The following is a 1,038,338-nucleotide window of genomic DNA, read 5'->3' as shown; positions in this document are numbered from 1 at the left end:
TATTGCCCAGATTTTTTTTCCTTTTAAAAATTTTAGTAAGTAAACATAAAGGTTTTTGTTTGTTTGTTTATCATTTTAACCATTTTGAACTGTGCAGTTCAGTGGCATTAAGCACATTCACATTCTTATGCAGCCATCTCCAGAAATCTCTTGTCTTCTCAAACTGAAACTGCCCCGTGAAGCAGTAATTCCTCCTTCCCTCCTTAGCTGCCCATTTTTAATTCCTTTTGTCATTGACTGCAAGAGAGCATCTGGTTACTTATAGCTGTGAAAGAAAGGCCCCAAAAGCAATGATTACCTGACAATTGTTTATGATTTTGCTCCTGCATCTGGGGGTTGACTGGACTAGCTAGGTAGCTCTTCCATCCTCTCATAAAGCTGCCATCACACGGGGCTGGGACAAGGATAATCTCGAAGCCTTCTTCACTCATGGCTGGTTTCTGGTTGCTGGGCTGGGAGACTCAGCAGCTGGGGTCCTCAGGCACCTCTCTCTATGTGGTCTTTCCACATGAGCTCTCAACGAGGTGACTTGGGGTCACCAGACTTCTTACATAGCAGTTGACAAGTGTCCCAAGAGAACCTGCAGAACCTGCACTGGCTTTCTAAACCTGGCCTGGAAAGTTTAGCTCAGCTTAGCTTCGCTTCCATCACAAAGACCGGACCAGGTTCAAGGGAAAGGAACATAACCCATCTCTTGACAGGAGGGGTGTCAAGGAATTTGTGGTGCGTCCACCATTCTGTGGATCAGAAGGTGAAGCCTTCACGCACATACCATTCCATATATCAATCAATAGTACAGATCCCGACAGGAAGAGGCTACTTTGCATTTCCAGCAGGAAGTGACACCAGTACTTTACTACCGCCAGCAGCGGGAAGAAGGATTTTCTCCCTGGCTGACAACAGCTCAGCCAACTTGGAGCACATGCCCCTTTAGCAGGTGTCTGTTTATGAGCAAAAAGAGAAGAGTACTAAGGCCTACAAGCTGGGAAACTCCGCATATGGTCACCCTCAGCTGACCCAGGAAGGAGCAGCACCCTGGCAATTCAATGGCCCAGTCTGCACAGTGACCGGAGACCTCACAGAAGTGGACCGGATTTGGGCAAGAGAGGAGCAGGCTTCTTCATAGTGACCCCATGCGGTAGAGACTGGGAACTGCAGGAGTGGGATGACCTAACTTGAGGGCTTTCCCAGTTTAGAGGTTTGCGTGAGGGTTCCTGGTTGCACACCACAGAAGCCAATAGTATTGCTTAAATGGAAAAAAAAAAAATTTATTCAAATATATTGTGCAGTTCACAGAATCTCCAAAAAAGCCAGAAAGTTGGAGGCAACAAAGACCACTGTAGGACTGCTCGTCAGAGATTCCCGCTGCCACTAGCTTGGGTCCCAGGCTCTACGCCTAGCTCCTACTGCAGAGGCTGGGCATTGGACGCTACTGATTGACCCTTTGCCATCACCGCTTCTATGAGTTAGCATGATCTCCCCCGAACGTGGTCAACAAACAGAGGTCACTAGATGTGGAACTCTGCTATCACCGCATTTAACCTGGGCTCAGAACTCACCAGCTTATAAGGCAGATGGGAAAATAAATTACAAAGCTGCACTTGCCAGGTACAATGGTGAGAAACCTATTCGGAGAATCATAAATCAGCCTTGAGTCCAAGAAGCCTTCCCCAGAGATGAGCTTAATCTAAATTATGGAAGAACTTTCCAGGCAGATACGAACACAAAAGCCCTGTGGCTTAAGGAACCAAAGTCAGCACCGAAAGGATGGAGAGCAGGTCAGCATGACTGGAGCCCAGGCTGCCGCTGAGGAGCTGGAGACGGAGAAAAGGTCACGCAGGGAGGGCCTTGCGTCAAAGAGTTGGAACCAATGAAAGACTCCGGAAAGTTCGTGCTGGGGGCATTGCGGAAGAATGAAAAATGAGAAATGATGACTGATGAATGGAGAAACCAAAGCAGGGCCCTCAGAAAGAGAATGGAGCTAATTCTAGATATGTTAAGGAGCAAAACAGATGATATCTGGGGACAGAAGACATATAGCACTAGGGAGAGGGATAGTAGCCTAGGGTGATTTCCAGGTTTTCTCTTGGATAATGAGGTGATCGCTGTTGCCACTGATTGCAGAAATAAAGGGAAGAGAGGAATAGAAAAAGGGTTAATTAGGAATATTTTGAAGCTGTGCTGTCTATGGGAGTTTGGCGAAGATAAATAGTAGAAAAATATAAAGTAGGAAATAAAAAGTTCAAAATCAATCAGAGGTTTGAAAGTAGTCAGAAACCCTACTGAGAGAAATCACACACCTGAATTTATCCGGATGGTCTAAAACCTGCAATTTCACTTAAGTGGATTCCTTTCCATCTTCTCCAGTGCTTCCTCCTTGTGTGCCAAGTAATCATACATTCTAGCCACAAAGGTCACTTGAAAATCTCTCTCCCTGATTGCTACAGTCTGAAAATTCGTGCCCACTGTGAAAATTAATAAAGGGAAACCTCACTAAAATGCAGTTGGGCGATCAGACAGGGAAGCTCTCATGCATATGCCCTCTATATATCAATCAATGGTACAGATCCCAACAGGAAGAAACTACTCTGCATTTCCAGCAGGAAGTGACACCACTACTTTACTACCACCAACAAAAGGAGAAAACATTTTCTTCTTGTCTGGTAACAGCTCAGCCAGTGAGAGAGTGTCACAAATTGGCCAGCGGAAAGCCAGTATACATCAAGCTCAGCGTTTTCTCCAGTGGCCTTTTCATTTATAACAGGTCCCTCCCAACTTCCCAATATCCTCTATAAAAGAGTTTCCTTTCCTTTGTTTGCATGTGGACTTGAATGTGGTTCACCATAATTGCATGTCTTGAATTGTAATTCTTTGCTGCTCTAGAATAAACCTGTTTTATTGGGAAAATAACTGGCTATTTTATTGTTTTAGGTTGACCCTCCATATTTATATATTGAAATTCTAATACCCAGTGTGATGGTATCAGGAAATGGGATCTTTCAGAGGTGTCTAGGTCATGAGGTTGGAACCCTCTCGAATGAGCTTAGTATCCTTATAAAAGAGACCCCAGAGGTCCCACACCTTGGGACACGGTGGAAAGTCAGTAGTCCTCAACCCTGAAAAGGACTTTCTCCAGAACCCCACCATTCTGGCACCCTGATCTTGAACTTCCAGCCTCCGCAACTATGAGAAATAAACCTTTGTTGTTTGTAAGGCACCCAGTCTATGGTATTCTGTTATAGAAGCCCGAAGGTCTGATGGTAGACCTCCCCAAGCAAAGAGCCATCACCCTCAACATATCAAGGTTATGGAAGCAGACGCTCACAGACCTGATGCGGCCATTTCTTGTCCTTCACTTCATTTCCAGCTTGAAAGCTATCAAACCATTAATTTTTTTTAAGGCAGAGGCTAGAACCTAGCAATTGAAAGAGAAAGTGTTAGTCACTCAGTTCAGTTCAGTTCAGTCACTCAGTCGTGTCCGACTCTTTGTGACCCCATGGACTGCAGCACGCCAGGCCTCCCTGTCCATCACCAACTCCTGGAGTCCACCTAAACCCATGTCCATTGAGTCGGTGATGCCATCCAACCATCTCACCTTCTGTCGTCCCCTTCTCTTCCTGCCCTCAATCTTTCCCAGCATCAGGGTCTTTTCCAATGAGTCAGCTCTTCACATCAGGTGGCCAAAATATTGGAGTTTCACCTTCAACATCAGTCCTTCTAATGAACATTCAGGACTGATCTCCTTTAGGATGGACTGGTTGGATCTCCTTGCTCAGTTGTGTCCAATTCTTTGCAACCCCATTGACTGTAGCCTTCCAGGCTCCTCTGTCCATGGAATTCTCCAGGCAAGAATACTGGAGTGGATTGCCATTCCCTTCTCCAGGGGATCTTCCTGACGCAGGGATCAAACCCAGGCCTTCTGCATTGCAGGCAGATTTTTTACCGTCTGAGCCATCAGGGAAGCCCCATCCAGCACTTATTCCCCCTTAATTTGAGCCTCTTTTAGAAACTAAACTTCCAGCTTTCACATTAGGTAAAAACTGATCATTGTGGCTGTAATTGTTTCACTACGTGGCATTTATTTTATCATGATAACACTGCTGAGGCCATTTAATGAGACACTGGAAAAGACTAAAAACAGAAACTTCCCATGATCATTAGCATTTCATTCATTTTGTTTTATTTCACACAAGACAAAGGATTGCATAATATTCTAGTTTCCAAGCATTCTGAGTTAATATGTTACATTAAACCCAATACATTTTGCATTCTTATTTCATTAATACCATCTTGTACCATGATGTCTATGTCCAGTGAAGAGACCATAAGGGATTTTTAGAAGGGTATCTGACTGATCTTACTTATAACTGTACTGGGAAGCTCTCTATAAAAAATGGCATAGTTGCAGCTGCCCAGAAGTTCCCATCCCAAGGCATTTAATCATTCAGACAAGAATCAGCACAAAAATAGAATGTTTTATATTTTCAGAATTAGCTTTGATAGTTTTCACCATAATTGGTTTCCCTAATTCCTCTTCCAATCTTTTCTTCCTTGGACTATAACTGTGTTTTGAACTCCTAAAATTCACCAATAACTTCCATGTTATTAAATCCCATGATCAATATTCTGTCTTCATCTTCCTCCACACCAGTTGAATCGATGGTTCTATCTTTTTTAGATACACTGGATTGGAGCACTCTCCTGCTGCACTTGGCCATTTCTTCCTAGTCTCTTCTACCGGTTCTTAGTTACTTCATCTCCAACATCTTAGACCTTGTTCTGCTTCTCTTTGTGCATTCACTTTTTAGAGGATCTCATCTAGTTCCATGGCTTTAAAAGCCATTTCTATGCTGACAATTTTCAAATTTAGTTCCAGCTCTTATCCCATTTTGAACTGTGAACTCAGAATACTCTTCTTAAACATGATATCTCTGAAAACAGTTTTCTAATTTTTCCCTGAAATCTTTTACTTCTGGAATCCTCCCCATTTTAGTTAGTAAGAACTCTCTATCCTTCCAATTGTTTAAGCCAAAACTTAAATGTCATCCTTGAGTTTTCTCTTTCCCTTTATACCATAGTCAATCCATCAATAAATCCTGTTGGCTCTACCATCGAGTTATATCTAGAATGTGACCACTTTTCATACTTCCACTTCCTCCTTCTTAGGCCAAGCCATAATAATATCTTACCTAGTTTATTATGTCATAACTGACTTCCTGACTTCAGCTCCTACCCAATCCATAGACAAAGTGTATATAGATAAAACTAGTCATTTGCTAGCAGGAAAGATCTGGAAGCCATGGGTTTGCAACCAATAGTTTCTGTCACAATAAATACAGGCTTTCCTGATTAGGTGAAAGTATTCTGTAAAGGACAGAAATGGTATGGACCTAACAGAAGCAGAAGATATTAAGAAGAGGTGGCAAGAATACACAGAAGAACTGTACAAAAAAGATCTTCACGACCCAGATAATCACAATGGTGTGATCACTCACCTAGAGCCAGACATCCTGGTATGTGAAGTCAAGTGGGCCTTAGGAAGCATCACTACAAACAAAGCTAGTGGAGATGATGGAATTCCAGTTGAGCTATTTCAAATCCTGAAAGATGATGCTATGAAAGTGCTGCACTCAATATGCCAGCAAATTTGAAAAACTCAGCAGGGGCCACAGGACTGGAAAAGGGCAGTTTTCATTCCAATCCCTAAGAAAGGCAATGCCAAAGAATGCTCACACTACTGCACAATTGCTCTCATCTCACACACTATTAAAGTAATGCTCAAAATTCTCCAAGCCAGGCTTCAGCAATACATGAACCGTGAACTTCCAGATGTTCAAGCTGGCTTTAGAAAAGGCAGAGGAACCAGACATCAAATTGCCAACATCTGCTGGATCATCGAAAAAGCAAGAGAGTTCCAGAAAAACATCTATTTCTGCTTTATTGACTATGCCAAAGCCTTTGACTGTGTGGATCACAATAAACTGTGGAAAATTCTGAAAGAGATGGGAATACCAGACCACCTGACCTGCCTCTTGAGAAACCTGTATGCAGCTCAGGGAGCAACAGTTAGAACTGGACATGGAACAACAGACTTGTTCCAAATAAGGAAAGGAGTACGTCAAGGCTGTATATTGTCACCCTGCTTATTTAACTTATATGCAGAGTACATCATGAGAAACGCTGGGCTGGAGGAAGCACAAGCTGGAATCAAGATTTCCGGGAGAATATCAATAACCTCAGATATGCAGATGACACCACCCTTATAGCAGAAAGTGAAGAACTAAAGAGCCTTGGCTTAAAGCTCAACATTCAGAAAACTAAGATCATGGCACCCAGTCCCATCACTTCATGGCACCCAGATGGGGAAACAGTGGAAATAGTGGCTGACTATTTTGGGGGGCTCCAAAATCACTGCAGATGGTGATTGCAGCCATGAAATTAAAAGACGCTTACTCCTTGGAAGGAAAGTTATGACCAACCTAGACAACATATTAAAAAGCAGAGACATTATTTTTCCAACAAAGGTCCGTCTATTCAAGGCTATGGTTTTTCCAGTGGTCATGTATGGATGTGAGAGTTGGACTATAAAGTAAGCTGAGTGCCGAAGAATTGATGCTTTTGAACTGTGGTGTTGGAGAAGACTCTTGAGAGTCCCTTGGACTGCAAGAAGATCCAACCAGTCCATCCTAAAGGAAATCAGTCCTGGGTGTTCATTGGAAGGACTGATGTTGAAGCTGAAACTCCAATATTTTGGCCACCTGATGCAAAGAGCTGACTCATTTGAAAAGACCCTGATGCTGGGAAAGATTGAGGGCAGGAGGAGAAGGGGACAACAGAGGATGAGATGGTTGGATGGCATCACCAACTCAATGGACACGAGTTTGAGTAAACTCCGGGAGTTGGTGATGGATGGGGAGGCTTGGCATGCTGCGGTTCATGGGGTCAAAAAGAGTTGGACATGACTGAGCAACTGAACTGAACTGAACTGATCCTGTAAAGGAGGCTCTTTTCAAACATTCTATGCTAACTAGTTAGAAGAAAAGATGGAAGTGGGTTACCTAGGAGTTATATGCTATTATCAATCAGGCCTGGCTTCATGAGCAAGCATCCTGTGCATTTGCACAAGGCCCTGAACTCAGAAGGGTTCCAGACTACATCTCCCATTAACACCCTGAAATTCTTAATTTTTGAACAAGGAGACCTGGATTTTTACTTTGTGCTGAGCCCTGCATGATCAGCCCTGATTATGTAGCTGATCAGGTGATCAATGCCATACCCTGGTATCTGATAGCAGGAATTGAGAGGAAAAAGTAAATCTTGGAATCACTACAGCAAAACAAGTATCTAATGATTGACTATGAAGAGATATGAAAATAAAACTTAAAAGTCTTGTTTTCTGGGAAGATGGCAGTGATTTACATGAAGTACATAGTAGAAAAGAAGATTTGTTTGAGAAAAAAAGAGAAGATCTCTGTCAACCAGAGAAAATGGAACTGAGGATTTAACCCCTAAGGAAAGCTCAAAGAGGACAAAATCTGAATTCACAGAGCTGGAGCTGTATTTGCCGTTGTTTAGTTGCCAAGTTGTGTCTTTTGCAACCTCATGGACTGTAGCCCACCAGGTTTCTCTGTCCATGGGATTTCCTAGGCAAGAATACCTTGCCATTTCCTTCTCCAAGGGATCTTCCCAACCCAGAGATTGAACCCACGTCTCCTGCATTGGTGGGTGGATTCTTTACCACTGAGCCACCTGGGAAACCTGAGGTTGCATTTAGAGTATAAGAAATTAGGTGAGATTACCAGGAATACAGATGACAGAGGATGAGATGGCTGGATGGCATCACCAACTCGACGGACATGGGTTTGGGTAGACTCTGGGAGTTGGTGATGGAAGGGGAGGCCTGGCGTGCTGTGATTCATGGGGTCGCAGCGAGTCGGACAGGACTGAGTGACTGAACTGATCTGAACCATGAATACATATACAGAAAAGGTATAAAGGAGAGACTTGGCTCATTTATAACAGGGCTGGAACCAGGTAACATTGCTATATTTTGTCTTTTTTTTGTGAGGACTTATTCCCATACCACAGCTGCTGCTGCTAAGTCACTTCAGTCGTGTCTGACTCTGTGCGACCCCATAGACAGCAGTCCACTAGGCTCCTCTGTCCCTGGGATTCTCCAGGCAAGAACACTGGAGTGGGTTGCCATTTCCTTCTCCAATGCATGAAAGTGAAAAGTGAAAATGAAGTCGCTCGGTAGTGTCCGACTCTTAGTGACACCATGGACTGCAGCCTACCAGGTTCCTCTGTCCATGGGATTTTCCAGGCAACAGTACTGGAGTGGGGTGCCATTGCCTTCTCTGCCCATACCACAGAGTCTCTCTGAAAGAACCAGGCCTGGTCAAGGGAGCTAGGTGGGACCTCAGAAGTACTGTAGGACAACATCCACACTTTAGAGATGAGAAACCCAAAGCTCCAGAAAGCAGACCAAAAAAAAACAAGGACTCTATGTTTCCTTTTCCCAGCTGTTGAAATGTGGGGTCCAAAAATTAAGGAAAAAAAAAATCTTTGGCATCTTGTGATGGCAGAAAGAGGTCTTGGGAATTTGCTGCAGGTCCAGTGGTTAGGACTCTGTGCTCTCATTCTGCAACTGGTGTGAAACAGGCCTTGATTTGACTGGATCCTATCACATGACTTCTCTGTGGGCACTTCAACTCCTTTACTGTAAAAAGGATAATATCCCTCAAGTACATTTCTCCTCTTCCTCCACTGTGTTTCGAGTTGATCACAACCGTGAGGCTCCTGGCTGAGCATCTGAAGGCAGACTTAAGCCTGGCTGCTACCCAGTAACTTAGCCTGGGGTTAGGCTCATAGGTCAGCCGGGAGAGACGCCCCTATCTGTTTCTAATTTGTCCAAAGGCTGTATTCCTGAAAAGCGTTGTTTTGAGTGTAAGAGAGCCTCTGTGAAGTGCCTGGCACACAGGAAGCTCTAAATAAAGACACGCATACAATTTGTATGAGCTGTGCATTGCACATTTATTAAACTCATGAAGCTTAACAAACACAATAACGCCAAACTAGAATTACTGGTGTAATTCTTATAGAAAGGACCCATCCATTCTCAATACTTGCAGTATTACCCTGGATCTTATTGTAAAATTCTTGTAAACTGCCAGGATACTAAAATAACTAGCTATTTATAGCTCTGGTAAAAACTACTCCAATTGTTATTTCAGGAGTCTGCACTGTGCTGGGATTAAAAATACAGGGAAACGTCACTGGAGCCATGAAGCTATAACATATCATCTTCAGTAGGAAAATTGTGTTTTTGTTTTTTTTTTTTTAATGCTTTCAAGTTTACAGTATGGCTTCTTCCCTATTACGGAAGAAAACTCATGGTTTTTATTGTCAAACCATTTTCTTATAAAATTTCTCAACCAGCATCTACATTTGTCAGCCCGGCACCACCAGGGCCTGGGTTAACATGCTCCAGTCCCTATCCCCCAACCGCGGCCACCGCAGTCCAAGAAGACCGGTGAGAACCCGAGACCGGGAGGTGCGAATCTGAACTCTCATTCCATGTATCACGCAGAATCACGGTTTCAAGCCCCCAGCTGGTCCTCTCGCAACGCTCTCTGCAAGGGACTCCGGGGGCTTGTTTCTCCGACGTTGGCTACACCCTGAATAGCTTGTCACTCGGCTCGGGATGGCCGGGCTGCACGCCCCCAAGTCAGAGGAAGTCACGAAGGTTCACCACCTCGCTACACCCTTCAATTACCTGAAGAGCTTTCAAAATATAACAATGCCCACTGACGCCGGGATGAACTTAATCAGCCTGTCTGGGATATGGGGCCCGGCGTGGTATTTAGTTAGTACAACTAATCGCTAAGGTAGTACTAACGAACACCAAGTGGTACTGCCTCCGGGGCACCACGTGGGCCGCGAGGTAGCCGGGGCCACGCTGCGTTCCCACCTGCCCCGCGCCTCTGACGCACCACGCTCCGCGCAGGCGCACAGCGCAGCGGCCGGCCCGGGCCCGCGCGTGCGCGTCGCCCGGCGTCTCTGCCGCGGCACGGTTTCCCGGCGGGAGAGCTCATTGCGCGCGGCGAGCCCCGCCTCCCAGGCCGGCTGGGGGCGTGGGCATGGAGCCGGCCGCCGCTGCCTAGCCCCCGACCCGCGCCGCTGCTTAGGGCGCCCTGAGGTCTCCGTGGGGTGGGCCGGGCGCGGCCTGGCGCTGCGCGGATGGCCCTGCTCGCCGTCCTCCTCGTCCTATTTCTGACCACAGCTGGGAGGTGCCAGGAGCAAGCCCAGGCCACCGACTGGCGGGCCACCCTGAAGACCATCCGGAACGGCGTTCACAAGATTGACATGTACCTGAACGCCGCCTTGGACCTCCTGGGAGGCGAGGACGGGCTCTGCCAGTACAAGTGCAATGACGGTGAGGGGGCCCCCGGCCCTGCGGGGCCCATGCTTTCGGGGCTGTTGGGGGGACTGGGGTCGTGGAGGTGTAAGATGCCCGGCGAACCTTGTCGGTGTCCTTCTGGTCCTGGAAAATCGTAAGCACCGCTAGGATCTTGCCGTTCTTGTGATTGAGCAACCTGCTGACAAGTCAACACCACTGCTTTTAGACTGTGAGAGGTCGCCTGAGAGTACTCTGCATTCTGTTTCATTGCTGCTGAATTACATTTTTTTTTTTTTTTTTACAATTGCATGGTGACGATTGCCTAAGAACTTAGTGACATACGTTTCATAGGGATGGAGTGAAACACACTGATTTTAGAGCCTTTAAATTAGCTGACTATGCAAAACATACGGAGAATTTTCAAGTCATGCTGTTTTATGATAACTTTTTCAAGAATTGGTTTAAGTTTTAAAACTACAGAAAATAAATTGCGACCTTTGTACAGACTTTGGTGTACTTTATTTGTTGAGAAAGAGTTCTGATTGACTCTTCCAGAACGATTCTATCAATACTTGACGGGAATTTTCTTTCCTTAGATGTCAGTGACCTGCCTTCTCATTGTTGGTTGCTATTAATATTATTCTTTTGATTTACTTTTTCATATTTTTAAACTTGAATTCTCTTTGAATCTGAGGACTTGTTTGGTGTCATTGTTGGTGATAACTTGGTATTTCAGGCGGAGATCTTTCTTTTGAAGCCCTTGAATTTTTTGAATGCCTAAATGCTATAATAGTTCAGATGAGGTACTTGGGCTTCTTTTTTCAAATTCAGAATGCTAAGAGTAATTGGGAGACCATGTTTCCCATATATGTGGACAAGTGTGGGGCCTAGTTGATTTCATGTTTGGCAGCTCAAAGTAAAAGGCAACTTGGTGACTTTAGTGGTAAAACTGAACTATACATAGGTGAATTTAAAGGGACACTGTCACGTGAAAGCATGATTAACATGTAGTCATAATTTCTGGTTTTCTGTTAATGGAGGTAAAGAATGAATTATATGTTGTATGCTATGAACTGCTAAATATCATTCCTTCTTAAATGTATGCCTGAATGCTACTACCAGTGTTCGATCAGGAAAGGTGTTTTTGTTCTCTTAGAGCTTGTTAGGAGGAATAAGAGAGTAGCTTGAAGATTAAAGGGTTGCTTTTCTGGAGACAAACATCACCATTTTACTTAGTCATCCCCATTCATTAAACAAATATTTGAGTGCCTGGTTTGTGTCAGGTGTTTCACCAACTGGAGATTTGGCAGTGAACAAAACCGACGGGAAAATGTGAAATAAAACTGACAGAATCCCTGTCCTTGGAGCTTACATTCTGGTGCAGAGAGACAGTAAACTAAAGACTAAGTGAACTAAGCCAGGTCTGCAGTGTGTGGAGGTCTGAAGTGGACCAGCACTTCCAGAATAGTACAGCAAGGAGCCAACAGTGGTGGTGCTGGGAGGCGGTTAGTTTACTCTTTTAAACAGGTTCAGGGCCGGCCTCCCTGATGAGATCCTACGTTAGAAGTCTGAAATGGTGAAGGTGACGCTGTGAAGAGCTAGGGAAAGAACAATCCAGGCAGAGGGAACAACACGCATAAAGCACCAGAATTGAAGGGCCAGGCAAGGGTGACTCTGTAGGTTTTGGCCTGAGCCAAAGGAAGGATGTAGCTGCCATTTACTGAGATAGGAAAAGTTGGAAGGATCAGTCTTCATAAATTGATTATGAGTCAAGGGTTCTAGAGTTTATTTTATTAGGTTTAAAATATCTCTGAAGTTAAATGGATGCTATTCTTTTTGTTTTAACTTGTATATTGGAGTATAGCCGATTAACAGTGTTGCCATAGATTCCGGTGGACAGTAAAGGGACTCAGCCGTGCATGTACCTGTATCCATTCTCCCCCAAACCCCTCCCATCCTGGCTGCCACATAACATTGAGCAGAGTTCCCTAGGCTGTACAGTAGGACTTTGTTGGTTAGACATTTTAAACATAGCAATGTGTATATGACCATCCCAAACTCCCTAACTATTCCTTCACCCTACCCTTTCCCCCAGCAACCATATATGGTTCTCTAAGTCTGTGAATCTGTTTGTTTTGTAAATAAGTTCATTTGTATAATCTCTTTTTAGATTTCACCTATAAGGGGTGTCTAATTCTCCTTATCTGACTTAACTTCACTCAGTGTGACTATCTCTAGGATCCATGGATACTATTCTTATTAAAAATATTGTTTCAGTCTTTCCAATTACTTAAACCTCTTCCACATCCTCACTAAATTTACTATCTAGAGCAAAGTTTCCAGTCTAAAAACCACAAATGAACCTGAGAATTTAGGAAATAGTATGTTTCAGTGAAAATCTTTTTGTCTTAGTAAGTACTGTTGTATTTACTAAGTACTTAGAAGTACTGCTCATAGGACTCATAGGTTCCAAATCACCAAATTAATGATTCTTACATAATGGAAATTGTTCTTTAATTCCTATTACTTGAGAAGTCTCTCTGGAACAGTGTTTCAACCTTTCCTATATATTGAAGTGTGAGTGACCTTATCAGAACCAAATAGAAACAGACAAATCTCAGAACTAGAGGAGCATGGTAATTAAGGGATGTAGCAACAAAGGACATGGTAACCCACTCCAGTGTTCTTGCCTGGAGAATCCCAGGGACGGGGGAGCCTGGGGGGCTGCTGTCCATGGGGTCGCACAGAGTCGGACACGACTGAAGTGACTTAGCATGCATGCATGTGTAGGAGAAGGAAATGGCAACCCACTCCAGTGTTCTTGCCTGGAGAATCCCAGGGACGGGGGAGCCTGGTGGGCTGCTATCCATGGGGTCGAACAGAGTTGGACACAACTGAAGCGACTTAGCATGCATGCATGTGTAGGAGAATGAAATGACAACCCACTCCAGTATCCTTGCCTGGAGAATCCCAGGGACAGAGGAGCCTGGTGGGCTGCTGTCCATGGGGTTGCACAGAGTCGGACATGACTGAAGCAACTTAGTAGCAGCAATAAAGAAGTCAAGGGAGCCTTAAAAAAAAAAGACTTAATGGCGGAAGAGGTGTTGAATTAAAGGGCACAGATTTGTTGCATTTATTTATCTTTGCTCTGTGGAAAGAACTCTGAGGAGTGAGTTCTAGTGAGTGAGTTCTACATAAATAGATTGGCCAGGAGCAGTGATGGCATATCTCTATTAATTGCAACAAAGGTGTAGATACGTGCACAGATACCGGTTGGGGTAATGTGCAAGTTCTCTTCTCATTCCTTGGTTTTCTCGGTAAAGTAGGAATAGAGGTAGTCCGCTGAGTGAGAAGGTGGGAATGAAAATGTTGGTTGTTGTTTAGTCGGTCAGTGATGTCTGATTTCTTTTTCAGCCCCATGGACTGTAGGCCACCAGGCTCCTCTGTCCATAGGATTTTCCTAGGAAGAATACTGCGGTGGGTTGCCGTTTACCCAGGAAGTATTGGAGATTGAAGAAAATAGGAGAGTGAGTGTACTAGGGGGGATAAGTGGCATTAGGGCGTTTTGGATATGAATAATCAGAAATTTAAACTCCCAAGTGTTTGAGAAAACAGGTCAGAGTTCTGTACTGTGCTTACAAAACGCATTAGTAAGAGCTTTCTGAGACCCAATAGCCTTCCCTTATGCCTCTCATCTGCTTCAGTGTCTTTCAGGTGAAAGACATTGGTCTGTTGAAAATATTTAAACCAAATTAAGAAAAATACGTAGAAAAGAACTATCATTCTCTTAGTCCAGGTGGATCTTTAGATTTCAACTGCCCATACAGATGATAAAATGTAAAGCATCAAGATTAAGAGCAGTTGTTGAGTTAAAAAATGAGATCAGTGAATAGTGTTTGTGTGTAGCTGTGCGAAATGGGTTGGGTTTGTTTTTAAAACTCTTATTCATAGCCCATTTCCCCCTTAGCTTTCTGTACAAAAATGCTGAGAAATTATATTTTGTAATTTCTGCTCATGTATTTAGGAGACAGTGACCACAACACATTATGGATTTTTGGTTTGACTCTCATGTTTCTTCTGCTGTTGAGTTTTTGCTTGCACTGTGTATTAGTCTGCTCAGGTTGATATAATGAAATACCACAGACTGGGTGATGTGGACAACAGGAGATTATTTCTTACAGTTCTGAAGGCTAAAAAGTCCGAGAACAAGGTTGAGCCAACCCTTCTGTATGGTGAGGGCCCTTTTCCTGGCTTGCAGACAATGCGTGGTGGGGGTGGGGAGTGCAAGGAAAGCAAGTTCTTTGGGGCCTCTTCTTAAAAGGGTACCAGTCCCATCATGAGGGCCCTACCCTTGTGACCTCATCTAAACATAATTACCTCTCAACGAACCTGTCACCAAATGCATTGGTAGTTAGGGCTTCAGCATATAAATTTGGGTGCAGGGAGACATAGTTTAATTCATAGCAGTTAGTAAAAACTGGCACCCAGTAGAAATGCTAAGTACTTTTAACATTCAGCAGCTTATAATACCATTTATAACAACATTTAAAATAGTATTAATACAGTTGTAATCTTGGTGTCCATATCAAATTAACCTTTTTTTCATATTTTTATTTATTACATTTTAAAAAAATTTTATATTTGACTACAGTTCCTTTACAGTGTTGTGTTAGTTTCAGGTGTATAGCAAAGTGATTTAGTTACTGTTGTTGTTCAGTCGCTAAGTCGTGTCTGGCTCTTTGCGACCCCATGAGCTGCCTTATGCGGGCTTCTCTGTCCATCACTGTCTCCGTGAGTTTCCTTGAACTCAGGTGCATTGAGTCAGTGATGCCATCCAACCATCTCATCCTCTGTCGTCCCCTTCTCCTCCCGCCTTCAGTCTTTTCCAGCATCAGGGTCTTTTCCAATGAGTCAGCTCTTCGCATCAGGTGGCCAAAGTATTGGAGCTTCAACTTCAGCATCAGTCCTTCCAATGAATATTCAGGACTGATTTCCTTTAGGATGAACTGGTTGGATCTCCTTGCAGTCCAAGGGACTCTCAAGTCTTCTCTAGCACCACCGTTCTAAAGTGTCAATTCTTCGGTGCTCAGCCTTCTTTATGGTCCAGCTCTCACATCCATGTTTAGTTATACAGGTACATATATCTACTCTTTTTCAGATTCTTTTCCCATATAGATTAGTACACAATATTGAGTGGAGTTCCCGGTGTTGTACAATAGGTGTGGGTTGATTATTTTATATATTGTAGTATGTATATGTTAATCCCAACCACCTAGTGTATCCCTCCCCCACACCTTTTCCATTTGGTAACCATAAGTTTGTTTTCTAAGTCTGTAAGTATTTCTGTTTTGTGAATAGATTGATTTGTACCATTCTTTTATATTTCAGATATAAGTGATATGTCTTTCTCTGTGTTACTTCACTTAGTATAATAATCTCTAGGTCCATCCATGTTGCTGAAAATGGCATTATTTCATCCTTTTTTGTGGCTGAGGAATATGCCATTGTATTTACGTACCACATCTTTATCCATTCATCTGTTGACAGACAATTCAGGTTGTCTCAATGGTAAAGAATTGGCCTGCAATTTAGGAGATGCGAGTTCTGTCCCTGGGTTGGGAAGATCCCCTGGAGGAGGAACTGGCAACCCACTCCAGTATTCTTGCCTGGGAAATCCCATGGACAGAGAGAGGGGCCTGGCGGGCTACAGTCTGTGGGGTCGCAAAGAGTCCCAGACGACTGAGCACCTAACACACACAGTAGTTATGGAGGTTTGTGTGCAGTGGAACAGTGACTGAGATTGGTAAGACACAGTTCTTGCCCTGTAGATTTTAACCTAAAAACAGAAGCATTAGAGCGTGCAGGAAAATAGGTTGGATTTATGTTTCATACATATGGACCCAGTCTGGCCTGTAAGCTCTGAAATAGATGTCCAGAATAAGGATTTATATGTGCGTATGGTGTAGGATTACAAATAAACTGTCAGAACACTTTATGAACCGCCATCTATGTGTACATGTGTACACTTGTACATATTTTGCTTGAGAAGTAAAAATAATTTGGTAGACAAATCAGCATTTTTAATGCTCATCCAAATAAACACATATTCACTTATGTCAGCATCAAACAGTAAATATTTCCAAGGCTAGCCCAGCATATTGTAAACTGTGTATTTTCTAACATATTTGAAAATTAATTTTTATAACATTTGTATTTTATAGGATCTAAGCCTTTCCCACGTTATGGATATAAACCCTCCCCACCGAATGGATGTGGCTCCCCACTGTTTGGTGTTCATGTAAATATTATTTTTTATTTGTAAGTTTTTATGATTGGTAGTCTTTGTAACACTCTTGATAAACCATCAATATGTTCTCAGGTTCAGAAATAATTTTGTTTGTTATAATAGTGATCTTTTATAGCTAAAACACAATAAGTTCTAATGAAACTAAATAATGTAAAAGTCATGTTTTGTTTTTTCTAATCCTGTAGATGTTCATACCATTTCAATGATATTTCCTTTATGTCACAAATATGATTGAAAAGTTTGGAGTATAGAAGTAATACTACTTAGGATAAAAAAGTATAGGAAAGCGTAGTATTGTCTGTGTTGAAACTAGACCGAGTGGGATAGCTGTGTGTTTGTTATAAGGGAGGCTGAATCTGAGCCAGTATTATGGGAAGAAAATGTTTTATGAAAGTGATTCCTGGACACAAAGGTTTTGCATATGAAATTATTTAAAATAGTTGAAGATAACTATGAATTCAAAGGAATAATAATATCTTTAGGGGTTTGGTGAACACTTAAAGATTAAACATAAAAACCGAAAAAAAAAAAAAAAAGATTCAGTTGTAGGAGCTTAGACGTTGTCAGTGACATTTCGTAAAAAGGACATTGTATTGAGGATCTGCCTGCAATGCAGGAGACCCAGGTTTGATCTCTGGGTCAGAAGATCCCCTGGAGGAGGGCATGGCTACCCACTCCAGTATTCTTGCCTGGAGAATCCCATGGACAGTGGAGCCTGACGAGCTACAGTCTATGGGGTCGCAGAGAGTTGGATACAACTGAGTGACTAACACTAACATTGTATTGAGGGAGGAGGCACAGAATACTTTGGAATAGCCAAAGATCATACTTGTATAGCCCCTGCAAAAATCTTCTGAAGTTCTTAGCTTTATCTTTTTGTTTTTAAAACTATGTTTTATGTCTTGCAAATTGTGTTTGCTACCAGCAGATGACTGCAAATACTCTAACACGGCAGAACAGGGAGCTTTGGGGCATGGTTTCGAGGGGGAGGACGCAGTAACATGGGGGTGCAAGTGAGAGTAGTGGAGGGAGATTTAACCTGAAAAACATTTGGAGGCAGAAACAAATTTTGAAAATTATCTATACAACAGTATTGTTTTTGATTTCTAAGTCTCTTTGAATGCACTACTTCAGAGAAAGGTTGAATTTCATCAACAATACTCCATCCAAATGTCGCTTTCAGCTTAACATCGGCATCCCTTCCCTGACAAAGTGCTGCAACCAGCATGACCGGTGCTATGAGACCTGCGGCAAAAGCAAAAACGACTGTGATGAGGCGTTTCAGTCTTGCCTGTCCAAGATTTGCCGAGATGTGCAGAAAACACTGGGGCTGGCTCAGCACGTGCAGGGTAAGGCTGATTTCATGCGATGGGGGTGAGTGTGTGTGAGCATAAGAATTACCAACAGAAATCTCTCACTCTGTATTACCTTATCTGTTGTGACATAGGCCTATCAATTTCCTGAGATGATTTTGTCATCTAAAATGATTTACAGTCACGGAAGCAAGAAGTGGTAGGAAACCTTGGGAGGAGGGTATGAGGCAAAGAAGAATTCATCCAAGATCTTGTGCCCTATGTATAGTCCTAATTATCCAGAGCCTGAAGTTTGAAACTCTGGATCCAGTGAAGTTCCCAGTATAGCACAGTGGATTTGGAGTAGGAAGTTCCAAAGATTTGCATCTTAACTCTGTCTCTTTATATGTGTCTGTGTTGGGAAGGTCCTCAAAACCACCCGCAGGCTCAGTGATTTGCTAAGTGGACTCACGGGGCTCAGCATGTAGTCATATTCATGGTAATGGTTATTGCAGAGTCAGCAAAGATGACTAGGTGTTTCAGTATCCTCATTTATAGAATGAGAATGATAATACCCATCTTATAGAGTTGTCATAAGGGTAAAATGAACTATTTGTAGAAATACACATTGCTCTACAAATACCAGTAGTTAACAAGATTTTTTTTTTCACTGACAAGCCAAAGAATATACCATACACTGAAATAACAAGAGGAAGGGCAATAAGAAGAGGCAGGAAAGGAAATTGCCATTTTTAAGCACTTTCCATAAGATACCTTGCTAGATACTTGAGACATGTTTTCATTGAAGTTCATAGAAACCCAAAGTACTAGTTGGCATTCCTTCCTTTCTAAAGGAAGGAAACTAAGGTTCAGAAAGAATTAACTTGTCCCAAGTTACATACATCTGTCTACTCCAGTATTCCCCAAGACTCATAGGTGTCTTGGATTTTGAAATCCTAATATTAATAATAACTAGGAAGTAATAAGAAGGAGAAAATCTCTTCCAAGTGAAGCTTGAACTCACTCTCTCTGAATCCCTTTAAATGCTTTTGGCTAAGGTAAACTAGTTGTCCAGCTGAAGCACAGATACATGTCATTTCTGCTTTCTGACCTAAGGCTATACTAATGTTAAATGATGAAACCAATTTCCTTGCAATCTCCTATTTAATAATCATAACCTTTACACTTCTGCAGTTAGTCATATTCCTTAATGGCGCAGTCTTTTGGAAACTTTGAAAATGCCAAGAATTTGTAATGAAAAGTTTCTTTCTTAACCTGAATGTTGGAAACTAGAAGTATTTGAATAACTAAAAATCACTCTGTGCCACGTCTCTGTACATATAATATATTAAGATAACCTTGGACTGTCCTGGTGGTGCGGTGGATAAGAATCCGGCTGCCATTGCAGGTGACAGAGGTTCAGTCCCTGGTCAGGAAAGATCCCACATGCCATGGAGCAACGAAGCCCATGTGCCACAGCTAGAGCCCACGAGCCACAACTGCGGAAGCCCACTTGCCCTAGAGCCCATTCTGGGCCACAAGAGAAATCAGTGCAGTGAGAAAAGCCCATGCACCACACCAAAGCATAGCCCCCACCCCCTGAAACTAGAGAAGGCCGGTGCACAAAAACAAAGACCTAGTGCAGCCAGAAAATTAAAAAAAAAAAAAAGTTTAAAAAAATAGATCATCTTACCTGGGTGTTCTAGGTTTCTTAGAATAAGAAAAGTTAAATCTATTGTCTCCTCTTACAATCTTTCAAAAAATTAAGAATCCCCACCAGAGGAGAAACACCTTCAATTCCTGTGTCTCCCCTCCCAAGCCAAATTTGGATATTGGTCAGAGAGAGAGACTGAGGTCCATTTACTTTTAAGCATCTGAAATGTGTGACCATTAAAAGCTATTGGCTTATCATTAAATGTTTTGAGATTTCTCCATTTTTAACCTTCATTTTTTTCTGCACCTAGAAGTCACCCCTTAAAGTGCAAACTGAAGATAACAATCAGGCATCTCTGTGAATGGTATTTTACAAGGGAAATTAACAGTGATGAACTTATCAGTGCTACTGAGAGAGACTCATTGTCTGGTACAAAAAGTTGGGTTGGATAGTTGCATGCAAAAACATACAGGTGAAGAGACTGAAATGGAAAATCTGTGTATATATGTTTATGTGACTAGTTTGCGAGAGCTTGGGAAGACGTTCACCTAAAATAGTTTTAAGTGCCCACCAAGGCTGTGCCTGACACTGGGCCGAAACATGTATTATATGTGAAGAGTGAGTGATGCTTTGCAGTTGCCCAACAGTGATGGCACTTTCTTACTTTGCAGCCTGTGAAACCACCGTGGAACTCTTGTTTGACAGCGTTATACACTTAGGCTGTAAGCCGTACTTGGACAGCCAGCGAGCTGCATGTAGGTGTCGCTATGAAGAAAAAACCGATCTTTGAAGAAGATGCTGGCAACTGGTGACAACAGATGAGGACAGAAGAACGTAACCTTTGACAAAGAGCTAATGTTTTTACAGCCTAGAGTTGCCTTATTTTTGTGACAGGATTATTTTAAGAACTTACTTTGACATTAAAACTGAAGAAACAAATGCAGGTTATCTTCCCAGACGTTGCTGCCTTAGTGTGCCTCATTGTCTTGACCAGTCACAGAAAGCGGTGCATGTTAAGGGGAGAATTTTTTAAAGAAAGAGTAAGACTCAATTTTCACAACTGTATTTACCAAAAAATAAGGTCAAATGTGAAATTCATGATAAGGTATGTTCAACATTATCTTATTTGGAAATATGGTGAAGTCTTCACTTAGAAGTATGTTTGTTTTCTGTAAAATTTAAAATATACATATATGCCCAGAAGGATCTGACTTTTATTTTTGCTCTTTTAATTAGCACATAATATACAGTTTTTCCATAACCCACTGAAACATAATGAATAAGCCACATTTCTATGAATGGTGGGACTAGATATAAGGACAAGGGCATGTCTGTTTCTCTTGTAAAATTGGAACCATCTGCTGGACCTCTTAGGAAGCAAAACTAGGATATCTAGGTATTAATATAATGTGCCTACAAGATGACATGAACAAAATTCAGAAGCGTAGCGTAGCCATTCCCATTTTATGAACCACTCATGACAAATGCCATATTTTGCTATAATCTTTGCCTATTGGAGAAAAGATGGATTCAGTAAGACAAAATGATGAGTCATTTAACATACATCAGAGCAATATAATCTATTATGCTTTGGTATTTACTCCTTAGTACTTGCTCTTCATAATAGATTTGGGGATATTTTTAAAAGACCGTAAACCTTTTACTAATAGTGGCCTTAACAAAATTGTTCTTGATATTGTTGGGTTGTTTTTTTTTTTTAAAGTCTTTAACTGTGGAATCAAAAAAGATGGAAAAACAAGATACAAAAAACTGTCTTTTATAGAGCTCAATTTATGCTGAAAATTATTAACTCATATTTAAGAGCAAATCCCAGAACTTTAGCTGCCTCTGAAAAATCTCTTCAGCCCCTTGGAAAGCTCAGCTGTGTCCCTCTACCATTCTTTGCTTACCACTGGCTGTTGACTTTCCCTAGCCCAAGCTATGTATGTCTTCTGGGTAACCTCTGGCCAAAGTTATTAAGATAAACCACTTAGAAAGTTGGAGAAAGACAATACCAGGAGAAATGGTTCTTTTTAAATCATTACAGGCAGAACTGAGAAGAACTAAAATAGGTTTTGGAAAAAGGATCACATTTCCGAACTTTGAATATATGTCATTGCTGAGAACTTGATGGCTTCCCCAACTGAGATGATGGCACTCTTCTGCTAACAAATGTCCTCTATTAAATAAAGCAAGTGTGTCCCTCAGGGCTAAGTAAGCAAACTCCAGTCAGCAATATTTGACCAGGTAGCTTTAAACTTACAATAGATTCATGGATTTTCTTGGCAACCTTGGCTTTCTCAAGAGGACAGAGTCAGAATGTCTTTGTAAAATATTTAATTCATGATCATAAATGTACAGATATCAGTAGAAGTAATTTTTATGTTCAGATTTTTAAAAACTTGTCTAGGAATAATTTTAGATTTACCAAAAAGTGGCAAAGATAGTATAGAGGCTTCTCATACACTACTTTATCCCGAATGTTAACTAAGGAGCCAACATTGGTTGGTTCTATTAATGCAACTGTAGACTTTATTTGACTAGTTTTCCCACTAGTGGCATTTTTCTTTTCCAGGACCCACTCTAGGACACCATACTGCAGTTAGTCATCAGGTCTAATTAGCCTCTAGTCTGTGATGGCTCCTCAGTCTTTCCTTGTTTTTCATAACCTTGACAGTTTTGAGAAGTACTGGTCAGGTGTCCTGTAGAATGCCCCTCAAGTTGGGTTAGTCTTTCCTTGTGTTTGGACTAGGGTTATAGATTTTTAGGAAGAAAACCAAGAGTTGACCAGTTCTTCTCATCAGATCATATTGGTAGTTGACTGTTACCAGCTCATTAGGTTAACTCTAGGCATTTGGTTAAGGTAGTATCTGTTAGTTTTCTCCACTCTAAAATTACTATTTTTCCCTTCCTGTGCTTCTGTTCTTTGGAAACCAGTCACCAAGTCCTGTCTGTGGTAGGTGGGGGATGGGCAAGATTACATTCCACATTTTGATAGGGGATTATATCTAGATATACTACTTGAAATTCTCCCCCTCACCCACTTATTATTTAATTATTTTTATCAGTATGGATTCATGCTTATTTCTTTTGTACTTTGGGTAATATATACAAATCCTTCCAGCTTGGCTGTTGGGAATTATGTCAGGTTGACTCTGTATGTCTTTGACCTGCACCCTCCTTTTAACTTTTGAGCATCTCCATACTTTCTGGCCAGAAAGTAGGAAAGTTGCTTCAGGCTCATCCTCTATATTCCCCGCCCCAGCCCTAGAATCAGCATCTTTTCAAAGGTTACTTTGAAGAATGGTTTCCAGTGGCACTTAGAAACCAAGATCTGGACAGTGGATAGCTTGTTTCTACTGGGGTGTCACTGCTTTGAGACCCTCCCACCAAACAGAGCTAGGAAATATATGTATATGTATACTAACCCATGTACATGTACATATCTGTAATTACTTACGTGTATATATATTAAGCTGTCTTCGCTTGAATTCTGTACAACAGGGCATATATTTAAGTTTTAAGGATGGTATTTTCCTTATCTACAGAATACATTAATGAAAAAACAAAGTCACATGCCAAAAAAATAGCTTTTAGCAGCTCTTTGCAAGACATATATTGATATTTTAAAATAATAAAACTATATTGCCTTCAAACAATGCCTGTCTTAAAGTCTTTTGACTCACCTCTTCCAGGGATAGATAAGGCTGTACTCATTTCATAGGTGGAGAAACCGACGTACAAAGAAGTTGCAATGAAGACAATTAAGATACAAGGGCAAAAGCAAATTAAACCCATCTTCTTAAGCAGGGTTTCTTCAGTGACCCCCCAGAATAGTCTAGACTAGTAGTACTAATTAAAAGGTTGCTTTGTTAGCTTATAACTACTTCTCCCTAAAGTGAAAAAGTGCTATTTCTGTCAGTATGGATAGAAGCTCAAGATTTTCAAGTCAAAATGGTCATTATTTTATGTACAAAACAGGAATAACATCTAACAAAGTGAAGATAATGGAGTGTTTCTGTAAAAACAACTCTTTTTAGTAGACTGGCTTTATTAACTTTGGGGAGTAGAATGAAACCAATTAGCTAAGGATCCTTCCACATAGATAATGTTGCATTGGTCACAGCTCACAGACACTACCCCCAGTGTAGTCAAGTCTTGTAGAACGCCTGGCTCTAACGTTTGAAATAGCCTTCTTAGTTTGCCGTTTTTCCTCAGAGAATTGGTTCAACCAGTATATGAAAAAGAACTAAATGAATAGTTACCAATCAAAATAACTAAAACTAGACCGACAGTGTCATGTTTGCATTCAGGCTGCAGTGATGTTATGCTTTGGTTTGGTCTCAGGCTTAATTTGGTTTCCAAAACATCCTTCAGTCTCCTTGCTGACTACTTAACAGTGTTTGTCTTTGCTGGCTCTCAATTATAGGTATCAGAATTATAAAAATTCTTTGTTTCTATGATTTGCATAGGAAAAAAACAAGGTTTAGCGGGGGTAAACACTGAAAAAAGGCCACATTTTAAGTTTTAGAATTATCTCTGAATTTAACTTTAGCTGATACATTTCATTCCCTGGATAGGTTACAGTTGACTAAGAGCTTCAGTTTCAGTAAATTCCATATAAGTGACAATAATGGCAAGAATCAAGCCATGCAGTCAGGTAACTTTGGGTCTTTAGTATATCTTAATTATTTTAATAATATGGATTTGCTATGAGTTCTTTTTTTTCTTCTTTGAGAAGGAAGAGATTGCCCAGTAGAATTCTAATCCGTCTATGTCTCAAATGAGAGCATGCTGCAGAGTCACTGGAGGGCTTGTTAAAATATACTCCTGGACCCCACCTGCAGTTTCTCATCCATTATGTCTAACTGTGTCGGTCCCAAGAGTTTGCATTTCTAGTATGTTCCCAGATGATGTGGATACTGCTGGTTCAGAGGCCACAGTTTGAGAACTGTCTAGATAATCTTCAGTAGCTAAAAATAACACTGAAAGCTTACTATGGGCTGGGTACTATTCTAGGAGTTTGGCAGTTTCTGTCTCAATTATTGAATTAATTTGGTCCCCATCTTAAAGAGAAGAATCTGAAGCTGGGAGTGGTTAAACTGCCTTAATTGTCCAAAGCCTTGCAGCCAATAAATGATAGAGCAAGGATTAGAACCTTGGCAGCCTATTTCCCAATCACAGACACCCTTTTTCATGGGGTCAGGGTGAGGGGATAGCTATTGCTTTTAAAAGGCTAAAATTTAGCACTTGTAATTTTGAAATGGCTATCCTAATACTTTATACTTACATTTCCTAAGGTAAATAAATCTTTAAAATATATCACCCCATATGCTATAAAGGCAGTACAGCATTCTGAGATAACAAACATCTGGGGGGGGGGGGCGGGGAATTTAATTCCTTTCATCGGTTCCTTTCAGGTACATGGAAGGTTAGCCAACTGGAGTTCCACTTCAGTATAAGGAGTATTTTTAGGGCTCAAGTACAGGGGACCATGAACAGTAGGCAGAAGAACAGGAAGTTCTGGTGGTCAGATAACTCATTCAAACTGGGTAAGGTCCAGAGCACAAATGCTGAAAGTATGAATCTCATTCAGTGGGTAAATATTTATTGAGTATCTCCTACACCCTATGCAACTTCCTGGTAATGGTCAAACCAAAAGAAGGCCAAGTCTGCTTTCAATATGCTTAAGATGGTGGCAATAAAAATTTACTGAGCTTTTCACAAGCCAGGCACTGTTCTGAATACAATAATTTCACTCAATTGTCTCAACCAGCTTATGAGGGAGATACTGATATTCCATGTCTTCACTGCAGTAGGAACAAAGTGATTTCAGAAATATTTTATGCCTACAATAAAAAGAACAGTAAATGGCATGGGGTGAGTAAAATCCTTTGATTTCATATTCTGTGTGCTTTTTTGAACCACAGCACATGTAGGAAGTTAGATTTTATTTTTCTCTCTCATATAAAAAAGTGATATTTATAGAAGCATGAATGCTAAGTTGCTTCAGTCATGTCTGACTTTTGGGGACCCTATGGACCGTAGCCCGCCAGGCTCCTCTGGCCGTGGGATTCTCCAGGCAGGAATACTGGAGTGCGTGCCTGACCTCCTCCAGGGGATCTTCCTGACCCAGAGATTGAACCTTGTCTCTGGGATCTCCAGCATTGGCAGCCAGTTATTTACCACTAGCGCCTCCTGTGGTGTTGGTTTAGTCACTAAGTCGTGTCGGACTCTTGCGAGTGCATGGACTGTAGCCTGCCAAGCTCCTCTGTTCATGGGATTTTCCAGACAAGAATACTAAAGTGGGTTGCTATTCCCTTCTCCAGGGGATCTTCCCGACCCAGGGATCGAACCCAGGTCTCCTGCATTGCAGGCAGGTTCTTTACCGACTGAGCGCCACCTGGGAAATCCCATTTATATAAATCGGATCTCTTAGGCTAATATATTGAAAGTCGTGTCTTAACACATTTCCCCCCGTCTGCTATTGGTTACTTTTTAAATGACGAGACCACGAGAAGTTGGAAAAGATGAGGCCACGTTTTCTTCCAATGTCAGGAGTTACTCGTTGAAGCAAATTTACACAATAACCAGCCACCCGAAGAGGAGCTCAATTAAATGCAGCAAACATGCTCAGTAAAAGTCATAATCTACAGAGCCCAAAATCGGGTCTCCGAATTTCTGCATGATTCCTTTCCAGAATTAACACTACATATGAAAGTCAGACTTGGAAATTCTGGAGTTGCCTCCAGCTTACTTAGTCCCGGATCCGCTATACAAAGAGCGTTTTAAAGTCCTCCTAACAAGTCACCGGCACTGGGAAAAGGGGAAAACGCGGCAGCGCACACCTTGGAGACGCGCGAGGAGCAGAGACTGGGGGCGGAGCTCGAGCGATCCGGGGCTCGCAGCCGGCGGTCTGTAGTTGCCTGCAGCCTCCCACCCCGGGACTGCGGCTTGTCTTCGGAGTCGCTGCTGACATCTCCCGAAGGCCGGCTTCGGCTCCCCAGGCGCCAGGCGGGCGAGACCGCGTCCTTCGCCGTGCCCGGGCGCTCCGGCCGCGGCGAGCTCCGAGCGAAGCCAAGGGCACCCCCCGACCCCCCGAGCCCGCCTCCACCGCGGGAAGGCTGGGAGCCGGGGGCGGCGGGGGCGGAGGAAGGGGCGGGGGCAGCGGCCCGGCTTCAGGAAGCGGAGGCCGCCCGGGCGTCGGTGCCACGCTCTCCGCTGCGATGAGCTCCGAGCCTGCGCTCCGCCCGGCTCGCGGTGCGGGTAGGTGGCGGGTGCCGAGCGGGGCGCGCGGGCGCGAGTGGGGACGCGGGTTGCCCCGGCTTTGCTCGGAGGCCGGGAGAAGTTGAGGGTCTTGGAGGGAAGCGCTCAGGTCGGGTGGGCGCCGCGGAGCTTCTGGGCTCAGAAAAACAACTCCGGGACCTCGCCGCCGCCTCCTTGCGGTCTCTGGTGGCGGCGCTGGGCGCTGGGGAGTGCCCCGGCCGCTTTTGTCCTCCGGGCACTGATCTCTTCCTAGCTGTCGTGGCAATTTGAACTTTAACCGCGCCTGGTCGTAAGAAAAGTTAACTTTTGGGTCTTGTTGGGCCTTATTTTTTTCCCTTCTACGTAAAAATAAGTGTTTGCCTGTAGTAACAGTGGAGCGTGAGCAGCCCGCGGGGGCGGCCGGGCAGAGAGAAGCCCCGGGCTTGCCAGCACGGAAACTGGAGATGAAAGTCAGGCCTTGGTAGCTGCACAGCCCCCCATGGTTCTCCTGCATCTGGGAAACCTGCAATTATTTGTGAGTTTAACGTTAGGCCACGGTAACTTTTCTCTGGGGGGTTCCCTGGTGGCTCAGACGGTAAAGAATCCGCCTGCTAAAGCAGGAGACCTGAGTCGGCTCCCTGGGTCGGGCAGATCCCCTGGAGGAGGGCATGGCGACCCACCCCAGTATTCTCACCTGGAGAATCCCACGGACAGAGGAGCCTGGCCGGCTAAGGTCCATGGGGTCTCAAAAAGTCGGACACAGCGACTAAAACAACAGACAACTTTTCTCTACAAAATAATCAGCTTCTAAACACATGCTTTAGGATGTTCTTCCCTGTCACTTATAATTACATTACTGATAAGGTTTAGAAACTCTGAGCCTGGCCATAGTTTTAAAAAGGGCGGGGCGGGGGGGAGGAAGGTGGAGAGTGGTTTGACTCGCCGGTGGTCAATCCACAGAGTGCCTTTATTCCAGAGCTTTTTGTTCTTTGCTACATAAAACAAGCCTCGTCACAGAGGCACGTTGTAAAAGTCACCACGGTTGTTCAGGAAGTGGGGTTACCCTGATGAGGTCCTGCAACCATTTCCCTCTTGGAACCCCGGGGGAGGGGTTCGGGAACAAGGGCTGGATGCTTGAGGCAGTGCTAGTCACTGCACATCCCCTGCGGTTCCTGTAATGGTTTCCTTGCTCTCCCGACTTGGCTCCCCTTTCTTTGTCCACATTGCTCCTTTTCCTATGTATTCCAGGCCTGACATGAGTCACTGAAGGTAGGATTATTAAACCAGTCCTTGATAAGGAATATAGGTAGATTGTCACAGATACTGCAGTGAATGAAGATGATGACATTAGATACTGAAGAAGTTTGGAGAAGTGAGCACTTGGTTTAGAAAGGTTTCTGGTCTCTCCCTGGTGGGAGTGGTTTTACCGTGTTAATAGGGAGTGCATGGACTTTGCAATCTGCAGGCAGAACCGGGCCTTTTGGTACCAACTCCAAGGCACCGACCTTAGATAAGCCCCTTGTACTTTCTCTGTCTCAAAGGGCCTGTGGAGCAGAGTGAGATAAAATTATCTCATGTGCCAAGTCATCAAGAAATGGTGACTGGAGGCCTTCTCAGGTTAAGGTGTGGAGGAAAAAGAATGATTGATTGGTTTTGTAAAATCTGGTTTGAGCAAAGAAATGGTTACATTATGATGGAGAGGAAAATTGCATAAATCAGAGACAAGGAGAAGGGAGGAGAGGTCAAGAGTCTCGTTGCCTCATTTCTGAGAATAATTGCAGATGAAAAGGAATTTATAAATCGTATATAGAGTATCTCCCTCACTAAGATTTATTTTCTCCATGTCAACAAAACCAGTTTATTTGTATTCATGCAGTATGCCATTCAGTCGCTAAGTTGTGTCCGACTCTTTGCTACCCCACGGACTGCAGCATCCCAGGCTTCCCTGTCCTTCACCGTCTCCTGGAGCCTGCTCAAACTCATGTCCATTGAGTCAGTGATGCCATCCAACCGTCTCACCCTCTGTCTTCTCCTTCTCCTCCTGCCCTCAGTCTTTCCCAGCATCAGGGTCTTTTCCAGTGAGCTGGCTCTTCACGTTATGCAGTATAATGATACTGTGCACCCTTCCTGAAAGCTGGTCTATTGGGCACATACAGTTTAAAATGACTGTGACAGAATCATAATGATCTCGGAGAGGCAGCAGTGAGCAGTGGCATGAAGTGAGATTGTAATTCCCTGCCCAGGAATTGAATCTGGGTAGCCTTGATGAAAACCAGGAATCCTAGCTTCCAGACCAGTAAGGGCTAGAGGCTCAAACCTGTTTTTCCCTGACTCTTGCCCCTAGTGAAAAATGCACTTTTCATGGAGGCAAAAACTAAATGCAGGTACAAAGTTTATTATTAGAGACACAGCACAACGACAAATGGGAGCGAACACAGAGAGACTGTTAAGATAGAAGCAAGCCTGAGATGCATACTGCAGACAAAGGGTGTGGGTGTGTCCTCTCTGATGAGGACACAGTAAAAAGACAGTAAAAAGTTCGTTCAGTCTCTCAGTTGTGTCCGACTTTGCGAGATGGTTAAGTCATTTATTAGGACAGTGCTGGTGGCTAAGACGGTAAAGAAGCTGCCTGCAATGAGGGCTTGATCCCTGGGTCGGGAAGATCCCTGGGTCGGGAAGATCCCCTGGACAAGGGCGTGGCAACCCACTCCAGTATTGTTGCCTGGAGAATCCCATGGACAGAGGAGCCTGGTGGGCTACAGTCCATGGGGTCGCAGAGTCGGTCACGACTGAGTGACTTACACTCCTGCTCTTTGTTCACCTTTGGCCCGTTGTCTTGTTTTGACACCCCTACCTGCCCCTACTCTCCACCCCTCAGTCAGTTTGTCTCAGGACCCTCCCCTGGGTATGCCTGCACCCCTCAGTCAAGATGGATTTCATCACAGAGGCATATGGTGGGGGGAGTAGCAAGACTTACTGTGGTCTGACATCCCTGCCTTTTTTGGCCCCTTGAAGCCTTTTGCACATATGTAGTGTCTCCTTTCGGAGAAGGCAATGGCACCCCACTCCAGTACTCTTGCCTGGAAAATCCCATGGACGGAGGAGCCTGGTAGGTTGGGGTCCATGGAGTTGCTAAGAGTCGGACACGACTGAGGGACTTCACTTTCACTTTCACGCATTGGAGAAGGAAATGGCAACCCACTCCAGTGTTCTTGCCTGGAGAATCCCAGGGACGGGGGAGCCTGGTGGGCTGCACAGAGTTGGCCACGACTGAAGCGACTTAGCAGCAGCAGTGTCTCCTTTGCCCTAAGAATGGGAAATGTATGACCTCTTGATCTTCTAACAGAGTTTGGCCACTCTGTTCCTGCCATAAGGTACCCAGTGGGTAACCCATAAGGTCTGGTTATCCACTGTATTCCTGCTGTTTTTATATCCAAGAGCAGATCTTGAAATGTAGACCAGACAGCAGTCTGGTCATAAATACCTAGCCCAAAGCCCATCTGTCTCTTGCCTCAGGATGTGTAAGCAGAGGGCTGGGAGTGTCTGGCCTGGAGCCTATCTTTTCCTCCCCCGCCCCTTGTCAAGGGGCCAGTTGTAAATGTCTGTTCTAGAGTCCAACTGTCTCCTGCCTCAATAATGTATGTTCTCTGAAGCTGGGTAAAATTGATCAGCTCCGAGGAAGTTTTGGAACTTCCGTTCTAATCTCTGTCTCCATAACTTTCTGTTCCGATTCAGCAAACTGCTAGAACAGACTGGCAGCTGGACCAGATCAGTGTTGATATTGTAGGATACAGGGCGCCTGTTTATAGCAGCGTGAAGGTTAGAGCCTGTGAGGTTCAGAATTAAGTTTTCAGAGCCCAGTTTCTTTCTATGTCTATTTGTTAACAGTGACAACAAAAAAAAACTTAAAAAAAAAAAAAAAAGCCTCATTAAGATGGTCCTGTTAACTTTGAAACTGAATGTTATTTTAAACTAGTTAATCTTGAACTACTTAATACTAGCTGTCTTCCCTAAATCTATAAGCTGACAGCAATATTTGAGATGACTCAAACACACAGTGTAAATTACATCAGCCCAGGAGAACTATGAGGCTCCTTCCTCAGACTATGAAAAGGAAACCTTAGGGATCCAATAGAGTGTACATCTCCTGTGCTTTCACTCTCAGGGACTTGAGTTAGTTCGGTGACCAGCCGGTTGGCAGGGACACTCCAGGCTGCCTTAGGCTCGCTACCAACAAGGTGCAAAAGCTGGGGGAGATGATCTGCTGGGTCTCAGCTCCTCTGGGGGTCTCAGAAGAGACTCAGTGCCCTCCAGCCTGTGCAGGTTCTTGGAGGGTGAAGGAAGTGATTGGCTTTCAGAGAAAGATTTTTTTTTTTTTAATTGAAGTGTAATTCCTTTACAATGTGTGTTAGTTTCTGCTGTTCAAAGATGTGAATCAGCTATATGTATACATGTAGACCCTCCCTCATGGGCCTCCTTCCCACCGCCCACCTGCTCTATGCCATCCATCTAGGTCATTCATTACACAGCAATGAGCTGAGTTCTCCTTGCTATAATGGCAGGTTCCCACCACACTATCTATTTTACATATCATAGTGTATATATGTCAATCATAATTTTCCAGTTCATCCTATCCTTGCCTTCTCCCACTGTGTCCACCTGTCCATTCTCTACAGCTGCCTCTCTTTTCCTCTCCTGGAACTAGGTTCATTTGCCATTTTTCTCGATTTCCACATACCTGCCTTAATATACGATATTTGTTTTACTCTTTCTGATTTACTTGACTCTGTAGGAAAGACTATGGGTCCATCCAGATCTCTACAGATGACCTAATTTTGTTCCTTTTTATGTCTGAGTAATACTCCATTTGTGTATTTGTGCCACATCATCTTTGTCCATTCATCTGTTGGTGGACACTTCGGTTGCTTCCATGCCCTGTCTTTTGTAAATAGCCCTGCTGTGAACATTGGGGTACATGTGTCTTTTTCAGTTCTGGTTTCCTCAGGGTATATGCCCAGTAGTGCTGGGAGAGTCCTGGGTCATGTGGTAGTTTTATTCCTACTATTTTAAAGGAATCTCCATACCGTTCTCCATGATGGCCACAGCAATTTACATTCCCAACAGTGCAAGAGGGTTCCCTTTTCTTTTTCTTTTTTTTGAGGGTTCCCTTTTCTCCACATCCTCTCCAGCATTTATTGTTTGTAGATTTTTTGATGATGTCCATTCTGACTGGTATGTGGTGATACCTCATTGTAGTTTTAATTTGCCTTTCTATAATAATTAGCAATGTTGAGCATCTTGTCATGGGTTTGTTGGCCATCTGTATGTCTTCTTTGGAGAAATGTCTATTTAGGTCTTCCTCCCATTTTTTGATTGGGTTGTTTATATTTTTTAACATTTTCTTATTTGTTTGGTTGGGCTGGGTCTTAGTTGCAGCACACAGGATCTCGATCTTTGTTGCAGCATGTAGGATCTTTAGTTGTGCAATCGAACTCTTAGTTGTGGCTTGTGGGATCTAGTTCCCTGACCAGGGATTGTACCCTGGCCTCCTGCATTGGGAGCTTGGAGTCTTAGCCACTGGACTACCGGCAAAGTCCCTGTTTTTTGTTTTTTATATTGAGCTGCATGAATTGTTTGTATATTTTGGAGATGAAGCCTTTATCTGTTGCTTCGTTTGCAATTATTTTCTCCCATTCTGAGAGTTGTCTCTTCATCTTGTTTATGGTTTCCTTTGCTGTGCAAAAGCTTTCGAGTTTAATTAGGTCCCATTTGTTTATTTTTTTTTCCCTTCTCCAGGGGAATCTTCCCAACCCAGGGATTGAATTTGGGTCTCCTGCATTGCAGGCAGATTCTTTACTGTCTAAGCCACCAACTTCCAAGGCCATGCTAAATAATAATAGTGAGAGTGAACATCCTTGTCTCATTACTGATCTTAGAGGAAATGCTTTCAGTTTTTCACCATTAAGAATGATGTTTGCTGTGGGACTGTTGTATATGGCCATTATTATATTGAGGTAGATCCCCTCTATGCCCACTTTCTGGAGAGTTTTTATCATACATGGCTGTTAAATTTTGTCAAAAACTTTTTATGCATCTATTGAGATGATCATATGGTTTTTATTTAATTTAATACAGTGTATCACATTGATTTGACTATATTGAAGAATCCTTACACCCCTGGGATAAATCCCACTTGATCACGGTGTATGAGTCTTTTAATGTGTTGCTGCATTCTGTTTGCGAGGATTTTGTTGAGGATTTTGTGTCTTTGTTCATCAGTGGTATTGTTCTGTAATTTTTTTTGGTAATTTATTTGTCTGGTTTTGGTGTCAGGGTCATGGTGGCCTTGTAGAATGAGTTTGGGAGTGCTCCTTCCTCTACAATTTTTGGGAAAAGTTTGAGAAAGACAGGTGTTATCTCTTCTCTAAATGTTTGACAGAATTTGCCTGTGAAGCCATCTGGTCCTGGCCTTTTGTTTGTTGAAAGATTTTTTAATTACAATTTCAATGTCCTTATTTGTGATTGGTCTGTTTATATTTTCTAATTCTTCTCAGTCCAGTCTTGAAAAGTTGTACCTTTCCAAGAATTTGTCCATTTCTTCCAGGTCGTCTATTTTATTATCATATAGTTGCTTATAATAGTCTCTTATGATGCTTTGTATTTCTGCAGTATTAGTTGTTCATTTCTCCTTTTTCATTTCTGAATTTGTTGATTTGAATCCTCTCCCTTTTTTTCTTAATGATTCTGGCTAAAGACGTAGCAATTTTATCTTCTCAAAGAACCAACTTTTAGTTTTATTGATTTTTGCTATTGTTTTCTTCATTTCTATTTCATTTATTTCTGCTCTCATCTTTATGATTCATTCCTTCTACTAAACTTTGGTGTTTTTGTTGTTGTTATTGATGTTCTTTCTCTAGTTGCTTTAAGTGTGAGGTCAGTTTGAGATTTTTCTTGTTTCTTGAGGTGAGATTGAATTTTAGATATAGATTTAATGTGTTTAGTTTGAGTGATTCTATTTCTTTATTATGTAATTGTTTTAATGATAAGGAGGTAAGGGTATTAAAAGGAGGTAAGAAAAAAAAAAGGTAGATCATGGAATGCTTTTGAAAATGGAAGGAGAGGAAATGCTGCACATTGCTTAGTAGAACAGTGTGGGGAGCAGGAAGGAACCCCACTAGACAATGTGTGGAATAAGAGGTCTTCTGGGAGGGCAATCTGTTGGCTAGGAGGAATCCCAGTTAGAACAGTGTGTGGCTAGGAAGTAGCCCCAGCAGAGCACTGTGTGGCGTGGGCAGTGTCCCAGGGGAGCAGTGTGTGGATGAGAAAGTATCCTACTGTATCGCTGGGTTGTAGGAAGTATGCTGGGTGGAGGAGTTCATGGGCTCGGAGGGATTTGGGGTAGCTCAGTATGCAGAGTGGGAAGTCAGCCTTGAAGAGTTGTGTGTTCAGAAGGGCGGCATCCCTGAGCAGAGGGGAGTCTTGGTAGGAAATGTCCCCGTGGAGCAGTGTGGAGCAGGAAATTCTCCCTGGTACAGCAGTGTGTGGGGCAGGATGTATTCTGGGTGTGGCGGTGTGTGGTGTGGGAAGAGGAGGACGTATGTTCAGTGGAAGTGTCTGGGGAAGGGAGTGTCCTCGGTGAGTGCAGTAGGGGAGGGTCCCTTGTATAGCACTGTTTAGGAGGACATCTCCAGGTAAAGAGGCCTGAGGAACAGTGAAGGAACGACCCTGGCTGGAGCACCGTGGTGGTAAGAAGCACGTCACATAGAGCTGTGGTGTGGAGTAGGTGACCATGGAGAACACTGGGGCAGGAAGGTCCCAGGCGCGGAGCAGAGCGTGGAGCAGGAGACACCGCTTGCAGAGCGGTGTGTGGAGCAGGACGTGTCTGGCAGCGTGTGGCATAAGGAGGGAGGTGTCTCCTCGGGGGAGCACTGCGTGGAGGAGGAAGTCACTGGTGCAGAGTGTGCAGAGAGGGAAATATCCGTCCACAGAGCAGGGTGTGGAGCGGGGAGAACTCCGGGCAGAGTCTCTGTAGAGGAACAAGAGGTTGTATCCAGACCGCAGCAGCGTGACGGGAAGTAACCTGGCGAAGTAGTGTGTGGAGTAGGGTGTGTCCCGGATGCAGCAGGGCAGAGGTGGAACGGGAGACCTTGGTGGGGCAGTGTGTGGAGGACGAGGTCCCCAGGGAAGACCGTGTGTGGATGCAGAGTTCCCGAAGGAGAGCAGGGTGTGGCGCTGGCTGCATTCCCTCCCGCAGTGTGTGAGCTGGGAAGCGGCCCAGCACATCATCGCCTGGACTAGGAGGTATTCCGGGTACAGCAGATTGTAAGTGTCCCGGGGGGAACAGCGTGTGGTGTCGGAAGTAATCCTGGTAGAACAGGCTGTGTCGGAGGAGGTGTCCTGGGCCCAGCAGAGGGTGGAACCGGAAGTGCCCCCCAGAGCTGTGTGTTCACTGGGGCAGCCTCCCAAGTGGAGTGTGTCTGATCAGGAAGCGTCGGCTGTTCAGCCGTGTGTGGGGTAGGGAGCATCCTGGCAGGAGAGCAGTGTGTGGAGGAGGAGGTTTCACAGTAGACCAGCGTGTGACGTAGGAAGTATTCTGGATAGGAGTTCTGGAGGAGGAGGTGTCCCTGCAGAGAGCTGTGTGCGGTCGGAAGTCTCCCCAGCATCAAGCGCAGGGGTGGGAAGAGTTCTAGTAGAAACGCGTGTGGAATGACTCTGATAGTGTGTCCAGCAGGAAGTATTAATAGTCCCCAGGGTCGGTGTGTGGAGTAGAAGTCTCCTGGTGGGACAGGGTACGAGGTGCCACGTACCCTTTGTAGAGCAGTGTGTGGGGTGGGCAGGGCCCCTTCTAAAACATGGTGTGGAGTAGGTCGTGTCTCAGTAGGGCATTGTGTGAAATAGGAGATCCCCCAGTAAGCAGCTTCGTGGTAGGGGTGTCCCCGGATAGAGGAGAGCTTGGTAGGAAGGGTCCCCAGTACAACACGGTGTGGAATACGCAGGATCCGCCTCAGGGCAGGATGAGGGTAGCGTGGAAGCCTCGGGAGTGGGGAGGATGCATTAGAGAGGCTGCTTCTGACTCCTAATCTTTGGTGTGAGTAAAAATCACCTTGTCACATCTCCCACGATTCTGATTCTATAAATCTGGGTTACGTACCAGGAATCTGCATTTTATCACCCAGGCCAGGGATTGATGCAGAAGGTTAAGGAAAACTGATTGGGGCCTATTGGAACAAGGGTGGTGCCTCTCTGGGGTCTTGGCTGGTTTGAATGCTGGATGCAGTCCAGGAGGAGCAGGCTGAGAGTGACTGGTAAAGGGCCCTGGAGTTGAATTCTCCCTCTCCTCATCCTCTCTCCCTAGGTGGACTTTTGTCAGTGAGGAGACATGAGGTTAGAACCATCAGGCGTGAGGGAGAGACTCCAAGGAGTGAGGGGAACTCCACCCTCTTGGCAGGGAGATGATGGGTAGGAGTTTACCCCTAGGGTCTGTCCTCCTTCCTTCTAAGACCTCAACTGAAAGGGGCATCTTGCTCCATTATTAGTATTTGTGTAGTCTTCACTTTCTGTCCCCTCTCAAGCTGTTTATCAGGTAAAAGCAGACTCATGAGCATATGGACTCTTCTGATAGAAGATGTCAGACTCACTGGTGCTGTCCAGTAGAGAAGCCACTGGCCACACATGTTATATAAATTTAATTTAGTTGAAGTTAATTAAAATTTGAGTTCCTCAGTTGCACTAGCCAAAGTTCAAGGGCTCAAAAGCACATGTGGCCAGTGGCTGCCCCCAGAGACAGCTGGGGTAGGGAATTCTGTCGCTGCAGAGGTTCTGATGCACAGCACTATTCTTGGGAGAAGGATTCAGTGAGAGGTTGTCTTGTGGGAGGGGAAGTCTGATCTTGGGTTGGGAGAGGAGGGTCCCCATTATAGGATCATAACAAGCATGCATGTGTCATGCAGGAGGTCAGAATCTGAGTCTTTGCCCTTCCCTTCCTCCACCAAAACGTCTGCCGCTTCCAGGCAGTAGGGTAATCCAGTGTCAACCACGCTGTGTTCAGTTCTCTTGCTTGACTTCACTCCTTCTCTGTTTCAGAGAATATTTGCAAAAAACATTTTCTGCAAAATAAAGCAATTTCATATTTCATTTGAGCTTCACGATCACAGAGCTACGTTTGTTACTTTTGGCATAGTGTGCAACAAATAAATTTGAGTAGTGTTTTTCCATTTCTGTTTATGATCTTTTTTTATTTTGCATGTAAGAGTTGGAGGTGAGAAAACTGAGCTCTGCATTTACGGTTCGTTTATTTATTTTGGCTGCGCTGGGTCTTCCTTGAAGTGCGTGGGCTTTCTGTGGTTGCGGTGTGCGGGCTTCTCTAGTTGTGGCACGTACAGTTCATTTATTATTAACAGCACTTTCCCTTCCTTCTCCCTTACCCCTTCTCACATCCTTTGACTTTTAAACCGACCAAGACAGAAGGAGCTTAGCAGATAGGAATCAAGGCAGCTGGGAGTTCCTAATGTGTTTTATGACCATAAATCAAAAAGTATGTTAACAAGACCCTACTTTCTTTTAATAGGTGAAGAACAAAACATGACTGAAATAGATGCCTTCCCTAGGAGGTAATAATGTTCTGTTTACTCACAGAGGTCTTTTCCTTTAGTGGTCATCATCAGCCTACAGAAATCAAAGAAAGAAAGGGACATGGGCTCTGAAAAGCAGAGCGGAGAATGCCAGGTTTCAGCATCTGGAGGGTTGGCTTGTAGGTGTGCGGGTTGGTTGCTGCCCCTGTTTCTGAAGGGACTTGAGGCTCAAGATATGGAACAGTTGGGACGGCCTTGGCCTGGGCCAGACCACCGTCTTTGGTCCCTGGTCCCTGGAGCCCTGGGGAAAAGACACCCAAGCAGAGGAACTGGGGGGGTGGGAGTGGTGTGCTCAGGATGGCTGCCGTTTACCGGTTGGTACAGAGATGTTTCAGGGCTTCCCTGACCAGCGTGGCTGGGAGGCCTGCCCAGGGCACGGCGGTGGCCTGTCGGCCTGGTGCGGGAGGAAGCAGCAGACCTCTGTCTATTCTGCGCGTTGACCTTGGGCTTGGAGGAGCTTATTATTTAATATGATTTTTTAAACTTTTTCTAAACAGAGAAATGTTTGATCCGGCTGAAAAGTACAAAATGGACCACAAGAGGAGAGGAATTGCATTAATCTTCAATCATGAGAGGTTCTTCTGGCACTTAACCCTGCCAGAGAGGCGGGGCACCAGTGCCGACAGAGACAATCTTAGGCGCAGGTAGTATTGTTTTATTTAACATCCAGATGGTCAGATATTTAAGTGATAACTACTTGTCCGCACTGTAGAAATAACAGAGCAAGAGTATTTGAGGATGAACCTCACTTGGGCCCAGCCTTCCTTAAGAACTTGCCTGAATTTTCCCCTTAATCCTGTTCTATTAAATGTCAACAGTCTTTGCATTCTTACAAATATATCTGCATAGTAGACAGCAGTATATTCTAACTTAAATTAGTTATCATGAATAAATCCCTTCCTGCCATGGGTAATCGAGGAAAACCATCATTGTCGTATTTGATTTTTCTTTCTCCCTAAAGAAAAGTCAATTTATATGTCATAAAAATGTGTATAGATTCCTCAAATAATTAGGAGTATATGACAGTTTTGAATAGCTCATAAGCTAGTATCCAATTTAATCTCCAGGTTTTCAGATCTAGGATTTGAAGTAAAATGTTTTGATGATCTTAGAGCAGAAGAACTATTGCTCAAAATTCATGAGGGTAAGTAGTTTTCCTATTCATCTTCCTTTGATGGGACTGAGTAGTTTTTAATTATCCTTGTATGAAGACAGGTCCAAATAATTAACTGTTGTAAAAAAGGCTTGTCAATTAATTTAGCATGGGTTATAGGTTTTGCTGGTGCCTCTCTGATTATACATTACTCAGCAGATTTAGAGACCTTTGCAAAGTATTATGCCTACCAAGTTATAGTTTATATACCACTACAGTCTGTTACTCTGGAAATGAATGTAATGATCTTTTCATTTGGCAATTAAAAGCCTAAGATGCAAATACTACAGATGCTGGGCAGTCATTTTTTAACTGACTCCTTCCATACCCAAGTTTTTTACTGACTTCAAAATACTTCTGATTTACATACATTATATCTTAATTTATACATCACTATGCAGTAGGTTGGAGAAGGAAATGGCAACCCACTCCAGTATTCTTGCCTAGAGAATCCCGTGGACAGAGGAGCCTGGTGGGCTGCTATCCGTAGGGTCGCAGAGTTGGACATGGCTGAAGCGACTTAGCATGCATGCATGCATTGGAGAAGGAAATGACAACCCACTCCAGTGTTCTTGCCTGGAGCATCCCAAGGACAGAGGAGCCTGGTGGGCTGCCATCTGTGGGGTCGCACAGAGTCAGACATGACTGAAGCGACTTAGCAGCAGCAGCAGCATGCAGTAGGTAAATTAACAACCTAATGTGTATAATAATCACCACGTGTCATGGATTCTTAAGTAATTTGTCAATGGACTATTAAAACAATTACATCATTAAACTTTCTTCAGAACTTTTTTTTTTAATTGAGGTGTAACTGACATACAGAGGAGCCTGATGTGCTGCAGGCCATGGCGTTGCATTTGTGTACACTGGGGAACAATTGCCACCAGAAGTCTAGTTACCGTCACCATTCATAGTTATCAAATCTTTTCTAGTGACTTTTAAGTTTATTCTCTTAGCAACTTTCAAATATGCAGTACAGTACTGCTAACTGTCGTCATCATACTGTACATTAACATCCTCAGGACTCATTTATTTTGTAACTGCGAGTTTACACCATTTGACCCCTTCACCATTTTGCCTCACGATTCTCCTTCCCCTGCCCCGGCTGCCAGCAGTCTGTTCTCTGCACCTCTGAACTTGGTTCTGCTTGCTGGCTTGCTGGGTTTTTAGTTCCCACATACAGTGACGTGATCACGTCCTGCTCTGACTTGTGTCACTTAGCATAATGCCCTCGGGGTTCATCCGTGTTGTTGCAAATTGCAAATTTTCCTTTTTTTAATGACTGAATGCTAATCCACTGTATATGTGCAGACCACACTTTCTTTATCCATTCATCCATTAATGGACATTTGGGTTGTTTCTGTATCTTGGCTGTTGTAATAATGCTGCAGAGAATACGAGGGTTCATATATCTTTACAAGCTAGTGTTTTTGTTGTCTTTGGATAAATACCCAGAAGTGGAAATGTCGGCTATGGTAGTAGCTCTGTTTTTAATTTTTTGAGGACCCTTATACCAGGGCTCTTCTTTAATCTGTAAATAATTTCTGCTGCTGTAAATAATAACTGGCTGCTCACCAACTTTCCTACTTTGCTTGCTGCTCAGCCTCGTGTCTTAACACTCTGGGAAGCTCCAAGCGCTGCAGACGTAATAGTGATGGTGCAGCAACACTTAGGGAAGTGTTACGGGGCAGTTCCTGCGTCTTTCCAGTCTGCCCTAAGAAGGTCTCTGCTGATTCAAAGAAACTTTTTAGGGGTTCCCCATAATCATCCCTTTAGGTTTTCCATGTCATTATTCTGTTTTAAAAAAGCTAACAAAAACCTGTTCAAACTTTGAACTGTAATAATTTGGATGTTTAAAAGTCAGATACAGTACTGCTTAATTAAATAAGTGGTTTCATTAGACATTTTATAATAAATTTCCCCTCAATTATGTGAAACTTTATTCTAGTATTAGTAAATTAAAATTTTACATGTAGATAATAAGTACCTTATTTTCATTTCTAAATAACTTTTGGGGTCCTTTTTAGCATCAACTGCCAGCCACGTAGATGCAGATTGCTTTTTGTGTGTTTTCCTGAGTCACGGTGAAGGCAACCACATCTATGCATATGATGCCAAAATTGAAATTCAGACGTTAACAGGCTTGTTCAAAGGAGACAAGTGTCAGAGCCTGGTTGGAAAACCCAAGATATTTATCATTCAGGTAAGACTGATTGTGTTATAGTCTTAATTATAAAGGCCATGGTTCTGTACATGTGATTAGAATGAACTAAAGCTGATTTTGGAAGTTAACTTTCTCCAGTAATCAGAAAAGGCCCTTTTTGAATCCTAGCCAATCAGAGTTGCAGCTTGAGCTGTTTGTGGTAGTTCTTTCTTAACATAAAGATGCTCAGTATCTTTATTACTTGCAAATGACTCAAAATTACTTGGAAATGACTCCCTGGCCCAGCCCAATGTTAAGGTAGGGCGGGCCTCTGGAGAAAGGGTCTGCTGATGGACCGGGGTGGTGAGGGCACCACCTGCTCAGACCAGGTTTAGCTCTGGGGCTGGAGAACGTGCCAGCCGGTGAGGACAGTGTGGGCATGAAGACTTCTCGTCCCAGCTAGACTTCTGGTCCTTTCCCATTTCCCTTAAGCCAAGATGTGGCTAAGAATAAAAATATGTGGAGGGGCCTGAATAACATCCCCTTTGGTACCTCAGGAAGGATTTCTGGAAAAAAATGGGAATTCCTGATGTTGCCGGGCTGCACGAAGTACACGGCCACATCTCACACCCTGCCATTCCTTGAGAGAGGGAGTAGGGGGCTACTTAAAAAAAAAAAAGTCAAGGATGACTCCCTGGTTTCTTGTTGGACTGCGGCACTGGGGCGTCTGTGAGACATGTTGGAAATACAGGTCGAAACTTGAGACAGGAGGCCTAGGCTAGAGAAGTTAGTTGGGAGTAACGAGGGGATGGATGGTAACTGAGAGAGGCGGCCTGGGTTAGAGAATGGGCAGTAAAGAGCGGATAGATGGTACTGGGAGGCATGGGAGTAGGTGAGCTTCTCCGTGTCAAGGACACCCTGAAAAAGGCATGTAGAGAGGGAATTCCCTTGTGGTCCATTGACAGCACACCGTGACTGCCAGGGCTCCGGCTTCAGTCCCTGGTTGGGAATCTAAGACCCCACAAGCTGCATGGTACCACCAAAAACAAGCATAGAGCAGAAATGAGGGGTACCGGTGAGGAATGGGCAGAGGGAAGATGATGAGGAGGATGGCTCAGAAGAGTAGGAGAAAATCATAAGAATGATGGGTGATTGTTCATGGAAAAGGGGGAGTGGCCAGCACTGTCAGGAACTAAATCAAGGAAAATGTTTTGCCAAGTTATTTTATTTCTCTGTGCATCAGATTCTTCATCACAGGAGCACTGCCTCATAGGGTGATTGGGAGGATAAGATGACCTGGCCTAAGGTGAAAAACGCTTTGAACAGTGCCTGGGAAATGGCACAGCCTCAGCCAGTAAAGGCTTACCGCAGGTGATTTGACAAGCACTGGCATTGAGTTCCACATGCTCTACATTCCATTTAGGGAGACAGTAGAAAAGGTCTGACGATAAGCCTGATAATACAAAATAAGATTAAAATCTCCCTGTAAAAATAGGGTATCAGGAATCTTCTGTTTATCTGGTAACTCTGAAATCCATCAGAATGTTTCTTTTAAAGCTGATAATTCTTCAGCCATTTCAGAATTGATGGACACATTTATAATACTGTAGCAGTCTTGTTAGAGCACTGAACTTAAGTTTACGAGGGCTGCCAGAAGAGCGTACAGACGTACCTCGATTTATTGTGCTTTGCGTATTTTTACACTCTCGCTTTTTTAAAACAAACTGAAGGTTTGCGGCAACCCTGTGTTGATACCATTTTTCCAATAGCATTTGCTCACTTTGTGTCTCTGTCCCATTTGGGTAATTTTATATTTCACACTTTTTAAATATTGTCATGATCTGTGATTTTGACATTACAAGGACACCAGTCATAGTGGGTTAGGGCCCACCAATAGGCCTCATTTTACCCTAATTACCTCTTTAAAGACCATGTCACCATATACAGTTACATCTGAAATATTGGAGGTTATTTGTTTTATATTGAAGCCCTCAATATATAAATGGGGGTGGGACCTATTGACTGAAAGAAGACCAAATTCCCAGGGGGAAGGACCCTGCCAAAAAATAAATAAATGGAGCAGGGACAAAAGCCCGTAACAGTCATTGAATGTTATTTAGCCTTTGTATGAGTCAGAATTAGTGAGAATCTGAGCCCTCGCTTTAAAGAGGGAGCAGAAGGCAGGAGGCACACTGGTAATGGCTCTCAGGTCAGGTGGTGTCATTTTGACCCTTGCAGCTTGGCAGGGAAAACCCAATCTGGGAATATATTACCTGATTAAATAGATGCACTTAGGGACGTACTGTAGTTTTCTAAAAGAAGGGGTGTCTCTCGGTGCTGTGGTGTGCGTAATGCATAAGAAACTTTAAAACCACAGATATTTTCCCCTCTACAGTATACCTTGCAATCAACATAATTTGCTGTCTAGTTGAGGATGCCAGTTTTTTAAAACATCAACTATGAGAAAGCCTAAGTGGGAAAAAAAGCACTGTCAGCTTTGGCCTGCTGTAAACCCGAATGCATTGTTTCTGAAACGCCTGTAACGTGGATCCTGTTGATGTTGCTGCAAAGGCGTATGGAACATTCACTGTGAACGTGAAGCGCGGGGAAGAACAGGTGACTAAAGGAGGGGATTTTCCTCCTTGTCCCGTAGGCGTGTCGGGGCAGCCAGCACGACGTGCCGGTCATCCCTCTGGATGCCGTTGATCACGGGACACACAGGCTGGATGCCAACCTAACCCAGGTGGACGCGGCCTCGGTTTACACACTTCCAGCTGGAGCCGACTTCCTCATGTGCTACTCTGTGGCAGAAGGTGTGTGGGTGTTTAATACAAATGTATAATTGGCTTTCTTGGCTAAGTTTCTGTACGTTTCATCTTGCCTTGATTTTAGGTGAGGTCTTTTTAATGGGACTTGTGATCTGGTTGTGAAGCTCACAAGCTTAATGGACATCTTGGTCAGAGTGATATTTAAAACTATAAAGTACCTTATAGAAAAATCCTTCCTGAAAACTATTACATGTTAAATAAAGCTCTAAGGCTAATTATATTGAATAGCTTAGCAGCAGAATGTGTCAGTTAGTGATGTGATACTGCTTTTATGGTTAACACTCGTGGAAAATGTTGTTGAAAAAAAAATTTTTAAGTGTGGCACCTAAACCACTGGATGACCAGGGAAGTCCCTGAAAAATATTTTGATGACAGTTGTTCTCTAATGTAGTAAATAATCTTATGTTTTTCTTTTTCTAATCACCGGTCTCAAAAATCATTGCCTAGTTTACTACTAGCTTGGGAATTTTTAGGAGGTGGAGAAAATTACATAGCATCAACACCATTTTTATAGAACTGTGTGGAATTAATCTTTTTCTCCACATGAGAATAGTCAGCAGAGAAAAAATTTTAAACTGTATCATGGACACATCTTAGTCTTGCCCAATGATTTTTGAGAACTCGGACTTGAAAAGTGATTTTCTGTCACAGTAGGTAACCTGGAAACGTCAGTGGCTTCTCCTGTCTTTTTTAGGTTACTATTCTCATCGGGAAACTGTGAATGGTTCATGGTATATTCAAGATTTGTGTGAGATGCTGGGAAAATTCGGCTCCTCTTTGGAGTTCACAGAACTCCTCACCCTGGTGAACAGGAAGGTTTCTCAGCGCCGAGTAGACTTCTGCAGAGACCCAAGTGCGATCGGAAAGAAGCAGGTTCCCTGCTTTGCCTCAATGCTAACTAAAAAGCTGCACTTCTCTCCAAAATCTAAATGATAGGTGCTATTTTGTTTTATGTATTCAAAATAGATTTTCTCTTTTCATATAAAGGAGTATCACTTGGTTGAAGCAATTTAAATGGTTCAGTAATTTTAAATGTTTTAAGCTTTAATAACAAAATAGTTCATATTGGACATGGTGAAGGGGTTTTGATATATGGAGAAATGAAATTCTCAGGGAATTCCTATAGATAAAAATCCACAAGCATTTGTAATACTAGACTTTTGTACTAAATTGTAAGTTTACTCAATATCTGACTGATTTAACTTGTATTTTGTGACTTTTTTTTTTAAATAAAACTTTATAATGTTTTTAGGGGCTTTTGAAATCTAAGAACTTGTTTTCCTTTAATATTTGAAATTTTTAAATTAAGTTTTTCTAATTTACATTCTTGTATCATTTACTTGGTCATAAAAAAATTAATCTACTTATGAATTACCACTTTTTTGTATAAGACTAACTCTTTAAAAAAAGCCTTCAAGAACTATTATATGGCATTTTGAAGAAGAAATATAAGCAGTTAATTCTTAGTCAGTAGAGGTCACAAACTTGCAAAGTTTGATTCTGTCAGTATCTTGCATGGTAAGTTATTATACACTGTCTGGTAGTCCCACTCACAGACCATCATCATATTTATGGAATAATAGACGTTGCTTTTTTTTTTTTTTTGGCAGTGCTGTGTAGCATGTGGGATCTTAGTTCCCAGATGAGGGATTGAACCCATGCCCCCTGCAGTGGAAGTGAAGTCTTAACTACTGGACTGCCTGGGAAGTCCCAGATGTTATTTTTAAGATTCAGCTCTTACTAATATGATATGTAAAATTTGAGTAATATGCTTTGTTAATAATCTGCCAGAGGCTGCAGATGGTTAAAAGTCTGGGTTTTGATAACAAACTTGGGACCTGCTGGTTCAGCAGTAGTTTGTGCTGTTTCAGGTATAGTTCAAAACATGTGCCAACTATATGCCAAGGTCAGTGGGGCATTTAAACCTTTTCCTGTAGTCATGACAGGGGTTTCACTGTCAGTTGAACAGTTTACCTTTCCTTTAGCCCCTGACCCTCAGGTGCTGCTGTCTCCATGACTCCCCTTGCAAGGTGAATGACTACAGAAACTCTCCTCAGCTCATCCAGCGAGCACAGGTCCAGCCCTCTAGGCAAAGATTATATAGCTCTGGTTACCTAAGAGAAGTTAGCTGATGTTATTAAAAAGCTCAACCCCTGCCACCCACCATATGCATATACACACATTTTTTTTTCCTTCAGTGATCAGTCTGAGGGTTTATTTGAATAAAATCCTCTTGTTCAGATGCAGTGACACTGGTACCAATGTATCTGGACACCAAAATGTCATCAAATTTGAGCTGTGGAAACAATAGGGACACAGCTGAATTTTGTTTATAATAGTTGTCTCAGGATAACACAACCCTTTCGTAATAAAATTAACATGCAATTTCTTTGGAATCCTTTAGTTTTGGTTTCAGTCTGTTTAACTTGGAACTTGAGTAGAAAGATCATACTTGGTGTTAATAAATGATCTCTCTGATTAATAACGTTTTAATATAAATGACATCTCCCATTTGAGAAACTACAGTTTAAGTACTAAAAAAGGTCAGAATGTCCCGCCTCTGATCACTGAGCTCTCATCCCCGGTGCTGAAAAATCAGTTTCACCTGTCACAAAAAAGTACAGTGTGACCTACACGCAGCTCCTTCTCTCAAGAATTAAACTCTACTTTAAAAGTAAAGTCTACTTTACTTTGTAAGGTGGGATGACACTAGTCAAAGGGAGCTATCTTTACTAAGAATTCATTCATTTTTCACATGACAAATTTTCTGAAGCTCTAAAGACACAGAAGTATTCTTTGATAACTGTCTTTCACATCCTCTTTCAGAGAGGAGTAAAAGTTTTCTGTACAGAGCCAGAGAGGAACTGTGTTGGGCTTTGCAGCCCAGGCTGTCCGCTGCAGTCAAACCGGGATGCTATATTGTGAGAACAGCCACAGACAGTGCATCAGTGTTCATACTTGTGTTCCAGTAAAATTTTATTTACAAAAATGAGCATAGGTATTAGTTTGCCAACCTCTAGTCTACCCCTCTTCCCAGGTTTTCCTTTAGACTGTTTGAGAATTCAGAAGCCATCCTTTCTCTTTCCTGTTCCCAGCTTTCTCCTAGCTCTATACCTGAAAACTCCACCGACACCTGTCTCTCTCGGGTATGTCATAGGGGCCAGGCATTCTTCCTGGTGCCGGGGATGGAAGCATCTGTGAACTCAGTACAGCAAACGGCACTCCTGATAGGTAAGACCCACCTTGCCCAACTGGTTTCCCTTAACTTTCATTGTATTGATGGTGGTCTTGTCCCTTCCTGGGAACCGGGTTCCTGAAAGGCAGCACATGTCCTGCCTAAGTGCTTGTCATAAGTGCATGTTCTTAGCGTGTTAGTAAAACACTTAGCATACTGCCAATCCAGACTCCCCGGGTGTCAGAGATACCGATACAGACTAGCACCTGGATCACTGGATGTTGCTCTAATTAAGGTGTTTGAAGTTTGAATCTGATTTGACTGGAAGGTATACCCTTAAAACAGTATTCTTTTTTTTAAAGCAAATCTCAGTATCAGGGTATCATCAGTACCCTTTCTGTCCCATAGTCAATCACTGAAAAAGTGACATCCTAGGTAATGGATTAAGCACCGTTAGTTGTACATTTATAAAGATTTATGGTCTACTCTGAGTAGGTACACTAGCTATGTACACTTGGGCAAACTAACCACACTAAACCTTTAGCTTCCTTATTGGGATTAAAAACAGCAACCTCGTAGGATTACAGGATTACAAATAATTATATGTAAAGTGCCTAGAACAATACTTGACAACAAATGATAAATAGTAACTAGGTAAATATTAAGATGAAACATTTCAAAAGACATTTTATAATAATTTTAACTCTATCGAATGATAAAAACCTTCCAGCTACTGTGAATTAAAAAGAAATTAATGACCAGATGATTTTAAATGAAGCCTAAGAAAGGGAACCCCCGCACACTGGCCGTTCCGCGTCCGCACGGGAAGGAACACGGGACAGGCTGACAAAGCTGCTTCAGTGCTGAACTCTAACAGCAGCAGCTTCGATTTTGATGGATGCAGCCCAGATCCTTCCAGCAGTAAACCTCAACAAGCCGTGAAAATCCACAAATTGAAAATCTCAAATGAGAACATCAAAGAATAGCTGTGTTTTGCAAGCATTTTTTTAATTAACATGGGATTGAAACAGTCAAATGCAAATGAACTATGGGAATCAAAAAGTTCCAGTTGCAAAATAAACACATCATGGAAAAATTCACTGACATTAAAAATGTAAGATTACTTCTTCTCATCGAGTTCCTCTACTTGCATCCGCAAATAGAGAGAGCGGCGCACATGTCTCAGGGCTTCGGTAGCCTGTCCAAGGGAAGAGGAGGCACTGATCAGAGAGAACCACGAGCATATCAGATCACTGTTCCAAGGAATTTTATAACTTTAACATCTCCTGAGGGCAACACATAGATCTAAACTACAAGTGGCAACTGCCTACAATATTTCAATTTATGTGGATTCTTTGGTAAAAGATGAGTTTATAGTATATGGTTTATGCTATAGTTTATAGTATATATAGTATATAATTTATAGTATATATAAAATATGAGTTTATAGCACTTCCTTATAGTTCTTCTTATGTTTGTGTTCCCCTTTGCAGTGGTTTTTCTAGCTCATGAAAAACAATAGCAACAAAAAAAAAAACATTAATCTGACCTATTAGCTTCCCCTTTTTCTCAACTTTATTACCTTAAAAAAAAAATCTAAATCTTCAATGCCCAGTGCTGGAAACTAGTTAGGAGAACATTCTTTAGCCTTCTTGGATTAGATCATTTAAATGTAAGTACCCCAAAAAGTATCATTAGGTTTTTCCTAAGTAATGATTATATGGAATGTTAATGTATTTTTAAAGCCTCTTTATCTCCAATTTTTGGACTGTGAATTCCTGTTAAATCTTTCCTTTTTTTTAAATTTGAGGGATGGGTAGTTTAAAAGGTACAGGTAACAGAAGATGTGATGATCGCTGGCTATTAAATGATCATGTATTGAACAGCAGAAGACATTTTTACCAAAACTTTTCTTATAAAATTACTAAGAAAAATTTAAAAAGCTAATGGGTCTGCTGAGAGGCCAGAGATGACAGCTGCCTAGGAATCAGATTATATGGAAGTGCTCCAGAGTACAGCTCCAGAGCCAAACTTTCGGCTTCAAACCCTGGTTTCCCCACTTTCCAACAGGGTATACACCTCTGTTTTTTCATCTGAAAGAAGGAAAAGATGAAAGGAGGAATGCCATACTGATTCTGTTTTTACGGAGAAGAAACCTGGGAAGCATTTAGAGAGTTTAAAATTGTTTTATCAGAGTGCTTATGTTCTTAGAAGTCTTTTATGTTCTTAATGGGTTCAGAAGTTGCAGTTGAGCTTGATATGGGACTTCTTTCTTTAAAAACACATCTTCACTTAGAAATAGATTTCTATTGAAAACTATTATTTCATTACCTCAGAGTCATTTAAGACTTTTCCTATTTACATTTCAAGCTATCCCCATGTAGAATACAGACGACAAGAAGAAAAACTGTAGGAAATTAGTATAGGACATGTCAACACGTCAGCTGTCTCACTAAACAAACCAAAAATACAGAGAAGCCCATGTAGGACCAAGATTTAACCCGTGTGGGGGAGCCACCGACTGTGCTTCCCTGACCCTAAATTCTGGCTCCCAGACAAGACCAGCTGTAAGATGTCACATTTGCAATGAGGTACCTTGGCAAGGTCATCTTTTAGCTTGTTGTACTGTACCACATCAAAATGCTGCTGCTTTGATCTCTTATGGAAGAAGTGAAGAAACTGCCTACTCTTTACAGCTGAGTAAGTGTAATCCTAAAAAAAAGCAAAGCAAAACAGAACATGCTTTAAATGAACATAATACCTCAGCAAGAAAGACACTTGTCTTAGCAACAACAAAGTAAAGGAAGGCACATCAGTAAAATATTTGCCACATTTGTAGCCATCACAGCCAGCATAAGGCAACCAAGTGAAACATTTAGTCTCACTTGAGATCAGCTGTTCCTTTCAAAAGCAAGCAAGCAGGGAAGAGAAATCACACATGCAGGGATAGAAAAGAGGAAATGGAAAATGGACATTTTTGGCAAAACAAGACAAAGCTCAAGTTACTGGGTGGTTTGAATTATAAACAGGGCACAGAGTACACAAATTTGCTGTGTGTATCTCAAAGGAGGAGTTTTAAGTTGCACTGTATTTCTCTATAGAGGTTATACACACTTTCTCTGTGCTAATATAAATCTCCATCCTCTGGAAAAACAATAAAATTTAACAGCTGATAAGAACCCAGGTAGCAGTAATTCAGTAAGAAAGAAGGTTTTTTTTTGCTCATTACTTGATTTGAGTGAGGAATTATTTACAAAAGACATTATAACTTAACCATTTTCTAAACAAACTACTTACCTGTCGAGTGACTATAAAGTATGCAAAAAAGACCGTGGAATTTGCAAACGTGATGAAGTACGTGACTGGCTCCATGATATCCCAGGAGTACACCCACCAGGTGAGCCAGGCCAGTGCTCCGCCCTGAATGGACAGCATCGCCAGTCCAGCCCACAGGAGGCCACTGATCTTGGCTTCCGAGCGAGCTTCGATTCTAGCTTTCATCTGAGCAAAAATCAAATGACTGTGAGTTGTTTACAGTGCACCAACTTACAAAAAAACCCAAAGGAGTGAAAGTAATACATATCTGCATTAAAGAGGTAAGATTTGTGAAAAATCAATTTATGAAACATGTACGTTCATGAGTGATCACTGATTTCCAAATCAATTCATTAGTCAACCATTTTTTAAATAATAATGTTAATACCTGGTCATGGAAAAAATTTAGTACAGAAGGGTATACAATGAAAAACTCAAAGTCATCTTCTAAAACCTAACTAAAATTATGTCTACTTTCTTTGACACGGCAATTTCACTTCTGTGTATCCTACTTGCACACACATGATTCATTATAGGTTCATTCTGAAGGGTAAAACACCAAAAACTATCAATTTTTCATCAAGCTATCATGCAGCTTTAGTGAGAAGGCTCTCTAGGTACAATAGGGAGATCTTTCCTGGATATACTGTCAGTGAAGAAAGCTGAGACTAGTGTACAACAGCATATACTCTACTGGAGAAGGGAACAAAATCATATATTTGCATTTGTTTGTACACAGATAAAAGTCTGGAATGATTCACAGTTCAGGGATATGGTACTGGGAGGACAGTAGGAAGAAAACTTTCCATTAGCCATTTTTTTAGATTTTTGAATCTTAACACAAGTGAAATGCATTACCAACTCTTTAAAAAGGAAAGGAAAAATGAAAATGTGGGTGTGCTTAGTTATCAGTCGTGTCCGACTCTGCGACCCCGTGGACTGTAGCCTTCCAGGCTCCTCTGTCCATGGGGATTCTCCAGGCAAGAATACTGCAGTAGGTTGCCATACCCTCCCCTCCAGGGTATCTTCCCAACCCACGGATCAAACCCAGGTCCTCCACATTGCAGGCAGATTCTCTCCTGTCTGAGCTACCAGGGAAGCCCAAAAATGCGGGTACACAATCCAAAAACAAAGTCCCTCTCTCTGGCATCCCCTAAGTAACTTTACAGCTAACTACCATCAAAAGTTTCTTTCAACAACAAGGTATAGAACAGGGAACTATATTCAGTATCCTGTGAAAGTCTCTCAATCATGTCTGACTCTGCAACCCCACGGGCTATACAGTCCATGGAATTCTTCAGCCCAGCACACTGGAATGGGCAGCCTTTCCCTTCTCCAGGGGATCTTCCCAACCCAGGGATTGAACCCAGGTCTCCCGCATTGCAGGCGGGTTTTTTAACCAGCTGAGCCACAATGGAAGCCCAAGAATACCGGAGTGGGTAGCCTATCCCTTCATAGCTCTATGTCCTGTGACAAACTATAATAGAAAAGAATGTAAAAAAGAATGTGTGTATACAAACACACACACACACACTACTGAATCACTTTGCTGTACAACAGAAATTAACATGATACTGTAAATCAACTATACTTCAATAAAACATTTTTTCTATCTCCAGAAACTCTTTATTCATACACAAAGATACACATATACCTACCCATTTTTAAAAATCACAAATAGGAACAGAGGTTTTAAAAAATGCATTTTTCCCTTGAAACAGACTCCTGCCCCTCCTCCCTAGAAAAGTTTCTGGTTTTTTTTTCCTTCCGCCACTGATTAACTTCAGATGTTAGGAAGCCATTGCTAATTTTCCAGTTGCAATTCAGTTGAGCAGAGTGGGAGCGGAGGGCCTATTGACTTAAAAAAATAAACAATGGTAGTGCTCCAGCTAGTGCATCGCAGTTAATCTTATTCTCAGTTTCTGAGGCACTGGCCCATCCACAGCGAGAACGCACAGCAGAGTTTAAGACGGCAGCCCGGAGTCAGACTGCCAGAGCTCAAGCGCTCCTCCACACGTTAGCTGTGTGCCTTTGCTGCCTTAGTCTCCTCATGCAAAGGATGAGGCTGATAATACCGAATGCACAGGTTCACTGCGAGGATTAAAGGAGAAAATAAACCTATGTGAAGCATTCAGAAAAACGCTCACATGGAGCAGTTATACTAACATGGGGTGTTAAAATCTCATGCGCAGAGGAGCCTGGCGGGCTACAGTCCATTGGGTCGCTAAAGAGTCAGACACGACTTTGTGACTAAATGATGATTATTTACAAACAGACTCGAACGAGATGCTTCCAAACCTGCTCGAGGGGCTGCAGCTGTCCCTTCAGGTGGTCAATTTTCTCCAGCAGATGGTGCTCTCTCTTCTTCTGAAACTCTTCTAAATGCAAGGCGGTGAACAGTCTGTAAACCAACGATTTCATGTTTTCCATCTCAGACGCCTGCTCGCCGCTCAGTTTTTCTGAGAAAAGGCGACACAAAGGAAACGTGAGGCCGTCACCACGTCTTTCCCACAGGGAACCAAATCTGAGTCCCATGGCTGGCTGCCTGGGCGCTCCCCACTCCTTGGGGGGCATCTGATATCAGCACTTATTCCTGTCTCAGGTGATTCCATTCATCTCTTTCTGGAATGATAATGACCACACTGTAGGTGTAAAATTCATTATGTTTCTCTTTTTCTTTTGTAATATGACCAGAACTGTTTCTTTTTTTAAAAAAAAGGAAGAATAATACAGGAAAAAAGAGTGTCCATCTACCAGAACCCAGGTAAATACCTCACCTGAGTTTGTAACACATCAGTTTACAGGTTCACTTTTATACCTGTGTTAACCTAAGATCCTTCTTAACCCTCAACTCTCTATCCAAAATCATCTTAGGGTCCACTGGGGAGGGAAGCTGGTGTACAAACATGTAAACAACAGTACAATTATACATTTGAAAAGCAATTCAAGTATAAGTTATTTTCAACAAGATATAGATCTAAAGGGAATCACAGTTTCTGATTTTTTTAATTATTTAAATTTTTTCTTTTAAAAATTTTTAGAAATATTTTTCTTGGAGGTATCTTTAGAGAAAAGGCTGGTATCAGTGCTAGAGTATAAGATCAGCCTGAGAAAGAAAGAAAATGTTTAAAATAAAAAGGGGCAAGCATGTCACAAGGACATGGGAGCCAATGATGTTCACATTGTACCAGATATGGTTAGCGGGAGGCCCTTCAGCTGGCTCCTGTGTCTTTATGACTTACTCCCATTTTTGTTAGCATTTCCTTATTTTTTTTTTACTGACATATATATAGTTGACATGATATTCTATCAGTTTCAGGTGGACAGCATAGTGATTCTGTATCTTTACATATTATACTCCATTAACAGTTATTAGAAAATAATGGCTATGATTTTCTGTGCTGTATTCTTGCTTACTTTATACACAGAAGTTTGTATGTCCTAATCACCTCCCCTATCTTGCCTCTCGCCCTTTCTTTCTCCTCACTGGTCACCACTCGTTTCTTTTCCATATCTGTGAGTCTGCTTCCGTTTCGCTATATGCATTAATCTGCTTTAGTTTTTAGATTTCACATATAAGTGACATCATATAGTATGTGTCTTTGTCTGATTCAGCATAATACTCTCTAGGTCCATTCATGTTGCAGCAGATGGGGGAATTTCATTCTTTTTTTTTTTTATGGCTGAGCAATATTCATTCTTTTTTATGGCTGAGTATACATTCCAAAATGTCTCCTGAGGTCTGAGTATATACAGCAATATTCCTATACATACACACACATCTGTTGGTGAACACTTGGGTTGCTTCCACATCTTGGCTATCGTAATCAGTACTACTGTGAACACTGGGGCGCATGTATCTTTTCCAGTTAGTGCTTTCATTTTTTTCCATATACATACCCGGAGTAGAATGCTGGGGCATATGGGTGAATTTAACTCAGATGACCATTATATCTACTACTGTGGGCAGGAATCCCTTAGAAGAAATGGAGCAGCCATCATGGTCAACAAGAGACTCCGAAATGCAGTACTTGTATGCAATCTCAAAAAAGACAGAATGATCTCTGTTCGTTTCAAAGGCAAACCATTCAGTATCACAGTAATCCAAGCCTATGCCCAACCAGTAATGCTGAAGGAGCTGAAGTTGAACGGTTCTATGAAGATGTACAGGACCTTTTAGAACTAAAACCCCCAAAAGATGTCCTTTTCATTATAGGGGACTGGAATGCAAAAGTAGAAAGTCAAGAAACACCTGGAGTAACAGGAAAATTTGGCCTTGGAGTACGGAATGAAGCAGGGCAAAGGCTAATAGAGTTTTGCCAAGAGAATGCACTGGTCATAGCAAACACCCTCTTCCAACAACCCAAGAGAAGACTCTACACATGGACATCACCAGATGGTCAACACCAAAATCAGATTGATTATATTCTTTGCAGCCAAAGATGGAGAAGCTCTATACAGTCAGCAAAAACAAGACCAGGAGCTGACTGTGGCTCAGATCATGAACTCCTTATTGCCAAATTCAGACTTAAACTGAAGAAAGTAGGGAAAACCACTAGACCATTTAGGTATGACCTAAATCAAATCCCTTAGGACTATACAGTGGAAGTGAGAAATAGATTTAAGGGACTAGATCTGATAGACAGAGAGCCTGATGAACTATGGACAGAGGTTCGTGACATTGTACAGGAGACAGGGATCAAGACCATCCCCAAGATAAAGAAATGCAAAAAGGCAAAATGGTTGTCTGAGGAGGCCTTACAAACAGCTGTGAAAAGAAGAGAAGTGAAAAGCAAAGGAGAAGAGGAAAGATAATCCCATTTGAATGCAGAGTTCCAAAGAATAGCCAGGAGAGATAAGAAAGCCTTCCTCAGCGATCAATGCAAAGAAATAGAGGAAAACAACAGAATGGGAAAGACAAGAGATCTCGTCAAGAAAATTAGAGATACCAAGGGAACATTTCAGGCAAAGATGGGTTCGATAAAGGACAGAAATAGTATGGACCTAACAGAAGCAGAAGATACTAAGAAGAGGTGGCAAGAATACACAGAAGAACTGTACAAAAACGATATTCATGACCCAAATAATCACAATGGTATGATCACTCACCTAGAGCCAGGCATCCTGGAATGTGAAGTCAAGTGGGCTATAGAAAGCATCACTACGAACAAAGCTAGTGGATGTGATGGAATTCCAGTTGAGCTATTTCAAATCTTGAAAGATGATGCTGTTAAAGTGCTGCACTCAATATGCCAGCAAATTTGGAAAACTCAGCAGTGGCCACAGGACTGGAAAAGGGCAGTTTTCATTCCAATCCCTAAGAAAGGCAATGCCAAAGAATGCTCAAACTACCGCACAATTGCGCTCATCTCACATGTCAGAAAATAATGCTCAAAATTCTCCAAGCCAGGCTTCAGCAATACATGAACCGTGAACTTCCAGATGTTCAAGCTGGTTTTAGAAAAGGCTGAGGAACCAGAGATCAAATTGCCAATATCCGCTGGATCATCAAAAAAGCAAGAGAGTTCCAGAAAAACATCTATTTCTGCTTTATTGACTACGCGAAAGCCTTTGACTGTGTAGAGCACAATAAACTGTGGAAAATTCTGAAGGAGATGGGAATACCAGACCACCTGACCTGCCTCTTGAGAAACCTGTATGCAGGTCAGGAAGCAACAGTTAGAACTGGACAAGGAACAACAGACTGGTTCCAAATAGGAAAAGGAGTACATCAAGGCTGTATATTGTCACCCTGCTTATTTAATTTATATGCAGAGTACATCATGAGAAATGCTGGGCTGGAGGAAGCACAAGCTGGAATCAAGATTGCTGGGAGAAATATCAATAACCTCAGATATGCAGATGACACCACACTTATGGCAGAAAATGAAGAGGAACTAAAAAGCCTCTTGATGAAAGTGAAAGAGGAGAGTGAAAAAGTTGGCTTAAAGCTCAACATTCAGAAAACTAAGATCACGGCATCTGGTCCCATCACCTCATGGGAAATAGATGGGGAGACAGTAGAAACAATGTCAGACTTTATTTTTGGGGCTCCAAAATCACTGCGGATGGTGACTGCAGCCATGAAATTTTTAAAAGACGCTTACTCCTTGGAAGGAAAGTTATGACCAACCTAGATAGCATATTAAAAAGCAGAGACATTACTTTGCTGACAAAGGTCTGTCTGGTCAAGGCTATGGTTTTTCCAGTGGTCATGTGTAGATGTGAGAGTTGGACTGTGAAGAAAGCTGAGCACCGAAAAATTGATGCTTTTGAACTGTGGTGTTGGAGAAAACTCTTGAGAGTCCCTTGGACTGCAAGGAGACCAAACCAGTCCATCCTAAAGGAGATCAGTCCTGGGTGTTCACTGGAAGGACTGATGCTGAAGCTGAAACTCTAGTACTTTGGCCACCTCATGCGAAGAGTTGACTCATTGGAAAAGACCCTGATGCTGGGAGGGATTGGGGGCAGGAGGAGAAGGGGGCGACAGAGGATGAGATGGCTGGATGGCATCACCGACTCGATGGGCACGAGTTTGAGTAAACTCTGGGAGTTGGTGATGGATAGGGAGGCCTGGCGTGCTGCGATTCATGGGGTCGCAGAGAGTCAGACATGACTGAGCAACTGAACTGAACTGAATGCTAGGTGCTAGTCCTATTTTTAGCTTTTTGAGGAACCTCCACACTGTTTTCCAAATGCCTGCCCTGATTTACATTCCTACCAACAGTGCACAAGGGTTCCCTTTTCTCCACATCCTTGCCAACATTTGTTATCTGTAGACTTTTTGATGACAGTCAGTCTTAATAGGTGTAAAGTGATATTGCATTGTTTGGATCTGCATTTCTCTAATAATTAGTGACGTTGAGCATCTTTTCATGTGCCTACTGGCCATCTCTATGTCTTCTTTGGAAAAATGTCTACTGATGTCTTTCCCTCATTTTCCATTTGCATGAAATATCTTTTTCCATCCCTTACTTTCAATCTGTATGTGTCTTTAGCTCTGAAGTAAGTCTCTTATAGGCCACATACAAAAGATTCTTGTCTTTTTTAATCCAATCAGCTTCCCTATGTCTTTCGATTGGAGCAGTCAGTCCATTGACATTTAAAGTAATTATTGATAAGTATGTACTTATTGCCATTTTATTACTTGTTTTTCAATTGTTTTTGTGGTTCTTCACTGTTTTTTATTTTATCTAAGTCACCTCCTCCACTCCTCTCCATCCCCTTGGCATCTGTTGATGATTCTTGCCTGAATTTGGCTGCAATATAATGATTTTTCAACTACAGCAGCCCTCCCATATTTACCAGTCAGAACCTGGCATTATAATTATAAACATGGGCCCTCCCTTACATGTTGATTTACTTGTCTCATCATCTGTTTATTAAGGCATAGACTCACTATTCATCCTACCCTCAGCAGTCCACAATCATAGTTTAACTGAGAGCAGAATCCTCTGGAGCCAATACAGGCAGGAACACTAACCTACAACTGTTGAAATGCTGGAGGCTCAGTGCTGACTAGTTTGAGAAATAAACACACTTACATTCATGAGTCCCATCAGGTTCTCACAGTGGAGGTCAGAGATCTGCTTCTAGCAGACACAGCAGAAAATTAACCATTCTCAAGTAGCCCTGAGCATTACTTTCTCTATACCTAGGAAATAACCAGCTGACCCTCAAATAACGTGGGGGTTAGGAGTACTGACTCCCCACGCAGTCAAAACTGCACATATAACTTCATAGCTGGCCCTCTATATCCACGATTCTATGGACTCAGCCAACTGTGGACCACGCAGTACTGCAGTGCTCACTGAAACACATCTGCGTGTAAGTGGACCCACACAGTTCTAACCTGTATTGTTCAAGGAGTCACTGTGCTCTACCAGAGCCTAATCTGGCCTGGAGGAAGGGCAGTTAGCCAACTCCAGGCCCCTCTAACCTTCCTGTCTCATATTGGAAAGAGAAAAAAAAAGATAAACTCTTCTGAAGGTCACAGCACAGTAATCCTGGCCCAGTAAAAACCCTGAGATTTAATCAGAAGATTACAGACTGCTTCTCCTCCCCAATACCTTAACATTACATCAACAGGGCTCCAGTTCTGTACATGACACAGACTCTATTTAAATAAGAATTTCTGGAGAAACTTGAACACAACAGGGGAGAGAAAAGCAGGGACACGAGAAGAAACTGAAGCCTCTGACACCCACAGCTATAGGAAACAGCCGAACTCCTGGTCATACTCACACAGCACCTCACAAGAGAGACCTACTTGCTTCAGCTTCTATTTTCAGTAATATCATGTCCAGCTTTCAGCAAAAAACCACAAAGCAGGTGAAAGTCAAGGAAAAAACCATCTAAAGAAACAAGGCAAGCATCAGAATCTGATATGGTAGGGATTTTGGGATTATCAGACCAGGAAATTAAGACAGATGTGACTAATACGGTAAGGCAACATGCAAGAACAGGTTTGGCAATGACTTTTTAGATTCAACACCCAAAGCACAGTCCACCTAAGAGATAACTGATACACTCAGCTTCATTAAACAAAACAAAAGACAATGACAAGCACATGAGAAACAGTGGGAGAAACACCTGCATAACAGAGATCTGATAGCAGACTGTTACCCAAGATACACAAAGAAACCTTAAAACAACAGCATGCTTAAAAAGTGGGTCAAAGGCTTGAACAGACACCACACCAAACAAGGTATATAGATAGCAAGTAAACATGTGAAATATGTTATCAGGCAAGTGCAGACAAACAATGGACTGCTGCTACTTCACACCTTTAAGAAAGGCCAAAATCCAAGACACTGGCAACACTAAACGCTGGCAAAGATGTGGAGCAACAGTAACTCTGATTCTCTGCTGATGGGAATACACAACGGTGCAGCTCGTGTGGAAGAAAGTCTACCAGTTCCTTACACAATGAAATGCATGCCTTATGTGGGCAGTCATGCTCCTTGGCATTTAATCAAACAAACTGAAAAAGTATGTCCACATACAAACCTGCATACACATTTATAGCCATTTTATTTGTAATGATCAAGACTTGGAAACCTCCAAGATGTCCCTCAGTAGGTGAACAGATACATAACCTATGATACATCTAGGCAATGGAATAATAGCGCACACAAGAAATGAACTGTAAAACCATGAAAAGACAAGAAAACTTAAATGCATACTACTCAGTGAAAGAAGCCAGTCTGAAAAAAAGCTACGTGTTGTACTATTTCAACTATACAACATTCTGGAAAGGCAAAACTATGGAGACAGTAAAAAGATTAGTGGCTGCCAGAGGTTAGGGGTTAGGTAGAGAGGAAGGAGGACAGCACAGAGGATTTTGGGGGCAGTGGAACTATTCTGTGTGAAATGACACTGGAATGGTGAATCCATGTCATTATACATTTATCAAAACCCATAAAACAAGCGGGAGACAAATTGGAAATCTGGAATTGATATATACATACTATTACATACAAAATAAACACTATCTGTCAGAGTTTGCTCAAACTTATGTCCATTGGGTCAGTGATGCCATCCAGCCATCTCATCCTATCTGTGAGATGGTGAAGGTCAGGGAAGCCTGGCATGCTGCAGTTCATGGGGTCTCAAAGAGTGGGGCACGACTTAGGGACTGGAAAACAACAATGAAACAAATAGCAAGTACTGCATAGCACAGGGAACTGCATTCAATATCTTGTAATAATCTATAATGGAAAAGAAGCTCATTCATACACACACACACACGTAACTGAATCATTTTGTGGAGCTCTGAAACACTGTAAATCAACTACAGTTCAGTAATAAAATAAAGCCTTAAAAACCCAAGAAAATACACAACACCAAGAGCAAACCATAATGAAAAGTGTGGACTTGGAGTGATAATAATGTTTCAATGGTAGGTTCATGACTAAAAACAAATGTTCCATTCTGGCTTTTACAGTAGGGGAGTCTGGGGGGGAATGGGTACATTAGTATACAGGGCCTCTGTACCATCTCCTCAATCTTGCTATGAACTTGAAACTGCCCTTTAAAAAAATAAAGTAAAGCCTACTTTAAAAAAAAGTCTTAAAAACTGTGCAAGAGTATACACTTGAGTTCATGATTTTCAGGTCCACTTCTTAACCCAATAATGTCAAATTAAGCATTCAAGATCCTAGAAAGAAGTCTTAAAAGTCTAAAAAGAGTATGTGAGACTACATTAAGCCCTGACACCCAACTTCTACCGATCATTTCTACCCTTGCTAGAAAAGCTTAAATACTGGTTCTCCAAAGCCTTCTTGGTCATTAAATTAATTAAAAAGATTCTCAGGATAAGCCTGCTCCCTGAAAAAGGCCCACAGCAACAGGGAAATGTTAAGATAGTTCATAGCTGTGCTTCTTACCTTTCTTAGGGCACTGTACATCATATGTTATTTTATCAATAACAAGTTTAAAATCATTCATTAGCAAAATTTCCATCAAGGTTGAAGCTGCAATTTCAGTGCCATCTGAAAATGCAAAAATATGTCCTTGTTTTAGAATAATAAGAACCATTTTTCAACATATGGAAAAATACTAATCCAGGTCTTTATAATACAGTAGTGTACATTTGCCTTTTTGGGTGGGCAGAAGCTCCCCAATACCCAATACTGTTCCCACTGGGAGTAATCCTCCCAATACTGCCCGTTACACTGGACTAAGATGAACAAGCAGACACCCCATCACCCACCCTCTGTCAGCAGGGCTGGGGTTCAGACTGATGTTCCTGGTGAGACTGTTCCTACAGACAGTCATGTACAGATTCCGGGCTGGGAGGCAGGAACTCATCACAGCAAGGCCAGTGGAGGTGCAGGCTGGGGGATGGGGTGTCAGCAGCAAAGCCCGTCAACCATTCCCAGGCTAACTTCTTCACCCACGGCCTTCTGCGGCTCCTGCCCTCTTCTGAGCTTGGTTTTCTGTCAGTTCCAGTCAGAAAGCCTGCTGACACACTCCTCAGCTCAGCCAGTGTCCATCTCTGTGGCTTAGAGCCAAACCCCTGACTTTGTGGTGGAGGAACGCAGGTAGTAACATTTTTTAAAAGCCCACCTTTCTCTTATTTTTTTTCAAACTTCCTTTGTGGCTCAGCTGGTAAAGAATCCACCTGCAAATGTGGGAGACCTGGGTTTGATCCCTGGGTTGGGGAGACCCCCGGGAGAAGGGAAAGGCTACCCACTCCAGTATTTTGGCCTGGAGAATTCCACAGACTATAGAGTCCATGGGGTCGCAAAGAGTTGGACACCACTGAGCAACTTTCACTTTCCCTGGTGGCTTAGACAGTAAAGAATCTGCCTGCAGTGAGGGAGACCCAGGTTCAATTCCTGGGTCGGGAAGATCCCCTGGAGAAGGAAATGCAACCCACTCCAGTATTCTTGCCTGGAGAATCCTATGGACAGAGGAGCCTAGTGGGCTACAGTCCACAGGGTCACAAACAGTCAGACGCGACTGAGTGACTAACACTTTTCCTTTATTTCTAATTACTAAAGGTGAGTGATTTGTACTGTTTAAACCACCTCAAACCACCACCACACAAGGCTCCCTCCCTTTCTGGCTTAGGAAAGAGGAAAAGAGGCAAAATTAATTCAGGAGTAAACATGCACTTGTGTGGTATGTTTTAAAGAGGTGGAGAGAGGCAGGAGAGATTCTCATAGTGATTTCAAATATCCTAGGAACATTTCAGAAAAAAAGAAATCTAGGAAAATTTAAAAGTCAGTGTGCTTGGCACAGCTTCCTATATAGCCTAGCTGTTGTTATATTTTTGAAGTTTAATGTAACCCAGGGGTTAAGATTCAAACTCACTGAATAAAAGCAAAAAAACATCTTGGGAGGGGTTTCTCTATCATTATTCTTTCAGAATAGTCTACACATAATTACCTGATATAAAGTCCAAGACGTATATTTTCGCCTGGCCTGGCATTTGCTTGGCTGCATTCAACCAGAGAGGTTTCAGCTACACTAATATGCACGGTAACAGTAACACTGCTAGTAAAATCAGGAGGAACCCAGATGCCTGCCTCCCGTCTGGTTCTCAGCAGTTCTTTTGTTCCAGAAGGCAGCAAGTCAAGTCTGCACCTGGGTCTGTTCCTAGAATTTGGCTGTTTGGGTTCCTGTTCATCAGCTGTGGTGAGATCATCTTCCCAGGAACTGCCAAATAACTCAGCCCACGTTATGGGCAAAACTGTGACAAGCTTAGAACACTCTTTTCAAGCCCAAATTAAATGCTGGCAAATTCCACCCACAGAGACTCTTTTAAAAAAAAAAAAAAAGATCAGCAACACACCAAATCCGTTTTATCTGATTTGCAAGTGTCATTTAAAAATTTACATTTAAATGACTTCAAACCTGCTCCTTAAAATATTATAATAAAAAGAAATCAGCTGAGTATGATTTCTCAGTTGAAGTACTACATTCTCCTTTATACTAATACAGGATCAGCTAGAGATGGATATGAAACACTTTTAAGGAGCTCATGATACAGTGATGAATTTTTCACCTGTTCTTGGGCAAGTACTGATATGAATCCCAAGAACTCAGTCCAAAGAGCTCCTTTACGCTAAGAATTCTGGTTTTCTCTGGCACACACTCCAGGCGAGCACTGTGTGTGGTGCCCTTCTGAATTCTGCCTGTTCTAAGGAAGGCAGGCCCAGGGGATTCGCTGTTCTGTGGCTGGCAGGAATATGTCAAGGATGAAGTATTAGGCCATTGTGCCCACAGGGCTAAGTCCTCATTTCCTGATCTTAGGTTTTACCAGGAAGAAACTCCCCTTCCAGTTGAATCCAAAGTGCTTCCAGCAACCTACATGGAGGCTTTCCCTAGTCTGCCCCACCCCTCCTACCTGGATCCACTCCCTCCCTTTATGGCTGCCAGTGGGGTTAGCTCCCACCTGAGGGGCTCTGTCTGGAAAGCTCTTCTCCCATCCCTGTCATATCTCTTCCAGGTCTTCACTCAAATGTGACCTTAGTGAGCACCTCCCCCAAACACACACACTCCCACCTCCCCACCACTCTGCTTTTTCACTGTAACTTATTATCTAATACATAAATTTAAAATTTATATAATTTATAAATTAAGTATTTATTTTTTCTTTCTCCTTGTAAAATGTTAGTTCCATAAGAACAGGAGTTTAATCTCTATTGTTCTTTGCTGTCTCTAGCATCTAGAACAAGGCCTGGCATATGTTAGTGTAAAAAAGGGTTAACACACTGGAACCTCAATTAAATAGAGTCTGGAGACCAGAAGGGGGAGCTCTCACACCTGTGAGGGCAGCACAGCCCAGCAGGAAGAAGCGCTCCTCTTCTTTCCCAGCAAGGACCCAGCCAATGAAAAGCCAGGGACCCTTTGTTTGCTACCGTCCTCCCCACTTCCTTTCCTTCTACAGAAGCATCCTCCTTTCCTCCTCCTGCAAGTCCTCACACGTGGCTAGTGTGAGCGGCTGCAGACTACAGTTCTCCACTATCTGCAATAAACCCACCTTTGCTGGAGAAATATCTGGTAGTCTGTTTGTTTCAGGTCAACATCTGTTAGGTGCTCAAAGTTTGTCAAGTAAATAAGTTCTTTAATCTACTCTTCCAACTTTTATATCTATCCCTTAATTGGTTCTGAACTTGGACAGGGAAGAAGAATGTTAATTTCCTTTCCAAAACTGTACTAGTAATCATTAACTTTTAAATAATATTACATTCTAAGAATGTAATACTACAATAAAATAACTGCAAATTTATTCATCTGTTTATATTTATAGTAGCCTGGTATACTGGGCTGGGGTAAAGAATTCTTTATTCTCTTTTTAGGGGCAGTAGGGCCTGCTTTTATGTCCTCAGATCATACAAATCTAAAAGCTATATCCTAGATTTATTTAAAAGTCTATCTGATACCTCTGCTGGTATCAAACTAGTTTCCTGAGAATTAATTAATCAAAAAACACTTGACCATAATTGCTTTATAACAAAGATAAGTGAACTATTTGTGTCTTATCCACTGTCTATTTCAATCATGGAGCCTGCATTTCATTTTCTAATTATTCACATTTCTTATAGAAAACTAGATGCTAATTACTACATCATTAAAATTTTCTCAGGGAAAAATCTAGGGGCTAAGTCTATGAAATAAATAACCAAAACATGAATTAAACGTATTCCATTTCTTTCTTCTCCATTAGAGTTCATTCTTTTAATATTACTCATGTTAAAAAATGAAGGACTCAGTAAAGACCAACCATTTATTACATAATAGTTTTCTAGAAAGTAAAGAAACAAAACAAAGTTTCAAAAGAAGAGAAAAGAAAAGTTGGAAATATATATATATACCTGCTCTGAAGATGGCAGCTGTTCTGATACCTTTATCTTCATTTTGTAGGTCCTGAAGGAATGAACCAACTGTTGATAACATTGGCTTGACTACAAATTGACAGCGCTCTTTTCTGGATGGCAAAGTAAGTGTTATCAAGGGAAGGCCATGTTTATAATTAATTGTGATTTCTGTTAAGAAAAAAAAAAGTTGATAATAGAGGATGGATAAAATTTACTTTAAAAAATAACTTTTAAATTATTATTAAACATTATGAACAACAAAAATTCTAGAAGGAATACCTAAATGTGGAATTCATAACCCTCTGAATTCCTGTAATAATTTGTATCACTCTTATAGTGCCTTCATTATACTAGTTAACATATTCCCCCCACCATTAACATCTTATTAAGTGTGTACCACACTTTGTTATAATTATCTGCTTAGGGTCTTCTCAGGTCAAAATTTACTGAGGGCAGAAACTACTTCCAAATTATCTCTAACTCCTTTGATAACTGGGATGGGAGTTTGCCAAAAGACATCAGAGATCTAATGGGAGCAGAGAAGGAAGAAACTGAACTCTGATGGGGGAAGAGTGGAAGGGGCGATACAAGAAAAGTCTGTTTTGTTCAAAACTCACATTTCTCACTTAATTTAGAAGGATGAAAATAAATCAGCTGGGGAAATCAAAGAAGTGATAAGAAAGCTTACCATCAGATGGCACCAGTGTACTATAAAGATTTGATTGATAGAATTTCAGGCTTCCGCACAGTTTCACACACAAAACCTGTAATGATATAAATGATTATCTATGTATAAGAGTAATATAAAGGGTAGGGGAAGGTAGCAACTACCCTCCTATAAAATGTTGTTTAAATGTAGGTGGTGAAAGTTAAAGCCCCTCCCCTTACTTCGTCACAGTGCCCCGACTTTCCCCAAAGATAATCACAGCAGAGGTGACAAAGACTCGCTCCTGGACCAAACTTTAGTTGGGATCCTCTAAGCCTGACTAAATCCCAACCTGTGCATGTCCTCTAGGAGTCCAGTTAAGCAAGAATGTTGTCAAGTTAGCTTAGCCACCCCTCCCCCAACACACACACAACCTTCAGTATCTGATCAAATTCCTCGTCCTCCACCATTCCCCAGGTATTATCTGATCACCCCAGTCTGTCTTCAACAAGAATCCTGCCAGGCCAGGTTAGCAAAAAATTACCCTATCCTCTTGGTAATTTCCCATCCACCACCTCCTGCCCCTCCGCAACCCCCATGTGCCCAACTGTGCTCCTCGGATACAAATCCCCACTCTTCCCTGTTGTATTCAGAAGTGAGCCCAATCTCTCTCCCCTACATCAAAACCCCACCATGGCAGTCCCCCTGAATAAAGTCTACCTCACATTCCTTAACAAGCGTCATGAATAACTTTCTTTCACAGTGGTTTGGTGTATAGCCTCCCAAATGTTTTTCCATATACCGCCACCTTCACATGCAAGTTAAATTTTATGCTAGAGTTAAATTTAATGCTAAAGACAGTTTATGAGTCAGGTTCCTAGATGCCAACGATGATACATTGCTCATAAAGTACCTACTGTTTAATGTGCTTATGAAGTTTCTGTACTACTACTGAAGAAATCATTTTAGAGGCAGTCATTAGACAACCAGGAATTGCTGAAAGCAGGTAAAGTGCCCAGGGAAAACGATTAAAGCTTTCTCAAGCTTCTGCATACCTGATAATCAGCTGGACACCATAATATTGTCCATTGCTAAATAAACAGGGCTTGTTAAAAGCACAGCTTCCTGGACTCCACTCCCAGAGATTTTTGATCTAGTAAGTCTGAGGCAGGGGTATGAGAATTTGCATTTTTAATAAGCCCCAGGGTTATACTCAAGTTATAGATGTGAAGACCATACTTCAGAGTAGCTGGGTTCTAACAGACCCTCTGTGGCTTTCGGGTCACTACTTCTAAATTTCAGCATAGAATCATTTTGAAATCCGAATTTTAGTGCTGGAAAAGGGCTACTGCCTTCAAATGATATTCAGTATCAGATCAAAAGAAGACTCAGGCTTCTCTTTCATCGCATCTTTTTCCTAAATACAATTCTAATCACTTTACTTAAAACCCCGCAGACTTCAACAACTTATATAAAGTACTGATAGAAAGCACAGTGACCCCATAGTTGAAAAGACTGGTATTCTAAACTCAGTTTAGCCACTTGCTGGCAGGAGATCACAGATAAGTCATAGGACTGTGCTTCTGTTCTCTGAAGCCTTAGGTGGAGATACTGATATCTTGTGGGTCTTGTGGAGTCAATATGAGGGTTAAACAACACAAAGTATCAAGCAAGGGTCAGGCAGAGTCCATGAGCCTCCCCTGAGCAGTGCAGCTGCCCCTCCCCCCCACAGCTCCATCACTTTTTCTCTTCCAGCAGGAACCTGGGCCCCAGCCGGATGAGCTATGCGCCACTGACTTATTGAAACACCTTCTTTATCCACTTCTGCCTAACAGACCCTGTCAGACCCTCCATGCCCAGCTCTACGTCCTTCTGCAGGGTCATGATGGTTGAGTGTGATGGCTTTGCCATCAGAACCAAGTTGGAATCCCAGCTTCAAGATACACTAACTGCCATGATCTCTGACAGGCAGAGGAAGTTTCAGGAAGAAATGAGTTGTAAGAGAAAGAGAAGGGCAAGTTTGCTAGTAGAAAAAAAGAAAAGAAAAAGAGCCAGGGCTTTAGTTAGAAAAGGAAAACAGCACTAACATGAGAAAGCTCTTTTTGAGCTTCAAAGTAAAGGTAGGCAGGTGTTAGTGGAAAGGAAATGTATAATGATCATATGTTGGGCCAATTAACAAGATCAGATTGCTTTGAGAGCTTTAACATATTTTAGATTATGTATCTTTATTATTAAGTAAAACAAGATGTAATTCCCACTCAAGACAGTATAAATTAATACTTAAGCAACACCTCTGCTCCATGTTCAAAAAGAATCCACGTTCCCCTTGTAGCAACACCAAGAGCAAAACAATGTGATAAGCAAGACTCAAGCAAGTAGGGAGTCCACTGAGGTTCTCCATTCTGCAGGAAAAGGGTTTCAATGGAAAATGATGTACTGTTTATACCACACTTTCCGTGGGGAGGGAGTATTAATGATTTTATTTTTATTTCTTTTTTCAATCAATATATTTTTACTGAAGGACAGCTGATTTACAATGTGTTAATTTCTGCTGGGCAGCAAAGTGATTCAGTTATATATATAACATATGGACATAGGATATACATTATATATTCTTTCTCATACGCTTTCTCATGGTGGTTTGTCACAGGATATTGAATACTGTTCTCCATGCTGTACAGTAGGACCTTGTTGTCTATCCGTTCTGTACACAGACGCTTACATCTGCTCTCCCCAGCCTCCCACTCCATCCCCGCCCCCCCACTCCGACTCTGTGTCTGAGAGTCTGTTTCACGTGCTAAGTTGCTTCAGGTGTGCATGACTCTTTGGGACCCAATGGGCTATAGTCTGCCAGGATCCTCTGCCCCTAGAATTTCCCAGGCAAGAATACTGGAATGGTTGCCATTTCCTCCTCCAGGGGGTCCTCCTGACCCAGGGATTGAACCCACGTCTCTTATATCTCCTGCAATTAGCAGGCGGCTTCTTTACCACTAGCGCGACCTGGGAACTTTGTTTTGTAGATGGGTTCATTTGTGTCATATCTTAGATTCCACATATGATATCACATGGTATTTGTCTTTCTCCTTCTGGCTTGCTTAGTATGGTAATCTCTAGGTGCACCCATGTCGCTGCAAATGGCATTATTTCGTTCTTTTTGTGGCTGAGAATTTTCCATTATATATTTGTATCGTGTCTTCTTTATCCATTTATCCATTAATGGACATTTAGGTTGTTTCTATGTCTTGGCTATTGCGAATACTGCTGTTGTGAACACAGGGCATGTATCTTTTTGAATTACAGTTTTGTCTGGATATATTCCCAGAAGTGGGATTGCTGGATCATATGGTAATTCTGTTTTTAGTCTTCTGAGTAACCTCCATACTGTTCTCCATAATGGATGCACCAACTTACATTCCCACCAACACTGTAGGAGGGACTTTTCTGCACACCCTCTCCAGCATTTACTGTTTGCAGCTTTTTTGATGATGGCCATTTTGACTAGTAATAGGTGATATCTCATTGTAGTTTTGATTTGCATTTCTCTAATAATTAGCAATGTTGAGCACCTTTTCATACGCCTCTTGGCCATCTGTATGTCTTTGGAGAAATGTCTGAGTAGCATTCCATTGCACACATGTACCACATCTTTATCCACTTGTCTGTAAATGGACATTTATGTTGTTTCCATGCCTTGGCTACTGTGAAGAGTGTACAGCCCACTTTTTCCAAGTTATTACATTCCAACCCTGTTCGCTGGTTGGAAGCCATCTTGGAACTATCTGTAAACTGTAGGTAATTGGTAGGTATACAAATTTTGTCCAATCTGGTAGTAATCTAATTGAGTTCCCCACCCCATCCCAAACACCAGTTTTATCTCTACCTGCAGTTCATCTTAACATTCTTTCCTCCATATAAATTTGTGATGTTTTGACTTTTCCTATTAACTGGATAAAACATGTGCCTGGTTCCTTCATATCATGAGAGTAAATTTTTTAATGCATATTCATTCTTATAACTGTATGAGAGTTATATTTTTATCTTTTCCCCAAAATTATCTTTTAATAGTCCAGAACAGAAGTAACTGAGAGTTTGACTCTTTGGGGGTAGGAAAGACTAAAGTAGCCCATGACAAGATTGAGTCAAGATTCCCAGTGATCTGATGACCTAATCTGTGATACATCCAATATCACTGCAACCTGGTCAAGGACCTTAAAGTGGCAATTTAAGAACCATTTCTGAGCTCTGGCTACAAAAGCCTAGCTGGAGGCAATATAGAATCACTAGTCAGAAAGGGGTGAGAACAGAATGAACAATAAACTTCTACTTAGAGTCTGTATCCCGGAATTTTACTATATGAGAAATTAAATGCTAAGAAGGAACCAAATATATTAAGAAGATTAATTCCATTTAGGGAAAGTAAAGAGAGTCATCCAAAACGGACTTTAACACAAATTATAGAGTCTTCAAAGAGATAAACAGGAGAATTAGCTTCCAGAAAACCAATAAGAAATTAAACTTGTAGAACTAAAACAAAAATTAGTAAGTTGGATCAACTAAGATTTCTAGAAATGGAAAAAAAATCTATATACATGTAAAAAACACAGTTTAATGAACTAGATAAATTCTAGACTAGATAAAGTCAACAGAAAAGAGAATTAGTGAATTAGACAATACTTCACCCAGGTACAAAACAGAACGAAATAGAAACTTTAAAACTTTAAAAAGCAATCAGTCTCATACATTGAATGTAAAATAGTACAGTTCAGTTCAGTTCAGTTGCTCAGTCACGTCCGACTCTGTGACCCCATGGACTGCAGCATGCCAGGCCTCCCTGTCCATCACCAACTCCCGGAGTTTACTCAAACTCATGTCCATTGAGTCGGTGATGCCATCCAGCCATCTCATCCTCTGTCGTCCCCTTTGGTACAACCATTCCGGAAAACTTTCAGCAGTTTCTTATAAGATTAAACACACACTTCCATGTGACCCAGGCATTCCCAGTCCTAGCAGTATACCCAAGAGAAATGAAAACTTATGTTCACACAACTGCACAAACGCTTCTTCCTCCCTCTAGAGTTGAATACTCCCTGTTCACTAGTGTATTCCCAGCACCAGGAATAGTAGTGTACCTGACTCAGTATAGGGACTCAATAAATACACGATAAATGGATGTATAAGGATTCTCAGGTGCTAAGGGAAAATAACTATAAACTTAAAACGTTATATTTAGGAACATGACTTAAGGTTGAAGGAAGTGAAGAGATTTTTCAGATGTACAGAGATGTACATAGTTTCTTTCCCACACATCTTTGCTAAAGAACTTCCTAGAGAGAAGGGAACTAAACCCAGGCAGGAGAATATGGTTATGGACTACAGTGTGTCCTCCCTTCCCCACCAGACACATATGTTGAAGTCTTAACCCCCAGGACCTCAGAATATGACTGTATTTTAAAGAGGTCATTAAGTTAAAATGAGGTCATGAGTGTGGACCCTGATCCAGCATCATTGGTATCCTTATAAGAAGAGATTTGGACACAGACATGCACACGTGGAGGAAGACCTGTGGGGACGCAGAGAAGGTGGCTGTTTGCAAGCCAAGGAGAAAAGCCTCCGAAGAAACCAGCCCTGCTGACACTTTACCTTGGAACTCTGGCTTTCAGAACTGTGAGAAAATGAATCTGTTGTTTAAGATCTGAGGAACTCTATTATGGAATCCCCAAGAAACTAATATAGAACCAAAGCTATAAAATATGTTAATAAATAAACTACTTACTGTAAGAAATTTTAAACCATTTTTTTGGTGTGTGTTAAAATGAGTGGAAAGCTAAACAAGATTTGGCCTGCTATCTTTGGTGGATTCTTAGAACATGTGAAGATCCTCACCACATCAGAAGAAGGGCAAAAATAGTGAGAAACCATAACTGTGTTAGGGAAGTTATAACTGAGTATGTTAAACACTTAAAGGAAACCATTCATACACAATCTGTAGTTTATGCAATGGTAGAAAAGGAAAAAAGAACAAACTTTTTCAATAAAAGTAGAAGAAAGAAGCAAAAAGCCTACAGAAACCAGAAAATTAAAAAAAAAAAAAAAGATGAGAAGAAATACAATAAAAATCATTGTGGAAACTTGCAAATAGAGAAAATGAGTATCCACAATCCCACCACCCCTAGCTTATGCCAGCCTTTCCAGAGGTATATATCTTTATATAATCATAGTGCTAATCATTAGTGTTTTATAAGCATATTATTCATTAAAAACTTTTCATAAACAAAATAAATAGCTCCATAACCACATATATAACAGGTATAACAGAATTTACTATTTACCTATTGTTGGACATTTTATACATTATACAAACTTTTTTCCATGTCAGAGAGTTTAATGCATGCTCATTTTAGAAAATCTATAAATCACAGACTCTCAAAAAGAAGGGAAAAAAGTCACCAATAAGGTCATTATCTAGAGTCTCACTTCTCGGGTGGCGCTAGTGATAAAGAACCTGCCTACCAATGCAGGAGACATAAGAGACATAGGTTTGATTCCTGGGTCAGGAAGACCCCCTGGAGGAGGACATGGCAACCCACTCCAGTATTCTTGCCTGGAAAATCCCATGGACAGAGGAGCCTAGTGAGCTATGGTCCATAGGATCACAAAGTGTCAGACAATACTGAAGCAACTTAGCGCACACACACATCTTCTAGTTTATTTTCTATATATATTGTATTTTGTTTTCACCATTATAACTAAACTGATTCAAAACATCTTTGCAGGTAAATCTATGTTAGGATATTTTCCTTTAGGGTAGGCTGTAGAATGACTGAATCATAAAGTGGTAATAGTTTTAGGATCCTGATATCCTATTATCAAACTTTGGGAGTAATATTTTATTTTTTTGTTGTTTTACTCACTATAACCATGAAATTATTAATCTGAATCCAAACAAGCAAACCGGCATGAAGTTCAGAATCAAACAATAACAGACCCAGTTGGGCATCCCTGGAATGAGAAGTTTCCCTCTGGAGGCTCATCCCCAGACAGGCTCACCAGACATATTCACCAAGACAGCCCACAGGTACCACAACCTCAGTAGCTCCTCAACTGAGCTCTTTCTTCTTCCTCCATGGACCTGATCTTCTCCTTGATGGACTCACACCACTAATTACCAGTCATCAGAACTAGAGGCCTGAGTGTTGCTTCAAACAGTTAATAGTCCATAAAGTCACCTGGCAGACCAGTAGTTACAACTGAATGGTCACTAAGGCATACTGGTTCTACTTCTTCATAGCACCCCCAGATCCATCCTCCCCTCTCCATCTCCACTTCCACTGCCCTAGTTCAGATCCTCACCATCTCCCACAGATCACTGTTATAACTTTCTCTTCCACCAATCCATTCCAGGTTAAGATCTCTAATTTTCTAAAATTACATAAAGTCAAACTAACTCAAGATTTAAAAACCTCTATTTGTTCTCTGTAGCAAAGGGAAATCATTCCAAAGTATACTTTCCACGAGCTGATTCTCATCAGCTTCTCCCACCTCCCCTTACCAATACCAGCACCACCCACCTCCCAACCCTCTGTTTCAGATATGCCAAGGGTATTTCTCAAGGAAGGAACACTGTTCATGCTTCCTTGTCTTCACACTTCCATCCTGCCTAGGAAGCCCCTGCCTGGTGTACCCACCCTGCATGTCAACTCTTACTCTGAACACGCTCATGCTCCCTCTGCAAAGCCTACAGAACTTCATCTGAGCCCACCATTGCATCCTCCCCTCCTGCTGCAGTCCAGTGATCATCCCTTACAAAGGCCAGTTCCTCCTCAGACATTCTCCATCTTACACATCGCAAAGCTTTTTTTTAACTCCCCCTTAACCACTGCCTCTCACACTCACTCCTCTCTAACCCCTGGCCACCAAAGATCCTTTTACTGTCTCCATAGTTTTGCCTTTTTCAGAATGTCATATAGTTGGAATTATATGGTATGTAGCCTTTTCAGATTGGCTTCTTTCACTTAGTAATACACATTTAAGATGGTTCAATGTCCTTTCATAGCTTGATAACTCATTTCTCTGTTCTTTTTAATTTTTTATTGAAATATGTTTCACATATAACATTCTGTAAATTTAAGGTGTTCAGATGTTGATTTGATGCATTTATATGTTGTAATATAACTGCCACTGTAGTGAGAGTTAGCAGCTCTATCATATCTCATAATTATTTCTTTCTTGTGGTAGGACTAATTAAGATCTAGTTTCCTATAATCATTGAACTTGCTAACACAATATTATTGTCTATATTAATCATTTCTTTTTAATGCTTTAATATCCCTTTTTCTGGATGTATCACAATTTATCTATTGATTAACTTAGTTGAATGCTTCAAGTTTTGGCAATTATGAATAAAGCTGCTATAAACATCCATGTGCAGGTTATTTCTCAGATTTTAATTATCAGAGTATTGGAACACGCGGAGATTAAGTAATCTGTCTAAAGTCACACAGCTAATGAGTGAGCACAGTCAAGCTGTTAGGAACCCCTCCGCCCCTTTTAAATTGCTTCACTGCACTCTCATCCTGTGGGAAAAGGGGTCCTGGCTCAGTCAGGTTAGCACCTGCTGTGCCCACATCTGTGCGGAGCAGTGGGTTCTGCTTTCAGGTGAAGAGTAAAGAAGGGATCCTGGGAAGACAGAAACAACTGTTAATACCAGCTCCACACTATTGAAACCCATGTACAGAAGGCTCCCAGGTGTAAGTGAACTGAACCAGAGAATAAAATACTTGCTATTTCTATTACAATCAAACCTTAACTGCATTCACACAATAATGTTGAAACCAATTTATTAATTGTAATTTATTTTTCCGCCAATATATTCTAATGTTTTGATATGTTTTGCAACAGACTAGAGTGGGACAAGAAATTAGTCTAGTATGTTCTCTCTGGGTTGTAATCCTTCTTTAGAATTTTGCTCTCAAAAGCCATTTCCTTGTTAAAGGAAGAAAGAAGGAAAGAAAGAGGAAGGAAGGAAAGAAAGAGAGGAAGGAAAGGAGAAGGGAAGCAGAGAGAAAAGAAGAAATACACAGAAAGACACACACAAGAATATAATTTCCTGCTGAGGTCAATCCAGGAAACAAAGGATGACTGGCTTAAATGCCAAGTGTTTACAGGGATAGAAATGGGGCCTGGCTGAGACTCTACAGTCAGTAGGTGAAAGTTATTATTGGTTATGAACCAAGTACTGTATGCATTACTCCTGTATCTTTTCTGTTTCAATCTCGCTATGTATTAACTACTCTTCTTACTCTGCCCAGATCAAAAAGAAAAATTTATTTTAACAGTGATTATTCATGTAGCATGTGAAAGAGAGTGGGACATTAATTAAGATAAATGCCTAGTGTGTGCTACAAAATGCAATTTTTGTTGGCCAGATTTAAAATATAAATCTAGAGACAAGTTAGAATAGTTCCTCAAAAGAGAGTTGCTATATAGCAGTTTGATTTTTGCTTTTATCCAGGGAAGCAAAAAAGAAATCATGAAAGCCTGAAACTCAGTGTGAGGTTCTGCAGAAAATCATGATGCACCACAGGTAGAAAACTAATGAACCCAAGGATGAGCTTCAAAGCAAAACAGTTATATAACCAAGGAGTTCATCTGCTTGCTTCACACATTCCACAAAACTGCCCCGTAGGTGGTACATAAAGTACGGTTTAAAATTATTGAGTTCCATTCTTTTCTATGTTTGTCTTTTACTCATTTCCTTGTTCAACATTTCTTCTGCATCCTTATTCCTTTCATGTTAAATTTTGCTCACTAGAGCTTTGATCAGTGCTTCACTGAGAGCCTATGTTGAGTAGTAAACCCTTCGTCTATGTTATAAATTTGATTTCTGTCGTTTTCCTGTTGAATTTAATCTGTTTATATTTGTTGCTATATCAGATACATTTGGATATCTGCCATCTTATTTTGTGCTCTCTGCTTATAGTGATTGTCTTTTGCTTCCTTCTTTTTTCTTATCTTCTAATAATCTTCTAATCTTTCTTATCTTCTAATAATGTTCCTTAGACTCCGTTATCGTTCTCTGTTAGTTTGGAAGTATTTGGGTTTTTTCCCCTCTGTGTCCTTAGTGTTTGTCCTTTATATTCTGACATTCTTACTTGCCTTAGAATGTAAATTTCTCTATCCTATGGCTGAACAACAGGATCTTAGTACCAATCACAATTAAAAACAAATTATTTTGACCTTATTTTTTAGGACCCCCCCCCCCCCAAATAGACCTGGGTTCAATCCCTGGGTTGGGAAGATCCCCTGGAGAAGGGAAAGGCTACCCACTCCAGCATTCTGGCCTGGAGAATTCCATGGACTGTACAGTCCATGGGGTCACAAAGAGTCGGACACGACTGAGCGACTTTCACTGACTAAGATGGCATCTTATGTTGTTTTCTACAGTGGTTGTTTCCTGGATTCACCTGTAAGTTTCCAACTATTTTGCTCTCCATTTCTTCTTACATCCTGTTCACTTCTGTGTTCAATTTCATGCTTCCTGAGAACTTTCAATAAGAATCTTTTAATCTCTCAAACTTAATGCTGGACAGTTTACTGGATATAAAATTCCAGATGGTTACTTCCTCTCAGAACTTTGAAGATATTCGTTTGCCTTCTGACCTCTATAAACACATCTTCTATAAATTTAAGATTTTCTGAAAGATTTTCTTTCATCTTTCTGCTTCTGGGATTCCACAGTTTCCCCAAAGTATGTCAGCAGAGGTCTAATTTCAGTTTTATGCTTGGGACTCATTTAAAGATTCTTTCTGAGAAGGGTTCTCATGGGGAGAGGAGGGGCCCGAGGTTGGGAGTCTGAATCCAGGTGTGACTGGAGGGCATCCACACAGAGGGGCAGCTGGCATGGGGGTGCTGGAGCCTGAGCATGGTGACGAGGGTGTCCACACAGTGAAGGGGCGTTGGTGTGGGGCAGCAGAGCCTGAATGGGTGAAGAGGGCATCTGCATGGGAAGCAGGCTCTGAACAAGATGCTGGAGCCCAAATCGGGAGGGGAAGGCATGCACGCAGGGAAAGGCTGTCACATACCAGAAAACTGACCAAATGAGGAAATATATTACTATCAAGGATAACAGAAGTCAGATGTACTCTGTCAAAGAAGGGAGCTATGCCATGGAAAGGGAGAAAATCGGAATAAATCCTATAGTACTGGAATGAATTTGGAAGTATTGGTATGAATTCATGGTTTTTAACATCTAAAAATATAAATAAAACCAACAAAATACATATAGAACTTCAAAAAAGATTGAATGTATATGTATATATAAATGTAAAAGATTTAAGTTTTATATATTTTCTATAAATAAAAATATATACAATATTTTTTTGAAAGGGACAGTACCACTCTCAATAATGAAAACATATAGCATCAAGATCTTGGCTTCTAAGTACCATTCTTATCCAAAAGGAATCAGAGCTCCTTGGAGAAATGGCTAATTCCAGGGCTGGGCATGAAAAGGACAAGATGAGCTTGGAAAGCAAGGAAGTGCTCAATGAATGATGGGAGACATGTTAAAAGGATGCATCAGTCAGCTTGAAAGGAGTCTCAATGATCAAATCTGGAATGATCTGGGCATTAAATGATAGTAACAGATTACAATCCATTGAAAATGAAACTATGAGCCCACTTTGATATAATGAAGTAATAAACAAATGATAAGGAACAAGATATTTACATAGTTTTAATATGCCTCCAAACAAACACATTAATACCAAAGGAAAAATAGTAACTGCAAAAAAGAGAAGTCTGACCTCAATTAAGCGACCAAAATGCACATTATCAGTCACGGGGCAAACATGTCATGCTGTGAGACAGAACACATGTAATACTTCTGTGATATTCCTGACAAAGATGTATAATCTGAGTCAAACTGGAAGGAAGCAACAGACAAACCCAGAGACACACTCAACTGTGATTCTGAACTTTTCGCAACAGAAAAGTTCCCAATTACTGGAAAAATTGGCAAAATTTGCATGGGGTCTAAGAATTAGATAGTGGTAAGGTTAGTTTTCCAGTGGTCATGTATGGATGTGAGAATTGGACTGTGAAGAAAGCTGAGTGCAGAAGAATTGATGCTTTTGAACTGTGGTGTTGGAGAAGACTCTTGAGAGTCCTTTGGACTGCAAGGAGATCCAACCAGTCCATCCTAAAGGAGATCAGTCTTGGGTGTTCATTGGAAGGACTGATGCTGAAGCTGAAACTCCAATACTTTGGCCACCTGATGCAAAGAGCTGACTCACTGGAAAAGACCCTGATGCTGGGAGGGACTGGAGTCAGGAGGAGAAGGGGACGACAGAGGATGAGATGGCTGGATGGCATCACTGACTCGATGGACATGGGTTTGAGTAAACTCCGGGAGTTGGTGATGGACAGGGAGACCTGGCGTGCTGCGATTCATGGGGTCGCAAAGAGTGGGACACGACTGAGCGACTGAACTGAACTGAAGGTTAGTTTTCTGATTTTCATGGTCATTTATCGTTAAGTTGGAGAATGTTCTTGCATTCGAGAGGGAATGGCATTATGTCAACAACTTATTCTTAAATTAGTTCAGATACAAAGTGTCTGTATAACTTTTCTACAGTTGGTGATTGTTTCAAAGTAAAACAATGCTAAAAGTAATAGGCTTAGTCAAACACCAATATTGCCATTTATGTAGAGAAGTGACCTATTAACAAGAAGTCAAACATTAAAAAAAACTTTTTTGCACACCACTGGGAAGCTATAGTTACTTAAGGAATTAAAAAAATTTTAATCACAAAATTTTTTTTAAAAAGCACAAAAACTCATGTACCCTTTACAAGTTCTTATTTAGGAACTCTAAGACTATCGTTATTCTTCTGACGTATGTCAATAAAGCTTAAAAGAGAAACTGTCATATCTATCCTACGACAACCGTTTCTTAGCAGGATATTATTTAAGATCATTCTGAAAATCTTACACAAGCCCACCACACACGCAGAGTTTAATTATTTGAAAACTGAGTCACACAAAATCAGCTGCTTCTTTCAATTTACATCCCATCTATGACCCACCTTGAGGAGTCTGTCAGTTACTAACCCAGTCAGGGCCTCACGTTTCCAGGACAGCATCAGCTATTCGTAAAATAAACTGACCTACACAGTCAAATTTGAATATGATTGCTTCTCTTGGATGTTAACCGTGGCCAGGTATTTTCAGTGTTAAAGTCTAGTAGAGAGTATATCACCATAACTCCGCTACACGCCATTTCACTAAAAATAAGTCAGGGAGTGCAACTGAAGGAAAAAAACTTAAGTTTAAAAAAAATTCAGTTTTCATCCCCTTAAAGTAGCAATAGCAGCTTTTTGTGCTCCAACCTTATATTCTAAATATATTAAGAAAATGACAAGTATCAAGAAGTAGAAAATATGGCCTAAAAAGAAGTCAACCTCATTTGAAAAGGAAACAACTTTTCCACGTGAAGTGAAGAAGAGACACTGATGTATAATGGTCAGTAGCAGGAACTAGCCTGATTTGTATAATGAATATAAATCAGAGAGCAGCAGTTTATTTAAATTTCTTAGCTGAAAGGCAACAGTGATACATTGATAGAGAAAAATAAAATCAGAGTACTTCCAAATAGAAGCCTCTCTAGGGGGACCTTAATTACTTCGCTACAAAAGCACTCCCTGTGACACTAGTCTCAGCAGCAGGCTTTTGACAACAGTGTGTTCTTTACCTTTGCCCTTCCCACATCCACAAGTGCAAGCTCCATTATTACTGCTTCTTTCAGGGACTGCTTGATTGTATCCCACAGATATCATTAGATAGTGTGATTTACTTTAAAAAGATTTAAGACAGAAGCTGGATAAGAAAAAGCAACAGACTTGGTTCCTAACATTTGGCTGTTCGAAACTATCAAATGGTGAGTTCTTACCACCTTTAAAAGATATTCAAAATAACATGGCTCAGGGTCAAAAAACAGCTTCAAAAATGCAGTCATAATATTTTACCAAGTCAATGTAATTATTATGTATTTTCCCAAACTAAAGATATTTCTTTAGATAGTGTTTGGTCTGGTCTAGTATGTGTTATACATATATGTATATATTTATGTACCTTTATGTGTATTTATTGGAGAAGGAAATAGCAACCCAATCCAGTACTCTTGCCTGGAGAATCCCAGGGACAGAGGAGCCTGGTGGGCTGCTATCTATGGGGTTGCAGAGAGTCGGACACGACTGAGCGACTTAGCAGCAGCAGCAACATGTATATTTATATATGAATACACATAATATCTATATATATTAGAATGAATATATACATATGTATTTATTTAAATCAGCGCATATGTTTCTAGTCACAATTTTATATGTTGGAGAAGTACTTGAAGATCATTGCATGACAAAGCAGGTAGTTCCATAATGGGAAACACATGGGCGCTAAATAAAGGAAACATCTGGATTTCTTTAGCAAGCACAGAATTCCAAGCTCTGACACACTCTGCTGTGGGAATGTGGAAGTGACTGTTCCCCTGAGTGACGGAAACTAAGAAGCAGATCTCTGTCGCCGGAGATCTGGGTGTGTGGGGAACTGACAAATGAAACTGCAGCATATAATGCCTGAAAATACGAAGTCTTCCACTCAACAAAAGTCAACAAATATTTACTGAGCATCTGTTATGTGCTGAGTGACCAGACTCTTTCAAACTTCTGTACCAATCCAGCCATCCTTCCCCACTTTCTTACTGTCACAGAGATGAAGTCCTTTTCTGTTCCCCCTAAGGCTAACACATTTCCCCTGAGCCCAGGATCCCATCCCTTCCTGCTACAACAGAGACCTCACTTTTCTGAATATTTTCCCAATCAGATCTTTCCCATCAGCAAGTAAGCCCACTCCAACATCTCCTACCTTCTGGCTATCTTCCTTCCATCTCTACCCTGTTCTTAGTTAACTGACTTCAAAGGGTGGGTCACATATGCTGTCTTAACTTCCTTCAGTTCAGTTCAGTTGCTCAGTCGTGTCTGACTCTTTGCGACCCTGTGGACTGCAGGACACCAGGCCTCCCTGTCCATCACCAACTCCCGGAGCTTGCTCAAACTCATGTCCATTGAGGTGGTGATGCCATCCAACCATCTTGTCCTCTGTCACCCCCTTCTCCTCCTGCCTTACATCTAGCATCAGATCTTTTCCAATGAGTCAGTTCTTTGCATCAGGTGGCCAAAGTATTGGAGCTTCAGCATCAGTCCTTCCGATGAATATTCAGGACTGATTTCCTTTAGGATGGACTGGTTGCACCTCCTTGCAGTCCAAGGGACTCTCAAGAGTCTTCTCCAACACCACAGTTCAAAAGCATCAATTCTTCTGCACTCAGCTTTCTTTATAGTCCAATTCTCACATCCACACCTGACTACTGGAAAGAACATAGCTTTTACTAGATGGACCTTTGTCAGCAAAGTAATGTCTCTGCTTTTTAATATGCTGTTGAGGTTTGTCCTTATTTCCTTAGCTTTCACTCATTCTTTACCTATTGCAATCTGGCTCCTGTTCTATCGTTTCGCTGAAACTACTTTCCGAAAGCCACTGCTCTCCTTATCTCTAAAACAAATGAAAACTTCTTAGTCACTGACTTCAAAGGAGCAATCATCATACTTGATCACTTGATACTCGATCACTCTTGATTACACTTGTCCTCGAAACATTGTCTCTTCTGGCTTCCATGAGATCATGTTCCCTTGGATCTCTGATCACCTCTTCTCAGTCAGCCTTCTTTAGAGACTCCTCGTCTTGTCACCCTTTAAATGTCAGTGTTTCCCAGAGTTCCATTATGTGCTAGTGAAACTAGTCACTAGTTTCATGTAGCCACATGGCTTCAATCACACTATTTTCCTGATGACTCAAAGCGGTATGTATGTCCAGTTCAGAGCCTCTCTATGTGCATCTAATTTATATACATGATAAAACGTTTCAGGATATCGACCTAGATCATACAATTTTCCATGTTCTAAAAACTGCCTCTAGTTCCACTTCAAAGGTAGTAATGATGGACGCCCCCAAATCAGGTCTGTATTATGTGAGCCCCAGCCCCTTCATCACAATGGAACAGACATCTGTTCCAAGCTGGGTTGATCAGATTCCCAAGCCAGGAATCTGAGACTAAATCTGTGTTCAAACTGGAATTCTCAAACACTGCTGGTTGATTGTGTAATCTACAACTTTGAAAACTGGCAATATCTCCAAATACATACATACTTGATGACCCAGCAATCTACTCCTAGATATAAAACAAGAGAAATAATTGCATATGTGCTCAAAAGACAAATATAAGAACATTCATAGAAGCACTCTCTATAATAAGCAAACACTGGAAACTACAGAAATCTTCACTGGTATTATGAAAAAAGGAGGTATTCATCAGATGGAATATTGTAGCAATCAACATGAATGAATCTCACACATATGCTAAGCAAAATGGTACAAAAGAGTACATGCTCCAAGATTCCATTTTTATAAATTTCAAAAACAGGCAAATACTTCAGGATTTAGGCAGTGACTAAAAGGGAGTATAAGGGATTTCTAGGTTGTTGATAATATTCTCTTTATTTATCTGGGTTTTAATAACATAGGTATGTTCACTCTGAAAATGCATTAAACTTAGGTACAATGCATTTCCTAAATGCATGTTACTCTTCAAGATTATCAGCTAAATCTGAACTAGACTCTTGAAATGACATTTGTAATTCTTTACAATAATAGATTTAATACAGGGATAATGAGAGGAAGTATAATGGAGAGAACAAATCAAGTATAATAGAGCTCAGAGAAAGAAATCACATAGGAAAAAAAAATTTCTACAGGAGGTGCCTTTCAGATAAGAATATTTACCAATTGTTTGCTCCTTATCTAAGCTAATTATTATCCAGAATTATCTCAAACAAAGAGAATCAAGATATGAAAGGCTTAACTAGATGGAGCTAATCAAGTTGTCTTCCTGGCTTTGACGCCTGGATGTCTGAGGTGATAGAAGGCTGAGGGCTCCCCGGAGTAGCACAGTTGGCAACTCCACTCAAATTCTGCAAACTAACACACAAAACGCTTTCAATCTATCCCACTGCAGGCTTACTTATAGGTTTTTAAAAAAATTTCTTGTAAAATATCATGTTCTATTCTAATAAAGCAAAACAAAAGACATCAGCTTAAAACCAGGATGACTTAAACTTTAAAAGGTATGTCTTTGCGTCTGTCATTTCTAATGTTATGAATTTGCAATTATATATCTCATTTTGGATTCCTTCCTAAAACACAGTGGATGTATTTCTATCTTCTGTCTGCCTCTTAAAGCTCTACTACTTTCTAACCACATCTTACTGCCTCCATCACAGTCTCATAGTCATCAGTTTGTAGTCTCAGCCTCAGGGCCTGACATTCACTTTGCCACCACACCCTGACACCTATCAAGATGGTGCTGAAACAGAAACTGGCAATGACAGAAGACTCAAAGGGAATAAAAAATAAAAACCAACTAAAAATACCATCACCACTCAGTAAGTCACCCCTGGAAATAACTATATGGCAGAACAAATCTTATGGCAACATGCTCTTTTAGGTCTACTGGCAAACAGTAATTTATTTTCAGAAAGAAAGAAAACTGAAAGGACACTGACACAAAGATCAAATTAAATATAGCTCAGTTCAGTTTGGTCCCTCAGTCATGCCCGACTCTTTGTGACGCCATGGACCACAGCACGCCAGGCCTTCCTGTCCATCACCAACTCCCGGAGTCCACCCAAACTCATCTCCATTGAGTCGGTGATGCCATCCAACCATCTCTTCCTCTGTCGCCCCCTTCTCATCCTGCCTTCAGTATTTCCCAGCATCAGGGTCTTTTCAAATGAGTCAGTTCTTCACATGAGGTGGCCAAAGTATTGGAGTTTCAGCTTCAACATCAGTTCTTCCAATGAACACCCAGGACTGATCTTCTTTAGGATGGACTGGTTGGATCTCCTTGCAGTCCAAGGGACTCTCAAGAGTCTTGTCCAACACCACATTCAAAAGCATCAATTCTTTGGCGCTCAGCTTTCTCTCACAGCCATACATGACCACTGGAAAAACCATAGTCTTGACTAGATGGACCTTTGTTGGCAAAGTAATGTCTCTGCTTTTTAATGTTGTCTAGGTTGGTCATAACTTTTCTTCCAAGGAGTAAGTTTCTTAATTTCATGGCTGTAGTCACCACCTGAAGTGATTTTTGGAGACCAAAAATTAAGTCAGCCACTGTTTCCACCGTTTCCCCATCTATCCGCCATGAAGTGATGGGACCGGATGCCATGATCTTAGTTTTCTGAATGTTGAGCTTTAAGCCAACTTTTTCACTCTCCTCTTTCACTTTTATCAAGAGGCTCTTTAGTTCTTCTTCACTTTCTTCCATAAGGGTGGTGTCATCTGCATATCTAAGGTTATTGATATTTCTCCCAGCAATCTTGATTCCAGCTTGTGCTTCCTCCAGCCCAGCGTTTCTCATGATGTACTCTGCATATAAGTTAAATAAGCAGGGTGACAATATACAGCCTTGACGTACTCCTTTTCCTATTTGGAACCAGTCTGTTGTTCCTTGTCCAGTTCTAACTGTTGCTTCCTGACTTGCATACAGATTTCTCAGGAGGCAGGTAAGGTGGTCTGGTATTCCCATCTTTTTCAGAATTTTCCACAGTTTACTGCGATCTACACAGTCAAAGGCTTTGGCATAGTCAATAAAGCAGAAGTAGATTGTTTTTCTGAAACTCTCTTGCTTTTTCAATGATCCAGCGGATGTTGGCAATTTGATCTCTGGTTGCTTTGCCTTTTCTAAAACGAGCTTGAACATCTGGAAGTTCTTGGTTCACGTATTGCTGAAGCCTGGCTTGGAGAATTTTGAGCATTACTTTACTAGCGTGTGAGATGAGTGCAATTGTGCAGTAGTTTAAGCATTCTTTGGCATTGCCTTTCTTAGGGATTGGAATGAAAACTGCCCTTTTCCAGTCCTGTCGCCACTGCTGAGTTTTCCAAATTTGCTGGCATATTGAGTACAGCACTTTCACAGCATCATCTTTTAGGATTTGAAATAGCTCAACTGGAATTCCATCACCTCACTTTCAGTATTCTTGCCTTGAGAACCCCATGAATAGTATAAAAAGGCAAAAAGATAGGACACTGAAAGATCAACTCCCCAGGTTGGTAGGCACCCAATATGCTACCAGAGATAAGTGGAGAAATAACTCCAGAAAGAATGAAGAGACAGAGCCAAAACAAAAACAACACCCAGTTATGGATGTGACTGGTGATAGAAGAAAGGTCTGATGCTGTAAAGAGCAATATTGCATAGGAACCTGGAATGTTAGGTCCATGAATCAAGGCAAATTGGAAGTGTCAAATAGGAAATGGCAAGAGTGAATGTCGACATTTTAGGAATCAGCAAACTAAAATGGACTGGAATGAATGAATTTAACTCAGATGACCATTATACCTACTACTGTGGGCAGGAAACCCTTAGAAGAAATGGAGGAGCCATCACAGTCAACAAAAGAGTCTGAAATGCAGTACTTGGATGCAATCTTAAAAACAACAGAATGATCTCTGTTCATTTCCAAGGCAATCCATTCAGTATCACAGTAATCCAAGTCTATACCCCGACCTGTAACACTGAAGAAGCTGAAGTTGAACGGTTCTATGAAGACCTACAAGACCTTTTAGACTTAACACCCCAAAAAGAGGTCCTTTTCATTTTAGGGGACTGGAATGCAAAAGTAGGAAGTCAAGAAACACCTGGAGTAACAGGAAAATTTGGCTTTGGAGTACAGAATGAAGAAGGGCAAAGGCTAATAGAGTTCTGCCAAGAGAATGCACTAGTCATAGCAAACACCCTCTTCCAACAACACAAGAGAAGACTCTACACATGGACATCACCAGATGGTCAACACCAAAATCAGATTGATTATATTCTTTGCAGCCAAAGATGGAAAAGCTCTATACAGTCAGCAAAAACAAGACCAGGAGCTGACTGTGGCTCAGATCATGAACTCCTTATTGCCAAATTCAGACTTAAACTGAAGAAAGTAGGGAAAACCACTAGACCATTTAGGTATGACCTAAATCAAATCCCTTAGGACTATACAGTGGAAGTGAGAAATAGATTTAAGGGACTAGATCTGATAGACAGAGAGCCTGATGAACTATGGACAGAGGTTCGTGACATTGTATAGGAGACAGGGATCAAGACCATCCCCAAGATAAAGAAATGCAAAAAGGCAAAATGGTTGTCTGAGGAGGCCTTACAAATAGCTATGAAAAGAAGAGAAGTGAAAGGCAAAAGAGAAAAGGAAAGATATACCGAATTGAATGCAGAGTTCCAAAGAATAGCAAGAAGAGATAAGAAAGCCTTCCACAGCAATCACTGCAAAGAAATAGAGGAAAACAATAGAATGGGAAAGACTAGAGATCTGTTCAAGAAAATTAGAGATACCAAGGGAAATTTTCATGCCAAGATGGGCTCAATAAAGGACAGAAATAGTATGGACCTAACAGAAGCAGAAGATATTAAGAAGAGGTAGCAAGAATACACAGAACTATACAAAGAAAGATCTTCACAACCCAGATAATCACGATGGTGTGATCCCTCACCTAGAGCCAGACATCCTGGAATGTGAAGTCAAGTGGGCCTTAGGAAGCATCACTACAAACAAAGCTACTAGAGGTGAATGGAATTCCAGTTGAGCTCTTTTGAATTAAATATAGAAAAAAATGCTTATTTTTAAGGTGATTCAGTGAAACCATAATATGCAAACCAACAGACAATTAGCCCAACAGGTAAGGACAGAATGTATATGAGTTTAGGACCACAGTAGGGACTGAACACTTCGTCCTCAGGCAACCAGCCCTCTGGCTATGAAGACAAAGGAACCTCAGAAGGAAAAAAAATGTGTGTAATCGGTTGCTAAGGAGCATGGGGCAGATTACAAGTGCAAGACAGGCAGACGTGTAAGGGAAGAAAGGCCTAGGGGAAGGTACTTAGCGGAGGGTCAGCAGAGCCAAGAGATGAGAAGCAGGCACTGGCATAGTGAGGCATGCAGAGCAGAGAACTGATGGGTTTGATGCCGAAAAGAGGAAATAAAGTATTTAATACAATAGACTCAAGTTTAGTTTTGCTCTATGATAGGTCAAAACAGCATCATTTTTAACAACAGCAAGTTGTTATTTCAGTATAATAGTAAAAGCTCATTAGACTTCTATTTCCTGCATTTTGAATGTAGCAAGAGGCAGTTAAGAGTTTATGTACATACAATATAAGGTTAAAAGACTTGTAAAGGAAAGAATGGAAAAGAAAAAGAATTCTCTCAGAAATTAACCTATCAAGGAGTCAGAGCATGGTGAAACAGGAAATTCATGTAGAGGCATCAGCTCCCTAGGACTTTTTTCCTGTTGGTTGTTTCACTGACTCACTCTAGCTATGTTCCCTTGGGCAAATCCCAAACCTTCTTCCAGGACCTGTTCAAGGGTATAATTAATAAATAGATAAGTCATTTCAAATATTTTTTTTTAATTGTGCAACCCTTGTACGTCCAAATCTATTACTACACAGGAAGAATGTAGAAAATAGACACACGAGAAAGGAAGACCACAGCCCAGGGACTGGACCACCCTGGAACTCTCCTGTAGGAGACAGCATTTTTACTGTGCTTAATTCCATCTAAATTAAGTATTTTAGAAGCTGCTGTTTATATGTAATTGTGTGTTAATTATACATTATTTCATTAATTGAATTTCTAAATAAAGAGCTGGGTTTGCAAGACTGTCTTCTTGTCAACACTTAACTTAGTAAGCATCACTGAGTACACTTAAAAACAATTACGTGTAGAGAATTCCCTGGCTGCCCAGTGGTCATGACTTCGCCCTTCCACTGGCAGGGAACTGGCATCAGGCTGGCTCATCAGTTACCAGGGAAACAGCAGTGGGGCATCCACCACCCCTTTGATAAGACGGGTCACTCGCTGGGGCCTGCGGCAAGGATGTAAGGGGGTCAGTCATGTAAGGAGGGTGTAGGTGAGCAGGCACTGGTGGAGCATGAGATGTACAGAGAGCGGGAGAACAGCCACGCTGGGCGGCATGATCATACAGCTCGCAGGGTCGCTCTAGTCCCTCTGCCGACAATGCGCCGGCCGGCAAGACGGAAAGGTTTACAGGTCCAATTCCAAGATCACAAAGCGAAGAAGTGGAGACTGGAAGTTGATGGACAACAAACTATTAACTGCCACCAAGTGTCAGCAGGTTCTCAAATGGCTCAGTGGGCAAGAACCGCCTGCCAACGCGGGAGACACAGGAGGCGTGGGTTCCGTCCCTGGGTCAGAAGATCCCCTGGAGGAGGGCACGGCAGCCACTCCAGTGCTCTCGCCTGGAGAACCCTATGGACAGAGCCTGGTGGGCTACAGTCCGTGGGGTCAGAGGCCGAGCAAGCACCTGCAGCTGCCACCGTACTTTCTCTCTTTTCTCATCCACTTTGCCCCCACCCACTTTTTTAAAGGAAAAGCATAAGCATATGTTGTGAGATTCAATATTTATCACTATATTTAGTAAGCAAGCCAAAGCCTCTCAAGTTCATTCTATTATGAAACTTATTTTCAGAGTTAAAAAGACTTCAAGTGAATAGAAGGAGTATCGCATTCCTATCTAGCTATCCAATGTTGGGGGAGGGGAGAGAGGAAGCGTGATAGCTGAAAAGCAAATTCCTAAGTCCTAAAGCATAAGAGACTGAGTAATACTCATAAATTAGAAACATGTTCTTTATCATCAGAAAGTCACAGGTCACTGTCTGTGTATGGTGTGGTGGTAAGTCCTACACTAAACAGAATTATAGAGGCTGGATGTGTACTCAGTTGTTTCCTGAGCAGAAATTATTTATTGCTTGCTTCCTCTGAAAGAATTTCCTGTATGGCAAAATATGCTAGCTTGGTCACATCTGCGATGCCACTGAGCTCACCAAGAGATTGAATATTTAGGCAGAGAACATGAAGAGAGAGAGCAAACTACTGCATAAAGAATTAAAAGGAATTCTAAATGCTCTGAAATCTGTGAAAGTAACTATTCAAATAACAAGTCAGTTCATATAACAGAAGAGTCCAAGGAAGACAGTTCATATAATTCAGGGGGAAGAGAGGACAACTTTTGTAGCTAAAAATAACCCTTCAGAAGAAAACCTTTAGAGGGTTCTTTTTTAATCCAATAAAAGAAAAAAGAAAGAAAAAGAAAAAAAAGAAGCCATGTTTCCCAAATCAAATTTTGAGTAAACCATCCAGCTTGGACAAATACTCTAGCTTCAGGTCTTAAAAGTTCTCAAGAGGATGGACTAGATTTTAACTGAGGGAGATTAAGAAGGAAATTAGACCTAGGTTTCTCTGAGACCCTAACCAAGCAGGACCCACGAAGAACACTTCTCCAGTGACAAGTCCCAAATTGCTGCTCCAAGGCTTCACACTTTGTGGCCCACGGTTCCCTCTGTCCTAAATGCCCTCCCCTCCTTGACTCTAGCCTTAAATTTCTAACCGTGAAGCCAAACAAGGGTATAAAGATAGGAGCAGGGCTGTTTGAATTCGACTCCTGGTCCTGTCCACAGGACCCAGGCTCAGGGTCTTAACCTTCTAGTCCTCATCGTCTCCCTCAAGAAAACCCCAATTTAGGAGAAGGGGATAATTGATTCTTTCTCCCACATCAGCCCCTGCTGACTCTTCCCATCTCAATAAATGCTACTACCATCCACTCAGCTATTCAAAATTCAAGAAGTCCTTCTTCACTGCCCTTTCTTTTCATACATACAATCCCTCAGCAACTGGTATCTGCTCTAGTTCCAAAACAAACTCCAAAATTGATCAAATTCGTCCCTTTTTCCACTGTTGTTAACCTTTTCCAAGCAACCAGCACATCTCTGTGGCTACTCTTGCCCTCTTCAATCTGTTCTCTATACAAGAGCCAAAATGATCTTCTAAAAGCTATGGATGTGAGAGCTGGACTGTGAAGAAAACTGAGTGCAGAAGAATTGATGCTTTTGGACTGTGGTGTTGGAGAAGACTCTTGAGAGTCCCTTGGATTGCAAGGAGATCCAACCAGTCCATCCTAAAGGAGATCAGTCCTGGGTGTTCTTTGGAAGGACTGATGTTGAAGCTGAAACTCCAATACTTTGGCCACCTGATGCAAAGAGCTGACTCATTTGAAAAGACCCTGATGCTGTGAGGGACTGGAGGCAGGAGGAGAAGGGGACGACAGAGGATGAGATGGTTGGATGGCATCACTGACTCGATGGACATGAGTTTGAGTAGACTCCGGGAGTTGGTGATGGACAGGGAGGCCCGCAGTGCTGCAATTCATGGGGTCGTAAAGAGTCGGACACGACTGAGCAACTGAACTGAACTGAACTGAAAAGCATAAATTAAATCTTGTCACACCCTTGCTAAAAGTTCAGTAGCCCACCAAGTGCACTTAGAATAAAATTTGAAGTGTTCCCCTGTCTGGCCTCTGTCTACCTCTGACCTCTTCTCTTCCCTCTAGGTTCTGGAGGCATACAGGCTTCCTCTCTGTTCCTGAAATTCGTCGATTTCATTCTTGCCCCGTGACTTTGCACATACCACTTCCTCTGCCTGGAATACCCCTCCATCTAGTCTGTGTATCACTGACCCCCATCATTCAGCTCTCACTCAAATGCTGCCTCCTCAAGTGGACTTCCTATCACCCTGTTCAAGGCTATCCCTCCTGCAGGACTCCTTGTCTCTTTAATTTCTTCCTAGTTCTTCTCTTGACCTGCAATTAAATCAGTTACAGATTCACTTTTCACTGGCCTATCACCACTAAAAGTTCAAGAGAACAGGGACCTTGACTCTTGTGTTCTCTTGTCAAGGAGCCATATTTTGGGGTCATGTGTCCTGAACCTCATCAAAAGCTATTCACTTCCTAAATTACTTAATGGGTTCCATTTGAGAAGGCAAAGCCCGAGCCCTTTGATTCTCCTAAACCATGCAGCATGTCACCTTATACTTAAATAATTACTGAGATTAATTTAATTCTTCCTCAATACCTATAGACTTTTACTCTAAATATTTCAATGACAAATTAAACTTCTTTTGTCATTCCTTCCAAAATGCTTCCAGATACATGCCAGTAAACACAGATCATCTTCCAATGGTCACAGAAAAACTGGAAGGATTAAGACCTACTTGGGGATAAAATTAGTATCTTTTGAGGAAATTTTTTTAAATTTCAAAAGCCTAACTTTAGAAATAATGATAATAATGATCAGAAGAATTGAAAGCTGTGGTGCATCTTGAGCTATGTTAATTTTTATTAGAAATTTAAAAAAAAACTGATATCCCTAGCAAAAGTGCATAATGGGATCATTTATCCATTACTCTAACACGTAATGTGTTATTTTCCACACATTAATCCCCATGAGTTTTCCTTTTCTCATCTCTATGCTTCACTGGTTAACAAATATCCACAAACAATGTGTTGTGTGATGGTTGAAAAAAGGAGCCTGTTTTAATCATAATATAATAAAACACAGCAAATATACCTCAACTTATTCAGTTCAGTCCTGCAAGTATGACTGCTGTCCAGGTGTCCTCAAAATAGAATTCTTCTTAGAAACACAAATAATTAACAGTTAATTCCTAACATTTCTGCCAGCTCCCATTTAACTTCATCTTAAAACCTAGCTGTAACTTCCAAAAGCTGTAGAAAACAGCATCCACCCTTTGAAAATTTTAGCTGCTTCTTTGAAACCCAAACCCTAGTCCACAAAATGAAAAAAAAAATTAGTTGAAGCACTCAAACACTGCCTTGTGAGCATAATTAAGTCCAAAGAGCTGAACTGGTAACTATGCATTTGACTGGTAAGTAACATACGTCATTTATACATTACAGTCATGATTTCTTAAAGAAAATATCAGATATTAAGATCAAAGTTTTTACACGTTAAAAAAAGGTGACCGTTTAATGATAATAGGTAGGTATAGTATAAGCATTTTCCCAGAGAAATTCAGCATCTGCTATACCTTCCTGTTTTAAAAGTCTCTCATTTCTGTCCCACACATCTTTATCCCAAACTATTTGAAAATTTTCATACATGGAGGAAATCCTGCATTTCTGAAATGGACTGGACTGAAATGAGTAACAGCTGGAGCACCAGTCCTGCTGCTGTTGCGAAGTCGCTCAGTCGTGTCCGGCTCTGTGCGACCCCACAGACGGCAGCCACCAGGCTCCCCGTCCCTGGACTCTCCAGGCAAGGACACTGGAGTGGGCTGCCATTGCCTTCTCCGGCACCAATCCTGACTGTAGGACAAAATGAATGACTTTGACAAGCCACCTAACCACTTCGGGCCACAATTTATTCATCTGAAAAAGATGGAATGGGACAAGATGATTTCTATATTACCATCATCTTTGAAATTCTGTCCTTGTGAAAAATCATAAATAATTACAACAATTAATACTACAAATAAATTCAGAAAACACGAATGTCAATAAATAAAACCATCATTTCCTTAAAAAAAGAGATGCAGTGTTTTCACAAGGAAACTGCAATGGCCAGATGGTGGGGGGAAGCGAAGAACAGATTATACTGGGTGCCTACTGGTGATCAAATTTCAAAGTTCTCTGATTGTGTATCTAAAGTAAACTGCAAAACAATCACACTGCCGCTAACCATATGTCTTAGGCTGGTCAGAGATAAATCCTTAGTCATTTGTTAAGTCAGGCACAGGCACTGGCACATAGTAAGCACACACACGTCTGTTAAATGAATAAACGAGTAGACAAATACATACACAGTTTGGCTTCTTACCTCAGGAGCTTAAGTTTTATAAATTAAAATGGAAAAAGTTCAAAAATACTTCAGATGTTACATAGAGAAGACATAGCAAGGCAGCTGGCCCGTCTGGAGTGACTCCCAGCGCAGACTCTCTGGCCTTCTTAGCTGAGCAGGGCTGTGAGACCTGAGTCGGCCCTCCACCTTCTTCTGGGAATGTGAAAATCTGAACAGGCAGGAAGTGACCGAGGTGGCTGAAACATCTTATGGGGGAGCCCTGGAGAGACAGATGACTCCCTGCTGCGAAGTTCACGGACTTGCTCTGGTTCCCCTCCCTCCAGAAGACACGTATCTATCCAGCTATTCCTTCCAGAAGCTACTAAAATGTTCTTTCAACAGATTTCTTTAAGAACAATACAAATATGCGGTACTGCTCTAACATTACTGTTGAGAAAGGAGCTACCATGTGCTGAAAATCTATATATTAATAACAGCACCCGTCTGTGTTAACATGATTCAACATTTAACTAAATCTCATAAGGCAGGTGTTCTTCCTGGTTCCCTAATAGGACTCCAAGGATTAAGTAGCTTGCAGGGCCCAAGTCATAAGGTCCAAGTTCATTCACATGCAGGCTTGTCTGACTTCAAGGTCACCAGGCCACAGTGTCTTTAATATTATTACTTTCAAAACTTCCTGGATTTAAAAGGGCTTATCATAAATCTGAGTATTCAGAATTATAATTATTCATGTGGTAACTGATATGATATCACTTATGTACTAGAGCCATGATTCTGAATATTGAATTTCTGAATGTTAACTAAATCTCTTCTTTAAAAAGCCTTTGTACTCTTCTTCAACATAGCTTCTTTTTAAAAGGATAAGGAAACTGTAATAAAAAATTTTTTTCTTGTAAATTTTCTCTGCTATAAAAATCTTCAGGTTTTATATATTTTCTGTAAGAAATTTCTAGAAGGCATTTGGGTAGGGGAGAATTGTAAAATTAGTGAAGTAGAAAGGATCCAGTGCTGAGAGTAACCAGGGCTGTAAGGCAGTATTGGCAGTCTCAGACATCTAACTATATTACACTTGGGATGGAACCTCAGAAGGTAGGACACTGGCCAACATGAACCCTAATCTAGGACACGCATTGTAATTGAAATGACAACAGAAGAGATAAAGACTCAATCCCTTCTGAGCTGTAACACTGAGGACCAATGCATTCTGAAAAGACCATGAGGGAAATAACTAGGGCAGATAATCTACGTGAAGCTGTTTCTGACTACTCCCACTGGAAAAACTGTATTCTATTCAGAATGACGAGGTGCTTTTATCCTGCATCCTCCTTCCCCTTCATCCCAAACCATTTAATGAGTGATTATATTTGCTATATAAGGTTTACCAGACCCTGGAAATACTCTGGTAAGCAAAATATAATCCGTACATTGTGAGACAGATAGTAAATACACAGTTGTAATGCTGTGTGATAAAGTCTGTGATGGGTTAGAGTGCTCTGAGTTCATCCACAGAGACACATACATGGCAAAATCTTGAAGTAATTAGAGCATGCTTTAACAAAATGAAATAACTGGTTTTTTAAATGCCTCAGATGGTCCTCACTCTTAAATCATACTGACATTTCTGTTAAAAATAAAACAGCCCTGAAGTCACACAATTACTTTCTAGAATCCTAAAGTTCCTTTAAGATCTTTCCTAGTAGGTTTTAACTTTTTTAGTTCCCATCCATTCAAATCTTTTTGCCAATAAATAACTTCGTTATTTTACATATTTCATCCCAAGTTTCAGAAACACTAGCTTTTATATTCCTTATCCCATCTTTTTATTTAAAATAAACAAACATTTATTATTACATGTTACCACTGGGTGTGGGAAGAAAGAGGGAACATGGAGAATGATTCTTTGTTTACAATAAGCACATATTCCTTCTGTAATTCAGAAACATATATGTCTATTAATAGTGCCACAAAATCCACACACTAAGTTCATGTTTTCTATGGATCAACTACAGAGATGCAAGTACACCAAAGCCACTTCACTGTGTTTGATTATTGTTAGGTAATAATTCTGGTGGTGACATTGTAATTCTGTGACTTGGCATTAAGCAGAAACAAGTATAAAATGATACTGCTCTATTTTATGTACTCTGTCCCTTATTTTATTAGAGTATTTTCTATAAAATCTTCATGGATAAAATTTGCTTCATTTCTTCTGTGTGCAGCTACTGTAGAATACTGTGTTCCTTTCTCTCGGGGTATTATAATTCAATACTCAGAATCACATACTTTGTCTTCTAAGCATTTCACAGTGTTAAGACAGCCTTCACTCCACCTCTGGTGCAACATTTCTGCAGGGCATGTTACAAACAACTGGAGTAATCACTGACTTCTCTCAAACATGTAGGATAAACATGAAGCAGTGTACAAACTCTTTGTACCACCCAGACTCTGAGCCTTTGATTGTATAATTTAGAGTCAACACTCTTTCTAGTCTCAATCTTTCCTCTTCAACCCATTCTTTCTTTCCAACCAATCCAGTCTATTAATAGTTATGGAAAATCAAAGAAAAAATTCACCAAACTGGTCAGGTTTACTCTAGCTTACAGCTAGAAGATGTCAACACTGGGCTTCCTGGGCAAGTTATCTAGTCTCTCTTAGCCTCAGTCTCACCACCTGTAAGTGGGGATCAAGTTGCCTCTTTACCACCTGAAAGTGCTTAAAAGCATAGAGGAAGAGGGTCTGTGAATTTATCAAGCACCACAAATACATGTTATTAATATACTTGATGGTGTGATCACTCACACTAGAGCCAGACATCCTGGAATGCGAAGTGAAGTGGGCCTTAGGAAGCATCACTATGAACAAAGCTAGTGGAGATGATGGAATTCCAGTTGAGCTATTTCAAATCCTAAAACATAATGCTGTGAAAGTGCTGCACTCAATATGCCAGCAAATTTGGAAAACTCAGCAGTGGCCACAGGACTGGAAAAGGGCAGTTTTCATTTCAATCCCAAAGAAAGGCAATGCCAAAGAATGTTCAAACTACCGCACAATTGCACTCATCTCACACACTAGCAAAGTAATGCTCAAAATTCTTCAAGCAAGGCTCGAACAGTACGTTAACTGAGAACTTCCAGATGTTCAAGCTGGATTTAGAAAAGGCAGAGGAATCAGAGATCAAATTGCCAACATCCACTGGATCATCGAAAAAGCAAGAGAGTTCCAGAAAAACATCTACTTCTGCTTTACTGACTATGCCAAAACCTTTGCAGAAAATTCTTAGAGATGGGAATATCAGACCACCTTACCTGCCTCCTGAGAAATCTGTATGCAGGTCAAGAAGCAACAGTTAGAACCAGACATGGAACAACGAACTGGTTCCAAATTGGGAAAGGAGTATGTCAAGGTTGTATATTGTCATCCTGCTTATTTAACTTATATGCAGAATACATCATGTGAAATGCTGGACTGGATGAAGTACAAGCTGGAATCAAGACTGCTGGGAGAAATATCAATAACCTCAGATATGCAGAGGACACCACTCTTATGGAAGAAAGTGAAGAAGAACTAAAGAGCCTCTTGATGAAAGTGAAAGAGGAGAGTGAAAAAGCTGGCTTAAAACTTAACATTCAAAAAATGAAGATCATGGCATCTGGTCCCATTACTTCATGGCAAATAGATGGGGAAACAGTGGAAACAGCAATAGACTTTATTTTGGGGGGCTCCAAAATCACTGCAGATAGTGACTGCAGCCATGAAATTAAAAGACACTTGCTTCTTGGAAGAAAAGTTATGAACAACCTAGACAGCATATTAAAAAGCAGAGACATTACCTTGCTGACAAAGGTCTGTCTAATTAAAGCTATGGTTTTTCCAGTATTAATGTATGGATGTTTGAGTTGGACTGTAAAGAAAGCTGAGCACAGAAGAATTGATGCTTTTGAACTGTGGTGTTGGAGAAAACTCTTGAGAGTCCCTTGGACTGCAAGGAGACCAAACCAGTCCATCCTAAAGGAGATCAGTCCTGGGTGTTCATTGGAAGGACTGATGCTGAAGCTGAAACTCCAGTACTTTGGTCACCTGATGCAAAGAGCTGACTCATTTGGAAAAGACTCTGATGCTGGGAAAGATTGAGGGCAGGAGAAGAAGGGGACGACAGAAGATGAGACGGTTGGATGGCATCACCGACTTGATGGACATGGGTTTGAGTAAAACTCCGGGAGTTGGTGATAGACAGGGAGGCCTGCCATGCTGCAGTCCATGGGGTCGAAAAGAGTCGGACATGACTGAGTGACTGAACTGATTAATATAAGAAATGTTCTTTACTTTTTTGCTTGTTTAAAAATATTTATTATATCACCATACAATGGGAAGTATGGTGTTCTGTTTATATGAAAAGTATCCCAGTTCAGTTCAGTTCAGTTCAGTCACTCAGTTGTGTCCAACTCTTTGCAACCCCATGAATCGCAGCACGCCAGGCCTCCCTGTCCATCACCAACTCCCGGAGTTTACTCAAACTCATGTCCATCGAGTTGGTGATGCCATCCAGCCATCTCATCCTCTGTCGTCCCCTTCTCCTCCTGCCCCCAATCCCTCCCAGCATCAGGGTCTTTTCCAATGAGTCAACTCTTCGCATGAGGTGGCCAAAGTATTGGAGTTTCAGCTTCAGTCTCAGTCCTTCCAATGAACACCCGGGACTGATCTCCTTTAGGATGGACTGATTGGATCTCTTTGCAGTCCAAGGGACTCTCAAGAGTCTACTCCAACACCGCATTCAAAAGCATCAATTTTTCGGTGCTTGGATTTCTTTAAGTACAACTCTCACATCCATACATGACCACTGGAAAAACCACAGCCTTGACTAGATGGACCTTTGTTGGCAAAGTAATATCTCTGCTTTTTAATATGCTGCCTAGGTTGGTCATAACTTTCCTTCCAAGGAGTAAGCATCTTTTAATTTCATGGCTGCAATCACCATCTGCAGTGATTTTGGAGCCCAGAAAAATAAAGTCAGCCACTGTTTCCATACTAAGTATCCCATACTAAAGTTTTGAAACCAACTTTAAAAGCATATGTAGTTCAAACGTGACCAGAAATATTCTAAAGAACATTGTTATTACAATCAAATAGAATAAGCTAAACTTACTATACTATGCATCTGTACAAAGGCCTGATTTTTGGTTACTTGCGCTTTATTCTTACTCAACTCCCTATCTTTTTATCAATAATAAAGAGAAAAAATATACAAGTATTGCCATCAAATCGCTGGTGCATAGAATCAGTTACGATAAAAACAGAACATTAACGTGTGCATGTGTGAGATTACAATACCTGGCATTTGAGGAAGCTCTCAACAAACATTCCTTTTTCTTAACCTCATTCTCTTTTACATCAAATAAATGATTTGGAGTGTCTTCATAAGTAGCTCTTTAGGGCATGGGTACAACAAATTATATCAGTGAATAGGACCAACTAAAATCCCCCTATGATATAACTTTGAATAATAAGGTTAGAAGGAAGGTAATTGTGATGCAATAGCTTATAATTAGTACTTCCAGTGATGAACTGTTTCCTGCCCACAATGTGTGATAAGAAAGAAATCTGTAAGAGATAAGGGCAGGCCTCACTCCTATCCTGTCACTGAGGCTGGTGAGCTAGGAGTCACTGTAAACCTCTGTTATGGCATTCCAGAATTCAAGCTGACCTTAGGGTTAGAGGCTGTCAAGGCATCTGCCTGGCATTTACAGGGCCTGTGCACGAAAAGTGGAGAAGGCAGTGCCTGTAACACTGTCTCAGGGACATCATGTCAATCTGATGAGAAAGGATGAAGTATTTAATGGCAGAGCTAAGACAGGCAGACAGGGATGGGCATCTAACCTGTCACTCAATAGCTCTGTGATCTGGGTGCATTAACTTCTCTGAATCTCAAGTGTGCTCACCTACACAATGGGGACCACAGTGCTACCTCTCGGGGTTTGCATGAGCATTAAAGCTGAGCAGGTGTGTAAAGTACCTGAGCACTCAGTCAGTCCAACATCATCACCATTACCCTGTTGTTATGATTGTTGTAAGCTCTCAGGCAGAAGCAACATGACCCCAAAACACATGGGTTTTTGGGTAACACATGGAATTTATGGTTAAACTCCACTGATAACCTAAAAGCCCTTGTTAATTTCAGGAAGATCAGCACAACACAGAAAGAGATTCAATAATGGACTCAAAACCAACTGGGATGGCTGGTATACCAGACACCGGTTTGGGGAGGGTAGTAAGCACATCCTTAAAGAAACTTATTCAATTGATAATTTTCTTTGCTGCATGTAAGTCAGAAGCAATAAAGAGCCCATGGGAAAAAAATAAGTACATTTTAGACAATGTAACTATTTAAAGACTAATGACATTTACTAGAAAAATCATACCCTCAGTCAGGCCATATATTTTACTTCTGTAGTTCCTACTTGACTTTGGCCTAGTGTTTCTGTATCTTTGCTAATTTTAATTTGTTGCTAGGCTGTTTCCTCACTTGCCATTTGGTTAGGTAAAAATGCAATAATTTAATAAGAAACATAGTAACCAAAAAAGTTAATTACTATATGAGAATTTGGGTTCTCTGAACCAGAGCCTATGACAAGGATGTGGATGCATTAATTTATTTTGGAAGGGATCCTATGAAGCATGAGTGAGAGAGGGCAGGCATGAGACAGGGAAGGAAGAAATGCTAAATCTATGAGCATTACTGAAGTCACTGCTAGAGACAATAGGGGATGGATTCTGCCAGTACCCACGAGAAGCATTTTAAATGTCTCCCAGGATTCTCCATCTGGAACACAGGAGGCTGCAGCATTGACTTAAGTCTGGTTGAGGGTTGCCTTCCCCACCACAGCCTAATAATAAGCTTTCTGGAATGACTATCAGTTGGGGTTCAACTAAAGAAGCAAACCACTGTAAGTGTGTGTGTGCGTGTGTGTGTGTGTGTGTGTGACCGCACGAGGCTTGTTACAGAGATGTGGCCTTCTGCAACTGTGGGAGCTGGTTAAGTGGTTTCTATAAGGTTGTCAGGGCTTCCCTGGTGGCTCAGCTGCTAAAGAATCCGCCTGCATGCGGGAGACCTGGGTTTGATCCCTGGGTTGGGAAGATACCCTGGAGAAGGGAAAGACTACCCACTCCAGTCTTCTGGCCTGGAGAATACCAAAGATCCACAGAGCAGGCAGGCAGTCAAGGAAGATGGAGACAAAGTTGGGGAGAGAAAAACTAAAAACCACAGCACAACCTGGAGACTGTGAAATCTGTATCATTCTCAAATCTGATCCCTGATGCCTCTAACCTTGGTGACAAGGGTTCTCTGCAGAAGCCGGGGCCCTGCCGCAGAGGGGGAAACACACACGACTGGCCTGGAGGCCAGAGACACTAAGGAGGACCCAGGGGGAGATGGAGCAGGTCCAGGTCCAGCTGCTGCTTCATGCCAGCGAGGTGTCATCGGCTCAGCAACAAAAGTTGAGGCCAATGACCTGTCTCTTTAGCTTCACGGGTCTGCGGAGGGGGAGGCACTATGCTCATGGAGCTGTTCTTAAAGTCCTGGGCCTGATCCAGACCACACGATTCTGGACTCTGAACTGATGCTGGGATGGGATGACACTTCTGGGGCCTTGGTTGGAGGTGAAGTTATGTTTGCACGTTGGAGGGATGTGAAATCAGGTGGACAGTGGTACACAGTTTTCAATATGGTTCTCCAACACGAGGAATCCCACCCAGTGGGGGAGAACGTACAAACCTCCATGTGAAACAAAACTGCATAAACCTGTACAGAACGAAACACACAAATGAGGACAAGGAAAATGGGGAAATGTGAGTAAGACTGGTAGATTATATCATTGTTAAGATATAACAAGACTTGAGAGTCCCTTGGACTGCAAGGAGATCAAACCAGTCAATCCTAAAGGAAGTGAGTCCTGAATATTCATTGGAAGGACTGATGCTGAAGCTCCAATACTTTGGCCACCTGATGCAAAGAGCTGACTCATGGGAAAAGACTCTGATGCTGGGAAAGATTGAAGGGAGAAGGGGATGACAGAGGATGAGATGGTTGGATGGCATCACCGACTTGGACATGAGTTCGAGTAAGCTCCAGGAGTTGGTGAAGGACAGGGAAGCCTGGCGTGCTGCTGTCCATGGAGTCACAAAGAGTCAGACGTGGACACGCCAGAGTGACTAAACAATAACGACATTCTGGCTGTGCTATTATACTACTTTTACAAGATGATACCTTCGGAGAGAAGGGGTGAGTGCACACCAGATCTCTCTGTATGATTTCTTAACAACTACCTGTGAATCTGCAAATATATCAATAAATATTTCAAATAAAAGGCAAAGACAACCGTCTGAGATCCCATTCCTGGGCATCCCCCGCCCTGCATAATCCCTTCCTCTTGAGTGTAAGAAGGACCCAGTGATGTGCTTCTAATGAATGCAACACAGCAAAAGTGGTGGTGGTTTAGTCACTAAGTCATGTCCAACTCTTGCAACCCCATGGACTGGGAACCTACCAGGCTCCTCTGTCCATGGGATTTTTCCAGGCAAGAAGACTGGAGTGGGTTGCCATTTCCTTCTCCAGGGGATCTTCCCGACCCAGGAATCAAACCCGGGTCTCCTGCATTGCAGGCAGATTCTTTACCGACTGAGCTAGTTACTTCTATGATTAGGTTTCAAAAGACAGTGACTCTGTCTGCTGCACTCTTAGCTTGCACACTTTGATGAAGGTCCCTGCGAGAGGCCACAGAGCAAGGAGCTGAGGCTGACCTCTGGTCGAGAGACAGTGAGACATGAAGCCTGCAGCCCATTCCCCCATGAGGAACTGAACTCTGCCAACAGCCAGGGGGTGAGCTTGGAAGCCTCAAGGTGACTCAGCTCCAGCAGACACCCGACTTCGGCCTGAGAGACCCTGACAAGTGCCTGGACTCCTGACCCACAGATAAAAGTATGTTCCTTTAAGCCACTAACTTTTGACATATTTTGCTACATAATGACAGACAACTAATACAGGCTTCTTATTTTTTTAATCCCTCTTTCTGGCTCCAGTATTTTGTTGCTTCATTTCTTTATCCTTGTGGATTTGTATCTCTTTTTTTATTCCCGTATTCTTCCTTTCTTAGGGTTACAGGAAGGAAACCATTATGTATTTGTTGATCCTGCCATTTTTTACTGCAAGTCACTCTCAAATCTTGTTATAAACTAGTTGTGTTCCCCCACCCCACCCCCAGATTCGTATGTTGAGGCCCTAACCCTAAAGGCAGTGGTACTTTGAGAAGTAATTAGGCTTAGATGATCTTCCCTGGTGGCTCAGATGGTAAAAGCATCTGCCTACAATGTGGGAGACCCAGGTTCAATCCCTGGGTCGGGAAGATCCCCTGGAGAAGGCAATGGCAACCCACTCCAGTACTCTTGTCTGGAAAATCCTACAGAGAGAGAAGCCTGGTAGGCTACAATCCATGGGGTCGCAAAGAGTCGAACATGACTGAGTGACTTCACTTTCTTTTCTTTAGGTTTAGATGAAATTTTGAGGGTGGAGCCCCACGATGGGACCAGTGCCCTTGGAAGAGGAAGAGACACGAGAACTTTCTCTCTCTGCGCTGTGAGAAGGCAGCCGTCCGCTAGCCAAGAAGAGGGTTCTCACTGGGAACCAACTCTTTCAGCACCTTGATCTTGGACTTCCAGCCTCGAGGACTGTGAGAAATAAATGACTGTTGTTTAGACCGCCCAGTCAGTGGTCTTTTGTTATGGCAGCCTGAAATGCTAAGATACCATGAGACCAACAAAGTTAATGAGACAAATTAACAAGCAGTCTCTTTTAAATGACAGTCATTTTATTCTAAAATTTTCACATTGTAGGTCTAGTATGGAAGATGAGACTTCTGTTACAAATGAGTCTTTTCATTTTAATCACTTGATCAATGTAGCATAATCAGAGGGCTTTATTTCCTTATAGTTTTAGCTAGCTGTGGAATTTAAAATGCCCCAGTTTGCCATCTGCTTCATTTTCACCAGCATGAGCAAAACCAATAAAAAGAAATAGCCTTCAAACATCCGCCCTTTTTTCCAGAGAAAAAGAAATGCATGCCTAGACTATGGATTCTATTTGAATCACAGGGAGATTTGGCCCTTATTTCCAGAAATCTCCACTCATATGATACAGAAGCAACTGAATTACTCCTTTTACTTCTCTTTTAAGTTACTATTTAAAAAGCAAAAAAGGAATGCCAGAATCATGTAAGCATCATTGGTGGACATTGGGAAATAAAATATCCCTGGATTTCTCAGTGCTCCTGGAAAAGGCCCCAGCTCCCTAAGACACAGAAATATACACAATATAAAGATAATGAATGCTTGCTTTCATCCTTAGAAGCACTTTACTTTTCACATACCCTGAAGATTCGACCTGTAGCGATCAGTCTAGTTAATTGCTCTCTTCTGAAAGGGATGATAAAACTTCTCTTATCTTTACAAGAAGCCAAACGGTGACATTCCAGACTAGGCCCACTGGCTGAGCTCCCAAACTGCCAGGAAGACTGGAGAGCTATCTCCAGACAGCTACTGCTCTCTCTCTAGGTTCTTACAGAAGCCGAGGACTTGGAGACATCTCCTGGTCATAAGAATGTGCAGACAGGAATGCTTACCCTGCCCTCAGAAAGATATATTCACATTCTATTAATAAAAGTTTAGAGTCAGAACCCAGGACCCTTTCATCTGTCTCAAAGGAGCAAAGATTTTCCTCTCTCTTTTAGGGCGAGGAGGGGAGGGGAGGAACTGCCTCTAAATGAAGAAAATACAGTGTTCCTCGTCTCAAATCAATGGGGTGAAACCTGCCACCTACTTAGAGAAATTCCACAACCTCTCATGTGCTGCCTGTGGGTCTAGTTATGGGGGACCAACAATGCAATGGTGCTCTGATTGTGGATCTGGTTGTGTCAGCAAAGAACTCTTTTCTGACCCAGATGCCCCATCTTCCCACAGTGTGTGTGTACACACACACACCCCAATCTCATAACTACACCAGTAAGCTAGTGTCTCAAACTTTTTACAGTTCTTAACAGTCCAGATTAACAAACCTAAGAGCAAGCAAGCAAGTTAGAAAAGGAATATCCACTAGGAAGCAAAAGACATTCCCTCAATATATTTTAGATTAAATCTCACAGAAAAAGGCTCCTCAGAGGTAAGAGCATCATATAGGATCATGGAATTAAAAGATATAATAAAAATATGTCTCAAACCCCCAAGATTCCCCCTGGAAGGGCCATGGGTCTCAGTTCTATCCCAGTGTAAGTAGACCCTGTTCTCCAAGCTAAGTTCAGGAATCAGGATTTTTCCAGTCCCCTCTCAGACCTACTCTAACCACTAGCTGGGAGGGCCCAAGGGAAGTCTAAGCATCTAGTGCAATGTTTCAGACCCAAAGAGCTGATCGCTCTTTAGTCAGTGTGGGCTTCCCCAGCATCAGATGGATGACTGTGCTGGACTGATCTTTAAAACAGCTTTTAATCTATGAGTCAACCATTTTATTACAATAAGCACCAAGAGAGTAGAAGGAGGGAAATGTAGGCTACTCTTGGCATCTGGATGAGAGCTGGAATTTATTACAAGCATCAAGCTCCAATAAGGCAAGGCAAATGCTGCATCTGACCTGTGAAGGCTCAGATTCCAGGCCTCTGAATTCCACCCCTTCTTTTTAAGACAAGGGCACCAGGGCCCCCAAAGGTAACAGGACTGCTGAAATCATACAGGTGGGCTTCCCTGGGGGTTCAGTGGTAAAGAACCCACCTGCCAAGGAAGAAGATGCAGGATTGATCCCTGGGTCAGGAAGATTCCCTGAAATACGAAATGGCAGCTTATGCTGATATTCTTCCCTGGAGAGCCCATGGACAGAGGAGTCTGGCAGGCTACAGTTCGTGGGGTCACAATGAGTCGGACACGACTAAGCATGCACACGCCCAAGGTCAGCCATAACTGAGAACTAGTCCAGAATGTCAGAGGTCCAGGGCCAAGGACCAAATGGGACCACTCTGAAAGAGCAAGGTGGGTCTCTCAAAGGCGGCTGAGGCGATCACAATGGCCACAGGTGTCCTAGGTCCACTGAGACAAGTTCTAAACAGCAGGAATACAGCCCAACAAGTTGTACCAGTGTCCCTGGCCTCTGGCTCCCCTTGTTTCTGCTCCTGTGGCTTCCGTGGGTGCACAGGTTTACTTGGGCCTCATCTTTCTTCTTTTGCTCTTCAGATTGCACATTCACTTCTTTCTCCACTTCACTCTCAAGGTGCAGAAGTTCCTCAGAAGATGGCACTAAGGCTGAGAGGAACCCAGGTCTCCTGAATCACAATAAAGTACACTTGCTATTTAATCATTAAAAATGTGCATTTCCTACCGTGGAAATGAATTGTTCATCACAACCTGGACAATACATCCCTTAAGCCTCTGTCCAAAGAGCAACCTCTTGATTAGCTGGTACCTCCAAGGTACCTCAATACTACACTGTCCCACATCTGACATACAATATTTCTAACTACTAAGTCATGTTCCATGGCTTTAATAGGAGCACAGTACAGCTCACTTCTTACTGGCTCTGGACCAGTCCAGCGAACGGATAAAACCAAGGTTTTTGAAAACTTGAGACCACTCATAGGATCCTGCAAAGAAGAACATTCTAAGGCAGAGTCACCTCCAAGGACCTTCTAGACAGTCTTTCCTCAACTTGTTGTTCAGTCACTAAGTCATGTCTGACTCTTTGTGACGCCACGGACTGCAGCATGCCAGGCTTCCCTGTCCTTCTGTATTTCCCAGAGTTTGCACAAACTCATATCCATCGAATTGGTGATGCCATCCAACCATCTCATCCTCTTTCGCCCCCCTCTCCTCTTGCCCTCACTCTTTCCCAGCACTGGGGTCTTTTCCAAGGAGTTGGCTCTTCCCATCAGGTGGCCAAAATAGTGGAGCTTCAGCTTCAGCAACAGTCCTTCCAATGAATATTCAGAGTTGATTTCCTTTAGGATTCATTGGTTTGATTTCCTTTAGTATTGATTGGTTTGATTTCCTTGAAGTCCAAGGGACTCTTGAGAATCTTCTCCAATACCACAGTTCAAAAGCATCAATTCTTTGGCACTCAGTCTTCCTTATGGTTCAACTCATACATCCATATATGACTACTGGCAAAACTATAGCTTTGACTATATGGACCTTTGTTGGCAAAGTAAGTAATGTCTCTGCTTTTTAATACACTGTCTAGGTTTGCTATAGCTATTCTTCCAACGACCAAGTGTCTTTTAATTTTGTGGTTGCAGTCACCATCTACATTGATTTTGAAGCCCAAGAAAATGAAATCTTACAGTTTCCACTTTTTCCTCATCCATTTGCCATGAAGTGATGGGACTGGATGCCATGATCTTCGTTTTTTTAATGCTGAGTTGTAAGCCAGCTTTTTCACTCTCCTCTTTCACCTTCATCAAGAGGCTCTTTAGTTCCTCTTCACTTTCTGCCATTAAAATGTATCTATCATCTGCCTATCTGGGGTTGTGGATATTTCTCCAGCAATCTTGATTCCAGCTTGTGCTTCTTCCAGCCCAGCATTTTGTATGATGTACTCTGCATATAAGTTAAACAAGCAGGGTGACAATATACAGCCTTGATGTACTCCTTTCCCAGTTTTGAATCATTCCATTGTTCCATGCCCAGCTCTAACTGTTGTTTCTTGTCCTGCATACAGATTTCTCAGGAGGCAGGTAAAGTGGTCTGGTATTCCCACTTCTTGAAGAATATTCCACAGTTTGTTGTGATCCACACAGTCAAAGGCTTTAGCATAGTCAATGAAGCAGAAGTAGATGTTTTTCTGGAATTCTCTTGTTTTTTTCAATGATCCAGCAGATGTTGGCAATTTGATCTCTGGTTCTTCTGCCTTTTCGAAATCCAGCTTGTACATCTGGAAGCTCTCAGTTTACATAATGCTGAAGCCTATCTTGAAGGATTTTGAGCATAATCTTGCTAGCGTGTGAAATCAGTGCAATTGTGCAATAGTTTGAACATTCTTTGGCATTGCCTTTTTTTGGAATTAGAATGAAAACTGACCTTTTCCAGTCCTGTGGCCACTGCTGAGTTTTCCAAATTTGCTGGCATATTGAGTACAGCACTTTCACAGCATTATCTTTCAGGATTTGAAATAGCTCAACTGGAATTCCATCACCTCCACTAGCTTTGTTGGTAGTAATGTGTCCTAAGGCCCACTTGACTTCACACTCCAGGATGTCTGGTTCTAGGTGAGTGACCCCCCAATGTGGTTATCTGGGTCATTAAGAGCTTTTTTGTACAGTTCTGTGTATTCCTGCCACCTTTTCTTAACCTCTTCTGCTTCTGTCAGGTCCTTGCCATTTTTTCCTTTATTGTGTCTATCTTTGCATGAAATGTTTCCTTATTATCTCAAATTTTCTTAAAAGAGATCTCTAGTCTTTTCCATTCTATTGTTTTCCTTCATTTCTTTGCATTATTCACTTAAGGCTTTCTTATCTCTCCTTGCTATATTCTCTGTAACTCTGCATTCAGTTGGGCATCTTTCCCCTTCTCCTTTGCCTCAATAGTGCTGTATAATAAAGACTTCAGATACTGTAAACACAGATTTTGGGGCTAAAACTACTTAAGATCAATAAAAGGAGTAAAGACTGAAAAGCTGTTTTCAGTAGTTCTGGTGTTGGCCATAGTTTCTGAGACTTTTTCTGTCGTACAAGATATACAATGAGGTCCACGAGAATCACACAACTCTTAGAGGGGATCCTCAATGAAAATGACGCATTACAGGTTTCACTTGACATGACATTCAATCCCAGCAAAGCTCAGCACTTAATTAAGTAAGGCTTCAAATTCCACTGTAAGCCATGATACCCAATTCTAATCTTGAACCACAGAGCTTAATTAAATATCCAGCATTAGGAATATCTTCTACCTTTTCCACTTTCACCTTTTTTTCTGCAAATGAAATACCCAAGTATCTCCTGCATTGCAGGCAGATTCTTTACCGTCTGAGCCACCAGAGAAGCCCTATTAAGAATACCTTCTACCTTCTCCACTTTCACCTTTTTTCCTCCAAATGAAGTGATGGCTGATTGGATTTTTTTTAAATATATTAAATTTCAAGGATATTCAATCCTTTTTATCCAAAAGTTAAAATTTAAGCACTCTTCAGAGATGATAAATGTCCACCCTATTTATTCTGACACAACATTTGGCTAATATAGAACAGCTGGCTGACTATATTCTGAACAGCTGAACATAAATTGGTATATTGAAATACATCCACAATTTATTTCTTTTGATACCAATTTAGAGAACAAAACAAAATTAACCATTTGACTATGGAAAGACAACTGCATATATGTACTTTAAAAGGAGTTCAATGAAAGAAGTCTTAGCTTTAAGTTCTCAGACAAATTCTTTTCTTTTAAATCAAGTCTCACAGCCAATATGAAAAATCAAGACCCCAGACTGTAAGTAAAAGAGAAGCTGACCCAGTATTCCCGAGGTTTAAGCTCACTCCGGAAGACCCTGGTCCACAGTTTCTGCACTAGCAGGTCCTCCCCAGTGTTTCTCTGTCCCAGCTTGGGACCCTTCTGGTCGCCCCCTTCCATCCGCACTGCAGGCTGAAATGCCGTCTTTGTAAGACATTCTCTCCAGGGACTAGCGAGAGGGCTGCCTTTCCCTCCCTCTTTTTAATGCCAGAGTCTAGTAACCTGACGATACACCCCATGGGGCCCCTCACGGTGCTCCTGGAAAGCTGAGAAATCTCAGGCAAGTAGGCCGGCAGGTCAACTGCTGTGACATTCCTGAAGAACACACACAGACTGGTCCCCACTGTCACCCTCACAACAGAACCATACTTACACAACCGGCAAAGAATCCATGAAGTGATTTTTAGGCAGATATTTACTGAGTGCCCAAAATTCACACAGGCTGCATGCCATGTTAAGTGCCCTGTTGCAGAAACTCTCAGCAATCTGCTGAATTTAGAAGTGGCAGCAGGTGTCATCAAATGAAAATGGAAGAAGGCTACATCTCTTCCCTCAGGCTTTTCTCCTCCAGTGAGACAAGCAACACTTGGCCGGTAACTACGTCAGTCTGGGAATAAGTTGACAAGTACTTCCAGAGGGCTGACATCACCCCTTCACTGACTACACCATTCAAAAGGCAGACAGGCAACACCAGGGAAGATTAGGCAGACTTAAGTTCTGCCTCCCTAACTGCATCTCTCTGGTAAAATGCCAGGGAGTAACTGGACTAAATGATCCAGAAAATATATTTACTGAAGATGACAAATTACAGAAAAATTCAAAATGGCTAAAACTGCTACTGTGGTCTCATTAGCTCACTTTATGACTAGATGCAAAGTAGGAGATTTAAGTGTATAATATACTGACAATCTGAACCAAGTTCTCTCAATTACAGGGTCTGCTCACAATAAGTCTTTTCCAAGATTCTGAATAAGAAGATTCATCTTGGTGTTCTAAATAAAGTCTACTAAAAGCCATCATTTCATACTTTGGATGCTCTGATTATTATTACATGAGAACACAGGAAGGAATGGGACACACTTACGTCTCAGAAAGCCCAGCGAAAGTGAAAGTGAAGTTGCTCAGTCGTGTCTGACTCTTGGCAACCCCATGGACTGTACCTGCCAGGCTCCTCCATCCATGGGATTTTCCAGGCAAGATTACTGGAGTGGGTTGCTTTCAGAAGTGACCCTAAATAATTATTCAGTCTCTGCCTTACATGTACTTGAAAGACAAGAGGGCTGCAGCAGATGACTGTTTAAGTTTCAATAGTTGCTTGGCGCAACTTCATGAGAAAACTGGAAATTAAGAGAGTTTGGTACTTTTCTCCTCAAGTTTTTTTCAACAAAAGGCTGGATTTGAGTGTGTCTTTTCACTCTAGTGACTCCCTGCACACTGCCCCAATCTTTAGGGAAAGTACCTATTTTTCTTAATTATGTAGGAAAATACTGATCAACATGAAATAAGATGCATGTATTTACACTTGCACACGCATACAGAGCCACATGCTCTGGCACTGAAGCGAGACTGACACTTTTCAGCATTGAAGGAAACATTAGTCTGTTGTTTGGAAATAATAAAGAAAACATTAAAAAATGAGTGGAGACTCCCAAGTTAAGTGTTTAAAATGGACTGAATTTATAACACAGAACATACCTTATTTTTTTCTGGCTCTCTTACTTCCAGTATCTCCATATGGACATTACTTCTTTTATATTCTTCTCATTACTAATGGAGGAAAAAGGCTAAGGGAACTTTTGACTGTGACGAAAACATTCTCAGCTTTATAGAGGGACAGGTTACACAGATCTGTGCCCTGTCAAAACTCATAAGTTGTGCACAGAAGATGTGTGTATTTTACTGGATGTAAATTTTACCTAAAAAAGACTATATACAGATACTGAACTCTAGGGATTAGATTTTCTAAGCAGTGGCACAGAATGCCTATTTTAAAACTTCTATTTTTATGTGTATTCAAGGCTTGAACAAATGATTAAATAAATTGAAATGAGGCAGAAAGTTTCCCCATTGTTAAATATGCAACCTCTGGTGTTTGCAATTGTTGGTATCAAATATGAACTCATGGTGTATATATATATATATGTGTGTGTGTGTGTGTGTTGTGTGTGTTATATAAAATACACTTATAAAATATACAGGAATAATATACATACACTCACTTATTATTTTTCTTACTAGCTTGGTCTTCAATTGGCAGCAAGGAAGACACACAGCCACCAGATCTTGGTGCTTATGCCACCAAGACACAGACCAGCAGACTGGATCCAAACAGGAAAAGGAGTACGTCAAGGCTGTGTACTGTCACCCTGCTTATTTAACTTATATGCAGAGTACATCATGAGAAATGCTGGCCTGGAAGAAGAGCAAGCTGAGATCAAGACTGCCGGGAGAAATATCAATAACCTCAGATATGCAGATGACACCACCCTTCTGGCAGAAAGTGAAGAAGAACTAAAGAGCCTCTTGATGAAAGTGAAAGCAGAGAGTGAAAAAGTTGGCTTAAAGCTCAACATTCAGAAAACTAAGATCATGGCATCCGGTTCCATCACTTCATGGCAAATAGATGGGGAAACAGTGGAAACAGTGTCAGACTTTATTTTTTGGGATCCAAAAATCACTGCAGATAGTGATGGCAGCCATGAAATTAAAAGATGCTTACTCCTTGGAAGAAAAGTTATGACCAACCTAGACAGCATATTAAAAAGCAGAGACATTGCTTTGCCAACAAAGGTCCGCCTAGTCAAGGCTATGGCTTTTCCAGTGGTCATGTATGGATGTGAGAGTTGGACTATAAAGAAAGCTGAGCGCCGAAGAATTGATGCTTTTGATCTGTGGTGTTGGAGAAGACTCTTGAGAGTCCCTTGGACTGCAAGGAGATCCAACCAGTCCATCCTAAAGGAAATCAGTCCTGGGTGTTCACTGGAAGGTCTGATGTTGAAGCTGAAACTCCAATACTTTGGCCACCTCATGCAGAGAGCTGACTCATTTGAAAAGACCCTGATGCTGAGAAAGACTGAAGGTGGGAGAAGGGGACGACAGAGGATGAGATGGTTGGATGGCATCACCGACTCAATGGACATGGGTTTGGGTGGACTCCAGGAGTTGGTGTTGGACAGGGAGGCCTGGCGTGCTGCAGTCCGTGGGGTTGCAAAGAGTCAGACATGACTGAGCGACTGAACTGAACTGAACCAAAAGAAACCTGGATTCTTTGGAGAAAAAGCTAAGTCCAAGGTTATGGCAACAAAAATACAACCTACAATAACCTAGAACATCTCGCTGTACTACAAACAGAAGCTGCACTCAGAATCTGAGAACCTACCAATTAAAAAATTTCCTGAGCTCAAGGACACAATTTCCAGATTCAAAGGGCCTAACAATTGATGCTTTTGAGCTATGGTGTTGGAAAAGACTCTTTTTTTTCTTCTAATTTTTTTTTTAATTTTTATTTTTTGGCCTCCCAGCATGTGGGATCCTAGTTTCCTGACCAGGGATCAAACCCACAATCCCTGCATTGGAAGCACCAAGTCTTAACCATTGGACCACCAGGGAAGTCCCCTGGAGAAGACTCTTTAGAGTCCCTTGGGCTGCAAGGAAATCAAATTAGTCACCCCTAAAGGAAATCAGTCCTGAATATTCATTGGAAGGACTGATGCCAAAGCTCCAATACTTTGGCCACCTGATGCAAAGAACAGACTCACTAGAAAAGACCCTAAAGCTGGGAAAGATTGAAGGCACGAGACGAAGGGGACGACAGAGAATGACATGGTTGGATGGCATCACCAACTTGATGGACATGAGTCTGAGCAACCTCCAGGAGTTGGTGATGGACAGGGAAGTCTTGGGTTCTGCCGTCCATGGGGTCACAAATAGTCAGACATGACTGAGCAGCTGAACTAAACTGAAATGAACAGTTAACAGCACAATGATGAAGCTATCCACCACAGGCCCATCTTTATGAAATTTTTGAACATCAAATTTCTTTTCGGGCAAAGAAAAGGCCCCATAAGTTTCCAAAGATAAAAAAAAAAAAAAAAGATTGCATACTAAGAACCAAGAAGCAGAATGACACTGGATTTAACACTGGAAGCTAAAATATAACGGAGAAATGCTTCCAAAATTCCAAGGAAAGTGCTCTGGATCCAGAGTTTAGCACACAGCCAATGCAAGCAAACTACTCAACGTAAAGTCTTTAAAACATTTATCATTCACATATGTACAAATCCACTGGAAGAGATGCTCCACCAAACTGACTGAACAAACCAAGAAAGCTCTCCAGGGGTCAGGATCCAACATGCAAGAGGAAGAAAGCAAGGGAAGATCAGGAGGGCAGCTGCAGGAAGAAGCCTCAGAAAGAGCTCCTCAGGAAGGTACAACTGGAAGCATCTCTAATGAGTGTCCACGTACTGAGAGGAGATTCATCCAACCAAAGGGAAGTCTGAGACTGAATTACTGAGGAGTAGGAAGAAAATTCAGTGCAAGTGTGTGTGCACACATGCATTTAGACCAGCAACTGTTAACTTCAGATAAGACAAATCTTGGACAGAAAAGGAAAAGTAAGCCCTGAACACTGAGCTGCGAGTATAACTGTACAGAAAGAATGCGAGACAGAAGTACAGGGTAGGAGTGAGGACAGCTGAATTCTCATCTTCCATGGAAGTCACCAGAAAATGCCTCAAACTGAAATATCCAAGGAGAGCAATACAAGCATTTGTGAATGATTTCACAGCTATGATGGTAAATGAAACTTATCAGTTAAAAACACTAAGTGTCTGCTTTTAGGAAGTAATGTTTTTCACAACAACTTGTATAACTCTCTGACTCCTAATGACTGCACATACAAACACAATAAAAATGAAAACTAAATTTTAAAAATTGGTTTTTTTGTTTACCCTTTTTTTTTAACAGCCTTTCCAAGGAATTCAATTTTAAAATCTCATAGAACAGGTAGATAAGATGAAACCACATTAGATGTACTTTTCACTATCCTAATCAAACAATATTTAAAAACTAGATTAGAAAGGATGCAAACTATAAGCAAACAAAAGCAAAAGGAAGTCAGGTACAGACCAATGACAACACTGAAAGCAGCTGACTGTTTGCAAGATACTTCCAAACACACCTGTATTCACACACACATCCAAAGATGGAGAGACTGGGGATCAGAAGGTTACTAACTTACTCTAAGAGCAAAGAGAAAACAGGCTTATGATATTACTCTTAGCAAAATTCTAGCAGCCTTCTAGTAGAAAAAAAATTAAGAATATTCCTTCCTCGAACCTTCCTACACTGTTGGTGGGAAGGTAAGTTGGTGCAGGCACTATAGGAAACAGTATGGTGGTTCAGTTGGTAAAGAATCTGCCTGCAACGCAGGAGACCCATTTTGACCCCTGGATCGAGAAGATACCCTGGAGAAGGGCATGACAACCCACTCCAGTATTCTTGCCTGGAGAATTCCATGGACAGAGAGATCTCAATAATGATGGAACACTTAAAACACGGTTTTATGATTTAGTCATTTAGTCACTGTTTCTTATTGAAACCTAGAACTCTTTTAAGAGAATACTCTGAGTTCCATAAACTTTTGTTTCAAGGCTGTTGTAAAAGTAATTTTCAAAAGTTTTTTGTTCTGCTACAGGGATTTGGTTATTTCTCCTTCCATCTAATTGTCATTTTCAGTCAGACTTCAAATATTTTTGTTTTGACTCAACCTCTGGATAAATTTAAAGTTGAACATAATACACAGAAAAGACCCTGATGCTGGGAAAGACTGAAGGCAGGAGAAAAACAGGACGACAGAGAATGAGATGGTTGGATATCATTACCGACTCTATGGACATGAGTTCGAGCAAGCTCCGGGAGATGGTGAAGGCCAGGGAAGCCTGGCGTGCTGCAATCCATGGGGTTGCAAAGAGTCGGACACAACTGAGTGACTGAATAACAATAATAGATAAGTCTTTTCTATGTGGCAGTGGCAAGAAGTTCTGCACTGACCCATAATTACCTATGAATTAATTTAAAAGTCACTTCCTGTTCCTCAGATACATTTATGACCACTTATCAGAAGAGCATCATAACTGACACCACAATGTCTATGATAAAATGTCATCACGCAGCTGTGTGCCCTTGGATAATACAGAGCCTACACAACTCTACATGGTAGCCCTGCTTTTATTTAAATGTGAGGTCTATTTAAATGTGAAGTTTAATCAAATGTGAGATTTAATCAACCTAACAAAGTATGCTATTGAAGCAAAAGAGAAATCAACCCCCATGCTGTGAATTTCTACTCCTGGGCGGGGCCAGGCCAGGTTTGCACCTTTGTTGCTTTCTTAGGCGATGAATGGCAGGTAATCTGGGCACCATCCCATAGGACTTGGATGATCGTCTGTGAGATGAGGCAGGGAGAGAGCCGACACCAGTGCCCTGCCCCTGCCCTGAGTCAGCATCATGGACAGGCTGCATCAAACAAAAGCAGTGCTGACTTCAGCGGCCACTAGTGTCAAAGAGGGAAACAATACCTAAAGGTTTGACTTAGAATGAAAGTGTTAGTCACTCAGTCCTGTCTGACTCTTTGCAACCCCATGAACTATAGATTGCAGGCTTCTCTGTCCATGGAATTCTCCAGGCAAGAATACTGGAGTGGGTTGTCATGCCCTTCTCCAGGGTATCTTCTCGATCCAGGGGTCAAAATGGGTCTCCTGCATTGCAGGCAGATTCTTTACCAACTGAACCACCAGGGAAGCCAGCTTCATCATTAACAATGAATTAATAAAACACAGGAAGTCTTAAGCTGGACCAGTAAGACTGAGAATTTTGCAATTTCAGTTTTAATGACTGTTAAAGGTCCAACAAAAAAATAATTTCTGAGTGACTATCTGGCTGGGCCCTTCAATTCAGGGCCACTACTCCCCTTATTGTCACCCTGCTTACTTAACTTACATGCAGAGTCCATCATGAGAAACGCTGGGCTGGAAGAAGCACAAGCTGGAATCAAGATTGCCAGGAGAAATATCAATAACCTCAGATATGCAGATGACACCACCCTTATGGCAGAGAGTGAAGAGGAACTAAAAAGCCTCTTGATGAAAGTGAAAGAAGAGAGTGAAAAAGTTGGCTTAAAGCTCAACATTCAGAAAACTAAGATCATGGCATCTGATCCCATCACTTCATTGGCAAATAGATGGGGAAACACTGGAAACAGTGTCAGACTTCATTTTTTGGGCTCCAAAATCACTGCAGATGGTGATTGCAGCCATGAAATTAAAAGACGCTTACTCCTTGGAAGGAAAGTTATGACCAACCTAGATAGCATATTAAAAAGCAGAGACATTACTTTGCCAACAAAGGTCCGTCTAGTCAAGGCTACGGCATTTCCAATAGTCATGTATGGATGTGAGAGTTGGACTGTGAAGAAAGCTGAGCGCCGAAGAATTGATGCTTTCCAACTGTGGTGTTGAAGAAGACTCTTGAGAGTCCCTTGGATTGCAAGGAGACCCAGCCCATCCATCCTAAAGGAGATCAGTCCTATATGTTCATTGGAAGGACTGATGCTGAAGCTGAAACTCTAATACTTTGGCCACCTCATGCGAAGAGTTGACTCATTGGAAAAGACCCTGATGCTGGGAGGGATTGGGGGCAGAAGAAGGGGATGGCAGAGGATGAGATGGCTGGATGGCATCACCGACTCGATGGGCATGAGTTTGAGATGGCTGGATGGCATCACCGACTCGATGGGCATGAGTTTGAGTAAACTCTGGGAGTTGGTGATGGACAGGGAGGCCTGGCGTGTGCAGTCCATGGGGTCACAAAGAGTCGGACACGACTGAGCGACTTAACTGAACTCCCCTTGAGGAGGCCTTGGGTCCACCTCACCCCAACCTTCACCACCACCATCCCAGGATTACTGCACCAGCCCTCGCAGTTCCCCTGTACCCCAAATGCTGTGAATAGCCCTCTATGTATAAGCCCTCCTTTAATTACCCTTATCTAACTGAGCCATCTGTTTCCTGTTGGGACTAAATTATACAATCACTTCACACACTAACATTACAGAAGAGTTCCTGCATCATGACATGTTTTATGCTTTGAGTATCTGTTTTTCTCTGCTATTTGTTGCCTTTGTACTTTTTGACTATCATTTTCTGGTCTTCTCTGGAAGCTTAGATGGTAAAGAATATGCTTGCAACACAAGAGACCTGGGTTCGATCCCTGGGTCTGGAAAATGCCCTGGAGAAGGGAATGGCAATCCACTCCAGTACTCTTGCCTGGAGATTTCCATGTACAGAGGAGCCTGGTGGGCTACAGTCTATGGGGTTCCAAAGAGCTGGACATGAGTGAGTGACTAACACTTCTACACTTACTATTTTTCATACATTTATTCAGTTCACTCACCCAGTCGCGTCCAACTCTTTGCAACCCCATGGACTGCAGCACGCCAGGCCTCCCTGTCTATCAACAACTCCCCAAAGCTTGCTCAAACTCATGTCCACTGAGTCAGTAATGCCATCCAACCATTTCATCCTCTGTCGTCCCCTTCTCCTCCTGCCTTCAGTCTTTCCCAGCATCAGAGGGTCTTTTCCAGTGAGTCAGTTCTTTGAGTCAGGTGGCCAAAGTACTGGAGTTTCAGCTTCAGCATCAATCCTTCCAATGAATATTCAGGACTGAGTTCCTTTAGGATGGACTAGTTTGGTCTACTTGCAGTCTAAGGGACTCTCAAGAGTTTTCTCCAACACCACATTTTAAAATCAACAATTCTTTGATGCTCAGCCTTCTTTATAGTCCAACTCTCACATCTATGCAGGACTACTGGAAATGCCATAGCCTTGATTAGATGGACCTCGGTTGGCAAAGTAATGTCTCTGCTTTTTAATATGCTGTCTAGGTTTGTCATAGCTTTTCTTCCAGGAGCAAACGTCTTTTAATTTCATGGCTGCAGTCTCTCATGTAGCCTAAATTAAGGGTTCAGCTGAGCCTTGGGAATGGACTAGAACTAGGGACTGGAGTGTCATACTGAGATTAGGAAGTCCTCTTGATCCACGTTTCATTTCTCCTTTTCTCTGCATGTCAGTGTCATTCTGCTTTATCACTACAAAATGATCTGCACTGCTTCTAAGTACACGTGATAGAAAATGATCATTCCGAGCAGCTCCAAGTGTGTAACTCCACTATTCAAAGGAGCAGCCAGCAGAGATGGCAATCCTATATTCAATCCAGTTTCCTCAGTCAGATGACCAACTGAATGAAAGCCATGTTCTACTGAGATGACCAATTCTGTTATAACCATGTATTTAAGAGCAAGGAAATTTCCAGAGAAGGCAAGATGACTAGCTGAGACCACAAAAGTGGTTCCTAAAATTTCAAAACTAAGACCATTACTATGCTAAAATATAACAGTGGTAGTTTTAACAATCACTGATGTGCCTATGAAACCTTTTCTAAGATCTAATAGCTTACAGTAATCAGGATAATTACCAATAATAACATATTTCATCCTAATTCTGTTCCAAAGATACATTCAGGTAATATAATTATTCTGCAAGAGAGGTTACACTTGGATGTTTCCACATAACTGCAGGCATCAAAACAACTGTTGATTACAAAGCTTAGTCACTGCCACAAATTCAGGCTTCGCTAATTAAATGGAGGCACAATCCCACTAAGTGAATAACTAATTAAATGAAACTGCCTGGATTCGTTATAAAGTGAATTCCTTTTTTTTTTTTAAAGTGAATTTCATATGTGAAAAAGTGTTATAGCCTGTTAAAAGAGCATCCGTGCTTAAAGCTTCAATGGACACCAGTAATGAACAGCACACCTGGGTCACTTCCAGCAAAACCTCACAGCAAACATTCTAAACCCAAGCCTTCACAGAAAGCTTAATATCATTTACATAAAAAGTCAAAACACAAACCACCTCAACTAAGTAGTTAATACACTATAAGCAATCCAAAGCTGCTTCTTGGTGGGGAAGGCAGGTGGCAGGAGTGGTCAGCAAGGGATGTACAGCAGTGGACCAATATTTAGCTAAATGTTTGGGTGTATCAATCCTCAGGCTACAGCAGTCTCTGACTCTGCGATGAATATCAGAGGCTGTGGACCTGAGAGACTTCACAGAACAACAGATATGAAAGGAACCCCAGAGCTCACCTCAGCTGGCCTCCCATTTTGACTCAGACCCCACTCAGGTTTTAACCACCCCCGCTTCAGCCCACTTCTAGGCTTCTCCATCGTTCACCTCTTGCCATCCTATCTACTCAGTCTAACTTCCTCCTGCACTTACATGTCTCATACTTTTTGTGTTAAATCTCTCTGCCTTACCTGCTCCCATTTGGATTGTACTCTGTGTTCCTAAAACAGTCACGTTCCCTGATTCCTGGTCTAGGCTATCGCACTGTAATCAAAGCGACCACTCCTTTACCCGCGCCAACCAGTCTGGCCCGTCTCCCAGAGCACCGTGGCCTGACCGACGAGCGCGGCTGCGCCTCCAAGTACTGCACGGGTGCTGCCTCAGCCCCCGTGACGGTGAGACGCTCACGGCCTGTAAGCACCAGACTCACCCTCTTCCACTGCTCTGCGAACACGAATCTGCGTTCTTCAAAAGCAGAGCTATCACATACTCGAGCAACTCCACTTCCTGGTATAAATCAGAAGAAAACTTGAAAACTAGTTTGAAAACATATGCACGCCAATGTTCACAGCAGCATTATTTACAATTGCTACGATACGGAAGCAACCTAAGTGTGTATCAACAGATGAATGGGTGAAGAAGATGTAGCACATAAATATATAATAGAATATTACTCAGCCATAAAAAAGAACGAAAACTTTCCATTTGTAACAAAATGGATGGACCTGGCAAGTATTATGCTTAGTGAAGTGAGTCAGAGAAAAACAAATACTGTACCTTTTCACTTATATGTAACTTTTCCACTTATATTTCACTGTACCTTTCACTTATATTTCAAAGAATATAACAAAAACAGGCTCACAGATATGGAGAACAAACTAGTGGTTACCAGAGGTGAGGGGTGAGGGGAGGGGCAGGATAAGTGAAGGGGATTGAGAGGTATAAGCTAATAGGTCTAAAATAAGATACAAAGATGTAAAGTACAGTACAGGGAATATATTTTATATTCCCAACACTTGATAATAACTTTGAATGGAGTATATAAAAATACCAAATCATCTCACACTAACATAAGATTGTAAATCAAGTATACTTCAATTAAAAGCAGTGTATGCATTGGTGAACAGGCAGAATATATATGATTTCTTAAACTAAGCTGAACTCTGCCCACCCTTTCTGCCCAATCTTAGGAGTGATTTCCTTGCTCTGAAGCAACACAGAATGACAAATCTTTCATATACCTTCTCAGATGTTTGAAAACAAAGATTTTGCTTCTGCTCTGCCTTCTTTTCACCAGATTAAACACATCCAGTCCCTTTAATCTCTGATATAAATCCTTATCATCTTAACCGCCTTCTGGATGCACCTTCCTTCCACCAACTTGGCAGCATCCCTTCCAAAGCCCTGCCCCAGTAACAAAACATAATTTCTCACATGATCTGATAGCCTGGTGCAGTGTAACAGGACTATTGCTTGTGATTAAGACTTTGCATCTCCCTTCAATGAGTTAGGAGCCACACTAGCATTCTGGAAATTCAGTGTTCAAAGGTGGCTTGTGGGTCAACTGAAACGCCCAGATCTCTACCCACAACTACTATCAAGCAGGATTTACTGATCTTATGCTTCCTACCCCCCATCGAGAGGGACTGCTTCCTTCTAGCACTGCTAAACTGCTTTTCCCTTACTATTCTTAAGCAATGTGCCGTGTGCTGTGCTTGGTCGCTCAGTCATGTCCGACTCTGCAACCCTGTGCATCGCAGCCCGCTAGGCTCTGCTGTCAATGGGATTCTCCAGACAAGAATACTGGAGTGGGTTGCCATGCCCTCCTTCAGGGGCTCTTCCCAACCCAGGGATCGAAACCAAGTCTCCTGCATTGCAGGCAGGTTCTTTACCATCTGAGATACCAGGGAAGCCCTCTTAAAGCAACAGCCCAGATTAAAAATACTGCTGCAGTATGGAATAAGAATAAGCCTCCAGTAAAAGATAATTCCACACAACCTAGGATGATCTATTATGTTCAGATATGGCCAGACCAGGCCCAGCCACAGCCACAGTTCATAATACAGTAAGTGTTCATTTTGGAGATATATTTCCAATTATATATATATGTTACATATATTACCAAATGTTTTTGTTGTTCAGTCACTCAGTCGTGTCTGACACTTTGCAACCCCATGGACGGCAGCACATCAGGCTTCCCTGTTCTTCACCATCTCCAGTGAGTTGGTGATGTCATCCAACCATCTCATCCTCTGTCATCCCCTTCTCCTCCTGCCTTCAATCTTTCCTAGCATCAGGGTCTTTTCCAATGGTGGCCAAAGTATTGGAGCTTCAGCTTCATCATCAGTCCTTCTGACGAAAATTCAGGGTTGACTTCCTTTAGGATTGGCTGGTTTGATCTCCTTGCAGTCCAAGGGACTCTCTAGGGTCGTCTCTAACACCACAGTTCAAAGGCATCAATTATTTGGCTCCCAAACTAGCCCTTTGAACAACTCTTTCATTGACGTCTCATTTACTGTTTCATGGACAATATAGTGTCCAAGTTCAAGGAATGTATAGGAAACTATGAAAATCTAGCCTTTATAACTATGTTGAAATGCATGAAAAGCAATGAGAAAGGAAAACATTTCTAATATTCCAAAGTCAAAGTTATGCATTTAAGGCTGATCAATAGTGCTATCCGGCTTCACTGGTGCTCAGATGATAAAGAAACCGCCTGCCGCTGCAGAAGACCTGGGTTCGATCCCTGGGTCAGGAAGATTCCCTGGAGAAGGAAATGGCAACCCATTCCAGTATTACTGCCTGGAGAATCCCATGAACAGAGGAGCCACGAGGGCTACAGTCCATGGGGTCGCAAAGAGGCAGACATGACTTAGCGACCAACACTTTACTTTCCATAGTGGTATCACTAAGCCCGACAAATTAAAATTTAAAAGTCTGTGACTACAAAGATGTGATTAAGTAAATAATGTGGTGAGAAGACATTATACGAGGTCCCATGAATAACTCTTTTTGAATATGCCCTGAACTATGGTAGATGAGTCTCAGTGTTATGTTGTTGTTGTTGTTTAGTCGCTAAGTTGTGTCAGACTCTGTGACCCCACGGACTGTCCCTGGGATTCTCCAGGCGAGAATACTGGAGCAGGTTGCCATGCCCTCCTCCAGGGGATCTTCCTGATCCAGGGATCAAACCTCCATCTCCGACTTGGCAGGCCAATTCTTTACCACTGAGCCACCTGGGAAGCCATTATGTTGTATACTAAGATACATTTTACTCTAAGACTCAGCTGCCATCTTTCAACCATCCTAAGCATCTATTTCCCTGGTGGCCCGGTCAGTAAAGAGTCTGCCCACAATGTGGGAGACCCAGGTTCAATCCCTGGATCGGGAATATCCCCTGGAGAAGGAAATGGCAACCCACTCCAGTATTCTTGCCTGAAGAATCCCATGGACAGAGGAGCCTGGTGGGTTATTGTCCATGAGGTCGCAAAGAGGTGGACACAACTGAGTGACTAACACACACACACGCATCTACTTAAGATTTCCCTGTTTTAGACCATATTTGTAATAGGCTAGCCTACAAAATGCCACTAAACTCAAATATTAGATATGCACGATACTTTTATAACTTTCACTGCAGCTCCTTTATCTATGACCATAATTCCTCTACAGTAAGTCTTTCTCTGAGACTTACATGGTCAGCATCTTCTCTACCTCTTTTCCTTATCAGGTGTCATTGCACAAACTTGGCCTCAAATCCTAATTGAACCATTAGAATTTACTTCTCTCTCTTGCTTAGTTTAACAAGTATAAGTGAGGCCATACCCTTTCCTATTAAGTTGCAGCCCCGAGGGCAGGTATAATGAAGCAGGTATAATCAGGTGTCAAATGTTCCTGCTCTAACCCAAATTAAAAATGCTCTATTTCCACCATTTCCTTTTTAAGTTTTCCAGGGGGAAATAAAGTTCCCCTGAAAATATCTACTGCTGAAGAATACCATACAAACAAGGCACAACAGAGCCTTGACAATTCAGTGCCCACAAAAAGCAAAACTGTCCTGTTTCTGGCCAAGGGGGACTGCAGCCGAAAAGCTAAACGTGCACTAAAATCCTATCTCCCCTTTTCCACGGTTTTCATGTGTTCGCTGGAATGTGGCTCCCAGCCAACACATCTCTCACCCCCCCCTGGCAGCTCAGGGTGGCATCTGACCTTTTCAATGAAATATTCAATGGAACATGAGCACAAGCATTACGTGACATTGCCAGGCCCAGCCTGTAACACCTTGAAAAGTCCTTCCACGCTCTTTCGAGTTTGGAAGCCACATTCTGAAGGCAGCAGAGGGACTGGTCGGCTTAGGGTCCCTGAACAACTACGTGGAGCAGAGTTACTGCTGACCTGAAAAGCTTACCTCAGGTGCATTTCCTGAGAGAGGGAAGAGTGACTTAAAGCATACAGAAGTTCATGCACTGTTGGGGTCTTTTGTTTCAGCAGCACAGCTTAGGTAATAGAAAATTCTTAAAAAATTTTTTTAAAGTTTGGGAAAGGAAAAGCGAGGGAAAACATACATAACGACTGCAAACTCTTAACGCTGGTTTCAGGTGAAAGACAAATGGCGCCCATGGTTTAACAATCCCAAAGGGAAATAACCTACTGGAATAAAGCCTGGGCCAGCGCACTGCCTCTTGAACATCACTCAGCCACATCTTCACTTCTCACCCATCATGCCACATCTCCCGCAAGAATGAGAACTCACCCCAGGACTCTGATTCTTCCCCTGACTTCAGATGGCAGCTCATCATCTTAGTCCCAGCCATGGATTCTTTTCCTGCTCTCAAGTGCCAGACACCATGACTTCATGGTTAGGTATAAGCCTAATCATGGAAAACTGCTGTAATTCCTACACATTTCCATATTCTTCCTCTTGTTTCTCCATTCTACCAGTTCCTGTTATTTTAGCTCCATGTACAGTGACCAGGACTTTGTTATTGTTCCTTATTAATGAAGTCACTGGTCTCATCCCATTATACATATACTGGGTTGCTAAACCCAGATTCATCTCCTAGAACAGCATCCCTATGACTACTGCCAAAAATGGAGTCTACAGATTAGGGACTGGCAAATGATGGTCTATGGGCCAAATCTGGCCTATTGCCATTTTTGTAAACAAAGTTGATAGGAACATAGCCACGCCCTCACACGGCAGCTTTTGTACGGCGATGGCAGCACTGAGCAGCTGTGACATCACAGGCTGCAAAGACTACAGTGCTTACCATCCGGACCTTTAAAGGCTTACCAATGCCTGGTACAGACCAACATCATTTCTCATAAAGACAACGCGGCTATCTTCTTATACCTCATTCATTTAGCACCACTGCAAGCACCTGAACTAGCAGAATAAGAAAACCAAAGATAAATAAACATATATATGTGTATATATGGTACCAAGAATATAAAAGATATGTTACTTACTCTTCAGGAGTTGCTAGTGTACAGAGAAAATGAATACTCATGGGTGGAGGCAGAGATGCTGGTAAGATAAATACACAAAAAGCCCTAATGTAAGAGAGTGTTCAAGCACCAAATGAGCAGTACAATGAGCCAACTAGCAGACACAGGAGGAAAAGACAGGGAAAAAATGGCAGAGGATCTGCATATACGTCTTCCTAAAGAAGATATACAGATGGCCAATATGTACATGAAAAGGTGCTCAACATCACTAACCATTAGAGAAAAGGAAATCAAAACTACAGTGAAGAATCACCTCAACCTGTTAGAATGATACCTGCATGCATGCATGCTCAATCATGTTCAACTCTTTGTGATCCCATGGACTGTAGCCTGCCAGGTTCCTGGAATTTTTCAGGCAAGAATGCTGGAATAGGTTGCCATTTCTTACACCAGAGGATCTTCCCGACCCAGGGATTCAACCTGCATCTCTTGAGTCTCCTGCATTGGCAGGGGGATTCTTTATCACTTTGTCACCAGGGAAGCCCCATCTATTAGATTGGCTCCATTCAAAAAGACAAGAAATAAGTACTGGTGAGGATGTAAGGAAAAGGGAACCCTTGTGCACTGTCAGTGGGAACATAAATTGGTGCAGCCACTATGGAAAACAGTATGGTGGGCCCTCAAAAAATTAGAAATAGAACTACCATATGACCCAGCAATTTGAAAACACTAATTAGAAAAGATAACTACACCTTTATGTTCACTGCAGCATTATTTACAATAGCCAAGACCCAGAAATAAGCTTACTGGTCATCAATGGATGAATGGACAATGATGGTGCATTGGAATATTATTTGGCCATAAAAAAGAAGGAAATACTGCTATTTGAGGGATGGGTGAAATGAATGAAGGAGACCAAAAGGTACAAATTTCTAGCTATATAATAAATAAGTCCTAGGCATGTAAGGGAAGCCCCCATAGCATGGTGACTACAGTTAACAACGTTGCATTGTATATTTGAAAGTTGTTAACAGTAAGTCCTAAAAATTCTCATCACGTGAAGAAAAATTTGTAACTATGCATGATGACGGATGGGTTTTCCTCATAGCTCAATCGGTAAACAATCTCCCTGCAATGCAGGAGACCTGGGTTCAATTCCTGGGTCAGGAAGATCCCCTGGAGAAGGAAATGGCAACTCACTCCAGTACTCTTGCCTGGAAAATCCCATGGACAGAGGTGCCTGGTGGGCTACAGTCCAAGGGGTCGCAAGAGTCGGACATGACTTAGCGACTAAACCACCACCACCATGGTGATGGATGTTAACTGGACTTATTCTGATGATCTTTTCGTAATATATACAAATATCATATTATGTTATACACCTAAGACTAATGTAATGTAGTAGATCAAATATATCTCAATTTCAAAAAAAGAAGGAAAGGTGATTTCCATCTAGTAATCAAGACAGGTTTTATGCAAATGATGAAGCCAAAGTAAGACTTTTAACCAGGAATAGAGCGGGTGCATAGTGGGTAAAGGCAGCACAGGTAAACTGTTACAGTCTATAAAACATATTCCATCCATATACTGTTTTTCTTTTTTTTTTTTTTCACTTATTTTTATTAGTTGGAGGCTAATTACTTCACAACATTGCAGTGGGTTTTGTCATACATTGACATGAATCAGCCATGGAGTTACACGTATTCCCCATCCTGATCCCCCCTCCCACCTCCTCTCCACCCGATTCCTCTGGAACTTCCCAGTGCACCAGGCCTGAGCACTTGTCTCATGCATCCCACCTGGGCTAATGATCTGTTTCACTATAGATAATATACATGCTGTTCTCTCGAAACATCCCACCCTCGCCTTCTCCCACAGAGTCCAAAAGTCTGTTCTGTACTTCTGTGTCTCTTTTTCTGTTTTGCATATAGGGCTATCATTACCATCTTTCTAAATTCCATATATATGTGTTAGTATGCTGTAATGTTCTTTATCTTTCTGGCTTACTTCACTCTGTATAATGGGCTCCAGTTTCATCCATCTCATTAGAACTGATTCAAATGAATTCTTTTTAATGGCTGAGTAATATTCCATGGTGTATATGTACCACAGCTTCCTTATCCATTCATCTGCTGATGGGCATCTAGGTTGCTTCCATGTCCTGGCTATTATAAACAGTGCTGCGATGAACATTGGGGTGCACGTGTCTCTTTCAGATCTGGTTTCCTCAGTGTGTATGCCCAGAAGTGGGATTGCTGGGTCATATGGCAGTTCTATTTCCAGTTTTTTAAGAAATCTCCACACTGTTTTCCATAGCGGCTGTACTAGTTTGCATTCCCACCAACAGTGTAAAAGGGTTCCCTTTTCTCCACACCCTCTCCAGCATTTATTGCTTGTAGACTATTGGATAGCAGCCATCCTGACTGGCGTGTAATGGTACCTCATTGTGGTTTTGATTTGCATTTCTCTGATAATGAGTGATGTTGAGCATCTTTTCATGTGTTTGTTAGCCATCTGTATGTCTTCTTTGGAGAAATGTCTGTTTAGTTCTTTGGCCCATTTTTTGATTGGGTCATTTATTTTTCTGGAATTGAGCTGCAAGAGTTGCTGTATATTTTTGAGATTAATCCTTTGTCTGTTTCTTCATTTGCTATTATTTTCTCCCAATCTGAGGCTGTCTTTCACCTTGCTTATAGTTTCCTTTGTTGTGCAAAAGCTTTTAAGTTTCATTAGGTCCCATTTGTTTAGTTTTGCTTTTATTTCCAATATTCTGGGAGGTGGGTCATAGAGGATCTTGCTGTGATTTATGTCGGAGAGTGTTTTGCCTATGTTCTCCTCTAGGAGTTTTATAGTTTCTGGTCTTATATTTAGATCTTTAATCCATTTTGAGTTTATTTTTGTGTATGGTGTTAGAAAGTTATTCCAGTTTCATTCTTTTACAAGTGGTTGACCAGTTTTCCCAGCACCACTTGTTAAAGAGGTTGTCTTTTTTCCATTGTATATCCTTGCCTCCTTTGTCAAAGATAAGGTGTCCATAGGGTTTGGATTTATCTCTGGGCTTTCTATTCTGTTCCATTGATCTATATTTTCTGTCTTGTGCCAGTCCATACTGTTTTTGATGACTGGCTTGTAGTAGAGCCGAATCAGGTCAGGTTGATTCTCCAGTTCCATTCTTCTTTCTCAAGATTATTTGGCATTTGAAGTTTCTTAGTTTTCCATACAAATTGTGAAATTATTTTTGTCTAGTTCTGTGAAAAAATACCGTTGGTAGCTTGATAGGGATTGCATTGAATCTATAGATTGCTTTGGGTAGAATAGCCATTTTGACAATATTGATTCTTCCAATCCATGAACACGGTATGTTTCTCCATCTGTTTGTGTCCTCTTTGATTTCTTTCATCAGTGTTTTATAGTTTTCTATGTATAGGTCTTTTGTTTCTTTAGGTAGATATACTCCTAAGTATTTTATTCTTTTTGTTGCAATGGTGAATGGTATTGTTTCCTTAATTTCTCTTTCTGTTTTTTTCATTGTTAGTGTATAGGAATGCAAGGGATTTCTGTGTGTTAATTTTATATCCTGCAACTTTACTATATTCATTGATTAGCTCTAGTAATTTTCTGGTAGAGTCTTTAGGGTTTTCTATGTAGAGGATCATGTCATCTGCAAACAGCGAGAGTTTCACTTCTTCTTTTCCTATCTGGATTCCTTTTACTTCTTTTTTTGCTCTGATTGCTGTGGCCAAAACTTCCAACACTATGTTGAATAGTAGTGGTAAGAGTGGGCACCCTTGTCTTGTTCCTGATTTCAGGAGAAATGCTTTCAATTTTTCACCATTGAGGGTGATGCTTGTGTGGGTTTGTCATATATAGCTTTTATTATGTTGAGGTATGTTCCTTCTATTCCTGCTTTTTGGAGAGTTTTAATCATAAATGAGTGTTGAATTTTGTCAAAGGCTTTCTCTGCATCTATTGAGATAATCATATGGATTTTATCTTTCAATTTGTTAATTAGTGTATTACATTGATTGATTTGCGGATATTAAAGAATCCTTGCATTCCTGGGATAAAGCCCACTTGGTCATGGTGTATGATTTTTTAATATGTTGTTGGATTCTGTTTGCTAGAATTTTGTTAAGGATTTTTGCATCTATGTTCATCAGTGATATTGGCCTGTAGTTTTCTTTTTTTGTGGCATCTTTGTCTGGTTTTGGAATTAGGGTGATGGTGGCCTCATAGAATGAGTTTGCAAGTTTACCTTCTTCTGCAATTTTCTGGAAGAGTTTGAGTAAGATAGGTGTTAGCTCTTCTCTAAATTTTTGGTAGAATTCAGCTGTGAAGCCATCAGGTCCTGGGCTTTTGTTTGCTGGCAGATTTCTGATTACAGTTTCGATTTCCGTGATTTGTGATGGTCTGTGAGATCTCTATTTCTTCCTGGTTCAGTTTTGGAAAGTTATACTTTTCTAAGAATTTGTCCATTTCATCCAAGTTGTCCATTTTATTGGCATAGAGCTGCTGGTAGTAGTCTCTTATGATCCTTTGTATTTCAGTGTTGTCTGTTGTGTGTGATCTCTCATTTTCATTTCTAATTTTGTTAATTTGGTTCTTCTCTCTTTGTTTCTTAATGAGTCTTGCTAATGGTTTGTCAATTTTGTTTATTTTTTCAAAAAACCAGCTTTTAGCTTTGTTGATTTTTGCTATGGTCTCTTTAGTTTCTTTTGCATTTATTTCTGCCCTAATTTTTAAGATTTCTTTCCTTCTGCTAACCCTGGGGTTCTTCATTTCTTCCTTCTCTAATTGCTTTAGGTGTAGAGTTAGGTTATTTATTTGGCTTTTTTCTTGTTTCTTGATGTAAGCCTGTAATGCTATGAACCTTCCCCTTAGCACTGCTTTTACAGTGTCCCATAGGTTTTGGGTTGTTGTGTTTTCATTTTTCATTTCTATGCATATTTTGATTTCTTTTTTGATTTCTTCTATGATTTGTTGGTTATTCAGAAGCGTGTTATTTAGCCTCCATATGTTTGAAGTTTTAACAATTTTTTTCCTGTAATTGAGATCTAATCTTACTGCACTGTGGTCAGAAAAGATGACTGGAATGACTTAAATTTCTTTGAATTTTCCAAGACCAGATTTATGGCCCAGGATGTGATCTATTCTGGAGAAGGTTCCGTGTGCACTTGAGAAAAAGGTGAAGTTGATTGTTTTGGGGTGAAATGTCCTATAGTTATCAATTAGGTCTAGCTGGTCGATTGTGTCATTTAAGGTTTGTGTTTCCTTGTTAATTTTCTGTTTAGTTGATCTATCCATAGTTGTGAGTGGGGTATTAAAGTCTCCCACTATTATTGTGTTACTATTAATTTCCTCTTTCATACTCGTTAGCATTTGCCATACATATTGCGGTGCTCCTATGTTGGGTGCATATATATTTATAATTGTTATATCTTCTTCTTGGATTAATCCTTTGATCATTATGTAGTGTCCTTCTTTGTCTCTTTTCACAGCCTTTATTTGAAAGTCTATTTTATCTGATATGAGTATTGCGACTCCTGCTTTCTTTTGGTCTCCATTTGCATGAAATATTTTTTTCCAGCCCTTCACTTTTAGTCTGTGTGTGTCTCTTGTTTTGAGGTGGGTCTCTTGTAGACAGCATATATAGGGGTCTTGTTTTTGTATCCATTCAGCCAATCTTTGTCTTTTGGTTGAGGCATTCAACCCATTTACATTTAAGGTAATTATTGATAGGTGTGGTCCCGTTGCCATTTACTTTGTTGTTTTGGGTTCACGTTTATACAACCTTTCTGCATTTCCTGTCTAGAGAATATCCTTTAGCATTTGTTGAAGAGCTGGTTTGGTGGTGCTGAATTCTCTCAGCTTTTGCTTGTCTGTAAAGCTTTTGAATTCTCCTTCATATCTGAATGAGATCCTTGCTGGGTACAGTAATCTAGGTTGTAGGTTATTCTCTTTCATTACCTTAAGTATGTCCTGCCATTCCCTTCTGGCCTGGAGGGTTTCTATTGATAGATCAGCTGTTATCCTTATGGGAATCCCCTTGTGTGTTATTTGTTGTTTCTCCCTTGCAGCTTTTAGCATTTGTTCTTTGTGTTTGATCTTTGTTAAGTTGATTAATATGTGTCTTGGAGTGTTTCACCTTGGGTTTATCCTGTTTGGGACTCTCTGGGTTTCTTGGACTTGGGTGGCTATTTCCTTCCCCATTTTAGGGAAGTTTTCAGCTATTATCTCCTCGAGTATTTTCTCATGGCCTTTCTTTTTGTCTTCTTCTTCTGGGACTCCTATGATTCGAATGTTGGGGCATTTCACATTGTCCCAGAGGTCCCTGAGGTTGTCCTCATTTCTTTTGATTCTTTTTTCTTTTTTCCTCTCTGCTTCATTTATTTCCACCATTTTATCTTCTACCTCACTTATCCAATCTATCTCCGTTATTCTCCTCTTGGTTCCCTCCAGAGTGTTTTTGATCTCATTTATTGCATTATTCATTTTTAATTGACTTTTTTATTTCTTCTAGGTCTTTATTAAACATTTCTTGCATCTTTTCGATCTTTGTCTCCAGGCTATTTATCTGTAACTCCATTTTGTTTTCAAGATTTTGGGTCATTTTTATTATCATTATTCTAAATTCTTTTTCAGTTAGATTCCCTATCTCCTCCTCTTTTGTTTGACTTGGTGGGCATTTTTCATGTTCCTTTACCTGTTGGGTATTTCTGTGCCTTTTCATCTTGTTTAGATTGCTGTGTCTGGAGTGGGCTTTCTGTATTCTGGAGGTCTGTGATTCCTTTTTATTGTGGAGGTTTTACCCAGTGGGTGGGGTTGGACGATTGGCTCGTCAAGGTTTCCTGGTTAGGGAAGCTTGCATCGGTGTTCTGGTGCGTGGAACTTGATTCCTTCTCTCTGGAGTGCAATGGAGTGCCCAGTAATGAGTTTTGAGATGTGTCTATGTGTTAGGTGTGACCTTGGGCAGCCTGTATGTTGGCATTCAGGGCTATGTTCCTGCGTTGCTAGAGAATTTGCGTGGTATGTCTTGACCTTAACACTTATTGGCTCTTGGGTGGTGGTTGGTTTCAGTGTAGGTATGGAGGCTTTTGGACGGTCTCTTATTACTTAAAGTTCCATGTAGTCTGGAGTTTTCTGGTGTTCTCAGGTTTGGGGCTTAAGTCTCCTGCCTCTGGATTTTAGTTTTATTCTTCCAGTAGTCTCAAGACTTCTCCTACTGTACAGCACTGATAATAAAACTTCTAGGTTCATGGCGAAAGATTCTCCCCCGTGAGGGACACCCAGAGAGGTTCACAGAGTTACATGAAGAAGAGGAGAGGGAGGAGGGAGATAGAGATGAGCAGGAGGAGAAAAACGGGGACTCAAGAGGAGAGAGGCAGATCTACGCGGTTGTCTGTTCCCAGAGTGTTCTCCGTAGCCCAGACACCCACAATTCACAGAATTGGATTAGGAAGAGAAGGGTAAAGGAGGAAATAGAGGTGTTCTGAGGTAGAAAACGGAGAGTCAAGATTGGGAGAGAATAATCAACACACTCCTGAATAAAAATGGGAACTGAATATTGGATTCTTAAATGTCCACAATTTATATCATATACTGAAAAACAAAGATTAAAAATCTAGAGTAGAGGTTAGACTCTTAAAAATACTATATTAAAAACAAAAACCAAAACACAAAAAAAAATTTTTAGAAATATATATGAAGTTCGGTTTAAAAATAGGGCTTCTCTTTTTTTTTTTGTAAGGTTATAGTGTAATGAAAATGAAAATTAAGGAGTAGTAGAGGGGTAACAGAGGACTTTAAAAGGAAATAAGAGAAAAAGAAAAATAAAAAATAGGAGAGAAAAAGGAAAAAAAAAAACACAAGAAAAAAAAATTTTTTCCTAATTAAAAAAATCGTAAAAATCTATGAACATGAAAGTTAAGGAGTAATGGGGGAGTAATAGGGAATTTTAAAAGAAAATAAAAGATAAAAAAGAAAAAAGAAAAAAATTTTTTTCTCTTTTACTTAAAAAAAAAAAAGTAAAAATATATCTAGGAATTTCTCTGGAGCTGTTGCGGTCAGTGTGGGTTTGGTTCAGTTTCAGATAGCTCCTCGTTCCAGCTTACACTTCTCGATCTCTACAGGCCCCTTCCGGTGTAGTCGGTGTTACCTACAGGGATTTTAATCTGTTGCACCAGTCCCTTCTGAAGCGGTTCCCTTTGTTTATTTGGCTTCTGTTTGCCGGTCTCTTCAATGCCTAATTTCCACCCTGACACAGGCGGGCGGAGGTGGTCTCTTATTCAGGTAGCTAGGTCCGTCGCGCTGCGGGGAGGGGCTGGCGCTGCTTTCCCCGTCTATGCTTCTCAGGCTTCTGGCTGCTCTATATGGAGCGTGCCCTGCGCTGCGCACAGTTCCAGCCCTCGGGTGTTCCACAAAAGCGCGGAACAAAAAGCCGTGCCTGCTTTTTGTGCCTTCCCCTTCCGAGCGGCTTAGGCAGCCAGGAGCTTGACGGGCACACTCTCCCCGCATGCGGCGCACCTTCTCCCCTCCGCGATCCCAGTCTCAGTTTCCGCCCGCGCCAGTCGGGTGTGTGCGCCTTCTCCCCTCTGCGTCCTTCGCCCCAGTCCCCGCCCGCAACGGTAGGGTGCCTGCGCCGTGTCTCACCTCGACCCTCCCGGCGGATGTCGGCCATCCAGAATCTCAGGAGGTCTTTGATTAGAAACTGGAGGCCTGTTTGCAGTGTGGTAGGGGATGCGGTCCTTGGGGCCAGAGCCTGCCCCTTTCCCCTCCCCCCTGCCTCCAGCCTCCGGCAGGGCTGGACCAGTCCACAGCCTGCAAGCTCTTCTCTAGACTTGCTCGGTCCCTTTGTTCTGCAAACTGGCCGGCAGTGTGTTCGGGCCGGTTAATTTTCTCTCTCTCTTTTGCTGTCCCACAGTTTAAGTTGGTAACTCACACAAGCTCCCTCTGATTGTCCTCAGGGCACTCAGGCCCAGTCCTTACCCTAAGCAATGCCGCCCGCTCCTCTCCGTTCTGCCCCCACTTGCTGGTGGCGGATGCGGGCGTCTGGGGTACTTTTCTGCTGGGAGTTGCTTTTAGGCACGTAATCTGTGGGTTTTATTTGTTGTTCCCCTCCCAGTCAGGTTGCCCTCCGAGATTCAAAAACTTCCCCCAGACCCGCCAGTGCGAGGGTTTCCTGGTGTTTGGAAACTTCCTCTATTCTCCCTTCCCGGGACGGATCTCCATCCTTAGCTCTTTTGTCTCTCTTTTTATCTTTTATATTTTGTCCTACCTCCTTTTGAAGACAATGGGTTGCTTTTCTGGGCGCCTGATGACCTCAGCTAGCGATCAGAAGTTGTTTTGTGAAGTTTGCTCTGTGTTCAGTTATTCTTTTGATGAATTTGTAGGAGAGAAATTGGTCTCCCTGTCCTATTCCTCCGCAATCTTGGCTCCTCCCCTCCATATACTGTTTTTCAACTTCAGGTTTCAACCACTGGTAATGATGCTTTGGGCATTTGTAGTACTGCTTTCTGAGAGCCTCCAAGAGCATCAGCCTCACAATGTCTTGGGCTCATCTCCCCGTTTTTCTTGCTCTTCTGCTTTAATCTCATCATTCACAGACTTCCAGCTGGGCTGCTCTTCCACCGGACAAGATAAGGCACAAACTAAGCTGTTGTAAGGAAGAGACCGAAAAGCACATGGAGCTCCAGAAATGATTCCTTTTCTGGTAGGTAGGCAGTTGAGGGTAAGAGGACATTAATGCCATCCAGGGGTCCAGCTTCCTTCTATCTAGTTGCTCCACCATCATCTAGAGGGTTATATGCCCCCACAGGGTCCAGCTGGCCCATCCCTTTCACATCTACATTCCAGCCCATGGGAGGGAGAAAACAAAGAAGACAGAACAGAAATCAGTTTCCTACTTAAGGATGTGAACCAGAAATTACACATTTATGCCATGTGAGCTATCCAGAATTTAGTCATGTGCTAGCTGCAAAGAAGGCTGAAGAACAGAGCACCTCGGAATGGTCCAATACACTACAGTCAAAGTGCCAAGACTAGTGATGCCAGAGAAACAGGCTAGGAAATAGGAGGATTTCACCTGTTTTTCCCAACATCATCCATCCCCAATCTAATTTTTTAGTGCAGTGTTCCCCAAATTGTGTCCTATAGACCACTCTTCTGGGAGAAGCTATTAGGAATTCTGTGGAGTGACAGAAGTCTGTGATCAACCTCCTTCCCACTCTCAGATCATCCTGCTGCCCGACAGCAAAGGTGTGCAGCCAAGGAACACATCTAACTTGGCAGGGCTGAGCCCAGAATTCTTCAGACTTAAAAGAACAGGCAATCTGTTTTTTCTGTATCATCTATTAACACCCTAGGAATCAATGTCCAACCACAGGGTGTCAGTTTGTGATACAGAGTTTAATTTAATAAACATAATTTCTACAAGGCTTTAACATGGCATCTAAAACTCTAATCCAAGTCAAATCAAGAACCATACTTCACAGAGAAAGCTTCCTGCCACCTGATCAGAGGGCCTACTAGACCCCCAGTTCTGCTCAGAGTCCAACTCACTGTGCTTATACCCTTTCTTCCTACTCTAGATGTGTCTGCTAGCCTCTTCCTCACCCCCTGCTCTCAGAGCTTAGTTGAAATCTTACCTCTTTTCATCTCCAATTTCTATTGCTGTTTCTTCTCTGAATTCTTCCAGTATTTACTGTCTCTGATATTTGACTCTCATGAGCCAAATGGTGAATAAACATGTATCTCTTTTATGTACAGGTACATTGTCTTGCATGTAATCTTTAAAGATCTTTTCTGCAAGCTTTCAGACCTAGCATGAACCATCACAACTCCCATTTTATAATGGATTTTAAGAGGATTATCACTCTAAATTATTGACCTTTTAATGATTAAGTTTTTAGTGCCGATGTGCTCAGCTGTGGCTGACTCTTTGCAACCCCATGGACTGTAGCCCTCCAGCTTCCTCTGTCCATGGAATTTTCCAGGCAAGAATACTTGAGTGGGCTGCTATTTTCTTCTCCAAAATTTTTAGTACCAACACTAATAATTTTGGGCAATCACAAAACAGCATGTCACAAAACAAAAACCAATATGATCTAATGTGCTAGGAATTCCATTTATGAACATCCTCATGAGAGAAAAGTGCTGCCTTCCCCACATGTAAAGAATCACCCAAAATCACCAGCATGTTTACAGAACAGCTAAGAAAACACACGCCAGGCTGTCCTGACAAAATTTATGTTTCATTAAATCATGTTGACTTAAGTCCTTTAAAAAGCCTGACGTGAAAGCATATCTGAAACAAAACAATGAACCAAAATCTACTTGAATACCACAGCTTTAATATAAATATGATATATGAAGATTATTTTGATTAATCTTAAAACAATCTTCAACATTCAAGGCTCAAATCACAAGAGGTAGGTAAGAACACTTTAGGTGTCTCCCTAGCTGGAGTCAGTGGGGAAGAGGAAATTGAGAAGGTCAGGTGTGAAGAGAATGCACCATGAAGGTAACCTATATAATATTTAGTTCTTTATCATTCAGCCCTTCATTCCTCTACCCAATAAGCATTTATTATGTACCTACTGTGACAGGGCAGAAGCCAGAGATAAGGAGAAACAGTTCTGATCACAAAGGGCTGAGAGAATCCAAATGGGAAAATCATATGAACCCAACTAATGCTAATACAGGTTAGAGTGAAGCCTTTTCATACTGTTCATGGCATTCTCAAGGCAAGAACACTGAAGTGGTTTGCCATTCCCTTCTCCAGTACTGCAGGTACCGTGGGAGTGAAAAGGAAGTGTAATTAATTCTGCTGGCAGAGACCTACAGAGACTGCATAAAGACTGGGGCAGGGTGGGTGGGTACTGGAACTCAGCCATGGAGGATGAGACTTCAAAAGGTGAAAGGGAGAGTGATCGGGGGCAACATTGCCAGTGGAACGTCATAAAGGCCACCAGGGACAAGCCCCAAGAAGAGGTATGAGTCGCTGTGGCTGATGTGGGCCTCGCAGAGCATGCAGTAGAAAGTGGGCCTGGAGGGATGAAAACACATGATTTCTGGGTCAACTGTAGCTTATGTACAAAGCTTGCTTACCTTGGTTTCACTAACAACAAACCCACAAAACCACATTTGCAAGGTCAAAATAAACCATACATTCTCCTGAAAAAATGAAAACTGCTACATGGTAAATTCTCTGAAACATTCCCAAAGCAGAGTTACAGAAATGAACTTATAGACTATAAAACGTCACAACAAATATCCTCTAGCAAGGGCTTAGGCAGCCAGCACTATGCTGTTCTGTTTGCACACATTTTCTAAAACAAAATTTCAGGTTTATGGTCACATTACTGTCAGTCTCTCTAATAAAAATGCACACTTGTATTTCAGCTACATTACTGGCTGAAAAAGCAGTTTTTCATCAACAGCTTTTAAAAATCCCCTCTTCAAATATCCCATTCATCCACTAGTGTTCAAGCTGGATTTCAAAAAGGCAGAGGAATCCGAGATCAAATTGCCAACATCCGTTGGATCATCGAAAAAGCAAGAGAGTTCCAGAAAAACATCTACTTCTGCTTTGTTTACTATGCCAAAGCCCTTGACTGTGTGGATCACAACAAACTGTGGAAAATTCTTAAATGGATGAGAATACCAGACCACCTTACTTGCCTCCTGAGAAATCTGTATGCAGGTCAGGAAGCAACAGTTAGAACTGGACATGGAACAACATACTGGTTCCAAATCGGGAAAGGAGTATGTCAAGGCTATATATTGTCACCCTGCTTGTTTAACTTATTTGCAGACTACATCATGAGAAATGCTGGGCTGGATGAAGCACAAGCTGGAATCAAGACTGCTGGGAAAAATATCAATAACCTTAGATATGCAGATGACTGCAGATTTTCTGCAGATTCCCTTATGGCAGAAAGTGAAGAAGAACTAAAGAACCTCTTGAGGAGAGTGAAAAACTTGGCTTAAAGCTCAACATTCAGAAAACTAAGATCATGGCATCTGGTCCCATCACTTCATGGCAAACAGATGGGGAAACAATGGAAACAGTGGCTGTCTTTATTTTTGGGGGCTCCAAAATCACTGCAGATGGTGACTGCAGCCATGAAATTAAAAGATGCTTGCTCCTTGGAAGAAAAGTTATGACCAACCTAGACAGCATATTAAAAAGCAGAGACATTACTTTGCCAACAAAGGTCCATCTAGTCAAAGCTATGGTTTTTCCAGTAGTCATGTATGGATGCGAGAGTTGGACTATAAAGAAAGCTGCGCACTGAAGAATTGATGCTTTTGAACTGTGGTGTTGGAGAAGACTCTTGAGAGTCCCTTGGACTGCAAGGAGGTGCAACCAGTCCATCCTAAAGAAAATCAGTCCTGAATATTCACTGGACGGATTGATACTGAAGCTGAAACAGCAATAGTTTGGCCACCATTGGAAACGACTCTGATGCTAGGAAAGATTGAAGGCAGGAGGAAAAGGGAACAACAGAGGATGAGATGGTTGGCTGGCATCACCGACTCAATGGACATGAAACTGAGTAAACCCCAGGAGCTGGTGATGGACAGGGAAGCCTAGAATGCTGCGGTCCATGGGGTCGCAAAGAGTCGGACATGACTAAGCAACTGAACTGAGCTACTAGTGAAACTCATACCAAAACAAGATACTTGACACAAAGAGACAGCCACACATGAACACACACACACACACACACACAAGTAAACACACAGTTAGAAAAGTAACAAGGGTTTGTCAAGAAAATTTATAACTTCTTCTTTCCTCCAATCAGGCTCGGGGCATTTATTTTTACTGTCATACGTAAGAGCTTTAAGATAAGTGAATTCATCCTTCAGTCTCAGAAATGTAATTTAAGCAGCACATTCAGTATAAAAACACTCCTACAGCAACAAAATAATTGAGAGTTCCCAGTGGAGTTAAATATACTAGGATTACCACCTGTGTCCAAAGCAGTTTTATAAACCAAAACATCTTACTCAAGCAGGTAATAAGAACCTCGGGTAGAAGCCAGACTCACGGTGTGACCCTTGTCAATCTTGAAGACTTTTTCCGCCCCTAAGTTTGCCCCAATAAAACTGTGCATCTGTCAGTTTCTCGATAAGAGGTTCAGTGTTTCACAGCACTTCCTGATTCCGTGCACAGGCTGCAGCAATTTCAACTCTTGCTCCATTCCTTGCCTCTCTTTTCAATGTTCCTTATTTCTGCCCTCAAATCTATTCAGAGAAGTCTTTTCAATGGACTCTGTTGACAGTGCAAGTTTCACACATCACTTCTCATCAGCACCGAGCTGATGAATCCTAGATCAAGCTCTGATTGTCCCCCAAAAAGCTGCTGAACAAATGCCTGGACTGCATGCTTTCTGTTCCTGTAAACTAAGGTAGAAACGATGTAAAACCAAATAGCATCATTTATGAGTTAAATAGGAAATTCAGCATAAAGAGTTGACCCAAACTTTATTTTTTACCCAGGTGAGGCTAGTGGAGGTAAGAAGGAGCTAGGAAGATTTAGGACAGGTATGGGTAGTAAGGAGCAAAAAGGTGAGACGAGAGTCAACAACCTCAGTACCATTGCCTTTAAGAGACAATCACACTTGTCAATTACAGTTCAAAACAAAAAAGAGCACCATGGCATCAAAAGTCGATTCTTAAGGCATCTCAGTACAATACAAACAGTATGTGTGCACTTGCTATGGGTGAAGCACCCAGGAGACTGCACAGCAGACTGATTCGCCACGCTTCTGTCATAAACTGTGCTGTGCCTAGTCGCTCAGTCGTGTCTGACTCTTTGCGACCCTTTGGACTGTAGCCCACCAGGCTTCTCTGTCCATGGGATTTCCCAGGCAAGAATACTGGAGTGCATTGCCATTTTCTCCCCCAGGGGAATCTTCCCATCCTAGGGGTTGAACCTGTGGGATCAAATCCAGGGATTGTCTATGTCTCCTGCAATGCAGGTGGATTCTTCACCCGCTGAGCCGTGGGGGAAGCCTTTGAACATATTTGTTCAAACACCAAAGAGCTGATTTTTTAAATTTAATAAAGCCTTCTTTATGTACCACTTTTCCCCATTAAAAGATAATTACAGAAAAATGGGTGAAGATATGAATGGAGGGGAAAATTAAGGCAGAGATAATGAAACCTCTCTGAGTATAGTAAATGAGTATGGTAAATAGATAAAAGGCATGTCATAAGATCTTTCACATTTGTTAGAAGGTGGGTTGAAAATCTGACTCAAGGCTTTCTGGCAGCCAGAGCATAGAGTGAACACCCCTGGCTGTATACTCCACTGTCTGTATAATAAACCCCAAATCAACTCGGGGGAAACCCAATTCTAAGACTAAAACTAGACAGTAGTATCTTCCACAGGTCCTTGTAAAAGGCACCTCTTAACTGACCACCACATTTTATAGTACTGTTTCTTAAAAGGTATGCCAGTGAAGAAAGTTCAGTAAAACATTTCGGTGGTGGATCCCACACCATGCAGTCTAAACACATAGCTCAGAAAAAAAGAGCTGGCATTTGTTTTAAAAACCAGGAAAATTAATACTGTGGTAAGTTAAATGGGATCAAAAATCAGATACTTCTCAGATACAGCTAGGATAATGCTATTTTATTATTAACATTATTGGCTTATAGCCTGTAGGTTAGGCCAAGACGTCTATTATATAATGGTTTTAGGGTTCTAAAGCTAGATTCTCTTGAAAATCAACATTTCACAGATTAAATCACTAGGAATGACAGAATTAAGTATTAGAACACAACAAACCATAATTTCTAATACTACTATGTCATGCTCACCCCATGTCAAATAAATTCCAGTTTCTTTTTAAAGGGGAAAACAGTTATTAAAATCATTAGTTAAAACTGCCACTTTACTGACTGCCTAAGATCATAAAAGAGGATTTTCAACCACTAAGACATTCTGACACTGACAATATTTTATTCAACAGTGTATTTACAACCCGTGGTAAAAATAATAAAATGGCAATTTTAGAGATGAAAAAGGCTTTTGAGACCACTTAGACAAATCTTGTTTTGAAAAGGGAGTAAAACAGGCTCAAGTAGGATGAATGACTTGGCTAAGTTCAGGAGCTAAGTGGTGGCAGGGCCGGGTTGACCGTCAAATGTTCCATTTGCCTAACACCAATGAAATTAGCTGCTCATTTTTATTCTATGAAGTAAATACATTTCATTTACAGCTACTGATCAACCAACATCTAGCCTCTGGTTTTTTACTGCAGTTTCATAGGTTCCACATTCAACAAATATTGAATATTTATCTGTCAAGCTACAAAATGATTTTCCAACTTAGATCGTGCTATAAAACAGAATCCTGTTAACTTGAAATAAACAGTAAAACAAAAATAAAATAATAAAACCCAGCACTAATACCTAAGCACTGGGAAAGTAGTAATGTTTAACATTTAATAGACAAAATGGTCTAGAATTACTTTGAGACCAAAGCATCCATGTCGTCTCTACAGTGTAAGTACAATCATAGGGAGACAGCTCTGAAATCAGGATGACATCATGACAGAGAATCATAGGAAAGTATCAAACAAGAATGACACGTCTATTAAAGATGAAAACAACTTCTAAATTGACATTTGGTGGTGGCATTAAAGGCTTCCCTGGTGCCTCAGATGGTAAAGAATCTGCCTGCAATACAGCAGACCAGGGTTTGATCCCTGGATGGGAAGATTCCCTGGAGAAGGGAATGGCTACCCACTCCAGTATTCTTGCCTTGAGAATTCCATGGACAGAGGAGCCTAGTGGGCTACAATCCATGGGGTCTACAAAGAGTTGGACACAACTGACTTGAAACATGTTTATGCTTTGTTTCTAGGGGTTAGGGGGGAAAAGAAAAGCACAGGCAATACTTAACTTCTCTGCAAAGTACACTTGAATTTTTAAAAATTTTTAACTTATGTAGCTTATGTAGAGACCCACATACAGTGCCAGTGGCTTGAAATCACCTCAGGGAGTCTCTTCAGCTAAGTAACAGAAGACCCAAATTAAGGAAGGCACAATAAGGCTGGAGCTTTCTGTTTAGTGATTAATTCATTAGGCATCATGATCACTCGAAGCTGTGTCCTCGAAAACAGAAAGGCCAGCAGGAGCTGTGGACTGCCCCACCAACCACTCAGCAACAGCGCAGGAGACAAGCAGAGATGTGGGACCCCCCCTCCCACTGCCCCCCACCCCCGAAAATGACTGTGGACGCTAAGCCATGCCGTAGCCAAAGGCAACACCACGTGCTCTGGTTCTCTTATGCCTCAGCCTAAATGTGTCCTTTAAAAAGCAATTCAGTTATACTAAACATACCCATGTTGATAAACTTTCTTTCTACCCTCAAAATACTGGCAATTACTCACCTACCATGTGAAACATATAAACTGTCTATTTTTCAAAATCACCAAATGTTCCTGTAAGGCACATTCATACTTTCAGAAAAGGCCAAATATAATTGGGAATGCTTACTTGAGATGCTATTAACGACAAGTCCTTGCAAGCTAGGATTTTATGAGCTGTCAGGTCACATACATCACTTTTTTCCCCTGCTGCTTTCAGAGGCTCTAGGGATCTGAATGTTTACAACAAAATATAAAGAGAAATAATACTTGTCTTTAGTCACAGCACTTTTCATATCAAATGGGGCAATCACAAAACAGTGAGATCTTAGAATGAAAGATGTCCTTCACAATCAGTTAATTTGATTTACAGAAAATGATTTAGCAGCCTTAACTAAAACTCTGAGGCAGTCAGGATATTTGTCAATTTCTTTATGGAACAATTTCAAACAGCATATAAAGAAGCACATTCAAAACGTCTCTTTATTCTTTGGGGGTCTTCAATTAGACAAGTAAAACGATGCAAGCATTTCCATTTCTAAAGTTCAGCAAATTGACTTAACAGCACAGTGAAGACTTAAAAATCTGCAAATTAGTAACAGTCAAACATAAGGCTTCTTCAGATGATTACATAGAGGCAACGTGATAACCAGAGTTCTCCTATAATTAAGCCAAGTAAGCCCCAGGGTAACATTTTCGACCTCTTTAAAAGAGCACCCAATTCCTGCTGGGGCATGCAATGGCACTCCTTGGATAGCATCAGGTGGGAAACATGGAGAAAAGAGCTTAGAGTTGACAATCTGAGAAAGAGCAGAGAGTCTGAGGACCCATAAACATTCTACTCAAAATGTTAAATAGATTTAACAGAAAACTGACTCAGTCATTTAAATTTAAATGGTATATAGAGAAGGGGGGGCAGTCCTTGTATTGGGTTGTTTACTGTTTGGTATATTTTGACTGTAAAGCACAACATTTATACTAAGACACAAATTTCACAAAATGAAAAAAAAAGCCTCTCTCCAATTAAGTCTACCATTTCACGTCTTAAGAAGCTTGCCAACCCCCCGCCCCCAAAAAAAAAGTTTGCCCCTTTCCTAGTTATAAGGAACAAAATGTCCTTCCTCATTCTCTTTCAAACTTTCAGGGAAGGCATTTAAAAACGCATTTAAAGATTTTTTTTCCATCATCCCAAGCTCTGAGAGACTTGGAGAGGAAAAGAAAAAAGAAAAAAATGAACAGGAAGTGAAAGTGACAAGAAAATGGTAACGACCTCACCTGCCGCTTTTCTTTTACTGAGCACAACGCAAGGGGAAAAAAACCCATCTTTTTCTCGTTAACAATCTGAAACTGATTTATGAGGTGGGGAAGGAACTCAAACTCAAACCACGCGCTCCCCAACCGCACACACCTGGAAGGCTCGATTTAAAAAGTCTGTCTTTCCTAATCAGGCTCTGACTTAGGGCACCTGAGCTCCTGTCCGGCTCCGCCGCAATCCCAGTTACTACCTGCTCTGTCCCCCCGTCTTCCTTGCCTCTTTGAGGGCACATCCTCTCCCCCTCCTCCTCCGAGCGACGGTTGCACACAGACCACATACAAGCGTGTCAGGCCATTTGTTACTCACCAGCACACACTCATGATTCACCCGTCTCTCGAGTCTCGGAACAAAACGCGAGTTTTTCTTCCCTCTTCGAAAGGGAGGTGCTGGCGGTTTCCAGGACGGGCATTTGGCTTCCCCACCACAGCGCTCACTCGGGGCAGCACTCCAGCCGCCCTACCGTTTCCTTAGCGCCCTTCGGCACCGCTGATCGGGCCGCCAGCAGAACGGCTCTGAAAACTTATTCCAGACAGCGGTCTGGACGCGGACACACTGCCTCCCGGGGTATTTGTGCCGCCCCCACGCCGCAGCCTCACGGCCCCTGCACCCCAACTTCACCGAGGTCATGCGCCGGCGCACGTCCCCGCCGCCCGGGCTTTCCCTTCCCCGGCTCCGGGGGTGACTCCGATTGTGGACACCCGGCCCGCGGCCGCAGCCCGGGCGACCACTTGCCGGCTCGAAGCCGGGCGGACGGGCCAGCAAAACGCAGGGCATGTCCCTCCGCTGGGCTTTCGCGCCCGCCGAAGTTGCCCCACGCAAAGTTTTCCGGTCGCCTCCCTCGCCCCGGGCTCCGGCTTACCTGGGGCATCGGCGGCCGCGGAGGCGCCCAGCCTTGGGTTCCGGGGGTCGGCAGCAGCCGCGCGCGCCAGGGCCAGGGGCCCCTCCGGAGCATCATCCCGCCGGGCGCGGCGCTCCCGCTCCAGTCAACCGGCCATCGTCGGCGCCTTGCCGCGGGGAGCCGGCGTTCTCCGTGGGCGCAGCCTCGCCGGGCCCCCGCCTCCTGGCGCCGCGCGGCGCGGGGAGGGCTGACGGGAGGGTGTGTCCGTCTCCCCTCGGCTCGTCTTCGCGCGCACCCCGGCGCGAGGCTGTTTTCTCTCCTCCGACCAAAATTTGAACAGCGGGTGAGCGCGGGAAGGCGGGGTGGAAATAAAGCGCCAGGGAGCCGCCCTCCGCATCTCGGGTTTCGAGGGGCAGCGCGGATGCCGCGCCGGCCTCCTTGCCGCGGAAGCCCTTTCTGGAATGAAGGCGGCCGGCCCCCGTGTACCTTGCCGGCTGATTTCAAAACTCGCGAGTAAATCTGGGTCCTCGGTGCCCTAGGGGCCGTCTGCTCCATTCCAGCCCGCCGGGCGGGGAGGCATGGGGCGAGCGGAGAAGAGCCACGGCCATCTGGGAGAGACGGGGGCTCTCTGGAAGTTTCCCTCCTGGACTGAGCAGAGAGGAGGGAGAGAGCAGGTCCACCGAGCCGCCACCTCTCAGCTGGCTTTAAGGCGTTGGGCTGTGGTCGTCCCAGGCCCCAGAGGTGTTTGTGGTTCACTAAAATGGTGACCCACCCAGAGCTCTTTGGGACAGTCTTTCCCACAGCCGAAGTGGCTTCTTCTTTGAAGCACGGGATTAACTGAAGGAGGTGAAAGTTCTTAGTCTTCCCAGTGATTGGGAGATCTCAGTGTTTGACTTGGAGATATTTTGTTTGTAAAAACCACAAACCATCTAAAAGAAGCCTAGCCCAACTTTCACATGGCCTCCTTACCACGGAGTTGCTAGACAAAACACAGGATACCCAGTTAAATATGATTCTCAGATAAACAACATAGTTTTTTTTTTAGTATAGTGAAATTCGCTCAGTGGTGTCCAACTCTTTGCGACCCTCATGGACTATACAGTCCATGGAATCCTCCAGGCCAGTATACTGGAGTGGATAGCCTTTCCCTTCTCCAGGGGCTCTTCCCAACGCAAGGATCGAACGCAGGTTTCCGCCTTTGCAGGCGGATTCTTTACCTACTGAGCCACAGGGAAGCCCAGGAATACTGGAGTGGGTAGTCTATCCCTTCCCCAGCGGATCTTCCCGACCCAGGAATCAAATCCGGGTTTCCTGCATTGCAGGAGGATTCTTTACAAATTGAGCTATCAGGGAAGCCCTTTTTTAGTATAAGTATGGCCCAAATATTGCATGGGTCACACATTCTTTTTTTCTAGAGTATTTGGGACATACTTATACTAAATTGTTTATTACTTATCTGTAATTCAGATTTAACTGGGCATGCCCCATTTTTATTTGCCAAATCTGCAAGAGGCTTGAGTTAATGAATTAGTTCACAAACAATGCAACAAGTGGCAAATCTCAACTGATGACTATCTCCTTTCTTTACTGAAAAAAAAAAATGTAAGTTTCTATGATAGCAAAAACTGTGTCACCGCTTAAGGCTTATTTATATGTGTTAATGAGCATCTGCGTTTCAAAATACCATTGGTCTTCACTGAGAGTGACACATTAAACAATAAGTCCGCATGGGAAGTAATTTACTTTACCTGAGTCCTAGAAGGAAATTTGCTAGTATTTGCTAGTACTCCCAATGAGAGATTTAGTTTGTCTACTGTGAATGATGTTGCAATAAACGAGCAAGTGCAGATATGTTTTTGAGACACTTATTTCATTTCTTTTGGATATTTATCTAGTAATGGGATTGCTGGATCTGTGGTAATTCTATTTTCATTTTTTGAGGAAACTCATACTGATTTCCATAATGGCTGTGCCAATTTACATTCCCACCAGCAGTATACAAGGGTTCCCTTTTCTCCAGTAGCCTAGATATAGAAACAATTCAAGGGGTCCAAGGGATGACCGGACAAAGAAAATTATATATAGATGACATACATATATTCATAATGGGATATTAGTCACCCATAAAATAGAAGGAAATCCTGCCATATGGACAGTATAGATAAATGGAGAGAACATTATGCTAAATGAGATGTCAAAGAAAGACAAATACTATATGATCTCACTAATATATGGAACCTAAAAAAGTTAAATCCACAGAACCAGAGTAGAACAGTAGTTTCCAGGGACTGTAAGATGGGGAAAATGGGGAGATGTTGGTCAAAAATTACTTTCAGTTATAATATGAATAAGTTCTGATGATCTAATGTACAGTGCGGTGACTATAGTTAGTAGTACTTGAAATTTGCTAAGAATAGTTCTTAACTGGACTAACCACACCAAAAAAAAAGTAACTTTATGAGGTGATGAATGTGCTAATCAATTTGATTGTGGTTATCATTCACAATGTATACAGATATCAAACCATCACTTTGTTCAAGTTAAATATATACACTTTTTATTTGTCAGTTAATTATACCTCAGTAGAGCTGGGGATGGGGAGGAACAAAAAAAGAAGAATTTTATTTGGAGGGAAATGGAGAAGAGGAGAAAATGTTCATTTTGAGCACAGACTCTGCTGCTATATCACTGTAATACTCTTTTTTTCTACAGGTTTTTTGGGGCTACATCCCTTCAGTTGCCTTTTTATGGGACAACAATTTTGTAATATTTTCTCTGGAGAAAATAGAAAAGATAATTGTCTTCTCTCTAGCACATTAATTTGTTTTTACGTATCATTAATAGTTTAGAAAAGTCTTTAAGCGTTACAATTCACTATTGGTAATGTCATGAAAATTCTTATTATTGTTCATCAATTTGGAAAAGTTTCAGTCAAGTGTTTTTCATACCTGAGCTGTAACAGTTGGAGGTATAGTTCACAGACTAGCTTCTGAGTCCATTGATTCCAAGCATCATTTCTTTTTTACTAGCCACATACAATGGTCATTTGGCACTGCAGGGAACATTCACAATTCAATGCAATCTCTGGCCCTGCACTTTTGTCACAACAGTAGGGGAAAGTATTCTTGGAAGCCATTCCTACAAGGGTATGGTTAATGATATTTAATAGTATTTGGAAAGGATGATGAGCCACATACAATTATCCCCCTAAACCCAAACTAAATGTATTTCCAACTCAGGTTTTGTTGGATGGCCATGGCCACTCAGCCCCCTGACTCAAGGGAACATACGACAGAAGGGTGATTGGATAGGAGAGCGACAGTGGTCTTAACTGTTTCCAGTTAAAATATCTTACAAATATTAAGAAACATATCACCAAGCGAATGCATCACTAGGGCTTGCCCCCCACGGGGGGACTTGGGAAGGGCTTATACAAGTAAGGACCCCTGAAGTTTAAGCTAAATCAAGTTTGCTGACACCCTAGTCCTCAAAAGGGGGTCCCCTGGTGGCTCAGTGGTAAAGAAATCCACCTGCAATTCAGGAGACACAAGAGAGGTGGGTTTAATCCCTGGGTTGAGAAGATCCCCTGGAGAGAGCAATGGCTACCCACTCCAGTGTTCTTGCCTGGAGAATCCCATGGACAGAGGAGCTTGGCGGGCTGCAGTCCATGAGGTCACAAAGAGTTGGACACGACTGAGCGACTAACTTTTAAGTCCTCAAAACATGCTATTACTCCAAACCATTCCATAGCACTTAGCACCTGCGTAGTTTGTAGAACTTGTCACACTATTTAGTTATGCTCATATCTGGCTCTCCAGCTAGATTACAAATGCAGGGGCAGGTGCTGCGTCAGAGTGCCTAGCACAAGACCTGCTTTAAATTAGACACTCAATCAGCCAGGAACAGATGAAACTGCTAAAGTGCAGGAAGATAAATTGCAATAACTTAAGACAGATGCCATGGAGGGAAGGTTTGGGTCCTATGGATAACAATATTCAGAGAAGGAAGTGCCCTGCAAGTGCTGGAGGGTGAGGACTAGAGACCTCAGAACTAACGATGGGTAAGACAGGTACAGGAAGGACCTTTAAAGCCACCAAGGTGATTCTATTTATCTAAGATGTCCGGAAAGGGAAAATTCATGGAGATGGAAAGTAGATTAGTAGTTGCCTGGAGCTGAAGGTATAATTGGGAGTGAGGCAAATAAATGAGCATGAGGAATATTTTTGGGGTGCTGGAAATGACCTAAGTTGGATTGTGGTTATCGTTGTGTAAGCCTTTAAATTTGCTAATAATCATCTGTACACTTTTGAGTGAAATTTATGATATGTAAATGATAGCAATAAAGCTGTTTAAGGTTTGTTTTTTTTTTTTTTCTGAAAAAGGCAAACTAAGATTCAATGCGAAGAGGTTGTAAAGTGTCAGTAATGTTAATGAACTAGCTGTGAGTAATTATTCGGTCTCACCAAGATTCCCGCACATGGTGGTGAATTGTGTTGTGCCCACGACCCACTGTGAGGATAGAGCAGCCCTGGAGCCTGTCTATCTGCATTGTCCAGAGCTCTCACTTTGCTGGCTCCCCAAGTTACTAGTTACTGTGTGGCCAGTAAAAAGAAGCAACATGCAAAATGAATGCCCAGACACCAGCCTGTGGAATATTCTTTGAATATTACAGCTCACATATGAAAAACACTTTAAGAATTGACATGACATTATCAGTGCTGAGTTATAAAGTTCAGAGACACTTTTCTAAACGAAAATGATGTAAGACAAAACAGCATGCTAGAGAAGTTGCTCTTTTCTAATTCTCTCTATAGAAAATATTACAAAATTGTTGCCCTAGGAAAAGGCAATTATAGGAAACATAGACAAAAAACTGTCATGGGAAAAAAGGGTATTACAGTGATGTAAGTAGCAACTAATTTTTAAAAATTTATTGTGGCAGGAGTTGTGCTTTTAAAAAGTTTGTTATATATCACTGATTTTCTCACTCTTAAGTATTCATTTAGGTCATACCTGAATAGTCTAGTGGTTACCCCTATTTTCTTCAATTTAAGTCTGAATTTGGCAATAAGGAGTTCATGATCTGAGCCACAGTCAGCTCCCAGTCTTGTTTTTGCTGACTGTATAGAGCTTCTCTATCTTTGGCTGCAAAGAATATAATCAATCTGATTTCAGTGTCGACCATCTGGTGATGTCCATGTGTAGAGTCTTCTCTTGTGTTGTTGGAAGAGGGTGTTTGCTATGACCATTGTGTTCTCTTGGCAAAACTCTATTAGCCTTTGCCCTGCTTCATTCCATACTCCAAGGCCAAATTTGCCAGTTACTGCAGGTGTTTCTTGACTTCCTATTTTTGTATTCCAGTCCCCTATAGTGAAAAGGACATTTTTTTGGGTGCTAAGTCTGAAAGGTCTTATAGGTCTTCATAGAACTATTCAACTTCAGCTTCTTCAGCATTACTGGTTGGGGCATAGGCTTTGATTACTGTGATACTGAATGGTTTGCCTTGGAAACGAATAGAGATCATTCTGTCACTTTGGAGACTGCATCCAAGTACTGCATTTTGGACTCTTTCGTTGACCATGATGGCTACTCCATTTCTTCTAAGGGATTCCTGCCCACAGTAGTAGATATAGTGGTCATCTGAGTTAAATTCACCCATTCCAGTCCATTTTAGTTCACTGATTCCTAGAATGTTAATGTTCACTCTTGCCATTTCCTATTTGACCACTTCCGATTTGCCTTGATTCATGGACCTAACATTCCAGGTTCCTATGCAATATTGCTCTTTAGCATCGGACCTTGCTTCTATCACCAGTCCCATTCACAACTGGGTGCTGTTTTTGCTTTGGCTCCAGCCCGTCATTCTTTCTGGAGTTATTTCTCCACTGATCTCCAGTAGCATATTGGGCACCTACCGACCTGGGGAGTTCATCTTTTAGTGTCCTGTCTTTTTGCCTTTTCATACTGTTCATGGGGTTCTCGAGGCAAGAATACTGAAGTGGTTTGCCATTCCCTTCTCCAGTGGACCACATTCTGTCAGACCTCTCCACCATGACCCGTCTGTCTTGGGTGGCCCTCCATGGCATGGCTTAGTTTCATTGAGTTAGACAAGACTGTGGTCCTGTGATCAGATTGGCTAGTTTTCTGTGAATATGGTTTTAGGGTGCCTGCCCCCTGATGTCCTCTTGCAACACCTACCGTCTTACTTGGGTTTCCCTTACCTTGGACGAGGGGTATCTCCTCACGGCCGCCCCTCCTGACCCTGAATGTGGAGTAGCACCTCTCAGCCCTCCTGCGCCCGCACAGCCGCCGCTCCTTGGACGTGGGGTAGCTCCCCTGGGCCGCCGCCCCGACCCTTTATGATTACACAGTGGAAGTGAGGAATAGATTTAAGGGACTAGATCTGATAGACAGAGTGCCTGATGAACTATGGACGGAGGTTCGTGACATAGTACAGGAGACAGGGATTAAGACCATCCCCATGGAAAAGAAATGCAAAAAAGCAAAATGGCTGTCTGAGGAGGCCTTACAAATAGCTTTGAAAAGAAGAGAAGCCAAAAGCAAAGAAGAAAAGGAAAGATATTCCCATCTGAATGCAGAGTTCCAAAGAATAGCAAGGAGAGATAAGAAAGCCTTCCTCAGTGATCAATGCAAAGAAATACAGTAAAACAACACAATGGGAAAGACTAGAAATCTCTTCAAGAAAATCAGAGATACCAAGGGAACATTTCATGCAAAGACGGGCACAATGAAGGACAGAAATGGTATGGACCTAACAGAAGCAGAAGACATTAAGAAGAGGCGGCAAGAATACACAGAAGAACTGTACAAAAAAGATCTTCATGACCCAGATAATCATGATGGTGTGGTCACTCACCTAGAGCCAGACATCCTGGAATATGAAGTCAAGTGGGCCTTAGAAAGCATCACTATGGACAAAGCTAGTGGAGGTGATGGAATTCCAGTTGAGCTATTTCAAATCCTGAAAGATAATGCTGTGAAAGTGCTGCACTCAATATGCCAGTAAATTTGGAAAACTCCGTAGTGGCCACAGGACTGCAAAAGGCAAGTTTTCATTCCATTCCCAAAGAAAGGCAATGCCAAAGAATGCTTGAACTACCACACAATTGCACTCATCTCACACGCTAGTAAAGTCATGCTCAAAATTCTCCAAGCCAGGCTCCAGCAATACGTGAACCGTGAACTTCCAGATGTTCAAGTTGGTTTTAGAAAAGGCAGAGGAATGAGAGATCAAATTGCCAGCATCTGCTGGATCATAGAAAAAGCAAGAGAGCTCCAGAAAAACATCTATTTCTGCTTTATCGACTATGCCAAAGCCTTTGACTGTGTTGATCACAATAAACTGTAGAAAATTCTTAAAGAGATGGGCATACCAGACCATCTGACCTGTCTCTTGAGAAACGTGTATGCAGGTCAGGAAGCAATGGTTAGAACTGGACATGGAACAACAGACTGGTTCCAAATAGGAAAAGGAGTACGTCAAGGCTGTATATTGTCACCCTGCTTATTTAACTTATATGCAGAGTACATCATGAGAAATGCTGGGCTGGAGGAAGCACAAGCTGGAATCAAGATTGCCGGGAGAAATATCAATAATCTCAGATATGCAGAGGATGCCACCCTGATGGCAGAAAGTGAAGAGGAACTAAAAAACCTCTTGATGAAAGTGAAAGAGGAGAGTGAAAAAGTTGGCTTAAAGCTCAACATTCAGAAAACTAAGATCATGGCATCTGGTCCCATCACTTCATGGCAAATAGATGGGGAGACAGTGGAAACAGTGTCAGACTTTAATTTTTTGGGCTCCAAAATCACTGCAGATGGTGATTGCAGCCATGAAATTAAAAGACGCTTACTCCTTGGAAGGAAAGTTATGACCAACCTGGATAGCATATTAAAAAGCAGAGACATTACTTTGCCAACAAAGGTCCGTCTAGTCAAGGCTATGGTTTATCCAGTGGTCATGTATGGATGTGAGAGTTGTACTTAAAGAAAGCCAAGCACCAAAGAATTGATGCTTTTGAATGTGGTGTTGGAGAAGACTCTTGAGAGTCCCTTGGACTGCAAAGAGATCCAATCAGTCCATCCTAAAGGAGGTCAGTCCCGGGTGGTCATTGGAAGGACTGATGCTGAAGCTGAAACTCCAATACTTTGGCCACCTCATGAGAAGAGTTGACTCATTGGAAAAGACCCTGATGCTGGGAGGGATTGGGGGCAGGAGGAGAAGGGGACGACAGAGGATGAGATGGCTGGATGGCATCACCAACTCGATGGACATGAGTTTGAGTAAACTCCGGGAGTTGGTGATGGACAGGGAGGCCTGGTGTGCTGCGATTCACGGGGTTGCAAAGAGTTGGACATGACTGAGCGACTGAACTGAACGGAACTAAGTATTCATTACCATGCCAACTTTGCATTCCTAGTTTTTTAGTATTTTTCTTAAAGAAGTTCTCCCAAATTATATAACCTCAGGCTCCACAAAACTTGGATCTGCCTCTGTGGGTCAGGCATAAGCATTCTGTTACCTTGTTTAGTCATTATAAAAACCTTATGGGATTCCTGTTATTAGATACCCATTACAGGCAAAGAAACTAGCTAATAGGTTAAACAACTTAAAGTCATATAGTCAGAATTCAGGCTTCCCTTATGGCTCAGCTGGTAAAGAATCCACCTGCAATGCAGAAGACCTGGATTCGATCCCTGGTTTGGGAAGATCCCCTGGAGAAGGGCATGGCAACCCACTCCAGTATGCTTGCCTGGAGAATCCCCATGGGCAGAGAAGCCTGGCGGGCTACAGTCCATGGGGTCGCCAAGAGTCGGACACGACTGAGTGACTAAGCACACACACAGTCAGAATTCAAGCCTAGAACTGTGTAACTAGACACCATGGTTTCCACTCCAAGACCCCAAGATAACCTTGACCTTACATTGCCTGTCTTCTGACATCACTTAACCACCGACCTTCTCATAGCTATAGCTGGGATCAGTGTGTGAGGTCAATCAATTGCAGAGTCAAATCCTTTCTTTATTTAACATTTTGATATTCTGTTTGTGGACTTTTTCCATTAATTTTGATTTTAAAAATATTACATTAAAATGTTATCTCAATGGCTGAATTTTGTGATGTATTTGGTGCCCCAGACAAGTGCTTCAGTTGCCTCAACCTACTTTTAGCCTGGTGTCACACGCTGAATGAAGATGTGAACATCCGCTTTATGCTTTAACTTCTAATGAAGGCAGTACCCAAATTTCATCCATTGACTTTCATACAATCTGTCTTCGCAGATTCACTTACGTCCTCAAACTGCCATTTGAAAACTCAGTTCTTCACAAATAAGTTGACCAATAATATTGGATTATCTATTGATGGGACCGCTTGCCAGCCACTGGCAAAGGAGTTAGCTTTGGTCAAGGTGGAAGGAAAGTTTATTTCCACCGAAAGTTTTGTATTTATGTCACCTGGTCTTGTAAAATCCTCTGAACAGAGCAACTTCACCACATCCTCTGCAGATGCTAGCAGCACCGGCTTGCAGCGCGGACTGGCAGACTGTCAGATCCTTGAGACTAGATCTCCTCCCCTTGGAGGCCTCCACACTGCGTGAATTCTAGTAGTGACCTGAGAAGAATATTCCTCTTCCCTATTCTGCCTCCAGGCCCAAGGCTTTGGCTTTCATTTTTAACAGTTAGAGTCACAAAGAACTTTGTGCCCAATAAGAATACATATTATTTTCAAACTCATATGGGAGATTCACAACGTAATGATCATAATTGAGGCCTCAGAGGAAATCTCAAAAAAAAATGTTTTTAACTTGCAAACATATAAGCTGTTTATGAAATTAGAAATTAACAAAAAGATAAAGCATCATTACCACTGGAATTTGAATAACAAACTTATAAATAAATATTCATAGATTAAGTGAAAATAAGTAGAAGTTGAGAGCTATTTTTAAACTATATAGCAATTAAAACCTTCATTTTTCAGGAAAATGTATAGTCTTAAATGCATTTATTAGAAAACAAGAAAGTCTGAAAGTAAGCTCACAACCTAAGAAGCTATAAAAACAGCAGCAAAAATAAACCTATAGGATGTAGTGGGAAGAAAATGATAAAGGTAAAATCAGAAAAGGAATCAAACTTCCTGTTTGTTCTAAAGCAACCTCTCTCAGAAATAGTCAGTCAATAAAATCAAAAGTTGTTTCTTTTTTTAAAGGCACCAAGAATCGGGTGGAGAGGGAGGTGGGAGGGGGGATCGGGATTGGGAATACATGTAAATCCATGGCTGATTCATATCAATGTATGACAAAACCCACTGGAAAAAAAAAAATAATAATAAAAAAAAAATAAAAAAAAAATAAAAAGAAAGGGGAAAAAAAAATAAATAAATAAAGGCACCAAGTCTGACAAACCTGAAACAAGAATGATTAAGACAAAGAAGGTATACCTTTATTCCATAAACATAACAGAAAGGATATAAAAAGTAGCCCCAAATAATTGCTTGTATCAATCAAGTTAAAACTATAAAAACTAAACTTGGCTCAACAAAGAGAACCTGAAGAGATCAACGGTCATAGATGGTAACAGTGGTTAATAATATACCTGGAAAAATGCCCCAAGCCCAGAGATTACTGAGCAAGTTCAACCAAAAGTTCCAGAATAAATAATACCTATCTTACATACCTAGACTTTAGGTAACTTCTTTACAAATGGTTCCAAAACCTCAAAACAGATGGGAAGCTAATCCAATTCATTTAACAAAACTAGCATAATGCTGATATCAAAATTAAACACGTACACACTGTAAAAAGCAAGTCACAGACCAGTCTTCTCAAGTGAAAAAAAGATCCTAAATGAAGTGTTAGCAAGTGGAACCCAGTAGTATAATAAAAGAACGATCAAGTAAAAATTCATCCAAGCTGCCAAGGTCAGGTCCCAAATTTCACATGGTCTTAATCCAAATACGGCCCATCTAAACCAGGCTTGGGGGCTATTTGTTCAAAAATCGTTCACTGTGTCCACCTTTCCTTTCTTCAGCCTCCTATGGTAGGCTGGCTAGACATCATCTTTTGGGGTCAGATCACATCAACCCTCTGTTCAATGCCCTTTGAAAGCTTTAAGCTTTGATCTTTCTTGCTTAAACATTGAATTCTTTCATCTTTCTGTCTCCCTGTTATTCTTAACTCTAAAAATTACTTATCAGTTTCTGATAATAGGAGACAGTCTAGAGGTACCTTTTATTCTAGTAAAATTACTCAGGTTTCAATAGGAAGCACATACTAACAGGCCTTTCCTGTTGTTACTATGCAAATCATAAAACATTAAGTCCCAAAGGAGAATTTGAAATTGAAATACAGAAAAAATTTCTGTAAAATTTTCATTAAAATTTCCAAACTGGAACTTTCTAAACTGGTACCAGCTTTCCAAGCTGGTACAATGTTTCATAGCTTTTCCAAGGGTCATTCTGAAATTCCTCCATTGTAAGAAAGGCTTATATGTGAGTTGGGAGTACTAAAAAGACTGATTTAAAGTAAATTTCTACGTAATAAAGAACTGAAACATGAAAATTGTTTATTATTTATTTCTAAAGAGAACATGAATTAATATTATAAAGTCATTGCCTACTAATTTTGAGAGAATCTAATAATTATTTTGCACTTACCTTAATTCTATTTACAAATTACTTAAATTCGTACATATGTACCAGCTACATCATCAGCAAAGTTTACAAGCAAGGCAGAAGTGCAGGTTACACATATTTCTGTTTTAACAATGACAGTATAATCATTTTATATGTACCCAAAATGCATTTTAAAATCTAGTTTTAGAAACTTATAGTGTAAATCTAAGCATATGCATCTCTACACACTAATCTAATAATCAACAAATTAGTTGGCTAATAAATTAGTTGGCTCACCTAGAGCCAGACATCCTAGAATGTGAAGTCAAGTGGGCCTTAGGAAGCATCACTACGAACAAAGCTAGTGGAGGTGATGGAATTCCAGTTGAGCTATTTCAAATCCTGAAAGATGCTGTGAAAGTGCTGCACTCAATATGTCAGCAAATTTGGAAAACTCAGCAGTGGCCACAGGACTGGAAAAGGCAAGTTTTCATTCCATTCCCAAAGAAAGGCAATGCCAAAGAATGCTTGAACTACCACACAATTGCACTCATCTCACACGCTAGTAAAGTCATGCTCAAAATTCTCCAAGTCAGGCTCTAGCAATACGTGAACCGTGAACTTCCAGCTGTTCAAGTTGGTTTTAGAAAAGGCAGAGGAACGAGAGATCAAATTGCCAACATCCACTGGATCATAGAAAAAGCAAGAGAGTTCCAGAAAAACATCTATTTCTACTTTATTGACTACGCCAAAGCCTTTGACTGTGTTGATCACAATAAACTGTAGAAAATTCTTAAAGAGATGGGAATACCAGACCATATGACCTGCCTCTTAAGAAACCTGTATGCAGGTCAGGAAGCAACATTTAGAACTGGACATGGAACAACAGACTGGTTCCAAATAGGAAAAGGAGTACATCAAGTCTGTATATTGTCACCCTGCTTATTTAACTTATATGCAGAGTACATCATGAGAAACGCTGGGCTGGAAGAAGCACAAGCTGGAATCAAGATTGCCGGGAGAAATATCAATAACCCCAGATATGCAGAGGACACCACCTCTGATGGCAGACAGTGAAGACGAACTAAAAAACCTCTTGATGAAAGTGAAGGAGAGTGAAAACATTCGCTTAAAGCTCAACATTCAGAAAACTAAGATCATGGCATCTGGTCCCATCACTTCATGGCAAATAGATGGGGAGACAGTGGAAACAGTGTCAGACTTTATCTTTTGGGGCTCCAAAATCACTGCAGATGGTGATTGCAGCCATGAAATTAAAAGACGCTTACTCCTTGGAAGGAAAGTTATGACCAACCTGGATAGCATATTAAAAAGCAGAGACATTACTTTGCCAACAAAGGTCCATCTGGTCAAGGCTATGTTATCCAGTGGTCTTGTATGGATGTGAGAGTTGGACTGTGAAGAAAGGTGAGCACCGAAAAATTGATGCTTTTGAACTGTGGTGTTGGAGAAGACTCTTGAGAGTCCCTTGGACTGCAAGGAGATCCAACCCGTCCATCCTAAAGGAGATCAGTTCTGGGTGTTCTTTGGAAGGACTGATGTTGAAGCTCAAACTCCAATACTTTGGCCACCTCATGCGAAGAGCTGACTCATTTGAAAAGACCCTAATGCTGGGAAGGATTAGGGGCAGGAGGAGAAGGGGACGACAGAGGATGAGATGGCTGGATGGCATGACCGAATCGATGGACATGAGTTTGGGTAACCTCCGGGAGTTGGTGATGAACAGGGAAGCCTGGCATGCTGCGATTCATGGGGTCGCAAAGAGTCGGACACGACTGAGCAACTGAACTGAACTGAACTGAGTTGGCTAGTAAGCTACAATAATACATACCTGAAAAGCAGAAACAGCGATAGCAGCCATGAGCACCTCTGAGCAGTGATGACACTGTCATAAAAGCTGGCCCGTCACTGACTGCAGGGCAGTTTCTGCCAATTGTCTGCCAGGCCATTGACCCACAAGCTGGAAAGTCTCACACCCACTCACTCCCCTATCCTTGGATTCTGCTTTCTGCTTGCCTTCCCTACTGCCAGAAGCTGCTCCAAGGATCTAGCCTTGAAATAGAAATGTGGTCTTGAGGATACATGACGATGGCCACCCAAGACAAGCCATGTAATTCCTTTGTTTATGAAACCGGCCACCCACCCGTCTGGAGCGGCCACCTCTTTCTTTGGCCTCTCCTTGTCCTCTGCATGTGTGGGGGCATGTTGCAGATTTTACCCAAGAAGCTTCTGAGGAGGTTGCAACCCAGAATCTGTATATGTGCACTTTGGGGAGTTTTTGCAAAATTACAAACTTGCCCAGGAACCAGGTTTCTTAGGAGAACAGAAGTAAAGTGTCGATTAATCTCTAATAAAAACTGATTTTCACTTGACTACAAATTTAGCAATCTTCAGCAAACTCATTTGGTGGGTTGTTGGTAAGCAATGCTTTTTTGGCCCCAAAATTGAAATGAAAATCTACAAAACTGTGCCTTGTTAACTAATGGGAACTAAAGTAAGGGCTTTCATTTTTGGCTCCGCCCAACATGCATGAGAAGGCAATGGGTTGAGAGCCTCTGTGTCCCCTAATCACAGCTCACTTCTCTGCCTCTCGGAGGTATCCTAAGAAGGCAGAGGAGGAGGATGCCCAGTTTTCTGGTTGACACAGATCCCATCTCTGAATTTAGAGATAAGAGATGAGTGATTCATGAAGTATCTATCATTTTTATTTTTCAGGAGGTCTTTGTTTCATGTGCCAAAGATTTAAGTGTTTTTTTTTGTTTGTTTGTTTTAAACTGTCTTCAGTAATTAGATTCCACCTAAATAATATCTGCAGTGTTGCTTTCAATCTCATTAATTTTCATGTTTTTTGGCCTTTAAAAGTATTTTCAGTGTCTTCAAAAGTTACTTTGAACAAAGGAATCATGGTTTTCTTAACACTTTGCTATTAATGATATATGCATTTCATAGCCTCACAGGTTGACTACAACAGATTCATATCTATAAACAGCTTTCAAGTAGTTTTTAGCACACAAATATACATTAATGTATAAACGAAAAATAGAATTCTTTTTCCATCAATGCACTCGATTTGTGCTAGGATATATTCCTTAAGAGTAGTGTGTCAACTATAAATCAAATTGTATGTTCCTATTAAACAATGACTCTAATAGAAGATTAGCAGATTTTCACATTACCTGGGATACCCCTAAACTGTTCACTTTAATGACAGTTTCAGTTAGTTGAAAAGGGGCTCAGAGAACTCCTGGTGAGCATGCCCCTTTCTCTCATCACTCCCCACCTCAGAAAACAAAGGGCCAGAGACTTGTCCCATAGGAGGGAGTGAGGATGATAGATAATCTATCTACAGCCCATTAAGATCAACCTCCTCACACTGTTCCCACTGATGTCAATCTCCATTCTCTAACTGAAGTCTGGCTGCCTTTAGAGAACAAGGCTTTTCAGTGTGGCTCTTGTTGACCTCAAACCCCAGGTAAGCATCTCTCCGCGCATTTGTAGACATCTAGATTAAACTTCCCCAAATCTCAATTTCAAGCATCCCATATCCTGACTGCCACTTCCTGTCTTTCCAGTTCATTCCCTCTGGTCTCCACACCCTGACAGCTCTCTGACCTCAACAGGAGCTTCAGACTACTAAGCCCTTCTCTATCTACTACCACTACTAAGCTCTTCTCAATCTATCGCTCGGTGTGCATCCCTTCCACTGGAATGACAGAGTAGCTTCCTTGTATACACCCACAGTTCCCCTGCTCTTCTGCTCTAACTTAAATCCAATTTTCCACCAAGCAGGAAATCCGGCTAGAAGGAAGAGGCATGCTAACTGGTTTACGTTCATGCTGCCTGACAACCCTACTTCAAGCCACTGGTCAATCCATCTCTTACTCTTCCTAGGCGACTATTTCTTGGGATTCCAACACTCTTTACCCTTTCTCAACTGGTAACTCTAAGTGCTTCTATTATTTAATAGGGAAAACCAGAGTGACCAAAGGCTAACTTCCACATTTACCTACTGTAAAGATTCACCCCCTGGATGCCTCTCCTTCCAGCCAGCCACATGGCTCTCTTCAATGGTCACCTTTTCAGAAGGGCCTTCCCTAGTTACTGTTAAAACCAGCATTCTTGATACTTTTTCTGCCTTATTTTTCTCCCTTGCATTTCCCACACCTGACATACAAACATGCTGTCTTTTCCCCAGCCTCCACACACTCACTCAGGAGTGTAAGCACTGTGAAATCGGGATTTTCTGTGTTTTGAGCTAGACCAATATCTAGCAAGTATTAAGTGCTAATAAATACCTATTAAATGAGGAACAAACTATCCAAAGACAAAAATATTTAGAAACATGATACTTCATATTATATAATTACAGTATATAGCTGCCCTGGGAACACTGCAGCTCCTCCTAATTCAGTAAGATTCTCTCCTGCTGCAGGCCACAGGGCACAGGGACACATACAGTGCTGGGGTGGGCTGGGCTGGGAGTAGGTGGTGGGTGGGTAGAACATTTGCCTTCTACTATCAGCTCTGTCACTAATTAGTAATGTCATTTAGGGTGAGTCATTTAACCTCTCATTTCCAGCAGGGAATCTAAGAGACTACTTTTATTTTTATCCAAAGAAAAGAGATCCAACAAGTGCAAAACCACTCATCACACACATCAAGAGCCTTTTCCCTTCCAAAGTTCATCAGTAGGACTTTTATAGTGTTTATAATAAAAGTTTATTCTACAACCTAATGGATCATTAACAGTTTTTATAGTAAATAAATGTTAATAAATGAAAGATATTTAAAAATCAGAATTAAGATTGCTCTCAAAGTTCCAGATGGTAATCTTAAAAGTCAATTAAATAGGATAGTCACATGTTATAAAAATTTTGCTATGAATGTGTAAGAAAAAAAAATGCCTAATTTAACCAAGAAAGACAAATTAAGCTTATGATTAGTCAACAGTCATATATATTTTGAAAGTAGGGTTTGTTTTCTGAATACAAACAGAATAAGTACTTTGTAATGTCCACAAATTAATGAAAACATATTCACATATATTACTGGTTGAAATACAGTATCACTGCATTTCCTTGAGCAGTAAATCCAACACATCCTAGATGTAAGAATACCACCAATTCTCCCCAACCATAAACACACAAAACACCAAGCCATATTGTCAAGCAAAATATTTTTAATTAGTAGGCTGATCATAAATAAATCCACATAAAAGATTTAACAGAATTACAAAGAGTTTTGTGTTTCTTTTGTGGACTCAATTCATAATATGCATTAGTCAACCTCATTCTCTAACTGCGACAAAAAGAGTTGTCATCCAACAATGCAACACAATTTAAGCAATTCATATTCTGTAGTTACATTTTTACATTTTCTTTACAAATGTAACATTTATGTACATTATATATATATTTTTTTCTATAGTTCATGTACTGAAACTCTATTGTTTTTACAGGGAAAATATTGAATTCATTTAATGAATATGAATCATTCCTTGTTAAAAAGTAATTCATATAAACAAATAACACGGTACGACTGCCTTTTGGCATCTCCTGTCAGAGTTCAAGTCCAGAAGTGTTATATTAATTATAAGAAAAAGGAATTTATCTAACTTTTCACTGACATATCATCCCACATAGCTACGGAAGTTTGCCAGCTTGCAATGAACAGAGAACTGTACTGCTGCACTCTGGAAATGTGTGGAAACCAATTCAAAATACACTTGGTGAAACAGCGTTATCAGCATCAAACTCAGAGTGAAGAGAATCTGTGAAGTTCCTTCTTCCTCTTTACCTTCTGCCAAAGCCTCAGACAAGGTGCTAGCTACGCACTGCCTCTTGTAACAAGTGCCTTCATTTCAAATTTCTTATGTGCTTCTCTGACAGATTAATGCTTTACCTAGGTTATAGATCTCTTTCTTCTTATTCAATTTTATTTCACTTCACTTACAAATCTGCTGCTGAACATGAAGCAAAAATTCATAGTAAGAGAAGGCGGCTTCTGTCCGGTCTTCAATCAAATGTTGAAAAAATTCTGTTTTGGCAGGACTCTCATCTCTGAAAAAGAAAAAGGGATATTTATCTAAAAATTCATATTATTAAAAAGAATACTTATACATTAGAAAAAATACATGGGGACTTTTACGAAAAAGGATAGGGGATGTTAATCAAGTAACAGCCTTCTACTACTACAATGTATTTTGATATTATTATTTAAAATTTGATTTGAAGACAAACAATTTCACATGGACTGGACAGGATAAGACAATTTCATAATTAAGTTACAGAAGTACTTACTTTACCACGTGAAGAATTGGGCTTAATGGTCTGCTGTCTCTAAGCCAAGTTATAAAGGATCTGGCTCTCTCTGATGAAAGTGTGTCTAGCTCTGGAAGATGTGTCTGGTAAAAAAATGCAATTAGGAAGTCATTTTCTTTCTCATAGACTTAGGCAGTATTAGAACTCAATCATAATCACGACTACCACCAAACACCAGCACTCGATCCCAGCCCCAACAGCAGCAACCAAACGCAAGAAATTTATTACACTGTTGATAAATCTGTTTTTCCGACTAATAAGACATATTTAGTGATAAGTATGCCACTGATATTTTACCTGAATATTATAGTTTTTCCAGAAAAGTCAATAAAACATACACAATTAGTATGTTACTCATATTGTGTTATACTTTTTGTTTCTTCCAAAGGAAATATTCAAATTGGGGGGCTATCATTAAGCTTCAGTTTCACTTGTAAACAATTATACATTATTCTAATAACAGACATTCTTACAGAATTTTATGTTTCCTTTGTCCTTAATATTTAAGGGCAAGAAATTTTAAAAGAATAGTGTGAATGTTTTAAAAACCATATGCAAGACTATTTTTTAAAAGACCTAAAGAGTCTATTCTTTTATATATATGTGTGTGTATGTATATCTGAGGGCTTCCCTGGTGGCTCAGACTGTAAAGAATCCACCTGCAATGCAGAAAAAGTATATTCTTCTATGTGTACAATGAGTTTTTTCCAAAGTACATAGTATACAAAAATTTAAACAGAAAAGTTTGGGTTAATTATATTTAAATTTATATCAATATTTTAAAAGTACAAGAAAAACATATTTTTATGTACATTTCTTTCATAGATTTTCTAAATATATATAATATAGTCACTATTATATATAGAAACACATTTTTGAAAATACAAATGGATATTATGCACATTGTTTTCTTTTTCAGATTGTATTCTTTTTAATAGATTCATAGATTTTACTTGGGCTTCCCTGGTGGCTCAGTGATAAAGAATCCACCAGCAATGTAAGAGCCTCAGGAGATGTGGGTTCAGTCCCTGGGTCGGGAAGATCCCCCCGGAGAAGGGCATGGCAATGCACTCCTGTATTCTTGCCTGGATAATCCCATGGACAGAGAAGCTTGGGCTACAGTCCAAAGGTCGCCAAGAGCTGGACACGACTGAAGTGACTTAGCATACAAGCACGATATCCTCTTAAGTATATGTGTACATATGAATACTTCTATGAGTGTATCTATAGGATACATTCTTAGGAGTAAATAATTTACTATGTCATACGCTGTGCATTTTTAATTTCAACAGGTATTGTCAAATGGTCCTCCTAAAGACTATGTAAATGTATACAGTCCAATTAATAGGCCTGCTGACCTATTCCCTCTGCATTATTGCCTATTATCAAATTAAAAAAATTTTTTACCAGGGGGCAAAATCTGATAAATGAAAGAAATACTATACTGTTATTAATAGTTTATTTTGTTTTCTTAATTATAAATGAAGCTGAACATTGATTCATATGGCCACTACTATATTTTCCACCTATGAATTACCTGTTCAAATCATTTTCTCATTTTTCTTCTTTGTTGAGTCTTAGAAATAAACTCTGGATTAATGTGGCAAATTTTAAAAAATAAATCAAATAGCAAACATGGTTAAGAATTACGTTGACTTATATTAATTTTAGGAGAAAGGGCATATTTACAATATGTAAGAATAAGGTAGGCCTTTTCTATTAAGTAGCATAGAGAACTGCTTTCAGAATCATATTTCTTTGGTATCAACATACATACAGTACAGGCTTACTGAAAAAATTATGCTTAATATCAGCAAAATAATTTAGAGAAGTTAAAGTTGTTGGAAAATAGTCTGGAGTTGCTCAAAAAGTTAACCATATGACCCAGCAATTCTATTTCCAGTTACAGATTCAAGAGAACCTGAAAACGTGTTCACACAAACATTTGTACACAAACTGTTCACGGAAGCACTTTTCACAATAGCACCAGAGTAGAGATAACCTAAATGTCCAAGAAGAAATGACTGGATACACAAAATGTGATCTATTCATACAATGGACTCTTATTTAGTCATAAAAAAGGATGAAATACTGATACACATTACAATATGGATGTTGAAATCATGGTGAGAAGTTGTCAAACTCAAAAGGCCTTGCATTGTGTGATTCCATATATATGAACTGTCTAAAACAGGCAAATTCACACAGATAGAAAGTAGGTTAGTGGTTGCCCAGGGAAAACAGAAACGAAGAATTGGGAGATACAGGTTTCTTTTTGAGGTGATGTAAATGCTCTGAAATTATATACTGGAAATGGTTGTAAACACTGAATATACTAAAAACAAATGCATTGTACATTTTAAAATTATTAAAATGGTGACTCTTATGTGCATTATATCTCAAAAAATAAAATTAAACAAGTAAGTACACAAAAAGTTAAAGCTATATAAATCCACTGACCATTTTCTGTGGTATTGATGCAAAATCAGGATACCCAAGCACATCCTCTATAAAGTTATTGTCACAGCTCTTTCCGATCCAAATGTAAAAAATCTAAAAACAAAACAAATCACAGTAAAACTCCCTAATTGGAAACCCATTAAGGCTCATTTTCTCAAAATCATCAAGCATAAAAGAGACAAGGTACACTAGCTCAAATCAAGCAGGAATAAACACGAAAGTGAAAAAGGAAGCCTGTAACCTGCGTATTTGGAATTTGCATTCAGGAATCCAGAGTGGCTCATATCTTCTCTGCTGAGATTTCAAGCTTCTCATAAAATACATTTTACCATTTTCCTTACTTTTACCCCAAAGCTTCAACCAAGATATATGACTTACTACATTTCCTACCCGCTATTTCCATTATTTCAATCACTGCCTCTGTACTTTAACCAATGTCCCCTGCGCCCTACCACTCCCCACCCTGCATTGTGGCTATTGGAATTCTCTTCCTGCTCACAAGGTATCATTAACGAAGCCACCCTGCCTATTCTGACACCCTTCACCACCACCCTGTCCAATGACATCTCCTGAAATCCTAATTATTAATGGCATTTCAGACAATAGATTAATTTGAACTACAAAAATTCTTCAGGTCCCTTAGAATTTTATGATTCTAGACAAAAAATTCCTTGAAGTAAGGAATTTATCTCTTTACTCCTCTTAAATAAACTGATCTCCTGTGCCAGTTCCAATTTATTGCCCCTGAGTTCCCAAACCACCTTTCATTGCCTGATCTGTGGTAACAGAGCTGGATCCTGTAAGTGTTTCTCCTTTTGCCAGCTGCAGTTGTTAAGCTTTGTCACGAAAGAGTACTTACAGAGCCACAGTCCATAAGGAAAGCACCTTCTCGTGTCAGTTTCTCTGCAGACAATTTTTGAAGAGGTGGCTGAGGTACAACCCTGTCATTAACGTGTATTGCACCCTGAAAAGAATAAAAGATAGAATGTGAATGACCTTACATAACTACTATCCCAGGCTGGAAGTTAACGGCCACTAGCTCTGATACTGAAAAATGATACTTGATAATTTTGTAATATGTAAAAACTACCGGTGACCTTTGAACAACATGAGTGTGAACTACGTAGGTCCACCGATATGCAGTTTTTCTCAATACATACTACAGAACTACATGATCTGCAGTTGGTTGAATCCGTGGGCACCGAATCGAGGATACAGAGGACTGACCATGAAGTTACACATGGCCTTTCAGTTGCACAGGGGTGGTGCTCATGACCCTCATGCTGCTCAAGGATGGACTGTATTGATAACATATACCACTTTGGCTGTAGAATCAAGACTCTCAAATGTATCTGAATTAAAAGATGCTCAAAGGTATTCAAATTTAAAACATAAAAACTTGACTAGGTAAAAAGATCTGCCCATTTCCTTCCCTTCTGGGTTCAGGATATACTAAAAGTACGACTACAATATCTGCTACAAAGGACTTTTTGATTCCAAAGAGTAGAAAAAAAGACATTACATATTGGCATATTAAAAATACTGTTGGATACCAGATTAGTTTTACAATAATATAGTCAAAGTTGCACTCTGATCACATCAGAAACTGTCAATATCTTCAAAATACAAAGGGAAATGTCCTTCTATAATGCCGCTTTGCAGTAAATGTAATCAAATCCACAAAGTGAATCACTTCCCATATGAAACTATTTTTGAAAATGCCATAACCACGATACTATCTAATAGTCCTGTTGTCTAAACAAATCCATAGTTAACGTCTGTATTTAATGTATTAGTGTCACAGGGGAAAAACAGATGGAAGAAATTGTTAACAATACAATACTATCTTAGATGCAGAATCAAGACACCCAAATAAATTTAAATTAAAAAATTTCAAACACAATGAAAAAAAAATCATACCTCATCTGTCAATCTGTCTATCCTGTACAGGTTGGGATGAATCATTTTCATTAGATGAACAAGTGGCTGACACTTTATCTGACACATGGCATATACACGATCATCCAGGCGTGTGCTTGTGCCAGTTCTAAATGCTTTCTACATGAAGAAACAATACACATTTTTCAGTAAAACATAAATATGGTGGACAAATATTAAAACAGATATATACCATCAGCCATGGGAAAAGCACAGCCTTCACACCAGATAGGCCTGGATTCAGTTTTCAACACTAACAATTTAATTGGTAGATATGTGAGCAAGTTACTTAGCTTCTCAAAGGTATACTGACTGACATCATAAGAAAAAAGGAGAAAAGAATACCTCTAGGGAGCAGTAAGGATTAAATGCGATGATGTATATACAACATGTATTATGGTGCCGGAGACTTGGGAAGATGTCCAATGAACAGCAGGCCCTGTCCTTAGAGTCTCTTTCCAGGAGCACATACTAAGAGTGTGCTACACACACACCATTATTCATGCTGCTCCCACATGTCAGAGTGAGAGCATAGTTTCATGACAGTCATCATGTATTTGTATACCTTCATTTTCCATTCACCTCTTCCTGTTTAAAACTCCTCCAATGCTAAGCTGCAACTGTCTAATCAAGTATTTAATTCCCTACCACCCACCAGAAAAACTAGGTTTGGAAACCTATACATTGAAAATTTCATAAGACTTTATAAAATCTAACAGTGTACAGAGAGCTACCTGTTTGAGAAGGGCCAAAACATAGAGAGGAAACAACTTGAGGGAGCTGGGTGCTATCAACCCCGAGTGCTGTAAATTTGAAACAGTTGAGCCGTATGCAGATAATGAATCCACCACAGCGTTCACTAAGGCATCTCTTGCATCCGATAGACTTGAGGAAATTGATCGATCCACAGCTATAAAGCAACGAAAATGAAAAAGTTTTTAACCATTAGATGCCAGTGAATATTGTTAAGAGATAAAATTTACATGCAATACTTAAGAAACAAACAGAAATTTCATTTTTAGGTTAGAAAAATACATTTCAGTTGTTCCCTTGAGTGTGGCTGCCCCTTTGTAGTAAAAATCCTCCTCCTTCCATCAACCCTGATAATCAGTGAACTATTCTTCATTCTTATAATTTTCACTTTTCCAGAATGTTGAATGAATGAATCATTTGTATGTACCCTTTTGAGTTTCGCTTCTTTCACCTAGCATAATGCCTTTGAGTCATCCACGTCTGTTCACATATCAACAGTTCATTCCTTTTCATTGCCGAGTTGTATTCCATCATATGGATGTACCAGTTTGTTCATGCAGTCACCATTTGAAAAACACTTGAGATGCTACCAGTTATTAATGATTATGAATCCCACACATGATTTTTAAACTAAAGAATTCATAAGAATGAGAACAGCTCAATTCACACTGTTGTAAATGAAAATGTAAAATATAAATACTTTTTAAATGAGGAATTTCTAGGGTAAAACAATGCCCAGGCTTCAGTTTTTAGTATAGAAAAATATATTTCACCTGTTGCTTCACTTTTTTACTTACCCATGTTTGCCAGGAGGCAGATGGCAGCTTGTACATCCACTCCTGCATACACATCTGCTAGTGAACTGACCACTGGCAAGCAAAGAGTGTGCACTCTAATTCTCCGCTCACCTAATGAAAGGATGAATCCATGTCATTGCAAAATACATCAGGCCAAGAAATAAAGAAAGCAAATAGGTCAAAATATTATTCAAGTTATTATTTGATGGTATTAAATTACCAACAGGATTTTGAAATGGCAAAAACAAAGTTTTACAATGAACATGTTTTAAAGAAAATTAAACATTCTCTAAACCTGAACATAAACTATGAACATACACTATATTCTGAACACTAGGTTCTGGTTTTTAATCTTAGCAGTACTCATTCTAAATTATATGTTACATGATATAATGTCAGAAAACAGACCAGATAGACCTTAAGTGCCATGGAGAATTTCTGTTATGGATAAAGAAATAACGCTCAGGATAACCCAGACAGATTTAGTTTGAGTTATTATGCTAATATGATTCTGGGGGTACAAGTCTTCCATAAGTCAAAAAAGGCACTCTTTGAAGATTCAAAATGAGTGAACGGAACGTATATTTGATGAACACAAATTCCATTACTTCCCATTGGTGTTCACTCTTCCCAATCTCCCGGTAGATGAAAAGAGGTGAGAATTACAGGGCAGGTTACATTTCACTTCTGTTAACATTACCTTTGCTAGATGTATATAACAGGGCTGTTTGAAAGCACACTAAGGAAGTATCTGTCAAACTTTCTTCAATTGAGAGTTGTACTGCAAACCCAGCATCGGGATTGATGTTGGCGAGGGATAACAAATCAGTGGAACGGACGAAGAAATTTCCATGAAAAGTGTGCATGGAAAGACCTAGGGAAGAGAAAACTTGTTATAAAAGATGCAGTAGCACTAGACTCTTTACCTCAGATTAAAGCTACTTTTTAAATAAAAAATATCTCTGATTTTGTATCAAAAGGATAACTGGGGAGCAGTACTTTTCACATAAAACAGAGATAACTGAAACTGAAGACTGTTTGAATGATGAGGAAGGCAAAGATCATTAATAGGACAATTTTCACTTAAGATCTTCCCTATTCCTCAAATTCATCTGAAATCACCTCCAATATGGGCTTTCTCTTGACTTCCTCCTAATAAGGCAAAGCATTACCTCTGTCCACTTATTCAAATTACTTAAAAAACTGAACAATGATTATTTAATAATAATATTTAAAACAGTACAGCTAGTTGGATCAAGTAGAAAATCTTTTTTATGATAATGAAAGGTGGTCACAGGTTGTCAATACATGAATGCTTATTAATTTTGAAAAAAGTATATAATATAAAGCATAACTTTTATAATTTCATACCTTTAGTACACCTTATTCTCATAACAGCTTCAAATCCAATTTTTCTTGTGAGATACCGTTTTAGATCTTTTTGTAACTTTTCTGCTTGTGAAGGATTGTGAGTATAGTGGAAAGATGGATAATAATAGATGCACCCTGCAGAATACTTGGACATGCAAGCTTTAGAGAGAAAAAGGAAAAGTATTAGCTACTGAAATGATAACATTTTACTTGTCCAACAGCAGTGCAGATTCTGTATTATGAAGAAATCTAAGTTATAATGAAAAAAAACCTACAGTGGTCAAAAACGGGGATTATATATATGTCTGAGAAAGAAATATTTATAAAACATAACATATATTAAGTTTACTGTTGAGCAGAATGGTAAAAGAATTGTATTTAAACAAAAACAACAACCCAGATTAGCATTTTATATTTGTATAGGATAGGGTTTTTTTTTTTTTTTAAAGTTTAGTGGTAATTTCATAGACATTATCTAATTCACATGTCTTTCTCCCCAAACAACTGAGAACTCTTAGTAAAGAATTTACATTTAATCATATGCTAAAAATGTTTATGTAAAAACAGATAAATACAATGGTATCTCCTTACCTAGAGAAGCGAGATCAGAATACTGTGAACTTAAAAGGAACAGATCCACTGCAGTCTGCTGCCCTGAGCAATCTAAAGCGAGTTTCTTATAAAAATCAGTTGCAGGGCCAAGATGGTGTACAACCTAAGTCAATAGGTCACAAAGTAAGAGCTAGAAAACCTTGAATTATGCATTTTTTTCTATCTGTTACAATAAGGAAGAGAATATCCTCTGTCCCCCTATCAAACTAAGGATTTTTTTTTATGTCTAGGTAGTTGGCATAGATTTCCTATGAGAATAATCACTAACATTTATAAAAGCACATATAGGGCAACATAGATGTCTTATATAATTAAATTATTTAATCCTCATAATAATATATATTTCACAGAGTTACCAACATTTTACAGATGAGGGAACTGAGGCAAACAAATGACTATGTAACTCAACTAATTACATAGTTATTGAGTGGTAGCTGCTGGAGTATCCAAGCAGTCTGGCTCCAGAATGAGTGCTGTTACCAATTATTACACGTATACTGTTACACAATAACACGAGAGACTAACAGCAAAGTCTTTCCTGTTGTTACCAGGACACTTGAGCTGAGGAGGTGGCAATAGAGAAGAGTTAAGAATGCAAGAGCCAGGCTCCAAGTTCTTAATTATTTCACTACATTGCACAACAAAATGTTTCAATTATAGTGTATGATTATTATGTAAGCTTAGAACAGACACTTAAATTCTTGAGTCTCAGGCTATAGATAGATAATACTTCTAAAAGTTAAATGAGAACAAAAAACTCAAAACTGTATCAAAGAAATCAGTAAACACTTTGCTTTTGTTCAGTAATCCATAATGGATTACGATGGATCAATGCACTGGATAATGTTAGCTGTACTTGTTGATGAGTTAAAAATATAGATATAAATAATATAATAAAAAATATAAATATAAAAATATACTTGTCCCCAGTTTATTTTGAAATTAGCTTCTTTCTCAAAAGCAATTTAAAAGCACAATTTCATAAAAAGTAAAACACAGTGCAATTCTTTAGCAAATTGGTAAAGAATAAAAAAGTAATCAGAGTCCTTAAGAGTACAGGTTGATTAGAAATCCCAATAAGTAAAATAAAATAATAATTTTAAATACAGTTTATACTCATTGATCCAATAATTTCACTTCTAGAAATTTATCTTAGGGAAAAACTGAAAATGTGGCTAAAGATTTACAACACTATTAAAACTGTTTAATTCATACTCATAACTAGATGCAATGGCATTTTCATATATATAATTGAGGTCAGACAAAACTTATTTACAGAACAAAAATGAGTATTTGAAATTGGGGTTAAAATACCCTGACCAAGTCTTCACTGTAAAACCCTAGGAACATTCAGCCTCATTTCACTCTTAAACAGCAAGAAGGCAATTAACAAAATCATGTTTTTCATATTTACTAAAAAACCTTTTTTAAGTAGAATTTTTAGGGACTTCCGAAAATGCTCACTATGAGTGAATGCTCACTTCAGTGAAAAAAGTCAATGAAAAAATATAGTATACATGTATGATGCCCAATTAAGCTTATTTGTATTTATTTAACTACTATTATCTTGACAATGAGATAACTGATCATCTATATGTTTCTATGTTCCAAGTTTTATACAATGATTTGTATTACCTTCATTAAAAGTTTATTAATATGTGCAGATTAAATTATATCTCAGATTTAGTAAGTTTTATCAATTGTGAAATAGAAAAGAGCACTAAAGTCAGAAAATCTAAGTCACATCTTTACCATTAAATCTTAATTTAACTTTTGGCAAGACTGTTTAATCTGTTTCCTCATCTGTAAAAAAAGGGTTAGAGTAGATAATTTCTAAATTTATATGACTCATAAAACAAAGTATTAAAAAGAACACACTGCAACAAACACAACAACAAAATGGTAATTTAAATTAAACACTCTTACCAGTTTGTATTTTTTTTTTTTTTTACTGTCAAAGAATTAGAAAAATAGACTATCAAATAATTAAACAAGTCAATAGAGGTAGAAACCATGATCTTGAATATGAGAGAGGAACTAATATACCTTTGTGCTTGATCTCTGATTAGGATCTTCTCTGGACTGCAGAAGTCCTGCCCCCAAGGAAGGTAACTGTGTCTGAAATACAGACACACGGCCACCTGTTGGAGACATTAATTTAAAGGCAGCCTGGAGAGCAGGACCCAGGGCACTGTGTGTTTCTCTTGTATTGGTGAACATATTTGGTAATGCATTCAATAAGTCTTTTATAAGCTGGGAAAACAAAGATTAAAAGTGGAATTACTAAGAAGGAAGGGCAATATTCTTCTTTAAAATATTCCAGAGTACAGTATATGCCACTACATTTTGGAGGAATGCAAAGTGAGCAGTCAACAGATATGCTACCTACAATGTTTACTGAAATGTTAATATATACCAAGTAAACACATGTTCAATATTACAATCAGTTGAAGTAACAGAAATACTTTAGTACTTAAAAAAAAAAGTCAATCTCACCTCTTTACTTTCATATAGATTCACAAGTAAGCTATCCGGAGTAGGTAGAAAAACATCTATAGGGAAAACATATATTTTAACCAAAATATAAATAAACTCAAAAGAATTTCGAATTTAAAAAATCTTAGTTTTTTAAGTCCATACATGTAAAGGGTATGCACAATATTGCTTTATTTAATATATATCCTCTGTACATATCATACGTGTGTGTGTGTGAGCATGTGTAAGTACACATACACAGGTGTGAAAAACTTTGACTCAAGTACTTTCCAGGAAAGCAATTATTTTAAAACAAATATCTAATGAGCTAAATTATCTGTGCAGCATTATGACAAGCATTATGACAAGTTGTATTGTAAAATAAAGTAACCTTAATTCCAAAATTCTGTTTTATTATTAGAAGTTTGTTTTATTCACTGCTTACCATCTATATCAGATACAATCAACATTTGAGGCTGTGATAATCCTTCTTGTAAATTGTAGAAATGAATAGTGCTATCAAAGGTCACGAATCCTATTCTTGTTCGTGAATCTCCAGGGAGCCTAAAGATAAAAATTATAATTTTAAATTCAAACTGCTAAGTGACATATCCTATTTTCAAAAAATACTAATTGTTTATTTTTTTTTTATAGAGGATAGCTACCGCTATCTGAACCAATGCATATCAGAAAAGAGTAAGTATAAAACATTTCATTTTCAGATGAAACCAGACATGTTTATAGAGTTCATGCCTCTGATAACAGAACTATCTTCAAATAATAAATCAAAACTTAAAATGATATGCTTAAAAAACAAAGACTTTTTTGCTAACTTTCCTCTGAAACAAACTCCTTTAAGTAAAAATCACTCATATTTTCAGTTTTAGTATTATAAAAATCATGTACATTGTTTAAGTATTTTAAGGACAAAATGAGTACTTTTCAAGAAAAGATTTTAACATGTAAAATTTTAAATAAAAACCACATTCAGAAACATCAAGACATTTAATCTATTATCATTGTTTTAAAATTTTTCTGTGAGTATTCAAGTATTCAAATTTTCTGTCAGTATTCAAGTCAATAATACAGCAAAGAATAAATAACCATTTAAAAGCCTGTCAAAAAAAAGCCTGTCAAGCTATCCTTATTAATAATAAGATAGATGCCCTGCCTTACAAAAGTATCAGTATATTTCTAAGTACCATCATGTTAACTCTATAATTTTTAAATGTAATTTATTATAATTTTTTACATAATTTATTGTTTTAGCAATGTCTTTAAAGATATTTTTTAATATTACAGGATGCCAAAACAGTGTGCACCAAAGCAAGAAGCACTATTATTACTATGAAGGATCAATCAGGCTACTTAGAGGCTGATTCATGACGTTGTAAAGCAGAAACCAGCACAACACTGTAAAGCAATTATATTCCAATTTTTAAAAAAGGCATTTCAGAGAACAGAAAACAAGTTATGCAGGTGTTTAGCTTAGCAATACTGGTCAAGATTTACCTTGTTTCTACAGACTAATTTCTTCACTTCTTTGAGATTTCTAAGGTCACTGCTTATTAGAGTCATTTGTTATCAATCGCAACGGACACTACGTAACTCTAGGCCAAAATACAAAGCTGAACTAGAGAACTGCTCCAGCATCGAATTTCCTTTCTCAAAGTTATATACACAGCCCTTTCCAAAAGCATGGTAATATCTTATTGCTATCCTATCACCTTTACATTTTTACTTTCCTGATACTTTTAATTTCCACTTTAATCAAACATATATGTTTTTAGAAACTATTTTTCATTCCCAATATTATCTTTTTGGCTTTCCATAGACCATTTAATTTGCAAATAGTCACTCATCTCTGTTGAAAGTGAAAAGTGAATGTGTTTGTCTCAGTCGTGTCTGACTCTTTGCAACCCCATGGACTATAGTTCACCAGGCTCCTCTGTCCATAGAATTCTCCAGGCAAGAATACTGGAGTGGGCTGCCACTGCCTTCTCCAGGGGATCTTCCCGACCTGGGGATTGAACCCTGGTCTCTTGCATTGCACTGGCTCCTATTTCTAGTGCTATATCATCAAATACCTTTCCAGCAAGCTAACTCTTCAGTCTTAAAAGCTATTTCTTTGCAGAGTGTCTTCCTTTGCTACTCACTGCTAAAGTCATGTCTAAATTAAGCACTTGTGACTTAGAAAGGGCAAATGCTTCAATCAAGAACAAACATATGAAATCACTAAGTTACTAACAGAAACTTCAAGCAAATCATTTAATATCTCTGTATGTTTTTAATCCTGAATGTCTCAATGTTATCAGTTTATTCACAGGCCAAAATCAGTGATACACAATTATAGTGTCTAGAGCTAGCACTCAACAGAATAAGGATTCTCAAACTCAAATGGAAGATGGAAGAGAAGAACCTTTTGGAATCACTGAGTATTTCTGACAAAATATTCATGTATTTTCAATATTGAAATACATTCAATATATATTGAATATATATATATATTGAATTCAATTCAATTGAATATATTCAATATATATATTCACCCCTACACCTCTACACAAATCAAGAACCCACTGCAGTAGGAAGCTACTCTTACTAACAACCTTAAGCCATATTTCTTATGGGTGTTGGAGTAGAAGAAGAAATGTACAAACAACTTTGTTTCCTAGAGATCTGGAACATCCACTTTTTAAGTTTAGTTAAGGGTCTCCCTTCATGACTAATACTGGTAGATAGACAGGCAGGAATTAGAGCCAAGTATAATCACCTTATCCTATACTTTGTTTCCACTTTCACCATAAAGCTTCTTACTAATGTGCCAGTTCAGTTTCTGGCTTCTTGAAATATTCAGCACAGTATCAATTCCCTCTCCCTTTATCTGGCTCATTTTCTCATTAGCACATCTGAAACTATCTTATGAAAAACTTCTTGCTCAGGCATAAATTACAGCTCGATTTCTCTCATCCAGATCCTTGATACCCTGGCTAGGTTGAGTTTTCTGGATCTAAGTGCTCAGACTTGCTAAGTCAAGGGGGATAGTTAGATAAAATCTAAATTCCTAGGTATTAAAACTATTATGGTTTTAACATTCAGATATAAAGTTATAAATCCAAATAATATACGCAGTAGATCTTTATTCTAAAGTAGATACGATGTACTCTTTTAGTGATAAATGAAATTAAACTTAATAAAACCCAACCCCATAAATTGCTAATATACATGCTTCACATTTTATACACTTATACACACACACACACACTGAGTAAAAAAAATTCTTACTTGTCTAGATTTTCTAGCAGTGCCTGGCATAAAATTGTCAAATATCCAGCTTCTACTGCATTATGAGACACATCTAAAACAAACAAGTAAACTGCGGGTTGAGGTGGACGGAGCTGAAAGGAATAGAAATAATGTAACATATTCAGTAGGTATAAGTCATTCTTTTTATATCACAACTAGTACTGGATATTTACTGATTGTAAAATATATATACATATATCTACACAAATAGAATCAATGTTTTATAAGATCTTAGGTAATGAAAATGATATTCCTTTGATTTTTTTTCCTTTAAATTTGGTCATGGATTAAGCATGATTAGGCAGTAATTACACAGTAATGGTTAAACAGATAGGCTAAATGTCTTCCTGATGGAGTGATGGCTGAGATATCTTTCCAAGGAAAATTAAGCATATTTATTATTTTATATTAATCTTTAACCCCTTCCCTACTCCTAAAAATATTTTACTTTAAACATTTATATTTTTAAACCTGACAATCATTAGTACCATTGGGTCACCTGATGGCAGTTGAATCCCAAGGGTTAAGTGCTAGGTGTAAAGCAAGTTCTTAAAAGCAATTTTTGACAAAAATATGAGATTTTCTATTGAAGGATCTTAAATACTAAATGGTAAAAAGAATACTTATATTCATTCCATGCAAGTAATGAAATCAAAATGGCAACAAATTGTAGATGATAGTATTTATTAGGAAACATTACCAATGTTTCTTAGGGATGTAACTGCACTCTTCTAGGAGATCAAATAATCTTAACAAAGATACAAAGAGTTATCTATTTGTTAAGTACAAGCTTTCAGCACTATTTCAAAGAAATCATACTATGGACAATTTAAAAAATTAGATAAGAATTCACTTAAGAGTAAATTACCAAATGACCAATACAATTGCACTCTAGGACTAATTTTAACACTGAATAGTTACCATATAATCTGAAGAAGCAATGAACTCCACTGTTGAATTCTGAACTTCTGGCCGTTTATGAGGCTCTCCATAGGATCGGGTAAGGGGATTATACATAAATTCTTCAGGAACTAGATAAGATTAGGAATCCAGTACAAATTTAGTAGCACAATTTCTAAATACATATATATGCCTAGAAATAAACACCTCTATCATTAATATTTATGAAGTTTATAACAGCTTTGTGAAGATCTAATGGTAAAAACTAATCCCCTAAACCTTCTTTAAAAAATAAATCAGGAGGACAAGAAAACTTATTTTCTGAAATGAGATGAGAAAACCAGGACACAAGGAGCCTTGCTTCGTAGGCTTGTGTCCTATTTATTATGTCACATGACATGGGAAAGAAATCAGAAACACAGATTTGAAAGCAATCATAGTAAGAGGATCTAAGAAACGTCCTTAAAGGGGACAGTAGATACATATGCACGCATGCATCCACACATACTGGCAGAGATCTACACTGAGTTGAATGAACCAAATGTACAAAAATAAGACAATCTAAACTTGTCAGGGTCAAGCATGATTAGTGTGCATGCTCTCATCTGTCTCACCTGCAGTCCTTCACTTCACTTCTTCAAAAATAATTTATGAATTCTTTTTACCTTCTCTCCTCCCTGTCAATCTCCACATTATCAATTATCCCCTTGGCCAGCCAAAAATGAAGTGTCCCTAGCCTGTATTCTCTTCATTAAAAGTGTCATGAAAGTTTATAAACAGTGAGGAGAGACCAGATGATAGCAACAATGTCAAAATGTCTAAAATAATACAAGACACATTATTTTAACAATCTGAGGGACTTTGCTGGTGGTCCAGTGGCTAAGACTCTGCTCCCAATGCCGGTGGCCCAGGTTTGATCCCTAGTCTGAGATCTAGAGCTCACCTGCTGTTAACTAAAGATCCCGCATGCCACAGCTATACATCCTCAGCTAAGACCTGGCACAGATAAATATTTTAAAAGAATATGAAACTCACCATCATTAACTCTATAGCACAAATTGCATTTCCATCTACGTTGATCAATGAAGGATACAAAAGGGTTGATATATGTTCGACAAGATCGGCACCTCACAATGGTATTGGATGTTATCACTGGTAATTGCTAGGAAAGAGAATAAAGATGTTGTAGCAGAAAAAAACACCCCAGAGGAAAAATGGACCACATACTGCTCTGCTCCCTATACAGAACAGAAAACACATTTGTGTTTTGAAACTGAAGCATTTTAATAAATTCCAGTGATGCAATGATCAACATAATAAGCTACCAAGTTTCTCCCCTTTCTGTCACAAACTGTAAAATAACACTAAAATAAAGCCAAGTCAAATGTAATGAAAGTTACTGGCAGACAAGAAAAGTCTGGTTGGCCAAGATAATATAATAACCTCAGCTTATCAGCTAAACTGATAAGAAGCAAGGGTGAGAGACTGTATACTGTATAAGATGCCTCTGTCTCTGCCGCCTGACTGCGCCTGGTGCCAGACTCCAAGGCCCTGCTTGTCAGGCAACCATATAGCCCGGGCGGGGACCTCGGCCACCAGAAACCAAGGACAGCGTGCCTTAAAGACAGAGCATCTCTCAAAGCTTAGTGTGGGACAGGAACTTTACACATAAGTAACTACATGTTTTTTGTGAAAAAGTTAGGAAATATATTTAATTGAAAATGAGGAAATTAAAAATTACCCAGAATTCTACATTCCCAAGAAGTCACTGCTGCCAATTTAGTGTATACACTTCCGGAAGCTATCATATATGGAATACATATTCAGACAAAAATTTTCACCTATGTATATGGGAAGCTACCCATCGTGGTTTAGAGATAAAGGTTGCAATTTTATTACAGGTGGTCAAATAGTACTTACTGAATGAATATAATAAAGGTACTTATCACCTATTATAATTATTTTATTTTCTATTCACTTGAGGAAAGAAAACTCCACAAGGAAGCTTAATGACCTTTGTATCCTCAGCACTCAGCATGACAGGTAATCAAAAAATGTTTTTTGGTTGAATGAGAGCAAAAGAAACTCATTAGCAATGAAAGGATAAAAAAACCACAGTAATAAAGAAGTATGAGGGTGAAATACAACTTATAAATAAAATGTATCTGATTAAATGTTTTTTCTGAAGTTTAGAAATTTTAGTTTAAATATAATATACTTGCACGAAATACCAGTAATATGTATAAAAATCCAGCATGGTAGGTATTAAATCAAATAGACTATGGAAACGTTAAAAAATAATGCTTTAATTCAATAGGCTTGAAGAATTTAGACTTTATTATTACAAAGGTTATCTGATTAATACAGTTGGGAACAATCATATGGTTCTCCTCCGTAACTGTGAATCATTAGTGGTGTTTCCTTTATGTTTAAAAAAGAACTCGTAATGTTTATCTGTCATCTGTGGCTGTTTGACAGTACCGCTAAATCTACCAGTCTTTCCAAATCCAGCTCAGATCTCATTGCTTGTAGAAAACATCTGCTACTGTACCCAGAGGAAACCCCTTCCAGTACTGCATTCATTACCTAACTACTTCATAGATTCTGATTAGTTATAGGTATTAGTTATCCTGCACTGCAATTATCTGCCTTTACGTTTTTGCTCCTGTCAGCAGGTAACAGAAAACGTTTGTTGTATCAAAACTGACAGAAATAATTAATTCTACCTTCAATAAAACAAAATGAAAAAAGTTCTAAGAAAATATACAATCTAAACATCTTGCACGTGAGTACAGAGGTCAATACCCACAAATATCTTAAAATATGTTACCTTACCGTTAGGTCTCTGAAGGGATGTAACAACAATCCTAAAGGAAGCTTAGCTTTATTCAGTAACACCTGTGTCTGTGGAATATTTGTTAAAGTACACCGAAATGAGCTGTAAAGACAGAAACAACATGGACAATGTCAGCTATCAGGAAAAATATTAATACTGACGTGGACAGTTGTAGACAGCCAGACATTTAAGAGGATACATGAAAATCACTGGACATACTACATAACTATAACTACAAGGGTCCTGATGACTTAACAGGTACATATGCAATTTATATGTCAAAAGATCCAAATTAAGGACTCAACATTTTCATGGTGAAAAAGTACAACACACTTAGGAAAACACAGTAACTCTAGTATGACTATCAGGGCATGAATAGGAGGGAGCATAAAACATGAGTGAAACGGTAACTTTCCATCTTAAGAATGCTGTTCTTGGTCAACTGTGCATTCTTCAGCTACTGAATTCCTGAACTCCTCCTTTTTCTATGAGACTCATCAAAGTTCTAGCTTCCTGTGAAACCACCCTCACCCCTGATCACAAGTCAGAAGGAAAGGCTTCTTCCTCAGTGCTCTGAGATCTACGTATGCTTCCAGGGCATCAGTTAGTCTGATCTGCTTTGGTTGTGTACTTCATCTTCTCCATCAGCAACCTTTCGTTCATTGTGTTGCCCTAGCACTATTCCTCTCACAGACCAAGTGCCCACAACCCAAGAGCGGCAGACACAGAACCGACACAGGAGCAGCCAGACACACAGGCAGAGGTGCCAGAGGCAGTGCCGGGACGTCTAAGGAGTGTGGCTGACACCATGCAGAGATAATCCAGACATGGGCTGGCTCTACACTGGTGAGCTCCCCGAACACACCAGGTTGGCTTCTGCTTCAGGACCACTGCATCTGCTGTTCATGCAGCTTGGCACCCTCTTTCTAGAGTCACATTTTGCTCTCTCATTTCATTCAGATCTCTATTCAAATGTTAACTCCTTGGGAAAACTTATCCTGACTCCTCAATTGAAAATAATCAACCTCAATCCTTACTACTCCCTACTTCATAGTTATTCATTGCTTTGATTACTCACAGTGCATCTTCCCTAATAGGATACAGGTTATATGAGACTGTGAGAACTTTGTTTGGTTTACTGCTTCATTCCCAGAAACTAGAAACAGTGTCTGACACCTAATTCAGAAAGCATTCAAGTCCAGTAGTCATGTATGGATGTGAGAGTTGGACTACAAAGAAAGCTGAGCGCTGAAGAATTGATGCTTTTGAACTGTGGCGTTGGAGAAGGCTCTTGAGAGTCCCTTGGACTGCAAGGAGATCCAACCAGTCCATCCTAAAGGAGATCAGTCCTGACACTGGAAGGACTGATGCTAAAGCTAAAACTCCAATACTTTGGCCACCTGGTGCAAAGAACTGACTCATTTGAAAAGACCCTGATGCTGTGAAAGACTGAAGTCGGGAGAAGGGAACGACAGAGGGTGAGATGGTTGGATGGCATCACTGACGCAGTGGACATGAGTTTGAGCAAGCTCTGGGAGTTGGTGATGGGCAGGGAAGCCTGGTGTGCTGCAGTCCATGGGGTCTCAAAGAGTCGGACACGACTGAGCAACTCAACTGAACTGACTGAAACACTGAATGACTAATCTTAATATGCAGACACAATTATTATTCCTGTTTTACAGTTGACAACACAGATTTGAGACATTGAGTAATTGGCACAGCTTCATGGCTACTTATCAGTGGAACCACGATAAGTACCTAAGTCTGTCAAACTCTAAATCTATGCTCTAAAGCCTACTACTCTGCTTTGCTATTTAGGTAAGAGGTATTTTATGTATTTTACACATAATTGAGTAGAAACAGAGAACTATTCCCTATCTATGTGATCTCTTACACATAAACATATACTATATTTACCTACTTGGGGGGATGCCTAACCATTCATAGTACAAGGCCATAATTCACATACTTATTGACCCGATAGCAACTTACATGTAGTTTGGGCATCTACTTTCAATCTGGAATCAATGATTATACATTTTTATAGAAATGATTTTGGCACTGCCTTAGACAGTGATTGGGGGCTAGTGTAGGGTGTGGTAGAAGAGGTGGAACCCTCCAAGCACCCCCATTTTCTGTTTCCTGACTTTGGTTAAAAAGAGAGGAACTTGTTAGCTTTATTTTTTAAGCTAGAAAACTATTGCCTTAAAAATACATATATATATGTTGCCTCTAAAGAACACTAATTCTAATGCAAGAAAGACAGTATTGTCTGTGAATCAGAATTTATGAGGAGATTCCAGAAGCAGGAAGATGTCTGGGTACAGAGAAACATTCTACACTTAGGAAACAGAAAAACAGACAGCAGGCAGTAACAGAGAACTTTCGGTTTGGGGGCACTGTGAGGTGAGTAACAGCTCAGCAGACACCAGTGGCTTGTGGCCATCAGATGGAGGCTGCCAGCTAAACTTCTCCGTGAAGTGAGGAAATGCTCAATAAAGAAAATCCAAATCAATATTCAGGCTAAATAAATGGATAAATACACGTTGGGGCAAGGGTCTTCTCATTCAACACTAAGTGGGAAAAGAAAATTTAGAAAAAAACTAGTCATCTAATCTGTATCCTTTTCAAACAGAGATTGAACTGCATTAAATTAAGATTTCACCTAATTTAAAAGGCATCAGAAGTTACTACTGGTGAAAAGTGAGGAGAAAGAAATTTAAGAAAAATATAGGTAGATTTGGGTTTCTAAAACCCTTCACTAAAATAGAAAAAACTTTTCCTAGCATTAGATAATAGGGAATGAGACAAGGAATGAGACTCAATAGCAACAAAGAGGACAGGAACCAATGACTTAAACTAAATTTTACGTCCAGAATTTCTACACAAACTAAATTACAAGCGTTCACATTAACAAAACTTCCAATCAAGGAATTAATACCATAGTATTTTTACTATGTTTCAAAGTCATGCAATGTTTTTGACAAAGTTTTACTTACTAAAGATTATAAATACTTACTCTGGGCTACAGTTTAATTTTTTGAGGTCTAAATTCAAGTTGGGTACAGGAGCCCAAACAGGAGTCGTGGGTAAAATATTCCTCTCCTGAGTAAGGTTGACAGGTCTCAGGCTTTCTGGCTGTGAAGAACTCTGAAGACTCAATCCTCCCAGACTGGAGGACAGCTGGTTCATACCAGGATACTGCTGAAAGGGCAATTTGAAACAAAAGAACAATGTATCAAACACAAATACAATTTATTAGACTATTACAGGAAATTAACATACAGGAAAGCAAGAAGATAAAGTTTGAATCTAGCTCTGTAACAGTAGAAAAACCTAATAGGGCAGCTCAGTTTAAAGCACTCTTAAAAAAACTCAAAGTGAAAACACTGAAAAAATTTAAACCTTATGTGAATGGTTAGACTTAACAAAATTTTGACAATGCTTTTCAAACATCAAGAATTTGGTTTCTCTGAATATCTTTCATACTGAAAAGGCAGGATAAATGCTTATTTTTAAAGTTTTTCAATTTTCAGCATATGTTCCTGCCATAGGAATGACAATGATGTTCTATGAGTTCTGCTTGCTTAGTTTTTGTTTCCTTTTATATTCTTAAATTATTATGAAGTCATGGCTCTTATTAACTCAAAGTGACTTAATGAATTGTAGTTACTATTTGCTTTGATGCCCACACTACCCAATCTTTTGCCAGTGACAGCCCCTTACAGCTGATTCCAGTGTCCTTTTGATATGAACCCTTGTCTCTGTTAGTTTCCTTGTTTTCTGACACGACATTCCATATCACTCCTCCTTCAGAACTGAAGTTAGCCATTTATTAAAAAAAGATTCTTGGTTCCTTTTAAATTGGGATGGTATCTAGAGACCATAATTTAGATAACATTGCTATTGTGCTGTTATTACTTCCAGACTTCTACAACAGAGATAGAAATCAAAGAAGAAGAAAAAAAAATAATAATGAGTTCACGCTGACATTTCCAATTCAAATTTAGGTAATGGCATTTTAACTTTTTTGATTTTATGCCTATATCGCTCTTCTCTTTTGCTGAAAATCTTGGATTCTAATGGTAACAGCCTTATGCATATGTGCTCAGTCAAGTCCAACTCTTTGCATCCCCATGGACAGCAGCCTGCCAGGCTCCTCTGTCCTGGAATATTCCAGACAAGAATACTGGAATGAGTTGCCATTTCCTCCTCCACAGGAAATTCCCAACCCAGGGATCGAACTCCATCTTCTGTGTCGACAGGTGGATTCTTTATCATTGAGCCCCCTGGGAAGCTCCGGTAACAGCCTTACTTATTTGTTTCATCCTACAATATCCTAAGATAGTTCCAATATAACAACACTAATATTATTGTAAGTGGAAGGTTATTTAAAGATTTCTTTCTAGTTCTTTTGTCCTTAGATTATTTTCTATTCAGAACATACAAAATACTGATTTTTAAGATTTGTTAAGACAATACTTTTTTCTATATCAGCATGTATTCAACTTGATAAACTGGTTCACTTCTTTTTGTTTGATTTTAATTTTCAAGGATTGCTTTCTATCTTTTATCCATTTTCTGTTTTTTTGAATAAAATTTATGTAGTTTTAATGTCAAAACTTTATAATAATTCAGAAATATCTTGTTTCACTCTTGATCCCTCTCCCTAAGCTAACTATTAGCTTTTGGTCTTATCTTCCATTGTCTCTACTTAGTAATACAATATAAACTAATATATATATACACTGCTCTAAATGTGACCTTTTCACTTAAAAAAGAGTGCTAGCAATAACTACATCTGTATATAGAGATTCTCCACATTCTTTTGTATAGTTATCAAACATTCCATTATGTGAACATACTGAGGAATTCCAGCTAATCAGTTCAGAATGATAAAGTCAGGAAAATCACTATTGTACAACCCATATGGGAATAAATGATACATGTAATGGTCATCTGGAATAGATGATAAACAGATACCAAGAGATGAGTGAAAGCTTAATGAGGAACTTCATAATGAAAAGATCAGGCTGTCACCAAATGAACCCACTAATCTATCTTAGCACCACTAAAGTGAGACAACCAGGTATTATTATGTGGTACACAGAATCAAAATATATATTTTGGCTTACGAAATACATAAATGAAGTAATATACTGAATTTAATCAAGCCATTGGATCTAATTTCTAGTCCACAGAAAATGTAACAGAGGAACAAGTCAAATGATACCACAAGAAGCAATCAGTCAAATTCAGAATGTGGGACAGTCTATAGATCAAGATACCTAGTTTTTTTCAAAAGATCAAAGGCACAAAAAATAGGGGCAGAGTTTTGTGTTAGAGTTAGTAAGAGAATTAAGAGACATACGCTAATACAATTAGTGAGTCTTGTTTAATTAGTGAGTCTTGATTTGAACAAACCAACTACAGAATAGCAACCTGGAAACTACCAGGCAACTCTGAATACCAACTGAATTTTAAACGACATTCAGAAATTATTGTTAATTTTGTTGGCTCTAACAGTGGTATTACGGTTTGCAAGAAATTATCTTTTTCATCTCCCTGCTTTGCCCTGCCCAGGGTTAGCTTTAAGACCCTCAGCAAGAAAAGGGTGTGTGTGTGTGTGTGTGTGTGTGTGTGTGTGTGTACGTGTGCCTGCCCAGCAAGAAAAGGGTGTGTGTGTGTGTGTGTGTGTGTACGTGCATATTGGGTAAAACAAGTACAGCAAATTGTTGATAGTAATTGAAGCTGCTGAAACTAAGCAAAAGGAAAAAAACACTGCATAATAAAAGGGATTCTCTGAGTTTTCAGCAGAGCTGTAAAGGAGGGGAGAAAAATGGTTATATGAATTAATAATAGTGTATAACAGAAAACCCCAAACAGACCCAAGTTTAGGATAACAATTTAGAATTTAAATTTAAGAATTTAGGATATAAAGTAAGGGTGGAATATTTAATCAATGAGAAAGAATAGATTATTTAATTTCAGTGAAATTAGAACTATTTTGGAGAGGGAATGAGATTTATATTTATATTCTAAAATAAAACCTTAAAAGATGCAAAAGACAAGTCAGCAAAGAACTAAAAAAATACACAGAGGGAATTTTTCCTAATCTTAAGATTGAAAAGACTTTTAAAGGATACAAAGGCAAAAACAAAAGAAATTATAATATGACTATATAAACATTTCTCTAATGTATTAAAAAAACATAAAAATTGGAAACAAATGTCAAGTTGGGGGGGGAACTATAATATAAATTAGATTAAAAAAGGTTAATGTACTTATTACAGACAGCTTTTACAAACCAGAAGGACCTGAACAGAATGGTAAAAGAATATGTACAAGGATTTCAGTAAAGAAACACAAATAACTAATAATTATGAAAATAGTAAAACATTTTTGCTTATAAAAAAATAATTCTTGGCATACTGAGAAGTGGGCAGTCATAGAAACTTTTGCTAGGAATATAAACTGGTACATTATTTCTTCATATCTGAGCACCAAAAACTACTGTCTGCTAGACATCTCCACTTGGATGTCTATTGGGCATTTTAAATTAATATGGCCAACTTGATTCCCATTCCCAGAACTATTCCTCTGTCTTCCATCTAAATAAATACACTACCCTCTATCCAGCTGTCCTGCCAAAAACCTAAGAGTTATCCTTAATGCTTCCTTTCTCTCACCCACCACATCCAATTCATCAGTAAGTCAAAAGATATCCCTTATCCATCCACTTTTCACTACCTCTGCCAATACCACCTTAGAACAAAGCATAATCATCTATTCCTGGGATGATGCAAAGCTTCCATCTGTCTCCCTGTTTCCATTTTTATCTTTTCAAATACTCTCATCCCTAATCCGTTCTTCACTTAGTAGCCAAGTGATTCTCTAAATACATAAACCAGATTTCATTCCATTCCATAAAATCTCCTATGTCTTTCCTTTGCACTTGGTGTAAAACTCAAGTTTCTGACTATGGTCTTTCCCAAACTCTCTGATTCCATTACTATTACTCTTCCCTTTGCCAGCTGGGCTATAGCCACACAGGGACTTCAGTTCTGAAACACGTTAAAGTTGCCTCTGCCTTACGTTTCTGTATATATGTTTCCTCGGCCCAAACTTCTCTACCCCCATATTTATCCTCATCTGACTTCTCCTGTCATTCAAATATTAACTAAACAAAACTTCTACAATGAGGGCTTTCCTGTTTACTCCACATACCCAAGCCCTGCAATTTCTTCAACTCATCTTGTTTCACAGCATTTATAATTGTTTGAAATCAGCTTGTTAATTTATGGATTTACTTATTGTCCTATTGATCCAGCCTTCCCACCAAGCTTCTTGAGAGAGGGAACTCTGTTTTGGGCACTTGGCTTCCTCGTGTGGCCTCAGTGCCTAGAGTAGGGCTGTCACATAGTAGAAACTCAGTTTTCACTGAATGAATAAGCAGAGAGAAATTCTAAAGTCTGGTATTAGCACCTGTGATTGACTAATTTTACCTGAAGAAATTTCATCTAAGTTAATAATGAGACAACTACACAAAGCTTTGTGCACACTTGTACATGTTGATTTTGATGCTCAGTTATGACCAATAGCAGTAGGCTGGGCGATTATAAAACATTACGTAGCTATTAGATGAAAGGTATGAAATAATATGGAAAGGTTCCCTCTCACGCTATTCAAGGATTTTTTTAAAAATGTAAAACAATGCTCATATTTATCAACTTGTTTGTGTAAATAAGTCATTTAGATGCCCAGCTCTTTTATTGGCTTTCTCTCGTAGATGCATATAGCAAGAAACCTGGAAGGACAAGCTCCAAGTGTTACTGTTTATATCTTGATGGTGGAAATACTGGCTGATATTTATTTTCTTCTTTTCTGCTCATCTACATTTTCCTACAACTGATCATGCACTGCTTTTTAATTAAAAAAAAAAAAAAAAAAAAGCCATACAGCTTCTGTATCTGGTTTTTTTTTACATATTCACTAAAATATTTTTTTTAAAGATTTAAAAATTTTTTTGGCTGTGGTGGGTCTTTGCTGTTGCACACGGGCTTTCTCTAGCTGTGCTGAGCGGGCTACTCTGCAGTTGTGGTCCAAGGGCCTCTCGCCGCGGAGGCGTCTGCTGTTTGGAGCACAGGCTCCCAGTGCCCAGGTTCAGTAGCTGCAGCGTACGGGCTTAGCTGCTGCTTGGCATGCGGGATCTTCCTGGACAAGGGACTGAACTGGTGTCCCTTGCATTGTAAGGCAGATTCTTAACCACTGAACCACCAGGGAAGGCCTAAAATATTTTTCTAATTTTTCCTTTAAAATTAATTTATTTTTTAATTTTTAGGTTTTTTTTTTCTGGCCATACTATATGGCTTGTGGGATCACACTTTCCCAACCAGTGAAAGTGAACATGAGCCCAAGGCAGTGAAAGCACCAAGTCTTAAACACTGGACTGAGGAAACTCCCTTCTTTTTAAAACATCAACTTTTTCTGTTTTTCAACTCTGAAAAACTAATTTTAAGCTTTTTTTTCTTCCTCAAAGGGCAACCACTGGGGTTTCCCACTACTTAGTAAAGGTCATCTCAAATAAAGGAATACCAAGAAAACCCTTAAGATTTCAGGGCCCTCCCACTGGGTTATACTAGATGCAATATTTAGAGTCATTTCAATTTTACTCCTTGTGGCTTAGCTGGTAAAGAATCCGCCTGCAATGCAGGAGACCTGGGTTCGATCCCTGGGTTTGGAAGATCCCCTGGAGAAGGGAAAGGCTACCCACTCCAGTATTCTGGCCTGGAGAATTCCATGGAATGTATAGACCATGGGGTTGCAGAGAGTCGGACATGACTGAGCAACTTTCACTTTTACTTTTCAATTTTACTACAGAAAGCTATTTAAAGTAAAATATTCCTATTCTAACTAGGACTTGAAAAATAAATGGCTTCTGTTAAAATTAGCTTGTTAATGTTAATATTAGATTAAAATCTATAATCTTTTTTTAAGTAGACAGATAAGAATTTAAAGCACAACCTAGCTATCTGCTTAAGTCATTATTGCTCACTTATCCTGAAATAGTGGAGTTCCATTTGGACCAACACAGCCCAAAAGAAAATCTAACAAAACGGAAGGCAGGGAAGCCTGAACTAACCAACCATATTTCTCCAGTGCCTTCCCCAGTTTCCTTCTTCCTTCTGTGCTTTAATTCTAAAATTAAATTCCAGGAAGAAATGTTTTTTTTCTTCTCTAATTTTCATCAGTTCACCATAAGATGAAATCTCTGTAAAGTTAGTCTACTAAGAGCAGTTTTTTATTATAAGTAGAATGCTTTTGTCATTTAAACTGTTTCCTTATATTTTACTTTTTCTCAACAAGTATAAATGCAAAATACTTATTGTCCTTTTAACAAATTGCTATGGTATTTAAGAGGTAACTCCATGAAAGGTCAAGTCAAAAATAATGAACAAATGTATTAATGAGCATTTGTTGAGGCTTTTACCAATTTTAGCTATATGTCAGAGACTTCTTCAAGTTAAGCACTGAAACCAAAATCCCAAACTACATTTATACCATGTCAGTTTTTGAGCAAGCCAGCTTAGTAACACAAAATTCAAAATAACATTTAATTTCCTGATCATAAAATGAATATCTGCACATTACAGAGACTCTGAAAAATAAAAGTACAAGTACACACACACATAAACATACACACACAAACTGGAATCAAAGTCTGTGCATGTTTAATCTAGGCTTATCTACATTAGCACCTATGATACATTTGAATCACCAGGGAATGGTCAGAATTGCTAAGTTTCACAATTTTTGTATAACTTTATACGACTAAATACATACTTGAGCATACTGCTGGAATCCAGAATACACTGGGCTACTGGGTGGTCCTCCAGAATTAAGTGGTGCTGTGGCGTTCTGATAGCCAGGCTGAAGAGTCGGATAGCCATACCCAAACGGCTTAGGCAGTTTTGAAGGCTGAGGAGCCGCTGGGGCTGGCGCTGGAGCGGGGCCGGGAGCGGGGTCAGGAGCAGGACTACTTGCGGATGAGGAAAGCACATCTAACAAAGGGAAAGTCACGGTGGTCACTGAAAAGCAGCGCTCCACAGGGACACCTGGGTGAGCCGCAGCTTCTGGCACTTTCTTTCCTCTTATTAAAACTTTTCCTTATGAGAAATTGTGAATGCATACAAAAACGGAACAAAATAATAAACCCATATATCCATTACTTAGCTTTAAATATTTTGCTAATCTTGTTTCACATGTTCCTACTCCATCTTTATTTTTTTTTAACAAATATATTACAGGAAAACTCCACCTTGTATCATTTCACTGACACATACTGCAGTTGATATTCCTAACAGATAACATACTAAATGTATATAATAAATACAATATAGCATATAAGTTTATATTTATGTATATGCAAACAGTTATTTTTTCCCTTTATTCTCTCAGCAGAAATGGGGCCAAGAAGCAGAAAACAAAGCAAAGCAATAAAAAACAGTGTCAATTACTCTCTTCTCCAACTTGCCTTTTTATCTGACCTTGACATTTATTTAAAAAAAAAAAAAAAGGCCCATGGAAGAAGTGGCCTATTTCCACAATCCCCCAGAAATCTGCTTTATTTTCAGAGGCAAAACTGTGAAACTCTGAAAGACAGTGTCTAGAAAAGTGTCCAGCTCCTAAAACAATGTCTGGTATATAGTAGAGTCCAAATAAAATTTAATGAATGAATGCTTTTCCTTCATTTAAAACAGAAACTAAAAAGTGATGAATACTGTAGGGGGAAAATAACTGTAGAAAATTTAATTATCACATACAAGAATAATATCAACAAAAGAAAGCCTATTTCTCTACTACACAAAACCACTATTAACATTTTGTTATACTGTTAATCTTACTTTTAAAATTAAATCTAAAATAAATGTGTATTTTACACTGTTGTATTTAAAAGGACCTCCTGAACAGCACATGGAACTCTGTTTGACGTTCTGTGACAGCCTGGGCAAGACGGGAGTTAGGGGGAGAATGGGTACATGTATACGTATGGCTGAGTCCCTTCCCTGTCCACCTGAAACTACCACAACACTGCTAAGCAGCTATACTCCAAAACTACATAAAAAGGTTTTTTAAAAATAAAACATATGCATTTTAGTCTATTTTTCATATAAAAATTACATTCTTCACTAGCAATCATATTCTGCAAAAAATTCTTAAAAGCATCTGATTTTAATAAATTTATTTTTTCAAAGTTTATTGAGGAATCCCATCCTTCTACTGACTCTATTAGCTCACATTTTTGAAGAGACCTTCCTGGACATTCTTAAAAGGACAAAAGCATCAACGTCATGTCATTTCCTCAGACTTCCTGCTTGTCTCTCCTGACGGTGATGGGAACAGAAGTATTAATAGAAAGGTGTCTTAACATAGCAAGAGTCACCAGCTTAAGAAATGAAGAACTGGAGTCCTAAATATGAGGGTCCAAAGCTTTTCCTCTTATTTAGGAAAGGGACAATATTTCATACTTCTCTACAGTCCCTAAGATCTATCTAGTATCTGACATACAGACTTACTTCATTTAATCTTACTCTGACAGATTCTCATCTTTCCTTAATTTTGGTGTAGTACAAATAGATAGAAAACTTGCCCAGGGTCATTCACTTACTGTCAAGGCATAGTCCATAACAAGAGTAAGATCTGGTGATTAAATGAATACAGACAAACACAACAAGGTCTAACTCCAAGGCCACCACGTTTTAACTCCACTACGTTGGATGTTTTACTTCGGGTTAACCTGATGCTCATGAAATACTATAGTTTCATCTTTTAGTGAATGAAGTGACTCTTCTAGAATATTCTGATAATGGGGATTGCTTTTGGAATGGTCCATAACTTCTCACCCATACACACACACACAGATCCACAGATCCCTAGGGCAAAAAAATCCTTAACCACAAAAGACTGAGTAGCTCATTTAAGTATCCTTGAAATATTAAAAGGGAACTCTATATTAAGCTGAGAAGATTGAAGTTTTCTACTGATTCATACGACAGTGATAGCAAGACAGTGTGTGAAGCCCAGCACATTCCAACAATTAAGCTTCATCCTGGATAATTACCAATGTGATAAGAAAGAGAAGAGCACAAAAAGTTGTTTTGTTAGTCCTAAAGTTTGGAATAATTAAAAAGAAAAGGCAGAAGATCAGGTGTGGTTGTCAGGCTGTTGGGGTTAGGAGACAGGCAAAAAAGGAAAATAACAGTACAAGATGCTAGAATGAAACACCTATCCATTATAGAAGTCAAATTTGTAGATTTTTTAACACTATCCACCACTCCTGCTCCTACATGATGACCAAAGTTATTTCCAGATATGGTTAAAAGTAATGCCTCCAAAACCTCCCCCCAAATTGGCTAATCTGTTTACTGGTGGAGGCAGGCAGGAGCCATAGGCGGAGTAAAGTATCAAAGACTATTTATACTCAGAGGCTATTTGGAAGAAATTCAAGGACCTAAGCATGAGAACAGAAATATAAATTTAAAAAAGAAGGGAAAGAAGAGAAAAATTATTCAGTATTAAGTCTTCTAGAAAGAGGAAAAGGATAAAGAGCATGGTAACAAAATTCAAATACTAAATTTCCTTAGGCCTCCCAGAGACAGCAACCATAGTTGTTACATGACAATTACACCATGAAATTAAGGCTGAAAATAACAGGAAAATGTTTCCTTTCTCTGTTAAAAATATAGTACAGTAAATGTTCATGTTTGAAAGTAATTGATGGTCAGTAACTTTTCAAATAAACTTCAACTATGCACAGAACAAATCACCTGGGTAGCTGCCTCCTTCCAGAGCATCGTAACTGTTGGGCATTGGAGAAGCACTGCTTGTCGTAGAAGAGCTGTCAACACCTAAAAGAAGAACCAAAATGTCTGCTAAGTTTAAAATGACCACGTATCTTAAAGCAGCCTTTGGCAATTTTGAAAAAAGATGTTTTGCTGATCTAGGAAAATTCCTGATCCTAAAAACATGAGATAGCTGATGTTTAATGACATTTAAAAAGCCATATATAAATTTCTGATAAGAACAGGGGATGAAAGTGGGAAGAATACGGAAGAATATGAGTAGAATAAAATTTAATCAGACACACATGAAGTCATCTTAACGATATAATTTAGAAGTAGTAAAACACAAATATCAATTTAGAATGATAGAAATGTTAATATAATCACACCTCAAAGACAGGCTCTACCAAATCGCAAGCTATTAAATACCTTTTATCAGTATCAGGCTATTTTAAGATAATTAAATTTTAATGACTTTTATAACTCAGCATAGCTGTATGAAACCTACATAAGAGGAATCTCTGGCTTAGGTTGCCACCTAGCATGTTACTAAGCTTTTCTATGTCTTGGCTTATTCATTTGTTCAATAAAGATTAAATGATATCTGCTATTTTAATAAGAACAAAAATAAGTGGTACTCTATTAAATATGTGTTAGACTATAAAAACTTTTATTACTGTGTTCATTTCAAAACTTGTAAGATTAATTGGAATGTTCAGTGGCAATTTATGATAAAATTTAGTAATATCACACAGATAGTAGAATACAATATAAATCCTCTCATTTATTCACTCAACAAATACTTTATTGAAAGCCTACAGTTAACCTAGGTAGATGCACTAAAGTATATACTACTGAATAAAACTGAAAATGCACATGGCCCCTCTCCTGCGTTGGCTTTTTTCACCAGAAGACAAAATTCTGAGTTACAGAGATGATTCCTAGCTCTTAATACCAATATTATAACTGGGGTTAAAACTATATTTTAGGTTAATTTTCAATTGTGATATAAAAAGAATAAGTATGCACAGTATCTTTCATTGAATAATTTAGGTTAACTACAAGAATTCAGTGTACTGACTCAGGGCATAATAGCTAAAATTCTTTGTGTAAGAACATTCTGTTATTAGTAAAGAACATGGTTTAGAGGCAAAAGATTATAGTTACATTAGACTCTGCAACTTAAGTGCTACACAACTTTGGGTAAGTGACAATCATCAATAATACTCTCTCTTGGAAAACAAGAACAATTTTTTAAATGCCCTATATGTGCTTTTTAATGTTCTTGTGATGCTTAAATGAGGCAGTGGATATTAAGCAACTTACAAAACATGAAGGCTATAAAATAAATAACAGGCGAAAGACACTAATACAAAGTACTTTCTTGGTGATAAATAGAAAACTGTTGCATATTTTTGTCATTACTCTTTTTTTTTTTTTCTTTTTTGTCATTACTGTTAATTAAGAGTGAGAAGTATGGGCGCTTCCTTTTTGTTCCTTGTATTTGTGAATTTATATCTAAAGAAGCATGCTGATATATATGGTCAAAAGTCTTGAAGTAACAGGATTAAAAAACAATATACCAAAACCCAAATATTCACCAGGAGATGGATGGATAAACAAAATGGACTAAATGTAGTATATCTATACAATGGGATATTATTCAGCAATAGGAAGGAATTAAGTACTGATACAGGCTACAATATGAATGACCCTTGAAAACATGTTAAGTGAAAGAAGCCAGACACAAAAGGTCACATGTATGATTTATATGAAATACCCAGAATAGGTAAATCTACAGAAGTAGAAAGTAGATTGGTGGTTGCCAAGGGCTGAGAGGAGGATATGAAAAAATGAAGACTGAAGTTAGATCCCCTTCTTACACCTTATGCTAAAATTAATTATCATAGACCTAACTGCTAAAACTCTTAAAATATGGGAGTAAATCTTCACGACCTTGGATTAAGCAATAGATTTTTAGATATGACATCAAAGGCACAAGCAACAAAAGAAAGAAAATAGATAAAATGGACTTCATCAAGTTAAAAACTTGTGTTCCACAGATATTATCAAGAAAGTTAAGAGATAACCCCAGAATGAGAGAATATCAAATCATATATCTAATTAATAAAGGTCTAATATCCAAACTTGGGCTTCCCTGGTGGCTCAGTTGGTAAAGAATCCTCCTGCAAAGCAGGAGACCCCAGTTCAATTCCTGGGTCAGGAAGATCCCCTGGAAAAGGAATAGGCTACCCACTCCAGTATTCTTGAGTTTCCCCGGTGGCTCAGATGGTAAAGAATCCACCATGCAACACAGGAGACCTGGGTTGGGAAGATCCCCTGGAGAAGCAAACTGCTATCCACTCTAGTATCCTGGCCTGGAGGATTTCACGGACAGAGAAACAAGGCAGGCTACAGTCCATGGTGTCACAGAGTGAGACAACTGAGCGACTTTCGCTAATATCCAAAATATTTACAGAACTCGTATGACTCAACAATAAAAAGACAAATAATCAAATTAAAATGAACAAAGGATCTAAACAGACATTTATTACAAAAAAAAGATAAACAAATGGCCAATAAGCACATGAAAAGACGCTCAACATTACTAATTAGAAAAATGCCAATCAAAACTACAACAAGGTGTCACCTCACACTGATCAGACTGGCCATCATCAAAAACTCTACAAATAAGAAATGCTGCGAAGGGTGTGGAGAAGAGAACCTTCATTCGCTATTGATGGGAATGTAAACTGGTACAACCACTATGGAAACCAGTACGGGGGTTCCTTAAAAAAGTACTAACAAAGCTATCACATGTTCCAGCGATCCTACTGCTGGGGATATACACCCAGAGAAAAACAAAAACTCTAAGTTGAAAAGATACCTGCACCCCAATATTCACAGCAGTACTATTTACAACAGCCAAGACATGCAAACAGCCCAAGTGCCCATGAACAGACAACTGGCTTAAGGAGGTGTGATATATAAATATATGTAACAGAGTACTGTGCAGCCATTAAAAACAGAATAAAATATCACCATTCCCAATAACATGGAAGGACCTAGAGAAAATTGTAGTTGGTGAAGTCAGACAGACAAAGACAAACACTATATGATATCACTTATAGAGAGAATCTAAAAAATAATACACATGAATTTACATACGAAATACAAACAGACTCACAGACACAGAAAGCAAGCTCATGGCCGCTAAGGAGAAGTGGGGCTGGGACCAATCCCTGCGCTTTCCAAGCTCCACTGCGATCCTCCCTGTGCTGGCTGAGCGGTCGCAGCACGCTGCCCCGTCACACCACGTCACACCACATCACACCACGGCGCACCACGGCGCACAGAGGCAGCTGTGCTACTGCGTTGGTATTTGCAACCATGATACCAAGGAAAAGACTGCTTTCTGCATCCGAACTACTTTTAGCTGAATGAGAAGCTCTGGCACTTGTTGCCAGTCTTAAACGTTAGGTCCAGTTTGCCTCAGTCACTTTACACTACAGCTACTGATAAGAAATATTCTGAGATCAAATGGATGTAACACTCAGGGCACATTTTTCCTCGTTCCTTTACTGGCTCTATGTCACGCGCTGAGAGAAGACAAGAAGCTGGAAAAGAGCGGGAGCTGAGTCAGAAGTAAGGTCAAGTAAACAGCTCAGAATCTGTGACGCTGGGGGAAAACAAACCACGGTACACTACAGCCTTCTAAAAGAGACTTAAGCCATTTTCTCTCCTTGGGTCAAAAAAGTCAACTGCACTTATTAATATTTTTCAACTTGAAATTAATGAGGCAATTTGAAATTGCATTTCCTCATAACATGTATAAAACACGGAAAAAGTGTAAGCCAAATTCCATCTCTGCCACTTAGCAGTTGAGAGAAAATGGGTAGTGGTGGCTGAGTTGCTAAGTTGTGTCCAGCTCTTGAGACCCCATGGACTGCAGCCTGCCAGGCTCTTCTGTCCATGGGATTCTCTAGGCAGGAATACTGGAGTGGGCTGCCATCTCCTTCTCCAGGGGATCTTCCCAACCCGGGAGTCAAACCCAGGTCTCCTGCACTGTGGGCAGATTCTTTACCAACTGAGCTATAAGTGAAGCCCGAGAGAAAATGGACAACACTCCTAACATTTCTGAGTGATTTATTATTTGTAACAACAGATTTTATAACTCCACAGGGGTAATGTTAAGATTAAAGAGCTATAACAGATATAAACTAAATAGTTACTAGCCAAAGACTGAGAAAACATTCTTCATCTTTTCTCTTACCTCTTCCTATCCTAAAACCGCTACAAAAGAGAGGAAAAGAAAGGACAAGACAGAACCTCCTGATTGATAAAGCCAAGCATTTATTCTCAAGCTTTGACCAAACTTAACATTTATCACTGCTAACCAAGTTTCTTTTGATTTGTAAAAATTGTTCTTTCAGGAACACTCTGCTTCCCTCCTCCAATTTTCTGCTACCTTAGTCTTATTTCTCACTAGCTTATTCCTTATTTCAAAAGCCGCTAGTGCTAATCAATTTCTTCTGTTAATGCAAAATCAATTTGCATTTCTAAAATACAAGTTTGGTTATGTTATTTTCCGAGGTAAACTCCTTCAGTGACCTCTCACTACCTTAAAGATAAACCCAAACTCCTTACTAGGAAATGTGAGGTTCTTAAAGATCTTATCTAGCCTACTCACCTTCATTCAAATCTTACCACTTGCCCTCTGCAAACAATAGGTCCAAACTCGCTAAAGTTCCCCAAATATGCCACTCTCTCTCATGCTTCTTCTTGCTTTGTTTCAAAAAAGTGTCTCTGCCTCTCCAGAGGTCCCTCACCTGCTCAATTCCAAGTTCTTTCAGATTGAGTTCAGGTTCCCCTTTCTGCCCTTCAGAACCCTCCAGGTCATCTCCACCCTACGTCTGGTTCTAGATTCTCCTATGTATTCCTATAAAGCACCACAATTAACAAAGGACTGACTATAATTTCATTCTATATTCCAAATCAGACTGTGAGTTTCTTGGGTTTTCAATCAAGCTCACATGTGGAGCGTTGTTAATCTGTTTACAAATTGGTTGTTCAGAACTCAAAACATTTTTCAGAGAAATAATAAAATAACTGGTTTTTATTATCCTAGTTCAGTCAAGACCAAAATCAGACTTGACTATATTCTTTGCAGCCGAAGATGGAGAAGCTCTATACAGTCAGCAAAAACAAGAACGGGAGCTGACTAGGGCTCAAATCATGAACTCCTTATTGCCAAATTCAGACTTAAATTGAAGAAAGTAGGGAAAACCACTAGACCAAATTCAGGTATGACCTAAATCAAATCCCTTATGCAGTGGAAGTGACAAATAGATTCTAAAGATTAGATCTGATAGAGTCCCTGAAGAACTTTGGGCAGAGGCTTGTGACATTGTACAGGAGTCAGTGATCAAGACCATCCCAAAGAAAACGAAATTCAAAAAGGCAAAATGGTTGTCTGGTGAGGCCTTGCAAATTAGCTGAGAAAAGAAGAGAAGCTAAAGGCAAAGGAGAAAAGGAAAGATACACCCATTTGTATGCAGAGTTCCAAAGAATAGCAAGGAGAGATAAGAAAGCCTTCTCAGTGATCAGTGCAAAGAAATAGAGGAAAGCAACAGAATGGGAAAGACTAGAGATCTCCTCAAGAAAATTAGAGACACCAAGGGAACATTTCATGCAAAAATGGGCACAATGAAGGACAGAAATGGTATCAACCTAACAGAAGAAGATATTAAGAAGAGGTGGCAAAAATACAGAGTAACTATACAAAAAGATCTTCATGACCCAGATAACCATGACGGTGTGATCACCCACCTAGAGTCAGACATCCCAGAATGAGAAGTCAAGTGGTCCTTGGGAAGCATCACTATAAATAAAGCTAGTGGAAGTGACTGAACTTCAGTTGAGCTATTTCAAATCCTAAAAGATGATGCTGTGAAAGTGCTGCACTCAATATGCCAGCAAATTTGGAAAACTCAGCAGTGGCCACAGGACTGGAAAAGGTCAGTTTTCATTCCAGTCCCAAAGAAAGGCAATGCCAAAGAATGTTCAAACTACTGCACAATTGCACTAATCTCACATGCTAGCAAAGTAATACTCAAAATTCTCCAAGCCAGGCTTCCATAGTACATGAACTGAAAACTTCCAGATGTTCAAGCTGGATTTAGAAAAGGCAGAGGAACCAGAGATCAAATTGCCAACATCCATTGGATCATCAAAAAAGCAACGAGTTCCAGAAAAACATCTACTTCTGCTTTATTGACTACACCAAAGCCTTTGACTGTGTGCATGACAACAAACTGTGGAATATTCTTAAAGAGACAAGAATACCAGACCACCTTACCTGCCTCCTGAGAAATCTGTATGCAGGTCAGGAAGCAACAATTAGAACTGGACATGGAACAACAGATTGGTTCCAAATCAGGAAAGAAGTCCGTTAAGGCTATGTATTGTCACCCTGCTTATTTAACTTATATGCAGGGTACATTATGCGAAATGCCAGGCTGGATGAAGCACAAGCTGGAATCAAGATTGCCGGGAGAAATATCAATAATCTCAGATATGCGGATGACACCACCCTTATGGCAGAAAGCAAAGAAATAAAGAGCCTCTTAATGAAAGTGAAAGAGGAGAGTCAGAAAGTTGGCTTAAAACTCAACATTCAGAAAACTAAGATCATGGCATCTGGTCCCATCAATGCATGGCAAATAGATGGGGAAACAATGGAAACAGTGACAGACTTTATTTTTTTGGGCTCTGAAATCACTGCAGATGGCGACTGCAGACATGAAATTAAAAGACGCTTGCTCCTTGGAAGAAAAGCTACGACCAACCTAGACAACCTAAGAAAGCAGACATTACTTTGCTAACAAAGGTCCATCTAGTCAAAGCTATGGTTTCTCCAGTAGTCATGCATGGATGTGAGTTGGACTATAAAGAAAACTGAACACTGAAGAATTGATGCTTTTGACCTGTGGTTTTAGAGAAGACTCTTGAGAGTCCCTTGGACTGCAAGAAGATCAAACCAGTCAATCCTAAAGGAAATCAGTCCAGAATATTCACTGGAAGGACTGATGCTGAAGCTGAAACTCCAATACCCTGGCCACCTGATGTGAAGAACTGACTCCTTAGAAAAGACCCTGATGCTGGGAAAGGATGAAGGCAAGAGTAGATAGGGATGACAGAAGATGACATGGTTGGATGACATCACCAACTTGATGGACCTGAGTTTGAGCAAGCTCCGGGAGTAGGTGATGGACAGGGAAGCCTTGCATGCTGCAGTCCATGGGGTCGCAAAGAGTCAGACATGACTGCCAACTGAACTGACAGATTATCCCAGTTATTTCATAGGCATTTACAAAACTCATAATCCATATTATTGATTAAATATCATATATTTATGACAAGCTGGAAAAAATAAGCATTTGCAAATCTTTAGTATTTCAGTTAATTAGTTTTGGGGCTAGCCTAGATATCCAATTACCATCCTATCACTATTTCTACTTGAATGTGCCCTTTGAATTTTAACTCTGGACACTGGTACCAAATCTCCTTTTGTTATGGCTTTAATATTCTGCCCTCTCTCACTGTACAGAAAGTTGGAGTTTCCAGTGACAGCAATCATATATACAGATACTTCCAAACTCAATGCTCAGGTAACAGGTGCCACCTGCAAACACATGACAATATTTTGTTTTCAATGAATACTGAAGACCCTCAAACTAATATTGTTCTTAATGGCACTGATATCTTTTTACATCCTTCACAGACCCAGTACATGTGCTCAATTTCTAAAATTTAAAAAACATACTAAATATGTACTGAATTTAGTTGGAAGATACTTACTTTTTAAAATAACCAAACAGTAGCACATCAGTTAGAGAGAAAGATAGATTGGGGCTTCCCTCAGTGGTGAAAGAATCTGCCTGCCAATGCAAGAGAGATGGGTTCAATCCCTGGTCTGGGAAGATCCCACGTGCTGAAGAACAACTAAGCCCACGTGCCACAACTGCTGCGCCCGTGCTCCAGAGCTCACGAGTGGCAACTACCGAGCCCTGTGCTGCAGCTACCGAACCTGTGATCCACAGAAAGGGCCACCGCAATAAGCCTGTGCACTGCGACTGGAGAGTAGCCCCCCTCTGCAACTAGAGAAAAAGCCTGTGCAGCAATGAAGACCCAGCACAGCCAAAAATACATAAAATTATTAAAAAGACAGAAAGTCAGATCGAACCCTTTTAGGGATTTTCTTTGGCAATGGGTGTTAGGGTGGTAGAGGAAAAGGGAAGATGTTGATTAAAGAAGAAAATCTTCCAGGTATAAAAGTTCTAGGGACCTGGGAATCTAATGTATAGCACATAATGATTATAGTTAGTAATAATGCATGATACACTTGAACTACTGAAAAAAAAAAAAAAGGAATTTTCTTTGGAAGTTAGAAATAAGGCCAATACTGTCCTGTTCTTTATAAGAGTTGACTTAACTTGTTCTATGTCAAAATACGCACTACCTTTTAAAATAACCAAGTCAACCAAAAACATATTTTCTCTGAGGGAGTGCCTGGCACTGAATAATTACTATTAGTCTGTGTGAAAGTCAAGTAAAAACTGACTAGCACCTTAAAGCTCATTTAAAAAAAAAAAGTTTTTTCTTCTAACATTATTTACAAAATATAGCATCATGCTGTCACATTATGGGAGAGAACTTCCTCTTGTCCTCCGGCCTCTTCCCAACCTGAAAATTCCCTAGAGGAAAGGCAACTGGGCGTGTGGGGAGCAGGTGACAGAATGTTAGACAATAGTGTCTTCCAGGCACTAGGGCTGGCACTGGTCTTTGGCTTTTTACTCCCCCCTTTCACTTTATCTCACTTCTCAATTTTATTTTGCTGATTACCTTTCACTCCCATTTTCAAGTTAGTATTCCTTACCAGTACAGATGTGATGGTATTTGTCCACGAAAGGCCCACTCTAGCACTAACAACTGAAGGACAGAATATCTGTAACTGAATAAACTTAGTGAAGAATTTAAGATATAACCATTATGAGTAGCTTGCTCTCTGCTTTCTTTAAATTTAAGTTTATTCTCTAACAATTCTGAACTTTCACAAGCTTCCAACAAAACATAAGATTGTCTCCAGTACAAAATTCTATTTCAGTTTCCAAGTATGCATTTAATAAGGAAACTTGAAAAAGGAAACCTACTTGTAGCACGTAATTTAAAAGATATAATTAGATGGTTTAATGTAAAATCAGAACTGAAATCAAAATGTTCTTTTAAATCTGAAAGCTTAAAACAAAAAATGAAAGCTTTAAAGAAATATCCCTGTACGTGACTCCTAGATAGACACACTGTCGAGCAAACTGCAAGCATTAATAAATGAAAAGCTAAAGTAAGTGGAGAGTCACTTTAACTGTAACTATGAAGAATATATATGGGCTTCCCTGATGGCTCAGACAGTAAAGAATCTGCCTCCAATGCGGGAGACCTGGGCTGGATCCCTGGGCTGGGAAGATCCCGTGGAGGAGGACATGGCAACCTCTCCTGTGTTCTTGCCTGGAGAATCTCCATGGACAGAGGGGCCTGGTGGGCTACTGTCCATGGGGTCACAAAGAGTCAGACATGACTGACTGACCAAGCACACACAGCACAGCATAAATAATATTAATATTATGATTTCCTCCTAATTGATATTTTACTACTGCTTAACAAGTTTTTCCGAAATTGGAGCATAACTTCACAAGAACTAAACACACAAGAATCTAATGATTACAGGGAAAAAAAAAACCATTGAAATGCTTAACAAATAGAGCACTCCAAATTCTCTACTTCATAGAGCTACTTATATGTAACCTCCACACCAATTCGAGGCACTCTCTTTCACCATTTTACATATGAAAAAAACACTGTAACTGACCAGGACTTTTAAAAAATCATTTTAAAGCTAAATTTCCTTTCTGTTTTTTCTTCTCCCTCACTCAGAATGTCCCTTTAATTTGCAACCAACAAAAACAGGATATTTATTTACAAACCATAAGGAGATAACACCAGGATCCTAGGAAAAATTTTCATAGTACAGTCTTATTTTATTTTAGTGTGAATAGTGAAAGTCGCTCAACCATGTCTGACTCTGCGACCCCCACAGATTATAGAGTCCATGGAATTCTCCAGGCCCGAATACTGGAGTGGGTAGCCTTTCCCTTCTCCAGGGGATCTTCCCTATCAGGGATCGAACCCAGGTCTCCTGCATTGCAGGCGGATTCTTTACCAGCTGAGCCACAAGGGAATCCTTTATTATTTTGCTGCATGATAAAAAGGCAGAGGAGAAAAAAAAAAAAAAAAAGGCAGAGGAGGAAGACAATACTTGAGTAACACCATGGTGACCACTGCCACGTGCTCTTTAGTCCCCTCTACTTCAGGGCTTCATGTTCTCGCGAGGAGATGAAGACTACACTGTTCACACCTCTCTGCAGACACAGAGACCTCGTTTGAGGCTAATGCTTTGTTCAGATCTCAATCAACTCATCCGCAAAATGGAGCCAATTATCTCTACATTGCAGGATGTAGAGAATGTAGGATGCAGGATGTAGGGAAGAATAAACTGAGATAAGAACATGTGCTCAATGTTGTTAATGACAACTACTTTTCAGAGAGATTTCAGCATTTGCCAGACACTGTTCTAAGCTCTTGACAGATAACACCTTCAATCCTCAAAACAACTATGTGTAATTGTTACTATTATTCTCCACTGACAAGATGAGTAAATTGAGACTCAATGAGTTTAAGAAACTTGTCTAAGGTCACAAAGTTAGTAAGTGACAAAATCAGGGTTTGAATCTAGAAGAAATGACACAAAAAACCCCACAGCTTTAGTTAAATAATGTAAGGTGACAGAAGAAAGGCCATAAATGCTAAACCTTTTTGATTTTCTGATTTTTTTCTTTTTCATCTAAGGAAATGGGATTTTCAACCAATGCACCTAATTGTTCAGCAGAACTAGAGGGGAAATTTAGGCTGACAACATTATACAAAGTAACACATTTTTGAACTGTGTAAAATTAGGATCATAAGATTAAAAACTGAGACATATGCAGGATCTGAATAACACAGGCATTAAATAATTAGAATACCAGGGCCTGGGAGCAGTGGCCCATCAGCAGCAAGGGCCATCCATACAGTAAGATCTTGGTTCCTAAAATGCCCTTCTCCACTACAGGTACCAGGACTGAAGCAAATGGTCCATCCCGGGCTGCAGCAGCCCAAACACAAGATGAGCTAGGAACATCTTAGTGAGGACTTAACAGACTTAAAATAAGTGCTTAAAGATTCATGGGAACATTTTTAAAAGACAGCTTGAAGGAGCTGCCGCTGGCCAGGTTGAGGACAAATTGCTATCAGAATAACTAATGACAGTAATGGATTATTACCCACTGAATAAAACAAGAATCCATGAGTCATTATAAACCCAAAGAAATCAATAAGGGAGAAGAGAAAGCTCTTCTTCACAGTGAAACCTGAACACAAAGAAGGAATGTTAGAACTAGAAAATCTTCAAAGAATGTTCAAACTAATGTATGCTAGTTTAACAAAGAACAGGATATTTATAATAGTATCAAAGAACTTCCCCATAAACTACTTATTAATTTCAAGGGAAAAGAGAAGTAACTTTACAGTTGAGAAATCTGGCAGACACCCTCTTAATCAAGTCATCAAAGTTAACATCATCAGTATGGGAACAAATCAACATCATGTGCCTCTTGACAGAACACATTACTTCAGTGGTAATCTTGCCAAAAATGTGTGATTTCAATTTAATCAAAAGTGTCAAAGTCAAGAAAAGTAAAGAAAGGTTAAGGGACTGTTGTAGGTTGAAGAAGTCTAAATAAATGGCAACTAAATTCAACACATGACCCTGGATTGGATCCTAGGACATGGAAACCGCTATAAAAGATCTTATTGAGACAACTGTTAAGATTTGACTATGGACTGTGTAACAGATATTAAGGTAACAGTGACTGATTTCCTGATAACTATATTATGTTTGTGCTATATAAGTCAGGAAATACACATTGAAATATTTAGAGGTAAAGGTTCATGGTATCTCCACCTTACATTCAAACGACACAGGAAAAAATGTACATAGAGAGGATGAGGCAAAAATGGTTTATCTTGGTAAAGTATATATGGTCGTTTCTTCCACTCTTCTGTAAGATTGAAATTATATAAAATAAAAAGTTACCAAAAATTCACAAAGATAAATGGGTATCTGGATTTTTAAGGGAAGAAAAAAATACCATCCTTCTGGAACCCTTTACTTTCACCCTGCCCCCACAAATCATGCATAAGGATTTGAATGCTTAAAAAATGCAAAGGAAACAGAAAGCTCTATTTAAACAGACTGTTTACAGAGCAAATCCTTCCACTCAGTTATAAAGATAACAGAATCGTGGTCATGTATAACTTGAAAGATCAGCACTTACTGATTCAGTCTTAAAATATTAGAATTAACAGAGGAACTGAACTACTTAAAATTCAGCAGTTATACTGATCAAAGGTAGAAAAAGATACTAAACAGGCTGCAACACATCATCACATGCACAATTTCTTCAACTAGTAAGATGTAAACTTCTACTTCAGGAAGTAGGAAAACAACTACAATTTTGGGGTCTTCAAAATATATGACAAGATGGGCCACAAAGAAAGACCTCAGAGAAACGCTCTCCAATTTTTACATCAGTTTTATAAAACCCACATGATTCATTTTGATTATCCCAAAGTGGCATGCAAAGCAGAAAATAAAACATTCCTAAAAGGGTGCTACAGCAATCATCAGCCAAAAGCATCAGTCAGGACTCATTCTTTAGCATGTGGCATGAGAGGAAATAAATTTCTGAAAGAAGAAAGCACTCTATCATCATGAAAAATGCATTGTTACTTACAAAATGGTAACGATGTCCAAAAGAGGAAACACAAAACAGACAAGCAAAACACCTCCAGTGACCCCCACCTTCTGTAACCCAAATCAATCTACTGAGCTAAATCTGCAAAGACACATTGGTTTAAGGACGAGTAGGACTATGGACATAAAAAGAAAACTTGAGTAGGAAAAGTTCAAGAACTGGGGTAAAGCTAAAGCAGACCTGCTTCCTCATCCTCCTCCTCCTCTTCCTCATCATCGGAAGTTGATGACAAGGGAGTTGGTGCGAAGCTAGCTTGATTATTAACATATTCACCATACTGCATGCCTGTAAAGTGGAAAGCACAAACACAAGAGTCAAACCAACAGGAAAGATGAGAAATAAAATTTTGACATTGCATCAAAAGTGAGAAAGAACTCTGACATTCCAAAGAACACCCCAGCATGCATATTAACATTAGCTAATTTATAACCAAAACTGAAACTGTTAGAAATCTCTGCGAAGCAGTTTAGTAAAAGCAGCTTTAAAATGAACTGGTTTAAGTGTAAAAAAAAAAAGAAAAAAAAGAACCAGGTCTGACATCGATAATATTTAGGAAACTCTACTGATATTCTCTGAACATTTTACTGGGCTCTACACACGTTTACCTTCTTTGACCTTGGGGCCCTTGTGGTATACTTCCTTTGAGACCATGTATTCTTGGTGAACAGCGATCGTTTCCACTGAAATGAATTTGTACAGCATACAACACACATACAAATACTTGGTACCTTCCTTCTGCTAATGCCACCCTGACAGTAACTCAGTTCTCATAACGGAAAGAGAATGACAGTTAAAGAAAAGAACTGTATCTAGCACAGTTCTCTGCTCAGAGTAGATGCTCAAAAGAAAAAAAAAAGAGGGGGGTACTTATTCACTGTGGCCCTACAAGACAATTAAAGCGAATTTTCAGAGAAGGCAAATCATCTCAGCATCAGCCTACTGCCTACATGTGAGTCTGAATTAAGGGAAGGAGACTGGTCTGCAGTGTGAGATACAGCAAGAGAAGGCAGCCTGTGCAAAAGGCACAGCTGGTAACTGTAGAATACCTCCCTTTAGAGCAAAAAAGTTGGCTGCATATTTTTATTATTTAATTACTCTAGCAAAATCAGGACAAAAAACTAAGATTCACAAAATTTTTAAGAGGGAAAATTAAAAAATATATATATATATACACTTAAAAATACATACTCTTCATAAATAAGAATAAACATCCTTACTAAGAAAAATCTTAGAGCTCAATTTGAAAAAGAAAAAAAGAATCCAGAAACATAACATGGATTTTCAAGAACATTTCACAGTATCAGAAGTGCAGTGATGCCCTGCCTCACTAAAAAATCATGTGGTAGTCCTCTCATGCTCTTGTTTTTTTTTTTTTTTCAGGTGACCTTCTTAATTAGCATGGAGAAACATAACTCATGTGTATAGTAAGAAAAAAATTTTAATGAAGTAAAGTCTGAACTTAGAAGAGAGCAAAAGTTAAACTGTATATGAGTAAAGCTTTGATACTTATGACTAAAGACGTCATTGACAAATCTGCTAGCTTTGCTGAAATATGTTTTAAATACAGATAAAATGGCAGTTATCACAAATTCACCTGAAAAAGTAAAAATCAGTGTGAAGTAAGTTCAGGCAACACAAAGAATTAACTTGATACCTTGAAAGACCAAATTCAGAGTGGCAAGTTCCTCTAATAAAAGCCTAGTTAAAATGAAAATTTGACTAATATTAGACTTTAGGTTAAATACACTAAGAAGTTTATATTTAGACATGTTAACAGTGAAAATATTTTATAGAAAAACTGTTCAATTTAAGGACTTCTTTAAAAATGAAATACTTTCTCAAAACACCAATTAGCACTGCACTATAAAAAGTACACGTATGTGTATGTATATAATAAGAAACAAGAGAAAGAAGAAAACAAGAAATTTCCATCTACTGTGCTAAGCTAAGAGAGGCCAAAAAACTGGAAGAAAATCCTTTCTTTTCATGACTGTGTAGACTGTTGATTTTATATCTAATCAGAGGAGTCAAAGCATAGGGCAAACCTATACGTGTTATAAGAGAAATATTTTCCTCTTTTTCCAGATTTATTGAATAAAAACAGATTTCACGTATTACTGGAAAAATATCCAATGCTGAATTGGAAGCAAAAAAGAAAATATTTTTCATAGAGCAATGCACTGGATTAATGCACTGGAACAAACCTAAAAATAAGAGGTAATAGAGTAATATTATTTATTATAATATCATTTTAGATCATTCAATGGTTGTCAACATACTATATTACCTGAATGTCACACAACATACTTAATTTTACTGTTCTAAAAAGATGCAATCTTTTTGAGAAGTGCTAGAGATGAATGTTATCAATACTTAAGCTCTTTCCCAATTATGACTCAATCTGCTCTGAATTTAACCTTTCTTTGCTCCTTTAAGTAAACTTTGTTAAAAGTTTAGGAATACTAATGGCACAAGAATATAACCTTCTGCTTAATTCACAGAAGAATGGTAAGAGTTCCAGAAAAACCATCCATATGTAAATGCCCTGCTCTAGACTACAAGGTACACTGTAGAAACGTACATGGGGTACCTCCCACCTCAACCACCACCATCACCATCACCACCAAACAAGGAAGCAAAGCCACTCTCCTATTTCATTCTGCCAGAGCTTTCAAGGCATAAATCTAGAAAACCAAGAGGCAGAACATTATTTTACAGACTGAAGGACATGATAAAGAACCTGTTACTGAAAAAAAAAAAAAGAGCCTGTTACTAACAGGTCACCAATATTTTAAAAAAGACATCCTCTTTAAACTACCTATCATTAAAGGACTCTCTTCAGAGAGTTGGAGTTGCTTAATAAAAGGCATCTTTACTGTTCCCTAGATACAGTTACACTGGGAATAAATAAAACCAGTCTGAAGAGAAAACAAATCCTTTGGGGAGGCTAGCTTTTTTAAATTCAAGAGCTCAGACATTTGAGTGACTGTTACCTTTCTTAATCTAGTCTTCTAAGTACATACAACACTAGAAGACTTTGCAAGGGTTCCCACAAAAGAATGGTTTTATGGGAATCACTTTCCACAGTATTTTCTTTCCTATACTTAATCCATCTAAGAAAATACCTGTGTTAAGAACAGACGTTTTCTCAACTTACAAAGGAAACACATTCCCTTAACTTATCCTAAATCTTAATATAGGAAAGTTTCCTCCTTCTTTAAATGATTAATCAAGGCACCTTAAATCTACGGACTTTCATTTACCTTGCCATACATGCTTCACTTAAAAATTAAACATATTAGAAACAGGGTTGGCTTTATTAATTCAGAAATATTGAAAAGTAGGGTAGTGGGAGTAATGATTTATTTAATGATTCTGCATGTATGCAGGCCCCAACCACTACTATCAAAGAAGCCACTGCTTTTTAGAATTCAGCAAAAACAAAGCAAAAACAGTAAGAAATATTAAACAGACAAGCAGCAGGACATTATGGATAAAATGGAGTCTCTGAGTTCAATTCCAGGAAATACCACTTACTAGCTGTGTATCTTTGGGCAAATTACTAACCTCTCTGTTCTTCATTTATGTCATCTGTAAGATGGGGCAATGACTACCTCAAATGGTTGCTGGGAGGATTAAATGAATTAATATATTTAAAATCTTAGAATGGAACCTGAAATACAGTAAATCCTACACAAGTATTTACTATAATTAACTATTGAACTTCAAAACATGTTTTTGTGTATATTTAAATGAAAACAATTATTTTCAACTATTCTTAATACTTATTCCCAGGGCAAGTCATTAGAAAAAGAACCTTCCACCAACCTGAGCAATATTTTCAGTAATGCCAGTTTCTTTAAAAACAAGTAGAATATTTTCTAGGACTACCAGTCTTTTTCAAGATACACTGGATTTCTCTCAAAGTCTATGAGATACTCAATAAAGTACTTTACAACACTTTATCATAAAATATTTATAATACTTATAACCACTTCATATATCCTTCTATTTTATACAGTATTTACTTCTTTCTACCTTCTTTTAAAACCAACAACAAAAAATTTAGTAGCAGGTAAACCTATTAGCTGGGCTTTCCAGGTGGCTCAGTGGTAAAAAATCTGCCCACCAATGTAGGAGACATGGGTTCTATCCCTGGGTCTTCGGGAAAAACCCCTGGAGGAGGAAATGGCAACTCACTCCGGTATTCTTCCCTCGGAAATCCCAGGGACAGAGGAAACTGGCGAGCTACAAGTCCATGGAGTCACAAAAGAGTCGTGCACACCTTGGCAACTAAACAACAAAAATAAACCTATTAGTACTCAGTAGTGTGTGTGTATATATGTGTATATATATATATATATATAATAAAATATATATATACTGTATATATATTTGTATGTGAAATATATATACATGCTGTATATATATTTGTATATGTACAAATTTTTACTATGCCTGATGAAATTAATGGAATTATTTCTAATTCTTATGCATGATTCCTATTTAAATACTAAAAAAAAAGTCAAGTAACAGAGTTTGATAAACACTATGCATGTATTTGGGGCTTCCCTGGTGGCTCAGAAAATAAAGAATCTGCCTGCAGATCCCCTGGAGAAGGGAATGGCAACCTACTGCAGTATTCTTGGCTGGAGAATCCCATGGACAGAGGAGCCTGGCAGACTACAGTACATGGGGTCGCAAGTTGGACGTGACTGGAAAGACTACACTATGCATGTATTTTACCACAAGAATACAATGCTTTTTAAGACAGTCCTTGCTTCACAAATAGCCTAATATCAGGTACATATTACAATGCTTTGTTTCAAATTTGGCAATGAGAAACAGCATATTGATTCACTGTCTAGTTTTTATAACTCACTATAAAAAAGAATAACTTTGACATTTAAACTTGACAGCTTTTAGTAATTTTGGCTTATGAGATATAAGATGAAATTTATTTCTCAGTGGAGTTTATGATACCTCCTGAAACTTTAGGAACACATTTCACTGGATTAAAAATTAAATCAGACTATTTGACAAAGAATAAAATGTGTCTCACTGGTTTGAAAATGAGGACTGCCTTTGCCAATTAGGTTATGTGGAGATACTACCTGTGAGATAAAAGTATGTGATATTATATTGGCAATAGTATAATGAAATTTACAGTATTTTGAATAACTGCTCACTCAGTAAAACACACACCTCTCTAAACCTCAACTTCTCTCTTCTATAAAAGAAATATATGGTTTGTCTGCTTCATGTGATGATCAAGTGAGATAATAAAACCTAAAGGTATTTTTAAATTGTAAACTGCTGCTGCTGCTGCTGCTACTGCTAAGTCACTTCGGTCGTGTCTGACTCTGTGTGATCCCATAAACTGCTACATGAAATAATAATGTTACCAGCTATCTACAACCTGGAAAATAAACTCAGAAGGTTAAAAAACCTAAAAGAACAATATTGCTTTAATAAAATCCTTCCAATACCATTCCTATCTACCCTACATGAACAAAATTTTCTCAGTAATTATCTGTATATAAATAGTTATAAATGAAATTTTTCTAAAATTTATCTTATTTTAATAATGAACCATATGCAACCCAGGTACAGAAAGCTATGGTGGGGAGGAGGGAAAGCCATTAACCTCAATGAAAGATGTATTTCCAATGAAAAGGTACTTTCTATTTAAAAAACACCAAAATTCATAATGTTTATTGTTTTCACCAACTAGAAACTCAAAATAACTGTATTGATAGAATAACCAAGAAGAAAAAGTGTTAAAGCTTAGACACCTGTGGGTATAGACAATAACACAAATTTTAAAACTTCAATATATATATATATATATATATACAGCAGCAGAGAAACATGATGGAGTGTTAAAAAGTTTCTAGCTTAAGTATATATTTTTACTACATTCAAGAGAGGAGATATGATATTAAGAAGAAAAACGAAAAATGTAAACTTTCTAAATGTTAAAGAAGGGCTCATTTCACTATTTTTTTTAAAGGATGACGGACTTCATCCCAGTGGATACAACGAAAAACACAACATCTTTGTTTTAAAAGTCAATATATGCAGTACACTGAAAATTATGTAACTGCAAGTATTTAAACTTCTGGTGAAAAATTTTAGATGTCGATCTAAAAATGTTCAAGTAGTTCTAGTTTGCTTCAAAAAAAATTTTAGGAGGTATGCAAGCAAAAATTTGAAGTCTCTCCTCTAAAAACCAGCACAAAATGCTGTGAGAATAACTAAGAAAGGGTATCTCTGAAATACTGGAAAAACACAACCTAAAGGTTGAGAACTATGTTTTATTTGGCGGACTTTCTGAGGACTTCAAGCCTGGAGGCCAGTATCTCAGACAGCTCTGAGGGGCTGTTCCGAAGGGGTAAGGGAGGAGCCAGGATATACAGAGGTTTGGGGGACAAAGATCAGGCAGCTGGAACGTCAAAAGATCACCGTTAATTAAAGAAAACCAGTGAATGGATGCAGCACTTTTCTACCTATGGGAAGACGCCCTGAAATCACTCATGTGATGTGCAGCACCGCTATGGAGGCCAAGGTCCGGTTCTTGCCCACTCCAGCTCCCTCAGGCGCACCGCTGCGGGCTGGTTGTAGGGCTTCAGGGCCTCCGTCCTGAGTTCCCTCAGGGCTGACTGCTGGCGGGCAGCTACAGTGCCTCGGTGGCTGCCCCACTCTTTGCTATATAGCTGGCAACATTTTTCATTCACAGGAGAAAAAGACTAATCTCTTTCAAGTATCAATATTTCAGAAGTCGTATCAGACCCACAGCATACTGTACACAGCTGTAGCCTGCACAACTGCAAGAAGTATCAGGCCCACAAACGACTAGTGCACAACACGCTAGGTGAGAGAACTCACACAGACCGGTGTGTAAATTCCAAATCAATCCAAAGGCAAAGAGACCACTCAGTACCCAATCTTCTACTTCAGAAAACAGAACAATAAGAGCTGCAATTGAAATGTCTCCAGTATTATCTTTTCTGTTACTTATTCAAGGAGCGTTATCTTGGGTAAGATAAGCACTTAACAGCTGACAAAAACAATACTTCAGCCTCACAGACACAGCACAAGACAGAAAGGTGAGAGGTAACGATCTTTCATTCTACTACTCCGTAATTTATAATCTTGAGCAAGTTACCTAACTTCTGTGAATGTCACTTTTCTCATCTGTAAAACCAGGATGTCTACCTAGTAGAATTGATAGGGGATTAAAATAAATTGGGGGGGGGGGGGGCGCGCAATGTAAAGGGCCAAAACAAGCAAGATATGTAATATCTGGAAGGTGGCCATCAATGGTTAGTAAACACACCACTCATTTAGTTAGGGCTCCTACCTACCCTTAAATCTCTTCTACTCATGATAAGTAAAACTCTCCTAATAGTCCCTCACTTTGAAGGTAAATGCTGTAATAACTAGATTCTATTCCTAAGACACCTACTGGCTTGTTGGGAATCAATGGACGCCCTTTGGTGCTGCAGTTGGTTTCTCTTAAAAAAAAAAAAAAAAAAAAGAGTAAGCAAATCTATAATGTACAATCCAATCAAATGATAGAAAAGCCTCTGCTGACCACAGGAACACTTAGCAGATAAGAGCACTGAGACAAGTCGAAGGATTTATGTTGCTTTTTCCAAGTTTCAAACAAAAAAGGGTTCTTCAGACTCAAGGAGAGGGGTTGGCATTACATAGTGATACAGTGCCTAAAACATTACTAATGATTATGATGGGAACACAAAGCACATATCCCTAAAAACAGTTATCTCTCATCAAATGAGAAATACAGTATAGTAACCTGAAACCTCAACAGATTTGGAATTTTAGCCAGATAGAAAACAAATCAAGAATACCGCCAAAAGAAAAGGCATTGTGGGGAAACAGGGTTAAAAGAACACCTGTCACTTAACACATGCAAACCATTAAAAGAGCAGACAAATAAACCATATTGTTTGTCAACAAGGTAAGAGTGTGGCTTACAATTTCATTTTCATCCTCTCATACTCAAAATTGGGTCAAAAGTTACTTTCTACTAATTATAATGACAAGCAAAGAAGTCATCAAAGAGGATATGTAAATTCACTAAATAAGGAAATCTTGGGTGTTTCATCCTAGAAGAAATAATAATAATCTTAAAAAAAAGAAATGAAATGGTCCATAATAGAGGGATGATTAGTAAATTATAATATACTGAGACAATGAATTAGTCATCATGACTACAAAACTGTACAGACATATACGGAGAACTGCATAATTTAATAAATGTAAAAGCAGAATACAAAACATTATGTAAACTGATCACAATCATACATAACAGATTTAACAAAATTCTACAACATATATAAAATCATAAAAAGAGGCTGGAAAATATTAAAACATAATCGTCTGAATAGAAACTATAAATTAGTTTTTTCATATTTTCTATAAATTATGGTTATTCAGTTTGACTTTTTAAAATCAGCTATTTGAATTAGCATGTACGTATGTGTATGTAGGTACTATACCTAGTATAACAGATTTCTCAAATACCTTTCTGCTGTAATAGCTCTGACGGCTGTGTAACCGAGGCCACAGGCTCCACTGGACGATTTGCAGCAGGAGGCATTCTAGCTGTCGAGGCTCCTGACACAACAGTGGATACTACTGGGCTGGATTTAGGAGGCTGAACATTTTGCATTACAGAACAGGACAAGGAATCTGCAACTGAAGACAAGAAACTGTTTCATACACAGCAATAAGCTTGAAGTACATTAAAATACCAACAAAACACAGTTTATCTGAAGTTCTTGTAGAAACTTCAGCAGCATCACATTTATCTAGTATGTTTGTATCTAGGAAATAATGGGTCCAAAGAAATGATTTTCCAAAAAACGAAAAACTTACTAAATGTTTTAATAACCTTTAACAGCAATTTTCCTAAAACATTTCACAAGCTTCCAAACCTTCTTAAACAAAATGAACCCCAATGATTTTTACTAAAGATCACTATTATTAATCTGAATTATTGCACTATGCAGTGGTACCTCAGATGATAGAGGTAGTTTGCTTCAACAGTAATGTGATTTTTGAATGATATCAATGTTTCCAGTACTAGCTCAGATCCCGTTTTGTTTTGTAAACTACCACATCTCATTTGCTGTCTCTAGTCAGATGCCCTGTCTCACAGGTAGCTAAGTAAGGTTCTGAGATTAACATTAGGTTGGACTTCTAGAACAAAGTGCATGTGATTCATATTCAGTCTCTGTGACAGCTCAAAATGCCTTACCTGCAAGATCATTTTCAGCCAACCAAGAGATAATGGAAAAACCTACGATGACAACCTAGGTGTTCACTGGTGGATGAATGGACTTTAAGAATGTGGTGGGGAGGGGGGATCGGGATGGGGAATACGTGTAAATCTATGGCTGATTCATATCAATGTATGACAAAAAATAAATAAATAAATAAATAAATAAAAAGAAAAAAAAAAGAATGTGGTGGATCTAGATATATATACATGGAGGTATGATGTGTATGCATTTATACGTGTGTGTGTGTGTATATACACACATACAGTGCATGAATGGATACAGAAAATGTGGAAACAAAGAAAACACACACACATACACTGGAATATCATTCAACCATAAAAATGTAGGAAATGCTGCCATGTGACAACATGAATGGACCCTGAGGTTATTATGCTAATTGAGGGTAAGTCAGAAAAATAGTGTATAGTCTAATTTACATATGGAATCTAAAAAAGCCAAACACAGAAAGTTTTGGTTCCCAGAAGCAGGGAGGTGAGGAAAATAGGGAGATACTGGTCAAAGGATACAAACTCTCAGTTAGGAGTAGGTTACAGTACAGGACTCCTAAATGTACAGTACGGCGACTATACTTAAAAACACTGTTATAATATACTTGAAAGTTATTACGACAGTATATCTTAAATGTTCTCACCAAATACACAAAAAAGGCAATTATGAGAGGTGACTAACCCTACTATGGTAGTCATTTTGCAATAAATTTGTATATCATTATGCGGCACATCTTAAACTTACACAACAGTACATGCACACATACAGACAGGTACGTATGTGTATTATATGCATGATGTGTATATGTGTATATATACATGAACAAACTCAGGTCTAAGACTGAAACAAATGTAACAATATATATAGTAACAGAACAAAATGTGATACATTTCCTAATAGTGTACAAATGATACAAATATGAGGAATGGGGAAAGAAGGTGGACTGTGGTCTAAATGCACTGACTGCCACATAATTTTCAGTAAGGACAAACGTCACTGTGAGAGACCAAAAACACAGTCAACAATATTTTTCAGTTCCTCTCATTAAGAAGTGGGAGTCTATTTTCCCACTCCCTGAACTGAGGTTAAACTTTTGACTGGCTTTCACCAGCAGAATGTGGCAAAAGTAATGGTGTACAAGCTCAAGACCTCAAGTTTTGAGAGGCAATGAAGCTTATACCTTTCTGCTCTTGAAAACGCTGCCCTGACCCCGTCATGTAAGGAAGCAGATCTGGTCAATGTGGAGAAAAACCTAAGTACTCGAGTGAACAGTGGGCACCAACAGCTAGCTACACAGGTGAGTGAAGCTCTAGGATCTTTCAGCCCAGCCAACTGTCAAGCTAAATGAAGTCACAGAAGTCCAGGAAAACAAGCAGAGGAACTGCCCAACCAACCCACAGGACTGTGAAAAATAAAACATAATGCTGGTTTTCAACCAGCATTAGATAACCGATAAAATCATTCAAAATGTCAAAGTAACAAGAGTGATGAGTATATTTAACAGTACAAGGTAAAAATTAAGAAAGATATGATCACCTAAAATTCAGTGATAGAGAAAAGAAAAGGGGTATGGAAAACAGTAAATATACTAATTTTACCTTTGCTCATATGAGAAACTAAAAGACACTGTATAAAAATATAGAAAATATTTCTGCCTCTGGTAATGACGATCTAGGTAATTAGGACTAAACCTTCTAAGGAAGATAACTTTAAACACTATATTTAAAAAGATTTTCTTAAAATCATCAAAAATCTAACATGACATAAACTAATCTCTGGGGGAAAATCTATAAGAAACTAAAAACTCAAGAGAAATAAGCCCAACACTCAGAGCTGCTTTCACCCTGTGGATATCTGTTGCAAACCAGATCTGCTGTTCTTGGTGGCCCTGCAGAGTGTGGAAAATAAGACATCTCCCACAGCACACCCAAGATAGGGCGCCTGATACGGCACCCCACACCTTCGCTTTTAAGATAGTATCTGGAGGGTTATAACCTCAGGACCAGGATAAATCAGGAAACCAAGCCTTACAAAAGCCAGCAGCTTTGATTCAGAGCATCTACACAGTCCACTACATCTAGGGCCTTAGACTGGGATAAATGTGACCACAAGCTGGTAGTTCTTAGAGGAAACTGGCAGAAGGAAATGTAAATCCTCCCTGGAGAATGTTTCCATCACCCTAGGCCTTTAGAAGGTCCCACAAGTAATTTTTCAGAAACAAAATTCCAAGCACCATGTCGAAGATAAGCAGTTCAGGTGTGTACAGGGCCCTCTGTGTTCTCCGGTCTCCAGCTTGATACATGGCATCATCCTGGTTATAGTCCTTCAATATTCTGCCAGTCCTTAAGGGTGAAGATAAAACATGTTATCCTGAAAACTTAAGGGGGTCAACCAGGCCCTGAATGATCCCAGCCTCCTCCTGGTCCATGGTTCTCCTCTAGCTTCAGTCTTTCAGTCCCTCGAACTTGCTGTGCTCTCTTCCATTAAAGGGAATTTCACGTAATCCCCTTTAGATGTAACAGACTTTTTTCTTTAATAAAATAATTGATACAAATAAGTCTGCCTTACATATGTGTATGTAGTTATAAAATCATAATAAAAGAAATACCCAGGAACTCAGCATCCAACTGTGAAAAGAAAGCGTTTCCAATATTGCTGATGCTCTTGGTGCACTCCTCACAGAAGGCATTCCCTTGCCTCTCTCCTGATTGTGTTCACTATCCCCTTACTTTTGTTATTAAATAGTTTACCACACAAATAAGTATCTCTAAACATTATTTCTGCTTATTTTTTAACTTTATCACAATAGCATACCACATATATTCTTCCATGAATCCTATGGTATATTTCCAGGACTCATTTGTGTTAACGAGTGTAGTTCTATTCAGCAGTCCACTGGAAGGATATACATTATGTATCCCTTCAATTACAAACGGACACCGGGGTTCTGCTTTTTCATTTTCACATGCAGTACTACAGGAATGCTCACGGACCTTCCCTGGCGCACACGTGCAGCTTCTCCGGGGCAGAGCTCCTCAGCGCGTGTGCCGCGGCTCAGAATGTGTAGCTGCAGCAAGGCGTGAGAACGCCCTTGGCCCCGGGGGTAGCCTGTGCGAAGTGAGCTCTTTGGCCAAGGGAACAGACTAGTCTCTTTAGTTCAGAATCCCCAAAATGTCATTTCCTACTAGCACTACACATCTAAAACAGGAAGTGGTGTTCTAGGGCCTCCTTATTCAAAGTGTACTACATAGGGTACCAACACCTTAGTCAGAAACTTGATAAAATCCTTAAGCCGGGCCACACTAGCCATGGTGAATCAAGACCTGCATTTTAACAGGACCCTGGGTAATTCATATGCACAAAGTATGAGAAGAACACTTCTCTAGAGTACACAGAAGTGGGGCAGCCGTGTTCTAGGGCATGGTTACATTCAATTCCCCTAATGCCCAATTTCCCTAAAATACTGGACCAACAGATCGTCCGACAAACAGTGTCTAAGATTTTTTTTTTAATTCCACATCCTTGCCATGCCCTAGTATGGTCAGTCCTTCAAAGTTTCATCATGCTGACACTAGGTATAAGGAGTTTTCCCATGCTAAGCTGCTTTTCCCTGATTATTAATGAGACCGAGTATGTTTTCATTTGTGAAATGCCTGTTTGTGTTTTTTTCTTGATTGTGTATTTTTCTTTTCCTTATTGATCTTATTGTGTTATCTGTGTAATTTTGGATAAAATACTATAAATTTTTTTCTCCCAGTTAATGGCAAATAAAGTTCTTAATTAGAAATTAGTAAAGCTCATCATGCTTATTCTTTATGGCTAGCTAACATTGTGTGTAGTGTCCTTAAGAAATTATTCCCTACCTGAAGGTTCTTCCGTATTTTCTCTGAAAAGTTTTGAAGTTTTGCCTTTTTGCATTTAGATACTTGTTTTATCTGTGATTTATCTTATACATGGAAAATTCATTCTTCAGATTGCAGCTCACACATCAAATATCAAGGAAAACTTTCCTAAGTTCCACGACTAACAGGCCAGATATACCTAGAATACTCTTCACCAAGCACCATAAATCTCTGCCTCATGATACTTAAATGACAATAGCAATTTTACATTTATTTGCCTTTATTTGGATAATGTTTGCCTTCCTAAGAAGATTACAACTTCATGAGGTAAGGCATCAAGTCTTTTTATTTGCTATTTTATCTCCCAGCACTAAAATAAATGCCTGTCACATAATTGGCTTTCAAATATCTGTCAAATATATGAAGACAAGTTCCACAAATATTAAAGACCACCAAAAAAAAATGCCAGGAAAAAAACCAACAAAACTACCCCTTTCATAACGAGAAAGTGACAGATGAAATATGGTATATTTAGAGACAGAACACAATTCAGAAATAAACTGTTTATCTATTTATTTGTTGGCATTAAGGTAGTTCCCTTGTCAGTTCTTAGCAGCTCCTCAGTGAGTGTACATACAACTCTGTTGGAACTAGGGAGATTAAATTCTCAACTAATAACACTATTACCCATTCAAGCTGTTCAAACTAGAAAATTTAAGTCAACTTCTATTATTCCTTTTCCTTCATAAACCCTATCAACCAATTCTTGAAATCATCTCTTGCCACCTGTCTTCTGTCTAAACGAATCCCAACCTATGTTATCATCCTTCATTCTAGATAGTTGTAGTTAATTCCTTCCTAGTTAGTCTTCTTGTCTCCAAGTTCTTCCTCTTCCAGTTTACCTACCACACTGCTCACAGAGAAACATCTAAAACACAAATTTGACAGTGTCACCACTGTGCTTAAAAATTTCTGATGGTCGCTGATTACAGATAGAACTAAGCTTATGTTTTTCCTTCACTTCGTCCTTTCCTCTCACCTTCCCAATGCCACGGCCCAGCAGAAACTGGGAAACTGAGACACCAGAAAAGACACCAAAAAAAATAACCAATAAAACCAAGTTTTGAAGGAAGTGGTCATAAAGATGGGACATTTCATCTTCTGGGCTTAAAGGAGTAAATATAGAAAATCTTCAAGTGGAAGGTACTAAGGTAAGAAAAGATAAGGTTCAAGAGTGCCTATGAAAAACTGAAGGAGTATGAGGGAGCAAAATTATTATTATCTCACAACTCTGCAATCTCAACACAAGTTCCTGAAGCTGAAAATAATCTCTTAACTGTACTATTTGTGCCTCCAATGTAGTTTTCTAACTTATTTCTAACTTGATTTCTTTATCCAGGTAGTCACCTCCTAGTATCTATTTTGCTTTTCCTCAGGCACATCATCACCTCAAGATGACAGACATATATTAACACATCAGTGATTATACCTTAGTATCGTGTTGTAAGTTGTAGATTTTTACACAAGGATTTTATCAATGTTTATTATTATTATTTTTATGAGTAGATTTTTAAATGCGTCTTTTTAAAAAAAAAAAATTGTACTTGGTAAAATAGCATTAATCAGATAGTACTATTTTACAATATGACAGCAAGATGTGATCCTTCTTGAACTTGTAGTACTCAACCAATTTCACCTCAAACTAGGAAAGAGCTTCTGAACCTTGAGAAATTTACCTGTAATGACAGTTAAAAAAAAATTTAATGGCCTAATGATACCTTTTAAACACTAGCCAAAACTGCACCCTAAATTAACTAAACATAGCACTCAAAACTTACATCACTATGTTTTTAACAAAAATAATCTGAAATTCTAGTGCTAAATTATATTAATGTGCTTTTCTAAAATTAAAGAGACAAATGAGATAATGTTTAAATGTCTCTTTTATTCCACATTTCTGAATATGAACTCAACTGCCTAAAAGTAACAGCATGTATCAATCACTGTATTTTTCATAATCACTTAACTCGGGCTATGCTTTTGAATCTCAACCCTTCATGAATTGCTGAAGTTTAACTATATTAAATCCTGAAAATGAAACTAATATAATCAAGTAATAAAATGCAATCATTCTTATCAATTACTCAAAGATTGGTTTTCATACAAAACCATGCTTAAAATTTAAGATTCTTACTTTGACAATATAATTTAAAAGTGTCCTAGCAATTAAACTGCTTGTCTTTCTAGAAAATTACAAGCGACATACCTATGGCTCCCAAACTTTGCACTTAGGCACCCCAGTTGCCCTTGCAACAAACTCACAGTTCCAAGGGATGTTTTAAATTTTCCAAGAGAAAAACAGTAACATCTGTCAGAAAACATTATGAACTATTACTACAATGCAGTGTGGAGCACTGGAAAAAAGTATTGAGAAACATCAACTGAGGAAGTTTAGGAACTTCTGTAATACTGAATTTTAAAGTAAGTTTTAAAAGTAATCTCTTTCTCTCTTTTGAAATGATGACAAGCAATAGGCCATATTAACCTGAGATATATTTAATTTGTCAACTTCTGAACTACAATTAAAAAGTCATTTACCAATCTAAGGAGGGAAAAACCCACTTCTTTAACATTAATTTCCCAAATTGTATTTATTATGGCTTTCATAATATAGTATTACAATTAAAACAATGGAAATACACTCCCTTCTCTTTGCCTAATGGACTAATTACTAGTCATCCAAACAGAAGGTAATTTTGTAATTATCCTTACTCTTTATTCAATATTTTTTTCAATAGTAGGCCCTTGCCAATAGGTATTCTACTCATAAGCCAAATGGCCCCAACATTTTCCAATCCTACATCTTAATATAAATTCATTCTGTCCGGTCCTATTCCCATCTGAGAAATAAGATAGGAATTGGCTGACTTTCTTTTTTGTCACAAAAGTCATAAAATCCTTAGGTCAGGGGGACCTTAGATAAGCTGATCTGTAAAAGACTTACTGAAAGGAGGAAGCAAGCAGGATTTCTACGGGACAGAGAGCCCTGGTTCTGAGACGGGCAGACTGAGAGTCAGAAGAAACAGCTTCAGGACTGTTCCTAGTATTCAGGACTACAGGCTTTCCTAGTTTGTAAACCACAGGGATAGCACTAGAGCCTGGATCTGTTACCAGACGTCATTTGAGAGCCAGTCAGAAATTCAGATTCCCAAGACTACCCTGGAGATTATTCTATTCTAGCTCAGTCAGCTGGGTTTGAGGGATTTTCTGCAAGGGATTCTGATGCAGAGCCAGATTTGGGAATTGTGACGGATGCTTCAAGCTGACTCACCTAAGACCCAGTCAATGCTGGCCCCGTTTCAGGCCTGTCTCTACCATGGAGGCTCCATGGCCTTCCCTTAAATTAGACGTGGTCTTTTAAAACAGCAATGGCAAATGACATGGAAAATGAAGTCTGTCAGTGCCACAAACCCATCGTCTTTCCTCTCCCTTCTTTCTGCTTTTAATTTTGACAGGTATGTAAGTTATCTTGTTTCTATAAATCAACATATTAAGGATGGCACAGTGGAAAGAGACAAAAGACAATGACGACATCTGGATCTGCATCTGCCTAGACTTCTTGACTCCTTGCTATGTGAGGAAAATAAACACCTTTTCTGTTTAAACCACTATTAGTTGCTTGTAACCCAAGGTGTTTCTAAATAACAGCACTGAAAGAATAGGCAATCTGAAATGTACAGTTCAGATCTAATATTCTAAAGGTCTAACTTTAAATAATCTAACTGTCCAGGGAAGGATACTTTTCTACAACATCCTTGACATATGGCTATCTAAACTCTGATATACAATCTAGAGACATCATTCAGAAAACTATCACAGATTTCCAATACTCATTCTTGACATACTGTTTCATTCGGTTCAAGAGCAGATTTTGTTAAGGTCAAAGTGACAAGATGAATTAAAGTGAGTAAATTTTATGCAAACCCCACACTAAATAAACTACATATACAGCTTGTGTATATAACTTTTAAACAAATAAATTTAATCATATCTTGGTTTAGGAAGGTGAGAAAAACTAATTACAAGGGTATTCTTCATGTATCTTTCCCCATCTTCACTGTCCTTCATTCAGCTTATCTATCTGGGGCTGAGAAAACATCAGCTTTAATGTATAGGAAATACATCTTCTGTGAAAGTTGCAAATAAGGGTTCACCTAACCAGTTTGGTATTTCAGACCATAATTTTTTCTACAGAGAATGGGGCTATGGCTGGAAGAATAACTGTCCCAAAGTTGAACTAATGCAAAAAAGAAAGTAGCAGCTAACAAAGTGAAGTCGCTCTCTGCGACCCCGTGGACTGTAGCCTACCAGGCTCCTCCGTCCATGGGATCCTCCAGGCAAGAAACTGGAGTGGGTTGCCATTTCCTTCTCCAGGGAATCTTCCCGACCCAGGGATCAAACCCAGGTCTCTCGCATTGCAGGCAGACGCTTTAACCTCTGAGCCGCAGCTAACAAAACATATCCTCAAATGGACTTTTCCACTGTGCCCTATTCCAAACTCACATTAAAGACAACTACTGCAGAGGCAAGAAAACCTATCAGCAAACACCAACTGAGATCCTAATCGTGGCAAGGAACCACTCTATACAAGGCAGACGGTCAGGGGGCTAACTATGAACAAATGAAGGGGACGGGTTCAAGGAGATACTGCAAAACTTTACAGCAAATAAAAGCAAATAAATAGCAAAACTAAGCAAATTGCTGGTTTTTCTAATGGGCAATATCATCTTTAACCTTCATGCAATAAAAACGGACTGGAAATGCACTGACTTTCAACCATGCTTTGGTGGACTTTTCATTCAACCTACCGGTATTTGTTGGGTTGCTGGCTGTAGCCAGGGAGGTGTGGTTTCGAATCAGATTGTCTTGGGTTGATGGAAGGCCCGGAGCTGACCACGAGAAAGTACTGTATCCTGAAGGACTCTGCTGGTGGTGGTACTGTTGTGATGGTGGAGGTGGAAGCGGTGACGGATGGCTGACAGCTGTATTTTGACCAGAAAATGAATTATCTCTAATTGGCCTGACAGTTGGAGCATTCTGTGAGGTAAACATTTGTTGCCCGTATGGATCACCAGCAGGTAGAGAGGGATATGAAATATTAGGATACGCAGCATTAGAAACAGTTGACAAAGCATAGTGACCACAAGTAGAGGGAAATCCCTGAGAAGCAACAGAAGAACTGGCAGAGTACATGGGTGGACTGTTGTAATGATTCACAAAAGAGGAGAACGGCTGGGAGGCACTCGTATGCAAATACGGTGTGGAGGCCGAGGCACCTTGGAAAGATCCCGGAGTGGACCCCACCGCATGAGGGGCGGGAGGAACCCTGCCGTACATCTGCTGAGCTCCTGGCTGCTGGCTGGCTGTGTTAGGAGTCGCCACACTCTGGGTTGGTACCGTATAGAGACCAGAGTAGTAATCACCACTCTGGCTATCCAATGGCAACGAGGTCATTTTCCCAGGTCCTTGAGAGTAATGTCCTGAGGGAACAATATAGTTTTGAGGAGGCAATCCATACTCAGATGGAACTTGCATTTGATTCTGTGCTGGACCTGAAAAAGAAAAGCAAGTATTGACAGGCATTAGTAAGAAGGCAACTAATTTTTAAGCACAGTTCCCATCTAACTGTTGCCCTAATTTACTTCTTCATAATCCCAAACTGTTACCAGAGGTTATACTCTAACAGGCCTGCCATGGTAGTCAGCCTCCAAGATGGCGCCCAGCCTCCTCAACGCTCCGGTACTCATACCCTCGCGCGATACACCAGGACCGGACTGTGTGACCAGCAGCAAACAGCGGAGGTAATGATATCACTGCTAAGACTTGTCCTGTCTCAGGCACTGGCACTCTTAGATCTCTCAGTGTGGAAGATCAAAGCTGCCAAGCTGTGAAGAGCTCTCTGGAGAAACCCATGCGGTGAGGAATCGCATTCTCATGACCAACAACCAGAGAGAAACTGAGGTCTGCCCACAACCTCAACAGAGAGTCTGGAAGCAGACTCTTCACACCAAGTAATAGAGTCTTAAAGATAACCAGAGCCCCTGCTGACAGCCTGAATACAATCTCACGTTTGAGACCCTAATCCAGAATCTCCCAGCTAGACTGCTTCATGTCCCTCAGAAAGTATGAGACTAGTACTCCTTGTTTTTAGCTGGTAAGTTTTAGGCTATTTTGTCATGAAGTAACAGATAACAATATACCTACCACAGACGAAGTTCAAACCTTTCTTACTGCCCCCCCTTTTTTAATTATAAAACTAACAGTATACCTACTATCAAAAAAATTCAAACAATGAAGAACATAAAGTGAAAAGTACAAGTCCCCTTCTTTCCCTGGTAGCTGAAATCCTACTTCCCAGATGTAGTTTAGTTAATGGTTTCTTGTGTATTCTTTGGATACCTATATGTACAATATTGGATACCTATATGTACAATATATGTAATATACATATAAACATATATATATATTTAACCACAAAGACCATATTACAGTTCAGCAAGGATATCCTTCTGTGTTAGCATATATAAATCTTTATTATTCTTCTAAAAGAATCTAATAATATTTCATTGTAGAAACATAACATTATTTACCAAATCCCCATGATGAATATTTACTCCAGGGAGTGAACTAATTTATGAGGTCAACCTCTGTGATGAATATGCAGGTAAGTTCCTAGAATTGAAACTGGAGGTTCAAAGGGTTTAGGAGTAATTAAAATTGACCATTATTGCCAAATATCTTCAAAAATGTCTATCAATTTATACCTCTCATCAATGATGCTTCAGAATGCCTCATCTTCCCAACACTGAGTACCATTTTAATCTCTGCCTATCTAGTAAGAAAGAAACATTTTAGCTTGCAGTACTAAACTTTGAGTGATGCTGAGAATCCTTACAAATGTTTCTTAGCCACTTGGGTATCTTTGTTACCTACCCTTTCCCCACAGGATTGTGTGTCCCTTAATAATTTATAAATGTTCATATACATTAAGCAATTTAACAATATTATTATGTGCTGCCTGTATTTGCCTCAGGTTACTTAACTTTGTTCACGTTGTCTCTTGCTATAGTTTCTCAACTATCATGTAGTAAAATCTTTCATGCTTGACAAAATTTTAATTCATATTTCATACAGCCTCCCCTACTCCAATATTATAAAACTACCCATGTTTTCCTCTAGTGCTTTTAATACTTTCATTTTTACATTTATCTTTGATCACTATAGAATGTATTTATTTTATCAGTATCATTAAAGTTACCATAACTTAGTATTAATTTTATTAATAGTCTAAACAGTACACTTTGTGCCACTCACTGTTCTAATGTTTTATATATATTCAGTCCTTTATTCCTCCTAACCACCTGAAATAAAGAGTATCATTATAACTACTTTATAATAAGGTAAATGAAACAAAATTTAAGTTAATAAAGTCACATATTTAGAAAATAATAGGGCTGGGGTTTGATTTAGATAATATGGCTCAAGTCCATGCTTTTAAGCAATTATCTGCTGGCCCTCGCTACACTAAAATCCTGCTAGCTTTCTTCAGCCCAGAAGGTCAATTATCTCAAACAATGGAATTCTAGTTTTGGTTCCAAGGGCAAACTTGAATTATCCTAGAATCTAATTTGCTTGTCTTTTGGAATGAAATAGGTATCTGTACCTTACCTCAAATGAAAAGTGAAGTTAAAAGTCACTTGGTCAAATCTGACTCTTTGAGACCCCATGGACTGCAGCCTGCCAGGCTCCTCTTTCCATGGGATTCTCCAGGCAAGAATACTGGAGTTGGCAGCTGTTCCCTTCTTCAGGGGATCTTCCCAACACAGGGTTCAAAACCAGGTCTCCCACATTGCAGGTGGATTTTTTACTGTCTGAGCCACCAGGGAAGCCCAAATGAAAGGATAATCATGTATATATATGTACATATATATGTATACACACACACAGATAAGATATATGTATATAAATTTCAAGCTGCTCCAAGTTCACTGACACAAAAGGTGTCACTGTATTCCTTGCCATAATAATGTATAAAATAGAAAATATGTATTTATAAAAGATACATGAATAATTTCCTTATTCTATTTTCAATTTCTACTAAATCATCTTTAGTATTTAGTCATTTAAATACATTCTCCAAAGATAACTCAGACAATCAAGCTGTAAAAAAAAATAATGTCCACACTTCTGTAATTCCAAGTATACAAGGAACCAAAACTCAGGTAACACTATTTTACTAGGTATATAATTTACTTTTCTTATAGGATATTTCACATGATCATAGTTCACTTAAAAGAATTTATTTACTTAAAAGGAAACAAGTCTTAATACAAATCTTTCATTAACATGCCTTAAAAAAAAGTGTAAAATGTTCTCCTCTTACTAAATTAGATCTAAAAAAATGGTTTTACCACTCTTCATTATAGCCCCAGAAAACCCAACAATGTACACATTTATTAATCAAGAGATCAGATAAATCTGTTTAAATATCTACTCACTCTATGATTTGATTTGGCTTATCTATGCTAAATGATCTCTGCAAACAGGACAAGAACCATCATTTTGTCCAAGCTACTCAAATGCCATTCTTCTAAAAATAATAGGGATGTTGGAACTGGTAAAATTTATCAGAAGTAAATTACCCACCCAAAAAAGTCTATTTACTTTTCAATCCATCAAGGAAAAGGAAGGTACTTACTTTGTAGAGAGGGTGCAAAGGTAAGAATAGCTAATTATATGTCGATGCATACCATTTCTTATCAAAATCTAAATGATCCGAGTACCCTCCCCCAAAATTCTAGTATAATTTAACCAAAATAATATGTGAATTAGCTCTTTTGAAAGTAAAATAATTTTTTGAATGTTTAAAATCAATTTTTAAAAACCTGCACAAAAAAAATTAAAGATCAGTTTAAACTGAAAGAAAATGCTAGGACAAGAAAATAATTTTAAAAATTTTGTCTTACTGTGACCTAACAAGGTGTGATTTTCTTCAACTTTAAAATGTATTAGATAATTCTTAACTTTTTCTTGGGGTATATTAATAGTGAATGCGTAGTCATGTCTGACTCTTTGACTGGACTCTGACTGTAGCCCGCCAGGCTCCTCTGTCCATGGGATTCTCCAAGCAAGAATCCTAGAGGGGACTGTCATTTCCTACTCCAGGGGATCATCCCAACCCAGGGATCGAACTTGGGTTTCCTACATTGCAGGCAGATTCTTTACCATCTGAGCCAACAGGGAAGCCCAGGGTATATACGAATATTAAAGTTATATTTCTGGGAAATGAGCCTGGGAAAGATCACAAATGCACCCATTCTTTTCTTTTTTTTTTAAAAGAGACTCTGTAAATTATGGGAATTTTACTAGTATTAGCATTTTCATTTACTTATATTCCCAATAATTGCCTCAGCAACTGTGGCAGTTTTAAAACACGGTCGCCAAACTCTTTGACACTGCTGATTAAAGGGTAGGATCTGTCTACTCCTGAATTTGAGCAGGCTTATAACAGCTTCCACCAATAAAGAATGGCAGAAGCAAAGCTGTGTGAATTCCCAGACTCAGTCATAGACAATTGAGCATCTGTATTGTTTGATAGGATTATTTGCATGTGGATCCCTAAGCAACTCCATAAGAAGCCCATTTACTCCACAGCTGCCATGGTCTGAGGATGCCAAAACACACACAGTGGTCACTGCTAGGCACTCTGGTTTGAAGTACAAGTCTGATATATTCTAGTCTAAGTGCCAGATGTGTGAATAAATGAGCCTTCAAGATCATCCTAATCTCCAGCCATCAAAATCACCTTTGCATCTTCCCAGCTCTGGCCCTAGGCATTCTAGAGCAGAGAAAAGCCATCTTTGCGGTGCCCTGCTCAAAGTCTTAGCTCAACACAATCTGTGAGCATAATGGTTGTTTAACCCCTAAGTTCTGTTGTAATTTATTATGGAGTAATAGCAACTAGAATAGCAATTACTATTTTTAAAAATTCAGGATTCAGATTCTAAAGCCAAAATACTATTTTCAACAGCACACACAAAAAGTAGTACTAAAAATACAAATCTAATGAAATATGTGAAGAATCTATATGTAGGAAACTAGAAAACACTGATGAAAGAAATCAAGGACTTAAGTAAATGGAATGATATACCATCTTTGTGGACAGGAAGGCTTGACATTAAGATGTAAATTATCTTAATTTTGATCTTTAGATTCAATACAATCCCAACAAAAACACATGGAAGGCTTTTTTAAAAAATAGATACCAACAAGATGATTCTAAAATTTCTAAGGAAAGGCAAGGTACTAAAATAGCAACAACAACAAAAAAGCTTTGAAGAAGAATAGCAGATTGTTAGTTCCTTGTTTAAAGCTTTCTAATAGTTTCTCTTGCCATTAAGAATAATTCAAATTCTCCAATATGGTCTGTAAGATGGTGGGAGACAGGATAATCCCTCCCTCACCCCACGTCCATGTCCTAATCCCTAGAACCAGTGAAAATGCTAGGTTACATGGCAGAGGGGTGGTAACATTAGAGATAGCATTAGGGCTGTTAGCCAGTGGACCTTCAAAGAGGGAATATATAATCCAGGTAAGCGCCACATAATCATGAGAGTCCTTAAAAGGGGAAGAGGGAGGCAGAAGAGACTCAGAAGGAGCCGTGACTACAGAAGACTCCTCTGAGAGAGGCAATGTTGCTGGCTCTGAAGATGGAAAGAGTGGCCAAGAGCCAAGGAATGGGCACAGCCTCTGGAAGCTGGAAAAGGCAAAGAAATGGGTTCTCTCCTAGAGCCTCTGGAAGGGAACGCAGCCCTAATGACACCTCGATTTTAGTCCAGTTAGACTTCCAACCTGCAGAAGATGGATTGATGTTGTTTTAAGCCACAGTCTGTGGTCATCTGTTACAGCAGCAGAGATTAAAACCAGCGCAAAGACTTTTTATGCTCTGACCCCTGCCCGGCTTGTGTGTGTGCTTGTGTTCACTGCTACGCTGTGTCCGACTGTGACCCCATGGTCTGCAGCGCACCAGGCTCCTCTCTGCCCATGGGCTCCCCCAAGTAAGAACACTGGAGGGGGTTGCCATTTCCTTCTCCAGGGGCTCTTCCCCACCCAGGGATCGAACCCATGTCTCCTGCATTGGCAGGCAGATCCTTTACCACTGGTGCCACTGGGGAAACCTCGACCACTCACCGCTCACCACTCCTCCTTTTCACAGTGATTTCCTAAAGGTACACCTTAATATACTGCAAGTCCTCACATGAGTTTGCCACACTTTGATCAATAAAATGTATTAACAGCTCTGCCACAACTACGAACGCCGAGTGTTGTGATGAAGTGACACAGAATGCCGAGCTGGTAAAGAAGTATAACTTGCCACAAGAAAAGCAAAGGAGCCACAGCACAACATCAGGTACGGCTGCAGGCTAGAGCTTTGTGTCAAAAGGCCATCAAAGGGGTTGCTAGGGCAGAATATTAAGTTGCCTTATAAAGACTTCTGAAGAGGATCATGTTAATATAGTTTTCCTGGAACTTGCTGTTTTAAAATACATGTGTTGCTGGGAAAACTGGTCAACCACTTGTAAAAGAATGAAACTAGAACACTTTCTAACACCATACACAAAAATAAACTCAAAATGGATCAAAGATCTAAATGTAAGACCAGAAACTATAAAACTCCTAGAGGAGAACATAGGCAAAACACTCTCCGACATAAATCACAGCAAGATCCTCTATGACCCACCTCCCAGAATATTGGAAATAAAAGCAAAACTAAACAAATGGGACCTAATGAAACTTAAAAGCTTTTGCACTACAAAGGAAACTATAAGTAAGGTGAAAAGACAGCCCTCAGATTGGGAGAAAATAATAGCAAATGAAGAAACAGACAAAGGATTAATCTCAAAAATATACAAGCAACTCCTGCAGCTCAATTCCAGAAAAATAAATGACCCAATCAAAAAATGGGCCAAAGAACTAAACAGACATTTCTCCAAAGAAGACATACAGATGGCTAACAAACACATGAAAAGATGCTCAACATCACTCATTATTAGAGAAATGCAAATCAAAACCACAATGAGGTACCATTACACGCCAGTCAGGATGGCTGCTATCCAAAAGTCTACAAGCAATAAATGCTGGAGAGGGTGTGGAGAAAAGGGAACCCTCTTACACTGTTGGTGGGAATGCAAACTAGTACAGCCACTATGGAGAACAGTGTGGAGATTCCTTAAAAAACTGGAAATAGAACTGCCATATGACCCAGCAATCCCACTTCTGGGCATACACACTGAGGAAACCAGATCTGAAAGAGACACGTGCACCCCAATGTTCATCGCAGCACTGTTTATAATAGCCAGGACATGGAAGCAACCTAGATGCCCATCAGCAGATGAATGGATAAGGAAGCTGTGGTACATATACACCATGGAATATTACTCAGCCATTAAAAAGAATTCATTTGAACCAGTCCTAATGAGATGGATGAAGCTGGAGCCCATTATACAGAGTGAAGTAAGCCAGAAAGATAAAGAACATTACAGCATACTAACACATATATATGGAATTTAGAAAGGTGATAACGATAACCCTATATGCAAAACAGAAAAAGAGACACAGAAATACAGAACAGACTTTTGAACTTTGTGGGAGAATGTGAGGGTGGGATGTTTCAAAAGAACAGCATGTATACTATCTATGGTGAAACAGATCACCAGCCCAGGTGGGATGCATGAGACAAGTGCTCCGGCCTGGTGCACTGGGAAGACCCAGAGGAATCGGGTGGAGAGGGAGGTGGGAGGGGGGATCGGGATTGGGAATACATGTAAATCCATGGCTGATTCATATCAATGTATGACAAAACCCACTGGAAAAAAAAATAATAATAAAAAAAAAATAAATAAAAAATAAATAAAATACATGTGTTCTAAGTTTAACTCCTTCAAGAATGTCACCAAAAACTTCAGCACTAAAGTAGCCATGAGTGAAAAGGCTGAAAATCTCTATTCCACATATACTCACTCTTAGCACAGAGAGTTATCAAGTCATGCTTGTTCACTTCCAACTGTTCACACAGGCTCTTCCTTCTACCCGGAACCTTCGAGGTCCCCTTCTACCCGCTTCACCTGACCAACTCTTACTCATCCTCAGCTCTCAGCTCTTCCTCTAGAAAACATTCTGCAATTCTACAAGTCCATGCCCGCTTAATGTTGTACTACAGTATATCGGACCTCTGTGACAGTGCTTTCCACGTGGAACTGTAACTAAGTGTACACTCTATAAGTCAAAAACCTGGGCCTACTTTGCTCTCGGCTCTATCATATCCTTAAGGCTTAGGACAGTGACTGGCTCATGGATTCCACTGCTGTATTTTTTAAGAAAAAAAAAAAAGTGCAGTAAATAATCATCAAGTATTTCTGTATCAGGCATTTATCTCATCACAATTATCAACAACTACATGATATTTAAGGGCTTCCCTGGTGGCTCAGTGGTAAAGAATCCGCCTGCCAATGCAGGAGACTTAAGAGATGCAGGTTCAATATCTGGGTTGGGAAGGTCCCCTGGAGAAGGAAATGGCAACCCACTCTAGTATTCTTGCCTGGGAAACCTCATGGACAGGAGGCTGGTGGGCTGTGGTCCATGAGGTCCCAAAGAGTCAGACACGACTGAACGATTGTATGCATGCATGCACATGATATTTAAAGAGAAAGAATTCAAAACTTAATACTTATACTCTACTACCAGAACAAATTACAAGTCTGAATATTTTTTTCTCTGCCATTCTACACTTTTTATTCTTTAGTAGTTCAAGTATAAGAACACTCAAAACAAAAGGAAAGTAAAAATCTACTGCATTTCATTGCATCTAAAGTGTTTTGACATTGCCGCTTTTTTTCCTTCTTACTAGATGTATGAGTTTCCCAGTACAAATGTAATAAATTACTACAAATATAGTGGCTTAAAATAGTACAAATTTATTACTTTACAGTTTGGAAGTCAGAAGTCCAAAATCAGTTTCATTGGGCTAATGTTAAGGTGTCATGGGCAAAGCTGGTTCTTTCTGAAGCCTGAGAGAATCCATTTCCTTACCTTGTTCAGTTTCTAACAGTCACCTGCATTCCTTGGCTTGTGGCCCCTTCCCTCCATCTTCAAAGTACATCATTATAACCTCTGCTCTTGTGGTCTTGTTCCTTTCTCTGTAGGCTGACTCCTCCAGTTTCCAGTAAGGATGGTTGCAAGTATATCAGGCCCTCCCAGATCCAGGATAATCTCCCCAGCTCTAATCACAGCTGCAAAGGTTTTAGATGGTCAGCCTGACTGATATTATCATACACAAGTGAGACACAGCCTCTGATTTTCTATAAGCACCCTTGCTATCCTTATTGAGAGAAAATTATCACAAAATCTACCCAAAGGATAGATTTGCCTCAGTGACATAATTTCCTTCCTGAGATCAGATTCTCACCAAAGGAAAACTGATTCTATCCCTGCTTCATGCAAACTCGATATGAAAATCAAAATTTACACAGCAAGTATTTTATGGAACATCTAGGCACTATACGAAAAAAATCATAGGCTCTTAAATGTTTCCTCATTCCCCTCATTCCATAGAGAAGTAAAATTTTGAATATAAAAATGTTTCCTTCATTAGTCCTTTCCTGAATTGAAAAGACTGAATTAATTCAGGAGAAATTGAATTCCTGAAATTTAAAAAATTTCAACATTTAAAAAAAAATTTATTTCATTTTTTATTTTTTGGTCAGGCCACACAACATGCAGGATCTTAGTTTCCCAACTAGGGATCGAACCTGCATCCCCTGCAGAGGAAGTGCGGGGTACTAACCACAGGACTGCCAGGAATTCCAGAATTTCAACTTTTTAAAAAAGGCAGATTAAAAAGTTTTTATTATCTTCAAAAGGACATCAAGGTCAGCAAACTACAAGCACCTCTGTCCTACTGAAATACAATTCATACTAATTTGGAAAAGTAATTACATTACTAAACATTTATTTCATTCATTGCTGAACTATCAAGAAATAATTCAATATTGAGCCTGTATGTAGTTTAACAATCATCTTTATTAAAACATTGCTGAGCCAGTTGGTGAACAGTCACAGTCCTGACCCTGCTTCCCTGTTACATCCCACCATGCTGGTCCCTTGCCCCAGACCCACTCACGATCCAGCAACTAAAGGAGTAATCCAGGCGCATTACAGTCTGACACAGTTCTGCGCCAGTGTCAAGACTGGGATCTACTCAGTGGTCAGTACGTTAAGTACTAATTACTAAATATTTTGAATATAAAGTATCAATAATATTGCTAAAATACATTTTTAATGAGCATAAAATGTATACAGACACATACAGCTCTAAAAAGTCTGCAATTATAACCCTAGTGATTTAAAAAATGGGGAGTCTGAATGACATCTCATTACCCTGGATTATTCTTCCTGATGGAAGGCTAACAGCTACAAAGGTAACTGTTCCAGTCACGCCTGGCAGACAGAGCCTATGGAACCATTTAGACGAACTCTCACTGCACTAAGTATAGATTATTCCTGCCACTCCATCGGTTGTCCTCTTGGATGCCATCATAATGACTGCTAAGAGTAAAGGGGCCAAAAGAAAACCAATATTGGTTGAAAACATACTACATGCCACGTACTATGCTTTTCTATCCATAATCTTATATAATTCTCATAAAATCCTGTGAAGTTATCACTATCATCACTTTATAAACAAACAAGGATGTGAAAGGTTACTAATTCATACAATTTCACACAGTTCGGAAGTAGTGAAGATGCCAGTCAGTGAAGGTTCCAAATCCATTTCACAATACCTATTTCTCGGAAATACTAGGAAAAACAAGCGAGTTAGGACTTGGCTACAGTCTAGGCAAGGCAATTTTACTACTCCCTCTTGCTTCCCTATTTTATCGCCCTTTTCCTCAACTCCTTTTCCTGGCAGCATTCGGCACGCAATCGTAGAAAACTTAAAACCCCTCTTCCCGCAAACCAGCTAGCTGAGGTAGTGGCCTATTGGAGGAAACCTTCCAAGAGCAGATTCTTTGTCTGGAGGGCTGGACAGTGTGAGAAAATTAGTAGCCAAGTTCACGTACTCCATTGAGTGCCTATAGCATGCTGCCACTGGGAACATGAGGAGGAAAACTCACATGGTCTCTGCTGCCTGAAGAATTTATATCCTGGTGTTTTGAAGGAAATGAAATGAAGGAGCCCCTCATTTGCAAAGCATCTCATTTTACTAAACACCAGGTACTTTAAAAAACAGCACCTCATTTAATGTAATCTTCTCAACAACCCTAAGAGGAAGGTATTATTATCCTCTGAAGCCCAGAGATGTTAAGTAATTTTCTCCACAAAACCCTGGGCTGTAACAGAACCTACACCTTTTTTCACTAGCCTACACTTTCTGGCAATTCTGAGTATGCTTAACCTACTGGAAATAATAGCAGCTTCCTCAGGGCTGAATACAAGATCTGCTATAACACGCAGTGCTAACTCTGAAGATGCTCTCATTTCTAGGAAAGTCCATTGAAGATTGGCTCAAAATCCCTTCTATTTCAACGTCTTTAGCATCTAATACTTCAGGGTTTACAGATCAATCAGAAAGATGGAAGTTAGCTGAAATACTGGGATCAGTGGCAATGAATGTGATCTACAAAAAGAAATTGAGGGGGAGGTGTGGGGTGGGAATGAAAATATAAAATAACTAAAACAACACAACAACAAAAAGTAAAAACAATCCAGATAACAGACACTTGTGTATATATTTTATAAGATCCTTGAGACATCTATTAACCAGTTTAGGAGGAAATTATGTATGCAGAAAGTTATATTATACCATGGCACTGTCTTCAAGAGAGGACCAGATGCTTCTGGTTGGCTATAAAGGAAGACTAGGAACTTGAGACAAAGACACTGCTCTGATCAAAAAGGACTTACTTCAGATACACTAGTATCTGTATGTACACTTGTATGATTTTAAATTTTGCATGTGCTCTCAAAGTTGAACTGTTTCCTATAGCCCACCAGATAGTATTCCTGAGTGAAAGGTATGTTTATGTAATGCTGCTGCTGCTGCTGCTGCTAAGTCACTTCAGTCGTGTCTGACTCTGTGTGACCCCATAGACAGCAGCCCACCAGGCTCCCCTGTCTCTGGGATTCTCCAGGCAAGAACACTGGAGTGGGGTGCCATTTCCTTTTCCAGTTTATGTAATGAAGTCTAATAATAAAGTAATGAAGCCTGATAATTCCCATTACTATCTCATCTTTCTTGCATTATGGACAATAAAATGATAAAACTGCCGATAGTATCATTCTTGGGAAAGGCACATGGTAGAAAGAAAACACATTTTCATTTGAAAATGAGCACCATTTGCTTCCTAAAAGAAGAATCAGAAAGCAGAGTTTTACTGATAAATCTGAGTGCCCCCCACCAAAACAAACAAACAAACAAAAAACCACTTCTAAAATACCTCTTTCAATTTAAGTCAACTGGGAGAAATTATGGAGTTATGCCAGGTTGCCTGGTGGCTCAAAGTAAAGAATCTGCCTGCCAATGCAGGAGATGTGGGTGCAATCCCTTGGTTGGGAAGAGTCCCTCGACAAGGAAATGGCAACCCATTCCAGTATTCTTGCCTTCAAAATCCCATGGATGGAGGAGCTTGGCAGGCTACAGTCCACAGATCCAAAAAGAATTAGACATGACTTAGCAACTAAACAACAACAATGGGGTTATGCCGTAATTACCAGGATATTATTCACTCAGTCTTTCCTTGTTTGAGGACTCTGTTTTGGAAGGACTCTTAAAAGGCAAAGTGTAAGCTGAAAAATATTCAACTTTCTATGAAAATACAATGATTCTAAACTGCCCATATGCTGCTCAGTGAAAAACTGAAGTACAGAAATGTAACTCCAAGGAAGAAAGTTCAAAAAGAAATAATTCACAAACTCAAAGAAGTCAAATTGTATCTTCAAATAAGTTGGGGGGCGGGGTGGAGGAATAAGTGGGGAAAGTATGTTAACAGTTAAACACAGAAAACAAGGAAAAATATTAATGAAGTCTGGGCTTCTGCCTCCCAGAAACCCTTTCCAAAGTCAAAGTTTCCAGTAAGAGACTTCTTAGAGTCTGTTAATAGAAAGAGATCTGGACTTGAAACTAGAAAAACTGTATCAGACTTCATTTAACAAATGAAACTATAACTTGTTCTAGGCCTCGAAAATGCTGAGTATACAGCGGTGAACAGGATACAGCCAGTCACCCTCAAGAAGCTTATACAGGCATTGGTGAAAAACACCCATCCAAAACTTTCTGGATCTTGATTTTATCTGTTTAATTAGGGAATCGAACTAGGTGTCTTACAGGCTGTACTCCAAAAACACCTGGACCTCCACCTCTATTTTAACCACAACAGCTCTGCTTTTTTCAGATGTCTGTAGCAGGGCTCTACAAATTCCTCTGGGAAAAGAAATCTGTTTTTAAAAATGTTTGATAAACACTAAAGTAAGTGATTGGTAGGTACCACTACAGTTTTACAACTGTCTTCTGTGATGTTTCAAACTCATACTTCTGATCTATTTCTTTTTCATCACGCCTGGAATTCCACAGAGATATAAAAAGGCAAACTAGTTTATGCAGGACTGAAGAATCAATCACAAACCCAAATGATTGCTTAACCGTTATCTATGGATTCCAAAAGCAAAAGTTACTTTTCTCTGAGATTAACAAGCAAAACAAAAACAGATTTGATCTTGTTATTTATCTACTTAAGTCACTTATTTTCACAAAAACAAACAAAAATTAACTCTAGTTCTTTATCTTAATTTCCAAATTCCTTAACACTCAAGACCCTTCTGTAATCTGGCCCCTTTCAAGTATTGTTTTCAGCTTTAATCCCTTGGGTTTTCCCTCTCACCTGGCACTCTTTTTGCTTCTTGGTTCCTAAATTTTTCAACTTTGGTTCATGCCCCTGCAACAGCCCTCCCCTCCTACCTCTACCTGTCAAATTCCTCAAGGTCATAACCAACTTGAATGTCACCAAAATACATGTCAATTTAGGAGAAAGGCAGGGATTTTGTTTTACCTACTAGGCTAATCTCGAGTCCCCAACTGCAAGCATGCAACAAATGCTGAAATGAATTATATCAAAGGAAAGTAATGATTATAAACAGTAGAAAGCAAGCATCATTTATATCTGGCTTCTAAATGTATTAACTGATTTTTTACATATTTAACATCTTGATTACAACTGATATCCTGTCACTCCTTGAGTATTCACAAAATTTGTAAGACTAAGGCAAATATTTGTCACCTTAAAAATTGTACACTATGACAATAATGCATAATCAGAAAATCAGGAAAAGACACAATCCTTGGATCACTATTAAGCATGGATTTACAATATTATAAAAGACTGGGGATCTCTTCTTTCAGTTCTTCCACACACAAAGCTATTTCAAAAACTAAACAAAAACAAGAATTTATGCTAAGTTTACAGGAACAAAAACTGCTCAAAAATAATATCTTCATGTTTGTTCAGGGCAGAAGAACAAAACCTACTACACTGACCAGAAAAAGTACTGCATGTAACACTGACAACTATGGCTGATCCAAAGAATTATGAAGACTAAGCCATCACGTTTGACTTACAAAAAAAACAAAAAACCTCAACTTCTGGCTCTCAGGATAAACGATAAACTGCAAGCGTGAACAGCATCAGCTATAAAAATTAAATGTTCGCTGAACTGATTTATAAAGTCCAGTAAGTTTTCACTAGCAGACTGGGTAAAATAGGTCAGTCCAACAATCATTTGAAGAGCACCACCAGACTTTGTTCTCTTATACAAACAGAGAACCAGACATATTCTTGTAAAGTATTCAGTCAATTAGTTTCGAGCGTTCTCATCGGAAATATTACCGTTTATACAGAGCGGGCCCCTCTCCCCGGGCCCCATCCACTAACTGAAGGAACGGATATTCTACAAGCATCATTTTTCAGCGGAGACTGTTACTTCCCCAAAGCCCACGACCTTAGTCTGAAAGCGGCCTTCACGTTGCAATGCCTGCTGCCGGTATGAAGGCCTTGCCTCAAACAGGGCCAACTCTGGCACGTTTTTGTTTCTGAAAGTGAAGCTGGGGGACGGGGGAGAGGCGGGGGACACCCAGATCTAAAAGTATTCGTTTAAATCCGTTTGACACCTGCTCCTTTTCAAACACAACCAGCCAGTTCCAGGCGCTCGAGTAGCGGCCGCAGCAGCAACGACAGATCTCGAAGGCCGAACTGGGTCAGGGTTACAGTTACACTCGTGTTGCCTATTTACACCCTTTGTCTACAAACTTGAGCACTAACTGAAGTTTCCTTCCAGGTAGCGTGCTCGCCGGGCCTCAGAAATCAGAGCAATTTTCCCCGAGACAGGAAGGGCACAACCCTCCTCAGCTCCCTGGCTACAAGCAGCCTTCGCCGGACCACGCACTCTGCGGCCCCGGGTCTCTCCGCGACAGGGGTCGCTCGGGGCGCCTCGCCCGCGCCCGGGGCTGGATAACCGCGATTCACGTGGTCTCTGGGCTGCCCCCTTTCAACGCCCCAACTCGCCCCGGCGGTTTAGGGCCTGGGGCCACACTCCAGAAGCAGCCCGAGCCCGCGATGCCCCGGGTCGGCCCCGCGCCGGGGCGTCCGTCCCCCCTCTCCCCGCCCCCCGTCAGGCTCCCGCCTTGCGCCCCCCGCCCCCAGCCCGGCAGCCCCCAACTCCCGCCGCCCGCCGGCCCTCCCCGCCGGATCGCGCCGCGCAGGCTGCCCCGCCGGCAACTAGGCCCCGCGCTCCGCCCCGGCCGCCCTCCTCACCGTTCTGCTGGTGCGGCCCCGGGCCCGGGCCTGCCGGCGCGGCGGCTCCTGAGGCGGCGGCTCCGCCAAGCTTGGGCGGGATTCGGGCGCTGGCGGCCGGATGAGGGGACCCGGCGGGGGCCGACATGACGGCGCTGTTGGCGGCGGCGGTTCGGCTTCGGCAGGGTGGGCGGAGGAAAAGGGAAGGCGGGGCCGGAGAGGCGAGAGGAAGAGGAAAGAACGCGGCCGGCGTCACCGAGGGAGTCACCCGGGACCGCGGCTGGAATGCTCACGCCCCACTGCGCAGCCCAGCTGGGCCGCCGCGGGCACCGGGACCCTGCCTCGCCTCCGCCCCGAGCGCGGAGCCGCGGGACTCCCACCCCCGGGTAGTTCCCCTCAGGCACGGGCTGCGCTCGTCGCAGCGCCCCCTGCAGGCGGATCCGGGCGCACCCAGGCCGGAGGCGGGGCGCGGGGCGGCGGCCTCCCGGGGCAAGAGTGGTGGACCTGGGTCGAAGGGGCGCGGGGCGGCGGTGGGGAGGGAGTTCGAGAGCTGCGTGCGGAGCCCAGCTCCGGAACCCAGGGATACGTCTGGCCGGACTGACCCCAGTCACCCTTCCTCCGAAGAGGAACCCGGGGTTTGTCTTTGTTTTTCTAATCTTGAGGTGTTTTCCCCCTTAATATTAAATTCTGAAGGAAATAGGCATCCAAGCGCCCTGCCCTTCGGCAGTTATAATACACGGCAAAGGAAAAAGAAATATTTCTCTATGATAAACACAGAATCTCAGTCAGAACGGAGAACTTTTCGCACTGACTTACATACTGGGAAGAGCAGAGGGGAAGATGGAGTAGGGGAAACTGAAAGACAAACTTCACCTCCTCGAGATTTTTGCCAAGGGTTGGCTCATCCTGCTGGTATTCAGAAGAGAAGCTGTAGCACCCAAAGCAAGAACTCAGCTTCGTGTGTCCTCCTGAGGGAAATCTTTGAATCTCTGGCATGTCCCAACATGCTAACTGGCAAGCAAGCCCTGGACTACATTACCCAAGTCGTTTTGCCATCTTATTCTGGCCACACTTACTCTGTGTTAGAAATGAAATTGTTCAAAAACATCGAATTCCGAATGGAATCCAGCAAGATGATATTTCTAATTACTGAATGATTATACCGACCATAAAGTGAGTTGTAGAATAATGCAAAGTTCCCCTTTTAATTGTTGCCATGAATTAATGATACTTGGTGCTTTAATGCACCAGATGAATCACAAATAGGGTTTCAGTAGTTGGATTTGTAGGTTTTCTTTTTGGAATTTATGTTTATTCTTATTTCCACAATTCTGGTTAATTTTTCCTTTCCATTTTATACATTTACACTAATAAAGCACCCAAACAGTACCAAATGCTAAAATATACTAGTTCCTGCATGTGGAAGATACATTGTCAGATTCTTAGGTTTAAAGCCTATGAGTTTGTTAAATGTAAATTTTCAGAATCTTTAGAGAAACTTACACATATAAGACGATCGTGTCCTAGAAAACATTTTAGGTAGATAATAAAAGAAATACAATGTAAGAGAAAATAGTATAATGGGCTATCATATACTCATCAACTAGTCAACATTTGTCAATTCGGGATAATCTTGTTTCATCTATACTGGCACCAACCTCTACTCTCCTGAGATTATTTTCAAACAAATCTCAGACATACTATTTTATAGGTAAGCATTAAACATGTATCTTTAAATGCATAACATAAGCACAATACTGTTATACCTAAAATCATTAAAAATAATGTATTTGTATATCATCAAATATACAATTAACAGTTGTGTTTTGTAGTAGTTTGTACTTTGGAGTTTTAGGATTTTCAACAATACATTATATTTCATCTACACAAAATGAGCAAGTGCTTTTCCACAGCATTAGCAGCTTTTCCACAAAAACCTAAGCCTCTGTGTGAGCAAAAGGTCACACCTTGCTTCATCAAGAAGATTATACAATAACAGTTTTCAACACTTCCTGGGAGTCCTTTGAAAAGTGGCTCAGGAAAAAAAAGCCCCTTAAGGGAATAATTAGGCAGTTGGCTTTCTGCCCCTGGAATGTATCCTCTTGGGTGTAAGAAGCCCATTTTAATCACAGGTGTAGGGGATGAAGTTGAACCTTGTCTCTTTAGGGGAGACTCTTCTAAGAGGAGGAGGAGAACGCTATATTTTAACACTTCTTCCCCACAATCTTTTTTTTTCTTCTTTTGGCCAGTCGTGGGGACTCTCAGTTCTCCAACTAGGAATCGAACCCATGCCCCTTGCTTTGGGAGCAGAGTCTTAACCACTGGACCTCCCTGCAATCTTTATCACCTAAGCGGCTTACACTTGTCCACTAATTCATCATAATATTTTCTCGCGTTTTTATGAGTCTTTTTGCATGACAGATTCTACAGTCTTTATGAAAAATATGTTATTTCAACTCTACTGCTTCAAGACTCACGACTGCTGTCAGCCAAGAAGAGGAAAAGGATGAAGGACTGAATGAATGCTTACTATGTACCAGGCACTGTGCTAGTCTCTTTAGATATATTCCCCCCTCCCCATTTAATCCTCACAGTAACTCTATGGGATATTTTTCTTATCCCCATTTTACCAGAGGAAACTAAGGCTTATATAAAGTTTAAGTAATCTCGGTAAAAATCATGAATCTGTAAATAGCAGATCCAGAGCTTAAACCAGAGTCTATTTAGCATCAAAATCTTTGCTGTATTCACTACAAGCTATAGTTGGTTAATTTACATTTTTTCTCATAAAGCTATGCTAATTACAACGTACTATTTTGCTTGTTAAAAGATTTTCAGTTTTACATATTTAGAATTTGTTCCAGTATTCTTTTGAATGGTGAATCTTAAAGTGTTTGAAATGCAAATTCTCAGGTCCCACCCCAGACCTACTGAACTCTGGAGATGGGACCCAAAAGCAAGCTCTCCCGGTAATACTGATGTACTGGAAAATTTGAGAACCACTGCTTTGAATAGCAAAATGAAGCTGAATCTGTTCCATTCTTTTTTTACATTGGGGGATAATAGTTCTTTTCTTCAGCACATTTCTCCAATTTTTTGCCAATTATTGAAAGTGATGTTTTGAAGGTGTGTGATTACAGTGCCAGAGTGCCCAATATGGTAGTGTCAATCCTGCTTGTTTTGATGGGCAATGCTGAGACCAGGTCTGTGTCCAAAAGGAAAAAATGCTGTTATTGAAAGTGAGCTCTGCCACAGGTGCAGGAGGGACATTTTTGCTGAATGTCAAATTCTGACATGTGCCACTATTTGTCACCCCCAATTCAGGACTCATATTCTCTGTAACAGAAGTTGTGGGAGGCTTGAACAACTGAACACCTATTTTTATATCAAAAAAATGCTAATCCAGTTCCTTCTTTGTTGTGTCTGGCTTCCATCTTCCACAGCTTTTTTCCCCCCTCTAGCTTTTAAATCACATTTGGCCTTTGTAGAACACCTTCCCTCTTTTAGTGGCATTCCCTATTAGGAGTCCCTCTACCAATATGAAGACACAGTTTTCTTTTTTCTTCTCCTTATTCTGATCTGTTTACACGTTTATTGCATTTTTAATAAGCCAGGTTTTGGGGATACAAAGATTAATAGGATGTAACCTGTCCCCATATATATATGTGTACATACATATCTTTTACATATATCACTACTGACTTTCTTATATATGGATTTCTTTGATTTTTCTTTTTCTTTAAACTTACTTTTATTTTTTTCTCATGTTCCCTGTGTATCTTCATTTCTTCTTTTTCTTAGAGCATCCTAAGTTGAGTTCCAAGATTCATCTTATGGCAGGAAGAAATCATTTCACTGTTTTTCATATCAGTTGATCACCTATGTTGATGTCATTTAACTAGCATTGAAGTCTGAAGTATCTAAGACAACTAAGATCCTAAAAGATAAAAAAATGAATAAAAGGGTGGGACTATGAGGCAAATAATAACCACATAGCCTGTGTGCAAAAAGTGCACTTACAGAAAATCCTCTCAAGTTCTCACTTAGAATATTTGGCTGTTATTTTAGTTATATGGTAATTTCTGTGGCTCTCCACTCACCCAGCCCACAGCAGGTTAGAAAGAATAAATCATGAGGCAGAGGAAGGAAACACTGTGGATATAGGCACAATGGCAGCAGCAACACCATTGGTTGGTGGAATAAATACAGGAGAGACAAGAAAATTGGGGAAAAGGTGTAAGTGAAAATGCATAGCAGCCTGAGGCAATTAGTTCAGTTGAACAATCTTATATATTCCACTGAGAATATGATAAACATAGCCCACAGGTCTCTACCATCTGAGAATTTCTAAGCTGGTATTCTGAAGAGAATTGAATAGAGCAGACTCTCATTTACTGAGCATCTACTATATAACTTGAAAACTCTTTAGAATATCACTCTTTTATATACAGATATTCATAACTTTGCCTCTCAACTACTGCTGCTGCTGCTGCTAAGTTGGTTCAGTCATGTCCGACTCTGTGCGACCCCATAGATGGCAACCCACCAGGTTGCCCCGTCCCTGGGATTCTCCAGGCAAGAACACTGGAGTGGATTGCCATTTCCTTCTCCAATGCATGAAAGTGAAAAGTGAAAGTGAAGTCGATCAGTTGTGTCTGACTCTTAGCGACCCCATGGACCGCAGCCTACCAGGCTCCTCCGTCCATGGGATTTTCCAGGCAAGAGTACTAAAGTGGGGTGCCATTGCCTTCTCCATCTCAACTACTAAGAAATCTAAATTATGCTCTATTCTCTGTTTCAGAAAACAGGGATATACAGCCCAAAGCTCCTTTCTTCAAAAGTCCCAATACAAATCCCGGATGAACTCTCTTAGGTCACAAACATATTTCCACCACACAGAAAAGTGAGTTTCTTTGAAGTTTTAGAACCAAGCTTCCTCATCTCTTTTCTGTTGATGCAAGATGTAAAGTGGTGCATCTCAAACTACAATGTGCCTAGGAATCACTTGAAGATTGTGTTAAAATGCACATTCTGATTTGGTAGATTTGGGAAGAGCTGAGGTTCTGAATTTCTGGCCAGCTCCCAGGAGATGCTGATGCTTGTGGTCCACAACCACTCTTTGAGCAGCAAGGTTCCAAAGGCATCTTTTCATTTACATTTCAAAGTCCACTGAGGAAAGGAGTGCCCTCCAAAGAGAGTCTTTTAGCAGCTACTGTGTATTCCCACCTACTCATGTGGATGAGAGAAGAGAGTGAAAAAGTTGGTTTCAAAATCAGCATTCAAAAACGAAGATCATAGCAGCTGGCCACATCACTTCATGGCAAATAGATGGGGAAACAGTGGAAACAGTGTCAGACTTTATTTTCTTGGGCTCCAAAATCACTGCAGATGGTGACTGCAGCCATGAAATTAAAAGATGCTTGCTCTTTGGAAGGAAAGCTATGACAAACCTAGACAGCATATTAAAAAACAGAGGCGTTACTTTGCTGACAAAGGTCCATCTAGTCAAAGCTATGGTTTTTCCAGTAGCCATATTTGGGTGCAAGAGTTGGACTATAAAGAAGACTGAGCACCAAAGAATTGATGAATTGTGGTGCTGAACTGTCGTGTTGAGCTGCTTCTGAACTGTGGTGTTGGAGAAGACTCTTGAGAGTCCCTTGGACTGCAAGAAGATCAAACCAGTCAATCCTAAAGGAAATCAATCCTGAATATTCATTGGAAAGACTGATGCTGAAGCTGAAGCTCCAATACTTCGGCCACCTGATGCAAAGAGCTGACTCATTAGAAAAGACCCTTATGCTGGGAAAGACTGAAGGCAGGAGGAGAAGGGGACGACAGAGGATAAGATGGTTGGATGGCATAACAAACTCAATGGACATGAGTTTGACCAAGCTCTAGGAGATGGTGAAGAACAGGGAAGCCTGGCATGCTGTAGTCCATGGGGTCACAAAGAGTCAGAGACAACTGAGCAACTGAACAACAATAACATGTTGAAGTATAGATTAAAATGGGTCTGGCACATCCATGGCTTTCTACACCAGTAGTACTTTTTTAAGATACTGACCCACCAGTGACCCAGAAGAAATGATTCCTCCAACTTCCATGGTGGCAGGCAGTTGGGGGTAGGTGGGGAGCTGTGGTGTAGGTCTGGGGACCAGGTGTGGTGACTGTGGACTGTGGGAATGACAAGCAACTACTAACGTTCTTCTGGATGCAAAGTAGAATTTCTTAAGAATCTAACGGATGGCAAAGAGAAAACCTATGGTGGTCGTGAGGGCCCTGATGCCATGTATGTCAAATCAGTATCTTCCAATGGTCATGCTGCTGCTGCTGCTAAATCGCTTCAGTCATGTCCGACTCTGTGCGACCCCACAGATGGCAGCCCACCAGGCTCCACCATCCCTGAGATTCTCCAGGTAAGAACACTGGAGTGGGTTGCCATTTCCTTCTCCAATTCTGATTGTCATGAATTTATTGTAAAAAAAAGAACATGAGCTAACATCAGGAACAATTAAAGCCATGTTGAGTGGTCCAGGTCAGTTTGCTGAGAACAAAATTAATAAAGTCAATTTTAGAGAGATCTCTTCACATGTGCTACCAAAAGTATGCATGTATTTCACCTACAAGGTTCATTCTGTGGAGATTCCTGAGTTCCCAATTACACCTGAAATTGCCTTGTAACTGCTGATAGCTGGGAACTTCCTAGACTGTTAACTAAAATAAATTATAATAAACTGTTAACTTTTTTCAGTATTTAATTCCTATAGTTCAGTTAGCATTTTTTTTTCATCTGTAGAATTTTGCCTGTGTGCAATTGAACTTTAAACTCATTGCAAAGCAGATTATCTTCTGTTCCTTTGCTTAGCAGAGTTGAAATTTGTTTGATCAACATCAACAAATTAAGGGCATTTTCACAAATTGAGACATGAACAAATATGCCATTCTTAGGTGGTTTTGCCTTACTGTTAGATGTGATTTTTTTAAATTAGATCTGTGGTGATACAGTAAATGCTGAAATTTAGGCATAAATTGAACATGTTCTATAGGTAATTAATGGGGTTATACATTTTTATGTTTTTAGTATTTTTCAAAAAACCTATTCTGATCTTATAGTAGTTGTTAGCATTATTGGGGTTATGCAGTTGCATATCATTGCAAATAATTGCATTATAAACAAATTTATAATTTAACCAAAATATTGATTTTTATAATTCAGACTTGAAGTTGAAATTTCTTAAGCATCTTTTGATAAATCTCAGTATTGTTTAAGTGTATCTTATCTTTTTGTTTATTGCTACAATTTAAGAACTTTATTTAAAATTTGGAAGATTACTAAGTACAGCTTTAGAAGCAGGGACTTTTTGAACAGTAACCACATGGTCAACAAGTAAACTATATGACTTTCGTTTCACGTGCATTGTGCAATTTGGTCAATCCAAAGTACTATATTTTCATTGACTCTAAAGTTTCCTTTGCAATGTTAAAAAAAAACCAACAAAACCGAACCACCTCCTAATGGGTTAATATGCTTGATGTTGACATTAATCATCTTGCCACCCATTCAACGATGTTTCCATTTTGCCAATTACTTGTCCTCTGGCTGGGTATTGTTTGTCCTAGAAAAATACTGTATTAGCGCAGGCCGCCATAACAAAATACCATAGCCTGACTGGCTTAAACAACAGAAATTTATTGTCTCACACTTCTGGCAGCTGGAAGTCTGAGATCAGGGTTCTAGTGAGAGCTCTCTTCCTAGCTTGCAGGGCTCCACCTTCTCACTGTGTTTTCTCATGGTGTGGGGAGAACTATCTCTCTTGTGTCTCTTCTTATAAGGGCACCAGTTCTATCAGATCAGGGTTTCAAACTTCTGACCTCATTTAACCTTAGTCACCTCCTCAAAGGCCCTATTTCCAAAACAGTCACATGAGGGGTGGTGGTGGTTACGGCTTCAACATGTGAATGTAGAAGCAAGAAATCAGAAGCAGAGGGACCTTTAGGTGATCCAGCTGCTAGTCTCCTTTGGCTGCAAACCCCTTGTTTACTTATCAAGTGAAATACTCTTATTTTCTAGCTCTGCTCTGACATGAAGGAGCTGGAAAACTCTACCCCAGAAGAAAATTACTTTGTACAATCTTCAGTGCCATCTGCTGGAAGCAGGCAAAATTGATATACTGTTGCTCCAGAAAGCTGATTTTTTAAAAAATGAAGCTATCTAAGTTAAACTATAAGGAGTTTCTTTATTAAAGAAAATTAGTTAAAAATTTTTAAACCACTTTAAAGGATAAACTTCAGTTAGCTGAAAAAGAATCAGTTGTGTGAGACAATTCACTATTCAGAAAATGCCAGATGAAAAAAAATTCAAATTGGTATGAAATTTCAAAAATTTCATCTCTATTCATTTAGAGAGGACATACTTAAAAAAAAAAACAACTATGATGGCAAGATGTCTAAAAAGCTTGCCTTATTAAAAATGTTCAAGAATTGACAGGGTTGAAGGTATCTCCACATTGGGACAAAGTTCAGCAACTTGCACCCAATTACAGATTCCATAGTCTGTCATTCTATTTGTCATTTGGATTTCATTTAGTTTGATATTTTCAGTAATTAAAAAACTTTTATTAATATCCTTAAAGTCTTCAAAGTCATATCCAAGTATAATTCTAGAAAAATTTAAACCTGTTATGGGCTGAATTGTGTTCCCTCATAATTCAAAAAGGGCTTCCCTGATACCTCAGTTGGTAAAGAATATGCCTGCAATGTGGGAGACCTGGCTTCAATCCTTGGGTTGGGAAGATCCCCTGGAGAAGGGAAAGGCTACCCACTCCAGTATTCTGGCCTGGAGGAGTCCATGGATGGTATAGTCCGTGGGGTTGCAAAGAGTTGGACATGACTGAGCGCCTTTCAGTTTTCATAATTCAAATATTGAAGTTCTAACCCCTAATAACTCAGAACGTGACTGTAGTTGGGGGTAGGGCCTTTAAAGAGGTAATTAAGGCAAAATGAGGTCATACAGATGGGTCCTAGTCCATTATGGCTGGTGTCCTTATGAGAAGAGGAAGGGCAATGTAAGGACACAGAGAGAAGGCACCATCTGCAAGCCAGTCAACCCTGCCGAACACTGACCGTGGACAGCTAGCCTCCAGGACTATGAGAAAATAAATTTTTATTGTTTTAAGTCAACCAGTCTGTGGTATTTTGTTATGGCAACTCTAGCAGACTAAACAATGTCCTTCCTGTGGGGTCCTTCCTTTTCTCTAAATTATGTTGAAGGAGAGTTTCTTTACTTCCTTGGTTCCCCATCTCTTCATCTCTTTCAAAAAGGTTCTTTTTTTTTTTTCCTTATAACAGCCTTCTTCTTCACTAATGAAAAGTAGAAATCAAGGAGATTCCTAAAGACAGTTGGTAAGTAATAGGCTAAAATAGTCCTTATCACACTCTAGCAAACATATGATGTTATAGGGCTCAAGTTACAAGAAACTTGGTATAAGAAGGGTTTATTTATTTATTTATTTATTTTTAAGAAGGGTTTATTTTGAATTTCTCCCAGGAGATTTTCTCCTTTTAACTATAACAAAGTAGGGAATGTAGACAAACATTCAGGAAAAGAGACTGTATATTCTAAGGGATGCCACATACTTTTTACCAAGAAGAGAATAGTGAAAGGCCTCCAGTCATCTCCTTGGTGTGGATGGAGCCCAGGTACACCTCACCCCATGGCTTCTCACTTTTACACCATGTAGGGAAAAGGTAGGAAAAGGTAATGAACAAAGTAGAAGCAAAACTCTGAGGGACTCAGGGATTGAAAGAGCAGGAGGAGGGACTTCCTCGGTGGTCCGGTGGCTAAGACTCTGCAGTCCCAATGCAGAGGGCCTGAGTTCCATCCCTAGTCAGGGAATTAGATCCCACATGCCACATCTAAGACCTGCACAGTCAGATAAAAGAATAAAAAATAAACATTAAAAAAAAAAAAAAAAGAGCAGGAGAAAGTTTTAGCTGTCACAAGTAAGGAGTTTGTAAGAAGCTTCAGAGAGAGAAGAGATAATGTTGTAGGAGGCTTTCCTTTTTGCTTTTTCAGTGAAAGGCCTCGGTATTAATACATCTCTATGGTGATGGTTCAGTCGCTAAGTCGTGTTGGACTCTGGTGACCGCCCCGCCTCAACCCCCAAGGACTGTAGCCTGCCAGGCTCCTCTGACCATGGTGTTTCCCAGGCAGGAATACTGGAGTGGGTTGCCATTTCCTTCTCCTAGGGATCTTCCTGACCCATGAATCGAATCCAGGTTTCCCGCACTGCAGGTGGTTTCTTTACTGACTGAGCTACGAGGGAAGCCACCATACTTCTTTAAGGAAATGTCTAAATCCTTTTTGGATTAAGTTTCTTCAGTCTGCAACTGGGTACCATGTGATCCGGTGTCTGTGAGGCATCTCATTCAAAGATAATAGGACTAATTTTGTAAATAAGTTTCCTTTAAGGACACTTACAATACTAATGATCTTTATTATTTACAAAATTAGTCCCATTACCTTTGAATGAGACGCCTCACAAACACCGGATCACATGGTACCCAGTTGTAGACTGAACAAGCTTAATCCAAAAAGAATTTCCAGTCCTCATTGTTCTTATTTCCTGGATCTGGGGGTGGGGGGTGGGGGTTTGATATATGAGTAAAGTGGGCCTTTCCTGTCTACTTTCCAAGACAAGAAAGAAAAAAAAAGTTCTTTGTTTTCCATGAAACTGTAGTGGAGCTATAAATTGCATGGCTGAAGCATATAATCTAATCCATATACTTTCTCCATAACTACTAGTGGGAAAATTTGCAGTCCTGATGTCTATTAGTTTCTCCCCCCTCAACTAAAGTTTAGAAAACATGTGCTTTGAGACACACTCTGGGCTGAAGTAACATTTCTTCTCTCTGTATGTTTTATTTTTATTTTTTGTAAATTAATTTATTTATTTTAATTGGAAATTAATTACTTTACAATATTGTAGTGGTTTTTGCCATACATTGACATGAATCAGCCATGGGTGTACATATGTCCACCATCATGAACCCCCCTCACACCTCCCTCTCCATCTCATCCCTCAGGGTCATCCCAGTGCACCAGCCCTGAGTACCCTGTCTCATGCATTGAAGCTGGACTGGCAATCCATTTCACACAGGGCAATATACATGTTTCAATGCTATTCTGTCAAATCATCCCACCCTCACCCTCTCCCACAGAGACCAAAAGTCTGCTCTTTACATCTGTGTCTCTTTTGCTCTCATATAGGGTCATCATTACCATCTTTCTAAATTCCATATATGTGTTAATATACTGTATTGGTGTTTTTCTTTCTGATTTACTTCACTTTGTATAATAGGCTCCAGTTTCATCCACCTCATTAGAACTGATTCTTTTTAATAGCTGAGTAATACTCCATTGTGTATATGTACCACAGCTTTCTTATCCATTCATCTGCTGTTGGGCATCTAGGTTGCTGCCATGTCCTGGCTATTGTAAACAGTGCTGGGATGAACATTGGGGTACACATGTCTCTTTCAATTCTGGTTTCCTCAGTGTGTATGCCAAGCAGTGGGATTGCTGGGTCATATGGCAGTTCTATTTCCAGTTTTTAAAGGAATCTCCACACTGTTCTCCATAGTTGCTCTACTAGCGTGCATTCCCACCAAGAGTGTAAGAGGGTTCCCTTTCTCCACACTCTCTCCAGCATTTATTGTTTGTAACTTTTGGATAGCAGCCATTCTGACTGGCATGTAATGGTACCTCATTGAGGTTTTGATTTGCATTTCTCTGATAATGAGTGATGTTGAGCATCTTTTCATGTGTTTGATAGCCATCTGTATGTCTTCTTTGGAGAAATGTCTGTTTAGTTCTTTGGCCCATTTTTTGATTGGGTCATTTATTTTTCTGGAATTGAGCTGCATGAGCTGCCTGTATATTTTTTAGATTAATTCTTTGTCAGTTGCTTCATTTGCTATTATTTTATCCCATTCTGAAGGCTGTCTTTTCACCTTGCTTATAGTTTCCTTCATTGTGCAAAAGCTTTAAATTTAATTAGGTCCCATTTGTTTATTTTTGCTTTTATTTCCATTACTCTGGGAGGTGGGTCATAGAGGATCCTGCTGTGATTTATGTCAAAGAGTGTTTTGCCTATGTTTTTCTCTAGGAGTTTTATAGTTTCTGGTCTTACATTCAGATCTTTAATCCATTTTGAATTTATTTTTGTGTATGTTGTTAGAAAGTGTTCTAGTTTCATTCTTTTACAAGTGGTTGACCAGTTTTCTCAGCGCCACTTGTTAAAGAGATTGTCTTTTCCCCATTGTATATTCTTGCCTCCTTTGTCAAAGATAAGGTGTCCGTAAGTGCATGGATTTATCTCTGGGCTTTCTATTTTGTTCCATTGATATATATTTCTGTCTTCGTGCCAGTACCATACTGTCTTGATGACTGTAGCTTTGTACTATAGTCTGAAGTCAAGCAGGTTGCTTCTTCCAGTTCCGTTCTTCTTTCTCAAGATTGTTTTGGCTATTCGAGGTTTTTTGTATTTCCACACAAATTGTGGAATTATTTGTTCTAGTTCTCTGAAAAATACCATTGGTAGCTTGACAGGGATTGCATTGAATCTATAGATTGCTTTGGATAGTATACACATTTTCACCACATTGATTCTTCTGATCCATGAACATGGTATATTTCTCCATCTATTTGTGTCATCCTTGATTTTCTCATCAGTGTTTTATAGTTTTCTACGTATAGGTCTTTTGTTTAGGTAGATATATTCCTAAGTATTTTATTCTTTTCTTTGCAATGGTGAATGGAATTGGTTCCTTAATTTCTCTTTCTGTTTTCTCATTTTTAGTGTATAGGAATGCAAGGGATTTCTCTGTGTTAATTTTATGTCCTGCAACTTTACTATATTCATTGATTAGCTCTAGTAATTTTCTGGTGGTGTCTTTAGGGTTTTCTATGTAGAGGATCATGTCATCTGCAAACAATGAGAATTTTCCTTCTTCTTTTCCACTCTGGATTCCTTTTATTCCTTTTTTTCTTCTCTGATTGCTGTGGCTAAAACTTTCAAAACTATGTTGAATAGCAGTGGTGAGAGTGGGCACCCTTGTATTGTTCCTGACTTTTAGGGGAAATGCTTTCAATTTTTCACCATTGAGGATAATGTTTGCTATGGGTTTATCATATATGGCTTTTATTATGTTGAGGTATTTTCCTTCTATGCCTGCTTTCTTGAGGGTTTTTCTCATAAATGGATGTTGAATTTTGTCAAAGGCTTTCCCTGCATCTATTGAGATAATCATATGGTTTTTATCTTTCAATTTGTTAATATGGTGTATCACATTGATTGATTTGTGAATATTGAAGAATCCTTCCATCCCTGGGATAAAGCCTACTTGGTCATGATGTATGATCTTTTTAATATGTTGTTGGATTCTGTTTGCTAGAATTTTGTTGAGGATTTCTGCATCAATATTCATCAGTGATATTGGCCTGCAGTTTTCTTTTTTTGTGGCATCTTTGTCTGGTTTTGGTATTAGGGTGATGGTGGACTCATAGAATGAGTTTGGCAGTTTACCTTCCTCTGCAATTTTCTGGAAGAGTTTGAGTAGGATAGGTGTTAGCTCTTCTCTAAATTTTTTGTTAGAATTCACCTGTGAAGCCATCTGGTCCTGGGGTTTTGTTTGTTGGAAGACTTTTTTATTACAGTTTCTATTTCTGTGCTTGTGATGGGTCTGTTAAGATTTTCTATTTCTTTCTGGCTCACTTTTGGAAGGTTATACTTTTCTAAGAATTTGTCCATTTCTTCCAAGTTGTCCATTTTATTGGCATATAGTTTCTGATAGTAGTCTCTTATGAGCCTTTGTATTTCTGTGTTGTCTGTTGTGATTTCTCCATTTTCATTTCCAATTTTGCTGATTTGATTCTTCTCCCTTTTTTTTCTTGATGAGTCTGGCTAATGGTTTGTCTATTTCATTTATCTTCTCAAAGAACCAGCTTTTGGTTTTGTTGATTTTTGCTATAGTCTTCTTTGTTTCTTTTTCCTTTATTTCTGCCCTAATTTTTATGATTTCTTTCCTTCTACTAACCCTGGGATTCTTCATTTCTTCTTTTTCTAGTTGCTTTAGGTGTAAAGTTAAGTTATTTATTTGATTTTTTTCTTGTTTCTTGAGGTAAGCTTGTATTGCTATGAACCTTCCCCTTAGCACTGCTTTTACTAAATCCCATAGGTTTTGGGTTGCTGTTTTCCTTTTCATTCATTTCTATGCATATGTTGATTTCTTCTGTGATTTGTTGGTTATTCAGAAGCGTGTTGTTTAGCCTCCATATGTTTGTCTTTTTAATAGTTTTTTTCCTGTAGTTGACAACTAATCTTACCACATTATGATCAGAAAAGATGCTTGAAATGATTTCCATTTTTTTTCAATTTACCAAGGCTAGATTTATGGCCCAGGATGTGATCTATCCTGGAGAATGTTCCGTGTGCACTTGAGAAAAAGGCGAAATTCATTGTTTTGGGGTGAAATGTCTTATAGATATCAATTAGTTCTGACTGGTCCATTGCATCATTTAAAGTTTGTGTTTCCTTGCTAATTTTCTGTTTAGTTGACCTATCCATAGGTGTGGGAGTTAAAGTCTCCCACTATTATTGTGTTACTGTTAATTTCCCCTTTCATACTTGCTAGCATTTGCCTTACATATTGCAGAGCTCCTATGCTGGGTGCATATATATTTATAATTGTTATATCTCCTTCTTGGATTGATCCTTTGATCATTATGTAGTGTCCTTCTTTGTCTCTTTTCATGGCCTTTATTTCAAAGTCTATTTTATCCGATGTGAGTGTTGCTACTCCTGCTTTTTTTTGGTCTCCATTTGCATGAAATTTCTTTTTCCAGCCCTTCACCTTCAGTCTGTATGTGTCCCTTGTTTTGAAGTCATTCTCTTGTAGACAGCATATATAGGGGTCTTGTTTTTCTATCCATCCAGCGAGTCTTTGTCTTTGGTTGGGTCATTCAACCCATTTACATTTAAGGTAATGATTGATAAGAGTGATCCCATTGCCATTTACTTTGTTTTTTGGGGTTTGAGTTTTAAACCTTTTCTGTGTTTCCTGTCTAGAGAAGATCCTTTAGCATTTGTTGAAGAGCTGGTTTGGTGGTGCTGAATTCTGTCAGCTTTTGCTTGTCTGTAAAGTGTTTGATTTCTCCTTCATATCTGAATGAGATCCTTGCTGGGTATAGTTATCTGGGTTGTAGGTTTTTCTCTTTCATCACTTTAAGTATATCCTGCCATTCCCTTCTGGTCTGAAGTTTCTATTGAAAGATCAGCTGTTATCCTTATGGGAATCCCCTTGTGTGTTATTTGTTGCTTTTCTCTTGATGCTTTTAATATTTGCTCTTTGTGTTTGATCTTTGTTAATTTGATTAATATGTGTCTTGGGGTGTTTTGCCTTGGGGTGTTTTACCTCAGAGGTTTATCCTGTTTGGGACTCTCTGGTTTCTTGGACTTGGGTGGCTATTTCCTTCCCCATTTTAGGGAAGTTTTAACTATTATCTCCTCAAGTATTTTCTCATGGCCTTTCTTTCTGTCTTCTTCTGGGATGATTTTTCTTCTTCTCCTATGACTTGAAAGTTGGGGCATTTAACATTGTCCCAGAGGTCTCTGAGGTTGTCCTAATTTCTTTTAATTCTTTTTTCTTTTTTCCTCTCTGCTTCATTTATTTCCACCATTCTATCTTCCACCTTACTTATCCTATCTTCTGCCTCAGTTATTCTACTGTTGGTTCCCTCCAGAGTGCTTTTGATCTCATTTATTGCATTATTCATTATTGATTGACTCTTTTTTATTTCTTCTAGGTCCTTGTTAAGATTTTCTTTCATCTTCTCAATCCTTGTCTCTAGGTTATTTATCTGTAACTCCATTTTGTTTTCAAGATGTTGGATCATCTTTACTATCATTATTCTGAATTCTTTTTCAGGTAAACTCCCTATCTCCTCCTCTTTTGTTTGGTTTGGTGGGCATTTATCATGTTCTTTTAGGAACAGAATATTTAGGAGCAGAATATTTCTCTGCCTTTTCATTTTGTTTAGATTGCTGTGTTTGGGGTGGCCTTTCTGTATGCTGGAAGTTTGTGGTTTCTCTTTATTGTGGAGCTTGCTCCCTGTGGGTGGGGTTGGACGAGTGGCTTGTCAAGGTTTCCTGGTTAAGGAAGCTTGTGTCAGTGTTCTCGTGGGTGGAGCTGTATCTCTTCTCTCTGGAGTGCAGTGAAATGTCCAATAGTGAGTTTTGAGATGTCTATGGGTTTGGTGTGACTTTTGGCAGCCTGTATTTTAATGTTCAGGGCTATGTTCCTGCGTTGCTGGAGAATTAGCATGGTATGTCTTGCTCTGGAACTTGTTGGCTCTTGGGTGGAGCATGGTTTCAGTATAGGTATGGAGGATTTTAGATGAGCTCTTGTTGATTAATGTTCTCTGGAGTCAGAAGTTTTCTGGTGTTCTCAAGTTTTGGATTTAAGCCTCCTGCCTCTGGCTTTCAGTCTTACAGTAGCCTCAAGACTTCTCCATCCACACAGCACAGATGATAAAACATCTAGGTTATGGTGAAAAGATTCTCCACAGTCTGGAACACCCAGAGAGGTTCACAGAGTTACATAGAGAAGAGAAGAGGGAGGAGGGAAATAGAGGTGATCAGGAGAAAAGGGGGAGTCAAAAGGGGAGAGACCAATCTAGCCAGTGATCAGTTCCCTAAGTGTTTTCCACAGCCTAGAACACCCAGATAGATTCACAGAATTTAGAGAAGAGAGGGGGGGGAGGAGATAGAAGTGACCTGGGCGAGAAAAAGGAGAGTCAAAAGGGGAGAGAGCAATCAAGCCAGTAATCATACTCCTAAGCAAAAATGGCTACTGAAGATTAGATTCTTTTTTTTTTTTTTAAGATTAGATTCTTAAAGGCACAAAATTGATAACAAATACCAAAAAGCAAAGATTAAAAATCCAGAGTAGAGTTTAACTCTGAAAAGTACACTATTTAAAATGCAAAACAAAATCACAAAAATTATAAAATACATATATATGAAATTTGCTTTAAAAATAGGGTCTTTTTTTTTTGCAAGGTAATAGTAGATTATAAAAATGAAAATTAAGGAGTAATAAAGAACTTAAACATACAAAAATTTAAAAATGATAATAGTAAAAGTATATCTAGGAATTTCTCTGGAGCTGTTGAGGGCAGTGTGGGGTCAGTTCAGTTTCAGATAGTTCCTTGTTCCAGCTTATACTTCTTCTCAAGGCCTATAGGCCCCTTCCAATGCTTAGTCAATGCTAACTACTGTTTATTTTATTTTTTTAATTTAAAACTGCCCCAGGCTGACCTCACGCCCCTCCCACTGCTGTAGCCTGACCTCTCGCAGCTCCACCCCTCATAACTACTGTTTAATCTGTTGCACCTGTCATTTCCAGAGCGGTTCCCTCTTCTTTGTTTATTTTGGCTTCCCTTGTTTGCAAGTCTCTTCAGTGTCTAATTTCCGCCCTGACACAAGGAGGGGGCGGTGGGGGAAGTGGTCACTTATTTAGGCTCACTTGTTCAGTTGTGCTGTGGGGCGGGATGGACACTGCAAACAAATGTCACTGGCCTGTGTGGGGAGCACTTGCAGCGTATGGACCACACTGGGTTTGCCCCAGCTCACAGCATTCATGCTTTCCCAGTCTACACTGCTCAGGCTCCGGGTTGCTCTGCAGGGGAGCTGTCCAAAGCGGGCCCCGGGTTTCGTGCACTTCCCAGGTCTAAGCCGCTCAGGTTCAGTTTCTCAGGTACTCCACAAAGGTGCAGACTTGGTGGGGCATGCGTTTTGTGCCCTTCCCAGGTCCGAGCAGCTCAGATGACCAGGTGCTTGGTGGGCACACTGTCCCAGGTGGGCTGTGCGTCTTAATCACCTCCCCCATCCCCGCCGCTTGGTTCCCCAGGTGCTCCGTGAGAGCACCATCTCAGGTGTGCTGTGTGTCTCCTTTGGGGAGCTGATCTCTGGCTGCGACCCTCCTGGCAGATGTCAACCATCCAGGATCCCAGGAGGACTTGGTTAGCAACTGGGAGCCTGCTTGCAGTTTGGTAGAGGATGCCATCTCTGGGGCTGAGATTGTCCCTTGCCTTCCAGCTCTGGCTGTAGCCCACCTGCCTCTCTGCCTCCGGTGGGGGATGGGCAGGTCCACAACTGGCTAGCTCTCCTTTGATATTCGCTCAATCCTTTGTTCTGTGAGCGGGCCAGGCTGTGCCTTAGGTTAGAGCTTTTCGTGGGAAAGTTCTCTCTGTCTCCTTTTTTCTCTCTCTCTGGCTATCCCACAGTTTGGGTTGCTGTCTCAATGTTAGCTCCCTCAGATTGTCCTCAGGGCATTCAGGCCCAGTCCTTACCGTAAGCAATGCAGCCCGCGCCTCCCTGTTCAGCCCCTGCTTGCTGGTTGCAGACGCGAGCGTCTGGGCTACTTCTCCCCTGGGAGTTGCAGTTAGGCGCATATTCTGTGGGTTTTTTTTTTTTTTCCCCTCCCAGTTATGTTGCCCTCTGAGCTTCCAAAACTCCCACAGACCCACAGGTGAGAGGGTTTCCTGGTGTTTGGAAACTTTTCCTCCTTCACAACTTCCTCCCTGGGACAGGTCTCCATCCCTAACTCTTTTGTCTCTCTTTTTGTCTTTTATATTTTGTCCTACCTTCTTTTGAAGAGAATGGGCTGCCTTTCTGGGTGCCTAGTGTCTTCTGTAAGTGTTCAGAAGTTGTTTTGTGAAAGTTGCTCAGCATTCAAATGACCTTTTGATGAATTTGTGGGGGAGAAAGTGGTCTCCCCATCCTATTCCTTCACCATCTTAGGACCACCCCTCTGTGTGTGTTTTACGTTGTAATTGGCCTACCAGGCTAAAGAAACCAAAAATTGTAATGGCTGCAAATACACGAATTTTTGAGTTATTTGCCAACATGAAATGTGTAAATTCTGATGGTTTATCTGCACACAAAAACTATCGACAAAGTCATAATTCTGTTGCAAGATCATGAGGCACAAGTGATGAGAACTAGATGCAAATCATTTGACTTTCATAAGTCACATGTTCATTTTCAAAATAGAGTAGAAGTTGAGGGCAAAAATAATAATTGTTGCTATTTCTTGAGCACCTACGAAGCACCAGGCATTGTTCTAGGTTTATTAAATGTTATTTCCACAAAATAGTAGACTTTTAAAACATAATTCTAAGGAGGAGAACTCTGAAAGTCAAAATGCTTAAGAAACTCCCCTCAAGCTCACAATTATCCCAGTAATTCAGTGAGTGGGATGAGAAATGAGGACAGTCATAGAGGAAGAAGGGATGGTTGCCTGGAAGACTCCAGGATTCCAGTGCAAAGTTAGCTGACCCAGTTTCCAGTAGCTGGTGATGTCCATCAAGAGGATTTTCTCTTCTGTGCCTTAGTTGAGTGAGAAAAAGTATAAGAGATTACAAGCATATAGAGAAAAAAGCCATTTTCTACTCCTCCCCAAGCCTAGACACTGCAATGAGCAGGTTACTGAGAACTTAAAATAATATATTTTAGCAAATTTTACCCAGGCAGTGATGATGTTCAGTACCATCTTGTTTCATTTTTTTAAATTACCAGAAAACATAATCTAGTTGTTGTTGCTGTTCAGTAGCTAAGTCGTGTCCAACTCTTTGTGACCCCATGAACTGCAGCATGCCAGGCTTCCCTAAACTTCACCATCTCCAGGAGTTTGCTCAAACTCACGATTCATTGAGTCAGTGATCCCATCCAGCCATCTCATCCTCTAGTTAGATTACTAAAAATACTTTGTCACTAACGAATCTTTCAAAAAGTTCTCTTTTATAGTTGAACTTTAAAAAAAAAAACCCATTATTTGAGGCTCTAAAATGCAACAGCCTTCCTCTATTTAAGTTTTTAAAAAGATTTAAAAAGCAGCTTCTCCATGACCGCTTGTCTTGATTTTCTTCTGCTACAGCATAAACTGATAGTGGGCTTCCATCGCCATCTGGTGGACTATGTGTACATGTGTCACAAGACCCTACAGTTGAGTGGACCGCTTGAGTAGGCAACTTGACCAACCCGTTAAATCACAGTTCCTTCACTCTGGGTGGGGCTGGGTAAGATAATCCAGTCTCAGTTTGGAACCTCTCTTGAAAGGAGGAGCTGTACATGTTGGAGCTCTAGGAGGCCGTTGACAGCCTTAGCGAATGCTTTTCAACAGCTTTTCCTCCCTTGCCTGTGTTTCCATCATGGTTCTCAGGGAAGAAAAGGAGGGAGGAAGAGGATGAAGGGACGAACGAAAGGCAACTGTGAGCAGGCGGACAGAAGCAGAAGACACGCCGAGAGGAGCAGAGAACGCTGCTGCCTGCTGCTGACAGCTGACGAAGGACCTGATTACAGCTCATTTCAGAGTTTCCACTGCAGTGCTGCTCCTTATAGGAATGATCTCCCCTCCTTTCCATTTAAGATACTCTGTTTCTCGTAGTCAAATGAGTTTAAACCGACACTCCCCTCCCAGGTTCTTGCATGACTCCTGATAAAATTATTAAAGGAAATGTCTTCAGAACCAGTTCAAAAGTCAATCCCCAGTCTCACTATTACAGTTCAGTCACCTTGTATGGGCTTGGTGTTGTTTCATACAGTAAATATTTCAAAAGTGCTTGTTCTGTGCAATGCACAGTGCTGGTCAGTCCTAGGAATGCAAAGACTAGTAGGAGATAATAGTTTCTTAGTGGGTTTCCCTGGTGGCTCTGTCGGTAAAGAATTCGCCTGCAATGAGGGAGACCTGGGTTCGATCCCTGGATTGGGAAGATCCCCTGGAGGAGGGCATGGCAACCCACTTACAGTACTCTTGCCTGGAGAATCCCCATGGACAGAGGAGCCTGGCAGGCTGCAGTCCATGGGGTCGAAAAAGTCAGACATGACTGGACGACTAAGCACAATAGTTTCTTGGGGAGAGGAAATAACATGGAAAAATAATAATAGGTAACCAGTTCCATGACAGAAGTATAAGGAAAGTGATTTGGGACAAAGAAGAGCACAATTTATTCAGATTTTTAAAATTTACCAATGCTGAAATGCTAACAATGTGCTGAGAAGTGTGTTACCATCTGAAGATATGATGCAGAATAAAATATAATCTCATAGTTTAAGGAGCTTAAGTTTTATCATAAAGATAAATGTAAATGCATTTGGCAGCCAAAGGAACACCAAACCATGTGTTTAAGGGGCAGATCTGAGAAGGGACCCAGAGAGGAGATATCTAAATTGATACTGAAAGGTTTAAAGTTTAAGCAGGATTAGATGAAGATGGGTTAGAAGATTTCATAGAGGAAACTTGCAAATACAGAATGCTGGTATTGAAACAGTCCTCTCAGCAGCATTAGATAGTAACTTTCAGATTCTGTTACTTTCCACTTTTCTGTTTTTCTTCTTATCTGTCTGGCCCCTTCCGTTTTTTAAGTGTGATTTTTTTTGAGCTATGATTGATGCACAGTATCATAGAAGTTCTATGCATACAACATAGTGATTTGCAATTATTAAAGGCTTCACTCTGTTTACAGTTTTTTAAATAAAATATTGGCTATATTCTCTGTGTCATACAATATATCCTTGTAGTTTATTTATTTTGTAAACAATAATTTGTACTTTTAATCCTTACCCCTATCATGCCCCTCCCTCTCCCCCATCTCCCCTGGTAACCACTAGTTTGTTCTCTATATCCATGAAGTGAATCTATTTCCTGAAGTGAATCTATTTCCTAGGTGCTATATTCATGAGTTTGTATTTTTTTAGATTCCATGTATAAGTGGTATCATAGAGTAGTTGTCTCTCTCTGTCTGACTTATTTCACTTAGCATAATACCCTCTGTCATATCTTTTCCTTTTACCTGTCAGGCTCCTTCTCAGTCTTCTTAGTCCTGAGTTTCTTTCCCTTCTCTTTCCTCACTCCCCTGCTAGGAGTGTTTTAACTAACAAGTCCATATGCTGAGCCCTGAGCTGTGACCAGTGAGTGCTGCGGATCAGCTCATGTCTGTGCCCTCCATCACGTTCTCGTCACCTGGTGGTGGGGCCGCTGCGGCTCATGCCCTCTAGCAGTTCCATTGCCACCAGGATTCCTGCAGCAGCCACATGTCTCCTTGAGGAATGCCTCTCAGCCTAGGGCGGAGGCCTCTAAATTTTGAAATTTCCTTTCTTGCTCACTTTCCATTGACTTTAAACATGGTAGCTGCTATCTGCAGTTGCTATTTCTGTGCCCTTAGAATCCTCTTATATCTCCATTTGTGTGTGTGTGTGTGTGTGTGTGTGTTAGTTGCTTGCTCTCTTTGCAACCCCATGCATTATAGCTGACCAGGCTCCTTTGTCCATGGAATTCTCCAGGCAAGAATTCTGGAATGAGTTGCCATGCCCTTCTCCAGTGGATCTTCCCAGCCCAGGGATTGAACCTGGGTCTCCTGCATTGCAGGCAGATGCATTGCTGTCTGAGCCACCAGAGAAGCCCATCTCTCTTAGTAGATCCCTACATTTTACTACGTAACTAACATTTATATTAAACTTTTCTGTTTAAATAACTGACACAGTTTTTGTCTCCTGATCGGAACTTGGGTGATGGAATGAGGCTGAGAGAGGAGTTGGGAATGATTGCAAATAGCACAAACCACAACAAAGAAGAATTAAATGGTTTGACTTCATTGAAGTTGAGGACTTCTCTGATAGACATTGTTAAGAAAATGAAAAAACTAAACAAGTCCTACTGTACTGCCCAGAGAACTATATTCAATATTCTATAATAAACCATAATGGAAAAAAATATTTAAAGAGTATATATCCTGAAATATGTTGGTACCACTGACTCGTTGGACATGAGTTTGAGCAAGCTCCAGAAGTTGGTGATGGACAAGGAAGCCTGGCGTGCTGCAGTCCATGGGGTTGCAGAGTTGGACTCTATTGAGTGACTGAACTGAACTGAATTTTCCTCACTCCACCCACAACTTGAAGCTTTCCTCAAACATACTGAAGAATCTTAACAACTAATCATTGAATGATTGATTGCAAAGTTGACCAGGCTTTAGCTTTAAATTCCACAGAATTGCTGATTTCAAGGAGTGCCTAAGAAGCTCTGCAAATAAACACATTGCCCAGGTGTCTGAAATGCTCCCTCCCTTTCCCTTTGTCTCGCAAGTTTACATTAGTATGTTTCAATATCTCATTAGCAGAATGAATAGGATCCTCTAGTCCTTTGAGGGGAGGCAGTTGAAGGATTCATATGATCTTGCTTTCACCTGTTTATCAGCTTCTCTCTCTTCACATCTACTCACCTAAGGGCCCTTCCTTTTCTGTCTTCCACTGATAGAGTACTTGCTGATATCCCCTCCACCTTGTAAATATTCTTTTTTTAAAAAATTATTTATCTATTTATTTTTGTTGCACTGGGTGTTAGTTGCTTTGCACGGGCTTTCCTCTAGTTATGGCTAGCTGGGGCTACTCTTCATTGAGGTACAAGGGCTTCTCTTTGTGGTGGTTTCTCTTGTTGCAGAGAATGGACTCTGGGCACCCAGGCTTCAGGAATTACAGCTCGTAGGCTGAGCACAGGCTCAGTAGTTGTGCATGGGCCTAGTTGCCCTGTGACATGTGGAATCTTCCCAGACCAGAGATCCAACCTGTGTCCCCTGCATTGGCAGGCAGCCTCTTATCCACTGTGCCACCATGCCTCCTTTTCTCTTTCTTTCTTTCTTTTTTTTTTTTTAAGGCCATGAAGCATGTGGGATCTTAGTTCCTTGACCAGGCATCGAACCTGTGCCCCTGCATAGGGAGTGTACCACCATCATAGGAAGTGAACCACCAGGGAAGTCCCTCCTTTTCTTTTTTGACCAGTCTCACAATGTTTCCAACATCTGTTATACTTTAGAGGGGACCCTTCTCTGAAAATAGAAGTTCTTTCCAGGCCATGATATAAATTTCTAGTAAAAGCAAATGAATGAAAATATAGCAAGAAATGACATTTCACAAGGAAGTTGCCTGAAAGTGGGCTGTTGTAGTAAAAAGAGGCCAACGCCCAGTCCTTAGTCCCCATGGCCTGATCACTTCCACCCCTCAGGACTCCATCACATCATGTGGTTGGCTGTCTGATCCTCAGCAGACCGTGTGGATTACACTATGTACATTGGCACTTGTTACACAGCAAGTGCAAACAGCTGGGTTTCTTGCTCTTCATCCACTGCCAAGATATTATTCCTCATAAGGCCTTTTAACTGCTTTTGCAGTTAGTAACATCAGCGACTGGGAAATCAAACATTTTATCTAGTGGTTTGTTAACGCAATGCTATTTTCCAGATGTTTTCTAGGGCTGTTCCTCAGATGTTGATTTGTGATGGCGTTGATATTTTCTTTCTATAGCCTTTTATTATTTTTAAGCAGTGATATTTAATTTCGTTAGGTGAAATGTCCTTTCCAAACTCTTTGTTTCTGATGACACACAGTTATTTTGTGCCTCGTGTTAATCCCACAAACTATGGGACTTGGCCCAGTTGTAGACAGGACTAGACAACAGATGCGTTAGAGGAAGTGCTGCACCAGACTTTGGCTCCTGTTGAGGCTACCAGACACGTAATGGATCGTAGGCCCGGGAAATGTTAGGCCGAGGGAGATTATTTACTCAGATCTTCCCTCTATTCACAAAACATAGCTAGAAGTTGTAGATGCTAAATGATTTTATTCTGGGCCACACAACTAGTTGTCAGTAAAATGAGAACTAGAACCCAGATCTCCCAGGTACATGTGTGTGTGCGTGCTAAGTCACTTCAGTTGTGTTCAACTCTTTGTGACCCTAAGGACTGTAGCCCACCAGGCTCCTCTGTCCATGGGCATTCTCCAGGAAAGAATACTGGAGTGGGTTGCCATGCCCTTCTCCAGGGATCTTCCCCACCCAGGAATCCAACCTGAGTCTCCTGCATTGCAGGCAGATTCTTTACCACTGAGACGTGGGGGAAGATCTCTCCTAGGTACAGGGGAGAGGAAATCTTTTTTTAATTCTTTTCACCTGAAGGCATATGGGTAAATTTGTTTGTCCCTTTCAGTGGTCCAAGGGAACATTCATTGACAAAAAAGTCTCTTGGTAGCATTTCAAAAAGGCGGGACAAACTCTTGCTGCCCCGGTCTATAGGAACCATCACTCTTCCCCAGTGAGCCCCCCTGAGTGTCTCTACCACCTGCCCACTCTTCTTATAGGCTGGCACCAAGATTTCACACAGATGGACTGATTCCCGTGCAAAGCTGTTTTGCCAAGAATGGTTTCAGTTTCTCTACTCTCCAATTCCTCCTTTCTCCCCACAAGCTCTCCTAGATCATATAGACCTACCAAGGTCCCCTGAAAGTGTTGTGATCATCTATTTCCCCATCCCTCGTGAGAGAGAGAGGAGAAGGAATCAAGTTCAGGGTGCTATGAGGCAGAAACGCTTTGAAAGTTTGACAGCAGTTTATAAATAACACAGGGTGGATGCAGCTGACAATAGGAAGGATATATATGGGAAATACCATCATCAAAAAATGTCTTCCTTTAAAAGGAAGGATGACAACATACAGCCCAAATCCCCAAAAAGCTTAACAGAAATTCTCATAAAACTGTAGGTAGGCTTACACTCTATGACGTAAGTTTTAAACTCTGGATCTGGACTGAAAACATCACCTGCTTTAGGTCTTCCCATAGACACTTAAGTGAAAGTGAAAGTGAAGTTGCTCAGTCGTATCCGACTCTGCAACTCCACGCTCCTCTGTCCATGGGATCTTCCAGGCAAGAGTACTGAAGTGGGTTGCCAAGACACTAAAGAGCTACAGAAAAATGCAGTTGACCAGCAAAACACTTTAAGATTCAGCCGTAATCTATAGACTGTCAACTTGAGGGTAACTGGTAAAGTAATCTGTGGTCTTTTTTTTGGTCTGATTTAATTCATGATATTTCTCTGCAGCTAGCTTTACAGGTGAAACTGAAGCACAGCTGCCGCATTGTAAACCCACAAAGTGAAATAAGCAGTGTCCGGTGATTAGCTACAGGGCCCCAGTGTCGCTCCTCTAACAGCCCTTCTTGCTTCCTTCACTGGAATCCTTCCATGTGGGCTCAGTGATGCTCATGCATCCAGGGCACAGAGACCTGGGATTCAAAGCCACGATCGGGCAAAGGAGAGGAGGCCATTACTTGCTCTTGGAATTTGGATCAGATGAGTCAACAATAGCAAAGAAGGCCTGGAACAGGAGCTTCAAAATCTAAGTCAAAACTCGCCCTGAATAGAACAGACCTGATGCACCCTATTGGATTCTATTTGCTCTTTCACTATTTGCCATCCTTTCGGTTTGTATGTATTCAGCTTTGTTAGTACTATTGTCCTGTAATGGCCACCAATGCACTTGGGGTCAGCAGACTGTGGTGGTCCAGTCTGGCCCCACCTTTAAGGGGTTCCCCTCACCCGGGCACCGAGGCCAGACTCCACTGTGCAAATGTACGAGGATCTGCTGGTCACAGGCCTGGCTCACCAGCTCCACCCCGCCCACACAGCTTTCTCTCACCTCTTGGATTTCCATGTTGCTGCCTCCCTGGGGCTTGAGTCCTCACCCATCCGCTTTCAGCTTAATGTTTAAGTTTGTTTTTTCTCTCAGCCGCCTTTTCTTCTTTCTCCTTTGTCCTTAAGAATCCACAGACCATCTTGGGGTAGCAATGTCCTTCTATGCTTAGCTTCATCCTCCAGATTTACCAAACCATATCCTGACCTTGGAGACAGCTTTGCTCCAGTCAGGTCCAGATATACCTTAGAAGTGGTGGTAGTGAGGAGTATATTTACAAAGAAGTTTTCTATTCAAGGTGGTTGTAGTAAAGCAAGTTAGATATGGAAAGGGAGAGTGAGAGTGAGTAACTCAGTTGTTCATATTATTCAGCGCTTCAAAAACATTTGTTCTTCCACTGTGTCAAAGAAATAGAATTTGATGATGATGTGTGTGTTAGTTGTCCAGTCATGTCCGACTCTTTGCGATCCCATGGACTAGAGCCTGCCAGGCTCCTCTGTCCGTGGAATTCTCCAGGCAAGAATACCAGAGTGGGTTGCCATTCCCTTCTCCAGGGGATCTTCTTGACCCAGGGATTGAACCCAGGTCTTCTGCACTTCAGGCAGATTCTTTACCATCTGAGCCACCAGGGAAGCCCAACTGATGATATTAACATGCATTTATATTAAAACGTTCTGTATGCAAATTGAGGGCTTCCCACGTTGCTCAGTGGTAAAGAATTTGCCTGCCAATGCAGGAGAAGAAGGTTTGATTCCTCAGTCGGGAAGATCCTATGAAGTAGGGAACGGGAACCACTCCAGTATTCTTGCCTGGAAAGTTTCATGGACAGAGGAGCCTATCAGGCTGCAATCCATGGGGTCACAAAAAGTTGGACACAACTGAGCATGCACACATATTTATTGGGTATGTATAGTTCATTTATCTAGCAAGCTCTTAGCTTCTTTGGGGCAGAGATCGAATTTTCTATTACCTCTTTTTATTTTTTGTATTACAGAATTTTTAAAAATTAATTTATTTTTTATTGAATGATAATTGCTTTATAGAATTTTACTGTTTTCTGTCAAACCTAAACATGAATCAGCCATAGGTATACATATATCCCTTCCCTTTTGAAACTGCCTCCCATCTCTCTCTCCTCATCCCACCCCTCTAGGTTGATACAGAGCTCCTGTTTGAGTTTCCTGAGCCATACTGCAAATTCCCATTGGCTATCTATTTTACATATGGTAATATAAGTTTCCGTGTTACTCTTTCCATACAGCTCACCCTCTTTTCCCCTCTCCCCATGTCCATAAATCTATTCTCTATGTCTGTTTCTCCATTGTTGCCCTGTAAACAAATTCTTCAGTACCATTTTTTCTAGATTCCGTATATATGTGTTAGAATATGGTATTTATCTTTCTAACTCACTTCATTCTGTATAATAGGTTCTAGGTTCATCCACCTCATTAAAACTGACTCAAACGTGTTCCTTTTTATGGCTAGCAATATTCCATTGTGTATATATACCACAACTTCTTTATCCATTCATCTATCGATGGGCATCTAGGTTGCTTCCATGTTCTAGCTATTGTAAATAGTGTTGCAATGAACAATGGGATACATGTGATCTCTTTCAATTTTGGTTTCCTTAGGGCATGTGCCTAGGAGTGGGATTGCTGGGTCATATGGAGAAGGAAATGGCAGCCCACTCCAGTATTCTTGTCTGGAAAATCCCAGGGATGGGAGCCTGGTGGGCTGCCGTCTATGGGGTCACACAGAGTTGGACACGACTGACGTGACTTAGCAGCAGCAGCAGCGTGGTGGTTTTATTCCTAGTTTTTTAAGAAATCTCCATACTGTCTTCCATAGTGGCTGTATCAATTTACATTCCCACCAACAGTGCAAGAGTGTTTCCTTTTCTCCACACCCTCTCCAGCATTTATTGTTTGTAGACTTTTTGATGAAGGCCATTCTGGCCTGTGGGAGGTGATATCTCATCATAGTTTTGATTTGCATTTCTCTAATAATGAGCAATATTGAGCATCTTTTCATGTGTTTGTTAACCATGTGTATGTCTTCTTTGGAGAAATGTCTGTTTAGGTCTTTTTCCCACTTTTTGATTGGGCTGTTTGTTTTTCTGGTATTGAGTTGTATGAACTGCTTGTATATTTTGGAAACTAATCCTTTGTCAGTTGTTTTATTTGCTATTATTTTCTCCCATTCTGAGAGTTGTCTTTTTACCTTGCTTATAGTTTCCTTTGTTGTGCAAAAGCTTTTAAGTTTAATTAGGCCCCACTTGTTTACTTTTGTTTTTATTTCCATTACTCTAGGAGGTGGGTCATAAAGGATCTTACTTTGATTTATGTCATCGAATGTTCTGCCTATGTTTTCCTCTAGGAGTTTTACAATTTCTGGTCTTACATTTAGGTCTTTAATCCATTTTGAGTTTATCTTTGTGTGATGTTTGGAAGTGTTCTGATTTCGTTCTTTTACATGTAGCTGTCCAGTTTTCCCAGCACCATTTATTGAAGAGGCTGTAGGGCAGAGACTGAATTTTTTTCTCTCTTATTTTCCTTTCTGAATGGCCACTCAAGTTTTTAAGTGACTGAATTGACAGATCTACCAAACCAAGGCCAGCATTTCACAAACTGTGAGCTGTAGATCCGTGTACAAATGTCACCACCCATTTGGAGGACAGTTCCTGTGGACTGTGGACCTGGCAAATCACACTGCGTGAACACTGTTCCTTCCACCTCCCCATTCAGCTCCAAAACACTGAAGTTTAATTCAGATGAAATTCCATTAAAATGAATATCAAGTAATGACTGTATCAAGAGGACCAAAACCAGGACCTTTATTATTATTATTTTGTTTTTTTACCAATGTATTTTATGAAAGTATAGTTAGTTTGTTAATTTGTGTTAATTTCTGCTGTACAGCAAAATGACTCAGTTATGCATATATATACATTCTTTTTCATACCGTTTTCCATTAGGGTTTATCACAGGATACTAAATATAGTTCCTTGTGCAATACAGAAGGACCTTGTTGTTTATCCATTCTATATATGAGTGAGTGAGTGCAAGTCACTCAGTCGTGTCCCAATCTTTGCAACCCCATGGATTATACAGTCCATGGAATTCTCCAGGCCAGAATATTGGGTAGCCTTTCACTGCTCCAGGGGATCTTCCCAACCCAGGGATAGAACCCAGGTCTTCCACATGGCAGGCAGATTCTTTACCAGCTGAGTCACATGAGAAGCCCAAGAATACTGGAGTGGGTAGCCTATCCCTTCTCCAGCAGATCTTCCCGACCCAGGAATCGAACCAGGGTCTCCTGCATTGCAGGCAGATTCTTTCCCAACTGAGCTATGAGGGAAGCCCTTTCTATATATAATAGTTTGGATCTGCTAATCCCAAACTCCCAGTCAAACCTTCCCCTACTCCCTCTCCCCCTTGAAAACCACAAGTCTGTTCTCTAAGTCTAAAACTGAGATCTTTCGTCAGTAAAACAGTAAAACTGGTGTGTGTGTGTGTGTGTGTGTGTGTGTGTGTGTGTGTTGGCATGAGGCTGGGCAGAAATTAGACTGAGGATGTCATGAAAAGGCAAATTTGGCCTGAGAGGCCTGTGGAAGTCAGAGGGGCTTGTGGTTGCCAGGCCATTGGCCTTCCCTCTGACATTGCTTTGTGACTTGGGAAGGAGTTCAGGTGAAGGCCTTGTCTTGGTAAGAGCAAGACCTAACTGCCTTGCCTCCGTAATCTTCCCTGAACACCCCCTCTGTAAGCATTAGCTGCCACCTCTGTTTTCCCACTGTGTGCTGTATTTTTCTGTTTATTTAGGTACCTATTTACCTTTTGTCATTCTTTTTTTTAAGTTTAAATATTTTTTTTATTTTTGGCTACTCTGAACCTTTGCTGCCGCGTGTGGGCTTTCTCTAGTTGCAGCAGGTTTCCTTCTCATTGTGGTGGCCCCTCTTGTTGGGGTACACCAGCTCTAGGCATGCAGGCTTCAGTAGCTGTGGCACTCAGGGTTTAGTTACTGCATGTGGCATCTTCCTAGACCAGGGATCAATCCCGTGTCCCCTGCAGTTGAAGCAAGGAGCCTTAACCACTGGACTGCGAGGAAAATCTCCCCCTTTCATCATTCTTATTTGTGTATCTGAACTGAGTGACTACTTGCTGTGGGTCAGACAGCCTAGATTTTAATCCCCAGGTCTGGTCATCTCTATGATCTTTGTAATTAAACAGTTTTAGTCCTGACTTCTTCATTGGTAAACTGACAATAATCATAACTATCTCAAAGGTTTGCTGATGAAGGTTAAATGAGATAATGAATTTAATACACTTAATTCAGTACTTGAGAGATAGTAAAAGATCAAAAAATTATGTTATTGTGTTTATTATTGTTGTTATTTTTTCCTTTCTAGACTCTGACTTTATGAGAGTTAAATCTATGTAGAAGGCATCAAGAGATTTTTTTCTGTAAAAGCTCAGAAAGTCAGTATTTTAGGCTTTGCAACCAACTTATATCTCTGTCACACATTGTTAAACAATAGTGAATCTATATATTTATATAATATAGTGAATATATATAAGTAATAAATAATAGTGAATATATATATATATATATAGGTTTCTGCTACTACTTCTCATCATAAAGCAACTAAAACTCTTGCAATTTCCCAAGAACAACACTAGAAACATCTTTTATCTTTTTTTATTTTTTATTTTTTCGTGAAACTTGAAAGGTTTTATTTCTTAACTACAGACAGCTTTCAGAGGTGGGATACCTGGCGCCATCACTGCCTGGGCGAGTCCTCACCCGGGCTGCGAGGCGGCAGGAGAGCAGAAGAGAGGCCTTCGGGGTCAACTTTCCGCGGAGAAAGGCTCCTGCCTGCTGCGCCCTCACTGGCCCTTCTTGTGGGCGTTCTTGATGATGGCGTTTTTGAACAGCGTGACAAGGGCGTTAGGCTCTTCTCGGAGGTCATGAACCCGCAGTAGCGCTTGTCCTTGGGCGGGCTGCCCCAGCGGAAGTGTTCCATCTTATAGGGCCCCTCGTCCTTCTTCTCGGCCGCCTCAGCCTCCGCCACCAGGCCGTACTCCAGCTCAGCCCGGGCGGCTGCGCTCTCAGCCTGGGCCTCGGGGCCGGGCGCCTGCTGGAGCCTCTCCCCGGTCAACTCCCTCTTGAATTCGAGGGGAAAGGCCTGGGCAGACTCGTCCTCGGCCCCGTTGGGGTACACCTTCACCGGGCGCCGCTTCTTGCCCACCGGCTTGCCCCAGCGGAAGTGTTCCATGGAGTAAGAACGCTTGTCCTCGCGCGGACCGTCTCGGCGCCATCGCCGCGGGGCCCGGGGCCTTCGCCCACCGCCACTTCCTCCTCGCGCTTCTGGGCCGCGCCGCCAAATCTAGAAACATATTTTAATATTTAGTCTTTGACCTCAGTTGCTCACATAGGGCTCCTGAAAACCTTATAATCTTCTGGTGTTGGAAGTGTCTTTTGTTCTAATGAGGTGATTTTCTCTCTTTTTTAAAAATTAATTGCTCAATTATTTTTTAACTGTGCCCTACTGCATGTGAAATCTTAGTTCCTCGACCAGAGATCAAACTAGTGCCCTCTGCACTGGGAGTCTTAACCACTGGACTGCCAGGGAAGTCCTTCTAAAGAGAGGATTCTAGGTGGATTCCTGGATGATTCTTGGATGGGGACTGGTCACCAGAAAGACCAAGCCATGATAAGAATGTTAGAATTTTCAGCTCACAACCTCTCCTTCTTCTCCAGAGAGACAGAAGAGGGGCTAGACACAGAATTAATATTTGATCATGCCTAGATGAGGAAACCGCCACAAAATCCCAATCATATGGGGTTACAATTGCTTTCAGATTGGTGAACACATCCACACACTTCAGTGACGCACTTCAACTGCAAGGAAACAGAAGCTTCTGAGCTCGGGACTCTCCCAGATCCCGCCCAGGACTTGATATTTCTCTGTATCCTTTATCATATCCTTCAATACTGGTGAACCAAAGTGTTTCCTAAGTTCTGTGATCCCACTCTAGGAAAAGTAAAAAATTCCAGGAGAGGGTTATGAGAACCCCTGATTTATCAACAACTTGGACAGAAGTTCTGGGTAACTTGAGGTCCATCTGGTGGGAGGGGCAGTCACATGGGACTGAGTCCTTAGTCTGTGGAATGAGATGCTGTTTCCAAGCAGGCAGTGTCAGAATTGAGTTAAATTGTAGGACAATCGGCTGGTGTCAATGAATTGCCTGGTGGGGGGAAAACACCCATATCTGGTGTCAGAAGTGCTATGAGTCTGGTAGAAGTATGAGAGTGAAGGAGACGAACAGCAGGGGAAAAAAATGAGTTTTTCCCAATACACATTTTTCTTTTTCTATTTCAAATAACCTTTGAAAATGCAGAATTCATCTCTAGCTCACAGGTTGTGCAAAAACAGTCTTCACACTGGCTTTAGCTTGCAGACCCCTCTATCCAGCCCATAGTACCCCAAATCAGTGCTTTGTGGATATAGAATTTAACCGAGAAATGTCTGATTAATTAAATGAGTGATCACATGATGAATGCTCTAGGAATGCCACTGTTCTTTGTCTGCCTCTTGCAAAGGACTCCATTTTGTGCCCTCACACTCTGCACCAGAATCTAAGTCCAGAATCTTTCCAGCGTGTCTGATGCTAGGAACAAGCTGGATGAAGTCCCCAAAGTGTGGAGCCAGAAATGCGCTGCTGCTTTCACACAGCTAGGCTTTCTGAGTGATCCAAGATAGCAGGGGAGCTGTGTGCACTTAGTGAGGTTCAATTATTCTGGGGAGAAAAGTGGTGAGGGTATTAGAACAATATTATTATATTGCATTTGGATGGCAGGTATTCATGTTTCTCCATGAATGTGTAAAATCCTCCCTTCCATGCTGATCTTAATTGAATTCTGACAAATCCAACTTTACTGAGGCAAGAGAAAATGAGAATGTTGGTATTAACAGAGCTTTTCCCCTTGTTAACTGTATTTACATATCAACTCCTGGGACAGCATACATTATTTTCTCCTTTGTGCCTAGGTTTTATCACAGCAGCATCAATTAGCTCTGTTAAGCATCTTTCTACAGATATACAGAAATGTGAGTGAGATTTTTACTACCAACAATTCAGGCATTGGCTCTGCTTCTCCTGTAAAGTCAGTCTTAGGAAATAATTAATATGGCATATTAAATTTGAAGCACAGACTATATGTGTACCTTCACACATTTTACATACTTCTCTCTTATCTTTAAATACTCAAAAATTGTGAGATTATCATTGTTTATGTCAGGTGAACTCTATACATTCACACATTTGCTCACTAGAGCAATGTTGAGATATAAAATCATCAGTAGTATCCATATAAATTGCATCTCTTAGCAATTTCTTACTTTGAAAGGTAGAGATGTTTCTTAGCTAAGAAGTACAAAAATGTCCAGTAGGTGTTGCTGTTGTACACTGAATTAGCCAGGAGAGCTTAAAGAAATACAAATCATAATTCCACCCACAAGTTGGTTATCATGATTGTTTAAGCAAGTACTGTTGGGAAGACAAGAGAATAAATGGTACCTAACTTATTTTTATGTAATTCTGAAGACGTTGTCATTTGAAACATTTGTTTCATATACAGAAAGTAAAATGTCTTAGGAGAATAGCTAAAAAAGAAAAATTTCATTTTCTTAATTTAAATAACCTTAATTTTTATTTTTTACTAAAATAACTAAAAGGAATCTATAAAATAGAAATTCTAGGGAATGCAAAGAATCATAAATAAGGAACATGCATAGACTATAGACAACACTATACTTTTAACAGTGTTGAAAAACATTTTGTTAATATAATGATTATTAATCTGAAAATCTAGTAAAATTCTGCGGCAGTCAAACTAAGCCTGGAAAGAAAGAAAACCTTGATTCTGGTTCTGGTTCAAAACTCAAGACGTAGTCATTTTATTTCTAGGCTTATAGAGCAGTGAGTGAAAGTCACTCAATCATGTCTGACTCTTTGCGACCCCATGGACTAGTCTACCAGGCTCCTCTGTCCATGGGGATTCTCTAGGCAAGAATCCTGGAGTGGGTTGCCATGCCCTTCTCCAGGGGATCTTCCCGACCCAGGGATCGAACCCAGGTCTCCTGTGTTGCAGGCGCATTCTTTCCCACCTGAGCCACCAGGGAAGCCCTGAAAAGTGAAGTCGCTCAGTTGTGTCCGAGTCTTTGTGACCCCATGGACTATAGCCCATGGGGTTCCTCTGTCCATGGGATTTTCCAGGCAACAGTACTGGAGTGGGTTGGCATTTCCTTCTCCAGGAGATCTTCCCCACCCAGGGATTAAACCCAGGTCTCCCGCATTGCAGGCAGACTCTTTACCGTCTGAGCCATCAGGGAAGATCCCATTTCTTATAGAGTAGTAACAGTTGCCAAAACATCAAGTGTAAACTGTACGTTTAATGACCTGCACTTTCATTTACCTTTTATGATTAGCTGTTGGAAGTTGCATGATGTGGCTCGTTTTATATATATGTAATTTGTGTACTTGTTTTTGGCTGTGCTGCATCTTCGTTGCTGAGTGAGCTTTGCTCTAGTTGTGGTGAGTGAGGGCTCCTTGCTACTTGTGGTGCCCTGGCTTCTCATTGTGGGGGCTTCTCTTGTTATGGAGCACAGGCTCTAGAGGGCTCTGGCTTGCAGCACACAGGCTTAGTAGTTGTGGCTTGTGGGCTTTCTCTAGTTGCTCCGCTGCATGAGGAATCTTCACTGACCAGGGATCAAGCCTGTGTCCCCCTGCATTGGCATGTGGATTCTTATCCACTGTACCACCAGGGAAGTCCTGTGGTGTGGCTCGTTATGACAGTGCTCCAGACGAGCTGAAGAAGGCTAAGAGGCAATAAGATCTTCCTTCTATTAAATATTAGTATGTGTGCATGCTTAGTTGCCTCAGTCATGTCCGACTCTGTGCAACACTATTGACCGCGGCTCGCCAGGCTCCTCTGTCCGTGGGATTCTCCAGGCAAGAATACTGGAGTGGGCTGCCATGCTCTTATTAGTATAGTCACTACAGTTGTTATAGAAAGGTAAGTTTGAAACCACTTGGACTATTTTTCTTTTTACAGTAGTTTCCACGTTATGGGGAAGGAGAGTTATCCAAGCAGTGGACTGTGCACCTTTTTGCTCCTGGGCAGGGACGCCCACAATGAGAGTATTGCTGCTGCTCTGGTACTTCTCTCGCATGGAACAAATTTGCAAGGTCTGGGCAGTGATTCATAGCTCAGGAAAGACACACCTTCCAAAGGCAATGATGAAGAAAGAAGGATATTATATGTTTAGTCTCCACTATTTTTATCCTTCTGGTTTTCAGTTAAATTGTGACTTACAATTGTTTGGTTATGGTGACCCATTAATTCATCAAACAGAAGCTCCATTTGAATCAAAGACTCCTTTTTTCAAACTTAAAAGAAAATGGGTCTATATGTTCTTATACTTTCCCTGCAGTATATTCTTTCATTTTAATAGTATTCAAAGTCTATCCAATAGGCCTGGACTCAGCCTGAATAAAACTATATATAGTTTCACATGAATAGGTAAATAGTAGTTAGTATTTTCATTAAAAATGAGCACATATAAAGACCCAATTTTTTTTCATCCTTATCCCAGCCCTTGATAATATGCACTAAAAATTACTATCGTACTTAAGAATATTTTTAAGACTGAAGCTGACCTGATTGGTATTGAAATATTTGAACATTCTGGTTGTGTCATATGGCAGGAGCCATGTGCCATGTAAAAATATCATTTGTATATTTAATTGTGCATAATTTCTTTAGCATCTGCCTCTCCCTCCAGGCTGCAAACACCCCAAGAACTCTTTTATATAAAGTGTCTGTACAAGTGGATACTTAAACATTTTTGTAGATTGGACTAGCAAAAGAATCAGTAAAGATAAACACTGCTATATTAAACATATGCAATATTAGCCAAGGTTAAATACAATCTTAGTTCAAAAATAATTTTTGACACGTGAATCAATCAGAATATTCTGAAAAGTGAGTGCTGCCATCCATCCATAGGAGAATTTAAGATGCTAAAGAACTTACAATCTTGGTTGTTTCTTATTTTCCAGCTCCTTCACACCTCATTCAGAATACAGATTTCAGCACCTTGTTTCTTGACTACGCTGTTTCATAATGATAAACCCAACACTTGGATAACAGACAGTTGCAGAATACTTTCTGGTTTTATCTTTAGCCTCCAGTCACACTAGATATGCCAAGTCCATGAAAATAGCAAGTGATTTAATGCCACAAAGTATTTACTGCATACTTTCTTGTGCTTGATGTGCTATATTCTATACACACTATGATGTTTTATTCCTTTGTGCCTTTGTTAATGACAATCTTTCTAGTTTGAATGCTTTTCCCTTCCTTCTTCTCTGGGTAACCACTATTCAGTCCTTAAGACTCATCTCAGATATCACCTACCCCATAAAGCTTTACCTGAGCCAAAAGGCTGGGGTCCCATAAGACTACATAGCTGTGCAACAGAACGTAGCTATTTTATTTTAGTACATATAAACACTATCTGTTTATGTATCCAAATGTCCCACTAGACTATGAACTCCTCAAAGGAAAGCAATCAGAAGAGAACTGGCCCTTATTTCCAGTATCAAATATACCAACCTACCTGAGTGTATACCTAAATATTCGGTCTTACTTCCTAGTAGAATGAGTGGACTGCCATTGATTCATTAAGGCCAATCCATCTATTCGGGCACCTCTTGTGCACTTGATTTATAGTTTGTTTAGTTATGGAATTCTAGTTTGGAAATAATTTTCAATTATTAGAAATTTTGAAGGCATTGCTTCATTTCTTTTTGTTTCCAGTACTGCTGAGAAATCCAAATCTTCCTTACCATTCCTTTAAAAAAAAAACTCCACATTACAGAAAATGTTAATATCTACAATGAGCACAAATAAATCCTTACCTGCTATCTTTCTGCTCCCACAGTTATCAATTCACAGCTGACCATGTTGGATCTAGTTTTTCTCTCCTCCATAGTTGCCTTTTTTTCCTCTTTACTTTTTTTCTGACCGTGCCCTGTGACATGTGGGATATTTTCCCGACCTGGGATCGAACTCGGGCTTCCTGCATTGGGAGGGTGAAGTCTTCGCCACTGGACAACCAGGGAAGTCACTCTTTACTTATGTTGATTTCCATTTTCTGTGGCAGAGACGTTCTTCTGTTAGGGGAAGCACACTGATTGAAACCGCCCACCCTGGCCAGGCACCATAGTAACCATTTGCATGAGTTGTTTTATGACAGGAGATCCTGATAAGGAATACGGAACTAGTAAGCCACCACCAGCCGGAAGAGTTCGGGAAATGTCGGGAGGAGACACTGCGTGTCCGTCCACTTCCCAGAATCCCTCTCGCTAGCATCCATCTTGGCTGAGCGATGCGTGCGCCACCAGGAAAGACTGAATTAATAATGATTGGCCAAAGACTACCCGGAAACTAATCCCATCACCATAAAACCCAAGACTGTGAGCCACGTGGCAGAGCAGTTCTCCTGGGTTCCCTTACCCTCCTGCTCTCCACCCGGGTGCCCTTTCCCAATAAAGTCTCTTGCTTTGTCAGCATGTGTCTCCTGGGACAATGCATTTCCGAGTGTCAGACAAGAGCCCAGTTTCGGGCCCTGGAAGGGGTCCCCCTTCCTGCAACACTTCTTTGGGCTTGTCATCTCTTGGCTCTCTGCTCATAATCAAGAAGTAGTTAGTCGCTCAGTCGCGTCCAACTCTTTGCGACCCCACGGACCGTAGCCCACCAGGCTCCTCTGTCCATGGAGTTCTCCAGGCAAGAATACTGGAGTGGGTTGCCACTTCCTTCTCCAGGGCATAATCAAGAAAGTGTGAGACTAAAAACTGATTCACACTGAGCCTGTGGGAAGGACTTTTCAACTGTGAATTTCATTGAATAGGAATCTGGGTGGGTCATGTATAGGGGAAACTCTGAGGTCAGTGCCTTTAGGTCTTGATCTTAGGTCAGAGTCTGTGGAAAGGAGTTTCAGTTTCTTTTCTGGAGGGTAAATGTCTGGCTGCCAGCATGCTGGGAGTTGTGTTGGGGAAGAAAGCTAGAGGTGTCTGCATTCAGCAATTCACTAGCCATCTGCTCTCATGGCATCCCTGCTCATTTTCCTAGGCTGGAGTAAGTGACCTGAGATTTTTACTGTTTCTGAAACAGCTTTTACCTCCACCTCCTTATTTAGGAATGCTTCTTCACACTCCATTTCAGATTTTTCTTAACATTGCTAATTTCTGATCTTTTTGAGGCTGTGGTGCAAATTATGTTGATTTTGAACTTTCCTTGCAGCCAACTTGGGATTTGAGTCTCTTGGGGGTGCTAACTCAGTTATCACACATCCATCTGCTTTCTAACTCTCAAAATCTTGTTGCTGTTTTTTCCTCTGGTGCTTTCCCCACAAGTGTATGTTTAGAACAAAACTCATTTATCATACTTTCAAGGCCTTTTGGGAGGGAGAAAGTTAGATGTGTGTATTTACATCACCTTCACCTGGAAAAGCACCCCCCCCGCCCCGACCCTGTTTTCTTTAAACCTTAAAAATCCCACAACCTTTGTTTAATATAAAGGTGAACTCTCTTCCTCGTGGTTGATTTCTCCCTGAGACTTCTGGTAGCTGGGAATTTCCTGGTCCAGTGGTTTGGACTCCATGCTTCCACTGCAGGGAACATGGGTATGATCCCTGGTGGGGGAGATAAGATCTTGCATGCGGAGTGGCACAGCCAAAAAATAGAAAAGATAAAAAGACCTCTGGTAGCCACTGTGTGTACCGAGGCCTCTGACCTTTTGGGGTTTGCAGAGAAGGGGTCAGCTACTAGCAGAGAGTATGTGGTCCTGCCAGATGAGTATGTCTTTGATTTCCTTCTTGAAGCCCCATCCATGTATTTCTGGTAATACACCACCAGGGTTTTGGAGATGGGCTAGCCCCTGGCATTAATGTGGGCCACCCTTCACGCGGGGATAGACGTCCATGCAGGGAAACTGCTCTTTGCCCAGGAACAGATCGGGCTCCAGAAGCATGTATATATAGTGCAGAGCAAGAGGCCCACTCAGCTACAGGGGCCATTGTTCATGTTGTACAAACAGCTGGCTCTTCATGCTGTACTGAGGCTGTGGTCACCTACTTGCTTCCCAAGACCTGCGCAGACTGCAGTGGACCCTCGGGAAGCAGGGCAGCCGGCAGAGACAAGGATGCCTCCACAAGGAGCTCCACAGCTGGAAATACCTCTTCCTGAAAACCCATCTTTCTCACTGGAATTCTGGGGTACTGTATTGGCATGTTTTTGTTTTTTCCTTACCTTGCTGGCCACCCAATCGAAAGCAATACTTTGGAGTGTTTGGAGTTTTTTTGAAGTGCTTTCCAAATGGCAGGCACTGTTTAAGATAATGGCAAATAATCAAGGAACAAAATAGACAGCTTTCTGTCCTCACAGAGCATGTATTTCCCTGTTTCTTTGTTGAGCTCTTACCCTTTTTCTGATGTTTAAATTATGTAGGGCCCCAAACTTTGGTCCTTAGATATTTTTTGTTCTTCCCAAGTTATGCCATTCAGCTCCATGGCTTTAAAAACATCTATAAAATGATGACTCCAAATCTCATATTACTCACTGCTTACTCAACACTATCACTTGATACTTGTAGGGGGCTGAAAGGTGGCCCCCACAAAAGATATGTTTACTTTTTATCCTCAGAATCTATGACTGATACTTTATTTGGAAAAAGATTTTGTAGACTTAAAGATGTTGTGATGAGGAAATCATTCTGAATTAGCCATATAGAACCTAAATCAAATGATGCATCCTTATAAAAGGCCCACAGAGGAGAAGACAGACACAGAGGAAAAAGAAATGTGAAGATGGAGGTAGAGACTAGAAGAATGTGGCTACATGTTGAGGAATGCCAAGAGTTGCCAGAAATTGCAAGAGGCAAGGAACATTTTTAAGTGTAAGTATGTAATTATAATTAAATTACTATACTTAAATAAATAATTTCAGGATATAAGACCAACCCACAGAAATCAATTATATTTCTATATCCTAGAAATAAATATTTTGAAAAATGATACTAAGGAAATAGTTCCAATTATGATAGCATGAAAAAGAATAAAATCCTTAAATATACTTTTAATGGAAGAAGTGCGTCATGTATACTGAAAATTGCTAAATGTTGTTGAAAGAAAGAAGATTTAAGTAAATAGAAACACATCCTATGTTCATGGGTTGGAAGACAACATTTTTAAGATGGCATTATTTCCCAAATTGTTCTTAAATTCATACAGATTTATGACAATTCCAGTGAGACTCCTAGCTTTTTTTTTTTTTTTGTAAAAGTTGACAAGCTGATCTTCAAATCATGTGGAAAGGAAACCTGAATATCCAAGGCAATCTGGAAAAGAGAAACATTGTTGGAGGACTCATATTTCCTGATTTTAAAACTTACCCATGAAGTGACAGTAATCAAGATGGTATGGTACTGACATAAGGGTAGATATATATATTAGTGAAATAGAATTGAGGGTCCAGAAATAAACCCTTACTTTTATGGTCATGTGATTTTTGCCACGGTTACCAAGACCATTCAGTGGGAAAAGAACAGTATTTTCAACAAATGTTGTTAGTGCAACTAGGTATATCTGCATGGAAAAAGAATAAAAATTGGACTTTTGTCTCTCACCATTAATAAAAATAAAAGGCAACTAAAAGTGGAATACTGAAATGTAAGAGCTAAAATGATGAAACTTTTAGAAGAAAACATAGGAATTAATTTTCATGGCCTTAGGTTAAACAGCACACAAACAACAAAAGAAACTGTAGATAAATTGAAGTTTATTAAAATTTAAAACTTTTGTGCTTCAAAAGATACCACCAAGAAAGTGGAAAGAGAACAATGGAATGGTAGAAAATATATGCAAACATGTATCTGATAAGAGATTTATATTCAGAATGTATTATAACATTTAATTCTATAATATATAATATAAAGAACAAAGCTCAATAGTAAAAAGACAAATAACAATTTTAAAATGAGCAGTGAATAGATACTGTGCTGTGTTAAATGATGACCCTCCCAAATATGCCCTTGTTCTGATCCTTGGAGCCTGTGAAAGTGCAAAGACCTAACCACTGGACCTCCAGGGAATTATCTAAAAAATGTTGAATTGTATACTTTAAAAGGGTAAGTTATACAGTGTGTGAATTGGATCTCAATAAAGCTTTTTTTCCTTTTTAAAAAATGATTCAATGAACTCCCATCTAGTCTTTGCCCAGTTTCATCAATTGTTTACATTTTGCTCTATTTACTTTTTCATATTCTTTCTATGCATCTTTTCTGAAACCATTTGTAAATCACCTGGGATGATTTGGGGATGATTGTGGAATACTATTCAGCAATAAAAAAGTTAACTATTGACACATATAACACAGATGAATCTCATGCAGAGTGAAAGAAGCTAGGCAAGAAAATGGAGAAGACAATGGCAACCCACTCCAGTTCTCTTGCCGGGAGAATCCCATGGATGGAGGAGCCTGGTAGGCTGCTGTCTATGGGGTCGCTAAGAGTCGGACACGACTGAGCATCTTCACTTTCACTTTTCACTTTCATGCATTGGAGGAGGAAATGGCAACCCACTCCAGTGTTCTTGCCTGGAGAATCCCAGGGACGGGGGAGCCTGGTGGGCTGCCGTCTATGGCGTCACACAGAGTCAGACACGACTGAAGCGACTTAGCAGCAGTAGCAGCAGGCAAGAAAAAGACTATATACTGGACGTTACTGTTAACATAAAACTATGGAAAATGCAAACCAATCCACATGAGCAGAGAGCAGATCTGTTGTTGTCTGAGGGATAGAATGGGACGCTGAGGGGAGCAAGAGGGAGGGATTATAGACCATTGTCTTGATTGTGGTGATAATTTCCTAGGTGCATGGTGGTGGTTTGTGCATGCCCAGTCGTGTCCCGTTCTTTGTGACCCCATGGACCATAACCCATCAGTCTCCTCTGTCCATGGGATTCTCCAGGCAAGAATACTGCAGTGGATTGCCGTTTCCTTCCCCAGGAGATCTTCCAGACCCAGAGACAGAACCTTCATCTCCTGCATTCAAAGGCAGATTCTTTTTTTTTTTTTTTTCATTTATTTTTATTAGTTGGAGGCTAATTAGTTTACAATATTGTAGTGGGTTTTGTTATACATTGACATGAATCAGCCATGGATTTACATGTATTTCCCATCCCGATCCCCCCTCCCACCTCCCTCTCTACCCAATCCCTCTGGGTCTTCCCAGTGCACCAGCCCGAGCACTTGTCTCATGCATCCCACCTGGGCTGGTGATCTGTTTCACCCTAGATAGTATACTTGTTTCAATGCTATTCTCTCAGATCATCCCACCCTCGCCTTCTCCCACAGAGTCCAAAAGTCTGTTCTCTACATCTGTGTCTCTTTTTCTGTTTTGCATATAGGGTTATCGTTACCATCTTTCTAAATTCCACATATATGCGTTAGTATACTGTATTGGTCTTTATCTTTCTGGCTTACTTCACTCTGTATAATGGGCTCCAGTTTCATCCATCTCATTAGAACTGATTCAAATGAATTCTTTTTAATGGCCGAGTAATAGTCCATTGTGTATATGTACCACAGCTTCCTTATCCATTCGTCTGCTGATGGGCATCTAGGTTTGCTTCCATGTCCTGGCTATTATAAACAGTGCTGCGATGAACATTGGGGTGCACGTGTCTCTTTCAGATCTGGTTTCCTCAGTGTGTATGCCCAGAAGTGGGATTGCTGGGTCATATGGCAGTTCTATTTCCAGTTTTTTAAGGAATCTCCACACTGTCTCCATAGCGGCTGTACTAGTTTGCATTCCCACCAACAGTGTAAGAGGGTTCCCTTTTCTCCACACCCTCTCCAGCATTTATTGCTTGTAGACTTTTGGATAGCAGCCATCCTGACTGGCGTGTAATGGTACCTCATTGAGGTTTTGATTTGCATTTCTCTGATAATGAGTGATGTTGAGCATCTTTTCATGTGTTTGTTAGCCATCTGTATGTCTTCTTTGGAGAAATGTCTGTTTAGTTCTTTGGCCCATTTTTTGATTGGGTCATTTATTTTTCTGGAATTGAGCTGCAGGAGTTGCTTGTATATTTTTGAGATTAATCCTTTGTCTGTTGCTTCGTTTGCTATTATTTTCTCCCAATCTGAAGGCTATCTTTTCACCTTGCTTATAGTTTCCTTTGTTGTGCAAAAGCTTTTAAGTTTCATTAGGTCCCATTTGTTTATTTTTCAAAGGCAGATTCTTTACTGCTGAAAATAGGTAAAATTTTATTATTAAACTGTACAGTTTAATGTGTACACTTTATTACATGTCAACTGTAGCTCAGTAAATGTTTTCAGAACTTTTCAAGTTGTACACTTTGCTTTTCTAAGTTTGCATTTTTTGGGCCACACAGCATATGCAATCTTAGTTCTCTGGCCAGGGATCAAACCCATGCCCCTTGCATTGGAAGTGCAGAGTCTTAACCACTGGACCACCAGGGAAGTTCCAAGTAGTACACTTTAAATATAAGCAGTTTATTGTAAGTCAATTCTATCTCAAGAAAGTTGTTGAAAGAATCAGAAGACAAATGAAAATTAAAAATTTAAAATACTTTAAAATCATAAAAAAGGGTTAATTTCCTTAATATAAAATCTGCACCAAATCAATGAGAAAACAAGAAAAACAGCTGAAAGTGAGTAAATGATATGAGCAGTTCATGAAAAAGAAAATATATTGGATCTTAAACAGAGACAATACTCAACCTCACTGAGAAAAATTCAAATTAAAGCACTGACACTTTAAAGCACTTCAAATTAAAGCACAGTCACCTACCACTGACACTGTTTTTGCATTCCTAACTAGGCGGATAACCACCAATTTCATACAACACTATGTTGACATGAGTTTGGGGAAGCAAGCTTTCCACATAGACAGTAAGTGTATGGACTGCTCTAACATGTAAGACGGATACTTTGATAATATGTATTTAACTGCTGTATCCTTCCCTGTAGTCATTCCACTTGGAATTTTTCCTACAGTTATACTTGTGTAAGTCCAAAATGACCTACCTTCAATGTTATTAATTAAATTTTTATTTGTTGTTAAAGACTGGTAAAAGTCTAAATGCCTGTGCATAGGAGATTGGTTACATAATTATAGTTCAACTGTTGAATGGAGTACTGTGTATTGATAAACAAAGAATGAGAAAGCTCTTTATATGTTGAAATGAGAAAATCTTATTTATCTGAAGTGAAAAGAAAAAGGTACAGAACAGTGTGTTATAGTGTGCTGCCATATGGATTAAAAATCAGTCTACAAATACCTTTTGCCACAATACACATAAGTCTGTACAAGTGCAGATTTGCTTCTGGGGAGTGGTTTGAAGAAAGGTTTGGGAATAAGTCTTTTCCCTATGTCTCTTTTATAAGACTTGAACTTTGGATTATTTGAATCTATTTCCTACACTACAAGACCCCCTCTTTTGTTGATATTAATAAACCCCTCTGGGGCTGCCAAAATTTTAGCTCATAAACATATTTATTTTATTTCCCCCTCCAACATTTAAAAAAGTAAGTTCATTTTTAATCCAACATTTCTTGGTGTTTTGCAGTAAAAACTTATTTCATATTTTCAGTTTACATAGTTCATGATATTTCTAGATATTGACGTCCTCATTATTTCTTATTGTATTCTGGAGGTAAAAGCTGGGTGGAAAAGGTCTGAACATCTTTTTTCAACACTTTGGAAGAATATTGCCAAATTGCCCTTTGAAAGATTATACCAATTTACATTCTCACCTGCAGTGAATGGATAGGCCCCTTTTCTTGAACTCTCATTGGCACTTGTGCAATCATTTTCTAAATTCCAATTTTATGGGTTACACTCGTATCTCATTATTTTAATTTTTCATGTTCTAAATTGCAATGAGTTTGAAGACTATTTCACAGTTATATTAATCATTTAAGTTTTTTAAAAAATCTTTTTCTGCTTTTTTAACTATGTAATACATTGATTTCATTTTCACAATATATGATTCAAACTGTATGGAAAAATGCAAATATAGGTTAGTATATGGTGTTAGGTAAAGAATCTAATTATATTTTCCCATAGTTAACACAATTTTTAAGTGGCCATTCATTAAAAATCTACTTGTTCTGTACTGAGCACCAAAGTGCTTCACTAATTCTAAATTCTTGGATGTATCACAGAATTTAGGGTCTGCTTCATTTAAACTGTCTGTCTAGTATCAGGCTGGAAACATATCGTCTAGTTATTTTTGCTTAAGAGTTGTATATCCATTCTTTATTCTTTTGCTGCATAGTTCTGGACTTGCACATTTAAATCTAATTACATTAAATTTATAAATGAAATGTAGGAGATTTGAGATTTTGCAACATTAATTTTTCTCATCTGAGAACACATTTTACTCCATTCATTTACCACTACTTTCATATTCCCCAGTAAAATTTTGTGTGTGTCTTTATGCCGGCAAGCATATTTCTTGTTAAGCTTACTCCAAGGTATTGGAAATTTATAGCCCCTTCCCTGGTGATTAGATTACTTTATGGTGCTCTTTCGACTTTGTGTCCTTTTATATCACTCAGCATCCCTCAGGTCCCCTGCTGTCAGAGCAGTTGACGGGAGGTTCAAATGCCATCGGTCGGATGGATATTATTTATTCTCCTTGGGCTTGAGCTGACCACCTCTTAGTCTCCTTTTATGGCCTGTAGAGAGCTTGCAGTGACCCTCTGCTGGAGCGAGGACCAGGAGCTGAAGTAGCTCTCCTTCATTTACATAAACAGCTAACTGGTTGGCCGCCAGCCTTTAGTGCTCTTCCACAGAGGGCTCACCACTTGTGCTTCTGATCCCTGCTTGGATATCTGATTCCAGGCACTTCCTTCCTCACAGAGCTTGTCCCCACCCTGGGCTCCCCCACCCCCAACAACCCTAGAAGAAAGTCAATTGTTTGTTTCCATTTGACCCCAGAGAATTGTTCCTTTATTGATTAAATAACAATTCGGGATTGCAGAACATACAAATGAGCCTGGTCCTCAATCAGAAAATTTTAAAAAGAGGAAAATAAAGAGATAATAGTAGTCCTTTTCTCTTGAAACTCTCCATACCACGCACTTTCCAAGTGTTTTTTTCTTTTTAAGATAAAATAAAATCTTACATTAAAACTTTTTTCTTTTCTACTTTTTTTCCAGCAAAGAATTGTGGTGAAATACATATAACAAAATTTACCATCATAAACTTTTTAAGTGTACGGTTCAAAAGTGCTAAGCACACGCACATTGTTGTGCAACTGATCCCTACAACTTTTTCATCTTACAAAACTGAAACTCTATACCCATTAAATAATAGCCACCCACTAATCCCTCCCCCCAACCCTGGCAAGGATCATTCTACTTTGTTTCTCTGAGTCTGAGCAGAATGTCCTCAAGCTTCTTTCCTTCACTGTAGCATGAGGGAGAATCTCCTTCCTTTTTTTTCTTGCCATATGCTGCAGTCAGTTTGAGATCTTACTTCCCCAACCAGAGATGGAACCCGTGTTCTCGGCAGTGGTGGAAGCTCGGAGTCTTAACCACCAGGGAAGTCCTTCTCCTCTCCTTCCTTTTTAAGACTGAATAATACACCACTCCATGTATATATCATATTTTATTTATCCATTCTTCCGTCCATAGACATTTGGATTGCGTCTACATTTTTTGGCTATTGTGAACAGTGCTGCTATGAACATGGGTGTACAAATTTCTCTGTGAGACATGTGATTTCAATTACTGTCTTTTTAAAAAAAATTTTATTGATGTATAGTTGATTTACAATGTTTTGTTAATTTCTACTATATAGCAAAGTGACTCATTCATATATATATATATATATAATCTTTTTCATATCTTTTCCATTATGGTTTATTGCAGGATATTGAATATAGTTCTCTGTGCTTTACAGTAAGACTTTGTTGTTTATCCATTCTATATTCAATTACTTTCTAAGTGTTTTACTAAGTTTATTGCATTTAATCCTTATTACAACTTTATCAATCAGGTATTATTAATATTCAAGCTTTAGTAATGTGAAAACGGAGGTGCAGAGAGGCTAATTAAATAGTTGTGTATGTGTGTGTGTTCAGTCATGTCCAACTCTTTGCAGCCTCATAGACTGTAGTCTGCCAGGTTCCTCTGTCCATGGAACTTTCCAGGCAAGAATACTGGAGTGGATCGCCATTTCCTTCTCTAGAGGAACTTCTTGACCCAAGGATTGAACCTGTGTCTTCCGTGTCTCCTGCATTACCACTGAGTCACCGGAGAAGCTCCTTTTAAGGTATATCTTATACTAAAATATCCTGTATAAATGACTTGAAATATTACTCCAGGAAGGAAAAATGAGCCTGAGCACGAGAGTTTTCATAGTTAAATAGGCAATGTGGGGTTTGAAAAAACTGGTGATGGAGTCACCCCATGACCTGCATTCCTATATCATTGATTTGATGATGTCCTAACTCACATATATTCCCTTTATGCTTTTGCAGTATAAATTCCAAAACCTCATGAGAAATGTAAAAAATGGGTTCTGGGGAATTTTTTTTAAGTCAGTTGTCTATAAAATGTATTATATATTGATCATAATATATATCTCAATATTATATATATTGATTTTTTCTTTTTCATTTTTTTCAACTTAGCTACACATTAAATTATCCATCTTATTTAAGGATCAAAACACTGCTGAGTTTTCAGGATTGAGAAATGAATGTCTTTATTTCCTGCTCTCCAAAATAAATTATTTGGGTTGTTTTTCCAAGCTAAATTGTATTTAACTTCCTTTTCATTTTTTTTTTTAACCACCAGACTTTTTAAGTTAGTGTAACATCTATACCTAGCAAACACATTTCTTTTTAAAAAAAATGTAAAGTCCTTTCTAGAGATAGAAATCTTTGAATACTTTTTTCATAAAATTATCCTCAAAATAGATGGAGAATGCTTTACTAAGTCCAATTAGTTTTAGTTTTTCAATGCTGCAGTGGATAAACAAAGAAAATACTTGAGGAAATTTAAAAAGTGGCCTCAATTTAAAAATAAGTAAAGCAATATCCTACTGTGGAGGGAAATACAGACATTATTTGTTACTCTACATTAAAAAATTTTATTTGTTTATTTATTTCTGGCTGTGTTGGGTCTTAATTGCTGCGTGGGCTTTTATCTAGCTGCAGTGAGCCTCGGATATTCTGTTGGTGCGTGGGTTCTCACTGTGGCGCCTTCTCTGGTTGCAGAGCACAGGCTCTAGAGCATTCTGGCTTCAGCAGTTGCAGCACACAGGCTCAGCATCTGTGGCACATGGGCTGAGTTGCTTTGTGGCATGCGGGATTCTCCCTGCCCAGGGATTGAACCAGTCTCTCCTGCGTTGGCAGGCGGGTTCTTTACCACTGAGCCACCAGGGAAGCCCTACTCTACCTTTTTTTTTTTTAATTACAGGACATTAATTCGCTGCTTTGACAGCTTATTATTTTATTTCTTTATTTGTCCTCTCGGCATGCAGAATCCTAGTTCCCCAAACAGGAATCAAAACTACACCCCCTCCATTAGAAGCATGGAGTCTCAACCACTGGACGGCCAGGGAAGCCCAACTGTTCTGTTACTCTACTTTGATCACATTTACATGATAGGATTTTAGGGCAAAAGTATTGGTATCTTATCATAGGGATGAAGGTGATAATATCATAATAAGGTTAATAGTCAGGCTTCTCTGGCTGTGTAACAGAACCCCAACTCAGATTTGTTTTGTGATTTTAATTGCTCATGGAATCCTTGACAGGGTTGACAGATATCACTCACTGAAGACAGGATATGTGTTGGATGATGCCTTGGTTTGGTATATGAAATAATAGATCTTTACTCATAAAGTGGTTAAGAGCATATTTTATAAAACGTTTGTTCTGAGCATTTTTTTGGGGTGGGTAACTTTGTTTTAAAATAATTTCAAACTTACAGAAAAGTTACAAGAATAGTATGAAGAACTATCAAATGCCTATTGCTCAGATTTACCAGTGGTTTATATTTTGTCCCATTTCCTTAAAATTTTCTCTCTTCTTTTTTTTTAATTGAAGTATAATTGATATACAGTATTGTATTAGTTTTCAGAATGATTTGCTATTTGTATATGTCCCATTTAAAAATTAATCTTATTTTAAAGACTATTTATTTATTTATTTTTGGCTGTGCTGGATCTTAAGGGCAACAACTAGAGAAAGCAATAAAATTTTAAGTGAGGCTAATTATTTTATTTTTTTGAATGGTTCAGACAGTAAAGAATCTACCTACAATACAGAAGACCAGGGTTCGATCCCTGGGTTGGGAATGTTCCCTGGAGAAGAGAATGGCAACCCATTCCTGTATTCTTGCCTGGAAATCTCGTGGACAGAGGATCCTGGCAGGTTACAGTCCATGGGGTTGCAAAGAGTTGGACCCAACTGAAGGACTAACACCTTACTCTCTAGTTGTGGCGTGTGGGCTTCTCATCGCGGTGGCTTATCTTGTTGCGGAGCATGACTCTAGAGTATGAGGCCTTCAATAGTTGCATGTGTAGGCTTAGTAATTGTGGCACAGGGGATCAGTTGCCCCGTGGCATTTGAGATCTTCCCAGAGTAGGGATCAAACCCTTGTTCCCTGCATTGACACGTGGACTCTTAACCTCTGGACCAGCAGGGAAGTCTCCCATTTGTTTTCATACTAATCTCTATACCTACATACATACGTACATATAACACATATATGTCTTTATAGATACATATGTCTGTATAGATATATGCACTCTATATATTATATATGTATAAAAATATATTCATATTTTTTTCTCTGAACCATCTGAGAGTGTGTTAGAGGTATTATGCCTCTTTATCCTTAAATACTTGAGTGTGTTTTGCTAAGCACAAAGAATTCTCTTACATAATTGAAACTGCAGTCACAAACTCAGAAAATTTATTATTGATTTTATATTATTATCTAATCTATAGTCCCTGTTCAAATTTTAGCAGTTAAGTCAATTGTATCCTTTTTCCCTAGTCTAGGATCCAATCAGGGTGCATATACTGTTATTTAATTGTCAAATCTCTTTACTCTCCTTTAATCTGCAACAGTTTCATCAACCTGTCTTTTTCATCAGTCTCGTTACTTTTGGAGAATAGAAGCCAGGTGTTGTATAGAATGTTCTTCAATTAAACTGGTGAGTATGTGGGGAATGGAGAGAGAGAGAGCAGTGACAGGGTCTCCACAGATCGCCTTGACAGTCTGCTCATTATCTCTGAAGTGGTTTCCATTCTGCCTTATAGGTAGCTCTAGAGAGACTACACGTGAGAGCGAATGCCCATCAATTTAAGCCAGACAATGCAGCATTATTGGAAAATGCTGGAACATGTGGATGTAATCAAAGTATCAGTGATGAACCCTTCAAATCATTTTTTAAAAAATAGTACTGTTCAGAGGTGGTCTCTAACCAAAACTTCTAAATAGCAAGTGGCTATGTTGAATATATCATAGAAATTTATAGCTCATTGGAGCTAGATATTATTTAGTGTGTTTTATAGAACAAGAACTTCAGATTCGCTGAGCTTAAGAAATTTGACTATGGTAGTCAGTGGAAAGCCAAGATCAGATCCCACATCATCCTGATTCCTTGCCCAGTGCGCTTTTTCATTCTGCCCCAAGTGATCGAAATTATGCTTCACTGTAATTGTCGTCTTGAATCCCATTTGTGATTTGGTGGTAATCCAATTTTCAGTGTATGCATCTCTTTATTAAACAAATGAAGCTTTACCAGGAAATTTCTCATTTTAAGGGCTACCACTTAAAAAGCATTACTAAAATTGGCAGCTATTTTGTATCTCAAGACATTCATTCTGCCACTAGAAATGTTTCCATAGCCAAATGAACAACTGTTTTGATACGTTAATTTCTGATGTGTAAACTTTTATATTTTAGTTATTGGTCTTAAGAAAACAGAGTTTCTCCATTAATTGGTCTAACTTAAGAACAAAGTACTCCAGAGGAATGCAGATCCATTCTACTTGTTAGTGACAAAAATTGTATGCAGAGCTTTCCCCTCACCAGGGAGAAATGGTTGAAAGTCAGACTAGTGCAGTGGGAAGAGTGCGCGTGTGTGTTCAGTTGGGTCTGTCTCTTTGTGATCCCATGGACTGTAACCTGCTGGGCTCCTCTGTCCATGGGGTTTCCCAGGCAAGAATACTGGAGTAGGTTGCCATTTTCTCCTCCAGGGGATCTTCCCACCCCAGGGTTGAACCTGAGTCTCCTGCGGCTCCTGCATTGCAGGTGGATTCTTTACCCCCGAGCCACCGGGGGGAAGCCCTTGGTGGGAAGAGCATGAACTCTGATTAGCCAAATGGAGTTTCAAAGCCTGTACAGTATGAGCTTCATTCCTCATCTGCGTAATGGAAGAGATAATACTGATTATCTGACTCTCTGGTGCTGTAAGTACTTACTCTTAAGGATGACAGAAATGTGTCTCATGGTGGAAGGTCTCAATTGTGATTATTTTCAGCTGGGTAATTGCCCAAGTGCTGTGCCCTGAGTAGGTATTAAGGAGCATCACTAGAGGGTGTGGAAGCTGATCCTACCAGCTGGTGCTAAAAATAATTTAAGACTGTCATAAACAGTCTGTACAATTATTCTTTAAACTTGCTTTGCCCCAGGTTTGGGGTTAGCAGTTAGCAACAGTATTACACTCCTCCATTTTAAAAACCCCCACAACTTCTTTCATTCTTCAAAGCTACTCCAGATTTTAATTTTCACCAGGTTTCTCCAGCACAAAAATGTTTTGAGGGGGGTCCCTTATGCTAGGGCTTTTTCTGTTTCCTTTGGGTGACCATTGCTGTATTTATGAATTCCTTATTTAATTGAAAAGGTGACCCAGGAATTCAGACTGTAGAGTGATTCAGACTTGACACTTTCACTACCTTGACCCAGAGTTCAATCCCTGGTGGGGAGCTAATATCATGAGGGTTGGTGAAAAAAAAAAAAAGACCCAAGAATCCATAGTAAGTTAAAGAAACTAGACACAGAAAAGAGATTTCTTGAAATTTTAAAGTATTTCTGTGCTTTTTGTTTTTCTGTTAGTTTTCTCATCTCTAAAGCAAATTGGTCAAATAAATGTCACAGTCTTTCATATGAATATTTCCTTCCTGTTTAAGTTGGTAATGTTGTTAGGTGTGAATTACAAAGGTCTGAAAATGGGACCTATAATGGAAATGGCAACTCAACAGTATAATGACGGTATTGCAAATTTGAAGCTGACACAGACTCGCTGGCCTCCTGAATGGATTTCTATCCTTTCTAGTCCACAGAGGTGCTCCTCCCCACTCTTATCTTTCCGTTTGAACAGAACAGACACCAAGTATTACCAATTATCTGTATGAATCAGTACTTTTGAATCTGACAATTTTCTTGGAAAAACATTTTAAAAGCCATTTCCCTAGCATGTGAAGATTATAAAACAGCTAATTTGGAAGGAACAGGGGAGACGGCAGGTCCAGCATTCCGTCTACAGTCTGACAGTCGGCCAACCAGGCCCTTTTTTTATTCAAAATGATAAAATAAGTCATTCTAACGAAAGAGGTGAATTTTTGTAGTCTTAGTTTCACAATCCTTTCCACTTCATTTTTATCATTGTCTTCCAGGCACAGAATATAAAAATAAAAGGAAACCAGAATACTCTGTTAGAAAATCTATATCTATAGAAAGAAAGGCAGTCTTTTATTTCATAAATGTACAATGGTTCATTAATTTTTGGCTGCTGTGGGTCTTCCCTGCTGCGCGTGGGCTGTCTCTAGCTGTAGTGAGTTGTGGAGCCGCTGTGTTGTGTGGGGTCTTCTCATTGCAGAGGCGTCTCTTGTGGAGCACAGACTCCAGACTTCGGTGGTTGTAGCACAGAGGCTCAGGAGTTGCATTACTTGGGCTTCAGTAGTTGTGGCATGGCGTATGGAATCTTCCCAGACCAGAGGTCAAACCCCTGTGTCCCCTGCATTGGCATTAATTTTTATTCTTTACTCTAATGGTGCATAAACGTATATACACAGGCTACTAAAGAATATACAACATACGAACACACGTGTGTTTGTGTACTTTATTTCAGGCCACCTCAATTTATTTTTGTAAACAATGTTAAAAATATTCAATAAAAATGCGGTGATGAGAAGGCTGAACCTGATACGGGGGACTGGACATTTTCCAGGTGGCAGGCACGCGCCAGACACAACAGCGTCTCAGTCCCCAGGTGTGACTCTTGTGCTGGTGCAGGCAGCTCTGAGCTGCACGAGCTTCCCTCTCCTGGCATCTCTATTTCAAAAAGAGCCCCGCAGGTGAAGGGACAGCTGTAACAGCTGAAACTAGACTATCAAATATGATAAAAAAGCACTAGTAGAGTTTTGGCGGCATAGAGTAAGCTTTTTGGAGAAGGGAAGAGAAAGCCACTCCAGTATTCTCTCCTGGAGAATTCCATGGACAGGGGAGCCTGGCGGGGTCGCAAAGAGTTGGGCATGACTGAGCAGCTAACACTTTCATAGTAAGCTTTCTTTCTTGTAGTCTTACAGAGTAGCCAATTTTGTTTTCTGCCTGCTTTTTTTTAATCTGTCCCTTGGGAGACCCTCTGATGATCAGCCCTGGTCAGATACTGATTTCCTTTCAAAGACCCCTGCTCACACTGGGCAGCCGTTTCTGGAAGTGCCTGCTGTCACATGGGGCTGGGGCTCCGGGTGGAAGAAGGAGGGGAGAGCTGGGAGGGAACAGCTGCCTGTCACATAGTAAACAGTGACGCCTGCCCATCAGGGCCCAGCTGGAATGCATGACAGGCTGCAGGGACCAAACAGAGCCGCTGAAAATTGCATCCTTCCACCTAGCTCCTGACCCTATGGGACCACAGAGCAGGAGTTATTCTTATATAGTTGAAGTTCCTAATTTTTATTCTGCTCCACACGTCACTTTTGCTTTTACTCCGAGGAACCAAAAGAAGGCCTGAGAAGCAAAGAGAGTGGTATTCCAGGAACTTGAGTGCAGAAGTCTCCACTGAAACCTCACTTAGAAGCCAACAAAAATCAGTTATATTTTCCAGCTGGATGCCTACCTTGAGAATGAATCCTCTTATGTCATCTGTTGGTTAGTGTTGATTATATACCAGTGGGTCATAGAAATGAAAGATTAAAGTCACAATATGTTTAGTACTGGCTTTCAGAGATGACTTTAAAAAACAAACAAACAAACTCAGTGGTTGCAGGAATGAAATGTTTAGTCATTTCTGAGCACTGATGTGGTCAGAGCAGCCTATTTTAGACACTGACTACTTTCAGGTCTGAAGAAACTCTAGCTATTAATGCTTGCTTAGGGTTGTTCCACCTACTTACAGGGCAATTCAATCCATCAGTCAAGGTTTGTTCATGTTTCTTTATGTGCACTCTACAAAGGAAGCAGAAGACACACTTTAAGTCATAAATTCTTGGGGAGTTTACAATTGAATGAGAACCAGAAAGAACACAAATAGAGAACTGTAAACATAAAAGACAAAACAAAAGAAGCTCTCTTGCTTATAGAGTGCTGGGTGCCTTTAGTAACAGAGGGGCTACCCCAGTGCCAAGGGCACTCGCAGTGTTACTAGTGGGTGTTCAGGAAATAGAAGTCTTTTTAGTAATTTTCCTCTCCTCAAAAAGTGGTAAGTGTAGCACCACAGTTTCATAGTTCCTAATTCATAAAGTATACAGCACAGCTTTGATAGAGAAGTAGCAATGTTCTCAAGTATCAGAAATGATGACTGAATTGGGCAAAGTAATCAGTTCCAATCATGCAGTGAACATGCTGTATTGGAACTAAAGGGCAAGAATAGTATGTGGAGGATTCTGAGGCTAAACTTTGTGATTCCATGGATCTAAACTAAGCTTGTCAATTTAGTTAATTCATTGAAGGAACATTTGAGTGCCAACTACCTGCCCAATACACTTTTAGGGGATTTAAGAATGAGTAACAAAGAGGCCTTTCTCTCAATGAGCTTATGGTGTATGAGGGTCGGGGGAGATTGGGTGGAGAGCAAGTCAGCAGAAAATTGCATTAGTGTATGGCAATTACTGTAATGACTTCTATTTTCTATTTTTGGAATTTGTAGTGGAGTATGGATAGTTGGTAGCTATACTTCTACTATAATTTCTGGCGGAAGGGGATTGTGAATTATGGAACTGTTGCTGGATATAGCTGTTAAGGGTTAGTGAATTAAAGAACAAAAGAAAATTATGCTTACTGATGGAATTGTGGTATTCTGAGGGCAGTGAAATTCTCAGTCATGACTGTAAGGTGGGAGAGAGTCTGTAACGACACTGTCAGTGGCTGGCTCATTTTTTCTCTGCCTTATCACTATAGTAACTCTGATGGCTGAACTTTAATAGCCTGAAGGATTTCTGTAGTAGTGTTGGTGGGCTGGATATGCCAGAGAACTGATGCCTCCTTCCCCCTCACCCCCAAATCCCATCATAACTGATGGGAATATGTGCATAAATACCCCATTTTTTGCTCTCCCAGTGGGATAACTCTGAGATTTGGCCCACAGAGTTCTACAGAGTGATTAATTGGTAGAAGCATTTAGGTGATCCTAGAAAATTGGGAACAGTAATTATATTAACTGCTGGTAATCCCCCAATACCCCTTAACCAATCCAATTTTTCTTTCCTTTGCTAGAGCCAGACAGGGTAAGGAACTTCCGTAGGTCAATGTCCAGAGATGAAGAGTCATGTTCTGAGGGCCAGTCCACAGACTCCTGCTGAGAAAAGATTTTCAACTTTTTTACACATAATTGGTCATGTTTTATACCATGCAACCTCCTTGGCTACAAATATAGATAGATTAGCACTGGGCCAGTATGTGAATTGGCCTAAATTAGGTAGCCATTCATTCATTTACTCATTCTTTAAAAAAATATTTATTGAGACTCTAAAATGTGCCAACTACTACTCTAGGCATTGTGTAAAGCTGGGAACAAAGCAGATCTAAATTCAATCCTTTACTAGTTTCTGAAAGCAATGCTTATAGAGATGGCAAGGAAGAAATGGTGGCCAAAGCTAGGAGGTACATAATGGGTATGTCACACAGAAATGCAAAAGCCACAGAAGGGAGAGAGTCATGCCCGTGTGACAGTGGAAGACGAAGTTAAGATGGAGTTAAGCAGAGACAGAGATTGGCAAAGTCATGGTAATGCTGGGACTCTAGAATGGACATACCACAAACCTGCTGATGAGATGGTGGCAAGGTAACTGACTTATAAAAACTACATTGGATTCTAAAGGACCACCTAGTTTCCAGACTCCACTTGTCTCTGAAGCTGGCTTTGCTGTTCAGTTGAGTCGCTCAGTCGTGTCCGACTCTTTGTGATCCCATAGACTATAACATGCCAGTCTTCCCTGTCCATCACTAACTCCCGGAGCTTACTCAAACTCATGTCCATTGAGTCGGTGGTGCCATCCAACCATGTCGTCCTCTGTCGTCCCCTTCTCCTCCTGCCTTCAATCTTTTCCAGCATCAGGGTCTTTTCCAATGAGTCAATTCTTCCCATCAGATTGCCTAAGTATTGGAGTTTCAGCTTCAGCATCAGTCCTTGCAATGAATATTCAGGAGAATTTTAAGCATTACTCTGCTAGCATGTGAGATGACTGCAATTGTGTGGTAGTTTGAACATTCTTTGGCATTGCCTTTCTTTGGGATTGGAATGAAAAATAAGCTGACATTTTCCAGTCCTGTGTCCACTACTGCGTTTTCCAAATTTGCTGGCATATTGAGTGCAGCACTTTCACAGCATCATCTCTTAGGATTTGAAATAACTCAGCTGGAATTCCATCACCTCCACTAGCTTTGTTCATAGTGATGCTTCCTAAGGCCCACTTGACTTCACATTCCAGGATATCTGGCTCTAGGTGAGTGATCACACTGTCGTGGTTATCTGGGTCATGAAGATCTCTTGTATAGTTCTGTGTATTCTTGCCACCTCTTAATATCTTCTGTTTCTGTTGGGTCCATACTCTTTCTGTCCTTTATTGTGCCCATCTTTGCATAAAATTTTCCCTTGGTATCTCTAATTTTCTTGAAGAGATTTCTAATCTTTCCCATTCTGTTGCTTTCCTCTATTTCTTTGCATTGATCACTGAGGAAGGCTTTCTTGTCTCTCCTTGCTATTCTTTGGAACTCTGCATACAAATGGGTGTATCTTTCCTTTCCTCCTTTGCCTTTAGCTTCTCTTCTTTTCTAAGCTATTTGTAAGGTCTTCTCAGACAACCATTTTCCCTTTTTGCATTTCTTTTTCTTAGGGATGGTCTTGATCACTGCCTCCTGTACAATGCCATGAACCTCTGTCCATAGTTCTTCAGGCACTCTATCAGATCTAATCCCTTGAATCTATTTGTCACTTCCACTTATGTATAATCATAAGGGATTTGATTTAGATCATACCTGAATGGTCTAATGGTTTTCCCTACTTTCTTCAGTTTAAGTCTGAATTTGTCAATAAGGAGTTCATGATCTGAGCCACAGTCATCTCCCAGTGTTGCTTTTACTGCATGTATAGAGCTTTTCCATCTTTGACTGCAAGAAATATAATTGATTTGCTTTGCTCTAGGCCCTGTTTGTCTATATCTTTGGGGAACAAGATCCTGTTTTCTTATTTCCTGTTGTATTGTTGTGATTATGATTTTACAACAGTCCTTCACTCATTAAGGAAATTGTGATGAATTCTTTTTCATTTTAAAGCTGATTAACACAGAAATTTGAACATGGAATTAAATTCTCAGTTTTAACTGGTAAGGAAACCAAGGCCCAATGAAACAAAGTGATCTTCTGGTACCTGGTACGGAGAGAACCCCGACTCCAAATTCACGACATTTTAGGTCTGTCGCGAGCAAATGCTAATAACCTCAATTACTGTGAACAGGCCTAGAAAAAAGGACATTTCTTGGGTATTCAGCATCCTGAACTGGCTTTTTTCATAGTCTCCAAACACATTACCCTCATTATGTATGTTTTACTAAATTTGCACTGATCCAACCCATAGTTACCAGTGCCATTCTCTAATCTTCCTATTTATTCTTGTGTTTTATACTACTGCATATATTTTTAACTCACTATCATCGACATCATTTGGGAACTTGTTAAAAATGTAAATTATAGGGTCCATCCCAGAGCTACTGAATCAGAATCTTAAGTTGACACAGCAATTTCTCATAAGCCCTCTGGTTGATCTTGATGGCGTGTTAGTGTTTGGAAGTTATTGCTGTAGGTTAAGAAACCATCTGGATCCACTTGCAGCCAGTATTCAGAGTGTTCCTACAGATACCTCTGAAAAAGTTTTTAAAAGAAGAAACACTATAGCCTTTGAAAAACTGATCTCCCTGTTTGATGCTTATCAGGCCTATCTTGGTGGTGGTGTTGATGACAGTGATGTGTATTTCGTTGTGTATCTGTGTGTGTGTTTCGTTCTACGTACATCAATTCCAGTGGTGTGCTAGGAAATGTTTAACAACTGGCTCTCTGGAAAAGGAAAAGGAAAGACATCAATTACAGGATTTACTGATTTCTGTCATGTAAATACTCCCACTATGGCCAATTTCAAGGTGTCAACATGACATCTCTGAAAATGGAGCCGAGAAGAGATGTGGAGTCAGGAAGAGATCAGCATAGTCAACTCTCAAAAGTACTGCCTCTACCCACCGATTTTTTTAAAAATTGAAGCATAGTTGATATACAATGTTGTGTTAGTTTCAGATGTACAGCAAAGTGATTCAATTATACATCTATTGATCTCTTCTTTTTGGGATTTTTTTTTCCCTTTTAGGTTATTTCACAATTTTGAGTATAGCTGCTTGTGCTACACAGCAGGCCCCTGTTGCCCATCCATTTTATATATAATAGTGTGTATATGTTAATCCCCAAATCCTAATTTATCCCTTCTCTGCTTTCCTGTTTGGTAACCACAGGTTTGTTTTCTCTGTCTGTCTACCATTAATTTTAATTCTACACACTTAAGTATATAACTTAAGACATAGCTGTACCTACATGTTTGGTGAATAAAATCTGAGGGAAGAAAATAAAGCTATAGGGCTGGAATTTTATCTTTTGGCTAGGAAAAAAAATTAGTGTGATTAAAGCTTTTAATTAGCATCTCAAACCATTCTTCCTTGATTTTAATGACTTTCAGAAAAGTAACCAACAGAAAGAAAACTGAGATTAAGCATGTATTTATTTAAAATGTATTTTAAAAATAGCTCTCCTTATCACCCACTGCAACAAATCAGGCTATTTAAATACAGGACATTTTCAACATAGCACTTTACGGCAGTAAAACACTTTGCAAATCAATTTTATTGTTCTTCTCTGCAACCTTGAGAGATAATAGATATGAGCTCCCTATTTCTACAGATGAAGAAAGTAAGGCACAAAGAGATCTTCAAACTTTCACATAGTGCGTTAGTAGAAAGACTGGGATTAGGACTCAAGCCCTGGAATTTCCCAGCCATAGTTTATTAGGTTGTATTTTCTGAAATTTGAATAATTAAAAATGAGACTTTAATTGTATTTGGCCTGCAGAAGTGACTGAGATTTCTGAATGAGATCAAAGGTTCATCCTATTGCTTGCCATCCCAGACTTCCCATAGTCCTTGCCGAGAAGCATCTTTGAGGGCCAGTATCCTACATATTCCTAAACTGATCCACCCTCCAAACCATAGCTGGCTGGGTTGGAGTTGGACACCAGACCCACAGGTGGCCAATCAGTAGCTTGGCCTGTGGCCTAAACAAAACAAGACAATTGTACTCTTTCTTTCCAGAACTTGGAATCATGAAGTATAAGAATATTAGCATGGGAACTGAAAGCTGAAATTTATGCTATAAAGATGTGCTGGAAAGGTCATGGTGGATTGTAGGTAAACTGAAGTTATGAGAGTAGAAATGACTAGTGAGTAGCAGGTTTGGCTTAGAGAATAGATATAGTTTTTAGATTAGGAAGCAGGTAGTTAGAGCAAATAATATAAATAAATAAATGTTCACCAGAAGAAAAAAAAAAAAACATGAGAAACAGACCATGTAGCAATTGGAAAGGGGGAGAGACTGAGAAAGTACCGGTCCTAGGGCTGCTGCGGTGGCTGGCAGCTTGCCAGGTTCTATCCACCTATTTGTGTATAACTTCTGCTGCACAGAACAGGAAGTCTGCATTAGTGACTTAGCCCAAAAAAGGGTTTGTGGTCTTCAGGTAGCAAGAAGTCTGGAGGCAGGCATTCAGGGCTGGAGTCGCAGCTCCACACTATGACATACCAGGCTCCTCCAGCTTTGCTCTTTACCCTCCTTGACATGTGGCTTTCCTCCTGATATTAGCCATCTCATGGCCTCCGGTGTCACATCCATTTGCATGCCTGAAGAAGTGATGAAGAGAAACGTGTTTTCCATACATAAATATCAGGGATTCAAAACTTCTGCTTTTATCTTATTGGCCTGAACAGTAGCATGGACTCCTGGTCACAAAAAAGGTAGAAAATAGTCTCTCCCCCTCCCCCTTCTCTCTTTTCCCCTCCCTTCCTTCCTTCTTTCCTCCCTTTTTCCCAGGGAATGTGTCGTTCCATTGTGCTCTGGAATAATGGTAAGAGTTAAAATTTGGAGCACTTACTATATGCTTTATATACATGATTATACCTCCTATTCACAGCAGCGTGATAAAGTATGAGCCTGTTTTGTCAATGAAAAATAAAAATGGACATAGAAAGGTTAAGCCAATTGCCCCATTCACACAGTTAAGAGCTGGTAGAACCAGGATTCAGACTCAAGCAATTGACTTCAGAATCCATATTTTTAACCACTCATTAGAGCCAGAGTGTATCTACAGCAGAGTGACTGGATTCCAGAAACCATGCCGTTGGACAGAAGGCTGAAGGAGCTAGTATTTTCCTCAGAAAAGAGAACATTTCTGAGGACCTGACTTTTTCCAGTGTGTGAAGGGATGAGGTGGAAAGGTGAAATCTTTATATTGCTGTAGAAGGACAGAACTAAAGCTTGCAATGGAAACAATACAGAAAAGCAGATTTTAGCCTAATGTTAAGAAAGACCTTTGTAACCATTGGAGCTGTACTGAATTAATACAGTTCATTAATTAACACAGAACATTAATTAATTAATACAGAACATTAATTAATGTTCTACTGTTCAAAGTGAGTCTTTCTTTATCATGAAAGTTTATGCAGACTTGGATGACCAACTCTCTGGAATAAGATTCTTCAGGTAAAAGGTTGCCTTTCTAACTTGTGAATATTGTGATTCCCCTGCCCTTTACCTGGTGGTTTCCTTAGGCACCCAAGGCAGTGTCAGGGTGAGACAGCATCAGACAGCTTCACCAGCCCAGGAAAGAGAAGCAACTTCTATGCCGAAGGCGCCTTGGAGATGGATAGGAGGAAGCATTGTTATTTCCTAAATGTAAAATTGTGTTCCCAATGTGAATGCAGTGGGATTAAGCTCACATCCCATGGTTCTTTGCCCTTATTTGTAATCAGGCACATGTTAATCAGACTTACAGGAAAACTCATCATTGCTCAGGCAGGAAGGAGCTTGATGAAACAAATCATCTAGCTTAATTTGAGAGGAACTCAAGGAGACATTTCTGACTACACGTGTCAAAAGAGGACATCTCTGGAGGGTGAATGGGTAAGAGAGGGGTGGAAGGATGCTGCTGAAGCAAGAATGGGAAACTTAGAGAACCAACCCCCAAATTTTCCTACTTCACAAATTTCCAGAGTCTTGGACTTGCTCTCTTCCTTTTTCTTAGTCCCGCCTGGCATGGGTCCTGGTCAGATCTGAGTTCTAACCCTGACTGTTCCCCTTAGTAGTTGTTAGATGGACCTTAGACATTTCAATAGCTCCTGAGTCTCTGCTTTAGCTTGTTGATCACCACCCACCTCAAAGGGTTGTTGTCGGGATCAAAAAGCACTGGACAAAGCTAAATATGGCTTTGTTGCTCAAAAATATCTACCCTTCTCTCTTCTGCATCCAGAGAAGGAAATCTTCTAGAATTGTGCTACTCAAAGGGTAATTTCCAGACTTTCACTCATCCATGAACTGTTTGTTAGTGGTTAGAGGTGAGATTAACAGCTTGATGGAGTCCATAAATTAGGTGCACTGCTTTTTTTCATCCAGGAAACCGACTGAAACAAAAAAAGTCAGCTGAACTGGATGGTGTTTAGTGACCTAGTCCTTACACTCTATACAAGTGCCTCACCTCATCGTGGATCAGTGGCAAATATTCCATGGACCGACACTTGCAGTAGCTCTGTTTCCTGGAAGCTTAGAATAAAGATTAAGGATATAGTAAAATGGACCTAGAAGCATAACTGCCTGGGTTCAAATCCTGATTCCACTGTTCAGCAATTCTACGTGAGTTACTTACCTTGTTGTATTTTAGTAATCTCATTTGTCAAATGGACATATTAACTGTATCTGTGAGTTCATTTATGTGTAAACTTTAGAACAGAACCTGGCGTCAAGTAAGTACGATGTAAGATTTTGCTATTACTATTGGGGAAACTTTAAAAGTAAATTTTGGTCTTATAGGAGCTAAAGTGATTTGCTTTCACTCTCTTATAGATTACTTCTCCAGTGGACCACATTTTGTAAGAACTCTCCACCATGGCCTGTCCGTCTAGGGCGGCCCTCCAGGCAGGGCTCATCGTTTCATTGACTTAGACAAGGCTGTGGTCCAAGTGATTAGATTGGTTAGATTGTGATCAGTATTCCTGCCTTGAGAACCCCATGAACAGTATGAAAATGCAAAAAGATAGGACACTGAAAGAGAAACTCTCCAGGTTGGGAGGTGCCCAATATGCTACTGGAGATCAGTGGAGAAATAACTCCAGAAAGAATGAAGAGACGGAGCCAGAGCAAAAACAACACCCAGTTGTGGATGTGACTGGTGATGAAAGCAAGGTACGATGCTGTAAAGAGCAATATTGCGTAGGAACCTGGAATGTTAGGTCCATGAATCAAGGCAAATTGGAAGTGATCAAACAGGAGATGATAAGAGTGAATGTCGACATTTCAGGAATCAGCAAACTAAAATGGATTGGAATAGGTGAATTTAACTCAGATGACCATTATATCTACAACTGTGGGCAAGAATCCCTTAGAAGAAATGGAGTAGTCATCATAGTCAACAGAAGAGTCCGAAATGCAGTACTTGGATGCAGTCTCAAAAATGACAGAATGATCTCTGTTCATTTCCAAGGCAAACCATTCAATATCACAGTAATCCAAGTCTATGCCCCGACCAGTAATGCTGAAGAAGCTGAAGTTGAATGGTTCTATGAAGACCTACAAGACCCTTTAGAATTAACACCCAAAAAGATGTCCTTTTCATTATAGGGAACTGGAATGCAAAAGTAGGAAGTCAAGAAACACCTGGAGTAATAGGCAAATTTGGCCTTGGAGTACAGAATGAAGCAGGGCAAAGGCTAATAGAGTTCTGCCAAGAGAATGCACTGGTCATAGCAAACACCCTCTTCCAACAACACAAGAGAAGACTCTACACATGGACATCACCAGATGGTCAACACCAAAATCAGATTGATTATATTCTTTGCAGCTAAAGATGGAGAAGCTCTACACAGTCAGCAAAAACAAGACCAGGAGCTGACTGTGGCTCAGATCATGAGCTCCTTATTGCCAAATTCAGACTTAAATTGAAGAAATTGGGGAAAACCACTAGGCCATTCAGGTATGACTTAAATCAAATCTCTAATGATTATACAGTGAAAGTGAGAAATACATTTAAGGGACTAGATCTGATAGACAGAGTGCCTGATGAACTATGGACAGAGGTTAGTGACATTGTACAGGAGACAGGGAGTAAGACCATCCCCAACATAAAGAAATGCAAAAAAGCAAAATGGCTGTCTAAGGAGACCTTACAAATAGCTGTGAAAAGAAGAGAAGCCAAAAGCCAAGGAGGAAAGGGAAGATATAACCATTTGAATGCAGAGTTCCAAAGAATAGTAAGGAGAGATAAGAAAGCCTTCCTCAGTGATCAGTGCAAAGAAATAGAGGAAAACAATAGAATGGGAAAGACTAGAGATCTCTTCAAGAAAATTAGAGATACCAAGGGAATGTTTCATGCAAAGATGGGCTCAATAAATGACAGAAATGGTATGGACCTAACAGAAGCAGAAGATATTAAGAAGAGGTGGCAAGAATACATAGAAGAATTGTACAAAAAAGATCTTCATGATACAGATAATCACGATGGTGTGATCACTCACCTAGAGCCAGACATCCTGGAATGTGAAGTCAAGTGTGCCTCAGGAAGCATCACTATGAACAAAGCTAGTGGATGTGATGGAATTCCAGTTGAGCTATTCAAATCCTAAAAGTTGACGCTATGAAAGTGCTGCACTCAATATGCTAGCAAATTTGGAAAACTCAGCAGTGGCCACAGGACTGGAAAAGGCCCATTTTCATTCCAATCCTAAAGAAAGGCAATCCCAAAGAATGCTCAAACTACTGCACAATTGCACTAATCTCACATGCTAGCAAAGTAATGCTCAAAATTCTCCAAGCCAGGCTTCAATAATACGTGAACCGTGAACTTCCAGATGTTCAAGCTGGTTTTAGAAAAGGCAGAGGAACCAGAGATCAAATTGGCAACATCCACTGGATCATTGAAAAAGCAAGAGAGTTCCAGAAAAACATCTATTTCAGCTTTATTGACTATGCCAAAGGCTTTGACTATGTGGATCACAATAAACTGTGGAAAATTATGAAAGAGATGGGAATACCAAACCACCTGACCTGCCTCTTAAGAAATCTGTATGTAGGTCAGGAAGCAACTGGACATGGAACAACAGACTGGCTCCAAATAGGAAAAGGAGTATGTTAAGGCTGTATATTGTCACCCTGCTTATTTAACTTATACGCAGAGTACATCATGAGAAATGCTGGGCTGGAAGAAGCACAAGCTGGAATCAAGATTGCTGGGAGAAATATCAATAACCTCAGATATGCAGATGACACCACCCTTATGGCAGAAAGTGAAGAAGAGCCAAAGAGCCTCTTGATGAAAGTGAAAGAGGAGAGTGAAAAAGTTGGCTTAAAGCTCAACATTCAGAAAACTAAGATCATGGCAACAGGTCCCATCACTTCATGGAAAATAGATGGAGAAACAGCAGAAACAGTGTCAGACTTTATTTTTTGGGCTCCAAAATCACTGCAGATGGTGATTACAGCAATGAAATAAAAAGACACTTACTCCTTGGAAGAAAAGTTATGACCAACCTAGACAACATATTAAAAAGCAGAGATATTACTTTGCCAACAAAAATCCATCTAGTCAAGGCTATGGTTTTTCCAGTAGTCATGTATGGATGTGAGAGTTGTACTGTGAAGAAAGCTGAGCACCGAAGAATTGATGCTTTTGAACTGTGGTATTAGAGAAGACTCTTGAGAGTCCCTTGGACTGCAAGAGATCCAACCAGTCCATCCTAAAGGGAATCAGTCCAGAATGTTCATTGGAAAGCCTGACGTTGAAGTTGAAACTCCAATATTTTGGCCACCTGATGCAAAGAGCTGACTCATTTGAAAAGACCGTGCTGCTGGGCAAGATTGAAGGCAGGAGGAGAAGGGGACGACAGAGGATGAGATGGTTGGATGGCATCACTGACTCAATGGACATGAGTCTGAGTAAACTCCGTGAGTTGGTGATTGACAGGGAGGCCTGGTGTGCTGCAGTCCAAGGGGTCGCAAAGAGTCGGACACGACTGAGTGATTGAACTGAACTGAACTGATAGATTACTTACCCTTTTGTGGAGTTTTTTTTGTTGTTGTTCTTTTTCTTCTTTCCTCACTCTGTCCTCCCTCCCTTCTTTCTATTCTCTTCCTTCCTTCTTTCCATCTCTTTTCTCCCTCCTCCTTCCTCTCTTTTCCTCTCCCCACTCCTCTCATTCTCCTGTTGATATAGATGATAATGTGACCTTTTCTGCTAGCACTAGTTATAATGAGCCCTTGGTGAATTCACTTATCAATGGAAGCTTGGCTTATAGTAGGTTGTGACTTAAAGTACTCATCCTGGGAAAGAAGATCTCTACATCTTTTTTTTTTTTCCGGGAACAGATAGAGGTTTTGTGGTTTCCCTGAGGAAAGCAGATTTACTGACCTCTTTCATCCCTGTTGATTAGGATGGTGATTTCTGTTCTTTTGACGCTGCTTCTCTGACACCAGCTCTTCTCTATGTCCATAAAAGCCATCAGAGACAGTCTTCTGTGAGTTGGTTCAAACTAATACATTTTCACGTTTGTAAAATAATAACATGAGAACAAAGAGTTAAATGCTTTTGTTAAAAAGTAAAGCACTTCTGTAGTGTTCTAGGGCAAGCAGAGAGTATAGCCTTGTGTATCTGTGTGCATTTCTGCTAGATAGTTCAACTTGTGAATTCCATATTCTTCATGGTCAGCTGTGAATGATATCCATCTTTGCCCAACTTTTCAGTTTCTCAGAGAATCTATTTTTATATATTGCCATTTCGGAGCAAGACTTCAATCACTTGACTTGGCTTGTTTTTCCTGCATGTGTGTCATTTGGGTGACATTGTCCTAAATTTTAATTCTTTCCTGTTTTCATTCTGTAAGTGATGGAAGAATCAGCATTGCATTATTTGGAGGAAATTATTTGTAGAATAAGAAAAAGCATTCACCAGATGTCCCAATCCACCTGCATCTTTCCCTATCATGTAAGCAGAGATTTGAACTCTATTCTAGGGAATTCTCACACATAAGTTGATTCTTATAATGACACCACTGGAATAGGCAACAGACATCGTTAAGCCGTCTTAACAATGACTTTGTGTATATTTTTGGAAAAGATGGAGTTATCAGTGTCCCAGCGGTCACTCTTTCACTTTATTTTCTCCACTCCCACATCTGACCTATAGGAACCTCTACCTACACTCAGAAGGAACGGCACTTTATCCTATTGATAAGTGTGCTCTGTGGGGTTACTTCCAATCTTTCCCTTAACAATCCCTTACTGTTCTTGTAGGGCTAATTTTCAAGTTTTAGAAACTTACAGGAAGTTGTTGGGATAGATTTTTGCTGGTTTTTGAAATGAGTTCTGTTGGTTTCTCACCAGCTTTAGCTTTTATGATACTGTAAGCATGATCACTAAGCAATTAAATACTTTTTAAGAGTCTGCTTATTGGATTCTCAAAACCACTTATTTCTGTGATACCTGACAATAATTAAAACTAACGTTAGAATATAGAGTACCTGAGAAGATAACAAAACAATTTTAATGATGAGATATAATGTTATAAAAATATATGCCTTTGGAAGTTTTGTCTTAATTTCTATTTATACCCTTATGAAAAGCTTCTGATGAGTCTAAAGAGAGAAGTAGAAATAATCATTTTTTTTTTTATAAAATATGTTTTTTCTTCATGAGTGGAATGAAGATAGCACTTGCTAATCAATTAAAAAATGCTTTGAGTCTTCCTCATTGAAGGGACCTAGGAGTATCTGTCTTCCAAATGGAAAACTAAGATAGTTGAGGCACAACATTAAAGAACACATTGGCTGTGTTCTGTGTGGAGTATCTGGTTTGACTCTTTAGCACAGTTACACCCATTAGACAATTGTTGAGACCTTGATTCCTCTCTCCCCTACCTTCCCACAGTTCAATTTATTCCCAGGTCTTGATGAAGCTAACACATCAATTTTTTGAATACATTCCCCTTGCTCCTCTCCACTTTTGCACCTTAGTCCAGATCATCTTTATCTCCAACCTATGTACTTGTGTTGCTGCTGCTGCTGCTGCTAAGTCACTTCAGTCGTGTCTGACTCTGTGCAACCCCATAGAAGGCAGCCCACTAGGCTCCTCTGTCCCTGGGATTCTCCAGGCAAGAATGCTGGAGTGGGTACTTGCAGTGGCTTCTAAATAATCCCTCAGTCTCTAACCTTTGCTCCATACGGAGGCAAGAGTATCTCTAGGAAACACAAATTTGATCATGTCACCACCAGTCTGTTTAAAGTCTCTAGACTTCTTCCCACTGCCTTCAGAGGAAAGTCTAGGTGTCTCAGTTTGCTTTAAAAAACCCTTCCTCCAACATCATCAGTCACCTCTCTCCTTCCTTTTGAGTTCTTTTTTCTTCCTCACATACTCTTTCCTCTGACAGGACCATTCTGCCCCGACTTTTCATCTGTTGAACTGTCCTTCAGGTCTCAGCAGAAAGGCTACTTTATCATGGAGGCAGATCCTCTCTTAGATGCCTTGCTATGATGTTTTCCTTAGATGCCTGTCTTCTCTGCTGGACTATAAGCTTCATGAGGACTAGGACTTTGTCTGTTAAGTTCCCACCTAGTTAGTACCTAACCCAAGTGCCAGACACATCAGAAGTGGTCAACAAATACTTGTTAAATAAATGAAGTAAGTGATTCACACATTGCTGACATGTAGTAAGCATTTGCGGAGAAGACAATGGCACCCCACTCCAGTACTCTTGCCTGGAAAATCCCATGGACAGAGGAGCCTGGTAGGCTGCAATCCATGAGGTCGCTGAGTCGGACACGACTGAGCGACTTCACTTTCACTTTTCACTTTCATGCATTGCAAAAGGAAATGGCAACCCACTCCAGTGTCCTTGCCTGGAGAATCCCAGGGACGGGGGAGCCTGGTGGGCTGCCGTCTATGGGGTCGCACAGAGTCGGACACGACTGAAGTGACTTAGCAGTAGCAGCAGTAAGCATTTGATGAATGGCAGCTCTTTGCATCTACATCTAGGTCACTATCAATGTACACATGCATACACATGTGACATGGTCAGTATTAATAAAATAGTCTTGTTGTATATAATAGACTCACACTGAAGACTATGATAGGAAGGATACAGTCTATTTATTTATTGAAATGATTGCAAGTGTGTAAATTGGCTCTCCACCCAAACTGGAAAATACTCTTATAAATAAACATGTTCTAGGGCTGCTGAGACTTAAATTTGAATGAGCTTTCTGTGTAGGAGAGGCGGTAGAAGAGTACATGTGTGGTGAAATTTTAGTATCCAGTAGTATTTGAACATACACAGAGGTTATGGTGAGCAAATGTTGAAGTTATTACTATTTAACATGCTTAGTGCTGAGGGCTCACACTGAAGCTGGGTACAGTTGATCATTTAAAAGGCTATGTCCTTGCCAGATGGAGTAACATGTTCTGATTTAGGAAGGGATTGAACAGGTCTGAGGTTTTGTTAAACCTTAGCTTTACTACAAAGCTCTTCCTGGCTCCCTGGTGTATGTTGGAACTTCATAGTATTAAAGGTGAAGATGACGGTAAAGTGAGAGGCAACGAGGAGTGTGAAGTAAGTGAACGGGCTGAACAGACCAACCCTCAGCAGCTGGCTTCCAGTTGCTACTTGCTTTCCAAAGGCAACAGTGGTATGCACAAGGAAAAACAAATCAGGGAGTTAGAAAAATGTGATTGTGACATTTGCGTCACTTTCCCTGATTGAAATATTGAGAACTGAGAAGTGACTTTCCCAGCCCATTTCTTACTGATAAGCTCTGTTCCAGGAATAGCTGAGCCACATGGAGTCAATGATTGCAATCCCTTTCCTTTATTACTTTATGACCTCAGTGTCAGCAGAACAAAAAGTATATGTTCAGAGGTTCTGTAAATACCCAGTATGTTTTCTCAGAGATATACCCACTTTCAACCTCTCAAATAGAGAAATACATGTTTTCTTTTTGAAAAATTATTAAGAAAGATTTTCAAAGATCAACGTATATCCAAATGGATCAATATCATGTTTCATTCATTCTCTTGAGCTCACCCCAAATCTCTCATCGGATGCCATCTTTAAATATTTGACTCTGAAGGAGAGAATGAGTGGCTGTGCTCTAAGTATCTGCTCCCCATGATTCTACCATAGTGATTCTGTGTTGGTAGGTGTGATATATCTTGCTCTAGTCTGCCTACTGGGGGCTTCCCAGGTGGCTCAGTGGTATAGAATCCATCTGCCAATGCAGGAGACAAGGGTTCAATCCCTGGGTCAGGAAGAACCCCTGGAGAAAGAAATGGCAACCCACTCCAGTATTCTTGCTGGGAAACTCCATGGAGAGAGGAGCCTGGAAGGCTACAGCCCATAGGGTCACAAAAGAGTTGGACATGACTGAGTGACTAAACAACAATAACAGTCTACCGGCTCTTGTTCTCCTCTATTTTTTTGGCCATGCCATGCAGCTTGTGGGATCTTTGTTCCCCGATCAGGAATTGAACCCATGCCTTCCAGGGCCCTACACAATAAAAACATGGAGTATTAACCACTGGGTCGCCAGGGAATTCCCATGTTCTCTTGCATTTTAATGATTCCAGTGGTTTTAGTGTTTGTGGCTTGAGCACTGTTAAGAGATGTGAAAAAGATGTCCTTTTGGAAATCCATATCTGTACAATCAAAATGAATAGACTTACCATACACAACACCTAACTCATGACCCTCTTCTGGTTCCAAAATAACAGCCATGTAGTGCTGAGAGGTGTAGAAGTCAGCTTTCTCTCTCTCCTCTTCTTGAATTCTTCATTGAAAGGGTTGAGCAGATTACAGTTTTTGCAAACTGTACACACACACCAATTTTTTTTGCAACAGGGACAGTCATGAAACAAGGGAATTATTTCAGGATGTATGAATGACTTGCTCACTGTACCCCTATAGTAACCTGATTGGAGCTCATATCACCCTGTTCCCGTCTGCTGCACTGGGTCCTTGCATGTGGATCTACAGCTGGGGCCAGGGTGATTCTCCACTCACCAGTGACACTTTTTACACCCTGAAAGAAACTTTGCCTCTGATTTTAGACAAGAGTTTTGAGATTATGTAAAATATCTTTATATACTACTTTCCTTCCTTATAGTTTATTTTTAAATGTCATGTCATAACCATTTCCATTTATGAATGACCTGATGAAAAGATAAACATGTTTTAAAATATAATTTAAACATTGAAGCAAAATCCCCTAAGGCGTCATATATTTTCAAAATATATGCGCTATTAAAACAATAGTATGTTAAATTAAGAAATTAAAAAGAACCACAAAAATAGTATGTTAATATGCCTATTATATAAAAGTGGGCTTCCCTGGTGGCTCAGATGGTAAAGAATCTGCCTGCAATGCAGGAGACCTGGGTTCAATCCCTGGGTTGAAAGAGCCCCTGGAGAAGGGAATGGCTATCCAATCCAGTATTCTTGCCTGGAAAATTTCATGGACAGAGGAAACCGGTGGGCTACAGTCCATGTAGTCACCAAGAGTTGGACACAACTGATGTATATCACTATACAAAAACACTTTCATGCTACAGGGGAAAAACTTATGCTCATGACATTTATAATTATATATTTACTTTTTATGAGAAGTGGACTTAATTTACTGATAGGATGTTTATATAAATTATAACTGTGAATATCTCTCTTTTTTCATCATTCTTTTGGGGGGGTTTTACTTAAAACAATAATACCCCAAACTAACAAAAAATACAAAACAACAACAAGAAATGAATTTTAAGATGAATAAAGAAATACTTTAAAAACTAGAAGAAAACAACATCCACAACCAAAGATTTAAATAAGAAAACAATTCCTATGAAATACGTGTAATAGCTGTTCATAGTCATGCACAGCTGTTATTTTATTTAAATATCACAATTTTAAAGAGACACCGTCATCCTCGGATATATAATGCATGCGTGTATGGTGTGTGGCTGTTCTAGAAAGTCAAGGCAAATCCCATTTTTATGGCTCCAGTTTTTAAATCCCGGGAAGACTTTGCAGAATGAGACTGACAAGAGGGACAGGTGGATATTGGCTCCAACTTGGTGACAAGTTTTCAACCTCAGCTGCATTCTTACGACAGGGGAGTGAAGAGCAGCTGGCAGGCCGGGAGCCACTGTTCTGCAGATGGAATTCTTGTGGCAGAGAGAAGAATGTTCTATCTGGCTCCCCAAGCTTTATGAACAAAGAGCACAACTTAAGAGATTGAACCTACTGTTTGATCTAAATGGTGGAGCTTTATTCCCCGGACCCTCTCTCCCGTCTTTTGTATTACAGTCTTAGTGATTTGGGTTTAGAAAAGGATATAAAGTTTCCCAATTTATCATTAGCCAGTGATTTCTCTGAATTCAATATGCCCTTCTAAAAACCTGCCTCTCACATTTGTGAGGTTTAGGGTAAGAAAATAAATAAGGCCCACCTATCCTATATCCACAAATTTATCAGCTATAAATCAAGCTAGCAAACTGTTAAATAGGAGATGTTCTTTCTCCTAACCTGGACTTGCCTACTGGAGTAGGGACACGTGGAAGAAGTCGGTCCTATTCCTCTGCTGTTACTGACTCTGTTCCATACAACTGTGTGTTTAGTCGATCAGTCATGACCGACTCTTTGTGATCCCGTGGACTGTAGCCTGCCAGGCTCCTTTCCTCATGGAACTTTCCAGGCAAGAATACTGGCATAGGTTGCCATGCCCTCCTCCAAGGGATCTTCCTGACCCAGGGATCAAACCCGCATCTCCTGAATTGGCAGGCAGATCCTTTCCCACTAGCACTATCTGGGAAACCCACGTGCACATGTATTAATGCCCCAACTCGCATGTCTAGGCTCTGTCTGCTTGCCTATAGCTACCCCTTGGTCACCTTAGAACTAGGAATTTTGGAAGCAGGTTGGGGACTATTTAAGCTGGGAGTTCTATGGTCCTAGAATTCAGAAAGTGGTCCAGAGGGAAAACTCAGGCTCTGAGGGGCACGTCCCACTCCCTGCAGTAGGGGGAAGGGTAGGGCTGGAGGGGAGCCAGAGAGGAGTGCTCATCAGCTCGAAGCTCGAGACAAGGGCCCCTTTACCTGGGTCTGGGACAACACTTTTCTTTCAAACCTCGAGGTCTATAATATTGTTCCCTCCATGGCCAGGCAGGGAGGAAGACATTGTGGTTAACTTCTAAATTCTCCATTTAATTAAGTATGGTTAAAGCCAGTAATTATTTACCTGGTGTTTATGGCCCATCTGCTCTCAAACTGGGAATGATTTCAGTAAAGACAAGGTAGACTCTTTACTGCTGCACATAAAATATGAAACCCCGTGATTCAACATGGAGAACATGCCTCCCTTGCATTTTCTATAGCCTTTGGAAGGGTGACTGCAAATGCAAACTCATCTCCTCCCAGTTAGTTATATTTGACAGAACTTTGGTCTGAAAGGTAAATGGTATCCATTATTCTAATCCTATAAATAAGAGAAGCTGGAAAAACCTTTCACTTTATGGTTTCTTCAAATACACAATAAAGTAGGAAAGGAGCCAGTAGCAGAAGCAAGAATCTCCTGGTTCTTAGAAATCAGTGAAACACAGGTGGTGATAGAACACAGAACCAAAAAGACCTGGCCCATATTGCATCACAATGTACTGAATAGAAATGTAAGAGGAAGAGCAGAGGGAGGAATCCCCATTTGCGTTACTCATAGAATCACCCATTAGTGACGTGATGTAGGCGAGAAACCCCGCACAGTGTTAGCAGGAAAGCTAATGTTACATAGATTTTTTACTGTAAGGTCCAGGGGAGCCCGGCCAAGTGGAAAAAGTAGCTGAGTTATGGTGGAAACCAGTCACCTTGTTAAAACTGAACAACCAGGTGCTTAGGAAAAGAATAGCACGAGAGACTGGTTTCTTTCCTGCTGGACACAAGCATTCACTGTGAACAGAGAAAAGGAATCTTTGTGACAAGCCTAGAGGAAGACAGAAAATGTCGAATTTTTTTTTTTTTAATAATAATGTATTTATATTAGCTGTCCTTGGTCTTTGTTGCTGCGCGGGCTTCTCTCTAGCTGCAGCAAGCGGTGGCTATTCTCTGGGTGTGGTGCACGGGCTTCTCTCGCGGAGCATGGGCCCTGGGGTACGCTGGCTTCAGCAGCTGCAGCACGTGGGCTCGGAAGTTGTGGCTCCTGGCTGTATAGCACAGGTTCAGTAGCTGTGGCGGAAGGGCTTAGCTTCTTTGTGGCATGTGGGATCTCCCGGATCAGGGATGGAACCCGTGTCTCCTGCATTGGCAGGTGGATTCTTTACCACCGAGTCAAGAGAAGCCCCCACAATGAGAAGCCCACAATTAGTGGATCTGAATGCTTACCAACTAACCTATGACACGAGCCCATTCTGGATTTCACAATATAGTCAAGGAGAGCTACATGTAGAGCTACAGATATGCTGTATTTCTTGGAACAACCTTAGTTGAAGTGTTTGTTTTAGCACAGAGTCTATAGCAATACAAACTGTGATAAGTTCGGATAGATGGAGGATACATTTATTTTTCCCATGTGATCTTTTCTCCTCCTAAAGAATAGTGAGTTAGACAAACAGAATGGATGTAGATCACGCTCATTCCAAAATAAAAACCTCTGGTGAATGTTATGCAGTGAATAAGAACGGTTCAGAGTAAAAGATCATAAAAGATCTTGGCTTTAAAAGAATGCGTGTGTGTTAATCAGTTATGTCTGACTCTTTGCAGCCCCCTGGACTGTAGCCTGCCAGGCTCCTCTGTCCATGGAATTCTCCAGGCAAGAATACTGGAGTGGGTAGTCATTCCCTTCTCCAGGGGATCTCGCTGTCCCAGGAATCCAACCTGGGTCTCCTGCACTGCAGGCAAATTCTTTACTATCTTCTTTACCAGAAGCCCTGGTAAAAGAATAGTATTTACCAAAAATAATAATAAAATTTGATTTAAAAATATAAAGAATATTTATATTCATAAAAATGACATAGGACTTCCCTGGTGGCTCAGTGGTAAAGAATTTGTCTGCCACTAGAGGAGACCCAGGTTCGATCCTTGGTCTGGGAAGATCCCACACGCTGAGGAGCAACGAAGCCTGTGTGTCACAGCTATTGAGCCCATGCTCTAGAGCCCGGGAATCACAGCTACTGAGCCCACACGCCTCAACTGCTGAAGCCCGTGTGCGCCAGAGCCTGTGCTCCACAACAAGAGCGGCCACCACAATGAGAAGCCCAAGCCCTGCAACTGGGAGTGGCCTCTGCATGCAGCAGCTAGAGAAAAGCCCGCTCGGCAGCAAAGGTCCAGCACAGCCCTAAATAAATAAACTTAAACAATGAAATAAATACTCATGCGTGACTTCCTGTTGCTTTGGGGATAAAAACCCTGTATGACCAGGCCCCTCCCTGCCTGACTAGCCTTATCTCCCCAATCTCTCTGCTCTGCAGGGACTTGCATTGTTACCTAAATGTCTCCTTCCCCCTCCAACACCACGTACTTTTCTCTCTCACTCACAGAGTCTGATTTTCTTCCTTCTCTCGCCTAATCCATTCCCTTTCTAGTCTCAACTTCAATGTTACCTTCCCAGAGAACTGTCTCCATTTTAAAACCAGGCCAGCTAGGGCTCCTGTTGAACCCTTCCATGAAACAACTGTAGCTTTCTTTCTGTGTTGAAATAAAAATTTCTATCACAGGGTGATCCTGGCTGTTTCCCTCTCAGCTGCTAAAGAGTGTGTTAGTTTGTTTCTTCCACTTTCACAACTTCCAGGGAAATTTTTGTATGAGGTGGGGGGAAAGGGGAAGTGGAGAAGACACCAGGGAGGTGAGAAATGGGGAACAGAGTAGAAATAAAGGACCGATGTGGCCTTAGGCTGGGGGCTGCAATGTTTTGTGACTTCAAGGAATGAGTCGAGAGACAAGAAGAGGGAATCTGTGGAAGTGTTGCTGAGGATAAGTATCTCTTCCCTGTTGGAATTACCTGTTAGTTCCTGGACTACATTCTTTGCAACAGCGCTGAGACTGAATCACATGTGTCCCGGTGTGAGCAACACTTCTTGCAGTGTACAGTTGTTTCTGTAATTGTTATGCTTTTCCTTCCCCCCTACCCCGAAGACTGCAGGGCAGGACTCGTTCCTGTGTTCTTCAGAGCTCAATTCCCAGCGTCTAAGACAGGGTTTGGACCATAGTAAGTACTCAGTAAATAATAACTGAATGGACAAGTGAATACACATATGTGTCAAGCCATTCTATTTTAGATTTCTAATCACTAAATATCACCCTAGGCCTAAGTGACAAAATTATGCTCCTTGGCCAGAGTTCTGTAGAAGATGTTCTGAGCTGGTTTTTAGATACCTGCTATTAGAAACTTTTAAAATAAACTGTTTGGTTTTTTTTCTCATCACATTCTGATGACACTGAAAGGTACAAGGATTGAATATTAATATTCTTATAATTGAAATGAAACTCACCTAATACTTATACACTTTTCAAAGTAGTAAAATACTTCCTGAAAGAATTCTATCTTGGTATACTTGTTAGCTAAGAGTTTCTGTCTATTGAAGAGCAAAGAGAGTATATATAATGCTGCTACTTACTGAGAATTTACTGTAGGCTTGGCAGTACAGTATTTACTACACACAGGCTACATCATTTGAACACATAAATAATATTTTGATGTAGGTATTAGTTCCTGATTTTTACCAGTAAGGAAATTAAGGTTGAGTGGTCTTGCTCAGGTCTCCTAAGTTAGAAAATGGGGGAGCTGGAGTTCAAACCTAGGCCTGCTGATTCTGAAGTTTAATGCTGGTGAGTGGCAACATTCATTTTTTAATTTTGAAGAATAAACTACATAATTGATTAAGAGTTTGGTTAACTTGTAATTAATAAGAGTTTAATTAGCTTGTAATTATAACAGCAAGATGGGGTTCACAGTCTTGCTCCACCTTCTTTTTTCCAGAGATCATGTCCACTCATTGTGCCTCTAATTCACACTGTCCATTATGGGACTTTTCTAATATTTAATACTACACGGCTAGATAAAGACAACGCATAGTTAATGTACTTCACAAGAAGTCTTATGTCAGTTGAGTAACTTGACAGAAGTCCACTTTCAGCCACTTTAGTCTACCAGCTACTTCTCTGGATTAATTACCCGTTGACCTTTATTTTCATAAAAATCCACGTTGGCTTTTGTAATTTCATCTTCTGTGTTATTAACCCTCTGTGTTCATCTAGATCATCTAGAAATTTTTCTCCCCATCAAAAGGATTACCCCGTCTTCTTTTTAAAGACTTAATGGAACAAAATACATATATTGAAGGCAGCCAAAAATTGAACCTGGGAAAAAGCACTCAATGAGTTGACTAGAAAATAGATTATATCTTTTTTTTAAAGTTTATTTGAAAACAAAACAGAACTGAGGCCCAGATGGGGTTAAGTAACTTACTAAGACAAAATGGTTCCATAGGCCAGGCCCAGAACAGGAAACCCTAGATCTTCCTCATAATTATTGTGTGGCTAAGGGTAGACCCTGCTGCTATCTGTGGTTCATTTCCTTTTCCTCCTTGTGGTGTAAAAGAGTCTGAGAAACATACATTGAAAAGTTCTAGAGATCCCTTAAAAAAAAACTTTGCATAAAATATTAGTAACATAGCTTTGTAGTCCTTTGGCTTAAGTCAAGACTCAGTTGAGGCTTAGTTTTCTTTCTGGGGTGTGTGTGTGTGTTCAGTCATATCTGACTCTTTGCAACTGTATGGACTGTAGCCCGCCAGGCTCCTCTCTCCATGGAATTTTCCAGGCAATAATAGTGGAGTGGGCTGCAATTTCATGCTCCAGAGGATCTTCCCAACCCAGGGACTGAACCCGGGTCTCCTGCATTGGCAGGCAGATTCTTTACCAAGGTGTCACCTACCCGAGGCAAAAACAGAGAGGGTGATGTGGAGGAGGAGAGTTGGCTGGAACTAGGTCTTCCATGTGCTCAGACACAGCCTCACACTCTCTTCTGATAAGCATCCCTAAACCTTCTAATGCCCAAACTCTTCTGGTAGAGTGATCAACCATTCCTGTTTGTCTGAGACTGGGGGGGTGGGGGTGGGGGGCGGGGGGGCTGGGTCCCAGAATGTGGGACTTTTAGTGCTAAAACCAGGAAAGGCCTGAGCAAATCAGGATGAGCTAGTCAACCTTCTTGTGTTCTCTCTCTCTTTTCTGAAAATTAATTTTTATTGGAGTATAGTTGCTTTATCATGTTGTATTCATTTCTACTGTACAGAATGAATCAGCCACATATAATATATATGTCTCCTCCCCTTCGGACTTCCTTTCTATTCAGGTGCATTAAGTAGAGTTCTCTGTGTTATGCAGTATGTTCTCATTCATTATCTATTTTATATATAGTATCAATAGTGTACACATATCAATACCAGTCAGAAAAACAAATATCTCATGTTAATGCATATATGTGGAATCTAGAAAAATGGTATATATAGATGATCTTATTTGCAAAGCAGAAATAGAGACACAGACATAGAAAATATATATATGGATTTTTTTTTTTTTTTAGATAGCATCACAGTCAATGGACATGAATTTGAGCAAACTCCAGGAGATAGTGGAGGACAGAGGAGCCTGGTGTGCTGTAGCCCTTGGGATCTTGAAGAGTCAGACAGGACTCAGTGTCTGAACAACAGCAACAACTCTTTTTTAAAACACAAGCTAGTTTTAAGTTTTCTCTCCATTTTTAGAAAAGATCAGTGTTTCTTTATTAAGAACCATACTCAATAGTTGACTTATATTTAGGGGCCATTGTATGAAAAAGATGTAACTTAGATCATAGACTCATGCTCAGTGAGGTGAGGTGCTCATAGTATAAGAGAGTGTCAGGAACAGAATATGTCCTAAGGAATAGCAGATCTTATTGTAGCTCAGGCTTTCACAGGGCTTGAGAGGAACAGCCATAGAACTGCAAGCATTGTTTAAATTATTTATATTCTCAGGATCCCCACCCTTCACTCCACAAGGATGTATAATTAAATTCACATAATTTAAATCCCTCTACTGAAAGAGACATCTGGATGTAGAAGAAGACTGATATAGCAGTCAAAGACCTCAGAGAATGTGGAGAGTGGCTTGGAGGTGAGCAGTTGTTAAAAACAAGTGTGACGCATATAAGATAGGGAACTTCCAATCATGCAGTCAGGCACAGAGGTAGGTCCTGAATTCTGCCTTCAGGACATGCTACATGATGGAGGTCAAAGAAGTTCTAAGAAAAGGATTTGGGGGGAGAGAATTGTGGCATGAGTAGCCAGTTCTCGCATGGGCGAAGGGAGTGGGTATGTTTGGGTGGTACACATTCGCACTGTAAGCTACGTGAGAGAGGCCACAAGGGATCTTCTGGAAACCTGACACGTCCCCTGGAGTTGACAATGCATATGTGCTGGTACCAACACACCACTGAGAAGACTATAAGAGAGCCATGTACTTTCACTAACTGCAAGAAAAGGCTACATGAATCTTCCTTTGGAGCAAGGAAAACCATCAGGATTGGGGACAGAGGAATAGACTCAGCCTAGAGCCAACTTAAAATCATCTTGCCAAGAGGACTGCCTGGAGGGTTATGGAATCCCAACAGAGAGAATTTGGAGTGTACTGCCAAATGCTGTGGAGATTAGAGTTGGAGTTATTCGTGACCAGCAGAGAAACAGGCCCCTTCCTTTAAAAAAATGTAGACTTCTGAGGAAACTTCAAAAACCACTCTGCCAGAGAAAGTTCCAGCTCTAATCAACAGCCAGGCTCAGAGTGTTCCAGTGTTAGGTCACAATGGCACCAGCTACCATAATAACCATCACTGTGCACTTTCCCATAATACCCTCTTCCCTGGTGCAGACCACGGGAAGGTCAAGGATGCTGACAGGATGCAGGAGGCGGAATTAGGAGGGAGAATAAAAGCTGACACTCATCATTCTCTCCCACTCCGTCCGCCACACAAAGCCTTCCAGGTCTAAAGAGTTTTGAACTGATAGAGGAACAACTGATAGATAGAAAAACTGATAGATAAAAGTTGGAGATGTTGATGATTTCACATAACTGGATATCTTAACTATTCAATTATAACCTCTTGGGGCAGAGAGAGATTGGAGTCATGAAGAAAAGGATGGAAAAGTTATAGGACCAATTCATGATTTCATTCAAAGTATAGGAAGAAGCTAGTTCTTAGATTGGATTTAAAGGGACTGTGTGTATGTGTGTGTTTGTATATGTATATGAGAGTGACAGAGGAAGAGAGAGAGAGACCCAGCTGAGTTCAGCCTGTTTAACAACAGCCGGCATTTACACTCTACTTATTATGTGCCTGGCACGGTTCTTTTTCATGTGATAAATCACTTAATACTCATAGCAACTCTATGAGACAGGTACTATTGTTTCTCTCATTTTGCAGATGAGGAACTTGAGAGCCAAAGAAGTAAAAGTAATTTGACAAGGTCACACACCCAGTAAGTGGGGAAGTTGGGGTTAAAACTCAGATATAACTGAGGAGTTCATACTCCTAATCGCAATTCGCATGTGGTGATAGTGGTAAAGAACATGTCTGCCAATGCAGCAGACAAAAGGGACACAGGTTTGATCCCTGGGTTGGAAAGAGCCTCTGGAGAAGGAAATGCAACCCACTCCAGTATTCTTGCCTGGAGAATTCCATGGACAGAGGAGCCTGATGGGCTACAGTCCACGGGATCACGAAGAGTCGGACACGACTGAAGAGACTTACCATACTTAGCAGAATCACAACATGCTTTGCTTGTTCTCTTAAGAAAATGATTATAAAAAGATGCTGTGGGACTCACAGAAAAATGGTTTTTGATTGAGCAAGTTAGAGCAATGGTCTGGAAGCACCTCTTATGTAGGAGGAGGCTGCCAATGGCCAGCACCTTGGAACTCTAGCTGGAATTTAAGTGCATTGTAATCGTGGGGTTGCTGTAGGTTTTCACCCCCAGGGGACTCTCAGCAGACTGGGGTGGGGGTTGCCACTTTTCACCAACAGAGAGACTTTCTTAGACATGGGTCTGTTGAAGGCTTTTCTTTTTGAAAATTACCTATTTTATTTCTCCCCTTTTGAATTATTTTGCTTCTGCTCTGGTCCCCACTTCTGGGCTCCTTTCTGACTTGAGTCATCAGAGTGCTAATGTTAAATGCCATTATTTCATTATGTCCCTCCTCCAACTTCAAGACTAGCTTAAAATCTTTCCTGATTAAGTAAGTACTAAGTACCATTTTTCGTGCATAATGCTCACTTTCGTATGCAAGGATTCCAGACATCACAGCTTCAGAATGTGCCCCAAACTATTTGATCTGATTAATTATTGGAGAAAAGATATATTTCCATAATAAATTAGACATAATGGAGAATATATTAATGAAAAATTCTGTAGATACATTTTTGCAGAGTTAAAATTTTCCAACCTTGAAAGTCAGTGAATACAAAGTCATAGTTTTCATGAACTCTATTACTCTCTTACACTTTTTATATCATTGTAATATAGTGAAAATTATTTTATTGCATTCATGGAAAATTTAATGTCAAAATAATGAGGTTGCATTGAGGCTTACAGCAGGAAAACTTAGGCACTTGAACGTTAATTTTCTTATTCCATTCTGGCCATACTACCTAAAGTGCCAGTCGACTGAGAAGAAAGTGGTTGGAAATTAGTGAGGAATCAGATAAAGGAAGGAATATTGGGAAGTCAAACTAAGATCACTTGGAAGGGGTCTGGGTTCTCCTTTTCTACTCTAACTTCTCATCTTCCAACTTGGACTTCTTCAAAGAGTAAATCTGGGATAGGTTCAATATGAAATTAAAGTTTTTTTAAATTATTTTTTTACTATATGCGTGCATGTACGCATGCTCAGTTGCTCAGTCATGTCTGACTCTGTAACTCTCAGAACTGTAGGCTGCCAGGTTCCCCTACCGGTGTGATTTCCCAGGCAAGAACACTGGAGAGGGTTGCCATTTCCTTCTCAAACGTTTTTACCACCTTAGAGTAATTACTCTGTATTTTTAGTTTTTGAAAGTAGAGTAAAGATTAAGTTTTAGACTTGAAAGAAACGTCATTCATTCATTCACTCTTTTTTAAACAGATGTTTTCATTAGATATTTTCCAACACTTACTCAACTATGTTTGATCTACCAAAATGGCAATTTCACGTGAGTCAAATAAATGCTGTATGTCTGGGACTCTGTTAAGTGCTTAGTTAGAATGGTCTTATCCAGTCCCTCACTTTACAAATGAGAAAGGAAAACAAAGCTAGCTTGTAAAGTCTGTTGATAAAACTATTATAAGAACAATAAAGAATAATACATTTCTAAGAGCTAAGCAAAAATATGCTTGTTAGTATATGCATTGGAGGTGTAGTTTTGCTTCCTGTGGATTTATAGCTCCTGTGGCACCATTTATTTTCCTGATACTCTACTGTTCTACATTTTGAACACGTTGATGAAGTCCTATGTCATAGGTACTTAAAAAAGAATGAAATAAAAAAACTTCCGAAAGTGTAAACAAATAAAAACATTATAAAGTGGAAAAGTCTGAAAACATGCTTATTTTTCATGTTAAGGTGGAAAAATCTTTAGCCTCCTGGGTAAATATTCATTATCTTAATTGACTTCTGGCTAGTTAAGTCTTTGGGAGGATAAAAAATAGTCTGTGGGTAAAATACTTTTGCTGGAAACTACAGGAGTGGAATGAAAGCAACATCTGAATTTCACTCTGAAACCAGAAAATCTAATACAGTAGTAATGATTTCGTCATGCTGCTTTTTCCAGGCATGATCAATAAAAGAGGGGAAGTCAAGTCCTACTTTGAACACTGGAGTTCAATAAAGAACCAAGTAGAAGAGCTGAAAAAGAAATCAGAACTAGATTAATTTGGAAGCACACACTGGTAAGAGAAAGTCCAAACAGAGGAGTGTGAAGAGAAACGGAAAGAAACAAAACCGTTCCATTAAAAAGGTGTTTAAAGGGCTTATTCTCCCTCAGCGTGCATACATATAAATTCCATTAGTGTTAATAGACCCAACTGCATGACTCACGGGGAGAACAGAGGGACTTGTGTATATGTAGTTAAATGAAGTCTAGGAAAAGTCAGTTAAAAACCACAGATGATAGTTCAGGAGTCTAATAGACTTACAGATATCTGCAAGAAAGGTGTTTAATTTTAATTAATGGAATAATGCATTTTTCTTTCACTTAAGACAGAAGTCATAAAAATCACAAATGGAAATAAGCCTAAATTTAGCTCTCAAAATCATTGCTTAAAGTTAAGGGATATATTTTGTGCTCTAAATGGTAAAACTGATCCCTTGTGAAATATTTATAATTTGTATTCAAATTAGAAGTCATATAAGGAGTTCAAACTATTGTCCATTTTTCCTAGCTTTCATAGTCAGAAAGAAGAGAGAAAGAAAGAGAGGAAGAGAGAGGGAGAAAGAGAGAGAGAGACAGAGAATGATAGATTCATTTACACAGAGACAAAACTCTGCTCTTTGGTTACTTGTAAAATGGAGCATAATCAAGCCAAATTTTTAAGAAAATGCATAATGGTACATAAACTAGTAGATGGAAATCTTATAATCAAGGGAGAAATTGTTTCTGGAAGAAACCTTGTGATTACTTTGCTGTAGTTCAAATGAACAATAAAGTCCTTTATCCAGAAGAGATAGAAAACTAAGGATGTTTTTCTTCATAGAAAAAAGTTAATGGTTACAAACAAAAGTTTTCTTTATGAGTATTTACTACTTATGTCTTACAAGCCATGCATTATTTGAAATCAGGCATGTTGTAATCTTTTACTTTAGTGCTCATGATTCTATGTGTATTAAATAGGTTCTCAAATATTTAAGTAATGATGAATAAATGAAGAGGAAAGTGGATTTGGAAATAAAAAATGTCTTGCTTGAAGTGTTTTCTTTGAAGTGTCTTATCTCTCCTCTGCTTTTGGAAAAAGTTGGGTTTAGCACAGAAATGCTTTAGACAGAAGTTGAATGCGTAAGTACTGACGCGACCTTTTTTTCTAGTAAAAGGAACTACATTTAGGAAGAAGAATGTGAGTGAATTTTCTTTTGGTTTAGTTTAATAAGAAGCAGATCTTAGAGGGACTTGATATCATGAATTTGCATTAAGCTTTAATCCTTTACTTTGTATCTCTAGTATTATGGTACTGAAGTCATACTTATTGTAAAGCAGTAAGTCTCTAATATTGCTATCTCCTTCCCATCCACTTTAATTTTTAATCATTTTAGAGGGTTCTATAGATTTGAAGACCTATACAGCAATATTTTTGAAACAAAAGGTTTATAAAATTTGCATATTCAACTGCACTAGCATCAGATGTACATACTGTGTACTGTTTAATCAACCAGCTCTAAGGAAAATTATTAATAACTATGGGAAGCCTAAGAGACTATATGATGTGCCATGTCGTTTCTTCACTGATAGTGCATATACAATAGTACCAAAACTAGAAGGGTGAATTTAGTTTTAATGTAAATACTAATTACTATAGTGATGCTGCTAAGATGAGGCTACTGGGAGGGCTGGCATAGAGGGTGGGATGGGAAACTGAAAACTGCACATATTAAAAAGAATTAAAAAGGGCTCTGCAGGACTTCCCTAGTGGACCAGTGGCTAAGACTCCATTCTCCCAATGCAGTGAGCCTGGGTTCCACCCCTAGTCAGGGAACTAGATCCCACATGCAGCAGCTAAGAGTTTGCATACTGCTAAACATTACAACTAAGACCCAGTACAGCCAAATAGACAAATAAAATAAATGTTTTTAAAAAGGGACTTTGTAATACCAAGCTTTGGGGAGTGTGTAGAGCAACTGGAACTTTCATACATAGCTAGTGGGAGTGGCAATTGTTGTGCCCACTTTGAAAATTGGTGTGGCAGTGTTTCTTAGTGCCAAGCATTTGCAAAACATATAAACCAATCATCTTCTAGGTACACACACAGCGGAAATGTATAGATATTTACCTAAAGATTCAAGCAAGTTATAGAAACACTATTTGTAATAGCCCAAAATTGGATCCAACCTAAATAGTCATCAGTTGTAATATGGATAAATAAATTGTGTTATAGTCAAGCAACGAAATACTGGGTTGGCCAAAAAGTTAGAGTTTTTCTCTAAGATGTTACTTGAACTAACTTTTTGGCCAACCCAATGCATACAGTAACAGGAATAAATATGGATACTGTGTGGAATCTCAGAAACATAGCATTGAGCAAAGAAGTCAGGGGAAGACAAGTCTGTACTGTTTGAATCCATTTATAGAAAGTTGAAAAGAAGCAGGCTGCAGTTCTTTGTGGAATGGCAGAGGGAATTGTGCCTGTTTCTGAATCTGGGCACAGGTTACCCAGCAGGATTCACTCAGTGAGCATTTATGCAGCCGGACGCTTCTGATTTGTGCAGTTTTCTATTTTTGGATGCATGTTAACCTTCAGTAAAAAATTTACTTTCATCCTCAAATAAGTATAGGCCCCATGGAAGCTTGGGAACTCAAGCCCTAAGGGAAGAACTTTAGGGAAGAAGGGTGATGGAGCTTCAAAAGGGAAGAGAAATTGGGAGAGTGTTGTGGTCAGTGCATTCAGTCTATGATCACTTAAGGGAATATAATTTTGATAAAACCTGAGGTCATGATAAATAATAATATAGACTCACCATTAATATTCAGAAAGTCTGAGGAGATTCAAGCTTAAGTCAGAATAGTCACAGATATGGTTTTCAAAAGAACAGGGACAAAGAAGACTAGAAGACAGGATGAAATACCAGAGTTGAAAAAGCAAACTGTTGATGTATAAACAGAGTATCACATGGTAGTTTGGAGTGAATGGCCTGCAAAACCATGAGTGGGTTTAAAGTTCTCTTGCCCATGCATGAGGCCTGGGCAACTTTGTAAGGTTTATATAGAAGGCTGGAAAACAAAATGACATGACTTCATGACTTACCATTTTATTTATAAATCAGTTATCATGGAGTCATGCCCTATACTTGTAAATGTCCTTCTGTTTTTCAAACTATGCTCTGACTTCTACATGTAAAACGTGTAACAAGCAAATCAGGTATTTAAAAATTAATTAATTAGGCTGCATCAGGTCTTAGTTGTGGCATGTGGGATCTTCTGTTGTGGCAGACAGGGTTCAGAGCATGTGGGATCTTAGTTCCCTGACCAAGGATCAAACCCATGCTCTCTGCATTGCAAGGGGGGTCTGTCTCAACCACTGGACCACCAGGGAAGTCCCAGTTAGCCAGATTTTATTTACTCATTTCATTCCCAGTCTTTTTTGATGCAAAGTTATAACTAAGACTGGCAAAGACCCCGAATAAAACTCCCACTGATTTATGGCTGAGAGATGGTTGGATGGCATCATCCATTCAGTGGACATGAGTTGAGCAAACTCCAGAAGATAGAGAAGAACAAGGAAGGCTGGCGTGCTGCAGTCCATAGGGTTGCAAAGAGTCGGACCCTACTTAGAAACTGAACAACAGCAACTGATTTATGGATCCCAGGCAAAGTGAAGCAATAATAAAAACTAACAATTATTGAGTACTTGTTGTATGTGAGACCCTGTCCTTACCATTTTACATCCATACTGTCTTGTTTAATTCTCACAATTATCCTGAAACTTGGAGGAAAAGGGGTACAGTGATAAAGGGCAGAGCCAGGGTTCAAGGCCAGGTTAGTCTGACTTCAAACTGTATTCGGTTTTATCCTGTAAACTATATTTAGCCATCAGACATAAAAATGCTTTGAAATCTCAGTGAAGGTACCTCTAAGTCTTCCTTAACTCAGCCCTTACCAAAAAGAGAAGGCCATCCCCACCACCCCGCTAGGTCCCTGGTTTTCAACCATGAGAGCTGGATCACATCCACAGGAAGCCACCAGAAGGTGAGGGAGGTGGTGGGAGATCTCTCTCAGGAAAGGTTGACTCATCCTTGGCAAAGACGCAGCACAGTATGGCTCCTATGCACTTGAATGCAGCCCCTTAGGGTGACCCCCTCTCTCCCCCTGTGGCTGGCCTTCAACTCTCCCCACCCCCACAGGCAGCCTCTGCTTCCCTTTGATCATCCTTCAGTGTGAGCTGCAGTCTCTTCTTTCCCCAGTCGTCTATGACAGAGAGAGCCTGGTGTCTTTCTCTTAAGGGGAGAACAAGGAGTGGTGGATCTTGAAATACGCCCTTTCTTCATCTCTGTGGCTACAGGATCAACACCCAGAGATCATAAGCTCATATATCTACAGAAGGGACATTTATTTAAATGACTGACGGCAGAGGTGGTGAGGCCTTATTGTCTAGACTTTTCATAGAGAAAATGTGCTCATAGAGAAAAGGGTTAAAATGTGTGTGCGTGTATCTGTGTAGCGGGTGTGGATTTGAGGGTCTAACAATTAACTCATGGCAAGGAGAAGGGCTGAAAGCTGCCTTTATAGGGCGTTTTTCATTAGATTGAGAAAGTGAACATGCAGGGTGTGAAGGGTGATGGTGGGGGAGTGATGGGAAATGTGGCCAGCAGGAAAAATTAATCTTTCTCCGGGGACGCGGCGTCTACTTAGCCCCAGCTGATGGCTGCCAGTTGGCAATGAAACAGTTGCCAGATCTTCTGAGTTTTCAGAAGATGGAAATTCAGATTTTTTTTTTTTTTAATGGGAAATCTCCTATTTTTAAAATGCCGTGTGGGCCAAACCAAACATGATTGTGGGCTGTATTCAGTCTGTGGCCTACCATTCTGAGACTTTTGATTGATAGTCCTCGCAGAACATGACGTTTCGGTTCCAGTTTGTAATCCTGAGGCTTGTTCCTTCCAGACTCAGTTCATTCTCTGTACTTCACCTTCCTTCTTCACTCTTATTATTTACACTCATGTCTGATGTCCCCTCAAGATGATACATTCTTTGGATGGCACAACTTGCATCTTTTCCAGTTTCCTGTCTTCTCTGTGGTTTTCTATAGAGCTTTAAATAGAGCAACACTCAGTGTTGGCTTGACAAGTGTTTGTTAACGCAAGCACAAAATTAGTTTGGGGAAATCAAAAACTCTATGTGGGGTCCATTTGCTGAAACATAATTTGCCAAAAACAAGTATCTGAAAGCCACTTTGGGATTTCCACTTTCAGTGATAGTTGACGATAATTCAGTCCAAATTTTTTTGTGAAATAAACTAAAATACCTTAAAAAATATAGAAAACATCTTATTAAGAACATCAAGGGGCTTCCCCTAGAGCTCAGCGGTAGAGAATCTGCCTGCCAATGCAGGAGACACGGATATGATCCCTGTGTCAGGAAGATCCCATGGAGGAGGAAATGGCAACTCATTCCAGTATTCTTGTCTGGAGAATCTCAAGGACAAAGCAGCCTAGCTGGCTATACTCCATAGGGTTGCAAAGAGTCAGGTGCGACTGAGCAGCTACACATGTAAGAACATCAAAAGTTGAACAAAATAATGGGGAATTGCTCTGAGAGCACAGAGGGAGTATAAGAGCACACACTGGTGAACAGATTTATCTTTTATTCTTCATGGGGGCCTTCAGACTGAATAGAAGGGGACAGATGGAAGGAGGAAGAGACCCATAGCTGGGGTAGAATTGGAAAAAAGATGGAGACCTTGGAGACTCACATATCAGTAATTATCAAAATATGGGGCTTGAGTTCTTTAGCCACTTGCATCAGATTTACTTTTGTAAATGATGCTTTTCTAATTGTTCTCTAGATAAGTTTAGTATTCATTGTATTTTAACTTGCAATTTGTATAAATTCACCATCTATTGTCATTAAAAAAGTGTTTGAAAAAAAAGGTTACTTAGTTGAAAAAAAGGTTACTGAAAAGAAACGTCAATCATTCTAGGAACTTTGTGAAGCTGAGATTGTATAAGGTTTCCTGAATTGGACTTGTTGCTATGATAACATGAAGAGCCGCCAACTCGTTGATAAAATTGTACCTTACATCAGTCTTGGTGTAAGACCTGGAGACCCCAGTCAGAGAAATTTCCTATTCAGGTGCGAGATGTGTAATAGATGACTATATAATGGGTGGTCTGAAAAACTAAATGAAGCGATTAAAATGCAAAACTTACCTGGATTTTTGCCTAAAGTCTACTGCCAGACCCCTCCTGATGCCACACTCTACCCATTTGCAATGATTTTCATCTAATACTAACTTTTAGGAATTTATGTAAACACATGTCTATCAGGCAAGACAAGAACTTGTCTATCATATTAGCAGTGAGCTACATATCCCTTGTTCATTATAGTAAACGACATCTCAAAAAGTGAGACCTCAAATATTCTTTGCGATGTCAACATGCTTGAGGAAAATTATTGCTTTTCACAAACAAGCACTTTTACTTTTAATGATTATTTAGGGGTGTTGGAACAACATGTCAAACATGTCCTGTTGGGAGAGTTGAAAAAATTTGTTAATTTTTTTTTCTTTTTAGCTATAAATTCTAACTGTAATATTGTCTTTCAATTTTTATACATGTCTGTGGTAGATAGGTTTACGAATGAGATGCTAAATCTTGATGATTTTACTTTCTATTTTTTTTTCACATATTGTATGATTTCATTTATATAAAATGTTCAGAAGAGGCAAATCCATAGAGACATAATATAGATCGCTGCTTGCCCTAGGGTTAGTGGGGGGTGTTGAGGGGATATGAAGAGCGGCTGCTCATGGGTACTGTACTGGGTCAGATAGCACCCCCCAACCCCAGCTTGATGATTTTAATGTTTGCATTTTGTTAAATACTTGATTTAATGGAAAGTGGCTTAATAACCAAGTTTTTCTTCTGTTTTTAAAAATTGAGGTAAAATTCACGACACACAATTAGCCATTTAAAAGTATACAATTCAGTGTCATTTAGTTTATTCACACTGCTGTGTAGCCACCACCACTTTCTAGTTCTAAAACTATTTCATCACCCTGGAGGAACACCTCTATGTCTATTACTGATCACTGCCCATTCTCCCCTCCCCTCTCATCTCCTGGTTACTATTAATCTGCTTTTGGTCTTTATGGATTTGCCTAATCTGGACATATCATATAAAAGGAGTCATACAATATGTGACCTTTGGTGTTTGGTTTCTTTCACTTAACCTAATGTTTTTGAGGTTCATCCAAGTTATAGCATCTATCTACTTTATTTCTTTTCATGGCTGAATAATATTTTATGGTACATTATGCATACATCATGACTTATCCTTTCATCAGTTAATGAACATTTGGGTTGCTTCTCCTTTTTGGCTATTATAAATAAGTAGTAAACAGTCATGTACAAGTTTCTGTGTGGCTAGATGTTTTCATTTTTCTTCAGTATATACTTGAGTAGAATTACTGTGTTATATGATAATTCTATAACTTTTTAAGAAACTGCCAAAACATAACCAAGTTTTAAATACTCAGATTGCCTTTGAATTTGAAACAAAAGATGGCATCTTCTCTTTTGATGGCTTAATTTATTAAAAAAGTTTTTTTAACTTAAAAATTTTTTTTTAGTTGTGGCATGTGAGCTCTTAGTTGTGTCATGTGGGATATAGTTCTAGTTCCATACAAGTTTTTCTGTAGACATATGTTTTCATTTCTTCTGCAGATATACCCAAGAGTGGAATTGCTGGGTTATATGTTGACTCTATGTCTTCCAAAGTCTGTACTATTTTGCATTTCCACTAGCAGTGAATGAAGGTTCCAATTTCTTCATATCTTTGATAACATTTGTTATTATTAGTCTTTTTATTATAGCTATCCTAGTGAGTGTGAAGTGATAATCTTGGTGCAGTTTTAATTCATGTTTCCCTGATGGTTAATGATGTTGTATGTTTTCATGTAACGTATTTATTGCCTATTCGTGTACCCTCTTGGAAAAATGTCTATTGAGGCTTTTTTTTTGCCTGTTTAAAAATCAGGTTTTCTTTTCATTATTGAGGTGTAAGAGTTTTTGTATTTTCTAAATTCAAGTTCCTCATCAGATATATGATTTGCAAATATTTTCTACCATTTTGTGGATTGACTTTCACATTTTTGTCATTGAAACACAAAAGTTTTAAATTTTGATGAAGCCCAGTTTACCTGTTGTTTCTTTTGTTGTTTGTGCAATTGCTTAGTGTATCTAAGAAATCACTATCCAAGCCAAAATCATGAAGGTTTATTCCTCTGGTTCTTCCAAGGACTTTATATATTTAAGTCTTTCATTATTTTGGGCTAATTTTTATAATACAGTATGAAGGAGGATCCCATTTTATTCTTTTGTATGTGAATTTTCAATTGTTTAAGTGATACTATATATTATTTTTCTAAAACTGTAAACTTTTTATGTATTAATAAATTTGAGGGGACATATTTCACTCTTTTATGTCAGTGTCAACATCCATCTTCCACAAAATGGGAATGAGGAGTTTCTCATTTTCTTTCCTTGAATATTTTAACCCTCAGCTCACCATTCTCTATCACTATTCTTTTCAAATTAAAAAAAAAAAATGATTTCAAGTCCCATGCAGATGATTGTCCAAATATCTTGGTGTCTCTGTATTTTATTTAACCTAATAATCTTGTTGTACAGCTTACCTCAGCCATTTGCCTCCAAGGTCATATTCTAGATCAGTAGTCCTCAATTAGAATCAGAATTAGTTCTTAATTAGAATTGGCTGGGGAATTTTTAAATGATATCAATGACAGTCCTTCTCCAGCATAATTACATCAAAACCTCCTGGGATATGACCTGAGCATCATTATTTCCAATGTGACACCAAGATTGAGAAACATTGCCCAGACATTGCCATCACCAATCACTTTATAACATGCCTTATATCAAATACTCCACTCCTCAGGTGCCACCTGCTAATTTTCCATCTCACTGGTTTGAATAGACTAATTCTAGTAAATCTTCCATTGGAATTTATAATCCACTCATCTCAGCATCTTCTCATTGTCCCTCATATCTCTAGTGTCTATACTTTTCTTGTGATTATATTGATGGCCCTTGGTGAATCCTTCCTCCAGTATTCACGCCCTTGACTAGTATGCCCCTAACCCCCAACTCCCACTAGAAATAATGCTAGCTATGTGACTTGCTTTAACCACTAAAATGTGGTAGAAAGAACACTGCTGTTTGAGAAGAAGCCTAGCTACCCTGCTGGAGAGACCATGTCAAAGAACCACTTTTGTTGTTGTTTAGTCCCTAAGACATGGCCAGCTCTTTTGTAACCCCATGGACTGTAGCCCACCCAGCTCCTCTGTCCATGGGATTTCCCAGGCAAGAATTCTGGGGTGGGTGGCCATTTCCTTCTCCCGGGGGGTCTTCACAATTCAAGGATTGAGCCTGTGTCTCTTGCATCCGCAGGTGGATTCTTTACTACTGAGCCAGCAGGGAAGCACAGAAAGATGATACAAAGAAGCTAAGTGGAGAGGAAGAAGCCAGGAAGGAGCATGTACTAGAGCCAAGAAGTGCAAACGACAGGAAGGCTCAGGCTCCAGGCGGTTCAGGTGATTTCAGCGTGCAATGCTGAGACCCACTCAACTTCGAAAATTGAGAACCAACTGATGAGAAAACGGAGGCACAGGAAAGTTAAGCAATTTACCCCAAATTACACAGCTATCAGAAGCTACAGCTGGATGATGGGCTTAGGCGGTCTGGCCTTGGAGTCTGGGCTTGTAACCCTGATCTGAGTCGATGCTACAAACATGTTGTGTCTACTTAGCATTATAACAAAAAGTTGGTCGATTTGGTAAGTTCAGTGAAATGTTGCTTCTTATTAGAATTAGCAATATAACTGGCAAATTTTGGGGGAAATCCATTAAGTGAGATTATGCATGCACGCATGCATGCTAAGTCGCTTCAGTCGTGTCCGACTCTGTGCGACCCCATAGACGGCAGCCCACCAGGCTCCTCTGTCCACAGGATTCTCTAGGCAGGAATACTGGAGTGGGTTGCCATGTCCTTCTCCAAAGTGAGATTATAATCCCACATAACTTAAAGTTTAAGAAAAAGTTCACCTCCTCTCTAAAGACAAACAAAACAAAACAAAAACAAAACAGCAAACCACATAAAACTGACTCTGCAGAGAGAAATGGGATTTTGGATGACAAATTAACCTCAAAAATGGATAGTGCTAAAAAAAAGATATTTTCTAAAGAAATGGAAATATTTTTCTCTCATGTAATAATATCTGAAAATAGCATAATATAATTATTCAATGCCTTATTTTGGTCAGAGAATCTTTCTAAATACATGTAAGACATCAAAATTTGGAGTGTGTGTTAATTCACCTCTCTGCTATATATCCTCTATTGATAAGCCTCTTAGAAGCCTATGGGAATGGATTATGTCCTCCCCCCACCTGTTTTTTAAATGAACATATTTAACGACGTTAAATCTTTTCCTTCTATCTTCAATTTTTCTCTTTATCTTGTTTTTCTTCCATTCACCTTATTTTCTTACTTTAACTTCCTACCGTGTCTCTCTATCAGAAGTCTTTGTTTATTTCTTTTTTCTGGGGCCTGAATATTGGTAACAGAAACTGTAGCAGAAATGCTGTCTCCTGGGTCAGGATGCTGGCTAGGCTAGCATTAGAAGGAGGAGAGATGAGAGTGATTGAATAGCTTGACTAGTTGATTCTTTTTGAGTTGTACCAATGGCAGGCATCAAAGAAACAGAACATGTTCTGCTGCTTAATATGCCTTAAGAGACGGCATCCTAATTTTGAATGAGATAGGAGAAGATATAGCTTTCCAATTTTTTCCCAGTGGGTGTGTCAGTAAAACAAGAATGCATCAAAAGAGATTGTTATTGTGGGCCTGCTTGGCATTCTGCTGTTTACAATACCACTTATGAAGCTGTCACAGATAAAGACTGATTTCTTGTGACTCTGAATCTGTTCGTTTATAACAGATTATCTATTGTAACGGATTACCACAAACAGTAAATTAAACAACACAAACATTAATTATATTTCTGATAATAAGAAGTCCTAAAATCAAAGAACCGGCAAAGCCATATTCCTTCCGGACACTCTAGGGGAGAATTTCTTCCTTGACTTCTTCAGTGTCTAGAAACTTCCCATAGACTTTGGCTTTGACTTCCAACTTCAAAGCTATCACCCTGACCTCTGCATCTCCTCCTACTCTGAAATCTTGTTTCCCTCTTATAAGGACCCTTGCAGTTATATTGGGCCCACCCACATAATCGAACAAAATCTCCCCATCTCAAGATCCTTAACTTCTCACACCTGCAGTCCATTTTGTCAAGGAAGGTACCATTTCTCATTACAGGTTTGGAAGGTTAGAAATATAGACATCTTTGGAAATCCATTATTCTTCCAATCACCAACCAGCTGCCATTGATAATATCTAATCGATAAACTGGGGTCCGCTAGACTCTACCATTTTTAGGCTATTTTTACTTTTTTGAATCCTTCTTCATACAGGAACCAAAACAAACAGAACAACAGGGGTTCAAACGCCCAGAGTTTTCTTGATCCACACATTCTCTGTGCTTGATGCAGAGAAATCAAGGTTTTGAAATCCTAGCGCTAATGATTGGTACATTTCTGGCGTACCATGCCCATCCAAGAAATAAAGTAAAACTGATCCTCTGGATAAAGATTCCAAATCCACAGAATTCCAGCTCTCCTTTTCCACTGAGAACTGGCAGTTCTGAGAGCCTGTGAGAATTCTTTGTTCAACTTTTTATTTTATATTAGAGTATAGCTGATTAACAAAGTTGTAAGTATTTCAAGTGGACAGCAAATGGACTCAGCAATACATGCACATGTATCCATTCTCCTCTAAGCTTCCCTCAGATCTAGGCTGCCACATAACATGGAGCAGAGTTCCTTGTGCTATACAATAGGTCCTTGTTGGTTCATTTAAGAATTGTTAATATACCTTCTCATGGCCAATTTCCACAAAGGATAGTATAAGAACATTACATCGCCCTAATTAAATGTGTGACCTAATGTCAGCCTCCATCAGCACAGAAAATGGCTTTTTATTTAAATGTTAACAGCATGGTGCCTTGCCCCAAAGAAAAGTTCCTCATATTCTTTGTTTCTATACCTACATTAGAGAAACTGGCATGGAGAGTGTGAGGGGAAAGATGAACAAAGAGGAAGGTGAGATGACGGACATCAGGTGTTGACGTATAAGACAGGGTTTCCACCCTTGGGACAATAGACAGTATTGAAGGAATTTAGGTGGATAGGGAGAGGAGGACCTGGGAGAAGTCACTGGTTATTTACTGTGTATTTTGGCATGGCGATGCTTGATGAATGGTGGCTCCATTCACTGAATAAAGGAGGAAGAGCAGGGTTCGGAGGGAAGATGCAGGTCAAGTTGTAATTGCTTAGGACATCCAAGTGGAAATGGCTATATGGCTGAGGAGAGAGGTTTGAGCTTGTAATATGGATTTATCACTCATCAGTGTAAAGGCAGTAACTGACGGCAAGACTGGAGACAGCGCACAGAGTTAGAAGAGAAGATGGCACAAGATAGAGTCCTGAGGAGCACTGACACTTAGAGAATAGGGAGAGGAAAAGTCTGCAAAGAAGCTTAAAGAATGGTAAGAGAGGTAACTGGGAAATCTGCAAGAGCTGACATGTTAAAAAATTTGTACACATGCCTTGGGAACTATTATTGGAAATATGTTTCAGTTCAGTTCAATTCAGTTGCTCAGTCGTGTCCGACTCTTTGTGACCCCATGGACTGCAGCACACCAGGCTTCCCTGTCCATCACCAACTCCCGGAGTTTACTCAAACTCATGTCCATTGAGTCAGTGATGCTATTCAACCATCTCATCCTCTGTCATCCCCTTCTCCTCCTGCCTTCAATTTTTCCCAGCATCAGGGTCTTTTCAAGTGAGTCAGTTCTTCACATCAGGTGGCCAAAGTATTGGACTTTCAGCTTCAGCATCAATTCTTCCAATGAATATTCAGGACGGATTTCCTTTAGGATGGACTGGTTGGATCTCCTTGCAGTCCAAGGGACTCTCAAGAGTCTTCTCCAACACCACAGCTCAAAAGCATCCATTCTTTGGGGCTCAGTTTTCTTTATAGTCCAACTCTCACATCCATACATGAACACTGGAAAAACTATAGCCTTGACTAGACAGACCTTTGTTGCCAAAGTAATGTCTCTGCTTTTTAATATGTTGTCTAGGTTGGTCATAACTTTTCTTCCAAGGAGCAAGCGTCTTTTAATTTCATGGCTGCAGTCACTATCTTGGAGACCAAGAAAATGAAGTCTTTCACTATTTCCACTGTCTCCCCATCTATTTGCCATGAAGTGATGGGACCAGATGCCATGATCTTAGTTTTCTGAATGTTGAGTTTTAAGCCAACTTTTTCCACTCTCCTCTTTCACTTTCATCAAGAGGCTCTTTAGTTCTTTGCTTTCTGCCATAAGGGTGGTGTCATCATATATCTGAGGTTATTGATATTTCTTCTGGCAATCTTGATTCCAGCTTGTTCTTCATCCAGTTCAGGATTTCTCAAGATGTACTCTGCATATAAGTTAAATAAACAGGTGACAATATACAGCCTTGACGTATACTCCTATCCCAATTTGGAACCAGTCTGTTGTTCCATGTCCAGTTCTAACTGTAGCTTCCTGACCTGCATACAGATTTCTCAGGAGGCAGATCAGGTGGTCTGATATTCCCATCTCTTGAAGGATTTTCCATAGTTTATTGTGATCCACACACTCAAAGGCTTTGGCATAGTCAATAAAGCAGAAGTAGATGTTTTCTGGAACTCTCTCGCTTTTTTGTTGATCCAGTGAACATTGGCAATTTGATCTCTGGTTTCTCTGCCTTTTCTAAATTCAGCTTGAACATGTGGAAATTTTCAGTTCCTGTAATGTTGAAGCCTAGCTTGGAGAATTTTGAGCATTACTCTGCTAGCGTGTGAGATGAGTGCAATTGTGCAGTAGTTTGAGGATTCTTTGGCATTGCCTTTCTTTGGGATTAGAATGAAAACTGCCCTTTTCCAGTCCTGTGGGCACTGCCGAGTTTTCCACATTTGCAGCACTTTCACAGCGTCAACTTTCAGGATGTAAAATAGCTCAACTGGAATTCCATCACTTCCACTAGCTTTGTTTATAGTGATGCTTCCTACAGCCCACTTGACTTCAGATTGCAGGGTGTCTGGCTCTAGGTGAATGATCTCACCATTGTGGTTATCTGGGTCATGAAGGTCTTTTTTGTATAGTTCTTCTGTGTATTATTGCCACCTCTTCTTAATATCTTCTGCTTATGTTAGGTCCATACCATTTCTGTCCTTTATTGAGCCTATCTTTGCATGAAATGTTCCCTTGGTATCTCTGTTTTTCTTAAAGATATCTCTAGTCTTTCCCATTGTATTGTTTTCCTCTATTTCTTTGCACTGATCACTGAGGAAGGCTTTCTTATCTCTTCTTACTATTCTTCGGAACTCTGCATTCAAATGGGTATATTTTCTCTTTTCTCCTTTGCCTTTCACTTCTCTTCTTTTCAGAGCTATTTGTAAGGCCTCCTCAGACAACCATTTTGCCTTTTTGCATTTCTTTATCTTGGGGATGATCTTGCTCCCTGCCTCCTGTACAATGTCAGGAACCTCCACCCATAGTTCTTCAGGGACTCTATCCATCAGATCTAATCCCTTGAATCTCTTTGTCACTTCCACTGTATAATCGTAAGAGATTTTATTTAGGTCATAACCTGAATGGTCTGGTGGTTTTCCCTACTTTCTTCGATTTAAGTCTGAATTTGGCAATAAGGAGTTCATGATCTGAGCCACAGTAAGCTGCTGGTCTGTTTTTGCTGACTGTGTAGAGATTCTCCATCTTTGGCTGCAAAGTATATAATCAATCTGATTTCAGTATTGACCATCTGGTGATGTTCATGTGTAGAGTCATCTCTTGTATTGTTGGAAGAGGGTGTTTGCTATGACCAGTGCATTCTCTTGGCAAAACTCTATTAGCCTTTGCCCTGCTTCATTCTGTACTCCAAGGCCAAATTTGCCTGTTACTCCAGGTATTTCTTGACTTCCTACTTTTGCATTCCAGTCCCCTATAATGAAAAGGACATATTTTTGGGTGTTAGTTCTAGAAGGTCTTGTAGGTCTTCATAGAACCGTTCAACTTCATCTTCTTCAGCATTACTAGTTGGGGCATAGACTTGGATTACTGTGATATTGAATGGTTTGCCTTGGAAATAAACAGAGATCATTCTGTAGTTTTTGAGACTGCACCCAAGTACTGCACTGTGGACTCTTTTGTTGACTATGATGGCTACTCCATTTCTTCTAAGGGATTCTTGCCCACAGTAGTAGAGATAATGGTTGTCTGAGTTAAATTCACCCATTTCAGCCCATTTTACTTCTCTGATTCCTAAAATGTCGATGTTCACTCTTGCCATCTCCTGTTTGATCACTTCCAATTTGCCTTGATTCATGGACCTAACATTACAGGTTCCTATGCAATACTGCTCTTTACAGCATCCGACTTTACTTCCATCACCAGCCACATCCACAACTGGGTGCTGGTTTTGCTTGGATCTGTCTCTTCATTCTTTCTGGAGTTATTTCTCCTCTGATCTCCGCTAGCATATTGGGCACCTACTGACCTGGGGAGTTCATCTTTCAGTGTCCTATCTTTTTGCCTTTTCATACTGTTCATGGGGTTCTCAAAGCAAGAATACAGAAGCATGTTTAGTCAAAGCTAAATGTGACTTGAAAATTGTTTCCTTATATCTAAAATGGAGCCAATAATTTCTTCCTTGCATCACATGATTATGAGATTTAAATGAAAAAGTGTATTTGAAAATATTTTGCAAATTGTTACTCCAGTGGTCTCAAACTTTAGTGTGCCTCAAAATCATTAGGAAGACGTGTTAAAATACAGATTGCAGTGTTTCTGATTATTAGTAATAATAGTAGTTTCTGAATCAGTAGATGTTGGGTGCACGAAAAGCCCCTTCAGGTGTGTTCGACTCCTTGAGACCCCGTGGACTGTAGCCCGGCAAGCTCCTCCTGTCCATGGGATTCTCCAAGCAAAAATACTGGAGTGGGTTGCCATTTTCTCCTTCAGAGGATCTTCCCCATCCAGGGATCGAACCCATATCTCTTAGATCTCCTGCATTGCAGGCAGGTTCTTTACCATTAGCACCACCTGAGAAGCTCTAGATGGTGGGTGAAGGCCTAGAATTTGAATTTTGCATAAGATCTCAGAAGATAATGATGTTTCAAGTCTGGAGCCCCTCTGTGAGAACTACTGTGTAATCTATTGTGTAATACAAATGTAAGGAATTAGGCTTTTGATTTTATAGCAGAATTCATTGTTTTCTTGATTTATGTTTTAAACCCTAATTTTTTTAAAGTTGTGTCCTATATTAGCAATGTTGTTGAAATATCTCTACCCTGTTTTATGCCTAGTAATGTTGTAGTTCAGTCATTCAGTCCTGTCCAACTCTTTGCAACCCCATGGACTGTAACCCACCAGGCTCCTCTGTCCATGGGATTTCCCAGGCAAAAATACTGGAGTGGATTGCCATTTTCTCCTCCAGAGGACCTTCCCCATCCAGGGACCGAACCCATATCTCTTAGATCTCCTGCATTGGCAGGCAGATTCTCTACCACCGAGCCACCTGGGAAGCCGTTGTACCTAGCAATACCTGTTTACATTTATGACATATCAGTTTACTATTTTGTCGATTGTTTACATGAGTGAGCGACAACTTGCTGATTAAGCTTGATTAAGAAGGATATGAAAAACATGGTATTGTATTTCTCCTGGGGAGAAGGAGATAAGAAGCAACTGTTTGGAGTAAGAGGTAGAATTGTTTTTTGCTTTGAAGTCGATTAGATATAGAATGCTACTTGTTACCTACTTTCAAAAAGCCCCCTGCAGAACTTGTAATTTGATCCAGAGGGATCAGCAGGAGGAGACAGGTAAAAGGAAAAGTTGACCTCATTCTTCAGTCCTTTCCGAAATTCTGAGAAATGTGTGTACCTCAACACTCGCTTCTTTAGTCCCACAAAACAGGGAATCAGGAAAATGCGTTAGCACCCTAGTACAGATTGGGAACTCGGGGCGGAGAGACTCAACCCCATCAAGACAGAAGGAAACTGGGGGAGGGGAGAGAAAACCTCCCTAGTCGGAGACGGCAGTGCGGCCGTGGGAAGAGAAGGGAAGTGGGGAAATGTACTTCAGGCGTCAGCCAGACACTTGGCCTCCAGGCATGTGGGAAGGTGAGGGAGGAGGGAAAAAGGCTCTGCACCAAGACGGCTTCGCCGGAGCTCCCGCCACTGCTTCCGAGTGAAGACATCGAGCGCTAGAGCTTTCTGCTTCCCCCTCTTCCCTCCTGGAGGCCATTTCTCCACATTTAACCGGGATAAAGAGGGGGCACCGCGCCGAGTCAGAACAAGCCAGGATCGCCATCCCCCAACTGCCGACCCTGCTTCGGCCCCCGGCCCAGGCGGGGCGAACTGGCCTTGGGGGACGCTGAAGTTACTCGGAGAAAGAGGGAGGGTTCGCCAAGCTGCTCTCCAATCGCCTTGGCAGTTCCAGTTATTTGCATCTATTATGCTAATGAAAGACCTCCGGCTCAGCTCCCACCCGAGCGGCTCGCCCCTCTGGGGCTCTCCCCGGCCCCGCCCACGGGCTGGGCGAAGGTGAATATATTATGCTAATAAGGCGGGCTTCTGCCTGCCTCGGGAAGGGGGGCGCACTGCCGCGGGAGCCGCGGGCTGCAGGCCGCTCGCCGGGAGTGGGTCGGGGGAGGGACGCCGCTCGTCGGAGCGCGCGCGCACTCATACACGAGCATCCCGAAGGGTATTTAAGGCTCGCACACGCCGGGCTGCGGAGATACTTCGGGCGGCCGCCACTGGGGCCTCACCACCCGCGTTTTCTCCTTGGGTATTTCTTTCTCCTCTCTGCTCTTCCCCACTTGGCCACCCTTTTTGCACTGCGCTCTCGCGGTCTGTCTCAGCCTTTTTGCCTGGAACTGAATCTAGGTGGGAAACGGAGATAAAACACCGAATAGGTAGTAACGAGGCAAACTAACAGAGGCGCAACAGGTCCGGTGCTCTGTGGCCAGGGTCAGCGGCGGCCCCTCGCAGCGCCTCTGCCGCTGTCCCCGGGACCCCGCGCGGCCGCTCTCTTCAGAGGAGGTCCCGGTCCTCGGAGGGGCCAGGAGGGACACCGGGGGCTGGGTTTCACTCTGGATTTTACCTTATCGCCACCGGTCCGCGGACCGAGGGTGCTTTTGCCTCGCAGCTGGGAGGGGAGAAGAAAGCGGAGGATGGTCCAGGTCTGCGGTTCTCGGCGCTGATCCATCCTTGCGCTCCGGCTCCGACTCCGCCAACTAGTTGTGCAGCCATCGGGACGGAACTTTGCAGGAATCATCCTTTTTCTTTTAAGATTATTGGAAGTGCTAGAGGGTGGGAGGCGAAGCCAAGACAGCCGACCTCGCCACGATGCTGGTGAAGAAGCAAGCGGTGAAAGGAGGGGGCCGGGATCCGGGCTCAGAGGACCGGAGCCCAGCCGGGCAGCCGTGTGCCCGCCCCGTGTCCCTGTGCGCGGCCCTGGCCACCCTCCTGTCGGTGGTGGCCGTGATGTCTTGTCTGTACCTGGGGATGAAAACCAACGACCTCCAGGCGAGGATCGCTGCCCTCGAGTCTGCCAAAGGAGACCCTTCCATCCGTCTGCTGCCTGATTGTGTGGATCAGCTCAAAGCAATGGTGCAAGAGAAAGTGGAGCGACTTCTGGCTCAGGTGTGAAAGGCTGGGGTGTTTTGTACGTGGATAACATCTTACAGTCGCGATTCTGTGTACATGACCAACCTCTACCTTACTATGTGCAGATGTGGCATGGCCTGTGTACACATATATGTTAGGCCACCATCTCTGCTTACTGTAGCATATATTTGTATATGCACATCTTCTCATACCACCCTCTCTGTATCATCTCCCCTTACTCTTCTTAATGTTTGCATGCTAAACATATATGGAAGTCTAAAAGGGGGAAAGATGGCTAGAATGGCTCCTAGGCTGGCATTTTAGCTCTTTTTAGTTTCTGAAGCTGTGTGTGGACCTTTCCTGATGTTGTGGAGAATACTCCTTGCAGAGATAACATCTGTTAGATCCTTCATACAGTGTAAGAAGGTTAGGGTCATTTATGCTATTAGCATAGCGATAGGAATGGAAGCCACTCTTAGAAATGAAATAGCTACATGTGATTTTATTACTTCACACATTGAATGTTTTTGTGTTAAATGTTTAAAAAGGAAAAAATAGTCGCCTTGTTTGTTTATTTTTTGTAAAGGGTGTAGTGCCACCGGTGTTTGTGAATGCAGAGCCATTGGAGTTGAGAGTTGAAAGGAATCTGCGTTATGTTCATCAAAACCAGGGGTGCTTTAGACTACAGTTAGGGGATTTTCTGGGACTTGCTCTTCCAACAGAGAGGTTGTTTGGCAGTAGTGGCAGCACAGCATGATAAGTAGTTGACATTTATGTATAAAATATTGGTTGTTTAAAAACTCTTAGCTTACCTAAAACTGCAGCATGTTAATACTGATTCTGTACAATGACTGCATATGCCTGAGCTGAGAGGGAGGGTGATGGTAGTTGAAGAATGAAGAATGATGTTATACAAGTCCCACAGTCTTGATACCATCTCAACGGTCGTTTTCTTTTCTTTAGGGCTTGGGTGCTGTTACCTTTTGACTAGAGTCCAAGTACATATGTAAATGTTAGTTATGCAGGCTGGTAGATCAGGTATATAGTCAGAGAGTCCGTAAAGAATCCATTTCTCTACAAGGCTACTGATGATTGTTAATACCTCTTCTTTTCCTCCAGAAGTCCTATGAACACATGGCTAAAATAAGAATCGCGAGAGAAGCGCCTTCAGAATGCAATTGCCCGGCAGGTAAAATGGAACTTATTTCACAAGGTTTCCTCCATAGCAGAGCATTTTAAAACAAAGGTCCTATGTCTGTCAAGTCTACCTGTAATAATAGTAAAGAAAGAATGCAGACCCAACTTACTTTAATAAAATCAACATGTCTGGGTAAAAGAATGGCAGATAAAGCCACAAATATTATTTTAAGCAGCATACCAAGGTCTGCTAAGGGAAAGCGAAGAAGATAGAGATCTTTATCAAAGAAAATACCTGCAAGATGATGTCCAAAGACAAAGTTCTTAGTTTCACAGATTGAAAATTATTCTTTGGTTTTACCTGCTTTTGTTATCTATGGTGAGAAGGATTGCAGAACACATTAAACTTGAATTCCTTAGTGACTGATACTGCATTAGTACAGATTTCTGTTTGTTCCCTTTGACGGACAATTGTGTTAGCAAACCACCTTCACTTCTTTGCCTGCTTTTATTTTCTATAAGAAAGGTTTTCTCTCCTATCCTATAGCAATGAGGACTGAAAAGAAATTAGTTTTTTATCTTGAGCTTCTCCTCACAAACTACTGTGTTCTCAATGACTTTCCAGAAGAGGCTGTTACATTTTTACCATTTTTCTGTGTGGCTTTAGGGAACTGTATTAATGACCTCCTTCTATATTAGTAGAAGGATGGAGGAGAAAGACATCAATGAATCAAAATCTCTGGGTAATCATTAAATCTTCCTTCACAGACCTCTGAGGCTTGGTGGTCAGTCTTCTGTAGACCTACAATTTAGAAGCCTTTGGAATATGTCCATTGGAAAGTATCTAGTGGCTTCAGCTGAAAGAAGTCATGAAAAACTCCCATCAGTCTTGAGATTTTTGTTTCAGATAAATGTTGTTAATGTATTTCTGAACATATTAGTTTCTTTTATCATCATGTATAGGAAAGTAAGTAGCTTACATTTTCTTTCATGTTCAGGAATGTGATACTTAGTTACTTACACTGTATGAAAAGACTAGTTCCTATATTTTTTTTTCACATTCTGAGGTTTTTGCCTCATGATAATTTGTTTTGACACAGCTAAACCAGGTACCATGTTTAGAAATTTCAAATGTCAACTCCTGATTGTATGTCATAAAATTTTCACTGTTTATGTTTTGCTATATCGTCGACCATAATGGAGCTGTATTTTTTGAAAACGAAGCCCTTTAAATTGAGAAGGCATATAAATTAGGTAATAGGAAAACAAAGAATTAATGTTTACATTGTATGTTTCATTCTTAGTTGTTTAAAGCTGGGAAGGATCTCAGAAGTCAGAAATTCAAGGCAGGCACTTTTCTAGTGCAGGAATTAGCGCACAACGACCTCATCAGCCTGTAGGGATTATTTAAATTCCCAAGACAGTTGGTACAGGACTTCACTGATCATACCACTCAGATGCATCATTTTCTGTAGAGAATATTCTCTCTAGCTGTGTGAAAAATGCTTAGTATTTAATTAATGAGATTCTCAGTGAACTTGGTAAAAAGTAGAAAAGTGACAGCCAAAGCCCCAAGTTCTCTTTTTTTAGGGGTTTTAATTGCTTCATGATGTTTGATGTGAGTTGGTTGTTGAGGTCTAATTTGCAATCTGGAAGAAAGTCATTACATTTAGAGTTTACCTGAGATTATCTTGGATGATCATTTGGAACCATTTTTCTTCTAAAGCTAATTTAACAATAAATGGCCATTTCACCATAATAACAAGTAAGTAAGTGATTTCCTTGGCATTTCTGTTGGCTCTCAGGAGGGCTGCTTTACTTTCTTGCCACCACTAGAGCTCCACATTACACCAGTTTTCACCAGGTTCCTTCAGAGGTAAACTTTTAAAGGTGCATATTCCAACACACAGAATTAGACAGGTTTCTTGCTGACAAATCACTGTTATAGAAAACACTGTCTTCTGCTTGTGGAAGAATTAGACATCATCAAAATAAAGGCAATATGTTGAAAATAGTATCCTGGGGAAAACCAGCTATTTTGAGTGATGGTCAACAAGGTATTGTTTTAGGGAATGGGCTGGCCAAGAGGATTAGAAAGGAGATACAGCACTTCCCACCTGGTTTGGCTTTCGCCTTTGTTTGCAGTGACTAAGAGTTGTCACCCAGACATCTGTTTGCAGGGCAGTGAGACAAGTCTGTGACCTCAGCTCAGTTCCTGTGGAGAGATGCCCACCCCTTGAAGTTGACACTCTTGTTGACAGTTTCCATCACAGAGCCAAAGACTGATAGCAAAGGGCTGATGTGTTATTTGTGTTCACTTTTTGGTAGAATTCAATACCAGTGAGATTTATCTAGGTAGACTACAAACAATCACAGAGTTGAAAGCTTTTTTTTCCCGCTTTAAATTGGAGTATAACTGCTTTACAATGTGTGTTAGTTTCTGCTGTACAGCATGAGCCAGCTATATGTCTCCCTATAGACCCTCCTTCTTGAGCCTTTTTCCCACCAGCTCCCTCATCGCACCCCTCTGGGTCATCACAGCACCAAGCTGAGCTCCTGTGTGTTCAGCGGCTTCCTACCAGCTCTCCGTTTTGTATCTGGTGGTGTATACATGTCAATACTACTCTCACTGTTCATCCCACCGTCTCCTCCCAAACTCCCCCCCGTTTCCGGCCCCATGTCCACAAGGCCCTTCTCTATGTCTGCATCTCGATTGAAAGCTTTTCTTTTTCTTTTTTAACAGAAGAAGGAAATTTTGTGGGAGGGTTTATTTTATAATCAACTATTGTCAAACAGTTTTTCATTGTAGGGAAGCATTCTTGCATTTAATCTTCACAACAACCCTAAGAGTTAAATATTAGTCATCTCATTTTACAGGTGGAGAAACTGGACTCAGAGAAGGTGACTAACTTAACATGGTAGAGGCAAGGTCAGGATCCATGCCCACATCTGACTGAGTCAAACACAAAGTCTAATGAGGAATTGAGGATGCGTATAGGTTTTGGAGCTGAATGGTTCTGGATTGGAATCCTAGGTCTGCTACTAAATAACTGTATTACCTTGCTCAGACTAATGAACCTCCCTGTGTTCCAGTTTCCATCTGTAAAAAAAAGTGACTAATATTACTTTCCTCATAAGTTGTTAGTTTACCTAAATTCTGGCATATTAGTGGCTATTCATTAGATGATATCAGTTACTGTTTTTTTTAATATATTGTGTGTTACTTGACTCTGATCTGGTCCATGGGGACACGTGACATAGGTGGGAAAACTGAGATCTGAAGATGTATAACTTACTCAAAACCCCATGGCTTGTTAATGACAGGTTTTGGGTGAGAACACTGTGCTTAATTAAGCAAACATATCTGTAGGCCATTTATGCAGATAATCAAATGAGTCAGTATCTCTTGGTGCTACATCAGTGAAGATGTTACAGATACTATATTAGTCTGCTAAATAATTTTTACCAAAATTCTAGGAAAAGCTTCTGACCTTGTAGGTAAATCATGATTGTAGTAGATAGAACCATGGCTTAAAAGAATATGGGAATAAAGAATGTCTTTGCAGTTTTGATACCAGATGTTTACTAAAACAAGTACTTTGACTAATTTTCATGCTTATTTTTTAACAGCTTTATTGAAGTATACTTTATAGTATTTAAGAATATGATTTAAAAAATGAAAAACAATTTATGGAGCTGGGATGCCATCATAACAACCCAATTTTAGATCACTTCATCATTCCCCAAAATTCACATTTACTTTTTTCAGGTGCTCAGGAGAAGGTCTATTTTTTGAATATTTGCTTTAAAGAAACCTCAGAATAAAAAGTTAAAAACCATACAAATTAGAGTTCTGTTTAGCGGAATATTTGATTTAGCAGTAGCTGAACCGTGGAAATTCAGCTGACTTCTGTGGCTTGGCCTCTGTAAAGCTTGACCCTCATAGGAAAGAATAAATCGCCTCTTTCCTATGGATGTAGAATTCCATTTGGGGTTTTGTTCTTAGAGTCCTACATAAAGTATGTGCAGATCAGGCGTATTTATGGGAAGGCTTCTATGCTCCAATGTATAAAGAACACTGGGAATGAGGCAGATAAACAAATGGTGTTTAGATAACAAAGGTTTCTGTACCTCACTCATCACTTGTGTTGCCTGCCCAGAGTCTTAGATAAAAGAACCTCTGTGGCGAAATGGGCAGAGAACGTGAATGGGCAATAAAGAGTCCAGAGTTCTAATGGTGCTGACTGATGCTGAACTTTCTTCCATGACAGCAGTTCTGGAGGAGCAATCAGGATCTACCAGGAGGATTGCTTTAATGATAGACCCTGCTGTATTCAGATAGAGAGCCTGTCCTGATCAAGGGGTTGCTTATTTGTCACTGGGGTCATGGGCTATGTGGATCTGCAAATTAGTTCAACAAAAAATGAAGCTATTATGTCTGGCAAGTGAGAGAACTTTGGGGGAGCCCTAAAGAGTTGTTCAGTTGCTCAATCATGTCCGACTCTTTGTGACCCCATGGACTACAGCACACCAGGCTTCCCTGTCCTTCACCATCTCCCAGAGCTTGCTCAAACTCATGTCTGTTGAGTCAGTGATGCCATCCAATCATCTCATCCTCTGTCATCCCCTTCTCCTCCTGCATTATATCTTTCCCAGCATCAGGGTCTTTTCCAGAGTCAGCTCTTTGCATCAGGTGGCCAAAATATTGGAGCTTCAGCTTCAGCATCAATCATTCCAATAAATATTCAGGGTTGATTTCCTTTAGGATTGAGTATATTTAGGTTATTCTTAAATCTTATTTTTGAATAAGGTATATTGATTTTCTCTTATAACAAAATTTTGATAAAAATATAGTGGGGAAAAAAAGAAGAACCCAGAGTTCTAACCCTGGTTTTGCCATTAATGTGTTATACAATCTCAGGGAAATCACTTTCAAGAATGGCTTTTACAGACTCTATTTTCATATCTCCCAGATAGCAGTGTTGGACTAGAATTATTTCGAAGGGCATTTGTCAGTTCTCCAGGTATGAAGAGCCTGTTGTGTGCTAAATATCTTGACTCAGGGAAAAGGCTGATGATCGAGGCAGACTTGATATCTGCCCTCATGGCACTTACATTTCAATGAGGATGACAGACATTTTAAAATGACATGAATTCACCAGCCTGACAAGTACAGCCCAGAGAAAGTATAGTGTGCTTTGGAGCACATGACCAAAATTTCATCCAGACTGTTAATACTATGGATTTTCTTCCCTTTTCGTGCGGAAAGAGACTTTCATGCTAGGAGAAAATCATAAAATGAGAAAATCTGGCTTCTGATTATAAGTAAGAACTTTAGCAATGGATAAAAATACACCTGACTTTTGTCTTTCCAAGAATTTATGGCCAGATGAAGGTACATTGATAGCTGGTTTACACTGATATCCAACTGAAACAGAAAGTGGCTTTAGTGTATGAAAGGCTGTGGTAGATAGCATGGTGATCTGTTTTTCTACATTTCTTTGGAAACCAGTGAGATTTGGGCTGAATAAGAGTTGAAACGTCCTTCGTGGTGGTACTGAAAAGTTCCACTGAATCTGGCCCCTCTGCATTCACAGGTTATGATGAAGTAGTGTAGCACATCTAGTCATCTACTCAGTGAGCTAGCCAGAAATAAAAAAGGTTTATCCCATAATTTCTGAGGTCCTTCCACACCCTTCAAGTCTACGAAAATGGTTGGATACAAAGTCATATTAAATGTCGGTAATTAAATGTCTGATTCAGAAATATGAATGCTACAATCTCTGGTGACTCCTTTTGTGGCAACTGTTCGATTTGGGGTGGAAAATGTTAACTGTAACTTTAAGGGTGTGCATCCTTTTCCATCATATGAACAGTCCTTTAAATTACCTTGCTAACATAAATCTACTTTATCATATAAAATTGTGTTTCCTACTAACATGGTTTTTCACTTATGCTGTATAGTTTTCTTTACCGCCTACAAAATGAATGGAAAGAGTGAATCAAGTAAGGACATAATAATGTATAGATTTTCAATTATGTTAGGCAAAGAATAGTCAGAAGCGGTTTGCTTCTTGGCAAATTAAAATGCCACAAATGTTATTTAAATGAGACTAGCAGGCATTCCCCTCCTCTACTCAGGCCAAACAATACAATGTGACATCTGGGTGCCTCCAAGCCTTCATGTTAAATGGTTCCAGTCCTAATGAGTACAGCAGTTTGAGTGTAACATTTTTAGTTGGTCCAGCAGTGACAGCTGACAAAATGCCCTGTCACCTGAAGAACGGAGGACAAATTGCCTCTTGAAGCAGCTTCTCTTCTGTTTCTCTTGTCTAAAAGTCATTAAGAAACAAATCCTTCAAATACTCTTTTCTCTTTCTTACTTTAGTAATTCTGTTTTTTTCCCACAAGCTGGGAGTTATTTAGGAGAAGGGTATACATTCTGTGCAGGGATTTATTTGTTGTTTCCAGCTCAGCTGAAGAATGTATAGGTACAAGTAGCCTCTCAGGACCTTACTAACCTCTGTGCTTCTGATGGTTTGTAGGTGTTCAAAGTCAACTACCTGGCATGTCTGAGTGTCAAGATTAGGTTTCGGGGTCGAGAAGGAGGGCATCCTTTGATTGACAAGATTAGGTGCATGAAGGGCTAATGGGGAACGTGCCAGAATCAGGACTCTTACAGTTCAAGGGGCACTGTCTTCTGCAGGGGGAGCCTCACTAGACACTCATCAAAATGACATCAATCTATGTTATCTTGAGTGGATACCATCTAAAACCTGTTATGAAAAAATGTTTTTAGTTCCTCCTTCCATTTTATAATGGAGTAGGAAATGGCAACCCACTCCAGTATTCTTGCCTGGAAAATTCCATGGACAGAGGAGCCTGGCAGTCTACAATCTGTAGGGTCAGAAAGAGTTGGACATGACAGAGCAACTGAGGATGGACCACTTTATAAAGGCTACTTTGTGGTTTGCTGGGAGCTGAGAATATGAAAACCATGTTATGAGTCAATTTGGGCTGACGCAGTAGCCCAGTATGTGACTGCTAAACCCAGAATCATTCCCATCCTTGCTGGTTTGCCAATACAGGTCAAGTTCCATGCAGTGGTTTAATGCACCATGATATTTAACACTTTTTTAAAGAATTGTGTTAAAAATGATTGCGGCACACCCGAATATGGTTTAGACATGCATGGTTACGGTTTCATTTGGATTGTGTTCAGCAACCTTGCAATTTAAAAATGTTTTATGGCCAACTTTTAAAAAGGAGGAGATGCTCTAAGTGGGAGGCAGAAGTAATCAGAAATTCACTTGTGGATTAAAATTGAACACTTTTCACTGGTATCATATATTTCTTCATAGGAATATTCCGTGTTGTTTAAATAACAGGATTCCTTGAAGAAATGCCACCAGATGGCAGGCACCTCCCCTTTGTGACCACTAGGAGGAGAAGCTGAGCCGAACCAGGGGGACGGTTCTGTCACCTGCTTCTCACTTAATTTCCTAGTAGACTTCTACCTGTCAAATTGTTCGCTATGGAAAAGTTTAATGGATTCAATATAATTATTAATAATGATGACGTTTAAATCTATCACTTTGTTGTTTTGCTATTTATCCCATTAGATCTTTGTTTTCTTTTTTCCCATTTTTCTGCCAACAACCCATGGATTTTTTAAATAAATGCTTTGTCTAATTAAAAAAAAAAAAAAAGAAAAAAGTTTAATGGAAGGAACAATTCATCTCTTCCATCTATATTTGAAGACTAGGTTGTCTTATAAGCTTTAAGATATTTAAAATAACCTAGTAAATTGCACTTTTGTATTAGTCAAAAATTTAGTTATTTAGTAGATAAATTCACTTATATGAATTTGAGGCTGGTGTTCCAATAACTAGAATAAATGAACTAAGTGTAATTGAACTTATCAGTTGAAGATTTTCTGCTTCTATTTTGTACTTTCTCAGAATCAAGAATTGTTTGGAATTGCTATCATGCTTTTGACATAATTTCATTTGGAGGCTCCATTTCAACTTCAGTTATCACGTAATACGTTAGCTGGAATGTGTTCTTAATTTTTGTCATACTCCTCTTAGTCTGATTGGTTCGTCTGATTTGCCAGAAATGCCAAAAACTATGTGTTCATTTGGATAATCATAATTTTGATTTTGGGCTTCTTCCCAGGTGACTGAGTGGTAATGAATCTGCCTGCCAATGTAGGAGTTGAGCGTTCGATTCCTGGGTCAGGAAGATCCCTGGAGAAGGAAATGGCACCCCACTCCAGTATTCTTGCCTGGGAATTCCCACAGATAAAGGAGCCTGGTGGGCTGCAGTCCATGGAGTTGCAGAAGAGTTGGACACTACTTAGTTCCTAAACAACAATAACAATTTTGATTTTAGGAGCTCTAGGCTTCTGGATTATGTACACAAAGTTTTTATTCTTATATTTTAAATGTAATCAGCACATATTTAAATATAGTTTTCACATTTAGGCTAAGTGGATGAATTATAGCCAGCCCTAGCTTGTGCATTATGGTGATATAGTCAGAATATGTCTAACTAGAAATAGGTCCACACCAGTATTCTTGCCTGGAGAATCCCAGGGACAGAGGAGCCTGGAGGGCTGCTGTCTATGGGATCACAGAGTCGGACACGACTGAAGCGACTTAGCAGCAGCAGCAGCAGAAATAGGTCTGGTTGTGGCAAAGATAAAATGTATTTTTCTTTTCTCAAATATTTCAGATGTAAGGAGAGTGAGAAGAGAGAAAAAAAAGCCAGCCATATCATGTAATCTCTTGGAATCATATCTCTTTACCATCATGTAGCAAGCTTGGTACTTTAGAGTTCCTATTATAAATCGGGACAATGGTTAAGAGAGGAAGAGCGATTCTCTCTGTCTCCAACATCCTCTTTTACTCTTGTAGCAGCTAATGGGAGAGAAAAATCTTATAGGAGTCTGCATCCAGTCAATTACAGGGCCAGAGTGGTGGTATTATTTTTGATCCTTTAGATACTAAAGTCAAATGTGCCCGGAACTTTGACACAGTTCTTTCTCAACATTCCTGTATCTTTAGGTCAGTTCTGACAGTTATTAAAGGTAAGTTGTTCGTATTACCTTTCTAGGAATTGTGAAACTCCAATTTTATGTCTTCAGTTCAGTTTAGTTGCTCAGTAATGTCCAACTCTTTGCGACCCCATGGACTGCAGCACACCAGGCCTCCCTGTCCATCACCAACTCCCAGAGTCCTCCCAAAATCATGTCCATTGAGTCGGTGATGCCATCCAGCCATCTCATCCTCTGTTGTCCCCTTCCCCACCTGCCCTCAATCTTGCCCAGCATCAGGGTCTTTTCAAATGAGTCAGCTCTTCGCATCAGGTGGCCAAAGTATTGGAGTTTCAGCTTCAACATCAGTCCTTCCAGTGAACACCCAGGACTGATTTGTGACTTAAAGGCTCCAAAATCTAGCTGACATTTTTAAAATGTGCATGACATGAGCATAAGATAACACATTTCCATGAACCATGGACAAAAACCAACCTTTTGACCTGAAAATCATACTAGCATTGCTGGCAAATTCTAGGGCTTTGACAGTGAACTTTGGAATACTAAAAATCATTTTTCTACTGAAAAAATTAGGGCTCAATGTCAGAGCATACAAAGTTTGAATGGACACAAGCATCTTAAATAGATGCCTTTCTGAGGATGGTTATCAACCTGGTTGGGTGTCCAATGACTTAAGTGTGTAAAGGGCCATATGTCTCTCAGGGGCAGATCCTGATGCTAATTACTATGTGGTTTCACAGAGTAATTGCAGTGGACTTCCTGTGGGAGTGGGTTGGGCGTCCATTTCTACCAATCTCATTTATAAGCTCCATGGCTGGGTTTCTGGTTTGTATCTGTGTATCTCTAGGGCTTATTGTAGAGTTCTCTATAGAAAGTTAGCTATAAAAGTTCATAATGATCATAATGAAGATCTGTCAACTTGATTTGGTTGAGAACTTTTTTTGTGGTTTATCTCTACATACACTAATTATCCTTATCCCTATGCATTTAAACATTTTCTCTGAGGATTTTCAGGGCCAAAGCATATTAAAGCTAATACAAATCTTAGAGGTCAAGTGGTTCAGGGGTTTTCCAGCATTTCTCAAAGAGCCTGAAACTTTAGAAAAAAATGAAATATTATGAGGAAATCCGGTATATAAAATTGTATATAATGTTAGCCACACAAACCGTGGTTAACTTTGGAGGTCACAGGAGACAGAGGCCAAAACCTTATATGACCTTTTTTTCCACTGCCTATCTCACACCCCCATAGTGGCCCCTGAGGAACTCCAGAGAATCTTAGAAATCTTTTGGATATTGTTAATAGATTACTCGAAGTCCAAGCCCCAGTGTGATCCCAGCTCCTGTGTCTAGAGACACTATGTGTTTATCAATACATAAACCCTCTCCAAAATTCTGTAACTAGAAACATTACAAGGAAGGATGGAAACAAGATTGTATATTAAAATGAATGGAATCCAGAAAGGACTATTAATATAATATTGTCCTTTAATAGTTTTAGTAGTCTAGCAAAGGAGATGTAACAATAGAATTAGTGCTGGAAAGCTGTAAAAGTGCATTGTGTAACTGAGCGTGGGACTATGTGTCAGGAAATCATCTCATCCCTTTTCTTAAAGTCACTTATTTTTTTAAGCTTACAAGTCACAGTATTGTTGTTTTTCTGTGACAGATTTGTGTGTGTGTGTGTGTGCCTATGTGTTTTCATATTTCTTCCTATGTATTTTTACTTATTCTGTAATTTTGGATATGTCTATGAAGCTTCCTCACCAAGTTACAGCAGTCCATTGCCTCTTTTATGTATGTATTTAAAGCAGTTGATTTTCTAAACTAATAGTGAAGACTTGGTTTGCGAAGTAGTATACAAAAGATAACTATCTCCAAATTATATTATTTATAGAAAATTTATATTGTGGAAAAGTTGTTATTAAAGATACTTTAAAGATCTTTGAGACTTTCTTTTTGATCTGATTCTTATTGTCTTAAACTGATGATGTTTATGTATTAAAATTTAAATCGACAGGGTAATGTGAATACGTGAATTGCACATCTGTGTTTAAATAATGATAGGAATTAAAAACATTTTAGCCAATGCTGAAGGGATCTATGTAACACCTTTCAGGAAGAAAGTGTAAATCTGGGTACAAGCATTCTGCAGCAAATACTGCAAAAATAAGTTTGAAAGACTAAACTCTTCCTCCCACTGAGATGAGCATCCAGCGTCACCTGCAGTGACGTTTACTGTATTGAGTAGCTAGCGGTGGACAGTAGTTTGGTCAAGTGCAATGCCTTGATTGTCTTACTGGGCAGATAGCAGAATGACAACTGTACATGTTACTGAACTTTGGTGAGCAGTTTATTTTCTCCTTAATATACTGTGGGCTTTCAGGAAGTCTGGAAGAGAAAAATGACTTCTCTTTTCTAAATGACTTTGTAGTTACTTTGCCTTTTGAGAGAAGACAGAGCAGCAAAGATAGGCTGACCTAGTACTAATGGCTGGAAAGACCCTTTATGCCCGCCAAAGCTACTGTGAGCTGTAAGAGAGAAGTCTAACCAAACAAACTGTATTCCCTGAATTTACTGTCAAAACGGTAAAGATATACTGACACCTTCCCAGGAGTTTAAGCAGCGAGCTTGACAGCGTGGCTTAGTATTACTCTACATGTTATGCATCTGGAAGTTTTTAGTAAAAGAAGAACTCTAGCATGGAGAAGTTACACACGTAAAGGAACTAGGGCCTTTATGTTCTTGTATAGTTTCCTTCTGTGCATAGTTAATGTTCTAGATTTCCCCTATTTCTGAGGATACGTTCCTGGATATTGCTTTGGTTCTGCAATCAAGTTCTGTATAAGGAATGCTTTGTGTTGGTAGTAAAATTTATGTTATTAATGCCAGTTTTAGAATGTTAAAAAGTTAATTTAAAAAAAAAACTTAAAAATTTAAAAAATCTATTTATTTATGGCTGTGCTGGGTCTTGGTTGCTGCATTGGCTTTTCTCTAGTGTTGGTGAACAGGGGTTACTCTGCTGGTGGTGAACGGGCCTCTCATCGCAGTGGCTTCTTTTGTTGTGGAGCAAAGGCTCAATAGTTGTGGTCCACGGGTTGAGTTGCTCCATGGCATATGGGATCTTCACAGATTAGGGATCAAATTCGTGTCTCCTGAATTGGCAGGCAGATTCTTTACCACTAAGCCACCAGGGAGACCCCCAAAAGTTAAGGCAAAAACTATCCTTGAGTTGAGACGTCTGAGGTATACTTTCTGTTTTTTATGTGTGAGCCCATGACACGTTAGGCTCAGAATGTACTTCCGCTCTTTGAGCAGAAAACCTTTGCTTCCAGCCTCAATCTTCGAGAAGAAATCCCAGACTAGAGGAATTTTGTAATCGATCACATTTATCTCCTAGATATGCTTATCATACATCATTTTTCTCTTCCTTTTCAGTTTCTTGAAGTCTCCATTTTTGTTTAACTGTAGTCCTGTACCACTAGCATTTTGAATGTTCACACTGCTTTTGCAGTTATAGGATGTGGTGAGATTAATAATGTTCGTTGAACTCCTAAAAACCAAGAATGAACACAGCAAACACACCCAGAGACAGATGTGATTCTCTATCAGGCTATCCATGAACAAGCATTGCCCTAAAGTGAGCTGTTGTTGGCAAATAGAATGGACAAGATTATCTTTGGGATGTAGCCGTGTATCTGTGAAACTGCAAAAATAGAGCATCTTCTATGCTCTCAAATAAAAGCTCGCATTCTAGTTCAACCTCTTTCCTCTCCGTCCTCTCTTCTTTTCCTTCTCTAGCATGAATATAAACTCTATTTTGCCTCTATTCTATGGATGTCACTTTACCTGGCTTATAGTCTGCCTCTAAATTGACCATTCAGAGGCTTTGTCATCCTCGGGTCCCCAAACCTCTAGGCTTTTCCTGGGCAATATTATACTTGTGATTAAATCCAGCAACATAACTGAGAAAAACATCAGTGGTAAATGTCAGTATTCTCTCAAATTTCAGAAAGTAACTGCTTCCCCAAAATTACTGTTAAAAGGTAATTTTCCAAAAAAGGTAAAATCAGTGAACATGTGTTAAGGATTTTACTTGAATCAATAAAGAAGTAACTGGTAAGATGTGATAACCAGTTCAAAGGAGAATTTAAAGACAGTTACATTTATCAATCTAGAATATTGAAGCTAACATATAGAGGGAGGGAAAACTGGACTTTTCCTCAGTAGGGGGGTAAATCAGTTGCACTCAGAATTTGCATGTCTATAGACCACAGTTCATTTTTTTAATGTACTAAGTTTTTAAAATTGGTGTTTAGTTGTTTTACAGTGTTGTGTTAGTTTCTCCTTTACAGTTAAGTGGATCAGTTGTATGTAATTGTACATAAATTCCCCTCTGTTTTGGATTTCCTTTCCATTTAGCACAGAGCATTAAGTAGAATTCCCTGAGCTGTACAATAGGTTCTTCTTAATTATTTATTTTATACAGAGTAGTGTACATGTCAATCCTAATCTCCCATCTCACCCACGCCTCCTTCCCTTCCTTGGTGTCCATGTATTTGTTCTCTGTGTCTGTGCCTCTGTACATCTGTACCGTTTTTCTAGATTCCACATATATGCTTTAATATATGATATCTGTTTTTCCGAATTTACTTTACTCTGCATGACAGTCTCCAGGTCCACCCATGTGTCTAGTTATGTGACTTCGTTATTAGCTGTCTGCAACTTACAGCGTTTTACAATAGCTTCCAAAGAATCAGGTAAATGGAAAAGATGTGCTCTAGATTATGCATAGTTTTCTGTTGGAGCATATGTTTTCCCTCACATTGCATGAAAGCAACTTAACAGGAAAAAATTCTTTTAGGTTAAAAAAAAATTTTTTTTTTTTACACTTCAGTGTAGTAATGGTTGTTTATTTTCTGCCTTTATCCTTATTCTTATCCTATGGGTTGTGTGGTACTCAGTTTTCTTATTGTTGCTAAAATTATGTAAAGGACAGTTCCTTTCAATTTGACTTTAAATGCTTTATTTGCTAGACCCATAGTGGCAGTGTTGATTGCTATGCCTGTATTACTAGTATCATGGACCTAAGTGGCCTTTAAAATGGTAACACTGAAAATTTGTTTAAGGGAGAAACCACTTTGGAAGACTCAGCTTCCTGTATTTGGGTATCAGTGACTAGTTCTACTAATGTAAAGGGAGGAATTGCTGACCTTGCTCTTGTGTTCTGGGATACGATGCCCAGGCGATTATTTCTATACAGACCACATTTGCTTGGTGTGAGCATGTGGCTGCCTCTGGGGTTCTGTGCTGCTATTTTGGACGTCCTGGCTTTGACTTCAGTTATCTTATTTACTAGTTTGGCTTTTCACTGGGCACTCCAACCAGTTCCCTTCATGTTCATTCATGTGTTTCCACTTCAGATAGTTGTCTTTAGTCCATACTGTGCTTCCTTGGTAGCTCAGGTGGTGAAGAATCTGCCTGCAGTGGGAAAGACCTGGGTTCTATCCCTGGGTTGGGAAGATCCCCTGGAGTAAGAAATGGCAGCCCACTCCAGTATTCTTGCCCGGGAAATTCCATGGACAGAGGAGCCTGGTGGGCAACGTCCATGGGGTCACCAAGAGGCGGATATGACTGAGTGACTAACACTTTGACTTTCTAAGATTTATTTCCTGTTCTTGGCCAGTTACTTCTCCTGTTGTCTGTTTTGTTTGATCTTCCTCCCCTTCTCCTGATACCTATGGACAGTGTTCACTTACCAGCATCTCAAAGAGCTCAGCTCTCAGCTGCCCAGGGGTATAGATACCCTTCTCTGCTCCTGCCTGCTTCAGCTGCTTCCACCTTTTGACTAAGCCCACTGAAATTTTGGCAGAAGAATGACTGAAGGTATAAAATGGCCCTCCCATATACTCTTGGAAGAAAGTATGTTAGAATAGGGGCTGGCTGGGTGGTGACACATTGAACTACATGGTGAATGGTCAGCTTTTTTGGTAGGGAAATATTTACCTTCTTCAGAAGCAGTTTATGTTCTGGGAGTCAGTCTATCTATTACTAGATAGAGGAGAGAGTTAATTATAAATATTAAATATTTTGTATATTAGTATATAAAATTTCTATATTGTAGGTAGTAACTGACCTCTGGTATTACCTAACTCCAACCAACTCTGACAAAGACTAAGGGATCATCTGTACAGTAGTCTTTAAATGTCTTTTTATTCAATTAATAAAATATATATTGCCATTTACTATGAATGAGACCCTGTGCCATTTGCCTTACTATTTAAAGAAATAAGTAGGCTGCTAAACTCTGACAAAGGAACAGTGGTGTCAGATATGCAGACTGGACTACAAGGGGAGTAAAAGCTAGAAAAATATAGCCTGTAGCCAACTGTATCTAATTTTAATGGATTTAAAACTACAATGATAATTGGTATTTGAACTCATAATTCCAGTTCATTTACTTTTTGTGAGTTCAAAAATAGCAACATGTTATTAAAGAAGTTACTTGGATTTTTAAAAAACTTTTTCTAGAAAATGGAGAAGTTCTCTAATGAATGTTGTGATACTTTGGAGAAATGCTGGTTACATGCCAATCAGGTGATTTTTCTCAGGATAAATTATCTCTGTGAGTTAGTTGTTAGGTCAAGTGTAACGTTTTTAACCCCTCTGCAGGCTGCTTTCCATTGGCAGTTATTTTTACGGAGACCTGCAGGCTTTCTTGAAGAAGGCAACGGCAACCCACTCCAGTACTCTTGTCTGGAAAATCCAATGGATAGAGGAGCCTGGTAGGCTGCAGTCCATGGGGTCGATAAGAGTCAGACATGACTGAGCGTCTTCACTTTCACTTTTCACTTTCATTCATTGGAGAAGGAAATGGCAACCCACTTCAGTGTTCTTGCCTGAAGAATCCCAGGGATGGGGGAGCCTGGTGGGCTGCCGTCTATGGGGTCACACAGAGTTGGACACGACTGAAGTGACTTAGCAGCAGCAGCAGGCTTTCTTAAAAGTCAGTTCAGACTCTATGTCCATGTTTTCTAGTGAGGGCAGAATCTCTGGGACTTGGTTAGACTCTCTTGGCTTTTAAAGAACAGGATCCATTCAGGTGGACTTAAGTACACAGGAGTGCAGGGATTCTGAACTTTGTCACTGTTGACGTTGTGGGCTGGATGACTCTTTGTTGTGGGGGTGGTCCTGTGCCCTGTAGAACGTTTAGCAGCATCCCTGGGCTCTCCTCCCTAGATGCTAGTTGCCCTCCGTTTCTAGAATACAAAAAAATGTTTCAGCATTGCCGGATGTTCCCCAGCGGTCGAAATCACTGCCAGTGATTTCAGGATGCGATTGTATGCTTGGTCATGTCCAATTCTGTGCAACTCCACAGACTGTAGCCCGCCAGGCTCCTCTGTTCATGGGATTCTCCAGGCAAGACTACTGGTGTGGGTTGGTTTTTCCTCCTCCAGGGGATCTTCCTGACTCAGGGATCAAACCCGCAGCTCCTGCCACTCATGCATTGCAGGTGGATTCTTTACCACTGAGCCATCTGGATACCCAGTGAGTAAGGAAGGCAGGAATATCAGCTCCACAGCAGGCTCCTCCAGAAGAATAGGAGATGGAAGGTGGTCAGAACAGTCAGGATGTATTAACAGTGTCATCCCCTCACCTGGAGGCAGCCAGTGCAGCACCCTCTGAGCTTTAGGCGTTTTATCTCTGCTTCTGCTGCTTTTGTCAAGGTCGCTCTCTTCTCTCCCCCTTGTAGTAAAAAAGAGAAGGTATAGCCCCAGGTTGACCTCCTTCTGTGTGTTTGATTATAGCATTGTTATTATTATTAAAATCATACGTACATATGACAACAAACAAACATTTGTATGACACACAATGTCTCCCCCAGAGGAGTCTGGTGTTACTTGTTTGCTGTGTATCTTCCCAATACAAACTGATTTACATCATTCTTTTTCAAGGCTATGGAGTAATCTGTTGTATAAACACACCACAATGTATACAGTAAGAAGACAGATCACTTTTATTTATTTATTTTTTCCATTTATTTTTATTAGTTGGAGGCTAATTACTTTACAATATTATAGTGGTTTTTGCCATACATTGACATGAATCAGCCATGGATTTACATGTGTTCCCCATCCCCATCCCCCCTACCACCTCCCTCCCCATCCCACCCCTCTGGGTCTTCCCAGTGCACCAGCCCGAGCACTTGTCTCATGCATCCAACCTGGGCTGGTGATCTGTTTCACCCTAGATAGTATACTTGTTTCAATGCTATTCTCTCAGATCATCCCACCCTTGCCTTTTCCCACAGAGTCCAAAAGTCTGTTCTGTACATCTGTGTCTCTTTTTCTGTTTTGCATATAGGGTTATCATTACCATCTTTCTAAATTCCATACATATGCGTTAGTATACTGTATTGGTCTTTATCTTTCTGGCTTACTTCACTCTGTATAATGGGCTCCAGTTTCATCCATCTCATTAGAACTGATTCAAATAAATTGTTTTTAATGGCCGAGTAATAGTCCATGGTGTATATGTACCACAGCTTCCTTATCCATTCGTCTGCTGATGGGCATCTAGGTTGCTTCCTTGTCCTGGCTATTATAAACAGTGCTGTGATGAACATTGGGGTGCACGTGTCTCTTTCAGATCTGGTTTCCTCGGTGTGTATGCCCAGGAGTGGTATTGCTGGGTCATATGGCAGTTCTATTTCCAGTTTTTTAAGAAATCTCCACACTGTTCTCCATAGCGCGGCTGTACTAGTTTGCATTCCCACCAACAGTGTAAGAGGGTTCCCTTTTCTCCACAGCCTCTCCAGCATTTATTGCTTGTAGACTTTTGGATAGCAGCCATCCTGACTGGCGTGTAATGGTACCTCATTGTGGTTTTGATTTGCATTTCTCTGATAATGAGTGATGTTGAGCATCTTTTCATGTGTTTGTTAGCCAGACAGATCACTTTTAAAAGTTTAGATATTGCTTCCTAGTTCTTTTCCTGTTTCCTGAAGGAAGATTGCTTTGATTTGTACTTTTATTCTACACAGCCTGAAGCTGTACCTGTGGCAGCTTAATAAATGCTCACTGATGATAGGTATTACTGATGTTAAATATTTAACAACCACTCTAAAGAAAAGTCCTAATTTATAGCATTTATAGATTTTCAAGATGTGAATATCCCACCAGAGTCAGTTGAAAGCTAACAAAGTGACATTAGGAAGCGATAAGTTTGGGTGTTGACTAGTTTTGTTTTTCATATAATTTATCTCATTGTAAGGCTATATAATTTAAATTTTAATAATGACTGTTTTAACGATAAGATTCCTAAATCCTGAAAAGTGAAAATTGGATTTCCTGAGTCAGCATCCAGTACCCATTGGCACTGGTATCCCTAATTCCATATAGAATGTATTATGTTGTTCTTGATAATGTCTCCAAATGGTGATGCTGTCTCTGATAGTATTTTAGAATCTCAGTGTTGTGAAGATCTTTAAAGGCTATCCAGACTTAACATTGTACCTGATTCTTGAATTCCCTCAGTGACATTTTGACTAAATGATCATAACTCATTATTATCTCTTGAATAGACTGTTCAATCTTTCGACTGGTTTATTACAAAGCTTCTTCTGTTTGTTAGGTTAAAATTTATCTTCTGAGCATTCACCATTTGATTCTGTACACCATCCCTTCCTGCATCATAAAAAAGAATTCAAATACCTCAGTCTTGTGACAACTCTTCAAATATGTGAAATCATCTATTCTAATTTCTTATTGAGAGTTTTGTTCTAAAATGCCATTGACTTATTGAGACTTTTCAGGGTGTCTGCTTCTTTCTTAAAATGTTGCACATTGGTTTGAATAAAGCCTCAGATGCCTGGTGGTATCTATGAGGAGGAAAGGGAAGAAAACTTCCCTAGTTTTATATACTCTACTACAAATGCAGCCTAATATGACAGTAATTTTCTTTCTGGTTCCATAATTCTATTAACTGACACTGAGTTTAATATTGATGAAAACCCCTAAGTATTTTTCACATGTGCTTCTGTTAAGGCCTGTCTTTCTCACTCTTGATTTTGCAGTTTTGGTTTTTTGGGGGAGTGGGGAGGCAAATCAAGACTTTATATTGTATTCACTAGATTTTCGTCTCTTTTTATAGACCCAAATCCCAGCCTTTCAGGACTTGTTGGGATTGTGAGTCTTTCAATACATTTCCAACTCTTCTTGGCTTCATATGATCTAGAAATTTGATGAACTGACCAACATGGTTTTCTTCTGATTCCATGATGAAATGCCCAAGCTTAAGAGAGCTCAGGAGAGAACCAAATGGCTTTCTAGTAGTATTTCCCTTTTGCTTACCATTCATCTGTTTATGAGCACCTTAGGAATTGTCTTTATAACAGTGATCCATGTACTCTTGTCCTGTCTTTTGTTTATTTCAATGTGTCCAGCTGTGCTCCCCAGAACACCATTTCCTCTTCATGTTAGCAAACAAGTTTCAAGACAAATTAGAGATGCATTGAGTTAAACAGATATAAGCAGATTTATTTACTGTAGGATATGTGTATTGTGACTCTCCAAAATGGGGAATATAATGTATCATGTTTTAAACATTTATAGTCATGGAACACTTTTCTGTTTAGATAAAATTGTATGTCTAAGAGTCACCTGTTCATGGGTTGATAAATACTCTCATTAAACTAGGGTGTTCTGTCTTCAGATTGGAGTGTAAGAGCCACATAAAAGCATTCAGATAACTTAAAAAAATTTTCTAAGTATAGCCGTGGTGGCTCAGGTAAAGAATCCACTTGCAATGTAGGAGACCTGGGTTCAATCCCTGGGTTGGGAAGATGTCCTGGAGGAGGGCATGGCAACCCACTCCAGTATTCTTGCCTGGAGAATCCCCATGGACAGAGGAGCCTGGCGGGCTACAGTCCATAGAGTTGCAAAGAGTTGGACACGACTGAGCGACCTACTGCTCTACTACATAGTATTTATGGGTTATAGGTGTACCGTATAGTGAGTCACAATTTTTTAAATTATGGTCCATTTGTGATTGTTATAAAATATTGGCTATATTCTCCATGTTGTATAATATATTCTTGTAGCTTATTTTACACCTAGTAGTTTGTATCTCTTATTCCCCTACCTTTATGTTGCTCCCTTTCCCCATTAACAATTTTTCTCTTTTTATGCCTTTTGATTATTTTTAAGTTATAAAAAATAACTTCACAGTGAATAATCTTATATCTTTATGCCTTTGTGTGGATTGCCTATATTACCTATAAGTAGAATCGGTAATTCAAATATTATGAATGTTTCTACATCCCATAATGCATACGAATTACATAGAAAGTGAATAAAAGTGTTGTTCTCTTGGCACCCTCTCTAGCATAGTAGGGAACTCTTGAAGTGGGGTGGTACTACAACCATAGTAAAAGGAATTAGGAAATGGTATTTTAAAATACTTAAAAATTCTTCTTGATTCTATAGTTAAGTGAAATCTCCTCATAATTCCTTTCAAAGTCTGTTCATTTTTTCACCCTTTAGCTCTGGTTTAGTTTTTGTGCTATAAATGGGAAGATATTGTAGTTTTGTAAGTACAAAAGAGTGAGTGCATGCTAAGTCACTTCAGTTGTCTCTGACTCAGCAATCCTATGGACTATAACCTGCCAGGCTCCTCTGTCCATCAGATTCTCCAGGCATGAATACTGGAGTGGGTTGCCATCACCTCCTCTAGGGGATCTTCCCCACCCAGGGATCACACCCATGTCTCTTATGTCTCCTGCATTGGCAGGCGAGTTCTTTACCACTGAGCCACCAGGGAAGCCAGTATTCTGATTATAATAATCATTTCTGAAGCACTTGACTGTTCTTGAAGTTTTGTCCTGAGGCTTTGCAGAAACTTTGATTTCTTTTGCTTTTATTCATTGGAAAGATGGATTTAAAATGCAGCCAGAAACCTATCAACATTCTACTGTATTTTTGGAATATTTGAAGAATTGCTTACTTATTCTTCATATAAAAACAGGATTTCATGGAGAGGTGAACTAGTTTCAAAAATGTACTTGAAGCAAAAACATAATTTAACAGTGTGACTCATCGGTTTCCCATTAGGTTGGTTTTCTGTTGCCTGAAGGATGGCATATTGACATGTTCTAGAAATTCAGTGAGAATACATGATTATATTAATGGAATTGCATTTGACTGTAACAGAAAGAACAGCCCATGTTCTAGAGGTTTTCAGGGAAGGGAAGTGTTTTCAAGGAAGAAAGTTACTAGAGTGACTAGGAGATAGGCTTATATTACTGCAAAATAGAGCTATAGTCTTAAAAAGAAAAAACACCTTCTATTACTCTTTTTACTTTAGTTGTTTTTGTTTAGTCCCTAACTTATTTCCAACCCTTTTGTGATCCCATGGACTATAGCCCACCAGGCTCCTCTATTCATGGGATTTTCCAAGCAAGAATACTGGAGTGGGTTGCCATTTCCTTCTCCAAGGGATCTTCCCACCCCTGGGATCTAACCCGCGTCTCCTGAGTCTCTAACACTGGCAGGCGGATTCTTTACCACCAAGTCACCAGGGAAGCCCCTTTACTTTAGTGTTGCTCCTTATTAACTAGCTGGGCATAATCTGTTAAACCAATATTTTGGGGGAAAACAGATTAATAACCATTAAGACCTTGGAAGTGGCCTTTCCCATTGAGTGCTATTGTACTTGCATATAAAAATATGCTTTGAGTAAATTATTAGTTGTGACCATTAAGGGACCAAGTTGTCCTTTTAGGTCACAGTCAACTCATATCCATGCGCCTTCCAGAATGGACGCTCAGGCCAGTTAAACATTTTAAAGGTGGCTTGAGATATGGAGTACTAGTCCTTCCTTGCAAAGTTAGAATTTCTACTGTTTGATTAAAAAGCAATCTAAAATGTCAAAATAACTGTTCTTCCCATACCTCCAACTTTAAAAAATACCGCATTTATTTGGAACCTAGGTTTTCTTTCCTGTTTTTGGAGAAGAGAAAAATTCTAAAAATACAGCAAGCTGATGTCAGGGATTTGTTCAAGACAGCAATTTTCAGGTCGTGACAGAAAGTCAATTCATAGCAACCTCATAATCTATAGTTGCTGGGTTGCATTCTTAATCACAAAAGAAAAATTAAGCAATGTCTTGAAAAGTTGTAGGTTTTTTCAGTAGGTCTTTCTACTGTGTTTGGTGTAAGAGGTCTTCTGACTCTGATTATTGAGATTTTTAGTAAAGCCAGCACAGAACAGATGAAGTAAATAACCAACACTAGCCTTGACATCAACATGAGCTTCAATCATGATCTGCTGTTTTTTTGATCATAGAGTACATTTTTTTATAAGTAAGATCCATACCACAGAAGTTAGTCATGCAGTTTTTTTTCTCTGAACATCCTCAGTAATTATCTTGAATTTTCTAAATGCAATTATCATTCTGCAGATCAGCAAGGCTTATTTCAAAAACATGACCCATGAGGCCATCAGATTAATTTTGGTTTCTTGAGTTCTTGTGACTAGTGTTTTCCACAGTTCTCATAGCTAGTGCTTTCATGTCCTACCAATCTTTTTTAGAAAATAGATCAACCATTTTCTTCTTGGCTCCCTTTTTTCTGGCTTCCATAAGGCTTTTGTTCTTGCCAATTGCCATGGTGCTGCTTGCGGAGCCAAAAAGGTATGTTTCCTTTAAAATTGATAAGATTCAGGTTAAGCATTTTTGGCAAGAATATTTTATAGGCAATACTGTCTCATCCTTTGTTGCTTTAACAGCTAAATAGAATTCCACTGAATGGATGTATAATTGAAACAAGACTGTCAATGGATAAACATTTGGGTTGTCTTTCATCTTAAAATATCTTTTCAACATAGAATAATGCACTTTGGTAAAGAGAAGAGAATACTTAAAATTTGCTCATATTTTCATCTTCTTCGTTCAGGCCTGTTGAAGTGTTTAATATTTGTGCGTTTTCTTTGGTCCTAAAGCAGACCCAGAGAGTGAGCATTCACTTGTGTGAAAGACAACAGTTTAAGGTCAATGCAAATGCTTGAATCTCAGTGTGATTATTCAGGCAGTTGTTAAAAGGATCATCACCAAAGAGGGAAGTGTTTTTGCATTGGCTCTGTTCTGAAGGCTTCTGTGAGAATATGCTTGCTCTGAAGCAGTGGGGTGTAGATCAGTTTGTGGAAGGGCTCTATGAAAAGTAGCTTCCTCATAAGATGATGTAGACCCTTTGCTAGCTGCTAGACCCTGCCTCATCTTTCAGTGCCGCGTCAATCCCAATTAAATTGGGATTTCTTTATTAGACCTGACTATTCATATCTGAGCCCTTAATTGTAGGATTTTCATAAGTGGTCTGTTCTTTAGAAAACATGTTTTTAAAAATATATTTTATATTAGATTATTTGCTTTTATATATATATTTTTTTTAACTTTTCAGGAACTCATAGTTTGCTTTTAATTATGAGATATATATATATTTTAAAAAATCACAAAATTACCTTCTTAATGGCTAATCACTAAATCAGTTGAATTCCTTGGTCCTTGACTATGAAAATCTCATAACTATCGTTTTAAAAGATTTTAAACTTAAACCAGTTGTAACAAATTGGAGGATTAGTTTACATTCTTAAAAAAAATCATATGTTGAGAGTTCTTCAAGGGAGGTGAACCCCTTGTCCAAGTCACCAAATTCTTCATAAACAGAACTGAAACTGAAAAGTAGTCCTTGGGGAAAATATTCTTATTTTAACTACCTCATTAAGGGAAGGCAGTTTCTCATAATTAGCCAAACCTAGGTACTCAGTGTAGCATATTGTAAATTTTCATAAGAAATGCATCTCTTATATGTATGATAGTATATTTAGTTCTTTAGAATTCTGTAAGAACTGATAAATGGCCATTCAGTTCTATAAAATAACTTTCATAGAAAGAACATAAAAAAACATTTCCCAAGAAATTATAGGACTAAATAAAAAAAAAATTAAGGCATTCAGCCTTTTTCTTTGATGAAGCTGCCAAATATTTATTTCAGTATACTATTTTAACATATATGACATATGAATGCTAGACAGAAGATATAATCATTTTACATTTATAAAGCTCCATAGTTGCATGCTGTCTGACTAGTAGACTATAATGGGTTTGAAATTGAATAGATCAAGTTCTGTTATTGTGTTTGCAGAGAGGTGGCCTGGATTGATGTGCTGATTCAACTCAAGTTCATTAAAATAACAGCACATATTGAGTTGAGAAAATATTCACATGCAAGTCTTGTTGTAACCTAATGATAAGATATATTATTTGGGCCAGAAAAACTCTAATATTGAACTGCAGAAGTAGAATCAGATATGTGGAAATGATCTAAGTTCTATGAAAGACTTCCAAGGTATAGATATTTACTACTGAGTGAAATTTCTGTATGAACTATGTGTTAATATTTTCAATAAAGACTCATTTGTTATTGAAGTGTAGGAAGCCAGATTTTCTTGGGACGTTGTTCTGATATTTATTACAGGAAAAATCCAATTCAGTTGCTACATACTTTGAGAAGAAATTCTCTTTCAAAACTGGGGAAATCAGTAAGATTTTCCTTCCTCCCTCTCTTGCCCCACTCCTGGCTCTTGTCTTTCAATCAGGCTAATTACTCGAAGCAACTGCTTATCATTTGAGGCTTTTTAGAAAAGTTTTAAATTAGTACAAACGTGTGAATGATGATGGACTTTACACAGGGGTCTCCTGTCTGGTTGGTAAAATATATTGTCATGGAGAAAACAGAGGTGCTAATCCCACTGAAGTTTTCAATCATCCCTTTAAGAAGCACAGGTGGAAGGAGAAGGTGAAGAGGAACATATAAGGCTGCATTTGTAACTTGTGCCTGGGACAAGTAGGTAGCAGTTCTCCTGTGTGATGCACAGACTGAACCATGCATGTAGTATTTTGTTTAGTTTTGAAGAAAATACTGACAAACGAGAGCAGTTCTAGAGGGATGAAAGGCAATGAGGATGAAAAACATAAAAAAATATATTTTTTAACATCTGAAATTTATCTTAAAGGAAAAACAGCAGAAGAAAATAGGAACACTTAGCTTGAAAAAGACAAGAGCTAGAGGTGGTGGTAGTGATGTTAAGGAAGCAGGGTGGCTATTGTCAGATGTGTGGTGGACCATGTCTGCTTAGAACTGCAGGGCAGAACTTGGATCTGGGAAGAAGTTAACAGGGAGTAAATCTTGGTACCTACCCCACTCCCAACAACGTGGTTGTTTAAAAATGGCTTCCTTTCTAACACAACATTGTAAATCAACTACATTTCAATTTTTAAAAAAGTAGCTTCCTTTTGCTGTGGTGGGCTGTCCATCATGGGGAGATTTCAAGAATGACAGTGCAGATAGTTATTAACTGCCTACTATGTGTCAAGCACTGTCTTAGGTATATGCAATAATATGACATAATCTTTATCCTTGAAAAGTAAAAGTGAAATTTGCTCAGTCATGTCCAACTCTTTGGGACCCCAGGGACTATACAGTCCATGGATTTCTCCAGGCCAGAATGAATATTGGAGTGGGTAGCTTTTCTCTTCTTCAGGGGATCGTCCCAACAGGGATCGAACCCAGGTCTCCTGCATTGCAGGTAGATTCTTTACCAGCTGAGCCACCAGGGAAGCCCAAGAATACTAGAGTGGGGCGCCTATCCCGTCTCCAGCGGATCTTCCTGACCCAGGAATCGAACCTGGGTCTCCTGCTTTGCAGGAGGATTCTTTACCAGCTGAGTTACCAGGGAAGCCCCTTTATCCTTGAGAGCTTATCATCTAGTAAAAAGAGACACATGTAATAAGCATAGTTAAATGTTGTCAGTTCTGTGAGAGCAGTGTATGCAGAGAAGAGTGAGCCGGGGAAGACTAGAGAAGAGATTGTCTTTGAGTTTAACACTGGAAAGTATATAGGAGTTAGCCCAGAGGAGGGAGGCTGAGAGGAGGAGAACCCTCACGTGGCTTCCTGTCAGAGGTTTTGTAGGAAGGCGTTTACCACTTTGGCAGCAGGGTGGTGTGTAGACACACCCCAGGGCCTGTTATAATTCTATAGCTCTACCAGTGATTGCCTTCTAAAATAAAACTCTACAGAGAGAAACCTAACATTGCACTCTATTCTTCATTTTGCCTGAGGTTGAATGAAATTGTCTTTTCTGTTAATATTTCTTATATAAAGAGACAGAATTATTACAACTCTTCGGGAAAATGCCTGTTGGCAGTAAAGAGCACTTGTTTCCAAGGGAAGACAGAGTCCCTTTCCAAAATCCTCTTTTCTTCTCCCTCCGGCGCCTCTGCATATTCTGTAGTTGACTACATCCACTGTTTTCTATTCTGTGTGGCAGGATATTACAAAGAGCGTCCCTCATATCTCTATCTTGCTTTGTGTCCAGACACACTAATCTTTTTGTTAGGTCGTGGTTGGCCACCTCAGCCTAAACCCCATGGAACCTCTGGGGAAAAGTGGTTAGTGATGAACTTTTGTGACAGACAGACATCAGTTCAAAGCCTGTGCAGTGTTAGGGTTGACGGACGCTGTAATGGTCCATGAGAAGAGGCTCACAGGGGTCCTTTCTCAGGGCGAAAGGACAGATGGTTTTCTCTGCTCGAGATCATGCACAATGCACAATAGCCCCAATACTTGCTCCTAACCATGTTTCATGCCCGCCTTCTTCATGATGGGAACCGACACTTTTTATAGACCCAGCAGGGGGACGTTTACTCGTTGCTACTGTTCTTTTCAGCTGTTTTGTTGGTAGGCTAAGCTTGCCCTTTTGTAGAGTGACAAAAAGGGATTTAGTGAAACACTGGCTCCATAAAGAGGGTCATTGTGTATACATGTACCTTCCGTGTAAAAGCTAACGTATTTTAAACACAGTCAAAGGAAAGTTCAACAATCAATAACTCTGGGTCTCAATTATTTGTGGTAAAATATAATCAATGGCTTTTATTGTGTTAATGCATGCTGAAAATTTTCATAGAGAAAGTTAATCATCTGTGTTTTATATAAGATACACAGTATATTATTTCTAGACAATTTTAAGGATCATAACCATATGTACTCTACCAAGCTTCTTAAATATCTGTTATACCAATTTTAATTGCTGACTTTAGTCATAATTTTTCAGTTATACATAGAATATGGATTTTCCATTTATACTTTCAAGTGTCTTAAATACTTAATTTAGCTTTACAAAGAGATAGTTTTGTATATTTCTTTGAATTCTTAGACTATTTGTTTTAATAGAAATTAATTGGAAAGATAATTTCTAGCATTTTCATGTGATTGCTTCTGTCCCTTAGGGCTTTGCATATTTCCCACATATTCAACAATATTAATATAAAATATTAGATGAAAGAATTTTATATAAATTCACTAAATGAAAGATAATCTGCTTTCCATAGTTGTTAATCTGTGGAAATGACTTCTCCCTCTGTAAACCAGTCTGAAGCTAAAAAGAGTAATATCGGTTTAATTGATTAGAATCTTATTAAATTGTATATTTTTCTTTTCATCTCTTTTTGTTATAACCAAAATTGGAACTTTGATATGAAAATAATCTTTACATAGAAAATTATTTTTTAATTAAAGAATCAGAAAAGCAGATTTTGAATTGAGTTTTGATTGTCAACTTTTTTTCAAATTGAAAAAATAAAACATCTGATTGACAGGAAAATAAACTTTGAAAAATTGGTGATCGTGTTGTATAAATACAAAGAAGCATCACATGATACATGATTGATTTTTAAGGTTAGTGGTACTGATTTTATATGCTATATGGAGGAAAGAGGGTTTGGGTCTGTGTGTCAGGTAATCCTGGGTTTTGCCATGTAAAGAAGAAATGTCCTTTAAAAATTCTTTGTTTCTATACTCATTTGATCTCTATAGCAACCTGGACAGCAGGTATGACAGGCATTATTATCACAATTTGCACAGAAGAAAACCAAGACCCAGAGGTAATGCCACTTGCCCAAGTTGGAGGTATCAACTTGTTCTTTTTCTGATTACTAGGATGGGTCTTCTGCTTATGCACAGAGTAATAATTTCCTTAAAATAGGATTGCTGACACACCGAGAAAGGTGGCCATTAGTACCTTTGATAATATTGGAAACCATTGGGTCAAACATAATTGCTTTCAATCAACTAGTTACATCTACTCAGAAGTAATAATCATATGAAAACACATTATTTTGAGAACTTGCATGATTATCTTCTGGCAAGCAAGAAATGCAAAAGTTACATTCATTTTCTGTATATTAATGATTATTTACCAGCCCAATTTGCTGATGTAGTTCAGTGCCAGTTTGGTTCTTCCACAAGACTATATAAGATTCTTTGTGGTACTTGGCAAATTTGAGGTAAATTTGAAATTTCAATTATTAGCATTTAGTTTAGTAAAAATCTGGGGATATATTTCTTACACAATCAACTTATGATTAGTGTTTAAAAATCTCATTATTTTTTGTTGGAAGACCTCTTAGTCTTCCAACTTGGTGACTTAGTGACTTCCAAATGACTGAATTAGTAATTCAGACAGTTACAATAATCTTTTTTCTTGTATTAATTGAGACTCTGGTAAGATTGGAGTATTTTGGTGAGCTGGGTGGAGTTACAAAGGAAGTAATCCAGTGTGTGGCATCTAATGTCTCTTGATCTTCTCTGTCTGGAACTTAGTTCAGATATTACCCAAGCCTTTACATCTTCTCTGCCTCTGGTGGTTCTTCACAAGGCCGTATGAGGACATTTCTAAAATGCAAATCTTATGTCATGCTTAAATATCTCCATTCACTCACCATGCTTTTAAAAATAATCTTACTTTATTTTTGGTTGTGCCAGGCCTTCCTTGCTGCTCAGATATTTTTCTCTAGTTTCAGTGAGTGGGGAGGCCACTCTCCTTTTGGAGCACAGGCTCTAGGACGCATGGACTTTAGTAGTTACCACTCCCAGGCTCTAGAGCACAGACTCAATAGCTGTGGTGCACGGGCAGAGTTGCTCCAAGCCCTTGGGATCTTCTCAGGTCAGGGACTGAACCCGTGTCTCCAGCATTGGCAGGTGGACTCTTTACCACTGAGCCACCAGGAGAGCCCTCCCCATTGCTTTTAGGATGAATCCCACTTGACACAGTGCTCATAGTCTGTCATTCCCTCAGATATGCTGGCTTCTGCTTTGTGTCTTTGCTTTCTTATTTTTACCTGCAATGTTCTCTATTCATCTCTGCCTGCTTATGCTTCAAAACCTGCTCAAATGTCAGTCCAGATGACATGCCTCCCCCCAAGTCTTCCGGGCATAGTTAGAACCTCTATTGAGGATTTCGATAGATTGCTCTCATAGTAATACTTATCCACATCTCAGTTATTTATTTGGAGGCCTGTCTAGCCTACACAGTGCCTCCCTCATAGTGTATACTTAGTGTGCATTTGATGGAGAATCTCTACTTTCAAAGAGTTTTTTGAAGAGTTAGGTAACACAAATATCAATGAACTCATGTTACAAAAAAGATTTTTTGGCTAATCCTAGATAATGCTCTCATGATTACCTTAGTTTCTATATTCTTTAAATTATGGAGTTGGATTAAATGATTTCCAAAGTATATACTTGCTTAAAATTTGGCCATGTAAGGAGAGGAAGAATGTGATATATTTTAATAATGGCATATAGGAAGTGGTTTTCATTTGCACACTGTTGCACACATTAAAGAAAAACTCCATGATTTCATTGCGATACAATTGGAAAGAGGCTTCTTGATTCTTAACCCAACTTTTCAAAAATTTACAAAAATGCCCTGCATGCTGAGTGAAGACTTCCAGGAAAGAAGTCTTTACAATGAAAACATTGATAGAATTTTGAAAGGATTTAGTTACCGCTCCCCCCACCTCCCTGCTGATTCTTTGAAAAAGTTTAGCATGAACACTATAAAAATTATATGCTTTCTCCCCAGGTTCTAAGTCCCATCTTAAAATTTGAAGTAAAAAGGAACTCATCAGTATGAAAAATAACTATGGTGTCCAGGGTTGAAGTTTTTACATAAAGAATTCCCTAGAAAGGTTCTGGTCAAATTTCTCTTTTGCACAGTTCATAACATGTAACTGGTATTCAATAATATTTAACATAATGAATTACAGAGTCTTTGAAAATTTAGGCCTCTAAAGACCAAATCCAAGATGGTAGATTGGATTTTCACATGACTGTGAAGACAAGGTAGAAGTTGACATAGTTGGCCTCTTGGGGGTGTTTCATCACACAAATGAAGGAGCTATATTCACTTAATTTATTTTAGCAAAAGACTATTCTCTTTAATAGCCACTTATTTAAGGCCAAAGGGTAAAGAAGGCCAGAGGAAGTGATGTCAATTTCAGTTGGGTTCTATTTTATAGAATGTAGTGCACTATAAAATTTGGCATTTTCTCTCCCAGCTTTTTTTAACAGCCAACATTATTTTATTTGCCTTCATTAAATTTACATTTTAGCTTCTGCTTTTCTGTTACTAGGAATTTTGCATTTAAGTGTTTTTGAGTAAAAATAATAAATGGAAAAGAAAATGGCACTATATTCTAAATTAATGCAAACAAGAAAGTTGATTATTTTTCACTGAGGCAGCAGTGGTGTAGCCAGTGAGTGGAGCTTAGGCTTTGGAACCAGATAGAAGTGGCTCTGATGCTGACTTAGCCACTTACCAACTGTTTGACCTTGGGAACGTGACTGAAATCCATCCAACCTCAGTTTTCGCATTCATAAAATAGATATGTTAACATCCATTAAGAATTAGGAACAATGTATAGTAGGCATCTAACATCATGTTGTCACATAGGAAGGTATTAAACAAATGGAATATAATACTTTTGGTGGCCAAGTCGTAGATGCCTCTGGTTTTTAAATTCTAGTTTTTATTGAAAGAATTACATTCCATAAAATTTTCAATGCCTAACACATAGCCTGACACATGGCAGAGTCTTGGTAAGTATTTACCAAGTAAATGAACTAATGTAATTTTGTGCAAGAAGGGCCTGCTCACATATACCATTGGTATTGTGTAGTATAAATACTAAACAGGGAAGACTGAGAAAAAGGTCAAGAGTGGAGTGTGTGTGTGTGTGTGTTCTCAGTCATGTTCAACTCTTTGGATACTCCATGGACTGTAGCCTGCCAGGCTCCTCTGTTCATGGAATTTTCCAGGCAGAATATTGGAGCTGGTTGCTATTTCCTATGCCAGGGGATCTTTCCAACTCAGGGATTGAACCCATGTCTCCTGCATTGGCATGTGGATTCTTTCCCACTGCACCAACTGGGAAGAGTTGGAGAAGTAGCTCCAAATGCCTGAGCTGTCATGAAGCAGGGCTGGACTGCATCCTCTAGGGGAAGGTTCCAGGAGAGGGTCCTACCCCTTAATTCTCTACAGATTTATGTGGATGGTGAAGGGGCAACCTGGTGAGTCACCATGAAGGAGGTGTTAGGTAGTTAGAATAGAAAACAGGAGTCCAAAATGGCAGTGGCTAAAAGACAAGGAAGGGAAAAGCCGGCGAAAATAGAACAAAGGAAGGTCCGAGGACCGGAGTGAGGGCTTCAGGTAGAACAGCACTCCTGGCTAAGCCCAGTTTGCATAGGGCAGGCCCAGGGGGAAGAAAAAAACATATAAAAAGAGGAGCCAAAGGGCTCTCTCTCCCCCACGCATGTGTGTGCTCATGCGCTCTTTCTCTCTTTCGCTGTCTCCCCCACACCAACCCCCACGTGCTGGGGCTCTCTTCTCTTCACGTCTTTGGATCAACGTGCCCTCACACCTCAAAGATGGATTTTCCTGCTATCTTCTAAATAAAATAGAGCTGTAACACTATTTGTCTAAGAGTTATAACATGTTCTGTTCGAGACCTGAGAGCTATAACACGGTCTGTCCAAGACCCGAGAACTGTGACATGCCCAGGGGCTTTAATGTCCGTCACTCCAAATCTTTGTTGTGACGAGACAAAAACCAAGGAGCATGCACTTGCCTGACAGAGGGAACCAAGAGGAGGTGGTCTCCTTAATGAGGGGTGCCCTGAGATCTCAGAGACTGGGTACCTTCTGTTAAGCCAACTGACGCTCTGAGGCCAGCCTTGAGCTGAGGCCTGGATGTATGGATTTGCCCTCCCGAGCAGTGGAAGTAGTCCCCTTTAGCAAATACCTTTCCTGGTTCATACATACTAGGTTATCATGACTGACTTTTAATCTTTTTCTGTTACATAAACAGTATTAAATTTGTGCATGTCTTTGGCTCCTCTTATTTCATTTCAGAATAGTTTGTTATTTTTGAAGGAGTTACACAGGTTCATTGTACAAGAATATAAAGCTAAAAGAAGTATTTTTTCTTAAAAAACTGCTCTTTTCTCCAGAAGAAATCATAGTAGCCTATTTCTTGCATAATCTTTCCAGAGGTAGTTTATGCATGTAAGTATTCCTTCGTGGCTCAGACGGTAAAGAATCTGCCTGCAGTGCAGGAGACCCAGGTTCGATCCCTGGGTCAGGAAGATCCCCTGGAGAAGGGAATGGCTACTCACTCCAGCATTCTTGCCTGGAGAATTCCATGAACAGAGGAGCCTGGCGGACTACAGTCCATGGGGTCGCAAAGAGTCAAATACTACTGAGTGACTATCACTGTCGCTTTTTTGTTTCATATGTGTTCCATATGCTTTATTAGGACAGTAGTCACCACTTATGACCTCACAAAAGCAGTAATTTGCAACATAAAGTATATACAAACATTATGATTAAATGTGCATAGGTACCTACCCTAGTTGTAACAGTTCCTTGAAAAGAAAAAACAATGGGAAAAAAGTTCAAATAACTGCAGACAGACATCCTTTGGTCACTCCAATCTCTTCATGCATATGCTATTACCTGTGGTGAAAATAATTGAGCTTTGTTAAAACAGTGTTGTCTTTGTAATACACTGCAGATATTCACACCTTTTAAAACATGTTTCAAGGTGAGTTTCAGTCAGTGTAATGATTTACTTATAGTCCAGATTTTATGGTAACTTAAATTAGGCATTTTAAAGTTTTAGGTTTCTTTCTCCCAGATAATCTGTCTTACAATGCACAATTTTTCCATACTAACAAAATAATCTTGATGAATGGGTGTCATAAATAAGATAAGACAATATGAGCTAAATCCAAACCTCAGATAAAGTCTAATTTGATTAAAGGTCTTTTAGGTAGTTTTGTACTGTGTTATTCATAAAGGACATATACAAAGCTGTACTGACTAAATTAAAAGAAATGTGAAGTGTGAAATTTTTTTTTTGTTTGACTATTATGCTGAAAACTGACAATGGGATTTTGTTTAACTTGATCAGGGACATTGAATATTTTTTAAAAATTGGCTTATTTCCTAGTTTCTTTGAGATTTTTTTCATTTTTAGATCCTTATAGATACAGTTGAATAGTAAAGAACATTTAATGTTTTGAATGTGAAAAGAATTTTTGTGTATTATAGGTTTGGAAAACTTTTATTCAAATAATGGGTAAATATGGGATTTACCCTGATGTATTAAGCCCTCTTATTTTGTCAGTCATAGGAGTGAGAGCTTGGGCTTGTATTTGCTACCATTAGGGCTAGATAAATGAAGGTTTCTGATAGCGTATTTGGAAAGGTGACTAAAAGGACAGTTTTTACAAACCCATCAAAAACTCTGTAGATGTTTCCCATCTGATTTTAAGAGCTGTAGCTCAGCATTTGGGTTCATTAGCTTTTCCATCATGTGATTTAGGATGATCTCAGATTCAAGTGATGTAGTTTAATCTAATTAAGACATATAATGCAGAATAAGCTTGAAGTACAATAGTGAAGGTTCTCAAAGAATTTCCAAAAGGCTGACACAATAAAAGTCATGGGTTCGGTTTATAACCAAAATTGCTACTTGTTTTTCACTTGAGCAAACATGTAATTCAACTGTACAGAAAAAGATTTGTGTCTATATTTTTATGTCACTTTTCCTGTGGCTGAGAATAATCTTTACCCTGTCTTCTACAGTGAAAACTCATTTATTTATTTGTTTTTCCTCAGAGAATACCTCTTTTGGGGAGGGGGGCACTCCGCTGGGCCCATGGCAATGAAAGCACCAAGTTCTAACCACTGGACTGCAAGGGAATTCCCAAGAATATCTTTTTAGGTAGTATTTACTAGTAAATGGGTGTAAACATTATGGACTGAGGAGGTCATGCTGACTGGTCAGGAGGCACCCATTTAGTTTTGAAGGTTCACCCTAGATTATTATTATTTTTTTCACCCTAGATTATCAATATATTCTTTCCTGGCTTCCTTATGTTGACAAATTTAGTGCCAACAACAAAAGCAATCCATAAAGTATATTTTGAGGTGAATGGGGGAGTTTTTAGGATACTGGATATAATGCTTAAAGCATAAGCTTGTTATTAGCATTCTTTCTTTGAAATATCCCATTTTTTTACGCATGTTTCTGAAGCTCATTTATCTTTACCTCTTTATTTCTAGAGAATAAGTGTAGCTTGTCACTTCCTCAGCTGCTCTTCCATAGCCTTCCAGATAATAAAAGTAGTAGCTGATACGCTTTATACCACGTATCAAGCATTAAGTTTTTTCATATAATATCTCAGTTAATCCTTACAATAACCTATTAGCCCAATTTTATAGATGGGATAAATGAGCCCCCAGGAGGCTAAATAACTTTCACATATCATGTGCTTTTTAAAATGGAGGTTCAGTTCAGTTCAATTACTCAGTCGTAACCGACTCTGCGACCCCATGGATTGCAGCACGCCAGGCTTCCCTGTCCATCACCATCTCCTGGAGTTTGCTCAAACTCATGTCCATTGAGTCGGTGATTCCATCGAACCATGCCATCCTCTGTCATCCCCTTCTCCTGCCTTCAATCTTTCCCAGCATCAGGGTCTTTTCCAATGAGTCAGCTCTTCGCATCAGGTGGCCAAAGTTTTGGAGTTTCAGCTTCAACATCAGTCCTTCCAATGAATATTCAGGGTTGGTTTCCTCTAGGATTGTCTGGTTGGATCTCCTTGCAGTCCAAAGGACTCTCAAGAGTCTTCTCCAGCATGAGTCTCCGTCTTATGTTAATGTGAAAAGAATGCAGAAAAAGGGCTGTATTCACTGATATGGCTCCTGTGTAGTTTCTGTGCTTTGAAAACAAGTATACCAGTAAAGAGGCAAGTTCGTCTTCACTGTCTGCCATATGGGTGGTGTCATCTGCATGTCTGAGGTTATTGATATTTCTCCCGGCAATCTTGATTCCAGCTTGTACTTCTTCCAGCCCAGCGTTTCTCATGATGTACTCTGCATATAAGTTAAATAAGCCGGGTGACAATATACAGCCTTGATGTGCTCCTTTTCCTATTTGGAACCAGTCTGATGTTCCATGTCCAGTTCTAACTGTTGCTTCCTGACCTGCATACAGGTGTCTCAAGAGGCAGGTCAGGTGGTCTGGTATTTCCATCTCTTTCAGAATTTTCCACAGTTTATTGTGATCCACACAGTTGAAGGTGTTGGCGTAGTCAATAAAGCAGAAATAGATGTTTTTCTGGAACTCTCTTGCTTTTTCGATGATCCAACAGATGTTGGCAATTTGATCTCTGGTTCCTCTGCCTTTTCTAAAACCAGCTTGAACATCTGGAAGTTCACGGTTCATGTATTGCTGAAGTCTGGCTGGAAGAAGCACAGCTGGAATCAAGATTGCCGTGAGAAATATCAATAACCTCAGATATGCAGATGATACCACCCTTATGGCAGAAAGTGAAGATGAACTAAAAAGCCTCTTGATGAAAGTGAAAGAGGAGAGTGAAAAAGTTGGCTTAAAACTCAACATTCAGAAAACTAAGATCATGGCATCTGGTCCCATCACTTCATGGGAAATAGATGGGGAGACAGTGGAAACAGTGTCCGACTTTATTTTTTTGGGCTCCAAAATCACTGCAGATGGTGATTGCAGCCATGAAATAATAGACTCTTACTCCTTGGCAGGAAAGTTATGACCAACCTAGACAGCATATTAAAAAGCAGAGACATTACTTTGCCAACAAAGGTCCGTCTGGTCAAGGCTATGGTTTTTCCAGTGGTCATGTATGGATGTGAGGGTTGGACTGTGAGGAAAGCTGAGTGCCAAAAAATTGATGCTTTTGAGCTATGGTGTTGGAGGAGACTCTTGAGAGTCCCTTGGACTGCAAGGAGATCCAACCAGTCCATCCTAAAGGAGATCAGTCCTGGCTGTTCATTGGAAGGACTGATGCTAAAGCTGAAACTCCAGTACTTTGGCCACCTCATGCGAAGAGTTGACTCATTGGAAAAGACCCTGATGCTGGGAGGGATTGGGGGCAGGAGGAGAAGGGGACGACAGAGGATGAGATGGCTGGATGGCATCACCGACTCGATGGGCATGAGTTTGAGTAAACTCCAGGAGTTTGTGATGGACAGGGAGGCCTGGCGTGCTGCAATTCATGGGGTCGAAAGAGTCAGACATGACTGAGTGACTGAACTGAACTGAACTGAACTGATACCAGTAAAATTTGATACATCATGTAATGTTTTAATTTTTTTAGGTTGATTTTCTGAGTACTTATCTTCTTAATGTTGCCTGTTTTTAATAGCCATTTAGTATGTAGATTATTAGAAAAAGCAGGTTAGTTATTCTGAAAGTAAAATTTTAAAAATTCTGATGGTATATAGCATGGGGCCACAACAATGGCTGTTTTGGAGAATAATCCTAACATTCATTCTTATTCTGCTGTTATTATCTTTAATTCCTTTTGTAGTTCAAATGATTTGTAGTATATATTGTTATTACATCAAAAAATAGATGTTAAAATAGGTATCTATTGCCTTAATTATGTCATCTTAATGAAAACATATTAAAATATCACTGTTAATTGATCAAAAATACTAAAGAGAACGCATAGTTTATTTAAAGAAAGTGGTGCTGTTTAAACTGCTCCTTTGACTTTCAGCTAGTGTTTTTTGCAGATGTGATCTTTAGTCCAGAGTTTTAGCCCATGCTGAATATTTTGCAGTGTCTCAGTGCTCAAATTTTAATAGATAGGTTAATAGATTTGAGTAAGAGAGTTGAACCGACATAGCTCATGATTTGCCCTGAAAACCTGAGGATTTTCTAATTAAATACTGGATGATCAGTCAGTGCTGCTCAGCTTACTAAATCATGAATTTTTCCATCTTAGTGACATGGTTAAAATTGGAAATGTCAGAAATGCCTGAACAAGAGTGTGATTCATGGACTTGAGCCTGGACTTGTTTTCAATTTTCTTTATTAAAAAAAGACATTATAAGTAGATTAACTAGAAATTATAGTGTACCTATTAACCTGTCTTTTAGCAAGACTGTGTTTCTAAGTTGGAAAACGTTTACTTCCTTCAAGAAAAGTGGTGTTGGTCTCTTTAAAATATGATACAATTAATTAATTTCTCAACATCAGAGGCGAAAACCATGCATTGTTGTATTTCATTTGAAATCTCCTTTGAGGGACTTGATCGGCCTGATCTCTGGTCGGGCAGCTCAAAACTCAAAGCAGGTTGAACTGAATTTATTATTCCCTAATAAATAATAAATAAATAAAAATCAAATTTGCTCCTCCCTTTGCACCTTTCTCAGTGAATGGTGCTCATTGTCCAAACCAACCACTTGAGAACTGTTCTTGACTTCCCCTACACTCTTTGTAGTTTTTCATTCACTGGGTCATGTCTGTCCTCCCAAATGTCTCAGATCTGTCTGTCCTTCTCTGCTCCTTCTGCTGTGACTCTCGTCCTGCCCACCCATATCTTTCCTTGGGTGATGGTAACAGCCTACTGCCCTATCTCCCCTACTTCGTTATTGCTTTCTCCCAGTCTGTTTTCCACACTGTAGCCAGACTGATCTTTCTAAAGTGGAATCTGGTGATTCTTGAAACGACTCCAGATACCTGAACAGGGCGGGCCGTTAATGGCGCCTCCGTCAGCCTTGCACCCTCGCCTCTCACCCTTCTGGCTGTCCTGGAACCATATTGCACTGTCTCTGTTCTTCTATATTGTGTGCTCCTTGTCAACCTCTGGACCTTCTCCCATGACATCACAGGAGACTCTTCGCCCTCCTCTGCCTTCAGTTCCTGCTTAAACCTTCTTCTCTTCCTGGAGCTTAAGTTCTCCTGCTTATGTTCTTTTGTCTGGATTCTATAGAATGCAGTCCTTAAAAATTTTTTCTGCACTTGTAATCCTTTTTTGTAATATCCTGTTAGACGGTTTGACTCTAAAGTACATGTAGGAAGGGACCTTTTCCCCCCAGCGTTGTGTGCCCAAAGTTCAAGAGTTTCTCATAGCCCATGGAGGACACTTAGCAAATATTTATTTAATGTATGAATGATTCAGGTATGCTTTTCTTGGGGGGTGGGGGTGGGGGGTAGAGTGTAGTAGCTCTTGGGCTTTCCTGATAGCTCAGCTGGTAAAGAATCCACTTGCAATGCAGGAGACCCGGGTTTGATTCCTGGGTCAGGAAGATCCCCTGAAGAAAAGATGGGTTACACTCCAGTATTCTTGGACTTCCCTGGTGGCTTAGATAGTAAAGACTCCACCTGCAAGGTGGGAGACCTGGGTTTGATCTCTGGATTGGGAAGATCCCCCAGAGGAGGGCATGGCAGCCCGCTCCAGTATTCTTGCCTGGAGAATCGCCATGGACAGAGGAGCTTGGTGGGCTACAGTCCATCGGGTCACAAAGAGTCGGACAGGACTGAGCGACTAAGCGCGGCACAGCACATAGCAGCTCTTACATTACTATGCAAAGTACATTCTCAAGGCAGCACGAAAGAAGAACATTTAGAAAATGTAAGTGGGAGAACACGAATGGCTCAGTGACGGAAAATGAGGCAGGAAAATAGTATAAAATTCCAGAGGCGGAGAGGACTTTGTTTTAACCAATGTTCAGATTATCAGTCTATCCATCAACCTCATAACAATTTCTGGTGAAACAGAGTCTGTAACTTTTCACAGTAATGGATTGTAGGAACCCCAAAACCTCAAATTAGACATGTCTTTCTAATGCCTAAACTAACTTCTTTTGCTGTAATGTAAACTCATTTCTTATCTTTCTTAGGTGTAATTAAGAGCTTTATACACCTACTTATGTTACTACCAAGTTTTTCTGTTTTCCTCCAATACATGAGGTTTCTTTTTTCCTCTTTCTTTCATATTGTATCTTACTTTCTAATCTTTTAATTATTATTGCTAGTACTTTAAAAATTTATTTATTTTTTAATTGAAGGATAATTGCTTTACAGAATTGTGTTGGTTTCTGCCAAACATCAACATGAATCAGCCATAGGTATACATATGTCCCCTCCCTCTTGAACCTCCCTCCCACTTATTGCCAGTATTTGAACTTGAGTATGCCATCCTTTATGTCATAAGCCAGGTCATCAAAAACTGGTTAGTAATGAATACAGTGAAAGGATTACTACTTTTAAGACTGATTATTGTGTTCTTCTGAAATATGTCTCCAGCAAATCTCTGCATGATATACTGTAAAGGATTTCATAGTTTGTGCCTAAAAGAAGTATTGCCCTTAATCTGAAAGATTTTGATGGACAAATTGCCCGAAAATCATTCCTTCTAATAAAATGCTACTGTGCATAAAGTACCTAAAAATAAATATGTCTTTCTCAGCATTTTTTCCAGATTGAGCTTAATTATGACCCTTTGACAAATAAATGCTGAAGGCAGGACTATGCACTTTGCAGATTGGATGACACTTTTAAAAAAAGAAACTTTTGCTAATGAACTAAGAAGAATGGCTCTTTCTGGCCCACAGTGGTTTAGATATATAGAATCATGCTGTATTATATGCTATAATTTTTTTTTTCAATAGGTTATGGCTAGGATGGGAGAGTTTTAGAGCTTGCATTACACTATGCATTTAAGAGTAGAGTAGGTAAATGTATGGGAAAGTGGGGGAAGTGCTCTGAAAATGTGCCGGCCAGAAATCCAGATCAGGCTGACCTTTAAAACCTTACATGAATCAAAAGTTCCTTGTTATGAGAGAACAAAAGGGAAATAAGGGAAATAATATAGGCCAAGGACATTTTAAAATTACTATATTTTAAAATATAAAATAAAATTACTATACATAAAAATAAAATATTATTATTATATCAGTGATGATTTGCTATAAGAGCACCTTGATAGATGCTTCAGAGATGCTCAAGTGGGCAAAGTCACCTGTTAGAGGGGAACACAGTTAATTTTTTTATATGCAAAAGCTGATTTCCATTCAAGGAATATTTACTTAGCATTTATAATATGTCTAGCACTAAATTGTATACTGTGAGGAGCGCTATTTTAAAAATTTCTTTTCTTGTGATGAGAACTTTTAAGATCTATTCTCATAGCAACTTTCAAATATATAGTATAGTACTGTTAACTCTTCCCAGGTAGCTCAATGGTAAAGAATCTACCTGCAATGCAGGAGATGCAGGTTCGATCCCTGGGTCATGATCTCCTGGAGGAGGAAATGGCAACCCACTCCAGTATTCTTGCCTGGGTAATCCCATGGACAGAGGAGCCTGGTGGGCTACAGTCCATGGGGTTGCAAAGAGTCGGACGTGACTGAGCTCGTATGCATGCCCAATGGTTAAATCACATGTGATCCTCAGAGCCTGTACACTTTAATGAACACTGCTTCTTTTCCCCTTTCCCACCTCCCGAATGAAGCACTTCTGACAGATCCTAGCTGCGTGATTTCTTCCTCAGACTCTACCGTGGTATTAATATATTGACCTCTGATGTAGCCTTGAATAGTTTATCTTCTTGCATTGTTTATTTCATGTCATTGTATCTCAGTTATGAACTAAATTAAACAGTCTTGGGAGGAATCCCGTGTCTTGAACAGTGGTATAGTAATGTATAATAAACATGAAATGATGTTGGCTTTGAGGAGTGTTCTTTTTGACTTTAAGAAGTTAAACATACGTTGAAATATTATACTTTGGAATAAGGCTGCTAAACATTTTTATAGTTTTTATTACCTCCCAGTTTTCATAGAAAATCTCCTCTGGTTGCTTTATTTTTAAAATGATAATAATTATAACAATAGTTTGTATCATTATTTATAAATTTACAGATTACATTTAGATATGTAAATGAATTTGGTTAGCACTTTCTACTTGAACTAAATTTTGAAAATCTTTTGCTTGCAGTGTTGATTTCCTCTCCACCCCATGTATGAAGGTATATGGTACCTTCACTATATAGGCTTGTTGGGGAAAATGTAGAATGTCAGAACTCATTGAAAAGATAGTTCTACCAAACAAAGGCAGTGGCTGTTAATGTCTTAACATGTTTTCTTTAAAAAAAAAAAAAGTTAAATATGTTTTTACATAATTGAGATCAAATACTATAGATATTATATTCTGTTTTTCACTTAATATTATTCAGTAAACATTTTCCATGTTATTAAAAATCTTCTTAATACTTACCTGGTAAATACTTACATGGTAAAGATACTTCATGACTTCTATAATACTTCTACCTATTTCATATACATTTTTTCTTATAATCAGACATAAGAAAATAGGATAGCTTCTAGGTAAGACTTTTTGATGGAGGTAAGATATGTTCAAGGGGCTTCCTTGATGGCTCAGTGGTTAAAAAAAAAAAAAAATCCACTTGCCAATGCAGGAGACATGGGTTTGATCCCTGGGTCGGGAAGGTCCCCTGGAGAAGGAAATAGCAACTTGCTCCAGTATTCTTGCCTGGGAAATCCCATGGACAGAGGAGTCTGGTGGGCTACAGTCTAAAGGGTCACAAGGAGTTGGACATGACTTACTGACTAAACAATAATAAGATTTGTTCTAAGCACCATTGGTTATCTGTATAAGTAGAAATATTTACTTTCTGTTTAAATTTCAAAAACTTTTTTCCTTCTCTGTTTTAACTCTTTAAATAGGATTGACTATTTTCCCTCTTCACTTTGTTGTGTATCTTTCTCCAAATTAAGGAATCAGCTTATTATGAAAATTTCTCTTCTCTTGTTCTCTGTTGCCCCATACTCACTGAATAAAAAGGTATTTCCAAGAGTTTAGAGTATTATATCCATCAGTCCAAAGAAAACATTTTCAAAATGTTGATGTTGGCAGTGAAGGTATCTTTGTAAAAGGAACTGGGTTAAATGAAAGAGAGTTTTCTCACCTCTTCTCGCTTTGTACCTGATGCAGTTGCACTTGGAATCATAAGTTCTATGTCTCAAGTGAGAATTTCAGAAAGAGTTCATTCATCTCTTGTTAATCACACACCAAATCTTTATTTATTTTCAAGATTTTCCTTACAGTGTAAGCAATGTATGAATGATAAGGCCGCCTCTGGTTGAATCACTTGTGTCTCTTTCTGTTTTGCTTTTGTTGTTGTTTTACAACTAGCATGACTTTAATGGGGTTAAATGGAGAAGGATGCCAGAGATAGCTATAAGAAAACGGAATTAGACTGTGACTTTCTGCGTGTGTACCCAAGAGTTGTTTATATGAATGTAAATACTTGGCAGTATAAATAGAAATATGTCTAATATTTGAATTGATGATTTTGGTAACCCTACTGCAGTCCTTTGGGGATTGTTCAAAATCATTTGAAAGACCTTCTTTTGTAGGTAACCACTGACCTCCACCCAGCTGTCTGCCGGGATCGCCTCTTTATAAGGTCTCATACTAGGGAATGCAGAAGTGACTCAGAAGTATAAGTTTCAATCGCTGCCCTCAAAGACCTTAGCCAGGGAAATGGAACATAAGGAGTTCATATATTTAGAAGTGACTTACAGGCTTTCAAGTAATATGAAAATATAGGATTTTATAATATAAAATTTTGTAACAATGAATCAGTGTGTCACACAAAATTAAGACAAAAATGCAAGTAGAATTCAAAATTGGTAGATCATAACTTTTGACCAGAAAGCTCAGAGAAGATGTCTTGAAAAGGGTCTTAAGTGGACTGGATTTTAATGATTATATTTAAGAATTTGATAATTTGAGGATCCTTCAGATAGAGGAAATGGCAAGAACACATGCTTGGAGGTATATTTTATCTGATCATTTCTTCATGGCATTGTAGCTTAGTGGTTAAAGCATAACTCTAGAGCCAGATTATACATGTTCAAATTTTGGTGTCTCCATTGCTGTTATTTTCATTACCTTAATAATATTTATGTTGTGGTGTTGTATAATATTTGACTATAAAGGTAAAAAAAGCAATAATTTAAAATGATAATAATGATTGTTAATGTTTATTGAGCACTTATTGAGCAGTACAGCCACTGTTTCAAGGGTTTTACATGCATTAAATTCATTTTATTCTCCAAATAATTATGAGGCAAGTATTATTATTTATTCCTATTTCATCGATGATAAACTGAGGCACAGATATACTTGCAGTAAGTCCAATGGCTAGTTTAATGGTCACAGAGCTCATAAGGTTGACTAGGGTTATATTGGGGAATAGTTTATATATTTATTTATTTTTACAACTCTTAAAATTTTAAAATTTTTTCCAGTTTTGTTGAGATGTAATTGACATATGAGTTTAAGAGGTACAGTGTAATGGGGAGCAGTTAAATTTAAAGTGCATATGGGTAATGGAAAAGACTATCAGGATGAATGTTGTGTGGTTAGTAGAAGACCATTCTGATTTCTGTACCAAAGAGTAATATGGTTAGACAGTCTTTTAGGGAGATTAAGCTCAAAAGTGTAAATGACACAGTCTGGAAGGCAGGAGACCAAGGTGCTGCAGTTTTCAGCTGTGAAACTATAAGGGCCTGAGATTGGAAGGGAGCAGGAAGAATGGGAAGGAAGTGCCAGAAAGGAGGATTCAACTGGGCTTTGTTACTACTTGGTAAGGGGGACAGAGGCGTCAGCAATGACTTGCAGCTGTTTGACTTAGGCTAATGGTGATCTCATTAGGAGGTAGTCTGTCCTCATGTTTAACCAACTTCCGAATGCTTAACATTTCAACTAAGCTTCTTTTGAAATTCTTTTTCCTTCTTTCTACTGGTGACTATGGTTAAATCTTGGTTCTCCTCTTACCTAATTCCTCCTTCAGAGTTTTATCCTGTAGTGCAGGCTTCAAATCCTCAATCTGAAACATTTCTTTTTCTTTCACGTGCCCACTTCATGATAGAGTGTATGTGGTGTCCAGTTACCTTTAATCCAGAGGCAGTGTAGCTTCATGAAGGGAGGCAGAGCTGGGCCCGAGTCCCAGCTACACATTATTAGCTGTGGAATAACAACGCCTTTGATCTTAACTTGCTCAATTATAAATGGGAAGGATACCTGCCTTACGCAGTTATTATAAATGCTAAATGAGTCCAGGGAAAAGGCTCAAAATACACTAGTTCCTTACCGCATTTATTTTCTCCTTAAAAGAAACTTTTTTTCTTCAAAAAAAATTTTCCAAAAAAAAATTTTTTTCAAAAAAATTTTTTTTCATGGCTCCGGGCATGTTCCCCAACCAGGGATGGAACCCGCACTCCCTACATTGGAAGTGCAGAGTCTTAACCACTGGACCACCAGGCATGTTCCCTTCTATTTGCTCCTTTTGTTCCTCTTACTCCTATTCATATATTTTCCTTCAGTTCAAGTTTCTCTGATGGAGGGTCTCCCTACCTTTGGAGGAGTAGTTGTGATTTTCTTTTGCTTGCCAGATGTTAAGCTATAGATTATCATCATTCATGGATTAATAGCACAGTGATTGTCTTTCTGTTTTAAACATGGAATGAGTTAATACTCTAAAAATATAAGATATGAACTACAAAGAGATGGAATAATAAACTGGTTTCATTTGAAATTGCATTTCAGACTGGGGGTGAAAATTTATCTTCAGATCGGATTAAGTGCAGTCTGAAGACAAGCTGTGGGAACATGATATATGAAATATAAAAATTTCCACAGCTCTTACATATATAGAAATTTTATTTCTACAGATGTTACAAATGATACAATGATTGATCTTTTATATAGCTAGCAGTTAGAATGGGAATTTCATTTGGTTGAAAATGCTGTTGTGAAGAGTATGGATCTCAGTAAGATACTGACTCACATAGATTAAGAGGAAGCACTATCTTTGCAGGTGGGTGAGACAATAATATTTGCTACTGGGAAACTAGTCAATGAGTTCAACTTACAAGAGTGCTCAGTCACTTCAGTCTTCAGTTGTTTCCATCTCTTTGCAACCCCATGGACTGTAGCCCACCAGGCTTCTCTGTCCATGGGAATAGCAAGAATACTGGAGTGGGTTTCCATGCCATCTTCCAGGGGATTTTTCAACTCAGGGATCGAACCTGCATCTCCTGCATCTTCTGCATAGCAGGTGAATTCTTTGCTGTTGAGCCACCAGGGAAGCCCTGAGATCAAATTAGGCAAGTTCTTATTAAGGATTTGAAAATGACCCACAAGCGACTCTTCTCTGAATCAGGTAACTTTTTGAACTCCAATCGTCCATCTAGTCAGAGCTATGGTTTTTCCAGTGGTCATGTATGGATGTGAGGGTTGGACTATAAAGAAAGCAGAGCAGTGAAGAATTGATGCTTTTGAACTGTGGTGTTGGAGAAGACTCTTGAGAGTCCCTTGGACTGCAAGGAGATCCAGCCAGTCCATCCTAAAGGAAATCAGTCCTGAATATTCATTGGAAGGACTGAGGCTGAAGTTGAAACTCCAATACTTTGGCCACCTGCTGTGAAGAAGTGACTCATTGGAAAAGACCCTGATTCTGGGAAAGATTGAAGGCTGGAGGAAAAGGGGACGACAGAGGATGAGAAGGTTGGATGGCATCACCGACTTGATGGACTTGAGTTTGAGTAAACTCCTGGAGTTGGTGATGGACAGGGAGGCCTGCATGCTGCAGTCCATGGGGTCGCAAAGAGTCACGCACGACTGAGAGACTGAACTGAACTGAACTGATCTCAAGGGTAAAATATTAAAAATAATCTCAGAACATAGAGTGTAAAGAGATTTTAGGTATGATCTAGTATACACCCATTGTTTTAGAGAGGAAGAAACTGAGGTTTAGAGATTGAATGGAACTTGGCTAAGATGCCCAGTAATGACAGTGGTAAGTGGTAAGTCAGAGGTCAAACTTAGGTCTCTTAATTCCTAGTATTCTTGCCACTGTGCCACAAAAGCCCTATAGGCATTATCATTATTTCAAGCAAACACTGGTCTAGAAATGAGGCTTCTGAGAAATTGGAAAAAAATTTAGGGAGTATTTATAGACTTCTGAGATCACAAAAATTCAGCTATCCTCAAGTATTCACTTTGGTACTTTGTGCACTGACATCCACTGGAGGACCTGAATTCCAGTTTGAGAGTATGTTTCAAAAGTCGCTTATGGTCAAGATAGTTGCAGTTGTACACATTCACCCAAGGTGAATTTGATATGTAAAAATTAATTTATTAATAACTGTTACACACTTTCTGAATGAGAAAAGAACTCTTACAGTTTAGCTGTTGATCAAATTTGATTTTATTTTGAAAATTATTAGAAACATAGTACCAGAAGGCCACTTTAAAACAATGTGGTAAACTCTTTTACATTCCTGCTTAAGTTAAATCAATACCAACACACATACATACGCCGACGCACACATGCATGCACACACAGGACAGTTCAGTTTTGCCGCTCAGTCGTGTCCGACTCTTTGCGACCCCATGGACTGCAGCATGCCAGGCTTCCCTGTCCATCACCAACTCCTGGAGCTTGCTCAAACTCATGTCCATCAAGTCAGTGATACCATCCAACAATCTCACACTGTCGTCCCCTTCTCCTCCTGCCTTCAATCTTTCCCAGCATCAGGGTCTTTTCCAAGGAGTTAGTTGTTTGCCACAGGTGGCCAAAGTATTGGAGTTTCAGCATCAGTCCTTCCAATGAGTATTCAGGACTGATATCCTTTAGGATTGAGTGGTTTGATCTCTTTGCAGTCCAAGGGACTCTCAAGAGTCTTCTCCAGCACCATAGTTCAAAAGCATCAGTTCTTTGGTGCTCTGCTTTCTTTATAGTCCAAATCTTACATCCATACATGACTACTGGAAAAACCATAGCTTTGACTAGACAGACTGTTGTCAGTAAAGTAATGTCTGCTTTTTAATATGCTGTCTAGGTTGGTCATAGCTTTTCTTCCAAGGAGCAAGCAAGCGTCTTTTAATTTCATGGCTGCAGTCACCATCTGCAGTGATTTTGGAGCCCAAGAAAATAAAGTCTCTCATGTTTCCATTGTTTCCCCATCTATTTGACATGAAATGATGGGACCAGATGCCATGATCTTAGTTTTTTGAAAGTTGAGTTTTAAGCCAGCTTTTTCACTCTCCTCTTTCACTTTCATCAAGAGGCTCTTTAGTTCCTCTTCACTTTTTGCCATAAGCGTGGTGTCATCTGTGTATCTGAGGTTATTGATACTCCTCCCAGCAATCTTGATTCCAGCTTGTGCCTCATCCAGACGGGCATTTTGCATGATGTACTTTGCATATACATCATACACATAGGACAATGACTAACATGTTCCCATCTCTATGTAGTTTCACTATGTAGCTCTTTTCCAAAAGGCTTCAGATTCCTGTGAGAGGAGGTGAGATTAGCATTGATGAGCAGACAGTGTGGCAACTTGATTTGCTCTGTTCTAAAGCCCAGTTATGACTTCTGGACTGTCATTTGAAATCTGTAAAATAACCATTTTAACTAAGTAAAGATACAAGGGCAGAATGGATATATTCAAAACTCAAAGCAAAAAAAAGTCTGGTTAGAGTGTATAACAGATGCAGTATTCATTATGAGTTTAATATATTTGAGATTGCCGGAAAGCGTCAGTAGTTTGAAGTTATCCATTATTTTAATGAAAGGAATTTTATGATGTTGCTGTTTTGATTTTTCATCAGCTTTTCACTTCTGCTTTATTGGTTTAGGGGAAAACCAGAAATAAAGGTATAAAGGTTTTTAAGAAATAGTCTAGAACATATTAGTAAAGATTATTTGAATGAATGAGCAAGCAGTAGTTTTCATTTGGGAGGGAGTGTAGTTGAGGGGAGAGGTGGGGAATCACACAGGAATTCTCTGGATGGCCTTCCCAACCACAAACATTCACCCTGTTTCCCGTTCAGAGACACAGCGCCTTGGGCAGAACCATGGCTCTGGAGCAACGAATTAAAATAAATTTGGAAATCACCCAAACCACAAGGCCTGTGAGCTTTGCACCAAATTTTCAACTTCAGTAGAGTCTGGGTTTGTTTTAGCAATATGGCACTTTTTTGGTTTGATGATTTAAGTTTTATTTTTAAATTAAATTGTAGTATATGATGAAGTTACTTTTGAAATGTATGAATTCAGATGTTACAAGAATACTATTTATGAGCAAAATAATTTTTCTTTATGGCTAAGCTCAGAATTCTTGAAAAGTATCAAAAGTTGTATTTTTTTTTTTGTTTCTTTTTTTTTGCTCCAAGTAACAGAGTGCTCCCATTAAGTAAAAATTTTCACTGAGAAGAGGTATTTTCCCCACTCAAACAGGATACATTTTTTTTTCTATTAGTTCAACTGCCAGATTTCACCTTGTAGAAAAAAGAGCATTTTCTTTGCCCAGTGATACCAAGGCACCCCTAACAAATGAGATTTTTGTAGGCTTTATATTTGCATTAGCTTTTTGAAACTAAGAGAATTCTGCATAAATACCTAGCACAGTGCTTGGTGCATGGTAAAGCTCAAGAAATGTTAATTTTCTTTTTTTCTGTTTTCTTTCTTCTCAAAAGACATCCAGAATTTATTTCAGTGAATTTATCTATTGATTTGGAAGCCCTGTCAAAAGTTGGAAAAATCTCACAGCTGAGCAGTGTGTCTCATTTTCAAGCATATTGATGTAGTAACAAAATGTAGTAACAGGCAAGCTTATTAAAGGAATTTCTTTAAATTTAGCTCAATTTAATAAAAATTTATTTACTAACTACCATGCACAAGGCACTTATATAGACATTTTAAGGGGTAGAAAGATGAGTACAACGTAATTTCTGTATAGCTTATAATCCATGGTTAGTGAAAATGAGGGGGACATATATTCAACATAGTGTAACATTATATATACGTGTGTGGGTATGTGTGTATACATGCACACACATATTCACATGTATAACATAAACATATGCATATGTACACATAACACCTTGTAGAATCCACATCTCTAAAACTTCTAAGCCATTATTCTTTCCACTATACCACAATATAGCTTCTCAGGAAAGAAGTGAAGTAAAAGTCACTCAGTCATGTCTGACTCTTTGCTACCCCATGGACTATTCAGTCCATGAAATTCTCCAGGCCAGAAAACTGAAGTGGGTAGCCTTTCCCTTCCTTCTCCAGGGTATCTTCCCAACCCAGGGATCAAACCCAGGTCTCCAGCATTGCAGGTGAATTCTCAAGAAAGAAAGTGGGTTTTAATTCCCACCTTCCATTTACTTAGTTGGTGTAACCCATAAGTGTTTCAGTATATTTCCAAAATATTTAAGCTTTCTCTCACTAATTAGGGCATTGAAGGAAATGTGCCTGAATTAGCAAACTATATGAATTACAGGTAATTTCTAAGTAAGCATAAATTTAAAATATTTCAAGTACACACAGTAACCCAATTTCCTTGCTAGCTAATGTTGTATGCATAGAGAGCAGTAGAAATCTTATTGGGCATGCTTTAATGAGCCTAAAAAATTCAAGTGTAATTAATGTTCTAAAGTACTTAAAAACAGTTCACCTAGGAAGTTTAAGTAGGTCATGCATATTTACTTTGATAATATTTTTTTATCATTTTAAATTTATTTTTAATGGGAGAATAATTGCTTTACAGGTAATTTTTTTAAATAAACACTTTCTTTAGTAGATGCACAGGTTAAGTTTAATATTGAAAATGTGATAGACTCAGTAATCATTGACATTAAAACTATGGTTATTACTGTGTTGCATGTGTATACACACACACACACACACACACACACATATACATATATAAAATCTTTGTTTATTCCTCTAGAGATTGTTTTTGACTATAGAGAATAAGATATGTTTTTTTTTTTTCCCCAGATATATAGTAATTTGTTTTGGACCAGGGTGGACAGAAGGTAGTTCTTTAATTCATTTTGCAAGGAGCTACCTTATGCCCTGAGGACTAAGAAGATGATGAGAATGTTAAGATGATATGACTCTTGGCTTCAAGTTACTTGTAGTCTGTTGTGTGTTAGTTGCCCAGCTGTTTTCAACTTTTTGGGACCCTGTGGACTGTAGCCTGCCAGGCTCCTCTGTCCATGGGAATTTCCAGGCAAGAATACTGGAGTGGGTTGCCATTCCCTTCTCCAGGGGATCTTCCCAACCTGGGGATCAAATCCAGGTCTCCTGTATTGCAGACAAATTCTTTAACATCTGAGCCACTAGAGAAAACTAGTAGTCTATTAAGAGGTGATATGAAGAAATAGTTACAATGGGGGGATAATATCATGTCCCATCAAAAAGATCCAAACAAAATGCTATGAGAATTTAGAGAAAAGAGCTGTTACTTTGGCCTGGGACACTTGAGAAAACCTTTCTAGAGGAGCTGGCATTTGAGCTGGGCTCTTAAAGGCAAGACTGGATTTGAACATAAAGAAGGTATTCCTGAACATTTTCCACTATGTATATGAATTAGTTTATTGTCTAGTTACTAAGTCATGTCTGACTCTTTTGTGACCTCATGAACTGGAGCCTACAAGGCTCCTTTGTCAATGTGATTTTCCAGGCAAGAATACTGGAGTGAGTTACCATTTCCTTCTCCAGGGGATCTTCCCCACCCAGGGATTGAACTGACGTCTTTTGCATCTCCTGTATTGGCAGGCAGATTTTTTTTTTTTTTTTTTTACCACTGAGCCACCAGGGAAGCCTATGAATTAGTTAAAGTGGTTAAAACATCTAGTTCTTACTACCATTTCCAGCATCCAGTGGGCAGTCAGTAATTGTTGCTGAATAAGTGCATGAACCAGAAGGTTAATTGCATGCCCCTAGCTGTCTTCCTTATAAGAATGCTGTCAGAAAAGTAATTGGAAAATTTCTGCCCAGGTGCCGACTTAAGCAGTGCTTCTGCACTTATCAAGGGCTTTAACCGCTTAGTTGCCCTACATTCATCTTCATTAACCATCAGGCTTTATCCCTGAAAAATGGTGCAGCTGCTTGGTGGCTATTTCCCATACCCCTCCCTAATCAGCTGTCCACCAGAGAGCTGGGTTGATGTTTCAGACAAACATCTGAAACTTTAGAGCACCTATTCTGTTTCTTCAAAATTTTAAATTGCGGTTTGTAACATTTTATAACTTCGGTTTGTGCAGCATTGTGTGCTAACTTCTGTACACACTGCAGTGTTGACTACCAGAAGCTTAGCTCTCATGTGGCATCACGCAGTTGATCCCCTTCACCCATTTCACCCTTCCTCTCTCTTCCCTTTGGTAATCACGACTCTGTTCTCTGTATGTATGTGTTTATTTGGTTTATTCATTTATCTAGGTTTTCTTTTTGTTTCTGTTTCTTGTTGATTACAGTGATTATAATATTTTTACTCCACTTTATTTATGTGGATTTTTTCATATAAGCTTCTTAAAGGTAAAACTCATGTGGTTTCATCTTTGATTCCCTCACAAGCCCCAGAACAGAGACCTCTTCCTAGATGACTTAACAAGTTTATAAAATGAATACATATTTTAATGAAGATGCTTAATGAGGGAGTTGGGAGGAATGAAGAGGAGAAAGAGGATAGATTCATATGTGGAAAAAAATGAGCTCAGTGGAGGCAACTCTACAAAAGAATTAGAGTGCAATTTAACCCTAAAATATTTATAAAATTTTAAGATTTGTTGAGTGTTTATTCAGATATATTTTGATTCGGCTATAAAGATACAAATATAAAGATACACTAATTATAATAAATATGTTAAGGAAGTTCATACAGTATGATCTCAAATCGCTTCTGAGAAAATGAATGCCTTGAGTTATGATGAAGGAACTCATGTGTGTGTGAGTGCCAAATTGCTTCAGTTGTGTCCGACTCTTTGCCATCCTATGGACTGTAGTCCACGAGGCTTCTCTGTCCATGGGATTCTCCAGGCATGAACATTGGAGTGGGTTGCCATTTCCTTCTCCAGGGGATCTTTCTGACCCAGGGATCAAACCCGTGTCTTGTGCATCTCCTGTGTTGTAGGTGGATACTTTACCACTGAGCCACCGGGGAAGATGGGGAACTCACTCATCACCAATTAGAACACTGTGTACTTTTCTTACATTGTTTTAATATCTAATGATCAAAATTTCACTGATGGAACTGACAGTGATTTTGTCTCTAAAGCTTTAACTATATGACTTACTTGCTGTTGGAACTAGTAGCTCCCTGGCTCTCCTGTAATGCTGACTATAAAGGTTTATCATGTGCATGTGCTTCAGTTCAGTTCAGTTCAGTTCAGTCACTCAGTTGTGTCCGACTCTTTGCGACCCCATGGACTGCAGCACGCCAGGCCTCCCTGTCCATCGCCAACTCATGAGTTTACTCAAACTCATGTCCATTGAGTCGGTGATGCCATCCAACCATCTCATCCTCTGCCATCACCTTCTCCTCCTGCCTTAGTTTTATAATAAAATATGCGATTTTACATGCAATATTGTAAGGAAAATCTGAACATTGATCAGTATAATTGCCCTGTTTATAATGCTGCTTCTGAGCAGACTTATGGAATTTGAAATATCCCTCTGAGATAATGTCTATCTTCCTACTTAAAAAATGATTTCCGGACACTTTGGATGCTTTTATTGTTGTTAGTGTTTTCGTTTTGTGTATTACTTATGCTTTTTTTAGAATACTATTTTTTATTACTTAATAAAACACAACTAGAGGATCACCTATTAAAACAAACAAACAAAAAAAAAAAAACACCCCAAACCAGTAGCTAAGGCCCAGTCTCTGCATTCCCCCTTTCCTTCTTGGACATAGTTCTTTACATAAGCCTTCTTTATATTTTTCTTTAAGATTTAATCCTTACTTTGTGCTGCACTTTTGTTATTTATCATCTGCTGTGTTTTTGCCTGATGCTCTGCCTTTGTAATTACCACTGTGCTATAGTCCCTCAGTCAGGGTTAATCTAGTCCATGTTCATTTAATATCCGCACGGACTGGATGAATGGATCCACCTCTTGAATTCCAGTCAAACCTGCTATTTGCTGATTGTATTTCTTTTTGTCTTGAGTGTTTTTCTGCCTTTTCTTTGCCCATCACTGTGTTCTCTGCATATGGTAGAACATCTCTGTTATTTCAGAATTTCACTTCTCTGGAGTAACACTTCAATAGATGCTTTGACCTTCAATATAAGCTTTCTTTTCACACCTTCATACCAGTTAATTATGTCCTGCATACCAGTCCCAACCCAGAGTGCCAAGTACCTGGAGACCTTTCAGGCTTCTGTCTTTGCTTATAACAAACAGGGTCATGTTGGTCTAGGAGACAGATGTCCCTATTTCCTAGTTTCCCTAGGACAATTCTGGTTTTGCCTGCTATTCTGCTTTAATTATTAATAGAACTCCTTCACTCTCAAAAGTAAGATAAGTAATATGGCTATCTAACCTCCTCCTAAGATATGACAGTTCAGTTCATTTCAGTCACTCAGTCATGTACGGCTCTGTGACCCCATGAACCGCAGCACTCCAGGCCTCCCTGTCCATCACCAACTCCTGGAGTCCACCCAAACCCATGTCCATTGAGTCAGTGATGCCATCCAACCATCTCATCCTCTGTCGTCCCCTTCTCCTCCTGCCCTCAATCTTTCCCAGCATCAGGGTCTTTTCAAATGAGTCAGTTCTTCACATCAGGTGGCCAAATAATTGGAGTTTCAGCTTCAACATCAGTCCTTCCAATGAACACCAAGGACTGATCTCCTTTAGGATGGACTGGTTGGATCTCCTTGCAGTCCAAGGGACTCTCAAGAGTCTTCAGCACCACAGTAGGTTTATTCCTAGATATTTTATTCTTTTTGTTACAATGGTGATAAGATTTGTTCCTTAATTTCTCTTTCTGTTTTCTCATTGTTAGTGTATAGGAATGCAAGGGATTTCTGTGTGTTAATTTTATATCCTGCAACTTTACTATATTTGTTGATTAGCTCTAGTAATTTTCTGGTAGAGTCTTTAGGGCTTTCTATGTAGAGGATCATGTCATCTGCAAACTGAGAGACTTTCATTTCTTCTTTTCCTATCTGAATTCTTTTTACTTCTTTTTCTGCTCTGATTGCTGTGGCCAACACTTCCAAAACTATGTTGAATAGTAGTGGTCAGAGTGGGCACCCTTGTCTTGTTCCTGATTTTGGGGGAAATGCTTTCAATTTTTCACCATTGAGGAGAATGCTTGCTGTGGGTTTGTCATATATAGCTTTTATTATGTTGAGGTATGTTCCTTCTATTCCTGCTTTCTGGAGAGTTTTAATCATAAATGGATATTGAATTTTGTCAAAGGCTTTTTCTGCATCTATTGAGATAATCATATGGTTTTTATCTTTCAATTTGTTAATGTGGTATATTACATTGATTGATTTGCGGATGAGGAAGGTTTTCTTATCTCTCCTTGCTATTCTTTGAAACTCTGCATTCAAATGGGATTATCTTTCCTTTTCTCCTTTGCTTTTGGCTTCTCTTCTTTTCACAGCTATTTGTAAGGCCTCCTCAGACAGCCATTTTGCTTTTCTGCATTTCTTTCTCTTGGGGATGGTCTTGATTCCTGTCTCCTATACAATGTCACTAACCTCTCTCCATGGTTCATCAGGCTCTCTGTCTTTCAGATCTAGTCCCTTAAATCTATTTCTCACTTCCACTGTATAGTCATAAGGGATTTGATTTAGATGATACCTGAATGGTCTAGTGGTTTTCTCCACTTTCTTCAATTTAGGCCTGAATTTGGCAATAAGGAGTTCCCGATCTGAGCCACAGTTCGCTCCCGGTCTTGTTTTTGCTGACTGTGTAGAGCTTCTCCATCTTTGGCTGCAAAGAATATAATCAATCTGATTTTGGTGTCAACCATCTGGTGATGTCCATGTGTAGAGTCTTCTCTTGTGTTGTTGGAAGACGGTGTTTGCTATGACCAGTGCATTCTCTTGGCAGAACTCTATTAGCCTTTGCCCTGCTTCATTCTGTACTCCTAGGCCAAATTTGCCTGTTTGGTGTTTCTTGACTTCCTACTTTTGCATCCCAGTCCCCTATAATGAAAAGGACATCTTTTTTTGGGTATTAGTTCTAGAAAGTCTTGTAGGTCTTCATAGAACTGTTCAACTTCTATGACAGTAGCCAAACTTTAAAATTTTGTTTTGTGTGTTTAAATATTAGTGCCATATTGAGAAACTTTGAGGTTTAGTTTTTAAAATCAGATCACATAAACTGTCTAGGTTATGAAATGATTTTGAGGTTACACCTATTTGAAAAGAGATTATAAAATATAAAGATATAAAATGGATAGATCAAGACGCAAACATTTTTCTCAAGGTCCACACATTTCTGGATAATATCATAGGCTTAAGAATTCCTAGGAAGCCAATTTTAAAACATTTGTTTCATTTCCCCTTATCAAATATTCTGGAAAGCAACCCACTGTCCAAGACACTTCATTTTGAGTGCATATAATTGTATATATTTAGTTATGTAAACTCTTTTGGGGACCATATAGCAAGTAATGCAGTTATTGAATCACTTAAGTGGGGAATTATAACAATTCTAAAAATATAGCATCTCAAGATATCTTTTAAAAAATAGTGATAGCATGCCTTTCATGTGCAGTGTGAAAATGACTAGGCCCTGGTAATTATTCTCAGGGCTGCCATCTGTGAATTAAAGCTTAAATGCTTTGAATTGCAGATGCTTCAATTCCTTTCTTTTCACTTTGTAAAGTCCCCTAAAATTATTGCAAATTACTTCAACAGAAAGAAAACAGTGGGATCTTGTGAGTACATTTAAGTGAAAAATATAATCATTGGAAGGCCTACAAGGTAACACAGCTTTACAGATATTACTATCCTGCTTTTCCTAATATTTCAATGGATACTAAGATCTGGAAAAAAGAATAACCCATAGTATAGACACCATGCTTTTTCCATTGCACATGCATAATTTACCTTGACTTAGGGAGCTCAGTGTCTATGTTTGGGCTATTTTTATGATGAAACAAATTTGCTTCTGTTTCTTTTCTTCTTATATCCTTCTGCCTATTTCAGGATAGGTAAAGGGGATAGTGTTTTATCATGATTGTAAAGTCAAGAAAGGAGGTCTACTGTAGTCTGGGGCTTTGGGCAAGTTCTAAGAACCCTTTATGTAGAAAAGAAGTTTTATCTTCTAGACCTCTTTTGACTTTGACTTTTAACTTCACTGCCTCCAGTAATTTTTTACACAATTCATGTGTATTAAAATAGACTTAAGAGAATCTGACTCAAAATCACAGGTTTATAGATACAGACGGGACAGGATTATCCTAACTTTCCATTAGCACCACAACTCCCAACTCCATAGAGAGTCATCTGTGTCAGACATGAAGACTTTTAAAGATGATAGTCCATTCCATTATTAAACAACCCGGCTCACTGAGAGATCTTTCTTGATCTCATCTAAGTCCTTCATATTGGAATTTAAGGTTATTTCCTTTGGTTCTGTCCTCATTGTCAATAGAGAACAGCTGGTCACTGGAATAACTGATCAAATACCTTAAGAATGTTATTAAATCATCCGTCAGTCTTCCCTTCAGCAGGCGCAATAATCTCTGTTCCTTTAATCTTTCCCTATAGATATTACTTTCCAACCCTTTAATCATCTTTGTGGCTCTTCTCCACTTTAGTAGAGTTAAATTTGGACCCTACAAATTGGGTACAGGTTTTAAAAAACTGTTCCTTTTAGAATAAAGAGCAACTATCTGGTCCTTGAAGCTTTTGGCAGCATTCCAGCTGCACCCAGAGGCCCCTTTCATCCAAGAGACAGAGTTGGTTCCTAAACCTTTTCCTTCCAAGTTCACAGCACAATTTTTTCCATGTGTGTTGATGGCATGAAGACTCATGGGATCAAAAAGAGATGAAGCCCTAATATTAAGGTGACACTCCGTCTACTCCTATTTTCCTCCCCCTCCTACACTGCAAAATTTTATTTAGTTTATGAATATAACTATTAGTTGAGGTGATATTTTAAGTAGGCTAGTTAATATTGAAAAATTAAAGTTTTTAAAGATATCAAAAACAACTTAGAGGAAGCTTCTTTTAGTTTAATGAAAGAAATACAAATAGGTTTGCTAAGTTAGCAATGAATAATCATTTGTGTAAAGAATTTCTCAAACTGTGGGAATAAAAGAGTGATGAAAGTTTTCATGAAATAAAAATGCCAGTTACTTACACCCGTTATTATAAAAGTGTGAGTGTCTAAATGCAAATAATGTCAATATCAAGGTAACTTTTACATAGAATGTGTGTTTTAAGTAACAAAGAAGAATAATTCAAATGTAGTATATGACTTCTGGTCTACTGGGTTTATACCACAAACCCTGTCTAGCTCAAGCTCCATCTTATGAACACTAATATTGGCTAGTCTCCCAGACCATAAAGCTACCATTCTTAATTTGACCTTCAACCCCACCCCTCCACCTCTTGACAAACTTTGACAGATTGTGTGTTGGTGTGTGTGTTTATTACAGGGAGTGAAATGGAGTGCATATGGGTTAAGAACATTCATTATTCCAAGATTAGGGTTTGCCTTTAAAAAATGAGGCTGAAGACTTTCAAGCAGAATAGACTATTAGAAAAATTGGTGGTGGAAAATGACTTGTTACACAAATGATATAAAGCTGAGGAAACGTGGCTGTGAAACACAGCAGCTATTGGAGTTTTTGTAGGAAAAGCTGGGATGACAAGCATTCAGGCATGTGCAAAGCAAGCCGTATTCCACTTTATAAAGGCTCAGGACACTGATGTCATGGTTAGAGAATGTGGGCTCTGTGAAAGATGAAGCCCATCAGCCATGAATGTTCCAGACCCAGGGCTCTTGGTCTTTGTATTCAGCAACACTTACATGCTTGACACAACTTAAGGACACAGGTGGAAAAAAGTCAAGACTTGATATGGTGTCTTTATGTCAGTTTTTTTAAAGTGCAATAGAAGTGTATTATATGTGTAATAAAAAAGACTTATGAACACATCAGGAATCTGTACAAATGAATTAAAGTCATGGTGGTAGTTTTCTGGGGGTAAGATTGGGGTTACTAGGTTCCACTAACTCTACTTCAACAACAAATTCTAAATGTTTCCTGTGCTATAAATTAGAAACTACTTGTTTTTAATTAAGACCATCTGTAAACTCAGAAGGACTTGAGGACTAAAGGAGTGCCAAGGCTAAAACTGGTGGTGTTTATTTCTCAGGCCAAATGTTTTCTGCTAGGTAAACATTTCATAGATTTGCGATATCTCATGACCTGTTTCCTCTAAAGATCTCCCATTAAGTAGCTAACAGGTGATTTAATGACATTGTGTTCAGAAAGCATCTAGAAAATAAGACCACACTCTTTGGTGTATATATATATATGTGATTTAGTACAATTTTTAGCAATAGATCTTGATGATTAAAACAAGGTGTCTGTTATTTTAGGGACTAGACAAAGAAGGTGAAAATAAAGAAATATGGCAGTCTAGAAAATAAAAACCTTATAGATGATGTTTTGGAAAGAAAGAGGGCATTCAAGTGGGAAGATAAAGAATGCTCGCAAAGCTGAAAAGGAGTAGCTTCAATAGAGAACAAGAATGATTTGGCTCTAATGGATATTACAGGTTTCTAGAATGTGAAGATTGAAAGACACCTTAGAGATTGTCTAGTTTAATCCTTTAAATTTATAGATTAATAGCAAACAAGCAGACAGACACCCTGAGGTGCAGAAAATTCTTCCTTTCTTTTGTCTGTATTCAACTGAGACACTGGTGGGTGAATACTAAGGAAGTGAACAGTTACTCAACAAATAAATGTGGGAGGCGTTGTGTAGTGTTCTGGAAGAATTAACCTTCATTCAAAGTAACACAATAAATTGATATTAGGAAAAACAATTGAGTGCTTTCATGGAATTAAAAAGATTTGTAATTTTTATAGTTGTAAAAGATTTATAATTTTCAGAAAAGATTTATAATTTTATATGGGAGAAGATGTACAAGTGATCACACTTCAGTAGCAGTGGTTGAACTTAATGGACTGCTAAGCTCCTAGGCACGCAAGTGTATTATCTTATTTAACTCTTACATTGACCTTATAAGGTCCTAATATCATTATCCTCCCTATTTTACAGCTCAATAATGTGAACCATAGAGAGATTAAACCTCTAGCTCAAGTGAGAGTCTCAGGGTTTGAACTCAAGTATATTGTGAGTCTGTTCGTAACTGACACTACTGTGCCTTTGATGATACAAGGCAGTACTCTAGTAAGTGAACTGAAAGATTATTAGAGAAAATTGCTTGGACCAAGGTGGAGGATAGGGTGGAAATATGTCTCTGGTAGATGGTGGTCCTTGTAATGGCCTTTGAAGGATGGTAGATTTTAGTTGGATATTATTGAGAAGTATGATCCTGAAAGTTTAAGGCTGTCATATCTTCTTTTAGCAATCATGGAATGGATTCCAGAATAGTTGGTTCAAAGATTGCCATTAAACCATTCTTTTACCAACGTACATTCTGTGCATTAATAAGAGTGGAAATTCTCCAATCTTGGCTTTAAATAATCCTTAGGGTAACTCCCTTGTTTACTCATATAGTTTTTATTTCTCTTTTTACTGCTTCAGTTGAAGGTTTATACCCTTGTAAACTGCATTTGAAGAGTTCCATCTGGTTGAAACCCAATTTCTCCCCAAATATGTTGAATTCTGAAAGAGAATTTTTCAAAATGCCTCAGGCATGAGATGTTTTATTCATCTCCACTGACAGATGAATTACTCTTGCTTTTCATTTTTCTGGTTGTGCCATTTATTTGAGCAGTCATTTCTCAGCAATTATTTTTTGTAATGTGTAGATCACATTGGAGATGTTTTTATATTTCCTTTCTGGTTATCCACAAAAGAGAACAAAGTACTGCTACTTGAATGCTGGGATAATATCTAACATTGTAATAAAATAGGGCCTATTGTAAATTACATCTCTTGTGCATAACTGATTCAGATCAGTCATTTAGCTTTTTAGCATGTTCAACTGACCAATTGGTAGCATAGCTGCTAGTCAAAATATTTCTTTATAAACTTTAATATTACATGTTTCTAACACTATGAAGCCATTCCTTCATTTTCAGTGATCATTATACAGTATATATCATTATACATAATTTAAAACTATATAACAGTATATAAACTATAAACTTTATAAAACTATATAAAAATTTCTAGAAATTTTTCCTTCAATATTTTAGAAAAGTTTTTTGAGAAGCAAAAAAGAGCTCACCGTTGTCTGATTATCTTCTATATAAATTCCTGTTGAGGAACAAAGATAATAAAAAGACTAATATATAATATGTCTAGCTTTTAACGTGGTCTATAAATTGATATTTAGAAAATATAAATCATTAGAGAGAAATATTAAATCAAAAATGTTCTCAAAACAAACAGGATAGTCTTAAAGTATAAAATAATAAGTAACAATGTATTTCTAGAAAATAGTGATTCAGAGGAGATTCAGAGTCAAAATACCTTTCTTGGATTAGGATAGCTTTTTCAATATAAACAATATTTAACAATCAACTAAATTTTGTGCCAGGCTTATTTATTAACCATTATTTATTCATTTCCTGAAGTACTGAATGGAGGAAGTGGCCATTTATGGTTGTACCCATAAATTTTATGAGAGCTTTTAAGAATGAACTGGAGAGACAACCCAGAGGGATGGGGTGGGGAGGGAGGTGGGAGTGGGGTTCAGGATGCAGGACACATGTACACCCATGGCTGATTCATGTCAATGTATGGCAAAAACCACTACAATATTGTAAAGTAATTAGCCTCCAATTAAAATAAGTTAATTAATTAAAAAAAAAAAAAGAATGAACTGGAGAAGTTACAGGTGTTTGGGGAATGGCTTTGGATTTCCTCCAATTCAGGACTAATATTCTCTGCTAGGTTCTATTGCTTCTGATGCCTGGCAAATAAGAAAATTCAAAATGGCTCTTATGTATACAAATTTATCTTAGTTTCTTAAGTGTATCTTGTTTTATTCAACAGATGTAGGCTTGAAAAATTTTTGTACAACAAGGTTTTAGAAGTTAGATTTTTAAATACATATTGGAACTTATTTAAATGATATTGCAAGAGTGAAGAAATGTTTGGCAAAATTTCTCCAAGGTTTTATATTCCAAATTTTTGTAACTTTGTGTTTTTTTTGACCTGTTATTATTTTACAATAGGCTATAAAGTTTTATCTTCAAGCAATTTTATGAAACCTACAAATGAAATAACTACAAAGTATAATCAGTATACAAGAAATCAGTGTTAGATATTTAAGTACACAGAAAAGGCTATACCTAGAGCTAACTGTCGAATTTGTGCCAGTTAGCAGGTTATATACTTAGACATAACTTTGCCATAGATAAGTAATAAATATCCCTGGTATACAGGACAGTTCACCTGAACTCTACTGCAAAATCTATACTACACGAGGTGACGAAAGACCTAATTGCACCGTGTATGGCATAGATTGAGCTTCACCTATTTCTTGTTGTTTGTTTCATGATTTTACTGGATGAGCTTGGTGAGGTCTGTGCTCTTTGTCAGATGCTGCCACTGATATCTCTGCTCAGTTAGCTTAATTGTTAGCTGATGACTGAGCAGAGATTTCTTTAAATTAATACAGTAAGTCTCTATTTTGGGACAAGTTTCTCTCATGATCGAAGATGGCTGCCGGCAGCAACTGATACAGCACATTCCTTGGGGTGGGAGGATGGGGAGAGGGGACTAGCTTCTTTGAGCTAACCAAATCAACATAGACTGACTCTTCCCTGAAATTAATGTTAATTGCTGGCAGGGTGAAGGACATGATCATAGTTGGCTCAGTTTAAACATTTGGAGTTGAAATGAGGGTTAGAGAGCCAGTCACATGGCTAGCAGAGTTAACTTCTGGAGAATAACCTTCAATAAGGGAAAGGCACAGCCTTGAAGGATAGAAACAGCTCAAAAATGGAAGACTGGAGACAATGATTGAGAATTCTTGCCCAAGGCTTGGCTTTTTGTTCTTGCCTTCATCTTTGTTTATGCAAAGATGCAGTTTGTTGTGGGAAGAATATTTACTTTAGTCACACTAAGATTAATTTTCAAATTTATCTGTATAAGCTTCTACTCACTTTGTAAATTTTCTGTAATGCAGTAACGTTTGAATGAGGTTGCTTCAAGAAACAGTGTGGGGCAACGAAATGAGCACTGAGAAAAAGTTTGTAAGGAGTAGGCAGGTAGGAAATCAGAAAATATTTGAAACTGAGAAATATTCTATTGAATTTCTATTATTCAAGCTGGGGATCACTATTATGTTTGGAAGCAATAACTATGACCTTTAGAGCATGAAATTATTTAGTAGCTGGAGAATGGTAACAGGATTGTACCTATTAAGTGGTATTAAGTATGGTACTTTATGTTCTTTGGCCCCTAGAAGCTTATAATTACCCACTGCAGAACACTGCAACGTGAGTAATGGAGCTTCGTGTTCTATAGAGTAATGTCAGATGGCCCATTTATTATCTTTGTGAAGTGGATCAGTGTTATTGTAGTCATTACCTGTCTCCTACATGATGAATACATTGAATCTCAAAAGTATGAATCACATTACTAAAGATCATGCACATAGCTTATATTATGAATGTTTCCATTATTTCTTCCAGTGTTTGTTCAGTGCTCATTCAATGAGCTCCCTTTGACAAATGGTCTTAAATATTATTTCTTCCAATAGTCAGGAAAAGAAAAATATCTACGTACTATCTTTTAATATTCTCTGTTTCCTGATGTTCATGAGATGAGATAGTTTCGCACTAGTTGAAATAGAATGAATCTGGCAGCCAGGGTACTATAGAAGGAAATCCAGTGTAATTAACATGGAGGAACAAAGAAAGAACAAGAGAAAGAGAATATGGTTTAGCAGCCTCAAAACAAAATCATAGAGAATATATTTATTATACTTAATTATGAGAGTGATTATATTTTCATTAGGCAGCACATGCCTCTGTCTTGCTAAGTGAATTGGAATGCTGTATACAGCTGATTAGCATTAAGGAGTTGTGACTCCCTTAAAAAAATAAAACCAGCCCCAAGTCGTTCAATTCGTAATATGTAGGGTAAAGCCGTATTTGACAGAAAGGAAGAAGGCAAAATTCATTAAGTATCCAAAATAGCTGTTGCTAATGTTTGGTCTAATTCCAACATTTTGGACTTCCTCTTTTCCACTGCAGATAGCAATTATCACTTTTTAATGTGGCTTTGAAATTTTAGAACAGAATCTTTGTGAAGTGCATCAAACATTCTTCAACTGTTTTCGGAACATTCTTTTCATGGAGCCATGGAACCAGCTGCTCTTCTGCCTTAGTCAGTTAGAGTTTTGTCATTGATGCTTTTAAGAATGCGTGTATAATAAAACAGAATCTGAGACATTGATTCTGCTACAGCTATTTTGAGGAGGCAATTATAGCAAAATGAGACACTGATTTATATTGTATTGTTCTCTGGTCTAGACCAGATTACGTGATTTGTCACAGAGGTTACCTATGTATATCACTTAGGAAAAAAAATGCTATGGAAGTAACTGCAGAATAATTGAATGGGCTTTTTTCATGCTAAAGAATAATGCACTCTCACATTAGGGAATTATTATGAACTAAGATTCTTGATATCTTTCTTGATAGGTTCACAAAGGCATTAAAACAATGACACAACTATTAGGATAATTCAGTCCGAAAGTGTTTTTGTTGAAGACAAAAGTTTTATTCATTCTATATATATATAAAAAGTGAGTCAGAATTTCAGCCAAAATTACAGGACTGTTGCTTAGCACCAACATATTCTGATCCAATATCTAAAGTCATCTTGCAGTTTTATTGACTGAAATAGTAATAATTAACTGTTTCATTTTTTTTCTCTGTGCCATGTTAGAAAATCAATCAATGTGATGAATTCTGAGTATTTTGTGTCAGAGACCGGTAGAGAAAAATTGTCAGCAATGGATTCTGATATGTTCTTTTGCTCATGGTGCGGCTTATTATCAAAGTTCTGATGCTTGTACTTATGAGTTGAAGGTAACATTTCTCTCTTTTTATCCACTTACTCTACAAATTGATTGTGTATAGAACTGGGTGACTTCTGAAATCAATAGCAATCATATTTGGATTTTTACTAACATCTGGTTAACCCAAGATATCGAAGTGATGACTTCAGAATTCTTTGAAATTATCCTATGCCAAAGAACTATCATGTGTTGAGTAATTATATATAAGTTCTATGTGAGATGCTATTTATGCTTTAGCCTGTATAGTTTTCACAACACAACCATTAGATGTAAGAATCTAATTTCCTTATTTTGCACTCGAGGAAACAATCTCAGCAAGTTTCTCACTTGCCTAATTACACGCAGTAACTGGGAGAGCTGAGGTTTAAACCAGGTCTGTGAATTGCAAGGCATGCTTTTTCTTCTGTCCTGTTGCCACTCAGCCGTAGAGAAACATCTATTTCAGTAAACACGAATAAACCTGCTTAGAAAATGCCATTTAGTTTCAATCATAAGGATAGAATTCATAGTATAAAAAAATAAAGCAAACCAAGTCACAGTACCCATCCAAATAGACTTCTTTTATCATATCCCTGACCACACACCTCATGTCATGTAAAAAGAACCACTGTCTCCTTGCAGTTGTCTTTCCTGGATTTCACTGTGAAATTTTGCCCTCTTTGATATATAATATCACACATCACAAACAAGAATGTGATGCAGCTTGACATTGGCTTAAGCTGAACTTGTAGTCACTAAAGTCTTATGTGTAAAATGAGGATGTTGAATGAAATAATAGCTCTATCTTGGAACTTCTAAACTGTAGAATTCCAAGATGAATAGATGAGTTTGTCATGTAACATGGGTCTTGACTATAAGTATTAAGTAGTTTTTGAAGACTGAAATGCAATCCATATGTCAAAGCAGTAGTTATACACTGAGTAACCTTCACTGACCATGAATAATTTTATTGTTTAACTTCTAATTTTTGTCAGGACTTTTGAGTTTATATTTTTGGTAGTAGAAATCTATTTCTGTTTCTATGTCACTTAACCTCCATTTGTTTTTTGCGCCACCAATTTAAGTGATCTGTTTGAATGTACTTTTTCCATCTTTTACTTTTTTTTTAATTAAGTGCTTTTGAAATAGAACCTTTGAATTGGCCAAGGTGCTCCCCCTTCTGATAGTTGGAACAGTATGTCTGTGGTTATTAACATATCGGTGGTAAACTTTCTGGCAACTTCTGGGTCCTTAAACAGTGTTAAACACATATCTGTAATTAAGATATTTTAGAAACTTTTAATTAAATGTCACAGCTGTTGATTGTCCTGAGGCAGGAAAGATAAATCATTGAAAATGTTACAAACAACATCACTTATGGTGCAATAATATATTTCATTACAATATTATATCACTGGAAAAGGATTTTAGGAAAATTGCTCTGTGTGTGTATCAGACCTAAGATAAAGACTTTCACCTTGATAGTGAAAGTACAGTAGATCCTTATTATTCATAGATTCCATATTTACAATTTACCTACTTGAAAACTTCATTTGTGACCCTCAAGTCAGTTCCTGGAGCACTTTTGCAGTTATTCATGGGCATGCATAGAGTGATGAAAAACCTGAGTTGCCTAAAGCTCACATGTCCACCTGAGGTCAACAAGGTGATGATTGCCTTTCTTGATTCAACTATTGAACAGCAAATACATTTTTGTTTTTTTTTTTTGCAGTCTATTTAGTACCATATTTGGGGGGGGGGTATTTTTGTGTTTTTTGTTGGTTGTTTCACCGTTTCATATGCCCTCAGGTATAGTGCTAGTGCTATCTAGCGTTTCTAAGCATAAGAAGGCCACGATGTGCTTTTGGACAAATTATGTATTAGACAAGTATTGTTTAATCTTGAGTACTAGTGCTGTTGCCCATGTGTTCAACATTAGTGAATCAAAAATATCTATTAAAAAGATATTTTAAAATGGAAACACTCATAAAATAGGTTATATATAGAGCAGTTGACAAAAATGATGTGAATCAAAGGCTCACAGGAACCTAACTTCCTATTTCCATTAAGAACAGTGGTTCAGAATTTGCTAATTTAACATTCAGTTCAGTTCAGATCAGTTCAGTCGCTCAGTCGTGTCCCACACTTTGCAGCCCCATCGATTGCAGCACGCCAGGCTTCCCTGTCCATCACCAACTCCTGGAGTTTACTCAAACTCATGTCCATTGAGTCGGTGATACCATCCAGCCAACTCATCCTCTGTCGTCCTCTTCTCCTCCCGCCTTCAATCTTTCCCAGCATCAGAGTCTTTTCCAATGAGTCTGTTCTTCACATCAGGTGGCCACAGTATTGGAGTTTCAGCTTCAGCATCAGCCCTTCCAATGAATATTCAGGACTGATTTCCTTTAGGATGGACTGGTTGGATCTCCTTGCAGTCCAAGGGACTCTCAAGAGTCTTCTCCAACACCACAGTTCAAAAGCATCAATTCTTTGGCACTCAGCTTTCTTTGTAGCCCAACTCTCACATCCATACATGACTACTGGAAAACCAAAGCTTTGACTAGACGGACCTTTGTTGGCAAAGTAATGTCTCTGCTTTTTAACATGCTGTCTAGATTGGTCATCATTTTTCTTCCAAGGAGCAAGCATCTTTTAATTTCATGGCTGCAATCACCATCTGAAGTGATTTTGGAGCCCCAAAACATAAAGTCTGTCACTATTTCCATTGTTTCCCCATCTATTTGCCATGAAGTGATGGGACCGGATGCTATGATCTTAGTTTTCTGAATGTTGAGTTTTAAGCCAACTTTTTCACTCTCCTCTTTCACTTTCATCAAGAAGTTCTTTAGTTCTTCTTTGCTTTCTGCCATAAGGGTGGTGTCATCTGCATATCTGAGGTTATTGATATTTCTTCTGGCAATCTTGATTCCAGTTTGTGCTTCATCCAGCCCAGCGTTTCACATGATGTACTCTGCATATAAGTTGAATAAGCAGGGTGACAATATACGATTATACAGTAGAAGTGACTAATAGATTCAAGGAATTAGATCTGATAGACAGGGAGTCTGAAGAACTGTGGATGGAGGTTTGTGGCATTTATAGGAGGCAGTGACCAAGACCATCCCCAAGAAAAATGCAAAAGGGCAACATGGTTGTCTGAGGAGGCCTTAAAAATAGCTGTGAAAAGAAGAGAATTGAAAGGCAACAGGGAAAAAAAAAAGATATACCCATTTGAATGCAGAGTTCCAGAGAATAGCAAGCAGACATAAGAAAGCCTTCCTCAGTGATCAATGCAAAGAAACAGAGGAAAACAATAGAATGGGAAAGACTAGAGATCTCTTCAAGAAAATTAGAGTTACCAAGGGAACATTTCATGCAAAGGTGGGCACAATAAAGGACAGAAATGGCATGAACCTAACAGAAGCAGAAGATATTAAGAAGAGGTGGCAAGAATACACAGAGGAACTATACAAAGAGAAAAAAGAGCTTAATAATCCAGACAACCACAATGCTGTGATCACTCACCTAGAGCCAGATATCCTGGAATGTGAAGTCAAGTGGTCCTTAGGAAGCATCACTGCAAACAAAGTTAGTGGAGGTGATGGAATTCCAGTTGAGCTATTTCAAATCCTGAATGATGATGCTGTGAAAGTGCTGCACTCAATATGCCAGCAAATTTGGAAGACTCAGCAGTGGCCACAGGATTGGAAAAAGGTCAGTTTTCTTTCTAATCCCAAAGAAAGCCAATGCCAAAGAATGCTCAAACTACTGCACAATTGCACTCATCTCACATGCTAGCAAAGTAATGCTCAAAATTCTCCAAGCCAGGCTTCAACAGTACATGAAACATGAACTTCAGATGTTTAAGCTGGATTTAGAAAAGGCAGAGGCACCAGAGATCAAATTGCCAACATCCGTTGGATCATCAAAAAAGCTGGAGAGTTCCAGTAAAACATCTATTTCTGCTTTATTGACTATGCCAAAGCCTTTGACTTTGTGGATCAGAACAAACTGTGGAAAATTCTTAATAGACTGATTAATAAAATTTAACTAATAAGTACAGTAGATAAGATGAAGTTTCCTGAGTTCCATGGAGTTTTGAGTCTACTAAGGAGCTTATAATGTTTTAGGAAGAGAATCATCTTTACTCAAATAAAGATACAGCTTGATTTCCCTATTAATTAAGATCAAGGTGGGGATGGCAGAGATGAGCCCCACTCCCTTTCTCTCAGAACCCTTTGCTAACTTTGTTTTGGTGCTTCTAGCTATTAGAAACTCTCACCAACTGATTCCCCCTAGGCCTAAACTTTGGGAATTCAGGGTTTTTAAATCAGTATTTAGGATACAGAATCATCATTAATGCAGTTTTTCAGGTGAACTTGTAATAATAATATCCAATGTTTTCATGTAAAAATGTACCCCAGATTTCTATGGGAAAATTTAAGAATAAGATTGAGACCTGCTTGGTTGCAATAGATATACTAAGATAGTAATGTTTATTTTTGGATAAGGTCTGCTATGGTGGCCTGATGAATAGGCTGATACAGATTAGAAAAGTGCAAATATCTATAACAACATAAATTTACATTTTAATTTAAATTATTTCTATATTTCCCCGCTCCAGTACTCTTGCTTGGAAAATCCCATGGACGGTGGAGCCTGGTAGGCTGCAGTCCATGGGGTCGCTGAGTTGGACACGAGTGAGCGACTTCACTTCATTTTTCACTTTCATGCCTTGGAGAAGGAAATGGCCACCCACTCCAGTGTTCTTGCCTGGAGAATCCCAGGGACAGAGGAGCCTGGTGGGCTGCCGTCTATGGAGTCGCACAGAGTCGGACACGACTGAAGCGACTTAGCAGCAGCAGCAGCATTTCTGTATTTATTTCTATAGATGACATAAAATTAAAAATTATAGCATGAGGAGATTTAGCCTGGAAATAAAGAAGCACTTCCTGATCACATATGGACTTAGAGTATATTTAGGAAAAAATACTGAAATTTCATTCTGAGAATCAATCCTTAGTCTATTTGAGTTAGTTTATGTGTAATATCAACTGAAGGCCAGAGGATCAGCTTCAGTGGTGCTGTTTAGTCCTCGGAATACATCGTACATGTACCTACATGCTCATATACATGCAAACATTCATTTTAATTAGTTTCTTAGTGCTAATCATTTTTATGTAATTAATGAAACTAATTACATTTCTTTCTAGATGTATAGAAGACAGAGTTATTGAAACAATAAAGTGGATTTGTAGAGAATCTGTTTAGGGAATTATTTATAACACAGCAAAACAAAAACCAAAAGGCAACAGTGCAGCTTTCCATTCAGCAATGTAGATTTACTTCATCCTGAGCCCAGGACCGACAGCTTCCTTTGGGAACATGTCTGGTTTATAGCTGCAAAGACAATATGACCTTTTAAAACTCTCTTGGGTCACTGAGGAAATAGTTGACTAGGTGTGTGAAGTAAGGCTTCTACATTCTACATTTAGCATTAATCTAAAGAGAGATGGAATTTATAAGTTAACATATTAACTTGTGTAGTAATTATTAGGTTGATCATTAAATAGCTTAATATTAATTTTTGAGAAATCAGCCCTAATAAGTACTTAGTAAGGCCCAGAGCTTATAAAGTTGAATTTTTAGTTTACTAAGTTTCTCTGAAAATCAACTTTTAAAAAAATATAATTGTTTCAAATGTTGAGAAGTATTAGACTTGAGGTTGAATAATAAAGAGTTTTTTGGAATACTGTGCTTGAATGAAAATACATGATAATAAATATAATTTCAAAAATATGATTTATGTCTAATTTTACTTTAAAATTTTATTAGTTTCTTGATGCTTTTATGTCTGTATGCTGAGTTTTCACTCACTTTATCCTCCTGCCACCTCTTTTAGGAGTTATAACAGAGCAACACTGGCCCATGACGATGCCCTTATGAGAGTTTTATTGGCAAACAAGATCTTTAAAATTTACATCACTGAAGAAGACTGACATAAAAGGAATATTAAGATAGTTATTGAATGATAAAGCCTTTACATTTCAGATGTGATCATGAGTTCATGCATGTAGTAGGTTGACCGTGAAAGGAAGGCCAAGACAGCCAGGTGTGTAGTAACCTTGGGTGGATCCCCTTACACAGAAGGTGTGCGTTGAGTCTCCTGACTGTTAACAGTATTTTAGTGTCCTCAATCTGATATTCAAAAGCACTATTGCTTAACATAATAACATAATACAAGTTTTTTAAAAGAGTTATTTTGTATTTATATCTCAATTGCTTTTTAAACCCAATTTCTTGTTATAACAGATATGAATATGTGTTTGGGGGTACTAGAAATGAAGCATTTACACAATGTGTTTTAAGGACAGCAGAAACCTGCTGGATTCAGATATATTTCTGCAAATTCTTGAAAACATTACCTGGGATTTCATCCATTACTATTTCAAAGAAATTTAGTAGTTTTCTGTGATTGCTATGGGTTGAGGCTTTCAGAACTCATCAGAGAAATTAACATAAATTTTCATTCTACTCTGACTTAATGGAAATTAAGCAAACTCCAGAAAATTTGAAACTGCCTCAGTTTTCAGTGAATATTTTATTCACACAAAGAGTAATATGGGCTTTTTTTCCCCTATAGGGTTTTATCAGTAATTCACTCCAAATTATTTAGCCCTTCATGTGGATAAGACACTGTGCTAGGTTGGGAAACTCTTGTTTCCTAGGAATTTTGGATCTAAAGACCTACCCTCATATTTAGTTTGTGCATTGTTAAGTCTTAGTTCTGTGTGTCAGCTATAAAATTTTCTGGAAAAATATTTATATATACTAGTAAGATACTTGTTGATTTTATATTTTTTCAGAGAAATTATAAATGTAGAAACCTCATAAATAATGTGATTCTGAAAAGTGAAATAATAATATTATTGGAAATAAATCATATTATGTTTGGTTACTAAAAGGAAAGAAAATTATTTCCATGTTCTTAAAGAAATTTGAATTTAGTTTCCCAAATTTAGATTTTAATAATGTACTTTTGAGTTTTTTTCTATTATTTTAATCTTCATGACATTATTCCTGTTAGGTTTGAGTTATCTTAATAGCAAAACACATTTCTATATACTATGAAAAAATTCTACTCATTATAGACAGTGCTATGGATATGATAGTAAAAATATTATTACCATATTTAAAACATGCAGTGTATTCAATTTTCAGATCTTCATTAAAAAATAACATTAAAATTCTCTGTATTTCATTGGGGTAACCACAGGGTACTTGATGAAAAACTTTTTGGATAGTCTTTGTATCCTCAAGTTTGAGTTGCTTTTGTTCATAAACATCCGTGATGTAGACTTACTTCTGAGTATCTCATCATTTGAGATAAACCACAAGTACCTAAAGTGAACTACATGTCTGCTTAATCTCAAGGAACATTTAGGTTCAGAAATATGGATTCACTGAAAAGCAAGATCAGTTAATCTTTAAAATAAAATATAATGAACCAATAAAAGAACTACAGTTCAAGTCGCTGACATCATACTAAATGTATTCCAGGAAATAGACATCTTCTCATAGTATGATTTTGATGAATTTTTCTCTTTTAGAATATACAAAGACTCAATTGACTGAGAACTGCTTTATTAGATTAGAAGTAAGGCTATAAATGACATATGGCACCTTCTAGCCTGCTTTCTAATTAGAAAACAAATAATACATACAGATTTTCCATTGCATTAATGAGCAGAGATACAAATAAACATGACTTGTTTTTCAAGGGATTAAAATAGTATAGAAACAATAAACATACAGCCATTTTTATTTTAATATGACTTTTCAAAACAGGATTTCAAAAGAAGCTGATTTATTGGAGGGTAAATTGATATTTTGTAACTTTATAATGTCATGTGGTAGGTGATCTCAAGGTAGAAGTGAAAATTATAGCTATACCTAAGACATCAGGGAAGTGTTAGCCTTTTTCTTCAGGCTAAGCTACGCTAAAGTAAACTCTACAAAGTCATGAGAGGCTGTTTATGCTAAGATGTACAATGATTCTCCCAAGCTCATTGAGAATGATAGACAGGAATTGGTGAAAATGAAAGCCTGGCGTGGGAGAGGTAAAAAGAGTAATTAAAGCCTTATACCTGGGTTTAGGTTTCCTTCTGGGGTGAATGTTGCAGAGTGATGGTGTGGGAGCTCAAGGGTCGCGGGAAGGAGAATAGGAAGAAGAGTCAAGTAACATGGAATGGAGATTGAGGTTAAAACCTGGTAATTAAAAGACTTAAATTATTTGTTTTCAGTCTTTCTTGTACCTTACAAACCCCAAAACATAAAACCTCAATATTTCGGTGACCATTTATAGTAACTGCCTTGAAATGCACACTTCTGACAAGTGGGAAGCTGGATAATACACTAGGTTAGAAATAAAAGAACCCAGAAATCTAGTCATGTGTAAATCAAAGTTCTTTGTGGCCCCAACTTTATCACCTATAAAACAATACATTTATAGATTATCTGTACAATACCTTCTAGTTCTATCTTATTGTGATTTGGTAATTATATAAATAGACTGGACTAGCTTACTTGCTTTTCTACTTGCATGATTCCAACTAGACAACTTACCAGGAAAAGTTTATTTTGATTCAGCTATACAAATTTAAATTTGTTTATCCCTGACTAATTTCTTGAATTTATAACTGGCTAGTAAATTCCACCAATAGCTGGGTTGACATAGTTGAGATCCATTAGATTACAGAAGTCTAGTGAGGCATCAAGAGCCTTGTGGAGATATTCTAGCTATGAACCTATTAGGATGTTATGAAGGAGGAAAATGATCATTTTGGTCTCATTTTTAAAACTTTTTCTCTTTTTTTTTTTTTGATGATCACTTTGGTCTTAAATCTATTTTAGATTTAAATTGTAGAGATCAGTATAATCTCATTAGCTCCCATGAGAATGGTACGCATTTGGTCATTTTTGCTAGATGAATTCAGGGTGTACTTATTCAGAATATGTATTTAAAGGGTAATTTTTTTAAGTGAAGAAGATGAAAATTAGTGATATATATATCACTAATATATATGTATAAATATATAGATATCACTGATATATTTTTTATATATGTGTGTGTGTGTGTGTGTGTGTTAGGTTTGGATTTTCCCTGGTGGCTCAGATGGTAAAGAATCTGCCTCTAATATGGGGACCCTGGTTCGATCCCTGGGTCAGGAACATCCCCTGGAGAAGGGAATGGTAACCCATTCCAGTATTCTTTACTGCAGAATTCCATGGACAGAAGAGCCCAGCAGGCTGCAGTCCATGGTAGCAGAGAGTTGGACAGGACTTAGTGACTAACACTTTCACTTTCACACTTCATATTAGTTTCAAACCAATAAAAGTTCAAAAGCATTTCAGTGGGTAAGAATATGTACCCAACATTTTCCTGAAGTTGGGAGACTTACATGGTTTCTAGCCGAAGAGCTGAGAAAACACAGATTGCATAATTTGAACAAGGACATGGCAGAATGACAAATTATATCAAGATTTGAAACGGGTGGAAGCAAAATCTACACAGAGACTGGATTGTCTTGAGTTTGGATAACATTTAGATTATCCAGTGTTTGGATAACATGAAGCCCCTTAGCTGCCATAAAGTGTAAGTTTAGTTCAAAAGCCAGAAACAAAAAAAATAGTAGCGATTGATTCTACAGAACTTTAGTATTTAGTAACACTTTCCACTGTAGTACAATAATAAATCATGTTTCCTAGTCTACAAAGTCTTGTGGAGCCTCCAAATTGTATCTTGTCCAACAGAACAACCCATATTATAGGATTTATCCTAAAGGTGAATGTTATTTTCATCATTATTGGCAACTCAGAAATGATTTTACTGTATATATGATACTACTGTCAATCATCTATATGAGTAAGTCAACTTTGGGATAAACACATCCCTCCAAAAAGAAGACATGAGTATAGAATAGTACATAAAGGCGTAGTCTGTGGAGCCAGATCACCTGGGCTGTGGGAGTGTAGACAGATTACATGTGACTCTCACGTGACTCAGTTCCTGGCTTGTCAGGTCCTACCTATAACTGAATTGACATCTTTGAGACCCATTGCAGTATATATTTCAAAGCTTCAGGATTAATATTAGGATATTAATTGTATCTGTTAAGGCGGTTTTCGAGGTTTAATCATCTAGTCCACAAAAAAGGTCAAGTGTGTCTAAGTGCTAAATATTAGTTATTATATTATGATATTTGTTTTATGTCTCAACAAAATACGGGGTTAATGGTCAGATAGTCAAAGAAATAAATGGAATTAGCCTTAAAATATGGCCAAACAAAGAAAATCTAAATCTCATTTCAGAGAAAGGTAAAGAGGACTGATTGTTACAATCATTTTATGTACAAGCTATGCCAGATGTTTTTTGGTTTTTGTTTTTTTTTCAATTTTCAATCATGGTTGAAAGTATAGCAGGAAAGCCTTGTTCCAAGCACAAGAGAGAACGCCACATCAATGGTGATTATATTGCTTAGAAGAAAACAGAGTTCTTTAGTAGTGAGCATCTTTCTGTGTACTTACTGGCTATTTGTATAATGTCTTTGGAGAAATGTCTATGCAAATTATTTGCTCAATTTTAAGTTGTCTTTTTGGTAAAATTTGTCTTTTATTATTGAGTTTTAGTTCTTTATTCTGGATATGTCTCTTATCAAATGCTTGATTTACAAATATTTTCTCCCATTCTCTGGATTGTCTTTTCATTTTTTTATGATATTCTTGAAATCACAGGTGTTTTATTTTGATGTCTAATTAATCCATTTTTTCTTTTGATATCAAATTAAAAAAAAATTCCTAGTCTAAGGTCATGAAGATTTGCTTCTTTTTTTTTTTCCTAGAGTTTTTATAGTTATTAGCTATTACATTTAATCATATGGGTCATTTTGAATTAATTTTTGTGTCTGATGCAAGGTAAAGGTTAAACTTCATTATTTTGCTCATTTACATCCAGTTGTCCCAGCACCATTTATTGAAAAGGTGGTCTTTTCTGTATTAAATGGTCTTGGCTCCTGTGTCAAAAATCAGTTGACTATAAATATAAGTCCCACATCCTTTTTAAATTCTAGACTTTATCTAATTTGTTCCAGCTAAATGGAAAACTGAGTATGATTTTTCTTAAAAATACTTTATAATAAAGTCTCCTTTCCTTTCATCCAATTGATAAATCATTTCCATTGGCAGTTTCTTTGTTATTGGTACACCAAACTTTTTATGTCTCAGCTGAAACTTATTTTATTTCTGTAAGTCAACTGACCTTTGTCTTCCTTGCAATGTTTTACTAAATTAACTTTCTACTTAGATGTTCCTTATACTCAGAGGAAAAATATTAATTTGAATGGAAGTTGCCTGTGTCTACCAAAAGAAAGAATTTGAATTATACATCTATTATATTTCTAGTCCTTCAATTCGTTTGTTGATGTGTGTGTGTGTGTGTGTGTGTGTGTGTGTGTGTGTTTGTGTGTGTTAGTTGCTCAGTTGTGTCTGACTCTTTGCAACCCCGTGGACTGTAGCCCACCAGGCTCCTCTGCCCATGGAATTCTCCAGGCAAGAATACTGGAGTGGGTTGCCGTTTCCTCCTCCTGGGGATCTTCCCGACTCAGGGATCAAACCTGGGTCTCCTACATTACAGGCAGATTTTTTTTTTTTTTTTACCATCTGAACCACTAAGGGAAGCTCCTAACAGATATCTTTAGTAGTCAAAAAGATAATAAAAGGTAACTAAAGGGTCATATGGAATAATTCTAACATTAACAAAATTAGAGCGATTGGGAGAAGTTTCAGAGCTCTCAGAAGAAATTTACTTAAAAATCTAGTATAATTTCCAAAACAGAAGTAAAACTTACATCAAGAAATCATTCATTGCCCTTTCTGTAAACCTCAGTACACTCAAATTGCAAATTTATTATTATTTCCCAGAATTTCCTTTTTATGAAACATTGTCTTGTCTGGGTCCTGCGCAAGCTATAAAATAAGCCACATGCATCTATTTGATTAACTCAGTTGCCAAAATTTAGATATCACCTTTGCAGTCTCACAGCCTCTCACCCTTTCCCATGTGTCTTTTAGGCTTACTAAGACCATAATGTCAATTACAAACTCTAACTTAACCCCTAACACTCTCATGCAATGACATGCTAGTGATATTGGCAAAATCCATCAGGTGTTCAGATTTTGTGTGGACTTGGAAAAAGTGAAATTGGAATGTGAAGGTAAGTTAACTTTTTTCCTCTTAGAAACTCTAATGAAAAATATAATAAAATTTGTGCTCTCTTTGGTAGCAATATCTTGATACTGTTTGATTATTTGGGATTTTACTTAACTGATTAAAATTCATTTCTCCAAACTTCCTTAATGGATTTGATGAAGCTGATGATAAAAGTAAATTCAAGGACCTCATCAGCTAGGGCTAAATGAACCCAAAAGCCTAGTTCTCTAGTCTCTCATTCAGTCTTTTTTTTTTTTTTTTCCTTTAAAATTATTTATTTGGCCACTCTGGGTCTTAGTTGTGGCATGCAGGATCTTTAGTTGAGGCATGTGGGATCTAGTTCCCTGACCAATGATTGAACCCAAGCCCCTTGCATTGGGAGCCTAGGGTCTTAGCCACTGGACCACCAGGGAAGACCCTTTGATTCAGTCTTGATTTTCTCTTCATGAGCTCGTGTTCTCTCTCCTATCTACATAATGGGTCTGGTAATGGCTAAGGGACTGGCTTGCACCAAGTGTCCGTTTCATGTTTTTACCATACTACATACCGTAGTGATATTTCTGAAAATTGCAAATTAAATGTTTACAAAGAGAATAATTTAAAATACACAAGTCAAGTTTACCAATCAGATTACCATTGTAAAATGATAATATAAAAAGTTTTTATAAAGCTAACCACCTCCTGATTTACCTGTTTAAAGTTATATTTTAGCTTTTTAAAAGACTGAAAGTAGAGACCAAATATTTTTACCAGCTAAGTAATTTGAAAAATGATCTTTGAATTTATTAGGCTGGGAAAAGCATTTTAGTAATTTAATTGAAAAGAAGTTTAATGAAATACAAAGTATCTCCAAGTTAGTGGTCTCCTCTTTGAAACATTCATAATAGCAAATATAGTGAAATTACCAAAATAATACAAGTAGCAATAATTAGATAGCTGCAGTCTGAAAAGTTACATATTTGTCATCTGAAGGAAAATATTGACTCATTGAGAAGCTGAACTTTGACTTTAGACTTTTTCTTAAGATCTTGGGAACCCTACGTAAAGCATTTGTTAGGCAAACACAGTAAAAGTTAGATTTTTTATATTTGTTTTTTTAGTTGAGTGGTGATAACTTTACAATATTGGTTTGATTTCTGTCATATGTCAACATGAATTAACCATAGGTGTACATATGTCCCCTCCCTCTTGAATCTCTCTCCTACCTCCCTTCCTTAAAAATTAGATATTTTAAACTAAGAGATTAACTTAGAAAATCAAGAAAAAATAACTAATTTTTAAAAAGAATAATTTACCTGTTGCTCTCAGAATTTACCTTTTAAATAAAACTCCTAGTACAGATTTTCTTGGTTGCTTTGGATCAGTATAAAGGCAGGTGCCTTAGGTAGGCAAAGTTTGTCTTTAGTATCTTCTACTTCTCTTTAATTATGTGTGGTTGTATTAGTTTCTTAACAAAGCACCACAAACTGTGGACCTAAAACAACAGAAACCTATTTTCTCACAATTCTTTAGGCTAGAAATCAGAAACCAAGATGCTGGCAGGGTCATGCTCCCCCCGAAGCTTCTAGGGAAGGATCCTTCCTTGCCTTTTTCAGCTTTGAGCCCCAGGTGTTCTCTGGTATATGACAGCATCACCCAGTCAATGTCTCTGTCTTTACACGGATGTCATCCCTCTGTTTGTATCAGTGTCTCTTCTCTCCTTTTCATAAGGACAATAGTCATATTGGATTAGGGCTCATTCTAATTTAGTATGACTTCATCTTCACTTGGTTGACAAATCCCCCATTCCCAAGTAAGATTGCATTCACAGGTATAAATGATTAGGAGTTGAACATCTCTTTTGGAATGGCACAATTCAAGCTATATATTATCTTTAATTTCCTAAGCACTTCTATGAAAGTCGATTTGGTTTATTTTATCTTTGAATCTTGTTTGTTTCATTGATCCATCCATCCATCCAACAAACAAAATTAAACCTGCTGTGTGACAGCCCGTACTTACATTCTATTAGAAGTTGACAGACAATCTAGCCATTAAAAATATAAAAACATTTTTTCATAATAACTTACAAAGATAAGTGGCTCAGATGGTAAAGAATCTGCCTGCAATGCAAGAGATCCAAGTCCAATCCCTGGGTCAGGAAGATCCCCTCTAGAAGGAATGGCAACCCAATCCAGTGTTCTTGCCTGGAAAATTCCATGGGCAGAGGAACCTGGTAGGCTACAGTCCATGGGGTTGCAAAGAGTTGGACACAACTGATTGACTAACACTTTCACTTTACGAAGATAAATTAGGCATGAAAGAATATCAAGAAATGTGGGGATGACAGGCATGGCGTGTGCACGGCAGCTACATTTCAGACAGAATAATCAGAGCCAGCTATCTGCTCTGCTAAATGAATACATCTGAACTTGTTGTTGGTGATCAGTAGCCAATGTGCTGACTCATTCATGTAATATAGCAAAAACATCCTCCTAGAAATAATTCCTTAAGTTAGACAAGTGGTCGAATATAGATAATACAAATTTGATTTTTATAAGGTAGGAAAAATGGCTTTGAGGAATGTCTCTTGCTGTGTTCATTCAGCTAACCAATGTTATGTGTATTCTGTGTGCCAAGAGCTCTGCCAAGTATAAGAGATGCAAAATTGTAAGCAAAAAAAGGCAGCTTCTGCCCTTCTGGAACTGTATGTTATAGGGCTGCCCCTTAAATCCTGATGTAATGTGGAAATCATTCTCGGATAACAAAGAACCAGCAGCTGATTGGTATATGAGGAAGAGAATTTGAATCTGACTTTACTAATGTGTTTCCTGCTGATCTCGAAGCAAAAGAATGGAATGTAATTCATTAGATGTTGAAATGATATCTCTTAAATATTCATAGCTTATTGATTAAAGGTCATGTATCAATATTTTAGGGAGTAAGAAGATTTTTGGTATGAGTGCTGATGGCTGACCTCAAATAAACTATGTTGTTTTCCTTGGTTTAAAGTTTTGGGTTATTTTTACGGAAATATTATAGTGGAAAATATTGTTATGAGCTGCATAGCCCAGCTGTGAAATACGAAAGCTGGTAGAGACCAAATTTTATTTGACGATTTGTTTATTGACTTTTAGAATATAAAACCAAAAGAAACCATGTACTTTCATTTAAGAAAACAAATCTTCGTTTTGTAGAGGACAAATCAAAGTTTGTTGAGTAGCTTACCTAAAAAAAAAAATGACCCAAGTTGTTACCCTGATTTCCTGTACTGTGTATATCTGCCAGCTATTGTTTTACTAAGATGAATGAATCTCTGCCAGAGGATTTAAAAGCTCTTTTAGAACTATAAAATTCCTTAGTGTACAGAAATAAAATTTGCTGAGCTAAATGTTCATCAAAAGGTAATGCATCAAGCTAAAGGAAAAGTCTCCAGACACACAGGCAGATTGTACATGTAGATTTTCTTGTATATCATGTTAAAACAAAAATTATGGAATACATCTGTTACTGACCTGAAAACCAGATTAAACCAGAATGGAACCTGCCGAGATCTTCCTTACCAGGGTTATGCCAGTTGTGCTAAGATCCCAGGGCAGCCATGGTGTTCAGTGAGTGTCCTGTACGTGTCCTGTCTGGCATCTTTGACTCAATTGCATCACTGGTTCTGATGCTCTCCAGCTTTTCTGAAGCCGAGGGTAGATGTGTCCTTGCCTCCCTTTTGTGGTGTGTTTTATCTCAACTTGATACTTTTTTTTATTCTCTCCACTTGGCCCTCCTCCAATATGTAACTTGTTTCACAGATTTTTATTATATCCAAGCTGAGACTGTTGTTAGGAAATAAAATATATACATTTTAATACTTGTGAAACTACTGCTTATTGGTTTTTCTAACAAAGTCGATAATCTAGGACTTTTCTTGACCTTAGTGGTTTTATACACAAACAATGTATATTGATTTCCGGGCCACTCCCAGTTTCCTATATACTAAGTATATGTGTTATTAAGTCAGGGAATCATGCTATCTATATTTCTTCTAGAATTTTTGGGTTTACTACATTGGGATTTCATTTTAATTCTATTGTATGAAACAGTGTAAATTGATATTATGACATTTTTAATGTTTTTTCTTTTTTTTTTTGCTTGGGATTAGGTTGGTTAAAATGCACCATTTGTGAGGCTAAAGAAACAAATTGATTCCCTCTGAACCTGGAGTTTTATTCTCTTTCCTGATCACACATTGTCCCTTTAATCACAGATCAGCAATCTCACCATATGTGTGTCATTGACGGCAGAGAAGTCAAGCAAAATGGTGGAATGGTTTGAGGCTAATCTGTCATCACTTTGAGACACCAGCTTCTCATGTGTGACAGTAGGGTTACTTTCATGGATGAAGGATGTTGGGTAGAGCACACAACCCTGTCTGTGCCATTGTTATAGCAGAGTTCTGTTGCATTCGTTGTTTAGTTGCTAAGTTGTGTCCAACTCTTGGCGACCCTATGGACCATAGCCCACCGGGCCCCTCTGTCCATGGGATTTCCCAGGCAAGAATACTAGAGTGGGTTGCCACCTGTTGTGTTACTTGTCATAAAATAAGATGATGAGTTCTCATGTTAGATGAAACTCACTCTTTTTAATTTATTGAGAAACAAAGGCATTATTAAAGCAAGCTTACACTTGGGACAGCTAAGGTTAGGACATTTTTCCGGTTATCTATTTTTGTGGACTAAGCCACCTCCAAAATAGCAACAGTCATTTAATTTGCTCACAGTTATGCAGTTAGGACTGAGTTTGTCTTTGTTTGACATGGAATCAACGAGATAGTTCAAACAGGGCTTCAGAACCCGTTTCAAAGATGACTCATCACATGGCCCGCACGTTGGTACTGACGGTTGGCTGGACTTTACCTGGGGCTGTTAACCAGGGTTCTCAGGTCCTTCCCCGTGGGCCTCCCTATTGTTTGGGCTTCCTCAACAGCACGGCAGCTGGATTCCCAGAGCAGTATTCCAAAAGATGGGAAATAGAGGATGCCAGCATATCAAGACATGGGTCTGGAAACTGGCTCGCTGTCTCTTGTGCTAAATTCTACTGGTCACAGAACCTACTCAGATTTACGGGGAGGGAACATAATCCTCACCCCTTGGTGGAAGGAGTGTCAAGTAATCTATCATCATATTCCTTATAGTGAGTAGGGAAGATCATCACTGTTTCTGTAAAAATATAGGCACTTGGCCACTTCTGTAATCTTAGATTAGAATCTGTCAGTCACATCCCAAAACAATGGAATCAGGTCAACAGATATCATGATCTGACAATTAGCATTCTAGAAATCCACTCTACCTTTTTAGCATATTTTTCTCTTTCTAGGTATGTACCAACACATGAATCTCCTAGAGTAAACTTGAAGTCACCATCCTTTCTAGGCAGAAATAATCCATCCTTTGTCAGTGGTCTCAAAATATTTTCTATTATGCATCTCTATAATTACGTGTAAAAAAGTTTCTTCTATTTTCTTCTATATATGGTGAAAAATGTTATCTTTTATTGTTCCTGCAGAAGAGGACAGATGGTTCCTTGCCTCCATCTCTGTTAATGAAAATTTTTGAGTATGTACTGTTTATATATCAGAATACTAATATTTTATTTCCTTTACAAAAAAATTAGAAATTAAAAAAGTAAAAAAAAATTAAGAACTTATAGTGTATTATCCTCATGTACCTGGGTTTGTGCACCTCATTGTAGGGAACCCTAGAGTACTGTTTTTTTCTTTTTCTTTGGCTTTCCACCTTATTCTCTATTCATTTTTGGCACATAGTCTGGAAATAGTTCCTTCTCTCTTGATATGAGTGTTTTGTTCTTCATCTTAAGAAAGGGGATCTAATTCCCCTCCTCTTTAATCTGGGCTGGCCTTGGTGTTCTCTTGACCAGTAGAATGTGGCAGAAGTTAGGTTGTATGAGGTCTGAAGTTCTGTGAAGGCATGCAACCTCCCCCTAGGCCTTTTAGAATGTTGTCTCTTGGAGTGTTCCCTTTTAGAACTTGGCCTCCTTGTGAGAACGCTGAGCCAGATGGACAGTGTGTGTGAGTGCTCCTGTTGCCGCTCCAGCTCAAAGCCAGGAGAGTGTGCCATCCTGGGTGTCCAACCCACTCGTGCCGTCAGATGACTCTCGTCCCAGCCATCATCTGTAACCATGTTAGAGAACCACCCTGTCAAACTTCCAGGAATGATGAGAGAAAAGAGCAAATTGTTCTTTTAAGTCACTGAGTCTATAAGTAGTTTATTATGCAGCAGTAGATAACCAGAACACATTCTTCCTTATTCTGTTGATTGGTCTTCCAATTATTAATGCCCTCCTATGAGTCATTACTCTGGAGAAGGAAATGGCAACCCATTCCAGTATGCTTGCCTGGAGAATTCCACGGACAGAGAAGCCTGGTGGGCTATAGTCTGTGGGGTTGCAAAGAGTTGGACACAACTGAGTGACTAACATGTGCACACACACGAGTCATGATTAGAGAATCTCATTAAGAACATTAAAATGTGTGTTTTTTTATAGACAAGGAAACAGGCTCAGAGAGGTTCGTTAATCTCTTTAAGGGCAAATTGTCAGGAAGAGAGGGTCTGGAATTAAAAACGCAGGTCTTTTGGATATGAGAGCGCATATTCTTTCTACTGCAGCATTCTTCGTGTCAGACTGCATGTCACTGTGAAATAGTATTAATGTCATTCAACATGGTTATGCTAGTGGTGAAGAATCCACGCTAGTGGTAAAGAATCCGCCTGCCAATGCAGGAGATTCAAGAAATGTGGGTTCGATCCCTGCATTGGGAAGATCCCAACCAACTCCACTGGAGTGGAGTAGGAAATGGCACTCCACTCCAGTATTCTTGCCTTGAAAATTCCTTGGGCAGAGGAGCCTGGCGGGCTGCAGTCCATGGAGCTGCAAAGAATTGAACACAGTTGAAGCCACTGAGCGCAAACAGACCCGGCAGGTAGAAGCTCTTGTTGGATCCTTGGATTCCTCAAGGATTGGAAAGAGGTAAAAAAAAGAAAAAAAAAAAAAAACAACCCAGCTAGATTAGAAATGTAGTTGGTAGTGTCAGGGACCCCCAGCAATGGAGGTGTCTCTGAAAAACCCTATAGTCATCCTACAAAAGAAAAAGCTTTAAAAATCTTTCAGGTTAATAGAGTAGGATGCCAGTTTACAGCAACAACAGTTAAATAAGAATGTTTTGTTGCCCATACCTCTTCTATCTCCAAAATTATGATCATCCATTCCCCACCCAGTTCTGGAAGGGTCAGAATAAGGAGCTGGTGAGCAGGATAGGAGATGAGCTAGATGCCTCCCAGGTCACAGGTAAGCTTTGTCTGTGTTAGTCATTCAGTCATGTCTGACTCTTTGCGGCCTCATGGACTGTAGCTCTCCAGGCTCCTCTGTCCATGGAATTCTCCAGGCAAGAATACTGGAGTGGGTTGCCATTCCCTTCTCCAGGGGATTTTTCCTGACCCAGGAATCGAACCTGGGTTTCCTGCATTGCAGGCAGATTCTTCACCATCTGAGCCACCAGCGAAGCCCAGCTTTGCCTAGGGGTAGGTGAAATTGCTGGACTGGGGAGTGATAATGGCAGTCTTAGTAATAACATCAGACTGGCTTTATAGATGATCAGATTGAGATATTTTCCAACTTAAAGAAAATATAGGCATTTTTATTACCTAGGAGTTATCAAAAATGTCATGATTGTCTGAGTTTCCAGCCATGGCAAGGGAAGAAATTGACCCACTGGGTAAATTCTGAAGACAGTGGGAGACTGAATGAGGTCATGTTGCAATTTTATCTGTTGAGTTAGACTGCTGTGTCACCTAGGTTATCTTGCAGCCAAATTGCACCGTGCAGTGTTTCATAGGGTGAGCAGAAACCTGAAAGAATGAATGTGGTTAGATTATGAGCTCTTTTGGAATGGAAGTGAATTTAAAATTTTTAAGCAAAGAAAGATCTCCTTGTGGAGAGAACAGAGGCACTCAGAGATTCTATACCTTTTTTATTAAAACTGAAAATTTCAGTAAAAGTATTATAATTATTTAATATAAAATGGAGTTTTCTAAAAACCATATTATGTGACTTGCGTTTTCTTTTGATGATGATGCTGTTAGAGGCCTTTCAACTTTTCAGGTGATTTTTTTGAGGCTTCTCTTCTTTATCTTCAGTTCAGGTCAGTTCAGTTCAGTCGCTCAGTCGTGTCTGACTCTTTGTGACCCCATGAATCGCAGCACGCCAGGCCTCCCTGTCCATCACCAACTCCCGGAGTTTACTCAAACTCATGTCCATCGAGTCGGTGATGCCATCCAGCCATCTCATCCTCTGTCGTCCCCGTGTCCTCCTGCCCCCAATCCCTCGCAGCATCACGAGGGATGCTCTTTTCCAGTGAGTCAGCTCTTCACATGAGGTGGCCAAAGTACTGGAGTTTCAGCTTCAGCATCAGTCCTTCCTCTTACTCCCTCTCTTTTCCCTTCCTGAAATTGGTTCATCACCAAACTATAGCAAAATTAATATATAATGAAGCACAAATATTATATTTTGATAGTTATTCTTAAAAGCAAGTGTTTCTGTTGAAGGTTTAGTATTAATAAACAGTAGCAACATCATATAATCTTTTTAGTGAGACAGATAATTATATAGAAATGCTCATAGTTTGTATTGCAAAGATAATGATTGTGTTTTCCTAACCAAACATTGTTGAAAGAAAGCAAAGGAAATTTATTAATGTTATTACTGATGACCTTTTCTGTTGTATTTTATGGATTTGTAAATGAATTATTTTCCCCAAAGACATTAAAATTTATTGCTGCATGCTCATTCACTTCAGTCTTGTTCGACTCTTTGTGACCCTGTGGACTATAGCCCACCAGGCTCCTCTGTCCCTGGGATTTTTCAGGCAACAGTACTGGAGTGGGTTGCCATGCCCTCCTCCAGGGAACCTTCCTGATCCAGGGATAAACCTGAGTCTCATGTCTCCTTCATCAGCAGGCTGGTTCTTTACCACCTGGGAAGCCCAAAAATTTAAAATCTCATCCAAATAAATAAGAGTATTTTACTCAATAAAAGTAAAGGCAGCATTAAATGTAAAATAAAACAGAAAAGATTAACTGATAAGCTCTTTCTTTCCAGATGTGAAAATCTACTGCGACCTATCTGGAAAGAAAGAGCTTATCAGTTAGTCTTCTCTGATTTTTCCTACATTTTAATGCTGCCTTTATTGAGTAAAATAGTCTTATTGATTAGGATGAGATTTTATCTCTGAAGGAGTTCACTGGGTCATCCAGTCAAATCAGGATCTCTCATTTAATCTCCTATCAGCTGTTTGGTATAATCAAAATAAAGTCTTTACCATTCACTATTATTATGTGCTTAACTTCACCTGCTTTTGGAAACAGAAATAGATACTAGCTTATTCCCAGTATGTGTGGAGAAATTTACACACATTGTTTTCTGGCCATCCTTTCTTGCATAGAACTCTCACTGAGGCTGTTAAATTTACTTGAAATATTAAGAAGTCATCTTGCTTTCACCACAGATATCTGGAGAAAGAAGATTTGCAAAAAAATGCCATATTTAACATTTTTTATCATAAAAATGGAAGATATATTCACTGAATATGATCAATAATATAATATAATATAATAATAACATTATATAATATGTTATATAAACTATATATAGTTATTATATAATATAATATATAATTATATAATATATTATTATATATATTATATATATATAAAATAACAATAATATAATAATAAAGTAACTTTCATTCAGTTAAAATTAAACTGTTAAGAAATAGTCTGGTTTATGTCTGTGTGCTTAAATGAGAAGCCAGAGGATGGAGAAGGAAATGGTCATGCTCAGGGAACCTTGTGTTCCGTGTGAGATGGTTCATCACACCCACAGGTTAGTATTCAGGAAATGCGGAACATTGAAGGAAAGCATGCGGACTCATGATGTATTTGTGCCTGCTGCTCTCCAAAATGGAAGCAAAAATATTTGAGTTAACATTTTCCTTCCTAAGATGAGTCTTTGTAGGGTCATCAATAAAATAAATAGTCTTTATAGAGCAGTAGATTGGATTAAAAAAAAACAACTAAAATCACTGTGCTGATACCTTCTGAGAAAAATTCTTGTTTTTAAACCACCTGAATGAGATCTAGAAATGTTGGTTTTTCTTACTGACTGATTTTTTTTTTTTTCTTGGAAAAAACTTTTGCCTGCAGGGATCTACAAGGTCTGCTGGGCCAAGTGAGGTAGAGGCTGCAGCTATCTTTAGGGTGAGGACCAGTGTCTGCTACAAAGAGAGAGGCCTTGGTAGATGTCTGTTGAATGAACACAGGCAGTCTACAAGAACAGAGTGTGCTAAGTGATTATTATTTTTGGTTTGCTGGGTCGCCTGTGTTCAGAAGCATAAACATCAGCCTAAAACCTCCAGTCAAAGCAGTTTTCCCTAGACTGATGCATGGTACATGGAAGGGTTCGCTTCAGAGTTGTTATTCAATGCTTATATTTTAGCTCTTCCAGTCATATGATTTTCATATTATTGCATGTTAAACTCTAATTGGCTGAGGACATATGGGAAGGGTACACATGTGTGTCTCTATAATTCTCTTTTAAGCCACAAGGCACCTAGTTTATGATCCCTGGGAAAAGAGGTGATTGCAATGTGCCTGCTTCAGAAAGACTAGGCAAGGCCTTTTGGTGATGGTGGCAGAAGCTTTAGAATGTCTTAGCGACAGGTGTCGTGATGTCATGTTGGAAAACTTTTTAAGAAATTATTTATTTTTGGCTTCGTTGGATCTTAGGTGCGGCCCACTGCATCATGCAGGATCTTTTTTGTAGCACATGGACTCTCTGGTTATAGTGTTCAGGCTCCGCTGTCCCACAGCATGTGGGGTCTTGGTTCCCTGACGAGGGATTGAACCCACATCTCTTGCATTGCAAGGTGGATTCTTAACTGCTGGACCATCAGGGAAATCCCAGGAAAGCTATTCTTTAATGGAGTGTGCCTACTACTGTTCCTGGAAGCTCTGTGTAGGTTAGATTGCTCTGCAAAACAGAACGCTCCAGGTCTATTTGCATGAATTGTCACATAAATATTCCCTTTTGTTTCTAAGCTTTTTCAACATGCTGAAGATTCTCTTCAATGGACAATAATGAATATGGTTAGTAATCACTGTGCATGCATGCGTGTTTAGTCGTTCAGTCGTGTCCGACTCTGTGCGACCCCATGGACTCCTGCCAGGTTCCTCTGTCCAGGGGGTTCTCCAGGCAAGAATACTGGAGTGGGTTACCAACCCTCCTCCAGGGGATCTGCCCAACCCAGGGATCAAACCCACATCTCCTGTGGCTCCAGCATTGGCAGGCGGGTTCTTTACCACTAACACCAGGTGGGAATCTCTAGTAATCACTGTGGGTGCTAAGTTGCTTCAGTCCTGTCCGACTCTGTGCGACCCCATGGACTGCAGCCCATGGGATTTTCCAGGCAAGAACACTGGAGTCGGTTGCCATTGCCTTCTCTGATAGTAATCACTAACTTGATGTAAATAAAGTTAGGAACATTTCTTACATTATAGGGCAATGTTTAGTGCTTATTTCAAAACAATAGATAGCCTGTTTTTTTTCTCTTTTCTTCTGCATTATTCAAACAAATAAACTGCTGTTTTCTCGCTAACATTTACCTAAGGAAAAACCATGCACTAACTAGAAAAGTAGTGTTCTGAGACATTTCCATGAAAAGTGCCATTCGGCACCTGAGCTGTATCCTACGTGTTTTGTCAGCGAAGGAAGCCTCAGGGACAAGCTATCACGAGTGAGAACAGAACTGCACCGAGGACCTCGAGTGATCCTCTGGCGATTCACTCAGACTCCGCTGTTACCTTACATCACTATAACCAGGCTCCAGGAAGACTGCCAAGATGTCCGGCTTTCCCTCTCCAACCCCCCAGAGCTAATTGATGATCTGACCCGGGATGCCTAGACTCAGCCGTATCGCATATACACAGTGCGGTCCCGAGGCAGCCGGCTTGCTCACTGCTGACTTCTTTGTTTGGCAACTTCCTAAAGCAGCCTGGGGCACGCAGAAACGCCGGGCCCTTCACCGAAAAGCAAAGTCCGTCAGTGAACCCTTGCCTGAAGGTCTCTAATGTGTTGGATTTTAGGTTAACGGGTGTAATTTATGGGTTGTATTCGTAAAATTCTGGCTTTTTTTTTGGTTTGCAATCGTAAATTTTATTTCTAAGTTCTCCGCAGAAATTAGGTACCGAAAACAGATTTTTATACACAACTGAGGAATTTCGAGGGAAAGAACCCCACTTGGTGGGTTTGAGGCCCAGCTCAGCTGATTGGATGGGTCCTCGGGGGCCACTGATGTATTGGAGCAGACAGGAGACATGAGGGAGTTGCCAGACTGCCACTGGGGCTTTCCTGCCCCCATCCCCTCCCTGGTTCTTGCCAAATCTGCTTTGCATTTGAAGTTGATTGAAATGGGTCTCACTGTTAACCTGTCAACTGAAACTCCTGTGATTTAGAAGGCTTTTTGTTCATTTCATTGGTGCAAGAAATTAAAGTGCGAAATCTGGATCCTTTTAGAGCAGTGGAGATGACCAAACAGAACAGCATCTGGACTTACCCCCAATTAATGGAAAACTGTTGTCAGGTGCAGAAATGAAATCTTTTTTTAGAAAGGTAGTTCTTTGGTGCCAAAAGTTTGTTGTGGGTAATGACCTCTCTGGAGCTATTCAGAAAGTCCCTGGAAAACATTATGAAGAATTATACCATCTTGGATTTAGGTGCATTTATTCTTCCTAAGAGCACAAAATGCTTTCATATATAGGTTATCTCATTTATCTTCATAACATCAGCATGAAATAGTCTGTGGCAGGTATAATTATCCACTCTTATGGAGAGAGAAATGGGGTGTCCAGAGAAACCAGAGAGTCACAGAATGTTTATGTTTTGTAGTGTTTTTCTTTCCAAATAGATGAAAATACTCTTTATTATGTGAGGAAGCTATTTATTATGGGCGAGTTGTGTACAGTAGAAAGGTGTTAACCATTTTGTGCCATAAGATAACTTAGGGGAAAGCCATAAGTTGCTGTCTATTAAATAACCTTGTATATTGTCTATTTTTGGTGAATTGAACGGGTTATGAATGAAAACAAACTTGTCTGGAAAATGGGTTAAAATAATCTTTTTCTTGGTCCTTAGAAACTGGAAATGTAACTTGTCCAGCAGTAACGAAACAGAACCAGATGTTATTTTCCAGAGGAGAAAGCAGCCTGACATGAACACCTTGGTCACAGAGTCTGGGGGTTGAGCCAGATTTAAAGCATTGTTACCATATTACATCAGAGATGCTGTGAAGAAAAAAATGATGTAAAATTATGGGAAGTGAATTGGACTCTTTTGGAAAAAAAGGTGTTTGGTAAATTAAGTATATTGTCAAGAATCCCTGAGGTATACTTGAGGAAAGTGTTAGGGGGAACTTTATTAGATAGGGTACAAGGTTTTCTAAGGCAAGAGAGAATCTAAAAATATATCGACAACCAGGATAGAAGTTTTCATCCTCTTTTGTAAGTCTGGGTAAGTGGCCAGGGTGGTCTGGCAGCTCGACAGTATCAGGAACCTAGGATCCTCCTGTCTTTTATATGCAGTGTTTCATTTTATGGTCTGAGATGATCCTTATTTTCTTTACCATGTCAATATTCCAATCTCTGGGGGGTTGAAGGTTGAAGAAGAGACGGTACCAATCAGAGTCCTATGTATCTGTGTTTATCCACTTGGCTTCCCTGGTGGTTCAAATGGTAAAGAATCTGCCCATAATATGGGAGACCCTGGTTCGATGCCTGGGTTGGGATAATCCCCTGCAGAAGGGAATGGCTACTCACTCTAATATTCTTGCCAGGAGAACTCCATGGACAGAGGAGCCAGGTGGACTACAGTCCATGGGGTCACAAGGAGTTGGGCACAACTGAGCAACTTTGAGAGAGAGATCCACTATCCATTGGTCAAAACTGAGTCCTATGAACACATTTAACTTCAGAAGAGCCTGGGACGTAAAGTCTTTAGCTAGGCAGCCATATGCTCAGCTAAAATGTGAAGGGCTGATATTAAGTCAAGAAGGGGAGAAAGCATATTGAGGAAAACCCAGCAGTCTCCAGCACAGAAATATATGGGGCAAAATTTTAATCTATTTTGAGATGTATCAATTCTATGGTTGTTGTAGAGTTAAATGCTATCCAGTGTGCTTTCTGGGGCTTCCCTGGTGGCTTAGTGGTAAAGAACTGCCTGTAATGCAGGAGACGTGGCAGGAGCTGCGGGTTCAATCCCTGGGTGGGGAAGATCCCCTGGAGCAGGAAATGGCAACCCACTCCAGTATTCTTGCCTGGAGAATCCCATGGACAGAGCAGCCTGGCAGGCTACAGTGCATGGGATTGCAAGAGTTGGACCTGACTTAGCAACTAAACAATAAAATAAAAATGTGCTTTCTAGACAACATTGCTGATGAATATATGAACATATCTATCATCTGATAGATTTCCTTGACTCAATTGAGACTTGTGACATAACTAAATCATTAAGATAATGAACTGTGTATTTTTTATATTAAAAGGGCGAATATAAATTTCATTACTTTTGCCATGTTCTATAGTACTTTGCATTGGAGTAATCATAGTTTGGTAAAAAATTCCTTAACACTCCTCCTCCCTACTCTCAACACTCACATTAAGATAGTGAAATTGGAACAAATACTAAGAATTTACTTATTTATCAGCTCTATATTACAAAATCAAATTTGTCAGTCATGGTAGAATTAGAAATACCATTTAGCTACAAGAAAGGGTAAGGAGCCATTTGACCAGAATAGTAAAGATTAGTTTTTAGGGGTAAAGGTATATATTTTTCTTCTTTGGTCTCATAAGTATTGCAACAACTTTTAAAAATGTTTTTTTTTGAAAGATTTTAGAAAATATCTTTATTTACTGGATTGAACTTATGAAAATATCATCTATTTCTGTTTGATATCAAAGAAGTAGCTGTATTGTGTCTATAAGTCTTTCTATAAACAAAAGTTCTCTTTGGCTTCAGTCTCATTAAATTTCATAATTGTTCATATAACCTTGCTCAGTTGCTTCGGTCATGTCTGACTCTTTGCGACCCTAAGAACTGTAGCCTGCCAGGCTCCTCTTGTCCATGGCAAGAATACTGGAGTGGGTTGCCATTTCCTTCTCCAAGAGATCTTCCCGACCCAGAGATCGAACCCTTCTCTCCCGTGTCTCCTGCCTTGCAGGCAGATTCTTTACCACTAAGCCAGCAGGGAAGCCCCATATGACCTTAGTGCAATATTTATATTATTTTCTAAATATTCTATTGCTTGCGATAGTTGTTTGTTTTGTTAATTGCTTTTGCTGTTTTTTTGCTTTTTTGGTCTTAATAGCAGTGTATTAGGCTATTTTTCCAAATTATTCCTACAATGTGAAGGAAAAGAGCTTTCTGGTTGTGATATGTCTCTCACTCTTCGGTACAGAATCTTTCAGAATTATTGTTAACTTTTAATGCAAATATCAACCTTTGCTGAAGTCCATTTGGGAATGATCCACCCATTTTGGGATCCTTTGGGATCGAATACTTTTCTTTAAATTTTTAAATTGCACTAATATAGGCAGATAGTTTAAGAAATCTAAATGCTGATGATAAAAAACATTCCTCTGCCCCACAGTCTTCCTACCCTTAATTTCTGTTCCACAGAAGCAAACACTTGAAACTATTTAGCCCTTGTTTCTGTTATTTAATTCTCTATTTCTAAATAAAATGCTTGTGGGACTATTTTGAAGTCTTTTTAAAGTAAAAAGCATGCATTTTTAAAATTGACATCTAGCTTTTAAAGATTATTTTATTGTACTCTGCCTGCAACTACATATGCTCTCCGTATACAGAGGTATCCCCCCTTTCAAGAGCTGTTTTATTATTTGTGCCTCAATCACTGTTCAGTGGTGATTGTATTATGATTATGTAGAAATTGATCAGAGATGAGCCATGAAGTGTTTTATGATTATATTTGCTTTTAGAATTAAACATTGCTTTGTTTTTGTTTACTTCTTTATCTTTCTATCTTCATCTCACCATTCACTTCACCTTAAAACATTGCCAAAGTGATTAAATTCATCTCAGTATGGTAAAAACAAACAAACAAACAAAAACCCAAGAAAACAAAACACAAACAAAAACCTCAGACAACCTATAGGGCTCTTTTTGTTTGTTTTCTTGGTGACATTCTTCTTAAAGTTCCCAGTCTTCCTCCCTTCTAGACTGGTGTTCTCTAGACCTGAGAAGCATTGTCCAGTGCTGGGAGCCGTTATGGGAGGTCCCGCCTGTGACGAGGTCATGAAGAAAATACCGGGCAGGCAAGGCCATCCAGGACCCCATCCAGACGACGTCACGAGAAAAAAACCTGACAGGCAAGGCCATCTAGGATAAGGGACCCTCCAGGTTGGCCTCGGCCTCTACCCCACCCTGTATCCTCCCCCCCCTTTTCTGCTGTTGTTCTTATTTGCCCTGTTGCAGATTCTTGTGTTGCCTGCCGAGAGTTCTCCTGCTCCTCTTTCACTGAATGAGGACCAACTTAAAACCCTAATTAATAAATCTCCTGGATGCTGCTGTCCTGTGAAGGGGCCAGAGATGAAGGAAATGCTTCCATTCAAACATTTTGCTGGCATTCTGGCTTGTTTGATAAATGTGTGATCTCATTGCACAAAATGCTCTTGATTGTTCTAAACATCCTAAGCACAGTACGCTAACAAAAGAAACTATTAAGCATAGGCCCCTTCATGGGGTGAGAAAAGCTCCACAAATATGATAGTCACAAATGTGCCTAATAGAAAATATTTTAGATAGAGATTAGCTGGCAACTTCTTGCAGGTGGTTAACTTTTAGACTAAGAGCCTGTTTTGTGCCATATCTGCTGTTTCTGCAGTCCTTTGCATTTCTGTTCTGTAAAAATGTAATCCTATCTAGTTCCCATAGAGATGACGCTTATTAGAAAGAAAACAGATTAATTATAAGAAAAACAGGGTCGGCTACTGAAGTTGCTTAAGTCATACCAGGTGCAAGCCATAAAATGTTAGCAGGCCTGAAGGCCAAATGATAAGAAAGACTCTTGTGAACGAAAAAGTATGTGGGTGACATCCAGTTTCTGTTGAAGGTCAAGTTGCTGTGATGTTTTGAGATGCCCTGTGTGTAAGCAACATGCACTTCCCCCAAAGATGATGTTAAGGGTATAAAGGGGCCGTGCGAAAATAAACTTCAGACTTGGCCCCGAGCTTTGTCTCACTCTCTCTCTCATTCGCTGACGCCGTTCATCCTGAGGGTTCCCCTGGATCCTGCTGGGGGTGGACCCCGGCAGTCCAGCAGCATCCTATGAATTTCTTTTGCTTCCTCTTCCTCCTCCCTTGATTCCATATTCTCATTCTTGGGTGAATCTCTGTGTTGGGTGGACTATATCAGCCATTAATTCCCGAGAAAGGGTATATGGGAAGTAAATTTTTCAGGCCTTTTATTTCTAAAGATGTCTGTATTTTGTATTTAGCTAGTGAAGAATTCTAAGTTGGAAATCATTTTAGCTCAAAAAATTGAAAGCATCTGTCTTCTAGTTACCATTATTGTATTAGAGAACTCTAGTGCCTTACTGATTCTCTGTCCTTCACATGTGTCCTATTTTTCTCTCTGTATTTTATGAAGCTTTTGTTTATCTACAATTGTCTGAAATTTTAGTGTGATACACTTTTGTGTGACTGTTTTCAGTCAGTAAGATGAGTACTCATGGAAAGCACTCTTCAATCTATGATTTCTTTTGTTCTAGGATTTTAGGAGGAGAGAGTATTATTTCTTTATTTCTATCCCTCTATTGCCACTATTCATCTCATTCATTCTCTCTCATCTCCCTCTATCTCTCTCAGTCTCCATATACATATATATAATCTATAAAATATAGATATATAAGAAATATATGTTTAGATATATACCTATATATCTATCTGTCTGCACACATATAAAGATACAGATACAGATGGATGGATAGATAGATAGGGAGACAGATAGACAGGTAATGTGTTTTGCAAATGTTTTCTCTCAGTCTGTGACTGTCTTTTCATTCTTTTAACAATGTCTTTTGAAGATCAAAAGTTTTAAATTTTAATGAAGTCCAATTTATCAGTTTTTTTCTTTCATGTATTGTGGTTTTGGTATTGTATCTGAAAGGTCATTGCCAAATCTAAAGTCACATAGTTTTCTCAAATGTTATCTTCTAGGAGTTTTGTGGTTTTACTTTTTACATTTAGGTCTGCAATCCACTTTGAGTTAATTTTTGTGAAAGGTACAGGGCCTGTGCTTAGATTCTGCTTTTGTATGGGGATGTCCAGTTGTACTAGCCCCATTTGTTGAGAAAAGTATCTTTGCTCCACATTGTATTGCCTTTGCTCCTCTTTCAAGGATCAGTTGCCTATATTTGTGTGAATTTATTTCTGGGATGTCTATTCTGTTTCATTTATCTATTTGTATATATACATTGCCAATACCACACTGTCTTGATTACTGTAGCTTTGTAATAAGTCTTGAAGTTGGTAGTGTCAGTTCTCCAACTTTGCTCTTCTCCAACATTGTGTTGGCTATTCTGAGTCTATTGCCTTTCCATTTAAATTTTAAAACCAGTTTGTCAGTATCCACAAAAGAACTTGCTGGGATCTTGATTGGTATTGCATTGAGTCTGTGGATCAAGTTAGGAAGAACTGACATTCTAACAATATTGAGTCTTCTTATCCATGATTGTGGTATATCTCTTCATTAATTTTGTTGATTTCTTTCATTTGAGTGTTATAGTTTTTCCCATATGGATCTTTACATATTTTATTAGATTTATACCTATTTTATTTTTTATTTTGGTAAATTAAATGGTATTTGTTTTAAATTTAAAATTCCAATTGTTTATTGTTGGTACATAGGAAAGCAATTGTGTCTGTTTATTAACTTTGTATACTGCAGTCTTGCTATAATTGCTTATTAGTTCCAGGAGGTTTCTTTTTCTTTTTCCAAGTTCTTTGGGATTTTCTACATTAACAATTTTCCATCTATGGAAAAATAGTTTTATTTATTTCTTCTCAATCTGTATACTTTTAATATACTTTTCTTGTCTTGTTGCATTAGCTGGAACTTTCAGTATGATGTTTAATGGGAGTAGTAAGAGTGGGCATCCTTGTGTTGACCTCATATTAGAGACAAAGCTTCTAGTTTCTCAGCATTAGGTATGATGTAAGTTTGTTTTTAGTAGATGTTCTTTGTCAAGTTGAGGAAGTTCTCCTCTTCTGTTAGTTTTCTGGGAACTTTTATAATGAATGGGCATTGGATTTTGCCAGGTACTTTTTTCTGCATCTGTTGATATGATCATAGGGATTTTCTTCCTTTAGCCTGTTGATATGGTGGATTACATTAATTGATTTTTGAATATTGAACCAGTCTTGCACAGCTGGAATAAATCTTACTTGCTTGTGGCATATAGTTATTTTTAAACATAATAGGATTCAGTTTCTCTATAATGTTTATTTACTGTGTTCTTTATGATAAATTACTAAACCAAGTAAGCACCAACAGAAAATGTAACCTTTTTTTATAGTAGTCTTGTGATAAATTTTTCTTAATATAGATAGGATTTAGAAATTGATTGTGATTGGTGAGTAAAAGGACATGACTGAAGATCATTCTAAACAGTTGAGATATATTGAGAAGGAAAAGACAAGAGATGGAAAAGGAAAGAGGAGAAATAGATATTCAAAAATTAAGTATTTCAAAAGATATTAAAGAATATTTATTTTTGTGGTTCTAGTATTATGGCTGGAAAGAGGTATATATCTAAGTAACTGAATAAGCAGAAAATAAGTTGAAGACAGAGAATTTTGGAAATTGTCTATGTATTAGTGACAGTTGAAGCTGTATAAGTGTATGATATTGTTAAGTAGGGGAATGGAAAAAAGATGAAAGATTTGAAATGGACACTCAGGAATACTTATACATAGACAGATAGAAGAGAATCAACAAAAGAGATAGAGAAGATGCGTATCAATGGAGAACCAAAATGATATAATATCACAGAAGTAAAAGGAGGAATTGCAAGGACCAAGGATTGTAATCAACAATGAATATGAACAAAAATTTGGAAAGATGGGAGCCAAACAAAGAGCCATGTATTTGATAACTGTAAGTTCACTGATAAAACTTTTCCCCTTAAAGTATAAGTTAAAGTATGCAGTTAGACTGCATAAGGTAAAGCAGGAAATGGAAGCAGTGATTGTAGACTATGCTTTCAGAAATGTTGACAGTGAAAAGAAGAGAGAAGTTAACTCAAAGGCATAGCAAGATTGAAGGAGGGATCTCATCAGCAGTAAGGTTTTAGCATGTCTGATTGCTGTGTCAAAGGAGACTGGAGAGAGAGAGTGAAGATTCAAGATGGAAAGGGAATCTTAGACCGAATGAGGCTGCCATTTAATATATTGCTGCCTCAAAGTAAGCCAACATTTAAGTGATAGGTTACTGAATGATTAGTGTCTTTTAGAAAGCTTTAATATATAAAGGTGTATATCAGTTAGTTTCGGTGAGGCTGTTCTTCAATAATCCACAATCCTAAAGTCTCAGTGGCTTAAAAGAACTAAGGTGTATTTCTTGCTGACACTCCATGTATATCATGTAACAGGTCAGCTGGGGATTTTGCTGCAGTTCATTCTTACTCTAGGATCCAGAGTAATAGAACAGCTCTTTTTCTGAGGATTGCTAGTCACTCTGGTACAGGAAAAGAGAAACATGATAAATTAAACACTGACTTTTGAAGCTTTCAGGTATAAGTGACTTTTGGTCACTTGCCCTCACAGTTCATTCACTAAATCAAGTCACATTGCTGTGCTGTCTCCCCAGGGATGGGAGGTACAATCTTAATTTAATACTTGCCAGGAAGGAGAGCAGAGTATTTGCAAACCAGAGTATTTGCAAACAGTCCTAATGAGCACCATGAGGAATATATTTACCTGGAGTACTACATTGAGTTACAGTTATAAAAAATCTCACATTTATGATCATTTCTATAAAGAGTTGAGCAGTACACTTTTCTTCAGGAAAATAATCCTGTACTACAACTTTGCTCCTAAGGGGAAAATATGATTGGAATTAGAGCTCATTTACAGTTACAGTGTCATTTTCAGAGCTCTGTCCCAGAAGTATATGCTATGGTGACAGAAACATAAAAGGAATACATTGAATTTTTACCAGTTATCACTTTTAAATGTGAAATAATGAACTTTGGTAAATAAAATTAACATTTTTTTCTTAGAACTTGTTGACTAAATACCCTTTTCATTCTTTAAAATTCTAGATAATTCCTTTAAATAGTGTCAAGTTCTATAAAGGAGGACAATAGAAGATGAAACAAAGATCTGACCGAATTCTCAGGCTAATAGTTTAGTTCCCTCTAACTGTACAGTTGCAGTTTAAAACATTCCCTATTATCCCAACAGGAAACATTTCCTTTGTATAAGTGATGGTGCATGTTTGGTTCAGCGTAGATTCAGTTCCCAGTTGCAACTTATAAATGCTGTACAGGGAAGTGTTTAGTGTTCAAACAAGAATTATACTTCATTATCCTAGTTTCAAGTTTCTGCATCATCTCATGAATCTGACAGCTTCTTCACAAATGTACTTATTAGAAGTCTTCAGAGAAGCATCTTAGACATTTATGGCATTAATAAGGATTTAGATTGTAAACGATTTTAAGTATGGGCATGGCAGGTGTGGTAATTTTATGGATTTTGAAACAGTTTCTCATCACAGTTCAAACAGACCTATCTGCAATACTTTGCTGTGTCTGTTGAAAAGGCTCCAGGGCCAGCATAGAATGCAATCAGGGTGCTTTACTGTTGGGTGACATCCATTTCCTTGATGTCCTGTACAGTCTTGCAAGAGTTTCTCTTTAGGACGTGATTGTTGAGTGAGTTTTACCTGGCTATCAGTGAATTTAAGAGAGTAAAAGGAGACTCTGTCTACAGTACTAATAAAGTTCCTTTGTAACATAAAAGGAGTGAAATCAGATGTCTAGAAGCCTGCCAGAGAGATAAAATGCAATGTGCTTTAGCCATTGTTATTCTCCTGATTAAGTGCATAGTGTTAAAGCTACATGTAAGTTTGGTGTGTGTGTTTGGGTGCATAGGTAGAATCTGATGTGGTTAAAAAAGATGGACTTTACTCTCTAGGAAGCTGAGAAGAGAGTGTTAGGTATTTCCAAAAAGGGGCTTTTGACCCAGGTTGTGTTGGTTTAAAGAATCTACAAAAGAGGTAAGCATTGGCTAGACACCACATTCATTTTTTAAACAACTGGAGTAAGACAAAATGGAAGAGGTTCAGAGTAAAAGCAAACAGTGTAAAACTACAAGGAAACATTAATTCTAAGACATATACAATCCAAGAAAAAAAATCAAAAATATTTTTGTTATCAAGGATCAGGGCTTGTTTAAAATAGATTTTTTAAAAGTAATTTTGCCTATTTATTTATTTTTGACTGTGCTGGGTCTTCATTTCTGCTCGGGCTTTTCTCTAGTGGTGGTGAGTGGGGACTCCTCTCTACTTGTAGTGTTTGGGCTTCTCATTGCAGTGGCTTCTCTTGTTACAGAGCGTGGGCTCTAGAAATGCGGGCTTCAGTAGCTGTGGCTCCCGGGCCTTAGAGCACAGGCTCAATAGTTGTGATACACAGGATTAATTGCTCCATGGTGTGTGGGAATCATCCCTGATGAGGGAACAAGCCCATTCTCCTGCCCTGGGAGGTGGATTCTTTACTGTTGAGCCCCCAGGGAAGCCCTGAAATACATTTTTATTAATGAGAAAACGTATTGCTTGGATATAACCACTGGGAACATATAGTTTCATGTGCATGATGAATAATTTTAGCTTATACTAGAGTGGCCTTCCACTGATTTGCTGTTGTTGTTCGGTGGCTCAGTCATGCCCGACTCTTTGCAACCCTGTGAACTGAAGCTCGCCAGGCTCCTCTGTCCTCCACTATCTCCTGGAATTTGTTCAAATTCATGTGCACTTCCACTGATACATGTTAATTATTTAATCTAATGAAATATAAAATATTTTGACAGGGTAAGGAACTTATTCATCTGCTGAAACAGTCACCTTAAATCTGTAATAATACTCAGCATTTTGTCAGGTATAAAGTCTTGGAACTTTTTAGTTGATTTCAAGGATTTTGATTAAGATGTTGGCCTGGAATTTTTTTTTTTTTTTTTTTTAAGATGTTGGTCTGGAATTCTAAGTGGAATTGAGGTTTAGAAACAGCCTGAATAATATTATTTTCATGAAAATAAGATATAGGCTTTTGAATTCAGGTGTTTCCCATGAGTACTTCTGAGGTGGTGCAGTTGGTTAAGGATCTGCCTGCTAATGCAGGAAACGTGGGTTTGATCTTTGGGTCGCAAAGATGCCCTGGAGTAGGAAATGGCACCCCACTCCAATATTCTTGCCTGGGAAATCCCATGGACAGAGGAACCTGGCAGGCTACAGTCCATGTGTTGCAAAGAGTTGGACACGACTGAGCATGCATGAGTGCTTATAGATTTTAATGTGAAATTTAAAAATATTGTCACATGACTTTATTTAATGTTTGAGCATATAGTTTGACTAAATATATGTGTTTGTAGGATTTACATTGATAGATTTTTTACGTAGGTTAATAGATTTTAAATGGACCATAAGTAATAAGTAATAGCCATATTACTTATCTAAAAGTTTGTGTTTTAACATTGCATGATAACTAGGTTAAAGATGAATCTCTATAATAACTCTGGCACCTATAAGTATTTGCACACTGATAGTCAAAATGTCTCAGTGGTTGATTGATTTTCTGTGCCATGCAGGAGCTCCATAGCTTTCTTGTTAAATTCACTACCACTTCAGAGGTAGTGGTTTTGAGGTATAAGATTTATAAGATGAAGTACAGTTATCTATTTTTAGTCCCTCACACACAGAAGAATGCTTGGTAATAGCTGCACTTTATCTGTGAGCTGCAGTAAATTTTTCTAAATTATAGGCTCCATATTTCTGAGGACAAATTGAAAAAAACACCTTCTTCTGAAAGATTTAAAGTGGAGAGTACTATCGTACTCACTTTATATAATCCTGGTAGAGATGCAAGTGAGGATGCATGATTTGTGTCTAGGATTACAACTGTATTAGGGCAAACATATTTAACATATACATATGTATGTATATGTATATATATATATAGTATATAATATATATACATATATGTTAACACATTCCTAAATATGAGAGAGATGTCTCTCTTTTATTGTTTAGATAACTGAATTTAAATAAGTAACCAGATTGTGTCCATGTCATTAAATATTGCTTTGGGTTTAAAGAGGAAAGAAGGCTGGCTGATTGAGTTTCCTTTCAGCACTGCAGTAGTGCTTTGCCAGAGGTTTCATCTCCCTGTAATGAAGGTATATTATCTTCTCTCGAGCGAGTCCCAGCAACCTGTGTGCAATACACAGAGAACATCTTTGTATTAGACATGGAGCATGAGTCCAAACCAATTACACCAGGAAAGATACCACATTTACTCCTCGGTGGATTACTTCCTTCACTGTTGCTGCTCTTTCAGAGACAGGACAGAGGGTAAAAAAAGGGCTCTCTGTAAATATGAAATTTAAAAGAATAGCTGGAAATCTCTAAGTTGGGAGCCAAGTATGCTGTACCACATCGACTTCCTTTTTAGAATACCAGAAAATGAAAAACATATGGGGTGACTTGTTGAGTTGATTTTTGTTCTGTACTCTATTCTTGTTATGGATTCATTTTCAGAATCAAACATTCTGAATGCTTCTTGGTGGATGCATGTGGGTTTGAAAACATCACAGCATGTGGGACCCAGTGAAACAAGAATTTCATTTGTTTTCCTTGGCTTCTGTATGTCATGATCTGTCCAATATGACAGACTAGGAAATGGTAAATTTTAGCAAGGTCTTAGGGCTGAGTCGTGAACTTCACTTTGGTTAGGATAAGAAGTCTGGTAATGAGAAGTGAACTGATATTCTAGTTGGTTCTTTCATTTATGCAACTCATATTATTGGATTTTAGTTCTCACTGTTGAGATTGGAGCACCTCATTATGTGTCCAGGCGCATCCTACTTTATGTTTTTTCTGTTTGTTTAGTACTCATTTTATTCTACCAGATGAACAGAGAGTTAGGATCTATTAAGATAAATATATATAAAGTTGTACCAGCTACTTATTGTTACAATAATGCCATGTAACAAGCAACCACACAATCTCAATGACATAAAACAAAGAGCATTTATTAAGTTCTTATGTCTGTGAGGTCAGCAGATCTAGACTGGGCTCATCTAGGGCAACTGGCTCTGCTCCACGTGTCTCTTTTTCTCCTCTTGGGACAGAGGGCTACACCTGCCTGCTTTTCTTGCAGCAGCAGTAGAAGTATAAGAGGGCAAGCTCAATCATACATGTGCAGATCAGTGTTTTAAAGGGGAGGTGTCACATTACATCCATTAGTGTTCTATTGGTCAAAGCTTGGTACATGGAGAAGTTCAAAGTCAAGAAGCAGAGAAATATTTTCATCCTCTCTACTGGAGGAATTCAAAAGTACCTGGTTATAGGGAGTGGTAAAGAACTGAGGCCATTAACACAGCTTACCATAAGGGTTATTGCTTTTTCTCATACTCTTGATAAGAACAGAACATTCAAATAGAATTAATTGAAGGAATCAAAGGAAGAAGTTTACCAAGTAATAATCTTTGTCTATTGCTTGATTAAATATATAGTTGCCTAATTATATGCTTTTCTCCTGCCTCTATATGCCCTGTGGAGTAATGATGAGAAAAAAGAGAAAAAGTCACTCAGTCGTGTCTGACTCTTTGCAACCCCATGGACTATACAGATCATGGAATTCTACAGGCCAAAATACTGGAGTGAGTAGCCTTTCCCTTCTCCAGGAGTTCTTCCCAACCCAGGGATCGAACCCAGGTCTCCCACATTGCAGGTGGATTCTTTACCAGCTAAGCCACAAGGGAAGCCCAAGAATACTAGAGTGGGTAGCCTATCCCTCCTCCAGCAGATCTTCCCAACCCAGGAATTGAACCAGGGTCTCCTGCATTGCAGGTGGATTCTTTACCAACTGAGCTATCAGGGAAGCCCAGAGTAATGACATATTCTTTATTTGTTATATTATGCCTAGGATCTAGAATAGTTGTTGGCATGAAAGCAAAGCATACATTATTTCAATGAATTAGTGAACTTTAAAGCTAGGCTTCTCCCAGAATCAGTTAGGATAACAGACTCATTGATTTTTTAACTGAGATATAATTGACACAAACCATTTTATTAGTTGTAGGCATACAACATAATTATATGGATAGATAACAAATAAATTTAGTTAACATCCATTACCACACATTGTTGCAATTTTTTTTCTTGTGATGAAGGCTAATAAGATCTACTGTCTTAGCAACTTTCAAATGCACAGTACAGTTTTGTGAACTATACTCACCATGCTCTACATTATATTCCCAGGAATTATTTACAATGGAGAGTTTGGATGAGAGTTTGGATATAGTTGAAATGCTTTAACAGTTAGTGCTTAAAAGAAATTGCTTGTTTGACAAAAAGATGGTCTAATTTTTAAGGAAAGAGAAAGGTATTAGTTAAGATTATTTTTATCAATTAATATCTTGATTCCTCTCTCCCTTTTCAGTGGTTTCTTCCTCTTGGTGTATAAAAGGATCAAGTTGATTATATCCTAAAACTTTGATCTGACTTCTTAAAGCTACTGTACCATCTCTCCTCTTTCCACTGTCAAATTTCTTGAAGGGATTATGTATATTTCATGAGCTGGTTCCAGTTCCTTGGCTTCTACCTCGTCTTTTACTTGCCATATTCCAGACTGACCCCACTTCTGCCTCTGCTTACTGAGGATCAAGTTTCTAATCCTAAGCTTTTTTCCTTTTTTTTTTTAAAAAAGAATTTATGTTTTATTTAAGGACTCTTTGTAGCATATACTAAATGTTTCCAAAATGGCCTATATAAAGAGTTCATTGGCAAAATATCCAGGAATCACTTCCAGAGATTTCAGGATGGAATTTCAGTTTCACTTTGTGAACCCAAAAATCAAGCTAATAAGGGGCTGTTTTACTTCAGGAGGGTTTGCAACACAGATGACACACTTTTTCTTAAGATGTGTCATCCTTTGCCTCTCTGTAGTGGTAGCCACAAACTCACTATTCCTTGGGCCTTTTTTCATTTTGCATTTAAAGGATTAACCATTTCTGTTCTCAACACTATATAGGCGTCCTGGAATAAACAGATGCGTAGAACACAGTGCTTGGCATACAAAGATTTGCATGAACAACTAGTTTATTGAAGAGTCACAACTTTATAGGAGTCCCACCATAAAACTTGGGAAATGTTTCCAGTCACTGCCTTTAATTTTCAGTTGAATTCTCTTTCTCCATTTCTTAATGATATCTTAAACAATATAATTTTCTGGTCATTTTCATTGATTGAAAATTCAGTCCAGGTCAGAACTTTAATCTCAAACTTGACTTAAATCTTCTGTCCTCTCCTCTGCCTGTGGCTGACTTAACCAGCTGCTCTCAGGACTTGCTGAGAGAGGGTGAGTGCTATCCATCCGCTTTTCTGAGCTTTTCTTGCTGAGAGAGGGTGGGTGCTATCCATCTGCTTTTCACCTCTCATCCCACTTCTTTGTTTTTGGGTGGTGCTGGGTCTACACCTCAGCGGCACCACCCTTCCCTCTGCTGGGGGCCTGCATAGCTCTCATCCTCACTTTGTTGGTGTTGCTGTTTCTCTGACCAGCACTGACTGATGTCTGATGGCCTGAAATACTTGGTCATCCACCACATGGCCACGTCTGCCTTTCCAGGATTGGGTGCTACAGTTCCTCAACATACCCTCTGTTCTAGTCGAGTGAAATTACTGCTGCCTCCCAGGCAGATTCTGTGTTTCCCTAGGCTGTCCCTCTCTAGTTCTAATCCAACTTTAAGAATCAGCTTAAATGGTTACTTGACTTATATAGCTCTTGCTGGCACTGTTTTTGGAATTGATTTCTCTCTCAGCACTATTCCTGTTGCACTTCATTTTTTTTTTCTTAGAAAATTTGCCACTTCTCCTTTGATTGTAGTGATTTATAGGATGCTTCTCTTTGGTACCAGTGTGTAAATTCCTTTAGCGCAGAGACTGAATCTTGTGTTTCCTCCAGTGCTTTCCACAGTCGGTGGAATAGAAACTCACTCTTAGAGGGCTCTCAAATGCTGAGTGTGCTATCTTATTCAGAGATTCAGCATTTTGGGGCATAATGTTTTAGAAGTCAGAATACTGCTGCATGTGTAAGTGCTTTTCATAGTTCTTATTGCTATCAACACTCAATAAATGATTTAAGCTGTAATATCCTTTTTTTTTTTTTGATGGTAGATATTGGATCTGTTAACCCAAAATGTAGTGGATACTCTTAAGGCAGAATGCATTCCTTGTGGAGTGCAGGGGAGACCTTAAAGCCAAAGGTGGTTGGTCCCGGGGAGTGGCTAAATGCAAGCAGCCTACTAAGCCCTCGATCTTTCTGAGCAGCTGCTGAGCTTTCTGTATTTTGTATGCCCCTTTCTTGTGGGTGACAAGTACCAAATCTCTAAGGCACGCAAGGGTATGAAAATGAGAGTTTGGGGTTCATGGCCTCAGCTGTTTGAATTTGTCACCCTGCTCGAATAGCACAAATTCTATTCTCCCTTTAGCGTGGGCCTTCTCGGCTTCCTACAAGAATGTGATATTTTCCCCAACCTGATGGGCAAATGCATAATTTACTTCATCACTGAATTTACTATGAAACCAACTGTTTTCCTAGTGTGTGGAATCAATGTAAACAAAACCAAGAAGCGTGGCTTGTGGCTTATTTAAAATACTGCTTTCTGTATATTATTCCTGCAAACCTTCTGCTTTGGGATAACGATCTGGTATGTATTAGTAACCTTGCGGGAAAATGCTGAAGCAATTTGCCATCTTCTCTTAAAAATAACACTATTCTAGCCCAGAAGGGTGATATGCTTTATGCAGCAGATATAAAGTAATTTCTGAACTCATAAATTAAGGCTATGCTCCAAGTCTTATTTTGGATCACCATTTTGCTTCCTTATGTATCGCAGTGCATGAAAGATGCCTCTCAGCAGCTCTAAATGTTAGGTTTGATGTGTGTGCCTCATTTTATTAGTTAGCATTAAAATCTATGGAATAATAAAAAAAGATACAGATTATGCAACAGTCATGAAATGGCAGTGTTTAGAATGTATAGGCTCTACAAAATAACTAATCAATTCCTATTATATCCATCTCTTTCATATTTTCTCCAAGAAGAAATTGAATCAGCTGATCAGATAATTTCAAGATCCATTAAAAAAAATATTTCCATTGTATCCACTCATTAAGTTTGTTAATATCACACATGGCTTTCCCTAAGACACTGACCAACCTTCTGTTCTACTGACAACTTCAGTCTCTGACTTGCATCTGCCAGAGTGCATTGCTTATGGTGCAGAATCAGGTGAGCTCCACATTGGGACTGACTAGATTACAAGGGTGTGGATATGTATTTCTTCTGTGAATATGTATCTTTCTTCCTCCCTTCCTTGCTCCCTTACTTCCTTCTCTATTTGAATGCTTAGTGAATATTTTCCTTACTCTTATGATTAAAACATTTGTCAATATGTTTCTTAGCATTGGTTTTTTCCCCCATAGATTTTGCTGGAAACATGATGAGTCCATTCGTTTGAATACCTGGGGTTTGTTTCAGTCTAAGAAAGTTTTTCTTTGATTTGTCTTTTATTATTGTTTCTGTTCCAATTGATTTAGTGAAATACCGAAATAATTGGCTGTCTCTCCATTCTTTTGTCTACAAACATGTCATCTTCGCTCTCATTTTTTTTTTTTTGTTTTGTTTTCGTTTGCATTAATAGAGAACATCTGAAGTTTTCCCTTCACATCACTGGTTGTATTTTATGAAGTGTAAATTTTGCTCTTTATTGCCTTTCTGCTCAATTTATTTTATCCCTGCCTTGTTAGATTGTTTTTTAAACATGAAATTTTGAAACATCACTTATTTTTTAAATACCACAAATGAAATGAAAGGCAAAGGACAAATATTTGGTGGAGGAAGAAACCGCCCCCCGGTATTGAGGTTTATAAGCTTAATGAAAAAAGCTCTTTCAACTGAGAAAAATGTCCACACCTGTTTGAAAGAACCTGCAGCCCTTCTGTCCTGTGTGTCTCTTTCATTATCACACAAAACAGTTCACTTCTGACACTTCTGGTCACCAAATATCGAGGGCTTTTCCTCAAACCACCAAGTAATTCTCTGCAACACCAGCTGATTTTCCTGCAACGTAATTCTGCCAGTATCCACCTGAGGCTGAGGACTCAGTCTCCTGAGACTGTCCCCCACTTCAGACGCCAGTCACGAGTCCAGGTTGTCGCCTGTGCTTCAGTGCTTCTGATCAATTGTTACGTCTGAGGTTCCCATGACCCCTTCCTTAGGTTTGATTAATTTGCTGGAGCAGTTCGCAAAACTCAGAAAAACACTTACTTATGTTTACCTGTTGATTAAAGGATATGATAAAGGATGGGCTTCCCAAGTGGCTCATTGGATAAAGAATCCACCTGCAATGCAGGAGGTGCAGGAGACGTGGGTTCGATCCCTGGGTCAGGAAGAGTCCCTCGAGGAGGATATGGCAACTCACTCCAGTATTCTTGCCTGGAGAATCCCATAGACAGAGGAGCCTGGTGGGCTATAGTCCATGGGGTTGCAAAGAGTCGGACATGACTGAAGTGACCGAGCACACACACATGCCGGGTGAAGGATGCAGATGAACGGCCAGGTGAAGAGGTACATAGGGTGAGGTCTGGGAGGGTCCCGAGCACAGCTTCAGTCCTGGAGTTGGAGTGCATTACCTTTCTGGTATCTGGATTTACCAACCTGGAATCTTTCTGAACCCCGTGCGATTGAGATGTTTATGGAGGCTTCCTCCTTTAGGCACGAGCAATCATTAACTCCATTTTCAGTCCTCCTTTCTCAAGAGAATGGGGGCAAGGCTGAAAATTCCAAACTCCTAATCATGTCTTGTTCTTTGTGGTGACAAGCTCCCATCCTGGAGCCCACCCAGAGTTGCCTCTTTGGAACAAACACACTCCTATTAACCAGGAAATTGAAAGTGTTTCAGGAGCCCTGTGTCAGGAACTGGGGTCAAACACCAAATATGAGAACAAAAGTTGCTTCTATACTCTTATCACTTAGGATATCACAGAGACTTTAGGGGTGTGTGCTATGGCCTGGAGGCAGAGACCAATATATATTTTATATATATATATATACACACACATATGTATCTTTTTCTATATTTTCACAGTACTGTAAGACAGAAGCTAACAGAGGCAATTGCAAGCAACTGATGGAAGATGACAAGTAGACAAATTCAGGACAAGTGCTAAACCTAATCAGTAAAAATTTTAACCAACATAATACTTTTTAAATATCAAATTTCAAGATTAAACAGTAGATACAATTTGAAACAAGCTAGATACAGTAGATAGAAACAAGCTAGAAAACAGTAGATACAAGCTGAAGTAGATTTGCTTAAGGGATGATCTCAAAGCTTGCTAACAGCAGAGCAAACTTTAATAAACTTTTTGAAACCAATTTATTGATATATATCAAGAAACTTACAAAGGAAAAAAGAATCCATTGATCCAGCAATCTTACTTGTGGGAAGTTATTGTAAAGAGATTATCAAAGGTCTTATGAAAATTATAAGTACAAGGGATGCTTATTATGCTTTAAAATTATAATTAGCCTCCAATTAAAATAAATAAGTTAAAAAAATTAGAAAAATAAAAAAGTTAAATATCCAATTCAAGAGAATCATACATGATAGAATACATACATGGTATAATATGCATCTTTTAAGAAATCTGTTTTAAAAGAGAATTTATTGATGTGGGAAAAACATTTTAATGTTAATGAAAATAAAGGATAAAAATTGTGTATGATTCTCATTAACTAAATAACCTGTTGTTTTCTGTCTACATAACACATGTGCGCACACACACACACTCTTCATTTATTATTATGACTATTTAGTTCATCCTTTGATCTTTTAACAACAGCCCATTCTCTTCTTAATTTCTCCTTTTTCATGGAAGGCATGCCATCTTGCGTCCTATGGAAAATTTCCTACCGTAAATATGTTTAGATGTCTCCTTACTGTGTTTGCAGTATCTTTCTACTTAGGTTATGAGTTGGATTTTTCTTTATGCAGCCTTGAGATGAGAGATCAGCCTATGATTGATGATGGCCAGTGAGTTACGTTGGCCTCATCCTTGGACCACTTGAGTGCAATCCCACTCTTAAGTTCTACAGTGCCCTAGAAGTTTGATTCATATTTCTTGCCCAGTGTTTCCTGTCTGACTGACTCATCTCGTACAGCTCAGCTGGGCTGAAATGGTGGTTTCTCTTGTGTTTCCCCCTTACTGCACATTACTCTGACACTGGGAGCAAATGGAATCATGAGAAACTTACATGGAGGGATTGTGTTTAGAGATGTGTATCACCAGTTGTTCCCAATCTCGATGCCCAATTATTTCTAACTTGGTTTCTGTTAGTGAGGAGAGAACAGGATAGGGCAGCTGGCTTGAGAACCAGGCAGGAAAAAGAATAGCTGGTCAGTTTTGTTTGCGGTTACCTTTGTGTTTGTGAACCAGAGAAGAAATGGTAGGGGAGGAACTCGGGCTCTGTAGGCCCACATTAACGTTGACACTGCGGTTACTACCTATCGATTGTAATTTCCTGATTTGTCTCATTGGCTTTGTCATCAGTGGCATATTATTCCAGATTCATAGGTCTCCCATTACTCTCATTTTTTTATAATGTGACTTTTCTCTTGTTGAGAGACTATCTTCATACTTATAAAGTTGGAAACTTTATTATGAAGTTGGAAAAGACTGCTTCAGGGGCTGCTTAATGGAATACAGTTTTAAGTAGGAAGAAGGAGAAAAAGATGTTTTTAATCCTTAAACCATTCTTCTCCAGTTAGCGTACTTTACTTGCTCTAGTATGAGAGAGAAGATGGCATATCTCTGTAGTTTGTGCAAACAGTACAGCTTATTTTAGCAAAACGACCACATTTTGCCATGGCACTTGGGTTTGCCACATTATGTCATTGTAATCAAATGAAGTTGCTAGTCACAGAGAGTAGGAAAAAAGGTAATTATATGGAATTATACAGTAGCTTCATGTTGCAGCTCTGCCATGATGTACAGGTATGAATTCATAATGCTAACTACTGTAGCTCTTATAATGTGCCAGGTACTGTTTTGAACATTTTGTATTTATTAGCTCATTTAATTCTCCCATTAACTCTATGAGGTAAGTATTCTCTTCAAAGTCTTACAGATGAGGAAACTGAGGTATGAAGAAGTCAAGTGACTTGCCCTAAGTGTTATAGCTGGTTAAGTGTCAGAGGTAGCATTCTAGGGAATTCCCAGGTGGTCCAGTGGTTAGGACACTGCACTTTCATTGCTGAAGTCATGGGCTTTGCAGCATGGCTTAAAAAAAAAAAAATAGAAGAGCATTCTAAATTTTTTCTCCTAAAATCCCAAATTCAGGTTTTTTTTTGAATTTCATTAGTAATCTAAATATAAGTAAAGAAACCTGGAGAAGTGTTTGAGAAGAAGGATGGAAAAGTTTGTTGACTGTCATCTATGTACATCTATAATACACAGAAACACAAACACAGAACTTTATATGTAATTAAAATTTTTTTTATTTATTTATGTGTGCACTGGGTCTTCATCATTTTGTAAGTGCTTTCTCTAGTTGCGTAAGTGGGGTCTTCTCTTCCTTGTGGTGTGTGCGGCTTTTCTTGTGGAACACAGGCTCTTGGAGGCATGGGCTTCAGGAGTTGTGGCTTGTGGGCTCTGGAGCGTGGGTTCAGTGGTGTGGCATATGGGCTTAGCTGCTCTGTGGCATATGAAGTCTTCCTGGACAGAGTTTGAACCCATGTCCTCTGCATTGGCAGGTGGATTCCTATCCACTGCACCACCTGGAGAATGAAATGGCTACCTACTTCAATATTCTTGTCTGGGAGATCCCATGGACAGAAGAGCCTGGTGGGCTACAGTCCATGGGGTCGCAAAGAGTCAGACATGACTGAACGGCTGAGCATACATGCACCACCAGGGAAGTCCATTGTGTGTTAATATTGAAAAGGGTACCACTCCAGCACAATAATCTCCTCCTGTTGTTTCTCTTTTCTTCCAAGGATTTGAAAGTATTTTTTTATAACTTTGTCTTCTTTGGTATATAGAAATAACACCAGTGATTTCCCAGTATCATACTCATAAGAGTTTCCCGTTATAAGAATGAAAAAATTGCATTGGCTGATTCTTTATTTTCTCATACCACTTTCCATAGACCATCAATAGTTTGAATTTGTGAGATGGATAAACACAGTTTTGAGTCTAGGTTTTGGCCATAAAAGAGAGCAAATCATACAGTAATGTTAAATTCATGGCTTGGATCTTTTCAGAAAGATTCTCTAATCAAACCAGCTCCTGGGAACAGATTATTTACATCTGGAAGGCACATATTATGTAAATGCTTCTCCTTCCCATGTTTGTTTAGAGGGACTCAGAATTATCCCCAGGTGGAGAAGTATACATTTTATTGTCTCCTGGGTGTAGCAACCATGTGGCATTTGACACACAGTGGAATGAGCTACCCTTCTGGAGAGGACCATTTGAAAGGGCTACCCCAGAGGGGCCTTCAATGTCTTTGGTGAGTTTGTTTGTTTTTTTGTTTTTCATTTTCAAGAATTCCTGAATCTACTAGAACATTCTTGGGATGCTTTAAAAAATGTTTTGGGTTGTTTTGGTAGGCATCATGCAATAATATAAAAGATGAGTTATGGCATGCATTTGCAAACAAAACTAACTTTAAAACCAAAGGTCCTTTTACCCCCTGAACATTTCTACCATTTATAGTTCTCCCAAGTATTTCTTCAGTTTTTTTACTTTAAAAATCCAAAGATGTAAGAAATATCTGAGGAAAGAGGACAGTGAAAGAAGCGTGCAATAAATGAATAGATATTTTTAAAAAGTTTGATTCAGACATATAAGATGATGGAGTGTTAGAACTGAGGTCTTTCAGTTTACTAAGAAGACTGAATCACAAAGAATCGATTTCTCTGAAATGACACAATCAGCAATTGGGCCATGGGAAAGAGACTTTAGTGTGTTTCAATTTCATTCCACCAGGTCACAGTCGCTTGAAGGTTGGGAAAATAACCAAAGTTCTGGTGAGAAAGATGCCTCATTGCTATTCTGAGTGACAAATAGCAGAAAGACCCTACCTTAGTTTGCTTCAGCTGCCGTAACAAAATACTATAGTCTGGGTGGCTTAAACAACAGAAATTGATTTTCTCACCATTATAGAGTCTAGAAGTCTCAGATCAAGGTCTGGCGGGGTTGATTTCCGCTGAGAACTTTCTTCCTGGCTCAAAGATGGTGACCTTCTTGCTGTATTATCACATGACAACAGAGAGAGAATGAGCTCTCTGATGTCTTTTTCTTAGAAGGACACTGATACTATTAGATTAGGGCCCCACCCTAAAGATCTCATTTAACCTTAATTAGTTCCTTAGAGGCCCTAGCCCCAAATACAGCCACACTGGGGGTTAGGGGGTTCATATGAATTCTAAGGGGGTGGGGATGCAAATACTCAATGCATGACAAAACTGTAGTGTTTCCTAATCATAGCAGGGAACACATTTAATTTTATCTGAATCATAAGCAAGAGGGAGGAAACTTAGATCTTGTATGGGACACATCTGGATTTGATCCTGTGGCTCCTTTATTTAGTACCTATATGATCATGGATGCATTATTTAATTGTTCTGAGTCTTGGTTTTCTCCTTTGTAAAATGGGAGTGATGATGCTTCATGACGACTGTAGAATGTACTTAGCACAGTGCTGTTAATGTGGTTAAGTGCTCAATATATGAAAATGATCATTGTTTTTAGCTCATAGATTTAGTATAGAGCAAGGACTCAGTTTGCCTTATCCAAGAAAAACTATTGTAAACAAATATTCCCTCGTCTTTAAACTATTTTATGATATGAATAATCTTAGGAGAAGTAAAGCTATAATTATGTGTGTGGTTAGGGAAGAAGCAAAGCTATATATACCTTAAAAAATGGCTTTAAAGTTATTTTCTTTGGCCTTAAGATTCTTGACTGTTTCTCTACACTTTTTCTCTACAAATCTTTGAATTTTTGAATCGTTTTATATCAGTGAAGAGTTATCACTGACTCACCTTCTTCTGGGGACCCCAGAGGGCGGAATCAGGACCAAGTGATGAACTTTTGTGGAAGAAAGATTTAATTTCAACTAAAGAAAGAACTGCAGAACAGTCTGAGCTGTTCGAATAAGGGATGAGTTTTCTCGTGAGGTGGTGAGTTCCTTATCTCTGAACAAGGACCACTTGGCAGGAATGTTGTAGGGTTTCAAGAAGAGGACAGGAAGCTGCTCCAGGACTTTAGAGACTTCTTCTACTTTAAAATTCTGTGATTACAGAATGTCATTTTCAGGAAGTCTCTCACTTTAGAAAAGGATGTACAAATGGCGGTTACCTCAGTGTCTGGCTTATGACTTAGAAAATAGAACTCTGATTGGTCTGTTCAGGCAGCCCTGGAACTTGAAGTTCTTTCAGGTTGTTCCTTATGTCTTAGGGCTACTGATGATGACTTTGGAGCTAAATATAGCCTAGAAAGTACCATTGTGTATCCAGTCACTCTGAGCCAGTGCAGCAGACTTCCTTTTTACCTTGGTGTCTAACACTTCATTAGGCTCTGGACATGATCCTTTTGTTAGATGCCAGCACAAGCATTTCATTACAGATTCAGGAAATGATGAAGAGATAAATGTTAAAAAGAATGTTTCCAAGGAAGATATTAATGGAGTGTTAATGCATCTTACTCTCTTCCCAGAGTAGAATTCTCTAGAGGGTTTTGGGTTTATGAGAGTGAGAGTTAATCCATGCCAGTAGAATCTGTAGCTTCATTTAGCAACAAAGTAAATATGAATATTAATTAAAATGTGGGGTTTAGCACTTCCTTGTAAGCAAAATTCCTTGAAAACTTCAATCTGGAACAAAGCCATATGCTTGCTCAGTCATGGAAACCTAGAGCCAGAAAGACTAATATATACTTTCCCTAGCTCTGAAGGCAAGACAATAACAACATTGTATTCTCCAAACTGAGGAACTGTCGACAGCAGCATTTTCATGAAGGGAGCTTCAAAGGAAACTTGTGAAAGAACCTTTAAAGGAGGAGCTCAGTCATTTTTTAAAAGCGGCTGTGTGTTTTAAAGGTATTAGTAATATAGGCTTCATGAATACTTTAAGTTTAAAAAATCAATTTAGTCTTTACCATTTAGGCTTGGACACTGTAAATCACAAAGCCATTCTGAATATTCTAGCTGTCTTCTTAAAATCCGGCAAGGGAAATGTACATACTGGCCTATGTGTTGTGCCTGCCTTGAAATTTTGTGCTTTTAGGTTCAGCATTTATTTTTAAAGACAAAGAATGCTTTAAAGTGCACAGCATTTTTTCACCTTAGAGTTTCAAATGTTTTTGAGATGCTCTAGAGAACCTGAAATGCATCATATAGTTGATCAGTGTACAGATGAAAAGTGTGCTTGCTGTATCTCTGAGTTGTCCTTAAAATGACCTTTTATATTTGAAATCACTTGAGGGTAGGAGAAAAAGAAAGAAAAAAGCACAGAAAAGTGGCGTTTGTAAAATGAAATGAAAGTTTTTGCATTTTTTCCCACCAGTTACCAAACAAATGTCTGTTCTTTGCTCCTGGGACTTGAGATGAGGTTGATGAATGGAAACCTATGAACTTGATTTTGTATGAGTATAAACTTCATCATCAGTTTTTCTGCTTCACTCTTGCTTTACATTCTCTTCTCTTTTTCTCCTTTCTGGATTTGTGGCAGGTGGGTATAGGAACAAAGGACTTGACATTGTACAATCAGGATGCTGGGGAATGGTGAACAATCTGGTTGTTTTATTTCAGTTTATTTTAAGGTATCCTGAAATATGATAATAGGTATGGGATGGGAGAGGGGCTTCTCTCAGTCACCCTATCACTTAGGTTAATGGTCCTATAAGATTAATATATGATAGTTTTTTTTTTCTATTTGGTTATTTAAATATAGCAGTGTGTACATATCAATCCCGAACTCCCTAACTATGTCTCCCTTACCAGGTAACCATAAGTTTGTTCCTTAAGTCTGTGAGTCTGTTTCTGGTTTGTAAATAAGTTTGTTTGTAAAATTTTTTAAGATTCCATATATAAGCGATATTTCTTTTTCTCTGTCTGACTTACTTCACTCCACATGACAATCTCTTGGTCTACCTGTGTTGCTGCAAATGGCATTATTTCATTCTTTTTTAACATGCTAGTTTTAATAGTTGCATATAATGAAAGTAACTAGGTCAGCCTTTGTTTAAATATTCCTGACACCAGGTAAAAATGTTGCAGTGTAATGAACAGTGAAGTGGGAACAAAAAGGATTCTGATAAAGTTAGGCTGGTTCCACTTTTTCTTTTTCTTTTTTAATGTTGTGACCTCTGTTGTTCTCAGAAAAGCAGCTTGAAGCTTGAAGGGCTAATAGGAAACCTTTTCTATATTATAGTACAAAAAGTTCTCAGGCTGCAAGTTTGCAATTTATCCTAACACCTGCTGTGGTAGGCCCCAGGCTGTGAGTTTGCCTCTAATTCCAGGGGTCTTATATGGTGTGTGTGATTTCAGTTCCTTGCTCATACAGTGAGGGAACTTTAAGTCTCTATAGCCCAAGCTTTGTTTAATAGGAACGTTTTTATGAATTGTGTGTAGAGCTATCTAAATGAATTTTGTTTTCAGCTATTACCTGGGCCTCCTTAGTGCTTTATTACACTCTGTAGGACAGTTGGGAAATGCCATAGCACCCATGAACCAGAAACATTGCCCGAACTTTTACCTTGTTTATCAAATAAATAGTTATATTGATTTTTTTTTAAACTGATGTCTGTCTTATTCAAACATTATTATATATAGCTGTTGGGATCAATATAATCATGTCATAGCTCACCCTTTTGGATTACTTTTACTTAATATTGAATGAAACCTACCCTCTGCCCATATCCCCTGCTCTGTGCTTTATACAAATAATTTAAAATAATAACAAACTACCTTGAAGGAGTATAGTGTATCCTATTTGGACAATTAGCAATTGGTCTCTACTTTCAAAAGAGTAATATCTTTAATATAGGTAATAATATAATCTTTTCCCATAGAAATTAAATTTCTTTTAATTAATTTGATCTTCATTTGGGTAAGTTTTATGAATTATTAATATTACATTTATTTAATTTCAAATCAAGTAGTCACCATTCGAAGTAGGGAGTTTTCTGGATGGAACTCTGGTCTGTGAAGCCCCTGAAGTTGAATGTAAAATCATTCATGTATGTGAACCTTTTGGGGAGAAGGTCCATAATTTTTGTCATTCTCATAGAGATTCTGTCCCTTACCCACACCCTCAAACACATACCATATTCAAGAATCAGAGGTTTAATATAAAGTAGAAGGGACTAGCAAAAACTTGGTGAGCTGGTGAAAAGATTTTAAGGATTTATTTCCAAGACGGCTTCAAGTGCTTCCTGTTGTATAGAGCTGTCTTCCTTTGGTACAGACCTTCCGAGGACCTTCACTGCATAGATGACATTAGTGTTAGGAATTAGGATATTATATGTTCAATTCTTTTCCCTTCTGAAAACAAAAAACTCTAGAAATGTTATAAATGTGTATCAAAGTATTATTATAGTAGTGTATTTTACAAATTCTAAAAAAATAACCAATTTCTTTCTTTGAAAATTTAAGTAATTTGTAATAACTGATTTTATTTTCTAGAATTTCAGCCCTTATGACATTATTTCAAAGGGCTTTTAAATTTCAAAAATACAAATTTGAAGTGTGCTTTACGAATTTCTTAGTGGAGACCTTCTTGATATAAGAGATTTTTAAAAATATTTCTGAATTCTGAAAGTCCTGTAGATAATCATCACCATCGCCATCTGTGCCAGGCACTGTTGTAAGTACTTTTCATGTATTAATTCATGTAATTATAATAATCCTATGCAGAAAGTACTATTAGCCCCATTATACGATAAGAAAACTGAAACAAAAAGAAGTTAAATAACTTGCCCAACATACTTTCTCCCTGTAATTTAAATGTGTGAAAAAAATATATGGTTAAATTTCACTATCCTGGTTTTTCTTTATATCTGGTCATCAGAGCTGGGGTATTAAAAGCCTGAACACATGTGTTTGACTCATTATCTGGGCTTCAAAATCAAATTTATTTCAGAATTTAGCTTTGAGTTTTGAAGCCACTTTTGCAGTGTTGCCAAAGATCTTATATTATGTTCATTTGCGTATATTTACTAATTAACTTGAGATCCACAAGCAATTTGTCAACATTTTAGTCTTCCTAAATTTCCCATTCTCTAAATAAAATTTGAGAGCAAGATGGTAAACATTTGCACTAAAGTGAAGACCTCACTCTAACCAAGCATATTCCTGTCTTAATGTACTTATCCTTTTAACAACATATTCTAAGAGCAGAAAGTTCACTTTTTACCAAAACCGCATGGTGCTTACTGCATTGCAGCATCTGTTTGACAAAAGCCTTGGAACACAATAATTAAAGTATGCAAATCTCTTCATAATGGCCTGATTTTACAGTCATTGCTCATAGAAAATCCCAATTGATTTCAGATGTGAAGCATTTTGTTATTAAGTTTTAATTGTTGATTAAATAATAAGAAACATATGCAGAACTCTCCGATCCTCTATTTAAAAATAAAACAGCGTTCTGATAAACTTTTCTAGTACGTCTCCAAGAGTTCAAATTCTAGAGAAGACTGCACTAACAAAAACACAACCTAAAATCTTCAAACTTGGTTTTGCAGATGATCTGAAAAAGTATATATATATATAGGTTTATAACCCAGGAAGTAATCAGTGACAGGTGTTGGTTAAGTGCTTCTGTGACTGGTTATCTGAAATCAAGAGATTTGTGAAACACATTAGACTAAATACTCACGTGGACACTACCTTTCTCTTCCCTAGCCTGCCAGGTTTCTGACAGGGAGTCTGGTTTCTGAAATTCAGAGAAATTGGAGTGAGGAGCAAATGTTTGGGATCGTGAATGCATATCTGGGGTCTCGGATGACTGGGGTCACGGGACGGGGTGGACATGCAGAGCCGGATGGGCAGGCTTTGAAATCCTCAGCCCTTGCGGGAGCTGCTCAAACAGTTGTTGTGCCAGGTGCTGGGTGGGGGGGAGGTGAGGCCGGTCCGGGCAGGTCGCTTGGAAGGCTGCCGGCGACTCGGAAGAGGACATGCGTGGTGTGCCAGCTCAGAGGAATCTCAGAGATGTCGATTTCATAGAGTGGGACACAGGTGGTGACTGTCACCTTGGTCTTCCTGCCATTAGTGGCAGATGATTTGCTGTGCCTTCAGATTAGGAAGTGAGGATATAATTTCCCGAAGGCTTGTCCTCGGTGACAGGCGAAGCTTGGAAAAACATTTTTAGACCATTGTTTCCCCTGTGTTTAAAAATGGAAGTCTGATATTGCTCCCATGAGTATATTCCTTGATGTTGCCTGCTTGCGTGATATCCTACTGTCCTATTTAAGGCCTGTTGTTACAGAAAAACTGTAAACGCTTCCATTAGATTTGAAGCTCAAATGTTGGCTAGGTGTTATGAAATCTATTTTTCAGATGAAGAAACTGAAACTTAGATTAGTTTGTCACAGGCACACCGTAGCCAACAAATGCAAGGTGAAGTGTCAGTCTAAATTGATTGGCTTCACATTTAGTTTAAGAGCTCTTTCTACAATACAATGCTCCATCTAACTGGAGAGTTCTAGTTATTGTCTGTTGCTGTTTACTTGCTAAGTCATGTCTGACTCTTTTGCCACCCCATGGACCGTAGCCAGCCAGCCTCCTCTGTCCATGGGACTTTCCAGGCAAGAGTACTGGAGTAGATTGCCATTTCCTTCTCCAGGGGATCTTCCCAAGTCAGGGATTGAACCCACGTCTTCTGCATTGGCAGGCAGATTCTTTACCACTGAGCCACCAGCAAAGTCCCCTAATTATTGTTATTTTCCCCTTAATTTCATGTTTAGGCTAACGGGCCATGTTTTTAAAAAATACCTTGTGGGTCCATAGTTAATAAACTCTGACCTAACATAGTTAAGAACATTTTGGAGTTTCTTTTCCTCAGGAGAAAGGTGCTTGACAATTCCCTCTTTTCAGGAATGTTTCAGATATTTGAATTTGTTATATTGTATTTGAATCACTGGCTTGGGGATGTATAAAGGAGGGAATATCAATCAAAATAGTAAAAAGAAACTTACTCAAGTAGATAACTGAATTAGGGCAATAAATTAAAGTCAATTCCCCAGAAATTGTAAGATCAGTCTATCTTAAGCCTACTATATGAGATGGAAGTAGATATTTTGCTTGTGTTTAAGTCACTGACCCATTTTAGAGTACTGCATTCAAAACAGTACTCAGTTCTTCATGAAGTAGCAGTTTGTGACAGCTTAGGTCAGTGTTACCTATGCTGTCTTCCTCACAAGATTAACATATCTCTGCTCTTTTGCATTATTTATGTAGTTAATTTTGATAACAGGCAGTTTGTAGTCACTGATGTTTGCTGTAGAGGCACCCACAGAAGCAGATTCAACTGGGACCATAATTACACAGTGAGTCACATTATATGGCAAGCCGGGCTCTAAAGTTTTAAATTATTCAAAAATGTTTTTGTTGTGAGCTCTGGCACATCCTCATTAGCATGGAGCTCGTCAGCCAGGCTGAATCAATCATGCAGGGAGAATTCGTGTCCTGCCAGCCTTGTCACCTCCTGTTAACTCACGAGATAAACTTGGCCTAGGACTCATCTTGGCTGGGAAGAGTGCCGGTGTATTGATAGCAGATGGTGCCCACTCCATTTGGCCTAAAAGGTTCAGTTTAAATAAATGAAGGAATAGGGTCTGGAGATGGGGGCAAGTCCTAGGAAGAAACCTGTGGGAATAAAGTTTTGGATTCTCATTTTGGTCCCTGGATCCTCTGTTTTGTTTTTGAGTTTAGATTTTTACCAGCATCGCACAAGTGCTAGGATGGGTGGGTGGTTCTCTAGGCTGTTGTTCAAGTTTTGTTTACACTGTATATCTTTACCTTTAAACTTTTCTTCCTCCATCTCACTCTATAAGCAATGAGACTGAAACCCTGAGAGGAATGTGGCCAAGTGACACAGTGATGCAGTGACAGATGGGGGCTCCTAATTCAGGCTGATACAGGCCTCTCTCCCTTCCATCTCTTGTCATTGTACGGGAGAATGTTATTTCCCAATTTGGAAACTTGATTTTGTTTGTGTATTTGTTTGTGCTATTTGTCCCCAGACCAGGAAATCAATATACAGATACTCAACCTGTGTTAATTTCTTAGGGCTGTTGTAACAAACTACCACCAACTTGGTAGCTGAAAACAGAAATTTATTCTCTTATGGTTCTGGAGGCCAGCAGTCTAAAATCAAGATGTCAGCAGGGCCATTCTTCCTCTGAACTCTGGGGGGAAATCCTACCTTTTCTCTTCCAGCATTTCCAGGCATTTCTTGGCTTATGGCAGCATAACTTAAATCTCTGCCTCTGTCTTCACGTGACTTTCTCTGTGTTTCTCCTCCTCTCTGTCTTCTCCTCTTACCACAAGGACATTTGTCATTGAGTTTAGAGCCCACCTGGTTAATCCAGGATGATCTCAAGACCCTTCTTTAATTATAGCTGCAAAACCCCCTTTTCCAAACAAGTCTCATTCATGGACACTGGGGTTTGGACTTGGACATATCTTTTTCAGGGAGGGGGACACAATTCAACCCACTGTGCCATTTTCATGCTGTCTTAATTCACTCAACCCTCTGTTTATAGGAACTTTCTCATTTTTAACTTTTTTTCCCTATTGCAACCTGTGTTTACTGACCCTTTTTAGTCTCTGAGAGAAACAACATTAATGTTTTCTCTATCATTAATGGATCCTCTATTCTGATGAGTCAAGTCCCCTCTCTAGGTGCTCTGTCAATTCCTTGGGGAAAGAGGCTGTGTATTTTATCTTTGCAGCTACAGTGGGTGGCCCTGGTATGTGTTTGGTAAGTGTTGAATAGATGAATGGCTGTGTAACAAGTAATAGAACCTTTCAAATGTTCATCATCCATTATATTATTCTCTAACGCTGTTCTGTCAAACAACATTTTTAATATAGAGATTGATGCTTATTGGAAAAGACATTTGGTAGGTCATGAAATGTAGTTTAAAAATAATTTAAAGTGAGAAAATACTGATACCATGGGCCCTCTATAAAGATGTAGTTTGAATAAGCTCCGGGAGTTGGTGCTGGACAGGGAAGCCTGGCGTGCTGCAGTCCATGGGGTCACAAAGAGTCGGACACAACTGAACTACTGAACTGAACTGAAAAACTTACTAGATGCAAATCCTTCCCAGGTGGTGTTAGTGGTAAAGAACCTGCCTGACAGTGCAGGAGACCTAAGAGAGGTGTGTTCGGTCCCCAAGTTGGGAAGATCCCCTGGAGGAGGGCATGACAACCCACCCCAGAATTCTTGCCTGGAGAATCCCACAGACAGAGGAGCCTGGCAGGCTATAGTCCATAGGGTCACAAAAGAGTTGGACACAGCTAAAGCAACTTAGCACACATGTACGTCTGTAGGTCTTCATTAGACAGTATTTGATCTGAATTTTTAGCTCTGCTATGGTATTTTGTATAGTTTTAGATCTACCTATTGAATGACTACAAATTCAATAGATGTTGAAGCACTTTATTCTCAGAAAGATTGACTGTTTGTTTTGTAAATATCTTAGGATAAATAAATAAGTAAAATTTTTGAATACTTGGGTAGATTAACTTTATGTACCAGCAGGGAAGTATTTAATCTTAAAATGTATGAAGAGAAAAAAAGATTATGTTTCTAAGATACAATCACAATTGTGTATTTTGTATGAGTAACTTTATTGGAGTAATGTATATTCACCAATCTTGTGCTTCAATTAGACAAGATTTCCCTAACCTATCACCAGTATAAATGAAAGTTAGTTAATAATGACTGTGTGTGTTAGTTGCTCAGTTGTGTCTGACTCTTTGTGACCCCATGGACTGTAGCTGCCAGGTTCCTCTGTTCTTGGGATTTTTCCAGGCAAGAACACTGGAGTGGCTTGCCATTTCCTTCTCCAGGGGATCTTCCCGACTCAGGGATCAAACTTGGGTCTCCTGCATTTCAGGCTGGCTACATCTGAGCCACCAGGGAAGCCTAATAATGATTACTTTATGGAATAATCAATGAGTGGTAAAGATTCATTCTCAGGATCCCAACTTTCAAATAAAATATGTTAGCTGTGCAAAACCAAGCTTTGGAAGTGGCACAAACCATATGCTTTGTAGTACTAGAAACCTAATGACATTTTTCATGACCTTGACCCTGAGTAGAAGCCTATGGAAGTTTCCATATCCTTTTTTGGTAATAAAGCTTAACATGCAACTAAAATGATGATTTGTATGTATAAAAAAAGGCAAGTCTGTGGTTTTGCTTTAGAACAACCAATAAAGTTGCTATTTTAATTGCCTTCTTTTCACCCTACTGGTGGAGGAAGGATTCCTGCCCAAGAGTTATAGGGATGCCTGAGCTCACAGCACCTGACATTGGACAGATGAGATGGACAGCAGTTTACTGGTCACACATGTTCTCATAGCTGGGGGAGGAGGACACCGCATGTCATGCAGAGTCACACAGGGTTTGCAAAACCAAAGGCTGTGAGAAGCAGGCTTCTGAGTATGAAGAGAGTGGGATGGCCCTGGTTCCCATGGGAGGATGCAATTGGCTTGCTTGAAAAATTCCACCAATTGACAAGGAACTGAAGCTCACTGCTCAGGATTACCCAGAACTGTACCCAGTCGCCTTGACAACAAGGGTTGTTTGGCTAGAGGACCTGTGGGAGCAAGATGGGAGGGGCGCTTAGGCCATTTGAGGCCCCCCCGGTTTTACCAAATGTCAAGAGAGCACATAATATTGGGTCTTAACTTTAGTCCTTAGGCCTCACTTGTGACTTGTGATTCACAGGGTTTTAATATTTTTAGGCACAGAATTATATTCATTTCTCATAGACATCAAGGATTCAGGGGTGATCAATTTTTACTTGGAGTCTATGGACAGGACTGAGAAGGTGGGCTAAGGTTTATGTTTTACAAGTTCTAGCACCTCTCTCAACACTTAGCTTTTAAATTTGACAATATAGCATATTCAGTATATGTGAGAATTATATCTGACAATTATATTTTGAGTTTATGAATGATTGATTTTAAACAGACTGTAATTATTGTTTTGTTGCTTTTGTAACAGAGTTCTTACTCTATGAGAATTTTTATAGAGATGATCCCTGACTTAATCATGGTTCAACTTACAATTTTTCAACTTGATGATGGTGCAAAAGCAAGGGACATTCCGTGGAAACTGGACTTTTGAATTTTGATATTTTCTTCTGGTCTAGTGATGTGCAGTATGATACTCTCTTGAGATGTTGGGCAGTGGCAGAAGCTGCAGCTCCCAATCAGGCATGTAATCAATAGGGTAAACTTTCGATAAATGTAGAATCATTCTATACCCACACAACCGTTTTCATTTTTGCTACCAGTACAGGATTCACACTTTATTATAGAATAGGCATTGTGTTAGATTATTTTTCCCAACTGTAAATGTTCTGAGCATGTTTAAGGTAGGTGAAGCTAAGCTATAATGTGTCTAAGCTTTAATCTCTTAGGTGATTGCACTTCCGATATTTTCAATTTAACATGGTTTTATCAGGACGTAACCTCATCATCATATGTTGAGGAAGATCTATAATTGATTGTTTTTACACTAGTATTTTTGCCAGTTCAGGCTTGCTGTTGGCTCATAAAACAGGTTCAGAGAGAAACAATCGCTGTAGACTTCATACTAAGAAAAGTATAACTTTGCATGCCCTTAAATACAGTAAAATTATATATTTCTTTAATGCAATTTATTGATATACTTAAAATAATATTCCCTGTTTTGTATCAGATACATAAGACTCTAAATGAAGGACATTTATTTTATCAAAAATTTTCTCACATCTCACTGCATGGTTTTTACCATGTTCAATTTTAAGAACTCCAGTAACTCCTGGCAGTACCTTCTTAAGGATCAAGCTCTTCTACATTGAAAGCTACTATTTAGATTGTTCATTTACTCTAAGGCATCTTAAGTGCTTAAGTATGATATTTTATTTTGAGTATTTTCATGGTATCTTATATTTATAGTTGACTAGTCAATGATGTTTACTGTTTATCCCACTGTGATCTTTTCCATGATGTAGGTTTGATTTATTTTCCCATTTAGCGTAGGTATAGTGAGTGCTTGACAGAAGGGGAGGGTGACTGATTTAAAGGCCCACAAGAGATTATAGCGCTACTCTCAGCCTTAGAGATTCTAGGATGCTGTTTACTTAACTGAATTGCATTAAAAAAAAAAGCTTTTAAATGTTGGTCTCAAAGAGGAATTCTGAATTTTAGTGTTCTAATAGTACCAAAAGGAGTCCAGTCATTAGTTGGAGAATTGAAATGGCTTGTGGCGAAGTGGTATAATCAAGATGGATTATAATCAAGATGGATTATGGTCTTGCAGGCAGGACGCTTAGACCCACAGGAGGCAGCAGGATCTGACTGTGGTCAGGACATGGATTTGTAGGAAGGCTAAAATCAGCCAGATTCATCGTCAGGTCCCAGCGTGGGCATTATGACCTCAGGGATGCCTTTCTCTTCCTTCCTGCCACCCCTGGGGATTCTGTCCTTGCCAAGTATCTTTTTATTTTTCCTCTATTCTATTCTATCACATTTGATTGTATTTTCTTCCTGAAATATATGTTTCCCCTGCTAGACTATAAACTTTATGATGGCAAAGACTGTAACTATGTTGTTTACGGTTTTTAATCTCCATCCCTTAGCACATGAATAAGTATTTGCTGAACAGTGAGTACAGGGAGGAAGCAAAAGGAGGTTTAAGTACCAGGAAATGTCCTCAGTGAGCAGTAAGCAAGTGGCTTAGTCCTTGCACTGTCTCAGGCTTCCCGCACTGGTGCTTCAGGTGACCCTGCAGAACAAATGAGGCCTTCACGTGCCTGGAGCTATTGTCAGGTTCTGATCCCTTGAGGAGAAACTCTTTATTTTCATTACCTCTGCATACTTGTGTGTGTGTTCAAAAGGTTTAATTTTAAGATCTATCCTCTTAGCAAATTACAAGTAAACAATACAGTATTGTTTACTGTTGTCACCAGCCTATACATTAGAGCTCCAGAAATTATTCATTTTCACAACCAAAACTTTGTACCTTTTTGCCAACATCACCCCATACCCCCTTACCTCAGCCTATGGCAACAGCAAAAGTTCTTACTGGTTATGGGCACTGAAAGACGTAAAAAAAAGGTGTGAATTGCATAGCCTGCATTGAACTATAGTAAATTCATTTCTCCACTTGAACTAAACAAAAGAGCTTTTGAAAACTGCTTATCAAGAGTATTTTTAGAAGGACCTGCTATGGATTTCCTATTTCAAGAACAATATGTTTTTAGCATGTAAGTAAATTTTATCTCTGATTTTCATCTTTCTTATTAAGGAATTGTTTCTCCTCCCTAATGAATAAAATGTCAGAAAAAAATATGACATTGTTTAATTTCCTCCTTACTTGCATTTTTTTCCAATGGAAAATAAAGTATTGATTTAGAAAATGCTATGGAGTACACTCTCTGTTCAGATTAGTTCTGTGACATTTATTTTCCTTTGAACTAATGTTCATAGCTGGAAACACCAAATCCTTTATTTTACAAATTATTTCATTGATTTGTACAATTAAAATGGAGGTTAATTCATGTATTATGTAATACACTTTTATATAAATGAATATATGAAATTAAATTGTTTTTAAAAATAAATTATGGAGTTGAAAATATTGAATTCTGGAACTCTTGGGGCTAATTTGACAATATCAGTATAACAATATGCTACCAAGAGACATGCTCTGTGATACGAAAATATAAAGTGCTTTAGTTTTTCTCTGCTTTAGTTTTTCTCTTTTGTTCCTTGCCATTTTGGGAGGAAAAAATATTCATTTGACTTTAGATAAGCTTTTAAATATAAATCCAAACAAATTAGATAAAGGAAAGCTATGTTTCATTATATTAGGATAGAAATAAGTTGTTAACATATATTAATTTGGACTATTTAGTCTTCATCAAAATCCCTAGAACTGGGTGGAATCTGATCAACCTAACCAAAATGATCCAACTCAGCCTAAATATGCATTTAGAAAATTCGTTTATTTAGCTGTCATTGAGTGCTTATATTAAGCATCAGGTAGGTGATAGATAGTTAGCTATAGATGTATATGTACACACACTAAGATAATTGAGACATGGTCTTATTCAGCAAGAGAATATAGACAAATATGAGTAAGTGTCATAACAGAGGTGAACAAGATTCCTGTGACAGTGTTGCTAATCATTCCTGGCTAAGTTAGAGAAGGCTGAGAACAGAGGGAAAGAAAATTTAAGCGAAGTAGTATGTACAGGACAAGATTTACTGAGGAGCCCACACAGACAGATGTGAGGTTTCGCCTGTACCTGGACATACCCAGTGAGTGAAGTGCGATAGTAGCGGAGGCTGGAGAGGTACTGTGGGAATAAACTTGAATAAGGACATTTAGGCCATGTAAAGGGAACTAAAATGTGTCCTGTAGAGAGTGGGGAGCATGTAGAGGATTTTAAGCCAGATGATTTTCAGAATGGTGTGAGCAGGGAGAATTTGGGAAGAGTAGCCCAAGACACATGCAATAGCGCAGGTGAGAGGTGCTGAGCCCCTGGACATGGGGATGAAGAAGGGCAAACTGGGAACCATTTGATGAATTCTTATCATGAGTTTCTAAAGAGATGCAAGGAAATTTAATTTTAAAATATTTGATTCTCTCTACTATGGTTAATATTTCATTTGTCTTAAAAGCTTGTAATACTTTCTGAGTCAAACTTTGGCGTAGTTTGAATCATAGCTTGGTTTAGTTTCGTCTGGTTCCAGATTAAATTTTTGGCACAGCCTTGAAATAGCATCCCCTGCGAGGAAACGTTAATATGATATATAACAGCTCCTGAGAGTCATATATGTCAACAGGAACTGGAACTTCATAGGTATATTTTGAGTTTAGCAAAGGACATACTATAAATAATAATGATAATAATAATACAAATTTGTGAATCTTATGACTGAGCATTGTTTATATGCATGTTTGTGTGAGATGCATGTGGTAGAATGTATTGGAATGATGTAATAATTATCTCTTCCTATTTGTAAGTTAAAGAAAGAACTTTAACTTACAGAGAAACTGCAAAGCAAGAGAACTACATTGCATTTGCGAAGTGATCTAGCAAAAACTTCCCCTCTCTTGCTGGTACTTGCTTTTGATCTTCATTATTTATTTGGTAGTATTTCTTGCATCTGTGATGGTGAGAGTTCTGTAGTAAATTCACTTAATATCTTCAGCATTTTAAAGCCAGAAAAGAAAGCAAGAATGTGTAGGAAGAGTTCAGAGAGATATTGCTTAAATTTCACTTCACCTTGAAAATAGTCCTGGTCAAGGGACTGTCATGATTCATTTAATTTTTCAAGAAGGTGCAAAGCCTCCTTCAGAAGAGCTAATGGGCCATTATAGGAGAGTTGGATGCTCAATTCTTAGTTCATCTTTCTTTCTTAGGATCCTCAGAAATGGCAATCTAAAGGTTCAACTAGTTGCTTTTATCCATGTTCTCTCTGCCCAAATTTATTGGTGTAAGGATTTAAGGATATATTAATATATGAATGGAGGGCAAGATGAACAGTTTTTACTAAATTGTTTCTCTAGTTCTAGAAATCAGGAATCCATCAACCTTCCACCTCTATCTATTCAAAATTGTTTATAAGTTGTGTGACTATAGATAGCTCCTTCTGTTATTTGCTCCAGAATATCTTTGGTTTCTTTTGCTTTTTCAGTGGTGGTCTTTTCCACTAGACCAAGAGCCTATATATCCATGTTGTCAATGGGGTGCCTGGCCCTGAGCTAATGCACATTATGTCTCAAAAGAAAGAGAGAGGGAAGCTTGGAGGAAGAGAGAGACGAGGGGAAGCTAGTCTCAGAAAGTAGAAGACAAGACAAAATCTCATCACTTTAATCACTGTTACAAATGTAATTATACTGACCCTTTTCTTAAAATGCTAAAAACATGATGATGATACATTTCAAGAGCAGCCCCTGAAACAATGAATATTTGTTTTTCTTGAATGTTCTCAAACTTGTTCTTCATCCATTGAATAAGCTGTGCGCTAAAGACTTTACTTTCTGCAACGTAGGTGGAATTAGTGATAGAAAATATAGAGGAGTTATGGGGCATAACTCAGGAAGAACTTGGCTCAACTCCTGACGTGTCCCTTGCCTCACTTTGTAGCCATATATTGCCTAGGATTTGCACACATGTTATCTTGAATGGGACTCTTGAGAGAGAAAGATGAGTTTTATAAAATGGACTTCTGGTTCAATTTCAAGGATTATTTAAATCTACTTAAGATGTTATAGAAATTCCTATAGGGTTTTTGTTCCCTCTTACAAACTTTTGTCTAAAGGACAAAATTCCATTTTCCTTCCATTTCATGAAATTGAAGAAGAGCATACTTGTTAAAAAATTCCTAACAAAGGCTTCATTGAGCATATCCATTTTCTAGAAATTTGATTAAAATTCACTTTCCAATTTCAGTGGCACATTATTTACATGATTCTTTTCCACTGCCTGTAAATAAATTTCTTCTTGCAGATTTCCCAATCCTAACTAGAATGAAAACTCTCAGATATATCGAATTCAGTAAAGATTCTAATATCACTCAGCAATAAAAAAGAAAGGAATTCAGAGTTCTTGAAAAAAGCTATATAATTGAAATCTTGAAAAAAGACTATAATTTACATATTTGGTTTATATTAATGAGTGCATTTTTTGGCATTAATTTCTAAACACAAAAGCAATGGCATAGTGCAACAATCAGAATCTTAATAAGACTTGTGTTCTCACAGCTCCAGGAAATCTTTTCATTGGAAATATGCTTCACTGTAACTGACTTGATACAGATCAGCAGAGTGCAAAGCCCATTTCACAAATATTTTGATGTTTAGGCCCCAGGAAAAAATGGCACCTGTTCCAACTCTGAATGCAGAACCCAAATAAACAGCAGAGTCAGAGCACCACTAGAAGTTGGCTTCATTGTTTTTATTTGTGAGCCAAAAGTAATAGGGAAGATTGGAATTTTATACACCAGATTTGTTGGAAAGCAGATTCAGTTGAATTTCCAGCCAAAAATGAAAGCAGGAAAATGACACTTATTTGATTGAGGACATAAAGAGAAAGAAGGAAAAGTGACAGAATGATAGTTAGATTGGCAGAAAGAAGCTAATGAGTCCCAGCTGTATTTAAAAGAGAAGCTTTAAGGTTTTTAAAGCATGAATAGTCATGGAAGGAAGGAGATTGGGATAATTGATCTAACAGACACGGCAAATGAAATCCATTTGTTGTTCAGTGGGGGCTCTGGACTATGCCACTGAATACCTTTAGCTCATCTTATACGTTGTAACTAAAAATACACATACTTTCACATGCTCATAGATAACTCACATTGATTTGAACTGCACTGATTTGAAATTCAAGTACTATGTGTATCACTCTTATTAAATAGAAAATTTGAACTAATTTTATTCATTTTCCATGGTTTTTAAAAAATAAAAATGGAAATCTAAACTTAATGTCATCTTTTTTAAGCAAGGGCTCAAGAAATCAGAATTTTTTAATGTTGAAATTCCAGGTGCTTTCAGATGCTGAAGATGCTTTGGTCCCAGGAAACATTTATTTGAACACCTATTTATGTACAAGCCCTATCCTAAAAATAAACCCTATATTAACAAATTATTTATATTACATTCAGGTGGCACTAATGGTAAAGAAACTATTTGCAAATGCAGGAGATATAAGGGACACGGGTTTGATCCCTGGGTCAGAGATCCCCTGGAGGAGGGCATGGAAACCCACCCCAGTATTCTTGCCTGGAGAATCTCACTCACTGCAGAGCCTCGCAGGCTCCAGTCCATAGGATCTCAGAGTCAGACATGACTGAAGTGACTTAGCACACAATGATACTGAAATAGCACATGCTTGATATGAATTGTAATTTCCTACCAGGTACACCAGCATGACTATTAATCTTTATTTATTTTTTTTTAATAATGTAGAATGTCTAAAATGGCCTTTGTGGTGTGTGCGTGCTCAATCGTGTCCAACTCTTTGCAACCCCATGGACTGTTGCCCGCCAGGCTCCTTTGTCCATGGAATTTTCCAGGCGAAAATACTGGAGTGGGTTGTCATTTCCTCCTCCAGGGGATTTTACTGACCCAGGGGTCAGACCTATGCCTCTAATGTCTCCTGCATTAGCAGGTGGATTCTTTACCACTCTGCCACCTGGGAAGCCCCAAATCCCCCTTAAAAACCTTTAAAATGAATATGTATGTACTAATTTTAATTTATATCCATTTTTCTTGGTTTTCTTTTTTCATGTTGATGGTTGAAAATTATTAGAGATGACACTGATATCTGATTTGGGGTTCTTGGTATTGTTAGAGTTGACAAGTTTTTTCTGACTTAACCTAATGCACAGGGACTTTGTGACCACTCTACATATTCTGCTTGAAAGTTATGAACTTTATTTAAATGTTTAAAATATTGCCATTTTTAAATTTATTAACTATTGAAGTTAAAGCCTAAACTTGAGCTAATTTATCTACTTGAATTCTTATTTTGTTAACTTAGAGAATCTAGTTTTAGGTGCAGATGGTGTTAGTTGGCTGTCATTGTATGTTGAAGGTAATACATTTGAAAGATGCCTCTCTGAGTTCAGGTCTGTAACCTAAATAAGAGTTCAGGGATCACATTTCTCCAAGCCATCCAACCACACTTGGTAAGAAATGAATTATTAAAACAGCAAGAAGATAGTCATATATCAAAGTAGGCTTAATTGTGATTATTCAGATAGAGCCTGGGCTGAACGTTCATATTGATAATATCATAAACAAAGTTGTGAAAATGCTTCAAATATTTAAGAGAACAAAAAGCTTCCACATGTGAGAGAATTGGGCTTCCCTGGTGACTCAAATGGTAAAGAATTCGCTTGCAGTGCAGAAGATCCAGATTTGATCCTGGGTCAGGAAGATCCCCTGGAGAAGAGAATGGCTTCCTACTTTAGTATTCTTGCCTGGAGAATTCCATGGACAGAGGAGCCTGGGGAGTTGATAGTTCATGGGGTCACAAAAAGTCGGACACAACTCAGTTACTAACAGATACATAACAGATTTAGAGAAGTTGATCAGCATAATTATCCATTAACATGTGATTCTCCTAGACCTGTTGAATGAATAAGAAGAACTCTTGTTAAGTATATGATTAAATGAATGCTGTAACTTAGTCTGGATTACTAAGTTAAAATTATCTTGAAATAGAGGAGACACACTATTTTAACTAACAATTGTCCCTAAATCCAGTCTCTTAGTATAAAAATGTGTATTTCTTGCTCAGGTCCCCTCCAGTGTGTGGGGGTGGTGTGGAGGTGTGAGATGGAGGGATTGTCTCTGCTCTTGCATTCATTCAGGGTTCCAGGATCCTTTCGTTGTATCTCTGTGCTAACATCCATTCAAGGCCTTGTCTTCCACAGTGGCTAAGAGGAAAATCTTGGAGGATTTGCATAGAGGGCTTTTTGCATAAGCCAGGGCTAAAAGGACTTAGCTGGTGGCCCAGACGGTAAAGAATCTTGCCTGCAAAGCAGGAGAGGCAGGTTCGATCCCTGGATGGGAAGGTCCCCTGGAGAAGGGAATGGCAACCCACTCTAGTATTCTTGCTTGGAGAATTCCATGGACAGAGGAGCCTGACAGGCTACAGTCCATGGGGTAGCAAAGAATTGGATAGGACTGAGCAACTAACACTAGGGCTAAGAGTGGTCCATATGATTTCCGTTCACACTGCATTATGTGCCCAAGCACAAAAGGAAACAGTTTGGTGAATACACAGCATTCTCTTCCACAAGCATTTCCTGAAGAAACATTTTGCAATTCATAATTTTCACTAATTAAGACTGACCATACCACTTGTACATCCACATTACTTAGGTTTTACAACTTGGGCTAGGTAATTACTTAGCAAAAGTGTTGAAGCAATTTGCAGTTCTGTGATCAACATAGACCAGTTTTACATTGGTTCTAAGCTGAAGGGGTCAGGAAATCCCCCTGAATTATTTGTTTTACTTTTATAATTAGAAATGACTCTTTGGTGTATTGCAACAGATCAGAACCAGAAACTGGTAGGATTTGATGAGCAGAGACACAGGTGGCTTCGCATAATGAACCCGATATGAGGAATTTGGAGCCGTCCAAGAGCTGAGCTGGCTTCCAGGTGTTCCTGTTCCCAAAGTCAGACTTGGGTTACCTGCCAAGGAAGTAAAGCCTATTCATCAAAAAACACCTTTAGCCATTTATGCTGCGTAGGCTTCCAAAGGCTGCCATGCAACACTCGCAGCAGAATTTCCTGCTTTGGGGAAATGGTTGATCTTCTGCAATTAGTCTGCTTCAGTTTCCCCACTGCTTCCCTTCGGCGTGTTTCTAGCCCACCTCTCTCTCACCCTCAATTCTTTCATACCCTATCTTGCATATCCTCTAGTCACGTAAACAGTGCACTCTGGAGTATTGATTGCTACATGGCTGCAGCAAAGACCACAGTGTCTGGTGGAAACAATTTTGGGCTGATGAACTGGCAGCTTAAAGTTGATGCCACCAGTTTAACCTTTTACACACCTCTAAACCTTGCCGGATTTACTCAAACAGGCTGGAAATCAGTGCAGCTAAGTGCTTGGGTTGTATTTCACTTACCAGATAGGGTAACTTTTGTCTTAGCCTGGGATGCCAAGGAAGCAGAGTCTAAGAAGTTTACTCGTTGGCACTTTATTGGGGAGTGAGGAGAAAAGTAGAGCAAGGCGGGGAGGGTGGAAGGTACAAGGAGTGCGTTTCCAACCGGGCCACAGCTTCACACAAGCTCCCTGAAGATTGCCGAGTTTCATATGACATCATCGGAGAGGACATAGGAGCTACTGCCTGTCAGAGTAGTCTCTGAGGAAGTGGAAGAGAGAATTTATCCACAGGTTTCCTCCTGTTAAAATTAGGTAAAGTTCCTTCCCCGAGAGAGAGGGGTGCTAAGTCTCAGCCCTTCAGGTTGTATCATTTGCGTCTCCAGGCAGTTGCCCATGATTCTGGTCCTGCTAGTCTCTGTCGGACAGGGCTTCCCAGGGCCACTGCATCTGAGCCAGTGCGTCTGCTGTGGCAGCCACTGTCTGCAGGACCTCAGGAATCATGACTGCTGAGGCTCTTCTGGCCCCAAAGCAATGTTCAGATTCGGGGAGGGGAGTAGGAGGAAAGGATGAGGGCGTGTAAACTGAGTGCAGTAAACTGGGATTCTAGCATCTCATTCTTTTTAGCCACGCCCATTCTGGTTTCCGTAACTGTCCTATTAGTCCAGTTCATATTAAAGTGATCTCCTTGACTCTAGACATTCCTGACTGCAATCTAAACTCTTAGTTTATTGAACTTACATTGTAGTTAGGGAGACTGAGAAAAGTCAGGTAAAACAATCAATGTGATAATTTGATGGAGTAGTAAGTGCCATGTAGGAAGCAAAGCCGGGTGACGTATAGTCATTGCAGGTACCCTGAGAATCCATACATCTTGGTGTTTGGAGGCTTTTACCATTTTGCTCCCCTCTCTCCATTGCCTTGCTAACTTCAACAAATTCATCTTGGATTCCTCTCCAACATGGTCTTCCTAATCCAGGAACTGGAAACTATTTGCAGTCTTCCATGTTTGACTTGCTAATTTTATTTTGGGGTTTTTACTTGTATCAGTACTTGAATAAAAAAAATGCCCTCCATTATTCCCAATTAATTTTTCTCCTGTTCATCCTTCAAAATCTGATTAAAAGCTCACCTGCTACAGGAAGCCTTTCCTGATATGCTTTCCCCTTGTTATATCTTCAGTTGCCTGTATTTATGTCAACTGCCTTATGTTAATTTGAACTGATTTCTATAGTATCTTAAACACATTCTTAAGTCCCTTTCAGAGTTCTTTATTCAGCATTGCTTTCCTGGCCCCACATGCAGAGCCTTGGGCATAAGTGTTGGAATGACTGGCAGATACCACTTAGGAGATTCAGGGCTATGTAGAGAGAGGTTCAGTACATAGTACCCATTGCCTGAGGTTGGATGTGAACCACTTCTTCATACTTGATGTTAGTTCACATAAGATCCCTGGTTACGTCACTAACTGGTTCTGTGATCTTATCTGACTTTTCACATCTAAAACTGAGCCTTATAAATGAACTGCAACATCTTTTCTAACCTCAGTATAACTCTAAAATATTAATGTAGTACTGGAGTAATATATATTTTCTGAATTGTGTAAGGAAATAGACCATAAATTCTGGAATTTAAGTGTGGAAAAGAAACACTTTATTATGTAAAATGAAGATAATATTTGGGTTTAAAAATTTAGAGTGCTGAAAAGCAACAGGGTCTCGGTATAAATGTAAATTATCTTATGCCTTCCCTGACAACTCAGACTCAGTGTTAAGGGTTCAGGAAGCTTAAACAGTCAATCCAGGTATTCTGTTGTAGGTATGATATAATATTACTTGATGTAGATAGTTTGAGATAAAGAAAAGAAGAATTGATCTATTACATCATTAAGCAAATCAAGTAAAAAGAACTAATGTGATTTTCAATCTTTGAGAACAAGGTAGACTCTCTTGACATTCTTTGTTTTGAAGGGCTTGTCCTGTGCATGATAAAATGTTCAGCAGGATTGTGTGGTCTTTACCCACTGGAAGCCAGTACCACCCTCCACTCATGAGAATCAATATTTTCAGAATTTATCAAATGCCGCTGGGGGCAGAATTTCCCTGGTTGAGAATCACTGAATTAGAACATGTTGAAATCCATATAAAGGAGTTGAAATATGTAAAGTTTTGTAAGTATTTCTTGTATTGATTGCATAAAATATCCAGAGTCTAACAGTATTCAAATTTATGAAATGATTTATTATAATGAAGGGAAATAATTCAATTATTTAGTATGTAGGATGTTAAAAGGATTTGGGGTTACCTTTATTTTAAAACTTTATTTTTTGAATTTGAAAAACAGTGAATCCTAATGAGAATTTTTAGTTCTTTCCTCACTTACAGGTCAGGCCAACAGGTCACTGGCAATGCCTTGGGGTCAGTGGTTGGGTCACATAGCTCTTCCTGCTGACCTCTGGCTCCCTGGCTGTCTGTTGGAGCAACAATAAGCCACTCTTGCAGTAATTAGAGCAAATGTGTTAAATTGTGCAGATGGACAGAGCCTGGTCACAAGAGAGCTTTTGGGTGGTGGCTGCTTATCTACGATCAATTGAAACAAAGCAAACTTAGTGATGAAAAACATAAAATAAGTGAAAGTCTCCTCAGCTTTTCTTTGCCTTTAATTTAAATTTGGTTTGGCTTCTACATCCGTAAAACTGATTAACAAACTCATGATAATATTTATTACTTTGGGTTAATTATGGCCAATTTCCAAGGCAGTTTTATTTTCTAACAGTTTGCTCTATTTATAAACATAATAAAATTTTTGTTTAACTTCATATTGCTAATTCAACATTTCTAAAAATGAGAAGAGCTGTTATTTTCTTCTCTTCAACTTTTTACATATGCTCAGTTTTCAGGGAGCTCTTATATGAGTAATGGAATTATATTTTTACTTAGACGTTTACTTATCCATGGGTACATCTTGACTCTAAGTTAAGAAAAAAATGTAAATTTCTATACTAGAACATAATTTGGAAAAAGCAACATGGATCTTGGCCCTTGTGTTTAAACTGTAGTCGTAATTTTATTATACTATTCCTACCTAGGCATGATGCCTTTTGTTTTTTTTATTTATATATTCTAAGAGACATTGGTTTAGTCAGTTATAATTTTTTGTTATTTTACCCTCTGACCTCTTCAAAAGTGTGTGGTATTCAGTACTTACTTTATTTTCTGTTTATTCTTTGGTAATCAGTTTTATTTCCTATTGTGCTATAATCTCTTTGTTCTGATCGCCTTGTTTTTTATGTAGATTACTCTGTTTGTTTCTAATGCCTTCCTTTCATACATTTTTGTTTTGTTTTAATTAATTTATTTTTCAAAAAATTTATTTATTTTTTTAATTGAAGGATAATTGCTTTACAGAATTTTGTTGTTTTTCTGTTAAACCTCAATAGGAATCAGCCACGGGTATACATATATCCCCTCCCTTTTGAGCCTCCCTCCCCTCTCTCTCCCATCCCACCCCTCTAGGCTGATACAGGGCCCCTGTTTGAGTTTCCTGAGACATACTGCAAATTCCCATTTGCTATCTATTTTACGTATGGTAATGGAAGTTTCCATGTTACTCTTTGCATACATCTTACCCTCTCCTCTCCTCTCACTGTGTCCATAAATCTTGTCAAGGTGTATGAACCTAGAGCCTATTATACAGAGTGAAGTAAGTCAGAAAAAGAAAGATAAATGTTGTCTACTAAGGCATATATACAGAATCTAGAAAGATGGTACCAAAGAATTTATTTGCAGGGCAGCAATGGAGAAGCAGACATAGAGAACAGCCTTTCATACTTTGACCGTCTCAGTTAGCCTACCAATATTTCTTCTGTTCCTACGGATTCCACTCCTCGATTTCAAAATGCCACACTGATTCCCAGTGTTGATAATACACCAGACCTGCAGCCGTTCCAACCCCAAACCCTGAAACCTGTCTTGTGAGTTTGGAGTACCCAAGGTTGAGGTCTTCTTTCGATCCTTTTCCTCACAATGAATGCTTTCCATAGCTCATTCTTTTTCAGTCACCTGTTGTGTGCTGCACACCCTGCTTCTTACCGTCCAGTTACTTAACTGTTGGCCACTGTGATTTTGGAAGAAAGCGTGTGGGGAGCTTGCGCAGTAGGGGGACGGACCAGCAGAGGAGGATGGTGTCGATGGTGAGAGAGGTAGGAGCGAATGGTTCTCCACCATGCTTCAGTGTTCTCATGGTGTCTTCGTTATGAAGAAAGGTGACAACTCACTCATAAATTATATTTTTATTTCCTTAAAACACTGTCATCAAAAGAAAAAAAAACTGTCACCAAAACTACTACTATTAGCATTAGAGACATTTAGATTGTAGTAAGAGACCGTTGAGTAGTATATTCTACTGAACTTGTGACAGTGTCTTTATTTTTTTCATAGCTATTTGTCCTTTGTTTTATTTACTTACTTATTTTTTTGCATATATATATATATCTATTCTTTTTCAGATTCTCTTCCCTTTTAGATTGTTACATAATATTGAGTAGCGTTTCCTGTGCTATACAGTAGGTCCTTGTTAGTTATCCATTTTTAAATAAACCAGTATGTAGAAATTAATCTCAAACTCCCTATTTATCCCTTTCCCCATCCTTTCCCCCCAAGGTCATTCTCTATAGTCTGTGAGTCTGTTTCTGTTTTGTGAATAAGTTCATCTGTGTCATTTCTTCTTAGATTCCACATATAAGCAATATCATTCGATATTTGTCTTTCTCTGTCTGACTCACTTCACTCAGTATGGCAATCTCTGGGTCCATCCATGTTGCTAGATGCATTATTTCATTCTTTCTAATGACTGAGTAAAGCCTCTTATGCTAGAGAATACTTTCACAACATTCTTGCCATTTTCTTTTTTTATGTAGAATGTATCATATTTTCCTTTAGTTTGTTTCTGTTCATTATCTCTATTTTGGAATACTATAAGAAATTTTAGCATATGATAAATATTTTTACTTGAGATTTTGTAACATTGAGAGTCTGTTTATATGGGTTTTTCCATTTCTTAGAGTTGCTTTTTTCTCTTTCAGCTCTGTTGAGGTATGGTCAACAAATAAAATTGTAAGATGTTTAAAAGTGTACATTGTGATGATGTGATATCCATTTATCTCATTCTGAACAGGTTTCCTCCCATCTAGTTAATGATTGCAACTACAGGATTGCTTTTAATCATGTAATTAAATTTATATTACATCAATATGTAATAAAATATAATAGACTTATGAGAGTGTTATTATAAACTTATGAGTATCGCCAAAGTCTTTACAAGAAGAGAAACAGAATTTGGTGTTATAAGAAACTCTCATGTTAGTATTGGATGTTTATAGGGAGAGCAACTAGGTGTGGCAAGGAAAGTTTTCCACGGTATAGCCATTTGTTTCTTTTGAATTTTGAACCAGGTGATGATACTGCCTATTAAAAAAATCATGTTAAATCTTTAACACTTAAGGTATCCTCTTTAAAATTCTGAAAAATTTTAAAACCTGTAAAACCTTCCATAAATCACTGAAGCACAATACTATGTACATACCTCTATGAATCCACTGATTATATTTAATTCCAGCAATTGTCCATGTCTCTGTCTCCTTTACAGATAACTTTGATGGTAGGGCCATGACTCATTCTTCTTTTTATCTAGAGCCCAGATTTGCTACTAGAATATTATGCTTACTTAAATAGGAATTTAGTGATTGAATAAACATCTTGTTTGATGGGTGTTATGTTTGTTTCTACCTTGCCTTATTACCATTGTGCTGTATATTCTATATGTTTTGAATAAAAGACTATACAGAATAGCATGATGCAGCTTTTTGATAGCATTTCCTAGAAACTTTTAGTGGGGAGAGTTAGAAGTGTCACTGAAAAAAATGCCTTATCTGTTTTTTTTTCATTAAATTTAAAATATTGCCAACAATAGGAAGGCATGCAGATTGGTAAATATCAAGGATAATTCCCCTGCCCCTCCTCCACCTAACCCTGCCAGCTTTAGAGCATTTTGATAAGCTGAAACTATTTTTCTGTTTTCTTTTCTTTCTTATTTTAAATTGTCATGACTTTCCATAGGCTAGATACTGCAATACATTTAAAATAGAGTATTTGCATTGAAAAAAAAATCAAAGAACAAATTTTATAGGAGCATATAGGGAAAAGTGATGCACCATTTAATTTATTTTTTTCTTTAGTCCAACAGGTGGTTTGTCAACATCCATGTAATTTTATATAGGAGTATTCAGAGGCTTTAGGCTGTAGATGCTGGCATGCCAGTTATGTGCATGCCTTTGATCCCGTGTGCGCTTTGGTGTCGGGCATAGCACGGCTCTCCACGCCACTCTATGGCCATGGCTGTGGGCCTGTGTGCTCAGAGCCAACAGGCTGGCCTCTCGGTGCCAACAGCAGTCAGCGATGGCTCCTCCTGGGCAGGAACAAGCAGCTGTACTTGCAAAAGATATATTTTTTATACACTACATGGTTGTCTTGTTACCAATAGCCTTCAAAATTCTTACACGACAAGATTGTGATTTTAAAATAAATATGAAATAAAGTTGCAGCGGTGGTTTTATTTTGCTTCAGTTGGTTATAGCTAAGCATATATATCAGAAGCAAGAGTATTAAACTGCTTTTGACTTTATTGCCATCTTTCTTTAAGGAGCTAAAACACATTGTACATACTGTCTTCAAGGTTCCCTTGAGGAGTTATGAAATAGTACAGGTAAATGTATTGGGGAAGCCCCACAGGAAACACCAGAAGTTATTTTGTGGACTAAATTATGGAACCACTTGACTCTGCACTGTACTCTGGAGGTCATCTGCCAAGGAGAGTTTCCTAAGGCGAGTTAATTGAAAATGGTTATGATCTTACTGGAGTATGCTCTTTGGATTTTAGTTGTCTTAACTCATGTTTTTCAATTGAGACTTGATCTTGAAGATATAGCTTTCTAGAATCCCAGTAATTTTTGTTGAGTCAAAATTCATTTTGTGAACTTTCATCTCAGTTTCTTCAAATTCAGGAGCTATATGCAAGGCAATTTACTATCAGTTAAAAACTTGAATTTAAGTGTAGGGTCTTGCACTAGATCTTGTATACTTGTCTGCTAGATGCCTTTGCTTTCGTCAAGCTTAGGTTGAAAATGAAAAAGGTCTCCAGATGTTATTCTGGGTAGCTAGAATTCACATGCAAAATCACATAGATTTACAGCAGTGACTGCTGACTTTTATTGGATTGCAGACTCCTCTGAGAATCTAGCCATACACAGAAAAAAGTACTCATGTGAAACTTTTTGCTTGTAATCTTAAGAGGATCAAAGACTTGCTGAAGTGAGAGTAAGAACCCTTGATCTGTGGTTCACTGATAATAAGAACTGGAGGAAATAGAGTGAATATTTGTTTTGTTTATGCTCTTTTCTTGTTTCTGTGTGATTTACAGTTGAAATCCTAAATTATTCTTTTTTCCCCCACAGCCCTTACCCACTTAAATCCCCAAACAGGCCCTAGATTTTGTATCTCTACACATCAGTTTGCTTTGTAGTTGAGGAAACACCAATGTAGTATAGATTTGAGGCAATTCCAAAAGGAATAGTCAGGAGTGGCAAATTTAGATGGAAAGCCAGCTTTAAAATCACTTACAGATGAATGCTCTTCGGAGCTTGCTGCTTGACCATTTAGAATTAAACATTTTTAACTAGCTAATTTTGCTAGAATATGACATACAACTTGCTTTGGTTCTCCTGCTTTTTTTATTTAGCATACCAGTAGACATGGAAATTAAAACCAAGCCAGCTTTCAGTGTGTTAGTTGTCCTCATTCTCATCCAGGGAGGCCGACTTCAAAACTGGGTCTCAAAGATCCTTAGCTTTTATCTAGAACAGACAACGCACTTGAGAAAGTTCCTTTCGTTCTTTTCTTTCAGTTGACATTGACACAGTGGGTCAGACTTGTCCCAAAGCACCATGTCTCAAAGGCTTCCTTTATGTGTTTCTAATTGGGATTCTTTCTCAGGAGGGTCAAATTAGAGCTCCTGAGACTGGAACTCCAGCACTGGCAGTTGACAGCATCAGCTCAGTTCCCCCTCTTGAGACATGTAAGACAGCCACTTAGCGTTTGTTCCTACAGGCTTTTGACAAATGGCCCTACTCTGACTGTGTACCTAATAGACATTTTTTGTTTTTCTTCTGGAGCAGTGCCAAAACCATCGTGTTTCCTTAAGCACTTTATTTCTGCTTTGTTCTCTTTGCTTTTGCCTTTTGTTTGCCGTGGTTCAGTTTGTTCAAAAGCATTTGCAAGTTTTCTTGTTTATGTATGGTTATCTAGCATACTGACGTAAGGGTGACTGGCTTAATCAGCCTTTTGGATGTATTAATCTCTTAGGAAAATTCATTCTGCTTGATTGAATGAAACAAAACTTTGAACACCTAGACTGTCCTGTTGGTCTGTTGATGAAGATAATGCATGATAGATTAGGTGGTAATAACTTAACATTCAGCATTATCACAACCCAAATTAATTGTTTAGCAAAGACAGGATATAACTGAAGACACCTGCCAAAGATTCATAAATTTTTCAACCAGGTACCAAGACTTTAGTGCATTCATTTTAGCCTTCTGTAGCATTTTGGCACACAGATTTTCTAGGATTCCATTTTGGGTAATTTTGAAACAGGAAGTTTTTATAAAGATTTTAAATTGCCTCATATATCTAAGTTCAGGTACTAGAATTTAAGTACCTTACAGTGTCCTTTTAGAATCCTGTTGTTTTAAAGCCTGAAAAGTAATTTATGACTGTGAAAATAGAAGGGATAAATTGAAGACCGAGGTATGTGTTGCTTTTCCCCAACAGCCTGAGGGATAACTGGAGGTCAGACAACTTAAGTCTGTTTCTCTTTCTTTGGTTCTGTCATGTTCTTGCAGAAGAAGGAGAGGTATTGTTTCTGAAAAGTGGAGATGAGAGTGCCCAGTGATTCCTATCTTTAAATATTGTGAAGTTTGGTTAGTTTTATGCTCCTTTGATCAGAATTGCTTAAAATGGGAAAATTTGGGGCCTCCTGGTGGTCCAGTTGTTGGGAGTTCATCTTGCAATGCAGGGGAAATCGGTTTGATCCCTGGTCTGGGAAGATCCCACGTGCCTCAGAGCAGCTAAGCCCATGTGTCCCAACTACTGAAGCCTGCAGACCCGAGAGCCCTTGCTCTGTAACAAGAGGCCCCCACGGTGAGAAGCCCGTGTATCTTAGCCTCCACTCACAACTAGTGAAAGCCTGTGCAGTGACGAAGCAGCCTATAAATAAATAGTTCTTTTTAAAAAGGGAAAATTTAATATTATGAATATACTTAACATCGTGAACATCTTTCCTGCCTTGTTTTATTCTTGTAAATAGTAATTTATTATTTTAGTGTAATCTTTTTAAAATTTATTTTTTAGCTGGAGGAAAATTGTTTTACAATGTGGTGTTGGTTTCTGCTTTACAACAACACGAATCAGTGAAAATTTTGTACACATATACCCTCCCTCTTGAGTCTCCCTCCCCTCTCCCATCCCACCCCTCTAGGTGATCACAGAGCGCCGGGCTGGGCTCCCTGAGTTATAGGACAACTTCCCACTAGCTATCTGTTTTACACAGGGGGGTGTTTATATGTCAGTTTTACTCTCTCAATTCATCTCACTCGCTCCTTCCCCCGCTGTGTCCACAAGTCATTCTCTACCTCTGTATCTCCATTCCTTTCTGGCAAATAGGTTCATCAGTACCATTTTTCTAGATTCCATATATAGACGTTAATATGTGATATTTGTTTTCTCTTTCTGACTTACTTCACTCTGTATAACAGGCTCTGGATTTGTCCACCTCTCTATCACTGACTCAAATGCATTCCTTTTAATATCTGAGTAATAGCCCATTGTATATATGTACTGCATCTTTATCCATTCATCTGTCAGTGGGCATCCAGGTTGCTCCCATGTCTTGGCTATTGTAAAGAGTGTTGCAATGAACTCCATACATGTGTCTTTTAGAAGTGTGGTTTTCTCAGGGTATATGGCCTACTAGTGGGATTGCTGGGTCATATGGTAGATTTATTCCTAGATTTTTAAGGAATTTCCATACTGTTCTCTATAATGACTGTATCAGTTTGCATTCACACCAAGAATGCAGAGGGTTCCCTTTTCTCCACATCCTCTCCAGCATTTATTGTTTATAGATTTTTTGATGATGGCCATTCTGACGGGTGTGAAGTGATACCTCATTGTGGTTTTGATTTATATTTCTCTGATATTGAGCAATGTAGAGCATCTTTTCATGTGTTTATTGGCCATTCCTGCCTTGCTTTAAATACTTTGACTAATATGAGAGCTTCCTTTGTGGTCTGAAAGGTCTAAGTATATGGAGAAAGTATAATAGAATCATCTTTTTCCTCTTCGCTCGTTAATAATGTATTTGCCAGGCCCTGCTTCATGTCCACTAAAGAAAGACAGAGTCTCTAAGTGTTAGAAAACACTTAGGTTTCATGATTGAAATCTCAAGAATAGGGAAATTAAATTAAAAGAGAAACTTCCTGTATGTTTTGCTTCACTTGACACACTTTGGGATTTTAATTTCTCACTTTCTTTTGATTAAAAAGATATGCTTTCTCTTGAAATTACCTGTTCATATAGAGAATTGGTAAACTTGAAATTGCAGTTCTTCTAAACATTTATGCTTCATCTAGGAACACCATTAGGGAATATTTGACTAGATCTAGTCAAGCGTCCCCTTTCATGAAAAGTGAAAGAGGAGAGTAAAAAAGCTGGCTTAAAACTCAACATTCAAAAAGCTAAGATCATGACACCCGGTACCATCACTTCATGGCAAATAGGAGAAACAATGGAAACAGTGAAGGAGGAGGAGAAAGGGACAACAGAGGATGAGATGGTTGGATGGCATCACCAACTTGATGGACATGAGTTTGAGTAAGCTCTGAGAGTTGATGATGGACAGGGAAGCCTGGCGTGCTGAAGTCCATGGGGTCACAAAGAGTTGGACAGGACTGAGTGACTGAACTGAACTGAGTTAAGCTTCCAATTAAGTAGAAGTTTAGCAACTAGTCTAGAAGTTTTAGAATTTTCAGCATGGACAATTCAGTGTAATGATTACCTTTTTATGTTGGCCAAGTTCACACTATTTGCAGGATAACCTAGCCAGTGTGTTGAAAAGCAGAGACATTTCTCTGCTGACAAAGGTCCGTATAGTCAAGGCTATGGTCTTCCCAGTGGTCTGTATGGTTTTGAGAGTTGGACCGTAAAGAAGGCAGAATGCCAAAGAATTGATGCCTTCAAACTGTGGTGCTGGTGAATACTCCTAAAAGTCCCTTGGCCAACAAGGAGATCAAACCAGTGAATCCTAAGGGAGATCAACCCTGAATATTCACTGGAAGGACTGATGCTGAAGCTCCAGTATTTTGGTCATCTGATATGAACAGACAACTCATTGGAAAAGTCCCTCATGCTGGGAAAGATTGAGGACAGAAGGAGAAGAGGGCATCAGAGGATGAGATGACAGGATGGCATCACCAATGCAATGAACATAAACTTGGGCAAACTCTGGGAGATGGTGAGAGATAGGGAGGCCTGACATCCTGCAGGCCATGGGGTCACAAAGAGTAGGACGTGACTAGGCAGCTGAACAACAACAACAACAATTTCTTTAGTCTTAGTTTATATTGCCTGATGTAGTTATATCAGATAAAAAGATTAGTCATATAGCCAGAGCATCTTTTGAAACATAAAAGATTCTACTTCTAAGAGTCAATGAGAGATGAACCAACTTTGGAATAAGTGAAAGGTTAGTCAGATAATGATAGTTTGTGTATTCCAAGAGTGTGAAATTTTATTTCCAATTATTTCTAGGATTCCTAGGGATAACCTGGAGGGCTTCTTGAACCAACTGATTCTAATTAAAGAATTTTTGATGTCACTCATTTTTTTTTTTTCAGGACAATTAAGAATTTTTAAAAAATCAGGTTAATGGAGGGAAAAAATTTATATCTATCTTACATAAATTACTACTCCACAAGCAAATTTTAGTAAAACAGTAATGCTAAAACTCTAAAGGATATAAAATACTTTCCCATGATTACTCAGTAGTTAGTGTCAGTTATATTATTATGGGAGAGTTGATGAAGTGAATGCCAGCTAAGTCTAATGTGTCCTAGAAGAGACATGAAATGGTCAGTAATTCTAGAAGGTTCTTTGCGTTTAAGGAGACATCATTCATTAGGACATTTGTTAATTTGTAGGTAAATCTCAGTGGGATAGAAATGACCTCTATTAACATTCGCATTTCTTTTACTGGGGTTACATTTACATAAGAAAAAATTAATCATTTTAATACATATAATTCAGTGATATTATGTACATTTACAATGTTGTGAAAACAATATATTTTTTTTTTACCAAGTGTTAAATAATAATATCTGTGGCATTCTTAGAAATTGCTTATGCCAAGTTAAGAGCCTTTTTAAAAGGCTTGAAATTTGTCTCTTTGAAGATCATACCTAATTAATTTTCAACCAATCAAAAGAGAAGTAAGGAATACAGGGTTTGATATCTAATAATTGTTTTCCCTGCATTTGCAAAGCTGATTCAATTGGAACTATTAAATTTATAAATGAATAAAGAACTTAATTTGCAATTTCAAAGCTTCAGTCAAGGAATTTAAAATTAAGGGTAAACAGTTGCATGATTTCACTTACATGTGAAATCTAAAAACCAGAACAAATAAAAAAATGTAACAAAGCAGAAATAGACTCATAGATACAGAGAACAACCTGGTAGTTGCCAGAGCAGAGAGGGAAGAGAAATGGGTAAAGGGGATGGAGAGGTACAAACTTAGAGTTATAAAGTAAATAAGTCATGGGGATGTAATATACAGCATAGAAAATTTAGTCAGTAATACTGTAATAACTTCATGTGGTAACACATTTTAACTAGCCTTATTGTGATGATCATTTGTAATTATAAAAGTATTGAATCACTATGTTGTACACCTGAAACCAGTATCCTATTGTAAGTCAATTATACTTCAGTTTTTTCAAAAAGGTAAACAGTTTCACAGCAAATTCAGTGACATTTTGATGTATATATCATCTTCAGATCTAAAACCATTCAGATAGCAGAATAATGAAGAATCTAAATGTACATATAATATATTTCAGTATTGAAATTTGTCACTAGACATAAGGATCCCAGTGTAAAGTTTAATTCTCATAGAGCAGTTGTTTCTCTCACTTTCACTCTGGATGCAATTTTCCTGTCTTACATAACTGTTGATTCTATTAATGATAATTATTTTAGGAACATGCTGTTAAAATAAATTGGATAGTTGTAAGAAACTTTTCACCACATCTCTATATTTCTCCTTTTCTTTCTTACCCCCTAGACTGAAATAGAACTGCTTGCTATGTAACATCCCTGGGGTTTATCCAAAGTATAAATTCCTATTTTCTTGACAGTTTAGAAATTATGACCACAGTTTTTACTCATCTCCTAAGTACCCTTAGGAGGTATTACTTGATTAACTAGACAGGAGAGAACAGCCAAAGACCTTAGAAACTTAAGAAGCCTAATAGTTTCTCATTTTAAGAATCACAGTGGGGCTAGACAACTTTTAGAAAAATCACAGAAAAAATAGATCAAAGTGTGATCATTCATAATATTGCAATGGCCTCTGTATGGCTTTACTTTCTTTATCTCAAAGTAATAATAACCAATTTTGGGAAGTAGCTTAGGTAAATTAGAGACTGTGTGTATTTACATTACATGTTCATTAGGCATTCATATAAAATTATTCTCAGGAACAATCAATCCAGAAACATTCATTAAGTGTGAAAACCAGAAATGGCCTCTTGATCATTTATGTATTTCCACACTATCATCCATCTAATCCCATAGAGCAGCCAGCTATTATATGCTTCACATCATTTTTCATTAATATATATATTACATCCATTTTTAAAAATCCTAACTATTTAAGAAAGAAGCTGTAAATAAAATATATAGTTCTGAGCCAAGTATTTCCCAATGATCTCAATTCAATGTCCGTATTGATGTCTGCTCTTCTGTGTTTTATAGACTCATTTATATTTAGCAACTCCCAACCTCATTGACATATGTTATTCTTATGGCTTATAGTCAGAACTGTATATGTTGCCAGTGTCATATTTTTAGATTCTAAATTCCCGTGGGCAGAGATTATATTTTATTAATGCTATTTAAAATCACCTCAGGGCATAGCACTGACATGTACTTCAACAGGTTCAATTAATATTAATCAATGAACATCTAAGAGTAGTGTAGCCTTCCATATATTTCATTACTTGATTGCTGAAATTTAATATATATTAAATTATTCAATAATTTTCAACTGTCTTTAATGATGGCAAGTGATCCAGTAGGAAATCATTTTGAAATGACTCTTGACCATTGACAATTGACAATTTGGATTCATTGCCAAAGTATTTCTATTCCACATTTACAGGATACTTTCTTTCTGTATACCAGTCTTCCCTGGTGGCTCAAAGGGTAAAGAATCTGCCTGCAATGTGAGAGACCGGGGTTCGACCCCTGGGTCCTGGACATCCCCTGGAGAAGGGAATGGCAACCCACTCCAATATTCTTGCCTGGTGAATTCCATGGACAGAGGAGCCTGGTGGTCTACAGTTCATGGGGTTGCAAAGAGTTGAGTTGGACAGGACTGAGTGACTGATACTTTCACTTTTTTTCCCCCCCTGTATACAAGCGCTGTGTGGTAAGGAAAACAGGGCTTCAAAAATAGGCAGCTCTCAATTTTGGAGTGTATGTGGAAGTTGAGATTGAATTTATTTCAAAGACGTGGATATAATAATACAAATAAATGTGCTGTGGTAAGAAACTGTTGTGGGGGAGTAATCAATTGATATATTGTGTGTTTTTGGAAAGTGAAAGTCTCTCAGTCATGTCTGACTCTTGTGACCCCATGGATTGTATAGCCCGCCAGGCTCTTCTATCCATGGGATTCTCCAAGCAAGAATCCTGGAGTGGGTTGCCGTTCCCTTCTCCATGGGATCTTCCTGATCCAGGGATTGAACCCAGGTCTCCGGCACTGCAGGCAGATTCTTTACCCTTCAAGCCACCAGGGAAATCTGGTGTTTTTGGAGAAAGACTTCAAAGAGAAGGTATATGAAAGGTGAAGATATATGAAAATAAGCAAGATAGAGAAAGGAGAGAGTAGAAGTGTGTGGGAAGAAGACTCCAAAAGAGTGAGAAGCATGTCAAGTCACAGAGGTGTGAATATTTGTGAAGGGTTGAAGGTGGATGCAGCTGCACCCTAAAATGTGAGTGGAGGAAGGACGGCAGAGGAAACTGGTCAGAAATGAAAGCAAGAGTGTAAGAAGTCATTGACTACCATGCCATGGTTGGGGCGGAGGAGGGTGACAAGCCACCACCAGAACTTGGAGAGGAAGAGAATGGCAAGACAAAACTGTGGATGAGAAATAATTATTGCAGCAGTATGGAGGATGCCTTGGAACTGAGCAAGACTGACACAGGGAAATATGTGATGATTTCCTGGGAAGAGAAGGAGACCAAGTTGCAGACTCAGGACACATCTGAGTGGTGATAGATGAACAGGCATCAATGAAAGTTTCATTTTTTCTAGTTTGGGCATGTGGCAAGATCGTAGAATCTACCTAGATGGTAGATTTAGGCAAGATCCTAGAATAAATTCAGAGGAATTTATTTCCTTTGAATAAATGGATTTTGAAGTTCTTTTATGAAGGTAAGAATAGGCTACTCTTTCCCATGTTAAGTGATACTTAAAATTGATTGCAAAATATGTATAAGTAAAAGTAACCTCTGTTATAATTTTAAAATATTGTTATTCTCATTTCTATAAGTTTAATTCTTTATCTGGAAAATTGTGTGGCTTAGGTTAAGAATTAAATGATCATTAATTAATTAATCATTAAGATTTCCTTAAATTCTAAATTCTGTGACTATAAATTTCTGTTGATCTAGTTTTTTTTAACTGAAACTTTCCCATAGTAGTACAGTGATAGGAAGACACTGTATGAAGTTCAAGTTCTTTATATTTCCTGATACCTTGTCTCTACAGTATTTATTTTCACTTTAATTTACACTGCCTAGATCCTTTTAAAACTGAGTAGGAAGTGAGGAAATTTGTCCTAACAATTAGTTTAAAAAGGATTAATCTCTCCTGGCCTCTGCTAAAGAAAAAAATCATTCAATATACTGTGAAAGAACAGTAAGGCAAATTTTTTCCAGGGGACTTTTAGGACAGTTGTAAGAACCACTGTGATGGAGTTTTGCAGTGTGGGCGGTGGGGAGAGAAATTGGAGTCAACTCCAAATACAACAAGGAAAAGTGGGGACTTTTAGCCAAAGAGCAGGCTGGGGATCAGCAGATGAAAATTACTAAGAGGAAACCTCAGGCTTAAGACTAGTTCTGATTACAATGAACTAACAGGACTCTTGCTGAAAGTGGGCCTGAGTGATCACACGTCACCTGGTCAATCAGATTTTGAAGGTGATCATAGAGGATGGGGGCTTCTGGTTAAACCAGCTTAGCAAGATTTTCACTGATATTGGACAATACAGAGAAGAACATGGAAGCCCAGAAGTTGAGGACTAGTTGAAAAAGAGATCAGAGTAGCCTGACTTAAGTTTGACCATGAAGAGAATGTTTGTCATATCTTAGCTCAGAGATCTTGACTGTCTGCTATCTACTATGATAAAAATAACTTCTCTTAACCTGGGTAATCTTTGAAGCGGTTCATTAATAGAGGTAACACATTCTCATTTTAAGACTGAGTTTTAGATATACAAATAGAAATACTCTACTGTATTTTCAGTCGATTATCAGTACAGATCCAAAGTAGTATAAAGGGCAGGGCGGGGGGGGGGGGGGAACACCCTGATTACAAATATAAATGCTTTCTGCAAGTAGACATTTGAAAAGTAGTTTCTCCTGAACTGATTTTCCTGGCCCAGGGTTCAGAGGAGTGAGCAGTCCCTTGGGGTCGTGTGCAGGCTCAGAGTGAGGAAAGTGAAACCTCTTTTTCTAGCGCTAGCCAGTCTATGATGGAGAAGACTTGAGCTCAAGTCAGGACTCCTTAGGTGGAAAAAGAGGACCAGATTTCATGATATAGTGTTAATCTGAAATATGTTTGCAATTTAGAAGTCTGCATCTAAGTTCTGTTCATCATGGGGCATTTAAAACTGAATAACAAGCTGGGATGTCAACTGGGATTAAAATTAGGAAAATGCAGGCGAGAAATGCAAATACTGCGAAGACATGCAAATGTTGTGAAGGATTTCTAAGTTATTTTACTCCTTCTCTTGCCATGACCTACGCTAATAAGAGAATAATGTGATCCCGTCTTGGGCCACACAGTTTGGGGTTTAACACAGTTTTCATGGTCCTCATTCCAATCCATGTCAGGCCCCTGTGAAGTTCTTTATTTCCGGTATAAACACAGGTTTGGTCTGAAGACATTAGCAGGTTCCAGAGACGCATTGCCTCAAGCTTCTCAAGCCCAGTAGTTATACAAGTATAAAATTTGGAGGTCATTAATTGAAATGAAATAATGGGAAATGAGAAAAGGAAACTCCGTATTCTGTAAGAGTGGAAACCTACTTCTCTGTCCTGAAGGGAAATTGCTGCAGTGGGACATGGACTGCATCACGGCTGCCTCTTGACAGCTTCACCTTGGAGAGACACAAATTAAATCCTTTCAGTTGCTGTTTTGAAGCTAAAAGTGTTTGACCGGTTCAGCCCCTGAATGGTGTTTAAGGAATAAAGAGAAAAGAGCAGGAAGTTCTAATTGGCAAATTACTCCTTGTTATTTAGTTTGGCTTCCAAGTTGGAAATTCCAATAATGAGGAGCTTTGTGGGACTTGCCCTTGAGGAGAACCAGGGGGCTTTTTGTTCAATTACTATTTAATGTGAAGATATTCAAGAAACATATTGTAGCATTTAAGCCATCACTTTCTATTAAACAAACATTGTCATATAATGATTTTTAAATCTCTCTTCATAGATGCTTTTATGATTCTGAACCATCTAAGTGAAGTGTAAATTGCAAAGAAGACGTAAATGGATTTTTCTTGTTATGTAGTACTTATAGGGGTGATATTACTTAATGACAGTTTCTCAAAAATGTTAGAAAATATATGTTTACCTAACAGTTAGTTATCTTAACTTCATCATGGTTATTCTAATCCTGATTAGAATTAAAAAAAAAAAACAAAACTCTAAAGATTTCTTCAGAGTCATACTAAACTGACCTTACAGCAAGTTGAACATTTCCTTTTAATGCTAATATTTCTGAATGTTAATGAATAATTTATTTGATTGTTTACTTAATAAGTTACAGAAGATTTTTTGACATTAATTTTGACTTACACACAAACTTTTTTAAAAAATGGGTTTCAATATGCAGAATTACCTCATAGACTAATTAGCATTACTCTTGAATGAAGGATTATTTCATATTTGAAAGTATATCATAGTGGTTAAAAAGAATTTTTTCATTTTCTACTTTGATGGTACCTCTGAACTTCAATATTTGACCTTGTCAAAAGTTATAAAAGGAATGATGAAAAAGATTAGAGTTTTGCTCAATGAATGCAATTTTAAGAATAAATGATTATGTATAATTTTTCATTAATCTTCAGAAGATGGCCACATCATTTAGATAATTAACAACTAAGATTTTAGTTGAACACTTCTCTTTACTTTTATTGCTTGGATTTTAAATTTTAATATTGTTGGATTTTAAAGGAGAAAGAGACCTTTCCTTCTTGATTATTGGAATTTTCTGTCCTCTCCTAATAGTTTGTTACTTGGCTAAAGGATTTTATGACATCAATGTTACTTGAAACAATCATGCAGTTGAAATGACTGTGAATTAATTACCAGTTTCCTTTTTACAATTAAATGTCTCACACAGGAACAATTCATATAATGCTTTTGGAAATGCTAATGGTTCCTCAGGTACTAATCTTACCGTGTTTCTGAATACTTATAGAACTGTGTCTCCCTGAGTGGGTCAGGGACTTATCCTATGTTGTGAAGAGCTACACTGAGGTGTCAAGCTGGTAAATGGAATAGTTTTCTGATGAGATGTGCGTCTGAAACTTCTTCCCTAATGAGTTTGTCTTCACTGGTCAAACAGAATGAAATTGCTTTTTTTTTTTCTTTCCAGTGTGTTATAAAATTTCTCTAAATTGGAACTTATATTTGGAAGTTGTGAAAACAATTGAAAATGCTCCGTCTTTGAGATGCATAGAGGACAAACTTCTTGATTAAGGGGTTCAACTCTTTTCCTTTGATGAAAAGTTATACTAAGCACTCTACAGATTATTTTGAGAGCCCATTGAATTTGGAGTAGTGTAACAAGTTGTGATCTGGGAGCTGATGATGCAGAGGAGGCAGGCACCGTGTCATTAATATGTGTGTAAGACTGGCAGAGCAGATCAAATTTCTCCCCATAATCTGATGGCATATAATGTGATTAGACTTCCCTTTTGTAATTCCTTTAGACTACCTTTTTTGGGGGGTAGCAGTTTGAGAATTGGTTGGAAGGCAATGGACTCTAGGTGGGGAAATAAATAGGGCATTGCCAGTGGTCTTGGAGCTTCCCAAGTGGCTCAGTGGTAAAGAATCTGCCTGTCAATGCAGGAGGTGCAGGAGACTTGAGTTCAGTCCCTGGGTCAGGAAGATCCCCTGGAGTAGGCAATGGCAACCCACTCCAGTATTCTTGCCTGGAAAATTCCATGGACAGAGGAGCCTAGCAGGCTACGGTCCATGGGGTCGCCAAGAGTCAGACACTACTGAGTGATGAGCATGCACCCAAGTCAGTGGTCTAGACTGGAGATGATAGAGGCCTAAATCAAAGCAGTGAACCAGAAGGGGGATTTTTAAGAAATTGATCAGGTTGATTGTTGAGTGATTAATGTGATTAGTAAGGTGCAAGTTTTACACAGGATATTGAACTTTAGAATTTTGTAGCAGAAATTGTTATTTGTTTATTGGGAACCGCCCCTCCCCCGCACTGAGCAGATTATCAGTAGCTCCCGAGTGCTTCTGGAATAAGAGAGTCGGGACTTATAAATGAAGTAAGGAATTTACATTGTTCTCCTTGGTCAGCCAAAGACATACTTGACCTATTCTTGTATCAATACATTCTCTCTCCCGACCTCTCCCCCCATCTTCCATACAAAGGAGATCCTATTCTAAGAATCTGTAAAAATCCCTTACAATGTATAGCAATCTAATATTATAAGAACACATAAAATGCACCAAAGTCTTTTTGTTTGTATAACATGCAATGCTCATTTTTGACTCAAAAAAGTTTAATATTAATAAATATGACTTTGACTTTGACAACAAAAAAAAAGAAATTGGTATTTGTTTAAATGTTTATTTTGCTGGACGAATCTGGGTTATTCTTTCAGGCTTATTGTGGCAGTTTTATAGAATATCTAAAATTGCAAGTAGAGATATGTTTAGTATTTTCTCCTGCTTAAAATCCTTTAACATATTCTCATTCCATTAGGTTAATGCTCAACCCAATTTTTAAACATAGTATATTAGCTATCTTCTGCTGTATTAGCGAACTACTCCAAAACATAGTGTCTGGAAGCAACACACATTTATTATCTCACAGTTTCTCTGGGTCGGGTGTTAAGGAGTGGGTAGTACTGACTTCCTGGTGTCTCAGCAGTAAGGAATCCACCTGCCAATGCAGGAGACATGGATTCAGTCCCTGGGTTGGGAAGATACCTTGGAGAAGATGATGTAACCCGCTCCAGTGTTCTTGCCTGGGAAACTCCATGGACAGAGGAGCCTGGCGCTACAAGTCCATGGAGTCACAGAGAGTCAGATGTGACTTAATGACTGAGCACACACACATATATAGTGCTAACTTCATGGTCTCTCACAAAGCTGCAGTCAAGGTGTCAGCCAGAACTGCAGTCATCTCAAGGCACTACTTGGAAAGAATTTGCTTCCAGGCTTACTCATGTGAGCCTCAGAGGACATGTGGGCTCCAAAGGACTGCCTCATGACATGTCACTTGGCTTTTCCCAGAGTGAGAGATGAATGAGGAGAGGCAACACCTTCGCCAGAAGCCACAGTCTGAATAACCTAATCATGGAAGTGACAGCCCATCACTTTTGCTGTATAGGCATATCTCATTGTATTGTGTTTCAAGATCTTTTATTTTTTACAAATTGAATGTTTATGGCAAAACCCTGCAACAAGCAAGTCTATCAGTGTCATTTTCCCAATAACATTTGCTCACTTTGTGTCTCTGGGTCATATTTTAGTAATTCTCACAATATTTCAAACCCTCCACCGGCAACAAGATTACAACTCACTGAAAGCTCAGGTGATGGTTAGTATTTTTTTTTTTTAATAAATAAAGTATTTTTAAGTGAAGATATATACGTTGTTTTTTTAGAGGTAATGCTCTTGCACACTTAATGCACTACAGTGCAGTATAAACATAACCTTTACATATGTTGAGAAACCAAAATTTTGTGTGACTTGCTTTATTGCGTATTTGCTTTATTGAGGTGTTCTGGAACCGAACATGCAGTATCTTTGAACTATGCCTCTAAGCTATTAATTAGGAACGAGGCAATAATTCAGCCCACACTCCAGAACTAAAGGCTTCACAAGCCAGGGATCCCTGTGGCTTTCTCAGAGGCCGCCTACCACACGTGGCTGACATCATCTGGACCCTAACTACCCAACTCTCCAGTTGCATGCCTTGCCAGGTTTCCATTCACACTAGACTCCAGCCAAGTCAAACTTCCTTCAGCTCCTGAAATGCTCCATGCTCTCGCTTGCTTGCAGACTTTCCCCGCTTCACTTGGCTAACTCACACATGTCCCGTAGATTCCAGCTCAAGTACCCTTCCTCAGGAAGCATTTCCTCACTGTTTTTCCCCCAGTCCCCTCAATTTACTAAAAGCTCTCGTTCCTTCTTCAATTTTACCATGTGTCAGATTTAAGATTATTGCTTTTTTAATAGTGTGCCTTTTCTACCAACTGTAAGCTATATCCTTAACATTAGGGCTTCTGCCTGTCACAATACTAGATACTTATTAATATTTGTTGAATGAATAGCTGAATGAATACCATAAGATATGGTCAGTGTGATCAACAAGCTTATTTTGGTCTTGTTGCTGTTCAGTTGCTCAGTCGTGTCTGTCTCTTTGCGATCCCATGGATTTTAGACTTCAGCACACCGGGCTAACCTGTCCTTCACTGTCTCTGGAGTTTGCTCAAATGCATGTCCATTGAGTCAGTGATGCTATTCAACCATCTCATCTTCTGTTGCCCGCTTCCCCTCCTGCCCTCAGTCTTTCTCAGCATCAGGATCTTTTCCAATGAAAAAGAAATGCAAGAAGGCAAAATGGTTGTCTGAGGAGGCCTTACAAATAGCTGAGAAAAGAAGAGAAGCAAAAGGCAAAGGAGATAAGGAAAGATATACCCTCTGAATACAGAGTTCCAACAAGCTTATAGTGCCATAAATATGGAGCCACTACATGTAACATCCTCTGAATACATTTTATTGACCTACATCCCAAGTTTGTTGCTTTAAAAAAGCCAATTTCTATTTTATATAATGTTCTCTATTTTCTCCTCTCAGTTTTATGACTATGCTACAGATTGAGTTTGGAGTTAAGAGAGTAAGAGTAAGGGAAAAAAAACTCTGTTTAAGCTCTATTTAAGCAAAGCTTCAATTGTTTGGCAGAAACCAGTCCTTGTTTTGACTTAAACTGTCCTCACTTTTTTTCAAAGTTGATAGCAGGCAATGCCAAGAATCAAAAAGAATTTAGTTTGAGCATATTTACTTTCAGTCTAGGTGGAGTCATAAGTGGTTTTAAAATTTTTGCATTGAAAATGTGAACATAATAGTTTGTATTTTCTGGCTTCACAGTAGGGGCAACTTTATGTGATTATGCATTTCTTTTCAGTTAAAAAAATGAGAACAAATCCTTTTTAGTGAGTAAACACAAAAATGAAGCAGAGCGGAGAGAAATAATTAATGTATTTTAACTTCTTCAAAGAGTAGACTCTTTGTGTCTTAGTCATTTCCACAATTCCAACTCCTTAGTCCCATATAACCTGTCTCCTATCTCCGAGCCTTCATGGAATTTCTTCTGGCAAAGCTTACGATACTGACTTACTGCCCAAAGCAGGGGGTTCCTGGCATTTATCTAGTAGAACTTTTCTACTGCATTGCACTCTTGATCACTACCTCCTTTTTGAAACTCTTCTCACTTGGAGGTTTCAGAATAGGACTCTGCTGGTGGCGGTGGTGGTTCTCCTCTTTCTTCTATTCCTTTTTCTTTATCACCTTTTTTTTTTTTCTCTTGTTGATTCTTCTCAGCTGTCTTCTGGAGCTCCTATTTTGCCACTCCCTAAGGAGGGCTCTACAGGTTCTATGTGGACCCTCCAGTTCTTCTTGGTCTACAAGAAATTCCTTTACTTGAATTTTATCTGTCATTTATATCTTGATGACTTCAAGTTTCCAGCTCAAACTTCTTCCCCAGGCCTCAGACTTTTATTTCCCTCTGTTAAGCTTTTTGGGGCTTCCCTGATGGCTCAGATGGTAAAGCATCTGCCTGCAATGTGGGAGACCAGAGTGTGATCCTTGGGTCAGGAAGATACCCTGAAGAATGAAATGGCAACCCACTCCATTACTCTTGCCTGGAAAATTTCATGGATGGAGGAGCCTGGTGGGCTACAGTCCATGGGGTTGCAAAGAGTTGGACACAATTGAGCGACTTCACTTTTCTTTCACTTTTAACCTTTTTACCAAAATGTTCTGCAAGCACTTCAGACTCTGAAACTTGCTTCTTCTTTTTACCCTCCTGTGCATCTCAGTTGATGGCTCTGTCATATGCATCCAGTTCACACAATGATTCTAGATTTTATTGTCCACTCTCCCATGCAATGATTTAATTACTAAGTCCAGGTGATTTTATTAATACCTTCTAAATATATGGTTTTCAACCTTTTTCTCCTCTAAACACCTGAGAGCTATGACAGACTTATAGATGTCATTAATAATGGGTCACAATGTCAGTGATTCTTAATTGGAAATAGGGGTGCACTCCTTACGGGAAATCCTTAGAGGGAGTGGAGGGGCCATGGGTAGTCTGAAACAAGCCTCTGCATGGTTCTTATAGCCTTCAGAGATTGAGAATTGCTGTCCTAACTGCTGTGAGAATCAGATGCTCCCTAGCTAGTAGATGCTTCTGATATAGTTGAAGCCCTTATCAGTTCTCTACTTGATGACTGGAATAGTGTTTCACCCTCAGTCTAATCTATCTTTTACATAATTACCTGAGTAATTATCTAATATAAAAACCTACTATCTCCACTTGAGACTTTTAAAGGTTCACCATTACCCATACGTAAAAGTTCAAAAATAAGTTCTATAGTCTGGCCTCTGTCTTCCTTCCCAGTTCTCTGCCTTTTGTTTAGTTCACAGCTCTAGGGAGCTCATCCTTTCTAAGTATCCCCTTCCTCTGTCTGAGGTATTATTTTTCTTTGTTTTTTTTATTTGACTGACAGTTGTCCATTATTCAATATTCATTTCTTCCAAGAAGCATTTCCTGACCCCCATCCCTTACCCCCCAGATCAATGTGTTCTAGGTGTTCCACATGTGCACGTAGAATTTTGTGAAAATTGAAATAATTGCACGTGCACATGTTTACTGTTATTATGTGTTTTTATATTCTTTTCATTTACTGAGAATATTTTGAGGTTGAGGACTATGTCTCATTCATCTTTGTCTCTAGTATGCATATGGTTTTTTTATGTTTATAAATGTTTGTGGAAGAAAAAGGTGAATTAATAGATTTTAGCAGTTTATCCATTCTTTCACTTAAACATTTTTATTGCATACCTACTGTGTGACAGTCATCACTCTGTACACAGATTACTGTAGTGAAAATTTTTTATAAAAGTTAAAAAATTCCTGCCCCCATAGATTATATTTCTTATTTATTTTTTATTTTTATATTTATATTTCTTATATTTATATTTCTTTATATTTCTTATATTATTTAGCTAATATGGGTTGATATAATAACCATTTGATAGTTACATGAACATTTTGATAAACATTAAACAAGTTAGACTTTTTCTTGATGAATAAATGAATCTCTGATAAGTATTTTTTAAATTTGTACTTTGGATATTTCTTCCTCCAACATTTCCTCCTGGGCAAAAATTTATTAGGTAGAGTTATGAAAAAACCTATAAATCACAAATAAACCATCAGTTCAGTTCAGTCGCTCAGTCATGTCCAGCTCTTTGCGACCCCATGAATCACAGCACGCCAGGCCTCCCTGTCCATCACCAACTCCCGGAGTTTACTCAAACTCATGTCCATCGAGTCAGTGATGCCATCCAGCCATCTCATCCTCTGTCGTCCCCTTCTCCTGCTCCCCGTCCCTCCCAGCATCAGGGTCTTTTCAAATGAGTCAACTCTTCGCATGAGGTGGCCAAAGTACTAGAGTTTCAGCTTCAGCATCAGTCCTTCCAATGAACACCCGGGACTGATCTCCTTTAGGATGGACTGGTTGGATCTCCTTGCAGTCCAAGGGACTCTCAAGAGTCTTCTCCAACACCACAGTTCAAAAGCATCAATGTTTCATCCCTCAGCTTTCTTCACAGTCCAACTTTCACATCCATACATGACCACTGGAAAAACCATAGCCTTTAGTATTGGACAATAGTCGAAAATAATATTAAAGTAGGATCTAGTGTTTCAGTTAAATTTTAACTTCTGTTACTTGGTCCACAACACTAAACGTTTCTTTAATATCATATTATTGCAAAATATGTTATTTCTCCAACACTTGGACAAATTGAAATTGTATAATTAGTTTCACTACAGATATTTCTTACTAAATATCATGTCAAGAAAGAGAGGAATTATATCTTATCTTTGAAACTAGGAGTGTAGAAAAAAGGTCTATAGCTCTAGTCTAGTGGTAGTGAATGCTTTACTAACTAATATTATAAATGGGCTGTTTATTAATAGTTGTCTTTCTAAACCATAATGAATATAGTCATTTTCAGGAGGAAAAAGTCAGGTTCACAAATCAAGTATTTCATTAGGGAAAATGTAAATGAACATGTAGCATGAATACTACTACTTTTTATGGCACTACATACCACCATGAATCAATCAAGTATTTAGTATGGCCTAAATACTACTATTTAGTATTTTCAATTGGAAAAATGAAAATAGAATATATTTCCACAAATGGGCTGTTTATATATTTCCACAAATAATGGTAGATTCTGGAAGATTTAAAGAATTATGTTATTAGAAGAGAACTTGAAAATTATCATTTCCACCTTTATGTCTCCTAAAAATGGAAAAACAAAAACAAAAACACCTGTACCATTAATTCCTTATTTTCAGAGGATAATGCATAACTCCCCAAAGCACACTCCAATATATCAAAACCTTTATTTTGGCTCAATAGGTTTTCCTAATAACTAATCACAATTTCTTCTTAAAAAAAATTAATTCTATGATTAAATTAATTTTGTAATATAATTTACTCAAAATGTGGTTATTGAATCAAATTACTAAACTTTTTAAAGTTTTATTTAAATTAAAACTTTTTAACGTATTGTCAAGGATGAAAGTGGGAACTGCCTGCCAGTCCAGTGGTTAGGACTCAGCTCTTCCACTGCCAGGATCAAGGTTCCATCCCTGGTTGGGTCGGGGAATGAGAGTGGGTAATTGCAAGTCTGAGATAAGACCCTTACCCTTTACCTACCAATCATTATCCTATCTAGCAGTATGAGATTCCAATAAATTAGTTCTCCAAAGGGTGTTGGAAGTAGCCTCATTGAAAATTTTCTTGAGAATCTGGGAGCAGAATTTCAATAAGAAACTAAAACTATAGAGAGAGAGACTTTAATTAAAATCTGTTGGCTTTTCCTCCCTGATTTACTGCTGCTTGAATGAGCACCAACCATTGTTTGTCTCACTCCCACTGTTTACTGATGCATTTGGGAACTAACCACTCCTTTGAAAGTGAAAGTCATTCAGTCATGTCCAACTCTTTGTGACCCCATGGACTGTACGGTCTATGGAATTCTCCAGGCCAGAATACTGGAATGGGTAGCTGTTCCCTTCTCCAGGGGATCTTCCCAACCCAGGAATCAAACCAGGGTCTCCTGCATTGCAAGTGGATTCTTTACCAGTTGAGTTACCAGGGAAGCCCTTACCCTGTTCCTCTACCCCCATTCTTTTTTCTTTTTCAGATCTAATATTTTTAATCTTAAAACTTCACTGACACTTTTCAGCACCATGGGTCTCCAAATCTAGTTCTAATGAACTTACTTAGTGACCTTTATCTGTTTCAAAGGCTAGTGCTCCTGCCTGTCTGGCTCCATGGCAGCTGGGTACTGGGGAAGAGCTGGAGGCACCCCCTGCCTAAATGATGTCATTGGCAAGTGTGCTGACATGGTCCAGCAGTGGCCCGTGCTTGTCATCAGGCTCTGCAGCATACCTGGTCTTACACTGTCAGTATTCATGTGTCCTGGCTGGGTTCCTGATGAAGGTGGCGTTGAGGAGGGCTGGCTTCTGTGATGGATTTGCCCTGGTATGTGTGTCTTGCTTTTCCATGAGCACCCCACTCTTCATCTCCCAAATACAGGTTGTATCTGGATCATGATGGATAAGATGAAGGATTTTACTGTCTTGGTTGGTTGTATCTTTCAACTCCCTGTACATCTCAGACTCCCCTCATCTTTTTTGCTTGTATATTCTCATTGAATATTAATAAAATATATGATATTAACAAAGCAAAATATATGGCCTAGAATTGATAATCTGATTAAATCAGATAGTGAATGCAACAGTATATTTAAAATTTTATTCAGAATAATCTTGCTTTCAGTCATCTTTCATATTTCAGTCACTTTGGTATCTAGAACAGTACAATAAAAATACAGTGCTATCCACTTGCACAATTTAAAATTTTCTCATAGCTACATTTAAAAAAGTAAAAATAAACAGATGAAACTAATTTTAATAATATATTTTATTTAACCCAGTGTATCCAAAATATCTTTTCAACAAACAATCGACAAAAACATTACTGAGATTTCTTCATTCTTTTTTTTTCCATTCTAAGTCTTCAAAAATGGCACAGCCATTTTATACTCTCTCCAGTTGGGAATCCCTTGCTGTCCTTTGGGAATCCTTTGCTGTACTAAACTTCTATATCTCCTCTTAAGAGCTCTTTGTCTTATAAGGTTAAACGTTCCCCTAATTGTCTAATCTGATACTATTGCCAAAAAAATCTGAAACAAGCCAAAAGCTTTTTAGAAATACGAACTTTCATCTCTTCTCAGCCTTTTGGCTAAGATCAAGTGAATTAAGAGCTTTCATTTACTACTGTTATGCTGCATTGCATCCCCAGTAGCTACTGTGCCTTGAGATATTAAGTAGTGATGGTATGGAACTATTGTGATGAGCAAGGTATTTAAAATTATTTTTCTTTTTTTGTATTGTTCTTTAAAAATCTCTATTTTTATATATGAATTATAAACTAGTGGCTGACTAATATAATTTATAAATAAATATAAATACATTGTAAATGCAGGTTCAAAAACAAAGGGGTATATGTTCAAAAATATTTGATGACCACTGGTATACAGGATAAAGTCCAAATATTTCAATTCATTTTTAAAGTCCTTTTACTTTACCCACATATTAATCCCATTGAAACTACCAGTGCTTTCCCCCATGTTTCCTCTAAGTTAAGGCTACCAAAGAAAGCCTGATTCTCCTTAATTTGTGTGCTTTAACCCAACATTTTATTTCTTGTATCTGTGATTTTTCTCAAGCTTATGTTCTTATTTGCTTCTCTTTCATCTTTTTACCTAAAAAATAATCTTTTCTTTCAGGATTCAGCACAATTTCCACTTCCTGGAAATCATACTTGAATAGTTACTCCATCCTATGTTACTATCTTTTCGACTCGAATTCTTGTATTTTTTTTTTTTTGGTGCCATTTATTTTGACATCCATCTATAGACTATCTTTTATTATTTTTTACCTTTTTTTTCATATATATATTCTGTTTTCTCAGCTAGATTTTAAGTATTTTAAAGCAGGGATATTGTGTGTCTTTTGTTGACCTTTTAGCACCTATTATAGTGTACAGAGCTTCATAACATTAAATTAAGACTTAAATACTCCTGTTTTTAACCTTAATCATCCTCATCATGATGGCCTATCTTACTCTCTATGGTGCAGAGGGATTTTATTGATAAATGTGTATGTTCTATGGAAATATGGGTTTAATAAATAATTGCTTTGTGAAGCCAAGAAATTTCCTGTTATCTCAGGACTCCATGGTTTTTATCCTTAAACAACTTTGTCTTTGTAAGAGATAAGGATAATTTAGAGACTTTCCCTGAAAGGCTAAGTAAACTTGGCTAACTCTATATAATCTCCCATAACTTGTGACAATCTAGCAGGAATGGAAATATGGGGTGGTTTATTAGCAGAAATGTTGTCACATGATGTAGGTGAGAAGATAACATTTGACGTCTGTCAAAGGAACGGGACAAATTTCACAAATCAAACCCCAGCTTGGCCCGGGTTTCAGTGTCATCACATCATATACTCACCATTTAACTCATATTTCACCTGTGTTAGTGGTATATTGCCCTCTCTGAACATTTTTGTGTTATCACTTTAGTTTTGAAGAAAATGAGAAGTTATTTTATAAGGTTTGTTATATTTGAGCACAGCAATTGGGATTTGAGTGAGAATTATACAAAAATGTTAGAAATTATTTGACAAAATAAGGTACGTACAACTAAATAAGGGAAAGGGAAGTTATTGTTTAACGGGTACAGAGTTTCAGTTTTACAAGATGAAAAGAGTTTTGGAGGTGGATGGTGGTGATGATCCAAGCTCCCTTAGCCTTGGAATCTGCTTTATACTCTCTCTAGTTTGGGAATCCTTTGCTGTCCTTCTTCTCAGTTTCACGTGAGTTGTCATACGATGTGCTTCTTACCATGGGCTTAAACTTAAACCCATGAGTACTAATTCCAGGCAGATGAACTGGAGAAGAACCTGGGTATTAACTTTTCTGATTCTCTCCTGTCTACGTGAGTCTTTGGTGATTAGGCAGCAGACAGTCCCCCTAAAAACCCATTGTGAGGTTTCTTCCTGTGTACCATGTGTTGTTGTTTTAATCCTACTCTAGTATAAAGGCAGTCCCTGCCCTACTCTGGGATGCACTGCAAGATAACAGCTTCATCATGCTCATTTCTTAGGGCCAGGTTAACTCTCAAGCTATAGTGGATGTTCCCTGGCCGAGGCTAAACTCTTAACCCTAGATATCTATTCAGGCATTTTCAGGCACAGAAAAGCCAAACACACTTTGGTATAGAGCTGACTGCAAAGTCAAATTCCTACCATGATTTATTGGCTGAAGTATTCCTTGGAGAGGTGGGGGCTCAGTAGCTATAGAACTGAATATAACATCTCTTCAGATACCAGAGGAGGCATGCTTGCATGCGTGCTTGTTGCATCAGTCATGTCCAACTCTTTTGCGGCCCTGTGAACTATAGCCCGCCAGGTTCCTTTGTCCATGAGATTCTCCAGGCAAGAATTACTGGAGTGTGCTGTCATGCCCTCCTCCAGAGGATCTTCCTCACCCAGGGATCGAACCAACGTCTCCTGCATTGCAGGCAGATTCCTCATTGCTGAGCCACTGGGGAAGCCCAGAGGAGGCTTCAGAGAGTAAATTTGTCATTTCTCATTGTTTTTGACTATTTCAATTCTATTTAAGTTTCTTTTATACAGAGTTCTGTTGTTGTTGTTCAGTCACTCAGTTATGTCCGACTCTTTGTAACGCCATGGACTGTAGCATGTCAGGCTTCCCTGTCCTTCACTACTAACATACAGGATGAGTGTTGCCTTTGTTCATACAGGTGTCAAGGTATTGTGTTTACGTTTGGGGTGTGTACAGATCAATATGCACTGTTCCCCACTCAAATGTTGATGGCCACCACTCCATCATCACAGGAATATCCATCAAGAATATTTCTTTGCTAACTAGATACATGTTGTATATAGGTACATAACATAGACAAACCATATCTCAAAAGGAACTAACATTGGCTGTTTACTAAGTGGTGTTTAATTCAGTTAGTCCTCATACCAGCCCTCCAAGATTGGTTTTACTGTCCTTTTTTTGCCCCCTTTTAACCAATGAGGAATCTAAGGCTTGAAGAGTAACTTACCTGAGATCACTCAACTAATAAATGATAGAGCTGTGTTTCCATGCGTCATACATCTGGATCCAGAATCAATGACTTTCCTACTTTAGCATACCATTTCAACTAGAGCTTATTTCTGCATCAATAACTCATCCTCTCTTTGGGAACTAGAAAGAATAATGGACTAACTGTAACTCAGCCATGTTGAGGTTCCATTATACCTTATAAATGTTTGATTCAAGCAGCACATACTTAGGAATGAAGGACTGGTCCTAATACTCAAATGGGTCAAAGCACTGTAGAATGTTTTATGGCTAGGATAGAATATGCTGTTCCAATGTAATGTTCTGCTTGGTTATGAGTGATTCTTATTCAATATTTTGAAGATTTTCCTCCCTTTCTCTTATCACACTTATCTAATTCTTTAATGAATGAAAAAATGAGTTCTGAAAGTGAGAATGTAAATTGAGGAGGGAAGTATCCTATGAAGCATAATCCTATAGCTTTTACTTATTTTTATTCTTTTTTTTTTGATTTATTTTTATTAGTTGGAGGCTAATTACTTTACAATATTGTAGTGGTTTTTGCCATACACTGACATATTTGTCTGTGTCGGGTCTTAGTTGCATCATGCAGCGTTGTTGCGATGCCGACTCTCTAGTTGTGGTGTGTGGGCTCAGCAGTTGCAGCTCACAGGCTGAGTTTCCTGACCAGGGGTCAAATCTACATCCCCAGTATTGAGGTGGATTCTTTTTTTTAAGATAATCTGTTTTCTTTTTAAATTGGAGGATAATTGCTTTACAATATTGTGTTGGTACATCGTGAATCAGCTATAAGTACACGTATGTCCCCTCCCTCTTGAACCTGTTTCCCAGCCTCCACCCCATCTCACCCCTCTAGGTTGTCACAGAGCACTGGGTGGAGCTCCTTGTGTTATAAAGCAACTTCCCACTAGCTCTCTATTTTACATGTAATAATGTGTAATGTATATATTTCAATGCTACTCTCTCAATTCATCTCACCCTCTCCTTTCCCAACTGTGTCCTCAAGTCTGTTCTCTAGGCCCATGTCTCTATTCCTGTGCAAGGCAGATTCTTAACCTCTGCACCTCCAGGGAAGTTCTAGAATCCCATTGCTTTTAAAGTGAAAGTTATCAGGTCACCCCTTATCTAATATTTGGAATAAATGCAATAGACTTTGTGTTAGACTGTAACAGATATCTGGTATAATTTAGTTTCTTTTGTCCTTGAAACAAGAAGATTTGCTATATTTTGGAATATCATTAAAATGTGCACTAATCTGTGTTTATATTACTATCAAATTTCATTATTATGTTTTGTTTTTATTCTTAGTACAGGACATGGTGATATGATAATGACATATGCTTGAATTCTATTCTCAAATCAGAGCATATCAGGTTAGGAAATATTGTTCTACCTTCCTGTTTCCAGAAATAAATTTAAGATGTGAATTTCACCACTTGCAAATGTTCTGATTCCTAAAAGCCTTGATTTAAAAGTACATACAAAATGAAGTAAATTGGTTTCTAATGAGTCAGTTTGTCTTGTTTTAGAAAGAATTTCAGTTTATACTTCTCAAGATCTATAGGCTGCTTCCAAGGCAATGTGTGGCAAAACCACTAAATATTGTAAAGTAATTAGCCTCCAATTAAAATGAATAAATTTATTTTAAAAATGTAAAAAAAAAAAATAAAGATTCTCCCTGGGGAAAAAGAACTTCAATATTTATTAAGAAAGTATGGTTTTCATTTGTGTATTTTACTTTTTTATCACGAGATGTATGAAAAAATTCTAGAGTTTTAAATCTTCTTTTCATTTAAATTAGCAAAATGGTGAAACTTTCCCACATACACACTTTCTTCCTTAAGAAGAAGAAGGCTACAGCACAACAAAGTACATAGAAGTTAATTATAGAGCTTGATGAATGAGAACAAGACTTGGTGTTGGAATAGGAACTGAAATTACTCTGTACCTCTCTTCCCACCATTTTGCTTTCTTCAAAAGAGGAACCATTAACAGGCAGCATTGACTGAAGGAAAAAAAAATCACAACCTAAAATTTGAGAAGTATGTTTTATTCAGGAACCTTACTGAGTACTACAACAAGGGATAAAGCCTCTCAGATAGCTCTGAGGGACTTTTCCAAAGAGGTAAGCGAGGAGCCAGAATATATAGGAGTTTATGCTGGGGAAGAAAAAAAGACACAGACAAACATAAAAAAATTACTGCTAACCACGAAAAGCAGACATCTCAAGTAAATTATTTTAGTGCCTTTGTATGTATGGGAAGATGTAAGAGTCTGGACTATTGAAATTATTTCTTTGATACTCAACTATCTAGGGCCAGTATCCTCTTTTTCTCCATCTTGAATTCCTCTCTGGGCAAACCATCTCAGAGCTGCTGCAGTGGCATATGGCTTGATAGCGGGCAATGTTCTGTTGTCTACAGTGGTTCTAAAGTCACAAAATACTGCTTTCCTAGGAACCTTACCAGAAAAATGGCAAAAGTTGTTTTTATCTGATATTGAAATCATGTTCAGTTAGCCATTCTTTCTATGTTTATATCTACTATCAGTTGCAATTTTCATCTTGTCAGCCCACCAAAGTGGGGAGTTCTCTTTCACTGGGGATAAATCTGTATATTGAGTGGACTACCTAGATTATAGCAAATTGCCTTGAAAAAAAATTCTTGTAACCATTAGTAATGTCATATCATCATGATTTTTTTCCCTAAGGGAAAGCAATCTGCTACCTGACTTTCTTCCACACATTCATGTAGGATTAAAAGTTGATGTTTAATGGCTTCCCAGGTGGCTCAAGTAGTAAAGAATCTTCTTGCCAATGCAGGAGATGCAGGCAGGAGAGGCAGGTTTTGATCCCGGAGTCAGGAAGATCCCTGGGAGAAGGAAATGGCAACCCACTCCAGTATTCTTGCCTGGGAAATCCCAAGGACCGAGGAGCCTGGTAGCCTATAGTCCATGGGGTAGCAAAGAGTCAGACATGACTTAGCGACTGAGTACAAAAGCTTAAACATCCCTTAGATAGCTCTAAGGAACCAGTATGCCATCTGTTGACATTGGTTCAATTGCAGAGTAGAGGTCTGTGAGGTAGAATTCCATGTCAGAATCCTCTCCTTGATTTATTGATGTTGTTATTCTAAGGGGGAAAATGAGGGTTTTCTTTGTTTTAAAAAATTCTATAAGTATTAAGCAAACATGATAAACAAATAGGCTACTTCACACTTTTAGGACACTCAGCCAAGTATCAAACATAGTTAATGTATTTATTGAGAAATTCCCAGTTATAATAAAGGGAGAATAAAATAAGTATTTTAAATATTTTGCTCTATCCAAAGAAGAGAATAGAGAATGTTTCTCTTCCAAAATAGATAATGAATTAGTAGAACTGAATTATTTGGGTATTTATGTCTGTGTTTTGCTTGTTTGATTTTGGATACAATTGTTTCTCTTTAGAAATTAGAATAATACAGATATTGTTGAGTGTCTGCCATAGAAGGAAAACTTTATTAGTTTTCAACTATTAATACACCTTTAAAAAAAAAGTATAACAACTATTCATTCTCCACTAGCAGTAAAAGATTAAACTCTGGAAGGAAAATAAAGAAAGCATTTCAATTTTTACAGTTTCTATTTTCACATCTATCTTTGTGAGTTTATGTGATATTCCCTTAAACATTGTTTGTAGAACAGAAAAATAAAAAATTTTTGTATCGTTAAGGAAAGATTGTAGCCAGAATGGAAAATTTCACAAAATCATATATTTTAGACTTTTATTTTAGAGAATAATTATAGCTAATAATGTCTAGCCTCCACTGAGTACTTTGCCCACATAATTACATGGTATAATTTAACATTACATTTTAGGATGTTAATTAAAACCTTCAATTTAAGTCAGGATAAAATTCTGAGAAATACATGGGATATGGGAGTGGGAGTAGAAGCTGAATAACTGTCTTAACTGTATTGAATTAAACACTGATTAAATAGGGAGCAGAGACTGCAAAAAAAACACACCATCTTGCACAAAGTAAAATGCTAATTTGATATGTTTTAAAGTTCATGTTGACACCTGGAATACTGTGATAAAAATGATCAGAGAATGTAGTATTTTACCTCTTGTGTGTCTAGACTTGCATTTTGTGAATTTCTTCTTCTTCATGAATCAAATATACTCTGAACTTTTAATGTGAGGTCATCAGTGCACATTCTGGGCCTCGGGAGAGTGGATTGAAACAGCACATAGATTTTATATATCTGTCCCTCAACTTGTATAAACCTACCTTGCTGTTTGTTTGCATTTGTGTGTCAGAGGCCATGAGGAACCATCAGGAGATGCAGAATTTCAAGATGAAGTTGAAATCCTAGGGAGACAGAAGTAATCCACGGTGGCTTTAGGGCCCAGGCCCAGGTCCAAGAACAACAGCTGGTCCCATCAAATGCTTTAAAATAATTATGAATATATTATGGTTCTTTACACAAATGTGGAAATAATTTCAGTTTTTAATTTCAGTATCAATAGAGTGTTTTTTCTTTGTAGTTGTGAGATGCCTTATTTCTTAACCTTTGGCCCCCAAATAAACATATTACTACATACATATTTTGTTAGGGAGAAGTTCAATATACTTAACTATATTTCCAGGTACTTATTGATTTACCCAAGCCCTGTTTTTGCCATAATTTAATCATTGTATCTTAATCATTTACTCATCCATTCAACAAATGTTATTACTATAAGCTAGGAACTTATTGGTTTTATTGATCAGATTGTGAAAATAATGAAAAATGAGTTTTCATTTAGAAGGACACAATTAATGGAATGATATGATTTTGCTGTGTTAAGCAGAGATCTCTAGATTTAAATTAAACCAAAAAGTTTGTGGTTTGGGGCAGTAAATCTGGCATCATTAACATTGGTTTCTTATTTTTCTAGCTCCTGATTATTTTTTGAGAAGGGAAGACTTCCTTATTAAAGTTTTTGTTAACAGGAAAAAATTAAACTCCCCATACATCAGTCATTATAATCTGCTCTGCACGTGAAAGGTGTCAAATAAATATCGTTGGAATCTTTGAGAAGTCTTACAGCCTCTAAATAGTGAGCTTAAGTATAAGAATATTTGATTCCTCTTGCACAGCCTTAGAGGGTCCGCAATGTTCACTGCAGATAACTTCATAACTTGAGTGTAATGAATATGAGTAGTGATGAGCTACACAATGTGTAATTGTTGGATAAAGTAGACATCCATAGATATCAATTGTTATTAAGCTGATTGATGGTTCTGTTAAATTCAACTACGTCCTTACTGATCATTTCTGATAGAGGGGTGTTGACGTTCCAATTACCATAGTAGATTCATCTATTTCTCCTTGTTGCAATATCAGTTTTTGCCTCATGTGATTTGATACTTTTGTGTTAGGTGCCTACACCCAAGGGTTGCTATGTCTTCTTGGAGTATTTGCCCTTTACAATTGTGTAATGCCCCTCCTTGTCCCTGATAACTTTCCTTGCTCTGGAGTCTGCTCTGTCTGAAATAAATATAGGTATTCCAGCTTTCTTTTGATTAGCATTAACAAGGTATGTCTAGATCTAGATCTATTTCTTCATTCATTTACTTTTAATTTATGTGTCTTTTTATTAAAAGTGGGCTTCTTATAGATAATGTACAGTTGAGCCTTGTTTTATAATATGATCATTGGTGTGATTCTGTCATTGAAATTTAAATTGGGTACTGATATAGCTGGATTCATATCTACCATATTTATTACTGTTTTTTATTTTGTTGCCCTCGTTTTTGTTCTTATTTTTGTCTCCTGTAATTTTTCTGCTCTTTAGGTTTGAATTGAGCTTTTTATGTGATTCTATTTTCTGTTTTTTCTTAACATATCAGTTACACTTCTCTTTTCACTTTTCTTTGATGGTCTCCCTAGAGTTCACAATATACATTTGCAACTTATCTCAGTCGTCTTTCAAAGAACTCTATACCATATCATGGATAGTGCAAATATCTTATGTTTACAAAATAATCTTAATTCCTTTCTTTCATACCTTGTCTCTTTGTTGTCATTCAATTCAAAGCATCAGTTCATTTCAGTTCAGCCGCTCAGTCATGTCCGACTCTTTGCGACCCCATGAATCGCAGCACGCCAGGCCTCCCTGTCCATCACCAATTCCCGGAGTTTACTCAAACTCATGTCCATCGAGTCAGTGATGCCATCCAGCCATCTCATCCTCTGTCATCCCCTTCTCCTCCTGCCCCCAATCCCTCCCAGCATCAGGGTCTTTTCAAATGAGTCAACTCTTCGCATGAGGGTGGCCAAAGTACTGGAGTTTCAGCTTCAGCATCAGTCCTTCCAATGAACACCCGGGACTGATCTCCTTTAGGATGGACTGGTTGGATCTCCTTGCAGTCCAAGGGACTCTCAAGAGTCTTCTCCAACACCACAGTTCAAAAGCATCAATGTTTCATCCCTCAGCTTTCTTCACAGTCCAACTCTCACATCCATACATGACCACTGGAAAAACCATAGCCTTGACCAGACGGACCTTTGTTGGCAAAGTAATGTCTCTGCTTTTCCACATGCTATCCAGGTTGGTCATAACTTTCCTTCCAAGGAGTAAGTGTCTTTTAATTTCATGGCTGCACTCACCATCTGCAATGATTTTGGAGCCCAGAAAAATAAAGTCTGACACTGTTTTTCTGTCTCCCCATCTATTTCCCATGAGGTGATGGGACCAGATGCCATGATCTTAGTTTTTCTGAATGTTAAGCTTTAAGCCAACTTTTTCACTCTCCTCTTTCACTTTCATCAAGAGGCTTTTTAGTTCCTCTTCACTTTCTGCCATAAGGGTGGTGTCATCTGCATATCTGAGGTTATTGATATTTCTCCCAGCAATCTTGATTCCAGCTTGTGCTTCTTCCAGCCCAGCATTTCTCATGATGTACTCTGATATAAGTTAAATACATAAGTATATATAATGTACATTTGTATGTACTTGTACATAATTGAATATATTATTGTTATTATTATTTTAAACAAGCTGCTATCTGCTAGATCAGTTAAGCAGAAGAAAAATAAAAGTTTTTATTTTACCTGCACTTATTCCTTCTCTGATGCTCCCTTTTTTATGTAGATCCCAGTTTCTGAACTATTTCATTTTTCTTTTCTATGTGGAAGTTGTTTTATAATTTCTTGCATGACAAGTCTACTGGCAACAAATTTCCTCAATTTCTTTTTCTAAAATAGTCTTTATTTCTTCATCACTTTTGAAGGATAGTTTCAGAGAGTATAGAATTCTAAGTTAGTGGTTTCATTTTTAAAGCATAGTTTCAAAGGGTACAGAATTTTCAACACTTTAAGTATTTAAAGTGTTTTTCGAGAAGTTGAATGTAATTCTTATCATTGCTCCTCAATAGGTATGGTGTTTTCCTCACTCCCACCCCTTAACTTTTTCATGATTAAAAAAAAAAAAAGAAATCTGTGATTTTCTGAAATTTGAATACGATATTAAAAAAAAAAGTGTCCTTCCCCGCCCCCCCCCCCATTTATTGTTTGATGTTCTCTGAGCTTCCTGGACCTGTGGTTTGATGTCTTACATTAATTTGAGGAAATTCTTCATGGGAAATAGATGGAGAAACAGTGGAAACAGTGTCTGACTTTTTTTTGGGCTCCATAATCACTGCAGATGGTGAGTACAGCCATGAAATTAAAAGACGCTTACTCCTTGGAAGGAAAGTTATGACCAACCTGGATAGCATGTGGAAAAGCAGAGACATTACTTTGCCAACAAAGGTCCGTCTGGTCAAGGCTATGGTTTTTCCAGTGGTCATGTATGGATGTGAGAGTTGGACTGTGAAGAAAGCTGAGGGATGAAACATTGATGCTTTTGAACTGTGGTGTTGGAGAAGACTCTTGAGAGTCCCTTGGACTGCAAGGAGATCCAACCAGTCCATCCTAAAGGAGATCAGTCCCGGGTGTTCATTGGAAGGACTGATGCTGAAGCTGAAACTCCACAGTACTTTGGCCACCTCATGCGAAGAGTTGACTCATTTGAAAAGACCCTGATGCTGGGAGGGATTGGGGGCAGGAGGAGAAGGGGATGACAGAGGATGAGATGGCTGGATGGCATCACTGACTCGATGGACATGAGTTTGAGTAAACTCCAGGAATTGGTGATGGACAGGGAGGCCTGGCGTGCTGAGATTGATGGGGTCGCAAAGAGTCGGACACGACTGAGTAACTGAACTGAGCTGAATGGGCTTCCCAGGTGACACAGTGGTAGAGCTCACCTGCCAGTGCAGGAAATGCAAGAGACAGGAGTTCAGTCCCTAGGCAGGGAAGATAACCTCGAGTAGAAAATGACAACCTACTTCAGTATCTTGTCTGGAAAAGAATACTGAGCCTGGTGGGCTACATTCCATGGGGTCGCAAAAGAGTTGCGACTAAGCACATTATTTTAAATATTGCCTCTTTCCTTTTTCTCTTTCTTTTCCTTCTAGTGTTCTCATTAGACATATGTTACACTTCTTATAATGTCACATAGTTGTTGAATATTTTGTTCTTTTTAAAAAGTTTTTTCTTGATTTATTTTTTAGTTTTGGAAATTTCTGTTGTCATATTCTTAAGCTCAGAGATGTTTTTCCTTGCCATGTCCAATCTACTAATGAGCCAGCCCATGAAAGGCATTCATTATTTCTGTTATAGTGATTTTGATATCTAGCATTTCTTTTTGATTCTTAGAATTTTCATCTCTCTGCTGACATTTTCTATGATATCTGTTCTTTCATGTTGTGTACTTTTTCCATTAATGTCTTTAGCGTGTTAGTCATAGTTTAAAAAAAGAAAGAAAAACCCTGGTCTGATAATGGCAACATCTCTGCCATTTCTGACTCTAGTGCTTGTTTATTGTATTCAAACTGTATATATATATATTTTCACCTTTTAGTATGTCTTATAATTTTTTGTTGGAAAATGGACATGGTGTATTAGAAAAGAAGAGTGTGGTATTTAGGCCTTTAGTAATGCGATAGAGAGTGCTGGGAGAGAGGAAATGTCTATAGTTCTATGATTAGATCTCAGTCTTTAGTGAGCCTCTGATCATGGACTGTCAATTTCAGCAGTGCTTATTGTTTTTTTTCTACTCTTAGGTGGGACAGAATGGTGTTTTCCTCCCTCTGTGTTAGTTAGGTTCTGCTATAACCCCAGCAGGTTTTGCAGTGGTCAAATTGTTTCTCCTGAGGGTGGGCCTTTTAAAGAACAGAATACTTCTGCCATATTTCAGAATGGTTCCAGAACTTTGAGAGGATTTTTCTTCAGTATTCCTGTGAGGACATGTTTGAACTCCTAGAGATAGAACAGAAGTATGTGGGTGTCCTTATAATTGAGACCTTGTGGAATTTTTAACTCTCAGACTTGTTTGCACTGAGCCTCCAGCAATTCATCAATGATATTTTAGATTTCCCTACCCTGGCCCTAGTTCTGGTGGTGGTTTTTGCTTGTGGGTTTCTGCTTTCAAGTTGTGAAAGTTGTGATTCTCTTTTTCTGCCAGTCTTTCTCTCTGATTTGGGCTTGCTGTGTGCCATGTCACCTAACTTCTCTGAAAGATCTTTAAAGAGTTGTTGATTTTTCAGTTTGTTTAAAGCTTTTTTACTTGTTGTTAGGAAAGAATGGTAAATTTTAAGCTTCTTTATATGTGGGACTGGAAACTTAAAGTTACTTCTGTTCCTTGAAAGCACTGTTTATGTCTAGGTCAACTTTATACATCCCCTCAATGTAATTATCATAGTGCGTCCCATGTAGTTGGTTCTCAGTCCTCTTAAATGAATGACCAAATGAATGACTAGATATGTGTCTACACTGTCATAAATTTTGTGATCCCTTTCTACTGTTGAGATCCTGTTTCGTTTTGCTTTTTACTCATCTGTCCTAAAATGTGGCATCTCCACTGTTGCAAGTCTGGACAGCGAATCTACAATTGAAATATGTAACTGGAATTTGTCCCAACTTCAATCATATGGTCAAAGGTCACCTTCTCTAAGATACGTATTACGCAGAGGGGGTTTCTTGTGTACTGTTGAGACATCATCTTGGCAGCAGCTTCTCTAGATCTCATGCTCCTTCCACAGATCTAAGCACTGCTGGTGCTGCTTCTCACATTGATGCATCAAGAGCTGGAATCCTGGAACTACTGGCTCTTTGATGCATCTGTTCTACCCTAGCTTCAGGAGATAGGTTTTGTAAGAAAAGCTACAATTCTTTTAATTGCCTAATATCTCACCCTTCTCCCCACTGGAACCCCCGTCACATCTCCACACTCCTTTCTACAGTTTTCATCAACATTACCCAAGGAATGAAAATGAATGATGGAAAGTATAACAGAAAGAAAAATAGATATAAAATTGATGTTATGACTGTCCATCTCGTTCAAATGTGAAAAACTAAAAATATTAAACCCTGCACACTTCATTTTCTAGTTTTGCTCCGTGACTTGAAACCCACTGTTTGGCTTTTGACAGAACTCTTCATAAACCTACCTTTTGACTTTCTGTCTGCCTCTACCCAATCCCACCCCATAGAGTTTAATGTCCTTAGGATTGATCTTTCTTCCCACACAAGAGAGTCTTTGAGAGCATGCATCCTACAGCAGCTCCCACAGTCTGAAATACTGTTTAGCATGGGAAAAGAAATACTATGTGAAGTGGTAAAGCTCCAGCAGAACCATCTGGGTGGGCTTTTCTACATTAATTCTATATCCTTTTGAAGTCTCCCTGATCATACAAACTGTTGCTTGCCTTCATTTTTATGATTGCAGAGTGGCCAACTGTAGGATCAAACACACTCATGTGCCCATACACATCTACACACAGACAAATATAAAAGTAATTTTTGTTAAAGAACAGTAGAGATTCATACTAGCTAAATATATTTTCCTAAATATAACCTAACTTGCAGATTCCTATGCCTGTAACCATTCTACTACCATTTCATACTCAGAGGTCAATATTACATAAGGAATAGTCCATTAACATAAGTAATAGTCCATTACCAGGCTTATGGGTTACCTGCCAATTGATGGCTGCTCCCTAGCTGTCTTGACATGGTCTTAAAAGTTATACTTTCCTGTAGCTCATGCCAACTCAAATTCTTAGCTAACATGTCACTTACAATAATCTTTGGACATGGAAAGGAGAAAAATAAAGAGATCCATTTTGTTTCTGTTCAAGCCAATCCCCTGGAAGTCAGGGTGTAGGTATTTCAGTTGCTGCTTAAAATCTACTGGATAATTTTAAAGAAAACTTCTGATGTATCATTTTATGATTCTAAGCACTACAGAAATGTTATACCTTATTTTGAATCTTATTTGGGAATTTGATTTTTAGATGGATGCATTTTGTTTCCATCTTCCAAGTATTTCATTAGCTAGCTATAGTCACAAATTTTTAATAACTTCTTAGTGTTCTAAGAATTACTGGTCTAGCTGTCTAACTTGATTGAAGTTTGATTCTTGCCTTAACAAATACTTTATTGAAGTTGTTCTTTACTGTCTGGCAGTTTTCTTATGCCTTAAATATATAATCATTCCTTCCTTCAGAAGACCAAAAATTGGGTGGTCTTGAAGATGTAGTACTAACACAAGTTAAATTCAAGAGTAATTTTAGCACTCAGATTACCACTTACATGCTACCAGTGCTACCATGTCTTGTATAAAGAAAAGACCCAAATACCTATCTTTGGCAACCTCACACTCTACTACCTGCCAAAAATGAAATTACTCTGCTTCACATTGCTATTCTTCGTAAATATGTTTGAATCTTATGCTCCAGACTTACTGAAGTGCTTTGAATTCCCAGGATATAAACTGGTTTCTTATGTTTTCATGACTTCCACACACTGTTCCCTTAGTCTAGAAGTCACATTCCACCTCTCAGCCCCACTCTCCATCACCTTCTACACCTGCATAACTCCTTATCCTTCAAAACTCAGCTCAGATGTCATATCCTTTGGAGAGCTTTTCAATTCTGGCCTCTCCTTCAAGCCTGGATAGAATATCAATCCTGCAGTTATACTTTCACAAAATTATCTGCCTTTACATGTTTATAGCTTTATAAATCTCTCTCCTAATTGGTGAGCCCGATGATCTTAGGAACTAATGCCACTTATGTCTGTCTTGTCAGCACATAGTAGATGACCAGTTAATATTTAATGAACTGAAGGAAATATTGCTTGTGGGTACTTATCAAAGTATTCATTCTGGTTTTTCTATTGTACCTGGACGATGTATGTGAAGCTCACCAATTCACTAAGTCACCCACATATTCTATAGAGAAGACTTTTTATTTCTTAAAATATTTGGACCTTATCCTGGAGCTATTATCATTATTGTTCTTACTGTATGTGTGTGAGAAATGGACATTGACAATTATTGATCATCTGTGATCGGTAGATCTTCTAGATTAGTATATTTTCTCATTTAATGCTTATGATGACCCTTTAAGATTGGTTTTTTATTGTCTTCATTTTATAATCAAGGACCTAGACACTAAGAAACGCTAAGTAATTTTTTCAATTTCATATCTGCTAAATGGCAGAGCTAGGATCTGGATTTTAAGTCTATCAATTATTTAGAGCTCCTCCTTTTTGCACTATGCATGTTGTATTTATTTTGATGCATAGAAAGTGCTCATGAAAGGTTCCTGGAAGAAGATCTTTACGTATGGAAATAGCATTAAAGGAGTGATTCATAGAATGGTTAGCTCAGTCATCATGCCCTTATAATTCCCCAACTTATCATAAGTAGCTATTCAGTTTTAAATATATTTGACCTTAAACATGTCCATTAAACAACCACAGTGAGCATTTTCAGAAACTATACTGCTATAAAAATAAAGTCCCCTGGACTCTTTGAGAATTATAGAAAATTAATAACAACACTTAAGCTAAAAATTACATTTGCTATCACACACTCAAAAATCCATACATGTTAAGCCGTCAAGATAGAGCTTTGCTTTAGAAAAAAATCTCTTGTGATATTAAGGGATCACTTTGGAATTCTCTAAAAATGTGATATTATGTCTCTGCACAGTGTCCAGGATACAGGATCTGGTTTGCACATTTGTGACAAATCTCTTCCCAGAGCTGCAAAACAATTTGTTTCTGTCATCAGGGGGTTAAAGAAGCAGTTTTCTTCCTGTGCTGTTGAGAGACTTTTTTTTCCCTAAGAGATCAGGGAAATACATCAGAAGAGAAGATTACTCACATTTGCCCCAGTGCTGCTAAAACGGTTGTTTTTTGTCTCTCCTGTGTAGAAGCCTTTCCTATTCTTCACTTATCAAAGAAATTGAGTAAGTGCTCCTATGCCACCACTGCTGTTTCAGTTCTTTGGTTTCCCCCTTATCAATCAGATTTTAACTTGGTTGTGTAGGGATCTTTAGTTCAAAGCTCAGCTGAATTTGGTGGTCCTTCTTGAAGTCTTTGTGGACATTTGCCAATTTTGTAAAACTACTACAGAGTTCAACAGACTTTTGCATTCTTGGCAAGATTCCATCTCTAAGAGATCTGGGATAAGAATAGGAATAACACTACATAGAGAATAAAAAAAACCTTTGTGGGAATGTGATAGTTTATATCATGTGCTTCCTCATTTTTCTGTGCTCTGTAATGATATGAATTTTTCAGGCTTTATCAAATGTAAAATTTACTTTCTTTGGAACTACTCTAATTTTTATTTTTTGAGAATTAATTTTTTAATAAGGAAATATTTGTATATTCACTTTACTTAAAATTTTAATGTAGACTGAGAAGAGATATTGGAGAAAAAATTTGCTTTTTTAATAGATAGCATAGCAAAATAGAAATGTTGGATTTTATCATTTATTCAACTGTTTAGATAACCTTTGAAGGCATCAGGGAAGAAAATTCTACAGAGTTTCTTAATTAAATTCATTAATAGTAAGAGTGGCAAAAATAATTATCATTTATTGAGCACTTATTTAATTTTTATAAATAGGAACTTTCACCAGTGTTTTACATATATCATTTTATTTAATTGTCACAAGAATCTTATGAGGATTAATTGACTTATTTGCCTTCTTTAAAAGAGGAAAATGAAGTAGAGAGAAGTTAAGAAAATTTCCTAAGGCCAGACAGTATTTCAGTTAATATGCTTTTGATGACAAGAAGAGAAAATAAAACAGTAGGGACATTTACTATCTGACCTAACTATCAGTCCAGAGTTAGAGCTACTCCAGGGTTAAGTCAGTGACATCATCAGAGACCTGTTTTCTCCACATCTTTCTACTTTACTGTCCTTAGCAAATTGTCCTGTCTAGCTACCCTTTAAGATGGCTACTGTATTTTCAGACATCATAGGCAGAAAACTTTGTCACCAGACAGAAAGAAAAAGGAAGAAGCATTTTTCTCAGCTCTCTTTTTAAGAAAGAGGAGTCCCTTCCCGGATATTCTATAGGCAGTCTTGTACTGTCATATCATTGGGTGGAATCGCATTATATGCTCAAGTCTAAACCAATCACCAAAGAAAGGAGACAATTCCCACAGAATTGGCCTATCCCAGGAAAGATTCACCCCAGTTCAGTTCAGTTGCTCAGTCATGTCTGACTCTTTGCGACCCCATGAACCACAGCATGGTTCATAGCCTTGACTAGACAGACCTTTGTTGGCAAAGTAACGTCTCTGCTTTTTAATATGCTATCTCGGTTGGTCATAACTTTCCTTCCAAGGAGTAAGCGTCTTTTAATTTCATGGCTGCAATCACCATCTGCAATGATTTTGGAGCCCAGAAAAATAAAGTCAGCCACTGTTTCCACTGTTTCCCCATCTATTTGCCATGAAGTGATCGGACCAGATGCCATGATCTTAGTTGTCTGAATGTTGAGCTTTAAACCAACATTTCACTCTCCTCTTTCACATTCATCAAGAGGCTCTTTAGTTCTTCTTCAATTTCTGCCATAAGGGTGGTATCATCTGCATATCTGAGGTTATTGATATTTCTCCCGGCAGTCTTGATTTCAGCTTGTGCTTCATCCGGCCCAGCCTTTCTTATGATGTACTCTGCATATAAGTTAAATAAGCAGAGTGACAATATACAGCCTTGACGTACTCCTTGTCCTATTTGGAACCAGTCTGTTATTCCATATCCAGTCCTAACTGTTGCTTCCTGACCTGCATACAGGTTTCTCAAGAGGCAGACCAGGTGGTCTGGTATTCCCATCTCTTTCAGAATTTTCTACAGTTTATTGTGACCCACACAGTCGCATAGTCAATAAAGCAGAAATAGATGTTTTTCTGGAATTCTCTTGCTTGCTTTTTCGATGATACAGAGGATGTTGGCAATTTGATCTCTGTTTCCTCTGCCTTTTCTAAAACCAACTTGAACATCTGGGAGTTCATGGTTCACATATTGCTGAAGCCTGGCTTGGAAAATTTTGAGTATTTCTTTGCTAGCGTGTGAGATGAGCGCAATTGTGCGGTAATGAAAATTCTTTGGCATTGCCTTTCTTAGGCATTGGAATGAAAACTGACCTTTTCCAGTCCTGTGGCCATTGCTGAATTTTCCAAATTTGCTGGCATATTGAGTGCAGCACTTTCACAGCATCATCTTTCAGGATTTGAAAAAGATCAACTGGAATTCCATCACCTCCACTAGCTTTGTTCGTAGTGATGCTTCCTAAAGCCCATTTGACTTCACATTCCAGGATGTCTGGCTCTAGGTGAGTGATCACACCATCGTGATTATCTGGGTCGTGAAGATACTTTTTGTACAATTCTTCTGTGTATTCTTGCCACCTCTTCTTAAAATCTTCTACTTCTGTTAGGTCCACACCATTTCTGTCCTTTATTGAGGCCATCTTTGCATGAAATGTTCCCTTGGTATCTCTAATTTTCTTGAAGAGATCTCTAGTCTTTCCCATTCTATTGTTTTCCTCTATTTCTTTGCATTGATCACTGAGGAAGGCTTTCTTATCTCTCCTGGCTATTCTTTGGAACTCTGCATTCAAATGGGAATATTCCTTTTCTCCTTTGCTTTTTGCTTCTTTTCTTTTCACAGCTATTTGTAAGGCCTCCTCAGACAGCCAGTTTGCTTTTTAGCATTTCTTTTCCTTGGGGATGGTCTTGCTCCCTGTCTCCTGTACAATGTCACGGACCTCTGTCCATAGTTCATCAGGCACTCTGTCTATCAGATCTAGTCCCTTAAATCTATTTCTCACTTCCACTGTATAGTCATAAGGGATTTGATTTAGGTCATGCCTGAATGGTCTAGTGGTTTTCACCAGTTTCTTCAATTTAAGTCTGAATTTGGCAATAAGGAGCTCATTATCCTAGCCACAGTCAGCTCCTGGTCTTGTTTTTGCTGACTGTATAGAGCTTCTCCATCTTTGGCTGCAAAGAATATAATCAGTCTGATTTCAGTGTTGACCATCTGGTGATGTCCATATGTAGAGTCTTCTCTTGTGTTGTTGGAGGAGAGTGTGTGCTATGACCAGCGCATTCTCTTGGCAAAACTCTATTAGCCTTTGCCCTGCTTCATTCTGTACTCCAAGGCCAAATTTGCCTGTTACTCCAGGTGTTTCTTGACTTCCTATTGTTGCATTCTAGTCCCCTATAATGAAAAGGACATCTTTTTTGGGTGTTAGTTCTAAAAGGTCTTTAGGTCTTCATAGAACCATTCAACTTCAGCTTCTTCAGTGTTACTGGTCGGGGCATAGACTTGGATTACCATGATATTGAATGGTTTGCCTTGGAAACGAACAGAGATCATTCTGTCATTTTTGAGATTGCATCAAGTACTGCATTTTGGACTCTTTCGTTGACTATGCTGGCTACTCCATTTCTTCTAAGGGATTCCTGCCCACAGTAGTAGATATAATGTTCATCTGAGTTAAATTCACCCATTCCAGTCCATTTTAGTTCGCTGATTCCTAGAAAGTCGATGTTCACTCTTGCCATCTCCTGTTTGACCACTTCCAATTTGCCTTGATTCATGAACCTAACATTCCAGATTCATGTGCAGTATTGCTCCTTGCAGCATCTGACCTTGCTTCTATCACCAGTCACATCCACATCTGGGTGTTGTTTTTGCTTTGGCTCCATCCCTTCATTCTTTCTGGAGTTATTTCTCCACTGATCTCCAGTAGCATTTGGGCACCTACCAACCTGGGGAGTTCCTCTTTCAGTTCCTGTCTTTTAGCCTTTTCACCTTTGTCTTCTATTTTACCTCCAGTAAAATAGAAATTATAATAGACCCTCAGAGGAAAGTGAACAAAATGGGGTTTTGTTAGCAAGGAAGATTAGTGGGCAGGGGACTATGGCTGCTGGAGAGGTGGCCAACAACATCTCGTGTATACTAACAAGGTGTGGGCTGAAGTCCAAACCCAAGCAGGCTGCTGCTTCTTAGCCTATGCTCTTAACCACAGGCTATGAAAAGTTTAATACTAGATTCTAAAGCAGTTTTCTCTAATCTTTTGTAATAATCACATATTCTAAAGAGCAAAGTTGAGTAAAGTGTGATGTTGGAGAAGACTCTTGAGAGTCCCTTGGACTGCAAGGAGACCCAACCAGTTCATCCTAAAGGAAATCAGTCCTGAATATTCATTGGAAGGACTGATGCTCAAGCTGAAACACCAATACACTGGCCACCTGATGCGAAAAACTGACTCGTTGGAGAAGACCCTGATGCTGGGAAAGATTGAAGACAGAAGGTGAAGGGGATGACAGAGGATGAGATGGTTGGACGGCATCACTGACTTGATAGAAATGAGTTTGAGTAAGCTCCGAGAGTTGCTGATGGACAGGGAAGCCTGGCATGCTGCAGTCCATGGGATCTCAAAGAGTCGGACACGACTGAGTGACTGAACTGAAAGAGCAAAGAAGCATATTTTTCAAACAGGAATTTGGAGTGAAGGAGATTTCTACTCACAATTCACCATATTTACTATGGATAGATCAGCTTTAGCCTGTAAAGGATATATGTATCTTAAAAGGATATATATATGATACCTTAATGTATCTTAAGAAGAGTAGACAGCAGTCATTATCATTAATCCCATCTACTTCCCATTAGAAGTAAATCATTACAGAATGAGAAGGAGTCTCAGACTTCATTTAAATATCTGGAGGATCTTCTATAACATCCAACAAAGATTATTGCCCATATTTATTTATAAGAAGATGGAAATATAGTGATATGATTTCATTTGTACTACTAAATCAATTCATTTATTTACCGTTTCTTTACTCAGTAAATATTTATTTAGTGCAATAAAGATTAAGTTAAAGTGAGTTAAGACAGAAACAGACAAACAGAAACTAGAGAGAATACACAGAAATCTGGGGAAACCATAACCTCAGTCTCAAAGACTAAATATGAGATTCTTCCAGTGTATACATGCATGCATTTCTTTAGTCTTGGGGTAATAATCACTGTAGAAGAATGACATTGAAAAATATATATTTTCAATCATTATGTGTTAAGCATTAAACATCTACTATATTCCTGACATTATTTGGTATCATTGATTTAAAATAAATACTACATTCTTCCTTTAAAGAGCTGATAAACTAATGAAGGAGAAAAGCAAGCACTTGGCTACAACATTGCGAAAGCTGTGTAATGGAGCGTATTTAAAGTCCAAGAAGATCAGGGATGGAAGATCAGGGATAGCTTCACAAAGGAGTATGATGTTTGGGCTGAGGCTTAAAGAATAAAAAGAATTTGCCAGGTGATCTAGCCATTACCCACTGGCCAAGGCCAAATCTAGTCCGGAAGCACTGGACGGTACCCACCAGTGTCCATCAGGGAAGTTCCAGGGGTAGGATTCCAAAGCCAAGACAGAGGGCACATACTGGCTTGTTACTGAGCCAGAGAGCATAAACGTAAAGCAGTTAATTCCTGCTGGATGCAGAGAAGTGGAAGGAAAGAGACTCCACATGGAATGAATAGTAGTTGTAAAAATATACCACAGTACATTTAGGAAACACAATTATGGCTGAATAAAGATTCTATGTGTATCTCCGACATAAATCACAGCAAGATCCTCTATGACCCACCTCCCAGAATATTGGAAATAAAAGCAAAACTAAACAAATGGGACCTAATGAAACCTAAAAGCTTTTGCACTACAAAGGAAACTATAAGTAAGGTGAAAAGACAGCCCTCAGATTGGGAGAAAATAATAGCAAATGAAGAAACAGACAAAGGATTAATCTCAAAAATATAACAACAACTCCTGCAGCTCAATTCCAGAAAAATAAAATGACCAATCAAAAAAATGGCCAAAGAACTAAACAGACATTTCTCCAAGGAAGACATACAGATGGCTAACAAACACATGAAAGATGCTCAACATCACTCATTATCAGAGAAATTCAAATCAAAACCACAATGAGGTACCATTACACGCCAGTCAGGATGGCTGCTATCCCAAAGTCTACAAGCAATAAATGCTGGAGAGGGTGTGGAGAAAAGGGAACCCTCTTACACTGTTGGTTGGAATGCAAACTAGTACAGCCACTATGGAAAACAGTGTGGAGATTTCTTAAAAAACTGGAAATAGAACTGCCATATGACCCAGCAATCCCACTTCTGGGCATACACACTGAGGAAACCAGATCTGAAAGAGACACGTGCACCCCAATGTTCATCGCAGCACTGTTTATAATAGCCAGGACATGGAAGCAACCTAGATGCCCATCAGCAGATGAATGGATAAGGAAGCTGTGGTACATATACACCATGGAATATTACTCAGCCATTAAAAAGAATTCATTTGAATCAGTTCTAATGAGATGGATGAAACTGGAGCCCATTATACAGAGTGAAGTAAGCCAGAAAGATAAAGAACATTACAGCATACTAACACATATATATGGAATTTAGAAAGATGGTAACGATAACCCTATATGCAAAACAGAAAAAGAGACACAGAAATACAGAACAGACTTTTGAACTCTGTGGGAGAAGGTGAGGGTGAGATGTTTTGAAAGAACAGCATGTATATTATCTACGGTGAAACAGATCACCAGCCCAGGTGGGATGCATGAGACAAGTGCTCGGGCCTGGTACACTGGGAAGACCCAGAGGAATCGGGTGGAGAGGGAGGTGGGAGGGGGGATCGGGATGGGGAATACGTGTAAATCTATGGCTGATTCATATCAGTGTATGACAAAACCCACTGAAATGTTGTGAAGTAATTAGCCTCCAACTAATAAAAAAAAATAAATTGAAAAAAAAAAAAGATTCTATGTGTAGATGTACAAGGAGAAGCTGAATAAAAATATGAAGCAATGACCATGAAAAGATAGTGAAGGGCCTAGTGTGCCATGTAGATGTTTTGAACTGGTCCTATCCATGAGGAATTCTTGAAGGATAAATGTTATCTGCTTAAAATTTTAGAAAGATCACTCTGGAGCTGATTTGGAAATACCTTTCAGGGAAATGGGGTTGTAATTGTAGTCATGGAGACCAGGTAGGATGCAGTTGCAATAGTGCAGACAAGAGCAGATGAAGGGCCAAGCTGAAACAGTGGTAGTAGATGTGGAAAGGGGGAAGGGAAACGTATATGTGTTATCTAGTCTCTATAGATTTTGAAAACCTATTAGATGTGGTGACTCTAAGAGTCCAGGCTAAATCTCCAATTTCTTGGTAGGTAGTGATGCCATTACTCTTGATTGAAATTAGAGGATAAATAGGAACAGGATAAACTGAGGGAGTGTAAAGCATGAGTTTGAGGCTAGGAATGGGGAGGAGTGAAGGAATAACCTGAAAAATTCAGTTTTGTGCAAATTGTAAATGAAGCATTTGGAGACTTTGCCCATGTGAAACTGGTAGTATTTACCTAGAGATTAGGAGTGATATGTGACTTAAAGCTACATACTTGAGAGGTTAGATTTTTAGATTGAGGTTAGATATTTAGATTGAGCCATAGAGGTAGGTAAACTCCTAAAAGAAAAAGAGCTACAGAGAAGAGTGTAAAGGATATGAATTTTGGAAAACATTAACATTCCAGGGACAGTGAGAAAAAGTGGAGTGAGTCTGTAAATCACAAAATGGGATTATGGAAAACAAGAGTAAAGAAATTTCAAAGTGACTGCAAAAACATAAACATGATAAACATGATAGAGAATTTATCCAGGAAGTAATAAGGCTTCCTGGATAAATACCAGGTGATTTCAAATCAGTGATGTGGTCCCTTTTTAGATGTACCTGGTTTCCCCCAGCCTTGTGATTCAAGAGTGTTAGGAAACACGGCCATTAGGTAATGTCGGAAGAAAGGACAATGGAAGCTCTTTTACTGTTTTACTTGACATCATCTTAGTGGATAGAGGACTAATGGAGAGTTATTTATAATATAACAGAAAGGTCCAAAGTAGGGTGGTACTGATAGTTTTTGGTCAATAGACAGCAAGTAACAAATAGCTTTAGGTTGGCAAGGATAGAGAAGGGGAACAATGGAGCGGGTGCTCACTCGAATCTCTGAGTGCTTCTGAAACAGCGTTCGCAGCCCCCTTGTCCTTTGTGGTGGGTGTCCTGAGCATTCTCAGTAGCACTCGCTCACGACTGAATGACAGAGCCAGGGATTTCCTTAAATTTGTACCTTAAAACAGCAGTCCACAACAACCTGTTTGCACAAGGGACTGGCTTCATGGAAGACAGTTCTGTGGATGGGGGAGGGGCAAGGGGGATAGTTTGGGGATGATTCAAGAGCATTACATTTATTGTGCGCTTTATTTCTATTGTTGTTACATTGTGTATAGAATGAAATAATTATACAGCTCACCATAATACAGAATCAGTTGGAGCCCTGAACTTGTTTTCCTGAGCTCAGGTGGTAATGCGAGGGATGGGGAGTGACTATAAATACAGATGAAGTTTTGCTTGCTTACCACTCACCTTCTGCTCTGAGGCCCAGTTGCTAACAGGCCAGATGGGTAGAGGTCTGTGGCCCCGGGGTTGGGGACCCCTGCCTTAAGGGAGACAATGTGGTGTGGCCGGAAGGACAAGAAATACAGAAGACGTGAGTAGATGGTGATCTTGGACACTTCCGGTGATCCATGGCTACTACTTTCTTTTACCCTGAATGATGAGGACTTAATGCAGAACTTTAAAAGAAAAGCTCTTCCCAGCAATTATTTGTTCTTTGACTCTATAGCACACACTCAGTCTCTCTGAATCTTCTCATATTATTCAAGGTGTATCTACATCAGAAATAATTATTTGAATTTTTAAATACTCTTTGCATATATTTGGCTTCCTTAGTAGCTCAGCTGGTAAAGAATCTGCCTGCCATGCAGGAGACCCTGGTTCGATTCCTGGGTCAGGAAGATCCCCTGGAGAAGAGATAAGCTCCCCACTCCAGTATTCTTGGGCTTCCCTGGTGGCTCAGCTGGTAAAGAATCCACCTGCAATGTGGGAGACCTGGGTTTGATCCTTGGGTTGAGATGATCCCTGGAGAAGGGAACAGAATACTCCAGTATTCTGGCCTGGAGAATTCCATGGTCTGTATAGTCCATGGGGTTGCAAAGAGTCAGACATGACTGAGTGACTTTCACTTTCACATGCATATATTTTAATGTTTATAAATGTATGCATATGTATATATTTTATGTTTCAGAGTCTGCACAGAAATAAATATAAACTAAACACAATATTTCATTTCTATGTCCAAGGACAAAAATAGACATTTTTTTTAACCTAAAGGGTAAAATTTTAAAAAATGTTTCCTACCAAATGCTCTAAATAATTATCTGTATTCTCACACAAGATCTAGATTTCATGTAACTTGGACATGTACATAAATAGGCTTATAAGGTTTGTTGAACATTTATGCTGATACTTTTTAGGTTTGTATTTTAAAAACAAAAGGATGCAACGAGTTGATCACATGGAATTCAAAGTTAAAGGAATTTAAAGAAAAAATGTTATCCATCGATCCCTTTCTCTACTCAAAGGTACGCTGTGTACCCATGAGACACACAGAATGAGAAAAAGAACAAAGAGTTTGGATTTATCTTAAAGTATGTCTTTGTTTTGAGAAGTCATTAGTAGTCATACTGGTGACCCGGTTTTGGCTAAAGCCCATCCGTTTCTGATAGTTGTTACTGTGACTTTAGAAATGTCAGCTTTATTCTCTGTATAGGGGATGGTATTGCTCTCTGTTTATTTTGGGTGAAGTTACATGTTGAAGGTGGCGGGGGAGGGGGATAACTGACTTTAATCTCCTCTGTTTTCCTCTCCCCACCCCAGACATTTCCATGTTTCTCTTGTCAACAGTGAAAAATGTTGTCTTGCTATATTGGTTAGTTGTCTTCTCCTGATGAAAATAGATGAAAAATTTTATATTAGCTCAAGAGGAACTATATAATACATATTACCCACTTCTAAACTGTTATGTTGAGGTCTAAACATTAAAATGTCTGGTCATCTTTGAGGATGAAATGGGGGTGAAATCTGTAAATAATAAACTTTGCGGAAAATACCTCGAGATCTCATTAAGATAAAAAACCTAGGAAAAAAATCTTTCCTTGGGAATTTTGTGGAGGTGGGGGAAAAGTGTTTTTAGTAACAGCCTCATTTTCTTTAATATCACTTTTTGTCTAAATTGTTTCATTGGGACTTATGGTAAGTACTGTATCTATTATTAGGTTTTATGCTAAACTAAGTTAAGAAACCTTTTATTGGAGCACTTATTACATTCTGAAAGGATATTGAGAAGTATACATGCATAGAATTATACATGCAAAATGAAATATTCTCCATTTGAATGAGAACTTTAATTTCTATTCTTTAATATATTCTGTCCATTGTTGATAAGACATAGGGACAAATGCTTTTATTTGTATTCTTCCTGTGTAGCAATTTTATTTATTCATTTTCTATGGCTTCTGAAATAGCTGAATGCTTCTTCAAGGTATTCATGTGTCATGAATAATACTATAAAGTAGCTGTGATGAAAAAGCATGTCAGTCTTTTTGGCCAGCCTCTCATAAAATATATAGTTTCAGAATTTTGTAGATCTCCTTTTGGGGAGGGCAAATTTTAAGGTAAAGAAAACACCCTTGCACTCACAAAATAAATATAAATGTCCATGTTTTGTTTTAAGTAGGTGTAGTTTGTGCAAAAGATGAGCCATGAAGACTTGAAGTAGAAAATCACTGCTCATCTTTCTCAAGATTTAAAAAATATGTCATAGGTCACTGTAACAATAATCTGTAACAGGATATTCTGGAATGGAACTGGGGAGACAGAGAAGATAGATAATGTTATATAACTCATTGTTGTCTTTAAAATTTGTTTTCTTTTAGTAAAGAGATTAAGATTGTCCCTTTCCCTGTATTCTCATCTTGACTGTATGAGCAGTATCACTCACACTAAAATGTAGAAGACCCCAACAGTTCATTCATTAAATGCATTTGGGGATCATGTCTGACATCCTAGAAAATAATATGCTGCTGCTGCTGCTAAGTCACTTCAGTCATGTCCGACTCTGTGCGACCGCATAGATGGCAGCCCACCAGGCTCCCCTGTCCCTGGGATTCTCCAGGCAAGAACACTGGAGTGGGTTGCCATTTGCCTTCTCCAAGGAAATAATATATTCCTGAATAACAGTGGTACTTAGGATTGTTATAGAGTAAGATCGTTTTGACAGAAATTTTTTCTAGAAGTTTCTTCTAGAATGAACCATATTCAATAAATGGAAATATAATTGATAGATTTTATGGGGGAAACTGAAGTGTATTTAAAACGAAAAGCTGCTGCTTGGTACATTAAAGTTTGCTGAAGAAGTTTTGGAGTTTTATTTAATATCTTTACCGTCTGTTTCCTTGAGAAAAGCAGCCTTAAGGACAAGTACCAGAACTCTTCCTAGGGTATTTTACACTCTTTAAAAGAAGGAAAATGGCCTATTTCCAAGTAGTTGGAGACATTTTCATAGTTCTTCATTTCACCTTTTCATATCTCTCCATTTTTCTTTTTGTTATGCAGTATGAGATTATCAAATATAAAATTATTTATGTGTTTCTCCAATTTCTTTGTCATTTAGTTTGAATAAAATGACCAGAGTTTTTTAATATATTTTTTTGTTCACAGATAGTTACAAACAAATGCAAAAGCTAGAGACTAGCTTAATGAAATTAATTTTTCCTCAACCAGCCTGAATAATGGTCCATATATGGTCTGTATTCCTATCTTTTCCTCCCAATGCTAAGATTGTTTTGAAAAGTTTCAAAATAAAATATTCTTTTATATGCAGATATTTCATTATTTATCTCTAAGAGTTTAGGACTCTTTGTTGTAATCACAATCCTGTTATCACACCTAATACTTAGCAATGATTACTGAATATCACCAAAGATTCACAAATATTTTCATTTCCTTGATTTTATATAAACTTTTAGTGTTTCTCTTGTTTGAATCAGAATCCAAACCTTTCAAAATTGGTTGATATGTCTCATAAATTTTTTTTCATCTGTAGGTTGCCTTTCTATCTCATTTTCTTCATTACTGTTGGTGAAGAAGTTAGGTAATTGTCCTGTAGTTTCCCACAGTCTGGATTTTGTTATTGCATTCCCAAAGGTGTCTTTTAATGTGTCCCTCTGTTCCCAGTATTTCCTTCAAATTGGTAGCGTTTGAGGCTTAATCAGACTTAAGTTTATGTTTTGGCAAAACTACCACAATAGGGATTTGGGGCTTCTGCTGGGAAAAAAATAATATCTAATTTTTGTTCTCTCTAATCTGACTTAGATGAACACTCATTGGAACTGTCTATGCATTAAGGATTGCAAAAAAAAAGTGATTTTCTAATTTAGTATTCCTTTTTCACTTATTAGTTGAAATATTTTGGAAAGAGAAACTTCTTATCATCATCTATTCGAGTTACTCTGAGATACAATTTCTATAGAAAAGGAGGGAGTCATACCTAATTCTTTCCCTTCATTTATCACTGTTCAGAATAATGAATTGGTTTCCTAGCATCTGCCCAAACTGACCAATGTCTGTCTCTGTGTTTTAATATCATTAAAAACTCATGAACTTAATGTGTCAATACTTTGTAGTTATTATCTTTATTAGTACTTAAATTGCCCCATCTTTTATCCAAATTGGCTTCTGAGCCCTTTCACAAAACTCTGGTGGTCTTGATAACTTCCTTTCTACATAGTATGACAAAATACTACAGGTTCCTCTTGATTATTTGCTATCCCAGGCCTGAACTTAGACATTTCTCCAAGGAATTCTAGTTCCTTTCCATGGCAAGTGGTATTTTAATATCAACATTCTGGGTTTTTTGGTTTTTGAAAGAATTGTTACTTTGAAATTTGTTTGCTACTTTAAAGAAAGTAGATACATGGCTATGGATGCAAATAATATATTAGTACTTTATAGGCTTGATTGCATGACTTTAGACGTGATCCTAAAACATAGATGATAAATTAATTTTTATTTTAATAATGGAACTGTTGACTAGCACAGACTTTGAGTGCATAATGTAAGGCAGAAAATAAAAGTATTTGGTAATGCTGCCGAAAGGAATGTAGTTTGAAAGTCCTGCTGAATTTGTCTGTAGTTAACATTTTGTCATGCAGATTTGATTGTGAAACCATCACTTAAAAAGTATAATTGGGTGCTAAGAAATAGAATGAAGTTGCTATGAAAACAAATAATTTGATAATGGTCTCTTATGTATTTTACATAGTTAATTAAAGTTAATGAAATTAGATCTCTTTGTAGCACTCTCTGGGGACAAGAAGGAAAGTTTCAGAACATTAGTTTGTGTCTGTGGTTCTTAAAGTTTTTTGTGTTAAAGAACATTTTTTTTTTTTCCTTGAGTGGTAGTGCTATTATCAAGCCACTGTGAGAGTTCAGTGTTTATGTGACCTGTAAGTATTTACTTCACAAAAGGGTAGATTTTAAACCTAAGCATGATGATAATTACATTAAGTATAAATGGTCTAAACACCTCCCCAATTAAAAGGCAGTAGTATTATTTTGGATAAATCGCAAGACTCAACCATATATGTTTTCAGAAATTCAGTAGAAATTAAAGAAAGCTGGAGTGGCTATTTCAACATTAGACAAAATAAAAATTTTTTTTTAATGATATGTGGTTGATTTACAACTTGTGTTAGTTTCTGGTGCACAGCACAGTGATTCAGTATATATATATTCTTTTTCATATTCTTTTCCATCATGGTTTATTATAGGGTATTGACTACAGTTTCCCAAGCTATCCCATAGAAATTTATTGTTCATCTATTTTATATTTAGTAGTTTGTGTCTGCTGATCCCAAACTCCTATTTGCTCCTCTCCCTCTCCCTTTCCTCTTTGGCAACCATAAGTTTGTTCTCTATGTCTGTACAAAGTTTAAGAAAAAAACACAAGATAATTAAATACATGTTTCTCCACCTGTGTAAGTGGTTTTTATACATTTACGGTTTTGTGTGTTATACTTACATATAAATATATGTGCATGCATACATTTAAAGTTGGAAGTTTCATACATATTTGAACTTATTTGAAATAAATGGAGTTAGAATAATTAAATGTGACTGATAGATTTCTATAGGGCAAACATGATAATCATGCTGCAACTCTGTATGATGGAAAATCCTTCTTGTAAAGATATTAATTCCCAAAGGGAACAAAATGTCACAAAAATAAAAATGCAGAGCATTTAATGTTACTCTTTAAGCTTTTTTTTAAATAAAAATGATAGCCTGGATATGTGTAATGGGTTATTTATTTATAGAATGAAGTTCATTGAACTCTTGGTTGTGAGTTTTGAGCTTTCACAGGGGATAAGGAAGAACATTTCAGCAGTAGCTCAGTCAGTTCAGAGTGTGTGAAAGGGAAACCTAAGAAAAGCATTGAAAGGGTCTCAGCTTTGTGAAAGAGCCAGATGTCAGCCTGAAGAGTAGCCTTTGTCTGCTTTCCATGATGGGGTGAGTATGTCATGGACGAGATGATAAACGTATGGAATAAATTACTGGGAAAGGCAATTGGAGGAGAGCATAGGTGAATTTAAGAAACACCTAGACTTGTTTTTGGAGAAAACAGATTGATGAGTCTAGGAAAGCAGGAGAGTTGTATTAGTTTCTGCAAACAAAATGACTGATCGTTACCTTGAGAAAGATTTTTCTCCCTTTGTATACTTTTTACATTTTTGTGTATCTTCAGTCTCTGTTTTAAAGCTTATACCCCACCCCTGAATCACGTTATTCTTTTACAAACAATTTCTTTTCAACTTTATCTTTCAATAGATCAGTTAAACTTAGGTTTGGAGCATCAAAAACTATTTACTTTAGCTTTTTTTTTTTTAGCAAACTTTGCTGCTCACTGCATTTATATTCACTTTGTAATCATTGAGAGTTTGAATTTACCTGTGCATTCCTCCTCAGCCTCTACCTTTCATGATTGTGGGTAAGACTCATAGGGTTTGACAAAATACATTGAATATTTATGGTTTTTCTGACTCTTTTTGGATTTTACTTTGAAGTATTTTCAAATTGTCCAGAGGAATTTCATGATGTAAACAACACAGTCTCATCATACTTTGAAAAGGAGATTATGAATTGTCTCCCAGTCCCCTTATAGTCCACTTAGATTTTCATTTAAAGCTCCTCTGAAGTAGTCACTTTAACTTTCCTGCAATGCTGATTCTAGAATTGAGACCAGAAATAGCTATACAGTGTATAGCATGTGACATCCTTTTTCAGTGTCACATCTGAAACTCTGCACCCTCTGAAACACACCTTCTCAGAGTTATTTGTGTGGAAATTTGTGACTAGCTGTAATTATTAGAGGTTAACATTTTTCTCTGGAGAAGATAAACTTGATGGTAAAGGTATTAAGGAGATTTTTTATAAACATTTTCTTTCTTTTGTTTTAGAAATGCTAGAGGGGCAATAAGCAGGCATCCTCATCTTGCAATACTGTTTTAAAGTTTCCTAACCAACTTTAAGGTGCCTGAATATAATTTAAATCTAATTTAAACTTAAATTTTGTTGTAAATAGTCTTTGCCCTCATAGATGTGCTTATATATTCTGTATTTCTGCCTCCCTCTCTAAAGATTCCTTTATTATCTTGCATGTTTCTTTTATGTTCTCATAATTTCTTGAATTTTTTCTCAACATTTGTTTGCAACATTATATATAAATATTCTATTCATAATATAGCCAAAGCATCACTTTAATGGAAGTTAAACAGAACTTTTGGTAAAAATAGAATGCTATATTTTTGACGTATCTTCTCTTTTATTTAAAAAAAGCTACATATAACATTAAATATGTTTTCCTCTTATCTAGAAATTCAAATACTTCAGATGGATATTGGATTAATTTTGGCTTTTCCAAGTCAGCTTAACACAATCTTTATGTTAACATAGATTTCTATTAATAGTTCCATATTTATTGTGAAATCTTTCTTTCCCAAAAAAGCAATATTCTCTTTCTATACAAGTCTGCAAAAGATTCAGTTTAGAAGTTTTGACTTAACTATATTTTTATTACTGTACATAAAATCTCTTAAAGGAAAGCATCTTTTAAAGATATATAGATAAATAGAAAATTGTGTGAAATAATAATAGTTAACATTCCTCCTGCATGTGTTGTGAGTCCTGTATACCCTGAATGCTTTACAAGGACCACATGCTTTGAAGTAGTTTATGTTAAAATACCCATTTTACAAATAAGGAGACTGAGTTTTCACAGGTTGAGTAACCTATCCAATATCACAAAACTAATAAGTACCAGAGCCAGAAATGAATCAAGACAGTATGATTCCAAACTCCATACTTTTAATCAGTAGTTAATATGACCTCTACATTACTTCATATGGTTTTCTAGTCTCTCAAATTTTGTGCTTAACAGTGATTATATAAATATCCTATTCTTAAAGTAGTTTGGGAAGTATATGTCCTTTTGGTTTTTATCTTCTTGATGAGTTATATTTCTTGTTTTCAGTTGAAATTACCTGACACAGACAGTACAGATATTTAAATTTGTAAAGAAAGCAAATGTAAATAAAGAAGAGTGATGAAGACTTTAACAATCAAAGATCAAAGTTTGTTTTTTTTTTTTTGAGAATAAGAGTTTTTAATTATTACGCAGTAAATGAAAATGGTTCATAGTATCAAAGATGTTTGAATTATACTTAAATTGCCTTTACCACACAGAAAAATATTTACTTACCTAAATAGGACAGTTTCCTTGATCATCTTATAAAAAAATGTTATACCTGCACATGGATTATGGGGCTTCTCCTTTGAAGCAAGTGCTGGTATCACAAGCGGAAACATGCACTTGTCCAGAGATAGACTCTCTTTGTCCCCAGTCTCCCTGTATTTTAGAACATCTTTGCTCAACCATCAGGTTCTGCATCAGATTACCTGGGGCCTTCCTCTGGCTCATAGTTGCTTATCTGCAGGACAGCTTGGGTCTTAGAAACTAGGTATTACCTTAAGCAACTTAACACTTCTTTTTCTGCTTAAAGAAAAATAGCACGCCATAGCACACCATAAATCAAGAATTTTCAGGAAGTATATGGTATAGATAAAGGAGCTCAAAATGCTGTCTAGAACAATGGAAAGGCCTCCATGTATGTGCATTCAGAGATTTTTTTTTTTTTTCCTACGAAATTGATATACTTTCTGTGCCTGGTAAATGTTATTCTTCCATCATCCAAATGAGTGTTATTTACATTTTAAGAAGTGAAATTTGTTGTTTATATGAGATAATATACTTTCAGTGGTCGTGGTTCACCAGTCAGCCTCTTCTGCCACAATCAGATAGTGGAAAGAGCTCTTGGCTGGGAGCTGTGCTGTCGAGTGACATTCTGTGCCAGGCATGCTTTTTGGTTGGTGTGTTTATATAAAATTAAAAATAAGAGTAGCTGAACTTGGTTAACTAGTTGGCAAATGGAATTATAAATATATAGAACTTAATAATCGGAGAAGGCAATGGCACCCCACTCCAGTGCTCTTGCCTGGAAAATCCCATGGATGGAGGAGCCTGGTGGGCTGCAGTCCATGGGGTCGCTAAGAGTCGGACACGACTGAGTGACTTCACTTTCACTTTTCACTTTCCTGCATTAGAGAAGGAAACGGCAACCCACTCCATTGTCCTTGCCTGGAGAATCCCAGGGACGGGGGAGCCTGGTGGGCTGCTGTCTGTTGGGTCACACAGAGTCAGACACGACTGAAGCGACTTAGCAGCAGCAGCAGAACTTAATAATAATAACAAAAATAAAGCAGGTATCTTAGTAGTGGGCTTGAAGAACAAACTATTCTCTGCTGAGAAAATAATAAGGCAAATTTTTTTTAATACTCTTATTTTGCTGTGCATTAAATGTCATATGATAATGACAGTGTCTATTTGTTCTCATGTCACCAATCAGCTGTTTTCTATAGCTGTCTAACTCTTCATTCCAATTCCAAACACTTTTATTCCATTTTCATTCCCTAAATCTTTGCTCAGTTAATGAATTCATCTTCAACTTCTGGATAAATGTAAATCTTTGGGTATAGAAAGAACTACACTTCTCTGGTGGCTCAGAGGTAAAGCATTTGCTTGCAATGCAGGAGCTGCGGGTTCAATCCCTGGGTTGGGAAGGTCCCCTGGAGAAGGAAATGGGAACTCACTCCAGTATTCTTGCCTGGGACATCCCACTGACAGAGGAGTCTGGTGGACTACAGTCCATGGGGTCACAAAAGAGTCAGACACGACTTAGTGACTAAATAGTAACCGCAAGGCAAAGAGCTAATGTCTACCTTTCTCTATTGCAGTCTTCATGTGATTAGTTCTGTGCATGTGGACATGCCCATCAGGGGTTGCCAAGAATAATATGATAACTTGATCTCCATTTTCATTTTCTAGATAAAAGCCTTAGGTAGGTATGAGAGTCACCTTATTAAGTCCAGCTAGGCCTTGTTTTACAAATACCCTGGCCTCCAACCCCATTTTGGTTCATTTTACTGTTGTCTTATTCAGAAACTTACTTCAAAGGCTTTTCAGAAGAGCAGCTGATTTTCACAGTCTGGGGAGCTTTGGCTTAGGATCCTTCAAGCTTCCCCAAGAGAAGCATGAGCTGCTCACGCATTGTCTCTGTATGATCTCTTGGTATGAAGCCTTTGGGCCTGGACATATTGGCTGCACATGTGCTGCAGTCCAGTCGTATGCTCTTGAGAAGATAAGTCAGAGAGAATCCACAGTCTATATCTGTTTCCTGGCATTTTGGTTTTGCATTGTTATGCCCTGTTCCAATGAAGAATAGTGGGATGAGTTTCTTTTGTTCCAGAAAGCATGATTCAGCTGCCAGATTTCACACTTTCTGGGTTTTAATAAAACCCACTAGTGTATTTTTAAAAGAAAAATGCATCATTCATCTGTTTTGTTCTAATGGAAGCTGGGTCTTTAGTTGTTCAATCACTAAATCATGTCTGACTCTTTGCCACCCCATGGACTGCAGCATTGAGATCTTTTCCTCAATGAGTTATCTCTTTGTATCAGGTGGCCAAAGCATTGGAGCTTCAGCATTAGTCTTTCCAGTGAATATTCTAGGTTGACTTCCTTTAGACTGGTTTGATCTCCTTGCTGTCCAAGGGACTCTCAAGAGTCTTCTCCAGCACCACAGTTTGAAAGCATCAGTTCTTCAGTCTCAGTCTTCATTATGGTTCAACTCTTACATCTATACTTGACTACTGGAAAAGCCATAGTTTTGACTATATGGATGTTTGTCAGCAAAGTGATGTCTCTACTTTTTATTTATTTATTTATTTATTTATTGTCTCTACTTTTTAATATGCTGTCCAGGTTTGTCATAGTTTTCCTTCCCAGGAGCAAGAGTCTTTTAATTTCAGGGCTGCGATCACCTTCTGCAGTGATTTTGGAACCCAGGAAAATAAAATCTGTCACTGTTTCCACTTTTTCCCCTTCTATTTGCCATGAAGTGATGGGACTGGATGCCACTATCTTAGTTTTGTTGAGTTTTAAGCCAGGTTTTTCACTCTCCTCTTTTTCCCTCCTTAAGAAGCTTTTTAGTTCCTCTTCACTTTCTGCCGTTAGAGTGGTATCATCTGCATATTTGAGGTTTTTGATATTTTTCCCGGCAGTCTTGATTCCAGCTTGTGATTCACCCAGCCCAGCCTTTTGCCTGATGTGCTCCGCATATAAGTTAAATAAGCAGGGTGACAATATATAGCCTTGTTGTATCCATTATTCATTTATTTTGTTCTAATGGATGCTGAGTCTTTAGAAAGTACACAGTTGGCATTTTGATAGTCGTGAAATGGAATGAATTATCAGTGCGTGTTGTTGTTTAGTCACTAAGTTGTATCCAACCCCATGGACTGTAGCCCACCAAGCTTCTTTGTCCATGGGATTTCTCAGGCAAGAGTACTGGAGTGGTTTGCCATTTCCTTCTCTAGGGAATTTTCCCAACCCAGGAATTGAACGCAGATCTCCTACACTGGCAGAGGGATTCTTTACAACTGAGTCATGGAGTCATTTCTGAGTTAGTGTAGTGTTAGTATATATTTATTCATTATCATTTAAAGAATTAGGATTTGCAGAATATCAAAAATTTTAATTCATCACTTTGAATGTTTGAATAACCTTTTGTTACAGCTACTTGAAATTTCCAGGTGTTGCAAAAATATTCAAGCTAAAAACTGTTTTATTTGGGACAGTGTTTTCCATATGAACTTCAAATGATGGCTGATTATATGGGCTGAGAATACAGCAAATGATTTTCTTTTAAAAATCTGGACAGAATAGGCAAGAAAGGTGAGCTGGTCATTCAAAAGCAAGACTGGCATATATTTAAGCTACTTGTTCTTGCCTAATCATTAGAAGTTTCTGCTTTACCTTCTGTAGTTGTTGAAAAACCTGTTTTCAAATGTAGTCTTTTTTACTCATCAGATGACTTAAAAGAAGGCTTATTTTGACTTCCAGGGGAGGATTTTCAAACTAATCATCAACAGTCCACATTTCCACTCATGACCGTCTGAAATCCTAAAGTTTTCAGACATGTGGCATGAAGTGTAGTGCCAAAATGCAGTATCTTAATGCTGTGTAATGTAAATGATTTGATTAAGTTGACAGTCAACTACCAAACATAAGAACCTTATGTCAAGTACTAGGTACGAATATGAATCAAACTAAGTCCAAAAGAAAGTCGCAGTGACAAGTAAAAGAATCGAAATTCCTAACTTACTAAATATAAAGCCACACAGTATTTTTGAGGAATCATTTTTAAAACTTTTTTTTTTTAAAGGAAGGAAAGTTTAAAAAAAAATCATGGCACAAAGTGAACTTGAATATTCAAGAGGATTATGGTGATGTATTTAATGGTTCTCTTCTGATGGAGCTCCAGTGTCTGTGCCAAGCAAACGTAATGGAAATGAGGAAAATTAAATTCAAGAGTTTGCTTTATGAAACCTCAGTTCTTCTGGCAGGATCTGAATGAGGACTTGTTTGACTAGTCAACCCTAGATATTATCTCTTATCCAACATGTGCCTGTGGCTTGGATGGACTTCCTTTGTATTTTTATGCAACTGTCAGTGAAGAAAGGAAGAGCTCACTCTCCCCCACTAGAAGGATATTATACATAAGGAGAAAGATTTAGAAAACCCTGCAAGGCAAATTATTTCATTCATTTATCTTTTCATTTATTCAACAAACATTTATTGAAGCACTTCAAAGCAGTGTGCTGAATTTGAATAAACACATAATATTAAAGAACTGGGCTTTTAAAATTATGGCTTCTTTGATTTGTCATGGATGTTTTCCAACTAAATTCCCTTAAAAAGTTAAAAACACTTTTGCAATGAGAAATACTAAAAGAAATCAGTTAAAATTTACAATGGACTCAGAAAAAGCTAAAGTCTTTTGATGATAATTTTGAAGTAACCAAAATATTATCATCTAGATTACATGACTAATTGATGCAAAAACATGCTATTAAAATTTTTGGTCCCAATATGCTTTGCCTCAGATATTATTTAACAAGTTGTTAGTTCTGGCAATTTTTCTTAGAACGTGACTCTTAGAAAACAACTATGTATTTGTGTATGTGTCTGTCTGGCTGTATGTACTTTTTAAGAAGAGGGATTAAATTAATCAATATGCCGGAGAATATTTAGTTGTAATCCACAAAAGGGCTGAAAAGTCCATTTTACACTAATGGAGGGTATGGGGGTGTGATTTTTAGTTTCAGTTTGTCTTTTTCAAAGCGTTATTAAAGTTGTGTCCAATAGTCCCCTTTTAATTGAAAATCCAAGCTCTGCATGTGCTTAGAAGATCAGCTAAGTCCAAGGTTTTTTGCTTTGTTCAGACCCAGAGTAGTAAATTTGACCAGTGTTTGGTGTAACTTTCACCAGTAAAGACAAAAAAGTGACTGTGGTTTTGTATTAGTTTGCAAAGTGGTAGTCAGAGTTAAAATTTTTTTCTATTAATGTGTTTTAATTTAACCTTCAACTTTCTGAACCTCTTGAGTTCATAGTTGATTGTTATCTCTGTTCTGTAGATAAGCAGTCTGGGGTCCATACAGATTGAGTTGCTCAAGGTTCTCCAACTTCAGTTGGGTGGAGACTCAAGCTAAATCTTCTCATGCCAAGATATATGCTCTTTCATTACAACTTAGGAATCTCCAAGAAATCTTGGGGATTAGTAAAAAATGCTATGCAAGTAGGAGGAACTAGCATGTTTTGTAAACATTGTTATTTGTCTTAAATGAAAGAAAGTGTTAGTCACTCACTTGTGTCCAACTCTTTGTGACCTCAAGGTCTATAGCCTGTCAGGTTCTTCTGTCCATGGAATTCTCCAGGCAAGAATACTGGAGTGGGTTTCCTTTTCCTTCTCCTGGAGATCTGCCCTACCCAGGGATCAAACCCAGGTCTGCTGCATTGCAGGCAGATTCTTTACCATCTAAGCCTCCAGGGAAGCTATTATTTACCTATGAAGTTAGAAATTCATATATATATGGTTTTTTTACTTGACATTCCCTGGTGTCTCAGATGGTAAAGAGTCTGCCTGCAATGCAGGAGACCTGGGTTTGATCCCAGGATCAGGAAGATCTCCTGGAGAAGGAAATGGCAACCCACTTCAGTATTCTTGCCTGGAGAATTCCATGAACAGAGGAGCCTGGTGGGCTATATAGTTCATGGGGTCGCAAAATATGGGTTGGATATAAATGAGTGAGTAACATTTTCACTTTCAAGGGAAACAAGTTTTTGAAGTTTCATTTTGCCCATGATTTAATACCTTAAAATTCAAGGTAACTTCTAAAGGAGTAAGAGGGTAAGGGAATAAATCTTGTGCGTGTGCGCTCGGTTATGTCTGACTCTATGACCCTATGAACTGTAGCCTGCTAGGCTCCTCTGTCTGTGGGATTCTCCAGGCAAGAATACTGGAGTGGGTTGCCATGCCCTCCTCCAGGGGATTTCCTGACCCAGGGATTGAACCAGAGTCTCCTGCCTTGGCAGGTGGATTCTTTACCACTGAATTACCTGGGAAGCCCCTATTCTATGCTGAAAGCAATATTTATTCCCCTCGGTGTGTGTGTGGGTATTTGTTTGCAAGCATATGTGCATTTATATGTTTTAACTTCTCTTCGGGCTGCATGCCTTGGTCTCAGATCTCACTGTGGACCAGTGGTCGTGGCCCTTGTCTTATGGTCACTTTCCCTGGGTCACAAATAGCTTTCTTTATTGCATTAGAGGGCTATAAATTTTTCGTGATCCCAAGCTGAGTTTTAACCAGTCACCTTAAGGTGAAAAGCTCAGTATCGCATTACTGTTTCCTTGGGCTGTCATCCATTGCCTCTGACCAACATGTCATAAATGTTTTAAGACTCTGCAGCTCTTTCAGCGTGGTTCTAATCTGAGGTCTACAGCTCGGGCTCACATCTCAATGAATCTTGGAAAACTTGCTCCTGCACTGGTGTGTTCATGCAGAGCAGACAGACTCTTCAAAATAAGTGGTGATGTGTCCTGGCCTATTTCAGATTAAAATGGATTCCCTGTGAGTCTAGTGTTAAGGACAACAGTATTGCACAGGGCTTTATTTCACCCAAAGAGTTATTAGTCAGACATATGAGCCATTATGCAGGAAAGGGAAGAATTGTCCTGGAAATGCTTTGGCTGACTTCTGAAAGAGCTCTCAGGAAGTGATATATGCTCCTGAGCACTCTACTGTGAACTCTGTTAAGTATTGTGGATATGTTTTAAAGTACAGGATGGACACACACACAAAGACACTTCAAATGAAAATAACTTTTAAGCAAAAATATTGGACAACTCAGAAACGCGTGAGAATTGTTTAGATAATGGCTCTAGAGTTTTGAGGGCAGAGAAGTACTTCGCATTGAGGAAGACTTCCTTAGTGAAATATGTTTGAGTTGCATTTTAAAGAGTGATGGGATTTGAAGGGACAAAAAGGAGAGTATTCATGAGCAAAATAATAGAAAAAGTGAAAGTCTTTTAAAAGAGTAGGGAAATGAGTCTACCTGTAGTTAAGTTTACAGGAAGGAGAATCGAAGCAAACAAAGTAGAAATTAAGCCTGTGGTCCAGGTTCTTCCTTGGTGGTCTAGTGGCTAAGCCTCCAAGCTCCCAATTCAGGGGCCTGGGTTCAATCCCTAGTAGGGGAACTAGATCCCACATGCCACAATTAAGAGTTCCCATGAAACAACTACAGATGCTGCATGTTGCAAGGAAGATGGACAATCCCTCAAGTGACAACCAAGACCAGGTACAGCCAAGTAAGTAAATAAATACTAAAAACAAGCAGAAAGACTGTTGGTCAGATTACAGAAGCCCTTAGATGGATCCAACTTTACCCTGAAGCATTTCAAAAAAAGCTTTCACCAGCTTCCTATTCAACTATTTATAGAATACTTTGTCTTCTAGGGGCTGTTGCCAAATTTGTATTAATATTTTGCCCTTTACAGAGGGGGAAAAGAGAAGAAACTCAGCAAATTTAGAATCTATTCCTGTACATAAAAAATACAAGCTTTGCTGAAGAGAAGACTTTCCCCAGATCTTTTTCACAAAAATTATCTCTGTGTTCAATCCCGGCTGTAATTATTAGCAACCTTGACTTCAATTTGGTGATATGCATTCATCTTTTAAAAATGTCAGTCCCTAAGGCTGAGTCCAAAAGACAGTTTCCTTCATTGTTATATCATGTCATCTGACTCAGTACAGTTCTCAGTGATGTTAATTCAGAAAATAAACTTTCAAGTGGAATTTAAAATGGATATGTTCTTCTTGGCGTTCTGACCAAGAGTAAGTACTAATATATGAAACCTAAGGAGTAAAGAATGTTTTGTTTTTTAAAAAATAACACTTACTTATATTATCTTTAATAAGACCTTTAGACATAACATAACTACATTTCAGCACTTGCAAGCAATTTGTTTATTTCTGGTTGCTATAAATTCTAGAATTATACATTTTTAATTTACTTTCTGAAAACACATTCAGGGTTTCCTAACAGCTTCTTGAATTTTTGATAAATGTAATGAAATGACTGATGAAAGATATCTTCCTCTGTGTTTAAGATGCAAAGTCATTTGCCAAAGGAAAAAAATTATTATGTGAAAATAGAGTGTAGAAGAAAAATAAAGAAACCTGTTAACAAGGAAACAGTGGAAGATAAAGACTCAGATTAGACTTTCATAGATAAAAAATATCAAAGGCTTGTTACAGAAGGGATTATGTAGAATAATCAGCTCCTTATACTTTTGTAGCTCAAATGTACTAATCTGAACTTAAACTCTAGAGAAAAAGAAATTTGCTTAAAGAGTAACTTTATTCTGAGATAAAAGCATTTTATATTTATATATAATGAATTTTGTAAATTGAAACTTCATGCAGAATATAGTGCTTCATATTTTTGTCAGTTCAATTGAATCTATAGAAAATATTACCTATTCAGCAATTATAATTGTAAAATATATTCAAATAAGTCACATAGTAGGTGTAACTGTGCTAAATGTCTCAAGCAGATCTGACCTCATTGTTTATGATCACTCATACAAGAAAGGAGGTGAAGTTTACCTTTGCATTTTTAATGAAAGAACAGAGTAAATAAAATCAGTACAATTACATATGAGAAAGTACAATTACATGTGAGAAATTACTTCTAAGCACTTTTGAATTCTCCACTTTGTAGAAAAGAAGAGAACCTAAGGTTTATTAATAAGAGGTGATGCCATGTACCTTCCCTACATTCTGTGAGGTAGACATTCTAATGAATAAACTGATGATCAGAATTAAAACTGACCTGCTCAAAATGGGTTGCAGTTGTTTCATTGGAAGAACACTTATTTCCTAGGTTTTTTATAGGCATGACTCTGTTATCTTTTATTATTGAGTTTTCTCATGGGGAAGGTGGGGGTCAGTTTGTTTTTCTTTCTCTCTTAGTAATGACCTGATCATTACTGTCAGGATGATTACATGACCCTTTATTTGTAAATTTTATATCTCCAGTTTGATTGCCCTGTGTTAGCTTTCCTGGAAGTAGTTTATATCTCCCTTTGTTTTGGATTTCTTGAACTACTTTTTCCCATTGTGCTTATCCAGCCGTCTTCTTCAGGTGTAAGGCACAGCTCCCTTTTTAGTCCTGTCAAACTTTTTATTGATAAAGAATTGTTAAGTTTCATGAGACCAAGTTGAATGGAACAAAGTCCCTGCTGTCTAGAAGTTTACAGATTTATGGGACAGACAGACAGATTAAGTCAGCCAATTTAGTACATTTATTATGCTTATGATAATAGTGGTACCCACTAAGTTCACGAAAGAACAATATCTCAAATCTATACCTTGAATATTCTGAGAACTTTAAAAAAAAAACCTTAAAAAAAAAATGTCCCCGCTGACATTACTGGTAAAGAACCCATCTGCCAATGCGAGAGTCTTGAGAGATACTGGTTTGATCTTAGAGTCAGAAAGATCCCCTGCAGGAGGGCATGGCAACCCACTCCAGTGTTCTTGCCTGGAGAATCCCATGGACAAAGCAGCCTTGTGGGCTACAGTCCATAGGGTCACAAAGAGTTGGACAGAACTAAAGTGACTTAGCACGCATGCATGCACACTGTTTTTATAGTAGATTTAATTTTAATGCCTTTAGTGCAATTTAGATAATAGAGAACTGGATTCTAGTCCTGGATCTGATCCTAGGTTCTAGTGAGGAATTTATCTAGAAGTAGTTACCCATCTATAGTATAGGGAAAAGATACTTGGTCCTAATTTGTGGGATTATAACAAAGTTAAAATAAGGCACTTTAAAAATTGAATAATTCTCTTAAAATGTACCTTAAGACTTTGTTATCATTGGATTCATCTTTACTTCTGTTCCTAGTGGGTAGGGAAGACTGAATTGGCATATGTTTTGTAACCTTTGTAGATAATGAGCATGGAACTTAGCATAGTACCTAGAACATTACAAACAATAAATATAAGCTATTACAAAATTTACTAAAAATAGTGGTGTTTTCATGAAATGGCAAAATTATTTACCATTGATGACTTTCATCTTGATCCTCCCAACAGAACTTGACAATACAAAGTTTTCTCATTTATGTAGTTTGAATGTCGTATTTTTGGATCAATAAAATTGGAAAAGTTAACTTTGGTCTTGTTTAATAATTTCTCCATTATGAACATATTCATGGTGAAATATTTATTAGCAGGCTAGGAATTTTCTTTTATTATGGATTGAAAACAACTTAGTCCTCTTACTACTAGAAAGTTTTAAGAATTTATGGTTTCATGTGAACTTTTAACATTTGAACTGGTTTTTGCAACTTGTGTGTGGCCGAGATCTCAGAATCACTGACTTGAACCTCAGTTCTACTTGGCCACAGCTGGCACCAGAATCTTAAGTTGTGCCTTTATGCCTGTCCCCCATTGTAAAGCCACGACTACTCCAGTTCTTAAATTCAGAATTATTTTTGTCATCTACTGATATTAGATATTAGAAATGTAGACTCAGGAAGCTGAGAAAGTCTTCAGTTTACTTTTGTTTTCATTTCACTCTCATTTGTGACTTTCAACTTAACTTTTATATGTCAGCAGATTAGAGAAAAAATATTTTTAATGTTGCATACATATTGCTTGTTTTTGCAACTTAGAGAATGATGAGGTTACAAAATCTATAAAATAGAATCACAGATACTAGCACTAACTTTGATAATTGTGGATTACATAAAATACCTCTGATATTTTACCTAAATTGCATGATGTATCTCATTGTCCCATATTCCTTTTTAATAGGTATTTTTATGATTAGCATAGTATCTAAGATTAAAATGTTTTTTGAAGGTTTTTTCTCTGGTTTATAAATCATCTTCTCTTTGTATCTGCAGAAGAGTGTTTTGGTGAACACTTGTGCAGAACACTGTGTAAGATACTTTTCAAAAATTAAACTCAACTGAGACAGGCCTTGAGCTGTGTAAACTAACATCCTCAAGTATCAGGCAAAATTGGTAAGATTAAAACTTGCAAAGCACTTATCTAATACTAAGATGCAGCATAAACTATGCCTTTTCATGCATGTTGATTATTTTTTTAATATTATTTCAAATTTAAATAAGTTTCTTATAAAAGTATTTTCAATTAAAAAAAAAAAAAAAGAAACTTAAGAGTCTATTCATTACCTCCCAGAAACTTCAGAGTATTAAATAACTCCTGTACTAACTTTTTGGATGCCAGTCAAGTTGTGTGTTATTTTTAAAATATAATGATATGAATAGTATATAGAATAAGGCTTAAATAATAATCAGAGAACAGTGTATATCTGAGTACACTGCAGCTATTTGACCCAATATATAACTATTATGGGAATTCTAATCATTCAAGAAAAAATACAGGTAAGACATAGTATGAAGAAGGCAATAAATTTTTGAGGAATGTAAATTCTAATGTTCATGATTGAGTATCAGTATTTAATAAGAGAGCTTTTTAGAATAAAGAAGGCAGAATAAAAGTAACATATATTCCTAGAGGTATAGCCACCAGCTCAGTCAGTAACAGATTAGTTTAGTCGCTCAGTCGTGTCCGACTCTGCGACCCCATGAATCGCAGCACGCCAGGCCTCCCTGTCCATCACAAACTCCCGGAGTTTACTCAAACTCATGTCCATCGAGTCGGTGATGCCATCCAGCCATCTCATCCTCTGTCGTCCCCTTCTCCTCCTGCCCCCAGTCCCTCCCAGCATCAGGGTCTTTTCCAGTGAGTCAACTCTTCGCATGAGGTGGCCAAAGTATTGGAGCTTCAAACTTCAGCATCAGTCCTTCCAATGAACACCCAGGACTTATCTCCTTCAGGATGGACTGGTTGGATCTCCTTGCAGTCTAAGGGACTCTCAAGAGTCTTCTCCAACACCACTGTTCAAAAGCATCAATTTTTCAGTGCTCAGCTTTCTTCACAGTCCAACTCTCACATCCATACATGACCACTGGAAAAACCATAGCCGTGACCAGATTGACCTTTGTTGGCAAAGTAATGTCTCTGCTTTTTAATATGCTATCTAGGTTGGTCATAACTTTCCTTCCAAGGAGTAAGTGTCTTTTAATTTCATGGCTGCAGTCACCATCCGCAGTGATTTTGGAGCCCAAAAAATAAAGTCTGATACTGTTTCCCCTGCCTCCCCATCTATTTCCCATGAGGTGATGGGACCAGATGCCATGATCTTAGTTTTCTGAGTGTTGAGCTTTAAGCCAACTTTTTCACTCTCCTCTTTCACTTTCATCAAGAGGCTTTTCAGTTCCTCTTCACTCTCTGCCGTAAGGGTGGTGCCATCTGCATATCTGAGGTTATTGATATTTCTCCCAGCAATCTTGATTCCAGCTTGTGCTTCCTCCAGCCCAGTGTTTTCTCATGATGTACTCTGCATAAAAGTTAAATGAGCAGGGTAACAATATACAGCCTTGACGTACTCCTTTCCCTATTTGAAACCACTGTGTTGTTCCATGTCCAGCTCTAACTGTTGCTTCCTGACCTGCATACAGGTTTCTCAAGTAACAGATTAAATGATCTTAAACCTGAAATGGTCAGAAAGAGCAGGGAGCCACCCAATGTGAAACAGGGACCTTGCATGTTGTAGAAGAGTCTATTTCGTGTGCGCAGATGAGTTAGACTCCACTTATATCTTCAGGAAAGTGTGCTACGTGGATCACTTCAGCGAAGGCTGTGAGACTTCGGGGAGTAGGTTAGGTGGTTTTGTTGCCATTTTGGTGTTAGGAAGGAAGGATAGGGGATGAGGGGTATGGTTGAATTTGTGTTATGGGTGCTGAACCTCTTATTTGCTCTGTCCAGTTGAAAGACTTTATGAAACCTAGGGTATTTGCTATCTGCATAATTGACGACTGTTGATGTTGACCTTAGTCATCCTATATATGCTGTTTCTCTCAAAGAGTTTTGGGTTTTCTTTTTTACTAAAATAAGAAATGATGCCAAAGCATGAGTACTCACAGTAGCATTACTAAAGGCTGGGATTAAGCCACGGGTCTTGGGTTACTTGAATGTTGTGTCTCTACTAGCTCCCTGGAACACCTTGCCCACCCTCTAAGTGATTGTTAAGCAGGTCCATCATCATCCCTCATCATGCTCACAGCCACATTTCCCCACCAGCTAGGTGATAGCAGGTGTCATGTTGTTCACTATCTGCCAGACCCTTTTCTTGCCCTGTCTCCCCACCACCTCTCCCAGCTGAACCATGTCATATAGCCCCCCTGTGTCAAAGGTCCGATCACTGAACTTAGTGTGACATTTTTAAATTAATAGGCTTTATTTTAGGGGGAATGAATATTTTTAGAATGATTTTAGATTTACAAACAATTAACATATACTTCAGAGAGTTTCCATACACCCCACCACTGCTTCACAGTTTTATCTATTAGTAACATCTTACATTAGCATGGTTCATTCGTTACAGTTAATGAACATTGACAACAGTAATATTAACTGAAGTCCATGTATTACTCACATTTCTTTACTTCTTACCTAATGTCATTTTCCTATTGCAGATCTCATCTGTGATACCACATCACATTTAGTCATCATACTCTTTCTTTAGACTCCTTTTGAGTTTGACATTTTCTCAGACTTGCCTTGTTTCTAATGACCTTGACTGTTTTGAAGATTACTTACTCATCAGGTATTTTGTAGACTGTCTTTCAGTTGGGCTATTTCAGTTGTTTTTAATAATTAGATTGGGGCTATGGATTTTGGGGAGGAAGACCACAGAGATAAAATACCGTTTTCATCACATCATTATCAAAAGTAGCTACTCTCTACAGGGGATTTATGACTGTTGTTGATCTTAATCATGTGGCTAAATCTCTGATTGGATTCTCCATATTTGCTGTACTTTGGTTGAGACAGTAAGCCAGTGTGAGAAACCTGGGTTGGGGAGATCCCCTGGAGAAGGAAAGGGAAGGGCAACTCGCTTCAGTATTCTTGCCTGGGGAATCCCCATGGCAGAGGCGCCTGGCAGGCTACAGTCCATGTGGTTGCAAACAGTTGAACAGGACTGAGTGACTAAGCACAGTAATTCTTTGGGTATTTTCAAGAGACTTTCAACTAACATAAAGGTGTTAGCTAAGGGATTCTGATGTTTTGAAAATGCAGTTTTCCTAGGTTCCTAATGAGTTAGAGGGGACCCTTCTTAGAAGAGTTAAGTAAAATAGTCAGGTGTGGGTGATGAATAATTATTAGTAGTCCAGAAATAATTCCAATGGTCAAGCATAGGGCAAGATATAACAGTGCTTTCTTTTTTAGAAATATTAAGAGCTCTATTTTTAAAAATAAAGACGGAATCAAGATTGCTATTTAACTAGAGAAGAGCCCACACAGCTCCTCTGTTTATTTTTTAATATTTTCAATGTTATATGGTTCAAATCCTATTACAAAAATTCCATCACAAAACATATCTCAAAGCATAGATAGGAGAGGTGTTACCTGGAATATAGTCATTTAAAGGCTAATTTCCCTCCCCCCTCTCATTCTTCAACTTTATCATCATTATTAGGCAAATTGGCATCTATTCCTTCAGTTTTATGGATGTTGAGAGTCAAACATACAACATATGTTTTAATTTACCAAGTAAAATTCTTTATTTTCCTTTTGGTACCAGAATGTTGCTGAGTTGAACATTCAGCATCCTTCAGCTAGTATGTTAATTACGCATTACTCATAGTGAAAGGTTCAAATTTGTTATGCTGCAACTGTTCAGTCCTTGACAAATGACTCTGATAGGTCACACCCATTTTTAAGTAAACAAAGGACAGCAAGAGCAGAATTTCTTCTTAAAAAAAAAATGTGTAGTACTGGGAGCTTCGTTGGCAAGTTATCATTTGCCCTTTTACTTAAAGTCTAGAAAACTCATGTGCTTTCCAACAGAGTTAATAATATTTTTAGGGGAGGGTCCTCCTGGAGCTTCTTTAGTAGCTTCCACATCTATTAGCCTTTTGGCTTACTCTACTCTCTGCATTTAACAAACATTCTGGTAGCTTCTACTTTATCCTTTCAAAATATACTGGGACTACTTTTAGGGTTGGAAACTCTTATGTGTTCTCATGTATTTTCCTAACAACTTTTTACTGAGCATTTTTACATACCAGGCGATGTCCCTGGTGCTAGCTGCGCACAGAGGAACATATTCACCTGGAGCACGCACAAAGAAGAATTAGTAAGTTGGTTCTGCTGAAACGCTGAATACCTGGAGGGAACAGAGGAAGATAAGATTGGAAAAGTGGTAGATGTTGCAAAGAATTCTGAATGCTAGACTGAAGTTTTTGCATTCTATCCCTTGATGGCATTTTGTGCAGTGGAAGTATGTAGTCAGAGATGTCCTCAAGGAAGATTAAGGGCAATATGTTTATTATGTTGGAGAGGGGGAGCTAGGAGTTCACTTAGAATTTTATAATTATCTGGGTAGATAGAATTGAAGACCTAAATTGAGGCAAAATAAGTGGAATCAGAAGAAATGATTGATGCAAGATATATTGCAGAATGGGCAAGAAAGAAAGCAAGTAGTCAAAGTTTGTAAGGTTAGAACCTGAAGGAAAGTATGACAGTTAAGAGAAATGAGACCCAAGGGGTACATCTGACGGGAAGATAAGTTATGTTTTGAAAATTTTGTATTTGAGAAATTTGAAAGTTATCTATGTAGACTTATAAGACTGTTAGGAATGCAGGCTTATATCCTGTATGGGTCCTAAGGCTGGCACTTTAAACGAGGTGACAGAGCCCAGGATACAGAAGATGAGAGAAGGGACAGAGAAGTCAGTGAGACAAGGAAGAACCGAAATGTAGAGAACAGGCACACAGATATTAAGGGTGGCTGAAAAGCAAAGGTCAGAAGCAGAATGAGAAGAGAATAACTGATGTCCCAGAAGCCAAAGGAGAATGATCAAATGCTTCAAATGCCACTGTGAAGTCTAAGGACAGGGACTGAAAAAAGAAAAAGGTCATTCCATTTGGAAAGTTATTGGTGAATATTGAGAGAGCTCTTTTGGAATTGTATGATAGAAATCAAAATGAAAGAAAGAATAGGCATATATAAAAATGTTAATTAGGATCACTATTTGAGAAAACAGAGGAGTGCTAAGCATATGTCCCAGAAAACAAAATGAAATGAAATAAAACAATCTGGAGACGAACTAGATAGTGCTCAGATGTGAAAACCACTGATTTATAAAGAGATTGGTATTACATTATAAATAAGTCATACTGGGCCCACAGAACATAATGGAACATGAGCTTGAACCCTGGGCATAAAAATCTGGTATGTGGTTCTTGATATGGTGTTGCTTACATAATATCATACCAGAATAAATTCTCAAGAAATTCAATATAATGTAAAAAGTAGTTTAGGCTCCCCTGTAGTGTTAGAGAGATTAAGTATGTGATGTGAAAATAAACATGTTTCAATAATCTCAGTCACTGAAAATGATCTTATCTTGAGAATTTTCAGTGGAAAGTAGATTTTTTGATACTTTTTATTGCTGATTTTTAAGAGGTAATTTTAAGCAGTTTCCTTCATTATAGTTTTGGTTTTTAAATTTCAACTTTGCAAGTAATTACTACTGTGGACTTATTTAGGGAAAAGCATCAGTTCATTTCAGTTAAGTCACTCAGTCCTGTCCATCTCTTTGCGACCCCATGGATTGCAGCATGTCAGGCCTCCCTGTCCATCACCAACTCCTGGAGCATACTCAAACTCAAGTCCATTGAGTCGGTGATGCCATCCAACCATCTCATCCTCTGTCATCCCCTTCTCCTCCTGCCTTCAATCCATCCCAGCATCAGGGTCTTTTCAAATGAGTCAGTTCTTCACATCAGGTGGCCAAAGTATTGGAGTTTGAGCTTTAGCATCAGTCCTTCCAATGAATATTCAGGACTGATTTCCTTTAGGATGGACTGGTTGGATCTCTTTGCTTTCCAAGGGACTCTCAAGAGTCTTCTCCAACACCACAGTTCAAAAACATCAATTCTTCGGCACTCAGCTTTCTTTACAGTCCAACTCTCACATCCATACATGATGACTGGAAAAACCATAGCTTTGACTAGACAGACCTTTATTGGCTAAGTAATGTCTCTGCTTTTTAATATGCTGTCTAGGTTGGTCATAATTTGTCTTTCAAGGAGCAAGCCTCTTTTAATTTCATGGCTGCAGTCACCATCTGCAGTGATTTTGGAGCCCCCCCCAAAATAAAGTCTGTCACTGTTTCCATTGTTTCCCCATCTATTTGTCATGAAGTGATGGGACTGAATGCCATGATCTTAGTTTTCTGAATGTTGAGCTTTAAGCCAACTTTTTCACTCTCCTCTTTCACCTTCACGAAGAGACTCTTTAGGGCTTCACTTTCTGCCATAAGTGTGGTGTCATCTGCATATCTGAGGTTATTGATATTTCTCCCAGCAATCTTCATTCCAACTTTTGCTTCATCCAGTCCAGCATTTCTCGTGATGTACTCTGCATATAAGTAAATAAACAGGTGACAATATACAGCCTTGCAATACTCCTTTCCCGATTTGCAACCAGTCTGTTGTTCCATATCCAGTCCTAACTGTTACTTCTTGACCTGCATATTTCTCAAGAGGCAGGTCAGGTGGTCTGGTATTCCCATCTCTTTCAGAATTTTCCAGAGTTTATTGTGATCCACACAGTCAAAGGCTTTGGCATAGTCAATAAAGCAGAAGTAGATTGTTTTTCTGGAATTCTCTTGGTTTTTCTATGATCCAAAGGATGTTGGCAATTTGATCTCTGGTTCCTCTGCCTTTTCTAAAACCAGCTTGAGCATCTGGAAGATTGTGGTTCACGTACTGTTGAAGCCTGGCTTGGAGAATTTTGAGCATTACTTTGCTAGCGTGTGAGATGAGTGCAATTGTGCAGTAGTTTGAGCATATCTTTGGCATTGCCTTTCTTTGGGACTGGAATGAAAACTGACCTTTTCCAGTCCTGTGGCCACTGCTGAGTTTTCCAAATTTGCTGGCATATTGAGTATAGCACTTTCACAGCATCATCTTTCAGGATTTGAAATAGCTCAACTGGAATTCCATCACCTCCACTATCTTTGTTCATAGGGACGCTTCCTAAGGCCCATTTGACTTCACATTCCAGGATGTCTGGTTCTAGGTGAGTGATCACACCATCATGGTTATCTGGGTCATGAAGATCTTTTTGTATAGTTCTTCTGTGTATTGTTGCTACCTCTTCTTAATATCTTCTGCTTCTGTTAGGTCCCTACCATTTCTGTCCTTTATTGTGCCCATCTTTGCATGAAATGTTCCCTTGGTATGTCTGATTTTCTTGAAGAAATCTCTAGTCTTTCTCATTCTATTTTTTTTCTCTATTTCTTTGCATTGATCACAGAGGAAGGCTTTCTTATGTCTGCTTGCTATTCTTTGGAACTCTGCATTCTGTATTCCTTTTTTTCTTTCACATCTTTTATTCTTTCAACAAATATTAGTTAATTAAGTCCTTTCCAAAATCTGTACTAGGTGCCAAGGAATCAAAGATGAAGAAAATATGCCCTTTACCCTCAAGGAACTTCTAATCCTGTAGTGGAAACAGATGAAACAAATCAATGCAGTAATGTGTTGTTGCCTCTAGGACAATATCCATGATTTCAGAGGGCACAAAACAAGGGAACTCTGTTCTACTTGTAGGCAGGGTCATTAGGAACAAGCTTTGGAAATTTTGTGACACTTAAGTCTTGAAATATGGGTAGGTGGATTGTTCTTGACTCTTAGAAAAGAATACATGTAATTTTCTCCCTTCAATTTAAGTTGTTTTTCTATTGCTGAATTTAAAAGAATAGATGAGAGGGAAAAGAGAAAAGATGGAAGGGAAACCGACTTTAAAAACTGGGGAGATGAAAGGTAGGGGTTTTTTTTTTTTTTGTCCTCTTATTCTGTATCTTTCTGGAAGTTAATTATAGAAACCTGCCTATTCTTAAAAGTATGCATGAAACTATTTTAATTTAGTATAATTATTGGCATGGCTATGTTTTGGTCATAATGAATATGTAGTTAAGAAATAGAGCAGTCTGGAATATATGGAGTAATGTGAATTGTTATACTTCCCTTGAGAAGTTGTTTTTCACTTTTTAGCTTGTCACAGTCACTTTTTTGACTTTCAGAAGCAGTAATTAATCAAATAAATTTATATCAGGAAATCAAATAAATAGATTTTTTTTTATTTTTTTATTTTACAGTTAACAATATCAGAAAATTTAGGCTAGATTTCTTAGGCAAATACTTGGATTTGTTTCTCAAAAAGTCCTAAAACAGATGAATGCTTCTTTGTTTGGAAGTCTTATTAAATTTTCATTACAATATCAGATTTTTTAAGCCACATGTCTCCTCTAGAAAGTTTTATTTTAGGAAATGGCTGTTTTATAAAACTTGTTTTATATACTACCATTTTCATAGATTTCCTTCTCTTATCGTATTGTATTTCTCATCCAATAATATTCTGGGAGAGATTATTTTCTTAAGGAAACAATGTTGTTTTGTTTAAAATATCAATCCTCAAAATATGGTACATGTAGATATTTATGGGTTCATCATTAATGCTTACTAAAAATTTTAACAGTAAAAAGTTGAAAAAAATGGAATTAATTTCTCTCTATCTTTCAGATCTAAAGACATTTACTCAAAATTTTCCTTTCTTTTTTCTGAAGAGATGATCCAAAGCATAATTATTTGATATGAAGCAAAAAATTCCAGTGGGTGATAGAGTATTGAAAGCTAAGTCATTACAGAATAGTAGACTGAAAGGGCTTTGTACATTTTTCCTATTATGCATCAAGCAGGTCTTAATCATTCATATGTGTGAGGCAGAGGAGTTGCCCATAAAATGGATGGAATCTTGGGAAAAATGTGAAACATACACAAAATGGTCTTGAATTCTCCCCACTGTATCACTTATCAGTAGTGTGACTTAAGTCACTTGGGCAAGTGACTTAATCTCTCTGAAACTTTTCCTTACCTGTTCAATGTGGATACTACTACTCTGCTCAGAACTTTTATGAGGAACAAATGACATTAATATATTATGCTTCTATCACAATAAATAGCATATAATAAGAACTCAGTAATTTAAGGGAGTTTATTTCAATAATTCATGTGAAAGATAAAAGCTAAAAAAAGGACACTTTCATTGAGAATGAGAAGGGAGGGATATATTTAGGAAATATTCATAAAATTTGAGAGATTTAATTTAATAATACAGTTGTGAAAAAACAGTAATAAATTGGAGGGAGTTTGAATCTGAGATGTCCAAAGAACATAAAACATGTAGGAATCCCATCTGCTACTCATTGGAACTCTGGATTTAACATCTTTTGATAGTTACATAAAAAATATGGCTGCTCATCACTGTCCTTAAGGTAAGTTTAATGAATAAAATATTTAAAATTAATTCCCCAAATTGTGTTTAATTAGGTGAGAAATATAAAGGAACTTTTGGGGAAAGAATTAATCTTTTTTTTTTCAGTGTGACACGTTTGTGTAAGAGTATCGTAGACTTATGGAGTCCTGGAGGTAATTTATTCCTTGCTTCTTGTGTATAAACATACATTTTTTTTTCTATTAGGATTAAATCTCTTAGGTAAAAACTATATTAGTGTATTTATTTTACTATACTTAAAAAAAATCTCTAAGGAAACAGTTTAGTATAGTGGTTAATAGCTAACACTATGCAGCCCGACTGCCTGGGTTCATTTCCCAGCTCTGCTACTTACAAAGTGCTGAAGAAGTTACTTAACTTCCCTAAGCCTCCATTTTCTGAGCTGTAAAATGGGGATAATAGTATCTATCATATAAAGTTAAGATGAGGATCAAGTGAGTTAATGTTTGTAATAGGACAGTGCCTGGTGGAGTGGCTTGTGTTGTATATGTGTTGGTTGTTATATATGGTGGTGGTGATGGTAGTGGTGATGACAACACAATTTTGTGATGATTATGTGCAAATAGAACTTGGCACAGTCCAATTTTCTTGAGTAAAGCAGGCAGGCACCTTCTGTGAATATAAACAGCTTTATTCTGACTGGAAAGCAAGTCATTTGAGTCAGTTCCCATTTTTATCCCTTTCGTGATCTGAGTTTGAATTCCGTATCATTGATTCCTATTCCACGTTGCTACTATCAACTTTAGTTATTTCAGTAGATTTGAAGTGATTTCAAAACTACTAGCTTTGACTCACTTCAACTCTTGGAAATGTTAAATAAAACTTTTTCAGGAAGACTGGAAGCCTGTGACACATAAATTGGTGTGTCAGCTCCAAAATGAGGAAAACTGCTCTGAGTAAATAAAAATCTTTGTCTTCTTATTTTTTGCAGTGGAAAGACAGACTTTTCTCAGCCACCACCACAGTAAGACAGAATTAGCTTCTTTTGTTGTGGAAAAATTTTAGCTTTCTGAACTTGAATTTTTATAGCTTGTGAAAGTGGAAGTCGCTCAGTCGTGTCTGACTCTTTGTGACCACAAGAACTATACAGTCCATAGAATTCTCCAGGCCAGAATACTGGAGTGGGTAGCCATTCCCTTCTCCAGGGGATCTTTCCAACCCAGGGATAGAACCCAGGTTCTGCATTGCAGGCAGATTCTTTACCAGCTGAGCCACCAGGGAAGGTTTATGACTTTTATCATAATTTCATGGTATTAATTGTTTGTGTGTCTCCCCTTACATACTGGTATCCTCCTGTGGATAAGAGAATGTGTTATTTTTCAGCTTTTCACCCCCTATCGGTTTAGCACAGTTTCTAGCCCAGAAAGCACCAACATTTTTGCTGTTGTTGAATGAATGTATTAGTCAATTCAAAAGGATTGCTCAAATTATTATAAAGTTAGTGTATATTAAATACAATCCTATACAGTTCAAGTGGATTAATAGTGAGTAATGGGGAATATTCCCCAATAGAACAATGAGAGCATTCAACTGACTAGCAGGAGAATCTGTCTAGACATCAAGAAAAAATGAAAACAAATGAAAATCTTAGGTAGAGGAAAATCCATCTAAGAGATTGTGAGGTTTTGCTTTAGTTCAATCTGAGGCTCAAGATTATTATGAAACTATATTTCAGAGTGATCTGTCTTATTTAACACCATTCTTTCATTCACCTAGTGAAAAAAAAAAAAAAAGGTGCAGTAACCTAGATCATCTGTTTCCAAGAACATCAGCAGAAATTGTAAGATCCCTCTGACCACAAGGCTCTGTAAGCTTGCCAGTGAAAACATGCATGTTTTTCTTTTTGCCTTTTGCATTTGGTGCACCATGCAGCAGGAGAAACAAAAGTCAAGTTTCACAAGTTCTGTGGGCTGAGTTTCCGCCAACCCTCACCTTCGGAACCGTCCTTGGGAGCCAGCTGCAGCTGTTGGACACACCAGCTAGGTGCCGGACTTTAAGACAAGGGCCCACAGGAAGGACACCCTCAGGATGTCAGCATGGGGCTCCACACAAGGTGGCCCACGATGCTGAGTTGCAGACACGCTGCGATGTTCCCGCTCCCATCACAACATCGTCCACACTACACTCCTGCCTTGTGATTCTGCTAGTGAAGTTTTTCCCTCTATAAATTTTAGCATTTCACCTAGAAATAACTCTTCTACATGTTATAAGCCCTATTTACATATTTGAATGGGGTTATGATTAAATGGTGTCTTTTTTTTTTTTTGCCAGAATCTACTTGAATCTTGATCTGTTTCAATAAATGTATATTTTTAATCTGATGCTAGAAAGCATTGAAAAGCAGCTTTATGATAAATATTTTTTAAAAGCATTGTTAGTTTTTTGGGTTTTTGACAAAAGCCTGCTTAACAGTTCTGATGATGCAAATGCTTCATGTCTTTCATTTTATTCAGTTAAAGAAAAATACAGATTTGAGAGTGTCTGGCAATATATGAGGAGTAGATAATCTCAAAAATTACTTAAATTATGCTTAAATGCCTCAAAGTAGTACAATTAATTTAATTAGACTGTAATAACCCTCCAATGGAGAAGGCAATGGCACCCCACTCCAGTACTCTTGCCTGGAATATCCCATGGATGGAGGAGCCTGGTGGGCTGCAGTCCATGGGGTCGCTAAGAGTCGGACACGACTGAGTGACTTCACTTTCACGTTTCACTTTCATGCATTGGATAAGGAAATGGCAACCCACTCCAGTGTTCTTGCCTGGAGAATCCCAGGGACGGGGGAGCCTGGTGGGCTGCCGTCTATGGGGTCGCACAGAGTTGGACACGACTGAAGTGACTTAGCAGCAGCAGCAACCCTCCAAAGGAGAATCATAAATATCAAGCTACTTTTAAATAGTACCACAACCATTGATTCTTGTTTTGAAGTTAAAACAAAACAAAAACTTCCAGCATGTTCTAGGAAATGAATCATGTGTGATATAATTCCAATGTTTCTTTGAGTTCTGGAGGGTTTAGAAAAATTAATTTAATCAAGGAACTGAAACATAGCAAAAAGCTTCTTAAGAAACAGACTAATTAAGAGACTCTCTGGACAGACCCTGGACATGCTGATATTCCAGGATCAGCCAAGAGCAAAAGACAAGAAAGCAGCTCACCGCCATGTGCCACAACCAAACCATGCCCTTCCTCTACGGGTGATCCAGAATGACCGTCTATGGGTGATAGCCAAAGAGTGGAATGTGTATCTACCAGACTACTCTAAATGTGAAGATTTCAGTCACCTACCGCAATGTCGGGGAGACTACCCTTGTCAGAGTAGCAAATGACTTCCTTACATGGCAGACTTTGCTTTCTCCTCCAGTCTTATCCTTCCACACTTGATCTCAGTACTGCTTTCAACACCATTGATCATGATCTAGTTTGAAAATGCTTGAGGGAGTATGCCTTTTTGTTGGTTTCCATTTTGAAATGGTTTTATTCTTACCCTTCAGACAGTTGACATCATGTATCAATGGCTGCTCATTGTTCTGGGGCTGAAGTTCTTGAGGCTGGTGTTCAGCGGGGTCTAATGCTAATATGGGCCCACAGGCTGCCTTTAGGCCCTGTGACTGCTACATGCAGTGGCAGCATTAGCTGAGCTGCTTAAGGGTGTTGCTTCCTTTTTCCCCTGGTGGCCAGTGGGGAAGAAGGAAGAAGTGGGAGGCTGGCTTTGTTTTTAATGGAATTATGAAATTATAAATCTGGAAAGAAATTACACAAACGGGCAGTCTGTCCTATGTTCTCTGGAGCAGCGACTTGGCCCTGTGCTGAAATACTGTGGTGTGTAGCTATTCCAGCATCTTTTGCTCTCTACAACATTTCTGTTCTAAAAATTTATTGGTTTAAATTTTTTTCCTTTACATGATTTTAATGCTTCCTGATTTTGGTTTTCCATTTTCATTTAGCCCTTGTTCACTTATCAAACTGGTCACTTAGTATGTGGCAGTTAGCTTAGCTCATGATTTACTTTAAACAGAGCATTAGCATCATTGCGAGATCCTCTGACTCTACTTATTGTTGTTGTTCAGTCGCTCAGTTGTGTTTGACTATTTTGCTACCCCATGGACTATAGCCCATCAAGCTCCTCTGTCTATAGGGTTTCCCAGGCAAGAATACTGGAGTAGGTTGCCATTTCCTTCTCCAGGGGATCTTCCCAACCCAGATGCACCCCCCTACATTGGCAGGTAGATTCTTCACCACTGACTCACCAGGAAGCTCAGCCCTACTTATTAATGTAATAGATATTCTCATTATGCAAAATTTTGGTCACTTTCTCAATTAGGAGTCTCTAGAACACCAGGGTTAGGCACATAATAAGCACTCAATAAATGGTCATTGATTAATAAATGAACAATTACTAAGGTCAATAAAGGTGAACAGTGAGTGGGACAAGAGACTAAGTTCTACTTAAAGAGAAAGTTATAATTTTACTGTGAAGTATAAAGCAGGTATTAGTTACATGGTTTAAAACACCTGAGAAATCATGTATACGTGACTCTTCCATTTGGGAAATTCTGCTAAATGCTAAGAATATAGCATTTCATAAACATTGTGAATGTTTAAACCTTCAGGTTTTACATTGTCAGTCAGAACACCAGGAAGCACATGATGTGTACATTTAAATGAACTTTCAAGTGAACACATAAATTATACAGATTGGTGATTTGACTGAATCTCAATGGATTAGGTGGAAGGTAAAATATACGCAGAAAATGTAAATAGATTAAAAATGTAAACACATTAAAATTCTTAATATATTTTTATTACAGACTGTGTTAGCTATTTTTCCTTTGGGCTATATATTTTCAGTGTTAATAAAATATATATATATTTACTTTTCAATGTTAATGAAAATTTTTGAGGGCAAATATAAAATATAAAAGTATGTATACTCTCCCACAATTTTATGGAGAAAATCTAATGCATACAAAATGAGATTTTTATCTTTTGTCAATTTTTTCATTCTTTTTCAGATCACAAAATATTGGGTCTTATGACTGTTTTCCTCTTCAAACATGATTCTGGTCATGTCTTGACTTTACTCCAAAATTTATGGAATAACTTAAAATTTCTTCCTTATTTGTTTGTATGTACACCTAACTATATGTGCATCTAGGATATACATCTAAAATATTTCCGATTTTAATGTATATATAGATGACTAATCTAATTTATTATTTAATAGCAATAGGATAGAAAGTGTTTATAAATCACTTGAAAATTAAATTTCAAAGAACAAAATAATAAGATTAATAATGATATTCTGTTCTGGTTATTAAGACCACCATCATAGACACTAAAATTCAGTAAATGTTGGTGTTTTCTGGGTTTTAAATTGATATTTGATGATTATTTTCCCATCATAAAACTGTAAGTGATGTTGCCATCTGAGGAACATTACCAGCCTTTAGAGGCTCTCTCTGTATCTGTTACTGAGAAAATCAATCACTTTTTGGGTGGGAAATTGCATTTTCCTTGACATTTTTGCCTTTTTTGTTTTTTTGCTAGGGATACATATAGTAAAAGGCTCACCTTACTTGAGTGTTTTCTGAGGGGAGCTATTGTGGGTAGAAAATTTCTTGGGTAGATAAGTATGAGTTGGGATAACCAGTATTTTAGTGATGTGCATACCCCGTTCAGTCTTATTAAGAAAGAACTTTGTATTTTACTAGGGCCTGAGTATTGTCAATGGCACTCTAGTAATTTTATAAAAATTTATACAAATAAAACAAACATGGTTTTCTTAAATGATAGAGCTGTGATTTTCTTCAACTATAATATTCCACTGAATGCCTAAATGAAGGCACTATTGTAGTATAAATCATTTAATCATACCCTCATAATTAATGAGAATAATACACAGAGCTCCCTTTGAATCTTATGTTAATTTCATTACTCTCATAAGTCACATCATCAGGAATCCATCTGCCTGTAAATTAGATTTGGACGCAGTTTAACTAGCTTGAGAGAACACTTTGAATTTTATACACTAGCTAACCCAGTTTAATATTTTGTGTCCTTTGGCACATGCATGTTTTATGTTTTGCTATATGATAGCAATAGAAAATTTCAGGAGTAGTTATTTATTTCTCCTTTGAAGCAAAAAAGCCAGTAATACTGTGTGTATGAAGCAGGGATATGGGGTATGGTGGCTAGAGTTGGTCATAGTCTCTGGAGCCCTTTTGACTCATTTTTCAACTAGTTCAAAATGCTATGTAAATACTGACTATTGACTCTGATTGAATAATCTATTACATCTTTTTATGTGAGTCAAATGATTAGTGTCTCAGCAGAAGGGCATTGTTTTGTTTTTCTTTTTGTATGTTAACCACTGTTCTTAATTGTGGCTATTGTGTCACGGAAACAACAGTAAAAAAAAATAAAATTAGTAGGATCCAAGGGTAAACAGCAAAATAAAAGGGGCTTGAAGATATGATCTATTAGAAGATATTAAAGAATTGAGTGTTTTCAGCCTTGATGGAAAAAACCAAGAAAGATATGACAGCATCTTAAATTATATAAAGTAAAGTAATGCTAGAATAAATAAAAGAAAGTTGATTATCAGTAGACCCCAGAAACAGGTAAAGCTGCAATATTTTGCTGTGATGCATAGCTAAACCATAAGTAGCTAGCATTAACAATGAAATGCTTTGTTTTGAAGTTAAAATTCCAAGGAATACTTCCTAAAGAAGATGTGCTGCAACTGTGTTATTCTTTTAGAGCAAATACACAGTAGGTGGAGGAGCCTGCCCAAAGGATGAAAGTGGGTTTTGTCATTACACAATCTTTGGTCTGATAGGTCTCAATATTCTCATGATGCACTTCATGGAGGTTATTTCTAAGATCATTTCCAAACCCTAGAGAGTTGTCGATAGAAGATGATTTACAGCAACACGGCTGAGCTTGGAGATTGTCATCCTGAGTGAGAGAAGTCAGACAAAGACAAATACTGCGTGATATCACTTATGTGCGAAATCTAAGAAGAAATTATACAAATGAACTTATTTACAAAACAGGAACAGACTCACAGAGTTAGAGAATGAACTTATGGTTATCAAGGGGAAGGATGGTGGGGAGGAATATATTGGGAGTTTGGGCTTGGCATGTACATATTGCTATATTTAAAATGGATAACCAATACGGACCTGCTGTGTAACATGGGGAATTCTGCTAAATATTATGTAACAAGCTACATGGGAAAAGAATTTGAAAAAGAATAGATGTATGTATAACTGAATTACTTTGCCATACACCTGAAAATAACACAACATTGTTAACTCCAATATTTTTTTAAAAAATTAAAAACAAAGAAAATTGGCAGCAGAAATTATGTTCAGGAGTTCAGAAAGTATATACAGAGTTTGTTTATTCTGAGGTGAGAGGTCCAGGTCTTGGTTTCTCTTCCTAAACCACTCCCCACTTTCTGCCATCTACCTGACACCCACCCACACACATGCGTGCGCGCGCACACACACACACACACACACACACACACACACAAACGGAATTTATCAGAGATTCTCTGAGATAGCCCAGATTGTGTGTATAACAGTAGAGTGATCCCATCTGGAAACACCGGGAATAATGGTAAATCTGTCCTCAGAGAAAAGCCCCAACCTGTTAAACCAGATTACAGGTATCGGCCTCAGCCCAGAACACAGTGGAGAAGGAGAATAAACCATTAAACCCTACATTGTGTAGTAAACTTTGGGCAGCTCTTGTTGGGAGCTGGAGTCAGGTGGTGTGGAGGAGTGTAAACTTTTATGTGGGCCCCCTATAGAGTTATGTAAGTTATTTAGCACATCTGGGCAAGGAATAGCTTGGCAACTGTAGCGCTGATTGCAACACTTACTGTTGAGAAATAAGACATCTTGGTGAGGTTGGGAACCTGTGGTGGTCATGGTGCATGTCATTTCAGAGTAATCAGAAGGCTTTGGAAAGAAAAGGGAAAACTTGTAGAGGGGTTTGCAAGCTGAGAATGTGGGTGAATCTATATTACAGACTTCAGGAAGGAGAGGAATGATAAAATCACTATCAACCACTAGATGTGAGAGATCCATATTGATCTTATAGTTGCTGGAAGAACAGAGTTCCAAAACCTGGGATCCTTGTAATATGAGTTATGCTTTAGACTAGAAAAAATTTTTCAGTGACAATAATGACCTCAAATACCTATTTTGAAATTAACACAAGGGATTCTCATTGTTTCACTCTCTCTCCAAATTCACCCATACAAAAGATGTAAACTGAGTTTATAAACGAGATTTACAACTAGTAAATAAAAAATGTTCACTCCAATTAGTAAAGAAAGAAATGTTAGTTAATTCAAAATAGCATCTTTCGTCTATTAACTTAGAAATTTCAAGATTAATGGCATTATACAGTGCTGGCACAGATATGAAGACCTCAAGTATCAAGTATCATATATTTCTAGTCAATTTCCACAAGAAGGATCTTTGACTTCTTAGCTCAGTGGTTGTATTTCTGAGACTACTTCCCAAGGAAATAATTCCTATGAAGAAAAAAAAAAAACAAAACCCAGCTTGTCATAGTCTATCCAGGTTGCTGTAACAAAACACCATAGATTGAGTAGCTTATAAACAACTGAAATTTATCTTTCACAATTATGGAGACTGGCAGTCCAAGGACACAGCATTAGCATTGGTGGGTTCTGGCAAAGGCCTTCTTTCCAAATGCAGATTGCAAATGTCTTGCCATCCCCACAGGGTGAAAGGGGTAAGGGGTCCCTCTGGAGCCTCTTTTATAAAGGCACTGGTCCTATTCGTGAAGGCACTACCTCCCCAGATACCATCACCTTGCAGGTTAGGATTTCAACATATGAATTTTTAGGACACAAACATTCAAATCATCACTAACCATATGCACAAATAGGTTCATCATGATTTGTTGTTAATAATAGACAATATGTGTGGGCAACCAAAATGTTTGACAGGATCAAAGATTACTGTGAAAGGAAAAATTTACCTAACAAACATGATTAAAGATAATGATTATGAAGACTGATAAAATATGGGAAATGCTTATTATGTGAGATTAAGTTTAAAAAGGAAAAAATTAAAGAATTAAAAATTCTATGTATGTGAAACAAGCATATCAAATATATAGACATGAAGATATACTGTAGTAAAACAGTAGTTCTGTTAGGGACTTGAGAGTTATTTTAAATTGTTTTTTAAAACTTTCTAAACTGGGGACTTCCCTGGAGGTTGGGTGATTAAGACTGTGCATCTAGTGCAGGGGGTATGGATTTGATCCTTGCTTGGGGAGCTAAGATCCTCCATGCCTTGTGGCATGGCCAACAACAAAAAATTAAAATTAAAAAAAAAAGAAAAATTTCTAAATTGCCTGTTATATAGTTATCTTGCTTTCATTTTTTAAAAATTGCATCTTTAAAAAATTAGCTATTTAAGGTATGCAACATTATGCCTATTTTAGAAATGAATAAATACAACAAGTTTTCAAATTGTTAGACGCCAGAGGCTTCCATATCTCCTAAGCAATTCCAGTTCTCTTGTTTCTCCCCCAGAAAGTTGAGCCAGAGATAGATATGAGTATTTCATGTTTCATAGCACCCTTAAAGTGCACGTGTTGTGATTTGCACTGGGTTCTCTCTTCCTTCCTCCTCCCTTCCTCCCTCCCTCCCATTTGGTCTGACTGTCAAAAAGGATAAATCTGTTGCATGGGCACTAGGCCCTTAGACTAAATATCCTATTTACCCATTGCAAGTGTTTCTTCATAGAATTCATCTTTTCATTCAAGTATAATGATATAAATGCGGTGTTGAGTGTGGGGAGCCTTTAATGTGCCATTAGGAAGACCTTGACGAAGGAAAAGGGCAGGTGTCTCACCTGTGAAAAAGCAATAATAGAGGGGATTAGTTTCCCAAGTCCAGCACAGGGCTTACTGCACTGGCCAGTGTCCAAGCTACTGAAGATATGTGCAGCTGGCCTTGGAGGAGCCTCTGAAAGCCGTGGCACGTGTCCCAGGAGACTTCTGGGTATTTCATAGAGTAGCACCTACACTTAAAAGACAGGCTTTCAGTTTTAGGTTATTGTTGGACTCTGATCTTTCTTTGGTGCATCAGGCTAAAGAATACATGGTGGTGTTCACTTGAAGAATTATCCCAGTGTCTTGACTTTATTTGCGATCAGACTCTCCTCTCAGTGTCCTAAGACAATCTTTAATTACATAGAAGTAGACTGGGAAATTTTTTTCACCTCTCTAATCCCTTGTCTTCCATCTTTTCCTTCTATTCATTTTTGCTTCTTTCTGCCTGAAATCATTACCATAATCTTGGCCTCAAAAAATCAGCATAAGCCAAAGGCAGTCTCATGAGGGATATATTACTTTCATGTGTGGCCTAAACATAGCACATAAACTACTCCCTGGAAAAGAAAACAAAAATTGTTCAGCAGGAGTTATAGAATATATTCTTTATGAAGAGATTTTTTTCCCCCACTGCGTGCCCTGATATTCTAAATGTTCCCCAATGTGATGAAACAAAATGTGGGTTCTTATCTGGCACCAAAGCATTAAAAACATTCTATGACTTGTGTTTTAAAGTGTTGTGAAGATAAAAAAATTTTTCAGTACTTTTCCCCTGAAGGTCAAAGAGTTACTTACACTGATTTTAGATGATGCGGCTACCCATTAAAGCAGGGGAAAGGGGTTGCTGAGGGCATGATGGAGTCACTCAGGAATCAAAAAGTATGGATATCTGAAAAATGCCAGCTCTAAAAATGATTTCTATATTGAGTCAGATAAAAGAGGTTTTTAATTTTTTTTCATGTTTTTGTATTTATTGGATATCTCTTATAAACCTTATCATACCTCCTGAAAAGTTGCAGGAATAACATAAAAAGCACAACTAACTCAAAAGGTTTCTCTCTTGGGATTTTCAGTTCATTATTATTACCTCTCTACATGAAAGTCAAAGAAAATTTGAAGGTCATAGTGTCTAAAGGAAAATCCTTGCAAGCAATCACAAATACTGTGTAAGTATGAGAATACATTATCCATAAATGTTATATTCTTAAAGTGACATGATGAAATATATTTTTTTGTTTTTGTAGTTTGTTCATTCATAGATTCACCAAACATCTATTAATACAGAATCATTCTCTTAGGCACTAAAGCTCAAAGATGAATCAGTCTTGAGTACTTGTCCTCAAGTACTTGAGAATGGTAAATGCAACTTTTATAGGAATGATCACAGTACAACTTTAATAGGTGCTATAAAGGTGAAGGAGGTAGGCAAGATGATATTCAAAATATCAAACAGTGTGGTTCAGGCACCATGAATCAGAATAGTTGTTGTTGTGTTATTGTTCAGTTGTTAAGTTGTGTCTGATTCTTTGAGACCCCATAGACTGTAGCACACCAGGCTCCTCTGTCCTCCACTATCTCCCAGAGCTTGCTCAGATTCACGTCCATTGAGTTGGTGATGCTATCTAACCACCTCATCCTCCGCTGCCCCCTTCTCATTTTGCCATCTATCTTTGAATCAGAATAGACACCAGCATTCATTCTGGAACAGAGTTTGAGAGAGATCCTGCTGGGCTAGGTCTTTTTTTTTTGCATGGAGATCCTGAAGGCTTCCAACAAGGAACCAGGATGGCCAGTGTATTAAGAGGAGAGGTACTTGGCAGGGAGTTGATGGGTGGGGGTGACTTCAAAACTGGCTAACTAACAACTCATGAGGTAGGGCTTATGTATACCAGCTGCAAAACAGCTCTGGATTTGGAATGTTACAATTCATTTAAATATGAATGTTCAGATAGTGCCAGCACGATTATTCTAGATTGCTGTCTATTTTAGATTCATTGAGTACATTTCTGCAGCTGTCACTAAGCTTTGTTTCAAATGATGTATGTATCACCCTAGGGCAGGTGGGCCATGTAAATACTTTGATGGGATTCTGCTCAGCTTGAGGTTCTGGATTTAAATGACTGATAGCATGTGTGGGTTCACCAAAGATATTACTATTACAAAAGGGTAACTATGTTACTACCTTTAATCTGACCATATTGCATTTCATCATTGGTTGCTGCAGTGAAATGAAAAACCTTGCCATACAGTGAATACTTTAATCTATCATCATAAAGAAGGCCTTGTCAATGTTGGCTCAAGAAATATAAGCTAGTGACCAAACTGGTGATAGTCTTTAAGTAAAAATATAGCTATTCAGTAGTTATCTTTGTGTGTGTTCTTCTAAATTAATATTTTTGGTCTTCATCCAATAGAAAAAAGTAAGAAAGTTGAAAAGAAACTTATTCTTTAAACACACATACTCACATCTATAAAACACAAAAAGAAGTATTTACAAGGCTTTTGGCATTATTTGGGTTATTGCATCAACGTTTTATATCACAGCAAAGGGTTTCTGTCAGGTAACTGCAGAAGATGGGTTTCTACTTTATTCTGGAATGTAGAACTCATCTGGTTAGATTGTAATTCACAAAGCTGAACAAAGACTGGCCATTGATTTATTACAACTTGTGATCCAATTGAATGGACATGGTCTTACTTCCGAATATTTCTTCATGAGGGAGCCAGAGTGTGTAGCAAGATCAAACAACTGTGCTTCATGATTGTGTGTACTCAGGCAGAATGGCTAGGCCTCCAGGGGGATTTGCCTGCCTGCATCATGCCCTGGGCACTTCCCCTCCACAATCCCTGTGGAATTTCTCAGCTGCAGCCATCAGTCCTAGGGGTTAGATGAGCCTGAAAGAAACAGACCACGTTGCTCTCATTCATTACCACTGCCTTGTTCTTGCCACAGTTCTGAAGAACCAAAGAATCGTGGGCCCTGGCTGACCTCCCTTGCATTTCATTTGATACAGTCTCACTCTATCTCTACCTTCTACCGCCTCAAGGCAGAAAAAGATGGCAGCTGTTAGGATACCTGCTTAATGATATGCCTGCCTATTTGATGTGGAATCAGTTGACTGGCATTCTTGTCTTTACTTTGTTGGACCTAGCGTTGCTACTTTTGAGAGTGGGTATTAGGAAATAAATTATTTTGTTTCCTAGAGAAGCATATTGCTGAAAGGTGCTTTAGTACAATCTTTTGGTGTCAGAATAAAAAGTCTAAGATTCTGCAAAACTTCATGACAACAGAGCAGAAGTGGTCTCTGGTTCTTAAACCACTTATCCTGCTATATCCTTATTTCAGGGATAATTCAAATCAATAATTGCTGATGGAAATCCTGAATTAATTCACTTTATGTGAGTAGAAATATTGGAAATGATTTCACGGATTCTAAATGAAACCAATAGAAAGATACAAATAACCCTAATATGTTTGGGCTCTGTTTTGTGACTTGTTATAGATTATGTAATATCATCAACAAATAATTACCTATTTTGCTTGGGTGGAATTTTGTAATTATGTCTCTGAAAGTGACCTTGAATACTATCAGTGTCTAAATACAAGAGCAATGTTTTCCAAGTTTGGAGGCTTACACCTTCAATTGTAAAGGCATGTGTGTTACATCTCGAAAGAAAAAAATACAGACTCTGCAGAGAATCTCTTTCATATTAACATGTCAGAGTTCTGATACTGTGTCTAAGGCACAAGACTGACATTTGATTAGTGTGTTAATAATAAAAGGACATTTTGCTTTATCTACCCAGCATATGTAAATAGTACCATCAGGTTTTTATTCTATAAGGCTTAGATCCTAAGAGCCAGTTTTGACTTTCAATCTTTCCTACTCACGCTTGGTATCTAGTTAAGTCTCCTTGTTTGATTTTTCTTATCAAATTACTTTTAGTATCTTATTTTTGTCCTTACTGCCACTATACTCTATAACTTTTATGAGAGATTCAAAATTGACTTTGATAACTCCTGCCACATTAGTTTCCCTAAAGTATGTACCACTTTCTTCATGTCATTATCTTGTTATTCAATCTATAATGACTTCCTATTACCTATTGGAGAATTTCCTAACTTCTTCTCCGGTCATTTGAGAGTTTCCATATTCTAGACTCACCTTACTTATCCAACCTCGTTTCAAACAAAAATTCATATTCCCATGAAGGTGGTCTCATGGTTAGCTTCAGTGCACATGGTTAGCTGTATTAATTCATGTCTTTCTCTAATATCCTGCCTTGTCCTTTTTTTGACTCCTCTTTTAAATCAAGCTAAAGTTTCACCTCTTTGAAAAGCATCTCTCAATTCTCTTCTCTGAGCTTTTGTGTTATAACCAATGCCATGTACAGTACAACACAGTATTATATGCTGGCTAATATTACTCTCTCACTCTTATTGTCTTGTTTTTGTTTTAGGCCTTGTATGTCTAACAAGATCACAAGATCTTTTCAGGAAGAATCCATACATACATGCTGCTAATAACATGAGGCATTCTTGCCTATTCTTTGAGTTAAAGTATTTTAAAAGTCAGCAACTATTTTAGATAATGCCCACTTTTATCTCAGCAGGAGATATTCAGAGATATTCAATCAAACTCAAATTCAATCAAGTATCTAAGGGATTTATTTTATTTATGGGATTCCTTTTACACCTTGAATATTAACAACTAACTTCAAAGCTTCCTGGTAGAACTTACGAATTTCTTAATGATGATTGTGTAATAAGGAGACTGAATATGGAGAATGATTAATGATGTATGACCTGATCAAGTCATACATTTTCACAAATATGCATGTAGATAGAATATAAATGACAAAACTGATTAAAATCATAATATCCTCATTTTTGTTCACATCTAAATATATATATATAAAATAGATCTAGAGAACCACTATAAATGAAAATTTATCCTATTGAAGATTTTACATAAAGCTCTTTGTGTAAGAAAGTCATTTAAATCATTGTGTACAGTTGTCTTATTCAGGATACCTTCTTTTGTGTTTTGAAAGACACCCAATATACTCATTTACTGGCACGTTAAAAATGTGAGTCATTTTACTAAAGAGCATAAAACAGGTTTTATAGTACCAATTCCATTCTGAGCATGATGGTTCCTTCTATATTCACACTACAGTCGATCTTTTCCTTGAAGGCTTCCCCTCTAATGTTACCTGGTATCACTATAAAATGCCATATTTTAAAATTGTTCTATTTTATGAAAAACTCTTGTGAGAGCAAGTTGCAAAATAAAAGAACTCAAATTTTACTTTGAAATTACCCTGTTCCTTAAAACCTAAAGTTGTAACTCTTGAACTTTCTCCCTTGATAGTTAGTTCCTAAGTTCCTGGTCTACTTTATCAGGGCTCTCTCATAAGTCTGTTAAGGAAAACTGTCATTTGTAGTTGGTCTTAAACATATTACTTATTGGCCTCTGACACACATCCAAACCTTGGTGTGCCTTGAGGGTTCTGTCTTGATTAGTACAAAGGATGTCAAGTAGAAAGCCAATACAATTTTGATATATGTTTTCTTTGTTATTTAAAGCTGTAAGAGTGTGTGTCTACCAAGATAAAAGACTTGCTATTTTTTAAAAAAATTTATTTTGGTTCATGTACAGCATAGAAAAGAAACTCAGCTTTCCAAAGTTAAAATCGTATGTCTTGGACTGGCCCTTCCACAGTTGCATTGGAAAATGTTTGCTTGCCATGTGATGGAAATAGCAGCAGTAAAGTGCCAGAATTATTATGAAATCATATGGGGAAACGTTTTGTACATAATAATCTGTTCATAATGTTTTTGTATTCTAGGGAATTTGCCTGTCAGGATGAATCTGAGATTAAACTATAAGGAAACAACTCTGTTTATTTTGAAGGAGGCAATGAAACTCTGTGGGGTGGTTGGGAGATTTCAAGTATCTTTTTTAATGGCCAAGTGGGACTTGATTTTCTGGTGAAGATCACCTATATTAGCATTTCTATGAGAGGCCAATCATTATCCTAACCTGCACTGCATTTTGTTCTCAGTTAGTTTAACAAGATAATTTGACATTCTGTAGAGTACATTTCATATGCATGACATTTCAAATACCTCATAGCACTGAGTAAATTAATTCCTTGTATAGGCAAATGGCAGTTCCTCCTTAAACTATGGTATGAAGTATGAAATGCCATTCCTATTGTTATTTAGGAAACCAAGAATAATGATAAAAAGCACTGTGTGTTTTTACTTAACAACTCTGTTAAAATGATTATGATAGTGATGTTGTAAGAAGGCAGAATTTATATCACAACAGAATAAATTCATGACTGTGCCTAGGGGGCCTATTCTAAAGAATCCACCTGTCAATGCCAGAGACACAAGAGATATGAGTTCTACCCTGGAGAAGGAAATGGCAACCCATTCCAGTATTCTTGCCTGGAAAATTCAATGGACAGAGGAGCATGGTGGGCTACAGTTCATGGTACGACTGAGCAACTGAGCAGCATATTGGGAAAAAGATTGGAGGAGAACAATGGGCCAACAAAAATATATGATAGGGAAAAAAAGTTTAAGTAAGAGGATAACAGGAATGATGAAAAACCAGGGTCTAGGCAAAAGAGACTCTTACGTAGGGTGGAGACTTGGGTTGAGTAATAGTGGGGTTAGGTTTTCCCAGTGTTACCAAACAGAAACTTGAATTCGCTCACTCACCACACAGCAAAGCTGCTCTACTGACACTGGGTTGTGGTGAAGGAAAGTATAGCATTTATTGCAGACTGCCAGGCAAGGAGAATGGGCAGTTCATGCTCGAAAGACCTAGACTCTGGACTTTTTTTCTTTTTTATGTTTGAATATAATCTCCAAGTGTTTTCTTTTCCTTCTTTCTTTTTTTTTTTTTTTTGCAGTTTTAAAATACTTATTTATTTTTAATTGGAGGATAATTGCTTTACAATATTGTGTTGGTTTCTGCCATATATCAACATGAATCGACCATGGGTATACCCTTAGGGAAGGTTTTTAAAGAACATTTTGCATGAGAGTTGCAGCTTGCGGACTTTCTTCTGGTTGGTGGGTGGTGAGGTATCAGGGTGATGCTTTGGGCATCTTTATCATCAACTTGGTTCCAGCCAGTCTGGGGTCTAGTGCTTGTGCTGCCACCATCTTCCACGGGGTAGAGGGTCGTGGTTTCTACAGAGCAACGCAAAGATACATGTCCGATTGTTATGTATATCCCTTGAGAAGGAACTCAAGACTGTTTTATCACTGAACTGTTTGCTTTTCCTTTTTTTCTTCATTCCTTATTTCCCTAATTACTAACTGGGTCTGTTCTTTGGAACTCAGGAAAGGGCTAGGAGACTAAAGTCTTTTTTCTGCAAATGAGAAGTGTGGACCACAGAAGGGCTTTTGTACCCAGGAAGGCCCTGCAGGGTCTTACTCAGTTTCACTGGTGGGAAAACCTTATCTTTTGGGCCAGTATATTTTCCTCCATATATATGGAAGCTTATTGATCAGGAGAATTGCACAATGAAAATGTATTAAAATAATCACCCCAGTACTTATATGCAGATAGATTTGAGAGAGATCAATAAGAATTCAGAGCTGAAAAGCAAAAACCCAAAACATCTGAGGTAGATATTCTCTATGTTTTGTAGATAAAGAAGCAGGTTGTAAAAAGTTAATCTGTCTAAAGTCACACAACTAGTATGTGGCAGAGTCAAGTTCAAACATATGTCTCTATGGCTTGTTAAAAAACAAAATCCAACCTAGTACATTTCAAAGAGCTTTATTGGCTTTATTCAATAATTTGTAAATTGGGCAACATCTCATCTAGTAGATAGAAAGGGGCTCTGAGGAACTGCACAAAATGGAAACCTTTATAGGCAGAAGGGAGAAGGATTAAGTGAGTTATACTAGGCAAAATGTGGTTTGGTTTTGCAGGCTTACTTTCCTTTAGGAAATGACAGGGATGTATCAGGCAGAACCTAACTGGTGCTAATCAAGCTATTCCTGATTGATTGGTTGAGGAATTCATTTCTGGGAGAGACCAAAACTGTAATCAAGTCTTGATTCAGTGATGTGAGGTCTAGTATAAGTAACTCCACTTTGGGCCTGTTGTTTTATTTATAACAGGCTTATTTTTTTTAAATTGTACTGTGCTGTTTTTAACCAGAAGAAGTGTTACAAAAATGCTATTGTTATTTCATCTTTTAAAAAACACAGTCAAAAAAATAAATAAAAAACACAGTCATCCATTTAACTAACATTTAATTATGTCCAGGTTCTGAGAACAAAATAGTGAATAAGACAGATACTATCCCTTATTTTTATAAAATCAATATTTTTCTTATTTATCTCATTCCAAATACTTACATGTAAAATATTTGTTAAAACTGATGTGCATGCTATAGTTAACAGTATTGTATGATACACTTAAAATTTTGTTAAAAGATGGATTTCATGCTAAGTGTTCTTACCATCAATAAATTTTTTAAAAAATTGCATGCATTGTGTAAGGGTATATTAACTGAGCATATACATAAATATGTGCTATCACACCCCAAATAGGTTAACTATAAATGTTTTCAGTGTGTGGAGAGAGAACAGTTCCTTTTTAGTTTTATAAAATAAAAGTTTATCAGTTTTTGGCCAGTGATTTCTCATGATTATTTCATATTTAAAATAAGAAGCCAAAAAATAAGCCTATAAACTGAGATTGTAAACACAGACTTTCAGAAATACTCATGAACTTGTTCTGAGTTTATTTAAAGCTCTTATTTTCCTTAATGGCAACTCTCTGTGTTTGTGTCAGAAAAAAGAGTGATCTATATTGTACTTGGTAAACGAGCCCATCTTTTAGTTTTAGAATTCACAATTTGGGAGTCAGACTCTCTGGGTATAAATTCCTAACCCACCACTTATTAGACATGTGATGTTAAGCAATTCACTTTGTCTCTCTGTATCCTCACCTTCCAAAATTGCACTGTGATCATACAATTAGTATGAATAAATGGAACAATACATGATCAGTGCTTACAATGCATGGTCAGTGCCAGATGGGTGAGGAACACTCATAAATATTAACCATCATCGTTTCCCTTTTTATTATGTTCAAGTATTTTGTGGATTTCTTTTCCCATGGCACCATGTGGTCATCATGTTTGCTGACTTCCAGGGACAGCCTCTTATTCTCTCTTTCCTGTTCTCATTGCTCTCGTGCTCTGTGCCTTGATGCTTGTTTCATCAGGTCCAGACCCCAGTGTTGCCCTTTTCCTCTGGTGTGCTCCTCTTCCTGCCTTGGTGGCTTCATCTTGACTTTTTGTTTACTCATTCTCTATCACTAATTATCAGAGTTAAGCCAGTTCTGTTACGATTACTTTTCCTATTATGACTAATTTTGGCAAAGGCATGAATAATTAATTTAGCATCAGCTTAAAGACTTGTGGGCCATTTACATGTGTGTATTGGTGTATGTCGGAGAAGGCAATGGCACCCCACTCCAGTACTCTTGCCTGGAAAATCCCCTGGACAGAGGAGCCTGGTAGGCTGCAGTCCATGGGGTCGCGAAGAGTCAGACACGACTGAGTGACTTCACTTTCACTTTTCACATTCATGCATTGGAGAAGGAAATGGCAACCCACTCCAGTGTTCTTGCCTGGAGAATCCCAGGGACGGGGGAGCCTGGTGGGCTGCCGTCTATGGGGTCGCACAGAGTCGGACACGACTGAAGCGACTTAGCAGCAGCAGCAGCAGCGTTGGTGAATGTGCTGCTACTATATTCATTATCCATCGCTATTTGGCAAAAGTTTATGCAATTGCAAAGTCATCAGTGAAAACAAGTCCCAGTTCCCATTAGCCCACTTTCTTTTTTCCATTTCCCATAAGGAAGATTGTTTCAATCTTTGATAAGTTAAGAATTAGTGTTATTTAATTCATTGAGTGTATGACAAACTATATTCAACCCTTGGTCCCTTAATCTTTAAAAGATCTGTTTACTACCTCACATTCCATTAAAAACATGGAATCTAGAGACCTCATTTAAATTTTTTTGCAAGCTTGGGAAGTAAACTTTTTTTTCATGTTAATATATGATGTTGCATAGGTAACAGGCATTCATTATGTAGCATATAATCTCACAAAGAAACACATCTTTCCTATTTCCCAACCTCTGTTCTCTGACATCTTGCAGCCCCTCTCCCCTGCAAGTAGAGATTTTTTGAAAAGCTGTCATGACAAATCCCCTGTAGGATCATGGGGTAAAACATTCTAGTACCATAATAATGAAACACTTTATGTGTGGGAGAATGATAGAAATAACAACTGTGCCACATCAGACCTCATTAAAGTCAATGAACTGCAACACCGGTTATTTGTAGTTTTGAACAGTTTCTATTCAATATTCTACTATATTTATTACTTAAATATTGAAAACAGCAATAAGGATAGCTCCTCAATTGCTAGAATTCTGCTTCTGGAAACAAAGCATCTACACAAAGCTCAGAAAACATTTCATTGTACTAGATTTAGAAATCCATTTATGTGCAGTAGTTTTCTAGTATGTTCTTGTGAGAGTTTCCATTTATCTCATAAACATGCTCATTTCTCCTTATAAAATTTATAAATATCAGTTAATTCTTGGGTAAACATGAAATGCTTCATTTAAGCCTAGTCTAAGCAAGAACTGAACTTATAGTGAGATAACTGGGAACAAGGAGAAGTTTCAGAAGGCCATTGGTCTATCTCCACAAGGAGTAGAAACTCAGCCACTTTAAAAACAATCCTAATGATCAAGTAATGTCAAGAATTAGATTCACCACAATTCTGATGTAAGTCGTATTGATTTGTTTAAAGTAAATAAGTTAATTTAAGTTAAATTTATTTTATTTGTAATTAAATTTATTTGATTACAATTGTTAAAATTTTCCTTTATTTAAGATTGGAAAAATATAGAAATAGATAAGACAGAAGTCATGCTGTCAGTGTATTTCATGAGAAAATGAAAACATACTGTGCCAGAAAGGTATATACCTTACTGCTTAAGGGCTCCTCTAGTGAGCAGTATATTCTGGAATAACTAGCCCATTTTCTTCTAAACTAGCAGCTATTCACAATTTTGACTACTGCCCCAAAGAAGTACAGGCATATCACAGAGATATTATAGGTTCAGTTCCAGACCACCAGAATAAAGCAAATATCACATAAAGCCAGTCACACAAATTTGTTGGCTTCCCAGTGCATATAAAAGTAGTGTTTATAGCGTACTGTAGTCTATTAAGGGTGCAATAGCATTATGCTTTAAAAAAGTATATGCTTTAATTTTAAAATATTTTATTCCTAAAAACTGATAACTATTATATGAGCCTTCAAAAAATGAGTCACAGTAGTAACATCAAAAATCACTGATCGCAGAGCACCATAGCAAACGTAATATGATGAAAAAGTATGAATGTTACAAGAATTGCCAAAATGTGACACAGAGACATGAAGTGAGCAAATGTTTTTGAAAAGAAATAACTCTGATAGACTTTCTGGACACAGGGTTGCGAAAAACCTTTAATATGTAAAAACAAAACAAAAAACATAGTATTTGGGAAGAACAAAATGAAGTAGAATAAAACAAGGCATGCACCTGTTGCATTTTACATTTAAACCAGTGCACACATACATATTCACCCAGTTGTCTTTAGGTGGCCTAATGTGTACATTATTTATGTACTCAAACTTACTAGCCATTTTTCTCTTTTTGTACCTTCCATGTGTCATACAGTTTTATCCTCATTAATTGGAGACATTTTTGGCGTACACTTTCTATTTCATATGTTTTACTTGGAATTGACAAAAAGTTCTTGGTATGAAAGCTAGAAAATAAGTATGTTTATGAAAGGAATATTCACAAAATTACTTTAAAGATTTGGTGTTTTTATTTGATTTGTTTAAATCCCCTATAGATTTTGGCAAAACAACCTTACTAATTAATCTTAGGGTGCTAATACAGTTTAGATATTCGTAGTCCATTAAAGGGCTTCCCAGGTGGCCCAGGGGTAAAGAATCTGCCTGCCAAGTAGGAGACTCCGATTCTATCCCTGAGTCAGGAAGATCCCCTGGAGAAGGAAATGGCAACCCACTCCAGTATTCTTGCCTGAGAAATCCCATGGACAGAGGAGTCTGATGGGCTACAGTCCATGGGGATCTCAAAGAGTTGGATATGACTTAGTGACTAAACCACCACCACAGTCTATTAAAATTGTGATTTGGCCTGGTAAGGGTATGAAATTAAAATTTTGCAACTTCATACTTACTATTTATAACTAAAATACTAATGAACTAGTTTTTCTAAGAATCTATTCATTTTTTTATTACTCTGATAACTTGTAAGAATAGAATCCCTGAAACATTTGATAGTATGTCTCCTGTGTTGTTTAAAAACAGAGGAAATACTTTTACAACTTTTCAATTAAATGTATTGCTTTTAAAATAAATACTGTATATCTAGAAAATACTCTGCAGTGAGAGTCATGGAGCTTGGCTATTGTAAACTTAAATTATTACCTATTATTTATTATGATTAACTTTCTTTTATAAGCTGACATTCCACAGAAATAAGAAACTTGAGGAGATTTGTAATAAAAACACACATAAAATATATTTAAAATGAACAAGCCTGTGTTATGTACAGTGAAGTACAGGCTGATTTAACATACTTTGGGAAGTAAATCTCCTGAATAAGAAAAATTAATTTCTTTGAAAAATTAATGTGGTGTGAAATAGCATTGGCATGCCTCAAGTAGCCCTTGGACTGAATTTCTTTAAAGGTTTGTCAAGTTGGATAAGTGTTGAGCCAGTTGCTCTAGATGTAAGGATGTACAAGGGAATCCCAACCCTCCAGACCTCACAGTCTCGTGAGGCAGTAACAAGTAATAACACATCTGCCTAAGTAGCCCTGTTATAAGAATTTGAAGCAGGCTCTTGATCAAATGGGTGTCTTCCCTGGTAGCTCAAATGGTTAAGAATCTGCCTTCAATACAGAAGAACTAGGTTTGATCTGGGTCGGACAGATCTTCTGGAGAAGGGTATGGTGATCCACTCTGGTATTCTTGTCTGGAGAATTCCATGGACAGAGGAGCCTGGCGGGCTACAGTCCATGGGGTCGCAAAGAGTCCAACACAGCTCAGCGACTAGCACTTGCATTGATCAAATGAAGCAGTTTGCAACGTTTGCCCTGGTTGTGTCCCGTCTCTCGGAACTCGAATGCAGTGTGAGTTCAAAAAGGAGACAGGATGCGGTGAGTCAAAGAGCGCGGAGATTGCCATTAGGAAGCTGTGTGGGACCTTCTGCAGGTTGCTTTCACCTACCTCTCTTGGCCTTCCTTTTCGTTTCCAGGATTCTGATTTATAAACCCATTTAGCCAACAAACTTTCACTGCAAATGGTTGCAGTTTAATATGCAAATTGGAGCTACTCTGGTAGTCAGTATGAAGCACAGGGTGAAAACTTTTGGGCTGAATCACCTCCTGGGGTTGTTTTAGGACAGACATTCTACAAGTATGGAGAAAATACATTTTAGCTAATATTCCACTTCTACTAGGCATTTGCTGTTTAAGCCTTTACTTCTAATTGTGGAATGCAGAGCTTTGGTCTATGTTGAAAAAATCTCAGGCATTAAACAAGTGAGCAGGTGAGAGGACTTTGGGGAAGTCCTGAAATTCAACTGTGCCTCCTTATGAGGCTAATCCGGAAGATCTGAAGGTAAACCTAGTTTAGACTTCTGAAAGTAGCTGGATGATGGGGGAGGATGGACCGTTCAGAAAGGATGATCCGCAGTCTCTTCTGTGCCTGGACAGGTTCCTCCCTCCCTGGGGGCATTTGCAGCTGTTGGAGGCCAATTCCTGGGACTGACTGGGATGGAGGGGCATCCTAGCTTTGCACTCATTTCTTCTCTAGGCCTCCTTACCCCAGCATTTATCTGCCCCTAGGGCTTCTCCATCTGCTAATTGCTTCTTACTCAATCTTTGCCTGCTTACCCACAAGCCCTGGTGCCTGCTCTTTCCTTTGCCTTACATTTCTATTTTTTTGTCTTCAGAATTATGGATAAGGGTACAGTTGGCCCTTTGTGTCTAGGTTCTGTGGATTCAACCAACTGTGGATGGAAAAGATGAGGGAAAAAATTTCTAGGAAGTTCCCCAAAGCAGAACTTGAAGTTGTTGCACACCAGTGACTATTTACATAGCCTTTAATTGTATTTATTATGTACTGAAAGTGATCTAGAGATGATTTACATTATGCAGGAGAATGTGCATGGGTTATAAGCAAACGCTACACTGTTTCACATAGGAAATTGAGCATTTGAAGATTTTGGTATCCGAGGGGGGTCCTGGAACTGATTCCCCTGTGGATATCAAGGGACAGCGGTGAAGTACTTTATGGTACTTTCTCTGATGTCCTTAAAGAATCTCCATGTTTCTAGAGATAAAACTTCTTCTAAGCAGTTTTAGCTTTTTATTAACTAGGCAGAATTGTTTAGAAGTCTTGCTATTTTTATAGACAGTGTGACAATATTAGCACAGAAATAGCTTATAAGTTTTGCTGCAATAATGAAAAATAAAGGAGACAGTTAACATAATGTAGAAAGCCATCTAGTTTTCACCCTCAAGATAATCATATAAACATAGTGAAGTTAATGCCATTTACCAGATTTTTTTGGCACACCAAAATCAAAGAGGTTAATTGGAAGTTAGCTCAATTTACACATTACTGAAAACCTATATCTTTTAACTCTCTGTTTCATATTCTTTTTATTATACTAAATTGCCACTTTGACAATATACCTACCATATATGGAAGGAAATGTTAATCTGTCACAATTTCATTCACACATATAATCGGTGTTTCTTACAAATATTCAAATATGTTATGATCACTTTATGATTAAATATAAAAAGAGAATACAAATAAAGCAAAAGAGGGAGCTAGTATTTATTGAGCCATTAGTTTGTGCATGTATTACCCACCTTCATGGAAATTTAGTCAAGAATTAATTCCCTAATGACTCAGACCATTAGTGACCATTGGGTCATTTCTATAATAAGATGACTACTATTCTCCCCATCCTCAGCTTTTGATGACAATAGACCTAAGCACAGTCACCAAAAGCATGAGCCTTCGCCTTGTTTCTTTTTTTAAAGAAAGAACTTTTACTGAAGTATGAGTGATATGTAAAAAGCTGTACATATAATGTGAAGAAGTTCATGAGCTTGGAATAGGTATACATCTGGGAAACCATCACCATCACAAAGGCATAGACAATCCATCATCTCCCATACCCTTCACCATTATTATTATTATTATTTTGTGGTAAGGCTATAACATAAGATGTACCCTCTTAGCAAATTTTAGCAATGAATTATTAGCTTTAGGCACTATGTTGTATGGTAGATCTCCAGAATTTACTTATCTGGCATAGTTAAAACTTTATACTCCTTAGCCATAATCCCTCCTTTTCTCTATCCCCTGGCAACAGCCACTGTTCTCTGCTTCTATGAGTTTGACTGTTTTTGATTCTACACATAAATGAGATTCTACAGTGTTTGTTTTTCTGTTTCTGGCTTATTTCACTTAGCATAGTATACTTCAGATCTATCCAGGTTGCCGCAAATGCCAGGATTTCCTTCTTTAATTTTCCATTGCATATACATGTGTGTGTGTGTATCATATATATATATATGATATATACCACACATTTTCTTTATCCATCATTCATCTGTCAGTAGACATTTGTTTCCATATCTTGACTATTGTGGAAAATGTTGCAATAAATGTGGGAGTACAGGTATCTTTTTGAGATTGTGATTTCAATTTCTTTGGATAAATACCCACAAGTGGGGCCTCTGGATCATATGGTAGTTCTAGTTTTAAGTTTTTGGGAAATCTCCATACTGTTTTCTGTAGTGGCTGTATCAGTTTACATTCTCACTAACAGTATAACAGGTTTCTCTTCTCTATACCCTCTCCAGAGCTTACCTTTTTTTCCCTTGACTAACAGCCAGCTTAACAGGTGTGAAGTAATACTTCCTTGTGGTTTCGATTTGCATTTATCTGATCATTAGTCATGTTGAGCACCCTTTCAAATATATGTTGGCCATTGGTATGTCTTCTTTGGAAAAATTTCATTCAGGTCCTTTTTTGCCCATTTTTTTAACTGGATAATTTGGCTTTTTGCTATTGACTTGCAGGAGTTCGTTATATTTTTTGGATATTAACCCCTTATCATATCCATGACTTGAAAATATTTTCTTCCATTCTGTAGTTAAGATTTTTTAGTTTGGTATAATCCTGGTGTTTTGGTTTTTTACTTTTGCTGCTTGTACTTTTGGTGTCATATCCAAAAAATCATTGCAAGGCCAATGTCAGGAAACTTTCCCTCTGTACTTTCTACTAGGAGTTTAACTTATATTTGTCTTTAGTCCATTATAGTCGATTTCTTCCCTTTTTCTATCCACCTTTTCTTCTCCCTGAAAAAGCACACACAGCAGAAATGTGTGTTGAAATAGAAAGTCAGAGGTTAAAACAAAATACTCAGCCAATTATGAATCCTGAAACTTTTCTTGAATGCTTCCTTTGTATTTAATTGCAAATGTTTATTCGAGGTAAAAATATTTTTTAATACAAATAGAATTCCGGTTAAAAAAATCTCTTCTCAAAGTACCTATCTATTTCAGTTCAGTTTAAAAACTACTAGGAGTGGAGAAGAGTAAACAACCCAAGTCATAAGAGAATTGACAGGGTTTGTTAATTTATCTGATAAACCAGAAAATGGTATTCTAGATACCTGTAATAACTACCCACCCTCAAGACCATTGGAAGACCCATATACAGGCATATGTTTATTTCTAGATACATCTCTAACCTTAGAGAATAGCCTTATCACAGGTAGGTACATCATTACTGAGGAGTAGAGAGTTCCAACAATATCAGTTGTGGGCCAAAAGAACTGGGTTGGCTTAAGACACCTTGCTATGATGTGATTTGATGACCTTGATGTATCTGCAGTTGAAGTTGTCAACACTGGTCTGTAAAACATTGTGATTATGGCTCATTTTTACTGATTTCTGTCTCAGGCTGATAGTCTTTGTACCATCTTTCAAGCAAAAACTCTTTCTGAAGCATGAACAGTATCAGTTGCCATAGATTTTCTTATTATGAAGAGCAGTCTGGTTTTATCACCTCCCTCTGTTTTCTATAATTTATTCTTTATTCCATGAATTGTCTGTTTGTAGGTTTTTACTTCCTCTGTTGCTGATAGCTTCTGCTTTTCCTCTTCTCATTCATGTTCTTGAACCAGTTTCTTTTGTAGAGTCATGTTTTTCTGCTGAGAAAATTCACTCAGAATTTGTGCTGCAAGGATCTAGCTAAATTCAGTAAATAAGAGTCAGGTTCCAGTCTCTAAATTTGTTCTTACAGCTCATGCCTGGCTGACACTTCATCACTCAGTTTGGAATAGGAATGGTCATTATCTTTTTCAACTAATGTTAACTATTGTTAACATCGGTCTGGTCTGGGAAGCATCTATCATTTGTCTTTTCTAATTTTTTCACTCTGGTGATCTGCCAGCTGTCCATTGTCAAATTCATTCCATGCGTATCATTTTTAATTAATTTTGCTTTAAATTCAAAAGTGATATCAAATTATCTGCACAGTAGACTTCTTAAAAACTTCTGTTTATTTTCTTTGTACGCAAGATCTTTATGTGTCACTGTGTGTTTTGTATAATTTATTAGTTCACAAGATCAGTATAGTGCTCATTCCAGTCTTCTGTTTCTTATAGCGATTATAACATGCTCTTCTCAAATCTAGTATTTTCTTTGTAAATCCAATAGGGTTTAGATTCTCATTTCTCATAACTTAATTTAGCTTCATTTTTTCTCTCAAATATTATGAAACTCTTTGGAAAACCTTGTCATAGTCAATAGGTATCTGTATTACCAAGTATATTTTCAGTTTCCTTAGACTTTATTTCTTTCTCAACTCTCAAAATAATAAGCAACTTTCCCACAGTATTTGGTTCATTTCTGTAAGAATTCAAATTAAGTATTTGAGGCACACATGTTCTTTTTTTTCCTGATGTGGATTGTGGTATCTTAGCTCTCCACCCAGGATAGAACCCAGGCCCACGACTATGGAAACACTGAGTCCTAACCACTGGACTGCCAAGGAGTCCTCTTAACTTTGTTGCTTGATTTCTTCAAATATATTGCTTCTTTGATCATTCTTTTATAGTCTGATATTTTAAAAATATCTTTTAAAGTTTGTTTCAAATTATTATTAGACATTTAGATAATCTATTGTTTTTACTTGATAAATTCTACTATTAATATGTAAGAAGAAAGTGGTAAAGTAATTCCAATAAACAGATATAACTATAGACTCCAAAAACTTTTCATAAAAATCAGGTCTAGGCCCTTCTGGCACCTTTGTTACAGATAAGACAGCAGTCAGTGTAAGTATCTTCCATGGTAATCTTCTCTCTGGTAGTTCTTAACATTTTTTTCTTTATCCTAGAATATTTCTAAGTTTCTCCTTTGTGTTTGTGTGATTTATTTTACTTGACACTTGAGTTTAAGAGTTTAACTTCTATCTTAGATCTCCTGTTTTCAATTCTGGAATGGTCTCAAATATTATCTCTTAAACAAAGGCTTCCCTGTCACTTCTTTTGAGTTCTCTTATAAGTAAAATTTTTCCTCTTAGCATAGATAGATGAGGCTTCCCTGGTGACTCAATGGAAGAACCTGCCTGCCAATGCAGGAGACACAGCTTTGATCCCTGGATCAGGAAGATTCCTCTGGAGAAGGAAATGGCAATCCACTAGTATTCTTGCCTGGGAAATGCCATGGACAGAGGAGCCTGGCAGGCTACAGTCCATGGGGTCATGAAAGAGTCAGACAAGACTTAGTGACTAAATAACAGCAACAACAATAGATAGATGGATGGATGAATGGATGGATAGATAGGTAAGTAGATAGCTAGCTAGCTAGATAGATGACAGAGTCTTATTCTGTTTGGGCTACTGTAATAAAATACCACAGATGGGTAGCTTATAAACAACAGAAATTTATTTCTCGTGTTTTGGAGGCTGGGATGTCTAAAATCAAGGTGCCAGCATGGTCACCTTCGGATGAGGGACCTTTTCCTGGTTCATAGCTGGAGACTTTTCACTGTGTCCTCACATAGTGGAAGGGACTAAGGATCTCTATGGGGTCTTTTTATAAGTTCCATTCACGAGGGCTCCAGCTTCATGATTTAAACTCCTCCAAAAGACCTCACTCCTAATATCACCATCTTTGGGGGTTAGAATCTCAACCTGTGAATTTGTGTGATACACTTACATTCAGACCACAGTGGATAGTTAGATACATAGATAGATACTGGATTGGTCTCTCTGAGCCGCATTCTACATCTTCCAAATCTATTCCTTCTTCAACCGTATCTAGACCAGCATTTTATAGATTTATCTTTTTTTTTTTAATTTCAATGACCATTTTCAAGGTTTCTAAAGGATTTTCTTTCAAATCCACTTGTTTCTTTTTTCCTTGTTTATGTTTAAAATCCCTCGCTCTTTAATGGATGTTATTTCATTTATCTCTTAAAGCACAATTAACATACTAATCTTTATCTGATGCTTTCTTAAAATTAATTAATTTTACCTGAAACAAATCCTTGATCTTATTATTGAGTGCCATCTTTCTTAGCATTAGATTTCTTATGTTTTGGAACTTTGATTTCTATACTCTTTGTAAGTAGGAGGTTTTGAGTGTATCTGTGGGTATATAGTTTTCTCTGTATGTGTGTCTGCCTTTCTTTTCTCTGTATTCACCCTTTCTTACCTAATCATTTTATGTTTGCCTTTACCTGACCTCCCAGCTTTATAGACCAGATTTGTCTTAAAATGGCATTTCAGGACTTCTGTCCTAGATTTCTGTTGGGAATATCACAGAATTAGGCGTCAAACCAACAGAGGCTTACTTCATTTTCTGATTGAGAGATTATATCTATATTCCAGAGATCTAGGTTTTTTTCAGCTTCTCTTCAGTATTTATAAGCCCCCAGCTTCAAAAAGTGAGTCTGGCTCTGATGAGAGAAGTTTTGAGCATTTATTCTTCAGGGATAGAACCCATGGGTACCATTTCTACCCCTATAACTAGGCCAAGCAAGTTCATGCTTTATCTCTGCTCTCCACTTTTCATTTCCGGTCTATTTCATGCCTGTCTTTTTCAGATACAAATACTTCTAAATGTTTTCTGCTTTTTATAATTGACTATGTTTAGAGTAGAAGGAACAAATCAGAGCATAAACTCAAGTGCCATCTTTACAACATACTACTAATGAATTTTTCATGCATGTTATTTTAATCTTTTCAACTTCTTTGCTTCTTCAGAGCAAGTATACATCTAATACATGAGGGCCTATAATCCTAACTATGCAGATCACAGACAACATAAGTATCTAGTAGTTTCTAAACATTTCTTACTTAAAGTAATTTTGTAATATAAAAATTCTGATTCCTAATCCAAAGGACATTGTATATTATATATCAGAATTTGTCAATATATATATGAATATGTGTGTTTTTGAGTGTGCATATAAATGTATATTTTTCATACCTATTAGGATTCCCTGGGTTTATTTACCTATTTCTATGTTTTTCCTTGTGCTCCCCATCTGGCCAAAGATAGCTTGAGTCTGATGAAAATCTCTCTTTGTTCCAGAATACAGAAAGAAATCTGAAATTTCAAATGACAGTTTTGAACTCTGCTTCAAAACTGCTTCTCCTAATATTTTCAATTGATTTTATTGTTTGATTGGTTTTTAAACCTCTTAGAAAACACAGATGGCCAGACTTACTCTATCCAAGGGCTTGCTGGGAAACTAATCTGGCCCACTGATGTCTTTATTTCCTGTGATGGTGTCTCCACGTGGAAGTCAGTGGCTCAGATTACAGTAAGTGTCACCTGGGTGCAAGGCCTAGAGTTTAGAAGTCATCGATCCATCTTTGCAACTTGTTCTTCAAAACCAGACAGTTCTGTATTTTCCTTGGCTTCTTTCTCCCAGCAAATATAATAATATCTCAATTCTCATTGTGAGCTGATTATTCTCTTCTATCTGCCGGGATCATAATTCAGTGGGAGCTGTTCCTAACCAAGGAAATGAGGGCAGAAATTATATAATTGAGAATAATGGGCTTGAAATCCATGAATGTCTAGAAACATGTGCAAGTCTGACACTTACTAGCTTGGTGGTCTTCATAGGCAACTCACTGAAAAAAAGTTTTTCTCCACTTTTAAAATGAGATCATCATATAGACTAAACACTTATTGAATGACAATAATGAGCTAGCCCCTTAGAAAAATGAGACCAATAGTTACTCCCTAAATGCTTTCTAATTAAAAGCATTCTGATTTTAGGTAAGTAGGTTATTAGAGAAATTCCAATATATAAAAATTCACATTTAATAATAAACAAAATAAAATAATAATGTTTAATAAAATAGAAATATTTGTAAAAATTATTTACATTACTAGTACATACATTTAACTAACTGCCAACTAAATATTTTCAAAAGAAGTCTGATGAGTGTGACTGAAGAGAAACTGTAATCACTTTTACTTAGTGCTTTTAATTATCAATATACTGAAATCTTCAGAAAAGAAGTTTCCTAAGAGACATGAAATCTCAACACCACCAATTTTCTTTTTTTTTTTTTTTACCCAATCCAACACTACTCAGTCTTTTATTTTTTTAATTTTTATTTTTTTTTTGTCATACATTGATATGAATCAGCCATAGATTTACACGTATTCCCCATCCCGATCCCCCCTCCCACCTCCCTCTCCACCCGATTCCTCTGGGTCTTCCCAGTGCACCAGGCCCGAGCACTTGTCTCATGCATCCCACCTGGGCTGGTGATCTGTTTCACCGTAGATAATATACATGCTGTTCTTTCAAAACATCTCACCCTCACCTTCTCCCACAGAGTTCAAAAGTCTGTTCTGTATTTCTGTGTCTCTTTTTCTGTTTTGCATATAGGGTTATCGTTACCATCTTTCTAAATTCCATATATATGTGTTAGTATGCTGTAATGTTCTTTATCTTTCTGGCTTACTTCACTCTGTATAAGGGGCTCCAGTTTCATCCATCCCATTAGGATTGATTCAAATGAATTCTTTTTAACGGCTGAGTAATATTCCATGGTGTATATGTACCACAGCTTCCTTATCCATTCATCTGCTGATGGGCATCTAGGTTGCTTCCATGTCCTGGCTATTATAAACAGTGCTGCGATGAACATTGGGGTGCACGTGTCTCTTTCAGATCTGTTTTCCTCAGTGTGTATGCCCAGAAGTGGTATTGCTGGGTCATATGGCAGTTCTATTTCCAGTTTTTTAAGGAATCTCCACACTGTTTTCCATAGTGGCTGTACTAGTTTGCATTCCCACCAACAGTGTAAGAGGGTTCCCTTTTCTCCACACCCTCTCCAGCATTTATTGCTTGTAGACTTTTGGATAGCAGCCATCCTGACTGGCATGTAATGGTACCTCAGTGTGGTTTTGATTTGCATTTCTCTAATAATGAGTGATGTTGAGCATCTTTTCATGTGTTTGTTAGCCATCTGTATGTCTTCTTTGGAGAAATGTCTGTTTAGTTCTTTGGCCCATTTTTTGATTGGGTCATTTATTTTTCTGGAATTGAGCTGCAGGAGTTGCTTGTATATTTTTGAGATTAATCCTTTGTCTGTTTCTTCATTTGCTATTATTTTCTCCCAATCTGAGGGCTGTCTTTTCACCTTGCTTATAGTTTCCTTTGTAGTGCAAAAGCTTTTAAGTTTCATTAGGTCCCATTTGTTTAGTTTTGCTTTTATTTCCAATATTCTGGGAGGTGGGTCATAGAGGATCTTGCTGTGATTTATGTCTGAGAGTGTTTTGCCTATGTTCTCCTCTAGGAGTTTTATAGTTTCTGGTCTTACATTTAGATCTTTAATCCATTTTGAGTTTATTTTTGTGTATGGTCAACACCACCAATTTTCTTACAAACACTTTCTTACTGATGATATCTAGGCAAGATGAACAAAAATTCTGAATCTTTAGTGTCTCTAAGTAACACGTCACTGATTAGAGATCTAGGACAGCTTTTATAATTAAATGAGGCTAAATAGTTATGCTGGAATATCAGAGACAAAATTAGCCTTTACAAATCTCTGGTCCTTTTCATGTTAGTTAAAATAGTGATAAAATATATAGAAATCCTTTACTAGCCATTTTGGAATAAAAAATTCCAAAAATTGTTCTTTGTCTTTCAGGTCCTCCAGGGAAACGGGGTAAGAGGGGCCGAAGAGGAGAATCTGGTAAGTCTCTCTTTCAGCTGCCCTGTGTCATTCATATCCTGGTTAGGTTCCCACATCTGTTCCTCCTAATTAGTGATTATATTGTTTTGTTGGGTATTGTGTCCATGCGTGTGTGTGTGTGTGTGTGTGTGTGTGTGTGATGTTTAAATCTTCTCTGCTACATCTAGAATTCTTTTTTTATCTTATTTCCATCAAACTGTAGGAAGGAGAAGTTTGCAAAATGTTATTAATTTCAGTTTAATAGCCCCCGGCACCCTATTTTGGCTTGTTTACTGTGTCAGGTTAAATCTGCCCTTTCAGTGTACAGCGGGGAATTTATTAGCCACACACAGTGTGGCAGCATCACCTGCTCTCCATCTACACAGGTGGTCAGTCGGGGCAGGTTCTCTGCAGAAACATCCGCCTTGGGCACCAGGGCATATGTCTTGGAAAGATTATTATTTTATCCAACTGATAAAGTTTTGTCATGCTTCAACTCTCATTCTTTTCAAAACTTGAGAATTTTTATTCCTCTTGTATAGCCATAGCATTTTAGTGATGACAGGAGCCTCAGTAATCAATCCAGAGTTTTCATTTTCTAGCTGAGGAAATGGTGGCCCAGAGCGATCAGGTGGTTTAGCAAAGCCCATGCAATTTTTTTTTAATGAGCAGAACTTGAAGCACAACCAATTGTCCTGATACCCTTTTCAGTGTTTTTCTTTCTCTTTTTTTTTTGCTTCCAGGCCAAATCCCTATATGCAAAGTCAAATAAAAACTATTTTTTGAAACCAAGATATTCAAATGAGTGTGTTCAGTTACAGTATTACTAATACTTTTATAAAGTCTAAGACTTCAAAAATGTAAATGTAAATGTGAAGTCTTAACAGGGTATCAGTTCTTTCTTGAAAGATAAGAGGAAGGTAATTAAAGGTATGATTTTAGTAAGAAATGTTATTTTTCAGTATTTTCTACCTACAAGTATTTATTAGCATTAAAAACAAGCCACTAAGGGTTAAAACGGTGGAAATACGAACACATCAGAAAGATAAGACAGCAGATTGGGTTTTTGTCTCATCTGCTCCCTCTTGGAAAAATTCTGTCAAAGTAAAAAGGTTTTATGAAAAAGTATCTGCTTAATTCCTTTAAAGAAATTCTCAAAAGTTATCTTTAATCCTCATTCACTCTAAATAATTGGAAAGTTATATAGATATCCCCTTCATGAATTGCGAAGGTTTGTAATAAGAGGATGCTTTATAAATTTGTTTTGAAGGAAAAAAATGATAAAACATTGGTGGACCCAAATAATCACTGAATTGATCTTTGTGTCAAAAGAAAGAAAGATGATTAAGGGGAGGAAAGTGAAAAGTTGTACTTAGGCAATTTTACAGAAAATATAAAAATCAGTTCCCAACTTTCTGACTCCTGAGAACTGGTGTTTTAATTGAGCATATGGTGTGTGAAATATCGAAATTTTCTTAGACTTTGCCTGTATTTTGATGAGAATACACAGTTTTAAAGAAACATATAAACATCAGGGCTTAGTCTTTTATAGACTAAAAATACTACTGAATGGTAAAGATTCTTAAAAAAAAATAATGGTACATTGCTGATTTAGCCATTTTTACCAAACTCAAGAAAATTGTCCATCAATTGTTTACAATTGGTCAATCATGAAGGCTAAAGACTCTCCTGATTCATATTGTCTACATTTTGGATATATAAATTACACAATGTTTGCTTAAAATACATTAACCTCTCAGTAATTCATAAACAGGCCTCAGGGAATCTGAATATTCCTTGAAATTTTACTTAAAATTTTGTGTGCACATAGATGTAAATGTATTTTTCTGATGTGGTCTTATAGGTCCATGATCAAAAAATGACTAAGAATCACTGAATTTTTAAATGACTTCTGTGTCTCTTGGATTATGTAGATGATTATGATGATGCTCTAATGTTTTATTTCATCTTACTAGTTGGCATATTCACTAATTTACTTCTCCTCTTTTTCTTATTCTCTCCACTCTCCTCCGACCACAGGTCCTCCTGTAAGTATATTTGCTGAATTTTGGCTCTTCTGCGTTAATCAGGACCACGTATGTTAAAACTTTGCTAAAATATCCAAGTATAGTCTGCATGTCATTTAAAAAAATGTTGCTGACCTTTAGTATTTAACTTTGGGAAATTATTTTTTAAGTTTAATATTTTGTGATCATATGATGTGTTAGAGTGCAGTATGTGTCAATTAAAAAAAACTTTATTTTTAATATAATCACAAACCAATATTCTCTTGGTAATTTTGGAATAGCTTATGAATCTCCTGATATTAAATGTTTTTCCTGGAATCCTGAGGTTTCTTTGCAAGCAAACCCCCAAGCTCTTTCACACTTCTTTCATTCATTTAAGCCTGTATCTGAAATATTTACATTTGCCAGTACCCGAGATGTAGATGGCAACATGATCACGGAAGTGATACCCCCAGAGGGCTTGGTCCAGGCTCGCTCCATAGGCAACACTCCCTTTGAAGTCCTTTGGAGTTTTGCCTGCATAAAGAGCTTGAGGTGGGGCCCTGGGAGAGTTGCACTTTCTTTTTTCTTTCCTTGAGTAGGGTCATAGCTGCAGCATTCCAGTCTGCTTTGCACTCCCAGGAACAGATTATCTTGTCAGCTTTGAGCTAGATGTGTTTTTGAGTAATATCCTGGATATCTGTCGTCTGACCCCAGAGCTGTGCGTTTACGGTAGCAGCGATCATTGGCCTTGAGTTGTTTTCTCATCCCGAGTAGCCAGCGTGCTCTGGGGTTCACAGACTCTGAGTTGGCAACTTCCCTAACAGGCCAGCTTGGTCCAGGGAGAGGGGCTTAGCATATACTCGTTTACTTGATTCAGAGGAAGCATTGGCTTCCAAATATCTTTTGCAGTCTTCCTGCCATGTTCAAGGATGGAACATAAATCATCTTAGAAATGACTTTTTTTTTCTGTAACTGACTTTCAGCTCTTGCTTAATGCTAGGCAGATGGCATACCCCAGGCCTTTGGCTTCATATTTAAACCTCTGTCTTTTAAACTAGAAACAAACCACTACCAAAGGAGACCTTGGAGATTACATCCAGAATAGAGTGTTCAAGGCTTCTTTTTGTGGATGTATGTATTAGGTAGGCCAGAGGTAGCTCTATTTCATCTCTGCCTTACAATGACATTCAGGATGCTAGAATTTCCTCTTTGGTCCTTCACAAATTTAGACAGCCATGTGGCTCCTGCTTTTTGGGGGGCTTTCTATTAGTGCAGGCTTTCCACTCTAAAAGATTTCAATTGATTTTACTTTTTTAAATTATATATTTAAAAAGAGGACTAGTGTGTTTTAAGCCCCTGTATATGGCAGGCAATATTCTAGGCACTTTACATAACATTTATTTTGTCTGATGTCATCTTTCCCATTATCATTAATATCCCTAAATATTACCATTTTTCAGTAAGGAAACTCAGGCTCATAGAGGTTAATCATCAGCTGGGCCTCCCAGGTGGGTCTGGTGGTAAAGAACCTGCCGGCCAACGCACAAACCATAAGAGATGCAAGTTGGATCCCTGGGTGGGGAAGATTCCCTGGAGGAGGGCATGGCAATCCACTCCAGTATTCTTGCTTAGAGAATCCCATGTAAGAGGAGCCTGGTGGCCTACAGTCCATGGAGTCGCAAAGAGTAGGACACAACTGAAGTGACTTAGCAGGCATGCATGTACAGCTAAAGAGGATTTGCAAAGTTTGAATTCAGTTAGATATGTCCGATTCTAAATACTTTCTGCTTACCACATTACCTTTCTTCCTCAAAATCATGAGTATATTATAACATGGGTCATTGTTACATAGCTTTGGCAGGCTATGGGTCAAATCATAATTCTTTTTTTACTGAAGTATAGTTAGTTTACAATATTATTAGTTTTAGGGATACAACATAATACCAAATCATATTTCTTGATATAAATAATTACATGTAATAAAAGCATGATGAAATGTAAAATGGCTAATCAACATAACACGCATTAATAATATGGCTTCTCAGCTGCATTTTAAAGAAGTTATAATGTCTATAATGTGTTTAGCAAATTGCATCAAATCAAAGAAATAAGGTATAATTGTGAGTTCTTATCCTGACTAAAAACTAGTTCAAGTTGCTTACATTTAAGATTAAAAAAACCATTGCTTATGAAAAAAAGAAAAAAATGTATATTCATTGTGCTACCTTTCCTAATAGGATGGAGTCTTACTGTAGAAGCAAGTATAGTACTTATACTGTAGTAAGTACTTGGGACCCCATACTCCTGGAGCCCTTATGGGGGAAATCCTCAAGTCTCCAAACCCCCATATATGATTTTTAAAAAGTATTTGCTTTTTATCAAATTTTGCTTTAGGTGGCTTTGTAAAATATTTCTATTATATTTCTTGCATGTGAAGAAAAATGGATGAACAGTGACGTTATTATGATTAAACAGAGTGATCAGTTTTATATTTTTTTAGATGCAGTATCCAGTTATTGACAATTGGAACTTGCAGTGACCATACTCCTCCTATTTTTAGCATTTTAATTTTATGTGTATTTTTCCTTCCATTTCTTTTTGATAAAGTGAAATTTTAAAGTTTCTGTAATTTTATTTTTAAAAAATTTTATTTCCCTAATTGTGTTTAACACAAATATTTCTCTCAACAAATGCAAAATGGATAAAATATCAAGGTTTATGCAGCAATTTCAATGATAATTGCCATGCCTCCTTCTGTAAATTAAATGTAACACACAAAGGTAGTCTGAAAAATCAAATAACCTTGTTTCTGATGAACAATTCATGGCATAGAATCTGTATCAAGTATCCAATAAATCCTTCCATCTTCCGTCTAACCGTGAACTTCTGCGGTCCAGTAATTTCACATGTACAGAAAGACTGAAGTGTAACTTTGTGCCCTGATATATATTTTCTTGTCATTCACTTTATTATATGTGATCACTGGTGCAAAAGACAGCATTGGGGCCCTCATCAAAACAAACAAATAAATGGAAGATTGGTTTTCCCCAAGGGACAATAGCAGATATATCTCTTTTGTCACTGAGAGTCACCATTTTTATCACCCTCTTGCAGTAATACTCTCAAATAAGATTGAGGAGGGAAAAACACTTGATAATAAAATTTAATTTAGAAACCTTACATTAACATCTTTATTTGATATATTTGGAAAACTTGGCAATATCACAGTAGAATTATTTGTGGCTGGAATGTTACTTCTGTCAGTTTCTGTATCTTGCATAATGAGATCATTTATAATTTAAAACTTAAAATAAAACTTGAAATAGATTCCACATGTCGATATACTCTTTAGGAAGTTGTTCAGCTTTTTACTCAGCCTTATCCATTTTGACAAAAAGATGTTGCTACCACAGGAATCTTTGCTATAAACAGCTGCAATGGAATGATTTTATGACAATGTATATAATTTATTTTTATGAGAATATCAGGTGCTTTTTTTTTCTATTTTCTTTCTTATAAAAGTAATATGTGTTAAAACACTGCCCTAAAGAAATCCATGCAAGTACTTAGAGTACCTAGCTTGGATTTTACAAATGTGTTTGCTAGAATGATTTGCCTGACCACTGTGTTACCTGATTCCAGATGGCATGAAATTATACCTTCTATTTTGGATATCTCAAAAACACATTTATGTTTCAATAAGAAGCAAGGAGTATGATCAAAATGTACAAAATAACTTCAGCATTTTTAAGTGTAGCAAATTGTGCACTAGTTTTGACTCTTTTAGAGTCAGTGGGAGATGCCCTCTCTCTGTCCTTTTGTCCCCAGAGGAGGTGCCATTCTGCTTCACGTGTAACAGAATCAAACAAGTCTTATAATGGTGGCCAGAACAGAGTCAGGAGATCTGTTTTAACTGGCTTTTTTATTTGTATCAGTCTATCGAGTGCTATAATTGTGCCTGACTGGCAAAGATACTATGTTATTGTTAGTAGAGTAGAACCCTCCAAGGTGTGAAATACAACACCAGGGTGCAGCCTGTTCTGTTCTGTCCACCTTCAACAATTGTCAACAATTGATTTGAAGCCCGGAATCTTGTTGACAGATGAATGAAGCAAACTTTAGCCAAGTTAAGCTTATGATGCTATTTCTGCCAATGTGGTAGATGAATTAGGAAAAGAAATCTCTGTAGAACTTTTAGATGAGAAACTCTGATATCTTTACTTCATATTGGAAAGAAACCAATATGACTTTTAGGTCAACAGTAAATCTTTCCCAGATACATCCATAACTACAGTTTATAATAACTGCCTAATATGTGTCACTTTACATACTAATTCCCATACCAGCCTGGTAAGCTAGAGATATATTATACCCAACCCATTTTACAGAGGAAGAAACAGAGGGTAAAGCATGTCAAGTATATCTAGTCCAAGGACAGACATCTAGTAGGAAGCAGGAGCAGAATTTGAACCCAGGTTTATTTCTCTTCAAAGCCCACATCCCCTCACCCCCATATTCTACAGGTTGTTTTTAGCAAGTAAACTTTAAGTGTTACTACCTTCTTTGCAAGTATCTTCTTTGTTTTATCTTATCCTACCTTCTACTAAGTTTCATTTTAAGCTTTTCTTAGCTACCTGTAGATCTTACATCTTGTATGTGATCTTTCATACTGCTCTTGACTCAAAACACACTTATAAATCATCTAATTCTCATCTAACAGAAGTAAATTGGTGAAGACATGAACTTTGGCTCTTGAGTTGAGAAAACTTAATATAAAATTGTAATGGAGTTTTTCAGCAAATGTTCCTTTAATTGCTTTTGCTATATTCTTGATTAACTATCAAAGTATTTTTATTTCTATTTGGGCTCAAATAGTGTGCTTTTGACTGTGTGGTTGCTGTTACTTTTTCTATAATAATAAGATGCCACTGTTGTTGGAGGGAAGCAAGGCACTTATTTTGTAGGAAATAATATCCCTACAAAATACCGGGATGTCTTGATAAATTCAGATGTAGTCACTGTAACAAACCAGATAAGCAATCAAAGCAAACCTGGAGAATTAATTTTTTAATGGAAAAATATAGTTTTAATAGAAAACAGAGTTATAATAGAATGACCATAGGCTATCACAGATGGGTAGTTCATTTTCGGACCTTGTCTCCTGGAACAAAAGGTAGAAAAAGAGACACAACTGTAATTCTTACATAGAATAGATTTCCCCAGTGTTTTTCATGTCTTCTGTTTTGAGTGGTTCAATCTGCCATGTTTGAAGAGGGAGCATGAGTTCAGTGGCAGTTTGTTTCAGTGCTTCCTCTGATATTGTTTACATAGACTTAGTGCCAGATTAAGCAGAACTCTGAAATTCTGGAAGGAGCAGAGATAATAGATAAAGAGATCCCAAAACTGAGATAAATAAAGGCGTTAAAGTAAAAAAAGAAAGAGGAGGAGGAGGAGGAGGAGGAGGAGGAAAAGGCATATAAAAATATTGACAATATATTTTTGCAAGATTATTCTTTCTTTTGGTCTATTTCTGGATACCATCTGTTTTAGAATAACTTTAGCTGCTTTAACAGACAAACTCGGAGATGTTAGTGGCTTACCACAATAGACGTTGATTTCTTACTCATGATAAAGAGCATGGCTTCTTGCAGGAATCCAGACTCACAAAGACTCCATCATCTTTCACATGTGTGTTCTGATGTTACCCTGCACATAGGCATGAAGCCATTGGATAAGAGAAATAAAAAAAGAGATTGGATGGTCAGGTGGGAGGATTTTCTTGGCCAGCACTAGAAGTACAAGATTTTATGGTTTATATCATTTCTGACCACATTTCTTTGGCAAGTGTCAAGTCACATTTTCACACCTAACTGCAAGGGAGCGAGAGAAATATAGCTGTGGGCTCAGACGAAAAGCTAAACAAAGTTGGTGAATAGCCAATCTCTGCTGCCTTGTCTGGAAATAATTCCTGAAGAAACTGAAAGAACCAGAAATGTCCAGAAAGATGTGTATAGATAGGTACATCGCTTGGGGAATAATGTCATCTCTGTTTTTGTAAAATTTTAGAAAGAAAAATTTTATCAAAACTATTTTCACTGGAAACTTTGAACAGAAACAGGAAAGGGAAATTTTTTTTTTTTTTTTAAAAGAGCAAAATAACAGTTTAGGGTATGGTTTGTAAAAACGGGATATGAACACCAGGTTAGGATCGCCAGCTTCCCCAAGTTACTTCATACCGTCATTGATAATGAAGACTTATTATCTCTAAGCACTTACAGAATCTTCAAGCACCAACTGACACTGTTATGGTTTTCTCTTTCTTCTCTTTCTTCTCCCTGTTGCTATTCAATCACTAAGTCCTGTCCCACTCTTTGCGACCACAAGGACTGCAGCATGCCAGACTCCTCTGTCCTCCACTATCTCCCAAAGTTTGTTCAAATTCATGTCCATTGAGTCAATGATGCTATTCAGCCATCTCATCCTCTGCCATCCCCTTCTCCTGTTGCTTTCACTCTTTCCTAACATTGGGACCTTTTCCATCACCTCAGGTGGCCAAAGTATTGGAGCGTCAGCTTTAACATCAGTCCTTCCAATTAACATTCAGGGTTGATTTCCTTTAGAATTGACTGATTTGATCTCCTTGCAGTCCAAGGGACTCTAAAGAGTCTTCTCCAACACCACGATTTGAAAGCACCATTCAGTTGTTGTTGTTTAGTTGCTTAGTCGTGTCCACCTCTTTGTGACCCCATGGACTACAGCCCATCAGGCTCCTCTGCCCATGGGATTTCCCAGAGCCAAGAATACTGGAATGGGTTGCCATGCCCTCCTCCAGGGGATCTTCCCAACCCAGGGACTGAACCTGGGTCTCTTCTCCTGCATTGACCGGCAAGCCTTTACCACCGCCACCACCTAGGAAGCCCAAATTAAAACAAAAACGTATGAGTGTTTAGGGATGAATCTTTTCTCTTCCAAAGATTCTTGGAGGATGAAATAATGAAGAGCTAAAAGAGTGTTTCTTTTTAGGCTAAAAAATAAAAAACAAAAACAAGAAAGAGGTAGCACAAGGCAGCAGAACTCTTAAAAGTGAATCTTTCAGCTTTGAAGTCTTTGCTTTTAGTTGCTGATTGGGCACCTGCATATTTTTTCTAATATCCGGTCTACAAACAAATGGAGTGGCATGTCACTTCTTCCTATTTGTCTATCTTATGTCCAAATACTTAGTTGTGTGGCTGAATTCCTAAGGCTGTCTGTTTATACAGACCAGTAATGATGAATAGAACAAATTACAGGAAGTAATTATATGACTTCTATGGGTTTATGAGGCAATAACTAGCCATAGTCAAGAAAGCCACTCTAAAGTGCTGTGAGAGAAGCAGCTTGGACACGTTTTTGAATGAACATTTTAAAAAGTTAATTTCTATTAAAGTATAGTTGCTTTACAATGTTGTGTTCATTTCTACTGTATAGTCAAGTAAGTGAGCTGTATGTATACATATATTCCCTCTTTTTTGGATTTCCTTCCCATAGGTCACCAGAGAGCACTGAGTAGGTTTCCCTGAGCTCTCTAATAGGTTTTCATTAGTTATCTATTTTATCATAGTATCAGTAGTGTATGTATGACCATCCCAATCTCCTCGTTCATCCCACTCTCTCTCTCCTCCCCTTGGTGTCCCTACATTTGTTCTCTATGTCTGTGTCTCTATTACTGTTTTGCAAGTAAGATCGTCAATAAGATGCCATTTTTCTAGATTCCACATATATGCATTCATATATGATATTTTGAACACGGTCAAATGGGTGACTTAAGACTACATTATTATTTCATTATGAATGGCTAAGCATTTAGTACTCTTTGGCAGCATATGATTGCAGAGAAGACCTCAATGTCTCCATTCTTCCAAACTGGCTGCATAAAATGCTGTGATTTCTTCTTATACAAAGAGTGGCTCCTGCCTAATCTCTGATACTGTGATGCTGACCTACATTTGGCCCAAATTAACTAAGTGGCTTGTTTGATGTGAATTGAGTCCTAAACTATCACACAGAAAGAATTCCCTCCTTTTGTTATGAAATAAACTTTGGTTCTTGTTTTGGTGGAATTAAAAAGACATCAGACCTTGGAATCTAAAGTACCCCAGGTTACCTAAATGTTCTTATGGGGCTTTTTTTTGAAGTCATTATGAGTGATTCTTTTTGAGGCACTTTTTATCTTCACAGCCCTCATACTTTCCCAAGATGTCCTTAGTGTAGTAGTGTTAGTCGCTCAGTCGTGTCAGACTCTTTGCGATCCTGTGGACTGTAGCCTGCCAGGCTCTTCTGTCAATGGGATTGTCCAGGCAAGAATACTGAAGTGGATTGCCATTCCCTTCTCCAGATGATCCTCCCGATCCAGGGATCAAACCCAGGGCTCCTCCACTGCAGGCAGATTCTTTACTGTCTGAGCTACAGGGAAGATCCTAAGATTTAACCCTAAGATTTACTTAGGGTTGAATAAAATAAAACTTTTTCTTGTTTCTTTATGCATTAATGTGTTCAGTCTCAAAAATATATATATATGTCTCATGCTTGTATTTTTGCAGAATGTGTTAATAGAAATTATTTCTGTGAGATAAGAAATAAATAAAGGATGGAATCATGGGATATAGAGGCCAGAGGGGCTTTAAAGGGTTATTAATAATTAGTTCATAAAGTTATTGAAAATTTAGTGTCCATTCACCGATTCATTCATCAAACTCATTTTGCGTGCCTAATGTTTGCCATGCTCTCTGCTGTATATGATGGGGATACAATAGCAAGTAAACATACCCACTGCCTTCAAAGACCTTAGAGTATAGTGGGAACAAAACAAAACAAAAACATAGCAATATTATGTGAAAAATATGCTCAGGATATGTCGAGGTACAATGGGAGAATCATAGAGGGGTAAATCATCCAAATCTGGGTGGGGAAGAGATCAGGATGCCTCTGAATCTAAGTCACAGTGTTGTCAATATGAAAAATCTTATTAATAAATAATGCAGTGTTTTCCAGAGAAGGCAATGGCAACCCACTCCAGTATTCTTGCCTGGACAATCCCATGGACAGAGGAGCCTGGTGGGCTATAGTCCATGGGGTTGTGTAGAGTCGGACACGACTGAGCGACTTCACTTTCACTTTTCACTTTCATGCATTGGAGAAGGAAATGGCAACCCACTCCAGTGTTCTTGCCTGGAGAATCCCAGGGACAGGGGAGCCTGGTGGGCTGCCGTCTATGGGGTCGCACAGAGTCAGACACGACTGAAGCGACTTAGCAGCAGCAGCAGCAGCAGGATTTTCATGGAGGTTGCATGTTCAAAGCCTTTGCGATACAAGAAAGAAAGGCATTTGGGGAAACTGCATATTAAATAAGGTTGAAATGTAAAGGTCGAGGAGAAGATGGAAGGAAGGAGAGGAAGTTAAACAGAAAGCAGCTTGCATGCTGTGCTAAGTAATTATCCTAAAAGTATAGAATCTGAAGGATTTAAGAAGTTGGGTAGCATGATCAGACGGTCATTTTAGAAAGATCACTCTTGCTAAAGGATGGGAGAAAGACAAATGGGGAGAGAGAGAGTTAAGATATAGTTGCAATTATTCAGATGAAAAATAAAAGGGCCTGGAGAGATGTAGAGAAGGGGATAGATTCAGGGTGTATTGATGAGTAGAAACAGCAAGATGTCTGACTAGGTGAAGGGATGAGGAGGAGAGAGAAGTAGGGGTGATTCTCAGGCTTTGTTCTGGAGAATAATAGTGCAGACCACAGGACAGAAACTAAAGAAAGAAGAGCAGATTGGGGAAGGAGATGACGCTAAAGTCTGAATGGAGCCCACATCCAGACTGAGAAAAGGACAGGAATGGAGTTGCCTGAGCTGGCCCTGGCCTGAGGTGAGCAGGAGCCCGGGGGCCCCGGGGAGCAGCCTGGGCACAGACCAACCAGAGAGGCGAGGGCCTTGCTCTTCCTAGTCCCAGCCCCGCTGTGCTCTCCCTTTCCCCCAGCTTCGGACTGGTCCCATTTTACAGTGTTCTGTGGAAGGAGAGTAGAAATAGGAAAACTGATGTGTCTTTACAAAGCGGCTGAGTCACCACGTCTTCCTATCAATAAACAAATGAGATCCATATTTGTGTAGCTAACCCACAGAAAAGGAAGAATGTTTGGCAGGCATAGCTGAAACCCAATCTGGAAACTACAAATTTAAAAACAATTATTTTAAATTTCATATCACAAGCTTCCTTTTGGAGGCTTCCGTTAGCTACATCTGTGTTAGCATACTCTTCTGGGAGTAGAAATACAAGTGCTCCAGAGCTTTGCTGCCCAGAGTCATGGATTTTAGAGGACACGTAAAAGCATACTTTCGTCCTGTAGTGCAGACGCCATCTTTTGTTCTGATTTATCGTTTCATTCCACGGTAGTAGACGCACATGCTTTGTCTCTTGATTTGCAGTTTGGGGAACAGTTTCAACTTGCTCCTTCCCAGAGTGCATTATTAACAACCAATTGGCATACAGTTTCAGACTTTTTCATAGGCAAGACTGAAAATCCAAAGAGTGGATTAGAGGGTTCTCTGCAGGCACTCTGGATAATTTATCGCGCTTCTGTTGTAATGGCTGGATGGATATATCTTTCACCATATGTAGCCTTTCATTTAGACTTCTAATCAATGGTAAAGAATAAGAACTGGTTTTTAAAAACCATCCCTTGGAGTGGAACTAATCAGCTTGTGGTTTCCCTTCAGGTAGTCTGACCATTATCCAGTATGCCCTCTATGTCCTCACATAGGAAATGACCTAAATTCCCACTTCCAGTTGTGCAGGATTATTTATCCAGATGCCCCCCCCCCCCCATCTCCATCCAACCCTCCACTTTGCATATTAAAGTTAAGCCTCTAATCATTGAATCTTCATGTCTGGAAAGTTGATATGGCATCACCATTTCATACAAACTTACTTTGTACCTTATATGGTGTGACCTGAAAAGAAACTATTTTTGAATTCTTGTATTGTTTACCAGTTTGAAAGTTGTGTGAAAGATGAGGATTTATTCCTCCGCCTGACTGGATCCCCTGGGCTTTATTTGTTAAGAATGCTATTTTCCCATAGGCATTAGCTCCCATGTTTAGAGGAGAAAAAAATTCCTTATTTTAGCTTTAGTTTGGTAATGTTCATAGAGTTTAGGAGGAGAGACTTTGAAGGGCATAAACAAATGGATGGTGATTTCAGATCGTTGGAACATTTTGAACAAAATGAAAAATTGCTTGACCTTGTACCAAATATCATAATTCATAAGAAACTCACTACAGACATTATATATTTCCTATAATATGAAATTTCCTATATGCATATATTTAATCAAAACCACAAGGCAAATGAATTTAGATTGGGAAACTCCTCCCATTTATCATAGTGAGAAGTTTTTATTTTATCATTAAAAAGTAGCATTAAAGACAAGGCAATTTCTTTCATTCCTATTCATTTCTGTAACTTCTGACACTTTCTAAAAGCTATAATATAGAGCACCTGGATCGTTTTCTAAGTTTGTGTTCTGTTTAAAGTAAATTAAATAGAAAGTTTTCATTAATGTAAATTATTTCTGGAAATTGACCTGAATCTTCTCTCTGTAGTAGTAGGAACTCAATCTATTGCCATAAAGTACAATGATTACAAAAATGGGACCTACTTTAGTATTTTCAGCGATTTATAATATCCTTATTATATTGTCAGTAGATTACACTCCACAGACAATATAAAAATTTCTTTGGGGAAGAGTTCTGATAGCAGTCAAAGGGCATGGTTTATATTAGAATGAGTCAGCATCATTTCAGGTGTGAAATGTTTCCTGCTTTGCTTGTTGATGGTAGCTACCGCAGGTGGCTTACCATTAAAATAATTATTGTAAGTCTCTTAGGAAATGACATCTCTTTTGTAGTGTATTTGTTCCCACTTTGCCTCACTTTGTGCTGGCTAGCCTTTTATTGAATAAATACCTTAGCATATCAAGAATGGTTTCTAACTAGCATCCTAAATTGCAGATCTTCAAACTTCTTACTTTTAAACTATAACCAAAGCTAGTTAAATGTTTGGCTTTATTTTACAAGGGCATCATATAAAGCCGGGTAAATGAATGTGTGTGCTTATGTAAAACTAGCTCCTCATCTAACATCCAAATGTATACGTAATGGGATACTAAAACCTCCATAATGAAATATTAAAGTTCCAATATTTGGCATTTATTGGCTTTTAATTTCTAACAAATTTAGAAATAGTTCATCTGTAGCAATTGACCATAATATTGACTCTTAACTTTTCTGTTAAGTAGAAAAAATTTTTTAGAAAAGGGATCTTCTCCTGAGATTTTTATCTTCAAATTTAAGAAAAGTTTCAGAGTGCATAAAATACTATATTTAGAATTTGAGTTGATGAGAACCTCAGAGATAGAGTTCAAGTTTTCCCTTTTTAAATTAATTAACTAAAAGTGGATCCCAAACACAAAGAAAGACATTGTCACACTGACATAGAACTATTCTGCAGTGACGAAAATGGGCTTATGAATAATGGCATACAGTATTTTCTATCTAGAATAATTTATTTCTAAGAGGATGTCTTTTAAAATCTCCTTATTTTGAGAAGTGCAGTTCATCAAAGTCCTTATGTCACATCTGTTACAAAGATCCATCTCTTGTTGATCTACAGTTAACTAATTATCCAGAAATGACCCTTCTCAAGTTCATTGTGTTCTTATCAAAATGACACAAACCAACATCAAATGTGTTTCTTGAGTGCTGTTCAAGATGAAGTAGCCATGTGCATTCTATTTCTGCACATGGAGGTTTTGGTTTCTTAAAAGAAGCAAGAACTTTTAGGTAAAAATGCCAGTTTCAATCAGCCATAAGTTTTTTTTACATGGACATTTTTAAAATATTTGTGTGGTTAAGATAGAATAGCACCATGAAGGAAATATTTCCTACTTTTAAATAATATTGGTTTCTAATGACTTGAATTAAACCTCAAAATTTTGTTGATCTCTAATTGCTTGTTTTTATCTTAACTTAAGTGAAAATAGGGTTAAGAGAAAGCTTGAGAATCTACTTGCTATCGAAGAATTTGAATTATTGGCGTTATTTATAAACTTTATTTTTTTTGGTTTTTGGATTCAAATCTTATTTAGACAAAGTTAGTTATTATGCAAATGAAAGGATAAACATTTATTACAGAATGACATAAGACTGAATGAGATGTATATCTGTTGCAAAGGATATTGCTGCAAAAACAACTTATTTTCTTTTCCTACAAGGGTTAGAAGAAAACATGATTCTACCACGTTGTTAGGTTTGATATTTCTCATTATCCTTAACTACTATGGGCTTTTCATGAAAGGGTGATGCTGAAAAGAATTTAGAAACCTGGGAGATGTCTATACAGAAAACAGGTGAAAATTCTATTATCTAGGATCATAAAGGAAAGCGGTTTCAAACATACTGTTTCCTTCATAAACTTGAAAATGAATCAAGGTTTGGTTGAAATACTTGAGCTCTCTCTTCTGATGGGGGACTGCCCTTCACTGTGCCTGCCGGCAGTCACAACATGACTGTACAAATAAGGAGGCCAGATTCCACTGTAGCACCGATGGTGCCTGTGGGAATAGGTGCAGGAGCTCAAGGAACCCGGAACTGCACCACACCTGGCCTCTGACATCGCTGAAAAATCCTACCTCGACTTAATGGCAGAACCAGGTCCCTCGACTTCCTTTGTGAATAAGGACAGTGCTGCATAACTCTCATGTCCTAGTTCATGCTTCATACACCTCTACGGTGTGTGTGCATGTGGGTGTGCGTGAACTAAAACTTCTCCCCGAACTCCCCTTGCGTGGGAAAAAGAAATAAATGGCTAAGGTTTGCAGTTTGTCAAAAGCTTTGAAGAGATGGCTTTAGCAGACTTTATTTCTGGAGGCTTGTACCGCCCCTCCACCCCTTTCGGAAGGACCTGGTGGGTTAGCCTAATTTGCTTCATGCACACCAATTATTAATACAAGCCTCTACCTGCGCCTACTTCCTTTCATTTATACAATTTCAAGGCTGGCCAGTCAGCATGCTCCAGGCAGGACATAGAACCATTCATGCATGGGAACTCGAGCTTTATTCTCGCCCCAGGAGGCTCCTGGCATGCTGTGGCCACAGCCCAGGGAAGACTATCTTTTAGCCCTCAGCGCCTATTTAGAATCATTCAGAAGGAACCTGCTAAGCCTCATCAATAGAGGTAATTTAGCCAGTGGCTCTAAAAATGCTAAGTTACAGTCCCAGTCTCAACTGAGAACATTTATGTTATAGGAGAACTGAAATGTATTCAGTGTACTCTTGATGATGTTACAATCTCTAATTTAGTCCCAATATCATTAACTTCATAATGGTATCTATTAAAATAAATTAAGATAGCTTATTTTTCAATCATTTTTGTCACAGCAAGAAGAGAGGATTAACTAGTTTCCACAATTTAAACCTATGTCAAAAGGTCTTCCAGTTGCTTGGGAAGAAAAAATCCAATAAAACATGGAAATCTGACAATGTACGAATTTCTCTATGTCACTTGTAACTGCAAATTCCCCCACTGAAGGGTCTGTGCCTTATTTTCCCTTGTTCCTCTAACACTACCATAGTGCTTGGCATTTAGTGGATTGACTGACTGAATAAAAATTCACATTTAAAATCAAATATTATATGCCTTCTATTGTCCAGGATGGAGTTTAGAATAATAGCTAAAAAGTTTAGGTTCTGAAATCAGAAAGACCTGAATTTATATTTCAGTACTCCCACTTTCTAGCTGTGTGATCTTGGGCAAGTCACTCACTCTGTCTGTCTCAGTTTCCACAACTGTATGACGGGGCCAACAATGGTACCTATTAATGCTCACAAAATAAAAGGCACAGTGCTGTCTAACTGTAGCAGCACCGTAAGTGTTCGATGTTCAAAGAGCATGCCATTTAATAGGAGAAGTAAGATACCAACAGCCATGGTTTAAGGCAGAATATAATGTCATAAAATAATTGAGGAAATGATCTGTGGCTCTTCAGAAGAAATAAAGTTCCTGTCTGCTGTGAGAGAAGAGTCATATCTTTGAAAGAAACGAAAGCTCTAAAAGCCTGGATGGGATTTCAGCAAATGCAGTGGGTAGGAGGGCAGCCAGACTGGGTGGATAGCAGGAACAAGAGTCTCTGAGGAGGCCAGGATCCTGGAGCAGTAGGAGGGAGGTCACAAGGACCATGGCTTCCCAGGTCGTTCAGTCGGTAAAGAATCTGCCTGCAATGCAGGAGACGCAGAAGACGCAGGTTCATTACCTGGGTCAGGAAGATTCTCCTGGAGGAGGAAATGGCACCCACTCCAATATTCTTGCCTGAAAAATTCCATGGACGGAGGATCCTGGAGGGCCACAATCCATGGACATACAAAGAGTCGGACATGACTGAGCCCACACACATGCACACAAGGGCCGTGGATCCCTCCAGTGGCTGGGCCAAGGGCTTGGACTCCCACGTCTGACTGAGCCTTGATTTGGTCAAGATGAGACGTCATTACCTTTGGTGGTGCAAAATTGAGGTTTTGAAGCTGGGTCAGATCCTGCTGGGACTGCCTGAGTCCTCCAAGTGCCATATTTCTTCCTTTGGCATTTCAGCAGCACTTTGTTTACATAGCCACTGTAATCCTTAGAGTTTTGTGACTTGATTGGTAAAGTTTCTTTGGCCTTGTTACAGAAAATGTAGGAAATGGTGATTCACGGAATTCTGTGGTAGCTTATCACAAACAACGTCTGGAAAGGCGAATTATAGGCAATCCATAGCCTTTTAGGCAACATACGGTCTTCCCCGATGGTTCAAGTGGTAAAGAATCTGCCTGCAGTGTAGGAGACACAGGAAATGCAGTTCGATCCCTGGATCAGGAGGATCCCCTGGAGGAGGAAATGGCAACTCACTTCACTATTCTTGCCTGGGAAATCCTATGGGCAGAGGGGCCTGGCGGGTTACAGTCCATGGGGCCTGAAAGAGTCAGATACGACTGAGTGTCCACTCACTAGGCAACATACTTTGCATAATTGCTCTATACTCCTAATAATTTTTGAGTCTCTATTAAATACAGATAATATTATTTTTATTATTGTTATAGTACATGTTATTGAAACTGTATTCCTGCAATTAAGCCTAAGGAGATAAAATGAAGTTAGAAGTATGGTTTTAAAAGCTGTTAAAACATCACTGGTTAAAAACTATAATGATAGATTAAGATCACAGCAGACATTCTACTAATTGAGCTTATTAAAGATAGTCTGCTGGGTATATCACAAATGTAATGTGGAAAGAATAAAAAATTCATCTGACAAAGAAATGGAAAACACTGTTCTATGGCCCTCTTGTATCCTCACTTTCCTCCTGAACAGATTAGATGTCTTGTTCGATCATTATACTCCTGCTCTTGTATGTATACACCTCTGACTCCCTCTTTCCCTCTGTCTTGCCCTGGGGAGACCACAAACCTACTTAAATTTAAGTCACCCTCCACTCTGCGCCTGCACCTGCCCAGCTGAAGTTAGATGGAGGAAAACCACCCTGCTAACTGGTCTCATTTTAAACTCATAGCCACTAATCCTGAGGATGCACAGTGCTGTCCACGTCTGCAATCCATGTCTAACTTTCTTAGCTGTTTCAGATTTTTTTCCTTGCTTAGTTCTCTAGCATCTGCTTTACACTTAATGTTGTTAAAAGTATTGTTTGTTGTTTCTCTGAGAAAATAGAAACCATCAGAAGAATTCTATGCACTCCCACCACCAAATATGATAGTTGACTCAGATCTGTACCCTCCTTTCCTCCTGCTACAAGAAATGAACTGTTCCTTCCTTGTGCAGTTGAACCAATCCCCTCTGCCTTGCTCAAGGTCATTGCTCTTCAATTGTTGTTTCTCTTCTATATCATCAATTTTTCCTCTCTATTAAATAATTCTGTTAACACAAATGAAGCCATAATATCATCCATCTTAGGGGAAAAAAATTTCCTTGACCCCATGTCTTTCTCTAGACACTGTTGCATTTTGCTTCCACTGTCCTTCACAGCAAAACTCCTAGGAAGAGTTGTCCATGATAACTATTCTTGATGCTAACAAGATATTAATATCTACCGCTCTGCTGAATCCTTCTTGTTAGGGTCACTGATTACCTTCACTGTGACCAATTCAAGGATCAGGATTCTGTTCAAATGTTACTAGACCATATTTAACAGAGCCTGTTGCTCTCTTCTTGTTGAAACACTTTTATTGCTTATCTCTTTGGTGGGTATCTCTCTTTCAAGGTGCTCTTCCAATCTCACTGGCCGCTCCTCAGCCTAGCTAGTTCTTTGGCTTCTTCTTGGTCTCTAAATGTTGTGCTTGAAGGCTCAGTCCTTGGACCTTTATTCGTCCTTATTTACATTCACTTGCTAGGAGATTGCATGTAATCTCATGGTCTTAATATGATCTATATGTCAAAAGTTCCCAGATTCATATCTGCAGCCTAGACTTCTCCTTTAAACTCTGGACTTGTATATCTAACTATCTACTCAAGATCCCTACATGGCTGTTTCACAGATATCCCAAACCACATGGCCAAAACCAAATTCTCCAATCCTGCTCCTCTTTAGTCTTCTCCACAACAGTAAATGGCACCACCATTACTTTAGTTGCTCCAGGCAAATATTGGAGTCACTCCTAATGCCTCTTTTTTTCACACCTTGCATTCAATGTATCTACAAATCTTACATCACTTTCTTCACAATATTCAGTTCAGTTCAGTCACTCATTCACGTCCGACTCTTGGCGACCCCATGGACTATAGCACACCAGGCGTCCTGGTCCATTGCCAACTCCCGGAGTTTACTCAAACTCATGTCCATTGAGTCGGTGATGCCATCCAGCCATCTCATCCTCTGTCATCCCCTTCTCCTCCTGCCTTCAATCTGTCCCAGCATCAGGGTCTTTTCCAATGAGTCAACTCTTTGCATGAGGTGGCCAAAGTATTGGAGTTTCAGCTTCAGCATCAGTCCTTCCAATGAATATTCAGGACTGATTTCCTTTAGGATGGACTGGTTGGATCTCCTTGCTGTCCAAGGGACTCTCAAGAGTCTTCTCCAACACCGCTGTTCAAAACTGTCAATTCATTGCTGCTCAACTTTCTTTGTAGTCCAACTCACATTCACATGTGACTACTGGAAAAACCATACCTTTGACTAGATGGACTTTTGTTGGCAAAGTAACGTCTCTGCTTTTCAACATGCTATTTAGGTTGGTCATAACTTTCCTTCCAAGGAGTAAGCATCTTTTAATTTCATGGCTGCAATCACCATCTGCAGTGATTTTGGAGCCCAAAAAAATAAAGTGTGACACTGTTCCCACGGTCTCCCCACCTATTTCCCATGAAGTGATGGGACCAGATGCCATGATCTTAGTTTTCTGAATGTTAAGCTTTAAGCCAACTTTTTCACTCTCCTCTTTCATTTTCATCAAGAGGCTTTTTGGTTCATCTTCACTTTCTGCCATAAGGGTGGTATCATCTGCATATCTGAGGTTATTGATATTTCTCCCGGCAATCTTGATTCCAGCTTGTGCTTCTTCCAGCCCAGCGTTTCTCATGATGTACTCTGCATATAAGTTAAATAAGCAGGGTGACAATATACAACCTTGACGTACTCCTTTTCTTATTTGGAACCAGTCTGTTGTTCCATGTTCAGTTCTAACTGTTGCTTCCTGACCTGCATACAGGATTCTCAAGAGGCAGGTCAGGTGGTCTGGTATTTCCATGTCTTTCAGAATTTTCCACAGTTTGTTGTGATCCACATAATCAAAGGCTTTGGCATAGTCAATAAAGCAGAAATAGATGTTTCTCTGGAACTCTCTTGCTTTTTCGATGATCCAGCGGATATTGGCAATTTGATCTCTGGTTCGTCTGCCTTTTCTAAAACTAGCTTGAACATCTGAAAGTTCATGGTTCACGTATTGCTGAAGCCTGGCTTGGAGAATTTTGAGCATTACTTTACTAGCATGTGAGATGAGTGCAGTTGTGCGGTAGCTTGAGCGTTCTTTGGCATTGCCTTTCTTTGGGATTGGAATGAAAACTGTTCTTTTCCAGTCCTGTGGCCACTGCTGAGTTTTCCAAATTTGCTGGCATATTGAGTGCAGCACTTTCACAGCATCATCTTTCAGGATTTGAAATAGCTCAACTGGAATTCCATCACATCCACTAGTTTTGTTCGTAGTGATGCTTTCTAAGGCCCACTTGACTTCACATTCTAGGATGTCTAGCTCTAGGTGAGTGATCACACCATTGTGATTATCTGGGTCGTGAAGATATTTTTTGTACAGTTCTTCTGTGTATTCTTGCCACCTCTTCTTAATATCTTCTGCTTCTGCCAGGTCCATACCATTTCTGTCCTTTATCGAACCCACCTTTGCATGAAATGTTCCCTTGGTATCTCTAATTTTCTTGAAGAGATCTCTAGTCTTTCGCATTCTGTTGTTTTCCTCTATTTCTTTGCATTGATCACTGAGGAAGACTTGCTTATCTCTCCTGGCTATTCTTTGGAACTTTGCATTCAGATGGGAATATCTTTCCCTTTCTCCTTTGCCTTTTGCTTCTCTTCTTTTCACAGCTATTTGTAAGGCCTCCTCAGACAACCATTTTGCCTTTTTGCATTTCTTTTCCAGGGGTTGGTCTTGATCCCTGTCTCCTGTACAATGTCACGAACTTCTGTCCATAGTTCATCAGGCTCTCTGTCTATCAGATCCCTTAAATCTATTTCTCACTTCCACTGTATAGTCATAAGGGATTTGATTTAGGTCATACCTGAACAGTCTAGTGGTTTTCCCTACTTTCTTCCCTACTTTAAGTCTGAATTTGGCAATAAGGAGTTCATGATCTGAGCCACGGTCAACTCCCGGTCTTATTTTTGCTGACTGTATAGAGCTTCTCCATCTTTGTCTGCAAAGCTTATAAGCAATCTGATTTCAGTATTGACTATCTGGTAATGTCCATGTGTAGAGTCCTCTCTTGTGTTGTTGGAAGAGGGTGTTTGCTATGAGCAGTGTGTTCTTTTGGCAAAACTCTATTAATCTTTGCCCTGCTTCGTTCTGTACTCCAAAGTCAAATTTGCATGTTACTCCAGGTATTTCTTGACTTCCTACTTTTGCATTCTAGTCTCCTATAATGAAAAGGACATCTTTTTTGGTTTTTAGTTCTAGAAGGTCTTGTAGTTCTTCGTAGAGCCATTCAGCTTCAGTTTCTTCAGCATTACTGGTCGGGGCCTAGACTTGGATTACTGTGATATTGAATGGTTTGCTTTGGAAACTAACAGAAATGGGTTCTGTCATTTTTGAGATTGCATCCAAGTACTGCATTTCGGACTCTCTTGTTGCCTATGATGGCTACTTCACAGTATATGCAGCAGCTAATCATTTTGTCTCCTCCACTGCTCTCCTGGCCCGTCCCATCACTTACCTTTTACTTGGATTGTAACTTCCCTCTGTGCTTACGCTCTTGCCTTCTTACACTCTTTTCCCCACAGTAAATGCGATCCCTTTCAAATATAATTCAGGTTATGTCACTTCTCTGTACAAAACCTGCTCTCAATGGCTTTCTATCTCACCCCAGTTGAAAGCCAAGTTCTTATCGTAACATACAAAGTTCTACATGACTGGGCTCTTCCACCTCTGTAACTGCATCCCTGCTGTTTCCTATTGCTCCCTTGCATCCAGACCCTGGACTGGAAGATCCTGTCTCCTTGGGCACTCCTCTTGCTCATTTCCCTCTTCCTCTGTTCCTTCCATGATGACCCCGTACAACGGGGCCCTCCTACTCTGTCCTCCCTATTCTCATATATTTTTCTTCTCAACCATTATCACTACTGGGTGGATTATTTATAAACATTCTTCTACAGTCTGTCTCCCCTTGCAAGCAGCTGAGTCTTCGTTGGCATGGACTTTGTTTTATTTCTCATATTTACTATATTTGTAGTACTTGAAAAATGCCTAACACACAGGAGTGGCTTAACAAATATTGATTGATTGAATAAATGAGCTATCAACCACAGTTTCCCCACCTTTTATCCCACACCCAGAAGACTTCTACCTCAGAGTGCTTTGAGATTTAGGGCTTAGCACACCTCCATTTTCTGCCCCTGGACACCCAAATGTATTGTTTGCGTCTAGCCTCACTTCCTTTCTCCTCTTCTCAGACAGAGTGATGACTCTTCTTGCCCTGATTCTCTGACACCACCTCTTTTTGTGTTCTCTTATATTGATATATTGATTGTGCTCTAAAAAGTCTTTTCTTTCCTCTCAGCTAAGAGTTTTCTGTCAGTTTGCAAACATTGTCAGATCCTTCCCTTTTACTGCAAAAACAAAGAAAAAATTTCTAATCTACAGCCCTTTTAGCTTCCATCCTGTTTCTTTTCTTCCCTTTATAGACAACCACTCAAAAGAATTGTCGACTGAGGTTGGTGAAGAGTTGGTACACATGCTTTCCACTTTTTGCCTTTTATAAACATTGCTGATTAATTCCAGGGCCATTTTCAAAGCCAGCCTCAAAGTCTTCTCTTAACACATTATTCCAGGTGCCCATTCACAACCAGAGTTGCTACTTGGGATGACACGTTTGCCACCTCTGGAGCTTATCCTTGTCTTAACTTTCTCACCTCGCTGCTCAAACAATTACATTTCATATTCTTACTTCCTGTGGGTTAAATGCAATGGACTGTTTACAGTCTCCATTTAATTCTCTTTTTGAAATTCTCTCCAACATTGGCTTTATCAAACTCATGTTTGTTGGTATTGTTTTTCATTCTCTTCCTCCTCAGTTACCTTCTGGGGACACTATTCTTCTCTTCCCCATAAGATGTTTATTTTTGTCTACCTAAGGATTCTTAACCTGGGATGAAAGATTTGCTAGAGAATCCATGGATGGACTTAAGGTGTGTGTTTCGTGGTGTGCAGAATATTAAGTGTTTGGTGTATGGATATGTCTAGCTAGAGCAGCTATATCTTTTATCCAGTTCAAAGGAGAGTTAAGAATGACTGCTACTTGCTTCCTCTGGATTGTTGTTCAGTCGCTCAGTTGTGTCTGACATTTTTGCAATCCTGTGGCCACACCAGGCTTTCCTGTCCTTCGCTGTCTTCTAAAGTTTGCTAAACTCCTATCTATTGAGTCAGTGATGCCATCCAACCATCTTATCCTCTGTTGCCCTCTTCTCCTCTTGCCCTCAATCATTTCCAGTATCAGGGTTTTTCCAGTGAGTCAGCTGTTCACATCAGATGGCCGAAGTATTGGAACTCAGCTTCACCACCAGTCCTTCCAGTGAAAATTCAGGCCTGATTTTCTTTAGGATTGACTGGTTTGATCTCCTTGCAGTCCTAGGGACTCTCAAGAGTCTTCTCTAGCACCACAGTTCAAAAGCATCAATTCTTTGGTGCTCAGCCTTCTGCATAGTCCAACTCTCACATTCATATATGACTACTGGAAAAACCATAGTTTTGACTGGATGGACCTTTGTCAGTAAAGTAGTGTCTCTGCTTTTGAATACGCTCTAGGTTTGTCATAGCTTTTTTGAAGTTGTGTGACTGGGAATGTTACCCAGCCTCTCTGAAACTTGGTTTGTTCAACTACAAATGATGGAAATGACCCCTAATTTGTAGACTTATTGTAATGGAAATGTCATTCATGGAGCTCTTGGTGTCTTGTGGGAGTCCGTAAGTTGTAGTTGTTATGATACAGCCCCAAACACCTTGGTCCTTAAAGTACACAAGCTTCTGGGCTTGCAGAGCCTCTCTGCCTGAATTTTGAAATAGGTTTTCATTTTTAGGGCTCTGTCTCACTGGAGCAAAAAGCATTATGTGACTCATGTATTATCAATTAGTTGACTCTGCTTTAATTCATTTATTAATGCAAACATGTAAGGCAGCTGCAGGGAGCAGGAAGTCCGTTTTTTGCACAATATTTAGAAAATTGGGCATTTACATAAATTTAATCAGACTGAGAGGTGTTTACAAATTGGCTTCTCATATTATCTGGCACAATCAAAATAGCACACTTTTAAAGATGTAATAAAATTGGAAGAAGCCAAATTATTCATTATATACAATTTAAGAAAAATGTGTTAGGCAGTAAAAATTGCCTTTGTATTCTTTTTTTTTTTTTTTTTCACCCTCCTCCCACCCTTTTCCCTTTGTATTCTTTAAAAAGCATGTGTTTTCAAAACAGTGGAAGCTGAGCAGGTGTCTCTACTTATATATATTCTATGTGTTTATTGTATTCTATTAAACGTATGTTTGTAAACTTGTCATTTATTTACACCTTCCAGATTCCATGCCAGTTGGTGAAAAAACTTGGAGTTTGTTTTAGAAGTTTGATGCACATTTACATCCAGAATCATACATCCTTTAAATGGCTTTATAAAATAATACAGCTAAATCCCCAAGCCCAAATATTTTGGTCTGCAAAATTGCAGTTTCCCAACCAACTCAACTGAGCAGGGGTCTCCTTCTCTAGCTGCTTCTTGACTCTAGACTCTCCTGCCCCTGTGTCTGTGACAGCTCCATTCCTAGAAATGAGGTGGGGCTTACATAGAAGGTGAATTAAAAACTCGTGCTTATTGAATTTTAAAGAATAGCTTTAAGAATTTTTCAAATTCTTCCAAGTAATTAAAAACACCCTGAACTGAAAAAGTTGGAAAATGGAATTCAAATCACTGACCTAGATCTTTGAGTGAGTGAATCTACTATGGAAAAAATTTGGTTGTGTTTACAAATTTCTGTAGTGAATTAGGTATCATACTAAATATTTTTATGATCAAGACATGAGGCTTGAAAAATGTTGGGAAGTATAGAAAACTCTCAGGATAGAAATAATTACTCATAATTCCACCACCAAGGAATAACTAGCATTTTCATGTATTTTTTCTCTCTTCCTTCCTCTCTCCCTGCCTGCCTTCTCCTCCCTCCCTTCCTTCCTTGTTTCCTTCATTTTCTCTTTCTTTATTTCCTTCCCTCTTTCTTCATATAGATATATTTACAAATATATGTCTGAATAAATACATATATGTATATACATGTAGAATTATATCCCAGAAAAAGACATAATCTGCATTTTATATACTGCAATATGAATAAATAAAATATATGAATTGTATAATTGGAATAACACTGCATTATCATTATTGTATCATAAGGAAATAATAGTGTGCATGCTAAGTTGCTTCAGACATATCCGTCTCTTTGTGGAGCCTATGGACTGTAGCCAACCCAGCTCCTCTATCCATGGGATTCTCCAGGCAAGAATACTGGAGTGGTTTGCCATGCCCTTCTCCAGGGGAACTTCCCCACCCAGGGATGGAACCCTCATCTCTTATGTCTCCTGCACGACAGGCAGGTTCTTTACCATCAGCACCTCCTGGAAAGTCCTAAGAAGTAATCATATATAGTCAAATATTTGTATAGAAATAAGTAGACACTGTTTATAGTAGCAAAAATCTGAATCAACCTCAGTGGAATATTAAGCATTCAATACATTTAAATATTGTAAATTAATGTATAAATAGAATCCTTATCTTTCTTATGCTCCGTATGTGAAACTTTTAATGACAAAAAATGCACCTGATAAAATTCTTTACTTATGTTCCCACTATGACCACTTAATTATAAGATAAACATAGCATGATGTTAGAAAAATAATAATGTTTAAAAATTATTGTGGGAAGGACTTAATCTGCCTAAGTATGAGTAAATCTTTAAATAAATCTTGTTATTTATTTATAAAAGGGAAACATCATGGAAGAAATCTTCCAAGTTGTGAGTGAATTTTTGTTCCTTTACATTGAACCCAAATAAACCATCTCCATGTTCACGCTCACTTTCTCTTTTTTCTCTTTCAAATGAACAAGAAAGACATATCCACCAGGCTTGAGACTACAGCCATTTATTTTCCTCTTGCATAGAATATGACTTTTCCTTCCCGGAATTAAAACCATGGAGGATTAAGTATTTTTCAAAAGAAAAGCTTAAATTGAAATACTCTTATCTAAGTAATACTATGTGACTGTGACTAAGGTAAGAATTATTAATATCTATCCTGCAGGGTAACACAACAGGCAGTATAAATTATGAATAATGTTTGTTTCAGCCAAGCATGTAAGAGTCCTTGGAAGCATGAGTAGCTTACAGACACTGGGAGATTAGGCAGTCTTTGCAAAGCCATTTCTTAATGCACATAATCTGTATTGCTTTATTTCTTCAATTGTTTTTCTCTGTAGTTCATCATTCCCATGTTAATTTGTTTTTAAAGTTAATAGACACTTTTTATCTAAATTTGAATTAGTCCAATAAATTGTTGGTGCTGGTTTTATAGCCTACTTTGAATTGCCATGCTACAATGGTATAGCATTTTATAATTTGCAAGTAATTTCATATAATATTCTCATATTAATTAGATGCAGAGGCTTAATCAAACTAGGGAGTGATTTTTCTTCAAGATATCAGTATCATGCTTTTTGTCCTAAGGCACATAGGTAGATGTCTAAACTTCCCTTGACAGCCTTGCAGGCTTCTGCCTTAGCTCCATCTCTGGCATCTGAAGAAGATTCCAGTGAGGGAGGAGACTTCCTCTTCAACATAGATATGTTTATTTGCATGAGCAGAAGCCAAAAGATTAAGAAGTTATATTTTGAAAATACAACTCTGAAATGTAAGGATAGCCGACTTCCTAATGGTTCTCTAAAAATACTGTAACCGGTTTGAGAACCAGTCAAAATATTCTTACCTTTCAGCAATTCAGTGATTGTTTCCAAAGCACCTTGTAACTTGGGCACTGGGGTGTCAGGGATTAAATGTGAAGAAACTCACAGGATGAGCAAGATTCCTGCTTCCTGGTGCTGCAGATGTAGAGTACACATGTTCTGCTTACTGGCACAGACTTTAGGTCAAACTGAGACTCAGGAAAGGTTAAGGGATCCCACTGAGATGGTCCTACATGAGTGCACACGTGTGCGTGCAGTCACTCAGTCGTGTCCAACTCTATGCGACCCTGTGGACTGCAGCCTGCCAGGCTCCTCTGTCCATGGTATACTCCAGGCAAGAATACAGGTGTGGGTTGCCGTGCCCAGCTCCAGGGGATCTTCCCGACCCAGATATTGAATTTGCATCTCTTAGGTCTGCCTGCATTGGCAGGCAGGTTCTTAACCACTAGGGCCACCTGGGAAGCCTGATGGTTCCTCTGATAGGATTCCAATTGGTCCTCAGAACGGCTGCCACCAGAATAATCCTGTTGCCAACTGAAACAATCTGAAGCTTCACCTGCATCCTTGCTTCCTGTGTTCTTTTCTCCTGAAAAGAAAAATAAACTTGACTTCTGAATATGTGGATTTGAAAGAGGTAATGAAGTTATGATAATCATCTTCAAATGATCTTTTTAGACTGTAAAGGTTTGAAAGTGCAAAAGCCTAGAAATGATTATTTTAAAGTTTTTTTTTTTTTTTCAATTCAAGACAGTGAAATAAACTGAATCTGAGTACACTAACAGTGATAGTCAAGCTTAGGTTTCTTAATGCTGAGATTCTAAGTTAAGTGTTTTTTAATTACCTTGAAGCAGAGGGAACACCTTTTAGAGGCTCAAGAACAATCATCCTCAAGTTTTTGTAACTGAAAGTAATTTTATTTAAAACTTATCACTGATTTCCTTTAGGATGGACTGAGTAAACCCTATATATGCTATATATTGCAAATATTATTATATGTATTGTTTTTCTTTTGAAAAAAATCCTTACTCTTCTGTATTAGAGTTGTGATGAGGCAATAAATGGTCAAAAGCAAAAAAAAAAAAAAAAAACAACTTATCACTGTAAAAATGTATGTGGGTATCCTAATCAGTATTTCAAAATAAGATGGTATATGAAAGTACAAATTTTGTGTACCTTTTTGTGCCTGTGCTAATGGAAAGGAGAAGGAAATGGCAACCTACTCCAATATTCTTGCCTGGAAAATCCTGTGGACAGTGGAGCCTGGGGCTGCTGCTGCCTGTCCATGGGGTCGCACAGACTTAGACATGACTGAAGCAACTCAGCATGCATGAATGCATTGGAGAAGGAAATGGCGACCCACTCCAGTATTCTTGCCAGGGACGGGGGAGCCTGGTGGGCTGCCGTCTTTGGGGTCGCACAGAGTCGGACACGACTGAAGTGACTTAGCAGCAGCAGCAGCAGCTAATGGAAAAATGGCATTTGTCCCAGCTGAAAAAGAATGACACAGAATTGCCAGCCGTAAAAAAAGTATCATGTGGTGAAACTAATTGCCTCAGTCAAAAATCTAAATGACTTGGTTGATTTAGAAAAGAGTGTTAGTACTTTCTGGCAATCATAGTTGTGATAACAGCCTGGCAAACACTGGTTAATACTGCTCTTTAATTTGCCTGAAGTAACAATACATGACTCCAGTGATATGTCTTCTCATTTATCATGTTCCATCTTGGTTTACTTGCTCACGAACTTTTTTTTTTTTTTTTTTTTTTTTTAATTTTTTTATTAGTTGGAGGCTAATTACTTCACAACATTTCAGTGGGTTTTGTCATACATTGATATGAATCAGCCATAGATTTACACTTATTCCCCATCCCGATCCCCCCTCCCACCTCCCTCTCCACCCGATTCCTCTGGGTCTTCCCAGTGCACCAGGCCGGAGCACTTGTCTCATGCATCCCACCTGGGCTGGTGATCTGTTTCACCATAGATAGTATACATGCTGTTCTTTTGAAACATCCCACCCTCACCTTCTCCCACAGAGTTCAAAAGTCTGTTCTGTATTTCTGTGTCTCTTTTTCTGTTTTGCATATAGGGTTATCGTTACCATCTTTCTAAATTCCATATATATGTGTTAGTATGCTGTAATGTTCTTTATCTTTCTGGCTTACTTCACTCTGTATAAGGGGCTCCAGTTGCTCAACATCACTCATTATTAGAGAAATGCAAATCAAAACCACAATGAGGTACCATTACACACCAGTCAGGATGGCTGCTATCCAAAAGTCTACAAGCAATAAATGCTGGAGAGGGTGTGGAGAAAAGGGAACCCTCTTACACTGTTGGTGGGAATGCAAACTAGTACAGCCACTCACGAAACTTTTAACTTGCTTTGAACACTTCTCTGTCAAGCATCAGCTACTGGCTGATTGTTTTCCACCATGCTGTTCTGATTACCATGTTTTCAAGTCAGCTTTTCCTGCTGTTTCTTTTTCTTCACGCTGGTGCCTTAGCTGCCTTGAGGGCATTGTACTGAGCTGTTGACGTACAGTAAATCAGCAACTCCATTCTCCATCATTACTTGTCTGGCCTAAACTTAAGTATTTCTGTGACTTAACTACTTCTCTTGGCATGGCTCTTGATTATGCTAGATTGTACTCTTTGGGTTTTTATTTATAGAAACATGTTGATGATTCGCTTGGGGGAGGAAAAGGTCTTTTCAGCCATTTTTAAAGATTCAACTTAAAAGTTTTATTTGCTAGCCTTCATCATAATTTTTACCTCCTCAGAGTGCATTTTAGAAAACCAAAAGAAATTCCCTTTCACTTTTGATTGCTAATAATATCCACTACCTGTAAGTTAGAATAGACAAAATGATGCGCTAGTATATGAAAACACTTGTCTTACTCAGTGAATTACTCAGGGGCAACAAGGAAATTCTGAGATACGTCCTTGGATGATTTGTCTGTGAAGGAGTCTTCGTCACATGGTGTCTTGGGTTCCCAAGGCATTTCTGAGATGCTCTTCTTGGGCTCTTGTCTATTCTCTATGCTCTGCTCTCCATGGGGTGAGAGCCTCTCCTCCATCACTTCGCTCACTTAGCCAGATGGCTTTACTACCCTGACTGCCAGATACCAGCTGCTAGACTGCTTTCTTACAGGTGTTCCCTAGGAGACGCCTGGCGTTCTAGGTGTCTCCAAGTGGATAGCTTGTGACATCACATTGAGTTAAGGAGACTTGGTGTAGGCAGTCCTGGAATCTTGTGTATGATTTGTAAGACGTACATTGTGTAAGCCATGATTTAAGGAGGTTGCCAAATTTGCCATTTAGTTTGCATTGTTTTTCTGGGAATCCTCTCTGTCAGCGCACTTCCATCTCTCTTTTTCACATTCCCCACCCTACACATACACATATACATGTACACACACCTCACATTCATATCTGACGTTAGGGTAATCTGAGTTCCCTGGTGCTGTATATGTTCCAGCGCCTATATAAAAGTCCACTTCTTATCTTTACCATCATTTACTATTTGTTCTCATTATCACTGATAAAAAATTCATAATGCAATGTATATTTGTGCAGTTTCTACAAACGTGCTAAAAGTCATTTGTTAAATGTAATGGCAGAAATGCTAGTTTTTAAAGATAGACTAGAAAAGCCTGTAATTTGTAAAACAACCATAGGAATAAAAAAATCTCAGCAATGATGCTAAAATATATTCCTTTGAAGAAATTCTTTCTGATTTTAGTGATGTCTACATTTTAGTCTTTACAAAAAAAAAAACACATAAGAGAGGTAATTTATTCTGGGGTTCTATAAAAGGTTCATGGTCACATTTCAGAGTGTGCATTAGCTTAAAAGTTCGGGAAGGTTGAAAGCGTAAAGCATCCAGAGAAGGAGTGGTAATGTAAGAGCCAGTGAGCATGCACTGTAATTTCATCCATTATGCGGATCTGGAAGATCCACATTTACATGCAGATGAACAGCCCTGTACTTATAGGTTCTCCATGTTTAGAGCTGATGTTAGAGCTGTTTGCTACCCTCAAGAACCTTTGTTGACCTGGTTTCTGTACAGGTATCAGTTCAGAGGGCACCTGGGTGCCCTGTGGCCCTAGGTCTTCATCTGGAAGCAGAGATTCGAGCTGTTGCAGCCTGGGAGTACCTGGGAGGTTTAGTGTCCACTCAAGTTAAGAGTGCTCTGGGACCATGCTGATCTCAGTTAAGTCTGCATACAGCTTAGAGTTTAAACTTCCAGAGTGAAAGGCAAAATGTTGGAGCTTTGGAATCAGTTTGGATTTAAAGTTTGCCCTTTTTGCCTATAGGCTGTGTGATTTTTGGTTTATTTCTATGAGTCTCAGTGATCTCCTGGTGGCTCAGACGGTAAAGCATCTGCCCGCAATGTGGGAGACTCAGGTTCAATCCCTGGGTTGGGAAGATCCCCTGGAGAAGGGAATGGCAACCCACTCCAGTACTCTTGCCTAGAAAATTCCATGGATGGAGGAGCCTGGTGGGCTACAGTTCATAGGGTCACAAAGAGTCGGACGCGACTGAGCGACTTCACTTTTCTGTGAGTCTGTTCTTTTATTTATAAAATTCAGGACAGTTATAATAAATGGAATAACACATCCAAATTGGCCTGGGACTATAAGGAATGAGTGAATGGTATTCTGTTATCTGTCTGCATCACTGAAGAGTCAGGGGTGGGGTGAGTTACATCCACAGTAGCTGGTATAACTGCCCTTCCTGGTTTGATTAGATAAAATCTAGACAAAGCTCTTGGATCTGTTTTACAACCAGTCAGTTAGAGAACATGTACCTAGAGAAATTCCAAGTCTGAAGAGAAGCTGAAAGAGAAAGAAAGAGTCTTCTCTGGGAGTTGTATTAGCTTCTTGCTTTTTTGTGTAATACTCAGTGGCATACAGGTGATATAATGAGATTATACATTATTTACTTGTTAAGATTCCCTAATTCAGTGTGAACTTTTTCTTTCATCTCATCTATGCAAAATCCAATTGGAGAGTTGAAGAAGGTGATGTGTAATCAATACTTTGATTCACAGGTGATTATTCCTTAGTAAGAAGCACTTGCAGTTATGCTGTTTTGAAATTTTTATTAGTTTAAACAACAAGAAAACGACATTAAAAATAAATCTGATTGACCAAAGGTTACATAATCTTATTTGTATGAGGAGTTATGATGCACTTTAATTGAGCCAAAGACCTCTCATATTCTTTTAAAATGCCCTTAGGTTGGATTTTCCAGAGTAAAAGATAGATGTTTATTTTTTAACAGACTTAAAATATTATTGAAACAATGAGAAATGTAAAGAGTTGGTGAATTCTAAAATTAAACAACTGCCTCTTTTTTCTTTTCTCTGTGCCATCTCTGAATATGTAGCTCATAATAATAATGTGCTCAAAGATCCTCCCTTTATGTAACCCATTCATTATTATCATGTGAGATCTATTTCACCCTTTGCCTTTTCTTTCTCCATTTTAATTCCAGAGCATAGTAAAACTCTTGAGTCATTTTGGAGTTACATATAATAGACCATAACATCAAGATTTGAGATAAATAGCATAGAGTAAAAATATTAAGAAATAACTTTATTAAAACACAAAGTGAAATTGTCTGTAGTTAGGTATTATTATTTTCAGAAATATTTTGAAAACATGTTCAGAACTAGTTTAAGTTTTGATACTGAAAATACTCACTTAGGAAGCAATTTTGTAACTGTTTTCCTTTCTTTCTCCTTTTCAATTTCAGGGTCAGCCGGGTCCTCAGGTAAGTGAACACTTTTTCTTCTCACAAACTAATCTCAATTTAGGATTTTTCCAGCCTAGAGGATTTACAGTTCTTTTCAAAGCATATAAAAAAGCTATGAGCCAGTAATCATGACACCACACAGTAGACCAGATATTTCCCAGGAGTAAATCTTTGGGGCCTCTTCAGGATCGTGTGAGTCATATCAGCTGTTGGGCCAGATGGCAAGTTTAACAATGTACTGTCATACAAAGCAAGACTCTTTAACAGATCTGAGACAGTGCCACAGGGCTTTAATGTAAGATAAAATGACTTAGTAGTAGATGTTCAGTAGGAACTCATTGGCATTAGGTACCGAGTCATCGTTACTGATACGTTGTCGTCAGTTCCCACAGACTGATTATTTAGATTGCCGTCCTATCAACTAATTTTGATTTATTATAGATAGATATTTAATTTGTTCTACATTTCCTTTTTTCAGTCTTTTCTAAAAACTTATTTTTAATTGGGGGAAAATTACTTTAATGTTGTATTGGTTTCTGCCATACAGCTGTGCAAATCAGCCATAATTAAATATATATTAACTCCCTCCCCTCCCTATATTTTCAATATAAACTAACTGCTGAAGACATGACTTATCATCGTGAAAGCAGTCAACAGACAATCTTTTGAGCCCTAAATCATAGTGAAGAAAATGAGGAAATATTAGGAAGGGGAGGAATGTGTATAAAGATGAAACGCACAGAAGAGAGTTGTCAGAAATGAACAGTCAATAAAAAACCCTCAATATTAGCAATTATTATAGTCAGGAGGAAATCAGAGAGAAGGAAATGCCATTATTAATGTTTTACCTCTAACACCATAATACCTGTAAATAAAATAGTTATTTATTGAGTCCCCTTTTCGTCTCTTTCCCCTCGATATGCTGAATACTATTTCTGTCCTAGATTGTTTCCTAAATAAGTATAGCCAATGCCACAAACTGTCTATTATGTGCTGATCCTCCTACTAGACCACGATAATATATTTATATTTTATGAGCTCTGAATATAAGGATATCTAACAAAGCAAACAAAACCTCCCCAGTAGAATATTCCTTTTCACACTACTCATGAGAAATAGCTTGAGAAGTAATTAATTTATATTCACTCATTATTCACGATAATGAATACTCTCATTGTTTATAATTTTCGCTTAAAAAACATTTATTGGAGTATAGTTGATTTACAATATTGTGTTAGTTTCAGGTGTACAACAAAGTGAATCAGTTGTCCATATACACATATCCACTCTTTTTTAGATTATTTTCCCACATATACCATTACAGGGTACTGAGCAGAGTTCCCAGTGCTATATGATAGATCCTTATTAGTTATATGTTTTATAGATAGTAGTATGTAGTACAGTAGTATGCCATTGATCTAAGATCAAACCAGTCAATCCTAAAGGAGATCAACTCTGAATATTCATTGAAAGGACTGATGCTGAAGCTCCAATACTTTGGCCACTTGATGCAAGGAGCTGACTCATTGGAAAAGACCGTGATGTTGGGAAAGATTGAGGGCAGGAGAAGGGGGCAACAGAGGATGAGATGGTTGAATGGCATCATCGACTCAATGGACATGGGTTTGAGCAAACTCTGGGAGATGGTGAAGGACAGGGAAGCCTGGCAGACTGCAGTCCTGGGGTTGCAGAGTTGGACATAACTGAGTGACTGAACAACATAATGTATATGTCAGTTCCAGCCTCCCAGTTTATCCCTCCTTCCTTTACCCCTTGGTAAATATGTTTGTTTTATATGTCTGTGACTCCTGTTTTGTAAATAAGTTCATTTTTACCCTTCTTTTTTAGATCCCACATGTAAGTGACATTATACGACGTTTGTCTTTCTATGTCTGTCTTACTTCACTCAGTATTACAACCACTGGGTCCATCTTTGTTGCTGCAAATGGCATTATTTTGTTCTTAATTTTCACTCTTATGTTCTAAATCTCAAGCTAATTAATGGAGGGAAAAAAACCCATGAAAGAAAGTCATAGTTTCTTCCCTAAATTTGAAACTGCTACATTATAATGAGATGAAAACAAAGTAAAAGTTGCTTTGCATGCTTTATTTTATTTAATGCTTACAACAGCCCTGAAAGTAATATTATCCTGGATCTAGATCTAAGAGATATATATATTTGATCTCTTCTTATTCTGTATATAAACCAGGCTTCCCAGGTGGTGCAGTGGTAAAGAATTTGCCTGCCAATGCAGGAGATGCTAGAGATGCAGGTTTAATCCCTGAGTCGGGAAGATACCCCTGGAGTAGAAACTGGCAACCCACCCCAGTAATCGTGCCTGAAAGATTCCATGGACAGAAGAGCCTAGTGGGCTACAGTCCTTGGGATCGCAGAGAGTCGGACGTGACTGAGCATATACACACATTCTGTATATATCCTTTTCTATATATGTATCTGTGTCTGTGAACCTGTGAGAACTTATACACACAGAACGTATGAGAGCCTATGAGAAGCAGTGCAGAGCTTGCCTTAGAGTTGCCCTACTGCAGGGCAGGAAAACTGATGCATTTAATCACTAATTTCCCATTCTTCATTGGTGAGAGTTGTACCTGGGTGTTAACTCCCTGGCACTTCTGGCCTACCCTAGAAGGTATAATACACTCCAGCTGTTCAAGGAATGCGGGAAGCCGTAAGAACATATGGGACCTGTATTCTAGCACAGTCTTGCAGAGAGGCAGCTACATCTGCTACAACTTTCAAGTGCGAGTGTCCTATAGACGAAACAGAGTGGAAAACTCAGATAGGGCTATAAGGACTTAGAAAACTGGACAGAAAGACAGCATGAAAAGCATAATGAGACATTAAAGAGGATGACTCTAAAAGGAGAACATGGGGAAAAAAGAACATGGTCGTAACAAATTTTGAATGCACAGCCATAGTGAATGAGCAGATGAAGGATGATAAACCAGCACAGGAAGCCAAGAATAGTCAGAGCCAGGAACATCTATGGATGGATCATGGTAGCTGAAAGTTGAAAGTGTATCATGGCACTTTAAGAAGCCAAGAGATACCCCCACATTGTCTTTCTACACCATAGGCAAAGAGTTTTGTTGCTATGTCCCCAAGGAAAGGTCTGACCTACTTCTTATTCCTACATCATTATAGTATTTTTCAAAAGAAACTTCCAATTTCAGATTTTAAATTAGAGAATTATTAATGAAGTGTTCACTTAGTACTAGATGATTATTAACTGCTTGTTACTCATATGCAAATGTTTATGTCAATTAGTGTTTTCTCGCAGAGATTGAACACTGCCACATCATCTTATTCACATTGCTGTATGATGTAAAACTCTTAGAAAAGCTCAGTACTCTTTCTTTGATATCACACTTATTGAGTCAGGATTTCCAGATTGATAGAGTTTTATTTTGCAGACCAGTGGTAAAAAGGGAAAATATCTTATCATCAAGGAATTCTGATCATCTTCCTAAAATTGAAAACGGCTCGGATGGACTTAGATTGTTAAAAGATTGCAAAGACTAGAAAGCTAAATAGCCGTGAACTCTGTTACAGTGACAGTATGAAATTGAATATGAAAATAGGCCTGAGGGAAGAGAGGTGAATCTATGCATTTACCTAAATGGGTGAGAAAATGGTTCTTGACAAGGGAAATGAGATGGTGAAAGGATATTAGAAAGGAAAAAAAAAGGGCAGTTCTAGCAGCTGTGGTTACGATGGGAAAAGAGGAATGGATGGAGAGGATATTGCTGTGAATCCACTGAATCAGAGGAAATCAAATTCTTGGAGAGGAAAAGGGATGAGTTAGCGTAAATAATCACAGAGACTTGAAAAAAACAATTGGGTAGAAAAAGAAAAAAAATGTGACAACAGAAAGTGAAGGAAGAAAGAAGGGGAAGAAATGAGAAAACAGACAGATGAACATTTGTATTTCAAACTAGACATGATGGGAGTTATTCAGGGGTGGCGCAAAGTTAATCTGTTGAAATGAAAGTCACCTTGATGTTTTTTATTAATCCATATTAACATAATTCAGTTCAATAACTCATGTCTATTTTGCCTCTTATTAGGTACAAGGATGTGAAGTTGTAGTGAACAAGACAGACTCAGTCTCTGTTCTTTTGATAGTTCTTTTAATAATAGTAGTCAAGTAGAGTGTCAAACGGAGAAGGCAATGGCACCCCACTCCAGTACTCTTGCCTGGAAAATCCCATGGATGGAGGAGCCTGGTGGGCTGCAGTCCAGGGGGTCGCTAAGAGTCGGACATGACTGAAGCGACTTAGCCGCAGCAGCAGAGTGTCGAAGTGCTGTCAGTTCTGCAGACCCACCACCCTACTCTGTGCTTACACATCTGGTTAATCCCCGGGTTCTGTTGGGACTTTGACATGAGGCATTTAAGAAAGCCTTTTCCCTACACACACAGGTGAACCAACATCAATGCCATTGCTCTAAGTGTGGTCTTCATGCTATGCCTTAGTCTTAATAATGGAATTCTGCCCAGATCCAGGCACCCCATTCTGATGACTTGAGTCCTTTCCCAGTTCCACGTGTCTACACTGTTTTTCCATTACCATCTTCATCCAAGGTCCTCCTTTCCCTTTCCTTTCCACTGCTGGGTTGCCCTGGTGGCTCAGTGGTCAAGAATCCACCTGCAGTGCAGAAGAGGAAGGAGATATGGGTTTGAACCCTGGGTTGGAAATGGCAACCCACTCTAATATTCTTGCCTGGAGAATCCCATGGACAGGGAGCCTGGTGGGCTACAGTCCATAGAGTTACAAAGAGTCAGACATGATGGAAGCGACTTAGCCCCCACATACCCTGGGTGTTAAGAGTCATGGTGTGTATCCTCTCTGCAGCCTTGCTAATGGCTGACTGAACAGGTCGATGCCTCTAGCTCACTGCCTGCTTGATAGGACTCTCCATTTCTATTTCTCTTGACCCTGAATCCCTCTTGCCATTCTGCACACTGTGCAGACATGCCTGTTGCCTGGCCTGTCACTGCTGCAAACGAGCTGAGTCCAAAAAGTGGACATTTAGGTTTTCCTATCCCTGTAGTGGAGTCATCAAGTGGGAATTAAGTGTAGCATCAACCAGTATCAACTTATATATGTTTTCCTATCATGGTTCTTATTATGTCATTCTTCTGACTCACAAACTTTGAATCTCAATATGATTACCATTTAGACTGTGGTAAAATCTAGTTCCTTGCCTGACATTCCATTTCTTTGACTTGACCTGTTTTTCCAGCACTATATCCTACTGATTTTTTTTTTTAATAATAATTTTATTTATTTATTTATGTTGGCTGTGCTGGGTCTTCGTTGCTCTTCTCGAGTTGCGCTGAGCGGGGACTCCTCTCTAGCTGCGGTGCACGGGCTTTCCACTGCAGCGGCCCTTCTTGTTGTGGAGAATGGGCTCTGGCATGCATGGGCTCGGTAGTTGTGGCGCCTGGGCTCTAGAACACAGGCTCAGCAGTTGTGCAGAGGCTTAGTTGCTCCATAGCATGTGGGATCTTCCCGGATCAGGGATTAAACCTATGTCTCCTGCGTTGGCAGGTGGATTCTTTACCACTGAGGCACCAGGGAAGCCCCTATCCCACTGATTTTTAAGTAATTTTCTTCCTGGGCACGATGCTTCATCCAAACTGAATCAAACCATTCATTCTTTTCTCTTCAAGTCTTTTCTTAAGTCTTTTCTTAACCAGGATTTTCTCCAGAAGTGCTTCCCTCTCAGTGCCTAGATACACTGTTTCTGCACATCCAAATAGGATAACCCTTCATACTTACATGTTCCTTCTTCCATCAAGATGTTGTTACTTCCCCTAGCTGATTATAATTTCTCCCTTTTGCTGATTCCACACAGCATTTTATCCTGTACAGCTTTTTATATGACTTTACGTTTAAAACAGAGAGACTATAGACAGTGAATCCAGACAGATCGTAAGTCAAATCCTAGCTCTACCACTTACAAGCTCTGTGATCTTGGGAGAGAGTCTCATTTCCCCCATCTGTAAAGCAGAGATGATGAAATCTTATCTCAATGGAGGGTGTGAGAGTTAAAATAAGATAACGTGTATATAACTTCTTGCTTTTTTTAATGTGTTTATTTTTTAATTGAAGGATAACTGCTTTACAGAATTTTGTTGGTTTCTGCCAAACATCAACTTTTAACACAGTGTCTACTACATGCCAGGCACTCAGTATACGTTAATTCCCTCCCTCCCTTTTCCTCTTTCTATTTTATCATAGTCATTTATAAACATCTTTTCTTTCTTTATTGCTAGCTTTTATGATTCTCAAGAGTGGAATCTATGCTTTCTTCAGTCTTTAGTGTCCTCTATAACATCTAACTCAGTTCCTTGTATGTAGTAGAAGTTCAACAAATCTTATTGAGTCACAAATGGTATATACAAGAGCTTAAGGAAAAGGAAGCTGAAAAGGAGAGAAAACTATTGCTTTTCATAATTCTAAATGCACCAGGCAGTAATACCATCTGTTATCAATTGTACCATGTAAACCTGGTCTGAGGTTTCTAAGCTCTGAGATCTTTCTGAACATTTATTATTGTTAATATCTAACATCCACATGGTTGGGAGGGTTTGGATGCCTTTTTTTCCTTTCATTATAGTCATTTATTCATGTTGATATTTAATTTTTGGTGAAAATAAACAAATAACACTAGCCCAGGGCTATACTTATGATGTGTAATTATATTTTGTAGCCATTTATTTATAGGGTTCAAAGCCTGGATTTAATTTTTAACAATCAGGACAGCTATAGAAAGTAGTTCATGGTGGTTGCAATATTAAGCAATAATATTCTCCCATTAATAACAATTAATACAAATTGTAGGAACTAGTTGTTTCTCTAAGAACAAAAACCTTCTCAGGATTCTATCTTGCACACTTTATAAAATATATTGGCCTTCTCTTCACCCTGAATAACTCCATCAGCATAATCAGTAGAGGATAATGAAACAGTGGAATAATTATATTAATGAAATATATAATTATATTAATGAAAGGTACCCCTTCTATGACAAGGGCGTTTCTTTTCATAAACTTTGTAGAATTATAAAGTCCTTCTGATAACTCCCCTTTGGAGTTGCATGTGAACATAAAGTAGATACAATTCCCTTAGGAATTTGGAAGACTAAAGCTGCATGCATGGTGTAATTCTGTATTACTCACTGAGAAAAAAATGCAAGAGAAAAACCACAAGCAAATACCGTTAGACAACTGCACATGGAGGCCTGTGCCTTCCGTTTGTACTGGTTCAGATGCGCTTGAAAAGAAATGGAAGATGTCAATTTGCCTTTTGCCCCCAAACTCTTTTTTACTTCTTGGTTTTTTTTTTTTTTTTTTTTTGCTTTGACATTGTCTGCCATTTGACAACATTTTACTAAACTTTACAAAAATAAAGCTGCATGTGCCTTGTAAGGAATTATTCCTGAAAAAAAAAAGTACTATCTTTAGGGACAGTATTTAACTTTTTGCTCATATGTTTTTAATTATACATTAAGCTCCTTCTAACCTAACACTTTAGCAATTCCTATATTTCATGTTTGTGTTTTAGTCCAGCCTTAGTCAGACCCATATAGTCTGACTTGGGGGCAGGGGGAGGACGTATACATTCCCCAAGAAATCTGAAATGCATGTGTCTGTGCCTGTGTGTATGTATGCATGTGTGTGCATGTGTGTGTGCATGTGTGTGCATGTGTGTACATGTGTGTGCATGTGTGTGCATGTGTACAGAAAGTCTTTTACTGTGTACAGAGAGTCTTTTAGCATGTACAGAGAGTCTTTTACCCACTATACAACTGTCAAATTAGTAACGTATCCCATTCTGAATAAACCATGTCAGACCTGATAAAGTATTATTATGCCCCATTATCTACATGTTATGTGGTGATTGTGTGATCAAGAGAATGATTATGAAAGTCTTAAGATTAAGACTTTTGAGGTATTTTATTAAGTAAATGGTTAACATGACATGAAAGAACCCATTGTACTCCAAATAGCTTATACCATTAAGAGTGCACACAATACAACAGCTTATTTATTTTACTATAACCATATTTCTTTATTTTTGCATGGTCATTTGTGTATTAAATTGAGGTAACATTACCTCAAAGTTTAATGTTACCTTTGGATTCTTTCCTACTTAAATTAGTTGGAGGAAATTTACTGCCAACTTTGTGTTTTGTCTTCTACTGAACATATTTCTTTTAATTCTACCTGCACAAAGGTGAATAACACATAATCTTTCATGAATAATTAATCCAACGTGGATTTGCATATGTAGAAACTGTTATCATTCTCCAAACTTACTCATTTTTGCATCTCAATTTTTAATACAATGTTGATATACAGAAAATGTACAATAAAGTTTTGTTGAATAAATGTATTTAACAATTTAGATTTAAAACTAATTTTATATTCACTTGATGATGACATGACTAAAAGAACTGAAATATCAGCTTTAACAGTCCGTTTTAAAAGCAGCACGTGGAATACATTGAATAGGTTAGGGGGATGGGCTCCATGGGAAGACACCTGGGTTTACACCTTGGTCTACCACTTACCAGCTGCATGACTTTGGCCAAGTTATTTTTTTCCTCAAGTTTTCCAATGTAATACAAGGGTGATTGGTTTGACTTAATACATGATTTAATGAAGCACTTAAAACAGAGTGTGTGTGTGTGTTAGTCACTCAGTGGTGTCCAACTCTCTGCGACCCCATGGACTGTAGCCCACCAGCCTCCTTTGTCCGTGGGATTCTCCAGGCAAGAATACTGGAGTAGGCACACATAAATGTTATTATTAAATCTAAACACTTTCATGAGTATGATTATTCAATTTAAACACCTTCATGGGCTTCCCTGGTGGCTCAGACAGTAAAGAATCTGCCTGCACTGCCATCAAAAAGTCTACAAACAATAAATGCTGGATAATGTGTGGAGAAACGGGAACCCTCTTACACTATTGGTGAGAATGCAAGCTAGTACAGCCATTAAAACAGTGTGGAGATTCCTTAAAAAACTGAAAATAGAATGGTCATTCAACCCAGCAATCCCACTGCTGGGCATACACACTGAGGAAATCAGAATTGAAAGAGGCACGTGTAATCCAGTGTTCACTGTAGCACTGTTTTACAATAGCTAAGACATGGAAGCGACCTAGATGTCCATGCACAGATGAATGGATAAGGAGGTTGTGGTACATATACACAATGGAATATTACTCAGCCATAAAAAAGAATGCATTTCAGTCAGATCTAATGAGGTGGATGAAACTGGAGCCTATAATACTGAGTGAAGTTAAGTCAGAAAGAAAAACACCAGTACAGTATATTAACACATATATATGGAATTTAGAAAGATGGTAATGATGACACTACGTGCTAGACAGCCAAAGAGACACAGATGTAAAGAACAGACTTTTGGACTATGTGGGAGAAGGTGAGGGTGGGATGATTTGAGAGAGTAGCATTGAAACGCATATATTACCATATGTAAAATAGATGACCAGTGCAAGTTCAGTGCATGAAGCAGGGCACTTAAAGCCAGTGCTCTGGGACAACCCAGAGGCTTGGGGTGGGGAGGGAGGTGGGAGAGAGTTCAGGATGGGGGACACATGTGCACCCGTGGCTGATTCATGCGATGTCTGGCAAAAACCACCATAATATTGTAAAGTAATTAGCCTCCGATTAAAATAAATTAATTAATTTTTAAGAAGAAAAAAAAAAGAATCTTTCTGCAATGCAGGAGACCCAGGTTCAATCCCTGGGTCAGGAAGATCCCCTGGAGAAGGGAATGGCAACCCACTCCAGTATTCTTGCCTAGAGAATTCCATGGACAGAGGAGCCTGGTGGGCTACAGTCCGTGGAGTCTCAGAGTCGAGCTTGCCTGAGTGACTAACACACACACAGACACCTTCATACATACCTTCTTATATAAGCATTCACACTGAGACAGAGCCAGGGAGATATGTTACCCTTGATACTTCTTATGACAGATATATATCCAGTAGAATAATGGCCTCCAAAGGTAGAGGTTTAGGATAGTAGTTTAATCTTAAGTAATTCATGAAAAATGATTATCACTGTTAGATGTATACTTATTGTATAGATTCTCTATCTGAAATAAACATTTATGTGCACATTTGTGTATCTAATTCTTTCTAAAGATATCAAAAAGCTTTAGTTAGAAATACCGTTCTTCATAGTATTTTATAATATTAACTTACCCCAAACAAGGGCAAGGTATATAAAATGTACAGATATTAGTTATATCTCATATTGCTATATAAATTTAATTCAGTCCCAGTCCAAGACCCAAGAGGGCTTTTAAAGAGAATTTAGCAAGCTAGTTCTACAATTCATTTGAAAAAGAAAGGGACCCCAGTGACCATGAATGTTTTGAAATGAAAAAATGCGGGACAGCTTTCCCTGCTAGATATTGGAGCATGGAGTCTACAGTGTAGACTTAGTTTGCAACACACTGTAAGACTTCTGCTCCTGTTCACGATGAAACGACTGGGTCCAGATTTAGCCTCCTCCTATACAACTAAATCACTAGAAAAGATATGTAAAATAATAGTTTTAAGGCGTGGACAACAGGCAACACAGAAAAGGAAGACAAACAAGGTGAACCTTATGATTGCTTGAGCATACTGCCTGGAGAGAATTTCTCAGCTGCAGCACAGGAAGGAGCGCCTAAACCGAGTGGTCTCTGACCTTGGAGGAGGTTAAGGCAGCTGGAATTTTTGGGTCAGGCTAGAGAGCAAAGGGCCATATGGGAAGAACTCAGAAGATATGTGGAGTCCCCTCTGAGAGCTCAACTCACCAGCTTAGTTGCTGGGCGGCTTAAACAACAGACGTTCATTTCTCTATTGCCATTATTCTGTAGTAATTTTAAGGAGAGTAGGGCTTCCCTGGTGGCTCAGTGATAAAGAATCCGCCTGCCAATGCAGGAGACCCAGGTTTGATCCTTGGGTCAGGAAGATCCCCTGGAGAAGGAGATGGCAGCCCACTCCAGTATTCTTGCCTGGAAAATCCCATGGACAGAGGAGCCTGGTGGGCTACAGTCCACGGGGTCGCAAAGAGTCAGACACAACTTAGTGCCTAAATAACAATAACAATAATCCATAAACATATCGAATTGATGTGCTGTATACCTCAAACTAATATAATATTGTAAATTAAATAAAAACTTTAAAAATTCTTTAAAAGAAATATTGTTCTTAGTGAATTAAAACTAATTTAGCTTGAAGTGTTTCAAACTTTATGAATTTTATGAATGTTCTCAAGTTTATTATACATGCATATGTAATTTCTCATATGTGTATTTATGAATTTCCTTGATAATTTTGATATCCTATGAGAATTCTTAATAGCTAAATTTATTTTCTATGTATCTCCAGTCATATTTCAATTGATATCACATTTTTAAACAGAATATAAATTGTGAATTGTGTCGAGATTAAAATGGAAAGAATGTTGTAAGACAGTATGTAGAAAGATAACTCAAGAAGCATCTTATCTTCTTTCTTTTGACTAGACCACATTTAAACCTAGTTTAAACAATGACTGAAGAAGATTCCATTACCTTGCTAAGCTAATGTGAACCTTTACATTTCAGGTTTATTTTTTTCAAGTGATCTATTTATTCAGTATTAATTATTTAAGATCTTAGATCAGGCAGAATCTATTGCAGTAATTCACATTCAGCAAATATCATTTTTATAAAAAAAATACATGGAATTAAAAATAAATCAATGGCAATACATCCTCAGTTGATAGTGTTGAGTAAATATCACCAATTAGCATTTTGCTTAGAATAGTTATGGCACAGATTCTTTGCAACCTCTTACCTGTCAACCTGAGCTATGGTCCTACTTGTAAAAGTAAATAAGCCTAGTGAGGTTTTGAATTCCTGAAAGAAATGTTACTCCTTGCAGTAAACACCAGGGCCACAGTTGACATTTGTCCAAGTTGTGCACTGCACAAGGCTGCCCAGCTCATGTTTCATTTGCCAGGTTGGTGGGGGCCAAACCTGCCGGGAGGAAAGCCTCTTTATCGAATTAATGAAAATCTCAATTTGAGTCATCAGGACTCTGAATGAAGTGCATGGGGAGTACACTGAGCAAAACTGTTGGAGTCTTACTGGGGGTATCAGGGTCTGAGATGAGAAGAGTGCATCCAGGAGGAAATGTGTGGGGCTTCTCTGGTGGCTCAGTGGTAAAGAATCTGCCTGCCAATGCAGGAGACACGGGTTCTATCCCTGATCTGAGAAGATCCTACGTGCCTCAGAGCAGCTCAGCTATGTGTCACAACTATTGAGCCTGTGCTAGAGCCCAGGAGTTGCAACTACGGAACCCATGTGCTCCAACTACGGAACCCATGTGCTCCAACTACTGAAACCATGTGCTCCAACTACTGAACCCATGTGCTCCGACTACTGAAACCCTCACACCCTAGAGCCCATGTTGTGAAACAATGGAAACCCTTGCAATGAAAAGCCCACACACTGCAACTAGAGAGTCTCCCCTGCTTGCCACACCTGGGGAAAAGCCCACACAGCAATGAAGACCATGGGATTCTCCAGGCAAGAATATTGGAGTGGGTCGCCACTTCCTCCTCCAGGGCATCTTCCCAACTCAGAGATGGAACCTGAGTCTCTTAAGTCTCCTGCATTGGGAGGCCTGCTCTTTACCACTAGTGCCACCTGGGAAGCCCACAAATAAATAAAATTATTGGGAAAAAAAAAAAGGAAATCTGTGGTGGGCAATAGACATCATCCTGGAGAAAAGCCACTGCTGGGTGTAAAGGAGATAGACAATCAGTAGCTGAAACTATGGAAATGAGTGAGATGCTCAGGGACTGTGTATAGAGGGGAGGAGAAGAAGGCAGGGGTGTGGGGGAGGGTTAGCTCAGAAGTACAGAAGAGGACGAGGAAAGGGAAGCCCCATCAGACAGTGGAAGACCCAGAAAACTTTGCCAAGAAACTGAACAATTCAGCCCTGTGAACTTTGTTACCGGGTTTACAATTAGGAGGTCAGTTAGTAACTTTATTCATCTGTGGTTTTTCAAAGCAGTAATGCCATGGTTTTAGGAGTGACTCAGTATTGAAAATGTATGGAGAATGAAAATAGAATATACTCTTTCTAAAATTTGGAGTCATAGGCAGGAGGGAGAAAGGAGCTAAAAATATCCACCCATGTTGAGATGTGAGAAAAAAAATCTTTCATTGAACAGAGTTCATTTTATCTTCAAGAGACTGTGTGAAGTTGTTTGTTCCTTTTACTGTTTTAGCTCATCTGAACTAGAGTCATGAGTCTACAAATGAGAAATGGTAGTGACCTTGAAAGGCATAGTTTCTAGCCAAAGTCAAATATATCCTCATAAGCATTCATTGAGAGCACATTGAACATATAGATCTGTGACTTTTTGATTGTCAGCAGAGTATTAAAAGAATATTAATTTTGGCCCTGATGTCTTGTTAGAAATCTTCGTTTGCAGGACATCTGTAATATATTTATTGGATACTTACTGCACATAAGGGATGAGACTACACATTTGAATTAGTAAGATAGGTGCATGTGTGTGTGCTCAGTCATGTCCGACTCTTTGCAACCCCATGGACTGTAGCCTGCCGGCCTCCTCTGTCCATTGAATTTTCCAGGGAAGAACACTGGAGTGGGGTGCCATTTCCTTCTCCAGGGAATCTTTCCAACCCACTATCAAATGTGCCTCTCTTGCCTCTCCTGCATCGGCAGGTGATTCTTTTTTTTTTTTTCATTTATTTTTATTAGTTGGAGGCTAATTACTTTACAATATTGTAGTGATTTTTGCCATATATTGACATGAATCAGCCATGGGTTTACATGTGTTCCCCATCCCCCTCCCACACCCCCCCCCCATCCCATCCCTCTGGGTCTTCCCAGTGCACCAGCCCTGAGCACTTGTCTCATACATCCAACCTCGGCTGGTGGTCTGTTTCACCCTTGATAGTATACTTGTTTCAATGCTGTTATCTCAGAACATCCCACCCTCACCTTCTCCCACAGAGTCCCAAAGTCTGTTCTGTACATCTGTGTCTCTTTTTCTGTTTTGCATATAGGGTTATCATTACCATCTTTTTAAATTCCATATATATGCGTTAGTATACTGTATTGGTCTTTATCTTTCTGGCTTACTTCACTCTGTATAATGGGCTCCAATTTCATCCATCTCATTAGAACTGATTCAAATGAATTCTTTTTAATGGCTGAGTAATATTCCATGGTGTATATGTACCATAGCTTCCTTATCCATTCGTCTGCTGATAGGCATCTAGGTTGCTTCCATGTCCTGGCTATTATAAACAATGCTGCGATGAACATTGGGGTGCATGTGTCTCTTTCAGATCTAGTTTCCTTGGTGTGTATGCCCAGGAGTGGGATTGCTGGATCATATGGCAGTTCTATTTCCAGTTTTTTAAGGAATCTCCACACTGTTCTCCATAGTGGCTGTACTAGTTTGCATTCCCACCAACAGTGTAAGAGGGTTCCCTTTTCTCCACACCCTCTCCAGCATTTATTGCTTGTAGACTTTTGGATAGCAGCCATCCTGACTGGCGTGTAATGGTACCTCATTGTGGTTTTGATTTGCATTTCTCTGATAATGAGTGATGTTGAGCATCTTTTCATGTGTTTGTTAGCCATCTGTATGTCTTCTTTGGAGAAATGTCTGTTTAGTTCTTTGGCCCCTTTTTTTGATTGGGTCATTTATTTTTCTGGAATTGAGCTTCAGGAGTTGCTTGTATATTTTTGAGATTAATCCTTTGTCTGTTGCTTCATTTGCTATTATTTTCTCCCAGTCTGAGGGCTGTCTTTTCACCTTGCTTATAGTTTTCTTTGTTGTGCAAAAGCTTTTAGGTTTCATTAGGTCCCATTTGTTTATTTTTGCTTTTATTTCCAATATTCTGGGAGGTGGGTCATAGAGGATCCTGCTGTGATTTATGTCAGAGAGGGTTTTGCCTATGTTCTCCTTATAGTTTCTGGTCTTACATTTAGACCTTTAATCCATTTTGAGGTTTTTTTTGTGTGTGTGTGGTGTTAGAAAGTGTTCTAGTTTCATTCTTTTACAAGTGGTTGACCAGTTTTCCCAGCACCACTTGCTAAAGAGGTTGTCTTTTTTCCATTGTATATTCTTGCCTCCTTTGTCGAAGATAAGGTGTCCATAGGTTCGTGGATTTATCTCTGGGCTTTCTATTCTGTTCCATTGCTCTATATTTCTGTCTTTGTGCCAGTACCACACTGTCTTGATGACTGTGGCTTTGTAGTAGAGTCTGAAGTCAGGCAGGTTGATTCCTCCAGTTCCATTCTTCTTTTTCAAGATTACTTTGGCTATTCGAGGTTTTTTGTATTTCCAAAGAAATTGTGAAATTCTTTGGTCTAGTTCTGTGAAAAATACCGTTGGTAGCTTGATAGGGATTGCATTGAATCTATAGATTGCTTTGGGTAGTATAGTCATTTTGACAATATTGATTCTTCCAATCCACGAACACGGTATTTTCTCCATCTGTTTGTGTCCTCTTTGATTTCTTTCATCAGGGTTTTATAGTTTTCTATATATAGGTCTTTCCTTTCTTTAGATATATATACTCCTAAGTATTTTATTCTTTTTATTGCAGTGGTGAATGGTATTTCTTTAATTTCTCTTTCTGTTTTTTCATTGTTAGTGTATAGGAATGCAAGGGATTTCTGTGTGTTAATTTTATGTCCTGGCAGGCAATTCTTTACCACTGTGCCACCTGGAATGCCCATTAAGAGAGTAGGGGAAGGGAAATACTGTTTACAGAAGACCATATGTTCTTTCAGTCACTTCCCATTACTCCCACATAAGATAACTATTGTTGGTTCCATCTTACAGATGTGGAAACTGAGACTCAGAGAGATTAAGTGACCTGGCAAAGGTTATGTGCTGGGATATATAAAACCCTCCAAGGTCAGCATTTGTCACATTTCCCTCTCTTAACATATACCTTCCTCCAGCCCTCAAGGGTCTTGGTAGTTTAGTGTGAGGCATACATCTTATACCTAGCTAGCATGAGCTAACTTTTATTTTAAAAAAAAGTTACAAGTATTTTAGGAGTTCAGAAATAAGGAAAGAACATATCCAAAAGAGGGTCAAGTAAAGCTTAGGGAAAAGAGGTCACTGAGATGAGCCATCAGTGACCAACAATAATGATAGTGGGATCATAGAGGAGGCAGAGATGGGACTTTTACTGCAAGGACTAATATTTCTTTTAGAAACTCAAATTCCTACTGTGATAAAAAAAAAAACAAAAACGTTTGGTTTGGTTGCACTGCGTCTTAGTTGCAGCACATGGGATCTTTGATCTTTGTTTCAGCATGCAGGGTTGGACACGACTGAAGTGACTTAGCAGCAGCAGCAGCAGGGTCTTTAGTTGCAGCATGCGGGATCTAGTTCTCTGACCAGGGATCAAACCCGGGCTCCCTGCATTGGAATCAGGGAGTCTTAAACACTGGACTACCAGGGAAGTCCCTCAAATTCCTACTGTGTTATCCCCCAAGTAGCTCCATAGCTGAGGTTGCCAGGTCAGTTCAGTTCAGTTCAGTCACTCAGTCACGTCTGACTCTTTGCAACCCCATGGACTGCAGCACACCAGGCCTCCCTGTCCATCACCAACTCCCGGAGTTTACTCAAGCTTATGTCCATTGAGTCGGTGATGCCATCCAACCATCTCATCCTCTGTCGTCCCCTTCTCCTCTTGCCCCCAATCCCTCCCAGCATCAGGGTCTTTTCCACCGAGTTAACTCTTCGCACGAGGTGGCCAAAGTTTTGGAGTTTCAGCTTCAGCATCAGTCCTTCCGGTGAACACCCAGGACTGATCTCCTTTAGGATGGACTGGTTGGTCTCCTTGCAGTCCAAGGGACTCTCAAGAGTCTTCTCTAACACCACAGTTTAAAAGCATCACTTTTTCCAATTTGCCTTGATTCATGGACCTAACATTCCAGGTTCGTATGCAATGTTGCTGTTTACAGCATCGGACCTTGCTTCTATCACCAGTGCCATCCACAACTAGGTATTGTTTTTGCTTTGGCTCCATCCCTTCATTCTTTCTGGAGTTATTTTTCCACTGATCTCCAGCAGCATATTGAGCACCTACCGACCTGGGGAGTTCCTCTTTCAGTATGCTATTATTTTGCCTTCTCATACTGTTCATGGGGTTCTCAAGGCAATACTGAAGTGGTTTGCCATTCCCTTCTCCAGTGGACCGCATTCTGTCAGACCTCTCCACCATGACCTGACCGTCTTGGGTGGCCCCACATGGCATAGCTTAGTTTCACTGAGTTAGACAAGGCTGTGGTCCTGGGATCAGATTGGCTAGTTTTCTGTGATTATGGTGTCAGTGTGTCTGCCCTCTGATGCCCTCTCGCAACACCTACCGTCTTACTTGGGTTTCTCTTACCTTGGACGTGGGGTATCTCTTCACGGCTGCTCCAGCAAAGCGCAGCCACCGCTCCTTACCTTGGACGAGGGGTATCTTCTCACGGCTGCCCCTCCTGCCCTTGAGTGTGGAGTAGCTCCTCTCCGCCCTCCTGTACCCGCGCAGTAGCCACTCCTTGGCGGTGGGGTAGCCAGCCTTAGGAGGGCAGAAACCAAAAGGAAGAAAGAATTCAACCTTGAAGCCTGGGCAAAGGAGACCTCAAACACAATAAGTTAAAAACAAATAATGAAAAGGCAGAGAAATACTACACAAATGAAGGAAGAAACTAGAAGCACAGTTGTCCAAATAAATGAAGAGGAAGTAGGCAAACTACCTGGAAAAGAATTCAGAATAATGATGGTAAAGATGATCAAAAACCTTGAAAACAAAATGGAGAAAATGCAAGAATCAATTAAGACCTAGAAGAATTAAAGAATAAATATGCAAAAAAAAAAAAAAGAATAAATATGCAGAGACAAACAACACAATTACTGAAGTTAAAAATATTGTAGAAGGAATCAATAGCAGAATATCTGAAGCAGAAGAATGAATCAATGAGCTGAAGATAAAATGGTGGAAATAACTTCTGAAGAGCAGAATAAAGTAAAAAAGAATGAAAATAACTGAGGATAGTCTCAGAGACCTCTGGGACAATATCAAACACATCAACATTCAAATTATAGCAATCCCAGAAGAAGACGAGAAAAAGAAATGGTATGAGAAAATTTTTGAAGAGATTATAGTTGAAAATTTCCCCAACATGGAAAATGAAATAGTCAGTCAGTCCAAGAGGCAGAAAGAGTCCCATACAGGATAAACCCAAGAAGAAACAAGCCAAGACACATACTAATCAAACTAACAAAGACTAAACACGAAGAAAGAATATTAAAAACAGCAAGGGAGAAGCAACCAGTAACATACAAGGGAAACCCCATACGCTTAACAGCTGATCTTCCAGTAGAAACTCTTCAGGCCAGAAGGGAATGACAGGGTATATTTAAAGTACTGAAAGGGAAAAATCTACAACCAAGATTACAGTACACAGCAAGGATCTCATTCAAAATTGATGGAGAAATAAAAAGCTTTTCAGACAAGCAAAAGTTAAGAGAATTCAGTACCACCAAACCAGCTTTACAACAAATGTTAAAGGGACTTATATAGTCAAGAAATACAAGAGAAGAAAAAGATCTACAAAATCAACCCCAAACAATTAAGAAAATGGCATTAGGAACATATATATCAATAATTAGTTTAAATGTAAATGGTTTAAATGCTCCAACCAAAAGACACAGACTGGCTGAATGGACACAAAAACAAGACCCATATATATGCTGTCTACAAGAAACCCACTTCATGCCTAAAGACACATATAGACTGAAAGTGAGGGGATGGAAAAATATATTCCAAGCAAATGGGAAGCAAAAGAAAGCTGGAGTAGCAATCCTCACATAAGACAAAGTAGACCTTAAATGAAGAAGATTGCAAGAGATAAGGAAGGACACTACATAATGATCAAGGGATCAAGCCATGAGGAAGACATAACAATTGTAGATATCTATGCACCCAACGTAGGAACACCTTAATGCGTAAGACAAACACTTACAGACATAAATGGAGAAATTGACAGTAACACGATAATAGTAGGAGACTTTAACACCCCGCTCACACCAATGGACAGATCATCAAAACAGAAAATTAATAAGGAAACACAGTATTAAATGATACATTAGATGAGGTGGATCTCATTGATATCTTCAGGACATTCCATCCAAATGCAGAAGAATACATCTTCTTCTCAAGTGCACATGGAACATTTTCCAAGATAGACCACATCTTAGGTCACAAATCAAATCTCAGTAAATTTAAGAAAATTGAAATCGTATCAAGCATCTTCTCCAACCACAACGCTATGAGACTAGATATCAATTACAAGGAAAATAAACTGTAAGAAACACAAACACATGGAGATTAAACAACACATTTCTAAGTAACCAACAGGTTACTGAAGAAATCAAAAGGGAAATAAAAAAATTTCTAGAAACAAATGGCAATGAAAACACAGCTCCAAACCTATGGGATGCAACAAAAGCAGTTCTAAGAGGTAAGTTTACAGCAATACAATCCTACCTCAAGAAACAAGAAAAACATAGAATAGACAGCCTAACTTTATACCTAAAACAACTGGAAAAAGAACAACAACAACAAAAACCCTAAAATTCGTAGAAGGAAAGAAATCATAAAGATCCAAGCAGAAATAAATGAAAAAGAAATGAAAGAAACAATTCTAAAGATTAATAAGACTAAAAGCTGGTTCTTTGAGAAGATAAACAAAATTGACAAACCTTTAGCCAAAATCATCAAGAAAAAGAGAGAGAAGAATCAGATGAACAAAATTAGAAATGAAAAAGGAGAGGCTACAACAGACAATGCTGAAATAGAAAGGATTATAAGAAACTATTATGAACAACTATATGGCAATAAAATGGATAAAGAAAGAAATGGACAGATTCTTAGAAAAGTTCAATCTTCCAATACTGAACCAGGAAGAAATAGAAATTATGAACAACCCAATTACAAGCACTGAAATTGAAGCTGGGGTAAAAAAATCTCCCACCACCGAAAAAAAAAAAAAAGGCCCAGGACCAGATAGCTTCATGGGAGAATTCTGTCAACCATTTAGAGAAGAGCTAATGCCTATCCTTCTAAAACTCTTTCAAAAAATTGCAGAGGAAGAAACACTTCCAAACTCACTCTACAAGGCCACCTGATACCAAAACCAGACAAAGACAACACACAAAAAGAAAACTACAGACCAATATCACTGATGAACATAGATGCAAAAATCCTCAGAAAAAATTTAGCAAACAGAATTCAGCAATATGTCAAAAAGCTCATACACCATGATCAAGTTGGGTTTATTCCAGGAATGCAAGAATTCTTCAATATATGCAAATAAATCAATGTGATATACCATATTAACAAATTGAAAGATAAAAATCACGATAATCTCAATAGATGCAGAAAAAGTCTTTGACAAAATTCAGCACCCATTTATGATTAAAACTCTTCAAAAAATGAACATAGAAAGAACCTACCTCAATATAGTAAAGGCCATATGAGATAAGCCTACAGCAAACATTATTCTCAATACTGAAAACCTGAAAGCATTGCCCCTAAGATCAGGAACAAGACAAGGGTGTCCACTTTCACCACTATTATTCAACATAGTCCTGGAAGCCCTAGCTAAAGCAATCAGAAAAGAAAGAGAAATAAAAGGAATCCAGATCAGAAAAGAAAAAGTAAAGCTCTCACTGTTTGCAGATGACATGATACTGTACATAGAAAACTCTAAAGATAGTATCAGAAAATTACTAGAGCTAATCAGTGAACTTAGCAAAATTGCCAAATACAAAATCAATACACAGAAATCACTTGCATTTCTATATATTAACAAAGAATAATCAGAAAGAGAAATTAAGGAACCAATCCCATTCACCATTGCAACAAAAAAAAAATTAAATAGGAATAAAATTACCTAAAGAGACAAAAGAACTGTACACAGAAAATTATAAGACACTAATGAAAAAAATCAAAGATGACATAAACAGATGGAGAGATATTCTATGTTCCTGGGTAGGAAGAATCAATATTGTGAAAATGACTGTACTACCAAATGCAATCTACAGATTCAATGTGACCCCTATCAAATTACCAATGGCATTTTTCACAGAACTAGAACAAAAAATTTCACAATTCATATGAAACACAAAAGACCCAAAATAGCCAAAACAATCCTGAGAAAGAAGAATGGAGCTGGAGGAATCAACCTTCCTGACTTCAGACTATACTACAAAGCTATAATCATCAGGACAGTATGGTCCTGGCACAAAAACAGAAATATAGACCAAGGAACAAGATAGCCCAGAATAAACCCATGTGCCTATGGGTACCTTATTTTTGACAAAGGAGGCAAGAGTATTCAATGGGGCAAAGACAGTCTCTTCAATAAATGGTGCTGGGAAGACTGAACAGCTACATGTAAAAGAATGAAATTAGAAGACTTCCTAACACCACACACAAAGATACACTCAAAATGGATTAAAGACCTAAACAGACCAGAAACTGTAAAACTCTTAGAGGAAAACATAAGCAGAACACTCGTTGACAGAAATCAAAGCAAGATCATCTATGACACACTTCCTAGAGTAACAGAAATAAAAACAAAAGTAAACAAGTGGGACCTGATTAAACTTAAAAGCTTTTGCACAGCAAAGGAAACTATAAGCAAGGTGAAAAGAAAACCTTCAGAATGGGAGAAAACAATAGCAAATGAAACAACTGACAAAGGATTAATTTCCAAAATATACAAGCAGCTCATACAACTCAATGCCAGAAAAACAAACAACCCAATCAAAAAGTGGGGAAAAGACTTAAACAGATATTTCTCTAAAGAAGACATACAGATGGCTAACAAACACATGAGAAGATGCTCAACATCACTAGTTATTAGAGAAATGCAAATCAAAACTACAGTGAGGTATCACCTCAAACCAGTCAGAATGGCCATCATCAAAAAGTTTACAAACAGTAAATGCTGGAGAGGGTGTGGAGAAAAGCAAACACTCTTGCACTGTTGGTGGAAGTGTAAATTGATACAGCCACTATGGAAGACAGTATGGAGATTCCTTAAAAAAAAACTAGGAATAAAACCACTATATGACCTAGCAATCCCACTCCTAGGCATATACCCTGAGGAAACCAAAACTGAAAAAGACACATGTATCCCATTGTTCATTGCAGCACTATTTACAATAGCTAGAACATGGAAGCAACCTAGATGTTCATCGACAGATGAATGGATAAAGAAGTTGTGGTACATATACACAATGGAATATTACTCAGCCATAAAAGGAACACATTTGAGTCAGTTCTGATGAGGTGGATGAACCTAGAACCTATTATACAGAGTGAAGTGAGTCAGAAAGAGAAACATAAACATCATATTCTAACACATATGTGCAGAATTTAGAAAAATGGTACTGAAGAATTTATTTACAGGCAGCAATGGAGAAACAGACATAGAGAATAGACTTATGGACATGGGGAGAGGGGAGGGGAGGGTGAGATGTATGGAAAGAGTAACATGGAAACTCACATTACCATGTGTAAAATAGACAGCCAATGGGAATTTGCTGTGTGGCTCAGGAAACTCAAACAGAGGCTCTGTATCAACCTAGAGGGGTGGGATGGGGAGGGAAGTGGGAGGGAGGTTCAAGAGGGAGGGGATATATGTATACCTTTGGTGATTAATGTTGAGGTTTGACAGGAAACAAAAAAAAATCTGTAAAGCAATTATCCTTCAATAAAAAAAGAAATTTAAAAAAAGAATTATCCAAGGCTAATCTTGTTTCATGAATCTCTCCCTCTCATTTATTTTTTGTTTTCTGATGGTGTATTTAAAACTAAAACCTGGATATCATATCACTACATGTATAAATGCTGAAATATTAATCTCTAATTGATAACCTTTCTGTAACATAACCATCATTTCATTATTGACTCTAATAAACATAATAATTATTTAAATGTCATCATACCCAGTTCATATTCAAACTACCTCAGTTGTCTCAAAAACATCCCTTTATAGATGGTTTGAATGAAGATCCAAAACCCACACTTGGAATTTAATTGCTATAGCTCTTCAATCTCTTTTATTCTACAGTCGCCTTCCTTCTCATTTTATTTGTTCACGTCATCAATTTTTCCAGGACGTTTGTCCTATACATAGAATGCCCCACATTCTGGATTGATCTGACTTTCTTATGGTGCTATTTAACTTATTCTCTTACCTTCTGTATTTCTTTTAAATATCTTCTGTAAGTTCTATTTAGAGGGTTGATTAGGTTCTGGTTTGATTTTCAGGAAGAACCTCTTATAAAGGCATAATATACTTCTTACTTCATCATGTCAAGAGGCATAAAATGTTTGGTTGATTGACAGGCCAGTGGTATTGGCCTGCTTTCCACAACCTGTCACCTAATAGCTTTTGCATCCTTGGAGGCTCATTGCCTGTAACAACTTTTTCATTGTGGATTGCAAATGAGCCCTGGATGTTTTTTGAGCTGAGAAATGATATGTTCAGAAATGTGCCTTAGAAAACAGAGCCTGACAAAAGAATGTAGGGTGAAGTAGAATAAAGGAAGTATAAAGATGCTTACAGACTAAATTCTTGTTTTCATGGAACAAGGAAATGGAAAGCTAGACTCAAAGGATTTGGGGGAGAATGAATATAGAACTTGTCAATAGAGTCCATTTACTGAATCAGACATAACACTTGAGTTTTTAGGCTTGCAGAGTAGCAATGTGTTCAACAAAAACAGGTAAGTCAGAAGTCATGACTGGCTTGCAGTGGAAACTGAGAAGTTTGGTTTGGGAATGTTGAGCTGATGATGGCATATCTTGGCTTAGACATCTGGTGAGCAGTTGCGAATGCAGGATTGCAGCTTGGAAAAGAATTTAGGACATAAGTCAGGTAATACTTAAAGCCAAACAGTATATTTGATAGCTGATGAAGGAAGTAAAATGAAAAGACAAAAGGTTTAGATACAAATGTGGGCGATCTTGACATTTATGAGCTTTGTCAACCCTCCTTCTCAAAGCTCTGGTTTATTTAGTTTTGGTTTAGCCCAGGGTAACTCATTTCCAGGCCTCTGATGACTGGCTCAGCAGTTTCCCTTCCCATAGCTCAGCTTTCTTCTTTCTGATGGAAAGAAATGCCCTCAAGGCCAATATGTATTTCAACTCATGTTACTTTATTTTTCCCAAGGCCAGAAGGTAAAAATATGACTTCTACTCTGCGACCTCCTTTCTCTTCCCTCAAATTCAATTTCCTTTCTTTCTATGACCAGTCTATTATTTAGGGAAGTTTGATGGAGATGGTATGAAGTTAGGACCGTAGAATGGTGAAATAGAGGGCAAAGGCAACTTTTCTTCGCTTTGACTTTAGGAGAGGGGGGCAGAAATGTGTTTGAAGACCAAGGAGAAGAATCCAAGGGAACTGTAATGGGTTTTTACATTTTATTTTTTTATTTTTATTTTTTATTGAAGTATAGTTGAGTTACAATGTTGTATTAATTTCAGCTATACAGTAAAGTGATTCAGTTATACATATACACATATGTATACACACACACAATTGTTTTTAAATATTCTTCTCCATTATGGTTTTTCATAGGATACTGACATAGTTCTCTGGGCTGTACAGTAGGACCTTGTTGTTTGTCCGTTCTGTGTGTAATAGCTTGCATCTCTAACCCCAGCCTCCCACTTATCCCTCAGTCCTCCCCCCTTTGAAGCCACCAACCTGTGCTTTGTATCTGTGATTGTTTGTTTCATAGATAAGTTCACTTGGGTCATATTTTATATTCTACATATAAGTGATATCATGTGGTATTTGTCTTTCTGACTTACTTCACTCAGTATGACAATCTCTGGTTGCATTCATTTGGCTGCAAATGGCATTAATTTGTTCTTTTTTATAGCTGAGTAGTATTCCATTGTATATATGTAACATCTTCTTTATCCATTCCTCTGTTGATGAACATCTTGGTTGTTCCCAGGCCTTGGCGATTGTGAATAGTGCTGCAATGAAGATAGGAGTGCATGTATCTTTTTCAATTATGATTTTGTCCAAGTATATGCTCAGTAGTGGGATTGCTGGATCATATGGTAATTCTGTTTCTAGTTTTCTGAGGAACCTCCATACTGTTCTCCATAGTGACTGCACCAAGTTAGATTCACACCGACAGTATAGGAAGGTTCCCTTTTCTCCACATCCTCTCTGGCATTTGTTATTTGTAGTTTTTAATGATGGCCATTTTGACCAGTGTGAGGTGGTACCTTACTGTAGTTTTGATTTGCATTTCTCCAATAATTAGTGACGTTGAGCATCTTTTCATGTGCCTATTGGCAATTTGTATTTATTCTTTGGGGAAATGCCTCTTTAGGACTTATACCCATTTTTCAATTGGGTTGTTTGCTTTTTTGTTGTTGAGTTGTATGAACTGTTTGTATATTTTGGAAATTAATGGTAATGGTTGACAAGACAAGTGAGAGCAACAGTGAAGAGCAGCATGAGGGCAGAGGGAATAAATACAGTATTACCCTCACACCCAGGAGAGAGGAGGTGAAGATACAGGGAAATATGGAGACGGAGAGCATGGTGGTTGCAGAAGTTTCCATTAAATGTTTTTGCTCTATTTAGTCATCAGCTGAGAATGAGGGAGATTGGGCTTCTGATTTATATAGGAAGCTCAGGAATCATAGAGGAACCACATTCAGGCTCTCCCAGCCTCATCTGACAGTTCTTTTTTCCATCCCATCTCTGAATCTCCTTAGACTCAAAGGGAACATGATACTCCCATCCCTGGGTTCTGTTTAGGTGCCCTTCACAAAATCGATATTGCTCTATGAGATACTACAAGTGAAGCCAAGAATCAAAGTGACCTTCAAACCAGTATTTCTTAAATAGCCTCGGCAAAATGATTTGGAGACAGTATATTAGGAACCATGCAAAAATAGATGATTGTAAATTAAACCCAAGGTTTAAAGCTGGATCTACTTCTGAGTACATTTTAGTTATATTGAGGACACTGAGAGTATTGTAGGTAGTTTACACCTTTAGCTGTAAAATCACAGGGGCTACTGTGGGCATTTAGAGAGCAAGTTGACACTTTCTTTCGACAAAAGGAATGTTTAGGATTCCAAGTCTTTCACCATGGAGTTCATTTTATTTGACCTCTTAAAAATGAGTTAAAAAAAAAAAAGCTAAGTTAAACAAAAAAAGTTTTGACAATCTCTTAGAATATTTGGATGTAAGGGATGATTCTAGAAAGAAGGGACCTCTTGGTTTTGATTGGCAGGAGCAGTAATTTGACTGTATTTAATTTGTATTGTGTTAGGAAAGAAAGCCAGAGTGAGCTTCCCTGGTTCCTGCTGTTTTATAAACCCTTAACTCCATTGAGCTACATCAACCTTGCTTTTGAGAGTCCTTTTTTTAATGTTTGGTTTTTCTAAATTTTCTTTTAGTGCTAGACCTCACTAATTGTTTCCTTATGGCAGCTACTCATGATTTAAAACTGATCATGGGTACGTATAGTCCCTAATTCAAGGCTCAAGCTGACATCACAAAAGAACTTACAGTTACGATCTTACTACAGAAAAGGCCCAGAAAATAAGAGCTGTTAAAGATTAGTTTCTTAATAAGGGGAGCTGGTTTTGGTATTTTAAATTTCTGTATATACTGATCCCATTTTTCTGCTTCATCTCTTTTAATCTTCAATGCAAAATGAAAGGTGTAAAGTCTGAAGCTATAAATCTGTTTATAGCTATAACTCCCTTCCCCGGCTTAGCAGAGTTCGACACTATAATAAACACAGTTCTTCTGCAGAAACATTGAATCTGCTTCTTGGATAATTCTTTTGTATGTTGTTTCTTTGAACACAGAGAGTTTTGAGGCATTCTTATCTTTCTGTGTGTTCAATTCACAAGAGTTGATTGAGCACCTACTGTATACTAGGATGACTAGGTAGTTCTAGGGCCTAAAGTTTGATCTTATTTAGTCATTAAAGTAATGTGGTTAAAATGACAATTAAGTGTTTTGTTTTGCATTTGGTGATAATTCCTGAACATTGAAGTAAACTATATTAAACCTGCATATTCTTCAAATGTTTTCAACCTTCTACCTAATACATTTCTCACTGCATTGCTTATTGGTTTTAGGAAATCAATATGTTTACTTTCTTCATCCTCAGGTCAAGTATCTGAAAAAGAAATTTACTTTTATGTTTAGAATGGTTAAAATGTTTTAAATGTTGAGTGTGTGAATCATAATTATTACCATTAGTAGATCAGGCATTCTACAAGTTCCTTCATGGACAATGTTTTATTTAAGCAAACAGTAAGCATTGCTTACCCCATTTTTCAGATGAAGAAACTGAGGCTCAAAGAGAGTATTTAATCTGCAAGTTCACACAGGTGATGACAACCAGGATTTGAGTCTGGATCTGTTTGACTCTAAACCTTGAGCTTTTAATCACAAAGATAATTTATTTTATGTATTTTATTTAAAAATAATTCCCCCAAATTATACTTATTTTCTTTTTCTTTTTTACTTTTTTCTGAAACATTTAAAAAGAAATTATACATAAGCACACATACAACCATACACTGATCTATACTTTTACATAGGAGCTCATACATTTTCACATCAGGTTTTCCACAAAAAGCTTTATATTTGCACATTATTAGCTGAAGTTATTTGCAAAGTTGGAATTCTGTGAAACAACAACAAAAAAAAATTGGTGATTTGCTAAAGAAATATTCCTAAAAATATATTATGGTGGTAAAGCAGATGATATATACATATTAGTTCAAGGTTGAGGTATATCCTTGGAAGAACTCATGTTCACATTTTAGTTAGAGGTAAACCTATGTGAAGTGTACTTTATTCATAAGCAAGGTAGATTTATCCACATGCAAATAGCTAGGGTCCCTATTTTTCAAGTAAATGGTAGATTTTATCATTGTTAATGATATTTGCAGTATGATTTTGTATAGTTTCAGATGCATGCTGAGAACCATGGTCCCAAATTCAGTTTGTTCATGCCTATATGGATTTGAGTATCTTATCTCATTGGTACAATGGACCAAGTGAATGATATAGTCAGGGAGAAGATGGAAATCATGCAATGAATAGAAATGAGGCTTCCTTCCTACTTGAACAAGAGAACACCAGATACTTCATGTTTCCTTCATCCCTGAGAGACTGTAGATATTGATAAAGAAATGTTTTCAAGGGTGCCTGAGCACACAGACATCAACCAAACCACTGAGGTTGTGTTGTGCTTGTAGAGAATGGCCGTGCAGCCGACTCTGTCTTCTTTATCCTTAAAAGACTACAGAAATGATGGCTTTTAAAATATAGTAATTCCATGTTCAGTTTACGGGAAATATACTTTTTAAGTTAACCTAGAAGAAGGATGGTTTTGGTATGGTGGCAGCACAGTATGACTACCATATATCGTCTATGTTCTTTTTACCCAGTGGTATGGTAGAGGACTCTCTCTCTCTCAGCTATTTTTGATTAGGTCAGCCAAATCTGCCAACACTCTCTTTGGATTTGAAATACATCCCTAAAACCAGATTTTACACTTTATATAGTTCACTTGACTCTGGAGCTCCTGTGTTTATCAGGGTTGAACCAGCTTGAAAAGTGAAAGTTTTAGCTGCTCAGTCATGTCCAGCTCTTTACAACCGCTTGGACTGTAGCCCACCAGGCTTCTCTGTCTTTGGAATTCTCCAGGCAAGAATACTGGAGTGGGTAGCCTTTCGTTCTCCAGGGGATCTTCCCAATCCAAGAATCGAACCTAGGTCTCCCACGTTGCAGGCAAATTTTTTACCATCTGAGCCACCAGGGAAGCCCTAAACCAGCTTAGGTCAGTGCTTTTCTTCAAATGCGCTAAATTTCAAACTTCAAATGAGTAGGACTTCTTCAACCATGATGATCTGTCAGTGGCCCCCAAGTCCAAAGAGTTAACTGGGCTTGTTAATTCTACCTCAGAAATGTCTCCTAAATCTAGAACTTACCCTGTGTCCTCATTGTCATGATTTTAATTCAGATCTTTGCCATGTCTCTCTTGGACCAAGGCAACAACTTCCTAAGAAGAAAAACATTCCATGCTCTCATCAAAGTTCCATGAAGCACACTTGATCTTGCCATTCTCTTGTTAAATTGATGACCGAATCAACCCAGGGACCTGGGTATTGTTAACCAGTTTTCCCAAATCTCTTTCCTGCTATTCCCTATCTCTACTCCCCACACCACATATGTACTTACCACTCTGAACTCCTCGTCTTTCTCTGACGGTCAGATAGCCTGTCACACAGCTGCATGTTCATCCCTTCTGCCTGAACAGCCCCACTCCCCCCACCCCACCCCCCAGGCTCCCTTATCCCAACCAACTTTCCAGAGCCAGTTCCAATATCATCTTTTAAATTCCAGCTCTCCTACCTTCATTCCTTTCTGTACTCTGACAACACAGCATCTATTTCACTAGTTATAATTATATTTACAAGTCTAGACTCAGAGCACATTGCCTGACTGATGAAAAAGTGAAAATGAAAGGTGAAAGTGTTAGTCACTCAGCCAAGTCGGACTCTTTATGACCCCCTGCTGTAGCCCCATTAGGCTCCTTTGTCCATGGAATTCTCCAAGCAAGAATGCTGGAATGGGTAGTCATGTCCTCCTCCAGGGGATCTTCCCAACCCAGGGATTGAACCCAGGTCTCCTGCATTGCGGGCAGATTCTTTACCATCTGAGCCACTACAGTTGGCCATAAATGCTTAGAAAATGAAATTGTTTGTCCTCCCAATTCTACAGTAATGCAAAGATTCATCAGAAAAAGGATTGTTTTATATCAAAAATACAAATGATTTACACTTTTCTGTGATTCTTATTCCATCATTCTTATTTCAGCAGTTCTGGCTGCCAAGAATTTCCAGGGTTTGCTCCTTTTCCATTTTTATACCTCTAGCAGAATTTATTTATTTATTTTTTTCATGACTGCCGTCTCATAAAAATCATTCCCTCTTTAGCTATTGTCAGTTCAAAGTAGACAAAATTTACAGTTCTTGTGAGTGAAAAGCCTTTATTAGGCCATTCAACCCCTGTGAATATGTCTGTCTTTTCCAGATATATTTGGATTACTTTTATTTAGATTGAAATTCATATTTTCCTGAATTTCATTTATTGTGCCTCTTATTCTTGTGCTTTTAGTTTGGTTTTATCATTTAATTGAAGTAGATAATAGACTGTGATAGAAGAGCTGAAATCTTAGTTGTTTGGATAGAAATAGAATTTAAGAGACTAAAATTATTATAGGCCCACATTAAAGTCTTGTTACAAATAGGTTTGTGGCTCTAAGTTCTGTATTTGAAGTCATTTGAATAGGAACTAATTTGAAGTTTGCCACTGAAATTTATAAATATTTGGTGGTAAGTTAAGAACACTAACAATGCTCTAAAAGAAATGTACCAGCTATTAGTTAACAACACTAATAATAAAGATTTTGTTAACTCCTTCAAATTTATGTAATTAGAGCTAATTACATAAAACTACTTATAAAGATTATTTCAAATATTTTATTTATTTATTAAAGTAAACATTATTAAAAATCTGACTTCAACATAATAGACAAGATCAGAAGGACAGGAATCCTAAAAAAAAGCCTCATATAAAGCTGTGACTCTATTCACCTATTTGTGATGAGTAATTTTACCATATTTCCTTCCCATTGACCTCAACCTTGTTTTAGCAACAAGCTTTTACCTTCAAGTAGTTACCACCAGCCATTGATACTGATACCTGGACAACATATTCATCCACTAAATATTAGATTGTTCGCTCAGTGTAGGTGGGAGCAGCAAAAAGCCATTATAAAATACTCTGATTCAAATAATTCATTAATTTGTATCGCTGCCTATCCTTTAGTTTACACCAGAGGATTTTGTTTTGTTTTACTCTAAAGACAAAAAACAAAACAAAACACAAAACTTAAATCATGACCCAGCTTTAATTTTAAAAGTTAATAATTAGAGTAACCATTCTTTCAATTCTAATGTTTTAATTTAAAAGGATCATGGCTTCCAAATTTTGAAATACTACCTATGTTGCTAAGGTAGCTCATGTTTTTCTGCATATTTAACTCATATTTGCAGTATAAAGGATCCAGTTTAGAAAGAAGGGTGGGATTTCATTCAGAGCAGAAGAAAACACCTGCGTTAATCCCAGGAGCACAAATGGGGTCTGGAGTGTCCAGAGCAGCCACCGCAGCTGTGGATGGAGGCTGACCTCTGCTTCAGCTCTGTCTTGAGCTGGCAGGTGCCAGGACGCCATTCTGTCTGCTCAGAAACACTCCCTTTTGAAGCAGCAGTATTTATTGCTCAATTGTGAATGCAAATTTTCATGTGTTCATGAATTAAGCATCCCTGCTCACAGCAAGTTGTCTAAAGGACTCTAGTGGACACATGTGGCTTTGGCATTAGTAATTGGACTTTGGGGAAAAGAGTCATCTCTGTTGCCCACTGTAAAATAATTTCATAAAAGCTTTGACCTCAGACCTGCCATATCAGCTAACAAAGTGAATTTGGGGGGCAGAAACAATGAGAGGCTTGACCTCTGAAATCTTGCATGTGGAAGAAAACTAAATTTTAAAGAGAATCTTTTGGTGGCAGTGGGAGGGAGAGACTGAGACGAGTTCGCAGTGATTATAAGTGACCTTACAGTAGCTGGCTGTTTTAGGGGTCGTTTTTCTTAATACCAGTATATAGAGAAGTGTTTGACTTTGGCAATAGGCTATTTAGCTTTTCCAGAAGAGTCTGTTTAGCTTTTCTAAATCAGCGTGTCCCACCATCTCCTCCACCAGTGTTTAGAACATCGCCAAACTCTTTTTAGGCATTCACTGAATGTATATAAAAATCAATTAGTTAAACAACATGCTACTTAATCAAATCAAGACCAGAAATTCCATTGTAATTCTAAAACTTGATGCTAGGTATCCTCTCATTCTTTTCTTTGGGTTTCTTCTGCTCCACCAAAAACAAAATCCTACTTGTAGAGCATTAGTGAGCATTCTGTGTGTGTCAAGAATGACCAATACATTTCTTAAACTTAATTTTAAAAGATACCAGACAAACTGTTCTCATTACATGCTACCTGATTCACTGAAAATATTAAGAAAAATGTTAAGAAACAGTTTTCTTAGGTTCCCATTTTAATGGCAAAATTATCAGGGCATAAGAAAGAAAAGGGTTTGTCTAGCTTGCTTCCATTATCTTAGCCCATCTCACTCTCCCAGATGCTCTAAAATTCCTCTTTTCCACATTTTGAACTTGAGATCTTGAGGCTGCTGTCCTTGACACTATGAAAGGCAATTGGGAGGCATTCAAGAGAGCATCTAGTGAAAGCAGGCACCCATTAGGTTTTCTGACAATCAAGTTCTAGAGCTGCATCCCAACACTTAGCACCCTAATCCACTGCTTTTAAAGTCACACAAGACTAGCTTACAGTCCTGGCCACCTCACTTACAAGAGACCTAACCGTGATAATCTTCAAGTTTTATTTCTGGAATCTGTAACAGGGATATCATGATACTTTCCTCATTAGATTGGGAGAAGAGTAAATGTAGTAACATGTGGAAGTCCTTTGTTGATGGCAAAATGTACAAAATAGAAGACATGATGTTCTTGTTAATGTCATGCTAACCTTACAGCTGTTACCAGAAGTGCTGCAGAGTGGGAATTTGACACAGTTCAGTTCAGTTCAGTCGCTCAGTTGTGTCCGACTCTTGGCGACCCCATGAACCGCAGCACACCAGGCCTCCCTGTCCATCACCAACTCCCGGAGTCCACCCAAATCCATGTCCATTGAGTCTGTAATGCCATCCAACCATCTCATCCTCTGTCGTCACCTTCTCTTCCTGCCCTCAATCTTTCCCAGCACCAGGGTCTTTTCCAATGAGTCAGCTCTTCGCATCAGGTGGCCAAAGTATTGGAGTTTCAGCTTCAGCATCAGTCCTTCCAATGAACACCCAGGACTGATCTCCTTTAGGATGGACTGGTTGGATCTCCTTGCAGTCCAAGGGACTCTCAAGAGTCTTCTCCAACACCACAGCTCCTCTGTAACTCATGTTTAGCAGTATATCTTTTGGTAGGTAGAGCATTCTTACATTCCCACCTGAAATGAGACAGCGGTCTCCTTGGGACCTTGGGAGGGACACTTTGCTAGGACTTTGGCTTTACCCCCGTCTTCACTTGTGTTTGTCTCCCAGCCCCGCTAAAGAGGACGGTGAGAGATTGAAGGTAGCTGAAATGCTCCACCTCCTCTGGTAGGCTGAGTCCTGAGACATGACTTCATCTTTGTTGTTTTTGTTCAGTCGCTCAGTCCTGTTCGATGCTTTGCGACCCCATGGACTGCAGCACACCAGGCTTCCCTGGCCTCCACTGTCTCCTAAAGCTTGCTCAGACTTCATGTCCATTGAGTCGGTGATGCTATCCAACCGTCTAATCCTTTGTCGTCCCCTTCTCCTCCTGTCCTAAATCTTTCCCAACATCAGGGTCTTTTCCAATGATCGGCTCTCTGCATCTTTAGCTCTTACAAACTTTGAGAGCTAGGAAAAAAAAAATCGATGCCTCTAGAATTCATGTTTCCTGCTAGTATTTTTGTTCAAAGGTAAAAAAAAAATCTCAGTGTGGCTGAAGAATAGACAACTGTCCAACAAAATAAAAATCCCCAGAAGACCCACCCATCATCTGATTTATGACAAAGATAACACTATACTTTGATGGGGAAAGGAGGCATTTTCAGTGAATGTTTTTTGGTTAATTTGATAGCAGTATGGGGGAGAAAAGCATCTTGACTTTGACCTCACATCATATAAATGACCTTGGAAGAGGCAAAAATTTCTTAAGTGAAACACTAAAAGAGATAACTGTAAACAGAAAAAATGTTAAATTGAGTTTAAGAACTTCTATTCATCAAAAACACCTTTAAGAGAATGTAAACTCAATATGCAGTATGGGAGAATATATATTTGTAATAAATATATTCTTTTCTGACAAAAGACTCATATTCAGATATGTAAAGAGCTCTTATCTATCTAATCTATCCAATGTATAATATATGATGAACTCTAGCAAGTAATAGGACAACTCAATAGAAATTGATATGAACAAATACTGTATGGAAGAAGATAGAAAGATACTAAATGGCCAATACATTTATTAAAAAGAGTTAACTTAATCACTGGATAAATACAAAAATTAAAACACTATGTGAAACTACTACACCTCCCACCAGAATGTCTAAAATGAAAAAGATGAAAAATAACAAGTATTGGTGATGATATAGGGGAACTGAAAATTCTCATATATTGCTGATGGAAGTATAATTGTTAGAGCCATATTGAAAAACTATTTAACAGTATCTACTAACTAATAACCTGAACATATGTATTCTCTGTAATGTAAAAATTCCACTTCTAGATATACACCCAATAGAAATGCATACAGTTTTTCAGCAGAAGGCATACACTAGGATGTTTATAGCAGCATATTTGTAATAACCAAGACCTAAAAACTTCTGGAAACAAATGGATATCAATAGTAGGAGAAATAAATAAAAAATGGTTTATTCACACAGAGTGATATTATAAAGTAGTGAGGATGATCTACAACTACACACAAAATTTTGCATGAATTTCACACATGCTAAGCAAAAGAGGCTAAAACACTGAATGGATGATTCCATTTATATGAATACACTTATATAGAGTACAAAAGCAGGCAAACTGTTCTATCAAAGGTCAGAATAGTGATTACTATTGGTGGTGAGAAGTAACAAGGGAACATCTCAACGGAGCTTTGGGGTTTCTTTAGCTACATTCTATGTGCATTAGATATGTTTACCCTGTGAAAATTTATTCAGCATTTTATATACTTAGGGCATGTATGCTTTCCTGTTTATATATATAATACCATTTTTGCATTCTAATCATATTATAATTATAGTTTTAGAACCTAAAATTCCTTGAGAGACCTCATTGGCAGGTACAAATCTGTGTCCTTTGCATGAATCTTGTGACTAACCCTAGGTGATCTATTCAAGCTATATTTTAAAATTTATTTAAAAATTTTTTTCTCTTTGTTTTTCCCTTTTTTCAGGGCCCTCCTGGTCCAAAAGGTGATAAGGTAAGAAAATATATAGCAGGAACAAATTTAGTGGAAATCCATACTGGCCTGACTTATACTATGTTACATTTAGATCTTTTTAACTAGCATCATCTACAGACTTTATTCTAAAAACTATCTATCTTCTCATTTTCCTACTCTACAGGGAGAACAGGGCGATCAGGGACCTCGGGTAAGTTGTTCTCTTCCTTTCCTGGGCAGAAAATTAGCTTTTAGTTCCAAATTCATTGAATTAAAGTAGTCCTGGATCCAAAACTATGTTGTGTCATGTGGTTTAGTAATGGCTAACAAAAATACCATATTACTTATAACTGAAATAGCCTTAATTATAACTAATGTTTATATCTTGTTGCATTATCTTAACTTGATACCTGCAAATAGGACACTCTACAATAATGATCCCTTCTGATTAAGGGCCAGAATCACAACTAAAAGTCAACAACAACCACCGTTCCATTGGCTATTGGGTCCTTCAGATTAGTATGCATTGTTTTGTAACATAGAGGCCATGTGGATTCCTATTGAGTTTGCTTTTTTTGCAGTTAAACTTTATGTGCCATTGCATAAATATGATGTATTATAGATGAAAATATTAATGCATTTTATATATTTTGTTCATAAGTTTGAAAAATAGTTATTTGAATTTCTTATTCTTTATAGAATTTTAAACAGATAAAAGGTATAATATCATTTAGCATTCCAGGGAGGAGGGGCATTCTTTTATTCTTCTCAAATGTGGCTTTTTAACCCATCAGAACACAGTGGTGAATGCTTTGTTGTTACCTTGGTAGTGCCAAGTCCTCTGCCTCACATCTGCGCCTTATTACCCAAATGTTCAGACATACTGTTCCAATGATGTAGTGGCTCTATGCAGACATACCTCTCAATTTTCTCATGTCACTATGCACAAACGTGAGTATTTGGTTGAAGAGAGTCATTTTTTACAGAGGAAAAGAACTTTTAAAACTTTCAGGTTGAAAACAGGCACTGTGTAGGTTTTTTTGTAAAATTCACTCTGTGACATTAATTATGGAATTCACTTACACTGCAGCATCATGAAAGATGCAGTCAATGAAAACTTGAAAAGTTTGTAGTCTTACTCCTCCTGTTTAGTAACCTAGATGAAAATTATGGTATGATTTACTCTCCTTTCTATTCTTCTGCCATTTCTTCATGTAGAAATAATGACTATGCTTCAGAGCATTCTGTTTCTCATGGCAGTTTTTCTGTCTGATGTCCGGTTGAAAGTTCCTCTTAACGGTCAAGGATTAAACATCATGAGTGGCATGGATGTGAATGGAATAAAATTCTCATAACCTTCAATGATTACAATGTAACCACTTGCTCTGTATGTGGCAGTTATTTCTCGTGGCATGTCCCCATGCACTGAGTATCATTTCTTTCTACATGCAATATCAAAATCACTCAACTTGCCCTGTCCAGGTAGGAGAGAAATTGTTTCTATTCTAAGAAATCTTCTTTTGGCAAAGGACCTGAGAGGGTGGTTCACAGCTTAGCTGTCATCAGTGTGCACACAGTCATTTTCAAAAAGGTGTGTTGGCTTTCATCGTTCCAAAACGTGATGATTGATTATAAAGCGAGGCCAAATTTTCAGGGTGAAACCCGAAACCATGTGAAATTCACCTGGTTTCATGTTGCATTGCAAGCTAAGACTTGGACCAGCTTCCTTGCAAGTATGGCCAAAGTTCATGAACTACTTTGACGAACCCAGACTGCCTTTCATACAGATTTCAGCCAGTTTTCACACTGTCTGGGGCCAAGTTTCACACAATTCGGGGGCCACTTAGCATTTTAGCTGAAAAGTGGCAAAAATTGATCCCATTTTCATCTGGATTTTGCTTTGGGTTGAAACAATTTCAATTGAATTCATAATGCAAGATGAATCTTTATGGATAAAAATTTAAATGTCCTGGGAAGTATATGGGAATGTGCACATGAGAACGTATGGAATTGCCTGGCTTTTCTCAGATTCCTAATTTAGAAACAAGGCAGGACCCATTCAGCAATCTTAGATTTATAATATAAGTAATGCCAGCTACTTATGAGAAAATTCACATATCAATATGGCAAAATGAAGATTTTACATTTCCAGAAAAATCAAAAGTTAGTTAGAACTGGAAATGTCTTTAATTTTAATGAAAACCAACATTTCCCACATTCTCTATGAGCACACACTATTCCAGCTGATGCTGACAGAGGCTCTCTTTTTAAAAATGTGATCTTTGTATTTAAATACCCCTTCCTCCAGTACTCTTGCCTGGAAAATCCCATGGACGGAGGAGCCTGGTAGGCTGTAGTCCATGGGGTCGCGAAGAGTCGGACATGACTGAGCAACTTCACTTTCACTTTTCACTTTTATGCATTGGAAAAGGAAATGGCAACCCACTCCAGTGTTCTTGCCTGGAGAATCCCAGGGATGGGGTCGCGCAGAGTCGGACACGGCTGAAGTGACTTAGCAGTAGCAGTCCACTTTCATCCTATCATAGAATTTTGAATTTTGAACAAATGTCATTCCAAGTAATTTCTTTCTTTCCATAATTAACTATATGATCTTCCATTATTTTAATTCTTTGTTAACTGACTTTCCACTGGGATGTATGCTATTTTCCTGAAAGTAAAGTCCTCTTTTTATTTTCTTGACTCCCCAAATGCCAGACAGGAGTATAATAGGTCATAATATGTGAATCAAAGAAGGAAAAATTTGAAGATGAGATAGATATTAAGAAAGTAGAACTATCTTGAAATACTTGGACATATATTTATCAATATATATTGAGTGTCTACTACGATCAAGGTACCATACTTAACACTATAGAGACTGCAACTGTATCCACTTCTCTCTCTCTCTTCTAATATCAGCAAATTCAGCCTATTCTCATCTCAGCCTATTCTCAGTTCTTGATCACTACTCTAATATTCCAATTGATTTTGTTTCTACTCTTACCTTGCACAATGCATTTCCTAAATAGCAACCTGAACCATTTTATGCTTTAAATTAAGTTGTATTACTCCTTGTTTTAAACCTTAGAATGAAATCCAAACCACTTTGCTTGGCCTCCATGGACCTTCAAGATCTTGCCCTTCAGTTCACTTCAGTTCAGTCATTCAGTCATGTCCAACTCATTGTGACCCCATGGACTGCAGCACACCAGCCCTCCCTGTCCATCACCAACTCGTGGAAGTTTACTCAAACTCATGTCCATTGAGTCAGTGATGCCATCCAACCATCTCATCCTCTGTCGTCCCCTTTTCCTCCTGCCCTCAATCTTTCCCAGCATCAGGGTCTTTTCAAATGAGTCAACTCTTCGCATCAAGTGGCCAAAGTATTGGAGTTTCAGCTTCAACATCAGTCCTTCCAATGAACACCCAGGACTGATCTCCTTTAGGATGGACTGGTTGGATCTCATGCAGTCCAAGGGACTCTCAAGAGTCTTCTCCAACACCACAGTTCAAAAGCATCAATTCTTTGGTGCTCAGCTTTCTTTATAGTCTGACTCACATCCATACATGACTATTGGAAAAACCGTAGCTTTGACTAGACGGACCTTTGTTGATAAAGTAATATCTCTGCTTTTTAACATGTCTAGGTTGGTCATAACTTTTCTTCCAAGGAGCAAGCATCTTTTAATTTTATGGCTGCAGTAACCATCTGCAGTGATTTTGGAGCCCAAAAAAATAAAGTCTGTAACTGTTTCCACTGTCTCCCCATCTATTTCCCATGAGGTGATGGGACCAGATGCCATGATCTTTGTTTTCTGAATGCTGAGCTTTAAGCCAACTTTTTCACTCTCCTCTTTCACTTTCATCAAGAGGCTCTTTAGTTCTTCATCACTTTCTGCCATAAGTGTGGTGTCATCTGCATATCTGAGGTTATTGATATTTCTCCCAGCAATCTTGAGTCCAGTTTGTGCTTCTTCCAGTCCAGGATTTCTCACTATGTACTCTGCATATAAGTTAAATAAGCAGGGTGACAATATATAGCCTTGACATACTCCTTTTCCTATTTGGAACCAGTCTGTTGTTCCACGTCCAGTTCTAACAACTGCATCTTGACCTGCATACAGATTTCTCAGGAGGCAAGTCAGGTGGTCTGGTATTCCCATCTCTTTCAGAATTTTCCAGAGTTCGTTGTGATCCACACAGTCAAAGGCTTTGGCATAGTCAATAAAGCAGTAGTAAATGTTTTTCTGGAACTCTGTTGCTTTTTCAATGATCCAACAGATGTTGGCAATTTGATCTCTGGTTCCTCTGCCTTTTCTAAAACCACCTTGAACATCTGGAGGTTCATGGTTCATGTACTGTTGAAGGCAGATGTGGAGAATTTTGAGCATTACTTAGCGTGTGAGATGAGTGTAATAGTGTGGTAGTTTGAGCATTCTTTGGCATTGCCTTTCTTTGGGATTGGAGTGAAAACTGTCCTTTTCCAGTCCTGTGGCCACTGCTGAGTTTTCCAAATTTGCTGGCATATTGAGTGTAGCACTTTCACAGCATCATCTTTTAGGATTTGAAATAGCTCAACTGGAATTCCATCACCTCCACTAGCTCTGTTTGTAGTGATGTTTCCTAAGGCCCACTTGACTTCACATTCCAGGATGTCTGGCTCTACGTGAGTGATCAAACCATTGTAATTATCTGGGTCGTGAAGATATTTTTTGTACAGTTCTTCTGTGTAGTCTTGCCACCTCTTCTTAATATCTTCTGCTTCTGTTAGGTCCATACAATTTCTGTCCTTTATTGAGCCCATCTTTGCATGAAATGTCCCCTTGGTATCTCTAATTTTCTTGAAGAGATCTCTAGTCTTTCCCATTCTGTTGTTTTCCTCTATTTCTTTGCACTGATCACTGAGGAATGCTTTCTTATCTCTCCTGCTGTTCTTTGGAACTCTGCATTCAAATGGATGCATTTGAATGGATGAAAAAAAGAGTTTCTTTTTCTCTTTTGTTTTTGCTTCTCTTCTATTCACAGCTATTTGTAAGCCCTCCTCAGACAGCCATTTTGCCTTTTTGCATTTCTTTTCCTTGGGGGTTGTCTTGATCCCTGCCTCCTGTACAATGTCACAAACCTCCATCCATAGTTCATCAGGCACTGTCTATCATATCTAGTCCCTTAAATCTGTTTCTCACTTCTGCTGTATAATCATAAGGGATTTGATTTAGGTCATACCTGAAAGATCTAGTGGTTTTCCCTACTTTCTTCAATTTAAGTCTGAATTTGGCAATAGGGAGTTCATCATCTGAGCCACAGTCAGCTCCCAGTCTTGTTTTTGCTGACTGTGTGGAGCTTCTCCATCTTTGGTTGCAAAGCATATAATCAATCTGATTTTGGTATTAACCATATGGTGATGTCCATGTGTAGAGTCTTCTCTTGTGTTGTTGGAAGAGGGTGTTTGCTATGACCAGTGCATTCTCTTAGCAAAACTCTACTAGCCTTTGCCCTACTTCATTCTATGCTCCAAGGCCAAATTTGCCTGTTACTCCAGGTATTTCTTGACTTCCTACTTTTGCACTCCAGTCGCCTATAATGAAAAGGACATCTTTTTTGGTTTTTAGGTCTAGAAGGTCTTGTAGGTCTTCATAGAACCATTCAACTTCAGCTTCTTCAGCATTACTGGTTGGGGCATAGACTTTGATTACTGTGATATTGAATGGTTTGCCTTGGAAATGAACAGAGATCATTCTGTCATTTTTGAGATTGCATCCAAGTACTGCATTTGACTCTTTTGTTGATTATGATGGCTACCTCATTTCTCCTGAGATTCTTGCCCACAGTTGTAGATATAATGGTCATCTGAGTTAAATTCTCCCATTCCAGTCCATTTTAGCTCACTGATTCCTAAAATGTCGATGTTCACTCTTGCCATCTCCTGTTGGACCACTTCCAAATTGCCTTGATTCATGGACCTAACATTCCAGGTTCCTATGCAGTATTGCTCTTTACAGCATTGCACTTCACTTCTATCACCAGTCATATCCACAACTGGGTGTTACTTTTGCTTTGGCTCCTTTTTGCTTTTGCCCTTGCCTACTCTATAACCTCATCTTGGACTGGTCTTGATCTCCACCCACTATGCTCCATCCAGTTTGCCCTCCACATATTCTTTAAACACAACACAGTCTCAACTTGATGACTTTCCATTTGTTCTTTAATGGTCTTCTCGTGATTGGGTTTTTCTTATCATTGAGATTTCCTCTCAAATATCTCCTTGGGGAGAACTTCCCAGCTACTCAATAAATCTGAGATTGTCCTATTTTGTTTATTTATTTACTTGCTTCTTTTTAAGGAAGGGCATCTGCAAAACATTGTTGCTGTTCAGTCACTCAGTTCTGTCTGACTCATTGTGACCCTATGGACTTTAACACGCCAGGCTTCCCTGTCCTTCGCTCCCACAGTTTTCTCAAACTCATGTCCATTGAGTCAATGCTGCCATCCTCATCTTATCCTCTATTGTCCTCTTTTCCTCATGCCCTCAATCCTTCCCAGCATCAGGGTCTTTTCCAGTGAGTCAGCTCTTTGCATCAAGTGGCCAAGGTATTGCAGCTTCAGCTTTAGCATCAGTCCTTGCCCTTCTTTAAAACAAAAACTCCGTGAGAATAAGGATTTGTTCATACCTCCATCACCTAGGACAATAAAAACTAAATGAATATTTGTTGAATGTTAAAAGAAAATATTATTTCCTCATTACTGCCTTCAAGGAGCTGGTGATCTCATGGGTGCCTGAATGAGAAAACTATGTGGTTGTAGATTATATGCCTTGAATAGCTATACTAAACCATGCTAGATAAGTGGAGCATCTTTCATTTTAAATAATCGCTGGAGACTATAGAAAAGATGGCATTTGAACTAGGACTTGATACATGGGTAATCATTAAAAGATTAGATGAAGAGAAAGACATTAAACTTTCCAGGAAGAAGAAATAGTTCAAATAATATTATACAAGGAGGAAATGACAAGGTTCATTTAAGGAAAAAAAAATTCCATTTGCCAAGGAAATAAGTTAAATATAGAAAAATTGTACCCACATAAGTTTGCAAAACCTTTATTCGAGTTACATTATAGAACATTTTTAATGTCTTGTGTGGTGGGCAATAAGGAACCATTGAAGATTTTTGAGTATAACATTGATTGTATATTACCACTAGACTATTTAGTATCATTACCAAATATTCCTTATGAAAATCTATAATGGTAATAGTATCCAGTATGGAAAGGAATTGGAAAAGATTGAAAGGAAAGAGACCAAGTAGACCAGGAAATGATGTCAGTCATCTGGACAAGGTCGCAGAAGTCTGGGCTATAAGGATAATGTCCAGTCCTCAGTGGAGAATTGAGTAGAGGGTATGGACTGGCTCAGGCTGGAACATCAGGTATGATTGAAAGCACAGGGCCACAGTGAGCAGAAAGCTCAGTATCAGAATGAGCAGTGGAGTGTGGCTAAGTTGGTGAGCCAAGGCAGAAATTCCAAAAGAGGGACCAGAATATGGGAGAGAGCTCTATGTTTGCAGTGGAATTCAAAAGGAAAGTTGCATCATCTCATCAATAGTGTCTGCCACAAGCACCAAGCAAAAACCTGGGCAGACAGAAAGGGAAAACCAGGATTGTTACTAGTAGAGAAGAATTTGACAAAAGTAAAGTCTTAAAGCAGAAAAAAGTGAGAGAAAATTTTGACCCACACTGGATTTACATCCAAAATTGGTGATCATGGGTAAAGTTGTGACTATGTTGAGTTTTCTAAAAAAGAAGAGAAATAATCAGGGAGTAAAATTAAAAATATCGAGATGAAAATTTAATAGCAGTCTTCTAGCTAACTGGATGTTGGAGCTGAAGGGGATGAAGATAAAGATAGAGCTGAGGTTTCCAGCTTGATTCCTTGATAAAATTGGCCAGAAGAGAGTCAGGGGAATAAATGATAAGCTGAATCTTAGTTATGTTGAATTTGAGATCTTGATGAATTACTCCATTGGAGTAGTGTAGCAAACGGTTGGAAATATGAGACTAGAATTCTGAAGTGATGTTGCAACTGGAAAGAACAGTTACATAGCAAAACTGTCACAGAGTAGCAATTGAAACCATAGGAGCAGAAAAATGAAGGGTGACAGAAGAAAGATAGAACCACTTTAGAAATATCCACATTGAGTGAGTGGGATGAAAAGGAGACTCAGGAAACAGTGAGCATTCAAAGGACACTGCAATGTTTGAACAATAAGGCCGAACTACTTAAAAAAAAGAAAAAAGTGCAGGTGGCCAACAGACTGTAATTTAAAAAAAAAAAAAAAAGGCCACAGGGATGAGAGCTATTAAAAAGAAAACCAAAAACCAGGGACTCTGTAACAATCTAGAGGGGTAGGATGCGGAGGGAGGTGGGATGGAGATTCAGAGGGAGGGGACATATATATATATATACCTATGGTTGATTCATGTTGATATTTAGCAGAAAACAACAAAATTCTGTAAAGCAGTTACCCTTCAATTAAAAAATTAAAAAAAAAAAAACTTTTGGACTTGGTGTTCTGGAGTAGGGAGGTGCATTTTGTTCAGTGGTGAGAGTGAAAGTCAGATTGCAAGAAGTTAAAAGTAAATGGTAGGAAAGATGACTATCTTTGAATGCTGTTGATGGCATATGATTTAATGCAGAAGAACTGACTAGCTTTTTTGGCATGAGCTTTCTGTCAGTATACCCTGAACCAATTTCAAGCCTCCAGTTGTAGGTATAATGTAACAGCCATAGATATCATTTGGTTTTCTTCTATAAGAAGCTGAGAGTTAGATTTCCACAGATGAATGCATCCTGACATTGGAACTGCACTTCCCTCCTTCATTCTTGGGGAGATGTCATTACAGATTTGCTATTAATCTTTGTTTTTGCAGTCAAACATTGCACTGCAGCAGTTAAGCCTTTAGGCTGTGTGGTCAGGAGGGTGCTTTTCCATGCTGTCAATTATCATATTCACGCACAGTCTTCTTCATTTCATCGTCAGGGGTCTGTGTTACAGACTGTTGAGGCTAAGCCTTTACTTTGTGTTCAAGTAGAAATTGGAGACCCACCATAAGGGAGTCGTAGGGGCTTTCCTAAGCCAAACGAAAGTTGGACTGGGAAATAATACCTCATGAAACAGTTATAATTGCTCATCACTTAGAGTTGTACAACTTGCAGAACATCTTTCTAGGTAAGTTATACATATCATCTCTAAGCCTTACTACAGTTCAGCAAAGTACATTATCAGCAAAGAAAAATAGGGAAAGTGAATGCAATAGAGAGAGATGATTATATCCACATGGGCTGGGGTCAGGCTGGATAGGGATCAGTTCTAATTCTGCCACTATCTGTCTTCATGGTTATGAGATGGATTAAATAAAATAATGTATGAAGAATCTGTAATAAGCCCTCAACAGGTCATAGCTGATTATTCTCCTAAAGTTTCACATGAAGAATCTAGGGTAGAGTAACGTGTCCAGTTCACACAATTTGTAAGTGACAGAAGTGGGATTCAAACCCAACTCTCTCAGCCTCTGGTTTGTGCATCTCCTGGTGGATCATGCTACTTCCCTATCAATCAAGTGGATGGTATGACCATCAACCTCAATATGAAAAAGTTGGGGTTACCAAAATATCCAAGACTTGATTATTTATTTATTGAGTTCTTAAAATATGCTGGCCACTCTATGAAGACATGTATTTCAACAATTCTGGGGGCTTCCCTGGTGAGTCAGCGGCAAAGAGTCACCTGCCAATACAGGAGATGCAGGTTCTATCTCTGGGTGGAAAGAGCCCCTGGAGAAGGAAATGGCAACCCACTCTAGTATTCTTACCTGTGAGCCTGGTGGGCTGCAGTCCATGGGGTCTCAAGAGTCAGACATGACTGAGCGACTAATCCTACCTACTCACAAACTGCATTTTCCATGTACTCCATCATTTATTCTCAAAGTTGAGTTAGTAGCACAAATTTGTTTTTTATTTTTTTCTTTGATGTGGATCACCTTCAAAGTCCCCATTGAACCTGTTACAACATTGCTTCTGTTCCATGCCCTGACTTTCTGGCTGCAAGACATGTGGGATCCCAGCTCCCCGACCAAGGATTGAACCTGCACCCCCTGCACTGGGAGACAAAGTCCCAACCATTGGACTGCCAGAGAAGTCCCAGTAGCACCGGTTTTAATATGATCATTTTTTTTTTCCCTGATGTAGATTTGCTCACACAGATTAAGTGACTGATTCTATTTCTTTCACACACAACTACCAAAAGACAATGCTGGAACTCAAACATGAGAATCAAGTTCTGCCCTCTTTCCGTATTGCTAGGTTCTCTCCAGATCGCTTCTAGGACCTTTTTCAACTTTAGGATCCATTCCTCTATGAATCAGCTTGAAAAAGTTGAGGAGCACAAATGAAAATAAGTGTGTCTTTTTTCTTTGCAATCATGAGAGTCACAGTCTTTACAATTCATGCACTGTCAACCCTCCAGAAAACAAAGGTGTGGCTGAGTGCCACTTAGTAAACCCTGGAACCTCTCGTCATGGAGCTTAGAGAGACAGGGCAATGCTGACTTCCATCCAAAGCACGTCAGAATGTCCAATTAGCTTGTTGTGATACAATTTCACTTCTCAGCTCAGGGGCACCAATTTGGAAATTGTATAATAGCAAGACCCTGGTGTATTTGCTGTTAGTGATTTTTTTTCTTCAGGATAGCCAAATGAATGAAGTGTTTTCTGTAGTTCATAATGCTGTGCTTACATGTTCTACGAGGTATTTTGTTGCAAAGCTTCTCTTTGTAAAAGAGATTGAGTTATACTTCTAGATCAGAAGCTGAACCTGAATGTCAAGTGTAAAAGGCTCGAAACTTTTCAGCATTTCCACTTTGTTGTCTGCACCCACTGTTACTACCGACCTCTCTCTCCTTCATTATTAAAAAGGACTTTTGCCCGGGTCATGCGGACTTCTGCCCTCATCATGAACCACAGCCCTGGGCTTTAATGTTAATGACTCAAATTTCATTTCTCTGTCTTCGTGACTTAAAAACAGCCTTAAAAATAAGTGAAGCTATTTTAAAATTTAAAATATTTTAATGTTTCATACTGTCTTTTTAAATTAGGATATTATGTTGTTCTGAAATTGTGGTACATTTGTTAGTCAAACTTAAGCAGTAAAACGAACAGACATGATGAAGTGATCTTTTGGCTACAAATTAATCTTCTAATCAGTTGGCTACCATCCCCTTGCCAAATAACACAAAGGCCTGATAAAAAAAAAGATTTAGTGGTTATTGGTCTCAATATCATCAGCCAACAGCTGGTTTTAAATGAGTCCTGAGCCCTCACAGTTTCAATAAGCCACCCAGGAGCACTGCCTAACTATTTTCATCAAATTCTCTTCTCTTCCCAGTGTATTCAAATAAATTTTCATAACAGCTGGGACTATGAAAAACTGATAGCATCTTAAAAACATCTTCGGCAAGACAGATTAAGTTCCAGAAAAGGAAAGCATTTAGAAGTTTATTTTATTATCTTAACCTTTGTTGACTTGAATGATTAAACAGATTCTTTGGCTCTGCTAAAGCATTTAGGCCTGGATATTAATTTGATGTTCTTATTTACTTAACCCTTGCCTTTCTCTTTAGCCCTAATGAATACACTACTCATTTGGTACTGAATGTATTGCCTGTGGAAAGGGAATGGATATAACACAATGGAAAGAAATAAATTGTGAGAAAATTATTTTAATGATTTCCAGATTCAGGAGAAGTTGGCATGGAAACTGCAAGCTCATTAAAATTTGCAAACGCTCTTGTTATGTTTTATAATCAGAGTTCTTTTTTAAGTGTTCTGTCATACTTCAAACCACTAAGAGCCCAGAAGCATTTGTAAATTTGTCCTAATGTGGGTTAATTTAAGGAATAAATTATTTTTACAAACAATTATTGATAAGTAGACAATATTTCCCTTGGAATTCAGTGTTGCAAATTACACCTCAGTTATTGATTTTATAGCTGTGCCCATTAAGGAAAAGAAAAAGAGGTATTATGAGATGTTGAGGAAGAGACTCTATTTTACATCACTTTAAGTCTTGACATTTTTGTTTAATGTGAAGTATAGTACATACAGTCATCCAGTGGGATAAGCTTTTATACAAAATATTTGGAAGTAAAAGTGAACATTTCACAAAACTCTTGTATTTAAACAATACACACACACACAGAGTTGTTGAAAAAGTCTGAGGTTTGAGTCCTTAACTGAAAATTAAGGGCTTTAATTAATAATTGACAATAGAATTATCAAAGACCATACATGTATTAAAACCAAATTCATTCCTAAGTATATCCTTTGACAAGGAATTCTGGAGAATAATGCCAGCTGGTTTAAATAACTGTTGGATTTCCTTTTAGTCTTTTTTAATGCAGTGACCTTCATACTAAAATAGCTACTAATTATGTTTTATGAAGTAAGGGAAAGATTTCATTTGTCTACACTTGTACTCATTGCTTATATCAAATGCAATATCCTTTTTTTTAAGTTATTTTACGTATTTCATGATTTATATATCTTGAATTATACATTATAGTCTCTTCAGGCTAATATGCTTCATTTCACATTTTTTCTTGAAAATGAGTGGGATGAAAGATTTTAGATGTATATATATATATTTAATATTATTCCATTTATATTTCTTTTGTTGAAATTTTGCAAGTGCTGCTTTCTGTGAAATATTTTCTAAATAATTTAAAGAATTCCTTGATAGAAAATTGATCTTTTCTGAAATGCAAAGCTAGACAGTCGATTTTATTCTCTTGTCTTATATTTAAGCAAGATAGTTTTCACCTGAATTCACAAGAATTCAAGTGATTAGTTAATTAATTAGATTTATTAATCCATATAATACGTAGCTATGATTTGCATTACTGTCAGCCACTGAAGCATATAGTCAAATGTGGAGGAAAGATAGATTTGGGGTTGATGACTTTCAATATTATATAAGAAAGATAAAGTAAGCCTTTAGGTAAATAAAATCTGTATTTGAAATGGACAAAAAAATAAAACCTAACATACTACAGTTGGTAATATCTATAAATAATGGGCATATTGCAAATAAGAAGTACAGCAATTTACAAAAACAAAATCCAACACAATTACCACCTTTCTTTTTCTATCACTCCTAAATGCTAAATTATAGTTGCAACAAAATGTTAATGAGCTGAATTAACCAAATAGAAATCATGAAAGTATGAAACAGCAGATTTTTAATGGTGCATCAGGATTTGCAGAAGGGACTAGAATGAAAGACTATATTTTTGACTCATCCCTTCAGAATGGGTGGGAAAACGGCTTATTTATTGACAGATCATGCTCAGGGAGAAGAGTTGCTGTAGGTCTGAATGAGAAGGATCTCTGGAAAGTCATTCAGTGCCAGACAGCAGCATCCTTTCATAAGCAAACCTCCACTCATGTGTCCACAGTTCCTTGCAGCAGACGCAGACTGTAAATCACAAGTAGCAAACAAAACTGGCTTTGTAGGAAAAAGATGTCAGTTGTAAGGTCCTACTTCGCATACAATTCTAAAGTGACTGGAGGGAGTCAGGAAGATTTGATTGTCTTTCCTTAGAAGTTGGTTAAATTTTATTTGAAAAATGTTGGTATTCAGATGAACCTTTGTTGACCACTATTATTTTTATTATCACAAGTAAACTTTTAAATGACTTACATATAAAAAAATAATAATTAATGCAACACTATTGTTTTTATATTTCACCTACCATGAAAACTTCTGGACCTTCTTGTCATACTTTATGACCTTGTAAGTTTAGAATAAATCTGTTAATGAAGAAGTCTAAGTGATGAATAAGGTGGCATCCATATCCTCCGATATAGCATTAAAATATCAAAGAACTAGGAGCGTCAGACTGTCTTTCCAGGACAGGAAGTATAGTTAACTCCAGTCCTAAAGGAATTCATTAGAATTAAGATAGGGAAACGGTGGTGAGTAACTAAGAGAAATCGGCATGGCAGAGAGTCACTGCTCTTCTGGCTTGAAGCCTGTGTGATGTGATGTGAAATAATAGGAACTAACTATAACCCTAGGAAGTACAAAGGGGCAACAGGTGGTAATTCCTGCTTCATTCACCGTGTCTTCAAAAGGACATGTCAGCCTGAACATTCCAAGTTTATTGGCAGGTGAGAAAAAAAGCTACCCAGAGACACCACCGGCTTTTTAATTAAGAATACATTCAGTGGTTTTAAAAAATAGTGTGATGGCTTGGGTCTTTCATCAGTTTATTTTTAGAAACTGAGTCAATCTATTTATCTAGATTATTAAAATTGTGGCCCAGCTTTGAAAGATCGCACCCAACTCTTGACTGGATCATAAAAGGAGGCCATCAGCATGTGACATTTCCGGGATGGCTGAAGGGAGAGTCTTCCACGGTGAAGTAGGAAGTGTGGAATGAAGGATGTGACTGAGGAGCTGTGCCCATACACAGAACACGCCAGAGAATCTTCTAAAACACAAGTTATATGTGTTGTGGTATTTTGTTTATTCCAAGGTGTACAAGTGGATTCTCAAATCAAGCACTTGCTTTTGTGCAACAATGGCTTAAAATATTATAATGCCTGTTATTCTGTATGTAGGTGTTAAGACAGATATCATTCTCATTAATAGGAAGTATTCTACTTAAAGAGATAGATATATACACATATATGTATGTGGATATTTACTTACAATTACACTGCCTATACTGTCTTAATGAAAAGAGTTCTCCATAAGCATAGGTTATTATTCATATATACAAGTTATAAACACATAGGAACATGAACCAACCCATGCTTGTTCATATTCTGACTCCTATTAAGAGAAGGCAGGTAAATATTGAAAGCAAATTGTTAAGTTCTTTTGGAAGTAAATGATATTTCTTCCTTAACTGCTTTTTAAAATGGCATTTTTGTGTTCAGTGTGGCATTTTAGTATTATCTAAAGAGATTATAAATTAACTTTAATAATTTCATGCTTAATTTTTCTTTGTGCATGTCTTAGCCTATAAGGAACACTGTTCTCAGTGTTCCTTTGCAAAGTTAGATGGAAATGATCACAGTGACAGTCCTTGGCAATCATATCGACATGGCTTTGATTCTGCAGTGGTCTACTGACTGAGCTTCTCATGATCATCTTTGAGGAACAAAGACTTTCCTTGACTTGAGTATCAGAGGAAAGTTTGAGATCTAATTCAGAACTCCGTTGCTGTTTCTTTGTTGTAGTTGTTCAATAGCTCAATCACATCTGACTCTTTGCAACCCCATAGACTGCAGCATGCCAGGCTTCCCATTCCTTTTGTTTTGTTTTTTTTTTTCCATTTATTTTTATTAGTTGGAGGCTAATTACTTTACAATATTGTAGTGGTTTTTGCCATACATTGACATGAATCAGCCATGGATTTATAGGGTTCCCATTCCTTGACCATCTCCAGGAGTTTGCTCAAACTCATGTCCATTGAGTCAGTGACCCCATCCAACCATCTCGTCGTCTGTCATCCCCTTCTCCTCTTGCCTTCAATCTTCCCTAGCATCAGGGTCTATTCTAATGAGTTGGCCCTTCTCATCAGGGTGGCTAAAGTATTGGAGCTTCAGCGTCATCATTAGTCCTCCCAATGAATATTCAGGATTGATTTCCTCTAGGATTGACTGATTGGATCTCATTGCAGTCCAAAGGATTCTCAAGAGTCTTCTCCAACACCTCAGTTCAAAAGCATCAATTCTTTGACGCTCAGCTTTCTTTATGGTTCAACTCTCACATCCTTACGTGACTACTGGAAAAACCATAGCCTTGACTAGACGGACCTTTGTTAGCAAAGTAATGGTCTCTGCTCTTTAATATGCTGTCTAGGTTGGTCATAACTTTTCTTCCAAGGAGCAAACGTCTTTTAATTTTATGGCTGCAGTCACCATCTGCAGTGATTTTGGATCCCAAGAAAATAAAGCCTCTCACTGTTTTCACTGTTTCCCCATCTTCATTTTTTGAATGTTGAGTTTTAAGTCAGCTTTGTCACTCTCCTCTTTCACTTTCATCAAGAGGCTCTTCAGTTCCTCTTTGCTTTCTGCCATAATAGTGGTGTCATCTGCATATCTGAGGTTATTGATATTTCTCCCAGCAATCTTGATTCCAGCTTGTGCTTCATTCAGCCCAGCGTTTCTCATGATGTACTCTGCATGTAAGTTAAATAAGCAGGATGACAATATACAGCCTTGATGTACTCCTTTCCTAATTTGGAACCAGTCCATTGTGTTCCATGTCCAATTCTAATTGTTGCTTCTTGGCCTGCATAGAGGTTTCTCAGGAGGCAGGTAAGGTGGTCTGGTATTCCCTTCCCTTTAAGAATTTTCCACAGTTTGTTGTGATCCACACAAAGACTTCAGCATAGTTAATGAAGCAGAAGTAGATGTTTTTCTGGAATTCTCTTCCTTTTTATATGATCCAACAGATGTTGGCTATTTGATCTCTGGTTCCTCTGCCTTTTCTGAATCCAGCTCAAACATCTGGAAGTTCTCAATTCGCATACTGTTGAAGCCTGGCTTGGAGAATTTTGAGCATTACTTTGTTAGTGTGAGAGATGAGTGCAATTGTGCGGTAATGTGAACATTCTTTGGCATTGCCTTTCTTTGGGATTGGAATGAAAACTGACCTTTTCCAGTCCTGTGGCCACTGCTGAGTTTTCCAAATTTGCTGGCATATTGAGTGCAGCACTTTCACAGCATCATGTTTTAGGATTTGAAATAGCTCAACTGGAATTCCATCACCTCCACTAACTTTGTTCATAGTGATGCTTCCTAAGGCCCACTTGACTTCACATTCTAGGATGTCTGGCTCTAGGAGAGTGATCACACCATCATGGTTATCTGGGTCATGAAGATCTTGTTTGTACAGTTTTCCTGTGTATTCTTGCCACCTCTCTTAATATCTTCTGCTTCTGTTAGGTCCATACCATTTCTGTCCTTTATTGAGCCCATCTTTGCATGACATGTTCCCTTGGTATCTCTAATTTTCTTGAAGAGATCTCTAGTCTTTCCCATTCTATTGTTTTCCTTTATTTCTTTGCATTGTTCTCTTAGGAAGGCTTTCTTGTGTCTCTTTGCTATTCTTTGGAACTCTGCATTCAGATGGGTATATCTTTCCTTTTGTCCTTTGCCTTTCATTTCTCTTCTTTTTCTCAGCTATTTGTAAGGCCTGCTCAGACAGCCATTTTGCCTTTTTGCATTTCTTTTTCTTGGGGCTGGTTTTGATCACCATCTTCTGTACATTACTAACCTCTGTCCTTAGTTCTTCAGGCTGTTTCTTAGCTACCTTATTTCTTTATATTTCTCAATGGTTGAGGACTTCAGAATTTTCTAGAATGGATTCTAACATGTTCCTTGCATTTAACATAAGTTATGGAAGCACCTTGTAATTTTTCAGTCTCCGCTCTTCCTTACTTTTAATTTATTTTAACCTGAAGAACTGTTCTTTGAGAAGGTAAACATGGGAAAGATTGTAAATCATTAATATAGTTTTATCAGATGTTTTGAAAATCAGAAGCTATTTTGTCTTAATCAGCATGACTGATGATGAGCATGACATATGATACATCATGGGCTTCCCTGGTGGCTCAGATGGTAAAGAATCTGCCTGCAATGTGGGAGACTTGGGCTCGATCCCTGGGTTGGGAAGATCCCCTGGAGAAGGAAATTGCAACCCACTCCTGTATTCTTGCCAGGGAAATCCCACAGACAGAGGAGACTGGCAGGCTACAGTCCATGGCATCAGAAAGAGTTGGACACAACTTAGTGACCAAGCATAGCATGATACATCATATGGCAAAAAGCCCCTACCTACAAATTAACCTTTTTTATTAATTATTTACATTTCTTTGATATTATGTCTTGTTTAAAGAATTTATAGTCTATATGACAACTGCAATAATTTTTTTAATGAAAACAATAATAAGAAATATTTTACCTTTATATTGTTATTTTTATCCACCAACTCGATAACTGCTATGTTTAAATTAAAAACATCATCACTTACATACACTATTTTTACTTTTTGGTATAGATAAATATAAATTACTTCTACTTTGACAAAGCAAAGTTTCTAAAGAATTTTTAGTGTTGGGAAATTCTAGAGTACAACTTTATAAAGCCATTTTTGTTGCCTTTTTTGCTCAGTACAAAGTTACTTTTCAGCCTTACAACCTTTTGTTTTGTAGTCATTCGTAATTAGTCAATAATATTGTAAAAGGAAATGAACTTTGAGGAATAACAGGAAGAAAGGAATATTTGGACATTTTGGATCTGTTCAGAAAATTAATGCAGAGATTTACAACTTCATCTTTCATTTTACACTCTGAGGCAGAAAAGTCAAACAAAATCGACATAGAAAAAGCTTTCTATGTCACCAGTACAATGTTGAACATTAATGCTGTAACTCTATCCTACTCTTTGGTATTACTTCCACTTGGGATCCCTATAGTTCTAATAAAATGTGTCAGAAAAGAATGCAGAGTTTGAGTCATGGTATCTACCTAGAATTTTATAAAGTAACTTTTATAATAACTCAAGATTTTCAGAAGGTGTCAAATGAAATGGCACATGCCAATAGGGTTGTAATTTGAGAAATTGTCACAGCTTATATGGGATTTCCTTTTAGGGTGGAGAGTAACAGCTTTGGTTGTAGTGGTGGAGAGGAGTGCAATGTCTTTATTTTTCCTTATTTTTGAAATGTGCTATATTATTTTGTACCATCTTCCCTCTATGTTTCGTTTTGAATCAATAATTCTCATGAGACAGATTAGAAGCTACAAACTATGTGCAGATTCCAATAGTAGATACATTTTACTCGCTAATATTTTAATGTTGGGCAGTTTCACACGAAATCTTATTTTAAAACTCCTCTTGGAAAATTAGAGAATCTGACACCACTGGGTACATATTCTTTTATAATATCAGTTGGCTGAAACTGGATGGAATCTCTCTGCTTTAGATAGGGCATGCATTCTGCCCACTTCAGTTATTTACATGTATGCATAGCCCCTGTTGGCACCGGAGTTTGTAATACTCAAATTAGAGATGAAGATGATTTTGCTTCTGATATTATAATGACGTGCGTGTGTGCTAAGTCGCTTCAGTCGTGTCCAACTCTTTGTGACCTGATGGACTGCAGACCGCCTGGCTCCTCTGTCCATGAGGATTCGCCAGGCAGAATACCAGAGTGGGTTGCCTTACCCTCCTCTAGGGGATCTTCCTGACCCAGGGATCGAACCTACAAGGGACGTAAGAGACAGTTTCAATCCCATCAAAATAGACACAGGTAACAAAACATCCAATGACAAATCATCTGTCTTCTAGGAATAAGGATACATTATTGCCTTTGATTTAATTTACATGTAATTTATTTTTAAGTTACATAGAATTCTTCTTACATCGGTACTTGTCAACCTATGGTATTAAAGAATTTTTTAATTAATATACCAAGTCGGTTCAAAGGTCTAAATTAGGAATAGTTCAAGTTGATAGTTTTATACCAAGATGGAAATATAATTTATGCTATCTTTCAAAATTTTGTTGAAATATAGATTGTAAATAACAGAATTTTTATTAAGCTACTCCTTTATACATAGAATAGTAATTAAATGACATGCAATAATAGTAAAAGATATATTTTAGTCCTTTAATTATATATATTTAAAATTAGAAACAGTATAGACATTGAAGGCTTGCTCTTCAAAGTCATTCCTTTGATGGAAAAATGCAGCCTCTAATTACAGAATTTCCTGTAGGTTTTTCTTAGCAGTATATAGTGTGTGGGTTTATTACTTAAGATATATTACTTAAGATAATAGCATATTGTAGCTAAAGTTCACAGATATTTAAAATCATAATATAAGTTTAGTTCCATATGTTTTTATTGGACCCAAATAATTTCCTTTATATTAGTCAGTATACTTCTAGAGACATCCATATTTTAAGGCACTGTATATTTCTTCTGGTTTTTTGTTGTTCTGGTTGTTTAGTTATGGAAAAATCTCCCCTTATAAACATTTCTGAATAAATTGCCTTTATGGAGCACCAATAAAAAATAAGTTAATAAATTGTTTGGAATTGCTCTCTGTAGCTATACTGACAAATCCTAAGGAACGGAACTAATTCGAGTCATTATTATTTGACTATCTTTTCTTTATATTCTCCTTGATGTAAAAATAAATTGAAACATGATTTCTCTGAGTGTAACAAATACAGAATCTGAGGGTGTGGTTAAAATGATTTTAAAAAGATGGCATGAAGAGGATCCTATAAAGTAGATCATATTTCCCTTTATGAAAAAGAGTTTCATGCATTTGAAACATTTTTTTCTTATAGTATGTTTAACTGCTGGATAGTATAGAAACTAAAAACTGACTTTTTATTTTAAAATAAAAAATGATTTTAAATTATAAAATTTAAATTATAAATTTTATATATTATAAAATATTTTAGTAATGTCAGAAAGGATTTCCAGGTAAATCTTGATTGTCTTATTCTAAAAGAGTGGTGAGAGGGCAGATAATATGAGTAAGAGAAATTTACTTGCTGCTCTATTAAATTTTCTCTTATAACTGCAAAATAAACTCATTTTACAGCCAATCAACTGACTAAAAATTCACATAGGGTATCCTAAGCTCATGATTCCTGAGTTTTGTTCAAACACCTTTAGTGGCAAGGAACTCACTCTCTTGAGAAGCAGACTGTTCTGATTCTAGACAGTTCTAAATATTACAATATAACTTAATCATTCATTCATTCAACAAATGTTTATTGTTCCTTCTTTTGGATTAACATCGGCTGTTCTCTGCTTCCTATCATTTAGTTTTTGTCCTGCCTTCTAAACTAATTCCTCTTCCACGTGACAACCGTCAGGGATTTTATAGAAACACCGCATGAAGTTCAGGGTTGCGATGACTCCTAAAGCCCTGTTGGTTTAGATGTGCTTCTCTCAACAAGAAGAGCACATCAGCCTGACTCCTCCCTGTGATGTGCCCCAGGAAGTTCTGAGCCGGTTCAAAACAGCCCTCTTTTCCCAGATCACCTTCTTCTGCTCCAACATCCCAGTTCCTTCATCCATTCCTCACATGACACCTTTATATGTTTCTCTCCTGGTTGTTCTCTGTATGTGCTTCTGTCTGCCCTTAAAGGGTAGCACTCCAAAATTAAACACATTAATTCAGATGTAGCCTGGCCTAAGCTGGGTAGAACCTACTTGCTTATACCTCTGTTTATATTAATATGCCTGGAATTCGATTAGCTTTAAAACACATTGGCAATCATATCATGTATTGATGAATACATACATTTATTATCAACTTAAATTCTAAAGGCTGTTTTTTTTTTCTCCACTGCTACTAGCCCTTAACTCCTCCACTGTGTATCAACATGGCTTGTTTATTGGACCCAAACACAATTCTTTACTTTTACCCCCACATTGTTTTATACTCCATCCTGCTGAGATCCTCTCTTAAAGTCTGACTCTGCCATCCAGCAAACATTACATCTCTCTGTGGTTCCATTTGCTGGAAATTTGAGATATTACCTTCTTCAGGGGATCTTCCCAGCCTAGGGATTGAGCCCAGATCTCCTGCATTGCAGGCAGATTCTTTCCCGTCTGAGCCACCAGGGAAGACCCCAAAAGTGAAAGTGTTAGTCTGTCAGCCGTGTCCAACTCTTTGTGACCCCACAGACTGTAGCCCAACAGGCTCCTCTGTCCATGGAATTCTCCAGGCAAGAATACTGGAGCCATTCTCTTTTCCAGGGATCTTCCCAACCCAGAGATAGAACCTGCATCTCTTGCATCTCCTGCATTGCAGGCAGATTCTTTACCATCTGAGCCACCAGGGAAGCCTATAGAAACAGATACACAGAGAGAGAAATCATTCCTAGATCTAAATTTTAAGAAGACTCACCTAATCCATGATATAACTATTGAATGGAGTAAAGACTGAAAACAAGAACTGTGGGATGAGTTAAGCTTTGTTACCAAGGTAAAGTGTTCAGCCAGTTATAAATCCACTTGTTGGCTTGCTTTTAGTTCATATTTCTCAATTAATACATGAGAATAATATAACATACTTCTTGCTGTAATCCAGTTATACATGTACCTCCACCTAATAAGCTTTTTCTAGAAAGGCAAAAAAGATCATATTTTTAAACTGAACTTCTTTTCCAGATTTTTACCAACAATCCTTATAATAATCTATTCTAGTCTTAAGTCAATGAAATTCTACCAATCTATCTATATTTTGCAGGATTTACCATCTTCCTTATTTTCTGTTGTTACTTCTCTTACTTTCTATACTTCCTGAAAAATAATCTGAATGGTTTGATAATTTTTTTGGCAAATGCTCAGTATTTTAAAAGTCATTTTGTCATTTAGGTTCCCAAAGTTTTCATTTATAGTTTCTTCACTTCTCGTAGCATTTTATACTACCAGTATTTATCATTTTTAATCCAAATATCTGTATTTTTTCTGTTTGACAGAGAATTAGAAGCTAAATAGGAAAGTGATGCTGTTGATTTACTCTCAGTTGATTTACAATTTACTCTCAGTTGACCAAAGGCCCAGAAAAAACCCCGTTGTTGTATTCTTCTTCTGGTTCCAATTCTAATGGCAAATGCTCTTCTTACTCTTATTATTTTCCCCGAGATCCTGTGGGGCCTTAGTGCTCCTGACCTTCACTGTTCCATGCCACTCTTCTCTATTAATCCTTAGTTTGACTTTCACTTCTTTTTTTTTCCTCTCCCTTCCATCTAGTAAGACAGTCATTATAAAGGAAATCCAACAAAGATTTGGAGAGTGGAAGGGAGATGAAAAAAAGTGTTAGTCATTCAGTCGTGTCCGACTCTTCGTGGACTCCATAGACTGTAACCCACCAGGATCCTCTGTCCATGGAATTCTCCAGGCAAGAAGTGGGTAGCCATTCCCTTCTGCTAAAGATCTTCCCAACCCAGAGATGGAATCCAGGTCTTCTGCACTGCAGGCAGATTCTTCACCATCTGAGCCATCAGGCAAGCCCAGAAGGGAAATGAAGAGCCTAATAGTTCACAAATTGGTTGATGATCCCTTGTACAGAAGTTGACTCTAGCAATGCCTTTGGAAATTTTTTTTTTTCTTATTCATATTTGTTTCACGCCATTTTCCCAATATTTAATAATTTTCCCAACACTTCACAAGTCAAGAAGCATGGACAATTGTACAAATGGGTAAATGTTTATGAAGCTTCATCTCAACTATTGGTTATGTTAGGAAGCTTCATCCCAGAGCTGGAAAATGGTAAATTATTCTTTTTTACTTTGTGACCATAATTGTTAATATTCCACAGCACTCAAGGAGAAAAACTGACAGTGCCTTATGTGTAAATAAGTAATTCAGCTTCAATAATATGATAGGCATATATCTGTAATTTTTTAGCCACATATGGTAATCATAAAAGTTGCAGCTGATGAGGTGGTAGAACTGGTTACTTATCTGAGTATACCAGATGCCATTTGGTTTTTGAAATGTAAACTTTGTTCTTTATGGGTACTGGAATTGGAAATGCATTGAGTTAAAAATAAGCCCTATGAAATATGTTTTTATTTTGGAAACTGAGCTATTAAATCTTATCTTTAAAGACAACAGAGAAATATTTGTCCTGCATTTTACTTATGTATAATTCCCTCATTTCATATACAGAATACAGTTATTCACCATTCATTCTTTTTATTGTTATTTACCAGTAAATAAGGCAAGGAGTGAAAGTGTTAGTGGCTCAGTTGTGTCTGACCCTTTGCGAACCATGGACTGTATAGCCCACCAAGCTCCTCTGTCCAGGGAATTCTCCAGACAAGAATACTGGAGTGGGTTGCCATTTCCTTTTCCAGTGGGTCTTCCTGACCCAGGGACCAAACCCGGGTCTCCTATGTTGCAATCAGGTTCTTTACCATCTAAGCCACCAGGGAATCCCACAAATAAGGCAAATATTTCATTTAATGTTTATTAAATTAAAAGACAATATTACACTTTGAATTAATTCCTATAATCATAGGGAGAAAAAAAAAAACTTGCTCCTGTTACATGTGGCAAATTCCTTTGATACATGGCATATCAAATACTTCTAAATAAAGAGAAAATTGACCCCATAAGAAATTGCAGCTACAGCTTATTTTGAGCTCTCATTTTCAGTACCTTTCAAAGACAAGTTAATCTTTATTTTTAACATTTTTGACTGGCTTATTATCATCTAAACATTTGAAACTTGAAGGTATAAAAGAAAATTTGAGGTTTAAAAAAAGACTTTGAATATTATCAGTGTACTTAATTCAGTTACACCTGCACATAAATATGACTTTTAAAAGTAGATATAATAAGCATCATAGTATGTTACAACTTAGTATTTAAAATGTATAGAACTTCATGAAATAACATCATCACCAACATAGCCAGGAAATGAAAACTAAAAAGTAGAAAGTTCATATTATGATTTCTATAGCCATATCATTATAAAGTTTGGACTTAATTTCACAGAATTCAGGGAATTCCATTCTGAGATTCCCAAAGAAACCATAGCTCTCACATAGATTACAGCAGCCTCTTTCATGAGGAGCTTAAATCATGGAACTCCTCCCAACTGGATCCATCACTGTAGTGAGCAGCACTTGGTTTCCAGAAAGGAATTATACCTTGTTTTCTTCTTTTTCCTGGAAGTCCTGGATAACAGTCATATTATGAATGTTTTACAATTTAAGAACCAGTGGTCAGGATTGCAGCATGTAGTTGATACAGTGAGAACCTGTAGCCCTTTCTTCACGCAACAAATGTTATAAATAAAGTTCCTGCAAGAGATTAACCAAATCACTTCCTTTCTGAAGCAAAGCCCTCACACACTTGCCTTGTTTCTAAGTCAACATTCAGAAGCATAGATAAAAGACCTTTAGCTGGTTCCCTGTGGCCCAAATCACCCCTCAAATATATTTTTGTTTGGACTATAAAGTGTTTTAAAGTAAATTTGAATTGATTATTGTTGTTGTTTTTCAGTCACTAAGTTGTGTCTGACTCTTTGTGACCCCATGGACTGCAACATGCCAAGCTCCTCTCCCCTCCACTATCTCCCAGAGTTCACTCAAATTCATCTCCACTGAGTCAGTGACGGCATACAACCATCTCATCCTCTGTTGCCCCCTTCTCCTCTGCCCTCAATCTTTTCCAGTGAGTCAACTCTGCATCAAGTGGCCAAAGTATTGGAGCTTCAGCTTCAGCATTATCCTTCCAAGGAATATTCAGGGTTGATTTCCTTTAGAATTGACTGGTTTGATCTCTTTCCAATCCAAGGGACTCTCAAGAGTCTTCTCCAGCACCATAGTTCAAAAGCATCAATTCTTCAGCACTCGGCCTTCTTTATGGTCCAACTCTCACATCCATACATGACTACTGGAAAAACCAATAGCTTTGACTATACAGACCTTTGTCAGCCAAGTGGTATCTCTGCTTTTCAATATGCTGTCTGGTTTTGTCATAGCTTTTTTTCCAAGGAGCAAGCATCTATTAATTTAGGGGCTACAATCACCATCTGCAGTAATTTTGGAGCCCAAGAAAATTATGTCTATCACTGTTTCCATTGTTTCTCCATCTATTTGCCATGAAGTGATGGGAGCAAATGCCATGAGCTTCGTTTTTTGAATGTTGAGTTTTAGGCTAGCTTTTTCACTCTCCTCTTTCACTCTCATCAAGAGGCTCTTTAGTTCCTCTTTGCTTTCAGCCATTAGACTGGTATCCTCTGCATATCCGAGGTTGTTGATATTTCTCCTAGCAACCTTGATCCCAGCTTGTGATTCATCCAGCCCAGCATTTCCCATGATGTATTCTGGATATGTTAAAATAAGCAGGGTGACAATATACAGCCTTGATATATTCCTTTCTCAATTTTGAACCAGTCTGCTGTCCCATGCTCAGCTCTAACTGTTGCTTCTTTACCTGCACACAGATTTCTCAGGAGGCAGGTAAGGTGGTTTGGTATTCCCGTGTCCTTAAGAATTTTCCACAGTTTATTGTGATCCACACAGTCAAAGGCTTTTGCATAGTCAGTGAAGCAGAAGTAGGTGTTTTTCTGGAATTTCTTTGCTTTTTCTATGATTCAATGGATGTTTGCAGTTTGATCTCTGGTTCCTATGCTTTTCCTAAATCCAGCTTGTACATCTGGAAGTTCTTGGTTCACATACTGTTGAAGCCTAGCTTGAAAGATTTTGAGCATTACCTTGCTAGTGTGTGAGATGAGCACAGTTGTATGGTAGTTTGAACATTCTTTGGCATGGCCTTTGAATTGGTAGCAAATGTTTGAAATATGAAGCATTGATTACACACACACACACACACACACACACAAAACCACACAAACAACACCTGAGATTTCTGGCCTCTCCTGAAGCATGTAAAGATACAGCAGCAATATGTAGACCTTCCCCTGAGGCAAAATCAATCGAGTCCTCCTCATTTCCTTTTAGTCCCAGCTTGACTCCTATTCAGCCAAGTCTCCCCACTTCCTCTTGCCTTAAACCTGCTCGCTTATTTATGTTATCTGCCTGGTACTTATAGCCATTTGCATTTACCCCATGTGCAACAGATAGCATCAAATATAAATATTGCTTCTCCCATTGTGGCCAGTGGGTATAAGTTAAATAAGCAGGGTGACAATATACAGCTTTGACATATTTTTTCTCAGTTCCTTGATTAATATTCTGTGTAGGGCATTCAAATGTCCTTAGTTGCATCCAGTACTTGAGGTCCATATGGAAACTTGCAAATTTAAAGGATGCTTTCAAGACACAGACTATTTTAGTTTTGAGTAGTTGAACAGACTGGGAACACACTAAAATTTAGGATGTGGACTCAAGGGAGAACAGGGCTAGTTTTAAATAGTACAGGAACGTACCTAGAGTGGTATTACTCCAAGTAACGTTCTCCCTGGTGAACTCGTCCAAGTACTCCATGATCTTTTGTTGCTAAGGTCAGTTTTGAAGAATTCCATTATCCCAGGGGGCTATCAGGTGTTGGCTGTGGGATCAAATTTATTTATGCAGGAGGGTGAACTTCAGAGCTGGATTGGGAAATACGAGGATGACTGTCCACTCATTATATCTGAGCCCTATGGGACGCTCGCCAGCTCTTTTATAGGCGAGTTTCCAGCCATCTGCCCCGTCTGCAGAAAGAAGAAAAGACACTGCCATCCAGGAAGCATGCCCAAGGAGTTTTAGAGTCAAGCCAATCTAATATCATACAAAGGAAGTTTAGCAAACACCCACTAAGTCAGACACTAAATAGAGTCTCTAGGGAATAACAAGACACTTCTTTCTGCTTTTCTCCCAGAATGAAGAATGCAAAAAAGTTGAGTTTTTCTTACAGGACAAATGCTGATTTTCCTTTCAGTGTACCATCGGCAAATGAACCCCTTATTTGCCTGGCACTGCTCTTTCCTAATCCTACTGTGCCTCCTCTCCCAAATATAGACTGTTCCCTTCCAGAAAGTGGATAGGGCATATTCAGTATGAGGTAAGCCCTTGACCTGGCAACCGCAAGTGAAAAGCACACTTGGTTTCATAGAAGTATAGGAAGTGAAGTGAAGTCACTCAGTCGTGTCTGACTCTTTGCGACCTCATGGACTGTAGCCTACTAGGCTGCTTCGTCCATGGGATTTTCCAGGCAAGAGTACTGGAGTGGGTTCCCATTTCCTTCTCCAGAGGATCTTCCTGACCCAGGGATCAAACCCAGGTCTCCCGCATTGCAGGCACACACTTTACTGTCTGGGCCACCAGGGAAGCCCTGTAGAAGTATCAGTCAGTCAGTTCACTCAGTAGTGTCTGACTCTTTGTGACCCCATGAACCGCAGCACGCCAGGCCTCCCTGTCCACCGTGCAGCATATTATTGTATTGTACATTATTGTGATACTGTACTATCTTTGAGGGAAGATTCCTGGAGAAGTAAAAGATTATTAGTCTTTTATTAAATAATTCATAATTTGTATTTCAAATGCAAATTTCATGCAAATCAGATGGGTTGAGTTAAAGCTTGCTTTAGCATGGTTTCCTTTTTTAAAGGGGGGAGGTCGTTAAGCAAATTATTATGTACTGCTTTATAATCTGATTAATGCTCTAAACAAAATCTCTGGATTTTTTTTTTAATTTCCTAACAGATCAAAATTTTTTTCTGGTCTGTTTTTGCATTTACTTGCAAAACATGTATGCTAACCACAATGTGGTTATTTATTCATTAAAGCAATTTGTTAAAAGACACAAGGTAACAAATGATCAGGCTAGTCCTGATTAATATATAAAATTGCAATCATAATGGAAAATTTATTTCTAATTACTGTAAACTTGTATTAATTATAATATATAATTCAGATTACCATGTATTTAAACAGGACATTTGCCAATCTAGCCTATATTAACAAGTTGTACTGTTCAAAACTAAATGCATTGCCTTAACTTCACAACTTACTACTCTTCCTACAATCTTTAATTCTGCTCAAAGTATCTTTGTCATCAACTTGGGAACAAACTTACAATCCTTTCTTGAAACCCTCAGAGTCAAACGTGTTTCAGAATTTAGAGCTTTTAGGCACTAGAAAGTTATTTTTCATCCACCACGTATTGTCTGACACCGTTAGCAAGGCGTGAGGCATGTGTAATCAAGCCGTCAGTTTCTGCAGTGGAGCACATGCATGTTCATGCTAAGATGGATTATTAGTGACCAAACATAGCCTCACATCTGCTCAAATAAGTTCTCGTCACCAAATGAGTTTGCTACAAAGTTATAAAAATCTTTAGTTAAACTTAAGAAATGTTTTGTTTTCAGGAACCTTGGATTTTGGAATTGCAGAGAAAGGATCATGGACTACAACTTAATTCTTAATCTGTTTTTTGTAATTTGGCAAGGGTTGGCTTCCCAGGTGGCGCTGGTGGTAAAGAACTCACCTGCCAATGCAGGGGACATAAGAGACATGGGTTCGATCCCCAGGTCAGGAAGATCCCCTGGAGAAGGAAATGGCAATCCACTCCAGTATTTTTGCCTGGAGAATCCCATTGACAAAGTCTGGAAGGCTACAGTCCATGGGGTCACAGAGTCAGACATGACTGAAGTGACTTAGCATGTCCTCCTCAAATGCATGTATGGCATGGCATCTTCACTGTATAAACACCTTCATGGTTTCCCACCATGGCCCCCGTTAATGCTTCTTTGAAGACCTCCCGCTTCTATACCATATCAGCTTTTCTAGGTTGTTTCCTAAAAACTGTATGCTTCACCCCATCTAAACTCAACTTACCAGCAATTTCCAAGTATACCTTCTACCTTTTTGCTCACTATACTTCAGACCGGAATGCCTTCTTCCAGAGGCCCCAAGTCCACACCCACCCCTCCTCAAATACCGTTTCCTTTTCATTCTTCTTTGCCCATCTCAAATCCCAACTTTACAGAAGCATCACTCCATCCCCAAGTCAGAACGTGCTTAGAAAGCATACTGCTTGCTCCTCTAATCGGCGTTTTTGTTGTTGTTATTCAATCACTCAGTCATGTCAAGTCCGACTCTTGGCAGCACCATGGGCTGCAGCGTGCCAGGCTTCCCTGTCCTTCACTATCTCCCAGAGCTCAAACTCATGTCCATTTTGTTAGTGATTACATCCAACCGTCTCATCCTCTGTTACCCCCTTCTCCACCTGCCCTCAATCTTTTGCAACATCAGGGTCTTTTCCAGTGAGTCAGCTCTTTGCATCAGGTGGCCAAAGCAATCAGCAATAATTCAGTATATTTTCTATTTGAATTGATAATCATGTGATAACCTCTCCTCCCCGCTAGATTTAAACCCCTACAGCTTCTGTTACTATATTTTGCATATTGTTTGTTAGATGAAGGAATGGATGTTTCAGTTAATCTCTTTCAGTTTATCAATCTGACTTCCCACAGCAATCCCACACCCCATGATCATTGCTATTCCCCTTACCCTAACCTTCCTCAAGTGGAGAACAAGGTCTAGGTCTCAAGGGAATGCCTAGAACATTACCTAATCTTTGTAATCCAAGTGTAGATTCAGCATTTCTTTGGAAAAGAAAAGTATGCTTTCTTTTTGGCTCCAATATTCATCTTGATGATACTGTCAAGAAGGAAAGGGTCAGAGCCCTTGGAGAGCGACCACAGGGTACTTGGTTCTGCAGGTCCCACCTTAAACATCGCTTCCCTAGGAAGTCCTCCCTGACCATCTCACTTCGGTTTCGGTCCCCTTTCCGTGGATTCTCGTGGCTTTTGTTTTGCCAACTGTCATTATATTCGCTTCGGGGGTGTGAGTCTCAATCCAAACTCTCAATGAGCAAGAAATATGACTCCATTTTCTGTAACAGCTTGATTTCTGAATCTAAACCTCCACTTGCCTGTGCCAACAAAACAATCAAGATCAGTCTTCTTGGGATTTTTACACTTTTGTTTCTCCTTTTGGACCAATTCACAGTTGTTCTAGGGTCTTATAGCAGCAAAAAGCCTAGGGATGGGAATTGAGAGGCACCTGGTCTTCCACCGTTGGTCCTTACAGTCTGCTGCTGAGAAGGCAGCATGAGCCAGCTAAACTGTATGCCCTTCAGAGACCATGTGTCACTGCATCACCAGGGCATCATGGGGGACTCTGCTGTCCCTGTGCCACACTTCAGACACAGAAGTCTTTTGCAGGGCTTCCCACGGGCCTGTGCATCTAGGCGTGTCACATAGCCGTTTCTTCTTTACGGTATTACTGCCTTGCTGTAAGTGCTGTGGGGGAGCCAACCTTAGACCCCCTCTGCTCTTGGGAACCGCAGTTCCCCTTCCTCTCTTCCAGTTTGCGGAGCATCTTCCTGGATATTTTTGGTTTCTAGCAATGTTGGCAAACAGGTTTTGTTTTCCACTGTCTCCTTGTACCTCTCCTGATGCAGCAGCAGATGGCCAACCAAAAGCTTTACTGAGGGATTAAAAGAAATGGAGGAATATAAGAGAAAAAGAGCATAAACATGTACGTGAAAAGAGACCCCAACCTCATTTATAATTGTTTGTTTAATGTCTACCTTTCTTCATTATACTCAAAGCTCCATGAAGCCTGGGATAAGGCTTTCTAATCTCAGTACCCAAATATTGCCTTTTTATAGTAAGCATAAATTCTTGTAATAGTATAAATTCTTCTTGAATAAATGAATGAATAGATGGGAACGAAATTCAGACATTGTGAAGAGTTTATGGAAAGTATGGTGGCTTAGAGGGTAGATTCTGGGGCAGATGGCCAGTGTGTGAATCTTGGCTCTGCTACTTATTGCTAGTTGGGCAAAACACATAGCCTCTCTGTACCTCCAATTCCTCACCAGTCAGATGGTTGTTCTGAGGATTAAAAGAGCTAACATTGAAATTCCCTGATGGTCCATTGGTTAAGACTCTATGCTTCCATTGCAGGGAGCACAAGTTAGATTGGGGAACTAAGATCCCGAATTGATAAAGCTCTTAGAACTAATGGCTGGCACATAGTATCATGTGAGTGTTGACTACTATCATTACCATCATTATCATTATTTATTGTCTCATTATTATTAAGAAACCCCAGTACAGGATTGAGCCAATGACTTTGTTATTGTTCAGTCGCTAAGGCGTGTCCGACTCTGTATACCAGACTCTCCTGTTCTTCAGTATCTCCCGGAGTTTGCTCAAATTCATGTTCATTGAGGTAGTGATGCTATCATCCAATGATAGCAAAATATTTATTTAAAAATTGACATAATTTTAACTTTGCACTATTTCCCATATTATGTGAGGCTGTTTTGTTTTCTTCTCTGTATTCCACATCTGTGCAACTCTGAGTTCCTCAGGCTCAGGCAGTCATTCTTCAGGAATCCTACCTGTTTTCATGGGGCTCTGGTCTTTTGTTGGTATTTCTTATTTGTATGTTCTTAGTAAACACAACGCCTCCCAAAACCCCGTCTCAGATCATATGTACCAAGGAAATACTGTCTCAGTATGTAGTATGTATAGTTCAGGTGTTTTTCTCATCCTTTACACCCTCCAGTGTTGACATTTATCTACCCTCTTTCTGCTTAGTTACAAGATCCTTTGCAGTTTATCTTTGCCTACTTGGCATTTCAGTAGCTATAATACTTAATGACATGACTTTGTCAATGTAGAGATTGCATTATTCTCTTCTAAATAATTTATAAACTCACGTTTATTATTTACATATGAAAAGATAACTCCTGGAGTAACTAAGGTTAACATTTATGATAGAACACAATAGCATGGAACTTAGAGTACCTATAAAAAACAAATATTAACATTCTGAGCCAAATATTTTATTTAACTACAGAAAGCTAGTTCTTTGCATAATTATCATAAGACAGTCTTTTTCAGCCAGCTATAAATACTGATTTTCACAGGCTCTGATGCTCGTTTTATTTGGTTGTTCAAAGAATTCTTGTAGCTATTTAGCTTCATACAGCTAATTTTTCTATTCAGACAGATTATACCATCTACAACAATATGGAATGATTTGCCAGCACATTTCTTTCTTTTAATTTTTCCCTTATTTAGCCTTCTAAGAGTACCTGCTGTTAAACTAAAGTAATTCCTTTGCCTAAATATTTTTGCATTCTATTATAATATTTCCCCATCTGGTCTCTCTTAGCTAGAAATCATTTTATCAACTTATAGGAATATTTGTCTTTATTTATGCTGCACACATACCCACCATAATGGTTATGCTGCAATGCATGATATGCTTTGGGTAAACAATTATGATACTATTTACATTATGGAGATACTCAGGGTTTCTCATTTTTCAGTATAACATTTATCATCTGTTCCTAAATATTTGCTATGAGGCCCCCTTGACCACCTTTATAATTAACATAATTGTTAATATTTTCCTCCAGACGTCTACAACCTTGCAGACACTCCCTTGTGCTTATTAGTGAGCATTCATCATTAGTGATATTGGCCATTGTTAGCCTGTTCTTGCTGTGAGTCATTTATATGCATGTATTCAGTACAATTAATGATGCAGTAAACTGAAGTCAAGTATATGTGTCTACCATTTTGAGTCATTTAAAAGAGTTCCTATTCTTCCTGTTTCTACAACCACTTTTAATTCTATTTGTAGTTGCCTCTTCCTCTGTTCCTCCCTTGAACTGAAGTCTTTCCAAGGGTTCCTTCTCAGGTCTATTCTCTACCACCTCCCTAAGCAACTTCACATAGCCCTGTGACTTGGGATTCCTACCTCTCTCCTGACTATTTTATATGCATATCCAACTGCTGCCGCTTGGCTGTCCACAAACACCTCAAATCCAGCCATCTAACTGAATTCATCATTCAAAACCAACTGCCTGCTTCCTCCTAGAATTCCCTCTACTATCCTCCTGTTGCTCAAGGTAGCGACATAGGGCTGCTTCTCTATCTCCTGCATGTTCTCAGCGAAGCTACAAGTTTTGTGAATCTTACCTCCGTAAGTCACATGAAACTATGAATTTGTCCTCCTCTAGTTCTAGAACATAGTCCCCTCAACTAGACTACTGTACATTCCCAGTCACTCAGTCGTGTCCGACTCTGCAACCCTGTGGACTGTAGCCTGCCAGGCTCCTCTGTCCATAGGATTTTCCAGGCAAGAATACTGGAGTGGGTTGCCATTCTCTTCTCTAGAGGATCTCCCCAACCCAGAGATCAAATCCAGGTTTCCTGCATTGCAGGTGGATTCTTTACCCATCTGAGCCACCAGGGAAGCCTGTAACATTTTCCCAAATGATCATCCTATCTTTGATTTTATTATGGCTCTGCCAACCCCTGATGCCTCATTCACCAGACTGGGGAGTCTTCCATGACTCCGCCAACTGAGTGTTAGGTGCACATTTTATTTCCTTTGCAGTTTCTCCATTTCTCCATCATAATGGTTATCACGTCCTATCTTTACAGCCCACTTATTTTTCCCTATTTCCCCACTACACATTAAACCTAGTGAGCTTGGGGTCTTACTCACCATGCAATCCCCAGGGCCTAGCGCAGTGAAGACTACACAGAAGGTGCTCAGTAAATGCTTCTTAAATATTTCTGCATGTTAGTCAGTTTTTCAGCTTTCTGATATTTAAACTATAAAACCAATAGAGAGAAATTATAAACATGTAAATTTCATGATGACAAAGTCTGAATCAGAATTCCTAGATTAAGTTTCTGGCTCTATCATTGCCTTATTGCATACTTTTGATAAAACACAAAATTTTCTCACTATAATGTAATGATATAACACTCATCATTACTGAGTACACGATAAAAATGACAATAGCGTCTTATATTTAATGGCCTCCAAGTAGTTAGCAACATTTCTTATGAATTATGTATTTGTCCTCTATCCCTCTGGGGCAGACCAGCATCTTTCCTTCTAGAAGGCAATGAAGGGAGACAGAGTTCCTCCTGTAATGGAATCCAAACCCTAGTCCTGGTTGGTTACCTTCTTCACGGAATGTGGGGAAGATTCATGAAGTTGTCTAAGTCTTTATGCCCAGGAAAATGGGTTATACTCTTGTATGTCCAATTTCTTAAGCACTCAAAATCTTTGGGAGTGAAAATGAGTACAAATTATTTCAGTATTTCAGCTGATTCCTGGGCTCTTTCTCCATGTTTTTTTGGAGACAGATTTTTTTTTTTCACACCCACTCAAACCATCTGTGTACCAGGCAAATTTTCTGAGATGTAGACCCAAGTGAAATATGTCCATTCCATTTATTAAGAAAGGACTATAACTAATGATCCTGTGGAAGAACGGCGTGTGTAATGCTAAAGTGCCCCTCTGTGTGAACAGCAAGGGCGGCCTCACAGTTCTGGTCACACAAAGCCTGGATGTGCAGACAAGCGCTCAGCACCAGTGCTTTCAGACTCGCCCTCCAAAGACCTCCTGCAGGAAGCAGGGTCAGCCCAGGGTGTGTGTGTGACCTGGGGGTATCCCCCGTAAGGTCGGGTTCTCTACTACTATCCAGTGGTAACATTTTTTTTAAGGTTTGTGCCAGGTTTACATTCTACCCCAAATTATGTCAACATTTGCTTTATTTAAAAATGTTTCAAGTTACTTCCCATTGGGATTCTCTGGCAATCCAGTGGTTGGGATTCCACAGTTCCTCTGCAGGAGGCACGGGTTCAATCCCTGGTCAGGGAACTAAGATCCTGCAAGCTCCACAACCCAAAAAAAAAAAAAAATTACTATTCATTAAAATTGACTCTTAAGGAAGAGGCACCACATTTATTATTGTCTTTAAGCTCTCCACAGGACACTCTCATCTGCTCTTTTTAAGCATTATCCCAGTTTGAGAAGCATGGAGTCTAGGATATTGTAGCCCAGGCCGTGAGTTTTTTGTTAGAATTCATGAGAATTGTCCACCTGTTTCCTTTCTACTTCACTGCATGTAAGCTCCTGAAGTCCTTTTGGCTAGCTTGCTAATGAAATCTTTTAAATGTTGTTCTAAGCACCTAATTGGCAGCATGTCCACAATTAAGATGATTGAGGAATATAAATCAGCTTCCTCAAACAGAGATGTTCTGTTTGAGAAAAAGGGTCTGTCTGAGATGGGAATCACCTATCCACTTCTCTCTTTAGATCTTAATGGCAACTGGAAACCAAACTAAGTTCTAAAACTTAATGCTTTTTGGTAAGCATTTAGAAAATATGATCAAACAGCAAGCTGGTCATGCTCAGATATGAGTAAAAAAAGTGACTTATTTATACATGCAAATTTCAAAACATTTGTAAGATCTACCATGTGTGCTGTTAAAAAGGTTTTTTAATTTTAAATTATTTTTGTTAGATAATCCCGTTTCAAGTGACACTATGATTTATCGCCACTAATCAAGGTTCCGATCCCTCATAGACTTCTTGTTTGTATCTGTTTTTGTTCTTTGTTACATAAATATGAGGTTTATATATAAAATTCTGACTGTGTAATATAGGGCTAATGAGTCACAGATGGAAAGATGCTGGCATGTAACCATCTAATAACATTTTAAACTCATATTCCATAGTAAAACAAAGGCAAATTGTACACATCTGTTTTCCAACTTGTAGCATTGCTGAATTTGTGGAGAGTCTATGTTTAAAGAACTTTTACTTGAGGAGAAGAAAAAGAGGCTACGGGTCACCTTGAAACTACCCAGCCACCTAATAGCCTTATCGGAAAGGATTTGGCAAAAGCGATGAGATGTCCTCGACTTTGCTTCCTCAGAAGTCCCAGCTCTTAAAGAAGGAGAACCAAAGGCATTAGGGCTGAAGAGCAGTCTCAGACTACAGACATAATTTTATTGGCTCTCTTAAGAAAAAAAAAGATTCCTAATAAGGGGAAATAGGGGAGAAAATGTACCAAAACTAATAAAATTTAAAAACTAGAAAATTTCTGGCTTTTTCCAAAAATATCCTCAAAATAGATTTGGGTGGGAAGTCGGAAGAGTGATGAGTAAACATAGGAAGGAATTGTGCAGATGCTCAAGGCCATATATTGTCGTGGTTGTTGTTCACTTTTTGTATAGTAAACGGATTCTGCGTGGGAAAAAAATTTGGAATTCAAGCCTCTGGTATCACATGTCATTGAAAAAGAAATAGAACACAGGCAAAATTTCTCTCTCAGACCTACCCAATTGATAAAGCCTGTGAGGACAAATTAGTACAAGCTAGTAAAGTTCAGGCCCTTTAAAACATCTTTCCCTCGTTCTCCTCTGTTAAGGAATTCAAAACCACTTTTCTGCTTCAAGGGGGTGTGTGAACTGTCAAGTTCTCTTGGAAAAGTTACGTGACAGAAGCGATTACTGCAGAGTGTGACCATAAATCCCCCTGACATGAAATCTGCATGTTATAAGAGACAGATTTCCATCCACCACCTCTGCAGGAATTCCTGAGACAGGAAAGACCTGAGAGTCATCATATGATCGGAGAGAGAAATTTTGATATGTGGGTGGTAAGACTATATTCTGTGAGGTATACTGCAGTTATTCGGAGGAATACGTCTGATCTGACTGCAAAATTCTGTTCACTGTTGTCCAAAAAAAGATTTAATACATGTACATCCTGAGTTGTAAACAGAATTCCAGTAGAAGGAAATTACAGTGTTGTGTTCGTAACAGAGTCTGTAGTTATCTCCATTCCGTACTAACATTTTATATGTAAGAGTCCAGAAATCTTGAGGATATAGGCAGAATCCCAGTGGACCTGAGTCCTCTAGTCGACCATTCCCTTGAAGGAATGCTTGGCTTGGGGACCTCACGGATCTGATTTTGTTCAGGGTGTGTCAAACGAGGCAAGACTCAGAGCCGGGGTGGGGTGGCTTTAGGTGCGTGCTTGTTCTGTCTGTCCGCCGGTGGAATGTCTGTGTGACGTTTTGTGTCGTGTTGTTTTGGTGCTGTGCCCTGTCCATAGGGTCTGCCAGGCTTCCCCACAGTCGCTGCCCTGCACAGTAACCAGATCCTCACCGTCAAGGTTTGTGGTTGGCACCCATGCCTGCTCAGTCAGAGCCCGCAACCAGCATAAGCGTGAGCAAGAACAGCTCAACTGGCTTGCCGAGTCCAGTCACGCCTTTCATCCCACACAGCAGGTCACTGGGCATCCAGGACCTCACCTCCATCAGCGGGACCAAATGTATATTAAAAAGGAGAATCTTGAGCCTGAAAGAGGGGAGGATACTGAAGTCGAAGAAAGGCAGGCAAGCTCTCATAGGCTGTGCCATGCCTTGGTAGTCTGATTGGCATGCATCACCATGCTCTGTGATAGCTTTCAGTACATCAGATAATCCTAAATACTCTGGACTTTGGGCATCTATAATGTGACAGTCGCGTTCACGCCACATTATGCTGGTTGATGAATCTGACGAAAATTGAACTGGCGCTTTGTCTCTGGACTTTCTGCTCAGAGTACAGGTGACTTGAGGTTACCTGCCTCTCTATGTACAATGTTTAAAAAGACCCAACACCCACAGCAAAAAAAAAAAAAAGATCCATTTCTAACTAAAAATCTGGTTTCAGCATCTCATTTCAGGGTTATGGTTCTTTCAAGAAGAGCCAGAGAGTCTGATGTCAGACACAAGTACCAGTTCTGTTTTGCTGGATGGTTATTATAAGTCTAATGTGTGTATCTTTATTTCTTTCTTGGGGTCTTCTGATGCCTATTCTTCAACTCTCTCACCTCTGAACTCCAACCTTTGACCTCACCTGACTGATCAGATGGTGTTTCCTAAAATCAATCATGGGTTTCTCTCTGCTGATCAGCAGCTCATTAAACGCCGCCTGATTAAGGTAGTGCTTATTCTTGCTCAAGTTGGATTTCTCCTTTACATTCGATTTTTACTCTGTATACGGTTGCTTAACCATTTATCTTTCATGGATGGGGTGTGGGTGGTGGGTATTTATTTTAAAATATACTAAAGTGAAATTATGTTTCATGAGCTGCATTTGTTTGAAATGTATATGAAAATACCCAAAGCAAAAGGTATAGAAAGCCTATCTAATTTTTTCTTAAATGAAGAAAAAGGAAAACAGCTTAAAAATTATATCCAGCGACAGGTCCCGTTTCTAAGCTCTCTAGCTTTGGTAATGTATAAATTATTTCTCAGCATGACTAGAGCCTTGTATGTTTAATTTTGTAAGTTATGAAAAAGTAGATATTTGTCCAATTATAAATGCAGCCATTTTATTAAGCAAGGTGAATATAACCAATGCAGCATTGTCATGGATAAAGTTATGCAGAAGTTTTCTGCCAGCTCTGTTATAATAACATGCACACTCCTTCCAAGAGCTGAGAATGCCGGTTCCCAAGCTTTGATTTCAACAGTGTCTACTCAGCTCACCCAGTATGAATATTTATTTGCTTCCTGCTGGCAGGCAAATTGCCTTCAGGCTTTAGGTTCCTGGTTGTTCGGGTTCTTTTTATAGTATAAACGGGGATTAGATAATACAAATTTAAAGTGTTGAAAAGGAGACCTGGGTCTTTATCGCTCACAGTTATTGTTGGTCTGTCCCCTTCTCTACTGCAGGGTGACCAAGGTCAGGCTGGGCCGCCAGGCCCGCCAGGCCCCCCGGGCCCAAGAGGGCCGCCTGGGGACACAGGGAAGGATGGCCCCCGTGGAATGCCAGGCGTGCCCGTGAGTTGCTTTTTTGGTTCAGTTGTTCTCACTGGTTTTGTTTCCCTTGAAGCGCTGAGAATTGGGATGGAGTTGGGGACGATGGGGTGGTGAAGGTTAGATGAGTGGAGTGGGCTGAGGGAACTGGGATGATAGGAAAGTCACCGGTCAGAGGAGACTGCCCACAGGAGTCTGCTCTCCACTCAACCCACCGGGCACCCATGCAAACCACAGGAGAGGCCTGGAAACAGCGACTGATCTGGTGTTCAGGTAAGCCTCAAGAAACCTGCGGGTAGAGATGCCTGATCACATGTGTCCTGACTGCCATAGAGGACCTCACAACCTTTGGTTTAAATGGAAGACTGGCATGAAAAACTAGATGGGAGATTGGTAACATTTCCCAAAGGACCAAAACAGAGACAATAAAGTCCTATGCAATTTACAGAAAGTAAAAGAGGTAAATCATCCTAATGTTTAATCCCTTGCAAGTAATTGCTAATAAAACAGTGAAATTAATGGTTAAAACAACAGCATTTACGATGTGAATATCATTTGTCCTTTGTATGTGAAGCTTATGAATAGAAATAACTTAGCCATCTCAACACTTTGATCTGAGTACTAATTTACTAAGTGTTTAGTTACTTAGATTGGTGAAATGTCAATAATAGAGTAACACAAGACATCAGATAAATGATTTAGTTTTGTAAAGGCAAGTCAGCAATTTAAAGAAATACATGGAAAAGGTAAAAAATTTGTACACTTATGACTTTTGGACCAGAAGTTCAGGTTTATTGCTGAATTAAATTATTTATTTAATATATTACTTTAACTTATTTTCATTAGTGTTTTCACAGTACAAAGGTAATAATAAAATATTAATCCACAAAGTAGAAAAATTTGAAAATAAAGGTAACCAAAAAAAAAAAGTCTGCCATAGTCATTAATGTTTGGCATATTTAATTTTTATATTCACATATTTATGTATGTGTTAAGTGGCTCTTTTTTTTAAAGAATATAGGGTACCTTAAACCTTTTCTGAGACAACCTCCTCTCCAAAAGCTGTGGTAAATTTATGAAGGAAGTTGACTCTCAGCATAATTTTCTGGTTGTTAGGACTGCTTTCACTGGACCATCAGAGGTAGAGGTTTCATCTTAAAACTGTCTTCTAAGGTCTCACTTTTTCTCAGGATGAAACCCCAAAGATAGAGAAAGCCTTAGCTGCTTTACAATATAATCACTCCTACTAGTTTTATTTAGAAAACCTTCTTGGCATAGTTCTTAAATTTCTGCAGTAAGTAACACAGAGTCATCATATTAATCTTAAAATGTTTACAGAATGCATTTGAAGAAAGAACATCAGTACTCTTTATATTTCATTATGTTTGCATTCCTCTTTTTAGCCTGAGAAGTATGTATTTACATTCTCAATCCCCAGTGGATATTGCGAAAAAGAAAAAAAAAGATTGAAGTTGGTTTGTACTGTTTACGGCATTAATAAAATTATCATTATTCTTTTTTAAGGGTGAACCAGGGAAACCAGGAGAACAAGGCTTGATGGCAAGTATCTGAATTTATCTTTTTCTGTGTTGAAAGACAAGTTACTCAAAGCTGTGGTCAATACTGTGTGTAACAAATGTATCTATTGTGTAACCTGTAACAAAAAGAAGTAAGAATTAGTAAAAGCTAAAAAACTGATATGATAACTGAATCACTTTGCTGTACCCCTGAAGCTAACACAACATTATAAGATAACTATACTTCAGTTTCTTAAAATGGTAAATGTGTGTGTGTGTGTGTGTGTATGTGCTTAGTTATGTCCAACTGTTTGCAACCCCGTGAACTGTAACCCACCAGGCTCCTCTGTCCATGGGATTTCTCAGGAAGCAATACTGGAGTGGGTTGCCATTTCCTCCTCCAGGAGATCTTCCCGACCCAGGAATCGAACTTGTATCTCCTGTGTCTCCTGCATTGCAGGCGGAATCTTTCCCCACTGAGTCATTGGGGAAGCCCTGGACTCCTTTAAAATAAACAAGCAAAAACAGTGATAGACTCCGTTCATCACATGGTAAGGATAGCATGAAAACACATCTGCAGAACTGATACAGGAGGAAAAAAAGAGGGAGGAGATTCCAGGTGAAGCAAGTGACAAAGAACGCTGAGGAAGACTTCTATAAGAGAGATGAAATTCAGGGACATGCCTGTTAAACAAAAATGAGACGTCAAAAGAACCAGGTGTGACTTCCCATGAATTAGTAGAGCAAACCTCCCACAGTGATTCAAGGGGGTTTTCTTTTGTTGAAGGGAGAAAGCAGTTGTGCCTTTTTGACCCCGCAAATTGGTAATAAAACAGTAGAGTTAATGGTTAAAACATCAGCAGTTATGGTGTGAATATTATTTGTGCTTCCACCCAGAAACAGTGATGCCTTCCTAATTTCTGACATTAAAAAAGATCATGAAATGATTCCTCTTGGACTTGCCCATAGACATGTGGGTCCCAGCTTCTCAGGTTTGTTTATCCTTTGCCAGAGATAAAGAATTTGGGGCAGCTTGCTGAGCCCCAAAGAGTAGAATTCCTTCAACCTGCCTCTTCCTATCTCTTCCTGCCTGTCTCTCTCTGGAGTTGCCTTTCTGACCTAGTTTGTGACATAAGCAATATTGGGGAACACAGGGTTATGGACTAATAACCCAAATTCCAGAGGACGGCGGTGTCTCACACTCGCCCTGGATGCAGTGATGACAATCAACTTGATCATGTCCATTCCACACGATGTGTGGCAAGCAGCCTGCAGGTGTTCAGGATATAAAATGTATTTTAAAAAAATAGTTAGCTGGGTCGTAGTGAATGCACAGAAACACACTAGTTGGCCAGTAATTAAAACAAATGTGTGCATGGGCTAAAGGTCAAAGGCTTCTCCCTGCACAGGATGGCTTTAGCAGCCCTCCTGGGAAGATGGTCAGCAAGCTGTAGTCCTAGCTGTCGTGGAGCTGTCTTCAGAACGTCACTGATGAAGTGGAAGCATCCTGGGACCACACCTGACCCACTGCCTGGGAATTCTCTGTTCCTGACCTATGGTGTCAAGATAGATATTTGATGTGGATGATCAGGCAGAGGGTGCCATTGTGGATTCCTTTTTAAAAACAAGTAAAATGAAAGAAAAGCAACAACAGCAAAAGAGTGTATGTGAAAATTAAACAAAACATCTGCCATCTGTGGTAACTGTGCGTACAAGTGCAGCATTAGCTCTCAGGATTATAGGATCACAGAAGGTGTAGGATCTTTGGAAATCCTTAGGCATTTGAATGCACCTGTAATTTTTATCATGGATAATGGTCAAAACATTTTACTCCCATACACTCTTACATCAAAGGTTACTTGGTAAAAAAAATTAAAAAAAAGAAAAAAAAACAAAGGTTACTTGGGATTCTCAGGAGCCCAGGTATGCAGAGTCAACTCAGATTTTTATAATTGCCAGTGATAAATGGTTTTCTACCCCAATGTCCAAAGCAGCACTGTAATATATAAAGTTCTAAAATAAAAATGGCTGTTTTTAAAATTATAATCTGCATCTTCTCTAAATTCATATATGTGTTCTATGATACACTTTGGGAAGAACAACTTAATCCCAATTCCCTACTCTTCCTAGCTTAATGTCATTAAGTATAAATGTCCTAAATGAATTATATCATTGTCTTAATTTGCCCCAATTTCCCATTTCATATAGCTACTTTTCAGATAAAGGTGATCATGGGATATTTTTTCTCAACTTTTTTTTTCTCTTTAAACTCTTCAGACTTAATTCATACTCTCATTTTTAAAAATGCAGCTAAGAAATTCAGTTGAAATCACAAATGTTTGAAGGATGTGTATAATATAGTGATCTTATAAAGTGCATTGCACAGTTCTTAACAATGTAAAATTCTTCTTTTAAAGAAAACTTGTATAATATGTATTTTTAAAAGTAGATAAGTATACATCTCAATGAATCTTCACAGTGTACATAACTGTGTAACCACAAACCAGATCAAGAAATAGAATGTCTCATATCCTAGAAACTCTGCCCTGCTTCCCTCACCATCCCCCTCTTCTGCCTTCTGCCAACATAGATTAATTTTGCCTGCATTTGAATTTTATAGTAATAGAATCCTACAATATGTAACTTTTGTGTCTGGATTCTTTCATCCAGCGTTATATTTGTGAGATCATCCACCTCTATTTTAATAGCCTTCACAGCTGGTTACCAAAAAAAAAAAATTAAGAGGAAGAACCTTACTTCCTTGACTTCACTGTTAAAACTACATCACTCAAATAGCAGTAAATGAATGAATAGTCTGTCTGACCCTGGGCAAGTCACTTAACCTCTCAATTTTTCATCTGTAAAGAAAGGATAATAATACCCTCTCTACCTCCCTTATAAGGTTGCCAAAGACAAATGCAATAAATTAGGAGAAAGCACTTTAAAATATATAATGAAGAGTTGTATGAGTATGTTATTATTATTATCACTCAATTGTTCCCTCTAGAGTAAATTACAGGTGAGCATGGATTTATATAACAGATGTATTCCTGTAAAGTTCTATATGAATCAGATTTTCATAAATCAGCATAGCTTAAATGTACTGGGAAATTTTGCTATTTAAGGCAATCCTATTCAGAGTCTTTTTGTAAAGGAACATAATCCCCTAATTCCTCTTCCCAGAAAACCAAATTTTTATATATTATTTGCTTAAAGAGAAATATTTCTATTTTTAAAGAAATCACTATTTATGTTTGTTAACTTAAATAGCACCTGGGTATTTTAACCTATCTCAAAGAAGAGATACTAGAAATATAATAGCAGCTTTCATGAGGAGAAAAATTTCCTTAGAAATTTTCTTTTTCTTTCAAATATGACATGTAGGGGATGGGGAGCAGTAGGTGTGTTTTGACTCAAAGTCTGGTAGAAAGAAAAGTACATCATGCCGGTAATTCTGACCTCAGAACAACTTAAAGAGTGTATGACTGTAGTCTGTGACCATTTTTACTGATCTATAAAATATAGGCAATGATTTCTATTTTACTCCTCTCACTGGGATATGGTAAGAAGCAAGTGAAATAATAAAAAATATGAAAATGCTTTATGGAACAAAGACTTGCATAAGTGAGAAGAATTCCTGTTAAGACAAAAATGTCAGATGCCGTAACTTTGCTTGCAGAAAGCCCACTCAATGAGCCCTAAGGGCTAACAACAGTGTGATTATAGCTATCAATTAGAGTGTGTCAAATACTGAGATTGATAATGCCCCTTATTCCTTTTGTCTTATTTGTTGCTGTCACTGTTTTTGGCCTTCTCTTATGTATCACGTCTTCTTACATCATCAGCTTTTCATAACACACCACCAGTTCAACCAAGGGAAGATAATAAACGCCACTCTCTCATCTTTCCCATAGTATGCTAAACCCCCTACATCTGTTGGGTTCTATCGTGGGAGAGTGTTTGCTTACATGAGGATCTTGAGAGGCACTATAGAATTTTTTAAAAGTTTAAGTATCTCTAATGATGAAATGGAAAAAAAAACTAGGAATGATCTAAAATTAGCTCTTATAAAACTGTTTATGAGTGTGTCAGGTGGGGAATTAGTTTTTGTAATCCAGGCTGTATATTTTATATTGCAAAAATAATCATCTGAAGATTAACAGCAACTCTGATAGAATAAAAGAGAAGTCCTGCTTGTCAAGCAGTTCCACATTTATTTAGCCCTGCTGTGCATCTATTCCATAAACAAGGCATTTGGGTTTTCTGAGCAGTTCTGGAGGAGATTTTAAAAGGCAGAATCTTGAGCTAAAATAAACTGGACCCCATTTAAATAAGGAGAAAACCACTCTGGCTTGTAAAACTAGACTCAAGAATCAAACCAAGAACTGACCACAGTTGGAAATGCTAAATTTCTGAACCCCAGGACAAGTTATCTTTATTTTTCAGTTCTCTAGAACTTTGAATAGTATTAAAATAGTATTTTTGAAAGTGTCTTTCCTTTTGATATTCTTACAGTTTCTTTCTTTGACAAAAGTAGAAGTTCTTAATAACATAAAAGATAAACGATGTATATTCAATATGCCAACTTGTCCCAGTTTCCTGGAAATTATCAGGTTTTTTTTTTTCATATTTATTTATTTATTTGGCTGCACTGGGTCTTAGTTTCAGCATGTAAACTCTTAGTTGCAACATGTGGGATCTAGTTCCCTGACCAGGAATCAAACCTGAGACCCCCTGCATTGGGAGGTCAGAGCCTTAGCCACTGGACCACCAGGGAAGTACTTGGAAATTATTTTTTCGTCCAAAGTATCTATAACCAAGGTTTCTTAGACCACATCCCTTTTCCTACACTGAACTCTTTCTTCCTCTCCCTCTCCCTATATAAACGCAAACTCCATAATGTATCCATTCATCTCTTTCTGAATTATAAGAGTACTTACAGTGTCATTCATTGGGCCCTGGTGGTGTCTGAGAGTTTAAAACTTAGAAATTTTTTTTTCTGTTATTGTTCCTTAAAGTGAAATTTGTATTGTATCCAAAAATTTATAGATTTTTTTTTGTTTATTTTGGTTTTGTCTGCAAACACGTTTAGTATATTTGGGTCAAGTGAATACAATGCATTTCATAGTAGCTAATAACATAAGCATAAATAATTGCTTCTGCTTCATTTAAGATAAAATTGAATCAATCAATATGTGAAGATTTACTTTAAACATATTTAGTTATAATGTACTGCTATCCCACAGATTTGATAAAACTTATCATATTACTTAATTGTACTTTGCTGTCTCAGCTTTATTAATCTGCAGGATGATAGACATCAGACCCAGCAGCAGGCTTCCCTTCATGATTTTAATCTGGTGGAGCAAGTGAAAGTGTGAAAGTGATAGGCACCCAGTCATGTCCATCTCTTTGCGACCCAATGGACTGTAGCCCACCAAGTTCCTCTGTCTATGGAGTTCCCCAGGCAAGAATACTAGAGTGGGTAGTCTTTCCCTTCTCCAGGGGATCTTCCCAACCCAGGGATCAAACTGGGGTCTCCCACATTGCAGGCAGATTCTTTACCATCTGAGCCACCAGGGAAGCCCCTGGTGGAACAAACAAGCCTTCAAATCACAAATAACCAAAATGACCTAAATCATCTTAGGGTATTTAGTTATTAGATTAGATTTAGCAGTGAATTTTTTTTTTTTTTTTGGTAAAACTGTGTCACTTCAGTTATGCACACTGCCTGCTGGGATGCCTTAGCAACCATTCTAATGTGTTATTATCTTCAGTTAATTTAACTGCCCACGAAATACATGTAAATGCCACACCAACAGAACTCTTCTGACCTACGGTGCTTTTTTCTAGAGTCGGTAATGGTTTTCCGAATGGGCCAAGGCCTGCCCCCCTTGCTCCCTCACATGTACCTAATATCCAAATCTCTATGAGACTACAGCTCTCACATGTAGATATTTGGAATGCTCAGAGGATCAAACTCCACCCACGTGCTTCAAAATACCCACCTCTTTGCCCCATTATTACAGCGCACACCAGTGGTATGGCTCACCCTCAGAACAGACCTGGGACGAAGGCAACTCACAGTCCCTGAAGTGAGCTCCGGTCATCGGGGTGGGGGGGAGAATTCCAGGGTCACAGGTATGCAGAGCACAGTCTAAGGTCAAGGAGTGGGCTGCCAAAGGAGGGGAGTGCAGTCGGGAAAGAGATCTCTAAAGCATGGGCCCCATGCAAGAACCTTCTCGCCCAGGGTAAGGGCAATACCACGGCCGTGTGTCTGAATGGACTCTTAAAGAAATAGACTTCTGCTTTGGTGGGTTACTTCCTTTGAGAAAACTTCACACACACGCAAAGATATTCACATTCCTCTAAGCTAAGTTAGAAACTGTCTTCTCCCCTCCTCCACATTTATCACATCACATATAATATTAACTGTGTTTGGAGCTTAGTGTATTCAATAAACTGAGTGACTGAATAATATGAATTGATGAATCAATAAATCAAGTACCAATGCAAGGAAATCCTGTTTAGATTTTTCTTTTACCCAGTGTCATAGCATACCAGGAGTAGGATTAGGCGGGATAAATACAACTACAAAACTACTTTTTCTTCTGCATCATTGTGTATTCATTCTTGTATTATAGATAATTTGAAATATGTATGTTCATGAATAGGCATGGTGTCACTAAAAGACTGATTTTCATGAGGACAGTGAAATAATAACTTGCAACTTTTAGTCACACTCCATAAGAATTTTTTAAGTAGAGCATAAATAATTTAGAAGAAATCTTAGGAATCATCTAGTTAATCACTTTAAACATAAAGAAACAGCATTAGAATGAATAATAACATGATCAAGCTCACAAAGTAGTCCATGGCAGAAGCAGCTCACTTGATTGCAGTCTTATGCGTTTTACACCCTAGATCTGCTAGATCTACACTTTCTAATACAGTAGCCACTAGCCACATGTGGCCATTTAAACTGCAATTAAACAAAATTAAATTTAAAGTTCAGTTCCTAACAGTTGTACTAGCCACATGTCAAGTGTTAGGGACCACATGTGGTTACTAGCTACCATACTGGGTTGAGCAATAGAGACTATTTCCATTATTCCAGAAAGTTCTGTTGGACAGGACTGGTCTAGATAGAAAACAGATCTGAACAGTAGACGAGTATATATTAGGGTTCTAAATTTAAGTCTTCCTTCTGCTGGTTGTGGGATATTTAAATTTTAACAGTTAGTGTTTTTTTAGCATTGTTGATTTAACATGGGAAAAGCACTTACACGTTACTCCTTAGAAATATTTTTTCCTGAGCATAGTATCGGGTGATAGGCCTTCATAAACCATAAATTTGCTGCCTTTATGGTACACTGGGGAAGTATGCTTAATCACAGAGGGCAGAGGAAGCCTGTTAATTTTTCTTTCTTTCCAGATCATTTCCATTTTGGATGTAGCACTGAGAAACAATTTATTAAATATTTAGAAAGGATAAAGTGAGCTAATTTCGGCCCTGGATATCTGATAGGAGGTGATAGAGTCTCTGTTTGGGGATCTAATCAGAGTACAGATTCTCAAATACCTAGATCTGTCTTAAATTTGTTGGCCATAGTTAATGTTCAATTTTTAGTCTTGGGTCCTGGTTTCATCAAGTGGTAAGAAAAATGTGTAGCTTCTTTAATTTCCTAAGTGTTAAGAGACCTCCGTTAAAGAGGTTGGAGCTTCAAGATTTTGAGAAACACCAACAAATGAATCATCTGGGTTTAATATTTTTCCCCAAAAGTCAGCACATGAGATAGAGAAGTCAAAAAGAATTTATTCTTTTAAAAAATTAATTACTGCATTTAAAACTTTTTTCATCAAATATTCATGAATCAAAATATAGTAACATGTCATCTTATAGATAGGCTCTAAAGGAGACCTATTTTAGAGAAACTTCTTCAAACAATAGAAATTATGGAGTGATATTATTGAAATGAAAAAATCCCAGATATGTGAACAGAAACAACTGCCTCAAAACTGAGGACTTTAAGGAGAAAAATAGAATGATGTCTGACTTCCCATAAGAAGAGCTTCAGTTCAATTCAGTTGCTCAGTCATGTCCAACTCTTTGTGACCCTATGGACTGCAGCACACCAGGCTTTCCTGTCCATAACCAACTCCCAGAGCTTGCTCAGACTCATGTCCATCGCTTTGGTGATGCCATCCAATCATCTCATCCTCTGTCGTCCCCTTCCACTCCTGCCTTCAATCTTTCCCAACATCAGGGTCTTTTCTAATGAGTCAGTTCTTCACATCAGCTGGTATTGGAGCTTGTTCATGCATTTTCTAAATGGATAATGATGGATGAATCACCCTAGTGTTTTGATTCTATTAAGTACTACTGTAAGGCAACAATTTTTATTTCAAGATATTGTTTATATATACTGGAAGATTTTTGCTTTTTTAATTTGATTAAAAGTTTTAGACAGCCATCTATTAAAAAAAAAAGAAACACTGAGCTCTTTCCAGTAATAAGAAGGAAGATAGAGTTGTAAAACAATGGAGGAAGTTTGGTAAATGGAATTTAGTAATTTTCGTATTTACTAATTCATTGTTTCAATGCAGTCAATAATGATTTATTTGCTAGGAACTGACCTAGGTGCTGAGGATGTAAAATATATGACCTGAAGAATTTGCCTGTTAGTCAAGTAGATTTTATAAATATGCAAATATATTAAAATTCAGCCAGTTAAACTGTGCTTGAGAAACATGGAGGACAAAAACAGGCTCTGTCTGGGTAAACTGGAGAAGGTTCACAGCGGAAGTGAGTGAAGGTTGCTGAGCCTCAAAGAATGATGAAGACCTTTACATGAAGTCTTCGTGTATGGATGGCTCAGTGTGACTGAAGAGAGTATCCATGGAGGACTCAAAACAAAAATGAGGCTCTCTCAGCTCTGCTCTGTCCTGCTGTTTTTTGTTTATGCTGTGTTCCTTCTTACCCAGTTCATCTGAATTGTTGGCTTTTGTACTGAAAACATATCAGCACATGTTATATTCTAAACACTTCCCCAAAGTTTCTAGTTTGGCATTTCCACACACTTAAGCCATGAAATCTGAATCTTGTAAAACATCACTTGAATTATACTCCAGACTCCCATATAATAGTGGCTAGACTTTACGTTTCTTGACCCTCTCTCATCAGACATCCAAGCGGAACACAGAATGTTATAAAAGTACATCTTAAATGAATCCTTCTTAAGTAAGACAAGCTTCTATTATTTATTTCAAATTTCCTCTTACTCTTTATAACCAATTTTTTGTATTTTCTGATCTTGTGACCAGGTTAATAGCTTTCACAGGTTAATAGCTATAATTAAAGTCTGTTGCACCAAACTCTTGAGAAAGTCTGATATTAACATTTTACGACTCCAATAAGTTAGATTATATGTTATCACTTTTCCCATAGAAACAGACTTTAAAAAGTATTTTCTCCATTTTGCCTAACTTTTATTAAATCATGGAACAATTCTTAACCCAAAAAGGAAAGAATTTTAAGTGGCTTAATAGATTGGGGCTTTTATTCTCTCCTTCACAAATGGGCCAGCTCTCTTCTGTTCCCTTTGTTTTTTATTACAGAAGCTGGTTGTATATTTTGCATCCAGGAATGACCAGCAGCTTTCAGAGCTTCAGTTTTACTGTTAGCCGTCAGGGACAGAACAGGAACTATGTCCGCCCCCTGCTCACACAGAACATCGTTTCCTAATAGCAGGCAACCAGAAGTTGCCTTAAAGCACCTCCCAAGAGGCATCCTAAAGCACATCATTTAGAAACTCCACATCCTGTTTAAGTAATTAATACCTCAATCAAATTTGTGCTAGCATCAGTAGTGTCAGAAAAATTCATTAATTTTTTTCTATTCCATGGTCTTTCAAACAAAAGACTTTTTAATTAAAAAATGATATTTTTACAAGCTGGAAAGTGCAGCCAATGCATAGTAGCTATAGAAATATCCATTTCTTAACTGCCTGCTTTGAAGATTACCATGGGTTGATAATTCTACCTACTCTTTGCATGATGTCTTTCTGAAGTGCATTAGAGACCTCAGACCTACATTCACATCCATGACAGTCTCTGAGCAAATGAGACCACGTAGCCAAAATGATCTTTGCTTTGCAGCTTTAATGTAGAAACTATGGATTGAATTACTTCACTCACTCTTGCACTTAGAGGTAATCTAGAGGTTATGAAATTAGGCTTGTAGCATTAGAATGACTTGGGTGAACAAGAGTGAAAAATCTTGTCATTGCTATTTTTTTCTGTTGTTTTTATGTTCTTTTTATTTTAAACTTTTTATTTTGTATTGGGGTAGAGCCAATTAACAATGCTGGGATAGTTTCAGGTGAACACTGAGGGGACTCAGCCATACATGTACAGTGTATCCACTCTCCCCCAAGCCACCCTCCTATCCAGGCTGCCACATAACACTGAGCAGAGTCCCATATGCTATACAGTGAGCCCTTGTTAGTGACCACTTTAAACATAGCAATGTGTACACGTCCATCCCAAACTCCCTAACTGTCCCTTCACCCTGGCAACCGCAAGTTCACTCTCTAAGTCTGTGTTGTCATTCTTATCTTGAGACACTGTTGTCTAAGATATAAGCGGAAACTTGTTTTACTCCATGTATTCATTATTCATTCCTATAATTTTTATCAAACTCAGTTCACTTCAGTTACTGTTACGTCTGATTCTTTGCAACCCCATGGACTGCAGCACTCCAGGCTTCCCTGCCCATCACCAACTCCCAGAGCTTGCTCAAACTCATGTCCATCGAGTTGGTGATGCCATCCAACCATCTCATCCTCTGTCACCCCCTTCTCCTCTAGCCTTCAATCTTTCCCAGCATCAGGGTCTTTTCCAATGAGTCAATTCTTTGCATCGGGTGGCCAAAGTAGTGGAGCTTCAGCTTCAGTATCCATCCTTCCAGTGAATATTCAGGACTGATTTCCTTTAGGGTTGACTGGTTGGATCCCCTTGCTGTCCAAGGGACTCTCAAGAGTCTTCTCCAACACCACAGTTCAAAAGCATCAGTTCTTTGGCACTCAGCTCTTTATGGTCCAACTCTCACATCCATACATGACTACTGAAAAAAACATAGCCTTGACTAGATGGACCTTTGCTGCAAAGTAATGTCTCTACTTTTTAATATGCTGTCCAGGTTGGTCATAGCTTTTCTTCCAAGTAGCAAGCGTCTTTTAATTTCATGGCTGCAGTCACCATCTGCAGAGATTTTGGAGCCCAAGAAAATAAAGCCTTCACTGTTTCCATTATTTCTCCATCTATATGCCAAGAAGTGATGAGTAAGCACCATTTTGCTGACAATCACCTGTAGGCCATACACATGCAAGCTCCCTTCCCTCTCCACAGCCCTGCCTTCTACCACCCACCTATTGCCTCCTTGTTGTTCTTTGAACACTCTGAGCATGTGCCTACCTCTTGACCTTTGTACTTCCTCATCCCTTGCCTGGAATATTCTTGCTCCTTCTACGAGCATGACTGTCCTGCTGGCCTCTTCTAAGAGTTCTATCCAAGTGTCACTCTATCCCCAGGCCCCCATCAAATCCCCAATTTAAAGTGTCACCACATACACTTCTCCCAGTTCCAAACCCCCAATTTGCTGTAACACTTACCACCTGACACAACTTTATATTTTACTAGTTTATTTTATTTTATTTTTTGCTATCTTTCTCCATTAACAAGACTATGAAACCCAAGAGGGCTTGCATTTTCTTTTAGTTTGTTCACTACTGTATCCCCAGTGCCTAGAACATTGCCTGACACTTAATGGGTATTTAAAAAGCTGCTAAGTGGATGAATTCATGAATGAACCCAAAAGAACTGAGCATTTACTATGCCAACTATTGTGCGTGATAAGAGAGGTTTAGAGTGAAGAAAGAAGTAACCCAACAATCACAGCTCTGTTGGTAAATTCTGGGAAGAAGTGCAGTCATAAGGGTACTTTGGAAAACAAAAGACGGGGACCTAGCCCTGAGAGGGGCGGCTCAGAGCTCTGAATTATGTAATGGGTGGAGGAGGGAAGACCAGAGAAAAAGGCCATTAAAGGAACAGACAGCCAGAGGTGCAGAGGTGTAGAGATGAGAAAGCATGGCTTTTTCAACTGAGGAAAGGTATGAACCTGAAAGCCTTTTAAGAAAGGTCCCTCAGGCATCACTATGCAGAAAGGGTTGAAGAAGACTAAAAACACGGTGGCTTTTAGCTGGGTATAACATAGCTTAGCTGAGAGAAATGAGGGTTGAACAAGAGCAGAGCAATGCTGGTGAAGAAGAGGGTGAACTGGAGAATGTTCTCAGGTTAAGTGTCTGGAGGAGTAAAAGATCACCCTGAAGCCCCAGTAACCCACCATTTGGTAAAGGCAATCACTAAATGGAAACTACAATATTCCTTTAACTTACTTGACTGCCATTTTTATACATAATATTTTATATAATCTTTAAAAATGGAATCTAGTGGGGCAGGAATAGGAAAGAGAATCAGTGCACTGTATAATTTCTTGCTTGTTTATAACTTTTCGCTTAACTTGTCATCACTGTCTATAGTCTTTTCTGAAGGAACATGAAAACTAGGTGCCAACTTTTATATGCAGATGAGTGATGCTATTACTCCACACTTAGAACTTTTCAGTGGCTCATTTGATTCTTATGTTTTGAATAGTTATGTTCACTAGGCAAGATCCTTTAATGAAAAAAGCTCATACATTCTGACCAAAAGCTTATGTCAAAGTGAGTATATTTTAAGATATAGTTTAACACTTCTAGAATTGAACTTAAATATAATTTATCATATTGAGATTCTGAATGTTACATAATTTTCAATCTTTAGATAAGGATAAAGAAATGATAACAGAAAATAAAAGAGACTAGATTATTCTCATATTAATTGGTTGTTTACAAAGTAAATGCAAACATAAAAGTGCCCGCCAAGAAAATACTTAAGAAAGGAACAACTCATTGATTGATAAAAATGAACTAAAAGATTGACTCAGTTTTGAAAACTATTTGATTCAAACTTTTAAGACATGGGATGACAATAATGGATTTATTTTAGAAACCTTAGAATATGAGAACAGTTTTAATTTTAGGAATAATAGGAAACAGTAGCTTGACTGGTGAATAATGAATTTATGAGTCTTCATCCAAGTCATTATTCAGGCTAAGAATATAAGTAAGTTTACAAAAGAGTAGATTAGTCAGTCAGTGGTTCTATGGCATTTGCTCACTGTTTTATAAATTTGTATTTATACCAGAGGCCACAAAACTACTCAGATGCAGGCATCTTAACCAACTGGTAGCAACATACCCTAACTTCAAAGTCAATTTTTGATCAGTGAGGCTTTCATTGATTGGCAAGCTTAAATTTAATAACCACAGTGCCACAGATATATAATGGTGCATACTCAAAAAATATATATACATATGCAAAATACTGATCAAAATAGCTACCTGGGTGTGTATGTGTGTCTGTACTTACTTGAATGCATGTCTGTGTCTTATATTCAACACTGCTTTTTCCTAGTTCCCTTCTAATAATAAATGACACTATCTTTGGCTTGCGACCATTTTTCCTGCCAACACGATCACAGGAGTATATGCATACTTTTGGTAGCTGAGGATATATCCTTGGCAACATAGTTATGAAAATCTGTAAGATATGTATTTACAATTCAAAATTAATGCTACATCTTTAAACCGCTTTTACTTTTGGAGTTCAGCACAAATGGCAGTAGTTTTCTAACAGTGAGAAAATATGATTTTTATAACCTCCTTTGACTTTTATTAAGTATTGTATTAAAATATGCAACTAGTAAGATTTCACAGATTTCAGAGCTGTGAGCAGTTTTTCTAAATCTCTGACTTACTGTGATCATGCAACAAAGACAAAATTAGAAAATATCAGATATGTTCATCTCTAATTAAAACATCTGATTTAAAATTTGCTCTTATTTTCATCTGAAAATTTCCTTTCCAGGGTTATATGTCAATGTACAAAATGTCCAATTTAATGAACAGCATTCTTTCAAGTGGCAGTTAGGTTTAAAAGGGGAAACAAACCTTTTTGAATTGAACATATACATTCTCAGTCTAAACATTGAATTAATGTACTTTTTGTTATATGATTTCCTTTTCAACATCAACATTTTAACAAGTGAAATACTCTGGAGACACTTGGAAAAATGGAATCCTAGACAATGATGAAACCCAAGTCTTTTCTTCACTCTCAAATCTCCTATCACTGCAACTTCCAGATTCTGCCTTTACTTAGCATTAACATTCACTTCCCAAACAATTTACCCAAGTGAGGAAATGATTACACATGTTTATGTGCTAAGCGGAAGGAACCCGTGCAGAGCAGGAGGCTCTGATATGGTTACAGAGATAATTGATTGAGAAAGATCCCTGAGGATGGAGGCAAGGATGGATCCCAGAGTCTATGGATGCCTCTGCCCTGTGGGAGGAGAGCATCTTTCCCCACTGATATAGTAAGGAGAACCACATGGGTTTGAGTTGATGAGAGACATGATGTTGGGAAATTTATTCCTAGAGACTTCGTTTTCTCTGCAAAATCTAAAACAGAGAATTTTAAATTGAAGGAGTAAGATAAGAGAAGAGAAAGTCAGACCATGCGGATATATGAGATAACAAGTTCATTAAGAAAATGGTTGGTTGAGTAAATCAAAAAGGAAGATATATGGCAAAATGTTAATTGTTACATATAAGTGTAACATGTAAGTAATTAATACCTAGGTGTAGATTATATTACTTTTCCTACCCTTTATCATGCTTTAAACTTTTTATAATAAAAAGGAAAAAAGAAAAAATTTCACTTTCTTTCAGTTCCTAAGCTAGTAGGCTGGTATTAATTTTTCATATGTCTGAACATTCCATCTCCTTGCCTCTATTGTCACTGAGTCAATAAAGCTACATCCTACATTTTTTAAAAAAGGAATATATAAAGGTGATATTGCACAGTGCACTTTCAATAATCTAAGCCTCATTATATGAGGAAATTGTTAGTCTTCCTGAGAACTGCAAAATAATTTATGAGGAACAGAGTCTCTGAATGTTCTTAAACATTGTGTATTTTTAATTAAAAAATTATGCATGACCAATTCTTCCTCTAATTACCATTCTCTTGCTTTATGTTAGAGTCCAAATGTAAGATGCTGATTAACTGAAATGTCACACATTGAAAATAAGTTAGCCATTAAGTGTAATGGAATAAAGGGCTTTTTATTAATACATGGAATGATGGAGGATCTGTAACTTTGTTAAAATACACTGACGTTAAAAGCATTTTTGAAAGAATTAGAAGAAAAGTGCTTAATATTTTCGTTTAAAAATAGACCTCAGTAGTCAGAATTATAGCTCTCGTTGTGCTCTTTTCTACCATCTCAAAGAATGCCTTGCTCTAAATAAAGCCAACAGATCCCCAACATTGACTTGGCGGTCAAAGAACTCTAAATCTCAGAACTGCCACATTTCCATTTTAAATGTAAATATTCCCATTCATCTTCCTAAATATTATATTTCTTCTCCCCCCTTCCTCCCACCCCAGTGTCATAGTTTATGCAACAGCTGACAGCATCTTTTGTTCCCTTTTATGGTACACACTAGTTGCCACAATTCACTTTGGCATCCCCTAGCTTAGAAACAAGTTTTTGTGCAGGTCGATTGGCCACATTTCATAAGAGGAAGAATAGAGCAAAAAATGTTTCTTCATAATGCCATTCAATGATTTCCTTTGCAAATATGCTTCCTGAAGTTTTGCAGATGCAGAAGTCATAGAACAAGTCGGTGGGCTGGGAACTGCATTGCATTTTTAGTGCTTCTAGAAGCAACATCTCCAGCCTTTTAAATGAGAGTGAAGTGATGGATTTGCAGGTATTTGAAGAAATAGATGCGCTGGAAGGGCAAAGGTTACTTTTAAAAATTAATTTATAGTTGATTTACAATGTTGTGATTCTTTTTTTTTTTAAAGCAAAAATCAGGATTTTACTGCATAACGTTTTTCAAAAGAGAACAAGAGAGAAGAAAAGACCCATTGTGTACTGCCAACCAAAAATTCTCATTTTCCTTGATGTACACAACATTGGCATATTTCAGCAAAGAGAACCTTACAGAATAGGACAACTTTAATCGGTCATTTAAGTTTAAAATGGTTGCAATATTATGTTAATTGAATTGTTTTTCTTTTTTAGGGTCCTCTGGGGCCTCCAGGACAAAAGGTAGAGTATAAACAATACTGTGAAAGTAATTATATCCCCATCGCCTAATGACTGGCCTGAGAAGGGAACGGAATTAGCTACTGTGAGCCATACCAAAGTAGTCTGGTTTGTGCATTCTGCTTTCTAAAAATACAATCATATAATGTGAGCCATTAGATTTCTAATTGACTCCATTATAGAAAGTCCAATAAATCCAGAGCAGACTCTTTTTAAGCTGTCTGCCAAACTTTTGGTCATTGAGTTTTTAATTCCAGTACTAGTAAAACATCGTGACAAAACTTAGAATCTGAAGGGTCATAAGACATTGCAAATTAAATGCATGGTCTTGCACAAATATATGATTGTCAAAGGACCATTCAACAGACTAGAACAAAGAATGTATTTGTTGCTTGGTGGCTATATTCAAGTGGCCCACTAGTATCTCCCTTTGCTGAAGCAACCCAAAAAAATGACTTCCCAATTGTTATTTAAACATTATCCAGAGCCATCAGACTTGACCCTTTACATTTTGGAGAAAAGAGTCTAGCACTTCTAAAATTACGTCAGTTCTACAGTAGTAAATGCTATCAATAGCAGGTAGATAGCCCTTTGCGAACAAAACATCACTAAACCCCCACTCCCCATCCACCTCCCACGCTACAAGGAGGACATAAAAGGATATTTAACCTGCAGACAACCAAAAATAATAATAATAATAATAATTGCATTACAACAGGTGGAAAAGTGATTATTCTTTATCTTTGGAATCCATCAAAGATAGAGACGTTTATCCCCCAAGCTTGTGCATGTGGCATCTGTTGAAACATGATCCCACAAACCAAGTAAAAGCCAGTGTGTAGTGAGACAACTTGTGTATAGGAACACTTTGTCCTTTGCAATAATGTCTCTATTAAGTATGGTGTGAAATTGTAAAGCTACCCTAATCCACATGCTACCAGGATAAAATTACTGCCTCAGGCTTTGGGAAGTCCTTTAATGACCCACTCAATACAATCACCAAGAAAGCACTAAGGAACTTGCCATCTCAATTTTTTTTGCATGAAATGACTATATTTTTAATAGACTTTATTTTTTAGAGAAGTTTTAGATTTCTAATTACTATTTTAATCTTTTCCATTATTCTTTAAAAATTTTAATATCACATATCTACTAAGAAAAATCTGTTTTATAGTTCTAAACAAAAAATAAGCACATTCTGTTTGAAAAATTATTTCTCCAGAGCCTCACCAGAAGGTGTGTGGAGGAAAATGACATCACTATTTGAAAACATTTGTTAATGTTTCTGTATCTAGTTAAATGTCAGATTTTCTCAGGTAGTAACTACTTTTCTTTTCTGATGCCCAGTCATTCTCATCACCCCAGTGCTCATGTGTGCACACATCCAAGTGCATGTGCATACACACACAGACGACATAATATTCAATGTATAGAACTGGTATCGTTCCTAGTCTATGCTCACCACTTGCGGCATCCTGCCTAGTCCACTTTGGAAGATATATTCACCCTCACATGGTTTAAACATACTCCCTGAGTCTGGGGGAAATGCTTCAAATACAACAAATTTCACTTTACAACATGGGTTCCTTATAGTGGTTGTTATTTTAATTACCTTTTATTTTATGGTATTTAATTTCATGAAATTCAAGAGTTGCTGGTACAGCTAACCTTTTTTGAGATGAAACTAAGCCTATTTAATTCTCAAAAGCACCCAAATTTGGAGCCATGAGGCCTTCTGATAGCTTTGGATCTCAATTTATGATGTGAAATTCTTTAAAATCTTATTAGGGTTAAGTAAATATTTACAAACATGGTGAGATTTTCATGGCTTCTGGAAAAGCTTGATGAATCTGTTTACACTATTGTGTGTTAGAACACAGTGGATGAGATCTGAAAAACATAGCCTGTCAGATATGTTTTAGTAAGATAAAGTTGTAGCTGACATAATTAATATGACATAAATTTAGAATTGAATTATTTTGTGCTTATGATGTCAACTTATTTTAATCATATGTCTCCTTAGGGTTCTGTTGGAGTACCTGGAATTCCAGGGATGAATGGACAAAAAGTGAGTTCCATAGAATATACTGCTTTTGATCATTTGGGGAGGATTAAATCACAAAGTTGTTCTAATCAGTAATGTTGGTAATAAGTTTATATGCTTATAAAAATTTTATATATACTTTTGAAATATAGGAAAATTATGTTGCAATTGATCAAATTATTTTAATTTTTAAATGAATGCATTAAATAGTGAAAAACTCTTAAACAATTTTTTATTTTATTTGATACATATGAGATACAGTGGTATCTTTCTCATAAATATATTTGGAGTAGGAAAAATATAGTACTTAACACTGATTGTGATAAAGTGCACTGTGGTTTATTCTTGTTATGGCAGACTAATATGTATTATTTCTTGCATTAACAAAAGTTATTCCTACAGAGAGATGCTATCGGAATCGTGAATTCACATGCAAGCTTTTTTTACAGCTAAGCAAAATTAAGAATTAAATAGATTTGCTAAGCTCTGATAGCATGCTTTTATTGTACTATTAATAATGAAGAGGAAAAAAAAGTAAAAGAAAACAACCCACAGCTCTACACAGACATATCTATTGCCTGTGTGCACTTTTTCCTGCAACGTACTTGCCAGTAGGCAAAGCAATTACCAAAGTCACCGCGGGCCAGCCTGCCAGGGGCTGGAGAGCTGAGCCAGGGACTTTCCTGTCTCCCTCAGAGCCTCTGAGCTGGCCCTTTGCGATCCTGCGACCCAACTTGTCTTCCCAGAGGACTTGAAATCCAGGCATTCTGAATTGAAATCATAAAGGGCCCAGCCCTTATGGACAGAATAGACCTCCTCCTGACCTCTTCTAGCTCGTCCATCTTTTTTCTCCAATGAGACATAGACAATAACAATTTAAAACCTACGAAGTGGCCAAGAACATGGATCTTCAGCTCAGAGAATGTAAATTTTGACAGAGTCCTTGAATCCTCTGGCCTCAATTTCTTCATCTTTAAAAAGGAGACAAACAATTCCTACCTCATAAGGTTACTGTGAGGATTAAATTAGGAAATAGGCATAACGCCCTTATGTCCATGTCTGATATTGCTATTAAACTTTTTCTTCAGCTCATTTTAGTGAAATCCTGGATATTTGATTGACCTCTGTTGTAAGAGACTCTCTGTTTCAAGAATTCCTTGATTCCCAAGTAAAATGAGTGTTCTTAACCAAATCTTAACGGCAGCCTGTGGTCCATAAATCCAGCACTGGGCACTCGTCAGCAGTTCAGTGCCCATGTTACTGCCCTGTTTTCCCCTTAGTAAAATGCATACCTGTTTGCTTCACAGATCCTGATAAAGACAGAGGATTAATATTCCATTTAGAATATTGTAGATCATGGAGGGAAACAGAAGTAAAAATTTGAGAGCATATTCATTCTATGTGGAGAAGGCAATGGCACCCCACTCCAGTACTCTTGCCTGGTCAATCCCATGGAGCCTGGTAGGCTGCAGTCCATGGGGTCGTGAAGAATCAGACACGACTGAGGGACTTCACTTTCACTTTTCACTTTCATGCATTGGATAAGGAAATGGCAACCCACTCTAGTGTTCTTGCCTGGAGAGTCCCAGGGACGGGGGAACCTGGTGGGCTGCCGTCTATGGGGTCGCACAGAGTTGGACATGACTGAAGCGACTTAGCAGCAGCAGCATTCATTCTATGATGAATTTGAAAATTACATAACAGGATAATATTTAGAAAGGACAAAATATAGATATAACGTAAATGTCTTTAATATTTGTACACGTAAGGCTAATGTTTTGCTTTTACTTCTTTGTTTCTTTTTCAACTTTGAGATAATCATGAAAATTTATAGAAAACTTTACCCTGAAACAAAACAAGTCCACAAGTTTAAAACTGTCACATATATGCTTATGAAGACTGCATATTCTTTCTTTTTCCAAAGGAAGTATGCAATTTCCTTAGCAAGAGAAAGGAATGTGACATTTTCTTGTCCTAGTCATCAAGTTTAAATTATATTTCAAGGAAATAGCTAATATTTGTAGTTTTATATCTTGTTATACATCTTTGTAGCATTTTAAAGGGTTTTCTGTAAAATCTAGGAAAGCTAAATGATTTCATACTTTTATGAAGGTATCAGCAAAATGTAGTTCAAGATTTTTTTTTAATTCATATAACTTAACTAAAACTTTGTTTATAGAATTTCTTTTAATGATAGCTATTATCTAACACCTGTAATATTTGCTATATCATCTTTAGGACAATAAAGTACAAAAAAACCTAAGTCTACATCACTGAAGTAACAGGACATTTAGACAGTAAAAACAGAGTTGAAAATAGAGTAATACCGATAATTTACACTTAGAGCTATGAACTTTGCCTTGGTTCTCTAAAATTTATGTTTCTAGAAAGAGAACCTGGAATCACATTAATAATTTTTTAAGCACCTTGATGTTCTTAAGCTTCAGAGAAAATATCTTCTTTGCATGATACAATTTCATTTTTTCCCAAAGAAGTACTTTTGATGCTTAGATCATTTTCAAGTACTGGATATCCTCCAAGGATATCCTTCAAGGAAGGATATTATTTCTAAGCTACCAGAAACATGGCAAATAACTAGAAAATTTTTAGAAACTTCTCTATTATAAGAGAGAAAGAAAATGACTATATTAAGCAAATATTTTACTTGTCTTCCACTAAAATATTTTCCATCCATTCAGATTGAGGTGATTGATTTTGGCCAGTAGCTTGATGGTGATTTTTTTTTTTTTTTTACATTATTTTCCTTTCAGTTTTGGTCAACTCGATTGTTAATCTGAGTATTTCTTATTTTTGTAATGGTCCTCCAATTCTTCAGATCATATTAGGAAAACAGACTTACAGAAGCAGTACCATGGCATTAAACTCCAGTTTAGCCCCTTCTAGTCTTATAATCTATCAAGGGCTACTAAACACCCTTCTGTGAAAAGTGGGAGACAGTGTGGTACGTGGTCTCTGCAGTCTGAGAGAGGAGGCGTCAAGTCTTTGTCCTCCTTTGTATGAGTTACTTAATGTTTCTAAGGCTCCAGTGCAAAATATTAATATAGACTTTGCAATATTAACTAGCTAATATGTCTAAAGTGAACATAATGTAATAGGTGCTCAATAAATATTATCAACTATCTGTAGTATTAATAGTATAACACTTGAAGAATTTCAACAAATGAGCCCTAGGCTTACCCTCTAACAGGACAAGAAGCCAGGAAGAAAGTGAAGGTGTAAACTCACACAGGAAAGTAAAATATTTCTCTGCTACCTGCTATGTCTCCAGTTGCAATGCACCCCATTCCCAATAGTGGGAATACAAGTACCATAGAAAGGAGAAAGACATTTCTCGTACTGCTTTGAAAGCTCACTCACCGGTGTGGGGTCTTGTAGGAGTGCTGCCTAGAGTCAGATACTCTGCGCTCTTCCACCTCATGTGCAGCCTGTGAAACTTCTTCCTATATGGGCTCAAGGTGGCTTCATTGTAGAGTGAGAGAAGGTGCTGTTCTAATTTATATCTAAGTCTCTAAGAGATACTGTGCATCCACAAAAAGTCACAGGTGTCTCTTTTCCATGCTCTGTTCCCAATTCTAAAAGCAGTTGTTTCCATAATTTGAACTTGTTTCCAATAGCCAAAGTTGTTAGGGAGAATTTAATGCTAGGTCTTACCTAAAAAGAAATAAATGTTGCCTTCTTTGACTCTGGCTAATTTATTTAGCACAGAAACTTCTGTAATTCTCACAAATAGATCTTGTTGGTTCAAATATATTATAAAAATTTTATTTATGCTATTGGATTCATTCCCCCCCCCCCCTCACACACACAAACACACACATTCAGGCACATAATACATACATGTAAAGATACGTAACTGCATGTGTGCGTGCTCAATCATGCTCAACTCTGTGTGACCACATAGACTATAACCCAGCCAGGCTCTCTGCCCATGGAGTTTTGCAGGCAAGAATACTGGAGTGGGTTGCCATTTCCTACTCCAGGGGATCTTCCGGACCCAGGGATTAAACCTACACCTCTTGCATCTCCAGCATCTCCAGCATTGGCAGACAACTTCTTTACCACTGTGCCACCTGGGAAGCCCATATAACTGAATGTTTGTCAACTAAACTCTGCTTCTCAGATATATTGGAAAGTGGGCTTCAAAATAATTTTGTGGCAAAATTTTTTTTAGACTAAATACTGCTCGACACAATAAATGGCTGGCTGTATTTTTTTTGTATGTGTATACATATATATATATATGTATATCTCAGAACTTTAAAAATCTCAACTCTTAACATGTTATTAGAACCCTGAATTTTTCTACTGTTTCCACGTTTTCACATTAGGAATAAGTCATCATAATAACAATGTATTTGAATAGCAAGCAGTGCCCAGCACTGTGCAAATGCCACAGAAGAGGACTAGGGATAATGAGGGGACATTACAGGTCTACTTTGTGCAACCCTTAGTTCACACCCTTATCTCTGTTACCATAAAATTAACATTAAAGAGTTTCAGGTTTAAGAACAAATTATTTTGTCTAAGCAGGCTAGAATTTTTCTGAGGACCCAGAATCATAGGGATTGTTTCCAAAGCAAAAGATAAGTATTGGATGATCTTGTTTCATGTATTTTTCAAATGCTTGCTAGGGTTTATTACATCTAAAACTTCAAATACAATATAAATAAAATACTGATATTAATGTATCATCCATGAATCTATCCCAGATAACTATGTGATTTTTTTAAGTAACATTAAAATTTAATTAGTTTATGGCTATGGTATTTAGAGTTCCTTTTCATCTCTTATCCGTGAGTCTCACAGTTTTTCACTGACATTAATCCTCACAGCATACTTCTAATGGCGTTTTTATTGTAAGTATATTTAAAGAGCAGATAAATGGAAGCCCTCAGACTTTCAAAGGTCAAGCTGTTTATTCAAGTCTATACAGTAAGCTGTATACAATGAACTCAATACTTTTTTATTCCTGATTCATTTTCTGCAACCACTAAATAAAACTCTTCTCTTTTGCAGCCTTGACTTTATCATTAAAATGTCTGAGTTAAATTCCTGAAGGATTTGGATATATTATAGTTCTGTTTATTTCCTGTCTAGTTAGCTTAAATTTACCCAGTGATCTATTACCTAATGTATTTATAACTTTCCAATTTTACACTTTAAGAAAAGATATATAGTGTAAATAAAGTGACTGATTTTTTATTCCAGATTAATTAATAGTTTGGGGAAAGTGTGTTACAGCAATTTAATACCTTGCTGGTTAAAGTAGAGAATTAAATTATTTTTATTAATTTTTCTATCTTTGAAAGTTGGTGACTGTATACATTATAGTTCTAATAATACATGATTGTGTTTTCTCTGATAACTATGAAAATAGGATGCTTGCTTTCTTCTTGAAGCAGCATCATTGCTTTCCTATTATAGGATATTCCCCTTTTTCCTAGTTTTATTGAGATAAGGTATACAACATAAAAGTTTGACTTCTATATATAATGAAATGATTACCACAATAAATTTAGTTTACATCCATCATCTCATGTAGCTACAATAAAAAGAAATGGAAAAAAAAGTTTCTCCTTATAGTGATAACTCAGGATTACTCTCTTAACAACTTTCATATACATTGTACAACAGTGGTAACTATAGTCATCATCTTTTGCCTTGCATCTCCAGTATCTTATAAATTGGAAGTTTGTACCTTTGCTGAAGGTCACCTTTCCCAGATGGGTCACCTTCCTTCAATTCCTCCTTCCCCAAAACCTCCAACCCTGACCTCTGAGGACTGCAGATCTCATCTCTTTCTATGAGTTTGGCTTTTTTGTTGTTTTTGTGTTCTTTTAGATTCCACATAAAGGTGAAGTCATCTTTTCGTCTTTCTCTGTCTGACTTACTTCACTTAGCATAACGCCCTCAAGGTTCATCCACTTTGTCACAAATGGCAGGGTTTCCTCGCTTATTATGGCTAAATAATCTTCCACTGTGTATGTACCTACACCATAACTTCTTTATCCACTCAGCATCAATGGACCCTAGGCTTGTTTCCATGTTTTGGCTATTGCAAATAATTTTGCTGTGAACATGGGATATAGGTGTCTTCTTAAGTTAGCGTTTTCATTTCCTTTGGATATATTCCCTCAAGTGGAATTCCTAGATCATGTGGTAGTTCTATCTTGAAATTTTTGAGGATCCTCCATCCTGTTTTCCATAGTGGCTACACCAATTTACAATCTCACCAATAGTGCACAAGATTCCCTTTTCTCCACATCCTCACCAGCGTTTGTTATTTTGTGACTTTTTGATGATAGCTGTTCTGACAGGTACAGTGAGATATCTCCTTGTGGTTTTGATTTGTATTTCCCCGATGATTAGTGATATTGAGCATCTTTTCATCTGCCTGTGGGCCATTCATCTGCAGAATATTTCATATAGTAAAATCACATCATCTCTGAGTTCTATGCAAATACTCAGAGGCATTTTTATATGTAAACTTACTCTTAAAGAAACTTTTTACTTAATTTTACCTATTGAGTGAAACAAAAGATATTTCTATCCTTTATATAATTAAATTTAAGTTCCTTTAGAAGGGAATAAAAAGTTGGTTGAAGGAAGTAATGTAATGCTTCCTGATTTGAAATTTTAAAAATGATGGCAATTTAAAAAAAAAAAATACACTTTCCCTTGACTTCATTTAGGCATGTTGCTATAAATTTTAATACTCGTTACCATCCTACTAAATGAAGATATTGGGAGAGAGAAGAATAAATAGTTGAGGAAATGGGATTGTTTGGGAAATCCAATAGGACTGGATATGAGAGGAAGGAAAGCTAATCACAGGATGTTGCAAAATCAAGCAACAAGAAGGCAAATATCTTGGACTGGATTATGACTTCAAGTCTACTTATATTTTAATTGAAAAGGCACTGTATTTTATAGATAGGATAACCAAAATATTATTTACTAAATCTAATTAAACTACATATATAACCTGATGATTTGGGGGGAAAAAAAAAACTTATGTTAAATGTATTTGTTGATTATTTGCCAGTTTCTTCTATCTTCCATTCAACAAATCTTTTTTCAGTCCTTACTAGTAAGTGCAAGGCACATCTGAGCACTGACATTAAAGCGGTCTCTGCCCTCATGGAATTTCAGCCAAGGGGGGATAGGGACATGATATGAACAGGTACACTAAAAATCTGTTAAATGACAATACTGTTAAGTACTACAGCTGAGAAGCACAGGGCAGCCTGTCCTGGTGCAAAAAGGCAAGGGATGCTTCTCTGAATAGGCAACTTTAGGTGCAGCTTAAATAGTGAACAGCAGTTGGCAAAGGGAAGGGAGAATATTACCACATTGCAATACTTCCAGATCAAGTTAGACAACCTTGGTCTTAGATTTTTTTTCTAAAACACCATATTATTAACCACTATAGGACCTAGACTACTTTTTTTTTTTTGGCAAATTTCTTACCACTAAAATAGTTAGTTGATATTAATCACAAACCCTGTTGTTTTATCATTAGATCTGATCTCTGAATGACACTCTTGATTTTGAGATTTGCATTAAAAATAAGGCTTCAATGAAATAACTTATTTTGACAATTATAGTAGCTTAAGTTTTACCTAGTTCCCAGGTGGCTCAGTGGTAAAAAATCTGCCCGCCAATGCAGGAGACACTGAGATGTGAGTTTGTTCCCTGGGTCAGGAAGATCCCCTGGAAGAGGAAATGGTAACCCACTCCAGTATTCTTGCCTGGAGAATCCCATGGACAGAGGAGCCTGGTGGGCTACAGTCCATAGGATTGCAAAGAGTCGGACATGACCGAGCTTACACACATACACACACACCTGTCCCATACCAGGCCACATTGTCAAGGGGATAGGAACCATATCCAACTGTGAAACAGCATGTGTGTGTGTGTGTGTGTGTGTGTGTGTGTGTGTGTGTGTGTGTGTGTGGAACCATGAAACAGCCTCAGTGGGGTTAATTTAGAAGAGATCAGATTCCCTTCGGGACCTTCTGTGTCTTCTCTGCCCAACGCAGACAACAGAGGACTGCAGTGTGTAATACTGACTAACGTGTATTCAGCACTTACTGTCAAGCTCTTCCTAAGTTTACCCCACTTACTCCTCACAGCGATCCCGTGAAGTGGGTACTATTATTATCTCCACTGCATTAGTGAGGAAACCACGGCACAGAAAGGATATGTTGCCTATGGTCACCAAGGTGTTTGTAGTAGATTTCAACTTCAAAGTCAGTCAGTCTGCTACAACTGTCAAGAATATGGATTTTAAATTCAGGGAATCCCAGGTCTGTTGTTCAGTATTTGTATGGTCTTAGACAAGTTACTTTCCTTCTCTGAATTTAGTTTCCTCATTTGTCAAATGAGGATTGTCATATTTACTGCAAAGTTTAATTGGACAAAATAAAAGAAGTAATGAATGTAACTGTTTAATTTAAAACACTATTAAATAAGAAACGACTATTTTCCACTTTGAATTGGGAGCGTTAGGAACTCCACGACTCAGAAACCTCCAGAGTATGTAAGTGAATGTTTGTAAGAGCTGTTGTCTGTTTCTTCTACTCTTCACTGATCTTTTTTGAAAATTATGTCTAATTTTTCCCATTAGACATAACCATTTATCATTTCCATGAATACTTAAGCACATCTTTTCCCGAGTGAAAAGAATAATACATCAACTTACTATTAGGAATTATACTTAGAAAAGAAGAAATTCGCTGGGATTTTGAACTTTAAAAGTGGGTATATTATCAAAGGCATGTTAGATGGCAAGTCACAGAATACTTAACAGAGCCAGTTTTTAAAATAAAGGTATTTATTGGTCTGTAACGTGCAATTCCAGGGCTCCCCTCATAGCTCAGTTGGTAACGAATCTGCCTGCAATGCAGGAGACCTCGGTTTGATTCCTGGGTCAGGAAGATCCCCTGGAGGAGGGACAAGCTACCCACTCCAGTTTTCTTGGGCTTGCCTGTGGCTTAGCTGGTATAGAATCCGCCTGCAATGCGGGAGACCTGGGTTCGATCCCTGGGTTGGGAAGATCCCCTGGAGAAGAGAAAGGCTACCCACTCCAGTATTCTGGCCTGGAGAATCCCATGGACTCTGGGGTCACAAAGAGTCGGACACGACTGAGCAACTTTCAATTCACAATATGGAAGTCCAGCACTAACACAGCCTTCAGCCTTGACACCTAAGCTTCATCACTAAGAACCCATTTCTTCCATTTCGTCAGTCTGTCTTTCATATTGCTGCTGTCACCCTAATTCCCTCTCTCCTCCTGCTTCGAAGGCAGCTGCTAATCATGCCTGGGGCTTCATTCTTTCCTATCTACATCCAGAGAGTGAGTGTCTTTCCCCAAACATCCAGCACCACTTTTGAGTTTCCTTGTTATTGGATACACACAGGTCCCCTCCTCCTCCTCATTTCCCAGCTAGGGGATGCCAAATGCTGATTAGCTATTACCACTGCAGTTCCTTTGCTAGCAACCCCAGTCATGTGGAAAGTTGCAGTAAACACTAATTATCTAACTTAGGAGAGATTCCTGTAAGACGCCAAAGCTGAGCAAGTGTGTTGTTTCTGACTTATCCCAGCCCTAACAAACTCCTCCGCATCACGTACCCTCTTCATCCATTTTGATATTTTGTCTTCCTGAAACATAAGCCTTTGTTCTTAATCTGTTTTTCTCCATAAGAGTACTCATAGAGAACAATTTCTCTCATACACAGAAAAGAGAACCCCACCCCACACTGTGACATCATGCTCCCCGGCTGGGTTTTGGCAACTTTTACACCTTTGATAAGTTATTTAAGAGGGAATACTGGACAGTGTTTTCCTTAGACCCAGGCAGTGTTCCTCCTTGCTCTCCTTTGTCCCTCTGATGGTGTGTCCCCCACCGCAGGGTGGGGAGTCCACAGGGCCTAGAGTTCCTGCCTTCTCTGTGCTGAGTCTGCTTCCGTCGTCTGTAGTGGCCTCTTCCTCAGGTCCATTTTCCCAAGGGTCAACCACCAGCTGGCGTGTGCCCCCATATACTTGTGAGTGGCCTGGAACAGCTAAGGGTATGGAGCTGTGGGCAGAGCTTGCAGGCTGTGGTGTCCACACGCGACTCCCAAGGCCCTTCCTGAAGAATAAGAGAACTGGAAGAGACGGGAGGAAGGACGTTAGCAGGCAGGATTGGGATGGAGGCGGTCATCCGTGTGTACTTCTCCCTAGACCTTTTAGGGGTATGCTCAAGGCAGATCATTCTTCTCATTTGTGTAAATTTCGCCCAAATAAACTCAATTTAACTGTTTTCTGTGACCCCTATATTCTTAGCTATATCTTTGCATTTGAATTTTTTTATTCAAATTATATTTTATACATTTCTTTCTGCATTAGCAGTACAAAAACTAGAATAAAAAGTGTTAACTACAAACTTATTTCTGAAATAGTCCTTACTGTAGTATTATTGACAATAAGACAACTATCAATCAAGTTTTCTTATTTACATTTTTAGATATTTGTACTTTTTAAAAAATATAATGAATGTTTGGTTATTAGGTTTAGGTTAAGTATTATGTCAAGCAGTTAAACCCATTTCAGTAGATTATCTGAAATAAGATATTTTCATTGTTTCTGACTGATAGAACCATCTACTTTTCTACTGTTATTCATATTACCAAGGAGGACAAAGAGATTTTAATTTTAGGGAGGGAGTTTGCTGATTGGATAAATGAGACAACACTCTCCTACAGGGATGTCAGTTCCATGATGTATGACTGTTGCAGGAAGGGGGACCCCTTCCAGGGCCCGAAACTGGGCTCTTGTCTAACACTCGGAAATGAATTGTCCAAGGAGACACATGCTGACAAAGCAAGAGATTTTATTGGGAAAGGGTACCCGGGTGGAGAGCAGTAGGTAAGGGAACTCAGGAGAACTGCTCTGCCGCGTCGCAGTCTTGGGTTTTATGGTGATGGGATTAGTTTCCGGGTGGTCTTTGGCCAATCATTCTAATTCAGAGTCTTTCCTGGTGGCGCACGCATCGCTCAGCCAAGATGGATGCTAGCAAGAGGGATTCTGGGAAGTGGACGGACAGGTAGTGTCTCCTCTCAACCTTTCCTGAACTCTTCCGGTTGGTGGTGGCTTATTAGTTCCGTATTCCTTATCAGGATCTCCTGCCATAAAACAACTCATGCAAATGGTTACTATGGTGCCTGGCCAGGATGGGTGGTTTCAATCAGTGTGCTTCCCCTAACATGACCAAACCCAACAGGTCAGAGTTTTCTGTTTCTCTTCCATGAGGAACAAAGCCTCTGCCTCCAGAAAACAAACAAAAGAAGCATTAGGTGCTGAGTATGCAAGTAGGAGCTACAAACTACTGAATTGCTCCACATAAGAGGGCGTGAAGCTGAATTCCCAGTATGGCTGAGGAAGGTGGGAAGGAAGGAAAGAGAAAGGTGAGGTGGAAGCAGAACAGAGGGGAAGGCAGCGAGATGAGCAAAGTCTGAGTGCTCTGTGATGACACAGCTTTCAGAACACCAGTTATTCAATCCTAAGCTCACAAAAGGCCTGAGAAGAGGGGATTTCCTGAGGCAGCTGGTGAAGAGCCACTGGTCTGGAGCAAAACAGAGAAGACATACAAACTCAAGAACTTGAGCATAGGAGCCAAGAGCGGGTCCTGGGCTTGCATAGTGGGTGAAATTGGGACTTGAAGCAAGTTTAATTAGATGTCTGAGGAACACGGAGCCACCACCAACATCTTTAGTCCAACAAAACAACAACTAATAATAATAAAAGAACAACTAAATCTTAATCCTTTAAACCTGAGAGAGGGTAAGCATTTAATCTGCCCCTAAACACTGCATAGAATAAAAGCTAAACCCCATGGAAGCTCAAGAAATTTGCTCTGTGTCCCATGACCAGAAGTAAAAAACTTAAGATTAGATTGGAGGCTTCCTAATAAGCCACTTTCTTATTTTATACAAAAATTAAAGACAAAAGAAACCCAATAAATACAAATGATTTCTTTAGACACAAGTTATTCAAATAGAAGGAACACAAGATAGGGAATTGGAAGACCTGGGTTCTAATCTCACATCTGCCTCTTTGCAGCATTTTGTTTCTGAAAAATGTACTTTCCCTCTCTGAGTGTGTTTCTTCATCTATCAAGAATGGCTCGCTTGGCTGCTTTCGACTAAAACATTGCCCTTGGGACTTCCCCTGCCGTCCGGTGGTTAAGACTCTGTGCTTCCTCTCTGCAGGGGGCATGGGTTTGATCCATGGTCAGAGAAATAAGATCCCCTATATAAGATAATAAGAAATAAGATCCCCCCATATTATCAATAATAGCGTTCAAGTTGACTAAGTTCTATTGATTTTATATTTAACTTGCTCTATTAATTACTGAATGAGGGGTATTGAAATCTCCAACCATAATCGTGGATTTGTCTGTTTCTCTTTGCAGTTCTATCAGTTTTTGTTTACATATTTTGAAGCTCTATTATAGATACATCAATATTTAGAATTTCTATGTCCTCTTGATGAGCTGACCCCATTGTCATTATGAAGTGATCTTCCATATTCCTGGTAATGATCTTTGCTTTGAAATCTACTTTGTCTGAAATCAATAGGTGGTGCTAGTGGAAAAGAACCCACCTGCCAATGCAGGACACTTAAGAGAGGTTTAATCCCCGGGTCAGGAAGATCCCTTGGAGGAAGACATGGCAACCCAATCCAGTATTCACACCTGGAGAATCCTATGGACAGAGGAGCCTGGAGGGCTACAGTTCATAGAGTTGCAAAGAGTCAAACAAGAATAAAACAACTTAGCATAAACTCAACTAGTGATAATAATCTTGTAGGCAAAATGTTTTTTGTCAGCATTTCTCTGTAAGGTCAGCATTGTTATTATTAAAAAGTAGACAAGACATTACCCGCCCCTCCCCCCCCCCCAAAACTGTGAATCTGTATCTTTCATGATCATAGATGCAAAATTTCTAAGCAAAATGTTAGCAAATCAAATCTAATAATAGTTTTCGATGTGCAGTTGGTTAACTCTGCCAATGTGGAACCCTCAGATACAGAGGACTGACTACATGGAACTTGAGCATCTCTGGATTTTGGTATCCCTGGGAGTCCTGGAATCAATCCCCTGTGGATACCTAACAACAATTTTATGTAAAAACAGTAGCTAATCATAACCAGATGGCCTTTATACCAGGAATTCAGGCTTAGTTTAGTATTTGAGAGTCAATCAATGCAATTTTCCACATCAGCAGATTAAAAAAGAAAAGCCATATGATCGTATCAATTTATGCATAAAAAACATTTGACAGAATGTGCTTCCCTGGTGGCTCAGTTGGTAAAGAATCCACCTGTAATGTGGGAGATGGGGTTCAATTCCTGGATCAGGAAGATCCCCTGGAGAAGGAAATGGCACCCCACTCCAGTATTCTCGCCTGGAGAATCCCATGGACAGAGGAGCCTGGTGGGTTACAGTCCATGGGGTTGCAAAGAGTCAGACACAACTTAGCAACTAAACCACCACCATATATGTATATGTTGTCCTATTCTGCGAGTGCTTCTGCGTAGGGAAAAGCAGATATTAGAGTGAGTCTGTAAGGTAAATGATAACACACACAGGTTCTGAAAGGGTCTTGGAGGAACTTGAGATGACATGATAAATACACAACTGGCATTGCCCCAGCTGCTCCTCAGCCTTCACTGAGGCACACGGGGTGACAGAAGGAGCAGACGAAAGAGGGGCGATAACTGAATAGGTGGAAACATTTATAATGACTGGGTCCCCGTACTCACAGGCACAACTGTTGGAGCCTCCGTCCTCCAGGCAACCACTCTCCCCCTGACAGAGTCCTGGCTCAGTGCTTTTCCTTGGCAGCCGTGGACGTTCTGCTCATTCTCAGCATCCTGCGCCTTTCAGGGGACTCCTTCCGCCTTCACTGACCCCAGGCTATCCCTCTATTTTTCAGTTCTATTTTAAGCTGACCTGCGAAACGTGGCCGTGTGACTGCTGGGTCAGTGTCTTTGCCATCTTCTTCCTGGGTCCCCGTCTCTTTTCCCACTGCTGCCTTTTGCCAAAGCTGAGACAAAGAGCTATCTCTTGCCCCAGAGTTATTGGTCTTTTCCAGTTTTCCAGCAGAGAGGACTTGCTGTCCCTAGCTCTCACCAGGCCTGTACGGGCTTCACATTTCCATATCAACTTAGTATATGTAATTTGCTTCTCCTGTATTCATTCATTCCTCCAATGTAGATGTACTGAACAATTATTATGTGTAAGGTACAGTTCCTATGCAATGTGGAAAGAGGAGTAAGCAAGAGAAACTAAGTTCATATTCTGGTGCTGGAGAGGGGGTGGGAAATCAGGGCACCAGATAAAATATAAAATGCCCAACCAAATTTGAATTTCAGATAAACAGCCCATCATTTTTCATGTGCTATGTCTATTTGATATTTAGGATACATTTAATTAAAAACTCTTCTCTTTGTTGTTTATCCAGAATTAAAATTTAACTGAGTGTCTTGTATTTTTATTTCCCAAATCTGGCAATCCTAGTGGGGGAAACAGAAAAGAAAAAAATTTATCTCAGGTGGTAATTAGTGCAGTAGAGGAAGCAAAGTCAGATATAGGTGGACATCAGGAGTGGTGGGAGTGGGGCTGGAATTCTGCACAACCCCTGTAATAAGAGACAGTTGTCCCAAGGATAAGAAGGTGAGACTCAATCCCTGGATATTAGAGGGAAGATGGGCCACAGGAGAGAAGCCCAAATGCAAAGACCCTGGGCGGCTCCTGCTTAGTATCTGGGAACAAAGAGTTCAGTGTGGCTGGGGTGGCAGAAGGAGAGGTCGGAGAAACAGCAAAGCCAGACCTTGGCTGGGACCCTCACCCTGAGTGCGATGCGACAGCCTTGGCGAGAATGAAGGGATAGAATTTATAAGCTTGCCTTGTTTTTCGGAGACTGTTTGAGGTGGGTGGGTGGCCTGGAGCTGGCTTAGGAGATTGCTAGTCAGTCTCTACCCGCCCCCCGGCTGTGGCTCTCCCAGCCCCTCAGCAGCCTCTGCTTCAGGTCCGCCCTCTGCTCTCAACCCCTCACACACTACCCACCTTGGCAGAGTCCGGTGATCGATTTTAACACCACGGTGGGCATCTCCATTCTGAAGTCTCGCTGTACATTGACTTGCTTGAATACGGATGTGCTCATTCTCTGCTTTCAAAGGCATTTTGTTTATCATGCCTTATAATAAATACAGGGTTTTATAGTTTAAACCTGTTTGATAGAAACATAAAACAAGCTCCAAATAAAAGCCATAAATGTAAATATGAATTTTTAGTAGCCACATATTTTAAAGTGTCTGAAAAGGATTTATTTAGAGCATGAATGACACTTTAAAGTTAGGGGTAGGAGTCTTATTTTTTATTTTTGTGCAGTAAAATGATACATTTCTAGAAATTTCAAGGTAAAATATGTTGGTCATTCCCTGGTGGCTCAGATGGTAAAGCATCTGCCTACAATGCGGGAGACCCAGGTTCAATCCCTGAGTTGGGAAGATCTCCTGGAGAAGGTAATGGCAACCAACTCTAATATTCTTGCCTGGAAAATCCCATAGACGGAGGAGCCTAGTAAGCTACAGTCCATGGGGTTGCAAAGAGTCGGACATGACTGAGCGACTTCACTTCACTTATGTTCACCCAAGTTTGTGTTCATCCTCACTTGCATTAAGGACTAGTGTGGAAGACTAAACTAAACAGAATTACTTGCTTGCTTAGTCATGCCCAACTCTTTGCAACTCCATGCCCTCCCAGCTCCCCTATCCATGGAATTTTTTCCAAGCAAGAATACTGAAGTGGGTTGCCATTTCCTCCCCTGAGAACTCTTTCCAACCCAAGGATCAACCCACATCTCCTGCATCTCTTGCGTTGCAGGCGGACTCTTTACCACTGAACCATCAGGGAAGCCTATAGAGAAAGAGAATAAATAGGAATGGAGAACAGAAACCCCGTTTTCCTGGCTCTTTCCCAGATAGTTCTAGCTGGAAGTCCCCGTGGGCACTTCACTGCCTTCAGAGAATCCTCCTCTACCAAGGGTTATCTACCCAATAGCTGCCAAAGCTTCTCAAGCCCTGAAGCCTCGCAAAAGGTTGCCCCCCTGCCCACCATGACTGCCTGCAGGAGGGGAAAATCCAGCGGCCACTGAGATCCTTCTGTGAACTGTCACTGTCAGGAGGAAAGACCCAGTCTATCCAGTGTTTTAAAGAGGTATCAGTGACCAATGCTGTCCAGTTTTAGCCTTTATTACACATATGCACCAACCACACCAACTCCAGAGGTGGGAGAACAGCCTTAAGACTGACACCATGTTTTGCTCAATATCGCTCCTTTCATTTGCTGCCGGGGCATCTTCTGTGCGGCAGCCCCGCCTCCTTCTCTGCAAAGAGTGTGTTCCAAGACCCTCAGTGGATGCCAGAAACTGAGGGGGGCACCCAGCGCTACGCATACTAGTTTTTTTTCCTATATTTGCATGCCTGTGATGAAGTTTAATGTAGAAATTAGGTACAAAAGAGACTATCTGAACTGCTCACATTTGTGGCCATTATTAAGTAAAATGGGCCTCCCTTGTGGCTCAGACAATAAGAATATGCCTGCAGTGTGGGAAACCCAGGATCAATCCCTGGGTCGGGAAGATCCTCTGGAGAAGGGGATGGCTACCCACTCCAGAATTCTTGCCTGGAAAATTTATGGGCAGAGGAGCCTGGCAGGCTACAGTCCATGGGGTTGCAAAGAGCTGGGCATGAGCAGAGTGAATATTAAGTAGAGTAAGGATTACTCGAACACAAGCACTGTGATGCCCTGACAGTCGATCTGATCACCTAGCCTGGCTACTAAGTGACTAGCCGGCAGGATATGCTGGACAAAGGGATAATTGATGTCCTGGGTGGGATGGAGCAGGCTGACATCAGATTTTAGCATGCTACTCAAAACAGCACCCAGTTTAGAACTTACTGTTTGTTTCTAGAATTTTCCTTTTGATATTTTCAGACCTTAATTGACCATGGATAACTGATACCTTGGGTAGCTCAGTGGTAAAGAACCCGCCTGCCAATGCAGGCATAAGAAACATTGGTTCAATCCCTGGGTCAGGAAGATCCCCTGAAGAAGGAAATGACGACCCACTCCAGTATTCTTGCTTGAAAAATACCATGGGCAGAGGAGCCTGGAAGGCTACAGTCCATGGGGTTGCAAAGAGTTGGACACGACTTAGTGACTAAACAATTGAAAGTAAAGAAAACAAACCTAAGGATAAGGGGGGCAATTGCAGTTATTTTCGTCTTCTGTTTAGATGAGCTCTTTCTGAAAATGTAGTACTTAAGGAAACAAATATATATTGACAAGGTGAATGTAAAATTATACTATGCTAAAAATTTTAAGCTATGACTCATTTCAAATGCCAATTGTGATTGAAGTGACAGGGAGCAGTATTACTACTAAATGACCTGTTTCTCTTTAGCACTCAGTTTTGTAAGGAAACTACATTCCTTTCTACCTTCAAGTATTCTTTCAAATTGCCCCTGAATAGCTGTACCTGAAATAATTGTAAAAGCCTTGAGTGATGTTAGAGTGTCTGGTTTAAAAAGAAAGAAAGTAGTGTCATCCTTCTCAAAAGTCAGTTCAACTTATTTTTAGCTTAAATGCACAAATTGTCATTTGGGAGTAATGCACTGGGAATTTTAAGTATAATAAAGAAAAATCCATCAATCTGCCTGTAGTTAAGATGTTAGCTGCTATTTTTGTTTATTACTATCTTTATAATGTCCTTAGTACTTGTGAATATGAGATGCATTCAGAAACAGATGAATAGATTATCCAATAAACACGAACATATTTCTCCACATGCATACACACACATACACATAAAACCTAATTTCTATTTATTTGGTCTATACTTTCCTGATATATTTCTCTGTATATGTCCTTTTTTTTTTACTGTATTATGTACAACAGTCAAGTAATATAACTGTAACTATTTGAGGAGACCTCATGAGATTAATAATATTCTGTCCTCATATGCTAGAAGATACCAATACACTATATGATGTATGCTTTATTCTTCATTAAGAATTTCCTTTGATTTCTATTTATTATGCCTCTTTATGAGGAAAACTTTGCTCAAAGAAAAGAGTTCCATCTCAATTAGATATCCTTTTAAATTATTTAGGTAGAGGTCTCTTTTCTCACTCAAAAATGAGCTCTCTGGGCACAGGCACCTGTCATGTCTATTTCATCCTTATATCCCAGGAAACACTCTGCTCAGAGTAAAACATGTAGTAAATCTTCACTAAATGTTAACTGAGTGAATTGATGACTTCCAGAATCCCACAGCTTGGCCTTGGTTCTCAAAGTTCTACAATGTTTCATCTGTAACATTACTTTACCACAACTTGGGAACTAAATTTGAACAATAATAGAATGTTTCATAACCTCCTGATCTGAATTTGGGTGTATTTTTATTATAACTTTTTAGAAAGGTAAAATGCTATGAGTCACTTTTCCTTCTTTTTATCTTGCCTTGCTTCATTCAGGAAACAGCCTTATTCACTTTTTAGCTTTAAAATCCTGCTGGATACCTATTTAACCTTACATGGGATAAATGTAGAATTGAACTTCAGGAAGTTCTTATTTGTACTTATTAAAATAGCCACAAAAGTAATTAAAATTATGACATACAGTGCTGATGAAGTTGGGAAAAAGTAACAGAGTGGGTGCCTGGAAAAGCAGATAAAGCTCAGATCCTGTTTGGAAAGCAACTTAGAAATATTTACATAGATGTTTAATTTATCTTTAATAGCAAAAATTGGAAACAACGTTAAGTATTCAACAGTTTGGGGCAGATTAAACAAATGATCAGACCTGACTTTGATAGATGATAAACAATTTATAAGACACAAATACTGTGTAAGACCAAACATGCAGTATAAAATAATAAAAAAATCAGTACGTCAAACTATGTAATAAGCTTTACAATTGCTTGAAATATGTAAGCATAAATTTAAGAGACTAGAAGGAAACAGGACAAAATGAAAACAGTTATAGAGTGATGGGATTATGGATGCAATGTTTTGTTTCCTTTTACGTTAAAAGATTATTTTAACAAAACATAAAATCAAAGGAAAAAAAGGATCAAGTTTTAGTCCCTCGATGTTCATATTTTAAGAAGGATGTTATGCAGATACCTAAGCAGCGTTTGTCTCCCTTGCTTCAAAATCTCAGCATGTATTTCGTCTGGTTCCAGGGGCTTAACCATTTAAAAAAATAGTAATTCTGGCTACCATAGTTTTTCTTTGAAAGTCTAAACAGAGTTTGTATTGTTCCCTGGCAGCATTTCTTGTTTGCATTAAACCATGAGTTATGATATTAGTGCATCCTGTTATAGATTCTTTGAAGAAGCAGACTCCGTAGCTCTTTTTATGGTTACATGGTAAATGAGAGTCCTCTTTAGGGGTGTATTCAATTTCCAATGGACTTCTTACCCTTGTGTGTGTTCAGTCACTCAGTTGTGTCTGACTCTTTGTGACCCCATGGACTGTGATCTGCCAGACTCCTCTGTCCGTGGAATTTTCCAGGCAAGAATACTGAAGCAAGTTGCCATCTCCTCCTCCAGGGGATCTTCTATACTTACCCTTGGTTATGTACAAAGGGCATATCAAAATTTTCTTATAATGGCCATCGTTATTCTAAGTCAACATTTTTGCCATTTTATCAAGGAAAATGCAAATGATTGCAGTGTAATTTTATAGAGGAAGCAGAATTTCTTCCATGAGTTAAGATTTTAGCAATTACAGTACAATAACCCAGTATAATCGTAAAACATTTTTTGCCCTTTTATTTTTGTGTATGGTGTTAGAAAGTGTTCTAGTTTCATTCTTTTACAAGTGGTTGACCAGTTTTCCCAGCACTACTTGTTAAAGAGGTTGTCTTCCCTTGCCTCCTTTGTCGAAGATAAGGTGTCCATAGGTTCGTGGAAGATACTATAAGCTTCACATTGCCTAGTTTATCTGGTAGGTGTACAAAATCATCTTTAAATAAGTTACATTTAGTCCAGGTTTGTATACATTCTGGAGGTCATTTAATAACCAAATGATAATGAGGATAGAAATATTCATCACCAGCCCTCCCAATTTCTAGATGCATTCATTCACCAATGCATAATTGTATTAAGAGCACAAACCTCTTAAGGCAGAGTTGTGTAAATCTGGGAAAATTACTTTACCTTTCTGTGCCTTAGTTTCTTCATCTATTAAGGAGAAATAAAGATAGTACTTATCTAGTAGAAATTTGTGAGAATGTGAGAGTTGGACTGTGAAGAAAGCTGAGCGCCGAAGAATTGATGCTTTTGAACTGTGGTGTTGGAGACGACTCTTGAGAGTCCCTTGGACTGCAAGGAGATCCAACCAGTCCATCCTAAAGGAGATCAGTCCTGGGTGTTCATTGGAAGGACTGATGCTGAAGCTGAAACTCCAGTACTTTGGCCACCTCATGTGAAGAGTTGACTCGCTGGAAAAGACCCTGATGCTGGGAGGGATTGGGGGCAGGAGGAGAAGGGGACGACAGAGCATGAGATGGCTGGATGGCATCACCGACTCGATGGACATGAGTTTGGGTAAACTCCAGGTGTTGGTGATGGACAGGGAGGCCTGGCGTGCTGCGATTCATGGGGTCGCAAAGAGTCGGACATGACTGAGTGACTGAACTGAACTGAAGTGAGTTAATAAATGTAAAATTCCTGGCACTTAAAAAATGTTACCATTTTACTAGGGTATGTGTTTTTGAAGGTAACAGCACAGATATTAAAATGTCACAATTTCTGCCCTTCAGGCAGCTTAGAAGCGAAAGTGAAAGTCATTCAGTCGTGTCTGACTCTTTGCAACTGCATGGACTATACAGTCCATGGAATTCTCCAGGCCAGAATACTGAAGTGGGTAGCCTTTCCCTTCTCCAGGGGATCTTCCCAACCCAGGGATCAAAGCCAGGTGTCCCGCATTGCAGGCAGATTCTCTACCAGCTGAGCCACAAGGGAAGCCTAAGTATACTGGAGTGGGTAGCCTATCCCTTCTCCAGTGGATCTTCCTGACCTAGGTATTTAACCGGGGTCTCCTGCATTGCAGGCAGATTCTTTACCAACTAAGCTATCAGGAAAGTCCTAAGTCAGGCAGCTTAGAGAACATTCTTAAAAAATCAACTAAATTTGCTATGAACCTAAAACTGCTCTAAAAAGTAGTCAACTTAAACAACAACAACAACAACAACTAAGGCGAAACTTTTTAACCCTCAGTGGAAAGAAACTTGTCCAGTAGTTGAAGCATGTAATAAATGACTTGGGAATGTTTTTAAATGAAATTCTAGTTGCTGTAAGTTTAAGCTTCATGGAAATAGCAAAAGCCACACTGCTTTCTGTCTTCTCCCAGTTTTATTGAGTTACAATTGACATATGACATTGAATTAGTTTTAAGTGTATACCATAATGATTTGATATGTGTATATGTTGTGTAATGATTACCACAATAAGTTTGGTTAACATCCATCATCTCACATAGTTACATTTTTTTCCCTTGTGATGAGAGCTTTTAAGACCTATTCTCTTAACAGCTTTCAAATATACCATAGAGTATTGTTAACTGCAGTCATCATACAGAATATTTTTCCTTTGCTTCTGAACACTTGAAAAGATTTTTCCTTTTCCTCTTTGGAAAACAATTGTTGGTTCAGAGTCTAGAAAGTCTGAGATACCTCATTATCTTTCTGAAATGTGTAATCATTCTAGCTAGTAGCCATCATCATTTTCTCAAATACCTGTCACTCAATATGACAATGAAAACCACAAGCCTGAATGTTTATTTTTATCATCTTTACAGTGAAACTGGGAAGAGAAATCAAAGCCATTTTTATTTTTGTGTCAGATATGTCTAAATGAATTAAGTAGATGGGTGTATGGAGGAGGACATGGCAGCCCACTCCAGTACTCTTGCCTGGAAAATCCCATGGACAGAGGGGCCTGGTAGGCTGAGTCCATGGAGTCGCGAAGAGTCAGAAACAACTGAGCGACTTCACTTTCACTTTTCACTTTCATGCATTGGAGAAGGAAATGGCAACACACTCCAGTATTCTTGCCTGGAGAGTCCCAGGGACAGAGCGGCCTGGTGGGCTGCCGTCTATGAGGTCGCACAGAGTCGGACACGACTGACGCAACTTAGTAGCAGCAACAGCAGATGCGTGTATGCTTCAAGATTTAGATTCGGAGATGCTCATTTTCCTTAATTCTAATAAATACAATGATTTAGGCTCTGTTTTCCTGAGCTGAGAAATCACTTGAAAATTCTCCATCAAGTCTTAAATTTTCAGACGTCTTTTACTCATTCATCAAATGTTTACTTGGTGTACCTAGCACCATGCTAGATATTCATTTCCCCTGGTAATTTGCTTTTGCTTTCTTAGTGAAGAAAAGACTGAATGCAAGAAAATTAGCCCTCTCGTATCCCTGGTCCATAGCACATAAAAGTTTGGCCCAAACAAGCTAACTTGTATAACTGGTTTAACATACTATGTACTTCTCGAGTATTATTGGATGGTTGGTTATATCTGCTAACAGTCTGTATAATGTGTTGATTTTGTATGTTTTACTTAGTAGTATCTTTTTTTTTTTTTAATTTTGAGGGTGAACCCGGGTTACCTGGAGCAGTAGGACAGAATGGAATACCAGGGCTAAAGGTTGGTACAAAGAAAACCAAGCAGAATCATTTGAGACATGATTTTTCATGAGATTTTAAGCTGTTACAATTTTTTATATCCCACTGGTTTTACTTGGATGGAATCTTTTGTCAATAGTAAAATATGTTATAGTATAAAACGTTGTGACTAAAGAATAAATGGTGTTCATGATTCTCATTACATTAAAAACACAGAGTGTAGGATATGATTGTCTAAACTTTGACTTCTGGGATACTTAACATGAGAAAACCTGTATTTCAAATATGACTATTGTCATTTTACCATTTGATGAGTGTATTAAAACATAGGTCACGTCCACACTACCAACATTTGCATAACTTTTATAAGACATACTAAAGAAAATGTTTACAGTGCCACTGTGACTTTTCCTCAAGATTTGGCCACCTCTAAAACTTACATAACCCAACAAGTTAATCAAATGAAAAACATAATAAATATGTAGCATGTTTGAAATTTAAAAATGGATGTGGTCTGCATTACTAAATAGGGAAAAAATGTAATGGAGATTTGAGGGGTGATTCCAAATTTCCTTTGTTTCTGAAGAACAAATGAATCTGTTAAATATAAAAAGATTGGTGACAGTTTAGTTTAAACCAGATAGTCAGACAAATCCCAAATCCTTTGATGAGTGACCATCCCTTGAAGTACAGAACTAATGTCTAATCCCGTCAGCTGTGCTGCTGTGTATCCATACCCACAGATGCCCGTCAGCTGATTTTACAGATCACATTGCTATCGACAGGCGCCTAGAACAGACCTAAAATTTATAGACCTGTCCTTTGTCCTGCAGGAGAGGAAAGAAAATATTCCTTCTGGCACTACAGCCATTTTCCTGTCTTCTTCCCTCTCTAGCTCCGTGCTAAAAAGTCAAATGATAGGAGCTAATGCTTAATGCTTGTTCTCAACTGTTCTGTTGCCTAGCAACCATCAGGATGGCTATTAAGCAGTGAAAGGTAACCAGAAATTCAAAAAGCCAAAGGGTCTGGCCAAGTTTAAGGGAGCGAAAAGAGTGCTGCCTTCAAACTGACTTCAAGAGTGCATTAGGAGTTTTTAAAAATGCAATAACCACCTTAAAAATAATTTTTAAAGCAGTGTGACCTTATTGCAATACCTTCTCAAGCTTTTCTTAAGAAGGGTATTACCGTAATGTGTGTGATTTGCTGTCGATTTACTCTCTGATTCTGTCCCCTGTCTCTTCCTGGGTAAAATGAAAATGAGATTCTTTTCAGCACACAATTTTGCGTTTTAGTCTTTATACTGCCATGATCATCATTTTTGCGTAAAGACATCTCTCCTAAACTCACTTAGATTCTGCCTCGATCTAGCATCTTTTCTGAAAAAAACTAATGACTCCTAAAGTACACCTGATTTAGAACACAGTAGTTAACAACAGACTGAAGAGCATTCATGACATTGTGAAAGGGTCCAAGTTCAGGCCTTAGTCATGTCAGGGCAAGATATTCTGATGAACTACACTCCAGACCCCAGAAATAATCCATGCACCAGCGGGTGCTTTGAATGAGAGATTTCACGGACGGACGTGCTAGCTCACCTTACTGAGTTAGAGTCTGGTCGAAATAAGATGTCATAATCTCAGAATTGCCTCAACATTGCTCTCCTTAGTGCCCTAAAAGCCAGGCTTTGCTGATCTTAAATATCTCTCTTTAGTCCTCAAAAGAAAAGAATTAAGGTGACATTTGCTGTTGATATCCATATTCAATTTTCCAGGAAATTCATCATTTGATTTTAGAAAGCAACTGTATATTGGCAAAATAGAAAATATCACATGTAATTTAACTAGTATGCTCAGTATTTGATTTTGTTTAATGTTGCTTAATTAAGTGTTTTATAATTTAATGTGTCACTCACTTTGTTCTTTTGTGCAGGGAGAACCTGGAGAACAAGGATTAAAGGTGAGATGATTCTGCCTGTTTTTAATCTCCTCCCCTCAAGAGGGACCAAACTAAACTGTGTTTATATGTGGATGGATAGATAAGTACAGGTATACAAGTATATCTTGGCGATATTGCAGGTTCCATTCCACATCACTGCGATAAAATGTATGTTGCAATAAAATGAATCACATGAATTTTTGTGGTTTCTCAGAGCATGTAAAAGTTATGCTATACTGTAATCCTCTAAGAGTTCAATAGCATTATAACTCAAAAACAGTATGCATATCTTAATTGGAAAATGATGCTGTTAGAAAAATGGTGCCTTTTGTCTTGCTTGACACATGGTTGCCACAAATCTTCAATTTGTAAAAAATGCAGTGTCTTCGAAGTGCAATAAAGCAAAGCACAATAAACAAGCTATGCCTAGATATAGATGTAGATAGATGTACTGGCCACTGTTTCTTTCAAACTGCTAATTAATGGGAGGAGAAAGTAGTGTAATTCTTATGTATGTTCAGAAGTTTAGGTAAAAGGATTTAAAGAAATGGATGAGAAAGGAGCAAATTTAAACAATCTATGTCAGGCTTTAAAATGGCTTTCAAAAACCTCTAGGCCTGCAAAATTTCTGTTCTGCCTATTTGCTGATGCCATTCCAGTACTGTTCTAAGCATCTATACCTCTATTACTTCTTAGGTCACTAGGTTAAAGGGATACAGATGTTTACCTGCAGCAAATATACTGAAAGTTGTCCCACAAAGAATTCCCATAAAAAACTAAAAAGAGAAGCAAAAGGAGAAGCAGAGTGCGTATGTTAAATTTCTCTCAGACAGACATCCTTCTTCCCACTTTGGGGAATGTTCTCATGCTATGTACTCTGGCAGTGTTTAAACATGTGTGGTCTGTGTAGGCAGTTACCAAGATATCACATAATGCTCTTCATAAGTGATATGACCTTTCTGAAAAATCAGTATCATCACCACTAATCCCAAAAGAAATACATCTACAGATCCAGCGAGCTTTGTGAATTTAACTGTATTTTTGACCATTGTAAAACAAAAACAAAAGACATTGACTTAAACGGAAGGTGAGCAAAGCAGAAGGGTGGCTCTTCTCAGTCAATCCCTTGGCCTTCTGACCAGTCTGAACCAGTTTTCCTAATAGGAAAGTTTGTTTTATTTGTTTTGTTTTTTAACAAAGGGATTTCCAAGCAATTTTTTAAAGCATGCTAATTGGCTGCCTATCAAAAGTCCTTCATAACTGATGATCAGTATATTTATTTGGCATCCAACCAGTTCATGGTAATTAATGTGAAATTAATTAGTCATCAGATGACTCTTTTGTGTAGAAAGTAGGGAGGGGAAAGCAACAGTGTCTGCCATGGTCCCAGGGGCTCATGGGATAAAGTGACTCAGACCCCCCGGCGCTGTGGTGGACCGTCTCCATAAAAGAGTTCCCAAGCAGGTTAGCCTCGTGCTTATTTGAAACAGGAAGAGAAACTGAAGAGAAAAAGTTAAAATCTCCCTCTCTTAACACGCCTCCTTCTCTCAGGGAAATCATTATCAGCAACTCCTCTCTTGATTTATGGAAAATGTTAAATGATAGAAACGGGACCTCCCACGGGAGACAGAAGGGTATTCTTATGGAATACAAGAACAATAATGCATTGTTATTGCTAATGGCCACCATTAACAGCTTATGTTGTGTCAGATATGGCCCTAGTTGCCTTAGACACAGGAATTGTTTCTTATAACCCCATAAAATATTCTTGTCCTTATGTTGCACATGAGAAATTTGATGCAAATAGATTTTCGCTTGCTCAGTAGGTACTAGAGCTGGGCTAGGTCTCTGGCTCCAAAGTCTGATGTTTCCACTAGAACTTGCTGTATGAGTTAAAAAATTCAGAATTTAGGACACAAAACATGGATAACACACAAATGACTTGTTTTCTACTGCATTGCTTTGTGGGTAGAAAGGAGATATCAGTGACAAAATAGGCATAGGAGCTCTCAAAACTAACAAAGGAAGCATAAACTCCTCAAATTATTTTGCTGTGATTTTCGAAGACTTTCTAATAAGGTAAAATTTTTATTTATTTACTTTATTAAAGCATTTATTTCTCAATGCAAAACATGTATACCTAGGTAAGTTAAGATTCACTGCACAGTTTTGAGGGCTGTGTCATGCACTTTGAGAGCCTAGAGATTTGAGATGGGCTCGAAGACAGAGCAGAATTTACACAGATGGAAGGGAAAGCAGAGGGCAGGAGTCCAGGAATCAGGAATGGAACAAAGAAGGAGACAGAAGGGATAAAGCAGAAAGCATATGGAGGGAATCAGGAGAAAGTCTTTGTTAGAGTGACTCTTTGAGCAGAGAAAACAGAAAGGGTTAAAGCAGCTCTAAGTGCCAGAATACGCTATTAAAAGTCAGAGAAATTACTTTCTGTTAATATCATGGAGTAGTTTAAAACTATTAAGTCATCTTCATTGTAATAAAGTTTATTTGGATGGGTTGATATCAGGCAGTTGGTCAAGTAAGGTACATTAGCTCTGTTGAACATTTACAACAGCTATTAATATATAGTGCCTCTGAAAGGAAACTTAAAATAAGGAAAAGCACTCATTGCTGAGTATCATCACTATGTTTTCATATATTTCTTTTCTCCCCCCTTAGGGAGATGCTGGAGAGAATGGCCCCAAAGGTGACACAGGCGAAAAGGTACAGTGTTTTTAAAAAATATGAGAGCATACATATGAGCAAGAATATTATTTCATGTACACGAAATGGGAGATTTTGAGAAAGTTGAGAGATCATAGCTTAATATGACAAGATCAGAGATAATTTTACAAGATTAGAAAGCATTTAAATATTTAATAGATAAGAGGTGATTATTCTACAACTTCCTAGCTACAAATTTAAATATTTTAAAAGTGAAATGGTACTTCAAAGATTCTAGAAAATGTGTAGTTGGGTTTCTAGTAATATGACTGAAGACAAAAACACCCCACTATTTATGTGTAAATGGAGCACTCCCTTTATACACAGAGATGTAAAAAGAGAGTGCCTAAAGTGATTCCATTTGTCCCAGTTTTAGGACAGAAGATTGCAAGACTGGGATGAGATGTAAGAATTTGATAGAAGTTAGTGTCCCTTGATTAGAGCCTCTAATGCAGTCTTGAAAACTTGCCTTGACTTAAAATGTATTAAATCCAAATATTTTGTCAACTTTCATATTGTCCTTTTTTAAAAATTTTAAACTGTTACTAGCATTTACATTGCAGTGATCTTTGGTTCATCCTCCTACCTCGTGGTTCTTTTTCCCCAGACTATCACAGCTTTTGCTTGGCTTCTTACTTCACAGACATCTCTGACATAGAAAGGAAATTTTTACTTCATTTGTGGTATATGTTAAGAATTGTGGAACATGTGTACTCAGTCGCTCTGTTGTGTCTGACTCTGTGATCTCAAGAACTGTAGCTGACCATGCTCCTCTGTCCATGGGATTTCCCAGGCAAAAATACTAGAGCAGGTTGCCATTTCCTACTCCAGGCATCTTCCCAACCCAGGGATCAAACCCAAATCTCTTGCATCTCCTGCATTTGCAGGTGGGTTCTTTACCACAAACACCACCTGGAAAGCCCAGATGAAAATGGAATAGTCAGATTTAATTTAAATCAGGCTAATTGATGAAACAAAGACCAATTCATTTAGGCTTGTAGTTGAGAATAAGAATGGGTCCAAAAAAAAAAAAAAGAATGGGTCCAATTTGAAAATTATTACTGTACAGATGGATAATTGTTAGTCATAAAACCATACCCATAAAATAAAGAGAAATTTGTCTTTCTTATTCTTATAAATATTAATATAAATATGGCATGGGTGGTAGGGATAGATTAATGATAGTGTCACTGAGTAGCAATTGTGTTTGTATTCAAGGGGTACTCTAGAAGTTCCCTGGTACCAGATGGCTCAGTGGTGAAGAACCTGCCTGCCAATGCAGGAGACACAGGAGACAGGGGTTCGATCCCTGGGTTGGGAAGGTCCGCTTGAGTAGGACGGGTTCGATCCCTGGGTTGGGAAGGTCCGCTTGAGTAGGAAATGGCAACCTGCTCCAGTATTCTTGCCTGGGAAATTCCATGGGCAGAAGAATCTGGTGGGCTACAGTCCATGGGGTTGCAAAGAGTGGGACGCAACTGAACACACACACAGTCTAGATGTTAGGATAGACTCTCAGTTTCTTGCAGACCAGGGTTTCTTAACCTCAGCACTACTGACATTCAGGGCTGGATAATCCTCCATGGGGCAAATATCGGATATCTAGCATTGTTCCTAGCCTCTCCTACTAGATGCCGATAGCATTCCCAAGTTGTGACAACCAACCTTGTCTCCGGAGCTTGCCAACTGTCCCCTGGGGAGCAAAATTTTCCTATGTTGAGAACCACTGCTGTGACCCATTTTATTATCTGTCAGATTCAAGTTATCACACTGCAATCCACCACAAGATGAGTAGGTTTTAATACTAATGAGGTCAATGATATACCTCTATGACTTTTTGAAGTAAAAATTTCAAACCCCAGATATATAAACATGGATATTACATTTGACTTTCTTGTTTTGCTTAAAAGCAGAGGTCAGCAAACTTTTCCTGTGAAGGGCCAGAAAGTGAATCCTTTAGTTTTTGTGGGCCATATGGTGTCTGTCACAACTGCTCAACTCTGTCATCATGGCATGAGAGCGATCGTAGACAACATGTCTACTGATGAGAGTGGCTCTGCTCCAATAAAACTTTATTTCTGGACACTGAAATTTTAATTTCATGTGCTTTTCACATGTCACAAAATATTATTCTTTTGACTTTTTTTAACCATTAAAAATGCAAAAACCATTCTTAGCTCTTGGGCCACACAAAAACAGGTGGCTAGCTGCATTTGGCCCTCAGGCCATAGTTGCCAACCTCTGCTTAAAGAAAGGAAATCTTCTAAACAGAAAGCAGTTTCTTCAAGTGAAAACAATCTATGCCAAGTCTGAGCTATGCCTATGTGGATTTATGTAGAGAGGTTTAAGCTTTAGAAGATGTATTTTTAGAGCTTCATATTTTGAATGTAGGCCAATAATTATTTCTTTAATCACACATTTTTAAAATTTAACATTGTAATACTAAAGCAACTTTTTTACTTTGTAAAGGCTAAATTCATCTCAAAAGAATCCTGTTCTTATTTTTTACGTTAATGCAAATCATTTACCATACTGACTCATAAATAGTAAACTCTCAATAAATGTTAGCTTTCTTACCACATGGAAATGGAAATCAACTAGATTGGTTATTTTTCTTTTTTATCAAAAAAGTTTTATTAGTCAACTGAAATTAGGTATAAGAAATACTTCAGTTAAAATGGAAATCATTTCTATAAACTTTCAATGAGTCTAAACAGAGGGTTGTAAATAGGAATATGTAACATATAATATGTAATCTGAGCTGTAGCATTCATTCCCAAGAATGCTGTAATTGGAATATAATTTTTGATGTGTTTTTTAAACATTTCCTGCTTCTGTCATATAATTTGTTTCCAGCATGTTAGAAACACTCTTCTCACAGCCTTTGGGTTCAGTATGTGAAACTCATTCATCATTTACCAAGTTTGAGATGTAAAATAAAAAAATGCTTCTTTTCTGCCATTGATGTAGTAAATTACATCATCGGCTGATTCACTTTAATAGGATTTTTTTTTCCCTTTGATCCAACTCGGTGCCTTTGGATGGTAAAGCAATCTAAGCCTTTCCAGACTGGTCATCTGGAAATGCTGTGGGACTGTTAAAACTCTCTGGACTGGGTTTTCTCTGTGGCCAGCAGCTACGATGCACTCTGGACTTAAGAATGACCTGCCAACGACTGATTTTAATCATACGTGGAGTTACTGTGGGAAGGTTAGGTTCTGCTCTTGGAGTGTTAACCTCACTGACTAACATAGAGATGGATTTCTTATCTTTTATTCCCACACTTGAAAGTAAATGTTGGTGCATTTAAGTCACTTCAGTCATCTCTGACTGTTTACAACCCTATGGACTGTAGCCCACCAGACTTCTGTCCATGGGATTCTCCAGGCAAGAATACTGAAGTGGGGTGGTATGCCCTCCGCCAGGGGATCTTCCAAACAGGGGTCAAACCTGCATCTCCTGGGTCTCCTGCATTGGCAGGCGGGTTCTGTACGTATATATCAGTGATTACCACAGTCCAGCAGTATCCCAGGGGATTGATTCCAGGGTCCTCAAAGATATCAAAATCCTAGGATGTCCCTTATATAAAGTGGGGTAGAATTTTCCTATAATCAATGAACTTCCTCCCATATTCAGTTGACCCTTTAACAATGTGGGCCTTAGGGGTACTGAGACTCTGCCACGTTTGAAAATTAGGATATAATTTATAAAAGGCCCTCCTTCTACCTGGTGCCTTCATATCCCCATTCCTCCATAGTGTGGTTCTTCATCTGCCAAATTCAACCAACTGCAGATCATGTGGTACTACAATATTTACTGTAGATGTTTTTGAAAAAAAATCCACATACAAATGGACCTTTGCAATTTAAACTCGTTGTTCAAAGGTCAACTGTGCTGTAAAAAGCATCTCTAGATCACTTATAATACCTAATACTATGTAAATAGTTGCCAGGGACCCAGGAATTCAAGTTTTGCTTTATGGAATTTCCTGTAATTTTTTTTCCCAAAATATTTTTGATCTGAGGTTGGGTGAATCCACAGATGCAGAACCCAGGGATGTGGAGGGGCGACTGTACTGTAAGCACAGAACAAGGACAGGGTTTCAAACATTGTCTCCCTCTCTCCTAGTATCCCTGTATCTAGAATATGGCTGGCACAAAACCAGTGCTCAATAAATACTTATTGAATGAATTAATGAGTGACAGAAATGTCTCCACATTCACTTCATTTATCTACATATCAAATGTGTTTAAAAATAATCACAACCCAAAACAGAAACTTTCTGTACTTGAATGATTGATTTGTTGTTGTTCAGTCCCTAGATCGTGTCTGACTGTGACTCCATGGACTGCAACACGCCAGGCTCCCCTAACTCCCGAGTTTGCTCAGATTCGTGTCCACTGAGATAGTGATGCTCTCTAACCATCTCATCCTCTTCCACCCCCTTCTCCTTTTGCCTCCAATCTTTCCCAGCATCAAGGTCTTTTCCATCAGGGTCTTGTAATGATCAATAGCAAAATCAAATTCATTTACCTCAAGTATCTTCTAAAAGTATTTTTTGTTTTATGATTTACCATGTAGATTTACCCTTTCATTTCAAAACCAACAGATTTATGAAGCTAAGAGTATACTTAGAGAGACACAGTTGGGTGTTTTTCCTACTTTAATCCCATATTCATTTTTACTTTTAGGGGAAAGAGGATTATAAGCACTGTTTTATTTTCACTACTTACAGCATCATCCTTTAAAGTGTTTAGCTTAGAAATGTCTTCCAGCAGTTGCCTTGCCACTTTCTAAAACTTATAAAAACTCCTTGAGATTTCACAGTTCTGATTTTTGAAAAGAAAATTGAAATATCACTTATAGTTGTCCATCAAACAAAACTACTCCAATGTCCACAAATAAATCAGCTTTCCAGGAAACTGACCTTTTCTTCACATTCTCTTTCTCTGAGAACTAAATCTAGCCCTTATTCTCATTAGTGGATTATCCAGTCACGTTCTGCCTTCAATGCTGGAGACCTGGGTTCGATCCTTGGGTTGGGAAGATCCTCTGGAGAAGGGAAAGGCTACCCACTCCAGTCTTCTGGCCTGGAGAATTCTATGGACTGTATAGTCCATGGAGTTGCAAAGAGTCGGACATGGCTGAGGGGCTTTCACTTTCACTTTCTATTAAAACATTGGAATGAAAAAGTTTTTATCTACAGTTAATACAAGCAACTTCCTTTTATTTACAAGTTTACTACAACCATTATGCCTTGTTGTCAAAATGAGATAAACCAGTAATTCTTCTCTTATTCTAATAAAAAAAAGCACATGGCAATAGCATTTAAGAAGTCCAAAATTCACTTAACCTCAAGTTGCTTCAACATCCTCATCTATTGAGAGTGGTAATATCTGTCCTATCTCTTGGGAGTGTTGTGAGGTAAAAATGAGATGAAAAAAGGGACTTAGGAAAGTCAAACCTGCTTTTATGACTGCAAAGGTCTTATTGTGCAAACTATTGTGGCCCTGACTCACTGGTGTTGATGGCTCTCAGATTTTGTTTTCGTAGAAATAGAAATAAGTACTATTTTATTAACCACATTTATTTCACTTCCCATTCAGAGCTCAATTCAGTGTTAATGTTGGGGAAAAGACACCAGTATCATTTTACAGTAAGACAGTGTTTGGGCTCCTCTTCTGTATGTTTTGTCATGTTTTAATTTTTCCTTGAGTAATAGGAACTACAAATGTCAAAGAAACTCATATATTTCCTCAAATAAGCTAATTTATTATTTCCTTCTCCTTCCTAAGCTCTTTTTTTTTTTTCTTCCTCAAGGTTTTTGTGTTTTTCATTTTGATTCCTGACTATTGACCTGCTGGAAAACATTCTTTCTGAGATATGTTCATTCATTCACTATATATGTATCCAGCGTATTTTATTTAGACACTGAATAAAAATAGGTACTGAGCCTGCCCACATGTGGCTGATCATCTAATAGAGGGACAAAAAAAGACTCGGCAGAAAACATACACGCATAATCCATAGGCATTGAGCGTGCAGGACATGCAGAGATGCTGCGGAGTGAGATGTGCATATGAGGGGTGGGTGTCTAGGTTGGTCGGTGAGGAGTTGAGGTGAAGTCACTTAAGACTTGAACAGACAAGCTGCCAGCCATGGGAAAAGAAGACAGCGGTTGAAGGAGGGAGCAAGTGCCTCATGTCCAGAGGCCTGACGTTTACCTCTTCTCTAGAAGAGATTGATGCGCAGCTCTAGATCGAGGAGGTAGACCCTGGGACTCTGTGAACACTTGCACAGAGAGAACAGCCGAGGAGACCCCAGTAGATGTCTTCCTCCTTGTGGCTGTTTGTTTTCTTAACAGTCATCGATTACATTTTCTCCCTTTTATTTTCCTTGTAGCGTGTTCAGAAGGAGCTTGGAAATCTTAAGCCTTTGCCTGGCATCACCTCAGAAATAAGCAACATCCCAAGCACCCCCTGCATTCTCTCCTGGTGGTGTCAGTCTGCCCATGGAGAGCAGATTTGCCTTAGGAACGTAGTCACCCTCCATGAAATCCAGATGGAATACAATGCCTTTTAGGAAACCAGATTCTATCTCAAGATTTTCTCTCAGATCTGTGTCCCTGTCACCCACAAGTCATCCATCATCCTGTAACTTTCCGGGGACCGTGTCACAATGAAATAAGTGTAGGCCTGGAAAAACGTGCCGGTCCTAACTGGGGTGTGCTTCACGAGGGAAGCACACTGACCAGCTACGTGGCTTTTTCTAGCTCAACATCATTAACCCTTTGACTTCATCTGTTGAACCCTGACTTTCTAAAGACCGAAAGAGTTAGGGAACTCCTAGCAAATGATAGCCCGTGACATTAATAAATTCCAGAAATGGAGAAAACGAAAATTCCAGATCAGCTAATGTGTTGCTTTAGAATATAACTGTAGCATTCTATCAAGGGAAGAGATTCATATTCATATATTTCTATTTATTTCAAGGAGTGTAGTCCTCATGTATTTTGCATTCAAAGTAGTTTTAGAAAGTATATTGTTGATCTTGGAAATTATTGACATCTTCACAGCCATATGGATACAAATTCTTAGGGAGCAGAGTTTGACCCATTAGTCATGGCGCTTTCCCTTGGGCGCTCCTGTCAATAAAGGCTGTGTGTTTGTGTGTTTCCTCTTCTCATAGCTTGTAGAATAATCTCTCCTGGGTTTCATTTTAGGGTGACCCTGGATCGTCTGCTGCAGGAATTAAGGTAACTATATGCTTGCAAGTGTTTGTACCCCAAGAGTTACAGTTTTGACTTTTGTATGTCTCTTCTTTCTCTTCTCTTTTACCAATTTGGATGGTTCTAACTGCTCCTATTCTCCTGCAATAATTGGCTTCCAAACACAACAGGGAGTATCTGTTGGAAGTCTAATAAAGGCTTAAACAAGAGGTTTTCACTCCTCTTCCCTTTCTGATTGGTTTTAATGGAAATGTGGATTTGTACGTAAGCTTTAGACATAGTCAAAGCAGAAAAAAAAAAAAAAGGTTCCTATGTCGAGTAATATATAAAGTAATAGAGTGAATGAAATGCATGTGTCATCAGGGAGGCTGAAAGTGTCCAGGGGTCTAAGGGTTCTGGAGAGTTCTTTTAAGACTGCCTTTTCCATCTTTGGCTTTCTTTGGCCAGGGAGAACCCGGAGAATCTGGTCGTCCAGGGCAAAAGGTAATATCCCTATTCTAGTGTGGTTTTAGTACTATTTTATATTCACCATTTTACCATGTCTACTATCCACTGTGTAATATGAGAACAATTATTGAAAATGATGCTGTTTTCATGCTTTGTATGCAGTGTTATTGTTTTCATTTTAAAAGTGTTGATGCTGACCATAGCAAAAATACAAACACATTCTGTACATGTGAAAGGAAGTTTTATGAACTAAAGTCTGCATGTACTGAGCTGTTTAAGACTAACAAGGATCATCTGGGTTGGAATGCCAACAATTTATCTTGCATGTTTAAAGATACTCTGCATGTTTCTCTCTTTCACAAGAAGAAATGAATACTTACTAAACTGTCTCAGTAGGGGATGATGGACAGTTCTTTTAAGATTATATTCCTTTCCTCTCATTTCAAATACGTCCCAGCTGATAGTTTTTTTATGTGAATAATATCTACCTAAGCAATCATTGTTGTGTAGTACAAAGAGATTTGTTCATGAACTAAATTTTAGCTGTAGACACTAGCCAAACCACTTTAACCAATCTGTAGCTACATACATTAATTTTTTTTTATCATTTGTGCTTTACTTGAGTGATAAATTAGAGGACATGCAGTGAATATGTTTATTCTCATTTGAGTCTGAAGCTGGAAACAACTGTTAGTAGTTTATCGTCTAAGCATCTGGATATCAATGCCCAGTGCAGATTTTAGATAACAGATGTAGCTAACAAGTAAATGTGAATTCCACACTAGGTTAAATCTCTTAAGATCATGACTCTGCCTTTGTCTAGCAGTAACTGATGTTATAGAGAAAAAACATGAATAGAGACATAGAATATACCTCATTAGTATAAATAGAAAGAATAAATCCCATTGTAGTAGTTTGGAATCTTAAAACATAACATTAGAAGCTATTCCCACATTCTTGAAGTTATTGAGAGAATCATTGCTTTGTTTAAACACTTAGGATTAAAGTATTTTTTGAGAAGGTCTTTCACATCTTTTAATGTTTTCCTAATTTAAAAATAGGTTTTTCTCTTGAAATTAAGAATCTGAGAGAAATAATTCATTAAGCCTAGTTTTAGGTAACGTTGAGACTTTTCTGAAGAGCCCAGAACACTGCAAATTTTTCTGTTCAATGCCTAAAATTTCCCACTGATTCTTTTTTTTTTTTTTCATTTATTTTTATTAGTTGGAGGCTAATTACTTCACAATACTGCAGTGGGTTTTGTCATACCCACTGATTCTTTATGTAAGAAATTTGAAATTAGTGATGTCACAGAGATCCATGACTTGTTTTGGTGTTAGACAGCATCTGATTTTCTCTAATGAACTGATTTTAAGTTCCTTAGTCTTTAAAAATTGAAGGCTAAATTTAAACTGCTTTCCAAATCTGTGATAAGGTAAAAGAAATGTCTGCAAAACTGGTATGTCTTTTTAAAACACAAAACAAATTTGCTATAATTTCATATAGGTTTCACTATTTTCAGAGTAGAAGATCCAAATTGATTTTCAGTTAGTTAATGAAAGAGTGCCTTACTATGATTACTTAAAAATACATTTTAGATTCATTTTTGGAAGTTTGTAGGTTTACTTATGGAAACATTGGCTTTTCTTTGCATTTCATTTAAAACCTGTTTTAAATTATATTGAGAGAATTAGATTATATCTGAATGAATATGTGTGTGAATGAATATGTGAATGAATATTACAACTCATCTGAATGAAAATGTGCCCTGAAATGAGCAGTATCTTTTTCATTAATATTTAGGCCAGATTCTACCCTTTGATGAAATATCAGTTTCCCACAATATTTATGACTTCCTTTGTTTAATATCTGGATTTGGCAATACTTACTCCAACATTGATTTAAAAGTAGAGTGTTCCCATGTTTGCTGGTTGCTTAGATTGGAACATGACAAATGGAACTGAGGACAGAAGCCATTCAAGGAATCTTCAACAACATTTGTCTCACCACTGTAGAACTGTGTTGTGGGTTCTTTGATATTTAAGCTTCGGCATTAGGGATGTTCTCAGAAAGTAGAGGATATCCTGACAGAATTGAAGTGCATTGATTAGTTCTCCACTTTCTGGTATTTGGCAGTATGAAAGTTTGTTTTTTAGTAACGTTCATAATGGAGGAATGATTTCAGTTTGTTTGTTTTTTTCTTTTATAAACTCAACAGGAGAGTCTGTGATTGATATGTGAGTTAGGGTGATTAAATTTGTAAGATGAGTGTGTAGATTTGTGAAATAGGCATTGTGTTTCATCCTATGGTGTTTTTCCTTCCTCACTTCTCCACCTGAGATGGCCTTGATGGTAAGGTGGTGAGCCTACTGCCTACCTAACTTCTCCACATTTTTTTGAAATATATTTTTTTTAGTTTTAAAGGAGTGAAAATGCTTGTTGCTCCGTTGAAAGGGACCAGCACAGTAGAAGTATATCTAAAAACACCGGGCATTGTGACAGGGACATGGGGTGAAAGCAGAGAACTGACTTTAACAGTAGACTAGGTCTCCAATAATGGAGAATAAAGAATGAAAGGGAGAGAAAAAAGGAAAACCAGAAGTATAATGTATCAGTATAAAGTATAATCTACTTGAACAAGTAGTCTTTGAGTAGAATGACAAACCAATTCTTAGTTATGACCCAGACCTGACTTTGGGCTGTACATGCCCAAGAACTCAGCTCAGAGAAGCTCTTAGTTAAGAAATAGGCAAAAATGGAGACATTAACTGAGAAACTGTCTCTTAATTAAAAGATAAACCTTCATGGTATAAAGATAGAGAATTTATATAAGAAGAAACATCTTCCTAAAAGTGTTGAGATGTTTCTTGAGGGTCACATTAAATGTTTTATATTTTATAATGTGAACTTTTAAGTAAACATAAATTTGGAAAGGTCAAATTTATAAAAATCCAAGACTATGAAATATGAATTACTGAAATATTTGTTCATTAAATAGTACATTTATAACCTGTATACCTACATACATATGCATATGATAAAAGGAACAGCTAAATGCTCAAACTCTGTAAGTATTCAATCTATATTATAAAATATTCCATAATGTCTTATACATCTTTCTCATTGTGAGAAACATGGGTGTGTGTTTATGTATGCATGTGTATGTAAATATCTTACTTTAGTCATTGATCTTTTTATTTTGGTGGGAGGGAAGAATTTAGTGAGAAAGCTTTTTGAGAAACAGTGTTACAACCCATATGTTTCCGCAGGTCTTAAATAGGATGTCTTGAGTTTGGGGGCAGGGCTTTACTAAAACAAAACAAAACTATCGACTTGTCAGCAATATGCTTACTTTTATTGGTTGCTTATTATACTGCAGCTTACTGTATTTTCAAGGATCTTATCCTTTTTTTCGTAAAAGAGAATCTTCAGTGAAATATGGATAAGATCATTTTACTAGATCTTTCTAAAGTTATTTATTGAGGGGGAAAAGGGAAAGAAAAAAGAAAATCCAAGGTATAATGTTGTATCTGTGTAAAGTTTAATCTACTTGCCTAAGTATTCTTTGAATGGAATGTCAAATTCTTAATAATTATTCTTTCTTCTCTGGCTCAATCTCATCTTACTCTTTTGTTCACAAGGCAAACTTTCATTCATGTAGTTTCAAAAAGAATAGCTTTTCTTTTGCATTCCTGAAGCACCTTTGACCTAAACCATTAGGAAAGTCATTGTTTTTTCTATGTCTAACCATACAGCTTCATATAAACAATATCTGAAGTCACTTTGTGATCATACCAGAGCAAATTATAGTTCTCCATTGTTTGAAAGTAATAATATTAAAGATTAAATGTCTGGTTGCTGTTAGTAGACTTTCCTTGGAATAAGGATTGTTCAAGCGTTTAAAGTAGAAGGAGTTTGATGCTTCTGTCTCTTTTGGTATAGCTGTCATAGCACTGGCTTGCAATCCTGAAACAGTGTGACCCTTTTACCTTCAAATGTTATTTCCACAATATTTGGTCACATCAGCCCAATATGGGATGGGCTTTCATTTTCTCTAGCAACTTTGTTATGCTTTTTTAGTGGAATTCAGGAGATTTTCTAAGCAATAGAACTTCCTGTCACTATACTCTGTGCTTAAAATAATGTAGACAATCATGTGAAAATCAGAAGATTTAGCTTGACTCCAGTGTGCTCACCCAAAATGTACCGCTTAATCTCAAACCTGTATTCAGAAACAGCTGCATGGTACCATTAGCTCCCAGTGGCTAAGCAGGGCTACCCCAACTCAACAATTGTCAGCCCCATGGGCTGGAGTTCAGTATAATCTTAACCATGCATTTATCTTCTCATCATTCAGGAATGGAAAAGAAATACTGTTATACTTTTAAGTGAGGAAGACTTTTCATGTGTATTGTTTTGATGTGACCATGTGTTCATACAGCCAACTCTTGATTATCTGAGGTAAGAGACCTCTGGAGTAGGGTGCATTGTTCAAATGCAAGTAATCCTCACTTCAGCTGATAGCCTCAGCTTCCGCAGCAAATCATGTACCAGACAGTAATAAAACATAGGGGTTCCTTCTCCTTTTCTCTCTCTCACCTTCTGGTAGCAATGACAATCAATGAGCAAGGAACTGACAGGGAAAGGGAAACTCCTGAAAAACCTGCATAAGCGTCAACCCATCCCTGAATCAAGAGTTGACTGAACTATATAATCTCACCAAATGTCTTGAAACTAGACAGTATATATATATTAGACATATATATATATGTATATACCTACAGCAAGAATTCGACTGGGAGCATTTGCCATGTTTTTCTCAGATACTGTGCCTGAGTGAATACTGTTCTATAATGCTGTGTGATTTTCCTATCTATGTAGGGTGAACCAGGGCTTCCTGGGCTTCCTGGACTTCCGGGGATAAAGGTAAATACGCACTGACAGTCTTGGCTTCGTAGAAATGTAATTGCGGGAGTCACAAAAATGGAAGAAAAAACAAGTGAAAGCTAAAAGTATACTGCTGTTCTTTAAATACTCACCAGCCATTTCAACCAATAAAATTTTTTAATTAAAAACAAAACACAAGTAGTAGCAGAAATAGAATTACAGATAGAAAACAAATTTATAGTTACCAAAGGGGAAAACGAAGAGGGGATAGATTAGGAGTTTGGGATTCATAGACACACACTACTGCATGTACAGTAGATAACCACCAAATCCTGCTATGTAACACAGGAAGCAATGCTCAATATTTTACTTTATATATATATATATATATATATTAGCTGAATCACTTTGCTGTATAGCTGAGACGAACACAACATTGTAAATCAACTATACTTCAATTAAAAAAGAAAATGAAGCACAGGTATTTCTGAGTTTGTTATGGCTATTTGGATATATGTTCCACTTATAACCTACTATGCCCCTTAAATAAATGTAAAAATCATTTCATTTGAAGTCATAGGAATTCTTTCAAGTCTAGAATGTCTCCCTTCACATTTAAATTTTACTCTTAAAATCCTATCAGATTTTGACCAGAATTAGAGTCTTAACATCCCCATAAATCTAACATCCAGGCAGCTGTTTTTGTGATTCACCCATTATATTAATCCCTCCAAAGTGTTCTGTGCTTCCACTTCCTGTCAATAGTTCTCACTGCAAACTACAAATCATATTACTAAGTTTTATTGACCCACGTACTATTCCCATAAAATTTGTATGTGTCTTTTTAAATAACTGCTTAAAGCTTAGTTTGAAAACATTGTTTTACACATTTTTACATCATCTAAAGATGTTAAGAATTGGGTTTTTTGTTTAAAATTTTTCATGTGGCAACTGACAAGGCTTAAAAGTTCTACTGCCTTGGCTGTAGTCACTCCCTTAAAATCAGCTTCTTATTTTAAGGTTCTTTTTAAATTCTAACTGTTTGATATGATAACAGAATGCAAGTAGATTTTTCTTTACATTGTTCTTATCTTATAGGATTTTAAATTAATCTCGAGTGCTTTAGATGATTCTAAAATTAAAGTTCCTAGTTTCAGTAAAAGACTTGTATATACCGCTTTGTGAAGATTGTATTTGAAATGTCTTACATGCATAATATGATTTTAGAATAAATAAATTACTGAGTTCCCAGACATCATATGGTATAATATGTAGTATTTTATGAGGATATTTGTTATAATTAACAGATATGAAAGCTATGAATTCCAGGTTGGCACTCAGAAATTTTGGTTTTGCTTTTTGTTTGATGTTTCCAGGTTAGTATCATAGATGTTCGGATAGGTCCTTTTAATGTATATTTTAGTCTTTTGTCTTCTCCATTGAAAAGAACACTCTATGACAATAGTTTACTAAAGAGTTGAAATAATTTCCTTATCTTTTGATATTTAGCCAGAATAACTTAATAAATTGTATGTGATCTCATACTGTAAATATGGGATTAGTAATACCACATTACACATCTTTAGGAATCCCACACATTAAAAAAACAAAAACAAAAAAACTTTTTACTAATATTTGGAAAATCATAGATTTTTTTTAAACAAATTTAAGAAAATTGTATTCAGCACGAATTTAAAAGAGCCTGATAGCATTTTAAATAAGAGGGGGAGGGGTGCATTTAAAAGGAGTACTTGGAAAGACTAGGACAGGATTTCCTGCAGTACTTGCTTGTAGGTCAGCCGGGCTCTGCCACCAACATCAGTCACGTGCCAGGAATCTCAGTGCTGTGTGGAAATCCTGCTGTCCTTTCTTCTGAGCATGAGCTTTCTTGTTGAGAGTACATAAGGGTGAAGGTATTGGGTTTTTCCTCCCAAACAAACAAACAAAGCTACTATTTTTTCTCATTACCTTTGATTTCTGTCCTCCATCATGAAAAATATACCAGTGCCTTTCCCTAGTCATCAAGTGGACCAGTCCAAAGGTTTTGAGCTTTTTCAAATTGGGAAAGATGGTGATTTGCCACCTCTAGTTAATGTTTTTATTCCTAGGGTCATGGGAAGTTGCCAGACAAATTTTGTTGAAATCTTATAGCTGACATTTTCTATTGTTTTTCTAAGCTGACTGGTGACTATGGTGAAAAGAAGCTATTGATTGACAAAAACCTTTCTATCATTCACTAGAGACACTTTTCTAGGTAATTATCAAGTGCTGTTGGATAACTTGCCAGTATTCAATTTAAATCACCGGTTCTATTTTTGGATTAATAGCTCTATCTTCTCTTGTTCAGAATGTGAGTGATATGCTTGCCTTATAGTGTAGTACGTGCTCAATATAAATGAGTAACTTTGTAAAGGAGACAATTTAAAAACACATCATAGTCAGTAGTAGTCATTGGATATTTTTAAATGTAGAGTTAAAAGTTTATAAATTTATGATATAGCTTCATTAACTTGGGATATTCTTTGTTCCTTTCATATGTCTTGCTTCTACTAGGTAGCTAACCACAGGACAGTTAACCTTGATTTCACAGTTAATGAGTAATAATATTTAGAAGATGAAACCATCATGTATGGATTTAGAATGCGTGGTAGCAAGAGCATTAGTCATAACCTTCCTAGACCTGTGTTTTTGTTTACCCTTTGGAAGTACTTCCTGTTGCTATTCATCTCCTTATCTGCTGGTACTCCAGAGAGCATGCAAATGCCATCCGTTATTTCCAAGACATTGAGGAAACCAGCCATGACATACCAGGGACGCTTTGATTGCCACCTGTTGCTCTCCGGGAATGGTTGGAAACTTAATGAGCATTCACATGCCCTTGCACACGGCTCTCAGGAAGTGAGCAAAGTGCCTAAGTACAGACAGCAGACACCTCAGAGTCCCACTCAGAGAAAAGTGCTAATACCTTTGGCATACATAAAAGTCACTAAGAACAGGCATCACTTAATTTCAAACTACTCACAAGCTTCCTGCACAAGTATTGGAAAGTGCACTCACCATGTGGAAGACATTTGGAATTCCTATTTCATGCATTCATGGTTCATATAGTGTTAAGATGTTCAACTGGGAAAATTAAATTATGCACAATGTACCATGCAAACATCGGTCTTCTGGATTAAGAATTGAGCTTAGAATATTATTTTTATAAATAAGCCTTTAAATACATTTTTCATGGGTAAAGCTTATTGTGACTAGCTTTTCCAATATCACTTAAATGGGGAAGATTTCAAAGTTCCTATTTTTAAACATTTTTTTCCTTTCCATACATTTTGAAACATTATTTACCCTTATCATGGTTATGTTACCCTAGTCCTTAAGTCATGATGGGTAGTGATCAAGAGCCTTGACTTTAGAACCAGACTGCCAGTGTGTAGATCCTGGTTCTACCCCTCACCAGTTTGTGAAGCTGTAGCATGATACTGGGCAAGTTACCTAATCTCTGTGTACTGGATTTCCTTATAAAATAGAAATTATTATTGTATATAACTCAAGGGGTGGTGGTGAGGATTAAGTGAATTAATATATGTGCAGCTCCTAAAATAGTGCCAAACATATAGTAAATTAGATATAAATTTTAGCCATTGTTATTTCTTTCTCTTGGAGCAGCTCAGAATATTGGAAACATTGTTTATGCACCTGTTCTATAGAGTCTTTCCTCCTGTGAGTCATTTCAACCTAGAGATCATAAGGCCATTTATACCCTACAGCTTCATAGATGTAACTGAAAACTCCTCTGTAGTGATGGTTGAATGTTACCTTTAAGAGCAGTAAGATAACCTACTTTCTTACATCATACCATTCATCTTTTTCTCTAACCCAGTACATTCCAAGAACAAAGAATAAAGGAGCACAGCGTTCTGGGCATAAGACATGGTGTTAAGTTCTCCTTCCCAGCACTGTTCACAGGAAAAGCAAAAGGAAAACCTGACCTGTAATAATGAAATACTTTAGGCCCCATTCATAGCGTTGCCTAACCCCAGACATTTTTTACAGATATGGATTTTCAATGCTTGCTTTTCTCCTTTCAACATTGACTACCAGTTTATCTCATCATATTCAGGAAGTAAATTCAGAAAAAATGTAGCTGGTACAATAAAATGAATGCAGTAGGGAGACATAATGCAGTAAAAATTACAACAAATCAGAAAAACAAATCATTTAGGTGGCAAAGAAATTTTTACAGTGTTTTCCCTCAAAGCTTGATATTTTTGTTCTGGCTTCCACATTAGTGAAAATCTGACATTCAGATCAAGAACTTGAGGATTGGGAGACAGTAACTAACTCGTTATATAAAATCATCCTTGACACTAAATCATATATGGACTAACTTTTACTGGTGGCAGAAATGTTGCTTTGTCGTTCTTAGGATTAAAAGCAGTGCTCACTAACCAATAGAAACTTATCTTCTAAATCCACTGGAGATGAGGTTCCTTCCTCAGAAATACCAAATCACATTTTAAAAACAAAAGAACAAAGTTCTTGAAAGTAACATAGAATGTGTAATGAATTCCTAAAAGAAAAGGAAGAAATACTGGTTGAAAGGATAACATTGTGTTATGGTTACTTATTATTATTTCCTGCTTGCACAAAGTGTGTCTGAGCAGTTAAGTAGTTTAAGAATTCAATTAGGAAACTCATACAACCAGAAATCAGAGAGTTTTTCACAGCCATAATGAAACCTCAAATAAACACAAGTATGCTTTCATGTTGCAATCCCATTAAGAAAAAAAAATATCAGAAAGTTATTTTTTTTTAAAAAAAAAAAGAAAGTTATGTTTCCTGGGTTTTGAATAAACTTGCTATTGTATTTCATTTTCATCATAGCCACCAAAATGTTTAATTTGTACTCAAATGTGATCCTTCAGGGAAGTGTTTTGGGGACAGATTCCACTTTCTCATTCTTTTCTTCCCCTCTCAATAGTTTTACAAATCAATCATTACCAAAACTGACTGCCTGAAGGTTCTTATTACAACAAATGTTCTTGCTGTTATCCTCAAAAGTAGGTATCATGCTGACTTGAATTCTAATTAGCCTTTAAGCTAGAAGAATATTGTATGGTTAATGCATTCAGTGTCAAGACACATTAATCAAAATTATTGGTGATGCCTTTAGCACCCAGGCAAATCAGCACGTATTTTCCAAACCCTGTTGTACTATTTTTTTGGCAATGAAAATTAGATGTGTTCGGGGTGATAAATATCATGGAAAGCGTGACTTGGTTTAAGCTGGTATGTTAGACAGGTTAAAAAAAATAATATCTTTTACTCCTTAATTGATGATGACATAAAAATAAAACAAATGGTAATAAATGAAAAACCAGAGAATTTTCTGTGGGCAAGAACTAATCAGTTAGGACTTTCTGGCCACTGTTCCATTTAACAGATGGTAGGTTCTAGAAGTTTATAGGGAAACAACTGCTGAACTATTTCTGTATGAATGAAGCTGTCTCTACATTCTTACCTTGACTAGTAATTCCATCAACATATTTTTGACTCTTCTCACCTGTATGAAGGACACCCTTTTTGTATTTGACCAAAAAAAGGTATTAAATGAACTGTCCCAATAGTCATTTGAAGGGTAAAAGTACTTTCTATCACATGTATATATACACGTGCTATGCTTAGTCATCAGTCGTATCTGACTCTTTATGACCCTTTGGACTGCAGCCCACAAGACTCCTCTGTCCACGGGATTTTCCAGGCAAGAATACTGGAGTGGGTTACCATGCCCTCCTCCAGGGGATCTTCCCGACCCAGGAATCAAACCGGTGTCTCCTGTGTCTTCTGCATTGCAGGCAGATTCTTTACCCACTGACCGTACTTTCTTGCCATGTATTAAATGTGAGTTTGAAGAAAAATCGGTCAAGATTTTATTATGGAATTCCAGGACATAATGACTTAATGGTAAATTGTTAGATTTCAGAAAGATCATGTTTTTAAGGGATTTCCTAGCTTTTTCTTACCTTTTTGTAATAAAGCCAGATTTTGTTGCCTTCTTAGTTGGTAATGATTATTGTTTGCTTTGTTTAGGGGTTTTTTGTTTTGTTTTTCAGGACTTTTTGCCCAGAATACATGGAACTTAAGCTATCTCAATAGATTGTTTAAATTTTTTTTAAAATGATGGGGAATGAGTTGATCAAAGTGGCTTCAGTCAGAAATCTTATCTTTGCATCATCTTCTTTTATCTTGCAGAGTGAATAGATCCCACCTTCCCATAACTTAATTATCTTTTGGTTTACTTTATTTCTCTGTGTACATACTGCCAATTTATAGAAGAAAACAGAGATAGGAATTCTAATATTGACACCAACCAACAGGGGAACATTTTGTTGGATACAAAGAGAAGATAATTTTTCAAATATAGCCCATACTGTGACATATGCTCATTGAGCTTTATATTACAAGATCAGTGCTGTGGCTGCTGAAAGGGTTAGCTACAATTAGAAAGCTCAGTGTGAGATCCCTAGGCCCTCCAAATTTGGTTATGTATAAGTACACCTTTGATTTCAGCTGTAGTTATTCTTTGTAGATTTGGTTCTGCATCTTAAAGTACTCATGTTTAAAGTTCTCATTCAAATTAGCAACCTGTGTCAGATTTTCAGAGAGATCTGTTTGCTGCTACTGCTGCTCCCAGTTTATTTCTAGACCTACCGATTGTGCTGTATCCTAAATTAATAGCATTTATTCTGCCCAGCCCAAACCCCAGTTTACTTGCCAAAACCACAGTCACCCCATTATTCACCTTTTCTACCAGCTCAACACAGGAAGATGTGTTACCATCTTGGTATTGAGACCTAGTTTTCAAACTCATTGGTAGTGAGCTAATTAATTGATGTTAAGGCGAAACAAAAGACAAAACTCATGAAACAACTGAAAATCAACATCTAAGATAAGACAGGAAAGTTAAACCAGTTTTGTTTCATTTGAAATTTGATGCTGCATTAATGCCATTTCCAATACCATGTACATAGCTATTTCTGTTTCTGTGACAACCATTTGATCACTGACAGGCATGTGGTTTGGGTAGCAGAATTTGGTGGCCAGCCATTACTTGTGTTTTAGCAATTAAAAGGTTGCATTGTATTAAGGGTTCTGATTAATAGTGTTGTGTTTTTTTTTTTATTTCCAGGCTTTGGTTTAATCACAGCTCTGTATTTATTTTAAGAGTTAGCTATTACATTGTTTATATTTTTCTGTTTGCCAAGAGGGTAGGTCTCATTGGACATTGCCAGGACCGGTGAAGACAAAGCAATAACAAAAACAGCAGATTATCCTGGGTTTAATCGTTATGGACATGGAGGAGGAACAGAACATTTTAAGATGCTTGTTCCTCTGCATTCTTCCCCTCTTCTCTTCCTGCATCTTTCTCCCCACTAGTTGGTTGCCTTCACTCTTTTGATTCAATGAGATCAACAACTCCAATATGAATGGAACTGTTTTACTTTGTAATCTTATTCTCAATGATAACAAAAGTAAAAACCTAAAATGTTATCACACTTGAGATAGTGAGTGAATAGGTAGAGAGATGAAGGAAATTTTAATATATATATGTATATATATAAATGAGATATATGTGTGTGTATATATATTTATGAGTAAAGCAGATTAAAGTGGCTCTGAAGTAATCATGCTCTTAACTTATTCCTATGCTATTCATTGATGTCCTGGTGTTCATAACAAACCAGTGTTTGATGCCTCTGACTTTCCCTCATTTTCTTAGACATTTTTTGGTTGTTAGTGCTTTTAAAAAAAAAAAAAAACAACCTTTTTTTAAAAAAGCACTAACACATCATAAACTGAAAAGATTAATATTATTTCAGAAAAGGTCATATTTTATTGTTTTCACTTGAATGGTAGAGCTATTTCAGTTGCTGTTTCCCTGTATGAATCCATATTTCTCTGATAAGGACAGCCAACGCCTGCCCTTTTCAAAGGATCACTGCCTCATGTTCTCATGTTATTCCAACAGTGGCCCACTGAAATTATTATTGGGTTTTCTAGTTCAGGTAATTGCCTTGTAGAAAAGTAAAGGAAAAAAACTCTGGATTTAATTATTTCTTAATTAAAAGTATGATAGGAGCTTAATTATGGTGCCAAGTTCCTCTATTGCATCTCTCCCACACTTTGTCTATTCAGGCAATCTGTGTGAATAACTTCTAATTTAGCAGTATTCTATTTCCTGCTGATTATATGAGATTAGATATGTAAAAACAGTTCTGTGAATCATCATACAGTTCAATAGAAATAGTTACTTCTCCTGCATGTTGTCCTGAAAAGTTATGAAAACTCATTTTTGTGTAATCTGATTTACTTCAAAGATGATTTTGCAAAAGCATTTTGTGTTTGAGTCATATTTTAGCTGCTTTCTCCTACTTTCCTTTGACTCAGTCTCCTTCCTTTTCTTGGATAACTAGAATTATGGCTAGAGTAGAATAACCAGTTGCTTATTTTTTTATTTGCATCAAAGTATTTATAGAATCATAGGTTGTCATAACCTTTCTGCTAGACATTTTAGGAGATTCTTGGACCTTTAAACTCTATATCAATCCTTGCAGAGGCAAGATTTTTTAAGGATTATATTATTTAGGGAAATTTAACAGTATGACCATTTTCTCCTTTTCTTTTCTTATAGGAAGAAAACTTATTCTTAGTAAACCTGTCATTTCTCTACCTTACATGTGTTTGACTTTTCAATCATAAATGTTCTGGCAGATGGATATTGACTCATAAAATGATTACATAGTCACATGAGAAAATTTAGGGTTACTTCTTGAAAGGAGTTGAAGAAATACTGAATATAACCCCATACAGGTTGTAAAGAATCAAGAAGTCACTGTGTATATTACTAACTAGCTATGGAGATGTTGTAATAATACTACTAATATTAATAATAATGGTAGTTGGCAATTTTTGAGCCTATGAGATAAGAGCAACAATAACATTTATCATTCACTTACTTTGTTCTAGAGTTGGTACTGATTGCTTTGCTCACATTATCTAATAAGTCTTGACTAAGCCACCCCCAAATGACACCACAATCTTACATTATTTGGCACCTCAGGATTCCAGCTTGCGAAGTCAGGCTTTAACTCAATTCTGTACCTTTGTACCAACAGTTCTCAAAGATTTAACTTCAAAACCCTTTTACACACCCAAAAATTAAGATTTAAAGAGTTTTTTTTATACCTATTGATGTGTCTGTATTAGAAATTAAAATAGAGAAATTTAAACAGGTCATTATATGTTAATTAAATAACATTTTATGAAATATAGCTGAGTTTTACAAAACAAACAAAAAATTAGCAGGAACAGTGACATTATTATCTTTCTATTTTGTTTTTTCCAAATCTCTTCAACGTCTGGCTTAATCAAAGGCAGCTTGATTCTCTTATCTGCTTCAGCTTTCATTCTGCTGCAGTTTGTCTTGGTTGAAGCACATGAAGGGAAACCAACCTCGTATAGATATGTACATGGACAAAGGAAGATTATTTTAATAGCCTTTCTATAAAAGCATGGATGTTCTTTTTTTTATTATTTTTTTTCCATTTATTTTTATTAGTTGGAGGCTAATAGATATTCTTTTTTAATACTACCCCAAACTCTACAAGTGGTAGTTTCAACTCAAAGGTTAGGTGCAATGTGAAATCTGAAACCATGTCAATGAAACTATGCTACTCTGTACACTAATAAGGGTAAGTGAATAGGACTCTGAGACCTCGGGTATAAGTCTATGAAGGTTAGAAGCAGCCCAACCAGCTTAAGACCATGAGTAGACTTATTTATGCCTTATTTACTTCAATAATTCTTTCAAGCCTGAGACAGGAAAGGGACAATGATTATTTCCTCCCCATCCTGCCAAGATATAGACTGGATGGACACAATGTCTCTAAAGTAATTGAGAGCTCTGGAGTTAAATAATCATAAAACTGTGGTCCTAAAGTTCAGTATGCTATTGTTTCCCTTGAGTAAATTGAAGGAAGAAATGAATGTATTGAGATGGTGGATGCTTTCTTAGAGTGGCATGAAAAAGTATAACTAATCATACTCAAAGTCTTTAATACTAGCCAGTATTAATAGTGCTAAAATTGTTGAAAGTCCAGTCCTTTGCTAATTTTATATCTTGAAATAAAAATTTTCACCCTGAACATTCTGCTTGAAGGAAATTTCTATCTATTTTACTCAGAAGAACTTAGATTCTGTTTTTAAAAAGGAAGAAAAAACACTTCAGCCACTGAGATCACAAAGCCTTGTTTATTTGTGAGTTATGAAATTGCATGCTTTGTCTTTTTATAAACTAAACACTTGCCTGAATAAGAAAAACATTTCTGCAGCACTTACTCTTTCTTCTTCTCTTTTATTAGTATGCTTCAATGGCGCTTCCATTTGCTTTGCTAGCAGTGAAATCTTTATTTCCACTTGAAGATATATGAGTCTTGTTTACCTTTAAACTTTCCACCTGTTAACTTGCATTATATTTTCATGACAGAAAGTGGTTACTAATAATATACATTGACTTTAATACAGCCTTTTTTCTTGAGGGTAGAAAGGGAAAATTTTTGTACTTGTATATATCATTTTATTGAGAGAAATATCTTACATGTAAATAAATGTTTCTTAACTTTTGTTGTTGTTGTTTCAAATAAGTTAAACTTTTTTTATAAGAAGTAGAATGGTTGTCACTGATTTTTCTGAATATAGTTGATTTTCATTTTAGGCCATTACGAGATCCAATCAAGGTTATTTGTTCAGCTTTTCCTCTCCATTGCGTGTAAGGATATGGAGACAGGTAGAATAGAGTTATAGAAATTTCACAAACAATAAACCTAGAGCATTAGTTCCCCTACATTTTTTTTTTCCTTAAACTAGTACCATGAGCATCAGAGCTAGAAATAAATCCATTTGAGTTATTCAGCAATGTGATACATTTTGCAGTACTGATATCCTTTTGTTCCCTACCCAATACCAAGGTTTTATATGGCATATATTTTTTAAAAACTCAGTATTTAAAAAATATTTGATGGCATTCTAACACTTCATATAAAACATCCTCTCTGCATCTTTTTGCTCAGTGCTAAGAAAACAAATGTTGCAATATAGCTACTTTAAAAGAAAATCAAATTTATCAAACAGCATTAGCAGAAATAATCCAGTGGGGAAAGACAAATAAGCAAACAAATCCCAGGAAATATGGGAACAGAGTCATTATGTTTTTGTTTTGTTTTGCTTTAAAACATCATTACAGATTTCAAGAAGTTAGAATTTTACATTTGAGCTCATGTTGTTAAGAAGAAAATAAAACTTTACAGTTTATATGTGAGCACTAGTCTCGGGTGTTTACTGGTGCCAAACACATGGTGTTTTTCCAACACTGGTTCTCCAGCTCTGATTCTCTGACACCAATTCATGTCCTATTGTGACACTCACTGCTGAGAGTTAGCATCAGATTCCATAGGTTTAAGGGTTCAGTCCCACGAGGCTGCCCTCACTTCAGATCCTGGTCCAAGTAACACCCACCTCACGCCCTCCTTACCTGCACTTCCATCTGACTTGGTTACAAATTCCAGGGTACTCACAGCCACCCACTCCCACCCCTATTCAAGTTCGATAATTTGCTACAATAACTTACAGAACTCAGGAAAACGCATACTTACCATTGCAGTGTAGGATAAAAGGTGAAAGCAAACAGCCAAATGAAGAGATACAGACGATGAAGTCAAAAGGGTCCTGAGTGCAGGAGTCCCTGTGGAGTTGGGGTGTGCCAGCCTGCTAGCACATGGATATGTTCACCAGCTCAGAAGCTCTCCAGTCCCCATTGCCTAGGTCATCTTATGGAGGCTGTGTTACGTTGGCATGATTGAGTAAAGCCTTGGCGACTGGTGAGTTAACTCAGTCTCCAGCCCTCTCCCCTCTCTAGAGATGGTAAGAGGAGGGGAGAGGTTGAGAGTTCCAACCTTCTTATCACAGCCTGATCCTAAAGCTCTCTAGGGACCCACCACAGTCACCCCATCAGCAACAGGTATTTTTAAAAGGAGCTTGTTGTGAGTAACAAAAGATGCTCCTATTTACTCTTCCATTCAGTCACTCAGTCGTGTCCGACTCTTTTCGACCCCATGGACTGCTGCACGCCAGGTTTCCCTGCCCGTCACCATCTCCCGGAGCTTGCTCAAACTCATGTCCATCAAGTTGGTGATGCCATCCAACCATCTCATCCTCTATCCTCCTTCTCCTCCTGCCCTCAATCTTTCCCAGCATCAGGGTTTTTTCCAATGAGTCAGTTCTTCACATCAGGTGGCCAAAGTATTGGAGCTTCAGCTTCAGCATCAGTCCTTCCGATAAATATTCAGGACTGATTTCCTTTAGGATTGACTGATTTGATCTCCTTGCAGTCCAAGGGACTATTATTCTTACTATTCAGGAAATTCCAAAGATTTTAGAAACTATGAACAAGGCCAAATATATTTTTTTATTATACCACACCTGGGTTTTCTCCAGGTAATAGAGAAGAGATTTTGGAGGTGTGGCAAGGAGAGATTTTTTTTTTTTTTTTTTTGCTTTTTATGCTGAACATTCTTGAATCTCTTCCCTAACCACACCCACTGAATCAGTCATGCATTGCTGCCTACCATATAAGTGTCCCAAACTGCTGTGACTTCAAACTACAGTCAACTCACATTTTTGGAGGAATAAGCATCTGAGTGTAGCTCAACTGGGTGCCTCTAGCTCAGTGTCTCCCAGGAAGATGCAATCCAGCTGTCAGCCAGGGCTGTGATCTCATCTGAAGACTAATGGGATGGAGTACCTGCTCCCAAGTTCACACATATGGCCATTGGCCGACCTTGGTCCTCACCTTGGGGACCTGGCCGTAGGGCTACTCACAGCATGGCAGCCTGTTTTCTCCAAAGTAAATTGACTCAAGTGAGAGAGAATAGGAAAGAGCCCTCAAGATGGAAGCTACAGTCTTTTTATAACTTAGTCTCAGAAATGATATCCTATTACTTCTTTCATATTCTGCTCATTAGATATGAGTCAGTAAATCCTGTGCACACTCAAGCAGAGGAGTTTTGCAAGGGAATTGAATACCAGCAAGTGGTATCATTGAGGCCCATCTTAGAGGCTGCTTACCACATCCACCCCAACATAATGGACCTGATTTGGTAAATGATAAGAAGCACAAGACAATAGATGAGAAAGCAAATTGTAAAGACATTTATCTGGTTTCTTTGTCACTTTTATTTTTCAGAGCTTCTCCAAAGTTTTGCTCAAAGTGTTGTCACTGATCAAAACGAATTCTAATTAATTTTATAGTTAGTTTCTGGATCTCAGGAAAAGCTGTGTACAATCAAAGAAGTAAAATCCCAGTGAAGTGAAAAGTGAAGTCGCTCAGTCTTGTCTGACTCTGCGACCCCACAGACTATGCAGTCCATGAAATTCTCCAGGCCAGAATAGTGGAATGGGTAGCTGTTCCTTTCTCCAGGGGATCTTCCCAAACCAGGGATAGAACCCAGGGATCGAACCCAGGTCTCCCACATTGCAGGCAGATTCTTTATGAGCTGAGCCACCGGGGACGAACAATAGTTCACATACTTACTGTCAAACATGTGGTGATCTCTTCTGTCCATTTTTTTTTTTAAAGGGAGAACCAGGTTTCATTGGTCCTCAAGGAGAACCAGGCTTACCAGGGTTACCAGGAACAAAGGTAAGTGAAGTGTTTTCCCCTTCCTTTCTTTCTGAAAAATTTTTGTGACATATTTTTAGTCCATTTTGTTACTCAGGTGACCAGATAGTTTTGCCTAATAGAGAACTAAATCAGCTTAGCACCCATTCCCAACACTTCTAATAGAAATAGCATATTATTAAAATTAGAGTACTAGGAAGTTAATTCCAGAAAGCCTTAGGCAAGGCAACAGGATGGTGGAATACATTCGTTGTTCCACTTGTCCCCCAGTTGCACCTAAATTGATGTGGTGCTGTTAGTCTTCTGGCCGTATGGAAAAGTGAGGCAATTCTGAGAAGGAGAGGTAGACCTCATTAACTCCAGCTCCTCGTTACCCATTTTAAGACATACTTGTAAATCAAACATTATTACTATTCCCCCATCACTCCCTAGATTTCAAAGGCAAGTACTGATGTCATATAGATTCCTAGTGCCTCATCCTGAAAGGATCCATCCTGAAAAACGGCAGAAAATTTCTGTAATGAAAACCATCTCGTGATCTTCCACATGGCAACCCGAGAGAGGGCCCTGAAAGCAAAATCTGCGTGCCGCCGTATAAAAAATCATGTTGCTGTGGATACAATCAGAGCCAGGGTTCCCTTTTTATCTACCCGGAAAGACATAAAAAGGTACCGTTTGAGGATGGAACTTTATTCATGACAGACTCATGAATCAAAGAAAGAGCAAAATTAGATCAAACTACATTCTTTTATTTTTAAACCATAGCAGTCTTCGCCTCAATGTGTATTGCATTCACCAGAAATAAGCCAGGATGATTTCCAAGAGCTTGAGAAATATGTTCCTGGTCTGTTCTGACAGAGGAGTCCTCATTTCCACTGGTCAAGAGAAAATAACTCTAATCCTAGTAAATGGAAACTATGCGTGGCCTAGGGGAGCCTGAAATCGATCGAATTTATACGCAAAATTGCTCTTTTCTCAGCAAGTTCTTTTTCACATAATGAGCTGACAAGTTTATTAACAAAATATGAGGAATGCCTGCTTTAGCGTGAACAGATTTACACACAAAATGCACTTTCTGGAATAAAGAGAGATAGATCAAGAGGATAACGGGCATCCGGTGCTCACGTCAGAACTGTTGTACGGCTTGCCGCCTCAGAGTCAGGCAGAGAAAGAGGTGGCTTTGCGGATGAGTGCAAAGAAGTGGGAAACCTGCTCACTGCCAGAGAGGACCAGACGTGAATGTGATCTCTAAGTGTTTGCAGCATTTTGTTTGCAAAACAAGGAAAAATAGAAGAAACACAGACAGACCCCTGGAGAGTAGACTTCATCCCTAAATATCTTTTCTCTAATTCATTTGTTTTAAACTGTTCCATAGTCAAAAAATTCCAGATGTAGAGCTATAAAGTCAACATTAATTACTGTTCATGAAGAACCTGGGCTGATTTTACAGATCCCATACTTTTATAACAAATATTACTTTGCATTCCCAATAAAAGTAAAGACTGTACTGTAATTGCTTTGTAGTTCCACAAGAAAGGATGTGAATAAGAAATTCATTTAAGAATATTTGGAAGTTAATTTTTGGCTAAATTGCCTAACATGAAATTGGTATCATAATGGAAAAATCATGATTATTTAAAAATCTCTTTCAGCCAAATACTAGTCTTTTTCCAGTTGTGTAGAGAGTCTGGATTTGTACCAATAAATTCAGATTAAAAAAAAAACTAACAGTGCATATTTTATCCCCAACACAATGAAGAGAGAGCATAATGAAGAAGATGTATAATGGTATCTAAAAACCTATTTTATGTGCTGCTGTATTCTCAGAATCTGTATCAGTGCCTGCAAGAAAACTACATCAGTCTAAATAAATAGGACTTTATCATGAATAATTTAGAAAACTTTGAATAATATTGTTTATTCATTAATTCAACACATTTTTTGCCAGACCTTTTTCTACTATTTGAGAATGGAGATTAAATGCAACAAAAATAGTTTCTATTGAAGCTTACACTGCAATATGTGTGAGAAAGGGATGGAAGGAAAGAAAAAAAAGCATGTAATTCCAGAGAATAATAAGCAATTAATTAAGGGCATGATGTTAATAAGTGATTCTAGGTAAATATATATAGACTTTATATACTATAGAGAAATGATTTTCTAAGATTTTTGCTCTTCCCTAAAATAAGATTATAGTTACCATTTTAGAATTCATCTGTAATATATTAAGCAGATAACCAAGCATTTATATATGTAAATTCTATATACCAGTAGAAGCACTTCAGTTTCTAATTCCTGGAAAATTCCTTCTGGAGCATCTTTTCCATCTCCTGCATCCAGTCAAGTCCCTTGCTTTTCTTCCAGCCTCTCCATTTTCCTACTCCCTTTTGGTTCGTACTGAGAAATTTACTGAGTCTTCTTCCATAGTCCTGGCCCTAATCTATCCCACCTCCCCTGCAAAACCACAAAGTCTTCCCAAAGTGGGCATGGTACAGATAAAGATCTTGGGATTCAAAGCCCTCCATCACCCATAACAGATTCAACCCTATTTTCTTTTCCTTTCCAAAATGAATCTGGAGAAGGAAAAAAAAAAAGAGAGAGAAAGAAAAAAAAAAAAAAATGAATCTGTCCTTTAGTGAGGAGGGTGCCTCCCTCATCCATAAAAATGCCATCACCAGAAGTCAAAACTTGTTTGATTATTGAAATTCTACCCATCACATAGGAAGCCAAATACTCTCAACTCTGTATTCAGACAGTGAAACAGAACCAACTTCCTAGAGGGTGATTTGGCAAGATTTTAAAATGTTTTTATTTTTGACATAGACATTTCCCCACTAGGAATTTATCCTAAGAAAATGACCAGAGATGTGTAAAATATTTACATACCCAAACATCTATGCAAAAATTGAAGATTGAGTACAATCCATTCTAAATTACAGCTCTCCCATATTAAAGACTTTGGGAAAATTACTTAACCTTTCTGAGCTTCAGTTTCCTCATCTGTAGACTGTGGATGCTAACACCTTTCTCATTTGTCTTGAGAACTCAATAGGATAATGCATGTAAAGTGTTGTGTGCACTCATCAAAAGCACAGTCATAGCAATAATAATTGTAAAATATACCCTACCTATCCTTCAGGACTTGACCCAGGTCTCAGCCAAAAGAAGTCAGTCCGGTTGAAAACCCTGTGGAGTTTCTTCTTCTCTCACATATGACTTTACATTATTCCTTAATTCTAAACTATTTTGTTCATGTGGATCTTATCTTACTAGAGCACTGGCCCCTGAGGGCAGTGACCATGATCATCCTTCCCAGCTCTATAAATATAGCAAAAACTGTAATATCTACATGTCTCATACTGTGACAAGGACTTTTTATTTTAAGTTGTGAAACCAGTACTATAATTTTCTCCATTTTGTAGGGAAAACTGAGACTTTCAGAACTTAACTAATTTCCCCTAAAACACAGACCTGGTAGGTAACAGAGCCAGGATTAAAGCAGAGAATGTCAAATTACAAAACCTGGTGCTTAGTCATTTTGCCATGCTTCTTCCTAGTAGATCTTAAAAAGTCACTGCTGAGTGAAGACCATGTCAGTGCCTATGGCAAGGCTTAATGATGGCCCTTATCAATTCCCTTTAAAGGTCTTTCTATTTACCAACGTAGGTGTCTGACAGGCATTTACCAAACCATTTCCTCGTCTATAAAAATGTGGACGAAAATGCAAGCACTATATAGTTGTTTTGATTTTTAAATGAGATGATCCATGTTGAGGTTAATACAATGCTAGTTCAGTTCAGTTCAGTCACTCCATCGTGTCCGACTCCTTGCAACACCATGAATCGCAGCACGCCAGGCCTCCCTGTCCATCACCATCTCCCGGAATTTACCCAAACTCATGTCCATCAAGTCGGTGATGCCATCCAGCCATCTCATCCTCTGTCGTCCCCTTCTCCTCCTGGCCCCAACCCCTCCCAGCATCAGGGTCCTTTCCAATGAGTCAACTCTTTGCATGAGGTGGCCAAAGTACCGGAGTTTCAGCTTCAGCCTCAGTCCTTCCAATGAACACCCAGGACAGATCTCCTTTAGGATGGACTGGTTGGATCTCCTTGCAGTCCAAGGGACTCTCAAGAGTCTTCTCCAACACCACAGTTCAAAAGCATCAATTCTTCAGCACTCAGATTTCTTCACAATCCAACTCTCACATCCATACATGACTACTGGAAAAACCATAGCCTTGACCAGGTGGACCTTTGTTGGCAAAGTAATGTCTCTGCTTTTTAACATGATATCTAGGTTGGTCATAACTTTCCTTCCAAGGAGTAAGCGTCTTTTAATTTTCATGGCTGCAATCACCAATCTGTAGTGATTTTGGAGCCCAAAAAGATTTGGAAAACTCAGCAGTGGCCACAGGACTGGAAAAGGTCAGTTTTTTTTTCATTCCAATCCCTAAGAAGGGCAATCCCAAAGAATGCTCAATTATCGCACAATTGCACTCATCTCACATGCTAGTAAAGCAATGCTCAAAATTCTCCAAGCCAGGCTTCACAATACGTGAACGTGAACTTCCAAATGTTCAAGCTGGTTTTAGAAAAGGCAGAGGAACCAGAGATCAAATTGCCAACATCAAAAAAAAAAAAAAAAAAGCAAGAGAGTTCCAGAAAAACATCTATTTCTGCTTTGTTGACTATGCCAAAGCCTTTGACTGTGTGGATCACAATAAACTGTGGAAAATTCTGAAAGAGATGGAAATACCAGACCACCTGACCTGCCTCTTGAGAAACCTATATGCAGGTCAGGAAGCAACAGAACTGGACATGGGAACCAACAGACTGGTTCCAAAATAGGAAAGGAGTACATCAAGGCTGTATATTGTCACCTGCTTATTAACTTATATGCAGAGTACATCATGAGAAACGCTGGGGCTGGAAGAAGCACAAGCTGGAATTCAAGATTGCCGGAGAAATATCAGTAACCTCAGATACTCCACCCTTATGGCAGAAAGTGAAGAGGAACTAAAAAGCCTCTTGATGAAAGTGAAAGAGGAGAGTGAAAAAGTTGGCTTAAAGCTTAACATTCAGAAAACTAAGATCATGGCATCTGGTCCCATCACTGCATGGGAAATAGATGGGGAAACAGTGGAAACAGTGTCAGACTTTATTTTGGGGGGCTCCAAAAAAATACAGTGCTAAGTATGTAGTAAATAAATAGTAACTTTCTACTTTCTTTGATTTTATTCACCTCACTCATTAATCTACAGGGACCAGTTGGGGGAAGATGGGTCACCATTTACTTATTTTGTGATTTGTGGCAGGGCGAACGTGGGGAGGCAGGGCCTCCTGGACGAGGGGACCGAGGGGATCCTGGAGCCCCTGGACCAAAGGTCAGTTATTCTCACACTGGAAAACAACATTCTCAGTTTGGAAATGTATACCACTTACTTTTAGAACATGCAAGTAAAATAAAATTATTCAAGGGGTATTAAAACAACCCCAAATCACAAATAATTCATTGAAATGCATACCAATTTGTTATTTTCTAAAAGGGGTTTTACTGTTCAACTTTTCCAGTTTACTCTGTTCTATTCAGTCAACAAATTTAATAACACATCCAAATGTCAATGGGGAGGGACTGTCACATTAACACATTACCACTCTAGGCATATTAAAACCTACTGAGTCCAGTGATTCGGACTCTGCACTTTCACTGCAGAGGGCACAGGTTCAACTCCTGGTCAGGGAACTAAGATCCCACAGGCTGAGAGGCATGGCCAAAAGCAAAAAAAATCCCTGCATTTAAAAATATATATGTAAAACAAAAATAAACAAGCAAACAAAAACCTACTGAGGGAAATATGGATCCAGACTGTGTTAGTTTCCATGGTACCTTGATGGTGTGTAACACCTTGAAAATATGAGAACTAAGGATTTATTTGACTATTTAATCTATTCCTCTAAACTTCCTGCAAACTATGTGGTAACACTTTATTTTAATAACTCATCCTAGAGACATGGGAAATGACCTCCTCTTTGATGAAAAGGAAATTTATAAGCAAACACTTTTGAGACTACTGAGAATTATCTACGGAACTCTTCCCATCCACCAATGGGTGGTCAGTCTTTAGAATTATGATGACGTGAAGGTTGGTGAAGAGACCAGGGGGTGAACTAATGATGTGGTGATAATACTTATGTTCAGTGTTGCAACAGTTTACATTATATAGAGCCACATATTAAGGCAGTTAAAATAAAGTGTTTCCATTTTTCTTCATTATTCTGAGTCACTGCTAATTTCTTTTTTCTATTCTTATCTCCCTCTATCATTTTCTCTTTTCCATCTTCATATTCTTCTATAATAGGGGAAACAAGGGGAATCAGGAACTAGAGGCCCGAAAGGGTCAAAGGTCAGTAACCGGGTAACCATCCTAACATAACATGAGGCCGTCAAGAGCTGTGCTTCTTGCCTTTTCCGCAGGAAAGTCATATTTTGGATTAAACTCTCTCGTACACTGGGATTGCCATAATTTCATCCTTATGATGATATCTCAGGACAGTTGGTTTGTTTCATCTTGTTTTTGTGTTCCTGTGCTTCAGACCATTCTTTAAGAGAAAATGTACTTCCTGTTTCATAAATATAGCTTATTTGGAAAAAATTAAGTACTTTACTTAGTTTACATTATGTGCAATATAATATTATTTTTTATTTCCTGGCTATCTTTGTGATAAATGTTCAAATATAGTTTGCTTTTAAGTCAGTTGACTCCCTTCATTGCATTAAAATTTCACCACCAGTGGAAATTTTCTCCTTTATCATGTTCTTATAGAACCTGTAACGATCTGTATACTATTAGCAGAATCATGTTATTATTAATGAATAGCACGGGAAATGGGGAAAGCAGAAAACAGATATAATTCTCCATTCAAGCAAATTTAATTATTATGGTCAATGTTACTAGCATATTGTGGATAGAAAAATTCATAATCCTTTTTACTGCTTATCTTCACTGGTCCTTATTCCAGTTTATAAGGATATGTAGAAAGATACAGAAAAATGCTTTGAATCCTGTTTAGTAAAAGGGCTCTGTAAATTTTAGGCTATTTCAAAGAACGCTCAGTTCTACACAGGTTCAAATATCTCCTCCAAATTTTCTGTTGAGATTTCCGAGACTTTCTGAAGTGTTCTTAGTGATGTATTTTGCAATTTGAGGCTTAGGTGATTCCTGGTGTCTGTCCAGGGGTAGGGGTGAGGTGGCAAAAACACTATAAATGGATATTTGAAGACTTTTCTTATTACACTGGAAAAAAGAGAGAGAGCCGGGCTTGCCCAGCTCTTGACCTTCAACCTGGCCACCCTGGTCTAACAGGCTGCTGTCCTCTTCAGCACTTCCTAAGTAGAAAAGTTTTCCTTAGATCCTTAATATCAAAGGGAGACCCACCTGGGGACCTTTCCCTCCTAAATCTCCCAACACTGAGCTCCCAGTTGATCTCTCTTCCTTCCTTGTCTTGATTATCTACACTTTTTCTTCTTAGAGAACAGATAACCTATTAACTGGTTGGCTCTTTTCCCCCTTGCACCAAATCTCTTCACATAAAAGCAAGAACATGGCTCAATCTGAGAGATTAAAGCTTAACTTTAGGTGTCTTAGAAGCCACTTGCTCTGCCTTTGAAGGCCCCTAATAAACAAGTTACTGTATGTATTGTCGTTTCAAGATACTCTGACATCTGAACGGGGAAATTTAATTCACTTTAAGGGGCATCTTAAAGAAGCATTTGCCATGTCAGGGGTTATTGTATTTCATGTTGCTATTTGACATTTCAAAAGTTCATATTAAAGGTGCCGCTGAATGATAGTAAATACTTGGATTTAAATCCTTGGATTAAATACTTGGATATCAAATCCTTGGATTTGAGATATTTGGGGGCTGTTGGCCTCACTCCTCACTAACGAGGTTCTTTTTCTCTTTTCACTGGGGAAAGGGCGATCGCGGAGACAAAGGGGACTCTGGAGCCCTGGGACCAAGGGTGAGTGTGTCTCATCTGCAGCTTTGGCCTCCTACAAGTCTAGATTTGAAGTGTGTGTCTATGTGGCTTTTCACAAGGCACTTGGATTAATAATACCCAATAATAGCACAGGAGGTAGACTACTGTAATTATTCCTGCTACCCCTCCCTTTCTTCCTACTTTTTACTGTAGTCACTAGGAGCACTGAGTCTGTAAATTTGGACACATAAGCTAAGCTTCGCAAGAAGTTGTAAAGAACTCTGTCTACTTTCCCTCTGCTAAATGAGCAGTAGCAAACCCACAGCCATCTAACAATAGAACTTTCCACTTTTCAATTAACTCAATTATAAAGAAAGAAATAGTCCAAATTTTCAGAACCTTCTTAAAACACAAAGAATTAAGACATAACTAATGGAAATTCAGTGGCAGGGCTACTGAGTAGGGTAGACATCTTAAAAATATTTGTTCCCTCCATATATATATATATTCAAATATATATATGCATATGTATTTATTTCCTGTTTGATTCAATTTTAATGGAGTTCTATTCCTGTTGGAAAAGCAAGCATTTCCTATAGTATAATGTTCTATCTTCTTAAAGAATGAGGAAGTAGTCTTTGTGGTGTGGATGAGAAAGATGTCAGGGGTTGCTTTAATAAATATAGATAAAGCCAGCAAAATTTTGTCAGTAAAATCAGATTAGCCTACATATAATAATTTTCAGGGAGCAGTTTTTGATATTGAATCTTTTTTCTTTTTTATCTGATTTAATATCTTTAACATACCATGGAAGTAGTTTGCCTGCTTTGAAATAAGGACAAACTTTGAACATGATTTATTTATTTTAACATGTATTTGGGCCTCAATCGAGAATTGATGGTCAGAGAGAGCATGCATGTTACTATTCCGGTTTCTGCCACAGTCCCTTCTCCATCCTAGCCTAATGTTCTCTTGGTTTATTTTTACATAGGGTCCACCTGGTCAGAAGGGAGATCCAGGAGCCACAGAGATCATAGACTACAATGGCAACCTCCACGAAGCCTTGCAGGCAAGTGACTGCTCCCCATCCTGACACAGACAGGGACACCGATGAGACCCGTGTTATGTGTGGAAATATCACCTTCCACCCGCCTCAGATCTCAGAGGGTTCTACCACTCAAATCACACCTTCTCCCTCATCTCTTGAACCCAGCTTCTTCTCCTTGGCCCGGCTTATCCTCTTTATTTCCTAGTGTTTTTCAATCCTTCCTTTTATTTTCCTTCTACCACCAGACATATTTAGTTTTATCTGGTTTAACTTACATTGGTTTTGCCAATCTTTGTCTCCTTTCTTGAAAAGTGAACTTAGCAAAACCATTAAGAGCCCTGTGGCTCTGGAGTTGGAGGTGCCTGGGTTCAGGTCTCTTGCTTATTAAGTGCATGAGCTAGAGCAAGTTATTTAGTTCTCCGTTAAATGAGGACAATAATAGTATCTGCCTCAAAACATAAATAGGGTTTTTGGGGGAAGTAGATGGCTGAATACTTGGAAATGTGCCTGGCACATGAGTCCCCTATAGTTGCTTCTTAATACTGCTACTTTGCAGTTCTTTTTCTTTCATCAAGTAAAAACACGTAGAGGGTAGTCAACAGGGTTACTCTTCTGATTTTCCTAAATTATCGCTATTTTGATGACCCCAATTCAGAACCCTCAGTGACCCCCTTGCCTACTCTATCAAGTCTAAGTGTCTCCATCTGCTGTTTAAGGCCCTATAACGCTGTCTTTTCTATACAGATGTTTTTATTTCTCCACAACATAGTTATCATATCTATAAAAATTGCTCTTTTCCTGGTTCATCTTTTTCCTTTCATTCGTCCATCTAAATCCCCTTCAACTGTTCACTGCTGCCACCCAGACGAATTCCTCCTCTGAATCCTTTGAAATATTAGCAGTCAGGACCCAGTAGTTTAACATTTAACTGTTCTTCCAAATCCCCTAATTTACTTTAGTCCTGCCTCTTACCAAATTGTAAATTACTTGTTGATGGAAAACTTGTTGTGTGGTTATTTTGACTCCCACAATGTGTCCAACCCAGGTCTGGGAATGTAAATATTAAATAAAGTTATTGGTTGAATTAGTGATTATACTTAGTTCATAAGCACAATCCATTTCTCTGCTTGAAAGTCAAATTAGTTGTTTTAAATATTTTCCATTTTGTACTTGCTTGAATTTTTTTCCATCTATGTGATTTCACTAGCATTATCAAATTATGGTAGATCTGCTACACTTCTATGTGTCCTTTGTTAAAACTGTCATTTTTAACCAGTAAAGCATTTATTACATAGTTTTTACAGAATCTGTGTTCAGCTTAGCCTATTTTTCATTTCTTTTTCTTCTTCTGGTAAAGCACAAAGAAAAGCATGCTTCCTGCTTGGAGAAACATCCCCTGGGCAGTGTGTTCAGTCAACAGCTTGCATGAGTGTTCCTCACCACAAGTGGATTAGACTCAAGCAGTAGATTCTGGGCTCCTGTCAAGTTCTAGAACCTGCTTTCTAAAATTGCCCCCTGTTCCCCAAAAGTTGCCATCTGCATGTATAAAGAAAGAAAAGAACAGGAAGTTGTGGTTACCTACTATGTTGTCAAGAGTTCTTACTTTTAAAATGTAGGGACACATTTTCAACTTTCTGAACAATATTGTCAGTTTCCCTTGAACTGCTTCCAGTGGCACCGATTATTTTAACTACCTTTAAGAGGTATCCATTCTCTTATCTTCCAAGATATGCTCCAATATTTTTGACCATGGCCATTTTATGGAAAAATAGTGGGAGAGTTTTAAAGCCTTTCCATGAACAGAGCTTGGCATGAAGCAGACTCCCCTTAGTCTAAAACCAAAATCTGCTTTGATTTGCCCTCTGTTATTAACTAGGTGTGTCCCTTTGGGGAAATCGCAAAATGTCTATATTTCATTGATCTGATCTGTAAAATGAGAATGTTTCTAAATGGATCTTTTTTAAGATCCATAAAATCTAATATTATGCGTAGAGTTTTTTTTTTTTTTTTTAGGAGCTGAATATACTTTGTTGATGTGCCTGAATACACTGTAATTTTTTAAACAATCTAACACCTACATCTTGATATGAAAGGACAGATGTGCACTCACTTTCTTTTTTCACCTTGAGTTCTATATGACTGTAAACCAGTCAGTATCCATCACAACCAACTAGTTCATGTTTGAATCTCAATCCTCAGTCAGTCGGTTCAGTCTCTCAGTTGTGTCTGACTCTTTGTGACCCCATGGACTGCAGCACACCAGGCTTTCCTGTCCATCACCAACTCGTGGAGCTTTCTCAAACTCATGGCCATCGAGTCGGTGATGCCATCCAACCCTCTCATCCTCTGTCGCCCCATTCTCCTCTTGCCTTCAATCTTTCCCAGCATCAGGCTCTTTTCCAATGAGTCAGTTCTTCACATCAGGTGGGCAAAGTATTGGAGCTTCAGCTTCAGCATCAGTCCTTTCAATGAATATTCAAGACTGTTTATTGTTACCTCTATTGAAAATTGTTACAGGCATACCTCCTTTTACTGTGCTTTACTTTAATGCAATTTGAAGATACTGCATTTTTTTTTTTTTTAACAAATTGAAAGTTTATGGCAACCCTGTGCCAAGCAAGTCTGTTGGCTCCTTTTTTCCAGTAGCATTTACTCACTACATGTTTTTCTGCCACATTTTGGTAATTCTCACAATATTGCAAATTTGTTGATTTTGATTATATTTGTTATGGTGATCTGTGATATTTTTTTCCTGGCTCCACCACGTGGCTTGCAGGATCTTAGTTCCCTGACCAAGGATCAAACCCCAGCCCACTGGACCACCAGGGAATTCCTTGTGATCAGTGATCTTTGATGTTACGGTTGCAAAAAGATTACGACTCTCTGAACATTCAGATGATAGTTAGCATTTTTTAGTGTTAAAGTATTTTTATTGAAGTATAGTTAATGTACAATATTACGTAAGTTCCAGGTGAGCAATATACTGATTTGTCATTTTTAAAGGTTATAGTTATTATAAAATATTGGCTATTGTACAATATATCCTTGAGCTATAAAGTATTTTTCAGTTAGGGTATGTATATTGTTCTTTAGACATAATGCTATTGCACACTTGATAGACCACATTACAGTTTAAACATAACTTTTACTTACACTGGGATTTACATACAAATTACATACAAATCAAAAATTTTTATGACTTGCTTTATTGCAATATTCACTTTATTTCAGTGGTCTGAAACCCTAACCCACAATATCTCCAAGGTATGCCTGTATTTACATGGACATTTGTCATAAGTCATTTATTTTTTTTAAGGTGATTATGTTTCCACAATTAGCAGCAAAACCTTTTCATTTAAAAGCTCTTAAAAGCTCTAACTCAAGCTTTTAAAATTTCTCAACACCATATAAACTAAACCTGTTCTCTAGGGTAAATCAGAGGTGATTTTAAGCTTGCTTCATTATAAGACATGAAAGAAAATAACCTTTAATCCTAAAGAGATTCACATTAGCATCTCAGAGAATAAATCACCCAGCATCTTGCTAGCCTTCAACCAATTTACAGCTTTTCTATCTCATGCCTTCCATTTCACATCGCAGCTCAGTAGAGAATGACATGACTTTCTCCATCACTACCCAAAATTCTGGTTTTCAAATCATTACTGAAGTTCAGCAGAGAACCCTGCTGAGTTTATGTCGTGTTAACTTAGAGGAACCACATACAAGAAATCCAAAGTGAGCCAACGTATTTGCGAAGTCCCTGAGTTTCTACATACTGGTTCTTCAGGATGGCAGTAAAAATTATGTTTTTGAGAAGTTAGCTTAGTTTTCTGTCATTTGTTCTTCTGTTAACTGGGTGGAAACTACCCTGTATAATTTTTAGGCCTCACAGATATAGTTATTTAACAAAGTCATTTAAGCCCCATCTGTTCAATAGTTCAGTTTCCAATAATAATATTCTTTCATTTATGCAATTCATTATAAAACATGTTGTTATCCTTAAAAAAAAAAAGACAAACTAGTTTTACATTTAGGTAGAAAATGAAGCATGTATGGCACAGATTGGAAAACTTCTGAGAGTTCAAATTTTAAACTATTCCCCTTTCTAAGCTTTTCTGGATTCACTTTCTAGTTGGAAAAAAAAAAAAAAGAATTTTTAGTTGGAAGGCTATGGCAAAGAAATTATTTCTGCTCAGTAATTTTCTAATAGCCTTTAAAAAATGACTCATCTATATACAGGAGCTGAGAAGTAGCTTTCTCATAACCATAAATTCAACTCTTGCTCCAGGTGAATCCTTTAATAAGTGGTATCTTATGTTACATGTATATGATGGTATAAAAATCTGGACCTTGATTTTTTTATAACCTTGCCCCCAGTTTGTGGCCATTTTGCCTTGTACCTTAAAAGCACTGGATTGTTTTTTCCTACCCTGTTCTCTATGAAGCTGTAATGACTATGACCGATTTTACCATAGAATACAAACTTGAACCATCTCTACATGTCCATAAATACATTGTTTCTAAGAAATGATGACACTATATCACTAAAAACTCAAGTGTCTGAAGTGAGATAGATGGATAATGTTAAAATTATTTTTTACAACACAATAAAAACAGCACCTTGAATTAGATGATGGAATGGAGTAACGGTTGGTGACGGACAGGGAAGCCTGGCGTGCTGTAGTCCATGGGGTCACAGTCGGACACAACTGAGCCACTGAACTGAACTGAACTGATGGAGTAGTGGAAGACAAAGGGATGGATATGCTGACTGATATTCAGAAGTTCACATGTAATTGGACAGTGTTTTTTTCTTGGACCAGAGCTCCTAATAGAAAATGTTCTCCCCTCTAAAATCCCATAAAAGTGGCACAGACCTTCAGGGGGCAGCTAAGCCCGAGCACCACTAATACTGTCTGTGCTCCGCAACAAGAGAAGCCTCCGCAGTGAGAAGCCACAACTAGCAAGTAGCCCCTGGTTGCTGCAAATAGAGAGAGCCTGTGCACCACAATGAAGACCAAGCTCAGTCAAAAATAAAGAATTTTTAAGAAAAAAAGCTTTTTTAAATCATCAAAAAAGAAAAAAAGAAAAGGCCTTACAGAAGTTTTTGTATAACACTTAGACTAGAAAATCTTAATGCAAAAACATTTCGTGGATTAGGAATTGGCTGTTTTAGAGATTCACACTTTGAGAGAACATATTTTGACACAGTAGTCAAGCCCTTTGCTTTCAGAAACAAGGTGAATCCCATGTCAGTTCCTATCTTAGTCATGTCACAAACACACACACACACACACACACTTAAGCTAATTATAATGCAACAAACAAGATACAATCTAAAAGACAAAAGCATGACTTATACAGTTAGATATTTCATTTTCTCTAATCAAGGTGCCCTAGAAACAGAGCTTTTATGAATAGCAAAGTTTCTTAGCTCACAGTTATGCTGACAAACCACAGGTGCATACTATTTTACTTCATAATTTAAGTCAAGTGAATTAAAATTTTGACATTTTCTTTATCCATAGGGTTTTAAATAAAATTCTAAAAATAATTTGTAAAAAGAAACTTTACAATCTATGGTATTCATTCAAAAATAGGATGATACGTTCTCAGTTTCTTGTCAGTTCTTACCAAAACATAATCCAAAAGTTGATTATTTCAGAAATGTATTACTGTACTTTGGCACGCAATTAGGTAACTGTCTTTATCAATACATTTTCCCAACAGAGGATTACCACCTTAACAGTCACGGTAACTCCTATTGCATGATTTCTGTGGTTTGTGACTTTGTATTCAGTGTTGATGCATGCCGGTCATAATGGTACTAATGTAGCCACTGTTTTTATCTGATAGTTAATATGTTTTCTTATGTCAATAACCTTTTAGAACATTTGCCCCAGTTGAATCACTTTGTCTGCTTAGTTAAAAAACAAGTCAAGAAAAAATTTATTGCTATTTTTCTTAAAAGTCTTTGGCCTTATCTCAATAATACAGCTTTGTTCTTTAGTGTTTGGGAAATTAAAATATTTGTGGTGGGTGGGAGAAGTGTTTCTAGAAACAGAGGAAATATTAGGACGTTAATTCAACCCTGAAAGATGAATGTGGAACAGGGCAGCAATGATTTTACATTATTTTACAAATCAACTTGAGAGCATTATTTTAACCCAAATATGGTGGGGGTTTTTTTGCATATATGTAGGTGGTTTTTATAATTCTGTAACCAGTGAAATGTTTCCTCTTTGCAAATCAATACTGGAGGATATTTGATTATGATAGAAATTAGGGAAGTGTATCGTGTGCTTATTATTTAAAGTATACATTCTAATACAGATAGTTGCTATCTTTTAAAACTTTGTCTTTTCTGGATTTAGGGTCCCCCTGGACCACCTGGACCTCAAGGACTACAAGGGCCAAAGGTTATTCTTTGTTTTATTTGTTTCCATTTACTACATATGGTGCAGAGAATCCATATTAAATATATGTGTCTTTGAAAATCAGTCTTACGAAATACTGGAGGAGCTGAGATCGGCAATATTGCTTAAGAGAGCGGAAAATAGAAACTGAGTTCTGGACTGAAGGAAGAGGAATCAGAAAAAAATAAAAATCAGGAAAGAAGTGAAAGAAATAGAAATGGCATTAAATTTAGAAGGAGAATGCTCAGAAAAACAGAGTATTAAACAAAAGAGAAATAAGTTTTACAGAAATGGTAAGTGTAGAGAAATACCTAATGTGGTATATGGAAAAAAGGCAAATGTTTAAATAGAGAAGGATTGAAGGAAGATTTGCTCTGACATTAAAAAAGATCTTTATCTTCAATTCTTTTGTAATAAAAAGAACAAGAAAAGCTTCAGCATGACACATTCACAAATGATAATTTTAGAAACCATTTTCAGTCATGTTTACAACACTGTATACTGTATATATATTCAATTGTTCTGCCATTTAAACTTCATCTAATAAAAAAAAACCAACTATAAACAGAAGGAACAAAATTACTTGATTATATCAAAAATTTGTTAGTAGCATTAGCTTTTCCTCTCCAAACTAAAGCTTATTCAACCGTGCTCAATCAGTTAACACATGGCCAGCAATTCTGTCTTTTCAGGACTGAACTACATATGTTGAAATATGACTTTGTCATTGGGTTTTTTGTAGGTGATTCAAGTGTTGTCAAAATTCATCTTCTGTTTATGCCTCTTAAGGCAGTTTATTTGCAAAATCTATCACACACACACAAATGCACACACCAGTTTTTGTACTTTTCTCTTTCAAGATACTTAAAAACAGAAAACTAGCACATAGAAACAATTATTTTTCTATTAGAAAAAGGAACATGGAGTAAAATATTACTAAGATCCTTGCCTATGTGGGATATATTTAGAACATAGACTCTAATTTCAAACAGATTTCATGTATAACATTAATGTAAGTTTGGGGATTTTTTTACATTCTGGTCCCTAAGAGATATAACACAAAAAAAATGACCCAATAATATACAGCTTATGTTCCCGGTAAACAAGTTGGCCTGGATCCCTATTCTTTATTTTTTTCTAGATTTGAACATTTAACATAATTCACTAAATTTACACACACACAAAATTAAACTTTCTGGTTTAAATTACATAATTTATTTAAAATATTAATAGTATAGATTGTAATTTTTGTAATATAGATTGTTTCAGTTATTTTAGAGACAAGAAAGATTTTTTAAAGAAATAGAACTTAAATAGTATGTGCATCTAGAGGTTCCTTAAAGAGATGGTGACAATCATGACATACAGAGTGGTTTATGTCATTAAATTAAAATAGTCTATCTCTTCTTTGATGAAATAAATTAATGAACTGCAATCCCATTGCAGTATTTGATATGCTATGCAAAAGTCGTTGGATCCCTGTTCTTTAATATCTTGGTGAGCTAGACTAGAAAATCTAAAAGAAAATCTGCAGATTCCTTTTTTCTCTTTGTAGAGTCAACCAAGGTCTGAGTTTTTGCTTTATCCCCTCACTTGACTAAGTCTCCAGAAGCAAAATTGTCCTCAATGCTAAATGTGTGCCTTATTCTGTACAAACTTCAAAAAACTTAAGACTTGACTCTTCTTTATAGCTCAGAGGCCAACTGAAGCCCAAAAGGACTTGACCCAAAAGAGGCACGAAGGACTACCTAGTCAAGAAATCTATGTTGTTAAAACGTACATCCCCTGTGCTTTATAATTCAACTGCTATTGATTTATTAATCATATCAATCAATAATTAATTGGTGGACCTCTATTCCATGATAAGTACTAATACCTAGTAAAGATAGGCGGATATAGTAAGGGATTTCAACAAGGAGCTCTCAGTTCAAGGATGGAGAAAGGAAAGAAAGGCACAGTTATTAGTAAATAGAGTAAGTGCATTGGGTAAGAAGCATACAGGAAGTGTGCTCTCTGCCTTGGGGTCAAGAATGACTTTGAACTGAAAGTGAAAGGCAATAGAAATTGGCCAAATGAATGTCCAGACAAGTGGGGTGGGGACGGGGTTAGTCATCCTCCTTTACCTCTTACCTGCTACCCTTCCCACCTTGCTGGCACTCTGGCCCACCTCACAGACCTGACAATGATCTTGTAATTGAGATCCTGGGTTAGCTGATACAGTCTTTGATGCTTTCCGTGAGTTCCCCTTGAGAAAGTTGGGATAATTGGAGTGAGATGTGCCTATGACCTGGAGTCAGCAAATGCAGTGTCAGTCAAATATAAAACTCATTCCGGCTCAGGACTCAGAGCCTCAGACTGAATGTGAACCAAGTCAATTAGTATTTCTCCTTCCTTTATCAAACAAGGACTGTTTGACTTCTTATATATCAAATGTGCAAGCTAAGTTGCTTCAGTAGTGTCTGACTCTCTGCAACCCTGTGGACTGTGGCCCGCCTGGTTCCTCTGTTCATGGAATTCTCCAGGCAAGAATACTGGAGTGGGTTGCGATGCTCTCCTCCAGGGGATCTTCCCAACCCAGGGATCGAACCCCCATCTCTATGTCTCCTACATTGGCAGGTGGGTTCTTTACCACTAGCGCCACCTGGGAAGACCTATATATCAAATTACTTTACAAACTACATTTGGTGGGTGAAGGATAAATAATTCATGAATTGTATTTTTCTTTTAAACATTTGTGAGTCACATTTTGAAAGGAAAAGTGTAGCAACCATTATCCAACCCAGAGTGCTGACAGATATTCAGATTGCATGAAACTAGGGCTTAACCAGTTGCATCCAACCTCAGCAGACTTGTTTGTGGCAGAATAAACTTTGCCACTACCACAAAGAGCAGGAAATCTAGAATTTAAAGGAAAAAAAAAGTTTTTTCTTTTTTTCATTTGTTTGTCATGCCTTCCTTTAACATTTGGAAGGATTAAATTTCACACTATGACCAAACAGCTCTTAAAGTTTTTACCAGGGAAAGAAGCTCCAACCATTTCAATATTGTGGTTTATAACATCACCAAACAAGCCTTTCTAGAAAAACAGCCTCAAGTCAGCTCCCTTGGAAATCTGTCTGTGAGGCAAGCCATTCACTCACTCCAAAGAACTGGTTTTACAAAGTTTCCATGGTGTGGAAATCAGAGATATTTATAATGGGATCTACCTAAATGACCCATTGATATAATATCTTGTCTTTTCAAAGAATTTGGTTGTTCAGTATGTTTCTGATTGAAAGGTGACTGGACATTTGTTGTTTAAGTAAATCTCTAGCACATTGTTTAAATTTGTTTTTAATGGAGCATCTTCAGTTAAGAAAAATAAATCCATGTATCTGAGGTTTGTCAAGGGTTCTAATAAATCATACTATGAATAGTAACTTTAGTTCATTCCTAGCATAGTATAGGAAATTGAATTGATCCCAAAGTAATTTTCTGTGGATTAAGATATTATCTGATTTATTATGTCCTTCAGTGAGGCTTATCTGGAAATAGCACATTCACAATCATTATGAATTTGTATTCACTGTTCAAACAATGCCAGGCAAAATATTATAAATGCATGTGCCCTTGCATGTTATTTTTTCTTAAGTTAACTGCTATGTTTTTGCTCTTTTCTCAAATTTGAAAATAAGAGACATCATACAGAATTTTTAAGGATTAAAAAAAATTAACTAATTGAGGCATATAGGTTGTCGTTATAGGATATGCTCTGCCATCAAATGATAGCAATTTTTTTAGCCTGAATCTCGCATGAGGGGATAAATTTTTTTTTAAATGCTGGATCTTAATTAGCTATGGATAAATATTATTATACATAGTATTCAAAAAATGTTATTTCACTTTGTGTAATGATGTGGTATGATGTAATAACATATTCAAATTAGGATGCATTTGCTGAAAGGTAAATTGTACTGTTACCAACTAGCATCATTTTTTGCATCATTTTTAGTGTAATATGCTACCAATGATAAATAAGAAGCTAGCCATTAATTTTTATCTTAACAGGGAGAGCCAGGATCCCCGGGAGTCCCAGGAGTTGATGGAGAGCAGGTAATTTTCAAAGCTATATACTGTCATTTAAAGCATCATTATTAATTACCTTTTATTATAGGTTTGAAGACATTGTTGATATATAATATTCTCTTTTTTTTACCTTCTGTTCTAGAGACTACATTAGCTTTAAAAAGCAATTAGTTTTAAAGTAGACATTGCTTTTCTTTGTAGAAACATACCAGTTATATGATACCTTAGATTTATCTTAATAACTCTGATCAATCTACCAATGACATATCCATGAATTTTTATTAGACTTGCAAGATCATTACCAATTTAGTAAGAATTATCTAATTCTTATCAGTGAATACAAATTAATTTAAGTCTACAAAATTAGATATTGCTTACACATGTTATTTCGATATTGTTTTATTTTCCCAAATAAAGATTACACCTAATTTTCTAGATCATTAGAAAAGACAGGACACTTGTAGTTTTGTAGAATATGACAGTATCTCTGAGGGTTTCCCCCTAACACAGAGATTTTGGCAAACATTCTCTGTGAAGGACCAGAGAGTAAATGTTTTAGGCTTTACAGACCATATACATTCTCTATCAAATTTTTAAAATTTATTTTAAACATCCACCCTGTACAAAAACAATTCCTGAGCTGAATTTGGCCCTATGCGATGGTTTGCTCACCCCTGAAAGAAATGAATCTGACCAGGTGAATGTGGACAATATCCAATATTCAGAGAGTCTAATCACAAGAATTAGTTTCAAGATATCTGATGTTTCCTGGGCTTCCATAATTTACCCAAGAAATGACTAAAATCAAGAAGATCATAAGAAATCAAGGACATTATTTATACAGCTTGTGGAATAAACTCCTCAGAAGTTTGTATTAGATCAGTAAATTAAGAGAAGAGTTATTTTAATATCGGAGTTGTATATTGAAATCATATAATGTCACACTAAGTTAACATGTGGTAGCTAAAAAAAGACTTTAGATGATCTGCTGTATCCATCAGAGATCACATTAGCATTTAAAAACCCAGTGGTTTTTCCCCAGTTAATCATTATAAATAATTTGATGTACATTATAATATACTACATAGACATCCCTACACATAAAATAGCTGAATTTTTTTCTACAGGCTTTACAAAATCTTTTATACTAGGTCCATTGGGTTGGCTATCCTGCTGTTATTACTAGATTCCTAAAAACCAGGATCTGATTAGCTTTAAGATCCATCTGTCTATTTAGGTACCCACCCATCCTCCTAATAGATGACTCTGAAGTAGGTGCTATGAAATAGATGTAAGTAACAAGAAAAGAACCTTCCTGTCCTTAAGTAGTTTTTAGTACAGGAAAGTTGAACAGGTTACTGCAACCAGGAAGGCCTATAATCATAACTGAAATAGCTATGATCATCTCTGCTGAAGAGTGGGCCATCTGATCATAGTGCGGTAAGCCTCCTTGGGTGAAAATGCTTAATGATGTACATTAATTTCAGTATTAGTATTGCAAAATTCCTATGTTTGCCTTCAGAATCCACATATATCTATTTCCTCACTGTAAAACAAGAATAAAAATCACATCCTGGATCACCTCATAGAGATGTCATGAGAACAAAATGAAAATACAAAGTGGAAGTATTTCTAAGCATTAATTGAACATGAGTGTGTAATGAATGATCTCCCAGTCTGTAGACTTAACCATTGAAAACTGGTGACCGGAACTTCTGCCTACACTTAAGAAAGGGTAGGGAATGTATAATGAATGGAGATGGGAGAAACTTATTTGTACTTTTGTTACTATAACACTAGGTCCTGGTTCAAAATGTGTACTGTTCTGTTATGCGTTAAATCCATTAAGTTGTTTTCAGAACTGATGACATGAACTAGCTACCAGGTAAAAATGTGGAATCAGAAGAAATGACGTCAACACTTATGCTTATGCTTTTCATACTTAAAGGCCTAAGTAATAGAATTTAATCTCTTCCATTACAAGGGGAGATTATAGTGATTAATGTAGAAGGTTGCTATAAGAGATAACTCTACCTAAAAATGAAAATCAGAATCATCTCAGCATAGGATCCATTTGTTGACAAAATTGATCTGGAATTCCATTTTCCCTACTATGTAACCATCAATGGTCAGTATGATTCTTAAGTGCAAATCATGTCATTTGTAGGGACTCAAAGGCTCAAAGGGAGACATGGGGGACCCAGGTATGCCAGGTGAAAAAGGAGGAATTGGACTTCCTGGACTACCGGTATGTTTATACTTTCAAAGATGTGTTCATATTGAGATCTTTAAATAATCAGAAAATAGTTGTATTATTAGCTGAAGTCTCATCCAATGATTTATATAATGTTTTTATTTTTAAATATTTGAAGTATTTTTGGTTAATAACTACAACTAAGGCACTGGAAGAGTTTTAAAGCATCTAACCAAATGAATTATAAAATAAACCTTTATGTTTTCTTGAATTATTTTCACTAGAAGATAGTAAGATAAATAGAGTTGGTCATTAACATAAGGTGTAACTGATCATTTTTAAATAAATCATAATTTTAAAACCAAAAAATACAGAATAATTAAAAACAAATTACAATTGAAAGTATTCTCTTTATGTGTGTAGTATTGTGGGGTGATGTTTTTATGGTTTTGCCCATAATTTTTATTGAGAATTTGGAGAGGTAAATGTAGAAAAATATAGGGAAAAAATACAGAAAACCTCACTGCCCTAGATAATTTTTTAAAACAAGGAAATGCATAAATGCCAGTGAAAACTAAAAGACTACTATTTAAAGTCAGCACCACCATTAAAATATAATAGTTAGAATAGGACATATTTAGCAATGTATAATTTAACCCATCAAGCATAACTTAGTTTTTATTTACCATATAGTTTATTTCACAAATCATCCACAATCCTAGCTAATCCTTTGCTGCTTAGCTTGAAACTAAAATGCAAGAAGATAAATCCTTGTCTTATATATCATGTGCATGATATTATAAAAATTTCAAGAGGATGATGGATTTGGGGAGAAAATTCAGCCATTCCCTATACTTTGCAAGTAACTTGACCGGCTCCACTCTTAATGGTTATTTGTAGGGTGCCAACGGAATGAAAGGAGAAAAAGGAGACTCGGGATTGCCAGGTCCACAGGGCCCTTCCGTAAGTCCGTGGTGGCTCAATGTTCATGGTTCCCAAAAAACCCTGAAATGGGCCAATTATTCACCAACTTCAGCCCATGCCAGATAGCTTATCAACAGTAGAAAGACCACGATCCTCTTGGTCTGTCAAACTATAGAAGAAATATCTGTCAGCCTTGTACGGGAAGAGACAAAAGTGTCTCAGAGGTCTGAGTTAGAAGCAGTTTTTCAGAGGACTGTCTAATCCTGAGGAGAAAACCAATGGTTTTCCGATGATGCTTGTGGGTCGAGCTCTGTGAATGTAGAACCTACGTTTTTTCTTGTTTTTTTCTCCAGAGCCCCTGTTGTTGCTTAGTGAAATATTTGAGAGTTTGATCGTGGTTGTAGCATTATAGCATTTCTTGCTAATCAGCTGCTTCCTCTTCTTTTAATGTGCTTTTGATTTATTCTGGCTTTTGTAGAACAACTGTATTTTTTTTTTTAGGTGTTTTTTTTTTCTCTCACAAACGAATTTCCAAATGTAGAGAATCAAGCACATTACTTCTTCCAATATCCCTCCTCTGCAACCATTAATGGCCTTAGCAGAACCCTAGCTTGAGACTCAAGCCCAACTGCCTTATCTAAATGAAGTGACCAAATCCATGTTTATTTTCCTGACATGCAGGTCATAGGCCCACCAGGCCCACCAGGTCCCCATGGTCCACCAGGCCCCATGGTAAGTTTCCCTGCTCTCCAAAATGGAATCATTTGTTTAAGAGCATACCTCCAGAGAAAACATCAACTCATCCCTCAAAGCAGCCAGCTTGTATCTGGTGCTTCCCAGGCAGAAAATAGGAGGTGCTTTTCTGATTTTACAGCGTTGTCTTTCACTCTCCCAAACATGTATGTTGGAAAGCAATAGGGTAGTTTTGTGATAGGAGATTTGAAGAAACGGGTTCGGCAAGTTTACTGTACCCCTCTGGTGACTAACACCATAAATAATCTGCAATGTGGGAGACCCCCATTCAATCCTTGGATCAGGAGATCCCCTGGAGAAGGGAATGGCAACCCACTCCAGTATTCTTGCCTAGAGAATTACATGGACAGAGGATCCTGGCAGCTATAGTCTATAGGGTCGCAAAGAGTCGGACACGACGGACCAACTACCACTTCACTTTCACATAGTATGAACACTGAAAAATCATTTTAACCAGTCACTGTTCTAGGCCTTTAATGCCATAACAAGATTAATAATTGTAGCTATTAATGAATGTTTTTTAACAAACTTCAGTGGGAGAGAGGGGTCTGAGCCCTGCGTGACTTTCGAGATTTTAGTTCCCTGACCAAGGACTGAACCTGGGTCCTCAGTAGTGAGAGCTCAGAGTCCCAACCACTGGACCACCAGGGAATTCCATGTTTCTAACCAACTTTGAGGGTTGTGACCCTTTAATGAAACATTCAATAAGAACATTTATAAAACAATATGATAACGGAAGCTCACTTTTACACATGATATGGTAATATATTGTTGGATCTTTTTCTTTTCCATTTTTACATACTTTGGCAAATACAGTATTCACTGCAGATATCTTTCAGTGACCAGTGGAGAAATGACTATGTCCTCATAGAATTCATGTTCGGTGAAGAAGGTAGTCATTAAACCAGCATCATTCTCCAAATGTCTACCTAATGACCATTGTATGAAGGCTGGAACTAGAAGGCAGAGTGCTTCAAATGCTTTTGACTAGGACAGGTTGGGGAGCAAGTCAGGCAGCCTCTTAGGTCACGTTCATCTCGAAGGTGTCTCAATAAACCATATGTCTTCAATCCCAGAGATTAAACAATGTGTTAGTCGCTCTTCCTTCCAGTTGTGCTCCAAGAAAGAGCTTCATTGGAATGGTCTAAACCACAGAGCATAGCACCAGATCCCAATCATCTACTGGGTTTCTATTTCATACCACAGAACAGTTATAATTAACCATATTTTTTAAAAAAAACTAAACATTTCCTTAAGAATCAAGAAAATGGCATACTTTTGGCTTTTCTGTACTCCCACCACTTTGTTAGAAAATTAAATTTAAAATGCTATATCCATTCATATTACAAAATTAATTAGTTTAAAGGAATTTAAAACCACTTCTAAAATGAATAATACTTGATAAAATGACCACTTCCTGAAAATGTTTATCCACAACTTATTCAAAGGGAAAATGTTATTCCAAAGTAGACATGTATAACAAATCTATCTATTGCTTGATTTAAAAAAAAAAACAAAAACTTTTTCCTCTTGTGTGATTTTGCTGACAAGTATTTAAATACTCCTGTCTCCAAATAGTTCATTTAAATGGCTAGAAATTTAATGCAGTCCACAGTAACCTTTATTAAGTTAATTTAGTTTAGCTAATTAGTCTCTGTATTTAGATTTTCCACACAATACATGGGAAAAGCCCTGACTCATGGATGTGTTATGACTTCCTTCCATTGGTAAACAGTTATTACATTTGAGCCTTGAATAATTCATCTCTGTAAAAATAAATGCATTCTAAATAATAATGTTTAGCGCTCCTCTCCTGGAATCCTTTTCTTAGCTTTAAATTAACGAAATGATCCAACAGGGTTCCACACTTGACTGTCGTCTCCTCACTTTCTTCCTCCTCTAGATTTTTCAAAACCTTGGGGTTAGAGGAGTTAATAACTGAAAAGATCTCCTCTACTGGTACTTAGAGTTCCAAACGTATTTTTAGCAAATTTCTGTCTTTTAAGGCTGACCTCTACTTCATATAAATTCATAATGTAGCTCACACAGTCCACCTAGATTTTTTTAAAATAGGAATTTGAGAAATAGAAGTAGTATGGGTTCACAAACACTTTTTTCTGTGTTGGTTTTTTTTCTCCCTCCCTTGTAACCCTGGCAGATTCCCCTCTCCCTGTCAGAGATACTCAGCAGAAAGAATTGCTATTAATGAATTTTCTATTACAGAGCCATCCAAGAGCTGGAAGGAACTTTCACTGAGTGTTAATACCCACTGGCTTGCTTCTAGCTGTAGATCAAACCAGATTCTTGTTTTACATCTCTTTTGTTACTTCATATAATAGTCACTTCTGCTGAGAAACAGTGATTCAATTCTTAATTAAAAAGCTGTGTTTTCCATTTTCAGGGACCCCATGGACTTCCTGGACCAAAGGTAATCCAACAAATCCCTTGTTTGTTTGATTTCTATTTCATTGTTAATCATGGAGAAGCATGACGGATGCATGCCTGTCCTGTCTTATTTATTTGTCAAGTAATGTTGATAATCTTTAAGCCTTTAAGTATCCAGATGTTTAAATTTCACAAGGAAAGACTTACCACAAATTTAAGTGATATCGCCTGGAGATTAATTAGTCCTCATTTTGCCTTTTTCCTTGTCACTATGTCAGTTTCTTAAGTTACTGATCACAATATTATACTCAAAATCAACATTCCAAAAGAAAAAAAAAGTAAATCTGATGAGTTTCTGAGACTAGTCCAGATGCTCTTTCCTAGTATAGTGTCTCTAGTTATATATTCAGATGTTATTGGTTGATACTTCTTGTTTTTCATATAGTAGTTACTGCATCTAAATGCTTTGATTGTCCAGCATCTTAATTTTGTATTTCCCTGTAGGTCACTAGTGTAGAATGAGGTAGGGCATATCAAGTGTGCTATACTGAGAAGAAGATTACATCACATACATGTATTCCACATTTGAACTAACAAGAGGACAATGGAGGATAGCCCTTCCTTGTCAGAATTAGTGCAGTTCAAATTGTGAAGATGGATGAAGATGTGTTCTTTGCCTTTGTGTAGACCAAGACGACACCTTGGAGGATTAATATGAGACAGACTCCTTCCTGCGAGTGTCTATGATAAGGACCCATGTTCTAATCTCAGCTTTGTCACTGACAGGGCATGTGTCCCTTGGACAGATTATTTCCCCTCTCTAATCCTTCCTTTACTCGAGGAGTTAACTTGCCTCAGAGTGTTGTGATGATTGGATGAGGTATGATTATAGAACACTTAGCGGAAGGTCTGGTGCAGCTGTTGATAAACACCCACTAAATGTCAGCTGTTGTAGCAGTCTTCTGTTTTGATGCTTTGTTCTGAGTAGAAAAATTTAGCTAGTCCTCAAGGCTGCTTGGGGGCTTCACCAGTGACTCAGACAGTACAGAATCCACCTGCAATGCAGGAGACCTGGGTTCAATCCCTGGGTCGGGAAGATCCCCTGGAGAAGAGAATGGCAACCCACTCCAGTATTCTTGCCTGGAGAATCCTGTGGACAGAGGAGCCTGGAGGGCTATAGTCCATTAGGGCCACAAAGAGTTGGGCATGACTGAAGCGATTTAGCGTACATGCAGGCATGCAAGGCTGCTTGAGAGAAGATTCACAACTCTTGACAGCTCTTCAGTAGTGTTAATGCCTTTAGTGGAGATGGGTTGGGGGAACACATAAATGCAACATTGGTACAAAGAGTCGAAAAGCCCATAGGCAGCCCACTCTCTCTTCTGAGAACTCCCTCTGGCCCACCCAGCTTTGGGGGTGGTACAGCGATTGGTCTGACTCCAGAAACCTGAGTTTCCTTTTCGAGGTAAAGCAGGTGACTCAGCCAAGAAAGGGAAAATTTCATGCCTCTTTATTCTTCTTAGAATACTTTACCTTCTGGTAAGGCCAATGAGTGACAATGTCTCAGCAGCATGAATTATAGTTTAAGATAAGGGCACTGTTGTAGGGGTCAAAAGAGAGAGCTTATCTATCAGCTTTGTGGTCTTAATATTATCTAACTTCCTTGGACCTCTCTTCCCACACTGGACTAAATACTATTTCCTTCTCTTGGCTTCTTTTTGGATTTTAAGGTACTGCTAAGGACCAGATTACTTGTAATGACTCAGGCCAAAGCCACCAAGATCATTTTTAATTCTATGAGTGATTCAGTTACCCCATCACCATTAAATTAATAGATGCCCAAGATCCTTTTTATATTTACAATGCAGTGATTTACTTTGCTTACACTTAACTTCAATTGTTACTTAAATCATAGATTTCAGAGAAATAAAAAGTTGAAAGCCCCACATAGATTACCTGTGCTAACCCCTTGATTTTATAAATATTAAACTATAGGCTCAGGAGATTTAAGTTATTTTCCCTAAATTACACTAAGTAAATGAAAGATCTGGGACCATAATTTAGATTCAGAGTTGAAATTTGAAATTTTTGCCCCAAAATTGGGAAAGAAATATGACAAGGCTGTATGTTACTTAACTTACTTGCAGAGTATATTATGCAAAATGCCAGGTTAGATGAATCACAAGCTGGAATCAAGATTGCCAGGAGAAATATCAAGAACCTCAGATATTCAGATGATACAATTTAATGGCAGAAAGTGAAGAGGAACTAAAGAGCCTCTTGATGAGGGTGAAATAGGAGAGTGAAAAACCTGACTTGAAACTCAACATTCAGAAAACTAAAATCATGACATCCGGTCTCATCACTTCATGGCAAATAGAAGTGGAAAAAGTGGAAGCAGTGACAGATTTTATTTTCTTGGGCTCCAAAATCACTGCAGACAGTGACTACGGCCATAACATTCAAAGACTTTTGCTCCTTGGAAGGAAAGCTATGACAAACCTAGACAGTACGTTAAAAAGGAGAGACATCACTTTGCTGACAAAAGTCCAAATAGTCAAAGATACAGTTTTTCCAGTAGTCATGTACGGATGTGAGGGTTAGACCATAAAAAAGGCTGAACACCAAAGAATTGATGCTTTCAAACTGTGGTGCTGGAGAAGACTCTTGAGAGTCCCTTGGACTGCAAGGAGATCAAACCAGTCAATCCAAAAGGAAATCAGCCCTGAATATTCATTGAAAGGACTGGTGCTGAAGCTGAAGCTCCAATAGTTTGGCCACGTGATGCAAAGAGTTGACCCACTGGGAAAGACCTTGATGCTGGGAAAGATTGAGGGCAAGAGGAGAAAGGGTTGACAGAGGATGAGATGGTTGGATGGCATCACCAACTCAACCAACATGAATCTGAGCAAACTCCAGGGGATAGTGAAGGACAGGGAAGCCTGGCATGCTGCAGTCCATGGGGTTGCATAGAGTCAAACATGACTGAGTGACTTAACAATAAGCTACCTTCTCAATTAATGCTCACTGCTATCAATGTGTGATTCCTCACCAAAGAAATTCATAGCTTACCAAGGCTGCCCTTGGCATCTCAAGATCACTTGCTAAATCAAAGTCCACACACATGCAAAGCCATGAATCTCGAGTTTAAATCAGTTAACTGAAGTTGACTGCTGAGCCTTGGCTTTAATCTCACGTTGACTTTAGCTCTGTGACAGTCACAGGATCATACTTCACTGACCATAGCACGTTTGGATTTCCTATAGTGGCAGTATTGCAGACTTCCTGTCTCAGAACTGCCTAAATCCACTAGATCATGCCAATGTGTATATTATTTTGTGACCCCTTTGAAAGTTCAAATATAGAGCACGGTTCCATGGATGAGTCTGGCTCACTGTTCCCTAGAATTTCCTGATGAGGAGAATCACCTGGGGGATATTAACAATATCGTTCCTGTGTTGCTGTGGCCTAGGTGAGGCCCTGGACTCTTTACCAAACACTGCACTGACTTTGATCTTCAGGCAAATAGGGAAGAAATACTGCCCAGGTTGATAATCCTTCCTGCCATGCAGGCATAATCTCTCCCCTCTCCCACCCCCACCACTCAAGATTGCATAAGGCATCTGAAAATGAAACTATCTTTCTTCCTCACGTCTTTCAAGATCTTATTGATGAAATTAGTATCTATACTTAAAAGGTGAAAAGTGGACAGGTCACCATTCTATTTCTAACATGCTGCTGCTGATAGAAAATAGTGTATTGCATTTTTAGATTTTTGAAAACAAGAGTTGAGAATTTATCACTTTTCATGACTTTTACAACGTCACATTAAGTTAACTTCAAACCTCCTTTATTCTAACATTGGGCAGGTGCATGGTTAGTAAAACCAATAAAGTTCTGTGATCTTCACATTCTCTTCCAGGGTTGGCTTTTTGCTGTCTATCCTATCGATTAATCCTCACAGGGACCTGACTTGGCAATGTCCATGAATGAGGAGTCACCAAATGGCATTACTTCAAACATCGGCCGCTACATTTATCACATTCCCCTGGACAAAATGCTTAAAGGCTTAAAATATTCGTTTATAACACTGTCCTGCATATTCCAGTTTTCTATTCCAGCAGAGTGGCTCTTTCCTGCTGAACATCCTTGCACATCCTCCACTCTGACTGTTTTGATTTGCTTGGTCGGAACAATGTAGCGTAACACCAGTTTCCTTGAACTAAAACCGAAAATACTGGAGCTCAGCCATATACTTTTTTGGTCATAAGGAGCACATTTTCTAAGGAGCTTTGCTTCCTAGAAAATTATTTAATTTCAGCTTGTCAACTTTTTGCATTTTTAAAATTCGTTTTGAACGAATTGCAAGACAAATTGAATTGCAAGACAAATCTAGCCTGACTCTGCTGTTACCTAAAACTGGAATCTGCAACCATGTCAGAGACTGGCTCTCTTCTCTCGCAGTTGAAACACCCATGATAGCAACCAAAATTGGCATTTGCTTTTGCATTTAGGGTGAACCAGGGTTAAATGGTGTTAAAGGATTGAAGGGTGAAGCAGGTCAAAAGGGTGACAGAGGACCCCTTGGTCTTCCAGTAAGTAAAGAAAACTTTCCATTTCAGTGCAAATCTCAGACTATTCTTTCTACCCTAAGTAACAACTCTGGTTTACTCGGTGACTATCACACAGTTGAGATTTCTGTAATTAGAAAACATATTGTGTTCAAGCAGAGCTCAGCCCAGTTTTATTTCCTCTGATGTCTGCTCATGTGTCAGAGGAAGACCCCATAACAAACACCACCATCAGTGTTCAATTACATACGTGCCAGCCTTCCTCTTTTACAGCTGACAATTCTTCCCCCGTCACCCTCCCCTTAAAAAAAAATATTATACGGATTGTTTCATAATTTCTCCCAAATGCCTTTATAGTTTAGTGTAGTGTAAGATCTTCCCTCAATTTTTATTTTTTCTTCTTCGATACTAGAAAGCACAGCCCCTTGTCGGTGGCAGGTATGCAATCGGCCATTGTTGAAGGCGTGAGTTCAGTGCTGTGGCTCCTTACGTTAATCAGTCATCTCGTGGTCTAAATGTTGTGTGTTGTTTGTGTTGGAAATGCCCTCTTATGAGGTTCTTGTGGCAATTATGAATAGTATGGAAGAAGTATTTTGCAGTCATTTCGAGATTTTTATTTTGAATGGAAAGATTGCATCTTTCATGCACTTTATGCTAGCCTTCTTTCTGCAGTGACTAAAAAGATATTGTTAAATGATCATTAAATATGAGGGTTTTTTGTTTGGGGCCACACTGTGTGGCATACAGGATCTTAGCTCCCTGACCGGGGCTTGAACTGTCCCCACTGCAGTGGACATGCAGAGTCCTAATAATTGAACTGCCAGGGAATTCCTAAATGTGAGCTTTAGTTTCAGGCTTTTTAATATTCTTCCTATTCAGTGAATGCAGATAAAGTCAGTAGACGACATTATAGATTATATTATTAAAATATGACATAAAAATGGTAATAGAAAATATTTCATATACATATTTTATGCATAAAAAATTGGTGGCTACTTATTTTACTTTTTCCACAGGTACTGTATTCTAAGTACTAAAGTATTCCTCTTGATAGCCAATGCCTTACATAATTTCGGGCATATAGTAGATACTTAATATGCATTCATTAATTGAATGAATGATGTAAGTCTTACATTAGAATATAGGCTAAATCACACCAATTAAATCATGCCACAAGTGTGAAATCCAAAACCTCTATAACAACTGTGAGTCAGGAATTCCCATTCCAGGTAAATATTAATATAATATTTAATATATATATAATATATATACTTAATATAATATTATTTATCATCCCCCTATTTATTTTTAAATGCTATAATAGTGGTGGCTCTGAAGAAAGTATCAAAAAAGCAAAGTGAAACTTTGGATTTCTATTTTACTTAAACCCTCAATCTGATTTCTTTGAAGTTTGCCCTAATTTCAAATCTAGGATGGTGGACCACTTTTATGCAACATTTAGCCAAAAGCTCTACATCTTCTAGCTCTAAACAAACAATAACACACACATTTTTAAAAATTTTAATCATTTCTAGCTAAATTAAATTTTGCAGTTATAATCTGACTCAAATAGGATTGTACAGAAGGAATTGTAAAATAAAAAACTAAAAGTACCCCTCAAATGTATGATGTAGCATCATTGGTAGAGTTTGCAGCTGGAATAGATTTTTTCCCTTCCATTTTGTATTATTAACTACATCTGAAGCATAAAATAGGGAAACAGTTCTGCAACCTTGCCAAGAAAATTTATAGAACTAGTGCATTGTCTTTCTGAAATACTCCTTGATCAAATCAACATTTTCAAAGCCTATAAATAAACATTTGAGTTTTGAGATACAAAAGCCATATTTAAAAAGTAATTGTGCTTACTCTTGAAACAAGCATTGAAAATGTCATCTTTTGGTCATACGTTATACATAGCCTAGAGATGAAGGAAAGAAAAGCAAGCATTGCCTGAACACAGCATTAGATTTTTAAAGCATTTCCCACTCAGACTCTGATGCTTGATTATTTGTAGTGAGCTGAGGAACAATGTTTGGGGCAGTTATTTTTTGTCTGGACTTGAGAAATTTTTCTGCCTTTTCCCATTCCTAGAAGTCCCTCTAGTGGTGACTAGTGTTAACACAGTAAGAACAACGCAGAAACAATTACTGTCTGTGTAAAATCCAGAGTCACCCTGACATGTTAAAATTCTGCATTTGTTTTTCATAAATGCTATTTTAACAAGTAAAACTAGAGCTCTTTTCTTCTCTGAAATTCTAACTTGATTATTATAATGAGCCCTTACCTAAGAGACTGGCCATTATCTTTTTTCCAGAACCTAAAGAAATATATTGTGAATAGCACAGTCTTTAGAAAATTTAATTTCATATGGAAATTAGCTACCCGGACTGTTACTGGTAACTATTTCAAAGCCCACTTTATAAACCTCATTCACTTGATTTCCAAATAAGAATTTGCTGAATGGAAATGTCATTAAAATGCCATCATCTGTGGGGTGTTTATTGTCACGTGTTTTTTTTTTTTCACTAACAATTTGTAGCAATGTGATTTTCATCTCAGAACCCTGTGACTGCGTATTATGTTGTTTGAAGTGTTACATTTGTTCATCAGTACCTCATACTAATCTCTGTTCTTGTCATTTGTGTCATACCCACCAACCCTGCTACACACAGGGAGCATCTGGCTTAGACGGAAAGCCAGGAGCCCGGGTGAGTCAACACCTCAACTTGCTCCAACATGCTTTGTGGCTGTGAATGTTACGCTTTAGGACAGACTCCCATCACACGATGAGGAGTCCACGGGACTGGAGCGGAAGGAGAAGGTGCACAAAGAGAGTGGCAAAGAAAGGGAGAAGCAGAGAGAACATAGGATACACAGCCTACACTCCAGAACATCTTCTGAAGCCTGGGTTCAGGTCCAGATAACTTGCAACACGGGAAGAATGATCAGTCTGATTGACTTCATTGTCTTACAATCCCAGACAGATTTTTTCATAACCAATGAACACATCCTGCAATTCCATGTGAGAGGTCCTTAGAAGGGATCAAAATCATGTGAAATCATTTTAACTTGCTTTCCTCTTTTATGTTCATGTCTGTATTAGAAATGTAACTTCTTCCTTGGAACTAACTTTCAGATCTCTGTTCATCGAAATGATTCATCTGTCTTCTGTCATTTGTCTCTTTTCTATGGTTCTTCAGAGCTCCCTCTCTTAAAGTTCAGCTTCAGGTCTTCAATATTTAGAAGTTTTCTGAAGATGAGCTTGGAGTTCAGACAGTAAGAAAGAGATCAAACTTGATGATAATCCAGCAACACTAGAATGAGTTTAAAACCCTGAATTATTTCATGTCACAAGTCTCTAATATTATAAACAAGAAGAGTAAAAGAGAAATAAGAATACTGTTTTAAAAATTGTGCTGGAATAGTTCCTATGTTTGTAAATGCCATAACAAATTCATTGCAAATCTAAGCATATAGTCTTCCTGAAAATGAACAAATATATCTGAGGTCCTTGCGAGATATTTTTAAATAATTTTATTTATTTTTATTTTCGGCTGTGCTGGGTCTTTGCTGCTGCCCAGGCTTTTCTCTAGTTGCAGAGAGTGGGGGCTGCTCTCTGGTTGCAGAGCTCTGTCTTCTGATTGCAGAGGCTTGTCTTGCTGCTGAGCATGGGCTCCCGGGTGCCTGGGCTTCAGAAGTTGCGGCACGTCGGCTCAGTAGTTAAGGCTCCTGGCTTCTGGAGCGCAGGCTCAATAGTTGTGATGCAAGGGCTTAGCTGCTCCGCAGCATGTGGGGTCTTCCCAACCCAGGGATTGAACCCATGGTCTTCTGCATTGGCAGGTGAAATCTTTACCACTGAGCCACCAGGGAAGCCCCTTACTACATTTTTTAAGCCTCAAAAGGAATTCCAAACTCCTCATTTTATTTACTTATTTTTTATTTTATTTTATATTTTTGCCACACCACACAGCTGCAGGATCATTGAGATTTCCTGACTAGGGCTCGAACCAATGCCCCCTGCAATGGAATATCGAAGTCCTAACCACTGGACCACCAGGGAATTCCCAAGCTCTTCAATTCTAAAAACCTGTTTCAGAAAAAAAAAAAAAAAAAAAACCTGTTTCAGGACGTTATTATTTTCACTGGACCTCTGTGTTCCTTTGTTCATTCAAATATCACCTAGTCAGCCGCAAAAATCCTAATCCTGAATCAGAAGGCCAGAGGGCAATTATGCCATTACATTACCTGGCTGCCTGCTTTGTGCCTTGCAAGCCCACAGACCTGAGCCACTGGAGCAGAACCCGTGAGAGGAATTCCTTCCTTCTAAGCCCCCTGCTCCTTGCAACAGAGCTGAAGAAAGTTTGGACAGTTAAAACACTGTTCTCATTTATTTCATTTTTTTTTTCACTTGTATAACTGTTCGAGCCTCTTACACAGCTGAAAACAAGACTTCAGAGCATTTGTGGCCAAGAGGAGTGGGGGGTAACTGTGGGGCCAGAGAATGGATGTGAAGAAGAGGTGATGTGAAGCAAAAACAAATTACATTTTTTTTCAGATGGTTTTAGGGGCAAAGTGAAGATGTTCCATTGAGCCAGGGAGGAAATAGATAATTAAAGTTGATGCACAGTTCTGTGTGTGTGCCTTTCATTGAAATATGCAGTTATATAAATCATTCCTTTTGCATGAGTTTCTTGAAAACTACTGGCCTGAAAGAATCAAGAATAAAGCAGTTTGAAAGGAGATGTGTTGTCTTACTTTCTAAGGCATTATTCACCCAGGAAAAGTCCAGGGTAAATTATAACTGCATTTCTTACAGCCCTTGGGATATGTCTCATTTCTTCTTATTTTTATCTTTTCTTAGGGTTCAGATGGCCCTATGGGACCCCATGGCCCTGCAGGTCCCAAAGGAGAAAGAGTAAGTCACTCCTGAGGTTATAGAGCTGTGGCCTAAAGAAAACACAAAGTGTGGCTTTTCCTTTTTAGCTGATCTGACACGTTCATTTCCCAGAAGAAATAAAAGACCATCTAATAGTAAACGTAAATAGATACCATCTTAAGTTCTACTCAGAGTCCTCACATGGGGAGAATGACAGAGTATTAGAATATGACTGCTTTAATAAAAAAAAAAGAAAAAGCAAAAACAATGCATATACTTTCATGGCTAAAATAAATAGCTCAGACCATTGCTTCTTAACCCATACGGAAGATATTTTCATTTGGCCTTTATCTAGAAAGTTGAAGTCAATAGGGCTAAAATTTCTGGAACTATATAATCTGGTTGATAATCTTTTATATAAAGCTCCTGTATTCATTCAGAATAAGTTATAACCCTTTTTAAAAGGAAATTACAAAACCTAAGTATTCTCTGCACAGTTACACATGCTTCTTTTATTTTAAGCAAAAGAATAGCCTTTCTTTAACATAAGGAAATAATTTTAGTGCTTTATAAAACAAAAGCCTTTTACAACCTCTCTATATCTTTGTGGGGGAAAAAGACAGAGTAGAAGATGAATATCTGACACACAAAAGAAATGTACTAAAGCATCAGCAGCTAGTTATCTTTCTAGAACTTCTCTCCCTTTTTTTTTTTCTTTTTTTTCTCCCTCTTTTTCTTTTCCTCACCTTGAAAAACTTAGAAGGTTTTTTGTGTCTGAGTAGAACTGTGTCATCAATTTCCCCACCATACAGGGTGGATGTAAAGAAAGTATCCTAATAGTGAGGTCTTCAAAATGTTGGGATGATTTACTCTGCGTGTTTGTGGTCTTTTAAAACTAGATAAGAGTTTCATCATTCTGGGATAATTTGCTTTAAAGCAGAGAGCCATATAGAGATTTCTTTGGCATACATTCCAATCCCATAATATCATGTCCTATAAAGTGAATTCACTTAGTAAATATTTATCACATTACAATATACAAAACACAGTGTACTCTAGTGTGAAATGGAAAAGCTCTCCTCCCATTTATGAAGTCTGTTTTGCTAATTGTTCTAGTGAATTGCATAATACCATTATAATTGATTCATGATCCTATAACCTTTTATTAATACACTATATATTTACTCCGTACAGTAAAGGAATCAGCTATATTCTATGATCTAAAAGAGTTTATAATCTAATTGTAGAGGGAAAAAAATATCTGCAAGGAATAACTTGATAATGATGCCAAAATGAATACAAATAGTGCAGACTGTGCATTCAGCGATGAGGAAAGCTGGCATTACTCAAGAATGCTTCTAGAAAGAAGTGACTCCTAAAGGAAGAAATCATATGAACCTGATTATCACTATCTTATTCCTAAGATCAAACCAATGACTTATGAAGATCATCTTACTTAGAAATATTTAAAAGCCAAGAGTCTCACGCTGCTGATGCATTAAAGCATTGTATCAAGAGATCCAGCACGTGGACTAAAAATGGAGCACCAAATTTCAAGTAGTCTATTGGCAGAAGGCCCTGGGACTCAAGAGGGTTTACCGTTTGGTAAATCAGCTGTTACTTCCGAGAGCTCTGCAGTGTCACAAGAGTATCAGGTCTCAGCGCTGGAGTGGAATGCACCAGGGGAGCAAATGAAATGACTAAGAATTTGTGCAGGCATAGTTTAAGTCAAATGGTGTGCAGTGTAAAGTATTATGCTTATATTTACTCGGCGTGTTAACTATCGTAAATGGATCAGATAGCATTACTCTCCAAGTGTCCCTCACCCTAAGTGCTACACTGGAGTGTAATTTTCAAAGTTAATTGGTTGAGGTGCCATCTGGACTCTCTTGAAAAAGTTTCAAATTTTAAAGAGGCAGGAATCAAGAAAGGGGGCCTATTCTAGATTAATCCCTCAGTGTAGACAGGCAAATTAAAAATCCTGAATGAAACGAGACCAGCCTAAAAGAAACTAGGCATTTGATGGACAGTATTGTTTGAGAATTGTCAAATACATGACTAGCAGTATTAGTATGCATGACTAGTAGTGTTAGTATGCATGACTAGCAGTATGAGGACACATGACTAGCAGTATTAGTACACATGACTAGCAGTGTTAGTATGCATGACCAGCAGTATAAGTACATATGATCAGCAGTATGAGAACACGTGACTAGCAGTGTGAGTACATGCGACCCGCAGTGTTAGTACACGTGACCTGCACTGTGAGTACATGTGACCTGCAGTGTTAGTATACATGACTAGCAGTGTGAGTACACGTGACCTGCAGTGTGAGTACACATGACCCACAGTGTGAGTACACATGACCTGCAGTGTGAGTACACGTGACCAGCAGTGTGAGTACACGTGACCTGCAGTGTTAGTACACGTGACTAGCAGTGTGAGTACACGTGACCCGCAGTGTGAGTACACGTGACCCGCAGTGTGAGTACACATGACCTGCAGTGTGAGTACACGTGACCAGCAGTGTGAGTACACGTGACCTGCAGTGTTAGTACACGTGACTAGCAGTGTGAGTACACGTGACCCGCAGTGTGAGTACACGTGACCCGCAGTGTGAGTACACATGACCTGCAGTGTGAGTACACGTGACCAGCAGTGTGAGTACACGTGACCTGCAGTGTTAGTACACGTGACTAGCAGTGTGAGTACACGTGACCCGCAGTGTGAGTACACGTGACCCGCAGTGTGAGTACACATGACCTGCAGTGTGAGTACACGTGACCAGCAGTGTGAGTACACGTGACCAACAGTGTGAGTACACGTGACCCGCAGTGTGAGTACATGTGACCCGCAGTGTGATACACGTGACCCGCAGTGTTAGTACACATGACTAGCAGTGTACAGCTCCTCAGAGCACCTGATGGTCCTGCCTTCAGTTGATTTCTTCATCTTGGCCTTGTAACTACTTAGAAACTCTGTAAAATGTGTTAAATTTGAGAGGTTCAGCATTCTTTTGGAATGAATGAATCCAGGAAAAGAAGTGGCGCATTCAAAGCCATGTGTTAATATTTCATTCCTAGAAGTTTTCAAACTAGGACCATTAGGATGATATATCCAAAGGAGGAAGTCTAGTCTTTGCTTCTGTGCCCTTTCCATGAGCTGGCTTTGCCTTTTGACCCACAAGCAAGCTGTTTACAGTGGTTCCAAACTTCCCCTCTGGAGAGGCATCAGCAAAGAACAAACATAGGGACCCTGTTCTCCTTTATCCTCCTTAGCATCAAGGAAATCTCTACCCAAGCTTCCCAGCAACTTCCCCTGACACCTCATTGACCAGAATTGGGTCATATGTCCATTTCTGAAACAGTCACTGGCGAGGGAGATGCAATTGTCATTACTAGCTTAAAGTAATTATTTGGGATGAGCAGTTCTATAAAAGGAGTTTTCCATAGACAAATGCTTCATGACAGCTTAATTCAAATCAGTCACGGTGTATTAATCTTAAAAACAATAAAGCTGAGGTACTTCATCAGAGGAGCAAGGAGGGACTTGGTATATCTTAATAATCTATGGAGATATTTCAGACTAGATCTAGTATAATCCATTGAGTTTTTTCAAATTAGACAGACTCCAAGTTATGTGGATTCTCCTTCTAAATCCCCACCTCCTGCTACACACACACACACACACACACACACACACTGTCACCACCAGCACCACTACCTTGTAAAAAAATCATAAATAACACTGCCAGATGGCAGCACTTATTTTGAATAAGTACTCTTTGGGTTGCCAAGCCCTTTTCATTAAAAACAAGACCTCTAACTGTCCAATAACAATGATAGTTCCTATTTACGGACATATTATTTGGCAAAATATAATTTCATATTTTATAATAACATTTAATCTTTAGAAAAATTACTGCAAAATATGCCTTCTTCTGATTTTACAGCTGATGAAATAGACACAGAAAGGTTAAGAAAGTTACTCGAGGCCGCAGGACCAGTAAGTGCCAGAACTGGCATCCAAATTTAAATCTGTTTCATTTCAAAGCCTGGCTACTTCACTGAATGCAACTCCTGTTCTTTCAGTAATAATCAGTAAAAGTTCAACAAGATTTTATTGTATTTATTCCCAGTAATCTCCTCCTGATACTATTTGTGCCTCTAAGCGACCGTGTTAATTAGCACCAACAACTCCTAAATTTAAAGAAGATTGTTAACAGTGACTTGAAATTTGCCCCCATGTGAATCTAGAGTGTAGAGAAACACAGAATAATCCTTGGATCTGTATGCACAGTTATCAGCTGAACTTGTCATTTTACCCTTGAAAAAGAGTTAGCACCTTTAAACCTCCTTAAGGGTGGTGATAAAAGAAGGTAACATTTTCTGTTTGGCCCTCATATAAACATCACCGTTCCTCCTGAAGTTTTCATACTAGACATTGACAGTCAAACTTTGGAGATGGCAGCAGAAGAAAATACTACTTTAAATGCAGAACATTTATTTCTTTATTATCACAATTATATCATATTCCTGGGACCACCTCCAATTGCGCTTATTTTTTATAAGCATTCAGATTATTGTCTAAGCCAAGGCAAACTATTCTCCCTAAATAGGTACATGGAGAGAGCAATGAAGGCAGTAAATTCCTACATTATCAAGCATTGAGGAGAAGGCATAAAAGTTTTTAAACCCTCTTTTTCATAAAGGAAGCAAAACATGCACGACTGTATTGATTTGACTAGATTCATTAATTCTACAAATATTTACTGATGTGCCAGACACTATTGTAAGCTGTGGGCATGCAGTAGGAAACAAAGCCAGGATCCGGATACCCTGAGGTGCATATCCTAAAGAGGGACTCAGCAGAGAATAGACAATTTATTACATGGGTATGTCTCCCAGTATATGAGCACCCTCAAGTAAGATACAACTCAATTTAAGTAGGATGGAGGGGAGGGGAGTCAAAGAGGAAAGGCTTGCTAAAAAGGAGACATTTGATAAGAGGAAAAAAAACATTTTATCCTTACATTTTTGAAAGAGTAGTAACTTAAAATAATTAGTAGTGAATAAACATTTCACATGAATGCCAAAGAAACCCAAGCACAGCACACTAGATAAGCAAGTCCTTTTGCACAGCTGGACGGCGTCAGTCTGACCTACAGCCGTTTCAAAGGTGATTCTATAAAATGCACTTTATTTTGCTGTATCACTGGCAGCGACCCGGAAGAGCCTGCCTTTTTAGAGTTTTGATAGAATGATGCTTCACATAGAGGTTCTGGACACAAGGCATTAGAGAAAGTGTGTGAATATAGACATTTGTGTATGATTGGAACTCTCATCTTTTATTATAGGGTGAAAAAGGAGCTATGGGAGAGCCGGGACCCCGAGGGCCGTACGGTCTGCCCGTGAGTTCTGTGTCTCGTGGTTTCCCCCAGCATGTGTAGATGATCTGTTATTGGCGCAGTTAACTCTCCCTCATGGGCAGGCTAATCCCGTTAGAGGAGCAAAGAGCAACCCACTAATTCCCTTCAACACCAGTGTAACCGTGTGTTTCAGAGATAGGTCATATTTGTGCCGTCTTCTCACACTCAGGTACACTCATCCACGTGTTTCACAAGACTGAGAGGATCAGAGGCTGTCCATGAGATGGACAGGGCTAAGCTGAAAGCAGGATCTGGGGCCATCTGACTGGACCCATAATTGGCCCTCTCTTGGGAGGTCATTGTACCAAAAGTGGGTGTGGAAGCTTTATTTAAAACAACCCTCCTCAGACTTTATCCATTCTCATAGATAGCTTACAAAAACTGTTCTTGCTAATCAAAGTTGTTTCTAAATTGACATTTACAATGGTGTCGCTGTTTCTGACCTTTCTAAATCACTGTGATGACAAGTGATCTTCAGAACAGGAATGTTGATAGTGTTCTATCTTCTGAAAATTCTCAATCACCCCCACTTCACATTGAGAGCCTGGGGTCTGCTTCAGAATATCCTTTTTAGGGTAACTGTGAATGATGCCGTGGGGTAAGATAGGACTTCAGTAGAAGCATATACGTACTGTCATCTCAAGGTTTCTAACCCCTGTGTCGCTTTCACACAGATTGCACATTCTAGGTTTTATAAACTGAAATAACAGCGTCAGCCATGATTATTTGAGTGCTAAAAGAGATGCCGATTTTGAAATAGATTTCAAAATCTAATTGATGGAATCAAGCATCTTCTCAGCAACTTTTGGGTGGATCCATTGTGTGACCCTAGTCATTGCCCTGAAAATCTGCTCCACAGGGGTGAATGGATAGGGGACCATTCATTCATCTACAAACAGTTTTTAAATTGTGAGCTTCACACCCTCAATATTTATAGACAAGGTTCACATCTAGACAAATTAAAGCTGTATTTAACAAACAGTTTTCACATTCTTTGCTCACTTATAATTTATTAAGCTGTCAAAGTAAAGTAGTTTCGATTTGCGTATTCTACCAGTGCTTGTGTGTTTTTAAATCAACTAAACAGTATTTTTGCTTTTGACTTGCTCCTAGATAAATAACTTGGATACCAAGAATTAAACTTCAGCAAAATATCACACTATTTAACCTGATACATAATAAAACATGTTCATGACCCTTAACTGTAACATTAACAATCACTTCACTTGATTTAGTGAAAGAAATTTGCTTTACTAATCAGTAGAGGATTTTTTCACTTTTCTGAATTAGTTGTTTTAATACTAGTGTTGCATGTCCAGGCAGCCTTAAATAGAACAATAACCTATTCATGAAACTTAGGAACACTAATGTAGCTACTATGGTTCTTTGGCAGGGGAAAGATGGAGAGCCTGGTCTTGATGTAAGTAAAACATACAATAAACATCTTCCCATTATAATAGATGCTGATGGTCTCCATCATCAATCACAGCAAGAATAGTTCTAATTTTTTTCTATGCTCATAGTTACACATAGAGCATATATTGCTGTGCATGTAGACAGCGATATGAAATCTACCACTAGTGTCTGCATGAGATAGACATGGAGGCAAAGACCATAATTATTTTGGTACAAAATTAATAACTGACAGTTGATATACAAAATGCTTTCCCAAATTAGACACACTCAACATCTGTGGCTGAACCACTTATTTTAAAATATGCATAAAATTGAAACATCTTTTACGTGCTACTCTTAGGGAAATGGTATGTTTATTTTCAAAGCTTTTATACAGTATTTTTCTTTTTAGCATTAAAGTCTCTATATGTCTTATAGTAACATAATCCTCTGAAAATAATGTTAAAGTCAATCCCTCTTAAAATGTCTGCTGCTCATCCTGTATTATGTGAACAATAGCAGTAGGAAAAGTGATCGTAGTAATTGTGTATCAGGCATCTGCTGTGTGCAGACATCATTCTGGTACTTTATATACATCTTCAAGTTTAATGCTCACATTGGCAGTTGTGTAGTAAACATTAACCTCATTTTATGATCAAAGGACTAAAATACTGAGGTGAGTGATTTGCCCACAGCCACACAAATCCAAGAACTTGCCAGGATTCAAACTAGGGTCCTAATATTCTCTCCACTATGCATTTCTTTGGAGAAGCAGCAAGAAACCCTTTGTTTATAGATACTTGAGATGTTAGGAAGCTGTTATTTCCAAGTACTACTTTACCCATCTAAGTTTTGAGATTTGGGGCCATGCCATGTGTCTTTATATTTGCGTTCGGAAACATGAAATCTTGTTTCTTTCAATATGGTTTTGCCACAGTTACATCAATAGATCTTTTCGGTTTGCTTTTTATCCTATAGGGTTTCCCTGGTCCACGAGGCGAGAAGGGTGACCTGGGAGAAAAGGGGGAAAAGGTGACCTCTCCCACCTAGCATGTGCCTGTTTGATTTTTCTGCTTCTGTCTGCTTTGCTGCTCACGCTGTGTGATTCTTTCATACATCTCATCTTTCTCCATCCTGTGCTCCAAAAACACACTGATGTCTGATCTAATGAACCAGGTCTCTACAGAGGAATAAAGAAGGCTGCACTGAAAGAAATAAGGGCACTGTCAGTGTAGAAGAAAAGAATTATAATCCCCAGAAAACCAGGCTACAATTTTTGGACTACCTGACACCAATTAGTTGAAAAACTGAAGTTTCCAGAATGTGTAAAAAATGAGAGGGGCAGGCATTTATTACATTAATAATATTAAATAGCACAAATCTGCAACAGTCTTCTGGCAGAGCTCACCTAAGCATATAAAGCCAGCACCTCATTTATCTCCACAACATTCCCAGTAGAGACAGGATATGTCCTTTATCTTGATTTTTTTAATTGGAAAATGGAAGACAAGCATTGTTTCTGAGACCCTTACACAGAGACCAGGACTTGTTACCTTCAAACACTGCAGACATTTTAAATGAAGATATTAGTGTATCTTATGAGATTGGTTTTTAGGTTCTATCTCAAGATAAATAAGGAGCCAATATCAGGCAAAATGGTTTTATGTCTAGAAGAAAAGTTTGGATTATGGCTATTTTAAACCACTTTTTCTTCTTTGAAGAATAGTTTTATATATATATATAGTTTTATATATATATATATATATAAAAATATATATATATACACACACATACACACAATATAAACAATACTTAGCTAATATAAACAATACTTAGCTTCCCACTGCTAGGAAAGCTCATGTGAGTGGTTATATAAAACATCACCATCATCATTGTCAATATCGTCACATTTATTGATGTGTTTTTATGTTTTTCCTAGAGCTTTACATATGAGAGTCTTTTAATCTTCGTAACAACCCCCTAAGGCTGGTGTTATCATTGTCCCCATTTCATAGGCAAGGAAACTGAGGCATAAAAAAGTTCTTTTATTCTGAACTGTAAATTGTAACTATAAAATATACATGTTTTGAGATAAAAGCTTTGGGCCCAAGGTGTGTGTGTGTGTGCCTTCAAGATTATAGGCATTTATTTTATACTTACCCAATGGATTTTATGAGTCTAAAACTTCATCCGCTCAAAATAATGTTAGCATTATGAAGATATTCATTCCAATGATCTTTTAAACAAAGAAGAGATTACCAATATTATAACCTGTGAAAACCTAAAGCTACAAATTTAATTCTCAGAATAATGTTAATCACTCAATACAAAAGTATTTCTGTACTTCAGATTCCATTATTAGAAGTTTTATACTTAGGAAATTAGATCCAAATGTGAGCACTTTATGTATATCATTGTTTGACATCGGACATAAAAATTAGCAAGAGCCCTTATATATTCATACCCACAAAGACATAGTTGCAAAACTATGCTGATTAATAATAACACTGACACATTATTCTCTACAATAGTATCTGTTTTCCATAAAGCTTGAGGTTCACTAAAGTATTGTTGAAAAACGCTCCCCTGAGCCTGTTAAAGTCAGCATTCATATGACAAGCTTTTTCGCTGAATGATTAATCTGAGTTGATTAACCAATCAAAGAAGGAGTGGAGTCCTAATTAATAACACCCAGCACAGTTGGTGTCAGTCACACCTATGTGAAGAGGAGTCCACTGCCTCCCAAATAAGTCTAAATCAATTGTATGTCACAGAACTGATGTTCTTTGCTGAAGAAGTATGTTGTTCATCTTGCATGAATGAGCAGTTTACTCCCAAAGCTCCTCCCATCATACTTCCTTTCACACCTGCTTTCATTTCATTTCACCCTGGCATCTCAAGTCTTTGTTTTTGATCGTGATCAACTAAACCACACAGAATTTCTCTTTCCCCGATATTAGAGAAACCCAACTGGTTTTGATTGTGAGCCTTCTGATGCAATCTTTTTGGCACACAGGAGATCAATGTGGAGTTTCACTCACACAGTCAGAATGAATGCATTAATTTGAATGCATATCTCATCTATATCTGTTATGTATGTGTCTTTGAATATTGATGCTGTTTTGCTTCTGGAATTATTCAGATTTACTGTATCTGTCATCCTGATTGCAGAATGAATACACTCATTTAAATATGTATTGCATAGTATTTTGTATTCTGCACTGCACCAGCTTCTTGTCTATAAATATGCAGAGATATTTATGTTAATGTGAAACAGCTGAGGTACATTCCTTCCTTCTCCTCCTTTTGCCTCCTTTCCTTAATTCCTCCATCCCTGTGATCCACGCAGACTTCCACAACCTTTACCTTGATTCCTAAATACTAATTCCCATGGCTAAATTCCCACTATGTAATTATCCTGCCTACCTCATCTTTAGTGTTAGCTCAACTGAATCCAAACCGCTTTTCCCCTCTGGAACAAAACTTTTTATTCTTTGCTTTTGTTACCTTGTGAGTAAGCTGGAAACCCATTTACCATTGTGAATACCTGGCATGACATCAATAAGAGTGAATTAAAAAACATCTCTTGGTTTATAAATAAGTTTCTCCAACTGACATTGCTAAGAAATCTTAGCACTTTTAAAATTTATTTACCTGACTCAATAAGGGAAGTATTTGTTTTTAGTTTCCTTAAAAAGAATCTTAAAAGAAAGAGAAGTATCTTTTTAACACACTATGTTTAAATGAGAGCTACAAAAAATGATGTCAGAAAGTTGGATACATTTCAAAAAGATACAAGCTGTTAATATTTTTTCCTTTTCCTCTGGCTCATGTAGCCTTCATCTCTTATAGGATTAGGGGGAAAAAAAGTTGGCAGGTACTGAAAATTGGCTGTGAAAGTCTCCATTCTTTCTCTCAACTTCCCCTGCCACTGGCTGACTTCAACACGGTTGATATCTGCCATCTTCACCGGACCGATGGCGGGAACACCTCATTCACAAGGACCCTGGCAGTGGGTCTAAGTCATCACTGATCCTCCTTTCTGATATGTCAGCTTTTAAGTTCTTCTTTCATCTTGTTGAGTCTTTTTAATGAAATTTTGTATTTCACTCCCTAGAATCCATCGCCACGCTGAAAGTCTGTTTTTTTCATAATGTCATGCCTTATCTAAACCAGAAAACGGTGGTAAATGCCCTTCCAGACTTTCATTGGCTAAACCATCTTTTGAATCACCATTACTTCCCCCCACCCCAAATAAAAACTGTCTTTTATTTAAACCCTTGTATCCACAGGGGGAAAAGGGAAAGAAAGGCAAAAAGGGGCCTAAAGGGGAGAAAGGAGAACAGGGTGCTCCTGGATTAGATGCACCGTGCCCGTTGGTATGTCTGACTTATGCAGCCATCTCCGGGTGTCCCATCTGGAGGCTGAGCTGGGAGAGGAGCAAGCTGGAGGGGCCGTACCAGCGCAGTTCTGACTGGGTCTATTTTCAAAAGACAAAAAGCATTTGATTTTGTTATGGGATCAGAGCCGATTACCAATGCTGTGATACTTTGAGGTGGACAGCAAAGGGACCCACCCATACATATACATGCATCCACTCTCCTGATTGGGGTCTTTTAACGTAGACTTTAAGATCCCTCAGGTTGCCCTGGGGTGTGCCACCCCTTGCCTCTGGCCTCCAGCTCTTCTTGGGTTTCTCAGCAATCAAGGATTGATGTGCATCCAGGGCGTGAACGCGGGATCAGAGGAGGAACCGGGACTGTTCCCTCCCGCTCCCCAGAGCGGGTCCAGGTGCCCAGACAAGCCCTGCTTATAGGACCACATCAAGCCCTGTTTTTTTTGTCCAACCTCGCTGGCTGTTACCTTTCCCTTCAGAGTTGCTCCTCTCCCAGTCTTTTGTTATCGTGGTTATTTCTTTAGCAGAATTTGTGCTCAAGTGATTTCTTCTGTTTAGTAACGTTATGAGTTAATCTTTACAAACAGGGATTCCGTGGCGTTAAGGGGGAAAAAGGGGAGCCAGGCCAGCCTGGCCTGGATGGGCTGGATGCCCCTTGCCAATTGGTACAGTATTTCTCTTTCCTACCACCCTGCATGCCATTCCTTTGTTTATTACGTATTCATCCCTCTCAGTGTAAAGTGGTACTTCCAGAGCAAGCTTTCCATGATAAACACACCACATGCATGTGCATGAGTAGCTCCTTCAGTGACTCTGCAGAGTGAAGAGGGCATGCACGCGTTTCAGTCAGCGACTGCGAACTAACCTCCTGACGTTGTTCTCACAGCTGACATGGCCGCCATGTCTGTGTTCCGGGGAATGTCCATTTATCCAGTAACTATTTCAAGATGACATTAAAAGGACATTAAAAAAAAGTGAAGATACAGCTAGGCTTTAACTTCGGGTTTTTCCCTTAAAGTTGGCTTTTTTTCTTTACAAGAAATAAAGGCATTTTTGCCACTTCCACTAAATTTCTGTCAGGCTGTAAATAAGGCCAAACCTACAAAGTTAAGCTTCTGTGGTCAAGATTTAACCAGTTCGAGGGACTGTTAAGAGACCATAGAGACGAAAACCAAACTTCTTGAAGCTTCTAAAGGTGGTAGTAGTCTGTAGCCCATACCCTCTTCTTTGTCACATAACCTTTTCAATTTAATGGCCTCTCCTTTTGAAACTCACTTTCCTAAAGTAGAAAGATCTTCCCTACCTCCATTTGGCATGAACTCAAAATCCTTCTTACACTAAAATCTAAAATTCTACTGGGTGATCCTTCTCCTTGTACCAATCTGGCATTACCAATTTTTTCCCAAATATAAAGTCATTTTAAGGTGTTCTTTTTTTTTTTTTTTTAGCAATTAAAAAGAAAGTATATTCTGACTTTCTGAGATGTAAAGAAACATTTTATTATTGTGTTGATGGTTATATTTGGTCTGCATGTTCTTATATTATTCTTAAGTACTAAAAGATAAATTTATGCTTCTCAAGTCTTTTAAGAGATTGCATAATAGAAGAAATTTTTATTCAGTCAATAATTGCAGTTAGAAGATTTCAATATGATGTGCCCAGTCTTTTATTTTGTTTGCTTGATATTGACAATAAATAATATTTTACAATCATTTTGCTGGGAGAAAACACAAGCATGCTTCATAGTATGTCAGTTCTTGTCTTATTTATATCATTTGTATCTGAAGAGTGCTTACACCTTAAGTGAAAATAAATTTTGCAACATTTAAGAATCTTTTGTTTATTCAGGACTTGTTAATTGGCTTCTGAAGAATTTCAATTAAAAAACTGACAAAGACTCTGGATAAAATTTTACTGTAAAGATATAGACAATACTTATCTTTTAATCCAATCAATTTAATGTTCTACTTTTTCTGCTTTCAATCTAGAAAAGTTGAAAAATACACCATGTGAAGAGCTATAAACTTCAGATAGAAATGGTTCATCACTGATTACTCATCGTTATCATGCATTTAGCCATAAAACATAGTGACCAGGAAGAGAAGTTATTTTCATTTATTGAATAAAGATAATTATAAAGTGCATCTTAATGAAATTAACAGAAATAATACAGATTTATTATCTAAAGATATAACTAAGTAAACCACTAAGTTTTACAAATCATTGTTCAACATTAAGGATGAATATTTTTACATTTTATTTATTTGCAAAATGTGTACTCACTTTGGAAAACATTTGAATTTTCTTCATTTTAACTAGTGTTGGGTAGTCTATTGGGGGTGGATAAAAGATGCCTGTGACTAAAGCCACCTAACAGCTATAAATCCATTTTTAAGCCTCTGAGCTTATTAATTATGAAGTATGATCACTTTTGTGGAAGCTGAGAAATTTTTATTCTTCTTTTTAAAATAGGGGCCAGATGGATTACCCATGCCTGGCTGTTGGCAAAAGGTAGGTATTATGGAGTTATTTCTAAAAGAAGCACTCTTCCTTTCTCTTCACCTGGCCTAGCCCTTTCCATTTAGAACAGATTTTTTTTTTTTTAATTTGACATTCCTGAAATGTGTATGGGTATTAAAAAGCAAAAGATTCCATCTCTGGAGTACCTTTTGATGGTGTTTACTGCTGATTTACTTCTAAATGGATGAGTGAAAATAGTACCTAGCAAACGCTGTAATTTGTACCTCTCCACATTTAATCTTTTCTTCAGGATGGAAAGGGGCAGTGCATCTTGACAATGGTTTGCTTGTGTCAAAATTCTTTTCCTCACACTGTTTAAAATTGTTCTTAATTGTGATTCCTTTTCTATTTATACTCAATTACTTAGATAAAATATGCAAATACATGGTAGAACCCTGTCAATCAATATTAGTCACAAAGCTGAGAAAGCAGAAAATGTAAGAATGACTTTTTCTTCAAAGATGCCTTGATTTATTTAGGAGAATATGGTTATATTTAAGTGGATGTACTTTATGGTAAGCAGTTTGCTCTAGACTCTACATCTGGCCACCCATAGTCACTGTGTGTATATCCAGTAGAGAAGGGAACTTATTCCTCATAGAGAACCTGTGTACAAAGGCTGTGTGATAAGCCCTTTCATATAGGTGACATCACTTTATTTAATCCTCATCATAATCCTATAGGGTATCACTGGACTTTCCATGTGACTCAGTGGGAAAGAATCCGCCTGGCAATATTGGCAGGAGATGCAGGTTCAATCCCCGGGTCAGGAAGATCCCCTGGAGGAGGAAATGGCACCCGACTCCAGGATTCTTGCTGGGAAATCCCATGGACAGAGGAGCTTGGTGACATAGCTGGGCACCCAGCACAGGGTATTATTAGCCTCAGTGACGCTGATGAAGAAAGTGAAATTCAGAAAGGTTAACACTTCCAAGGGCACAGACCTAGTGTGTAACAGAGCTAGAAGTAGGCAGTGGAAAGCAGTGGCAGAACTGTAAGAAGGGAAGAGGTCTGTGTGCTGTGCTGTTCAGAGAACACCAAACCTTTACACTGTATCGGTGCAAACCTCAGCATAAGGCACTGTGTGGGTGCGACCTAAGGTTAAAGGGATTCCACTGATGCGAAAATGAGCTGAGGGAAGTGTGCATGCTCTTTCATCATTCTGAATTTTTTCCTCTAACATGTGTGGCTTATTCAGTCATTTTTTTAAAAAATTTATTGAAGTATAGTTAATTTAGTGTATAATATTGTGTTCATTCCTTCTGTACCACATTGATTCAGTTATACACATGCATATTCTTTTTCATATTCTTTCCCATTGTGATTTATTGCAAAATATTGAATATAGTTCCCTGTGGTATACTGTAGGACCTTGTTGTTTATCGTTTTTCAGGCAGGTTTCACAGGCAAAACTGTAGGACGGCAGAGAGATGTGGAGAGACAGGACTCTTATTCACCTCTCATCTCATCAACTCTGTTGGTGAGGAGATCCTGTGAAACTCACTCTTGCTTAATACTTTCACACCCCCTTGGCCAGGGAAAGAAAAACCTCCTCTCCCAGTAGCGTCATTTATTCAGTAGCTTCCCATACTCCACTTTCAGCCTGTCAGACCACTAGCTCCGTCACATCGGAGGTCAGCTGGGTCTTGGGAAGGTGATCAGTCTTCTTCACCTGAGAAAACTATCCTTTCACTATCCTTTCATAACCCCTGTTTTCAGAATTTTTAATACCATCCTGAGCTGGAATTACCATCTGCTCTTTAACCTTGGCCCTGTAATCTGATCCTGTCATGATTTTTTAATCCAGTCATCCGAACACTTTACATGGAGGGAGATGTGAAAGGCCTACCTTATTCAGCCTCTGACTCTACTCAGAACTGGGGTTCATGTCATTTTCAGCCACTTCTAAACCATGTCCCTTTTGTAAAGGCATAAAAATAATGGCAACAAGCAAAGGATTCATCATCTTGTTGGTTCATAAAATGGCCAAATCTAGTAATATGAGCTAATGTGAGTTGCTCAGAAAATCAGAAATTTCCTTTTTAGGTACTTATTTTTCCACAGAATATATACTATGCCCTATATAAGATTAAGGCTCTCCTAAATCTAGCCTCTCTTTATATAAAGAATATACACATTTAAATCAATTAGACTTCAATAAAATTTTTAAATGGTAAAAAAGAGAATAACTCAGTGATAAAGCTTCAATATTGCTTACCACATTCCCCAACACAATCAAATGCAAACCATTGTGATCATCCTCTCCCAACATCTTCCTGCACCAAAAAGAGAGAAAGGAAACAATTAGACAGAGTTGGTAGAGGCAAACTATTAAATTTAGAATGAATAAGCAAGGTCCTACTATGTAACACAAGAACTATATCCAATCTCCTGGGATAAGCCATAATGGAAAAGAATATTTTTTGAAAGTGCATGCATGGGTAAAATTGAGTCACTTTGCTGCACAGCAGAAGTTGGCACAAATTGTGAACCAACAATACTTCAATTAAAAAAAAAGATTAGAAAAATGAAATGTTCTCAGATTTCTCCTGTGGTCAACTTGGCCATCTCAAATATGCTGTTGGTCAAATCAAATTAGTTTTTAAGTGATATTATTAAAAGAAGGCCGGTAGATTACTTAGTCCTGTTTTAGTGGACCACTTTTTTGAATATTAAGTTTAGTAGTCTCTAGAGTGATGCAGGTTCAAACCCTGAGTTGGGAAGATCCTCTGGATCAGGAAATGGCAACCTGCTCCAGTATTCTTGCCTGGAAAATCCCAGGCAGAGGAGCCTGGCAGGCTACAGTCCATGGGGTCACAAAGCATCAGATATGACTGAGCACGCACACACAGTCTCGGGAGCACAGTGATAAATGTTTGACTGAAAATTCAGATTGTAACCCCAGTAGAAAGCACTGCGATTAACGAACAAGTCCTATTGTTTTCATGCTACTCTCAATAATAATTTTTTTCATGTAAAACTGTTTGATCTTTATTTAAATTACTTTTATTTCTAGATATAGTTCAGTTATCTGTATTTGGAGAATAATGATGTATCAATTCACATTGTAATTCGTACAGTGAGTAAAAGGCAGAACTCATGGTTCAGAAAATCCTTACAAGCTATTTAAGGTATCATCTGTCCTTATCAAGAGATTAAAAACCACTTAATAGGAAAAATACCTGTAGCCTTCACATTTTAAAATGTTTCGTGAAATTTTGTTTTTTCAGATAGGGCAGGCTTGCAACAGAATCTTCCTAAAGTAAGGTGACAGATTTTTTAAATTAAGTTTTAAAATCTGGTGGGAAAAAAGAATCTTTAAAATTCTGGAGACTATTTACAAAACATTGGTTTCTCAAAAAATGTATTTGTTTGAAATTTGAGATGAGTGGGAGTGTGGAGAAAAGAAGAATACTTCCTGTACACATTCTCTGACCTTAGCATGATGCAAGTAACACTAAGTGAACTTCATTGCTAGGGATCACAGAGGACCCAGCCTCTTAAGCATACTTAATATAGCGTCTATTTTTACTGGAGAGAAAAAAGCAAATATTTTTAATTAGTGAAATGAAGATGACTCAGGATGAGCCACCATTGTGATGGGGAGATGAGAGATCTTTATCATTGTCCTCTGGACATTCTACTTTTCTCACTCATTTTTCTTTGAGAGAAAGTCAAGCATGTCACCAAGATCTGCTCTATAAGTTATACCTCAAAGACTTTTGTTCTTCTGTTCTCTCAGACTTAAAACTTCAGCTCCAGGGCAACCTTAGTAATTATGGCTGCCCAGAATGAGGAACCAGACTTTTCTAGATCTTGAGATCACAACAGAACCTGTCATACAGCTTGAAGACTTGACAACAGAGGTCGGTCCCACACACTCTTCACAGCAGGGCCGGGCCGGAAAGAGGAGATAAGAACCCAAGGACAGTAGACTGTTACAGTTGAGTGTCAGTGAAAGAAGTGGTGTCATTGCACTTGTGTTTTAATGCTTGGAGACGATTACATAAGCCATACATAGAACATGTATTTTAATTATGGTATGTCTGTGATAAAATTCTAATTTTCTGCTTTCCCAGAATAGTTACTGAGACAAACACTTCCCACAGACTTCTCAGTAGCAAAATAAAAATGTGGGTTGAACCTAGGATAAAATGTTTGATGAGTTTTAGAAAAGTAATGTATATGACATATCAATTGACTCATTGATTTAAAAAAAAACAAAAACTTCTATTCAGGGTTCTACCAGTTTTCTTAAAATAAAAGCCATTTGGGAGTTTTTATCCTAAACTACTAATTCTCTATCTTTCTCTTTTTTGTTGTTTTCCTGCAGTGATGAATCTAACCTTCCGAGCATGACGTTGTGTATATAATGGTCCACTTTTTATATTTATAGTTGAAATTGGATTGCAGATTGTACAAGTCTGAGATATGTTTACACGTAGCTGCTTCTTCCTGTTTGCTGTAGTACACACATCCATCTTTTCTTCCCTTACATCTAAAATCGGGCAAGATGTGAAACCAGTAAGAAGCCTGCAGAAAATATAGATCAGTATCTCTTTATCTTATGCGAAGATATGTATTTATATGGACCCAGTGATAGGAATTGATTGTTCTTGCTATTTTCTTACCTTGGGCTTGTTAATTGCATGGGCAAAAAGCACCATGAGATAGTTTACATGAAACTGTGACCAAATATGAACTCAAAGCTATGAAAACATACCATACTGACTGATTTTAGAGTTTATCATCACAGCCCTGCTCACCTTTGCTGTTCATACCCACACACCCATTGAAACTGACTAAAAAAGCATGACCGTGTGCCAAGCCCGCTTGCTGTGCAGCTTCAGATGCTAGCATGCCACATGATGAGTCATTTGATCACAACGGAGCTTTTATTTCTTTTGTCATCTCAAGGGGGTTACACCGTGGCTTATTGCCAAAAAGTGATAAGGTGGCGGAGAGCACACACACAAATGGTCTTGTATTTTACGGGCGCTGCGGTCCCAGCTACGGATCTTCAGCTTCCAGTATTGTGGGCTCACCTGGCCTCCTTGGTTAAAACGTCCAGGGGCCGAGCTGGTTGCTGACACCAGTTTTCCTTGGGCTCCCCTTGGCAGTGAAGACAAGGAGAGAGGATTGGTTCAGCCTCCTGCGCTGTCTCTCGTGTGACCAAGTAGAAAAGAGGTTTACAAAAAGGCAGGCACCCAGAATAGTGGACTTTTATTTTTTAAATAAACCAAATTCCAGCAAGTGCTAAAATGGGTGCATTTGGAAAATAACAGAGGCATACAGCACTTCTTTGGGGTAGGAGGTTCTTGTAATGGCAGTCCCTGTTCCTGAAGACAAAGCATGTGTGTACATCTCACGAAAGCTTGGGTTGCTGAAGAAATAACAAATCCCAGGAAAGGGGTGGATGAGACAACCTTTCCTGAAGATGTGGGAGAGTTCACCCTGCATTACCTACAGAAGCTGGTGTGAGAGCTTCCCTCCCATCCAAGATCCAATCCGTGCTAAACGTTTTCTACGAACTTCTAGAAACAGATATTTTCCATTCTTTTTAATACTTTTCTCTTTTAGTCCCAGGAATATTCAGGAAACTTTTTTTTTCAGCTTTTGTCACATTTATTTTGAACAATTGTTTTTTTTCCTTCAAAGCCTTGCAACTTGGTATATCAATGGTCCAGATGAGCTTTTGCTAACTTCTCTCTTGTTCTGAATAATTGAGGAGAATATAAAAGAAGCTCCACTTTCAGTTCGATCATTGTAAAGCATCAAAGTTAAGCCATTTTTCAGGACTTTTTGACTTTTTTTGTAGGATGACTATAACATACATAGTGATTATCAGTTAAGATAAAGTCAAGATTTGGTCACATTTGATAGTATTAACTCATTTCTATTTCTTGTAGTTCTATTGAGATCTAAGTTGTATCTATATTTAGATTTCTTTTATCTTTTTTATATTTCTAAATGTTTGTCTTATGCACAGACCAAATCTGAGATCTCAGAAAGCTGTGAAATATAGTTGCCATTAAGAGTATTTTTTCAACTACTTGCTCAAAAGTTACCTAACTGTATTACACTGAGCATTTCTTTGCACAGTAAAGAGTTGCTAGCGTGTTTTGAAATGACTTGTTCTAGTGGAAGGGTTACATTAGGAGGAACATCATCAATGAACAGTCACTCTTTCAACCCATTGGACAATATAATTTCTCATTTCAGGCCACTTTGTTGGAAATTTTCTGGTTTCATGTATAGGTTTTCACCAGCAGAGGGGAAATTACCTCACCATTGGCTTCTGGTGACAACAGTTAGGATATGATTGTAAGACAGGGATCCTAAGATCCTTATGATCTCTTTCAGATTATTTAACCAAATGCTCAGTTACACAAAATGCCTTCTTTTTGTTTCAATTACGTTTTGGAGAATTGAAAGATGTTTGAACGAATCTATCAATCAAGTTGGTAACATTTTTAGTAACATTCCACACTCCGAAACCAATTTAGCCTTTTTCGAACAAAAGAGGGCATTTTCTACCCATCTCTTGTATGAGCTGGCTAGGATATGGTGTTTTTTCAATGTCTGAAAAAATTTGTCTTAAATGGTTTGGAAAAATGAACTAAAGCGGGTAAAGCTACAATCTCTTCAGGAAAACAAACAGTAGTGTCTTGAGAAAAATCTGGTGGCTATATTTCTTCCTATCTATCTTTCTTCCTACTCCTCTAGCAGAAAGAGGAATTGGGATGGATCACTACTTAAAACTTGCACAGCTTCAAAAGAGAATACCTCAACATCAAAAGAGAAACATTTCACGTACAAAAAATATATATATTTTTTAAACACAGCCCTTTAGAATACTGTTCTATCCTATATGTAAATTGAGGTTTTGCTCCATAACTGATTTGACAAAATTGATTTTTATTCCATGATTAAACTATCAATATATTTATTTCTTTGGGGAAAACCAAAGGACCGTGGTCCTCCTCTTTGTTCCATGGAATTACTAGGTCTTAACCGCCATGCATAACCTTCAGCTTTTGTTATTAAAATATTTAAATCATCCATTTTGTTATCAACGTAGAAAATCCGCAAGTAATTGCTTAATGAACTCATGAATGTGTCCGCTGATATATGTGTTGGCAGATACATATCTTTCTTTAAGTTTTCTTTCTTTTAATTTTTCATTGGATAGAAGATTAAGAAAAAATACATGAAAGACACATTGGAAATAAGTCAAGATCAGGTTCTATTTCTGATAAGCATCTTTAAAGAATGTCAAATTGGTATGTGTTTTAGATTTTAAGTTGTTTTCCATTTATGTTGGTGCTAATGTATTTCTTTTTCTTTATGGAAAATGCAATTCTACTATGGATAATTTCATTTCTCTGTTTAATAGCATTCCTAAACTGTTAGTGTGTGATTTTAATTTTAAAGTTTATGGATTTACTATAATTATGGTTCAATGACCAGTCTTTCTTAATGTAAAAGAAAACAAAACAGCGTACCCTTAGATGATGCGTGTTTATTTGGATGGTGAATCCTCTTATTTCATGTTCATTTCATGTACCATATGCCTTTATCACCTTTCATCTTTTAGCTTATATAATTTGATCGAGTGACAGAACCAACATTAGACAAGTCTGCATACATTCATAGAGTACCTAACACATAAATATGCTGAAATTTTTCTTCTAGTTTTCATTTTCATTATGAAAAGCAGTCATGAAAGGTTTTTCTTTCTTATTTGATTTCATAGAAAACATGAGAATATCTTTAATTTCTACCAAAAATTATCTGTTCTTAAACCCTGTGCATGACGTTCTGATGGGACAGTAAGAACTCCGATTCACCCAGTAGTTCAATCTATATATGCTTTGTCTACAACATATATATATATATATATATACACCTCTCTGCTAGTTTGGAAATAATCAGCATGATCAAATTAATGGAAAAATTAACTGGCATCATATCTTTATCACTTAGAAAACATGCTTAATTTTCCAAAGTTTTATTTTTAATGTTTCTGTTGTAGCATAAAAAGTTAACACAATATTTCATTCTTTTTTTTTTACCATTATATATAATCTTGCCCAGAAATAAGCAATGCTTGTTAAGGTGGATGATATTTTTATGTCTCCTAATAAATGATCATAGGAACATGCAGATATTGATATTTGAAATCTTGTTTTTCTCTACTTCTTGATAATGAATTTATATTAATAGTTACTATTACCAAAAATGAACTTTAAAATTTTTTACCAAAACAAACAAAAACCTTGCTATCTCTAAAAAGTCAGGACTACAACAACTTAACCTTATATTCTCAAAAATAATGATTAAGAACAGTCACTTGTGATTCTGGCTGTTAAAACAATTCATTCCTAATGGAATTAACATACTTGACCAGTTATGATTCAGCTAAGTTATTTTAGAATATAAAGACCTTCAGTCCCTAATCTTTTCCATTTTTGTTGAAATAGCTTCATATCAGCTGGATTTACTATATGCCATAGCAGAGATACCCTTACAACTTAAATTTTAAGTGGGTTTTGTTTTTGCTAATTCAATACTGAAATATTTTAATGGCATTTCTCATTTTTTAATGTATTTAAATGCAGAAGTTATCCTATGCTGCTTATTGACAAAATTGTCCTTTGGGGAATAAGACTTTTTCAACCTGACCTTTTACATTTGATTTACTGATAACAAAGTACCAACATTTCTCAAAATGCAGTGGATTTTCTCATATATATCAGAAATATTAATAAATTGGATTCACAAAAGAATGTCTTACATATTATTGACATTTATGTGAATATTCTTTATACTGTTGTAAATGTTTCATGCAGTTTAATAACATTTTTAAAAGATGTATGTATCTGATTTTCCTTTAGAAAATATATTTTTATTTGTATTTTTTACATTTTAAAGTTCATCTCTATGTGCAGCTATTTTTATATTGCCAAAAAAAATCACATAAATACAAAATGAGAGAAAATGCAAAAAAAAATATTTTGGCAAGCATTACACTGCATATTTTTCTTAATGTTTTGTGGGCCAGTCTCATATAATTGATTATTCTAAGAATGTGTTGTGTCTTACCACTGTAAATATGGCACAAACCTGTTTTTCTTGGTAGTGTAAATAATTGAAAGATTGAATTCTCCCTGTTTGATTTCTTGTTTCATTTCACTATCATTTCTCCAGCTGAGATTACTGAATCAAAAGACACAAATGGTTTTTGATTTGCAGCCTGGAGATAACTGCCTTGTGTTCAGTTTCTAATTTGTTTTTATTTGCTTTTTTAACTTGTTTTCAGGGTTCCTAGTTTGTGAGAAGTTGATCTTCATAATTATTTTTACACTATTTATGACTTATTTTCATAATGTAAAAAGTGTGTAATTATTACAATATTAATCCAAACATGGTCATGAATTGTATTGTTATAAAGCTTTATTGATGTTCACGAACACCTTGGTCTGTCTTCTCTGATTTAAACACGGTCCATGAAGAATTTTATTCTACTTTTCTACAGTATTGTAACACTACCATTCAATTTAGTGCTTGGTTACAGTGATTTTCTACCAAGAAAAAAAGACATACTTTCTGTTAATTAGATAGTGAAAACTATACTGAGCTTCTCCTCCAAATTCCCTTTTCTTCCAGAATTATTCATCTTGAATTAAACTCCCTTATATTCAGCTGACTCTTATCTGTACCACATCAAATCAGGGATTAGAATGTAGTATGTTTTCCATTATGGTTTATTACAGGATATTGAATATAATTCTTTGTGCTATACAGTAGGACATTGTTGTTTATCCATTCTATAAGTAATAGTTTGCATCTGCTAATCCCAAACTCCTAATCCTTCTTTTCCCCATCCCATCCCCCTTGGAAACCACAAGTCTATTCTCTGTCTGTGAGTCTGTTTCATCATTATCTTCATTTGTGTCATATTTTAAATTCCACATATAAGTGATAGCGTATGACATTGTCTTTTCCTGACTTACTTTGCTTAGGGTGATAATCTCTAGGTCATCCAATGTCACTGCCAATGGCATTATTTCATTCTTTTTTATGATTGAGTGATATTCTGCTACTCATGCTCTATATCCATTATATGTATATACCACATGCTCTATATCGCCTGCCAATGGACATTTAGGTTGCTTCTGTGTCTTGGTTTTTGTCAGTAGTGCTGCTATGAACCTAGTGTTGCATGTATCTTTTTGAATTATAATTTTGTGTGGGGGCTTCCCTGATGGCTCAAATGGTAAAAACATCCACCTGCAATGTGGGAGACCCTGGTTTGATCCCTGGGTTGGGAAGACCCCTTGGATGAAGGCATGGCAGTCCGCTCCAATATTCTTGCCTGGAGAATCCCCATGGACAGAAGAGCCTGGTGGGCTAGAGTCCATGGGGTCACAGAGAATCGGACATGACTGAGCGACTAAGCAGACACATGCCCAGGGGTGGGATTCCTGAATCATATGGTAGCTGTTTTTAGTTTTCTGAGGAACCTCCATACTGTTCTCCATAGTGGTTGCACCAGTTTACATTCCCACCAACAATATATCTCCTGCTTTTCTTTCTCATTTTCTTTTGCCAGATCTTTCCCCTCTACCTGACCATTAAATGATAATCCTCAGGATTCTGACCTCCATGCTTCTTTTTCTCTTCTCCACCATATTTTTTTCTCCAGGAAAGCTCATTTACTCCCGCAAAGGTCAAGTTATTATCAGCAATGCAGATTTTCTTCTGACTTCCAAACCAACTATTACAGACAAGTCTACCTGGATGTCCCACAGGCCGCCCTCATCTTCACACCTGATTCTCTTCCAAGCTTCCATAGCATAGTGAATGTACTGTCCCCTACCTGCCCTCTAAGCAAACATGATGGAAGCATCAGAATCCTTCTAGATACCACCTGCCTCTCATTACCCACCCGCTGCTGCGCACAGGCAGCATCTCATTACCAAATCCCTTCAATTCTATCTCCCTAATATCTTCTGAGATCCACCTCCTTTGTCCTCATCCCCATTACCATTGCATCCATCTAGACTCCCCCCAGTTCTTTTGGGGGGACTTTTAGAAGAACCTTCTAAATGGCCTCCCTGCCTCTAATAACCAACTCCCCTCCACCTCATATTCCATGTCACTCTGACAGTGATGATAGATTTAAAGAAAGCAAATATGGCCATGTCTTATTTATGAATTTATCTTTCTATTTCATTTCCTATAGAATCTGAAGTAAATTAAACAAACACTTATAAAGAAATTAAATACATACATTTAAAAATAACCAAGGAAACCAGACTTAAACAAAGTTCGAGGTCACAAAGAAAGTTGTAATGAAAAGATATGAGTTAAAATTGTGTGACTCTGAGCTTCCTGGTGTCCATAACAAAAAAATAAGAAGTATGTCAATAATATGTTTACATCATCTGTAAAGTGAAAATACTACTTCCTCAAAAGAATCAAAGCTGATTGACAAAAAATACCTTATGTGAGATTTCTCATGGAGGGTACTATTGTTTAGGGCACAACTACAATGAACATAGCAGATTTTTGTAATGTTCTTCATTATACATCAAGTGCATGTGCCAAAACTGTCAATGAAAAAAGTGATTCAGAAAACTAACCACACCATTCCCTTGCTTAAAATCCTCTGTGGCCCCCTATTATCATGCAGATATTTACTTGGAAATAAAGTACCAAGCCCTTTGTGATCCCACTCTGCCTAACATCATTTCCTGCTGGTCAGCAACCCTCACCCCATGTTAAACCATATGAGGATCCTTTTGCCTGCTTCCCAGGCCTGAAACAGTCTCCATCCCATCCTCACCATCCATCTGAAGAATTCTTGCTCTTTTTTTAATTTTTTGCAGCTAGGTAAGCTGACCTTCCTTTTTTCCCCATGGGGGCCCAGTGTGCAATAGCCACAAACAGCAGCCTCCTTGGCGGTGTATGCAGCCTGTGGCCTGCATGGGCTGCCCTAAGGGGCCTTGGAGACAGCCCTTCTGGTGGACATTTATAGTCGGCATCTATCTCCAGTCTAGGCTCCAGAAGGGTATGCGTGGCGCCTTTGGAAAGCCCCAGGGCACAGTAGCCATTAACCAAAACATTATGTCCATCCACACTAAGCTGCAGAACAAGGAGCATGTGGTTGAGGCCCTCTGCAGAACCAAGTTCAAGTTCCCTGGCTACCAAAAGATCCACATCGCCAAGAAATGGGGATTTACTGAGTTTCTTATGGGTGAATTTGAAAACATGGTGGCAGATAAGCAGCTTATCCCAGACGGCTACAGGTCAGATACGTCCCTAATCATGACCTCTGGACCAATGACGGTCTCTGCAGTCAGGAGAGCCTTAGTGCCGTCCCTTCCTCACTCAGAGTTTTTGTTGTGTGCTCGGTCGTGTCCGACTCTTTGTGACCCCATGGACTGTAGCCTGCCAAGTACCTCTGTCCATGGAATTTTCCAGGCAACAATTGGAGTGGGTTGCCATTTCCTACTCCAGAGGCTCTTCCTGACCCAGGGATTGAACCCATATCTCCTGTGTCTCCTGCATTGGCAGGCGGATTCTTTACCGATGAGCCACCTGGGAAGCCCCCTCCTTAAGCATCAGTTCAGTTCAGTTCAATCACTCAGTCGTGTCTGACTGTTTGCGACCCCATGAATCGCAGCACGCCAGGCCTCCCTGTCCATCACAAACTCCCGGAGCTTACCCAAACTCATGTCCATCGAGTCAGTGATGCCATCCAGCCATCTCATCCTCTGTCGTCCCCTTCTCCTCCTGCCCCCAACCCCTCGCAGCATCCTTAAACATCAGTTAGTTCAGTTGCTCAGTCGCGTCCGACTCTTTGTGACCCCATGAATCGCAGCACGCCAGGCCTCCCTGTCCTTAAGCATATCCACCAGTAAATCCTACTTTTCTGTCAAACAAAGAATTCTTGCTCTTTCAAGACCCAATCCATGTGTCAACATCCCAAACACCCCTTCCTGCCCACTTTAAATTCTCCATCTTCTATGCTCCAATAATTACTTTTATTTGTCACTGCTGAAAGACTTATCAAGTTGTTGATAATTACATGTTTATCTCTCTCTTCTACTAGATGGTGTACCGAAGATGAACCCAATTTTTATAGATTTTCCGTAAATATTTTTAAATGAATAGATGAGAGACAAAAGTTACAAAAACAACAAACTCACTTAGACTTGCCTATTTTATTAATGTACACAATGGATAAAGCACCCATCTTTCCTGGGCAATAGAAATGTTTTTGTTCAATGAGGTGACTCTGGGTGGGCTCCTGGATGGGGACTGATCATCAGAAAGACCAAATCATGATTAGACACCTTGGAATTTTCAGGCCTAATCCCCCATTCTTATGAGAAAAGAGAAAGGCCTGAAATGGAGTTAATGTCTTTGATGAACCACCATAAAATTCTAATAGTATGGGGTTCAGAGAGCCTCTAGGTTGGTGAATGCATGGAGATTTGGGGAGACTGGCGGACCCTAAAAGGGCATGGAAGATCTATGCCCTTCCCACATACCTTCTCATATGCATCTCTTCCACCTGGCTCTTCATCTATATCCTTTTATAGTCAATTAATAATAAGTAAACTTTAAAAAAAAAATTCTCTGACCTTACCTCTCATCATTCTCTCTCCTGTAGTTTTACAACCTGCCCTTGTCTTTCAGTTCTTCAACCAAGCTCTTCTCTGTCACTTCCAGAGCCCCAGTCTGTCACTTTTTCATCCCTTCTTCACCTAAAACCCCACTTCACCTCCCTAACTCTTATGTACCCTTCGTGTCTCAATTTAGACATTCTTACCTCTGTGCTTCCTTTGCATTTTGGATTTGACTTCTCACAGCGCTCTCATGGTGCTCTTCCACAGAGAGTCTGTGTTGTTTACTCATTAGTCCTCAATGTCCAGCACAATGCCTGGCAGGGAGTTGGCACTCAATAAATATCTGTTGAATAAATAAGTGGAAGAAAGCAATAACCCAAAGGGATACAGAACAAACCATCCAAGGATGTTATGAGCAACTGAGTGTGAAACTATGAAACAGTGAGAATACAATCTTGCCAAAATTGCATGATCATTCCATTAACTCGGACATGATAACATAGTTCTATAGGCCTGTTCTTTTCTGTTCTCTTACATCAATATTGAATCAATATCAACATCAAATAGTGAAAGCAAAAAGGACTTAAGGGATCTATTCCTTATTTCTTTTGGACCAAGTTGTGTTCTCTAGAAATATCATATGAACTAGTAATGGGTATTCCACACACACACACAAAAAAATTAAATATAAGAATATGTACTGTAATGTCCATGAAAAGGATAAAGGATACAGTCTCCAGAGAACACTTTGGAAAATGCTGCTCTACAATAGTGTTTGATCTAAATCAACACCTGCCACGGCTCAGACATGCAGGCAGTCCGCATGCCTCGTGTCTTGTCTTGTAGCTGTCAGTATTTCTATCACAGGGGCTGCTCCAAGAAGCGACTCTATTCAAAGCTGTCCTCGTCCATAACACCTCACTCTTTGGCATGCTTTTCCATTCCACCTTTTCATCTTCATTGCTATCCTCGATCCTCGCTCACATCTCCACTCTAAAATGTACCGGGATTCGCTTGAATTGGAACTTGATTTGAGTGTCGACTCAAATCTATCATTCAAGGCAATGACAAGATCCAAGAGTAATAAAGTCCCATGTGGAAAATGTGTTTCAGCAGAGCACATAATAGGCAGCCAACCAGACACAAACTTTTCTATCTAATTTATGAGTTTGTACTTACAAGTGGAAGGGGAGGTTGGAATATGAGAACAAAAAAAGCAGGTGAGCCACGTTTATATTGAACCTGTATATCAAGTCCCAGACTGAACAGATAGGCATATTGATGTTGTCAGACTGTGGAAGAAAGAGCTGTTGACTCCATCTGTGGCTGAAATGATGGGTAGATAAACAAAATATCAACTATCTGAGTCACATGGTGTTGAATAACTGTGGAGTTTCCTATTCAGCCTCCCTTTCATAAAATATCAGTAAAAACAAACATAAACAAATGCAAGGGATAATGGAAAAATTGGTTTAAAATGTTGGATGAGAGAATTTATCTTTAAAGTTTTCAGTGACGTATTTTGCACTATTGGCTACTTTAAATTTACTGTCCATAATTCACTATCCACAATATATTGTCATAATCAGCTCTCACTTCTCTTTTTTAATTCATCTAACCATTTTAGCAGTGCTCTACAGAGAGTTCCACAACAGTAAAGATACCTTTTCTACTTTAAGGGCCAAAGGACTCATTGATTTTAAAAGAGTACTTTCCTCCCTGCCTCATCACCCCTCCCAAAAATATAAGATGGGGGAAAAAATTCTAATTATGTTATGCTCTTGATACCAGAAAAGAGGGAGGGAGAGAAATACATAACAAAAGAATGGGGAGACTGAAATATAGCTTTTGATAAAATTCAATAGCTATTCCTGATAAAAAATGAAAAGAATTGAGTTTCCTTAACATGAGATAGGGATGACTATATTAGAAACCTATAGCAAATATCTTTCTTTTTTACTTTTTTTTTGGCCATGCCACACAGTTAATAGGATCTCAGTTCCCCAACCAAGGATGGAAACTGCACTCCCTGCATTGGAAGGGCAGAGTCTTAACCACTGGACAACCATGGAAGTCTACATATTTCTTTAAAAAAAACAAAACAGGAACACTTTCTTGGGAATTGCCTGGAAGTCCAATGGTTAGGCCTCTGCACCTTCACTAGAAGGGACCCAGGTTCAATCCTTGGTTGGGGAACTAAGATCCTGCAAGCCATGCCCAGTGACCAAAAAAAAAAAAAAAAAAAAAAAAAATCACCACAATCTACAAATATATTTCTTAATAGCAAAATGTTAAAAACATTTCCTTTAAAATCAAAAACAAGAAAAGGATATTTAATATCACTACTGCTATTTTTGCTTTATTGACTACGCCAAAGCCTTTGTGTGGATCACAATAAACTGTGGAAAATTCTGAAAGAGATGGGAATACCAGACCACCTGACCTGCCTCTTGAGAAATCTACATGCAGGTCAGGAAGCAACAGTTAGAACTGGACATGGAACAACAGACTGGTTCCAAATAGGAAAAGGAGTACGTCAAGGCTGTATATTGTCACCCTGCATATTTAACTTATATGCAGAGCACATCATGAAAAACACTGGATGAAGCACAAGCTGGAATCAGGATTGCCAGGAGAAATATCAATAACCTCAGATATGCAGATGACACCACCCTTATAGCAGAAAGTGAAGAGGAACTAAAGAGCCTCTTGATGAAAGTGAAAGAGGAGAGTGAAAAAGTTGACTTAAAGTTCAACATTCAGAAAACTAAAATCATGGCATCTGGTCCCATCATTTCATGGGAAATAGATGGAGAAACAGTGGAAACAGTGTCAGACTTTATTTTGGGGGGCTCCAAAATCACTGCAGATGGTGACTGCAGCCATAAAATTAAAAGACGCTTACTCCTTGGAAGGAAAGTTTTGACCAACCTAGATAGCATGTTAAAAAGCAGAGACATTACTTTGCCAACATAGTCAAAGCTATGGCATTTCCAGTGGTCATGTATGGATGTGAGAGTTGGACAGTGAAGAAAGCTGAGTGCCAAAGAATTGATGCTTTTGAACAGTGGTGTTGGAGAAGACTCTTGAGAGTCCCTTGGACTGCAAGGAGATCCAACCAGTCCATCCTAAAGGAGATCAGTCCTGGGTGTTCGTTGGAAGAACTGAGGCTGAAGCTGAAACTCCAATACTTTGGCCACCTCATGCAAAGAGTTGACTCATTGGTAAAGACCCTGATGCTGGGAGGGATTGGGGGCAGGAGGAGAAGGGACAATAGAGGATGAGATGGCTGGATGGCATCACCGACTCGATGGACATGAGTTTGGGTAAGCTCCGGGAGTTTGTGATGGACAGGGAGGCCTGGCGTGCTGAGATTCATGGGGTCGCAAGGGTCAGACACGACTGAGCGACTGAACTGACTGACTGACTGCTATTAAACATTGTATTGAAAGTCTTAGTCAATGCAATCAGGAAAAAAATAGTGAAGCAAAAGTATTAGAAAGAAAGAAACAAAACTGCCTGTGTTCCTTGTCTCTGGCTGCTGTAATAAATTAGCAACATTTAGTGGGTTGAAACAACACAAATATATTATCTTACAGTTCCATAGTTTGGAATCCAAAATGGGTCTCACTGTGATAAAGTCAAGGTGTTAGCAAGTCAGCATCCCTTTTTGGTGGCTCTAGAGGAATAGAAAGACATATCCTTGGATTGTCCAGCTTCTGGTGGCTGTCCGCACCCCTTGGCTCATGGCCTCCTTCCTGTGTCTTTAAAGCCAGCATCAGGCCAACTCTTGAGGCTGCCATCTCTCTGGTTCTTCTTTCTCTGCCTCCCTCTTCCTCTTTTAAGGATCTTTTGATTACAGGCGTCTATCTGTATAATCTAGGATTCACCCTATTGTAAAGTCAGCTGATTAGCAAACTTAATTTTTCTGCATCTTAATTCTCCTTTGGTGTATAGCATAACATATTCATATTTTCCAGAGATTTAGGACACAGACATCTTTGGGGGGGGGGTCATTATTCTGCTCACTACCCTGCCATTATTCACTGATTATTTGAATTATTTGATTATGTATATAAATAAATTTAAAGGAACTACAAATTATCAGATTTTGTAATATTGTCATTTGCTAAAAGTTTTAAGTAGTTATAACACCAATATTTTTTGTAAAATAAAGATGCTATCTATATCTCATACCTTTCTCATGCTATACTAGTAAGGATACTTGAAACTCTTCTCAGTATGGTAATACTTAAATATTTATTGACTTCTATTTGTCTTCAAAATATTAAGCTATTTGAGGATTTCCTGAAAGAGCATGTGACAGGCTGCTATTTTACATACTGCCACATTGAATCCTCATAATGCTGAGAAGTAAATATTATTCTGTCTCTTTTACAAATAAAAAAGCTGAGACTCAGAGAAGTTGGATCACTGGTTATCCAGAAATAAGTGACCGCATGAGTATCTTAATGCAAGACAAACATCGCAGCTCTGGAAAGTCTTACCGCTGTACGGTTCCATCTCTCTGCCCTCTCGGAGGTAACTGCTGCCACTATCACTTCTTCCACCCTGAAATGACACGCTTCCATACGTGACTAGTGACCGTAAACAACAATAGTATCACTTTAAATTTACATAGCATTTTGTATACTTAAACCATTGTCATATCAATTACATCTGATTCTCACGACATACAAGATGAATAACAGTATGTTAATATTTTGTGTGAGAAAAGGATTCAAAGAGGAAGACTGGCCCAGATGACACAGCTTTTCCTAGCAGACCATAGAACCGGAATCTCCTAACTTCTAGAACACTGTTTTACACCAAGAAATAAAACCCGCAAAACACACAATGTTCCAAAAGCCTTTTTAACATGTATCCCCATGAGATGTTTGGGGGCAGGAAATAATCTGTTCTAAAGTCTCATCATTTTCTTCTGACTTTCTTTTCGGGGGGTAATATTAGGAGTAAATTATTTCTAGAATGTTCTTAATTGATGTTTGAAGTCTTTCTTGGCATTCAAAAGGCAAGTCATTTAGTGTTTAAGAACTCAGTTGCTGGAGTCAAAAGGCCTGTATTTGAATCCCTGTTTGACCCCTTACCATGGCGATTTATCACATTTCAGTGGGCTTCAGTTTCCTAGTATGTAAAATGGGAATCATTTCACTCCCTGGAGCCTGTGTTAATTGGCTTCCCTGGTGACTCAGATGGTAAAGAATCTGCCTGCAGTGTGAAAGACCTGGGTTAGATCCCTGGGTTGGGAAGATCCCCTGCAGGAGGGCATGGCAACCCGCTCCAATACTGGAGAATTGCCTGGAGAATTCCATGGGCAGAGAAGACTGGCGGGCTACAGTCTCTGGGGTCGCAAAGAGTCTGACATGACTGAGCAACTAACTCTAGACTGGACAAGTGACTTAATACGTACACTGCCTTAAGTCAGAGCCTGGCCCGGGGTCAGTACTCAGGAAGCACTAGCTATTATTCTCTCCAGAGCAGAAGCCTTGCATATCTATTATCTTAGTGGAAAGATTACAGCGATTAAAGGTTCCAATCTATATTCATTGTTAAAAGCTAAATGCTTTCTCTTGCATTTCAGTGATAACTTTACTGTCACAAAAGCATCTGTATAACCTAAGCAAAAACTCTGATAGACGAGCTAATGAGACAGATAAGTAGTTTTCTTCTCCCCTCAACCCAGCTTTATTGAAATATAATTGACAAATAAAAATTTAAAGTATATAATATGATGTTTTGATATATGTATACATTGTGAAATGACTGCCAAAATCAAGCTAATTATCATATTCATCACCTTACATGGTTACCATTGGTGTGTGTGCATGATGAGAATACAGAATTATTAACTATAATCATTAGACTCTACATGAACCTGTACATTAGACCTCCAGAATTTATTCATCTTACATAACTGAAACTTTGGACTTTTTGCACCCATTTTGCCTACTCTTTAGCCCCTGGAAACTACCATTCTACTCTCTACTTTAATAAGTTCAACTTTAGAGTCCACGTATAAGTGAGATCACACAATATTTTTCTTTCTTATATATATCACATCTTTATTCATTCATCTGTTGATAGACACTTAGAGTGTTTCCATACCTTTTCTTAAAATTGTATTTATTTGTTTACAGCTGTGCTGGGTCTTTGCCGCTGCACAGGCTTTTCTCTAGTTGCATCAAGCGGGGGCTGCTCTCTGGCTGTGGTGTGGGGGCTTCTCACTCCAGCAGCTTCTCTCATTTCAGAGTATGAGCTCTAGGGCACATGGGCTCAGTAGTTGTGGTTCCCAGGGTCCAAAGCCCGGGCTTAAGAGTTGTGGTGGAAGGGCTTAGTTGCTCCAAGCCTGTGGGATCTTTCCAGATCAGGGATCAAACCCGTGTTTCCTGCGTTGCCACTGAGCCACCAGGGAAGCCCCTCCATATCTTGACTATTGTAAAAAAAAAAACTGTAGTTTTCCTCTACAACTTTAGTTCAAAAATAATGAATGTCACCACTAAAGATAGTTTATTATTGACAGGAGAAATATATGGGACTCCTCAGGAATGAACAATGAGAGGAGGGACCGTCAAAAGACAGGTGCATTAAGAACCACTGAAGTAGAGGCATTCTGGTACATTTTCACCAGTGTGGTTTGCACAGTCTAATCCAAGCTGGACAAGCTAGAATTCCAGTGTCTCTTGAGCAGGTCCACATGCCAGAACACTCTGAACTTTTGTGTTCCCAGGCTGGCACTACAGGATGTACTGAATAGTAACAAAGACAAAGAGATTAACACCAAGCTTAGGGTACTGAAACTTTCATAAAATAGTCTTCCTGTTTAAGTTAATAGTGCAGAATTTTACTGATACTCAGTCAAGGTTAATTCATAAACTCTTCTGTCATATAGCAGTTTAGTGCACGCTTGTGTTCTCTTAAAGACATTTGCATTTTATCTAAAAGCCAACCAGCAGTGAAGCTCAGCAAGAAGTCAGTAAGTAACTCTAATGACGTTTCCTCTGCAGAGGCCATGCCTCTCACTCACAAGCACTTGAGCTATTTTCTAACACTAGCAATACGTTCACAACAAACCAAGAAAACACTCTTGTTCAAGGTCCTTTGAGGCCAACAGCTTGAATCTAAGGGATCTGCCAACCCATCCAAACCTAACTGGGTTCTTAGCTCAATATCACATGGATACTGTGACCAAACTCTACTCCATCAGTTCAGCTCAACAAATAGTCACAGAAATTGCTATTGAGGTCTGTAAAAATAAGACACAGAGGGATTCTACAAGTACAGAGGTAATAGTAATAGCTGTCATTTCATGAGTGTCCACTGTATACCAGCATGCTAAGTTATCACAAACATTATCTCATTCATATCACCCTGGGATTTCAATATGATTTTTAAAGTTTTATTTATTTGTTTATTTTTGGCTGTGCTGGGTCTTCATTGCTTGACGTTTCACTCTGGGCTTTCTCTAGTTGTGGCAAACAGGGGCTACTCTCTAGTTGTGGTACACAGACTTACTGCTGTGGCTTCTCCTGTTGAAGAACATAGACTCTAGGGTGAGAGGGCTTTAGTAGTCGCAGCGCAGAGGGGCTTAGTTCCCGGACCAGAGAGAGAACCTGTGTCTCCTGCATTGGCAAGAAGATTCTTAACCCCTGGACCACCAGGGACTGACAATAGAAACTATTGGTCTCAGTTTACACATTACAAAACTGAAAGACATCTTAAGTGATTTCCTCCAAGCTCACACAGCTAGAAAATAGCAGAGCCAGAATCTGAAATGAAGCTGATTCTCCACGCTCACCACGAGGCTAAAGCTAATGGCCTTGTAGTCAATTTAAAGTTAGAGGTGTGTTCAGGGTACACGGTGTGACACAAAGGGGCATTTTGGCAAAACCACCTTCATTTCTCACTCTGCATGTCAAGAATACTGGAAAGGATTATGGCTGGATTCAAGGAAGGAAGCTATGAACCCTAAAAGACTCCAAATGTATGCTTCTAACAACGGGGAACTGGAAGGGTGATCATCCCCTCCTCTCTAAGACCAGAACCAGAATTAGGAATCACACTACTTGCTAAAAAGGTTTTCTGTCCTCCCATCACAGAATTCTGAGGGATAAAGGCTTCTTAAATAGTGTATCTCACCATTAGGGGGCAGACCCTGAATGCCCAGAAAAACTGTATCCTTAAATGCCCCTGGACCCAGTCTCCTTAAAAGCTCACATTTAATAAAGAGTTATAGCTACCAGTACTTCTGGTTATATTAGTCACCCCAAATTTATTTCATTTATTTGAAATAAGGTCTTATTTTTAACAGAACAGTCTCAAAAACAAACCATGTTTCTATAAGTTCCCAATCCTGATACTGCAAGGATTAGAACAAAACTTACATATACCATTAGTAGGCTTTCCCAGCAAACCTAAGGATAGATTTGTATTTGATAAAACTCAGCAATCTGAGGGCTAACTGGCAAAGATCAGTTAAAATAAATAAACTATAAATAATTTGCCTATAACTGTAAACTATTTGCCCTAGAAAGGCCCACCTACTTGAAAACTGGCAGGAAAAAACCTTGCCTTAGTGCTAATAAATTCTTTTCTTGTTTTATTTTATTTATTACTTATCTCTGGCTTCACTGGGTCTTCACTGCTGCATGCAGACTATTCTCTAGTTGCAGCGTTTGGGCTTCTCGTGGGGTGACTTCTCTTGTTATGGAGCATGGGCTGGGTAGTTGTGACACATTAGCTTAGTTGCCTCATGGAATGTAGGGTCTTCCCACTAATAAGTTCTTGATTTTTAAAAATTAGATGAAAAATGTGCTTTTAAAAATAATAACCAATAACCTTGTCTTTTATAAAATTACCATGACTGACTTGATAGCAATTTCTAAAATTGTAACTAATATAAAATCATTTGATTGTTCAAAAAGTGAAAATTGTCTAGTGGCTGTCTTTCAATATTTCTCACGCTACCTTCCCCAACCCCACACTTTATTCCAGTCAAAAACACTTTAGCACACAACACATATAAAGCTCCCAAATATGAGCAAAGGGAAGTTCCTGTCCTCAAGGTATGTGCAGTCTACACAGACACCATCAACCATTGGAAAGCCCTGGGTGCATACAATAAATTCAATAATGGTAACACAAAGAAAATGTTGTGGGGGAAATCAAGAGAAATGTTAAATAGTTCTTGAACTCATGATTCTTAAACAGAAGAAAGGTGCTTTCATATTCAGTTCAGTTCGGCTCAGTCGCTCAGTCATGTCCAACTCTGCGACCCTGTGGACTGTAGCATGCCAGGCCTCCCCATCCTTCACTATCTCTCGGAGCTTGCTCAAACTCATGCCCATTGAGTCGGTGATGCCATCCAACCATCTCATTCTCTGTCGGCCCCTTCTCCTCCTGCCTTCAATCTTTATGGTCATGATTTTCAAGCCCTGAATCAGATTTTTCTTAGCAAATGAAGATATTCTGACTGGAGAGGAACAGAGGTTCTGCTCCACTGGCAGATGAGTTTGTATCTGCGTATGGAACTTTTATATAAAAATCTTTCATACAAGGAAGTGTAGAAAAACTCACATTACTGATGGACACTGTACAGGCAGAACAGAAGCCTGTCCTGGGGCTTGTCCCTGAAACAAGGGGTGACTTTGGGCAGTGGTGACCCTCGAGGTTAGAGGAATTTGAAATGGGGTTTTCCACCAAACATGGAGACTAGGAGTCCTGCTCAGACTCACAAACATTCCAGTAAAAAGTGCAGCTAGATTGAGGAGAACGGCATGGACTTTCTCCCACAATCTCTACTAATGACCAGCCGCTCACTAAGCTGCAAATGAGAAAGCAGATCGAGGGTTCCAAAAAAGAACAGACATTTGGAAATAAAGACATTTTCACTCACTTTGGAGCTTGAAATCAACTATCTATAACATAATGCCTGAAAATAAACCCCTTTTACACTCTTCAAGGTTATCCAAATTTAAAACACATGGATAGTTTAATACCACATAATTATCCCCTCTAAAATCTCTATCTTCCTGCTTCAAATCATATACTGCGGCTAATAATCAGCAAAAATTGACTAACACGTATTTCACAAACTTTCTTGGATATAGAACCTTGCTCAGTGTGACCACCGTTGCCAAAGGAAGGGAATTAGATGCCTTAGAGCACCAGCATCATGAACTACAAGCAAAAACAAGCTCAGATAAGCCTGGGTATTTATTACTATAAGCATTATTACCAACTTATTATAAGATAATGTATTTTTCTAACATTTTCCAATTTAAAAATCATTTCACATTGATTTTATCATCAGGAATCTTATAGAATCTATAAAAACCAGTTGGGGAAAGTGAAATGGCCTAGCTGTAAGTCCCCCACAGGAGAGGGGACTGAATCCCACCCCAGGCAGGAGAAAGTACACTGGTCTGAGAAGGTCTCTGCACTGCAGGTAATGAGGAGGGAGGCTCAGACCCATTTTATACAAAATTAAGACAGCGACATAGAGTAGGACGGTCCCTTTTCAGGAATAAGACTAACCACCAACTCGGAGCCTTTCCTGGCATTCCAGCACTGCTAGACTTCATGATTCCTGAGCCAGGGGTGGGAAAGAGTCTGGTTTGGGGCCCGAAATAATTTACTAAAGTATCCTAGCCATTAACCGCAAGAACCAACACTTGTAGAGCGTTAACCACATCTCAGGACTATACAGATCTCTATTTCCTCTCCCTCCCTCCAGCATCAGCTTATCTTACTTTACCTGAGGAAGCTGAAGAAGAGAAAATGTAAGATCACGTTTTGGCCAAGATCACACACCCAAGCGCAGAGCCAGGCCCTGGACTCAGGCCCTCTGCGCACCTAGTTATGCTTACCCCAGGAGGGACCACCACAACCAGGGCACCTAAGAGTGTGGGTCCACAGTGACAGGGCCTGGAAGGCTCGCTTGTAAAAACTCTTTATTTAGAACGGCCTTCACAGGGCTTTCCTGGTGGCTCAGTGGTAAAGAGTCTGCCTGCCAATTCAGGAGCCACAGGTTCAATCCCTGGTCCAGGAAGATCCCACATGCCGTGGAGCAGCTAAGCCCAGGAACCCCAACCACGGAGCCCATACATCTCAGTCACTGAAGCCCGAGGGCCCTGGAGCCCGTGCTCCACAGGAGAAGCCAGCGCAATGAGAAGCCCTCATACTGCACGGAAAAGTAGCCCTGCTCACCGTGACCAGGGAAAAGCCCACACACAGCAACAGAGATCCAGCACAGCCAGAAACAATCAAATAAATAAAACTGTAGACCGGCTCTCACAAACTTGGCCTGTGAATGTTGCAGTTTTGGTAACAACTGGACTTCCCAGGTGGCGCAGCGGATAAGAATCTGCCTGCCACTGCAGAGGACATGGATTCAGTCCCTGGTCCAAGAAGATTCCACGTGCTGTGGAACAGCTAAGCCTGTGTGCCACAACTACTGAAATCCGCAAGCTCTAGAGTCTGCAACGAAGAGTAGCCCTCACTCTCTGCAACTAGAGAAAGCCCTTGAGCATCAAGGAAGACCTAGCACAGCCACAAATAAATAAAATTATATTTAAAATAAAGGAAGCTGATAACAATCAACCTAAAGCAATAATAGGATTTTTTTAAAGTATTTATTTATTTGGCTGTGACAGGTCTTAGTTGCGGCACTCGGGATCTTAGCATCAGGCAGGATCTTTCGTTGGGGTACACAGACTCTCAGGTTGTGGCACGTGGGCCCCGGAACACACAGGCTCAGTAACTGCACCATGTGAGCTTAGGTACTATGCAACACGTGTGACCTTAGTTCCCCGACCAGGGATTGAACCCATGTCTCCTGCGTTCCATAACCACTGGATCACCAGGGAAATCCCAATAGCAGGAATTTAAATGTAAGAAAGTCAAAGGGCATCAAAGGCAGAGCAGACCCTCCATGGGGAGAGCATGAGGCCTGGAGATTTAAATTATAAGATTTTTTGAAGAGCAAAGAAAAACATGGGGTATATTTCTTAAAACTGACAGCATCGTTTTTTCCCAAATAAAAATACTTCTGTATCAATAGCATCTTAAACCCCTTAGCAACAGATCTTTATGAAGGATAAAGTGAGGAAAGAAATGATTAAAGCTTCTGTGAACCTTCATAATTGATGTATGTGATCAATTGATTCTCTTTTAGTTAACTCCTCCGGGAAAATGAGATGTCTGTAACATGGGAATTCTCGGGTCTTGTATTCCTACAAATTAAAGAGAAGTCATTAATTAATGTCCTATCAAAACCAGACATCGTACATATATAATAATAGTAACAACAGCAGTAATGGCTAACACTTATTAAACATTAGCTGTAATGCCAGGCATAATTCTAAGTGCTTTACTGTTTTATCTCATTTGATCTTCCCAACAACCTAATTTTTGCCTTATTCTTCATAAAAGGAAATTGAATCACTTACCCAAAAATTAGACAGCCAGCAAACAGCAGAGCCAGGATTTGTATCAAGCAATCTGACTCCAAGACCTAAACTCTTAACCCATGTATGTGTGATATGTCATTTAATTTAAGCCTACTCATAATCCTGTCCTGGGAGATGCTTTTTACAGCTCACAAAATCGTGGCTCAAATGGGTTAAGCAGTTGAAACAGAGCTCAAATTCAGGTCAGTCTGTCTCCAAAACTCCTGTTCCTTCTACCATGGTTTCCCTAAAAGGAAAAGAGATGCCAGAGATGAAGATGAGCGACAGGTCTGGGAAAGGAACTCTCTGCAGACGCAAACCAGATGTCAGCTGGGGTCTCCCCTGCCCCCTTGAAATCTATAAAGTCTTTTGTACATGTTGGGAGAAGTCCCAGGAAGAGTCGAAGTGTTGTTTTCTCCTGGCCAGCTCTGCTTCCAGTTTCCACTGTGTGCCGAGTCCTGGTTCCCACTCTCCACCGTGGACCCCATGATGGAATTCAACCCCAGTCCCTTGATTTCCACAGCAGTCCCCAGGTGTGTGTATTAGACAACCCTGCTCTTTAAAAACTGTTTCCTTGACTTTTTTCTCCTACACCCGAGCTCCAGCTTCTGCTGATGACCCTCCTCTCTCTCTCCGTCCCCCTGCTCTCTTCGCCTTGAACCCCAAATCTCTGGAACAAGAACCCCTCCACTTTCCCAGACAGCGCAGTTCAGTCTCATGACCCCTCTGACCCAAGACCCTCCCTGATGCCTACAGTCTCATACCCAGAAAGCTCCTCAAGGCATTTTCCTCTTCACAGTAGTTCTCCCTCCCAGAGGAGGCATGACTCTGGCTCCTGCGGCAGCAGCTGCCCCCACTACAAAACCCACCACGAATCTTCCCATCAGGTGAACCTGGGCTGGAGAGGAATTTCAAGGCAACCAAAGCTGAATGTCAAGAAAACCTCAGCATATATTTTTTTAAGTTTATAGTTTCAAACTAGACACCAATTTACTGCCCTTTTTAAAAATAAAACATATATATTACATAACCTTGGCTGCCCCGGCCTGCATCTCAATATCCCTCAATCCCAGCAGCAAGTGGGGAAGAAAGGAATCTCGTTGACCAAGTCTTTGGCAGCTACTCGGCTCCTAAGGCCTGCCAGTTTCTGGGAAGCTGCATGCTGGTGGCTAGCCTGGGGCTCCTGGCACTCCCATCTCCCATCTCCCCTGTGTACTTTTTTTTAAATTTATTTTTGGATGCACTGGGTCTTCGTTGTTGCATGTGGGCTTTCTCTAATTGTGACAAGCAGGGGTTACTCCTCACTGAGGTTCATGGGCACATGGGCCTCAGTAGTTACAGCGTGCCAATGGAAAGTCCCTAAATTTACATTTATCCCTAGCATATTTTTGAGTACCTACTATATGCCAGGCTCTGGACAAAACACTAGGGATGCAGTGGGGAAAGGTCAGACCCTGTCTCTGGCCCATGGGCCTTTAATTCTTGAGAGGAAAAATTAAGCTTTAAACACAGCTCATTTATTAATTACAATCATGACAAGTGCTCCAAAGGGAAAGGAGGAGATGCTGTGAAAATACTGGACAAAGATAGGCTGACTTGCAGCCGCGTTGGCTTCCTAAGTGGGGAGCAGCAAGGGTGATGGAGGTTGAAGACAGCAGGATCGAGCATGGTTGAAGCTGGGGTCTGAGTGGAGTGTGCAGAGGTGAGGGTAGGGTGGGCATCATGAGAGCAGCTCCAAGCAGGGCCACTGCGCCTGGAGGTGAGCTGAAAAGAGGGAACAAGCAAGAAGCAAGGCTATGGGACACGGGGCAGGCAGCCCTTGCTTGGGACTATGGATTGTGTCCGAAGATGAATGTGAAATCATGAAGCAGGGACGTGGAATGACCCAGCTCTCGTGCTGAATGTGTCTCTTTGGCTGCTCTGAGGATGAGGCACTGGAAGGGACCCATGAGGAAACCTGGAGCAGTAATTAAGAGGCTGCTGGTATAATTCAGGCAAGAGGTGATGAGATCTCAGACTAGGAATAACAGCCATGTTGAAATGGCCCTGTGGCTCTAGCCTCTCTCTTATTGAAATGTTCCTCACACTTGCCTGATAAGAATCTGTGACGTTCATTAAAAAATACAGGTTCCCAGAGTCCCATACTGCAACAGGGTGAGGTTTGGGATTCTGTACTTTAAACAAACTTCCTGAGGGATTCCTTTCAGCAGACAAACTTGTCCCATGTTACCCTGCAATGTACACTGAGAAACAGACCTTCCTTTCTCCTGCAAAATAATTCAGTTTCTAGAGATGGTGCTTTTCATGACCTCAGCCAGCAGAGGACGCAGGAGAAATCTCACAGTTCACAGAATGCCTTCCCTACTTAGCGCTTCCGCTGTAATACAGATCCAACGTTTAGCTTACCTACATTTGTGGTTTTTAGGTGTGTTTCTTCACATATGAGCCTTTTTATTTTTGATTTGGGTTTTTTAAAAAATAATTTATTTGTTTTATTTTTAGTTGTGCTGGATCTTAGTTGCTGCACGCAGGCTTTCTCTACTTGCAGAGAGCAGGGGCTACTCTCTAGTTACAGGGAGCAGGCTTTTCATTGCAGTGGCTTCTTTAGTGGTGGAGAACAAGATCTAGGAGCTTGGGCTTCAGTAGTTGTGGCACACAGGCTCAGTAGTAGCAGCTCATGGGCTTAGTTGCTCTGTGGCATGTGGAATCTTCTAGGACCAGGGATCGAACCCATGTCCCCCGCATTGGCAGCAGGATTCCTATCCACTGTACCACCAGGGAAGTCTTGTGTTTTTTTTTTTATTTTTTCTTGTAGTATTAATTTATGTACAGCTGTCAAGAGAGGCAAAAAGGAGGTACTTCTGCAAAAACTACCAGGAACAGCAGAATTGTAGAACAATAGATGGAGCTAGAGTCTAGCTCTATCTTTGTTCTATAAACATCCTGAGGAGCTCACCCCATCTCCCCTGACCATCAGCTGCTGACCTGGGGACGTTTTACTTGCCCCCAACCTCTACCAGCTCCTACAGAGGAAAACATCAATACCTTATATGGATTATGTCCTTGGAAAATGCTTTCCAATATTGTCTTAGTTGCATATGACCCAGGTGGAGTAAGAAGGAATTTTTTGCACTCTATCCAGTTATCCTCTATCAGTTTATCTACACAGAGAGCATAGCACAGTGGGTAGAAGGAAAAGTTTAGGAATCAGTCTACCAAAGTTCAAGTCTTGACTCTTTCAGTTATTAATTGGAGAAGTTACTTAATCTCTTTGCCCTTCAGTTTTTGCACATGAAAAGCAAAATGATTATGGTATACTACTTTGTTCAGTCTGTAATTACAAAGTACCACAGACTGAATTGAGCGGGGGGCGGGAGGGGGGGCGGGCAGGGGACGGGGGTAGGGGGGACAACTTTTTGTTGTTGTGCCACCAGACATGTGGAATCTTCGTTCCTCAACCATGGATCAAACTCATGGCCCCTGCATTGGAAGGATGGAGTCTTAACCACTGGACCACCAAAGAAGTCCCCCATTACTTATTTATTTGACTAAGCACTGCATGCAGACCTTCCCCAACTAGGGACTGAACCCATGCCCCCATTGGAAGCACAGTGTCTTAGCCAATGGACTATGAGGCAAGTCCCAAGGGCAGAACCTTTAAAACAGCCTCTGAGGATACAACAAAAACTGGTAACAAAATGTGCTCACCACAGGGAACTCTGCTCAATATCATGTAGTAACTTGAAAGGGAAGAGAGTTTGGGGGAGAATGGATACATACGTGTATACAGGTATAGCTGAGCCACTTTGCTGTGTACCTGAAACTATGGCAACATAATTCATCAGCTATACTCCAACATAAAATAAAAGTTAAAAAGGGAAAAAAGAATTCAAGGATGGGCCACTATTAGAAAACTATTAGTGTAATCTGCCACTATTAACAAATCAAATAATAAAAATCATATGATTACCTCAAAGGAAAAAAAACACTCGCTTTGGCAGCACATATACTGAAACTGGAATGATACAGAGAAGATTAGTATGGTCCCTGAGCAAGGATGAATGAATATTCATGAAACATTCCATATTTTTATTAAGGGGGGAAAGAAAACTGGTTACAACCAATTAGGCCCAAGATGGCAGGCGATTCCACTTCCCGGAGACCTTGAACTTCACTGTCCTCTCACCGTAATATTAGCATCTGCTGAATGACTCACCCACAGGTGCCATGACAGTTCCCAGACTGACCATAAAAGGTCAAAGAGTGGGCGGTGGCCCAATTCTTAGAGATTCCTGCCTTTTCTTCAAAATAGTTAGCATAACTATTAGCATAACAAAATAGTTAGCATAACAAATATTCCTCTTTTTGTTAGCACATAACATTACCCAGCCCGTAAAAACTAAACAACCCCACACCCTGGGGCCACTCTCACCTTCTGAAACAGACTATTGTTGATCAGTCCCTAAGTCAAGTCCAATTCTTTCCCGCCCTGTGGACTCCTGCATGCCAGGCTTCCCTGTCCTTCACTCTCTCCCTGAGTTTGCTCAAACTCATGTCCATTGAGTCAGAGATACCATCCAACCATCTCATCCTCTGTCACCCCCTTCTCCAGTCTTTCCCAGCATCAGGGTCTTTTCCAATGAGTCGGCTCTTACACCAGGTGGCCAAAGTATCAGAGCATCATCTTCAGCATCTGACACAGACTACATTTTGCCTATATGATGTGGATTTAGATAAACTCACTTTCCCTTTACTGTGGCTAACTCTTGAATTCTTTCCTGCATGAAGCTGAGAACCCTCACTTGGTGGCCTGTCCCAGGGATTTCCCCACGACCTGGAATGTGACCATTCTTTCCTGTCCCATTCTCCTGCAATAGAATGGCATGGTTGTTGTTGCTGTCTAGTCACTCAGTTGTGTCCAACTCTTTGCAACCCCACTGACTGTAGCCCACCAGGCTCCACTGTCTATGGAATTCTCCAGGCAGGAATACTGGAGTGGGTTGCCATTTCCTTCTCCAGGGGTCAAACCCAAGACTCCTGCCTTGCAGGCAGATTCTTTACCACTGGGCCACCAGGGAAGCTCATAGAATGACCGAGACAACAGAAATTTACTTTTCTCACAATTCTGGAGGCTAGAAGTCTAAGATCAAGCTGTCAGCAGGGTTGGTTTCTTCAGAGGCCTTGCTCCTTGGCTTGCAGATGGTCATCTTCTCCCTGTGTCTTACCATGGTCTTCCCTCTGTATATGTGTATGTCTGTGTCCTCATCTTGAAACCAAGCAGGACTCTGTGGGGGCCCCCCAAGTACAAATCCTTTTAATATGCTGGCCCTCCCTCCCATTTCTTGTTTGTAGGAAATAGAGTTCATTCAGCCTCCTTGACCTTCCCTGAGTTCCAAAGAGCAGATTGAACAGGTGCTAATCATGGGAGGAAAGGAATGCAGAAACAGGGGAGGAGCAGTCAAGCAAGGAGATCAAACCAGTCCATCCTAAAGGAAATCAACCCTGAATATTCACTGGAAGGACTGATGCTGAAGCTGAAGCTCCAATACTTTGGCCACCTGATGCGAAGAGCCAACTCATTGGGGAAAAAAAAAACCCTGATGCTGGGAAACGTTAAGGGCAAGAGGAGAAGGGGGAGACAGAGGATGTCATGGTTGGATAGCATCACTGACTCAAAGGACAGGAGACTGAGCAGACTCCAGGAGAAGGTGAAGGACAGGGAAGCCTGGTGTGCTGCAGTCCATGGGATCGCAGAGAGTCAGACATGACTTGGCGACTGAACAAGAAGAAGTCAAGAAACCCAGTGGGTTAGGGTCCTGATTCCTTCTCAGGGAATATCTGTAACAATATATCTCTGAGTTCTTCTGCAAGAACTAAACCTCTTCCTCCCCTTCGTGGAAGATTATAACTTCAGGCTGAGCATGACTCCTGCTACCTCACCACTAATCAGTCATTAGAAAGTCACATACCCTGCAGCGCTAACCCCAAATTTTGCCTATTAAAAACCCTTCCCTGAAAAGCATCAGCAACTTCAAGGTTTTTGAGGAGCCATTCTTGTTTGGCTCTGCTGTAAATCTTTCTCTGTTCCAAACTCTGACATTTCAGTTTGTTTAGCCTCGCTGTGCATCAGACACACAAACTTGGGTCCGGCAACAGCTGGAGAACCTCTGTTGCTGGGGACATACACTGCACTCACCTTTGCATATTTCTCACTGACCAAAACATTAAAACCTGCTGTCCAAACGCTTCTCAGCAAACTACTGAGTGGATTTCTTTACGTCCCAAACTCATGTGGGCTGTGCTTTCTCCTTTCAGCCATGTATGTACCAGTGTGGTTTGTTTGATCCAGCCTAGATGGTTGAGAAATCAGTGATGTTCAGGTCAGAACCCACTCAGCAGGGTGAGCCAATCAATAGGGTCAGGACCCAAGCTGAGTGAACCTCAAGCTGTGGGGAGGAAGGCACTTCTGCACCCACCCCTAACCAAACAGTCCTAGGATGGAGAAGCACAAGAGAAAATATATCAAAAATACCTCTGTTATTTGACAAAGTAAAGCATAGGGCAATCTGTTGACTTTATTCATCTTTATTTTGGTGTTATTATGTGTCTGTCTTTTATTTAAAGACTATTTGTGGTACTTAGTTAATATTATATATCCCACAGTGTGAAATAAATTAAACAATTTGGGGAAATGATGTTTTATGTTAACTTGCTTTCCCTTTAAAGATAATGAGTCTAATTATTTCTCGCCTTAAAAAAATGGTTAAGAGGTAAGCTGGCAGTCAACAGCCAAGAGCTAAATGGTGGTAAGAACTTTCATTTTCAAAACAAGATTAGCAAGTCTTTAAATGGGTTTTCCTTTCAATATGTCAACAAATATTGATCAGTCTGCCATACACCCTCGAAGCTCAGTTGGTAAAGAATCTGCCTGCAATGCAGGAGACCTGGTTTGATTCTTGGGTTGGGAATATCCCCTGGAGAAGGAAAAGGCAACCCACTCCAGTATTCTTGCCTGGAGAATCCCAGAGACAGAGGAACCTGGCAGGCTACAGTCCAAGGGGTCGCAAGAATCGGACACTACTTAGCAACTTAGCCGTCGCCACCACCATACGCCAAGGTTTGGACTAGCGCTGGGGTACATTGATCAATAAAACAGATAAAGACCCAACAAAGAGGGAATTAAGGCAGAGGAACAGGACAGACATTAGTTTTTTATTTTCATTAAGAACTATTTGAAACAGAATAGTCAAGAATGACACCTCTGAGGCTGACTATGGAATATAAACTGAAACTGAAGCAAATATAGTACATGAAGTGATTAAAGACAAGGGAGATAGGTGTGGTGTATGTGTGCTCGGTGGTAGGGGCGGGATGGAAGGTGTCGAGAATGAGCCTGGAGAAGAAAGCTGGAAGTCACTGATGAATTTTAAGGAGGGAAGGGACACTGCATAGGGTTGGAAGGGGAAGCAAGGAAATGAGTTAATAGAGTATATTTACAGAGTGTTGGCAAAATGCAGAAGGCTTACACAGGGTGGTAGTAGATCGGGTGATAGCACATAGATTTAAAGGTATATTTTAAAGTGGAGGCAGCAGGACTTAAAAATAACTCGACAGGAGGACAGAGTTGAGAAAAAGATAAGATTATCCAGGGTTCCTAGTCTTCTGGCTTAGGATCATTTCCTTCTAAGCGTTTACCACAATTAAAGCTTCTTAAGCCATTATCTTTTCGATTTGTTTCCTTTCTTACCGAGTCCAGGAAGAATAATGCTGTCCAGGTGAAAAGTAATGCATTATCCAGCAATCCCACTCCAGGGCATATACCATAAAGAGATATACACACTCCAATGTTACAGCAGCACTGTTTACAATAATCAAGACAAGGAAGCACCTCAATGTCCCCTGACCAATGAATGGATAAAGAAGGTGCAGTACATATATACAATGGAATATAACTCAGCCATAAAAAGAATGAAATAATGCCATCTGCAGCAACATGGATGGACCTAGAGATTATCATACTGAGTGAAGTGAGCCAGAGAGAGAAAGACAAATATCATGTGATGTTGCTTATATGTTAAAAAGAAAAAAAGATACAAAGGAACTTGTATACAAAACAGAAACAGGCAGGCCCACAGACAGAAAAATAAACTTATGGTTATCAAAGGGGAAAGGGAGAAGAGGGATAAATTACGAGTTTGGGATTAACATATATACATTATTGTATGTAGAAATTTGGAGAAGGAAATGGCAACCCACTCCGGTATTCTTGCCTGGAAATTCCATGGACAGAGGAGCCTGATGGGCTACAGTCCATAGGGTGGCAAAGAGTCGGACATGACTTGGCAACAACAGCATATATATAAAATAGATAACCAGCAAGGACCAACTGGAAACAGGGAACTACAATCAATATTTTGTAATAACCTGTAAGGGAAAAGAATCCCCCCAAAAATATATTTATATATAAAGCATATATACGTATCACTGAATCACTTTTCTGTACAACTGAAAATAACAGCATTGTAAATCAACTATACTTCAATTTTTAAAAAATAAAAAAAAAAAGTAATGCAAAGCACATAGATAATTTTAAATTTTTAGTTTGCTAATAGTCACATTAAAAAGATGTGAAATTATATATATTTAATTTATATTATATATATGTCCATGCACCATGCAGGATCTTAATTCCCCAACCTAGGATTGAACGCATGCCCCCTGGGATGGAAGTACTGAGTCTTAACCACTATATATTTTCATGATATACTTTACTTAATCCCATAAATCCAAAATATTATTTCAATAAGCAAACAAAATCAGAAATAATGAGAGATTTTACTATTCTTTTTTTTTTTTTCTTTTTTTTTTTTCCTTCTTTTTTTTTTTTTTTTTAAATTTTTTTATTAGTTGGAGGCTAATTACTTCACAACATTTCAGTGGGTTTTGTCATACATTGATATGAATCAGCCATAGATTTACACTTATTCCCCATCCCGATCCCCCCTCCCATCTCCCTCTCCACCCGATTCCTCTGGGTCTTCCCAGTGCACCAGGCCGGAGCACTTGTCTCATGCATCCCACCTGGGCTGGTGATCTGTTTCACCATAGATAGTATACATGCTGTTCTTTTGAAACATCCCACCCTCACCTTCTCCCACAGAGTTCAAAAGTCTGTTCTGTATTTCTGTGTCTCTTTTTCTGTTTTGCATATAGGGTTATCATTACCATCTTTCTAAATTCCATATATATGTGTTAGTATGCTGTAATGTTCTTTATCTTTCTGGCTTACTTCACTCTGTATAATGGGCTCCAGTTTCATCCATCTCATTAGAACTGTTCAAATGAATTCTTTTTACGGCTGAGTAATATTCCATGGTGTATATGTACCACAGCTTCCTTATCCATTCATCTGCTGATGGGCATCTAGGTTGCTTCCATGTCCTGGCTATTATAAACAGTGCTGCGATGAACATTGGGGTGCACGTGTCTCTTTCAGATCTGGTTTCCTCAGTGTGTATGCCCAGAAGTGGGATTGCTGGGTCATATGGCAGTTCTATTTCCAGTTTTTTAAAGGAATCTCCACACTGTTTTCCATAGCGGCTGTACTAGTTTGCATTCCCACCAACAGTGTAAGAGGGTTCCCTTTTCTCCACAGCCTCTCCAGCATTTATTGCTTGTAGACTTTTGGATAGCAGCCATCCTGACTGGTGTGTAATGGTACCTCATTGTGGTTTTGATTTGCATTTCTCTGATAATGAGTGATGTTGAGCATCTTTTCATGTGTTTGTTAGCCATCTGTATGTCTTCTTTGGAGAAATGTCTGTTTAGTTCTTTGGCCCATTTTTTGATTGGGTCATTTATTTTTCTGGAATTGAGCTGCAGGAGTTGCTTGTATATTTTTGAGATTAAATCCTTTGTCTGTTTCTTCATTTGCTATTATTTTCTCCCAATCTGAACGGCTGTCTTTTCACCTTACTTATAGTTTTCTTTGTAGTGCAAAAGCTTTTAAGTTTCATTAGATCCCATTTGTTTAGAATCAAAGAGGACACAAACAGATGGAGAAACATACCGTGTTCATGGATTGGAAGAATCAATATTGTCAAAATGGCTATTCTACCCAAAGCAATCTATAGATTCAATGCAATCCCTATCAAGCTACCAACGGTATTTTTCACAGAACTAGACCAAAGAATTTCACAATTTGTATGGAATACAAAAAACCTCGAATAGCCAAAGTAATCTTGAGAAAGAAGAATGGAACTGGAGGAATCAACCTGCCTGACTTCAGACTCTACTACAAAGCCACAGTCATCAAGACAGTGTGGTATTGGCACAAAGACAGAAATATAGATCAATGGAACAGAATAGAAAGCCCAGAGATAAATCCACGAACCTATGGACCCCTTATCTTTGACAAAGGAGGCAAGGAAAAAAAAAAAAAAAAAGACAACCTCTTTAACAAGTGGTGCTGGGAAAACTGGTCAACCACTTGTAAAAGAATGAAACTAGAACACTTTCTAACACCATACACAAAAATAAACTCAAAATGGATTAAAGATCTAAATGTAAGACCAGAAACTATAAAACTCCTAGAGGAGAACATAGGCAAAACACTCTCCGACATAAATCACAGCAAGATCCTCTATGACCCACCTCCCAGAATATTGGAAATAAAAGCAAAACTAAACAAATGGGGTCTAATGAAACTTACTATTCTTTTTATATTGAGTCTTCAAACTATGGTGTGTCTTTTACACCAACAACACATCTCAAGTCAGACTAGCCACAGTTCATGTCCTTAATAATCGCCTGTGGCTAGTGGCTCTGTACTGGACGGACACTGCCGACCTGCACTAGGAGGCACGGAAGGCAGACATGTTCAGTCTAGTTCACTGTTTCTCTGTGCCAAACATTCAGTGGCACATAGAGAGTATTTGATATATCACGAATGAATGAACAAATGCTTAGTGATGGGGGGTTTACTGGAGGCCATAGTTTCAGGGATGGGTTCAAAGCTTCCATCTTGGATTCATCTTGGTCCAGACAACTTGGTCGGAGGTATCCAAGAGACCTCACAATGGAGATGTCAAGAAAGGAAGTGGATGGGACTCGGTGGTGAAAGAACGAGAAAGAGAGAGAGGCAGGAAGGAAGAAAGAAAGACGAGATGAGAATCTGGGACTGAGAGAAACCTGAGTGAAGATGTAATTTTGGTATTTGATGGTTTCTAAATCCAAGGGAATCATTTCTGGATTACCCGAGGGAAGAGTGCAGAGCAAAGAGAAAGCCTAGGACCCTATCCGCAGAGACACCAACATTTAAATGTTGAGAATGTTGAGCAAGAGAAGAAAATCAGGAATGTGTGGTCGTGTCAAGAAATCAAAAAATGAAGAGTTTCAAGAAGAAAGGAGTAGCCAACCCTGCTGAAAGTTCTGGTTAAAAAAAAAAAAAAAAACAGAAAATAAAAAACGAAGAATACAAGAGCATTGAGACCTTAACAATTATCCCAACACACATTTCACAATCATGATCTCTTTTTAGCCCTCCTTGTGATGCTTTTCGTTAGAGAATGATTGAGGTTTTTTTTTTTTCCTTTAATACAAAATTTGAACATTTTAAAGAAATATGGCCTCCAAGAGGTCAAGAAACCCAGCTAGTTTATGCAAGAACTAGTTCAAGAACCCGAGACCCTAGGGACTTCCCTGGCGGTCCAGTGGTTAAGACTCCACGCTTCCACCGCAGGGCACATGCGTTAATCCCTGGTTGGGGAACTAAGACCCCCACATTACAGCCGGGCAGCCAAAATAAATAATAAAAAAGAACTCAAGACCAGGATTGTTTATTTAAAGAACATACGTTAGAGCACTGGAAATAACTGGAGGTTTATGGAGGGAGCATGCCTGTATGTGGCTTCACTAGCTGGTTTAAGAGTAGATGTACACATGGCAATATCTTTCAAGAGTGGAACAAGACCAAGATGACATGACTGGGATTTCTTGCAAGTTTCCTAAATGTCTTCTCCCCTTCACTGATAACACCTAGAATTCTTAACACGTTTTTCCGCATAGAACTCCATTTCTCAACCTATCTTAGGCAATGAAATAACTCTACTAATCCTGCAGGACATTAATATTAATTAATAACTTTATTCAAGAGAAAGGTCAGTTACAAACATTTTTCAAGCATGTTCTTACTGGTAAAATATGCTTTCTCTGCTGTCTTTCGAAACACAAAGAATGAAATGATCTCATCTAAACTCTATGGCTAAGCAGTTGTGTGACCTTGAATAATAAGACTTTACCTTTCCTGTACCTAGGTGTCCTTATCTACAAAACACAGGGGATAAATCAGATGATCTCTACTTCTTCAAATAGTTTATGATTTAATGTTATAGTTAATTAGGTTTCCTTCTGTCCACATATTTAACTTTAAATTTGATCAGTGAGAGAAGAGAATCCTAAAGGAAGTCAAGAAACCTAGGAATGAATTCAGGTTCACCATCAGGTAGACCTGTAATAACTGTTCCCATAGGTTAAATAAGGTGGTAACTCTCAGGCTTACCTCAGTTAGGGTTGTTATGATGACTGAACCCGATAAATCAAGTGAATGTTTTATAATCTCTACCGTTTCAGAGAAACTACAAGTGCAATTATCTGTAAAGCAGGTGTTTGAAACAGGGGGATAGTTTATCCCTCCCAACAAATAACAGGCTGAGTTCCTGTGATTTATCCTTTGGGCGTGTGACTTGTTACTCTTGTTAAGTAGATTTTGGTATTGGAACTTGCTCAAAAGGAGAATGGAGACAAAAGTCCTGTTATCTCCAGAGAGTGCCTATCTTTGAATGCGTACAAATAAAGGGAGAAAGGAAAGAAGAAGGGAGGGAAGAAAGAGAAGAAAGAAAAAAAGAGAGGAGGTGGTCCAGTGGCTAAGACCCTGCTCTCAATGCAACCGGCCCAGATCGTGCATGCCACAACTAAGACCCAGTGCAGCCAAATAAATAAATATTTTAAAAAGAGAGTGGGAAGGAGGGAATTCATAGGCAGAGGAGGAGGAAAGGCCATGGCAAGGCAAACTTAGAAAAATAAAAGGCGAGTTAGAAGAAGTAACAAGAGTGGGAAGGGGAAGCGGGCAGCAGGGCAGGAAGGGAGTTAGCCCGGGGCAAGAGCGGGGGCGGGTGGGGGTGGCGACTGAGTGGCGAGTCCAGGCTCTTGCCAGGCGGGCACCCGGCGGAGGAGGGGAGGAGGAGGGTGGGGCTTGGCGAAGGGCAAAGGCGGGGCAAGGCTTAAAAGGGAGATGACCCTACTGTCTGACACCGACCGCGACCTCCAACGCCCGGGGCCAGGGGACCCAACGCGGGGAAACAGGGAAGGGCCGCCGCGGGGGCAGCCCTCGGGCTCCGGACGCGGGCGCAGGGGCAGGAGAGGGGAGACCCCTGGGGGCGCCCGGCACCCCGCCACCATGTGCGAACTGTACAGCAAGCAAGAGACGCTGGCGCTGAGGAGAAGGCACATCGGGTAAGGTCTCCCCCGCCCAGACGGAGGCGCAGAGAGTGGGAACCACCAGGTCACCAGCGCAGGCAGCCGGCTAGCTGGGGTCCCGCGGGGAGCGGGACTGGCCCTGGCCCGCCGCACCTGCGTGCACGCGCCGCCGCGCGCCCTGAGCGCCCCGCAGCGCCCGCGCCCGAGGGGGCTCCCCGCGCTCCGCAGCCCGCGGAGAGGGTGAGGGCTGCGGGCCGGCTGGGGGCATCGACCGTGAGGGTGGATAGCCACTGAAGAACACCGTTCCAGGGATGGGCTCTGGAAGGGAGAAGGGTAGTTCTCTACCACTCCCACCTACTCGAAAGTTTTCCCTAACTGTGAACTCTGAAATATTTTTGACGATGGCTATGAAAACTAATTCTGACAACTTTTGTTGAAAGCCAACTCTTCCTTCTTGCACGCTTGGTTAAGAAGTAAAAGCTTAATCTAGCCAGTGGAGGCGGGGCGGGGGGGGGGGGAGCGTAGACACTTTTTAAAGGGTAAGATGCCCTTACTCACCTTGGTCTCCCCAGATGTGCCCTCACTACAACGTAAAGATGCAGGGTTCTCTCGGGTCTGCTTTCCTTTTGCTCACATTAATAGTATAAACAACTTGGTGAGTGAGCGTACAGGACCCATACTTAAGTCAGACCTGGGCTCTGGTCCTAGTAGAGTGTCAAGTTACCTTGTGATCTCTGTCACATTAAATTCCTCTTCTATGAAAATCTGAGTGGCAAGGTGGGAAGTACATTAACAAAGAGGCAAGGTCAAGTCCACAGTTTTCAGCCCACATTCATAAAGAAGAATTTTTCTGGATTTTAACTTGTAGTTAATAAACTAACAACTGAATTTGAACCAAGAAGAAATTCTCATCATTAGTTTCATTTTAGCTGATGACACTTAATTTTAGGCATTTTTAACATTTTATTACTTTTTCACAATAATTATAGTACTTTCTAAACTATTGTGTATCAATATAATATGTAACTATTTTCCCTCTAAACTACCTCCAATGCACATGGGAACATGTTTTCTGTGCATGCAAAGCCACCAAAATAAAACTATATTTTGGGAGCTTTTCTGGTGGTGCAGTGATTAGGACTCCTTGCTTCAAATGCAGGGAGCTTGGGTTCAATCCCTGGTTGGGGAACTAGGATCCCACATTTCCTCATGGCGTGTCAAAAATAAAATAGTAAATGTAAATAATAATGTAAATAAGTGTAAATAATAATAATATATTTTGTTTAGTTTCTAAACATCCAAGGATCCAAGATCAGAAATGTTTGTAATGTTTTCATGTTGCTAAAACTTGTACTCCAGACAGCCATCCAAGTAACCATAAATAGGGACGACATTTTATTAGACTCAAAAGAGTGGGTTTAAGGGTTAGAATAATAATTGGATTGTATTGTTTAAGAATGGAAAATCCATTTGCTGTAGGACAGGAACCAGTTAAAGACATGAAAATGATATGTAAAATTTCCTGCACACTATTTAACACTAAGTTATTTGTAGTAGCTTTTAGTGCTATTCATTTCTTTACAAGTAGGTTTGAGGGAGAGATTACATGACAGGCAAGCTCTATTTTGGGCAATGGCATAAGACAGTCTTCTTTTTTTTCTTCCAATTTTATTGGTATGTAATTGACATACAGCACTGTATTAAGTTTGAGTTTTGCAGCATAACTATTTGACTTACATCATGAAATGACTATCACAGTTAAGTTTGGTGAACATCCATCATTCCATTAATACAAAATTTAAGAAATAGAAAATCCCCTAGGATTTGCTTTCTTAACAACTTTCGTATAAAACATACAGCAGTGTTATAATTAATCATGTTAAAAGGTAAGATGCCCTTATCATGTTGTACATATAAATTATATCGATAGTACTTATTTACCTTATAACTGGGAGTTGGCACCTTTTGACTATATTCATCTGATTTCCCTGCCTCCCAGTTCTTCCCAAGAAGTGTAATCTCTTTTTTCTATGAGTTTATTTTTGAAGTATAATTCACCTACAACACTATGTTAATTCCTACTATGCAACATAATGATTCAGTATTTCCAAGCATTTCAAAATGGTCACCGTGGTAAATCTAGTTACAGTCAAGACAAAAATCTACTTTCAAATTCTGCTTTTCTCTCTTAGTGGCTTGAACCAAGCTTCTTAATTTTTCTGTGCCTGTTTTCTCACCTATAAAAGTGAGAATGACAATAACTCCTATTATATTATTGTTGGAAGGATTAAATGAGATAATATTTGTAATAGCTGTCAGTTTTCAATATATAGGAAGGCTCAAAAAAATTGATTTTTTTTCCTAGTTGAACAAAATTTCCCAAAGGAAAATTAGTTATTGGTTTGTGTAATTAGAGCTGTCAGAGTTGATCCATGTACCTGTAAGTAGCATTGTCAGATCGCGGCAAATTTAATATAACAAGCATAAGAAATGTGAGCAGTGTCACGGATGGGGGATTAAGGTCAAAGTTTCCAGGCTAATATGAAATGAAGAAAAACAGTATGTCACCTCGGTTGTGTTTTCCCTTTCTTTTATGTAATTGTAATTTTCCACTCATCGTGACCTTGATTGAGAAGGGCAAATGCTGAGCAGTCCTACCAGACCAAAGTGTTTCCTTTCCTTATTTCTAGGCCTTCATGCAAAGTTTTCTTTGCTGCGGATCCCATCAAAATAGTGCGAGCCCAGCGGCAGTACATGTTTGACGAGAAAGGCGACCAGTACTTGGATTGCATCAACAACGTTGCCCATGGTAATGAGCTGTCTTTGTTGTGCTTGAAGGATACGTTTATGGATTAAGGCAGCCTTGGCACCGTTAATATTTGTCCCAGGATTTGCAGTGGCTGCAGTTCCTCGGCTGAACAGGGCCCTTAGTCCTAGGCTGGGAAAAGCTAGAACAAAATGTGGGAGAGGAACAGGATCAACTTTTCTTCTTTTTTTTGATTCAGAATCTGCCTCACTTCCCAGGCATTTCAAATTGTAACTCATTTTGAGGACTTTTGTCTTCTAAATTTTAGTGGGACACTGCCACCCAGAAGTGGTCAAAGCTGCCCAGAAACAGATGGAACTACTAAATACAAATTCTCGATTCCTCCACGACAACATTGTTGAATATGCCAAGCGCCTCTCAGCAACCCTGCCGGACAGACTGTCTGTTTGCTATTTTACAAATTCAGGGTAGGTTTCAAGGTTTTTCCAGCTATCCGCATTTCCATGAATCTCTTTGTTTCCTCTCTCACACATCTTTTCTTTTTTTATTGCTGGTGGAGTACGAATATGTAAACAGGCTTCCTGAGACTCTTACTAATAACCTTGCATGGGGGACCTGACCTCCTGGTTCTTTCAATTGGGCCCACCAGCTCCTTGTAGATAAGATACCTGACATTGTGTTCCAAGGCTCTTGATGCAGCCTGTAACCACAGTCTCATGATGAACATGTGCATGTCACTCGAGACTTTTCACTACCATGCTAGTTTGGGGAAAGATGGGGAAGCTGCACCAGTAGGGATCCCTGAACATTTCCCCAGCACAAACACAAAGGAGGAAGGGATAAATTCAAGTGATAAGATATGTTACAACTTTTAAATTCCATAAATTCAAATGGTTATGTCCCATTCTGTTGAAAATTATGCAGACATTAAAAAGTTTGGGGGGGAACTCCCTGGCAGCCCGGTGGTTAGGACTTCAAGCTTCCACTTCAAAGAGCCTGGGTTTGATTCCTGGTCAGGGAACTAAGATCCCACAAGCTGGGAAGTGCAGCAAAAAAAAAAAAAAAAGTATGTTTTTGAAAGTAAGTACATGTTTAAAGACAGGTGAAAAGCTTGCCTACTGGGAGGAAAGCTGTCTATACAGCACAAACTCTTATTTTAAAATGATAGATATGTACATATATACTATAAGAAAGTCTGTGATTCCTTTTCTTCTTTTTGGCCATGCCTGAGGCTTGTAGAATCTTAGTTCCCCACCAGGGATTGAACCCAGCCCCCTGCAATAGAAACTCAGAGCCCTAACCATTGGACAGCCAGGGGAGTTCCACACTTCTTTTTTCAATGAGGTATTTTAAAACCCAATTTATAACCAGAAATTTGTTCTTTTTTTTTCTTTGTAAAGAATTAAGACATTTTAGGATCTAATTTGTTGTCTTAAAGCATTCCTGCCTTCAGCAAATTAAATGGCACAGTATTTGACTTTCCCTTCCAAAGAATCCTATGCTGTCAAAGAAGGATCAGTCTTAAAGAGCAGTGTCACCAAAGACTGGATGTGACAGAGCCTGGAATAGTATTAATACAAAGAATAATCTTGAAGTTAAACAGGCTTCAATCAACACTGGCTCTACCTCTTCTTAGCTGTGAGAACTTATTCTTGTTACTTAACCTCTCTGAGGCTTCACCCATAAAAAGATGACAATACTTGCCTTGAAGAGTAGTTATGAGAATCAATATAAGTAAAACAGTATAATACTTGGCACATTATAAACATTCCACAAATGATTACTTTTCCATCTGTATCTGAGTAGTATGTCTAGACTCTCTACACCAGGTAAAAGGATTATGATCTTCATTTTTTAAAGTCTCGTTTATCTATTGATCTACTTATTTTTGGCTGTGCTGGGTCTTCGTTGCCGCTTGGACTTTTCTCTAGTTGAAGCGAGCAGGGGCTACTCTCTAGTTGTGGTATGCGGGCTTCTCACTGTAGTGGCTTCTCCTGTTGCATAGCATGAGCTCTCGGTACACAGACTTCAGTAGTTTCAGCAAGTCGGCTCAGCAGTAGTGGCCCATGGGCTTAGCTGCTCTTTAGCATGTGGGATCTTCCCAGGCCAGGGGTTGAACCCCTGTCTCCTTCATTGGCAGGAGGATTCTTTACCATTGAGCCACCAGGGAAGCCCTGATCTTCATTTTACAGATAAGAAACTAATCAAGTATTTGGCCAGCACAGCACAGTTCAGTGGCCCGCCAGTTAGTGGGACCTTAGACTCTGATTCCTCCCACTGAGATCACATTTAATACAGGTTTCTTGGGCTCCTCAAAGTTAGTCACCTATGATGTGGCTGAACTGGGCCAGAGTTTGAAACAAGCAGAACATCCTTGATTTGTACTGAGTTTCCTTGTGCATCTCATTCTTTTCTGAAGACATCTGGGGAACTTGGAGGATGACGTGAGATGGCTGGTTGGGCAAGACTGAGGGGAAAGAGAGGACCTCAACTTATTTATTTATACAGTTCTCTGTAGTTGAAATCCTCAACTTTGAAAATAGCATTTCAAAAGATTTTAAAAGAGCTTAAACACATTGTTTTAAAACACATTGTCACATTGTTCCTTTCTCTCTGCTGTCTTAATAGATCAGAAGCCAATGACTTAGCCTTACGCCTGGCTCGGCAGTTCAGAGGCCACCAAGATGTGATCACTCTTGACCAGTAAGTCTTTTTTTTTTCCATTTATTTATATTAGTTGGAAGCTAATTACTTTACAGTATTGTAGTGGTTTTGGCCATACATTGATATGAATCAGCCATGGATTTACATGTGTTCCCCATCCTAAAAGCCCTCCCGCCTCCCTCCCCATCCCATCCCTCTGAGTCATCCTAGTGCACCAGCCCTGAGCACTTGTCTCATGCATCAAACCAGGACTGGCGATCTGTTTCACAATTGATAATATACATGTTTCCAGTAAGTCTTAAACACGAAACTTCTCAGCAGCAAAGTCCTTCAGAGACAAAAACACATTGATCCTATCTACACTGATACCAGAAGTATGTACAGAGGAGGCTGGATGGATGCCACAGGATTTTTTTTTATTATGTTTAAGATTTCAAGGCCAACTCAGGCCTAGAGAACACTTAATTCTTTCCAAGCACCTGGAGGCTCTTTTGGGTCCTGTGGTCATGGTCTCATGGGCTTTGTATGAATTAGAATTTACTTTCACACATTAACTATTTATTGAGCCACTGCAATGTGATTATCCTCTGTAATTAATTTAAAAGACTGTAATTTAGAGCAAATTTTAATGACTATAAGCAGCCAAGTTAAAAAAAAAAAAAAAAGGTTTTTTTGGCCACATTGTACAACATGCAGGATCTTAGTTCCCCCACCAGAAATCAAACCCAGACTCCCTGCATGGGGAGCAGAAGTCTTACCCACTGGACCGCCAGAGAAATCCTAAATTCATTACAATTTGAACAAGAAATTTGACAACTTCTAGCTTAACTGAGATTTTTTTTAATTGTTTCTGCCTCCCCACCCCACTAATCTCACACACAGAGGGTTGAACTGAACATGCACCTCATTTCTTGCCCATCTATAGGCTTGTCTTGTTTTATGTGTTGGTTGATGTATTCATTCTCTATTGTTACTGTAGCAAATTATCACAAACATGGTGGTTTAAGCAACATGAATTTATTCTCTTATAGTTCTGGAGGCTGGATGTCCAAACTGGGCCTCACTGGGCTAAAAGTTAGGTGGCAATAGGGCTGCAATCCTAGAGACTCTGGGGGAAAATGTGTTGCTTTGCCTCCAACTTCTAGAGGCTGCCTGCCTTCCTTGGCTTTGGGTCCCTTCGTTCACCCTCAGAGCCAGCCATGCCGTCACTCCAGCCTCTGCTTCCGTCATATCCCTGTCTCTGGCCACCATCCCCCTGCCGCCTTCTTTCACTTATAAACACTCTTGTAATGACATTGGACCCTCCAGGATTATCACTCCATTTCAGGATGCTTAATCACATTTGCAAGGTTCCCTTTGCCATGTAGCATATTCTCAGGTTCTGAGGATTAGAACGTGGGCATCTTTGGGGACGGCAGGCTTCATGCCTATCACAGAATGGACACTGGGACTGCCCTCTATGCCCAGCTACCACAGGCAACACGGCAGTAAGCACCCTCAGACATGTGCCTGTGTGGACCTTTCTGAGGATCGCTTAGGAATAAGCACCCAGAAGCAGGATTGCTGGGCCATAGGGGTGCTGTAAACATTATTGATTTGACTGCATGCAGCCAGGTCGGTCTCCAGAGTGGTTGAAACTCTCTACCCAGTGCATGAAATGTTCCATTTCCCCATATCCTGGGCAAAACCTTAGAGTACTGTGCCTTTTTTTCCTTTAATAGTTGCTGGTCTAATAAGTGTAAAATAATATCAATGTTGTTTTATTTGCAATTTTCTAATTTTGAGATTGAGTATCTCTTCATATACTTATTATACATTTGTGACTGCTTTCTGAGAATTAGCTTCACTGGTGGCTCAGATGGTAAAGAATATGCCTGCAATGAGGGAGGCCCAGGTTCTATCCCTGGATTGGGAAGATCCCTTGGAGAAAGAAATGGCAACCCACTCCAGAATTCTTGCCTGGAGAATCCCCTGGACAGAGGAGCCTGGTGGGCTACAGTCCATGGGGTTGCAAAGAGTCAGACACAACTAAGCGACTGACCCACTTTTTTTCTGAGAATTATCTACTTATATTCTTTACCCAGTTTTTCTGTTGAGATTCCCATCCTTGTTTTTGTGCTTGCATGCATAGACTGGATGAGAAGATCTCAGCCTAGACTGTGTTTTAGAAATACCTGAGGAAATGTTCTTTTTATTTTTTTTTTCCTTTAGCCATGGACTTTATTGTTTGAATATTAACAACTATTATTCTATACTCACATTTTAATTTCTTACAAAAGTCTACATTCCACATTGCTAGGTCTCTTCATTCGCCATTTTATGCCACGTTTTCATGAAAAGGTATTTCCCTGAATCATAATCTGCCTGATTGTGGGTTTGTTGTTACGGTTGTTGTGGTGTAGTCACTAAGTTGTAACCACATGGATCATAGACCCCCAGGCCCTTTAGTCCATGGGGTTCTCTAGGCAAGAATACTGCAGTGGGGAAATGTTCTTTTTAGAGTGCCAATGCCCAGGCCCCATCCCAGACCAGTTAAAGAGAGTCTCTAGAGGCAGAGTCCAGGAAACCAAGTTTCCCGAGTGATTCTTATATGCAAACAGACCATTTTGGAAGTTAGCCTCTTTTATTTGAGACATTACAAATATTTTTTTCCAATCTATCACCTGCCTTTTAACTTTGTCCATGGCATCCATCTACCCAAAAAATTTTGGTTGAATCAAATAGTTTGCATTTTCATCCCGTGGTTTGGTTTTCTAAGTTTTGTTAAAATCTTTACCCCTATATATACCCATCACCATCCCTCAGATCACAAAGATGCTCTTCATTTTGTTCTACTGTGTCTGTAACTGCTCCTCAGTTAACTCCATCTAGTGGCCACTGTGTTACCATTTACAAATGGCTGAGCTTGCTTCTGTCCCACTCATTTTAACTTTGTTCTTATTCCAATACCATACTAATTTCATTGCTATTGCTTTGTAGGATGTTTTAATCTATGGTAGAGGAAGTGCTCCTTCTTTGCTTTGTCTATTCATAGGCCTTTTATAATTTCCGGAGAGAGACAGAGCCTGTTATGTGCTGGTACAGAAAGAGATATCAGCATTTGATCTACTGTGTGTGTGCATGTGCTCAGACGCTTAGTCATGGGGCTTCTCCAGACAACAATACTGGAGTGGGTTGCCATTTCCTCCTCCAGGGGATCTTCCCAACCCAGGGATCAAACTCCTGTCTCTTAACAGGCAGATTCTTTACCACTAGCACCTGGGAAGCCCTTACAATTTCCAGTCTCCTGATTATATATATCTGGGAAGAAAAAAACATTAAGGGGAATATCATAGCCACCTGTATTTTAAGTGAAAGAAAAGAATTTCATAACCTTAGGAAGAACTAAGGTTGATCACCTCTCAACCTTCGTTCTTTTTGAAAAAACCTCCTATTCCTTACCAACTTGCATTTGTTCAAAATGTGCTATTGAACATCCTTTAGAAACCATCCTAAACAGAAATACAGCCCATTTTATAATATAAATTTGTTTTTAAAATTTACTAGAATGTAACTATAAAATACATTTAAAGAATACATACATCTGATATTTCTCATGAAACTTTAGAAAATAATATTTTACACTTAATCTAATTTAGCAGAGCTAATACAGTCCAAAGAAATTAAGTTTTTTCTGGCTAAAAACTGCCTACAAGGATACATACTTGGCTTTGTATGTGTTTTATTGCCTGAATCAGGAGAGCTGGACAAATTAATGGCTGGTCCTACCATGAAAAATTGGATTCCATATAGTTAAATCTGGCACCAGTGTTGAGATTCCCCCTGGATGATACGCAATACTATTTTTCATATCCTGGAAGAGCATCCTTTTTTGAATGATGTTGGTTACCATTTCTTTTCGTTTCAGCGCTTACCACGGTCACCTATCATCTTTAATTGAGATCAGTCCATATAAATTTCAAAAGGGCAAAGATGTCAAGAAAGAATTTGTGCATGTGGTAAGTATCTTGGAATTCAAGAATCAGAATGTTACTACTGGAAGAGTGCCCAGTGATAATCCAGACCAATCTTTGCATTGAAATGAAACCATGAGAAAGGAAACTAAGATATAGAGCTGCTATATGACTTGCTAAAAGTCAAAGAGCTAGTTAATGACAAGATGTGGGTTAAAATCCATTGATGAGTACCATCCAAATCAGTATATAGTGGTAGTGACAGCTGTTATTCACAGCTTTTACTTTATTTTTCTTGCCCCTGGATCTTCAATTACTTTTTCTATCACTGAAGCTGATTTAAAACTCAAAGTTGCATCAGGTGTGTATGACTGTCTTAAAATTACTCTATGCTAAATTATTATGTAAATTTATTAAGTCAAATAAATGTTAAATGAAAGAAAATAAAGAAACCAAGTTGTTGAAGCAGTAAAACTCATTTGGCTTAATTAAGGATCAGTGGACGTTTTTAAGAGAGTCATGAATACATTCTTTCAAAATTTTAAGATCTGAAATTACTGCTAAAACACTCTGGCTTTCTGAATGATTACAATTTGCTGTATAGTTGGTAAGTGCTGGTTTATTTCCTTCTTCTTTTTTAAAAATATTTCTTGCCCTCACCAGACAGCACATGGGATCTTAGTTCCCCTCCCAGAGATCGAACCCACACCTCCTGCTTTGGAAGCTCAGAGTCTTAAACACTGGACCACCAGGGAGGTCCCTATTTTTGACATAGAATAGTTAATACAGTTTGCATTCATTGAGATTTTCAAATAACATAGTCACATTTGTTGTTTGAATTCGCCCCTTATGTGATCAGGGATGCAATTTTGACTTCCAAGAAGCCTAGAAGTAAATCCAAGCTCTTGTTCACAATGCAAAGATTTCGAGTGTCACAGAATTCAGAACTGTTAAGGGAAAAGAGCAGAAGAAGCTAGAGTCACATAAATCCATAGGTCACCTTTCTATTATGCTCTTGTGGGGAAATACCCTTTCTTAAAAGCTCATTTGTCCAGGAGAAAAATCATGAGAAACTGTTATCTCTTGATGTTTTCAGGCACCAGCTCCAGATACTTATAGAGGAAAATACAGAGAAGACCATGAAGACCCAGCCAGTGCTTATGCAGATGAAGTGAAGAAAATTATTGACGAAGCTCATAACAGTGGAAGGAAGGTTTGTATTTACAGCTTTGGAAACACGTTAACATCTTTCATAAAATAGATTGAAATCATCATGATACACTAGAGAGGTGGGAAAGGATTAGACAGCAAATCCTTTCTGTTCTTCTCTGGTTACATTTTCACTTAGTTCATATATCAAAAAATGCATTATTATAGTCATGCCTCTAAGACTATTTTTATTTATCCTGGAAATGTAATTACTGTACCTGTTTCAGAACTGGTGGTCTAGTTCTAACCTTCCCAGTGGGATGCAGACTCTGGTGCAAAGGGTTAGGAGGAGAGAATTAAGAAAGGTGATAGCCCATGGACAGAACATTCCAAATGAGAGTAACATGAGGGGCTGACAGAAGGTGAACCGAGGGGAAGAGGCAGGGTAGCCCCAGGGCTTCAGGATCAATGCAGGCTCCTGAACCTTGGGAGCCTTGGCTTTCCCTAGAATTGGTTCAGCTTTCCTGAAGGCGCTGAGCCTGGGTAAGACCAGGCAGGAAAAGGCTCTTCCAATCTGTTTCTGCACCTTTTTTTAAAAAATATTCATTGAATTTATTATAATATTTCTTCTGTTTCATGTTTTGGTGTTTTATTTTGTTTTGTTTGGCTGAAAAGCGTGTGATATCTTAGCTCCCTCCGTGGGGATTGAACTCTCACTCCCTGTATTGGAAGTCCCAACCCCTGGACTGCCAGGGACATCCCTGGTTCTGCACTTCTAAAACAAACCAGAATCCTACTGAGTAGGAAGAGCTTTCATTTTCTCAGTCTTCACCCTACTGTCTTTCACCTTCAGCTTAATGTTAAATTTTCAGCCGCTGTAGGGGTTACTTACATGGAGTTTTAATGTGATTTGACATATGTTTTGCCTTTAAATTGATTTATGGCATCAATATGGCAATTTTAAAAACTTCTTAATTGAGAGAAAAATGAAGCCTTTGTGTTTTCCAGTTCAAGTGTTTTTATCCTAATGACTTGGTTCCCTTGTTTGTTTTTAATTGAAGTATAGTTGATGGCTTAACTTCTTATCTCATACTATTTCCATGCTTTCTCTTAATTTAGTGATTTTTTTCTTCTCCTTTCTTAGCCTCTAGAACATTTCCTCTGCAGTTTTATTGTGAATTGCCTATGTTGGTTAAGTTGTAAGCCTGGTTCAGGGCAAGAACCAGAAAGAGAGCACAGTCACTAAGGTCTGTGACCACAAGTCACCTTCTCACCTCCCTGGTGCAAATTCCAGACTCGGGCAGTCCTAATTCAACAAGTTGAGTAAATAGGCATTACAGTGATATGTTTGGAACCTGGGTAATTTTGTAGAGGCTCATATCAAAGACTGATCAAGATATCAGTCTTACTCAGTTGATCCTAATGCAAATCCTGCATTTAAATTAATTATGGAGAGATGGAAAGCACCTTTTCCACCATTTCTAGTGGTAGTTTTATAAGAAACCTAAAATTTCAGAAACTAATGCTTCAGATCACTTGCTTTTCCAGCATGAACATCTTTTCTTTTTAATCAAATAGCCAATTTGTCTCTTGCCAGGGGTCCATTCTCAACCATGTTTAAATCGGCTGCTCTACAAGAAGTCCTCTTTTTTTTAGGGGGTTTGGGAGGAGGACCGAATGGACTTTGACCCCATCTTCTCTTGTATAGATTGCTGCCTTTATTGCTGAATCCATGCAGAGTTGTGGCGGACAAATAATTCCTCCAGCAGGCTACTTCCAGAAAGTGGCAGAGTATGTACTTGGGCATCTTTGGTCAGACTGAAGGAACCATGAGAGTTCCGCAGGGTCATCTGGTTGTTGGCGAAGTATGGAAGTACTTCCCATCGTTGTTTAGTAGCTGAGTCATGTCAGACTTTTTTGGCGACCAACTGTAGCCCACCAAGCTCCTCTGTCCATGGGATTTCCCCGACGAGAATCCTGGAGTGGGTTGTCATTTCCTTCTCTAGGGGATCTTCCCAACCCAGGGATGGAACTCAAGTCTCCTCCACTGGCAGGCAGATTCCTTACTGCTGAGCCACCAGGGACGAGCTGGTAAATAGCTACTTGGGAGCGCCTGCCGCCCAGGACTCCTGGGACTCCTCACCTTCCAAGATCCCAGCTAATAAAGGGTTTGCACACAGTCTAGCCGGGGGTCCTTGAGGGCTCTGCCTGGCCTGGCAGGCCACCTGGCATCCTCTCTGATTGATTGGTGTCCGAGCTTTACTGATAAGATTAACTCTGCTAACATTACTTTTTGTTCACTTTTTTCTCTTGCCACTTAAAATACTGCAGTAGCGCTTACTTTAAGCAGCACAAACCCAAACAACATAGACTATATCTTATCTGGAAATGACGTGATTATATTTCAAAGTCAATGACATCACATAGATGTCATTGGGGATTTGAGCACTGAAATGTTTTTAACAAAGGTTACAGACTTCAGGTTAACGCCATTCTTTTGAAGTCCTCAATAATCCGTATCTTGAAGGGAGGATAGGGGGGCTGTCAGTGACCTGAAGGCATCATGCTGCCCTGTTGCTTTTCAGATATGTCCGTGGAGCAGGAGGTGTGTTTATAGCTGATGAAGTTCAAGTAGGCTTTGGCCGAGTTGGGAAACATTTCTGGAGTTTCCAAATGTTTGGTGAAGACTTCGTTCCAGACATAGTCACAATGGGGAAACCAATGGGCAATGGGCACCCAATGGCATGCGTGGTAACAACCGAAGAAATTGCAGAAGCCTTCAGTGCCTCTGGGATGGAGTATTTCAACACGGTAAATTTTGACCTCCCACTTTAATGCTAAGAGGGAAAAATACTGTGTGTTCTTATATTTCTTTCCAATGTAATAAAGAATAAATCTCACCGTTGCCAGCTAATGACCCCAGAACCGAAGCCAGACTTTGATCTAACCATATTTCATTCTGTTTGGCACAGTCCTCCTTTTATTTTTTCTTGTATCTTTCCCTTTCCTAAAATGTTCCTATTGATTGTTCCAGTGATAGATGTCTGCCCTGGGAAACTCTAGAAGTTATGATATTTCATTAACAGATGATATGATCTTTTTTTGTTTTGTATCACATTTAAATTCCCAAAGCACGTCTGAAGTGTATAGATGATTCAATACTATAAATATTATATGGCTGTCATAGGAGATACTAACTAAATTTCTATCTTTGGGAAATTTTATTTCCTTGATTTTGCCCCCAAAAGTTGTAAGATTCTCAAGTTTGGAAAGACTGTTATAGTTTGTGCAATATGTGTAATAGGACTTGTTGCAGCTAAAAGTCAGAATCAAAATCTAGGAACACAAATTACTTGGAGAAAATGTCATTTTTTGGCTTTTTTTTCACACAGATATTCAAGTGCTGCAATCCACATCCCTCTAACTAAACCACACTCTGAAATCCTTAATTCCCAACACAATATCTGTGTTTGGTTTGGATGAATTTATAGATTCCCCAGTAGTCCTTCATACCAGTTACGTAGCATATATATAATTTAGAATTATATTCTCAATCCCAAATGAATAGAATCATGCTATATTCTAAACTTAAAAAGCTAATATCACAAGGGAAAATTTTATTGAAATTATATCTTTACTTAAATATGAGCCAGATTTCTCATAGATGAAGCAACAGCATGAATTCAACTAGTCTGTTTTCTCATTTATTTTTTTTCTGCAGTATGGAGGAAATCCAGTATCTTCTGCTGTTGGTTTGGCCGTTCTGGATGTAATAAAAAATGAAGACCTTCAAGGAAATGCCACAAGAGTAGGGAATTATCTTACTGAGTTACTGAATAAGCAGAAGACTAAACATACTTTGATAGGAGATATCAGGTATATTTATCAAGGAATTGTAGTTATCCATATGTCCAAATGAATATTGGTGATATTTTATCTTATAAATTTAAAATAAAACACAAAATCAAATCTAGAAAACACTGAAAAAACTTTTTAAATTCAGAACCAGATTTATCACTATTAACTTTTGGGTATATATCTTTCCTGACTTACACTTAAAAAAAAAATTAAGCCAGGATAATTTCAACAGCTAGAAGATGAAAAGAAGAAACTTAAAGTAATTCTGTATGATCTATTAAAAATAATTTACATGACATCTAAGACAATCACTATTTTTCATATATGTATTTATCATCATTGATGTCATATGAAACTAAATAGTATAAGGTTGTTTTTAAACCTTTTTTTTTTTTTTGCAATTATTTGATGGAAAAATAAAACTGGATTACAAAAACTAACTTCAGAAACTAAGGAGTCCTGTGGACCCTGGATTGGTATCATGGATTAATTAGAACTAGTTACAACTACCTCTAAAGGGACTCACATTCAGCCTCAAATCAAACTGAAGTTTGACGACTGTGTTAATTTTTTGTGACAATGTGGTGCTTGATAGAGTGTATGTCAAGTTTCCTTTCTATGTCTCCCTCAGGGGTGTTGGCCTCTTTATTGGGATTGACTTAGTGAAGGACCATCAGCAAAGGACCCCCGCCACAGCAGAAGCTCAGCACGTCATCTACAAGTAAACCACCCCTCACCTGTTTGGTATCTCAGCTTAAAAGATGTCCACCCACTTGAATGTTTTTACTTCCTCTCTTCTCCCTAAATAAGGAAAGTTTAAGACTCGTGCAGTTACAAACGTGACTTCTTACATGCATATACTAAATTGCTGTCTGTTCACATCATTCTGAAATCACCTTAGTTATTGCTTGTATGCACTCACATGTATTTCCTGCACTAATCAGGATGAAAGAAAAGCGAGTGCTTCTCAGTGCCGACGGACCTCATAGAAACGTGCTTAAGATAAAACCACCTATGTGCTTCACTGAGGAAGACGCCGAGTTTATGGTGGAACAGCTTGATGGTATTCTAACAGGTCTGTCCACAGATCTTTAAATAAGATGCCCCCCACACCTGCCTCCTGGTCATACATGATAGTGCATCTTGCTGTCCATGGTAGAAGTGAAGGAGGGTGGAAATGACTGTGTAAATTTACATTATCATTTATTTTCGCTTTTAAAAAATAATTGCATGTCTTCATTGTACCACAAACCACAGATGCTGCAGCATAAGAGTCTTTGAGCTTTATACCCTGAAAATGCTTGAAATGTTGTTAATAAAACTTACAGGCTATAGGTGAACAGTTATTTGCTACACCCTGACTCATTTGACTTTGTGCTTCACTTATTGCAATTCCATTTTTGAGGATTTGTTCATCATTCGGAATTATAGCCTGTCATAGGAATTAATCTTTTGTTGGCCTCTATTAAATAATGAGGTTGGGCTTCCCAGGTGGTGCTAGTGGTTAAAAATCCACCTGCCAATGTGGGAGACCCAAGAGATGCGGGTTCGATCCCTGGGTTGGGAGGATGCCCTGAATTAGGAAATGGCAATTACTCCAGTATTCTTGCCTGGAGAATCCCCATGGACAGAGGAGCCTGGTGGGCTACCATCCATGGGTCGCAAAGAGTTGGACAGGATTGAGTGACTGAGCATACACATTAAATAATTAGGTTAATTTATTTTTCATAAATTGAGATTAGCTAAGTAAGGGAGCAGTGTAAAGCCATACTGAAAAACATAAAGCACTGTCAAATGTTGGAGCTTTTAGTTATATTTTTAAGATTTTACTTCTCTGCTCCCTCTCAGCCTCTTGGGGTTGGGATAAGGCTGATAAGCCAGGACAGTGCAGTATACAAAATAAATCATTAATACTGGAAAGTTGAGAGTCAGCCCCAAGTTATTTGTAATACAGTCACTGTCTTTGAACTAAGAGACGCCCAAACCTGGCCAGCAGTCCTCACATACCTGTTTCCTCTGGTCCCTTGAAGGCCAGGTGGAACAGAGTACAGTTGGGACAAATGTCGCTATTGCTTAAAATTCAGCTCAGAGCCTCAACATTTTTAGCTGTGGGGCTGGACAATCCTTTTAGCAACGTGAATGAGCCAGAGCTAATGCAGGCCGAGTGCCACGCGTAATGGTGAAATGCTGCAAAAAAAGTTGAAGAGGAGCTGTTTTAAAACACATGGACCTCTCTATTTTTCTCTAGTAAGAGTATCCCTATAGTTACCAAAATGGGCTTTTTGTTTTTCTTAAGGATTTTTTTTTAATGTTTTATGTTTATGTTTTCTTTATGTTTTATGTTTTTTTTTCCATCTTATCTACTGTATCTTCCTTGATGAAGATTTAGAAGAAGCCATTGGAGCTGAAACTGAGAGTGTGATCTCTAAGAATACTCCTTGCAGAACCAAGGTAAGAGTCACTTGCTTAATATTTAAGGGAAAAGTTTAAAATTGGGGAAATTTAAGAAAAAGGAATGCGAATGTTTTAAAATCGTACAATGACCTTTAGAATAAACCCACCTTTGCTAGAGTTGGCTTACTGCTGCAATTCTGAGTGCGCAGTTAAATTCCAAGGCAAGTGTCATTCCACTTGATATCTATAAAAGCAAAGAACCATTTTTACAGGGTCATTCCCATGCTGAAAATAATAATAGCCCTCAGGCTTGCAAAGAGGGCCTTCAAAATATATATAGAGAGGATAGCAAATGTCCTGAGCTCCTTCCTGTTTTTCTGAGTGAGGTTTGACACTGCTTTGAAGTCCCACATCCCACTTCTTAATCAACAAAAGCTTTGGCAGTGTGACTTCAAAATGCCAGAGTTCCATCCTCCGGTGAATTAAAGTGGAAACTTCTAATGGCAGCAGGGCCTGGGAACCATCTGGTGCTGAGTGGCCTAGTTTCTGCATTTGATGTGCTGCCAGCAGAGGGCTTCCCCATTCTCTCCCCAAGCTCCCCAGGCTGCAAGAAAGGGCTCCCCGGGTCGGGAAACAGAAAGGCAAGAACTTGAGAGGCTCTGTTGCATAATTTGTTATTTGTTTATGACTTTGACGCATAAAGGAACTCTCGGTACACACCCAGTGTAGTCAGAAAAGTCCTTTCCCTGAGTGAAAACCACGACGCCCTTTGAATGAGAGCAAATGACTGGCTAACAGGGTGCTTCTTTCTCTTGGTGCAACACAAACCAATGCTAGGCATCAGTCCCTCTCTGCTGTGTGAGAGTCGCATAGAGAGTCTGGGGCAGAATCACGGCTGTCTGGGCCAAGCAAGTATTGGAAAGTGCTCAGACCCTCAGTCATGTCCAACTCTTTGCGACCCCATAGACTGTAGTCTGCCAGGCTCCTCTGTCCATCGAGTTCTTCTGGTAAGAACACTGTAGTGGATTGCCATGCCCTCCTCCAGGGGATCTTACCAACCCAGAAATTGAACCAGTGTCTCTTTCGTCTCCTTCATCGGCAAGCAGATTCTTTACCACTAGCGCCACCTGGGAAGCATATAAGCATTGAAAAGGAGCTTATTGAAAAGGGACTCAAAAAAAGAGAGTTCCCCCACCAGAAATGCCTCTGTGGAGATAGCAAAGTTAGCACACCTTTCTGAATTTGGCTTGGACGCCCAGATTTTAGGTTGCCATCACATTTCCGGTGTCTATGGAAGGTAGTCATGAGGGTTGGGGAGGAACAGCTCCCTAACACAGCATTCCTGTGTTGGGCTGTGTTGGGCTATGTTTTCGTGTTCCACATGCCGCGTTCCTGTGGACTTAGCCCTGCGGAGGCTGGAGGCTGGGTGCGTTAGCAGTGGGCTGCCCTCGAGTTTGTGCGCTTGTCTTACAGATGCCCAAGGAAGCACGGTCAGAATTGCTCAGAGACAGCAGCCTGGACCCCAGAGAAAATCCCAGCCGAAAGAGAAATGGATTGTGCACAGATTCACTGCTCAGCAAGAGGTTCAGGACGTGAGAGATGAGCATTTTACAAGATAACTGTCCGGAGTTATAGAGAATGAATGCAGGTGTCCTTTCTGTTAAAGCTCTGTTGTACCCTCTGAAAGAAGTGTTCGCATTTACTCAGAGGTATAAAGTCGATGAGTCATAAGATTAATCCAAATGATAATCAAACTGTGTCAAGACTATTAGTTCAGCATTTAGCCTATTAATTCCTTACTTGAGATTTCTGCAAGTACTTTGTTTATTCTACTCAGTTTAAGCTTCAAATGAAATATTTATGAAGTTGACAGTTTTACTTCTCATATTTTAATCTTTGACATGACAGAGGAAAGTACAATAGGTTCCTGAACTTTGGAGACTTAGTGCCTTAAAATATTGAATTCTTTAGTGATTTAATTTATAAATATTTATGGCTATAATAAAAGATGACATGAAAAAGAAATGTTGACTAGAGAAGTATGTAGTGTTCTTTCTAGGAGAATCGTAGCATTGGTGGTAAAAGTAAAGCCATTTGGGGAAAAGTCACATAGCAACTGTGAAGAAGGGAATGAATAATCTGGACTCCTGTTGGGGAATGAGGTTAATTGTGATCCTCTGGGGATGAGGGCACAGGTGCAGAGGCCAGACAAGAAGTAGACCCAGAAACACTCCTAAGCATGGAGCTGGAGCAGTATCCAAAGCACCACATTCACCTCGGCTCTGGCTAATCAGACTGTCATCTTGGCAAGTCACTTACCTACTGGATGAGAAATTAACTTTTCAAGCAATCCTCTTCTCCTTCTCATCCGTCTTATCACCTATGCACACACCCTGACACACAGAGATAACTTCAAGAATCTCTTCCTTAAATGTGCAGGTGCCATGAGACTTGGAGGCTTGTGTGAGTACTGGCCTGGAAGAAATTTGACTTTTAGCCTTGACTTCTCATTATTTCTCAATTGCCCTCCTGGCAGTTACTAAGCTTTGTGTGTTGGGTTTTCTGGGGGGAAGCGTTGTTTGTTTTGGGGCTGTGCCTCATGGCTTGCGGGATCTTAATTGCCCAACCAGGAATTAAACTTGGGCCCTGGTAGTGTGGTAGTGAAAACACAGTGTGCTAACCACTGGACCACCAGAGAATTCCCTGTGTATTGGTTTTTGTTGTATAAAGACGAGTTAAATAATTTTGCTATGGCCGTTTCATGATAGCTGAGAAAGATGTTGGGGGGAAAATTAAATGCAAAAAGCTTCCTTTATGAGTTCACCATAATAAAATGCTGTGAAAATGCAAGGTCTTGTTGTTAAAATAGTTTTGTCTCCTAAATGGATAGTTGACTATGGGTCTGAGCTGGATTGCCCTGAGATTGATCCCCAGGTGGAGAGGAGAGAGCATGAAGATCTCTGTGGTTTGCTTCTATGAAACCGAGGTTAATTCCAAGACAGTCAGACCTTTTACAGCACAGGTCAGCACTCCTGGGGACTCCTTGTGTGAGAAAGCGCTTGTCTCCCTGAAATGAGCCGTTCCCGTCTCCGCCACCCTGGCCACCCTGCCCACGTGCCGCTGTGCCTATTGAGGGGGGTGGCTAAAGTCACAGTGGCTGCTGCCAGCCGGCCAAGCCGTCCTGTCTCCTTGGTGGCTCAGGGCCTTCTTCCGTTAGTGGATGCTCTGTGGTGGACGTGAGCATGTGACACAGACCTTAACCTGTGCTGCGTATTCCACATAGTCATTCATGTGCCTCTTCCCAACACCTCCTTTTGCTACAGACTTTCTAATTCTTTCAGGCTCCTGACCAGCCATGCACCCACTCCCCACTGCTCAGGATTTCATATATATGCTTGCTGTTCTTTCTCCACACAACATGGAAGACCAGGTGCACCTTTCAAAGGTCTACCACTGGGAAGATTTTCCCTTGCCACTGCTTTTCAAGGCCAGCACTGAGTGTGCCTATCACGGGGCCATCATGCCCTTTGCTGAAGTGATAGATCCCTGATCTTCATAGGGTTTATCTCCCACCATCTTGAGCAAACGTGTCTTACTGAGGCTTCCAGCAGATCAGCTGCCTCTCTTTCTACAGGATGATCCCTTCTTACTAACTGCTCGTCAGAGAGTCCAGTCCTATCTTTAAGGAACTACTTTTACTATGTATTTTTTTAATTAATTAATTTTTTTAATTGAAGGATAACTATGTATTTTCTTAAAGCCACTTTATATTATCACTTGGATTTCATTGTTAATTTCCTTCACATCACTAGCCATTTGTTTTGTTATATTACTGTTATTATATTTTAATTTTTCTGTACATTTTCCCCAAGTTTTTATTTTGAAAAATTTTAAACTTTCAGGAAAGTTTCATGTATTTCATGTAGCCTTCACTTGGACTCACCAGTTGTTCATATTTTGCTCCCTCTACTTTCCTATCTGTGTACCTATGCATGTGCTGTTTGACTTTGACTAAGCCATTTGGGCCATTGGGAATTTAATTGCTGGCATCAAGGCAATTACCCTGAATGTTTCACTTTATCTTTCCCCAAAACAAGGGCATTCTCCTACAAATCAATTACTACATTAGGGGCATTTAATATTAGTTTATTTAATATATTAATATTATTAATATATTTAATATATAATTGATATTCACATTTTTAATTATGTCAATAGTGTCCTTTGTAGCTTTTTTTTAAATTCAGAATTCTTTTTGGCTGAGATGTGCAGCACACAAGATGTGGGATCTTAGTTCCCCAACCAGGGATCAAATCCCCTCCGTCTTCACTACTAGACCATCAGAGAAGTCCCCCAAATTCAGAATTCTATCAAAGATTCTTCATAGCATTTAGTTGTCACTTCTGTTTAGTCTCTTTTCACCTAGAATACTTCAACCAGTTAGACATTTAGAAGAATGTCTCTCAGTTTGAATTTATATAATATTCCTCATGATTAAGCTCAGGTTAAACATTTTTGGCCAAAAAAAAAAATTACATAGGTGATGTATATAGATTAATTTTCAAATGTGAAACTAAACTGAAATTAACCCAACTTGGTCATAATCCATTATTTTATATATATAGAGAGATTACATATAGCATAATCTATTCAATATATATATATAGTGTGTGTGTGTGTGTGTGTGTGTGTGTGTACAAAAATCCTAAACAAAATTCTAGCAGACTAAACCCATACTCATTAAGAGCCAATATGCAGGACTCCCCTGTGGCTCAGTTGTAAAGAATTTGTGAGCCAGTGCAGGAGAAATTCGGTTCGATCCCTAGTCAGGAACGATCCCACATGCGGTGGAGCAACAGAGCCCATGTGCCACAACTGCTGAGCCTGTGCTCTGGACCCTGGGAACTGCAACTATGAGCCCATGCTCTGCAATTACTGCAGCCTGTGTGGAGCCTAGAGCCCTCCTCTGCAACAAGAGAAGCGGCTGCAAGGAAGAGTAGCCCCCGCCTGCCACAACTAGAGGAAACTTTGAGCAGCGATGAAGACTCGGCACAGCCAAAAATAAATAAATATATTAACATACATAGAAAAACAAACATGCAATATTGACTGGGGTTTTTATCCTCTTCCTGATCAACGCAAAGGGCTTCCCCCGTGGCTCAGTGGTAAAGAATCCACCTGCAAAGCAGGAGACACAGGAGACACAGGCTCTGTCCCTAGGTCAGGAAGATCCCCTGGAGGAGGAAATGGTAACTCTCTCCAGTATTCTTGCCTGGAAAATCCCACGGATAGGGGAACCTGGCAGGCTACAGTCAATGCGGTTGCAAAGAGTTGAATCCAACTGAATGAAGCAACTGAGCTCACATGCATGATCAGTGAAAAGACTTTAGAATATTTTTATTTCATTTATCTCTCTCTGATGTTACTATTTTGTATTTTAAATCTGTAATTTTAGGCATATATATATATATAGTTTAATATGTATGCGTTTTATTGTTCTCCATCTCTTTGTTCCATTTGGAATTATTTTCCCTATTTTCTTGAAGAATACCCCTTCTAGTATTTCCTTTAGAGTGGGTCCTTGGTTCGGCTTCTTAATTTGACTGATGGCTAAGCTGAAGGCCACAGAGCTTGAGTGGCTGGATGAGGTGCCCACATCTTTGAAGCTGGGACTGCCACCCAGACCACTGACGCCTAGGCCAGTGATTTTTCCTCCACATCATTTTAAATGTTGGGATCAGAGGCATAAAAGAGTAAACAATGCCATAGATGGTTAAATCTATTAATGAAATGTTCTAAAACCAGTTATTTTTATGAATTGGCTTTGAACTATCAATTTTAGCAAGCAAAAGCAAAACAGTTTATCAGCCAGTGACAGACACCAAAATGTTAATTAGGAAAACCCATTCAAGTGACGCAGTAACAAATACACCAATACTTCTACTAGTTAATCCTCACCTAAACATAATGAAACATGGGCCACCAAATGCTGACTTCTACATCCTTATTATTTTATATACCAATAGCAGCATCATCTCTGAACTGAAATAGTTACAATAAGGAAAGTAAAAATCCAGGGTGCATTTTCCTCCCCTAGGAAGAAGAAAATTGCAACAATAACATACAATTTGAAGTGGAAATGGGGCTGTAGAAGCAGAAAGTACAGCTTTAGAAAGCAAAAAAAGGCTTGCAGAGAGCAACAGGCCCCTAACACTTGTTCCTTCAGAAGACCCTGAAGACTCCCTGATTTTAACTGGCCCCTGATGCATCACACATAGCTTATGTTCTTCTTGGTGGGATACCGACTTAAAAAGGAGAAACAAAGAGGACAGAGAACACTAATCACTCATTCCTTTCGTATATTCAATTATTTGCTTTTATTCTTCACTATTCCCAAAATATTGCTCTGTGATATTCCTGAGATTCTTAACCTGTGATGTTTGTCTTGGGATTTCCAATTTGTTGTTTTTTTTTTTTCTCACACCATGCAGGTTGTGAAATCTTAGTTCCCAACCAGGGACTGAACCCCAGCCCACAGCAGTGAAAACTCTGAGTCTTAATCACTGAACTGCAATGAAAGTCCTTGAACTGCTCCTTTATTTATACCTCTTTTCTAAAGGATTTCGATTGTACAGATTGCTTTTATAGAAACACCAGCTATTGCGTGATGGGCAGATTCAATCACTTCAACACTCTTGTGATTGTCCAATGAGGCAACAAACCAAGTGCCCTGGCGACAGGGATGGAGGTCACTCAGAGACTCAGCAACATGGGCTTCTGGTCACCCAGGTCAATCTGGCTGCAGCCACTCCTGAATGCCCAGTCTGCCAACAGTAGAGTCCAACACTGAACCTCAACACGGCGCCATTCCCCAGGGAGTCAGCCAGCTGCCTGGTGATGTGTTGCTTAAATTATCCTGCTTCAACCATGGAAGGAGTAGTGCCTTATTTTACTAGGAGACAGCTACTCTGGGTGCAGGTTTTCCTTTCCTGCCTCAAATGCTTCTACCTAAAACATCATCCACGGATTTACAGAGTCATCTGTACCACACACTTCTCAGGAACGCATTTCACAGAGAACAAAATGTGCAAGAGGGCCCAGGATCACAGAGTTCACTAGTCTTCCCATGTTCTTCATCCTGAAACAAGAGCACATTAAACATTCTCTGTTAGTTGAAGGTTTTCTTAGGTGTGGTTCCCTAGGAGCAGAGTCTGAGACTGGGATTCTAGTGCAAGCGAATTATTGGAGGCGCTCTCAGGAGGAGTGGGTTAAGGAAGTAAGGGGAAGCAAGAGGTCTTGGAAGGAAAGCAGCAAAGATATCCATAGTTGGAACCCAACCAGATCTTCTGAATGCGGATGACCACCTACAATTAAGCCTGCTTCAGGCAAGGGTGCATGCATGCTGTCTCTTCAGTCATGTCTGACTCTTTGCAATCCCACCAGGCTCCTCTGTTAATGGGATTCTCCAGGCAAGAATACTGGAGTGGGTTGCCATTTCCTTCTCCGGAGGATCTTCCTGATCCAGGAATCGAACCCTGGTCTCCTGCATTGCAGGCAGACTTTTTTACCAACTGAGCTGCAAAGAAAGCCCCAAAAGAACTGTCCCCTCGAACTCAGGACCTGCAGATTATGAGACTGATGCGCTGCCTGCTGCACTAAGAAGGCAGAACTGAGAAGCTCCTTGGGGCTTCCATATCAGGCAGTCATTGGCTGGAGGCCAAAGAGGGGACAAAGCTTCCAGACAACTCTAGAAAGCCAATTCCCTTGTGCAGAGGGTAGTTCTCAGAGAAAGGGGAGCCCTGAGCCATCAGCAACCATTGCTCAAGAGTAGTCAGAGGAGGGACTTCCCTGATGATCCAGTGGTTAAGAATCAGCCCTTCCCCTGCAGGGGATATGGGTTCCACCCCTGATCAGGGAAACTAAGATTCCCACATACCCCAGGGCTACTGAAGTCCATGCACTCTAGAGCCTGTGCAGTCTAAAGAAATAAAAAATAGGGCTTCCCTGGTGACTCAGATGATAAGAAATCCACCTGCAATGCAGGAGACCTGGGTTCGATCTGTGGGTCTGGAAGATCCCCGGGAGAAGGGAACAGCTACCCACTCCAGTGGCCTGACTTGGAGAATTCCATTGACAGAGGAGCCTGGTGGGCCACAGTCCAAGGGGTTGCAGAGAATCGAACAGGACTGAGTCACTTTCACTTTCAGGAGTTGGGGGATGGGTACACCAAGCTGATGAGTCTGTCTGGGTGGGGTCCCACAAGCATCCATTCTAAGGGCTTCCTTCTTTAAGCACAGAAGAGATTTGTTTGTGAGGCTGCTAACACATTTTCTTTTATTTGGAGACAGAGAAGCATAATCCTTCACTTAGGTATCTGAACATGTAAACAGCATTTTAAAACTGTTTTGTGCTGTCAGGAAAAAAAAATCAAAAACAAAAAAAATCATTTAAAAAATTCTACATATTAGGCACACATCTACTCTTAAGCAGGAAACAATGAAGTGTGCTCCTACATGTCAACTCAAAAATACCCACATATCCCACCCACATGCTGAGCAACTGTGAATTCCTTCCCCCAAAAAACTGAGGTTGAAAAAACTGGTGAGAAAATAGAGGAAACAGACTTCCCTGAGTGGGAGTGTTTTGAATTTAGTGTCTGAAGGCAGGGTAGGGTGGTCTGGGAAGGAGGCCGTCCAGCTCAGGATGGAGAGGAAACAGGAGAGGCCATGGTGGGGCTATGCCCTAGCTCCACATTTCCATTGCCTTGGGACACCCACAACCTACAGATCTCCCAGGTGTCCTACAGATCACTGCTCCAGGTGTCCCAGCAATATTCAGGTCAGTTGCTCAGTTGTGTCCGACTCTTTGCAACCCTATGGACTGTAGCACACCAGGCTTCCCTGTCCATCACCAACTCCCAGAGCTTACTCAAACTCATGCCCATTGCATCAGTGATGGCATCCAAACACCTCATTCTCTCTTGTCCCCTTCTCCTCCCGTCTTCAATCTCTCCCAGCATCAGGGTCTTTACAAATGAGTCAGTTCTTTGCATTAGGTGGCCAAAGTAGTGAAGTTTTAGCTTCAGCATCACTCCTCCCAGTGAATATTCAGGACTGATTTCCTTCAGGATTGACTGGTTGAATCTCCTTGCAGTCCAAGGGACTCTCAAAAGTCTTCTCCAACACTATAGTTCAAAAGCATCAATTTTTCGGTGCTCAGCTTTCCTTATGGTCCAGGTCTCACATTCATTCATGACTACTGGAAAAACCATAGCTTTGACTAGATGGACCTTTGTTGGCCAAGTAATGTCTCTGCTTTTTAATAGGCTGTCTAGGTTGGTCATAGCTTTTCTTCCAAGGAGCAAGCGTCTTTTAATTTCATGGCTGCAGTCACCATCTGCAGTGATTTGGGAGTCCCCAAAAAATAAAGTCTCTCACTGTTTCCATCGTTTCCCCATCTATTTGCCATGAAGTGATGGGACCAGATGCCTTGATCTTAGTTTTCTGAATGTTGCATTTTAAATCAACTTTTTCACTCTCCTTTTTCACTTTCATCAAGAGGCTCTTTAGTACTTTTTCACTTTCTGCCATAAGAGTGGTGTCATCTGAGTTTATTGATATTTCTCCCGGCAATCTTGATTCCAGCTTCTGCTTCATCCAACCCGGCATTTTGCAAAAGGTACTATGCATGTAAGTTAAATAAGTAGGGTGAGTAGGGTGACAATATACAGCCTTGACGGACTCCTTTCCCGACTTGGAACCAGTCTGTTGTTCCATGTCCAGTTCTAACTGTTGCTTCTTGACCTGCATACAGATTTCTCAGGAGGCAGGTCAGGTGGTCTGGTAATCCTGTCTCTTTAAGAATTTAAGAATTTTCCACAGTTAGTTGTGATCCACACAGTCAAAGTCTTTGGCATAGTCAATAAAGCAGAAGTAGATGTTTTTCTGGAACTCCCTTGCTTTTTCGATGATCCAGCAGATGTTGGCAATTTGACCTCTGATTCCCCTGCCTTTTCTAAATCCAGCTTGAACATCTGGAAGTTCACGGTTCACATATTGCTGAAGCCTGGCTTGGAGAATTTAGAGTATCACTTTGCTAGCTTATGAGATGAATGCAATCGTGCAGTAGTTTGAACATTCTTTAGTATTGCCTTTGTTTGGGATTGGAATGAAAACACCTTTTCCAGTCCTGTGGCCACTGCTGAGTTTTCCAAATTTGCTGGCATATTGATTGCCACACTTTCACAGCATCATCTTTTAGGATTTTAAATAGCTCAACTGGAGTTCCATCACCTCCACTAGCTTTGTTCATAGTGATGCTTCCTAAGGCCCACTTCACTTCGCATTCCAGGATGTCTGGCTCTAGGCGAGTCATCACACCATTGTGGTTATCTGGGTCATGAAGATCTCTTTTGTATAGTTGTTCTGTGTGTTCTTGCCACCTCGTCTTAATATCTCTTTCTTCTATTAGGTCCATACCATTTCTGTCTTTTATTGTGCTCATCTTTGCATGAAATGTTCCCTTGGTGTCTCTAATTTTCTTTAAGAGATCTCTAGTCTTTCCCATTTTATTGTTTTCCTCTATTTCTTTGCATTGATCACTGAGGAAGGCTTTCTTATCTCTCCTTGCTATTCTTTGAAACTCTGCATTCAGATGGGTGTATCTTTCTTTTTCTCCTTTGCCTTTAACTTCTCTCCTTTTCTCAGCTATTTGTAAGGCCTCCTCAGACAACCATTTTGCCTCTTTGCATTTCTTTTTCTTGGGGATGGTCTTGATCACTGCCTCCTGCACAATGTCACGAACCTCCATCCATAGTTCTTCAGGAACTCTTTATCAGATCTAATCCCTTGAATCTATTTGTCACTTCCACTGTAAAATCATAAGGGATTTGATTTAGGTCATACATAAATGGTTTAGTTCTAGTGGTTTTCCCTACATTCTTCAATTTAAATCTAAATTTGGCAATAAGGAGTTCATGATCTGAGCCTTAGTCAGCTCTTGGTCTTATTTTTGCTGACTATATGGAGCTTCTCCATCTTTGGCTGCAAAGAATATAATCAATCTGATTTCAATATTGACCATCTGGTGATCTGGTGATGTCCATGTATAGAGTCTTGTCTTGTGTTGTTGGAAGAGGGTGCATTCTCTTGGCAAAACTCTGTTAATCTTTGACCTGCTTCATTTTGTACTCCAAGGCCAAATTTTCTTGTCACTCCAGGTATTTCTTGACTTCCTACTTTTGCATTCCAGTCCCATATAATGAAAAGGACACTTTTTTTGTTTGTTTGTTTTTGGTTGTTAGTTCTAGAAGGTCTTGTAGATCTTCATAGACCCATTCAACTTCTGCTTCTTCAGCATTACTGGTCAGGGCATAGACTTGGATTACTGTGATAATGAATGGTTTCCTTGGAAACAAACAGATCATTCTGTCATTTTTGAGATTGCATCCAAGTACTGCATTTTGGACTCTTTTGTTAACTATGATGCCTATTCCATTTCTTCTAAGGGATTCTTGCCCACAGTAGTAGATATAATGGTCATCTGAGTTAAATTCACCCATTCCAGCCCATTTTAGTTCACTGATTCCTAAAATGTCGATGTTCACTCTTGCCATTTCCTGTTTGACCATTTCCAGTTTGCCTTGATTCATGGACCTAACATTCCAGGTTCCTATGTAATATTGCTCTTTACAGCATCGGACTTTACTTCCATCACCAGTCACATCCACAACTGGGTGTTGTTTTTTGCTTTGACTCCGTCTCTTCATTCTTTCTGGAGTTATTTCTCCACTGATCTCCAGTAGCAAATTTGGCACCTACCAAACTGGGAAGTTCATCTTTCAGTGTCCTATCTTTTTGCCTTGTTATATTGTTCATTGGGTTCTCAAGGCAAGAATATTGAAATGGTTGCCATTCCCTTTTCCAGTGGACCACGTTTTGTCAGAGTTCTCCACCATGACCCATCCGTCTTGAGTGGCCCTACAAGGCATGGCTCATAGTTTCATTGAGTTAGATAGAGCTGTGGTCCATGAGATCAGTTTGGTTAGTTTTCTGTGATTGTGGTTTTCATTCTGCCTGCCTTCTGATGGAGAAGGATAAGAGGCTTATGGGAGCTTCCTGATGGGAGAGACTGACTGAGGGGGAAACTGGGTCTTGTTCTGATGGGCGGGGCCATGCTCAGTAAATATTTAATCCAATTTTCTGTTGATGGGTGGGGCTGTGTTCCCTCCCTGTTGTTTGACCTGAGGCCAAACCATGGTGGAGGTAATGAAGATAATGGCAACCTCCTTCAAAAGGTCCCATGTATGCACTGCTGCACTCCTTGTCCCCGACCCTGCAGCAGGCCACTGCCAACCCACGCCTCCACCAGAGACTTCTGGACACTCACAGACAAGTCTGGGTCAGTCTCTTGTGGGGTCGCTGCTCCTTTCTCCGGGGTCCTGGTGGGCACAAGGTTTTGTTTGTGCCCGCCTAGAGTCTGTTTCCCCAGCCCTGTGTAAGTTCTGGCAGCTCTATGGTGGGGTTAATGGTGACCTTATGGACACTTAAAAGAACAAATAAATATATCTGCATAAATCACCCTTGCAAGGAGTCCTTAAAGAAGTTTGGACTTCAGGGGACCAATAACCACTCTATGTGTGTCTTCTCGAATGGCAAGACAAAGCCCACTGCAACTCTCCTGAAGACCGCTAGACTACACATGGTTGAATCTAAGTTTTTTCATTTTTACAAAATATAATGGTGCATAGTAACCTTTAAGGTGGAGGGGAAAACTGGCATTTATTAAACATTATTAAACAATTCACACATTTATCTTTTCTAAATGAAACAAACCCATTTATTCCAGTCTTTCTTCACTGAAGCCTGTTTCCTAAGCATTGGTTAATTTTTTTAAAATTTGAGTTTGATTACATATGAAGTATCATTTGTACACAGTAAAATTAACTCCTTCAAGCTATGTAGATCGATAACAGTATATTCATATTTGACAAATACGTATGAAATGAGTGTGAAAGCCAGTAAGACCCCTTCTTTCTGATCTGTGGTCAAAGTGTGTTTTACCCCAGGAACTTTGTCTGTATGCACAAACTGGCTCAGCCTCAGACCTAAACTGTGTTTGAAAGGTCAGGGTAGAGAATCTCCCATTTCTACAGAAACGTGCAGACACACTGTTTAAATCAAGCCTTGAGGAGGAAATGTGAGGGTCAGCTGCTTCTGTGGGCAACACATGAACTGGCTGTTTTCTTACTCCATTCAGGTCAGAAAGTGTCAGGTTGAGACTCCACACTACAGTATGAGTCAAGAGGCAAAGTTCAATTTTTTGAAAAATCAGAGCCTCCCTAGCTCTTGGAGTCCACAGTCGGATGCACGACAACTCGGGTTAATTTAATCATTTTTATTCTAAACATTGAGGTCATTATGCATCTGCTTTAAAAGGAGCAAGATGATGAATTTTCTCTGATATTCAACGTTATAAAAATCAGAAGTCAAGATGGCTGTGATGCATTTGAATAAAACATAAAATGTCTACAGTTGGTAATGTAAATGGAGCTGGCCTTTCTATGAAAATGTGAGAAATTATTGTTACAAACAACTGCTTCAGGATCCTCAAAAGGATAATTTACATATTTAATGGGAAAAATTTCCAGTGAATAATACAAAATTGTAACTTAACCTTCAAATTGAGTCACTTTATTTCTGAATAAATAATAAAGTATCAAATAAGAAATCTATATGGATGAGGAAATGGCAACCCACTTTAGTATTCTTGCCTGGAAAATCCAATGGACAGAGGAGCCTGGCGAGCTACAGTCCCAGGGGTCTCAAAGAGTCAGACTTGACTTAGCTACAGAGCAAGGCATCCTGAAATAAAACATCTTAGGACTGAATTTCCTGAGGAAATGTATGATGTGTAGCATTTTTCTTCCATGTTGTTCCTGACCAAGTAGTTTCAAGGATTCTTAGAAAAACATAAAAAACAAAAACCAATAAACAGAAAATTCTATTCCAGGACACTCTCTTGCATCAGCTTTGCCCTCAAAGTATACAGACACATGAAAAGAAGGTATGAGGCAGAGCTTAAGTATAGTCAGTAAAAGTTCAAAGATTTGATAATGGCACAAGTGACCTTTTCTTAAAAATGGTGCTATTAAGAGTCAAAGCTGAGTCAAGGAGGTAACAAGACGGGCATGGCGTCAACACTGCAAGCCCAAGAGAACCACAGGAGTGTAAGAAACTTGTGACAAGCAGGGCAGTGAGCCCAAAGACACGCAGGAACAAGTGTTAGGGCACAGGATGGCAGAAATTTGACTTATGAATTAGTAAGCCATTGCCACTTAGCCTCCCTTCCCCCCTTCATGCTGCATTGAGAGTGAATGTTTGAGTGCTTCATGGCTGAGCCAGCAGGTTTTAGTGGTAAAAATTCAGTGAACTTCAAAAATAGATAAATTGTGGTTTAAGAGAATATGGTCACAAATCAGGGCAGATATGTTTAGGGGGAAAAAGACGTTTATTCACTCTGGCTTTGTAGGGTGTGCGATGCTCCTGCCAAATCTCGTTTTAAAATTAATCAGAGAAATATTTCTTGTAAATTCAAATAAGATGCACCAGAAAAGCCAGTATACTACAGTTATGTTGCTGCTAAACTGATGTGGCTTTGATGTGGAGTGATGTGGAGTTTTGAACATACAATCAAATAAGTGCCCGTTTATAAATATTGTATAAATAGTTCAACCTATCACAGTTGAAAATCCATTTAAATGAAAAGAAACAACAAAAAATCTGATGCTGAACAACCCATACACTGATTTAATGTTCGAGGCAGTTCTTAGAACCTGTTAACATTGCAACTTTATCTTAGCTTTCCAGAGTGTGTATATAGAATTAGCTATACGTTATGGCCTCACGTTGAAAACTATGATAAGTTTTGGGGTCTATTAAACCTTAAAGGATAAGTCTAAAAAAAAGAGAAAGAAATCTGTAGCCTGGGACTTCCCTGGTGGTCCCGTGGTTAAGAATCTGCTTTCCAGCACAGGGAATGGGGATTCCTTCTCTGCTTGAAGAACTAAGATCCCACATGCCACGGGGCAACTAAAAGACACAGTGCAGCCAAATAAATAAATGAAAAGAAAGAAATCTAGAGCTCTGAAAATAAAACCTGAGAGTTTCTCCAAAATCCTCTAATATGGTAAGACCCAAATATAATTTGAATAAAAAAGCTTTGCTCCAAAAATGCATGAAATCTTTTCATTGTGATTGTTTCCATGTGTCTTTTTAAAAGCTTCACAGGTCAAATCCAAAAGTGATAGAAAACAGTCTTTATTTTTTTAATGGCATGTTTGCATTAGATAGTCCTACATTAGTGTTATATCAGATCTGGCTTGATTCTGGGTGTTATAACCTGGGAATGCAGGCAGACATGGCCTCTCATGAGGGAATTGCTGCCAGTTGGGGAAAGAGAAACAGGTACCCTCAAAGTTGCCAGATGATTAGAACAGGCAGTGAGACTTCTAAATGAAAGGATAGGAAAATTTTCTTAGCTTCATCTCCTTGATTAAGTCACAAAGACTTGACTTTCACTAATGGGTAACCATGAAGTTTTAAACAATGCCTTATCTTGGGTTTTCTGAAAAATAGACCCTGAGACAAAAACCTGGGGGCAGAAGGTTTGTTTAGGAGTAACCCCCGGAAGCAGACGTAAGGAAGTGGGAAAGGCAAGCCTGGGAAGGGTGAGGAATAATAATGAAGGAATCACCACCCTCATGTGAGTTGTTTTTTTTTTAAAGTACTTTGAAATCATTAAAGGCTAAAAGGCTTCAACAGTACGTGAACTGAGAATTTCCAGATGTTCAAGCTGGATTTAGAAAAGGGAGAGGAATCAGAGATCAAATAGCCAACATCCACTGGATCATTGAAAAAGCAAGAGAATTTCAGAAAAGCATCTATTTCTGCTTCAATGACTACACTAAAGCCTTTGATTGTGTGGATCACAACAAACTGTGGAAAATTCTTAAAGGGATGGGAATACCAGATCACCTGACCTGCCTCCTGAGAAATCTGTATGCAGGTCAAGAAGCAACAGTTAGAACTGGACATGGAACAACAGATTGGTTCCAAATTGGGAAAGGAGTCCATCAAGGCTGTATATCGTCACTCCACTTATTTAACTTATATGCAGAGTACATCATGCAAAATGCCAGGCTGGATGAAGCACAAGTTGGAATTTAGACTGCTGGGAGAAATGTCAATAATCTCAGATATGCAGATAACACCATCCTTATGGCAGAAAGTGAAGAACAAATAAAGAGTCTCTTGATGAAAGTAAAAGAGGAGAGTGAAAAAGTTGGCTTAAAACTCAACATTCAAAAAAATTAAAAAAATAAAAAAATAAAACTCAACATTCAGAAAACTAAGATCAAGGCATCTGGTCCCATCACTTCATGGCAAATAGATGGGGAGACAGTGGAAACAGTGTCAGACTTTTATTTTTTTGGGCTTCAAAATCACTGCAGATGGTGACTGCAGCCATGAAATTAAAAGATGATTGCTCCTTGGAAGAAAAGCTATGACCAACCTAGACAGCATATTAATAAGCAGAGACATTCCTTTACCAACAAATGTCCATCTAGTCAAAGCTATGGTTTTTCCAGTAGTCATGAATGAAGGTGAGAGCTGAACCATAAGGAAAGCTGAACACCAAAAAATTGATGCTTTTGAACTATAGTGTTGGAGAAGACTTTTGAGAGTCCCTTGGACTGCAAGGAGATTCAACTAGTCCATCCTAAAGGAAATCGGTCCTGAATATTCATTGGGAGGAGTGATGCTGAAGCTGAAACTTCAATACTTTGGCCACCTGATGCAAAGAACTGACTCATTTGAAAAGATCCTGATGCCGGGAGAGATTGAAGGTGGGAAGAGAAGGGGATGACAGAGGATGAGATGGTTGGATGGCATCACAAACTCGCTGGACATGAGTTTGAGTAAACTCCAGGAGTTGGTGATGGACAGGGAGGCCTGGCATGCTGCAGTCCATGGGTTCGCAAAGAGTCAGACACAACTGAGCAACTGAACTGAACTCAAAGGTTGACTTTAATTTCCCGTGACTTGGAATTCTTATCTACCTTTTCTTCTAAAAATATCGCCATGCTAGGTCTGCTCTTCCTGTATTTGTGTCCATAGACACAAGGTGTGTGCTCAAACTAAGGGCATCCTTTGGCCCACTCCAGCTCCTCCTAAAGCATTTCTCAGGCTTGAAAGCCTATGACTGAAGAGGGTTGGAAATCTATGAAGATGTAGGTCTGTTTGGTAAATGTCAACTCAGAGGAACCATCGAAAAGCCCAACTACACTGCATGAGAGGAGGCTCACTGGAGCCTTAGAGGCAGGTTGGGTGACACAGTCATGATGAGTGACCCCTTTGGCCAATGTTCCTTGAGCTCTTCTGGTTTTCTTGTCTAGGATCAGTGCCTTTCAAAAGAATCAGACGTAAATGGCACAGTGACAATGCCCGGCAGTATGTGCTATTGTCGCAGGGGAAAAATGGGATATAAGAGGATGGTCATGTCCCAGGTCTCAAGTGAGCCCCCTGGGAGGGCTGCCAAGTGAAGGGCAAGCCAACCATTGTGAAGTAAAAGTAGGTTTCTTCAGAGATAGACAGACTGCATTCTGTCTCAGAAATGGAGAGCAGGCCCTAAGGTGTGGAGGTGGTTAGTTTTTATGAGCAGGGTAATATCATAGGCTAACGAGTGGGAGGACTGTTTTGGGGAAGGGATGGGAATTTCCAGGAATTGGATCACCACCCACTTTTTAGCCTTTTATGGTCAGCTGCAGAACTCTCATGGTGCCTGTGGATGTGTTGTGTAGCATATGTTAATATATTACAGTGACATCCAATGAGGCTCAAGGTCTACTGGAAGTCAACTCTTCTGCCATCTTGGACCTAGGTGGTTCTAACCAGCTTATGCAGTGTTGTCAACTGCTATATCGCTCCTTTAAAACTTGAGCCCTGCCCCTTTCCTGAATCACTATGTATCATCAAGGTGCATAGGGAATGTGATGGAAACTTTGAAAAGGGCAATCAGCTCTATCCAGGATAGTCCTCATGTCGTCATGGTCCAGGAGACCTTGAAAGAAACATAGAAGGGGGGCTCCCCCTTCCAGACAGGGAAACAGCACTGCAAAAGCCCAGCGTCTAGAATGAGAACCAATGAAAGGAGAGGGAAAGGGAAGACAGGAGGAGGGAGAAAAGGTAAGGGTGGCGAAGGTATATGAAGGCAATTTATAAAGGAATGTGGACTTTATCTTCTAAACTATGGAGTGGCCTGTGAAGAGCTTTAAGCAAACATGTTTGCATTATATATTACCTAAAATGTATAATCTAAAGATCTCTCTAAAGTGGCTGCAGGGTAAAGAGCAAAGGGGTAAGTTTAAAAGTAGAGGAGAAAAAAAAAAAAAGTAGAGGAGAAGTAGTATGTTAGTTTCCTTTGCTGCTGTAACAAATTATCACAAATAAACCCAAATTTATTCTCTTTGTGTTCTGAAGGTCAGAAGTCCAAAAGGAATCCTAAGGGGTTAAAAAGCAAGGTATTGGCAGGGCTGGTTCTTTCTGCAGGCTCCAGGGGAGAATCTGTTTCCTTGTTTTCTCCAGTTTTTAGAGACCACCTGCATTGCTTGGCTCCTGATACACTTCCTCCACCTTCAAAGTGCCTCCCTCCAACTTCTATATCTGTCATCCCATCCCCTCCATCTTTGACCTTCTTGCCTCCTTCTTATTAGGACCCTTGTGAGTACAGCAGACCCAGCTGGATCATCCAGGGTAATCGCTCCATCTCAAAAATCCTTAGTCACATCTGCAAAGTCCCTTCGGATATAAGGTAATGTTCACAGTTTCAGAGATTTGGACAGGACATCTCTTAGGGGCTATTATTCAGTCTACTACAATGATAGTTTGCAAGTGAGAGACAAGTCACAGGAAAACCTATAATACATGGGAATATCCTAGAATAAAGGAGATCTAGGAAGGAAGAGTGTGTTTCATTTTCTTTTCTCCAATGCAGAGAGAAACTTGTTACAAACAAATATAGTCAAACAAAAAGAATTAGGATCTTAGATGTTCTAGGTGTCTTCTCTTCTTACCCAATGCTTCCTTTACATTTTGTGTGTGGGTGTGTTTTCACTGGGATAACTGCTGTGATTCCAGAGTGCAAGTTCTGGGGGCTGGTGATGGACAGGGAAGCCTGGCGTCCTGCAGTCCGTGGGGTGGCCAAGAGTTGGACACGACTGAGCGACTGAACTGCGTGCCCATAAGTCAAGCAAAATGTAACATTGTTCTCTCTCTTGAGACCGATAACAGCATAAAGGTTTGGAAATAGTGTATTGAAAGCACATTGATGTGCAGTCATTCAGGAAATAAGTCTTCTCTTAACCATCTCCCTTTGAGGTCCTGGGCAGCAGCAGTGTTCTAATTTGTATTTTTGTCTCCAATGAGCAGAGCATAGGCTTCCCAGGTGGCGCTAGTGGTAAAAGGACCTATCTGCCAATGCAGGAGATGTAAGAGACGCTGGTTTGATCCCTGGATTGGGACGATCCTCTGGAGGAGGGCATGATAACCCACTCCAGTGAGAATCCCATGGACAGAGGAGCTTGGCGAGCTACAATCCACAGGGTCGTACAAAGTCAGACACGACTGAAGCATCTTAGCACGCACACACACGGGGTGGAGCACAAACAATGTCTGCACTAAATGTTTCTCATCTGCGGCTCCAGCATGCATTTATTCCTTCCTTCACCTTTACAGGGCTAGATTTTCGAATGGATGTCCAACACTCACACACACACACACTTGTTAGCATAGTCAGTCAGCATTTCCCATTCCTTGGCCCACAGTCCATGGACCATTGGCTTTAGCTGTTCCCAGCAGAGTGAATGCTACAACAGAACTCTTCTGTTTTGAGGATGTGAATCTAAAACTTCTGCAGACACTTAGGCAGCCTGAGGATAAAAGTAATACCTCTATGAAGAGAAACACATCGTTGAACCACTGAAAAAATCAACCCTAAAGCCTGCTCTTCCTCTGGACATTCCAGTTAAATGAGCCAGTAAATCCTTTTTGCTCATTAAGCTAATTTAAATTGTTTTCCTATTTTTGCAAGCCAACATTTGCTAACAGGAACATATTTATTCGTTGGTGAATGAATGTGAATGAATAAATGAATAACAAGAAAAATACTTTCATTACAACTTTCTTAATGCTACTCAGAACATTTTTAGTGTTGATATCATCAAAATATCTGTTTTTTCCCCCCTGGGCACTGGCATAATTAGGAAAATTACAGTCACACGTTTTTAAAATTATATATTTATTTATAAATTATATATATATCAAAGGTACTTGAAATGTGGTTTTCTAGTAAGGGGCAGAAATTCTAATCAGATTGCTGAGAATTAGGGTCCTGGTCTTAGAGAAGCTTTTGCAAGGTTAACACTTTGCTTTCCTTTACTTAGTGGAGTCTGAGATTGACTTTGGGGAACTCAGAGTTTATGAGGTTGTCAAGGCTAATCCTTGTGGCCTTTACTGGTTCAAAGGTTGCTGCTCCTCACTCCTTTTCCAAAAATCATTTAGTGTAGTTAAATATTAAATAAAGAAATGGTAAAATCTATTGTAGAAAAGGAATCCAGTCCCAAGGCTACTTATACTTATACTTGTAACGTTTATAGGCAGGTAAGGAGAATGTAAGGGGTAGAGTGTTTCACCCTCTTACGTCACCAATTCAATTTAATTTTCTCCATTGGTATGAAAACCCATTTGGGGCAGAGAAGCAAGCATTTTTGATCCCACCAAAATGATAGAATTGGCCTTACCCACCTACACTTAGACCTGAAAAAGTCCTTTCAAAATTGCCTCCCTCCAAGATTTATCTTCTCCAGATTCATGTATCTTGCTACTCTGCTTAATTTGTCTTTATCTACTCACAGAGGAAGGTACACATAGCTTCTCAGAGGCTGAAAATTTCTGCCGACTTTTCATAAATGCTGCCGACTACAGATTGGCACTTGCCAAGAGCCTTTGCCAGCGACTGAACAGCAACAGAAAGGGCATCTGAAGCCTGTGCTGTTCCGCCTCCAGCGCACACTGCGGGGCATTCAGGGTGGAGACTGAGGCGCCCTGTGCTCAGGGGAACCGGTGGGACAGGTCTTTAGCTGGTTAGACATTTTCAGGAACTGATCTCATGAACCCAACCCTTGCGTCTCCTCCTATCTAGAGAAGCAGTAAATCCCTTCATGGTGACCTCAGCTCCTTGTGACAGGCAGAAAATGTTTTGTAAAATAAGCGCTTGACTGCACTGAACTCCCCCTTCAACAAAACCACATAGTAATAGACTGACCTTCCCCCATTACTTCTTTGACCCGTCTCTCAGAGCTCTCCGAGGGGCTGTCTCCTGGGCTTCAGCCCTCATTTTACCCCAAATGAAACTCAACTCTCAGCTCTTAATTTGTGCATCTTTTTTAGCCAACAGCACTAACCACTGTTTCAGCTGTCTTAACTATTTTAATCAAACATCGCTGCTTTATTCTTGTATCCTCACTGCACTTTCTCACCAAAGCCACAATTGTGTAAGTATGAATATATTTAAGCATATTGAGCAAATTTTTTTCCTGAGACGTTTGTGTACTATGTACGTAAACCTATTTGTTACTCTTCAGTAGCAATACAACTAGCAAAATACATGTAAAAACTCAAAACTGTAGATACCACACATTTAGTCTTTTTTTTTAATATGTATTTATTCGGCTATGTTGGGTCTTAGTTGCTCCATGTGCTGCCTGTGGAACCTTAGTTCCCAGACCAGGGATCAAACCCCTGCCCCCTGCATTTCCAGACAGATTCTTAACCACTGGGCCACCAGGGAAGTGCCACATCTAGTCTTTAAACTGCTCATAACTGGTGGCTTATTTCTTAATGGGGCTGGGAGAACTTAGGCGACCCCCAAGAGGAAAATGAAGCTAGATCCATAGTCCAGATCTTTCACTTGGTTAAACACCCTTAGGTAACAGATTAAAGTATTTAAAACTAAACAAACCTATTTTAAAATATATATAACCATAAAGAACATAAAACCTTTCTACATGTGTTACACAATTTAGAAACCAAAGCAGAAAAGACTGAGAAATGCTACCATGGAAAAACTTATTTGTAAAAGCTCTTCATCTAGAAAAAAATTTTTCTTTGGAAAGAGCTATGTGAAGAATTATTAGCAAGGTGTAGTTACAGCAATGTAATTCACACATTGATTTTTCTGTTGTATCTGTGTGTGTATGGGGATGTGTGTGGAATAGTTGAGTCTGCAGAGCAACTCCCTTCCCTGTCTTTCTCTGATCACACCAACGTCTGTATCCTCCCACATGGTGAAGAAAGTCTGCTTTGCTGACATAGAGAACAGACTTGTGGACCCAGCAGGGAAAGGAGAGAGAGGGACAAACGGAGAGAGTAGCACTGAGACATATATATCACCAGATGTAAAATACTAGCTCGTGGGAAGTTGCCGTGAAACACAGGAACTCAACCCTGTTGTTATTCAGTCGCTCAGTCATGTCCAACTCTTTGTGACCCCATGAACCACAGCGCGGCAGGCTTTCCTGTCTATCACCAACTCCCAGAGCCTACTCAAACTCATGTCCATTGCATCGGTAATGCCATCAACCATCTCATCCTCTGTTGTCACCTTCTCCTCCTGCCTTCAGCCTTTCCCAACATCAGGGTCTTTCCCAATGAGTTGGCTGTTCGCATCAGGTGGCCAAAGTATAGGAGCTTCAGCTTCAGCATCAGTCTTTCCAATGAATATTCAGGGTTGATTTCCTTTAGGAGTGACTGGTTTGATCTCCTTGCAGTCCAAGGGACTCTCAGGAGTCTTCTCCAACTCCACAGTTGAAAAGCATCAGTTCTTTGGCACTCAGTCTTTTTTGTCCAGCTCTCATATCCATACATGACCACTGGAAAAACCATAGCTTTGACTCTACAGACCTTTGTTGGCAAAGTAACGTCTCTGCTTTTGAATACGCTGTCTAGGTTTGTCATTGCTTTTCTTTCAAGGAGCAAGCATCTTTTAATTGCATGGCTGCAGTCAGCGTACACAGTAATTTTGGAGTCCAAGAAAATAAAGTCTCTCACTGTTTCCATTATCTCCCCATCTATTTGCCATAAAGTGATAGGATCAGATGCCATGATCTTCATTTTGTGAATGTTGAATTTTAAGCCAGCTCTGTGACAATCTAGAGGGGTGGGATGGGATAGGATGGGGGGGGGCAGGGAGAGGCAAGAGGGAGGGAACATGACTGATTTGTGTTGTATGGCAGAAATCAACACAACATTGTAAAGCAATTATCCTCCAATTGAAAAGAAAAACCAATGTCTGCTTCCCTCCTGCTCCATCCTTCTTTGCACTTAGAGGGGGGAGATAAGAGGAGATGGCAAAAAAGAAAATGACTACTGGCTCCTTGTTAAGGGGAGGGGTGTTGAGTTGAAAGCTGGCTGCCTTGAGAATGGAGAGGATCTGCAGCGCTATCTGTAGCCCCAGCCCAGCTGTCACCTCTAGCTATCTGTGAACCCTCTGGCACTGGTCTTCACACAGGAAAGCTCTCCTTCATTTGACACGTGTTGTTTGAGAAAATTAGAAGGGAGTGGAAAGAGGAAGTGCTCCATAGGTATGATTATTATTATAAACAACAGTTGCAATGACATGCGGCTTGGAAATTGGATCTATGTTCACCATTCACTCCAGGGAAGGTTCTCTGACGGTTCCAGGCCCAGGAATTCTAGGGAAAATACAGGGACGCAGCAATGGGTGACCTTTTGATGCAGAAGGCCAGGCTTGCTGAAATGATTGCCCAGAGGGGACAGAAGCAGCTGTTAGAGGTGGGAGGAGCCTGGGGCATCACCCGGAGGCCAGGTGGGTGGAGCCATGGCGAAGTGGGAGGAGCTCCAGTGCTCCGCTCACTCTCCAAAGGAGACAGAGGGAGCGAAAGCTTAGAGTCTTGCCAGAGTGTGATGAGACTTGGACTCGACCAGCGTTGGAAAACAATGTGACCTACACTGGGACATGTAAGTGGATAACTGACAGGGCCGGGAGGAGCAGAGAGAGAGTGCAACTGAAGAAAGCTTATTTATTCACTTGTCCCTGCTCTTGTCATCTAGGGTCAAGTTCACAGTTAAAGTAGAAGAGCATGAGCTGTCTGTCACTTGGCAGGAAGGTGTGATATGTTGCAAGGAAGGGAGAAGCTAACCAGCAAGTAGGATCCATCCGGTTCTAATCATCCGCCTACCTCCTACATGGTGTCTGCAATCTCCCTTTCTTCCAGGGGTTCAAAGAGACAGAAGGGTTCCATCCAGGCTGCTTGGACTGCCCTGCCCTTGAGCCACCCTCAAAGTTTCCCTAGTCTGCTTCCAATTTCCAGAAGGAAAATAATGCAAACCAATTTGAAAGGAAAGGGATCGTCCTTAACATGTGGCAGCTCTCCTGTAAAATGTCTCTCTCACAGTTCCCAGAAATGGTTGTCCGTCTCTAGAGAATGTCATAGAATGTGAAAAGGAGGGGCTCTGAGTTTGTAGATGTTCAGATTGAAGCTGGAATTGACCACAAAAGTCTTAACTCCCAACTCCTCATTTTATTTGGGAAAAAATAGAGACCCAGGAAGGTTAAGGGACATGCCCGTGGTCATCTAGTCCCCCTCTCTAGTCATCTTTAGGTGGACCTGTCAAATGTACTAGCTAATGACCTCCCACCACCTCTGCGAAATACAGGTAAATCCCTAATAGCCATGTGGGTGCTCTGTGAACTTGGTCGACTTGCTGTAACTGATCAGATCAGGAGTACATACATAGTTGTGTCATTCATCTCTTAATATTTGAAGCCACAAAAAAAGAAAGGAAGAAATTTGAAACTGTTAGTGATCCAAAGCTTTTTATATGGCTGGAAATATAACTTGTAAATTCAGGAAATATAACTCACATGTATGTTAAAGAGGCATATTCGCCTGTCACATACCTGTGCACCAAGGAACAAAGAAAGGGGTCTGCAGAGTGAAGCAATTGTGCAGAAAATGGTAGAAAAATGTGAAGAGAGTGTGAATCCTGGGACCTTGTAGTTCCACCTTCCAGTCACTGACTGAGCTTGGCTGCATTCCTGCTCTTGGACATACCCCTCCGCCCCCACCCCCTTTCTCCATGTTACAGTTCAAGTTGTTGTTGTTGTTCAGTCGCTAAGTTGTGTCTAACTCTTTGTGACCCCAGGGTTCCCTGTCCTTCAAGTTACTTGCTTCTGTTACTTGCAACCAAGGAATACTAATATCCTCTCACGGTGGGAGTAGACGGTGGGTGCCAGAATGGCTCTCTCAGCTTGCACTCCTGGCGATCAAGCAAGGAGCCCACCTGAGCCTCCCTTTTCCTGTTGGTTGCTGAGGAAATACTGGCTGAGGGCCCACTGGGAACTGCTTTTCTGCATCCAGAAGGATGCAGCATGGCAGGGATGCTACTAAGGATGCTACTAAGAGCACCCAGGTGCCCACGTGACGGGGATGCATATAAAAACGGAGGAGATCATAGCTGAGCCTCCTGACCATCTGAATTACTGCCCCCCAACCCTCCTGGGACAGCCCAGCTCGGGCTTTCCCCTTTTTTCTGTCTGAGATCCCGTCATGACTACTTTCTTGGTCTCTTTGTGTTGGTAGACGAGTCCTGACAGCCATTTCTGAAAAACCTAGCTAAGTCCAGGTCTCCTGCCTGGGAGCAAATATTCTCTCACTGCATCTCAGGATTACAGACCTCCAGTCCCTGGTTCCACATTTCTCAGGTCAGTCATCTGCTTTCTTTTGCCTGGGCCCTGATCTCCAAAGTGTCCCCATCCTCCCAGGTCTTAGGTTTGGTTCCTCAGGAATAAACCCTGGAATAAGCCCTTTATGCAAGTGGATTATCTCAAGGATTGCTGGCAGGGAGATGGGAGGGGAGAGAGGGAGGGAAGGCAGCTAATCATGTGTGTTAGGGAGAAGGTGACTACTTTGGGCAACTTGGGTGCAATCCTGCCCAGGGAACTTGAGGGACAGTGGGAAAATGCTTTAGAGTTTCCCACCCTAACATTCAAGGAAGCTAAGATCTATTTATCTTCCAATTCCCAAGCAACATGAGCTGATGGCTGTTCCCGGAGGATCAACTTGCCAATACCACCAGCTAGTCCCACGCTTGGATTGAGAGCAAGCAGAAGAGATGCAGGTCCTTGCAACAGGATGCATTCCACACATGTCCCCTGGTGAGGTCCCAGGGGATGTGGGCAGAGCCCAGCAGTGTCCACTACAGCCCACGCGTCCCAACTGCACCTGGGCTTTGGTGCATGATTACACAAGCTTGGCAATGTCCAACCAGAATCAAAGACGAAGCATTCCGATATGAGGACCCTGGAGCCCTGTATCCAGCAGAGATGAGCTCCAGAACTTGAACCTCAGGCTGGTACTCCTCCCCACTCAGCTTCAGCCCCTGGGAAGCAGAATTAAATCCATTCCACACAATTTTGCATAATGGAGATGTTACTTTGTGATGTTAATCACATATGCATAAAGTTAATAGTTTTGTGTTTAAGGAAAAGCCTTATTTCCAAGGCTGTTCCAAGTTTTTATCAAGTCTGTCTTTCTCCCTTGCCCTCCATGAATGTAAATGCAGGATCAAGGAATGCCACAGGACAGAGATATTAATATTTGTTCCTCTGCTAAAGCTTAACACAGTCGAAAGAGCGTGGACTTTGGAACGAACCAAGCTAGTTTTATTTCTGCTTTTGTGTCTTAAAAAAATCCTTCTCAACTCTGAAGTCACGAAGATATACTTCAGTGTATTTTCTAAAGGCTTTATAGCCTTTCACATTTAGATATTTAATCCAGTTAGAATTGATTTTTCTATCTGGGTTTTTTTCCGGTTTAGATTACACAGATGTCAAAGAAACATCTATTGAAAAGACCATCCTTTCTGCAGAGTATCACCTTGTCATATATCTAGTGTCCATACAAATGTGAGTTTGTTTTAGACTCTGCCCTAGTGGTCTGTTTATCCATCCCTGGAACAAAACCACGTGTTAATCAGTATGGCTTACAAGTCTTTTCATCTAGTAGGACAGGTTCTCCTACTTTACTATTCTTATGGACTTCCTCACCAATTCTTGCCCCTTTGTACTTCAGTATAAACTATAGAACCAGCTTCTCAAAGTAATTGCTGGAATTTTGATTGGGATTGCTGAATCAATAAATCATTTGGGGGAGAGTTGACATACTGTACACTTCCTTCCATTTATGTAAAGTTAAAAGCTCAAAAAACTATAATGCTTAGAGAGTGATAAATTTAAAATACAGCAAAGAACCAATTACCATCATAGTCAGTGGAGTGATTACATCTGAGAGGGTAGTAAGAGGCTTTGATTTCGAAGGGATACACAAGAAACCTTTGTTTTATTTTTTGACCTCATGGTAGTTATATGAGGGTCTACCTTGTAATTATTTATTAAAATGTGTATCTGTGGTTTGCTTAATTTTTATAGTATTGTTCATGATAAAATATTTTTAAAATTCTAACTCTGCCTCTTGCTAGTTATTACATTAATCTTTGTTACTTTAAAAAATGTAACAGTTTCTCTCTAAGCCATAGTTTTCCCATTTGTAAACTGGAGTTCATACCTACATCACAGATTTATCTTTTCTTACAACATTGCAAACAACACATACTACTATGCTTAACACATGCTAGATCATCAAGAAATGCTGATTTACTTCCCCCTCCCAGGCAATCTCTTGTAGAATCAAGCAGAAGTGAAATGACAACATCTAAGAGGATTATGTATTCAGGAGTCCCCTGCATGCATCTTTGGACTTGAACTCTGTCCTGTACAAAACGAATGTTGACTGGACAGTGAGGTTATCTCTTGCTCTTTCTGGAAATCATGACATCTGTCAGTTTTATCACCTTAGGTGTAGGGCAAAGTGAAATCCGTTCAATAATGCTTATCTCTAAACCAGCCTTCTGCTGAGTCACCAATTGGCAATGGGCTTTCTCCCCACCCCTTTCACTCTGTCCTTGGCTTTAGAGAAATGAACCTGTAACCTTTGACCCCCTACAGGTAGGCACTGCTGGACTGCAAATGGTGGCAGAGGTTTTTAAATATTCATTCTGAATTGAGATCCCTTTAAAATAATGCCTGGGCCAGGGCGGTGGGTGGGAGAAGGAGAGGGGAAATGGGTATTTTGTGATACACACACACACACACACACATATCTTCTTTGCAGCTATTACAAGCCAGGCACCAAAGTTAGTCTCTTAATAATAAAAATTAAAAAAATAATGGATAAGATATGCTGCTGCTGCTGCTAAGTCGCTTCAGTCGTGTCCGACTCTGTGCGACCCCATAGATGGCAGCCCACCAGGCGCCCCCGTCCCTGGGATTCTCCAGGCAAGAACACTGGAGTGGGTTGCCATTGCCTTCTCCCAGATAAGAGATGAGTGATTGCTAAATATGCCAGTCATTTTGTTTTGTACTTCAGGTGTATTATTTTATTTAATCCTCTCATGATAATGTGTTCTTTTTATCCCTCATTTTTCACTGAGGGATACTAGCTTTACTAGCTTCACTTACTAGCTTTACCTAGTAAGCTGGGTGTTAGAGAAGTTATGACTTTCCCAATGTCTCATAACTCATAAACTGTGGGGACCTTAATTAGCTGTGTATCTAAATTTGGGTAATGACAAGTTAAGACCTGGAGTGGTGGAGCTACACATACTCTATATGCACATGAACTGGCTTTTCTGCTATGTCTTCTGTTTCTGCAATGAATGACTGTCACGAAGTGCTATGTTCTCCTGCCTGCGTCATCTCTCTCTGACTGGTGGATACGTGAGTGAGTGAGTATGAAAGTTGCTCAGTCGTGTCCGACTCTTTTGCAAAGCCATGGACTGTAGCCCGGCAGGCTCCTCTGTCCATGGAATTTCCCAGGCAAGAAAATGGGAGTGGGTTGCCATTTCCTTCTCCAGGGGATCTTCCCAACCCAGGGGTCAAACTTGAGGTTTCTGCATTGCAGATTCTTTACCATCTGAGCCACCAGGAAAGCCCCAGTTGACACATAACAGTTCACTAATAACCACAATGAGTTTCCTGCTCAGATTGGCTCTGTGAGTATTAATTAATCATGGTAAAAATGAGATGATGAAGGACGAAAAGGAACACAAGTTTTAACCCCGCTTATCACAAGTGCATGTTATAGCCAGTTGTTCCACATCTGAAGGAAACAAAATTTCCAAATGTATACAAAATTAGTTGCTGGTTGGGCCTTGCAGACCCCAGACCTTTAAGAGCACCTGCTGCAAAATTTGGAATTGGAACAAAGAGTTGGTTTGAGTCACTTTGTCTAGGTAGAAATTTAACACATAAACTCAGGAGCTCTGAGGGAGCAATGTGCCCCTGTGCCCAGAGGAGCAGAGAAATCTACCCACCACAGAAAGAGCAGTGAAACATGGTGCAGAAAGAGGTAGGAAAACAAGGTTAAAAGGAAGAGCTCTGAGGACATGGTGGGTCTGCATCTCAGCTCCTCCTAGCGCTCCCTGAACACCTGTCCTGAAGCCCCGGAAATGGCCTCTACCCTTTCCATTCGGGGCTTCCCTCGTGGCTCAGATGGTAAGGAATCTGCCTGCAATGCAGGAGACCTGGGTTTGGGAAGGCCCCCTGGAGAAGGGAATGGCAACCCACTCCAGTATTCTTGCCTGGAGAATCCCATGGACAGAGGAGCCTGGCGGGCTACAGTCCATGAGGTCACAAAGAGTCAGACAGGACTGAGAGACTAATACACACACACACAACAATGCTTTTCATTCAGATCCATATTGGTTGGTTGGTTTTTGTCTTAAGGCGGTTTGCATGTGAAAGAGGGGTTTAAAAGGAAAGGTCCTCCCCCGTGTCCTACAATGGAGCTTAGAGAATTGCTCTAAGGATCTGCCAGTCCTTCCACGGAGCCTCCTCGCATCCCTCAGTGTCTGTCCCTGTTACCGTGGCTCTTCACGCTCCACCCACAGCTTCTGTTCCGAGCTCTACACCCATGCAGTGTATGCTGGGAACTTGAATCACCCCTTTCTCAATTCATTCCTTAAATGAATCCAAGCATTGGGCTCATTCATCACTACTATTCACCTGATTAAGTCAAGATTTACCCAGAAACATCCCAGAAGATTTCTTTGGATATACCTTCTTATCATGGTGGGGGTGAGCTGCCCATGAACATGTCCTTTGAAACTTATCTTGCACCTAGCCCATGAGACTTCTAGATCGCTTACTAATTTACAGGAGTCCCTAGATTTCTTGGCCAAGACAATACCTGACAACCGACTGACCCTTGTTCATCTATTGACAGAACAAGGAGAGGTTTGTGCAACTGCCAATACTTTCTGTTGCATGTACATCAATACCTCTTTCCGGGCAAAAATCAGTATTGAGGAAATTTGACAACAAGCTACTTGGCTTGATCAGACAATTAACCACTAAAACTTGATATTTAATATGAGCGGGGAAATTGAAAACTGGTTATCTTGTTTGCTTGGATCCCATAAGGTTTAAAAAACTTTCCAGCAGGAGGTTTTCATTTTTTATAACTCCTTTCTTTTCAGTCATTCTGATTTATGCCATATTTTGCCTAATGCTTCACCGTCTTCCCTACTGGTATAAACCTGTGACTAAGATTTTTCAGTCCAAGAAGGAGACCTAGGACCTCCAGGTCCAGACCTTGTATTCTAAAAATAAACATGTTAGACTTGAACTCTGAGATTAACAAAAATATATTTCCAAGCAGAATGGCTCCTTGGCAGGGGTAACATCACCCCTCCTACCTGGTCAACATTTAAGGAAACCCTCCTAAAGTTAACCTGGTTCCTTCCTTTCCTAGGTCCTTTAATAGGTATCACTGTTCACCTTTTTAGCCCTTGTTTGTTTAACCTTTTGGTTGGTTACATTCATGTCTTTTAGGCCCCAAAAGTTTGAAGTAAGGCTCATGATGGCTCAAGGAATCTGGCCCATCCCAGCAGAAACAGGCTGAAGGTTGCTTAACAACAGGTCTCACCTGCTTCATCATGTGACCCTAATCAAGGACTTACCATACGGAGCCCATTTTTATAACAAACCGATTTTCACAATGAACAGGATAGATACCAGTACCTGCCCCTTTTCAATAAAAACAACCGAGGGACTTCCCTGATGGTCCAGTGGTCAAAACTCCATGCAAAGGGTGCGGGTTTGATCCTTCATTAGTAAACTAAGATCCTACATGCTGCACGGTACAGACAAAAAAATTTTAAAAAGTAAATAAAATTCTAAAAATAGATAAAAACTACCAAAAAAGTAGAATCCTCTCAGTTGCTAGAGGTGGCGTGACATAGTCATGAGCTGCTGTCCAGAAAAGAACTAGACATCTCAAGAATCACTGGACACAAAGAAAGGACAGAGAATGAAGGAAATATAGGCTGGAGACACACTGGAATCCCCTGGGGAATTTAAAAAATCATGCCACCATGGTACCATCCCCAAGAGATTTTAATGCAATTGGTTTGGGGCCCTGGCATCAGGATTTTAAAAATTCCCCAGCATCCCAAGCGGTTTTAATGAGCCGTCAAGGCTGAGAACCACTGACATAGAGGAGAAACATAATTGATAGGAAGTTGAGAAGATTTTAGGAAAAGACAAAGGTGAGGAGAATTATGTTGATTACAGTTTTTTAAGTTTTTTTTTTTTTTTTTAGCTACACTGCATGGCATATGTGATCTTAGCTCCCCAGCTAGGGATCGAACCCATACCCCCTGCAATGGCAGCAGAGTCTTAACCACCAGACCACCAGGGAAGTCCCTCGACTAAACTTTTTATCCTTCATGGCAACTTGTTTTAAGTAACAACCATCTACTCAGCACCTGCTGTGTGCAAGGAACTATACGTCACATTTGGATGTTTCTCACAGTGACCTTGCAGTTTTCTAGCCGAGGAAGTGGAAAGTCAGGTGAGGAAACTCCTCTGAGGACAAATGACTCCTGAGTTGCAGAGTCTGTCTTTCCTTTATATCAGTTGCTCCAAGCTTAGTTGGAGCCACCAGGACACTTGCTAGAAAAGCCCCATCACAGGGGTTCCCACACTTTTTGGCACCAGGTTTTATGAAAGACAATTTTTCCACAGCCAAGGGGCGAGGGCATGGTTTCGGGATGTTTCAAGCACAGAGATGGGGAACAGCTGTAAATACAGATGAAGCTTTTCTCACTTGCCGGATGCTCACCTCCTGCTGTGTGGCCACAGACCAATACCAGGGGTTAGGGTCCCCCTGCTCCATCACACAGGGGTGAAATTAAATAGGTTTCAACAGGCTTGAGTCTTTCTCCCTGGGTTAGTCTGATGCATGAGCTTCACAGAGAACTTTGAGAAAGCGTTGCCCATCTACACTGTTTCCTCTAGCACAGGGCTCCCAACATAGTAGAAGCTCAAGAAAAATTTGCCAGAGGTAGGGAGGGAGAGGGGCTTCCTCAGTGGCTCAGCAGTAAAGAATCCACCTGCATCTCAGGAGACATAGGTTTGATTCCTGGATCAGGAAGATCCCCTGGAGGAGGGCATGGCAACCCACTCCTGTATTCTTGCCTGGAGAATCCCAGAGACAGAGGAGCCTGGCGGGCTACAGTCCATGGGGTCGCAAAGAGTCGGACGTGACTGAAGCGACTTAGTACCCACACATGCAGGCAGGGAGGGAAGAAAGAAGGAAAGAAGGCAGGAAGGATAAACTTGGGACTATACTAATAACTGAGTAATAATTATTAATTGATTACCTGAGTAATAGCTAGGATGACTGTAAGACAGTAGTCAAAAATATTAAGGAATATATCTGTGAATATATCTGTGGGATTTGTCAGTCTTTCTTCCTATTTGGTGCCAAAGAGCTACAATGAGAAACTCTGAAAATGGGGGTGTAGAGGCAGAACAGGGCCAACCCAGTGGTGGGAGGCAGGCAGGGTGGCTATATTCTTCCACAGAACCACCAAGGTGGCCTGAGAACACCAGAGGCATCCAGTTCCAAAGCCTGGGCTCTTGAGCACAAAGGCACTTTCTTGTTCACACACCTATTCTATTTAACTTGGTTTTGACATCCATGAAGAAAAACATCCGTTAACACACATAAAATTGCAGAGGATCAAGTTTGCAGTTCCAGCTGGCATTTCAGCTGCATTTAATGAACAGTACCATCCAGCAAGAAGGATTCCATCCTTTTAAAGACAAGGTCATAGGCAAAGCGACAAGAACAAAATAGATCTGAGAGTTAAATGACTCTGCCTTCACAAGCAGGAGAAAATCACTCTAAGTTATATACCATTGCCCCCAAAATCTCTATATCAAAAAAGTAATAATTACCAAGTTTCGGCAGCACATAATATTTTATCTAACCACATTTGTGGCCAGTAAAGGAATCGGGACAGTCCCTCAGAGTCTGTTCACTGCCAAGGATAGAATTGTGTTGTAATATTGACAGAGAGCCAAGCCACATCTCTTCCTGCCTCGCCCTCCCCCGCAAGTTCTCTGCAACCATCATTAATTGCCTGTCAAAGCCAGTGACAAGAGCTGAACAGTGACCCAGAGATAGAACTTCAGTGAATATTTCCTCTCAACTAAATGTATTTGTGGGTTTCTGATGGACTTTAGTATGTGTTTGTTGAATGCACAAATAAGTCGAAGAATTAATTAACCTAAAGATAGTCTGGGAATCAATGTAAACAAGTTTACATAGGACTTCCCCAGTGGTCCAATGGTCAAGACTCTGCACTTCCACTGCAGGGAACATGGGTTCAGTCCCTGGACCGGGAGGTTCTTCAAGGTGCAGCCAAAAAGAAAAAAAAGGTCACATAACTGGAAAAAGAAAAGTCCTTGGAATGATTCAGAAATGCTGTAGTAGTTGCTCACTAAATGAGTGTTACATGGCAGGGAGGAAAAAAGTACTCTTTGAGACACAGAACCAGGTGAAGCACATTTATTGGAAACCCCAAGGCTGTTTCCAAAATGTGCTTAATACTAAGTGTCTGGTGTTTTTATTAAAAATGCAAATTCCCCACGCTCCTGCTATACATATTCAATTTCTGCAGATCTACTGCAAAGACTAGAAATCTCTACTTACAAAATTCCTAAATACCCAAGGGCCAAGCTGTTATGGTCATGTGCTATTTTTCTTCAGTTCAGTGGAGTTTGACCCATTCATTCATTCATCAAACTTTTATTGTCTACTGTATACTAGTCAGGAAGTTAGGTACCGGGAATCCAGCACAGGAACACCAGGTCCCTGTGCTTATGGGGCTTACCTTAAGGGAGATTTGAAAGTTTTTCAATGAAATGAGATAACAACTCAAGAGCATTTTGAGACTAACATGCCTTTATTAAGTCCCTGGTCTGGTAGATGAGAAAAGGGAGAGGACAGACAGAAAGAAATCTCTTATAAAAGGATTCAGACTCAAAGTTTAGGAAGATGCTAGAATGTGTGCAAATGCTTAATTTCTTACCCTCACCGGCACCCGGGGTGGGGGGCCTGAGAAGAGAAGCATTCCTGTGGTTTCCTCGGGGTCACTGCAGGGACCAGAAGTAACCACAGGCCCAGAGGTAAGGCCTGACATCCACAGCAGGAACGTGTCCCTCCCTGGGGCCTCTGGGACTTGACATGGAAGCATTTCCAGAAAGTAAATGTTGTAATTACTGCAACAGATGAGTGAAGCTTTCGTTGGTTTCTGAAGAGCATTTGCTGTGAAGGTCTCCTCGGGGAGGCAATGGAGAGCTGGGGCCACGAGCGCTTCTCTTTATCAGCAGTAGACAGTAAATGGGTTCCAGGGCTGAAGTACCAAAAAGCACCAGAATCCTGGCTTCTCCACTTATTTATTGTGTGAGTCAAGGTAACTCCTTGAGCCTGTTTTCTTGTTCCTCGGGGTTGTCATGAGCATTATATGTCAAAACACATATGAAGTGTTTAGCAGAATTGCTGGGCCATGGTAGGCAATTAACAAATCACTGCAATTATTTTCATAGATGTGCAGAAAAAGGATGATAAAGATACATGTGTTGATGGATACCAGTTTTTCTGGCTGTCATCTTGGCAAGTTTCCTACTTCTGGAAACTTTGAGTTTCCACACCCATCTCCCAGATTTTCTAAGAAATGCATTAAAAGCTTTCCTGCACTTCCCTGGGGGTGTCATAGATAAGAAACCACCTGCCAATGCAGGGGACGTGGGTTCTATCCCTGATCCAGGAGGACCCCATATGCAGATGGGCAACTAAGCCAGTTGTTGTTGTTATTTTAGCTGCTAAGTTGTGTCTGAATCTTTCGTGACCCCATGGACTGTAGCCTGCCAGGCTCCTCTGTCCATGGGGTTTCCCAGGCAAGATTACTGGAGTGGATTGTCATTTCCCTCTCCAGGGGATCTTCCCGACCCAGGGATGGAATCTGTGTCTCCTGCGTTGGCAGGTGGATTCTTTGCCAGTTGTGCCACCAGGGAAGCCCAGCTAAGCTGGTGCAGCACAGCTACTGGGCCAGTGCCCCAGAGCCCATGCTCTGCAACCAGGGACGCCTCTGCAATAAGTCCACATACCGCAGCTGGAGAGTAGCCCCTGCTCACTGCTGCCAGAGAAAGCTTGAGCACGGCAATGAGCTTTCTGACTGCACAGCACAGTCAAAAATTTTAAAAATTAACTAATTAAAAAGAAAAATCTTTTCTCATTCGAAGAGTGGAAGAGTAGGTCCTTGTGGATTTAACACCATTAGAGAAGGATCCCCAGCACAGACCTAGCTGAAGATGGGTTTCCAGGGTCTCCACATTTATTCCTGACAAGTAAGAATTGTTCCTGTTATGTAGATTTTAATGACAAATGTTAAGGACGAAAGCATGACCAGTATTGAGTTTTAGCTAATCAATTTAGAGATCAGAAAGAGAGTTCAGAGCATTGGTGGATTATAGAATTTAAACAGTGGGTGGAACAAACACCCGAGGAGCTAGGGGCAGGATGAAAGCAATGGAGACTTGAGGCCCCATTGGAAGGGGAGTCTCAAAGGAAGACAAGGGAGGAAAAATTATCAAAAGGAGGGCAGAGTATCTCCATTAGAATCTTGGGTATTTTGAGTTGTGCCTGGGTCTCAGTCTGGCACTGAACCCCATCAGGCCATTTATTCACTGGTCCATTCATTTGTTCATTCAACAGGTTTTTTATTATGGACCTCATGTGCAACTGCTCATCATAGCAAGTACATGAAAAAAAATCCTGAACAGGATTATCAGAATGCTCCATGTGCTGAGACTTTGGGCAGGTTACTTTATCTTGTGCCTTACTTTATTAATTGATGAAATGAGCAAAATAGCAGTACTTACCTCATAGATATGTGATAAGGATTAAATTCTTATTTAAAGAATTTAAAGTGTAAAGTGCTAAGAAGAGTGCCTAGAAAATGGTTACTCCTCAATAAATATTAGCTACTGCTTATTATGCATAGAAAGTCATTTGGGTATCAAACTAGGAATGCTATTTTTAGGAGATTATCAAACCTTTCCATCCCCCGATCATCCCCGCCACCCCAACATACACACACACACTCCAGGTCAAGGTCATAAGATTTACGGTCAGCTCCATCTTTCCCAGACTTGAAATTTTCAGAGGTCTTTCCTTTTCCTTCCTTTAGATACCCCACATAAGATTCTTCTGTTTCACTGCATTCCCATTCCTTCCCCTCATTTTTGCAACTCTAGAACTCCTGTTTCTGTTCAGAGCGTTCATCTTATTCTCATGCTTACTGCTCTCTCTAATGAGTCTTTGCTTCTCCAACACTTATGACTGGAGACAGTTTAAAAGAACCAAATAGAAAGTGCTCAATAAATATTCTTTTCCTTCACTCTCATCATTTCTTCTAATGTGACTCTCTATCCTTGAGATCTATGATCCGAGTTAAAAATGACTGGTTCATCTTAAGGTGATTAATAGACTTTAATTCATTCTTATGCCCTTAAACTGATGACTCTCACAGGACTCAGCCTAAGATTTACTTATATTTGAGCTATGTCTACAATTTTCTTCAAATCTCCCTGTCACCATTTGCCCACCATAGAGAATGGAAATCTCATCAAATTCCTGCCGACCCCACAAGGGTATTATAAAGGTTAATGAGGCAATTTCCCAGCAGTTTTTTGAGTGCTGAGAGTGTACAAATATTATTATGGCAAAAATATTGGGACTTTCAATGCTTAGAAAATAGCAGACATTTCCCTCAGACTGTTAGATAAGAATTTTTAATTTTAACTTTTCAGATTTCAGTAAATTCAGTTTCTTTCATCTTTAGAGTTTTGTTTTGATGAGATGGAATTCTGAGTCTTCTATAAATTAGGCTGTGTATGTATTAAAAACAAATACTTATATGTATTTATATATGTGCATAATTTTATTTGTATACCACTCCAGTAATTTTATGTATAATACTAAAAAAAAATCCTTCCAGAAATAAGTTTCTGAAAGAATAAATATTAAAGACTTGAGAAAGGAATATTTAACCATCACTCCATCTTCAATCTGAGGCTTGAATTCCCCCTAGGATAACAGTGGTAAATGTTATCTATGCGTAAATCTCCCCATTGACAACTTGTTTCATTCTAGAAACTTCCTAAAATGTAGAGCATTCCTCCTTTTGCCAGGGAAGGACTATTTCATGTTGTCTCCTCAGCCCTGAAAGTTCCAACTCTTCTTCCATCCTCACGCAGTAGGCAATCTTGATTTTTGCTTTGCTGGGGAAATGAAAGCCATCAGAGGAGAACTTCCATAATCTCCCTTCACCACACATTCTGCCTTCTCTCCACCTCCTGTGGACGGATGAACTGTCTGTGCTTCTGGCTAAGACCATCCTCTCTCCTAGCTCTAGGAGCCTGTACCACTGTTCTCCTTTCCATCATTTGTATCATCCACTTTCCTCTTCTTATTGAATTATTCCCATCAGCCTACAAGTATACTGTGAATTTGCCCATCTTCAAATAACTCTTTAAACCCCATGTGTCCCTTCAGCTAATACTCATTTCCCTCCACCCTTTTTTATTTTGTTTTTCTTGTGTTTATTTCTTTTTAAAATTTTTATTTTTTTATTTTCTTTTTCAGCTGCACTTGGTCTTCTTTGCTGCTTGTGGCCTTTTCGTAGTTGCAGCAAGCAGGGTCTACTCATTGATGATGCTTGGGCTCCTCTCTGCTGTGGAGCAGGGGCTCTAAGTGTGTGGGCTTCAGTAGCTGGGTGCAGGAGCTTAGTTGCTCTGCAGCGTGTAGGATCTTCCTGGATCGGGATCACACCCATGTCCCCTGAACTGCAAGGCAGATTCTTAACCACTGGACCTGGAGGGAAGCTCTTCTATCCCTTTTTGGCGAAAGTCTTTGAAAGTACTGCATGTGCCTGCTAATCCAAGACCTCTCCTCCAGTTCATCACAAATGCCCAGCCATGCCTCCCACACTGCACTTCTCCAGGTCACCAGGGCCCTCCACGTTGCTAAATCTGCTGACCATTTCTCGGTCCTCATCTCCTGGGACCCAGTGGGGGCTGATGGCCTCGTGGGTCACTCTCTCGGTCTTGAAATGCTTTTCTCACTCAGCTCCCAGGACATCCCCCCTGCCTGGTTTTCCTCCCTCTTTCCTAGCTGCTCATTCCCAGGCCCCCTTTGGTTCTGCCTTTGACACACTTCACTTCCAACCCCACCTTCAGGCCCCAGCCTTGTCTGAGTTCCTATCATCTCTCACTTATGTTATTGCAACTCATCTCACAACTGGTCTCCCTTCAACTCCCCTTGTGGGAGTTTCTCACTGCAGCAGCCAAACTGATCCTGTTAAAATAGGTCAAGTTCCCTGACGGTCCAGGGCTTAAGACTCCGAGCTTCCACTGCAGAGGGCATGGGTTCTGTCCCTGGTCTGGGAACTAAGGTCTCCCCAAAACAAAGATTTTAAAACATAGAAAAGCATTGTTAAGGGTGTAATGAGGTCCCTTAGTTTCCCCAGGCCTGTGGTACTGCATCGTAGGGCATGCTGCGCACTTCAGTGATACACACAGATGTGGGATTTGCTGCCAAAGAGCTGAACAACCTATTGTTCAGCTCCCTGTTGCTTGTCACTTGCCAAGGTAAAATCACACAGCCACATCATCTCCCCGTTAGTGCTCATCCTGACCCATCCCTTCAATCCAAGTGGAGGAGTTGTGATGGTCATCTCCTGATGACCTTCCCTTACCAACGTTCTTTATTCTTTTAATTCTATAATAAATAAATAAATAAGCATGCATCTTAAATAAAATAGGTCAAGTTGAGTCATTTTTCTGCTCAAAACACTCCAGGGGCCTCCCATTCCCTCTGAAGTAAAAGCGAAGTCTTTTCTGCCCCTTGTGATGGGATCCTATGTCACCCTCCTAATCTCTTCTCTCCTGTTCCTGCTCTGTCGCTAAGTTGTGCCCGACTCTTTGTGACCCCATGGACTGTGGCCTGCCAGCCTCCTCAGTCCGTGGGACTCTCCAGGCAAGAATACTGGAGTGGGTTGCCATTTCCTTCTCCAGGGGATCTTCCCAACCCAGGGACCGAACTTTTGCTCCTGCATTGGCATGCAGATTCTTTAACAATGAGCCACCCAGGAAGCCCCTTCTCTCCTGCTACTTTCCCTCTTTGTCACTCCACTCCAGCTGTCTGGGCCTCCTTACTGAGCCCAGACCTCACTGGTCCTGTTCTATCCTCAGGGCCTTTCTCCTTGCTCTTCCTACTCTCCCCACAAACTTCCTCCTACTTCTCCCCTCCCTCACTTCCTTCATGTCCTTACTCAAGAGTTGCCCTTCTCAGGAAGGCCTTCATTGACCATCCTATCAAAAATTGTAAGCACCACCCCCCCAAATTCATATTCCCCTTTTCAGCTTTTATTCTGCCTTAGCACTTTTCATATCTGCCTTCATCTCATTCATTTGTTTATTATCTGTCTTGCACACTAGAATGTAAGCTCCATGGGGATGGGGAATTTTTTTTTTTTTTGGTCTATTTTGTTTACTGTTTTATCCAGTGCCTAGAACAATATCTGAAAATTAATAAACATTCACTGTATATATTTGCTGAATAAATTATGAATAAAAGAGATAAGTCAGTTTGTTATAAATGGTCGACTGTTAGGACAGTAGAATGCAAATATTGGCATCACAGCACCTCTTTGGTGAGGATTAGACCATCTGTGTATGTAACCTGTACATTCTCAGGACAATGAAGCTCCTTGGCTGGGTGACCTCACCCTAACACCCAAACAACCAGCGCTGACCAGTCTTCCCCACAGAGGTCAGCTCACGCTCAGAGAGGACAGATTCTCCACCAGAAGGAATTTGTCAAGCTTATCACCATGAAGTCATCAACAGAGGCAAATAAGATTTTGTCCTTCAATATGTTGCTAAGCTATCAGGCTTCGATCTTCTTGGCTTTTGTCTTTCAACTTTTTGTCCCCAACTCCAGCTGGTGAAGATTTCTATTCAGATTTAATTAAACTCTTCAGGAACTGGCTGTATTATAGTTTTCTGCTCTTTAGAGTTTGACTCACTATCAGCCTGAGCATAAACATTTAAGTAGGGTATCATTCATCATTCAACAACCATTTATAGAGCGACAAAGTCCCAAGCACAGTGTAATGGAGGCAAGAATAAATAAGGTCCAGTCCTTGCCTTTGAGGAGATGGAAGTCTAGAGGCAGAGGGAGACTTAGAGGTGAATTCAGTGCAGTATTACAAGGGCAGTAACAGATGAAGAGTTACGGGTATGCTGGGCAGAGAAGGATGAAGTTTGCGGGGAGATATGCGTTTTGCAGGATGAGAAGGTGCTTGCTGAAAAGAGAAAGTACATCACAGCCAGAATCGCTGCAGGAGATCCCCTCAAACACAATGATCTCCACCTCGCCCAACACAGCACAAAAGTCAGGCTCCTGCTTGCTTTTAGCCTGAACCGTGCTCCACCTAAAAACAACATGATCTTTTACAAAGTGTTATCTGTCATTCGATCCATCCCCAGGAATTGCCCCTCTGTGGTGAACATCAGGCTGAGTAAGCACCAAAGATAAAGTCATCAGAGGGGCCCCCTCAGTGGGTTTCCCATCTTGGACTCAGACTAGTAGAGGTGCGGCTTGAGAGACTAACTTTGCCCAAACTGTGTTCTTGCCATTGCTGAGGAAGTCAGAGCCCGGGGCAGGGACTGCCCTCCCAGATGTACCTGGTGAGTTATGTCACCTCGTCTCTCCAGGATCTAATGGGAACACATATGAAGTGAATGAATCAACTATTGCAACTCACTTCCTGCATTTCCCAAACCTGTCTGACTGCTCTCCAGACCTGAAGTAGGCAACACTGCTCTGAACTATTCCCCTTCCCACTTGTCATCTGGTGGCAAAGAGCCTGCATAGCCCAGAGAACCAGCGCTGGGAGGTCTGTTGGACCACGGCCCCACATCTTCAGCCATCCTTGAGTCACTCAAAGCTTTAACTTTAAAGAAGCCCCAAGACTTCCCTAGTGGTCCAGTGGTTAAGAATTCACCTACCAATACAGGGGACATGGGTTCAATTCCTAGTCCGGGAGGATTCCATATGCTGCAGAGCAACTAAACCCATGCCGCACAACTACTGAGCCTCATCCTAGAGCCCATGCTCTGCAACAAGCCACTGCAGTGAGAAGCCCGTGCACCGCAAGCAGAGAATCACCCCTGTTCCTCACAACCAGAGAAAGCCCAAGCACCACAACAAAGATTCAGCATGGCCATAAGTAAATAAAAATTTTTAAATAAAATAAACAAATGAGTCTCTCAGTGGGTTTCCAGGACTATGAAAGTGAAAAAGTCGCTCAGTCATGTCAGACTCTTTGCAACCCCATGGACTATTCAGTCCATGGAATTCTCCAGGCCAGAATACTGGAGTGGGTAGCCTTTCCCTTCTCCAGGGAATCTTCCCAACCCAGGGATGGAACCCAGGTCTCCCGCATTACAGGTGGATTCTTTACCAGCAGGGAAGCCCAAGAACACTGGAGTGGGTTGCCTGTCCCCCTGGAGAAGGAAATGGTAATGCGTTCCAGTATTTTTAACTGGGAAATCCGATGGACAGAGGAGCCTGGCGGGCTACATACAGCCCATGGGGTCGCAAAGAGTCAGACACAACTGAGCGACTAAACAACAGCAACAGGGATTTCTGTCCTCTGTCCTTTGTGGTTTAGGATAACCTATTAACTGAGCCAAATGTCACTAGATTTAAGCTGATTCACCCATGTTGTGAATATTTATTCGACAGAGCTAGGACCAGGTAGGGAAGACAAAGTCCTGAGCAAAGAACATGTCATTTTTTTCTGAACCAAACTCCAAATATAGGTCTTTGTTGGGGCGTTAAAATCTACTGCATCTTGGCATTGAAGTGTTTTGCTTTGTTTTGTTTTGTTTTAGATTCCTCAAGTATTCCTCACTGAGCCAGATTCCCCAGAGTTTGTCCTGATTTGGGACAACAAAGGGAATGGAAAAAATGACATTTTCTTTGCTCAGGACTTTGTCCTCCCTACCTAGTCCAAGCCCTATCAAATAAATATTCACAGTCATGGGTAGATGAGCTTAAATCTAGTGACATTTTGGCTCTTTCAGCTTCAGTTAATAGGTTATCTTAAAGTACAAAGGACAGAGGACAGACACTCCTTTTATTGTTTCTGTTGTTTAGCTGCCCAGTCGTGTCTGACCCTTTGTGACCCCATGCACTGTATGTAGCCCGCCAGGCTCCTCTGTCCATCAGATTTCCCAGCACATTGCCATTTCCTTCTCCAGGGGATTTTCCTGACTCAGGGATTGAAACTACATCTCCTGCTTGGCGGATAGGTTCTTTACACCTGAGCCACCTGGGAAGCCTCCAGAGCACTTTCAGCAGTCAAATAATGAGCCTTATGCAATCAGGGTAAACTGATAGACTGGCAGTCCGGCAGTTCCTGAGTCTGGGTCATAGAGTCATGCCTACTATGGTACCTCTACTGTTCCGCTTCCCTCTGCCTGTTTACAGTCAGACTTTAGCTGTCTTTCCTGCTGCTGCCAACTCCCATTTTAAAATTTCTGATTATGCCATTTTCCACAATCTAATGTATTTTATTTCTGTTAGTCTTGCTATGGACTTCTGGTTAGTCTCTACACAGCTGCCCTTAGCTCTAGAATCATCACAGTTGAGTTGAGATCAGGGCAGCTGAGCTACAGGGCTCCAAGCATGGAGACCTGGGCATAAAGAACTACCTGTAACCACTTATCTCATGAGGGGGGTGGTGTCAGGGGCAGACCAAATGGCCTGTCCAGTACAGAGTTTCCAACTCTTTGGTGTCTTTGAACCATTTCAAGAGAAACAGCATTTTTGAGACATATCAGATGGAAGAAACTGCAAGGGCTTTGCACGTGCATAAAGTAGGCAAAGATGTTTCTTCTCTTTTTTTTTTTTGGTTTTCTCTTCTTAAAACTTGGGTTTAAAATATCTAACTTACAGAATTGTTTGAGGGATTTGAAAGTGCTGAGCACAAGGCCAAGGATGTAGTCACAACTTGACGTGAATGACCATTCCCTTCCTTTGAAGCGTGCAGTCAATCACACACGTAGAGTCTTTAAATAGGATTGGTTCCATCTTGGTGAAGCCCGGGTCTGGCCATGCCTTTGGGCTTAGATGAGGGGAAACAGTAACACCTAGTGTTTGTTGAGAGTTTTTCCTGTATTAACTCCTTTAATCTCCATATCCTCATTCTTCTTCATAACACTTGTCTATCTGACATTATATGTTGACTAGTTTGAATATGTCTCCCCTTCTAAGACCTAATCTCCACGAGGATCTTATCCTCTTTATGTTGCTTTCTTCTATCACCATCTTGAAGAATACTTGACAGTTCTTTAAATATTTGTTGAATAAATAAATTTAATCCCCTAGCAAACGATGCTATAGGTAATAGGTAATACGATTACTTCTTATTTCAGATTAAAAAAAAAAACAGCTGAGGCACTGAGGAGTCACGTAAGCTGCACAAGGTCACAGAGTGGGCGGTGGAGGCCGGATTAAAACCCAGACTGACCCGAGCATCCCCACACTCTGCCGCTGTGCTCTCCTGCCTCGGGAAGAAAGACTGCCTTTCAGCCCCATCTCTATGAATTAGACTCACACTTGTGTGTGTTTTAATGAAATAATTGTTCCCTTCGGAACTGATGCTATTTATCAGCAGCGGTGGCACAACTTTTACCTCCCCGCCCCCACTCTTGAAAGAGGAATAGCGTGGCAATCACTGCAACTAGAAACTTGTCTGGTCAAGGGCCGTTGCCAGGTCCAAAGAGCCAGTGCAGCCCTGGGACCAAGGCGGAAACGAAATACCAGCATCTCAGAAAGTTAAGGCAGGTGATCCTGCACGGTGGTTGCCCAGTGGGGCTAAAATCTGAACTATTGTACAAAGAGGACCTTCTGACAGCTGATTCATGTTTTTCCAGAAGATGAACGATCTTCATAAACTGTAAGGAAAAACATGCCCCACATTTCTAGCCTGAGTGAGACGTGTCAGGATCACTTCAGTTGCAGCCTGTTGGAATTGTCACATCAAGATTGTCTCAAAGGACGAATCTTCAGGTCTGTCTCAATCAAAACGAAATCTTCAAAGAACACAAGTGGCTTGAGGCAAAGGTGCTACAGTTGGGCAGTAATACTTTTGTCATGAGTAAACATGTCAGGAGAAGAATAGCCATAGAATTTAAATAGGATCAGAATGATAGAATATGAACTAGACTCATAAAAGACTCCTCATAAAAATTTATGAAATGTGACTGAAATTTATGGAATCTCAAGTGAATATCCTAGTTCTGGCCTGATAACTACATTCTAATACATTTATTTATTCAACATGATTTATTTGTTTACAGATAAATATATATCTCATTATCTGGGGTTGATGTCAAAATAACCTGGTATGGGATTGGAGGGGTGGGGTGAATATCTCTGAAATAAAATTGTGCCTGAGTGTTTTGTTTTTTAGTCTCCAGTTTTATTTATTTGGCTGCGCCAAGTCATAGTTGCAGCATGCAGATCTTCGATCTTCATTTCAAGATATGGGATCTTTAGCTGAGGTGTGTAGGATCTAGTTCCCTGACCAGGGATCAAACCCGGGTCCCCGCCACTGGGGGTATGGAGTCTTAGCCACTGGACTACGAGAGAAGTCCCAGCACTGAGACTGATTTGGTGAAGCTAAGAATGGGCAGGAGGAGAAGGGGATGACAGAGGATGAGATGGCTGGATGGCATCACCGACTTGATGGACCTGAGTTTGAGCAAGCTCAGGGAGTTGATGATGGACAGGGAAGCCTGGCGTGCTGCAGTCCTTGGGGTCACAAAGAGTCGGATACGACTCTGAGTGACTGAACTGAACTGGAGCAATGGGTGAGGAGAGGTTTATTATACTATGCAGTCCTCTTTCACTTCTTTAGTGTTTAAAATTCCCATAATAAAAGTGAAGAGATCAAGGAAATCTTCACACAAGAATTCTTGAACACTTCTGATTTGCATGAGCTTCCCTGGTAGCTCAGTTGGTAAAGAATCGGCCTGCCATGCAGGAGACCTGGGTTCAACCCCTGGGTTGAGAAAGATCCCCTGGAGAAGGAAATGGCAACTCACTCTAGTATTCTTGCCTGGGGAAATCCCATGGACAGAGGAGCCTGGCAGACTGTAAAGTCTGATTTGCATAGCACCACTGTGCTCCGTGCAGTGGAGTCTGTGCAATCCAGTTCTACTTTGAGGAGTCCAAAGTCCTAGTAGGGAAATAGAGCAGGCACTCAGGGATCCCAGATCCCAAGTGGGCTTTGGTACCTCAAGAGAGACAGAGGGAAAGCCCAAGGAGGTTCAATTTCCAGGAGCTGGTTAGTACTGTGTTCACTCAGACAGCCTCATTATGAAGATTTGAAATGCTGTTCCAACCTAACTTACAGTGCCCCTGACACTCGTCACCAAGAACAGACATCTGCTATCGTACGTGTCCTGGGATGTGGAGGGAAAGTAGAGAAGCTAATTCTTCCTGGACAGGACACAGCTGTGCTGGAGCATACTATTTGAAAAGAAATGCAACGATTTGGCTAGGAAATCAAGCTGGGGGTTGGAATGAGGGACATAAGGGGTGCAGTCAGGAGTGTGTCAGATGGAGATGGTTTTGCTGTGATTAAGTGATCCTAAAAATGTCCCCCAAATGAGAGCTCAAGCACTTTTCTCCTTTATTGAAATCATCTTGCCAAACAGGTAAATACTCAAATCTACCGGACAAAGGCTTCTAATATCCTGGACAGTGCAGGAGAAATCCTGCTGACTACTTTGGAGATGTTCTTTTTCACAGGCCAGGCAAACCCTGCCCCTTTTATCCTTTATCCACCTGCAGACCAACCTCGGCACAAGTGGACAAGCGTCCAGAGCTTATACCAAGCCTACCAATTGGAGGTGTCACTCCCAAACTTTCAGTTCTACATCTGCAGTTTCTTGACTTATAATCCAAGGTAACTAATTACCTCTATTATAGAATTTTCTACCAGTTAAATAAGAGTGCTCTCATTTCCCTTTTTTTAAAGTTCTTAATAGGTCTCCTCATTGCTGAAGCCACGAACTCCTGACATGAACAAATGTCTTGATTCACTTTGCTCTCATACTTGAACACAAAATGAAATGAAGATGCTACATTATAAAGAGGAACTAAGGGGAATTCTCTGGCAGTCCAATGGTTAGGACTTGGAGCTTTCACTGCAGTGGACCGGGTTCAAAACCCAGTTAGAAAACTAAGATCCTTCAAGCCTTGTGGCATGGCTATAAAAGAAAAGGTACATATGTATAATCTGGTACATATAATTCATGTACAATTAAACTAACATGCTTTCAGATAAAAACTGCATAAAAACATACTTTTCTAAATTCCAGCTAAATGAAGGTTGTGTGAAATATCTCTAATTAGTAATCAGTGGAGTAAGAGACATGTATTTTGTAAACTTTAAAACAGTCTCCAAAAGTTATTTCTACTTCAGCCCCCAAACATAAATTAAGTTCCTATTATATGCTGAGTACTGGGCACATTTCTCACCTGCAAATGATGAGGCTAAACTGATACAATATAAGAGATACAGCAGGTGAATACGAATATTTTGTGCAGGGCTATGGCATGGAAAATTTTGTAAAGAAGTAAATAAGAATCAGGATCAGACCCTGAAGTAAAGTAATTTTCAGTCTAGCTGATTCTGTTTTATAAATATTTAAAAGTTTTCTATTCCTTTGAGGTCAAATAAGGACACATTCCTGGAATGTTCCATTGTGAAGAGCAGAGGCCCTGGGTCCATCACCTACTGTGCAACCTTTAGCAAGTGACTTGACCTCTCAGAGTTTTCTCAGCTACAAGATGGGCCAAATAATACTACTCTCATAGGACTGTCGTGAGATTGCAGAGAGGTGACATATGAAGAAAGCTGGGGACAATGCCAGGCACATGGTACACTCTCAATAAATATTAGCAAACAGCTAATATTAATACCTACCCAGGTGGCACAGTGGTTAAGAATCTGCCTGCCAATGCAGGAGACGCAGGCTTGATCCCTGGGTCAGGAAGATCCCCAGGGGTAGGAAAGATCCCCAGGGGGTGGGAAATGGCAACCCATTCCAGAATTCTTGCTTGGAAAATTCCATGGACAGAGGAATCTGCCAGGCTACAGTCCAACGGGCCACAAAGAGTCGGACATGACTGAGCACCTGAGCATGCAAGAGCTTGAACAACAGCTCTTTCCAAGGCAGAAGAAAGTCCTCTCAAGAAAAGAGCTGGGGATTTAACAGGTTAAAAGTCCTAGAGAATGGAGCCCTGTATTAAGACTAGTGAGTCAGCACTTTCCTGTTTACTCCCCAGCTGCTCAGAAACACTGATTAACATGCTCAGAGGAAGAGCTCCAAGACAAATTCCAGTGGCAAGGAAAACAACCAACTTCCCTGGCAGACAGGCAGTTCCTTTATTAAAGTCCCATTCTAGGAACAAGCTGGTTATGCGACATTTTGGGTATCAGAGGGCAAGCGGGAAGAAACAGCATGTCTTCACGTGCTAGACCCCAAAGACCCATTCAGCTTTCTCTGGTATAACTGTCTTTGCTTCTCAAAGTGCTGACCAGGCATGGCCCAGGGCAAAGAACATCCAGCCATGTGGACCCACATAGGACAAACCTGTGGCAAAGACCTGCATGGATTACTCAACCTCTGCACGCCTCAGAGAAGAGGCGCTTACACCATGCGGGGGTGTGGCCTCTCATGGCCAAGCTGAGTGAGTGGAAGAACTAGTAGTTTGTCCTGACTTACCTTTGAGAGGTTATCTAAATATTTGAGGGATCTTCTATTTGATTGTTGAAGCAGACTCTTTTTTGGTGGCCCTCTGGTGGCTTATGGGATTTTAGTTCCCTGACCAGGGATTGAACACAGGTCCTTGGCAGTGCAGTCTCTAGCCACTGGACTGCCAGAGAATTCACTGTTGAAGAGTTTTATGTGGCATTTCCAGCTACAGTGCAGCTCCTATCTTGAGACCTCTCTTAGAAGTGTTAAAGAACAATATAGTCACTACCCTATAATTGCTTCCCTGGTAGCTCAGCTGGTAAAGAATCCACCTGCAATGCAGGAGACCCCGGTTTGATTCCTGGGTTGGGAAGATCCCCTGGAGAAGGGAACAGCTACCTACCCCAGTATTCTGGCCTAGAGAATTCCATGGACTCTACAGTCCATGGAATTACAAAGAGTAGGACACAACTGAGTGACTTTCACTTTCTATCATTGACAGTGGCTCTGTATCAATTAATAATTGATATTGGAAAACCATAAGAGAGCTTGAGAAACAAAGAGAATACAAATTTTCAGAAGCATCTGGAATATTCTACTTCCCATTTTGAAGCATTATGTATTGAATAGTTGGTACCTACGGGGGGAAAAAAAGATGGTATTAATATTATTATCCTTTTATAGATGAAAAATTGTATTAAAATATATGTATAAATTGAAAATATGAAGTGGCTTTGGTATCCTATTTATGATCACAAAAGCCTTAATAAATTGCAGTATCTAGCCCCTGAGTTCCTGGGAGACATTTGAAAGTCACAGGAGATCAGACCTATCAGCTCCTTCACAAAGGAGTCATGGACTCTTAAGGTCACTTAACTCTGGACATCAAATCATGGCATTTAGCACTGGGAGACAGCTCAGTAATCATTTAATCAATTATTCAAGGGGGAAAGTCCCTTCTTGGTAAAATAGTAAGTGTTCCTTTCAAAGTTTTTAACCACACGGAAAAACAAGAATTTGAAATAGGCCTAAGAACACAGTTACATAAATCTGAAGCAATAGCAGGGTTGCACCCAGGCCTGGCACAGGGTGCAAGACCATTGCTCAGTCCTGCCTGACTCTTTGTGACCGCATGGACTGTAACCCTACAGGCTTCTCTGTCCAAGGGATTTTCCAGGCAAGAATACTGGAGTGGGTGGCCATTTCCCTCTCCAGGGGATCTTCCTGACCCAGGGATCAAACTTGCGTTGCCTGCATTCCATACATAGGCAAACAGATTCTTTAGTGATTGAGCCACCTGGGAATATTTGAAAGTGTTAGTCGTTCAGTCATGTCTGTCTCTTTGCGACCCATGGACTGTAGCCCAGCAGGCCCCTCTGTCCATGGAATTCTCCAAATACTGGAGTGGGTAGCCATTCCCTTCTCCAGGGGATCCTCCCTATCCACAGATTGCACTGAAGGCAGATTCCTGTCTGACCACCAGGTAGGAGCTCAATAAACGCTTCCACCTATTTGATTATCAAGAGCCCCATCTGCTGGTCAAACGGAATTCATTTGCAACCCTGCAGATCCTGTTTAGAAAACCCATGTGTCAAGAAAATTAGAAGAGATGAAAAGAATATTGAAGGTGAAAGAGGCTCTGGAGGTCACCTGATCCAATCCATATACTTCACAAATAAAGAAGCTTATTATAATACTGGTGTAGTCTAACTAAAAGAAATGGAGAAAGTCAAATAATTTATTAAAACTATAGTTCATATAAAACATTGACTGTGAGACAATGCGTGTGAAATTTTTTAAGCTAAGAGTATTCCACACACTGAAGATATTTTCTAGTTTAAAGCTGACACCTGTTCTTCTCACAAAAAAAAAGGTAAAAGTTTGGACTTAGAATTAAACTAAAGTGTGAGTTGAGGTTTTACCCCTGATGCTTCCTGGTTTAGGTAATTACCTCTCTGGCTTAACAGAGTTCATCCTAAATACTTAAGGTAACAATCCTTCATAATCCTCCTCTATAAGGATGTAAAACCACTTGTCTAAAGCTTAATAGCAGGCACAGAGTCGGAACCCCAAAATTGCTATTATAAATATTGTGAACTAACAATAGCTTCCTATATAGGTCTAATACCAGGATTGTCAGGAGAATTTGGATAATGTATATAAAAACTCTTCAAAATTGAAAATTTACAGTACATCTAAAAGTTACAGTTTTAATTTGGACACTGAGCAATGGTGTTTAAAATGTAACATTTTAATCATCGATTTAACAAGAAATTCTTTAAAAAAGAAAAAAGTGAGGGAAAATTTCCCTGGCTGTCCAGTGGTTAGGACTCCACACTCCCACTGCAAGGGGCATGGGTTCAGTCTCTGGTCAGAGAACTAAGATCCTACAAGCCTTGCTGTATGATCAAAAAGGAAAAGAAAAAAAAAATAGGAACATTTCTTTGATAAACTACATTCTTAAAACACAAGCTTTCATTCGCTATCTGGAAAGATTGGTCTGGCTTCTCTATTTCTCTACACTCCAAAAACTGAACTGAAAAGGTCCTTCTTTGGTTCACCTCTCTCCTCACATTTCATTAGCTGCGACAGAAGCTACAAGAAGCCAGTTGTACTTTCTGCCTGGAAATCTCCCCCTTGGATCAGTGAGTGGGTTCATTAGGTGCCCTTTCTATTTTCCACGTCAACAGCAGGCAGCAGTATTAACAAACCTGCTACCTTCCCTTCAGCCTCCAAGGTCATTTTCTTCACTGTCTTCAAGCCCTTGTCAAACTTCCCTGGAGACGTGTCCCTGCATCTTCTCGACGCCCTTCGAGGTGGCATCCTCCACCTTCTCAACACCCTGGCAGTGTCCATCCATTAGTCAGTCCCAAAGCCAAGGTCGTACCCCCATTCCAGTTATCTATGCTGCATACAAAGCCACCCCAAAACGTGATACCTAAAAGCAACAGCTTATTAACACTTCTCCAGGTTTTCTAGGCTAGAGAGGGGCGGTTCTCCCAGTCACCTGCAGCTGGGGGTGGCTGTCCACACGGGCTCCCTCCCGGACCAGCAGCTGATGGTGGTGGTCAGCTTGCAGCTCAGCTGGTGCCGACAGCAGCTTCTCCATGTGGCGATGCTTCTCGTGATCTTACCTACTTCCCAACTGCATCCCCAGAGAAGGCATTCTAAAACGGAGACAGAAGGTGCAAGGCCAGTTAAAAACTGCCCAGCACTGGCCCAGGCTCACTTGCACCCCCGTTGATTAAAGCAGTCACAGGCTGGCCAAGTAGCATGGGCTGGAGAAACGGACTCCACCCCTGGAGGGGCAGCGGCAAGGTCACCTTTACAAAACAGAGGGTAAGAGTTACTGCTGCAGTCATCTTTGGAATCTACAATCTGCCATTTAACATTAAAACAAACAAAAAACTCTATCAGCCCCAAACAGGTGAGAGCAGAGGGAAAGGAAACATTAAAAAACTGAGACAAACAGAACAAAGCGGGGACACATAGAAAAGTCCAAATATCTAAGAATCACAATTCCTGAAAATGGGCTAAACTCACTCATTAAAAGACAAAGATTGCCAGAGTAAAACACAAATAAATGACACTTCATGATACACAGACACACCTAAGACATAAGAACAAAGAGAGGGTTGAAGGAAAAATGATAGCAAAGTATACAAGACAAATTCTAGTTGCAGAAAGCTGAGTAAGCTACATAAGACTACGGAGACATTGAAACAAAAAAATCATTATCAAATTTGAAGAGGGTTGTTACATAGTGATGAAAACTTCAATTTGCCAGAAAGATAGGACCATCAAATTTTATGAAACTGAAAGTATCTCTTAAATTATGATCACACTGAAAGATGACATACATAATTTTTTTTTTAACTTTTTGTTTTGCATTGTTGCTGCTGCTGCTGCTGCTAAGTCGCTTCAGTTGTGTCCGACTCTGTGTGACCCCATAGATGGCAGCCCACTAGGCTCCTCTGTCCCTGGGATTCTCCAGGCAAGGGCATTAGGTATAACCAATTAACCAGGTTGTGATGGTTTCAGGTGAACACTGAAGAGACTCAGCTATGCATATTCATGTAACACACAATTTTAAATTATCACTGTTATACAGTAACTCAAAATCAGTCAAGACTAAATAATACATTAAATAGTCATACAAATGTATTTTATAAAGCAAAGAGGTAATGAACCCAAAATTCAGATCACAGGATACCTCTAGAGGGAAGGCAGAAAAATAGCTGGATAAGGATGGAATACAAAGATGGACTCCATGGTATTCATTCCTATATTAGGAATGGGTCCTGAGCACTTTATTCATTTTTTTATGTTTCCCAAATTACACGTCTGTTTCACATATGCCCCTAATATATTACATATTATATAATAAAATGTTAATATGAAAATGACATGAACCAAGCTTTATAGGGGAAACAAAAGAATATAAAGAGATCAAAATTATGATGTCCTTAAATTAATGATCTGAGAGTTTTTCCATAGTCCAGGCATTTTTAAAAACACTAAGTTAGAATAGAGGACAAAAAGTATATGATGTTCTAGTAGCAAGTACCAGGGCCTTAGAGCTGGGCATACTTTAGTTCAATTCCAACTGACCCCTGAGAGACAGCACTACCGAGTAGACTGAACTCTTTGTAAGGACTGGAAATAACACAGTTCAAGTACCCAGCACAGTACCTCCCTTCTTGACTCAGCCTGCTGTGTCTTTTTATGACATTAAGACCCAGAGGTTGGGTAGGGTCCTTGATGGGGTTAAATGAGGTCATAGATGTGAGGGCACTTTTAGAAGGTGAAATATGCTGTTATACAAATAGAAAGTGTTATGTGAAGACATGGTTAGATATTAAAATTGTTAGATTATTTCTCATCTCAGTTAAAACAGTATAGCAGTTCTGAGGACTCGGAGTTAAAACCATTCCAACCTATTGTGTTTACACTGCCACCCCCACTCTGCCGTCAAGAGATGACTCTGCTGGCGTCTTCTGAGGTGGGACAATTGCCAACATAAGCATTTAATGGCACGTGTGAAGGTTCATCCTCAACAGGAAGCATCTGAAGAAATGGACTTTATGGAGAGGCCATGCCATCCATTAACCAAAGGCAGCTCCTTGGCCCCCAGTCCTGGGGTGGCACATGAGGCTGCTGCCTAGAACCTATGTCTAGCCTGCAGTAGACAACATAAATCATAAAAAACACCTCGCTACATGAATGTAAAAATAAAAGCCGACATCCCATGCTTCAACTATATTTATCGCACATGTCTGCATGCTCATTTCCACCACTCCCATCCCCAGGGGAGAATGTGTAATCATGCATTAAATAAAACTAGAGTGTGAAGGGAAGAAGAACTAAAGTTCAGACCTAACATTGCTGGAGCCCCAAACACGTTCCAAAGACTGCATTCTCTCATTTAATTCTCAGAACTTCCCTATGAGGTAGGTATTGTTCTCTTCATTTTACTTAGAGGAAAATGAGGCTTTGAGAAGCTAAGTAACTTGTCCATCTTAATTGGCAGAGCTGGAATGTGAATGCAAATCTGATTGATCCCAAGTCTGAGCTCCTAATAACTCACGGAACCATCCATCTAGATCCATGGTAACCATTGCCGAAACTCTGATATTAACACGGCTTATAAGAAGAATGGAGCCACCAAAATGGTCCTGTCAGTTTTAGTATGAGCACCCCAAGTGCAGTAGATAATCTTTCAGGGAATTTTTTTAAAATTTTATTTATTTGGCTGCATTGGGTCTTAGATGTGGCACAGGGGATCTTCACTGTAGCATGCAAAATTTCTCATGTGGATCAAGTGCAAGGGCTCAACAGTTGGTGCAGTTCAACTTAGTTGCCCCACAGCGTATGGGATCTCAGTTCCCTGACCAGGGATCAAACCAAGTTCCCTGCATCGGAAGGAGGATTCATAACCACTGGACCCCAGGGGAGTCCCTGGGGGAACTTATTTTTAAAGGAACATAGACAACTATGTGGAAAAGGAATAATCGTAAAGGAATCAGAACCTGTTTCTGAGCCTGAAAAGCTAGAAATGATAAGCTTGAAAAGACTGGATGCTCAGTAGAGGGTTTTACTATTTGAAACACTGCCTGTCACTACATAGTAGATAGATAGGTAGATCTGTTTAGACATAGTCACAAGGACCCGAAGGCCAGTGAAGTAAAGCAAAACAGAAAATATCTTTCTAAAAGATAAAAAGATCTGAAGACGGAATGGGTTGCCTCAAGAAGTAGAAAGGGTCCCTTCACTAGCAGGTTCAGCAGTAGTTGGAGAACACGTCATCATGGAAAATGAAATCAGGATTTGAGTTGTCTCACATACTCTGTAACATATTGTATGAACTCAATTCCACAAACTTGGCAACTGGATTTTGGGTAATCTTGCAAAGACAGCTGGACAGGTGGGTGCAACAGAGCTGGGGAATGGGGTAAGGAGGGGTGGTCAGAGGCAGGGGAAGAGGTAGGAGTTTCCATTCAAGGAGGTGCCCTTAAAAAATGATGGAGCCAAGGAAATTTCCTCTAGTGTGGCTGAAGCTGTCAAGTATAATGATCAAGATAGCTTAGCAGCCATGATTCCCTCTACTCTGAACTAGAGTAAGACAGGAGACTAGGTTTGTTTTTGGCTGCACTGGGTCTTGGTTGTGGCGCATGGGGCTCTGTTGGCACCTCTAGTGCTATATGTTGGTGGTCTGTGGGCTTAGCTGCCTGGAGGAATGTGGGATCTTAGCTTCCCAATCAGGGTTGGAACCCATGTCCCCTACATTGGAAGGTGGATTCTTAACCACTGGACCCCCAGGGAAGTCTCTAGAAGTGACCAGTTTTATAGAGAGGAAAGCATGAAGCAGACCCACAGGATGCATCAGAAGTAAACAGTGGCGTCCTCATAGTCCCATGTTCTCAATCCTGGTATTCTCAACACCCGGCATCCCTGTCCTGAGTGTCGTCACACTCCAGCACCTGAATAATTTACCCTCTTTGCTGAAGACAGCTTGAGTGAGTTTCTCTTACTTGCAAGTCATAATACAAAAAGAAAAACAAGAGATTCGGGAAAAATGTATTTGTACCTTGAAATATTTAGGCAGATGAGTAGTCATTGTTCTAACAACAAAGTAAAGGCTTGTCTCACCACAAGTCTGGGTTTAGGTGCTTCTCTCTTGTGGTCCTGTGGCCAAGAGAATTGGGCCCTTGCTCTATAGTCAGTGGAGAACAAATTCCACATGAACAGAGGTTGTGTTTTTCATATTAATATAACCCTGCATCTGGCATTATGTCTTTTATTAATATAAATAAGTGTGTACTCATTACTACCTTCAGGGACTGATCTGTATCAGAAAACAGTACATAATGAAAAAAACTGGTGTGCTTTGCAGAAGACCTGGGTTCTAGTTAAAGCTCTACAACAATGAATCACCATTTTCTTATTAGCAAAGTGGAGAAATAACCTTTTTCCCAGTGTTACGTTTCAGGAATATACCAGTTACTAAGAACCTAAGTTACTTCACACTTCCCAATTCAAAAAAACATTAACAACAAGCATAGTCCCATCCATCTTCTATAAGCAAGTGAATGTCTATCAATGCATCCCACTCTGTGACCCCATGGATTGTAACCTGCCAGGCTCCTGTCCATGGGATTCTCCAGGCAAGAACACTGGAGTGGGTTGCTATGCCCTCCTGCAGGAGATCTTCTGGACCCAGAGATTGAACCCAGGTCTCCTGCATTGCAGGCAGATTCTTCACTGTCTGAGCCACCAAGGAAGCCCCTTACAAGCAAGGTATGCCGGATTTCCTCATTGTAATCCTATAAAGATGGTATTTTCTTTCTCAATCTGGGGCAAACAGAGATGAGCTGCTCAGACCTTCCTGATGGCTAGCTGCAAGGAGGGGCCAGCTGACAGTCTCCAAGCTTTGTCAGGATTCCCTCCCTTTCCACCACAGTAGTCTCAACATGGCAACAGGCCAAAATCCAGAGGCAATCAGTGGTACAAAGGTCCAGACCTTTCGACCCAACATGTTTCTGACAGGCATTCTTTCCTCTGGAGCTCCCCCTGGGCTGACAGCAATTGTCAGCTGTGTATCACAGGACGGCAGCTTCTCCTGGCAACATCTGCATCTTTTCTTTACCTCTCACTGGAATTATTGCTGTTGTTTAGTCACTAGGTCGTATCTGACTCTTCTGCAACCCCATGGTCTGTAGCCTGCCAGGCTTCCCTGTCCATGGGACTTCCCAGGTACCAATACTAGGCTGAGTTGCCATTTCCTCCTCCAGGGGATCTTCCCCACCGAACAATCGAACCCAAGTCTCCTGCATTGGCAGGCAGGCTGTTTACCACTGAGCCACTACGGAATCCCTTCATTGGAGTTACTCTCCACTAAACCATTTTGCCCTTCTAACTCCATTGTAGCATACACCTTCTAGAGAATTCTGTAATAAAATCAAAGACTAGTTTGTTTCCGATCTAGGCCATTAATTTACTCTATCTCATTTATTTAACCTCTGCTGACATTAATACTGCTTGGCAGGCTTTTTATCAGGCTGTTAACATTTTGGCAGTGTCCCCAAAAGCAAGAGTCTAGTACAAGGCACAACTTTTCCCTTCACATAAAACACTGCAATTTTACCAGCAGAATTATTTAAATACATTTCACTGTGTTTAGTCAAGATACTTTACTATAAAAACAAAAGCCAAACCTTAAAAGCCGCCATAGAAACACACCGCAAACCTTAACAGCGCCATCTGGTGGTGCTTAACGGGAACTTTTCACTGTTCAATCTCAGGCAAAGACATACGGAAATCATAAACCCTTTTTGTCACCTTGTCCATCTAGTTTAATCAAGGTTTTAAAATAAGGCTAAAAAAGAGAAAATATAAGTTAAATCAAGCCTTTAAAGTTGGTGAACACACACAGGTCTTGTTCTCCTTTTTCAGAGCTTTGGAGTATGGTAACCAGCTCTCCCACCTCTCATCACTATAGTAGACTGTTCTTCCGTTGTTTTTTGTTGGTCGTTATTTATCAGTATCTGAAATTCTATAAACATTTTTAAATCTTTCAATAATTTGGCTTCCTTACAAGAACATAAGCTCTGTGCTCCCTGGCACACATAGGTTCTCAAAACTTTCTGGATAAATAAATATCTTTTTAATGAACAGCTACATTTAGATCAGCCCTAGAAGGGAAAAAATCCAACTGAGTAGAAATTTTACTGTAAAGTTAAAGATCTTAGGGTAAGAATTGAGACCCCAGAGAAGTGTTCTCCCAACCTCCATGACAACCACAAGTCTGTTCCCTACAGGCTGCCCAGGTGGTACAGTGGTAAAGAATCCGCCTGCCAACGCAGGAAACACAAGGGATGCAGGCTGGATCCCTGGGTTAGGATGATCCCTGGAGGAGGAAATGGCAACCCACTCCAGCATTCTTGCCTAGAAAATCCCAAGGACAGAGGAGCCTGGCAGGTTAGTCCATGGAGTCACAAAGAGTCAGACACAACTAAGCAACCGAGCATGCAGGCTCAGCGCGCTGGGGGGAACCCAAAGCCCTGGCTAGAAGAAATTAGGGGGAGACCAGACTGGTCTACAGATGTTTTTATGTGCTCAAAATTGTATGAATTACTGGAAGTGAATGCCTGAAGGGAACTTCATCTAACACAATCAGATTTAAAACAGACAGGACTTCGTAGCCCGTGCTTGAATATTCATAGGGATATGGAGCTGACGCCTCATAAGGCATCCTGCCACCTATACCTGGGGACGTCAAGCTACCAACAGTAGCTTGACAGTTACAGGATGGGAGTGGATTAATCACAGACTGAAGATTAATACCATCAGTCAATGAAAAAAAAACAAAACGTTAATTATAAAAACTATTTATTTCTGCTCCTCTCATACATCATTGTTCCTGAAACAGTCTTCCACACATATCTGAAATGATGTACTGTCACACACTCTGTTCAAAGGCAAAGCACCACTGGTCAAGCTGATCAGCTGTCCAGAGTTCTCAGCTTATGGGATCACGCATCCTGATTTTACATTAATTTCTGAAGGTCAGAAAAGTCACCTCCAAAAAATGTTAAGGGATTTGTAAAAAATAATCACTTTATTCAATATTATAGCTATAGAAATGAAGTACATTTTAAGAAATGAAAAAAACAAAACAAAACAAAAACGAAAATGTCACTTAACATCATTGGTACATCAGTGAAGGCCAGCAGGAAAAAATACTGATAAGCTTGTCTCTGACACCAAGAAGGCATTCTAGTCCATGCTTCAATATGCTTCCTATGTTTTCAGTAGATGTTTCTTTTTTGCTGCTTTTCATCCTTCTCTGTATTTCGTATCTGAGGACTGGTACAGCCTTTAAAATTTCATTAACAGAAGCAAATTCAGTACCTGCTGATTTCTTCTCAAAAGGCACTCTAACCCATCAGATAGCCCCTGTAAAACATAAAATTTATAAACACAAAGAGTGAAAAGGAAGCAACATTTCAAAGTGTCCCAAACAAATTTTATGATGAATCAAAGGACAATCTGAAAATATAAATGTGTGATTCCTCGTTATGGTTCTTATTTCATATCTTGCCCCCTCAATAAATAAACACCTTACTGGGCCTTGGTTCCATTATCCTTCCCCTTCAAAGGACAAATTTATAAACCAATATGCTAAATGACGCCAGATGAGAAAAGAAAGAAAAGCAAATGTTATGTAAAAGTTAAAGCTAAGAGTTAGAATCCATTTCCTTTGGACTCTCACAATTCCAACAAAAGTCACAAAGCTTTTCATAGAAAGCAGCTCATTTTGATATCCTAAAAAGCCTACTATTAACAAAGGAAAAGATGGAGGGCCCAGAAGCTGTTCATGCCTGGGAAGGGAGCCCTCGCACCCTGCGCCTCTTTCTTTAGGAAACGTCCTGACGGTGGCAGGGGTGTTAGCTATCGCTGTTGAGCAAGTCAAACTTCACAATGTTCAAACAGGAGATCCTTTTACTAAATGCACAAGGCAGGCCCTGAAATTCCCGTTAAAGTCAGGTATTAAAAGTCTGCTTTATAAAGTTCCAAACTTTTTCTTTTGCAATAAATTCTTGCAACCTATTAGGATCAAGAGAGAAATAGAAAAGCTGTGTAAAACTATCCATATTAAGAAAGGGTTGAAAACATCCTGTCCTCATTGATGCCTTTAGAACTTCTCTGCTTTTGACCCTGCTTCTAACATGAGTAGATAAGCTTGGGCAAACCTCAGTTTTCTCATCTGTAAAATGGAGTTACATCAGAGAATTTTAAGGATTATATAAGAGAATCTACCAATATAGTAACTGCTATTCACAGCAGTAAGCACTTGACAAACATTAGCTATTATTAGTTCAGAGTCTCAAGTTTCTTCCTCTCTAAGGTGGCGCCATGGGGTTGATACCTCACATCATGCCTGACACAGCGCAGACACTCAGGAATGTGATTTTCCTCCTTCCAGTTCCTAGACCCACCTGACTCCCTACAGGTCCTGGGTCTATGTGCAGCCTAACTGATCTCTTTAGAACTTCATTTATCCCCATCCTTCTGCTCTACCAGCCTGGCAGATCCACACTCTGAGCACAGAGATACAGAACTTTAATCTCACAACCCTGAGACAATCCAGGTTGAATAAAAAATAAAAAGGCTCTTAACCTATATATTGATTTTGAAGATCTCCACATAAATTTGCTAAGGTAATGCCTGGTACTTCACAAAAAGCATACTTTAAGACCTAAGCTTCCCAAGTACTTAATCTAAAAGAGAACTGATACGTGTACGTATATAACTGAATCACTTTGTTGTACTCCTGAAATTAACACAACACTGTAAACCAACCATACTCCATTATAAAAAAAAAAAAAGATTAAACCTACAATAAAATAAAATCTCTGTCAGACAATTCTTAACAACAATAACAAAAAAAGACCTAAGCTTCACAGGAAATAAAAGGTTCAAGAAGATTCTAAGAAAAGTGTCCACCAGTGTCGGCACCAAGGGAAGCTGCTCAATAGCTAGCTCACGTTATGAAATAAAAGAACCGAGGAGACTTTAGGGACAGCTGTTGGTCATCTGCATGTGTTGATATGCAAACATATACTTTTGGACATTTATCTCTTGATACAGTTATATGCTGTGGTATTCTTCCTTGTAATTAGTGTGTGACCTATGCTTCTGCATCAAATAAAGCCATGTTTTAATGTTTAAAACTATGTCAGTAGGAAAGACATCAGGTCTTTTAAAAAGCATAGATCAGAAAAGATAAAGCAGGTTGTACCATTTCACTGCTATTGTTTTCTCAAGGTACCTCTTGTTAAGGATATCAGATTCTTGGCGAAAGTGAGGTGAGTGCCACCCTGGAAGTTATCTTACGGCATAGCCATCTTTTATCTCAGAAGCTGGTAACTTACCTGATGTGAAAAAATTCCTGGTTACTGGGGTTTTTTACTGTTCTGTTGTTGCTGTCTCATTTATTACATATCTAACTGCTTATACATGTTGGGACATCAAAGAGAATCTATGCCCAAGAAAACAAATTCCTTCCTTGCTGGTGGTAGTAACCACACCCCTCATGAGGAATCTGCAGGCCCACAGACCTGGTTCATCAACTCTCTGGGGCCTGAAAATATGCCAAAAATGCAATACTGTTGCTTCCCTTTATTTTCTAAAACTGTCCATTGTTTCTCCCCACTCCACACTCAAGGTACCAGGCAGTAGGAGCTGTAGATGAGAAACCATATCAAAGAGTGGACCATAAAGTCCCTCCTCTTAAAAACTGAAACCTTAGATCTGGCTTCTTGATAAGTTATAGAAATCAGCAACTTTTTGTTTAGACTATTGTTCTGTTTTGACTATATCTATCTATACCTGAAACCCAGAGAGTATACTCCTATTTCTTATTTACTGTTATTAGATCTTAGTCAACTATCTTGGAAACTGGCCTACAGAATGCAGAAGACAAATGTTTTACATAAATAATTACAAAAGTAAGATGAAAGCAATCCAGAGAATTAAACAATTTTCAAAATTTTTTTCTAAGCCAGAGATAGCTCAGCTCTGTTATCCTATCCTGCCCGGGCAGTGAAAGCCAACAAGTCCTAACCACTGGACCGCCAAGGAATTCCCAAACCAACTTACTTTTGTTCCAAAGATAACGTAAGCTTTATGAATGAGTATAAATAATGTAATATATATATGACAGTCTCCTTTTCTGTCCAAGGCTTAATGGATTTTGCTCCTAGCAATATTCAGAAAGCAGCAGCAATTAATGGCTTGAAAATACTATTATTATTACTACTACGATGGGAATTCCTCTGTATACTACAGATTAAACAAAAAGCACTTGTAGAGAAAAGTCTCCATCAGTGGGCACTGATGCTACAGCAAAATAACTTTCTCATGAACATACATGGAAATAATAGGAAGATCTATTTGTTTCCATTTTGCTACTAACTAACCTTAAGCAAGTCACACATTTCTTTGGTTCTCAAAATGTTCCTCTATTTAAATGAGGGTTAAATTAAATCTCCTATGATTTCAGGTGATCCAGATAATTATTTTACCAGTTTGCAAGTTAAGATATTGATTATACAAAGCACTGAATAACTTACGGCAGTTTCATTCTCATGAATACTCTAGCCATGAAAAAACTCAACAGGACACACACGAATCCAATGAATAGAAGAAGAAACCTATTGAGTTTGGGGATGTTTGGTGCATTGGATCGGTCCAGGATTATAAAACCTAAACCTCCCATTGTAAACAGGAAGCTGGATGCAAGTCCTTCCATAATATACTGTCCATTTACTCTGAAAAAGAAAACAGCAAAACAGTCAATGAAAATTTCCAGAAAAATAAAAAGCTTTTTCCTCAGATTGAAATTCCTATTTCTGCTAAAACGTTTTTGTGCTTATTTTTTATTCTTAAGTATTTTACCATATTTCTGGCTATTCATTCCAATAAATATTTATTGAGAGCCTATTATGTATCAAGTACTGTTCTAGGTTCTGGAAATACAACAATGAATAAAACAAGAGAAAAATCTTTCGTCTTCATGGAGTTTATGCTCAAAAAAAACTTTAAAATTCAACTAACACAACTGTCTATGTAAAATCAATATGCACATTTTAATTATTAGCTTAAAAAGTCAACTACTATAGGTACATGAACCTTTTACTCAGAACTTTAGTTTTGCTTTTAAAAGTTATGCTATTTAAATGTCTACTATCAATTTCAAATTTTGAACTGGTTAGAAATGTCTCTTGAGTTTTATAGTAATTAACAAACCTCTTATTTCAAAGGGAAACTTTTAAAAGCAAGTTTTCTTAATTAAGGCTTCGTGACCTCCACAAAGATTTCCAGTAACCTATAAACTCTTAAGTTTCTGTATATACGGGCATATGATTTTTCTAGTGATGCATGTGCGTGCTCAGTTGTGTCCAACTCTTTGCGACCCCATGGACTGTGGCCTGCCAAGCTCCTCTGTCCACAGAATTTTCCAGGCAAGCGTACTGGAGTGTATTGCCATGTCCTTCTCCAGGGGATCTTCCTGACCCAGGGATTGAACCTGAAGTCTCCTGCATCTCCTGCACTGACGGGCAGATTCTGTACAACTGCGCCACCTGGGAAGCCTCTTTCTAGGGATGAAGAGCTTTCAAATTCTCAAGAGTTCACGGACCCCTAAAAGGCAAATTTCTCTGTTAAAGATAGGATTTATACAAAGGCACATGTAAAGGAAGTATATGCATGTATGTGTGTAGTATGTGTACATACACATTTATTTGCTAAACTAATTGCTTTAACTGAAAACAACACATGCAGCAGTTTCAAAATTCAAATTCAAACATCAACCCTGTGAAAAGTCTCCCTACCAGCAGGATCTTCAGCCACCCAGATCCCCCCTCCTCGCAGAGAATCACAGTAATCTTTCCAGGAATATTCTCTGCATAGAATACCATTCATGTAACTGTAAATACAAATATGGGGCTTCCCTGGTGGCTCAATGGTAAAGTATCTGCCTGCCAATGCAGGAGATGCCAGTTCATTCCCCGGGTGGGGAAGATCCCCTGGAGGAGGAAGTGGCAACCTGCTCCAGTATTCTTGCCTGGAGAATCCCATGGACAGAGGAGCCTGGCGGGCTACAGTCCATGGGGTCGCTAAGAGTTGGACACCACTGAGAGTGAGCACACACACACACACACACAAATACAAATGAAGAGCTATCTTTAGGTAGACAGCTACCAAGTGGATTTTATAAGGCAATACAACAAACACTGTTCAAGGGAAATAAACAACAGGGACTCTCAAGTCTCAAATATTATTTTTCTTATTTAACAGTATAGGGTCTTCCCTAGTAGCTCAGCTCAGCTGATAAAGAATCCACCTGTGATGCAGGAGACCCCAGTTCGATTCGTGGGTTGGGAAGATCCACTGGAGAAGGGACAGGCTCCCCACTCCAGTATTCTTGGGCTTCCCTGGTGGCTCAGCTGGTGAAGAATCCGCCTGCAATCTGGGAAACCTGGGTTCAATCCCTGGGTTGGGAAGATCCCCTGGAGAAGGGAATGGCAACCCACTCCAGTTTTCTGGCCTGGAGAATTCCATGGACCATACAGTCACAAAGAGTCGGACACGACCGAGTGACTTTCACTTCACTCCACAACAAACACTGCTGAGGAGAAATAAACAACAGGACCTCCCAAGTCTCAAATACTATTTTTCTTATTTAGCAGTATAATCCACTGGTCCAATTTTTCTTTTTTTTGACGGTGCTGGGTCTTCACTGCTGTTTGAGGGCTTTTCTCCCCTAGTTGGAGCGACTGGGGGCTACTCTCTTGCGGCGGAGCCTGGGCTCTAGGCGCAGGGGCTTCACCAGATGCAAGGGCTCTCGAGTGCAGAGAGCATGGGTTTAGTTGCTCTGCAGCATGTGAGATCTTCCCTGACCAGGGATCGAACTGCATTGAAAGGCAGATTCTTAACCACTGGACCACCAGCAAAGCCCCACACATTTTTCCTTAATTGGCCAAACAGTATATATCTTAGGCTTGTCAGCCAGATAATTTGTGTCACACCACAGTAGCTTGAAAGCAGCCATAGATAGTACAGAAGTAAATGGTTGTACCTAACTCCAATAAAGCTTTATTTACAAATAAATACGTTCCAGTTTACTGACCCCAGAACAGCCTATAAATAAACATATTTTAAACTGATATCCTCCTTTAAATAAGTGATTATGTCCACCACTGTGAACTATTTCCTGATAAACGGATAATATACTTTTATTCTTGTTCTTGTCCACTTCCTACAATCTCTAAATTTAGCATTTTAAAACAACTATTGTCAAAATACAAATTGACCCAATAGGTTGTGCCATAATTTTAAATACGCAGGCATGCCCCAGCAATCTTCTTTCCCACCATCAAATCATTCAAAATGGTATCTTTTACCTGTAGGCTAAGAAAGCGACTGGTCTCTGATGGCCGTGTTCATCAGTCACGGAGCCGACACTTGGAGGCTCAACAATAACATCATAAATTATTCCTAAATGAAAGATAACAACATAGATTAGACTGGATTTCTAATTTATTTAGTTTTTATCTATTTCTAAAGTGAAAGTGTTAGTTGCTCAGGTGCATCCGCTTCTTTGTGACCCTATGGACTGTAGCTTGCCAGGGTCCTCTGTCCATGGAATAACTCCAGGTAAGAATACTGGGGTGGTTAGCCACTTCTTTCTCCAGGGGATCATCCTGACCCAGAGTCAAACTGGGTCTCCTGCATTACAGGAAGAATCTTTACCATCTGAGTCAACAGGGAAGCCCATCTGTCTCTAGAGGTTCATTTGTATTTAAATAATATTTCCTTTTGGGGCTTCCCAGGTGGTGCTAGTGGTAAAGAATCTGCCTGCTGAAGCAGGAGATGCAGGTTCAATCCCTGGGTAAGGAAGATCCCCTGGAAAAGGAAATGGCAACCCACTCCAGTATTCCTGCATGGACAATCCCATGGACAGAGGAGCTTGGCGGGCTACAGTCAATGGGAGTCACAAAGAGCTGGATACCACTGAGCGACTGAGCAGAGAAATCTTAGAGCCTGAGTGTTAGAGAAGATTGGGAGCCCATTCATAGAAAGATACTGAAGTTAAAGGAAGTATCTGTCTACAAAGATGCATTTATATTCAAACAGAACTGTTCTAATGTATTATTACAGTGAAATGAGGCCCAGCTTATCTCCTACACTTCAGATAAACCATTCAGAAATTCAACTCAGTGTTTTTAGAAAGACTTGTAAATCAGAATTATCTCCAAAAAGAGGTATTTTATGACAGAATTCATTCAGTAACTGTTTCCAAACTCAAGAATGACTCCACAATAAAGGAGATTTAACATTAAAGGCTATTTCTAATTCAAGAAAAATGTTACACATATGCTTGGATATGTTTCTATAATTAAGAGTTAACTAGAGAATTATTCTTGCTTAAAAGTAAAATGAGACATTTTAAAATCATATCATTAGGCAGACTGGCAATATTGGAGACACATGATCATTAATGTTAATATCTTTCATTATGTCTTAATGACCACTTATGTTAATGCCCATCAACACTGCTTTCCAAATCTCCCACTGTCAACATCTACTCTTTTATCTTCTCCACTGTTTTCCACCATCCTCATTTTTAGCTTTTTTTTAAGCATAGCAAGACTGTCTCCCTCACCTCTGATAACAAAACCACCATTTAGGAATTCCCTAATGCTACCTCACCATCAAATCCACAAACTGGAACCAGCTTCCATCCTCACCTCCTTCCCTCCAGCTACACCAGAGGAAGAGTCCCTCCTCCTATCACCATGGGATCCCCTTTGCAATCATCAGGACTCCACACCCTTAACATCTCAAAGACTGTTCCTTTGGCTAGCTCCTCTCTTTCCTGCATTATCAACCTCCTGTTCCCTACATCAACCTTTCCCTGACACCAGATCCTCCTAGTTAACATTCTCTTTCTATGCTTCCTTTTAGAAAAGGAGCCAGGCTTCTTTCTGGAAAAGAAAAAGAATTTGCTAAACTTGCTGTCTCCACTTTCTCACTTACCCTTCATTCTTTAACTCACTCCAATCTGACTTCTGCCACCACTGATATTACTCTTGCTAAGGTGGGCAATGACCTTGCTGTGGTCAAATTCAAAGGACATTTTCAGTTCTCATCTTAGAAGGCTTCCTAGTAGCACTCCATCCAGTTTACTAAATCCATTTTCTTGGGGGGTGGGAGGGATGGCTTCTTATGGCTTTTGTGACACTCCTGTCCGTGTTTTTCTTGCTCTCTCTCCAGCTGAGCCTCCTCTTCTATAAAACCACTAAACATTCAGAGTTCCCTAGGGCTTGATCCACTATTCTCTTCTTTTTCTACATTCTTTTCCCAACTGAACTAATCCCCTCACATGGCTTTTCTATGCTAATGATCCTCAATGTGCCAACACCTATCAAATGTTAGCACCATTAAAATTAGATGTAAGCAAGGAGATCCAACCAGTCCATCCTAAAGAAAATCAGTCCATCCTAAAGAAAATCAGTCCTGAATATTCACTGGAAGACTGATGCTGAAGCTGAAACTTCAATACTCTGGCCATCTGATGTGAAGAACTGACTCATGTGAAAAGACCCCGACACTGGGTATGACTGAAGGCGGGAGGAGAAGGGGACGACAGAGGATGGGATGGTTGGATGCCATCAGCGACTCAAAGGACTTGAGTCTGAGCAAACTCCAGGAACTGGTGATGACAAGGGAAGCCTGGCATACTGCAGTCCATGGGTTGCAAAGACAGACACAACTGAGCGACTGAACTGAAGCTCCTTAAGGACAGAAATTCTGTCTCTGTTCTTCAATATCTGGCTTATAGGAGAGGTTCCAAAAACATCTATTATTGACTAACTTCAATACAAACCTCTTTTCCCACTTCCTATCTGCATACTTGACATTTTCAACTAATTATAGTTGGTTCTGTCCAACTATTATATATCCCAAAGTGACCTCAGGGTTCACCATTCCCCACCAAAAAAAACCAGTTTATTTCTTTAGTCTTCTCAGAAAATGACACTTCCGCCTACTCAGTGCTTCATGCCATTCTCCCCCTACATCCAATCAATCATCACCAAGATTCTGCTTCCAAGATATCTTTCATTGTATCTTCCTCCATCTCTGCTGCCACCATCCTAAGTCAACTATAAAACCCACCTAATTGGTCTCTTCGTCCATATTCGTTCAAACTTTTCCCTCTGCCCAGATACCCTTTCCCCCAATCTATCAGATTTTGGCTAACATGTCATTTTCTCAGGGACTCCAATGTAAATGATGTTCCTAACTCTGATTATTTTTCAAAACCTCTTTTTCTTTTCCTTCAAGGCACTTGTGGCAATCTGCAATGGAAAAAATGTTATGGAGAAAAATTGACACGACATTTAATGTGTCTCAACCAATGGCATTATAAGCATCAGGAAGGCAGGGCCCTTATCTGTTATATTCATTGTTCTCTCCAGTACTTAACACCTAGAACTTAATAGGGACTCAGTACCTTATTTGCTGACTCTTTCTCAGCAATAAATATCGTTTATTTATAAAGGTACACTCAGTATTCAGGTGATTCCTTTCCAGTGGCAAAACCAACTCCCATATGAGACAGCTCATGGCCTTGGCCACTAAAAAGGGTCCTCTCACTTCCTCCAGAAGTTAGGGCAAAGAATCTCCCCATTATAAAAATCGACAGGGAAAAAGGGGCCAGAATGAAAACTGTGAGGTTTCCAGTAAAGGCCCTGGCTCCAAGGGAGTTAAGGGTTACAGGGAAGATTTTTAGCAGATGAAGGGTTTTTTTTTAAAAGCAACATGCATTTTAAATTTTGTTTATTCAGTCCAGCCCCTATTAATGTGCTGAGCAAATGTTAATGCTAATGTTATGCTAGGACAGTATCTTAGCAACATAAAAAGTATTTTAAATGTAACTTATTTTGAACATAAATTAACTGTCATTATCCTAGAATTGGAAGGAAGGTAAACCTAAAAGTTCATGCTAGAACTAATCCTGAATTTCAGATACTTCCCTCTTCAGTGCCAATTATTCTCACAAAACGGCTTATGAAAATGACGATGTCTCCGACTATTCCCTTAAAAATAGAGTCATCTGCTCTCGCTGTCCCTAATCTGTACAGTTTTAATTTTATCATTTCCAAATTAAGTTCCCCACTTCCCAAAATCCAAAAGTGCAGTAGCACAGTGCTGAGTAAATCATGGAAATGCTGAAGGGGTGGTGGCTATGAAAAGACTGCAGCCGGATTGCCAACTCACCACTATATAAAGCGACGCCCCTTTTGTAAAGAATAGGATAAGATGATAATGCAGAAGTGTTCAAAAGTAATGCTATTCCCCTTATTCTTTAAATTATCCACTTCTGCGCTCTGAAATACGACAGCTTCTGAAGATTTATCGCCAACCTCAAGCATTTATCAAAACCGTGGTTTCGGAAGATTCCATTCATATGTTTTGCTGACTGAGGAGAGAGCGACACGAAGCCTTAGGTTTGAGCTAACAAATCCAAAGACTGTTAAGTTCTACAAAAGTTCCAGGGACCACAGACAAAGAGAAGGTGGAAGTCCCACACCCTCCTGATCAACAGTGGATATAGAATGGGCCAGAACAGATTATCCCAGGGCCTTTGTTAAGTAACTCATGGCATACAATAAAACAGCAACAATCTGGGCTTGAAAAATACACTATTCAAATCGGATCATTTGGCTAAGAGGCCAGGAAAGTCAAGGCAATGGGATAGGGAACACGAGACCTCTCAAGATAGAAGACCGGGCGTGAGGGTAAAGAAACCTTTGGGCGGTGAACACTTAGGACCCCAGAATTTCCCTCCACCCTCCGAAATGGTTGAGAGCAGAGCGATGCTTTCCCTGGCTGAAAGTCAGGGAACTGACGCGCCCCCAGGGCGGGCCGGCTCTCCGCGCCTCTCGGGCCCCAGGCAGGCCGAGTTACCTCCGGTGATGAGGAAGTAAGACACCACCACCAGAGCGTACACCGTCATGGCCGACGGCATGTGCACCCAGGGCGGCTTCTTCAGCTTCAGGTTCGGGCATTCGAGCACTAAGAACGGGACTCGGTACAAACTCTCCATGTTGGCGGCGGCAGGGGAAGCTGTCGGCCTCCAGCCCACGCGCCACCCGGAAACAGGCCCGCCCTCCCTCTCCGCGGCGCGTGCGCAGGGAAGCGATCGGCAGGTCCGTAACGCTCAGAGGCAGTGTTTACACCCCCAGAAGAAAAGAAGGGACTATAAAAAAGGATAAGTGACGTGACACAAAACTCTGTATTATAGAATCTTGTGAAGCAGAAATTTGAATAAGAAGTTCAGTTATTGCCAGTGAATAAACAGGTGATTTGTTTACCTTCAAGGACCTGCAGGTCTTCAGACGTGGCCAAGCCGGAGAAGCAGAGGGAACGGAATCTATCTGAGCCCCTCCCACTCCCAGACGCCGCGGATTTTGGAAGCTGATTGGACGCGGAGCGCTCTAGGTTCCCAGAGCCCGAGGATGAATGGGGAAGTTTGAGAAATACTGTCTTTTTTTATTAGCGGGTTTTTCAGAGTTTGAGAAAGTCCTAGGTTGTTGAGCTTTTACTTCCTGATGTAGCAGTGGTGATAATAATAATAGCAACTGTTAATAATAATTGGTAAGTTAATATTTTATAAGATTTGAAAATATATATCTAATTTAGATCTATCACAAATGTCAAGAAGTCATCGCCACAAGATGCCTAAAGCGGAGACCTTGAAGTAACCAAAATACTATTTTAAATAACCCGTGTGCTCTTCGTAAATGTTAAAATCTTTCAGGCCGAAAATCTTTAAATCCTCCTGGTTTCTCTCTTTAAGAAACCTCCGTGTCCAAAGTATCAACAAATCTTTTCGGTTGTACTACTACTATATATATATATATATATATTCATATATATATTCATCCACTTCTCTCCATTCCATATTTACCACCCTAGTGGAAGGCACCATCGTATATAGCCTGGGCTAGATATTTACAGTCCAAGCGGATGAAAATAATTGGTGGAGAATTTGTCTTTGAGGATGGACTAGATGGCCTAAAAAGTTTTTTTTGTTTTCTGTTTAGTTTTTCTTTTTTATATACCCTCTTCAGTTCAGTTCAGTTCAGTCGCTCAGTCGTGTCCGACTCTTTGCGACCCCATGAATCACAGCACACCAGGCCTCCCTGTCCATCACAAACTCCCGGAGTTTACTCAAACTCATGCCCATCGAGTTGGTGATGGCATCCAGCCATCTCATCCTCTGTCCCCCTTCTCCTCCTGCCCCCAATCCCTCCCAGCGTCAGGGTCCTTTCCAATGAGTCAACTCTTTGCATGAGGTGGCCAAAGTATTGGAGTTTCAGCTTCAGCATCAGTCCTTCCAATGAACACCCAGGACTGATCTCCTTTAGGTTGGACTGGTTGGATCTCCTTGCAGTCCAAGGGACTCTCAAGAGTCTTCTCCAACACCACAGTTCAAAAGCATCAATTCTTCGGCGCTCAGCTTTCTTCATAGTCCAACTCTCACATCCATACATGACCACTGGAAAAACATAGCCTTGACCAGACGGACCTTTGTTGGCAAAGTAATGTCTCTGCTTTTTAATATGCTATCTAGGTTGGTCATAACTTTCCTTCCAAGGAGTAAGCGTTTTTTAATTTCATGGCTGCAGTCACCATCTGCAGTGATTTTGGAGCCCCCAAAAATAAAGTCTGACACTGTTTCCACTGTCTCCCCATCTATTTGCCATGAGGTGATGGGACTAGATGCCATGATCTTAGTTTTCTGAATGTTAAGCTTTAAGCCAACTTTTTCACTCTCCTCTTTCATTTTCATCAAGAGGCTTTTTAGTTCCTCTTCACTTTCTGCCATAAGGGTGGTGTCATTTGCATATCTGAGGTTATTGATATTTCTCCTGGCAATCTTGATTCCAGCTTGTGCTTCTTCCAGCCCAGCGTTTCTCATGTTGTACTCTGCATATAAGTTAAATAAGCAGGGTGACACTATACAGCCTTGACAGACTCCTTTTCCTATTTGGAACCAGTCTATTGTTCCATGTCCAGTTCTAACTGTTGCTTCCTGAGCTGCATATAGGTTTCTCAAGAGGCAAGTCAGATGGTCTGGTATTCCCATCTCCTTCAGAATTTTCCACAATTTATTGTGATCCACACAGTCGAAGGCTTTGGTGTAGTCAATAAAGCAGAAATAGATGTTTTTCTGGAACTCTCTTGCTTTTTTCAATGATCCAGCGGATATTGGCAATTTGATCTCTGGTTCCTCTGCCTTTTCTAAAACCGGCTTGAACATCTGGAAGTTCTCAGTCACGTATTGCTGAAGCCTGGCTTGGAGAATTTTGAGCATTACTTTACTAGTGTGTGAGATGAGTGCAATTGTGCGGTAGTTTGAGCATTCTTTGGGATTGCCTTTCTTAGGGTTTGGAATGAAAACTGACCTTTTCCAGTCCTGTGGCCACTGCTGAGTTTTCCAAATTTGCTGGCATATTGAGTGCAGCACTTTCACAGCATCATCTTTTAGGATTTGAAATAGCTTAACTGGAATTCCATCACATCCGCTAGCTTTGTTCATAGTGATGCTTCCTAAGGCCCACTTGACTTCACATTCCAGGATGTCTGGCTCTAGGTGAGTGATCACACCACTGTGATTATCTGGGTCGTGAAGATCTTTTTTATACAGTTCTTCTGTGTATTCTTGCCACCTCTTCTTTGTATCTTCTGCTTCTGTTAGGTCCATACCACTTTTATCTTTATTGAGCCCATTTTTGCATGAAATGTTCCCTTGGTATCCCTAATTTTCTTGAAGAGATCTCTAGTCTTTCCCATTCTGTTGTTTTCCTCTATTTCTTTGCATTGATTGCTGAGGAAGGCTTTCTTATCTCTCCTAGCTATTCTTTGGAACTCTGCATTTACTCTCTTAAGATTCTGCAAATGTCTGTTTCCTTTTGGGTTAAGAGTGACTGATTATAAATCCAGCACAGACTGACACCTTTATAATTGAGCCATGTTTTTATGTTTTTGTGTGTTGCTGAGCTCATGATTTTTTACAGGATGGCATGCGTTGGTTCTGCACTTTTAGTGACTCAATTAAAGAGAAATTGTTTAAATACCATAATAATAAAAATACTTATAAAATGTAGTAGCATCTCACTCTAAATATAGACAAGGCTTGCTGCCCTTACTGTTTACCAGTGAGAGTCTCCCCAGAGCCTTACCCAGTGTGTATTAGGAAGGTATGTTAATTGTAGATTATGAGAGAGCCACTAATAACACCAATAATAAAAGCTGGTTACACCAGAGCCAGCATTTATACATGGGAAGTTTTTCTAGGGACTATACAGCAGAATATTTCTGAAATTCCCATAGTTTTATAAATAAGGAAAACTTTGGAACAATTAAAAATATGTTGCCTTGAAAAAAATAAGAAAAAACATATAAATTAAAATTTTTAAGCTTCCTTCATATCTTCTGAAGGGAAGCTAATGTTAATTAACTTACCTTTTGGCAGATATTATATTGTCATTTACATTAGTTCTTACTTACTCTTCATGACAATTCTATTAGGTAATTACTAATGTCACCACTTCACATATGACAAGACTGAAGCTTAGGAAGTAAAACAAACTCAAAAGGTATATTGTGTGATTGGATGAGAACTAAAGGCCATTGCCCTAACATAAACCAGATTTAAGATATTTGAAATGAGACAAGTTTATATACTTATCCTTCCTCTTATATATCTTGGGGCCAAATAAGTCCATATACACTGTGGATAAGGCACAGAAGTTTTTAAAAGTACCAACTTTCTAATAAAAAATAAAACTAAAGTCAGAACATATCATATTCACCTACATACCAAATTATTACTGTCATGTCTTTATCCTAAAAGTTTGTTCCAAGAACCAATTCATTATTATTTTTAACATCTTAAACTTTCAAATATTTTTCAACTTGAGTTTGTAATATTCTACAAGCCAGGTAAAAAAAAGAAATCTTTCATGAGTCAAATATGCACATCTATTACCATCTGTGTCCTAACCAATAATCTTCCTATAGAAAATGTTTTTTTTAATACAACATAAACTTTGAGACTGAAAACCAAACAAATAATGAATATAAGCATGGGCATTAGGGCATGCCCTTAAGTAAACAGAATCTAATTCAGTGGGTGATTATTGTATGTAGATGAAGTAGGACAAATGTTGAAAGAAACAAATACTTGAAACATCATTTATTACCCTGAACTGCGAGCCGGGCAGGGGCAATGTCCCTCTGCCTGCCCAGCCACCAGCTGTTTTTCAGTAAAATCAGAGTTGATGGATTAAAAAAAACACATTTTGTATAGCAGAGCCTATCATTTTAAGCTACAAATAAAAGCAAAAATGACTTAATTCTTGCTGTGCATGATCAAATCCATACTCAAAGGAGGAAACAAGCATAAAACGTATTTACTAAGATGTTCATACTTAGTGTAAAAAATTTTAATAAAAAGCCTTGAAATCAGGAATGTCTCAGCCAGTCAAAAGAGAAGGTAAACCCTACAAATAAGTTTTTTGTTTTGGGGGAGCTTTTTTGGCTGCTCAGCATGCAGAAGAAGCTTAGTATTCCAGCCAGGGATCTAACCCACGCCCCAGCAGTGGAAGCACAGATTCTTAACACCTGGACCACCAGAGGAAGGGTCCACAAATAAGCTTTTAACTAAATTCTAAACAAACCAGAGCTATCAAGGCTATTAATACTACTAACTTCAGTTTATTTAAATATAGACTAGATAGGAAATTAGTAACTTTTTTAAAATCAGAGAATAATATACAATTTTATCCTAGGTTTATTTCCAAAGATATTTTACAGTTTAGATGACAGTCTCTTGAACTATGCTCTTCCCTTCTGGATTTTGTATAAACATGAGAATGTTTGTTTCCCCAACTCAGTGCTTATTGAGTGATAACTCTGCCAGGCACTGTGTGAATCACTATTATGTATCATGATCTATACAAACTCTTTCCAACACAACACGCAATTGTAGATTTTATCACTATTGCTGTCATTCTTTTCTTTTTTTTTTTGTTTTTTTTTTTTTGTTTTTACATAAATTAACCCATTTATTATAGGCTAGCAACATTATCAAATGGTGGTGCTTCTACTGGTCCTTCAATTCCTTCAGTCTTCTGATGGCAGACTTTACTGTGACAGCAGAAGTGGTGTTGTAGGTCCAGGCACCACCAGCTACTGTTTTCATGCAGGAACCACAGTGCCAAATGCCCACAGCTCTTCTCTTCATCTTGGTTTTGCCACAGAAAGAGCAGGTATACTTGGCGTGCTGGCTGATTTCAATTTTCTTCACCATTTTCCTGAGGGAGGCACCATAACGGGTCCCGTATTTGCCCACGATTCCGACCTTCTTGGTACGTTTCGCCATGTTAACGCAACCTAGATCCGAGCCCAAGAGCGCTGTCATTCTTTTCAACTTTGAAAATTAGTAAGTAAAACATAGGTACATGCCCATTGTAACAACAGAAACACATATGGAAATATTTTGCTTCATCGTGCTCCTGCTAAGTTGCTTCAGTTGTGTCTGACTCTTTGCGACCCCATGGACTACAGCTTGCCAGACTCCTCCATCCATGGGATATTTTCTGCAAGAATATTGGCGTGGGTTGCCATTTCCTTCTCCAGGGGATCTTCCTGACCTGTGTCTCCAGCATTGCATTTACCGCTGAGCCACCGGGGAAGCCCCTTCTCTTCATCAGTGCTCTCATTTTAGTTCTCCTTCCAGAGGCAGTGAGGATCCTGGGATTAGTTTTGGAATGCACAGTTGAAATAAACATATTCAGGGTCAAAGAGTCCCCATCCTTGCTCCTTTCTTTTCTTTTTTTTGCCACCCTAAGCTGCTGGTGGACTTCCCCAGTGGCTCAGCAGTAAAGAATCCATCTGCAATGCAGGAGACACAGGAGACCTGGGTTCAATCTCTGCATCGGGCAGATACTCTGGAGAAGGAAATAGCAACCCACTCCAGTATTCTTGCCTGGAAAATCCCACAAACAGAGGAGCTTGGCAGGCTACAGTCCATGGGGTCGCAAAGGGTTGGACACAGCTGAGCACGCGTGCACGCAGTACTTTGTAACATGTGAGATATTCCTTCCAAGGTCTTTGCAAACTATACATATAGTTACTGCATCTGACTTCTCCTTCCACCAAGTTGCACAATGCTTAGGGAACCACTTAGGATTTTGGAGGCAACATATACCTCATTTAGTCATGCTATTCCAATCTATTTAGTGAGTAGTCCAATAGCTGCTTGTTTTGAGTAAGACCGAGAACAAGCAAAGACTATGCAACAGGTCCAGCCTGCCAGTTTACTAAACTGCTCTGTCACTTGAGCCTTATGACTCAGCAGATCCAATATCATTTATGATATTGGATTTATGATGTCTGCGGCAGGTAGGGATGCTCTATGAATTTTTTGACAAGCCCCTTGAGGTGAATCACAGCATGAAGCCATAGACTTTTAGAGCAAATCTATGTCATCCTTAGCAGGTAAATAATTTCCTTTGACAAATAGCTTCTGGCTCACCACTGGGTCATAGTGGAGGCTAAACTATTAATCAAGGGCAACAAGTCCCCATGAAACCTGAACCAGCCATCTCCAATTTGGCATTGTCTGACCTTAGTTCCATTCAGTCACTCAGTCGTGTCTGACTCTTTGTGACCCCATGGACTGCAGCATGCCAGGCTTCCCTACCCATCACCAACTCCCGGAGCTTGCTCAAACTCATGTCCAGCGAGTTTGTGATGCCATCCAGCCATCTCATCCTCTGTCATCCCCTTCTCTTCCTGCCTTCAATCTTTCCCAGCATCAGGGTCTATTCTAAAGAGTCAGTTCTTCTCATCAGGTGGCCAAAGTGTTGGAGCTTCAGCTTCAGCATCAGTCCTTCCAATGAATATTCAGGACCGATTTCCTTTAGGATTGACTAGTTTGATCTCCTTGCAGTCCAAGGGACTCTTGAGAGTCTTCTCCAACACCACAGTTCAAAAGCATCAATTTCTTGGTGCTCAGCTTTCTTTATGGTCCAACTCTCACATCCATATATGACTACTGGAAAAGCCATAGCTTTGAATATATAGACCTTTGTCAGCCAAGTAATGTCTCTGCTTTTTAATATGCTGTCTAGGTTAGTCATAACTTTTCTTCCAAGGAGCAAGCATCTTTTAATTTCATGGCTGCAGTCACCATCTGCAGTGATTTTGGAGCCCCCAAAAATAAAGCCTTCACTGTTCCCATTGTTTCCCCATCTATTTGCCATGAAGTGATGGGACTGGATGCCATGGTCTTAGTTTTCTGAATGTTGAGTTTTAAGTCAAGTTTTTCACTCTCCTATTTCACTTTCATCAAGAGGCTTTTTAGTTCTTCACTTTCTGCCATAAGGGTGGTGTCATCTGCATATCTGAGGTTCTTGATATTTCTCTCGGCAATCTTGATTCCAGCTTGCACTTCATCCAGTCCAGCATTTCGCATCATGTACTCTGCATATAAGCTAAATAAGCAGGGTGACAATATACAGCCTTGACGGACTCCTTTTCCTATTTGGAACCAGTCTGTTGTTCCATGTCCAGTTCTAACTGTTGCTTCTTGACCTGCATATAGATTTCTCAGGAGGCAGGTCAGGTGGTCTGGTATTCCCATCTCTTGAAGAATTTTCCACAGTTTGTTGTGATCCACACAGTCAAAGGCTTTAGCATAGTCAATAAAGCAGAAGTAGTTGTTTTTCTGGAACTCTCTTGCCTTTTCAATGATCCAACAGATATTGGGAATTTGTTCTCTGGTTCCTTGGCCTTTTCTAAATCCAGCTTGAACATCTGGAAGTTCACGGTTCACGTACTGTTGAAGCCTGGCTTGGGGAATTTTGACTCATTGGTAGTGGCTAATCATTTGGTAAGTGGATGTCTAAAGGGAACTAAAATGAATACAACTGGAAAGGTGTTGAGGAGGTCTGGAAGAGAGACATATGGATAAACCTCTCTGTATTGGCATGAAGTATGAAAATATTTGTACCCCATGTGAATTTCCACCAAATAGCCATCTGTGTAGGGAAAGAATTTTAGGTGGATGAGATGACCCTTCCTGTGGACATTAGTCATCTTCTTTCCCCAGTCACTCCTGTCCTTGTCCAGCAGGTCCACAAAGGGCGTGGCGGCACAGGTGGAAGTTATGCATGGACTTTCACTCATCAAGGCTGATCCGGCGAGAGCCACTGCTGAGCGCCCCAACTGCCAACAGCAGAAATCAGCAATGAGCCCACAGGCTGGCGTGGTTCTCCAGGAGCATGAGCCACCCACTTGGCAGCAGGTTAATTACACAGGAACACTTCCAGTAGCACTTAGTTCTTACTGAAATAGATGTTTACACTGCATACAACTTTTCTTTCCTGGCCCACCGTGCTGCTACCAAAATCACTGTTGTGTGGACTTGAGGAATGCCTTAATCAGTATCATGGTGGCCCACATAGCACTGCTTCTAGCAAAGAAACCTGTCTGACAGCATGTGGATTGTGGTGACTGGCTCTTGTTATGGAATTCACGGTCTTATCAAGTGTACCATCGCCTGGAAGCAGCTCTGTGAATGGTGGAATGGCCTTTTGAAAACTCAGTTATGCTTCCAGATTAATGTCAACACCTTCTAGGGCTAGGACAGTGTCTTCTGAGAGGCAGCATGTGCTGTAAATTAGTGGTCAGTGTCTGATGCCTCTTCTCTTATAGCCAGGATTTACCAGCCCAGGAGTCAAGTGTTGAAGGTGGGAACGACTCCACTCACTGTTACTTCTAGTCAAGTACTAGTAAAGTTTTTGCTTCCTATTCCCTACAACTTTAGGCTTTGCTGGTCTAGAAGGTTTAGTCCCAAGGGAGGAATATTTCCACCAAGGAACACTTCAGTGGTTCCATTAAACGGGGTCAATGTGTTTTTTAGCACTGAAATGTCACCTTGGATCTCTCACAGTGCTGGCACATACTGTGTGTGTGTGTGTGTGTGTGTGTGTTAGTCATTCAGTCGTATCCAACTCTGCAACCCACAGACTGTAGCCAGCCAGGCTGCTCTGTCCTTGGAATTCTCTAGGCAAGAATACTGGAATATGTTGCATTCCCTTCTGCAGGGGATCTTTCCAACCCAAGGATTGAACCTGGTTCTCCCACATCGCAGGCAGATTACCATCTGAACCACCAGGGAAGCCCATAGTAGGACTCATTAAATATTAGTTGAATGAATCAAAAAACAAGCAAACCCTTGGCTCTTCTATCTCTTTTGATCCTTCAGTGCGTCATCTTAACAATTGTGCTTAATTAATGTTTCTTTAGTTTGTCCTCTCCTCTCCATCTTCCCCAGCATTTAATAGTCCAGACCTACATTGTCTCCTGCTCCATTTCTCTCAACTTTGCAGGCAGGGTGCTCTTTCTAAGAAACTGAACACATCTCAAAAGTGCCCATTAAGACTCCAGCCTCACTGCTAACTAGAGAAGTAAGTTGGGTCAGAAGCAAAATTTGGCTCATTTTTATTCTTTACTATCTCCTTTCTTTTCTATCTCATCCCTTCTTTCCATAGTTTAATACCTATTTTGTGGACATTGTGAGTATACTCTGAAAGCATCTGCCTACTTCTTAGGAGAGGTGGGAACCAGTGAGGGCAAGCAATAGTGCTGGTCATAATACTGTTCACCATTATTCATTCTTCAGGTGTCTGTGGAGCATGTAGCAGAGACAGCACTGTTCAGTGCAATGAGGGGTGCCTGATTCCTGCCCCCAAGAAACTGGCATTATAATCAAAGGAGAAACACATACCCAGTTAATGGCAGTGCTGTCTGAGAAGGTCATGCTTATTGGAGGTTTGCTTTGAGAATCCTGGAGGGAGTCATTATCTCAGGTAGGAAAAGGCAGGCTTACCAAGGAGTTCATATTTGAGCTGAACATAGAAGGAGGAGCTGGATTCCTTAAGGGTCAGGAAAAAAGCTTTTCAGGAACAAGGACCAGCCTGAGATAAGGAAGAAAGATGGAAGAGTACAAAGGAGGATGAGTGGTTGTGTATGACAGAAAGTGAAAGAAGAATGGTTGGGGATACTACTCACAAGGGAAGGATGGGGTTGGATTGTAGAGGGGTTCTCAGGACGCATTTAGATTTTATTATGTAGGCAGTTAGAAAACCACTGAAGCTGTGGCTGATTCATGTTGATGTCTGATAGAAACCAGCACAGTACTCTAAAGCAATCATCCTTCATGTAAAAATGAATTAATTAAATTAATTAAAAAAGGGGAAAAAAATTGAAGGATTAGTTTTTTAATGGAAATAGTCAGTTGTGTGTTTGAAAGATAGATGAAACAGCAGAAAGATGTGAGGCACAGAGACCTTTCAGGACCTTCATGGGGACTCTAGGTGGGAGATGATGAGTGTGTGATAGACTGGGGAGTGGAAAGAGCAGGGAGCTTGGTCGTGATGGACAGATTAAAAGCATCTTTCACAGGTAAAATCAGTTGAATTTGATCAACAAATAGATACGAGGCTTGGTAAAAATGAACTGTGTAATAATGGCCCAGGCAACTCTGCAGCTTTGTCCAAGGGCTGGACCAAACAGGAAGGTTTTCCTGGAGCAGGAGGAGGAGGCTGGGGAAATGGCAGGTGTCAGGCAGTGCTTACATGGATACAAGAGCCATGTCGAAGCGCTTCCCCCAGGGACTTTGATTATAGGTGCACTCCCTGCCCATCACCCCCAGCCCACACAGCGGCCCCTCAGAGATGCAGGGAGCAGGAGGCTGAGGTCCTGCCATCTGCTGGTGAGCACTGCTGTTCTAGAAGGACCCTGCAGGGCTGGACCTTAGTAGGGTTGGGAAAGAGGCTAGGTTTAGAGATCCAGGAGTCAGCAGCGACTGGGTAATGGTGGGAGCCATAGCAGTGGATGAACTATGAAATATGAAAGGGAGCAGGCAGGGCTTTTGTTTGGAGGGATCTCAAATATCCTTGCTGATATAAGCTATGAGCTCTCTTCCCAGAAAAGTGCCCCGACTCATCCACTGAATGTAGATAATTATAGGAGGTTCACAGAGTAAAGTTAAAAGAGTGAGAGGGAAGAGAGCCAAAGACGATGCCAAGGGAATCATCCACATGATTAGGAGGTTACTACAAAGTAGATACAGCAAGATCAAAGGGCCCAGGGAGAGAAGGCGCAGAGAAAGCTCAGGAGGGCCAGTCTCCAGCAAATCACACAGAGTGAAACCGAACAGAAGCCACTGGGTTTGACCATTGGGCGTTGGTAACTTTTGACCAGTGAGTATTTTGCTGACTGCACACTATCATCTGACTCCATGACTAGGCACAGTCCTAGAATATGGTATCATGATCAAGGTTTGGTGGATTAATTTGTTAATTTCAGTACTATGGTGGCAGGAGAAGCCAGACTGCAGAGGAAAGAAGTGAGTGGGAATTAAAAAAAAAAAATAGTAGTGAATCAATATAGAGTCTATGCCTCCCAATACAGCTGGGTATGAAAGGAAGAGGAGGTGGTAGCAGAGAAGGGTTTTCAAAGATGGTGGGAACTTGGGTACATTTGTATAAGATGGGGTAAAGAAAATTGTGGACAGGCAGGGACTGAAGGAGAGGCGGTTAAGTAACAGAACAATATTAGGGCCGTGGTGAGAGCATGTGGAGGGAGCCCACCAGGGGTGAAGCTTACCTTGGGAAAGATTTGAACCGTCTAAAGAAAGAGAGCAGCAAGAAGGTTAATGGCATAAGGAAGTCAGTCAACACTTAAGCGTCCTGTTAAGCTGTCATATTTAAACAATCCAATAGGCATTATTGATTCCATTTTTCCAGGTGAGGAAACTGAGGTTTATAGAGATTGAAAACATACTAAACTTGACATAGTTCAAAAGTGGCCCTGGTTACCTGATTACAAAGCCCACGCTGTTACGTACATTAAAGTTTAAATGTGCCAAAGAGGGCAAGGGAGCGCCAGAAGCTCACAGCTAGTGGTTTCCATACTTTCAGATATTATTAGACAACCTGGAGTGAGTGCTAGGCTGAGGAGAGAGGTAAAGACTTTGAGACAGCCAGTGTGAAGAGTGGATTACTGTGTAACATAGGATCAGATTTTTAAGAATTAATTAATTAATATATGGAATTAATTAGATATATATGGGCTTCCCTGGTGGTTCAGACAGTAAAGAATCTGCCTGCAATGCGGGAGACCCAAGTTCCATCCCTGATTTAGGAAGATCCCCTGGAGAAGGGAATGGCTACCCACTCCGGTATTCTTGCCTGGAGAATTCCATGGACAGAGGAGCCTGATGGGCTACAGTCCAAGGGGTCGAAAAGAGTCAGACCTGACTGAGCAACTTTTACTCACTCACTCAGTGATGGTAGTAGTACTCTTCAATTATTTGTAATATAAGTTATATATTTTTTTAGCTTTCCTGCAAAGCTGTTGCAATTCAACTCAAGAACCATTTTTCTGACGGCTGCCCACATGTAATTCCTTTCTGTGGCCACAGCAGGGCAGAAGTTCTCTTTTATAAAAATCACAGTCCTTTATAGTTTTAACTTCACCCAAATGTATTTTCGATACTTTGAGATTTATAAAACTATTCACTGGCATAATGAAAAGGCAAACTTATTTAAAAGAAACTTGCCTCAATGCCATGATCAAATAAGTGCAATGAAATATTACGCAAATGGAAAAGGCTGCTTCTCACACAGTCAAGCCTATCTCTAAAATGCGAATGGTTTACTCTTTTCATGATGAAAGGAAAATCTTGTGAAAGCAGTATTTTCAGATGAATTAAATATCAAACCCAGGATATTTACTTTTATATTTAGTTGCTTTGCAAATCATACAGACTTATAAAAGCGAGAACAGAAATGTGTGTTTGTCTGGCAAGTTTTAGTTATTAAATCCTAAAAAAGGGAAAATTTCTAGTTAAGGTTTGAAAAGTAAACTTAATAGAATTCATTTTCAATGTAGACATTTTTCAAGAATAAATAGCAACAGTGGCCTCCAGCACCTTCGTACAGATGATTCCTGCTTGTTTGGGTTTTTTTTCCAAATAAGATCACCTGTTCAGAGTTATGAAATTCAGAGTGCAAAGGATTAAAAACATGAAAATCAAATGCCATCTCCCGCTTATCATCTCCTTCCTGTCCCCATCCCTTTCCCCTGAAAGTAATCACTATTAGTAAATTCTTGTGATGAAGATTATTTTCCAAGGAATGTTTTACCCCACGATTAGGAATGGCATTTAAAGCAAGAGACTTTAATCTTTTCAAAAGCATGCAAGCCAGAATGCAGATCACTATTTAGCTGCACATGTGAAAGGTGGCCAGAGGCCTGAAAACCAAAGGCCTGAGTGAGTGGTTCAGAGTGGAGGCGAAATCAAAGCTCCTTCTCACCTCCAGAAACCATCTTTCCAGAGGTGAGCTATTTGGGGGACATTTGAACAGCAGCTGCTCCTGCTGTCTGCCAGAAGCCTGGAGAAAAGAGGCTCGTCTCTGGGGCTGTCAGTTCGGTCCTTTTAGGCGCTGAAACTGATTTAAACAAAACAAAACAATTCTAGCTTGGAAATGACAAGGGACTCTGGAAGACATTGATTTATCCATGTTTGCACACAGTGAAGAGAAAAGTATGCTTTATATATACCGAATAAAATATATAACTTTTTAAGAATGTTGTAAAATATTTCCATATGTACATTATATCAAAGTACTTTCCCCACCCCCCACCCCCAAGTTTGGTTGAAAGGAAATACCCAGAGCATTAGGCCCATCAGAATAGATGTCTCCAGTTGTGGTTTTCAGATGCCCTAACATGCTTCTGCCCAGAACTAATCAAATACAGCTTGGCACTTTCAGGCGGGGTATGGGTATAATTCCTTAACAAAGAGAGGGAAAGAAAATCATTCTGGGTAAAACATGCTAGAAGAGGATATCACTTACCTTTTCACTCTATTTCCAAAGTTATCACTTGTCTTTAATCATTCCAAATGAGAAGACTCCATAGTGACCATCTTCATGCCCTGTGTGTGTTCCTCCATAAATATATGAGAAGGCAGTTTTGGGACCAGAAGCAGGAAAATATCATGCATTCTAGGGTGTGGACAACACAGGATATTTCATTGAACCTCTGAAGTTACAGTGTCTTCATTTTATAGGTGAGGTGACTAAGACTTAAGAGAAAGGAAGACACTTGTTCAAAGTCACCTAATTGGTTAATGATGGACTTAAGATTTAGAGCCATATTCGTCTAACACCAAATTGTACACAGTTGACCCTTGAACAACACAGGGGGTTGGAAAATATCTGAGCATGACTTACAGTCGGTTGTCAGTATCTGTGGTTTTGCATCAGTGGATTCAACCAACTGCAGATCCTGTAGTACTGTAGTTTCTATATTTAAAAAAATCCATGATTAAGTGGACCTGCGCAATTTAAACCTGTGTTGTTCAGCGCCAGCTGTCCTTTCTACCATAACTTGGGAAAGGGTGGTCCAAGATCCGTCTCTGTGAGGATCAACTGGGTGATCTTGGTAAAATTCAGGTTCTTGGCCCGATCTTCGGAGATTCTGATTGAGGAAGTCTTAGGTGGGACTTCCCTGGTGGCTCAGAGGATAAAGCGTCTGCCTGCAATGTGGGAGACCGGGGTTCGATCCCTGGGTTGGGAAGATCCCCTGGAGAAGGAAATGGCAACCCACTCCAGTACTCTTGCCTGGAGAATCCCACGGACAGAGGAGCCTGGCTGGCTACAGTCCATGGGGTCACAAAGAGTCAGACACGACTGAGTGACTTTAGGTGGGGCTCGGGAATCTGCATTTAAAACATCTCCCCAGGGACTTCCCTGGAGATCCAGTGGTTAAGACTCTGCACTTGCACTGCAAGGGGCGAGGGTTCAATCCCTGAGCTGGAACTAAGATATCGCATCCTGCATGCTGAGCAGTATGGCCAAAATAAATAAATAACAAAAAACATCTCCCCAGCAGATTCTTAGAGGCACTATGTGAAGACAGCCATGGGCTGACAGAAGTAGATAGTAGATTTATATGGCTACAAGCCAAGAAATGTTAAGGACTGCCAGCAACACCCAGGAACTAGGCAGAGTTCTATGCAGAGTCTCAGAGGGAGCAAAACCCTGCCGAGACCTTGATTTTAGTTTGCTAGCTTCATAATTATGAGACAGTAAATTCTGGTTCTTTTTTTTAAGCAAAACTAACAAACAAAAACTCCCAAGCAGATTCTTAAGTGAATCTAGACTTGTCTACACGGCAATGCTCAGATTTTTAAAACAGAAAGGGAAGTTTCCTACGACAATCCTCCTTCGGGCCCCTGACGTCTCTTTGTAAAGAGCTAGTGATCTCAGCCTGCTTTGACCATGACCATGTTAGCTTTGTATTTATATTTAATAGTTTGTGTGATCCTTGACTCCTAGCAGGTTGAACTACTAGCTTCACCTGCTTGAAATTCCTTTAGCAGAAGTCAGTCTTTCAACCCACAGACAGAAATTTTGAAGCTAAAATATAAATAGTTCTAGAGGGAACATACTAACTCATGTTCACACATGGCTATTGGCAGATGTGTCCTGAGATTAGTTTTTTTCTTTTTAATTGGTGTATAGTTGCTTTTCAATGTTGTGCTATTTTCTGCTGTACAACAAAGTGGATGAGCTATGTGTGTTAGTCGCTCAGTGGTGTCTGCCTCTTTCGGACACCATGGACTGTAGCTTGCCAGTCTCCTCTGTCTATGGAATTCTCTGGGCAAAAATACTGGAATGGGTAGCCATTGCCTTCTCCAGTGGGATCTTCCCAATCCAGGGATCAAACCCAAGTCTCCTGCATTGCAGGCAGATTCTTTACAGTCTGAGCCACCGAGGAAGCCAGTACCAGCTATAGGTATACATATATCCCCTCCTTTTGGGACCTCCCTCCCAATCCCAACCCCACCCGTCTAGGTCATCACAGAGCACCAAGCTGAGCTTCCTGCGCTATACATGAAAAGATTCTCAGCATCACTGATTATCAGAGAAATGAGGTTAGGTTTTGAAGAGAGCTGGAAAGGGACCCAGAACTAATGTTTGTTAATTCCCTGCTAGATACTAAGTTCTTTGTAGCTTTTGGAAGTGGGGTATTTTTATACTCATTGGTGACTCACACAGTAAAGAATCTGTCTGCAATGCAGGAGACCCGGGTTTGATCCCTGTTTTGGGAAGATCCCGCTGGAGAAGGGAATGGCTACCCACTCCAGTACTCTTGCCTGGGATATTCTATTAACGGAGCATCCTGACGGGCTATAGTCCTTGGGGTCGCAAAGAATTGGACACAACTGAGCAACTAACACTTGAAGAGTTCATAAAGCAGAGACTCGGAGAATTTAAGCAACTTCTCAAGGTCACAAAACAACACTAGTGGAACCTGTGAAATTTTGTCAATTACTCCAAGCCACATGCCTGCATGTGTGGAAAGAGGGGTAAGGGAAACAGATGAGAGACTCCAGAAACTCTTCCCAGGGTAAGCACTGACTTAGTGCCTGCACACAACCAGTGCAGAGTTAATATTTGTTGAACGAGTTGATGTCAGTTCTTCGTGCCATCAAAGTAAACACCAGTGTATTGAAAACACTTTGGAGTCTCTTAATTGCCAGAGTAATTCTCTAACTTGCTCAGGAAGCAAAGCACTTAGAAATCATAGTGCTCTTTTCAGAACACGATCAATTTATACATTAAGCCACAAATTGACTTATTGTTAATCAGATTTTGTGAAAACAACATCCAGAATCAAAGATTTAAGAAAAATATAAACCAATACATTCACCCATACATTTACAGTTTTGTCTAAAAATTGTGAATCTTAGATTCCCTTGCAAAAGTTTAAAACTTTATTCATTGCTATTTCTTTTTTCCAAAATGTTAAATTTCTCCAGATAATGTTTGGAAGAGAAATATAATCTCCCTGGTTTGACATAGTGCATTCCCAGAAATTTTAGAATTTATTAAAACGATGCAAAAAAATTTTATATTCAAATGGTGTTTACCAAGGTTGAGATAAGTAAGCAGGCTTCTCACCTACACAAAATCTGACTGTGTCCTGGAGAGCCACGTAGGACTCAGGATGGTTTGTTGAGCAGGACCGTCCTGTACATTATAGAATATGTAGCAACAATCCCCCCACAAAATGCCTCGTAAGTGTCATTCCAGTTTGAACCATGGATTTAAACTAATTACCCCAGAATCATAAGTGGCTGAACTAAGAAGCTAAACTACAAGCTCCTGGAAGGCACCATGTTTTCATATTCACCCTCAAGCCCCATCCAGTAGCTGAAGCACAGCGGTCATAGGGCTTTGGATCTTTCCCTGACTTACACACAAGGGAAACGTTTGATATTGGAGCAGGATGTCCTGGCCCACATTGGGATGACCTGAATTCAGATATTCGGTTGGCCAAAAAGTTAATTTGTCTTTTTTCATGAGGTGTTACAGAAAAACCTGAATGAAATTTTTGGCCAACCCAATAGAACAGGGTCGGGTAGGGGGGTGACGGCCATTTTAATTTAACATCCTCACCTCTTTTATCTCCCCCAAATTGCCCAATGAATCATTCTTGAGAGAGAGTCCCTTGAAAACAAGGTAAAGAGAACAGGGTTGAAAAAGCAGTGATGCCTTGCTTTATCTAGAGGACAAATGGGTGTTAAGACTCCACACTTCTCTTGTTTGCTTTTTCTTTCTTAGAGAAAGAAAAGCTTTCTTTCTTAGAATTGTGGAATTACCAATCAGGAAAAGACTTCCAACAGGAAAACATGGTTTAAAATTCCATAGAGGAAATGGAATGGTAATACAAGTCAAGAAGAAGGAAGACTATAAAACTTCCAGTAGTTAAAAGAGCTTATTCCTTTAAAAAAAAAAAGAAAGGTTGCTATGTAACCTCCATCTGATATATTTAAAAAGTGATAGAATAATTTTGAAAAGAAATATTCATACCTTTACTATGTTGGAAATGATATCCTTTGCAATGATTTTAAATTTATAATGAAAATTTTTGGATGATAATCTAAAAATGTGTGAGGGTCTGTATAGCTTTTCAAAATTCTTTAAGGAATATACAAGCAAAAAAAATATTTAAAGACCATTAAACTGTTTCAGTGGTACATTGCTGTATAACCAACCACCTTAAAATTTAGTGTGATAGAACAGTTGTTTTAATTTTTTTCTCACTGTCCTTTGGGTTGATTAGATTCAACCAGGCAGTTTTCTGCTGGTCTTGCTTGAGGTTTCTCATGTAGTTGGTCAGCTGGAAGCTGTACCTGGAAGCTGTAGCTGGAAGCAGGAGTCATCTAGAGCAGGGAAGGTCCACAATCTACAACTTGCAGGCCACCTGTGACCCAACATCAGTTTTGTAAATAAAACTCTATTGGAACACAGCCATGACCATTCATTTCAGTACTGACTATGGCTGCTTCCACATTCTATTGGTAAAGCTGAGCAGCTGCAACAGAGACAATATGGTTTACAAAGTCTTTAGAGAACTTACTGTAAAATGTAGTAAACATTTGGATTTTCTTTAAGACCATTTGTTCAACAGGCATGTCAAGCTGTAAATTTATTTCCAACCAAAGAGAAAGAAAGAGGGAATAGCCCTGAGGCCATTTGCACAGGCCAAGGAATATAAAAGTTGACTGAATATCAGGGGAATTGAGTCAATAACTTTGATGCTTTTTCTCCTTAATAGTAGGTTGATGCCTAAATTATCTAGGGGATAGCATAATTTAAATATCCTCTGATGCACAGGAGTGTCTTTGCTCCTAAGTGAAATAAACAGTTTAGGAAAGCTTTTCTTTCACTGGTCTCACTGAGGAAGGAAAAAGTGGCGCAGATCTTCGTGACTCTGGGGACACAGGTGGACTTAAAGCTGTGTGCTAACACGGATGCTCCTCCTCAGTGATGAACAATTTGCTCACACAGGTTAGATTTACTGAACTCTAAATATTGAGAATGAATTGCATTGCATGTATTGTTTTTATGTTTTTTTATACAAATTGTTTCTTGACTTAGGGCATTTGGACATGTTGGTTCTTACATCTGGAATGTTCTCCCTTGTCACTCAGCTAACATCTCCTTGCTCTGAGCTTAAATGTGACTTCCTCTGAAAAGCCTGACTTCACCCCCAATGAGGTTCCTTTCTTACACGGTTTCACAGTGCTGTGTACTTCTTTTTGGTTTTTATTCTAATGTGTGGAATTAAAAACATATTTGTATCCTCATTTAACCAAGTCCCCCATGGACCATGAGAGCAGGGGAAGAGTTTGCTTTGTTAACAATTGTATTAATGTTTACCCAACAACATTGTTCCTGGAACGTAACAGTTTCTCATAAATATTTGTTGAGTGAATGAATAAAATCTGAAACAAGTTATAAAGTAATGTAAATGTATGGCAAAATATTTACATAATCCTTCAAATTAACCAGAAACATTTAAGACTTACTCAAAATTATTGATTAGCTAATATTTTGGAAATCAGAAAGTATCTTTTGATCCAGAATTATTGTGAATACCATCCTTTAAAAAGGAAACTCATGGAGTCTTAACTTTTTTACTCTTGGTTTTGAATAAAGTGTTTATCATTGTTAAAAGAGATGAAACTTTCAACGTTTCAAGATTTTAAATTCTGTTTTTATCCATATTCACAGAACTGGATTCAATAAAGACTCATTGTCGTTTATAAAATCAAATTTCAGAATATTTGTAGATTCAACATATTAAGAATTTATTACAAAAAAAAATTAAGGGCAAATAATAATCAAACATGTACCAGATATATAGAGAGCTCCTGGTACCAACAAAATCATACCTAACTTGTGATAATAGACTGTAATTTGAATAATATCCAGTGACTTGCTGATAATATAAAGCTCCTTGGAAGGGGAAAAAGAATTTTGTAGCACCTGCTGATTTCCCAGGTGTAAATACTCCTTCCATCCCAATTTCAAGGCACCAAACTGACATCATTGAACACAGAGCTGGAATAAGCTGGATCCCCACTCCAGTGGTTCTACTGGTAATATCGATTCCAAAATCACTGCAGATGGTGACTGCAGCCATGAAATTAAAAGACGCTTACTCCTTGGAAGGAAAGTTATGACCAACCTAGACAGCATATTAAAAAGCAGAGACATTACTTTGGCAACAAAGGTCCATCTGGTCAAGGCTATGGTTTTTCCAGTGGTCATGTATGGATATGAGAGTTGGACTATAAAGAAAGCTGAGCGCCGAAGAATTGATGCTTTTGAACTGTGGTGTTGGAGAAGACTCTTGAGAGTCCCTTGGACTGCAAGGAGATCCAACCAGTCCATCCTGAAGGAGATAAGTCCTGGGTGTTCATTGGAAGGACTGATGCTGAAGCTGAAATTCCAATACTTTGGCCACTTCATGTGAAGAGTTGACTCATTGGAAAAGACCCTGATGCTGGGAGGGATTGGGGGCAGGAGGAGAGGGGGACGACAGAGGATGAGATGGCTGGATGGCATCACCGACTCGATGGGCATGAGTTTGAGTAAACTCCGGGAGTTTGTGATGGACAGGGAGGCCTGGTGTGCTGCGATTCATGGGGTCGCAAAGAGTCGGACACGACTGAGTGACTGAACTGGACTGAACTGATAGGACTCTTACTGGCAATGAGTAATCTGACTCCGAGAAAAAAAAGTCATAATGTGCAACTCTGCTTCATAGTCTTACTCCACAGGAATTGTATATATATGATTTTGATTGGTGTGATAAGATAGTTAACAGTTAAAGCTAGACATAGCACTGACTATTAAAATTCTGGGAGCCCAAGTGACAAATCATTAGTGTAAAAACTGCAAATGACACTGCTGAAAATAAACTTGATTTATTTATTTAAACATATGGAGACTTTCTGCTTTAAAGGGTAAAAGAACTCCCTACCCCCACCCCAATCCTTCTAATAGAATTTATAAGCAATTCAATGAAAGGAGAAATACTAGACTTTAAAAAGAAACCACTGACTACATTCACATGTCTTTTTAGGAACCTGTCAAGAACACTTTAAGTCACACACACAGAACTGGATTTAATAAAAGCTTTATTTTCTCTACAAAATCAAAACCCAGAACAGTGCAGAATCCATTTTGGCCACTTGGACGGAGTTGATACTATGTTCACACCACTCTGCTCTTCTGTGTCTACACATCACAAGATGAGCCCTGGAGTCCTGCCAGTGCTGGTGTGGGAGGAGGGAGCGGACCAGGGAGTGTGGGAGGATGAGGTGAAGAGGGCCTGCCTTAGCGAAGGGAGCAGTCTGTGGCCAAGCCAGGTGAAGAAGTGGTCACCAATCAGGCACGTTTCACACCCCGCCTAGGGGACTGCGCGTTTGCGCAGGGAAAAGACCCTGATGGTGGGAAAGATTGAAGGCAGAAGATGACAGGATGAAATGGTTGGATGGCATCACCAATTCAGACGAGTTTGAGCAAGCTCCAGCAATTGGTGATAGACAAGGAAGCCTGGCACGCTGAGGTCCGTGGGGCTTCAAAACGTCAGACACGACAGAGTGACTGAACTGAACTGATACTGAAACTGAAGGTGACTTCATTGTTTTTCCATACTTTCCAAATTACCTATAAAGTTGTTTTTTTAAGACTAGTGGACATTTCAAATTTAGGAAAGGTTGAACCATCTGACCACCCTTATGGCAGAAAGCAAAGCGGAATTAAGGAGCTTCTTGACAAATGTGAAAGAGGAGCGTGAAAAAGCTGGCTTAAAACTCAATTCAAAAAACAAATATGGCATCCGGTCTCATCACTTCATGACAAGTAGATGGGGAACAATGGAAACAGTGACAGACTTTATTTTCCTGGGCTCCAAAATCATTTTGAATGGTGACTGCAGTCATGAAATTAAAAAGACGACTGCTTCTTGGAAGAAAAGCTATGACAGATCTAGACAGTGTATTAAAAAGCAGGTATTACTTTGCCTACAAAGGTCCATATAGTCAAAGTTATGGTTTTTCCAGTAGTCACATATGGAAGTGAGAGCTGGACAATAAAGGCTGTGTGCTGAAGAACTGATGCCTTTAACTGTGGTGCTGGAGTAGACCCTTGGAGAACAAGATCAGAGCAGTCAATCCTAAAGGAAATCAACCCTGAATATTCACTGGAAGGACGGATGCTGAAGCTGAAGCTCCAATAGTTTGGCATCTGATGCGAAGAGGCAACTCATTGGAAAAGACCCTGATGCTGGGCAAGAGTGAAGGCAGAGGCAGAAGGGGACAACATAGGATGAGATGGTTTGATGGCATCACTAACTCAATGGACAGGAGTTTGAGCAAGCTCCAGGAAACGGATGGGGAAGCCTGGAATCCTGGTCAATGGGATTGCAGTTGGGACACAACTAAGCCACTGGACAACAACAAAAACCATCTAAAGTATGAAACTTTAATGCTTTGGCTTTCTCAAATTTCTAAGTTAATCCACTTATTTTGCAGAAACTTGCTAGTTCTTTCTTCTGTCAAGCCGTTCAGTGGAACTGTCTTTAGTAGGGAGGGAAGAGTCCTGACAGACAAGAACTCAAGACTTTTAACACCTATTTACTCTATAAGCCAATCAAGTAATTGAATTTATTTAAAAAGTACCAACTTTTAATTAAATTTCTATCAAACACAACACTACAGGATCACATGTTCATGCAGTCAGCCTAAGGCAGAGAAGGGTTTAATCTACCTCAGAGTCCAGAGTTTTTCAATTATATCCCCAATAAAAATTTTAGTGATTAAACATAAGGGCTTCAGATATCGTTTCTTAGCTGTTTACTGGGGGTGCCTCAGTCACTGAACACACCACTTGCAAATATTCTAGCAACATAAGTGGCTCTGGGTAATATATATAACCTACACCTCAATTTACCCCTCACTCGTAAGCCAGAAATCATCACACGATAGTTGTGTCCCACACAATTAAGATGTTAAGTGCTATGGAGATGCCATTAAGTATCATTAATAAATTTATAATGGCTGTGAGTTCAAGTGCCACCTGGTCACTTAGTTTTGCCTTGCCTCTTCTGCAAAAATGTTAAAGGGCATGGTCTTGATTTTAATCAAGAGAAAACACTCCTCATAGTTAACACCTAAATGGAAAAAGGTCAAATTTTACAGAATTCAGATACTTTTCCAGCTTCTAGATTCTTGGCTTGTGAAAACAGAACCTGCTTTCTACTCTCCCTTGAGATGGGAAATAAGCTTGACATGTCCTAAGAAATGACCTTGTAAGAACTGATCTTGGAAGACAATTCAGAAAAGCTTATGTAGACCACTTTCAAGAATACTTGATAAAAGTCTTAAGTGTTAGCTGCTCAGTCATGTCAGACTCTGCAACCCTATGGACTGCAGCCTGCCAGGTTCCTGTCCATGGAATTTGCCAGTTAAGAATACTGGAGTGGGTTGCCATTCCCTTCTCCATGGGCTCTCCTTGACCCAGGGATCAAACCTGGGCCTCCTGCATTGCAGGCAGAGTCTCTACCAGCTGAGTCACCAGCGAAGTCCACTGATAAATCTAAATACTGTAAGAATGAGCTATTATTAAAATCTTTAGAGAGGTAAAGAACCTGCAATTAATGCAAGAGACCCGGGATCCACCCCTGAAGATGGGAATGGCTATCCACTCCAGTATTCTTGCCTGGAGAATTCCAGAGGAGCCTTGTGGGCTACAGTCCATGGGGTTACAAAGAGTCGAACCTGGGCAACTAACACTCTCACATTATTTATTAACAGGAACAATATAACATAGCCTCTAAGAGAAAATACATTACAGTCCATATTTTAATGTTGTCTAGAGGTATCATCAAAAAATTCCAGCAATCACTGACCTCCAATTATTTTCACTAAAAAAAGTGATCACTAAAAATTGTAGTGTATGTGTGGGGAATCTCTAGTTGCCACAGAAACCAAACCTGTACACTAACAAATCACAACAGAAGCAACAGAATGAGACGTTTTGATTTATTACTCAAAAATGGTTCATTTTTTATTTAGCTTTCTGACTCTGTGCTTGTGCTTTCAATACTTTCACAACGATCTTCTGCTCTTCAATAAGGAAAGCACGCTTGATCCTAGAAAAGAAAATACTAGTTAAAAAAAAATCAATTTAACACAGGCAAGAAAAGTTTCATAAAAGACTAAGTAGGGTGGGGGGGTTCAAGAGGGAGGGGACGTATGTATACTCATGGCTGATTCACATGGTTGTATGGCAGAAACCAACACAATTGTAAATAAATAAATTGTAAGTAATTGTAAAGCAATTATCCTTCAATTAAAAATAAATTTTAAAAAATCAGTCTTTTAACACTGTAAATTAATTTTACTTCAATAAATTGGGGGGGGGGGGGGGGAGACAGAGAAAGAACTGAGTTGAGCATATCAGCTAAGATGCCCAGAAGAGTAAAGGAAACCTACACAGGTATAGATTTAAAACTTAAGCTGAGATTCTATGGACAGACCTCTTCAGCCTAAGGTGTCCTTCCTACACTGGAACTTAAAACAGGTTAATTCAGTTTTATGCCAGTAATAACTCTCCTGGGCCATGATAAACTATAAATTCATCCCACAGGAGACTGTCACTTATGACAGCTTTTTTCATCACTGGGATTCAAGACCAATAAAACTACTACACTCATCAACATGTCTTAGAACTTCCATTTAGAGGGGAAATGCGCAGCACTCTCCTGGTGTTCCAGTGGTTAGTACTCTGAGCTTTCACTGCCAAGGGTCCAGGTTGAGAGAGGAAAGCGTTTTATTTATCACTATTATTACAGTGTGTTAAAACCTGGCAAACAGCAAGTCCTCATTACCATTTGTTAAAGCCACTTCCACAGATAAAGCACTCATTTAACTCCCACAGAAACCCACCCCCCATGCACCCCGTTGGTACCCCTGGCTACCCTCCAAACCCTGGGGTTTCTGACTCCTTCAAATGTCCCAGATGAAATCACACTACAGAAATAGCTGATATCCTTCTTATCAGAGCAAAACAGACTCCCTCAGTGTCACAGCAAACGCTATGCTTTAAGCTACGCTACAGATCTACACCCTAGCTACTCCAGAAGCTAGGGCCTCATTTTTAACAAATATGCTCATGGGGTTACATTCAGCAGAGCCCGGGAACCAAAGATTGGTAATAAGCTCCTCTACCTTGAAATTCACAACCTATTCATCCAATGTACCTTTCCAATTTCATTTCTCATTCTCTCTGGAATCTCAATGTGTCAGACTGAACCATGCTCAATCCCGATCGGCAATGCCCTCTTCACCTCTTGTGAAAACTTACCCATCATTCAGGTTCCACCTCAAATACTATCCCCAGATTCTTAGCTACTTTAATGTCACTTCTCCAAACTTCAACCATAGTTAAGTTTTCCTGTGTAAGTTACATATATTTTGCTTGTCTTTCTATCAATGCAACACACCTAACCTCCCCTTACAAATTAAGTCCTGAAAGACAAAGTGAGGTCAGATTTGGTACAGGGACTGAGCCAGATCATTTCACAGAACAAGTTGAATAAACTGGAAGCAAACCACGTCTCTGAACCAATTTATCTTATAAAGACCAACACCTCTCAAATCTTTCCACTTAGGTCTTTGTCCCCCCCTCCCCCAATTATTTTTATTAGTTGGAGGCTAATTACAATATTTTAGTGTTTTTTGCCATACATTGACATGAATCAGCCATGGATTTACATGTGTTCCCCATCCTGAACCCCCCTCCCACCTCCCTCCCCATCCCATCCCTCACTTAGGTCTTTGGAGACAACTTAATGCAGCCAGTGAGGTTAATTAAGAGCAAGAGCCTCAACAAAACCTGGGATGAACCCCCTTACCAGCTATGAAAACTTTAAGCAACAAGCCTTGGGTTGTCCACAAAAAATAAGTAAATAGATTGATACCTCCCTGATGGACTTTTGACAGCTTTTCTTTTTAAAACAGTAAGGCCGCACAGCTCAGCATGCAGGATCTCAGTTCCCCAACCAGGGATGGAATCTGGGCTCCCTGCATTGGGAGCTCTGAGTCTTAACCACTGGACCAAGTCCCTGACAGTGTTTATCATAAAACCGCTGAGCAAGTATTACCCTTATACACCGTACTCCTATCTATGCCACTACCTGGAGAATGGAACAGCAATCCACTCCAGTATTCTTGCCTGGAAAATTCCATGCAAAGAGGGGCCTGATGGGCGACAGTCCACAGGGTCGCAAATAGTCAGACACAACTGAGCACACACACATGCCACACACATCCTTGGGCATATCCACAAGACCCAACAATCTCCCAATAACCCCCTTTACCCTCAGTCCAGCCTTCGGCTTCATGTAGGTGCCATTTCCTTAGCCTTAACAAAGTAGAGAAACCGTTCCAAGCATGTACCCTTTGTTGAATGCCTTTACTATCCACACTGGGGCACATTCAGTCTCCAAGACCCCAAAGGTTTCCCTGCCCTGTTGAAACCTCATCAATCCCCACATTTGTAAGAATCAAGCCAAAAACCTGTCCTATAGGGCCCTTCCTGACCTGTGACATCTCTTCCTTTCCTAACATCTCCCACAATGCTCTGCTCCAACCACATCAGAACCATACCCAGCTATTCTGTTTCTACAATGTTGATTTTCCACTCCCCATCATCAACCTAACATTCTTACTGGATCGGGACTCAACTTTTTAACTTCTACACAGCATAAAGATGTCAAAACGTTACTAAATTAATTGGAACTAATATAATTCTTAAATTCGTACAGCACCAATTATCCCCAATCAAGGAAGGATTGTAGAATATGCCACTTTTGCTATTTTTTCACTATTCTAATGATTAGCACACAGTGCCACACAAACACACACACTTAAGACAGCCCCTCTGATTTCAGTTACTTACCTGTCGCGGACACATTTAGCACACATGGAACCACCATAGGCTCGGCTGACGTGTTTCTTCGTTTTAGACAACCTCATGAGAACTTTAGGTCTCACAGCACGAACCTGCATAAAGAAAATGTTGAGATTATTTTGTGAAGCTTTAACAGTAACAGAAATTTTCCTTGATATTTAATGAGTGTCAAGTGTAAACATTAACGATCTATGCAACAGCATTTCACTGTATTTGTCTTACAGGCTTTAAAAGAAAGTCTATGTTCTTCAGATTTTGATCATAAACCCTTAGTAATTCCCCACCCTCCTACTGGTGACCTCTCTCTCCTTCACTCACTCTCTTATGGAGGAATTAATGTTCAGAAGCTCAACCCTTGTTACTTATTGCAAAAGGTTCACTTACGCCTCTAAGTCGGCCTGGGCACACACCACATGCGGATTTTGGTGCTTTCCCAACCTTCTTGGTGTAAAGGTAAACAATTCTATTACCAGGGGTTCGGGACCTAGGAAGTGAGAGAACAGACAGTAGCTCAGCATTCCGCAGAATAAATGACTATACCTGTATTAAATTTTGTAAATACTTACAGCCTGGTTTTGTTAGAGGCTGTATTGTAGGACAGCCTACGGCGGTATGTCAGACGCTGCACCATCCTGAATGCCTAAATAGGTAAGAAATTAAAAAACCTTAAGATCACAGAGGTGACACATTACTCATGTATGTTTTTACATAGGCTATCCTTGCACTAAGGTATCTTACGAGAAGGATTCCATTTTTTAAAACTAGGCTGGCCCTCTACGCGCAAATTCTGTATCCGCAGATTGAACAAACTGCAGATAAAAAATACTTCCTTCCTTTTATTCAAGGGAAAAAAAATTTCAACAAGTTCCAAGAGCAAACGTTGGATCTGCTGTGTGCTTATAACTATTTACGTAGCCATCTACATTGTATTATGTTTTATAAGCAATCTGCTGCTGCAATCTAGAGATGATTTAAAGTATACGGGAGGATTTTATATGAAGGACTCGAGTACCAGCAATTTGGGAATCCTCCGGCTTCCTGGAATAATCCCTTAGAACACCGATGGACAGCTATACTTCTCATTTTCCAGTTAACTACCCCAAATAATATATTAATAAAACACACATTATACTGGAATTGTCAGCCGACACGGAACTGGCCGTTTGCCTCTCCAAAACGAAGACAAAAAATTCCAAGTTGAAACTTTAATCTTCTCTAATAGACTTAGAAAGCATTTTGAAATGACCCTGACATGCCGCTCGTCGGCCCTCCCAGAGCACAGCTGCAGGCGCGGCGTTAAAACGCGGCCCTTACATATGAGAACGTTCCGCGATTTCGCAGCTTCAAGCAGCCGAAACAAAACTCATTTGTTTCCTAACGCTGGACTGCGAAGGCGGCAAAGCCAGGGGTGGTGAGCTCCGGACACTCACTGATTCAAAGAGAAGGTCGGGATCGAAGGATGTCTAAAGCTAAAATCCGAGGAACAGCTCACCACCAACCTAGCTCCGAAGCCCTTACACCTATGCTAGGTAAACACACTGTGCCTGAGAGATCCTGGTCCCTGCAACTCCCCGGATGGCGGCCGATTGTAAATGCAGTAGCGATAAAGCGAAGAAACAGGCAACCATACCTCTAGAAGCCGTCCCCGGAAGAGGAAAAAGGAAGTCCTTGAGGGGTCAAGGGTCAAATATGACCGCGCATGACAGGAAATAGTCATCGGAAGAGGCGTGGTGACAAGGACGCCGCCATGTTGTACGGCAGTCTTGTAGCGCCCCTCCGTGGAGGGGCTTCATAACACAGCCACGTTGTGCGTCAAGCGACGTGCCTCCCTTTCGTGGGCCGGATTGTGTTTCAGCCTACCGCCTACTGCAACAGCGACATACAGAGGTCATTTGGGGATCGGTGTAGAAACAAATGATAAAGGAGCTAGCTGCAAAAGGCAGAGGTGGGACAGGATCTTCCTTTTCTCGTTCTCACGGGCGCTAGGACACATTGGACATAAAGAGCATCAATTTTGGGGTTAGGCCTGAGTTTAAATCCCAGTTCTGACACTTCGCACTAGGTCACCTTTGAGAAGTTAGTATCCTTAACTGTTCATTTTTTCTTGACATTCGTTCAAAGCACAAGTTTTACAAATTAGGATTTTATTGCAATATCTGCTGATTATTAGTTGCATTATGTTGGGTGAGTCCTTTAATCTCCAAAAGAAAGATAGTAACTACCCTGCAGAATTATGTTCGTGATCAGAGGCATTATGAAGTTAAAGCACTCAGTACATTTTCTTGTAGAGAGTACTCAATAGATGGTGGCTGATTTTAGGATTATGTGCAAAAAGTCTCTTGAGGCTTCATATGGGTGGTAGAGTTTGAGCTGGGCCTTAAAGATGAGGAGGAAGAAAAAAAATGTTTACATTAAGTGCCTCTGTGTATTTTTCCAAAAAGAGTCCTTTGCTTTCATTATATTGTCAAAGGGGCTCAGGACATCCAAAAAAGTGAAGAGCACCTTGGGCTCTAAGGAGGACGGCTGAAAAGGGTCTTTACATACTGAGAGAGAGTTGTATGCTGGTGTATTGGGGAATGCTTTTAAAAAATACATCTTTAAGGAAAAAAGAAAGGTAAAATCAGGGGACCCACAATGTGGTTACTACTGAGGCCTTATCTGTTCCAACAGGAAGCTCTGGAATTGGTGTGGCTCTTCATCAGTTCAGTTCAGTCCCTCAGTCATGTCCAACTCTTTGTGAACCCATGGACTGCAGTAAGCCAGGTTTCCCAGTCAAAAACCAACTTCCAGAGCTTCCTCAACTTACATCTATTGAATCAGTGATGCCATGCAACCATCTGATCCTCTGTTGTTCTCTTCTTCTCCTGTCTCAATCTTTCCCAGCATCAGGGTCTTTCCCAGTGAGCTAGTTCTTCATGTCAGGTGGCCAAAGTATTGGAGCTTCAGCATCAGTCCTTTCAGTGAATGGTGGTGGTGGTGGTTCAGTTGCTGAGTCGTATCTGACTCTTGTGATCCCATGGACTGGGAACCTACCAGGCTCCCCTGTCCATGGGATTCTCCAGGCAAGAATACTGGAGGGAAAGAATAAATATTCAGTACTGATTTCCTTCAGGATTGACAGGCTGGATCTCCTTGCAGTCCAAGGGACTCTCAAGAGTCTTCTCCAACACCACAGTTCAAAAACATCAATTCTTCAGCCCTTAGCTTTCTTTATGGTCCAACTCTCACATCCATACATGACTACTGGAAAAACCATAGCCTTGACTAGATGGACCTTTGTTGGCCAAATAATGTCTCTGCTTTTTAATGTGCTGTCTAGGTTGGTCATAGCTTTTCTTCCAAGGAGCCACCATCTTTTAATTTCATGGCTGCAGTCACCATCTGCAGTGATTTGGGAGTGCAAGAAAATAAAAGTCTGTCACTGTTTCCATTGTTTCCCCATCTGGTTGCCATGAAGTGATGGGACCAGATGCCATGATCTTAGTTTTTTGAATGTTGAGTTTTAAGCCAGTTTTTTCACTCTCTCACCTTCATCAGGAGGCTCTTTAGTTCCTCTTCGCTTTCTGCCATAAGGGTGGTGCCACCTGCCTATCTGAGGTTATTGATATTTCTCCATGCAATCTTGATTTCAGCTTGCGCTTCATCCAGCCTGGCATTTCACATGATGTACTCTGCATATAAGTTAAATAAGCAGGGTGACAATATACAGCCTTGATATACTCCTTTCCCAATTTGGAACCAGTCCATTGTTCCATGTCTGGTTCTAACTGTTGCTTCTTGACCTACATTCAGGTTTCTCAGGAGAGGGGTAAGATGGTCTGGTATTCCCATCTCTAAGAATTTTCCACAGTTTTTTTTTTTTTTTTGTGATCCACACAGTCAAAGGCTTTAGCGTTGTCAATAAAGCAGAAGTAGATGTTTTTCTGGAATTCTCTTGCCAATGGATGTTAGCAATTTGATCTCTGGTTCCTCTGCCTTTTCTGAATCCAGCTTGAACATCTAGAATTTCTCTGTTCACGTACTGTTGAAGCCTCACTTGGAGAATTTTGAGCTAGTATGTGGGATGGGTGCAACTGTGTGGTTGTTTGAACATTCTTTGAAATTGCCTTTCTTTGGGATTTGAATGAAAACTGATCTTTTCTAGTCCTGTGGCTACTGCTGAGTTTTCCAAATTTGCTGGCATATTGAGTGCAGCACTTTCACAGCATCATCTTTTAGGATTTGAAATAGCTAAGCTGGATTTCCATCACCTCCACTAGCTTTGTTCATAGTGATGTTTCTTAAGTCCCATTTGACTTCACACTCCAGGATGTCTGGCTCTAGGTCACACCTTTGTGGTTATCTGGGTCAAGAAGATCTCTTTTTTATAGTCCTTCTGTGTGTTTTTGCCACCTAATATCTTCTGGTTCTGTTAGGTTCATACCGTTTCTGTCCTTTATTGAGCCCATCTTTGCATGAAATGTTACCTTGGTATCCCTAATTTTCTTGAAGTGATCTCTAATCTTTCCCATTCCGTTGTTTTCCTCTATTTCTTTGCATTGACCACTAGAAAGGTTTTCTTAGCTCTCTTTGCTATTCTTTGGAACTCTGCATTCAGATGGATAGATCTCTCCTTTTCTCCTTTGCTTTCCACTTCTCTTCTTTTCACAGCTATTTGTAAGGCTTCCTCAGACAACTATTATGCATTTTTGCATTTCTTTTTCTTGGGGATGGTCTTGATCACTGCCTCCTGTACAATGTTACCAACCTTCATCCATTGTACTCCAGGCACTCTAGAGAATCTATTCCCTTGAATATATTTGTCACTTCCACTATATAATTGTAAGGGCTTTGATTTAGGTCATACTGAAAGAGTCATCTCCTAAGCAGGTTGATAAGAAGTCTAGGGGTCCCCATGGAGAGAAGGGTCTGGAATTCTCAAGGAGGAAGCAAGGACAAACTTTTTTTCCTCTTCATTCCTTAGGATTATATAACAATAATGTATCCTGCTTGAGGACAGTCTCTGAAAAAAACCTTCTGGCTAATTCTGTTATCTCAAATTGTAAATTATGGGAGTAGGTCTGGTGAGGTCTTCACAACCTCCAGACATTCTTTTGATTCACTGTAATAACTAATTTGAGAGAATATAATTCCATTGCTAACACTAGCAAGGTACTCTTTCTACCCCCTTCTGATGTCTATGTCAGAAGCTTTCTCTATCTCCTTTATAGTTTAATAAAACTTTATTACACAAAAGCTCTGAGCGATCCAGCCTTGTCTCTGGCCCCAGATTGAATTCTTCTCCTCTGGAGGACAAGAACCCCGGCGTCTTTGCGTGATTTAGCAACAACTTTTCAATATCTGCATGGTCTAGTGGTTTTTTCTACTTTCTTCCATTTAAGTCTGAATTTTGCAATAGGGAATTCATGGTCTGAGCCACAGTCAGCTCCAGGTCTTGTTTTAGCTGACTATATAGAGCTTCTCCATCTTTGGCTGCAAAGAATGTAATCAGTCTGATTTCGGTATTGACCATCTGGTGATGTCTATGTGTAGAGTCATCTCTTGTGTTGTTGGATGAGGGTGTTTGCTCTGACCAGTGCGTTTTCTCTTGGCAAAACTCTATTAGCCTTTGCCCTGCTTCATTCTGTACTCCAAGGCCAAACTTGCCTATTACTCCAGGTATCTCTTGACTTCCTACTTTTGAATCCCAGTCCCCTATGATGAAAAGGACATCTTTTTCTTGTGTTAGTTTTAGAAGGTCTTCATAGAACCATTCAACTTCAGCTTCTTTGGCACTAGTGGTTGGGACATAAATTTGGATTATTGTAATAGTGAATGGTTTGCCTTGGAAACGAACAGAGATCATCCTGTAGTTTTTGAGATTACATCCAAGTACTGCATTTCAGATTCTTTTGTGGCTCTTCATAGCTGTCCTAAACTGGCAGGAAACTGGGCCTCTGCACCCCCGCATCAGCCAGTCTTTGGTCTGGCAGCTCCCTGACTGTGAGTGAGGCAGTCTTTTGAAGCTGAGAGCAATGTCCAGTGACCCAGCTAATATCCTTAGCCCAGAAGAGAGGATTTGAATAGAGCATCTCAGTGTCCACTCAAGTTCCTTTCCAGTTTTTCCAGTCCAGTTATTGAGGTGAGAAAGCAGGTGAGGGGCCAGGGGCAGATTCCCTGTCCATGCAGAGACGTATGCCAGACTGTGAGACCTGTAATTCCATCCTGCTTCACATTTGTCACCATGCCAAATGGAGGGCTCTGGTTTTACCCCTCCCTTTGCTGACTCTCACATAGCTGCTTCTCCCCTGACCTTGTTGTAGTTCTTTCTCTCCTTCCCAGTCCTTCCCTTTTCATCCCTTGCAAAGCCTTTCATCTCTGTACCAGCCCTTGAGATGGAGGCTGGGACAGAGAGCCAAAGGTGGTCTTTGAATAAATGAACAAATGAATGCATTTACTTGGAATATATTCCCTCTATTTCTGGAAAGACTTTGCCAGGCAGTTGAGTATAACAGAAGGTGGGAGCTGTTAGTACACTGTAGTGGATTTAGTGGACCTGACCTATCTTTCCATGCCCACCTCCACCCCAGTAGATAAGAACAGTGGTCTCACTATCACAGTTTTCCCTTGTTATACTTAACCTAGTTCTATAACATGACTTTTCTTCTCTTTCAATCTGTATTTGCATTTTTTCTCTATCAGACTTGCCAGAGATGTGGCACTGTTATTAAATACTTCAAAGTACCTCATTTGCTTTTATTAATCTTTCTCTCTCTTAGTTTTTTGTTCATTAATTTCTGTGTACAGTTACTAAATATCTCGTTACACATTGTACTCTTTTTTTTAAAAATAATATTTTTATTTATTTATTTATTTATTTTTGGCTGTACTGAGTCTTCACTGTTGCGCGCGGGCTTTTCTCTAGTTGCAGCAAGTGGGGGCCCCTCTCTAGTTGCAGTGTGCAGGCTTCTCATTGCAGTGGCCTCTCCTGTTTCAGAGCATGGGCTCTAGGGCTCGCGGGCTTCAGTAGTTGTGGCTCCTGGGCTCTAGAGCACAGGTTCCGTAGTTGTGGCCCACAGGCTTTGTTGCTCTGAGGCAGGTGGGATCTTCCAGGACCAGGGATCAAACCCACGTTTCCTGCATTGACACGTGGCTTCTCACCACTGAGCCACCAGGGAAGTCCTGTACTTTTTTTTTTTTTTGTCCTGTACTTAAAAAAAAAAAAAATCTATTTATTTATTTGGCTGTATCCAGTCTTAGTTGCAGCACTTGAGATTGTCAGTCTTCATTGGGGTATGTGGGATCTGTTTTAGTTGTGGCCTGTGGGATCTAGTTCCCTGACCAAGGATTGAACCTGGGACCCCTGCATTGGGTGCTCAGTCTTAGCCACTGGACCACCAGGGACGTCCCCACAGTGTATTCTTATCACTGTATCTCTAGGCCCTTCTTCTGGTTATTGTTTGCTGTGTAACAAGCCATCTCAAACTTAGTGGCCTAAAATAACACCATTGTATTATGCTTACGGAGTCCATGGGCCAAGCATTTCTACATGGCATAGTGGGAATGTTTTGTCTTTGCTATAGGATGACAGGGGTGCTTCAGCTGGGGGTGACTTGAACAGTTGGAGACTAGGGTCATCTGAGGACTTTTTAAGTTAATTCTTGAGTTGGGATACCCCAAAAACCCAGCTCAGTCTGAGACCATCAATCAGAGCACCTCTATATGACATCTCTGGGGCTTGGATTCTCACACACATGGCAGCTCAGAGGGAGCGTCTTGAGAGGGAGCATATAGAAAGCAAGCAGTCTAAGAGAACATGGCCTTTTATGATCTAGCCTTCAGAGTAACATGGTATCATTTCTACTGTATTCTATTGACCAAAGCTGTTATGAGCCCCCAGATCCAAAGGGGGTGGACATATATTCTTACCTCTTGATGGATAGAAAAAGTGAAAGTGTTAGTCACTCAGCTATGTTCAACTCTTTGCAACCCCATGGACTGTAGCCCGCCAGGCTCCTCTGTCCATGAGATTCTCCAGGCAAGAACACTGGAGTGGGTTGCCATGCCCTCCTCCAGGGGATCTTCCTGACCCAGGGATTGAACCCATGACTCTTATGTCTCCTGCATTGGCAGGTGGGTTCTTTACCACTAGCACCACCTGGGAAGCCCTGATGGATAGCAATCTTAAGATTCTATTTTAAAGCTAGCACAGTTTCCTACACTCTTTAATATTTACTGTCCTTTTGTTTTTCCATGCTTTGTTCTGTTTTCTTTTGACCTGTCTTCCAGTTCATCAATTCTCTTTTCAGTATAATTCCAATGGGCTTTTAATTTCAGTTCTATGCTTTTCATTTCTCTTTTTATACTTCCTATTCTATGCAGAAATTTTATCTTTGATTTCTCTTTCCTCGAGTACTTGAGTATATTTAGCAGAATTATTTTTAGTGTTTTGTGACTGATAGCTCCATTATCTGAACCTCCCAACCTTCTATTGTCTGATGTTTCTCTTGGTTTTCTTGTCTTGTTACCTCATGTGACTGGTTCCTTTTTATTGATTTAGGATATTTTATATGAAAAATTAAAATGATTTTAGGCCTTGAGTATCTACTCATGTACAGATTTTAGAATCAATTTGTTTAGGTCCAGATAAAAACTTGTTGACATTTTTATTTCATTAGATTAATGTGTTAACTTGGGGAGAACTGACCTCTTTGTGATGTTGAGTCATCCTGTCCAAGAACATGGAATGTCTTTCCATTTATTCATCTTTATTTTTAAAGGTTTACTGATATAGATTTTTCTGCATTTTTTATTGTTTATTTTACCCCTTGTTTTGGAGGGGTGTCCAGATATATTATCAAGGTATATTACCTCTTCCTTTCTAATTCTTATGCCTTTTGTCCAATTCCATTAGCTGATGCTTCAAACACAATATTAAATAGCAGTGTAGATAATGGTTTTTTTTTTTTTTTTTTCATATTCCTGACTTTAGCAGAAAAGCATCCAGTGTTTCTCTGCCAAGTGTGCTAAAGAGATAGCCATTGATCATTGTTTCTTAATGAACTATATTTTTTGCTATGTCGGGAATGAGTGTTGAATTTGTTGATTTTTTCCCCTGTATCTGTTAAGATGATAATTGAAATTTTCTCCTCAGGTCAATTCTTGTAGTCAGTAATATGTGGTGTGGGGGAAGGAGCATCTTTTCTAATTTGCCCAAAGTCACCATGGTATTCCTGTTTCACTGGCCATTCCTCTGCTTGGAACGCTCTTCCCCCAGATGTCTTACTGGGGGCTGGGGACGTGACTTCCTCTTACTTCCTTTACTTCTTTGTATCACTTTTTAGTGAGGCCTGTCCTAACTATTCCACAAAAATCATACATTTTTAATCCTTCATTGGTGCTTATAGATGCCCTCAACCCTGTTCTGTTTTTTCCTGCACTTATCATTTTCTAGATACTATGTATCTATTTATTATGTTTATTATATGTTTTCTTTCTCCATTAGAAGCATGCTCCAATAAGTAGGGAATTTCATCCCTCTACAAAGAATTTTTTTGACTGATATAGTTTCTTTCTTTTTTGTTGTTGTTTATTTTTTTTTCTTTTTTCTTTTTTCTTTTGATTGATATATTTTTATTGCCCAGAGTGGTGCCTGGCACATAGTAAGCACTCAAAATAATTTTTGAGCGAATGTATGAGATTGGAGCTTATCAAGGAATGCTGAGAGGGAACATTTGAACTTGAGCTTCCTGTTACAAAGAGCTTGAAGTTAAAAATTTAACTTTTTTTTTCTGTAAATGAGGTTATATTTATATTTGCAGCCATTGATACAGAAAAGGGATTGAAAGACTTTCATTGTAGATCTTGTGTACTTTGTCCTATTACTGGGTGTCACAGCTTATAGTGCTTTATGAATAATGCATTTTATTAGCATTGTGATTATTTGTGAATAGCTCAAATATGTTACACCTTATTTTGTGTATTAAAAACATTAGTTGGTCCAATGTAAACACTTAAAATGTGTCATAGTCTTGGTTATCTTGTTTTGGCATGTATTCATTTTTAAAACTGATACTTGGGAACCTCAGGGAAGGTGGCCTCAAGCTTTTCTTCACCTCTGAGAGGCCCTGACAGAGATGACTGTTCATCTTAGACTGAGCTCTGAGTCTTCCAAGCTACTATTGAGTCCTTTGGTTAACTGTGCCACCTGCATCTTTAACTGCTTTGCCAGTTTGAGCTGTGATTTAGGCATAATTTTTGCTACAAACAGTTAAAATATGAGAGCATTTTAACCACTCTAAAATTTAGAAATAGGAACTTGAGACAAATTAGATTTTTCTAATAGAAATGTTCTGAGCCTAAAGCCCTAAAGGAGAGTAAGGAAACCAATTAACTTTAATTTAAATAATCATGTCTTAAGTAGTAAATGAACCAAGTTCTATTGTTAAAGAACAACTGTATTAAATCCCTGAAAGGTTAGCTTCAAAATGGCATTAATGCATTGGTTTCATGTCTAACTAATGAAATAAGTTTCTGTTGGACAGTGTAACCTCTGTTTGTTTTACTAGGCATTGTTATTGAGCATGTGGAGGGGAAAGACTGAGAGATCAAGGACACTAATGTTCCTATTGTTAGTAACTTTTTTAAAGCCACAAACAAAAAAACAATCATTTCACTCCTGGGAAAAATAGTACAATAAAATGTGAGAGCAGCTTATTTTTTTATTCTGAAACTTGCATATATAAAATATATAAAAATCATATATATAGGATTTTCTGTTTGTCCTTGATATTTTAAAATAATGTATGATATTTTAAAATAATGTATGATGATTCAGATCACTATAACTCTAATGACTGAACTTCAAAGAATGTCTATAAACATTAAGGCAACCATCAATAGTATATTAATAAGGTAAAATGCTAGAATCCGGCACTAGGTTAATGTCTGGAGATGTATTTTGGATGAGTTTATGTAATAGAATAGAAAGAGTATGAGTTTGGCAGACAGATAGTTTGAAGTCAGATCATGGAGGGTTTTAAATACTATGCTCAGAGACGTAAACGCTACCTTTGTGACCTTAGGAAGGCCAGGTTAACCTTACTGAGACCATCTCCTTATCTGTATGTGGGAATGTGTGTGTGTGCACGCACACTTAGTCATGCCCAACTCTTTGCAAGTGCATGGACTGTAGCCTGCCAGGCTCTTCTCTCTATGGGATTTTCCAGGCAAGAATACTGGAGTGGCTGCCATTTCTTTCTCCAAGGAATCTTCCCTACCCGGGATTGAACCTGCATCTCTTGCATCTCCTGCATTGACAGGTGGATTCTTTACCAGTGCGCCACCTGGGAAGCCCTGTATATGGGAATAGTAATCCTATATTATGGGTATGCTGGGAGAATTACCAGATATAACACATATCACTGAGGCTGGCACACACTGGAAACTAAATAAGTATTGGTCTTACTTTGTTTTCTAGAAATGAAATGCTGCTTTCTGCCATCCCTTATTAACCACTTTTGCACATCTTGTGCTTGGCTACTATTTGCTCTGTTCTTGGGAGAACCTTTTCATTTCCTTGTGGTATATTGGGGAAGAAGTCTAAAGAAACTAGTACAGAATTTATCAGAATGGAAATTAGCATGAATTGACAGGCAAGGGCAAAAAGAGTTAAAAGGGTTGGAATATCAAAGCCTTGACTCTCTGAAGATACTTCTTTCTTCAAAACATAGCCACTGCCTTTGCTGGCAACGTGACCTGTATCTTGTTCCAATTATTTATGCAAATCAAAGTAATTTTTTTTTTCTGTGAAGGACTCGAAATGATTCTATTGAAAAATCCAACACATTTCCATTATTGCTTGCTCAACAGCTGTGCTTACTCTGTATTAATAGTGAGAGGAAAACAGTTTTGCAGACTGCTTTTCTGCCCCCGCATCAAGAGTACATAATATCATGTTTGTGTTGAAACTTTTTCTCCTGAAATGTCATAACCCCGTATGGAAGAGAATTAAAATCCTATTATTTTAATTTACATCTCGCCACAAGATAAGTAAAGTTATCATTGAAATTCTAATTAAATGGGATGATTGACTAAGGTAGCACATCAAAGAAGAGAAGTGAATATGATAAGTCAAAGACTTATTAATTAGTCTGCGTGGAAGAAATTCCAGGGATGTCAAGCTGAGCCTGCTGCAGGAGAAAAAAAAAGCAGACAAGAAAACGTTCATTTCTTTGAAGTTAGGAACTGAGATAGTGATGGAGGTAATTGTGTCTGACTGGATCCAGTAATGAAGAGCTGTAAATCAGACCTCAGAATCGAAGGAAAGATTCAAGTAACGAATGTGGCTGGCCCGCTCCTGCTGCGAAGAAACAGAATGCAGAGCGCACTAATTGACCCAGCCTATTTCCCAGTAGTTCTCTGTTATTATTTATTAATTTTTAATTTCTGAATTATTTACATCCTGGGAAATTATTCTTGACAGCCTGTTAGGCGTGCCAAAGTTAATGGAGGATGAAAGGATTGGTACCAGAATTAGCAGGGATGTGTTCACAGGCTACTGGATTTAATGATTTTGGAAAGAAAAATTGATTTCACACAGCGTGTCACTTTATACTACTTTAGGGATACACCAGCTATTTGATTAATTGAGGAATAACCAATTCAAAGTATATTTGAAGTGTAAATGAGTCACACTGCTCAGCTGTTTATTTTTCCCTCTCTCAGAGAGATCCGAATTTTCTTGAAGCTGATGATTAAAAGCTGATGAAGACACACTTGGACACTTTGAATGCACACCTGTTTGATTCGTATGAAACACAGAAGGGAAGAAAACCCTGAAATACAAAAGGAGATATTTTCACTCTTCTCCTTTCTCCCTTCTAATCTCTTTAAAAGATTTTTGTTCTTTTTCTCTTTTTTTTAACTCCAGCATGTTGCACAGCAGTAGTTGCAATCTGTATCTTTTAAACACCAAGTTCAGGAAAATTTTTCATTTATAACCTATGAGACAATTAGAAGCCGTGCTTGCTAGCAAATAGAAAGGACAAATAGAAAGAAAATGTATTAAAAGGAAACAATGACATTAATGAATAAGGCTAAGAGGATTAATCTATTAGGAAAGTGAGTGAGGCAGAAATAAGCCATCACCTACCAGCCTGAAAGCTCTGTGGCATCATGGCATCTCCTTTTGGGCCAACTTGGTTAGCTTCGGTTCGTCTGCTGATCTCATCTTCGACCATCTCTCTCTGGCCTAATCCTCCAACTGGTCTCAAGTCAGATCTTCCTCTTCCACTGTATTTCTCAAAGTTTAATATGCAAGTAGGTCACGTGGGGGGCTCTTGCTACTCTGCAGGTTTGGATTCTGTGGGTCAGGAAAGGGGACTGAGAGTCTGCTGGGGTTCCCAGGTGAGGCTCATGCTGCTGGTCCTTGCCCAGTCTTTGAGCAGCAAGGTCCTACAAAACTCATTTTCTTTAAAAACATTGCTTTTAACCATGTACTCTCTCATTTGGACCTATAAGTTGATTTCCAAATACTGGCAGTTAAATTCAGATTCCTTAGCGTGGCATTCAGGATCTTCCTAACATGATCACAACCTGCCCTCCTGGTCATATCCTACATTCCCCAGCTCCGTGCTCTTGTTTATGCTATTTCTTGTTCCTGAAATGCCTCTGTCTTTGAGAATTCTACCAGTGCCTCAAGTTGTATTTCAAATATCACATCCCCAGTGTTGGCTATTCTAATCTTCTCTCACTCAACAAGCCATGAGTTCACCATCAAATGCTTCTCTCATATTTTAGCTTTATCTCTTGCTTGCCTGTGATATCTTCAGTCTTGCATTATTGCCATTAATATACTTATTTTTCCCTATGGTACTTTCCATCCTTAATCCCTATACCTTTCCAAATGTAGAGGAAAAAACATTTTTAAAAAGCCTCCTAATTTCACATCTACCATAAAGATTCAGACAAAAATGAACTACAAGAAATTGTGTCATGCATGTATGATGGGGAAATGTCCAGGAGTCTAACTAAAAAAAAGACAAAATTATATTGTGGTTCTTTGTAAGCTAACTCTGGCTAATAAGCAAAAAGAGGAATCAAGGATTGTCCAGAGAATAGAAGACAGACTTCATTAGAATTGAATTTAGGTGAACAAGAATGCCACCCAATAAGAGACCAATCTCTTAGTGCCCACGTTAAGAGGTCTAGATCTTACTCTTTCTCCTAGGGATTGACTCATAAGTACAGTCGCCCAAAAAAGGAAAAAGATTGGAGCCAGGCCATTCCCCTTGGGAAGACTGCTTATTAATCTTATACTCCAGAACTGTGTTCATTCTCGCCCTTGAGTCCTGCCTGTTCAGCTTTTACTTCAACTGATTTTTAACACTAGCAGCTAGAGAACTCTAAGTGATATGAAAGACCGTCACAGTAGTAGGTGTTCAATAGCAGTTTGCTCATCATCCACACGGTAATTCAGGTATGAATTTTATATCTTCTTAAGGATGAGTCTCCAGTCTCTTTGTACAGAGGTATATTACCTTGGTGACTTTCCACAAACTTTTCCATCCACCCAGAATGTCATGCTCCCTGCTCCCCTCTCTGCTTGCTCAATGCCTACTCTTTCTTTATCTTTTTTTTAAACATTAATATTACCCAAAAGAGAGAATCAGGTTTCCCTGGTAGCTCAGTGATAAAGAATTCATCTGCCAATGCAGGAGACATGGGTTCAGTCCCTGGGTTGGGAAGATTCCGTGGAGAAGGAAATGACAACCCACTCCAGTATTCCTGCCTGAAAAATCCCATGGACAGAGAAGCCTGGCAGGCTACAATCCAAAGGGTCATAAAGACTAAACACACACAAGAGTTGTTATTCTAAGTTTTATCATGAAAAAAATTCTACATACATCAACGTTAAAAGAACCGTAAGATGAAACTCACATATCCCTGCCTGGCGTCAATAATTGTTAACATTTTGCTGTGTTTGTGTTATGTTTTTTCAGAGTAAATTTGACATTATGACTTTCCCTGCTTAAGACTCACCACGCAACTCCTAAGAATAAGGGTATACTCCTATATAACACAATTCCTTTATTATGCCTCAATTAGTAGTAATTCCATTTTGAATTAATCCAGTTGTTTCAGGAATGTCTTTGATATCTTTTTTTAAAAAACAAGATCAAATCAAGTTGTTCACTCATGTTTGTTAGGTTTCTTTAGGCACTTTTCTTATAGAATAGGGCACTGTCTTTTTTATCATGGTGCTGACTCTTTCAGAGTCATGTTGCTCCTCTATCTCCTATACTTTTGGAAAACTGAAAGTTAGGTCTAGAGGTTTGATTAGATTCATGCTAAATATTTTTAGCAAGACTGTTTCTCAGGTAATGATGTGTATTTCTCATCATATCAGGAGGCATATTATATCTGATTGTCCTACTATCAGTGATGCTGTGTTTGATCACTTGACCAAGATGTGGCCCCAAGATCATTCCATTTTAAAAGCTAAAATTTTCACTATTTAAAAAATCTTCAGCTCAGATGTGATGATGTTATCTTTTCTCCTTATGTAGTAATTATCCCTTACTTTGTTCACAATATGTCTGTATCATAGTATTTCTACTCTGTATTATGGTAATAAGTTTTTAAAGTAATTTTTCGTTATTTATTTCTATTGGTTTTTGGCTGTGCTGGGTCTTCCTTGCTGCGAGGGCTTTTCTTGAGTTGTGGCGAGCAGGGGCTACTCTCTAGTTGTGGTGTGGGGGCTTCTCATTGCAATGGCTTCCCTTGCGGAGCACAGGCTCTAGGCTGCTCTGGCTTCAGTGGTTGTGGCTCCAAGCCCAGGAACTGTGCCTGCATTGGCAGGCAGACTCTTTCCCTCTGAACCCCCAGGGAAGCCCTATGGTGATAGTTTTGACATATGTTTTCCTTGCTAGATGGTAAAATCCTTAAGGGGGAAGGTTGACACTTTATTAATTTTATTTTCTTCACATTCTTTCTGGGGAAAGAAGCAAAGTATAAATGTAAAAATAAAATGCATTTCATTTATATTTGAAACTCCAATGTCCAGCATGTGAAAGATTCTTTATAAGGAATTATGAGCCCTAACTGCTCCAACCCTCATAATGATCTATCAGTGAAAGAAATAATTTTGAATTTACTCATTTTTTTGTAGACTGTTTCTACTGATCTTTGGAACCACAGTTTCAGATAGCTGGTAGCTGCACCACATGGAATGGTGAAGTCTAGAGGATACTCCTAAGGATTCATGGCCATAAATTACTGATCAAGCCCCCATACAAGTCTTACATTGAGAGGGTTATTTTACTGAGTTCTGGGTTATGTGGTTCACATATTATCCAGTCTATTCAGCTCATGAGACCAGATAACTCTGTCTAAAATGAATAGGCAGACTTTTACTCATTAGAAGTTCTAAAAACACTCACTAAGAACAACCTCCTTAAAGAAAAGGTAGTCAAAGGGAGTTCTAATGGCAGTGTAGGTTAATAATATTTGAAAGGTCAGAACCTTTGACAAGACAAAGCAAAGGGAAAATATAGGAACTCATTTGGTGGGATGTTTATAACTGACATCAGCATAGGAATGAGGAGTGATTCAAATTATTAGTTGTTAAGAAATATTGCAGTGTGGTTATGGGGTAGGAGCAAACCGATGAACAGAATGGAGAGTTGAGAAATCTGTGTTTATGGGAATTTGATATATGATAAATATACCACAAAAAATGGAAAAGGATGCCTTCCTTGTTTGATATATGATATTAAGAAAACTGGCTCCTCATTGGGAGAAAAAAACAGAACTTATGACTTAACACCTTATAAAGATGGACTCTAGATGGATTACAAACCTAAGTGAGAAAGGTAAAAAGGCAGAGCTAGTAGAAGAAAAATAATGTCTTATGAAGTTTATTAAACTGTAAAATTATAAATCATTAAAGAAAAATTGATGATTTAACTGCGTCAATATTAAGGTGTTTTTGTTCAATGAAGGATACCAAAAACAAAGTTAGCAGAAAATAATTTCAGCATTGAAAACTAACAAAAGATTAATATCTAGATCAATGCTGTCTTTTTGTAGGGCTGCCTTGAAGATGACAACTTTGGAGGAACTATGGTGACTGGCAGTGGAAAGAATCAGGACGTGTGAAAGTCCTTAAAAATTTATTGACTTAAATAACTTTGCCTATGTTATGAATAAAAAGAAACCTTTGTGCAGAAAAAAAAAAGATTAATATCTAGATCAATGCTGTCCATTGAAAATATAATATGAGCCATATATGTATCTTATGTTCTAGTAATTACATTAAAAAATTAAAAAGTAAAATTAGTTTTAATAATATATTTTACCCAATATATCCTGAATATTAGCATTTAACATGTATTCCAAAAAGAAAATTATTAATGAAATGTTTAAAAAAAATTTTATACTAAGTACTTGAAATCTGGTATATATCATAGACTTATAGCACATCTCAATTTAGACAATAAATTTTCATTGGAAATATTATATTTTATAAAATATAGACCTAGTTGTTCCAACATACTTAAAAATTTTCTAATAAATATAGTAAGCCCTCCAATATATTTTCTGTTAATATTTATCTATGTTGACAAAACTGGTTCATCTTTTTTAAGAGAATTGATCTGACCTTAAAGCAAAAGCAGATCAGTTTTAAAACTACATTAATTCAAAGCAAGTAAATTAACTAACTTTTGTATTACTTAGTGTTAAATGTTGAATTCAAAAGTGTATTGTATAATTAGAAAGCAACTCTAAACTTACCAATATTAACAAGACATTCTTCAAATTTTCCTTCTGTTTTTTTCTTTTTACAATCAAATTAAACAATGCCATTGATTATAATTGTATGGATGTGAGAGTTGGACTATAAAGAAAGCTGAGCCCCCAAGAATTGATACTTTTGAACTATGGTGTTGGAGAAGACTCTTGAGAGCCCCTTGGACTGCAAGGAGATCCAACCAGTCAATGCTAAAGGAAATCAGTCCTGAATATTCACTGGAAGGATTGATGTTGAACCTGAAACTCCAATACTTTGGCCACCTGATGCGAAGAGCTGACTCATTGGAAAAGACTCTGATGCTGGGAAAGATTGAAGGCAGGAGGGGAAGGGGACGACAGAGGATGAGATGGTTGGATGGCATCACTGACTCAATGGACATGGGTTTGGGTAGACTCCAGGAGCTGGTTATGGACAGGGAGGCCTGGTGTGCTGCAGTCCATGGGGTTGCAAAGAGTCGGACGCGACTGAGCGACTGAACTGATTGATTATAGTTAGAATCTCTTATACTTTGATTCATGTTAGAAAAATGTGTGAAATCATTATTATTGATTTGTATTATAAAGAGTTTCAATCTCAACATTAATTATTGTACCTATCTAGTTAGGTCAAAAATAACCTCTTTAGGAGTTTTAAATTTAGTTTGTTCATAATGTACTTTGATACCCATGAGAAAATGAAATCACATCATTATTTTCTCTTTGATTATCACATATTTAACATATATCCCTTTCATTTCAGGAAAATCTTACGTTGAACTTAATGCCTTCCATGACTGTTATCAGTGGGTGCTGGCAACAAGCACTGACATAGTCACTAAAATCGGTGTCTCTACTCCTTTGAACAGTTCCATAAGTTGGCAGCGAAAGTGTTAGTTGATCAGTGGTGTCCACCTCTTTGTGACCACATGGATTGTAGCCCACCAGGTTCCTCTGTCCATGGAATTCTCCAGGCAAGAATCTTGGTGTGAGTCGCCATTCCCTTCTCCAGGGGATCTTTCTGACCCAGGGATCAAACCTTGGTCTCTCGCATTGCAGGCAGATTCTTTACTATCTTTACTATCACCAGGGAAGCCCCACAAGTTGGCAGTGGTTCCTAACCTTTATACATGTATTCTAAGTGACTTTTAAATAGCTGCACCCATAACCCTTTTCACAGAGTCTGCTTCAGAAAATGGAAAACAAATATTTTCAATTTCAATACTTACTTTGGAACAAAGGAGTAAGGGAAACATCAGTCTCTTTTTTTATATAAATTCTAATAAATCTGGATTTTTGACCTGATATAGACCACCACGTGTCATGTTAGAAACACATTTTTATTGTCTAGCTGAAATTCTCTGATGGCTGTCAAAGAGTAAAAAATATCTGCACCACAAATTTAACTTTCAAGCCATAAGAAACGAGTAATAGAATGGGTGCTGTGGTTACCTTGCAGGTGTCTAATCCCATCAGGACCCTAAGCTATCTTTGCCTTCCTCTTCCTGGTTTCATGCTGGTGACTTTTTGGCTGAACACAACCTTAGGGCATAAAGGTCAGCCTCGATGACGGATTAGGGTGCAGAAACAAACTCTTCAGTGCAACAGGTCTTCCCATTTCCTGACTTTTTTATTTTGGAGGGAGCATATCCTCACTATCTTCTTAAGAAAAAGTACATAGGAATTAAGTTTTCAAGACCTTGTATATCTGAAAACATCTTTGTTTCCCTTATATGTATTTGATAGTTTAGCTGAATCTAGAATTACACTAGGAGTAATTTTAACTCGGGAAGTTTGAAGGTCTTTCTCCCTTGTCTTACTGCAACCGAGAAGTCTGAAGCATAGTGATTCCTTATTTTTTGTATATAACCTGGTTTTCTCTCTGAAAGCGTATAGGATCTTCTCTTGGTCCCCAGTGCTCTGAAATTTCAGTGATGTTCCTTGATATAGATCTACTCTGGTGTACTTTTTATTTTTTTGGTGGGGGCACTCAGTGGACCCTTTCCACCTGGTAACTCATGTCTTTAGCTCTGAGAAATTTTTATTGATTTATTTTTTGATGATTTTTCCATTTTGTTTCTTCTATGCTCTTTTCTAGGGAAAAATATCCATTATTAAAATGTTGAACCCTCAGGTTGTCTCCTTTTTTTGGTCTTTTCTCCTATTTTCCTTTCTCTTTTGTTTTTTTGCTCTACTTTCTCTGATCTTCAAATTTATCTTCCATTTCTATTGATTTTTTTTAATTTCAGCTATTTTGTCATTTTCAAAAGCTTTTTTACTCTGAATTTTCCTTATATATAGTAATGAAAGTAAAAGTGAAAGTGAAAATGAAGTCGCTCGGTCGGTCGTATCCGACTGTTTGCAACCCTGTGGACTGTAGCCCACCTGGCTCCTCAGTCCATGGGATTCTCCAGGCAAGAATACTGGAGTGGGTTGCCATTTCCTTCTCCAGGGAATCTTCCGGACCCAGGGATCGAACCCAAGTCTGCCGCATTGGAGGCAGACGCTTTAACTTCTGAGCCACCAGGGAAGCCCATATATATAGTAATAGCACCTTTTAAAAAAGTTTTCACAGGGGTAATCTTTTTCTTCTGATTTCTGAGAAGATACTAATAGTTTTAAGTGCTCTTCTCTTTCTACAGTCTCTATTTTCTCCAAGTTACTCTCTTTTGATCTTTGGTTTTGGCCTCTGTCTTCTGTGGTAGAGGTCTTCCTCAAATATCTGGTCATCCTCTCTTAAATGCTCATGATTAAGAATGAGGGGCTGAAATATAGTTGATTGCTCTGATTACTTTCATAAGGCTTGTTTCCTTTGAATGACACTGTCAGATGATATGGGTGGTCTGTTGGTTAACTCTTGATGTCAATATTTTCCGATCTTTCCTCTTAGGTTGGTTATGTTTATCAGAAAAGAATCTTCCAATCTCTTGCCTAGAGGAAAATAGTCAGGATGCTGGCATCCTAGCAGCCAGCTTAGGGAAGAGAGAAGTTGTGGGCACTCAGCCTTCAGTCATGACATCTCTCTGTGTTTAGTATGATAGTAATATCCCTTCAATTATGTCTAACATCTCACAGTCCAGGGGCCTTCTGCATTTACTTCTGAGAATAAACTATTATCCTATGTAGTTTATGTGTGCCTAATTTAATGTAAATGCTATAGCCAGGCTCTTCAGTCCATGGGATTCTCCATGGCAAGAGTACTGGAGTGGGTTGCCATTCCCTTCTCCAGGGGATCTTCCTGACCCAGGGATCAAGCCCAGGTCTTCCTCATTGCAGGTCTGAGCCATGGGGGAAGACCATATTAAAATATAGCAGTATGCATGTGAGCAGATATAGAGAGCTAGCCCGGGGGAAGAGCTTTCAGCCAGTCCTCCTCATTTTAGCCACCTAGTTATTTCAGCCTCCCCTTTACAGCTTCTGCACAAATCAGAGGTGTAAGTGCTGCCTGTTGTCAATCTGCTTTGTAGCTTCCAAAATTTTACTGCTCTTGTGTTCTCTTATGTTCACTTTCATGTGGGTTCATGCCTTTTAAAGAAATTTTTTATTCAAGTTTTAGTGGAATTTTGCAGAAAAATGAGATGTGCGGTTTATTCTACCATCTTAAACCAGAAAACCATTTGGGTCCCTTTTGCTTCTTTTAAAATGATCAGTGAGGCAGAAGTTGCAGGTTACTGAGATGAAGACCAATCAGGGAGTTCTTCTGTTTCCTTTATTCTCTTTCCATGACAATGTGAAGTAATATTTAGATAGAACAAGTATTTACACTCTCTGCTATTGAGAAAACTAGTTTTGAAAATTTGAACAGTCTGAACAACCACATTTTGGCCTTTGAAGCTGACTCAGAGGGATTTTCCACAACCCGTGACTAATCTTGATGCACACGGTAGCTGGTTAGTTAAACAACAGAGGCATTCACCATGTTACCTCTCCGGGTTGGAAACACTTGATTCTTCTGAGAGCAAATGCAAACTACTTTATCTCATTTGAGGGAACTACAGTGTCCAGTTTTTCTTTAACAAATATGTCAAACAGCATGCAAGTTTGATTTCTGAACAAGAAACTTTCTTGTGTTACTTATTACATGTTAACAATTACATGTGTTAATTATTGAAATATGGATAAATTGTCTTCTGGGAAGGTGTACTTGGGGCTGAATATGAAATACAATAGTAAATAAAAAGTTGGAAAATATTAATTCCATTCATTTTCCACAGAAATGAGAAAAAAAGTCATTCATTGTTTTATAACTGCTGTTGATGCTTTAGGACTATAAAATGGAAAATTTGCCTTGGATCTCTTCAGCTGACCTTAAGTAACATTTAACCTTCTTCCTGTTTTCTTTTCTCCCCACCTTCCTTCCTTCCCTCAAACGTGTTTCTTGATTCTCAATGTGTGCAGGGCTCTGAACTAGTTTCTGGAGCTCTAACTGTGAACAGGGCCGATACTGTCCCTGCCTTCTCGAAACTCTCCTCTGGCAGACGGGACAAATGTGGAACAAGTGACTTCAGCCTTACTTACTGCAGTGAGAAGAGAAAAGGGGAGGACTCAGGTATAACGTCTGAGCCGAGATCTGAGCCCAGTAAAAGACGTCGCCTTAGGCAAAGAGCAGATAAAGGGAGCTGGGAAAGCAGTCCCAGACCTCAGTAACAGCACGTGTAAATAAGTGCCTAGAGGCGCTCCTGGATGGCCAGAACCCAGAGAAAGAGAGATCAGAGATGAGGTTGGGCAGGACTTTCCTGGTGGTCCAGTGGTTGGGACTCTGCACTTCCAATGCAGGGAACGTGGATTTGATCCCTGGTTGGGGAACTAAGATCTCACAAGCTGCGTGGCCAGAAAACCCTCAAAAAACAAGCAAAAAAAAAACTGGGCAGAAAGCCAAGCCTACATCATGTTCGGTTATAATATTCCCTCAGGAAGAAAAGAACCCTCTGGGGCAGAAACATAGTGCAGGGAGGTTTCCTTGCTCAGTGTTTTAAATGGCCATCCAGCTTCAACATGACAATACATTTCAATGGAAGTATTTTACTGAGGACAACATTTCAGAAAGTATATATGCATTTATATATATATTTATTAGGCTACAAAGTGGGTTTTCTAACAGGTGAACAAGAACAGTGTCTAATAGACTGCCTGACACCATCTATTATGTTATCTGCTAATGTGTCTACCCCCCAGTGTTTTTTGTTCTGTTTTGTTTTAATCACAATTCACTGTTTAAAAGATAAAGCTTTTTTTTTTTTTCTTTTAATAAACATTCACTATTGCTCACTAGCTGAATGCATGTGCTGTCCTAGATCAAGAGGTTAGTGGTGCTTATTTCAATATTAAATAAAAGGATTCATTTTCATTGAAGCAAGCAGGGAATTAAGCTTACAACTTCAATTACCAATAATTAATTCCCTACACTGCAAGCCATGCAGTTTGCATTTAAACTCCCAATGCCCAACGGATAACAAAAATCTATTTTGATCACTTTTTATTTTCATCATTTAAGGAGTACATCTTATTTCAATTAGGCGCATGCATTTCTAGATTATAAGAGAGAACAAATATCCTTTCTAAAAAACCAGGCGATTGGAGCCAGGGAGACTTTTAAGCATAACAAAGAAATCCTAGGATCTTTTCATTTCTCTTGCTTTTATTGAAGGAGTGCCTGACATTGGGTAGAATTGGCTACCTCATATACGAGAACCTGTTATTTACAAGCAGATTATTTCCCTAAATTAGTTTTTTTTAATTGAAGTATAGTTGATTTATAATGTTGTGTTAATTACTGCTATAATTAAAGTGAGTCAGTCATATATATATATATTTTAAAAACTATTCTTTTCCTCTATGGTTTGTCATTGAATATAGTTCTCTGTGCTGTGCAGTAGGACCTTGTTGTTCATCCATTCTATACATGAAAGCTCACACCTGCTAACCCCAGCGTTCCACTCCATCTCTCCTGCAAGCCCCTCGTCCCTACATTTGTTTTTCCTTATGCATTAAGCTGTTCTTTGGTGGCTTTTCACTGTATGAGATAAAGAAAGAAATTGAGCACATGGTTGAAAATGAGGCAATATTAACATCCTGCTCCAAAGCCAAGCCCACCGCCTTGGGCAGCAGGCCTAAGGATCAGAACTCTTCAGAGAGGGAGACCTGACTGAGAGATGGATGAGAGAGACTGAGCTCATCAGGAGTTTCCGCATTTTGGGGGACAAGTTCTGAGCAAAAGAAAGAAGCTGCCAGGGTGTCACCAAAGCAAAGGCACAGTCAGAGCCAGAGTTCTTAGAGATGTAAAGAGGCTCTTGAAATTAGGTTTCGTGGGAAACAGGCAGACCTGTGTGGCATGCAGAAAATGAGTTATAAGAAGCCTTTTCTTTCAAGTTTTGAAGACAAGTTTTCTTCCTGCTTGCAAGTGTTAACTTTGCTCATTATTTGTAGTAATTGACCATATTATAATAATATCTCATTTAAGCGAACCTCAATGAAGTGAAACCATAAATTAACTGGAATCGGCATCTTCATTTGACTTTCAGGAAAAATAATGCAGTGTCAGTCATTTAATAAAAAGTAACAGCTACAGTGGCAAGTTCTAAGGTTAATTCATATCTATTCCAATCTTCAGTCCACGCTGTGCAATGTCCAAACAGGTTTAGAATCTGATTCCCATACCCTACAATATCCTTAATACAGCCATAACACATTAAAAAGAGTCCCATTTTAAGGAAACAAACCAAGATCAACCAATATACTTTTAAAATGATTCTCTTAAGAAGGGTTGAAGCAAAAAGTATTTTCTGGACAAGTGAACCTTAATGATTAAAAATGGAAATAGTTATTCAGCCTAATATTCAAGCAGTCTGATTAATCAATCAATATTTTCCATCACTATGTAAAGATATACACCACATTGAAAGCCCCAGCCATCATGTCAAATTCAGTCAACAGTTTCTAAATGCAAGGAGAAACAAGAAGGATTTGCTGGTTATTAATATACAAACCAAACAAAAGCATATTTCATGCTTCTGGAGGCCAAAATACTAAACGCATTTAAACACTGAGAACCACCACTGGCCCCAGTATGTATATTTTTGACACATTGTTAGCACAGCCAAATACGTTCATCCTAGGAAATCAAAGCTAAATAATATAGTAAGTGATTTCACATGACAGAGAACACGTTTTTTTTAATTGCAGAGTTTTTGTTAATAAACCATTCTGATACAGGAAAGGTGGAGGAGCAGACTTAACTTCTTTGGGAATAAAGATCACCTATGATTCATTTCTTGGTTTCTGTCTTGATGACATTTTTAAGGTCAGACCTTCAACAGTAAAGGTGAGTGACTCATCTTAGACTCTTTGTTGCCTTCCTGCTCCACGCCATCTGTTAGGCAGTCTCTCTCTCTGCTGATGATTTTAACACAGACAAGCAAATTCAACCCAGGAACTTTATTGTGGTGCATACGAATGTAAGTTTCCAAGCACAATGGGTATTATTAGCCCCATATATCCCTAGTGGACCACACAGCTCTGAGACCCAGCCCTTAGTCACAGATAGCCACAGGGAACAAAGAGAAGAGAGATGGCTCAAATTTGCTTGGAAAGATAGGTCAACCCTGGAGGTCCATCCAAAGCCTGATGGATTTGCTATTACACAGCTGTTCTTGCCTGGGAAGAGGAGAAGGGAACACTCGAATTGCTTTCCAAGATTCTGTAAATGATGAACTTCTGAAGCATACCCCTGGCTAAAACCATCTGGGTAAGTATATGAGAACTCAAAAAAGACTGGATCAGAAAGCCAGCGAGATCTTTGTTGTTTCCCAGTTGGAACTAGAGGTAGTCTCAAGGTCAGCAGTCAGCCAAAGTTTGCAGATGGGCTACTTTTCACAAGTAAAAGAGTTTATGGCCATCGTCTGTCACTCAAGCACCTTTGAGTTGCTTTCCCACTAGAGAAACACTTCTCTGTGCTCCTTGTTACCAAATGACAGTTTTAAGTGAATAGCTAGGTAGGGGTACAGGCTTTCGTAGTGCAACACCGCTCTTACTGCACATGCCCAAAGAGTTCAAGTGACTTAAAATCAATGGAGGTCATAAAACTAGTTAATAATCAAACGCAGGCTTGAACTCAGGTCTTTTATCATCTCCCTTGATGATGCTGACAAGTCATTCCAGTGTTTAAGACAGACTGCTCTTCCTCACTGTGACAGGTGGAGCAATGCTCCTCCCCCCTCCTAACGTCTACATGCTAAACCTTGGAAGTTATGAATGTGTTTTGTTACATGGCAAAGATTCAATCCCTAGGCTGGGAATATCCCCTGGAAGAGGGCATGGCAACCCACTCCAGTATTCTTGCCTGGAGAATCCCATGGACAGAGGAGCCTGCTGGGCTATGGTTCATAGGATTGCAAAGAGTTGGATATGGCTGAAGCGACTTAGTATGCACATGAAGAGAATTAGTGTTGCAGATGGAATTAAGGTTGCTAATCAACTGAGTTTAAAATAGGGAGATTATTATCCTGGATTATCAAGGTGAGTCCAATGTAATCACAAAGGTCTTGACATGTGGAAGAAGGAGGCAGAAGAGACAGTGTTAGAGTGATATAACTTGAGAAAGTCTTGACTGGACTTTGCCAGCTTTGACAGTAGAAGGGGTCACCAGCCAAGGAATGTGGGCAGCCTCTAGAAACTGAAAAGTCAGAAAAACAGATTTTCCCTTAAAACCCTCAGAAAGGTGGTGTCCAGCCAACTTCCTGATTTCAGCCCCGGGAGATTAATTTCGGACTTCTGACCTCCAGCTCTGTAAGAGAATACATTTGTGTCATTTAAATGTGTGGAAATCAGTTACAGCAACAAGAGAAAGCTAATACAGTCTCTGTTGTTGTTCAGTGACCAAGCCTGTATAATTCTTTGAGACCCCATGGACTGCAGCACACCAGGTTTCTCTGTCCCTTACCCTCTCCCAGAGCTTGCTTGAGTTCATGACAAGTGAATCAGTGATGCCATCCAACCAATTCATCCTCTGTTGCTCATTTCTTCTTCTGCCTTCAATCTTTCTCAGCATCAGGGTTTTTTCCAAGACACTCTCTAAAGTCTCTAAAAATAAACACATGATCCACAGTACATCTTACTATTTTTTAAAAAGTAATTATTATTTCTCTGAGGTTTGATGTTTAACAAGTCGTTAACAACTAAGAAAGCCTTCCCTGGTGGCTTGTTGGTAAAGAATTCACCTGCAATGCAGGAGACGCAGGTATGATCTCTGTATCAGAAAGAACCCCTGGAGAAGGAAATGGCAACCCACTCCAGTATTCTTGCCTGGGAAGTCCCATAGACAGAGGAGCCTGGTGGGCTACAGTCCATGGGGTTGCAAAAGAGTCGGACACGATTTACAGACTAAACAACAACAGTTAGGATCAGCAGCAAATACTTGATCTAGTACCTATTATTCATGTCAAGAGTTGTTCTAGGGCTTCCCTGGTGGTGCAGTGGTAAAGAATCTGCTGGCCAATGCAGGAGACATGGGTTTGACTCCTGGTCTAAGAGGATCCCACGTGCCATGGAGCAGCTAAGCCTCTGCGCCACAACTACTGAGCCAATATGTGGCAACTACTGAAGCCTATGAACCTCAGATCCCATGCTCTGCAACAAGAGAAGCCACCGCAATGAGAAGCCCTCACACCCCAAATACTAGAGAGTAGCCCCCTCTCTCCACCACTAGAGAAAACCCCATGCAGCAACAAAGAGCCAGCACAGCCAGAAAAAGAGTGTTCTAGATGTTAGGTATGTTAACTCATTTAAACACTTGCAGAACACTGTGAGGTGGTTCTATTATCAGCCCCACTTTATAGAGAAGAGAACTGAGCACAGAGAAGTCAGGTACCTAACTTGTCCATGGTTACACAGCTGGAAAGTTGCAGAACTGGAACTGAACCCAGACTTGAGCCGGTCCGCTGCTGGGCCATTCTGCTGCTGTCACTGCTAGTGGCCCAACAGCGGGCATCCTTACCTGGAGTCAAGGCAGCTTGTCTTTTACACCGGAACTTAACAAAATTGCTTATGGTAATACGTTGTTTTCTAGTTCATAGATTTTTTTTTTTCTTCAAAATATTTTTAGCTTTTACCTATAGGCCTTCCATACCGTTACCCAGCCTTTCTTCTCTTCTTAGCACTGAGACTGTTTTTATGTTAATTACCACAAATGTCATAGCCTTGCAGATATGGGTTATTCAAGAACTGATCAACATGCCTGTCTTCCCGGCTCAATTGTCTCTTTTCCTTTGTGCCTCTTGCCCTCTTCAGATTCCTTACCTTGACTGGTAAGGAATTCCTTAGGTTGACTAGTCTACTTGCAGTGAAGGTCAGAGGAGATGCAAACACAAAATCTGCAGACTTAGATACTTGCCAACAGCTCTTGACAAAGCAGGAGGTTCACCCATGGTTGTCTACCATGGATTTTCTCTTTTTTCTGCTTTTTTGTAAAAGGAAACTTAAGCTTCTTGTGTTCCTAGAATGTCTTACATGTAGACATACTTTTCTTTTAAATCTTCACTTCTAATGTAGGCTTCTGAGAGTTGTTAACTTGATTTGTTCATGCTATGCCATGTTCTCCGTTATCACCGACAATCAGGAATTAGCTTTAATCAAGTTTTGCTTTGTGTTTTGTTTTGGTCTCTAGACACAGAAAGCCAAAATGAGCCTTGTTCTTCAAGGCTTCCTTCCCATTTTAAATATGCCTCACTCAGATTGTCCATGAATGGGAAGGGGTTAGTAGTGGCTGATAAATCAGCAGAGACTGTCTGAAGTATTTTTGAAAAGGAGTTTATGGAATAGTCTGGACTCTTTTAGAAGAGTTCAGTGATCTAGGTGTTCATTAGTAGATGTAGGTGCGTATGTTGGAGGTGAGCTGAGTCTTACAACTGCCACATATTTGGCTATGCCTTGTGGCCTGAGTCAGGAACTGTTTCACCAAAAACTCCTACTGAGCTTCTGTGTGGATGAACTTGGGTCTAGGTGGTACCATCTGTTACAACCTTCCCATCTTCCTGAATCCCCAGAGTTTTCAAAAAACTTAAAATTACCTTAAACCTCATATTGTGCAATTCTCTAAAATATAGCCTAAAATGACTGGAAATAATATTAAATTAAATACAGAGTGTTTTAGGCTTCAAACAATATTTTACCAACTTGAAGGATTATTAGATAATGCAGAAAGTCATTGACAGCAGGTATACACTTTGTTCTGGAGAAGGAAATGGCACCCACTCCAGTACTCTTGCCTGGAAAATTCCATGGATGGAGGAGCCTGGTAGGCTATAGTCCATGGGGTCAAAGAGTCAGACATGACTGAGTGACTTCACTTTCACTTTTCACTTTCATACACTTTCTTTTTATAACAATAGCTATCATTCTTGAGTATTTTTTTTTTATCAGTGAGGTCCTTTGCTCAGTGAATTTATACATTTAACTTATTTATCCTCATCCAAACCTACACATTGGTATTTCTGACTCCCATTTTGCAGAAGAGAAAATTCAGGCCAATGAGGTTCAGTAACTTTCATTCATTTCCAGAGGAATCTCCCCAGAAGGCTTTGGTGGAAGATTGTCTCCCAGAGGAAAAAAACAAATAATCAGGGGGATGCCTTTCCAATGCACCTCAGCCCACAGGTGAAATTGAACACACTTCTTGCTCTCCCTATTTGAAAAAGTGCGAGTTACCAGAGTAGAAATATTGAGCTATATGTTTGAAGCCATCGAGGGATTAGACAGAGCCAGACCTCAGCAATGCCTGCCTCTCAGGACTGCGTTAAGATGGAGCAAACCGTCCCTCTCTGCCTTTTATCTCCCTTTCTAGGTCAGTCCCTGCAGGGCTTCAGTCCTGTCAGTTACTCTTCTCTGCATCGCCTATCAATTATTTGCTGTCTTGCTCTGGGGTTGTGATATCTAAAAGAAGATACATATCAAGCTGTGAGGTTTTGCCCGAATTTCCCGGGTTCTTGCCTCAATTTTCTGCTTAATTTTTGCTTTAGAGACAAGTTATACAATGAGGGGTTTCCTTTTGCATCAGCGGTCGGGGCAGAAAGTTTGGAAAGCTTGGTAATTAACAAGGACTCATGAAATCCAGCCTCTGGCAGGAACTTAAACCGAATGAAATATCAGTTGAGAGACTATTTGGATGTTCTGTTGAGGCCTTGTCTAGGTTCAGGCTTTCAAAAATACATAGCTTAAAAACACTCACACACACACCTTCAGCTTCAAATTGGTTCGTGAGGTGTGCTGATCTGGGTCACACAGGCCAGGAAAAAATATTTGGGTGATAAAATAATTTGATTCACTCCAGTTTTGAGGGTTAAAGTTAAGTGAAAGTTACCATGTCTACCTTTTTTTTTTTTTTTTTAAGAGACAGGTGAGTAGAAAAGTACTTTCAGAACTTTCAGAAAAATACTTTCAGAAAATTGCATGGAAAACTGAATTCAGGTACCTGAGACAGCAATGATTAAACATCATGTTATATAAATGGCTACTGGTTACTTAATGCCTTTAAATTAGAATAGTACTATGAGTGTACTACCTAGACTTTTGTAGTGCTTGAGAAGACTCGAGAGCCTCTTGGACAGCAAAGCGATCAAACCAGTCAATCCTAAAGGAAATAAACCCTGAATATTCATTGGAAGGACTGATGCTGAAGCTCCAATACTTTGGCCACCCGATGAGAAGAGCCGACTCATTGGAAAAGGACCTGAGGTTGGGAAGGATTGAAGGCAGGAGGAGAGGAGGATGAGAGGATGAGATGGTTGGATGGAATCACTGACTCAATGGACATGAGTTTGAGCAAACTCTGGGAGAGGTGAAGGACAGGAAAGCCTGATACACTGCTTCCATGAGTCCCTGGGGTCACAAAGAGTAGGACACGACTGAGTGACTGAACAACAATGTAGACTTTATACCTGCTACTCAATGTGAAGACCAAGTGATGATCTCCTGTTTTAAGAGCGATGATTAGATTATATTCCCATTAGTAAGTTCTTGCTGAAGTTATACAGACTGTGCTGTTTGCTATATGTTCACCACAATCCATTTCTTACCTACTTTGCAGACAGACAGCCTACATCTGCCAACCTCCCCTGTACTTAGCTGTGACCATATAACTGGGTTCTGACCAGTGAAATGTGGGTGGTACCGAGGTACACTACTTCTAGAGCTAGACTCTCTCCCCCTCAAACTGCTGTAATACTCTTCAGAGTCTCTCTGACATCCATCCTCTGACTATGTGATCCAAGAGAGGACTCTGAGACCATTCTTTTGAGGCCACATTGATGAAATGATGAAATGATTTGACATTGAACATTGTGTGTGAAAGAGAAACTTTTTTTGTGGTAAGATCCTGGAGCCTGTTATAGAAGCTAGTACTACTTACCCTAACTAATAAAGAAATGGTTTATGCAAACTAGATTAAAATAGTGTCCATTAGCAGCCCTGAGTAAGTAAAACTGCATTGCTTTTACAAATTAAATTGGATTTGAATTGGGATCTCAAAATCTATGCTTTTCCTATTGCTCTAGTATACAGTACCAAAATAACTAATTGAAAATTCAGTATATCAATCATTGTGTTATTTGTTATCATGTCCAGCAACTGGTTTGTCTAATATTTAAATGAAAATTAACAGGTATTTAAGCTCAATTAGTTGCTTACATGACAAACAGTTTACAAGTGAGCTCCTTGCTTATGTGAAGAAGATGAAGATTTTATATTTCTCATCTGTTTTCAACAGTAAAATTGGCATTTTAAAAATCCTTTAAAATGTCCAGCTTACCTGAAAGCATTTGAATAGTCAACTTAAAGTAACAACATCTAATTTATCTTGAGTATTTCAGTGATACTTTAACTAATTTAATTTATTTTTGTACTTAATCTTTTGTTTCCTAGAGAACTGTCCAAGTGAGTTTAAAATCTTTGGGGGGGCGGAAATTGTAGTGAATGTGATATAAAACATTCAATTGCTTATTATAACATTCATTACTGGTCTAACTTGTGAAAAGCAAAGTAGTAACAGGACTAGTACTTTATGAACAAATGTGCTTTCAAATAATCTTAAGCTCTGATAGGAGAAAGAATTGGAATTTTAAAAATAAATCTCAGTAGGAGAACTCAGATGCCTTTTGGAACACAAATTGGAAGATACTTATTATTAAACAAGGGTAATTTGTTCTGGGTCTACACCACAAGATGACTTCAAATGCCTTTAAAGTAGGTCATTTGACTGCTCTAAAATGTTTGGCATATGGCAGCCTTCTTTAGCATGTCTGTATGACAGTTAGACTGCATCCTAGTAGCATCCTTGGGATTTCTGACCATATCAAAGCATCATCAAGGAGCTCTAATGAGACAGTTTGTTTAATTGAAATATTTTAAACTACCATGTAGTACAGCATGAAAAAAATATTATTTTTCATTAGTTGAACTATTTCTGCTAGCCCCAAACTAGAAGTCCTAATGTTGGAGCATGATATAATGCATTGTAAAACCTGTTAAACAGCAGGTCACAAAGAGGAATTTAAATGAAAGAATTCATCTAAAATATCAAGATTTTGGACTTCCCTCATGGCGTAGTGGATAAGAATCTGCCTGCCGCTGCAGTGGACGTTGGATCCGTGGTCCAGGAAGATTCCACATACCCTGGAGCAACTAAGCCCGTGCACCACAAGCACGGAACACATGCTCTGGAGCCTGGGAGCCTCAGCAACTGGGAGCTCACACACCCTGAAGCCTGTGCTTCACAACAAAAGAAGCCACCATAATGAGGAGAAGCCACCACAATGAGACGCCTGCACACTGCAACTAGAGAGTAGCCCCAGCTCAGGGTAATTAGCAAACGGCCGAGAGTAGCAACCAAGACCCAGCATAGCCAATAAATAAATAAATTCAAATAAAATTTTTAAAAAATCAAGATTTTGCCTTAAACATTACTCTTAGGCATCAATATCTTTCTGCCAATTCTGCCAAGCCAGAGCAACTATCAGCCAGAAAAGACCCCACGTACTTTGTTGTTGTTCAGTCACTCAGTCTGACTGCCACCCCATGGACTACAGCACGCCAGGCTACCCTGTCCTTCACCATCTCTTGGAGTGCACTCAAATTTATGTTCATTGAGTCGGTGACGCCATCCAACCATCTCATCTTCTGTCGTCCCCTTCTCCTCCTGCCTTCAATCTTTCCCAGCATCAGGGTCTTTTCCAGTGAGTTGGCTCTTCTCATTAGGTGGCCAAAGTATTGGAGCTTCAGCTACAGCATCAGTCCTTCCAATGAATATTCAGGGTTGATTTCCTTTACAACTGACTGGCTTGATCTCCTTGTAGTCCAAGGAACTCTCAAGAGTCTTCTCTAACTACCACAGTTGGAAAGCATCAGTTCTTCAGCACTCAGCCGAAGACCATCAGTTCTTCATGGTCCAACTCTCACATTCGTACATGACTACTGGAGAAACCATAGTTGTGACTAGATGGGCCTTTGCGGCATCACCGTTTAGTCACTCTCTTTGTCTTCATAGGCAACGCAGCTCTCGTCTCAACACACAGCCAGAGTGGGTTGCTTCCGACACAGACCATTTATGAGTTTTCTTTGAGTATTTTTATTGTCAAAGACACACTTATTTTGACTTAAGGAGAGCCCGTCTATAGTCAAATGGGAAAATTCACATAGCAATTGTCGTGATTGTCTTCCCGTTGAAAGAACTGGCTGTCCAACAGCAGAATGTCAAAATGAAATCTCCCATTTGGTTAAAATAGGATCTATCTCAGCATGAAGCAGTTTTGTTTTTGAGAAGCACCAAAAAATATCCTGAGACTTGTGCCCCTCACTCAACTGATCTGTTTCATGAGCTAGATCAAGAGGGTCCCATGGAAATGGACAGACTGTGAAAGAAGCTGTATAACAGAGGGGACAGGCATGTCCTCTGTAGGCTAACCTAACATCACCTAAGGATACACTTTGCTTTAACACATTAGTCATAACTTAAGAAGAAAAAGAACAATACTCAGGTCTGCTGACCGAGAAGTGGATATGATTGACTTTTAAAATCTGATGCAGTGTTAACAATAGAAAAAGACTTTTTTTGCTTTTTTTTTAATGATAGCAGAGGTTTGAATTATCTGTTTTTGTTTTGTGCAAAGGAATAGTTATAATAAGAAAATTTTATTTCTTGTGGGTTTGTTATATGGAGGTGATTCGAAGATTTTTTTCATTTATTTTTCTCTAATTTTTGTGGGATGTTAATTTTTCTGGTCTGTTTTGCTTTATGGTTAAATGTATAAGGTGCTGGGCTTCCCAGAAGGTGTTAGTGGTAAAGAACCCACCTGCCAATGCAGGAGACGTAAGAGACATGGGTCCTATTCCTGGGTTGGGAAGTTCCCTGGAGGAGTTTATGGGCACCCACACCAGTATTCTTGCCTGGAGAATCCCATGGACAGAGGAGCCTGGCGGGCTACAGTCCATAGGGATCGCAGAGTCGGACACTATTGAAGCAACTTAGCTTGCATGCATGCACGCCTTTCAGGTGTTATTCCACTAATCATTATCCCAATAATCAAGTTCAGAAATTTCTTTAGGTTCATACAGTAAGCATCTATGGACAAGGAGAACTGGACCCAGAAATCTTTGTTTCATGAGTGTTCTTATATTTCCGACATTTTGTGTATAATACTTTTATGATTTTGAGGGTCCTTTTTAGGCACCCTGGAGAAACTCCTCTCACAGAAAAAATATTAATGTATTAATAGATTATGTCAGTTATTTTTTCTCACATTTTATAAACTAGAAAGTTGAATCTTCCAGCTTGTAAAAAAAAAAAAGAAAAATCTCAAATGTTTTGATCATTAAGTCCCTTGAGTCCTGTGCTTGGTTGGAGTTTTATTTTCCCATCCCTGATCCAATCTGAAGTTCTTTGTCTGCAATTCAATCTCTGTGGCTTTAATCATTTTGGATTGTACCGATGGCTTCTCAGTAATAAAAGAAATGGGGAGTCAGTCTTGGAATGGGACAAGTCTCTGCAACTGGAGTAAGACGTTACATATGAGTTGTCTACCCATAAAAGGGCTCACTGTCAGATTAAATTAATGAGCTGCATGTTTTAATCATTAAGGTAATAGCCACACAGGGATTCATTGCCTCTGTTTTAATCATTTCTATGTTTCTACCCGCTAGATCATCAAATGCTTTCTTTTGAGGTCTTCCCATTTCATTGCAGAGAATGGCTTCTATGTGGGGCAGAAATACACGCCTCGGAGTCCCAAGGAACACTAAATAACTTTGTCCATCAGGGTTCAGTGCAATTAAGAGCCATGTCTTTGTCCTTCAGTGCAGGAATTTGGAGGGACAAGGCGGTAGCCACTATCAGCAAATGGAACCCGTGAGGGTCCCAGTTTGCAAAAAGTCGAAGTAGCAAAGGTGAATTGTAGGTTTCAGTAGCTGAGGTCAAAATGGATTATGATGTTATGGCCCATGGGCAGAACTTAGACCAGGTGAGCTGAAAGAGATAACTGCCAGCTAAGCCAGTATTGGGGGGCTCTGAATGTTTTGCCTTAGCCTGAAAGTGCTCTGTGCATACTTTCAACTTGCAGGTCGGTGTAAACTTGAGGATCGGTGTCTGCTTGGCAAAGTTGGCAAAGTTGGTGTCTGCTTGGCAAGAGACTTGCTGTTCACAGGAGCGTCCACAGTGAGCAGATCAGGACACGTCCCCTCGACTAGATAGATTTTATCAAGCATATTTCAGGATACTACATACACATACAAATGGCATTTTCGCACCATTTGTATTCTCCTCAGATATTTAGGTTACAGCCAAGTCATATCTAGAACACAGGTTCAAAAAAGAGAAGAAAATCCAATATATTAATTATTTTGTTTGGGTGATGACAACACATGGCTTGACAGATTTTTCACTTAGTTTGTTAAGTCAAAACAATCATCATGTTGAAGTTTGACAGAAAACAACAAAATTCTGTAAAGCAATTATCCTTCGATTAAAAAATAAATTAAAAACCAATAAGTTTCTGAGCTCTGTGGGATTACTGCACTGTCCAATGTGTTACCACAGCAACTGTTTATAGCTTGAATATACTAGATGTGTTATAGTGGATTACACCATTCAAGTGTGAGTTTCTACAGGGCAGGGCTAGTACCATATCTGTCAGTGTCTTTAGGCCTTTGGACATAGTTGACACTCCATAAAAGATTATAGAACAGAATTGAATTTTCTGTTGTTATTTAGTCTCTAAGTCATGGCCAACTCTTTTACAACCCGGTGGACTGTAGTCCGCCAGGTTCCTCTGTCCAGGGGATTTCCCAGCCAAAAATACTGGAGTGGGTTGCCCATTTCCTTCTGCAGGGGATCTTCCCAACCCAGGGATAGATCCTGCATCTCCTACCTTTGTAGGCAGATTCTTTACCACTGAGCCACCAGGGAACTGCCAGAATTGAGTAATTTAGAACCAGAAAGTTTCTTCTTTCCTTTCTGGAAACTGGGTGAGCCCAAGGGCCATGGGGGGAGGATTTGGAAATATAAAATCATAGGTTAGACAGGGCCTCAAAGATCATGTAGTTCAACACACTTATTTTACAGATGAGGCAAGTGAGGTCCAGAGAGGTCAGTGATTTGATCAAGTTCACTTAGTTAGTGGCAGAGCCGGAATAGAGATGAGTTCACATTCACCAGAACCTGCTATGAGAATGTGCTAGATGTGCGTGGTCCGGTATTGTAGTGTGTTAGCCAAGGTTCTCCAGAGAAACAGAACCTATACTGTCAATTCCTTTATTAATTATGAAATTATGAGGCATTGGCTCACACCATGATGGAGATTAAGAAGTGCTACTATCTGCCATCTGCAAGCTGGAGACCCAGGAAAGCTGGTGGCATCATTCGGTCCAAGTACAAAGGCCTGAAAAATGGGGGAAGCAATGGTATAAATCCCATTCCCAAGGCAAGAAAAGATATTAGATATCCCAGCTCAGCAGTAAGGCAGGAGAATAGAGGTGGATTTCTTCTTCTGCCTTTTTGTTCTATCCAAGCCCTCAACAGGTGGGAGGATGTCCACCCACCTTGGAGAGAGCAATCTGCTTTAGGGTGTGCATTGATTCAAATGCTAATCTCATCCAGAATCACTCCCATAAGCACACCCAGAAATGATAGTATTGGTGTTGGAGAAGACTCTTGAGAGTCCCTTGGACTGTAAGGAGATCCAACCAGTCCATCCTAAAGGACATCAGTCCTGGGTGTTCATTGGAAGGACTGATGCTGAAGCTGAAACTCCAATACTTTGGCCACCTCATTCGAAGAGTTGACTCATTGGAAAAGACCCTGATGCTGGGAGGGATTGGTGGCAGGAGAAGGGGACGACAGAGGATAGATGGCTGGATGGCATCACCGACTTGATGGACACGAGTTTGAGTAAACTCCGGGAGTTTGTGATGGACAGGGAGGCCTGGCGTGCTGTGATTGATGGGGTCACAAAGAGTCGGACACGACTGAGCGACTGAACTGAACTGAACTGAATCTGGGTAACCCACTGGCCGGTCAAGTTGACATAAAGTCATCCATCACTGTTTAGCTGCTAGCATCACCTGGACAGTGAGAGCTGGAAATGTGGCGAGAGAGATGGAGGTACTGACTTTCAGAGTTTACTTATTTTTTCTAAACTTTAATTTAAACACAAACTGTGTTAAATATTCTTTCATTAAAGACAACTTTATTGCTTTGGTAGAACCACATTTCTCAACCATCACTGAAAATTTAGTGTCTGGAATTGAGACATGCTATTGGTATAAGATAAACACTGGATTTTGAAGACCTCATAGTGAAAAAAAGAGTGTAAAATTGTTTATAATTTTATATGTTGATTGCATGTTGAAATGGCAATATTTCAACTGGGTAATATTGGGTTAAATAAAATATAAAATTAAAATGACCCTCATTCATTTCTTTTCACTGTCTTTACCATGGCTACTGAAAAATTTTAAATGGTACATGCAGCTTGCATTATATTTCTATTGAATAGCTTTTGCTAGACACTCAACATACATTATTTTATTTAATCCTTACGACAGCTATCTCCATGTTACTCTTAACTCCAGTAGGTAGATGAGAAAACTAAGAGTGAGAGGAGTTAAAGAATTTGCAGAAAGTCAAACCACAAGGAAATGGCAGACTCAAGACGATGCCTGATATGGCTGACGTATGCTCTTTCTAGGGGTTGTTCTGGACCCAGCTTTCCGATACTGCTTCAGCAGTACTTCAGATATTCAAAACCGAACTGTAGATCCTAACATAGAGATTCATCATTCTGCTATTTATTTTCACTAACCACTTCATAGGAAAAAAATAGGCGAGCTCTCTTGGTTGACCACTGAAAAATTTTCAGTGACTGACCTTCACGTTCTTGGGTTCTGCTTCACAGCAGAACCTTCTAAAACTGTGAAAATTAAACACACATAATTAATTCCTTTTAGGGAGTTTTCTTATAGTTTTGCTTGCTTTTGTTTTAATACTTAAAAAATAAGTTCCTAACTCAACAGTTGTGCTTCTGATTAAAATCATATGTGAAAATTGACATATCTTTTCTTACTGATTCATCCCTTTTTCAATGAGAAGTGGGTCATACGTCTGGAAAGGAAGTAACCTTATTTTAGAACTAACATTACCTGGAAAAAATTAAGATTAATTAAAATTAAATAGCTTTATTTAATTTAAAAATTAAATTTAAAAATTGAATTTAAAAATAAATGCTGTATTTTAATATTTGTTTGTCATTGTTTCCAGTATAAGTCTGATTTTTGCCTAAGCAGATAAAACAAAAGGATAATACACTAGCTCCGTGTAGAGCACACTTTCTCCACAGGTAAAGATGATTCTTTTCTTACTGCTATTTGAGACTTGTTAATTCTATCACAGTTTTGCTCAGAGTTGGTCAAAGATGCCCAAAGATGTGTCAAAAAAGTTCAGATTCATGACACAACTTTTGATGAAAGAGTAGTCTGATTTTCCCAAAGACTGTAGATTCACCCAGAATTTGTAGTTGTTGAGTCGCTAAATCGTGTCCAACTCTTTTGCGACCCCATCTGTCTTTTGCGACCCCATGGGGTGTAGCCAGGCTTCTCTGTCCATGGGATTTCCCAGACAAGAATTCTGGAGTAGGTTGCCATTTCCTTCTCCAGGAGTCTTCCCAAACCGGGGATCGAAACCGTGTCTCCTGCACTGCAGGTGGATTCTGTACCACTGAGCCACCGGGGAAGTCCTGAATTTGTAGAAAGACCTGCAAATGCCCTCCTCACAGTTCTCCCCTCTAGGAAAGAAATTGGTCTAATTTCACTGCAGTTGAATTTACCGTCAATAGAGGGCGCCAAAGGATGGAAAAGTAACTATTGATGAACTTGGTTTATTTCTCCAAGTCAATTAGTTATTAAAAATTAATTAGTTAATTTTAAAAACCTTTGAAAAATCATCTTTTCATCTTTAAAAAGGAGGAATCAGCAGCGCTTTTGATATGTGTAATCTCATGTTTCCCGATCCAGCCATGGCCAAGCTGACCAGCGCACCCTGACGCCCGGCTTTGGTATCCGGGTAGTGTCCAAAGTGCAGAGATAACTCCTACTTGCTGGCTCTTTTACCAGAGGACATGGTCAACGTTTCCCCAGCTGGACCCTGTCCAGTACCTTCGCTTGCACTAGTCCTTTAATTATTAGCAAATTAAGATCCTTCATAGAGAAGTAAATTGATTCGCCAAATATTTCAGTTGCTGCCACAGGCAGAACTGTGTGGCACTTCGTTAATTTCTGCGGAAACCAGGCACTAAAACAGACCTGCCTGCATGCAGCCTACAGTCCAGTGGGCAACAGTGACATTAACCAGACAATCCACAGACTTGCAGTAAAAACTTATGTTGACAAAGTGGTGTTCTAGTGGGGATCTGAAGACTTGAGTAAGAGTTAAGTAGGTGAAGTTGGGAGGGTTGAGGCAGAAGATTCCAGGCAGGGAAAACAGCTGGGTCCGTGTATTTGAGCCAGGAAGGAACACAGACACTCTAGGAATTGAAAGTCAGAGTGGCTGGAGCCCAGGAGATAAGAGGGGAGTGGCTGAGGCTGGACAGGGAGGCAGAGACCATTGATGGAAATACTGGTGGCAGCACTGTGCAAGGATTTTGTTGTATGTGCAACGCAAAGCCCTTGATAAGTGGATGTTAGGATTAGGCTTATGTATTTAAAAAGATTACCCTAGCTGTTTTGTGGAAAACGGATTAGAAGAGGGCAAGATAACAAGGAGGCTATTGCAGCAGTTCAGATGGCAGATTTTGATGACTTGGACCAAGGTTGTTGTTGTTACTATGAATAAGTTGTGTCCAACTCTTTTGCAACCCCATGGACTGTAGCCCATCAGATTCCTCTGTCTGTGGAATTCTCCAGGCAAGAACACTGGAGTGGGTTGCTGTTTCCTTCTTCAGGGGATCTTCCTGACACAGGGATCGAACCCATGTCTCCTGCATTAGCAGGCACATTCTTTACCACTGAGCCACGTGGAAAGCCCTGGGCCAAGATGATGTGTGCTGTCTCTTCAGTTGTATCTGACTCTTTGCAACCCTATGGACTATAGGCCACCAGGCTCCTCTGTCCAAGGGATTCTCCAAGCAAGAATACTGGTTGCCTGCCCTTCTCCAGAGGATCTTCCTGACCCAGGGATTGAACCCACATCTCTTATGTCCCCTGTATTGGCAGACAGGTATTTACCACTAGCGTCACCTGGGAATCCCATCATGGACCAAGGTACTGATGTTGAAAATGGAGAGATGTGAGCAGGGAAGATCAAATTGGCTGGACCTAGTTGTGGATGGAGCACGGTGGTGAGGGAGAGGATATTGTTAAGGATAACTTCTCGGTTTCACAGGTTAGGTTTTACAAACTTAGAAAGCTCAGCTGGCAGAGTTTAGGAAGTATTATCATTACTGATGTGAGGTGGAAATCAAAACTTCCAATACTGGGCAAACTCAGTCCAGGCTGTTGGTCTTCGCATCACATGTTAAAGCCTCTCTGTTATGAAATGAACATTTCAAGAAGAGATGGGCATGACCAATAACATTGTAATGTGATATTGCCATACATAGCCAATAGCAATATGTGCATATGTGCATGCATAGAAAAAGTTCTGGAAGAATATAAGCATGTTGCTACTGTGGTTAATTTTGGAGGGGTGAGATGAGAGGGAGCATCATTTTCAAGTCTAGATGTTATTATGTTGTCTGAAAAATTTTAAAGTAAGCCTTAATTGGTTTTATAATTAGTAGAATCCATGAAATTCACCATCGTTACCAATAAAAAGCTTTTTTTGGCTGAGAAATTGAAAGCCTTTTGTGGAGCCCCAATAATCTCCTACCTCCATTAGACCTCTCTCCTAGAATCTAGAGAGCCTTTCCATCTGGGGACCTTCTAGCCCCAGAGAGCATATAGATTCCTCTCGCTGCAGTTCATTAGAGATGCTCAGAAAATCAACGTGAGGACTAGCTATAGAAGCCCTCTCAGCACCGTTTGATCTTTTCAGTAGCAAATGTGCCATTTGTAACACAATTGGTCCAGTTCTTATGTGAGGCTAACATAGAGCCACTCCAATATGCTTTTGAGACTCCCGGAACTACGACTACCTACCAGTCTTTCTCCCAATTGGTGTATCCATTCTGCCATATCCCTGAGGACATCATTTCCACTTGCTTGGTAAATAATTAGGCTGCTGCTGTTGGCTATAGAAAGGATTATAAATATTTTAGTACTGCAAGTGATTGAAACCCATCTCTATTTGACTTCATCTATGCCTGCAATGCTTTGGGTAAAAACTTATCTCTTAACATGAGACACCCTTGGGCAGATAACTGTTCTAGGTGTGACAAGAGTAAGGCATTGTTTAGACTGCTTTGGTCAGTGGGCACTCAGAAACAGCCTCTAGTAAGCCAAAGGTTTTGAACCTTTCCAATTTTGGCTCATACCAGTTGATTTTTCTTACAATGAGAGAAATAAATAACCCCATTTCCTAAGAACATTTTTATGCTAATAGGATTTTTAAAAAATTAACTTTAGACAGGTTAATGCCTAATATATATAAAGTACTCATATAACTCAACGGCCAAAAAAAATTGACTAAAAAATAAGTAGAGTATCTGAACTTCCTTGTGGTACAGTGGATAAGAATCCACCTGCCAATGCAGGGGACGTGGGTTCGATCCCTGGTCCTGGGGTGCTCTTTCCAGAGCCCTGCAGGGTATCTGTTCTCAGCAAGTCCAGTGTGACTTCTGATGAAAATGGTAACACATGCCTATTGATTCACAAAGTGAAACAGTACAGTGGTGTATAAAGCAGACGCTGCCATGCTCTCCTCCTCCGGAGATGACTACTGTTTTCCTTACATGCTATAAATGGGCTCATGCTATACTTCGTATCTGAACAGCATGCTGACTTTATTAACTAGCGCATCATGCTAGTTTTCCATGCCCATTCCTAAAGATCTCATCTTTTTAAAGATGGACAAAAATTTATTCCACCAATTCTCTATTGATGGCCACCCGGATTATTTACAAATATTTTCTGTGAAACACTGGCAATGAAGATTCATATGTCTCTTTGCACATCTGTTTGATTATTTCCTCAGGATAGAATTCCTAGAAGTTGAATTGCTGGGTCCAAAGGTAAACATGTTTAAAATCATGATACATATTGCCCAATTATACACTCACCAAAAATAAAATGAGAATACACATTCTTGCATCCAGATCAAGAGAAAGAATATCAGTCTTTCATCTTTGCCAATTTGTTATGCTAAAAAGTGTTAATTTCACTTCTTTATTAAAGTATTAATGAAGTTGAGTTTTTATTTCAGTGCTGGTTACCTGGATGCATTTAGTTTATGAGCAGAGTTTTTGTGTATGCGCACTTCTGGGGGTTAAGTATTATATCTTGGCTTTTTTTGTGGGGTGGATTTCTTGTGTCTCTATCAGGCTTCAAGTAGCCGAAAATTAAATATGTGTTTAGCTAAATACATTAAATTAAATATGTGTATATTCTCTTATACAACAAGAATTCTATAGCCAGCATGGTGTTGTTATTAGTTGTTAAGTCGACTCTTTTGTGATTCCACGGACTGTAGCCTGCCAGGCTCCTCTGGCCATGGAATTTCCCAGGCGAGAATACTGGAGTGGGTTGCCGTTTCCTTCTCCACACCAGCGTGGTACAGTTTGACTAATTCAGTCCCGCCGTGCATCTCAGTCACCCCCAGAGCTCTGGCTTAGTTCCCCTCATGAATGTAAGATGGCTGCAGCAACTCCAGGCCTCACAAGCAGGTACCACAATATCCCGTGGGAGCAGAGAGACTGTTTCATCCTATCTGTGTTTATTGTAGGGTAAGCGAGCTAGAGAAGGCAAGGTTTGGAAAAAGAACAAGACCAGCACTTTACAGGAACAGATCACCTTTAATGAGGTGAGAAGGGGCAGCAGTCAGATTAGTGAGCTGCTGCAGTAACCCAAGAAAAGGGTAAGTACATACAGGCATGTAGGTGGAAACCTACCGCCTTAAGGGGGCCTGTTCTTCTCCAAGGTTGTTCGGAGGAGTTATCTCTAAGACAGCTGGGGCAAGGAATTCTGGAGATGGGCCAGAGGCTGGACAGGCTGGGAGCTGGGCATAATCAACCTTAATGTCCATTTTTTTTTCTTCCGGTGAGAGAGCTTTGTTTTGCATAGAATGGTGGGGATTACCTGGAGGGGAGTTTTAACTCCAGGCTATTTTGAGCCCTGTAACTTTCCTTCATTTATCACTGAAGAAAATCTTTCTTACAGACTTCCCTCCTCCCCAAAGACTTGCTCTCACGTCTAATTGGTACTTCCCCACCCCTGTCAATGGCAAGAGGAGCCAGGACACCGCGACTGGTCTAAAGGGATAGAGGCTGCTGGGAGTGAGGCCCAGCCCCCTGCAGTTTGCTTAGGTGAGATTGGGTGTGCTTAGGAGAACAGTGGGAGACTAGAGGTAGGGCAAGCCTGGGACAGAGCTGGGTTGCCAGTTAGGAAAGAGTTGAGTTATTTCACAATAACCTCAGGAATTAGGTACTATTATCCCTATTTGAGGGCTTCCCTGGTGGCTCAGCTGGTAAAGAATCCGCCTGCAATGTGGGAGACCTGGGTTTGATCCCTGGGTTGGGAAGATTCCCTGGAGAAGGGAATGGCTACCTTCTCCAGTATTCTGGCCTGGAGAATTCCATGGACTGTATAGTCCATGGGGTCACAAAGAGTCTGACACAACTGAGCGACTTTCACATCACATCCCTATTTTAAAGGTTTCCTCACCTTTAAAATAGGGAAATAGTACCAAGAGAGAAATACCTTGCCCTGAGTCAAAGGGCCAGTGAATAGAGGAGACAGGAGTGGAGCCCAGGCAGTGAGACTTCGGAGCCTGTGGTCCTAACCACTCAGTCTGCTGCTCATAAAACCCACAGGTAAGGAGTTAGAAGATAGTACTGTAAACACGTGCTGGAGTGGAAGCAGCTGGAAAAGAGGGGGAATAGCTACGATTGTGTCTGTATCTGACATTGCCGAGTGCTTCCTGTCTAATAGGAACTGTGTTCCGTGCTGGTTATACGTGATCTCACTGAGTTCTCACAACTCTGGAAGACAGGCATTCTGTTCCACAAGTAAGGAAACTGGGGCTTCAGGATGGTGAATTACTTGCCAAATTTCAATTGCATTTGAATCTGGGTCTTTAAGACTCCAAAACCTGTGGAATTAGTTAATTTCACTATATTACTATTAAAGTATTTTCCAAACAAACAAACAAACAAAAAACCAGGGAATTCAGTGGGAAAAAAGGCACTATAGGATATAAAGGTGTACATATCCTTTTTTAAAAAAATTTTTTTAACTGAAGAATAATTGCTTCACAGAATTTTGTGGTTTTCTGTCATACATCAATAAGAATCAGCCATAGGTACACCCATGTCCCTCCCCCATCTCTCTCCCCATCCCACCCTTCAGCCTGTATATATACTTTTTAAAATTAAAAAAACAAAACCTTAAAGAAAATCCAATTTTAAGTGTGCTTTTGCACCTTGGCTGGTCTGAATCAGTCTTCACATGGTCTGATTGGTCATGGTCTGATACTTGTGAATACCTCGATTTATTTTTTTTCCTCAAAGAAAACTAAATTCAGAATACAGACACTTTTTCCAAACTTTTTTTTCCTTGAAAAATGTCATGTATATTAACATTTTATTATATATTTACAGACCTTCAGTGATACTTTGTGTATATAACAGGCACCTTGTATTTACCATTTTTTTTTAGATGCAATGCAAATTAGTTTTAATTTGTATGACTAACCAGCCAAACCGCTGCTGGCTGTCCTCACAAGTCAGGAGTTCTACACCCCCAGTCCACTCTACCCCCTCTCAAGGACTCTGCCTTGCAGAGTTAGGGAACAACTGTGACCCAGAGGATTTTTTTCCTTTTCTTAATTTCCAGGGAGAGCCTCTCAAGCCCTGGTCCAGATGTTAATGTGGCACATACGGTGCAGAGTCTTGACTTAAATCTTCTTTTCTTTAGTAGAACGTCTGGGTGGAGCAAAGGAAATTGTTAAGAAGTATTATGGTTTCTTTCCCTTCTGAGTTGAGTCGGATCCAGCCAACACCCTCAGTGACCTAAGTCACTGCCATCTGTCAGCTGTGGGTGGCCCATGCCCAGCAGTCTCCTCGGCTCCCAGCAGACAGGTAACTCACATCCGAAAAACCAGCACATCACATCTGGAACTGATCGGCAGAGTCGAAAGAGAATCCAAAAATGGAATCAGTCACAGAGATAGAACGCCCTGCTTTTTCTTGGAGCTGGTATCTGTTGGGTTCTGGCTTGTGGCATATGGGTAGAGCAACTCAGGAAAGTTTTCCAATGATATAGGCCAACTGAACATACTTTTCTGAAGCACAACCTCTGACCAAAAATGGAAAGGAATTAAAAAAAAAAAGCCCCAAACCAAACACACCCAAACCAAGTCCCATCTCTGGTGTGCCACATAAAATAAAATTGCCTGTTGTGAAGATATTTGAATTTAAATTGTTGCCGGTTCTGAGGAAAGTGTAGGGGTAACTGCTTGAGAGATAACCAGAATTGTAACAAAGTCGTCAGGACTAACGCTAAAATTAGTATACACAGGTGGTACAACTTCTTGCTTCCTCTTCCTTAGATATATAGAGATTACCAAGGGAATAAGAATGACAGGATGGGGGAAAAAAAATAGAAAACATTTAAGGAAATCACTGTATAAATAGAATATAGTATAGGTTTACATCAGAATGTTAAAAATAAAAGCATATCTCTTTAAATATTATTTTACTTTGCAAAATATTGCATAAGTATCTCAAGTCTAATTCCTAACTGTGTTAGGATTTACAGAATATTGTCCCTCTTAAGTGTTTTAGCTAGCAATATACAGTACATTTCAAATATAAACCATGGCTGCTTTCATAAGAATATTATAGAAATAAAGAAACTGGATGAGTGAATGAAATGGGGAAACTGTATTTGAAAAATACTCTGATGTATTCCTGGAGGAGCTGAACAGGCTGCCATTGTTAAAGGAGTATTTGTCCTGCAGTCAGTTGGGGGCTTGGGCTTCCCAAGTGGTGCTAATGGTAAAGAGCCAGTCTGTCAATGCAGGAGACGTGGGTTCAATCCCTGGGTCAGGAAGATCCTCTGGAGAAGGAAATGGCACCCACTCCAGCATTCTTGCCTGGGGAATCCCATGAACAGAGGAGCCTGGTGGGCTATGGTGACTGAAGTGACTTAGCACACGTGTACGCAGCCGGGGACTTACAAGTATGCATTTCTCTCAGAAGCTTGGAGCGTAGAGTGCAGGGAGCCTGGGACTGGGGGGAAATTCATGAACTCTGGCATTAGCAGCCCTTCAGTCCAGGGCTCTGCTGCTTACCATGTAACTTTAGTCAAGTCACTTAAACTTACTGAGTTTTAGTTTCCTCTTCTATGAAATGAGAGCTGTTAACACCCCTTGGCAATCGATTGTGAGGTATAATAAGATAATGATATTAAAGCCCATGGGACCTGGCAGATGCTCTGCCAATGTTTTTCATCTTCCCTCCTTTCTCTGTTGGTGTAGGGGTCAGTGTTATTCATGGGTTTCTCAGAGACAACCGTGGTGTTGATGAATGAAATCTCATCTGTTTTGCCTTGTACTCCTTTTCCTCTATTTTCTCACTTTCTCTTTTTTCTTCTGATGATAGTGTGATTACTACATAGTCCTCATGGAAGAGCTGATTCATTTTCAATGTTCCTTTTTCCTAGCCTAATAGTAATGCCTAAAGTATACACACCTTTAGTAAAAGAAAAAATTTTCATAATCATTAGAAGAAATTCATAAGCCACAGGGCTTGATTTTTCCTTCTCCATTTGAGTATGAAAGAGAAAAGAACAGTAAGGAAGCTTGCCTTGAGGTTATTTAAAGTCCTTTAGGAATTGTGCTTCTCTGTCTCCAAGCCTGGGCTTCCCAATTGTTGCTAGTGGTAAAGAACCCATCTGCAAATGCAGGAGACATGAGACACAGGTTCGATCCCTGGGTCGGGAAGATTCCCTGGAGGGCATGGCAACCCACTCCAGTATTCTTGCCTGGAGAATCCCATGGACAGAGGAGCCTGGTGGGCTACAGTCTCCAGGGTCACAAAGAGTTGTACACGGCTGAAGGGACTTAGCATGCACGCACATCTCTAATCCTAGGTCCGGGTCTATCTCTGAATGATTGCAAGTCATTCTAATTCTGCCTCCAAACTACCCGTTGTGTATATCTGCATTGGGACAACTCCGTTCCTTCCACATTGCTTTAACATTGTGCCATCACAGACTCCTGAGTGTGTACAAGTCCTTCTTAGCAAGGATGAGTCTATTGTTTTATACCTTTCATAGGGCCAGCTACACATCTGGGCATGCAGGAAGTATTTGATAAGTTCTGAATGAGCCAGTGAGTGAATATTTTTGAAACCTATGCTTTCTTTTCATCAGTACCTCCCATCCCCCAAATGTGGATACTGTCTAACTTGGTCCTGCCCTACAGACAAAGAACAGTTTTCTGCATATCCCACCAGGTAAAACTTTGTTGATACTATTCAACATAGTGTTGGAAGTTTTGGCCACAGCAATCAGAGCAGAAAAAGAAGTAAAAGGAATCCAGATAGGAAAAGAAGAAGTGAAACTCTCACTGTTTGCAGATGACATGATCCTCTACATAGAAAACCCTAAAGACTCTTCCAGAAAATTACTAGAGCTAATCAATGAATATAGTAAAGTTGCAGGATATAAAATTAACACACAGAAATCCCTTGCATTCCTATATACTAACAATGAAAAAACAGAAAGAGAAATTAAGGAAACAATATCATTCACCATTGCAACAAAAAGAATAAAATACTTAGGAGTATATCTACCTAAAGAAACAAAAGACCTATACATAGAAAACTATAAAACACTGATGAAAGAAATCAAAGAGGACACAAACAGATGGAGAAACATACCGTGTTCATGGATTGGAAGAATCAATATTGTCAAAATGGCTATTCTACCCAAAGCAATCTATAGATTCAATGCAATCCCTATCAAGCTACCAACGGTATTTTTCACAGAACTAGACCAAAGAATTTCACAGTTTGTATGGAAATACAAAAAACCTCGAATAGCCAAAGTAATCTTGAGAAAAAGAATGGAACTGGAGGAATCAACCTGCCTGACTTCAGACCCTACTACAAAGCCACAGTCATCAAGACAGTATGGTACTGGCAACAAAACAGAAAATATACCAATGGAACAGAATAGAAAGCCCAGAGATAAATCCACGAACCTATGGACACCTTATCTTTGACAAAGGAGGCAAGGATATACAATGGAAAAAAGACAACCTCTTTAACAAGTGGTGCTGGGAAAACTGGTCAACCACTTGTAAAAGAATGAAACTAGAACACTTTCTAACACCATACACAAAAATAAACTCAAAATGGATTAAAGATCTAAATGTAAGACCAGAAACTATAAAACTCCTAGAGGAGAACATAGGCAAAACACTCTCCGACATAAATCACAGCAAGATCCTCTATGACCCACCTCCCAGAATATTGGAAATAAAAGCAAAACTAAACAAATGGGACCTAATGAAACTTAAAAGCTTTTGCACTACAAAGGAAACTATAAGCAAGGTGAAAAGACAGCCCTCAGATTGGGAGAAAATAATAGCAAATGAAGAAACAGACAAAGGATTAATCTCAAAATATACAAGCAACTCCTGCAGCTCAATTCCAGAAAAATAAATGACCCAATCAAAAAATGGGCCAAAGAACTAAACAGACATTTCTCCAAAGAAGACATACAGATGGCTAACAAACACATGAAAAGATGCTCAACATCACTCATTATCAGAGAAATGCAAATCAAAACCACAATGAGGTACCATTACACGCCAGTCAGGATGGCTGCTATCCAAAAGTCTACAAGCAATAAATGCTGGAGAGGGTGTGGAGAAAAGGGAACCCTCTTACACTGTTGGTGGGAATGCAAACTAGTACAGCCACTATGGAGAACAGTGTGGAGATTTCTTAAAAAACTGGAAATAGATCTGCCATATGACCCAGCAATCCCACTTCTGGGCATACACACTGAGGAAACCAGATCTGAAAGAGACACGTGCACCCCAATGTTCATCGCAGCACTGTTTATAATAGCCAGGACATGGAAGCAACCTAGAGGCCCATCAGCAGATGAATGGATAAGGAAGCTGTGGTACATATACACCATGGAATATTACTCAGCCATTAAAAGGAATTCATTTGAATCAGTTCTAATGAGATGGATGAAACTAGAGCCCATTATACAGAGTGAAGTAAGCCAGAAAGATAAAGAACATTACAGCATACTAACACATATATATGGAATTTAGAAAGATGGTAATGATAACCCTATATGCAAAACAGAAAAAGAGACACAGAAATACAGAACAGACTTTTGAACTCTGTGGGAGAAGGTGAGGGTGGGATGTTTCAAAAGAACAGCATGTATACTATCTATGGTGAAACAGATCACCAGCCCAGGTGGGATGCATGAGACAAGTGCTCGGGCCTGGTGCACTGGGAAGACCCAGAGGAATCGGGTGGAGAGGGAGGTGGGAGTGGGGATTGGGATGGGGAATATGTGTAAATCTATGGCTGATTCTTATCAATGTATGACAAAACCCACTGAAATGTTGTGAAGTAATTAGCCTCCAACTAATAAAAAAAAAAAAAAAAAAACTTTGTTGAGCATCACATTTCCTAAACACCCTGGCCCCCCAAGCGTTAATAATACATTTAAAAAATATATTATAGAACATGCTGTCTCCTGTCCAAGGTTTTGATATTTTACCCCAGGTCCCCAACGATATCTGCATCATTTTGTACCAGAGGCTCCAGAAAGGCAGGGACATACTTATTCAGATATCTGCCATGCATAAGATATGCTAGTTCCTACATAAGTGCTTTTTCTTTTTCATTTTTAATCAAACCTGGGTTTTTTGTTTTTGTTTTAAACTTTTTATTTTAAATTGGAGTATAGCTGATCAACAGTGTTGTGATAGTTTCAGTTGGACAGCCAAGGGACTCAGTCATACATACATATGTATCCATTCTCCCCTAAACTGCCCCCCATCCAGGCTGCCACATAACATTGAGCTGAGTTCCCTGTGCTATACAGTAGGTCCTTGTTGGTTATCCATTTTACATATAGCAGTGTGTACATGTTGATCCCAAACTCCCTAACTATTCCTTTCCCCCATTTCTTCCCTAGGCAACCATAAGTTCATTCTCTAAGGCTGTGAGATTGCTTCTGTTTTGTAAATAAGTTCATCGTGCATGCTAAGTTGCTTGCTAAGTCCTGTCCAACTCTTTGTGACCCTATGGACTGTAGCTGGCCAGGCTCTTCTGTCCATGGGATTCTCAAGGCAAGAATACTAAAGTGGGTTGCCATGCCCTCTTCCAGGGGCTCTTCCCCATCCAGGAATCCAACCCGTGTCTCATATGTCTCCTGCATTGGAGGCGGGTTCTTTACCACTGAGCCATTTTTACTTGGGAAGTAAAAATGGCTCAAGTAAATTCAGTAAATTCAGTAAACAGGTGCTTTTGATAATGATACTAACAACAGCTTTCAAGAAGCTGTAGTGCTCTACCATCACCAATAGTATGTAGCAGTTCACAACTGGATTTAAATGCAGAACTCCCAAGAAGGTCCCAGTAGTCTAGTCTAAGATGGAATGCATGGTATTCTTCAACCTCTCTTCCTTAAAATCTGTCCAGCTTATGCCCTTTAATGTCCTTTTGAAGTAGAAAAAAATTATATCCTTCACTAAAACTTTCCCTGACTCGGGCATTTAATATTGCTAATTAAGACTGAAAGGCTGCAGTTTTAATTTTTTTTTTTTTTTTTACATACTTTCAACCTGAACTATAAGATTCTAGGAACTGAGTGTCTGGCCTGTAGTTGCTGGAGGCCTGTCTATACTTCTTGTGTGCATGATTATAATATGAAAAACTAGGAAAGTGTAATTTTATAGCAACCAAACACATGGTTTTCCCTTTTCCTTTGGGATGAAAATTCCTTCCTGTCGAAACTAAGGTTATGCCCCTACTTGTGAAGCCCAAGGAGAGACACTTTGATGTGAAAGAGGATCCGGGTAGAGTAACGGATACAGAAACCAGTGTGGGAATAGGAGGAGCCTCCAGAAACAGGAAAAGGCATTGTCCCGAGGAGGGGTCATTTCATCCCCCTCCGTCGTCACTCAGCCTGTCTGGCTTATTTCCTCCCCCAGGTTGGTGTGGGTTGGAAGGCCAGCCCTTTGTTAATGAGGTCAAGAACAAGACTGCCCATTTTGTGAGGTGGTCAGGCAGGGCTGAACTTTCAGATTTTCAATTTTGTGAAAGGTGACCAAGAATGAAATTAATTTGGGCTTCATCTAAGCAGTGCCAGAGCAACTGGCTGGGAAGTGAAAATGCCATCAACTGGTGTGGCTCAACAACATCAAACAACTCGGTTGCATTGGTTTTCCAAGGAAATGCTTCCATTGGCCCACAGCTTAGGCATTAGGTAGGTGGAAGACTGAAAGCCTGAAGTCAAAAATTTACTAAAATAAAAAAGAACTTTAAGAGTTCCATATCACACGAATACCTGCTGCTCAGAAGTGCTGATGAAAAAAAAGCAGTGCTTATAGTTGGGAACTCTCGTGAACTCATTTTCTAGGAAGGCATGGGCACGGTGCCTATGGATGGGCTCTGTCTTTCTCAGGGGCTTTCTCACCTCTCACACACACCAGGCTGGACCCTGCGGCTCCCTCTGGGAGCACTGCTGAGGGGGCCCCGGCAGAATGTGCAGTCAGACCTTCGTCATCTAAGGATAGTATGGGAAAGAGTGGCCAAGGCCAGGTCCACTGGGCACAGGCCCGAGCTCTCTGGCTACACTGGTTTCACTACGCTTAGCACTGGACATTTTGAGTGCTTTGGAATGCTTTGTATTAGTTTTCATACCAGTCCATTGCACAGGGCAACTTTAATAATAGATTTTCCATTTTAGAGACCAATGAGCTGATGATCAAGAGGCTTAAGGGACCTGCACATCATTACCCAGAAAGTGAGCGTTAGAGGCAGGATCAGACCTCACTGCCTGACACTCTAATGACTGCATTGTCTATAGAGAGCATTGGCCTCTGTGCTCAGAACCAGAGAATCAATTTTCACCTCCAGGACCCTGAAGGAACCTCCCTCCCTCCCCAGGCCCAGGGAAACTGCAGCAAACCATACCTCTCAGGATGTGAACTTGATATGAACTGCTAGAGGTAGTCTTCTGAGCTGAGTGAACTCTTTGTTCTAGGTCATACACAAAGTCCCATGAAGGTTTGAGATGAGTAGGATTTTTTTTTTTTTCCTAATCTGGAATATTAGTACATAAAAATAAAACCAAAGTACCTTAGGGAAAACATAAAACTGAACAATAATCAAAGGCTGATCGTATAAGGTCATTCAATCTGATACGGCAAAATTATGAAACAGCCTCCATGAGCAAGACCCAGGATGGATAAAACTAGTCCTGACTCTCCAGGAGTTCAGCTTTCTGCAGCAGATAAACAGATACACAGGCAGACCTCAGAGATACTGCAGGTTCAGTGACCGACCACTGCAATAACGTGAATCTCTCTAGAAAGTGAGTCACACAAATGTATATAAAATTTATGTTTACACTATACTGTAATATATTAAGTATGCAATAGTGTATAGCTAAGAAAGCAATGTGCATGTCTTAATTTAAAAATACTTTACTGCTAAAAAATGCCAGCCATTATCTGAGCCTTCACTGAGTCCTTATATGTTTGATGGTGGAGGGCCTTGCCTCAGTGTTGATGGCTGCTGCCTGATCAAGGTCGTGGTGGCTGACGGTTGGGCTGTGGCAATTTCTTAAGGTAGGATAACAATGAAGTTTGCCACATCGATTGATTCTTCTGTCCATGAACGATTTCTCTGTAGCAGGTAATGCCATCTGATAGCATTTTACCCATAGCAGAACTTCTTCAAAAAATTGGAGTCAGTCCTCTCAAATCCTGTCACTGCTTTATCTACTAAATTTATGTAATATTCTAAATCCTTTGTTGTGATTTCAACAATCCTCACAGCATCTTCACCAAGAGTAGATTCCACTTTAAGAAACTACTTCCTTTGTGCATCTATAAGAAGCAACTCTTCATTCATTCACGTTTTAGCATGAGATTGCAGCGTTCAGTCACATCTTCAGGCTCCACTTATAAATCTAGTTCTCTTCCTGTTTCCACCATATCTGCAGTTCATTCTTTCACGGAAATCTTGTACCCCTCCAAGTCATCCATGAGGACTGGAATTAGTGTCTTCCAAACAGTTAATATTGATATTTTGACTTTTTCCCATGAATCACTAATGTTCTTAATGGCATTTAGATTGGTGAATCCTTTTTAGAAGGTTTTCAATTTACTTCACTCATGTCCATCAGAGGAATCACTGTCTCTGGCAGCTATAGATAGCTTAGGAAATGTATTTTTTATTTTATTTTATTTTTTTATTTATTCATTTATTTGGCTGCACCAGGTCTTAGTTGCAGCATGTGGGATCTAGTTCCCTGACCAGGGATCGAACCTGGGCCCCCTGCATTGGGAGCTCAGAGTCTTAACCACTGGGCCAGCAGGGAAGTCCCTGAAATGTATTTTTTTAAACAATGAGACTTGAAATTCAAAATTACTCCTTGATCTATGGGATACAGAATGGATGTTGTGTTAGCAGACATGAAAATAACATTAATCTACAACTTCATCAAAGCCCTTGGGTGACCAGGTACATTGTCACTGAAATATTTTGAAAGAAATATACTTTTTTTTCTGCATAGTGGATCTCTACAGTGGGTTTAAAATATTAAGCAAACCATGATATAAACAGATGTACTGTCATCCAGGCTTCATTCTTCCGTTCATAGAGCACAGACAGAGTAGATTCAGCATCATTCTTAAGGCCCTATGATATTTGGAATGGCACATGAGCATTGGCTTCAACTTAAAGTCACCAGTTGCACTAACCTCTAACAAGAGGGTGAGCCTGCCTTTTGAAGCTTTGAAGCCAGGGACTGACTTTTCCTCTCTAGCTAAGAAAGTCCTAGATGACATCTTCTTTCAGCAGAAAATTGTTTTGTCTATGTTGAAAAATCTGTTTTGTGTAGTCACCTTCATTAATGATTGTAGCTAGATATTCTGGGTAACGTGCTGCAGCTTCTACACGGCACTTGCTGCTTCACCTTGCAATTTTATGTTCTGGAGATGGTTTCTTTCCTTAAACCTCATGAGTCATTGCCTGCTAGCTTCAGACTTCTCTTCTGCAGTTTTCTCACCTCTTTCCATCTTTATAGGATTGAATAGAGTTAGGGGCTTGCTCTGGGTTAGGCTTTGGCTTAATGTAATGTTTGATCTTCTATTCAGACCTCTAAATCTTTCTCTGTATCAGCAATAAGGCTGTTTTGCTTGCTTGTCTTCATTAAGTTTGTAGCTTTTGACCTAAAGTGAGAGATGGGTCCTCTCATTTGAACATTTAGAGGCCATTATAGGGATATTAATTGATCTAATTTAAAATTGTTGTGTCTCAGGGAATAGGGAAGCCTGAGAAGAGGGAGAGAGATAGGAGAAGAGTTGGTTGGTGTAGCAGTCAAAATACACACATTCATTGCTTCACTGTCCTATATGGGCCTGGTTCATGGTGACCCCAAACAAGTACAATAGTAACATCAAAGTAACACCATAACAAATATAATAATAATTAATAATTTGAAATACTCTGAGAATCACCTATGTGACCTAGAAACCCACAGTAAGTACTGTTGGAAAAATGGAGCCGATAGACTTGCTTGACGTAGGGTTGCTACAAACCTTCTCTTTGTGAAATATGCAGTATCTTCAAAGCATAATGAATGGAAGTGCAGTAATGGCAAGTGCCTGGACACCTGTCTATATCACAAGGCTGTGTCATCCTACAAAAGAAGAAGAAACAAAATGTTAAGAGGTCCAGAAGAAGAAGGAAAATGACATTGATTTTGACCAGGGAAGTACGGAAAGTTTCTCAGAGGAGATGACACTCGAACTGGACCTTCACAGGTCAGACTCGCAGAAGGAGGAATGATGAGGTCCAGAGCAGTATGATTTGACCGAGATCAGAATCAGTTCTATAGCCATCAATCCTAATCGCTTCAAAGCCACCATCTGATCACCACATGTGTACTGTGGGAGATATGGTGTACTGTGAAGTTGAGATGATTTTCTTCTCAGTTCTTATTTTATTCAAAAACCTTGGAATGAGGCAGTGGCAGAAATGACCCATTTTTCTCATTTCGCATAATTCTGTATTCAAATTCTCACTATTGGGGACTTTAATGAGATTTATCCAGAGCCTTGAATCAGTCTTAAAGAAGGACTTTCGTTTAGAGGAAGGTTTTCAAATAGATCAACCATGCATTGAAATCCATTTATGTTTCCTATGTTTCGAAATGATGTTTCCTGAGATATTTGCTTTTTATTAAATTATTTTAGCAAAGAGTGAATCCCCTGATTTTTTGACTTATTTAACTCAGGATCAAATGAATAGATAAGGCCATGTCTATTATCTCCATGGAAATAGATTAAGAGGTTATAAACATAGGATTAGCATTAACTATGTTATTAAGCAAGAGAAACTGGCCATAATGTATGACAATGAGTTGGGGTTTTTTCATATGCAAAAATAGAGTACTTGTCAAAGCGCCTGAGTATTACACTGAGAATGGCTTCGTAAATACTTTCTAATAATATCTCCCCTTCAAAGGTGATTTTCCAAGAAATGTGTAATGCAAAAAATTAGACAGTTCTGGTTGGACAGATGTTAAGTGCACTTTGTTTTCAGGAATCTGCTTGTGTGGAAGGTTCTACTTAAAACCAGTACTTACAGCTCAAATTTCTGGATAAGACGTTGGATACGTGTGAATCTGACAGTGAGAATATATGCTGATTTTGTCCAAAAAGCTTATTATGTCAATTATACATAGCATTGTGTACAACAGTTTTTTTGGGCTGAGATCCATACAACCCTGTTCTAAGGTTAATTCATTTACATGACTGATCATTATTAAGCACATATGATGAGCCAAGAATTGTCCTACATGCTGGATAAGCAAGTCAGATGTAATCCCTGCTCCAAAAAAGCTTGTGGTCTTACAGAGTAGACTAGCAATAAACATATAAGTCAATCATCACTCAGGGAGTGTGAAGAATACTACATTTTATTGAACAGTGATACTTCTGGTTATAAGATACACCATTATTTTCTAAAATTGCTTAGAAAGAAAAGACCATGATTCACGATTTACCCCAATTTCAGAGGTATTAAAAGGCGGGTGGGGAAGGGGGAGAATGGCGGGGGTGTATACCTTAGAACCAGTGCAGCGTAGCACTCTCAAGAAAAAAAAATGGAGGATTAAGATAGACTATCACTAGGGATCTTTAATTTTTTGATTTATTTATTTTTAATTGAAGGATAATTGCTTTACAGAATTGCATTGGTTTCTACCAAACATCAACATGAATCAGCCATAGGTTTACCCATGTCCCCTCCCACCTCTTCCATTCCACTCCTCTAGGTTGTTATCAAGCCCCAGTTTGAGTTCCCTGAGTCTTGCAGCAAATTCCCATTGGTGATCTATTTTGCACACGGCAATGTATGTTTCCATGTTATTCTCTCCATACCTCCTACCCTTTCCTTCTTCCCCTCCCTCCACCCCTAGCTGTGGCCATAAGTCTGTTTTCAATGTCTGTATCTCCATTGCTGCTTTGCAAATAGGTTCATCGGTACCATCTATCTAGATTCCATATGTATATGCATTAGTATACAATAGTTGTTTTCTCTTTCTGACTTACTTCACTCTGAACCTAGGCTCTAGGTTCATCCACTTCATTGGGACTGACTCAAATGTGTTCCTTTTTATGACTGATAACATTCCATTGTATATATGTACCACAGCTCCTTTATCCATTCATCTGTCGATGGACATCTCGGTTGCTTCCATGTCCTATTGTAAGTAGAGCTGAAATGAACATTGGGCTAACATGTCTTTTTCAGTTTTGGTTTCCACAGAGTATATGGCTAGTAGTGGGAGGCTGGGTCATATGGTGGGGTTATTCCTAGTTTTTAAAGGAATCTCCATACTACTCTCCATAGTGGCGTATCAATTTGCATTCCCACCAATAGTGCAAGAGGGTTCCACTGGAGATCTTTAAATGGGGATTGACTTACTGATGAGTTACATTCTAGATCAAACCTGAAGAATAGGAAAAGCTGGTCCTACTACTATAGTCCAAAAAAAGAATATTCCAGGAAGCAGGATATGGAGGCAGAAAAGCACAAAGCATGTTTGAGGTGCCCAAGTATACCAATAATTATACCAATAATTGATAAATAATTGCCCTGGGCTTTCCCCAAGCCTCCACTGCATTGCATTATAGAATTCTAAGCCATCGAGGCATCTCCCTCTCCACGTGGCCCTCACTGGTGGTTACAGCTTTCCTGCTCTCCTTACGTGTCCTGTGGCTGATCACCACGCTATCTCCTCCCACTGATGCTGTCTGCTTGGGGTCACCTCTCTGCTCTCTGCCACCACCATCCTAGCCTGTGGCCTGCTCCCCCTGGAGGGAGCCATCCTCTCAATCAAAGTGAATACTACTCTTTGGAAATCTTGGGTGGTCTAACCTGATATTTTAGTTGAGTGGCCACAGATATTTTAGTCCCCCAAGAGGTAGTCTTACTCTTTCAGTTTTACTGGTCCCACCATTTAAGGAACTTGGAGCGACTTCCCCAGGGACTGGTCTGGAGGTACCGTTGAATAACACCACAGTGTTTTTCTTCCTTCCCACAAAAGACCAGCTGGTGCCTCAAGACCAGGCCTGAGCCTTTGGCGATTGCTAACTCAGTGAAAAACTGCTTTCCTTCAGCATGCCTACCCTTCCAGGTCAGGCAAAACCTTTTCTTCCTTTGTTGTTTAGGAACTTTTTCTTAAATTTATTTTTATTGGAGTATAGTTGCCTTACACTGTTGTGTTTCTACTGTATGGCAAAATGAATCAGCTATATGTGTACTTATATTCCCTCTTTTTTTGGATTTCCTTCCCATCTACTTCACCACTGAGCACAATTAGCAGTTGTCTGGGCTTGGATGGGAATGTACATGGGTAGAAGGGCTATTTACAGAGTGATAGAAATGTTCTAATACTGGATTGTGGTGATGGTTACATAACTGTATATTTGCTAAAATGTCATTGAATCGTACATTTAAAATGGGTGAGTTTTATGGTTTGTAAGACCTCAAAAAAGATGTTTGAGAAAGAATGCTATATGACATCCGCCGTGACATCAACCAGCCAAGACTCTAACTCCGTTAGCCGTCATGGACTATACATTATAAGCCATTTCACCAATCTAACTAGATTCTAGAATCCAACATGTAGTAGGCCCCAAGTATGTGCTGCTAATCATGTTCAGATAGATCCCTTTACATAATTATTGCAAAAATGCATTTCACTTGAAATAGAGTAGGAACAGAGACTCATTTTCTTTGCTTATTTATCTATTTTGACTGTGCTGGGTCTTCATTGCTGTGCAGGCTTTTTCTCTGGTTTCAGAGAGCAGGGAATACTCTCCGGTTGTGGTGTGGACCTCTCATTTCGGGGACTTCTCTTGTTGCAGAGTGTGCTCTCTGGGGTGCCTGGCTTCAGTAGTTGTGGCTCCTGGGCTCCAGAGCACAGGCTCAATGGCTGTGGCACACAGGTTTAGTTGCTCCGAGGCATGTGGGATCTTCACGGATCAGGGATTGAACCTGTGTCTCCTGCAATGGCAGATTCTTTACACTGAGCCACCAGACAAGTCCCCAGTGTCTCGTTTTAGATGATACTATCTGTCCTAGAATTTAGAGTAGATCAGGGAAAAAGAAGAGAAAGAGATGTAGAGGGAATAGAGAAAAATGAACCAAGCCATGTTAAACCAAGTATAACTGCCACATCTCCTTGCTCTGCTGCTGCCGCCACTGCTGCTAAGTCGCTTCAGTCATGTCCGATTCTGGGCAACCCCATAGACGGCAGCCCACCAGGCTCCCTGGTCCCTGGGATTCTTCAGGCAAGAACACTGGAGTGGGTTGCCTCTTGCCCTATTTGTGTTCAAATGGTGAATCAGTGATGAAAATTCTGGAAGGCCAACATGTATCCCTTCACTGCCCCAGCCTCTCCTTCCTTGTCCATCAGGTTTTCCTGAGTTCATGTGAGTAATTTGAAGAATGAGTCTGGTTGTTCTATATGTGCTGACTGCAGTGGAGGGCTGTTAGCCTTGGGGAGTGTCCCCAAAGAGCAGAAGCTGGGATATGTTTCTTCTCCCAGAAGTGGCTCAGTGATAAGACTTTTTGAGAACAGGTTGATCTACTCCCTGTTGTCAGGTTCAATTAAGTTTCCTAGCTCAAGGGTCCAGGGACCTCTGGATTAAAACTCTTACCCTGGCTGCTAAGAAATCTCAAGTTGAAGCTAATGGGTTTGATTTTGTTAATTACCACTGGGCTGGTGGTAGCAGAGATCTGGCTGGTGTGGAACTGCTAATTCTCCATGATTAGTTCTTTCTGGAAGTTAAGTCATGACCAGGACAGTCAGGGCTAAGTCCTGACTATGACTTGGACTAAGGGGGTAGAGACAAGGCTTTCTCATTCACAAACATTTCCCAAGGGGAAGTGATACTTTTCTTGGATTATGTCCCATCACAGAGAATTTTGGCCAGACTCTGGCCAAGCCCTTATTGTTACAGTTCTTAGCAACTAGATCTTTTTGCTTCATGCCCACACTATTGATAAGGGTACAAAGTAAGTTCAGGTTGGGTAGATCAAGACATATTCAGTGCCCCTATTCATGCCCAGAAGTACCATCACTCTTATCTGTCTCAGGCCAGGAGTAGCCACTGTTCCTATTTCACTCCCAACTATAGTAACTTTTGGATCAAGTCACCTTGATGTATTTTCCTAGTTCTGTATCTCTCTGAGGAAGAGTGAGAGTTAATGAAAAGGTCTCTTTTCCTAAGGGACCTTGGTTCCTTGTTCTATCTCTATCTACTGACTTCTGTAAATCATATTTTTTCTAATTCCTCACATCCTATTCCTCCTTAATCCTCTCTACTATAGCATCCACTTTCACCAGGATTTGTAATGAGAGGCTGTGTAGAGAGAGACAGAAATGCCTGGCTAGCTCCCATCTGCTCCAGTCCTCCCCTCTGAGATCACACACGCTGAGGAGCAGAGGAAATGTCTCCTCTCTGGTCTGTTCAAATTCTTAGAAACACAAGACAGAGGTGTTCTAGGCCACTGAGTATTGAGACAGTTATGCAGTGATATCAAGCTGGAAAATATGAGAAGTAATTTGAGTCCTCGAATAGCTTGAACATCTCACTTCTATTTATTGTTTATTTAATAATTCAGTTGGGTATAGAGTGTTTGGTTGGAAGAACTTTCCCTCAGAACTTTGAAGGTATTGCTCTGCGGTCTTCCAGCTTTGAGTGCTGCTATTGAGAAGTCCGATGTCGTCCAGATCCACACAACTTTGCATGTGGTCTGTTTTGCTTTTTCTTTCCTGCTGTGGGAGTTTAGGTATTGCCCTCTGGGCCCAGTGTTTCTTGTTGTTCTGTTTTGAGAAGTTCATAATCTTTTTAAAAATTTTTATTTATTTTTCACTGAGCTGGGTCTTTGTTTCTGCGTGGGCTTTCTCTCTAGCTTCAGGGCGAAGGGGCTATTCTCTAATTGTGGGGAGCAGGCTTCTCATTGCAGTGGTGTCTCATGTTGTGGAGCATGGGCACTAGGGTTCTCTGGCTTCAGTAGTTCTGGCACGTGGGCTTAGCTGCTCTGGGGCATGTGGGATCTTTCCAGAGCAGGGATCAAGCCCATGTCTCCTGCATTGACAGGTGGATTCTTTACCACTGAGCCACCAGGGAAATCCAGTGTTTTATAGCGTCATGATGCTGCTGCTAAGTCGCTTCAGTCATGTCCGACTCTGTGCGACCCCATAGACAGCAACCCACCAGGCTCCCCTGTCCCTGGGATTCTCCAGGCAAGAACACTGGAGTGGGTTGCCATTTCCTTCTCCAATGCATGAAAGTGAAACGTGAAAGTGAAGTCGCTCAGTCGTGTCCGACTCTTCGCGACCCAATGGACTGCAGCCCACCAGACTCCTCCGTCCGTGGGATTTTCCAGGCAAGAGTACTGGAGTGGGTTGCCATTGCCTTCTCCATTAAGTGTCATAAGGGTATGTTTTGTTGTGGGTCTTAAGTTTCCACTTTCTCTAAGTTCATCTCATCCAACCAACTCTTTGTTTTCACAAGTTTTATTGTTCTCTGCCATTCTCTTGCAGGTTTATGTCATTCTTTATTAAAAAAGAATATTTATTTATTTTTCTGCATCGGGTCTTAGTTGCAGCACGTGGGGTCCTTCATTGCGGTGCACAGTCTCTCTAGCTGTGGTGTGTGGGCTTCGTTGCCCCGTGGCATGTGGGATCTTAATTCCCTGACCAGGGATCAAACCTGTGTCTTCTGTATTGCAAGGAAGATTCTTAACCTCTGGACCACCAGAAAAGTCCTGGTTTATGTCTTTCTAAGTCATTCACTGTAATATTAAAAGGAGTTGGAGAAGCACCAGCTGTAATTGTGTGTACAGCCTCCTTGAACTTCTATTTTGCACTACGTATCATTTTATTTAGGGCTTCCCAGGTGGTGCTAGTGGTAAAGAAGCTGCCTCCCAATGCAGGAGATGTATTAGATGCAGGTTCAATCCCTGGAGAAGGACGTGGCAACCCACTCCAGTATTCTTGCATTATTTTATTTATGATTTTTTTCACACTGTCCCCCTACAAAATTGTGAATGCTGTGACAGTCGGGACCACTCCTTCTTGTTCACTGCTCATCTTCTTGTTCACTGATTATTACTATCCTCTTACAGTGCCTGACACGTAGCTGTCATTTAATGAACAGTGTGAATGGATGAATAAAGATATGGCTGAGGGCAGGGGGCAGGAAAAATGGCAGGGGTAGACACATCAAAAGCAAACATCAGAATCTACCTCACCGTTTTGTCCAGACCCCTGATTTTTAACTGAGGGAGGAGAGTTCATCTCCCAGAGAGGCAGTACCTGCAGGAGTAGCAGTTTGCTCCCAGCATCTGGTGCGTAGTGGCCAGGGATGCCGCTAGACATCCTGAAGTGCCCAGCACAGCCTCTACAACCAGGAATCACCCAGTCCCAAATGCCAGTTGTGCCGAGGTCAAGAAACCCTGGTACAGATCAAGCTCAAATAGAGGTATTATATACAGAAGTCTCTCTTGAATATGGAGCCCATTTTCAAAATTCCACACACATGGGTCAAAACTCCCAACTGTGTACCCTCTTCAGTGAGGGGGCTCAGTGGAGAAGTACTAAGCTTGAATGTTCCATGGCTCACCCCTGCACGGTCATCTTTTATATAACATATACACATTTTTTTGAAAGCTGGGATTAGTGTAAAAAGTGGAGTAGGAAAGAAATGGACAGAATCCCTACTTAATTCATTATTTTTCTTTCCAGCATGCAAAGGTAAGTAGATTTAATGGTGTCTTACCTTTTTTTTTTTTTTTTCTCAGCTGCTCTTCCACCTTCTCAGAGGAGAGTGCCTACCAGGCTCTTCACAGTAACCAAATAATGCAATCACAGCCCTCTAGAGGGCTAGAAGGCACTTCATTTTAAGATAGAGTAATTGTGCTTCATCTAGCTAGCTCAGTACAGAACCAGAATAAGAATACAGGTCTTTCCTAAGAGGTATTCTCTTGTAGGGTGTTCTTTGAATTAAAAATAACAACACCTCCCCACTTCCAAATAAAAAGCCTTTGACTACACAGACTCACTTTCAGCAATACAGTTAAAAAAAAAATGCTCCACCTTCATCTACTTTCATCAAAACTGAACTCACTTGGAGCAACCATCCTATGTCATCCGACCATACCCAATGCTACACCACAGACACAGTTGATTATGACCTGCAGACAAAGCATGGATTTCTAGTTATATGTTGTGACATGCAGCACATTTGGGAGCCTTCTTTAGGCTATATTCTGATGACAGTTATGTTTGCAGAGTGAATACACCAGGCTAAACTCAGCGATTAGTCACGGTTGGTTATTTAATGCTCTACCACTCCCAAGCTCCACCTCTGTCTTCCAGCCTCCACCTCTGTCTTCCAACCTCACCATTTAAGTCCAAATGACAGTTGGTACAAAATGGACTCTGCTTTCTTCTCTGCAGCCCTTATTCCACCGATGATATATATGATGTGATATTTTAAGAAGTTAGCCGTTTTTGTTTTGGTTACTCTCTCTGTAGAAGCCAGATAATGACCCTCTGTTTTCTTTTCAAATTTCTGAATGGCAGTAGCATCCTACAGGTTCTTTGACATCTCCAGATACAAGAGAAGCTTGGACCAAATCTGGGTGCCCGGCTGCTCCTCCTTTCACAGCCGTGTGGGATGGGAGTGCAGTCGGTCCTTCGTTGTCCCACCTGGCCTGCAGGTGGCCTCTTCCTCCAGGCCCGCAGGACTTCTCTAAGTTGGAATGTTCAACCCAACCCTTGGGCTGGGTTTTCACAGAAGTCACCCAGCCTTCTCAATGAGGCGCAGACCAAAGCGGGTAACCCGCCATCATCTGAGACCCTGGTGTGGATTTAAAGCTCCTTTCAGCACCAAGGGGCATCTGGGAAGTGGAAGTCTTAGTTGCTCAGTTGTGTTCCACTCTTTGTGACCCCATGGACTGTAGCCCGCCAGACTCCTCTGTCCATGGGGATTCTCCAGGCAAGAATACTGGAGTGAGTTGCCATGCCCTCCTCCAGGGGATCTTCCTCACCCAGGGATCAAACCAGTGTCTTCTGCATTGCAGGCAGGTTCTTTACCATCTGAGCCACCAAGGAAGCCCCAAAGAGGCATCTGGATACTAGCTATCAACCCCCACTTAGCACTTCCCTTATTTATGTTCATTTCCTCGTATTATTTATGTGCCTGACTTTTCTCCACTTAATGGTAGTTCCTTAAGAATAAGGCCCTATCTTTCTTATATTTACATTATCATGTTTTATAATGTACTGCCTCATTCTTGACAGTAGCCAACTCTTCAATTTGACCCTAATGAGTTTAATTAGTATTTGCAGTGGGTGACAGGGGAAGCTATAACCAATGCACTCTTCGCCAGCAGGCCCCAACCTTTTTGGCACCAGGGACTGGTTTCATGGAAGGCAATTTATCCACGGATGGGGAGGAGAGGGATCGGGGAGGATGGCTTGGGGGTGATGCGAGCATATTACATTTATTGTGCACTTTATTTTTTATTATTATTACATCAGCTCCACCTCAGATCATCAGGCATTAAGAGGTTGGGAACCCCTTCTCTATGCCATGGTCCTTACGTACCTTAATCAGCTGGTGACTTCCCCTTTAGGAGCTAGACCAGCAAGCATCCATTTCTTTAAGGAGTTGTTAGTGATGGAATTAGAAAGGGCGGAAAATGAAAATTCTTGTTAGGAAACATTGTAAAGGACAAGTTGATAGTCAGAATCTGTTTTTCTCCTCTGCTCCAGTCTCCT

The 1,038,338-nt window shown here is 39.1% G+C and overlaps 10 protein-coding genes, 1 long non-coding RNA gene, 2 other non-coding genes and 2 pseudogenes across 43 annotated transcripts; 8 read left to right on the top strand and 7 right to left on the bottom strand.

Moving 5' to 3' along the window:
• Nucleotides 1-10,010: 10,010 nt before the first annotated feature.
• Nucleotides 10,011-23,308, top strand: PLA2G12A (phospholipase A2 group XIIA). Its single transcript, XM_043438473.1, has 4 exons — nt 10,011-10,435; nt 16,621-16,697; nt 17,890-18,055; nt 20,324-23,308. Exons 1-4 carry the CDS (start codon nt 10,240-10,242, stop codon nt 20,440-20,442), a joined length of 558 nt encoding a protein of 185 aa, XP_043294408.1. The 5' UTR covers nt 10,011-10,239; the 3' UTR covers nt 20,443-23,308.
• Nucleotides 23,309-26,472: 3,164 nt separating this feature from the next.
• CASP6 (caspase 6) lies at nt 26,473-44,973 on the top strand. Of its 2 annotated transcripts, XM_043438259.1 has the most exons (7): nt 26,473-26,918; nt 37,465-37,507; nt 38,026-38,172; nt 38,596-38,672; nt 40,709-40,884; nt 43,478-43,637; nt 44,347-44,973. In XM_043438259.1, the coding sequence occupies exons 1-7, from the start codon at nt 26,879-26,881 to the stop codon at nt 44,583-44,585; spliced, it is 882 nt and encodes a 293-aa protein (XP_043294194.1). In that variant the 5' UTR covers nt 26,473-26,878; the 3' UTR covers nt 44,586-44,973. The 2 variants fall into 2 exon arrangements, with proteins under 2 accessions (XP_043294194.1, XP_043294195.1); XM_043438260.1 differs by lacking the exon at nt 37,465-37,507 and having other exon boundaries at nt 26,480-26,918.
• A 2,841-nt stretch (nt 44,974-47,814) lies between these two features.
• On the bottom strand, nt 47,815-143,394 carry MCUB (mitochondrial calcium uniporter dominant negative subunit beta). The gene is made up of 8 exons (XM_043438258.1): nt 142,689-143,394; nt 65,161-65,236; nt 64,470-64,640; nt 60,531-60,635; nt 52,441-52,601; nt 50,125-50,328; nt 49,423-49,539; nt 47,815-48,025 (listed from the first exon to the last, which is right to left on the bottom strand). Exons 1-8 carry the CDS (start codon nt 143,220-143,222, stop codon nt 47,948-47,950), a joined length of 1,446 nt encoding a protein of 481 aa, XP_043294193.1. The 5' UTR covers nt 143,223-143,394; the 3' UTR covers nt 47,815-47,947.
• Nucleotides 143,395-159,484: 16,090 nt separating this feature from the next.
• On the bottom strand, nt 159,485-238,241 carry SEC24B (SEC24 homolog B, COPII coat complex component). Of its 5 annotated transcripts, none has more exons than XM_043438311.1 (24): nt 237,982-238,241; nt 221,929-222,672; nt 212,449-212,622; nt 204,079-204,183; nt 190,916-190,996; nt 187,932-188,149; nt 181,108-181,292; nt 178,088-178,190; nt 176,288-176,414; nt 175,274-175,383; nt 174,332-174,444; nt 171,492-171,610; nt 171,068-171,123; nt 170,618-170,824; nt 168,551-168,674; nt 167,960-168,118; nt 167,289-167,462; nt 166,589-166,699; nt 165,773-165,948; nt 165,021-165,158; nt 163,960-164,064; nt 163,101-163,193; nt 160,620-160,723; nt 159,485-160,379 (listed from the first exon to the last, which is right to left on the bottom strand). In XM_043438311.1, the coding sequence occupies exons 1-24, from the start codon at nt 238,106-238,108 to the stop codon at nt 160,265-160,267; spliced, it is 3,768 nt and encodes a 1,255-aa protein (XP_043294246.1). In that variant the 5' UTR covers nt 238,109-238,241; the 3' UTR covers nt 159,485-160,264. The 5 variants fall into 5 exon arrangements, with proteins under 5 accessions (XP_043294246.1, XP_043294247.1, XP_043294250.1 ...); XM_043438312.1 differs by having other exon boundaries at nt 181,108-181,289; XM_043438315.1 differs by lacking the exon at nt 212,449-212,622.
• A 5,902-nt stretch (nt 238,242-244,143) lies between these two features.
• Nucleotides 244,144-244,674, top strand: LOC122422295 (annotated as a pseudogene).
• Nucleotides 244,675-269,258: 24,584 nt separating this feature from the next.
• On the bottom strand, nt 269,259-277,857 carry LOC122422170 (pro-opiomelanocortin-like). The gene is made up of 2 exons (XM_043438465.1): nt 277,753-277,857; nt 269,259-269,922 (listed from the first exon to the last, which is right to left on the bottom strand). Exons 1-2 carry the CDS (start codon nt 277,855-277,857, stop codon nt 269,317-269,319), a joined length of 711 nt encoding a protein of 236 aa, XP_043294400.1. The 3' UTR covers nt 269,259-269,316.
• A 60,838-nt stretch (nt 277,858-338,695) lies between these two features.
• On the top strand, nt 338,696-831,359 carry COL25A1 (collagen type XXV alpha 1 chain). 23 transcript variants are annotated; one of them, XM_043438668.1, is made up of 39 exons: nt 338,697-340,263; nt 341,347-341,416; nt 589,896-589,940; nt 591,960-591,967; nt 623,493-623,510; nt 658,786-658,812; nt 658,958-658,984; nt 697,087-697,158; nt 697,896-698,003; nt 699,504-699,539; nt 715,755-715,781; nt 717,802-717,846; nt 740,561-740,614; nt 742,522-742,548; nt 745,201-745,245; nt 752,465-752,497; nt 752,918-752,953; nt 757,799-757,843; nt 771,498-771,560; nt 776,854-776,922; nt 777,898-777,942; nt 779,517-779,561; nt 780,511-780,588; nt 786,298-786,321; nt 786,942-786,986; nt 791,031-791,075; nt 793,216-793,296; nt 794,143-794,205; nt 794,848-794,898; nt 797,321-797,347; nt 801,819-801,899; nt 804,551-804,586; nt 806,740-806,793; nt 812,111-812,164; nt 813,576-813,602; nt 814,556-814,609; nt 817,870-817,956; nt 820,446-820,484; nt 831,202-831,356. In XM_043438668.1, exons 1-39 carry the CDS (start codon nt 339,967-339,969, stop codon nt 831,259-831,261), a joined length of 2,148 nt encoding a protein of 715 aa, XP_043294603.1. In that variant the 5' UTR covers nt 338,697-339,966; the 3' UTR covers nt 831,262-831,356. The 23 variants fall into 23 exon arrangements, with proteins under 23 accessions (XP_043294620.1, XP_043294623.1, XP_043294603.1 ...); XM_043438672.1 differs by lacking the exon at nt 831,202-831,356 and adding an exon at nt 825,411-829,966 and having other exon boundaries at nt 338,698-340,263; XM_043438677.1 differs by lacking the exon at nt 831,202-831,356 and adding an exon at nt 824,236-824,787 and having other exon boundaries at nt 338,698-340,263.
• LOC122422002 lies at nt 363,607-364,087 on the bottom strand (annotated as a pseudogene).
• Nucleotides 831,360-832,381: 1,022 nt separating the features above from the next.
• LOC122422411 lies at nt 832,382-832,516 on the top strand. The gene has a single exon (XR_006263817.1). It is a non-coding gene; the product is annotated as a small nucleolar RNA SNORA70 (small nucleolar RNA).
• Nucleotides 832,517-850,589: 18,073 nt separating this feature from the next.
• LOC122422466 lies at nt 850,590-850,691 on the top strand. The gene has a single exon (XR_006263860.1). It is a non-coding gene; the product is annotated as a U6 spliceosomal RNA (small nuclear RNA).
• A 9,195-nt stretch (nt 850,692-859,886) lies between these two features.
• On the top strand, nt 859,887-878,886 carry ETNPPL (ethanolamine-phosphate phospho-lyase). The gene is made up of 13 exons (XM_043438799.1): nt 859,887-860,112; nt 862,767-862,885; nt 863,151-863,310; nt 865,472-865,546; nt 869,415-869,505; nt 870,557-870,673; nt 872,318-872,400; nt 873,195-873,420; nt 874,331-874,485; nt 875,099-875,188; nt 875,412-875,542; nt 876,851-876,918; nt 878,335-878,886. Exons 1-13 carry the CDS (start codon nt 859,892-859,894, stop codon nt 878,455-878,457), a joined length of 1,659 nt encoding a protein of 552 aa, XP_043294734.1. The 5' UTR covers nt 859,887-859,891; the 3' UTR covers nt 878,458-878,886.
• Nucleotides 878,887-900,869: 21,983 nt separating this feature from the next.
• Nucleotides 900,870-904,406, top strand: LOC122422245. Its single transcript, XR_006263756.1, has 3 exons — nt 900,870-900,956; nt 902,582-902,703; nt 903,027-904,406. It is a non-coding gene; the product is annotated as an uncharacterized LOC122422245 (long non-coding RNA).
• Nucleotides 904,407-935,341: 30,935 nt separating this feature from the next.
• Nucleotides 935,342-946,492, bottom strand: OSTC (oligosaccharyltransferase complex non-catalytic subunit). Its single transcript, XM_043438620.1, has 4 exons — nt 946,288-946,492; nt 941,718-941,811; nt 938,886-939,083; nt 935,342-935,706 (listed from the first exon to the last, which is right to left on the bottom strand). The coding sequence occupies exons 1-4, from the start codon at nt 946,424-946,426 to the stop codon at nt 935,688-935,690; spliced, it is 450 nt and encodes a 149-aa protein (XP_043294555.1). The 5' UTR covers nt 946,427-946,492; the 3' UTR covers nt 935,342-935,687.
• Nucleotides 946,493-951,437: 4,945 nt separating this feature from the next.
• On the bottom strand, nt 951,438-956,061 carry LOC122422153 (60S ribosomal protein L37a). Its single transcript, XM_043438449.1, has 2 exons — nt 956,057-956,061; nt 951,438-951,804 (listed from the first exon to the last, which is right to left on the bottom strand). Exon 2 carries the CDS (start codon nt 951,770-951,772, stop codon nt 951,494-951,496), a length of 279 nt encoding a protein of 92 aa, XP_043294384.1. The 5' UTR covers nt 951,773-951,804; nt 956,057-956,061; the 3' UTR covers nt 951,438-951,493.
• Nucleotides 956,062-970,374: 14,313 nt separating this feature from the next.
• RPL34 (ribosomal protein L34) lies at nt 970,375-975,005 on the bottom strand. 4 transcript variants are annotated; one of them, XM_043438710.1, is made up of 5 exons: nt 974,938-975,005; nt 973,874-973,947; nt 973,692-973,791; nt 973,296-973,399; nt 970,375-970,485 (listed from the first exon to the last, which is right to left on the bottom strand). In XM_043438710.1, exons 2-5 carry the CDS (start codon nt 973,936-973,938, stop codon nt 970,401-970,403), a joined length of 354 nt encoding a protein of 117 aa, XP_043294645.1. In that variant the 5' UTR covers nt 973,939-973,947; nt 974,938-975,005; the 3' UTR covers nt 970,375-970,400. The 4 variants fall into 4 exon arrangements, with proteins under 4 accessions (XP_043294645.1, XP_043294647.1, XP_043294646.1 ...); XM_043438712.1 differs by lacking the exon at nt 974,938-975,005 and adding an exon at nt 974,807-974,825; XM_043438711.1 differs by lacking the exon at nt 974,938-975,005 and adding an exon at nt 974,738-974,756.
• Between the last annotated feature and the right edge of the window lie 63,333 nt (nt 975,006-1,038,338).

This window comes from Cervus canadensis, chromosome 19 (genome assembly GCF_019320065.1).
Source record: "Cervus canadensis isolate Bull #8, Minnesota chromosome 19, ASM1932006v1, whole genome shotgun sequence".
NCBI classification, from domain to species: Eukaryota; Metazoa; Chordata; class Mammalia; order Artiodactyla; family Cervidae; genus Cervus; species Cervus canadensis.
This window is presented reverse-complemented; position numbering and strand designations above follow the sequence as displayed.

What these genes read in the sequence shown, in the direction of transcription:
- PLA2G12A (XM_043438473.1), top strand. Translation starts at nt 10,240, where the DNA reads ATGGCCCTGCTCGCCGTCCTCCTCGTCCTATTTCTGACCACAGCTGGG. An exon ending in CCCCACTGTTTGGTGTTCAT is followed by an intron (nt 16,698 to 17,889) that starts GTAAATATTATT and finishes TGTCGCTTTCAG; the next exon opens with CTTAACATCGGCATCCCTTC. An exon ending in GCTGGCTCAGCACGTGCAGG is followed by an intron (nt 18,056 to 20,323) that starts GTAAGGCTGATT and finishes CTTACTTTGCAG; the next exon opens with CCTGTGAAACCACCGTGGAA.
- CASP6 (XM_043438259.1), top strand. Translation starts at nt 26,879, where the DNA reads ATGAGCTCCGAGCCTGCGCTCCGCCCGGCTCGCGGTGCGG. An exon ending in CCGCCCGGCTCGCGGTGCGG is followed by an intron (nt 26,919 to 37,464) that starts GTAGGTGGCGGG and finishes TTCTTTTAATAG; the next exon opens with GTGAAGAACAAAACATGACT. An exon ending in CCAAGATATTTATCATTCAG is followed by an intron (nt 40,885 to 43,477) that starts GTAAGACTGATT and finishes CTTGTCCCGTAG; the next exon opens with GCGTGTCGGGGCAGCCAGCA.
- MCUB (XM_043438258.1), bottom strand. Translation starts at nt 143,222, where the DNA reads ATGGAGCAGACGGCCCCTAGGGCACCGAGGACCCAGATTTACTCGCGA. An exon ending in AGCTGCAGCCCCTCGAGCAG is followed by an intron (nt 50,329 to 52,440) that starts GTTTGGAAGCAT and finishes ATTTTTGCTCAG; the next exon opens with ATGAAAGCTAGAATCGAAGC. An exon ending in TAAAAGATGACCTTGCCAAG is followed by an intron (nt 48,026 to 49,422) that starts GTACCTCATTGC and finishes TCCCTTGGACAG; the next exon opens with GCTACCGAAGCCCTGAGACA.
- SEC24B (XM_043438311.1), bottom strand. Translation starts at nt 238,108, where the DNA reads ATGTCGGCCCCCGCCGGGTCCCCTCATCCGGCCGCCAGCGCCCGAATC. An exon ending in ATCAGAGATCAAGCACAAAG is followed by an intron (nt 168,675 to 170,617) that starts GTATATTAGTTC and finishes CTATTGACTTAG; the next exon opens with GTTGTACACCATCTTGGCCC. An exon ending in GAGAATAAGGTGTACTAAAG is followed by an intron (nt 167,463 to 167,959) that starts GTATGAAATTAT and finishes TCTCTTCCCTAG; the next exon opens with GTCTTTCCATGCACACTTTT.
- LOC122422170 (XM_043438465.1), bottom strand. Translation starts at nt 277,857, where the DNA reads ATGGGTTTTCAGGAAGAGGTATTTCCAGCTGTGGAGCTCCTTGTGGAG. An exon ending in GTCCACTGCAGTCTGCGCAG is followed by an intron (nt 269,923 to 277,752) that starts GTCTTGGGAAGC and finishes ATATGTTTCTAG; the next exon opens with ATTTGGCGGCGCGGCCCAGA.
- COL25A1 (XM_043438668.1), top strand. Translation starts at nt 339,967, where the DNA reads ATGCTGGTGAAGAAGCAAGCGGTGAAAGGAGGGGGCCGGGATCCGGGC. An exon ending in ACCTCCACGAAGCCTTGCAG is followed by an intron (nt 780,589 to 786,297) that starts GCAAGTGACTGC and finishes TTTTCCCAACAG; the next exon opens with AGGATTACCACCTTAACAGT. An exon ending in AAGGACTACAAGGGCCAAAG is followed by an intron (nt 786,987 to 791,030) that starts GTTATTCTTTGT and finishes TTATCTTAACAG; the next exon opens with GGAGAGCCAGGATCCCCGGG.
- ETNPPL (XM_043438799.1), top strand. Translation starts at nt 859,892, where the DNA reads ATGACCCTACTGTCTGACACCGACCGCGACCTCCAACGCCCGGGGCCA. An exon ending in CTGAGGAGAAGGCACATCGG is followed by an intron (nt 860,113 to 862,766) that starts GTAAGGTCTCCC and finishes CCTTATTTCTAG; the next exon opens with GCCTTCATGCAAAGTTTTCT. An exon ending in ATACTCCTTGCAGAACCAAG is followed by an intron (nt 876,919 to 878,334) that starts GTAAGAGTCACT and finishes CTTGTCTTACAG; the next exon opens with ATGCCCAAGGAAGCACGGTC.
- OSTC (XM_043438620.1), bottom strand. Translation starts at nt 946,426, where the DNA reads ATGGAGAGTTTGTACCGAGTCCCGTTCTTAGTGCTCGAATGCCCGAAC. An exon ending in TTACTTCCTCATCACCGGAG is followed by an intron (nt 941,812 to 946,287) that starts GTAACTCGGCCT and finishes TCTTTCATTTAG; the next exon opens with GAATAATTTATGATGTTATT. An exon ending in GTCGCTTTCTTAGCCTACAG is followed by an intron (nt 939,084 to 941,717) that starts GTAAAAGATACC and finishes TTTCTTTTTCAG; the next exon opens with AGTAAATGGACAGTATATTA.
- LOC122422153 (XM_043438449.1), bottom strand. Translation starts at nt 951,772, where the DNA reads ATGGCGAAACGTACCAAGAAGGTCGGAATCGTGGGCAAATACGGGACC.
- RPL34 (XM_043438710.1), bottom strand. Translation starts at nt 973,938, where the DNA reads ATGGTGCAGCGTCTGACATACCGCCGTAGGCTGTCCTACAATACAGCC. An exon ending in GCCCAGGCCGACTTAGAGGC is followed by an intron (nt 973,400 to 973,691) that starts GTAAGTGAACCT and finishes TTCTTTATGCAG; the next exon opens with GTTCGTGCTGTGAGACCTAA. An exon ending in GCTAAATGTGTCCGCGACAG is followed by an intron (nt 970,486 to 973,295) that starts GTAAGTAACTGA and finishes TTTCTTTTCTAG; the next exon opens with GATCAAGCGTGCTTTCCTTA.